Raw genomic sequence first — 1126072 nt, forward strand, 5'->3', positions numbered from 1 at the left:
CTCCAAAGTGGCCTGTCTTTGCTTTGCACCTGCCTTCTAGCTTAGAAGCCCCTCCCGAGACTTGACCCTTAGGAAATAAGGAAAAGGGAGGATCCAGATGTAGAGAGGCAGGCTGGTCGTAAAGAATCATCATGACACCTTTCTGAAAAAGCTGTGTTCGTCTTCCATCTTGATGAAAAATTGGCAATATTTACACCATCATAGCACAAGCAGAACCAAGACTTAAGTGTGACAACTTCCATAACTGATTTCATGCATTTTTCGCAATCCTAGCACGCATGGAATCATACATTTTCTTTCTCCTCCGGGAACCATGTCCTTAAAACACAATATTTATAGAAATCATAGGAAACACACACAACATAAGCTCAATTCTCTTCCCAAGTCTACGTTTATGAGCACCAAAATATAAAGTGATATAAAGAGCTGTACAGAGTTGACGCCTACAACTCAAGCCAAGATTATGACAACAACCCCCAACTGAGAGATGACCTGTCTCCTCAGGGATATAGCCCTCACTTTCCTTCTTCCCTCAATGGTCTGCCTGTTTGTGGTCCATGTGGTATCTGGGAGCCATTTTGACTTCCTAAGGAGCTGGGAAAAAGAAGAAAGTCAGAGAGGGACTAATGTCTATTTGCAAACTAGACTCTGACTAGTGACAGGCAACATGAAAAAAAATCTGGAGATATCACTCAAAAAATCCATATTTCTGGACCCTAGAAAAATTGGAAGTTGAAGCAAGGTTAGCCTGCCTTCCCACACGGCCATGGTTGACTAGTGCTGAGCAATGGTGCAGCTGAGCGATGGCTGCCCCTGTTAACTGGGACATAAGCTCTGGTCTCCAGATGGACAGAACCACACCCCAGTGTCTGAATGTGTAGTTACCTACACATTCTAGCTTGCTTCATTCATTTACAGTACCCGTGTGACCCTGTGGGTACCTGTCATTTTCAACTCCTTATTTATTAAGTGCCTACTGTGAATGAAGGACTGTTCTAAATGCTATTTATTCTCCTTGTTCATTGACCTTCTCCACAAACAATGCAAAAGACTGACCTTTCTTTCCAAACTTCCTACTCAATTCAGTGCTGAGAGGGTCACATAATGACTTTGGGGCCAGCATGACTGGTATCCCAAAGGTCCAGTGAATGGTCTTGTTTAGGCCGTTGATATCATTTACCTTTGGAGCATTCCTTATTAACTCATCCATGTTAACCCTCATTGTTCACATTTAGGATGATGTTAAACTTGAAAGAATATGGATTTTGAGTCAAATTAACCTGGACTCAAGTTCTAGCTCCAAGTCATAAAATTCTCTGAGCCCATTTCCTCATTTGCAAAATGGGCATATTAATTTGATCTTGATGGGTTGCTATGAGGATGGAATAAGTGAGATCATGTATGTAAAAAGCGGACCACACATTATAAAATATTCAATAAGTTTTAGCTCCCTTTCAAAGTCCCATCCACTTTACAGCCTCACAAAATATGAATACCGGGTACACGCAATAATTATACAGGGAGAACCTTAGCTAACATATATGAGTGGCAGTAGTCTCTCAAAGAGATAATGGAAAACTAGGTAGGTCCCTCTGTTTTAGGGAAGCAACGTGCTGTTGCCCATGGACACCATGCCCTATGACATGGCTTCCTATGGACAGGCCAGTTCTGTTTGCATGACGAAGGTGTTTTCTTATTTATTGTTTGTGTTTTTATTTCTTACCATTGCACTTTGTTTCATGAAGTTGATCGGGCAGATGTTGTCCCATCTTACAGATACAGAAAGGTAAGTCTCAGGTGTTCTGGTTCTAGGTGTTATAGTTCTAGGATTCTTGGTTGCAAAAGCCAAAAGCTACTTAAGCTAGCTCTGGTTGAACAATCTAATGAACATGAGAGGCCTGGGCCCAGAGTACAGCTGAGTCTTGCAGGGACAGAAACTGGCCAGTCAAGGACCCAGGCTGTTCTTTCTCTCAGCAGCCTCACAGTCCCTCTCATCTCTTTCTCTCTGAGTACTCAACTTGCAGTCGGCCCAATATGACCACCAGCCTGACTCTACCCTTTGTCCTTTCAACTTATCAGCTTCCCACAGGCCAAAGTTGAGCTTCTCTCCTGGAGTCTGAGGTTCTTTCCCTGCCTCTGGGAGTAGGATGCCAGGTAAAAGACCCTGCAACGTACATGGCACCTGTTTTATGGGTTTTTCTGCCCTCTGGCCATTTTTCATAGTAGAATGGAGGAATGGAAATGCTCAAAGTAATAGTAACTTGGGATTTTCCAGAATTGATAAAGGAACATATTAACATGTGGGTAAACCCAAATAAATACTGACTATACAAATAATTATAATAATGTCTAATTTGGGATGTTAAAAAATACTGAGCCTTTAGTCAGGAGGAGAATAATTGTAGTAAAGTGAAATGTAGCTAAAATTCTTTGAATTATTTTGGTGGAAAGCATATATTTAATTTATTCAGTTAAATATGTGAATATAATTTCTAGCATAACACTACAAGAACAAAAATAATATGTGTAACTTCTATACTATTTGAGGAATAATGAGTAAGTTTAGGGAGAATCAATCTAAAAAAAGGCAAAAAAGTAGAACAAAGTGGGAGAAGATAAAAGGACAAGACCAATGGAAAACATAAAATAAAATGGAAAAATAAACTCCAACTCTACTGGTGATCCCAATAAATATAAAATGACTAAATTTTCCAGTTAAAATTAAAAGGTTACCAGAATTTTTTAAGTGTTACCAGAATAATAAAAGGTTACCAGAGAAAATAATGTCTTATATACTATAATTAAGACAGAAAGTATACAGAAGTAAACAGAAAGATTAAAGCATAAAGATGGGGAAAGATACATCATTTAAATACTAAACAAAAGAAAGCTCATGGCTCTATTAGTATTATCTAATTTAAAAGACTTTAAAGTAAAAAGCTTTACTAGAGAGAGTTCCCTGGCAGTCCAGTGGTTAGGACTCTGTGCTCTCACTGCTGAGAGCCCAGGTTCCATCCCTGGTCAGGAATTAAGATCCCATAAGCTGTGTGGCACAGCAAAAAAGCCCCCAAAACAAAAAACAAACAAACAAACAAAAAGCATTGGTAGAAATAACAGGAGTCACTACATATTGATAAAAATTCAATTCACTAGGAAGATTTAAAAATTCTAAACTTGCATGTAATGTAGTGATATTACTTCAAAATAATTGAAACAAGAACTGATAGAACCATAAGGAGAGCTGATAAATCTGCCTCCATAATGGGAGAGTTTAAAATATTCTCACAGTACAATGGGAGACATTAAAATATTCTCATAGCACGGTAACAAATAGACAAAGAAAGAAAAAATCAGTAGAGATATAGAAGATGTAAATGCAAAATTTTAAAGTTAGATCTAATTGAAATCTATAGCAACTGTTGGAGAATAATAATCTTCCCTCATAAATAAGGAATATTAAACAAAATCTGAATGAATTTCAAACCATTTGTATTGCATTGACTGTGTTTAGTGACCATAATGCAATTAAGTTAGATAACAATAACAAATGAATAGCTAGGAAAATCCATTTGAATATCAAATATCACATGTCTAAATAGCTCATATGTCAAAAAGTAGAACACAATGGGAATTAGAAAGTACTTAGAACTAAATAATATTGAAGACACGAAATATAAAAACTTGTGGGATGCAGCTAAAATAGTACTTACAGGAAAGTCTGTGCAGCAAAATGCTTATATTCATAGAGATTGAAAATTAATGAACTAAACTTTTCCCAACTTAGTTAATTAGAAACAGAAAACAATAGAATAAACACAAAGACAGTGAAAGGGAGGAAATAATGAGAAAAGAAAAGTTACTAAAATTAGAAATATGTGCAATAGTGATAATCAGCAAAGTCAAAAGTAAATGCTTCAAAAAGACTAAAATGATTATCAAACACCTGCCAGGGTTCTTAGAGAAATTAAAATTATGAGGTATAGAAGATGGCACACAATGCAGATATAACAGAGAATAAAAAGGTAATAAGAAATGATTATGAACAACTTAATTGTAAACTAGAAAACATAGATAAAATAAGTACCTGGGAAAAATGCCTAAAGTTATTAAAAACAAAGGGATAATATGAAGAGTTCTATAACAATTGAAGAAACCATCACTAGTTTAAAATTTTTCTATTGCTATATAGAAATACAGGGCCCGGAAGGTTGCACCCATGAGTTCTACCAAACATTAAAAAAGAGGTGATTCCAATATCACAGAAATTCTTTCAGAAACTATGAAAAGAGGGAACACTTCCCAACTCATTTTATAAGACTGGTGTACTTTGATACCTAAATCTAAAATCTCAAGAGATGAAGAAAAGCATACAGTAAAATTTAACATCCATTGAGATGTTTTAAAAGTACACTATTGCAAGCTACAAATAGAAGGAGACTTCCTTAAGCTGACATAAGGTATTTACAGCAACATTACAGCAAAGAGTATACTGAACAGTTTAAATTTTTAAAAATTCTCTTCAAAATTAAGAACAAGCAGGGTGCTTTCTGTCACTACCTGAATTCTATATTCTAGTTCTAAACAGTTCAGTAATACAAGAAAGAAATGGAAGTCATAAAGACTGGAAAGGAGTAAAGAAAGCTATCATTATTCATAAGTGTTATGATTATTGATGACAAATACACAAAAGAATATGCAGATTACTCAAATTAAGATAATTTAATAAAGTTGATGGGTAGAAAATCAATATATATAGATGTTGAATTTTTTTTTCTATACACAAAATTAAATTGCAAAAAAAGTAAAATAAATCTAAAAAAAATACAAGACATGAGAGAAAAGTATACAATGTTATTAAAATATATTAAAGAAGATCTAAATTAATCGATATAAATAATATCTAATTAAATGGAGAAATTTATTCATGAATAGAAGGAATCAAAATTATAAGAAGATCAATGTAATACTATTCCTATTGCAAATCCAATAGGGTTACTTTTTTTAACATCTTTATTGGAGTATAATTTCTTTACAATGTTGTGTTAGTTGCTGCTGTATAACAAAGTGAATCAGTTATACATATACATATATCCCCCTCTTGCATATATCTTCCCTCTTGCATCTCCCTCCCTCCCACCCTCCCTATCCCATCCCTCTAGGCGGTCACAAAGCACAGAGCTGATCTCCCTGTGCAATGCGACTGCTTCCCACTAGCTATCTATTTTACATTTAGTAGTGTATGTATATCCATGCCACTCTCTCACTTTGTCCCAGCTTACCCTTCCCACCCCCACCGTATCCTCAAGTCCATTCTCTAGTAGGTCTGCCTCTTTATTCCCGTCTTGCCCCTAAGTTCTTCATGATCTTTTTTTTTTTTAGATTCCATATATATGTGTTAGCATATGGTATTTGTTTTTCACTTTCTGACTTACTACACTCTGTATGACAGACTCTAGGTCCATCCACCTCACTACAAATAACTCAATTTTGTTTCTTTTTATGGCTAATATTCTATTGTATATATGTGCTACATCTTCTTTATCCATTCATCTGTCGATGGACACTTAGGTTGCTTCCATGTCCTGGCTATTGTAAATAGTGCTGCAATGAACATTGTGGTACATGACTCTTTTTGAATTATGCTTTTCTCAGGGTATACGCCCAGTAGTGGGATTGCTGGGTTGTGTGGTAGTCCTATTTTTAGTTTTTTAGGCAACCTCCATACTGCTCTCCATAGTGGCTGTATCAATTTACATTCCCACCAACAGTGCAAGAGTGTTCCCTTTTCTCCACACTCTCTCCAGCATGTATTGTTTGTAGATTTTTTGATGATGACCGTTCTGACTGGTGTGAGGTGATACCTCATTGTAGTTTTGATTTGCATTTCTCTAATGATTCCTGATGTTAAACATCCTTTCATGTGTTTGTTGGCAATCTGTATATCTTCTTTGGAAAAATGTCTATTTATGTCTTCTGCCCATTTTTGGATTGGATTGTTTGATATTGAGCTACATGAGCTGCTTGTATATTTTGGAGATTACTCCTTTGTCAGTTGCTTCATTTGCAAATATTTTCTCCCATTCTGAGGGTTGTCTTTTGGTCTTGTTTATGGTTTCCTTTGCTGTGCAAAAACTTTCAAGTTTCATTAGGTCCCATTTGTTTATTTTTGTTTTTATTTCCATTTCTCTAGGAGGTGGGTCAGAAGAGATCTTGCTGTGATTTATGTCATACAGCATTCTGCCTATGATTTCCTCTAAGAGTTTGATAGTGTTTGGCCTTACATTTAGGTCTCTAATCCATTTTGAGTTTATTTTTGTGTATGGTGTTAGTGAGTGTTCTAATTTCATTCCTTTACATATACTTGTTCAGTTTTCCCAGCACCATTTATGAAGAAGCTGTCTTTTCTCCATTGTATATTCTTGCCTCCTTTGTCAAATATAAGGTGACCATATGTACGTGGGTTTTTCTCTGGGCTTTTTATCCTGTTCCAAGGATCTATATTTCTGTTTTTGTGCCAGTACCATACTGTCTTGATTACTGTAGCTTTGTAGTATAGTCTGAAGCCCGGGAGCCTGATTCCTCCAGCTCTGTTTTTCTTTCTCAAGATTGCTTTGGCTATTTGGGGTCTATCGTGTTTCCATACAAATTGTGAAAATTTTTGTTTTAGTTCTGTGAAAAATGCCATTGATAGTTTGATAGGGATTGCATTAAATATGTAGATTGCTTTGGATAGTATAGTCATTTTCACAATGTTTATTCCTCAAATCCAAGAACATGGTATATGTCTCCATCTGTTTGTATCATCTTTAATTTCTTTCAACAGTGTCTTATAGTTTTCTGCATACAAGTCTTTTGTCTCCTTTGGTAGGTTTATTCCTAGATATTTTATTCTTTTTGTTGCAATGGTAAATGGGAGTGTTTCCTTAATTTCTCTTTCAGAATTTTCATCTTTAGTGTATAAGAATGCAAGAGATTTCTGTGCATTAATTTCGTATCCTGCTACTTTACCAAATTCATTGATTAACTCTAGTAGTTTTCTGGTAGCATCTTTAGGATTCTCTATGTATAGTATCATGTCATCTGCAAACAGTGACAGTTTTACTTCTTCTTTTCAGACTTGGATTCCTTTCATTTCTTTTTCTTCTCTGATTGCTCTCAATAAAACTTCCAAGACTGTGTTGAATAATAGGTGTGAGAGTGGGCAACCTTGTCTTGTTCCTGATCTTAGTTGAAATGGTTTCAGTTTTTCACCATTGAGAACAATGTTGGCTGTGGGTTTGTGATATTATGTTCTTCCCTCTATGCCTACTTTCTGGAGGGTTTTTATCATAAACGGGTGTTGAATTTTGTCAAAAGCTTTTTCTGCATCTATCGAGATGATGATATGTTTTTTCTCCTTCAACTTGTTAGTATGGTTTATCATATTGATTGATTTGCATATATTGAAGAATTCTTGCATTCCTGGGATAAATCCCACTTGATCATGGTGTATGATCCTTTTAATGTGCTGTTGGTTTCTGTTTGCTAGTATTTTGTTGAGGATCTTTGCATCTATATTCATCAGTGATATTGGTCTATACTTTTTTTGTGACGTCTTTTTCTGCTTTTGGTATAGGGTGATGGTGGCCTCGCAGAATGAGTTTGGGAGTGTTCCTCTGTCTGCTACATTTTGGAAGAGTTTGAGAAGGATAGGGTTTAGCTCTTCTCTAAATGTTTGATAGAATTCACCTGTGAAGCCATCTGGTGCTGGACTCTTGTTTGTTGGAAGATTTTTAATCACAGTTTCAATTTCAGTGCTTATGATTGTTCTGTTTATATTTTCTATCTCTTCCTGGTTCAGTGTCAGAAGGTTATGCTCTTCTAAGAATTTGTCCATTTCTTCCAGGTTGTCCATTTTATTGGCATAGAGTTGCTTACAGTAGTCTCTTAGGATGCTATGTATTTCTGCGGTGTCTGTTGTAACTTCTCCTTTTTCATTTCTATTTTTAATGATTTGAGCCCTCTCCCTCTTTTTCTTGATGAGTCTGGCTAATGGTTTATCAATTTTATTTATCTTCTCAATGAATCAGCGTCTAGTTTTATTGATCTTTGCTATCATTTCCTTCATTTATTTTTCATTTATTTCTGATTTGATCTTTATGATTTTTTTCCTTCTGCTAACTTTCGAGCTTTTTTGTTCTTCTTTCTCTAATTTCTTTACATGTGAGGTTAGGTTGGTTATTTGAGATTTTACTTGTTTCTTGAGGTAGGATTGTATTGCTATAAACTTCCCTCTTAGAACTGCTTTTACTGCATCCCATAGTTTTTGGGTCGTCGTGTTTTCATTGTCATTTGTTTCTAGGTAATTTTTGATTTCCTCTTTGATTTCTTCAGTGATCTCTTCGTTATTTAGTAGCGTATTGTTTAGCCTCCATGTGTTTGTATCTTTTACAGATTTTTTTCCTGTAATTGATATCTAGTTTCATAGCATTGTGATCAGAAAAGATACTTGATATGATTTCAATTTTTTTTAGTTTACAAACGTTTGATTTGTGACCCAAAATATGATCTATTCTGGAGAATGTTCCATGAGCACTTGAGAAGAATGTGTATTCTGTTGTTTTTGGATGGAATATCCTATAAATATCAATTAAGTCCATGTTGTTAAACGTATCATTTAAAGCTTGTGTTACCTTATTTATTTTCACTTTGGATGATCTGCCCATGAGTGAAAGTGGGCTGTTAAAGTCCCCTGCTATGATTGTGTTACTGTTGATTTCCCCTTTATGGCTTTTAGCATTTGCCTTATGTATTGAACTGCTCCTATGTTGAGTGCATAAATATTTACAATTGTTATATCTTCTTCTTGGATTGATCCCTTGATCATTATATAGTGTCCTGCTTTGTTTCTTGTAATACTCTTTGTTTTAAAGTCTATTTTTTCTTATATGAGAATTGCTACTCCTACTTTCTTTTGATTTCTATTTGCATGGAATATCTTTTTCCAACCCCTCACTTTCAGTCTGTATGTGTCCCTAGGCCTGAAATGGGTCTGTTGTAGACAGCATATAGATGGGTCTTGTTTTTGTATCCATTCAGCCAATTTATGTCTTTTGGTGGGAGCATTTAATCCATTTACATTTAAGGTAGTTGTCAATATGTATGTTCCTATTATCATTTTTTCATTGTTTTGGGTTTGTTATTGTAGGTCTTTTCCTTCTCTTGTGTGTCCTGCCTAGAAAAGTTCCTTTAGCATTTGTTGTTAAGCTAGTTTGATGGTGCTGAATTCTCTTAGCTTTTGCTTGTCTGTAAAGGTTTTAATTTCTCCATTGAATCTGAATGAGATTCTTGCTGGGTAAAGTAATCTTCATTGTAGCTTTTTCCCTTTGATCACTTTAAATATGTCCTGCCACTCCCTGCTGGCTTGTAGAGTTTCTGCTGAAAGATCAGCTGTTAACTTTATGGGGATTCCCTTGTATGTTATTTGTTGTTTATCCCTTGCTGCTTTCAATATTTTTTCTTTGTATTTAATTTTTGATAGTTTGATTAATATGTGTCTTGGCATGTTTCTCCTTGGATTTATCCTGTATGTCATTCTGTGTGCTTCCTGGACTTGACTGACTATTTCCTTTCCCATATTAGGGAAGTTTTCAACTACAATGTCTTCAAATATTTTCTCAGTCCCCTTTTTTTTCCTTCTTCTGGGACCCCTTTAATTCGAATGTTGGTGTGTTTGATGTTGTCCCAGAGGTCTCTGAGACTGTTCTCAATTCTTTTTATCCTTTTTTCTTTATTCTTCTCTGTGGTAGTTATTTCTACTATTTTATCTTCCAGGTCACTTATCCGTTCTTCTGCCTCAGGTATTCTGCTATTGCTTCCTTCTAGAGAATTTTCAATTTCAATTATTGTGTTGTTCATCATTGTTTGCTCTTTAGTTCTTCTAGGTTCTTGTTAAACGTTTCTTGTATTTTCTCTATTCTATTTCCACGATTTTGGATATCTTTTCTATCACTACTCTGAATTCCTTTTCAGGTAGACTGTCTATTTTCTCTTCATTTGTTTGATATGGTGGGTTTTTACATTGTTTCTTCATCTGCTGTGTATTTCTCTGTCTTCTCATTTTGCTTAACTTACTCAGTTTGGGGTCTCCTTTTCACAGGCTGCAGGTTCATAATTCCCATTGCTTTTGGTGTCTGCCCCCAGGGGGTAAGGTTGGTTCAGTGGATTGTGTAGGCTTCCTGGTGGAGTGGACTGGTGCCTGTGTTCTGGTGGATGAGGCTGGATCTTGTCTTTCTGGCGGGCAGGACCATGTCCAGTGTTGTGTTTTGGGGTGTCTGTGAACTTAGTATGATTTTAAGCAGCCTCTGTGCTAATGGGTGGGGTTGTGTTCCTGTCTTGCTAGTTGTTTGGCATAGAGTGTCCAGCACTGTAGCTTGCTTGTCATTGAGTGGAGCTGGGTCTTAGCTTTGAGATGGAGATCTCTGGGAGAGATTTCACCATTTGATATTACATGGGTCCGAGGGATCTCTGGTGGACGAATGTCCTGAACTCGACTCTCCCACCTCAGAGGCTCAGGCCTGGCACCCAGCCAGAGCACCAATCCTCTGTCTGCCACACAGCCAGTTATGTGGGGTGTTTCTTGCCTTTTGCGAAGTCTGTGGTCTTCTGTCAGTGTTCACTAGTTGTTCTGTAGGAGTTGTTCTGCATGTATATGTATTTTTGATGTATTTGTGGAGGAAGGTGATCTCCATGTCTTACTCCCCTGCCATCTTGAAGGTCCCCCTGAAAAGTGTTTTTAAATGTCCTATTTCTCACAAGTTTTTGTGCAAACTTTGTGATTCTTTGCATTCAGGTTCTCCTCCTGCAGCCCGGGGGTCTGGCTCTGTGAATGCCTCCAATAGGGTTTTTCATGGAACTTGACAAGTTGATTCTAAAATTCATGTGAAAAACCAGAAGACAATCCTGAAAAGGAAAATGAGTGTGGCAGGTTTATTGTAACAGATAAAAAATGTGTTGTGAAATTATCATAATTATGTCCTTTTATTACAGGGACAAATAAATTGAACAGGACAATGGAACAAATTGGAGAGCCCAGTAACAGACCCACATATATTTGGAAACTTGATATGTAAGAAGTGGAATTGCAGATGAGTATGGAAAGGAAGGTCTTTTCCTTAAATGTTTTTGGGAGAATTATAGTCTTGCAGAAAAATTGTATGCTGAAATCTTGTCTCAAATAACATGCAAAAATCAATTCTAGGAAGAGTAAGACGCGGAGATCACCTTCCTCCCCACAGATACACCAGAAATACATCTACGCGTGGAACAACTCCTACAGAACACCTACTGAAGGCTGGCAGAAGACCTCAGACCTCCCAAAAGGCAAGAAACTCCCCCACGTACCTGGGTAGGGCAAAAGAAAAAAAGAAAAAACAGAGACAAAAGAATAGGGACGGCACTTGCACCAGTGGGAGGGAGCTGTGAAGGAGGAAAAGTTTCCACACACTAGGAAGCCCCTTCGCGGGTGGAGACTGCGGGAGGCAGCGAGGGGAGCTTCGAAGCCGCGGAGGAGTGCACAGCAACAGGGGTGCGGAGGGCAAAGCGGGGAGATTCCTGCACAGAGGATAAGTGCCGACCGGCACTCACCAGCCCGAGAGGCTTGTCTGCTCACCCGCCGGGGCGTGCGGGGCTGCGAGCTGAGGCTCGGGTTTCGGTTTCGTTCGGAGCGCAGGGAGAGGACTGGGGTTGGCGGCTTGAACATAGCCTGAAGGGGCTAGTGAACCACGGCTAGTCGGGAGGGAGTCCGGAGAAAAGTCTGCACCTGCCCAAGAGGCAAGAGACTTTTTCTTCCCTCTTTGTTTCCTGGTGCGCGAGGAGAGGGGTTCAAGAGCGCTGCTTAAAGGAACTCCAGAGACGGGCGCGAGCCGCAGCTAAAAGCGCGGACCCCAGAGACGGGCGCGAGCCGTGGCTAAAAGCGCGGACCCCAGAGAAGGGCACAAGCCGCGGCTAAAAGCGCGGACCCCAGGGACGGGCGGGAGACGCTAAGGCTGCTGCTGCCGCCACCAAGGGGCCTGTGTGCGAGCACAGGTCACTATCCACACCCCTCTTCCGCGGAGCCTGTGCAGCCCGCCACTGCCAGGGTCCCAGGATCCAGGGACAACTCCCCCGGGAGAACGCACGGAGGGCCTCAGGCTGGTGCAATGTCATGCTGGCCTCTGCCGCCGCAGGCCCGCCCTGCATGCAGTGCCCCTCCCTCCCCCCCCCCCGGCCTGAATGAGCCAGAGCCCCCGAATCAGCGGCTCCTTTAACCCTGTCCTGTCTGAGCAAAAAACAGACGCCCTCCAGCGACCTACACGCAGAGGCGGGGCCAAATCCAAAGCCGAGCCCTGGGAGTTGTGAGAACAAAGAAGAGAAAGGGAAATCTCTCCCAGCAGCCTCAGAAACAGCGGATTAAAGCTCCACAATCAACTAGATGTACCCTGCATCTGTGGACTACATGAATAGACAACGAATCATCCCAAATTAAGGAGGTGGACTTTGAGAGCAAGATCTATGATTTTTTTTCCCCTTTTCCTCTTTCTGTGAATGTGTATGTGTATGCTTCTGTGTGAGATCTTGTCTGTATAGTTTTGCTTCCACCATTTGTCCTAGGGTTCTATCCGTCCATAGTTTCTTTTTTAATTTTTTTCTTAATAATTAATTTTAATAACTTTATTATACTTTACTTTCTTTCTTTCTTTCTTTCTTTCTTTCTTTCTTTCTTTCTTTCTTTTTTTCTTTCTTTCCTTCCTTCCTTCCTTCCTTCCTTCCTTCCTTCCTTCCTTCCTTCCTTCCTTCCTTTAGACAACGAATCATCCCAAATTGAGGAGGTGGTCTCTGAGAGCAAGATTTATGATTTTTTCCCCTTTACCTCTTTTTGTGAGGGTGTATGTGTATGCTTCTGTGTAAGATTTTGTCTGTATAGCTTTGCTTCCAACATTTGTCCTAAGGTACTATCCGTCCCTTTATTTTTTTATTTTTTCTAAATAATTATTTTTTAAGTCAATAACTTTATTATACTTTATTTTACTGTATCTGCTTTCTTTCTGTCTTTTTTCCTTCTTTCCGTCCTTCCTTCCTCCCTCCCTCCCTCCTTTCTTTCCTTCTCTGCTTCTTTCTTTCTTTCTTCCTTCCTTCCCTTCTTTCTTTCTTTCTTTCTTCATACTTCTACTAATTCCCTTTATTTTTTCTCCCTTTTATTCTGAGCCGTGTGGATGAAAGGCTCTTGGTGCTCCAGCCAAGAGTCAGGGCTCTGCCTCTGAGGTAGGAGAACCAACTTCAGGACACTGGTCAACAAGAGACCTCCCAGCTCCACATAATATCAAACGGCGAAAATCTCCCAGAGACCGCCATCTTAACACCAGCACCCAGCTTCACTCAACGACCAGCAAGCTACAGTGCTGGACAACCTATGCCAAACAACTAGCAAAACAGGAACACAAACCCACCCATTAGCAGAGAGGCTGCCTAAAATCATAATAAGGCCACAGACACCCCAAAACACACCACCAGACGTGGACCTGCCCACTAGAGAGACGAGATCCAGCCTCATCCACCACAACACAGGCACTAGTCTGTTCCACCAGGAAGCCTACACAACCCACTGAACCAACCTTAGCCACTGGAGACAGACATCAAAAACAGCAGGAACTACGAACCTGCAGCCTGCAAAAAGGAGAACCCAAACACAGTAAGATAAGCAAAATGAGAAGACAGAAAAACACACAGCAGGTAAAGGAGCAAGATAAAAACCCACCAGACCTAACAAATGAAGAGGAAATAGGCAGTCTACCTGAAAAAGAATTCAGAATAATGATAGTAAGGATGATCCGAAATCTTGGAAGTAGAATGGACAAAATGCAAGAAACAGTTAACAAGGACCTAGAAGAAATATAGATGGAAGAAGCAATGATGAACAACACAATAAATGAAATTAAAAGTACTCTGGATGGGATCAATAGCAGAATAACTGAGGCAGAAGAACGGATAAGTGACCTTGAAGATAAAATAGTGGAAATAACTACTGCAGAGCAGAATAAAGAAAAAAGAATGAAAAGAACTGAGGACAGTCTCGGAGACCTCTGGGACAACATTAAACGCATCAACATTCGAATTATAGGGGTTCCAGAAGAAGAAGAGGAAAAGAAAGGGACTGAGAAAATAATTGAAGAGATTATAGTTGAAAACTTCCCTAATATGGGAAAAGAAATAGTTAATCAATCCAGGAAGCACAGAGAGTCCCATACGGGATAAATCCAAGGAGAAATACGCCAAGACACATATTAATAAAACTGTCAAAAATTAAATACAAAGAAAGCATATTAAAAGCGGCAAGGGAAAAACAACAAATAACACACAAGGGAATCCCCATAAGGTTAACAGCTGATCTCTCAGCAGAAACCCTACAAGGGAGTGGCAGGACATACTGAAAGTGATGAAGGAGAAAAACCTGCAACCAAGACTACTCTACCCAGCAAGGATCTCATTCAGATTTGATGGAGAAATTAAAACCTTTACAGACAAGAAAAAGCTGAGAGAGTTCAGCACCACCAAACCAGCTTTACAACAAATGCTGAAGGAACCTGTCTAGACAAGAAACACAAGAGAAGGAACAGACCTATAATAACGAACCCAAAACAATTTAGAAAATGGGAATAGGAATGTACATATCGATAATTACCTTAAATGTGAATGGACTAAATGCTCCCACCAAAAGACACAGATTGGCTGAATGGATACAAAAACAAGACCCTTACATATGCTGTCTACAAGAGACCCACTTCAGACCTAGAGATACATACAGACTGAAAGTAAGGGGATGGAAAAAGATATTCCATGCAAATGGAAACCAAAAGAAAGCTGGAGTAGCAATTCTCATAACAGACAAAATAGACTTTAAAATAAGGACTATTAGAAGAGACAAAGAAGGACACTACATAATGATCAAGGGATCGATCCAAGAAGAAGATAAAACAATTGTAAATATTTATGCACCCAACATAGGAGCACCTCAATACATAAGGCAAATACTAACAGCCATAAAAGGGGAAATAGACAGTAACACATTCATAGTAGGGGACTTTAACACCCCACTTTCACCCATGGACAGATCATCCAAAATGAAAATAAATAAGGAAACACAAGCTTTAAATGATACATTAAACAAGATGGACTTAATTGATATTTATAGGACATTCCATCCAAAAACAACAGAATACACATTTTTCTCAAGTGCTCATAGAACATTCTCCAGGATAGATCATATCTTGGATCACAAATCAAGCCTTGGTAATTTTAAGAAAATTGAAATTGTATCAATTATCTTTTCCGACCACAATGCCATGAGACTAGATATCAATTACAGGAAAAGATCTGTAAAAAATACAAACACATGGAGGCTAAACAATACACTACTTAATAACGAAGTGATCACTGAAGAAATCAAAGAGGAAATCAAAAAATACCTAAAAACAAATGACAATGGAGACACAACGACCCAAAACCTATGGGGTGCAGCAAAAGCAGTACTAAGGGGGAAGTGTATAGAAATACAAGCCCATCTTAAGAAGCAGGAAACACCTCGAATAAACAACCTAACCTTGCACCTCAAGCAATTAGAGAAAGAAGAACAAAAAAACCCCAAAGCTGGCAGAAGGAAAGAAATCATAAAAATCAGATCAGAAATAAATGAAAAAGAAATGAAGGAAACAATAGCAAAGATCAATAAAACTAAAAGGTGGTTCTTTGAGAAGATAAACAAAATAGATGAACCACTACCCAGACTCATCAAGAAAAAAAGGGAGAAGCCTCAAATCAATAGAATTAGAAATGAAAAAGGAGAAGTAACAACAGACACTGCAGAAATAAAAAAGATCATGAGAGATTACTACAAGCAACTCTATGCCAATAAAATGGGCAATCTGGAAGAAATGGACAAATTCTTAGAAATGCACAACCTGCCAAGACTGAATCAGGAAGAAATAGAAAATATGAACAGACCAATCACAAGCACTGAAATTGAAACTGTGATTAAAAATCTTCCAAGAAACAAAAGCCCAGGACCAGATGGCTTCACCAGCGAATTCTATCAAACATTTAGAGAAGAGCTAACACCTATCCTTCTCAAACTCTTCCAAAATATAGCAGAGGGAGGAACACTCCCAAATTCCTTCTACGAGGCCACCATCACCATGATACCACAACCAGACAAGGATGTCACAAAGAAAGAAAACTACAGGCCAATATCACTGATGAACATAGATGCAAAAATCCTCAACAAAATACTAGCAAACAGAATCCAACAACACATTAAAAGGATCATACACCATGATCAAGTGGGGTTTATTCCAGGAAAACAAGGATTCTTCAATATACGCAAATCTATCAATGTGATAAACCATATTAACAAATTGAAGGAGAAAAACCATATGATCATCTCAATAGATGTAGAGAAAGCTTTTGACAATATTCAACACCCATTTATGATAAAAACCCTGCAGAAAGTAGGCATAGAGGGAACTTACCTCAACATAATAAAGGCCATATATGACAAGCCCACAGCCAACATCATCCGCAATGGTGAAAAACTGAAACCATTTCCACTAAGATCAGGAAAAAGACAAGGCTGCCCACTCTCACCACTGTTATTCAACATAATTTTGGAAGTTTTAGCCACAGCAATCAGAGAAGAAAAGGAAATAAAAGGAATCCAAATCAGAAAAGAAGAAGTAAAGCTGTCACTGTTTGCAGTTGACATGATACTATACATAGAGAATCCTAAAGATGCTACCAGAAAACTACTAGAGCTAATCAATGAATTTGGTAAAGTAGCAGGATACAAAATTAATGCACAGAAATCTCTTGCATTCCTATACATTAATGATGAAAAGTCTGAAATTGAAATTAAGAAAACACTCCCATTAACCACTGCAACAAAAAGAAAAAAATATCTAGGAATAAACCTACCTAAGGAGACAAAAGACGTGTATGCAGAAAATTATAAGACACTGTTGAAAGAAATTAAAGATGATACAAATAAATGGAGAGATATACCATGTTCTTGGATTGGAAGAATCAACATGTGAAAATGACTCTACTACCCAAAGCAACCTATAGATTCAATGCAATCCCTATCAAACTACCACTGGCATTTTTCACAGAACTAGAACAAAAAATTTTGCAATTTGTATGGAAACACAAAAGACCCCGAATAGCCAAAGCAATCTTGAGAACGAAAAAGGGAGCTGGAGGAATCAGGCTCCCTGACTTCAGACTATACTACAAAGCTACAGTAATCAAGACAGTATGGTACTGACACAAAAACAGAAAGATAGATCAATGGAACAGGATAGAAAGCCCAGAGATAAACCCATGCACATATGGTCACCTTATCTTTGATAAAGGTGGCAGGAATGTACAGTGGAGAAAGGACAGCCTCTTCAATTATTGTGTTGGGAAAACTGGACAGGTACATGTAAAAGTATGAGATTAGATCACTCCCTAACACCATACACAAAAATAAGCTCAAAATGGATTAAAGACCTAATTGTAAGGCCAGAAACTATCAAACTCTTAGAGGAAAACATAGGCAGAACACACTATGACATAAGTCACAGCAAGATCCTTTCTGACCCACTTCCTAGAGTAATGGAAATAAAAACAAAAATAAACAAATGGGACCTAATGAAACTTCAAAGCTTTTGCACAGCAAAGGAAACCATAAACAAGACCAAAAGACAACCCTCAGAATGGGAGAAAATATTTGCAAATGAAGCAACTGACAAAGGATTAATCTCCAGAATTTACAAGCAGCTCATGCAGCTCAATAACAAAAGAACAAACAACCCAATCCAAAAATGGGCAGAAGACCTAAATAGACATTTCTCCAAAGAAGATATACAGACTGCCAACAAACACATGAAAGGATGCTCAACATCATTAATCATTAGAGAAATGCAAATCAGAACTACAATGAGATATCATCTCACACCAGTCAGAATGGGCATCATCAAAAAATCTAGAAACAATAAATGCTGGAGAGGGTGTGGAGAAAAGGGAACACTCTTGCACTGCTGGTGGGAATGTGAATTGTTCAGCCACTATGGAGAACAGTATGGAGGTTCCTTAAAAAACTACAAATAGAACTACCATATGACCCAGCAATCCCACTACTGGGCATATACCCTGAGAAAACCAAAATCCAAAAAGATTCATGTACCAAAATGTTCATTGTAGCTCTTTTTACAATAGCCCGGAGATGGAAACAACCTAAGTGCCCATCATCGGATGAATGGATAAAGAAGATGTGGCACATATATACAATGGAATATTACTCAGCCATAAAAAGTAACGAAATTGAGCTATTTGTAATGAGGTGGATAGACCTAGAGTCTGTCATACAGAGTGAAGTAAGTCAGAAAGAAAAAGACAAATACCATATGCTAAGTCATATATATGGAATTTAAGAAGAAAAAAATGTCATGAAGAACCCAGGGGTAAGACAGGAATAAAGACACAGACCTGCTGGAGAACGGACTTGAGGCTATGGGGAGGGGGAAGGGTGAGCTGTGACAGGGTGAGAGAGAGTCATGGACATATAGACACTAACAAACGTAAGGTAGATAGCTAGTGGGAAGCAGCCGCATGGCACAGGGATATCGGCTCGGTGCTATGTGACCGCCTGGAGGGGTGGGATAGGGAGGGTGAGAGGGAGGGAGACGCAAGAGGGAAGAGATATGGGAACATATGTATATGTATAACTGATTCACTTTGTTATAAAGCAGAAACTAACACACCATTGTAAAGCAATTATACCCCAATAAAGATGTTAAAAAAAATCAATTCTAGATATTACATATTTCGTATGAAAGGAGAAACTATAAAACTTTTAGAAAAATAATAGAAAATAATATCTATAAGACCTCAGAGTTGCAAAATATTTCTAAGTCTCCAAAAGCACAAATCATAGAGGAAAATATAGATAAATTCAACTCATTGAAATTAAGTCTTTTTGTTTATTATGAGAGCCCATAAAGAAAAATAAATCACCAATTAGGAAAGCCTCAAAGGGTTAGTATTCAGCATATATAAAGTATTTCCACAAATCAATAAGGAAAATTTAAAAACAGAAAAACCTCATAGAAAAATAGACAAAGGCATGAGGAGTTAGTCACTTGACCGATGTGGAAACAAAAATGAACAACATGAAAAAGCAGATGCTCAGTTTCATAAGGAGTTAGAAAAACATTCTAATCTTACACCCTTAAGACTTTCAAAAAATGAAGTTAATTTCTTTAAAAGATAGTTGACTCTTTAAATTAAAATTAATAACAACATATTACTGGATTTTTAATCCCATAAAAATGAAATGTATGTCATAAATAACACAAAGAAAGGGAAAGGAAAAATAAAAACATACTGTTTATATTTGTTTCCTTGGGTTGCTATGTGGCTTAAACAATAGAAATGTATTGTCTCACAGTTCTGGAGGCTAGAAGTCCAAGACAAGGTGTCAGAAGGATTGGTTCTTTCTGAAGCCTGTGAGGAAGACTCCATTCCATGCTTCCCTCTTGGATTCTGGTGGTTTGCTGGCAATCTTAGGCATTCTTGGCTTGTAGAAGCATTACTTTAATCTATGCCTTCATCTTCACATGTTGTCCTCCCTGTGTTCATAATGACTGTGTCCAAATTTTCCCCACTGGTCATACATACTAGATCAGGGACCCACTCTACTACAGTATGACTTCCCCTTAACTAATTATACCTGAAACAACCTTATTTCCAAATAAGGTCACATACTGAGGTGGTGGGAGTTAGGGATTCAAGCTATGAATATAGGAGGAGGGCACAATTCAATCCATAACTGCTGCCCTCTGGAGCTCCCCAATTCATATCTTACACAAAATACATTCATCCCATCCCAACATCTCCAAAAGTCTTAACCCATTCCATCATCTAAGTCTAAAATCTCATTTAAATATCATCTAAATCAGTTATGGGTGAAATGGGATATGATTCATCCTGGGACAAAATTCTTCTCCATCTGTGAACCTATCATCAGTTTCCAAACTACAATGGAGGCACAGGCACAGGATAGACATTTCCATTCCAAAAGGATGAAATTGGAAGGAAAAAAAATGTAAGGTCATGGGTCCCAATGAAGTCCAAACCATAGCAGGGAAAATTCCATTAAATTTTATGACTTGAGACTAGTCAACAGTCCTTTCTGGACTGATGCTTTGCCCTTCAGTCCCACCCTCCATCCTGGGTGGCAGCTTTGCCCCTGCTGTTTGAGCCTTTGGTGGTGGCAGTGGCAGCCTCACTGGCTTCAGCATTTGTGGCTCTGTCCTTGAAGTAATTCTTCCTTCAGTTCATCCTATCACTGTCTCTTTCAGTCCAGGCCTGCAGTGTTTCTGTTGATAAAAAATTGCTAAATCTCATGTTAGCCTAACATAAAATCTGTGAAAGATCAAGTCATTAGACAAGACAGTCCTCCCATATCCTTCCTGAATAACTACATCTCTATTCCTGGATTCTGCTGAGATGGTTGATTGGACCCATGAGTCCCATGCCTAGTCCCTTTAGTCAACTGTTGTCCAGTCACACCGTTAGCTCCATTTCCAGAGCATCATATCTGGATAGGCTGAGATTCTTCCCAATTGTCAAGTGCTGGTTTGTTGTTGCCTATTAGTTCCTTCAATTTATTTCTCTCCACTCATAGCAAGGAGACAGACTGCTTCACCTTCAACACTTTGCTTAGAAATTTCCTCAGTTAAATATCCAAGTTTATTACTTACAAGTGCTTCTCTAATTTTCAATAACATGACCTTCATTTCTGTATGAGACCTCACCAAAAGCATCTTTAGCATTCATATTTCTAGCAAAATTCTGTTCATGATGCTATATGTACTCTCTAAGACAATAGAATCTTTCTCTTCAGCTCTCCTCTTTTCTTTCTGACCCCTCAGAATCTCTTTAATATCCATATATATACTGTCTCCTTAAGGCAATCAACCCACAATGTGGAAAGGTCATGTGTTATATATTACTTGAATCAGATGCAGTAAGTTAAAGAAGTATATTGTAAATCCCAGGGCATCCACTAAAAAATTTGTAAAAACATGGAAACATAGTTAATAAGCCAAAGTGGAAATTAAATAGAACATTTTTTTAAAATCTCAATATAAAAGAAGGTAGGAAAAGGAGAAAAAGAAATAAAGAACATATGGGACAAATACAAAACAAATTGCAAATGGTAAATTTAAACCCAACCATATTGTTAATTACATTAAGTGTGAATATTCTAGGCTCTCCAATTATAAGATAGAGATTGTCAGACTGGATTTAAAAAACAAAGCCTGGAGTGACATCAGCAATATGGAGGAATAGGAGGTTCCAGCCCTTGCCGCTCCACAAAAATGTCAATTTAATAGCCATCCCCAGGTTAAAATACTTTATGAGAGCTCTGGAATCCAGGTAAGAGATTACAGCAACTCAGTGAAGTACAGAATGAGAAAGGATACATTGAAAAGGGTAAGAACAATTTCACTGCACCCACATCACCCCTCCCCCAACTTGGTACAGAGCAGCACCAAGAGAGATCCTTTTGGCTTAAGAATTCTCCCACGTAATAGGTAGCAAGTCCACATGTGGAGCCCAGTGTCAGTCCTGCCCACCTGTGGACCCCAATTATGGTTCTACTTTGCCCATGGGCTCTGTCACCTGGCCCACCCAGAATCTCTGGCTACACTGACTGGTGAAGGGCTTTCCCTGCTGAAGCCATTCTGTAAAGACTGAAAGAAGTTACTCCCTCTTCTAATGTGCAGATACCAACAGAAGGCACCAAAGGGCAAAAATAAAGCATCAGTAATTTACCCTAAAGAAATGGACATCCATCACTGACTGAGAATGAATTCAAAATAATCATCTTAAAGAAGCTCAATGAGCTACAGAAAACACAGACAACTAAATGAAACCAGGAAAACAATACATGAACAAAACGAGAAGTTCAAAAAGGAGATAGAAACCATTAAAGAAAGCAAACAGAAATTTTGGAAGTGAAGAATATAATAACTAAATTGAAGCTCAATCAAGAGTTTCAACAACAGACTTAATCAAGTAGAAGAAAGAATCAGTGAATTCAAAGACAAGTCATTTGAAATTATCCAGTCAGAAGAACAAAACGAAATGAGAAAGAGTGAAGAAAGCCTATAAGAATTATAGAACACCATCAAGATAACCAATATATGCATTATGGAAGTCCCAGAAGGAGAAGAGGAAAAGAAAGGGGTAGAAAGCTTAGTTAGAGAAACAATGGCTGAAAACTCCCCAAATCTGGGGAGGGAAATGGGCATCCAGGCCCATGAAACCTAAATGACTGCAAATATGTTGAACCTAAAGAAGTCTATAGTAAGATGCATTATAATTAAATTGTCAACAGTCAAAAATAAAGAGAGAAGTTTGAATGCGGCAAGGGAAAAGCAACTCATCACATACAAAGGGCTCACCTCCATAAGACGATCGGCATATTTCTCAGAAGAAACGTTACAGATCAGGAAAGAATGGGATACTATATTGTGCTAAAAGAAAAACCTGCAAAACAAGAATGCTAGACCCAGCAAAACTGTCTTTTTAAAATGTAGGAGATATAAAGACTTACCAAGACCAATAAAAACAGGAATTTTGTCACCACTACACCAGTCTTACAAGAAGTGGTAAGAATTCTTCAAGTTGAAATGAAAGGATACTAAACAGTAACATGAAAGTATAAATCTCATCAGTAAAGACAAATATATAGACGAATACAGAATAATGTAATACTGTATTGGTGGTGCACAAACCACTTTGAACTCAAGTATAAAAGATAAAAGTATTAAGAATAACTATAGCCACAACATTTATTAAAGGATACACAATATAAAAATCGTAGATTCTGACATAAATAACATATAATGTCAGGGAGAGTAGAAGTGTAGAGAGTTTTGCACGAATTGCTACAAATTGTTACAACTGAAGAGTTTTGGTATGTAATTGTTATAAGTTTAAAATAGACTGTAAGTATAAGAAGTTTCATGAAAACCGCATGGTAATCACAAAGAAAAAAACCTATAGTACATTTAAAAATAATAATAAAGGTGAAAGAACCAAGTATATCACTACAAAAAAAATCATATCACAAAGCAAGACAGCAAGAGAAGAACAAAAGAGCTACAAAACAGACAGAAAACAAGCAACAAAATGGCAATAGTAAGGCCTAATCTATCAACAATTACTTTAAAAGGAAATGGATTAAACTCAACAATCAAGAAATATAGAATGGCTGAACTGATTTTTAAAAAAGCAATATCCAACTATGTGCTGTCTACAGCGGACTCACTTTAGATTTCAGGACACATGTAACTAAAAGTGAAGGGATGGAAAGAGATATTCCATATAAATGACATCCAAAGAGAACAGAAGTGGCTATGTTTATATCAAAGAAAATAGTATTTAAGTCAAAAACTATCATGAGAGACAAAGAAGGTAATTATCGATACATAGTGATGAAAGAGACAATTCAACAGGCAAGTATAACAATTATAAATATTTTTACGCCCAACATCAGAGTGTCTAAATAAATAAAACAAACATTGACAGATCTGAAAGAAGAAAAAAAGTAGCAACACAGTAATAGTAAGAGACTTCAATGCCTCACATTCAATAATGGATAGATCACCCAGATCAAAAAGCAATAAGGAGGGGCTTCACTAGTGGCGTGGTGGTTGGGGGTCTGCCTGCCAATGTAGGGGACACGGATTCGTGCCCCGGTCCAGGAGGATCCCACATGCTGCGGGGCGGCTGGGCCCATGAGCCATGGCCGCTGAGCCTGCGCGTCCGGAGCCTGTGCTCTGCAACGGTAGAGGCCACAACAGTGAGAGGCCTGCGTACCATTAAAAAAACCAAAACAAAACAAAACAAAAAAAACTGGAGATAATTGACATTTATAGAACATTCTTTCCAACAACAGCAGACCACACATTCTTTCAAGTGTACATGGATCTTTCACCAAGTTTTAACCATGTGCTAGACCATAAAACAAATCCTAACAAATTTAAAAGAATTGAAATCATATAGAGGATGTTCTCTGAATACAGGGAATTAAATGACAAGTTAATAGTAAAAATATACCTGGAAAATCTGTAGATACTTGAAAATTGAAGCAACATTTCATTTTTTTTTTTTTTTTTCTGTACGTGGGCCTCTCACCATTGTGGCCTCTCCCGTTGCAGAGCACAGGCTCCGGACGCGCAGGCTCAGTGGCCATGGCTCACAGGCCCAGCCGCTCCGTGGCATGTGGGATCTTCCCGGACCGGGACACGAACCCACGTCCCCTGCATCGGCAGGCGGACTCTCAACCACTGCGCCACCAGGGAAGGGAAGCTCTGAAGCAATATTTCTAAATAATCCATATCAAAGAGGAAATCACAAGAGAAATTGGAAAGTATTTTGAGTTGAATGAAAACAAAAACAAAACATATCAAAATTTGTGAAATGAAGCTAAAAGAGTGCTTCAAGAAGAATGTATAATTTATATGCTTACATTAGAAAAGAAGAAAAGTCTAAAATCAGTTTTCTAAGCTTTCATCTTCAGAAAATAAAAAAGCATAACATATTAAGAACAAAGTAAGTAGAAGGAAAGAAATAAGAACAGAAATTAATAAAATAGGAAACAGACTGAAAATTGAGAAAATAGTAAAATCAACAATATAATGGTTGATAAAACCATAGTGAGATTGATCAAGAATAAAGAAGAAGGTACAAATTACCAATATCAGGAATGAAAGAGGGACCACCACTACATATCATGTAGGGAATATTGTTATCAACTTTATGCTATCAAATTCAATACTTTAGGTAAAATAGGCTAATTCCTTGAAAGACAAATTATACTATAGCTCACTTAAAAAGAAGCAAGGAATCTGAATAGTCTTATACCTATTAGTGAAATTGAATCCTTAAAGTCTTCCCTCAAAGAAAACACATGGTCCAGATGACTTTGAGTTCTATAAAATATTGATGGGAAAAATAATACTAGTTATACACAAGACCTTTCAGAAAATAGAATAGGAGTTAAACACTTTCCAAATAATGTTATGAGTCTGGAATTATCATGAACCAAAGCTAGACAAAGATATTACAAGAAAAGCAAACTATAAGCTAATAACCTTTGTGAACATAGACACAAAATCCTTAACAAAACATTAGCAAATTTAATCCTGCAATATACAAAAAGATAATACATCTTGACTAATTGGGGTTCATTCCAGGAAGGCAGTATTGGTTAACATTAAAAAAATCAATCAGTGTAATTCAGCATATTAACAGAATAAAAGAAAAACTGTACTGTCACCTCAATAGATAGAAAAAAGCATTTGAAATCTTCAAGACCTACACATGATACAATCGCTCAGCAAACCAGGGATAAAAAGGAATTTTCTCAACCTGAAAAAGGACATCTGCAAAAAATATCCTACAGAAAAAACAAAAACAAAACCAAAAATACCCTAAAGCAAACTTAGTAGTGAAAGACTAAATGCTTTACCTCCAAAATTGGGAAAAAGTCTATTATCACCATTTCTGTTCAACATTGTACCGGCAGTCCTAGGCAGTAGAAAATGACAAGAAGAGGATTTTAAGAGGCTCTAAGTAGAAAATTCTAAGCAACGTACCCAAAAATGTCACCAGTACTAATAAGCAAGTTTAGCAAGGTTAATATACAAAATATATTGTACTTATATATACTACCAGCTTTCAATTGGAAATTGGAATGAGCAAACCATGCCATTTACAATCATATCACAAAACATGAAATACTTAGGGATACATTTAATAAAATATATTCAGACCTATGCACTAAAAACTACAAAACAAAGACAGAAAGTGTAAAAGACTAAACAATGTAAAGATATATCATGTTCATGGATCAGGTCTTAATATTGTTATGATGTTTGTCAGTTTTCCCCAAACTGATCTATAGATTCAATGCAATCCTAATCAAAACGCTTGTAGGCTTTTATACAGAAATTGAAAAGGGGATTCTAAAATTTATATGAAAATGCAAAGGAACTGGAATAACAAAGACTATTTTAAAAAAGAAGAACAAATGGAGGACTTTTATACTGTCTGATTTCAAGATTTGATATAAAGCTGAATATAAAGGTACAGTAAGCAAGACAGGGAAATGTATTGATCAGTGGAATAGTATGGCAATAGATCCACATATATATGGTCACTTGATAGCACTGGATTAATTTTTCATTGTTGCTGTAACAAATTACCACCAACTTGGTGGCTTAAAACAATATGAATTTATTATTTTAGAATTCTGTAAATTAGCAATCCGGCACAGGTCCCACTGGGCAAAAGTCACTGTGTCAGCAAGGCTCTGTTCCTTCTAGAAGATCTAAAAGAGAATGTTTCCTTACCTTTTCCAGCTACTAGAGGCTGCCCTCAATCCTTGGGTTGTGGCCCCTTTCTCCATCTTCAAATTTAGCAGTGGTGGGTCAAGTACTTTTCACATTTCATGCTTCTAACTTCTATTCTGCTTCCTTCTTCCATTTTTAAGGACCTCTGTGATTACATTGAGTCAACCCAAGCAATCTGGGATAATCTCCCTATTTTAAGGTCATCCTATTAGCAACATATTCACCTAACATATTCTTATGTTAGGTTAGGACATGAACTTCTTTTGGGGGGAGGGGCATTATTCTTTCATAGACGCCAAGGTAATTCTATGGTGAAAGGGTAGTCTTTTCAACATACGTTGCTGGTACAATTGGATAGACATACAGAAAAAAAATGAGCCTAGACCATTACCTTACCCCACCCACAAATATTTTCTTGAAAAAGATCATATATCTAAACATAAAAACTAAAACTATAAAAATTTTAGAGGAAAATCTTTATGATCTAAAGGATGGCAAAGATTTTTTAGGACACAAAAGATTCAAACTATAAAAACAAAATTAGCAAGTGGGTCTGCATAAATATTAAAAACCTCTGATCTTCCAAGATGTTATTAAAAAGTTAAAAGCAAGTATCAGACTAAAAGAAGATATTCACATGTATGTATCTGACAAAGGGTTTGTATACAGAGCATATAAAGAATTCTTACAACTCAATAATAGAAAGACAAACAATAAAAATGGGCAAATGATTTGAACAGACACTTCTCCAAAGAAGATATATGAATAAAAAATAAGTACATAAAAAATGCTGAATGTCATTAATCATCAGGAAAATAAAAATGAAAATCACAATGAGATACCTCTAGACATCCATTAGAATGGCTAAAACTAACAAGACTGATAATGCTAAGTGCTGACAAGGAAATGCAACAACAGAACTCTCATAGATTCCTGGTGGGACTGTAAAATGGTACAACCATTTTGGAAAACAGTTCGGAAGATTCTTATAATGTTAAACCTATATTTTCCATAAACGTAGCAATCCCACTTCTACATATTTATCTAAGAGACCTGAACACATTTGCCTGTACAAAGACTGATACTTAAATGTTCATAGTAGCTTTATTCATAATAGCTATTAATTAAGAACATCCCAAAGACCCAACTTCAGGAAAATTGTAGTATATTCATACATCAGTACGAATGAATAACTATTAAAAGCATCAATGTGAATGAATAACATTGATTGAAAAAAAAGAACAGATTGGAGTCCATATTTAAAGTGCATAAACATATATATCATCTACGTGCTTATGTATGTGGGAGAACTATAAAGAAAAGCAAGATAATGACAAACATAAAATGCAATAAACTGGTTACCTCTGGGAGGGTTAGGAAGGAATATGGGTTTGCAGTGAGGCATGAAGAAAAGGCTAGAGGTGTTGGCAATATTCTACTTATGCTGAATGATGGTAACATAGATTTTTATTCTTTTTCTTTGGAAACATACATTATAATTATTCTTTTGTATGAATATAATATTTGTGAATATAAAATTTTAAAAGCACATAGCATTTCAATGGCAGAACTGGAACTTAAACCCAAACCTCTTGACCCTTGAGACCCCTGAATCTATGGACCCTGAGCAGAATAGATCTTACCATCCTGCTTCTAGGTTGGAGTTGAATTTTGGGGTGGCAGGCAGTGCTGTAGCTGGCTGGGGAGACAGCCTTCACCCTGCCATTTCCATCATCCACGGATATTGCTAATATCAGCTGCCTCTTCTCTCCATCAAATATCTCCTCTGAATACTAGGATGTTAGACAATAGATTAGATCCTACACAGGTTAGATCCCTGTCACATGTGGACTTTTCTAGTGGAAGTAATGGACGGTGAAGGTGCTGGCTACCAGCACGTGTTCATTTTATCCTGAGGCAGCTGGGATCTCAGGGGCAAATTCTCCATAAGATGATGAGCAGTCCACTAGGTTCCCTTCTAAAGCCACAATCAGAAAATCACCTCTGATACAAAGGTGCCATGTGCCACCCATCCTCCTGGATAGCATGACAGACCCAACATCTATTACTCCTCCAGAGCTCTAACAAAATGCACATCCTTTACCTTGGACAGCCTGTTGGCTCTCTCCCATTAGCACATCTGCACCAATGAGATAAAATCTCTTTAGAGACTGTTCCTTCCTCCACTCATCAGTCCAACATTTATCAAGCAACTACCAATTGTAGGAGCTGTGTCATTGGATGAGGTGCAAAGATGATGAAGCAGGCAAGGTATCTTCCCATGAAAAGTTTATAAAGGGAGAAAAAGATATATCAACATATAATTCCAACACACTAAGCTTGGTGCTAATTGAGTTTTGTATAGAGGGAAAAGTAGCAAAATGTCAGAGGGGATGACATTTGAGATGGGGTTAAAAGGGGTAGGGATTTGCCAGAGAGAAGGTTGGAGGCAGAGACCCTCTGAGAAGGTGTGGAAGGTTCTGGGGTGTCCTGAAGAAACAAAGAGAGTCTCACAACTGGAGCTTGGCTGTACATGGGAAGACAGTGTGCCCAAAAGCCTTTTAGGAGAGCTAGAGGGAAAAAGAGCTTAGAGTTTAAGTTCTAGGCCAACTATTTTTATCCTTTGAGCTCCCAGAGAACTTTGGGGAGAATCATAAAGTTATGTGGAAGGAGTTCTCAAATTCTTATGTGCACCAAATATTGCCTGTTGAATGAATAAAGACTGTAAATACATATGCTACTATTTTTAGATGTAAATAAATATTGCCATAATTTTTGTAATTCAGATGCACTTAATGGTCCTAGTATGTTTGGGCATTATGCATTTTCCCTTTTGACAGTGACGAAAAGTACAATCTCTGTCATGGGCTGAGGTGCAGGGAGGTGTTTAGAAACATTTTCGATGTGAAAGGTGGGGAGTGGTAATCCTCCTCATTGAAGTCTGGGCATCCTCTGAGGCAGTGAGGAGAAATGAGACAGTTTTAAGTAGGGGAAGGACAGAGTCAGGTTTCTGTTTTGGAAAGGTCACATTGGCCACCACAGAGGCAGGATGGATTACAGAAGGGAAGCCCCATTGGAGACAGAGCCATCAGTCTCTGGGGACTTTTGCAGTGATGGGATGAGAGATACAGGTGGTCTGAACTAGACAGATGGTGGTGAAGATGGCAGAGAGAGACATATTCAGGAGGCGTTCAAAAGTCAGACTTGGGTTTGGGGGAGGGATGGATACGTGGAGCACCAGGATTTTTAGGGCAGTAAAAATTCTCTGAATGATACCATAGTGACGGATACATGTCGTTCTACATCTGTCCAAGTGCATAGAATGTACAACATCAAGAGTGAACTTTAGGTGATTACAATGTGTCAATGTAGGTTCATCAATTGTAACAAATGAACCACTCTGATGGGAGACATTAATAATGAAGAGTGGGTAGAGGGGAAATGAGAACTCTTTGTACTTTCCTCGCAATTTTGCTGCTTTTAAAAATTTTCTTAAAAAATTATAAATGTTTAAAAGTCCAAATTGATGGAACTTAGTGACCAGCTGGATGTCGGAGGTGAAGGAAAGGAAGGAGTCCAGGATGGTTCCCTGTTTGCAACTCTGATAGTTGCCGAGGCCATTCATCCAGGCTGCCTGCAATATCTCCTGTAATCCTATGATTAACCCCATTCTTGAGATGGCCTGGGTTTGCATTTGGAAATCACAAAACTCTGCATTCAAAAAAACCCAAAAAAACAGGCATGAAAGCTTGACCAAAAGTTTGAGACAGAAGGAGGCAAAAGGAATGAAGTATAAAAGTGTAGCTCCTGACAAATCCTTCAGGGAGAAAAGAGACTGAATGACACAAGTTACTAAATACAGGTGAGTAGTCATTATCTGGGTCATGGCCCAACCAATAGAAAACATTCTGAGCCTAGAGGACAAGGCTTGTCTGTTAACCACTCCTGTTTGCTCATGGGAACGAATGCGCGGCTGCAGGGGAACAAGGAAGTAAGTGTTGAAGCTGGAACTTAGACTAAATCACGTGCACGAGGTTTCACAGCTGGCACCTGGTAGGGAGGGGATTCAAATAATAGTATCTAACATACACGGAACGCTTACTAGGTGTCCAAAACTGTTCTCAGTTCTTAACACGTATGAATTCATTTCATAAACCCCTCAGCTCCCAGAGGTAGGTAACATTTTTATCCCCATTTTACAGATGAGAAAACTGAGGCTCACAGATGTGAGATAACCTATCCAAGATAGCACACTGATTTTATTTTTATGGTGGTAAGTGGGGGAAGCTAGGAATTAGACCCCGGCAACCTGGCACCAAAGCTTGCTCTCTTGGCCAGTTCTCAAAACACTAGGTCTGTCTGACCAATGCCAGATACTGGTTGAGACGCTATGCTTAACTACTGAGCCGCACTGCCCTGACACGGGAGAGAGTCCAGGTGTCAGAGGAGACGGTGATGCCAGTCCAAGTTCCAGGCAGTCAGAGGCAGGAGGGGTGGGGTGGCACACGGGAGGTGCCTTTACTCAGTGAGGTGGGTCTGGTGGACTTCTGGACTCAGAGGGCCTAGGATGGGGAGGAGGCAGCAGCAGGACTGATGGCCCCAGGCCACCCTGGACAAAGGCAGATGAGGGATGGAGAGACTGCAAATTTCCACGGAGGCTGGAGCAAAGGCATGGTGGTGGGAGGGGTTAGGAGACTGGAGATGCCTAAGCCTGTTGAGATTCTGTGAGGGTACTTCGCAAGAATCAGGTTTTCTGGGTCTTGTGAAATTGATTTTATTTTTGTGTCTTAAGTTTGTGCCAGGATGTTATTTCTCAGTTGAATTCCTTTGACTACTTCTATCTCCAAATTACACTCTCATCTTCCTCCTGTAGCTGTGCATTCATTTCCACGTGCAGACAGGGATGGCAAGCCGACAAGCCTTGCTTCCTGTGGGCGAAGCATGTTGTCTGCCTTTTGGCCATGACCCAGAAAAGGAGCGCTCCTGAGTCTAGTAACCTGTGTTAAGTCAGACTTCCTGCCTTAACCATCAGTCACCGGTTTTGCTTTTTCTTTCTTTCCTTTTTTTTTAAAAATTCTTATTTGCCTCATTAACTCTTCACTCCACGGTCCCTCTTTTTTTTAACTGTCAAAGTTCAGTGACTATGAAAGTTTCAAAGTACACAGAGCACTCGCCTTTGCTTCCTGCCTTTGGCCTCAGCTAACAGGCTCCATCTAAACTTCAGTGCCCTTGGGCAAGGCTACGTCCTACGTAAGACTCCACTTTCCCTGGAGGCTCCTTCTGATAGAAGCAGCCTCAGGAACAAGCAGAGGGCAAAGGGGGTGGAGGTGCACACTTACTGAGCCCCAGTTTTGTGCCTGCTGCACATACTGGGCATTCTCCAATTTAATACTCACATTTATTAGGTGCTGGACTCCATGCTAAGCGCTATGCAAAAACCACAGTGGTCTTTAAAAACACAAACCTAGGCCTGCCACCCTCCTCCTTAAAATCAGTCAAGGATTTCCCTTTGCCCTTTGGATGGAGTTCAAAATGGGGTTCTTTTTTTTTTCTTTTTTTTTTTAAACATCTATTGGGGTATAATTGCTTTACAATGGTGTGTTAGTTTCAGCTTTATAACAAAGTGAATCAGTTATACATATACATGTGTTCCCATATCTCTTCCCTCTTGCGTCTCCCTCCCTCCCATCCTCCCTATCCCACCCCTCTAGGTGGTCACAAAGCACCAAGCTGATCTCCCGTGCTATGCAGCTGCTTCCCACTAGCTATCTACCTTACGTTTGGTAGTGTATATATGTCCATGCCTCTCTCTCACCCTGTCACAGCTCACCCTTCCCCCTCCCCATATCCTCAAGTCCATTCTCTAGTAGGTCTGTGTCTTTATTCCTGTCTTACCCCTAGGTTCTTCATGACATTTTTTTTTTCTTAAATTCCATATATATGTGTTAGCATACGGTATTTGTCTTTCTCTTTCTGACTTACTTCACTCTGTATGACAGACTCTAGGTCTATCCACCTCATTACAAATAGCTCAATTTCGTTTCTTTTTATGGCTGAGTAATATTCCATTGTATATATGTGCCACATCTTCTTTATCCATTCATCCGATGATGGTCACTTAGGTTGTTTCCATCTCCAGGCTATTGTAAAAAGAGCTGCAATGAACATTTTGGTACATGACTCTTTTTGAATTATGGTTTTCTCAGGGTATATGCCCAGTAGTGGGATTGCTGGGTCATATGATAGTTCTACTTGTAGTTTTTTAAGGAACCTCCATACTGTTCTCCATAGCGGCTATACCAATTCACATTCCCACCAGCAGTGCAAGAGTGTTCCCTTTTCTCCACACCCTCTCCAGCATTTATTGCTTCTAGATTTTTTGACGATGGCCATTCTGACTGGTGTGAGATGATATCTCATTGTAGTTTTGATCTGCATTTCTCTAATGATTAGTGATGTTGAGCATTCTTTCATGCGTTTGTTGGCAGTCTGTATATCTTCTTTGAAGAAATGTCTATTTAGGTCTTCTGCCCAGTTTTGGATTGGGTTGTTTTTTTGTTATTGAGCTGAATGAGCTGCTTGTAAATTTTGGAAATTAATCCTTTGTCAGTTGCTTCATTTGCAAATATTTTCTCCCATTCTGTGGGTTGTCTTTTGGTCTTGTTTATGGTTTCCTTTGTTGTGCAAAAGGTTTTAAGTTTCATTAGGTCCCATTTGTTTATTTTTGTTTTTATTTGCATTTCTCTAGGAGGTGGGTCGAAAGGGATCTTGCTGTGATTTATGTCATAGAGTGTTCTGCCTATGTTTTCCTCTAAGAGTTTGAAAGTTTCTGGCCTTACATTTAGGTCTTTAATCCATTTTGAGCTTACAAAATGGGGCTCTTACCAAAGTCTACAAGGCATCTGCAGTCTGGTCCCTGAGGACATCTGTAGCCTCATCACATTGTCCCCTCCTCCCTCATCTGCTATCTTTAACTCTGCTATTCATCGTTCAGCTCTCAGCTCAAAAGCCACAGTATATGGGAGAGAGGGGAGTACAGTGGTTTGGGGCATGACCTCTGCAGCCAAACTGCCTGGTTTCAAATCCCAGCCCTGGGCCTGATTGGCCTGGTTTGCGTCAGGTGTCCGTCTCTAAGCCAATCACTGGTCAAGGTGATGGAACACCCAGTCCTGTTCCCTGGGACCCAGGAATGAAATCAGTTTTACTGACAGCATGGTGGTCTGAGAGTAGGGGCGAGATGATTCACCAAAGCAAATCAAGAACTGCTGCCCTAAGAAGAGAAAGCAGATGCAGGAATAAAAATTGTCACTCCATTGTCATGCCATGTTTTCCAGAATTTGATCACCGTGCTCCTCCCTGATACCTGCCATATTCCTGTACCACTTGCGCTATTATTTAACTTGCATTATCACCACTCCCTTTTTGTACTCTCAGCCTTATTTTAAAGTAAATTTATTTATATCACTGCTGTAAATGAAAAACGAGTATTACTTACCATAAATAGGAGGTAATCTTAAACGTTTTATTACAGTGAAAATAAAACAATGTTATTAAATTCCAACGAGAGACTGTGGCCTGCTAAAATGCTTTGATATTGTGGCCTTGTTCTCTCTTTGTTAAAAAGAGAGATTATCAAGTCTTAGAGAGGTGTAAAGACATACTAACACCAAACTGAGCCTTTCTCCCTGATGTAATCAAAAAGCCTAAGAAAGCATTGAAAAGGAAATTACTTTCTCACTCTGTGATTCAATGTGATGTGATGCCATGTAGCATTGAAAAGTCATTTTCCGTGCTACGTGCAACCATCCAGTAAACGCCTAATGCTCCCTGCCTGACGCTTTAAGCAGCACTGTCTTGGAGTGTTTGAACTTGGTCAAAATTGTTGAATGAATGGCCAAAGAGAGTGAGATTGAGGACTAGTTGGCTAGTGGAGGGATTGAGAGGCAAAACAGCACATTTTATTACCAGAAAATTACCTCTTGGTCTGCTTGGTCCTTTCCAATGAGATATGAAAGGAATTAGTTCAAGTCATCTTGTTTCTCTCCTTGCTTCCTGCAGAGCTGCCTCTCCTCTGTGTCAGACACTGTCCTTCTCGGCTGGTGCCTACACTGTCTTTTCAATGAACAACCCCTCTTCCTGCCAGCCTCCATCCTGTACACCTCCTGTTCACTCATCCCCTCCCCCTGACAGCTTCCCCCACATATTCAGTCATTTCCACCTCCTAAATATATCCTCAGATCTGCCCATTTCCGTTCTTCCCCACCGCAATCACCACAGTTCACACCACCATTACCCCCATTCTGGATGAATACAGTCGCCTCCTAACTCTCATTCTGCTTCTCCTTTTGCCCTAATTCCCCAATCCACTTTCCTATCATCCTTTTTAGAAAGTGGATTGGAACGCTCACTCCCTTACCTTAAGACTTCAACGGCTCATTGAGGTTCGAATAAAAGCTGCAGCAAGGCCCACCTCACAGCTGAGCCCACCTCACAGCTAACGTCATTCTCCTCACCTCCTCCATCACTGCTTTGGAGATTTCTCATTTTTCCTAAGGTCCTGAATAAGAGGTTCCCTCTCCCTGGAGGCCTCTTCCCCGCACTCTGCCCCTACTTCTCTCGTTGTTTCCTTTTCATTCTTCGGGAATGCCTTCTCTAGCCCCCAGTACAAACTATATCCCCTCATCACAGGGCTCCACTCTTTGCCCTTAAAGCACTATTCACCGTTTTAACTCTACATATTTGTGTGTGTGTTTGCTTAATGTCATTCTCCTCCATCAGACTAAAAGCTCCATAAGAGGAGGGAACAGGTCTGTATTTCTTATTCACCGATACATCCCCAAACATTAGCCCAGAGCCTGGCACTCACTCAGGTTTGTTAAAAAGCATAAATAAATACTTTCCATAAAGCAAATAATGTCCTTAATGTCTAAAATTGGCTAAGAGGGAAATGCATTGCATTAGAAGAAGAGAATTTGTAGGTTAAGCATTAAGTGTATTGAGTACATTTAGTAAGAGGTTTGGTAGTGGTTAAGGTATAATTATGTGACTAAATATGTTTAGGGATGATTTGTGTTTAGCTGGTGGAAAATTTTAAAATCTGTTAAGACAGGGAATTCAAGAAGACATGAAGGGTTCACTAAGGCATTGGACAAAACAGGCAGGATAATTCAGAGGATGCTGTGTTTACCTCCTTGATACCACAGGGGTGAAGTGAGCCACAGACACGGCTGGATTCCAAATAAGTAGAAAAGAGGACCTCAAAGCAAAGGCTCAACAATGTGGCCACCACTCCACTTGCTCTGCCCCTCCTGCTAACTACAACAGAAATGGAAAATCCTCCTTCAGATGGGACTGCTACAACAAAAATCAAGCTAGCTCCACCCTGAAGAGGAATTGGGTGGAAATAGGAGGGGTGTAGGGAGAGGATGAAACATGACAGCATATGGGGATGACACTGAGGGGTGATCAATAAAAGAATATACTGAGCCTTGAAATTGTCTTGAGGAGGTAATTTCTTGCATGCTTCTCCTGCAAGAATGTGGCAGCCAGTGTTAATATATTAAGGATTTGGGAAACCACATTTCCTCCTCTGTCCTGCTCACCACTGCTGCTGCCTGGAAGGGAACCCCACAGGAAGCCGGGCAAGGAAAAGCCAAGAGCCTCCACCAGTTTAAAACAAAAGTCAGATATCTTCTTCTTATGCTGATAAGGCCAACAGGACCGGCAGACATGAAATGGTGACAGGATGGGCTCCTATGTGGTCACTACATTCACACTGTGTGTTTATAGTCAGTGTATGATCCCCAGAACTCAGACATAAGATAACTCTTCATGAGTGCATCTGTTTAAAGTGTTCATTAGAGAGGAAGCTCTACTATCAGCACAGGGCCCTAACTAGGTAAAGCAGAGATGTTGCTAGAACCAGCCCGTACCAGCTTCCAAAAGCCAACTGTTAAATTTTCTGGAATTTTGTGAACCGGTTGTTAAGCACAGACATTGTTAAAAATTCAATTCTCTAAACCTACAGTTAAATACATTTTATTAAAAACAAAGATAACAAATACTCAGGACTCATATACTTCCCAATTATTTTGCATTTTACTACCATCTATTCTTTTAAAGTTACTTACTTCTATTATACATGTATGATGGAAATACCATATAAAGGTGTGTGATTACGATCTCCTCCCAATTCAGTGACATCACGTCGATGGCCTGACATCGGCCAAGGTGGGAGTATTTATACCCATGTAAATCAGAAAATGCTACAAATCAGGACTTGATTTATTGTTCTGTTGATTGGACTTAAGAAAGTGATGAAGAAAATGTCAATAATGCAGATTAAACTTAAAAGCCTGTCATGTCTGTAAATGTTGCATTGTGAATGGCATAAAAATTGAGGACATATTCTTCCAGTATTTGAAAATGATTATCTGGTTCAGCAAAGCAGTCGCTCACATCGTTGATGAACGAATAGTGTTCCGGCATGCCTTTGTGGTTTCACTTTCATCTCACTCGTTACTGTAAAAGAAAATATCAGCCAGTATTCATGTCAGAACTACACCCATTCACCAAAGCTTCCTTAGGTTGGCTATAGACACAAGTGTTCAGCAAAAACGATGAAAGCATTCTATGAGAATCAACTGGCCCTATGGAATTTATGATAACTAGTGTTGTATATTATTTGCAAATTGTGTGAAACACATCCTTTATATCAGTAGAATTTTAATAAATGTATGTACATATGTACAGTATATGTGTATCTTTTTGAGAGCTGGTTGTCAAATATTGACCAGTATACCACTTGGTACCTCCCAAATCAAAGCTGGGGATTGAGCATAACAGCACAAGAGGTCTACTGGATCCTAATCAATGACATTGATAGTATTGCAAGAAACGCCAGTGGAAGGAAGCTGAACTTCAGAAGGGAGCTGAACTTCACAAAGCCCTGAGACGATCCAGCAAAGGGGAATTTCACTGTTGATCCTATCTTGTCCAAGCGAGAGGATACAGGCATTAGAATAACAAGCATTAGAGAATTGTTTTCTGCTGGGAAGAGCAAAGGTTTCATCAGCTCTCACTCTTGTTTAGATCATGGTTTCTCAGCCTTGGCACTGTTTTGGACCAGGTAATTCTTAGTTGGGGAGGGTTGTCCTGTGCATTGCAGGGTGTTTAGCGGCACCCCTGACCTCTTCCCACTAGGCGCCAGTAGCACCTCCCTAGTTGTGGCAACGAAAAATGTCTACAGACATTGGTCCCTGGTTGAAAATCACCTGCTGAGGTGAAATAACATTTTAATTCCATTCAACTCAACAAAGAGTTATGATCACCGGCTAAGCACAAGGCACTGTTCTAGGCACTGAGTTACCTGAGTGAGCAAAATTTCCGTGAGAGAGCCAATCACCACGCCTCTGATGACCCACTGGGTTGATTTCTCCACCAGACTGCGAGCTCCTTGAGAGCAACATTGGGTGTTATTTATCTCTGGGTCTCCAGTCTGTCTCGGCACAAGACCTGGCACCAAGGTCCTCAGTAAATGCGGAACCAGAGTGATGTGAACACCTGGGCTTCTTGAACAGACTGCCTACCTCTATAGCCCCACTCCTTTTTCCAGCACTGTGTTTTGGCTGAGCTGAGCTATTTTCTTTCCTCAGGGTTCTCATGCCCTCTTTCTCTTCAAGATCTTCCTGAACCTTGTTCCCTAGGTGTGTTGGTGTCCTATTGATGCATCACACATTAATACACACGTAGCAACTTAAGATGGCGCCTATATCATCTCATGATTTCCGTAGGTCAGAAGTCCAGGCTCTCTGCTCAGGTCCTCGTGAGTCTGAAATCCAAGTGTCAGATGGCTGTATTCTCATCAGACCTCACGGGTCTTCTTCCAAACTCATTCAGGTGGTTATCAGAGCTCAGTTCCTTGTTAGCTATGCACTCAGGGTGCCACACTCAGCTCCAAGAGGCCACTCTCCTGTCCCTGTCACATGGGTAACTCTGTCTTCAAAGCCAGCCGTGGAGAACTTCTCACACGTCAAACACCTCATGTGCTTCGAATCTCTCTGACTTTGATCTCTTTCTTCAAGAAGAGCATTGTCCCTTTGAAGGGCTCATGTGATGAGGTCAGGCTCACTGAAGATAAGCTTCCTTTCTCAGTCAACTGTGCCATGTAACATACCCTAATCATGGAAGCAATATCCCGTCCTATAAACAGGCTCCTCCCACCTCGAGATAGAGGGGATTATACAAGGATGGGGTTCTTTGGGAATCATCTTAGAATTCTGCCCACTGCAGTTGGACTCCCCCAGCTCCCCTTCAACTTTACTACCCCAGCCCTCTTCCCTTTTGGATCTCTTAGCTTAGATGTCACTATTTGATAACAATAGTCATTTCTTTTTATGGAATTATTTCTAAAATCTGTACACCACCCTTTACATATAGTTTTGTATTGACTTTTCACAACAGCCACATGAGGTACATATTATTTTTATTCTCTGCATTTAGAGTTTCCTCCGCCTCACACTCTTCCAGATAATCTTCATGTTCATTCCTTTACTCCTTTCTGGTTTCCATTCAAATGTCACCTCCTCAGAGATGCCTTCCCTGATGGCTCTACCTAAAAATAGTTCATTGTAGAGTACCAACTAATAAATGCAGAAGGAATGACGGAATGAGAACATCACCATTTGGCAACCATCGTATTAGTTATTGATTCAGGCAAGAATCATCAGTGGAGCTAAAATTAGTGGATAGAATTTTGCTGAGGAACAGGATTGCTATATAGGCTCAAAGTATCTCCCCACAAAATACTTATTAATTAATACTTATTAATTAATACTTATTAATTAATAAAGGAAAAATTAGAGCCATTATGATGGAGAAAGCTGGGAAACACCACCTTATCTAAATGATCAGTGTTAATATCACCAGCAGTGGAATAATGCTACCGCATATGCCTCCTAACATGATGCACTGAGAAGGATATGTTACTTCCATGGTTTTCCTGTCTTACCAGATAGGCCCCAATGGAGGGATCACTAGCCTGGACTCTTCAAAAATGTCAAGACAAAGAAAAGCTGAGCAACTCTTCCCAATTAAAGGAGGTTAAAGAGACATGACAACTAAATGGAACATGTGATCCTGGATTTGGATCCTGGACCAGAGAAAGCAGCTTTTTTTTTTTTTTTTAAGTATAAAGGACATGATTGGTACAACTGGTAAAAATGTAATAAGGTCTGCAAAAAAGATAATGTATTAATTTCCTGATTTCGATAATTGTCTTGTGTGGCTGTGTGAAGAAAATGTGCTTTTGCTCTTAGAATAGATACATTGAAGTATTTAGGGGTAAAAGGGACTCCATATCTGCAACTTCCTGTCAAATAGTTCTGAAAATAAATAATAAAATAAAATAAAACGGTAAAAGGTTAACAGTGAGGAGTCCTGAGGGAAAGGTGTACTGGAGCTTCTTGTCAACTATTCTTGCAACTTCTATATATTTGAAATAATTTTAAAATAAAGCTTACCAAAAGAAAAGAAAATAGGATAAGAATAACTCACTTCCCCACTCCTCAACCCTTACTCTGTTTTACTTTTCTGCATGGCCCTTATCACCCCTGGTTATAACATGTGTTTTATTTAATTTGACAACAACCATATGAAATATGTACTATTACTGTTCCTTGCCTTGATAATTCCTTCTGCCTGGAAAGCTCTGTTCTCCAGGTCTCTGCATCTTACTCCCTTGCTGCCCTCCACTCAGATGCCTCTGATAAGAGTAGTAAGGTTCATTCCTTCCCTCACTATGCTGCAAACCCCATCAGAGCAGGGACCTGGTTTTGTTCATTGCTGATCCTCATATCTCTCAACAGGTCTTGGCACATGGTGGGTATTCAATAAACGTATGTTGAATAAAACACGTCCGTTTTAGAGAAGAGACTTAGGAAGAGACTGTGAGTTTTGAATCCAGGCTTTGAATTCAACTCAAATGATTCTAGAACTGCTACTAATGACTCTGTTTTCTGGCTTCATTGTTCCAGGAAGCTCCCTAGCCTTCATGTACTCCCTTCCTCTTGAGTGTGGGCTGGACCTTGTAACTCACTTCTAATGGATAGAATATGGCAAAATTACAGGCTGCCACTTCCATGATTAGGTAAGTGGACACCTGCTGGCACTCTTTCTTGCCTTCTTGCTTGCTTTCTGTCTTTGTGGTATGCGCTATGGAAAGGTCCCTGTGGCAAGGAATTGAATCTTGCCAACAAATTCATGAATGCTCACTTTGAGGGTGGATCCTCCCCAACTGAGCCTTCTGGTGAGATCGCAGCCCCAGCAGACACTTGGATTTTAGCCTATAAGAGACGCTAAAGCAGAGGACTCAACTAAGCCATGCCCACGTTCCTGACCCACAGAAACTGAGATGATAAGTGTTTTTGTTTTAAGCCACTACATTTTGGAGTAATTTGTTGCATAGCAATAGGAAATGAATACTTTGATCCTCTGTATCTCCACAACTATGTTCTACTCTTATAAAAAACATTTTGTGTTATATTTATTTATATCTTCCACTCTCCCCCTCACCCACACCATAAGCTCTTTCTGCTTGGGCAGGGACTGTAATTAGTTTACCATTTTATCTAGGATTCATAGCATGGTGCCTGTCTCATATCTGGAGCTCAGTAAGTGATTGTCAAAAATTACTGAGGGGTGTCTCATTAGAAATAAATTTTAGTTGGGTTTATACATCAACCTAGGAATTTGGTCAGATATAAAGGCCCTGATAACGTTCTTGAATTTGCAAAGCTCAGAATCAGAGTCTGAACTGTGGACTCTTCACCATAGCTGTGCCCCTCATGAGACCCCATCTGGGTGACCAGCTGGTCCCCTAGATGGCAATTCCATCTCAGCTTCTTTAACATCATAATTCTTGAAACCAGTGTTTGTAACACTAAACCACACTAGAGGACAAAGTGAACTGCCCATCCACCTGTTCTAATGAATATACTTTTAAACCACTCAAGGAAAACCATTTCTCCTCCTTCCTTTACACCAAACAAAGATTTAGCTATAAAATTTCGGCTAAGAGTAATCACATCCTGAATCAATGGCTTATTTTTTGAGTTAAGAAATAATCCCTCTAACATGCTCATTTTAATTTTAAAAATGCTCTTTTAAATGGTAGGAAGCCTTTTTATTCTCCACTCTGGCTTATAAAAAAATAATACATAGATAGAAATGTGTTATTAAAGCTATTTTTCTTGGCGTTCTGGTAATTTAATAAACTGCTAAAGCTAAGCCTTGAGACTTTATGAAGCAGAAAGAAGACAACTTGACTGTTGATTAATAGTTCCTGATCAACCCCCAACCAACCCCCCTGCCTCCTGGGGTGATTCCTGAAGGACAACGGGTGATTTCTGAAGAATGAAGATTTGGAGAAACGTTGTGCAAAAATGTCTTGTCCAAGGAAGCTTAATCTCTGGGATGACCTTCACATTCTTCTCTAAGACTTGGGGTGCTGGAGAACTGGTTGAGGTGAGTCTCAGAAGATAACTCTTGATGGGCTCACTTCCATATTTGACAACTTCAGAGCATTTCACCAACCTTGAAAAGTTTCCATGTCAAGGTCACTGCAGAATGTCTTAGTCTGCTGGGGCTGCCATAACAAATAATCATAAACTAGGTGGCTTGAACAACAGAAATTTATTTCTCATGGTTCTAGAGTCAGGGACCTCCAAGGTCAAGGTGCCAGCCAAGTAGGTTTCATTCTGAGGCCTCTTCTCCTGTCTTGTAGGGGGCCACCATCTGGCCATATGACCACGTGACCTCTTCTTTGTGTGCATGTGGAGAGGAAGAGCCAGCTCTCTGATTCTCTTCTTTTAAGGGCACTAATCCCATCATGAGAGCCCCACCCTCTTGATCGCATCTAACCCTAATTACCTCCCAAAGGCCTCATCTCCAAATACCTTCACATTGAAGACTAGGGATTCAACATATGGATTGGGTGGTTACACAAACATTCAGTCCATAACAGGAGGTGTGTACCAGTTATTAGGCCTTCATTACTTGGCTTCAAATCCACTCCTAATAATCCTTAAACTCTGCAAACCACATTTCTGCTTTGCCTGCTGGATCTCTGTTTGGCTCTGTCAAGAAGGGGCACTGGAGGGAGACCCAAGGCTGGAGGAGGAAGAAGGGACTTGTTCATGCCTGTTTGGCTCCTATTCTGATCAGCGTCTCTGTAGCAATGACAATTTTGTTCAATAGCAGTGATTGCAGTCAGTTTACTATTTTTCCAATACTTGCAGAACCAGTCTCACTGTGCCTTCTTAGAATATCAACACCAGTAGTCTGATGCTTCCTTCTTAAAGGTCTGGGCTCCTACCCCCATGGAGCACCTTTTCTGGGCCCAGAGACACCAACACCAATAAAACAGTTCCTGTTCCCCAGATCCTCGTGTCTGAGCTTCAGCTCCTCGAGGCTCCTCCTCCAGGTCTCTACATTTTAATAATTCCACCCTCTTCTCTTTGGATGGTAGCTGCTTTTCGCAGTTGCTACTTCTGTGTTACCTTTGGAATTCTTTTTTTTTTTTCCCCTTTCAGTTTTTCAATATAGATTTAACAATGATTTACTTATATTAAATTATTTCTGTTAAAGTAAGTAATGTGGTTCTGTCTCCTCCTGACTGAGAATGGGAACTTGGCCCCTTTCATTTGACAGAAAGATGCAATCCCCCAAAAGTAGATAGGTCACTCTTGCATTCTCTGGGCCTATTTCTCTCCCTGTAAAGTGAAGCGAGTGGTAAATATGTTTCATGGGTGAGACTGACTCCACTAAGCCAATTTTTTCCTTTTCTTTCAGTAGCAGCTGGGCACTATGGTTATGGAAGGAAAACCTTCCTTGTTGAAAGCTTTTCTTTATAGGCAGCTCTGTGAGGGCAGAGAATAAGATTGTCCAACTATGTAACTCAGGACTTAATCCAATGCCTGGTGCAAGAGAGGCATTCAATAAGTGTCTACTAAGTGATGAATAAATGGAAAGATGGATGAGTGGATGGATGAGGAATGATGAATGGATGGATGGATAAATGGATTGGTAGATGGAAGGATGATGTTAGCGAATCTCAAGAACGTCTAGTAGTAGAAAGAAGAAGGTCTTCTTGAAGGAATGGTGTTATTTCATTTTTGAGCATGTCACATAGGATTAGGTTTGGTTATGTGTGAAAGAAACCCAAAATAACAGTAGCTTTTCAAAGGCGTTTACTTTCCTCTCATGTCAACAAAGTCCAGCGACAGGAACTCCAGGGCTGGCCTGGCACCACCATGGTCACCAGAGGCTCAGCTTTCTCTCTTGTTTGCTCCACCAACTTCATAATGTAGCTCCGATCTCCAGAAATCACACATAACACTTCTGCCTACATCCCATCTGGCCAGAACTAGGTAGCCTATTCTGGGTGGTCACGTGCCAATCTGAAAAGGGGAGTTCTATTACAAGGGGGGAAAGGGAGAAATGTATATTTGATGCCAACTGGAAATCCCTGTCATAGTGAGGAATGAACAACACAGAACTGAAGGAGGGAGCCTTGGAGGAGAGCTTGAAGTCCGGGAGGAGTTGCTCCAGATGACACCCCTTTTCTGTAGGGCTACTTCCCCTCCCACTTCTTCCACCGTGGCTTAATGCTGGAAAAATGACCTAGAGGTCTTAGTCGCCTGAAAACTTAATAGTCATTAACCATGTGACGTGTGTTTCAACAAAGTTCATTCACTCTGGGCCGTGTTACTAGAAACAGAGAAGTGGGAGGAAAAAGGGGTAAGAATATTGATTTTGAGTCACTTACCACCTGACCTTAAATAAGTTACTTAATCACTCTGAACCTTAGTTTCTGCATGTGTTATATATATATATATATATATATATATATATATATATATATATATATATATATATATATATATATATATATCACAGGGTTATTATGAATGTTATTATTTTTTAACATCTTTATTGGAGTATAACTGCTTTACAATGGTGTGTTAGTTTCTGCTTTATAACAAAATGAATCAGCTATACATATACATATATCCCCACAACTCCTCCCTCTTGCGTCTCCCTATCCCACCTCTCTAGGTGGTCACAAAGCCCTGAGCTGATCTCCCTGTGCTAGGTGGCTGCTTCCCACTAGCTATCTATTTTACATTTGGTAGTGTATATATATATATATATATATATATATATATATATATATATATATATATATAAAGTCCATGCCACTCCCTCACTTCGTCCCAGCTTACCCTTCCCCCTCCCTGTGTCCTCAAATCCATTCTCTACGTTTGCATCTTTATTCCTGTCCTGCCCCTACATTAGATAATAAAGGTGATGTTTACAGCACGGTGCCTGTTCCAGCATAAGTGCTCGATGACTAGTAGCTGCTTTTATTTTATTAAGTATTTCTGGGACCCAAAATTTTGCTACTCCTCAGTTTTGTCACTTAAACCATGCATAGACTATCATTAGTTTTAAGATTTGCAAATAAAGTATGTTCTGAGGAAAGAGACTGGGGGTGGGGGGTGGGACTTGATAACATATCAGATGAGAATTAGCTTCAGAGTCCAGGGAAGTTAAAAGAGCAAATGTCATTCATCTGACAGTCTGAACTGGGGTGGGTGTCCTGCTCTCACATATCCCCTTAATAAATTCACCCTTCATAGTAACTATGAGTTAACGTCTCAGCATAAAATGCAGGCACTATGTCTGTCTTGCTCATTACTGTATCTCTAAGAATGAGTTCCAATGCGAGTGTGCTGAATGGAGGGGAGAGCTGGTTGGAAGGAACACAGAGAAGAGATGGGGATTTTCAATCCCTTCCCAGGCTTCAAGATCCCAGTTCTGAGTCCCAGTGCCCACCACCCTCTATCTGTTTCTGGAATTCTCTGAGAGGTGAACAGAGTCAGGAAGTGCAACGTGTTGAAAAGATTTTGGGCTTTAGCTCCAGCCCTCCCTTAAGTTTCCTCCTAAGGAATTTCTTAGGGAAAAAAATCCATAGAGGCTTCTGAGAGTCTGATTCTTAGACATCCCGGGACAGGGGCTTGGGCAGTGAGCTCCAGCTGTGTCCGAATACAGCTCAGTACAGTTCAACAAACATTTTTGACACCCGCTATGTGCCAGGCACCATACTAGATGGTGTTCTGCATGCCTTTTCTCATTTTTAAAATGAATGCTTATTTTTATTAAAGTAATACACACACATTTTCAAAGCCAAATAGTGCTATTCACAATAGCCAAAACATGGAAACAACCTAAATGTCCATCCACAGGTGAATGGATAAAGAAGATGTGGTACATATATACAATGGAATACTACTCAGCCATAAAAAAGAATGAAATTAAGCCATTTGCAGCAAAATGGATGTAACTAGAGATTATCATACTAAGTGCAGTAAGTCAGAAAGAGAAAGACAAATACCATATCACTTGTGTGGAATCTAAAGTATAGCACAAATGAACCTGTCTGCAAAACAGAAACAGACTCACAGACATAGAGATCAGGCTTGTGGTTGCCAAGGGGGAGGCAGGTAGGGGAGGGAAGGACTGGGAGTTTGGGATTAGCAGATGCAAACTTATATAGGATGGATAAATGACAAGGTCCTACTGTAGAGCACAGGGAACTATATTCAATATCCTGTGATAAACCATAATGAAAAAGAATGTTAAAAAAAGAATGTCTATATGCGTATAACTGAGTCACTTTGCTGTACAGCAGAGATTGGCACAATATTGTAAATCAACTATACTTCAAAAAAAAAAAAGCCAAATAGTGCTAAAAGAGTCATAAACAAGGCAGCAAACCCCACACCTCCATCCCTCACAAACCAACCTTGCTTCTCATAGATAACTCTTTCAACTTTCTTGGCCCTTTTACTCTGGGATTAACCTCCAGAATTCCAGATAATTATGGGAATTCTGCTATCTCTCAAACCATCCATTTGGGATTTCATCTACTGATTTTCTATTATGATAAAAGGATTTTAGCTCTATTCATATCCCTTTCTTCACCTCCATCTTCCCACTATAGGTATCACACTAATTTTGGTTAAATCCATATTTAGGCTTTTTACCATTATGATCACATAAATATTGTTCACTGCCAAGTTAATAACAATTGTTTCATTTCTTATTTGAATTTATAGCTAAATCTTCCCTCCCCCACCAACCACTATAAAACACTTCTCAACACAGTTTTCCACACAGTCAACTCTGTCAGAATAATCTATCATTTTCTTTTTCTTTAGCCGCTCCCCACCCCCCGCCCCCAGACACCTCCTATCTGAGGTCTCCAACTTCCTGCTTTATTCTGGGCTGGTGGTGGTAGTGGCTTTTCAGGCTTTGCTTCATGGTTCTTGAGCTAAGATCTTTTCTCATCACCCCAAGAGTTTCCTCGGCCTCCCCCCAACTGATGATATCTATTTTCTATATTCCACGTCTTCTGTCTTGGTTTACCCTCTTGTCTTCATGGGGCACAGAGCTTCCTGAGAAAGGAGGCAAATTTTTTGAGACTCTGCACATCTGAAAACATCTTCATTCTACCTTCACAGATAAGAGTTTAGTTTTTGAATTTTCCATTAAAAGCCATTTCCACTCAAAGCTGTGACAGCTTTGTCCCAGGATCTTCTAGGTTCCAATGTTACTGTTGAGAAATCTAATGCCATTCTCATTCATGAACACTTGTATCTGAGTGGGATTTTCTGAAAACCTTAGAATCTTGCCTTTATCCCTGATACGCTGTAATTTCATAATGATATGCCTTGATGGAGATCTTTTTCATTCATTTCTCTGAGCACTGGTCTGGACCACTCAATCTGGGGAATTTTCTTACGTTTTTCTATTGATACTTCCCTCCCCCCTCTTTTCACTGTTCTGCATAGAACTCCTATTAGCCAGATATTTGGTCTCCTGGACTGAGCTTCTCATTTTCTTACCTTTTATCTCCTATAATCCATCCCTGTGTCTTTTTAAAATTCTCCTTTCTAGAAGATCTCTTTGATGTTAGCTTCCAACCCTTTCCACTGAAAAAAATGAAATCAGCTATCACTGTTTAATTTCAAAAGCACTTTTCTGTTCTGATTTTTAAAAATAATCATAAGGCATATTGTCTTATTTTTAAAATAAAGCGGCTTCTCTTAGCTCCCTGAGAATGTTACGCTCTTTTTAGTTCTTTTTAACGTTTGTTTTCTGTTTTTGTTTTTTGGCCACGCTGCGGGGCTTTGCAGGATCTCAGTTCCCTGGCCAGGGACTGAACCCAGGCCACAGCAGTGAAAGCCCAGAATCCTAACCATTAGGCAACCAGCGAACTCCCTTACCTCTGTTTTGATCTGTATCTTTCTTGTTGGAGATTTCCATTAAACATTAAGTCTTTAAAAGTTGATTGGAAGCTCTTTGTGAAAGGGCATAATCGTAGGGTAATTTTCATTGGTACCTCCAAGTGCCTTTGGGGCATCTCATTTTCTTCAGCGAACCCTCCAAATTCCTGCCTCTTGTGTAAAGTCTAGCTGCTGGACTGGGCTGTGGATGTGTATTTCACTTAATGCCCGTTTTCCATCAGTACCCTCATCTCCACAATCCTTATGCATGGTCTCTATGTTTCTCCAGAGAAAGTACCTCCTATCTCCTATAGAACTGTCTGTGGCCCCTGGCTTTGTGGGGCCAGGATAGGAGCTACTTCTCATAACAGCCCCTTGCTTTCATCTCTCTTCAGTCCCATCTTCCATCCTCAGCATCCAGCACCCCCTGAGAACTTCAGGCTCTGCAGGGGAAAATGGTTTGCTTCTTGTTGATTGGCAGACATTTCAACGTGATCTTCCACTCCTCTGCTAAGGCATTACCATTCCTCCACCACACTTCTGCCCTTTTATGTAGCAGATGAAATTGCTGGCTTCTCCTAATTTCATTGAGAATGGAGTTCGTATAGATTTTTTTTTTTTTTTTTTTTTTTTTTTGCGGTACGCGGGCCTCTCACTGTTGTGGCCTCTCCCATTGTGGAGCACAGCCTCCGGACGCGCAGGCTCAGCGGCCATGGCTCACGGGCCCAGCCGCTCCGCGGCATGTGGGATCTTCCCAGATCGGGACACGAACCCGCGTCCCCTGCATCGGCAGGCGGACTCTCAACCACTGCGCCACCAGGGAAGCCCCGTATAGATGTTTTTACTCTCCTTCTTACTTGGGGGTAAATTTCAAGAGAAAAGGGACAGAAACATCTTCACCATCTTGAAACCACAAGTGTACATGAAGTATACATTAAGCCTCTATTAAGACTACATTATCCTTTAATCCTCAGAACTATTAACATTACCATTAGTAGAACTGAGGTTCAGAGAGGTTAAATTCTCTGCCCAACATCAGAGTTGGAAAGTGGCTAAGATCCCTTGTCTGGCCAAGGGCAACTCCCTTATTCTCTCCTGCCCCCAAGCACTCTGAGATCCAGAGAGGGTGGTTCACTATGGCCCAGCCTGGGTTAATACCTAGAGGTACAATGTGAGGAAGCCCTTTGGGGAACAAAAGAGCTCCTGCATTGGTGAGAACTTCTAACCAGTGTCTCTCAGTCAGTGGAGAGTCTAGACTGTTAACCAAGGATATCAACAAGAAACACGATGTGCTAGAAGTGGGGTGAGCCTTGGGGGAAGGGGCTGAAGAACTCAGGGGGAAATCTTAGACGATGGAGAAAGGAGAAGGCATAAGTCCTAAGAGAACTTGGGAGAGAAATTGGTTTCCAGGGACCCAGGAAGAAAGGCCAATTGTGTCACACTGTGAAGGCAAGAGAAATGCTCTTGTGAACCCTGGACTTGAGCTCGTCCCAAGACACTGGTGACGTACAGAGCCCTAGCCTCTCACTGCAATCAGGACGGGGCTGCTAACGTTCCCCAGACCTAGCCCTCACTGGCCTCAGCCAGGGTGGGCCCGAGCTTCCATGTGAGTAACAGGACTGGTAATACAGCAACTTAAAACTGACAATGTTGGTCCATCTGTATGTGCATGGCTCATTTTTTAGACCCAAGAGGAGGTCCTTACATTAAACCTCTGTTTAATTTCATCTTATGATTGTTTGCCAGAGGATTGCACGTGAGTTTCATTTCATAGACTGTCCCTGATCAGTGATGGCTGCCGGGACCACCATAGGGAGAATGATTCTGTGACTTTGTCCAGGCTCAGGGGATCAGCTGCTTAATTATGCCTTCCATGGGTGTAGGAGAATTACGGTATATGTGTATCACTGACTCAGGCCATCTCCTCTTCCCAGATTTGTGTCCTCCATTAATGTGATCAAGATGCTCTCAATGTCCTCATTAAAGTCACTGATAAAAGCTGATTGAGAATGATCCAGGGACAGAGCCATTGGGGGCAGTTCTGAGATTGACCTCTAGCTTGGCATTGATCTACAATGACTGGCTATAGTCTATCACATTCAGGATTATTTTTAGAATTGATTTTCAGGCCACTTTTTCCCGTCTCATGTCCAAAAGAGACTGTTTCTGTAACCGCCACCTGGATAGGCCAGAGCAGGATGCACTTCCTTTACATCAATTCCAGAGATGCATAAACTGGGCTATTGAGAAGTGAGTGGGTCACAGAATAGAAGAGATCAGCCCTCAAGTGTATAACCCCTGGGATCCCTTATTTACAGAGCAGCACTTGGAGGACTGTAGCCCGTGGTGTCTCTTCATGTCCTCAGTAAACTTTGAGCCTCATGGGGGAAAAAGGAGCAGTGAAGATCACGCAGAACATTACAGAAAGTAACAGGCACACTTCATTTCAAGCAGCTCATACTTTTATCAGAAAATACAAACTTTCTAAATTAAGTGTCTTACGTCTATTTTACCAACAACAGCAAAAACAAAAATCACTCATGCTAGCTAAATACAGATGCATATGTGGACGAGCAAGTGAGTATGAATCCGAGGGGTGTGTGTGCAGTCTGTGCTGTGTGTGAAGGCTAGCTGTGTGTGTGTGTGTGTGTGAGTGTGTGTGTGTGTGTGTGTGTGTGAGTGTTGGTCCATGGATGCGCCTGGCCTTGCTGTTTTCTGTCTGTGACCTGGTCGGAACCTTGGCTTTCCAAACTTCATACCAAGCTGCTGCAGAATCCAGAATTCCAGAGCCCTTAGCCCTGCTCCAAGGGCTAAGGTAGGAGGAGGGAGACGAGAAGGCGATCTAAAAATGTATGCCATTCCCACTAGAGGGAAAATAGGGGCTGTTCATCAGGGGCCCACCGGATGTCGAGCCGAACCTGGAGGAGAAAGAAAATGACGTTGTGATAGAACTCCTGATGTCGGCAGAGATATTAGGGAAAGTAGTATATTAATTTTGGGGCTGTCAAAGACTGGGAAGATCATGACAGGCTTGGAAGCTGAAAGCTTTAGCAATAATGTAAAAAGTTTTGGCTCCGGGAAAATAAAATATTGAAATGATACAATTGGAGGACAATAAAGAGTTTCTTCTGCCACTTCCTTAGGTCAGGAAGGCCCTGGCAGCCTGTAGGGGCTATTTCCACCCAGCCTATGCTCTCTCCATATCCAAGACCAAAGACTAAGGAGCCTGTCTGGACCTAAGCACCTTACCTGTGGGCCTGTAGCCCCTCTACCTGCCTTAGAGGACCCTGTGTGTCCCTCAGGAAATTCCACAACATCAGAGAACTCACGGCCACGTCCTAGGGTGAGATCTCAGAGTCCGGACAATCCCAGGGCTCCTGATCCCCTTCTCAGCACCAAGCTAGATCAGACCCTGCATTTCACACCAATCTGGCAAGTAAGCACTGAGGCATCCCTGACTGCCTGGGACTCTGCTAGACCCTCAGGGAAGGAAGTGCCGAGAAGACTTGGGCCTCACCCTCCGAGAGCAGGAAAACACACCCATCTGCTTTTTCTCCCTGGCACACTGCTAATTCATACTTCAAAAGAGAGTTCAAAAGCCATCTCCTCTGTGAAGCCTTCCCCAACCTCTCCAGATGGAATCATTTACTCACACTTGGGATCCTACTGCAATTTCTTTCCCCATCTGCTAGGATACTCTGAATGAATGGAACAGAGCAGAGCTCAAGACAAATTGCGGCAGAGCAGATAGCTAGATATAGTCTAATCCAGGGATTCTCAGTCACTTTTCACCTGGGCGGAAGCATATTACAGAAGATGCTCACATTCGTGGCGCCCTCCCATGAATTGATGAAACAAAAACAGGGGGGGAGGGGAAGAAGCGATGGGAACAAACCAGTGCATTAATTTGTAATGCCTCAGCTGGTATGTGTATCTGTTGCTCGCTGTGAGCAGCCAGGGACAAGCGAGGCTTTGGGTTGTTTGAGTCCCTTCTCACAAAAATAAATTTCATGACAGCAGGGACACTGTCTGGACTGTTCACCATTTGACACTCAGCACTCAGGCCAGGACCTGGCACCAGGTAGGTGCCCGATAAGCAATTAATGTCTGTGGTAACCCCACCTCTTTTTCTCTTTTTCAAAAATCATATTGGAAAAGAAACGATTAAAAGTGATGTTATCATAAGGACACTCTGAATTCTACTCTGATTTATAAAATAAAGGCTGTAACCCATACTCGGGTATTTAATAATTACCGGTAACAAATTACTCATGACACACCTTGTATCTGATTGCCACACCCCACACATCTGAGCCCTTCATGAGGAGAAATTCTGATCAGATCAACTGCCAAGGGCATGGTCTAGACAGGATGTAAACTAGAGGGCCAGGAAGAGAGGTAATCCATGTGGACTATAGTTATCCAGGAAGGCTTCCTGGAGGAAGAAGAGGGGCTTAACCTGCCTCACGAGCATGGTGAACGGTCCTGGTTTGCCTGGGACAGTTTCTACACTGTCCAGTAATAATTCCAGTGTAATTATCATTTGTGTTCTTTTTAACTCTCAGACTTATTGTTCTTTGGAAGGTACATGGTATTGTTATCCTGCCCTGATGGATGTATGCAAATGGACTTGGCAGAGGGCAGGAAGGGGCCCCTCCTCCTTTCCTGAGAACACGGAGGCCACCGACTCCTTCCTCTCCCACCTCATACAGTTTAGTCTCTTGGTTCCTGACCCAGAGGAAGCACTGAGGCCCCTGGTCTCCCAGACTAAACTCTCCACCTACGCCCTTGTACCCCTCCCTGACCCAGGCAGCCTCTCCTGGACCTTGTTCCATCCAGCACAGCTGGTAAACCTCAACTCCACCCCTGTGCCCAGTGCTGCCTACCTTCCATCCTACAGTGCCCAGGTTTTCTTGCCATACTGTCATCCTCCCTCTCTTCTCCTGGCTCCCTGACTCCACACTCTCCTGCGTTTCCTCCCACCCTTTAGATCCTTTGCTGGTGCCTCCCCATCTCCCCAACCCCTCTACATGTTGGAGACCCATGTTGGAGATCTATGTACATGTGCTCCCGGGCGATCTCATCCCATCCCACGCCTTTAAATAGCATTTATATGCTAATGACTCCCAAATTTATATTATCAGCCACCACTTCTCCCCTGAGCCCAGACTCAGACATCCACCTGCCTATCAACTGCTCCACGCAAGTGTCTGATGGGCATCTCAAATTTCACATATGCAAAACCAAACTCCTGATCAACAAAGCCTTGCTATCGTCATCTGGACCCTAGACTTTTGGCACTGCCAATCATCTGGACACTCAAGTCCAAAACCTAGGAATCACGCTTGACTCCCCTCTTTTCCTCATTCCACGTCCAGCCCTCGTCAATTCCCATCAATTCTACCAAGCAAATAAATGCCCCACATCTTTTCTCTTACCTCCTCCCCATGGTCACTGCCCTAGTCTACGCCACCAGCACCTCTTGCTTGGCTGGCTAAAAAGGCGCCCAGCCTGGTCCCCTCCATCAGCTCTCACCAGCCAGCCCACTCTTCGTATGTCGATCAACACCATCTTCCTTACACAGAGAATTAGGACATTCATGGCCTCCCGCTGCTCTTCCTTCCCTCGCCTCCCAGGCCCTGCCACCTCTCCGATTTCAATTCTGCCCGCTCTCTCTCCTCCACTCATCGTGCCCCAGCTACATTTCCCACCTCGGGGCCACTGCACTTCCTATTCTTTCTGCCCAGAGTGCTCATCACCCATATATACACACGGCTCATCCTCTCGTTTTATTCAGATCTCGGCTGCAGAGAGGTCCCTTACTCCCTCCCCGCTTATCCCTTGCACCTGACACGTATGATGCTTCTTTACTTCCGTATTGTCTAGTTCTCCTCCTGGAATGACAGAAGTAAACACTTTGTCTTGTTCACTCCAGTAACCAGTGCCGAGAGCAGTGCCGGGCACACAGAAGATGCAACAAACGGTTTTTGAATGAACGAATCATCCCTTTGGGGGACACGGACCTGCACTCCTCGCCTCGTTTTTCCGACCTCACTTACCCGGTCTTTCCACCCTCTCAGGCCACCATTCCACTGCGCTGACTGCCGCTACTCCCCGTCACTCTCCTCCTTCGCCCACGGTGTCCCCAGCTGGCTGCAGGCTCTCTCCCACTTCTAAGGCTGCTCCTTCCTCAGTCTCCTGCTCACTCCTTTTCCTCTCCTGCCCCTCTGAAGACAGCCAGAGACCAGGTCCCAACCCTCGGCTCTCACTGTTCCCAATCAGTGCTTCCCTGACCGCTGAGTGGTGAGAACTTGGGACCACACTGCCTCCCAAGGACAGCAGGCTCTGGCTTCTGCAGTAACTCTCTCTTCCCTGGAGCCCAGAGTCACAGCGTGCAAGGGGCACGTCTGCTGGCCTGCAGGTAGGCTGTCTTCCCTCTGCAGTCTCATCTACTCTCACCTCCGGGGAGGTGAGAACCTCTCTTACAGACCCTGCAGTCACCTCCAGACTACGCCCTCTCTTCCCTCCTGTTTCTCTCCCCTCTGGCCCATCAATTCACTGCAACGTTCACAAATCCGCATTGAATCCCCAGGCCTACCAATCAGAGCCTTTAATAATCCAAGTCCAGCCTCCCTTTTCCTATTTTCCACCTTGTTCAGGGATAAATCTAATACCTCAACCAGATGCCCTTATTCTGCAGGCCTCAAGCCCACCACGCACCTTCCCACCTGAGGGCCTAATTCCCCCAGTCGCTGCTCACTGGACCCTCCCCATCCTGCAGCTCTCATGTGCACCCAGCAGAGATCCTCCCTCTGTCCTCGGGACACTTGGATGGCCTTCACTTTGTCACGGCATTAACATCATTGTGTCCCCTCTCATCCACTCTCATCTCTGAAGGGATGAACCATGTCCTATTCATGGACAGTGCCCCACAGGCTAAATTCACCGTAACTATGTGAACTGACGCAGCGCTTTCCAGGCTGCATTGGCGGAACACACCATGATATGCTCTACAAGAAAAGGGGGAAAAGGAGAGGAAGGAGGGAGGGAGGAAGGGAGGGAGGGAGGGAAGGAAGGAAGGAAAGAAGGGAGGGAGGGAGGGAGGGAGGAAGGAAAGAAGAAAGGGAGGGAGGGAGGGAAGGAAGGAAGGAAAGAAGGGAGGGAGGGAGGGAGGGAGGGAGGGAGGAAGGGAAAGAAAAAGAGAAAAAAAGAAATAAGGGGTCATGGGTTTTATATTCAAATGACACTATCGACCAGCTTCTTGAATGTTCTCCATGAACCCTAGTAAATGAAATAATCTGCAAATTCCAACAGTTAAGAAATCTGTTTATCTTTGTTTCTACCTTTCTTTTCCCAAACAGATCTGACTATGGAAACCTCTTTCCAGCATTTATCCCTCTATCAGGACATTCATGGGAAACACTGATTGAAAGGGTCCGAGTCCAGGACACCCGGTTGACACTACAGTGAGGGGGCTGTGATGGGGAGGAAGGGAATCTATGTCAGGTTGGGGAGTTTGGTCCTAATCCTGTAAAGGGAGGTTCTCAAGCTGGAGCACACGTTCCCCGGGATGTGCCTGGGACACCTGGATTCTCAGGGCTGACCCGGCACCACCCGCCTTGCAGAGCATCAGCAGTGAAGGTTTGGTGGGTGGGAATGAGCAGCTGCGCGTTGTTACATTAAAACAGCAAACACCAATTCCTTACTGACAGGCATGAAAAGTTTGTATGGAACTGTCAGCTAAAACGTTGAGTCTGTGTTGGCTGTTGGCTGCTAAGCTCCTCTCCTCTGCTGTTTGGGGTATTTTGGGGGAAAAGTGTAAGCAGCCTGATACGCAGTGAGAGGCCCTTCAGCAGGGCCGGTTGCGAACTCACTGGGCTGTTGGAGGGATTAGCCTGGCAAGGAGCTCAGGAGGCAGTAAGTGGGGGAAAGAGCTGTAAGATTACCTGGCCGTGGCCTGCTGGAAACCAGGCAGGTGGGGAAAGGCGTATGCGTCCCGCTCCACTACCTGTCACCTGCTATGGGTGGTGCGCTCATCCCCTACTGGCCATGCAGCTGTATTTCCGCACCAAGCTGAGGACCCCAGCCCCGACTGGGCCTGCCAAAGGGCCCTCCCCCAGGCCCAGATCAGGCTCACCTCCACATCAGCTCCACCCAGGACCCGCAAGGCACAGGGTCTGCCCTCCCCACAGCCAAGGAATATATGTACCAAGAGAGCAGCAGTGAGGCCCAGCGCGCCCACCTCTCCTCTCCAGCAGCTTTCGGGATACGAGGTGAATTTCCAGTGTGGGCTGAGGACTCACCCATACGCGGGGAAGGGGTACTGCAGTCCATCTCCTGCCATGGGGGAAGGGTCTCGGGGATTTCTGGCCAGCTTCTGAGGTGTCCTCTGAGGGTACGGATAGCTGGACTGGACGAAGGGGATGTAGCTCAGCAGGGGGTTGTAGGAAGAGTGGAAACTCTGCTGTCCCGTCTGCTGTGGGTTGTTGTATGGCATCACCTGCATGGCAGAGAGGAGACAGGGGCTGGAGGAGAGGACAGAGGTCCAGCAGAGCCCGCTGCCACTAAACATCACAGTCCCCCAGCCCTGACCCTAACCCGAGGCCCCACCCCTCAGCCCCTGTGCCCCTCAGTCACTGTGGGGTGCATAGAAGGCAATGTGTTGGACGGGGAAGAAGCACAGGGCTCAGCTTCTATATGTGAGACTGGTAAGTTATTTAATTTACCTGTGTCTCAGTTTCCTTATCCATAAAATGGGCAAATGCTACCTCCATTGTATGGGGACTGAGTCAGCTGAAATAAGTAGAGAGACTGGCACATAATAAATAGCAAAGGAATATTATTTCCATTATTTCCATTCTCTTCTCTGGCCCCTGCCTTACCCTCAGCCAATAACCATCTCAAAAGCCCCTGGTTCATTTTTAAGTCTTGTACCATCTCAGTAAAGGCTGTTGGGATGTATACATCCCTGGCTTCTAGCTCAGGACCTCAACAGACCCCAAGTCCAAGACAGCTCTGCCCAGTGGAAATTCCTGTGACGGGTGATGGAGATCTTCTGGGTCTGTACCACCCAATATGGTAGCCACCAGACACAAGTGTGCTATTGAGCGCTTGAAACGCGGCTAGTGGGACTGAATTTCAAATTTTACTTCGTTTTGATTTCAATGTAAATAGCCAAACGTGGCTGGTGGTCATGGTACTGGGCGGTGTGAGTGAGGAGAAAGGCCAAATCGGGGCACTGCGATTGAGCTCAAACCCTAAGAAAAGTAGGAACTCGTTGGGTTTGAGACCACCTGGATCAGACCCCCACCAAGAAGCAGGGCTCATACTATGTTTCCCCTGATGAGGCAGGAAGCCCACCTGTCTTATTTACTGATTTATCCTTGGCCCTGAGACGGTGCCTGTCACACAGTGGCTGCTCGATGAACATATGTTAAATGGATAAGTGCAAGAAAGAGGGAGAGAGAGGAGGAGGGAGGAAAGAAGAGACTGCTAAGTGTCAGCTTGAATATCTAAAATGACAGGGAGCTCATTACATCACGAGCACTGTATTCCACTACTGACAGCTCCAAATGTCTTGTGTGGAGCTGACATCCATCCTCCTGTGTGTTTTGGTCAAAACTCGGGAAATTTCTGGATTTCCACTTTAACAGCAAGTCTGTAGTCCAAGCTGCTCAGGGGTTGGGCGTACTGACTGCCCTTTCTCACCCTGCACACCCTTATCTAATTTAAAAAGATGACAAAGGTTAGCGCTTATTAAGTGATAACAAGGGTGTGCCAGGCCCTTCGTGTGGATTCTCTCATTTAAAGTCCAAACAGCCCTGTGAGGTAGGACCATTAGGATCCCCATTCTAGAGATGAGGAAACAGGTTCAGAGAAGTTAAGCAACTTGCTCAGTAAGTGTTCCAAGCGTCTGAGTTTTGTTGGAATCCCCAGTGTGGCAAGCCCAGGGCCCACGGCCCTGGACTGCACCGCTATGCCTGCTCCCTCTGGAAGCCTGAGCCCCTCCCTCCTGGCCCTCCCCATCTTTCCCCCAGTGGACAGGTAGGATCTGGTGACACTGGACATGGGCACCAAATCCCCAAGAGGGTGAGCTGAAGGTCAGAAAGTGCCAAGGGCTCACAGAGAGACCCCAGGAAGGCACCTCCCAAGACAGACACCAGAGGGTCAGCGTGGCAGAAAAAAAAAAAAAAAAACCCTGGTTTTCACAGTGAGGGGACAGTCCTGGACCTGGGAGGAAACTGACATGAAAGAGAAGATACGGGTCCTAGAGCTTATGCAAGCTTTATGCAAAACTGTATCCTAACTACATGTCACTGATAAAACACATAAAACAGAGCTGGGTATAGGGCTCTGGAACCATCTCCAAGAAATCCTCTTTGCTGACAAAAGCAATGATAGAGCAGTGTGCCCACAGTGCCACATCTGTATTAAAATGCTTGTATAAATAGATATCACTGGAAGGATACCTAAGAAACCGATCACAGTAATTGCCTCTAAGATTTTAAAAATTGTGTACCAGGTTTTTATATTACTGTTTCAAATATATGCATTTACATAACTTTGTCTAAAAGCATTCACTTTGGAGCTAGGTGGATGGAATCACTGCTCGTGGGGTGGAGGGGATGAGACTGAGATTCTGTGAGCCTGACTGCCTCTCTCAACTTCATCGCAGGACGCAAAAACTCCTACTGCTGAAAGAGCAGTCCTGGCCCACGTAAGAAAGTAACCTACACTTATGGGCCCTTCTCTACCTTCTGGAACATTCTAACATCCTTCAGAGGTCAGAGATGCAGTTTGCAGAGAAAGGGTAGGGCTCCCCGGGGAGGGAGGAGAGGTGGAGGAGTCCGTGGGTTTGAGTGTGGGTTTGATCTGTCCACCTGATTGTGGGGTTGCAAGGCCAGCCTGAGAATGTAGCCGGTCCTCAGCTCCCTCCTCACACCCCCATCCCTGCCCCTAGATCCTCAAAACCTCTGGAAGTGTTGTTTTGTGTTTTGTGTGTGTGCGCGTGGGCCCACACGCATGCAGCTTGGCACGCATGTCTATAACTGCATCTTTATTTGTGTCAGTATTTTTGTCTCTGCTGCTTTATTTTGATACCATATTTTTGTGTGTCTGTATACAAGAGGCAGTAAGGCACAGTTATTGGGAACATGGACCCTGAAGCCAGGCGGCTCAAGGTCAACCCCCAATCTGCCATTGTGTTACTGTCAAGTAGATATTGACCCCCGATCTATCCATGGGAGTAGAGGGTGCAGATTCAGCTAACAAAAATATATAACACCCAGTTAAATTTGAATTTCAGAAAAACAGCAAGTTTTTCTTTTTTTTAGTATAAGTATGGTCCATGTAGTATTTGGGACATAGCTCTGCTGAAACATTATTCACCATTTATCTGAAATTTAAATTTAGCTAGGTGTCTGGTATTTTAACTGACAAACTGACATGGAAGGGATATGACTCCCAGCCCCACTGATGCTGGGCAGGCCATGTGATTTGCTTTGGCCCGTGGAAGGCAGGTGTACATTACCATGTCCCAGCTCTGAGCTGAGCCCCTCAGAGACATTGTGTGTTTCTTCTCAGCCCTTCCGCCATCCAGCATGGCAGGAGCAAAAGTGAGTGTATCTTCAGCACAGGCCCAAAAGGGGGACACGTGAAACAGGCCTGAACCCAATCCCAGTACTGCTCAGCCAGCCTGCGGACCCGTGGGTAAAAAAATAAATATTTTATTGCTGAAGCCTCGGAGACATTGAGGTTATTTGTTGCCACAGTAAAAGCTAACTTATGTGTTAACTTTATAACTTTGGACAAATTATTTAATCTCTCTCAGTTTCCTCATCTCTAATCTATAAGGTAGATTATAGGGTAGTTCTGAAGGTTAAATTAATGCGGGTAAGGCCCTTAGAGAAGGGCCTGGCACACAGTAAGGGCTCTGTAAGTGCCAGCTGGTATTATCACCTGGGGACACTGGTTTGTGTCCACATGCATGCTGGTGTTTCTGTCTGTACTCTGGGGTCAAGCATGGGCCGGAAAGTGTGGCTGGTGACCAGCTAGACAAAGACAAGGGAACAGACATCCTTCTGACCTGAAGGCCTTTGCGGAGCTGAGACAGAGGTGAGGAGGTCAGCTACTCACCTGTCGGGAGTAACACCCCAGCTGGGGTTGCAGGGTCTGCTGGTAGGGCATCCTGGCTGCCTGCTGTGGGTACAGGCCCTGGGGAGAGAAGGGGGAGGCTCAGTGCTGTGGGGCAGTGGGCTCCCAGCCAGAGAAGAGCAGCCACTCAACTCAGCTTCCAGCCCCCTTGCCTGGACCTCCAGACACGTTCAAGTCCGTCCCACCACACTACTGGCCAGACCCACCAGCTGCCTAGTCCAGCTGGAGTCAGGTCGAGCCAGCAGCACGCCTCACAGCACACAGGAAGCCCCTGGTTAGCAGGATTCACAGCCTTTTTGGTGAATATTTAAGGCAAGAGCTTTAGGAACCCGCCTGCCTCTTGAATTCCAGATCTGCCCCTTAGTGTCTGTGTGACCTTGGGCAAGTCACTTCACCTCTCGGAGCCCCTTTTCCCTTGTCTCTAAAATTATGGCTGTTCAAGCCTGCAGAGCCTGTGAAGGTGGCCAGATTATCTTTGCTGCTGTCTACACCCCTTTCCTAAGTGCCTTTCCCCAAACCCCATTCCTGCCCCAAGACGTGAAGTACCCGTGTACGTCTGTGTGCACGTGTGTGCTAGCTTGCCTCCATGCTTATTTAAGCACATCTGCACGTGTGCTTCCATTTGTGTCTGCAGCTGTGTGTTTCTGTGTACAAATGTGCCACTATGAACCTAGGTGTATTAGTTTTGGTCTGCTGCTGTGCCTCTATCTGCCCACACGTACACCTGTGTCTGTACCTGATGATGAAGACTGACGTGAAGATAGATGAGTTACTCCATCTAAAGGGCTTAGAACAGTGCAGCACGTAGTAAGGATTCTGCCACCATCTCTCACTGTCACCCCCTGCCCCTGCTACTCCCACCACTTGAAGAGGCTGCCTGGCAGCTCAGCCTGACGGGAAGTAGAAACTTTATTCACAACTCTGTCTGGGGTGGCCTTAAGTGTCCATGTGTATACACACACACACACACACACACACACACACACAGCAGAACTGCCACTATGGATGGGGTCAGCCCATGACCCCTCCAGTCCCAGGCTGCTTCTATCTGCCAATCCAGAGTTACCCCCTAAGAACCCCCTAAGATGCAGTTCAAAACCCCAACACCCCCTCAGACTGCATGTCTTTCCAGAAGATTCCATGCTCCGAGATGCTGCCTCCACCCTGGGCTCGGCTTGTGCCAATCGTCTAAGTGCTGATGGCTGATGCTGCCCTTGACGACTTCCTCGGAGCCCATGGGCTCCTCCTAAAAGGCTCCGAATCCCTGATGTGGGGTCCTGGGGAAGCCCCCCAGCTCTCTCAGTGCCCATCCCCCACGTCCCCGAGAGAGCACATCCTTTCAGGGCCCTCCTTGCTCTCTCCTCCTGTGCACCTGCACTTGACTGTGGCCGGGCCTTTCCCACATCCACCAACCCCTTCACCTGAAACCAGTGCACCTGTTCGCCTTTTCTCCAAGCCCTGCTGCCAAGGCAGCCCCACTCACCACCACGACCAACCTGTGACCCCAGGCGTGGCCTGAACTGGGACAGAGGTGTCAGCCGGATGGAGCCGCCCTGCCTGTTCCCAGCCCCCAGTGGGCTCCAAGGCCGCGTTCTAAGTGTCCCTCCTCTGCTTCACTCCCTCCCCATCAGCGCTCAGCTCTGCTTTCCACAGCCAACTCCCCCAGGGCGCTGTCCTCCTCACGCCCGCCTAGGTGGGGCTACCCCTAGGATCCATGCCCCGCCTGTCCCTGCTCTGTCCTGGGGCGGATTTTCAGGAGATGATGGTATATTCATCAGTGTGAGGCACACTGTATGACCTGAAGGAGATTTCTAGTTGTTCAAATTGCAATTCTGTGAAATCACAAGCAAGGGTAAACACACATTCATTCCTCTTTGCTTGAGGCCACGGCCTCTTCCTACGTGCCCTTCCTCCCTAATTGGGAGCAGAGTTCCTTTGTGTCAAGCAGCCCAGGAGCCCCCGGAGCTCCCGTGTGCTGGGGACTGAGTCTTCCACGGCTCTGCGTCCGTCCACAGTGGAGCTCTGAGTAAATTGGATTTGGGACCTCATTTTTATTCTTCACACCGAGCAGGAAAAGAGGCTAGGATAGACTGTTCCCCATTTCTCCTCTGTGCCTTCTCAAGGTCTGCTGAGCTCCCTGACACTGTTTCGTAGGAAGATCAGGGCTGAAAAGTGATCATAACCAATATCTACATCATACTTGAGATTTTACAAAGCCCTTTCCCATGCATGGACTCCATTAACCTGACAACTGACTCAAGCGTTTGCTGCTGCTGCTGTAATTATTACGAGGCCACTTCACAGGTGAGGAGACGAGGGCTCAGAGCATTTGACTAACTTGCCCGAGACCACACAGCTTGGAAGCAACGCAATTCCCTTAAACCCAAGTCTGACGATTCTAAAACCTGCTTTCTTTTTATCATATCAGGCCTCTTGATCAGCCGACTTGAAGCCTGATGGCATTATGAGACCATGAGGACCTGGGAGAAGGTAAATTACCCTGTCCCTTGTGACCACCTGGGAGTGTCCATGTGTACAGCCAACTTCACCTGGGCCTATTCAGTGTCTAAACTGCTGCATAGGACCCAGGGGCCCTACCAGCCAGGGCCCTTCTGCCCAGAGGCCCAGGAAGCTCAGAGTCAGCCCTGTGATGCACACATCAGCATCTCTAAAGACAAAGGACTTCATGCTGGAAAAATACGTCCAAATCTCACCCACTCCAAAAGTCAAGTCAGTAGAAGTTCACGTAGCAGAGAGAAACTAGCCCCTCTGTACAAAACAGACCATTGCAAATTAGCTTTACGTGGTGAGCCCTGTGGGTGCATTTGAGAGTGAATCGGTTTACACCAAATACAATTATGCAATTGTTTCTCTCTCAGGGGTCGGGGGCACACCACGCTGGCTTTGGATTTGTCCCTGCCTTGTACTGGGCGCCGAGCTTCCTAGTCATCTTGGAATCACCTCACCTGAGTCAAGGCCTATACTCAGTGTGAAGCAAGGTTTTTTGTTTTTTTGTTTTTAATTACTTAAATGAATGAGGAAATAAATAAATACAAATGAGTGCATCAGGGACTAGGTGATAAACGACTGCACAGTGAGTGAGCAAGGGTGGAGGAACATCAGTGAAAGAGTTGGTGAATCAATGAGGACGTGGACAGGGCATTTCTCTCGAGACCTCTGCCAGGACAACGTATCATAGACATGGGAGGGACGCACTTGGATTTTCCCATGGATCATGCTTCCTTATGCCATCTCACCTCAGTGGTGGGATGTGAGGAGAGTGTGGCCACTTGCTCTGTTTAGCAAACAAGAAAAGGCTTGAAAACAAAACTTTGCAGAAGAAAAGAGAGACCACGCTAAACTCCTTTACTTTAGTTCCTGTTTAAGAATCAGGGGCTGAGCCTGGTGGGCCAGCGTAGAGGGGCTTTACGTGGGACAGAGAAGATCCACCTTCTGCGCAGGATGACTAAGCTGTGAGGCTTGCCACTCTGTCGCAAAGGAGGAGGTGACACTTGGGACCGGAGGATCAGGGGAGGGGGAGGGGCACAGAGACAGGATGAGTCGATTTTCAGGTGGATTTCCTTCTCTCTGCCCTCTCCGGGCTTGGCCAGGCCAGGCTGGGGTAGCAGGTTCCCAGGAACCTGGCCCTTTCATACACCTGCACACCATTCTGGAAAGGAGCCACGGAGGAGACAGAACACTGAGAAATCTTAGACACTGAGCACCTTTCCTGGAGGAAACGAGACAACCCAAAGGGACTATTTAAGCTCTTGGTTCAGACTGTGGTTTAAACCAGAGTGAACATTTATTTGATTTTTTCTTCTACCTACCCAGTGGGTGGCAGCTCTTGAGGGAGATTAAGTTAAATAGACAAACTAAAGAAACTACACTTTCCCTGAATAAATAAGTCTGTGAGTAAAATTTCCCACCCTGCAAGTGTTTCTCCATCCCATTGTGTCTGGCCCCTCTTAGCTATGAGCCCAAGACCAAGAATGTGTGTCAAGCCATCTTAGCTGGTAGCTGGTAGAAGCTAAGATTGCTGGGTTGTAGTTGAAATAAAACGGCCACATAATTTGTCATCTGCACCAGAACACTTGAGAGTGAAAGGGGGTGCAATTAATAATTATGCTGGGACAAAAGACCTAAACTGGGACTGTCCCAAGTAACCTAGGACACATGTCATCCAACTATAAAGGAGGTGGTGGGAAACAAGGACTATGCTATCATCCTCTCCTGGGAGCCCAAGTACTTCACAGGCCCAAACTTAGCCAAGCTCTGGAAGACACGGCACAGAGTGAACTGAAATTCAGACAAAGGAAAATGAGAAATATACACGCACATGCACGTGCATGTGCGCACACGTGTACCGGGTGGTCGGTCTGATGTGGCCCCGATGAAAAAATTAACTAATGAGTCTATGGCTCTTTGTGAATTAGGCTTCCTGAACCAAGGCTCCTCCGTGGACGGCCACCGGAGAGCCAGGCCCAGGATCCGCTCACTCACCTGGTACTGGGGGAAGGCGGAGGGATTCGTGAACACGGGCAGAAGTGGATAGTTCAGGTTGAGCCAGAGCGGCTGGTTCAGGGTCGCTGAGGTCAAGGTGGTGGCAAAGCATGGGGTGAACACACTCCCTGCGTACTCGAGGTTGTTCTTGTCGGCCCCCGTCACAGGCGGGTTAACTGTAAGTCACAGGAGAGGCAGAGCGTTTCTGTGATTGAGGAAGGGAGAGGCCAGGACGCCCTCCGCCCCATGACTGCCTGAGGGGTTAATGTTCTCAGGGGTTAGGTCTTTTAAAAGCTCCCAGAGGGTTCTTCAACTTTTGGATGAATTTCCAACTCTAGGAAAACATCGTTAGTTCACACCTTGCCAGTTCGGAAGGGGTGAAAATCCCAGCATGGTCTGGCAGGGAGCATCTCTCCGTCATTCACTAGTAAGGAGGCAGTTTAGCAATAGGACGCAACAAACCAGATTGCTGGGGCTGTATCCCACCGACTTACAAAACTACATTCTTTCAAGTGCTTTAGAAAAATCCAGTTTGGTATAAACAATTGCTACGCCATTGGAAGTCTTTCTTATCAAATTATTAAAGCAACCCCTTGAGGACGTGTACTTGGCAACAGTGAAGACCTGGTGCAGGTTGTTGTATGTATGTTGGAATCATTTTTTAAAAAATACTTCAAAATATCACATAACTCAGTATGATGGGACCTAAAATTAGTCTGAACGAATGAGATGTGATTGAGTTGTTTTAGGACATGGATCCTGGATTTTTTCCTTGTACAATATGCTCTGCGGGCTTATACAGTCTGAGCTGCGGTGTCAGTTTCCCCTTATTGGCACATTTTCGGGGGGAAAGGCAGTTACACTAAAACAGTTATAGAAGCACAAGGGAGAGAAAGCCGGCACATGAATAATCTCAATGTAGAAATAATCTCAAAGAACGGATTGTTCTTTGGTTTGGGCCACTTGAGGGGATATAAGACATGCTGAGTCAAGGCTATATTCAAACTGACCACCGATAATGCCCATGTGACCCCTGAAAGTCAACTGCGTTTCTCTAGCAATAGTATTCCCTGTAGGGGACACAGGAAGTCATTTCCCCCGTTTTATGGGACTAGGGAAAGACAGTAACTTGCCCACGGACGGGACAGCCCTTTGATGACAGAGCCACTCCAGGGACATCTGAGGGTTTCTGAAATCCCTTCCTCTACAGATTTCCTCTGGGCAGGGTCAGCTTACGTTTCAGCTCCAGCCCATCCACCTCCACCTTGCTGCGAAGCTTCAGATGCCTGCTTGGGTTCTTGGTGGCCCCAAGGAACTCACAGAGCAGGTTCTTCTTGGCCGGCCAGGCAGGCTTCTTGGCTGGCAGGGCCATGGACATAGAGCCCATGGGGTCACTGCCACCCTCCTTACCACAGGTGTCCTTCCGTCTCTGGGACCACTGACTGAGGAAGAGGCTCTCTTGACCCTTGGTCAGCTCCTTGGCGCCAGGGTTCCGTTCTACAGCAGAAGGGAAACTGAGTCAATGACTCTGGAAGGCCAAGTGCTGGATGCGGGGAGCACTGTCTTGTGGACTAAGTGATGGGTCCTCCAGAGCACATCTGAGGCCCCAACCACTCTGGGCTCTATCTCCCAGCCAAGTTCAACCCAAGTTCAGTCCCTGAAGGCTTCACTGACCAATGCCCATTATGGTCTCCCCATCCCATGCACACATGCATGCATTCATCCATTCTTATCTTCTTGCCTTCCATCTACCCACTCATCCTCCCTGCCCTCTACCCATTCTTCCTTCCTTCCATAATTCCTTTCTTCCTTCCTTCCTTTCAAACCTCCTTCCTTCCAGTTACCTCTCTTTTCTTACCTTTTCTTTCTTTCCTTCCTTCCTCCCTCCTTCCCTGACTCCCTCCCTTCTTCCTTCCTTTCCTTCATTTCTACTGTTTTTCTTTCCTTTCTCCCTCTTTTTTCCCTCCCTTCCTTCCAACCCTCCATAGGTTGGAATACAAAGGTCCCAGATACAAAGCTGACTTGGACACAGTTCCTGCCTTCAGGGAGCACCTGGCTTAGTGGGGGGACACATACGCCTACAGAACACACGTCTGGTCCCTCCTCACGGACTCTCCTCTTGCTAAATCGTCATGGCAATTTAGCACTCTCGTCAGCGCCAGCCTCTGACCTGAGTCCTGGGGACACTGCGGTGAGTCAGAGCCAGACTTGGCCCTGCAGGAGCTCAAAACAAGGATGAAGAGAAAGACAGACCCAGAAATAGCTCTGGGACACGGCAGATGGGAACCATGAGGTGACAGAGGGACACCGTGGGAGAAGAAGGTGGCTAAGACAGCTTCTGTCTGAGAGGACCAGAGGGCTTCCAGAAGGAAGAGGGTCTTCAGCAAGGCCTTACACCAGGGGCTGTGGGTGACTGTGGGCAAAGGCACAGAAGCATCGGAGAGACACAGTGAGGCAATGGATGTGGTCAGTGCCAGGCTCAGATCTTTCTCCAAACAGACAGGGTGTCCCCCTAGTGCTAGGACACTGTCTGGACCATCATGGGATCCTCTACAGCAGTGGTTTTCACCCATATTTCCTTGTGAGCAATGGAACTCTTTCTTCCAACAAAATTAAGTATGATGGGGGAAAATACATATATATATATGTGTGTGTGTGTGTTTGTGTATATATATAACTGCACATATATAATCTATATACATATATAAATTTTTTAAGGCATTGCTTGGTTGAAGCAGGGAAGAGGGCCTTGTCCTCAACATCGTCACGCCTTCCCCAGCCAGGAGGTCCTGGTCTCCATGGAGCTTGGCTGGGAAATGGCGCTGGACACACAGCAGGCACCTCGGATCTTTCTGATAGCGGCAGGACCAGAGGACCTGTGCCCAGTACTACCTGTTGGGAGTGGATGTCATCCCACCCACTCTTGGCCCCATTAGCCCACTGGCCTTGGGGCTGAGTCTGGACAGGACAGGGCCTGACCTCCTAGTGCCATCCCAGCAAAGGAAAGAGCTGCTCTAGCCTGAGCCAATTTAGGAGAAAATGCCATTTTTATCAAAACATGTCCCTAGAGTCTCTTCCAAGAGTTTGTCTGGTTGTGAGTGTAGCCCCCAGTCCCCTCCCCAGAGGCCCCACACCCGCCATCACACACATACATACCCAGCTGCCTGAAACATGCTCCTCTCTCATCTCCAAAGCTCCCTCTTCCAGTTTCTGTGCACACAGACCCACACACATTCCTGCCTGTCGTTCCTTTGGCTCACTCACACGTGCACACAACTACACACAGAGAATGGGCACACACAAACACATACACACGGTCACCATCAGATGCACCCACCCTGCATTTTCTCTAACAAATACGCTCACACCTGCAAAGCTCCCCTTGGCACACCTTTGCCCACACACTTGTACACACATACACACACAAATGGTGGGAGGGTGGAGGGGACAGGATGGCCTCCAGCCCAGCAGCCTCAACCAACAGAGAGACATCCACGCCTCTCTCCTGCAGAAGGAGGTGGAAGGAACGTCCCCTCCCCCAGGTAGTCCTCTATCCTCTCGCATGTACAGCCCATCGTCCCCAGAGTCCTCGGGCTTCTAGAGGCCTGCCCAAGACCCAGAGTCCAGCGTGCTGTCCACAGCTCAGAGTCCTTGGCCTTCCTCCAATGCTCCAGAGCACAGAACGTTCTTTAGGGTGACCGTGTTCCCGTTTTCTTAGGAAGATGGATCTGGGCCCTCCCAACACAGGCAACTCTCCATTACCCGTCCATGCTCACAGCTTGGGGGGAATTTTTCCTTTGGTTTTCTCCTAGTGACTGCTGACAGCAGGTGAATGCCCCTGCCATCAGTCTGCCTTCCTGGAACCATCCAGTCTGGGTGGCCGGATCGGAACAGGCACAAAAGGCAGAATCCTGGGAGTGGGGTGGGGGCAACTTGGGAGGCGGCTGGATTTCCTGCGGAGGCTGTGAACTCCTCAATTCAGGAGTGGGAATGCACTTTTCTAAAGCCCTGCAGTACCTGGGAACAAATCCCAGGGCCAGCAGTCTGCACTGCACCTGCAGAGTTTACACATTCACCCTCCTGCCCCACAGAGAGGGGACCAAGCCTCATGGTTGGAACAGGAGCCACGAGAAGCCAATCAAGTTTCCCTCCTATCCAGCTTAAAGTCCTCACACTGCACTTTCACCCTGGACCCAGCGAGGGTAAATGTTTCCTTCAATGTACTCTGGGTGCCTGTGGATTTAAAAACCCAGTCAGTTACCAGATGGGCTTCTCCCTCTTCCCAAGCCACACTGGATTCAGAGCCACTGTATCTGCTTACAAGAGCTGTGCCCTGTATACGGGCATCCACAGAGGAGGCCTGTGGGGACTGAAAACAGCCTGTACCGGGGCACTGTGCTCGCCAGCGAGGCCACGTCATCCTACTTTGCGCAAAGACGTTGCACGTGCCTGACGCAGCCCGGTAAGTTGTTTCTTCCCCTGCGGGCCCATTCCCTAGCCCTGCCCCCAGACCCACTCACCCATCAGTTTGTGCCCCTCCATGGCAGGGTCAGCCTCGGGCTTGGAGCAGATCTTGGCAAACACTGGCAGCTGCTTCCTCTGAGCAGGGAGTCTGGGGGGCTTATCGAGCTTGTCGGGAGGCGCTGGAGGAGGCGGGGGAGTTGGCAGCAGGAATGGGCCCAGCTGCGCGGGCTCCCCGGGTCCAGGGCCACTGAACATGCTGCTCTGCAGGAAGTCCTTGATGGCCGTGCTCTCCTCCAACACCGTCTTGTTGTCGGGGGCCTTGGACGTTTCCGCGGACTTCAGTGGGAACTGAGCCAGGAGCTTGCTGATCTCCGAGTTGGAGGCCCCCAGGCTGTTGCCCCTGTCCTCTGTCCCCTTGGCACTCTTGACCTTGGCAGTACGCAGGGTGCCCGTGACCGTAGACATGGTAGAACTGCAGTCCTGCCGGCTGCCGATAATGGGCACTGCCACCTTTGGCTCCAGGAGCTTGTAACCGGCAGTGATGGAGGCTGCTGGGCGTTCACTGCTGCCCGCCACCAGCGAAGGCACAAGAAGGCAGGGAGCCGGCTGCCTGGGCCCCTCGAGGGAGCTGCCGGGTGCCTTCAGCTCCCCGGAGCTCTCTGTGACCGGCATGAGGTGCTCTTTGGTGAGGCTCAAGAACTCCTGTTCCACCAGCAAGGAGATCTCATCTCTGCCGCTGGTGAGTTCCAGAGGTCTGCAAACAGGTCAGAAAGACAGAGGGCTTTAGTGCCAGCTCCCTGAGGGTGGCTGTGCAGCAGGGCACAGGCCCCAAGGAAAGGGGATGGAGGAAACACGTCTCCAGGTGTGAGAGCCTATTGCTTTTTTAAGAGAGAAAATGGACCATCAGTGGACTCCAAGGGGTTTCTACACCACACCAGTGGGCACAGTACCAAGAGCTTGGTTCTGGGAATCGGGATGCCTGGGTCCTCTCCCAATACTACATCTTGCTGAGTGAGCTGAGCCTTAATTCTGTCCATCTCTCCCTGTTCAGTCATGCTCAGGACCGGAAGCAATAAAAGACCAGCAGAAGAGGGGACAGGACGGAGTCGACAGCTCTGAGCGTGGCATCCAGAGTGCTGGGGCTGAGTCTTGGGAAGCCCCCAGATGCCCTGCAGGATGGTTGAGTGAGAGCAGGGGACCTCAGGGCTCACAGCCCGGCTCTGTCACTTCCCAGCTGTGTGATCCTGGGCCCCTTGCTCAGCACCTTGGTCTCCTCTCTTGGTGAACAGGAATATCATAGAGACACTTCAGACCATGTCTGGCACGGTAAGGGCAATACACGTGTCAGCTAGTATGTCGACACTTCCATCAGCCTGGCTGGGCCCCTGGTCCTGAAATCTGCACAGTGGCTCCGGGGATGCCCATGTCCACCTTGGCTGGCATGGCCCTCTGACCAGACCACAGACTGGGGCCCGCTTCCTGGGAGCACTGACAATTTCTGGATCCCTGAACAGGTTCATAAACATCTCCCTGTATCTAAACACTGGCCTCTACCTGCACCTCAGACCCCGGGAGCTCCAGCCTGGACCCTTGACGGCCAGCACCAGCCTGATGGGGCCTGATGGTCCCGTGGACGCTAGGCTCCTGGTTGCTGGCTCTCTCCAGGTGTGGGACAGGGTAGCAATCCTGCTGGCCTGGCCTGTGGCCAGCCTCCTTGGCAAGGGGGAAACTTCCTCCCTGGCACTCCCAGGAGGACCATGGTCACCCAGCTTAGAACCATCTGCTATCCCTCCTGGATGGGTTCCCATGAAGGGTGGATGAGGTGGCCTACACAGAGCATTCTGGAAACTGCTCAATGCTCTACCGCTGGTAGAAGGTGGTGAAAATGGCAAAAAAGAGGCAGAGGGAAAAACTAAAGCCCCCTGTGAGTGGAGCTTTGGGGAGGCCCTGTGCACATTCCTGCGCTGCCAACCCATTCTGTGGGTGGAGTCAGCCCCGAAAATAATGACTGGGGAATGCGCCCAGCAGGGACGGTCCTTCCTGGTAATGCTCTGTGTATGGGCACACGCACATGGACACACACACACACGCACACACACACGTGCAGTGCAGGCACAAAATGACTCAGTTATCACACATAGAACCGGGGACAGTCTCCACATCTGACGACCAGCCACTGCCTACTGTGCTGGGTATTAACCCCTTAGTTGCTGGGTCCTGATGAAGCCCAGAGGGTCCTGGAAAAGGTTTTGGGTAGCCAGGGCACTTGGGAAGCACAGGGAAGAGTTTAAAACTTGGGAGTTTGTCACTATTCTAACAACCGAGGCAAGCAATGCCTCCTGACCACCAGCCCCCCATGTGGTCTCCCCAGGCCTGGCAGCTGAGAGAGGTGCCAGGAAAAGCAGACTCCAGCCAAACAGACCGAGGTCAGAATCGGGCACCTCTGCGTATTTCACGTCAAATCCTGGAAACTCAGGGACTCCCCTGTGATGAGGGTATGACACCTGTGACATGGGTATGACATTACAAGTGCCCAGACGCTGGGTGGGATGAGAACTTGGTGCAGTAACCCCTGTGCAGGCTCAGCATGGACACGCACCAGGGAAGCCCTGGGTACACGGTGGCTGTGAGTAGCAGAGTGGGAGCAGGCTGGCCCTGGAAGATCCCGGAGGCCATCAAAGCCGTGTATGAGGCAAGGCGGTCCACTCTGTTCTCCCCTTCTTTCCCTGGCCTCTCTCCTATTCCCATCCTTTCCTCCTTCTCACTCTAGACTCGGTCTATAAATTGGCCCCCCTCTCCTGCCGTGTCCCTGGGAACACCTGGAATAAAGAGACTGCAAATCATCACCCTCAAAGGGAACAGGGGAGTCTCGAGTCACAGAAACCAGATACTTGAGGGACCAGTTTTTGTCTCTCCCGTGCCTGCCCCCAAACTTGCAAAGCAAGTTATGTACCAGCAGATCTTCTGGATTGGAAAGACTCACCACAATTATGTTATTTTTTTGTTTTTTGTTTTTGGCCATGCTACGCCAGGCTTGCGGGATCTTAGTTCCCTGACCAGGGATCGAACCCGGGTGCTCAGCAGTGAAAGTGCACAGTCCTAACCACTGGACGGCCAGGGAATTCCTCAACTATGTTAATTTTTTAAAATTGGGATAATGGTATTGTGGTTATATTTAAACAACAACAAAAAGGGTCCTTATCTCTTATAGATACATACTAAAGTATTTACAGGTAACATTATGTCTGGGATTGGCTTTAAACTTAACCTAGCAAGGGGAGGGAAAAGATGGGGGCGGGGGGAATAGATAAAATAAGATTGGCCCTATGTTGATCATCGCTAAGGCTGGGTGAGGGGTACATGGGTTCATCACATACTAGTTGTTCTATTTTTACCTGTGTTTGGTTTCTCGTTGTTGTTTTTTTTTCTAAAATAAAAATGTTCTATAATAGACGTACACACAAAAGTCTCACCACTGAATCCTTTAAAGTATCAGCTCCAAGGAGAAGTCAAAGCAGCTTCTAAAAGACCCACAGGGCCCGAGGTCCCTGTACCAAAAGCCATCCCACAGGCAGTCCCTTCTCTGCACCTGAGAGGATACTCCTACCCCTCCCCCACCCGGGAGCCAGGCTGGCAGAGAGGACCCAGCAGGGGCTGAGTGTGAACCCCTGTTCATATTCCCCGGTCATTCTCCTCTGGACACATCATGGGGGTCAATGGGCCTCTTAGGAAGCTGGCATTCCCAGAAGGGGCAGGGCAGTGCTAAGAACAGAGGGGCCCACCCTGGCTGTGGGTCCCCCATGTGTCCCTGAAAGGCTGGCCCGGAGCACCTGGCCCTCCCCGAGACAGCCTCTACAAACTCCTATTTCCTTTGCATCTGCCATGAATCCACTACAGGCCAGACTGGAAGCTAGGCATCCACATATATGCTTGCATTTAATCCTCTCCACGTCCCTGGGCAATAGACAATATCATTCTCCCTTTACAGATGGGAAAAGTGAGCCTGAAAGAGGCGAAGGACCTTGTCGCTGAGAAAGTGAAGAGACTGGTGTGAGGATGCTGCCGGGTCCGGCTGATTTCCTGACCTCCTCCTACCCCAACCCGGCTTCTTTTCCAGGGATGGTTCTCCAGTGAGGTCCACCGGCCCCTGCTCCGTGGCTGGGCTTTGTTCCCCAATCTGAATGCAATCAGGGATATGGCTAGGATCATCCCCTCACTCCAGCTTGTGGAGGATCATCACGGCGAATCCTGAGCCTGTCATCCGTGGCATTAGCTGTCCCTGACAGCTCTGTGTCAGCTGCATGTCTCATAAGCACGCCTTCTGGGTCCCCCACCAATTTATGGATAGAAATGTTGAAGGGGAGGGAGGCCAGGGCTGAGCCTTAGGGACATTGCTGGAAACCCTCCCCCGCCCCCAGTCTGCCAGTAATCCTGGATCAACACTTTGGGGGAATAAATCAATCCAGTCGCTATCATCCCATCTCCACTTCTCCAAGACAGCCTTTATCAAATACCTTGCTGCAGTCAAGATTCAGCACACAATTACACTGTGTGTGTGTAATTGTGTGTAATGCACACAATTACAAGTCTCTGAGCAAGGGTCTCCCCTAACTGCCCTCTCCAGCCCCAAGAAAACAAGATTCGTTTGCTCTTTTCTGTTCTAGAAAACTGCATGCCTGCAGAGCTAAGACATTCTTAGAACTTAGATCAAACCATTCCCCCACTTAAACCCTTATGTGAATTCTCACTACACATAGACTAAAAATCCAAACTCCTTTCTGACCCCCCGGGGCACCCCACAAAGTGGCCCTGTTACCCTCTCCTGCTTTGACTCCTCTTCTTCCGGCCACTCTGGTATTATAAATATGCCTTGGGATGTCAAGTTCATTCCAACCCCAGGGCCTTTGCACCTCCTTTGGATGCTAGATCATCCCTTGACTGACTCTTACTAGGCACTCTATGCTCCATCAATCTGTTTATTTTCTTCCTAGTGTTTATCACCATCATATAGTACTTTTTTATGTCTTTACTCCCTACAACAACTCATCCTCCCTAAGGGCAGGGACTGTATCTTGTTCACCATGGAGGCCTCAGGACCTCGAGCAGTGTTGGGCACATACCTCCAGCTCAGTAAGGATTTGTGGAATAAATGAATAAACTGGCCCACGAACTTGTCCTTACCCTTGTCCATTTCTTGAAACTCTTGAAATCAAGAGTCGTGTGGCCAAAGACTGCCCAACTCCTTCAATGGTTGCAACCTGCCTGGATTTGATTCTATTTCTGGCCTTCCATCTCATGTCCCACCTTGGGCCTGGCACCCCTGTGAGCTGACCGGATGACACTGACCAGCCTGCTTGGCAAGGTCCTAAGAACTCTCAACCCCTATAAGTCAGTCCCACAGCAGAACCCACACAGACCCCGCCCAACTCTTAGCGACCACTCTGGGGCTCACGGATTTTTCCCTCCCAACAACTTTGCTGGGCTCCACGTCGAGCCTGCCCGCCCGCGTTTCCTGGTATCTATCTTCCTTCCGCTCTTCTTAAGAAGTTTTGCCGACGCTGGCACCTCTCCCGTGCTATTTGCTTTCTGCTTTGAGTTGGTAAAAAGCATAAAATCTGCCACAGACTCTATCACAGTGAATCATTCGGGGCCGTTAACCCAACTCCCGGGCGCTGACAAAGGAAGCTAGTCAGAATTGGTGCTGGGGCTCCAGCTGCTGCCACTACCTCTGCTTTGCCCACCTCCGGAGATGATAGGTGTCTGATGACGACTCTGTACACGGGCCCCGCGCATCATTTCTGCATTTGCAGTGTATAGAGTCGTATAAAAATAAAGGCTATTGACTAGCTGGCACCCCTTCCCAGAATAATGACTAAGCAAGCATGCTGTTAGCTCCCCGACAGCAGTTCTGTGTTCATGATAACACAGAGCAAAGATGAAAACTGCTATTCATCTGAGCCAAACAACAGAAAAATGCAAGCAGAAAATTGTTAGTGCTGGAAGAGGACACCAAAACAACTATTTTCTTCCCACTATGGCATTTCAGATTGATGACAAACACGGTACCCAGGCCCGGTGCCCAGGCAACATGGGTGGTTGAAGACCGAAGCAAGGGAAGGGCTCTGGCTCCATCGGGAGACTGACCTCCTGGCTGGGGGTGAGGCCGACTTCACGTGTCTGCGTGGGTGGGGCAGCAGAGCAGAGCGGCTAAAAAGCTCAGTGCCTGCAAGGAGGCAGAAACTGGATTCCCACTGCTTAATGGAGGCCAGCCCTCAAGCAAGCTGTCTAATATGCCTAAACCTCAGGTTCTAGTTCACAAAATCAGAAGGATGAGCATCTACGGAGAATGAACTAACCAGCTAGGCACTGTGCAAAATGTTCCCCATGCAAAACTCTCATTTGAATTCCCACAACAGCTCCAGTGGGGTGGTGTGAGGACCAATTACAGTTTTGACCCTATGGTAGTTCCCATGCACCTTGGTTCAGTAACAAAGCAGAGATTTGGAAAGTGCTTGGGCATTAGGGCTTAACCTCTTGTTTCTCCTGGGACTCAGCAACCTCCACATAGACGAACCCAGGAAAGTCTGCTGGAGGATAACACATCCCGTGGAGAAAAACCTCAAGGTCCTCAGCTGACTAGCCAGACCTGGGTGACGACAGACACTGCAGATGTGTGGGTGGGCACGAGGCACGTCCCGCCAAGCCCACCCAAGCCTCTCCCAGAAGAACCAACCAGTGGAACCCAGCCCAGACTGCTCAACTACGGAAATGGGAGCTAAGTAGGAAGCTGTGGTGCTGAGCTGCTAAACTTTGATGTGGTTTGTTACACAGTCGGCCTTTCGTATTCAAAGGTTCGACACTGGTGGCTTCAACCGACCGTGGATGGAAAATACTGGGAAAAAAATTCCAGAAAGTTCCAGAAAGCAAAACTTGAATTTGCTGCACACTGGCAACTACTTACATAGCATTTACATTGTATAGTACAACTCTTTACATAGCATTTACATTGTATGAGGTATTATAAGTAATCAGGAGATGGTTTAAAGTATATGGGAGGATGTGTGTAGGTTATATGCAAATACGACGCCATTTTATGTAAGGGACTTGAGCAGCCGCAGATTTTGATGTCCATGGACATTCTGAAACCAATCCCCTGTAGATACCAAGGGACTATTGTTTATCAAAAGCTAACGGGCACAGAGACATACAGTTATCACAGTTTTTAAATGAAGAAGCTAAAGTCATCATCCCCCGATCGGCCCCCATCCTCACTTGACCAAGGCTGGTGGACATTTCTGGGTCTTCCTGTCTGCTTGGGGAACAGGGACCCATCTTCAATGCCCCTGGAGCTTATGTCACAGCACCCAGGATGGTCCCTGCCCAATGTGGAGGGAAGGGACACAGCCACCTCTGTCAAAGCTACCTGGTGTCTTCATCTTTCCTCTCCTCCAGAGCTAGGATTCACTGAACTGCCCTGGGTATACACACCATACCCTGCACACACGTACACACCAACATATGTGTGTACACACAGCAGTCACGTACGTGCACATGCACATATCCCAACCCGTATGTGCACACACACACCCATACCACAGCTGTGCACACACACACACGCATATGCATACACACATAAAGCACTGCCATGTACACACACACACCAACGCACATACACACACCCAGGCACACAGCTGTGCTACAACCACACACACCTGTGTGCACACACACACACAACCACGCACACACCACAGCCATGCACACACACACACATGCTACAACCATGCCCATACACATACCACAGACGTGCACATGCCCACACACGCAAACACACCACAGCCATGCCCACACACCTCACCACACCACCCAGGCACACACCACCGCCATAGCTTTGTAGAAGCCCAGCGGGAAGAAAGAAAGGGGGAAGGAGGGCGGCTTCCCCTATCTCACAGCCTGAGGGGACTGGGCCAACTGTTTTCAGTCTGGGGGGGGGGAGGGGGGAGGGGCAGTTGAGAGAAACTGCAGATTCAGTTGCCATCCCAGGCGACTGTGCACCTGTGTCCCAAAGGTACCTGGAAAGCCACTGAGTTCCACCTGCTGGCCCTTCTCTGGTGGGGGTGTGGTGGGCAGCGGGCCTTCAGAAAACTCTGATTCCCACCCCCTCCCTCCTCCGCTTTCCAGGCTGCGGCGTGAGGATTAAGTGAGATGATGAATGTGAAAGCGCTTGGTAAACTGTAACAGGCGCTATGCAAATGTTAGCGGCTCTGACGGAGAGATGTGCGGTGCCCAGAGGCCCGCTGACCCTTCGCAGCCCAGGGCCTGGCCGGCTGGGGGTGGGAAGCCGGGAAGTGGCTGAAACTGCGGTCACCTGCACCGTGGGGATGCTGACATCGCCCGGGGTTAAGGGAGAAGACACTGTGAAATCCCTCAGCTGCCCGAATGCCACGCCTGGGCTAGAAGTTCATCTCATTTCTTAGCAAAGGCCTTCACACAGAGTAGAGTCCATTTTTACAATGTCCCTGGCATCCTCTTAGAGCACAAAAACGGTCGATCTCCTTCCTTCATGCTTTTTTTGGAACACCTCTTTCTCAAAGCGGTGTCCCTTTGAAGCCTAAGGTTCCATCATCTTTGACCCCCAAAGTATCAGAGAACTTCCCACAAATATGCACAGGAATCCCCTGTGGTGCTTGTTTCAAATGCGGATTCCCTGGGCACTCCTGGGGAAATGGCAGTTCAGTTGGTCAAAAATGGGGCCCAGGCATCTGCATTCTGAGCCAGGATCCCTCCTCCACCCTCTGCCCCAAGGCCTGCAGTTCTGGTACAAATGATGTACTTGAGGACACACATGCAGGTGTGAATTTCCCTTCAGACACTTCAGCTCCCCTCCCCACCCCCGCCTGTCCCTCAGGGCAGGTGGGACAGTCTTCTAAGACAGATTGGCAGGTGGAAGTGAGACCTCCCACTCTGCCCCCTCCCTGACCCTCCATCTGTCTGGAGGGGAGAGAAAGGAGTACACAGAGGCAGGCAGGGGTTGAGACTCGGACTGGAAGGTCTGGGGGATGAAGGATTCAGTGAGCTGGGGAATGAGACAAGAAATACTGAGGAATAAATACAGCAATAAAGGAGCTTCGGTTAGGAGCTACAGAGTGATTTTTATTGTTCAAATTATCTTGAAAACTTTTCATTTGAATCTGTTTAATAAGAGAAGGCTTACCCTAAGGAAAAGGTATTTTTTAAATGTGACTTGGGAGCAGAATTGGAAAGAACGTTGCAACAAAGATATTAAAAAGGGGATTAAACCAAACCACCGGTGGCCCATCTCTGCAGGCTCCTACAACCAGTGACACGGCTCCCAAAACCATAAAATTAAATTAAAAAGGGGGACACGGGACGTGGGATGTTAATCATGATTCATCTTCCCTTCACTGCTCATGGTTCCCAGTATTAAGCAAAAGGAGGAAGGGCTATTCTGAATGGCTCCTGGGGTAGGGAAAGAGCTCTGGTCTTAAAGCTTCACCAGGTCCCTATCCTTGTTCTGCCCCCTCCAAGCTGGATGACTCTGGGCAAGTTGCCTAACTTCTCTGAGCCCCAGCTTCCTCATCTGTAAAATGGGAATAATATTGACCATCAACTGGGAAGGGTTGCTAAGACAATGTGATAAACAGAAAATTGAAATACAGAGCCTGGCACGTATTAGGTGCTCAAGAAAATGTTAGTTGCCTTCTTAAGCTTAAGACAGAAGGAGGAAAAGACCTTGCAATGTCTTGGCTTCCTGATATCCCGTCCCTACGTCACTCAATGCTTCCTCTGATGATTGTGACGTCTGGTTTGGATCCTGGCATCCTCTGGGCCTCACTCTCCTTGCAGTGGCATTTTTATGGTTCATCTATCATTCACTTACTCATTCATTCATACACACTGCATTGCCACTGAGTGCCAGGAACTCGGCTGGGCGCTGGGGAGACAATGATGAGTAAGACATAGCCCTTGCCCTTAAGAAGCCGTGGTCAGGTGGGGGAAGAAAGACTGTCGCCACCGGCAGCGCACAATACACGCCAGATGACCACCTCATCAGAAACCCTATGCCAGAGTGGCGTTGACACATCCCACTGGGACTTTGTGTCCTCCCCTCTGGCCAACGGTCAACACAAGAGCTGGTTATAAACTGACTCTTCCCTTCTATTACCCACCTATAAAGACCCCTACCATTGGGTCCTCAGAGCTAAGGAAGGATTTATCTCTCCTGATGACCTCTTCTGCTTTCTCTTCTTAGATGATATGAGTTACAGAAACTAACTGGTATATTCCCACTTTTTGCCCCAGCTGCCTAGAGTCTCAAAGCAACACGCTGGCCTCCACTGAATACTTTTCCTTAGCTTAGCTTTTCTGGTACATAAGTCTCCTCTCCCCATACCATTCTTGATTACTGAACCCTTGCCATTTTGTCCTTGATAGTAATGATAATAGGGTGAGGACGAAGATGATGAACTTGAAGTCCTTATTTTCTGCCAGGTGCTGTATGAACTTTGCACACATTCTTTCATTAACCTCCACAGTAGTCCTTCAGGCTGGTCACTATGACTTTTTCCATCTTTCAGGTGAGGAGAATGGGGCACAGAAAGTTTGAGCAATTTGGTGACAGCTAGGAAGTATACTGGGATACTCCTTATTTTATTGTTATCTAAGCCACCTTTAAACTCTTAGGAAAGAGAGGGGATATAATTGTTTATTTAAATTTTAAAAAAGGAACGTGGAAGAGAGAGGAAGGAGAAATGTTAAATGGGGTGAGCAGTGAAAAATTGACAGAATGATACACTAATTCCAGGTCTTTAAGGATGGGGAAGGTTTCAGTAGACAGAGAGAGGTGGAAGAAAGGCATTCCTGGGAGTGAAATAACCTGAGCAAAGGTAAGGGAATGTGCACCTGCTTGCGGCACATCTTGGTTTACAGAGAGTCTGGAGAAAAGCAGCCAGGTGTGCACCGAGAGATGTAGGGAGGGCCAACTGCAGAGACTCTTTCAAGACCAGGTCGGGGGTTCAGAAGACAATGAGGAAGCCGTGGAAGATGCCTGAGCAGTGCTGCTCATGTGTTTCAGGGAGACGAAGCTGGTAAAGGGCGAAGGACATCCAAGAGGGAAAGGAACCAGGCACAGTAAGAGGAGACGATCTGAAAATGGCAGAAGAGAGACCTGCAAGGAAGCAGGGAATCAAAAACCATCATGAAGGCAATGGACAGACGTGTAAGGAGACTGGAGGAGAGAAGAGTCAAGGGCCTTGAACCTCTATCTGCAGCACTATTTGTGCACTAATTCACTTGACAACCAGGATGGAGGATGCATTGATGTCAATGTGATTGGGGTCATAGTAGTTGCTGAGACCCAGCCCTGGGAAGCTTAAGGGAAGGGGACACCTAAGTGTCCATGAGAAAAGCATTCCAACCCGGGGCCTGGGGTTTTCTGACATTCTAAAATGTCAAGGGATGTGAGGATGTGTTTCAGGCAAAAGGTGTACGGTAGCTTCCCTCAGATTCTCAAAGAGGGGTTTGACCCCTCCAAGGGGAGCAAATGCTAGCCTGGAGTGAGCATTAGACTCCAAGGGTCTCCAGAACTGGCTTCTGCTCTAGGGCATCCGTCCGAGTTTCCACGTGTGAGTCTTGTCTTCATCACTCCCATCACTAGGTTTCAAGTTTTTTAAAAAATAAATTTTTTAATAAATAAAAGTGGGGATGTAGTCCAAGCAACTTTTCCAAAAAAGCAGGATTCGTCCCATTTTTCCTGAGCTGAGTCTTGAGAAGAAAGCCTCCAGAATGAGTCCTGTAAGCGCAGGGAAGGACGGGAAGCTCCCTGGGATGATAGGAAACCGCGTGGGGGTGGATGAGAGCGGAAAGGTGGCTCTCTTACTGTTTTAATAACTGTAGCAACAAAGGACTGGTTTGTTGGGAGAACAGTTCAAACAAGGCAGCACGTTGGGTTCCAAGTCCCAGTGGCTCTCCTGCCTGGAGGGCTGGCCGATGGGTGCAAACAGTGAAAATTTACTGGAGCAAGTGCAAAACAGCCTTCTTCCTTCATGCGACCGATAATACCTCAGAAGGCTGCCAGTCAGGAAATCATTTCTGTTTTTTAAATGCTTAAATAGATTTCCTTTCTTTCTGTAGACTCATCCTCCTACTTGGGTCTGGCTCAGGATGACCTTCCAGCTCGCCTCCCCCAGCCTCCTCCAGAAAGCCTTCCCTTTTACCCTAATATGCGTGATCTGGCCTCCTCAAGACACTGAAGGTCCAGGTAGGAGCTCAGAGACTGTCCCCATCTTTTTCACCACTGTATTGCTTTCACACTTTGTCAGGCATGCACAATAAATATTTGTTGAACATCATTGCTGTCACATGGACCTGTGTCTGTCCCACCCACTAGACTGGGAGCTCTCAGAGAGATGGGCTTCTGTCCTACTTATCTCTGCATCCCTGGGACCCAGCACAGGGCCTGCCACCCAGAAGGCAACTGTGAATGCTTGCTGAATGAATATGTAAATGAGGGAATGAACAAATGCCATTTCACAGTCAGGGCAATGGAATCAACAGCAAATCCAAAACCCCCATTCTAAGGCTGTGAAGTTTTAGCAACAGGGGGATTGAATGAATAGGTAATCCTAGAATGTGAGTCAGTAAGTGGCTTTCCACAATTCTCTCAGCCCAAATTTAAGACTAAGTAAAAGATAACTGAACAAGAGTCTGGAGTTTAATTGACACTAGATAGAACTACTGATTTCTCTCCCATAGCCCATTTCTCCCCATTTCTTCCCCACCGTCCAACCAGTGCTCAAGCCAAAAACCTCAATTCAGCTGTGATGTCACTATCTGTGTGCCCAAAACCATCTGCAGGCTCTTTTGACTCCTCTCTAAATACATGCCAAGGAACTTCCCTGGTGGTCCAGTGGCAAAGAATCCGCCTTCCAATGCAGGGGACGTGGGTTCGATCCCTGGTGAGGGAACTAGGATTCCATATGCTGCAGGGCAACTAAGCCCATGCACCACAACTACTGAGCTCGCACGCCTCAACTAGAGAGTCCGCGTGCTGCAGCTAAGACCCGACGCAACCAAAAATAAATTAAATAAATAATAATTTTTTTTAAAAAAAAGGAGACGTTAATGTGACATCTCCTGACTTAAAAAAAAAATACATGCTGAATCCCCCACTTTTTCCATTTTCACTGCAATCACTCTGGTCTAGCCATCATCACCATTGTGCTCATCTGGACTATTGTAGCATCTTCCCAGAGGTCTCCCAACTTGCTCTCTCACCTGTCTAACAAACCATCTCCACACAGCAGCTGGAGACATCTTTAAAACCTAGTGAATGTGATCGTGTTACACCCCCTTCTTAAAAACCTCCAAAGGTCTCCCATAGCATGGAGAATCAAATGTGAACTGCCTACTGTGGTCCTCCAGGCCTTCTGAGACCTTGCCTGACTGTCTCTGGTGTCACCCTGTGCCACGTCGCATGACTCACCACACCCCAGCTGCGTTGTCCCTCTCTGAGCCCACTCACATCTCAGAGTCTCTGTGGTTTCTCTCCTTTCCGCCTGGACATCCTTCCTTAGATCTTCACCTGACTGGCTCTTTCTTGGCGTCCAGGTCTCAGCTCAAATGATCGCCTCTACTCAGAGAGTCCTTCCCTGACCACCCCGTCTAAAGGAGGTCCCGCTAGTACGTTAGTCAGTTTTATTTCCATCAGAGCACTCTCTGCTAGGTGAAATTATTTGGTTTATTTTTATGTGTTTATTATTGGTTTCTTCCAACTAGAATACCAGTTCTTTTCCCATTCTACAGTGATCATACCCTTTTATTTACTTATTTTCTGTTTCTCTCCCTTACTTGAATGTAAGCTCTAGGAAGGCAGGATCTCATCTGGTTTACAGCTCTATCCCACTAGCTCTTAGCACAGAGCCAGGCACATAGTAGATGCTTAATAAATACTTGTTGAATGAATAAGTGAATGAATGAATGAATGAACTCAAAATGTGTCCATAGGCTGAAGTTGGCTTGTGGAGAAAAGTGAATGTGGTGTTAACTGCCATTAACAGGAATACAGAGTATAGATGGGGAGTATCCAACCTGCTTGGATTGGATCACACCTGGATTACTGTACTTGGTTCTAGTTGCTGCACTGCCCCAGGGACCAGCAGTGTGGGCAAGAAACTGACCAAGTTGGTACATGAAGGGAAACTTAGAAAAACAGAGATATTCAGCTTGTGAAAACAAGAAATCCTAGGAGGAGTGTTGTTGCCATCTTTTAATATCTAAAGGGTTATTGAGAGGAAGGCGGGGATAGATTTGGTTTGGAGCCCTAAGGGCAGACTCCAGATCAATGGGTCTTAGTTTGATAGAGACAGATTTCAGCACAGGAAGAAAATGGTTTTTTGACAGTCAGGGTTCATAGCCAAGGAAGGAGCTACCTTAGGAAGTGGTGAGCTCTGCATCTAAGAAAGCGTACAAGTGGATAACCACTTGGCAAGGATGTCGGGGAAGGGATTCAAGCAGCAGAAGATAGCCTTCAAGATCCCTTTCAAACTTGAAATGTCTGGGTTTCTATGACATATGGGGACAAAGTAAAAAAAAAAAAAAAAAATCTGGCTAACAAGAGTTCTAGAGCTTACTTATCTACCTGCCCTGATAGCAGTTAGCATCTCCAAAACCCAAACTGAGTTTACAAAATTAAACAGTAGGCAGATTAGCTGAGAGGTTATCTTGTGGGCCTGAAGCCATCCACAAATATGCTGGACAGCTCCTCGGATTTGAAATCTGTTATCTATGTGTGATCACTCAGACCATGGGACTGCCGAATATTTTGAGTCTCCAAAAAGATGCCTTCATTTCTAGGAGAAGGCAGCTAACTCTATCACGTAGTGGCTAAGATGGTCCTGGGTTTGTTTCCTGAAACTCCACCACTTCCTAACTGTAGGACCTCGGACAGAGAAATGAACCCCACCAAACCTGTTACCTCACCTGTAAAAAGGATCTGATTGAAAAATAGGGGAGGGAGGAATTGAAACCAGAATGGCCCAAAGTCAATAATTAATGAAGCTGATTGACAGACATTCATTATACTATTTTATGTGTTTGAACATTTGCATAACAAACAGTAAAAAGAGGGGGAGTTTAAGATAGTACCCACTTCATGTAATAATTGTAGGGCTTAAGGAAATCATCATCATCATTATTACAAGGAATTTTTACAAATCCTAGTTATTACCGGGAATGTTTAAATATCCCATTTAATCGTCCCAACAACCCGATGAAATGCATAGTAATCATCTCCACTTGGCGGATGAGGAAACTGAAGCTCACATTAATTAAACAAGTCCCACAGCTGGCACAGGGCTGAAATGCGATCTGTAACCAGAGTTATCTGATTCCACCATTGCAGCTGCCTTTATTTCAAGAACAGCTCACTGTGCTCTACTTGGTTGATATCTGCACGATTATGATATCGTTTATTCATCTAAGGCAATGGTTTCCTAGCTCTTTTCTCATAGCAGAACCCTTTTTTCAAATGCAGCCTTTACTCAGAACTTCAGTAAGTAAAAACCCATAAAAGCCGAACAGCTCTGGCTGATGTGGGGATCGGGACCCAGCAACCAGGACACTTGACTCCAGGTTGTCCCTGAAGCACCCTAAGGTCTGTGAGCATCATGTGAAAACCCCAGATTGAAGGCAACAAAAACAGCAACCAAAACCCCTGAACCCTGAGAATTGCATTTAGGGACAGTCTCACTGGAATAACGTAGCTTTCAGTTTCCTGTCCCCATTGTATTCGATCCTCATTATCAACTCTGAGATGGACAAGGCAGGGCATATCATCCTCCATTTGCAGATGAGAAAATTAAGGCCAAATGGAGTTAAGCGACTGGCCAAAGGTGTGCCAGTTCAGTTTTCGGCCAAGTGCAGACTGGAAGTAGAGTCTGTTTCCATTAACTCCGTGTGACCTGGCAGAGAGGGTGCAATCTACTGGAAATTGCCACTGACCCTTGGTCCACAAAGTGGCCAATCAGCTCCTTGGCCATTGAGAGCTGAGCAGAGCCCCACAGGCCCCCTCCAAGGCCCTGTTCCAGAGCAGATGGCAGTGGGCAGCGGAGAGGGTCTCAGTGCCAGCGGAGGGCAGGACAGCAGGATTTTGGCTGTAGACAGGCCATTCCCATCCCAGCCGTGCACTGCTGAGCAGGGGGCAGGGGAGGCAATAACAGCCAAAGTGCCTTTCGCCTTCATGTGTAGCAAGTAAATAAGCCCAAAAAGGGTCAGCATGGAGTGCAGAACTGGGGAGCAGTTACGCTTTGCCTTTCTTAGCTCTTGCATAGAAATCCCTGAAACCAGACTCAGCTCATAATTGCCTGCAGGGTTGCCCCACTCCAGAGCATCTCTGAGCTGAGCTGGAGCATGTGTTGGAAGAGGCAACACTTAATTATCACTTAGTCTTTAATTAGCACTTAATTATTAACACTTAATCCATCTGTAAAATGGGGACGCGAATACCTGCCTCATAGGGACTCTGGGAGGATTAATTAATGTTTGCAGCCCACTTTGAAGATGCAAAGCAGTAAACAAGCGCTCAAGGGTGGCATTAGTAACTCGCTGGATTTACTCGCTTTTCCTAACGAGGTCCTTTCTTCTTCTCTGTTCCTCAGTCTCCTTTCTAATATCCGTCCCCAACAACATCTACCCAACTTTGCCCTGGGGGAGAAACTTTTAGCTCTGTGTTTCCCAGACACAGGATTTCCCATCCAGGAAATGGGCTATTTACAGCCATCTTCCTGCACTTTAATTTTCTGTTATGTCCTCTGAATATGTCAGTGCCTTCCCAGTAAATATTTTGATGTGCGCTCTCGCAGCGGCTTCTATGCAGGCTGAATGGGACAGCTGCTCCCTGTATTAGGGAATCCCAGATGTGGTTTAAAACCATCAGACTCATCTGTGCCAATGCCTAGCCTTTGAGGGCGGCGGGGGAGAAGGATCTTCTAGTTGCCTCTGGGGAAAGACACGGACTTCTAGCCTCCAGCCCTGGCTAGGGCGGTTTTTCAAGGTCCTCAGATCTACCTTGGAGTTGCCAATGCCTTTAGACGAGAAATGTCCCCTGAGTGGGCTGGTACAGAGGCAGCAGAAATATAGCCCTGGTCTGGCCCTTCACTCAGGTAACTTCAGCATCCCAGTCAACGCTCTATTGGACAGAGGACCATGGTGGGTGGAGGAAAAGTACACAGCCTTTAGGGTTTAACCAGACTGAACAACAGGTCAAAACACTCCCCCAGAGGGTTAGACCTCATCTCCTCCCCCCTCCCTTGGGTCACGTAAGGGGACACTCACTCTTCTTGGAAGCTGAGGCCATTGTCTCTTGGGGTGCCAGCCATGGGGGCAGAGAGCTGCTCCTTGGAGGTCCTGGGCTGCAAGGCCTCGGGCAGGGCCTGAACTCTCTTCCAGATTTCATGGCAAGTCTTGTCTAAGCTGTCTTGGGGTGTGTCCTGGTGGATCCAGATGTACCTGGGGAACGGGCCCAGGGCGGAGGGGCGCTTGGCCACCAGGGCTGAGGACAAAGCCAGACCATTCCCGCTGGCCATCCTCTTCCTCTCTTTTCAGAAGCCCCTTTGTCCACCCAGGGCTCGAAGACGGGGGACCGTCTACCACCACCCCTCATTCACCAGAAAGGGAGATGAGGATGGGGCAGCAGGAGGTCAGTTCTGTGTAGCTGCTGGTCCAGCAAGGTGACTGTGTTCAGAGGCCTTCGATTTGTGTGTAAGTGATGGATGGAGGACAGCTTTCTTTTGGGGAGCGGGTACTTATTTTGATTTGTTTTTATTTGCTCTTTCTTGACTTTTGCCCCCCATCCCCTTCTCCCTTAGAAGAAAATATTTAAAAGTCAATAAAATACAGTAGCTTAGTAACCGTGGAATCCCCCTGAGCTCAGGAGCCAGGTCCCTGGGCAGGCAGAATGACATCTGGGAACAGCTGGAAGGGGAGGGCTGGCTCTCCCCACAGTCCCTGGCACTCTCCCGTTGCCACCGGCCCCTGACTCCTGGCAGCGCCCGGGGCTCAGCTCATCATCACTGGCTAAGCCTGGGGGATGACCTGGTGAGGGCCTGGCACACTGCTAGGCACCGGGATCCGGGATCCCGCCATCGGTTTCTCACTGGGCCTTCCCAGGGACCCTGCGCCCACCGAGGGCCAACGGCCCCCGCCCGGCCGAGCCCCGCCTTGCTCGCCCCAACGCCCCCTCCAGTCCCCCTCTCCTGGCCGCTCCACTGCCCACAGGAACAGTCTCGAGTGCCCAGCGCCCGTCCCGGCGCCCCCAGCAGACACCTGCCACGGTCCCTTCCCTGGGCTGCGGGGTGGACTGGGGAAGGGTCCCAAAGCCTTAAAAGGGTGCTGTCTCCGCGGGGGGCTGGGGCCGATTTGCAGTGCCGGTGGCTCCCACCCCCTTCCCATCCAGCGCTGGAATTCCTCGCTGGGTTTGAAACTCAACGGCTCGGTGCGCGGGGCGCCCTGCGTTCGTTCTGTGCCCCAGGCCCTCCGGTGGGGTGGGGGCGGGGGCCAGAGGACCCCAGAGCGTTTTCCCCCATTAGAGGTCAAGGGCACCTTGCCCCGGCTCGCCCCGCCGCGGGCTCCTCAGTACCCACCTGGACGCCTGCCGGTCCCTGCCCGGGGATCACTGATTTCACCCCTAACTGCCCTTTGACCAGGCGCTTACCATGTGCCAAGCGCTCGGCCTTGAATTTAGTACCGTTATGTATTACTGTTCTACATTTGAGGAAACCGAGTCTCAAAGTCCTAGAGGGGTGTGTCCAAGGCCCACTAGGAAGCGGGGAGCTGGGGTTCAAACCCAGGCACCCCAGGCTACTGATACAGACTGGTTTCTCCAGCGCTGGGCTCAGCGGTCCCCAGGGTGGGCGGAGGTGCAGAGAGAAGGTCTAAGCTAACTGTTTGCTGCTCAGTGGGCTCCGCCCCACACTAGAGGGGCTTCCTTAAACTCGGAACCAACATGGGACCTCCGTCTGCCCGGGGCTCTCTAGCCGCAGGAGTCAATGGTTGTTCCTCCAATGTTTCCCCAGTAAAGGATGAGCAAGAGGACGGACGGGAAAGAAGAAGCCTGGACGCGAATAGACGAGATGGCAGCCTGTACATGTAGGGTTGAATCCTGACACTGCCCTTACTAGCTGTGTGACCCTAACAACTGGCTTCGCTTCTCCCATCCTTCATTCATTCCCCAGATACTGATGAGTATCTGTGCTGGTGAGTTGCGGGACAGTGAGAAAGCATGAAGGTGAACGAAACTGGCATGGTCCCTGTTCTCATGGACCCTATATTCTCTCGTGGAGGGAGATAGATCGCCAACTAGCAGAGCAAGTAAGTAAGTAATAATTACAGATGAAATAAGGGCTCTGATGGAAACTAACCAACAAAGTGAGGCAATGGGGAGAGAAGAGGAGTCAGCATCAGATGACCATGCAGGCAGGCCACTTAGGGTAGGTAAGGTAACATCGGAGATGAAGCAGAAGGATGAGAGGGGTCCTTTTTAGTAAAATGGTGTTAAAAATTATTAGGAAGATCACATTTCCGGTACATAGTAGGCACTTCATAAATCTGTGTTGGATGAATTCATGGCATACTGTACGGAGTGCCTGGCATACCATAGGTGCCCCATACACAACCTTGCTCTTTACAGAGGGCCTGAGTTCCTGGAAATGTTGACTCTAAATTTTGAAATCCGAGCTTGATTCCCCTTTGATTTTCATTATAAAATTGAAGATGTGTTCCTTTGGGGAAAATTCTGAGGACCTAGACTGAATAAAATTATAGTTAAGAATGTAGAAAACCTTTTAAGATAGTGCATTTAAAGGCAAAGTGATCACTTCTGATGAAATATTAATAGTTCTGAAAATGTCACTCAGTGTTTGTGCTGCTTGGCATTTGGTTGGCTAACACCTATGCTTAGAGCAAAACACCGACGACCCTGTGCTGCCCAGGCCACAGGATTCTGGAAAGTTAGCCAGCTCACTCATTCCTTCTGTTCTTTCTCCCCTTCAGCAGGAGACTAGGCAACAGGGGCCAAGGATTGCAAAACAAAACAAAACAAAACACGAAATACACCAGGGATAGAGAACAAAGACAGGGGTGTGTTTCTTAGAACACAGAGCTGAGGTATCTAGAAGAGTTTGCAAAAAACTTAAGTGGCAAACAGTATAGAGGTGTTTCAGAAAACTAAAAGTAGAACTACCATATGACCCAGCAATTCCACTCCTGGATATATATCCAAAAACACAAAAACACTAATTCAAAAAGATACATGCACCCTAATGTTCATAGCAGTATTATTTACAATTGCCAAGATATGGAAGCATCCTAGGTGTCCATCAACAGATGAATGGATAAAGAAGATATATATATATATATATATATATATATATATATATATATATATATATATACAGTGGAATACTACTCAGCCATAAAAAAGAATGAAATTTTGCCATTTGCAGTAACATGGATGGACTTGGAAGGCATTTTGCTAAGTGAAATAAGTCAGAGAAAGAAAAATACTGTATGATATCTCTTATATGTGGAATCTAAAAAGCACAAATACAATGAACTACTGAATATAACAAAAAAAGAAGCAAACTCAAAGATATAGAGAACAAACTAGTGGTTACCAGTGGGGAGATGGAAGGGGGGAGGGGCATTATAGAGGTAGAGGATTAAGAGATACCAACTATTAGGTATAAAATAAGCTATAATGGTCTATTATACAACACAGTGAATATAGCAAATACTTTATAATAACTATAAATGGAGTATAACTTTTAAAAATTGGGAATCACTATATTGTACACCTGTAACTTATATAATATTATACATCAACTATGCTTTAATGAAAAAATACTTAAGTGGAGTACTTAGAGCCAGTATAAGCAAACCACATCTAATCTGGTAGCCACTAGCCACATGTGGCTGTTTTAATTTTAATGTAAGTAATATTAAAATTTCAGTTCCTTAGTTACATTAGCCACATTTCAAGAACCACGTGTGGCTTGCAGCTACCATTATGGACAGCACAGAGAACACTTTCATTATTGAAAAACACATAGACTCTAGAACCAGACTACCTGGGTTCAAATTCTGAGTTCATGTTTCCTGGCAATGTATCCTTAGGCAAGTTACTCTATGCCTTGGTGTATTCGCTTTCTAGAGCTGCCACAGCCAAGTACCACAGACTGGGTGGCTTACTCAACAGAAATTTATTTCCTCACAGTTCTGGAGGCTACAAGTCCAAGATCAAGGTGTTGGCAGGGTTGGTTCCTCCTGAGGTTCTCTTGTCGGCTTGTGTACGGCTATCTTCTCCCTGTGTCTTCATATGGTCTTTGCTCTGTGCATGTCTATGTCCTGATCTCCTCTTCTTATAAGAACACCAGTCATGTTGGGTTAGGACTCACCCTAAAGACCCGATTTTTACCTTAACCACTCTTTAAATGTCCTATCTCCAAATAGTACCTCACATTCTGAGGCACTAGGGGTTAAGACTTCAACATCTGAATTTGGAGGGACACCATGCAGCTCATAACACTTGGTCTCCTCATCTGTAAAATGGGATGACAATAAAGAATATCTATTTTGTAGAATTATTGTAAATGCCCTATTACTACTTAATTATTTAACAAACGGAAAACCCCTAAAACAACACCCGGCACACAAGAGACACCTAAAAGTGCTGTATATTAGTTTCCTTGTTGATTACATTGAAGTGCATGCCACTGGAGTTTCTCAATAACAGCTTCTGTGCTATGCGTAGGGAGGGAGAACTTTAGCTGTACTGGGGAAATTTGCTTTGTGATGGAGGAATGGACTCAAATCATCAACTAAGCCTTTCTAGGCTTTGTCCGTTTTTTAGCACCAACCATGGCCAAAATTGTGCAAGGCACAGGGCTAGGAGATGAATAACACCTCTAGCCTACACGTTGTCACAGGAAGGGAGCAAAGCATTCCAGAAGTGCCTGCTACACAGTAGGTGTGGGGAAAACTGATATACTCTGTGCCCAGCATGTGAAATGGTGTCCAGGACCATTGACTCCTTCGCTTCAAGCTCTAAACTAGGCAGGAACCAGGTTTCACTATTCTACCTTCAGCACCTTGAACAGTGGGTTCAACTTGTGAACCCCTATTACCCTGAGCAGGTTGTTTCACCTCTTTATGCCTCAGTTTGCTCATCTGTGAAATAGGGATAATAAAACACTGACCTCATAGAGTTGTTTTGCGGCAACTGAGATAATACACGAGCTGTGCTTAGAATAGTGAGTCTGGTATATGCATCGTACCCAATGAATGTTAGCTCTCATTATTTATGATTCTGGGATTCTTGCTTTTCTATTTGAAACCAGGAAAGACTCAGGAGGAGACAACTCTCCCTACCTATTCTCCAGCCGAAGCCTCTCCTCACGTGGCTTCCATCACAGACACAAACATGGCTAGGACGGAGAACTCAGAAAGGTGGGCACGGCCTACGTTCTTTGGGGATTCACAGCTTACTCGCGGAGGCCCTGTCCGTCCTCTAACATAGTTTCAACACCCAGCTCTCACCATAAATATCTCTTTTTAAATGTAAAGGAAAATTGAAAGGTTTTTTTTGCCATTTTGCTTTTGCAAATTTTTGGCCATGAATAATTTATTTAATTTATGTTCAGCTATGATTTCTCACCAATCTTGGTGCCTACCTGGGAGATCTTGTGCAGTAAGAAAACTCCAACCTACCAATTGTTATCAGATGTAATGAAATTCTTATGACTACTAAATTCAACAGTTAATGAAGTTGACATAATGGTACATTTAGCATTTAATTAAATATTTACTGATTTCAGTGTTGCAGTTTTCTTCTTTGTATTGTGGAACTAATAATAATAACATTTTCAGGCCTCAGACTTTTTGTAGGACCCTGAAAAGGACAGTGACATGATGCCTAAAGCGACATGTTGCCTAGAGTGGATTGTGCCTAAAGGGTCAAACTGCCTAGAGGGGGCCCCATGCATAGGGAGACTGCAGGCAGGCTTCTTACGGGACAAACCCCAGAACAGGAGGAAGAGAGGAGGGTGCAGCCATCTGTCACGTGAATGGGCCTCCCCTGGACGTTGTCCCAGGAACTGAACCTGACTTCAGATCAGCCAGCCCTGGGAATTCCCTGGTGGTCCAGTGGTTAGGATTCTGGGCTTTCAGTGCCGGGGGCCTGGGTTCGATACCTGGTTGGGGAACTAAGAGCCTGGAAGCCAAGCATCGAGGCCAAAAAAGAAAAAACAAAACAAAAACTAGAGTAGCCAGCCCTTTCCAGGACTTTGGAAAGGACACCAGAGGATTCTAGAAGCAAAGCTGTGGCTCTGGGATTCCTCTTTCCTGGCAGCACCATCGGCAATCCCTACCGTTTCCACGGGGCATTTCATCCCTTATTATTGCCTCCAATCCTTGCCCATTTGTGAGGAGATTGTTAAGAGCTTGGGCGGTGGCAGCAGACACACTTGAATTTGAATTCCTGCTCTGCTACTTACTGAAGGGTGGCTTTGCACATGCTCGACTTCTCTGGCATTTCATCATCTGCAAAGGGATGGAAACACTAGACAGGTATGGAGGGGGACAGTTTCAAAGAGGGACATCTATGAACGTTCTCAGCGCAGTACCTGGTGCCCTCCATAAAAGATACCGATTATTGTTGTTGCCATTAGCTATTAATGTAAAAATGGGGGCCGAGGAGATCTCCATTTAAAGTTAGGGTAAAGGAAAGCCATAGTTGGTGGAGGAAAAGAATATGACTTGTCAGCGGTGGCCCAGTAAGGTGGCACCAGAGTTGGAAAGCAATTGGTCTTCCGCTTCTGCTTTGGCCTTCCTGCCAGACCCCTGTCGTGATAGGAGCCCCAGGAATCCCTGGAGAGGCTCTGTACGGGGTCCCTCTCAACTAGAAGCTTGGTGTTCTGCCCTTCCTTCCCTAACTTCCAGGCCTGGACGTTGGTCACCAGTATGCATTTATTTAAGATTTATACTAGAGATGATCTGAGGCAGCTTTCAGATTAAAAAGTAAACATTACAGCATCGAAGGATAAAGCAAGAACTGACTCCTGGGGCTTCCCTGGTGGCGCAGTGGTTGAGAATCTGCCTGCTAATGCAGGGGACACGGGTTCGAGCCCTGGTCTGGGAGGATCCCACATGCTGCGGAGCAACTAGGCCCGTGAGCCACAACTACTGAGCCTGCGCGTCTGGAGCCTGTGCTCCGCAACAAGAGAGGCCGCAATAGTGAGAGGCCCACGTACCGCGATGAAGAGTGGCCCCCGCTTGCCACAACTAGAGAAAGCCCTCGCACAGAAACGAAGATCCAACACAGCAAAAATAAATTAATTAATTAATAAACTCCTACCCCCAACATCTAAAAAAAAAAAAAGAACTGACTCCATCTAAAGAAAGCAGAAAGAGTTGCTGCTTTCAGGTCCCTGAATTGGTCAGGATGCAATGAGGTAATAAGGTAACAAAACTGGGTATCCCTATTTGTCAGCTAAAGCAAAAACAGAAACACGTCGGAAGGCAGAGTTTTTATTTTCTGACAGCAGAAAATACACATCTTCATCTGCAGAAGCAAAATGTTTCCTGGAAATAACCCCAAGTGTGAATTTATCATGAGTCCTTGTAGAAAGGACACTGAGTGACACAGTGGGCAATATATTCAATTCTGTTTTCATAAAGACAGAAATGCCATTAAGTTGGTCAGTTTCTCACATCAGGGTTCTCTGAAGACAGAGAGCATAACATTAAATCATAACCCAGAGAAGGCATTTCTTTAAGGAATTCAGATAATGGAGTCTAGGAGAGAAAACTCTGGGTCCATTCCACAAACATTACCGAGCACCTACTCAACCATCCATCCATCCATCCATCCAGCAAACGTCTACTGAAGGCCCACCATGACCAGGCACTCTGAATGGCACTGGTGAAGATTGCTTGTAACAGCTGATGGCTGGACTGAGTTTTGAAGGACAAATAGGAGAACGCCAGACACAGAAGGAGGGGAGAGCGTTCCAGGCTGAGGGAGCAGCGTGCACCAAGGCCCAGAGGGAAGGAAGAGAGAGAGCACGGCTCATTTCAGGAGCGCAGGGGCCTCAGAATGGCTGGAGCGAGCGTGGTGGGTGGACAGTAGGGAGACAGGAGGCACAGGAGAGAGGGGCAGCCAGGGGCAGGAAGGGAGGGTCTAGCAGAGAACTTGGATTTCACCCTGTAGGCCATGGAGAAACATCCGGGGAAGGCAGGGAAGCTGTGAAATCAGGTTAGTGTTTTAAAAGAAAAGCGGCACAAAGGAAGACATGTTGGATGGGACAAGAGCGGGGTTGGGGGACCCTGTTATGCGGCTCCTGTCAGAAACCCACAAGAGAGATGTGGAGACCTGGCTAGGACCTGGGAGACGCTAAGGAGGCAGAATTTAGAGGACTTGGGAGCTGCCTGGATGTGGGGGCTGAGTGAGAGGGGAGGCCAGAATGATCCCCCAGGTTTCTGGCTCAGGAACTGGGTGGACGTGGAAGCTGGTTCCTGAGATGGGGGACCGAGCAGAGGGGCAGGTTGTGGTGCAAGATCAGAAGTAGGTGAGTTCAGTTGTGAGCAGGCTGGGGCAGAGCATCGTGCAGGACTTCTAAGAGCAGAGGATGCCAGAGGTCGCCAGACACTCAGGCGACCTCCAGAAGATTCTGCCGTAGGGAACTCCCAGTCCACTGCGGGGGCAGCAAAATAGAAAGCTGTCAGTTACAGAGAGACTGGGGAGTCGCAGAGCAGAGGGACGGTGCCCCTCCTGCCTGCCCTCCAGCACCCTGGACCGCTGTGAGCTGCAGGTTCTTCTTGCTGGGTCTACCTCCCTGCATTTGTCCACTGCTTTCTTCCTGGAAGGTACCACTTCTTACCTGCCCCTCTCCCCAGGCTGAGCTAGAAGCCCTTCTCATTTCCGTAACATCCTGTAATTCTCCCAGGGTCATTATGCTTTGCTGTTTAACTCTTTTCCCAATAAACTATCCATAGCCTGAAGGCGAGGACCAATGGTCATGTCTTATTCTTCTTTATATCTGTTTCCTCAGCACCTAGCACAGAGCCTGGTGTGCAGATTAAGGTTTGTGGCTGCACAAATAAAAGAATGAGTGAGGAGTAAGCAAATGATACTGAAGAAAAAACATGGAGGGGTGTACGAGGGTGTTGCTAGCTGCTGTAACACACCTCGATATATTGGTGTCTTTTTGCTGTTAAAGATCATTTCTCACCTAACAGTCCAGTTCAGGTGTCCCAAACGGGTGGGTGACTTTTCTCTACAGGGTGATTTGGGATCCAGTCTTCTTCCATCTCATGGCTCTGCCATCCCCTAGGGACCCCAAATGCTCTGTATCCAGCCAGCAAATGGAGGAATAAGGGTGGGAGGATTTTATGGGGTAAGCCTTGAAGTGACACACACACCGCTTCTGCTTACATTCCTTGGGCTAGAACCCTTGTCTTATGACTGCACCCAACTGCAAAGGGGGCTGGAAAGTGTAGTCCTGGCTAGGCAGCCACTTCTCAGTGATAAATCGGCACTATTGACATTTTTGGCCAAATAAATCTTTGGGGTGGAGGGGGGCTTCCCTGGGCATGTAAGGTGTTTAGCACCATCTCTACCCCCTAGATGCCAGTAGCACCCTCCAGTGGTGACAACCAAAAATGTCTGTGGACACTGCCCAATGGCCCCTGGGGGCCAAATCACCCCTGGTGGAGAACCATTGCTCGATACAATGGAAGGGGAGGCGTACCGCTCTGATGTCCAGCTAGCTGGCCATGCTGCAAAGGGCATCTAACTAAGCAGAGAGTGTGTGTTGCGGGTGCTGGTTAGGAGAAGCTACCTGAAGGAGGTGACACTTGAGCTGAGTGATTAGGAATCATCTCCTCTGCACAGTGAGAGAAGGAATGGTATTGCACTCAGAGGAAGCAGCGAGAGTGAAGGCGTAGGGGCGACAATAGCATAGCTGATTGGAGGAACTTCAAGTAGAGATGAGAGCCTAGCATAGCCCCTCTCCTGTGGATTATGTCCTCTGACAAGCAGAGGAAACATTTGACCTCTTTTGCCACTGACTCGTTCTGTCCCTTTCTTTGTTTCACAAACACAGGATTTTCTGCAGGAAATGCTAGAATTCGATGGTCCCAGCATTTGGTAGCACTGGAGGAATGGTCCAGACTGTGGGCCCTTCTCACATCCCCCTCCTGGTTGTGGGGCTCCCACAGCCTCTCCCAAGTTTGTCCTGGGCTTTTTCTTCCTGAACCGTCTCTGTTACCTTTCCTTGGGAAGCCCATCACTGTCATCTCTACGGTTAAAACCATTGCTCTTGGGAAATACTAGCTTCTGTCCCATCGCGTTCATCATTTTAAAGTCTCCACCCTCCACTCAGACCCCAGGCTTTTCCTCTGAGCCCTCGCCTTTGCTCTGTAGCCCATCGCTGCCGTCCTACTCAGCCCTCGGCCTCCGTTTCTGCCCTCGTTACTAGAGCATCCTTTTGCTGGCTCATTTTCTCTCTCTCGGCTTCGGCAGGTTCTTTTATTTTCTTCTTAGGTCAGAATGAAACTTTCAGGGCATCAAGAGTGCAGCCCCTACTTGAATCAGGCCAAGTTCTCCAGAGCACCAGGCCCTGTTTTCCTTCTAAAACCAACTCTGATCTTATCTGGATAGTAGGCGTATCTCGGTGAGTCACCACACCACACTGGGCTTTTTTCAATGTGATATCCTGGAGAGGCCTTGACCCATGGCTGCCTCTTGCTCCTGGGGAGACAGGAGTGGGTAGGCAGGGAGCCAGCCCTGGGGGCTGGGCTGAGTCACACTCTCCTAGGCTAGAGAGGGGAGGGCTATTATTATCTCTTGGACCCCTGCCTCTCTCTTGGCCTGCAAATGTTCAGGGGCCCCATATTTAGTCTTCAGAGCCGCGCACCTTTTCAGACTACTTTTTTTTTTTTTTTTTTTTGCGGTACGCGGGCCTCTCACTGTTGTGGCCTCTCCCGTTGCGGAGCACAGGCTCCGGACGTGCTGGCTCAGCGGCCATGGCTCACGGGCCTAGCCGCTCCGCAGCATGTGGGATCTTCCCGGACTGGGGCACGAACCCGTGTCCCCTGCATCGGCAGGTGGACTCTCAACCACTGCGCCACCATGAAAGCCCTCAGACTACTTCTTGATAAAGCAGTCACACGCCACGCAGCCTCATGGGCATCTCTTTAAAGCTATTTTCTGACTGTCATGCATTTCTTCTCTCTCTTCCCTACATCTGTAAAGACCTCTCCTCCTGTTATGTGCTGAATTCTGTCCCTCCCTATGTCGAAGTCCTAACCTCTAGGACCTCAGAATGTGACTATATTTGGAGACAGGGCTTTAAAGAGGTAATTAAGTTAAAACTAAATCTGTGAGGTGAGGCCTAACCCAGTATGACTGGTGTCCTTATAAGAAGAGGAAATTTGGGCACAGACACGTACAGGGGGAAGACAATGTAAAGATGTAGGGAAAAGACATGCCGTCTACAAGTCAAGGAGAGCAAACTCAGAAGGAGCCAACCTTGTAGACACCTTGATCTCGGACTTCTAGCCTCCAGAACCTTGAGACAATACATTTCTGTTGTTTCAGCCACACAGTATGTGGTACTTTGTTATTTGTTATGGCGGCAGCCCTAGCACATGAATACACCTTGTACTTCCCCCTTTTTAAGACTAAAATCCGATCTCATCATCCCCTAAGAGACCCTGCACGATCTGGTTCTGGTCCCATCCCCTCCCTCATCTCTTAGGTGTCCTCTCTTATTCACCTTGACCCAGACCCAGCTGCCAGTCCCCCTCCCTTATCAGGGCCTTGCCCTTCCTTTTCCCAACTCTTTGCATGGCTGTTTATCTTAATTTTCAATCCCACCTTCAAAGTCACCACCTCAGAGAGGCCTTCCCAGACCACCATTTAAGGTATGCCCCGTGTAGTCCTTCTCACAGCCACTATGAACTTTTTCTTTATAGCATCTTTAATTAGTAACTTTATATATAATTGTTTATTTATCACCTGCCTTCATCAAGCCAGGGACAGTTCAGTCAGGTGTACATATCTAGCGCAGTGTCTGGCATGTAATGATGCTCAATTACTATTTGTTGAGTGAATCAATCTTCACCTCGTCAACGTATCCAGGCTTCAGGGTCCAGTCCCAATTCTACTTCCCTCCTTAAATTGGCCTTATGATCCCCCAAGTCCAAGAAAAGCTTACGGTCTTGATATGCCTTTGTTACTGTCTGTAACATGCCTTTTTCTGTCCTGGCGATTAGCACTGCCTGGGTTGTGGGGGGGTTTCCATCTGTGCCCCGCATCCTCCCATGCAGGACCGCACACTGTGCATCTCTGCACTGCCCACAGCACAGCCTGGCACAGGGCCCAGAACTCAGGAGGCCTCAGTAAGTATATGTGGGCACAGATAGATCAGAGAGAGGAGGAATGGTGGAGGAAGTGAGTAGCTGGGCCAGTGTCAGGAATTAAAAGGGTGTCCCTGCCCTCCATGGCCCCCAGGGAGAAGGATGACAAATGTCCCATTGCCAGGGAGGGTTCTGGGGTAAACATCAGCTGTGGGTTGCGGCCACAGAGCAAAGTTCTGGGGCTGAGGAAGGAGTGGGGGAAGCCCACTGGCCTGGAGCCCCAGAATTATAGAGCAGCCCAGACTCTCTCCTGCCCAGCTGTGGGCTGCAAGGGAGGGCTCTGCCCACTGGAGCTCGAGGACCCCTCTGGCAGGAGAGGGGAGAGGCCCAAGCTTAGGAGCCAGGGCTTTCCCCCCCAGGGAAGATCCCACCAAGAGCACCCCCAAGGCTGCCACCCACCTACGGCCCAGCCAGTCCCTCCCTTCTCTCCAGCGCTGGCGGGAAGGCCAAGGCTTGGCTGGCTGAGCCCTCTCTTTTGGGGGCTGGGCTTGGACAATGGGAAGCGACAAGCCCCCTCCTCGCTGCTCAGGGGACATAAAGCAGGCCTTTCACTGTGGAGTTCTGGCCGTTTCGGTCGGTTCTTGGCACCCAGCGAGGCGGCGTCGGGAGGGGCGAGAAAGCCAGCCTGTTGGCGGTGGGGAAGGGGCCCGGCGATTCTGAGGCCGCTCACCGGCCCGGGGCTACCGGGCTGGCTCCCCAGCTGCGGGATGAGCTCATACTGGGAAACCGGAACAACTTGAGGTGGAGGAGGGAGCCGGGCATCAAGGGAGCTGCGAGATCGGGAGATCGCGGCTCCGCACAGCAAGTTTTTCTTGGGGGGCAAGGACGAGCATCCACTCCTCCGGCCCTGTCCGCCGCCTTCCCCACTCGGGTCGTCAGCCCCATAGCCCCTTCCACTCTCTTTCCCGGAAACTCCCACCGACCGCGGGCCATTGCCCCCTGGGCTCGCAGATACTAGAGCTCCGGCTTGCCAGCCCCCCAAAGCCCCTAGCGCAGCCTCTCCCGGGTGCCTCGGGCAAAGGCGGAGGGTGTTCCCCCGCTAGTGCCTTTCCACCCCGCGCGCCGGGGGGACCTCCTCCCCAGGCCCTGCCCCTCCTGCTTCCCCCCGTAGCGTCTGTTCCCTCTCGCGGAGAGTTTGGCGTAGACAGCTAAGGAGCCATCGTGACTGACGGAGGAGCCTACGAGAGACGAGACAGAGACTGCGACCGAGTGGGGGTGGGGGATCGGGTGGGGACCGGCGCTGAGCCCTTGGGGCCTGGCGGCAGCGGCGGCGGGAAAGAAGTGGGAAGGGGCTCACGCCATTGGGGGAAACTCGTCTGGTTTGGGGCCAGGGCTGGGAGGAGGAGGGTAAGGATGAGAAGAAGCCGGGTCCGGTTATTTAATTTTGAGGATAAATTGCACAAGTAACTCTTGCACCGTTCCTCTCCCAACCTCACTTCCCCTCCCCCACCGCAACGGACACAAGCACGCCTCCCTCCATCCCGAGATTTTGCCTTAGGGTAGGGAAGGACGGAACGGAGCCAAACCCGTGGGTTCCCCCACCCCCGCCCCTCCTTCCCTCCAGTTCTTAATCCTGGGTCTACGCACACACACCCTTCTCCTGGGATGGGGTAGGAGGCTGCTGCCACTGGGGCTGGTAAGCATCGCCCCACGCCGCAGATTGCAAGTTCAAAGCCACCACCCAAGATCAGCTCGTAAGAGCCGTGACTTGGGGAACCGCGTCCTTCTTTGGTTACCTTTTCCCAGACAGTATTCTAATTTCCAAACGTGGAAGAGGCGTGTGCGTACGTGTGTGTGTGTGTGTGTGTGTGTGCGCGCGCGCCTGTGTGTCAGTATCACTGTGTGTGTGCGCGCGTGTGTGTGTGTATGGGGGGGTGTATTATGGGTGATCTTATAAATGGAAACGAGAGAACTGAACTTAAAAGAAACTGGTCAATTGTAAAACAAACAGGAATAAACAACCCTTTAGATGTAATCTGTGGTTTCTCTGGAGGTGGAGGTGGCGCTGAAGAGGAACACCCGCCCCCTCCCAATATTTTCTCCTTTGCTGCGCCTCCACCCCCAGCATTTGGAGCGGCGGAGAAGCGGCTCCGGAGTGATTAATCCGGGGATAATTCACCCCCCCCCCGCCCCCCGGCGCGAACCCCCCGAAGCGGGATTGGAGCGAGTCATTTCCGAGAGCGCAGCGCGCCTCTCCCCGGCCGGGCGGACACTTGGTTCATTCCAGCCGCAGAAGCTCAGAGCTCCCGAGTACCGGGATTTTTTCCGAGCAGAAAAAAGCTCCAGAGCTCTCCTGACCTCCTTTCTCCTCCACTGCGAGGGGAGCCTCTCCCTCGGCGCTGCCGGTCGCGCCATGCCGCGCTCGCGGGGACGGAAGCAGGGGCGCTGCGGCTGCCCCGCGGGGAGGGCTCGCACCGAAGCCGGGATTTCGGCGCTTGTGCCGGGCGCCGGGAGCCGCTGGGGCCGTCCGCCGACACCGCCGCCGCCGCCGCTGCTGCTGCTGCTGGGCTGGGGGCTGCTCAGCACCTCGGCCGCCGCGGGTAAGTCCGGCCGCGCCGGGGAGCCGGCGGCCGCCGCGCGCCCCGCCCGAGCCCCGAGCCCACCCATCCACGACCCGGTCCCTGTCCCTTCCCCCCGCCCTCAGCCTTAACCTCCCGCCCTCTCAAACGCCGACCCTCCTGCTCAGCCTCGCCTCTGCCCCCCCCTCTTTTCCCCCACCCTCACCCGTCCTCCCCGCCATCCTCACCCTCACTGCTACCCACACCCCCAGCCGCAACTTGGCCGAATCCGGCCAGGGGGCCTGGGAGACAGACCATCCCCGCCCGGGGTTGCGGGGCTCCCGAACCGTGGCTTCAGTTTCTTCAGCCTCCCAGCCCCCAAGGTGCTAGGCTTTTCCCAGATAAACTTTCCTGGAGCCCTCCCCGCCTCCAGATCCTCGTTGGCACGCCCGTCCTGGGGGCTGGAGCGGAACGGCGCGCCCCCTCCCCATTTGCGCGTCTGCAGGGTCTACCCTTCCCTGCCCCCGCCCATTTCTCTCGCAACTGAAGCCCGCGCCCCCGCCGGAGCCGCCAGGAGACTGCGGCCGCCACCCCCCTCCCCAAGTGTCCCCCTCCCTGGGCGCTCTGGGCTGGGAGGGGGGTCAGCTGGGCGGGGGTCCAGAGCACGCCGAGCTGGAGGACTCAGGTGGGGGCTGGAGGGTGCTGAGCAACGGGCAGGCGGGGGCGGGGGTTGCGCCCGGGGGCAGGGGAGGGAGTGTCGCCGCCAGGCTCCGCGTCGCCACATTGCCTTCGGTTTCCACTCCGCGCCAAAGTGCCCTTTCCCGCGCCCTGCTGCAGCCGAGCGCCGGGTCTGCGGCAGCGGCGGCGCGGGCGGCGGGACCTGCTCCCGGCGACTGAGTCGGGGAGGCGGACAGACCTGGCGGGTGTGGCGAGTCCCGGAACTTCGCCGATGTGTGGCCGCAGCTTGCGGACCGGGAAGGCACGCGGACCTTGGAGAGAACCCAGTCCCCACTGGGAACCACTGGCCTCGACTGCTGCCCTTCCGCTTTACCCCCTGCACCCCTCCGAGGCTCAGCTCTAGCCACAGCCTAGAAAGTTCTGTGTCCCCGGGTGGGGACGGGTCCGACGGGCGATGCCTGGGGCCGCATTTTTATTTAGCCTGGAAGCTGACACCCACGGGGGGAGAAAACCCGTAACACCTGCTGCCCAGGCTTTGACTGAGCACCTCCGGCCTGGAGCTGTGTTGGGTTTTTTATTTACTTATTTATTTTGTTTTTTTTAAACCACCGATTGAACCTTTGAAGGCTTGGCCTCAGCCATCCGAGCCTCTAGGTGGTCCCTTTTTGGAAACTGCGACACTTCCCTGGCGAGCTCTTCTGTCCACTCTGGGCTCCAGCATCTTGTGAGCCAGTGCCCGCAGACCGTGTCGCCAGCTCCTTAGCCGGGAATGTTAGGGCTGCTGGTCGGGAAGGGCGCCCCGAGCCAGCCCTAGCTCTCCCATCCCTACTTGACCGGACTTTCTCAGGTTCCCCTAAGAGTCATAGCGGCCGACACCCAGAGAGGGGCGCCCGCGGTGCGCGCGCCTAGGAGCTCAGGCCTCGCGCACACCCACACCCACTGGGTGGCTGCACAGTTCACAACGACGCCGCTGGTCACCAGACTTGCCACATGAGAGGTGGGGGTACCGCTGGTACCGGCTGTCAGGCCTCTCAGACATGTGTCCAGGAGCGGCCCCTGCTCTGGCTTAGCAGACCTGAGATTACCCCTAATATGATCCACCTGGGTTTCTGGCTCGATTTGTCTCTGCCCCTTGGGCATGTCATCCCCCCAGGGAAAGAAGGCCGACTACCGGAGCTTGCACACTGCTGGGCTGTGTTGGAATCCTGCCTTGGAGAGATCGGTTGGCTTGCAGCTCTTTGGTTGGCAGAGAAGTTGGGGGTGGGAGTGCTGAACGGCTTGGGGGAGGGGGTGCTTGCTCTCTGGTGGGCGCGCTCTGCCTTCCCGTCCCGCATTTACATGTGGTGTTTGACCTTGCCAGCAGCAGAGATTTGGAAGTGGACTTGGTGACAGATGATGGCAGGATTTGGCACATTAGAGGGGGAAGCACATTTATTTTGTGTTCTCTTCATGCCGTTGACTTTAAAACATGCTCAGGACTGCGCCGTCTCCCTTCCTTGGCCCGGTGATGACTGGATAAAATGAATATAGGATTTGAGCCTGCCTTCAACTTGGACACTCACCCCTTCCATCTGTGCCCTCACACTTCCCCTACCCCCAGCCTCCCTAGAGACCTTCCAGCAGTTACCTCCTCCCCCTGGACGATAGATCAATCACTCTCCTGTCTTTTGTTTTCCCTAAACAACTTAATCTCTAACATAAAACAAGCCAACCAGACTTCTTGGCCCCATTGACCTTGTAGCTCCCATCCCATCTTTCCTTCTCGTTTACAAGTTAACTCTCTTCAGACGAGTCCTGAACTCACTTTCTCTGCAACCATTCACTCCCTGCTGACTGGCTTCTGTCTCCAGGACTGGAACTCTCTAGGAAAGATCACTGGGGACCCCCTTAATCGCCAAACCCATCTGCTTTCTCTTTCTTTACCTCTCTGAACTGTGAACACCTTGGATTACTTCTTTTAAAATTTCTCTTCCCTGGGCTTCCGGCACACTGTGCTTGGCTGATTTTTTCTCCTACCTCTTGGCCGTTCCTTCCCAGTTTCTAATAGTAGCACTTATTCCCCTCTTGAAAGTCTGGCTTCCTGCAGTGTTCCATTCCTTATGCTTTTCCTCATTTCCTTTCACTCCTCCCTGGGTGAGCTCATCCAGGCCCATTTCTTCCACTACCACACTCTGAAGCTTCCAGACAGATCTCTCCTGCCAAGATGCTTCTCCTGATATATGTTTATTGGCTTCCTAGCCCACGGAAGCTCTGGATCTAGACAGCCCGTAGAACCGGCTGACTGTTGGACATCTTCACATAGATGTTTCCCTTCCAAAGCAAACTCATTAGCTCTGCACCTAACCTCCAGTGTCCTCCATGCAGGCTGGTGGGACTGGCAGCTTCCCAGTTACCTAGCCGGGAACCTCAGGATCATCCTCAACTCCTTCCTTATCAGGTGGCCATCAAGTTCTGTCAGTTTCATGCTCTCAAATGTTCTCAAACCTGGCTACTTTTCTCCGAATTAAGCAGCTCTGAGCATCGAAAAGACTGTTATGCTTCCCATTTCCTTAATAAGTAATTTAAAATAAGGCAATATTAAAGCGTAAGGGTTTTTATACTTACGGTTTAAAGTTCTGATTTTTCCCATGCTAACCACTTCATTGCTTTAAAAGAAATCAAATATCAAATTAGTTTTTAAAAAATTCTCCCTGCTTTGCTTGTTTTCAGAGGCCTCTTAAAAACTGGAGCACTGACCATACCCAGTGTTTGATGACACTACTAACTGAATTGTATTCAAAGTAGTTATTTATCTGCCTCACGTATTGAAGTGTGAGCTTCCTGAGGGCAGGGACAGTGCTTTATTTCTCTTGGCCTCCCCAGCACCCAGCTCAGGACCTGGCATAGAATTGGTGGCTGATAGATGGTTGTTAAATCAGCAGATGATTTTTTAAAATATTTTTTTCTTGGACAGTTTACTAGGGGCTGATAAGCCTAAAATAATAGTTTTAGGGATCAAAGAAGCCAGTTGGTTTGCAGAGGTAATGCGACAACAAAGCCACCTGATCCCCAGTTGCTTTCCCTCCAGAACCAAATGTCACAGATTGGTAAGATAGCTCCTTAAGTTCTAGAACCAATGCAAGAACAAGCCCTAAGCATTACCCACCCCCCCACCCCCCCAGGAAAGGCATCAATGTATGGATTTGAACTTCCATTTGCAATTGAGCTGTGCGTTTATGGTTTTAAAAAAGAAACTGACCACAGCAGAGAGCGTTGACCATATCTTGGATTGGTGACAGTGTAGCTCTGTTGAAGGTGAGGCTAGAATGATGTGGAAAGGCACTGGAGAACCAGGTTGCCAGGGCTCGGACACTGCAAGGTTTGGGTGTGTCCAGAAGAGTCCAGCAGGTGGCTTCAGCGACACCAACTTGCCTCATGTGTCTCATCTGCCTCTGTTTCATCATCATTGTCATGCCAGCAGGATTTAGGGACTCTGATGGCTCAGCAGAGCCAGATGTTCGTTGTTGGAGAACTAGCTGATCTTCAGACCTCCCCAAGGCTCAGGCTGCCTGCCTGCAAAAGGGACAAGGCATCCCTGTGTTTTGGAAGGGATTAGAAATCAGAGATGCAACAGGTCCAGCACATACGTATTGATTGTGCCCATTGAATGCAAGATGGGGTTGGAACGGGAACACTGAGGACAGAGGACTCGGCCAGGAAGTCTGTGCACCCTCCCAATATCCTCCTCCACTGCTCAGAAAGCTGTACCCAGGGGAGTGACACTAACAGCTGATGTCTGTTGAGTCCTCACCATGTGCTGATGGCAACCCAAGCACTTGCATGTATTAATTCGACCCTCACAGCAACCCAGTGAGGCCAGTAATATTATTCTCCCCATTTTATCCACAAAGAAATAGGTTCAGAGGGGACACATAACTTAACCACACCACTAGTCAGCCAGAGATTGAACCCAGGCCTGCCTGACTCCAAATCCTTTACTGGTACCCACCCTGTTATCTGATTTCTAAGGAGACCCAGCTGGTGCTACCCCTGGACTCCTTCCACACAGGCTGCCTATGTCTGTCGTGCTTTTCCCACTGGGCTGTGTCCATCAGTTATGCTGTGATGCTTTTAGCACTTGAGCCTGGATCTCAACCTTCCAACTCCTCAAGCAGCCATGGTCCATCCATCTCCACCACAGCTCCTGGAGGGTGACTACAAAGCCGTCCTTGATTTGCTTCTAGTCCCAGGCACCAGTCTCGACTGAACTCTGCTGTGAACTCTCACAACCCAGGTTGTAAAACTCCTCGTATTGTAAAACTCATCAGGACATATCGGGATTTCTTGTTTAATGAGACAATGTCTGCCTTTCCCTAAGGCTCTATGAACTCAGGCGAGCAGTGTAGCCCAGATCACAGCACATAGCAGACACTCAATAAACACCTGGTGAAAGGATCAGAGGCAGGTTCTCTGGAGCCCAGGGTTCCCTTTCTCTATCACTGTCCTTTTGGACATTCCCAAGGCAAGGGGCTTGGAGGAGTGGGATGTGATGAAGGGGCATCCCCAGGTGGGAGGCGGCCCTATGTCCCTCTACATATTACCAACAATAGCTCTCCTTTACTGAGTGCTGGCTTAGTGCTTTATAGACATTCCTATTCAATCCTCACAACAATTCAGGTAGTATAATATCACATTTGAAGAGACTGAGACTCAGAAATTAAACAATTTGGCCAAGATTATAGAGCAGATAGGAGAGGAGACAGGATTGAACCTCAGGGCTTCCTGACTCTAGGGCCCATCCTTTTAATTCATGGAAAGCATCTGTCACAGTGCCGGACCTGTTGTTAGCATTCAGTGTATGTTAAATGCTGCCACTGCCTCTACTGCTACTACTATTGTCCACATGCTTTCTGCACCAGCCTCTTGGAATTATAAGAGAAACAGTTCTCATCCTTTGCCACTCTAAGATGCCACCAGATGGATCAGCAAGAGTCTTTCCTCTGCTCCTCCCACTGAAAGCACACTCCTAGGAACCTGGCCGACTCACCCACTTATCAGGCCTTGTTAGTACACCTCTTCCTGGAGGGGTGAAGAGGGCGGACCCTTTAGCTCCCCCTAGAGGTTGGAGAATGTCACTGACACTGCCTTCCTTGGGTTTCACTCTGAGTGGGATATGGCCTCCCAATCCCTCCTCTCCGTCTGCTACAGAGATTTTCCACGACAACAGGGGAACATCTGGGTGAACCTGAAAATGGAGGGTTACCTCAGAGTTTTCCACCTCACAGAGACACTGTCTCAGGATTCAGCGGCTTTGAATAGAATTCGGCTTCCCGTTGGGCCCACAGAAAGCAAAGGGTAGGCTATGCAATGTGGATTTCTCAACTTGAAAATAGTGGTGTGGTTCTTAGAGCTCTTCCCTGGTTCTTGTAAGTTAAGAGAAACATGAAACTCATATTTATTCTCTTTCTGGATGTGGGAGCTCAACCCCCTGGGCTATCTTTTCATACCCCACCTTTAAAGATGAGATTCTTTTTGGGGGGGCCTGTACAAATTCAAGACATAATAAGAATTACATACTCTTTAGAGCACGCTTTTGATTCCCTATCAGTAGATTAAGCATTTTGGAAGTTGTTTGAAAAAAAATAAAGATGAGATTCTGTATCTTTTTTTTCCCTCCTCTTCCACCCCAGTACACACTGAACTCTTAGATCTCTGGGGTCCTTTGGCTTTCTCATGTAGTTTCGCATGACATGAAGAATGGTCATGCCCTGTATACATTAAAAAATGAGAACTTTGGCCAAGCAGGAGATGGGAGGGGAGCGGGCAGGAGATGGGATGGGAGTGGATGGAATGGAATATGATGGGGTGGAATTGGAGAAACAGGATAATTTGAGATGGATTGAGATGAAGTAGGAAGGAGTGAGTTGGGGGAGGATCAAGCATGGGTTGGGATGTATATTGGGATGGAACAGATAGAATGAATAGGGATGGACTGAGATGGGTGGTGGAATGAAATGGAATAGGATTGAGTAAAATATGATGGTTTGAGGTGGAATTGGGAGATATAGTGTTCGGGGGATTGACTGGGATAGGACGGAGTGAAGTGGGATAGGATTGGGTCAGAATGGATTGGGATGGGATGGGATGGGGTGGGATAAGATGGGATGGGTGGAGTTGAGTTGGGGTAGAGTGGGACGATCGGGATATGGTAGAGTGGAGTGAATGAGTTGTGGTGGGATGGGGTGAGATGGGGGTGAGTTAGGATGTATTGGGGTGGCTTAGGTTGGGTGAATTGGGAGGGGATACGGGAGATGTAGTGGGATTATATAACCAATTGAGTGGGCACTGTGAAGAAATGGGAAGTAAAGGAGGGTACCAGAAACAACCTAACCTGCTTCACCTTATTGTAGCATCTTCATCTTCCTCCCCAGAACTCCTCAGTTCCTCATTTGCCTGAACTGTGAAATTTCTAGCAGATAGAAAGTCCCCATCAGCCCTTGGTTCCACACTGGTGTCGATTCTAAAATGCTGATGGCTCCGCTCTCTGCTATTAGGGGTCATTCTTCAGGGAGAAATTGGAAGTCCTGTGTGGCCACCACCATGAACCCTAGCAGAGAAATGTGCCAGGCACAAGGCAGGAGCCCCAGTGCAGCCCTTGTCAAGCCCAACATCAGAGAAGGGCACTGTGCCCACCCTGGAGCTAGCGGGGTGGCTGTACCCACAGAAAGCAAAGTTCTGGATAGTGTAGGGGTTCACCTCTGTGGTCCCCTCTTTTGAGGAGTTTCCCCACTGGAAACTGCCTTTCACTTTCTACCTATTTGTTTCTTATTGTTGGAAAATTTTAAACTGAATTGAGCTCTAAGGAGATGTCAATTCTGCCCTTGAAAATCATCGTTATAAGGCACTCTTGTGGTGCTAAAAATAATGTCTGTGTAGTTAAATCACTGACAGCACCAAGATAACTCTTAGAAACTTATTTGAGAATCTCCCACGTGGTCTGGAGCAGAAAATAAGGGCTCATATTGCGGCGCAAATAGCCTTCCTCCCTGTCCATGTCTCATTTATACTCAAGTGCAATTATAATCCAGAAACCTCAAAAAATTATGTGTCCTTGGTTTTCAAATAGGCAATAGAATAAGGTCCATTATTAAGTAGCTACATCTATTCATTGATGGAAAGTAAGCAGGTGTGACAGTTGCAACTTGAAAGGGAGAAAGCAGAAACTTTGAAATAGACCATTTGAGATACAAGCGAATTATCAGAGATTGCCTAGGCATTTTGTGCAGGGTGATTGATAACCCTTTCTGGGATGAGCAAGGGTGGTAGAGTCGACTCAGGCCCCGGGAGGTTTGTCTGCGGGTTGCTGCCTAACTCCCCACCCCAGCCTGAGTCTTACCACCTCCTGCCCTCATCACTCCTCCATCACCGTGTCACGGGTAGGAGTCAAAGGTGGAGAGAGGCTCAGAGACTGGGTGAGGCTTGGTGATGGTGCCTGGGATTTCTGGCACATTACTTGGCAACAAAAAGGAGATGAGAGTTTAATGATTTATTTTCAATCCATGGCCAACAAGGACCTACTGTATAGCACAAGGAACTGTGCTCAATATTCTATAATAACCTAAATGGGAAAAGAACTTGAAAAAGAATAGATACATGTATATGAATAACTGAATCACTTTGCTGTACACCTGAAACTAACACAACATTGTTAATCAACTGTACTCCAATATAAAATAAAAATGAAAAAATAAAATAAAATGTTTCTAGCATGAAAACGGGCCCTGCGAGGATGGCATCCCTCCCCCCAGGGACCCGTGTTGCCCTGCTCTCCTGGCCTTTGTCTTTTGTGCAGTCCTAGAAGGGTTGAGCCATGGCAGATTCATAGCTGAAAGGAACACGTTCTGATATATTTGATATGTTTCTTGAACTTTGGCCTGAGCGTCAGGAAACTAGTCTTCCAGCCTTGGTCATGCCTCTGCATCTCATTTCTTCTTCCTGGGCCTGACTTCCTTGCCTGTAAAGTGGAGATAATAATACCCACCTTGTCTATGTAATGCTGATAATGGGCATTATTTAATCAACAAAACAGAAAGGACCCAGAGATTTTAGAGTAGGTCACCAGTGTAAGCCGCATCCGATGGGAGATCCTGCCCCGTGGCCAGGCCGGCTTGGCATGCCAGGGATGGGAATCTCACTACGTTTGCAGACAGCCTGCTTGGCTGTGCCTCAGGGCGCAGGGGCAGTGGATGGAGGAGGGTGAACTCACTCAGCTTCCTGGCCTGTATCCATTCTGACCCTCCAAGTGGCTGATCCTGAGAAATTGAAAGGGAGGACATGAACAGTTCCCATCCACCGCCCATCAGGTATCTGCTGCAGCCTCCTCCCTTCCCACCCACCCGCCTACCCCGGGGCAGCATCACGAACTCAGGCCGGGAGAGGTGATTGCTAGGGCTTCATATTCACTAAGACATCCATCCAGGGGACAAGATTTGCCCCGAGGCCTTTTAACTCTAGCAAGATGGAAATTCCCTGTGTTTGAGGACCACTGGGACTCACATCTCCTGTGACATTTTGTTCCAAGAAACACGGAAAGAGGAAAATGTAACAAGGATAGTTTTCCTGGTCATGTGGAAGGCACTGCTGGGTGTTTTTTGGTTTCTGCTTTTTTCTTTGAGCATGACATGGAATTAACCTACCCTCAGATCATGACACTTCATAATCATCTATCTATGAAAGGCTCCTTTCTTGTTTTATTTTAAAAAATTTCCTTCCTTTATCCCCTATCCCAAGGCAATTGTTGCCTTCTCCCATCTGTACCCACTCTAATATATTTGATATATATCTTGAAATATGCATGGATCCTTATAAAATATGTAAGGTTGTTTTGTGTGCATATGTAAATTTACATAAATGATAGTGAACTATAAATTTCATCAAGTGTCTTGCTTTATTGACTTAGCACTATATTGTATAGATCTAGCCTTGCTCCTTGTATGTGTCTAGTCCTTCACTGCACTATGAGCTGTGCGTCCATCACATTGTATATATCCACTCCCCCTGGGAATAAACCCCTGGCTTGTCTGTAACTCCTCCTGACTACACATGAAGCTCTGGAGAACATCCTTGTACATTCTCTCTTGGGACCCCGTGTAAGAATAACTCTGGGCTATACAGAGTGGACGATTGGGATTCCTGAGTTAACATGTTGATTTTCTATGATATGCCATAATATTTTCCAGAGCAGCTGAGCTAGGGCTCATTTCCACCAAGAGTGCACTAGAGTTTCTGTCTCCCCATGTCGTTACCAATACTAATATTGTCCACCTTTATAATTTTTTTCCATTCTGATAAGTTTAAAGCGCCATCTCGTCGTTTTGTTTTGTTTTGCATTGCTCTGATGACTAGTAAGTTTGACTATCTCTTATATGCTTGTTGGCTATTTGAGCTTCTCTTTTTGTGAATTGCCTAGTCATATTCTTTTCCTTTTTTTTTCCGGTACGCGGGCCTCTCACTGTTGTGGCCTCTCCCGCTGTGGAGCACAGGCTCCGGACGCGCAGGCCCAGCGGCCATGGCTCACGGGCCCAGACGCTCCGTGGCATGTGGGATCCTCCCAGACCGGGGCACGAACCCGCGTCCCCTGCATCGGCAGGCGGACTCTCAACCACTGCACCACCAGGGAAGCCCTCTTTTCCTATTTTTAAATTGGATTTCCTGTCTTAATTTAGAAAAATCTGGGTTTGATTTTCAGGAGTTCCTTTTATATTCCAGATACTGCCCTCTGTCAGTTTTAGAGATTACAGATAACTTCTCCCAGTCTTTCATCTATTTTGTTTATGATGTCTTTCTTTGGACAGAGATGCTTCATTTTGAGGAGGTCAGATTCATCAATGTTTTGTGGAAGGCAGAAGTTGGGATACACAGCTGCACTGATGAGCTAAGGGGCAGGGTGGGCTCCCAGGCCCACCTGAGTCCATCCTTCTACAGGGGTGGCTCTGTATGGAGGGCTTTGAGCAGCCCCAGAGCCTTCCTGTCCATACTGGGGCCCCAGTTCCTATAGGAGGTCTTTCTTCTGGCTCAAGGCACTGTGTTTTAGAAGGTGCCAGTTAAACTACAAATAAATTACTGGATGGGTGCCACACTTAGAGAATGTGAGGGATTACTTAGCCCTTCAGCAGGCATTTATAGAGGGCCTGTGCTGGGCCTGAGCTCTCAGATGCATTGGGGACCATAGACAAGTTTCAAAGATAAGGGTACATAAGAGAGACAACTGCCCGCATATTCATAGCAGCATTAGTCATGATATCCAAAAGGTGGAAATAACCCAAGTGTCTATTGATGGATAAATGGATAAACAAAATGTGGCATCTACATGCAGTGTAATATTATTCACCCTTAAAAAGGAAGGAGAGGGCTTCCCTGGTGGCGCAGTGGTTGAGAGTCCGCCTGCCGATGCAGGGGACACGGGTTCGTACCCCGGTCCGGGAAGATCCCACATGCCGCGGAGCGGCTGGGCCCGTGAGCCATGGCTGCTGAGCCTGCGCGTCCAGAGCCTGTGCTCTGCAACGGGAGAGGCCACAACAGTGAGAGGCCCCCGTATTGAAAAAAAAAAAAAAAAAAAAGGAAGGAGATTCTACATTCTACAACTTGGATAAGCCTTGAAGACATTATGTTAAGTGAACTAAGCCAGTCACAAAAGAACAAATACCGAATGGTTCCAGTTATATGAAGTAGAGTAGTCAGGTCCACGGAGACAGAAAGCAGAACGCTGGTCGCTGGGGCTGGGGGTTGGGGGCTTGAAGGGAATGGGGGTTGTTTTCTTAATGGATAGCGTCTCAGTTTTGCAAGATGGAAAGTTCTGGAGATGCACGGTGCTGATGGTTGCACAACAATGTGAAACACCTTAACGCCACTGAACTGTACACTTAAAAATGGTTGACGTGGTCACTTTTAGGTTATAGATATTTTGCCACAGTTAGAAAAAACGAGGGGTAACTCTCCAGACTCCAGGGGTCAGGAAGGTCTCCTAGAGCAGGTGATGTTTAGGCTGAGACTCGCAGGATAGATCGCAGAGAGCAGATGGAGAGAGGCAGCAGGGGGAAGGATTCCAACAATGGAAACATACCCGTACAGGCTCATGGTTGGGTGGAAGTGAGGCATGTTCAAGGTCTGGAAGTAGCTCAGTGTGGCAAATAAGGGCCATGAAGAGTCTAGAGGGTTTGGAGCAGGGGTGTGGCCCCATCAGCTTGGTTTGCTGGTGCAGGTCTTGAAGGAATGCGGTGATGTTGAGGGCAGGGTGCGGACCAGGGCACTGCTGGGGAAGGCAGGTCTTGGTGCCCCTTGGGGAGAGGTCAGCAAGGAGGATATGAGGGCATCCTCTTCCTTCCTCATTTTTTTTACCCTGTTCCCCACCTTCCCAGAGAGGGTAAAACAACTGTCAAAAGTCCATGAAACCCACGTAATAACTTGTGGATTGTAAATCACAGTTCTGTTAATCCTGCCTCAGTGAGAACATCCCACAACTTTCTGCAAGAAAGAAAGTTAGAACAGTTAATCTACCTGCTCGGGGATGACTCCACAGGCCGTTTCAACATCCCATCTCCTGCGGAGACCTGCTGTACTCTATCTTGTCCAGGTCGCGTGTGCCCCTCCACATTTTGGTCAGTCTGCGCCCCCTGGTCCACCTCCTCTCCTCTTCTGACCTCTCCAGTTATCTCCTGCCCCTTTCCTTTCCTGCTCCCTCCTTTTCCCAGTCCTGTTATTTTCCTGACACCAAAAGTCTTCATTCTCATTGTAGAGTCATCCTCCCACCCCCAGCCTCACCATCAATTTGAGCCTCCTCCTGACCTTTGACCTTGTTGCCTCCACCCCCTCCTCACCTAGGACCTGCCCTCTCCATGCCCTTTCCTTTAGCCAGGCTTCAGCCGACCAGCTCTGTCAGCAAGGAGGATTTTCAAGGCTTTTAGCTGCTCCCATCTGCTTAGGACCAGTGGGGCTGGGTCCTTTGGACATTCACTGAGCTCCCAGTGCAGTGGCCCTGGCCTGGGGATCAGGGATACAAATACCATTTAAAACCAAGTGCCTTCCCCAAGGACAGTTACAGGCTCCTAAAGGCCCAGGGAACTGTGAGAATAGAGGAGGGGGAGGGGCAGCAGGGCAAGCTTCACCTAGGGGTGTAGGCAGGCTCTCCAAGAGTGAGCAGGCGTCTGGAGGAGGATAATATGAGGGTAGGAGGTCCTAGGTAGAGGGAGTGGCCTGGACGAAGGCTTGAGGCAGGAAGCTGTGTCAGGAGATGTCAAGTTTGCATGCCCCTCCATCAGCATCATTATCATGGAAGCTGGCATCGGTCCTTTAGGGAACTCTCGGGAGATGCTGAGAGCTGTACTTTCCCCTCCCTAAACCTTGTGGCATTCCTAAGAAGGTGATGATTTTGCAGTTGAGGAAACTGAGATTTAAGGAGATTACGTTACTCGCCCAAGACTAGACAACAGGGAGGGAGAGAGCCTGGATTTAAACCTCGTCTGATTCTGGCACCCACAGGCTTAACAACCACTGTTGTACCCAGGTTTCTCAGTTACAAATGTAGATTCCCAGGCCCTCCCTGGATCTTGTGAATCAGAGTATCTCGGAGCAGGGTGTGGAAACTACATCCCTAATAAATTCCCGTTATCACTATTATGCACATTAAGTCTGTCTAGGAACCTCTTAGGCAAACAGCTCCCGATGCCTGAAGGTGGAGCCCAGAGGAGATGGGCCTTCAGCCATCCACTCCTCTGCAATGACCGTGGCCTTGACCTCACCCAGGAGTCAACAGAGGAAGGGCTTCCTGCTTCCCCTCCCCACTCCTTTCCTCTCAGCTCTGCCCTGGTGGAGCTGGGACTCCGGAGGTGACCAGATGAGTGCTGCTGAGATTCGGTGGCCCCCAAGAAGAGGCTGGGGAAGCATACTGGCCCCACAGGCCTGCATCCCATACCTGAACTGCTTAGCACACCTAACAGAAGGCCTGTTGGTCCGGGTGGGCCTGACAGCTCTGAGCTCCTGATTTACCACGTCCTTCCACCAGCCCCTGGTTTGTTAGGTGAGAAAGCAGGACACTCAGGGGAGTCTTATCCTCAACTTCCTTGTGTACTAACTCCTATTATTCCAGATTTAATACTTGAAGAGCGGACACAAAGCGCTGAAGGGCCGTTTTCCTGGGGCCTGTTGCTGGCAGCCAGCTGTATCTTCGGACAGAGGCGACACAGGCAGGCTGAGGCGGGGTGCCCAGTCGTGGTCAGGGCAGACGGGGAGGGCTCCCAAGGGTGAGGCCAAGGCGTCCAGGTTTGTTCCTGGCTGGAGCAGGACTCAGCTGCCAGGGGAGGGGCTCTAGCCCAGTGGATGGACATTTAGGGAGTCTGTTGTCCCTGTGAGGAGCCAGGGACTCTGCAGAGAAACCTAGGCAAAGGGCCAGTTATGCAAATAGGGATGCTAAGACAGGAAGTACAGAAGTACAGAGACTCTGGGAGGCCAGGGGGTCGGGGGGAAGGGGGTAGAGGGGGTCATTCATTCATTCATTCATTTGGCCAAGTGTTTCTTGGGTTTCAGGAAGTCGGGTAGGGACTATTAAATGAGTGCCCTGAGAGAGAAAGATTTCATGATCAGATGAATTTGGGAATCACTGGACCTCTGGTTTCCAATGTGTGGCCCAAGGCTTTGCCGGGAAGCTTCATAGAATTGCAGCTTCGCTGTCCTGCCCGTAGAGGTGTATGTTTGCCTGGCTCTCAGCATGCAGCTTTCCTACCCCTTGTTCGTATAAATCTGTGCCCCACTGACAAGCGTTTGGGTTCTTTTATTCACCGCTGTGTCCCTAGCACCTAGGACCGTGCCTGGAGCAGGGGAGACGCTCAGTCAATGTTGATTGAGTGAATGAATGCTCACCAGGTGATTGTCAGGTCCAACTGAACACCCTGGAAGCTGCTTTCTGAGCAGCAGAGACACAGTGCAGATTTCCTTTCTGTTTTCTGTTGCTGTATCAGATACAGCTGATGTCCTAAGGTGAAGAATTGCTGAGACGCTTGGGCGAGGGGGTGGTGGAAACTTTTGATGCAGAGCAGTGAGATAGCTGCTTTGTGCCAGCCTGTGTTTCAGGACCATCCTGATGTGGCTGGAATCTTTGAGTTGGAAGCCATTGTTAAAAGTCAATGTTTTGAGAAGTGTTAGCTATTAACACCTTAGTAAAAAAATGAACTGATCAGTCTGGAGCGATTAGGGTCAGATAAGGTGGTAAAGGGTAAATTTGTGTGTATCGGGACCCACCCAATGTCCCCAGGCCTCAGATTTTGAACCTAGGAGTCAATCTGACCCAACCTCGTTCCTCTCTTTTTTTTTTTTTTTTTTTTTTTTTTTGCGGTACGCGGGCCTCTCACTGTTGTGGCCTCTCCCGCTGCGGAGCACAGGCTCCGGACACGCAGGCTCAGCGGCCATGGCTCACGGGCCCAGCCGCTCCACGGCATGTGGGATCCTCCCGGACTGGGGCACGAACCCGCGTCCCCTGCACCGGCAGGCGGACTCTCAACCACTGTGCCACCAGGGAAGCCCCCTCTCTTTTCTCTTGATCCGGCTCTTGTTGGCCTCTCCCACTCAGCTCAGTCCTGGTGTGTCCTTCTTCTGGCTCTGTGCCCTGAACCACAGGCTCCGTCTGGGACTGTTCTCATCTCTGGGGCAGCCTCACCCACTCATCCCCCCGAACAACCTTGTTTCCTACATCACAGAAAAATTGACACTAAAGGAAACAAGTGCATGAACCTTGCTGCTGAACTGGGGTAGGAAAGCCCCCAGGATGCTGTGCCCTGCGCTACCCAGGAAGTTGCTGCTGTAATTGGCTAATTGGCGTCCCTGCTTCCCATTTCTCTAACCCCTCCCTCCTCTGTTTCCTTTCCATTAGCCCAGAAACACACTTTGTTTTCATCTTAAAAACACACTAAACACCACCCCTTCCTTGACTCGGCACCTGCTTTTGACTGTCTCCCCGTCTCTCTCCTTCCTTTCCTGGTCTGGCTTCCTGAGAGAGTGTCTGCCAAGGTACTTCTCAACCCCTGTCATCTGGTTTCCACACGCCCCACTCCGGCGGAACTGCTCCAGTCCAGGGCACCACATGACTTCGTATTTTCCAAATCCAAGCCTCTCTCTCCACTTCTAGACCTTTCTCAGTCCTTCCACAGCCTGCCTCTTGCCCTTCCATCTGCCTTCTCCCCTCTTCAGCATCTGACACTGCTCCTCATTTCCTCCCATTTACAATTTGCTGTCGTATTATTGTTCCCAGGCCTTAGCTGACCTCTCTTTTTAGTCTACATTCATTTCTTCCTGTGGCTTTGTGCCACTGTCCAAATGCTGATAATCTCCACATCCCACATTTAGGTGCAGACCTTGCCTCTGAACTCCAGAGCTGCATACCACGCGGCCGATCCTTGGCCCCGCACTCAGCATGCCATCTACTGAATTCTGCCTTTCTGTTGTCACCTGCGTCACGCCCCTTACCCCCAGCAGTCTCACCATCCCATATTCTTTTGTGTCTCACCTCCATGCATCTTCCTAAGCCAGAAGCCTGGGCATCGTCCTTGAATTCCACCCCTACCCATTCCCTTCCACTAATCCAGTCTTGTGGATTCTACCTCCCCAATAGCTCTCCAGCTTCCCTACAGTCTCACTAGCGCTGCTGAGGCGCAGGCCTCCATCTTTGCTCCTGGACACTTGGGACCCAGCATTCTGGCCTTGACAGTGGCAACCCTTTGGTCTCCCACAGCCATTCTTGTCTTCCTCCGGTTGATGGTGCACGGTTTGGTAAGAGAGACACAGGAGAGTGGCTTTACTCTCTGGATGGAAGGGGAAGGACAAGACAAAGGTCAGTGAGATGTTGGCGCCCCTTGAAGAAGTAGCAAAGACTCTGAAACTCTTGGGATAAGAGTGGGTCTTGGGAGGAGTTTAAGCTGATGAGCCATGGACAGCTGTTCCTGTCACCCCCTCCCTTCCAGGGTTCTGACTGATGGGGTGTAAGGACAAAGAGTGTCAGTTGAGAGGAAGGGAAAGTACTGATTCATTTATTAATAGCTGGGCATGTGCCTGACACCCCTTGAGGCACTGGCTTTTGGTCCATCATGTTGGAGAGCATGGCTCAGGCCTGAGCCCCGTGGTGCTTTTTTTTTTTTAAGGTGTTGGGGGTAGGAGTTTATTAATTTTTATTTTATTTATTTTAGCTGTGTTGGGTCTTCGTTTCTGTGCGAGGGCTTTCCTTAGTTGTGGCAAGTGGGGGCCACTCTTCATCGCGGTGCGCAGGCATCTCACTATCGCGGCCCTCTTGTTGCGGAGCACAGGCTCCAGACGCGCAGGCTCAGTAGTTGTGGCTCACGGGCCTAGTTGCTCCATGGCATGTGGGATCCTCCCAGACCAGGGCTTGAACCCGTGTCCCCTGCATTAACAGGCAGATTCTCAACCACTGCGCCACCACAGAAGCCCCCCCCGTGGTGCTTTTCATGTCCCACTGTGAGGGTAAATCTCGGGAACTGAGCACTCGAGATCCTTGACAGAATCAGGACTGGGAAAGGGTCGACAGCGTACACTCAGCGCCCCCTTTCCCAGCCGGCTCTCAGCACGAGAATGACGGGCTTGCTCTACGCAGGGGTTTTAGGTAGGACGGGGGCCATCTGGTGGACATGCTTTGCCTTTTAGTCCAGTGCCCCTGCCCCCTGGGGGAAAGGGAGATCCGCCCTCCTCTGTGGGCTGAGGCTGCGTGCTGAGAGGCAGGGGACCAGGCTCCTAAACGCCTCCCTCTCTCAACACAGCCCAACTTTGTTATGACTGAGGACATGCTCCTGTTCTCCGAGTTCCTACCAAGAAACTTGTGTATCAAGGCACTGTTTCCAGCAGTCTGCATTTATCGAAAGGGGCATGGATTCTTTTCCCCATTTTTACTCCTAAAAGAAATATGTAACTGCCAGTTGTTTCGGGTCCGTTGGCCCTGATCGGCTCTCTCCCCACATCCCACCCACCCCGAAACAGTTACAGGGAAACTGTGCCACGGGGTCAGAACAAGTGCAGGAGGCCCAGGCTTCTTTTCTGTTCTGCCCTCACACGGAGGTGGGCAAAGCCACATCCAACCTGTGGAAAGCCTCTCTGTTCCAGAGCCCCAGGCTCCTTCCCACCTTCTCGTGGCCTCAGTCTTCCTTCATTTCTCACACGCTGTCTGAGTTGACGCCCTGACTTCTAACATGGGTGGTTCTGATCTTCCGCCCTGGGAAAAGGCATCTTCTTGGGAACTCACTCTTACTCCCTTTATCTATGGTTGAGACACTCCCATTCATTCCCAAATGCACCTCATTGCATTTCTCCTTTCAAAGCAGCAGACAGTCCTGCCAAGGGGCTAAGGTTTCTCAGGAGGCCCTAGGCAGAGAGACTGGGGAAAACAACATCCCTTAATTGTCAAGCCTGTGGGCTCCATCCCACCAATCAGAATGGACAAAGGGCAGCGTGACCTCACTGACTGGGACGAGTTCCAGCCCGAAGCAGACACTTGGCATTTATTTGCCTGTGCATTTTGATGGTGGATAAATGCAGTTTCTGTTAGGCTCTTTGAAGTATTGAAAGTAACTCGCACACTCTCATTACTGCCTTTGAAGACACGTAGGGGTCTGGGAACCCCAGGCAGGGCCGTGAGCTTGTCCAGTACCTCCTCTGCACCCTCGCTGCCACGCCTTGCTTCCCCTCTCAAATTTGGAACCAGACAGAGTGAAAAACAACAAGAGGAGTCAGATGGAGAGATCAAAATGTCAGCTCATTACTGATGGAGCTGGTTGGAGAATGTGGCATTGGATATGCGGCCAAAGTGGCTTGTTAATACATCACTCTTGAATGGGAGAAACTTACCCACCCATTCAGGGGCAAAAGGGGACAACCTGGGGCCTCCCTCACAGGGGCCAAGCCTGCTGGACTAAGTTTAGGGTGGTGCGAGGTGGGTGGGGCTGAGCTGAGCTCGCCAAGCTCTCCCCCCCCGCAACTCACTATTTAGACAAGTCACTCCCCTCCTGCAGGGGGCGAGAGTGAGGGGTCAGGGAGACCAGAGAAATATGCGTGTGCGGTACTTTGTCCTCTGGGGCATGGAGTGGGAACGTTCTCCCCTCTATGGAGTTGGGGCTTGGGTGAGCACGTACTCTCCTACCTGGCCGTGTTGGATCTGGGCCAGAGCAGGTCAGCATCGCCTGCAGCTTGGGGGAGCAAACATGCCTGTCCCTCCCACCCTGGAGGGATGGTTGGAGCCCCATCCACTTTGGGCGCAGCTACGGATGCCAGCCAGCCTTGGAGATTTCTCAGAGCCCTTACCCAGACCTAGAGGAGATGTTGACTGAGACATTGATCGTCTGGCCCGCTTATCTCTGTGACATATTTAAATAAGAAAATAAATTGTTCATTTTTCTTTTCCTTCCGTCATCTCCTGGAAGAGTAGATGGAGAATGTGCTTCATCCAGGTGAACTGTAGGAAGTGGGACTGCTGTTTAAACGGCCTCTGCTCTGCAGCCAGACCTGATTCTCCTTGGTTAACTTCTTGATAGAAACTGATGTCAGTTTACGGCCAGGCACCATACATTTGCTTTGCAGATGAAGGACAAAAATTGAGTGGAATAATAGGTCCAAGGCAAGAGGAGCAGTTGGGGTATGACGGGGAAAGTTACTAGCCTAACAGTAGAAATACCAAGACTTTTTCCTTTTCTCATCCTCCCTTCCCCTCCCGTCTCCTTCCCTCCCCTTCCCTTCCCTCCCATCTTTTTCCCTTCCTTCCATGCATCTGTACATGCATTCAGCCATGTTGTGTTGAGCTCCCACACTGTTCTGGACTCTGTATGGGGTTCTGGTACCTAGAGGTGATGACATGTATAGTTTCTGTCCCCCCAGCCCCACCCCCTAAGCTTTCATTCTTTCTAATGTATCACCACTGGGGTGGACAGATAACTGAGCATAACTTAAATGCGATGTGATGAGTACCACAATAGAGTTTAGCATGGGACTGGGATGGGGGTAATGGGAGGACAGAGGAAGGGCAGGAATCCAACCAGGGACCACTAGGGATAACTTCCTGGATAGATGTTGAAGGTAGAGCCGACAGGGTCCAGTGGGAGTTGGTCTAGGGAAGACAGAGAAGAGTAACCTGTGGCTTCTTGACCTGGTAGCGATGGTGGTCATGGGCCGGAGGCCGCTTGTTGCGGGTGATAGTGTGTCGCCTGGGTGGGATGTCTGTGTGATTCTGATTCTGTGTTGGGCACATCGCTGTACACAGTCACTGGGCAGCGAGACCCCACTGAGCTAGGTCGTATAGTTATTCCCATTTTATAGAAATAGAAACTGAGGTTTGGAGGAATGAAATTACTTGTCCAAAGATCATATAGCGGGTAGAGGATGGAGCTGCGACCATTGCTACCACATAGCGCCACCCATGCAGAGTCTCTTGACAGTGGTTCTACAGCTGTTTCCACCACAGCACACAACCCAGGATCCCTGGAGAGAGTCCTACACTGGCACGAATCACAAACTGTTTTTGTTATAATCGTGGTGATAACATTATCTTCATGTCTGCAGTTTCTCCTATGAGCCACTGTGCCAGTCATTTTATTTACACCATCTAATAGACATCTAACAACAGGCTTGTAAGATAAATGACATTATTACCCCCATTTTGCAGATGGGCAAACTGAGGCTCGGTGACGTTACTAATGGCTCAAGGTGATACACGGTGTCGAGCAGCACATTATTCACTTCCCCCTCTGCAATTTCACACAAGAATGGAGGCAAGGGGCCGTTCTTGTCTTATTTTCACTCCCTGCACATATTCCTGTCACTTTGAAGCCTCAGTTTCCTCATCTGTATTAAGGGGACAGTCATTCCTGCCTGCCTTGAACAGAGACGGTGGCAGGCTCACCAGGGCCTTGTAAAGGCCTATTTCATTGGACCTGTAAGACGCTTGTAGCTGAAGTTCAGGGCGCTCATCTCCCGAGGGCTGGGTGTCTGTCTGGGGAGAGACTGGGGACGTCGAGAGGAGCCACTTGTGGGCCTCGGCCCCCGGGATGAGTTCTCTGATCTGATCTGACTGATCTGATTGTTCAGATCCATCGTTTCTTGGACATGGACACCAGATGTGGAAGGATAAGAACATCTTTGGAGGCAGATGGGGCAGGTGGGACAGGATGACCCCTGTCTCTTCCCCAAAGGCCACGGCAGCACAAGGAAGGTGCAGAGAGGCTGCTCGGGGACACTTCAGGGCTCACAGTAATGGGCCTGGCTCTGCGCAGTGTTACCAAGGTGGTCGGATGCCGTTCCAGCCTTGAGGAGCTCACATCGCTGTGGGGAGGCACGCGTGGAGCACACAGTGCAGCGTGATGCCCGGAAACCCGGCGGGCATCCTCCACGCCTCCCTTTGTTGTTTCCTTCCCCCCACAGTCAAGCCATGAGCCAACCCTGCTGGCTGCACCTTCGAAATACATCCAGGATCCACCCCCTCCTACCATTTCCATCACAGCCCGGAGTCTGAGCTGGCCTCTCCTTTGCCTGAACTCCTGCAGGCGCCCCCTCTGCGGGTTCCCTCCTTCGACTCTTGCCAGCCCAACAGCTGGGACGCTTTGAACAGTGTCATCGGATCATTCATTCCTCTGTGCTGAACCCTCCAGTGGCTCCCATCATGGTCAGAAATAAGTCAAAGTCCTTCCCACATTCTTGCCCCGGCTTCCTGCCTGACCTCATCTCCCCTGACACTTGCCCGGCTTACTCTGCTCTGGCCAGTGGCTCCCCTGCTGTTTGTTAGACAAACTGGCCGTGGTTCAGTGGTCTTGGGCTCAACATCCCCAGATAGCCACAGGGCTCAGCCCATCGCTTTCATCAACTCCTGCTCAGTTGTCACCTCCTTGGAGAGCCTCCCTGATTCCCTTATCCTTTACTTACGCTGCCTTAGGATTCTTCATAGTCTTTTTTTTTTTTTTTTTGCGGTACGTGGGCCTCTCACTGTTGTGGCCTCTCCCGTTGCGGAGCACAGGCTCCGGACGCGCAGGCTCAGCGGCCATGGCTCACGGGCCCAGCCGCTCCGCGGCATGTGGGATCTTCCAGACCGGGGCGTGAACCCGTGTCCCCTGCATCGGCAGGCGGACTCTCAACCACTGCGCCATCAGCGAAGCCCCATAGTCCTTTTAATTGCCTGACGTATTGTACATGCATTTCCCCCCCATTTAGTGTCTGTCTCCACAAGTAAGTTCCATGAGATCAAGGAGCTTGTCGGCTTTGTCCAACTCTAGAATAGTGTCTTAAACGTAGTCAGGGCTCAGTGACTATTGGGTATTGAATGAATGAATATATAAAGAGAGAGTCAAGGCTGAAAGAAGCCCAGAAGATGGAACAAACAACTCCATGTGTGGGTGGGTTGGTAGGGGCATCAATGGGTGAGTGGATGGGGGTCATTGGGTGAGGTGACGTGGGAGATGGGACATATAGGAGGAGCAGGCAATCTTCAGGGGAAGAAAGAGGGGATGCGACCCCAGGAAAAGCCCCCGGACCTCAAGGGGCTGGCTGTTGACAGGAGCGGAGGAGAAGCTCCTGTGGAGGGAGGACGCTTTGTGCTGTGGCTGAGGCCACGCATCCAGCTGGGAGCCGGGAGCGGGGCAGGTGGCAGAGGAGGGGAGAGTGGGGCTGCTGCCTGTGAAGTGATTATGAGCCTGGACTCTGGAGCCAGTCTGGCTGGGTTCACATCCCAGCCCTGCAGGGAAATCTCTTAAATCACCATTTGAGGTGCTATTAAATCATCTCGCAGGATCTCAGAGCACAGTGCTGGGGTGTTCTCAGAAGCACAGGTTGGAGATTCAGAGAGAGACCTAGGCTTCAATCCTGGCCCTGCCTGGTCCTAGCCTGCATAAGAGACTGAATAGTCTCTTTTGGCCTCAGTTCCCATCTCTGAAATGAGAACAATAGTCCCTAATTCACAAAACCTTTGTAACGATGCGGTGAGATGATGTATGTGAAGCACTTACCTAGGCCTGGCCTGGTACTTGGTCATGGTTGCCAAGGCAACGAGCCTGCTGAATCCAGTGGGAGCGTTGGGAGAAAACTTGCTCTTTAAGCTCTTGGTGGGCCTCAGGTGTTCTCTGGATACTTGCTCACCTGTGAGGGCCCACGCCTTCGCTCAGAGACCCTGTCCTCCAGCCCGCTCCTCCCTTCAAGTCCTTAGAGGACCATGCCCCCTCCTGCCTTTGGGCCTTTGCACAGGGCCTTTGCACATACTGACTCCTCTGTCTGGACTCTTCCTGCCGCCTTCCACCTCATTAACCGAGGCTCATCGTTTTTTTTTTAAAGAAGATGTTGGGGGTAGGAGTTTATTAATTAATTAATTTATTTTTGCTGTGTTGGGTCTTCGTTTCTGTGCGAGGGCTTTCTCTAGTTGCGGCAAGCGGGGGCCACTCTTCATCGTGGTGGACGGGCCTCTCACTATCACGGCCTCTCTCGTCGCGGAGCACAGGCTCCAGATGCGCAGGCTCAGTAGTTGTGGCACATGGGCTTAGTTGCTCCGCGGCATGTGGGATCCTCCTGGACCGGGGCTCGAACCCATGTCCCCTGCATTAGCAGGCAGATTCTCAACCACTGTGCCACCAGGGAAGCCCTAACCGAGGCTCATCTTGGCTCAAGGTTCACTTCCTCCTCCTGGACCCTCCATGTAGCTCATTTTCATAGAAGTGTGTTCCTTGCCCTTGGACAGCTTATCTTAGGTAATGATTATACATTGATCATAGTCATTAATTTACTATTATCGCTCTCCTCATAGACCGTAGGCTTCAGGAGGGCAGGGACTGTGTCTGGCTTATCTCTGGACTATAGACAGTCCCTAGCAAATAGTAGGTTCTCGGTTCAGATGAGGAATGACTCAGGGAAGGTGAAAGGGGCACGCACAACTGTAGCGACCTTGTCTTATTCTTATCCTGTTCTTCCCCAAACAAGACTGGGAAGACTGAGGGAGGCACCTTAGCCGTGAACCTCGCAGCATTAGGAGGGATCCCAGTTCTTTTAAAATTTACAACAACAACAATAATAAATAACACATACTCAGCGCTCTAGTCACTATGCTAAGTACTCTGTAGACATTACTTCATTTAATTGAAACGTCATTATTATTGAGTGAGAAAAGCAAGATGCCGAGAAGTGTGTATAATGTGATCCAATTTAAAAAAGATAAACAATGTCAATCCCCCACTCTATATGTAAATGTGTGTACAGGAGTATGTAATTTTATGTTTGCACATGGTTTTATGAACAAGAGTAAAAATATGGAAAGATGCAAACTGGATTGTTAATATGGGTTACCTAGGGGTGTGTTTTGGCTAGTGGGTAGTTTGAGTGGGTGAGGTGGGCGAGTGAGGGAGAAAAAGCCAAGTGAAAAAAGGGAAAGTAAAAAGTAAAATTGCACTTAAAAACTCAGTATGCATAATAAGATCGTACTTAGGTATTCATGCAAGATTGTATATGAATGCATATGTAAAAAGAAATAGAAAAATTGTTCCAGAAAGAAAAAAGTACTAGATGTTGGCAAGGGTGCAGTATGGTGGGCACTTTCATAAACTGCTGGTGGGAGTGTAAATTGTTACAAACTGTCTGGAAAGCAACTGGGCAATATATTACCAACAGCCTTAAAAATATTTATATGTTTGGACTCAGTATTTGACTTCCAAGAATTTACCCTGAAGAAATAATCGGAGTTGCAGTCAACCATTTATGTGTAACATGCATAGCATTCTTGGTAAGAGAGGGAAAAATGGGAATGAACTAAGTAGCCAACCATAAGAGAAAGGTGAAACAGAATGTTATGTCAAAAACTAAATTACAGTCTTATGACAGTCCTGTAGACAGGACGACTCTTAGCATCTCCATTTTACAGATGGAAGAAACAGAGGCTCAGGAAGGGGAAGCAAGTTGGCCTTAGTCACCGGCCAGTACGTGGTGCAGCAGGATTCGAACCCCTATGCATTTGCAAAAACGTGAGAATTCCTTCCTTATGAGTAGGCTTGCCAACAAGGTGCATATCTGCTGTTCAAGTCCTTCCCCTGGAGGAAATTGTACAGTTTATTGCTCCAAACGCTTGACATCTTGAGCTGGGACCTGTTCAACCATAACGTGTAGAGGGACCCCCAGAAGGATCATCAAAGTGACTTCACTTTCTTTTTTTAAATTTATTATTTATTTTTGGCCGCGTTGTGTCTTCGTTGCTATGAGCAGGTTTCTCTATTTGCGGTGAGCAGGGACGACTATTCGATGTGGTGCGTGGGCTTCTCACTGTGGTGGCTTCTCTTTGAGGCAGAGCACGGGCTCTAGGCGCACAGGCTTTTTGGTAGTTGTGGCATGCGGGCTCAGTAGTTGTGGCGCACCGACTTAGTTGCTCCATGGTATGTGGGATCTTCCCAGACCAGGGCTCGAACCCGTGTCCCCTGTATTGGCAGGTGGATTCTTAACCACTGCACCACCAGGGAAGTCCTTCACTTTCTTTTTAATGAGATAATATACAGAAAGTCTTTAGTCAGCACCTGACGCAGAGTTAGCACTCATTATAAACTCTAACTTGTAATTCATGTCATCATTTTTCCTTGGTTAGAGAGGCAGTTGGGAAACTAGGTCTTCTTCTTCCTTGTCATTCTAATTTCTTCTTTCTGGGTTAGCTTGGAAATTGTCCTCTTAGTGGCAGCCCATGGGAGTGTAAATAGTCAAAGCTTTGGAGTCAGATCTGGGTCTGAATTCTGGTGTTGCCGCTCAGCAGCTATGTGATTCCAGACAAATTATTTAACCTCTCTGAGCCTCAGTTTCTCCTTTGATCCTCTTTGCCTGACTCAGAGAATTTCAGTGAAGATGAAATTAGATGTCAACTAGCAAGGGCCTGACACAGTTCCTGCCTTGTAGAGGATGTTTATTCAATGTTAGGATGCTTGCCTTTCCAGTTGGAAGGTATGTTCTTCAGCTGAAAGCTTGCTGAGCGGCACTGCTTTGTGAATGGTTTTAGGCCAGGTTGGACCAGGCCATAGCAAGATGTAAGCTGGGCCAGGGGTACAAACATTATGGCTGGAGCTTTAGAATCCCAGGCTAGAGTTCAAAGTGATGTGCAGGGTAGCAGGGAAAGGAACATGTGTTTACCTGGGCACTAGAGGTTGCAGGCAGGTTTTGAGTCTGACATTTTTGCTTTTGTTGGTACCTAGAGGTCACAGCTGATAAAAGACCAGTGAGAGAGTCTGGCATGAAAGAAAGAGGAGGGATGTGACATTTGGATAAAGACTTGCTGTTGAGAGTGCTCGGATATGTCCTGGGTGAAAAGAACTTATCAGGCCTTGAGAAAAGTAGCATGGTTTCAATCACTTTTTTTTCTTGTAAAGTCATTTGACTTTGGTCGACCCATTCTCTACACCTCCAGAGGCATAACCGGGTCCAGGCTATGGAGTGGAATGAAGGGATGCAGTTGTTGAATGGATGAGTGGATGGATGAATGGATGGATGAACAGGATGGTAGGTGATGGTAGGTGGATGGATGGATGAGGTGGATAGCTAGATGGGATGGATGGGCATTTGGGATGGATGAATAGAGAGATGGGCTATTATATGGGGGTGGTGGATGAATGCATAGATGGCTAGGATGGAAAGATGAGGATTGACTGATAGGCTGGTAAAGTGGAAGGTGGAAGGATAGATGGGATAGATGGGCTGGGTGAACGGATTGGATGAATAAATGGAAAGATGAATGACTAAATGGAAGGACTGACTTGACAGATAATACAGATGAAATGTGATGGTTGAATGAAAAGACTGAGGGAATGGGTGATGAGTAGATTCATGGGATGGGAAGATTTATGAGTGTTTGGATAGATGAATGGATAAAAGAAAGGACCCCAGGATGTGTGGATGGAAGGATGATTGGATAATGGTTGGATCAGGGTTTTTGTAATTTATTGTTCAAGCAAACCTGTTCGGGGACTGTCTGGTTGAAGGTGGAGATAAAGGCTGACGGGAGAATAAAATATCTTGGCTTCTTAGAGGGACCGCCTGGGGATAGGAATCTGGACTCCTCTGCATCACTCTCTTATCAATTCCCATGACGTCCTTAGTGAAAACTCTGTATCGGGCCTAGAACACCAACGCAGACTGTGTTCACATACCTCTGTGTCTCTTCTAATGCACACACACAGTTTTATTGACTCTGACATGCAAATACGAGATATGTCCACACTGGCGTTTACTCTCATATGTAATTTGTAATGGAGATGGTCTGTTTGTTCTCTGCTGGAAACCAAATGAGATTCAATGGCTAACAGTCCACAGCACACCCAGCTGGGTGGGATGGGCCAAGAAGAAGGAAAATCAAGTGGCCCAGGGGTCTTTGCCTTGTTCAATGGATGTGGCGTTTTATTCTTTGTTAAACAAGTAATTTATTTCGAAGGCCACCAGTTCAGCGCAACAGAGTTTTTAGTTGTTCTTTACCAAAGCAAGCTGGGTGGCTAAAGATAAAACACAGAAGAGATCTCCCAGGTTCTCAGTTGGGGGTCTGAATAGTCTCTAGGATACAGTTACCCAAATAATCTACTTTTCCTCTTCTCCCAGCCATGCTGCTTACTTGCTCTTTCTCTTTGTTGTAATTTAATTAGTTATAACTGCTTTTCAATCACTATAAAAGTAGTGTATCCTCAGGGCCAAAATTCAAACAGCATAGAAGGGCATTTGGTGAAAAAGGTCTTCTCCCCACCACAGGTCCCCTAGTCCCACTTATTCTAGAGATTTTCAAATTCATAAGTAAAAATATGACACAAACTTTTTTGTGAGAACCCGTTTATGACACAAACAAATGGGTTCATTCTAGGTATAGCAAATATACTATCCTGTAGCATGCTTTTTCTCTTGACAATATCTCTCATACATCTTTCTGGGTAGGCATATATTAATTCATCTCATTCTTATTAATGATTGCACAGTATTTCACAAATTACCATAAATGAGTAAATCAGTCCCTTATTATTTAGGCTTTTTCTAGTTTTTGGCTCCCCCAAATAACACCACAATAAAATAGTTGTGTGTGTGTGTGTGTGAGAGAGAGAGAGAGAGAGATTTCAACATGAATGAACTAGTCTATAGAATGGATTTAGTGCCTCAATAGATATATGAATTTATGCTGATAAAACTGCTAAATGACATTAATTTAAATACTACAAATAGTATTGGAGAGTTCTTGGTTTCTCTACATCTTAGAGTGCATCGGAATCAGCTAGAGGGCTTGTAAAAGTACAGATTTGTGGGCCCAAGAGTTTTCTGATTCAGTAGATCTGAGATGGAGTATGTCTGGTACTGTACTGAGAATTTGCATTTCCAACAAGTTCCCAGGTGATGCTAATATGCTGGTCCAGGAACTACTGCTCTGTACCTTTCCAACAACTTTTAAAAACTTGCCAATCTGATATATATCAGGTATCTGATTATTATATTTCTTTAATTATAAATGAAATTGCTCATCTTTTCATGTTTCTAAGTTACTTTATCTCTCTTTGTGCAAACTGTCTGTTCATGGACTTTGCTCATCTTGCTAGTTTTCTATGGCATTGTTCATATTTTTTCTTATTGATTTATAAGAACTTTTTGCATATGAAGGACATTGGCTCTTTATCTGTAACAGTGTGGCAAGTCTTTTGCCCAGTTTGGAGTTTGTTTTTAGGTTCTGTGATTCTTTCCTTCCTTCCTTCCCTCCCTCCTTCCTTTCTTCCTTCCTCTCTTTTCTTTCTTTCCTTGTACATATAGAGGTTCTACATTTTTATGCAATCAGATTGTCAATGTTCTGCCTTTCTACTTTTGTGTTATACTTAGAGAAAGGTCTTTCTCACTTAAAGATTATATAAAAGTTAACAATGAATACGTGTTAATGCTTGTTTTCTTCTAATCTAAAATAGGGCAGCAAGTGTTACTATGGCAGCGTAGTAATTACTTAATTAAAAATGAACATGTGAAGTCTTCACATTTCTGAATTAACCTGAAGGGATCTTTTCAGCCTCTTCATTCCTTGGGTTTGTAAGAGAGAAAAGAAACTCCCATTTGATGATTTCCTCCTCTTTAGGCTATTGCTGTGATGAGATGAGATTAAAAAAAAAAGTTTGAAGTTTGAGGGCAAAGTGCGTAGGCTGTTTTCAGACAAACAAATGTTTCTAAAGTGATGGAGGCGCAGAGAAAACCATGGAGGCCGCAAGCATGAGGTAGCAGAGCAAACAAAATCTCCCTCCCCTTCTGACAGTCTGGCTGCTTTCCTGTGAAACACTCCTGTCCCCGGGCATGCCGTCTTCCACTGAGATGCAAGGCTTTCCATTGGAAAGGAGGATCGGGAATGAGGGATTGTGAAACAGCCTTTTATACAACCTGTAATAATGTATGCATCGATAATCATGGGCTGACTGAATTAAGGGAACCACCGTGATTTGGAAAGGATTGCCTTTTCTATTATTCACACAACTTCACATGCAGGGTTTTGGAACAAGGTCCTGGATGCTGAGACAACATCCTTAGCCAGCCACTGTACCAGCTTCAGAGGAACTGGCAGCCTAGTGGACAGCTAGACGTGGTCACAAGTGATACTTGTAAAAAGGGAGAGAGGTGCTAATGGAAGGTGCTAGCTTGTACAAAGGCAGGAACCACATCTTATCTATCATTCTGTCCCAGGACCTAGCACAGCACCTGACACGTAGGGGCTCAACCAATGTTTGATGACTGAATGAATAAGTTTGGGGGCAGAGAGGAGTGAGCAAAGAACTGCCCGGGGAGGTAACAAAGGAGGAGATATTTGAGTCTTAACAGGAGGAAGTGTTACAGAAAGAAGTGGATAATAAGCAAGGTGGGTCTCTGTGGGTGCCACCCCCTGCTCAGCAGGGCTCAGGGTGAATTCTATAATGTCACGTGGCAGGGGTGAAGGTATAGGCTTTATTGGGGAAAGGGAATGTTGACAGAGTCAGGATCAGCAAGAGGGCCCACAGTGCTGTGCCTGACATCAGTGGGGGCCTGTGTTCCAGGGGAGGGGGCCACCCTTGTCTGTTGCTCTTCCTCCTTGCAGGTCAAGCACGTGAGCCACCTTATCGGTGAAGGGACAAGCTGCTTGGGAGTGGGCTGTTGATAAGATTTGTCTAGGAAGGCCGGCTGTCCTGCACCTGGGAAATGTGCAACCTGTGGGAAGTTGGAGTCCCCCTTGTCCCTTGGGAAGCTGAGCTTGGGTGCTCCTGGTCCCACCTAGCTCATGGTTCAGGGGACCCCAAGTGAGCACCCAGAGATGTTGTCAGAAAATCCTGATGCTTGTGTCACATCGGGGAAGGGCATTCTGGGCTGACAGAGAGCTTGTGCAAAGACTGAGAGGTGCGCCCTGGCCCATCTGAAAATCAGAAGGACAGTTTAGGCCTGAAAGGGAACGAGCAGCTTGGTGATGGTGGGCTTCCTGGACCCACTTTTCCCTGCGCTGTGCTCGCACACAGGGAGGCCTGGCAGCTAGGGGTGGGGGCAGAGTGAGTCTGATTTCACCTGCTCTTCACTTTCTGCTGTTCCTGGTGGTGGGCAGGCCCCTCCAAGCTGGGTGCTGGAGGTGGAGTGGAGGGAGAAGGTTCAGGATGCTGAGGCCAAGCCTAGTCTAGGCGCAGTCCTGGAGAGGGCAGGATGGAGACATCCCCAGGCCAGGCTGACCTGTATAAATAACTTGCAAGATATAGTCACTCATTTGTTTATTTAAAAAAATTTAAGACATGACCTCCACCATCCCCCATCCCCCTCCACTGCCCCAATGGAGCAGGCAGAACTTTGATTCTGGGTCAAGTACTGCCACTATCACACAGCTGGCTGTGTCACCCAGGGCAAGTTATTTACTCTTTCTGCACCTCAGTTTCCTCATCTGTAAAGTGGGGTTATCATAGCCCCTGTCTCATAGGACGGTTGGGAAGGTGAAATGAGAACGTGAGCTTGGAAAGACTCAGCACATGCAAGTGCTTACAGAGTTTGTTAACAGAAGCGGAGCATCCACTGGTGAGGTCAGAGGTAGGGGGACGCTGGGGGAGGGGTGCATAACTCTGGGCAGAAAAGGACAGGCGCCATATTTCAGATATGCATCTATTGAGCACCTACTGTGTGCTGTATCTAGTGGGTAGGTACATAAAGGAGAATCAAACCATGCCTGTTCTTGAGTCTGAGGTAGGATGACATTTGTTTGTCTTTTACACCAGGAACCAAGCGCTGTGGATATGCAGAGGTGGGGCCCAGGGTGGGTCTCCTGGGGATGTGGCCTTTGCAAACATTGCTCACTAAGAGTTGGAATGTGGCCTCTGTAGTCTGGAATCATCAGAGAAGGCCTCTTGAGAGAGGATCCTGTGAATGGGTGGGAAGGTAGGAGATAGTCCAGAGGCAGGGAGGGCTTTGGGGGTAGAAGTGGGGCAGCGTGAGTCCTTAAAACCCTTTTTGTCTCTCCCCAGGGAAAATAGCTCCCTGGCTGCTCTGCCTGCTTCCCCACTGTGCGCACCCGTGTTCATTCTTCACACAGCATCTGCAAACATGCAGATCAGAGTAGGTCACCCCTCCCGCCACGTGCACACGGTTAAACCCATCCTGATTTGGTCTGGCCTTGATCTACCCCATCTCATCTCCCGCCACTCCTGCTGCCTTCTCTCCACCCAGGAGTGCTGTTACGTTGAAAACAACAAGCTTGTTCCTGTCTTCAGGCACTTCTGCCTGCTCTTCCCTCTGCCTGGAATGCTCTCACCCCAGATCTGCCATGGCTCACTCTTACTCCGCCTTCGGGTCTCTGCTCCCCGAGTGATGCCCTCAGAGGTGGACCACTGCAGAGGAAGCTCCGCCCCACCACCTTCTTCATAGCTCTGATCACGCTCGCTCTATCATTTGCTTACTGTTGACTTGCTTCCATCCTGTGTGAGGACGCGCATGGGGAATTTGCACCGCCAGTGCCTACAGCGGGCTTGACACACAGCGCTCAATAAATACTTATCAATTGCGTGAATGAAAGGCACAAGGGTGGGTGGAAGGGAAAAAGTGAGTGGTAATTAATGTTTATTGAGCTCCCTGTGCCTGGTGTTTCACATCCATAATCTCATTTAATCTTCCCAGCAGGCCCGTGAGGGAGCTATTATTATCCTTCCCTTACAGGTGAGGGAGCTGAGGCTCAGAGAGGTTGAGCAGGGTGCCCAGTGTCACACAGCCAGCAAGTGATAGAGTGGGGCTGTGAATTCAGGTCTGTCTGACCCCATAGGCTGAGCTCATCCTCACTGCTGTGCTGCGGGATGCTTGGTGTGTGCGTGCTGGGAGCAGGGAGTGGGCTCGACTGGCCTTGGAAAGCGTGTGTGTCTGTGATAGTGGGGGGGCAGTGCAGATAAAATTGTAACTGTCATGGGCTCTTTTAAATTCCCCCATCCATGTACTCTCATCTTTGTGTGTAAACACAATTTCACCAGACACACACAGCCCTCTGCCACTCACAAACACGGCGCCAGGTGGAATAGACACACAGATTCTTCCAGAAGGCTGTGGGTGTTCTGGTGGAGGGAGGGGGCCCCCTGAGCCCTCCATCTGAGATGGTGGATAGACAGCCTGAGGGTGTGGGGTGTGCACGTGGTAGAAACATGTGAGCTCCGAGTCCAAAGACAGTGTGGGAGAAAGGATGTCCACACCCTGGCGTGGAGCAGAAGTGAAGCCAGGGAGCGGCTGAGGTCGGCTGCTGAGAAGGTGGTAAAAACATGCCGCTTCCCCAGAGGGACGAACCAAGAACCGTAGCCAAGGGCAAACTGAGGTAACGGCCGGCCATGCAGGGCTGGGCACAGGAGAGCCTGGGAACCAGAGGCACAGCGGGTGGGTGGAACGATGGCAACGCTCAGCCCTGCGGGGCCTCTTTAGAAGCTGGAGACCTCCCGCCCTGCAGCAGCCCCTTTCATTGCATGTCCAGCCCTTGAATGACGGTCCCCCGAGACCCTCAACCTTTAGTCCTCTGCTGCCCCTGCTGCACACACTTGGCCCGGGCTGAGTTGCACACTTCATTTCTCGGACTGTAAGTCCTGCTGCTACTGCGTCCAAGCCCTGAGCCCAGCCCGGCTTAGCCCTCCTTCTTCTGGCTGCCCTATGAGCTCCTGACTGAGTCCCGAGAGTGGAGGTTCCAAGACACAAATTCCCGGGCCCAACACAAGATGACCTGGCCAGTACCCTGCTGAGAACATACAGACCATCAAGGATGGGCTTCTCCCAAGTCCTGCCACCCTTCCTGCCTGTCCCCTGCACCTGCGGCCACTCCCCCACTCCCCCCACTCCCTGGGGAAGAGGGGCGTCGCTCCTGCCGTCTCCAGTTCCCAGACCTGTGATCCCACCCTTCTCTCTCTCTCTCACCTCTGGGAGTCGGCTCTTCTCTCCCCTTCACTGCTCCCATTTTATTTTTCTTCTCCGCTGACTTTACTCTTTAAAATATGTTCAAAATGAAAAGGGGGCTGTCTCTGGGCCCTGAACTCGTCTGGCTACTGCCCTCTCCTTCTCCCATGGAAGGCCAAGCTGCTCCCAGTGGCCACAGTCAGTCTCCAGCTCTTCCCAATTACCTCGCGCGGGGCCTGCGTGTTTGGTGACGCTGACAGCCTTTGTCATGAGGCTGGGGACCCGTGGGTCCTCTTGGTTCCCAGTCCACATCCCTCTCTTTTTTTTTTTTTTTTTTTTTCGCGGGCCTCTCACTGTTGCGGCCTCTCCCGTTGCGGAGCACAGGCTCCGGACGCGCGGGCTCAGCGGCCATGGCTCACGGGGTCCAGCCCTTCCGCGGCATGTGGGATCTTCCCGGACCGGGGCACGAACCCGTGTCCCCTGCATCGGCAGGCGGACTCTCAACCACTGCACCACCAGGGAAGCCTGGTATGTTATTATTATTGTTATTTTTGGCGGTACGCGGGCCTCTCACTGTTGTGGCCTCTCCTGTTGCGGAACACAGGCTCCGGACGCGCAGGCTCAGCGGCCATGGCTCACGGGTCCAGCCCCTCCGCGGCATGTGGGATCTTCCCGGACCGGGGCACGAACCCGTGGCCCCTGCATCGGCAGGTGGACTCTCAACCACTGCGCCACCAGGGAAGCCCAACATCCCTCCCTTTATTGTTGCCTTTTCTGCCCCTGACTTGGTCTTCCTGTGCGTTGTCTGTCTCTGTCACTTCCATCCTTTCTTGTTTTTTTCTCTCCTCTTCTGTCTCCCTCTTTCTCGCGCTCACTCGTTGGGTCTGCCTTTGCGTCTTTTTTTCCATCTGCCCGTCTCTCTTCTGCCCGTTTTCCCTTTGAGTCTCTGGTTTTCTTTGTCATTGTCTTTCTGTCTTTCTACCTTTCACTAGGGTGTCGGGCCATAGATGAAGGGGATCCCAGTGGGTCCTGAGATGCCCCCTCAAGAGCCTCTCGTGGGGCCTGGACAGGAGCAACATAGGTCTGGCTGTTCTGGGGCCTGACACGGTGGCCCTCCTGGAGGCAGTGCCCTCCAGGCAGCAGTGGGGCCAGGAGAGAGTCCATCTCTGTGTGGCTCTGTGGAGGTGTGCAAACGGCGGGGGCCTGGGGCACTTCCATTTAGCGTAATTACATTCTTCCTGCCGACAGTTCCCACCATGGTCTCAATTGGACGTGACATTCTTATTAAATAACTTCACCAGTAACTAGTAATGATAGCACAGTCCTTACTTGCTGACCTAAATTGCTCGATGCTGTTTTGGTAAGCAGCAACGGTGCTGCAGGGCTTCTTGCAGGATGGCCTGCCAGATCGCCGCCAGCACCTACACACACATGCACACACGTGTGTGCATGACTGGGGCTGATGGGAAGTGTGCGTGCCCCGCCTGGGCACAGCCTACATGCATGTGCCTGGGGGTGCCTGGGAGGGCTGCACCCCCTCTCCAAACCAGGAGGTCCTGGATGCCTGATGGCCCAACAATCCCAGGCAAGGATGACTCTTCCTAGCCTGGTTGCCACAGAGTAGAGATTCAGCTTCCAAAGGATCTCCTGATTCTCTGTCCCTTTCCCTACCCTGCTCCAGCCTCTGTGCGTTCATATCTTCCTTCCCCTGCCTCTGGAGTCTTCTTCCCTCCCTTTTCCTCCAGGTGAAATTGTATTCATCCTTTAAGGCCCAGCTGATGTTACCTCCTCCAGGAAGCCGTCTCTGATTCCACCGTAGTGGCATTAATCACCCCCTGGCCTCTCCTGCTTTACTGTGTCTGGTCTGGCACTATATTCAGGTTTGTTAGCTGAAGACAGAATTGCCCTTTGAGCAACAGACCATAATTTAGTTAAAGGCAGGGATTGGGTCATAACCATTTCTGATGATGTACCCACCCACTCCCATAGCAAGGCTCCCTGAGTGTTCACTGAATGGAAGTGAATTCAGGTTGATGGGGAGAGGGGTACGGCCGGAAACTGAGAGGTAGTAGTGGTGGGTTTTTCCACAAAGATGAAACACTTGCAAGGCTCCTAGTCTTTGTTTTTATTTTCCATCCTGACAAAAAAATAAAAATGTGAGGTGTTCACTCTCGCAGAACAAATAGAACTGTGACTTCGGTTTCACAATTTACGGGGCTGATTTTGTCTGCTTTTGACAGTTCTGTCATGTTCCTGACAGTTACAATTTGGTTTCTCTCTGGGACCTCAGGATGATAAGTTGGGATGCCAAGCCTGCATTGATCCACTGAGGGAGCATATAGCCCCTTTGGGTTTCTCCCCATTCTGTGCTTATGAATTTGGGGTTCTGAGCAAGCCAGGGGAGGATAGATGGGGAGGATATAAGGCCATGTGAATGTGTGTGGGTGACTGTGTGCTGGGGGAGGGGTGTCACACAGATTGTCTGACGCAGGTTGCATCGGAGGACATGAGCAGTGCCCACCTGGACTTCCCCAGACCTCCTCCCCACAGCTGCTTAGTCTCCCAGAGGACTCCCCTGCCCTCCTGTACCTGCTCCTTCCTCCCCAATCCACCCACGAGTCTGCAGTGTGTCTTCCAAACTTGACATGAGCTTTCAAACAGAGCACTCATGGCTGATTTTTCTCCGGATCCTTGACATGCAACATGTGACCACAAAAAGCATCAGTACATGTGTACTGAGTGCATGATGAATGGATGGATGGGTGAATGGGTGAATGAATGAATGAGTGGTTCTGTCTTCTATAGCATGTTGTTTCCTTCCCTGACCTGAGCACGGAATGTTGAGTCTGTCTTAGATTTGAATCCTAGGTCCCCTGCACATTGGCTGAGTGATTTTGGAAGGTTCTTTTGCCTTTGAGAAGCTGGTTTCCATCTATAATATCAAGAACAGAATCCAGGCTTGCCTGGATTGTTGTTGAGGTGAAATGCACGAGGGGCCATATAGTGTGTAGTGGTTAAACTCATAGGCTCTGGACTCAAACTGCCTGCGTTCACATCCTCACTCAGCTACTTCCTGGCTGTGTGACCTTGGGCAGCTTAGTCTGTGTGCCTCAGCCTGCTCGTCTGTGTATATGGGGTAACAGGGGTACCTACTTCTCAGGGACGTTGGGAAGATTATATGAGGCAAAGCATTTAAAGCAGGGCCCGGCATATAGCAAGTGCCCCGGACATGTGTGATAGAGCATCTCGGCTGAGTCACAGCTGAGATTCAGATATAAAAGCATTTAGGAATCAGGCTGTACCCTTCCTAGTGGGGCTCTCTGTCCCCTGCTCAGATGTCTCCTTACATCTCATGGAGCTTTTAGGGCTACTGGCCCCACTCTGGTTTGTGTGGGGTTTAGGAATTTCATGAGGAAGAATATGAATCCTGAGCACAGATGGGGTTTAGAGATATGTAGACCCCAGTCCAGTGGGAAGTGGGGAGCTCCATGAATATTAAAGTGCTGGGTTAGATAAAGTGGTACCAGAGAGAAGACTCACTGTGAATGAGTAAGGGACCAGACAGGGACCCATAGCTTGAGGGTCAAGAGAAAGCAGGGATTCTGGATCAAGGACAATCAAATACGTCTCCAGACATTGCGAAATGTCCCCTGGGAGGCAAAATCAGAAGCATCTGAGAACCACTGTTTTACTAGACCTTTAGAGGATGACAGCTCCCTCCCAGCTGGAAAGAGAAGTGAGAAGGGGAAGTCAGGAGGTGGGAAAAATAGAAAGGTTCCTTCCAGCTGCCTACGAGTGTTCATATGCTCTTGCACATCCCAGAGCAGGGTGGGCCAGTGTCAACACGTGGCTCTCAGCAGACCCTCAGCAGCAGTAGTGAAGTTTCAGTGGCCCCCAAGGCGGTCAAGGGAGGGCACAGCAGCTGGGTGAGGACTGCAGGGTCCAGGGCAGTGGCTCTGCTTCCATGTGAGTTAGTGCCCTTGGAGGGTCCTTGAGCTCTGGTTCTCAGCCTTGGCCGCACATTGCTGGGGTCCCACTTGCAGATGTTCTAATTTACATGGTCTGGGTGGGGGGCCTGGGCATTCATTAGGAGTCTACAAAGCTTCTCAAGTGCCACGAGGTTGAGAACCAGCCACTGTAAGCTAGGCTTTGCATCAGAATCACCTGGAAGCTTGTTAGAAATGCAGATCCTCAGGCCCCACCCAGCCCTATTGATTGCCCGAGTGGTTCGTACACACAGGAAAATTTGAGAAGCACTGACCTGGGGTATGAAAAGTGGGAAAACTGAGGACATTTCAGCCTGGCAGGTGGAGTCTATTGATTCAGCACCTTTAAGGAAAAACAGTTACATCAAACTGGCAAGAGCTAGTGGGCGTAGTCTTTTTTCTCTTGCTGAACCAGAAGGGACCAGGGGCAGCAGACCCTTTAGTGGATGGGTCTTCCCCATCTCTCATACACTGGAAGCTGGTCTGGCTGCCTCCACAAGCCCAAGCAAAAGAATTCTGCTCATCCCAGTCTGTTCTTGTCTTCCTTCTCCTTTTCTCTCTTTACCAAGAAGATTGATGGATGCAGAACAGATGCCTCAGGCTTAAGATGCGCCATCTCGCTGACCCCATCTCCACATTCTTTCATTCATTCATCCATCAAATAGCCATCGTGCATCTACCATAAACCACATGCTCTTCTAGACTCTAACGATTCAGTGATAAACAAGAAAGAAAGAAAGAAAATTCCTGCCCACAGGGAGCTTGCCTGTCTGGTTATTTGCAGGCAATAAACAGATAAGAAGTAAATATGTAACATTAGGTTGAGTGGGGATAAGCTCTCTGAAGAAAAATAAAGCAGGGGAAGGGTGGTTGGAAAGGCCTCTCTGAGCATATGGAAGGAGGAGGACATTGCCTTTTTTTCTCTAGTTGGAAGGGGTGAAATTAGTCACTGATTGATGGCTGTCCTGCCTTCCTCACTGTCCGTATAAATCTTAACCAAACTCCCAAGCCCCCCACCTTTTCTATATTATGGTAAAAAACATATAGCATAAAATTTACCATCGTAACCATTTGGAAAATGTTCAGTACAGTAGTGTTAACCGCCTTGTTATGCAGCAGATCTCTGAACTTGTTCATCTTCCAGAGCTGAAGCTCTGTACACATTGAACAGCAATTCCCTTTTCCCCCCTTCCCCCAGCCCCTGGCAACCACCATTTTTAAGAGTTTGACTAATTTAGATACCTCACATAAGTGAAGTCTTGCAATATTTGTCTTTTTGCGACTGGCTTATTTCACTTAGTATAATTTTCTCAAGGTTCATTCATATTGTAGCATATTACAGGAATTCCTTTTTAAGGCTGCATAATATTTCATTATATGTATATATCACATTTTATTTATCCATTCGTCTCTTGCTGGACATTTAGGTTGATTACATTTCTTGGCTATTGTGAATAATGCTCCAATGAACATAGGTGTGCAAATATCTCTTTGAGATTCTGATTTCAGTTCTTACCCAAAAGTAGGATTGCCGGATCATATGGTAATTCTATTTTTAATTTTTTGAGGAACCTCCATACTGTTTTCCATAGCAGCTGCACCACTTTGTGTTCTCACCAACACTGCACAAGAGTTCCAATTTCTCCATACCATCACCAACACTTATTATCTTTTTTTTTTTTCCTAGTGGCCATGCTGATGGTGTGAGGTGCTATCTTACTGTGGTTCTGATTTGTACTTCCCTGATGATAAGTGATGTTGAGCATCTTTTCATATGTTTATTGGTAATTTGTATATCTTTGGAGATATAGACTGGCTATTCCAGTCTTTTGCTCATTTTTTTAATGAGATTATTTGGTTTTAGGTTGCTGAGTTGTAGGAGTTCTTTATATATTGTGGATATTCATCCCTTGTCAAATACATGGTTTGCAGGTATTTTCTCCCATTCTGTAGGTTGCTATTTCACTCTGTTGATTGTTTTCCTTGGTGTTCAGAAGTTTTAACATTTGATGTTGTCCCATTTGTCTATTTTTGCTTTTGTTATGTCCAGTAAATCACAGCCAAATCCAGTGTCATAAAGCTTTTCCCCTGCATTTTCTTCTGGGAGTTTTATAGTTTCAGGTCTTACATTATATCTTTAATTCATATTGAGTTAATTTTTGTATATGGTGTAAGGTTAGGGTCCAAAATCATCTTTTACATGAGGATATCCAGTTTTCCCAGCACCCTTTTGTCGAAGAGACTATCCTTTCCCCATTGTGTATCCTTGGCACCCCTGTTGAAAATCATTTGACTGTATATGTGAGGGTTGATTTTTGGGCTCCCTATTCTATTCCATTGGTCTGTATGTCTGCCTTTATGCTAGTACCATACTGATTTGAGTACTGTAACTTTGAAATAGGTTTGAAATCAGGAGATGTGAAACTTCCAGTTTTATTTTTACTTCTCACAATTTTGGGGGCGGGTATTTGGAGTCCTTTGAGATACTATATGTTTAAGGATTTTTCCCCCTATTTTTGGCAAAAACAAAAACAAAAACAAACACTGGGATTTTGAATTGGATTGAATTGAATCTGTGGATTGCTTTGAGTAGTGTGGCCATTTTAACAATATTAAGTCTTCTAATTCATGAACATAGGATGTCTTTCTGTTTATTGTGTTTTCTTTAATTTCTTTCAGCAATGTTTTATAGTTTTCAACGTGTAAGTCTTTTGCCTCTTTGGTTAAGTGTATTCCTAAGTATTTTATTTTATGGAGTTATTGTAAATGAAATTATTTTCTTAATTTCCTTTTTGAATTGTTATTTTTAATGTATAGAAACACAATTGATTTTCGTGTGTTGATTTTGTATCCTGCAACTTTGCTGAATTTATTAGTTCTAACTTGTGTGTGTGTGTGTGTGTGTGTGTGTGTGTGTGTGTGTGTTTGTGTGTGTTTGAAGGCTTTAGGCTTTAGGCTTTGGTACATATAAGATTATGTCATCTGTGAACAGAGATAATTTTACTTCTTCCTTTCCAATTTGGATGCCTTTTATTTCATTTTCTTGCCTAATTGCTCTGGCTAGGATTTCCAGTACTACGTTGAATGGAACTGGTAAGAGAGGGTACCTTGCCTTGTTCCTGATCTTGGAGGGAAAGCTTTCAGTTTTTCTCCATTGAGTACGATGTTAGCTGTGGGTTTTTCATATATGCCTTTTATTGTGTTGATGTAGTCCTAGTTATGTGTGTGTTTTTATTATGAAATATTGAATTTTGTCAGTGCTTTTTCTGCATTAATTGAGATGATCAGGTTTTTTTTAACCTTTGTTCTCTTAATGTGGTGTATTACCTTGATCAATTTTTGCATGTTCAACCATCCTTGTTTTCCAGAAATAACTCCCACTTGGTCATGATATATAAACCTTTTAATGTGTTGTTGAATTCAGCTTGCTAGTATTTTGTTGAGCATTTTTGCATCAATATTTAGCAAGAATATAGGTCTATAGTTTTCCTGTAGTATATTTGTCTGATTTTTATATTGGATCAAAATCATAATAGGGCCTCATAAAATGAGTTTGGAAGTATTCCCTCTTCTTTTTGGAAGAATTTGAGGAGGACTGGTGTTAATTCTTATTTGGTAGATAAGAGTGTTTGGTAGAATTCTCCAGTGAAGCCACTGGGTCTGGGCTTTTCTTTGTTGAGAGGTTTGTTGATTACTGATTCAACCTCCTTACTAGTTATAGGTCTGTTTAGACTTTTTACTTCTTTATGATTCAGTCTTGGTAGCTGTATGTTTCTAGAAATTTATTCCTTTTTTTCCTAGGTTACCCAATTTCCTGACATATAATTGTTAATAGAAGTTTCTTATGATCCTTTTTATTTCTGTGGCATCAGTTGTAATGTCTACTCTTTCATTTCTGATTTATATTATTTGAGTCTTCTCCCTTTTTTCTTAGTCTAGCTAAAGGTTTGACAATTTTGCTGACCTTTTCAAAAAAAACCTCTTAGTTTTGTCAATTTTTTCTGTTGTTTTTCTATTTCCTATTTTGTTTAATTTTGTTTTAATCTTTATTATTTCCTCCTTCTGCTAACCTTGAGTTTAACTGTTATTCTTTTTCTATTGCCTTGGGATATAAGTTATTTTGTTGATTTGACATCTTCTTTTTTAACATAGTCATTTACTCCTAAAAACTTCCCTCTCATCTTAATACTGCTTTTGCTGCATCCCATAGTTTTGATGTGTTGTGTTTTCATTCTCATTTGTTTCAAGATGCTTTCTAACTTTCCTTGTGATTCTTCTTTGACCCATTGTTTGTTCAGTGGTGTGTTGTTTAATTTCCATACATTTGTGAATTTTCCAGTTTTCCTCTTGCTGTTGGTTTCTAGTTTCATTTCACTGTGGCCAGAAAAGGTACTCAGTATGATTTCAGTTTTCTTAAATTTGTTAAGACTTGTTTTGTGCCTAACGTGATCTATTCTGGAGAATGTTCTGTGTGTGCTTGCAAAGAATATTTATTCTGCTGTTGTTGGGTGTGGTGTTCAGTATATGTTTGTTAGGCTTAACTGGTCTATAGTGTTGTAATTGAACACTTTCCTTATTGAACTTCTTTCTGGTTGATCTATCCTTTATTGAAAGTGAGGTATTGAAATCTCCTACTATTATTGTATTACTGTCTATTTCTCCCTTCACTTCTTTCAATGTTTGTTTCATGTATTTGGGTGCTCTGCTGGTAGGTGCATATATATTTATAATTATTATATCTTCCTGGTGAATTGACCCTTTTATCATTATATAATATCCTTTTTTGTGTGTCTTGTGACAGTCTTTCACTTAAAGGTTATTTTGTCTGATATAAGTATGGTCACTTCTGCTCTTTTTGGTTACCATTTGCATAGAATATCTTTTTCCATAGTTTCATTTTCAGCATATGTGTGTCTTTATATCTAAAGTGAGTCTGCTAGACAGCATATAGTTGGATCTTGTTTTCTTCTCAGCCACTCTGTATCTTTTGATTGGAGGTCTAATCCATTTACATTTAAAGTAATTGCTGATAGAGAAGGACTTACTGTTACCATTTTGTTAATTGTTTTCTGTATGTCCTGCAGTTATTTTGTCCCTCTTTTCCTCTCTTACTGCCTTCTTTGTGTTTCATTAATTCATTTGCAGTGATATGCTTTCATTCCTTTCTCATTTTCTTTTGTGAATCTTTTGTAGGTAGTTACCATGGGGATAACATAAAATATCTTATAGTTAATACAATTTATTTTAAACTGATAACAACTTAACTTCAGTCACATACAAAAACTCTACTGCTTTACATCTCTCTCTTCAACTTTATGTTATCAATGTCACAATTTATATTTATTTACATTTTGTATCCATTAACTTAGTTTTTTTATGTTTATCTTTTAAATTCTATACCAGAATTTAAAGTGAATTTTTGTACCACCACTACAATATTACAGGATTCTTTACTTTCTATATATTTACCTTTGTCTGGAGCTTTATAATTTTGCACTGCTGTGTAGTGTTGCTTTGTATTGTCCTTTTTGTGTGTGTATTTACTGTGTAGTGTCCTTTCATTTCAACCTGAAGTACTCCCTTTAGCAATTTTTGTAAGGCAGTGGTGATGATCTCCTTCAGCTTTTTTTTTTTTTTAATCTGGGAAGGTTCTTATTTCTTCTTCATTTTTGAAAGACAGTTCTGTCAGATATAGTATTCTTAGTTGGCAGGTTTTTTTTTTTTCTTTCAGCACCTCGATTATACCTTCCCACTCCTTTCCGGCCTGCAAAGTTTCTGCTGAGAAATCCACTGATAATCTTATGAGCTCCATTGTATGTGACAAGTTGATTTTTGTCTTGTTGCTTTCAAGATTTTCTCTTTCTTTGTCTTTGACTTTTGACAATTTGATTATAATCTATCTCAGTGTGGGCCTTTTTGGGTTCATTCTAGTTGGAGTCTTTTGAGCTTCTTGAATTTGGATGTCCATCTCCTTCCTCAGAGTTGGGAATTTGTAGCCATTATTTCTTCAAATAAGCTGCCTGCCCCCTTTCTCTCTTCTCCTTCTAGGACTTCTATAATGCATATATTGGTCCAGTTGATGATGTCCCCGAAGTCCCTTCAGCCTTCTTCACTTTATTTTTTTCTTTTTTGTTCCTCTGACTTGATAATTGCAAATGACCTGTCTTTGAGTTCACTGATTATTTCTTCTGCTTGACCAAGTCTGTTGTTGAAACCCTCTAGTATATTTTTCAATTCAGTTATTGTATTCTTTAGCTTCTTACTACAGAAATTTTGGTTCTTTTTTAAAAAAATACTTTCTGTCTCTTTGCTGATATTATTTTATTCATGCATCATTTTCTTGAGTTCGTTTAGTTGCCTATCTGTGTTCTCTTGTAGTGCATTGGACTTCTTTAAGAAGATTATTTTGAATTCTTTGTCAGTAGTACATGGATCTCCACTTCTTCAAGCTCAGTTTCTGGAGATTTATTTTGTTCCTTTGACTGAGCCATGTTTCCCTGTTTCTCCATGTGCCTGTTTATTTTTTGCTGTGATTTGAAAAAATAGTCACCTATCCTCATCTTTATGGACTGGCTTCATGCAGGGGAAGACCTCCAACTAGCCTGGCTAGAGCCTCTGGAGGCAACTCAAACCTCCAGGGATGTGTCTTCTCTGGGCTTTTTCCTGTAGCTTCTCAGAGAGGCTTGCCATTTTCTTTTGCAAGAGCTTGTAATTTCTTGCTCCCTCTGGTATCTGTCTGTGTCTCTGCAGTTTCCCTGGTGCTGCAACAAGTACCAAGCTCTCTTGTTCCCTGTGGCTCCCAGGCACCTAAAGTATGCTGATTCCCTGTCTGCACTACATGTCAAACAAGACAGAAACCAGCTCCTCGGGCAGTTCTTTGAAAGTCTGGAGCATTGGACTTATGTTCCCTTCTTCTCTTTCCTCCCAAGGGAAAAGCTGCTGGTCGGGCTATTCATCTTAGTCTTGCTTAGCTATGCTGGCTTGGGGCTGTTGTGGTTGGTGTGAAATGGCTTTTCTCACCTGTTTCAATGTGACTGTTCTTGAATTTGAACTTGCCTGGGGTACTGTGACTTCTTAACAGGTTCCTGGAATTCTCATAAAGAGTTTTTGGGTCACATGCTGTTAAGTTGGCATCTCTGTGGGGAAGTGAAGTCCAGAGCTTCTTAGTTTGCCATCTGGCTGATGTCATTCCTTAAGCCTCTTTTTAATGGCACCTCTTCCAGGCACCCTCCCCCGCTGCCCCCAGCAAAGGCCACTGGACTGTAAGGGGTGTGGGGGCACCAGGACCTTTCTCCTGTAAAGGCCACCCTGTGCCACAGTAAATGCTCTCCCACCCAGCAGTTGATCACGGGGCATATGATGGTTGAATACACGAGTGTCTCTGCTTTTCCTGACCAAGTGCAGTGTGCATGGTCTTCATACTGCAGGTGAACATGTGCTCTTAGCTTTTTCAGGGACAGATGTGTCTTGAGAGGATGTTGTATTGGTGGGATCTGTCAGGGGTCAGAGGTCCTGGGTCTCAGCTCCGCCACCCCCAATCGATGTGACACTTCTGGTTTCTTTCTAGTCACGCGTGATCAGAGTCACACGTTCCTCTTGGGAGGCACAAGGAGGTGGGTACCTCTAGATCCTAAGAATCCGCAGGAAAGTGTCTGTCACCAGGAGGGTACAGGAAACAGGGGCCGAACAGGTTCTCCAGCCTCTGCTGAGAGACTGGAGCTAAGGGGTGGGCCCGCCAGAGCAGAGCTTAGCTCACAGCAGTAAGGACAAAGCTGGCTTCCGCCTCCACCTCCAGGTCCCTCTCTTTCTCCTTTCTATAAATTCTCTGTCCTTCCCTGTTACACATCTGCTTGCCAGCTGCCACTCAACCGAGAGCATGTCAGGGAAGGGTCGGGCTGTCTCGGATAAGGCGCTAGTAAATATCCATTGAATTGGCTTGACTCCTGTTCTTTGCATAGGCCCGTGTGTTTCCTGCCACAAATCCCCAGCACTGGGGCCAAGTAGATTCTAGAGGCCCCTACCTACAGACAGGGGCCTCCAGAATCTCCTAGGGGCCTTACAGATTCTATTAGAAGGCCGATCCACTCATTCAACATACAATTTTGATCTTTATCAAGGCCACCCAGCTGATGGCCCTGGAAATTCCTGATACCATTTTAGTGTGTCCACAGGAGAAGGGATACAGCACTGGCAGGATTTCTGGAGGCCCTAAACTGTCTCCAGGACTCTCATCCACAGAACTCTGCAGAGCAGGCCTCCGGGACACTCTTTGAGTGACCTCAGGTGCTGTGTGTCTGTGGATGGGGATTTCACTGGAGCATGGATGCGACTGGGACAGCAGGCAGGTATATAGGCCGGGGCTGTGGCTGACCAGGTTGGAGGAGGCCCCGGGTGAATGAAGACCTCTAAGGCCGGCACTGGGCATCTGGGGAAACAGCCATAGCCATGTCTTCTAAGCAGAAGTCTGAGGTCACTGGGGTGGGTTCTGAATCAGATGCTTCCACGTGACCAGCCTCATCATGGTTTGCATGTGTATGGGTGAGGACCAACAGTGGAGCTGTGATTTCCTTTTATAGAGATTTTTTTTTTTTTTTTTGTGGTACGCGGACCTCTCACTGTTGTGACCTCTCCCATTGTGGAGCACAGGCTCCAGACGTGCAGGCTTAGTGGCCATGGCTTACGGGCCCAGCCGCTCTGCAGCATGTGGGATCTTCCCGGACCGGGGCACGAACCTGCGTCCCCGCATCGGCAGGCGGACTCACGCCCACCGCGTGACCAGGGAAGCCCCCTTTTATAGAGATTTTAAGAGGAAGTACATTTCTCTATTACTCCCTGACACAATTTTTACATTATCTGTCTCCCACTCAGATATATTTCTCCCTCAGTTTATTCAAGCTCAGAGAAACAGAGAGAAGATATAAAAGAATTAATTAAAATAAAGTCTCTTCTAGGACAAGGTGTGTCATCTCCGTACTTCCTCTGGGGTGGGGGCAGGGTACAGGGCTGTAATGGAGTCGTGTCCAGCCACTCCTTAGCTCTGGTCAGCTCTTTTAGACTTCCATGCTGCATATGGCATATGGCCTGCCCCACCATCTTTCCCTCTTCTTTCCTTCCTCCTTCCATCCCTCTCTCCCTTCCTCATTCTCTCTCTCTCTCCCTCTCTTTCATCCCAGTGCAGTGGTAGAGCATATACTTTCAGATCTCAACCTCAGGAATCAGACAAACCTGTGTTTGAAACCCGCTTAATCATCTATTACTGTATATGTGAACTTGGGTGAGTTACTTAACCTAAACCTCATTTGCTAAACAAGGTAAAAAATAAGACCCACCTCTCTGGTATGTGGTGAGGTTTGAAAGAAATAATGTGAGTAAGGAGCTCAGCATTGTGTGGGGCACATGGTCAGTGCTTGATAAACGATGGCTGAAATTCCTTCAACCTGGTGCTTACTGACATTTGCTTCCTTTGGCAGCCCTGGGCTGGGCCCTCAAGCATGTGTTGGCGAGAAAGGCAGACTGTGCTCTCTGCCCTCAAGGAGCTCAGTCTGGTGGGGAGGTGACCGTGGCGGCAGTGGGCAGTGGCCCCTGGGAGGCCAATGGCATCCCATCCCCAGCTCTGATTCCACTGTGGGCTGGGTCTGTGGGCTCTTCCACCCCAGACAGAGCCGCACCAGCTGGTCTGGCTTCCTGAGCCTTCAGGGAGTTGGGTTTATATGAGCCGTACCTTTGTGAGTGCACGGATCGCAGTTCATTCGTTCATTGAACATCCGTTGCCTTACTCTGTGCCAGGCACTGTTCTAGGCACTTAGGATGCCTCAGTGAATAAAACAGGGACTTTGCTCTTGTGAAGTGTATGTTCTAGCAAGACGAAATAGACAATAAGCAATAAACACAGCATATAAGTAAACTAGTAGGATGGTGCAGAGTGATACATGCTATGGGAGAAAGATGATATGAACAGGTGAGGGAGCTTGGAGGTGCTAGGGATGGACGTGGGGAAGTGGGATATGAATTTCTAAAGAGTAATCAGGGTAGACTCATTGAGAAGCGAATGTTGAGCAAAGACTTAAAGGAAGAGAAGGGGTTTGCCCTATCTGGGGTAAAGAACTTTGCAAGAAGAAATAAAAGCAAAGGCATGGCAGCTTGTGGGAGGAACAGGAAGGAAGCAAGCATGGTTGGGGAGGGGTGAGTAAGGCAGGGAATCTCTATGAGAACAGAGATTGTGTCCACCCTGTGCCTGGCAGATGGTAGAAGCACAGTGAGTATTGGTTGAATGAATGAATTTTTACTGGCATCTAGGCTGGTCCAAGCTGCGCCAGGCCAGAACTAACCCATCGCTAATTTTCTTGAATAGAGAGGGCTGACTTAAGCTCTCGGATAGGAACAATTTTCAAATCACCAAACAGAGCTCATATAAAATTCAAATGTGCAGTTGGGGGCATCAAAACACAAAGGCCTTTCCTTAGCATGTACAAAGAACAGGACATCTGCTGAAGAGTGGGAAAAAACAAAATGAAATTACAGATGACCTTTGAAAGCCTAATTTAACGGAAAGTCTGCTGCGAAATTCTCCATGAGCGAGCCTTTTGGATCCCCAGCAGATGTCCATTCTGAAGCTGCCAGAGGAATGAGGGGGGTAGGCCATCTACAGAGGAAGAAGAGGCTGTACCCAACTGCTGGTGACCACATGTCACACCTTCCCCTACTCTGGCTTTTAGGATGTCTGATTTTGTTTCTTACTCTGTAGCTCAAGGCTCCCCACCCCTCATCTCCAGAGGCGTAGTCTCCCACCTGTCCTACTTATTGGTTGCTGAGGATTAAGTGTTAGGAACATCTCAGGAACACACTCCTAAGGGACCACCCCCCTTTCCCTCACCCGAGGCCTCCTGTGGCAGACCATCTCTAGTGTGGCCTCTGGCTCTGTCTGGCCTAAGGCTGGAAGGACGTTGTGTCAGGCATTCAGGACCTGAGTGGAGCCCCAGTGCTCTCTGCCCTCACCTCTGCCCCGTCAGCCCCTTACCCCAGCTGTCCCTCTCTCCCTCTGCTTCTTCATCTCACCAACTCCTTTCTTCCTTTCTCATCTTGGGCAGAAATCCTGGGAGAGGTTGGACAGGCATCTCAGTGGCCCAAGGTCAGGAGAAGCAACAGTCCCTGAGGACATTAATGGTTCAGGACCATGGATAGGTCTCTTCTGCTCCAGGCAGCACCAACATTTCACTTGGGTCACCTGACCCAGGGCATCTATGTGAAGGTGACCTTGAGACCCCCTTTATAGGATGGAGGGGTTGGAGCCTTAGTGACTAAGGGACTTGACCATATTCCTTGCTATGAAGTGGCAAAGCAGAATTAAGAACGCAGGTTTTCAGATTCTTCCCATTTCACCATGTTAGGTTCCCCCCCCCCCATTTTTAAATTAATTTTCACATCTGGGTCACATGAGACCAAAGGGCTTGAAGTTACCTCTGTCCCTTAGAGATGAGGCCAGTTCCACCATGGGTGTGTGTATTAGAAGAAATAGCAGCCATGAGCTTTTGATGGATAAAGAAACAAATGAAAAGCAAAACAAAACAAAAGAAGCACAGATGACAACTGGACAAGCTAATCTATTTACTCAACAAATATGAACTGAGTGTCTATGAAATGCCAAATTCTGTGCTGGAGATTTAATAGTGAATAGATGTGGTCCTTGCCATCATGAGGTGCCCTGGTGGTAGAGACAGAGACATAAGCTTGGTTTCTCAATTTCACAGCGCAGGCTTGCTTTTGACAATTCACTCCCATTTCCTAAGTTATGTTTTCTTCCTTCTGGGAAGTCCAATGTGTACAGAATTTCCCATGTGTCCTCTCTTCTGATGCCACACTGAGCCTCACCACAGTGGGCTTAACCCCCAAAAGGCAGGCAATAGGGCAGAAGCCTAGGAGTTTGAGCTGAGATGATTGATACTTAAGAAAAGGGCTCCCCAAGGCAACATTCTTTGTCTATCAGAGCGGTCTAGAAAGAGAAATGGCTTATCACATTGGCCAAGTTGGCATCTAGCCACTCCCCTCACCCCCCCAAATCAATCCACCCATCCATGGAGTAGTGGTTAAGAAGACAGGATCTGACACAAGATTGCCTGGGGTTGAATCCTGTTTCCACCATTTAGCAGCTGTCTGACCTTGGGCAGGTTACTTAACCTTCCTGGGCCTCAGTTTTCTTGCCTGTGATATGGGAATCATAATAGTACCTGTCTAATACAGTTGTGGGGATGGAATGAGTTATTAGATGTAAAGTACATAAGACAGCCCTTGGCAGAGGAAACAGTGTTTAATGATTATTATCATTAGACTAAGTCCATAAGGACAGGGATAGTGCCTGGGACATAGTGAGTGCTCAGTACTGGATTTTAAATGAATAAATGAATGAATTTGCTAAGACCTGAACTTCTGTGTGTCATTCCCTGTACTCAGCCCCGGCTTGAACCAAAGCCGCAGCTCAAGTGTCTTCTCAGCTGAGGAGAACTCAGTGATATCTCCCTGTATTTGCTCTGAAAGACCCAGCCAGGAGCACGACCAGCCCGGCAGAGGCACCTGTTCCCAGACACACCTGGCCTCTTCTCTTGGTGCTGATCCAGGGATGCAGCACAACCCAAAGAGTGAGAAGCTCTGCCATCAGCAATGCGAAGATACCTCTGCTGGTCCAGGATTCCCTGTCAACATGATAAACAACCCTTGGCTGGTACTGGCTCAAAATGATGACAAAAGAGCTGCATCTGTATCGCCAGGCAGGGAAAATCATATTTGGTCCACTGTGGTGGCTTCTGTGTTCAGCATGTCCTGGAGAATCAGAGAGCCTGGAGTTAGAATTAGGAAGCTGAACAGCACGGGATTATTCCCACAGAGCAATTGGACGTGGCACAGGGACAGGTTTGCTGCCTTACCCCGTCTGTTAGGCATTGTTTTGTGCCTTTGCTGCATGCATCCCCAGCTTGAGAGGAAGAAGGAGACCCTGCTTTGTTTCCTTGTCCCTGCGGCACAGCAACCGTGCTAAGCTCTTTTCAATAAATCCCAGGCTTTGCCGCTAGAGCTGGGTGCAGAGTGGAAACAGCACCCTAGCTTTGGAAGTGTGTCCCCAGGCGGTGTGTGAATCTTGTAGCCTGGCAGAGGGAGGGGCCTGAGCTTTGCTTTCACACAGATCTGTGTTTGAATCCCAGCTCTTCCGCTGCTACGTGTTTGACCTTGAGCACGTTCTTAAGCCTTGAGGAGCTTTGCTTCTTCGCCTATAAAGTGGTGGAGGTGGGGGCATGACAGCCATTTCAAAGGGTCATTGCTAAATTCAGGGGGATGATGTTAGGGAAGCACGTGGATACATGTTGGTCCCCTTCTTAGACCTGCCCCAAAGCACCCATCTTTCTGGGTGTGTATGTACGTGCTTCTGCTGTGCCCCTGGGATCCAACAGTGAGGTGTCCTCAAACCACTCAGCAAGTGGAGACACGGTTAGTAAGATGGGCCGTGTCTTTCTGTCTTCTATACTCCACTGTGAACTCCTTGAGGGCATGGATGTATTATACACAATCCACCCCTCCCTTTTCCCAACCCCCAATCCCACCCCCCGAGACCCGCACACACCCACGCCCACATCCATAGAGCCTGGAACTGAGCAGCCCTCCCCAGACTTGCTGAATGAAAGCTTGAACTTGGCTTGGACCTCTGAGGTTCTGGGTAGAATCCAGGGCATCTCTAACTTGGATGGAGAAAGTGGCATCTTTATTTTCACTAATCTTCTACTGAAACCTAGCATCTCTATTAATCATGAATATAAGCAACAAAGTACAGCAGTACTAGCAGTACCTGTGAATTTGTCGCTGATAAGATCACAGGTGTTTTCATAGAACATTACAGTAGTTGCAGCTATCTAGAAAGAACATTTGTGCTTTGAACTACAGTATTTTTCAGGCCCACTGCTAGATCTTGTTCCTAATGCATTAATAAAGGAACATCTATAATACTATATGACAAACTTTGGAAATATTCTGAAAACTATATTTCAGTATAATTGGCTTCCTTTGTAATTCTATGTATTTTGTTGTATGCATTTAAAAAGATCATTTGAGACGGCTTCACCGGGCTGCCAAAGGGGGCCGCGGCACAACGAAGGTGAAGAACCCCTGGTCCTGGAGGTCCGTGGGTGGGCTTCTTTGGCCTGCAGGTCCCCTAAAATGAATGAGAAAAGGTGGGAGGCTAGGTTCTTATGTGTATGTGACTTTCCTTCTTAGTGAATATTTGACAATGTCTGAAGACGTTTTTGGTTGTCACAACTGAGAGGTGCTACTCGGCGCCCAGGGGTAGAGGCCTGGGATGCTGCTAAACGTCCTAATGCACAGGACAGCCCTCCCAACAAAGAACTGTCCTGCCCCAAACGTCCATGGTGCCGAGCTGAGAAACCCTAGGCACATTCATGGAAATTTCTCGGATTGTTAAGACTTCTAGGGAAGAAAAATCAATGCATGTCTTCATTAGAAATACCTGTGATAATTCTCTCATCCAACACTGTGTGCACATCTACAACATATACCAGGCACTGGGCACTAAGGTTACAGGGAGGAGTACCACCCTGGAGGAGCTCTGGGTCTGCAGTTCAGTAGGATGCGTGACCCAGTAGAGTTGCGTGCAAGGTGCAGCCATTATGCAGATCTCTACGGGGCACCTGTTGTCCAAGCAACATGCTGGGTGCCACAGATCAGTGTGAATGTGACAGAATCCACGTCTCCCAGGGAACACAGACAATAAGCGATGCCATGATGTGTGCTGTGAGTGACGACAGAGGTGCAGGGCTCTGTGGGGACACACAGCGAGGTGTGTGCTTGGGTGTACGTTGGGGTGAGGGGAGTACACCTTAGTGCAGTGGTCAGTAAGGTCTCCTGGGGGTGCTGAAGTTTCAGTTGAGACCTAAGAGATGAACAGGAGTTGGCAAGATCAGAGGATGAAGAAAGGATGCTTCAATCAGAGGGAACAGCAAGTTTGAAGACAGAGGGAGCAAAAGAGCACAGAGCATCAAAGGAACCAAACAGAGAGAGCCTGGCTTGGGCTGGAGTGTCACTTAAGGCAAAGAGTGGCAAGAAGCAAAGCCTGGGAGAGAAGCAGTGGGTGGCTCAAGGAGGCGTCTTGTGTGCCACGTTTAGGACTGTGCGCTTTTCCCAGAGGAGCCATTGAAGGATTTTTAAGCAAGAATGGCAGGCCAATTTTTGTTTGTATGTTTGTTCTTTTGAAAGGGATAGATTGGGAGGGAAGAGGCATGGAATTTGGTGGATGGCTGTTGCAGTGACAGAGAGAGAGAGGGAGAAAGAGAGAGAGAAAACTTAGTCACTGCCCAGGAAACGAGGGGAGGCTCCTCAGAGGAGGTGCTGTGTGAACTGAATCTGGAACAGTGAGTAAGGTTTCCTAGGTCGAGAAGGTAAGGGAAAGGCGTTCCAGGCAATGGGCCAAGCATTGTACAGCCTGAAAGATCGTGGGGTGTTTGTAGATGATGAGCTATTTGGTGTGACCAGCATAATGTGCAGGAGAGAGGGGCTAAGATGAGGCCCAGTGCCAGCATCTCTATGACCCTGGCTTCTGGTTCACAACTAAAGGGTGACTGCAGAGGCCAAAGATACTGTTTGGCCCCTGCTTCTCCCACCTGTCCAGACAAGGTGCCCCTGCAGAAGACAGGCACAGAGATAAGCCAGAGTCCCATTGTAGAAGTGAGATATACAGTGGGCTGCCTGTGTGCAGGTGAGATGTCTGGTGGGCATGGCTTACCTGGCATCTACCACACTCCTCTGTGTTTCCTCTTAGGGCAGTCTCATTAACTGCATGGTTTCCACAAATCCATCTCTCCAACCCAGATTGCACTCCCGCATTCCAGTCTACGGCCCTAATTGCTTTCTGGCCGTCTCTGTCTGGATGTCCCACAGGCTTCTCCAACTAAGTTTGTCCAAAACTGACCATATCAGTCAATAAGTACTTGCAGAATTGAATTGAATTTTCCTGCCAAACTTCTCAAAAGAGTTATCTCCTCAAAATTATCATTATTTGTAGACATGATTGTATACCTAAAACACCCAAGGGAATCAACTGAGAAGTCTTTAGAATTAATAAGAGTTCAGAGACCCAGTTGGATGCCAGATGACTATATAAAAATCAATAGGTTTTCTGTATATCAGTAATAACCAGCTAGAAAAAAAATAATGGGAAAAAATGTCATTCACTAGAGCAAGAAAAAGGGCATAAGCTGTCTAGGAATAACCTTAACAAGATGTGACTGAGACCTATATAAAGAAAAGTACAAACCTTTACTGAAAGATTAGCTGGTGTTTATTACTTATAGTGTGTCAGGTACTATACTGAGTATTTAGCAATTTAGAAGATATTATCACATTAATCTGTACAACGATCCAAGAAGTGGTTGTTAATTTTAAAGATGTTGAAATGAGAGTTTAAAGAGTTTACATAAATTGCCCACAAAGTATTAAGTGGCAAAACTGAAATTTGAACCGAAGGCTTTTTGTTTCCAAAACCCAAGCTTTTAACCTTTTCACGAAGCCACCTTCAGAATACGCCATACATACACAAATGGTAGGTTGGTAGTTGTCTTCTGGGTATTATAAAAAGATTAATTCATTTCACTCATCCATTCATTCCAAAAATATCTATGGAGTGACTACTATGGGCAAGTATTGAGCTAGGTGCTAGAGATAAAACTATGAATGAAATCTCAAAGAGTCTACGGCTAGAGAAGCCACATAAACATATCATTATGTCACCATTGGTGAAAGCAGTGATATTCACTGGTTCACTAATTCATTCGCTAAGGATGAGCAAACAAAGGAAGAATACTTGCCATTTATCTCGAGGGTTCCAAGAGGGCTCCCTGGAGGAGGTAACCAGTCTTAGTGTGCCTGGAGTCAGCTGGGTGAGGGAACTAGAGAGAGAGCATTCCAAGCACAGAGAGCTGGGTAGGCAGTGAATATGCATGAATCATTCATTCAACCAACAACTCTTGTGGGAGCGTCTGCTGTGTGCCAGGTACAGGTCTGGGAGCTGGAGAGAGAGTAGAAACAAAATAGCTCCCCTGCTTTTATGGAGATGGCATTCTATCGGGGTAGGGGGGCACTGAAAATAAACAAGAAAATAGATGTCAGAGGATGCTCAGTGCTGTGGAAAAAATAAAGCAGGAACCTGGAGGGCTGGCGTGAGAGGAGGGAGGCTTGGATTTCATGGGCTGTGAGGTGATGTTACTTGACTCAGGCTGAAGGAAGTGAGGGATCGGGTCACACAGCTCTTGGGGAAGAGCTTTCTGGGCTGGAGGTCGAGCAAGTGCAGGGTCCCAAGGTGGGCATGGGATGGGCTTAGGTATCATGGCCCATCACAGGTATGAAGGGATGAATGACAGTAGAGAAGGTCAGGGGCAGCGAAGTGTCCGTTCAGTAGGGCTTCTGAGATGTGGCAAGGACTTCGGCTGCTGTGTTGAGTAGGATGAGAAGCCAGAGAGAAATCTTTCTAAATGTCAGTAAAGGAAAAAAAATATTACCAAGAAAAAGACAGGTAAAGATGGCTGCCTGTAAAAACCAACCATTTCATTCTACATGAAAAAACTAAATGAAACAAAAAGCACACAACAGGTGAAAAACCACCTTTTCAGCAAATATGACAAAAGAGTGAAATCCTGATTCTCTAAAGAGTTAGCACAAATTAATAAGAAAAACAGTAAGAACTCATGGAATATTGAAGAACATAAAATTTAGATACCTTTGTATGTCATCATAGAATTAAAAGGCCAAAACGACTACAAATGTATATGTAACACATGTGATGCATAGAAGATGTAAATATGTAACTCAGTGAGAAAAAATAAACACCACAGTGGAAAATGAGCCCAGAATTTCATCAGATAGTTCCTCAAGGGAGGAATTAAAATTATTGAGGGCATCTTCTTTATCCCTTCATCTGTCGATGGGCATTTAGGTTGCTTCCATGACCTGGCTATTGTAAATAGTGCTGCAGTGAACATTGGGGTGCATGTGTCCTTTTGAATTATGGTTTTCTCCGGGTATATGCCCAGTAGTGGGATTGCTGGGTCGTATGGTAGTTCTATTTGTAGTTTTTTAAGGAACCTCCATACTGGGTTATAACTTTCTCAACTCACTAACCAACGTTTGATTCCCGGGAGACTTCCAAATGAGTCGGGGTTCCAGCCCTGTCTAACCCTCTCCAACAGCGCCTGCCACAGAGATCGGCCAGCCTCCTATGGACAGCACACTCCCCCAGAAACCAAAGCTGGATGCAGTTACCACTTAAGTGAACACTCGGTCTGGGACTCTGGCCATGGAAAAGCATTTTCCACCGCACTGACCAGCATGCTGTCACCAGACTTTACTAAGAGACCAGGTCTTACTTATAACAGAAAAAAATATCCAGAAACAATTTAAATGCTTGACAGAAGGAGAATGGTTGAGTAAATTCTAGTATAACCATATACTAGAACGTGGCACGTCCATTTAAAATGCTGTTTATGAGTTCAGTATCTTGGGGCGGGAGAGTTCATGTTGTCACGTTTACTGAATTGTTGCAAAAGAAAACCGAGAAATGACCTGAACGGCCATCAGCAGGGGAGTGGTTGAATACATTGAGATACATCCAGGCTGTGGAATATCACACATTTATATAAAAAATTAGTTAGATATGGCTCTACTGACCTGGAAGGTATCCCCAATGTAGTGTTAAATGAGAAAGCAGGTTGCAGAGAAGTGAGTGCAACTACGATTTCATTTAAAAAAAAAATAATAAAAATTCTCCCAGAATGTGTCTTTGTTTGCATGAGAGATGAGAAGGTTGGAGAGGAGAGAGTTACCTGCCGGTTAACTTTGGTAGCTTTGGAGTGGGTAGAAGGGAGAGAGATTGGCGACCCGTTTGTCCGTATACATCTTTGTGTTGCATGTATGCATAGCCATGTATATTACAAGTAACATTGCCTTTTACAACTTAAAACTGAAGAATAATTGACTGAAAAAAGAGCCCACAAAATTATATATATAATATTATCTCACGATGTGAAATATGCATGGAAAAATCTAGAAAAAAAAGAAAATATTAACATCGGTTGCCTCTGAGAGGAAGGCGAGATTGTAGTGTTTCCTCTTTTTAAAATTCTTGCCTATATTTTCCAAATTTTCTGCAAGGAGGAAGATATATACATTATTGTTTAAAATATAATGGCCTCTCCCTTCTCACCAGCCAATCTTGCCTTTACTTATTTACAATCTGGCCTCTGTCCACCGTGTCACCTGCCACCTGTCTTTGCTGAAGTTCATGCATCCATTCTGCAAGTACTTATTGAATTCTCGGCACTGGGGATGCAACAGGAACCAGGACAGAGCTCCCACTCTCAGCATCCTTACCTCCAGAGGGACCATTTAGACATCAAACCGAGTGACCTCATCCCAGACCCTCACCTTAGCCTCTCTGTGGTGCTCAATGCCCTGAGTCACCTTCTTCTGTACGGAGCTGCACTCTGGTTCTCCTCCCACCGTTATGCCTGCCTTCCTGCCTCCTACTCTATCACCTTTCTTGTCCCTGTACACGGAAAGTGTTCCCAGGGTCTCTGTTTAGAGCCCCCCTGATTTCTTTCTCCGCAGCACAAGATGCTGTTCATACCCAGGTTCTGAATCAGAAACTGCAGACCCACACAACAGATGGGGTGCTGGGGATGGTGGTGAATGTTGGTATCAGTGGTTGACCAGGACACGAATGAGGGTGGTCCTCAAGGTGTGACCCCTGTTGGGTGTATACTCCGGGATCATTCTGTGCAGCCCTGTAGCACAGTATGGCCATGTGGAAGTATTTGCTTATGTCTGGGTCTATGATCCAGGCCCCAAGGCCCATCACAGGGTCTAACCTAGAGGAATGAATGAATGAGTGAGTGAATGACATAGTGCAATGACATCACCAGACAGATTTCAGAGACATGAGCTGAGTAGATCTGGTGCCAGTGCCAGTGGGGTGAAGTTCAGGAACATGAACCAGGGGGCTCCTTTAAAAGTTGTGGAGATAGGAGCTTTATTTCATTATTACTGTAGTTGAATATTTTTTCTGGGTTCTGAGCCATTTATGTCTTCCTTTAGGAACTAACTTATTCAAGACCCTGTCCAGCTTTTTAATTATAGTGCTTGTTGTTTTCCTACTGGTTACTAATAGCTCTTTCTGTATTAACTGTTTTATTGATACTTTTCTACCTAACCTTTTTGTGTGCCTTTTGATTTTGTTTCTATTTTTGACCTACACATACTTTCTGTATAAACTATCAGTCTTGTAGTATCTTCCACAGCTTTTTTTTTTTTTTTTTTTTTGCGGTACGCGGGCCTCTCACTGTTGTGGCCTCTCCTGTTGCGGACCACAGGCTCCGTAAGCGCAGGCTCAGCGGCCATGGCTCACGGGCCCAGCCGCTCCGTGGCATGTGGGATCTTCCCGGACCGGGGCACGAACCCGTGTCCCCTGCATCGGCAGGCGGACTCTCAACCACTGCGCCACCAGGGAAGCCCTCTTCCACAGCTTTTACATTCAGAAAATCACAGTCAGATAATTATTTGTGTATATGTTCTTCTATTTTTTGACTTTTTAAAAAACTTAGTTTAGTATATGGTGTGAATTGACAAGATAACTTAATTCTTTTCTCAAACAGTTAATTAGTTGACCTTGCAAAATGTTTTTCTTTTCTCACTGATTTTTAATGCTTATATATATTTTAATTTTTACGTCTATTTAAAACTATTGCTGTAATACTGTGTCATGTTCTGCCTGTCCACCCTTGGGCCACCTCCACACTATTTTCAAAGCATCATTCGGTGATTCCGTTTAGTATCTTGTGGAATGAGAATACTACAGTTTCTACCTTTTCAAAAAATATCCATTGTCTGCGACTGTCTATTTCTTCCAGTTAAACTTAGGCACGCTTTTACCAAATTTAAAACAGGTTATTGGGCTTTTGATCAGAATTGCACTAAGCTTATAAATTAACTTTTCAAAAGGTTAATATTCCAAATTAACCTTTCAGAAGTTTGTCTTCCACTCAAGATTACATATGTCTCTCCAATTATTCAAATTTTTTATCCTTCTCTAAATGTTATTTTTATACAGTGACTGCCTGTTTCTTATTAAGTTTATTTCCATTTATTATACGCATTTTATAGTTATCATAAATAAGACCTTTTTTCTTTATATTTTTATCTGTCACTTGCATATGGAAAATGTCATTGATTTTGTATACTTATTTTGTGTTTGGCTACTTTACTGAAATTTCTTATTAGTTCTAATAGCTTCCTAATTGATTCTCCTGGGTTGTCTGGGTATATTAATATATCATCTGCAAACCATAATTCTGCTTGCTCCTTTCTCCTTTCTTTTTCTTGCATCGCATGGATTAGCTCTTCCAATAAAGCATGAAACCTCAGAGGTGATAGTAGCATTTCTATCTCATTCCTGATCTTAATCAGGCATTTCACCGTAAGTAGGATGTAAGTTATTGTTTTAAAATGGTTGCTCTATCATGCTAAGGAAATATTCTTTCTCCTACTTCCAAATGCTTATTTCAATCAGGGTTACATGTCTAATTTTATTAAATGCCCATTTAGCATTTATTCATAAGACCTTAGCTTTTTTTTTCCTCTTTAAATGGGATACTTTGTGTTATCCCTCTTTTCTGTTAAAAGAGATTTTTCAATATTAAAGTCATTTTAGAGATTAACTGTCCTTGTCAGTTAATCCCTAAAGTGGGCTTTAAAAAAATTAGTGTTGAGTCCGTTTATCAGCATCATAGTTAAGGTGGATCTGAAGTGGACTGCTTACTTTTGAATCCCATCTCTGAGTAACGGGGTGGCTTGGACCCCTTCCTCAATTTCTCTTTGCCTTAGTGCTTCATCTGTAAAATGGAGGTGATATGAATAGTATCCACCTTCTAGGGCTGTTGTGAGGATTAAACAAATTAATATATGTGAAGTTCTCAGAGGAGTGTCTAGCCAAACACTCACTAAATACAAGCACTGTATTAAATGAATGAGAACTTACCATGCGTCTGGTACTGAGCTTGGGCTATGGATTCAAAGACGGGAAGACTCAAGTATGGTCTGTCTTCTCATGGAGCTTAACAGCCTGGCAAGAAAACAGATACTTATGAATGAATCACATGGAAGCATGGACATTTGCTTCTGTGATAAGTGCTACCAAGGAGAGGTGATGGTATCATGAGAGCATACAATAGGGGGTTTGAACTAGTCAAGGAGAGACAGTTGACTAGACATCTGGAAGAGAGAACAGCATACCCAAAGGCCCTGTGGCTGTGCAGTGAGAGTGTGGCCAGTACAAAGGACTGAGAAGGGCGGGGTGTTTTTTTCTGACAGATATACATCTGTGACACATATCACCGTGTAAATTTAAGACATACAGCATGTTGGTTTGATTTTTGTATATTGTGAAATGATTACCACAATAGGCTCAGCTAACAACCATTATTTCACCATTATCTCATATAAAAACAATAAAAAGAAAAGAAGAAAGGAACAAATGTTCTCTTTGTGATGAGAACTCTTAGGATCTACTCTCCAAACAACTTACCTGGATATCACACAACAGTGTTCGCGATAGTCGTCATGTGCGTTACATCACTAGTACTTATTTATTTTACAAGTGGGATTTTGTACCTTTTGACCACCTTCCTCCAATTCCCCTCCCCCCTCCCCGCCTCTGATAACTACAAGTCTGATCTGTTTTTCTATGAGTTTGTTTTTTGGGGTTTTTTTGTTTGTTTGTTCAGGTTCCACATATAAGTGATATCATACAGTATTTATCTTTTTTTCTCTGACTTATTTCACTTAGCATAATGCCTTCGAGGTCCATTCATGGTGTTGCAAATGGTAAGATTTCCTTTTTTTTTTATGGCTGAATAATATTTGTGTGTGTGTTTGTGTGTGTGTGTGTATCTCACAACTAATTTATCCATTCATCTATCGATGGACACTTAGGTTGTTTCCATGTCTTGTTTATTGTAAGTAATGCTTCTATGAACGTGGAGGCGCAGATATCTTTTCGAGTTAGTGTTTTTGTTACATTTGAATATATTCCCAGAAGTGGAATTGCTGGATCATGTGATAGTTCTATTCTTAATTTTTTGAGGATCCTCCATACTGTTTTCAGCAGTGGCTGCCCCAATTTACAATCCCACCAACAGTGCACAAGAGTTCCATTTTCTCTACATCCCTGCCAGCACTTGTTATCTCTTGTCGTTTTGATGATGGCCATTCTAACAGGCATGAGGTTATATCTCATTGTGTTTTTAATTGGCATTTCCGTAATGACTAGTGATGTTGAGCATCTTTTCATGTACCTGTTGGCCTTTTATATATGTTCTTTGGAAAAATGTCTGTTCAAGTCCTTTAGAAGGGTGGGGTTTGGCTGGAAAGCTAGTGGACACAAGGGTAAGAGGTCACTAAGGGCCAAACCGTACAGAGACCCTCATAGGTCTACAAGTGATTTTTCCTTACTGAAGAGCAATGATGAGCTATGGGAGGTTTGATGTCGGTGGAGGAAAGGGGAGGTCACCTGATCAGATTTCTGTTTTGAAAAGACACCTCCAGCTGTAGTGTTGGCAAGGACCAGGGTAAACACAGTTGACCAGTTAGGAGGTAGTTTTTATGGCAGTCTGGGGGAGAGGCGCTGTGGGGTCGAGGGAAGTAGAGACAGAGACAGGGTGATCGGTTGTCCATGGGGTTGTGAAGGAGAGGAAAGTGTCAGGAAAGGGTAGGTGGAGGACATCACGAGCCTGAACATCCCAAAGGAGGTGTCAGGTCTGGAGCTCAGAGAGAGGTCTGGCCTGGACTGTGAAGTTGTGAGTCATCAGTGCACAAGTGGAGGTCCTCTAGACCAGACAGAGAGGAGGAGAGGCCCCAACACTGAGCCTGGAAAGGAGCCAGAGAAAGCCATGGGAGGAAGGATGGAGAGTGAGCGGTATGGGAGGAAGCCGGGGACCAGGCTGCTCAAAGCATCATTGCATCTGCAGGGCACCAGGTAAACAAGCAGGCTCTCTGGCCCCTCCCAGGTGCTGTACATCGGAATCTAAATGCCAGCCAGGTCCCCAGGTGCTGCTCATGTGCAGTGTATAGTCTGAGATGCTCTGGCCTGGGAGGCGTGATTCCAGAAAGGAGGCAACAGTGTTAGAGGCAGCTGAGAGGTCTGTTAAAATGAGGGCTGAACGAGATCCACTGGACCCATCGGTGACCTGTTTGGGTGGATTGACAGGACCAGAAGCCAGAACTGACGGGCTGGGAGTAAGGAAATAGAGACAGAAAGGACAGACAGGTTGTGTTTTCTAACACTTTGGCTGAGAAGGGGAAGAGAGAGACAAGGCTGGAGGGAGAAGAGAAGTGGAATGGGGAGTTGGTTTTTTTGGGGGGGGGGAGTTGGGTTTTTAAGGAGAGTCTTGAACACATTTAAAATGGGAAAGTTCCAGTGGAGAGGAAATGATTGAACACTTGGAACGTACGTAAGAGAGAAACGTATATAAGGTTCTTGAAGATTAGGCAAGGATGGGATCCAAAGGGCACATAGAAGGGATATGTTTAGATTGCAGGAGGGCTAGTTGATCTGCAAGAGGAAGGAAGACCGTGTGGGGCGGGCTAGACGGATTTGGAATTGGGAAGACAACGGAATCCCCACTGATGACTTTTATTCTCTGTGGAGATGGGAGGAGGGGGCTGGGGCTGAGAAGAGGAGCCTGGAGGGTCAGGAGGCCGTGGACAATGGAGAAAATTTGACATCATCAGTCTGGCATTTAACGTTGTAAAGAGGAAGTTCCACCTGGTCTGCTGGCCTTTTAGTTCAAACTCAGCATTGTTTCCTACCTCAAGGGTTGTTCTAAGGCTTGAGTACAACGATGCCCATTTTATCACCTGGACAGCTCATGGCACAAGCAAGCTGGCACTCAGTGTGTCAGTCACCCACCTTCCTTCCCTCTGCACTGAGCATGGGCTGGTCCAGAGGAAACACTTGGAAGAGGGGGTTCATGCGCCTCTAACACACTGCTCCCATCTCTCTGGGAGATTCTCAGAGTTCTTCTGGCCGTACTGAACAGCCCCCTTTCTCTCTCCCAGGCCAGAACTGCACGTTCCAACTGCAGGGTCCCAATGGCACCGTTGAGAGCCCAGGGTTCCCGTATGGCTACCCCAATTACGCCAACTGCACGTGGACCATCACAGCGGAGGACCAGCATCGGATCCAGCTTGTGTTCCAGTCCTTCGCCCTGGAGGAGGACTTTGACGTCCTGTCGGTGTTTGATGGGCCACCCCAGCCAGAGAACCTGCGAATCAGGTATCACCCCCTCCTCCCCGTGGCCAACAGCTGGGCCTGAGCCAAGCTTGCTGAGAGGAAGAACCAGGCAGGGTGAATTGTCATCAAGAAAGACCTGTTTTTATGAGGGCTGCCCTGAACTCCTCTGCTTTCTTTACGTTTCCCAATTCCTTTCTCCTGCTTAGAAGTTCCCAGCAGGCAGGAGGTTTTGTAGGACAATTGGGAAGACTAGATAGAAAACACACAGAGCAATTCAAGTCTTTCTGTTACAGCTGATTTCGCATGCGTATGTGTGTGTGTGTGCACACCTTTGGGTGTATATTCTTTGCACACACAGAAATATATCCCTTGGACCCAGCAGATATGAACTGAAGGCTAGTAGCAACTATGTCTTACATCCCCGACTTGAAAACCATCAATACTTTGTTGGATTTTGCCTTGCATTTGCATGGCTTTGGCTGTGGGTACAGAATGGAGAATTTAGGGAAGTTTCTACCTTTTAAACCGCAGCGCACTCGATAGAAGAGGGAACAATGGAGAGGACGAGACTGCTTTCCCGTGCTTCTGAGCTACCTCCCAAGGAGAGAGTTCACATCAAGGAGGGAGACAGGGAGGAAGGCTCCTCCCACCTCTGCAGGAAGAGCAGACTTTGGGGGGGCAAAGATCAAGGCCCCAGGGTCATAGCTGTCCAGGTTTTGTTGACCTGGTGGCTTTCCGTGCCTCCATTGCAAGACTTGTCCTGGTTCTGCAAGATACACTTTGAGCTCCCAGGGAGACAAAGGGTTCATGGCTTACCAGCCAAGCCCTGGGGACCCCGGGGTCCTCAAGGCTTTGTTTAAGATGCTCTTGGATCAGAGTCACAGACAACATTCCCGGGACTGAGCCAGCCCTCTTCTTGCTTGCTCCCTGCCCTCTCAGGGCAGTGCAGAGGTGAGCTGCCATGTCTGCAGCTGGGATGGGCATCTGGGGCTCCCCTGACTAGTGGTTCCTCTTCGACAAGACCAGGCTTGTCCATCTGCCCTTGACATTGCACAGGAATTGGCACACAGTAGGTGTTCAGTGAAACTTGGGTGGAGGGACTGGAGTGCTCTTCACTTACTCATTCCACAAATATTTCGTGAGCACCTAGTATGTTCCAGACACTGGCCTGGGTGCTGGGGACGCAGCAGTGAGCAAAACAAAGCTACTGTCTTCAAGGACGTGACGTGCTCATTGGGAAGGGGGCAGGCCTGGACTTCAATATGTGAGTTTAGACTTCAAGGCTAGAGATATAAAGCTGGGAGACTAGGACTGGTTAGTGCTTAAAACCAGGAGACTGGACGAGGTCACCATCAGATGTCGAGCTCCAGTGACCCCATCGGTAGGGCACCGGCGCAGACCCTTGAGGGATGTTGAAAGACAGAAAGTCAGATCAGACCAGTGGGGCGGCTGGTTGGGGTGCAGATGACTGGAGGCCTATTCTGCGTCCTGAAGTTCTTCCAGCTCTTTTTTCTCTTTAGGCAGGGTCCACGCACGTGTGGTCAAAGCTCTATCTTCTGCCATTTGAGTTCTCTGGTTCTGAGAGTGAAGTGTGGAAGACCCCCAGAGGTGGGATGGCTCCGGCCGGGAAGGGTGGGGGTTCTGGGACCTAAGGAGGTGGTCCTGGCAGGGGGTCCCTGGATGTATTCCCAGCCAGGGCACAGCCCACTCTGGCCAACCAGCTGTGTTTGAGGAGAAGGCTCCTGGGTTTTGCACCGCCACAAGGTCATCCCTGCTCGGGCTCCTCATGCCTGTCATCTGCCTGATGTGCTCATTTTGGTTCATTTCAGAATTATATGGTTTTCCCATACAGCATTTCTACTTCCACACTATCTGGGATCACGTCCGCTTTCTTGTATCTGCTCCCGCGTATTTGCATTTTCTTTCTTTTTACTTACTTAGTCTTGCCAGAAGTTTGCCTCTTTTATTGGTCTTTTAAGAGTCCCAACTCTAGGGCTATCAGTTTTATCCCTTTCCTATTACCTGACTTGTTGACTTCTGCTTTTATCTTTATTCATTCTTCCCTCCCACTTACCTTGGGCTGGTGGTGTTCTTTTGCTGTTTTCATGAACTGAATTAGTTTCATTACTAATTATTGGTCTTTTATTGGTCTTCTAAGAGTCCCAACTCTAGGGCTATCAGTTTTATCCCTTTCCTATTACCTGACTTGTTGACTTCTGCTTTTATCTTTATTCATTCTTCCCTCCCACTTAACTTGGGCTGGTGGTGTTCTTTTGCTGTTTTCATGAACTGAATTAGTTTCATTACCTCTTGTTGGATATTAAAATCATTGAGGCATTTTCCCCTAAGTGCAACCTTGACCATATTGCATACGTTTTGATGATAGTCGTTATTTTTAGAGTAAATAATTCTAACTGCAGTTTTGTTCCTTCCTTGACCCTAGGGTTTTTTCCCTCAAAATTTCCAAGTAGTATTTTTTTATACTTAAGAAGTTATTATCTAGTTGTATTGCATTATGTTCAGATTATGATTTCTATTTTGGAGAAGTTGTTGCCTTTTTTTCTCAGTATGAGATCATTTTTGGTAAACGTTCTGAGTATTTGAAAAGAACATGTATTCTGTGGTGGAAGGGTGAACAAATTCATGTTATTAGTATTGTTTAATTTTTCTCGTTTCTTATTGTCTAAGTGATTTTTGTCAAGGATAAACAACTTATTGTTTTCACATTTTCACTATTATTTTTATCATTTTCTCCCTTTATTTCTAAGTTTCTACTTTACATATGTTGATGTTATTTCTTCAGTATGTCAGTATTCGTAAACATCAGATCTTCAGAGTGAATTATAATTCTTCCAATGTAAAAGTTATATTTATCCCCCTTTTTTGCCTTAAATTCTACTTTGATACTAGTTTTATTATCTTTTGGGTTTGCATTTATCACCCATCTTTGCTAATTTCTCTATTTTAATATTTCTATGTCATTGTTTTCTATGTATCTTTTAGAGTTTTGTTTTTAAATCTTTCATGAGAGTTTTTACTCTTTAACAGAAAGATTTAATTCACTCACAATTTTTGGTGATAACTGATGTATTTGTTCTTGTATAATATTTAATACTTTCTGTTTTTAAGCTTCCTTACTATGATTTCCGTTTCTCCATCTTTAAGCACAAGTGTTCTTTGCCTCGTCTCTGATTTTTATTCCGCTAGTGGTTAAAGTTACTTCTTGAGAATACATTTTAAGCTATATTTCTCTGTCACCATCCTGTCTAGTGAACCTTTTTCTTAGTCAGGTCTCACCAGCACTGCATCTTTGTAGAAATTCCTTAGTGTTTGTAGCATGTAGGTGTCTGTCTCTTTTTCCTAGTTTCCCACATGGATATATATAGTCTCTCTTTTTATATACCTCAGACTATTTCCATGACAACTTGGGAGGTCAGGTTGAAGGAGAGTATAACATGTTGCCTTGGCTCTCCGTCTTGAACTGGAAATCTCTCTTAAGATTTTTGTTCTTTTTTGATTTGCTGTCATGAATAGAATTATTTTTCATTATATTTTATTTTTGGATGATTCACTGCTAATGTGTAGAAATACAATTGATATTTGTATATTGATCTTGTATCCCATGACCTGGCTGAGCTTCTTATTAATAGTTCTGATAGTTTTAAAAAAATATCTGTGAATAAAAACAGTTTTTGTTCTTTTTCAATCTTTTTTTTTTTTGCGGTACGCGGGCCTCTCACTGTTGTGGCCTCTCCCGTTGCGGAGCACAGGCTCTGGACGCGCAGGCTCAGCGGCCATGGCTCACGGGCCCAGCCGCTCCGCGGCATGTGGGATCCTCCCGGACCGGGGCGCGAACCTGCATCCTCTGCATCGGCAGGCGGACTCTCAACCACTGCGCCACCAGGGAAGCCCCTTTTTCAATCTTGATGCCATTTATTTATTTATGCTTAATTGCAGCGGATAGAATATTGACTATACTCAATATTCAATATAATATTGACTAGGAGTGGTGAGGGTGGACATCCTTACCTTGTTATTGATCTTAAAATACTCAGTCTTTCACCGTTAAGTGTGATGTTGGCTGTAGGTGTTTGGTAGATGTCCTTCTAATGAAGGTGTTTAAGCAGAGAATTTTGGCGTGGTCTGGCTGCAGCGTGGAAAATGCGTTAGGGTAGGGGCCAGACTGGTGTCTGCCAGGCCAGGCTAGAGACGGAGGTAACCTGAGCTAGAATAATGAAGAGAGAAGATGCTGTGGGTTTGTATGATGTTGTGAGACAGTGCGGTACTTGGAATTAAGGGTGGGTTTATAGGGATTGTAGAGTGCGAGTATGAAAAAAGGAAGGGGGTGGAGGATGACCCCACACTGTCTTGCTTGGAAGCAGAAAACAAGCTAGGTCAGCCTGACGTGAATTCCAGTCTCCAGGAAAATGCGTTCTCGAGGCATCCCAGGGTATTTTGTGCACTGATGTTTCTCGTCATTCGTCTAGCAGAACAGGTAGGTCACCTCCTCTCACAGTGTTTTCCCGTGAGACAGGAGGGTACGGTGGTGACAGGCCAAGATTTATACCCAGCTGGCTTCTACATTTATCTGCGCCGTGACCTCCGCAAAGTTGGGCTTCTCTGAGACTCATCTATTAAATGGCGGTGACACTGACCCACCTCACAGGGTTGTGTGTATGAGCCACCTCCTAGGATCCCCTGCTGCTCCATAAACATTATTTGCATCTTCCCTGGCCTTCTGCTCTTCTGCTCTGGAGCGCTTTTATGCCTGTCTTGTTGCTTCCTCTGTGGCCTGCCCATTAGACTTTTTAGATCTGGGAGATGCAGATGTGGAGGACGGACATCCGAGAAGAGACTGGGCTCAGGGGAAGTCATTCGTTGTGGGTGGCATTGCTCATCCCACGGTAGCCCAGCAGTGGGGCCGGACTGACAAGAAGGCTGCAGTGGGGTTCTCTCTGCATCACTTGGGGCTTTCGTCTCAGACTTGACAGGCATAAGTTTTGTAATTCTGCTCTTTGAGCATTTTAATGCATTTCTCTTTTCTCCCTTTACCTTCAGTCCTTTTCAATTTATTTATGGATGCATTCCAGCAAAAGGCTGGAGTCACCTCCCCACCCCAGTGCTCAGCCGTCTTTCCACTCATCTTTCTCCAGCTGCTAGGTCATGGGTGGTGCTGTGAGCAACAGGCTTCCCTCCTAGTTACCTTCTAAGCTCCTTGAGGCTGGGAGTCAAGCCTCCTACCACGTTTGGCTGTGGGTGAGCCATGCAGTGAAATATACATCTTGCACCTGCAAGACATGAGTTCCAGCACCTCGCTAGCTGCTTGGCGTAGACAGGTCACTTTGACTCTCAGTATCTTCATCCATGAAGTGGATGTATCAGTATCTACCCCATAGGTTGGTTGGTAAGGATTAGATTAAATAGTGTGTGTAAACTGATTTGAACTGTAATGAGATATAAACAAAAGAAATACTTGTATGTTAGTAGAAAAAAAATTAGAAAACACAGTTAAGCAAAAAGACACACACACACCCAATACATTTATATGACATGAGGTAGAACAGTAGTTTTCAACTGAAGGTGATTTTGACCCCAAGGGGACGTTTGGCAATGTCTGGAGACATTTTTGGTTGTCACAACTGGAGAGGGGCCCTGGCATCTAGTGGATCAAGGCCGGGATGCTGCGAAGTGTCCTGCCATGCACAAGACAGCTGCAACAAATGCCAGTGGTGCTGAGGCTGAGAAATCCCGAGGCAGGTGATTAAGGAGGAGTGAAGGCCTTTAGCATCAGACATACCTGTGTGCTAATCCTATTTCTGTCAGTGACCTTGGACAAGTGAGTCAACCCATCTGAGCTTCAGTTTCCTCCTCTGCAAAATGGGGATCTCTCAGTGATGCTAGGTACTGACAGCTGCATCTGGCATCGTTAAAGAAGAGGTACCAGTAGGCACACTGCACACAGCTTGTTCTATATGCAGATGCCATTCATCTCCCAACAACTCCCTTTCTCCACCAGGAGTTCACAGCCACCTTCTCGAGAGCATCTCACATTTCATCTAGAGCTATTCGTAAGCAGCAACATCCCAGGGTGCCAGAAGGCAGTGTCTGGCTGCTTGAAATTAAATTTACAAATAGAAGCTGATCAGGTTCTTCCCATAGTGGATCCGGGTGGGAAATGGGAGTAGGAGCTGGTCCTGAAGGCTGGGGAGCCTGTAGGAGTTTGGAAATTAGCAAGAAAAGAACAAAGAGCCTCTCAGATAATGCAGTGTCAGCCCTGCCTGGATGAATTACTGAAACAATCCCCACATCTCTGCTTTTGCACAATTAGGTGGCCTTTCCGTGCTGGCAAACATCCTATTGCATTGCACTTTAAAGTGGGATGAAGTTTTCCAATGGAACACGAGCAAACATAAGCTATGGCGATGCTGCTAATAAACGACATCACTGTGTACTGGAGGGTTTATAGGGCACTGGTGATAACTGCACCAGTTAAGCACAGCTAAGCATCCCTTATTTGAGACATTTGGGCTCAAGTTATGGGAAACACTGCAAGTGGTTCCCTCCATTGCTGGCAACCACATTCTGTCATCAGCCTAAGGTGGAATGCAGTTTTAGTCATTTGGGGCTGGTTGCAGATTTCACTCAACTGGCATTAGACACCTGTTTGGAAGTTGTAAAAAATCTACAAATTTGTCAGATTTTCTGTCTTCTTTTTTTTTTTTTACATCTTTATTGGAGTATAATTACTTTACAATGGTGTCTTAGTTTCTGCTTTATAACAAAGTGAATCAGTAATACATATACATATGTTCCCATATCTCTTCCCTCTTGCGTCTCCCTCCCTATAACCCTCCCTATCCCACCCCTCTAAGTGGTCACAAAGCACCGAGCTGATCTCCCTGTGCTATGCGGTTGCTTCCCACTAGCTGTCTACCTTATGTTTGGTAGTGTATATATGTCCATGCCTCTCTCTCGCTTTGTCACAGCTTACCCTTCCCCCTCCCCATATCCTCAAGTCCATTCTCTAGTAGGTCTGTGTCTTTATTCCTGTCTTACCCCTAGGTTCTTCATGACATTTTTTTTCTTAAATTCCATATATATGTGTTAGCATACAGTATTTGTCTTTCTCTTTCTGACTTACTTCCCTGTGTATGACAGACTCTAGGTCTATCCACCTCATTACAAATACCTCAATTTTGTTTCTTTTTATGGCTGAGTAATATTCCATTGTATATATGTGCCACATCTTCTTTATCCATTCATCCGATGATGGACACTTAGGTTGTTTCCATCTCTGGGCTATTGTAAATAGAGCTGCAATGAACATTTTGGTACATGACTCTTTTTGAATTATGATTTTCTCAGGGTATATGCCCAGTAGTGGGATTGCTGGGTCATATGGTAGTTCTATTTGTAGTGTTTGAAGGAACATCCATACTGTTCTCCACAGTGGCTGTATCAACTTACATTCCCACCAACAGTGCAAGAGGGTTCCCTTTTCTCCACACCCTCTCCAGCATTTATTGTTTCTAGATTTTTTTTTTTTTTCTGTACACGGGCCTCTCACTGTTGTGGCCTCTCCCATTGTGGAGCACAGGCTCCAGACGTGCAGGCTCAGCGACCATGGCTCACGGGCCCAGCCGCTCTGCGGCATGTGGGATCCCCCCAGACTGGGGCACGAACCTGTGTCCCCTGCATCGGCAGGCAGACCCTCAACCACTGCACCACCAGGGAAGCCCTAGATTTCTTGATGATGGCCATTCTGACTGGTGTGAGATGATATTGTAGTTTTGATTTGCATTTCTCTAATGATTAATGAAGTTGAGCATTCTTTCATGTGTTTGTTGGCAGTCTGTATATCTTCTTTGGAGAAATGTCTATTTAGGTCTTCTGCCCAGTTTTGGATTGGGTTGTTTGTTCTTTTGTTATTGAGCTGCATGAGCTGCTTATAAATTCTGGAGATTAATCCTTTCTCAGTTCCTTCATTTGCAAATATTTTCTCCCATTCTGAGGGTTGTCTTTTGGTCTTCTTTATGGTTTCCTTTGCTGTGCAAAAGCTTTGAAGTTTCATTAGGTCCCATTTGTTTATTTTTGTTTTCATTTCTCTAGGAGGTGGGTCAAAAAGGATCTTGCTGTGATTTATGTCATAGAGTGTTCTGCCTGTGTTTTCCTCTAAGAGTTTGATGGTTTCTGGCCTTACATTTAGGTCTTTAATCCATTTTGAGCTTATTTTTTTGTATGGTGTTAGGGAGTGATCTAATCTCATACTTTTACATGTACCTGTCCAGTTTTCCCAGCACCACTTATTGAAGAGACTGTCCTTTCTCCACTGTACATTCCTGCCTCCTGTATCAAAGATAAGGTGACCATATGTGCGTGGGTTTATCTCTGGGCTTTCTATCCTGTTCCATTGATCTATCTTTCTGTTTTTTGTGCCAGTACCATACTGTGTTGATTACTATAGATTTGTAGTATAGTCTGAAGTCTGAGAGCCTGATTCCTCCAGCTCCGTTTTTCGTTCTCAAGATTGCTTTGGCTATTCGGGGTCTTTTGTGTTTCCATACAAATTGTGAAATTCTTTGTTCTAGTTCTGTGAAAAATGCCAGTGGTAGTTTGATAGGGATTGCATTGAATCTGTAGATTGCTTTGGGTAGTAGAGTCATTTTCACAGTGTTGGTTCTTCCAATCCAAGAACATGGTATATCTCTCCATCTATTTGTATCATCTTTAATTTCTTTCATCAGTGTCTTATAATTTTCTGCATACAGGTCTTTTGTCTCCTTAGGTAGGTTTATTCCTAGATATTTTATTCTTTTGTTGCAATGGTAAATAGGAGTGTTTTCTTGATTTCTCTTTCAGATTTTTCCTCATTAGTGTATAGGAATGCCAGAGATTTCTGTGCATTAATTTTGTATCCTGCTACTTTACCAAATTCATGGATTAGCTCTAGTAGTTTTCTGGTAGCATCTTTAGGATTCTCTATGTATAGTATCATGTCATCTGCAAACAGTGACGGCTTTACTTCTTTTCTGACTTGGATTCTTTTTATTTCCTTTTCTTCTCTGATTGCTGTGGCTAAAACTTCCAAAACTATGTTGAATAAGAGTGGTGAGAGTGGGCAACCTTGTCTTGTTCCTGATCTTAGTGGAAATGCTTTCAGTTTTTCACCATTGAGGACGATGTTGGCTGTGGGTTTGTCATATATGGCCTTTATTATGTTGAGGAAAGTTCCCTCTATGCCTACTTTCTGCAGGGTTTTTATCATAAACAGGTGTTGAATTTTGTCGAAAGCTTTCTCTACATCTATTGAGATGATCATATGGTTTTTCTCCTTCAATTTGTTAAGATGGTTTATCACATTAATTGATTTGTGTATATTGAAGAATCCTTGAATTCCTGGGATGAGCCCCACTTGATCATGGTGTATGATCCTTTTAATGTGCTGTTGGATTCTGTTTGCTAGTATTTTGTTGAGGATTTTTGCATTTTTTTATCTTGCTCCTTCATCTGCTGTGTGTTTTTCTGTCTTCTCATTTTGCTTATCTTACTGTATTTGGGGTCTCCTTTTTGCAGGCTGCAGGTTCGTAGTTCCCGCTGTTTTTGATGTCTGTGTATATATGTCCATGTTCACTGATGTTCATCAGTGATATTGGCCTGTAGTTTTCTTTCTTTGTGACATCCTTGTCTGGTTGTGGTATCAAGGTGATGGTGGCCTCGTAGAATGAGTTTGGAAGTGTTCCTCCCTCTGCTATATTTTGGAAGAGTTTGAGAAGGATAGGTGTTAGCTCTTCTCTAAATGTTTGATAGAATTCGCTGGTGAAGCCATCTGGTCCTGGGCTTTTGTTTGTTGGAAGATTTTTAATCACAGTTTCAATTTCAGTGCTTGTGATTGGTCTGTTCATATTTTCTGTTTCTTCCTGATTCAGTCTTGGCAGGTTGTGCATTTCTAAGAATTTGTCCATTTCTTCCAGATTGTCCATTTTATTGGCATAGAGTTGCTTGTAGTAATCTGTCATGATCTTTTGTATTTCTGCAGTGTCAGTTGTTACTTCTCCTTTTTCATTTCTAATTCTATTGATTTGAGTCTTCTCCCTTTTTTTCTTGATGAGTCTGGCTAATGGTTATGTCCATTTTGTTTATCTTCTCAAAGAACCAGCTTTTAGTTTTATTGATCTTTACTATCGTTTCCTTCATTTCTTTTTCGTTTATTTCTGTTCTGATTTTTATGATTTCTTTCCTTCTGCCAGCTTTGGGGTTTTTTTGTTCTTCTTTCTCTAATTGCTTGAGGTGCAAGGTTAGGTTGTTTATTCGAGATGTTTCCTGTTTCTTAAGGTAGGATTGTATTGCTATAAACTTCCCTCTTAGAACTGCTTTTGCTGCATCCTATAGATTTTTGGTCATCGTGTCTCCATTGTCATTTGTTTCTAGGTATTTTTTGATTTCCTGTTTGATTTCTTCAGTGATCACTTCGTTATTAAGTACTGTATTGTTTAGTCTCCATGTGTTTGTATTTTTTACAGATCTTTTCCTGTAATTGATATCTAGTCTCATAGCATTGTGGTCGGAAAAGATACTTGAAACAATTTCAATTTTCTTAAATTTACCAAGACTTGACTTGTGACCTACGATATGATCTATCCTGGATAATGTTCCATGACCACTTGTGAAAAATGTGTATTCTGTTGTTTTTGGATGGAATGTCCTATAAATATCAATTAAGTCCATCTTGTTTAATGTATCATTTAAAGCTTGTGTTTCCTTATTTATTATCATTTTGGATGATCTGTCCATGGGTGAAAGTGGGGTGTTAAAGTCCCCTACTATGAATGTGTTACTGTCGATTTCCCCTTTTATGGCTGTTAGTATTTGCCTTATGTATTGAGGTGCTCCTATGTTGGGTGCATAAATATTTACCATTGTTATATCTTCTTCTTGGATAGATCCCTTGATCATTATGTAGTGTCCTTCTTTGTCTCTTCTAATAGTCTTTATTTTAAATTCTATTTTGTTTGATATGGGAATTGCTACTCCAGCTTTCTTTTGGTTTCCATTTGCATGAAATATCTTTTTCCATCCCCTTACTTTCAGTCTGTATGTGTCTCTAGGTCTGAAGTGGGTCTCTTGTAGACAGCAAATATATGGGTCTTGTTTTTGTATCCATTCAGCCAACCTGTGTCTTTTGGTGGGAGCATTTAGTCCATTTACATTTAAGGGAATTATCGATATGTATGTTTCTATTCCCATTTTCTTAATTGTTTTGGGTTCGTTATTGTAGGTCTTTTCCTTCTCTTGTGCTTTTTGCCTAGAGAAGTTCCTTTAGCAGTTGTTGTAAAGCTGGTTTGGTGGTGCTGAACTCTCTCAGCTTTTTCTTGTCTGTAAAGGTTTTAATTTCTCCATCAAATCTGAATGAGATCTTTGCTGGGTAGAGTAATCTTGGTTGCAGGTTTTTCTCCTTCATCACTTTAAATATGTCCTGCCAGTTCCTTCTGGCTTGCAGAGTTTCTGCTGAAAGATCAGCTGTTAACCTTATGGGGATTCCCTTGTGTGTTATTTGTTGTTTTTCCCTTGCTGCTTTTAATATGTTTTCTTTGTATTTAATTTTTGACAGTTTTATTAATATGTGTCTTGGTGTATTTCTCCTTGGATTTATCCTGTATGGGACTCTCTGTGCTTCCTGGACTTGATTAACTATTTCCTTTCCCATATTAGGGAAGTTTTCAACTATAATCTCTTCAAATATCTTTTCAGTCCCTTTCTTTTTCTCTTCTCTTTCTGGAACCCCTATAATTCGAATGTTGGTGTGTTTAATGTTGTCCCAGAGGTCTCTGAGACTGTCCTCAGTTCTTTTCATTCTTTTTTCTTTATTCTGCTCTGCAGTAGTTATTTCCACTATTTTATCTTCCAGGTCACTTATCCGTTCTTCTGCCTCAGTTATTCTGCTATTGATCCCATCTAGAGTATTTTTAATTTCATTTATTGTGTTGTTCATCATTGTTTGTTTCATCTTTAGTTCTTCTAGGTCCTTGTTAAATGTTTCTTGCATTTTGTCCATTCTATTTCCAAGATTTTGGATCATCCTTACTATCATTATTCTGAATTCTTTTTCAGGTAGACTGCCTATTTCCTCTTCATTTGTTAGGTCTGGTGGGTTTTTATCTTGCTCCTTCATCTGCTGTGTGTTTTTCTGTCTTCTCATTTTGCTTATCTTACTGTGTTTGGGGTCTCCTTTTTGCAGGCTGCAGGTTCGTAGTTCCCGCTGTTTTTGATGTCTGTCTCCAGTGGCTAAGGTTGGTTCAGTGGGTTGTGTAGGCTTCCTGGTGGAGGGGACTAGTGCCTGTGTTGTGGTGGATGAGGCTGGATCTTGTCTTTCTGGTGGGCTGGTCCACGTCTGGTGGTGTTTTGGGGTGTTGTGGACTTATTATGATTTTAGGCAGCCTCTCTGCTAATGGGTGGGGTTGTGTTCCTGTCTTGCTAGCTGTTTGGCAAAGGGTGTCCAGCACTGTAGCTTGCTGGTCGTTGAGTGAAGCTGGGTGCTGGTGTTGAGATGGAGATCTCTGGGAGATTTTCGCCATTTGATATTTTGTGGATTTGGGAGGTCTCTTGTGGACCAGTGTCCTGAAGTTGGCTCTCCCACCTCAGAGGCACAGCACTGACTGCTGGCTGCAGCACCAAGAGCCTTTCATCCACACGGCTGCTGGTCTCGGACGGTCTCCTGGGGAGGCAGCGGCTGCAGCTGTGCCTCACCTCAGGGTGGGGCGAGGGAGAACACAGATGCCGGCGGCGGCCATATTGGGGAATATTCAGCTGCGCCAACACTCCTGGTGACTGATATCTTGGCCCTTTAGCACCCAAACCTGACCCCACCCAACAGCCTCCAGGCGCAGGTGCTGGCCCTAGAGGCCTCAGGACGAACAACCACCTGGGTGGGGACACAGCATCGCCCATCAGCAGATAGGCTGCCTAAAGACTCTACTGTTTTCTTATGAGTGTGTATTGCAGCAGAGGCCCCTAAAGGACCTGCTTGTTGGATTCCTTAAAAAGTGTGCCTTACACATCAATAGGATTGTCCTTGGAGGATCCTCTCCCCAGAGCACCTTGAGAATGTGCTGTTGTGGTCAGGAGGTGGCTGGAGGGACCGATGGCGATGAGGGAGCATTCCTGTTTAGGATTGAAACAGAGGGAGGATAGTGGAAAGGAAAAAGAAGTGATGACACCAAGCACCTCTTGTGGGCCAGCCACCATACTAGACATATTCATTCATTCATTCATTCATTCACTCATTGTCATGTATTCAACGTTTATTGAATGCCTAGTGTTGGGGATACAGCAGTTAACAAGACAGCCTCTGCTTTCAAGGAACTTACAGTCTTTTTAGGGAAACATAAATAAGCAGGTGAAGGTAGTCCAGGAGGCATGACTGAGGAACCTGACCAATTCTTGGGGAGATATTTGTAGATGTGGATCTATGGGCCTGGGATGCTCTCCCTCCATCTGCCCCTTTGCTTAGTTACCGCTCCCTCATTTTTTATATGTCAACTCACTTGCACTTTCTCACCCGGGGAAACCTCTGAGACACCCCTACTTCTCAACCTGGTCACACCCTCCTGTGATACCCGTGAGATTACTGTGCATCTGTCCTTCGTGGCTGTACGTGTGCGTGTGTGTGATTCTTGGATTTCTACCCATCTCCCTCACGAGACTGTAGGCTCCTTGACTGTTTTATTCTCCACTGCATCTCCAGGGCCTGGCCCATAGGAGGCGCTCAACAAAATATTTATGGAATGAATGAATAAATGCTCTCTGGAGGAAGGGATCCCTGATAGGGCGTGGAAGGAGGGGCTGGGAGAGTGTTTCAAGGCAGGAGAATAGTGTGTGTGCAGGTCAGGACAAAAGAGAGAGAAAGGCGAGGTGCAGAGGGCTCACTGGGGGTGGAGTGCTGTGGGGAGGTGGGGCCGTCCGGGCCGGATCACCAGGGGCCCTGTATGCCATGCTGGGGAGCTCGCACGTATCTTAAGGGAAGTGGGGACACACCAAAAGGTCCTAAACAGGCATTAACACGTGTTATGTAATAATTCAACAACAGCCCCATGAGATGGGTAGGATTAATTTTCTTTGCAGAGGTTGAGTAAGCGGCTGAGGTCTCTTAGATACTAAGTGACTCGTGGAGGAGAAGACCGTGGGTCTCCTAGAGCCAGAAACCAGGCTTCCTTCTCCACTCCAAAATGCCTTCGGAATGCTTGGGACTCATTTGCATCCACTCCATTTCCCTTTAAAAGAATTCATGCCATTTTCCTTTTCAAGCTGTTTCTTTAAAATGGTGAAAGTAATGGGAACTCTGCATTTTTTTAAAAAGTCAAGCAGTGCAGCAATGTATAGAGTGAAAAAACACAAGTGCCTCCTTCCCAGGCCCTTGTTCCAATCCCGCTCCCTGGAGGTAACTAACAGTTTGGTGTGCGTCCAATTTCTTCCTAAATAAAGATTCATTAAACTGCCCATGAGGCTTATTGGGACATCCATCAGCCCTTTAAAAATTGTTCTGATGAATTAAGTGTAAACTAATTAGAAACATGGATTCAATTACCCTCGAAACACACAAGGGTTTAATAATTAATAGGAAGAGGGCTTGAGGCCAAAGGCATTATGGATTTTATTAAACCCCTAACATCTGAAAAGTAAATACGTTTGATTCATCCTAAATGCAGGCACATTTGCCATCTGGAGGCAAACCTGTTGGTAGGAGCTTCATATGTAATCGGGAAGTTTGTCTCTGATTAATAAGGAGTCAGCTGAAGTGTGCGGAGGCCAAGGCCTGCGGATGTAGCTGGACGGGGCTGCAGGGACAGGGCAGCAGCCTGTCTTTCTGGGTTGCCGTAGTCGTCTTTGTTCATGACCTTTCCCCAGGCAAGCTTTGGGAGACCTGCATAGGTCCCCAGTGAGATCACTGACCCTTACTGTGGGCCCAGAGCATCTGGGGACAATACTGGGCCCAGCAACACTGTAGGACATTTGGGGGAACCATTCTGTTTATCCCCTGAACGATGAGTTCTGATGACTTAAATGGACATAGGGGAGGGTCAGGGGGTTGGAATAAATATTTACCTGTTGTGTGCCAAGAGTTTGATGTCCCACATCTCGTTCAGTCTTCACAGTTTTCCCAGACATAAGAATTATCACCTCCATCTTTATCGTGAGAAAATACTGAGACTCCAGGAGGCTGCGCGCTTTGGGCGAGCTGTATTCAAACGCCCATTTTCACACAGGTCGGCCCAACCACACTAGGTCTGAAGGGGGCTGCAGAAGGGAGGGAGCAGGGTCTGCCCAGCTTGGGGCTCGGGAAGCCAACTGCGGTGACCCACGGGTGGCCGTGTGCCCCATCATCTAATGCCAAAGGGTGGGTTTGGGCAGACGTGGTGGGGCAGGGGTTGGCAGCCGGTGATGTACAAAGCCAGGTGGGCAGCAGTGTCGGGGTTCTGAGTAATCTCTCCCTTCACAGTAGGACCCTGTGGTTCAAGGTCAAAGTGAATTTTTGTGGCAAAGCCTCACATTGCTCGTTTGCCAAGTCTGCCATTTAATAGCGGCCAACGTAAGGCCCCACGGAGCCTGAGTCTTGCGCCAAAAGGCTGTGTTGCCTACATCCCTCCCCATGATCGGTCCTGCCCACCGTGTCACCCGGTGTTGTCAAAGATGCGACATTACCCCAGAATGGAGTTGGCTTCCCCTTGACTCTCATGTGCCCCTTTCTTGCAAGTGGTGGCCGACAGGTGTGTTGCTGAGATAGGAGTGTATCCCCTTCTTTCTCCTCAACTCATTCCCTGAACCTTTGGGGCAGCAGAAATCAAGGTTCAAGGGACCCTGGTAACCCAGGGATGTTTCCTCAGGGTAGAGGCATGTATGGAACCTGTAATTTTAGCATTTACTCCATTTGTCAGCAGAAATAGTACCCGAATAAACACCTCACAAGTACTGAGCTCCTCGTTCCCTTAGAGTTGAAGTAAATATAAAAGAAAACTAATCCTCAGCTTTTAAGTGAACAGAGAGCCAAGTTACTGCTTCCTTGGGTGGGTCTGAGCTGCCACCAGATGTGGTGCCAGGAAACAGGGCTGGGGCGGGGAGACCTGGGTTCTGGCCCAGTGTGGCCACTGGTGTACTTGTGACTGTCACCAAGTCCCATCCCTTCTCAGGGCCAGCTGAATTTTCCTGATTTATAAATTGAGGACTTACATCTAGGAGAACTCCAAAGCTTCTTCCGGCTCTGAAATTGTGTGATTAAGTGTTGCTGGAGGTGTATGTAGAAGGGCTATCACATACTCCTCATCTTCTTGGACTATTTCTGCCATATTCAGGAAACGCTCTTGGCTTTTTCAGCAATTTCCCCATTTGTCTTCGGCGTAAGGGTTTATCTCCCAGTGGCCTGTCCAGCAGTGTGTCAGGGAAGGCTAACTGTCCACCATCATTCTTGCTTCTCTTCCGCAGGGCAGCGTCGTCTGTGGGAGGCAGCTGCCCAGCCTGGGTCAATATTTCTCAGCCTCCTTTGCATCGAGGTGGAGCTGTGTGACTTAGTGGTCAGTATAAAGTGAATGAAGTAATGTGCACCCCTCCCAGGCATGGCCCAGAAAAGCTCCCTTGCAACTGCTCCATCTCTTTCCCTGGAAACAGGAGATATAAGAAGCCTGGTTGGCCATATGAAGTAGAAGCCACCCCCTCCCCCAACTGCTGCAGATGGCCTGGATCTTACATAAGTGAGACCTGAACTTGTATACACACTTGGACCTCTGAGAGTCCAGGGTTTGTCTATCATTGTAGCCAGTGCTTCCTTGGTTATTGCAAACTCCGAGTCTTGGCATTTAGGACCTAGATGTAGGTGAGGATTCTAGATAGCAGAGTCCATTAGCTTTCCAGACTTGGCGCTTGTTTTTATTTGCTTTTGGGGAGGTGAAGCTCCTGGACAGTCTGGCCCTGGTGCCTAAAAATTAGGCAGTTGACCCATAAAGTACAATATTTTTTAAAGCAACGTTTTTTTTGTGTGTGTGCTCCTGACTTCTGGTGGATTCTCCTTGGCAACAAAATGTGGTTCTGGTTGTGATCCTTCTCTGTCTCACGTCTCCTGCTGCCCCGGCTGAGCACACGTGTGGGGTGGTGGTTAAGAGAGGGCCTTTGGAGCCAGCCTGCCTCTGCTTCCTACTTGCTGTGTGATGCTGAGGAAGTCACTTGTCTCTGAGTCTCAGTTTCTCTGTCAACAAACTTGGGATTAGAGTAGTACCTACCCTGTAGGGAAGTTGTGAAGATTCAACTACCCTACAAGGCATAAAGTGTGTAGAAGATGTTGGACACACAGTAAGCACCGGGTAAATGTTAGTCATCTTGTCATTGCTTCCTCTCCAAAGCTCATCCCTTCCAACTCCCTCCACTGCCACCACTGTGGTCCAGGCTACCATCATCTTTTGCCTTGATTATCACAGCAGCCTCCTTCTTGGTTTCCCTGCTCTTGCCTTTGTCACCTTCAGTCTGTCCTTCATACCAGAGCAAGAGGGATCTTCTCTTTTTTCACTTTTTTAAAGAATAATCTTTTAAAATAAACAGAACTAGAGGGCTTCCCTGGTGGCGCAGTGGTTGAGAGTCCACCTGCCGATGCAGGGGACGCGGGTTCGTGCCCCGGTCCGGGAAGATCCCACATGCCGCGGAGCGGCTGGGCCCGTGAGCCATGGCCGCTGAGCCTGTGCGTCCGGAGCCTGTGCTCCGCAACGGGAGAGGCCACAACAGTGAGAGGCCTGCGTACCAAAAATAAATAAATAAATAGAACTAGTTTGATATTAATAGAAAAGTTATGAAGATGTGAGAGAATTCCTATATAATACCCCTCACCGAGATTCCCCTATTCTTAACATCTTACATTTGTATGGTACTTTTGTCACAATTAATGAAAGAATATTGATTTATTATTATTAACTAAAGTCCATATTTTATCCAGATTTCCTCATTAGTTAGTTATTAGTTTTTACCTAATATTCTTGTTCTGTTCTAGGATTGCCTCCAGGAAACCACATAACGTTTAGTCCTTCTGCCTCCTTAGGCTCTTTTGGCTGTGACAGTTTTGCAGGCTTCCCTTGTTTTTGATGATTGACAGTTTTGAGGAGTACTGGTCAGGTGTTGTGTTGAATGTCCTTCAGTTGGGATTTGTCTGATGTTCTTCTCATGATTAGACTGGAGTCATGTTTTTGAAGGAAGGTCACATGTTCGTCACATCATCTCAAGGTTACATACCATCAACGTGACTTGTCTCTGCTGATGTTGGCTTTGAGCACCTGATTGAGTTCAGGTATGTCAGGCTTCTCCACTGTAAAGTTACTGCCCACTCCATACTGTCCTCTTTGGAAGGAAGTCCCTATGTGTAGCTCACACCTACAGAGTAGGGAGTCGTGCTTCATCTTGAGGGCAGAGTAGCTACGTAAATTATTTGGAATTCTTCTGTAGGAGAGATCTATTTTCCTCTGCTTATTAGTTTATTTATATCACTGGATTCATGGATATTTATTTTATACTTTGGGTTAAAATTCAATACTAGTTTGTTTATTTTGTTGCTCAGTTGGCCACTGGGGACTCTTTTGGTTGGCTTCTCCTGTTTCCTTTGACAGTTCCCTGTCACTGTGAGCTTCTGTCATTGATGTTATTGTTGTGACTGTTATTGTTTCACCAGAGCTCTTTGGAGAAGTGAGCTTTGCATCCTTTAATTGGGAAATGGTGTTAGAAACCAAGATCTGGCCCTGGGTGTGCTCATTACTATTGAGGTATCATTGCTTCTAGGCCCTCTCAGCTGACAGAGCAAGGAAATATGTGTATGTATACTAACTCATGTGTATACACATATCTATAAATATTTGTATGTGTATCTGTGTTCAGCTAAACACGAGTTCATATTGAAGTCTCCAACTCTAATCCAGTACCACATGGATCATTCTAGCCTCCTCCCCGTACTTAGCTGGAAACGCCCACTCCAACAGTGAGACACCTGGCTCCCACCATCTGCCATCCATTGACTGAACTGTTCAATTCCAGGATGTAGAGTGGTATCAGAATTGTTAACCCGTACCCCTTGGAAAATAACTTTTCAACTCGGGTACAGTGATGATGTGCAGTTGTTTTTGCCTTTAGCCTTACAGTTGCCACTCATCTGGAAAGTTACTTAGATAAGCACTATGAAGAAAATACACATCAGGGAAAGAATGAAGTGCAAGGGGTGAGATTTCAATAGGATGGCCAAGGAAACTGTCACTAAGAAGGTGACTTTGGAGTAAAGAACCCGAAACAAGGTGAGTTTGGTGTCTCCACCTATCTTCAGCTGGCTTTATGACACCTGTTGTGTTGGGTTGTGTGCCTTACCTGTGTTTCCTTTCTCAGGGCCCAGCAGGCTTTATTATGGAGATTTAAGGGAGTGGAAACAGATTCACTGGTAGCTTCAGATGACATGACAGACACCCAGGCACACATTACGGTATCTGTCTCCCAGAGCTGCACTGACTCAGGCTCCCAGGGTAATGTGATGAAGGCAGTGAGGACGGTGTAGACTGGTCTGGCTGGTGCTGTCATAGCACCTCACATTGCCCTTGAGCATCATGGAGGCTGGCAGGGCAGTGTCTTCAATCGCACCCAAAGGTTTACATCAGCAGGCTCCTCTGCGACTTGGAAGGTCTTCCCGGTCCCCTCCTGATTTGGTCTTCCCCATGACCATGGCCACTCATCCCTTAAGCAGTGGTGGTCTTAGCAAGCAGCCTTCTCAAGAAGGAAGTGTATACCTTTGGCTCCACCTTTCCGATTTGATTATTTCATCCCAAAGGGCTCTCAGTGAGTGATCTGGGGGCTCTGTGATCCCCTGGCCAATCGGCAGAGGCACATTCAACTCCTCTCTTCTTCAAAGTCCTGCAGCCACACATCACAGACAAGGTGGATCTTAGGCTTATGTAACCCCTACACAGCAAAGGGGAAAGGTGACAGATTCTGGCTCCGAGAGTCCAACTGTATTTCAATCATAACAGGAATACATCCCTGTCCACAGATAAATGCAGAAAGCCAGAAGGCTGTCAAGGCCCTTAGTAGGTAGAGGAATGAAGACCAGAGGCGTTCTTGCAAACCAAGGCAGGTTTGGAATCATCCACCTTTGAGTGCCTAGTATTGCTTCTCCCAGCGCTGGTTGTTTAAGCTTCCCAGACACATTGTGTTATTTACTTCTCTCAACAATCACCAAAGTGTCTTTTTTGGCCCCATTTTGCGGAGGAGAAAGCTGAGGTTCCGAATGGCAAATAAGTGCCATGTTAACAAGAAGTGGCCGAGTTCTCAGCTTTTTATCCCTGCTCTTTGTGGGTATCCTCCAGCCATCTAGACCGCGACGCAATGGGGAATGGGAGAAAGGCAGCCTGAGCACAGAGCCATCCATCCTCAAGGGCCTCGATGGAAGAGAGGGAAACCACCAGAGATGTGATTCCTCTTCCACAGCTCCCTGCCCCCCACCGATATTAGAATTTACCTGCACTGGGGTAAAAAGGACAGAAGAATGGAATGACTGTCTTCTCTCTGCTGTGCTTCTCTCTCCAACATAAGCTGGGTGAAGACCTCGACATGACGAATTATTTGTAGAACCCCAAAGGAGCGGGTTCCTTCTACTTTGGAGTATGTAGAAGTGTAAAGATTTTCTTTAATTAGATAGTGCCAGATAGATTTAATTAAAGCTTCAAACCTGCAATTTTCTTTGTTTGATTGATCAGTTGGTGCTGATTGCCTGGAGTAATTATGAAGGGGGAAGTAGAGTTTTCAGTCTGGTGGCAATAAGAAGCAGACTGAGTCGACCCCTGGATACTTGGTTGTCAAAGTGGATTCTGAAAAGGTTTAAATTGCACAAATGTTTGCTAGCCAGTTGGATGAAAAATAAGGTCTCTAAATTACATTTTTGTCTAAATCGTGCTCCTGGCTGATGTGCTTCTGCAGAAAAGTTCCCTTTCCCCTCCTTTCTCCAAATGTAATCACGCCCCTGAGATCAGGCAATATTCTGTTATTTTTGTCTTTCTTTTGTGAAATAATTGACGCACATATTTGGGAGTGGCTCATAATGGCCTTTTGAGATTGCGGGAGCCCATGGAGGGTCGGGAGAGAAAGACAGTCTCTCAGTGTGAATCTCAGTGTGAATTTAGGAAACTCAGAAGGGGTTTTGAAGTCAGACAGTCCCTGGGTTTGAATCTAGCCTGTGACCTTGGGTAAGTACCTTTTCTTCTTCCTCATCTGCAAAACGGGAGAGTTGTTGAGAAGAACAGATGAGCTGACGCATGCATATCTAGGCCCTGGCCTGTAATGGGCTGTCACTGAATGTCAGACCCTTCCCCTTCCTGTGCTCTGTCGCCTCTTGGAAGTACCACCACGGAAGCTCCGTGAGCTCAGGAGACCAGAGCCGTCTTGCTCACCATTGCAAAATAGACCCTGGTGCATTATTTGTATATGGAGGGGCTCAACAAATATCTGTCCAGTGGACAAATGAATGAATGAATACGCTGTGTATTTAAGTCCCCCCCCAATAGGTGACACCAGTACAGGGTAGAAGAGGGGGCACCATTCATGAAACCCTGAGGAGACTTGGTCCCCACTGGACACAGTATGAAGAGTGAGGTGGGAGCTGCCTTTGGAGAGCATCAGTGAGAGAAACTGTTCTCTTTTCTTCTGAACTGGCCAACCCAGGCTGGGAGACTGAGTTTACTTCTCCTTTACACACTGGGAGGGGATGCTAGGATGATGATCACGATTGTTGCAGCATAAAAAGAAGTTGGAGTTCAAAAAGCGAAGCCCGCTCTAGACTTGCTTGTGCATTGCATATATCACTGTGTAAGAAAATATACACAGGTGAGAATGATTGGAGGGAAACACAACAGCACGCTAATAATATAGGTATTAGGATGCTTGATTATAGATTATTTTGTAATCTTTAATTTTTTTGGTAACATAGTGGTGTTATTTTTATAGGAAGAATGCATTTTCAATTAATACAAAGTTCAATGTAGAAGAAAAGGAAACGATTCTATTGCTCTCCATGCATACCCACAGAGGGATAGCGACAAACCAAAGTAGGTCCGAAGGAGAATGACCGAAGACGAAGAGGGATGTCGTTTATATCGCAAGATGGAAGCTGACGGACTCCAAGGTGTTTACTTGGAGGAAGAAGCTCTTAGGGAAATGACGGCTCTTGTCAAAGGCCTGGGGAAAGGAATCAAAAGCTGACACCGGATGGTGGCACTCAGGCTGTGACATGCAAGGGACGGGGGGAGCAAACTTCAGGTCACTTGGAACACTGGTATCTATCTAGAAGTGGGGTTCCCTGCCTCAAGGGGCACTGAACTTCCAGCTTCTGCAAGAATCAGTGCAGAAGCTGAGGCTTCTAGGGCTGCCTCTCTCTGGGCCACAGATGCCTCACCTGTACAGTGGGGGCCATTGCTCTGTAGATCGGTGATGCTCCACCTGGGGACATGCCTCTCCCCAACCCAGACCCTTAGAGTGGGGGCAATGGTGTTGCATCTAATATTCTAGAAAGGAGACGGAGGGGAGGTATACATGCAGTTTAAAAAGCATCTTCAATAACCATTCCTTTGATTTGCTTGTATTCACTTTATTTTGAAATTTTAAAGCACGTTAAAGAAGGACGTGATCATTTTACGTGGATCCCAAGGGGCCCCAAGGTTTTCAAAGACTGACACACAGTGGTCCAGATGGGTGCTTCACAAACTTTCACGTGCATGAAGTCGCCTGGGGTTTGGGGGAAGTGCCTGTTCAGTGTCTGCAGGTCTGGGGGGCGGAGAAGGGCAAGACTCTGCATCTCCCAGTGAGGATCCTGGTGATGCCAGTGCTCCTGGCTCCTGGCCTGTTCAAGAGGGTCTCTGAGCCCTTCCCAGCAGCTCCTGGGGCCCTGGCTCCCTGGAGTGGCAGAATATTGGTTGCTTACATACGAGTCTTTGGCCCATCCCTTACAGAGTCTGTTAAATGGAGAGGAACCGAAAAAGAACGAAGACCCAGGCATGAATGAATCCAGGCAGGACGTAAGAACTGTGTTTCAGTAGCAGGAGAACGAGGCATTCATCGCTCAGATTTACATCTTCGGCACATGTTTATGTCTGTGCCGATGGTTGCTGAGTGTTGGCAAATAATGCTCTGTTGTCTTAATCCTGCCTTTATGGCTAAGGATGTGTGTTTCACTCTGATCCAGTGTAGAATTTGAGTAAACATACATTTCTCAATATTTTCCCCTCTGATGGCAGGCTTGTTTCCGGAGCCCGTCCCCTCACGCCAGCCTTCCCTGGCTGCCCACCATGCGCCCAGTGGGGGTGAGCTTTGCTCATCCTCCAGAGTGCCTTCGTTGCTGGCAGACGGAGCCGGCATGACTTTCTCCGTGAATCCCCCTGGGCTTGATGGGCCTGCCAGTACCACTGATCACTGGTCCCTCAGAGCGGAGTCGTTTCACTCTGCTTCCAGGAATTTGTGATGTCTGTAACGTGATCATTCTGTATCATTATCCACGGCCCCATGCCTGCTCAACTGCAGGTGGTGCTGTTCCCCACACCCCAACCCATCCTGCCCCAACCTGACTGTGGAGAGACCCCATCCTTACCAGGGGGTGACTCAGGGCTGAGCATCCTGGGCCCAGACATGCCGGTACCTGCTCTGCTGCGGTGCACCAGGCCCCCTGGCTCGTCCATGCCTGCTGGGCCCCAGCCTGCCTGAGCCCTGGCTCCCTAGGCCGGGGCTGGACTCCACTTGACTCTCACTAGCCCACTTGTCCCAGTAGCTGGACTCTGCTCCGGACTCCTGACTCCATGTCAAGACAGGGTCCCCAGGGCCCTGCCAGCCCCCAGGTCTCGAGCCTCCAGCCTCACTGCGCTTCCTCCTCTACCAGGCTGGTTGCTGAACCCCAAGCTTTGATTCTCCCCCGCCCCCTGCCATCCTCTGTCCCTACCCTCTACTGATTTAGGGCGTATTTTATGATGCCAACAAGAAGGGAATGCGGAGGGAGAGGCAATTCCAAGGCAGAGAGTGGGAAGCAGGGGGGAACAAGCAAGGAAGAGAGTAGGAAAATCAAAAGCAGGCTTTGGGACAGTGGTTCCTGATAGTAAAAAACAACAGTAAAATTATATCTGTATAATTCTGTATAAAACACACACAGATGATGGACATAATGTGCCTAGCATTCTTCTAAGCCTGACAAGCAGCATGTCATTTCGTGCTCTCAACAGCCCCGTGAGGGAGGTATTATTATTATCCCTGTATTATGGATGGAGATTGGAGTGAGGAGTAGTGGAGTAGGTCAGTAAGCGACAGAGCTAGGATTTGGACCCAGGTGGTCAGACTTCAGAGCTCATAGCCTTAACCACTACGCAATATTGTCCCAAGTTCCTGCTTTGGCAGGGTGGGGGTCATGGACCCCTCTGAACTCCTGGTGATAGCAATGGATTCTCCTCTGCCCCCAGGTGCATACACACTCATTTAACAATGTGCACTTAATTTAATGGATGGACACATAAACCCCTTGGGGCCCACCTTTGAGCCCCAGGTTCAGAACTCCTGCTTCAGAGGCTGTGCACATGAATGTCAATAATAATAACAGAAATTGATACTTTGTGAGCAGTTACTATGTTTTGGGCACAGTGCTAAAGGCTTTCTGGGAATTATCTCCTTTACTCTCCATAATAATTCCAGGAAGAATTTTCACCCCTATTATGCAGTAAAGAAAACTGAGATAGAGAGGCTGAGTCACCATCCCAAGCTCCAGCAGCTGGTGAGCCCCGGAGATGGACTTCAACCCAAGTCTGCTGACTCCAAAGCCAGTGCCCTGTACGCCCTGCAGCCACCCTGCAGAGGGCTGGGCAGTGCCCTTGTACCCAGGCTGACCTAGACCCGCAGGAGAGAAATGGAGATTTGGGGGGATGGTTTCTAACAGGTGCTTCTTGGAGATTTTGACCCCAGCACAGACCTGCTGGGTTCTGTGCACATCCCGCAGAGTACCCCCATCTTTGAGCGCAGGAAGACGGTGGGAGAAAAAGAAGGAAAGAGTTGGGGGACCCCAAGGCAGAACTGGGCACGGGAGAGAGGAGGGAAGTTTGTTTCAGGAAATCGAGAAGACACTCTCAGAGGAAGGAAATCAGGAGGGAGGAGAGAGGGGGGTCATGGGAAAGGGGAGGGTTGCGGGGAACGTCGTCTTGCAGAGCAGGGCTGGGGAATTGGTTTCTACAGCCAATTTTTTTGCCTTGCTTTTCCACTGGCTGTCAGTTGTGGAGTCAGAGAAGGGTCTTAAAAACCAGCAGAAGCAAGGGTGGGACTGGGGGCCGTCAAGCAGGACAGGCCGCAGGTTCAAAAGCAGAGATTTAGAGGTTGCCCTTGGCTGTCCTCCTGTGCCCACTGCCCCACCCTCTGGGATGGGTCCTGATTCTCTGTTCTCATGCTCATGGTCATGCCGCCACCGTCCCTCCCTCTGCCCCCTCCTCCACCTTCCCTGTGCTCTGTGTCCCCTGTCTTCCGCATGGCTAGCTCAGGTCAGCTCAAACATATATCCTGAAACATGGCCCCAGCAGGACTTCCTGGCTTAGACATTTTAAAGCACCCACGTTAAGGTGACGGTGTCAGATGTACAGGCCACTCTTGTCACCAGGCATGTGTGCCACAGACACCCTTGGTAGATGCCAATGACAGGTATTACTTGTTAATAAAAATAGCTGAAGGGTTTAGGGTGTATTTTTAGGCCGGGTCCAAATGTCGTTGGCTAAAAATGCCATTGCAGAACCTCGGAGGGCCTGATGGCTGCTTTCTGGGTCAAGTCCTGAGCTACGGCCAACTCCTGGGTCCCGGTGAGGTCAAAGGGCATGCTAGAAGGTGCTCTGGTTGATTTCAGATTCATCAAGGTCAGGAGTCGAGGGTCCTAAGAGGTACATCTGTCCTGCTTGAGTCCACACTGGAAGGGAGGCCAGCAAATTCTCCAGAAGGGGGTTTTGTGTGATCCTGGCCCCTGCTGTGGGGATCCTACACCCAGATATGGAGAGGCCTAGAGCAAGTCCCCTCACCCAGCTGAGCCAACAATCTCCTACTGGGAAAATGGGGGTAATACTTGGGCTGTGCATGTGCATGGCAATCATAGTAACAGGTTGTAAGGCCTCCAGGAGGTCTGTGGGAACCAGAGCCGGAGTGTGTGTTCCTGTGTGGGTGATGGGGACGCTGTGTGGCTACGGTGAGTTATGGTGCCCGGGGACCAGTTTCACTCACCTGAGTTACACCCCAGGCTGCCCTTCACTGAGCACTGGCTGGGTGCCAGGCGCCGCTGTAAGCTCTCTGTTTGTATTAACTCTACATCTTATAGTAACCCTAGGAAGCAGGTGTCCCCATTTTATAGATGAGGAAGCTGGGGCACAGGGACATTAAGTGACTCATAAGTGCTGGTGCCGGGAGTTGAACACAGGCGGCCCCTGAGTCCCACTCTTAACAGTGAGACGGCACAGAATCTGTGAGTGGTGGCCCTCAGTGCCCAGGAGAGCCCAGGGCCTTGTCTTCCTCTGTGAGAGCCTTGATGTGTGTCTGGATAACCCAAGGATGGGGCAGAGACGGAGGCCGCCTTGCTGCCAGGGTGAGAAGGTGCACAAGAAAGGGCCTTCACGGAGCCTTTCTCCGCGGTGTCACCACTGATGTTCGGGGCTGGGTAACTCTTCATTGCGGGGGGTTGGCCTCCACGTGTTAGGGTATTTAGCGGCACCCCTCTCCTGCTAGGAGCACCCCTCCCCCATTAGAGAAGCCAAACAATGTCTTCAGACATTGCCAGATGTCCCTGGAGGGGACAAAATTGCCCCTGGCTGAGGCCCACTGCTCTAGGGGTCAGAGAAAGTGAGCTCTCTCTCTGTCCCAAGGTCTCTTCCATACCTGTAGGTTATGGTCTCTCGTGCAATTAGCTGCCTGCCGTCGTGGCCAAAAGCCGCTTTTCGGGCCCCTGGGGATGCAGGTGGGTGGGGCCTCTGTGCATCTCAGCTTCGAGGCGGAAGCCAGGGACACGAAGGTGAGGCCTGGCTGAGATGCGGGCCGGACAGTGACTGCTTCCCAGGCCTCCCTGGCCTTCTTTTCCTGTCCCCTTAGCCAGATGCATGGTACTTCTGTTACTCCATTTCTGCAAAGAATCAATTGAAAAGATAAAAAATATGGCATCTGGAGAGTTTAAAATTAGCTTCTTACAAAATACAGAGTGGAAGAGAGAGGAACAAAATAGAAACAGGGAGCCTGTGACTTGCACAAGTCCTACATTCGTTGCCTGGGAGCTGAACAGCGTGTCTTCCCATGAGAAGGAATTCTGGGGCACCCAGGGGTGGGGTCCGTCCACCGGGGAGCAGGGGACAGGAGCCCCCCGTCAGAGCTCCCTCCAGGCCTCCCCATTCTCCGCCTCCCAGCCTTTCTCCTTCCCTTCCTTTGATACATAGGCTTTCATTATATAAATAAATTCTAATTATAGAAAACTTGGAAAATGCAGACTATTATGAAGGAGAATTTTTAAAAAGTCAGCTGTCACGTTGCCACCCCAAAAAGAACCACTGATAACACCCCCATACACTTAGACGTTGAGTTGACCAAAATTAGATCATACTGTATATCCTATTTTATAACTGCTTTCTTTTTTCCCCATTTAATTTGTCCTAGACCAATGGGAGGAATCCAGCCTCTCTGGGGTCCCCCTGCCCTCATCCTATCAGCGATGAACTCCACGGTGCTCAGTGCTGCATGGACAGACAGGGATGAGAACACCCCAGATACCCCCGGCCTCACCCCAACTCCCCTGAGCCCTCCCAGGCTGGAAAGGGACACAGGACCACTGATGGCCTGAGCATTGTCAGAAGGCAGTGTCTTATCTTGAAGACTTCCTGGAGGGACCCAAGCTGGGCTTCGAAGAATCAATCCGATTTGGCTGGAAGGACGGGACAAGGCAGGGCGTGCCAGGGAGAGGGTACAGTGTGAGCAGTGGCTGGGGGGAGGGACCAGCCCAGTCAGGTTTGCAGGGATCTTGAGAAGTGAGGTTCGGAACTTACATGAAATAAGCACTCTATCCTGCTGAGCACGTTGAGGATGAACAGTTCCTGGATGACTCCCACCATCTGCCTCTGGGGTCCGTGGCACCTCAGTGTCTGGTCACCTCCATTTCAGTTTGCAGTGGCTACCTGGGTCCTCCCTATGGTCTAGACGGCCTCGGTTATCTCCATCCTGCATCCGGGATCACATGTCTTTGCTGGCCTCCCCAAACCTCCTCTGGTCTCTTGACATCCTCCACCCTTCTCATCTTGGTGCACAGCCAGCGCCCACTTCATGGTGTGTGACCTGGGCTTGGAAAGGGCCCACAATTGGTTTAACCTTCTGTTGTCACTGTTTTGAAGCTCCTGATCATTTTTGAACCAGGGCCTGCATTTTTATTTTGCTTGGGGCCCCACGTGTTACCTGACTGGTCCTGCACTCAGTAGAAGGCGTCACTTCTCATTTTACTGAGGTCCTCTTGGAGGTCCCTCTGCCTCAGAGACCTGCCAGGTTCCCATGGGTCCCTCTTCCTCTGAGGCCACCCTTCTCCCTGGCTCTCAGGGCCAGTCCCACTTGGACCGTTCCCCACTGATTGTCTCTCTGCACTCTCATTCGCCCCTTTCCTGCTCCTTCACTTCAGCCTGCACAGAGGCTAGGTTATTACCATTCTTCAGAAGCAAATTAAAAAATCCATCTTTTGCACACCTACCTGCGCCTTCCTTCCCAAATGTCCTCATTCTCTGCTCCTTCCACTCCTAAACAGCTCCCTAAGAAATCTCCGTTCTCTCTGTCCATGTCTGTGTCATCTCCTGAAGTCTTGTTTCCGAACCCTGCACCCCGTCACCTGCACAGCCTCTTTGCAGATATTCAAGCACCTGACCCGGGGTCTTAGCTCACACTCCCTGCCCTCTGAGGTGTCATGTCTGTTGGGCCTGCCTGTGTGGCCCTCACCCTCAGCTCCTGGCACCCTGTGCTCTCCTGCCTTTCTTCTTTCCCTCTCTTCTCCATCTCACAGAGGTGGTGAAGCCCAAGGGGTCCATGCCAGCCATGCCTGTAGCTTCTAGCAGCCCGGAGGTGAAGACGTGAAGATGCCCAATGGTGCAGCACGGTGGAGGGATGGAAGGGTGGGCGTGTGAACTAACACAGTTAAGACACCGCCCAGACCTGGGTGTGCTGTGGTCACCATGGTGATGGCTTCCACTGCCCCCACGGCCTGCCTTCACTCATTCATTCATTCATTCCCCAAAGTCACTGAGCACCTCCTGGGGCCAGGCACCGAGGGCGCTGAGTAATGTGTTAATTATAATGGGCCATGAGGTCACCCTGCAGGAGTGAACAAGGCATTGGGAAAACAGTGGGGGAACAAAGCACACAGATTCCCATCTTGCTCAAATTTAGCCTGTAGGAGGAGAGATTATTAAGTAAACAAAGAAACAAACAAAGGGATTACAGCTTTCTGATAGAAATAAATAGGATGCTAGCAGAGAGAGAGTGTGCCTGGGCGGGGGAGGGGCGGCACTGGTGTGAGTTTTCACAGAAGGACCCCCAGGGATCCGAAGGGCAGGGCGGGCAGAGCAGAGAGGAGAGGGTGCGAGGCAGAGGCACACATGGCAAAAGGCCCTGAAAGGCCCACTTGCCCATCCCAGCCACTGGGGCATAGCCATCGCTGGTCGTTGGAAGCACCTTGACTCCTGGTGATACTGACAGCTTCGTCCTTTTTCACGAGTAGCAGCGACCTGATGGCCACAATGTCACCCAGTACTTGAGCCCTCGTGACTCACCCAGGGCCCAGTCAGGCACATTACTCTGGTTGTCGCTCATTTCTTTGTGTCGTGCCTGACCTTCATGCTTCTGTTCCATGGGACGTAAGCCAGGAGCCCAGTCTCCAGATTTGCAGGAACCTCAAATATGGGATGGGGTGGCAGTGGGGGTGGGGAGCTGGGTTGCCTTGCTTGGGATGTTCACTGACCAGTGCCCAAGAGGCAGAAGGTTCTAAAGCTGGTCCAGGCTGGGATTCCCCTCCCAAGCTTCAGAACAAGTCAAGATCTAAGGACGTACCGTCCAGTTTGTAACACGCTTCCCGTCTGGCAGGGGGTGAAGTAAGAATGCAATTCAGGGCTGGGGCGTGGGGAGCAGGATCCTGTCTTGCGGGGGAGGGGGCTGACCAGAGCTTAGTGCGGCAGGATGAGCAGGGCTGAAGGCCAGTCATGTGCCTTGGGAACCAGGGCGGAGTGGCCCTGCGGGCATATGTGGCCCCTCAAGGCTGACACCCACCCCGATGCCTGCCGGCCTCCAGTTATAGCCCTGAGCCCGGCCTCTCCCTGCCCCCTCGGCGGCCTCGGTGGGTAGGGAGTCCCTCTGCTGCTGTGGGCCCTTTACATCTTTCCATCCTGATCCAGACTGTAGCCGGACAGCTAAATCCTTCTCTTTCCTGAGAGTCTGTCTTGGCTTATTTTTCTTTATAAATTCTGTTTGATGGCTGTAGGAATGTAGAGGACTTGTTTTTATATCATTATCAGCATCATATCGACCGCTTCGTCTATGCCAGCATCCTGCTAAGCACCTTCCCTATGTTAACTCACTGAGTCATCACAAAGATCTTCTGAGGGAGGTGCCATCATTCTCTCCATTTCGCAGGTGAGGAAATGAGGATTAGAGAAGGGATGTGACCTGCCTAGGGTCACACGGTGAGTAGATGACAGAGCCAGGGTCTGATTCAAGAAGTGCTCTTCTCGGACCAGCTCCTACGTGATGGAGGACGCTGGGGAGGGGGCCTTTCTGCCCTCAGACAAAGGCCATCCTTTGCCAAGGGGCACCTTGGAGTTCTCCCTTCCCACTACAGCTGTGCCCACCTCTGCCCCTGACCAGGTGGCTATGCCTGGCTTCCCCTTCTCCCCCCTCCTCCCACCTCGACACTGGGTCCCCCTCTGCTTTCAGGCCAGGAGAAGCCAAGCTTGCTGGACAGTCTGGGTTAAAGGAGGAAGCCAGAGGCCTCTCTGGCCAATGCCACTGCCAACCTAGAGTACGGCTCACCTCCTTGCCCAGCTCCCAGCTCGCCTGCCAGCGCTCAGATGTGTGGTGCTATAAAAAGCCAAGTAGTAATAGGCAAATTGCCCTGATTATTTATGGCGAAGTTAGTAAATAAGCCTGAGAGACAAGGTGGGTTGTTGTTTTTACGATCTCTGCAGTCCTAGCAGGAGAATCTACGGTAAACAGAGCCCGGGCGAGCAGAGCCAGAGCCCATGGTTTAATAAACACAGCCTAATTACCAGGCACCAGGGACAAACAAGCGAGGGGGTTATGGAAGGGAGCAATGAGGAGCTGGCAGCCAGGGAGGAGGAGGTGCGGGGGGTGGGGGGGCGGAAGGCAGGAGGGGGCAGCTGGGTCCTCTCGCAGCCCACCTCTCTCAGGCCCAGCCTCTGAGCCACCTGCTGGGAGAGGGCGGGGACCTGGCCACAAATCACCATAATGGGCCGTACGTGTTGCTACGGGTCCTGCCCCAATGCCAGGAGCTGCTACTAAAGCTGCAGAAAAAACTGTCAGAATGGGACTGAGGAGGGAAGGCCAGGGATGAGGGTCCACGGGAGGGAGAAGGGGCGCTTTCTGCTAGTCATCAGCCTGGCGCTGAGGATGGCCTGGCTCGCTGGCCCATTACCCTGGTCAGTTTTCAGTGCGGTTGCCTCTCTGTGGTACCAGCCCTTGGGAAGCTGTGATCAGGGTGGAGTCAGGGGGAGAGACGGGGCAGGGGGCCAGCAGCACTCAACAGACCTGAGCAGGGCAGGAAGGCAGGCAGCCGGGGGCACAATCAGAAGTCCTTTTCGAGAATTTGCCCCCCACCCTCCCCACCGATCATGTGCTTAAGTATCCAATGGGAGTGGAGGGAGACGCAGCAGAGCCAGTAGAGACCCCGACCGTAGCTCAGTGGTTGGAGCTAAAGTCTCCAGGAGCAACCAACAAAGTTGGTGGATCAATACCCCAGCTTCCTCTCCCTTCAGGTATGACTACTGTTCTACACCTACTCCCAGCATCCCCCAGTGGGACTCACAATGACATCTTGTGTGACTAGCACCCCTTTATGGGATGCATTTCCTTTCCAACTCACTTCCCCTCTCCTTCACTGTGCTTCCTGGAATCAACTCACAAATAAACTCACTTGCACATGAATCCTTAAGCTAGGTCTTGCTTTTGTGGAAACCCGATCCAGGTGACTCTAGGTACCAGGTGCTAAAAACTTTGATAGAAATAATTATAATAATAGCTATTGGGCACTTACAGTGTGCCAAGCACTATTCTAAACATTTTACCTATATTAACTCATTGAATCATCTCAACACTCTGTGTGAGAGTTACCATTATTAATCCCCATTTGGCAAAGGGGAAAATGAGGCACAGAGATGTGAAGGCACCTGACCATGATCACACAGCTAGTTAGTAGCAGAGCCAGGATGCAAACCCAAGCACTGCTAGCTTTAGAGATTATTTTCTTAATTATCACACTAAACTGCAAGCCTCTCAGATATTCCCCAAGCACCTCTTTATTCCAGGCCTTAGGCTTGGATGGTGGGATCTAGAGACGAACCGGACACGGGTCCTGACCTTGGAGAGCTCAAAGCAGAAACATAAAGGAAATAGACAAGTCAGTGCAGTTTGGAGAGATGTGTCCAGAGCAAGGACAGTTGAGAGGCAGAGCACCTGGAAGGATCAGGAAGGCACAACTAAGGAGGTGCCGCTTGAGCCAAGTCTTAGAGAAGAACTTGGAATTGGGAAATGGCAGGGGATGAACGTGCAGGAAGGGTCCAGGCAGAGAGGATAGCGGGTACAAAGGGGCCAGCGTGTATACACCACTGTATTTGGGGAATCGCTCGACCTTCTGTATGGCTGGAGTGCTGGTACTTTGCATATTTGTTTATTGTTATTGTTCTTTGCGGTGGGGGCCGATGACTGATGGGAAAAGAGGCAGAAGCCAGATTATGGAGGGTCCTGTCACCATGCCAGGGGGAGGGCGAGCTCCCCAGGGCTACGACTGTGTTTACAGTGCTTCTTTTCCTTAGTGGGTGTTGAACACAAAGGTGCTTATTATATTCTTCTCTGGACTTTCTTGTGTTTCTGAAAGATTCTTACTTTTAAATACGATTTAGAAAAATAAAAGCAGTTAGGAGGTGAACAAACCCACACGGATGGACCAGAATCGGCGCCCTCTCCCTTCCGACACTCGAGCCCTGGGAAGGTATCCCAAGGTCTCATAAGCTTCCTTAGGACCAGAGCGTGCAATCAGAGTCAGCTTCGAGCTCCAGGCGTGTTTGGCAACTACTTTTACGTTTGGGTCTAGGGGTCAAGGACAAGAATTTACCCTTACCTGTCTTCAATGCAAGTCCTCTATATTAAGCCTCGGGGGACCTTTTGGATTTGGGTCTCCATCATACCAGTCATAACTTGACCAGGGTGCCAGCTGCGTTCCCGTACAAGACGTTGAAATGATGGTGCTAAATGCAGTGTGGTACCCTGGATTGGGTCTCGGAACAGAAGAAGTGGAAACGCTGGTGAAACCCAAATAAAGGCTGTAGTTTATTCCTAGTAAAATGCCATCGTTCATCTCTTCATTTTGGCCAATTCCACGGTTATGGAAATGTTAACTTGAGGAGAAAGTGGATAAAAGGTATACGGGAACTCTCTGTACTCTCTTTGCAACTTTTCTATAAACCTCAAATCACTCCAGTGTAAGGACTTTATTTAAAAATTATGGTGGACAGGGCAGGACCAAGGGCTGGACTCTGTTACAAAGCCCTATTCCCAGCTGACATCTGGGCATGGTGGTTGAGCAGGTAAAGAATCTGTATTACTGTGGTGATGTCTAGCCCACGTTTCCTCTTCTTGTGCGTTGATGCCTTATTGAAAGGCAGGTACTCTATACCTGTCACATTCTCCTGAGTGTCCCACCTGGTAACTCTTTTCCAAAAGGAATGAAAGTGATGAGCATGCACTTGGAGAGAGCGTGCCACTTGACCAAAAGGTTTATCCAAGGCTGCCTTGAAATGGCATGCTTTCTTGCCACGCTTTGAGAAGTTCAAAGCGTGTATTTTCATTGGCCTTTTCAGAAATCTCTAGAGCAAGGCAGACCTTTCTTGCCCAAGGAAGAAAGATAGGAAGAGGGCTTCAAGGGTGGCAGAGCCCAGCGATGAAAATGGGCCCGTTGTGACCCTACGTGTGCCACTACATTTTAACCTTCCTTGGAGATTTCTTGTCTCTGCTTTGCTCAAAGGGACCCAGGAGGGTGGACTAATGAGGAGTTAGTCACCCATGGAAGTGTCCCATTCTTACCTAGAGGTAGTGGGGACCTTTCCGTCTTTCCTAGACAGGCGACATGGCAAATCATCCTCCCCTTATGTCATTCTAATTGTCCCTGCTGATTAATGAGGTCACTTAAGGTATCAATTATTATCCTGCCAAGACAATGACTATTAGACTGAAACGAAGGCCCATGAACTTGCTTATTCTATTAAAAAATAAAGTAATGAAAGATGATTAATGGTGTGCGCCCAGAGAGGAGCCACAGGAAGGGGCGGGCAGGAGAGGAAGGTGGAAATGAGCATTTGCTGATTAGGGGGCAAAAAAGGCTTTTGTTTAAAACTAGCTTCTGATTGACCCTCTTCCTTTCAACCCCACTGCTTGAGAGAGCCGTCTAGATCAGTGTCCCCACTTCCTCCCTTCCTAGGGGCGGCTTCCCCACAGTAACCCAGTTGCAGTCTGACCGCTCCACCATACTGCTCTGGGAAAACTCACCACTGCCCTAATTGCCACATCCATCGGCCCTCTGATCCTCCCTCATCAGACCCCTCAAAAGTGTTCGCTGCCTGTTGACCTTGTTCTTCTTGGAACACTTTCTTTTTCTAGCTTCTCTGACACCACCAACTCCTCACCCATTCATTCCATTTCACATGGATTTACTGAGCATCTACTCTGAGCCAGGCACTGTGCTGGGCCCTGAACACATAAAGTTAACTAAGACGGACTAAGTCCTTGCTCTAAATGAAACTTACATTCAAGCCGAAGAAGATAGGCAATTAACAAATAAATACATATCAAGAAGCCATTCAGGGTTATGAGGAAATAGATGGAGTGACTGATGGAGTTTGATGATCATATGGGAGGCGAGGCCAGTGGGAACCTCTCTGTGGACGAGGTACCTCCATCACTTTCGCACATCACTCCCTTAAATCCTGCCGCTGTCTCCAGGCTCCCATGCCTTCTTTATTTTTATTTCTTTATTTTTTGAACATCTTTATTGGAGTATAATTGCTTTACAATGGTGTGTTAGTTTCTGCTTTATAACAAAGTGAATCAGTTATACATTTACATATGTTCCCATATCTCTTCCCTCTTGCGTCTCCCTCCCTCCCACCCTCCCTGTCCCACCCATGCCTTCTTGTGTATCATCTCACTCGCTGTAGACTTGGGCAGAATCTTGGGGATTAAGGGATTGCTCTGGGTCAGTCTCTGCTTTGCAAAGTGTGACACCAAAGATGACCCAAATGGCGGCATCCAGGGGGTAAAACCCATTTTCAAATTTAGGCTGCCAGTTGACTAAGTCTGAGCCTCCGGGCAAAGACACAAAATTCAGGGATAAGGCGACAGTTCCGAATCCAGGGCCATAGACTGTGATATGAATGGTACCCCTTGGAGTTGTGCTCCATGGTGGCCCTGGAAGCCACGTGGAGTTAGAGAACCATACAGACACTGGCAGATAGAGCCTGAGAGATTCCCCGAACCCCCTGCAAAAAAATCCCAGGTAACCAAGCTGTCTCACTGCCCCTGTGGCTTCTTCCTCTCAGGTCTCCGGGTAAGGGCACAGGGAAGGGCTCTTTACTATCAACTACACACCTCTCTTGTTCGGATATGATAAGTCAGGTTGACCCCCCGCTGTTCACCACCGCCATCACCCATCACCTACGAGCTGGCCTTCGGTGCTATGCTTCATGCTGCACAGCTGTGGGTCCTGCTCGCCCTGTTTCCACATTCTAGCCTGGCCTAGGAACCCAGACTGAGCAGAGCCCCAGTCAGTTGTCTTGCTTGGAAGGGAATCTGCACAGTGCCTCCTGAAGGCCATTGTTCTGGAAGCTTCTGTGCATCCTGGTTCCCTGGAGCATGGGAAAACAGTGGGCATGGTACCCTGTGTGGCCTGGGCCTGGCCCTGGCCCTGCCCTCAACCATGTCCAAGGGGCATTACTGCCCAGGTCACAGGGATGGTGCCTGAGCTCTTGGCTTCCTATCCAGCAGCTGCTGGAGGAGGGTTTGCCGCAGCTGGTGACGATGATAGTTGTCATTCCTGGGTACGGATGCTGCACACTGGAAGTTCGGTCTCTAACGTGGAGACCCTGATGATTCATACCAGGTACCATGCTCAGAACAGGCTCTGATGGCCAAGAGGAAGGACACGGTGGTGCAGGGGCAGGTCAGGTGGGCCACCCAGTTCTCTCAGTACAGCCTCCCTGCCCTCTTGCAGATATTTTCAGCATCTTGAGCCACCCAGAGCTCACAGAGACCCCACCTGCTGTCTTCCCAGAGTGGCCTCAGCAGCTGCTAGAGGCTAGGTGGGCACAAGTCCATAGGATGGAGAATCTCCAGGGAGAGACACTGCTGACCACTCACTTATATCTGGACCATTGTTCGTATCTCCCTGGTATGTGAGGAACAGGAAATGCAGAGCTCTTCTGGGTAATGCCCATCCTAGGATGGTACCGTCTAAGGGCCTAGGCAGATCCCAGCTGTTCCATGGAGCCCCTTTAAGGGCAGCGTGGACGGAGAGAGAACAGCCTCCCTTCCCAAATGGGGGATGTCACTGGCCTGATTTGGCGGGGGGTAGCTACAGAAGCAGCAGCCTTCTGGAACACGGTGGCCCCTCTTCCTCAAAGGCCCCCTTCCCCATTGCCATCCCACCACGCCCTCCTGACCCATGGTGCGGGGCGCTGCAGCCTCCGTCATGGGAGACCAAGCTGGGTTAGGGTTTTCCAGGATCCTGTAGGAGCAAATAAAGTCTGCACCTGAGCAGCCTCCAGAAAGATCCCCTCTCTCAGGGAGACTGGTAATTAAGCAGTCATGGCAAACCTGTGAAGGAGGAACAGCTGGTGGTCTCCATTTGTTCTCCTGACACTGGTTGGAGAACAATTTCATAAATTACATGTAAAGTTGGGCGTTGTCTTTCCTCCGCTCATGCCATCCCGTTTGCTTCAAATGACCTCCCTGTCCTCCCACTACCCTCTGTGTCCTTTGCATGACTGACTAATAATTCATCTTTTCCATCAGCTCAGGCTGGTGGTGTTGAAATCGCCGGGCACATCTCTATCACTGCACTTACTGTGTTGCATTAGCATTGTGTCTTCAACGATAATAAAATGAGTTATTAACTCCTATTGTGTAGCTGGCTCTGTTCTCTAATGCTGAGCATAGTCCAGGGAATCAAATGAATGAAATTCTCCGCTGTCGTGGAATTCACGTGGTGGTGTGGAAAGGTGGACTTAATAAATAAGGCCTCATTAAATATATAATACGTCAGATGGTGATTCGTGTTATGGAGAAAATGCTGGACGAAGATCAGAAGCCATGAAGTGGTGGTGGGGAGGGTTGCAATTTTAGATGGAGTGTTCAGGGAAAGCCTCAGTGTAAAAGTGCACAAAAACCTGAAGAAGATGAGGGAACCAGCCATGGACATGTCGGGGAAGAGATGGGGTAGTTGGGGAAAGCTGAGGGAACAGCACGCGCAAAGGCCCTGAGGCAGAAACTTGCCAGATGGGTTCAAGGAACAGCAAGAGGCCACGATGGCTGGAGCGAGTGAGCAGGGGGAGACAAGTTGGTAATACAGAAAGAGGGAGTGGGTAGTGGTGTCAGAGGATTGCCCAAGGCCTTTAACTTGTTGTGAAATCAACTAGGGCACTTTTAGAAGAGTTCTAAGCAGAGAAGTGACATGATGGGACTTAAAATAATCATGCCGCTGCCTTGTTGAGAATGATCTGTAGGAGGACAAGGGGGAAATGGGGAGACCAGTTGGAAGGTTATTGCAATAACTGGGGCAAGAGATGGATGTGCCCTAAAACAAGGATGGATGGCAGTAATGAAGGTGATGAGAAGTGGCTGAATTTTCAGATAAATTAACGTGAATGCCTCCTTTTGAGGGTGAACTCCTTGAAGGCCAGGTTCGTGTCTTATAAATTTTTATCCTTAGATCCAAGCATAGTACATGATGTATAATAGGGCACACAATATTTCTTAAATGGATGATTGAGGAGAAATAATTTTTAAATGTTAATTGTGGGAATAAGTAAGACTCTGGTCTCTTTTTTGAACCTGTCAGATCATAGAGCAAATCCTGGGTAACATCCACCTAGATTTCCTGAGATGATGTTGTAAAGAAGGCTGTTCATGGGTGTGCTGAACCGAGAAGTGTAAGGTTCAAACTCTATCTTTCTTGCTGAAGGACTTCGCAGAGCCTTTAATACAGTAATACTCAGGATCCCAACATTTCTTAGTTTGAGATAGCGTTAAGAGCTTCAGTAATATTTCCACCATGCTCCATGGATAAAAGAAATACCTATTAGCTCCATTTATTAAGTAGTAAGGGCTGACTAGCTGAATAAGTACTTATATCATAACAACTTTGTAGCTCTTTGAAAAAATAATATAAATTGAAAGAAAATATCATATTTTTATTTCATCCTTGACTAATCACAAATACTTACTAATGGAATATGTGTACTTGTTGGGCTCTGCACAGCTTCTCAAACCTTGGAATCCGATTGGACGCTACTACCCTCACATCCTGTTCTGTACTGATTGTCACACAGCACCTACTTTATTTCACACCAACCACCAAACACCCAGGTCTGAAAAGAAATGATGTCATTTAATGGAATGTAGCTTCAAGTTGAAACTGAAGCTACTTCTAGCTAATACTTTGTGTGTCCAGTAGATATTGAATATCACAGTTTCCCTTGAAAATTTAAAATATCCCTCAGTGCTCTTGTAAATTCCCTGCAGCACCCCAGGGTACCTCAGCACACAGTTTGGGAACTATGGTGCTTCTCTGAGTGTAGCATTTTCCAGAATTATTTCCGCATGTTCTTAGGCAAACCTATTAACATAACACTGGATGGTATTCCACGGATTGTGTTTTGGGAACTGTTGGCAGAGAGCAAAAAGAGGGAATACCCAGAACTCCCTGCTGCAGAACCAGAAGCTACAGTCCTATGGGAAATACTCCTGGGTGTGGACAGAGTGTGTTGAGAGGATTTGCATTTCGAACATACAGTGTTGTTGCCCTATTTTTAGACCTCAGCAGGTGGGCCTGCTATGACACCAGACCTTGCTTCTAAAGCCTGCATGCATTCTACAAAGTATATATGGTGATTTGGGGGCCTACCATTGCTCCCATCCAACCAGATACTTAGGAAAGATATCCTGGCCTCCGAAAAATAAATGGACATGGGCAGCTGAAAGGAGAGGTTTGTACAGCCAGTGAATGTTCTCTGGATAGACTGGAACATTTGAGAGAAGATCCCTTGGACTTAAGCTGGAGTTTTTCAACAGATATCTGGCTAATGCCAGGTCGCTCTCAGAAATGAGGGCTTATTACAAAGATCCCCAGATCTTGGGGCAGCACAAGAACCATCTCTACAGATTTTTGGTTCCCGTGGGTTTCAAGGGCTTCGGAGACCAGGCGTGTCAGTGCTCTTATATCCAGTGTAGCAGCAGCACGATCTCCATGAGCTGCCTGCCATGGGCATTTCATTTCCCAGAGTGTTTCATGGAACCCCAGCCCACAGGATGCTCTGAGAAAAAAAGGGTTTATGATATATATATCATATATACTTAAAAGCATAGAAGGCCTGATTTTTCCAAGTTTCCCAGTTTTAGAAGCTCTTGATTAAATGCAAATGGGAATTACCAAAGAGAACATGTGTCTGTAAGCGTGTCTCTGTGTGTCTGTGTGTGATTATGACTATTGTCCATCAATTACCTGAAAATTACTAGATGATGCCTGTAATGGTAGTTCTGTTTTTAGCTTAATGGTTTATGTAACTAACTAGTGGCTGCTGTCTGGAGTAGGGCTGCTGGCAAAGCAGAACACCATTTGCCAAGCCTCTCGGTGTGACAGATGTTGCTTACATATACTCCTTTACTCCCAAGGTCAGCTGACATGTCTTTTTTAAATATCACTGTTTGAAGTGCTAAGAGCCTTAAATGAGAGCCACTCAATAAAGGCCCAATTTGCTATATTACTGTTTATTTCTGGATAATTCTATATTTGTTGGGCTTTTTAAGAGCGTAAGCAAGAGACATGCATGCGTCACCCTCAGAAATGGGGATGTCTTACAAGGATCTCTAGATCTTGGGGCACTCTTCAGCTTTTTGGTGTCACTATGGGTCTCAGGGCTTCTGACACCCAGATCGTCAGCAGCCTCCTGGCCAACGTAGCGATAGCCCAAGCTGTGACCTGCCTTCTCTGGGCATATCATTTCCTAGAGAGGGTTCCATGCAACACTGGCCCATATGCTGCTTTAAGAATAAAAGTGTTTATGATCAGATGTGTCGGGGAACTGTTATATAATCTACTCCTGCCTTGGAAGTTTGCTGTTAGCTTATTAAAAGCTCCCATAAGCACCTTGTTTTTTGTTTATTTTCGAAAAATCCTTGCTTCACTTTGTTTAACCCAGCATTTCCCATTTCTGTTTAACCACTGAACACCTAGAATATCCTTCAGAGAATAATCTAGTATTTGTACTTTGCAGAAGAATCTGGGTTATGTTTATTTGTCACCCTCTGTGTTGGATGTCCCCAAGATCACTCTTAGCTTAGGTTCAATGATTGACTGGAAGACTCACAGGATTCAGCATATAGTTGCACTCCTGGCTATGATTTATTAAAATGAAAGGATACAGAGCAAAACAACAAGGAAAATTGCGCATGGGATGACGTCCGGGGGGAGAAACCAGTCACAAGCTTCGAAGAGTCCTCTCCCAGTTGAGTCACACAGAATGCGCTTTCCCCGCAGCAGTGAACTGTGACAAGTGAAATGTTACCACCCAAGGAAGCTCATTGGAGACTCAGTGCCCAGGGTTTTTCTTGGTGGCAGGTTGCATGGGCACCCTCTGCCTGGCCTGTACTAAAGTTGCAGATTCAGAGGGAAAGCAGGTGTTCAGTATAAACCATAATGTTTCTACAAATATTTTAGGACACTCTTATCGGTTCTGGGAATGGTGACCCCATGGTTCTGGGAATCCATGACCCCAGATTCCAGCCAAGGGCCAACCTGGCAAATCGGCCTTTCAAAGGACAACAGTCAAGGCTTTTTCTGTCTTTTGGAAGCTTGTGACTGCTTTCTCCCCCTGGACTTCATCCCATGCACAAGTTTTCTGTCAACTCTCTAATGGTTGAATATTCATTCATTCATTCTCTACATATTTGTCTTAATCAGTTCGGGGCTGCTATAACAAAATTTCCATAGACTGGGTGGCTTGTAAACCACAGAGATTTATGTCCCATGTTTGGGTGCTGAAAGTCTAAGATCAGGGTGCCAGCACGGTGAGGATCTGGTGAGAGCTATCTTCCGGGTCGCACACAGACTGCCACCTTCTCATCGTATCCTCATCTGGTGGATGGAGAGCGGAGAGAGGAAGCAAGCTTTCTCATGACTCTTGTAAGGGCACTAATCCCATTCAACAGGGGTCCACCCTCCTGACCTCTTTGATTCCTAATTACCTCCCAAAGGCCCCACTTCCTAGTACCATTAACTCTGGGGAGAGTTTGGATTTCAACATATGAATTTTGGGGGGACATATGCAGTCCGTAACAATATTCCATTTTATATGTGCTAGTGATGCAGAGAAGAAGTTAAACATCCTTACCTTTGAGGGACTTACCATCAAGAAGGAAAGACAGATACATCACAAGTAATTCGATAAGAAAATCAATTCATTATGATTGGAATGCATATTATAAAGGAGAAATACTCTGTTATTGGAGGAGGTTTATCAGGGATTTCCAAACTCTTTCCCAGAGGAAGTAACATTCAAACTGAGACCCCAGAAGCTAGTGGGAGATGGATAGGTGAGGTGGTGGCAGCCTGGGTGGCTAAGGGAGAGAGCAGTGCACACAGCCCTGGGGGCAGCGTATGAAAAGGCCCTGGGGTGGGAAGAAACACGACACATTCAAGGCAAGTGTAAAGGCCCATGTGGGTGCAGGGAGAGAGCAAAGGGGAGAGAGATGTGAGCAGAGGCAGAAAGGTAGGCCAAGTACGGCAAAGGCAAAGCCTTGAGCCACATCACCCAAGGCGTGGTCTGTCTCTGTCATTCCCAGTCATCTTGCCCTTAGAGCTGACCAGATCTCTGGTTTCACTTGAGGCCTAGAGCACCGGCCACAGCAGTACTCACGCGGGGACGACTCATTGTTCTGTCCCCATCTCAGAAGGCCGCCATGTGCCTGGAAGATGCTCGAATAAAGCCTTACTCTTCCGTCTGTCCTATCCTCCTATTTCTCTAGACATCAAGAATCAGGATTTACACACACTCCAGTAATGGAGTCACTTCACTGTACTAATGGACTCTAAGATCAGAGTTCGTGGAGATAAGGGTTTCATTCTGGTCTTTCCCATGGGTCCTCTGGTTAGTGGAAACAAGCCATGTCCCGGTGAGCTCAGCCCACGGCTCTGACCCGTCTCTGAGGTTCAGCAGCTGACACCCGTTGGCACTCAATAAGTAAATGAGGAATTAAAATCGGATCGACCTTGAGAGGCAGCCTGTTCCCTCCCCATGCAGGTGTGACTGCCCGTGTTCTTCTGTATGTTGATGGACCCAAGTTGCTTCCCCAGAACCTCCGTCCTTGCGGTCCTGGTTCTCGCTCATCATTTCATGAGGACGTTGGTGTGTCAGGCATGGACTTTCAGGGATTTGAAGACAGTTCTCTCCTTACCAATTCTCTTTTACTTTCCATGCCCACTTCCTTCAACTGTTCCTCACCTGACAGGGTTCCTTCAAGGTCTCACCCCAACCCTTGTGCCTCAGAGCCCAGAGGCCCCAGCTTGGGAAGACGGTAGTCAGTCAACTGAGAGCCTTGGAATTCTCAGACATGGGTACTGTCTCCTGGAGTCAGAAGACTACCTTTTATTTTTACAGGTAGGAATATGCAAATGCTTCTCTTGGGTGGAAAAAGTGTCATATCATTGCATTTAAAAAAATTTTGACCTAGAGCCCCCACTCATGAAGGTGAGAAATCTCATTTCAGCCGTTGTTGTGGTTCCCCCAAGCAAGTCTTTCACAGACTTCAGCATTTCAGGAGGGTCCCCCTGGTCTTCAGGCCACACTAGCCACTGCTGATATGCTCAAGGCCTCAGTGCTTCTTGTAGGTGGGCAGCACCAACTCAGCTGCATCTGGGCCAAACTTGGCTGGGGACATACCAGCCCTTTTGTGGACAGTCCAGCCTTGCCGGGTGCCCCATGGAGCAATTCCCCTCTAAGGGTCTCTCCCTTCCTCAGTCTCCACAAAGCAGGGAGGGTGCAGTTCTGAGCCTGGGGCAGTCTCACCTTCCCACCTGGGCTCACTGCTTCCTCTCCACCCTCCCTCCACTTCCCTCTGTCCCTTCTTCCTGATAGCCCCATTAAAAGCCCCTCTTCTTCCTGGAGATGTTCAGAACAGGCTGCTTTTTCCTTGTATCTCACCCTGTTTCGTGGGTGTAGGGAGATGGCCAGAGTCAGTAAGTGTTACTTATACCATGTCCAGCTGTCTCCCCCTCCTGTTGTCTATCCTGGCAGCATCACGATGAACTGTGACACTGTGTGGCTGACCCTGGAAATGACAGATAATCCTCCATTCATTCATTCAAAAATAAATACAAGTCCCCTACATACGAACATTCAAGTTATGAACTTTCAGACGCGAATGTGCATTCGCATGTCCAGTAACATAAGTTAGTTCACGTGTCTGGCATACATTGTCACGTGCGTGCATCCTCTACAAGTGGCTGCGCTTCTGTGTACTTTACCGTACAGTACTGTATAGAGTGCAGAAGTAAAGTGTCTTTATTTCAAGCCCAGGATGTCCTGAAACAAGCATAAAAGCAGCGGTGATGTAGCTGGTACTGCTAAGAAGCGCCAGGAATTGGAGGCCCAGAGAAAGGATGGAGACAGACAAGAGGAAGAAGTAACTGAAGAACCGAAGAGATTCACGACGCAGGAAATGGCAACGGGATTTTCTTTATTTGAGGAGGCACTGTTAGTTTTTGAGGCACAGCGCCTGAACGTTGAACGGTACATGAAGGTTGCAGCAGCCGTTCAGAATGCAATCCAGCGGTACTGTACCATCTATGACAAGAAAAAAAGAGGTACTACCCAGACATCACTGGATCATTTTTTCAGGAGAGTAGATATAATTGAATCCAGCAAGGAACCAGCACCTGTGCCGTCAGCATCAGGCGTGAGTGAAACTGCAGCTCGCCCTCCGTCTCCTATAGCTGACGATCCTTCAGCTCTACCATCTCCCAGCTCCTCTCCCTCCTCCAGTCAGTAACTCTTCTTGCCTGTTCACCCGATGCCCCTGTATGCCAGCTGTTGTACTGTACCACTGTACTTTTCAAGGTACTGTACTGTAAGATTAAAAACGTTTGCTTTATTTTTTGTGTTTGTTTGTTTTTTATGTATTATTTGTGTGAGAAGTATTATAAACGTATTACAGTACAGTACTATATAGCTGATTGTGTTAGTTGGGTACCTAGGCTAACCTTGTTGGACTTACGTACAAATTAGACTTACGAAAGCGCTCCCCGAACGGAACTTGTTCATATGTAGGGAACTTACTGTATGCAATGAACTGGACAAGGATGGGGAAAGCAAACATATCCACTGCTTTCATGGAGACCTGAACAAAATAATCACAAAAATAATAAAAATATTTACCCCAAAATACATCTTATTAGGAAATATGATAAATGCTAGCAATGAAAAAAAAGGGTAATTGTTAGGATGGGCCGTGTATGGCTGTGTGTTAATCACACAAATAATACAAATATTTTCTGATGCTTTGACATCTTGGGACTTTGCTGACCCAGGAGAGGCAGCCCCTCTCAGGGTTAGCAATTCTAAGACACAGCAAACTGCTCTTCTGGGAGTGAGCCTTTTATATGCAAACCAACCAATTCAGAGCCCACCTACCTCCTTTACTGAGCTCTTAGCTGTTAAGCCACCATCCCCCTGCCCTAAGCACCCCAGGGTCAGATGTCAGACAACTAAGGGCAGTCGCCTGCTTACCCTGCCTCACCCCTTCCTTCCCCTACTGCAGCCCCAGTTAGGGCTCTTGCTCACATTTTCCTCCCATCCCTTCTACGTCCTGACCAACCCGGGTGCTTCCCCGTGTGGCATGGCATGCTCCCTCCCCCACCTTTGGCAAACTATCTTTTCTTTCTTTCTTTTTTTTTTTTTTCTCGGTACGCGGGCCTCTCACTGTTGTGGCCTCTCCCGTTGCGGAGCACAGGCTCCGGACGCGCAGGCTCAGCGGCCATGGCTCACGGGCCCAGCCGCTCCGCGGCATGTGGGATCTTCCCGGACCGGGGCACGAACCCGTGTCCCCTGCATCGGCAGGCGGACTCTCAACCACTGCGCCACCAGGGAAGCCCCAGTCTATCTTTTCAATGGCAATTCCTCCTCATCTGTTGCCCTCACCACACCTGAATAATAATAAAAATCTACACTTAGAAACATGGTAACAAACAACCCTCAAATCTCCAAGGGTTAACTCACTAGAAGTTTCTTTCTTGCCATACTACATGCTCAAAGGTGGTGTGCCGGGGTAGTCTGCTTAGTGAAATCACTCAGACACCCTCGCTGACAGAGACCCAGGGTCACCGTAGCAAGGAAAAGGGAAGAGGGGAATTTCGTGAAAGGAACCCAGGGTCCTCGAGGCTCCCTCCTTGAAACAGCACACTTCGCTGCTACCTATTCATCCTTGGCAAAGCCAGTGCCATAGCCAGGCATGAGCTCAGCAAAGGTGGGGAGGGACCGTTGCACCAGTGTCTGGAAGGAAAGCTGGAGATACGTGAAGAGTAGCAGTGGCCTCCACAGGGACCTTCAAGAATGCAAAATAGGGGCTTCCCTGGTGGCGCAGTGGTTGAGAGTCCGCCTGCCGATGCAGGGGACACGGGTTCGTGCCCCGGTCCGGGAAGATCCCACATGCCGCGGAGCGGCTGGGCCCGTGAGCCATGGCCGCTGAGCCTGCGCGTCCGGAGCCTGTGCTCCACAACGGTAGACGCCACAGCAGTGAGAGGCCCGCGTACCGCAATAAAAAAGAAAAAAAAAAAAAAAAAAGAATGCAAAATAGACTAGTCTGGGAGGTCAGGAATGTACCTTTCTGAAAATAATGTTGACATTTGTGAGGAGACTTGAATGATGCGAAGGGGTTAATCAAAGAGGTGGAGGGGATGTGAGAAAATGTTCTGAAGAGGAAACAGCGTGTGCAAAGGCCCTGAGGATGGGGGCTTGGCCAGTTGAAGGAACTGCAACCAGCAGTGTATCAAGGAGGAGGGTGGGAGAGGCGGGGAAGAGGATTTTATCACTGACACTGTTCCGGGTGCAGACTCATGGTGATAATAAGTAGACTTGTCACGTCTGCTGTACTATTGTTTTCAAGTTGTCCACAGGAAATACACCCCTCATTGCCTGCGCTCCGGGCTGACTGCTGCCCCCACCCTTGACCAAAGAAGACTGGAGGGGCTGGAGCCAAGCAGGCTTTGCGGGCCTCCTTAGGGATTTTGGTTTTAATCGTAAGGACAGTTGGAAGCCATTGATGGATTCTGAACTGCGACAGTGAGAAATTTGGGGTCACGAGCATCACCCGTTTCCAAGACTCTGGGCTCCTCTGGGCAGGGAGACAAGCCAAAAAAAGGCTCCTGGGGAAGTGGAAAATCCAAGAAGCCTTGGTGAAGCGAAAGAAGAGTATTAGCTTACATCTGGGGCCACGCCATCTGTTTGCAAAAGCTGTTCTCCGCACATTTTAGAGTCAACAAGACAGACAACAGCGATAGGAGCCTCTTGCCTTTCCTGCTATCATTTTACCCCATTTCGCTAATGAGTCTGGATTGCACTATTGAACAATGCCTCACTCCTTTCAATATAGTATTTAGACTTGTCAGATAAAAGATGTGAAAATCTGAACGTTTTAATTTGCTTATTCCGACATGCAACGTGCTATCTTCTCCTGGCTTGCGGGGTCATCAACTCGTCTGAAATCAATTCAGCAATAAGGAGTGGGTCAGGGAAGAGCAGGCCGCAGGGCAGAGGAGTGATTCAAGTATCCAGATGGGGAGACTCAAGCTTGCCCACCCCCTCCAGCTTTAGCACCTTTGAGGAACCCTCCATGTTAGAATTTATCTCCCAAGCCTGGGAAAGAGCAGAGCAGTGGTACGTATCTGGTTAGAGAAGATGCCTGGTAAGATGCAACTCCGTGTATTGCAAGTGATAAAGCTGTCATTGTTTGTTGACAGTGTACATTAGCTCTTTGTAGCTTGTGTCAATATAGTACCAGGAAACTAGGGTCTAGGACGCTTTAATGGCAGCTCAAAAATATCGTGGAACTAGCTAGGGGGATAAAATCAACAAATTTTACTCATTGGGAAGAATGTCATTTCCAGAGATGACTTCAGGGGAGAAGCGGTCATGCCTTGGTGAGGTGTGAAACTTCTGCATGAAGCTGTATGTTGTTGGGTGTCTGGGAAGGGCACCAAGGCATAATGCTGGTGCACATGGGTGAGAGGCAAGTTGAAGCTGCTGTGAACTGGGCCCGCTTAGGGGTAGAGACAAAAAGGGGTTGGGGCCTGAAGTTCAGCTCCAGATAGAGGTCTGAGCCCTTTGGGGATAATTTGGTATTTTGATATCAGGGTCCACTGGGATCTGCAGTCTGGCATTATCATACATGACTGTCTGGGGGTAGAGGAGGATGTCTGGTGCACGAGCAAGTTGGTGGGAAACCAGTGAACAAGAGAGCGGTGGGCTGGGGGCCAGGGTTGTGGTTCTGGTGGTCAGCCATTTCCAGCAAGGACCCAGCCAAGGATGCAGGTGTGTGTGTTTGGTGGTGGGTGGGGACATTGTTGGGGTTGAAATGAACAGGAGGCAGCTGAACAGAGGGACCCACCAAGAACCAAGCAGCAGCTCAAGGCTCAATCTAGGTAGACCGAGCTTATGTCAGATTTCATGGAGGACCGAAGTGCTGTCCAATAAAAATATAATGTGAGCCACATGTACGATTTCTCAAAACTTTTAATTTTGAAATAATTATAGATCCACAGGAAGTTGTAAAGATCGTACAGAGACGTCCCATGTACCCTTCTCCCAGATTCCCCCAATGGGTACATCTAATGCAAGTACAGTACAACATCAAAACCGGGAAATAGACGTTGGTGCGACGTGTGTGTGTACGTCTACGTCATTTTATCACGTGTGGATTCATGTCACCACCAGTGCAATCACGATGCAGAACTGTTCCATCACCACAAGGTTCTCCCTCGTGTTACTCCTTTAGCATCACCCCCCTCCCCTTCCTCTCACCAAACCTAACCCCTGGCAACCACTCATCAGTTTTCCATCTCTTTAATACTGTCATTTCCAGAATGTTATATAAATGGAATCATCTGCTACATTATCTCTTGAGATAAGCGCTTTTTTTCACTCAGCATAATAACCTAGAGATCCAGCCCAGTTGTTATATGTATCGATAGTCCATTCGTTTTTATTAGTGAGTAGTATTCCATGGCATGGATGTACTGCAGTTGGTTCAATTATTCACCTATTTTAGGACATTTTTGTTGTTTTCATTGTGGGGCTATTCCACAAACAAACAAACAAGCAAAGCTGCTCTGAACAGTCATGTGCAGGTTTTTGTGTGGACGCCAGTTTTCATTTCTCTGGGACAGATGCCCAGGCGTGTGATGGCTGAGTTGTATGACTAGTGTGTGTGTAGTATTTTTTAAAAAGAAATTGTCCATTTTCCAGAATGTCGGTACCATTTTACATTCTACCAGCAACATATGAAAGATCCAGTTGCTCTGTATGGTTGTCAGTCTTTGGTGTTGTCACTATTTTTATTTTTATCTGTTCTAATGGTGTGTAGTAATGTCTCATAATGGTCTTAATTTTCCTTTCCCTAATGGCTAATGATGTTGAACATTTTTCTTGTGCTTATTTGCCATCCACATATCCCTTAGTGAAATGTCTTTTTATGTCTTTTGCCTATTTTCGAATTGGACTGTTAGATCCTTGCCTCGTTCTCAGTCTTAGGAGAAAAGCATTCGGTCTTGCGCCATTAAGTGTGAGGTTAGCTATAGGATTTTTGTAGATTCTCTTTATCAAGTCAGGAAGTTTCCTTCTAGTCTTATGAAAGTTTTATTTTTTATTTTACATTGGAGTATGGTTGATTCACAATGTTGTGTTAGTTTCAGGTGTACAGAAAGGGAATTACTCATACATATTCATATATTTATTCTTTTTCGGATCCTTTTCCCATACAGGTTATTACAGAGTGTTGAGTACAGTTCCCTGTGCTATACAGTAGGTACTTGTTAATTACCTATTTTACATATAGTAGTGTGTATATGCCAATCCCAACCTCCCAATTCATCCCTCCCCCTCACCTTTCCCCCTTGGCAACCACAAGCCCACCCTCTAAGTCTGTGAGTCTGTGAAAATTTTTTGTTTAAATCAGGGATGAGTGTTGAATTTTGTCAAGTGCTTTTTCTGCATCAGTTGATATGGTCATGTGATTTTTCTACTTTTGGCCTGTCAATATAGTGAATTACACTGATGGATTTTCAAATGTTGAACCAGCCTTGCATCCTTTGAATTAGACCCCACTTGGTTATGGTGTATAATTATTTTTGTGGTGTATGTATTTTTGTGGTGTATATGGTGTATAATTATTCAGCAAAATTATTATTTTGCTGAATTCTCTTTGCTAATATTTTGTTAAGGCATTTTGTATTTATATTCTGTGGGATATTGGTCTTTAGTCTTCTTTATTTGTACTGCCTTTGGTTTTGGTATCAGGGTAATACCTCATAAAGTGAGTTTGGAAGTGCTCCTTCTTTCTCTGTTTTCTGGAAGAGATTGTAAAGAATTGGTGTAAATTCTTTATACATTTGGTAGAATTCTCTATTGAAACCTTCTGGGCCTGGGTATTTCTTTTGGGGGAGTTTTTAAATTATGAATTCAATTTCCTTAATAGCTATACGGCTCTTCAAATGATTTATTTCATATTGGGACATTATGGTAGTTTGTGTTTTTCAAGGAGCTGGTCCATTTCATCTGGTTTGTCAGATGTATGTGTGTCATGTGTGGCATTTCCTCAGTATCATTTTGATAACTCCAGGCTTCGTCTTCTCTAACCTTTGCCAGCTCTGGATATTTGCCAACCTGAAAGATGAAAAATGAGTCTCGTGGGTTGAGTTTTCATATTTTTTATATTCATTAGGTGGAACATCTTTCTGTTTCTGTTCATATGTATCCTTTGCTCTTTTCCTCCTTCCCTGTTTACCTTTTTCATATTGGTTTGTAAGTGTTCTTTATAGATTATGAATACTAACCCTCTTCCTGTCATATATATTATACATAATCTTCCCAGTTTTCACTTTTCCCTTTATCTTTTTTACAGTTTTTCTTTTTTAATTTAAAAATGGAGGTAAAGGTACACTTTGAATTCCTCCCTGAGCCCTGCCGGGGGTGGGGGACGGTAGATAAGCCTCAGATAGGGGACAAACGACAAAGGTGGACAGGAGCCTGGCCACCCCGCCACCACCTTTGTGCGCAATCACGTCACCTGTGGGGGCCACCATGTGTGGACACCCAGCAGAGGACAACTCCTTTCCTAAAATATGTTCCCAAGTGTTCAGTGAAAGCTTCATTATTTTATCCTTTTAAAATTAGAAGAATCTTTTAAAAATGACTCTCTTGTGCTAAAAACATATTATTTCAGGTTCAACAATTCCTTTTGTTTCACCCCTGTTTCTTTTTCTTTACTTAACTCGCAGGGAAAAAATGTAAGCATTTTAATTTTAAAAGCACATACAATAGGATCCCATTTGTATGAAATTATTTCACTGAATATGATCTGAACTACTCATCCTTCCATCTCTTTGTATGTCAACTGTCAAGAACAATTATTTCTAGATTGTACTGGGTTTTTATTTTTTGGTTTCATCTTTTAAAAATAATAAGCACTTATCATTTCTGTAAAAGCAGTAGACCTATTCCTTTTAAAGAATAATGTCCATGACAAGAAGCGTCCGCATTCTGCTACTTAGAGTTGGATATATTTTCCTCTGTGTGTGAATAAATATTGTCTGTTGGTGACTATTCATTGTAAATTTGTGGCAAAGTCTACCCAGAGCCTCAAAGGACCTTAGCCAGAAGGGGAAGAGTCAGTGTTACTGAACGAAATGTGGGTCCGCTTGTCCACACGCAATAAAGGCAATCTACTGACAGCAGGTTGTGGTTTATTGCAGGGTGCCAAGCAAGGAGTCCAGTTGGCTACTGCTTAGAATGCCAAACTCCCTGAAGGCTTTCAGGGAAAGGTTTGTAAAGACAGGGTGAGGGAGGGGGGTTGTGGGGTAAGTGATCAGCTTGTGGACATCCTTCTGATTGTTTGGTGGTGAGGTAATCGGGAGTCAACATCCTCAACCTTCTGGTTCCAGCTGGTCTGGGCATCTACGTGCTGTGGGCAGCATCCAGTTAACTTCTTTCACCTGATGGGATTTTCAGCATCTGCAAAACAGCTCAAAGGACATGGCTCAGAATATTATCTGTAGCCCCTGAGGAGGAACTAAAGGTCCTTGACTTTGTATAATGGCTAAGCTATTATTATTTTGTCTATCTTGACTGTTTTCCTTTCTTTCTTCATTTTCTCACTTCTCTGATTAAATTTACTCTTTGGAACTCAGAGAAGGCCTAGGAGGCTACAGTTTTCTACGGACAAGAGGCAGGTGGAGGACATGGGGTGGGGTGAGTCTGTTTGGGGAAGGCCCCATAGGGTCCTGCTTGGATACATCAGGAGAAGAAACTGGAGGAGGAGAAAGAGAAGAGCCATAAATGAGCGAGCCTCCAGGTCGGGGGTAGCCCATGGCTTCGGGGGTGTAGCCCCCCATATTTCTGTGATTGGTCTCCATCACCTTTGCTGGAAATTACTTTAACTTTGAACACCTTGCATATGCCTGGCGTTCAACTTCTTTCGTATCCTTCCCTGTGCCTAGATCAGCGCCGTGCATCCAGCAGGTGCTCAATAAATGCTTAAGGCATGTTTAGTTCCCAAGGGGGTCATCCTCCCTCCATCTCACCTCTTTGTCTTTCAGGCTCACAGGCTTTCAGCTGCCGGCCACCGTCGTCAGCGCGGCCACCACCCTCTCTCTACGCCTCATCAGTGACTACGCAGTCAGCGCACAGGGCTTCCATGCCAGCTATGAAGGTAGGTGCCTCGGCCTGGCCTCAGGAGCCGTATGTGTGAGGTTGTAATAGCCGCAGGCAGGGCTGCGCTGCTCTTAGCTGCCGGGAAGGGCTTCTTCAGATTCAGAGCTTGTGTCTGTCCTAACAAGGCTGGTTACTAACCAGTAACTCAGTTACTTAAATTGCCCCTGCTGCGTTGTTTCCAGGAAACTGAGACTTGAAATCAGAGCTGAGCTGCCGTCGTTTATCTTGAGGGCCTGGTAACATCTTCTTCTCTCCCCTTAACTGGGTTTTGTTGTGTTTTTATTTTTTTAATTCTGTTTTCTCTTGGGCTTCACTGTATTATAAGGTACCTTGGCTTGGTTTTGGAAATGAGGCAGATACAAACCCTAAGTAAAAGACATAAAATAAGTAGCTGAAAAAATTTTTTCTCACTGTAGTGACTGCAAAGAGTCAGCTTTATATCATTCAGAGAAGAACAATCAATTTTTCCTTGATAGCACAGATTAGGGTTTCTTGGTTTGAGTTACGCAAATAATTGCCGCTTCTCTCAGCCTGTTTAAATATGGTGTTAGCATTCAAATTAACACTAATATCTTCAGATTATACACTATTATTATTATTAACTTTATTATGTTAGTTCAGAAGGTGGTACGTCTAGATCACTGTCATTTTCCTGGGAAATTTACATCTCATTAATAGGTAATTATGCTGCTCTTGGCTAAGACCCACACTGCTATTTTGTGTTGAGATCGTTCATAGGCGTATTTTAAGACTGTTAATGATAATTAATAACAATAATGACATAACACCCTAGTAAAGCATGCCAGTTATTTGAAAGCTTTCTTCCTCTTGCCTCTAAGAACTTAAAGAATAAGTGATGCTTTCTTGAATGGAGCTATAGCAATATACAAACAGATACCACCTTTGTCTTGGCTAGGAGTATACCACAGAAAGAGGGCAGATCCTAACTCCCGCGGCAAAATTCACGCCTGTTGGTAAGGGGTGTTCGGTGCTTTAACGTAAGCGATTGCGAGTTCCTGAGAAGGTCTCAGTTATTTTTAACTAAAGGTACGAAGAAGACTCCAGAGAAAGTTTCACATGCCTTTAACTGGGGGCTTCTGACATAACTCCAGATTGCTTTAACTGAGGGCTTCTGAAAAGACCTATTTGTCTTTAAAGTGAAGTCTCCTGGGATAACCCAATTTCTTTGGAAAAAACAATCAGTTCCTCCCAAAAGCAAGCCTGTGATCTTGGTCATCCTGGTTCTGTCCTCAGCCTTTGGCTCTGAACCCAAACTAAGTCTCTTTGAGTCTGAGCTACAACCTCTTGATTAAGTAAAAGAGGCCTCTTCAGAAGCTTCTTCCACAGTATGTGGGCCTTGGGGGGACTGGCTGTGTTTGGGGATGGTGGGGGGAATGAGTCGTTGACACTAGAGTTGGTGGCTGCAGAGATCCCAGGAGGGGCTGACACACAGCGGGACCCAGCTGGGCCCTAATGGTGTCCTCATTTAGCAGTCTTTGTGGATAGTTGTCTGAGGCCTGGACTCTTAGGAGGTTTTAGGAAAAAAGTGTCCTGTTGATCCCTGACCACGTTGCCTGCTCTGGGAAACAATGCCAAGTGCTTCTCCATCAGGCAGAGCAGAGCTGAAGGTACATTCATAGAGCCTTGAAAAATCAGAGGTTCTAGCCTGGAATCCATGGGGAGGTCTACAGTAGGGCATCAAAGGTCTGCAAACCCCTTGTAATTAGAAACCACATTCTGAACGTATAAGGGTATATGTATTTTCTTCTTGAAAGGGTCTAGATCAGGGATCAATAAACTATGGCCCACCTGGCCAAATCCAGTTCCTGGCTTGTTTTTATAAATAAAGTTTTATTAGAACACAGCCAAGCCCATTTGCTGACATTGTCTATGACTCTTTACATGCACTACAAATTCAGAGTTGAGTTATTGCCACAGAGACCACATGGCCTGCAAAATCGAAAATACTTACTCTCTGGCCTTTTACAGAAAGAGTTTGATGACCCCCGGTCTAGAGCTGTGCTATCCAATAACAGTAGCCTTTAACCACATGCCACTATTTATATTTATATGAATAAACACTCAGTCAAATTTAAAATTTCATTTCTCACTTGCACCAGCCTCTGTCAAGTGTTCAGTAGCCACCTGTGGCTTGTGGCTACCATACTGGGCAGCACAGACAGAGAACATTTCGTCACTGCCGAAAATCCTTCTAGACAGGGCTGAGCTCGGGCTTCCATCAGATTCACGAAGGGGCTGCGATTCACATGAGGCCACGAATCATTAAGATAAAGTGGAGGCCAGTGGGTCCCTCCTCCCCGCTGCCTGGCCCGGGGGTGGCAGCCCCAACAGGAGAAGGACCAACGGGACAGAAGGCAGGGCCCGCCCTCCGTCAGCCACTTCATGGTGTCAGGTCTCTAAGTCATCGGCACTGAGAAGGGAAAGGCTCCAGGCAAGGCCCAGGCAGGCCCTGCATGGTGCAAACAGGTTGCTATAGCTGAGTGACTCTCTGTAGTCACCTGGGCAGGGTTTCCGCCAGCTCCGTGGTCTTCGTGGCTCTTCGTGCTGCCTGGCAGAATGGCTCACAGGAGAGGCAGGTGCGGGGAAGCCAAGGCTGGGGCTATCACCAAACCCTGACGATCTGGTTCGGGACTGGACCACGGGGCAATTTGTGCATCTGGAAAAGTGTGAGTCGCACTGACTTTTGGGACCCCCACAGCGGAGGGGCAAGGAGGGCAGGTGGGGGGAATCACAGATGCAGCCACTGCTGCGGATGAACCGTGTGATAGACGACATCCACAGCGGTCCTGGGCCCTCTGTCTCACTGCACTTCTCAACAAGACACAGGATGAGCCCACATTTAGGGATTTACTGATAAATGCTAGCCTCTTGGGCCTATAACTGAGTAGCTGGGTGACCTTGGGCAGAGGTTTTCAAACTCTCTGGGCCCTCTGTTGGGGGGAAGGGGCGATCCAGTGGTCAAAAGGACCATAAAGATTTGGCTCTCAGCCCCTCCCTCCATTGCAGAACCCACCTTAGTCACTAGGGCTGGACAGCAAGCAGACAGACAGGCTCTAGAGAACTCCCCTCCCCCCAGTCCCGCATCTGCCCGGGCTGACCCTAGTCAGGACAGCCTCCTCGCGTCCAGCCTTCTGGGTGTCACAGGACCTGTTTCTAAATGCCATCAGGGTCCCGCTCTTGGTAGCTCCCCTTGGCTGACGTCCCTGAAAGTCTGCTATCAAAGGGAGTCTCCTCCTCCTCCACCCTCCTTGGGAGAGTGAAAAGTGCAGATAAGGAACTGGACTGCTGCTAGGGATTGTGGAGAAAGGTGAAGTCAGATGAAGGGTGTCAGCTCAGAGCTGCTGCCGCGTCACGGAAAAGATCAAAAAGGCCAATCGTCAAAGCCCGAGATGACAGAGGATGCTTGATTTGTAATCCCTGGGGGCAAGCGTGTGGGCTGCAGCTGTGGACGGGAGAGAAGGGCATCCACTTGTATTAAGCCCTGACTGTACGCCAGGCACTTTACATACATTATCTCATTTAATCCCCGAGACAGCCTGGTGGACAGACGTTGCTGTCTCCATCTGATAGATGCTGGAGCTGGAACCCAGGAGTTTTGTGTTCAGCTTTAAGGCTACTTGATGGCCAGGAGTTTTAACGTGACTTTTCTGGCTCTAAAGACTGTACTCTTCTCCTGCAATGCACACCCTGCAGAACTCCTGGAGGAAGGTAGAGACTGGTGACTCCCTCTCATGGGCAGGTAGATTGGAAATAAGTCAGAGGCAGGGTGGACACAGGAAGCCTGCCTTGGCTTCAGCGCCCCTCCCGGATGACTTGGGTCATCTCAGGGAATCAATAAGAGGTATGTCCACAGCCTCTCAGCTAGGGTTGCCAGATAAAGTCTAGGATGCCCAGTTAATTTGATTTTTAAATTATTCCAATTCTTTAAAATTTGAAAAAAACTTTAGTGTAAGTATAGCCCAAATATTTCATGGGACATACTTTTACTAAAAAAAAATTGCCCGTTGTTTGTCTGAAATTCAAATTTAATGGCGCGTCCTGTATTTTTATTGGTTACATCTGGCATCCTCATTCCCAGCACTGAATCCCCAGGAGCTCTGACCCCACTCATTCTTCCTCCTCCTTTTCCTGATGCCCAGATCCGCCCCTGTCCTGCTCTGCCCAGCTCGGGCTGCCCACGCACTACAGAGGATCTAGGCTCACCTCTGCCCTTCCAGTGAGTGTCCACTTGACAGCTCTCTGAACGCCCACACACCTGCAGAGAGACGCAGATCCATGGGCACTTGGGGTTACACTGTGTGTGTAATTCTGTAGTCTGGTTGACGAGGCTGACGTTTTTCTGTGTTAATAAAAGCAGCCCGTCTTTGTTCTTCCTAAGGAATATCAGTGAGGGAGCCACTGTGGTTTGCCTATACCACAATTATTTAACCAGGCATGGGGACATTTAAGTGAAGGACATCCCTGTACATACAGCTTTAACCCTCATCTAATTATCTTAGAATTCTTGGAAGTGCAATTGCTGGGTCAAAGAGTGTGTCGATTTTTCATTTTATTACATAATTCCACGGTGTCTTTAGGAAGATTCTAGTGGGGCACACCTCTACCAGCAGGGTGTAAGAGGGCCCATTCCCCTCCTTTACCTACATTGCGCGTTGGGGAGTCTTAAGTCAGTTTCATTGATTAAAATGGGTGAGATGAAATCTCATTTGTGGTTATAATTTGCATCTCTCTGATGATCAGGAAGGTTGAGGACCTGTCACCACTTTCTGGCCTTTAGTAGATCATTTTGTAAGTTGCCTGTCCCTGTCTCTGCCTACTTTTCTTTTGGGGTGTTAGTATTTTTTTCTTATCCCTTTTGTAAGTGATTTTGCATATTAACGCTATGAATATTACGAGTTTCCTTTTGATGTGCAGTAATTTTAATTTTTATGTCACAAATTTTTTAATATTAATTTTTCTTTGATAATCTACCTTTGGTGTTATGCTTAGAAAGGCCTTTTCCATGCCAAGATCAGCTGGTCATTTAGATATTCCTCTCATTCTTTTAGCATTTTATTTTTCCATTTCACTTTTAAATCCCTCTGGAATTCAGCTATGTTTGTCTTGGTTTCAGTGGCCCTGTCTCTGATTCTCCAACATTCACTGTGTCCTTCTGTCTGTCTTTCAATGTGTGGAAGCCTGTTACTTCCCCAGCCCCCGCACTGTGTCTCTCCCTGATGTTTCTAGTCTTGCTGTGTTTAGACGTTGTTTCTCCCACCCAAGCCCTTGGGCTTCACGCCTTCTCCACCCATGACTCTCAGAGATTGTATGGGTTGTTTCTGTCTCTGACAGGTTGATCAGCAGGTAAACAAGAGTTGTAAGCAGATCAGAAACATCAACTAGAGAAGAGTCTCTGCAGGTTTTAATGCCTAATCCTGGCTGCACCTTTTGCATTTTAGCCGCATCAATCCTGAGCAGTCACTCTGACACTTTCGTGCAAGAGAGCCCATCTCTGACTGCTGGGTCTCAGTCTATTAGATCTATTTAATCATCTACATCTAAAAACAGGTATTTCTGTTTAGTTAAATCTAACTGTCACCTTGCGTTCTCACTCTCAAAAATATAAGAGGCTTCCTTAAAAATCAAAATCACTTATTATCCCCACGTGGAATTTAGAAGCATGAGGAATGCTTATTTTTGCAAACTCCCTCATCACCACAAGGGGAGAGGCTGCACAGTACAATGATTAAGACCTCAGGTTCTGGGTTCCAACGGATCTGGAATCAAATCCCATCTTTGCCACTCACTTGCTGTGTGACCTTGGGCAAGTTACTTCATTTCTCTGAGCTCTGGCCTTTGCATCTGTAAAATCAGGGTAAGAATAATACTTCATAGAGTTGTGAAGATTAAGGAGAGAACACACAAGTCACATGAGGGACTGGCAGACTGTCAGTGCTTGATAAATGTCAGCTAATGAGTGAAGTCACCCTCCTCCTAACCTCACCAGACTGGGATTATTTCAGGAGATGGAAGAATAGATATGTCTACTCCATAGGTCACAATCCCATCCCCACCCCAGCCCGCTGGCTCCTGAGTCTGCTTAAAATTCTCAACCCAGTTGTTCGTGGTATGTCTGGGCTTACAAACAGACCATAACATCTGTGGGGAAGGAGCAGAGGTGTCTCCATATTCGTGAGCTCCAGCACTGCTGGAGAGACTGCCCACCACATGGGGATGAGGTCGTGGGCCGTGTCCCCTGGTGGGTTGGAGCTGACGAGGCCAATGCCGGGAATTCAGTCTTTTCATGTCCTCTTCTCTTTGTATCAGAGATGTTGGCTTTAGGGCTAATGGTGCTAGTGACACGTCCAGCAGACCTTAGACTTTGGGGGTCATGGACTTGAAAGCTGTGACTATCTCCAGACATACACACACACACACACACACACATGCGCACGCACACACACACGCACGCACACACACACACACACACACACACAAACACTTTTCCATGTTGTTTTTCATGTAATTCAGATGCCCTGAAGCCCACCCATGAACCACTAGTCCACCTGAAAAGCTGAGCCCAGAGAGTCAGGGATCACACATTAAGTGGGTGGTAGAGATTCTTTCATTCATTGAGCTGATATAATTGAGAGCCTACTGGGTGCAGTGCCTGATGTTTCAACCAAGTCCCATCCTCACCATCATGATTTCCTTCTCTACCCCTACCCACCTGCCCTCCCAAAGGGAACACAACGGGGGAGGAAGAGCTCAATTCAGTGCCACATCTTGGTGAGTTTTTGCTCCCAGTGCAAGGTCAGTAATGTCACCTCTGCCGCTGGACCAGAGCATGGTGGAACAGCGTCAGACAGACACATCTGCGAGGGACAGATGGACAGAGATGGAGCTCCCTGTTGTCATTCTATCAGGAGAGGCAGGCTTGGGACAGAGCTTTCCTGGCCTTTGGAGGGGGAAGTAGGGTAGAGGTGATCATGTCATGCAGGGAAATGGAGGTCCAGAAATGGACGCCTCCTGGTTTTATTCCCTCCTGTAATTAGACCTGCTGATTTCCCTCTCCCGGCCTCTCAGACAATTTCCTCAATTTGAAAGAGTTCCCCAATTCAGGGACATTCTGCAGACATCTCAAAATTGGACTAATGGAAGCTATTTGACCATATACATATATACACTGAATATGCAATTTGCACCATTCAGGCCACTCAGGCCAGAATGGCAGGCCTGGCGAGGCCCCGTTTGGGGGAGGGGGGAGGTGATGAATGTCCATTTCCTCTGCCTGGGAAGGGATGGTGTGTGCTTCCTGAATCAACCTGCTGCATTTCCGAGGGCTCTGCCTTGGGAGTTGGCGAACATTCCTTTTAATCAGTACAGTGGAGTAGCAAATTAATACACAGAGATGTGACATTTGAGACAAACTGGGCAGCACTTCTCCATAAGTGGGGAATCAGGATGAACTTCATATCACGTCCTCAATAATCCCACAAACAGTTCATCATGCATAGTGATATTTTCCCCCTTTGGGGAAGAATATTAACATAGCTTGAAGATGATATCATAGCAAATTCTAGTGCCCTGACCCTCCTCACCTCAGGGTGTCAGAAGACAGGGTGAAGGCAAAGGAGCATTTTCAGGTGGCTGGATGACCTGGGTATAAGGGGTACATCTGCTTTACCTCTCTGGCCCTGTTCATTCATTCATTCACTCAACAAATATTTACTACACACCTGCTCTACTCCAGGTCCCTAGGTAGACTTTGAGGCATATGAATGAATTATAAGTGGCTTCCAGCTTCAAGGAGCTCTTAGACCTAAAATTGTTGGAGGGGAGTGCGTAGGAGCAGAGGAGTGGGATCCAGGAAGAGGTAGGTTCAGCGCTGGCTAGCTATGACACCTTTCACATCTCCCGACCTCCCCGAGCTGATTTTGCGCAAAAGAGGAACTGCAGCACCCAGCTCAGTGGTTTGTAATGAGGGCTGAAGAGTTAGTGGCTGGGAAGTGCCTGGTACAGAGTCTCTGGTCAAGAAGCAGCCATTCCTCGACCACGTGGAGAAAATTACTCTCATGCCTGGTTGGGTGTCTGGAGATCAAGTTTGAGCCCTGCCATGTCCTCACTGTGTGACCTTGAGCAAGGCACTGAGCCTCTCAGCTCCCTCCTCTGGGACATGGGATAATCATCTCTTCCTTTCAAGGGGGGAGTGAGCATTAGTGGTAAGGTGCAGAAAGCACCTAGCATGACATTTGACACAGACTAGGCACTCAGTCAAAGGAAGTTCTTATAATAGGTGTGTTTTGTAGGAATGAAAAAAAAAATTCTTTCCTATGACAAAATCTTTGGTCAAGGCTTGTGGGTCTCCAAGAGCAAGGAATGTCACCTATTTTTTGATTCTTCAGTCACTGAGGTACCTTAGTCCAGGGCTTGGTACACAGTAGGGACACTGCAATACTAGCCAGTGCTTGCCCCTCCTGACCTGGATCTTTGCTAGTCCATATAGGGCTTTTGTGCAAATTAGCGCAAGTGGCCACCCTGAGGGGACACAGCCCTGTGAGCCTTTGGCTTAGTGCATGGAGTAGAGGCTGGGTTTTAACCACAGTCACCCACTGTGAGTCATTAGAGGCAGGGTGCAAGGATCTTGGGGTGCTTTCACTTAAAACCCTCTAATTGGAGCTTCCCTGGTGGCGCAGTGGTTAAGAGTCGCCTGCCAATGCAGGGGACATGGGTTCAAGCCCTGGTCTGGGAAGATCCCCACATGCCTCTGAGCCTGTGCTCTACAGCCTGCGAGCCACAGCTACTGAGCCCACACGCCTAGAGCCCGTGCTCTGCAACAAGAGAAGCCACCACAATGAGAAGCCCACTTACTGCAACGAAGAGCAGCCCCCGCTCGCTACAACTAGAGAAAGCTTGCGGGCAGCAACGAAGACCCAACGCAGCCAAAAATAAATACATAAATAAATTTATAAAAAATACCAAACCCTGTAATTACTTCCCAGATGGAGTACAAACTCCTCACCTGGCCGTCAAAACTGGGCATCAGCCTCACCTCCACCCGCTTCCTCCTCCAGCCACACTGGCCTTTGTCTGGTCTTCAGATACGCCACACTCTGTCTCCCCACCCATCCTTCAGACACGCTGAGTCCCTTCTTCTGAACCTTCCTCCCTCACCTGGCCACTCTTCTCTGCCTCTTTGTTTCCTTCCAATCTCTGCTTAAACCAAATCCAGAGGCTGCCCCTGGTGCCCAATACTCCCTTTACTTTCCCTCTTAGTTCCCCAGGCATCTCCTCCAGTTACATGCGTGCCTCGTGTATCTCCTGTTCCTTGTTCGCCTTCTCTCCTCCGGTATGTGCTCCCAGACAGTGGAGAGAACCAAGAGGAAAGCTCAGGGTCTGGAGGAAAAATTGACTCTCAGCTTGGCCAGTTAGTAGCCAGTGTGGGACTTTGAGCAGGTCACTTAACCTCCTCTGACCTCCGCTGTCACAGGGACAATAATAATAATAATCCCTGTTCTGTGGGATTATCACCGGGAACAAATGAGGTAACACGTGTCAAGGGTTCCTAACGCTGCCTAGTGTGGAATAAACACTCAGAAAGCAGACTGTTCACAGCTGCGCCTAGCCCAGGATCTGACGCATGGTAGATGCTCAGTAAATAATGACTGAATAAGTGAGTAGATAAGGGATCATTTCACCCAGTGTAATGGAAAGACATTTGCTCAAGGTACCTGGGACCATATTCCATTGAATCCAAGATGTCCTCAGTTAAAAGATGCAGCTTTATTGGATGTACCACTAAGAAAAAAAAAAAATGCTGCCGATTAAAGTATGACATGCCGTCGATTTTAAGATACATCCCAATTTCAAAGATATTGAAAAATGGAAAAATGTGCTCCCTAGAACTGACGAAGTGTGGTAACTGCTTAATTGCTTGTGACCACTCCTCACCTTGTTTGGGGTGGGCTTATCGCTCTGACCTCTTCTCCAACCCAGGGCTCTCTGACCATCAGGGCTCCTCGTTTTCATCATTCAGGTGGTGGCTCTCGCTGGACGTGTGATCACCTCTTAATTTGTTCTCTCAGCTCCAAGTCTCATTACTTTTCAATTTTCTGCATTGAACTCTATTTAACACCTGTTAGCACAGGTCTTCAACTGATAAACGACCTTGTCGGGGGAGGCAGCAAGACGCCCCAGTTTTGATTCTGTCTCTCGTATCTGTGCCCCAGGCAGGGGAGCCCATAGAACCCAAATAGGGGTCCCTCAGGACCCCTGCCAGCCCACTGCCAGCCCCTCCTATAATAGCTCCCAAGACACGAGGAATACCACTGGGTGGGGACCTGAATGTGATTTCTCCCACTTGGATGGGAGATGGGAGAGTCAGCCTTCGGCCACTGCTCTGGTCATGACTGTAGCTGGACACACTCACCTGTCTCCTTCCTGTGGACCTGGGTCAGGTGACCCCGTTAGAGCTTCGTCCACTGACCCCCACCCTGGAGGTTCAGGGGACACAAGTCCTTCTACCATCTCTTCCTTGGGGGAAGTTATCTCCCAACCCATGAGCCGAGCATCAGCGGGGAGAGAAAGCTTCTAAGTAGAAGTATCAGACTGGATATTCCCATCCCACCTCTTCCTATTAATTGATAATTTGGGTGTGATTAGCCACTGTTTTGGATTATTCTTTCCAGCCCTTTCCTTCATTAGTGTGGATAATTGAGGGTTGAACCCATTGCCATTTCTTTGGAACAGCAGGAGAGAAAAGCATTTAGGACGTTGGTGGGTTCTGAATTGGAGATTTGGTGGTGGACAGATCACCTCTACCCTTCCCCTTTCCACCCTGTTGAATGATGGGCACTGTTTCCCAGTTCTGTATCCTCATACACACCCTGGATCCCTGAGCCCAGGGCGTCAGAGATGAAGGAAACAAAGGGACCAGCTCACTGCATGACATGTCCAACAATGCAGTGGGAGCTTTGCAGACACTGACATCCCACCTGGTGAGCAAGGCCTCAAGAATCCCCGCTGTACAGAGAAGGAAGTGGAGGCCCAGAGAGGTTAGTTACCTTGCCTGAGGTTACACAGCACCTAAGGGTCGTGCACAGTTTGAAAATCGGTTTGGTTCCAAAGCCCACCTCTTTCCACTAGGTGCTGCCTCCCCACATAAGTTACATATAGTTCTCCAAGCCCACAGAAAGGAGGGGCCGTGGAGAGGCGGGGGGCCAGCCCTTGACCCTGGAGCACCTCCCAGATCTGGCCATCCCCAGCCTGGCCTTGCTGAGGACCTTGTTGCTGCCCAAGACCCTGTCCTGTGGGTGATGGCTTTCCTTCCCTGCTTTTCAACCTTCCTTCCAGCTCTTCATGTCCTGCCCCTCCCTCAAGACCTTTATCCAGCCACAGTTTAGGAGTAATGCAGACTGGCCTTGGTAATGCATTAAATTACCAGGAGTTAGTCTTGTGAAGTGGAGGGGGGCAGAGGAATGGGCAAGCCAAGCACGTTCCTGCCTCAGGGCCTCCGTACATTCTGTTCCCTTTGCCTGTACTGCTCCGCCCTGGTGGCCGCATAGCTCTCCCTGTCATGTTGTTCAGTTCTCTGCTTAAACGTTCCGTATCAAAGAGACCTTTCCTGATGACACTGTATGACACAGCCGCCCCACCCATCACTCCCTGTCACCCCCACCCCGACATATAATACAATTATTTGTCTATTTGCTTATCGTCTGTCTCCGCTATCAGAATGTGAGTTTCCTGGGATCAGGGCCTTTGTCTCTTTTGCATTGTTACTGTTGTTCTCTGCTGAATCTTCAGTTCCTAGAACAGGTTCTGACCCGTATTAGGTGCTTGATAAATAGCTGGTGAACGAATGAATGAACGAAATCAAAGGCCAGAAGAAAGAAAGAATGTATGTATTTGGGCACCTTCAAGAAATCCCAAGGGATGGAAATGTGAAATCCGAGAAGTGGGGGCAGCTGGGACAGCTGGAGCTGAGCCGGATGTGGGTCGGGGGTCAGCTCATGCGGCGCCTGGGAGACCCCGGAAGGCATCTGGGCTTTATTCACAGAGCCCGCCCATCACCAAAGGGTCTTAGGCAGGGAGGTGATGCAGTGAGATTTCTGCTTTAGAGGTGGTGAGGGGTGAAGGGGGGTAGACTGGAAGCAAGGGAGCCAGTCACAGGCGGGGACCGTTGTCCAGCACAGAACGTGCCTGGACCTTTGTCAGCACTGGGGAGGGTGCCAGGACAAGGGGAGAGCTAGCCCAGGCTCACACCACACTGCCCACATTCCCTGTGGATGGGTATCTAAGCTGCTGGAACAGAAGGAATGCCCCCACACGTGGAGCAGCTTGGCTTGCCCAGTGGCTTAAACAAAAATATTTATGATATTCTTTTCTGTTCTACGGACATTTGTGATGTAAGTGTAACCCACTGAACAAGCTCACCTTAAGAGTCCCGATGAAGAGATGAATGTTCGAGTGCTGGGGTCTCTGGTGATAAGTGATGTGGATGAAGCCCTTGAGATCACACTTGGAAATTTTGCAGAGGATTCAGAGCAGGGAGGAAGGGCAAATGCATTGCACAATGAGGACTGCAAGGATGACAGTGAAAGCTAACATCACTTCAGCTCTTACCAGGTGCCACGTACTCTTATAAGTGCCTTGCATTTTTAAAAAAAAATTACTTATTTTACTGATTTATTTTTGGCTGCGTTGGATCTTCGTTGCTGCGCTCAGGCTTTCTCTAGTTGCGGCTAGCGGGGACTACTTTTTGTTGTGGTGCGCGGGCTTCTCATTGCGGTGACTTCTCTTGTTACAGAGCACGGGCTCTAGGCACGCAGGCTTCAGTAGTTGTGGCACACGGGCTCAGTAGGTGTGGCTCGCGGGCTCTAGAGCGCAGGCTCAGTAGTGTGGCACACGGACTTAGTTGCTCCGTGGCATGTGGGATCTTCCCGGACCAGGGCTCGAACCCGTGTTCCCTGCATTGGCAGGCGGATTTTTTTTTTTTTTTTTTTTGCGGTACGCGGGCCTCTCACTGTTGTGGCCTCTCCCGTTGCGGAGCACAGGCTCCGGACGCGCAGGCTCAGCGGCCATGGCTCACAAGCCCAGCCGCTCCACGGCATGTGGGATCTTCCTGGACCGGGGCACGAACCCATGTGCCCTGCATCGGCAGGCAGACTCCCAACCACTGCACCACCAGGGAAGCCCGGCAGGCGGATTCTTAACCACTGCGCCACCAAGGAAGTCCCAAGTGCCTTGCTTTTTTTTTTTCTGGATCTTTAATATTCCCTTTAATATTAGTGGTGGTGATTAATACTTATGTAACAGACTTACTAGTCTGAAAACTAATTCATGTCAGTATTTATTAGATAAAATAACTGTACCAAAGGTTACTTCTAAATAACTTCAAAGAAGTTATTACCTGAAAGTTTAAACAACAAAAGTTATCTTCCACATAAGTTCCACAATAAAATTTTAAACACATTATTGACTCTGCAAGTTCTTTTTAAAAATTACTTTAGAAGTTAAAAGAGGAAATATTTTTCTTTGTCCTGTGCCACTTCTTTTTCCCTTCCTACTTCTGTCCTCCTCAATATATAATATTATGGATGCAAACTCAAGAATTCAAGGTGAAAGGGATAATTTTGCTTCACAGATCTCACGACCTACACTGTATAGCAAAAACAAGATAAAAATAGAACTGAACTTTAAAAAAAATACAAATTAGGTTATATAACAAGATTATCTTTGGAAAAATAGATATTTTCTCTCTACTAGAAATAGCAAAACATTCCACATTATTTTCTTTCCCAATTGCATGGTTAATTAGCATACATTCCAACAATGCACATGAAAACATTTCTAAGCCAGGGGTACTTGAATGATTTCTTCATCAATGTTTTGGCTAATTCAGTGGCCAAGAAAACATGATGTTTAGTCTCTAATTAGATGCAATCAAGAAACAAAACAGAATTTCTGAGGTTTAAGCTGATAAGACCCAGCAAAAATCTGTCATTATATCAGCTACAAGTCTTCCTTCTCCCAAAAAGGAAAAAATTAAGAACTGCTTAAAAGTGTACAAGCTTCCAGGAAACTTCTAACAGCTCAGCTTCAGGTGACCTAGTAATGGAGGGAGCCGTCTGTAAAGCCTGGAGTGGTCCAAATAACACAGATAACTTCAGTAACGGCTGGAAACAGATGCTGGCCCCAAATCAGGTAGAATAACCGATCTTCAGTCAAGGAAGGAAACAAAGTCCAAGCTTCTAAAACACATAACGACAAGTCCAGGAACGTGGCCGGATATAACCCAGAAATGTGGGATTTTTCAAGGGGCAGTGTTGAGGTGCATACCACTCTTGAGAATAAAAGCACAGGACTCCATTGCCTGCGAAAAGGGAAGTCCACATCAGAACATTCCAAATTGGCCTTTTCCGACTATCATTTGCCTTGCATTTTAACATTTAATCCTCACAACAATCCTATGAGATAGGCACTATTATTATCCCCATTTTGCTGATGAGGCACAGAGAGGTTAAGTAACTTGCTTGAGGTCACACAGCTAGTTAAGAGGCAGAATGTGGGTTTGAAGCCAGGCATTTCAAGTTCAGCCTGAAAAAAAGAATAAAATAGTTTCACACAGCTGGGACTACTGGATCAAAATAAAATATTCCACTACAGTAGAGAGCAATGCCAAGGTTTGTACTTTAAAGGCTCTAACAAAAGGAAACGATGCGTAAATCTGGCTATATTCAAATGTAAAAGTTCTGTACAATAAAAAACATCTAAAAAGGGAAAGAAACACAATTGACTGTTGTATAATTTTATGCCAAATATGGCAGGAAGGGGTTAATCTCGATATTATGTAATCGGCCCATCTGAAGTGGTAAGAAAGCTATCTGGAGTTCACATCAGAGGAAATAGAGTCAGCAAGTAAATACACAGGAAAGCTATTCGGTCTTGCTAGTAATGAAAGTAATGTCAATTAAAACAATGAAACTACACTTTATCCCTAGTCAATTAGCTCTAAAAGCCTTGTGAGGACACGATACAGTGCTGGGGTATTTGCAGAGAAACGGGCATGCTCACACGTTGCTGGTGGAAATGGAAATTAGTCCTTTGGGAATCCAATTTGACAACACGTGTCAAGAGTCATAAAGTACTCATGTCGTTTGACCCAGTGATTCCCCTCCTGGGATTATATCCTATGGAAATAATTCAACAGAAGAAGAAAGTTATGTGCGTGAAAGTGTTGATTTCAGAATTACTTATAATGATGAAAAACTGGAAACTGTAAAAATGTCCAACAATAGGGGAATGACTAGGAAAATTATGGTATATCTACCTAATGGATTTATGCAGCTATTTACAATTATAATAGCATTATTTAACAATATGGAAAGATGTTTATGATATTATTTTTCAGTGAAAAAAGCAGAATGCAAATATGTTTTCCCATATTTATTACAACCATGGAAACTAGGTCTTATGCGGACAGGGACTAGATGGAAATAAAAAAGGAAACAATTGATATGGGAGGGCAGTGAGATTGTGGGTGATTTTTTTAAAAAGTTCCTCCTTATGGCTGCTCTAGTGTTGATTGTGTGATAAAGAGCAAATAGGAGAAAATCCGAAATCAAAGAGTAAACCAAAATCAACAGCAGTGAAGTCCTGGCTTATGTGAAAACTACATAGAGGTTTCAGCTGGCTGTGAGTGAGGTGAGGCCAATACCACGTGGCTGGAGGAAGAGAAGTAGGGATTCCCTGCTTAATAAGGCAATGATCAGAAGAAGGTGTTTTTGAGGAGCAGGGACTGTATCTCCCATAAGACCCAGCAGAGAGTAGGTGTTTGGGAGGAATGAATGAGAGAAATAGTGATGATCCCACAAAGAAAACTTAAAGAGAAGACCTGGATGTGACTTGAGAATTGGCCACAGGAAAGACAAATAAATGTTTTTTTCTGGATTGCTCCAAAGAGCTGAGCAATGTCCAATGCATAGATCTTAGGGGTAGGTGAATTTCAGCCAATAATCAAGAAGAAATTTTATGTAGCCTTAATTATCATACGTTGGAGTAGGCTGCCTTGTGAGGGAATGAGTTCCCCACCTCTGGAGGTGATCAAGCAAGGATCTGATTGATCAAGATCTGCCAGAGATGCTGTTAGCTTACTTCTCAAACTAGTGTATGTACTGGATTTCATCAATGTAATGGTCCATCAATGGTGAGATGCACAGGAAACTCAGAGACAGGTCCTGATGGTGGCCTGCACACTAGCTTGAGTCCCTAGTCCCCACATGCATGCACCCATGTTCTTTTCCTGATGAGGATTTTTTTGGTGTGAGCAGCCTGGCTGAATTGGATAGGTTGTTTTCCCAGATGCCTTCTAAAATTCTTGACAAATCGAAGAGTCGCTAATTCAATGGCTCCGCGATTCTGTAACCCGCTACTTGAAATCAACAACTCCCCATCCGTTAATTCGATTGACTTTGATTCCAAAGCATTTTCTAATCTCTAGTATTGTTCTTGGCCCTGCCAATCAAGTCCCACTGATGCTGAGACTGCAGTGACACAGGCGCTTGGCCAGCACCCACATCCCACAACCCCCTCCTGACCCACATTCCAGCACCTGTGGAACTGCGGCAGCCCTGTTTGATCCCAGAGCTGTGGGGGGCTTGAGAAGGCATGAAACTTCCTGAGGCACGGGTAAGCCTAGACCCAGTGCCCATGGTGTCCGCTCATGCCTTTCACCTAGCTAGTCCACCTGCTTCTGGAGGCAGGGGGAAAGCAGGAAGCAGACAGAACAGTAGAATGAGCTTGCATCTTGGAACCAAATACTTCTTGGGTTAATCTGCCGTTCACTGTGTTACCTGGGGAATGCTTTCCAATATCTCAGAGCCTCAGTTTCCTCATCTGTCAAATGGAATGCATCCGTGAGCACAGTGAGATAACAGCCGTGCTCGTCCATAGCCTGAAGGGGGTAGAGTCTGCTTCCTCCTCCAAGGCCCTTTCTTGTTCTGGGACCGCATGTGACTCTTCTAAGCTTCCCTGTCCATCTCAGATGGAGGGTGAGATGTGGGGAGATTTCTTTCCTGTCTTGGGAAATATGTCTGGGAGGCTGTGGGTTCAGTGACTCCCCCCTGCATGAGCAGAGGAGAGTATTCTCCTTTCTGGGCTGCACACTCAGCTGTCTTGGACAACAGCACGGACTCTGCTGCGAGGCAGCACGTGGACTGGTTGGCTTCTGCCTGAGGCTTCTTGGGACACAGTATATTTCTTGGTTTCTCACTGCGTAATCAAGCACAAACAGGAGAAAATGTACCAAACAGTGTAAAGGGAGAAAATGTCCCCAGTAGTGTAAAGGTTATGGAAAACCTAGCTTTTTGGTTCATCTGTGTATCCGTCCATCCATCCATCCATAGAGGGATGGAGTAGCTATCCATGCCTTGAATACATACTCTGAATGGGGCTGGGGAAAACAGATGGGCAAGACCCAGTCCTTGACCTTGGCCAATCATGATCTAGGTGGGGGAGACAGATAAATCAAACAGCTGTGATGCAGTGTGATCACTGCCTGAGATGAGGGCCCGGGGCACGGTGGTTGCTTGCCTAGGCGCAAGGTGGGTTGCATACCACCACCTGCTGGCAAATGTCCAGGCTGAGTCAGCAGCGCCCTCCCTCCCCGCACCCCAAGGTGAGAGTGTGCCTGGTGCCTCTGAAGAACAGAGATGAGGCCGTGTGGCCAGAGTAGAGCGAGTGGTGGGGAGAGGTAAGAGTTACTAAAGTCAGAGAGAAGAAGGGACCGGGTCAGGCACAGCTCCTACATGATGGGAAGGACTCAGCTTTCACCCTGAGTATGATGGGGCTCACTGGCAGGCTCTGAGCAGAGGCTGGTCTGACCTGACCTACAAAGGAGGGCGAGGCTGCGGGCAGGGAAACTGGCAGGAGTCGGCTGCGGTGACGCAGGTGACAAACGAGGGGCCCTAGACAAGCGCAGTAGCAGTGGAGGGCGTGAAAAGTGGGCCAGTGCCAGGTAGATTTTGCAGGTGGAGGCAACAGAGTCAGTTGACGGATTGGGTGTGGGGTGTCAGGGAGAAATCAGCGTGGCTCTAGGGTTTGGGCCGGAGCCGCTGGCAGAGTGGAGCTGCCCTTAACCGAGACAGAGAAGCCCATGGGTGGACGGGCTTGGAGGGGCAGAGGTGGGGAGCTCTGCTGGGACTGTTAGGTGGGAGATGCCTGCCTGGCACCCGGAGGACCTGGTGGGTAGGCAGCTGGATGGAGACAGCCTGTCTGCAGGTGTAACTTGGAGCCTCCCCAGCATGTAGACAGTATTTAAAGCCATGAGGTTAGAGGAGATGACTTCGAGAAGGAGTGGAGATAAAAACGGAAGCTTCTTTTTACTCCCCAAAACTGTATTTGCCTGTGATATTCAGAGAAGGCCCTTCACCCCTTTTTCCCAGGTGTGCCTCTGAGAACCAGTTATGTCTGTTTCCCGGTTCTTGCAGCGGCTGTATCTTCAGTTCCTCCCAGAGGTCTAGGAGAGGGCAGGCCAGCTTGCAGAGCGCCGAGGACGGAGGACAGTATTGGCCTGGGCAAAGGACAGCTGGTCCCCGCCCTGAGGGATTTACTGGCACGCTCTGTATCTTCCAGAAGCAGGTGCCCAGCACCCAGCAGGAGCTCAGGAAATGTTGGCTGAGCAGAGAACGCAGGGTCTCAGGAGAGTGGGAGAGCTCGTGGGCTCTACCCTGAGGTCCAGGGACAAACAAGAGGACACCTGTGGTGCGTCAAGGCAGGCTGCGTGCGCGCCTGGGTGCTGGGGGGCTGGGGACAAAACAGAGGATCTCCTGCAGCACGGGGAGCAGAGGCTCATCTCTGCCTGGCGGGCACCTGCTGCCTGGGGAACTTTGGATTGAAAAATCTATAACGGGCGTGACAGTGAGTGATAACACTTGAAAGGAAGTCTGTGACGTCTGCTCTCGAAGCCGCGCTCCCCGGAATGCCGATCTGAGCTGGGCTCCTGGAGCTGTGCCTTTGGAGATGTCCCTGAGTGATCAGCCAACTTGCTGGCGTGAGCCCACCGAGAATAATTAGCGAAGCTGTGGCTTGGGCTTGGTGTTGGGCTTTTTTCTAAAGTCTAAATATTGGTTTACAGAAGTGAGGCACTGGGGACACATCATAGGTCGGGGCCCCAGGAAAGCAATGGCCCGTCCTGGCTACCATGAAATGCACACGAGCTCAAGAGAGGCAGCCGTGTCACCTTTATTCCCAAGCCCTGACGGCTATAATGAAAGAGCTGTTTAGGGTTTGGCAATGGTTCACCGGCTTCGTTGATGGGGATTGTGCATTTTTGATGGAGAATCATGTATTCATTCAACAAACATGTATTGAGCACCGACTATGGGCTAGGCACAATTTGAAATTTTGGGCTTAGAGCAGTGAACAAAAGAAGTGCCCTTATGGAGCTTACACTCTAGAATATGGAGCAGATAATGAAGAAACTAGATGAGTAAACTATATAGTATACAGACATTAATGAGTGCGAAGCAAACTAAAAAGAGAAAGGAGATAGGACAGGTGCAGGGTAGGGAGGTTATAATTTTAGACTGGGTAACCCAGGAAGCCTCCTTGAGAAGGTGATAATTGTGTGAAAATCTGAAAGAGGGGAAGGAGTGAGCCAGGGGGATGTCTGGGGAGAGTTCCAGGCAGCAGGAAAAGCAAGTGCAAAGGCCCTGGTGTAGGCCTGACATGTTCAGGGAACAGCAAGGAGTCAAGGGTGGCTGGAGGGGATGAGTGGGCGTGAGAGGAATAGGAGGCAGAATCAGAGAGGCCACAGATGCCATAGTCCCTGATAAACTGTTTTACAACTAGAAGAAAACTTTGAGCCTCGCCGCCTAAATTCCCAGTTTCTCGGATGAGGAAACCGACCCCAACCGGGCAACGTGGTTTGTCCGTTGTCTTTTTGTCAGGAGCTGACCTGATTCTCACACTCAGGTCCCCTGACATCCAGATTATTCCTTTTCATTCAACTCATTTCATCATTCAGAAAACGTTTATAGACATTTCATTCACAAGTAGAAATGAACAATACACAAAACTGGTGGAGTGGCCCAGAGAACTAGGATAGGGGAAGGATGGACTCTCATGAGAAGATGCTCATCAGCTCTGTTTATATCTCCCATCCTGATGAAAGCATTCAAAAACATCACCCCAGAGCAGACGCCCAGTTTCCCAGGCTAATTTCTGGACTTCTGGAGTTTTGACTTTAGTTCACCTCTGCCCACCTTTACATCTCACAGTTATTAGATGGAGTTATTAGACTAGGGCTCAGCCTCCAGTGGGAAAAGAAGTGAAGCCTGTAGTCATTTGATCAGGAATCACTGGCATAGTGCAAGGCGGTGGGAATTCACTGGCAGTCCAAAGCAGCCGTCACCTGAGCCTCATGGAGCTCCCAGCTCAGCCAGGGACAGGCCAGTAGTCACGCACAGTGACCGGGGCTGTGATGGGGCTGGTAGGGATCTGTGGGGCTGTAGAGGATGGGTGTTGAGCTGGATTTAAGGTGGGTGGGTTAGAGAATGTCTCCTAGAGAAAGAAGAAACCCAAAGGACGAGGAGATGCCGGGCCTTCCCAGGGCAGAGGGAGGCTTGTAGACAAATCAACGAGAGGCATGTGGCGGTTATCAGCCTGGATTCAGGTCCAGCTCCATTGCTCATGACCTTCGTGACCTTGGGGAAGTCATTGAACCTCTCTAAGCCTCACTTTCCTCATTTATAGGATGAGAATAACAATAGAACTTACCTTATGGACTTACTATGAGGCTATAATAGGAGAACGCAGGAAGATGCTTATGTTACGTTACAAATGCTCACTAGATGGTATATATCATCATTGTAATCCAGTGTGGTAGGGTGGACCACAACTCCCGGCCCGGCCTCTGCTTCCTGGAGGTGGTGTCATTGTAGCTGAGTCTTAAGAGAGAGAGAGAGAGAGAGAGAGAGAGAGAGAGAGAGAGAGAGAGAGAGCGCGCGCCAGTGAGTGGGGGAGGGGTGAAGGCATGGAGAGGAAGGCATTCCAGGCAGAAGGGGCAGCCTGGGCCAGGACTTGGAGGCCAAGGCCAGCATGGTGAGTGTGAAAAAGTCCATGTGGTAAAATAATGAATTAATAATAATTAGAAGGGAAGGAAGGAGGTAAGATGATGCTGTTAAAAAGAGTCAGGGTGGGGAGCAGAGAGGCCTGTCGGAACGTTAAGGATCTGAATGTTGTCCCGTAGCAATGGCGAGCCATTGAAGAGCCCTTAGGAGGGAGGAAGAGGCATGATCAGATGTTCTGAAAGATCACACGGGGTGGGTTGCAAGGGTTCAAAACAGGAAGTGGGGGTCCATCTAGGAAAACAATGCATTGGTCCAGGTGCGAGATGATGTGACCCGAGTTAGGATAATGGCTGGGAGGATAGGGATGGAGAGGAGGGGTGGGAGTTGAGTCAGAGAGGAGTGAAATCAGCGGGACTTAATGTTTGTTAAGTTTGGTGGGGGGCGGGGCGCGGGGAGACAGTGAAAGAAAAGGAAGATCCAGAATATTCCAGGAGGTCCAGCAGTTTTAGGAAAGACACTCCAGATGGATTTAGGAGTTAATGAGTTTATATGTGTGTATTAGTCCGGGTTTTCCAGAGATACCAAACCAATGGGAGATAGCTGTCTATTTCTTATGAGAAACTGGCTCATGTGATTATGGAAGCTGAGAAGTCCCAGGATCTGCCGTCTGCAAGCTGGAGACCCAGGAAAGATGGTGTTGTGATTCAGTTTGAGTCTTGAGGCCTGAGAACCAGGGGAGCCGATGGTATAAATCCCAGTCTGAGATGTGATGTTCCAGCTCAAACAGGGAGGCAGGAAAAAAGCTCATTCCTCCTTCCTCCACCTTTTTGGTGTATTCAGGCCCTCAGTGATTGCATGATGCCCGCCCACAGTGGGAAGGCAATCTACCTTACTGAGTCCACTAATTCAAATGCTAATCCAGAAACACCCTCACAGACAAACCCGGAAATAATGTTTAATCTGGGCACCCCCATGACCAGTCAAGTTGACCCATAAAGTTAACCATCACAGTGTGGTAGTCAGCACCATGAAAGAGCATGGGGGTCACCTGGGGGAGGCAGTCACAGTGGGGAGAGCAGGGGACAGAGCTGGGAGCCCTGGGAGATACCCAGGGTAGGCAGAGGAAGAGGCTTACATGGAGGCAACATCGCTGAGGCCCTGGGAGAGCTGGGAGTCAGGTGCATGGATCCCAAGGGGTCAGGGCATTCGGGAGAAGGGGAAGCAGTAGTGGTCAGTGCAGCCGAGTGTCCAGGAAGATCAGGATTGCACAATGTCTGCTGGACCTGGATCTCGGGACGTGGCTCTGGGGTGAGCCATGCAGGGCTCCCCCACCCCCAGTGCAGGGAGCTGAAGCATGAAGGGGAGGTGAGGAAGGAGAGACGAGAGTGTCCTGGCACCTCTTGAGAGACGTTTGAACAATCAGGGGAGATGTCAAGCCAAGTGAGGTTCTGAGTCTGTTTGTGTCTGTTTTTACTATAGGAGAGACAAGAGTGGGCTTGAAAACTGCGAAGGAACTTGCTGGAAGGGAGAGAAAGGGATGATGAATGAAATCCTCTGTGCTTAGTTGAGAAAGATTTTTTTTTGGGTACCTAAACCTGTTGTTCTGCTTAGTTCTCCTGTTGAACAGGCCAGGGCGATGGTAGAGCTCTGTGGCAGACCACTAGAGACTGCCTTCAGATGGATAAAAGTCACCCGACTAAATCTAGGTCATTTTCCTAGTACTGGCATTTCTCCGTCTTGACTCACAGAAACTTCTGCCCATCCACCGTGCTCCAGGTGACAAAAGGCAGCACGAGGATAGGAGCTGGAGTCGTCAGGAAACCTGGATTAAAGCCCCAGCCTGGCTCCTCCCTAGAGCGACACGTTTGAATGAAACAGTTAACCTTTCAGGACCTGCATTCCCTCCTGTATGAACGTGGGGTTAGTACTAATACCTGCCATGCCTTTTTCACACGGTGCTTGGGAAGGTTAAACAGGGATCCTGTGGGCAGACGCCTGGTAAAACGTCAAGGGCTGAGCACAGCTGTGGTTTTTATTTCTCACCTGTGCCCATTTGGAGTCTGAGCCACTGACTGGTAAGTGCAGAGTAATGGCAGCACGATTCAGAACCCTGATTTGGTTCTGCACGCTTTATAAAGCGTAATCATTTGTTAATTTAAGTGAGATCTCTAGGCTTTTTTAGAGTCAAACAATTTCTATTCAAACTGCAGCTTGACGGCCAGACTTGGAGATGCTAGTCTTTTTATCAAGAGCACGTGTCTTGCTTTTACAGATTATAAAAGTATCACATGTTCATGGGAGAAAATGGGGGAATGCACAAAAGCACGAAGAAAATTACAAGTAACTATGATCTGACCCTCTAGATAGGACCACAGTAAATACGCTGGTATTTATTCTTCCAGGCGTTGTGTATATATGTGAGCATAAAATTAGAAGTTTTGATATATATAATATAGCTGTATTGGTATAATTATTTAACCAATCCCTTGTGTTTAAATTGTTTCCACTTTTCCCCTCTGATAGATACTGCTGCAGTGAAAAATTTTTGTACATAAATCATTGGGTGAATCCGATTATCTCCTTAGAATAAATCCATAAGGGCATGGCCATTTCAGAGACTTTTGGTAGGCAGTTTCAGATTGCTTTCCAGAAAGATTTATGTTCTTGCCAACAATGTATACCCAAGTCCTCACACCCTCCCCAACACTGAGTATTAGCATGTTTAAACAGTGGTTCACCAATTGGACATGTAAAAGATGGTTCACCAACAGGGGTCAGAGGAGGCCAGTCCTGAGGGGTCGCCTGTATCCCAACAGCTGGAGGAATCACAGCAGAGCTCCTGTTTTTCAGGAGCTTGTTGTTTCATGGCCACTGCCTGGGCCTCTGGGCCTGCCGCCCATTCACTGAGGACCGAGCCAGTGCATCTGTGCATTTGCCCCAGAGTGGGGCACTCCCAGGAGGCTGAGGTCAGACCTGATGGGGTAATAATGCTCAGGGGCATCTGAGTCCTGGAGAGAGAGAGAAAGCATTTCAGGTGGGGGATGGCCAGTCCCCTGCATATCATCTTGGATGTACTTCTGCATGGGCTCAGGTGGTAGGATGCTCTTTGGGGCTCCACCCATACTCCAGACTGCTCTGTTGTTCACGGAGCCTGGCTTTTTCCGGACTAGAAGCAGACCTTCTGGAGGGAGTGGGCTTGCAGAGTGTTCAGAGTGCCCTTGCAGGAGGGAGACTGGCCGGCTGGTTCCCTGGAGGGTGCTCACCCTCCTCTTCCTCAGTGCTTGTTATTCCTTGGGGGCTTCCACTCTCCCACAGCTGGGGCAGTGCCCTGCTCCACCTATGAATGGTCATGTGTCCACCCTGGATGTGGCCGGAGGCCCAGGGGAGAAGAGGAGGCAAAGAGTAGAAACTTCCCGAGTTGGTACCCAAGAATGAACTGGGACGCATTCATCTATCCATCCCTCGAGCTGATAGTAGGAGAAAAATGAAAATGAACAGGACCGGGTCCTTTGGTGCCTCTAGGAGCTCACAGCCAAGTAAGACAGACAAGCTCGTAACAAGCATTCACAAACATGGGCATGAATGGTGAGCCCAGAGCAGCTGGTCCTGAGGCTCTGGGGCCTCAGGCTGCTCACCGATCTTCTTCATCCATTATTTGCAATTTAGAAAACAGCTCCTCCGGAAGCCAGTGTGGGATGGTGAACCAGAGTCAGGTAATGAGGACTGGGGTGGGATGGGTGGGATATGCAGCTGACCTATTGGCAGCCCTTGGCTGAAGCTTCTGGAATAATAAGAGCAGGTGTGAGTAGGGTCTGGCAGCCACAGAATTCCCCAGGTTCAGTAAAGGGTTTCCCTCCTAGGAGCAGGATATTAGGGAATCAGGTGCAGGTGGCCTGGAAGGACTGCCCCAAAGTTGTCTGCTTTGGCTGGAAATCAGGATGGGCTCAGTGATGGACCAAGATGGGTTGGAGCCTAAAAGACAAAGGGCCACGTATGGGCTGACAGAAGGGTCTGGCAGAGAGGGCAGATGGGTCTCACCTTGAATGCCAGTATCAGTCAATTCATGGTAGCTGCCAAGGACCATGTATCGAGGCCACATCTGGATTCACTGAGAAAAGTGCAGAGATCAGCTAGTGATGTCTGCATGGGAGTGGATGGGAGGAATGGTGACGTGTATCCTATTTTCGTCATCCCTGATTTCAGGCATCACAGAAGATATTTCTGGATGCCAGAGAGGACAGTGTCATGATTTATGTTTGTCCCTGGGAAGGGGGCTGCATAGGCCCCACAGAAATACAAATTCCAGGTGGCAGAGGAGCGGGAGCCATCCATGGAAGAAAGATTGTCTGAGCTTAGCAGAGCATCAAGGTCCCAGCCTTGGTGACCAGATTCAAATAAGATTCCAGTCTTAGGGGAGCCGAAGCACCAGTCAGGGAAACTGAGGCAGGAGCCCAGTCATAACCAGGCCAGCCTGCTGAGGACAAGGAAAGCTCCAGCTCAGTGGGCTCCCCTCGACTTATGATACTGGGCCTGTGACCATATATGTAATTTGGACTCTACCTTCTAATGACCTCCCTGCTCCATTCAGGACTAGATCAGGGCTTGGGCAAGATTGAGCCTGCAGGGGCTGCATGGGTTACATCTGATCACACACATGTCATGAATCAGCCGTATAGAGGGGAATTAGGAGGAGTCCTGGCAAGTGAGGTTCTAGGAACATTGAAAAGCCTCCTTTTCTTCCCCAGTGAAATCCCCTCCCGTGTCCTAAGCACTCTACATTTTCGCCATCAGAGGTGGTCCCATAAGATGTCCACTCCGGAAATGAGCACGTGACCCATCACTGTCCAGGAAGTGGATCCCTTACCCTCCCTCTGCCTCTTGGCCAAGGCAGAGAGGGCAACCCTAGCTGCAAGTGCTTCTGTCTGGACATGTTGTATTTTTCTGGGAAGATTTCTCCATCTCAGCTCTGATTAGTTTCTGTATCGTGAGATCGTTTTTCCCTAAAGGGGGACTCGGCTCATGTGTTGCCCATGTCAGTGGGAAAAGCCATTGATGGAAAGTGGTAGGAGATTGTGCTCCCTCGGCAGCCTCACCATGTGCCCTGTCTTCGGTGGTAATTGGCGAATGACCAATAGCAGCAGGACCTGGGCTGCCCAGCCCAGCCCAGAAAGGATGGAGGCAGAAGTGTTTGCTGTAGAAGAGGGAGGGAGAGTGAGGGAGAGTGAGGATTGGTGAGTCGAGTCCAGAGCCAGACAGGAAACCCCACCTCAGAACAACACCATGCTCCCAGGTGCAGGAGAGAGTTGGAAATAATAGAATCGAATGGAATTAAGATGGTATTTGCCTAGGCCACAGGACTACCTGGAACCTACCTTAGGCCATCCCTTCCTGAAAAATCCTCTAGGGAAGCTCTATCCTTGATTCTAAGATGTTGCCTTTCTACATTCCACCCAAAAGTTGAACCCTTCTGAAATCAAAACAAACCTTAAAACAATCAACACAGGCAACTCATGCTGTATGTTTCTTTTTTCTTTTTCCAAAAAAAAGCTCTAATTAAATTGACAGCTCCTGTCGTTACTGATGGCATGCTTGAATCAAGGAATTATGGTATATATACAAAGAATGAAGCTGGCAGAGGAGCCTTGGTTACTAGATAGAGCTGTGGTTCCAAATGCTCTTGTAAGCTGGCTGGATTCCAATGAAACTGTCTTTAACTAGCTTAACTGCATGATTCTTTCAGTGGTCAAAGCCAAGTCAAAGAAACTTGAACACGAAGGGGAATCTATTGGCTTAGGTTCCAAGGAAGTCCAGAAGATGGACGGCTTCAGGAATAGCTGGATCCAGTGATACTGGGACCCTCTTCCTCTTTCAGCTCTGCTTTATGTCTTTTATGTGGTGACAAAAGGGCCCTGGGGGAGCTTTGGGCTTACACGATCCTGGAGAAAGAGAGAGATCCTGTTTCTCCCAACATCCATATGGAATCTACATGGAAAAAGTGTTGTTGGCCATGCTTGGGTCATGTACCATCTCCAAGAGAAATCACAGTGGGCTGGGGATGAGATGCCATACCGGTGAGCCGTATGTGGCTAGAAGACAGGCAGGGTGTTGTGATTTGACTGACAGTCTGCACAGAGCCACCTGGGATGGAAGAAGGGCAGTTGCTCCGTGGGAAGAGAGAAATGCTTGTCGGCTAAAAGCTGTTGCTGTCTACTCTTGGGTCAGCCGGAGGGCCTAGCACCAGAGCTCTTCCACCCAAGTTTCATCTAAGTCTTGACTCTTAACACCACTGTTTGAGAAAAGGCCAGTCTGGAATAGCCCATCAGAGTGACAGAGGACATGAAGAGGAAGAGGCAGAGGGTGGCATTGCTTCCGTGTCCTCCCAGGTCAGGGCTGCCACTGGGCACATCCCCACAGAGGGGACATGAGTGTGTATATAGAAACAAAATAGCTGAAGAGGGTTAGGGCAGCCTAAGCCGAGCCGACAGGAAGGAAGAGGTAGAGGGGAGATTGCATCTTCTGTGAAGATAATGCATGAGAACGCTTAGCCAGGTGCCTGGTACCCAGCACTCAATCAATAAATGGTAGCTATTATTATTACCCATTAGAGATCATCCCTCAGCGCCTGCAGTCTGGGCGTGATGGATGTAGGCTGTGTTTGTGTAATGGGCATTATTTATTAGTCACCTTGTAAAAAGCAATGACAGAAAGGCACAAAACTATGTGACCACAGAGGGAATCTTACCTCATGGAAATCAAAAGCTTCTGTGTTTTCCACTAGGAAACAAGAGCACCTGTTCTCAGAGATTAAATCCAATTCTCCTGTTGAGATGTCCGGGAGGAGGGGATGTAATTCCCATAGATCTCAGCATTGCGTGTAGGATAATTCTCCTCCAGCCCCAAAGCACCCAGGAGGCTGTGCGTGTGTGTCTGAGGGGTTGGGGGCTGTGGGTTGGAGGGAATGGGAGTTGGAGAAGGGCGGGGGCGTTGATGTGCAGAGGCAGCCGTATCCCTTGGAGACCACTTAGGCCTTGGCTCGTTTTTCTACCTTTACAGGCTCAGGGCAAAGACCAGAGATGATGTTTACGGGAATCCGTTTCCTTTGGTTGGGGAGGCTGTACCACCCTGTCCACTCCCCTTCCCTTTCACCCCCTCCCCAGCCACACCTGCCTTCAGCTGCCTCACTTCGCCCACTGCTAACCCTGGACCCATTTGACAAAACTGTGGCCCATTACCCATTGCCATCTAGTGACACAGACAGTTTCAGAACTACTTAAAACAATTTTTTAAATGGTTATATTTTCAGTTAACAGAGTTAGCAAGAACATATTTATGTGGCAATACCCATATAGCAATTCAGACTGGCTACGAAGTCCCCATGCGTGAGATTAGGTCCTTTGCTAATTATTTGTTTCATAACAGCTCTGCCTAACAACAGTTGAAGACCTAAAGACAGCCACTGTTCCCCAAAGAACATGGGGACATTTTAAATTTGTGTGGAGGATAGAAGGAAGCATACAGATCACCTCTTATTAGCATGCAGGGAGACTCTGAGGCTGCTCTGAATAGAACATTTATTAAGCACTTACGTTGCCTGGCACGTTATGATCATTATCTTACTTCCCTCTCCAAACTGTCCTCTGTGGTATGTGCTATAGACTATTGTTATCCCATTTTACTGATGAAGAATTTGAGGCACCAAGATATTAATAGACTGGCAGAGTGTTGAAACCAGACAGTCTGACTTCAGAGTGGGTGCCCGCCGCTGCCCTAAGACAGGGCCAGGCATGGAGGCACGTTCACGGTTCATGTCTGTGATCAACATCAAAGAGATACAGCAACACTATGAATACATATCAATTGTGCATTTTGTAATCGCACAAAGTTCCAACAATCTGAAACTAAAGCATTGTTAACATTTTGAGAGCATCATCATGGACATCCAGCTACCTGGGGAGAAAACCAGCTAATGAGATGGCTGGAAAGAAAGAATTTTAGAAAAAAAAATGAAATTGCTGCAGTCTCTCCATTTTATTTTTTGAAAATTTTACTTGAATTCAACAGATGGGAAAAATTAAAGAAAAATGGAAGGAATTGTTAAATTTCAAATAAATAGACGTTAGTTCCTAAAATGTACCTCTAAAGTGAAGAACAGAGATTAAAGAACACGTTGAGATGTGGCAGTCATTTTTACTATTATTTTTATTATTATTCTTTTTGCAATATTTGTTAACCCCCTGCCTTGAAAAATGAGGAGGTTAGCACATTTATACTTGTTCTTGTTTCTTCAACCTCCTGGGTCAGTTTTCTTAAAAAATTATTTTACCTGACAAAGTCTATAACATTTATATTCTGTTCTGTACAGTCACTCTCACAAGTGTGTGATTTTGCACAAAACCTTTATAAACACTCCATATTTATAAAAGGATTTAACACTCATCACCCATCTTCTGACCACCTGTTTTATATTCCAGAGTTCTGTATTCTGATTGGTCTCTTGGTTTGCTGAAGTTCACTGTCAAGTACCTTTTCCAAGAAGGGCTCATGGGTGGCTCTAGTCTCTGAGTTCCTACATGCTCAAGAATGTCTGCTTGTTGTCTAAATACTTAGGTGTTAAGTTCACTGGGTATACCATTCTTAAGCCATGAGTCTCCTCAGAGCTCAATTAGATTGCTCTAAGGTTAACCAGACTTACTTCTCTATGGTTTCGCTTGGTTTTTCTGCCTGGATGCCTGTATGATTCATCATTTTTCCTTGAAATTGAGTAAGTCCACCAGGTGATTACTATATATAAAAGTTTTGGACACGTCATGTGCCCTTTTGATCTTCAAATTCAGCTCTTTCTATTTCAGGATGTTTTTACTGATTATATCTTTGGATATTTTCCTCTATGGATATGTTGGACCACTTTTGCCATTATTTCATATCTATGATAGTCTCTATAATCATGTTAATATAGTTGATATTTTCCATTTATTTATTTATGTTTTTAATTGAAGTATAGTTGAATTACAATGTTGTGTTAATTTCTGCTGTACAACAAAGTGATGCAGTTATACATATATACACCCATTCTTTTTTATATTCTTTCCCATTGCGGTTTATCTCAGGATATTGAATAGAGTTCCCTGTGCAGTAGGGCCTTGTTGTTTATCCACTCTATATGTAATAGTTTGAATCTGCTAACCCCAAACTCCCAGGCCACCCCTCCACCACTTCCCCCTTGGGAACCACAAGTCTGTTCTCTGTGTCTGTGAATCTGATGTTTCTGTTTCATAGATAGGTTCACTTGTGTCATATTTTAGATTTCATATATAAGTGATATCATATGGTATTTGTCTTTCTCTTTCTGGCTTACTTCACTTAGTATGATAATCTCTAGTTCCGTCCATGTTGCTGCAAATGGCATTATTTTGTTCTTTTTTATGGCTGAGTAGTATTGCATTGTATATATGTACCACATATTCTTTATCCATTTATCTGTTGATGGACATTTAGGTTGTTTCCGTGTATTGGCTATTGTGAATAGTGCTGCTATGAACACAGGGATGCATGTATCTTTTCAAATTAGAGTTTTCTCCAGATATATGCCCAGGAGTGGGATTGCAGGATCATATGGCAACTCTATTTTTAGTTTTTTGAGGAACCTCCATACTATTTTCCATAGTGGCTGCTCCCATGTACATTCCCACCGACAGTGTAGAAGGGTTCCCTTTTCTCCACACCCTCTCCAGCATTTGTTATTTGTAGACATTTTAATGACGACCATTCTGACTTGTGTAAGGTGGTATGTCATCGAAGCTTTTATTTGCATTTCTTTAATAATTAGTGATGTTGAGCATCTTTTCATGTGCCTGTTGGCCCTCTGTATGTCTTCTTTGGAGAAATGTCTATTTAGGTCTTCTGCCCATTTTTAGATTGGGTTGTTTGTTTTTTTGTTGTTGAGTTGTATGAGCTGTTTGTATATTTTGGAAATTAATCCCTTGTTGGTCACATCATTTGCAAATATTTTCTCCCATTCCGTAGCTTGTCTTTTTGTTTTGTTTATGGTTTCCTGTGCTGCCATTTATTTATTTAATTTTGTCAAACTTGCCTGCCAAGTTCCTGATTTGGGTTTTCAAACATGCTTGATTGATTCTTCCCTCTCCCCTTCCCCCTTCTTCCTCCCCTCCTCCCCCTCCCCCTCTCCTTCCCCCTCCCACTCCTTCGTCTTCAGTTGCTTTCATTGCAATCTTTCTTTTTCTTTACCCTGCTCTGCATGCTCACTTTTCATGCCTTTTGCTCATCTTACAATTTCCCTTTTAGATACTTGAAGCTCTTCATTGAATTACTTTTTTAAAAAAAATCTACAATTATTTAAGACTAGAGAACCCTGCTTTTCTGAACTCATATTGTTTCTTTTGTTATTCCTTCTGAGGTATATGTTTTCCATAGCCTTTCACTTCATTAACTCCTTCCCTTCTTGTTTATTTGGGGATTTCTACCTGTACTTCTCTGGACGGTACCCTACTAATTATCTCTGTGTTTTGCATAGGACCAAATATTTGCTGAAGAATAGTGTGCAGAACTCTGGGGCCTGGGAAGTGAGGGATTATGAACTGATCAGTTCTGCACTGCACGTCAGGTTTTGTGGCTCAGATATCCTCTCAGTAAAGCCAGTATTTCTATTGACTCTGGGCCAAAAGTTCTCTGTGTGGTGGTCTGGTCTGGGGATAGATTCCTCGCTCATTCTCTGCCTCATTCTGCAGCCTCCCTAGGACAGGGGTGGGGCCATAGGTCATTAAGCAGAAAGGCAATAGTCTCTTCCTAAGCTCCCTCACCTCCTTTCCTGCCTCTAGTGCTGATGGGGTTCTCTGCAGGACACTCCCAGTTCTCTCCTGGCTAGTCCACATTCAGACATCTTGCCACTCTCATCAAAAGTTCATTGAAAAAGACTATTACAAGAGACAAAGAAGGACACTACATAATGATCAAGGGATTGATCCAAGATATAACAATTGTAAATATTTATGCATCCAACATAGGAGCACCTCAATACTTAAGGCAAATACTAACAGCCATAAAAGGGGAAATCGACAGTAACACATTCATAGTAGGGGACTTTAACACCCCACTATCACCAATGGGCAGATCATCCAAAATGAAAATAAATAAGGAAACACAAGCTTTAAGTGATACATTAAACAAGATGGACTTAATTAATATTTATAGGACATTCCATCCAAAAACAACAGAATACACATTCTTCTCAAGTGCTCATGGAACATTCTCCAGGATAGATCATATCTTGGGTCAAAAATCAAGCCTTGGTAAATTTAAGAAAATTGAAATCACATCAAGTATCTTTTCCGACCACAATGCTATGAAACTAGATATCAATTACAGGAAAAAAACTGTAAAAAATACAAACACATGGAGGCTAAACAATACACTACTTAATAACCAACAGATCACTGAAGAAATCAAAGAGGAAATCAAAAAATACCTAGAAACAAATGACAATGAAAACACTATGACCCAAAACGTATGGCACGCAGCAAAAGCAGTTCTAAGAGGGAAGTTTATAGCAATACAATCCTACCTTAAGAAACAAGAAACATCTCACATAAAGAACCTAACCTTACACCTAAAGCAATTAGAGAAAGAAGAATAAAGAAAACCCCAAAGTTAGCAGAAGGAAAGAAATCATAAAGATCAGATCAGAAATAAATGAAAAAGAAATGAAGGAAACGATACCAAAGATCAATAAAACTAAAAGCTGGTTCTTTGAGAAGATAAACAAAATTGATAAACTATTAGCCAGACTCATCATGAAAAAAAGGGAGAGGACTCAAATCAATAGAATTAGAAATGAAAACGGAGAAGTAACAACTGACACTGCAGAAACACAAAGGATCATGAGAGATTACTGCAAGCAACTCTATGTGAATGAAATGGACAACCTAGAAGAAATGGACAAATTCATAGAAATGCACAACCTTCCGAGACTGAACCAGGAAGAAACAGAAAATATAAACAGACCAATCGCAAGCACTGAAATTGAAACTGTGATTAAAAATCTTCCAACAAACAAAAGCCAAGGACCAGACGGCTTCACCAGCGAATTCTATCAAATATTTAGAGAAGAGCTAACAATTATCCTTCTCAAACTCTTCCAAAATATAGCAGAGGGAGGATTACGCCCAAACTCATTCTACGAGGCCACCATCACCCTGATACCAAAACCAGACAAAGATGTCACAAAGAAAGAAAACTACAGGCCAATATCACTGAAGAACATAGATGCAAAAATCCTCAACCAAATACTAGCAAACAAAATCCAACAGCACATTAGAAGGATCATACACCATGATCAAGTGATCCAGGAATGCAAGGATTCTTCAGTATACGCAAATCAATCAATGTGATACATCATATTAACAAATTGAAGGAGAAAAACCATATGATCTCAATAGATGCAGAGAAAACTTTCGACAAAATTCAACACCCATTTATGATAAAAACCCTCCAGAAAGTAGGCATAGAGGGAACTTTCCTCAACATAATAAAGGCCATATATGACAAACCCGCAGCCAACATCGTCCTCAATGGTGAAAAACTGAAAGCATTTCCACTAAGATGAGGAACAAGACAAGGTTGCCCACTCTCACCACTGTTATTCAACATAGTTTTGGAAGTTTTAGCCACAGCAATCAGAGAAGAAAAAGAAATAAAAGGAATCCAAATCAGAAAAGAAGAAGTAAAGCCGTCACCGTTTGCAGATGACATGATACTATACGTAGAGAATCCTAAAGGCGCTACCAGAAAACTACTAGAGCTAATCAATGAACTTGGTAGGGTAGCAGGATACAAAATTAATGCATAGAAATCTCTAGCATTCCCATACATTAATGATGAAAAATCTGAAAGTGAAATTAAGAAAACACTCCTATTTACCATTGCAACAAAAAGAATAAAATATCTAGGAATAAACCTACCTAAGGAGACAAAAGACCTGTATGCAGAAAATTATAAGACACTGATGAAAGAAATTAAAGATGATACAAATAGATGGAGAGATATACCATATTCTTAGATTGGAAGAATCAACATTGTGAAAATGACTCTACTACCCAAAGCGATCTACAGATTCAATGCAATCCCTATCAAACTACCACTGGCATTTTTCACAGAACTAGAACAAAAAATTTCACAATTTGGAAACACAAAAGACCCTGAATAGCCAAAGCAATCTTGAGAAAGGAAAACGGAGCTGGGGGATCAGGCTCCCTGACTTCAGACTATACTACAAAGCTACAGTAATCAAGACAGTGTGGTACTGGCACAAAAACAGAAATATAGATCAATGAAACAGGATAGAAAGCCCAGAGATAAACCCATGAACATATGGTCACCTTATCTTTGAAAAAGTAGGCAAGAATATACACTGGAGAAAAGACAGCCTTTTCAATAAGTGGTGCTGAAAAAACTGGACAACTACATGTAAAAGAATGAAATTAGAACACTCCCTAACACCATACACAAAAATAAACTCAAAATGGATTAAAGACCTAAATATAAGGACAGACACTATCAAACTCTTAGAGGAAAACATAGGCAGAATACTCAATGACATAAATCAGAGCAAGATCCTTTTTGACCCACCTCCTAGAGAAATGGAAATAAAAACAAAAATAAACAAATGGGACCTAATGAAACTTAAAAGCTTTTGCACAGCAAAGGAAACCATAAACAAGGCAAAAAGACAACCCTCAGAATGGGAGAAAATATTTGCAAATGCAGCAACTGACAAAGGATTAATCTCCAAAATTTACAAGCAGCTCATGCAGCTCAATATCAAGAACACAAACAATCCAGTCCAAAAGTGGGCAGAAGACCTAAATAGACATTTCTCCAAAGAAGATATACAGATTGCCAACACACACATGAAAGAATGCTCAACATCATTAATCGTTAGAGGAATGCAAATCAAAACTACAATGAGATATCATCTCACACCGGTCAGAATGGCCATCATCAAAAAATCTAGAATCAATAAATGTTGGAGAGGGTGTGGAGAAGAGGGAACCCTCGTGCACTGTTGGTGAGAATGTAAATTGATACAGCCACTGTGGAGAACAGTGTGGAGGTTCCTTAAAAAACTACAAATAGAACTACCATACGACCCAGCAATCCCACTACTGGGCCTATACCCTGAGAAGACGATAATTCAAAAAGAGTCATATACCACAATGTTCATTGCAGCTCTATTTACAACAGCCAGGACATGGAAGCAACCTAAGTGCCCATCATCGGATGAATGGATAAAGAAGATGTGGCACATATATACAATGGAATATTACTCAGCCATAAAAAGAAAGGATATTGAACTATTTGTAGTGAGGTGGATGGACCTGGAGTCTGTCATACAGAGTGAAGTAAGTCAGAAAGAAAAAAACAAATACCGTGTGCTAACACATATATGTGGAATCTAAGAAAAAAAATGGTCATGAAGGACCTAGGGGCAAGACGGGAATAAAGACACAGACCTACTGGAGAATGGATTTGAGGATATGGGGTGGGGGAAGTGTAAGCTGTGACAAAGTGAGAGAGAGGCATGGACATATATACACTACCAACCGTAAAATAGACAGCTAGTGGGAAGCAGCCGCATAGCACAGGGAGATCAGCTCGGTGCTTTGTGACCACCTAGAGGGGTGGGATAGGGAGGGTGGGAGGGAGGGAGACGCAAGAGGGAAGAGATATGGGAACATATGTATAGTATAGCTGATTCAGTTTGCTATAAAGCAGCAACTAAGACACCATTGTAAAGCAATTATACTGCAATAAAGATGTTAAAAAAAGAAAAAAAGTTCATTGAAGCCTTTCGGGGGCTAAGGTACGTGATTTTAGGGAAATCTGCATTTGGCTGAATGTCTGAGGCTGCTGTCAACATTCCCCCTCATTCAGGTCAGCATTCTGCAGAATTTGCCCATATGCTTAATGGCTAGCGCTGGGGACCGTTTCATTGCCAAAGGTGCAGCTTTTACTCCCCTATTATTTTCATCCTTTATGTTGTCGTTGTCAGTGGATTTCAGGAGAAATAAATGGCTTTACTTGACATCTTTAAGAAGAAATCTTCTGTGACATCATTGTTGAATGGTTGCACAGAATTCCACTCTGCCAATTAGCAACATTAAATTCACTATAGTTCTCTGTTGAAGGACATTTATGTTTCCTTTTCTTCTTTATTTTTTCTTTGAATATAAGCAATGCCATGATGCATATCCTTGGATATCTGTCCGTTTGCCCTCATCCCACTGTAAAGAACTGGGAGAAAGCCTCGGAGAGGGCAAGGGGTTTGCCCAAGAGCAAAAATCTAGTTAGTAGTGGACCTGCGAATGTAAGCCTAGCTGGGCGACCCCCATTTGAAGCTGTCCACCTGCCACAGTCCGTGTCTCCTTTCATCCAGGAAAGACCCTTCCCACCGCCTGCCCTCTCACATTTCACTGTCTCCTGCAGCTCCGCATTCTTGTAGATTTAACCCCTGTTCTTAGAGGGATTAACTGTAAGAGGATTTCTGTGCAGTTTTTCTCCTGGATTCACACAAAAGGACTTAGATAAATCTTGTTTTATGGGGCCTTAATGGGCCATTAGGGGAGACTGGAGCGTCTGGGGCCGGCTCTAACCAGAGGAAGAATCAGGGAGGCTGGGGCAGGCCTGGGGAGGGCCTTCCAAAGCCTCTTCGTTAACAGCAGATTCTGGGAGTCTGGGCTGTTTATGTGATGCTGATATTTGGACTTTCTTAAATTGAGGATCGACTCTTTGGAGGCATTCACGTGCAAATGACAACTAGTTGAGCACCTAACAGGTACCCAGGGCCAGCTTCATAGGAATGCCACCTGTCCATGGCAGGGGGCACAGTCCTGAGAAGGGTCCGAGTCTGGTTGAATACTCTGCTGTTGCCCTCTTGAAATTCTTAATCATGTTTGAACAAGGGACCCTGCGTTTTCACTTTGCACTGGACACTGATTATGTAGCTGGTCCTTCAAGTGCCAGATACAGTACCGAGCTCTTGCATCTGGGTGGGCTGTCCTAGGAAGCAGCAGAGACCTGGATCTGAGAGCTGTTGGGCTGAGAGTCTTCAAATCCTGCGACCTGGCTTTGAGAGCAGTAACGAGGCTAATGCAGCTGTGCAGATGGAGGAACACCTGGGCAAGGTGACAGTCCTCAAGCCCTGTAGCCGCAAGTGGTCATATCGCAAAGAGCACCACTGGGTGGGTCTCAGGGCTGCAGCAGCAGGGCAGGTGAGATGCCTATTCTGCCTTCCCGGACCACAGCCTGCTGAAGGAGGCTGCTAGCACAGAAGTTGTTCGTTAGGTTTTCACTCCATTTTTCTCCCATCACCAGTAGCAGCACCAAAGTGAAGGAGCCAGTTTTAATAATTTGTGCAGACAAATCCCATTATTCCTACCTCACAGTGGCTGGAAGACAGCCTCCCTCTCGCTCCCCATCCAAGTGTCTCCCTTTCTCTCTTTTCTTTCTTCTGTTTTATTAGCTGCACAAACAACAACAAAAAAGATTTTTATTACTCAAATGAGCTCTTAGCACGTCTGCTAATACACTCCTAATGGGTTTTAAGACTTAAAAGCAACAGCATAGATCACCATTTGCCTGCTCAGCAAGAGTTTGCCTGGTGGGAGGGCGGGATGAGGGAGGGGAGGAAAGCAGGGAACAGGAGATAACCCTGCTGGCCACACCCACCATGCAAATGAGCTGGGATGCGGTCCCGACATATTAAATGGATCAGAGCAGTTTCTCGTTCATATGTGCAAATTAGATTAATCAGACTGGACTCCGAAAGAGGAGAATAATAATGCCGTTACTAAGGACAAATGGGCACCCGCAGGGATGCATGGTAACTGGACTTGGACTGGAAGTCATCTTTGGGTGATGGGTCATGCCCCAGCCATTCAGCTGGGTCCAAATCCATCAACTGATCCCTGCCTTGCCTTCCCATTGGGTCTGGTCTGCTCAGGCGGCTTCCAAGCCACCGATGAGCAGGAAATGCAACTCCAATTTCTTCACTGCCCTCTTGAGGCCTAGGGCTGAGTGCTGCACACAGGCCAGGCTATAGAGATGCAGTGTGGTCTGAGGGTTCGGAGCGCAAGACCCAGAGTCTGATGAGCTGGCACTGTTACTGGCCCACTGCATGACCTTGGGAGAGTGACTTGATCGCTCTGACTTCCGTTTCTGCAGGTGTTAAAGATAACTTCTTCCAAAGGTTGTTCTGTGAATTAAATGAGATTATATATGCAAAGCACAGTGTCAGATGCAATAAATTTTAGCTATGCTTTCCTTCCTTCCTCCCTCCCTCTCTCGCTTCCTTTCTCTTTTCTGATTCATGGAATCGGTTCCAGTTTTCTAAGTTGATTCATAAAACCGACTCCATGCTTTCTCTAATTCGATCGTCCAGGGGAGGTGCACAAACCCCCCCACTCAGAGAGGGCGCCTTTTGGAAACTGCCTGCCTGGAGCAGCCCCTAGAGCGGGTACCCCCTTTTCTCACAGTCTTTGCAAGCTTCTCTGTCCCCCTTCTCAGGGAGGGGAGGTGTGCTGGGCTCAGCCCTCTTGTCTGCCCAGCTCTCGGTTGCTACGGCACCATTAGGAGCCACTGCCAATACATTCTGTTTGCTCCCCACCTGTTGTGCGCTGACAGCTGATATGTACAGAATCCTCACATCTGTGCCAGGATCTGTGGACAAAGAGATTTTTGTGGAAAAGCCACCAGCTAGGGGAGAGGAACTCAAAGCTTGAGAGAATGTGGCTTCTTATCATCTGTCGACATTTTTTCATCCCTCTGTGCTGAATTTCATTTTGGTGGGCAGAGTGTGTCTGGATGGAGGCGGGAGGGAAGGGTGGCCACCTAGCCGGAGGGTGTGGTCCTTACACACTGCTCTGATGATCACTGGGCCTGAGCATCTGCCTGTGTTTATGGGCCGTTTGTAATACCTTTTCCTGTGAATTTTCTGTGTGTTTCCTTCGCCTGTTTTCTTGGGTCATTTGGATTTCTTTTCCTTTTTCAGTAATTTGCAGGAGCTCTTAATAATATTCAGGCATTCATTCTTTGTTTGTTATGTACCTCGTGCATATTTTCTTCCAGTTGACTGCTCGTCCTAACTTGGTCAATTGCATTTTTCACCATGCACATCCCTCCAATGACCTCAGCGAGGCACGCGCCGGCCCCGGGGTGGGCGCAGTTGCAGATGGTTGGGGTCACACATGGGAATAAGAACTGTCGGGTGTACATCAACAGAAGAATCTAGATGCAGCGCTGCTCCAGGTGACTAGCTAGTAGCACACCTGGACTTTGGAATTTTTAGAGCACTGCTTTTCCTATTTGGAAAAAAGTCAGTTTCTTTCCCAGGTGACAAGGGAGCAGAGACAGAGTGAACTCTCACTGTTCTGCTGTACCTGGGAACCAAGTGAGAACAAAATGATTAGCGAATAATCCAGGAGTGGGCACTGGTGAGACAGCTGCCACACTTTCCTATTTCCTGAGAGCTAAGCTTCACCTCAGGGTTCTGGGGGACACAAAAGTTCTACATGGGCCTGAGATCAGGAGGCCAATTACGGAAGCAAAATCCCACAACATGAGGTGGGCAGTGGCTCTTGGTCCTAGAGTGCCGGGCTAGTAAGAAGTGACATGCAAAAGGACCAGGGCTCATGTCCTGGAGCCCAGTCGCTCTGCCTGAATCAGCCATTTGGCAGCTCTGATGGTGACCACCTAGCAGTCCTGCAGATGTGGGTTTAAAATGGACGATTCCAGCCTTGGTAACGCCAAAGCCACCCACCCACCCCCCACCCCCAGCCATATGTGTACAGCTTGGGGTGCTTATTCTGTGAGAAGCCAGGACAGCACAGAGGAGTCCAAGTATGAATTTTGGAGAAGTCCACCTGGATCCACGATGAGAACTTGCCATATTAGAGAATTTTTTTCCTCGTTCTCTTCATCATTGGGAAACACATTACCAGGCACCTATCGCATTCAGGACTGATGGGAGCTCTTGGAAGTATCTCTTAAGTGCGTAAACCAGCCAGTTGATGTATCCAGTCCGTGAGGTGAGATTCCTGGGTGCATCAGGGTGTGAGGAGTGGAGGGGGCTTTGGGGAAGAGCTTCCAGGGTGAAGGGAGTTTGAATGAACAACGAACTGAATTCCTTTCTTCTGGTGACTATTTATGGAATACCTACCATGTGTTGGTTACTGGGTTGGGCTCTGGAGATATAATAAAAGAGAAAAACAGGTGCAGTTCTTCTCTGGGTTGATCTTAAAGCAGACATTAATCAAAGAACTCATAAATACATGTACACGACGACTGTGGGAAGGACCACCGAGGCACAGCCCCGGTGCTGCGAGCAGGGGGCCAGGAGAACTGGCCTGGCGGGAGGTGGAGATGATGAGCCCAGAGCTGGAGGGAGATGGGGTTCAGCCGGGGCAGGGCAGGCGTTCCCAGCTCCGTGATGACACCCTCCCATCACTCATTCTCCCCTTCTTCTTGCTCACCTGCCCGCTTCCTTAACCCAAAGCACGTCTCCTGTATCCAGTTGGTCACACATCCTGTTTATTCTGCCTCCCAACGGCCCCTCGAATCTAACCCCCTTTTCATCTGCTCCCGCACTTTATATTCAACTTTATATCTCTCCCCCGATTTCCTCTAAGGACCTGCTTCCTGATGTACTGTCCTCCAGCATCTCCCTTCAGTTATTCACACATCCTGGAGGCAGGGATTTGCCTCCATCCATTGGCAAAAGCCTTCTTCGCAGAACATGTTTGTTATTCTGTTAATCATTGAAAGTTGATTATGCGCCAGACACTGAGAAGGCCACGGGACTTACTAGGAAGAAGGGGGTGGGTTTCCTGATATAAGGGGCTGGTGGAGGAGGCCATTGCAAAGAGCGATGTTAAATGTTGCCGGAGGCGGGGGGGCAGGGGCATGAGGGTCGAGAGAAGGCAACTTAAGGGAATATCCAGGGCAGTGTTGCCTTATTTGTCAGGAATAAGAGCTAGATAACATGGGATTGTGAGTCAAGGGGAGGGAGTCCTCTTTCAAGAGGTTTGCTCTGTAAGAGGGGCAAGTGAGATGGCAGCTGGAGGAAGCAGAAGTAGTGAAGGAAAGAAGTGGTGGTGGGGCCGCTGAGGATGCAAGAGTGTCCGGCTGGCAGGGAAGGGCCCAGAAGAAGCAGGATGGACAGAGGTGGCCGAGATGGGGTGGATGGCCCAGGTCCAGTGGCTCAGCATGGACAGGGACAGGGAGGCTTTTTTCCGAGACAGGAGGCTAGCAGAAGTCAGCCATGTATGGGACACTGTGATGGACAGAAGCAGAGTGAGGGAGGGAGAATCCCCCCACCCAATTCTGCAAACCAACTTCTTAAATGATAAAAGTAAATAGGTGGGTATAATATTTTGCTGCAAATTTTTCAAACAGTGCAGAAGTCTCCGAGGGAGAAAGAACCCTCTCCCCGATTTGCCTCTCAGCCGATTTTGCAGTTTGGTCTGTAATCTTCTAGATCTTTTCTAAACACTTATGCCGTTGTACATATATCTAGATAGAGATCTATACGTCTACATAGGCACAGATGTACAGACACAGATATAGTTGTACTTTTTTATATAAATGGGACAGTACAAAATGTACTATGCTGAAACTTTGCTCTTTTTTTCAGATGACATATGTCTTTAGAGCTCTTTCTACATTCATATTCATTCTTCTCGGCGGCTGTCAGGATTTCTGTGCCATGAGTTATCTATTTTATTGATGGACATTGAAGTTGCCGCAGTGACCTCTGTGAAAAGCAGTGTTGCAGGGAGGGCTATTGTCTACACGTGTTTTTGTGCATATGTCAGAATATCTGTCGGATACAAAGCTAGAAGTGGAATTGCCTGGTCAAAGAGTCAGCAGGCTATCATTTTTATATCTTTCATTGTCTTCCCCAAAGCCATTCTAATTTACATTCCCGCCAGCGACCTAGGTTGATTTCCCTACCTTCTCCCCACACTAGATTTTATCAGTCTTTTTCATTCTGCCCATCTGATTGTCAAATAGTGCTGTCTCATTGTGGTTTTGATTTGCATTTTTCTGGTTATTAATCAGGTGCCTCTTTTCATATGCTTATCCTCCATTTGTATTTTTTTCCCTGGTGAATTACCTGCTTGTATCTCCTGCCCATTTTTTTTCACATTGGGACTTTTGCCTTTTTCTTATTTTGTGGAGATTTAATATATTCTGGGCAAAACTCTTTTGTCCATTATACACGTTGTGACTTTTTTCTCCTATTTTTCTGTAACTTGTATTTTAACTTTTTTTGAGGTCCATTTTAGAGATGAAGAAACTGAATCAGAGAGAGAGTTTTTTTTTTTTTTTTTTTTTTTTTTTTTGCGGTATGCAGGCCTCTCACTGTTGTGGCCTCTCCCGTTGTGGAGCACAGGTTCCGGACGCGCAGGCTCAGTGGCCATGGCTCACGGGCCCAGCCGCTCCGCGGCATGTGGAGATCTTCCCGGACCGGGGCACGAACCCGTGTCCCCTGCCTCAGCAGGCGGACTCTCAACCACTGCACCACCAGGGAAGCCCAGAGAGAGGGATTTTAAATGACTTGCCCAGAGTGTTTTCTGATTCCCAGTACTCCTTCCACCAGGTCCAGAATTCCTCTGCAGAACAGCAAGGCTGTGTCCTCCTGGCTCCCATACAGGAGGATTTGTAAAGTTGAACACATAAAGTTTATCAAGCTGCAGAGCTGGATGAGCGGGAGAGAGCCATGGTGGTGGTCCTTGCTCAGGTCCACTCCACCTCCTTCATCTCCCTTCTATATCCCAATGGGAGAATTAAAGAGATTTACCAGCCCACAGCTCATATTGGCTTAGGAGCTGTTGGAGCCCGACAGGTTCTAGGTTAGTGTATCAAGGCCACCTGGAATAGGGCTGCCAGATTTTACACATAAAAATAACAGGACACCCAGTTAAGTTTGGATTTCAGATAAACCACATGCTTTATTAGTATGTGTCCCATGTGATATCCTGGTACATGTGTGCGCCGTACAATATTTACTTATACCCCCAATCCATTCACCTTTTATCTGAAGTCACACTTACCTGGGACATGTGTTTTATGTGGCAACCTCACCTGGACGAGGTGGGGAAGGTCAGGGCACCTGACGATGCTCAGGCTCCCTTCCCTGTCCGCTAGCCTCAACCAAAGGGTGACACTTTTTTTCTTTTTCATATTTTTTCCGTTACGTTTTATTACAGGATATTGCATATAGTTCCCTGTGCTATACAGTAGGACATGGTCGTTTATCCATTCGATATATAATAGTTTGCATTTGCTAGCTCCAAACTCCTAATCCTTCCCTCCCCCACCCCGCCCTTACCTTTGGCAACCACAAGTCTGTTCTCTATGTCTGTGAGTCTGTTTCTATTTTGTAGATAGGTTCATTTGTGCTATGATATCGTATGGCATTTGTCTTTCTCTTTCTGACTTACTTCGCTTAGTATGATAACTTCTAGGTCCATCCATGTAGCTGCAAATGGCATTATTTCATTCTTTTTATGGCTGAGTCATATTCTAATATACCACATCTTTATCCATTCATCTGTTGATGGACATATAGGTTGCTTCTATGTCTTGGCTATTGTAAATAGTGCTGCTGCCGTGAACATGGGGTGCATGTATCTTTTCGAATTCTAGTTTTCTCCAGATATATGTCTACGAGTGGGATGGCTGGATCATATGGCAACTCTGTTTTTAGTTTTTTAAGGAACCTCCGTACTATTCTCCATAGTAGCTGCACCAATTTACATTCCCACCAACAGTGTGGGAGGGCTCCCTTTTCTCCACACCCTCTCCAGCATTTGTTATTTGTAAACTTTTTAACGATGACCATTCTGACCAGTGTGAGGTGGTACCTCATTGTAGTTCTGATTTGCATTTCTCTAATAAGAAACGATGTGGAGCATATTTTCATGTGCTTGTTGGCTATCTGTATGTCTTCTTTGGAGAAATGTCTATTTAGGCCTTCTGCCCATTTTTTTTTATTGCATTGTTTGTTTTTTGTTATTGAGTTGTATGAACTGTTTGTATATTTTGGAAATTAATCCCTTGTGGGTCACATCATTTGTAAATATTTTCTCCCATTCTGTACATCGTCTTTTCATTTTGTTTATGGTTTCCTTTGCTGTGCAAAAGCTTACAAGTTTGAATAGGTCCCACTTGTTTATTTTTGCTTTTATTTCTATTGCCTTCGGAGACTGACCTAAGAAAACATTGGTACAATTTATGTCAGAGAATGTTTTGCAAAAGGCAACACTTTCAATGTCTTTGACTTTTAGATTTAGAAATTTAAGGTACAAAGGGATCAAGTGACTTGGCAGAGCTGGGATTTGGATCAGACATTTCTGAGAGAAGAGCCCAGGACTTTTCCCACGTGCCCTGAATTTGGGGAGGCCAAGCCTCCTCTTTATGACCTGTGACCATGAAGGGCAACAGAAGGTCCAGGAGCAGCAAAAGGTGTGAAGACACAGACCAATTACAATATGGAGGGAACTGATGGAGAGAGAGCAATGTGTGTTTCTGCAAGACTCTCATTACCTTAAATGGGGTGAATCACATTAATTCAAATTAAATAAGTATTTAATTGGCTCTGACTCCATTTCCAGAAGTGAGTTCACAGCCCATGTATGCATCTCTGGGCCTCTGATGTTTACATATTTTACACTTTTCTTCATATAGTTTTTCTAAATTTTTTTAAAAAATTACCTTTATTGAGATATAATTAACCTACAGTGAAATGCACTAATCTTAAGTGTACAATTGGATGAGTTTTGACAAGTTTGTGCATCGGCCTCACTAACCGCCACAGGCAGGACACAGATGTTTCCATGAGCAGGAAAAGTTCCTCTGTGTCTCTTCTTAGTCGTTCTCCTCCCTCCCCCACCCCAGCTAACTGACCTGCTTTCTGCCGCTTCAGCTTAGATTTGTCTTTCCCGGAGTTTCACGTAAGAGAATGAGACAGTTGTAATCACACAACATACGTAGTCTTTTTGTCTGGCTCCTTTCAGTGTAATGATTTTGAGATTAATCTGTGTTGTTACCTGTATCAGTAGTTCATTCGTTTTTTCTGTTGAATGATAAACAGTTGTATTATTATACTGTAATTTCTTTACCCATTCACCTGTTGATTGCAATTTGGTTTGAGTTTTGAGCCATTATAAATAACTATGAATGAATATTTGTATAGAAATCTTTGCATGTTTTCTTTTCTCTTGGGTAAATACCTAGGAATGAAATCGCTAGGTCACTTGGAAGGAGTATGTTTAGCTTCGTAAACAATTGCTCAACGGTTTCCCAAAGTAGTTGTACTGTTTTACATTCCCATCAGCCACATGGGATGGACGTGATCTTGCTAAAAGTTGTCATTCTCAGTCTTTGAATTTTAACCATTCTAATAAGTGTGTAGTAGTATCTCATTGAGGCTTTAATTTGCACTTCCCCAATGGCCAGTGATGATAAACATCCTCTCATGTGTTTATTGGCCATTTGGATATTGTCTGTTCAAGTCTTCTGCTCATGTTTTAATTGAGTTGCTGAGCTGTTCATCTTATGAGTGAGTCATAAGACTTTATGTATATATTCATAACACATATACATACATATAAAAATATACATGTGTCTACGTATAAATATATAATAAATACACAGAATGCATAATAAATATATCTAGAGAGTTGTCCAGCACCATTGGTTGAAAAAACTATCAAATCATTTTTTAATTAAGATGCAACATGATTAATTCCATACCAGCCCTTTAATTTTTTCACCCTTTTTTTTTCAATCAACAAACATCTGTTGAGTTTCTTGCTTTTTTTTTTTTTTTTTTTGCGGTACACGGGGCTCTCACTGTTGTGGCCTCTCCCGTTGCGGAGCACAGGCTCTGGACGCGCAGGCTCAGTGGCCATGGCTCATGGGCCCAGCCGCTCCACGGCATGTGGGAATCTTCCCAGACCGGGGCACGAACCCGTGTGTCCTGCATCTGCAGGCGGACTCTCAACCACTGCGCCACCAGGGAAGCCCTCTTGCATTGTTTTAAGTGCTGAGCATCAGCAGTGAACAAGGTGGAACAAGATCTTGCTCTCATGGGGGTCCTAGTCTAGCGGAAGGAGACAGTCAACAATTTAACCAAAAATAATAATAGCGAACCAGGTACTAGAAAGAAAAAGAAAATAGGGTTTGGAAACAGAGAGCAGCAGGACGTGCTGGAGTGAGACAGAGGCTCAAAGGATGGAGGGAGCAGGGACTGGGAACTCTGCAGATGGGCTTTTAAGAGAAAAGCCTCCTTTCAAACGCCCCTCCCCTCCATTGCCCACTCAGCTTCTCAGAAGCCCCCTTAGGTCCCTCTGCAGAGTCCTGTGTCCCGTCAGAGGCTACATCAGGCCTCTTCCACGCCCCAGCTGCTCCAGCCACCGCTCACAAAGCTGCATCTTAAAGCAGTGACTCTGCTGCCCAGTCTGCCGGGATTGACCTTAACAGATTTCACTCCCTCATCCGAAGGCCGTGTATGAAGTACACTAAGTGAGCTTGGCACTGTGCTTAACCCTGGGGAGACAGAGATGAACGAATAAAGAGAAGGTTGGAGCGTGGGCCCAAGTCACGGCTTCAGCAGGAGCCAGTTGAAGAAGAGCCTTAAATGCGTGGAGAGCACTAGGTCTGTCCTCTGGAGCCAGGCGAGCCCCGTGAAACGGCTGAGCCAGTGACCGCTCTTGCTGCTGTGCAGGTACCAGATTTGGGGTTTTGGAGGTGGAGGGAAATGGAAGCTTAGTAGGCTTGAGCCTGGGAGGTGTTGCAATAGGTCAGGCAGGCCGTGCTGCGGGTACGAGTTAAAGCAGTGGAGATGGAGGCGGGGAGAAAGACCCTAGGGAGACACCGGGTCTCTGACTTGAACAAAGGGGGCTGGTGGTGCCATTGATTGTCTGAGGGGACCCAGGAGGAAGATGGGGTTTGGAATGGGTGGCTGGGGTGATGAGCTCATTCGGGGCCTGCTGGGAGTGAGGCACACCTGGTAGAAATGTCTAGAGCTTCATTGCACTTGAAGGTCTAAAACTCAAGAAGGAGGTCTAGGCTGGAGGTCAAGCCTCGGCAGTGAGATCGTGGTTGATGCCGGAGGTGGATGAGATATTCCCAGGAGGCATCTAAATAAGTACTTGCTCTGTGGCAGCCTTTGCACCCAGCACGTTGCTAAACGCATAGTACGGAGGTTAAAACATTGGGTTCTGACACTCAACTCCTTTCATTCAAACCTCATTCCCACTTACCACCAACTCACTTCCTGCCTCTATACCTCCACTTCCTTGTCTACAAAAGGGTGGTAATAATAAGTTCACCCTGTGGGGGTATTACATGGATGGAATTATTGAGAATGTGTATAGCACTTAGATTAGTGGTTTACTTTGTGATCGATAAATGTTAGCTAATTATAATGCCCTTTAATTCTAACAGGACACCTATAAAATAGGGATTATCATTCCCTATGTTACAGATAGGGGAATCCAGGGTCTGACAGGTTCATGCCCAAGGTCATGGAATCAGGAAGTGGAAGAACCGGGATTTGAACCCAGGTCTGCATGGTCCCAGAGTCTACCATGCAAGCCTGTCTCCCATGGCGGACAAAGACCTGGGGATTCTTTGGCTTCTTGACTAACTCAGCTCCTCTGGGCAGAGGAGTTCCGACACCCGGCTGAGTGCTCATCACTGCTGTGCCACCAGCCGTTGCCAGCTTCTTCTCAACCCCAGCCTGGCCGACAGCCCAGCAGACCAGCCTGCAGGCCTCTTACCTCCTCCCGTTGCCCTTACTCTTTGGAATCCAGATCCCTCCCTCCTCTCCCAGGAAGCCTTCCCTGCCCACTCCAGGTCCCAGGAGCCCTCCTCCTCTGAGCACCCTTAGCTCTGACAGCCCTGCCCATTCACTCGGGACGTGCACACACATGGTGCTGGACAACCTTTGGCATTTTGTGGCATGATGTTCCTCTTGTACCTATGATGCTGTGTCTGAGTCAGATGCTGTGTGTCCCCTACCTCAGCCTCAGAACAGAGGGAGAGAGGCGCCTTTGAGTTCGTGCTGCTGGAAGTCTGTTCTCCATGCCCAGTGGCCTGCGTTATGCTCCAGGGGCCCATTTGGAGAAGAGAGCTCATCAGGGGCCCTGGCTGAGAGAGCCTGGTGGCCTGGGGTTGCAGCCAAGAGAGCAGACTTGGAAGGACTTGAGGCTATTAGCAAATAAAGCACAGATAGAGGCCAGGAGTTCTGACAGGAGCCACAGGGTTAAGGAGCCGCCTGAGTCATGGTCCAGTGGGGACGCAGGAAGGCAGCCAGCCCGGGGGAGGACGCTGAGAGCCAGCAGACCTGGGCTGGAAGCCTGGCTCCACTTACGTGCTCTGTCACAAGATGCCCGACCTCCCTGAGCCTCAGTTTCCTCAACTGTAGAATGGGTGTGACATTGATACAGCCCTTCCAGGGTTGCTGTGAGAACTCTGTGCAGTGCCATGGGGGTTACTTGTAGGTTTCCCTTCCCTTGCCCTGCCTCCCCAGGGAGGGAAGACGTCCTACAGAAGACAAACCTTTAGCAGTATTTGGGAGACAAGGAAGGAGGTGGATTGGGAGAGCAGAGGGAGGAGGGTGTTGCTCAAGGGTATGAGCCTTGCAGCCCTGGAATTAGCTGTGTGGAGGGCGCTATGATTGGAGGGGTTAATAGGCATCCGTACATAAAGAGGGAAGGAACTGGCTACTGTCAGTCTATAAATCCTCACTGGTGCCAGCTCTGGACTTGCCCTTGGGCTGGACTTGGGTGGTGCCAGGGTGAATGGGGTGCCACCTCTGCCCTCAAGGAGCTCCCTGGTGATGGGACAGTCAGGCTAAGTAATGGGGCATCTCCATTCAAGGTGTTAGGTGATGATCAAGGGGGCGGCCAAGACCACAGAGCTCAGGTGAAAGAGCGATTGCTTCTGCCTGCTTCTATCAGCATTGATTGCTATGGCCTGGCGGCCTGTGGGTGGACTGAAACCCCAGTGTTCCCCTAAGGGTGCGGTGCGGTCAGAGAGACTGTATAAACTGGATGCTGAAAAGGCAGCATGGGTTTGTCCCAGCAGGACTGAGCTGGGCAGCGCCCTGAGAACCTTGACCTCCAGCTGGGGAAACACAAGAACACAAGATCTACGGGGAGCAGAGACTTTCACAAACATTATCCCACTTTATCACCCCTTAATGCACAGAGGATCCCTAATGTATCCCTCTTTTATCTGACGCCCAAAGAGGTCAAACAACTTACCTAGAGCTACACAGGGAACAAGTGGCACCACCAAGGTTCCCACTGGGGTCCTTCCCGCTCCACCGGCCTGATCTTCCCCACATGCTCCCTCCTGCCAGCCTCGTGCCTTCCCAACAGATGAGCCACTCCCACGCTTCTGCGAAGTCCTGCCTTCTTCCAGAAGAGCCGGGGCAGCCGCAGGGCCTGGCCCATCCCAGCCCTTCCCCGTCCTCTCCAGCTGCCAAATTAGTGGGTCTGGCGTCGTGGACTCCAGTGCGCGCTAGCGATTGCTCTCCTCCAATCACACCTCCCCTAGAAAAGCCTGGCCACCTCAGGCTATATTTAACAGCAGCTGTTTGGCAGGGTGGGACAGGGTGGATAGAGAGGGCAAGGAAAGCGAAGGACGCAGCCTTGATCCCCACACTGAGAAGGGGGTGTCAGGCCAGCCTCTCCTCCATCACCTGCAGGTGTAGCCTCATGGCTGTAGCGCTGGGGCTGCTGCACATATTTGGCTCGAATATGATGGATGATGAGGTCCATGTGAAATAGCAGTTGAAATCTTCAACATTAGACTTCTGTCCTCATCCAAACTGCCTTGTTTCGTTGACAGGTTTTGTAATAAGTAAGCATCACACATTTGTATGTGTACGATAGTTTTATATTAATGTCATCTGTTTCATACACTGAGATACGGTGCAAGGTTTCTCTTGAGAGGGATTTGTTCCGTGAAACAAAAGTTGGGAAACCAGAAGCTTCAGCCTTTAGTGCCTTGCTGCTCAGGGTGTGGTCCGTGGACCAGGAGCCTGGGCCTCACTTGGGAGCTTGTGAAAATGCAGAATCTCGGCCCCATCCCAGACCAAGTGGATTAGAACCTGGGCTTTAGAGGATCCACAGGTAAGTCCTCTGCTGTTTGAGAAGCACTGCCTTAGCATAAGTCAGACTCACTGGGGGAGTTTGTGAAAGGCAGACTCCCTGGCCTGGCTTCATGAGATTCTGATTCAGAACCAGGGCAGGGCCCAAGCAGTCTGCATGTTTCAGAGCATCCTGACCACGGTGCAAGCCCTCAATCTGCCCCCAGAGATGCTAATGTTCGTGCTCTGCTAATAGCATCAGGAAGGCAGGCTGGCGAGCAAATACACAGAAACAAGCTTTCCTATGAAAACTCCTTTCTTTCCTCCCAGGGACACTCTCCCTTGAGGTCTCTGACCCCAGGGGCAGTGGGATGGGTGACAGCCTCTACAACCTCAGCCTGGGGGAAGACACACCTGTGACCCACAACTTCACTCATTCTCACTTTGGCCTTGACCATGGAGACATTCTTCAGCTGCAGGGAGAGAAGGACTGAGACAGTGGACACTCTGGGGACCAGGCCTGTCCCCAAAAGGAGAGCCATGGTCTCAGACCAGATCTAATTATGACCCTTCCTAATTACGGTCTCCAGAACCACTCACCAAGGTGTTGATGCTGGTTCTTTCCTGCCCTGGCCCGACCTTCCTACAGGGAGGAGTGTTCCCTGGGAGAGAGATAATGTCTCAAGGTGGGTGGAAGGGAGGGGAGAGACAGGTGATCAGACAAACTGGATTAGCCATATCCTGGAGGATGAAGCCCTAACAAGTTCCTGGTACCTGCTAAGTGCACAAAAACACTGAATTAAAAAATAAAAATAAAAGACCATCCCTCACCTGGATTGCTGTAGAAGGCTTCTAATAAGCCCTCAGCCCCCAGTCTCCCCTGCTTTAATTCATCCCTCTTAGGGCTCCCAGGCCCTGCCATTTCTTGCTCTGAGTCCTCTGCGGCTCCCCTGGACTCTCAGGGTCTAGTCCAAATGCCTCTGCAGAACTTACAGGGCCTTGTGAGCTGGGCCCTGCCTGCTTCCCCAGCCTGAGCCTTTGCCTGACCCTCCACGTGTCCTCTGCTCCGCTTAGAATACTTTATGTTTGGTGTCTTCAGTGCACCACGCCCTTCCGCGTCTCTCTGCTTGTGCACCGGCTGTTCCCTCCGCCAGGGACACCCTTTCCCCACCCACTAGCAAGTCTCCTACAACTCACCCCAGGCCCCACCTCATTGGTCCATCATCGTTCAGTTATTCAACAACAATTCAGTGAGTTCCTACCACGTGCCATGCGCCAAGCTACGGTCTGGGGTATAAACGACAACAACTCATTTAAAGTACTCACAGACCAATAGGCTTCGGGATAATCTCTCCCCGCCCCCTACATGTTACTGATGAGGAAGTCGAACCTGCTCAGGAGAAACAACTAGGAGGAAGCCTAGGGTTTGAACACAGAGTCCGTCTCAGAGCCCGAGGCTTGGGCGCCCGCCGCTGGGCAGCCCTGTTGCAAAGGCCTCTTCCCAGTGTCATTCAGCTCCTTATCCCTTGCCCTCGTGCTCCCCCTTCCCCTGCCCTGGTCCTCCTCCCTGCTCCCAGCTCAGAGGATGGGACCACTGGTCATCCAGTAGCCCAGATCAGAAACCTGGAAGCCATCTTGGCCTCTGCCCTCCCCATCACCCGGTCCTGTCTGTCTGCCTCCTAAAATCTCCCTCTAGTGCCTGCCACCCCCTAGTCCAAGGCTCCCTCGTCTCTCCCCTGGATGGTTGGTGCTTTCACTCTTGTACCCCTACAAGTCATTCTTTACATAGAGCAACAGTTTCACAGCCGATCTGACCAGGTCACTCAGTGTGGGTCCCCATCTGCCTGGAGGCTCTTCTCATCCCTCACCCCACCCCCGCCCCGGCCATGTCTAATCGTGCTCATTCTCCAGCTCCCGACTCAAGATTCATCGCCCCAGGGGGGCCTCTTCTGATCACCTGTTCATCTCAAGTACCTCTGCTTTCTGCGTGGAACCGCCTCGCTGTATGATCACACACTTACGGGTGTCATTGCTTTATGAACACCTGTCTCCTTCATGAGACCACAAGCTCCAGGAGGACAGTGACCTGTTCTGGTCTTCACTCTATACACAGCACCTGGCAGAGCCGATGTTTAGTAGACATGCCAGAGACAGTTCATGAACAGATGACGGGGTTGCTGTAAGATCAGACCAGAGCGTGCATATAAAAGCACGTGGTACAGCCCCTCGCATAAAACAGGCACCCAGTTATTAGCTAATACTAACTGCTGTTGTTGTTAGAACTAATCTTGAGCAAGCCTTACCTGATGCCCAGAGCAGGTGCAAATTGCAAATCACAGGGGCGGTGGCTGCAAACATGCGGAGAGGGATGGTTAAGAGCCGAGGGTGGTAGCTGCGAACAGCTGGGGCGGTGACTGCACACTCCTGAGGATGAGGCCTGCGAGTAAGCGGGGAGCGACTGCAGAGAGCTGGAGTGTTGAACTGCAAATGCCTGGGAGGAAGAGCTGCAAACAGCTGGAGGGGAGGCTGCAAATAACTGGGGAGCAGAGCAGCACGGGGACAGGCACGCATGCGTGTGGGTGCGGCCTGCTCTCCCACACCTGCCATCTGCCATCTGCCAATAGTACCCCGGTCCCCACACACACACATCCTCCTCTCTCCTGAGAGAGGGGGCCGAGCCTCCACGGGGGTCTCTTGTGAGCCTACAAACAACTCTGGTGCACTGTCTGTGTCTGATCACCTGGGTGAGTTATTTCTTTCCACTCCTGTGCCCCAGGCATGCCGCCATCTCAGATACTTTGCGGGTGCCAGTTCCTCCCCTGAGCGGCCCTCACCCTATCCTTCAGATCTGAGTTCCAACATCACTTTATCGGAAGGACTGGATTGGGCTCTCCTTCTGCACCTTCCTCATTTCTTCTTCCTCAGTGAGAACAGTGATTACTCTTCCTTCATTTGCATATACCTGTGGGGTGCTCTGATTAAAGCCCATCCCCCCTACTAGGCCATAAGCTTCTAGAGAGCAGACGCCATGACTGTACTCACCACCTAGTCCCAAGCCTGGCACACAGTAGGTGCTCTTAACTCTGAGATGGGTGCAAGGACGGGTAGAGGGACTGAAGTGGTGGCTGAGAGGCACCGGAGAGATCCTTGAAGGCAGGGCCAAAAAAAAAGCTATTTATTGAGTGCCTACGGTATACTTAGCCCTGGGATAAGTTGTCCCCTTCTCGTTGGGGCTGGGGATGCTTGTGTGTTTCTCCAGGGTGGCAGAAGCCCTCAGTTCCCACCTTGTCTTGGCCACTGCTTCACTGAGGACCTGGCCTGATAGGAAATCTGTTGGGAAAGAACAAAATAGGCCCAAGACTGTCTGCACTGACAGCCACCCTCCCTGCTTCAGACACAGCAAGGAAGGAACCAAGGACCCTAGGCCTCAGTTTCCCCATCTTTAAGAGAGGGATTTGGGCTCCTGGGTGATCCCTGAGGACTGTACCAGGTGTGATAGTGTGAGTCGGGGACTGATTTATGTGGGAGCTCCCTATATGTTCATCCTACAACGAGCCAGGCCCTCCCAAGAGTCTCGGCCCCCAGACTCCAGACGTGAAAGAGTCTGGCTACCAATATCCACGGCCTTGGCCAGGAAAGGATCCACAGTGAAAGCTCTCCTGGCTCCAGGCCACATTTTCTATCCACTGAGTTGCCTACAAGAATCCCACAGATCCATAAAGCAGGCACATAAACCCACTAAGAGACCCTAAGTAATAACAACACTGAACCATGAAAACACTAGCTAGACACGCTAAGCTGAAGCTCAGAGAGGCTAAGGAACTTGCCCAACGTCACACAGATAGTAAGTAACAGTGCTGGGCTTTGGAATGAGGCAGGTAAGCTCCAGAGCCCCTGCTCTTGACACCTGCATCATAGTCTGAGACACCTAGACACCCCCACTGCCAGACACACCAGCTCACAAAAGTACACACACATGTGAAACACACACAGGCTTTTTCAGAGAAGCCAACAAAATGGCTCCCGCCTTCCTCCTCTTTCCTCTCCTGAAGCACACTGGGGCTCCGCTGGCTAGAAGCTCCGCACAAAGCCGGAAAGGGGCTCTCGTTACCGGTAGGTTCCTCTCTCAGATGGTTTGGCTTCCCCGGTCTCTCTGCCAGCCAGGCTGCAAATGCGGCTCGAGAAGCACTGAGCCTGCCGTTCCCTTGGATACGGGTACCCACAGTAGGGGGAAGGGGTAGGGCTATTTCTCAGCGGGTCCCTGGCCTGGCTTCACAGCCGCTTTGGAGAGTAGCCGAAATGCCTCCTTTATCTCTGCGCCATTAATTCAAAGATGCCTAGGAAACCTGTTAGGAAAAAACCAAAATCGGTCTGCTGACCCTCTGCACCGCCCTCCACCCTTTCCTCCACCCTGCATCAGACACAGCAAGGGAGGGAACCCGGCGGCTGTGAGATGCCCGGGTCCTGCCGGGCACAGAATCTGACCTGCGGGGACCGGGGGGGACTGTTGGGCAGGGGAAACCTGACCAGGACTTAGAGGGGGCAGAGCAAACTAGCGGGAGGGGTGGGAGCGTGGCAGACAGGTGCACAGAACAATGGGAATGTGGGGACGAGGGCTGGGAGCTTCTAAAACAGGTACGTACATGTCACGAGGGTACGTCCTAAGCACGCAATGGATGTTAGCGCTTATTATGGCGATAAGAAGGGTGATGAGGATGCAGCTGGGAAAAGAGCAATAGAAGGGACGGTGCCAGGGGCAAGGCTGGCTGTGAGCATCCTTGTATTACTCCAGCCACCCTGAGTTTCTTTAGTTCCTTAGATGACGTGCTGCCCTCTCTTGGCCTTTGCATATGCTGTTCCCTCCACCTGAGCGCTCTTTCCCGGTTCTTCTCTAGATTCGTTCCTACAGTGAGTGCTAAATAAGTATGTTGGAAATGAGTGAAAGAACCACTCGTATCAGATCTTGTCCTATCAAACCTGAGTGACTCTTGAAGACCAACTTGGCACGTCTCTTAGCAGCTTGAAGACATACTGAGACGCTGAGTGTGATGTGGTCAAGAGCAGAGGCTGTGGACTCTGAATTCTTCCTTAGTAGCTGCGTGACCTTGGGAAAGTCACTTAACCTTTCTCTTCCTGAAGTTCCTTATCCACAAACCGTTAATAATAAGAGTCGTTGGGAAGGTGAACAAGCTAATATACTAAAGTTGCTTGGAACAGGGCTGGCCTAGAATGAGCTCTGAGTAAGCCTTAGTCATCTTGGACCAGACGTTCCACCCAACACCCCCTGCCCACATGGGGAATTGTGTCTGCCCCTGCGGGTCCCTTTCCCTCTTCTGTTTACTGTTTTAGTAGGTTGTGGAAGCTGCTGTGATTTTCCAAATTTAATGTTGATATCCTTCTATGTCCAAACCAAAAGCAAACAAAAAATGTATAAGGTTCAAAAAAGAGAAATGAAAGCCATGTTGGTTAGGGCAGGGTGTCTAATTTAAGCCCTGGTCAGTGGGACAAGGCTTGCCGGGCCCCATCTGGGTGGCTGGGCTTCTTGCTTCTGATGTGGCCCAGTTCTCAGCCCCACCTCGGCCCAGGACAGCCCTGTTCGGGTATCTCAGGCTGGCTGAGAAGGCTGAGAGCCACCAGATCACGGACTGGCTGGGTTGTCCTCAGCTGGATGCCGTGTGAATAAATGCCGATGCGGGGGCGGTGATGGGGGCGAGCCATGCCACTCTCTCCTTGCTTCATGGCCCTCCGTCTGACCTCAGTCTTTGTCTCTGGACTTCCTGATTCATCCGGTTTCTGGCTGAGGCTAACTGTCTCCTTCAGCCTGCTTGTCTGGGTCCCAATGTCCTATAGCTCTCACCAGCCCCTTCCCCAGGGCTGGATTCGTCCTCTAGTCCTTCAGCAGCTAGCTCGGCCCTCCTTCACATCTGGCAACTTCTCCACCCCCAAATCACCCAAAAATCTGGCGTGAATGCCTCCCCAGGTCAGATCTGGAAGTAGCACCAGTTCCCATGAGGGCAGGTGTGCCTCAAAGCCACGCCTACAATAGTTAGGACTCAGAATCAAGACCAAACGCCAGGCATGGCCGACAAGGTCCGGCAGACAGGGTTGGTGCTCAGCTCTCAGCCCCCGCTCTCACCATGCTCCCTCTGCTTTCTGCATCCTGGCCACACTGGCCTTCCCTAAGTTTCTGGAATGCCCCCTGCCTCCTAGGGCCTTGGTAATGCTGCTTCCTCCACCTGGAGGCCTGTGCCTCTGCCACCCCTTCTGTAGTCTCCTCTCATCCTGCTGCGAGCTCAAAGGTCACACCTCAGAGACACCCTCAAGACCACCACGACTAGGTACAGTCCCCCTGCTGCCCATTCCCATGGTTCCCAGAATCTGTTCTCCATCAGCTTTATCATTACTTGTGATTATTAATGAATTAGCATTTTTATCTGATTAGTGTCTATCTTCCCACTAGACTTCGTGGGGAGCCCCCTGAGGGCAAGGCCTGATCTGCTCACTCACCCCAGAGCTCAGCCGGTCATCATCATCAACACACTTTCCTTGAGCCCCTGCTGTGCACCGCTAGGCGGTGAGCTAGTTGCAGCGGGTACCGTGGTGAGCGAGACATGGGATAAATGGCAGGTGATAGGGTGCTGGGGGAGCACAGCAGAGGAAACGCAGCAGAGAGGAAGGCCATGGGGAGGAGGGGATGTCTGCGCTGAGACTCCTGGTCCATAATCATAGGTTCTGTTTCTTGAGCTCTTCTTCCATAGGGTCAGCCATGTTGGAGGGTTGGGTTGAAGGGTGTTTCAGTCAGAAGAGCCAGCAGGAGCAAAGGCCTGGAGGCCGGGAAGCATGTAAATACGACCCACAGCTCAGTGGTCCTGTTGCTGCCAGGGGAGCAGGGGAAGGGGCTGAGAGGTGGGTGGGGACCTGACTGGGGGAATTATGGTGGGTCATGGCTGACCATGGGTCCCCTGATGGAGGGGAGCCATAGAGGAGAGTTTGCTGGGTGATGATGGGGGTGTCTTGAACAACCTGGTTGAGTCTCCTGCTTCCACAGTCATCACTCACCACCCCATAATAAGTGGGCCTGTTTGCTACTCTGCCCCACTCCCTACCCAGCCCTACTACCAGACGGGTACTTCTAAGGGCAGGTCATTCCTGCCTCTTTACCCTCAGCACCCTGGACGGGGCCTGGCCTAGGGTAAGTAGCGGTGTTTTCTTTCTTCTTCCTTTCTTTCTTTCTTACTAACTTCCTAACTCCTTTCCTCCTAACTCACTTCCTTACCTTCCTCCCTCCCTCTTTACCTCTTTCCTTGAATAATGGCTTGGGCTGTGAACTGATTTCTCTCCTGTTTCCCCTCCCCACCCTCCCCTCATCCCATCATCTGCCACCTCTTTCTTAGAAAAGTTCTGAACTCAGACACGCTTGAAGAAGGTAAAGGGAGGGGCTAAAAGAACCAGTGTCAACTGCACACCTTTTCTATGCCAAGAACCACACTAGGAACTTTACACGGATTACTTCATTTAATTGTTAAATCAACCCAAGGAGGTAGATACTAGTGTCTCCATCTTATAAATAAGAGTCAAAGCGGTTCAAAGCTGCCCAATGTCTCCTTATGGCAGAGCCAGAGGTTTCATCCAAAGAAAGGGTCTATAGTGATGGAACTTCAGGTGTTATGATGGGACAGTGGGAGAGAGCTTTTGGAGCAGGGAGACCTTCCCAGATCACTCCCATCACGTCCCCACTGTGATGCCTCTCCCTCTGCCTTGGGTCAGAGCAGGCCTGGTCTCAGCCTGGAGTAGACCATCAGCTCCCCTGGGTCAGAGGGTGCCCCAGACAGGATGAGCATCTAACTCAGGCAGAGCTGCAAAGGTGGTGTTAGAGCCAGCGTGGCAATGAGGCCAGAGGCCAGGACCCCAGAGATGCAGCACAGGGCTAAGGCTACACCTTATGCCAGGGATGCTCTGATGGGCTCGAGACCCCCTTTTAGCATCCCCTCCATTTGCATCCATGTCACCATGTCCTCAGGCATCTCTAGCCCCTGCCCCTATGCATGTCTCCATGCCCCAGTCACAGCCCTTGGCCAGGATAGATACGCTTTTGTTCTGGGCCTCACCACGGCTGGTGGAAACCCTGAGCCATCCACAGCCTGAGCTTCCTCTGAAAGTTAAATTAATACATTCTACTCAGGTGAGAAAGCGACCCTGGCCCCTTGGCTCGGCATCAAAGGGCCCGGAATTATCAGCAAGTTGCTTTTGAAAGAGTAGAGAAACGAAACATGGGAGGATATAACTTTTAATTGAAAATACTGTGCCCTCTGCATTTGGATGTCAGGAGAGATCTTGGGTGACATTTGCGGAGCTGCTGGGGTGAGCCTGTGAGGTCAAGCGTACTCATTAGCCATGCTTAGAGGCTGCGGCAGAGGGCGTAGAGAGTAAATCGGTTCCAACAGCCAGGTTTCTCCCTATTAGGAGGGAAACAAAGCTGAGACTCACTTCAGCATCCCCTGGGCAGCGCCATGGATAGGCCCAGAGAGAGCATCTCCGGGGGCCATGGTGGAGCATCGGAAGGAGATCCAAATGGCTTCACAATCTCCTTGTCCCACTGAGAGGGGAGACCCCCAGATTGCTCCCTTAAAGATGGCACCTGTGTGGCATTGTTTCTGCTTAGAGCAAATCAGATTTTGGCTAGCAGGAATTTTACCAGGGGAGGAACCTGGATGACCAGACATTGTGGGGAATTCCCTAACCCATGACCTTCAGATATTTATGTAGCAGTGTGTGTGTGTGTGTGTGTGTGTGTGTGTGTGTGTGTGTGTGTGTACATGTGTGTACTGTTGGGAGAGGCAGGATCCATAGATCTATTGAATTTCTTCAGATTCTCAAAGGGGTCCATTCTTTTCTTTTTTCCATAGCTATTCTTTCTCTTTTAATTGAAGTATAATTTTTTACAATAAAATGAACAAATCTTAAGTGTTCAATTCAATGAGTTTTTGACAATTCTATACACCCATTTAACTACCACCCCAAACAAGAAATGAACATTTTTATCACCCCCAAAATTACCCTCATGCCCCTTTCTAGTCAATTCTCTTATGGCAGAATTTTTTATTGTGAAAGCCCCCAAACGTTCTTAAGAATGTCTTCTATTTTCTTTAATTGAAGTATAGTTGATTACAATGTTGTGTTAGTTTCTGGTGCACAGCAAAGTAATTCAGTTGTATATACATACATATATATATATTTCATATTCTTTTCCTTTATGGTTTATTATAGGATATTGAATATAATTCCCTGTGCTATACAGTAGGACTTTATTATCTATTTTATATATAGTAGTTTGTATCTGCTAATCCCAAACTCCTAATTTATCCTCTCCCACCCCCTTTCCCCTTCGGTAACCATAAGTTTGTTTTCTATGTCTGTGAGTCTATTTCTGTTTTATAAATAAGTTCATTTATATCATTAAAATTTTTTTTCAACTGATAATAGTTGAAATAATACTTTATTTTTTATTTTATATTGGAATATAGTTGATTAACAATGTTGTGTTAGTTTAAGTGTACAGCAAAATGATTCAGTTATACATACACATTTATCTATTTTTTTCAAATTCTTTTCCCATTTAGGTTATTACAGAATATTGAGCAGTGTTTCCTGTGCTATACAGTAGGTCTTTGTTGGTGATCTATTTTAAATATAGCAGTGTGTACATGTCAACCTCAAATTCCCAATTTATCCCTCCGCCCAACCTTACCCTCTGGTAACCATAAATTCGTTCTCTAAGTCTATGAGTCTGTTTCTGTTTTGTAAATACGTTCATTTGTATCATTTTTTTAGATTCCACATATAATCATGTGATATTTGTCTTTCTCTGTCTGACTTATTTCTTTTTAATGGCTGAGTAATAGTCCATTGTATACATGTACCACATCTTCTTTATGCATTCATCTGTCAGTGGCCGTTTAGGTTGCTTCCATGTCTTGGCTATTGTAAACAACGCTGCAATGAACATTGTGGTGCATATTCTTTCAAACAATGTTTTTCTCCAGATATAGGCCCAGGAGTGGGATTGTCAGAATGGCCATCATCAAAAAATCTACAAACAACAAATGCTGGAGAGGGTGTGGAGGAAAGGGAACCCTCCCAAACTGTTGGTGGGAACGTAAATTGGCATAGTCACCGTGGAGAACAGTATGGCGGTTCCTTAAGAAACTAAAAATAGAGCTACTATACCATTTTTTTTAGATTCTACATATGTGATATCTTATGATATTTGTCTTACCTGAGTTACTTCATTTAGTATGATAATTTCTAGGTCCATCCATGTTGCTGCAAATGGCATTATTTTGTTCTTTTTTATGACTGAGTAGTATTCCATTGTATATATATACCACATCTTGTTTATCCGTTAATTTGTTGATGGACATTTAGGTTGCTTCCATGTCTTGGCTACTGTAAATAATGCTGCAATGAATGTTGAGGTGCGTGTATCTTTTCCAATCAGAGTTTTCTCTGGGTATATGCCCAGGAGTGGGATTGCTGGATCATATGGCAACCATATTTTTGTTTTTTTGGAAAACCTCCATACTGTTTTTCACAGTGGCTGCACAAATTTACATTCCCACCAACACTATAGGAGGGTTCTCTGTTCTCCACACCCTCTCCAGCATTTATTATTTGTAGACTTCTTAATGATGGCCATTCTGACTGGTGTGAGGTGATACCTCATTGTAGTTTTGATTTGCTTTTCCCTAATAATAAGCAGTGTTGAATATCTTTTCATGTGCCTCTTGGTGCTCTGTATGTCTTCTATGAAGAAATGTCTACTTAGATCTTCTGCCCATTTTTTGACTGGGTTTTTTTGTTGTTGTTGTTATTGAGTTGTATGAGCTATTTGTATATTTTGGAAATTAATTCCTTGTCAGTCACATTACTTACAAATATTTTCTCCCATTCCATAGGTTGTCTTTTCATTTTGTTTATGGTTTCCTTTGCTGTGCAAAAGCTTATAAGTTTGCTTAGGTCCCATTTGTTTATTTTATTTCATTTTTTTAAACATCTTTATTGGAGTATAATTGCTTTACAATGGTGTGTTAGTTTCTGCTTTATAACAAAGTGAATCAGTTATACATATACATATGTCCCCATATCTCTTCCCTCTTGTGTATCCCTCCCTCCCAACCTCCCTATCCCACCCCTCTAGGTGGTCACAAAGCACCGAGCTGATCTCCCTGTGCTATGCAGCTGCTTCCCATTAGCTGTCTATCTTACGTTTGGTAGTGTATATATGTCCATGCCACTCTCTCACTTTGTCCCAGCTTACCCTTCCCCCTCCCCATATACTCAAGTCCATCCTCTAGTAGGTCTGCCTCTTATGTTCTTCATGACCTTTTATTTTATTTTTTTTAGATTCCATATATATGGGTTAGCATACGGTATTTGTTTTTCTCTTTCTGACTTACTTCACTCTGTATGACAGACTCCAGGTCCATCCACCTCATTACAAATAACTCAATTTCATTTCTTTTTATGGCTGAGTAATATTCCATTGTATATATGTGCCACATCTTCTTTATCCATTCATCTGTTGATGGACACTTAGGTTACTTCCATGTCCTGGCTATTGTAAATAGAGCTGCAATGAACATTGTGGTACATGACTCGTTTTCAATTATGGTTTTCTCAGGGTATATGCCCAGTAGTGGGATTGCTGGGTCATATGGTAGTTCTATTTTTAGTTTTTTTGAGGAACCTCCATACTGTTCTCCACAGTGGCTGTGTCAATTTACATTCCCACCAACAGTGCAAGAGGGTTCCCTTTTCTCCATACCCTCTCCAGCATTTATTGTTTCTAGATTTTTTGATGATGGCCATTCTGACCGGTGTGAGATGATATCTCATTGTAGTTTTGATTTGCATTTCTCTAATGATTAATGATGTTGAGCATTCTTTCATGTGTTTGTTGGCAATCTGTATATCTTCTTTGGAGAAATGTCTCTTTAGGTCTTCTGCCCACTTTTGGATTGGGTTGTTTGTTTTTTTGATATTGAGCTGTGTGAGCTGCTTGTAAATTTTGGAGATTAATCCTTTGTCAGTTGCTTCATTTGCAAATATTTTCTCCCATTCTGAGGGTTATCTTTTTGTCTTGTTTATAGTTTCCTTTGCTGTGCAAAAGCTTTTAGGTTTCATTAGGTCCCATTTGTTTATTTTTGTTTTTATTTCCATTTCTCTAGGAGGTGGATCAAAAAGGATCTTGCTGTGATTTATGTCATAGAGTGTTCTGCCTATGGTTTCCTCTAAGAGTTTGATGGTGTCTGGCCTTACATTTAGGTCTTTAATCCATTTTGAGTTTACTTTTGTGTATGGTGTTAGGGAGTGATCTAATTTCCTTCTTTTACATGTAGCTGTCCAGTTTTCCCAGCACCACTTATTGAAGAGGCTTTTTCTCCACTGTATATTCTTGCCTCCTTCATCAAAGATAAGGTGACCATATGTGCGTGGGTTTATCTCTGGGCTTTCTATCCTGTTCCATTGATCTATATTTCTGTTTTTGTGCCAGTACCATACTGTCTTGATTACTGTAGCTTTGTAGTTTTGTCTGAAGTCAGGAAGCCTGATTCCTCCAGCTCCGTTTTTCTTTCTCAAGATTGCTTTGGCTATTCGGAGTCTTTTGTGTTTCCATACAAATTGTGAAATTTTTTGTTCTAGTTCTGTGAAAAATGCCAGTGGTAGTTTGATAGGGATTGCATTGAATCTGTAGATTGCTTTGGGTAGTAAAGTCATTTTCACAATGTTGATTCTTCCAATCCAAGAACATGGTATATCTCTCCATTTATTTGTATTATCTTTATTTTCTTTCATCAGTTTCTTATAATTTTCTGCATACAGGTCTTTTGTCTCCTTAGGTAGGTTTATTCCTAGATATTTTTTCTTTTTGTTGCAGTGGTTAATGGGAGTGTTTTCTTAATTTCACTTTCAGACTTTTCCTCATTAATGTATAGGAATGCAAGAGATTTCTGTGCATTAATTTTGTATCCTGCTACTTTACCAAATTCATTGATTAGTTCTAGTAGTTTTCTGGTAGCATCTTTAGGATTCTCTATGTATAGTATCATGTCATCTGCAAACAGTGACAGCTTTACTTCTTTTCTGACTTGGATTCTTTTTATTTCCTTTTCTTCTCTGATTGCTGTGGCTAAAACTTCCAAAACTATGTTGAATAACAGTGGTGAGAGTGGGCAACCTTGCCTTGTTCCTGATCTTAGTGGAACTGTTTTCAGTTTTTCACCATTGAGGACGATGTTGGCTGTGGGTTTGTCATATATGGCCTTTACTATGTTGAGGAAAGTTCCCTCTATGCCTACTTTCTGGAGTGTTTTTATCATAAATGGGTGTTGAATTTTGTCGAAAGCTTTCTCTGCATTTTTTTTTTTTTTTGCTTTTATTTCTATTGCCTTCAGAGACTGACCTAAGAAAACATTACAGTGATTTATATCTGAGAATGTTTTGCCTGTGTTCTCTTCCAGGAGTTTTATGGTGTCATGTCTTCTATTGAAGTCTTTAAGCCATTTTGAGTTTATTTTTGTGTATGATGTGAAGGCATGTTCTAACTTCACTGATTTACATGTGGTTGTCCAGTTTTCCCAACACCACTTACTGAAGAGACTGTGTTTTCCCCACTGTATATTCTTGCCTCCTTTGTCAAAGATTAATTGACCATAAATGTATGGGTTTATTTCTGGGCTCTCACTTCTGTTCCATTGATCCATATGTTTGATTTTGTGCCATTAGCATGCTGTTTTGATTACTGTAGCTTTGTAGTATTGTCTGAAGTATGGGAGGGTTATGCCTCCAGCTTTGTTCTTTTTCCTCAGTATTGCTTTGGCAATTCTGGGTCTTTTATGGTTCCATATAAATTTTAGGATTATTTGTTCTAGTTCTGTGAATAGTGTCATAGGTAATTTGATAGGGATCACGTTAAATCTGTAGCTTTCTTTGGGTAGTATGGCCATTTTAGCAATATTAATTCTTCCAATCCAAGAGCATGAGATATCTTTCCATTCCTTGGAATCACCTTCAATTTGCTTTATCCATGTTTTATAGTTCTCAGCATATAAGTCTTTCACCTCCTTGGTTAGGTTTATTCCTAAGTATTTTATTTTTTTGATGCGATTTTAAAAGGGATTTTTTTTTTTTTTTTACTTTCCCTTTCTGATATATCATTGTTAGTGTAAAGAAATGCAACAGATTTCTGTATGTTAATCTTGCATCATGGTACCTTGCTGAATTCATTTATCAGTTCTAGTAACTTTGGTGCAGTCTTTAGGGTTTTCTATATATAGTATTATGTCATCTGAATTTAATGACAATTTTACCTCTTCCCTTCCAACTTGGATATATTTTCCTTCTTTTTCTCATCTGATTGCTGTGGCTAGGACTTCCAATACTATGTTGAATGGAAGTGGTAAGAGTGGGCATCCTTGTCTTGTTCCAGATTTTAGCGGGAAGGCTTTCAGCTTTTCACTGTTGAGTATTATGTTGACTGTGGGTTTGTCATAAATAGCTTTTATTTTGTCGAGATGTGTTCCCTCTATACCCACTTTGGTAAGATTTTTATCATGAATGGATGTTGAATTTTATCTAATGCTTTTTCTACATCTATTGAGATGATCATGTGAGTTTTTTTGTTTGTTTGTTTTTGCGGTATGCGGGCCTCTCACTATTTCTCCCTATTGTGGCCTCTCCCGTTGCGGAGCACAGGCTCCGGACGCGCAGGCTCAGCGGCCGTGGCTAACGGGCCCAGCCTCTCCGTGGCATGTGAGATCTTCCTGGACTGGGGCACGAACCCATGTTCCCCACATCAGCAGGCAGACTCTCAACCACTGCGCCACCAGGGAAGCCTGATCATGTGGTTTTTGTCTTTTGTTGATGTCTTGTGTTTTCTTTTGTTGTCATTTATTTATTTTTAAAAAGTTTTATTAAGCAATTAATATGTACCTGGCATTGTTCTAGGCACTTGGGGTATAGCAGTGAACAGTTTGTTGATGTTCTAATCCAGGAGTATAAAATATAAATTACTATAAACTATAAATAAATCCAATAGTATAGAACAAATACATGACAGTACTTTGTTTGATGGGTCTCTGTGTCATGAAGAATAGAGCTTGGTAAGGAAAATGGAGAGGGATAGACAATAGTCTGGAGACAAAAGCATGACCCTGAAACTATCAGGAGCCCTTGGCGGAGGCAGTAGTAGATTCCAGTCCATGTGAACTGTGTCCCTGGATCCACTGCACCTTACAGAACAGGTCTGGGTGTGAGCTGGTTTCCTTTGCAAGCCAGGTCCTCTGGTCATGAGGGTGGACCCCAGAGAGACAGGGACCTCTCCTGAGCCTCCTTCCTGCACCTAGCCCTGTGCCAGGCCCCTGAAGGGAGGGGTAGAGCCTGCCCAGTGAGGGGCAGGCTGAGTGGAGCTCCATGCAGTGGAAAGCACCCAACTTCAGAGTCCCCCAGGCTGGGTCGATCTGCCCTCCTCACTTGAGAGGTGAGCTGGGTGGACACATCAAGCACCTGATGTCGTGTCTGGCTCACGGTGGCTGCTTCATCCATAGAATGTCTTCCTCCCTTTGCTTATTAGAGATACTCCCAGATAAAAAGTGTGCAGACATCCAAGTGCACTGGTGTGGAAGGGGCCAGGAAACTCTGGTCCTAAGAAGACCACTCCTTAGAGAAGCTCCCTCTGCTCTCTGGGGTTCGGTGGCTTCACGTGCAATGTAGGAGTTAGGTTCTAGACGGGCCTGTGCTCCCTTCTGGCTCTCATGTTCATGCTCATACATTTGCCAGCATTCTCCTGAGGACTCCTTTGTGCTCAGCCCGGTGCCAAGATGAGCAACACTCAGCCCTGACCCTGGGATGTTCACAGTCCAGTAGATGAAACATGCAAGCAAAGCAGCTCTGCCACTGACCAGCCCTGTAACCTCGGGCAAGTTACTTCAACTGCCCTGGGGCTCAGTTTCCCCATCTGTAAAATGGGGAGTGTCAGAGTACCTTCTGGGGCTTTTCCAAGGATTAAAGAAGTTACAACATACAAAGCACGTAGAACAGCATGCGGCAAAACCAGCTCCTCGGGGACAAGCAGACTGACGTGGTGATGTCTGTGTCCCTTGTGCCTGGCCCAGTGCCTGGCCTGGAGAAGCGTTTCCAGAAGAAAGGCAGAATGAACACACATGGGAGGAATCTCTTTCTGCGGGCCAGTTGTCCGTTCCCGGAGCCACGTGAGATTTGTGTGAGCCCATGTGACGCTCAGACAGCTCCTGCAGGCTGCTATAAAGCTCTCACCAACACCTGTCCCTGCAAGCTTTCACACTGTGTATTTGAGCCTTTGATATACGGGGGATGCTTGCCAGGGGAGAGAAATGTTATTGGACATGTTTTGTGGTCGTAAAGATTACTTCTTGATGAAAACACAGAGAAAGACTTACAGGCCTCCCTTAAGGTAGGCAAATGAATGACGTGTGCTTACAGCATCCCAGCCATTGTTCAGGGCTGTCAGCTCCGCAGGGGCGGGGGCAGAAGAAGGGGACCAGAGACCACGTGCAGGCGGGGGCAGTTCCCGCTAAAACTGCAGCAGCACCTTTTTCTGAGCCATCCCTTGTCTCTCCTTGCTCCTCTCAGGTGGTCTAAGTTTTTCCTGTGGAAGACCCAGCCTTTTTCTTGAGGTCTGTCCGTGTCACTCCCCCTCCCTGAACTAGAGAGGACCTTGCACTGTGTGCCTCTGTCTGGAACATCCGCCCTGGGCTCTGGCATCCTGGGGGCTCAGACCCTCCCGCTGCGGGAGTCCTGTCTCTCGAGCCAGGTCCTAAGTCCGCGAGGGCAGTGTGCAGGGCCGTTCCTGTAAGGCTTCCTGCGACTCCATGGAGCACAGTTCACCACCTGCATCAGGCTGGCTGAGGGCAGAGGGGAATTGCCTTCGGGCAGCCAAGCCTTTCCTCACCTCACTGCACTTCTCCCAGCTGCCTCCTCTGTAGGCTGACCTGGGAGACGCTGTGGGCAGGAAGCTTGTCTCGTTCAATCCCCGCTCAGGGCCTGGGGCAGTCGGTGGAGCGCAGGAATGCCTGAATTATGAGGCTCTTCTTCAGCCTCCTTGCTGACCCGCAAACCATTCCAGACCTCATCTCCCCCTCGGCCGGCCCCCCAGTGGGAAGGAACGTTCCCCCTCCTGGTTGGCTGCTCTGCTCCCTTCTCTGGGTCTGCTTCCTGTCTGGCTTGAGAGAACTTCGTGCAGCAGACACAGTGGTGCCCTTGCCTGTGAAGATTGGGGCCTTGCAAGGGAGCGCGGCAGTTGGCCCGGGGAATCTGGAGGCAGTCAGTGTGGCTAGAGTGGGGCCCGGTGGGGCTGGATTCTGGCTGGGCCTGGCCTGGAGTCTGGTTGAGGAGGGAGTTAGAGGCGGACAGGGCCTGGGTCAGGATGGGTGCCTGGGAGCTGAGACTGGAGATCAGACGCAAAGATTGACTTAGAGCTGTGTACCCTTGGGTGGATGGCTTACCCTCTCTGTGCTGTGAGACGTATAATGGGGGAACAGTGAGGGCTGGGCCACATTCCCCCACCTTTTCTCAAGGTGGGTCAGTTCTCACTGCACAGTTTAGCATGCAGAAGTCCCCAGGGGGCGCATTCCTGCAGCCACCCTCCGTCCATCCGCGTCCCCTCCACCTTCCCTCCCCACTCCCACCCCCTACCCCCATCCCTGTCCCTGGCTGGGGAAGCCATAAGTGTTGCCAAACCATAAACGTGGCCCTCAGAAACTTTAAAATGTTTTTACCTCCTAAGCGGCATGTTATTCTATACAGATCAGCTTCCCTAGGGAGTGTCAGTGATATAAAGATAAATAGTATAAATATTTGTCTCCCGGGCTGACGGCGGTATCAGGCTCTGATTTATTTTGTGAATTGTGCTGTCTCTCTCCAACCCACCTGAATCCTCTGAAAAAAAGTCCTTGGCATCTCTGAGAACAGTAGACTCTGCCTCTTTGTAAGTCCTCCAGGAGCCGGTCTTAGCACCGGCCCCTGAAGGCTCCCCGGGGCCCAGGAGGAGCCAGGCAGGAAGGTGAGGGGGGTCAGAGCTGGTCTCCTGGAGACACTCTCCCTCACTCGTCCCCCAGAGTAGAGCCCAGCCATCCCGCTGAAGGTACTTGCACATCCCACTTGGCCTTCCCAACGTTTCCGGAAACGGCAAAGGAGCAGTCAGCCTCCTTGCCACGGGGTTCCAGTGGGAAACCTCAGCTCTGTTCACATTTCACACGGTGTGTCTCCCAGAGCTGCTGGTAGTTGGTGGCCCCGCTCTCACTCACGCACACGATAGAAAGGACATCGGAATATGTCTGGCGTCACCCAAAAGCTGAAGTGATGGGGTTCAAGCAAATGACCCAAGACAGGCACGCTGCTTCCGGGGGCTGCAGACCTTCCCGTCCGGGAGCTGCCCCAGCAGGGCTGGCTGGGCGGCTGCTGCCTCCACAGGGCTGAAGGAAGGTCCGTCGTGAGTGTCCATGAGGCTGCTGGCGCACCCGGGGCCTTGGGAACTCGGGAAGTCACCACGGATGTGGCCCAGGCAGGGCCTCCAGGGAGGACCAACACTGCTTATCCACTGCATGTTAATCTTGAGTCATGCTGTCCAGGAAGGCGTCCTTGGGCCACTCCAGAAGCCTTGAAGAGATGCTCTTAACTGCCAGCCACTTCCCCAAAGTCCCTGCAGACACCCCCGGGGCCCCCATAATGATAATGGCCATCCTGATGCTGATAACTGCACTCATTTCCAGAGTGTCTGTGCTGTGCCCAGCCCAGTGCTAAGCTCCGCACATGCCTTATCCCAGTGAACCCTCCCAGCAGCCCAATTACTACCATCCCAATTTTACTGATGAGGAAACTGAGGCTTAGCAGACCATGAACGATGCAGATGGAAAGTTCAGGAGGGAGGCAGCATGGGTTATGGAAAAAGGAACAAACCTTTTGGAGTTAAACACATATGGATTAGAATCCAGAGTTTGCCACTTACCAGTTAAGGGGCCTGGGAAGTCACTTCCCGGCTCTGGGTTTCAGGGAGGCAGGAGAAAGCGGGTGGGCACATACGGGTCCACCTCCCTGTGGTCTCAGCCCTGTACCCACACATGGGAGCTCCATCCCTACAGGCAGGGAAGAGCTTCATGGGAAGCCACCTCCCTCCTGGGAAGGTCCGGGCTGGCAGGAAGGGCTGCTCTGTCCAGTGGACACCTGCTCTTCCCTGCCAGCCACGACAGGAACTGGGATTGTGCCAAGGCGCTTCCATAGAACTGCCTACGCCCAAGTGCCAGGCCTGAGCTCAGTCTCGGATGCCATCAGATGTCGCCTTGCGATTCTGCAAAGCTGGGTTCGCTTGCTGAGAGCAGAGACCAGGGGGAGATCTGGAATGATGGTCAGACGAGTGATGGCAGATACAGGGATTCCCAAGGGAGGCTGTGTGGCAGCCTCACACAGGGGAGGTAGGAGGAAGGGAGTCTGGGGCACCATCTCTGCAACAAGGCTTGCCTTTGGCTAGAGAGCCTTGTGGCAAGAGCCAATCATTCCACCTTGCATCACCATCAGAAACATACACTCATTCATTGACTCCTTCACTCATTCATTCATCTAAGGAGTCAGCAGAGCATAGTGGTTACCAGCAAAGAATTCTGAGTCGACGAGACCTGGCTTTGAATTTCTGCCCCTTGATGAATTCTTCATGCAATCTTGGGAAAGTCACTTAAGTTCTCAGAACCTCAACTTTCTCATTTGTAAAACAGAAATGATACAGTATTACATGAGGATCAGATGACATAGTGTCATAAATCATTAGCACAGTGCCTGGCACCAGAAAATAATCCCAGATAATTCCAAAACATCTATCAATCGATTGATCTAATAGAAATATAATGTAAACCTCAAATGTGAGCCATTTATGTAATTTTAAGTTCCTAGTAGCTGTCTTAAAACAATAAAAATAAACAGGTGGATTAAATCTAATAACATATTTTACTTAAGCTAACATATCCAAAATATTATTCTTTAAGCATGTAATCATTGTAAAACATACTGATGATATATTTTACACTTTCCCTTTCATACCAAGTCTCTGAGATTGGGCATGTATTTTATATTATAGCACATCTCGACTTGGACCAGCTGCCTCCAAATGTGCACATTCCCCAGGGTGTGGTCCTGTTCTGTTCTTTCCTCTCCATGTTCTTTCCTCTCATGTTCTTTCCTCTCCATGTTCTTTCCTCTCATGTTCTTTCCTCTCCATGTTCTTTCTCACATGACCTCACTGACTGCCACAGTTTCAGTTATCACCTCTAAGTGAATGATGATGGGAGAGTCTGACAGGGAACAGACAGGATGTGCACAGAACATGCCAAGAGGGGCATGCGACCAACAAGGGTGAGTGTTAGCAGAGGCCTAAGAAAGTAGCCTTAGCATGGTAAAGTCCTAACGGAAAACGGGTGAAATAGTTGTCATCACAAATATCAAAGATCACAAGTATAGATTATCCTAATCACAAAATTGTCATAAACTTAGCAGCCTAAAACAACACACCTCCATTAACTCACAATTAATAATACTGACACAGCTATCATATAGGTCAGGAGACTGGGCATGGACTAACTGGATCCTCTTGCTCAGGGTCTTACAGGCTGCCCTCAAATATTAGCTGGGCTGCATTCTCATCTGGAGGCTCGACTGAGGAGGAATCCCCCTCCAAGCTCATTCAGGTTGCTGGAAGATTTTGTTTCCTAGCAGCTCAATTACTGAGGACCCTCAGCTTTCTGCTGGATGCCACCCTCAGGTTCCGGAGGAAGCCCTGGGTCCTAGAGGCCACCTCCGTTCCTTGTCACATGGGCTTCTCCAGCGTGGCCTTTTATCGTTCATGAAACTTCAAGGGGAGTCTCTATCTCCAGTCTGCTAATATGGCATAATCATGAGAGTGACATCCAGTCACCTTTTCCATGTTCTATTGTTAGAAGCAAGTCACAGGCTCTACCCACACTTAAGGCGATGGTATTACACAAAGATATGAACATCAGAAGGCAGGGAATTTGCGGGGATCACCTTGGGGTCCATCTGCCACATGGGATTTGTGAAAAACTGTAAAGAGTAACAAGAGTTCAAGGGGCTTAAGACACTCCTCTTTCCATTTAAATTTTAAGTCAAAGAAAGAAGAGATGCAAAGATAACTTGCCAGATCGGAGTCAAAGAACCAGCTTTATTAATTTCTGGACAAGCTCCCCAAAGTGGGGGACTTGAGAGGGCTAGACTGGAGAATAAGGTGGAGTTGCCCATCTTTCTCTCAAAGAAAAGATAGGCAGGCTCCAGGGGCAAGGCTGGCCAGATTTACCCTCCCAGACACACACAGGAAAGGTGGACCAGAAGGAGAGAATGGTGTGCTTTCCTATAGAAGGCGGATTAAATCAGAGCAAACACAAGAGTCAGCCCTTTTGCTCTTGAAAATATGGCCTGATAAATATTGGGCTCTCAATAATCAGTTGTGTTCCTCCTCTTTTCTTGAGGAGGAAGAAATAAGGGAGTAGGGAAAGAAGCCAGAAGTGACCTCTCCGGAGGTAAAGACGTGCCCTCAATAAACTGAAAAGGAATTTACAGTTATGTTGAAGCAGGAAGAAGAGCCAGGCCCACAGCTAGGTAATAACTCCTAACATGTGCAGTGGGATTTGTAGTCTCCTGAACACTTCCATGCTCACTGACCCACTGAATCTTGATAACAACAGTCAAGGCAGGGATTATCATGCCCATTTTAGAAATGAGGAAGCTGAAAGTCTGAGTGATCACATGATCACATGACCTCGCTGACCAGTTGCATGGCTGGTCCTTGAAGCCACATTTTCTGGTTCTCCATCTCGTCCCCCTTCCACTGTCTATCATGCTGGCCACAGGTTGAAGACAGTGCAGAGCAACTCAACCTCTCTCTCACTTACATCTGCTGTTATTCTTTATATCCACCTAAGAGAAAGTTTAGCAAAGACTTAATTTCATAGCTGGAGAACAGCTAGGTGCCGAACCAGCGTGGGTGCCCTCAGAATATGTCCCATCACATTTACCTTGCTTGTTACAGTTGGCCAGGGGTTGAGAAAATAACAGGTGTGCACGGTTCCCGTGCTTTAGCATCTAAGAGTGCTCCAACGGGGTGGTCCTTCACCTGTGGTTTTCTGTCCTCCTTGCAGAAAACCATCCAGGGAAGACTTGGTATCCTCCTGAGTTTCTGTTATCCTAGAGGATGGAGCCCTTCAAACCAGCCCTCCTTCCTCTATCTCGAGTGTTTGTCCTGCTGCAAGGCTCTTGTTCACAGACTGGAGGTCTGAAAGTACAACAGGAATGAAGCAGAGTGTGACCTGGGATCTTCTCAGAGACCCATTGCCCCAAATGAGGCATTTTTAGCAGGTTGCTCTAAGCCAGTTGGCCCCAATAACCCTGGGCAGGCCCTATGGGATGTTTTTTCCAACTTGGAAGCTCAGGTTAGTACCTGTGGTGGGGTGGCGGTTGGGGGTGATCACAAAGAGCTCATGTGTTTTCCTCGGGATACCTCTAGAACACCTGTTGAGTGACGTTTATGGACCTTTGGCTAGGATCTGACCTGAGGAGTAGAAAGAGGAGGAAGTGGCATCACATAGAAGGAGAAAGAAGTCTGTAGAGATATCTACATGATGTAGGGAAAGGGGGGTGCGCACGCTTGAACTTGTGAGTGCAGGTGTGCTGCCTGATTAAGCAAGAGTATACCTGGGTATGTTCACACTAGGGTGAGTGAGCATCCTTTTGTGTGTAGATCCTTGAAATTCAAGCAGGGTATATTCTGAGAACTTGACATTCCCAAATCCTCAAGTATCTTTATAGGACATTTCCCTCCTTAAATTAGTAGAGTGTGTACTTGGAAAAAAAAAGTATTTTGATGACCTCTTCAGATCTTTAAGGATTCCATTACTAAAGACCAGAGCCATTTATAAAATATTAAAATTAATTCTCCACTAAAATAAACTCCCCTCTCCATTGCCTTCTATCATTACTCAACCAGCATTCATGCAGAGTTGAAGCAAAGCTTCTAAGCTGAAAGGAGGTCATGATGAATGATAATGCCACGCTTCTATTAACTTTTGTGGCAAAGGGAAGACACTTTGCAGAACGTTTAAACCTTTCCTGTGCTTAGAGTCAGCCCATAGCCACACGACTGCCTCTGCCACCCAGTGCTTTATGGAAATGTTAATGGGGCTCCCAGCTGTATTCCAAGAGCATTTCCATGGAGAATCCTGGGTTCCCTGGGCAAATTCTCACAATACTCCACCGCCTTTTGAGCAGTCACCAAAGTATTCATTCCCACTCAGTGAGCAATTTTTGCCCTGGCTGAAGCACTTGCTGAAATGATTTCATAAATCTTTTCCTTGTTTTCAAACACTCACGAGTCAGAGCCACCGTCAGATTCCACATCCGCTCCTTAATTCACCCATGGCTTCTAGTTTCTAGCTAAAACCCATCACTTCCTTAGACTCCTCACTTACTTTTCACTTCCATTGCCACCTTGGGCGGTTGGCTTTATTTTGGGAAATGATTTTTCACAATAAAATAAAGATTTTCATCACTTCACAGGAATCGATGCATAAACCCAAGAAGAGAACCCCAGAGAACCGGAGATGTCCACTAGTCAGCCAGGTCTGCCCACTAGGCAAATGTCTCCCTCCTATGTGATTCAAATCTAAGCCTCGGTATCATTAGGAATGGTGTCCTGGGTCAGAGTTCTCTTTATGGAGACTGAGCCTTCAAGGATTTGCAGCCCTAAGGGCAGAAAACTTCTATGGCTGTGGTTTAGATGTGCAGGTGGGACCAAGGTTGGGCTGGAGCTGAGGTCTTGAAGGTTTCATGGCTAGTGGGCTAGCTGGAGTCTGGGGTCAGGATGAGAGATCCAAGGTCCAATTCAACGGACCAGGGACTCCCTGGGAGTTCAGGGACCCTCGTAGGTTTCCTATCCTATAAAATCCAGATCTTGAATCATTTCTTCCTGGAAGCCATCCCTGACCTCCCCCTGGCCTCTGCACAGCCGGATGGCTGCTTTCCTGAAGTTCATGCCGCTACTGCCATGCCTCGGCCATTGGGCCTGGGGCTCTGTGCTGGGCTTACCTGCTGGCTTCTCTCTGCGTCCCCCATGAGACTGTGAACCCCTGAAGGCCAGAATTCTCTTCCATCCTCCTCAGCCCAACCTTCATTTTGCTGCTTCTCGGCCCGTGGAGAGGATGCGCCCTTTTCATAATTCCCTGCACTCAGGACCAGCTTCAGGGGTGTAAGGTCTGTGTGGTCGCACAGGGCACCAGGGCCCCTTTGCGTGGTTTCATGCTCCACTGCTGCTATCTTGCAATTCATTTTTCTTTCGAATTTTATTTTATTTATTTTTTATACAGCAGGTTCTATTAGTTATCTATTTTATACATATTAGTGTATACATGTCAATCCCAATCTCCTAATTCATCTCCCCCCCCGCCACCTTCCCCGCTTGGTGTCCATGCGTTTGTTCTCTACATCTGGGTCTCTATTTCTGCCTTGCAAACTGGTTCATCTGTACCATTTTTCTAGATTCCACATATATGCGTTAATACATGATATTTGTTTTTCTCTTTCTGACTTACTTCACTCTGTATGACAGTCTCTAGGTCCATCCACGTCTCCATAAAGGACCCAATTTCGTTCCTTTTTATACCTGAGTAATAGTCCATTGTATATATGTACCACATCTTCTTTATCCATTCGTCTTTTGATGGGCATTTAGGTTGTTTCCATGAGCTGGCTATTGTAAATAGTGCTGCAATGAACATCGGGGTGCATGTGTCTTTTTTATTATTATTATTAAATACTTCTCTTTCCACTGTTTATTATTAATGTACAAAATATACAAAACCAAAAGAAAAAAGAAAATGCTCATCGTCAAATCCACTGTGGCTCTAACCCAAGACCATGCACAAAACCCAACCAATCCACTGTTTTCATAGAAAACAACTGTGCTGAGACAGGTGAAGGAGAGGGCTGGGAGAGGGCAGGGCATCTTATCGAATCCACCCAGGAAGGCACCTGGTGGGGATTCAGAGGTGGCTGACAGGGCAAGGGAGCTGGAGGCCTCACACCCACAAGGTTCCGGGGGGGCGCCAGGAGCGCGCTAACTCCCGGAGACAGTGCGTGTAGTGTGACTGGCATGCCCAGCACGCCGGGCTTCAGTTGATGAAAAGCTGGTCTCACTGAAGTGTTTTAATTTCCAGAATGAGCTGCAGGCAAGGGTGGACCACCACCCATGGCCTCACCTATGCCAGCTAAAACTTTTCACCGGATCCCGACCTGAATTTGCCATCATTGCACCTAGCAGACCCACGATGCAAACTTGGGTGTTCACGGAAGATTGCAACGTCTTACTTGAGAAAGGACTCAATGTAAAGCCTGTGTCAGGGGAGGAGTGGGGATGATGTGTTCCAGAGCTCAAATCCAGCCTGATTGAGTCCTCTCAGGGCAGTGGGATCCACAATGCCCCTTTTACCATCTCCCCACCCCACGAGGAAGCATGAACTTGGCTGGGATGATTTCATAAGTGCAGCTGATCCCATGTCAGAGTTCTGTGTGCATGTGGAGGACCCACAAGAGGAGAGTAGAGGTGTTCTCCAGGATAACCAACTTTAGGTTCTCAGGCATAAAGGGTAATACCGGAGAGGCGCTTGGCATAAAGGGCAAATCTCCTCAAAAAGTGAAGCCAAGTGGGTCTCCCCTTCAGCCGCCCAGGGTAAGGAATGTGTCCAGTCTCTCTCCTCCCCAGACTGGAGGAAAATATGTACATCAATGCACACCAGGCGTCAGAAAACCCCCAGGAGCCCAGGCAGGTGGGCACTGAGGGGGCCGGCGCCTCATCAGCTGGGGAAAGGGGAAAATGGGCCTCACAGAAGCCATAAAAGAGTGGAAGGAGCAAGGCTGCAGTCCACAGGGGTGTGGGCGGGGTGGGCAGGTGGTCCCTAGGGCAGGGAGTGCCCATTGACACCCGGGTGGTAGAAGGCACAGTTGTTCTCATAGCGGCAGTTACCCTTCATCATGAAATGTCGACAAACAGGGTGATTTGACATGTCTCCTCCATGGCTGTGGCCTCCATCATGCCGTCGGTGGCCCCCTCCGCCATGGCCAGGACCATCATGGCCACGGTGCTCATGAGGGGTGGCCCTTGATGGTCGTGGCCTCGGTGACCAGGGCCATCATGAGGCTGGTGGCCATGGGGCCCCCCATGTCCAGGGCCTTCATGGGGCTGATGTCCACCACCAGCACCCATTCCTCCACCAGGGCCTTCATGAGGACGATGGCCACTGCCACCACGCATGCCGCCGCCAGGACCTTCATGGGGGCGATGCCCACCGCCCATGCCACTGCCAGGGCCTTCATGGGGACGATGTCCACTGCCACTGCTCATGCCCCCACCGGGGCCCCCTTGTCCATTTGGAGGTCCTCTTCCAGAGCGACCTCCTCTGGCCCCTCGGAATGGAGGAGGAGGAGAAGGTGCTTCACTCCCGCCTCGGCCACCACAGCCTCTATGGTATGGCCCCGGACCTGGTCCCCCACGCATCGGACCACCCCGCATGGGGTCACCTGGGCCATCCCAGAAGGGATCAACCCCCAGGGAGGGGGTGGGGGACCCAGGAGACGTGGACCCACTGGCACACCAGGGCCCCCAGGGCCTCCGTGGGGACCTGGCATAGGTCCGCCAGGCCCAGGGGGGGAGTGCTGCATGCCCTTGGGACCCCCAGGGCCTCCCGGTGGGAGATCATTGGCTATGGGACCAGGGCCTAAGAGTCCATGAGGCACCAGCATCTGCTTGGTTTTGTCTGAATAGTCTGGTTGCTTCAGCAGTTCCTCTGAGGGATGAATGTTAGGGCTACCCAAGATGGAGGTGAGGATCTCCTGCACATCGATGCCTCCTCCTCCAGGACCCTGGGGGCTCTTCCCGGCACCCATGCTTCCCATAAGATTGGCCAGAACAGGAGGCAACTTGGAACTGCCTGACCCATTGGGTGAGCCACCGGTCCCCCCAGGCTCCAGGGTCTCAACATATGGGGTCTCATTCATGGAACATTCCTCATCTAGGGGGATGAGTTTTGGGGGGATAGGCTCATAGGGCTCGGGATCAGGCTCGTGAGGACTTTCCTGGTTCAGGAAGAGCTCCTGAAGGATCCCCTTCTCCCGCTCAGCCTGGATGTACCGCTCCTGGCTGTTGCTTCCAGGGGTGACAGGAGGCGAGGGCAGCACCAGGGGCTGGGGGCACACCCAGGGCACCTTCTCCTCCATGTTGTCGTGGCTCAGACTCCGGGCCGTCTCAAACGCGTGTCGGTCTGACAGTATCTCTCGCTTAGCTGCCTGGCCGAAGTCCTTGATCTTATTCACATTCACTCGTTCAGTTTCATCCAGTTCAAAATAGAAATACTCTCTCAGTTTGCCCTCCTCAGGCCAGGTCACAGTTTTCCTCTTCCTGCCTTTCCGGGTCAGCTGGCTAGGATCTCCGGGACTCTCCACTGGCTTTGCCTCCAGAGCTCCTGGCTCCAAAGGGGCAGTATCCATGAGCTCTGGGACTCCAACAGGGGGAACTGGGGTCCCTGGACGTTCTGTGTCCATAGCCTCAGAAGGAGGTGCTGGCTCTGGGGAAGAAGGTTTGGCTGTGCTCGGTTCTGTGCTCGTTTTCCCTTCAAATGGGCTTGGCATGGCCACTGTGGGTGATAGCACCTTCTTCTTCTTCTTAATTTTGATGCCTGGAACAGGGACTGAATTGAGCGCATCCGGAAAGCCCAGGCCCTCCATAGGCTGTGGCGGGATCATCTTCACTTTGATCTCTTTGGTGGCATTGGGTGTCGTGTTGAGTGGCTTGTATTTCTTCTCTGCAGGGAGCGCAGCATATCCTGGGGCAGCTGTGGAACTCTGACGCTTGAGGACGATGGGTTTAAGGTTGTACTTGTCAGAAACCACCACTGCACAGGCATTCTTCTTCACGGGCACCAAAGACGGGGTCTCCAGCTCTAGTCGGGTAGAGCGGAACTTGGCGTGACTGGGCGCCGTGGTTCGGAGGGACTTGGGCTTCTCCCTCTTCTTCTCCGGGGCCTCCTTAGCCCAAGTCTCAGTCTTCACCTCAGTCAACGGTCGCTCAGGAGGGGTGGTTCGACTCTTTCCCTCTTCTTTCCGTTTCTTCTTATCTTTCTCAGCAGGCTGGGTACTGCTCTGGGAGCGGATCACAGCCATCCAGTCGCTGACAAGGACTGAGGCCAATTTCCGGAGCTCTGCTTGAGATGGTCAACAGTGAGTGGTAGGTGCTGCAGGGTCAGTAGAATTTGCTGCAAGAGGGAAATGTTGTTGATTGTCTTTGAATATGTCAGCCAATTGTTAAGAAGCTTGTAACCACCAACATCAATAAACTTGACCAATATTTCTGGTGAACGGGTCTGCAGGAGAATGTTCAAGTAAGTGCATCGACTCACTCTCTTCCGTGCTTCCTTTATCAGACTGAAGATCTTCGAAATCCCATCCACACTCTTGACTTCCCCATCTCGGTTAAGGAAGCTATCCAGGCCCTTGAGAAGCTCTTTGGGGTCCATGGGACCCAAACCCATGATCGAGGTTTTTAATCCAATTTTTTTGCGACGTCAGCACCTTGGGCCTAGCGGGGGAGGGGGTTAAAATTTTGGAGAAAAAAAATAAAACAACCAACCAGGACCCAAAACTCAATTATTTGGGGGGCCTCCTTGGATCAAAAAGTCTCCTTAAAAAAAGTAAAGGCCAACTCAGTATTCATTTCCCCCCCCACCAACTCCATGTAGGGAGGGGGGTCGTAGAAAAAAAGTTCTGAGTGGATTAAAAAAAGTAAACTCTGGATGAGTGAATTTGGGTGCGTTTGGGAAGGGAGGGTGGTTGACTATTTTTGATGTTATGTGGTGACGGTCCTTCGGCCACAGATTTCAAGTCCCAGGCAGCGTGGGCTGGTGGGGTGGGCAAGATAGGTGGGAAGGGGCAGAAGACACAAGCGGTGGGCTGGAGGCTGCTGTTTTCCCTTCCCCCCTCTCTCAGGATCCTTTCAAGGGCTTAGATGTTGCTGTGGCTTGTTCCTTTTCTCCTCGAGGCCGGCCCGTCTATCTCCGAGAAAATTCAAACCTCTAAACGAACCCCAGAATCTGCATGTGTCTTTTTAAATTATGGTTTTTTCTGGGTATATGCCCAGTAGTGGGATTGCTAGATCATATGGTAATTCTATTTTTAGTTTTTTTAAGGAACCTCCATACTGTTCTCCATAGTGGCTGTATCAATTTACATTCCCAGCAACAGTGCAAAAGTTCCCTTTTCTCCACACCCTCTCCAGCATTTGTTGTTTGTAGATTTTCTGATGATGCCCATTCTAACTGGTGTGAGGTGATACTGGTTAGAAACTACACCTAATTGTAGTTTTTTTTTTAATTCATGCTCATGCCTAATTTGAAATTTTCTGCTATTTCTTTTTTCTCTTTTTCTTTTTTTGAAGATGTTGGAGGTAGGAATTTATTAATTTATTTTATATCTTTTTGCTGTGTTAGGTCTTCGTTTCTGTGCGAGGGCTTTCTCTAGTTGTGGCAGGCGGGGGCCACTCTTCATCGCGATGCACGGGCCTCTCACTATCGCAGGCTCTCTTGTTGTGGAGCACAGGCTCCAGACATGCAGGCTCAGTAGCTGTGGCTTACGGGCCTAGTTGCTCCACGGCATGTTGGATCCTCCCAGACCAGGGCTCGAACCCGTGTCCCCTGCATTAGCAGGAAGATTCTCAACCACTGCACCACCAGGGAAGCCCTCATTGTGGTTTTGATTTGTATTTCTTTAATATTTAGTGATGTTGAGCATCTTTTCATGTGCCTCTTGACCATCTGTATGTCTTCTTTAGAGAGATGTCTGTTTAGGTCTTCTGCCCATTTTTTGATTGGATTGTTTGTGTTTTTAATATTGAGCTGCATGAACTGTTTATATATTTTAGAGATTAATCCTTTGTCCGTTGATTCGTTTGCAAATATTTTCTCCCATTTGGAGGGTTGTCTTTTCATCTTGTTTATGGTTTCCTTTGCTGTGCAGAAGCTTTTAAGTTTCATTAGGTCCCATTTGTTTATTTTTGTTTTTATTTCCATTACTCTAGGAGGTGGGCCAAAAAAGATTTTGCTGTGATTTATGTCATAGAGTATTCTGCCTATGGTTTCCCCTAAGAGTTTTACAGTGTCTGGTCTTACATTTAGGTATTTAATCCACTTGGAGTTTATTTTTGTGTATGGTGTTAGAAAGTGTTCTAGTTTCATTCTTTTACATGTAGCTGTCCAGTTTTCCCAGCACCACTTATTGAAGAGACTGTCTTTTCTCCATTGTATATCCTTGCCTCCTTTGTCACACATTGGTTTACCATAGGTGCATGGGTTTATCTCTGGGCTTTCTATCCTCTTCCATTGATCTATATGTCTGTTTTTGTGCCAATACCATATTGTGTTGATTACTGTAGATTTGTAGTATAGTCTGAAGTCAGGGAGTCTGATTCCTCCAGCTCCGTTTTTTTCCCTCAAGGTTGCTTTGGCTGTCTCAAAAATTTTTAAGATTTTTTGTTCTAGTTCTGTAAAAAATGCCATTGGTAATCTGATAGGGATTGCATTGAATCTGTAGGTTGCTTTGGGTAGTATAGTCATTTTCACAATATTGATTCTTCCAATCCAAGAACATGGTATATCTCTCCATCTGTTTGTGTCATCTTTGGTTTTTTTCATCAGTGTCTTATAGTTTTCTGAGTACAGGTCTTTTACCTCCTTAGGTAGGTTTATTCCTAGGTATTTTATTCTTTTTGTTGCAATGGTGAATGGGATTGTTACCTTAATTTCTCTTTCTGATCTTGCATTCTTAGTGGATAGGAATGCAAGAGAATTCCATGCATTACTTTTGTATTCTGCAACTTTAACAAATTCATTGATGAGCACTAGTAGTTTTCTGGTGGCATTTTTAGGATTCTTTATGTATAGTTTCATGTCATCTGCAAACAATGACAGTGTTACTTCTTCTTTTCTAATTTGTATTCCTTTCCTTTCTTTTTCTTCTCTGATTGCTGTGGCTAGGACTTCCAAAACTATGTTGAATAATAGTGGCAATAGTGGACATGCTTGTCTTGTTCCTATTCTTAGAGGAAATGCTTTCAGTTTTTCACGATTGACAATGATGTTGGCTGTGGGTTTGTCATATATGGCCTTTATTATGTTGAGGTAGGTTCCCTCTATGCCTACTTTCTGAAAAGTTTTTTACTTTATTTTTTATTTATTTATTTTTTTAACATCTTTATTGGAGTGTAATTGCTTTACAATGGTGTGCTAGTTTCTGCTTTATAACAAAGTGAATCAGTTATACATATACGTATGTTCCCATATCTCTTCCCTCTTGCGTCTCCCTCCCTCCTACCCTCACTATTCCACCCCTCTAGGTGGTCACAAAGCACCGAGCTGATCTCCCTGTGCTATGCGGCTGCTTCCCACTAGCTATCTATTTTACATTTGGTAGTGTATATATGTCCATGCCTCTCTCTTACTTTGTCACAGCTTACCCTTCCCCCTCCCCATATCCTCAAGTCCATTCTCTAGTAGGTCTATGTGTTTATTCCCGTCTTGCCCCTAGGTACTTCATGACCTTTCTTTTTTTTTTTTTTCTGGAGAGTTTTTATCATAAATGGGTGTTAAATTTTGTCAGAAGATTTTTCTGCATCTATTGAGATGATCATATGGTTTTTATTCTTCAATTTATTAATATGGTGTATTACATTGATTGATTTGTGTATATTGAAGAATCCCTGCATCCCTGGGATAAATCCCACTTGATCATAGTGTATGGTCCTTTTAATGTGTTGCTGTATTCCGTTTGCTAGTATTTTGTTGAGGATTTTTGCATCTATTTCATTAGTTCTATTGGTCTGTAATTTTCTTTTTTTGTAGTATCTCTGCCTGGTTTTGATATCAGGGTGATGGTGGCCTCATAGAATGAGTTTGGGAGTATTCCTTCCTCTGAAAGTTTTTGGAAGAGTTTGAGAAGGATGGGTGTTAGCTCTTCTCTAAATGTTTGATAGAATTCACCTGTGAAGCCATCTGGTCCTGGGCTTTTGTTTGTTGGAAGATTTTTAATCACAGTTTCAATTTCATTACTTGTGATTATTCTGTTCATATTTTCTACTTCTTCCTGGTTCAGTCTTGGAAGGTTATACCTTTCTAAGAATTTGTCCATTTCTTCCAGGTTGTCCATTTTATTGGCATAGAGTTGCTTGTAGTAGTCTCTTATGATGCTTTGTATTTCTGCGGTGTCTGTTGCAACTTCTCTTTTTCCAGTTCTTATTTTATTGATTTGAGTCCTCCCTCTTTTTCTTGATGAGTCTGGCTAAAGGTGTATCAATTTTGTTTATCTTCTCAAATAACCAGCTTTTAGTTTTATTGATCTTTGCTATTGTTTTCTTTGTTTCTATTTCATTTATTTCTTCTCTGTTCTTCATGATTTCTTTCCTTCCACTAACTTTGGGTTTTGTTTGTTCTTCTATCTCTAGTTCCTTTAAGTGTAAGTTTAGAATATTTATTTGAGACTTTTCTTGTTTCTTGAGGTCGGATTACATTGCTATAAACTTCCCTCTCAGAACTGCTTTTGCTGCATCCCATAGGTTTTGAATTGTCTTTTTTTCATTGTCATTTGTCTCTAGGTATTTTTTGATTTCCCCTTTGATTTCTTCAGTGATCTCTTTGTTTTTTAGTGATGTATTGTTTAGTCTCCACGTGTTTGTGGTTTTTACATATTTTTCCCTGTAATTGATTTCCAATCTCATAACGTTGTGGTCAGAAAAGATACTTGATATGATTTCAGTTTTCTTAAATTTACCAAGGCTTCATTTGTGACCCAAGATGTGATTTATCCTGGAGAATTTTCCATGTGCACTTGAGAAGAAAGTGTAATCTGCTGTTTTTGGATGGAACGAAAATATAAATTTTAAATATCAATTAAATCTATCTGGTCTATTGTGTCATTTAAAGCTCATGTTTCTTTATTTTCTGTCTGGATGATCTGTCCATTGGTGTAAGTGAGGTGTTAAAGTCCCCCACTATTACTGTGTTACAGTCGATTTCCTCTTTTAGAGCTGTTAGCATTTGCCTTATGTATTGAGGTGCTCCTATGTTGGGTGCATAAATATTTATAATTGCTATATCTTCTTCTTGAATTGATCCCTTGATCATTATGTAGTGTCCTTCCTTGTCTCTTCTAACATTCTTTATTTTAAAGTCTATCTTATCTGATATGAGTATTGCTACTCCAGCTTTCTTTTGATTTCCATTTGCATGGAATATCTTTTTCCATCCCCTCACTTTCAGTCTGTATGTGTCCCTAGGTCTGAAGTGGGTTTCTTGTAGACAGCATATATATATGGGTCTTGTTTTTGTATCCATTCAGCAAGCCTGTGTCTTTTGGTTGGAGCATTTAATCCATTCACGTTCAAGGTAATTATCAATATGAATGTTCCTGTTAACATGTTCTTAATTGTCATGGGTTTGTTTTTTTAGGTGCTTTTCTTCTCTTGTATTTCCCAGTTAGACAAGTTCCTTTAGCACTTGTTTTAGAGCTGGTTTGGTGGTCCTGAATTCTCTTAGCTTTTGCTTGTCTGTAAAGCTTTTGATTTCTCCATCGAATCTGAATGAGATCCTTGCCGGCTAGAGTAATCTTGGTTGTAGGTTCTTCCCTTTCATCACTTTATGTATGTCATGCCACTCCCTTCTGGCTTGTAGAGTTTCTGCTGAGAAATCAGCTGTTAACCTTATGGGAGTTCCTCTGTGTGTTATTTGTCATTTTTCCCTTGCTGCTTTTAATAATTTTTCTTTGTCTTTAATTTTTGCCAGTTTGATTACTATGTATCTTGGCGTGTTTCTCCTTGGGTTTATCCTGCCTGGGACGTTCTGTTTTTCCTGGACTTTGGTGGCTATTTCCTTTCCCATGTTAGGGAAGTTTTCAACTATAATCTCTTCAAATATTTTCTGGGGTCCTTTCTCTCTCTCTTCTTCTGGGACCCCTATAATGTGAATGTTTGTGTGTCTTACGTTGTCCCAGAGGTCTCTTAGGCTGTCTGCATTTCTTTTCATTCTTTTTTCTTTATTCTGTTCTGTGGCAGTGAATTGCACCATTCTGTCTTCCAGTTCACTTATCCGTTCTTCTGCCTCAGTTATTCTGCTATTGATTCCTTCTAGTGTATTCTTCATTTCAGTTATTGTATTGTTCATCTCTGTTTGTTCTTTAATTCTTCTAGGTCTTTGTTAAACATTTCTTGCATCTTCTTGACCTTTGCCTTCATTCTCTTTCCGAGGTCCTGGATCATCTTCACTATCATTATTCTGAATTCCTTTTCTGGACGGTTGCCTGTCTCCACTTCATTTAGTTGTTTCTCTGGGGTTTTATCTTGTTCCTTCATCTGGTACATAGTCCTCTGCCTTTTCATTTTGTCTGTCTTTTTATGAATGTGGTTTTTGTTCCACAGGCTGCAGAATTGTGGTTCTTCTTGCTTCTGCTGTCTGCCCTCTGGTGGATGAAGCTATCTAAGAGGCTTTTGCAACCTTCCTGATGGGAGGGACTGGTGGTGGGTAGAGCTGGCTGTTGCTCTGGTGGGCAGAGCTCAGTAAAACTTTAATCTGTTTGCCTGCTGATGGGTGGGGCTGGGTTCCCTCCCTGTTGGTTGTTTGGCCTGGGCAACCCAGCACTGGAGCCTACCCCACTCTTTGGTGGGGCTAATGGCAGACTCTGGGAGGGCTCACTCCAAGGAGTACTTCCCAGAACGTCTGCTGCCAGTGTCCTTGTCCCCACGGTGAGCCACAGCCACCCCCCACCTCTGCAGGAGACCCTCCAACACTAGCAGGTGGGTCTGGTTCAGTCTCCTATGGGGTCACTGCTCTTTCCCCTGGATTCTGATGCGCACAGTACTCTGTGTGTGCCCTCCAAGGGTGGAATCTGTGTTTCCCCCAGTCCTGTCAAAGTCCTGCAATCGAATCCCACTAGGCTTCAAAGTCTGATTCTCTAGGAATTCCTCCTTCCATTGCCAGACCTCCAGGTTGGGAAGCCTGACATGGGGCTCAGAACCTTCAGTCCAGTGGGTGGACTTCTGTGGTATAAGTGTTCTCCAGTTTGTGAGTCACCCACCCAGTGGTTATGGGATTTGACTTTATTGTGATTGCACCCCTCCTACCTTCTCCTTGCAGCTTCTCCTTTGTCTTTGGATGTGGAGTATCTTTTTTGGTGAGTTCCAGTGTCTTCCTGTCGATGATTGTTCAGCAGTTAGTTGTGACTCTGGTGCTCTCGCAAGAGGGAGTGAGCACACGTCCTTCTACTCCGTCATCTTGAACCAGTCTTCTATCTTGCAGTTCTTAACCATGCTTTGAACAAGGGGCTCTGTATTTTGCACTGGGCTTTGCACATTATGTAGCTGTTTGTGCATGCGTAATACACTGGTGACCAGGCAGTGGTTTTGGAGGGTTGGTATGCCTAGACATTAGATGAGAATCCCTAAGGGCAGGGACCACAGTTATCCAGCATTTTCTGACAGCACCGAGCATCGGCCTAGGCACAGGGGCATCCATCCAATGGCCTTTACCCACTGGCCTTGGCTGGGGCAATTTGAAAATAAGGAGAGCGTTCCCGGCACCCAAGGAGACTCTTTAATGAGAACCCTGGACCTACTCCTGAAGGTCATGTGTTTAGGGCACTAAGCATGGAAGGCATTTGTCCTCTGGCATTATTTCAAAGCCAAATGGCAGTAAAGCCAGGGATGCTGGGCTCTGATGAGGCCTCACAAATCAGGTAGGATGCAAAACCATAGGCCTTTTTATCAGGCCTCGTCCCAAGAGGACTTGTAGGGGAAGCGGGGAACATGGGGACTGAGCTTCATGGTCAAGGGGGAGAGGATGAGTGGGGAGAAGAATTCTAATTCCATCCTGGGTGACTTTGATTCAAGCCTATGAGATTTACCAAGCAGTTGCTTGCTAAATAGAGGTGACCAAGGGGGACAGAGGCAGCGCAGGTGGAAGTGTTAGGAGTGTCGCTGTTTTCTAAATGAGGAAACGGATCCCAGAGAGATCTGATAACCTGTTCGTGGTCATCCAACTTGTTAGGGGCAAAGCGAGGTTGTAACCCAGACCTATCTCATGCCGCAACTCACTGCCCCTCCCCTGTTCTACATCAGTGGCCTCTGGGGTCCAGAGGAGGGGCTTTCATATGAGGGGAAAGGGTCGTACGTCAGTCCCCCTGGGCAGGGCCAGAGGAGAGAGGAGGCCTTGGGTCCCCATCCTCAGGAATAGAAACAGAAAAGCAGAAGTCTTGGTGGGAGTGGGAGGTGTGAGTCCCAGAATTATCTCAAAAAGCCTCAGCACCTTGAGGATTCTAGAACCTTTGTCATTGCGCCACTCCAGTTGCTTAATTTTCCATCCAGCAGACGTTTCCAGAGAGCCCGACACATGCCAGGCAAGTTTTACTAGGCACCAGAAGTGTAGAAATTAAAAGATAAATTGCAAATATTTATGCGGTGCCGAGCTGCAGATGTGCCATGCAGTGGGAAAACACGCAGCAGTGGATGGTAGGTGTTCCGAGGAGGCGTGCTCAGAGCAGGGCTGCCAGACCCAGCCTGCGCGCAGTCAGGGGAAATGTGTCAGCCAGGTGAGCGCTGATCACACACAAGGCAATGGCATTTAGAAGGCTGAACAAGAGTTTTCCAGGGTAAGGAGGATGGAGGATGCCAGGGAAGGTGGTCCAGGCAAAATGCGCAGCTCCAAGGTCAAAGGCACAGAGGATGGAGAGACCAGCGTCTGAACGGGAACATCTTGGTGGTCCGTCGCCTACAGCTTGGGGTTGTAAAGCAAAGAACATAGGAGAGGCCACAGAGGCAGGACACAGGCCCTGCGGAGAGTTTGGCCTTTATCTTGAAGGTCTCCTTGAGGATAAGGGAAAAGTTCATCAAGTGATGACACTACCCTTTCCCACATGTGGCTCTCCCTCTCCCGGGAAGGCTTGGGTGCAGCACAGATTATTGGGCGAGAGACTCGATAAAGGGTGTTAAGGAAGAGAGTGATGTGGTCAGGGATGCATTTGAGAGATCACTCTGGGAGCCACAGTGAGGAAGGCAGGAGGGCGGGATCTGGACTCTCACCCTGTGACAGCAGGATCTGGGCTCTCAGGTGGGTGGTGCCTGCCCTTTCTTCCTTCCTTCACTTATTCATTCATTCAGCGGATATTTACTGAGGGCCAGCTATGTGCCCGGCACTGCTCTAGCGCTCAGAATAGGAAGGAACGAATCAGAAACCTCTTCCCCAAGGAGCTTACTTCTAGAGAATATAAACAATCAAGTTAAATGACTACAGAATGTGTTAGATGAGGAGAGGTGGGGCGAGGTGTGGGGCTTGCGATTTTAAATAGGATGGTCAGGAAAGAGCTCACAGAAAAGCTGACATTTGAGGAAACAGCTGTTGGAGGTGAGAAAGTGAACCTTCTGATCTTTGGGAGGAAGATGGTTCCAGGCAGAAGAAACTGCAAGTGCAAAGGCCCTGAGGCAGGAGCGGGGGGTGGGAGTAGAGCAGTAGAGAGGAGGGCAGACGAGGAAGAGTTTGTGTGGGACCTTGCAGGCCTTCCCAAGGACTTCAGCATTTACTCTGAGAAGGGAAGCTGTTGGAGCATTCGAGCAGAGGAGCGGTAATAAATTTATTACTGCAGGGCTGTTTGTAAATCAGATGTTTGTCAAGTGAATCCAGCTTAAAAACCCCCTACGAGAACCCGGGCTGACCTAACGGTCCTTGCTTGGAGGTGGCTGGTTCCCACAGAGCAGGTGCATTTGCAGAGTCCTGCTTTTACCAAATTAAATCTTTATGTCCCCGCCCCCTGCAACCCTTCTGGGAGAGAGAACCAGACCCTCAAATAGCAATACTGCCCAGTTATAGCACTCGCTCTTCCGTGCCCCGGGGACTGCTTCTAGGCAGATCAGCTCACCCTCATTATAAGTGGATGAAGCTAGGAGTAAGACAGAAATAAAGACACAGACCTACTAGAGAACGGACTTGAGGATATGGCGAGGGGGAAGGGTAAGCTGTGACAAAGCGAGAGAGTGGCATGGACATATATACACTACCAAACCTAAAATAGATAGCTAGTGGGAAGCAGCCGTGTAGCACAGGGAGATCAGTTTGGTGCTTTGTGACCACCTAGAGGGGTGGGATAGGGAGGGTGGGAGGGAGCGAGATGCAAGAGGGAAGAGAGATGGGAACATATGTATACGTATAACTGATTCACTTTGTTATAAAGCAGAAACTGGCACACCATTGTAAAGCAATTACACTCCAATAAAGATGTTAAAAAAAAAAAAAAGTGGATGAAGCCTTCAAGGAGGGGAGGAAATATGCAAAGAAGTTGGGAATCATGAGAGTGAGTCTTGGGCCCTGCAGGCAGAGCTCCTGAACATTCTCCCTCTAGCTGAGCCCGCATGCACTTGCTGAATGCTCTCCATCCCAGCCTAAACAGCTGCGTACCATTTATTGGGCACTTACTATGTGCCAGGATCTGTGATACGTACTTTACATGATCTATCTCATTTAATTCTTTCAACACCCCTGAGTCTTAATAACTCTCACTTCACAGATGAGGCACCTGAGGATGAGAGAGGTGCAGTAGATTTCACAAAGTCACACAGCTCAGCTGGAGCCTGGGTCTGTCTGACTCCAGAAGCCTGCTTGGAGCCACTTGTCCCAACTGTCACTGAAACATTGGCGGCCACTGCTTTCCAAACAGAGGAGGGCATACCAGGCCAGGAGACCCGATTCCCAGTGAGCACAGCCGTCCAGCCCTCCACAGCATAATGGGACATCGGTGGCAGGCTGTGGGGAAGGGGCGGGGTTGGGGGCCAGGCTGGGCTTGAACTGGGGGAAGGGGCCAAGCCGCTGATCGTAATGAGGGTGCGCAGCAACATAACTGCAGAGCCCCAAACATCCCCTGACCTATCTGCAGGGGTCTGATCCAGTGGGTGAGACCAGGCAGAGGGGCGCTGCAAGCCAGAGAGTTCTGGGTACTCTGTCTTTTGAAAGTAGGACTCCAGCTGGCCAGCAAGGAGTTGGCAGACAGTGATGCTCTCTGTCACATTGATGGGCTGGATTTAGTTCAAGGTCCAGTGCTAGCTGGGAATGGGAGAGAAGGACAGGAGATGGAGACGGAAACTCTGACCCAGGCTTGTCTGAGCCAACACAGAGATCAGAGAAAGGATGAGCGACATGGCCCACTCCAGACCCTGTCCCCCCTGGGCATGCGCCCTGGAGCACTGCCTCCCAATATCTTACTAATTCCAGAGTCGCCTTCAAACCAGATTTGTCCCCAATCTGGGGGCGACTTCTAAACACCTATGCGTAGATTCTGCAAAACACCAAGAAAGAACTGGAAAACTCTCATTCTCCGGAAAGATTGTTAGCTGGGAGAGGAAGCGTCTGATTCTCGAGCTCAGAGCGGTTGGCAGATAAGTTTCCATTTCCGTGCGAAGTGATTGTGGCCCCCGGGCTCCCCCAGCACCCGGTGCAGGCTTCTGCTCCAGCCCCCGCTCGTCTTCCTGTAATTATTTGCTTATACATCTGTCTCCCCGACAAGGCCACGAGCCCCTGGAAGGCGGGGTCTGAGTCTGATCCATCGCCCTGTCCCTGATGCCTGGAACAGGCTGCTCCATAGAGTTCTAAAATAAATTAGTGAATAATTAGGAAGAAGCGGCTGCCGGAGAGCTCCAAGGTTCCGAGCCAGTGGTCTGATAACGTCTGTGCGAGTGCAACGGGCTCCTGTGCGTTTTGTGTGCTGAATAATTGAGTGAGGGATGCCGGAGGCAGAGCAGGTGTGAGATTTCTCGGACCTGACAGATGAAAGACAGTTTCAGTACACAGGAGGCGGGGGTGAGGTCGAGACCCCTCCTGGGGCTTCATCAGGAGGAAAGGGTAGGGTGAGGGGCACAGCTTCAGATGGAGGAAGTGGACAGGAGATGCTGGTGCTGGGAGCGCCAGGGACCACAGAAGGGGGCAGGGGCAAGGTAGGTGGACCCTGAGACCCAGAGGGCTGCCGTCTTATGGTGACCAGTATTTGGAGAGGGGCTGGAAGTCCAGGTAGAAGATAAGACTTCATTAATTCATTCAACTTGTGTCCTCGGCACTAGGACCCAGCAGTGAAAAGATGGTCGCTGCCCTTATGAAGGTTGACTTCTAGTCTGGATTCAGGTCAACAGGTAAATAATTGAATTTCAGAGTGGAATAAACAGTGCACAGAAACAGGGCCAGGGAAAGAGAGCGGTGAGTTGAATTATTGTGGACGGACCAGTCCAAGAGGGCTTCTTCGAGGAGCTGACGCTTGAGCAGACACCTGAGTGATGCCAGTGCACCTGCTTTGGTGGCTCTGAGTTTGGCACGTTTGAGGAGCTGCCAGAAGGCCTCAGTGGCAGGAGACAGGGGCTCAGTGGGGAGGGAGGGGGCACGTGACCAACTGTGCTGCTGTGTCCTGACCCAGGCTTTCCCGGGACATGGGGCTTTCTGTACTAAACCTGGTCCCAGGCAAACTGGGACTGAGCTGGTCACCTAGAGGTGGGACAGGAAACCAGAGAGGAGGGTGGGGGCTGGAACATGCAAGGCTGCTGCCTCTGAGGCCACGCTGAGGGGTTTGGGTTTTATTCTGCGTTTGAGGGGAATGGAAGACAGCAACTCCTTTTTGATGTAACAAGTACCGCTGAGTGCGTCCTCTGCGCCCCGGGCTGCTCTGAACAGTGAGCGGGGGTGGGGTGCACGTAGTCCTGCCTTCGCGGATTTGGGGCTTTTGTGGTCTCTCACACTGGCAGTGAAGTCACTGTCGCCACACGTTTTCTCTTTGGCATTTTCCAGCTAAGCTTGAGATAAACAAAGGAAAACGTCTGTAGCGATCAGAGTAGGTGCTTTCCTTTCCCATCCAGATCACCGGGACGCTATTTCCAGACATCATTTCATTGTTACAGAGAAGGAAGAGCATGTTATCTGATTTCACGCTGCAGCCCAGGTCACCTGAAAATCAAATCCAGGCTCACTTTGCACACCTGAGTTGGAAGGGCACAGGGCAGCTGGGAGGTGGAGATAAGGGGACAGTTTCAGCGCAGGCTGGTGAGGGCCGTGGTGGCTGTGTGAGTGGGGAGCTGTCACACCAGCAACAGCGAACGTCTACTAAACACCGACTGTGTCTGCTTCCCGTTGCCATGTCACAAATTGGCACAAACAGAGCCACTTAGAACACAGTTGTCATCTCACAGTTTCCTGGGTCAGACGTTTGGGCATGGCTCCAGTGGCTTCTCTATTCAGGGTCTCACAAAGCTGGAAGCTAGGTGTCTGCTGAGGCCGGGGTCTTATCAGAGGCTTGGGGTCCTTGCTCCAGCTCACGTGACCGCGGGAAGATTCCATTTCCCTGCAGCTGTAGAGCCATGGCTGCTGGCTTCTTTAAGATCAGCAGAAGAATTTCTGCTGCTTCAAGTCTCTGACCACCAAAGCCTCAGACTCACCTGATTTGGTCAGACCCACCCAGAAGATTTGGGTTTTTTTAACTCAAAGTCAGCTGTTTTGGGTTTTCATTATATCTGCAAAAAAATCTTCCTTCACCTTTGCCAAATAACTCTGTCTAATCATGGGCATGACATCCCATCATATTCATGGGTCGTACCCACACCAAGGGGAGGGCGTTATGGAGGTGGGACTCAGAATTCTGCTCACCATACTAGCCACGTAAGAAGTGCTTTACACACATCAGTTCGTTTAATTCTCAGAACGATCCTATGAGATGGATACTACTGTTGGCCCTATTTTACAAGTTAGCAATGTGAGACAGAGAGAGGGTGAGTGAGAGGCCTGAGGTCCACAGCTAGGACCTCAGGAGGAGCTGGTGCTTTGGCAAAGCACAGTGTCCTGGAGCCAGGATCCCTTTGGCAGTCAGGGAAGGAGGAGGGGAAGGGAGCCCGCCAAAGTTCCCATTGCTGTTTCTAAAACGTTGCCATGGAAACCCTGCATGAACCATCCCTTAAAGAGCTGTTCGATTATTTTTTCAGGGTGGCACCTGCAAGCACATAGGAGCAGCACCAACACACACACACACACACACACACACACACCGTGGTTGAGTTCATGGGCCGAGTGGCAGGCGCATGGCAGGAGGTCCGGAAGGTCCATTGATAATGGAATATGCTCATTGGCGTGATCAGGGCCTGGTGAGCGTCCCTGTTGCGGGACCCAGGACTGAGGAACCATTCAGGTCCTCTTAGTTTTCACTGACTGTGCGCCCAGAGGGAGCTGTCTCCCAGTTGCTCCCTTCTCTCCTCCCACCAGGCCTACATTCTTGGCGCCATCCTGGCCACGTCCTTCCTGGGCCTTCTCATAGCAGCAGTGGTTTTTTTTTTGTTTTTTTTTCATTTTTGTTTTTTAACATCTTTATTGGAGTATAATTGCTTTAAATGGTGTGTTAGTTTCTGCTTTATAACAAGGTGAATCCGTTATACATATACATATGTCCCCATATCTCTTCCCTCTTGCATCTCCCTCCCACCCTCTCTATCCCACCCCTCCAGGTGATCACAAAGCACTGAGCTGATCTCCCTGTGCCGTGCGGCTCATAGCAGCAGTCTTGGTGCCTTGGCCCAACCAGGGAGAGGGTGAGGCCACTGGAGAACTCATGGAAGTCAAGCCCAGACAAGGGACTCAGGAAGGTTCCAAAGCTGCTCACTAAACTCCTTTGAGGAGTTCAGCTCCCATCACGACACAAAAAGGCCTGGACACTAACTGATCTTGTCCCAAATCTTGAAGTGAGGGCTGGCCCAGCAGACCGAGGAGGCAGGAGGTCCAGGGTAATAATTACGTCGACGACTATGATCATAATGACTGCCAGCTAGTGTGACTTCTGCCAGGCCCCACACAAAGTTCTTTGTATCCATTGTGTCTCATTGCTCATTTGTCAGTTCATTCAACAAATATTTATCGCGCAATGGCTGCGCCAGGCTCTGGGTCTACACGTGTGAAACGGTGAGACTTGGAGCTTATGTTCTCGTTCGGGGAGATGACAATAAACAAAAGGGGAAAAATGACCCATTGCAGTAAGTGACGCAAAAAGGATTAAAATAGAACAGTGTTGGGGACTTCCCTGGCCGTCAAGTGGTTAGGACTCCGTGCTTCCACTGCAAGGGGCACAGGTTCGATCCCTGGTCAGGGAACTAAGATCCCGCAGGCCGTGCAGCACGGCCAAAATAATAATAATAATAAAATAAATAAAAGGTTAAAATAAATAAATAGAATAGTTGGAGGGAGGGCCCGGGGGCTTCTTTGATTTGTGTGGTGAGAGGAGGCCTCTCTGAGGAGGTGAAAGTTAAGCAGACATCAGAATAAAAGGCTGTGCCAGGGAGAAGGTACAGCTGATGCAAAGGCCCTGAGGCAGGAACTGGCTTGGTGAGCCTGAGGAACAGAAGGAAGGGCCGGTGTGTGTGGAACGTGGAGAGTAAGGAATAGAGGGCAGGAGCGGAGGTTGGCCAAGGAGACTTTGTAGGTTCAGGTGAGGCGTATGGCTTTTATGTGAAGGGAGATGAACTGCCTTTGAGGTATGTTCAGCAAGGCAGATGCTCTAACTTGTGTTTTAAGAGATCACTCTGGCTGATCCTCGAAGAATGGCTGTGTGGGCACGAGAGAGCAGTCAGAGGTCCAGTTAGTAGATGTCTGTGGGGACCGGGGAAAGGATGCTGATGGCTTGGACCATGGAGGCCGCACTGCAGCGGGAGAGAAGGACATGCATTCCGGTTTGGTCAGCAGCGCTAGCTGATGATTTGGCTATGGGGGTGGAGAAAAGGTTTCTGGACTACTCCTAGGCTTTGGGGGTGAGCAGCAGGGTAGATTCCATCCTCGCGAGAACTCTAAGGTACACTGTTATCTGCATTTCATAAGTTAACAAAGCAGGCCCGCAATCACCTGACATCTGCCATAACATGGATGACCCTTGAGGACATTACGCTAAGTGACAAGAAGTAGTCAAATTGAGGCTTCCCTGGTGGCGCAGTGGTTAAGAATCCGCCTGCCAACGCAGGGGACACGGGTTCGAGCCCTGGTCCGGGAAGATCCCACATGCCGCGGAGCAACTAAGCCCGTGTGCCACAACTACTGAGCCCACGCGCCTACAGCCTGTGCTCCGCAACGAGAGAAGCCACTGCAATGAGAAGCCCACACACCACAACCCACAGTAGCCCCCACTCACCGCAACTAGAGAAGGCCCGCACGCAGCAACAAAGCCCCAATGGAGTCAAAAATAAATAAATTTAAAAAAAAAAGAAAAGAAGTAGTCAAATTCACAGAGGGAGAGAGTGGCAGTTGCCAGGGGCCAGGGGAAGACGGGGTAGGGTTAGTGTTTAATGGTTATGGAGTTTTCTTTTCACAAGATGAAGAGTGCTGTGGACGGATGCTGGTGAGGGCAGCGCAACAAGGTGAATGCACTGAATGCCGCTGAACTGTGCCTTAGAAAGGGTAAAGATGGTATATTTTATATTATGCGTATTTTCCACAATTTCCAAAAAAAGGAAAACAGGCCCAGGATCACACTGTTAGTAGGAGGTCAAGCCAGGTTTTGAACTGGGCCCAGCAGACTCCACATCTGGTGTGTTGAACTGCCCCCAGGGAGCACAGGGCCCCAGCCTGTGTGTGAGCTCACCTGCCTCCCCAGTGCCAAGGTGAGGGTCACCCCACCTTGTGTGGGCACCAGGCGAGGATGCCAGCCCTACTTGTGGCTGGTTGAGTGCCTACCTGTGGATGTTTGAATGGCAAGGGAAACAACAGAAAGCAGACCAAGTCTCAACACTTCATTTTGTCTAATAATCGTGTGCGTGTGTGTGTGTGTGTGTGTGTGTGTGTGTGTGTTTTCCAAAGCAGCCCTTTAGAAACGATGATGCTGATGCTGGTGGTGATGAAGATGACGATGACAATAACAAAATGATGAAAATGTCAGCTCCCACACATGAACATATGTGTGCCATGCATTTTCCATCTAACATTTTATTGATCCTCTCCGTGACCTATGTGCGCACTTTCAGTATCCCATTCTACAGATGAGAAGATTGAGGCTAAACGAGATTAAGAGACTCACCCAAAGCTGCCTGCCAGTCAGTGGGAGTGAAAATTCAAAGCTTGGCCTGTCTGTCTCCAGATGCCTTTCTAGTAAGGGCCCAGGTTAAATGAGGAGGCTAATTAAGAAGGTATAACTGTGCTGCTTCTCAGAGTTCTATTTTTGGGGCCAACTTGAAGGGACACAGATAATTATTTCCTAGAATGAGCATCTTCTGCACAGGCCCCAGGATCTTCCATACTCAGCCTCCCGCGTGGAAGCTGACACCGCCTTTGCTTGGCGACAAGTCACAACAAGGCTGGGCCCACACCCGCCCCGCCCCACTCAGACAGCACCTCACGGGGAAATAAGATAAAACGAAATTAAGCTGAGCTCCTAATTCGCATTCCATCTCTGGCAGCTCCTTGATGATAAATAGTCTGGAATTGGAAACGAGGCAGGAGGGAGGCGGATGGCGATCTGGGCAGAGCGGCTCGGCAGACCGTTTCCACTTGGGATCACCCTCTCTGCTTCCTGGGGCGGCGAGGGAGGCAGGGTCTACGGCGGGGGTGAGCAGCCACCTTCTCCTCTTCCTTTAAAAAAATTATTATGTTTAATCATGATAAAATAGACATAACGAGGTCCACCATTTTCAAGTGTACATGTCAGTGGCATCAGGTGTATTCACGTTGTTCTACAACCACCACCAGATTCCATCCCTAGAATACGTTCATTTCCCCAGCTGAAACTGTACCCATAAAATACTAATCCCCATTCCTCCCTCCCCCAGCCCCTGGCAGCCACCCTTCCACCTTCCTTCTCTGTGAATTTGACTACTCTAGGGACCTCATATCAGTAGAATGTGCACCGTTTGTCTTTTTCTGACTGGCTTGTTTCACTTAGCATGATGTCCTCAAGGTTCATCCATGTTATAGCGTGCTACAGAATTGCCTTCCTTTTTAAGGCTGAGAAGTATTCCATTGTACGGATATACCACATTTGGTTTACCCATTCATCCATCGATGGACACTTGAGTTATTTCCACCTTTTGGCCAGTACAGATAATCCCGCTGTGAACATGCCTCCTCCTCTCCCACCGTAGGCTTGACCATAACTGTATAATCAGGGTATTGAGGTGGCCAGGTTAAGTCAGTGTCCCCCACAGGACTGCCACCCTGCACAGTGCCCCCATGTACCCGTCACCTTGCCTCACCAGATCTCACCCCAGGTCTTGCAGGTTTCCATAGCAACCCTATGTCAACCAGCTGTGAAAGGCAGTCAGGTGTAGTGGTTTGAGTCCTGGCTGTGTTACTTACCAGGTTGGTGACGTCGGGCAAGTTCTTTTATTGTCTATGGCCTCAGTTTCTTCGCCTATAGAGCTGGAATCATAGTAGGACCTACTTCACAGCTAAGAGGAGGGGTTGCAGAAAATGGTACTAGCCCTTGTTCTGTGCCAGGCATTGTGCTGGTGCTCTGCACGGATTATCTGACCCCACAACTACCCTACGTGGCAGTTATCCCCTTAATTAAAGTTAGTGTAACTTTATCTATAAAGTTATCTGCTTTCTAGATGAGGAAACTGAGTCTCGGGGAGGTGAAGTCCTTGCCAGTAAGTGGTGATGCTGGGATTCTGAGCACTGGGCTTGCACTCTTGTCTAATGCCTTATCCTGCCTCCTGTGCCTGGAAGGCATCTAGCACAGGGTCTAGTCCACAGGAAGTGGCCAGCAAATGAGGACCAGTGTGATAAAGTTTGGACGTGGCCATAGCTGGCTCCTGGGTTGATGAAATCAACCTGTCTCCTCCAGGGAGCAGAGTTGGCTCTATCAGGCAAGGCCATTATTTGGCTTGGACATTTTGAACTTGGGGCTGGGCTGACAGGTGTGCTCTGCTGGGCAAAAGTACTAGAGATCTATACCTGACCTCAGGGACCTGTGAATCCTATGATCCTGGGAAGAGGAGGATCCTTGTGTTCCATCGTTTCTCGAAAGGTTCCTGACCCCAGAGTGGTAAAGACCCACTCGGGTTCTAAGCCCGTGGATCCCAGAAGGGGCCACAGGCTCTAAGGTTTATGAGCAGCAGAGATGATGTTATGCTGAAAGCTCAGAGGAGGCAACCTCCTGGGTCAGCCAGGCTGCAGTCATCATGGAAACCGGGCAAGGCAGCACAGGCCACACCTACAGGACAGACAGAACCAGCCAGGACCCAGGTCATGTGGGAGAAGCTGGTCCTGACTTTAAGGGTGACCAGGTCAGAGCACTGAGAACGGTCAGCCAGGCCATGGTAAGCAGGAGACACTCAGATTTCCATGGCCAGCGAACAGAAGCCCGTTTCCTACTCCTGTATCAGTCCTGGGCAGGTGTTCAGTTTGGTGGGGTGCCCTCCTCCACGTGGTAACTCAGGGATGAAGCCTTCGTCCATCTTGGAGCCTCTGCATGCCCTGTGGTCTGGATAACCGCATCCATCCACCGTGGAAGGGCCTGGAGGAGGCCACGGAGGTTTTTGTGGGCCAAGCCCGGAAATGTCATATATCACCTTTGCCCACATTCTACTGGAGAGAACCCAACTGCAAGTAAGTCTGGAGAGTGTCATCTAGCTGTGCGACCAGAGAAGGGACAATGAATTGTGGTGGGCAGCTAGCTTTTCTTGGTCATGTGCAGTCAATCTGATACACATTTTCTGCTGCCTCTGCTGCCTCAGGAAGCCCTTAAGGAACAGAAGCCCACTGAAGCAAACTCAGTAAAGAGGGGTTCATGATAAGCGTACAGCAGACAGTCTCACAGAAAACCAGGCACGTGGAGGTTGCCGTCCATCCACTCATTTATTCCTCCATTCATTCTTAGAGTTATTCATTCAATGCAGAGTTTCTGAGTGTCTGCTCTGTGCTGGTCACTGTGCTGTATGCTGGGATACAGAGATGGAAAATGTCAGATAAGGTCCCTGTTCTCACGGAACTCCCGTAGGAAGTGGGGAGAAAAAACCAATTGAGAACACGTAGAAAGATTACACGTTGCAGCCAGTGCTCTGAAGGTCACATAAAGGATGGTGAGACAGAAGATAATTGAGGCTGGGTTAGGGGTCAGGACCTCTCCAAGGAGGTGGCATCTGAGCTGAGTTCTGATGGATGAACATGAATGAGCCATGCAAAGGGCAGAGGTCAGAGCACCTCTGGGCCAGGGAAAGCTGTGCAAAGGCCCTGGGGCAGAAAAGAGCTTGATCTGCTTGAGGATTCACCGCCACTCCGATCACGCTCATTCAGACCTCTAGCTCCCTGTCCCACTGCTGTTCCTCTGTTTAATGCTCCTGTAACTGGACCGCCAAGTTCAATGACTCAGTCTGTTCTCCTTTTGCCTCGAGCTCTCAGGGGCACTTCATGCTTTACTGGCCATGTTGTCATCTCAAGATCCTCCTGGGCACCACGGCTCCCTTGGCCCACCCATTCCTGTTCATACAAGTTTCTTGTTCTCTCTGCCTTTGCTACCATGGCCTCCCCACCAGCTGCTTGTGCTGCGTGTCTTCACAGAGGCCAGTGCCAAGCATGCAGGACTGTTTGCCTCCATGGAGGAGAAAGGGACATTTGAGAAGAGGTGACATTTGAACTGAGTCTTAAGAAGTGGAGTAGGATGAGATAGGAAGGACAGAAGAACGCTTCAGAGGAGGGGACAGCAAATGCAAAGGCCCTGGAGCGTGAAGGTCCCTAAGGGAGAGGTCAGGGAAGGAGAGGTGACAATTCCAAAGGGATCGGGGTGTGCATGGCTGAGGGGGGTGAGGGATGGAAACTGTGGGAGCAAAGCCTGGACACATTGCTGGGTCCTGACTAGGAAGGACCCTGAGTGCCTTGCTGAGAAGTTGCCAGTTTGCTCCTCCAGGAGCCACAGGAAGCTTAAGGACGGGGACTGGATTCGTCTTCTAGGCGGGTGACAGTGGAAGCAGGGTGGGGGACTGGAGAGGCAGTGGGGGTGGCAGGGGACCTTCAGGGAAGGCTGGGTGGGTCAGCAGCAGAAGGCCTGGAACGAGATCCATTCTTCCTGGCTGTCGGCATGTAAAGTACAGCATAGCGCGCTGGCACAGAGCAGGCCCTCAGATGCCGTTGCCTCACCTCCTGATGGGGGCTGTGGTCTGGGGTGGGCTCTGGTAGTTTCTTAAATAAAAGAGCACCATCTCCAGAGTGTCAGCATAATGAGGGCTGGGAAGGGGCTCCTTGTGGGACCGCCAGCACGTCACCTGTGTGTGGTGCTTGAATACATGAACGAATGAGCAGCTCTTACTGTAAGCCAGGGGGCCTTCTGAGCAGAGGAGTGTGGAGTGACAGCGGCCCTAGCGTTTAGAGATTCTTGTCACTTTGCTCGAGGCTGGGCAGAGAGGACGAGGCCTGCTTCCGGAGCCTCCTCCAGCCCTAACCAATTGGCCGAAGGAAAAGAGGGCAGGAAGGTCAGAGACAGGCTGGAACGGCTGTGGGGTAAGTTCAGACAGAGGACAAAGGAGAAGGAGAGGTTGGAGTCCTCAGGTGTCTAGAAAAACACTGGAGGCTCTGGGTAAAGCGGTGACTCCAGGCTCTAAGCGGCTGGAGCCAGAATTAAGAGCTTGTCTGTCTTTGGGGAGCAGTCCCAGCGACGGAGCCGGCGGGTCCACAGCAGCTCTTGGGAGACAGAGCATGGTTCAGGCGCTCGGGGCCTCTTGCCTCCATCCTTCCCAGAGTGGTGCAGAGGGACCGGGGCATGGCTCTGTCTCCACGCACATGCCCTGCGCCCCAGGCCCGGTCTGGAGGGTGTGCGGCTCTCCTGATTCCACGTGGAGAGGGGTGGGGACCGGTAGCTCCTGACTCCCAGGGCCTGGTCCCTGGTGCCGTCAGAAGCCCTGGCTCTGCTGTAAATATCTTGTCTTGCCCAGCTGTGCCAACCATTGGGCCCCATCCCCAACAGGATCTTCCACATAATTACACATGACATATAAATACACGTAGATGCATGTATATATACACACATGTACACACACACACAGGTACACGGGCACGCACATGTAACAGCAACACAAAAGCTCGGCTATAGAAACCCGTGCCTTGGTGATACACACACACACACACACACACACACACACACACACACACACAGAGCGTGCTGGAGGAATCAGTGTTGCAGGAACAGCGGGTGTGAGGGGAACCGGTGGAGATAGAGGCAGGGGCCGGGCCAGCTTGTGGAGGACCTTGAGTGACATTCCAGGGATTTGAACTGACCTGGAAGAGATGGGAAGCCACCGCAGGGCTTCCAGTGGGAAGCACTGTGGTCGCAGGGGCCGTTTAGAGGATGCGTTGGACTGGGGTGAGTCTAAAGTGGGAACAATGAGGAGGGGGGGACTGTCTCCAAGTCCCCAAGAAGAAGGGGAGATGGGGGAGTGGCCCTGGGCATTAGCAGCGGGACTGGGGCAGGGGGGTCGGATAGGAGGGGCGAAAGGAAGCCGACTCGAGGGACTGAGTGTGCTGGGCGGACTCCAGGTCAGTGCCAGGCTCTGGGAGCCCAGGGGACAGGCGGCTGGCGGCAAGGCCGGGGGTTGTGGTGGGCCGTGGGGAGCTGCAGGCACATGTCAGGCTTCCACGGGAGCCACCCAGAGGTGCTGGGCCTTGGGTGTGTGGTCAGGAGGAGGGTCCGGGCTGGGACTCTGGACCAGTCACACAAGGGACAAGAGCCTGAATCACACGGCGGCTGCGCGCTCCTGCGGGTGTGCCCGCCCCTCTCCCTTCTGTGCCAAGACCACCCCGAGCGCCTCTTCCAGGAAATGGCTCTGAGTTAGTCATCCCTGAGGCTGAGTGCCGAGGGCAGGTAGGGCAGCACAGGGTGGTGAGGAGAGGGGCAGAGAAGGGGCAGGGTCTTGGGCTGGTATCTGTCACCTCCCGGGCCTCTGTGTCGCCTGCCTGTCTCATGTTGCTTTGGGGCTTAGTAGGACCATTTGCGAATTATTCTGATGAGGATCTAGGGGAGGCCTTTCAGGCAGGAAGCAGCAGGCCCCTGCCTGGCTCGGTAAAAGCTGTGTGGGTCCAAGCGATGCCCCCTGCCTGGGTGGCTTCCCGCGTTCCAGCTCCAGGGGCCCATCTGCTCTCTCCAGCTGCTACCCCGAGCTGCTTCTCTTTCTTAATGCTCCAGCATCTCCTCCCAGGGAGCTCTAGGGACTCATATATAATCATATCCCAAATTTATCGAGCGCGTACTGTGTGCCAGACACTGAGATAAGCCCTTTGCCTGGTTTATCTTACTTCATCCTCTCAGCAGCTCTCTGAGCTGGATGCAGTTGTGACCCCCATTTTACTGGTGAGGAAACTGAGGTTCAGGAGGTGAAGGTAACTTGCTCATGAGGTAACAGAGTTGGGATTTGAACCCGGGCCATCTGTCTCCAGAGCCCCCTTTGCCAACCAGTGCACTCTGCTGCCTCTTATGTCACAACTGCTAACCTCCGCCTAGGAGGGGCGCGGGCGAATTCAAACCCGCGTCTGTGGGATGCCGGAGCCCTTCTCTGACCCGTGACGCTCTGTGCCTCCCGGACCCAGATACGCCTTTTGCCGCTCACGTCATAGACCACGGCTTGAGCCAGCAGCTGCGTGGAGCCCCGCCAGGGTCAGCTCTGCATCCCCACCCCCGCATTTCATACTGTGCCTGGAATGACAAGACCTTAAATGCAGGTGCCAGGCAGGCCCCTGAGTGTAGGGGGGAGTGACACTGGCTTCCAAGAGGTGCTCTGGGTGTAGCCGTGGACTCCAGTCTACAGCCCAACAGAGGCTCTCCAGAAGGGGATCGTCATTTGGCTACATAACATGGGTTGCTTACTGGTACCTGGGAGCGCAGGTGTCGTGTCTGTTGTCATATGTGTGAATGCGAGAGCTCACACAGATGCATTCTGGAGGTCTGGTTTTACACGTGCATGTTTGTGGTGAGGATGTAAGTGCATGTGTGCACATGCGGGCGTGTGTATGGGGAGGTGAGTATCAGAATGGATGGATTTGTGCATATTGGCTGTGCAAGTATGTTGTTGTGTCTGTTTCCGTGTGAGAGAGTGTGAGGACCCCCAAGTAAGGAAACTCCCTGGGCAGACCCTGTCCTCCCTCCTGCCTCCTGACCCTGGAGGACCTGGACCAATGGTCCCTGCCTGCGCCGGGGCCTCCACGAAGCCTTTGGAGAGGTTGTTGGGCTCAGACAGGAGTAAAAATAAGCGGCCAAGCAAGAAGCCAGGCCATTCGTCTCCCCCCATTCCTGATTCTCAAGCTGCAAAGTGTACACCAGGCACCATCTTTGGCCCCATTGGGGGACCTGCAGGAAATGGAGCCTCGAAGCCAACTTCTCAGCCTCACCATCCCTTCCTCTCCCTCTGCTGGAATGCAGCAGCTAAGAAAGAAGGTGCAAGAGTCAGTCCCACTGGGCGTGCCTCCCAGCTCCCCCAGCTCTAGTCGTGTGAATGGAGAAGCTCACCGTCTCTGAGCCTCAGTTTCGTTATCTGTAAAATGGGGATAGTACCCACTTCACAGTGTTGTTATGGGCATTAAATGAGGTAGGGTTCAACGAAGAGTTAGTCCATACAAGTCAGTAAGTGATGGGGCTCATGCAGAGGAAGGAAGCGAGGGCGAGGAGGATTTACAGAGATCCCACGGGGACTCAGATGCGCCTTTTACTTAGCGTCTTTTGTAGTCACAGAATCCCCCATCCTTTGCATAAGGTACAAGAAACAGGTGGATGATGGTGTCTGGAAGCCTCACTTCTCCGCTTCTCTGTAGGCCCCTCTGTCTAGTGTTTCTTAGCGGGAAGCCGAGGGGTCCGGAGCCTTTGGAATATTGTGCTTCTTCCCATGGGATGCGAGTTAAACTGTCTCTGGCCTTAAGAAGAGAGATGGGTGTGAGGTATGCTGGGGCTTCCTGGTCCTGGACGGGGGACCACATGGAGGAAACAGGGGCTCTGGGGCTCCATGTCCACAGGGCTGCAGTTGGCGGGTGGGGTATCGCCATGGGCATCGCAAATGGTGCACAGAGACAGCACTTCCCAGCTGGCCAGCGGAATATAAGGGGCTAACACCCAGCCTTGGGGGGGGCTAACACCCCGCCTTGGGGAGGGGGCTGCAGAGTCTGAGGGAAGTTAAGGGGAAAGCAAGCCAGTTATGCAGCAGTGGGGTAGCCCTAGCAAGAGATAGGATGACCTTTCTTATGGGCAGCCTTACCAGGGTTAGGAGTCCCAGCCTCACGACAGGACCCCCAGCTGACCCAGGTCACTGCCTCCTCTTTGAGCCCCTTTGCTAGGATTGGTTCAGGATTCATGACTTCCTGTCTGCAGCTGGACAGGGCTGAGGACCAAAGCCAGCTGGCCCTGGCCACAAGCCTTTGGAAGTCCAGTTGCAGCAGGTCAGGGATCATTCTGCCCCAGCCAAGCAGAAACCGTGCCCTGCTATAAACGTTGTCAGATGAAAAGGAAGAACCCACGCCTTTGCCCTTCTGTAACATAGGCTGCTCTCAACTGGAAGTGATATTGGCTTCTTTGGTAAGAACTGATCACGATCCCCAAAGCTACTGACCATCCCAGCCCACAGAAAACCAGATGTGCCAAAGGGAGATCACGTTCGTAAAAACAATGCGTGTTAACCTGGAAAGGTCTGCATAAATGTCATCTATCGTTGCTGTTGTTGTTTTACGATAATAGTGATTAATAAGGAAAACAAAGCAACTCAGGTTTATCTTATCTAGAACCTAGCAATTCCCAAAGTGTGTTCCACAGAACAATTCAGAAGCTCATAGGTGTTTCTGAGGAAAAAAAATTTAAAAGTGTGAGGAGAGAGTCTATAGTCAATGTTGTGGAGATTCTGGTTGAAGCAAGGTTTAATAGGTTTCTCTCCTGCAGAACCTCTGAGATAAATTCGTAAGCATTTGTTTCTTCCAGAGGAGAGAATTTCTGCAGCATTTTCCAAAGTTCCTTGACCCACTGAATGCTTTTCTTGTGGAACTTATTTCTCAGCCTGTGTTTTATGGAATGTACTTTGGGAAACATTTCTAGGTGTCATTCCGCAATTAATCAAATTTAGCCCCAAATTGCATGGTTAGCTCTTCTAAGCCTGACACTGACAGTATTTTTCTGTGTTGCCCCATAGGGTACCACTGATGCTCCAGGCATTGGCCTGTCTCGACAAGGAAAATCCCAGTGCTAGTGTGTGATGGGGGCAGGCAGGGCTGAACAGGGAACAGCGGGACTCAGGGCTGCAGAGGTCACCAGAGGGGACCTTGTGCCAGCCTAACGCTGTTCTTCAGAGGGGCTAAGGCACACCACTGTCTCCTGAAATGGGAGAGGGACAAGTGGGTGCAACTAACACACGGAGCTTCCCCTAGAGACCTGACGGGGGAAGGAGGAGGCCGCCCAGCTCACTGCTCCCCTGTAATCCTGCTGGACCCTAAACTTCCACAGGCCCCACCCTGGGGGCTCTGAGCTTTCCTCTCTGCAGGATCTCTTCTGGTTCAATGTTGAGTTCCTTAAAGCTGGGCTATCTCTCTCCTTGTCCTCTTCCCCTTTTCCCCAGAGAAACCCCCAGTTCCTTAAGAAGCTGAAGTTATTGATGTAGAGGATACTCCCCTCTGGAGCAGAGTTGATAAAATTAGCAAACGAAGATCCAGGATGCCCAGTTAAATGTGAGTTTCGGATAGCAAACACTTCTTAGTATAGGTATATCCCAAATGTTGCATGGGATATACTTATACTAAAAAAGAATGTGTGTTTCTCTGAAATTCACATTTAACTGGGTGTCCTGGATTTTAACTGGCAGCTCTGTTCTGGGGCCGAGGATGTAACCTTTTCGGTTTTGCTTCTAAAGACTCTCAGGTGAGAGAGAGGAGGCCGTGGGGCCCTGTGGTTGTGAAGCATCAGGGAGAACTCCCACCGAAAGCCCCTCTGTGGCCCCTGCTGGTAGGATGATGGATGTCTGTGCAGCCCCAGGTTGTCCAGGTCGGGGGGATGGGGCCAACGAGGGGTCTGACTGGGTGTAGGTCAGGCGTGCTCTAGGCCTGGCAAGGAGAGGGACTGTGTGCAAGCCCAGAGCACTGCCTCCATGCTGGGAAACACAGGCCTTGAAGGTCAAGGTTACAGCCTGATAAGGACACAGGCGCTGATGTCAAACAGCTCAAGTTTCAACCCCGGCCCTGATCCCGACCAGCTGTGTGACCCTGGGTGAGAGTAGCCTCACTGTTCCTCATTCCCCGCCCCCAAAAGGGAACAGTTAGAGCACCTCTCGTGGCAGGGTACGATGAAATAGAAGAGTCCAGAGAAAGTACTGAGCAGAGTGCCAAGCTCACGTTAAACACCCGAAAGGTGACTGTTATTATTATTGCAATTAGCTGCGTGACCCTTCAGCTCTCTAAATTCAGCTCTTTGGGGTAAAATGGGCTTCATAAATACCAACCTAAAGAGTAGCTCTGAGCACTTGCATAAATTCTATTTTAATGGGAAAGATTGTGGACTGAACATACGCACACAAGCCCTTCCCTGCAGCCAGCCACCACAATGCCCCCTGTCTCCAGGGCCACACTGAAGGGGAAAGGAAATTTAAGTTTGGTCTCAGTCCTCAGGTGCCAGCGGCCTGTCTTCTTCCTGCCAGTCATCTGTCCAGGACTCTCACCTGTGCAGCCCACTCCCCTCACAGCCCCTTCCCTTCCCTGACTCCCAGCAAAACTGGTCTTTTCTTAGTTCTCTTTCTCTACTGTGGGAGATGGGGGGCGGTTGCTGAGATTGTACACCTGGGATAAGTACGTAACTGAATAAACACGAATTCAGGGGTACCGCACTGTGGCCCGTGGGCTGGGGACCTGTTTTATAAGTAAAGCTTGGTTGGAACATGTATTGTCTAAGGCTGCTTTTGTAGCACAACAGAAAAGCTGGATCATTGGGACAGAGACCATTAGGCAAGGCCAGAAGTATTTACTCTCTGGTTCTTTACAGAAAAAGTTTGCCAACCCTGCTTTACTCTGTTGTTTCCTATATATAATGCATATTTTTATATGCACATAGTATAAACTGTGTGTGTGTGTGTGTGTGTGTGTGTATGTGTGTGTGTGTATATAAAACACATTCCATCAAGGTACTCCCTCCCTGCCAGGCATTAAAGCAAACACTAGATAAAAAAAGAATATGTCATTTCTGCCCCTCAGGGAAGTCCTGAGAAGAAAATAGACATCTAAACAAACAATTACAGGCAGACTTAGCTCCCGTTTGGAGGCTGGGGTATTGTAAATTAATGAATGATTGAATTGTAATGTCGTATGACGAATGCAGGAATTGAAGTGCAAGTAAAACCCTGACTTAAATCTGCAAGTGGGGTCCAAAAAATCCTGTCATGTAAAATGTGGGCCTGTGAGATTCCAAAATTAACCAAATGACCAGAACAAGCCTGTGTAGTTAGTGGGCTGGGAGTGCCAGGATTCTGGGAGCTGGTTGCCAATGACATTATACCTGAATTTACATTCTATCGGGATGTCTTCTCCTGGGGTTTTCCAGTTTACACAAGACGCTAAGGGTATCAAGGAGGGCGTCACAGAGGAAGTGGTGCGGGGGAAAGATTGGGGGAGCAGGAGGTGAGGCAGAAAATGTCAGCAGGGGTCGGATCATAGAAAGATGGGGCTGCATGAACCTAAGACTGGACTATTCCTGACAGCAGTAGGAGGGTTCTCATGGTTTTCTTTTTCTTCCCTTTTATTTATTGTGGTTGATCTCTCAAGTCATTATTTAGTCTTACATTCATCATGCAAAAGACCAGAGGTCTTGCCCATGCACCTTGGTGGCAGGGAACCTGCTTTGGCACGTGTGCTCCGGAGGGTGGAACAGGGCAGGACTGTGGTGGATTTGCCATTGTAGAAGGCTCAGTCCAGCGTCAGCACAGACAATGCACTGGAGGGCGCAGGGCCAGCGGCAGGGAGATCAGAGTTGGGTGCAGAGGTCCAGGAGAGAGATGATGAGGATCCTCAAATGAGAAGGAAGGAGAGGGCAAGAGTGACTTACGGAGGACAGCAGCATCCCAGGGAGAAGCCTGGCTTGCTGCTCCCAGAAGTCAAAGCCCAGTAACAAGAAAGGCACTGGAAATTGAACAGTTCACAGCTCAGAGAGATAACCCAACCGGGCTAATGGAATAACCTACGTGAATAGGTTACCGTGAGTGGTTCTCAGTTTCACTTCTGCCTACAGTCACCCAGAGGAGCTTAGGCTCTCCCTCTGAAATTCTGATTCAATAGGTTTGGGGACAGGTCTAGGCATTGGTGTTTTTATAAAACTCCCCACGTGACCCTGACGCTGAAGGTTGCAAAATTGCAAACGTGAGCCAAGAGAACAGGCTCACAGTGGAGAGCTTATGCCAGACGCTGGGCAGGAGGCGTGGCAGGACAGGGCCCTGTGGACGCGTGGACCCCTGTCTTTGTCTGATTGACAGGTAGCAGGAAATGTACAGGACCAGGCTAAGGGTTGACTTGTCTGGTTGTCACCCCAAGTCATCCCCACAAGGGGAATGAGTGTGAGTCCCCTGTGAGGGTGTTTCAAGGTACACTAGTGACCGTGGACTCTATGGGGAACGGTCAGTGCAAGCATGGCCTAACGCAGGTGGAAAGTACATGGGCTCGGTAGCCAGGAAGTGCTGTGGACACCCAGCTCTACCCGCAGTGAGCTATGGGGCCCTGGGTAATGCTCCAACCCCTCCGGCAATCACACTCATGTCAACGAGAGATAATAGCCCCTCTCTCAATGGGTTATTGGGAGGATTAAGTAAAATCATTAAGTCACACAATGAACTCTTATCAAGGTATTATTATACATCAGGCACTGTTCTAGAAACGGACACAGAAGGGAACAAAATAGATTTTTAAAAAATGTCTGTCTTCATGGAGCTTATATTGTAGCAGAGTGGGACAAACAATAAACAAATGAATGCATCAGCTATATACTACGTCGGATGTAGATGTGAGAGGAAGTGGAGACAACAAGTATAGACAATTCTTTGGGGTGGAAATATATGCAAAGCACTTGACAATGGGGATGGCACATAGTAAGTGTGCAGTAAATTATGTTTACAAGGCCAAACAGCTAAAAGCAAGGGAGTTTTAAGGATTAACTAAGATCATGTGTGATGCAGAAGTGCCTAGCACAGCGTAGCTACTCAAAAGATAATGGATCTTATTCTCCCCTCCCCTGTCCATGCCCACTACCCCTCAAGTCACACACACACACATACACACACACGCCATCTCCCCTTTCCATGTTGAGGGCTGTGGAAGAAGAAATCTTTCTTCCTGCATCCTTTCTCCCAGCCACCCTGCCACTTTTTATCAACCGTATGGCCATGGACATGAAACAAGTTACTTGATGGAAGATAAGAAATCAAAACATATGGAGGGTGCTTGTCCAGAGAGCATAAGTGACTCTTCATTATAATATGGGAAATAAAGTCTCACATTAAAAATAAAAGAAGGTATTATGTAGCTTTTGCTGCACTCCAGCCACAAAGGAGATTCATTGTCATACAGTCACTGAGAATATCTTGTTGAGTGGCAAGAGCCGGGCTTTGTAGAAGGGACAAAATTCCCCACAGCTAATCTACAATGGAATTGTTCAATGTCAGGCACAGCTTCAATAATATTGTTCTGGGCTGCCTTGGATGTAAATATCCCACTCTTCATTTTGTAAGCCATCAAAGGGAAGTTTTCTAGACGGGAGAGCATGAACGGTTATAAGGTCTGTGCCAAAAAAACACATGGGCAGAATCCAGAAATCAAAGAACGCTGTGCCTTAGAAAGCCTGGCTTTTGTGGCTCATCTCTGATCTCTGTCTGTCCAGAAAGTTGGGCATCAGACACAATACAAAAGACCAAACTTTAAATGTTGCCCTTGACACTCTTAAAAAGTACAAGATGATTGGCAAATCAGACTGGAGAAGAAAAGACAGACAATTACATCTGGACAATCAGGTAATCCCCCTTCATTTTGTCTCAGTGTCTAGAATACTGAAGGGAGGAAGGGAACTCTTGGTCATCAAGCACCCACTATGTCCTGGGCACTGTCTCTGTCAGAAGCAGTATTGTATTCCAAAATTAAGAGTGCTGAATGATGGAGCCAGAAAGACCTAGATTCAGAACCTAGCTCTGCCATTTTCTAGCTCTGGGGTCTTAGGGAAGTTGCTTAAGCTCTCTGTGCCTCCGTTTTTTTCATCTGTAAAATGAGGATAATAGTTGTCACACATGATTGCTTTGAGGATTAAGTAAAATAAATTTGTAGCCCAGGGCCTGAAACATACGAGGAACTCAATGGTGGGTATTATAAATCTAGCTTTATTTAATCTGTACAACAGTGCTGTTATGAGTTGAATTCTGTCCCAAAAAGATATGTTGAAGACCTAACCCCAGTACTTGCGGATATGACCTTATTTGGAGATAGGGCCTTTGCAAATGATGAAGTTAAGATGAGACCATTAGAGTGTGTCCTAATCCAATATCATTGGTGTCCTTATAAAAAGGTGAAATTTGGACATAGAGACACAGAGGGAGAATGCCAGGTGAAGGTGAAGGATTGGATGGATGCATAGACAAGCCAAGGAACGTCAAAGATTGCTAAAAAAAAAACTACCAGAGGCTAGGAAGGGACAAGGAAGGTTTCCCCTACAAGTTTCAGAGGGATCACGACCCTGTCGACACGTTGATTTTAGACTTCCAGCCTCCACAACTGTGAGACAATAAACATCTGTTGTTTTAAACCACCTGGGTTTTGGTACTTTGTTACAGCAGCCCTAGGAAACTAATACAATTCACCCTCTAACCCCATAGGAAGAAAAAGAAAGTATCCTCATTTTTAGATGAAGAACTGAAGTCCAGAGAGGTAAAGTTTATGGCTCAAGATCATTGAGCCAGAGGTGGACGAGCTGAGATTTGAATCCAGGCCTCTCTGAGCCCAGCGTCTGCCCTCTCTTCGTTCCCTGTGTGACCTTTCGGGAGCAAAGATAAAAAAGGAGGTGGGGTTGGAACTGAGACTCATCACACCCAAGTCCCAGTGGCGGTGCCAGGTCAGAGTGATCTGATTATGAGCGCTCATTAAGTAAAAAGCAGTGAGCGTTAGAGTGACTTTTTAAAAAGAATCGGGTTTTATTTATAGTGACGTTCCAATCATTAATTTCAAAGGAAGAAAGTCCAAAGCAGAAACAGGTTCGTTAAAAATGTGACATTAGTAATTTAATTAAATTGGGTCTTTGCGTCTCGTTGCGGAAAATGAACCGTTAGTTCTACACCAGTTCTCAGCCCATTTCCCAGGTTGGCTCCCTCCCCTCACCTTAGTTTGCTTTCTTCTCCAAATGTTTACCTGACCTGCCCCTCCCACCCCCAACACTCACAAACACATCGCAGTTCCTGCCTCCACTGTGGCCAGTAGTGTGGGATCGTGGGAAATGCCAAGGAAGACAGCACTGTGGGATCATGGGAAATGCCAGGGAAGCCAGCAGCACGGGATCGTGGGGAATGCCAAGAAAGCCAACAGAGCGGGATCATGGGAAATGCCAAGAAAGCCAACAGAGCGGGATCATGGGAAATGCCAAGGAAGCCAGTAGCATGGGATCATGGGAAATGCCAAGGAAGCCAGCACTGTGGGATCATGGGAAATGCCAAGGAAGCCAGCACTGTGGGATCATGGGAAATGCCAAGGTAGCCAGCAGCATGGGGCCATGGGAAATGCCAAGGAAGCCAGCACTGTGGGATCGTAGGGAATACCAAGGAAGCCAACAGAGCTGGATCGTGGGGAATGCCAAGGAAGCCAGTAGCATGGGATCGTGGGAAATGCCAAGGAAGACAGCACTGTGGGATCATGGGAAATGCCAAGGTATCCAGCAGCCCAAGGACTATTCTAAGCTAGGCTAATAGACAGGGTGACGGAAGTCAATCCTTTCACCTGGGTTATGTCACTTGTCAGAGGTAGAGAACGGGCCTGGAGGAGCTCTTCCTCCCTTAAGATAGTTCTTCCACAAAAACATAAGGGCAGGGGCCCTTTTGTCTAGTTCATTGCTGTACTACCGGCACAGAGTGCAGTAGGCCCACAATATATTTCCGTCGTATGAAGGAATTGATGTATCAGTGGGTAACCCTTCCAAATGACTAATTGATGAACACTCAGATATGTCCCTACAAGTGTCACACACTGTGTCAGGCTCCCAGGATACACCCAAGGACTGCATGGCCCTACAGTACAGTGGAAGGATAACACCTGTCGTTTTTGAGCACCTACTCTGTGCTGGGCACTGTGCCAGCCATGCATCAGTTATTATCAGTAACCTCATCAACCACTAGATATTACTGTCCTCCTTTCTCAGTTGAGGAAACTAAGGCTCAGAGAGCTCACATGACTCAAGGCCACAGAGTAAGACAGTGACAGCACCTGGCTTCAGACCAGATCAAGCTAGTACCAAAGTCCGCCCTTTCCCTCTACAACAAGCTGTCTCCTCCTGGGAGGAGAGGAGAAGTGGGAGAGAAAGCCTTCTTTCTGAGGGCTCTGAGATCAGCAAGGCTGGCAAAGAGGGTCCTGGAAGACAGAAATATGGGCTGGAAGAGGGTACTGCAAGGGCCTGGGAAGCTCTCTAGAATCCAGGCTGGCCGTCTCCACTTCTTCATCTTTATTCCTAATCACTGCCACCCTTACCCTCTTATTCCAGACTCTCTGATCTCTTAGGTTGTCTCTGGCCTCAGGGCCTTTGCACATGATATTTCCTCTGCCTGGAACGCACTTTGACCTAGCTAATTCTTACTAATCTCTCAGGGTTCAGCATAGACATCACCTCTTCCAAGAAGCTGGCCCAGACTACCCCCTGACTGGGTTTGTTCCCCTGCCTGGTCCCTATCTCATCATAACACTTAACATACCTTCAATCGTATGCATCTCCCAATGGACTGGGAACTGAGATTCACTTGTGTGGTACTCACTGTATCCAGGCTTTACATACCTCCACTCACGTAATGCTCACAGTGACCCCAGAGGAAGGTACTATTGCGAACCGCCTCTTACAAAGGAGGAAACTGAGGCACAGAGAGGTTAAGAGACTAGCTCAAGGTCCCACAGGTAGTTATCCATCAGGCTGTGATGCAAACCCAAGCACTGAGGCTCTCGGGTCTGTACTTTCCACCACCCTGCTCTGCGGCCTCTCAGGGTTGGCCTCAATAAACCATCGCCAGATGAATTAATGGAGAGGTACTTGGATGGCAATCTGGACACGGCTGTTACCACTTGTCCTTGCCTTATGGGGAGGTGTGAAATGGTAGGAGGTGGGACCTTCTGGACACAGGCAGTTCCAACTCTAGGAAGAAAGGCAGAGGGTAGGGGGAGCTGAGTCAGGTTGAACAAGAGACTCGGGCACAGAGGAGCTGCGCCCTCCCTTTCTCCCTCCTGACTGGCGGGTCATGATCTCACGCACCTTCACCAAGACCATTTCCTCTGGATAATGAGTCCACACTGGCAGCTGGCGTTATTGCTCCGGCTCAGGTGGCACACTGTACATCTTATTCTCCGGCTCCCTATTTTCCCCTTGAAACGGGTCAGTCTGATCAGAACTCAGGTTCTTGTCTCCCTACCTCACTGCTTACTCCAGCACTAATGACCCCTTCAACTCCCCCAAACCTGCTGGGCCAAAGTACAACTCTGGCTGCTGGGGCAGATCGTTAAAGAAAGGACATCGGGTTTAATGAGCACCTACTCCGTGCCACTGTCTGTGTCCCATGGAAGGGACTGTGGAGTCTGAGATCAGAGCAACCAAACCCAAGAGATTAAAGTGATTTCCCTGGGCCATCTCGAGTGAGGGGATGGACGTGTTACTGAACCAGGTTCGTTTTAGCCAAAGCTCTGAGACGCCGGGGTTTGCAGCAAAGAGAGTGTTTATTCACAAAGCAGCCAAGCGAGGAGATGGGAGAACAAGTCTCAAATCGGCCTTCCCAAAGGCAAGGGGCTTAGGGTATCTGTGGGATAGAGACTAAAGAAGCAGTGTGGTCTGAGGCGTGGGGAGCTTGGGGAGCGTGGGGAAAGGTGGTTGGAAAAAGCTGCAGTAATCATCGGTCTGCTCAGGCGTAACTAAGCTACAGGCCTCCATTTTGGGGGTGCTTAGCACCATCTGAGGGTGGAGTTTGGGGCCCTCCCACATCAAAAGTCAACAAGCAGACACTTGCGCATGTCCAGTTAGAGCTAGTCTTAACTGGCTTAATTTGAACTAGACACAAGTTCCTGGAAAACAATTCAGGCAAACATCTTATTGTTCAGGCTCTTGGAGGACATGCAAGTCTTTTGTAGCAACAGTTAAAACGACCTTGATTGGTGAAGGCAGGATACAGGTGAAATGGATTTAACTGATGCTTACCCACAGTTCAGACATACTTCACATCCAGGGCTGCACATGAGAAAAGGCAGGAAACCTGGATGTCCAGGTATAAGTTGCGTGTGCGGCTCCTCCTGAACGTGTGAGCCCTGCGAGTACTCAGGGACCAGGCAGCCTTCAGGGGCAGCCCTGTCCTACGGAGGAAAGGAGGTCCGGGGAGGAGGGTCACCCAGAGAGCTGCTGCTCAGAGGCCAGGTGTCAGGGCTGGAGACCTGCTCACGGGCTGCGTGTCTCTCCTTTTGCTCACAGCTCTCCCCAGCCACACGTGTGGGAACCCCGGGCGGCTGCCCAACGGCGTCCAGCAGGGCTCAACCTTCAACCTCGGCGACAAGGTCCGCTACAGCTGCAACCCCGGCTTCTTCCTGGAGGGCCATGCCGTGCTTACTTGCCACGCTGGCTCTGAGAACAGTGCCACGTGGGACTTCCCGCTGCCCTCCTGCAGAGGTAGGTGGCCAGGGAGGGCCTGAGGGGTGGGCAGCACCTTGGAGGGATGCTGCAGCTTCCAGTGGGACCCAGTCTCCATCCACTCCAGCAGGAGGTGGGGTACCCATTATGGGGAGCCCATGTCTGGGGGCCACCAAGGGTCCTCCGGGTCCCCAGGTATTCTAGGGGCTTTTAGGCCTCCCTGGACCTCGTAGTCCTCAGGTGTGCACTCCCTCAACCTGCTTCCCCTGCATCAACAAATTTATTTTTAGTCTGCCTGCCCTTCCCTCCTGCCCTCCTATCTCGGAAGATACATCATTTCTCTTCCTGTTACCGATGTGTCTCCTGTGCACGGCTGTCTCCCAGCTGTTTTCCTATTGATCTCACGCCGGCAGTTCTTCTCTCTTTTCTGTAAATTCAACCTCTCTCCCTATATAATGGTGTCCTCCTCCCAGTCTTCAAATATGCTCAAAACCTCTTTCCCCCAGCACTGCCCCCCAGAAAAACCCAACTTCCTTCAGTGCTGCATCGGTCCAGCCTCCCAGCTAGGGTAACCAACTTATCCTGGTTTCCCTGGTACTTTCCCATTTCTTAGCTCCAAAAGTCCCACATCCTGGAAACCCCCTCAGTCCCAGGCAAACCGAGACAGTTGGTCACCCCCTTCCCAGCCTATTTCTTATTGCCCCTGTATAGTAATCAAGCTTATTTCAAAAATAATTTCCCATGCCTCTTATCTGATGATAAAAAGAGCACATGATCATTTTAAGTGAGCTTAGAAAATACAGAAGAGAATAAAGAAGAAACAAAATTTACCCATTTTTAACCACGATTTTCATATATTCCCTTCCCATCTTCTTCCTCTTTTTTTTAAATTGAAGTATAATTGATTTACAATGCTGTGTTAGTACAGCAATGTGATACAGATATACATATATATTCTTTTTCAGATTATTTTCCATTACAGGTTATTACAAGATATTGAATATAGGTCTCTGTGCTATACAGTAGGACCTTGTTATTTATCTATTTTATATACAATAGTATATAAAATATACTATTGTATATAAAATAGTATATTTTAAAATATACTATTTTATTTATAATAGTATATATATCTGTTAATCCCAAGCTCCTAATTTATCCTCCCCCTGCCCCTGGCTTCCCCTTTGGTAACCATAAATTTGTTTTCTTTGTCTGTGCATCTGTTTCTGTTTTGTAAATAAGTTCATTTACGTCATTTTTTTTAAGATTCTCCATGTAAATGATGTATGGTATTTGTCTTCTCTGACTTACTTCACTTAGTGTGATAATCTCTAGGTCCATTCATGTTGCTGCAGATGGTATTATTGCATTCTTTTTGATGGCTCAGTAATATTCCTTCGTGTGTGTGTGTGTGTGTGTGTGTGTGTGTGTGTGTAATATCTTTATCTGTTCATTTGTTGATGCACATTTAGGTTGCTTCCACGTCTTGCCTATGGTAAATACTGCTGTTATGAACATTGGGTGCACGTATCTGTTCGAGTTAGAGTTTTCCTCTTTTCTGGATCTATGCCCAGAAGCAGGATTGCTGGGTCATATGGCACCTCTATTTTTAGTTTTTTAAGGAACCTCCATACTGTTCTCCATAGTGGCTGCACCAATGTACATTCCCACCAACAGTGCAGGAGGGTTCCCTTATCTCCACATTTCCCTCCTCTCCAGCATTTATTATTTGTAGACTTTTTGCTAATGGCCGTTCTGATTGGTGTGAGGTGGTACCTCATTGTACTTTTGATTTGCAGTTCTCTAATAATTAGTGATGTTGAGCATCTTTTCCTGTGCCTGTTGGCCATCTGTATGTCTTCTTTGGAAAATGCCTATTTAGGTCTTCTGCCCATTTTTGGATTGGGTTGTGTTTTTGATATTGAGCTGTTTGCATATTTTGGAATTTAAGCCCTTGTTGGTCGCATTGTTTGCAAATATTTTCTCCCATTCTGTAGGTTGTCTTTTCATTTTGTTGGTGGTTTCCTATAAGTTTGATTAGGTCCCATTTGTTTACTTTTGCTTTTATTTCTTTTGTCTTGGTAGACTGAGTGAAGAAAACATTGGTACAATTTATATCTGAGAATGTTTGCCTATGTTCTCTTCTGGGAGTTTTACAGTGTCATGTCTTTTATTTAAGTCTTTAAGCCATTTTGAGTTTATTTTTGTGTGTGGTGTGAAGGAGTGTTCTAACTTCATTGATTTACATGTGGCTCTTCAGCTTTCCCAGCACCATTTGCTGAAGAGACTGTTCTCCATTGTATGCTCCTGCCTCCTTTGTTGAAGATTAATTGACTGTAGGCATGTGGGTTTATTTCTGGGGTCTCTATTCTGTTCCATTGATCCATACGTCTGTTTTTGTGTGCAATACCATACTGTTTTGATTATTATAGCTTTATAGTATTGTCTGAAGTCTGGGAGGGTTATGCCTCCAGCTTTGTCTAATACATATTGCATACATGCATATATTGTGAATATATATATGATTGAGATTATAATACATGTAGATATTTTTAACCACCTTATACAAACTGTGACATCATGAGAAGGGTTTCCTCATGACACCAACAATGCCCAGCGTCTTGAAAGCTCCACCCAGCCTTGTCTATCCTCATCTCCCACTTACTCCCCTGCAAACTGGCCTTTGCCGCAAATATTTTGCATCGTTGCCAAGTCAAATGGGAATTGTTTTGGCCCTTATATTCCTTGATGTCTCAACAGGCTTTTGCATTCTTGACCACTCTTTCCTTCTTGAAACCCTCATCTTGAAATCCCATGGATCTCCAAACACCCAGGTATAAGTCTAGGAGGATTGTTTCAAGGAGTTGAGAAGTGATTGGAACAAGTAGCTCTCCTTGGGTTCAAGTTTAGAGGAAGGTTTTCTGTAATTACTATCAGGAGACTAGCTCGAGGAGAAGCAGCTCCCTCCTTCCACCATATGCTCACACCCATTTTCCTGTCTACACGAGCAATAGAAAATACTTGGCACATAGATCCCTTTCTCTTCTACCATTCCCATAATTAATTGATCATAGTACCCTTCCTGCTTGAGTCTGGAGGCAACTGTGAATTCCTTTCAAACAGGCAAGCCACAAGCAATCAATCTGAGTTGCCGCTTGACTCTGTGTTTGTTCAGCCCTCCTCAGCCAATAGAATTGGCCTCAGCCTTGGTTGGTCCTTTTTGATGGAGCCTGGGGAAACTAGTCTCATTTCTCGCCTTCCTAAGTCCCCTCCTCTCAGGCCCCCTTTCTAACATGGGATAACTTGGGACACGTCTCTCTTCATGTGATTGATACCGGGAATGTCCAAACCAATCATATGAGACCTTGGCCCCTACACACAAGTGTGTGGCCCTGAGTGGCCTAACTGTGGTCTGAATCTGCTGTTTCCACTCTTCCTGATGGCACCTCTACCCACTCCCTGCCCAGAGGATGTCACGGTTTAACACACTGATCTTCCAAGGAAAGGCATCAGAGTTGTAACATGGTAACAGAATGTGAAACATGATAGTAAATGAAATTAAGTATGTGAGCTGTGAAACGGAAAACACAATTCTCGTTCTTTTTACAGAACTATAAATATCATACTTTTTTAATCAATATGGAAACTAAAGACAAATGTAGCCCATATATCAGAGGCAGAGGGACTGTCACCCTGTCCTCTGAAGTACAATTCACATCCGTATCCCATCTTAATGAGGTGGAAATCTACAATCCCTCCAAGTATTTTCAGGAATCTTTGTCAGCTCTGGCTTCCTTTGAACCTTGAACTCACTGCCATGCCTCACCCGTCTTGGTTCTGCTCTGCCAACGTAAGTTGAAAACTTGGCCCATTTTTCCTGACCCCCGCCCCAAACAAAAACAAAACCATTAACAAAGGTGTTTGCATGCAGCACAGCCTTTATTGGAGGTTTGTGGCAATGCAGGGACTTCACACCTCAACAATGCAAGTGGCTTGAAATGAAAATTGGAGCAGTCAGGAACCCCAGAGCCTTTCGGTCCCCCCCCCCCGAAGCTTCTCCCTGGCTTCTGTCTTGGCAAGCCCCGGCTTCCCTGTGATGTGCGTTGCCCCCTCTCGTCTCACTCCAGCCTCCTCCACTTTGCTGCCTCTCGACCTCGGCCCCGTCTCAGGACTTCTGTCGACTTCTTAGGCACAAGAGCCCGGTTGCCCTTGGCTTTGCCATCTCCTTACAGGCTGATGTCTCCCTCCCCGACCCAAGCTCTTTAGGTATAGGGTGATATTGTCTCTAACAGAGAGAGCTTTCACTTGGAAGAAACCCTGGGGCTGGCTGTTAAAATATCTTTTTTGTTAACCCACTAGTCAAAGATAAGATGAGGGCTGCCTCAAGGAGGGCTTCCTTTGCCAGGTCAGACCATGGCCCCGCAGTGCAGGGTCTGCACGTCCTGGCATGGGGGCGGTGAGGGCTGGCCTTTCAGTGGGCAGAGTGGGCTGGGGTGCTCCCCCAGTGTTCACATCACAGCAGTAATTCATGGGTGTGCAGAGCCTTTGGGGCCACAGCTCTCTCCCAAGTCACTCCTGATTTTCTCTCAACCTCTCAGATGACAATGATTCTTTCCCCACTTCTTCTCCACTGACTTTTCTCCTCCTCTTTCCCCTTGAAGCCAGAGGGCCCAGCATGACCTCTTCTCTGGGAACTTCTTGCCTCTCTTGGAATTTCTCATCCACTCCGAGGCTTCTACTGTTGCTTGGGGACGACTCTTCAGTCTCTACCTCCAGCCCTCCCTCTGTCCTGAGCTTCAGGCCCACAGTGATATCGAACTCACCTGAAGCCCTCCCTGGAGGGTGCTTCCCATGCAGCACGCCCAGAACCTAACTCTTTCTATTTTCCCAAACCTGCTTTTTTTGTTGCCTTCCCCAGCTCGGTGAAGAGTGTCACCATCCGAGGTGGCCAAGCCAGACACCACAGTGACATCTTTACACTCCTCACCCTTCCCTGTACCCTTAGTCACCGCGACCTGGCAAATCCGTCTCTGCACTGACACTGGCCTCCATGCCCTTGCCGCTCTTCAGGGGTGATGGTCCCAGGCCCTCTCAGCTCTCACCTGTCTCACTGCATAGCGTCTCCAGTCACCCCACCACACACATCCCAATTCATTCTCCACCGCGGGAGTGAACTTCCTAAGACACAGATCTGACAGCATCACACGTTGCTCGGACTCCCGCCAGTGACTCTTTATCACTGACAGGGTCAAGTTCAGATTCCTTAGCGTGGAGCACAAGGCCCTTCCGGAAGGAGGCCGAGGCCGACTTTTCTAAGTCCTCTCTAAGTAGCTTGCAATTAGCCACAGCAGAAATGCGCCCTTCCAGAATGCACACACCAAGGAAGCCAGCCGAGCATGTGAAATCTTGCTTTCAAAAGGGCTTCGAGCCCCGGAGACTCCCCGGGGCCTGAGGCGCCTGAGACAGAGCTCTGCTCAGAACTGGGAGGGCACAAAATGCTGTCCCACTCTCCGAGCCCCCAGGGCCCTCCACTGCCTGCGATTCGGGTCCATTTCTCTGTCTAATTCACCACGTGCTGCAAGAATAGCGTGAGAAGCATCCTCAATAATGCCTGTGATTTTCTGGAAGTGATTTTCCATACTGCCCTTCCTTAGTAGGCTGAGCTGAAAGGAACAGAGAAGGGTCCTCCTCGTGCGCCTCATGGTACCAGGAGCTGTGGTCATGCCGGGGTTAATGGGTTCAGACTCAGGGAGGATTAAAGCCTCTTGGCCTTTCTTTCTCTCGTGTAGAACTCTCAAGGGCTGGCATCTGTAAGTGGATAAACCTCACCCACTGGGCAGTGGTCCGTAAATACTGTCCGTAAATACTTGCTGAGTGAACCGACGGCTGGATGGGTCCAATTCCCCACCAGGATTATGTAGACATACGAGCCCAAAAGGGAAATTACTGGCCTGGGTTCGCCAACCTGCCCGGCAGCTCAGAGTGACACGAGCTCCTTGAGTCCCAGGCTTCACAGAGCAGCTTGGAGGGTGGTGCCTCTGCCTCAAACAGCAGACGCCACTCGCCTGGCTGAAAGGTGAGCTCAGTCTGGAGACACAGCCCAGACCAAGAGGGAATGGGGGCCATCCAGGGTCTAGGGGCAGAGCAGGTGCAGGTCTCACCTCGAAGGAGGCCCAGCCCATCAAGGCTTGGCCCAGGTGGCAGAGGGAAGGAGGAAGGGTGGGGTGTTGTGAGGTGGGGTGACTGGAGATGCTTTGCAGTGAGACAGGTGACAGGTGGCAGAGACCACATGGTCTCCCTTCACTTTGTGTCACTTTCGGCACCTTTTCAAAGGCGGAAGTCCGTGGGAGCCCTGAACCTTGCGGAACCTCTTTGATCCGTAAGAAGGGAGAACATGTGGATTTCAGCAACAGGCCCCTGACTTGTGAGGGACATTGGCCCTGGATCAAAGAGGACCGCATGGGGAAGGAATCACGTTCAGATGCTCTGAGCGCTGAGAGGCAGGTGGTAGAGAGAAAGCATCCTGAACAAGAAAGACTTGGCCCCTGAGGTCCAAGCCTAACACTGCAGGCTGCCCCCAAACCCAGGGAGACAGGGATTCGGTCTGCAGCAGCTTGGGCGGCCAGTGCCCAGATGCATTCCAAATTTTTTGGCCCCAGGGAGAGGAACCTGTGAAATCTGAGACAGAAGCAGTGTCAGGCATGGAAAGAGCATGGATTCAAACAGGCCTACATTCAACCCTAGCCATGTCAGCCCAGAGCTGTGGGTCACCGGCTGGCTAAACCCTTCTGAGTTTTAAAGCGGGGACATGAGTAGTGGCCTTAAAGGGTGATTGCTTACTTGTTCATTCACTCAGCATTTAACACCTTTTGGTTGAGTACCTACTATGTGCCCGCCAGTCACTGACTCAGTCCTTATTTATTAACTGCCTTATTAAGTGCCAGACATTGTTCTAGATGCAGAGAATCGCAGTGATGAATAAGTCAGACCAAGTTCCGTGATCTCAGAGCGTTTAGGTTTTAGCATCCTCAGGCAGAATACAGGCAAGAAATCCAATAAACAAATTTCAGATCGTAATAGGAGCTATGAGGGAGATCAAGTTACTAGTAACAAGGGAGGCTGCTTAGGAGGGAGCCGTCAGGAGGGGACTCTGAGGAGGCGGCATTTGAACTGAGTCCTGAATGACAAGAAGGAGCCTGTTATGTGATGACCTGGGCATTCCCAACAGAAGGAACAGCAGGTGTAAAGACCCTGAGGTGGGAGAGAGCTTGTTAGAGGAACAGAAAGCAGACCCACAGTGGGCAACGTAGAGCTGGGGGGGAGGCGAGGGGAGTGGGTGGGGCTGTGGTGGAGCAGGACCGGAAGTGTGGGTTTGGTTCTAAATTCAGGAGGGAGCCAGGAAAGGCTTTTCAGCATTGTGTAAAATGATCACCCCGGGTGCTAGAAGGGAGAGGGATTGTAGCTGGCAAGAGGCACAACTGGGAGGCCAGTCAGGAGGCAGCTATGGCAGGTGTGCCGGCTGGAGACGATGCATCTCGGTCAAGGGTGGCCGTGGTAGAGGTGGAGGGAAGGGGGTAAACTGGGGCCGTGGTTTAGGGGCACAGCCAACAGCCTTGCTGATGGAAGGCATGTAGGTGCTGATGGAACAAAGGGTCGGGGTTGACTCCTAGGCTCTTTCTGGAGCGCTGGCAGGGTGAGGATGCCAGTGACCAAGATGGGGACGACTGCAACAGGGAGTGGGAAGTGTGTGCCCTAAAGGCAGTCAAGAGAGCTCATTTTGTCCGGGTCAAGTTTGAGATGCCTGTGAGATCTCCAAGTAGGGGTATCAGTTCTGTGGCTGGGGGCAGTTCCAAGCCAGAAAGAGATCAGGAGAGGGGTGAGAGACCCTACGTGGCAATGGAGATAGCCAGGAGGGTCTGGGGACTGCATGCTGGGACCCCTTGTGCTGTTCAAATTATACAGCATACAGAAAGCACCACATACCCTGCCAGACAGTGTGGACATCGAGTGATTCCAAGCACAGGGACTTGGCATGGACCATGGCTCCCAGAGGGCATTCCTAACTACGGGGTCCCCCTACTACCACTGGGCTCACTAGTCCTTCTCCTGTCGCCTTTGCCATCACTACTGTTACTATCACAGAACCACGCAGAATGTGGGCTCTGGAGTTCGATCACCTGGATTCAAATCCTGGCCTTGCCACTCACACCCACTAGCTGAGTGATTGTGGGTGTGAGTGCCCTTCTCTGTGCCCTGGTTTTCTCACCTGTGAATTATAATAACAGTAGTACTTAACTCAGAAGGTGAAGTGGGGCTCAAGTTGATCAATGCTCCACTCGCAGCAGAGGGCCTTGTTCACAGCAATGACTCAATGACAGTTAGCTGTCGTGGTTCTCAGAGCCACGGCCATCACTGGCCAGCGTTTATCAAGCACTAGCTATGTGCCAGACCTTGTGTTATCTAATTTAATCCTTACAAAAACCCCAGGAGGTTAAGATCTTACAGTGAGACCTGGTGAGGTGAGGTACTTTGCCTGTGGTCACACAGCTAGAGGGTGATTCTGCCCAAGTCCATGTGCCTGCCAGCCACGATCTTGGCCAACCCTGTCTACTGTAGACAAGGACGATGGCCTGTGACCCATGGCAAGAGACTCATGATGGCATCGTTACTTCCAGAGCTCCTGCAGTTTGGTCCGGGACCCAACAACTTGGTCCCCTCTTAGGTACATCCCCTGCACGGGTCCACCAGACCAGGGACTGCCCCGTCTGCTGTGGTTTCCCTTTGACCTTCCTCTTTAACTTGTACCAGGAGCTCTTTAGGAGAGAAGCCCCAGGGAAAGGGCCTGAGGCGGTTCTGCTGGGCAGATGCCACTTTGGGGTGGGGGCCAGGGTCTGGGGGACCAGGGTCTCTTATGAGGAAACCTGACCCAAGACTCACCCACCTCTACCTGAGCGTGGGTGGCGGGGTCCTAGCTGTGGAGAATGCACAATGCCTCTGCCTCAGGCCCGTCAGGCAGAGAAGATGGGGAGTGGGAAGAGGCTTCTCCCACCTGGAAAAGCCCCCTCCAGGATCTGGGGCTTCCGGAAGCCCACGTCAAGACTGGCATTGCAGTGACCAAGGCCTGACAGGCAGAGAAATAGGTGGATACTTGCGTGGGTCTGGAGTCAGAGAGTTATGGATTTGAATCCTGGCTCCAACATTTAGTAGCCGGGTGACTGTGGGCAAGTTTTAAAAACTCTCTGAGCTTCAGTTTCCTCATCTGTAAACTGTGGGTGACATAACACCTGTCTCTTTGAGCAGTTTGAGGATTCAATGAGAAAATGCAGGTACAGCATTTAGCACGATGCCTGGCCTGTAATGAAAGTGCAGCAAAGAAGAGGTACATAGCCGAATACCGTGTCCTGTTTACATTCATCCTCTCAGAAGGTCACCTCGGGGGAAGTTTCTACGAAGAATTCTGGGGGTGGCGGAAATAACAGTGCTCTCGGGCAGTTGGCATTTAAGAAGGGGTGTCCTTGATAAAGCCAAGGATAAAGGGGCAGAATCCTGAGAAGAGTGGACTGATGAGGTTGAGCAGGGACACTGAGCTGCACAGTACAAGGAAAGGGGGAGCACTGCTGGTGGGTTTGGGGCAACGATGCCCTGGCCCTCTCAGCCTTGCACTAGAGTTGTAAGATGGTAGCTTCTCCCCAGTAGGGGGCCTGTTGGAATTTTCCTTTCCTCAGAGGCTGAGTAGCCCTGGGGAGGGAGGATACGGGTAGAACCCCAATGCCAAGGGCCCCAAAGCTTCTAGGCATCCAAGATTGTGCCCTGGAATTGGCCTGAAATGGTGGGGGGTGGGGTGGGGAGGAATACAATGTAGGTTCCTCCATTCCTACCTGAAATTTGTGAGTCACTGGAGAGTTAACAGACATCAAAGGGAGCTGAGGGATAGTTCTCTAAAATTATAGTTAATTGAGGAAATTTCAGTGGAACTTAAAGACAATCATAAATAAAGTCATAAACTTGGAAAGGCAGCTATCAGCATAACACACCTGCACCCTAGAATATACATGACTTAATAACAATGGAGAATGCCCATCGCCACAGAAGGAGAAAGTGTAAATTAATATTTTAGGAGTGTGGTGTCAGCTGAAGGTTATATTTTATGACTCTGAAGTTGTAACCATGAAATATGATACCTTGTTTAAAGTGTGAGAAAACCTCCAAACAACTTTTACAGCATCTTCAATCAAAACAGAATGGTGCAGGAACAAGGGTGTCAAAGGAGCCTGAGAGGCAGGGAAGACTCCAACGGCAAAGGTACCATCTTCAGAGTAGACAGGCACCTCTGGCTAGAGGGTCTTAAGCTCCGAGTGCTCAGTTCCAGCACAGTCTGGAAGTCGTTGACTAAAATTGGGAAGTTTGACTGTGTCAGGATGGCTTACCAAACTGCTATCAAGCAGGGAGTGTTACTGAGCCAAACCTGGGTCTGCTCACCTGATGCACAGCAGAGCCAAACTACTGACACAGGATTGTGGTGAAGGAAAGTATAGCGTTTATTGCAAGGCCAAGCAAAGAGAATGGGCAGCTCACGTTTAAAAGACCCGAACTCCCTGATGGCATTCACACAAGGGTTTTCAAAAACAAGGTGAGGGAGAGGGTCACGGGGTGCCTGATCAGCTCGCGGACATTTCTTCTGATTGGTTGGTGGTGAGGTAATTGGGAGTCAACATCATCAACCTTCTGGTTCCAACAGATATGGGTTCTACATGCTGGTGGTCAGCATGCATTTAACTTCTTTCACCCGGTGAGGGTTTTAGTCTCTGCAAAACAACACAAGGATATGGCTCAGGATATTGTCTATAGCCCTTGAGGCGGAACTAAAGGCCCTTGACTTTGTTTTATGGCCAAACTATTGTTATTTTGTCTTGCTTGACTCTTTTCCTTTGTTTCTGCATTGTTTCACTTTTCTAATTAAATGTACTCTTTGGGATTCAGGGAAGGCCTATGACGCTAAACCTTTTTCTTTTTTTTAACACCTTTATTGGAGTATAATTGCTTTATGATGGTGTGTTAGTTTCTGCTTTATAACAAAGTGAACCAGCTATACATATACATATATCCCCATGTCCCCTCCCTCTTGCATCTCCCTCCCATGCTCCATATCCCACCCCTCTTGGTGGTCACAAAACACTGAGCTGATCTCCCTGTGCTATGCGGCTGCTTCCCACTAGATATCGATTTTACATTTGGTAGTGTATATATGTCCATGCCACTCTCACTTCGTCCCAGCTTACCCTTCCCCCTCCTCATGTCCTCAAGTCTATTCTCTACATCTGCGTCTTTATTCTTCTCCTGCCCCTACGTTCTTCAGAAACTTTTTTTTTTTTAGATTCCGTATATATGTGTTAGCATACGGTATTTGTTTTTCTCTTTCTGACTTAATTCACTCTGTATGACAGACTCTGGGTCCATCGACCTCACTACAAAAACTCAGTTTCATTTCTTTTTATGGCTGAGTAATATTCCATTGTACATATGTGCCACATCTTTATCCATTCATCTGTCAATGGACACCTATGTTGCTTCCATATCCTGGCTATTGTAAATAGAGGTGCAATGAACATTGTGGTACATGGCTCTTTTTTTTTTTTTTTTTTTTTTTACTGAACCATTTTGAACCTTACTAGCTAAGTTAGCTCTCAGCTAGATATACTTTTTTTTTAACATCTTTATTGGAGTATAATCACTTTACAGTGGTGTGTTAGTTTCTGCTGTATAACAAAGTGAATCAGCTATGCATATACCTACATCCCCATGTGTCCTCCCTGTTGCATCTCCCTCCCACCCTACCTATCCCACCCCTCTAGGTGGTCACAGAGCACCAAGGTGATCTCCCTGTGCTATGCGGCTGCTTCCCACTAGCCATCTATTTTACATTTGGAAGTGTATATATGTACATGCTGCTCTCTCACTTCATCCCAGCTTACCCTTCCCCCTCCCCGTGTCCTCAAGTCCATCCTCTATGTCTGTGTCTTCATTCCTGTCCTGCCCCTAGGTTCTTCAAAACCATTTTTTTTGTTTTAGATTCCATATATATACGTGTTAGCATATGGTATTTGTTTTTCTCTCTCTGACTTACTTCACTCTGTATGACAGACTGAGGTCCATCCACCTCATTACAAATAACTCAATTTCATTTCTTTTTATGGCTGAGTAGTATTCAATTGTATATATGTGCCACATCTTCTTTATCCATTCATCTGTCGATGGGCATTTAGGTTGCTTCCATGTCCTGGATATTGTAAATAGAGGTGCAATGAACATTGTGGTACATGACTCTTTTTGAATTATGGTTTTCTCAGGGTATATGCCCAGTAGTGGGATTGCTGGGTCATATGGTAGTTCTATTTTTAGTTTTTTGAGGAACTTCCATACTGTTCTCCGTAGTGGCTGTATCAATTACATTCCCACCAACAGTGCAAGAGTGTTCCCTTTCCTCCACACCCTCTCCAGGATTTATTGTTTGTAGATTTTTTGATGATGGCCATTCAGACTGTGTGAGGTGATACCTCATTGTAGTTTTGATTTGCATTTCTCTAATGATTAGTGATTCTGAGCATCCTTTCATGTGTTTCTTGGCAATCCTGTATCTTCTTTGGAGAAATGTCTATTTAGGTCTTCTGCACATTTTTGGATTCGGTTGTTTGTTTTTTTGATATTGAGCTGCATGAGCTGCTTGTAAATTTTGGAGATTAATCCTTTGTCAGTTGCTTCGTTTGCAAATATTTTCTCCCATTCTGAGGGTTGTCTTTTTGTCTTGTTTATGGTTTCCTTTGCTGTGCAGAAGCTTTTGTTTCATTAGGTCCCATTTTTTATTTTTGTTTTTATTTCCATTTCTCTAGGAGGTAGGTCAAAAAGGATCTTGCTCTGATTTATGTCATGGAGTGTTCTGCCTATGGTTTCCTCTAAGAGTTTTATAGTGTCTGGCATTGGATTTAGGTCTTTAATCCATTTTGAGTTTATTTTTTTGTATGGTGTTAGGGAGTGTACTAATTTCATTCTTTTACATGTAGCTGTCCAGTTTGCCCAGCATCACTTATTGAAGAGGCTGTCTTTTCTCCACTGTATATTCTTGCCTCCTTTATCAAAGATAAGGTGACCATATATGTGTGGGTTTATCTCTGGGCTTTCTATCCTGTTCCATAAATCTAATTTCTGTTTTTGTGCCAGTACCATACTGTCTTGATTACTATAGCTTTGTGGTATAGTCTGAAGTCAGGGAGCCTGATTCCTCCAGCTCCATTTTTCTTTCTCAGGATTGCTTTGGCTGTTCGGGGTCTTTTGTGTTTCCATACAAATTGTGAAAATTTTTGTTCTACTTCTGTGAAAAATGCCATTGGTAGTTTGATAGGGATTGCATTGAATCTGTAGATTGCTTTGGGTAGTAGAGTCATTTTCACAATGTTGATTCTTCCAATCCAAGAACATGGTCTATGTCCCCATCTGTTTGTATCATCTTTAATTTCTTTCATCAGTGTCTTATAGTTTTCTTTTTTTTTTTTTTTGCGGTACACAGGGCTCTCACTGTTGTGGCCTCTCCCATTGTGGAGCACAGGCTCCAGACACACAGGCTCAGTGGCCATGGCTCATGGGCCCAGCCGCTCCGCGGCATGTAGGATCTTCCCAGACTGGGGCACAAACCCGTGTCCCCTGCATTGGCAGGCAGACTCTCAACCACTGCGCCACCAGGGAAGCCCCTATAGTTTTCTTCATACAGGTCTTTTGTCTCCTTAGGTAGGTTTATTCCTAGGTATTTTATTCTTTTTGTTGCAGTGGCAAATGGGAGTGTTTCCTTAATTCCTCTTTCAGATTTTTCATCATTAATGTATTGGAATGCAAGAGGTTTCTATGCATTAATTTTGTATCCTGCTACTTTGCCAAATTCATTGATTAGCTCTAGTAATTTTCTGGTAGCCTCTTTAGGATTCTCTATGTATAGTATCATGTCGTCTGCAAACAATAACAGTATTTCTTCTTTTCCAATTTGGATTCCTTTTATTTCTTTTTCTTCTCTGATTGCTGTGGCTAAAACTTCCAAAACTATGTTGAATAATAGTGGTGAGAGTGGACAACGTTGTCTTGTTCCTGATCTTAGAGGAAATGGTTTCAGTTTTTCACCATTGAGAATGATGTTGACTGTGCGTTTGTCATATATGGCCTTTTCTATGTTGAGGTAAGTTCCCTGTATGCCTACTTTCTAGAAGGTTTTTTATCATAAATGGTGTTGAATTTTGTCAAAAGCTTTTCCTGCATCTATTGAGATGATCATATGGTTTTTCTCCTTCAATTTGTTAGTATGGTTTATCACATTGATTGATTTGCATATATTGAAGAATCCTTGCATTCCTGGGCTAAACCCCACTTGATCATGGTGTATGATCCTTTTCATGTGCTGTTGGATTCTGTTTGCTAGTATTTTGTTGAGGATTTTTGCATCTACGTTCATCAGTGATATTGACCTGTAGTTTTCTTTCTTTGTGACATCTTTGTCTGGTTTTGGTATCATGGTGGAGGCTGATACCAAAGGAGGCTGATGGTGGAGGCTAAAGATATTTTAGAAACAAGAGGTGGGGGATACTAGGGGGGGGAAGGGAAGGGTCTGTCCCTGGGAATATCCAACAGGGTCCTGCTTGGTTTCAAGAAGTGTGATGTAATGGAGGAGACCACAGTCCTGGTCCAGAGAGACTCAGCTGGAATCCTAAGTTGGCCACGTACTGCATCACCTTCTCAAAGTTACCTTCTGAACCTTTCTGAGCTTCAGTTTCCTGTATCATTTATTTGTTCAACGGATATTTATTGGGTGCCTGCTATACACTAGGAAATGTGGTAGCTGCTGGGGACAGAACAGACATGGCCCCTGCCCTCATGGACTTTACTGTCTAGATATTAAATAAATTACTAAGTTGATCAATTGATTATGGGAAAGTATGTGGTGCTCTAAAAGCATATGATGGGGAGAAGGGGTATTCTGTTTCTGGAACGGTCCTTGAGAAGCGACACTTAGACTGGGACCTAAAGGCTAAGCAGGGGCCAGCCAGGCCCAAGGAGGTAGGGAAGACGTTTTCAGAAAGAGAAAGTAGCACTTTCAAAGGTCCTTGGGCAGAGAGATGCTTGGTGCAACAGAAGAGCTGGGAGGAGGCCGGTGTGGTTACAGAAAGTGGGCAGGTAGAGGCTGGTATGAGGCGAGGCCCTGTGAGGTCCATGTCAGCCCCCGGATAGGATATTCTGAGTGACAGTGCAGTTGTCGAAGGTCCCTGCTGAAGGGCGTGGTGTCATCAGGTCTGTACTGTTTGGGATCACTCAGGCTTCTGTGTTAGGAATGGGTGTGCTGGGGCAGGAGGGATGCTTAGACACAGGAGGGAGACTTCATGGCTGGGCTTGGACCACGATGTGGCTTAGGGTAGAGCAGATGCAGTGAAGACAGGAGACCGAATCAAGAGCCGCTTAGAAGGACAGACAGGCTTTGGTCACTGTTGCGTGTGGGGGGCAGGAGGGGTTGAGGATGTCCCCCAGCTCTGCCATGAGGCATGGGGTGAATAGTGCTGACACCCCCCCTCCAAGACAGGAAACTGGAAGAAGGCTGAGTGTCGTGGGAAGAGAGGATGAGGACGGTCTTGGTCAGGGTGTGTTGGGAACGACATAAGATGGATACCTAGAAGGGTTTCTAGGACCAGGAACCAGGCAGGAGGCTGAGGAGTTGTTCTCTCTCCCCCAAGACCTGCTTCCGCTGCAGCCTTTCTGCTGCTGCGTCATCATCTAGACGCGCAGACCGTGTGGACTGCAGGCCTGTGGGAGCTCCTTCTCAGCCTCCTTTCAGGAGCTTCTGCTTCTGCCTGCTGCCCGTTAAATGTCTTCTGCCCCTGGCCGTCTTCACTCCTGTGGAGCCAGCTCCCTCTTCATCCCGCCCACTCCTGGCCTCTTGGTCTCTAGGCTCCAGGCCCACCTGCCTATCCCTCTTGCGCTCACATTCAGCGTGGGGGCGGGGAAGGGGTCATCACCATCCCGCATCCCTGTCATCCTCAGCACTGTTACCCTGTTAGAGACCTCAGCATGCTCTTCCCCTCCTCCCCTTCACAACCCACTCCTGGGTGGTGGAAGCCACATCCTCTTGCTTCTCCCCCAGCCTTGTTCTTGAATCTCTTCTGTTCCTTCTCTTCCCTCCCATGGCCATGGGTTCAGGCTCTGACGTCGGGCACAGCCTCTTCACCGTTCTCCTCACTGCTTTCTCCCCACTGGGCACACTCGCCACCCCAAAACCACATCATCCATCCATCACGTGGGGACCAGGAGTCATCTTTCCAAAGCAGGCCTGGGCTTTCACTCGCTGCTGACAAACTGGCACGTCTACCCGACACCTGCAGGGTAGAATCCATCCCTTTAGCAAGACCACCAGGGCCTTTCTGAGCCGACCGCTACCTTCCTCTCCACGTCCACCCCATCACACACCTCTGCATCCTGCACCTTCATCTGGAGGAAAGCCGACCGCTCCCCAAGCACACCACACCCATTCGGACCCCCTTACCTCCAGATGCCCTGTTTCCTCTGCCGGGAGCCCCTTATTTTTCTGTCCCTCCAGCACACTCCTACTCCTTTTTCAAGGTCCAGGTTAAGTGTGTCTTCTTTGACCATGATTTTCCTAACCTTCAGTGCAGCCAAGATGAAGCCACTGTGGCTAGGGGTGTAGACACTGCCACCTGCTGTAGACAGGGCCAATGTGGGACTACTGGGGCCGGCAGGCCCAGTGCTTGCTGGGAGTGACATTGACAAATTCCCGCTTGCTGGCTGGCTCCTGTAGCTTACCTCCCTGGTAGTGGTCACAGTGAAGTGATTTACATCAGAAGGAGACAAACCCTGCCTTGAATGTCAAACTTCATAGGCTCCTGCCAGAGAGATACCCAGGGTGGAAATACCGTGTGATTTGATACAACAAACAAATAGCACCGGCAAACTAGATTTACAGCTAGGCAAGGCAATCTGCCTACCTTCCCTCCCTCCCTCCTCCCTTCACGGGGCCTGGGCACCTGGATTGGAGGTAGTGAAAGAGAAAGGGAGGAGGGGGAGAATAGACCCGCAGCTCCTTTCCTTGGCATCCGAGGCCCTTCACAGCACAGCCCTTGCCTCCCTCCCAGCCCAGCTCCACCATTTCTGCCTTTGCTCTTTGAGTTCACACAGTCCTGACCAAGTCCCTAAATGACGCTCTCACCCCTGCAGCCGCCTTGCTCTTGCCTTTCCGCTGCCCAGGACACCCTTTCGCCTGATCCTACCAGGCAGTCAGCCCTCAGGTGAAGTGGATCCTGCTAGCTCAGCATTCAAAATGCAGTCAGTCACTGACTCCCTCTCACTAGTACCACCTGGTCCAGGCCACCATCATCTCTCTCCTGAACCATCACCATAGCCTCGACAAGCTCTTGCTTCTGCCGTCTTCCTCTTTGGTCTGTTGTCTGCATAGCACCTCAAGGGATCCTGTTAATACACCAGTCAGATCATGTCATCTGCTCAGAACCATCCGCTGGCTTCTCATCTCACTCAAGTTAAAGCCCAAGCCCTAACAATGGCCTCAAAGGTCCTCCACGGGGCCTTGTCCCTGCCACTCTCCTCCTCACTCCAGTGCTCCGGGCCCTTCAACAGTGCCAGGCCTCTGCACACCATGGCCTTTGCACTTGCTGTTCCATCTGGACTGCTCTTTCCCCAGATAACTGTCTGGCTTTCCCTCTCCCTCCTTCAGGTCTTGGCTCAGATGTCAGCTCCTCAGCGAGGCCTTCCCTGACCACCTTTCTGCAATGTCCATACCCCCACTTCCAGTGCAGAATACTCCCCATCTCCGTTCTGCATTTATCACCACCTCACTTACCATAGGGTTTACTTATTTATCTTGGGTATTGTCTGTTTCCCTCTGGCTGGAATGTAAGCTCCATGAGGGTAGGGATTTTCTTTTGTTTTATTTGCCGACGAATCCCTAGCGCCTAGAAAAGTGCCTGACACATAATAGGCACTCAGTAAACATTTGTTGAATGAATGAATGTTTCAACACAAATGTTGCCTCCTGTGTGAAGCCTTCCCTAAGTCCCATCTGCTATCACTGTGCCTCGACACCTCGGTTATAACAATTCTGGGGAGCCACTGTGTGTGAGAAACACTTGGGGCAGGGATGAAATCAAGCTTTTCATGATGTAGTGCTGGTCCTGGCCCAGTGTCTGGCACACAGTAGGTGCTCACTTAATGAGTGTGGGAGGGAAACATTCATGAGTCCCTACTGAGTGACGTGCCTTCATTTCTGTGCTCATACATACCAGGGAGCTGGCATGTAGAAATGGGCTCACTCTCTTGAAATAGACGGTGACCCTGTAGAACGACATTCGTAAGAATAGTTCGGGGCCACTGAATAAACTCACTTTTATCTCCATCCCACACTGCTTCTGTTTATCCAACTGTCAGCTCCATCTCTCCACTGGTTCATCCCCCGCACACACTCAGCCCTGATGTCCAGAACTGAGCCCTGGTTGCCTTCCGCACCACAAGATGCCCCCGTCCTGGGTTCCCTGCTGCAGGACGGCACCTTTCATCCATCCAGATGCTCGTAGCTGAAGCCTGGAATTCATCCCTCTGGACCACTCGTCCTGTAGATTCTACTTCCCAACTATCTCTCAATCAGATCCTCCCCCCACCCCCCCAGGGCCTTAGCTCAGATCACATCTGGCCTCACCTTGACTTTGGTGACTCTGCACTGTCAAGGGCATCCTGCCCGCTCCCCCAGCTCAGACCTCGTCTATGCCACGGCCACAGTGGTCTTTCTATGATGCAAATTTAATCCTGTTTCCTCACTGCCTTTGATCTTCAAGATGAAGTGGAAAGAAAAGGAGAACTTGGCACCAGTTGGGCATCTAACACGTGCTAGTCTCTGGCTAATGCTCGGTACTGTCACATTAATTATGCCATTCAGTTGTCATAAGAAGCCATTCTACAGAGAAGCAGAATGAAGCTTAGAGAAATAAATCAGCCAAGGTCCCATGGTTGGCAAACTGTGGAACCTGAATTCAAATCTTCACCTTCCTCATCCTAAAATCCATTTTCTTTCCAATATGGTCCGCTGCTTCCAATCTTTTTGGGCCCAGCACTCTCTGTCATGGGGCTCCTTCTACATTTCCAGTACCATCGCCCATCATTCCTCTCTGTTCACTCTGTGTTAGGCCATCTAGAACTACTTATCTTAGATATGCCTTGTGCTTTGGGGCTTCCATGCTTATGACCTTTGGTTCTCTTTTCTCATAAATGCCTTTCCATTTCTTCTCTAATGATCTCCTAGTCATCCTTCAAAACCCAGCTCTAATGGCGCCTCCTGCATTAAGCTTTCCCAAACTGACTCACCCAAGCAAAGTAATGTACTGCTTTATCTCTGTCCTCAAATATACTCCTGGGAGACAAGAATGTGTTGGTTAAGAGCATAGGCCCTGTAATCAGACTGTTGGGCTTAAAAATCCCAGCTCCTTTAATCACTATACGCTGTGCCTTTGGCAAATAACAGAAACTCTTTGTGCCTTGGTTTCTTTACCTGTAAAATGGGAATAATACTTCGTAGGGTCATGAAAAATGTAGAGTAGTTAGAATAGCGCCTGGCACAGTGGAAGTGCTTAATAAGCAGTAGCTTTGATTGTTGTTACTCTGCTGCCTCTGATACACGTTTGAACCCTGATACTGCATTTTTCCTTTCTTTACAACATAGTCCGTATGTCTAATACATGATATGCTAAGTGGATTACGATCACTTACTTGCATACAAGCTCCAGGAGGGCAGGCTTAGGAAATTTGGATAACGTCCACTAAGTCACCCAGCTGGAAGCCCTAGAGGAGGGATTCACATTGAGTCTGCAATAATTGAAAAACCAGTGCTCTTAGCTACTTTATGTCAGAGCATGTTCCTTGGATCATTGTTTCTGAAAATCAAGTCTCAGCTGGGATTTAGGCTGGAGCAGTGCCACTCCACCAGGATGTGCTGCAGGGATGAGTAAGACGTGGTCTCAGCCCTTGGGGATTCCCAGCAAGTTCAGAACCTAGAGTGGCAGACAGACATGTGACAGGTCATTCAAACAGTGCCAAGTACCGTGTCTGAAGTTGGACACTTTGCTCCAGGAGCACAGAGGAGAGATCCATTACTAAAAGCTTGGGGAAACGAGGCTTTACTGAGACGTGGCTTTGAAGTTGGGTCTCAAAGCATCAGAAGACTTGCTGTGGACAAGGGGCATCCCAGGCAGAGGGAGCGATGTGAACAGAGCCCAGCAGGTCTGACCACACACAGCACTAGAACAGAGCTGGCCTGGGCCCAAGGGGCAGGAGGGAAGATTGCAGAGGTCCGGCCAATCTGTGACGGGCCTGGAATGCCCTTTGAGTTTTGCTCAAGGGAGCTGTGCTGAGTTTTTGTTTTGTTCCCTCACATCTGAGGTGTACCAAGATCTGGTGGGAAAAAACATCCTGGTCACCACAGTCGTGACCGTGGAAATAAACGTGACAACTGATTTCTCCTTCCTGCCTGGTCGTTGCAGAACAGTGTGGTATAGTAGTTAAAAACGTGCTCCAAAGGGCACAGTTCACCCAACTCGTTAGCCTAGCTTGTTGGCTGTGTGACCTCAGGCAGGTTACATCACCTCCCTGTGCCTTGGTTTCCTCATCTGTCCATTGAGAGCAGTGATAACTAAAATTCTCAGAACGGGGTCTGGCACGTGATAAGAGCTTTGGAAGTGTATCATTGTTATTATCATTAGTATCATGTTAGTATCATTGTTATGTATCATGTTAGTATCATGTTAGTATCATTGTTATGAGGCCAACTCAGACTAGGGTCTTGGGGCACCCTCTCTGCACATCATGTCCCAGGACCCTCCCTGCCTCTCGTGGGTGAAGCACAGGATGAGTACCATGGCCTGGGAACCTGACCGACTCACGGTGAGCCTCCTGTCTCTGTCCACAGCGGACGACGCATGCGGCGGAACCCTGCGGGGCCAGAGCGGCATCATCTCCAGCCCGCACTTCCCCTCGGAGTACCACAACAATGCCGACTGCACCTGGACCATCCTGGCTGAGCTGGGGGACACCATCGCCCTGGTCTTTATTGACTTCCAGCTGGAGGACGGTTACGACTTTCTGGAAGTCACGGGGACTGAAGGCTCCTCCCTCTGGTAAGCGTGCCTGTCTGCCCCCTCCCCTGTTCCCTGCAGCTGTGGCTTACTGGGATGTGGTCCCCTCAGCGCCTGGACCTGCAGCTGAAGGCCCCTTTGCCACTTCCTCCACCCACTGCTGAAGAGCCTTCCTCTCATCATAATGAGAAGTCACTATGTATTTTTAGAGGTGGGGTAAATTTTTACAGTGATTTTCGTATCTGATTTGAAGCACGTCCTTGCTGAAGAATTACAGGATGGGCCTTGGTCGAGTGACTTGCAGTAAGACTAACAGTGTTCTGGTCTCAGGACATGGACAGGGTCTCAGTGAAATGATTTGAAATACTGTTCCATTTCTGGAAGCATCCAACAAAGGGAATGGAGCCCTGAGTGGCGGTTGCTTTTCCCATCCCCAGGGCTCTGAGATGGGACAGGCATTGTGTTGCGATTTCTGCGGGAAGGACTAGCCTGCTCTCTATCATTCTGGCTTTACCACTCCGCTGCCATGGAGACCCGGTGTCGGCAGGTTTGGGAAGAGAGGAATGATGAAGGCTCACCAGCCTTAGTTGCTTGTGGTCTCCCAGAGACGTGCCCAGACTGAGGTCGACTTTGGGAGTGTTTAGCTTCCTGTTTGGGTGACAAGCTGTGAGAGTGGTGGTGTGGCGTTCAGAACATGTTCTCGTATTCTCCTGGTGGCTCTGTTATCAGCATAAGGGCACCACCGGGACCTGGGTCAGCACATCGGGAGCCAAGAGAAGGATGCACTTAAGTGCGCTTCTTTGTAGCCTTCGTTGCTGCGCGGCGCTGGGGAAAGCAGGGCTCGGTGCCTGGGACGGAGGCAGAGGAGGTGTCACCGAGGGCTCTGAGAGAAGCAGAAAGTGGGAGCTACAAAAGTCAGGGGCAGATAGCGCCTCGGAAAGGCAGACACAGTGGTCAGTGGGCTGGGGACGCAGGCGGAGACGGGGAGGAGGGGTGGGAGAGGAAGAAAACAGGTGTCCGCGGATATCGAATACCTCTTTTGTACCAGGTTTCGTGCTATGTTGTAGAAACGCCAGTTGAGAAGGACATGGCCCTTTGAGGGTGAGACAATCAGACAAACCCACAACAGAAGCCAAGTGTGACTCTTTGAGAGGGATAAAGTGGTAACAGACTCCTCCCAAATATGGACTTAGAGCTTTGGGAACCGGGAAACTCAAATTTCCTGGTGTACTGGAAGGCACACTGACCTGGGAGTCAGAAGACCTTGGTGTCATCAGCTCGTCGCGTGAACTTGGCCACTTCAGGTCATTTGCTACCCTGGATGGGGTGTTGAGAGGGACGTCAGTGAGCTGATGACTAATTGCTGTGTGGAGGCTGGTCCAGGGCCAGGGGCTAGATATTTGATGCTCAGAGTTGGGGTGGAACTCTAGATGACTCTTCACTGAACTGCACTCCCAGGGACCTGCCCAGCCTGAAGACCTTCTGTCCCCCTGACTCTTTTTGTAAAATACCTATTTTTCTGGTCATAAATGTAATACATATGCTCCTTATAGAAAACACAGAAAATATTAAAAGGTATAAGGAAATGAATAACAAGTATTAACATTTTGATGTATTCCCCTTTGGCCTTTTTGCTTTGCCTAGATCGAGCTAGCTGGCCACTTATATATATTTTAATATTACAAAATTAGGAACTTAAAATATATCAGTAGTTATGTACTTTTAACTTAACATTATATCATGAAAATTTTTTCCTTGTGTCATGACAGATGTCTCCAAAGTATAATAGGTGTGATAATAGTATTTATTTCGTAAATAAACAGTATTTATTGAGCTTTTGTTATCAATATTTGGCAGGCTAATTCTAAGCTCTTACAGCTATAATTTCATTTCGTCTTCTATGAAGTAGGTAGCATAATCTTCCTCCTTTTACAGATGAGGAAAACGAGGCCCAGAGAGGTTATGTCACTTGCTTGAAGTCACACAGGTAGTAAGGGGCAGAGCTGAGATTCAAGCCCAGGTTAGTTGGACTTGAAAGCCCATCTTCTTAGCCAGCCAGCACAGGAATCATGCTATGTTTGTGAAGGATTGTCGACTGTGTGGCATTCCCTCGTGACACTGACACAATGTACTCAATCAGATCTCTTGATAGATTGTTTCCAAGTTTTCACTTCTATAAACAGATAGGAAGATGAATATCCTTGCGGGTTCCCTCTCTTCCAGCCCCAAAGCATCTTCCACTCACTTGTTTGTCTGCGGGCCAAATGGTCTCCCACAGCTTCTGCCCCCCAGGTGTGGGTGTACACGGTTGTCCAAACTTCTGGAGTGAAGCAAATCTGAAAGGTTATTCCTTTTCCTATTCAGTCACTCAGTGGGGAAGGAATTTAGCAGAGGAAATCGTTAAGGGAGTCATTCAGAACTCTTTGCTCTAAGATTAAATTATAATTATTTACAGGGTTGATGCATTGCCAGGCAGGATGCATTTGTTGTTCTAATTTATACCTGCATAGCAACTACGGATAAGCAAACTTGGAGGCTCGGGATGGAGGCTCAGGACGTATGTGCAAAGAACCTGCTCTTTCCCCAGCCCCTCTCCTTTATGTAGCCCAGGATTCCTGTGAAAATGTGATGCTCCTGGTTTATAAGGATACTGCTTTTATCAGCATATGTTACGATTTTAGGCTGTTCTCTTGAGCTCTGCACCAAGCATAGAAAGACAGCAGATCTTCTTAGAAAAGATGAATTTGAACAACTGGACATCCCTTTATCTATTGAGAAAAACAGAGACACCTTTGAGAGAAAAAAGTCCGCTATCTCCCTTATTGGGTAGCAGATTCGTGCTGATTCAGAAGAGGGTGGTGGCATAGACTGTCCCTGACTCAGGTTCCACACTGTCCTCCTACCCCAAGGGGGAATATAAACAGGAGAGTTTAAATTAGGGGTTCCTCTGGTTTGGATTTCATGGACTAGTAAAATTTCCAATCGGGGAAGTATAGGGTTGATAATTTTTTATTTTGCCAAGTAAGGATATTAGAGAAAAAAAAAAACAAAACCTGCCAACTCCTCAGAACATTATTCCATAAAACAAAGGACAATTCAAAGCCAAAAATACAGCAGGATATAATCAATTGCACTGACATAATGAAAGACAGAGGTGGGAGGAGTATACATGATAGCGTCGTTTGCCCGTAACTATAAAGTCCTGTGATGTACATACATCAATCAGTGGATTGCTGATTCCTGTTGTGCTTGTCCATCACTGGCCTCTGGGAATCCAACCATACACGTTTTGAGCAGGAAAAGGCTGTTACTATGGTGAGCACTGAACCCTGTAACTCTGACATGCTGAGAGGGTCTCAAGCATCTTAGACTTCCTCTCCCTAAAGTTAATTGCCTTCTTGTGTGTGCGACTGACCAGGAGCAAAAGCTGGGTTTGAATTGACTGAGAGTTTCAATCCACATAGTAGATTTGGTATTACTCCCCCACTACACACACACATACACACACACGCACAGCCAAAGGACACACCCCCCTCCACGTCATCGCCATATACGCATCACCAGGTCAGACCCCCTGACACGTACATACTTCTAGTTCTAGTTCACCGAACTCAATTTAGGGGCCAGATTTTCTGTCACTCATCTTCCTCGGGGGTAGGTGGTGGTCTTTCTTCTGCTCTGACCCAGTCTTGGCAATGACCTGCAGGGAGCCCCATTCCTTCCCCTCCAATTCTAGGTAAATCCTCTCACCACTGCTCCAGTTTCTCATGAGGTCCCTGGATTTTCAGAGGGCTGGGGCTGAGGGATGAAGAAGACTCTTAAAACCCGGGGTTCTGGGTCCCTGGAGGGAATCAGGATCGTGTTATCGTAACGAGGAGAAATAATTGTCAGCCCATTACAGAGCCGGCCTCTCCGTCAAGGAGAAAATCAGTGAGTTAAAGTCCACCCAGAGCCTGTCCCCTTCTCCCTCTGCCTCATGCTGGCCTCTCTCCATTGGAGTCTCACCAGACGCTTCCTCTGGGCTACAAGGAAGGAGAGGAAGCCAGACACTCCTCCAAGAACAGGGGTGAGGTCTGTACAGCGTCTCCAGGATTAGGTGTCAAGCCTGCGCCTTGGCATCTAACTGGGGAGATAGCAAGCTCGGGAGTCAGATGGACTTGGGCTCAAAACCAAGATCCACTTAACAGCTGTGTAATCTCAGGATATTTACTAACCTCTCTGAACCTCAGTTTCCACATCTGAAAATTGGGGCTCATTTTACCAACCTACAAAGCATATGGAAAGGGATAAGCATGCAAACTGCTGCCTGGTTTATAGTAGGAATAATAGTCCTGGGATGGGGACAAGAGGCAGGGGCTCACTCTTTGAGGGGAAAAGGGTAAGAAGAGGCATCTCCAGCCACTCAGAGCCTCCCATGAGGCCATCTCCCAGCCTGCCACCAGTGGCACCTTACCAGGCAGAAAGGCACACACAGGCTGGTCACGCTGCCTGATCCAGCTCCCAGGGGAATTGCCTGGAAACCAGGTAAGGCAGACTGGCAGAGAGCCCCTGGGTCAGACTAGAGGATGCCCTTGCAAAGGTCAGAAGGTGGAGGGTGAAACCGTCTTCCCAGAGCCGCACTTTGTGAGCACATTGCGGGCGGCATCACCTCTTCTCTGCCTGGACCCGGCCCCAGGCTGGCCAATTCGCTGCTTTTTAGAAAAGCAGAGGAAGGTTCAACTCATTCAGCTACCAATGGCTACTCTGTGCCGGACTGGAAGCAGGGGCGCTCCCCCGGAGCCTGGCACAGCCCCTGCCCTCAGCGGCCTGCAGATTTGGAGAGCAGGGGCAGAGTGTATGGAAAGGATATCCAGGAGAGCACCGCAGAGAGAGGGGAGGAACATCTCTGCCTGGGACCCGCTCGCTGTCTCTGATTGATGAAGATGCAGTTTGTAGGGCCTTCCTCCCTCCTTCGCTCCTCCCCTTCCGCTGTCTGCCCCCACCCCCTTGGCAATTTCCTCCTATGGCAGGGAGGGCGGGCAGGGCATGACCTGCACTCGGAATTGAAGCCGCCCTTTTCTGGGGGCCAGCAGAAGTGTCAGCCACCGGCGTGTGTTTGTTGGGGGTGCGTATGGCTCCGTCCCACACCTGGGATGTCTGTGTAGACCCCAGGACCACTCTCCCATCTTCTGTGCGTCAGTCTCTGCTGTGATTCCCAGCCTCTCTTCCTTGCTTCCTTCAATATACTTCAATTTTCATTCTTTGTTTCACTCCAGTCATTTGCGATGTGCTGCCCATTCTCTGTGTGCCCACACCCCCAAGCCAAGCCCCCCACAGACCTCTATGTGACAGACTTGCCTCCACCAAACATGTAAAGTAGGAAAAGGAAGAACACACTGCAGGGCTTCAGAGGAGCACATTGTCCTGGGGCTCCAGGTGGGGCCTGCAGTTGAGTTGGGCCTTGAAGGGTGGGTACCATTTTGATATGGGAGATGGAGATGAGGGGGCGGGTGGGCATCGTTCTAGGACTGCTGCCTGGGCCTCCTGGCCAATGTAAGAGCTCCCTTCCCTGATCTAGGAAGTGGTCCCAGGGATTCTCTAGTGAAGATTTTCTCCACCGTGCCCCCACCCTGGGGCTCTGACATCTACCTCTGAGCCTTGGTGGCCCCTTCCACCTGGAGAAGAATAGAAGAAAGTCGACTCCACTGTCTGGAGTTCCCAGGTCCTGCCCCCAGGGCCACCCAGTAGACTTCAGCTGCTTTTGAAAACAGAACTTCCCTGGAAAGCAGGTTCAACCTACTCTCTGAATTCAACTTTGAGGGGTTTTCTTGACCTTGTTTCCCTTCACTTGTTTGCTTTTGTTTTTATAAGTAGGGATACAAAAACTCCCATCTACTTTAGAGACATTCAGTTTGAAAATTTTGCTAGTAACATTTTATCCCCTTGAAAGACTGAGTTTTAATTGTTAAGCATTTTACACATGGAATTTGAGCCAACTAGAACCATTTGATCTCAATGACTTTTAACTAGCTATTTCATTCAGGAGTCATTAGATTCAGATATAATTAGAATGAGAACAGCATGCCAATGGGGATTTGTTAATAATAACTACTCACTTATTTATTCATTCACATATACTTTGTCAAACCATTGGTTTAGATCATTTTGGTTCTTTGTTACTTTTCCCCTGTTTATTTTTGGTAATCATTTACTGCCAGCCTTCTATGAACTAGGCTCTGCTAGGTGCTAGGGAGACAAAGACACAGTCCCATCCCCAAGGAGTTATTTATTTACTCCACAAATGTTTAAGTAATAGCCATGCACTGTACAGGACCCTGGAGCTCACAGTCAGGGTGAAGAGGCAGCATATAATTAAGTGCTTTACAATCTCATGTGTTAGGTACTTTTCTAAGAGGTATACAGAAGTTCCCATAGGGGCTAAAAAAGAAATGTAATAGCTAGGATTCTTTTGGTTCAAGACATAGAAACCCACCTCCAGCTGACTCAAGCTAGAAAGGGAATATGTTGTCTTCTGTAACTGAAAAGTCCAGGGACTGGCTACAAGCACTGCTGGATCAAGGCGTGCAGCTATCCACAGCTGCAGATGTCCACAGTTGCTTCTCCCCCTCCCACAGCTTTGTTCTCCCGTGGGTTGGCTTCAGTCTCAGGCAAGCTTTACCCATGAAGTAGCAGGGGTGACTGCCATCAGCTTCCTCCATCCTCCTGGTTTAGCAATCCTAGCAGAAAGGAAGTGTGTCCTTCCTAATGGTTCCACAAAAGCCCTCAGATGATTCTTGATTGGACCAGATTGGATCATGTGCTCTACCCTCAATATCAGTATAGCTAGAGAATGTCCTCATTGGCCACTCCCAGGTCACATGACTATCTGTCCTGCCCACACCTCTGACTGGAGTGGAGAAGAGGTGGGTCACCAAAGGAATGCAGGGTCACTGGGAAGACGGAAACAAAGAACGTCCTCTAAAAAAAGGTCTCAGTCTTCCATCACGATGGAGGGGCTGCTGGAAGGACTCAGATAAATGAGTCCCAGAGGGGATGACTTTTGAGTTGAACCGAGGGGTGAGTAAAAGCTTGCCCCCGGCATGGAGCAGGAAGGCCTTGGTGTGTTTGGAGCTTTGCAAGTGGGGGGTACAGGGTGCAAGAAAGCAAGGACAGGATATGAGGCCTGAGATGAGCACAGGAAGAGCATGGGTCATGAAGAACCTCGTCCCCATGTTCATAAGCTGGGAGAGGATTCCACAGACTGCAGAAAGCTATTGAAGTATTTTAAGCAGAGGAGTAACATAATCACACTGAATCTTAATTGGGTTCAACTAGAAGCCTCAGAAACCAGCTATAAAACTCTGTGACCCCTCAGGCAAGAGATCATCCAGCCTTGAATTATGGCAGCTGTAAAGGGATGGAGCAGAGGAGCTGACATCAGAAAACACCTCAGATATAGAATCAACTGCTTTGGGGGCTTCATTGGAAAGGAGGAATGAAGGCAGGGGAGGAGTCTGGAGTGAATCCCAAGTTTCTGGCTAGATGACTGTGGTAGGATCATTTACCAGAGGAACACAGTGGAAGGAGCAGTACTGAGGGTCAGTGATGCTCGCTGGCTTCCCCAGCATGAAATGGGCACAGAGAGAGAAGTTAAGGCCATAGCAAGGAAGGAGATACAGGGACACAGGTGCCCTTGGTTACCAATACACAGTCTTTGGGATAAGACTAGAGGAGATGGTCATGGGACGATCAATAGCTATGGCTGAAAAGTTCGGTACTTAAATAAATACTCTGGCAGGGCCTTGAGAAGTCATCTTCAGGATCAGCACCAGCATCATCTTCATCGAGAGTGTCTCCTTCAACATCTCGGTCAGCCTTACCATCTCCATCTTTACTGCCATCATTTTTCCATCATAATTCATTCACACAAACTACTTAAGCCCTTCTATTGTCTGACGTTGAGCTTGGCACTGGGAATACAATGGTGGAGGAGACAGATAAAGCCCCTGTCTTTGTGGGACTTCTGGTCTACTTGGGGGAAACTGACATTAATAAAAGAATCACAAACTAAATGTAAAATACACTTGTGATAAGCACCATGAAGGAAGTGAACAGGATGGGGAATAATAGCGACGGAGACCTTATTAAGATAAAGGGGTCAGGGGAGGCCTCTCTGAGGGGGTAGGATCTAAGATTAAGACCTGACTGCTGAGAAGGAGCCCCCATGGGAGGAACTCAGGATCAGCATTTCAGGCAGAGGGAATTGCACATGTAAAGGCCCATCGTCACAATGCCCTATTTTCCTTTGAACTTCATACAGGGAAGTGGCGTAGGCCTATGCCTGTCCTCGGGGTTTCAGACTGTTTGAATGCCAGGAGCAAGGCAGGGTCAAGGTGTCGGGCTGGCAGAGATGCAGCTGAGCTGGCAAGGGGATGGGCCTATTCCAGCCAAGACTCAGAACCTGCCGCCTTCCTGTGGGTCTGTGACACCCTTGCTTCCCTCTCCTTTCCTGCCCCATCACAATGCTTTAAGCCAGCCCAAGAAGCTGTTCTCTTCTCATGGAGCCCATGAAATTGCATCTGTTGTCTCCATCAGGAGCCAGCCCATAAATAACCAGCCCTTTAAAATCTCATCTCCCGTATCAGAGATGGAAGTAGCATTACTGGCTCCGCAGCCGAGCAGTGGGAAGGGATTAGTGCCCCAGCGTGCTGCTGGCAGAACAGGCCTGGAGAGCTGGGGAGTGAGGCTGGGGCTCCCGCACATGCCACAGGGTATCAACGTGACTTCCTTGTTTGCATCACTGAGAACTTGTTCTCAGGAAGAGAACACGAGCCGCAGCTGGAAGGGGCAGGAAGTGAGCCAGGGCTGTTCGCTGTCGGCACGTCGGCTCCTCTAGAGCTGGCGATTCAGCCAAGTTCTGTGTGTGGGAAGCCGAGGTCAGACAGCTGGCCTGTACCCCGTGGGTCTGACTGCATGCAACAGGTTGGTAATAAGTACGGCGTCTGCGTGGCGGCCCGTGCCAGGACCGTGAAGGGCACCAGACAGCAAGATGCGCTTGCTGCCCTCTCTTGAGGAGCTGCCAGATGCCTGATGGTGCCGCTAAGTCAGAAGGAAGGAGCTGTCCCCTTCCAGAGGCCCGTCATTCTGGTATGATCTGCCTTCCAGAATGATGTTAGTTCGTTCTCAACGTTCAAGGCCCCAGTCCTGGTCTTCTTCTTCGCACCTGGCCACAAATGTTTGTTCTACTCACTTTTGGCATCACCTAGCCCATGTTTCACACTGGCTTTTGCCTGTCCCTTGCTCTTACAGTCTCTTCTGGCTTCCTAAGACCGCCCTACCTCCCTGGTTGTAACCCTGAGCTTATATTTCTTTTAATCCCAGCTTCTCCTCATCCAGTGGCTGGTGTGTGACACCCACAGCCTCACCAGGGAAGCAGTATTCACAGAGAAAACTAGCATTTGACAGTCTGATAAAATGGCAGCTGGTCACTGTTGAGCTCAACAGATTCCGTCATTTGGGAAAGGAGAGGGCAGGCTTGGTTTGAAAAAAACGGTGAGGCTTCACGGAATAGTAGAACTCCAGTGTCCCTGAGAACTTCTCATGTACGTTCTTGGAAGAGTGGTCTATCTTGGCTGCCTCTAATTCTTCTGTCGCCAATAATTCCCACCTACTTCACCATGCCTTCTACCCCCAGCCTTGCCCTGAAACCATTCCTATTAAGATCATCATGAGAGAACCAACCCCCACTCCAAACACTACCACTTCCGATGTCAACGCCTAAAGATCGTCTTTAGGTCTCATCTTACTGGATACTTCTACATTCCTTTACGTTGTTGGTTATTTCTCCCTTTGGAACTTTCCTTTCTCTTTTTTTTTCTCGAGCTACTGTCTGTGACTCTTCTTGACCCCTCTGACCATTCCTTCTCTGTCTTCTTTGGTGACTCCAAGATCCTGCTCTTGTCTTCCCGCTCTGTCCATTCCACACATTCTTCCTGGGTAAACTTATCTGTTCCTGTGGCTTCAGATAAACCACCTGTCTCTTTACAACTCTCAAATCTGGCCCCGTAGCCTGGCCTCCCCACTGAGCATCAGACTGTGGAGCCAGCTCTTGTTGGACAGCTCCACCTTGATGTCCCCCCAGTGTCTCCAACTCGACAGGTCCCAACTTCACTCATAATCGACGACTAACATGGTCACAGGGTTTGTTTCCTTTCTTAGTTTATGGTACCACCCTCTACCAAGTCATCCCAAACTCTGGGAATCATCCCCGTCTAATCCCTCTCCCTCACCAGCCACATTCAATTAATTGCTAAATTCTCCCAATGTACCTCCTATAGCATATCTTGCCGTCTTTCCTACCACTCCCCCAGCTCAGCCCATCATCTTTTCTTCTTTGTGGGTTGTAATAGCCTCCTTGCTGATTGCTCAGCTTCTTGTCGCTCTCCAATTCATCTTCCCCGCTGCTACCAGAATGGTTTAATTAAAATGCAGATCTGACATGCTAAGCCCCAGGCAAAAGCTTTCAATCATCTTCCATTGTCTACAGAATAAAATTCCAGCCCTTCATAGGCCCTTCTTGATCCAGCCCTTGCCTCCCACCCCAGTCTTGTCTCCTGCCACTTCCTTCTTTGAACTTCATTAACCCTAACGCTCATTGGTATAACACCACAAAGTTTTATTTCTCGCTCATGCTACACATCTATCATGAGAGTGGCTCCAAACCACATAGTCATGCGGGGGCGGGCGGTGGGGGGGAGGCTGGTATCCAGGCTCTAGGATCTTATAGCTCCACCATCAAAGAGAGTAGAGAATCTAGCATGGGCTTTTCACTGCCCCAGCCCAGATATGATACATGTCACTCCCACTCATGTTTCATTGGCCAAAAGTAGTCACATGGTCCAGCCTAGCCATAAGGGGGCCTGGAAACATGACAGCAGATGAAATGGTGGGTGAGCCAATATCTCTGCCACACCTCACATTTCAGTAGACAGATGCCCTCGTTCCTGCCCCTCCCTTTATGCTCCAGCTCTCATATTCTCCAAGGATTCCCTGCTAGAGACATCTTCTCTTTCTTGCACTCATCATTTTTCTCTTCCCTCTTAAACACTGCTTAATATTAAAGAACATAGAGACATGTTCTAATATCTACCATCTGAAGTCAAAACAAAAACAGCACGCACCAGACTCCTCCATCTCTCAGCCCCATTCAGCTACAGCCTTGGGAAGATTGCCGGTGACCAGCGTCACTCCTCCATCTTCATCTGACTTGGCTTCTTGGGAACATAACACTGGCCATCTGTCCTTAAACTAGTTCTTTCTCCTAGCTGACTTAAACCACGTAGCTAGCTGTCTATGGCCATTCCTTCTCTGTCTCGTTTGCTATCTCCTCCACTGTTCAACCCCTGTCCACTCTTTACATGTGGACTGCCCAGGGGGCCCTGGGACCCTCCTCTTCTCCATTTACCCTCCCTCCCAGGTAATCTCAATGAATCACAGGTTGGCTTTCAAAATCATCTATACGCCAGTGGTTCTCAATTTCAATGTCCAGCCCTAAGGGATCTTTTGGGCTCCATATATATGAACAGGAATCTCAAAATCTCAACAGGATCTCAAAATGAACACTTCGAAACAGACTTTTTTTTTAATTGTGATAAAATAAGCGTAATATAAAACTGACCATTTTAATCATGTTTAAGTGTACAATTCAGTGTCATTAAGTACATTCACATTGTTGTGCAACCAACACCACTGTCCATCTATAGAACTTTTTTTGCCTTCCCAAAGTGAAGCTCAGTACTCATTAAACAATAACTCCCCGTCCACTCCCATCCTCTGGTAACCACCATTCTACTTTCTATCTCTATGAATTTGACTACAAGTCATACAATACTTGTTCTTTTTGTGGTAGCATAATGTTTTCAAGGTTCATCCACACTATAGCATGTATCAGAATTTCATTCCCTTTTAAGGCTGAATAATATTCCACGGTCTGTATATACCACATTTTGTTTATTCATTCATCTGTCCATGGACATAGGACATGCCCTTCTCCCCCTAATCTCTCCTCTCCCAGCCTTCTCCACCTCTGTCTACTCCCCAGAAGAAGCTGCTCTGCCCATTCTATGCCACCAGCATCTGGCTGCTCAAGGGCCTTGTCTCCCAGCTTCTACCCCTGCTGTAGTCCATTCTCCATAAAGCAGCTGGAGTGCCTGACATTTACACATCACATCATGTCTCCCCTTTTTAAGGCTTGTCAATGCCTTCCCATCATACTTAGAATAAAATCCTACAAGACTATGGGTTTACTGCCCACTTCTTTGACTTCCATCCTATCACCCACACCCACGCACTGCACCCCAGCTCCACTTGCCTCCCTCCTGCCCCTTGGATGGGCTAAGCAGATTCCCTCCTGGGGCCTGCACTAGCTGTTCCCAGGGTTTAAGATCCTCTTCCTTCATAGGTCAAAAACAAACAAACAAAAACAACAACAACAAAAAAAAAAAACCACAAGAAAAAACACAAAAAAGACATGGCTGTTTTGAAATGCAGAGTTCCATTTAAATTTTCCCTCCTCAAAAAGGCTTACCCTGTCCATGCAACCTAAAGGAATCCCTCACTAACACAACATCTTGTTTTATTTTAGGTATTTGTCAGTCCCTGATGTTTTGTGGCTTACTTATGGATTTGTCTTTTTTCTGTTCCCTACCTTCCCCCCGCCACTGCCTGCAGAACCCTGAAAAGCTGTAAAGGCGGGGCTTGGCACTTAGTAGGTGTCCAAGACCGGCTTGTTGGGAGGAGAAACTTGCTTCCGCCTCACCAGTAACAGTGTCCTGGGGCTAATTGCAAAGGTTAACATGGAGCCTCTCCACCAAGTATTTTAAGTAATAACCTTCCTGGGGGACATTTGCAAATTAGCCCTGACTCTTGCTGATTACTCATCCTAAACTCGGTCTGATTAATAATTAATCAGCAAACTGCTCGGCCAGGGCAGGTTGATCAGTGCTAGAAAGGATCTTAAATTATGCAAGTCACTTGGCCAGTCTTAAAAAAATAAAAAGCTCAGCAGTCGGCAGAACTGAAGAGGTTTGATTGCAACGTGAGTGAGGTTAAGTTTTCTCAGTTGTTGTTCTCCCTTTTTGTCTTTTTTTTTTTTTTTCCTTTTGACTAAGAAATCAATTAGGCTCAAACTTGGCACCTCAGAGAGAGACTGTGGAGCACAGAAATAGAAATGTGTTAAATATCACCCTTTTTTGTTCCTTCCCTTCAAAAGAGTTTTGGTCTGGGAGACAGAGGTTAAAATTAGCCAGTTTGTTAAGCAGATGCCTGTCTGGCACCTGATGTCAATTTCTGAAGCCACGTCAGTTTCAGCTATCCCTTCACTTACTCTGACCCGCAGCACACTGGGCCTGGCAGGAAGGAGGAGAGAGGTTTGATGAGCACTGCTCTCTCCGCCTGCCTCGGTTGGGGCAGAATCAATTTGCCGGCAACCTGTCGCACCAGGAGTCCTTCTTGTGCTCTTTGCCTCCTGCCTACAAACCCCAGGGAGACAGGAAAAAAGGCAATCAGGGTGATGAACAGGCTCCCCACTGCAGGAGTGAACCCGGTGACCGCCAGGGACCCCTTTTATCCTCAGTCTGCAGCCTCCATCCTCCCAAGGCTGGTCCTGCATGTCTTGCGTGTGGCTCCATCTTTCTCCTCCAGATTCCTCTTCTGGTCACTGGTGCTATGACCAAGGGGGAGATTCAGAGAAAGCAGAGCGATCCATTGACGTTGCTCTCTGGGCCAGAGGAAAGCCAGGGATATAGGATTTAGAGCAGTTAGTGCAATCCCGATGCCCGTTAGAACCAACACCCAGATTAACTAAGTCAGAATGCCCAGGGGGTGGGGGCTTCCCTGGTGGCGCAGTGGTTGAGAGTCCGCCTGCCGATGCAGGGGACACGGGTTCGTGCCCCAGTCCAGGAAGATCCCACATGCCGCGGAGCAGCTGGGCCCGTGAGCCATGGCCGCTGAGCCTGCGCGTCCGGAGCCTGTGCTCCGCAATGGGAGAGGCCACAACAGTGAGAGGCCCGCGTACCGCAAAAAAAAAAAAAAAAAAAAAAAAGAATGCCCAGGGGTGGGAGCTGGGCATCAGTATTTGTAAAGCTCCCATGGGATCCCCATGTGCACTAAAGTGGGGGACCACAAACGGGTGGAGGGTAGGAAGCTTTGGGGAAAGAGGTTACGAAGGACATCAAAGAATGAAGTAGGAAATGGGCTGATCAGGAGTTCACTGTCTTCCCCAGAAATAGAGGGACATCTGTCTGTCTTGTGATGGGCAGGGGAGAAGAGGTGGCAAGACACAGCAGCTTCCAGGAGCCCCAAAGCTCCTGATCTCTCTCAGTTCTATCCCCGATTAAAAAAAACATACCCTCTAGAACGCACCCCTTGTTTCCCAAATTGTGATGCACCAACCAACTCCCTGAATCAAAAAAACTTGCCTAGAAGGCATTTGGGAATGCAGATTCCTAAGTCCTACCCCAGACTACTAACTCCAAAATTTCTGAGGATTGAGCCCAAATTCAGTATTTGTAACTATTTTCTCAGGTGTTTTGAAGTAGATGAAAGTTTGAGGGCCACACTGGGCCTAAACAGAACTCTTGCCAGGGCAATAATAGGGTGTGGGTGGAGTTTTGCCCATTAAGAAATGCTCCATCTTCTTATGAATGGCTCCGTTATCGAATTTCTTGGCATGGAAATTCCCAGATATATATATATATACACACACACACCCGGGAATTTCCATATATATATATATTTTTAAATAAATTTATTTATTTTATTTGTTTATTTTTGGCTGTGTTGGGTCTTCATTGCTGCACGTGGGCTTTCTCTAGTTGCGGTGAGCGGGGGCTACTCTTCGTTGCAGTGTGAGGGCTTCTCATTGCGGTGGCTTCTCTTGTTGCAGAGCATAGAGCGCAGGCTCAGTATTTGTGGCGCATGGGCTTAGTTGCTCCACAGCATGTGGGATCTTCGCGGACCAGGGCTCGAGCCCATGTCCCCTGCATTGGCAGGCGGATTCTTAACCACTGCGCCACCAGGGAAGCCCCTCCTGGGTTATGTTTGACTTACATGTTTGGTTATGGTTTATGCACAAGGCCAGGCGGGCACATCTGTTACCTAAAACAAAGCACACTGACTCCTAACCGACTTTATGAATTTATTTAACAAATGTTTTTGCCCGCCTGCTCTGTGCTGGGTTCTGTGATAAGCCCTGTGGTTATAATGCTGAACTAGAACGTCTCAACTCTCTGGCTTTGAAGTCGAGCCTCACCTTCTTATCTGCCTGGTGGAGGCCCACACAAAAACTGTCTCCTTTGTGTGTGAAATCCTGAGACGTGATAGCATCTCTGCCTTCCCTCCCCACCCACCCGCCCTGGACTCCTGCTGTACTGGCACCGGCCACTTCTTCTCTAGCGTCCTTCTCCCAACATGAACTCTTGAAGAGCACGAACTTGCCCCAGCATCCCTGAATCCTCAGTGCTCAGCCGAAATCCTGGCAACAGGCAGGCATCAAGGTTTGCTGACAGTTTGTCGAATAAATAGAGGCTCTGACATCTTAGAATCTCAGCACCCTCCTCAAATCCCCGTCTCACCCCACCAGAAAGAAAGGCAGGTAGCACTTTGTCCCACCTACCTGGTCTCAGAGTCTTTGGCAACGGGACAGATATCACCATAAGTCAGCAGGCAGATATCTCTTGTTCGCCTCAATGAGCCAGTAGGTTCCTGTGCTGAATGACGTCACATATGTTGTCTCCGTGAATCTTCGTCAGCATCTACAAGTTAGGTATCACACCTTGCAGAAGAAGACATTGAGCCTCGGAGGCTCCGCATCCTCTCCCCACACGCTCTCCTCTCCATCTGGGTTCTTCCCCTTCCATGCTCTGTGCACACCACTCTTGGGATAATTCCTTGCCCTTAGAGCAGGCTCTGGTGCTCTCTGTCTGGCCCTTTCGAGTCTCTGATTATCTGCTCCCTCCTGCCTTAATATACCTTCAGGGGTGTAACGATCTTTAAGAGCTACAGGGTGTCAGGCCATGTACCAAGGGTTTCACATGCATTACCTCATTCTATCCCTATGAAACTCTTGTAAGGAATGGACCATCATCCCTATTTTTCAGGTGGTAAAACTAAGACTCCAAGAGGTTAAGACACCTGTCAACAGTCATACAGCTAGTGAGCACCTGGGACAGGAGTTGGACGCCGCCCATGCCACTCTAAATTCTGGTCTACTGCCCGTCTCTCCTGCTCCTTGAACTCTGATGCATTTTCTGCTCTGATCCCATCATTCAAGTGGCTTTTTGGGTCTCTCTTTTTGAGTCTTGGGTCCTCTCTTTCCTCCCTCTACAGGCCTGTAGAGTCAGTCCTGGGTCCCAGCCAGCAGAGGGAGGCCCCTATCCTCTGTGCACTGCTGACGCCTCCAGGATTGCATCTCCTGCTCAGTTCTCCTCACGTCCCAGGATAGTCCCAGTTGCAGCAAGTCCCTGGCTCTTGAGCTAAGCATTGAGTTTTCCCTAGAATTACACTGGAGTCTTGCTCTGTTCCTAAGACAGGCCATTGAGACTTACAGGCTGCTTCCCATGGAGAAGGTAAGGGTAACGCGACTTCTGCCCAATGCTTCTCCCCTCTCCCAGTTTTCCTCCTGCATTCTATACTGCCAGCTCCATGAAGGAGATGTGAAACCTCCTTGGAGGATGTTTGTGGCAGGTCGCCTGGAGAATGCTTGGCCAAAGGGCGTGTGGGCTGCTAAGTCCCAAGCTGGGTGCTGAGTACCCCCGGCCCCATGCTGGGTCCCCAGTTAGGCTTGATCCTCCTACTTGGATACCTGTTGCCCTTCCCCCATGATGCCACAGCTCCAGGTGTCCGTGGCCCAAGTCGGGAGGTAGCAAGGGCTCAGCCTGTTCTACGTCCAGTTCTGGTCCCCGAGCCCAGATCTGCAGACCTGGCTGAGAGAGGGACCATGTATCAGGGTCTCCCCTTCAGCAGGCCGGGAGAGATCCCCAGGACTCCCTGCTCACCCCTGAACCTCAAGAAAGGCAGAGTTGAGCAAGAGAAAGATCAAGGATTTAGGAGTCAGTGTTGGGTTCAAATACCAGCTCTGCTGCCAATAAACCACGTGACCTCAGTTAACTTACGCTCTGGGGGCCTTGCACAGAGTTACAAGAAACATTTGGCAAGAAAGACTGAACAGGCCCAGCTTCCCAGCCTTTAAATCCTGCTTGTGTCTTTCCTCTGACCTTGCATGGCTGAAGTACCTGGAAGGGCCTCCCTCCCTTTCCCCCACTCCTGGAGCCTCCCAGCAGGTGCTCCAAGCAGACAGCTGCACAGGCTCCCTTCAGAGATTCCAAGGTGTTGTGGGTCTCAGCCTCTGCAGCTGATTGGTCAGGGTGGCAGCTGCAGGCTGGCCCCCGGCGGGAGGCCACAGCAGGAAGTTTTCATGACCCTCTGGGCCAGGCAGCTGAGGTCCCAGGGCCATTTGGCAGGACCCTCAAGGGCACGCAGAGACACACAGGAATGAACAATATGGCTTTGGCTTCTCCCTCTGAGCCGGGTGCTCAGCTTTCTGAACTTCAGCGGCCCCAGTTTTATAAGGCAGGTGGCGGGTCCCCCTCTCCCCCCAGCCACTCCCCCTTCTCCCCCGCAGCCCGCTGGGAACCTACGGCCTGTGCACAGAGACTTTCTAACTTTTCAGTATAAACGCAGCACCACAGACTCCCCTCCAGCAGGAACCGCCCCCTACAGTGATTTCTCTGGAACTGGGAGGGTTTGAAGAAAAGACAAGTGTTCTTGGTAGAGCGTCAACTACGTTCCAGGCATCTACACTCATTATTTCCTTCGCATTTTCGAGTAACTGTGAGAAACTGAGACTGAGCAAGGTCATGTGGCCAAGGTCACAGAGCTGGCAAGTCACAGACTGAAGCCAGGGCCCTTTGCCTTTCAGCCTCTTGGTCTTTGTGCCCCTCTGGATTGGGGTGGGAATTCCAACCAGGAAGAGACTTTGGGTGTCCTGGAAGGATGCCCCCAGGCCTACAGCCTCAGCTTGCTCTCCTTCCCCTGGTTTGGTCCTTGTTTTTTTTTTTTTTTTTTTTGCGGTACGCGGGCCTCTCACTGCTGTGGCCTTTCCCGTTGCGGAGCACAGGCTCCGGATGCGCAGGCTCAGCGGCCATGGCTCACGGGCCCATCCGCTCCGCGGCATGTGGGATCTTCCCGGACCGGGGCACGAACCCGTGTTCCCTGCATCAGCAGGCGAACTCTCAACCACTGTACCACCAGGGAAGCCCGGTCCTTGTCTTTTGAGCTGTACTTGGTAGGAGCTTTGGACAGGCTTCCCTGCTCACCGAGGCCTCAACTGCCGCATGCTGCCAGCTCCCTAGCGGACGCCCCATGAGCACAGGACAGACTGCCGGCAGCCTTCCCCTGCAGGAGAGCCCTGTCACTGCAGACAAATGGCCCGTGTCATCCAGCCATGTCCTCCCCATTGCTGGTCTGTGGCCTGAGTTGTCCAGATAACTCTTTTCATTTGATGTTGTCTTTACGGATGCCACAAAGGTCCCTGGGCAATGACAGCCTAGCTATTGCCCCAACCAAGAGGAGACGCAGGCAGGCCTGCTTCCTGGCTTCTGTGTGCTGCCTGTTAGGCTCTCATAATTGTCTGAATCTGTCAAGCTCCATCAGGTGACATTTTTCACATAAAGGCAAATGTCCCCTAGGCCACGCTCTGAGCTGGGGATGGCATCCCGAATGCTGATGTGACCTCCATCCTTCCACCAGCGATTTCCTTCACAGTTGCCCATCTTCTCCCAACCCTTGCCCCACGATGCCCTTCTAAGCTCCCCTAAATGCCCCCAATCCCTCTTCTTGTAATTATCCTCCCCCAGCCCCTCCCCCGGCTCCCCTCTACCCCCCACCCCATGCCAGTGCCTTGGCAAGTAATTGCTTTCACAGGGAAGTTGACAAGTCTCTGGCGACTCCTAGCCCGGCTGGGAAAGATTCATTATTCTGTATCTGGAAATAACCAGGCCCATCAGCCCAGGGCTGAGATAACACCAGTGTAAAAATTCTCTGTTCAGGGGAATTAATTAGGATTCCTTATGAAAGATCCAATTAGGCAAAAGGGCATTTTTATCTGTGATAGTCAGCTGCTTCTATTTTGCTAAAGCCATAACTCCAAGTTTAAAAAAAGAAAAGGAGAAAACCAGGGGCTGTGTTTTCCTCTAAAACAATTCACTCTTTCAGTGTCAGTTATGTCTTCATCAGGATGTGAAAATAGATGTTCTCATTCAATTTGCAATGCTTTATCTCCTCAGAGTCTAGTAATGACCCCACTATATCCCTTTAGCAAGAACCACGGCCCCAGATGGGTATTTGGGGAGTGGGGACGTTTGGTTAGGATGGCTGCAAGAGAAACAGCGTTTTTTTTAGCAACCCAATTCACGGGCTGGCAGGAAATGCCGGCTCTGCCGCATTCTGTCCCTGCGACCTTGGGCCAGGCACTTAACCTCTCTGAGCTTCAGTCTCCTCTCTGAATCTATCTCCCAGGGCCACGGAGAGGGTTAGGAGTAAATTGGTGCAATATAATAAAGAGACTAAGAACCAGCTCTTGACTGGGATGACCTTTCATCACATGTACAAGCCAGGAGTCCTTGGACCAGTCCACCTCTCTGAGCCTTGGTTTCCTCATCTGCAAAATGGGAGAGAAATCCCTCCTCCAAGGCTCTGGGAGGATTAAATGAGAATGGGTGAAGGCACCCTGCCTATGGAGGGCGCTTAATACATGTTTCTCAAACCTGAATCAACCCATTTTGTATTTCCCTCAAAGAAGCCCAGTGGGTTTCCCTGGTGGCGCAGTGGTTGAGAGTCCGCCTGCCGATGCAGGGCCACGGGTTCGTGCCCCGGTCCGGGAAGATCCCACATGCCGCAGAGTGGCTGGGCCCGTGAGCCATGACCGCTGAGCCTGCGCGTCCGGAGCCTGTGCTCCACAACGGGAGAGGCCACAACAGTGAGAGGCCCGTGTACCACAAAAAAAAAAAAAAAAAAAGCCCAGTGAGGATCCCTGGGAAGAGCTGTTCCTTCTCCCCACCGGGAAGAAATGGAGCTCTTTTTGTCCTGGGTGGGGCTTGGGTGTTAAGTTCCCCAGGTGGTTCTAAAGTACACCGGGCCTGATACTTCGTGGCTCCCAAAGGAAGCAGTTCAGACAGGAGAGGGGTCACCTCTTCACCTCAGTGGTCGCCCTGCTTTACTCCCAGCCTGGGACCCAATGCCCAAAGTCCACCTGACCATATGATGTGGACACGCTCCGTGTAACCCCCACAGATATTTTATTTGCATTGTTGAAGAGAGCAGCCACAGCCAGTTTTTCCAGGGAAGAGAAAACTAGGAGGAATAAGAGAATCTGAGGCTTCCAGAAAGTTCTGTAGAAAGCATGCTGTTGCCCTCCTGCTTCATTCCGTGGATAAGGACACTGAGTCCCAGCATCGCTCAGCAAGCACATGCCAGAGCCAGGGTGGAATCCAGGCTCTCCAAGTCTGATCCAGCCCTGTTTCTACCACCTTTGCTATTTCCAGGCTCCCTACCACCGGACCAGCGTTTGCCAGACTTCCCACCATGTTCCTCTCCGTCTGCCTGTCCTGACTCATTGCTGTGCCCCACCCAGTGCCTCAGGTTACCCCATAGAGGAGCCACTTTATCTTCTGTGTCCTCTTCTCACCTTTCCTTAATATTCTCTTGATCTCAACGCCCCCTTTTAAAGTCCCTGCACCCTCTGACCCCACTCCTTCCACCATGACCCCTCTGCCCTTACCTCTTCCTACTCTCTCTCTTGTCCGCTCCGGTAGCCACACTGGCTTCCTTGCTGTTCCCTAGACACCAGACATGCTCTTCCTATCTCAGGGCCTTTGCACATACTGTCCTTTCCACCTGGAATGCTCTTCCTCCCAGACGTCACCTCACTTCCTCACCTCTTTCAGGTGTCACCTCTAAGGTCACATTCTCGGCGAGGACTTCCCGACCACCTATTTAAAAATTACAAGTGCCTTTTCTATTCTTCAGTGTCTGTTTTTTTCTCAGCTGGATCCCCACACCTTAAAGAGGGCTGGCATTTGGGGGTTCCAGCCCTTGGTTCCATCCCTGGAAGCTCTGATACTTAACAGGCATCATCCTTATTCTCCAGGTGAGGAAACTGAGGCACAGAGAGGTGGCAGGTGGCTTTACTCCAGGTCACCGAGGGAGTTCGTGTCACAGGAGCGACTTGCTGGTTGATCTTAAAGCAACTGTAAAGGTAGTCGTGCTCTCAGGGTTATTTGCGTCTGTCTACGTGCTTTGCCCGGGTCCTCGGGGTCTGACTTCACTAAGTGATGCCCTTGAGCCGCACTGAGGCCTCCAAGAGGCAGCCCCGTTCAGGACACACATCCTGGAAACGAACCATCCTGCTGTAGAAATGCGTTGCTAGAAGAGAACACAGGCTGGGCTGAGAATCAAGAAATCCTCTCCCCCTTGGCACTCCCCTCCTCGTTCCCCTATCCCCCCCTGCCAATTCCCCCATCAGATAATTCCTGATAATGAAGTTAAGATGATTCATTGGTTTTCTGATGAGCGTGAATTCATCATCAAAATCTACATATTTCAGTCCCCTGATACGTGCTCTCAGATTCCTAACCTGATTAATATGTAAAGTGCTTTATCCTGTGACTTAACAAGAGAAAATCCAGCTTGGTTTTAGGAGCCCGCATGGCTCGCAGCCTGTGGGGTTCTGGGGAGTGCCGGAGATGCTGCCGACTCCACCCTGGGGACGGTGCAGGGAGCTTATCGGGGACTGGGTCAAGGTGCCAGCAGGCACCTCAGCTGAGAGGGTGCCGGTTGCCCAGGGTCAGGCCCTGGAATGCAGAGCACTGCAGCCCCAGGCCCAAGGTCTCATCACCCAGAGAGCCCTGGCTGCAAAGTTGTTCAACATTCACGGGCCCACAGATCTGTAGGGGCTGGGAATAGCCCACACCCCATGTCTGGGAACCTGGGGGAGATGCAGCAGCCGCCTCTGAGCCTTTCTGGAGGGACAGCCAGTGTGCCCGGCCAACTTTCATCCAAGGCCATCTAAGCCTGATCCCGGTACCACGTCCCCAAGCCTCTCCGCAGGGCAGGCTCAGGCTCAACCAGCAGCCTTGAGCCTCCCTTCCACAGCCCCAGCCGCTGCCCCTGGAGCAGGCCCTGCTGCCGCTCAGTCTTGTCACATCTGAGACGCCTTCCGTTTAAGATCTCGATCCCAGCCTCTTTCGCCTTGCCCGCCATGCATTCCCGCCCCTCCCCTACCAGATTCTGCTGGGGGCCCAGACTGTACCAGTTTTGCTCCTGCTTCCTTGGACTCAGACTGTGCCTCATACCCCCAGGTAGGGCCAGCCTGCCTGTCTCCACCACCCTCATCCCTGACCCACAAACCCATAGGCCCACCCCGACCCCACAGTGTCTCCTGCCAGGTGCTGTGGCCACCCATTTCATGAGACGCTGTTTGCCTATAGTCGGACATGGATGCACACCTCAGCTCCAGGATTTGGGAAAGGGAGTTCACCTCTCTGAGCCTCTATTTCTTTAATTTTAAAATAGGGCTGTCAGCAATAATAATTGACGCTGCTTAGGGCCGTTGTGAATTTCATATTAGCACTAAGCAGCATGTCTGGCATGTAGATAGCACTCGACTGACTAATAGCTGTTATTATTATTCATTTTTATAGCTGCTGACTGAGGTGGACAGATATTCCCACTTTTCTGATGTGGAAATGGAAGCTCAAAGGTGTTGAGGTCGGGATGTGGTTGAGGGGAGCAAGGCAGCACCTCTTCTCCACAGAAGTACCTGGAGCCTTTGGGAGAAAAGGATTTGGGACCCTGCAGAAGATGGGAGTTCCCAAGAGGAGACCTGCCCTGTAGGAGATGGGGACCCAGTCAATGACCTGGACACCCCAACAAGATGGCGGTCCCAGCAGTAGAAGGCCACTGCTTGGCACATCTGTGTCTGATGCTGGGATTCTTATGCCCCTGGAATCAGGGGATTGACCCAGTTTGGTTTTTCCCAAAAGCGGACCTGAGACAAAGGCTCAAGGGCAAGTAGTTTATTGAGAGGTGCAGTAACACCCGTCGAGGAGGTGGACATGATAGGGGAAGGGACAGTAGCCTATAAGGGGTATGTGATCACACCAGCTATCACAGTAGGGATCTGGGGCATAATCCCACAAGGATACTCTGGGAAACGCAGATCTGCAGAACCCAGGTCTTAGAATTATCCCACCCAAGGAGCGAGGGAGCTGGGGTTTATACACCAATTCCCCAAAGTCATTGAATGAGGGCTGCTCCTGGGGGTTTAGTAGTGCCTGGTCCTTCCAGCCTACTGTGCACATGGACAGAGTGGCCTTAGATGGGGAAAGATGCCCTTGGGCACAGGGGTACCTATGCTGGCAGTTGGCAGTCAGCTGGCCCACTCTGAAAGACCCAGGATCATTGGCCAGACACTAACAGCACCTGCTATTATTGGTAGAGGTGAACTGAAAGAGCTGAAACACTTCGTGCTTTGTGGTGGGACCCAGCTCACCGGGCATGACCTTGGGGAAGGAGCATCTTCCCTTAAGCCTTGAGAAACCACTGAGACTTGGGCAAATCCACAGAAATCTGCAGAGGAGACAGAGGCTCTGGTGAGCAGCTACAGGGGACAGCAGGACCCCATTATCCAAGTAGCCCCACTGCTGTGACACTAACCCCCCACCACTGTCAGACAACAGCACTGGAGACCTCCCAGGACAGGAGGAGGGGGAGACCCCATATCAGGGTGTGTTTGGATCTCCTGCCCTTCCAGCAGGCTGCCGCCAGCCAGTAAGAGGACCCTTTCAGGGACCAACGTCAACCACTCGAGGGTCCTGGGAAAGGCTAGGCTGCCTGCTGGCTTGGCACTTAGCCATCGACATTTGGAAAATCAGGCACATGAAACCTATTTTGGGGTCACAGAATTGTAAGTTCTGTGAATTTAGGTCACATACACATACACATTTATACAAACCAGTTATTCACTGGGATGCGAGAATCTGCTGTCAACATTCAAATATTTTTGGAAAGTTTTGCTTTTTCCTGGCTGCACTTTTTTTTTTTTTGAGTGAAGTCGTGCTTATTCCACAAGTTGGAGGCACCAGGGGTGAAGTCACAAAGAGCTCATGCATAGTTGAGCAGGGACGCCCACGTGGGGGCTTTATTTAGACACTCCCCCAGCATTCACTTCGTCATTTCTGGAAGTACCATGAGAAGTTTCAGAACTCAGCCTGGAGAGCAGGAAAAGGGCTCAGAGTTCAAACACATCCATGACCCATTTAGTCTTCTAAAGAATGTGGGAGAGATCTCCTTCGTGCTTTGCTTCCCCATCCTTCCTCCCCTCCCACCCTCTGGCTGGGAGGCTGCTGGACAGAGCCCAGGACTTAGAGTCAGATAAACGGGGTTCTACTGGGCAACCTTGGGCAGGGACTAATCTCTCAATGTTCCCTTCTGCCAAGTGGGTGTAATACGGTCAAAAATGGTGCTCAAGAGACAAGTGGAACATAGTAGATGTTCAGTAAGCGCTGCTTTCCACCCCACTTCCTTCCTTATAAGTAATTTTAGTTCTCTCTTTGCTTTAATTCCTGTTCTTCCTGGCTCAGTCACCCAGGTTGTACCAAGCAGAGATGTGACCCAGGTGTTTCTGTTGATGTGGGGAGCGGCTGGATGGTTAGTGTGATGATCCACTCAAGTCATAATAAAGCATCACCAACTTATTGCACACCTACTGCTATACTAGGAACATTCCATTCATCATTTTTAAGAGATTGACATAAGCCTTCTCACCATCCCATTCTCTCTGATTCCTGTCTGCACTTGGTCATTCACCTCCTACAAATGCTCTGACGTCTGTGCTTGGGGCCCAGAGATTCCAAATCCCCACTTTCTGCTTCAAAATCACCCAGCCACTCTCTGTGGAAAAGAGTAAAAGCACAATTATTTTGCTGGTTTCCAGCAAAAGGAAAACAGCTTTAAAAGAATACAGACCATTAGTTTTTTTTTGTTTCCGTTATAAACGTAAAACATGGTCATTAAAGAAAAGTTAGAAAATAGAGAAAATTTGATAAATAAAGAAACTCATGCATGAACATTTTTTAAAATAAATTTATTTATTTACTTACTTATTTTTGACTGCATTGGGTCTTCATTGCTGTGCGCAGGCTTTCTCTAGTTGTGGCAAGCGGGGGCTACTCTTCGTTGTGGTGTGCGGGCTTCTCATTGCGGTGGCTACTCTTGTTGCCAAGCATGGGCTCTAGGTGCATGGGCTTCAGTAGTTGTGGCTCGCAGGCTCTAGAGCACAGGCTCAGCAGTTGTGGCACATGGGCTCAGTTGCTCCGCAGCATGTGGGATCTTCCTGGACCAGGGCTTGAACCCATTTCCCCTGCATTGGCAGGCGGATTCTTAACCACTGTGCCACCAGGGAAGTCCCTGCATGAACATGTTGATGTATTTCCTTCTATTTTGTTTTTCTAGGCATGGCTTTGTTTTGTTTTGCATTTAAAGATCTGTGTTCTGGGAGTTTATGTATCTATCCTTTTTTGTTATTTACCAAAGCAATTCATGCTTATTGTGGAAAATGCAAAACATACCCAAGGGTACAGAATAAAATATTCGAGTCTTGTTTGTCAACCCCCTACCCGAAGTCTCCTCTCCTCCCCAGAGGCAAACGTTATTAACAAATTTGGTGTGTAGCTATGTAGACCTGTCTCCATGCATTTACACACACACACGGGACAGGGAATTAAACACGTTATCCTACAACTTGTTTCTGTTCTCTTAAGTGCACATATTAGATATTTTTCCATGTCAGTACCTATATCTACCTCATTATTTTTTAAACAATTGGCTAATAATTAACCATTTTTCATCATTTCAAACAGTGCTACAGTTAACACCTTCATGCATATATCTCAGTGCACATCTTGGAGCATTTATAGGATAACTTCCTTAAAGTGGGATTTCTGAGTCAAAGTGTGTGTCTTTTTAATTTAGTTTCTGCCTAAGTATACCCCCCCCAAAGCTGTGCCAACTTAATATTTCCATCAACCATGTATGAGACTGGCTATTTCCCTACATCCTTCCCAAATTAAAATTTTGTTATTTTTATCCTTCTTGATGGGTGAAAAATAACACTTCATTCTTTTGATTTCCGTTCCTTTAATTATTAGTAATTGATCACCTTTTCAATTGTTTTTGGTCATTTCTATTTTATTTTCTGAACTACCTATTTATATTCTTTATCCATTTTTCTATTGGATTGTATGTGTTTTTCCTATTGATTTTTAGGAGCTCTTTGTATATTTTGAATATTAAAACTATGTCTATACCTTAGTCTGTTCAGGCTGCTATCACAAAAATGCCACAGACCGGTGGCGTATAAACAGAAATTTATTTCTTACAGTTCTGGAGGCTGAGAAGTCCAAGATCAAAGTGCCAGCAGACTTTGTCTGGTAAACGCTTGCTTCCTGATTCATAGTTGGCCATCTCCTTGCCGTGTCCTCACGTGGCGGAAGGGGCAAGGGAGCTCTCTGCGGCCTCTTTTATAAGACCACTGATCCCAGTTGTGAGGGCTCCACCCTCATGAACTTATGAACTATCAAGGACCCCACCTCCAAATAACATGACATTGGGGGTTAGGTTTCAACATATGAATTTGGGGGGGACACAGACATTCAGTCTACACCAGTTTGTCCTATATGTTGTAAAGTTTTCCTCAGTAAGTAACTTGTCTTTCAGCTTTATTTTATTCTTCCTCATAGCAGACATTTTCTCTATTTCTTCTAGAACTCTCAGACTTTTATATTTTGCAGTCAGCTCTTTAATCTGCCAGAATTATATTTTGTGCCAGGTGTGAGATATAGATCTAACTTTTAGTTCCAAATGAATAATGAATTGTTCCAAACCTGTCCTTTCTGAGTTGAAATGGCCCTTTTATCATAAGCTAAGTTCATGTCTATCCATGGTCTATGTCTGGATTTTTTCTTCTATTTCATTTATCTGTTTTTCTACTTATGTGCCAGAATCACATAGTTTCAATTACCATAGTTATATAGTAATTTTTTTTTCTAGTAGGAAAAGTTCTCCCTCACTATTCGTTTTAAAACATTTTATTGGCAATTTTTGTGCATTTACTTTTCCAGGTAAATTTTAGAATAAGATCTTCAGATTTCTCGCAAGAAATTCCATTGTGATTTTGGTTAGAATTTCACTGAATTTGCAGGTTAATTTGGAAAGAACTGACATTTTTACAATAGTGAATATTCCTGTACAGCACCATGGTATGTCTCCCATTTTTCAGATCTTCGTTTACATTATTTAATAAAATTTTATAGTTTTCATCATTTAGGCCTAGGGACTTTCTTGTTAGGTTTATTCCTAGGTAGTTTTATAGCTTTTATTGTTATTGTGAAGAGTATCATTTTGCCATTGCATTTTCTAATTGTTTATTGCTTGTAAATAAGAGAACCATTGATTTTTGTACATTTCTTTTGTAATCAACCATCTTATTGAACTCTCGCATTAGCTCTAATAGTTTTCAAGTTGATTATTTCAGATTTTCTAGGTTAGAAAATCATATTAGCTGCAAGTAATGTGATTTTGCTTCTTCCTTTCCAATATGTATGCTTTTTGTTCCCCTGGCTTCTTACATGGCTAATCCCTCCAGAACTGTATTCAAGAAGAATGGTAGGTTTGGCAGCCCCAAACCTATTTCTGCATAGGAGACACTTAAAGGCACGCGTAATTTTTTCTAAACTCTTTATTACAGATCAACAAAAACAGCAAAATTTCTAAAGATGATTATACTCCCACTTTGTATAAGGTTGATCAATCATGGATTATTCCATATTGAGTAATGCTATTAATTTTTAAAATCTAGAGTGATTTAGAAGGGGCTGATGGAGATGGGAGGGGGAAGTGCCAAAAGATGGAGCCCCGCCTGGCTCTCTGGCACCATCGCTAGATGATGCTCTGTGTAATTTTGCATCCTGATGACGTTCCACTTGTAATGTTGGTATTTTCCTTATTATTATAAACCCTCGACCCCCAAATATTCCATTAAATGGATCTTCACAACCATTCTTTCTGTGAACATTTAGATCGTCTCCAGTTGTTCATGTTATAAATATTGCTGTGAAGAATGTTGTAGTGTGTAAAGCTTTTTTTTTTCTTCTTCTGAATTTATGATGATTTCTTTAGGAGCAATTCCCAGAATGAATATTTTTTTAAGTCTCTTGATTCTCATTGCCAAATTGCTTTCTAAAAGCATTCGATCATTTTGCACTGCCAACAGCCTTATGTGAATGTCTGAAGAAATGGGACTTTTAAAATTAAAGTTTATGAAATATGTCGTAGAGGAAAGAGAATGTGCTGTGGAGTCAGAGAGCTGGGTTTGAATCCAGTTCCACCATTGACAAACTGGGTTAGATGTTTTTTATATTTGCTATCTTTTTTTGTTTTGTTTTGATTTGATTTATTTACATTTTTATTGAAGTATAGTTCATGTACAATATTATGTAAGTTACAAGTATACACTATAGGAAAAGCTCTGTGAGCCTCAGTTTCCCTATCTGTAAAATAGGCAGCTAATCCTTTCTGCAGCCGTGCTGAAGGTTGAATGAGAAGAAATAGGTGGTGGTGCTTGGCTCAAAGTAGCTATGAACACGTGAGAGTCCTTTTCCCTTTCTTTGGACTATTTTGAGAGATTTTTCTTTTCTCACCAGCTTTGGAGGCTTCCCCTGCAAAACAGGCTGCAATTAGGATGACTTCTGTCCCTTTCCATCTGCCAAGAGGGCAGTCCTTTCCTGCTGCAGGCCACTGGCCCCCGCTGTAAGCCCCACCACCTCTTCTGTAAAAGAACTTCCTATGGGCTGCCCACTGTGCCCCACTCTGTGGATGGACCATTCACGAGCCTCATGAACCTGGGGATGAGGAGGAGCAGCAAGGCCAGCGTTCCCAACGGAAACAGTGGCCAGGGGCTTCTGGGGAGGGCATCGCTTCTCCCCTGAGTCCCTAACTGGATCCTCTCTTTCATGGGCGTTGAGTCTGCTCGGCAGCAGGGCAGCTGTCATCTGCTGACATCTCTTGGTTGCCAGGTCCTGCCAGTTCTACCTCCTAAATGTCTTTCCAGTTTGTCCCTTTTATTGCAACACCAAGATCCCAACCTCACTCAGGTGCTCTCGCACCTGGAACACTGAGGCAGCCTCCCACTAGTCTCCAGTATCTCCCCCTCCCATCTGTCCTCTCTTCTGGCCAGTGTGGTCCTATCTGGTCTTGCCGTTTCCTTGCTGCAAACCTTCAGTGGTTGCTGTTACCCCACAGAGTACAGTTCAAACTCTGAGCTCTTCATCCAGGGCCCTTCCAGCTGGCCAGCACTCCTGAGATGTGCATTCCGCTCGTGCGTTTGTTTATCGAATGGGCTAACACTTTTCACACTCCTTACAGCACCTGGTGCTGTGCTAATAAGCACTTTATATGCATAATCTCTTTTAACCCTTTCCGTAACCCTATGAGACAGGATTACTTTCATTCCCCTTTTACAGATGAGGAAACTGAGGCTCAGAAAGTTAACATGCCCAAGGTGCCTCCGCTAGTAAGTAGTAGAGCTAAGTTCTCTGTCACTGGAGCCCCCGCCCTCATATGAAAGAAAGAAAATCCCAGTTTCTTTCATATGTTTTATACCTGAGACTTCCTATTAGACTAAACTGGTGGTATCTTCTCTATACTCATATTTTATAAGAAATAATTAGCAAAATTACAAAACTTGCCACTGACCAGGGGCTAGCATAAGAAGCTGGCAAATTCTCGACGTCCTGAGCGCTCCAGGACTGACCACAAGATGCCTGCCTGGTTCCAACACCCCAATTCCTGCCTCCTCACGTGGTGCGCTGTGCCCTGGCTAGTTATGACTTCCCAAGAGGGATCTCTGCCTTTCTCTCTGGACCTTCTGTAGCCAGCCCTTACAGGGTGAATGGTGGGCACTTGATAACCGCACTGAATTAGATTGGATTGAATTGAACCAAGCTGAATTCAGAAGCAGATATTCTCCAGCAGTGGCTGGGATTTAAGTTCTTTGCTGTCCTAATCATCCTGTGGTAGAGTAACACTGCCTTTTACATGAGCCACGCGAAGCACTTGGGTGTTTGAGGATAGTATATCTTAAGGGGTCTCTGTTTGGGCAGGGTAGACTTTTCTGCATAGACCATTGGAAATAGATCTGAGTTGTGTTCTTTGATGTCGTTTTCTGGTACGTCTCAGAAGTCAGACAACCTGGGCTGAAGAATCATCTGCACCACTTGTACTGCTGCATGACCTTGGGCGAGTTACTTAACCTCTCTGAGCCTCTGGTTCCTCATCTGTCTCTGTCCCGTGGGAATCTTGTGAGGTTAAAATGAGAAATTGAATGTAAAGCACTTACTGTGCTCAGTGCTGCGTAACAAGGGCTCACAGGTTTTGAGAATAATTATAATAACTGTTCTTTTCTCCCCATTTCTCCTGTCTGTGCTGAGTTGGATAGTGACGTGGATTGGGGGCAGCGACAGCAGGGGAAAGGCAGAGGCAGGTAGTCAGAAGCCTGGTCTTCAGGGAGACTGGTCAGCCCAGGGGCCCTGGAAGGAGGAGGAGTTCCCAGGTTCCATGCCTGGAAATGTAGCTGAAGGATGTGGGAAAACGGAGAGGGGATGAGCCCAACGAGGTAGAGGGAGGCCGGATTCTTTGCATTTTATTCTGGGGACAGTAGGGAGGCACTGAAAGGTTTATAGCAGGCGAATGACGTGATCAGCTTTGCCGTTTTGAAAGACCACTCTGGCGGCTGCTGGAGAACAGGATGGAGGGACGGATGCAGGGACAGATCCAGGCTCAGACACAAGCTGCCCATTGTTGCAGTAGCCCAGGTGAGAAATGATGAGGCCTGAGTAAACACAGGTGGTAACAGTGGAGACTGTATGGAGAGGTGGATTTAAGAGACTGGAAGACCACACACACAGCGTCGTCACTTGGTTAGTGATCCAGTGAACCCAGGGGACTAATTAGGAGGAGGAATAGAGGTGGCTCCCGCTCTTGGCTTGCGTGGCAGGTGGGTGGCAAGAGGTGGTGAAGGGAGTGCTGGCATGTTAAGCACTGGATGCCTACGGGGCCGTCTAAGGTAGATGGATGTGAGGTTCTGAAGTTTGGGGGAGGGGCGGGGGTTGTGAATAGACTTTTGGGAGCCGTCAGCACAAAATTGCATACAAGGAGAGAGCTCACACCTAGGAGAACTCACAGCAGGGAAAGAGAGTGGAGCCGAGATGACGAGGGGGCACGAGGGTAAGTACGTAAACTGTTCCAAGTGTGAGGACTCACTGGGGGCCCCACTCCACCAGAGGGCAGGTCTGGAGTTGGTTGCACAGATATGCAGCGTGTCCAGGAAAGGCCAGGGCGTTCTGTCATCCACTGCTCGATGGTGTTGGCCCTCCAGCTCCCGGCCTGGCCTGGAGTGTGCCCTTAATATCAATCTGCCTGGCTGACCCCTGGGCCCCTGCCCTGCTTCTCCCCCTCTGAAGGGCTCATCCTCTCCCTTGGGCAATATGAGGATTATCAAAACAGTGTAAGCCCTGATCTACATGGCAGCACCTTTCCCAATCCCCTCCCACTTCCATATTCCAGATCCCGGAATACAGAGGGAAGGCCACTGAGCGAGAAAAGAGTGAGACTCCCTGCAAACAAGGCCTTGCTTCCCAGTTCAGAGGCATGTGTCCTCTGTGGGGTCTCACTCAGGGATCAGACAGACCAGCACTTGAGTGTGGACCCCCGAGTAGCTTTGGAGACTTCCCAAAGGTCTTAATTAAGGCCTTCCAACTTCTCGGCACATGGATACTTCCCGAACTAAACAGATAGAAGTTCCCAGATCCCACTCCCACTGAATGTGACTCAGTGGATTAGGGCTATGACCCAGACATCTACATTTTAAATACCCACCCTAGGCCATCTCGATGCAACAAGTCAGAGAGCACCTTTGAGAAATACTGACTTAGAAAGAGACAATTGTGAGGGGACCCAGCATCTATCAACCACCCGCCACTTGCCGCACTATTGACATTTCACTCAGTCCTCACTACTCTCCAGTGAGGTAAGTGCATCATTATTTTTGGTCCAGGAAATAACTGGAGACTTGGAGATGTTTAGCAACTTGCCCTAAGAAGCACAGCTGTTTACTAGAGTCAGAAGCGGAACGCCAGGTCTGTACGACTCCAAAGCCTTAGACGTTTCTGCTGCAGCACACTGAGAGGAAGATGGTACCTATTTTCAGGTAGTTAAGTGTCCATCATAGGGAAGAAAGTTTAGCTAATTGGCAGAAACTGAAACGATGGGTAGTTGCAAGAGTCAAACCTTGACTTGGTGCGAGATCTAGTAGTTAGAAGAGAACAGCTTTCTGCGGGAGGACTGTCGGAGTTAAGTATGTGCCGGACAAACACTAGTTGGAGGTGTCATGGTGGGATTTATGGACTCAGCTTCAGTGCAACTCTGAATCCCTTCCAAGCCTGTAGTGTCTAAGATACGGTACTTTGATGCGATGACTTCCCGAGTTTGGTCCTCATGTTCTGCCTAGACTTATATTACTGCATTTATGGCTGTTCAGGGAAGGAGTGGGAGGGAGGGGAGAAACAAGTCAGCTAGTAGATCAAGGTACGAGGACTGAAAGAGCTGGGATCCTGAATCTTTTATCCCTTATCAAGTCATTTCTTAGTTATGAGACAACTGAGAAAACATGCTGTATGCCCAGAGAGATGGGTGCCTGATTTCCTTATGGCTTAACGAAGCGTATGCCTAGTGTAGACTTGTTCAGGCCTGAAGGAGGAATCCTCCTTGAATCACACTTCAGATGACCAGGCAAGTTTTCACACGTGCCATGTGCACTAATGCCAGTCCAAGGCCTGCGTCTACAAAGGAGTAACAGTCAAGAGAAAGGGAGATGTGTTTTGTTCCTCTTTGGTCTGAACACTCTCAAGTGGGAAGAGTCGTGACATAGGCAGCTTTACAGAGAGTATGAAATTGCAAGTGTTGTCCGTTGAACAGCCTGTCTTCTGAAGCTGTCTCATTAGACCATCCATCTTCACCCAAGTCAGTTTCAGTGCTACAGACTCAATTACCTCTGGCCGCCCCATCCTCCGTCTCCCCACCAAAGCTCTGCCATAGCCCTGTGGATACCGGTGCCCACATTTGATTTCCAATCCTCCACTCCCCAGCTGTTTAATCTTAGGCAAGTCATTTAACTTCTTTGAGCCTCATGCCCAGTTGGTGGTATTATAAATTGGCAGAACGTTTTCTGAGAAGGTAGTTTGACAGTACATAATGATTAAAACGTAAAAAATGCATGCCACTTTTAGGACTTTATCTTGAGGAAATAGTGAGAGGTCTTTGTAAAATGGATACACAAGGATGTTCCTTGCAGTGATGTTTATTATAGTGGGGAAAAGGAAACAGTATATTTCCAGCATTAATGGTTCCATAAACTGTGGTACATGTGGCTGATAAAACGTGTAGCAATTAATTTCAAAGAATGTTCAAAGAAATTGGAAAATGCTTAATATGATATTATGTGAAAAAAATCAACATACGAAACAGTGTATATAGTACGAACTAACATTTTTACACACATACATATATAATAGTCACTAAAGAAAGAAGACAAGAAAAGTAGTAACACCATGAGCTCAGAATGGGGTGCTAATGTATTTTTTATGTTCTTTTGTGTTCTCTTAAAGTTTTACAACAAGCATATGTTACTTTCCGGATGCAGAAAAATCAGTAAAAGTTAAAATACATTTTGACAGTTTCTACCATCTGCAGGATGAGGAACAAACCTCTTAGCAGAGGATTTTCATAATCTGACCCCATCCTAAAACAGCAGCTTCATCTTCTGCCACTTCTCCCCACTACCACCAGCTCCTCCCACCACTCCCCTGCCTTGCTTCAGCCACTGTAGCTACTTGCCATTCTGTAAATACATCATGACCGTGCATCCTGTCATGCCTTTATCCTTCCTGCATTCTCCATCTGGAATGACCTTCTCCACATTTTTCCAGAATCAATTCAAGTATCTCTACCTCTTCCTTGATAGTTAATTATTTCCTGCTCTTTACCCCTGCAGAAATGTGTGTGTGTGTGTATAGATATAGATATAGACATAGATATTTTTAATAGTTACTTATTTAGTGTCTGTCACCCCCACTTTCCCTTTATTCAAGATTTTGTGGGAACCCCAAAGAGGGAAGGCCAATTCTGTCTTGAACAGTGAGGAAAGCATTCAGAGGAGAAGATGTTTGATTTGGGTTCTTGAAGAATGAATAGGAGTTTGTCAGCTAGACAAAGGATGATAGACATCTCACACAATTCTAGAACCAGCTCCCAGCTGACAAGTTCTTTACCTATTTCTAGCATAACCCTTATCTCACTACAAAGTGTGCTGCATAAGGATATGTGTATCTCCCCAATCAGACAGTAGGTCCTTGAAGGTAGAAAATGTGCCTTGTTTTCCTTGCAGTGTTCAGCAGAGTGCCTGACATATACTGGGCATCGTAAAGACATTTTTTGTCCCAGAGTATGAAGGGCTGAAAGTACCAAACCCGTAATTACCTTTCTCCTTGTGTGAGTGCACATGGACAAAGATCGTATTCTTGTCTCTTATCACTGGTTTCAAGTATGGGCCCAGAGATGCTGAAAATACATACTCTATAAATTGTCTGCTGATTTGAACCAAATTGAAGAAGTCGCTCACTTGGTAGACATTAAGAGGATCTTATGCAACATTTGGACTTCATTTGAGTATAAAAATTTCACCAATATGAGCTTTGATTCCCTTTTAGACAACATGCCATGGTTTCAGAATGATGCCTTCGAAATAAATCCTGTTTGAGTAATGTTTCTCTTGGACTCATAAAATCTTTATGGCAATCTTTTCTCATCTGATAGACTATGAAAAGGAAGAGAGAGCCAGAACCACTGAGTGGGGAATGCAGTATTTTCTCATATGTGGGTCGCACACTTATTGGAAATAGTTTTTAAATGCAAATACAATACCAACAGCCATTAGCTAAAAAATCCCAGCTCTGTCCAAAGTGCTGAATCTGTGGGTACTCTCTGATTAAGAGTAAGTGGCATGGAAATTATGCATCCATTCAGATAGAAGGTTTGAATGTATTAAAAATCCAGTAATAGCCATACTAAGGATAAGAACACAAATACTGGCAGAAATAAAACACAAATGAACAGCTTAGTGTCCCCAGTTGCAAAAAAAAAAAAAAAAAGACAGAGAGAGAAAAAATAAATTGATGAAGCTGAGCTCTCAACCCAGTTATGCGAAGGAGCACTGCGTTGGGAGCCATGCATTAATTCAACACAGATTTTTCAAGTGCCTACTGTATATTAGGCACTGTACTAAGACACTGAATGAGATAAATCATAATCTTTGGTCTCCACGAGGTCACAATTGGTGCTTGCTCAACCACTACCCCACTGTTGACCTTGGGCAATTTACTTAACCTTTCAAGGCACAAAGCTCTCATTTAAAAATTTGGGAAAATAGGATCTCACAAGATTACTGTGCAAATTAACTAACATAATGTTTGCAAAGCGCTTTGCCCAGGGCTACAAAGCACAACAATACCTGCCCCCTCCCCCCCCACCCCCCACCCCTCCGCTCATGGGACAAAGCATATCAAAGCTCTCAGTGAATGTTACATGTTAGTATTATGTGTTACATTATGCTATGTTCTTTCTATCCATTATTTCATGTATGCTCTCATTTACTCTGTACCGGTAATGTGGGATAGGTTTTAACAACCACTTTACACAGGTGAGGAAAATGAGGCTCAGAAGAATGGAGTTGGAAGAATTAGTCACCCAAGTTCATACCTTTGGTCAGTAGTGTGGACAGAATTCAGGGCCAACTCTTTTCACTCTAAAACCAATGCTTATAACTATGGTGATGCTGATTAGAGCAGGACTTGAAAACAGACCAACTGTCCATATTAACAACCAGGGAAAAAGGCAGATTCTACCCTCATGTGGGCCTGCATATTTTTGAAAAGGAAAATTCTGAGAGAGTGGGTAGCCACGTGGCCTAGGTGCTTGTGTGAATTTTAGGTCAGGGACACTTGTGGGCTGATGGAGAAGGGAAGGATAAATCCTAGCACTCAGGAGAATGAGGCCAAACCCCAGAAATGCCAGAAGGTTTCACCAGCCTCCTAGCCCATGAGGAAGCAGGAGTGGGGACCAGAGACTACAGCAGGCCAGTTAGGCGGACAGGCCACAAGTCAGTGGTATGGTTAACTACAGAGTCTGCAGGGGGTCTGGGGGCTGAACCCCACAGAACCCATGGCATCTTGGATTGGGGTGGGGAGTATGCGGGAGGAGAACAGACTATTTCCAGAATCCACTTGACTCGAGGACAAGGGCCTCATGATGAATTTTCTGCTAGAGACTCACTGGCACTGGGACAGGGCAGGTTGAAACAGAATATGTGGCTAAGCAAAGGCGGGCATCACAGAAGCCACTGTCTCACATACTCTATTTGAACCTCCGGCTGAGATAAATCTGTGGTTTGCTGCTCTGTGTCCCATGGAGCAGGGTGGCGGGGCGGGGCGGGGGCGGGGCCGGGGGGTGGGACTTCTGAATTAGCGACAACACATTGCTTACCTTGGTGGTAACTATGTGCTTTTTTTTCTTTTTTCTTTTTTTTTTAGGCCAAGTACTTAAGATTCAGTCCTACAGACTCCACATAAATATATATTCTCTTTGCTTTTCTCCCTGTGGGAGGGCAGCATAGGGCTACAAAGCACAACAATACCCGCCCCCCTTTTCCCGCAAAACTGCCCAATAAACAGCGAATGCTGTTTGAACTCCCTTGATTGAAATGGAAAGGTCACATCTCAGTAGTGTCTTTGGGGCTTGTTTTTCCCATTTGTGACAACGCTGGGCTGTCCTGGGGCTCCCTAAGGTGCCCTTCCAGCCCTGACCTTCCGTGAGTGTCTTTTAAACACAGAGAGTCTGGCCAGTCCTCAGGCAGGTACACGGATCAATGAGGGCTCTGCATTGCATTGTGCTCCCAGGGCCTCCGTGCCTGCTGCGTTCCACCCCTGCTGCCGCTGTCAGATCAATGTGGGGACCAGATGGCTGTGCTGTGTCATAACAATGGCTTCTTTGCAGGGACTCTTCTCAGTCCTTTTCCTTCAAGCTGTGGAGTCCAAGGGCAGCCGTGCCTCACACCCCAGCACTCTGGGGAGGCCCATGTTGGCTTCTGATAAAGGTCAGCAGGGGTCTCTGGAATGGGCCATGGGCGGCTCCCACTCACCTGTGGTACCGGCTGCTCCCATCTCATGTACCAACGGGACCTGGCCTCGTCTTCCACTGAAGCTGAAGGGAAGGCATGGAGTGTCAGAAAACAATGCAGGAGTTTCAGGTTGTTTCCAATGCCTCACCTTCATGCGGTAATGGCCTCATGGGGATGGCTCCTGGATGGAATCCAAAGGGTTTACTGACTAAATACATGGGACAGAAAGTGCTGGAGAGCAGCTCTCTCAGGTGTCATAGTCTACTCCCCTTCGCTCTGATTGTTAAGCAGTACACACAGTCCCCGATGGTCACTCCCATCCCTGAGTCTGCCTGACCTTCTAGCTTTAGGGACCAACTGACTGACTCCCAGTTTCCACATCTGTTGCCTTGAATTAGCAAGAGAGAGGATCTGGTTGGCCCAGCTCATTAGTCGAGTGTCAACTTCTTATCCAATCAGCTGATACCAAGGAGGGGGGTGCTCAACTGGAACAGACATAGCTGCGGGAAGGAGCCCACCCCTTCCGCGGCGAGCTGAGGAGGGGGCAGCACGGCAGTCCTGAGCAGAGGGCTTGGGCTGGGCACGCAGTCCAAGGCATATCTTCTACGTGGGTTTCACCGTTCCAGCTTCTCCTCGGTCTCCCTCAGGAGGTAACGGAGAAAACTACTTTTCTCATCTACCTCCTCGAGCAAAACAAAATCAGACCGACTAAGGGCCTGGCCCTCTGCGAAGAGAACTTGAGAGCAATTTCACGGGGCCCTCACCACTACAATGTTGTCTGTCTGGCTTTCACAGTCTACAAAGGGAAGCTCTGTAAATACCAGAGATTACTGTGATTACTGTGAATCCTCTAAGCAGCTAAATTCCCCCAATTCGCACAGTTGTAATGCCTCGGGATTTAGAGATATAATTAAGAACAGATGAGCCTCAAGAAGGTTGATGACAGTGATGTGGGATTGCATGAAACAGCAGAGGGAATGTTGATGGGAGTTCGAGGACTTCATCTCCCTCAAGTGGTGGTGGAACGCGGCCTGGAGGGGGTTGCAGGCAGGAAGGACCTTGATTACTGGCGTCCCTGGGCCCAGGAGTCCTTGCCTCCCAGTCTTCCAGAACTGGGGACACAAACTACAAACCTGCTCAACCGCTTAGGACTAACCAGAGCTGGTTCAGCCTTGGACTGTGGCACTGAGGCCACTCTGAACAGCCGCCTGCTGCTGTGGGATGGGAGGGGCCCGACTAGCCACTTCTGACCCCTTTCCTCTCGGGCAGCCTTCTGCCCTCACATCAGCCGTGGCGCAGGAGGGCTTTGGCTGCAGCACTGAGTCTTTCCCTCCGACCCCGCCCTGGGCCCCTTTTAGTTTTTACTCATTTCTCAGTGTTTTTCTCTCTGGTTTTACTACTTACTGAAAGGTACAGGAATACCAATAAGGCAATACTATGTTTTATTTGATCTATCCACTGCAGTGAGCTGAATCTATAGTATTTGTCATGCCGAGAGTGTTTTGACCTTCCAAAAGGAAACAAGTGCTCTCCGAACCAGAGCCAAGCGAGCAGCTTAGACCCTTCCATGAGCAAAAGTCTGGGACCAGGGGAGTTCCAGAGTACACAATCACCATCAAAATGGACTAGACTCGTTGAAGTTGAAGTCCTTGCAGCAAGGGAAGGGAAGGGGCTGTGATCCAACAGCTACCATGAGGGAGTAGAGTGAGGGTGCTGGAGCCAGCATGCCTGAGTTCTGCTCCTTGATAGCTGTGTGACCTCAGAGAAGTTGCTTAACCTCTCTGTACCTCCATCTTCTCTCCTGCAAACCAGGGACTCTAATAGAACCTGCCTCACGGGGTGGCTGTGTTAGATGAGTCTGTACATGTGAGATATTCAGAACAGTGGCTGGCACACAGGAAGTGCTCGGAGGGGACTCTTCTGTCCCCCAGTGTTGCATAGGTGCCTTACACTGTGTCTCTTCCATTTTTTTTTTCTCACAATAACTGTGGGAAGCAGACTTTTATATTCCCATCATGCGTAAGAAGAAATTGGATCTAAGATGTTCAGAAAATGGCCCAGGGCCGGGTAGCTAGTAAGTGGCAGGGACAGATTTCGAAAGTGAAGATATCCAGCTCTCTATTTCACCATCGTAGCCAGTCCCCTTCATGGTCAGCCTGGCTTCCCGTAGTCATACCCCTTCCCCTCCTGTCCCCTGAGTCCCTCCGCACCCACTACAGTTTCAGTGATGCTGGAATCACAGCACCACTTCTTAGCTTTGGCAACTCTCTGAGCCTCAATTTCTTTTTTCCGTAAACTGGCACAATAACAGGGCCTGTTGGGAAAGGGAACAGCAGCCCCTGAGGACCAGAGACTGGCCTGGTGCTGGGAGCTGGCCTGTACCCCACACCTAGACTTTGGCATGTGAGCGCTACACGACCGTGATGGATTAAGACAAAAACAAGACTACTTCGTAACCGCATCTGAACTCAGACACAAACAAGGACATTACGGAAAAACTAAAGTGACCGACCATCCCCCTCCCTCTTGGCTAACATGAGTGACAGCTGCTCCTTTACCAATTCCAACTTTAGTCTTGCTTCATTCCTCCCACCTTCTAGATAAAATTTATTAAGTACCCAATGGTAGAAGTATATTGACTTCCTGACAGCATCCAATCCAGAGCAAAGCTCCACTTCTTTGAACCTCCCCCAAATCACCTAACGCAAACCTAATTCCTACAGTAAGTTCTTTCCAACCTCCTGTTACTGAGATGCCCCACAGTTCCCAGGGCTGTGTGTTCTCCCTCTCTCGGCAAAGAGCCAAAAATCCCCTTTGTTCAACTACAGGTGGATTCCCGGTGGTCTTTGGCTGTGGTCTGTGGTTGGAGGTGGCAGGGGCAGGGGGAATTGACACTGCCTTCTGCTGATGCCCGGCGAGCATTAAGTCAGGTCCTGGAACACAGTAAGTGCCCAATACATGCTGGTTATTAGCATTATATGTATTACCAAAAATATCTTCCTCCTTCGGATGGAGCTGGTGTGCACAGGTACCTCTCACCAACCAGCACCTTCTTCTCTGAAATCCATGCAGACACCCCCTTACGTTTGCCCTGGGCACGGCAGCACACCCTTTTGCATTTTCTCACAGACCTTTACTCCACACTGCAGACCCCAAGCCCGTAAAAAACCTTTATCACCCGTGACATGCGGGTGGAGGACATCCTCTCAGGGTGTTTAGACAGCATTGGGGGGGATGGCAGGAGGGCCAGGTCGGCAGTGGAGTGACCATCAGGTGTTGGCAGGCCCCCTTCTGCTTCCTGGCAGAGCAGACGCTGTGCAAATGGACGCTCCCTCACCCACTCGCCAGAGCCGCGTGGGCCAGAGGAGCCGGGCTGGATTCTTCAGCGCAAATGTACTCGCAGCTGCATCCACCAGGGGCAGCCCCAGGGACCGCAGAGCTCTTTCATGCCCACTGCTGCTAATTGCAGATAATGCATTAAAAATACAGAGCCGCATCTGTTCATTTCAACATGAGTATCGAGGAATTTACATGGTTTGTAATGACAGGGTGTGAGGGCGGGGAAACGCTTATCCTGCCTGCGGGCCAGAGGCACAGCTGTGAGCAGAGAGCTGGAGGTGTGATTTCTGGTGCCCAACAAATTCTCTGGGTGACAGCCAAGCCCTGCCTCGGAGGCGCCAAGGGAAAGATCCAGGTATTTCTCCGGAAATGCCAAACACAGAGTGTGTGTCTGGGCCTCCTGGCCCAACTCTGCCTGTGTAGAGTTCCCGAGAGAGAGGAGGGAACTGACACTGCCACCAAGCCCGGGACGGGAGGAGCCTCTCCAGGTTCCATTGCTCATTTTGCAGCACCAAGCGCCTCGCCTAGAGTCTCAGTTCCTCATCTGCAAAATGGGGGTGTTTAAAGTTTCTGCCTCATTCAGTTTATGAGTAAATAAGATCGGTACATGTAAATTGCCTCAAACACTACCAGGCATGGCATAGGTACGTAAATAACAGTTTTCTATTATTATTTTACTGCATGTCAAGCATTGTGTTAGATTTTAAGGGTACCAGGATGAATAAGGCAAGGCACCTGCCCTCCTTCACTAGTCAAGACAAACACTAGTTAAGATGTGATATGAATGAGATGGTGATGTGATATGGGAGCGCAGAAGAGGGTGGGAGGGTCCAAGAGGGCTTCCTGGAGGAAGGGACACTTGACCTGAGTCTTGTCTGAAGGCGGAAGTTTACCAGACCTAAAAGGTAGGATGAGTTCACCCTGGAGTAGCATGTGCAAAGGCCCTGAGGAGAGTATAGTGTTTCTGGGAGAAATACTGTAGGGCAGGACCTTAGGGTGGGTGTATTAAGTATCTATTCCTGTTTAACAAATCATCCCAAAACTTATGGTTTGAAGCAACGTTTATCACCTTGTCTGCATGTTAGGAACCTGGGTGTGGCTCAGCTGGGTTCTTCTCCAGGCTTAGTTTCTCACAGGGCCGCCATCAAGGAGTATTCCAGGGCTGTGATCATCTCAAAGCTCAGCTGGGGAAAAGGATTTGCTCGAAGCTTATTCCCAGGGTGCTTTGAAGGATTTTGAGTTCCTCAGTGCTGTTGACCAGAGGCTACCTCCGTTCCTTTCCATAGGGTAGCTTTCAACATGGCTTCTGGCTTCGTCAGGGTGACTCCGAGAGAGAGGAAGACAGGAGCCACAGTCTTCTATAAGCTAATCTCAGAAGCGGCAGCCCGTCACTTTTGCTGTATTCCCTGTGTTGGAAGTCACTAGGTCCAGCCCACACACCAGGGGAGGGGGCTGTACAAGGGTGTGAATGCCAGGAGACAAAGACCGTTTAGTCACTTCTGAAGCTGCCTACCGCCAGCTGCCCTCCAGCCCCCAATGATTCATGTCCTTGCCACATGCGACACACAGTTACCCCTTCCCAAGGCCCCCAAAAGCCTCATCCCGTGAAAGCATCAGCACAAAGTCCAGAACCTCACCATCTAAATCAAGTTCAAGTGTGGTTGAAGCTCTTGGGTGTAGTTCCTTGAGTACAGGTCCTAGAGTGCTGTAACTCTGGATCAGTAGCTCTGCCAAACTAGACGGACAAGTTCTCTGTCCCCACTCACCTGACATACAGTGGTGGGATAGGTACAGGGTAATGGCTCTAGACATTCTTACTCAAAATGGGGGACAATGTGGGGCAGAAAAAAGTCCCTGGTCCATAACAGTTCTGAAATCCATCCAGGAATATATTGGAAGTTTCTTGATTAGTTTTAAAATCTGGGAATATTTAACTGCACCTTCTGAGTTTTTGGTTTCTCCCTCTGAGTCTTCCTTTTTTTTTTTTCTTTTTTTCATGAAAGGAAGTGCATGTTTGAAGCTGACTTTTCTTCAGCCTGCTTCCTGCTGAGAATTTTGGGAGGCCAGTGACCTTTTTTTGTTTTGTACTGTCTCTGTCCTTTTTAGTCCAAGCTGACAGTGTTTCTTCTGATAATAGTTTTCTCCAAAACTTTGTGGGTCTTCTGTAAATTTCATCGAGAGCCACTCTCTTACACAAAAGCCACAACCACAGATTTCTTTGAACTAAACTTCTCTACCTTGGGCTTCCGCTAAGAAGGTCAAGGGACGATGCTCATATGCTTCCCAGAGGCCCTATTGTTTGATCTTGGGGATCTGTAAGGCCCACCCTAATCTCTCTAAAGGGCCTTTATGTGGCTGAATAATACTACAGTCCTTTGAGCTTTCCTAGGTCTTAGCCAAAGGCTGCACAGTCACACCCTCAGCTTTATCTCCAGACCACCTTTTCTCAACACTGCTCAAAGCCATCTCTTAATTTTAGCATCCTTTGCTGTCTTGGGAGGCTGAGAACTTTCCAAACTATGAAGTCTGGCTCCTTTTCAACCACCTTTCCCTCAATTTATCTCTCTTCTCACATAAGCAGCAAGAAGAAACCAGCCAGTACCTTCAACCCTTTGCTTGGACACCTCCTTAGCTAGATCACAAAGTTGATTCGGTGCGTGTCCTGCCTTCCATATCCCTGCAGACGACATTGTCGCTAAACTTTCTTCCACTGCATAACAAGGACCCCTTTTTTCCAGTTTCCAGTAACATGTTCTCACTTCCTTTTGAACCTTCACCAGCAACATCCTCAAGGTCCAGGTTTCTCTAACAAGGTCTTCAGAATACTCCCAGCCTCTACCCACCGCCTGGTTCCAAAGACATCTCACTTTTTTAGATATTTTTCATGGCACTATCCCCCTCTTGATACCAAAATCTGTATTCATTATCTATTTCAGTTTGTAACAAATTATCCCAAACCTCAGTGCCATGAAACCACATCTATCACCTTAGTTGCTACGGCTCAGGAATCAGGTACGGCTTAGCCGGGCCTGTCATAAAGTTGCAATAAAAGTGTCTGCTTCCAAGCTTACTCATGGTTGCTGGCAGGATTCAGGTCCTTGCCAGCTGTTTGAGGGCCTCAGTTCCTTGCTGGGCATTGACCAGAAGGCACCCTCAATTCCTTGCCATGTGGGCCTCTCTACAGTGTGGCTTTCAACATGTCGGTTTGCTCTGAGCAAAAGCGAGAAAGAGAGAGAGCCAGAGAGAGTCTTTCGTAGCCTAGTCCCTTCCGAAGCAGAGATATCCTGTCACTTCGGCCCTATTCTGTGCATTAGAAGGAAGTCATTAGGTCCAGCCCACACTCAAAGGGAGGAATCACACAAGGGTGTGAATCCCAGAAGGCCTGGTTCACTGGGAGCCATTTCAGAAGCTGAGTGTGGGCGACAGTGCAACTCGTGAGGCAGCAGTGGCCTGATTATCCTGTGTCAGACTCCCGTAGTGAGGGGCAACCACTGAAATGTTTCACTGCTGACGGGGAGGAGTCTTCACATATGGCTCAGCCAGCTGGAGCAGAGAAAGGACTGGAAAGGGAGCAACAAGTAGGGGGAGCTGTTGCAAGGCAACTGTTACAAGGGGGTGGCCACAGGGGGACGCTCAGGGCCTCACTGCTGATCCACCCAGAGGTCAAGGCCGGTCTGCAGGGTCACATGACCCCCTTTTGGCCTTTGGCCAGGCTCTTTCTCCTGCTTGAACTGCCTTTGTGTGTGTTGTTCTCTCCTCCTTTGAAGCATCCCTTAGAGACCAGGGCAGGCACCCCCATCTGCTGGACACTTCTGACACATCAGACTTCATTTACAAGGATGTCCCAGACATTTCGTTTATCCTCCCGCACACCTGGAGGGCAGGTATCGTTTGTGGGCGTGTGATTAGAGGTGCATGACGAGACACAAAGGTGCCAGGGCTTTGTGACTTCACCCTGGTGACCTCACCCTGGCCAGGGGCCTGGTCCTCAGTCTTATAGGCCCAGAAACTGGACCTTTTTGTCCCCAAACATGCTTTAGTGGAGGCTGAAATCAACTCTAAGATCCCAGTGATGCTGTGTGGCCCAGATGCTAATCGATTGTTTGCAACTGGAATCGACTCCTCCGTTGTGATTTGAGGGAAGCCCCCCAAATCAATAAACGAACAGACAAATAAATACTCCTTTGTCAAGTTCAGAATCAGTTGGCAGATGAAAGAGAAAGACAGATGAGGATGAACCTTTCACCTTTATTGCTGATGAACTGGTTGGAGAGCAGACCTGGGCCCACTTTGCAGCTGGGATTGGCTGGGGGAGGAGGGAAGAGCAGGCCAGCGCTTCCTCTCTCTCAACCTACTAGGCAGATCAGTGATGCCTCCTCTTCAGAGTAAATGCCAGGGCTGCGCGAGGAGAAAGAACTCCTCTGTGGTCCTGGGACCAGCAGCATCAGTACCACCTGGGAACTTTTAGAAATGCAAATTATTATCCTAATGCAAATTAGGCCCAACTCCCAGAAGAATTGAATCAAACTCCAGGGGTGGGGCCCAGCATTCTGTATCTTAATAAGGTCTGAGGTGATTCTAATGCGGCCTCAAAGTTGAGAACCACTGTGGGAGCTGCTCCACATGGAAATCTGAGGCCTGGGAAGCAGTGCGCTCCTGGAATATTTTGCCACCCGTGTCTGTCCTTCCCCCCATCTCTGGGAAAACAAATCACAGGGAGAGACGTTTCACCGCTTCCACATTTGATTTTTAGCTTACAGCTGCTCCCAGGAGGACCAGGTGGAGGTTCCTGGTTATCTCCCCTCCAAAAGGGAAGAAGGTCATGGATTTGGTATTCGCTAGCCTTGCCTCTTTCTCTTGCAGACCTGGGAGGCGCTAGCATCCCCTTATTGGCCTTGGTAGTCTTTGAAGACGCTAGAATGACCATTAACCAGAAGTGGAAATGGAAGCACATGGATCCCCCGCAGAAAAGCCTCTTTGGCCCCCATAGCCCTTAGGTTTCAAAATAAACTCCTTGCCAAGGCCTGTCCTCTCCAACTGCATCTCAGCCACTCACTCACCTTTGCTTGGACACCTCCTTAGCTAGTCATTCTAGCCTCCCTCTGTCTAATATGCCAAGCTCACTCCTGCCTCAGGATCTTTGCACTTGCTGTCCTTCTACTTGAACAACTCTTCCCTAAGGCCTTGGCGGGCCTGGCTCCTTCTCGTCCTTTAAATGAAAACCCAAATGTCATCTTCTCTGACCACCCATTTAAAGCGCCCTCAACCCCACTTGTCATTGTTTATCTCATTAGCCCGGTTTATTTTCTTCAGAGCACTTGACACTATCAAAAAATGACCTGGTGTGTTTATTTGTTGACTTGTTTATTTATAAGAGATCAGGGGCCTCGCTGCCTCCCTGGTAGTAGAACAGTTTCTGGTACGTTGCAGGCTTAAGATTGACATGAATATTTGCTGAATAAATGAACACAGGAAAAGGCTCCGGGAGAGAAGGGTCAGAGTGGAATGATTCAGGCATTAAGACAGCCATGGGCCCAAAGACTCAGCCTCCTTCTTCCCCAGGGCAGGGGCCCCTGAGCCCAGCTGAGTGGGTCTGCGTGGAATGCTGGTACCGCACCAGGTTTTCTGCCTGCTTTTCCTCTCGCCCATTATCTTAGACCCAGGCTCCCCCTACTTCTCCTCCCCTCCTTCCCCTTTCACTGTCATTACATTACAGTCATCAGAAGCCAGCAGATTCACAGCCTCCTGTTGGCTTTTTCATAAAGGACTGTTAATAGAGTTAGTTTTCAGCGGGGGCGCTGCAAACTGTTGTCAAAACTCTGACTTAGCCACCCACATCCACGTAATTAATCACAGAGGAAACCAGAAAAGAGTGGCATGAGGGCTGGGGTCCAGCTGTGTGGGGGCCCTCTTCCCAGAGGGGACTGTCATGTAACACACAGCCGCTGCCCACCAAAAGCCAGGCTGGAAACAAGACAGCCTCCCCGGAACCACTGCAGAGTACAAGTCAGGATCTAATTAGCACTGGGGGGTGTCCGCCACCTTCCAGAGGTTGGTAGCAAAGGAAAAGAAATTAAACAGGTGGGGTAGAGGCTGGAGGGAGAAAGAAAGTTAAAGATGGTTTATTTTAAGATGACAAGGAAGCTGGCATTTATTGAGTACTGTATTAGTTATCTATTGCTGTGTAGCCCATTACCACAAACTTGTTGGCTTAAAACAACACATGTTCATTATCTCCTCATTTCTCTGGGCCCGAATCCGGTAACAGCTTAGCTGGGTCCACCACTTGAGGTCTCACAAGGCTGCAATCAGGGTGTCAACCAGGGCTGAGTTCTCATGTGGAGGCTCAGCTGGGGAAGGATACGCTTCCCCGCTCACGTGGTTGCTGCAGCACTTAGTTTCTTGTGTCTGTAGGACTGAGAGCTTTGGTTTTTTCCTGGCTGTTGGTCCGAGGCACCTTCAACTCCTAGAGGTTCCCCACAGTTCCTTGCCACGTGGGCTTTCCCAGCTTGGGCACTTACTTCATCAAGCCAGCAGGAATAATCTCTATAGAGCAAATCCACCAGCAAGATAGAGTTTTATATACCATGGTGTAATCACAGAGGAAATCACGTCCCATCTCCCCTGCCCTATTCTGTTGGTTAAAGGCAAGTCACAGGGGAACTTCCCTGGCGGTCCAGTGGTTAAGACTCCATGCTTCCACTACAGGGGGCGCAGGTTTGACCCCTGGTCGGGGAACTAAGATCCCGCATGCCATGTGGCGCGGCCAAAAAAGGAAAAAAACAAGGGAAGTCACAGATTCTGCCCACATTTAATGGGAGGGGGGTCGTACCAGGGTGTGAACACCAGGAGGGGGAAATCATAGGACAGCCACCCTAGAGGGTCAACCACAGTACCTTTTATGTGCTAAGGACCGTGCCAAATGCTTTTGCGTGTGTTACATCATTTAATCACTAAAACAGCCTGAGGGGCAGGCATCATCCCCTTTGCACAGATGAGAAACCTGAGACAGAGGAACGAGAGCTTACTTGCCCAAGGTCCTGCCAGTGATCAGAACCACTTGTGTCAGGACAGCAAGCTTACAGGCTGGAGGGTCAGCATCTTTACAGGAGGAGCAAGGGCCCGAGGTTGGTGGGGAAGAGGATAGTGAGAGGGTTCTGGCTATGAGGCGTGAGACCAGGAGGGAAGATGGCTGTGGATGACACGTTGAGAAGGAAGAAAACCGACAGTGCTTCGTTTGATGATCTCTGTATTCTCCATGAAGCAGGAAATGAGGGTGTCTCCTGAGAGATTGGAGGTTGGGCTGGAGGGGAAGCAGAGACAAGTTGGAACAGCACCTGTGGGGAATGGGAGAGGGGGAACAGGAATCCGGCCAACGTAAGTACAAGGTTGCCGAGGAGCGTGAAGCTGCTTCCTCCATGGAGACTTCAGCCGGTGCCTTGGTAGGTGGTACTCGCTCCCACCCCCAGCTCTTTGTGCAGTCTACACTCTCCTCGGGCCTTGTAGGGCTGTGGTTCGTGCCTGTGTCCATCCCTCTCGTCAGGGCAGGAACCTAACAGTAGACCACATTGGGCCTCCTGGTACCCAGCACAGGGTCTGGCGCGTGGGAGCCCTTCGTAAATGGCCTTGGTTCCAGACCCTGAATTTCTAAATCACTCCACTCTATTACCTGTCACCCCCTAAAGGCTGACCCAGTTCCAAAAGGCTATTCAAAACTACATATTTTTATTTTTGTTCCAAAAGTAAAATTTGAAACCACAGCAGGCTACAGAGATGCAGATCCCTCAGGGAATAGGGGTTTAGAGCTGGAATTGAGGAAGTCTTCTGCATGCAGAACCTGGTGACCAAAAAATTTTGCATTTGGGCCCAGTCTCTTCGATATCAGAGGTCAAGGGCCATTTCAGAATATTCCATATCAATCTAGATTGGTGTGAAACGTTGCCCACAGTGTATTATTGCCTGAAAAATACAGTCATAGTAGATGGAACAATCCCATTTGTATCAAATGACAAGTTTTGACTCATTTTAAGTGACAGAAAACCGAACTCAAACTATCTTAGACAAAATCCAAAACGTGTGGGCTTATCTTCAATGAAAAGTCCGGGATGCCAAAGGGACTAACATTTTGGCCTGAGAATGAGGCAGATGGCTGCCAACAGCCCCCAGGGCCGCATCCTCCCCTAGGATTCCTCACACGAGTCCTGAGGTCTACTCTGATTGGACCAACTTGGGTCACATGACCATCACTGAGCCAATCACTGTAGCCAGGGGGATTCCATCTGATCCAGCCTTGGTCAGGATGGAGTCAGTGTGTTGTGAGCAGGAGAAGAGGAATGGATGCCGCGGTGGTCATACAGGCAGCAAATATCCACTCTGTGTTGTGCTTACGTCCACAGAAAAATGACCGGGGAGATGCTCACCAAAATGTCAAGAAAAGGGTTCTCTCCAAGTTACAGTACTTGGGGCAGAGTCAGATGCCTCCTTTTGTAAAATCAGCCCCATGCTTCATCCTAGGGACTAGACTAGGGACCACCACTGGAGTCTCATCCTGACCCACTAATAGTATCTAAGCCTTGCTGGAGGACCAGTTCTGGAATCCCTGGAGACACTGAGTCCCCTAAGGCCCACCTCAACTCGTTTCCCAGCCTCTGCTGGGGCCTGAATTGGGAGCCTGACCTGGACTCCAGGCCTTTTGCCCTCCTGGCGAGGAGGGTGGCAGGGCTGGCGTTTGCTCACTTCACTCTGAGTAGGGTCCTCCACCCTGGAGAACCACTTGGGACCAGGATGCTCCCACCCCCAGGACTCCTAGCTTCTTTACACCTGGAGAGCCCCACCCCACCCTGCCTGCCCAAGCCGAGCCCGGTAAGTACGGACCACACACTCTTCAGACTCTTGTCCCAAAGCCAGCCCCTCCTGGGATCAGTTTCCAAACCCTGATCTCAGCTCCACCATGCCACTCACTTGTTGCCCAAAGCGGCAGCAATGGCCCCCCTAATGCTACACAAGAGACCAGGGACAGGCAGTACCGGAGAATGGCATTTTATTTCTAATTGGATCCATCAGTTGCGTCTGACAGTTTCTTTGAACCGTCTGCGCCGGTTCTTAGCCGACCTTTGGAGGCTCTTCTTCCTGGCCTTACGGTAGATGCCCAGTTCCTCTTGGTACTTCGCTCTCAGGAAAGCTGCCCTTTGTTCGTAGGGCTGCTTGTCGTAGGCTGTCATTGCTGACCACATCTTCCCCGAGGCCTTTGCCACCTGCACTACTGACCAGTTTGGATTCTCCCACTTGAGCTGGGCGTAGTGGTCTTGGCAGAAGAGTAGGAAGGACGATGGAGGCCGTCTGGGTGCGCCGGGGTCCCGCTTTCTCTTCTTCCTCCTGCCAGGGTAACTCAGCATCTCCTCCTGGTATCGGGCTTTGTCGAGCTTAGCCAGGGCTTCATATTTGGCCTTTTCGTGCTTTGAGATAGACCTCCATTTCTCCGAACACTTTCTAGAGAACTCTTTAAAGCCAAGGTGGGTGTTTGGCTTCTGCTCCATGAACTTGTTTCTGTAATCCAGCAAAAAGTGGATGTAAGAAGAGACATTTGCCTTGGGCCTTAGCTGGACTTCTTTTCCCATGTTCGTAAGGTCATTTTATTTTCTGGATCTAGTAACTCAGACGGCAGAGACTTTTGTCTGCCACACTCCAGGAGCAATTAGAAGGTGCTCTGCTGGTGGTGAATGTTTCTCTCTGTAAGAGCTGCAGGCACGGGTCCCCTTTTCAGTGGTGGTGGCATTGTTGGGTCAGAGGGGATTGTGACATCACTCACAAGCTGGCCACTCCAGGCCAGTGCTGGTGGCATTTGCATACAGGTGCTCTTACTGGTTGGCTACTTGGCGATCACATTTTGCTTCTCGTGAAAGATAATGGTTCATGCAGAGAAGGCTCTGGAGCGGTACCCGCGCCCCCGGAATGTTTCTCCTTGGTTTCCTGGAGGCAGTGGGCTTTGCTCAGTTGGGGAGCTTTCCATCCCTCGGTTGTAGTAACAAACCACGGGGTCTGCCTTCCCCGCCGTACGATTGTCAAGATGCCGCCTCATCCCTTCCAAAGACAGCTTGGAAATAATGAACACGAGGAGGTGGATGGCTCCAGAGCTGTCATGATGAAATGGGAAGTCTTTCTGTTTGCCTTGAACAGTGGCAGCTCATCCTGTACAAAGAGTTTAGTAGTAACTCTAAAAATAATCAGGTGTGGCAGCTGTGACTCGGTTCCTGTCAGGACAGAGTCGTCTAATTTAAAACCCAAGCACTTGGCCTATATGTCTGAACTCTTCATTTCTCTGAGGAAATTGGGGGTGGGGCGGAGGTTAGGGAAGACAGGAGGAGAACCTTAAGATTTTACTAATTACGCCTGAGTCCATGAAAATGAGGCAGAATCCTTGGCCTGTCAGGAGGCCCCCCTGCCTTTATCCCGGGGGTCCCCGTTTCTTGGGGCTAGAGCACAGAGCCCTAGCAGCTTCACTCAAACGAGTCGGCCTCTGGCTTTTTGAGAGAAAAGTTGCAAATATTCCGTCAGTCTTCCAGCTGGAGGGAAAAGAAAAGAAAAGTGTCATTTATGGACCTTTGGACATTGCGAAGTCCTTGCTTACCTGGTCGTGGAGTTGATACCACTCAGTGCTTGATGACAGAGCCAGGTTTACAGGACTGGAACACTGAGTCTCATTAACATAAAATTAACCTGTTTCAGGTAAAACAGCCACTAACAGGTTGGATCTGGATTTGAACCGATTTGCCGGACCGGAGCCTCTGCTTCATGCCACCTGCACAGAACAGCTGCCTGGGGGGCCTAGGGTCCGGGTGCGTGGCCTCAGCAGCTGAGCTGAGTCTGACACTGAAACTTGCCTGAGGCTAGACCACATTTTGAATTTTGGCCAAGGCCATTTCCAAGGCTCCACAACCGATTTCACCTTCCATCTTACATAAAAGAAAGATGGATATTGACTAGAGTCTCCAAGCCTGAATTCTAGTCCCAGCTCACCACGAGGCGGCTGGGCTACCCAAGCCAGTCCCTTCCTTCCTGTAAGCCTATGATGTTTCATCTATGAAATCAGTGATGTGGAATCAGTGTTCCACGGGCCAAGAAAGACCCTCGCGGTGACATGCTGTAGTTCTGTGGCCGGACTGGGGAGCCCGTGAGATACCAGATGCCAGGTCAGGGTGTCCGGGCCAGCGGTGGGGGCAGAGAGGTCTGGCCAGTGGGAACAGTTTAATCTGGGGACACTTCTCAGCCTAGGGAGCTTTTTGCCGCTAGGGTTCTTTGTCCCACGGTGGCCAGAGGTTGGCTCGTCTGTCTGTTGGACTTGAGCTGGGCTAACAAGATGAATGAGACACAGCTCCTTCCTGGGCTAGAAGGCTGGGTTGTGAGGAGGAACTTGCGTAACATCCAGACGTGATAATCAGCTTTAGCTCAGACTCACAAAACGCCCAGCAGCTTCTCTGTGCCTCTGTTCACAACCTTCTGCCCCCTCTTAGGACGATAAGGTCCAGGAACATTAACTCCATGAGAGCCACCCGGAGCCTAGCAGATCTAGGAAGGGAAGACAGTTAAGGTGAAACCTATGACAGTCCTTTGGTGTTGGGGCCACATTCCCGACTTGGCGGGGTGAAGCGGGGCACCCCTTTGTCTAGTGGAGCTGCGGGAGAAGTAAATACACCAGACTTTCTAAATCGATGCTGTGTGCGCCGGCATCTGAGGTTTGCTCCTTTCCATCCTTCCCCAGCATGCTCCCTGTCCTGGGAAGCTGGCCCATATGGACCACATCAGTGGCTCCTATGCCCTCCGGCTTCCACTTCAGTTTGACCAATGGGGACCCCAACAGGACATCAGGGAGGGAGGGAGAGAGGTGAGGTCAAGGCAGTTACTCTCTGGCTCCCTCCCCACGGGATTGCCTGGAACTGGCTCCCCAGCCCCAGGGAGGCTGAAAGCCCCATCTCCTCTTAAGGCATCCTCTGGAAATGACTCTCCTTCCAGGTTCCCTCTCCTTGTCGCCCCTGCTGAGGGTGGTAAGAGCTCCACCTTTACTAGCCTCTGAGGATTCAGCTCTCCCTTGTGGCTTTCCAACACCTTGCCCATCCCTCTGTAAATAGCCTCTTTGTTAAACACTCCTCCAATTATTCTAATTCGAGTGGCCATCTGTTTCCTGCTGGGACCCCGACCAGTGTGCTGTGTTTCTAACCTTCCAGCGTGAACAGCGGAGGTTTCACAGCGGAGGTGGATAAATAAAGCAAGTGTGGGCATCCATCCAAAGAAGAAGGGTATCGAGCTTCTGGAGGCCTGAGCGCTGGGCAGTCACACGGCCCAGAGGGGCCTGCAGGGGCCGGTGTGCCTGCCGGGCGGTGGCAGGACAAGGCCACGTGGCTTAGGAAGAAGTGTCTAATGTCCTTTGTACCATGAGATGACCTGCAGGCAGGGGTGCTGCTCTGGAGGTCCAAGTAGTAAATAGTGCAGGCTTCGTGGGCCGTGCATTTTCTGTTGCAAGTTCTCGGCTCTGCCATCATAGCTCAAAAGACAACACGTAAACGAACGAGTGGCTGTGCACCAGTGAAACTTCACAAACACAGGCGTTGGGTTGGGGCTCGTAAGCCTGCCCACCCCGGTCTAGAGATGTGAGTTCAGTATTTGCAGACTTTTGGATTGCAGTCTACAAGAAGAAACGAATTTTACACCGTAACCCATTTATGCACATGCACACTTCATAATAATAATTGATACAGTGCCTAACGTGTGCCTCTGTTCTAAGCACTTCACCCACATCAGCCCATCTAATCCTCGTGACAGCCCTGTGTGTGGGGTGCGAGTCAGGGCATGCTACTTTTATCCCCATTGTAAAGATGAGGTCTCTGAGCACATAAAGTTTGCAGAAACAGAAGTTTTACGAAACTATACCTACTATGTGTGTGACGTCCTCTTTTCTTCTCCATTCTATGCTGTCATAGTCTCCTCTATTTTATTTTTTTCTTTAAAATGCACCCCACGGTCTGAGCTTATGACCTGCAAATGGGTCACAATCCATGGGTGGATTTGGAAAACACTGTTTAGGCGGGTTGGGATGGACCCCCCCACACACACCTTGGAGGTGGTGAGAGCCTCTTTCTCGGCAGCGGTAACACCAACTCCTTATAGTGGAGGAAGGGGGCAGATACCACTGTAACCAAGGGATCAAAGCAAAGACTATCAGTAATAGGCCCCGCTGATATCACACACCCCCTTCGATGATGCGATAATAAGAGCATCTCACCCAGTGGTATTCTTCCCCCAAATCCATAACCCTGGTCTAATCGTGAGAAAATATTAGACCAACCCGAATTAAAGGTCAGTCTACAAAATACTCGACCAGTACAAAAGTCTCAAGGTCTTGAGAAAACAAGGAAAGCCTGAGAAGCCGACAGACTGGAGGAGACTCTGTAGACATGGTGCCCCCATGCAAGAGAAATGCTGGACTGGATCCTGGAGCGAAAAGGGGCCCTAGTGGGAAACCTGGGGAGATGCAATAAAGTCTTCCATCGAGCCAATATTAATGTACCGGTGCGGTTTCTTAGTTTTGCTACATGGATCATGGTTATGTAAGATGCTAATATTAAGGGAAGCTAGGGGAGGGGTATACAGGAAATTTCTATACTGTCTTTGCAATTCCATGCTCATTTCAAAATAAGTTTTTTTTAATCTCCCCAGCTGATGGGAGTGTGCACCCAGGGTTGAGGCACCCCACTTCTAATCCTTCTCCAGGAATCCTAGGGCAAATTTTATCCTCAATTGTAGCAGCATATGCTCCTGGCATATCATCTGTCACAGTGTTTCTCAAGTTTGGGGGCAAGCATCAAATTTGGGGAAATTTTTTAAATCCCAGGCCATAACAGCAACAACATGAGGAGAAGAAGTACGTGGCAGGGGCACGTGATACACGCCGTGATGCTCTCTCCATCCCCCTGCTGCCCTTTCTCCTTTAGGGTGGGAATCAGTGCTGCACTTGACCTCGGAGCAAAGCATCTGTGGCACGTAGAAGCATGGCTCCACGAAGATGTCCACATCCTAGGCCCCAACGCCCATGAATATGTTACCTTACGTGGCAAAAGGAACTTCGCAGATATGATTGTGTTAAAGATTTGGGGTTGGGAAGATTATCCTGGACTGTCTGAGTGGGGCTGATGTAATCACATGGGTCAATATCAGAGAAAGGCAGGAGTTTCAGAGTTAGAGATGGAGATATGATGACAGATGCAGAGGGTCAGAGTCAGAGAGAGATTTGAAGATGCTACACGGTTGGCTTTGAAGATACAGAAAGAGACCACAGGCCGAGAAAGGAAGGTAACCACTAGAAGCCAGGAAAGGCAAGCCAACGGATTCACCCCTAGAGCCTCCGGAGAGAGTACAGCCCCACAGACACCTTGACCTTGGCGCAGTGACACCCATTTGGGACTTCTGGCCTCCAGAACTGTCAGATAATTAATCTGTGTTGTTTTAAGCCACTACATTTGCAGTCATTTGTGAAAGCAGCAATAAGAAAGGAACACGGTATCCAACTGGTGGTCTGTAACTATTCCTGTGCAGTTCTTAACCCCTGCTTGTGTTAACAGCGATGAGGAATGTATGCCGCCGCTTAATGGATTACTGGAGGGGGTCGGGAGCACGACCTAGTCCATTTTACACACTTCACTCTCTCGCTGACTCATTAAGTCACTGATTCGCTCACTGGCTTACCAGTTAATTCACTCTTTTATACTTTCAGTTCATTCACTCGCTCACTCATCACTCATGTGCACACGTGTGCTCCCGCACACACACACATTTCAACCAGTAGCTGAGTTGCTGGAGCATTGCGGCTGCTGCTTTAATGGCCATCGGTAAGCCGTGTTGGAGGGATGGATACGTCTCAGGATTGGTGGTGGTAGGAGGCTTCTGAAATTTCCTGGAAGCCAGACCGGTGGGGAAGACATGGTCATGAGCAGGGTTAGGCTCTTTGGCATGGACCTCATGCCAAGAAATGTTAGTCAGATGTGACCATGGTAGTTTAATACAAATGATGTTAATGCTTTAGGTAGATCACCTCCAGAAGCCTAGAGAGAGAGAGATTAATATGTCCAGGGCAGATGAGAAACGCTGGATTGGATCCTGGAACAAAAACTAGGGAACGTTAGCAGAAAAACTGGGGAAATGTGAATAAAGTCTTCCATTGAGCTAATGGTACAGTACCAATGTTGATTTCTTAGTTTTGATACATGGACCATGGTCATGTTAGATGCTAATATTAGGGGAAGCTGGGGGAGGGGTATACAGGAAATTTCTGTACTGTCTTTGCAACTCTGTTCTCATTTCACAGCAATGAGTGGCAGAGCCAGGCCTCAAACTCAGGTTGGTTTGACTCCAAAGTCTATGTGTTTAACCTCTACTGAGCGTCTAGGAACTCCCTTGGGGCCAAGGAGAAGGGGAAGCTGGCAAGGAACAAGGCCAAATACTGCAGGAGGAGAGCAGGTGGAAAGAGAGAAGGTGTCTGAATCTCAACACTTACCGGGTTCTGGGGAGACTTTTCCCATCTGGATTGATCCTGATTCCAGATGCATCTGGTGAAGTTATCCCCAGGTCATAAGATGCCCCGAGTTCAGCATGTAGACTGACCCGGATGGCCCACTGAACCCCTCGGCAGGTACACACGGAGCCTGGGTCCACTCTCATGGGCAGAGGCTAGCCAAAGCCAAGTACGGGCTCAGCACCTAGCCCAGTGGGCTAGTGAACAGGTGGACAGGAAATGGGACAGATGATCAGGTGTAAGAATGGGGTCAGCATGCGGGGGACCAGGCATACGTGTTTACCTTTGGCAGGTTTACCTTTGGCAGAGGGGGAGAGGATGAGAGCTAGAGCAAGACCACCTCTGAGAAGATAACCCCCACAGCCAGCTGTGGGTACCCCTCACGGGCCTTGACAAAGCCCCTCCCTGACACCACAGACTAGGAAGAGTGGCCCCTGATCTTTCTGTCCAAACCCCTGCCTCTTTCAACCACAGTGGACATCTTTTATCTGCCTGGCACCCCTCCCTTCTTTCGAGCCCATTCCTTCTTTGGGAGAACTGTCCCCAAAACCAGTCATGGAGCTCTAGTGGGGCCCATGCCCTCGGCCCTAGGTGTGGACACAACCCCAGCTAGACTAATCAGAGGCTCCCAGCGAGCTTTTCCTAATTGAACCCAAGGGAAGAGATCTTCGTTTTCTCTCTGGGGGTGAAGCTGGGAGAGTGAATCAGGGAGCTGCTAAGTATGGCCACAGTCCCAGCCTCTAGCGGCACCATCTGCAGTAGCGAGGATGAAGCCAGAGACAGAGCACAGCACAGACGGACCCAGAGACGGGCCTGCGGCATCTGAGTCCCTGGGTCTAGTCATCCCTGGGGCAGCTACATCGTGACTGTGGCAGCAGGTAATTTCTTCTCTACTCCACGCCGATTTAATCAGGGTTTCCGCCACTTGAAACCACGAATATAAGACGTTAACTTAGATGTGCTGGGGGTGAGTGATATAAGACAGGAACTCTCCCCTCCCCCATTTCCAAGTCTTCCTTCCTGTCTCTCTCCTCTCCCCTCTGCTTGTTTTGGCTCCACCGTGCTAACGGCGGGGTCTCTGGTGTGTTGTTCAGGTAGCGTACGGACAGCACTGGCACGTGGCGGGCCCTCCACAACAGCGAATGCTTCTTGAGCACTTGCTATGTGCCAAGCCCTGTGCTCAGAGCTTGTAAACCCACTATCCCGCGTAAACCTCCTAGAGTTCTATGAGGTGCGTGCTGTCGTTATCCATATTAAATACGTGGGGAGACCGAGGTGCAAAGCAGGCCAGTTACCTGCCCAAAGTTAGACAGCTGGGAAGTGTAGAGCTGAGACTCGAACCTAGGCAGGTGCCTTCCAGGGCCCATGTGCTTAATCTCTGCCCCAAACTGCTTTGGATTCAGTAAATGTTAGATCCTTTGCCCACGAGTTTCCCTTGCTGCACGGAGCTCTGACGTGACCAGGAATGATGGCTGCTGTGTCTTAAAGCCTCGGCAGGAGTTTATGAGCATCCCTGCAGTGCCTTGAATCATCATAGTCACACTGTGAGATGCATCCTGGGGCAAGAGAGGCTCAGAGAGGGAAAGCAGCCTCCCCAGGTCACAGAGCCCATGGGTGTGGAGGCAGGATGGGAATCCGGCTCCATCTGACTGTACGATAGCTTCCTCACTGACCTTAGCAACCCCGATCCCTGAGACGGTTTAACCCATCCATTCTCCAGCCGCCTGGGAGGTTCACTTCCTCAGCCAGGGCTTCAGAGCTGCTGAACCGTCAGGCGGGGCCGGCTAGCTGCCTCCTGGAGGGGGAGGGGGAACGTTGAGGATGCTCAAACTCAGAATGGCAGTGGAGTGGCAGGCAAAGGCTGGCGTGGGAGGCTCCTCGATAAGCCATCTGCAAACATTTCCTCTGGATAAGAAGTATTATCCAGATTTAATCCCCAGAGGCCTCTGCAAGGCGTACATTGCCACCCTTCCTGGAATGGGGGCAGGTCCCTTCTCCGATTCCTGTTACAGTGACAGGCGGAAACTGGGCAAGGCTGAGTAAGGACGAGCCCGTGGAGGCCAGGCTGGGGCTGCCTGAGGGCGGGAAGGAAGGTGGCTGCCCAGTGTACTGGCTGTGCTGGTGCCACAGGGTGCCCTGCCTTTCACCCCTGCACTGTGCTCTCACCAGGGTGGATGAAGGCATCCTTATTTCCCCAGGGAAACGAGGCCACACTAGTCTGGGGTCTCCTTAATCCCTGTGTTCTCTGGAGGCTAGGGTTCAAGGCACTGATAAGATCCCATCTCCTCTCTTCTCAGACCTAAGCAAGGGAGTAAAATAGTTCACATTTGTGAGATACCTAATGTGTCAGACACAGTCCTGGATGCGTTATATGCAAGAGCACAGAATCCCATTGCACAGATGAAGAAACCGAGGCTCAGAGAATTCGTAGTACATGCCCACATTTCACAACTAGATAACAGTCAAGCCCAGATTCAAATACAGGCCTGTCTGATTTTAGAGACCTGGCCTTTAACCCTGACCTTCTTAAACCTATTGCCTCTGTAGGAGAACAAGACAGGTGATGAACCAGGCAGGTGGTGTCTCCACCTAGACAGAGACCTGAGCCAGTAAGGGAAGAGGGTCCGGGTGGCGTGTGAGCACGCCTTGACCACGAGACTCCTGAGGCCAGCACCCTGTTCCCGGGTGAAGCCTGGTGGGGGTAGGCTTGGACATCTTCAGGCATGGGGACCATCAGGTCTGCAGGCTGGATCTCAGGTCTAATCTATGGCAACAGAGACTCGGGCTGGGGGCAGGGAACGGCCAGCTGAGGGCCCAGCAGCTGGTCAGGACCCAGACTGCTCTTAGATTCTGTCCCAGTCAGACTGGAGCGGGACCTGGGGGAGGACGGATCTTATAAGAGTGATGGGGTGGGGGGCAGGAACAGAGGTGGGAGAGATGATGCTGGGACACCCTCTTCCCAAATCTCCTGTGGGAGAGCTAGGCCTGTGAGGCCTTCTGTCAGTCACTGTGCGTGCACGGTCCCGTTAGCTGATTGGCCCAGCTTGGGTCACATGGCCGCCCCACTCCATTCAGCTGTGGCCTAGTGTCACGAGGCTGCCCCTTCCCAGAGCTGTGTGTCGAGGGAGGGAGACTGATCTTCAGAGGCTTCTAGCACTCAGAAAAGAGAAGAACTGCCTGATAGTTAGACCTGGAGACAGAAGAGGAGAGAGTTGGGCATCCCCTGAAAGGCTGTGGGGAAACCACCACCAGCCCCCTGCCCAGAGCTTGGCCCCCAGCGCCAGTGCCCATCTCCAGACCCAACCCCATTCCCTTTAGCATCATGGGCACGGTCTCTCCACAGAGGCAGGACACCCCTCACCCAGCAGCCCTGCCCGGTGAGAAGCTGAGCTGGGAGTGGAAGGAACCAACGCGCCCCAAGCCACTCCCCAGACCTTCCCACTGTGTTTCCCCCAACTCACAGCCCCAAGACATCGTGGTAACACTCTCATCCCGACAGCAAACACAGCCAGGAGCTCCGTCCCCCAGCCCTCCCGGGCTCAGACACACACCCTCCAGGGAGCAGTGCGTCTGGAGGACAAGCATGTACCTGATGTAGTTTGTGTGGGTTCCCTGGAGCTCTCAATTAGCCGAGCAGGGAAGAACGATGATAATTTGTCGAGTTTATTGAGTTGCTTCTGGGACAGAGGGAACATTTGCCCACGTTGATTATCAGACTCCACCGTTGCTGCACTGAGGCCACGTCACCATGAGAAGAGTTTCCCCAGAAGGTGCCAGCAGCCGCCCAGAACATGGGGAACAGAGTGAGGGCTGAGGGCCCAAGGGGCTGGGGCCGCACGTCTTCACGGGAGGCCGGGATGGAGCCCCGTGTGGCCTCCGAGCCCCTCCCCGCTGTCCCCCAGGCTTCCCTGCTCACCTGCCTTTTCCTCTGCTCTCCCCACGTATGCCCTCTGCTTCCTCCCGCAGGACCTCATTCATCCGTTCATTTATTTCAGTGTTCCTTCTTCCCGTGAGCAGTATTTCTCGAGCCTTTCCCATGTGTCAGACACTCACAAGGTACTGAGGGAAGAACCAAACAAGAAAGGAACAGCTCCGGTCTTCAGGGAGCTCGCGGTTTGGTGGGGAAGCACATCCCTGCGCGATGCGTGATGAGACAAGCACTGGGATGGACCAAGTGTAAGCACTCTTTGCAAGAGAAAAGGAGGTACCAGGGAGAAGCCCACCTGGCTTCCGGGATCCAGTGGCTGTGAGACGACACAGGATGGATGAAAAGGAAGTCGCTAGAAGAAGGGTGGGGTGGGTCAAAGTGGACAGGGAGAGTTTGGCTGGGAGGTGAGTTCTTGATCTTCAGAAACATTCAGAACACACCTTGACTGACCATGTGTCCATAATGCTGGAGCTGGGATTCGTGCAGAGCCAGGCAGCAGACCTGGAAAGCCTCTGAAATTCTCAAGTATGATGTTAAGACTGGCTGTTTCCCACTCTTCCGATCTCAAAGGGGATAGCATTAGAAAAGATGCCCCACTGTTGAAAGCAAGACACTGTCATTTGCATGTTCGCTCATTCATTCATTCATTCATTCACAAAGCATGTGTCATAAAAGTGCTTTAACCGTCTCCCCCCACGCAGCTCCCTGGAGTAGCTGGCGCTCCCAGGCCTGATGGATCCTCCTGCCCGAGGCCCTGTAGCACTCAGCGCTGGCTGCCTGCGGGCTGTCTCCTTCCCCCACCCCCGATGCCTGTGCACTCTGTCCTCCCACCAGCTGAGCCTTGCACTTTCTGAGAATCAGATGGGTTCATTGCCAGCTCTCTCAATACCAGTCATACTTGGTATTATAATTATGTGACTTATTAAACATCACATAAACTGATGAAATATGAGTGTGAAAGGAAGTATAGCTGCATGTCTGGAAACTAAATTGAATGCTTTGACATGGTTCCATGAAGGAGATGCTCTGAAAAGAATTGCTTCCTAAATATTAGGTGTGAGTGAGTGAGAGAATGGCATGCCACTGAGCTGTTTCCCTCTGGGCGGGGGCCAGGTCTGTCTTGCCCACTGCTGCATCCCCAGTGCCTAGCACAATGCTTGGCACATCGCAGGTGCTCCATAATCATCTGTTGACTGGAGGAGCTGTGGCAGAATTGGAAATGGTGAGCGACGCATTATCGGTGGAATTTATGCAAGATAGACAATGCAGAGAAGAAACCCACGGTCAAAGGAAAGACCTTGCTCCTGAGTTACATGGACTGGCCAAAAAAAAAACCATGTCCCTCCAGGTGTTTTTACATTATAATGAAGTGTTTAAGCTATGAATGTATTCTTTTATCATTCCCCACTTAGAAATTGTTTTTTACCAACCGACTGCATCATGGGAAAGGCTTCTACGTTTGGCGTCTGTAAAGGGGAAGGTAAAGATTTTCAGCTTTGCAGGTTATAGTTACTGTCACAACTACTCAGCTCCGCCTTTGTAACCTGAAAGCAGACAATATGTAAATGAATGAGCACGGTGGTGACCCAGTGAAACTTTACTGACAAAAGAGACAGCACACTGTGGTTTGCCAAGCCCGGTTCTATGGAACTGATTGGTTCTGTGTGCCAGGCACTGTGCTGTGTTGCTGGACACACAGAGACAAAGAAAATTCTGTCCCCGCGTGTATGGAGCTCGCCTTCGAGTCAGGGAGGTGGTCATCAGGTCAAAAGATGATTACAGTTTACTGTGCTCAGCACAGCAGTGGGGCATGTCCAAGGTGCAGAGTGGACACGTGGAGGGCACTGCTCCTCCCACAGGGGCAGGGAGAGGGAGAGGTGGGGGAAAGGAGGCATTTTGTTAGGTTCGTGGAATCAGTGATATTTTCCCAGGTAGCCAGGTCGGGCGGCAGGAAAAGGCATTCCAGGCAGAGGGAATAGCATATGCAGAGGCGTGGAGCCTTGAAAGTGCCTGGAGCTCAAAGTGGGTATCACTGGACAGGGAAGACATGAAAAAGCTTAGACTTTATCCTGGAGGCAGTGGTCCTTTGCTGCTGGGTTTCCAGCAAGGCAATGACTTGAGCAAATGCCCGCACAGAGTATGGAAGATGGATGGAGGCCGAGGGCAGATCAGAAGGCTGTCTCTGTGGCGCAGGTGAGGAACGATGCGGTCGTGCGGTAAAGACCATGTGGCCACAGTTGGCCACGGGAGCGAAGGAATGGAAGGAGTTAAGGATGATGCCTTGGTGTGGTGGCTGGGAGGAGGGCGCACATCTTGGGGAGAGAGAACGCTGACGAGCAGGAATGACGGGGGAGGGGAAGCTTTTTTTTTTACATCTTTATTGGAGTATAATTGCTTTACAATGATGTGTTAGTTTCTGCTTTATAACAAAGTGAATCAGTTATACATATACATATGTTCCCATATCTCTTCCCTCTTGCGTCTCCCTCCCTCCCACCCTCCCTATCCCACCCCTCTAGGTGGTCACAAAGCACCGAGCTGATTTTCCTGTGCTATGCGGCTGCTTCCCACTAGCTATCTACCTTACGTCTGGTAGTGTATATATGTCCATGCCTCTCTCTCGCTTTGTCACAGCTCACCCTTCCCCCTCCCCATATCCTCAAGCCCATTCTCTAGTAGGTCTGTGTCTTTATTCCTGTCTTACCCCTAGGTTCTTCATGACTTTTTTTTTCTTAAATTCCATATATATGTGTTAGCATACGGTATTTGTCTTTCTCTTTCAGACTTACTTCACTCTGTATGACAGACTCTGGGTCCATCCACCTCATTACAAATAGCTCAATTTCGTTTCTTTTTATGGCTGAGTAATATTCCATTGTATATATGTGCCATTTTACCTTACTTTATTTTCTTTTCTTTTATCCTCTTCTTTTCTTCCTTCCTTCCTTCCTTCTTTCCTTCCTTTCTTTCTTTCTTTCTTTCTTTCTTTCTTTCTTTCTTTCTTTCTTTCTTTCTTTCTTTCTTTCTTTTCTTTTCTTTTCTTCTCTTCCTTCTTTTTCTCCCTTTTATTCTGAGCCGTGTGGATGAAAGGCTCTTGGTGCTGCAACCAGGAGTCAGTGCTGTGCCTCTGAGGTGGGAGAGCCAACTTCAGGACACTGGTCCACAAGAGACCTCCCAGATCCACAAAATATCAAATGGCGAAAATCTCCCAGAGATCTCCATCTCAACACCAGCACCCAGCTTCACTCAACGACCAGCAAGCTACAGTGCTGGACAACCTATGCCAAACAACTAGCAAGACAGGAACACAACCCCACCCATTAGCAGAGAGGCTGCCTAAAATCATAATAAGGCCACAGACACCCCAAAACACACCACCAGACGTGGACCTGCCCACCAGAAAGACAGGATCCAGCCTCATCCACCAGAACACAGGCACTAGTCCCCTCCACCAGGAATCCTACACAACCCACTGAACGAACTTCGCCACTGGGGACAGACACCAAAAACAACGGGAGCTACGAACCTGCAGCCTGCAAAAAGGAGACCCCAAACACAGTAAGATAAGCAAAATGAGAAGACAGAAAAACACATAGCAGATGAAGGAGCAAGATAAAAACCCACCAGACCTAACAAATGAAGAGGAAATAGGCAGTCTACCTGAAAAAGAATTCAGAATAATGATAGTAAACATGATCCAAAATCTTGGAAATAGAATAGACAAAATGCAAGAAACATTTAACGAGGACCTAGAAGAACTAAAGATGAAACAAACAACGATGAACGACACAATAAATGAAATGAAAAATACTCTAGGTGGGATCAATAGCAGAATAACTGAGGCAGAAGAACAGATAAGTGACCTGGAAGATAAAATAGTGGAAATAACCAATGCAGAGCAGAATAAAGAGAAAAGAATGAAAAGAACTGAGGACAGCCTCAGAGACCTCTGGGACAACATTAAACGCACCAACATTCGAATTATAGGGGTTCCAGAAGAAGAAGAGGGGAAGCTTTGGTTTGTTCAGAGCATAGAAAACAACCCCCAGAACATACAGTTAGGTAGCCACGAGTTGAATCTTTGTAGGGTAGCTCAGACCTCTCAGAACTGCCTCAGTACCTGGGGTGGGCAGGCACTGCTGGGAACCAGAACCTCGGGAAGCCAAAGGGCCTCTTTCCGAAGATAAGTCTAGAGGCTGGGGCGCTCCAGCAGCCCACAGCCAAAAGGGACTTGCACTCACCCCAGACGTTCACCCAGTTCCTAGAAAATATGTAACATCACAGGTTTGTCTTGGGAAAAGCGTTTTCCTCAATAGAACAAGAGTCCTAGGTGTTTGGCTAAAGAAAAACTGATATGGAAATCATTTGTGATGAGACTGGGTGTCAGGGCTGAGTCAATAAAGGCTCACTTCAGGGGTGAGGGGAAGCTTGGGAGGGGGAACAGGAGTCAGCCTCCAACAAGGGCCTCGGTGTCCTTTGCTGCCACCACCAAGACATTTCCAGAAGGCTTCCCCTGGTTGCATCATGGTGTTCTCTCCATTCCCCAGCGGGGAGAGCAGACAGCAGGTGGGAAGGGCAGAGGGCTTGGGAGTGGGGTGGCCAGCACCTCCTGTATGTCACTTTCTCCCCGGCTGGGTGGGTCGGGGGTGGAGTGGTGGTTTATGCTTGGCCCTGGAAGATTCTTCAAGCCTGAATCAGATCCAGGCTGTGCACATAACTTGGTTAAGAGATAAAGCCCACAGAAGGTGTTCTGGGAGCACAGAAGCCAGAGGCTATCGACCGAGAAGCTGCACAGAGAAGGAGACCGTGAAGCCGAACCCTGTAGATGACAGGCTTTGCAGAAACTGTTGTATCTAGGGAACCACAGTGGGCGTGGTAGCCACCGGCAGGCAGAGTACCTTGTACAGAGTATGTGCTTGGTGAGTAAATGAATGGATGAAAGTTCCCCTGAGGATGTGCGTTTTCAGGGATGCTGAGATTTAAACCAAGATCTCCTCATATTACTTCCTCTCAGTTTAAGATTAGGAAGCAATTCCTTGCAGATCACTATTGTCGTCTTGTGGGGCGTGTCTCTCAGCACCCCAACATCCTGACTGTACGAGAAGCTTCTTAAGAAGAAATGCTATCCACACAGTCCACTCTGAGCTCTCCTATTACTGAAAGCAGAGCTTAGAGCTTTCTGCAGAGGAACTCAAAGCCACTTTTTCCATAATCAACTACATGCATTAAAGAGAGTGATTTCTTTTTTAATTCTCCCCAAGCCAGATTCCATTAAGGAAGCCCCATTTAACGGAAGTCAATTTACCAAAAAGAAAAAAGAATCGAGCATAATTGCTTAAATACATTTTATGTTGTACTGCGGTAGCAATTTCCTGGGTGAACTTGGAATTCCCCAGACCCCCCATAGTGAAGTTAATATGGACAGAAATATTTGACGGGGAGAATCTCTCGTCGTGTTTCTCTTCTTTAATTATGATTCTAACAGGGAGCAAAATTAAAGAGGATCCTGGGAGGAGGCGGAGGGAGGGAAAGTAAAGGAACAGGATGGAATTCAGCCGAAACTGTTCCACTGCCTTCCCCGAGTACAGAGGCTCTATCTAGCATGAGTGGGATGGTTTGGGTTTGAATCCCACTTCTGCCACTTAATAGCTGTGTGACCTTGTGCAAGTTTCTTAACCTCTCTGTGCAGCCAGGTGGTGCAAGGGGAAAAGGCATTATGAGCATGCAAAGGCAGAGAAGCACTAAAAAGCAGTGTGTGTTCCAGTTCACATAGGTCTTCTCTTTGACTAGAGAATGGGGTATGTGTGTGTCTGTCTGTCTGCAAGTCTGTGTGACGTGCTCAGAGAGGGAAAGCAGGCAAAAGTCAGACCAGGAAGCCTTCACTGGGAAGGTGGCATTTGACCAAAGCCTTTGAGGAAGTGAGAGGGTGAACCAGGTAGCAGTCTGGGAGAAGACCCAGCCAGCAGGCAAAGAAACTGTCAAGTGCAAAGGCCCCGAGGCAGGAGCGGTCCTGGCCAGTTTTTGGGGGATTTTTTTGCGGTATACAGGCCTCTCACTGCTGTGGCCTCTCCCGTTGCGGAGCACAGACTCCGGACGCGCAGGCTCAGCGGCCATGGCTCAGGGGCCCAGCCGCTCCGCGGCATGTGGGATCTTCCCGGACCGGGGCACGAACCCGTGTCCCCTGCATCGGCAGGCGGACTCTCAACCACTGCGCCACCAGGGAAGCCCGGCCCTGGCCAGTTTTGAACAGCATGGAGACCCATGTGGCTGGAGCGTAAAGCATAAGTAGAGGAGGAGACATGAGAGATGAAGACACACTGGCTTTTTTAAGGCTTGTAGACCCTGGTATGGTCTTTGACTCTAAGGATTAGAGCCACTGAAGATTTGTTTTTAATTAACTCTATTAAGGTATAATTTACATAAAATAAAATTACCCATTTTATTTATTTTTTTTATTTATTTCTTTTTCTGCGTTGGGTCTTGTCTGCTGCGCACAGGCGAGCGGGGGCTACTCTTCATTGTGGCACGCGGGCTTATCATTGCGGTGGCTTCTGTTGTTGCAGAGCTCGGGCTCTAGGCGTGCGGGCTTCAGTAGTTGTGGCGTGCGGGCTTCAGTAGTTGTGGCACGCGGGCTCCAGAGCGCAGGCTCAGTAGTTGTGGTGCGCGGGCTTAGTTGTTCCACGGCATGTGGGATCTTCCCAGATCAGGGCTCAGACCCATGTCCCCTGCATTGGCAGGCGGATTCTTAACCATTGTACCACCAGGGAAGTCCCTAAAATTACCCGTTTTAAATGTACAGTTCTGGGGGCTTTGACAAATGTGTATATGCCATATCATCACCATCTCATTTAAGATACAGAACATTTTCATCAGCCCAGAAGGCTCCCCCGTACTCCTTCCCGGGCAATCCCCACCTGTACCTCTCACCCCCAGCGTTGGCAGCCCCTGTGCTCTCTCTCACTGTAGATGGGTCTTTTCCAGAGTTTCATATAAAGGGATGCACACAGTATATACTCTTCTATCACTCAGCATAATGCTTCTGAGAATCATTCATGTCGTTGTATGCATCGGTCGTTTGTTCTTTTTATTGGAGAGTTTCGCGTGAGGCATGATACTATCGCAGTGGCAGTGTTTAATGTGATGATTCCAACATTTAAGCCTCCCATTCTCTGACAGATGCCAAGAAAACTCTCCAATGTGCATTTATGTCCAAGGAGGCAGGGGTAGTGCGGAGTAAAGATGCACAGGGCCCTGAGTTTAAGCCTTGGGAATGAACAATCATCATCAGGATTCCTGGGAGCAGGTGAAGGTGTGGGAGAAATGGGAGGCAGGGGATGTCCCTTCGGGCTCCTCCAGCCTGTAGCATTGGGGGTTGGTTAATGCGGATCCCAGGGCTGGAGGATACCGACTTTCTGACTTGCGGTTACAGCCTTGATCATTACTCTCCTGCTGCTCTTGGGACGCCAGCATCCTCCCCTCATTCCATTTTGCAGTGAACAGCCTTTGGTTCTGAATTATTCAGGTAACTTCTCCCTAGTTCTACTTCCCTTATGTAAATAGCCTCCAGGCTTTGTCATGGAGATAGAGTTGAATTTGGCCTGGGGAAGGAAAAACCCACAATACTGTTTGTGGCTCCTTAGAAAACTTAAATGACTCTGCCTGTAATAAAGTATTTTAAATGGGGTCTGGTGAAATACAGTAATTGGTTTCTGTAATAGCTCTTACCATAGCAATGTGGGTGATATTCCTGGAGGTTGGTGTATGTCAGCATTTGCATTATAGTAAAAACTCAGTTTTGCAGGGTGAGAAGCTCCTTGGTTAGTTCCTTTGTCTAATACGCATTTATGGAGACCCACCGTGCTGGATCTCTTCCTTTCACCCCTCCAGATCATCGCCCCTCCCTTGTCTACCCTGTTCCATGCTTAGGAAGACTTACTTGTGAGACTACATCCATATGCTCCCTTGCCCTCTGGCTTCCAATTGGGCTCCATCAACAGAAGCATCAGCAGTAGATTGGAGGAGGGGAGGGGAGGGAGGAGAGTGTGTCTTTCTCCCTCCTTGTGGGATTTTCACAAACTGGCTGTCGTCTCCACTGACTGAAGATCTGGGTCCTGCAGGGTGGCCCTTTCTATGCTACCCTCTCCTTCGGGGATAACCATGTCCTCTCCAGGCCTGTGAGTGGAAACCAGACCCCTGTTAACAGCCTCAGGATACCGCCCCATCCCTGGTGGTGACGAGGCCATTCATTCAACTGGAATTATTCTCATATGACCGAGCCATCTGTTTTCTGCTGGAATCCTGACACACCTGCTTTGTATCGAGCATTGTGTTAGGTGCTTAGCACAGAGATGAAGAATAAAGATGATGGAGAATAACATACCAGCTGCCAGTTACCAAGGGCTTCCTATTTTCCAGAGACCGCGCTAAAGTCTTTTCTGTGTATCATCTCATTCAATCCCGGCAGCCCTTTGAGAGAGGGATTATTATCTTCATTTTACAGATGAAGTTACAGAGAATTTAAGTAATTTTCATAAGATAACACAGCCGATCCCTCTGGAGTCCCAGCTTCTCCCCTCCCCCCCCACCCACCAGTCTGCGCTGCCCTCTTTGCGGCATTATCCTAGAGACACACACCTAGATAAATGAATTATAATTTTAATAACGTGCTGTGGCATCACAGAGGAGGGGAAAGGAAAATTATGTTTATTGAGCTAATATGTGTCAGATGCTGGGCTAGGTTCTTTGCCCGTAAGGCCTCTCACGTATTCCCACAGACTCTCCGGGCCAGTGTTTTTCCTCCATTTTCAGAAAGATCAACTAACTGGTCCCAGGTCACACTGGTAGGAAGGGGTGAAGCCTGGATCTGAACCCAAGTCCGTGTGGCTTCAGAGCCGAGGAGAATAGGAAAGGCCTTCCTGGGGACATGGTATCTGAGGGCGTCCCGAAGTGTCTCGAGTGATACGGCTGGTGCAGGAGAGAGGGTTACGCGCGGGTACATTCCAGGCGGAAAAGGCAAAGGCATAGAAAAGGAGAAAGCTTGGAATGCTTCGATGTAAGCAGGGTGTCCAGGCGGGGTGGGAGTGATGGTGCCAAAGAGGATACATCAGGAGGTTTGGTCCCTGATTCAGACGCAGGTAGGAGGAGCAGAGAGACACTGGGCATCGGCCCGCTGGAGGCTGTGGGGTTGAGGAGAGAAGGGCGAAGGGCTCCTGGGGTGCAGGACAGTGAGCAGAGTGACGAGGGGCATCCGGGGCTTCGCCTGGGTGTGGCGGAGGGGCCAGCACTGAGCGGAGGCCCGTTCAAGCAGGGGACAGTGCGGAAAGTTTGGAAAGCCAGTCTTGCGTGGGCACCGGGGAGCCATGGAAGGTTCTTGAACTCTGAGCAACTCTAGGAGGAAAGATCTGATCGACCTGAAAGCTGGCTCAGGACACAGCTGGTCGAGAGGCTGGGGCAGTGCCTGGCAACGGTCGGGGATATCCGGGTTTCCCAGCCACTGAGCCGGACTGGCTGAAAGCAGACAAGGCTAATCTAAGGGCAGAGAGGTGGCCCAGCAGCGGGGGCTGGCCTCCTGTGGAGGAGCAGAGACAGGGGCAGGAGCCAGAGAAGACCCAGCGCCTAGTTAGTGACCCCAAAACAGGCTCTCACAGCTGGGAAGGGCTGTGCTGCCTGTAGTGGCTGCCTGAGCCCTTTCTCTTGACTCCTTCGCGTCCCTGAGGGGCTGGCTCGGGGTAGCTGAACCTCTGCCCGGGAGTCAGGGGCTGAACCTCTGCCGGAGAGCTGGGCTGGTCCTCTACTTAGGGCTGGACCTTTGCGGGGAATCTGGATCTCTGCTGGGGGTGGGTGTGTGGACATCTGCTGGGATGACGGGCCTCTGCTGGGAGGGCTGGACCTCTCTCCTGGGCAGCTAGACCTCTGCTGAAGGTGGAGAAATAGGCCTCTGTTCCAGGCCTGAAGGATCGCCCCCTCCTCTCAGCAACTCAGCAGTGGGAAGAGCCCCTGGGGGAACCAGCTCCAGCAGCCCAGGCTGCAGGCTACTGGTGGGCGGCCGGGCCAGCAAGGCCTTCCCTTCTGCCAGGCCTGGGAGGAGGCCCCAGCACGCATGGGCAGTGGGGAGACTCCCGGGTACCCGGTCTCAGGCAGCTGTGGTCCCTGACCCCGTCTTCCTGTCCGCACAGGTTCACCGGAGCCAGCCTCCCGGCCCCCGTCATCAGCAGCAAAAACTGGCTACGGCTGCACTTCACGTCGGACGGCAACCACCGGCAGCGCGGCTTCAGCGCCCAGTACCAAGGTAGGCGGGGCCGGGCTGCCCTGCTTCCTCGGGGGGCGGGGGGCGGCAAAGATGATGCCTGGGGCCATCTTGTCCCCGGACTGGGGCCGGTGTGTCTTCAGGGTACACTTGCCTCTGCTGTCCTGCTCTCATTTGCAGACTCAGAGGTCTGCATATCTGCGTGTCTACGTCTGCCATTGCGGTCTGTTGTCCAAGGGAGGACACTTCTCAAATTGTGCAGAATGGTGTACCCTGAGCTGCCCGTCTTCAGGCCAGGCAAACCATACTAGTTTATGCCAAGGGCCTCCTGAGAGCCGGGCACTCTGCTAGGCACTTGGTCAGCGTCCTCTCACTTAATCTTCATCATTACCCTGTGAAGTAAATACCATCACCATCCCCATTGGATGGACGAGAGAGCTGAGGCCCAGAGAAATGAAGGCAGTTTCCCAAGACCATCTGAACTCCTGCCTTTTGAATCCAGAGCCCACCCACTTAACCGGCAGAGTTTAGCCTACCCTGGTATAAAGTGGGAGAGCTGCCCGCATTTCAGCTCTTGTTCATTTCACGTAGAACACAGACGTTTGACAAACGATAGGCAAAACAGCTCTAGGGAGCTCTCTAGCTTAGGTGCTCAGATCTGTGAAGAGCTGTCTGGTGGCAAGAGATCAGACCGAGAATGGCAGGTGGAAACCGCAGGTAAGCAGATTTCTGCTCCAATCGTGAAGAATTTCCTAACCCCGAGAGCCGCCCATAAAAATGAGTGGGTTGACCCCGAGGCAGGGAGCTCTCCACGCCTAGAGGAGATCCCCAAATCCAATGGTTGGGTGGGAGTAGATGACAGCATTCCTTTTCAACCTTGAGTTTGTTCAAAGTACACAAAATTTATCCACAGAGATAAACAAGGGTTGGCTTCAGAGTTGCTCATTAAGCCATTACTATCACCAATTACAAACTGAGGTTGGTTCTAGTTGATTCAGTGTGAACTTGTATTGCACACCCATTAAGCAGAAGGCCCTATATAAGACCCTGGGGAATAGAGTGGGCTGTGTTGTGAGTGAGAGAGTGTGGTATATTGGTGTGCGTAGGACAGAGGCCTGATGGAAGAGTGAGCTGTGATCACCACCTCACCGCCGAGGGTCAGGAGGGAGCAGTGACTCCGGTGGAGGAGATCCTGGCAGCTCGTCCCTCCAAGCCTCACCTCGGAGGCTCTGAGCACACTGCCCACCCGGGAGGTGGCACCGGCAGAGCGGGGCCCCCCAGGGCCAGGCTTTCAGGCTGGACACTGGGATAAAAGCAGCACTGAGAGTAGAGGCATTACCTGTAAAATCTGAGTGTTTTATGAATAACCTCGTTTCCTTAGCCTTGGGTAGCAGGAGTCCCTTGAAATATGTTTAAAAATAAACAGGAAACTAACCTGGCCTGACGAGCTTGGCTCCGAGAACTTTCCTGGATACATTGCTTCCGCCGCTGAGGTTGGGGCTTTGTGGGAGTGAAGCACCTCTCTGGATCTCTCTGTTGTGTTTTCCAAACTAGGAAAGAAGAGATGAATGTTATTGTTTCATCTGATTAAGTAGGTGCCAGGTGTTTCTAATATTTCACGTTTCTGAGGGCCCATTTGTCACGGTCATACATTAGGGTTTTCTGCCAATGAGGACCCAGGCCAGGCAGCCGCTAGGTCAGGAGCACACATCCATTCCACACCTACTGTGCACCAGGCCCTGTACTAGGCAGTGTATGCGCTTTGCCCCATTCCATCCTCCCCACAGTGCAGTGGCGAATATGTTTTTAATTTCCGTATTTCAGTGGAGGAAGCTGAGGTTCAGAGAGGTTGTGTAACTTGCCCAACACGCACATATCACACAGCCTATACGTGGTGAAGCTCGAATTCATTCGCAGCCCTGTGTGAGTTTTCTGCAAAATCACAGGGCCTTCTCATGGTGCTTTGGGTGCCTCGCTTTTCCTATTTGACTGGTATCTTTAAAACTTTGTTTTGTTAATCTCACCCCACCATAAAAAAATACATTTTCCATCGCAACCCAGGACACACATATATATCTGCAGAACTAAAAGGAAAATGTCACCAAGTGGTATTTACCCTTAGTAAGGGTGAGGCACCCTGAAAATTTCTTTTCCAATTTTTAATGTTAGTTGCAACCTCGAAATCAATTTCAAAGTCTGTAGCAGGGAACAACCCACAATCTGAAAAGCGGTTTTAGTTATGAACTTCTCCAAAGCAGGCCCTTTCTTATTCTCTCTCTGACTCCGCCCAAGACAGCCCAGAACAGGATTTGCACACTGGTGTGTGCCAGCGTTTCTCTCTGGGTTTCAAGAACTTGGCATTTATTACTTCATTCAGACCTAACAGCAACTGTGTAAAGCAGGTACTACTACTAGCCCCATTTTGCAGATGAGGAGCGAGAGTTGCAGAGAGGGTAGGTATCTGGCGTGAGGTCTCCTCGATAGAATGTCGGAGTCTGAGTGTGAACCCCAGCCGTGTTCAGCTGGGTCTGGCATCCTAATATACTGCGCTGTAAACTGATTGTGTTCCTACATGATTCTCCCCTGTGAACTTTCTCTCGTGTTTTCCAGACTGAGGGTATATAGTGCAAGGGTCTACAATAATCGTTTGGAAACTCAATTGGTAGCTGTATAATGCAGGTTTCTCAGCTTCAGCACAATTGACATCGTGGCCTGGATGATCCTCTGTTGTGGGAACCTGCCCCACGCACTGCAGGATGTTTAGGGGCATCCCTGGCCTCTACCCACTAGATGCTAGATGCCAGCAACACACACACACACACACACACACACACACACACACACACACACGACAACCAAAAAGTCTCTAGACTTTGCCAAATGTCCCCTGAGTGCAAAATCACCCCCGAATGAGAACCATTGCTCTAAAGGAGGGAAAACTTTGGAACCACAAAAGACCATTCTAAGTTTTGCTACTTGCAAGTTCAGTCCCAAAGAGTAGCAGAGAGAGCTTTCAGTCAGGGGTCTAGTAGGAGACAGGAGCATACTTATTGCATGGCTTTAACTGAAGAAGGTTTAGTGAAGGGTCCAATTACAGAGGTAAAGGTGAGATTAAAGGAAACCCCAGAGGGTTTCTTTTTAATGAGATTACCCAGAGAATGAACGACAGAGAGACCGTTACCACAGTAGAGAAAGGGCCAGGGGACAGAGGAGCAAGAGCCGGAGCCGTTGAAGGGGGTCCGCCCGGCACAGCTGAGGAGCCTGACCGCTGCCAACCTACAGTGCAGGAGGGGGCCCAGGAATCTGTCACCAGTGCAGGAAGAGGGACCTGGAAATATCACCAGTGCAGAAGGAGGGGGCCTGGGAGTCAGTAACCAGTGCAAGAGGAGGGGGCCTGGGAATCAGTAACCAGTACAGGAGAAGGGGGCCCGGGAATCTGTCACCAGTGCAAGAGGAGGGGGCCTGGGAATCAGTAACCAGTGCAGGAGTGGGGCCCAGGAGTCAGTAACCAGTTCAGGAGAAGGGGGCCCAGGAATCTGTCACCAGCGCAAGAGGAGGGGGCCTGGGAATCAGTAACCAGTGCAGAAGAAGGGGCCTGGGAATCAGTAACCAGTGCAAGAGGAGGGGGCCTGGGAGTCAGTAACCCATGCAGGAGGAGGGGGCCCAGGAATCTGTCACCAGCGCAAGAGGAGGGGGCCTGGGAATCAGTAACCAGTGCAGGAGGAGGGGGCCCCAGGAAGCTGTAACCAGATCTTGCCCTTCTCCCTCCCTCACATCTGCTGTGCCTCCCATCTGCCAACCCATTAGGAAACCAGCAACAAGAGAACAGTCTGCTCTATGCCCTGGGAAACTGACCAGTTTGACCAGTGGGCCCCCTTGTTCCGTAGCTGTCCACAGGGGTCTGGCTCTGGGGGCACAGAGCAGGGGGGAGAAGTTTAAAGAATGGACCTGGGGAGTCATCAGCATGGGATCAGCTTCACCCGCACTCAGCTTTATGGCATTAGAGTCTCAAGGGACGCAGGGCACTTCAGAGCCAACAATTACCAGCTCCTGATTATATCGATGGATGTTTTGTCCCGGAGAAACAAAAAATAAAATTAAAATAAATAAAATAAAATAAATCTAACTAACCTACAACACAACACATTCCATTCCTGTCTCAATCCAATCTGAATTTAGGGCTGTTCATAGCCAGACACAATTTTAACCAATACCACATGGTATCAGGGGATCTGAGTTCTAGGCTTGCTTTGCCTGGAGCTGGCTGTCGCAAGGTGGGCAATTGTATTTCATTTAACAAGCGTGTCCCATGTGACACTACCACGTGACAGCACAGAAAGATGAACACAGCGAGGCCAGTCTCTGCTCTCAAGGAGAGCACGTTCAAGAGAGGAACAGACATGAATCTACAACTTCTCTGCCACGTGAGAAGAGCTACAGTTGAGGCCTGATGAAGGGTTCTAGGATGGAGATAAAGAAGCGCTTCGTTTTGCTGGACACACTTAAGGAGAGCCAGAAAAGGGCAGTGACTTCAGTGTGAGTCTCAGAAAGAGGCCAGACAGACAATGGAAAGAAGCATTCCACGTAGAGCTGAAGCAAGGGAGCTTGAAAGTGCTAAGTCTAAGGAACCACAAATATGTGTGTGTGTCTGCAGCACAGGTCAGCAAACTATAGCCTGCAGGCCAGACCTAGCGCTCTGTCTGTTTTCATATGGTTCTTGAGCTAAAAATGGGTTTTACATGTTTAAATAGTTGGAGGAAAAAAATCAGAAGAAGAAGAATATTTCATAGCACATAAAAATTACATGAAATTCAAATTTCAGTGTCCATAAGTGAAGATTTCTCGGAACTCAGTTACACTCATTCATAGACGGATTGTCTACAACTGCTTCAGTGCTACCAGAGTTGGATAGTTTGCAACTGAGACGATGGGCCACAGCCTAGTGTATTTACTCACAGACCTTTTACAGAAAACATTTGCCGACCTAGAGTGACGTCTGCAGTCCAAAGCAGTGAGGGGGCTTCCCTGGTGGCGCAGTGGTTGAGAATCCGCCTGCCGATGCAGGGGACACGGGTTCGTGCCCCGGTCTGGGAGGATCCCACATGCCGCGGAGCGGCTGGGCCCATGAGCCATGGCCGCTGAGCCTGCGCGTCCGGAGCCTGTGCTCCGCAACGGAGAGGCCACAACAGTGAGAGGCCAGCGTACAGCAAAAACAAACAAACAAACAACAACAAAAAACAAAGCAGTGAGGGGTAGCGGGTCATGAGGCCATAAAGAGAGGTGGGGGTCTCGTCGTAAAAAGCTGCAGGAAAGCTGGGCTTGGTTCCGTGGTGATGAGAGGTGATCAGAAGTTTTAACAAGAGGGAAGGTGTGATCATGTTTTCATTCTAGAAAAATCTTTGCTGTAGAATGAAACTAGTGGGGAATGAGAGGATGATGAGGATCCAGAGTTTAGGCAGAGGCAGTGGAGAGGGAGAGGGGGAGACAGACCAGAAGGAACCTCTCCATGGCAAACCACCCTGGACTCAGGACCCGTCAGATTTGGGAGTGAGGGGGGATGGGGAAAGCAGAAGAATGCGTCAGGGGTGAATCTTAGGTTTCTAGCTTGAGTAAGTGAGTAAAAAAAAAAAAAAAAAAGTACTATTCACCAAGGTAGCCTCTGGCACAGGGAGGTGGGGGATGGATTTGGCTTGAGACACACTGATTCTGGGATATCAGGGGTTGAGAGGCTATCGAATAAGTACTTGGCTATTCTGTCCATCTGTAGCTCAGAGAAGAAAGGTCTAGTCTAGAGATAAAGGCAAAGTAGAGGCTGAGGCCGCCAGTCCCCTCTTAGGGCACGAGTCCTCCCCATGTGTGTGATATGGGCCCAAGACAGTGGGCTTTTAAAGTGGGTTCCTTGGAGGCCAAGGGGTTCTCCCAGCAGCTGTTTTGCTAGGGGCTGAGCAGGTGGGATTTCCACCCCAGCTTCAACCAGAGAATTCTCTCTTTGACCTATTTGTAGCAGGCATTTACCTAAGCAGATTAAAAGAGGTTCCTGTACCTGGCAACCCCAGGACTTGAGGTTCTATAAGGTTCCTTCCAGTTTGGGAAGGCCACTGAGGTTATATAATCGATCCCTCCGTCTCCAGGAGAGGAATATTTCCAGTCCTTCTCAGAGTGTTAATTGCTTTCTTGGTTGTTCTGTTTTTATTTTTTTAAGCCTAAAGGGATGACAGTGAGAAGAGCCTTTTTTTAAACGCCCACAGTGGCCAATGATCACAAAGCGTGAGGGGCTTCCCCGGCAGGGAGGATAGCACCCCTCACTATTGCTTTCCTCGTCTGTAGAGGGAATAATATTAACCCCACGGGGCTACTGGAAATTAAAGGAGCTCCTGGTAAAATATTGGACACGTGGCAGTCACTCAAGAAATGGAAACTTGAAGCTTCCTACCCCATCAGTCACCTTGACCCCCTGTTTGTTATATGGGAAACCCTTGTGCAGTGAGAGCGAGCTGCCTGCTCTGGCTCCTTCTCACACGTGTTCCCTTTGCTGCCACTCTGACCTCATGATCATCCTCTAGTGTCCGTCCCTCCCTTCAGCCAGATCCCAGCCTGGCCCCACTGTCCCTTCTCACTGCCTCTCTTGTCAAGTCAACCCTGGTGACCAGGAGACTGGAAGATATTCTGCTTTCTAGAAGCCCTGTGCTGAGTCTCAGTTGTCTGCCAAATAAACTTTTCCATTTGAGAACAATTTGCACTTACTGAGATGCTTGAGGCTTTCTACGGTAACAAGCTGAAGCTTCTGTTTTTCACATGAACATGTTGCGTTCTTACTTGTGACTGATCCACAGTCCTGGGCCGGAGCAAAAATGCCTCAGGCGTCCCGTGGCTCAAGCTCTGACTCATCTGTCCTATTCTTGGCAGCCCTCTGAGCTGCCAGACCCTTACCAGCCTCATCTGGTCCTCTGGGGGCCTCAGCACAAGTCTCAGGAGCCCAGAGCCAGCTACCTACAGAGCCAAGCTCCTGAATTCAATCAAGAGGGAGCCTGGACTTCCCTGGCGGTCCAGTGGTTAAGACTTCGCCTTCCAATGCAGGGGGTGTGGGTTCGATCCCTGGTCGAGGAGCTAAGATCCCACATGCCTCACGGCCAAAAAACCAACACGTAAAACAGAAGCAATATTGTAACAAATTCAATAAAAACTTAAAAAAAAATGGTACACATCAAAAAAAAAATCTTAAAAAAAAAAAAAGAGTGGGCCTGAACTGCAAAGTGAGCGTGAACACATATGTGATGCCCCTCACCTCACCAGGCTTCCAGTGTAACCCCTTCCTTTTGCCAGAAATTAATTCAAAGCACATATTCTGTAACAGTGGGTCATTCATCCACTCAGTCATCAAACCCTTATTGGGAACCTTCTATGTGCCTGGCTCTGTGTCAGTCCCGGGATGCAGACCTAGGAGCTCATGAGGCAAATGGCTAGAAGCAGACCTGCTGTTCCTGTGTAATGAGGGCTTCAGCAGAGGTCTGGATGAAGCCTGGAGAGGGCACTGGCTACTCCCTGAGACGTAGACAGAGAGGCAGAGAAGAAGTAACCTCTGAGTGAGGCCTTCCAACAAGAGGTAGCCGAGCAGAAAAGAGGAGAAAGGATGTTCCATGGAGAGAGGAAAGTGTTGCAAAGGCAACTGAAACCAATAACTGATGGCCATAGTGATTCCCTTAAACATCCTTCTTCCGGTCGTCTCCTCCAGCTGACTTCTGGGAAGTTGTTCGTGAAGACCGCTGCACAGCCCATTATTAATAGCAAAGCATGTCTCTATTCTTTCTCAAATTCTTTTCCCATTTAGGTTATTCCAGAGTGTTGAGCAGAGTTCCCTGTGCTGTACAGTAGGGTTAGGGTTAGGGTTATAACGGAATCAGTGTGCAGTATACCTGAAACTAACACAACATTGTTAATCAACTATATTCCACTATAAAATAAATTTTTAAAAAAATAGCTCCTAGGAATTAGAACATGGGCCACTCCCTACACTGCCCCCCATCTACCATGCCAGGGTCCTCCTCTCCTTTAGCAATTCCAGCGGCACAGAGAGTTTTGCTGTGGTTAACCGAAAAACTGCACCAGCATCTCCCAGCAGAGCACTACTTACCATCTGAGTTGGGTTGACGATTCCTTTTGCCACCATATTTTAAAAATTGCCCAGCATGGTGCATAACCAGCTTCAGAGGAAGTTTGCAAAAATTTCTCAACTATCCGTTATCCTTCAACACCTGCATTCTTAGCAACGGTCATTGCCAGCGTTTTGAGTGTTCTTTTAATGATTTCTGTACCAATTTTTTGCTCTTCATTTAGCTGGATCAGTGAATCCAAGCCTGGAACACACTGAAGCAAAGCATCCAGGTGACTCTTTTGTCAACAGCAGCTCTTGTGGCATTCAGAGCATCTGGGACTACTTTTTTTTTCATCGTCTTCCACGTCACCTGTCCTAGCAATCTTCAGCAGAGTTACTCCATCTGAAGTTTTGCCAGATGTTCATTTAGTTTTTCTTTTTCATGGTCACTAACAGTAACATTCTAACTGCTCAGTGATTTCTTAACTATGTTTCTCAATTTCAATATTGTCACCTTTTCCTTGCAAGAATGTGGCATCACCTTTGGTCACAATAACCTCTCCAGTTTTTCCTAGGTCATGAAGCAAAACCCCTTAAAGATTGAGGGTCCAACTCACTTTTCCAAATACCACACCATCAGTAGCATCAACCTTGTTGGGTTCATTCTGTGACACCAAAACCTGGAGCTCGGGCTCTTATAACCCAAAAGCCAATTTTCATCCTACTCCAAACGAGTGTACCGAGGGCATTTTCAACAATTATAACCAAAGACTTTCACTGGGCATTGGCAATTTCAAGAGTGGATACCAGAAACTATCAGTATCCTGGAATCCCCGTTTCTGCACTTTTGATGTATTATTCAAGCAGAGAGATATGTAATCTTAGTCAACTTTTGTGCCTTCAGTTCCTGATTCATCATACAGTGTTTTCCTGTCCTCTATTGTAAGCACACCATTTGAATCTTTGTGGTTACATCAGAAATGATGTCGCTGATTTCTGTCTCCATTTTTAGACATTGTGGCGAACTGAGCAGTCTCTTCGGGGTTTAGCACAGGTTTGGGCTGCTTCCTTAGTTCAGCAGTTATAGCGTCAACACGCAGCCTCGCACCATTCCTGGTTTCCGCCGGATTAGCACCTTTGCTAATCTTCTTGAAGCCTTCCATGGCAATCAAGAGTGCCAGTGCAGTAGCAGTGGTGGTGCCACTCCAGCCTCTTCATTTGTGTTGGCAGCATCCCAATCTAGTCTGGTGTGATAGTTTTATATTTATCCTTTAAGTCAGTTGACCTGGCAACAGATACCTCATCTTTTGTTACTCTGAGGCATCTTCAGCTCTGTTCTGTAATCACTGTTCTTCCCACTGTTCTTCTCCGTAGTAAGAGCTTCCCCATCTGCTAGAAGGTCTACAGCTTGAAGCATTGGGTCTTAGGCATCTGCACCGAATTTTATATCTTTGGCATGAATCTCAGTGAGATGAGGATCCAGTGCGCCAGAACCTGGCTTTGTCCAGCAAAAGGCAGTGAGTAATAAAAGCCTTTCTGCAGGGCTGGTGACCAAGGCAGCGAGGCAGGTCCTCAATGACAAGGGAAGGGCAGAGTGCAGGATGCAAACCCAAGTTTGCGAAGTGGCAATCAGATTGCCATTTTTAAAAGATGACTGTCTGCAACATTTTTTAAGGTGGGCCAGAGACAGTGAATCGGTGAACCAAAACCAAGCAAAAAACAGGATGAGTTTAGGGCAGGAACGGCTTAGAACACTGAAAGAAGGATACACACTGGAGAAATTTTCTGAGGCTGAATGAACTGGATTTGGTGTGGATGTGGATGTGGGAGGACATGAAGGGATGGTCCAGCCAGCAGGACAGCCAGGTGATGGGGAAAGGCGAGTGATCAGGCTGAGAGCAGGGGCTCACTGTTGTGGAGGGAAGTCTGAATCCACTGGGATGAGAAGAAGCCATAGGTTCCATGCACTTCTTGGTCCCCAGAGCCATGGAGGCAGGTTAGGCCTCCCTCTCCTGTCTCCTCCACTAACAGGTCCTTGTCTCCCACTAGCTCGGCCCAATAACTGGTGCTGCAGACCAGAGAGGCATTTGTATCGCCAGATTCTTCCAGCTAAATGTGTACCGTGTGTTCCGCTAACCTTTACAACAGTGGGGAAATGTCTTGTAATTAACCAGAATATAAAGGATGAACGGAGCAGCCTGGCAGTCTCTGTTAGCCATTATCATTCGGAGGAGATGAGTGTACCTACTTAGATTTCCGTCAACCAGATAAAGCCAGCACTTTTCTCTTGGGAGTCCTGACTTTGTTCACATACAGTACAAACACATGTATAAGTGTGAATTATATTTGTAGGTAAAGGTTTGTAGCCATACGTACACAGGGACGTAAATGTGTTCTTGTGGGTGCACTGGTTGTAGACACGGATGTGCACGCGTGCATGGATGTGTGGCATGCATATGTGCACCGGGGGTGTGCATTCAAGTGTAGCCGGGACCGAGGAGCCAGCCCCAGGCTCCACTTTTTCTGCACGGCGCCAGTAGTTACAGAATCCTTTTTAGAGACCAGCGCTTCAGTGTAATACCATAGGTGCTACGCTAGTGGGCGCTCCGTGAATGAATGTTCAAACAAGAACAAATACACCTCAGAAATTCTCCAGGTCCTTGCTGTTTTGCCCTTGCTCTCTGCTTAGTTCTGTTAGCGTGCGCTGTGGAGACCTAGAGAGAAGTGCCCTTGTCCTCTGACCCTTCACACCAGGTCTGCCCTGGTCTGTCCAGCTAGTTCTTCTTCGAGCTTATTTCAAGGCTGATTTCCCATGGTGCTCCATCTTCCATGGTCACCCACCACACACTTGGTCAGACGAGGACGAATTAGCTGTGTGTAATTCCGTGTGCGAGCGCTCCCCTGGGATTGCCAAACTACTGCGACGCCGGTATGTGGAGGTGGTTTCTGGACACTAAGATCCCTGGCGATGTGGATATTGCCAGGTGGGTACCCCCCTAGCCAGGTCGCTTTCTGACCCATTCATCAGTTCTGGGGATGGCATAGGCCACCTGGGCCTGGACATATGTTTTTTGAGAGGTTGTGTTATTGGTGTGAGGAACCCCTGCCCACAGAGCTGTGGCCCCCGCGTTTCCCAAGCTAATGTGGGGACCCACCAACAGCGTGGGTGACACAGCCTCTCAGACCTGGCTCAGAGGGGTAAACGGTCCCAAAGTTTGCATCTAAGTTAAGGAGCCCCCTCTAGCTTTTCAGGTTCCTTCTTAACCAGTTCTTCTCATCACCTTAACAAACTCCATCCTGTGGTGAGTAGCAGGGTGCAAAAGAGGAAGAACGGAATTAGCTCCTGCTGGGAGGCAGCATGACGTCATCCAGTGACTATTAAGCACTGATGAGTCAGGTTAGACAGTCCTTCGTGGAGAGGACCGAGTAGACAGGATTGGAAGGATTGCCTCTGGGGCCTGGAGATGGGGGAGGGGCAGGAGCCTCTTTCTCAGTGCAACCTTGAGAAGAGAGGAAGAGGGCTTCCTCTTAACCACCCCCTCATACCCACCTGCATCTCCCGGTCCCCCTTCAGCAGCTACAACGAAAACCCAAGCAGTGTTTGCCCCTGGGAATGGCATCCACGGGGCACTGACCTCCTTCCTCACCCCCTCCCCCAGTGAACACGAGAACCTGAACAAGGGGCTTGGGAAGACTCTGACTCACCTCCTTCTCCGGATGCCCTGAGCCATCTTCCCAGACCTGCCCTCAGATGGGCTGCACTGGGTCCTAGAGGCCCGTCTCCTGATCCCTGCCCATTGGTGGGGCACCCGGGAGAAGAGCTGGAATTGTTCTCACGGTGCTGGGACCATTCCTGTTCTCTTAGGGATGTTGAATCAGAGGCGCTTTTTCCCCCGCCTCACCGTTATTAGCTAGGCTTGAATAATGCATGTTTCCCTATGAATACCCTCTGTTTGATAATGGGCCCACGTTAGTGTTCATTGGAAATTTTCCTGCTGGATACACATGGAGAGTAATGCACGTTTATAAAAGGGATTTGGATGCACAAGGGAAGTGGTGACTCCGTGGAAGTAACTGAATTTTGTCAGGCATTCAGCTTCGACAGCAGCTTGCTGGGGGACCAACCTTCGGGGAGCTTTTTTTTTTTGCGGTACGCGGGCCTCTCACTGTTGTGGCCTCTCCCGTTGCGGAGCACAGGCTCCGGACGCGCAGGCTCAGCGGCCATGGCTCACGGGCCCAGCCGCTCCGCGGCATGTGGGATCTTCCCAGATCGGGACACGAACCCGCGTCCCCTGCATCGGCAGGCGGATTCTCAACCACTGTGCCACCAGGGAAGCCCTGGGGAGCTTTTTGATATAGGCAGAGCAGGGATGGACAGGGGATGGGGGAATACTCGGACTTGGTTCCCTTTGCACATCTGATCACTGTGGGCTTTAGTTCTGGGGTTGACATGTTATCTCAAGTGCAGAGTGAATATCTTGAGTCTCCAGGGGCTGAGCTGGGGAGGGGACAGATGCTGAAGAAGGTTGACCATGCCCTTGGGATAACTTTGGGGACAGGTCACAAGAGAAAATGCTGAGGTCCCACCAAGAGCACAGCTGCCTCCTGGCTGTGTGACCTACAATAAGTCACTTAAACCATCGTAAACCCCAATTTTCTTATCGATCAAGTAGGTATAATAACTACCGGTCAAGGTTGTTGAACATATATAAGGACCAAATGAAATGAGTATTGAGGACCCGCTATGAACCAGGCACTATTCTAGGCATTGAGGACAGAGCAGTGAACAAAACAGACAAAAATTTCTGTCTTCGTGGAGCTTACGTTGCAACGTAGGATGACAAAAATCACTAAGAAAATTATATGCATACGAGAGAGTTAGGGATAAAGTGGGTAGGGGTTAGGGAGAGCTGGGGTTGGAGGTATAGTTTTAAGTGGAGTGGTCAGAGAAGGCCTGCCGTAGGAAGTGATGTTCTCACAAAGGCTTCAAGGAGAAAAGGGAGCAAGTAATGAAGATATCTGGGAAAGAGCCTTCTAGGGAACTGGCAGGCTGAAGTGGGCATGCCTGGTGTATTGTTGGAACATGAGGGAGGCCCATGTGGCTGGAGAAGAGTGACTGGGGTCGAAGATGGAGTCAGAGAGATCACAGAGAGGGCCAATTGGTCCGGGCAGGCCCTTTTAAAGAGTTTGGCTTTTACTATAGGAGAGTTGGGTTGCCCCTGAAGAGTTTTGAGGAGAGATGTAATTTGGTCTGACTTGTGTTTTAACAAGATCCTTCTGGATCTCGTGTTGAGAACAGATTAGATGGGGGCAAGTGTGGAAGATGGAAGGCCATGGCAACAAAGGGAGAAGTCTTGGAGATTTGGACCAGAGATACAGATGTAGAAACTGCATTGGGGATAAACTTGGGAGGGTTTACTGATAGATCGTGTGTGGGTGTGAGAGAAAGAAAGGGGTCAGTGATGCTGATTTAAGTAAAGAACGTGTAAGGCCCTCAGCCCGGGGCTTGGCACGTAGGAAGTGCTGGTCACAGTTGTTACCGCTGCTGGTTCCAGTAAGAGTGGGGCTGAGCCACCCGGCAGGGGGTTCTGGGGTTGGACAGATAAACCAAGCCATATAACCAGGGACAGGATGAAGCCCTTGGCAACCAGCAGAATGCTTTGGAGCACAGGGGTGCTCAGACCCAAAGGAGGTTGATGGATTCAGAGGAATAGCCTTTGGAATCGTGGAGTTCTGGCTCTGGGGCCCTTTGTATGGTATTTGGCCAAGTCCTGATGAGCTATGGACTAGACTTAGTGTTGGGATCAAAACCCAGTTCAATCCATCAGACCATCCCCCAGTGACCTCCCAGACTCGACTGCCCCTGCTCACAGGAGGTCAGCTGGTGTGGGCTGGGCTCGGCTAGGATGGTGGGCTCTGCTCCTCATGTTCTCATCCTCCCAGGACCAGCCATGTCTTCTCCCAAAGATGGCAGAGATTCAAGTGGGCAAGCCTAATCTGGCAGGCGCTTTTCAAGGCTTTGGACATGTCAAGGCCTCCATAGTGACCAAACCCAAAGTCAAGGGGTGAGGAAATATACTCCACCTCTTTAACCGGAAGGACTACAGTCACATTTCATTGCAACAGCTGTGGTTACAGCGAGGGTGACAACTTGGGGCCCTAATGCAATGCGACACACCTGGCCAGGGCTGGTCCAGAAATTGGCCAGAACTGGATCGGGAGGAGAGCAGAGCTGCAGAGGGTGGGCCGCGGGGCCTCGCATGTGGACACTCACTACCAGTTTGCAGGGAGATCACCCCAGAGAGCCAGCCTTGATAGCAGCTCTTTCTCCGTGTTTGAGACCCTGTTGCACTTGAGCTCTACCCTTAGTATATCCCTGCCCAGAGGGGCTTCTGGCTTTGACTCACCACGGAATGTCCCAAGCTAAGAGAGGGATCATTCTAGAGGGACCCATCCCCAGTCCCATATGACAACTAAGCCTGATTTTCCTTTCACCTCTTCTCTAGTCAAGAAGCAAATTGAGTTGAAGTCTCGAGGCGTGAAGCTGATGCCCAGCAAAGATAACAGCCAGAAGACGTCTGTGTGTAAGTGTCCGCCCCGCCAGGCCTCTCGCTCGAGGCCAGAACCGCTGGCGCTGTGACCGCGGGGAAGCCAGATGATGCTGTGCTGATGTCCCTTCAGCCCGGCTTCCCTCCGCCCGGGTCTGCGCACGCACACAGTAACCTGGTGCCCAGTGAGCAGCCCCGGGGCCTGCCCTCTGTCTTCTCGTGTTCCTCCTCCCATTCCCCTCCTGCCTCTTCTTTCTCCCTCACTTCCCATTCTAACTGCAGTCCAGGGAGTCATTACTGCTACATTTCTTTCTTTATTTTTCCTTTTGAATCACTTCCACCTGCTAAGACAATCCTTTTTCTGGCTCGTCTAGGAGTCAGTAAACTCCAGCTGGGATTTTGGAGGCTTCAAGTCCCTGATTCCAACTCCCAAGGCAAGATTGGGGGAAGGGGAGAGAGGGGAATGCCTAGAACCTTCCACCAGGGTGCATGGACCTGGCTGGGCAAAACATGGACTAGAAGCGGTGGGGATCCTTCTTCTTGAGCTGATAGCGGAGTGCCGGGGGCTCCCTGCTTGGACATGGGGCAGATTCTGTCCATGGAAACGTGTTCCTGCCATTGATGTTTGAAAGATCAAAAGGAGAATGTCCAATGCTGGGCAGTTGTCTGGAATGTCACTCCAGAAGCACCTGATCAGAGCCTGTGCTAAGGGGCTTTTGAGCTAGAGCATAGGAAGGATTTCCCAAAGGTTCTGGGCCACTCCAGGAGGCTGGACTTGAAAGCAGAGCAGATTTTTCCAAGAAACACTCCGTTTTCATTCTGGAGGTGGCGGCAGGGAGTCTCCCTTGGTCCCCCAAACACCTGGCCTTCTGGTCTACCTTCTGCCTCCCTTTGCCCTCTGCTTCTCACGCCCTTCTCTGTCTCCTTCCACTCGTCCTCCCTCTTTCCACTTTCCTCTCCTTCCTCCTCCCTCACCCTATCTGCTTCCCCCTCTTTTTCTCTCTGTCTCTGCTCCCTGCTGACCCTCTCCTTTCCTCTTTCACCTCCATGTGCTCCCTTCTGCTGAGGTGCTGGAAGTAATTGCTGGAGAGAGGCCATGGGTGGGTCCACAGCTCCATGCCTGGGTGGCAGGGAGCAGCGCGGGGAGAGGCAGTTTGGTCCCAAGGCCGTGACGAAACTGAGCCTGGCTGTGGGTTTTCTCTGGTCTTTCAAGTCCTCCAATTGGAGACAGGTACCACTCCTTGCCTCTGGGGACCATTGTCTGGTCACCCTGCCACAAGTGGCCTGGATGGCAGAGGGCAGCCAGAAGGCCCTGCTTCTGTGCTTGACTAGGGAGCCAAAGGAAGGAGCAGAGGGTTAGGTCAGGAGTCTGCAGGGAAGGCTCAAGACATGGCCCGGGCCCTCCCGGGCTCTTCCTTTCTGCAGCCACAGGAAACCAGAGGAGCCGAGGCAGGCACGATTCAACTTCAGAGTTTGCCCTGGGGCCACAGGCAAACGTTAAGGAAACTGCTCTGACTTGGGAGAGCACGTTTCTTTCCCAGTTGTGTCCTTAGGTAACTGTGTTACCCCAGGCCCTAACACCTCGGTTTCCCCATCTGTAGAATGGGGATGCAAAACCTTATCCTCCCTTTCTCCTTTGGATCTGAGATGGGCCTTCTTGACCTAGGACTTCAGGAGGTCCTTGAACTCGCTAGAAAATCACATGTGATGTTGTGGGTGCATTTTGGGGTGGAAGGGAAGGGTCTATGGTTTTCATTAGTTCTCAGAGGTACCAAAAACTCCCTCAGAAAGATGAAGAAACCCTATTTTAATAAAAAAATTCAAAACCTCTTTGAAAAAATATACATTTCTCTACAACAAGGTACTGGTCTCCTTTCTGAGATTCCTTCAGGGAGGAATGGGTGTGTGACTCAAGCTGCCTCGGGGGCAGGTCACCGAATGTCTGCAGGGGTCTGGCCTACTGTGTTCTGCCCAGATTCCCTGTGGACAGATGTCCTGAACTTCAGGGGAGCAGTGGGCCACACTTACATCTCCTGGATCCTACTTGCTGCCTTTACCAGTCTGTGGGCACCATCGGCCCCCCCGCCATTGTTTCTGACCACCCATGTGTCTGTGGCGCCCTTCGCTTTGGGTAGAAGGCATTGTCTTTCTGAGTGTGTGGCGGCTTCTTCCTCACCATAGGGACCGGGGCAAGGATCACCTTCCAGTCTCTTCCCTCTGCAGCCACGAGCAAATTCATGCTACGAGCACAAGCGGCTGGTCTTGAACAGGCAGGGGAGGCTGGAACTCAGGAAAGAAAGGGAAAAGCCTTTTGCCTCTGTAACTCCGACAGTAAACTGTTCACTGGGATTTGAGTTTGCTTGTTTCCGGGAAGCCTTGAAGGCTCATACGGGGATGCCGTCACCTGTTCGGTCCTCCCGGGAAGAGAGGGCACTGGGGGGGTATGAGCTGCTCACCGCTGGGCTTGCAACTTCCTGGATGGCGCCTGGGCCTCATTTCGGGCTGGCTGATTAAAGGGGACGCAGCAAGGTTTGCCATACATGTCAGGGGCTGTGGTTCGGTGGGTGGGCTTCACCACGGCCTCAGCTCTCCCGTCCAGCCACATCCTCATTGGTCAGCCTTCCTCTATGCTACGCTGAGCAGTGTCAGCTCTGAACGAGAGGGCGAGAGAAGGAGGCAAGAATCCGCTGTGCATTCTTAACACGCTGCAAGGTGGTGTGTGGTTCCCATGTGGTGGTCAGCAGGGCCTTTGGATGGGGGTGGTCGGTGCACAGGGTTGAGTAGGCAGGGCCTAAAGAAGGTGGGCGCTTAGCTCAGAAACCCTCAGTAGGGATGGATCACGGTGAGGCTGGCTTGCCAACAGATGGACCCGCAGGTACAGCTCAGGGGTCCTCTCTCCCTCCTGCCCCTGGGGATCCTGGAAGCCCCAGTTTTCTCTTTCCTCCCCGCTGCTCGCAAAACACCGAGGCCCCAGGAGGCAGGGGCTTGCTCTGCTTTTGGAGATGGTGCTTCTGTCTTACTAGCCGAGCCTGAAGGGTCCTGGACTGGGGGAATGTTGACGTAGCTTAGTTGAGGATGTGAAAGTTTCAGAAATAGAGGTTTGGCAAGGAAGGGGATGGGAGTAGGGGACGAGCGTCCAGTGGGAGCGACTGGCTTGAGCCTGGCACTGTGGAATGTTGGAGAAAAGGAGGCTGCCCAAGAGGCCTTGTACTCGTCACCACACAACCAAGAGGGTAACCGGTCTCTGGCTTGAGCGCTCAGTCTGTCCAAATGCCCAGGTTCCCTTGGCCAGCCACACCCGGGGCTCCCTGGAGATTTGGACAGGTTTCTAACAGTAGGAATGAGCTTCAAACTCAGGTCTGAAATGAGACTAACTGAGTCAAAAATGGGATTCCCCACTGCTGCACTTCCATCAACTCACTGCATCCTCACAGGTCCCTGGGCCGGGAAGTCCCCTGCCCCCTCTTCCCATGCCCTGCTCTTCCACAAGCCCTGATGACTCTTTCTTTGCCACATCCATTCCCGTCACTTCATGTCTGTCCCCACTACCAGGCTCTTGTTGTCCTCTACCTGAATGAACACAAAACTTTCTAACTCATTTCACAGTAACTGGCCTCCCTCTGAGCAATCCAGATCTTACAGTGCCCTTCCCCACTCAGGACTCTTCCCATCATCTTTAGGATCAGACTTGAGACCCTTCAAAGTCTGACCTCTGACACTTCACCTTCACTCCTCCATGTCACTCATACCCTCCCTCCTGTTCTGGCACACCGGACAACTTACAGTTCGGTTTCCGTGTCTCCACCTTGCTCCCCGGCCCCATCTGTCTGCCTGAAATGCCATTTCTCTGTTATCATGTATCTAAATCCCACTATCTCAGTAGATCCATGTCAAATGCTGCCTCCTCCAGGCAGCCTTCCATGCTTCTCTCAGCAATATGAGATGGGTCCTCTCTCTGAACCTCCCTGTAGCTGTATCTTTCATCACCTCCCCATTGTGGTTCTGTAGTTTCTTTCCATAGTTCATGTAACTCCTTGAGGACAGTGGAGTGGTCATATCTTATACCTGACATTGGCATTTCCCACTGTATCCAAATAGGGTCTTGTATACAGTAGGTGTTCAATTAATGCCTGTTGTGTATCATGTGCAGGAATGAGTGGGTGAGTGAGTGAGTGATGGAGCACATTGCTCATATTGTGGGACATTGACTGGGTGAGAGGGAAATGGGCCAACTCAGGGAACGTTGCTCCAGACTCCCCGTCATCCCTCGTCTAGAGGTGGTTGTTGGGACTGTGGGGTTGGTGAGGGCTTGAGTGGAACTCTGGCTCCTGGTCGTTGCCAAGGCCAGGACTCCAGAGGTGCAAGGGAGTTCTAGCCTCACAGCATCTCAAGAACAATAAACTGCAGGGGCCGAAGGGTTTCCACCTTCTCCACTGGAGACGGGAGAAAACTGACTTTGTGTGTATCCGCCGCCCTTTGACCAAGCTTCTCCTTTAACCTAGAGGACTGTGCACGTGGCTTTTAAAAACAGGACTCTGGTGTTGGCGAACATGAGGGCATCACAGCACCTGCCAGAACTACCGCAGGCGCTACCTCGGTGCCCTCGGCCAGCGGCATGGGCGGGGGATGCTCTGGTTACCGCTTACTCTGCATTGAGAACTGTCCGGTGGGAAGAGGTTTCTCAGCAGAAATATCCGTGTTTGAGCTCAAGTCCCTGCTTTGAACTTCAGACTGCAGCTTTCTCTTACATTCTTTACCGTTTCTGACCACACATCCACCTTTTATTTAACTTTCTTTGAGTCATGTCTCCATTGGGGGCTGAGGTTGGGGGGCTCATCCCATCTAGAGCCGCCATCAGCAGATTGGAAGGGTGGGGAGGTCACCGGGGGCTGTGGACTGTCCCCCTCTGGCCGCTGGTGCGGGATAAGGGAACGAACGGGATGGCTGTTGGTTTGGGGTGCCTCTGAGCCCACATGCTCTTGATGAATTTCACTTGGACTTTGCTCCCAAAGGAATTTGTCAAAAGCAGCTCCCCCTCTGCACACTCGGGAAACCCGAGCCCAGTAGACCCCAGCAACCCCACAGGCCCCAGCAGAGCAGGGCCTCTTTCTGTCTCTGCGTCCACCTCCCACTCTGCGACACGGCCCCGACTGGTTTCTTCCTGTGATTATCCATCTCTGTCTGTGCTGTTTTTTGCCTTGTAGTAACTCAGGTTGGTGTGTCCCAAGGGCATAATATGTGTCCCGACCCTGGCATACCTGAAAGGGGCAAGAGACTAGGCTCAGACTTCAGGTAAGACCTGTTCGGGAATGTTCTATTACAAGAAGGGTGCGATGGCCTGGTTGGGGGGAAGACAGGGACTGGCCTTCCCGGAGGTAGAGTGGAGAGGACCGTGTGGGCACAGAATCGCTTCCTGCAGAAGAGCTTTGGCCTTTGACGTTCTCTCTTGGTCCAGTCCTGGGACTAGTACCCACACCTTAAGGGGGAAGGGAGGGCTGTAGACTGCCAGTGTCACCCAGCAGACCTATACCCAGGGTACAAAGGGCTGCCATCATCAGGAATGACGTGCCAGCAGGCAGCTCACCCCTCCGATAGTCTAGGACACCCTAGGGCCCCGAGACAGTGCATTTTGTAAAGTTTCTGACTTTCCTAATCGAGGCATCTTCTCATAATCCTACACTTTCATGCAAGTTTATGGGTATCATCCACCCACTCTTAGCTGTCCCAATTGTCCTAATACTTATCTCAGAGGATTGCTGTTTCGCACACAAAGTCACCTTTTAACTCAATCCTAAAACCATTAAACGGTCCAAAAAAGAAGATGAAGAGCAGGTGTTCCTTCCAATGGAGGTTTTAAGTGATAAACGGTGGAGCGGAGATTAAGGGCCAGAGGAGAAATAAAGTTCGGCATGGTGCTTCTTTGTGGACCTATGAAGGACTCAGGGGGGACCTGGCAGGCCCAGGGGTGGAGCTCACAGATACGCCTTGTCTCCCAGGTTAGGATCCAGCGTCCAGTTCACCTGCAACGAGGGCTATGACCTGCAAGGGTCCAAGCGGATCACCTGTATGAAAGTCAGCGACATGTTTGCAGCCTGGAGTGACCACAGGCCGGTCTGCCGAGGTGAGGGTGCCCCTGGAAAGGGAGGCTGGCCAGCAAGCTGGGCTGGGCATGGAGGACGGAGCCCAGCTCCTGATGCCTGAGTCCAGGCTCTCATCCAGACTGGCTCACCTCATTCTCGCTGCTCCCCACACCTCAGATTCTGCATCCATTTACTAATGAACCCAACACGTTTATTTAGCACCTCCTCTGTATCCAGGCCTATCCAGGAGCAGGAGATAGCAGAGATAACAGATAACAGAGATGGGGAAGAGAGGCACGGTCCCTGCCCTGCCTGCACCTGACAGTCTAGTCAGGGAGTCACACGTGAGCAGGTTTCTGGCCCACTGCACCAAGATATTACAGCTGCACCTAGATGGGAAGGGTGGGAAGGGAAGTCACTTTGTATCATGTCACCTTGAATCCTTCCATTATAGCACACAGACATCCCAAACCCTCCATCTCAATGCCCTTTTGTCTTTCCACATACTCAGCAATAAACAGACCTGTCACTTCTGAAAGAATGCTCTGAGCTATGCAGGAGTAACAGGGACCATGACCTCAAAAGGCCTCTCTGTGGGATTCCTCTAACCTCACACCTGGACGTCTTATGCTCGGGGGCCCTGCCATCCCAGGTTTCACAAGAACCAAGGCTGGGCTGGCCAAGTCCCCATCCCCCAAATAATCTTAAAATATGAGACCTGCGTGTATTTTTTCTTTGGGACAGGACAGCAGCTGCTTCTATGGTAGAGAAGCCCCTGGCCTCATCTCGCAGGGCACCACTAGACAGCTTTTCATGTCCTACACTGCATTCATCTCTCTTTTTCCATTGTTTGCACACATGACCGGGACTCAAGAGTTCTTGGTACAAAAGTAAGGAATCACTCTAGAGTTTGTAAACAAAGACAGCAGTTGCCCTTTTGAGTGACCCTTTGGAAGAGAAAGTGTGCTGCCCACTAAAGTTACATTCCAGATCCTTCCAGTTTAAGAAGGAGATTCTTTGTCTCTCTCCAAGCACATGCATCAAGATGAAATTCATGCAGAGTAAGATGCGTCCAGGGTGAATAACTTAGATCACTGCTGCACTGAGGAAGGGGCAAGTTGCAGCTGAGACCCACTCCCTTTTTTTACTGTGTTGATAAGCACTCTGGAAGAGGGTCATGAAAATCTCTCTCAAATAAGCCTTAGATTAATTCATTCTCACTCAACTTTGAGGTGGCCACGATCCACAATTAATAATGTGCTTTGCATCCCCACTGATTTTAGTTATATTATTTCAAAGATTCCACTTAACTAATATTTGTCTAAAAAATCAAACAAAAGGGCTTCCCTGGTGGTGCAGTGGTTGAGAGTCCGCCTGCCGATGCAGGGGACACGGGTTCGTGCCCCGGTCCGGGAAGATCCCACATGCTGCGGAGCGGCTGGGCCCGTGAGCCATGGCCGCTGAGCCTGCGCATCCGGAGCCTGTGCTCCGCAACAGGAGAGGCCACAACAGTGAGAGGCCCGCGTACCGCAAAAAAAAAAAAAAAAAAAAATCAAATGAAAGAAGAATTCTTGGGTATTACTCTCAGCTTTGCCACCAGCTGGCCATGGGTAATTTGGCAAAGCCCCTATCTTCCCTGGGCTTATTTTCTTACTGGTAAATGTAGGTCATGGCTCCTACCCTACCCATCTTGTGTTAATGTGAGGGTCAAATGGAGTTGTAGATATGGAAACACTTTATGAATTGGGAAGTGCTGGACAAGAAAGCAAACATCCTTGTGCTAGAATATAAGCTCTACAGGGCAAGGACGTCTGTTTCGTTCACTGCCTTGAATAGGGCCAGGCACATAGTAGGTGCTCAATGGCATGTGTTGAACGGAAGATTTAATAAGTGAATAATTGAATAGCACAACACTCCATTTCTGGGGAACCAAGGCACCAGCTGAGTAGACAGGCACAGAATTATCAAGTCTGAGGAGCAAGGCTCCCGTTGCCTGTCTGTCATTTCAAAATTCCTTTTGAGGAGCCAGAACAAGGATGCCTTCAGGAGGTGGTGGGATCTGATCTCTCCGCAAGACCTTTTCATTGGAGGCAGGTTGTTCTCTTAGTAATGGTGGTTGTTTACATGAATAAGCCCAGGGTGGGGAAGGGCTGGTGTTTCAGAAGAAAGTTCACAGTCAAGTGATGTGCTCGTCTTTTTCTCCAGACACGTTGTGTGCCCCAGCCAAGTCCCTCCAATGACTTTGACCCACTGGACTCTGCATTCTCTGCCACACTATTGACTAAGCATCGGGCCGAGCTTTTTCACATCCATTTTCATCCCATCCTCTGCCCCTGGGAAGTGGAGGGGAAATCACGGAAAACATAGCCAGACAGAATTGAGTACAAATCCAAGCATTACCACTTTTTAGCCGGGTGTCTTTTCACCTCTGTGAATCTCTTTTCTTTTGATAAAAGGCAGTGATTATAGAGCATTGCTTTATGACATTACTGCGAGAACTAGAGGAGACAGTGGACATGAAAGGCCTCACTTAGAAGTGACCCCAGCGTATCTGTGAGGCTCGTGTGCAGCGTGTTTAGGTTAAACTAAACAACTAAGGCCTGTCAGGATATAGCTTCCCCGCGCCTCAGAGCGCACCCTCAGCCTCTAGTGGCCCCAGATCTTTTAGAAGCCCGTTTCCTCACTGTCCTGTCCAGTCCTGTTGCAATCACACACCTTGGGAGGCCCACAGACTTTGATCTAGAGACCGACTCTACCTCCTGCTGGCTTGCTGGCCCTGGGCGGCTTCCTTCCTCTTTTTCAGCCACAGGGCCCTCATTTGTGAACTGGGAAAACAAAACCTCCAGTGCCTAGTGACTGCCACATTGAAACAAGCCATTTTATAGAAAGTGACCAGCGCTAGCTGTGGTTGAGAGGGGGCTCTAGGGCAGGTTCACCTTCCTGCCACTCTCTCCCTCTTTTTTTCTCTCCCAAGGTCATTGTGAGGGAGGAAGAGAAAAACAAAGGTTGCTGGGTTTGGACTTGGATGATCTGTCCTTCACTTCCCTGAAGGCCAAGGGCTGAGTTAGATATTAAATTCAAGGGGGGGGGGTGGTTCTTTAATTTTGGCAGTTTTGAAAGTTTTCCTTTTAAAATCTCTTATTTTTAATTAGTCAGAATTACTATTCTAATTGTGATTTTTTAACAGAGAGTTTAAATGAAACCCGCTTTAAAAATAGAAAGGGACACAACTCTTTGAATTCCACGATAGCTCCCCTAATAAGCAGGTTACCAAAAGATCACAGTCTGAGAAGGATTCACCGCCACACACAGTGGTATTATTTTTCCTCTAATGCCTTTAAAATATGATTTGATTTTAAACATTCATTTTCCACACAATTAATTCTACCAAAACATGGGACCCGGCAAATGATAGGTTTTCAACAAATGTTTGAGGACAACCTGAGTGAATCAGTGATTGAAATGAATGAACAATTGGGGGACGTGCCCTCATTTGGGAATTTGAAATTAGATATTCACAGGCCTTTTCTTTCTTCCCTTCCCACCAGAAGAAACAAGCTTCTCATTTAACTACTAGAAAATTTTGATTTTGGAATTGAGGACAACATGAAACATTGTTATCCTGATAAACTAATTCTATTCAGGCCCAGATACAGGCAGTATAATATAGGGCTTGTCAAACTTAGTTCACATAGGGAGCCCAATATTTTTTAAAAAAGCGTTTGCAGAGGCCCCATAAATAAAATAGATGCCGTGGAGCTTCTCTCAATGAAGTAGGGGCGGGGGATTTGGAGTTGCCCCCTTCTCACCACTTCCAGCAGCCGCGAAGCCACCTCCAGGGAAGCCCTGAGGTTCTGGGGAACACGGTTTGTAAACCACTGATGGAGTGAACAGGACCAAATTGACAACCAGGAGATCTGGTTTCCTGTGACCACAAATTGGTGTTGACAGAGGATAGAGATGGAGTACCAGCCCCAGATGAAATACAGTTACTGAGTCACAGAGCAGATCATCAACAGAAAGTCGTACATTATTTTTCTTCCTAGAATAAGAGCTTTTGTGGTAAATAGAACACCAGACTCAGGACCCAGAGACCTAAGTTCAACTTCCAACCTTGCTAGTAACATACCATATGGCACAGGGCAAGTTACTGAAATGCTCTGAATCTTCTCGCTCATTCTCCTAAGGTGGGAGTGAAATGTGGGAAATATTGCACAAAAAAGTTTAATTTAATGCCGTGAAAATTACAGGTGGCTGTCTTCCGTCCTGGGTCAGCTTCCTGGGCCTCCCCCTTAAACACTAATGTTGTTCAGAGTTCTGTCTTCATCTCCCTCCCCTCCTCTTTTCTCCACCCCCTCCCCCCTCCCCCCATCCCTCCCCCATGCTACCCCCGCCTTCCTCTCCTCTGCTCTGTAGTTATTCTCCCCTGGGTGATGTACTGACTTCACTAGAATACATGCCCCATTGCTCCCTGAGCCCCTTACCTACACGTATGTACTAATGATAAAACTCCCATTTATTAAGCTATTTATACTTATATAAAGCAGTACAGTAACATTTTTTATAATTTCTTTACAAGGAAAGAGACAACATCCATGTTTTATGTTTAGCTAAAGCTTGGAGTGGTCCGCCAACTTGCCCAAAGGCCCAAAGCTAATCTTTTGAACTGGGATTCCACCGCAGTCCAAAGGCTCTGTCCTACTTCTACTTGAAAATTGCACCTGGACACCAATGTGGAGTAAATACACTAGATGGAACCTCATAGAACAGCCTCTCCTCCCCCTTGCCCCCACTTTTTGGTAACATTTATTTTGATCTAATTGTGAACTCACAGAAAATTGGCAGGAACTGTGCAAAGTATTATATGTTCTTTGCCCAGATTTAAACAACTACTTTTAGGGAGTTAATGGATAAGCTGGATCAGTCGCAGAGGTAGGAGAAGAGCCAGAGGCATCATGGAAGCCAGTGAATGTGAGTTTCACAGAGAGAGAAGGGTCAGCAGGGTCAGACACTTTAGAGAGGTCGAGTACAACAAAGAGTGGAGAGCAGCCCCTGGGGTTAAGTGGCTCAACTAAGGGGTGGATGTTTGAAATTGCCCCTGTAAGGAACTGTCAAGGAAATGGAGCAAAGACAAGAGAGAGGACTGACTTGGGCCAAAGCTTCCATTACAATGGCAAAGCACAAGTCTGTGGTGATGCCATGGTTCTCCTGGCAGCTCCCGGGCACCCAGGATTAGGAATAGAGATGGTTAATCAAAGGCAGATAGGAGAGTGTCACAGGAGCTGCTGGTGAGGGTCTTGAGGTCCAGACTAGGTAGTGAGAGAAGAAGGGTCAGGAGGGGATGGAGAGATGGCGAGAAATGAGGGAGCCAGGGGTCTGGAGAGACCTAGGGTTTAGGACAGCAGGTGGTGCATGGAGACCAAAGTCACTCTGCTGGATGCGTAGGCAGCGGGGAAAGGAGCGGGGTGATGGAGTTTAAGATCTCACAGATGGACTCTCCTGGGTCCCAGAACAACGGGCCCTGGGTGTGGCCACAGACATGGTTGACCTTGGGCAGGGGCACCTGATCTCAGGAGGAGGCGCTGACCTCTGAAAGGTGAAGGAGCCATCCCTCTGTTGGAAGCGAAAGGAAGAAGATGGGCACATAAGCAGACGGGATTGCAGACTTGGGGGGTGAGAGAGAGGGCACGCCTGCCAAATGTCCTCTGTTCCACCCACAAAGACTGAAGCAAGGTCATCACCTGAGAGTAAGGGGAGGCAAGGGGAAAGGTGAGAGGTCCGAGGGACGTGCAGGAGGCATGAAAGGGTCTTTGAGCAGAGTGGGAGAGTGAGCTTAATAGGGCTAAATGGCAGAGTTGCTGGACAGTATCCAGGACTTTCTGAGGTGGGTGATCATGAATTTATAGTGACACCAATCTTCCTACTCATGGGATTTTTCTCCAGCAAAGCTCTACTGCATGGGGGCAGGGCTAGAGAATGTAGGTGGAGAAGTTCATCCACAATTGATGTCTTTCGGGCAATCATTTAAAGGAAAAAGAAGCGAGGGACTTAGGTGAATTTGCAAGAAAATGATCATAATGGTGGACCATGGGGTCTAAGTTGGGTAAGGATGGACGAGAAGACAGGGAGCTGATGGTGGAGAGAAAGTTGGTGTCAGTGGAGTGAGATACAGATGAAGGTCAGAGAAGACTTCCTCCGGGGGGTTAGCAGTTGTTTGTGGAACAAAACACTGGCGGGGAGGAGAAAGCTCTCCACTGCAGAGTGCTGCGGACCCAGGAGGGGAAGATGGGCTTCACTCACGGCAGGAGTTGGAGGAGGCAGTTCTGAAAGACGATGCAGCTACAAGTCAGAGTTTGTTTGCCTTAGAATTGGTGGTCAGGAGGTGGTTCTAGAGAGAGAACTGTGGAAAAGAAAGGATGAGGAGGGAGGTCAGTAGTAGAAGAAGTGAGGGAAGCCAGCATGGAGCAGGGTGGGAATAAGATGTGGGGAGAAGATAGAAGACCAGAGGCACTTGCACCTGGAGCAGTTCCCTTTTTGGTACCGAGTTGTTTTGATGCCAGAACTGGCTGTGGGTCTAAATGATATCTCCCTAAAGTCTCCTGGAATACTGCCCCTGTTATATGGTGTAGTGATGTTCAGAGGAAGAATGGGACTTTGCAGCAGAGCTTGGGCATGGAAGGTCCTGGAAAAGCCTCCTGAAAGCTATCCAGCAAGGCATTTGATGGGAAAAGGCAGCTAGAGAAACATAAATATGTGTTTATTCATTTATTCAGTCACTGTCTGAGCATCAGCCATCTCGCCAGCCCTTGTGGGTCACAGCGACGAGCTATCCATCTGTTGGTGGGATCCCAGCTGCCGGCTGCTCAGGGAGAAGTCTGTCTGTCTGCAGACCCCCTGACCTTATCCAGACAGCAGAGGAAACAAGGAGCTGTTGCTCCATTCTGAACCTATTTTTAGGTGCTCCGTGCTAACTAGCTGCAGATTGTGATATTTTAATTAAACCCCTCTAAGCCCTTAAAATGGTAAATGCCTTTTTGACCTGTTCTCTCTAATTCATCTTCAGCACGTTTCAACAAACTGCAAATACCATCTAATTTTTGGAAACAAGTGCAGGATAAATTAAGTCTGAAGCTGAGGGCTTTTGGCAGCAAAACCTGTCTCCCGAACAGGTGTAAAGGTCGTGCTGGTAGACATTTCTCAGGATCCCCCGCAGGCCTAGCAGGCGGAATCCACAGGTCCTCCTTGCAAAGGTGGCTGGGATCAGGGTTTCGGTTTTGACGACCTTATTCTAATTTGTTTAGTGATGTTGTCAGTCTCCAGTGTGGTCATGGGGAAAAAAATCCTATAAAGAATCTTCAGGAAAGGTAGAATAAAGATCCCTGGCCTTGAGAAATCTTGGGGATAGTGAGATGGAATGAACATAATATCAGAGTCTGACAGTCCCAGCCCCCACTTTGTTAAATATTGACGATGTCCCGGATCCTGGTGAGCCTTCATATCCAAGCTCTCATAGAATTTCATCCTCACCGTGCCTCGGTGGGGCAATATCACTAGTCCCATTTTACAGATGAAGTAGAATCAGAGAGGTTTTCTAACTTACCAGACTTAAACACACAGCAAGTGGACTTCAAACCCAGAATGCCAAGCTGGTAAACCCCACAGCCTGCTCTCTCCTCCCCATGCAGTGCCGCCTTCAGGCCCAGTTGTATCAAGTGGAATCAGTGATTGTCAGTGTTTCTCAGCACAGAATTACAGGAGCAATCAGATGCACGGGAGGGGAGTGCGGGAGAGGGTTCCCCTAGGGCTTTGTTCAAACTTGATTCAACATTTGAGGTCAGGATGAGAAGATCCTTCAGGTGCAGGACTTGGGAGAGCCAGCAGTTCTAACCCCGGGTCTCTTGCACGTAACCCCTGACAACACTCGCTCCACTCAGTTGTAACTGTTTTTCACATCTGTTCCCTCCACTTGCTGGTGGCCCTTCAGAGAAGAAGGATTGTGTCTTAGACACTTTTCTCTCCCTACACTCTGCCTGGCCTGTTAATAGGCTCTCAGTATATGTGGGAATGAATGAGCACAGGAATGAGTGTGTGAAATGAGAAGAGATTAATTATGTTCAGAGCTGGGGAGCCTGCTTCCCCAGGCCTGCTAGGAAGGGTTTCCTGGGAAAGGTTTATCACAGCCCTGTCCACACGCGGAGAGGAGTTCTAGGATATTTTGTCCCATCAGAGGAAACCAGGTTTGACACCACTTTCATTTTATATACTTAGGCTCACTATTTCTTTACCGTTAGGCACTTTGCCTACAATTAAGATAAATTGCCATGTGGGCAGCAGCAGAACAGACTCGTAGAACCTTTATTAAAATAGCTGAGCGCTAACATTGAAGAATGAAGTGGTTGGAACTAAAGAACACGTTTTTAAAGAAGGCAAACACCTAGATACAATGTAGTACCTTAACTGGTATCAATCACTACTTAATCTAATTAGTTTAGAAGCTATTTTAAAGAGCTTAATTAGATTAAGTTGTGATTGATAACACTTTATATCTACTTGAGGAGAGCACTTCTAATTTACCTTGAATCTTTATGCTTCTAGTCAAAAGCCTATTTCAGGCACGTGCTAAGTGTGGGGAAGTACTTTATTGTCCCTGAGATCACTCTAGGTGCCTGGCACCGGGCTGAGCCAGAGGCCCCGGCAGAGCCCTTGGGCTCAGACATTCTGATACCTAGGGGGGTGGCCTTGACAAGGACCCCCTGAGATTCTACTTCAGGAGGCCTGAGAGCAAATGGGGGAATGCAGAAAAGTCAGCAGAGCAGGAGGAGAGCAGTTTAGCAGGCCCATAGGGGCATGGGGTCCACCTAGCTTGAGGTCAAGGTGTGTAGTAGCCCACACCCTCTTGGTAGACATGTGCTGCTCGGTAACAGTGGAGTCAGGGTAGGGGGCTTGCTTAGCCTGACGGTGGAAGTTCATCGTTGCCTAGAGAGCAGCGGGTCAAGGCATGTGGGGCCTACTCCTCCCCCAGTGTTTGGGGAACTGTGACTTCCTTTGAGCCCGCTAAGAACCATGGGGGAAGGAAACAGGAAGTAGGAAGTTATATCTGGGGTGGGATGTACAAACTTCAGTGTCTTCTGGGCTGGGAGTGGGAGGTGGGGATGGGAACTCATCCTAACCTAAACTAAAATGCTTCTCTTCCATCTCCTCCCTGCAGCCCGTATGTGTGATGCCCACCTTCGAGGCCCCTCAGGCATCATCACCTCCCCTAATTTCCCCATTCAGTATGACAACAACGCACACTGTGTGTGGATCATCACAGCACTCAACCCCGCCAAGGTAAGGCTCTTGGGGAGGATGGGGAGTGTCCTGTGGGCAGGACTGGATTGGGGACAGTTGTTCTACCAGGGGTTTCAAACCCAGAACTTGGTTGTGGTAGATTCTCTGCAGACAATTATGAACAATTGTTTTTACTAAATACCAAGTAGATAAAAAGCATACTTGTAAAATATAAGATATAAAGAACATCAATACAACAAACACCTGTGTAGCCATCTCCCCACTCAAGAAAAAAAAAAAACACACACACACACAGATATCTTAGTGATGTGTGTCCCTCACTAACCTCATTCCGTTCCCTATCCCTCGGGTCACCATTACCTCGACTGTGTGCTTTATTTTTCCTCTGCTCTTATTTATAGTTAGCACATAAGCATGTATCCATAAAAATATTTAGTTTGCCAGCATTTGAACTTCATATAAATATAATCATGTTGTATATAGTGTTAATCAAGTTCACTCAAAATTATGTCCTTAAGATTTATCTGTGTTGTCGTGTATCATTTTGCACTGCTATATACATCTTTTCACATCTTTATTTCCGAGTTAGTGCTTTTTTTCCTGTGAGGTGCCCTTTGTTCTCTAATAAATTTTATAAGTATCTTGCCAAGATCCACAAAATGACCTGTTGCAATCTTTATTTTAATTATACCAAAACTACAGGTAAATTGGAGAACTGATATCTTTATGAGACCAAGTCTTCCAGTCCATTAATATGCTATATCTATATTTACTTAGGGCTTCTTTAAGGGCTTTCAGTAAACTTGTGTCATTTTTCCATTGTAAATCTTGTACAATTCTTAATATATTTATTCCTAGATATATTTGATGTTCTTTTATAAATCATATCTTTTAAGATTTTATTTTCTACCTTTTTCTTGCGTGGTGGTTAGAAATGCAATTAATTTTTATACTTTGATTTTTGTATATAGCAGCTATTCCATAATAATTTATCTGTGAATTCTTTGGAGTTTTATACATAAGACAGTTATCATCTGCAAGGAATGATGGTTTTGTTTCTTCCTTTTCAATCTTATACCTTTTCTTCAACCTTTTTCTTGCTCCAATGTTCTGCCTAGAATCTCTAGTGTAATGCCAAACCATTGTGATGATGGTAGGCACTTTTGCCATGGTTCAGTGTTAAACACAATGTTTTACTTCCTCACCATTAAGTATGATGTTTGCTGAAGTCTTTTTCTTAAATTTATAGTTCCTTTCTAGTCCTAGTTTGCTAAGAGCTTTTATTGTGAATGAATGTTGACTTTTATTAAGTATCTTTCTATATCTATTGATATAATCATATGATTTTCTCCTTTATTATCCTGTGTGGTGAATTCCACTGGTTGATTTTTCTGATGTTAGACCAACCTTGTATTCCTGAGATAAACCCAGCCTGGTCATTTAGTATTATCATTTTTAAACATGCCTATATTTGATTTACTAACATTTTGCATAGTGAATTTGCTTCTATTTTGTTATGTATTATATATATAACAAAATAGAATATATTATACACACACACACACACACACACACATACATACATACATACACATGCATACACACACACGCCTGCCAGATCTCTGTGTCAAAATATTTTTAACCTCATAAAATGATTTGGAGTTTTTCCTCTTTCTATCCTACCTTTGTTTTTGGTGTTCTACAATTTCACTGTCATATGTCTAGTTGTGGATATTTTCGTATTCATCCTATTTAATATCATTAAGCTTCTTGAATCTATGGATTGCATCTTTCATCAGTTTGGGAAAATTTTTAGCCACTGTCATTTTGACTGTTGTCTCTCCTTTATTCTCTCTCTTTTCTGCTTCTGGAAGTCTGACAAGGCAGACTTCTATCGTTTTCTCTCATTCTGTTCAATAATTCTCTGTTCCGTTATGTCTAACTCTGTTGAAGTCATTCACTGGAGATTTATTTTAATTTCAAATATCATTATTTTTAGTTTATGAAGTCCTATTTAGTTTTTTTTTCAGGTGCTTTTTGAGCTAATTTTATAATCTCTTGCTCCTTACATATATTTAAGTTATTTAAATAAGTTAAACACATTTATTTTATATTCTGTGTCTATGAATCTCAGTATATGAAATCTTCACAAGTTTCGCTCTGTTGCCTGTTGTTTCTCACCTGTTGCCCCCAGAACCATGTTTCTTTCTTTGTTTTGTAATTTTTGACTGTGTGGTTAGAATCGTAAACTTTGTCTGTGGGAATTCCTTGAGACCTGGGTAGAAGCTGGTGTGTTTGCTTCTGCTCAGTGCCTGGGGGCATTACCAGCCAGAAACCACTTCAGACTAAATTCTCAGTATGAAGGTTTCAAACCACCCAAGTAATCTGAAGGCTGAAAACCCATGTGAAGACAGATTTAGCATGATGGAATCTCAGGGGAAGTTTTCTGTTTGCTGTTCACTCAGTGTCAAGGTCTGAGATAAACAATCAGCCTCGAGATCTACCCAGAGGGTAGCAGTGCTGTATGAGAAGGAAGGTAGGCTTATTTCTAGCTCATACTCACACTAAAGGTGCAGCCTTAACTAGCTCAGCTTTGTTCAGGGGTGTCATCGAGAGTCCCTAACTTTGGTGGACACTGACCTTTGTCTACTTCTCCCTCTTCTCCACAAGGCCCTGAAAACCAAAGCTCTACTTCACCAGTTTTTAAAAATGCACCCAAGGCCAAAGCCAGCTTCATGCTCTGAATCACATTTTGTATCTCTACACTGACTGGGTTTTAGACTCTGAGAATTCTTACTATACTAGTCTTCTCAGGCTTCCATAACAAAATATAATAGACTGTGTGGCTTTAACAAGGGACAATTGTTTTCTCACAGTTATAGAGGCTAGAAGTCTGTGATCAAGATGCCAGCAGATTTGGTTTCTGGTGAGGGTTCTTCCCAGCTCATAGACAGCCTCCTTCTCACTGTGTCCTCACATGGCCTTTCCTCTGTGCACATTCAGAGAGAAACTTTCTGGTATCTCCTCCCTTCTTTTGAGGACACCAAACCCATTGGATTAAGGCCCCACCCTTATTACTTCATTTAACCCTAATCACCTTCCTAAAGGCCCCATCTCCAAATACCATCACATTGAGGGTTTGGATTTCAACATATGAATTTTAGGGGGATATAATTCAGTTCATAACACTTACTAACTTGTAAAAAGCTTTTTTTTTTTCTTTTTAAATTTTACTCAACATTTTAAAATTGTTTGCTCAAGAGTGCCTAGGACCGTAATACTTGGAACACTGGAAACAGATTTCCTCTGCAAGGCATTTTACAAAGAAGGATTCATATTTTATCAAACCATTTGATGATGAACCTAGTCAATGGAGAAGGATGTTTCAGCCACATGAGGGTGGAAATGGAGGCTAAACCAGAAGAAGGACCTACTACCATGAAGTTGTTAAGTTGCTGACTAGAGGACTCTTTCTCAGGCATTGTTAAAAATGCTTATCTCTGTTTGCTTTTGAATCTGAAGGTGGGGTACAGGAGGAAGTGTAGGTAAGGCGTGAGAATTTTCTGAGAAACAATTTGATTTGCCCGCAGAAGGCCTAGCCTTTGCTGGTGTGTGGAGGTCAATGGCCCCATATTGGTCACTACCCCACATGCCCTGCAGGAGGTCACTCCAACCTGGGTTCCTGAAGCCAGCCCCTCCCTCAGAGTCAAGTTGTTCAGAAGGGTGTTCTTAGCAGCTTCATGGGTTCTTACCGGGCTTCAGGTAGTGCTAGGGGAGCCCAGAAAGGCTGAAGGGAGTTCCTCACTGACACCACCCAGGAAGACAGCCAGAGAGCATACAATGCCGAAAGGAGGGTGTAAGAGTAGAAACTCGAAGTCTTAGACTGAAGACTCGGAGCTGTCTTCCTGCCAATAGCAGGGAAAATGCATAGTGTTTTCCTACCCCTGTTCAGTGGCCCACAGGAGAGATACAAGTGTGTCCAAGGACTGCTTGTCTGGTCACTTTAGGAACATCTCCTTCAGCAAAAATCACAGCCTCTCCAAGTTTACAATAATTTTTATGAGATGAGCATTTATTCGTTCATTGACCATGATATGATCTCTGCCCTGCACAGGAGCGCGCACATAGGAGAGAAGTCACGTAAGTAAATGTAAAGCTAGAGTTTGGATAAGTGCTAATGGAGATGAGTCTAGAGTGCGATGGGAAAATCTAAGAAGGAGCCACTACCTGGAAGGTCAGGGAACTTTTCTCAGAGGAGGTGACATTTGAACAGGGTCTTGAAGGATAAGTAGGCTTAGAAATCAGTATTTCAGAGTGGATACATGTGCAGAGGCACCAAGGTTTGGAACAGTCTCTTAGAACTGAAAATAATTCAACATGCTTATATCAAGATGAGGCTGGAAAGTTCAGCAAGATTTAGATCATGGTGAACACACATGCTTGGTAGAAAGGCTTGAGTTTTATCCTGAAACGGAGTTTTAAGGGTAGAAGTGTTAGGCTGTTGGTAATAACAATAATAGCTATCTCTTATTGTATGCCTGTCATGTGCCAAGAACTGAGCTAGGCCTTCTGTGTAAATGAATTTCTTTCATTCTCTTCATAGCATAATTAAGTAGGTTTTAAAAAGACCTATTTGATGGATGAAAAAACTGAATCGTGGACAGGTTGAAGGTTAAGAAACTTACTCATAGCCCATAACCGGGAAGTAAGTGGCGGCACTGAGATTTAAACCCCGTCTTCCTGGGTCTGTTGCCCACAGCAGCTATGCTGTGCTGCTGGATGGAACAAGGTCTCAGAATAGATGGGAGGGGTTGGGACTGGTAGCACTGGGATCAGCCTTGGGAAGGATGAGGGCCATTCTTTCTTCTGAACCAGAGCAATAGGAGGAAGGTCTGAAGTTTTGAAAGATTACTCTGACATCAGTAGAGCTATTAGAGAGGGAAACTGGGGAGAGTGAGACCAGTTAGGAAGCTGAAGCAGTTACCCAAGTAAGAAATCTGGGGTCATCAGCCAAGGCTTTGGAAACATGAAGAGGAGAGACAGATTTAAGAGGAGTTTAGGGAATGGGATGGGACTTGATGGCTGATTGGGCGTGAGATGGAGGGAGAAGGAAAGGTCTCATTCAACGTTGTGTCCCAAGCGACCACCATAGTGCCTGGTATATAGTAGGCACTCAGTAAACATTTATTCAATGAACAAATAGATGATGACTCAGTGTTTTCTGACGTGGACCAATCGGTGGCTTTAAAAGGAAATACAAGAAGAGGAACAAGCTTGGCAGCAGTCAAGAGGGAAGCATGTGCATTTGAAGTGTCTGCATTTCATCCAATGCCATTTGGATACACTGGTTGGAGACTGGATAAATCTGGGTTCAAGAGAGAGATTTGGGGGTCATTTCGTCAACACACAGTTGGGAACAGAAGCGTAAGGAATGGATAACCCTTCTTGGAGAGAGCAAAGAGAATGAAAAGACATAGAATGGATCTGGGAACACAGTCCTTACAGATGAAGGAGATCCAGTGAAAGAAACAGAGGAGGAGCAGTCAACGTGGTAGGAGGGAAATCAAGCTCCAAAAGCAGGAAGAGTTTCCAACCAGGATGTGTCTAATAATGGCAGTGCTGAGAAGCGTCTTGTTGGAAAAGGACTGGAAAGAGACTGTCGGCTTTGGTCTTGGAAGAAGACCTTGCACTGGAGCTTTGGGGGGGCAGAAACAGCAGTGGGATGGGGAGTGAATGGATGGGGATGGGGGGATGCTCAAGAGGCCAGACATGTAGACAGCCTTTTTGACTTCATTGTGAAGTGAGGGAAGGAGAAAGGGCACATGAGGGAGGTCGGGTGGACAGAAAGCTTTGGGCTACTTAGGGTGTTTGTTTAGGATATTGGGATTTTGAGCCCGTTTGTAGGCTGTGGGCAGAACAAGCACAGAGAAAGAGAATGAAGGTGTAGGAGAAAGAGGATGGTGAGTGAAGGATCTGGAGCGAGTGAGAGGCAAATTGGACTGAGACTGCAGGAGCTCCTTTTACAATGAGCAGGTGAAGAAAATTGCTGTCATGAGAAGGAGGTGAGAGTTTTGCCCACAGGAGTGCAGAGTAGGTCTCCTTATAATCATGGAATGATTACACATCCCTAGTACCTGTATGTGTGTGGGCATGAGGACCCTTCCTGCCATTTCATCCCCCTTGTAGGACCTCTCCTGGTTGAGCTTGAGAGGGAGATGGGAATGTTTCAGTGACTACGGCCACCTCCAAGGGCAATTGGAAGGTCCAAACAAGGCCCCAAAATGGTCTGACATGGGAATGGCCAAGAACCTATGTCAAGATGCCAGCCTTGATCGAGCACCATCGTCTGTGCTGCTCTGCACTGTGGGAACAAGAACTGATAGTCTCATAGCAGAGGCAGGTGAAGGGTATGTCTCTCCTCGATAAACTAAGAATAAAACAATTAAAACCACCTCGGTCCATCCTCCCGGAAGCATCCTCCCGGAAGCTGGGCAGATTCAGGGAAAAGAGAAAAGGCGGCTCAGAGCAAGTGCTGCTGGCCTACTAGGTACACAGCTCTGCATTCTCCCTTTGATTGGGATGGTCTGGAGAAATGCGAGCCCCGCCTTGGCCAGATGGGCTATCTTAGTTTTTGTAGTCATTCTGCCCACAGTAACATTTCCCAGATTTGGTCAATCATCAGAAATAGCTGGAGAAAGTTTAAAGACACAAATTCCAAAGCTCTTTCCTCAAAGATCTGATTCAGTGGGTCTGAGAGGGGAACCTGGAACCTACATTTTTAAAGAGCATCCTGGTGGTTCTGACCAACCTGGCGTATGTGATAAATAACAACCCCCTTCCCTCCCAGCAAAGCACACAAGGCCCTCCCGCCCACCTCCCCTCAGGCAGCCCTGGCTTCAGCCACACTGAACTCCTGGTTCAGACACAGCTGGCCCTTTAAGAACTCCATCCAGCACATCCTATCCCAGTGTGCCTTCCCTTCTCCTCCGGGCAAATCCCTACCCAACTTTGAGACACAGTTCAGATCCCTGCTCTTCAGAGAAGCCTTCCTAACGCCACCAGGTCTTAGTCCTGCCTCTGTTCCTCCAGCACTTCATCAGCCCCTTCCGTTTGCATGCATGTTGCATTGCACTGTGTTGGGAATCTCTTTCCTCCATAGCTCATGAGAGCCCCCAAAGCAGGAGTGGCATGTTGTTTATCTCTCCTGCAGTTAGCACAGTGCCCGGCACAGAGGAGGAGCTCAGCAGATGTTTGAATACGTTAACAACTGACGGAAGAGACCTATCTCTGGGTCAGGTAGCTCCTCAGGTATGGCCCCGCCCATGCTGGGCCCCAGAGCCTCCTCCTGTTAGGACCTTTCAGCTCAGCCTCAGGAAGGATGTGGCTGATGAAATTTCCGTGGTCAGGACTGAAACCCAGACCTGAGTCGGTGCCCCCTACTGGCGCCCATCGGCCTTTGCTTCACAGCTTCTCAGTATGAACTCAAGACATAGGAGTCAATTTGCATATGATCCTCGCTGGATTTGATCAGGACAGTTAATCCACCTGTGCTGGAAAAGAAGTAAAAGGCAGGCAGGAGAGAAAGAGAGATACGGGAGGCAGAGGGCTGAGGATGCAAAGGAGAAGGAGGGGGCCTGGAAGGGAGAGGGAGAGGAAAGCGCATTTTATGAACTTCAAAGCCAAAGATATCAGCGTTTTGATTATTTGCTCCTTGGGAATTATCAGTGTCACTCTTCCCTTTGTAGATCTGAAGAACAGAGAAATAACTGTCCAGTCAGCAATGACGCTCTCGTGCAAATGTCAGGAACCCATGTGTTGGCCCTTTTGTTCACTCACTTATTCATTGAGCAAACATTCACTCTCACACTCTCTGTGCTGCGCCCCGCGCAGATGCTGGCTGGTGATGAGAGAGGTTTTCCCTAAATTCCCCCACAGCTCATTCCTCACGACTGGGCGGCTCTAGAGGGACCCTTCCATGGCCTCCTCCGGTCCTGACCCTGATCCCTTTCCTTTTTACAGTTGTTTTCAGTTCCCGGTGTATTTTGGCATTCCTCTTCCCCTAGAGCTGGCCGTGGCCTGTTCCCACACACTCTCCTCTATTCGTGAAGACAAAGCCTGCTCCCTCCTCCAGCCAGGATTTTGTGCCCCTAGCGTTTGCCCCATCCCCGTGTTCCTCTGATTTCAGCACTCATCACACTGCACTGTGTTTCGCATATACTCGTGTGTCTCCCCTTCTAGACTGTGAGGTCTCAGGGCATTGGCCATGTTTGTCTTCCTCTCCAAAGCCCAGCACCTGGCAAGGACGTATTAACTGTTGAGTGAATAATTGAATGAATGAATCCATCAACCAATGAGTGAATGAATGGATGAAGGGCTTACTACTCTCAGAACCAGCAAAGTTAAACCTGAGGTAGTGACCAAGGTTCCAGAACCTCTGAAAGTTCTCAGTCTCTGCCCCTGGGCTTTCTTTCCCAACCTCCTCGAAAACCTTCCTTAAAGGGGCTGGGGCTTCCCTGGTGGCGCAGTGGTTGAGAGTCCACCTGCCGATGCAGGGGACACGGGTTCGTGCCCCGGTCCGGGAAGATCCCACATGCCGCGGAGCGGCTGGGCCCGTGAGCCATGGCCACTGAGCCTGCGCGTCCGGAGCCTGTGCTCCGCAACGGGAGAGACCACAACAATGAAAGGCCCGCGTAAAACAAAACAAACAAACAAACAAACAAACAAAAAGGTGCTGGAGGCCTCTCTGCTTGAACTCCTGAGGGTTCAGAGCAGCCCTTCCACCAGACTCCCCTCCACCCCACCCCAGGAGCCAGTTCTCCAGCCCTGCCCTGGGCCCTCAGCAAGACCCAGGCAGGAGTCACCATGCAGGCCGTGCCCAGGGAAAGGGAGTTCCCTTCCTTTCATGGAGCTAATAGGCTGTTCAAAGCATTAGTATCCTGAGGCGGGAGGGGTTGGGGGAAGCCAAGGTCAGCCCTCAGGAGCTCAGAGAAGCGCTCTGAGGAGGAATAGGGAAGCAGGCCTGGAGCCGAGGGTTGTGGAGGGAGCTCTGACTCACAGGGAAGGGGCAGGGGCAGGCCATGGAAAGCCTAGGGTTTCCATGCCAAGAAGCGGAACTTTCTCCTGAGGCTCAAGAGTTGATAAACTTTTCTGTGGTGATGAAAGCCTTTCTTCAGAACCCATAGTCATTAGGTTCTGATTGGCTGTGAGTTGCAGAAAACTCCTCCACAGAAGCTTAAACGAAACACTGATTATTTTCTCCATAACCCAAAGGTCCAGAAGTGAAGACTCCAGGGCTGGTTTAGTAGTTTTCTCAGTGTCTTGAGCACCTCTGCCATGCTTTGCTTGTGGCTCTTGTCCTCATGATCACAAGAAGGCTGCTTCACCTCTGTCCTCACATTTGTATTCCAGGAAAGCAAGGAGAAAAGTGGGAAAATGCCCTGAGGGCTCCTCAGCTCATGTCTCATTGCCCAGAATCCTGTCACTTCACTATCCTTAGCTCTGAGGTTAGCCACATATATTGCCACGCTCCAAACAAAGCCAGCTTTCTATTAAGATGCGTAAATGGTGGGAGGAACATTGAGTGAACCACTATGTCTGTCACAGAGTCCCAATCATGAACTAGATCAAAAGGAACTGCTTTGGTTGGAGCAAGGCTCTGCCCACTCTGGCTCTTTTCCCACCTCTGTTTGTGCCCCCTTAGAGCCTTTGTAGAACCCCGGGGTGCCTGGGAACTCAATTTGAAAACCATTGCTCTGGGCCAGAGGTCAGCAAACTTTCTGTAAAGAGCCAGACCATAAATATTTTAAGCTTTGAGGACCATGTGAGGTTTTTGTTGCACATTCTTCTTTGTAGTGGTTTATGTATTTTTTAACCCTTTAAAAAAAGTAAGAACACTTCTTAACTCAAGGGGCCAAACAAAAATAGGCCACGGGCCTGATTTGGCCCAAGGACCATAGTTATCCAACCCCAGCTCTAAGGGGTCGTGGGGCACAGGGTTTTTGGCACAGAGTGAAGGATGGGCAGCAGAGGCCAGAGCCCAGCTAGGAGGCAGTTATAGAAATGCAGTCACTGGACAGAACAATCTCAGTCTAGATCTCTTGGGACTCCAGCTTCCCAAAATATGCCTGAGAGCTGTCACATCCTCTGGAGCCTCGCTGAGACCTTGGGCACAGGCTGGCAGGACTGGGATCCCTGTCCTTCGGCTGGTCCTGGACGGTGCTCAGGAAGCAAGGAATGTCCTCTGGGCCCAGGGTGGGCACCCTCCAGGGTCCCACTCCCATTGCCCACAATTCTCCGGAAAGGCGGCTGTGTGCTGAGGGGTACAGTCTCCAGGATTCCCTCCCCCACCCGCTCTCTGCAATGAACACAGACTCAGGCTCCCCTAAGCCCTCGTCCCACTGCTGGGCCCTGGACCAGCCTCCTGGCAGGTCTGTCTGCCTCCAGCCCTCCCTCCATGCCGAGTTAGAGCTTCCCCCGCATCTTCACCCTCAAATCCAGACTGCTTGCTCTGGCCTGCTAGACAAAATGCAGACTCAGCCATGCTGCTCTCCCCTCCCCGCTGACCCCTCGGCTGCCCTCCTGGCTCCTTGTTTCCCTGTTCACTGCTCAGAGCATCTCCGGGACGGAGCCCACACCCTCCTCCATCCTGCAGGTCCCTGCACACCCACCTCCTCCATGCGGCTGCCTTTCATCTCTCCCTCCTTTGCCATCCTCCAATACTCACCGTCTGCACCGTGCACTTGGCATTTAGGTTCTGCTGTAGATTGTAGGACAAGTGAGATAACTTATGGGAAGCAGCTAGCTCGGTGCTTGGCACAAGGCAGGCGCTCAGTAATGATGTCCTAGTGCAGGGTTTGTTTATTCAGTTACCTAATGGGTGCAAATTGGGCGTCTGAGCTGTATACACACGTGCCTCTTAATCATGCCTGTTTCATGTGCTGCCACTCTCCTGCCTTAGAAAGACACCTTGCCAGCTTGATTTACCTGCATGTTAGTTAATGAATCATTATAGGATCCTGTCTTTAAAGAAAGGCCAAAGAGAAGAGCGAAAAATAAATGAAAGCACCACTACACTGGGCCCTGGGGGCCCATCCCAAAGCTTCAACGTTGTGTATGTTGTGCTGTCTGCCTGGTGTAATTAGCTCCCATGTTAGGGTCAGGCACTCTAAAATGCAGCTCACGTCAACGGTGCTCTACTCAGTGATGTGAATCACTTTATGGCTCTGGTTCTGGCCTTCAAAGCAATGTTTTCCCATCATAGACATAGTAATCACGTGCTCTGTCTTTTGGCGGTGGCTTCGTGAGTGGGGGCTGGCTGGAAGGGGTGACGGTGGTGAGAATGTACAGGCAGGACCCTGACTCCCTGCAGAGGCCAGGCCCCTCGGTCTGCAGAAGGCACAACTGGCCTTGGAGTATTTTATGAGCAAGTGTTAGCTGAGCTGCTGGGATACAGAAAAAGAGCTTAGGAAAGACTGAGAGCATAAGTCGTGGTCCCTACCTTGTGGACCAGAGACCTCCCTGGGATGCTGTGAGGCAGTCGAGCACAGTGGTAAGGGCCTGGCCTCTGGCTGCCTGATGAGTCCCAGTTCTACCACTTAGCTGTGTGATCTTAGGCGAGTCGCCTAATGTCTCTGTGCCTGGGCTTTCCCATTCGTAAAATGGAGGTATTCACAGTCGCTGTTGTCTTACATGAGCTGAGATATGTAAAGCGTTCAGAACAGAGTCGAGTACATTATAGGTGTCAGCTCTTGTAGTGACAAAATCTCTCAAGAGAAGATCAAAAACTGGGATTAAGTGTCTCAAAGAATCTCCTAGACCAGAGGTCGGCAAACTCCCACCTTTGGGCCAAATCCAGTTCATTGTTTGTTTTTGTAAACTAAGTTTTATTGGAACACAGCCCTGCCCATTCGTATACATATCAATGTACATGGATTATGGCTACATGAATGTGTGGCTGCATTCATGCTGCAACAGCAAAGGCGGGTCGTTGCAACAGACATCATATGGGATGCACAGGGGCAAATATTTACCACCTGGCCCTTTACAGGAATAGTCTGCCGACCTTTGTTCTTGATGATAGCTCCTGTGAGGGGTCCAGGAGCCTGGCGATAAGTCCATGCTGGGGAGTCAGGAAACGTTTGGAAAGCGTTCTCGCATTCAGCACTGTCTGAGCCCGTGGCGTGTGCCTGGCACACCGACAGGTGCTGGTGGTTCAGAGGCCATGAGACCTGGCCCCTGCCCTCCAGGAAGTTCATGGTGTAGTGGAAGACCAGGTAAACAGATCAGTCGCAGTACAGCAGGTAAGTCCTGACACGGAGAGGAGAGGAAGGGCAATCAGGGAGCACTTGGACAAGAGCTCAAGGATGCAGAGACGTTGCTAGGGAAACTGCGGGCGGGGGAGGGGACTGTGCAAACCAGGGTTGTGAATGGGCCGATGTGAGTGGAGACCACACAGGTCCTGTGGTGGGAGGGCACAGGGGAGCAGGTGCCGAGGGCCCCTCCTTGCGTACTGGGCTGGGAAATGGCAACATCGTTCTGTAGGGCAGGACTGGGGAGGGTGAGAGATGGGAAGGCGATTCCAGCCTAAGCAGATGGTGATGATGGGTCTTCAGGGAACATGGAGGCGAGCTTGCCTGCTCGGCGGGAAAACCAGAGGGGCTAAGGCTTCCCCACTCGCTGTAGGTTGCTCACTGTAATATGTGTCTATGTAGCCAACAAGGATTTTTATCAGTAGGGTCTACTATTTTTGTCGAAACTATCTGAGAGCCCCAAGCAGGAATGCTTTCCTCACTCTTCTTGCATACCACTGGCGATGGGCTGCTCACTACCTCTGAATGCACTCCTTTTCATTGTGGGACAGTTCTGACAGTCACAGAGTTGGGTCTCAGTGCCTTGTCATCTCCACGTTTGCCCTTGGAGACAGCCAGGGTTACCGCTGCTCCTGCCTCTGCCCCTGAGTCTCTCTTCTCCAAGGTCAGTACCCCCAGTTCCTCCATCCCCTGTTTTCTAATAGGCCCCAACTGCTGCCTGCTAAGGGCCCACAACCTCCCTCACCCACACTGTTGCACAGCCCAGACATCGGTCTGTTTTCCACCAGCCCTCAATGCTATTGCTCCTAAAACAAAAGTCTCATGCCATACACTTACTTACAACTCTTCCATGATTCCCCCTTGTCTTTAGGACAAAGCCTAAATCCTTAGCATGACAGACAGCCCTTCCTAACCTGGCTCCTCCCACTTCTCTGGCATCACCACCCTCTGCTTCCCTCTCAGTCATACGACTCTAGATTGACTCACCCCACCGCTCTGCCCCAGCACCTGCTTCTCCCTCTGCCTGGATCACTTTCCTTTCCTTCTCCATTTATCGGACCCCAGTCCATCTCCCAAACTCAGCCTGGGCTTCATTTCCTCCAGGAAGCCTCTTCCAGCCTCCTTCTAGCCAACGGCACCCGTCCTCCCTGTCCTGTCTGTCCACGCTCACGGCTTCTCGCCGTGAGTCCCGTGCCCAGGCAGAGGGCACTGCACAGGCGGTACGGGGTCAGCCACAAGTGCAGCAGCAGTTTCCTTCCGAGGCACCTGAAGGCACCCTGGGCTGAGGCTCTGCTGGGCTGCTTGGTTTGGACAGAGGAAGCCTGCACCACTAGGAAAAGCTATCCATGGGAATTCTCTACTCCTTGAGTAGCAGAATAGAAAACAAAGAAGCACTTGCAGCCTCCCTACTGGGAGACTGAAGATCCTTATCAGATTGAAACCAGCCTGAAACAGGCAAAAAGAGGCCCAGACGAGATGTTAGGGGAGGGGACTCTGTGTTCTGTCTTCACGAACGGCACTGTCACCCACCACCCAACTGCCCAAGCCGGGAAGCTGCAGGTCTTCCCAGACTCCCTCTCTCCCTCAGTCCCCACATCCATCCAGTCACAAAGCCCTAAAGACTGCAGGGCCGTCTCTCTCTTGCGTCTCCACTGTGTGGCCCTCCTGCATCGCTCACCTAACTGCCACTGAAGCCTCGAATCAGCCCCACCGGCTCTGGCCTCTCTCCTACCATGTCAGTTTCCACACGAGCAGCCAGACCCATGTTCTTCTCCAACACCTAACTGTCCCCGTCACCCACTGTTTAAAACTCTCCTGCCGCTCCTCCCTCAGGATAAAGCCCAGCTCTTCGGGGCAGGGGAGGCTATGAGGCCCTTTGGACCTCGCTGCAGGCAGATGTCTCAAGTTCTGGACCGCCTGGAGCCACCACCTTGCACAGAAGGCCCAACCACATTGTCCCCCAGAATGAGGCAGCTGACGGCTATGCTCAGTTTGTGGACCTGCACTGATAGACACTGACCACTCCAGAATGTTCCATCTCTGCCACAGCTCGGGCCTTGTGCCCTAGACCCCTGCCTCTCCCATCATCCCCTTCTGATCCCGACAGTCTTCCAGAACCTTCAGAACTCTCAGACCACCCACCCCCAACCCCCGCCAATCACAAGCAGCCTCCCCGCCTCCCCTCGCCAATCACAAGCAGCTTCCCCGCCTCCCCCCGCCAATCACAAGCAGCCTTCCCGCCTCCCCCCGCCAATCACAAGCAGCCTCCCCGCCTCCCCCCACCATAGGCTAGCGTCTGTCACCTGGGGTTCTGGTTATCAGTTTACTGTTCTGTCTCCCCGCTCACCCAGGGCAGGGACCGTGCCATGCTCACCATTGAAACCCTACCTCCTAGGCTGGCACGTGGTGTGAGTGCTTAGTGAGTATTTGTAGCAGGCAGGGAGAAAACAAGATAAAAGAATCTTGTCGAAAGCCCGTTCCTGGAACGTTCATTTATTCGACAAATAAACAAAGTGGATGGAGAAAAGCAGGCAGAGGAGAGGCGGAGGGAAGTGTCTGCAGGTCCCTGAGGACCGCGTAGCTCAGAGTCCACATGTGGCCTGAAAATCTGCCTCCAGTTCCGCGAGGATTTCTGTGCATTAAAGCATGAAGGAAGAGTCTCATCCTCTCACAGCTGGCCAGATGTGCCTGGTGTTGCCATGACAGCCTCCAGAGTTGGCCAGATGTACCATGATCGTCTTTGGAAAACGTCAGGGGACCCCAGAGACTGTATGGCCCCAGAGAGAAAAAGTTGACACTCAAAAAGGTGGCATGGAAACACTCAGTTTGGATTGAGGGCTGTGTGGGGTGGTGTCGCGGGCGCTCTGGGCATAGCGACGTGAAGATCCTTGCTGTCTTCAAGGCCGTGGGAGTCTCTCCCGGCAGCCCTTGCCCTCTCCCTAACCCCTGCTCCCTCCCTAGGTGATCAAGCTGGCCTTCGAGGAGTTTGACCTGGAGAGGGGTTACGACACCCTGACGGTCGGGGACGGCGGTCAGGACGGAGACCAGAAGACGGTTCTCTACATGTGAGTGAAGCGGAGCACGTGGTGGGCAGGGCAGGAGCTCGGGTACCTTGGCTGGGGACGGGGGATGGGCTTGTAGAGTCCTGCTTGGTCCCCCTGACCCTACCCCTCGCCACCATGCTGTGACAAGGAAAGGTGTCCTGCAGCACTGTCTCAGCCACAATCCTTCCGTCTCCCTCTGCTCCTACCAAGGAAAACAGAGCACTGGGCCGGAGTCTCGCTAGGAAGTCACAGGGAAATTATACAGAATGAACAGCCTCTCAGGGAGCAGGGGGAGTAGAGGTTTGCTGCGTGCGCCTGGAGCATTCCACTGGACTGCCTGCGTCTGTGCAGACCCTGCTTCTCCCCCAGGAGTTTTTCCTCAAGGCCACGTATACGTGTGGTGGTCTAACTTCAGACAGAGACAATGGAAATGTTTTGCTCATTTCCCTCCATGCTCATAACTGTCTGGGAAAAGGATAGTTTCAGGGAATTGGGACCACATTTTCTGAGGCCAGAAGGGCTGGTTTGACATGATCTAGTCACGGGAGAGGATGATGTCGGGCTGTCCTGGGTTCCATTACACTGGATCTCAGCTCCTGGGGGCCATTTGGCTCCTCCTTCACCCATCATGATTAGCCTGACACGGAAGCAGAAGAATGCTCCCGTTCAGGGCGTGTGGCCCAGCGTTAGAGAGATAGACAGGCCTGACCTCATCCACCTCCCCTGCGAAGAAGGAGGGGAGATTTCACATATGTTGGGCACCTGCTGTGTGCCCAGGCACTGTGATGGGAACTTTCACATCAGTTATCTCATTTAATTCCCACAGCAGCCCTGTGAGGAAGGTGCTATTACACCCATTTAACAGGTGGGAAAACTGAGGCCCAAGGGTACAAAGATGGTTGGTGGCAGAACCAGCACTTGAATTCATGTCTTTTGATTTCCATCAAGGACAGCATCCCATGCCACACCCCCTCCCAACCACACTAACACCCTCTGGTCTTAATGCTAAATAAAAAAAGGGCCATTCTGTAATAGCTGACTCGTCCAGGAGCTGTTCTGTTCTGGGTGCTTCTCATACCTTCCTCACATCTACCTGGAATATCCTGTTAGGGCAGTTGAATAACATTCCCTACCATGTCAGGTGACATGGCTGGGACTTGGGATCTCAAGAGAAAGGAGTGGAATGTCAGCCTGAAGGGCATCCTCCCTGCTGCCTACTCTCCACTGTATTAATCAGGGTTCTCCAAAGAAACAACAAATAGGATGTGTATATAAAAAAAGGGATTTATGATAAGGAATCATTTTGTGTGGTAATGGGGACTGACAAGTCCCAAGATCTGCAGGCTGAGTCAGCGAGCTGGGGATGGACCCAGGAGAGCTGATGATGTAGTTCTAGAGCAAAGGCCAGCAGCCTCAAGACCCAGAAAGAGCTGACGTTCAGTTCAAGTTCAGGGTGGGAAAAAGCACTGCCCTAGCTGGAAGTCACGCAGGCAGGAAGAATTCTCTTTTACTTGGGAAAGAGTCAGCCTTTCTGTTCTATTCAGTTCTTCAACTGATTGGATGAGGTCCACCTTCATTGGGGAGGGCAATCTGTTTTACTCAGTCTTCCAATTTAAATGTTAATCTCATCCAGAAACACCCTCACAGAAACACCCAGAATTATGCTCGGTCAGATATCTGGGCACTTTGTGGCCCAATCAGGTTGACACATGAATTACCCATCATACTCAACCCCTCCCCTCCTCTCTGTGCATCCCCATCACTCACCTGCCCTGGCATGCTGACCTGTGTGGTACATCAGCTCGATGTGTCCAAGAGGCCAGGATCCCACTCTGTCTCCCCCATGACCCCATTGTGCTCTGTCATAGAGAGAACCGCAGAACACCAGAGCTGAAAAGACTCTGGGGGATCATACATTTCAACCCCTCATTTATATGGAGTGAAAAAGCTCAGAGAGGCTCGACCATTTGCTCAAGATCTCACAGCAAATGAATGGCAGATCCAGGGCTTGTACCCAGGTCTCTGGACCAGTCTAGTTTGAGTGAGATCCCAACAAGTTCTGTAGCAGCCCAGGGGCTCTCCCACCACCCTCAGATCTCTTTAGGCCAACATCAATATCAAAACTTCAGGGAAACACATGCAGAATCCTTGGGTTCCTTAGTTGTCATAAGTGGGTCACACAGAGGAAGAGCAGAGGCCTTGGTCTTCACCCTTGCTCACCACCACCCTGGAGTCCATCCTTACTCATTACAGAATGTCAGAGCCCCCAGCCCAGGGATGTCACACGCACCAGACTGCTGTATCCCAGGTGGTCTCTCCCCGCTCCACCGGCACGGTGCTCACAGAGTACCGATCCCCTCTCTGCGGCCAACTCAACAGCCCTCCTCAAGCTTTGAGACCCCAGGGTAGAGCAGGGATTAGGGTCCGTTAATCCCACCACCCCCTCACAACCCCCCACACCCCATCTGTGCTGACAGTTTGTCTGGTCCCAGCAGAAAAAGGAAGCCAGGTTTCTTCTAGGAGCCCCAGGCTGTGCCGTGGACTCTGACTCTGCCACTCCAGCAGGCTGACCTTGGGAAAGCCACTGCCCATTTTGCACCTCTGTCTTCTCATCTGTACAGTGGGGATAACACAACCTCTACCTCACTGGGCTACTGGGGACATTAAATAAGATCATGAAAGGGACATGGTCTGACTTGGGTAGGTGCCTGGTAGATGTGAGTTGAATCAGAATCCTCTCCATGCCTACACTCTCTTCTTCAGAAAGAGCGTTGCCCAGGGTGGTGGCTGCGCTTTAAGCCTCACTTCTCATGCTGGAGTGGAAAGAGGTGCCTCATTAAAAGGACTGGCTGGGTTCCGACTGGGGAAATGGGTTTCTGTCTGTGTCTTTTCTGCAATACAGTTCACACGAAAGACAGGAGGTTGCAGGGGTGTAGACACCCCCTTGATTAGATCTGGCTCCAGCCATCCCTCCCCTGTGCAAGTGAGGACACAGACCTCTCTTCCAAGCCCTGGAGTCTGGGCAGGGGAGTCGTGGCTGAGATGCAAGCTCTGCCTGTGGCCGGAGGGGAGTGGTCCTGAGTCTCCCAGCACGTGAGCACGTGCTGCCGGGCTCAGTGCCAGAAACACTGTGGGGCTCAGTACCTGCCCGAGTGGGCCTGGCACCTAGATATTCCTTTAGATGCCATCAGTCACACCGTCATTCTCTTGGGGTGCCACAGTGGGGTGCACGCCTCTGAATCTCTCTCTCCTGACAGCCTGACAGGTACGTCGGTCCCAGACCTCATTGTCAGCACCAACCATCAAATGTGGCTCCTCTTCCAGACCGACAGCAGTGGCAGCTCCCTGGGCTTCAAGGCTTCTTACGAAGGTAACTGCTGTTGGGGAGCCAATGAGTCAGACGCTTGGGGTCTGGTTTGGAGTCAACAAGCCCTGGGTTCGAATCCCGGCTCTGCCCTGCACTAGCTTCCTCTCCTTAGGCATGTTATTCAACTTCTCTGAGTCCCAGCCTCCTTCTTTGTCCAGTGGGTCTCCTGGGCTGTTTTGAGGATTATCTGGGATCAGTCACACACACCAGTTCCATCCTGGGTTCATACCTGGCTTATGTAGACCTTTGAAAAGCCCCATAAACTTTCTGAGCCTTGCTTATTTTATAATATCTTCAGACTGGAGACAGTAGCTTCCCAAGCTACCCTGTTTGGGTGTCATAGTGATGAGTGACTATGTGCACAGGGCTAGGGACAGACACACACCGTTGGTGACCTGAGGAGGGTACAGACGCGGGTGACCTGCATCTCTTGGTGGGAACAGGCATTAAGGGAACGGCAAAGTCTGGGGTCCAAGAGATACCTTTACCATCACCCCTCCATGCACTGCCAAGCCTCCTGATGACTGCTAGTGCAGATCCCCACAGAAGGTGGAGCAGAGACCATCCCCCGAGCATTTGTGAAGGCCCTGTTGGGTATCCGCCCCTAGACCAGCACTGCGGGAACAGATGCATCGGATCTAGGCCCTCGCTGCAAGGGGCCTGCGCTATCATGGTAAGACAGGAGAAAACAAACGAGCTATTACTAAAGCAAGATAATTGCAGCAAACAGAACCAATGGGAGCACAGAGAAGGGGCAGCCGTCCTTTCTGGGGCATCGGGAAAAGCTTTATCGAGAAACAGAGCTTTAAGTCTTTTAAATGACTAGAGAGACAGGAGGCAGTGGAGGGGGAGAGAAAGCGTCCTTCTCCACCCCATTTGGAGACGTGATCATTCTACACGGGACTATTTAGGGTCCAAAGGACTCTCGCTCTGCTCAGTGTGACTCACACCCCCAGTGGACCAAAGGCTCTTCCTATACCAGGACCTGGATTCTGTCACCAAACTGGGTACACAGGACATGTATTAGTGTCCTAGGGCTGCCCTAGCAAAGCACCACAAACTGGATGGCTTTAACAACAGAAGTTTATTCTCTCCCAGTTCTGGAGGCTAGAAGTCTGAACTCAAGGTGTCAGGAGGGCCACGCTCCCTCCGGCACTCTGGGTAGACTCCTTCCTTGCTTCTTTCTAGCTCCTGCTGGTGGCCAGCAATCCTTAGCTTATAGCTGCATCATTCTCATCTCTGCCTCTGTGGTCACACGTCCCCGTGTGTCTCTCCTCTTCTCATAGGACACCAGTCATGTTGGATTAAGGGCTCGCCATCTTAACTTGATTTCGTCTGCAAGGACCCTATTTCCAAATAAGGTCACATGCACAGGGACCAGGGGTGAGGATTCAGCACATCTTCTTGGAGAATACGATTCAGCTCATAACGGGAGGCTAGCCCTCATTTCCTGCAGGAACACTGTCAAACCATGATAGGCCCACTGGGGTAAGGATGATGGATGTACTGTTTGAAGAGTAGGAAACATGCATCTAAGTGAGACAGGACAGCAGACAGAGAACACCTATTGGGTGACAACGTGCTGAGTTCAAATCCTGGTTCTGTCACTTTCCAGCTCCATGGTGAGTCAGGGAGCCTGTCTGGGGCTCTGTTTCTTCATCTGTGAAATGGACATCATAATACACCTTCGGGCACAGGGCTTCTGTGAAGATTAAGTTTAGATAAAGAATGTGAAAATTAAAATGTTGCAAATTACAAGATGAGTAGTGAGTGAGTACATAGGTAGTTAAGTGAATGGGCTCTTCTGGCACATCGTTATATGTACGCAGCTGTGAGGCAATGGAAAGAGACCCAGACGAGAAATCAGGAGACCTTGATTCTGGCCCAAGCCCTGGCCCTCACTACTCTGGAAATGGGAATGGGTTTAGACTCAAAAGGTTTCTAAGGTTTCCCCATTTCAGAGCTTCTACGGATGTTCAGCAGTGAATGTTTCCAGAAGTGGGGAGGAATGATTCTGTGCCATGCACATTCCCTAATCTTTCCATATCTTATTCATGGCTTGGATAAGACAAAAGTCACGTGAGCTTGCGAGGGCTGATGGTACAGCAGTCAGCAAACAGCGTGCAGAAAGATCTGGATGGAGTGGAGTATTGGCTCAATTACCAGGATAAGATGAAGTGGGAATAAATATCAAGTCGTTTGAAGTTTCAGAAATATCAGCTACTAGAATTTATCCCAGGGAGTGAGTGTTGCTTTATTCTCTTCTGATCAGGCATCAGAGAACTGGGCATAGACGTGGGGACCTCAGCTTGAGATGGATAAGGAGAGGACTTAAAGTCAAGCCCAGTGAGCAAGGTTAACGGCCCCCTGAATGTTTATTCGGGGGAAAGTGGACTCGGGAGACTTGAGAGCTGTGTCCAAATATTTGAAGGGCTGTTCTGTGGGGAAGAGGAATTAGGCTTGTTTGGTGTGATTTCATTGGAAAAGAAAGGGACATATCGTTTGTTGAGAGCCTGTTATGTGCCAGAAGCTGCGTGTTCATTGTCTCAGGGTTTTCAAACTGTCACGCAAAGACCTGGGCTACCCTCGGTGACCACCAAGGTGGTGGGATAGGGGATGCCCAGCAGGGAGGCCTCTGACCCTGCCTCCATCTCCTCCTGTAAACCTTCTTCTAAGAGGGGATTTGTAGCTAAGCACGAGTTTGAATAGTACCGCTTCATCCCATGCAGTGCTCACAGCTATGTGACGATGGCTGCTCTTCTGTAGAAGAGGAATCAGAGCCTCAGAGGGTAAGTGACCTGCCCAGGGCCACACAGAAATGTGGGACCTGGCAGAGTCCAGATTCGACGCTGGGTCTCTGTAGCTTGAAAGCCCATGATTTTCTCTTACACTGGGAGCCTCCCAAAGTTACAGAATTTCAATTCCTTATCAAATCTTTATAGAAGCTGAAGCTTTGCCCCAGTCAAGTGGGCCATGAGCCCAGTCAAATAAGTCATGAGCCTGGGTTCCTTGTTGCTAGAGATTGGGATTAGGTTGGCCATTTTACTCAGCCAGTATTGATTAAGCTCCTGTTATGTGACCAGAACGAGGCTAGGTACTGTGGCAACAATAGAAGACAACATAGACTTGGCCTAAAAACATACGCTGTGTGACTGCCGGTCACAGACTAGGTGTGGGCCGGACTTCTCCTCGGAACCATGACAAAATAGGAAGAGAGAAGAGAGTCTGGACGTTTAGACCCCTCACTAACCCACAGGGGCTACACGGGTTCTGTGCACAGAGGCAGCAGCTTCTGTGAAGATAGAACAGACTCTGGAATTGGACCAGAGCTGGTGAATCCCAGCTTGGCCCCAACTGTGTGACCTTAGGCAAGTTATACGGTCTCTCTGAACCTCAGTTTCCCCACTCATAAAATGGAGGTAATAATGCTGACTATATGGCATTGCTGTGCAGTGTTATGAAATGAGATCACGAAGGCTCTTGGCACAGTGCCTGGCACAGAGGTGCTGTCCCCTGGGAGCTGAGAAAGTTCCGTGATGACCACTGCCCTCCACTCCGGGCTGTGCCCTCCTCTGCGGGCCACGTGGCTCTGTGCCTGTCCCCCAGGTGGCCCGTGGTTGCTCTGATAGCCCCGGTCCTAGGCCCCTGCCTCACCCTCACTCCCCAGACTGGCTGGGAAAGGAGGTGTTTCATGGTGGCCACTGTGTAAAGTGTGAAGGCAGACGTGGCAGAAGACAGACCCTGGTCACCAAGGGCCTCAAGGCCTCGTAAGGAGTTAGCACTTTGTTCAGCGGGAAGAAGAGCCTGGGAAGGGTTAAATGTCAGGATGGGCCTGCCCTTCCCTTCTTGTCCTTCCACCTTTGACCTTTGTTTGAGGGTGACACCCATGGGTCTCACACCTTCATGGCGAGATGCCCTCTTCTGTGGAAGAAGTGGGTGGTCGAGTTCCCTGAGGCCCCGATATGACTGTGCCCTTTCCCATCTGCTCTGGGCTTCTCTCCCTGCAGCCTTCTAGGTCCCCTCCACCCTCCTAGCTACTCCCCCTAAGCTCTTGCATGGCTCCCCACTGCCCCCTCAGCGCACGCACTTCTCAGGCTCTCAGCTTTCATCCTCTTTTTCTAGAACCTTCCACCGTTGATCACATCTACTCCCATGACTTCAACCTCAGCCTGAACCCTGGTGACTTTCAGATCTACTCCCCACTTGCATGTCTAGCTGTGACACATCTTACATAGCTTCCCCCTCGGACATCTCAAGCCCACCCCATCTGTCTTAGGCCTATTCTGGCTGCCATAACAAAATACTGTAGACTGGGACGCCTGAATAACAGGAATTTATTTTCTCACGATTCTGAAGGTTAGAAGTTCAAGATCAAGGTTCTGGCTGATTTGGTTTCTGGTCAGGGCTGGCTTCAGATGGCTGCCAGATGTCTTTCTGGCTTGCAGATTGTCCTCTCACTGTGTCCTCACGTGACCTTTTCTCGGTGTGTGCACATGGAGGGAGAAGAAGAGTGCAAGTGCGTTGTTTGTTCTTATAAGGACACTAATCCTATCAGATCGGGGCCCCACCCTAGGACTTTGTTTAACCTTTATTGCTTCCTTAGAGGCTCCATCTCCAAATACAGCCACACTGGGGGTTAGGACTTCAACATCTGAATCTGGGGGAGACACAAACGTTCAGTGCATTAACACCATCCCAAACCAAGCTCTCCGTCTCCACCCCCACACCCCCTGCTCCCATGTCCCCATCCCAGTGAACAGCACCACCATCCACACCATCACTCAGCCTCATCTCCGCCTCCTCCTCCCTCTCCCACCTCTGACTCAGTCCCCAGATTCTGCCAGTTCTCCCTCTGCGGCACCCCAGCTCCTCTGTCATTGACGTGGCTAGGCCCTCGTCGCCTCTCACCTGATGACCACACAGTCCTCCTACCCAGGATCCCCAGCATCCCCAGCATCCCTGACTCCAGGCCCCTCCCCCAGCCCCACCCATCTGCCTCTTGCAGCTCAGTGATCTTCCTAGAATCCAAGTCTGGCACAGTTCCCTGCTACTTAAAAAAAACAAAAAAACCACAGAACTTTAATGACAGCTTCTCACTGCTTTCAGGATAAAGCGTCGTCATTCGTGTGGCATCCAAGGCCCTCAATGATGGTAATTCCAAGCCAAATGCTGGCTCCTATGAGCCCGTTCCAGGCAGATTACAGTTTATTGATCTATCTGGTCCTACAGGGCGTAGCCCAGTGCCTGGCACCATCGGGCACCCTTCCTCTACATCCTCTCAATCCCCTTTCGTCCCGCTTTACCACCTCCCGGCACTCGGGTGCCAAGAGCCCACATTCTTCACTGTCCCCATAGACTCTGGGGTCAGACAAAGCCACTTTGTAACCGAGTTCTGCCATTGGCTCTGTGTGTGTTCTTCAGCCAATCCCTCCACATCCCTGAGCCTGAGTTTTCTCATCTGTGAAGAGGGGCTGATAAACATTCATCTCACAGGGGTCTTGCGAGGATTCCGTGCAGTGAAGCCTCCAGCGTGGGGCATGGCACACTCGGTTTAAAAGCCTGACCCCCTCCCCTGCTTCCCTAGTCCTGCAGCTCTTCTAACCTGCACTCATGGCCCAAAGCTTCAGAATGATCTCCACCCCCATCCTAGCCCTTCTTTTAGCCCAGCTCCTGGGGAATTCCATGCAGGACAGACATCTTGGCTCAGGGATGGGAGGGTGGCCGGGATGCATGTGTTCCACAGGTGGCATGAGGCATTTGAAGGCAGAAACCCCCAGGCATACCTGGCCCCATCAGCATCAATACCCCATCTGCCCCTGTTCAGGTAGAGAAAAACTTCCTTAGAGCAGGCAGGTGACACTGCAGTATCATCACCACCACCCCCCACCACCCATTAAAAGTTTGAGGTCCTGGGTGGGAAAAGTTGAGGGATTTATTTCCCAGAAATACTTCTCATCATGCTTGTCACAATCCCAGGTCAGGGTGGGGGAGGGGCCTCCAGCTCTGTCAATATCTGAGTCTTTGGCACCTAGAAACTCAGGCCCCCTCCATGAGGGCAGCCAGCTGTAGGAAAGCATTCATATTTGCAATTGCTCTGCTTCCCAGCAGAATAAGAAATATTTAAGGAACAGGCAATTAGCACTTACCAGAAACATTATAAAATTACATACAACTTGCTAACAAGTTTTAGCATCAATCTCGGAGTCGCTTCACTTCCTGACTTGGAGCCTGGAATCTGGAAGCCTAATGCTGGATCTCGGAGGCCGGCCTAAGGGAGGAAGGAGCTGGGACCCTCACCCTGGAGATATGGAGGAGCAGGGCCGTAGAGATCACGCAGAAAGGATGCCCAGTAGTCCAGGGGACTCGTGTTGGAAATAAGGTCCCCTGTGTATTCAACATCATCTAGGCCCCTGTTATGCATTACAGACACTGTTCAGACCACAAGGGGATACAAGGATAACAAGACAATCTGTGCCTTCACCCAAGTCTTAGTCTGTCTTCATTAGAGTCCAGGAAGTATGAGAAAATGGGGAAATATCAAGGAGGGGCAGCTAACCTTACTTGAGGGCATCAGGGAAGCCTCCCTGGAGGAGCTGGTGTCTGAAGCTAAGACTCGTTTATAAGATGGAAAGGAGTTGGTCAACATTCCAGAGAGAACAGGTTGACTTAGAAAGCCTGATCCCCTAGGGTTGCCTAGGGTTGAAGCTAAAACTTCCACAGAATGAAGTTTGAGAGCAAGTAGGGGGAAGATGGCCAAGTCTAGCCTTCTGCAGGTGGTGCCTGCCTCCCCTTCTCCAGAACTGAACTCTGGTGGCACCAGGAGGCCTCCTGAAACAGATGGTGTTAGAGCTGAGCTTGAAAGGAGACCAAGGGCAGCAGCCCAGCATCCCGACTCTGCTCCTTTTTGGACCCTGCCTTTCCTCCTATCAGAGCGTTAAGCACATGGCCATTTTCAGCCTCCAGTCTGCAATTTTCAGGACCTCTGTCTCTTCTTACTTTATCCCCATAAGCTCAGAGGCCCAAACTTTCCATCTTCAACCAGGAATGACACCAGGCATGTTTCTAAGATGTTCACTGAGTTTCCATGACACCCTTAAAGCTTCCTCAGGCACTGGGGCCTAGAGGTTTGCTAGATACAGGCAGCAGCTGCCCCTCTCAGGAAGGCCCAGTGGGACCCACGCTACACATGAGTCTTTCTCGGCCCCTGGGAGGCCAGGGGTGCTAAGCAGCAAAGGATGCTGCACCTTTAAAATTTGGCAGGAAGTCATCTGTCAATGAGATATACTCTTTAAATCCATGGGCTTTTGCAAACGGCAAGCTCCAGTTTGGAGCTGATACAGACAGCCTGGGGGCAACCTGGATGTTCTGCATGTTTGTCTTCACCCCATATTCACCATATTCACCCCTGTTTCCCAACCTCCTTCAGTCTGTGACACACCCATGACAGTGTGGTGGAGGAAAGGGATGAGAGGGAGGAAAGAGATGGGAGGGACGAATGTCACCCACTTCCTCCACCCACATCTCCATCCCATTCATGAAAATTGTGTGCAGAGAACGATGCACAGGTTCCCGGAGATACACGTACAGCTGCCCTCTGTCTCCTGCCAGCTTGTGCCCTTCCCATCATCAGTAGAGACGTACAGTGGGATGTGGTTCCCAGGAAATCCATGAGATCCAGGCATGCCCAGAGGTCGTCTTAATGCACCAAAGATGTCCTGGTCACTCATTAGGAGTCTGTGCTGGTTGAACAATTGGTCTGGAGGGCTCAGGATGCATAAGGCACTGCGCTTGGTTCTGGAGGTACAAAGAGCAGTAGGGGTGGGGCCCCCGTCTGTAAGGAGCTGATCCCGGCTCTTCACGGTCTCCCAGACCATCCCTCCAGCCTCATCTCCTTTCATCATCACATCCTGCCACACTGAACTTCTAACTATTCTCCAGAATTAAAATAAATAAATAAATAATTGTCCAAGGGGGCTGGGAGTGAGAGAGAGAGAGAGAGAACTCCTAAGGCTGCCTGGGTGACTCAAGGGTACAGCCCTAAGGAAGCACTTGAGCTGACACTGAGAGATGATTCTTTGTCTAGTTGACAAGTGGAGGGTGTTTATTAGGAAGAAAGGACAGCAGGTACCAAGTTAGAGCCACGTGAGAGCCGGCTGGGCTCTGCCAGCAATGGGCCAATAATGACCTTGAGGAAACACCTCCTGGTTCCTGGTTACGTGCCACGTGCTGGACATTTGGACAGTTGTCTTATATACATAAACTCATTTAATCCTGAAAACAACCCTGCAAGGTTGCTGTTCTTATTACCATTTCTGTATCACAAGTGACAAAACTAAGACTCAGAGAGGGTATGAAAGGTACCCAAGGTCTACTACTTAGTGTCAGAGCCAGGATACAGATCCGGGACTTGCTCAGAGTCCTCACCTTCGCGCTATTTTGCCCCCTGCCCGTGGCTCCGTTTTGTGGTGAACCTCAAGGTCGGAGATGGACAAATAGGAGGCTGGGGCGGGAGGGGCAGGCAAAGGTCCTGCCACGCCAAGGAGTTGGGGTTTTCATCTGTGGATTTTTGGGAAGCCATGGAAGAATCAATGAGCAGGGCACACTACTGATCAGATGTTTGTTCCCGAGCGATCTCGTGCTGCTTTGCAGAATACGACAGAGTAGAGGGAAGGGGCAGGGGAACGGCTCTTGCCTAATGCCATGCCCAGGTGAGGAATTGAGAGGGGTGGACTTGGGCGGTGAGGGGAAGAATGGAGAGCAGAGGGTGCAGGGATATCCCGGAGGAGGAACCGCCAGGAGGTGGTTAGTGAGGGCTGTGACGGGGAGGGGAGGGCAGAACCCAGGCTGATTCCTGTGTCTGCCTGGACAACCTCCATGAAGCCTCTTGCCTCCCCCAGCCGCAGCCCGAGACCGGAGCTGCCTCCCCTTCGCCCCCAGAGGTTGTGTGGTCAGGTACACACCCCGTCCCGGCCCGCATCATTTACTCTGTAACTATCTCTAGAGCCACCTGACTGGGAGTTGTCCAAGGGCAGGGCCCTGTGTCAGGCAGCTCTGTATCATTAGCACTGAGCGTGGCATTGGACACACTCCCCGTGCAACACATATCAGCTGTGCTCACACACTGAGCAGCATGGTCCCTGTGCTCCAGACACTGTGCTAAGTGATCACCAACACATAACTGACGCCTGCCTCCACAGCGCTTCCCTTCCGGTGGGTGGGGAGATGAGAAACGAGGAAGCCACCTGGCAGCCGGCAGGGCACCAGTGGGGGCTGAGATGGTGAACCAGGTTGTCCCTGATGCCCCAACAGACAGTAGACTCCAGGAGAGAGGAGATTTTTGCCCTTATTTCCACCGCTATACATGCAATGTCTAGAACAGGAGCTAATGAAATGAATAGAGGAATACTTACAATCGGTGCTACAAAGGAAAAGACCAGGGTGCCAAGAGAGCAAAGGAAAAGGGAAACATCTAAGAAGAGAGGTCAGGGAAAGCACCTTGAGGAGGTGACGTCTTAAGCTAAAGTCTGGGGCGTGAGCAGTCGGCCATGTGACATTGGGGAGGAGAGGAAGCTGCAGCCCAGGCTGAGGGAATAGTGAATCAGTGAAGGAACAAATGAAGTCCCACCCGGTTGGAAAGGCAGCAAATCGTAGCCCATGGTCAGACCCTCCTCTTCCTCTACACGGCGCTGCTCTTCTTGGAGCACATCCAGTGGTGAATTTATACAGACACGAGAAGCAGTTCCTTCTCTACAGACATTGTCATAAAAGAGGATTCCAATTTGGTATCACAAATTGAAAAACCTGGGGAGAAGACAGTAAGGTTGATCACAGACGATAGGAATAAAACAGCGGAGAAAGGGGAAAGCGAGTATGCAGAGCCCAGTCGTGATGGAATTCTGAGGGTCTTTGAAGCACGCATCTTGTGTTCGCCTTGCTTCTGGTCAGCAGAAGGAGGGAGAGGGAAAGATGAACACTTACAGAGGGGAATTCTGTTAGGCCAGGTAACAGGAAGCTGCGCGTGATTTCCTGCAAGTCAGAATTTGGCTTGTGGATTTGCAGTTCTGGGTGGCCAGGAGGGTCAAGGTCACATGCCTTTTCAGGCAGGGCTGTGGAGCCCAGGGAGTCCCCTTGCAGGAGGGCAAGGGGACTTGGTTCCCATGTGTCCCCAGCAGGGGTTGGCGCTGGGCTTGGAGGGAAGATCCAGGCCAGGACAAGGGTGTCTGAGGGCCAGCCCCCAGCCCCGCTGGCTTCCTGAAAGGAGCTCTCAAACTCTCCAACCATCCTGCTCTGTTTTTTTTTTTTTGTGGCACACGGGCCTCTCACTGTTGTGGCCTCTCCCGTTGCGGAGCACAGGCTCCGGACGCGCAGGCTCAGCGGCCATGGCTCACGGGCCCAGCCGCTCCGCGGCACGTGGGATCTTCCCGGACCGGGGCACGAACCCGTGTCCTCTGCATCGGCAGGCGGACTCTCAACCACCGCGCCACCAGGGAAGCCCAGTCCTGCTCTGTTCTTCCTCTCCCCCGACCTGGTCCTGATTCCATGGTCTGCACATGCCCCTCTCCAACGCCTTGGCCCTCTTTGCCAAGTGCAGCCTTCAACCTGACTTCCCCGAGGTCGCCGCTACCCAGAAGCCCTCTCCAGCACCAGCAGCTCCTGGCCACAGGCCCGTGACCTTCACATTTGAGCCGTGGGCTCATGCGCTCGCTCTCCGTTGCTGTTCCACCTGTGTGCAAACCCTTCCCTTTGACCTAGACTGTCTCCACCTCTGCCGCTCGCTACCCTCCTCATGGATGTCACCAGCCTCTTCCTCTCCACTCTGGGTCTCGCCATCACCTTGCCTCTTGTTTCTCAGCCTTCTCCCATGCTGTCAGTGCGGACCTTGCTCTCTAGCACCTCTGAAGCCTTCACTCCACCCACCTGCTCTGGGGCCCCTTGTCCCTTCCGCTCCCCCACCAGTTCCTCCCTCTACTCCATTCACCATCCTTCTCTTGGCCTCTACATCCCCATGCCCTCCCCCGCTCCTCCTCTGTTCACTTCCTTCCTCCTTCAGCCTGAGACCCTTGCATCACACATCAGCCATTCCTTGAACAGTATCCTTGACTCCCTGCCCACCGCCCTGCCGTTTTTCCAGGTTCTGAGGGATCTGGGACAAGCCACACAGCCCTGCTCGGTGGCAGCACCCCTGTAAATGAGCTGTCTCCACCCTCCATGGAACCCAGGGTGCATGGCAGTCCTTCCAGCCATGATTCCTCTTCTCCAGGTGACTGTTGCAGACGTTCTTGTCAACGTCGCATCCTTTTCCCCACAACCCGTCCCTCACCTTCAGCAAACATCATGACACTTCGTCCTCCTCCACTAGGAAAGTAGAGCCTGTGTCATCACAAGATCTTCTTCAACCTCCCGCTCTCCTACCTGAAAGCTCGCTGTGATCACCTCTTCCCTCTGCCCCGCATCACGAGGGAAGGGGAGCTTCCTGGTCTCTAAGGTGAGCCCCCCAGCGTGCGCTGGGCCCCGGGCTCCTGCTTCTCCATAGCCTCGTGCTGTCACTGCCCATTTCAGCTAACCAGTGTCTCTCATTCAGTTATATCCATTCATATTCTCTCTCTCTCTCTCTCCCTGCCCTCCCCTAGCATTTAATTATGGTCAAGTTTCTTCGACCTTAAAAAGCCTTTTCAGCTGCCCCCTCAAGGCCATATTCCTCATAAGTTGCCACCTGAATTCTCCCTATTGCTTCACTTCCAAAAAATGCCTTCTTTATGAGTCACCTACTCTTCCTGGATCATCTTCCTCTTCTCCCGTCAGTGCCGGGCCGGCCCCATCATCACACTCAGTCTCCTGCCAGTATCCAGTGAGCGCCTTTCACTGACCTGCTTTCCAGTCCTTTCTACACTTCCCTGCCACGTTCGATGCTGTTGGTCTCCTTCCTGAAACTCATTCTCCTCTAAGCTTCCAGGGCTCCGCTCCCTGCAGGATCTCAGACTAGCCTTCTGCTGGTCCCTGCAGTGTCCCTAGCTGTTCTGTCCGGACTGATGTCTCCCCTTGGGTGGTCTCATTCTTCTCATGACCCTCTATGAGCTGAATCCAAATTCTGTATTTCTAGACCAGATTTTCCTCGTGGGCGTAAGACCCACGTAGCCCCTTTCTACTAGGTTTGTCCCCGTGGAGGTGCCAAGTGACCCTCCAGCCCTGCTCCCTCCACATGTGTTGAAGATGAAAGCAACCCAGTACCCAGCCAAGCCCTGCAGTCATCGTAGCCCCTGCCTCCCCGTTATCCCCTGTCTGCTCAATCTCAGTGTGGCTGTGGCTTCTTCCTGCTTTGGACCTCCCAAGTCTTTCTGCCTCTCCCCATCCCCTCTGCCTGTGCCCAGTCCAGGATGCTGTCAAAACAGCTCCCATGGGCTTCCCTGGTGGCGCAGTGGTTGAGAGTCCGCCTGCCGATGCAGGGGACACGGGTTCGTGCCCTGGTCCGGGAAGATCCCACATGCCGCGGAACGGCTGGGCTCGTGAGCCATGGCCGCTGAGCCTGCGCGTCCAGAGCCTGTGCTCCGCAACGGGAGAGGCCACAACAGTGAGAGGCCCGCGTACCGCAAAAAAAAAAAAAAAAAAAAAAAAAACAGCTCCCAGATCATTGGAAGCCTCCCTCTAGAACGGAACCTCCATGGCGGCAGGGCCTGTGTCTGCCTTGTTCTCTGTCTCACCCACAGTACCCAGCACAGTGGCTCATGCTAAGGAGACACTCAAATGTTTGTTGAATGAATGAACGATCTCCCTGCCTCCAGAATTGCTGCCCCCAGACCGTTCTCCAGGCAGCAGTCAGGGTGACGTTTTAAAATCCACACTATGAAATGCCAAGTGGAATGAAACCCTTTCCTGAGCCCGCATTGCCTACACTCTGAAGTCCAGTCTCGTTAGCAGGTCGAACAGGCCCTTTTGTGGGTTGGCCCTGCCTGCCTCTTCCAGCCTCATCTCTCATCACCTGGTGGAAAGTACTCATGCTTGTGGAAGGGCAATGTGGCATGGTGGTGAGGAGCCCTGGAACCATACAACCTGGGTTTGGACCTCAGATTCACCATTTCCTGGCTTTGTGACCTTGGATAATTACATCACCTCTCTGTGCCTCAGTCTCCTCACCTTTAAAATGGAGATAATAGTACCTAGGTCACAGTGTACTGTAAGGATGAAATGATTCACTATATGTAAAATTCTCAGAGTGGCTGCCAGCACATAGCACTAGAGTGATTAGTTCTATAACTAAAAGTTCGTTATGATCGTAACGATTAGTTAGTTATCATCACTGCTATCATTGCAGTCCTGCAAACAGCCTCTGAGACTCTGGATGGGCTCCTCCCCCACCTGAAGGGTCCTTCCTCTCCTCTCCCTCCCACTAATGCCTTTCTCTTCTTCCCAGCTTTACTGAGATGTAATTAACATATAACACTGTGTAAATTTAAGGTGTACAACGTGTTGATTTGATATATGTATATATTGTGAAATGATTACCACAGTAAGGTTAGTTAACACACCCATCACCTCACCTTACAGTTTGTGTGTGTGTATGTGTTGAGAACTTTTAAGACCTACCCTCTTAGCAACTTCCAAATATACAATACACCGTCGTTAACCAGAGTCGCCATGCTGTACATCATCTCCCCCTGACTTATTCATCTTATAACTGGAACTTTGTATCCTTTTACCACCTGCATCTATTTCCCCCACCCCACTCTTGTCAACCACCATTCTACTCTCTGTTTCTATGAGTTCATTTTTTTTAGATTCCACATATAAGTGAGATCATACGGTATTTGTCTTTCTCTGTACAACTTATTTCACTTAGCATAATGCCCTCAAGTTTCACCCATGTCACAAATGGCAGGATTTCCTTCTTGTTTGTGGCTGAGAAATATTCCATTGTATGTGTGTGCCACGTTTTCTTTACCTGTCCATCCATCAGTGGACATGTAAGTTGTTTCCATGGCTTGGCTGTTAGTAAATAATGCTGCAATGAATCCCACATAACTCCTTTCACCTGCTGGCTCCTACACAGGCTTCAGGCCTCAGCTTAAACATCCTCCAAGAAGGCCTCCTCCAGGAAGCCTTCCCTGATGCCAGGGTTGGGATTGGGCTGAGATGAGAGAGACATTCACCTTGGGCATAATTTTAAGGGAGGCACCAAAGAACTCAGTAATTAAATCATATTTTAATGTAGTATTTTTTAAAAACCAAGATTAATGCAAAATATCCATGATAAAAAAATAGCATTTCAATAATGACAGACTCTGATGGCCAGGACTAGGGTGGGACAAGTGAGGTGAGCTGTGCAAGTGCTGGGTCGGATCTGGTCTTTTTATTAAGTTCTGGTGTTTTTCTTCATGTTGGATTTGACTTATAGGCATCAATTTTGATTTTCTAGAAACATAATATAGCACTAAGATCGTATTTGTCTAGATGGCTGAGTTTCTGTGCTCCCTACAGTTTTGTGCGCAAGGTTAGTGCATCACTTCCCGCACCCTGTTTCCAGCCCCGCCCTCCAAATTCGAGTTGTCTTGCTCCTCCTGGGCGCATCCATGGCACAAAGCACCCTGTGTCGTAAATACTCGCTTCCTTGTCAGGATCGTTCAGTCCTTGAGACCAGAGCCCACGTCCAGGTCTCAAGTGTCTGGCACAGGGCCTGGCACACAGTAGGTGCTCATTATATGCTTCTGATCGCACTGACGGCAGGAGAAACCGGATGGGTGTGGAAACAGCCAGGCCTGCACCATGGAGAGGCCTGGGCAACTTCTTCCTCCCGCTCAGGATGCTTGTTCTCTGGAGCTGATCACACCTTCAGGGTAGCTGCTGTGGTCTAAGATGCAGCCAGGTGGACCCCACATTTACATCTTCTACAGCATGTTGGGGCCTCACCAGGACACCTTAAACCTGGGTCCTGTCCCAGGCAGTGAGCCCCAGCTCTGTCTTCAAACACTGGGTACCTTCTTCCAGGTCTCAGGATGCCCGCAGTGACAGTCCTCATCAGGGCCTCACGCCCCAGAGAGAACATGTTTGGGGACTCCGGAAGAAAGAGGGCCTCGCTGCTCACTCCTGCAGGCTGACTTGTCCCGGGGCCCGTCTTCCGTTCCTCCGATCCCCTGGGGCTCTGGGACCCGGAGCCAAGGGGCCACCTTCCTGGGAATGCCTCAGTGGCTGCCTTCCCCCAGCCCTGGCAGAAGAGCCAGCTTCAGAGGAGGGTTGAGGTGTGCTTTTAGGCTGTGTGTAGAGGGACAGGCCAGGGGCACGTGTAAGATGAGAGGCGGGTGAGCTGACCTGCCCTTGAGTTCTCAGGTCTGATGTCTGCTCACACAGACCCCTCTTCTCCCCTGAACCCAAGGACTCTTGCTGTTTGACTTAGATCTCTCTCTCTTTCACACACACACACACACACACACACACACACACACTCCCACAATCCCAGCCAAAGAATTCCTTGTTCTGCCAGTAGTAGGGAACCATGAATGTGACAGTCAACAGCCCATCCATGTAAGGCGGCAGTACTCGGGGCTCACCTGACCAGCCCACAGGGCCCAACAGCTGTGGTAAGAAAGCTTTTGCAGAATCACCCGTGTCAGGGCCACGCACAGCAACTTCGGGGACTATGGCTCCTGGCAGCCCATAATGGTGCCTACGGAAAGCGCAGGGTCCCTTTGGCCTGACAGTCCTGGGAAGGTGTCCAAACACTTCCCCTTACTCCAGCCGCCTCTCTCCCGAAGCATAGGACTCCTGCCGTCCTCACCTCACCATCTGTCACATCAGCCATGCCCCGCGTCCTTCCTGCAGGGTGCCTTCCTCTCTGGGAGCAGAGCTCCTCCCCCGCCCTCTCTCCTGCTTCTTCCTCCCCGCCTCCCTGCCCTTCATCTCTCACAGCTCCAAGCACGGGGCTGGTGGAGGCGGGGCAGCTCTGGGGGAAACTCCAGGGACTTGGCCAGGACAGACTCTTTTCCTGGAACGTCGGGGTCCTGATTGACTCTGCCACGAGGCAGCCAGCCCATCATGTCCCCAGAGCCCAGACCCTCAGAGCTGTCTCAGGGAACGCACTCCCTGTCTGATTCACCACTGTTGAATCAAGTGAAAATTTAAAGGCATACGTAATGAGTCATGGGTTTCAATTTACCTGCTCCCGTCTTCAATCGAATTAAAAATGTATCTTCGTGAAAGTGCTTCCGTATCAGAAGCCAGTGAATATTGATTCTCACTTAGTCTTTGGTTGGGGGAAAGGCAAGCAGCAAACCGTCAGCCGCCTTCTCATCTTGCGCTTGCCTGGACGGCTCCGGAAGGGACTGAGCTGAAAATCTATCAAGTGACGTGAGTAATCTGAATGCGAGTCAAGTCAGGAAAGATCGCTCCGAACCGTGAGCTTGTGAATTCCTAGGACAGGTGTCTCACAAAGCATGTAGCCCCACCTTCCCTGAATGAAAATATCCAAGCACCTGGAACACTCTGTGTGGACATAGAGTCCAGGCATTGGAGAGCAGGAGGGCCTCATCCTCCCAAGATGCTGTTTTAAACACGACCTTGCAGGGTTTCTCATCAAAAGCCCACCTGGGTCCCTCCGAGCCCAGCCTCGTGGCGGAGGTGCAGCATGGCCTTCCAGCTCCGAGAGGCATGGAGTCACCCTGTGTCTCTGTTTTCTCTTTTCCTGTCTTGCAGAGATCGAGCAGGGCAGTTGTGGAGATCCTGGCATACCTGCCTACGGCTGGAGGGAAGGCTCCTGGTTTCGCCACGGTGATACACTCCAGTTTGAGTGCCAGCCGGCCTTTGAGCTGGTGGGGCAGAAGGCAATCACGTGCCAAAAGAATAACCAGTGGTCGGCTAAGAAGCCAGGCTGCGTGTGTAAGTGAGCGGGGAAGGCGCCGCTGCGGGGTCTCCACCGAGAGGCCAGGGGCCCACTTCCTAGCTAATCCGGACCCCATCCTTGGGAACCTCGTAGGTCGTAACCGTAGCTTCACTCTGGTTGGTTTCTTCTCCTTCTCAAAACGTTGCCGGCTGAGTCCTCGTTGCTGGCAGTGACGTGGATCGTAGCACTGAGAATGATTGCTCTTGACTTTTGGGGGCCTTCTTCAATGCCGTCTTCCTCCCCTGGTGACCCTTGAGAGCAACGTCAGACCCCGACATTTCCTCCTCACCCTTCTTGCTGTCATTGACGCCATATAGTCGAGCCAGGGCAGAAGGTGCTGGCGATGATTTCGTGAGACGGTAGACTCTGTGCCAGCCTTGGGGTACCACGAGACACCGTGGCCTTGTGGGGATATATACAAAGTTTCATCAGATTGCTTCCTCTTGCATTGGATTTAGGGAGGGTTGGGGATCAAGCTGTCTTTGAATTGTTGATCTTTCAGAGAAAGGGTTGGAGTTGAGTGCTCTGTTCTCCGGAGATAACAAGGAATCCTTTCTTCCTTTCTCTGGGATGGTCTGACCTCACTTTCCGGCGCAAAGAATACTTTAAGTCCTGGCTCCCAGGGAAATTGGCAAGTGTAAGGGGACTGTGTATAGAGGAGCAGGCTTGATCTTTGTTGAGAAATCATAGGTTCCACCTCTCGGGGCTGTCACCTCTTCTCCCAGCCCTTGCCACTGCCCCTCTCCGTCTCTTACAATCTGCTTCCCTCGGGGAAGGGCAGACAGACTGACCCTCTCATCTTTCTTGCCATCTCAGTGGGCTTCTCAGGGCCTTGGAGGGCTGCCTCATAGAGAGTGGTTGCCCCTTGGGGCCGGGGAGAGGAATGACATGGGAGACTATAAGGGAGTATCTGTGATGACAGAGAGTTTGGCATGTGAGTTGGTGAGTTGGGTCATACCACGATGATTCTACTTTTCAAACAAAAAAATCACTTTGTGTAGTTGACAAAGCATTTTTGATGACTTGTGAGCTTATGTAAGAATTCTTGCCGAGGTTTAAAGATCAAATCGTTCTTAGATACACATTAAGCAAATCACCCTTATTGAAAAAAATAAAATTGCATGAAATTGGCTGCCCATCTCTGGCCCAGTGTGGTTAGATATGTGTACCCTGAAAGCCAAGGGGACCAGAGGGGCAGGGGAGGTTAGCAGGGGGCAGCTCCAGGCAGGCAGGAACAAAGGGCCTGACAGTCTAGAAACGAGCCCAGGGCAGAGTGGGTGGGTGGAATGGAGTTCCCCAGGGTGGGTCGGAGGCAGGACCTCAGAAGGCAAAGGTCCAGACTGTGGGAGTCCCAGCTAGTGTGGGTGTTCCATCTCTGAAATCCATCTAGGTGAGACAAGGCAGGGAGAACTGGAAAGGGTCAGGTCTCTGGGGCAGAGAGCTGGCAGGAGGGAAATGTGTAGCAGAGCCAGCCAGCCACTTGGAACCAGGATACGGTTCCCTGCCTCACAAGCTGAGAGACGCGGGGAGCAGAACGCTACCTGGGGAGGGGGGGCGGAGTCTATCACTCAAGCCCTCCAGGAATTTACTTGACCCTTTGGCTCTTAGAAGTAGTTTCAGGAAATGTTTCTAGAACCTTCTGTAAGTGCTGCTCAGCAGGCCCCTCGTTGCCAGGAGGAAAGCTGACAGGATGCTAGGTACTGCTTGCAATCACCTGAGAAGAGATGAGGGCAGAGCAGTCCTGGAAGATACGGGGCGGTGCTCTCTGTGGTTTAAAATAAGGAAGAGGGGCTTCCCTGGTGGCGCAGTGATTGAGAGTCCGCCTGCCGATGCAGGGGACGCGGGTTCGTGCCCCGGTCCGGGAAGATCCCACATGCCGTGGAGCAGCTGGGCTCGTGAGCCGTGGCCGCTGAGCCTGCGCGTCCGGAGCCTGTGCTCCGCAACGGGAGAGGCCACAACAGTGAGAGGCCCGCGTACCGCAAAAAATAAAATAATAACAATAAAATAAGGAAGAGGAGCCCCAGGCTTACTGATGAGAACTGTGAAGCAGGCACTCTGGGGGGCTAGGATGGCATTTCTTCTTCTGAATGATTCTGGGAGGTGGGGGATGGTATCCCCAAGGTACTCCCATTACTAGGGCTTTTCTGGTCATTTGGGTGTAAGAGACACAGCTTGAGTCTCAGGGGTGCTGGCTTCAGTGGAGGAGGCCAGGGAGAGCCAGCTGGCCCCAGGCCTTTGCACCACAAGCAAGGTCACGAGTGAGTGCCATCTGTCCGCTTTCTACTGAGTACCCAGCCCCTAAGCTGATGCATCCCTAGGTCCTGGGCTTTGCCCTCAGGTGGTGAAAGATGGTACTAAGAAAATCCGGGTGCTCTGAGAGAACTTTGGATTCAACGTCTGGAGACCTGTATCTTAGTCCCGGCTCAGCTTTGTGACTATGTCCAGGGCAACTTCTCTCTGGAGTTTGGTTTACTAATCTATCCGATGGGGTGGCGCTCCCCAAATTCTAAGCCTCTATGATCGTATTTATAGAAAAAGACAACTGTGACATGGACAGTCCTCACGTTTTCCATCGTGAATACTTGGAAACCACTCTCTAAACTGGGTCATTTACAGAGCAGCTCATGCTTCAAGGGATAAAGTTAAACTTTGGCGTTCTGCCTGATCCCAGATCAAATATATCATAGTGTGTGATCTGCAGAAGAGGGACAACATCTGTAAGCATTTATAAAAATAGAGAATAGTACAGTCAGCCTCTGTGTTTTATAATGTGGTCAGAAATGTACATAGAAAAGCACCTCTAGCAAACGTTAGCTTAAGTGTCCTAAATTTTAGCACACATTAGTCACAATAAACATTAACACAATATGTAGCAAACAGTGCTGTTCTTTCCTTCTGAGGGTTGAGAAGAGGATTGGGGGGATGTTTCGATGGCTCAAATTTCTTTGAACATTTGTCCAAAAAGTGCACAGCAGTGCATTGTTCTTCTCTTGAAACATTTTCTTCAAAAGAGTTCCTTACTCGGGAATTGCCTGCCGAGACGACACAAGTACACTGTTGCCTTCATGTTCCAAAACATTTTCTGTAGCAAGCAGAGACTTCAGAATCATTTCGTTGGCTTTCGATCTGTCCTCACAGCAGTAGATGCTCAATAGACGGTCTTTTTTTCACTCGGTTTTAAAGATGATGTTTCTCGCGGTGAAAAGCATTTTGAAAGAAAAGATGGAGCCAGCTCCTCTCCTCTTACCCTCTCTTCTTCCTTGGCTCATTCACATCTCCAGGGATCACTGCTCCAAATCAGGTGGCACCGGTGCCACTTTCCATCCATTCAACAGTATTTACTGTGTGTCTACCCCGTGCCAAGCGCCAGGCATTGGAGTCAGAGCTCTTTGGGCTCTGCCTGGGAAACATGCTCAACCTGGGGTCCTGGTGAGAAAGCTCCCCGCAGGTTACACATACTCTTCACCTCCCTCACAGGCACATCGAGAGCCTGTCCCCTTATTCCTCCACGACAAGAGATACAAGGGAAGGAAGATACAAATAACTCTGATGGTGGTTTGCACAACACTTGATGCTTCGTTGACAGGCTAGCAGAATACTTCACACTTCATAAGGAAGTCAGGAAACCAATTATCGGTCCATTAACAGCCACTCGCAGAAGAAGTTTCAAAACAGCCTTCACCAGAGAAACGCCAAGACTGCACAAATGCCAGCTTCCCTTCGCCATTTTGTAAACCACCACGAGAAGGTGTGAATCCTAATTGCTCAAGTGCCCAATGTATATAGCATAGGTGTGAAATGGGAATATACTGAGATGTATACAGTGCGAGTTACAAACCAGCAGCCGAACCTTGAGAGACCAAGGGAGGGAGAAGTGGGTCCTCTGGGGCTCAAAGAAAATGTCACAGATGATACAGGGCTGGAGCTGGGGCTTGAAGGGTTGGGAGGTAACGGAGGGCGCTCCACACAGGGATGCTACAGGGAACGGTCCTCTCCGAGTGCCCTCCTGTCCCTCGCTGGACAGAGAAATGGATTGAGTCCTAGGGCCATCAGGATCCTCAACCTCAGCGCTACTGACATTTGGGGCCAGATGATTCTTTTTTGTCGGGGGCAGTCTTGTGCATTGCAGGACGTTTTAGCAGCAGCCTCGTTCTCTACCCGCTAGAAGCCAGTAGCACACACACCCACCTCCCGCTGCCAGTCGTGACAGCCAAAACTGTCTCCAGACATTGCCATACGTCCTCTGGGGGAAGAAGCCACCCAGGATGGAGAACCACCAGTCTAGGATAACCTAGTCTTGTCAAATTCTAAATACAATGAAATCTGTATATTTGCATTTTGTGTTAGATCGTGATTAAAATCTATAGAATAGTGACAGTGAGGAAGCATGGGGTAAGGGAACATGCCAGCATTTATTACATGTTTTGTGTCATTGGGAAGATCGGCGTCTTCCCTACAACATTATGGAATATTTATTCTCTCATTTTTACAGATGAAAACAAAGCTCAAGGAGACAAGGTACATAGGCTCAGAGGTTATAGAACCATTAAATGATGGGCTGGAATTTAAACTATTGACTGACAGCGCAGGCTTCTACTCCATATCCTGTACTCTGTCTATAGCACCAGACATCCAGAATCCAAGGGGTCATCTGCAGCAGGAGGAACAGGGAAGTCTTAGGACAACAAAATTCGTCCAGACTACAGAAACAAACTGTTGTCTGTGTTACCCACCATGAAGTAGCAGAGATTGACAAGAGTGAAACAGGTTCATGAAGGCTAGATCCATGTAGTCCCTTGTTGGGACTGCATCAGTATTTGCACACCAATATGCAGTATACTGGTGTCAAAGGCATTTCCTCATCTTTACTTTTTCTCGTTCCTTCTACCCATCCATTTATCCATCCATTTTGATTTATTGAGCACCTGCTGTGTACAGAGTCAGCTGCATAAGAGGGTATGGCTTTTCCTGATAAGATTCTAAACTGGAGGGCCTCTGGGGATGCTGCTGCTCCGCTTGAAGTGGTGATCTCATAGTGCCGTGTCCTATATAATGTGCCGTTAACTCTTTCAATAAGTATCTGGGGCTTAAGGGCCACTACTCAACACAGGCTTTTGGTATATTCTAGTATTTTAAAAGTTTAAATGAATAAGATACTCTTCATTCATTTCCTTAATCATTTTCAAATTTGGCCATTCCTTTTTGATTCTTATGCATGTACACACATATTTCCTATGGTTTTAATCAGAGTGAACATAGCGTCTCGCAGACTGTCTCTTCAAGCTCACATTATATTGCATATCTTGCCATGCTACTACATGTCTTTTGTAGTTATCATTCTTCATACCTCTGGAATATTCTGTCTAGTGAGTGGACCGTAACTTAGGCTACCAATTATGTTCAGTTATTTTTATACACGGCTATAATGAACATCCTCAAGTGTATGGCCTTTTTTTTTTTTTTCTTCTCTTGAATTATTTTCTTAAGATAAGTTTCCAGGAGTGATGTTGTTGGGCCAGAGTAGGAACATTTAAACATAGCTCTTGTTGTATACTCCTATGTTTCTCCCCCAAAATGTTGTGCCGGGTCATAATGTCAACAGCAAAAGCTTTGAGGTTAAAAATAAGATTCGTATAATACATGTCCTTCCCATCCAGAAATATGGCATAGATTTCTCTTGTGTTCATCTATTTCGCCTTTTCTAAATATAACAACTTTGTGGTTTCCTTCATATAGGTCACATATATCTCTTGTAACCTCTACCAGCATCGCCAAACCTCAAGTATTTGTGCGGCCTTTTAAAAATTGCTAATTTAATAGGTATAAGTTGAATACATCCCTCCAGCACACCCTTGTCAACTTCCGCCAAGTGCCAAATGTTATGATAAGTGCTGCGAATGTAGAGACGAACTGAGCACAGCCCTTGACTTCAAAGAGCTCGCTCTAACATGAAGATAGACATAATTATGTAAATTAAAGTGGGCTCTTGTGGTTCAAAATTTAGCTTTTCAACTAGAAAGCATTGGTGAATCAGACGCATTTAGAACCTGCCCCATGAAGATTCATTCTTTTATTTAACACATATTCATTGGGGGCCAGCGATGGGACAGGCATCGTAGTGGGTGTGGAACAGGGAAGCAACAGCCCCTCTGCTCTTACAGCATAGACTTAGGTCATCGCTATTAGAATAGTTGGGGCTCAAAGAGGGAAGGACAGATTTGAAGCCCTGCTGGGAAGGGAGCTACCCTAGTGGCAGTACTGGGTTCTGAGAAAAGCCAGGGCGTCTGGACCTCTACAAAAGGAGGATGTTCATTGGATACATTGACACACATACACGCACACACACATGCGCGTGCACACACACATGCACAGTCTGCGTACTTGATTTGCAGTGGTTCCTAAAGGGCTTGGCTGCTGCCAACCGTGGGTGAGTGAAAGAAGAGAGGTGGGGTCCGTGGGAGTAGGGTCTGGAGAGACTGGTTGGTACCCATGGCTGGAAGCATGCCCCTGTTGGAACAAGAGGTATGAAAGTGGTGTCAGGATGTCCATTACAGGACCCTGGACAGAGACTCCAGTCCTGGCCTTTCTCCAGCTGGCCTGGGTCCAGTCCTGCCCAGCAAGGACATGGAGCATTTGCTATTTGTAACCCCCATGTAACAATTGTCTGTCCTGACGTGTGGCTGCGAGAGTATCATGTTGGTATTTTCCTTTCCAATTTGAAGGATCTCTCTATTTGATACACATATCTTCCCAATCTCTAGCTTTCTTTTTTCTTTCTTTTTGTTTTGTTACTTTACATTGTACAGTTCTTTTACATTTTTATATAGACAAATCTCTTGATATTTGTGATTTCTTTTCAAAGCTGACAAAGTTATCATTCTGCCACAGATCTGAGAAACAGCTTGTTGTATTTTTAGTTATTTGTCAGTAATTTGATTTTTTTAAAAAAATATAATTTGTTATTCCATCTGGAGTTTATTTAGATGAATGCATGATATTGTCCAAACTATTACACAGTTTTCCAACACGATTTATTGAGTAATTCATTTCCCTTTTGATTTGAGAGAAATGAATTGTTCTATCACATTCTGAATCCTCAAATGTAGTTAAGTCTGTTTCTTGACTCACCACTTTGTTGTGCTGCTCATTCTATCTTAGCACCGGTGTTGAATAATTTTAATTGTTGTTTTATAATATGTTCTAATATCTGGCAGAGCTGGAAACTACTCCTTCCTCCCTTAATTATTTTCTCTTTCAGAATATTCATTGTTATTCTCATCTGTTTGCTGTTCAAGATTAATTTTAGAATCATTTTGTCATAGTAAAAAAAATCCAATTGGGATTTTGTATGTGTGCTCCCATTAAACTATAAATTAACTTGAGGAAAATAGGCGTTTTTATACTACACAGCCTTCCCATCCAGAAACGTGGTGTGTCACTCTCTTTGTTCATCTACTTTCATTTCTCTAAATATAACAGCTTTGTGATTTTCTTCACATAGGTCACATACGTCTCTTGCTAGCTGTATTTTTAAACAGGCAGGCGCTTTTTCACTCCCCTCCCACCTCGACCGCGATGCCCTGTGCACACATGAAGCATGTCCCATTTTCCCTCCTCTCTGTGGCTGAATCCTGGCGTTCCCCCTAAATATATAATCCCAGATTTTCCAGGACAAGTGCAATTTCAAGCATCCTTTCCTTTGTCCCAGAAAATGTGATCACAATGGCCAGAGTCCTTGAAAATTGCCTCTTTCAAATGTTCAGAGCTAGAACTGGGATCGGCTGAAGTCTGAAAACGTCAGCCTCGGTGTGAGCGATAATATTCCTGGGAACTGCTTGTGATTGGGGCAGGGGCTGTGATCAGAAGGGTGCTGTGAACTTCCTCCGCTGATGTAGTGTTCTCCTCATTTCTCTGGGCTGCCTTAAAGGTCCCGTGAACACACACGTGGCCCCGGGAGAGAAGCAGGGAACCTGGGGATTGCTTTGGTCCGAGTTTGTCAATTTCAGGTCCATTCCTGGAAATTGAAAACCAGCGTGTGTAGTTCTGGGCCCCCTTCCTCCATTACCCAGGCCCCCAGCACCTGGACACTGAAGACGTGTGGTCTCACTGTCCTAGTGATGGGCAGAGCTGGGGGCGCCTGCTCTGTAGAAGGACCCCAGTATTCCAAAAGTGTCAGTTCCTTGAGCAGAAAGTCCTGATGATGGCAAGAGCTGGGAAGCATCTCTGTCTGCTCCTGCAGTGGGGAATGGACACTGCAGTCATGGCTGCAAAGCCTACCAGGACCACAGGGGCAGCCTGGGAAAGGTAACCCAGAGTCGAGGGAGGCCGAGGCTCGGAGAACTAACCTTGAATGAAGGGATAGCTCACAAAGGGGCCTGCCAGCACTTCCAATCAGAATATCCAAGGAAGTAGAGCCAACACTTGTCCTACCAGGCCAGTGTGGGTCATACATCACTTGTTACCCTTATTCTTAAATAGGCAGATACTTGATGGGTGAAGGTGGCTTCTGGGTTGAATCAGGTCCTCACGCAGGGGAACAGGGTCTACCTGTGCAGGGTATCCCAGACCCAGCAGGAGGCTGCAGTTTCATTAAGAGCTTTACTCACAGCAGGGACTGGATAGGAAACCAAGAACCAGAACAGAAGCCCAGTCCCTGAGCTGGGGCACACATGGTGGGGCCGGGGTGGCAGGTGGGGAGGGTCCTGAAACTCTGTGGGCCTGTGGGTGTGCTGGGTTCCTCGCAAGCCCACCAGATGCTGACTGTATGAAACCAGACTCACATCTCAGCCCACTGGTTTGAGGCGACAGGACTTCCCCATGACTGTCAGGCGTGGCTGGGCTGGGCTCAGGATCTGGCTGTAAGAAGTGAGTCTGTGGAATAAAAGTGTTCAGTGTACCTGGGTAGGGTCTCATCAGGCAAAGACTGGATGTGAAGGGATGGCTCACAAAGGAGGCTCCCAGCACATCCAAGGAAGCAGAGTCATCGCTTTTCCTACCACACCAGTGTGGGTCACAAACAGCACTTGTTACCTTTATTTTTAAATGGATACATTATGGGGGAAGGAGGTATCTTTGATGGCCCTGCCCAATACAGAATAGACCCAACCCAGCGAATCGTGAGAATCACTCACAGGCTTTTTAAAATACAGAATCGTGGTCTCATCCCCAGAAATTCTGATTCAGCAGGTCTGGGATGGGGCCCAGGAATGATTGTTCTAAAGCCTTCCTAAGTGTTCTAGATCAGCTTAGTGAACCCCACTAATAGGCAATACCTACTGTGTGCCCGTTGCTTGCAGGGGTGTTTGGGATCATTCCTGAGGGGCTTGGTCCCCTGTCAGGGGACCAAGATGGCAGCCTCTTGAGGCATGGGGCTGGGATGTACGTGGTCATATGTTGTGATCATATGTTGTTGCTATGAGGCTGGCCAGGCTGAGGCTGCCATAACTCAGGTGGTTACGATGATGGTGGCCTTCTGGGGTCCAAGGAATGTTGACCTCAGTATTGATATCCTAGTGAGGCATGGGATGCAAAGTTCAGTACTGTGACGTTCCAACTCGATGTTGCGACTGCCTGCCTTTCACTTCTCTGAATGCAGCAAAATGTGGAGGGGAGGGACTGCTATACACCCGACAATCGGAAAAGGGAACTGGGGAAGGGATGGGCATAATTCTAACATGGTTCTTGTCCGCCAAGAGCTCACGGTCTAGTGAGTGTGACAAGCACATACTTTTATTATAAAGCAATCTTTGAATTACTGCAATTTATAGATGTGACCACAAAGTGCTACCAGTATGTAAGGAAGAAAAATTTATTCCAGTTGGAAGATTCTCAGATTTCTTGGAGGATCATGGGCAAAATTTCATCCCAGTCCAACCCAGGGATATATCCAGAACCAAGCTGCAGAAACAGTCTGAAGGCCATATTCCTACAGCTAAGAGTCCTGGTCCAAGGTACCTGGGGACCACAGCCACCTGGGTGGACTGGGGGCTGGAAAAACTGACCAAGTTTTAGGGATCTTATCCTGGACTGTGACCTCTGCTTGAGGGCCGGTGGGGAATGGGTATACCTACCATTCTCACTTCAGCTTTCAGCTTTGGAATCAGAGCAAACAGGTTCTCTTCCCTTTATAAAATTTTCAAAGTTATGTGTATGCCAAGTGCATTCCCCATGCAGCAGCACAGACTGTGCCTTCTCCATGGTGCTCTGCAGTGTCTGCTAAGAGAGCTATGGGGGAGACACAGCCTCTCTAGTCAGGGTCTGTTTTCACAGCTGCTGGCTCAGGAGCTGGGACTCAAAGCTCTCCCAGTACCCTCCCCCGTCCTGTGAGCCTCTGGATGAACCTGTCATCTCATGTGGCCAGAAGTACATCCCCATCAGTGCTGGGTGTTGTGGGTGTCCTCAGGCTCTGTGGTTCCTGGGGAAGGCATTGCTCGCCTTTTCTAGGGGTTGGCTTTCAAGGAGAGCCTTGGGCTACCTCTCTTGGGGGAAAAAAGACCCTTCCTCCAGTCCTATGTACAAAGGCAATCTGGGGGTCTCAGGAGATGGACTGAGTACAGGACTGCTCCCCTTGGCTACCTGGTTAACTCCCATCTTACTCAGGGAGTCAGGTCAAGCTCCCGGTCTTGAAGGTAGCTCTCTCAGGCTAACCGTAAACTCCCCTGGATCATCGTGGATTCCCCTGGAAGGAATCCAAACATACTCCCTTACAATCCAGGGGAACAGCCGCTAAGTGTTCTTGTCCAGTCTGCAGTGGCTGGTGGTCTGTGGTTATGACTGGGCTTAGGGTGGCCAGGACCATGGATAGCACTAGAATGCCTGAGTGAAGATGCTCTGCTGAGACAGCCTCAGAGGAGATGGCGGGGCTCTCCGAGGGGTCCCAGAAGCACCTTCTGAGCTTTGGGGGATGTAGTCTACACCCTTTCTTGAATTCCCCTGGGTAATAGGAAGTCTTGGGTTCTTGGGCTACGTCGTGCCCGCATACTTTTCTCGCCAGCTAATACCTGTGTCTGGCTGATGAAGTTAATTAAGAACAGTTGAAGCTAACCCCAGCAGAGGGCACAGAGGTCCACTGAGGTCTGCCCTGTGGCAAGGAGAGTCCCCACGAGTATCACTCAGAGATCCTGGGGGCTGAGCCCAGGCAGCTGTAGGACCTCACAGCAGTGAGAAGCGCTTTTGAGAAGCCTTTGCTTGGCACGTGGAAAGACCGGTCGTCAGGGCATCCATTCCTCACCCCACAGGGCACAGCACCTTGGAATCCCAGACAGAACTCAAGTCTGACAGAATAGCCAACACTCAAGTGTCAAGCTGTTCAGCTCCAGGCACCTCCGTGCAGCTGACAGAACACATCTCCGTCCCTAAGTCGGTCTTCCCAGAGAAGGTGACACACGGAGTCTTAGCAGCCAAGCATTCATTCCCACAAAGGAGGAGTTTTGTCAGAATCCTCTGGGCTTGGAGTTATCTGCTCGTCCACTGAGAAGAGGGACTGAGGACCAGAGTGCAAACCTTTCGATCTGGAGTCTTGCTTGGTCGAGGAATGGGCTATGCTGGGGAGAGGTGAGGGGACCCCGCTCTGGCTGCCTCCTCAGGCTGGTTGAGACTTGGAGACATGCCGAGCAGAGGCCTGTGTGGAGACGTGGCCTCCGGCAGCAGCACTGACACATGCCTCTCATTGCAAATTCAACAAAGATTGGACGTATAACGCCCGCGTGCCCAGGCATGGGGCTACACGTCATGCCTTCAGAAGCTTCAGCACAATGAATTGTCACAACAAAGGTGTGATTTAGAAGTTGTCGATCTAATTTTTCTGCATGTGGAAGTAGAAAGCAAGGTACAGAAGGCTTCCCCCCACCTCCCCGCTCAAAACAACAGGCAAACCCAAATTTTCCAGGATTCACATTTGCTCCAGCTCTGGGGTGGTGGCTTGCTTTGCCTACATATACTTTCCGAAGAATTCATAGCCTGTTTTCAAGGTAAAAGCGGAGCCCCAGGAGTGTAGACTCAGTTCCTTCCCAGGAGCGGAGAGCAGGGATTTTTCTTCATGCTTTGTTCCATAAGGGACCAAAACTGTCCTTCGAGTCGGTGGCAGGAGATTCTTAGCCAGCAGCTACGGAGTACATAAGACCCCAGCCCAGAGCCTGGCCTGGGCCAGGACCTCTGAGCAGGTCTGAAGAGGGTCTAAAGCCTAGGGTAAGCGCCAGGAGTGGTTTGGGTGGGCATTATTCCAGAGGTGTGGCAAAAGTCAATCACGACCGCAGGGTAATTCCAGGCAGCGGGTAATTCCCCGACGTTGGCCTTTGCCGATAAGCAGTCAGTTTATGCCAAGAACCTAGCAAGCCTCTAAGGGGGTACAGGGATCAGGGTCCAATCGCAGGAGACAAGAATTCAGCAATTGTTAGGCCCCTCCCAGTGAGCTTTGATTGAAGATTCCATTCCAGAAGGGGATTGGATTGTGAATGAGGAACTTGAGGCAGAAGCTACTTTCTCAGGATAAAGGATACTTTTGTGGAAGGGAAATAAGAAGACCACGTGTGGAGTGACCATACATCCATACTTGCTTGGGACCCTCCCTGTTTACATCTTTTGTCCTAAGGTAATTATTAGTGGTACCATCTTTCATTCCCAAAAGTGTCCCAATTTGGGCATTATATTACGTGGCCTCCCCAACCATGACCCGTGATCACTGAGGGTGATCTCTGAGCCAAAGATCTAAGAGGTGCTGTAATGGACCCCTTCCTCCCTCTCCCGTCATCCTGTGCCCCCCTCCACTTGCTTACTTTTCCCAGACACACAGGCCCTCTTTCAGACCCTCAGATACACTCAACTCTCCTACCTCAATGCCTTTGACTTGAGGTTCACCATGTTGGAATGTTCGTCAGGAGGCTGGATCCTTCTCATCACCCCTAAAGCTGTCACCTCCCCAGAGAGGCCTTCTCTAGCTACCCTATCCGAAAGAGCCATCCTTCACTTTCTGATTTCTCCATATCCCATTTCATAAACACGTTAGTCAACTTTTGCTGTAGCATCAACAGTGCAAAAATCTCAATGACTTGCAACAACAAATATTTATTACTTACTCGCGTCGCATGAGGGCTGTAGGTCAGCCGCAGCTCTGCAGGGCTCAGGGGAGCTCTACATAGCCTCTTATTCTAGACGTGCCTGCTATGCACATGTCCTATGCCGTGTCCACTCACCTTCCACGGGGTAAAGCAAGTCACAAGGCCAAGCGCAAAGTCAGTGGGGTGGTCAGGAGGGCTCTGCCTGAAAGGAAGCAAGGCGAGGGCAGGGCGGGAAGGAATGGTTGTGAATGCATAATACGTTCTAGCACAATAAGCTGTGCTTATGTCATTTGTTGATTGTCTGGTGCCCTCCTAGACTGTAAATTTCCTGAGGGCAAAACAGTATATGTCTTGTTCACTATTGTATCTACGGTGCCAATTTTTAGTAAGTACCGGTTTCCTCTTTTTGTTATAGTTATTACTAATCATATTAGTGTTGGAGTTATTAGGTAGACAAAGCCAGCATGGTGGGGATGGGAGAGCCTCTGGTTTGGAAGACACTTGGCAACCCAGAGCCTACTAATGCAGGATTTCATTCTTCAGCTCTCAGGCTGGTGGGGTTATAGCCAAGGGTGGCTAGGGTACTGCCTTAGCCCATTCGGACTACTATAGTAAAATGCCACAGACTGGGTAACTTACAAACCACAGAAATGTATTGCTCACAGTTCTGGAGGCTAGAAGTCTGAGTTCAGGGTGCCAGCCTTGTTGGTAAAGGTCCTCTTCCAGGTCGCAGTCCTTGTATCCTCACATGGCAGGAGGGGAGCAGATCTCTCTGGAGCCTCTCTTATAAAGCACTGATCCCACTCATGAGGGCTCCACCCTCATTATTTAAGGAGCCCCCAAAGGCCCCACCTCCTAATACCATCACCTTTGGGCATTAGGATTTCAACATATGAATTTGGGGGAACACAAACATTCAGACCTCAGCAGGCACTGAGTGGGATGAGCCTGGTGTACAGACTCTATGGCTGCAGCTAGGAAGGATAAATGGGCGGGGGGGACACATCATTTCTACAGAAATGATGCATAACAGAGTTTTCCAGGTGGAAAGGAGAGAACATTCTAGACAGAGAAAATAGAGCAAGACCTGGCGTTAGCCTTGCACATTTGTAGGGCTGCAGGAATCTAATGTAGCTGGAATGTCAGAGCGAGTTGGGGAGTGGAAAAATAAAGACAAAAGAGCTTGGCAAGGGCCTTCAGTCTTTGAGGGTCCTTTTGTGCTCTTTTGAGAAGTTTAGGCTTTATCTTCTGTGCAACAGGGGGTCTTTATTTAAAGAGTTCCAAGCAAAGATGAAATATCGTGAGAATTTGTGATTTACAAAATTCATTCTGGAGCCAGTAGGTAGGATGGATTCAAAAGGCATGAGATTTAAAGACAGAAAACCAGATAGGCTATTGCAGTAGGAAGAGGGCCTTCACTTATCAGGGTGTGGTGGGGCTGTGACAAGTACAAGAGACACTGAAGAGAGAGAATCAGCAGAAGTTAGTTACAGACTGGATTCGGGAGCAAGGGAAAAGAAGGTGATATATTTTGCTTAGGCAACTGGGTATTGTCATTCATGGAGATAAGGAATGAAGGAGGCTTAGGAAAATAGATAAAGAGATCAATTTTGGACACGCATTCAGGGTGCTGGTGGGATCTCCAGTAGAGATGTACATCAGACAGTTGCATACCAAGTATGAATGTGTGGGAGGGTCTGGGCTACCAGTATCATTTAGGAGGCAAGGGCATAAGGAAGAGTGGTGGGAAGCGGGAAGGGGCCAAGGGAAAGCCCATAACTGGGTGACGGCAGAGCTGAATCATTCCCTGATGCCGGGGAATGTTCCAGATGCAAGAGTCTAGGAGAACCAGTTTGGGAAAAAAGACTAGGAGATCAGTTTTGGCCATTTTTCATTTAATTTGCTCTGATAAAATCCAGACTCCTTCTGAGTCTAAAAGATCTTTGCTGTCCTCTCCTACTCATGTCATGTTCCTAGCTCCATGGTTCACCTTGCTCCTGCTCTATTGACTTCCCTTCTGTCCCTCACATACACCAAGCTTGCTCCCACCTCAGGGCCTTTGCACTTGCAGTTCCCTCCACCTGGAATGATCTTCCCTTAGGACAGCTGGCCACATCCCAGAAGATGCCTCCTCAGACGGGCCATCACTGACCACCTTATTGAAAGCAAGCACCCCCCCCGCCATTCACTCTTTTCCCTTCACTCTGTCTTATGTTCTTTGCCACCTATTAGAATGTAAACTTCATGCCAGCTGAGGACTTGCTGATCTGTCTGGTTGGTTGCCTCCCATATCTAGATTAGTGTTTGCCGCACAGCAGATGCTCCGTTAGTACTCCAGCTAGGTGGAGACATTCCAAGGCCATGCAAAGGGACCTGCACAGGAGACAGAAAGGAAGCGTTTCAGGAATGGGGGAGGGCTCAGCTCTGTCGAATGCCCTGCTCACCTAACGCAGGGGGCCTGCGCTTTTGCCTGCCTGCGAGGTGGGGATGGAACAAAACAAAGAAACACAAAAACTTGACACAATTCATGGCTTTTCAATCAAACTACATCAAATATGAATTGAAGAGGACATGTTCCTTGCTCAGGAAATATGTGGACAGCGTCATCTGTTTATGCCTGACGCTCCTTTTGGAATGTGTATGAGTTTCTGGAAGGCATCCTCAGTTCTCCTCAAAGAGAACCCAGCATTAACTTAACCTTGTTTATGATAAGGATGAGCCCGGCTGGATGACCAGTTTCAGCTTCATGCATGTGACTTTGAAAACCTCATCCAGCTTCCTCAGGCCCAAGGAAGTTAAATAATAACTCTCACCAGCTCCAGTGCCAGAGATGTTGAAAAACCTCAGATGAAAACTACTGTACTCTGAGCTTCTGAGCAGAAAGAGGTGAAAGGAATTCATTTGTGGCTCTGTAAAGCCTCTGGCTCCAACTCAGTTCTAGCATTCATCAGCAGAGCTACCCCAGTTTACTGGTTCAGAGATGCACAGTGAAGCAACAACAATGTGATCGGGCCTCTCCTGCTTGGGTGAGCACTGCTGGAGAAAATCGCCCAGCCAGGCAAATTGGTGCTGCTACAAGTTCAAGGTCACCAGTCTCAGTCAAGCCAGCCACAGTGCCCAGCCTCCATCTGTGTTTCTTAAGTCAGTCTGATCTCCTCTTCCCCATGGAAGCTATGCGGAGCATTCTCCACTTCCCCTACCCCATCCTGGGAACAGCGCCCCCTCCTCACCTTACCCTGGAGAATGACCTTGTCTCCCACCTGACAGACGACGTCCTCAACTTCCAAATTCCAAAGACACCAAGCCTGCAGATCATCACCATCCCCATCCTTCCTCTCACCTTCCCACCTTTAATATGAGATGCTCACTCACTCCTCTCTCCCATCAAAAACCAATCCCCCTGTAGCTTCTGCATCCCATTTTGGCTTTAGATCAGGTACCTTCAAACACCTTTAAACTAACAGTAAGAAATGCAGCCCAGCACACGCTCACCCATGATTGAAACAGATTCACAAACAGTACTTACCTTTATCCCTATACTGCACTCAGTTATTTCCCGTTCTCTTCCTTTTGTTTTTGTTTTTTTTCTTTTCTTTTAGCATCCAGCCCATGACCCACCACATTGCTTTCACAAAGAGTCACTGTTTCAAAAATTTTCCTATAGATTCCCCCTCGCCTCCCACCTTCTCAGGAGTCTATGCCTCATGTAATTCATCCTCTTTCGTCTGTCTCAGCCTCCCCCTTCTGCTACGTCCTTCCCATCACCATTTAAATTTCCCCAGGTCCCTCTTCTCTTAAAAGTAAAGCTCTTTCTTCACACCTCCCACATCCTGCCCGTTCTTGAATACTCTCCTTCGCGTCCAGACTCCTTTGACGGGATGTCTTTCCTTGCTGTGACCACTCCTTACTTCCCAGTCCCTTCTCACCCCATCCGTTCTGACCTCTGTGTCCACCACACCTGGAAACTGCTCTCACCGAGGTCACCAATGAGCCTCCTGTTGCTAAAACCCAAAGAGTTTTACCCAGATGCTCCACTCTATTTCCGGACAGGTAGCCCTTCCCTCCTTCTGGAAACCACTCTCTTGTTTTTCCTCCTACCTTCATCTGCTTTGTCTCCATCTACCCTGCCAGCTTCTCTCCATCCTCTTGCAAAGTTCCATTTTGTCTGTTTTTTCTTTGCCAACTTGACAGCCCTATTGTTTGAAGTTTTTGTTTTCTTATAATATTGTACATTTCCCCAATCTTTATTGACCAACTTTATTCACTTGTTAGTTGCCTCTTAATTACCTTGGCCCATACTTCTATTTTGAGTGTTTATCTTTTTGTGGAATTGTAGTTCTTCATATGTTAAACATAGTAAATATTTAATGGTAATATCTTGCAAATATTTCATTTGGTCCTCGCTATTTACCTTTTATGGTGATATTTGAAATCCCAAAGTTATTCATTTCTGTAACTTAAAATACTGTTTCCTTTATGATTCTAACCTTAGTATAATGCTGAGTCCTTCCCCACCTCTGAGATTATACAAATATTCCTTATATTTTCTTCTATGTACTTCCATGGTATACTGAGTGAAACGTGGATCTAATTTCTCCATTCCAGGTCCAAATGGTAGCCATTTGTCCAAGCATCCCTTATTGATCAATCAACTTTACCCTGCTAATTTAAAAAGCCCCCTTCATCATATACTACATTTTTGGATGTCTGTATCCTTTTCTGAACTTTCTTTTTTGGTTCCATTGATCTCTTCTTTGAAGTTGATACATTACAGATTTTATTATTGCAGCTTTATAATATGTTTTAATATCTGAGTTGGTAAGCCTCCCTGCCACTGGAGAAAATCAGTATTGTGGTTGAGAGCTTGGGCTTTGGAACCAGCTTGACTGCGTTCACATCCCAGCCCCATCACTTACATGCCTTGTGACTGTGGGCACATTACTTGAACATCCAGACTCAGCATCTGCATCTGTAAAATGGGGATAATAATAGTATCCACCTCAGAGGGCTGCTGTGAGGGTTAATGGGTTAAGACATATGATGTCTTGCAATGCCAGCTAGCACCACCTCATATGCTGTTTTTCCTTGTCTCTCTCAACAGATCAATCTTATAGTTGTTTTAAGCTCCAGAAAAAAAAAAAAAAAAACAGTGTGGGCCTTGTCTGGAATTACATTAAATTTTGCCTGGAATTACGTTAAATTTATACAATGATATGAAGATAATTGTTATCTTAAAAATATGAACTCATCATCTAGGAAAAAAGTTTGTCTCTCATTTTTCAATTTTCTGCTTATCAATAAAGTTTTGTTGATTTTATTATATAGGTCTTGTTTACTTATTGTTTTAGGGCTGAATTTGACTTGGTAGCGCTTTACAAATAAGATTTTTTTACACTGTGGGTGTATTGATGTGTGAGTAGATGAGTGTGAATATGTGTATCATGCATACTATCTTACGGGAATATTTGTATCAAGACTAATTAAATAGCATAGCTACTATAGCTTGCTTAAAATTTTAAAGCTCTGGCCCTAAAAATACCTATTCCCTAGATGTTTTCCTGTCTCCTCCGGTTTTTCTCTTCACACAATTTTTGTAATTTAAAATTTCCTGGGAAATTCTCCATTTTGTGAATATTTCAATTTTATTAGTATGTTATACATACTATTCTTTTATAATTGGCTTATCTCCTTAATTTTATTATCCTGTCTCTATGTATATATATGAGAAGTTTCTCTTCTGCTGGTCTCTTCAGTTAATTTTTTCTGCTTTTATCTTTATTAAGTTTATTCTCCCTTTTCTCCTTAATTTTCTTTAGTTATTCTCTTTGTCACTTTCTTAGTATAAATGCTTATTTCACTTATTTCTTTTTTACTTAATAATGAATAAGGCTATTAATTTTCCCTCAAATACAGCTTTGGCCTAGTATCATCATCGTTATTATAAGTAGTCTGTACTGGCAGCCTTTGTTTCGTCTTTAAACTCAAGAACTTATTTAGGAAAGGGTTGAATAACTTTTTGGGTGATTAGGGGTTTTCTTCATTCTTTTATTATTTTTGTAACATCTTTATTGGAGTAAAATTGCTTTACAATGTTGTGTTACTTTCTTCTGTATAACAAAGTGAATCAGCTGTATGTATACATATATCACCATATCCCCTCCCTCTTGCACCTCCCTCCCACCCTCCCTATCCCGCCCCTCTAGGTGGTCACAAAGCTCTAAGTTGATCTCCCTGTGCTATGCAGCTGCTTCCCACTAGCTATCTATTTTACATTTGGTAGTGTATATATGTCAATGCTCCTCTCTCACTTCGTCCCAGCTTGCCCTTCCCTGTCCCCGTGTCCTCAGGTACAACTCTACATCTGCATCTTTTTTTTTTTTTTTTTTTTTTTACATCTGCATCTTTATTCCTGTCCTGACCGTACGTTCATCAGAACCATTTTTTTTTTAGATTCCACATATGTGTGTTAGCATACGGTATTTGTTTTCCTCTTTCTGACTTACGTAACTCTGTATGACAGAATCTAGGTCCATCCAGCTCACTACAAATAACTCAATTTCATTGCTTTCTATGGCTGAGTAATATTCCATTGTATATATGTGCCACGTCTTCTTTACCCATTCATCTGTTGATGGACACTTAGGTTGCTTCCATGTCCTGGCTATTGTAAATAGAGCTGCAATGAACATTGTGGTACATGTCTCTTTTTGAATTATGGTTTTCTCAGGGTATATGCCCAGTAGTCGGATTGCTGGGGCATATGGTAGTGCTATTTTTAGTTTTTTAAGGAACCTCCATACTGTTCTCCATAGTGATTGTATTAACTTACATTCCCACCAACAGTGCAGGAGGGTTCCCTTTCCTCCACACCCTCTCCAGCATTTATTGTTCGTAGATTTTTTGATGATGGCCATTCTGATTGGTATGAGGTGATACCTCATTGTAGTTCTGATTTGCATTTCTCTAATGATTAGTGATGTTGAGCATCCTTTCATGTGTTTGTTGGCAGTCTGTATATCTTCTTTGGAGAAAAGTCTATCTAGTCTTCTGCCATTTTTGGATTGGATTGTTTGTTATTTTGATACTGAGCTGCATGAACTGCTTGTATATTTTGGAGATTAATCCTTCGTCAGTTTTTTGCATATTTGCAAATATTTTCTCCCATTCTGAGGGTTGTCTTTTGGTCTTGTTTATGGTTTCCTTTGCTGTGCAAAAGCTTTGAAGTTTCATTAGGTCCCATTTGTTTATTTTTGATTTTATTTCCATTTCTCTAGGAGGTGAATCAAAAAGGATCTTGCTGTGATTTATGTCGTAGAGTGTTCTGCCTATGTTTTCCCCTAAGAGTTTTATAGTGTCTAACCTTACATTTAGGTCTTTAATCCATTTTGAGTTTATTTTTGTGTATGGTGTTAGGGAGTGTTCCTAATTCATTCTTTTACATGTAGCTGTCCAATTTTCCAAGCACCACTTATTGGAGAGGCTGTCTTTTCTCCACTGTATGTTCTTGCCTCCTTTATCAAAAATAAGGTGACCATATGTGTGTGGGTTTATCTCTGGGCTTTCTATCCTGTTCCGTTGCTCTATGTTTCTCTTTTTGTGCCACTACCATACTATCTTGATTACTGTAGTTTGTAGTATAGTCTGAAGTCAGGGAGGCTGATTCCTCCAGCTCCATTTTTCTTTCTCAAGATTGCTTTGGCTATTTGGGGTCTTTTCTGTTTCCATACAAATTGTGAAATTTTTTGTTCTAGTTCTGTGAAAAATGCCATTGGTAGTTTGATAGGAATTGCTTTGAATCTGTAGGTTGCTTTGGGTAGTAGAGTCATTTTCACAATGTTGATTCTTCCAATCCAAGAACATAGTATATCTCTCCATCTGTTTGTATCATCTTTAATTTCTTTCATCAGTGTCTTATAGTTTTCTGCATACAGGTCTTTTGTCTCCTTTGGTAGGTTTATTCCTGGGTATTTTATTCTTTTTGTTGCAATGGTAAATGGGAGTGTTTCCTTAACTTCACTTTCAGATTTTTCATCATTAGTGTATAGGGATGCCAGAGAGTTCTGTGCATTAATTTTGTATCCTGCTACTTTGCCAAATTCATTGATTAACTCTAGTAGTTTTCTGGTAGCCTCTTTAGGATTCTCTATGTATAGTATCATGTCATCTGCAAACAGTGACAATTTTACTTCTTCTTTTCTGATTTGGATTCCTTTTATTTCTTTTTCTTCTCTGATTGCTGTGGCTAAAACTTCCAAAACTATGTTGAATAATAGTGGTAAGAGTGGGCAACCTTGTCTTGTTCCTGATCTTAGTGGACATGGTTTCAGTTTTTCACCATTGAGAACGATGTTGGCTGTGGGTTTGTCATATATGGCCTTCACTATGTTGAGGTAAGTTCCCTCTATGCCTACTTTCTTGGGAGTTTTTATCATAAATGGGTGTTGAATTTTGTTGAAAGCTTTTTCTTCATCTATTGAGATTATCATATGGTTTTTCCCCTTCAGTTTGTTAATATGGTGTATCACAATGATTGATTTGTGTGTATTGAAGAACCCTTGCATTCCGGTGATAAACCCCACTTGATCATGGTGTATGATCCTTCTAATGTGCTGTTGGATTTTGTTTGCTAGTATTTTGTTGAGGATTTTTGCATCTGTGTTCATCAGTGATATTGGCCTGTAGTTTTCTTTCTTTGTGACATCCTTGTCTGGTTTTGGTATCAGGGTGGTGGTGGCCTCGTAGAATTGTTTGGGAGTGTTCCTCCCTCTGCTGTATTTTGGAAGAGTTTGAGAAGGATAGGTGTTAGCTCTTCTCTAAATGTTTGATAGAGTTCATCTGTGAAGCCATCTGGTCCTGGGCGTCTGTTTGTTGGAAGATTTTTAATCACAGTTTCAATTTCAGTGCTTGTGATTTGTCTGTTTATATTTTCTATTTCTTCCTGGTTCAGTCTTGGAAGGTTGTGCTTTTCTAAGAATTTTTCCATTTCTTCCAGGTTGTCCATTTTATTGGCATATAGTTGCCTGTAGTAATCTCTAATGATCCTTTGTATTTCTGCAGTGTCAGTTGTTACCTCTCCATTTTCATTTCTAATTTTATGGATTTGAATCCTCTCTCTCTTTTTCTTGATGAGTCTGGCTAATGGTTTATCAATTTTGTTTATCTTCTCAAAGAACCAGCTTTTAGTTCTTGATCTTTGCTATTGTTTCCTTCATTTCTTTTTCATTTATTTCTGATCTGATCTCTATGATTTCTTTCCTTCCACTAACTTTGAGGTTTTTTTTGTTCTTTCTCTAATTGCTTTAGGTGTAAGGTTAGGTTGTTTATTTGAGATGTTTCTTTTTTCTTGAGGTAGGATTGCATTGCTATAAACTTCCCTCTTGTAATTGCTTTTGCTACATCCCATAGGTTTTGGGTCATCGTGTTTTCATTGTCATTTGTTTCTAAGTATTTTTTAATTTCCTCTTTGATTTCTTCAATGACCTCTTGGTTATTTAGTAGTGTATTCTTTAGCCTCCATGTGTTTGTATTTCTTAAATTTTTTTTCCTTTAATTGATATCTAGTCTCATAGCATGTGTTCAGAAAAGATACTTGCTACCATTTCAATTTTCTTAAATTTACCAAGGCTTGATTTGTGACCCAAGATATGATCTATCCTGGAGAATGTTCCATGAGCACTTGAGAAGAATGTGTATTCTATTGTTTTTGGATGGAATGTCCTATAAATATCAATTAAGTCCATCTTGTTTAATGTGTCATTTAAAGCTTGTGTTTCCTTATTTCATTTTGGTTGATCTGTCCATTGGTGAAAGTGGGATGTTCAAGTCCCCTACTGTGATTGTGTTACTGTTGATTTCCCCTTTTATGGCTGTTAGCATTTGCCTTATGTATTGAGGTACTCCTATGTTGGGGGCATAAATATTTACAATTGCTATATCTTCTTCTTTTATTGATCCCTTGATCATTATGTAGTGTCCTTTGTCTCTTGTAATCGTCTTTATTTTAAAGTCTATTTTTTCTGATATGAGAATTGTTGCTCAAGCTTTCTTTTGATTTCCATTTGTATGGAATATCTTTTTCCATCCCCTCACTTTCAGTCTGTATGTATCCCTAGGTCTAAAGTGGGTCTCTTGTAGACAGCATCTATACGGGTCTTGTTTTTGTACCCATTCAGCCAGTCTATGTCTTTTGGTGGGAGCATTTAGTCCATTTACATTTAAGATAATTATCGATATGTATGTTCCTATTACCATTTTCTTAATTGTTTGGGTTTGTTATTGTAGCTCTTTTCCTTCTCTTGTGTTTCCTGCCTAGAGAAGTTCCTTTAGCATTTGTTGTAAAGCTGGTTTGGTGGTGCTGAATTCTCTTAGCTTTTGCTTGTCTCTAAAGGTTTTAATTTCTCTGTCAAATCTAAATGAGATCCTTGCTAGGTAGAGTAATCTTGGTTGTAGGTTTTTCCCTTTCATCACTTTAAATATGTTCTGCCACTCCCTTCTGGCTTGTAGAGTTTCTGCTGAAAGATCAGCTGTTAACCTTATGGGGATTCCCTTTTATGTTATGTGTTTCTTTTCCCTTACTGCTTTTAATATTTTTTCTTTGTATTTAATTTTTGATAGTTTGATTAATATGTGTCTTGGCGTGTTTCTCCTTGGATTTATCCTGTGTGGCATTCTCTGCACTTCCTAGACTTGATTGTCTATTTCCTTTCCCATATTAGGGAAGTTTTCAACCATAATCTCTTCAAATGTTTTCTCAGTCCTTTTTTTTTTCTCTTCTCCTTCTGGGATCCCTATAATTAGAATGTTGGTGCATTTAATGTTGTTCCAGAGGTCTCTGAGACTGTCCTCAATTCTTTTCATTCTTTATTGTGCTCTGTGGTATTTATTTCCACTATTTTATCTTCCAGGTCACTTATCCGTTCTTCTGCCTCAGTTATTCTGCTATTGATTCCTTCTAGAGAATTTTTAATTTCATTTATTGTGTTGTTCATCATTGTTTGTTTGCTCTTTAGTTCTTCTAGGTCCTTGTTAAATGTTTCTTGTATTTTCTGCATTCTGTTTCCAAGATTTTGGATCATCTTTACTATCATTACTCTGAAATCTTTTTCAGGTAGACTGGCTATTTCCTCTTCATTTGTTAGGTCTGGTGGGTTTTTACCATGCTCCTTCATCTGTTGCATAGGTCTCTGTCTTCTCATTTTGTTTAACTTACTGTGTTTGGCATCTCCTTTTCGCAGGCTGCAGGTTCGTAGTCATTCTTTTATTATTGATTTGTATTTTATTTGCACTGTGAATAGAAAATGTGTCCCAACAGTTTTTTCTTTGTGGAGGAGTTTATGGAGAATTCATTGTAGCCCAATATAGGGTCCATTTCTGTAATATTCCAAGGGCACTTGTGAAGAAGGTGCTGTTCCTTGTTTGAAGGTTACAGAGTTTCATATAACATATACACACTCATAGTATCTTACAGATCCACTTTATTTACTTTTGACTTCAGATTATTATATTTTTCTCCAACTCTTATGTTTTTTGGGGTTTTTAAATTTTATTTATTTATTTTTGGCTGCATTGGGTCTTCGTTGTTGCATGTGGGCTTTCTCTAGTTGCGGCGAGCTGGGGCTATTCTTCGTTGCAGTGCACGGACTTCTCATTTTGGTGGCTTCTCTTGTTGCAGAGCATGGGCTCTAGGTGCACGGGCTTCAGTAGTAGTGGCTCACGGGCTCTAGAGCACAAGCTTAGTAGTTGTGGTGCACGGGCTTAGTTGCTCCGCGGCATGTGGGATCTTCCTGGACCAGGGCTCAAACCCGTGTCCCCTGCATTGGCAGGTGAATTCTTAACCACTGTGCTAAAATTAGTTTATTTTGTCTGTTTCAGTGCTTTGGGGCCAAATGTATCATAACTGTCATATCTTCATTTTGGAATGTGCACGTCATCCATTTTTTAAATGTCATCTTTGGATTTGAGATTTTGTTTTGTCTCATTGGGTCCCTAGTAACTGAATTATCATTTTGAAAGCACTAAAACTAGCAGTGACAACACCTGAGGAAAAGATAGTAAAAGAGGGTTTTTCAACAAAACTTTTATTTCTTACTCAAGGTCCTATTGAATAATAATCCAATATTATACACAGTAATGATACATCCATTTGGTAATGAGGTTTCCACTTTTACTATTTTTCAAAAGTCTGAACCATTTAAAGGCTTATCCAAGGTCAAGATCCATGAGCACAATGTGGTAAGAGCTTCCAAAGGGAGAAGGTACCTCATCTTTCTCTTTTACCTGGGTGATTGATAGTGATGAGATCCAATCACAATACGTTTTGTTATCCTCATTTGGGACGCTGCGAAGCAAATTCTATTCTCCAACAGAAACATTCTACTGTAATATGTAAACCTAATTTTCCAGAGTGAGAGAGATTAGACCTTTGTTGGACAAGGCACACTCCCTTTTCCTGCCCTCATTGTAACAAGTCTGAATTATACCTTGGGATAGAAAACTGAGCTTTACAGGGCCACATTTCTGTTCTATTAGTGTCAGTTTATCAGCTCCATCTCTTTCCAGGTGCAAGAGGAAATGTTTCTTGGTAGCAGTCCAGAGGACTCTTGTACTGAAAAAAAAAGAATCATCAAGAGTCTGCTGTGATATTATAACATCCAAGGATCTGATATTAGTATTAAAACTCCTTTTTTTTGTGGTTTGCATTTGCCTTCACCAGTAGCTCTCAAACCCTGGCTGCACACTGGGATCACCCAGAAGCTTTTAGAACCTCTGATGCCCTGGGTGTACTCCACCAAATAAATAGGAATCTTTGGGGCCTGGGCATTGGTAAATTGTAACACTCTTCTAATCTGAAGTCTGAGCTATCTTGGCCCATTTCGTTATTCTTGACTATTCTGAGTCACTTTAAGTTGTGTGTCTTTTCCCAAAATGAGGGTTATATTTTTCTAAGACAGATAAACCTGTATACATTTGCTATCATAAATGATGTTTTGTCTTTTTCCCCCCTTTTTAGCATCTTACTTTACGTTTCCCCTCTTTTTGATTCCTTCTTGTTTCCTTTGAATTCCATTTTTTTTCTAAATTGACTGCTTTTGCTTTTTCCCCTTTGGTAATTTTGAAGATAAGCTACTTTATAGTCTATTACTAATTATACTTAACATCTTTAAAGACACACTCTAACCTATATTTCTCTAATTGACCACAGAAACTATGTAACAGAATTTCTTACAAAATGAGGAAATTAGCCTATCTCCTTGCTTCAACTTTATACTTTACATCAGAATAATCTGCAATATTTTACCGTGGGATTTAGGCAGGAGTGATATCTTTTATCTTCTCTTCCAACAAATATTTGTTACACTTGCAGTCTGTTTTCTAACTATGTTTACAGCAATTATTTAGATTCTTTACTATATTGTTTATTTGCTTATCACCAATCTTTTTTCATTTTTTATTAAGCATAACTTTCTCATACTTGAGTTCTGCATTTTGATTCATCTCTTGGTCGGGTTGATAACATCTTGGAGTATTTCTTTAGTGTTGTATGGATAATATACTTTTTGAGATCTTTGATACTGGAAGAGGTTTCTGTTGTCTTTGTTCTTTGACAGTTTGGCTGGGTCATATGCTTTTCTACTCTAAATTATTTAGGGACAGATCTGTACTGTGTCTAAGAGACATACATTGAGGATCACAGCATAGTATTTTTTCCATGTTTCCAGAGCTAACACAGACTTTGGTCAGTTCTTTTGGTTGGGGTTTGGAATGGGATGGGGATGTGAGGCACACGTATCCATGTCACCATCTCTTCAGATGGTATCAACCATTAAATGCTCATTGATTCATTCAGCAAATATTGATTGAGCACCAACAATGTACCAGGCATTGTGGGAGCCATAGGGATTCAGAGAAATCAAACAGACAAGATTTCTGCCCTCGTGGATTACATGTGTGTGTGCTGGGGAGAGGGAGGGAGAGACCATAAACAAGCCAGTGAACAAGGTAATTTTAGAGAGTGATAGGTAGATCTGCCATGTATAGCTACTCAAAATGTTGCCCCTGGAGCTTTACAACATGGCAACTCTGGAGAAAGGGTATAAAGAAAAAAATGTGACAGAGTGATGGAGTCAGGGTGGGAACTCAGGTGATGTTAATTAAATTCTCTGCAGTAAATCCATTTGTTCTCATGCTTTCAGTGCCTTTGAAATCATAGAGCTTTTCTTTGTCTTTGGTCCGCCTTGGTGTTGTTCTGCTGGTAGACAGGCCATGTGGTTTTTCCCCTTCTGTCTTCAAGGTAGTGGTCTTTGTTGGTTTCAGATTCCTCATTATTTGTATTATGCTCCCAGCTGGACTACCACAAAGCCATAGATGGGATAGCTGTGTGGGGGCATCTGTGTCCAGCCTAGAACCTCCAGTTCAGGGCTATTATAATGCTTGGGGTTAACAGATGAATCTTTAACAGATTCTAAGAACACCCCCAAGGACTCCACTATTAGACTTTGTGAGCAATACTGTTCTCATACTGGGAGACGGTGTTGCTGGGTGGCTAAGGGCTTGGCCCGTGGAGTCAGGTGGATTTGAATTTGCATGGATTTGCGTGGATTTGAACTTGCTGCTAACATCTACTGGCCGCGCAGCCCTAGCAAGCTACTTAATCTCTGTGTGCCGCAGTGTCTTCATTTTTAAATGGGGTTAATAACAGTACCTACCTCATGCCGTTTTTGTGACAGTTAAATTGAGTAATTGATGAAAGTGCTTAGAACAGTGCCTGTACTTAGTAAACGCCCAATAATATACAATGGTAATTACTATTAACTATACCTTGTGTTGCCTAAAAGCTTTTTCATGTCCTTCTCTCCCCTTGACTCAAACTTTCAATACTTATAAAATACAGAGATTATAGGGATGAGACTGATTGTGTCCTCGGGACCGGGTTCACTTTGCTGAATTTGATGGGAGGGCTTTGAGTAGCAGATTGAAAAAGTAATACCTAATACAGAAAAGGGGAAGGTGGGTAGAGTCAGGCAGAGGAAAGAGACACTCAGCGGAAGGAATCACCAATCCCTTTGTTTTGTGTTTTTATTTTTTTCTTTTGCAAACATGATTTTATTATTATTTTTCACCTTAGCTTCATTATAATTAATAAGTCAAATATTAGACTTTAATTTCAATATAATACCAAACATCACTATAAATGTTATAAAGGCACTTAAATGTTTGTCCATATTCATTTCTACCTTCTTTACACTTTTATATATTAAAAAGTGTTTCAATGAGCCTATATCATTTTTGCCGTCAGAAAAATTAAATATTGCTTTCATTTTGAAAAACTATCACCCCCAAACCTTTTACTCTAATACAATTTTTATTTGGGGGCTCCTGTCCAGTCTTTACCCATATATGAGTAAATATTTAATAGCTCTAATCCAAAGCATGCATATAATTTTATGAGGTACAGTTTTACTTTAAAATGTTTAACATTCTTCTTTCTACAGGGTCATATTTATCACTTTAATGATTGTGTTCAAACCGCACCACATTAAAGGCTATAAGTTACCTCGCATTATTGGGCTGGCATGTAGGTTGTTCACAGTTTTTCCTCTGTAATAAAATTATGTCCCTGTAAACATCTTTGTCCACGTGGCTCTTTTTCTTTTGAGTTAATTCCTAGAGATTACTGAGTCAGAATATTTGTAGAGTGTTGTGGCCGCTGGTAAGAATGCATACACTCCCTTCCAAAAGGATTATATCAGCTTTACTGTGTAACTGGCCATAAATACATATGAGTTTTCATGAAGCCTCAACAGTATGGGTTGTTTATTTTTATTTTTTTTCTAGTGAAACGGACTGTGTTTTCATATCAATCCTATTTTCTCTCGTATGCATCCCCTGAGCATACAGTTTTGTCATCTTGGTGGCGTTCTTATACAATTATAAAAGCTCTAATTCAATATTGATAGCTGTCTTTTGGCATATTTGTTGCAATTTTTTTTCATTCTGTTATTTTTCTTTTTAATTTTGGTTTAGTGTTTGTTTTTCCATTTATAGCACTTTGCTATGCCTCAGCCTTGTTCCAGGGTCTGTTAGTTACTGGCATGGAAAGGGTTGAAAATAAAGATTTTCAGAAGATCCTTGGAATGCATGCAGGGCCTCAAGATAAGGCGCTGTCACCTCTCTCCCCCAGTTTCTTCCAAAGCTCTGGGCTCTGAAAGATGGTGCCTACCTAGCGCCTCCTTAGCATAGTTTTGTAGCTTCGAGGCTGGCAGAATCCCCAGGGGCACGCCTATCATTTCCCCACTAAAAATGTTTAAAAGATAGAAATGGACTTGGAATATCTCCACCCTGATTACCACCCAGGGGACCACCACCAGCTAAAAGGAGCCAGGCACTGGGACTACATTTAAGCTTGAATGGTGGGTTTTTTTTCCCCAACGCAAGGGACCGAGAAGCATGCAGACCCTGCCTGGGGTGGGTTCACCGAAACGGAGAGAGGGCCAGGAGAAGACCAGCTCCACCTTGTCTGTGATTTGCCAGCGGGGCCCTTCCCAACACCACGCGTGGCATGGAACCCAGCATGTCTCCCACCTAGAGCTCAGAGCCCAGCCAGTCTAGCCCAACCCTCGTGTCACCCTTTCTCTCTATTGCTCTTAGACTAAGAAATGCTCCCCCGCCAGCCCTCAGTGGCCCAGGCACAATACCAGGGATGCTCACTGACCTCCACGGCTCTTCTCTTGCAGTTTCCTGCTTCTTCAACTTCACCAGCCCCTCTGGGGTCGTCCTGTCACCTAACTACCCGGAAGACTACGGCAACCACCTCCACTGCGTCTGGCTTATCCTCGCGCGGCCCGAGAGCCGCATCCACCTGGCCTTCAATGACATTGATGTGGAGCCTCAGTTTGACTTCCTGGTCATCAAGGATGGGGCCACGGCTGAGGCCCCAGTCCTGGGCACCTTCTCGGGAAACCAACTCCCTTCCTCCATCACGAGCAGTGGCCACGTGGCCCGTCTTGAGTTCCAGACCGACCACTCCACGGGGAAGAGGGGCTTCAACATCACCTTTACTAGTGAGTCCACCCTGTGTCCTCAGCTGAGCGTCCCTCTGGGGATGTCCAGTGGAGGGGGCTCCAGCAGAGGAGTGTTGATGTGGGTGGACCAGTTCCAAAAGCCTTGCGAGGCTGCAGAGCCAGGCATGGGGCTCCAGCATGAAGGGAAAAGCGGAAAGAGTTCTTTTCTGTGGCGTCACTCGCTTTTGAGCATTTATTTCCTATGGATGTGCCACGTAATGTGAAAGGAGCCTGGAGCCTCACTTCTCCCTCCCACCCTCCCCCTCCTAGAAGGCCCAGCTAGAACCAGGAAGGGCCCAAGGGAGAGCAAGCCTTCCCCATCCTCTTCTAGCTACCGACGCCTCTCTGATGTGCTCCCCCAAGTCCTTGGACGCCTACTCACTGCCAACTTCGTGTATTCCCCGTGGGGCTGCTCACACTTTGCCAGTTCCCACTCCCGTAAGGCAAACCAGAAACAGAAATCGAGAGCAGTGTTTCTGTTTGGCTCTGAGACTCATTAGAGCCAACTCCTGGGGCATTTCCTCATGGCCCCTCTCAGGCCCACAGTCCCAAAGTCGTCACCTCCAGTTTTAGCCCTTGGCCCCTTCTCTAGAAGCAGACTGAAGCTCAGCAGTGATTACTGTCGTTTCTGTGTCTCGGCGGTTGGGCGGGGCAGAAGCTTGGAGAGTAGAAACTGCAAGCGGCAAAGGTAGCGAGAGGTGCTGTTCAGGGCGGAACCAGCTACAGACCCGGTGAACGTGGCCAATAGCAAATCTTCAGAGCTGGCTGAGGCTGGGCCCGTCTGAGCAGATTAACCAGATCCTTTCCCAGAGGCTGTTTGTGAAATGCAAGTCCCCGGTTCAAGCTCCGCCCCACGAACACAGCGCACACGCAGCGCTTGTCCCTCCCGCACTTTCTGATAGAACTGATCTCCGCCCAGCCCCCCTCCCACCCTTTGCAGAGAGGTCTTGCTTCCTTGTCCCATCTGTCCCCAGGATCTAGTCGAGCTGAAGACAATAAGTGCCAAACAGGGGTCATTGGGGACCCCAGATTCCAAGCTAAAGCCCTTGGAACACCAACACCTTCTTCGGGAGGCCGGACTTGATAGAAGCGATCCGTCTTCCCAGGGATGCCTCCTCCCGGGCACTCCTCTTCCCATCATCTGTGGGCAGGAGGAAGCAGAGCCCAGTTCTGTCTTCCCTGATCTTCCCAGTCTAGCACTGCAGCCCTGGCTTTTAGTTTATCTGTCCTCATCCCTACTCTCCCATGAGGTCATGAGCTATGGAAGGATGGGGGTATGTATTACTTACCTTTCTATGCCCTCTGCCCAGTTCAGGGTCTGGTACATGGTGAGGATCCGTAAATATTTATTGAATGGAAAGATCCATGAATGGCTAAATGCTCTTTCTTCCTCCTGGTGGGAGTGGGAAAGAGAAGGGTGAGCGCTGTCCCAGGGAAGTCCACTGATCCAGGATGGGGGAGGGCCGAGGACTCTACGGGTTCAAAGCAGGTGTGGATACACCGATGGTGGACCTGGGTCAGAAACAAATAACTCATAGTCTCCGAGGAAAACCATAGCCTAGTAGGTCCCCACTTTCCAGGAGAGGAGCAAATGCCAAATCCTCAGGAGGAAGAGGCAGAAAGCGGCAATCCCGACCTGATGAGCAAGCTCTTACCCAGCATCCCTCTCGAAGGTTCCTCCACCACTGTAAAAACGATACCCATCCAGTACGCCAGTAATCAAAAACCAGGGGCAGGCCAAGGAAGAAATGCTGACTACCACCCTAGATCCCCCCACCCAGAGATGATCCTTGCCAGTATTTGGTGAACACTATTACAGACGTTACAGGTAATTTTCCGTGCATTGATACAGATAGAGTGGGATGGATAGGTAGCAATAACTTTTAAAAATCTGAGCCCCATCCTAGACCTGATGAATCAAAATCTCTAAGGAGTGAGGCCCTAGAATCGACATTTTTTACAGGCTTCTGGGGTGATTCTGATGTAGCTAGTGAACCACAGTCCACGGGCAGGTGTTTGGGAACTAGCGTAGTCTCCCCCGCAGGACGTGCATCTCCTCAGTCACGTCCCAACTGACGATTGTCTGGGAAGAGCTGGAATTTGCCCAATGTCAGGGAGCTCGCATCCCCCCGCCCCCAAGACAGCTCTCTCCACAGTTAGAGAACACTCGGGGCTTCCCCTCACAATGACCTGAAATCTGTGTCCCTGTAACAAGGCTCAGGGATCCTGTTTCCACCTCCAGAGCTCCTTGGAGGAAACCTTCCATGTGAGTATTTTGGACAAAGATGAGAGTAGCTGCTGTTTACTCAGCACCTGCTGTGGGGGCATCCTGCGGGCATCACTGCCAACCCCGCAACAGAAACTTCCTAAGCTAAGGTCTGTCCCCTTTCACCTGCCAGGAAACAGATTGAAAAGGTGCACAGGTAGAACTGGGCAGTGTTTAAATCCTTGACTTAGAGCATTTGCTTCAAGGTATTGGACATAGCTGCATATCCCTGCTCAGTGTGTACACGTGTGTGTGTGTCTGTGTGACTGACAGGGTTTTGAATATACAAACACCTGGACTTATGGGCCCCAAGTGCCACTTTTCTTCCCACCCCGTGTTTCTAAATGTGAGGGCAAGCTCATGGTCATAAGTTCCTAATGGGGAAAGGTTGGGAGACTGATGTCTGGGCTGACTTAAGATTGCCTTTCAGAGGGAAGGGGGTCGGGGCTCAGCTCTGTGTCAGATGCTCCCTCAGCCCAGCTTCAGTAGGAAGGACCACCAGGTTTGCTTCCAGCAAGATGACCTGACAGCCTCCAGGGCTGCTTCTGTTTCTGACTGTGCGAGTGTTTCGGTCACTAGGGAATCTCAGAGGCCTCTGAAGTGGCCCATGCCCTTGCAGCCGTGGAGCCTGGTCTCCACTGGGAAGCCACCGTCCTTAAAACAGCAGGGATGCAAATAGGGCGCGGCCTCAGACTCGAGTGTGAGAACTGGGCACCCCTGTTGGAGGAAGGTTGGGAACAGGAAGAAGGAAGGGAGCACAGACTTAAGGGGCACTGACCATCCGTCAGGCGCTTACCAAGCATTCACCACTTGCAAATTCAAATCACCTTTCATGTTATTCCTATCTCGGAACGGCCCATTTTATAGGTTAGGAAACAAAGCCTCAGCAAGATTACATAGGTTGCCCAGAACCATGTAACTAATAAGAGGCAGAGCTTGATTAAACCCACAAGTGTTCTGACTCTTTCCTCCCGCCCCCCACCCGCCCCCACCACCATGGTATTAGCAATTGTCTGGGCAGAGTGAGAGGCAGCCTGACAAGGGGCGAGGAAATGAAGGGAATGGCTTCAGACAGGGTTAATTCCAGGGCACCTACTTTATGGTGCTTGGTATCTATTAGTGTCACAGGATTTAGAGCCCGGTTTTCCTGCAGCATAAATGATCCCATAGCTATCTGAAGGTGGGGACGCATAGAATGGATTTGACATTAAGGACACAGATCTGCTCCTTAACCACGTTGAGCGTCAGTTTCCTCATTTGTAAACTGGGGTAATAATACCTACGTCACAGAATCATTATTTGGTGTAAATGAGCCAGCAGGAGAAACAGCCCGCTGCCTGATCTATAAATATGCTTTAGAATGAAGTTGGATTAGGTGCTCAAGAAGGCAGGAGATAAGTTTAACAAGTACCTGCTTTGTGCCCAGTGTGGTTCTAGGATATGTAGCTCTCCCCGCAGCATGCCAGGCTCTTGGGGAAGTGGGGGAGGTCTAGGATAGACCATGATAATGAAGCTTATTTTCTTTGGGGGTCCATCTGCACGCCAGCTCTGTCTAATCCCATCCTTGACCCGTATCCACACAGCTTTTCGACACAATGAGTGTCCAGATCCGGGCGTTCCAGTAAACGGCAAACGGTTTGGTGACAGCCTCCAGCTGGGAAGCTCCATCTCCTTCCTCTGCGATGAAGGCTTCCTCGGGACTCAGGGTTCAGAGACCATCACCTGCATCCTGAAGGAGGGCAGCGTGGTCTGGAACAGTGCCGTGCTGCGGTGTGAAGGTGCGTGCCTGCCGGGCCAGGGGCCGAGGCTGTCAGCCAGAGAGGCCGAGGAGGGGGACCGAGTGGCCCAAACCCCAGTCGTCCTCTTCTCCCAGGACATGGGACCACCCTCTCACCATCACGCCGGAATGGCCGGGGCTTTATAGAACCACAATGCACAGAAATTTGAATTATAACCAGAGATTAAACAGGAGAAACGCTGGTTCTAGACTGTCAGGCATCAAAAACACTCTTCTTTCAACTGGGAACGCTCTCAGTATCACAGCCATTAGGAGCCCCGCTCCCAGCTCCTGCACAGGGGAGCTCCATCAGCCTGAAGCGGTGTTGGCAGAGCTGTGAGTCTGCGTGTCTTTCAAGCTGCCTGCCACTCTTTCCTTCTCCACATGCTAATTTACCCCGATTCCCTGGGACATCTCCCAGGCTTGGCCTTGGTGTCCCTGTTAAATGCTGCCTTGATAATCCTTGCAGTGAATCTCCAGGAGACCAGGGGCAGACCAGCCAGAAAAAAGACACAGCTTGAAGCAAGCACAGGGGTTGTTATGGTGTCTCCTCGGTCCTGCCTTGCCACGTAGACAGGTTTTGACTCAGTTTCAGAGGCTAGCCATCTGGTCCCCCCAACTGCAGGCATGGAAAACACAAATTAAGCTTCTTAAGGGCAGGAATTATGTAAAACTTGTGCACCAAGCACAATGCCTGGCACAGAACAGGCCCTCGATAAATACTTGTGAATAATGGGTGGAAAGTGAGTCTCCCACAGACCCCTTGAAGGCAGTGACAGTGGAGGCAAGGGCTGCAGTTCCCTGCTTCTGGGACCCAGAAAGCGCCTTCCTCTTACCTCGCGTGATGGACAGAGGGTAGCGACCTAAGGGACCTCTCCATACGCAGTCCCCAGACCCAAATCCAAGCACCCCGGCCAGCAAGGGGGAAGGACAGGAGAGCAGAGCAGCGAGGGGGGCGTGCCTCGGGGCGACTGCTGCCCCAGAGCTGACAGGCAGGGGGAGCGGGGAGGAGAGACCACCAAGGGCACAGGGTCCAAGGCAGAGAGAGTGGCGTCAAGGTGGGCCGTCGAGTCAGAGGGACCTGGGCTGGAATCCTGGCGAGTCGCCTTTTTCCCTCTGAGCCTCTGGTTTGTTTGTTTTTCTTCAGCTAAAAAACAAGCGGGGAGATAATAATAAGATGCACATGTAAAGGGCACTGCCTGGCAGAGAGTGAGTTCCTAGCATAAGTGTTAGCCATGCTCTTGCTGGTGTGTAAGCTCCGTGAGGTTAGGGAGTCTTCCTTGGGCTCGTACCCCCACAGCTGGCATATTGCTTGATGCCTGCTAGATGCTCAGTCAGTACTGGTTGATCAATCACTGAATGAATGAATGAATGAATGAATGAATGACTTTTTAACTAGGTTAGAGCCTCCCTCATGGCCTCCAGAGCCCTGACTCTCACCAGACTGCGTTTTGTCTCCTCCCTGAAACTTACCCGCTGAGTCGCCGGGGCCAAGTGACTTGATTTCTGTGTGCCTCAGCTGCCCCATCTGTAAAGTGCAGTTCGTAATGGGAGCCCCCTCACAGGGTGGTCGGGAGCAAGCCCCGCTCCTGGAGCGGCGCCTGGCAGAGGGGCAGCGCTCACTCAGTGTTGGCTGCGAGCATGATATTCACCTGATTTTAACCATTCCTGACACCATCAGATGCATATTGGTCCACTTCGGGGGATCATGTGGTGGGTTCATCCTTCCAGGTGCCTGCTCCAGTCGTGACACAAACAGGCGTCTTCCTGCCCTCCACGGTCACACAACCACGTCCACACAACCTCCCCTGCTGTTTTTACCCAGCAGAGCGAGCACTTTTGGAAACAGCATAAGCTTTGGTGTCAGGGAACCGTGAAACTCCTGTCTCTGCCCCCTCCCAGTTGTGGACCCGATGGGTTGGGTAGCTCCCTTGTCGACAGCAGGGGCATAACCACTCGTGTCTGATGGGGTTGTTTGGGGGTGAGGCAGAGCCCAGGGTCTGGGGGCTTGTCGGTCAGTGGTCTCACCTTTCCTACAAGCTGGGCCCCCCATTCTCCCTCATGCTCGTCAACCTCCTCTGACTTCTTTGGTTTTCCTCGTGGCCCATCTCATCCAGGACATCTTCCCTGCTGTCTCCCACTCACCTGATCTCTCCTGCCTCCTGGATCCCTTGCTCTATGGGCCACCGCCGGACCACCCTATCAGATATTTGGTGTCACCATGGCTATGTTTTTCTTTACCAGGTCCACGATTCTTGGCCCTATCTCCCAACCAAGACTATAGGACTTCCGGGGGCAGAAGCCCAGACCACAGTGCCCCTGAGCCTGCGGGGGCTCAGTCCCAGTGCAGGTGACCCCCCTGAGAGGGATCACGACTTGGTAACTACAGAACCCTCCTCCACTTTTCTGAATCAGGTGCTCCTAGACCATAGTTCTGCCGGTGCAGTGAACCACTCCAGACCATGAGTGAATGTGCCAGAGAACTCGACCTTCATTAAAGGACCTTAAAGCGGTTCACTGCTTCATAGGCTGAGTCTTAATTTTGAAATTGGAGCCGTCTCATTCGTTCTGTCCCTGGAGGGGAAAATGCTTAGGTTGGGGGACAGTGGACAACCAGAAATAAGGGGGCAGCCTGTTGGAGAGATGCTGACTTGGCACAAGGGGAGTCTGCTCAGTCTTCTTAGAATGATGGGCATTTGATACCAACCTGGTTTCCGGAGACCTGGGGAGCAGCAGGTTAGAGAGCCAGAGTGAGAGCCGGACGCCACCTAGGGTGGCCAATTCTGGACTTGAAACCGTAGAGCAGACAGAGTAAGAAGCTCCTGGCATCTGGCCCCTCCTTGGCCCCTTTCCCTCCTGGGTTGAGCCTTGGAAGAACACTGCTTTGTAATCAGCATCTTTGTCTTTCCATTTTTTCTAGTTTTGTTTTTGATTAAGTATCCCCACCTTGTGGACAATTAAATGTGGAAGCTAATGGTCTTTTAAAAAGTCTTTTAATATATGCTAAAAGCCTCTTAGCTTTTGAGAGGCTATAAGAGGACAAGGGAGAAAATGGCTTCTTCTCCTAAATTTAGAAAGAAGGATGATCATCTAGCTGATCTAAAGCAGAAGTCGGCAAACTTCTTCTTAAAGGGCTAGCTAGGAAGTGCTTTCAGCTTTGAGGGCCCTAAGATCTCCCCTCAACTCTGCCATCGTTATGCAAAAACAGCTTTGACCAAACAGAAATGAATGGGTCGGATTTGGCCCCCGGGCTGTAGTTTGCTGACCCCTGATCTACAGAACAGAGGACATAAGAGATCCATATGTTTAAAATCAGAAATTTCCTAAGAAAAACTTCCAAGAAGTGAAACAGCTACAAAGGAACGCAGGGTTCTCACCCCCGCGTTCATCTCTTCCTTGTCTCTTTTAAGGAAGAACGAACTAATTATACATCACTATGGTAGGTGGTTTACAGGTGTCACCTCATTTCAGCCAGGTACCAGTCTAGGTAGCAGGTGTTGTTATTGTCCCATGAAAGCACAGAGAAGCTAAGTCACTTGCCCAGGGTCCTCCCAGCTTGTAAGTGACAGAACCAGAATCCAAACCCAGGCTCTTGGCTACCCCGTTACTGTATTTTTCTTGAATTATATCACTAGAGAGAATATAATTTCAAACATATTTGTAAAAGACTTAAAAGCATCCACAAATAGGATGACAAGCAGGTTTTCTACTTTCCATATCCCAGTAGAGAATTAAAACGAAAGGAAACATGTTGCCTGTCACAAAAGACAAAGGAAACAGGACACCACGTGGAAGCATCAGAAATGGACAGCATAAAACAAAATGACAGCAGTAAGACAAACGTATCAGTTATGATAATAAAGGTAATTACATTCCCTATTAGAAGACAAAGACTCTCAAACTGGGTTTAAAAAAATATGCTGTTTAAAAGAAATACATGGGAAAAAAGGAGATAAATTATCTACAGTGAGTATGTATTTTCATTTTTAAAGTAATACTTGGTAGTTGTAAAAAACGTAAGCAATGCACAAGTGCAATAAAGCTAAGGTGGAAATATTCATTTCCTAATCCCACTCCCCAGAGAAAAATGGCGTAACGCTTTGGTGTGGACACGTCCACATTTTGTTCTCTCTGTATGTAAAATAAATGTGTTATTTTTATAGTTTTTTAAAAAGTCTTCCAAAAAAGAAAGGTCAGTTCTCCCCACTCCCACAAAGAGGAGTCTAAGTGATGGTGGTAGCTCATTTAGGCCTCTGAGGAAGGGTAGTTACTGAGTTTCTAACATTATTTCATTTAATCTTCTTGTCACTCTTGTGAGAAAGATGATTATGCTCTATGCATGAGAAATCTGCAAACCAGCAAGGTGAATTGACTTGCCTGCGATTACCCAGCTAGTAATAATTGAGCACTTACTATGTGCTAAATACTAGGCCAACTGCTTTACATGCAGTGTCGTATTACATCTTCATGATGACCCTACAGGGAAGGTACTGTTATGATCCTCACTTCACAGATAAGGAAACTGAAGCACAGAGTGGTTAAGTAACTTGACCAAGATCACACAGCTAAGTGAACGGGAGAGTCCGGATTCAAATCCAGATATTTTGATACCAAACGATCACTTTGAACCACGAAATGCGGTCTGACTCCAAAGTTCATTCTCCTTTTGCTCTACCACAGAATGGTGGAGGATAGGTGGTGAGGGGTATGGGGGGGCGGGGGGCGGTAGTGGGGAGGCAGCGCTGGAGGGAGTCAAGGGAAAAGCTTCCACTGCTTCTAGATATTCACACTGAGACCCCTTTGAGGGCAGTAGTCGGGGTGGGGGGGTGGGGGTGGGGGGGGGTGCATTCCCACATCCACCCGTAGTGGTTAGAAATGGAGGCTCTGGAGCCAGACTGCCTGGGTTTAAATCCTGGCCCTGCTGCTTCCCTGCTGTGTGTTTCTGGACCAGTTACCTAAGCCCTCTGTACCCGTTTCCTCAACTAGGAAATGAGACTAACGCCAGTACCCACCTTAAAGTTTGCTGTGAGGGTGAACATACAGGAAAAGCAGAAGCACACATGCGGCCTGTGAGGGCTCAGGGAGCATGAGTTCCTGGCATCACTCTATCCCATCACCACCCCCAACTGCCCTTTGCCTCGTACAACTGTAGCATCCAAGGTCAGGAGAGGTGGATCCTCCCTCACAGGGGACACCAGCCCCTCATCAGAAGCCCAGCGCATTAGCCATCTCGTGCTTCCATAACAGCATATCACAAACTGGGTGACATAAACAACAGAAATGTGTTTTCTCATGGTTCTGAATGCTGGAGGTCCAAGATCAAGGAGCCGGCAGGGTTGCTTTCTCCCGACACCTCTCTCCTTAGCTAGCAGATGGCCATCTTCTTGCTGTGTCCTCACATGGCCTTTCTCTCTGTGTATGTGCACTCCTGATGTTTCTTCTTCTTGTAAGGACACCGGTTCTTTTGGATTAGATCCCACCCTTATGCCCTCATTTCACCGTCGTTATGTCCTTAAAGGCCCATCTCCAAAGCCAGTCACATGGGAGTTAAGGTTTCAACCTATGAATCTGAGGGGGCGCACAATGCAGTATTTCGTTCCTTCCACAAACTATTTATTGAGCACCTACTCTGTGCCAGGCACTGGGATAAGGCACTGGGTACCTCTTTTGTCTTATTGCTGAATTCTTCTCTCTGTTCAAGGCAGGACCCTCTCCTCTTTTTTTGTCTTTTCCGTGTGTGTGTGTGTGTGTGTGTGTATCTCTGTGTATATCCTTCTTTTCACCCTAACAATTTTAATGGAAAATTTCAGAGAGAATAGTATAGCGAACCCCATGTACCCATCACCTGGCTTCAACAATTATAAACTCATGGCCTATTTCATTTCATTCATACCCTCTGCATTACCAGTATCTCCCACCATTGCCCTGCTCTGGGATTATTGTGAAGCAAATTTCAGGCATAATATTTCATGCACAACATTTTAGTGTATATTTCTAATAGATGAAAAGAAACTCCTTAAAACAGAACCACCATGCTATTATCTTAAAATTATGAAAATAATTACTTAATACAACCAAGTTTCCATGATTATCTATCTAACCCTTTCTTTCATAGTATTTTTTAAGAAGTCAGAGCCCTAGTGAGGCTGTATGTCTCAAGTCCTTTTTAATCTGTGGGTGTCTTCCCACCCTCTTGAGATATTTTTGTTGAGGAAGCCAGGTTGTTTATCCTGAGGAGTCTCCTGCAGTCTGAATTTTGGCGATTACATCCCTAGGAGGTTGTTTAACATGATCCTCTCTCTCTTATATTTCCTTTAATTGGCAGTAAGGTCCAGAAGCCTAATCAGATTCAGGTTCTGGTGTTTGGCCAGAATATTTTATAGGCAGGGCTCTATGCCTCTGTCAGATGCATGTAATGTCTAGTTGTTTCTCTTTGGGTGATGTTAGGAGCCATCAGTGATCATAGCCTAGAGATTACAAAAATGGTAACATTCCATCTCTTCTTTTATAAGCTGGAATACTTACGGAAAACTTGCCCTGATCAACTATTTGGTTACCCTGTGGTATAGCTCATACAGGAAAGACAGGAGAAATACTTAATTATTTTCCTTTATTTACCAGTTTTCGTATGAATGGGTTGACTCTAACGTCTTCCAAAGTTGAACATTTTTTTAATATCATTACAATCCAAAGGACTGAAACATATTTTATGCATTTAAATCCATTGCAGTTATTACTGTAGTCAACGCTCAAATCGTCCCATTGGCCGGCGGGAGCCTTTTGAAATTGGCCCAACCTCATCTTGTACATTTTCTGTCCCTGACCTAAAATCAGCTGTTTCTCCAAGGAGTCCTGGTTCCTTTTAGTGAGAAATAATATTCGGAATCTGGGCACTGGCTCTGCTTATTACTATTGAGTAGGTCCTCATTTATAAGCCTTTACAATGAACGGAGCTAAGAAATACTTTTTGAAAGATAAAATGCATCATGGGTTCATTTCATTTCCAATGTAGGAACATTTTTTCTTTTTCACTGAACTTCCTTGATGTCGTATCTGTATCTTCTTTCACTCTTGCTGGTAATCCAGGTTCTCAACGCCAACATAATTTCCCATATTCCTTAATATCACCCAGGAGTCTTGAATTGTAATACCAATACTACCAACAGCAGTACGATTACTGAAAATCGTTTGTGTGTTTTTCCTTTCAATTCTTCTTGTCTGTACATCCTACTAGGGATGGACTATCAAATTGCTGTGTTTTAAAATCTCTTTAGTGTCTTCATGTGTGTTTATGCTACCAGCTGATACAGTATTATATTCATTTATTTTACACTGCTTTTAAGATTTGAGAAATTGCTTATCAAATTTAAATCTTTTTTCATTTTGTAAAATATTTACATAGTTCCAAAGCTAAACCTCTAAAAGAGGGTATATTCTGAGAAAGTCTAATTTCTATCTCTATCCTCTCTACCCTGGCCCCTCCCCCCATCCCTAGGTAATCTTTTGCATTTTGAGTTTCCCCTTTCATTGATTGCTAATATGAGAAAATATGTGTGTGTCTCCCACCCTTTTCTTAGATAAATGGAATCATTACCCTTGCTTTTGCTGCTGTATCTTGCTTTTATTCACTTAATAAAATATTCTGGGGACCACTCCATGACATTATATAGAATGTTCCTTATTCTTGTTTTATAGCTGCATAAATAGTCCCTGTTGTTGATTACCCCAATTCATTTAGTCAGCTCCCTATTGCTGAGCATTCTGGCTGTTTCCATTCTTTGGCTGTTATAAATAGTACTGCGTTATGTAGCCTGGTACATATATATGTCTTTGCATATTTTTGCCAGTGTATCTTTGGGATAGAGTTCTAGAAGTAGAGTTGCTGGGTGAGGGAATAAATGCCTATGAATTTTGCTGGATGCTACCAAATTTCCCTGCGTAGGGTTTGTGCTCTTCTGCATGTCCAGCAGGAAAGTACTAGAATTCCTGCTTTCCCTCGGCTTCACGAGTCATCAGACTTTTTGCATTTTTCCCTACCTGATGGATGAGAAATAATTTCTCAGTAGAGTTTTGATTTGTATTTATTTTCTCAGTAAGAGGGAGGTTGAGCATCGTCTCAAATGTTAAAGAGACGCTGCACTTAGGAATCCTCCCCTCCTCCCTGCCTGGAAACCACCACCCTGGGATATGAAGATTAACTAGAGAGAGTGAAGGATTCAATGAATGGAGAGGTTGTTTCCCAATCACCTGAGCAGAGAAGAGAGGAACTAGCCATAGTGATAAAACGATACAGCAGAGAAAGAAAACAAAATGGTGGCCACCAGAGGAAAGATTTGAGTTTCCTTCTCTGGAAAGTTTAGATAGGGCTTTGTTGATGTATATGACTGAATAGAGAGTAGCCTTATCAGGCAACAGTGACTCTGTGATCTATGGCTTCCTGCAAAGTGAGTGACAACATCACAGTCCAGCAACCAAAGAGGCTGAGCCTGTGCTGAATGGGAGCCACGAGAGAGTCCCCACTCTCTTCTGAGGCTCTGCGCCTGCCTGGGGACCCAGGCACATCGCAGCAGGCATGCCCCTCCCCACCTCCAAGGTCTCACAAGTCCATTGGAAGAGTAGAGCAAAGTATTAGTAGTTTCAGTGCCATGGATGGATGGGTTTTGAAAACAGGTTACTCAGGAGATAACAATACCTATAGGCGATTTATGCTTTCAATGTTTGATAGAGGTGTTATGTAATCTCTCAGTTTCTCCAAGCCTCAACTTACTGAAAATGGGATAATAATCCCCGCCTATAAAATCAGGATAATAATGGTTGTATACCTTTTAATGTTGCAGTTGTCACAAGGATAATCCACGTTAAGCCCAACACATAGTAAACTCACTAGCAGTGAGTTCACACCTATCAGCTGTGGTGGTCGTGCTATTATGTGCTGCAGGGGGATTTGGAGACAGAGGTCTTGAGGTTAAAGCTCTGCTCTAACTTTATTAGCTCTTGATCTAGTCTATCAGCCTACTTAGCCTCAGTTTTCTCCTCTGTAAAATGGGGATAACTTCATAAATGTGGTGCACATTTAAATGAGATAACACGTGGGATGGATTGGGTGGGATGGACTGGAAGACTGGGATTGACGTATGTACACTACTGTGTATGAAGTAGTTGGCTGGTGAGGGCCTACTGTATAGCACAGGGGGAAAAAAAAGAAGGTACAGTCTGTTTGCAGGACAAATATTAAGTTAACCTTAAAAATGCATTGCACCATATATTAGGTGCAGACAAATACTGTTTGATTCCACTTATACGAAGTACCTAGAATAGTTAAAGTCATAGGGACAGAAAATAACTTGGTAGATGCCAGGGGCGGGAGGGTGGGGGGCGTGGGGAGGAGGAATGGGGGGTTAGTGTTTCATGGGGACAGAGTTTCAGTTTAGGAAGGTGAAAAATTCAGGAGATGGACGATGGTGAGAGTTGCACAACAGTGTGAATATACTTAGTGCCACTGAACTGAACAGTTAAATATGGTTAAAATAGTATGGTTTATATTGTGTGACTTCTACCACAATAAAAAAATTTTTTTTAATGAGATAGCATGTGTAAAGCAGGTGGCATCGTAAGTCATCGGTATGAGTTGTCTACTATTAACATCATTATTATTCTTTTGTCTTCTTTGTTAAACTTTCTAATAGAATTTACTATTAAGAATGCTTGACAATTATTTTAGATATTTTCAGGAAGCTTCCAGAATTGAGAGAGGAAAGGTGTCGTACATTTGGCTGTGTTTTATGAGACTGATTCCTTGGGGAAATTTGCCAAAATTTTGCAGAGATAGGAGTGTTGGGAGCTCGTCGTCCCCTTGCCTTTCCAGTCTTGTTCAGCGCATCTTGGGTATCTGGTGACACCGCAGTAAGGGGATCCCCAGGAAGCAGGGATGCTGCTTAGGGTACGATCTCTGGTTTGATGCTATCTTCCTAGGTCTGAATCCAAGTTCTACCACTTGCTAACCCTAGTTAGCAAGGGCTAGTTACTGATTCGCCGTAAGGCTCCACTTTCTTAGCTGTAAAATGGAGTAAATAATTGCACCCTCCTCACAGGGTGTGTGTTTTGTGAGATCAAACATGATAGACACATGAAGCTCAGCGTGTGACGGGAGCGTGCTCTCAGTCCATGGCCGTGGTGGTGACAGCGGCAGCGGCTTTGGTGCTCGTGGTGAGGGGAGGGAGGTGCCTTCTCAGGGTGGGTGAGGTTAGACTAACAAACAACCCCAGAATCTCAGTGGCTTAAACACAGGACTTTCGCTCTCACACAGACTACTCAGGCTACATGTGTAACCTGGGTCACGGGGCTCTTCTCCTCGGGGTCACTTAGAGGCCCAGGCTGATGGTACTTCCTTCTAGACTCTCACAGTCACAAGCTGCAGGTCCCACGCTGGCTCTTCACGTGCCCATGTGGATGGGACACGCATCACTTCCCCCCTCAATGGATTGGTCAAGGTAGTCACGTGGCCTTGCCTACATGGACACAAAAGGGTGGACGATGAGATCCAGCCACGTGGGCTGCAGGCAGAGCACTGGAGCAGCTCTAATGACCACCACAGGGCCAAGGGACTGGCTGCGGGAAGGGGCAGGAGTGATGGGAAAGATGGGAGAGAATGGAATGGGAAACTGAGGGATGGGAACATGGTCAGAGAGAGGCCAAAGGACTGAGCTAACAGGGTTTGCAAGCTCAGAGCCAGCGTGAGGGGTGCCTGAACCCTGGGGGTCTTGTGGCTTTACCTGCCGTGACTACGCTCATCCTTCCATCCACTCATTTATTCATTCAAGCAGTGGTCACTGAGGGACACCCGTGTGCCAAGCACTAGGCTAAGGGCTGGGGGTTCCGAGTTACATAAGACAAATTATACGGCCCCTGCGCTCAGGGAGCTCGCAGCGGAGCGGGCTGTGGGCTCCTGGGCCACAGCACCGGGTGTCAGCTGTGCCAGGGTGGGCCGGGCTTATGCCTCTGCCAGAGGCCTGATGATTGAGTCAGGAGCAAAGAGAGAACCAGCGTGACACAAATATTAGTTGTGCTTCAACACCGCTAGAATGGCAAAGGACTTTGTTTAAAGGATTCTTTTCATTCCTCCCCTCTGGCCCTTCATAAAACTCCAAGTGATAGAACTGGACATATCCGTAAAGGACCCAAAAGACAGAGCTCACCGTCTATACAGTTTATGTAATTCTCCATAAAAACAAAAACAGTACTTGCTGGCAGACACGTTTTATAGAGAGATTTTTTTGTTTGTTTATCTGTCCCCCCAAGAAGCCTGCTTCTCTCCCTTCTGTCCCCCCAGCTCCCTGCGGCGGTCATCTGACTTCGCCCAGCGGCACCATCCTGTCTCCGGGCTGGCCTGGCTTCTACAAGGATGCCCTGAGCTGTGCCTGGGTGATTGAAGCCCAGCCAGGCTACCCCATCAAAATCACCTTCGACAGGTGCTTGTAACCACAACCTGGGGGTGGGGCTGAGGAGTGATATCTCTGCGGTGGTGTGGGAGGGAAGCTGGGGTGGGTGACGGACCAGCGCCGATGCTGGAATGTCAACAAGGTCAGAGAACACTCGAGTGGCTGCCCTGGGTGGGGTGGGGACAGGCTGCACTGGCTTTGCCCTTGGCCTTGGTTCCATCTCAGTAGCGGGGTCTGTGATGTTTAGGGGTACTAAGGAGCATTTCCAGTGTGGGAAGGCGGTCTTCCTCACCTCTGACCCGAATCGTGCTCATATGCCCCACTTCTAACTCCCACCCTGGCTGTGCCCCTCGGGTGGGGGAAGTAGCCACCCAAGTATGAACACAGACTTCTTCTAGATGAAGCGTTCGTGGCGTAGAATAGCTGTTGCAAACTTTTCTGTGAAGGGCCAGGTAGTAAATACTTTAGGTTTCATGGGACACCTGCTGATATCTGTTGCATAGTCTTTGCTTTAAAAAAAAAAAAAATACTGCTTTATAAAGGTAAAAACCATTCTTAGCCCTTAGGCCATCCAAGAACAGACTCTAGACCAGAACTGGCCCTGGGGCTGTAGTTTACTGACCCCTGGCCTAGAACATTCTGACCCCCATGAGGCTAGTCACTGTGCCTCTAGGTCTGAAGATGGGTCACAGCCCAGGCCACAGAGAGGACTGGGAAAGCCGCATCCAACCACAGGAGGAGGAGGGTTCAACACAGGAGGGAAGGTCCTCCCACATCTCCAGTAAATGTGTGCAGATTATACTAAAATCTCCCAGCCTGCCAAAATCCACTTGTTCTGAACCCCAGGTCAGGCAGGGCCTTTTGTCATTTGCAAATTAATGAAGTTTCTCAAGACGTCTTCACTTCCATCTTCGGCAGATTTAAAACTGAGGTCAACTATGACACTCTGGAAGTGCGAGATGGACGGACGTACTCGGCGCCCTTGATCGGAGTTTACCACGGGACCCAGGTCCCCCAGTTCCTCATCAGCACCAGCAACTACCTCTACCTCCTCTTCTCTACCGACAAGAGTCACTCGGACATCGGCTTCCAGCTCCGCTATGAGAGTGAGTGTCGGGGCGTCAGTGACAGGGTCGGCCGTGTGGGCAAAGGACCAAGGGCTGAGCTCCACCAGGAGGCCCCACTCGGCCACGTCACCGTGGCGTTCTCAGTTAGGCTGTGCCCCTCGGGATGTGCTGCCTGTTCTCAGCATCTCTCAGAGCTCAACTTTAGAAAGAATGGAAGGTCCCCCTCTGTGTGCAGATGACTGGGCGCCACCATGCGGGGCACTCTGGGGACAGACGGTGACGTTGGAGTGAGATGCCATCTCCCGCTCCCTCACCCTCTCTCATCACCTGCATTCATCGCTGGTGCCTCGATTGAAAGAGCTTGTTGATTCAGTTCTTTGCAGACCACTCTAGTAACTTAGGGCCGAGAGCACCATGAGAAGAGGGTCGTTTTCTTACCCGTGTTCGTATCCATAACCCTTAGCATGGCATCTAAGCCATAGGGGGCACCTCACTGATGGTTACTGAATGAATGATGAACGAACAAATGATGAAGACAGGTTGTTCTCCCTGACAGATGGGTCTTCAGATACCCTCAGCAGATACTGACAGCCACATTTGAGGAGGGGGCAGATGACAACTCCAGCCTTCTCTCTATCAGGGCTCTCTCCCCCCTCCCTTTGTGAGTCAGCTGGGGGCCCTCTATGCTCACAGTGAGCTGTTCCAGCTGTGGGCTCTCTATTCCAGCTATAACACTGCAGTCAGACCACTGTCTGGATCCAGGGATCCCCGTCAATGGGCAGCGTCATGGGAATGACTTCTACGTGGGTGCCCTGGTGACCTTCAGCTGTGACTCGGGCTACACACTAAGCGACGGGGAGCCCCTGGAGTGTGAGCCCAACTTCCAGTGGAGCCGGGCCCTGCCCAGCTGTGAAGGTGAGACATACCAGCAGGGGGCGCTAAAGTAGAGGACTCCTTTCCTGCCCTGAAAATACAGGCACTGACCCCCTGACCCTGTCAGTGAGGGTTGGAGGTTTGGACGAGATGGGGGCTGGGATCCCAGGGGGACTGTGAGGGAAGCTCCCTGGGCCACTCCAGTCTTTCAGTGCCCACTTCCCTCCTCTCCAGCTCTCTGTGGTGGCTTCATTCAAGGCTCCAGTGGGACCATCTTGTCACCGGGGTTCCCTGATTTCTACCCCAACAACTTGAACTGCACCTGGATTATCGAAACATCACATGGCAAGGGTAAGTGTTTAGGCCCATGGCAGGTATGGGGATGCAACGTGGTCAGGGCCCCAAGGTCCCCAGGTCAAGATGACCTCAATGGGGATCTCCCTCTCTAGTGACCTCTGGGCTTAGTCTGAATTTTTCTCACCAACCAGAAAACTCCCAGAACATTCCTATCTCTTTGAATCACAGAACTCATTCAACAAATATTTTTCAAACCTAAAATCTCCATTCTAGAAGAGATCTTAGAGATTACCAGCTCTCAAACCTACTTAATTTGGTCGGGAATCTTCTCCAAATCACTCTGCACAAGACGGCAGCACACCTTCTGTCTAAACACCCCCCGTGGTGGAGAGGTGACCAACCCACTCAACAAAGGGGCACCTATTCTCATTTTCTGCTAGGTCTGACCCCTCCTAATAACCTGAGACTGAGTTCCTTGTACTGAGTCCTGGAGGAACATAGGCTGCCTCTGCTCCCTGTTCCTCACATCCAGCCTTCAGATATCGTACGTGGCAATCCTCTTCTCACAGCACTCACACTGTTCCTCAGAGGAGTGTTTTCATATTCCTCACCAGGCTGGACTCTTGCCCTACCTTCCCTGGCATAAATGACCTTTGGGAGTCCCAAGTTCAAAGTAAGGGCGCTGACTACAAGTAAACATTAACTAATATACTCTTTCACTCTACAAATATTGATTGAACTCCACCTATGCGGCAGACCCTGAGGCTGGGAATACACAGTAACCAGGCAGAGATGGCTTCTACCCTCAGAAGCTTGCTCCAAAGTTCATCTAGAGTCAAGGTTCTTAAAGCAGTTTGGCAAATACTCTAATGTTAGACCCCTACACTAGAGGCTTAGATTTTCTATGTTGGTGGTGGAAACCAGGCAACTATGTTTTTAGAACACTTCACTAGTAACTGTGATGCGTGCCTTTAAATAAGAACCTCTGATCTAGAAGAATGAACGTGTTAGAAAAGCCAAGAAAAACTTTAAAGGGAAGAGTAACCCTTCCAGATATTGAAATGTTATTATGGGATAATATAATTTTAATGATGTGGTATGAGTATAGGAGTGGACACACAAATCAATGGGGGAAAATAAAGGTCCAGAAATAGGTTCCCCTGTGTGTGTGTGTGTGTGTGTGTGTGTGTGTGTGTGTGTGTGTGTGAGAGAGAGAGAGAGAGAGAGAGAGAAAGTGTGTGTGTATATGTGTGTGCGAGAGAGAGACAGTCTTTAGTATATGATTAAAGTGTCATTTCCAATCCATTAAAGAGAGGATGGATTATTTAATAAATGATTTTAAAACAGTGGGCTTAACCATTTGGGAAAAAGAAAAAACCAAATCATACCTCACGCATTTATCCACAAATTCTAGTACTAGAAGGATATGAAAGTCTAACCTCAGGTGGGACTTACTTAAAGAGTAACACCAAAAGTAGAATCCATAAAGGCAAAGACTGTTAGATTTGATTAAATAATACTTTGAATGGATTATGGGTTTTTTAAATAAATATATAAATATTCAAAATATTCAAGTAAAATATTCAAATAGTTAATGGACAAAAATATTTGCAACCTATGTAATCATCTAAGGACCAAGAACCTGATGCATAAAAAGCTCTTAAAATTTTTTTAGAAAAATATGCCTGGTCTACAGGGCTATAAAGTAAGCAAAACTGTAAACACTTTGTAATAGAGGAAATACAAATGAAAAGACCCCGACCGCCCCTAACAATTTTAAAAATGCATATTCACCCAGTAAATGAAATGCCATTTCCCTTTTCAAGTCAGCAGAGAACATCACAACAGTGTAACAGTGTGGGGGACAGTGTAGAGACACGAATACTATTCTTCCGTGCTGCCATTGTGTGAAACTGCTCAAACTTTCCAGAGGATGATTCAACAATGAATCAAAAGTCTTAAGAATATACGTGCCTCCGGTACTTTCCTGGTGGTGCAGTGGTTAAGAATCCGCCTGCCAATGCTTGATCCCTGGTCCAGGAATATCCCACATGCTGTGGGGCAACTAAGCCCATGCACCACAACTACTGAGCTTGTGTTCTAGAACCCGCGAGCCACAACTACTGAAGCCCGTGCTCCTAGAGCCCGTGCTCCACAACAAGAGAAGCCACCGCAATGAGAAGTCCGCGTACCGCAACGAAGAGGAGCCCCCGCTCGCCGCAACTAGACAAAGCCCGCACGCAGCAACGAAGACCCAACACAGCCAAAAATAAATTAATTAATTAAAAAACAAAAAAAAGAATATATGTGCCTCTGGACCCAGCAGTTCTACTTCTTGGAATTTATCTGAAGAAAATAAATAAACTGTACATCAAGATTTAGCTACAAGGTTGTCCCCTAAAACACTTTATTAATTGAAAAACTAGTAACTATTCCCATGTCCATCGATCAGGAAATGTTAACTAAACGTATGGTATAGCCAAATAACGAAATATTCAATATTACCATGCAGCTACTGAAAGGAGTAATGTGAAAGAATATTTAAAGCCCTACACAGATGGTTGCAATACACTGTTGACTAAAAAAGAAGTTTGCCAAAGTAATATATTCAGTTTATAAAAATTAAGCAAGGAGGCTTCCCTGGTGGCGCAGTGGTTAAGAATCCGCCTGCCAGTGCAGGGGACACAGGTTCAAGCCCTGGTCCAGGAAGATCCCACATGCCGCGGAGCAACTAAGCCCGTGCGCTACAACTACTGAGCCTGTGCTCTAGATCCCACAAGCCACAACTACTGAGCCCGTATGCCACAACTACTGAAGCCCACGTGCCTAGAGCCCATGCTCAGCAACAAGAGAAGCCACCGCAATGAGAAGCCCGCACACCGCAACAAAGAGTAGCACCCACTCGCCACAACTAGAGAAAGCCCGCGTGCAGCAATGAAGACCCAACACAGCCAAAAATAAATTAATTAATTAATTTAATTTATTTATTAAAAAATTAAGCAAGGATATGTGCATAGAAAACAGTCTGAAGAGCTATGCCCCCAAAGGTTAATACTAGTTGTCTCTTATTTTCATCTTTTGACTTTTTCCTAATTTTGAGCACTAAATATGTATTCCATGTAAAGTATACTATTTGTATAAAAAAAGAAAATTTGAAAGAAAAGTCACTTATAATCCCACCTCATGTATTTAAGCACTGTCACTGTTGCCTTTAATAGGCCTGGTATTTAGCCGGGATTAGGACAGCCTCGAGCAAGACAGGACTCTCCGGAAGTCAGGGCAATGCGGGGCTGGCCCCTTTTTCCCACAGTATTGTTCCCGAGGAGAGGAGGGACAGAGGCAGTGTCCTTGTTCATCCTGCAGAGCTGTTTCCACCAAGCCTGGTCCAGAGTTGGCCATTGCCAGGGCCAGAAGCGACTCCGTGGCATCAGGAGGGAAAGAAAGGCAGCCCCCTGTGACCCCTAGAGTAACGACCCCCCATAGTCATGATTCTCTCTGCATCTGACGTCTGTAATTATAGGGGTGTATGTTCCTCTTTGCCTTTCTACCCGTGTCTTTCCTTAGAAGTCAATGCAGTTCAACAAATTTTTAACAAATGCTTATCTGATACTTGGGCTTGCTGTAGGTGCTAGGCAAACACAGGGGAACAGACCCTCTGGCGCTGCCTGCCTTGTAGTCTAGTGGTAGAGATCCAGCCTAAAGAGACCTCGCAATGTACCATGGTCAATTCTGGGATAGAGCAGACACAGGTGGGGAGTTGAGACTTAGGCCAGTCTTCAAGGATGAACAGGAATTAGCCAGGATGAGAGGTGTTCCAGGCAGAGAATCAAGAGGTCACTGATGTATAACCAGGTCACTTCTTCCTTAGAACCATTGAAAGGCTTCACCAGACCCTAAGCATTGAGCCCCAAATTGTAAACCAGCTAGCATGGCCTTGTAGCCCTGGCTTATTACCTTTCTCAGCCTCCTTCTGAGCCCTCTAAGCACTAAGTCCTAGTTGCACTGAACTTCTTTCAGTTCCTAGAACTTCTTAGGCTTTCGTTGTCCTCTAGGGCTTTGCACAATGGGACAATTTTCTTCTCCTGGAACACTTCCTGTCCCTGCATCGCCTCCACCATTCCCCTTGCCTGGCCAGCTGCTCATCCTTCTGAATTCACTTCCTCTACCGAACCTTCCCATCCCCCTGCCCCCAGCGCTGGGTCTGGGTGGGGCCCCCCTCCACAGGCTCCTGTGTGACCCTGTACCTTCCCAATCCCAGACTTCTCCCCACTGTATGGAACTTCGCATCCTCGTCATCTGTCCCCCGGACCAACTCCAAGCTCTTTCAGAGAAATGTCTGCCTTGCTTCCTGCAGTTTCCTCAGCTGCTGGCTTCATGCCTGGCACATAAGAAACTCCAGAAATGTCTATATGAATTGAATTAAAGTGAACTCACACCCTTCTCCAGAGGGCACCCCTCAGGCTCTGCTTGTAACAGTATCTCGGGTTAACAGACCTATGGAGGCTGCTGACTCCGATTGCTCCCTACCAGGTAGAAGTCCAGCTGGGAAAACTGAAAACGCTGTGAAATTCAGAATTGTTCAACTTACCACATGCCCAGCCCAAGGGAGCAGCCATTTCAGGAGTCCAGATAACATGCCGTTGCTAAGACCCCAGGCCTGACATCTTTTAACCCACAAGGCTGTCTGGGAGTTAGATGAACTGAGTACTAAGAACGCCTACTGTGTGCCAGGCACTGTGCAGTGGGCTTTGCATGTGCTGCCCCAGGTGTTCCTCTCCCCAAGGATTAAATGTCACCTAAAGGCGCAGAACAGCTTTGGCCCAGACACTTTCGCTGGTAGACGGGCTTTTGACCCAGGTCTACCTCCCTCCAAATCCCCTCCTTTCCCATGGCCCTGCTCTCTCCGCTCCAGTGTGGTGTTAATGTGCTTTGCACGACTCTGCATGGTTCACTCCAGCGGAGTCTTCGCTTGTGTGTGCATCTGTCACACCAAATCTGGATTCAAGCTCCAACACAGGGCCTCTCTATTTCTGTGACAATGTCTTCATTTTCACACAATGGCCAAAAGAGCCCCAAGCAATCAGCATAGCTGGGAAACCCAGGAGTTTCACCTCGGTTGTTTACTCATCCTTAGAAGCCAAATGTTTATTCCTTTGGAGGGGCTGTATTTGCATTCTGGAAAAACAGAGTAAAGGCACAGTGCTTAATTCACCTTCGTTTCCGCCTGTTACTGTGTCTGACTCATCCTCCACCCAACCCTGTGTTCCAGCGAGGAGGGAAAGACATCTATTCCACCAAGCCTCTTCCCAAGCTCTGCAGACTGAGAACAGTTTTCTCAGTTGCACACGTGTTTATGTGTCGGCAGTACAGGATATGTACGGGCATACATGCCCGTGGGGTTCCAAGCATGCTTACACCCCTCGTGTCACAGACTGTGACCCCTGTGAAGCCTTCCCAACCCCGGAGGCGTAGTTGCGCACTCTCCCTCTGTGTCCCCACTCTGTATTCTCACTGCTCATGTGCCTGTCTCCTCCTCTAGACTGGGAGATCTTTCTCGGTGCTTAGCACAGGCCTGGCACTTAGTAGGCGCTCAGGGTCTATGTCTTTGAGTAAATAGATAAATGGATGCATGTCAGCTGCCCGGGCACAGGGCATTCACAAGCTGCTTCCCTGGTCCCACCTCTACTGGGTTCTGTTACCCCGACCCCCACCTGTATAATCCCAAATACTCCAGATCACCAGTTTCTATCAACAGAGAGGCAAAAAACCCAAAAACATCTAAAATGCTTAAGCATTAAGACCTTGGATCTAACCATCGTTTATCAAAAACGTGTCAGTAATTAGAGAAGTATTCCTCACACTTGTATGTGCCTACAGATCTCTTGGGGGATCTTGTTAGCATGCAGATTCTGATTCAGGAGGTCTGTGGTGGAGGCCAAGATTCTGCATTTCCAACAAGCTTCCAGACAATGCCCCAGATGCTGAGGTCCGTGGACTTTGAACAGCACTTGGGTGCAGCATTCCTCGCCTACCCAAGTTCCTGCCCTGGTACATCCATGGCATGTATTCCCATGGGCACACTCACCCGTGGGTGGACGTGCATTACACATCTGCCCACACAAGCACAACTGCCATCTGGACAAGTTCAAGAGTTGCCCTGGGTGTTAAGATCCTGCTGCTCCATAACTTACCCCTGAACCCTGCGGCCACCTGGCCCCTCCTACCACGGGCTCTCTTTCCATAGTGAGAGAAGATGCCTCATGGGGTGGTTTATTGCACAGCCTCCGCCACCAGATTGTCTCAGTTCAGATCTCAGCTCTCCCACCTACTAGCTGGAACTTGTAGAACTTGTAAATGTTTCCGTATCTTCCCTTCTGATTGATAGGGGCCAACTAAAGAGCAACTCAGGACAGTGACACCCATACTTAGTGCTGAATGTTATTGTCTTTATTGAGTGCTCTTAGCCCCTCCCCCTCAGTGGAGGTCCCCTCCCTTTTTCCCATCTCAGATGGGATGGCTGCCTGTCCCCTCCCCCACCAGTCCCCCTCCTCCCTGTCTTCTGTTTGACGCCCCTCCTACCCCAGGCTTCCAATCTGCCCCTCCTCTGATGGGCACCCTTCCCTGCTCTGGTCCTCTTCATGCTTGTGGATTCAGGTAACAGGTGTCCCAGATCTACTGCTGTAGTCTGACCTTGGTCCTGAACTCTAAGTCTGTACTTCCAGTTCCCACTAGCTCATGCTGCTTGAATGTCAAACATGCAGGGTGTTCAAAGACAAGGCCATTACCCTTCTACCACCTACTCCTCTTCTTCCTATGTTTCCAACCCCGGGTCACAAAAGACATCACTGTCCTTCAGGTCAAGATCTTCCCCGTCATCTGGGGAGATCTTCAAGATGGCAGAGGAGTAAGACTTGGAGATCACCTTCTGCTCCACAAATACATCAGAAATACATCTACATATGGAACAACTCCTACAGAACACCTACTGAACACTGGCAGAAGACCTCAGGCTTCCCAAAAGGCAAGAAACTGCCCACGTACCTGGCTGTGTGGCTGACAGGGTCTTGGTGCTCCGGCCAGGTGTCAGACCTGTGCCTCTGAGATGGGAGAGCTGAGTTTAGGACATTGGTCCACCAGAGACCTCCTGGCTCCACGTAATATCAAACAGCAAAAGCTCTCCCAGAGATCTCCATTTCAACACTAAGACCCAGCTCCATTCAAAAATCAGCAAGCTAGAGTGCTGGACACCCTATGCCAAACAACTAGCAAGACAGGAACACAACCCCACCCGTTAGCAGAGAGGCTACCTAAAATCATAATAAGGTCACAGACACCACAAAACACACCACCAGCTGCGGTCCTGCCCACCAGAAAGACAAGATCCAGCCTCATCCACCAGAACACAGGCACTAGCCCCCTCTAGGAGGAAACCTACACAACCCACTGAACCAACCTTAACCACTGGGGACAGACACCAAAAACAACAGGAACTACGAACCTGCAGCCTACAAAAAGGAGACCCCAAACACAATAAGATAAGCAAAATGAGAAGACAGAGAAACACACAGCAGATGAAGGAGCAAGGTAAAAACCCACCAGACCAAACAAATGAAGAGAAAATAGGCAGTCTACCTGAAAAAGACTTCAGAGTAATAATAGTACAGATGATCCATGTTCTTAGAAATAGAATGGAGAAAATACAGGAAACGTTTAACAAGGACCTAGAAGAATTAAAGAGAAAACAAACAATGATGAACAACACAATAAATGAACTTAAAAATGCTCTAAAATGAATCAATAGCAGAATAACTGAGGCAGAAGATCAGATAAGTAACCTGGAAGATAAAATAGTGGAAATAGCTACTGCAGAGCAGAATAAAGAGAAAACAATGAAAAAAATTGAGGACAGTCTTGGAGACCTCTGGAACAACATTAAATGCACCAACATTCTAATTATAGGGATCCCAGAAGAAGAGGAGAAAAAAGAAGGGACTGAGAAAATATTTGAAGAGATTATAGTTGAAAACTTCCCTAATATGGGAAAGGAAATAGTCAATCAAGTCTAGGAAGCACAGAGACTCCTATACAGGATAAATCCAAGGAGAAATGTGCCAAGACACATATTAATCAAACTATCAAAAATTAAGTACAAAGAAAAAATATTAAAAGCAGTAAGGGAAAAGAAACACATAACATAAAAGGGAATCCCCATAAGGTTAACAGCTGATCTTTCAGCAGAAACTCTGCAAGCCAGAAGGGAGTGGCAGGACATATTTAAAGTGATGAAAGGGAAAAACCTACAACCAAGATTACTCTACCCAGCAAGGATCTCATTCAGATTTGACAGAGAAACTAAAACCTTTACAGACAAGCAAAAGCTAAGACAATTCAGCACCACAAACCCAGCTTTACAACAAATGCTAAAGGAACTTCTCTAGGCAGGACACACAAGAGAAGGGAAAGACCTACAATAACAAACTCAAAACAATTAAGAAAATGATAATAGGAACATACATATTGATAATTATCTTAAATGTAAATGGATTACATGCTCCCACCAAAAGACATAGACTGGCTGAATGGATACAAAAACAAGGTCTGTCTACAAGAGACCCACTTTAGACCTAGGGACACATACAGACTGAAAGTGAGGGGATGGAAAAAGATATTCCATGCAAAGGGAAATCAAAAGAAAGCTTGAGTAGCAATTCTCATATCAGAAAAAATTGACTTTAAAATAAAGACTCTTACAAGAGGCAAAGAAGGACACTACATAATGATCAAGGGATCAATCCAAGAAGAAGATATAACAATTGTAAATATTTATACACCCAACATAGGAGCACCTCAATACATAAGGCAAATGCTAACAGCCATAAAAGGGGAAATTGACAGTAACACAATCATAGTAGGGGACTTCAACACCCCACTTTCACCAATGAACAGATCATCCAAAATGAAAATAAATAAGGAAACACAAGGTTTAAATGATACATTAAACAAGGTGGACTTAATTGATATTTATGTGACAATCCATCCAAAAACAACAGAATACACTTTCTTCTCAAGTGCTCATGGAACATTCTCCAGGATAGATCATACACAGAAATAAACTCAAAATGGATTAAAGACCTAAATGTAAGGCCAGACACTATCAAACTCTTGGAAGAAAACATAGGCAGAACACTCTATGACATAAATCACAGCAAGATCCTTTTTGACCCACCTCCCAGAGAAATGGAAATAAAAACAAAAATAAACAAATGGGACCTAATGAAACTTAAAAGCTTTTGCACAGCAAAGGAAACCATAAACAAGACCAAAAGACAACCCTCAGAATGGGAGAAAATATTTGCAAATGAAGCAACTGACAAAGGATTAATCTCCAAAATTTACAAGCAACTCATGCAGCTCAATAACAAAACAACAAAGAACCCAATCCAAAAATGGGCAGAAGACCTAAATAGACATTTCTCCAAAGAAGATATACAGATTGCCAACAAACACATGAAAGAATGCTCAACATCATTAACCATTAGAGAAATGCAAATAAAATCTACAATGAGATATCATCTCACACCAGTCAGAATGGCAATCATCAAAACATCTAGAAACAATAAATGCTGGAGAGGGTGTGGAGAAAAGGGAACACTCTTGCACTGTTGGTGGGAATGTAAGTTGATACAGCCACTATGGAGAACAGTACGGAGATTCCTCAAAAAACTAAAAATAGAACTACCATACGACCCAGCAATCCCACTACTGGGCATATACCCTGAGAAAACCATAATTCAAAAAGAGTCATGTACCAAAATATTCATTGAAGCTCTATTTACAATAGCCAGGACGTGGAAGCAACCTAAGTGTCCATCAACAGATGAATGGGTAAAGAAGATGTGGCACATATATACAATGGAATATTACTCAGCCATAAAAGGAAATGAAATTGAGATATTTGTAGTGAGGTGGATGGACCTAGAGTCTATCAAACAGAGTGAAGTAAGTCAGAAAGAGAAAAACAAATACTGTATGCTAACACATATATATGGAATGTAAGAAAAAAAAAAAAAAGGTCATGAAGTACCTAGGGGTAAGACGGGAATAAAGACACAGAACTACTAGAGCATGGACTTGAGGATATGGGGTGGGGTAAGGGTAAGCTGTGACAAAGTGAGAGAGTGGCATGGACATATATACACCACCAAACGTAAAATAGATAGCTAGTGGGAAGCAGCCACATAGCACAGGGAGATCAGCTACGTGGTTTGTGACCACCTAGAGGGGTGGGATAAAGTGGGTGGGAGGTAGGGAGATGCAAGAGGGAAGAGATATGGGAACATATGTATATGTACAACTGATTTACTTTGTTATAAAGCAGAAACTAACACACCATTGTAAAGCAATTATACTCCAATAAAGATGTTAAAAAAAAAGTTTCTCTTTACACATTTCTCTACTTCTAAAGCTTTTTTGCAATAAACACGTGTTACCTTTAAAAAAAAAAGCAATGAAAAATAAATGAAGGAAACAATAGCCAAGATCAATAAAACTAAAGCTGGTTCTTTGAGAAGATAAACCATTAGCCAGACTCATCAAGAAAAAAAGGGAGAAGACTCAAATCAATAGAATTAGAAAAGAAAACAGAGAAGTAACAACTGACACTGCAGAAATACAAAGGATCATGAGAGATTACTACAAGCAACTATATGCCAATAAAATGAACAACCTGGAAGAAATGGAAAAATTCTTAGAAAAGCACAACCTTCTGAGACTGAACCAGGAAGAAATAGAAAATATGAACAGATGAATCACAAGCACTGAAATTGAGACTGTGATTAAAAATCTTCAAGCAAACAAAAGCCCAGGACCAGTTGGCTTCCCAGGCGAATTCTATCAAACATTTAGAGAAGATCTAACACCTATCCTTCCCAAACTCTTCGAAAACATAGGAGAAGAAGGAACACTCCCAAATTCATTCTACAAGGCCTCCATCGCCCTGATACCAAAACCAGACAAAGATGTCACAAAGAAAGGAAACTACAGGCCAACATCACTGATGAACATAGATGCAAAAATCCTCAACAAAATACTAGCAAACAGAATCCAACACCACATTAAAAGGGTCTTACACCATGAACAAGTGGGGTTTATCCCAGGAATGCAAGGATTTTTCAATATACACAAAGCAATCAATGTGATAAACCATATTAGCACACTGAAGAAGAAAAACCGTATGATCATCTCAATAGATGCAGAAAAAGCTTTTGACAAAATTCAACACCCATTTATGATAAAAACCCTCCAGATAGTAGGCATAGAGGGAACTTACCTCAACATAATAAAGGCCATATATGACAAACCCACAGCCAACATCATTCTCAATGGTGAAAAACTGAAACCATTTCCACTAAGATCAGGAACAAGACAAGGTTGCCCACTCTCACCACTATTATTCAGCATAGTTTTGGAAGCTCTAGCCACAGCAATCAGAGAAGAAAAAGAAATAAAAGGAATCCAAATCAGAAAAGAAGAAGTAAAGCTGTCACTGTTTGCAGATGACATGATAATATACATAGCGAATCCTAAAGATGCTACCAGGAAACTACTAGAGCTCATCAATGAATTTGGCAAAGTAGCAGGATACAAAATTAATGCACAGAAATGTCTGGCATTCCTATACACTAATGATGAAAAATCTGAAAGAGAAATTAAGGAAACACTGTCATTTACCACTGCAACAAAAAGAATAAAATACCTAGGAGTAAACCTACCTAAGGAGACAAAAGACCTGTATGCAGAAAACTATAAGACACTGATGAAAGAAATTAAAGATGATACAAACAGATGGAGAGATATACTATGTTCTTGGATTGGAAGAATCAACATTGTGAAAATGACTATGCTACCCCAAACAATCTACAGATTCAATGCAATCCCTATCAAACTACCACTGGCATTTTTCACAGAAGTAGAACAAAAATTTTCACAATTTGTATGGAAACACCAAAGACCCCAAATAGCCAAAGCAATCTTGAGAAAGAAAAACGGAGCTGGAGGAATCAGGCTCCCTGACTTCAGACTATTCTACAAAGCTACAGTAATCAAGACAGTATGGTACTGGCACAAAAACAGAAATATAGATCAATGGAAGAGGATAGAAAGCCCAGAGATAAACCCATACACATATGGTCACCTTATTTTTGATAAAGGAGGCAAGAATATACAATGGAGAAAAGACAGCCTCTTCGATAAGTGGTGCCAGAAAAACTGGACTACATGTAAAAGAATGAAATTAGAACACTCCCTAACACCATACACAGAAATAAACTCAAAATGGATTAAAGACCTAAATGTAAGGCCAGACACTATCAAACTCTTAGAGGAAAACATAGGCAGAACACTCTATGACATAAATCACAGCAAGATCCTTTTTGACCCACCTCCCAGAGAAATGGAAATAAAAACAAAAATAAACAAATGGGACCTAATGAAACTTAAAAGCTTTTGCACAGCAAAGGAAACCATAAACAAGACCAAAAGACAACCCTCAGAATGGGGGAAAATATTTGCAAATGAAGCAACTGACAAAGGATTAATCTCCAAAATTTACAAGCAACTCATGCAGCTCAATATCAAAAAAACAAAGAACCCAATCCAAAAATGGGCAGAAGACCTAAAGAGATATTTCTCCGAAGAAGATATACAGCTTGCCAACAAACACATGTAAGAATGCTCAACATCACTAATCATTAGAGAAATGCAAATCAAAACTACAATGAGGGATCACCTCACACCAGTCAGAATGGCCATCATCAAAAAATCTAGAAACAATAAATGCTGGAGAGGGTGTGGAGAAAGGGGAACCCTCTTGACTGTTGGTGGGAATGTAAGTTGATACACCCACTATGGAGAACAGTGTGGAGGTTCCTTAAAAAAACTAAAAATAGAGCTACCATATGACCCAGCAATCCCACCACTGGGCATATCTCCTTAGAAAACCATAATTCAAAAAGAGTCATGTACCACAATGTTCATTGCAGCTCCTTTTACAATAGCCAGGACATGGAAGCAACCTAAGTGTCCATCGACAGTTGAATGGATAAAGAAGACGTGGCACATGTATACAATGGAATATTACTCAGCCATAAAACGAAACGAATTCAGTTATTTGTAGTGAGGTGGATGGACCTAGAGTCTGTCATACAGAGTGAAGTAAGTCAGAAAGAGAAAAATAAATACCATATGCTAACACATATCTATGGAATCTAAAAAAAAAAAAAAAGGTTCTGAAGAACCTAGGGAAAGGACAGGAATAAAGATGCAGACGTAGCGAATGGACTTGAGGACATGGGGAGGGGGAAGAGTAAGCTGGGATGACGTGAGAGAGTGGTTTGGACATATACACATTACCAAACGTAAAATATAGAGCTAGTGGGAAGCAGCCACATAGCACAGGGAGATCAGCTTGGTGCTTTGTGACCACGTAGAGGGGTGGGGTACGGTGGGTGGGAGGGAGACGCAAGAGGGAGCGGGTATGGGGATATATGTATACGTATAGCTGATTCACTTTGTTATAAAGCAGAAACTAACACACCATTGTAAAGCAATTATATCCCAATAAAGATGTTTTTAAAAAAATTGTTAAAATTAAAAAAATCTTCCGCGTCATCCCTTAACTCCTCCTTTGCATCTGTTGCCTCTGATCCCTGTCCATTTCACCTCCTGAGTCTCGTGTCCCTTTCCTGCTCTCACCCCCTCTGCCAGCCCCCATCCACTTTCCCGCAGTGCATGGCTGACATCCTTCTAACTGTTCTCTCTCCCTCCACTTCGTCCTCCTCACAGCCACCAACATGTTGCTAACCTGAAATCGGATACACTCTGGATAGGATGGCTTCTCAATGCCTCCAGAAAAATATCCAGTCCAGCCCCAGCTTACATTTCCAGCCCCTCTTCCAGATGTTTCCTGCTTAGTGTGTCCAGCCGCACCGTGCCGCTCTCAGAGCCCTGGAATACACAGCAGCTCTGTCTCCGGTGCCCTGCCTGGGGTGCCCTTTCCCCTCTTACCTGGTTAATTCCTAAGTCTCCTTTTAAGACCTCAATCAAATGCTCACTCTTTAGTGAGGGCATCCTGCCCTCCCCTCTTTCCCTTCTGCCCCCCAGCGCAGTCTGATCTACATTGGTTCCAGCATTTGTCACTCTGTGCTGTAGCTATATCCCCTTGCACCCACGCAGCCCTGGATCCTGGCCCATAGGAAGCACCCAATAAATGTACAAATACTTGTTGACTGAATGAATGACCTAGCCATAAATCTCCCTTTCAAATTGGGACAACCAGAAAGCAGCATCCTTCTCCCTGACTGGACCTCAGGGCAGGGGCGTGTGCGGTTCACCTGGCTTCCTTCATTCAGGTTGGCTGGTGTGTGTTGGTCATGCTCAAGCTTGAGGTTCTGCACACCGATAGACGCTTGCAAACGGGAAACATTTGTGCAGACCCCATCGTGCAGCCGAGCCCCTTCAGGCCTCTCACTGTCATCACCCTGACCCTCTGGTCTCCTGGCAGGTGTGTTCTTCACTTTCCACACCTTCCACCTGGAGAGCAGCCACGACTACCTCCTCATCACGGAGAATGGCAGTTTCACTCAGCCCCTGAGGCAGCTGACCGGTTCCCGGTTGCCAGCGCCCATCAGCGCTGGACTCTACGGCAACTTCACTGCCCAGGTCCGCTTCATTTCCGATTTCTCCATGTCCTACGAAGGCTTCAACATCACCTTCTCAGGTAAAGCATGTGAGGGTCCCTCGGGGTAAGTGATGGCTGAGTACTCTGTCCCTCCCACCCCCCCACCCTGCTGCCGGCCTCTGGTCTTCCCAGTAGATGGCTATCGGTCCCCTCCCCAGCCTCTGGGAGAGGGATCTCACTGCTGCAGCAGAAGATAGTCGGGTTAGACACAAGGATGAACTTCCTTATAGTGGGCTTGGAAGGAGTTAGCAGGTCTGTTGGGGAATCTCCTTCTGTGAAGGTATTTAGGCTTCACTCTGAACATGACCAACCCAACTGATTGAACTAGAGGACCTCAGGAGTCCCATCCTGCCCTAGTAATTCCAGATTCTTCTTCTGATTCCACTTCCACTACTTCACAACCACAGCAATTTCTAAAAAAAAAAAAAAAAACGAAAAGGAAAAGAAGGGAGACTGAAACTCCCATTTTGGAGTGTTTTGGCCTCGTGTGGGGGCTGCTTCAGCAATGCGAATTGAGTAGCGATGGGCATTTATCTCTGTGTTTAGGAATCTTGAAAAGAAAGCTCTTTAATGTGCATTCGGGGAGAAAAGAGGACCCTTCACTCCTCTAGTACCAAGTCCTCCTGCTGCTCTCAGACTATTGCTCCCAGACCACCCCCCTCCCACCACCAGCCGGGAGCAGAGACAGCAGATGGATTTCCCCAGGATGGCTGAGAGATATCTGACCTCTAGGAAATGGGACATGGCCGAGCTTAGCCTCACAGTGTCCCTCCAGCAGGTGCCACCTGCCATGTCCTGGCTGATGGGACATATCCAGCCAGTCTGCCTCATCCAGGCTCTTTCTCCCCACCACACAGAGCCCCGGGGTACTGTGTCCCAGACGGGAGATGCCCTTGGGGATGAGGGAAAAGGTACTTCTATATCATCACTAGAGGTATAAAAGTCACTAGAGGCAGGTCCCTGGTGCATAAATGCCACTCCGTCACACATGCCATCTGCCTCAAGTGCCAGTGTTACCAAGACACAGCTTCAGCTGAAGCACTTGCATTCTTTTTCCCAATGTAAGTTGCCCTAGGCTGGGTCATGCATTGTGAACCTCTAGAACCAGGCTGATTGAACTGATCTGGCTTGGTGCCCGGGGAGAAGGAGGCAGGAGAGTCCACAAGCCTGAGGCTGGGGTTCATGTGGAGATGAAGGGACAGAGGAGGGAAGGGTCAGCCTCAGAAGTACTCCTGGGAACCATGTTTCCAGGAAGGCGGTGCTCTCTCCCACTGCTCGTGGTCTGGAGGCACTCAGACCGCCCAGAACACACCTGCCTGTTCTCGCCTGTCTCTGTCCCTCTCGGGCTCTCTCTCCTTCTCTCCTTACTTTTCGTGCACCGGTGTGTGTCCTGTACCTCTGTCTTCCTGTCTCGTCCTCTTCTCCGTGGTGTCTTTGTCTGTGTGTTCCCATCCTCCGTGTGTGACCCCAGCTCTCCTGCTGCCTTTCCAGAGTATGACTTGGAGCCCTGTGAGGAGCCTGAGGTCCCAGCCTACAGCATCCGGAAGGGCTTGCAGTTTGGTGTAGGCGACACCTTGACCTTCTCCTGCTTCCCCGGGTACCGTCTGGAGGGCACGGCCCGCATCACGTGCCTGGGGGGCAGACGGCGCCTGTGGAGCTCGCCTCTGCCAAGGTGTGTTGGTAGGTGGTCACGTGCTTTCATTTTGCTTCACTAATGGGGTTGGCTGGACTTTAGTCAATTGCTGGGAGGTGGTGGAACGCACCTGGGCCAAGAGGCCGACAGGACTGGGTTTAAGGACTGTCTTAGCACACGGTTACCTTGGGTGGGTGGCCTACCCTCCTTCCACGCCAACCTCCTTATCGGTACAGGAGAGACGGCAATGCCTGCTTCATGAGCTGTTCTGTAGCCTCAACTGCCCTTTACAAAGTGGGTCCACAGTAGGCACTCGGATGAAATCCATTTCTGTGCTGTTACCTCCCACCCTTAACACACATTCCCATGGCTAATTGATGCCTCTTGCGGAGAAATCTGGGTGGGGTGTGTGGGTGCACCTATAGGAAGGAGGTATGACCTTTGCCCATGGAGAATCCCCATCTGGTTGAGGAGAGGGCTGATTTTACTTGTCCAATGAGGGTCCGATAGCTTTTGAGAATCTCTAGAAAGACTTCCTCCATTCCGCTGGGGAAGAGAGAGAGAAGCAGGAGTTGGGTTCATTTATGGAGCACCCACTGCAGGTCAGGCATGCTTCTGGACGCTGAGAATACAAAGGTGAACAATACAGAGAAGGTCTCTCCACTCCTGGTCTCACATTCTGGTGGGGGGAGATAGGCTGTAAACGCATGGATGTGTAGTGTGTCGGGCGGTGTTGAGGGTTACAGAGAAAGATGGTCAGCTTAGAAAGTGCTGGAGGTTTTTATAACAAGTAGTCAGGAAAGTCTTCTCTGATGAGCTGACATTTTAGTAGAGATCTGAAGGGATTCAAGGAGCTAATTCATGGGAGAAAAGGGAGCAGAGTACCAAGGCCCCAAGCCACGAGGATGCTCGGTGTTTGAGGAATAGCTTGGAGGCCAGTCTGGAGCGAGCGAGGGGGAGAGCAGTGGGTGGTGAGGTTAAAGAGGCAGCTGATGGAGTTGGCACCAGGAGCCCTATGACCCAGGGTCCTGCCGGCCTCCTTGCCAGCGTGCTGGAGCAGACTTTTCAGAGCTTCAGGCCCAGAGGGTGGAGAGAAGTGGGGTGATATCCCAAGGACTGGGGACAGGTGCTGGCTGTCCCTCATTTCTAAGGTTCACGGCTCTGCCTGCTCGATGCTCACACCATGGGGCTAGATGGAACACAGGCTGGATCAGTGGAGTACCTTCCATGCTCACTGCTCTCCGCTAGTGCTAAATATTACGAAAAACCCCAATATACCAAACAGGTCAAAGCAGCACTGCACTGACTGAAACAGGTGCCGGCGTCTTGAGAGCCCTTGAGGTCAGCCTTGCCCAAGACAGCCACACAGAGCCCTGGGGCTCTGCAGAGGACAGTCGTAAATAGGATGGCAAGATGGGCTGGGCGTAGGCTGTGGGGTCACCTGGGCCCAAGGGTGAGTCTCTGCTCTGCCACTTACCAGCTGTTATATCTTGGGCAAGCCACCAGACCCCAGCAGCTCCAGCTTCCTCGCTTATAAAACAGAGATAACAGCATCCAATTCACAGGCTTTATTCCAGATTAGATGACGTAATTTACATACACCAATGGGGTGCTATATTATTATCATTTTGCCAATAACCTTTTTATCATTATTTATCGATGACATGACCAACAACCAATAACCCTTTGCGATCTCAGAGGGGAAACATTAAGACAAATAGATGCAGAATTCCATTTTTGATCAATTAACTAATCTCAAAGTTTATCCTTTTTCCTGCAACCATCCGCCAGATCCTCCACCCACCCTGACCTGGACACACATTCAGACACACATGTAACTCCCACTGCGTAGATTCAGTTTCGATGTGGCTGCTAGCAGCTCCTTTCTGCTCTGGAGAAATGTCTTCAGCTAAGTGGCCCTGAGGGGAATTTTTCCTGAATGGGATTATCCAGGACCACAGATACGCACACGCCCCAAGTTCTGCCTCATTGATCTCATTACATAAACTCATTCTTTAACTTATTATTCCAGTTACTGTTTGTTCATGGTGCCTCACAATATTTTCATTATTACATTTGTCTTCTGTTTTGTATGTATTCATAACGCATAGCAATCATAATCACCTCTAATTACCACCAGCCCGCAACAGAACCTCAGGCTGGAGGTATCACGGGAATGCCCACCCGGGAGATGCTCCCAGTCGCCATACGCACTGGAGGTGTAAATTGAATAACTTACCAGGAACATTCCCTACTGAGAAGGAGATGAACGGTCCTGGGCTCTAATTCATTGTGTGACAGGGCGACACAGCCCCTGACCTCAGGGTCCCCTGAGCTGGATGTGGAAGAGACAGCCCTGATCCCAGAGGACCCCATTCTGCGCCAAGAGTCATGACCCTGCCCTTGGGAGCCCCGCATGATGGAGCAGACCTACCTCTCTGCCTCGGGAGCCCCAGACTGATGGACAAGACACAGCCCCTGCCCTTAACGAGACCTCTTCTGATGGGGATGACAGAAGTCGTAGATGCCCGAATTAGCCGCAGCACTTTCCGGTGCAGATGACTGTTTGTTTCTCTGGAACATTTATTTCTCCATTTATGCTTGTGTTTGGCTTTTCCGTGCATCTGCTCACCTCCCCTGATACTTGGAAACTCTCCCAAAATCAAGTGCCAGGTCCTGCTACCTCCTGTGCACTCGCTGGTGCCCTGGAAAAAGGCCTCGGTAGGGGCCAAGGACTGGCCCCATCTGAAGCTGTCAGCCCCCTTCCCCTCCCCATAAAGGTGTCGGGCATGTGGGAAAGAGGAGAGGGTCATGCTGGGGCAGAGCTGGCATATAGCTATTGTGCAGCAAGCCAGGGTAGGAAGGAGGTGCAAAAATATGTCAGAGCCCACGTTTAAGGTAAACCACCTTTTAGGAACTAGGCAGAGAGCAAGAGGTATCAGGAACAGTGAGGGCGCTGTGAACGTCAGGCAGCTAACACGTGCTTCCCGAGAAGCTTCTTGGGCCTTCGGCCATTCCCGGAGCCTGGGCAGTTAGGGCTCCAAATAGAAGCAGATAAGCTGCGCAGATTCATCAGGTTAGATGGGGAGAGAAAGGATTAACGCTTGTTGAGGGCCTACTAGGTGCTAGCCACTCCCTATATGTTCACCTCTTTCATCATAAAATTTCATATACGTATTCTCTCTAGCTTTATGTGGGTGCTGTTATTGTCCAGATGGAGGCAGATGAGGAGACCGAGGTTCAGAGAGTTGATATAACTGGTCTGTCTGAGTCTAAAATCCATGCTCATCCCACTGCACTTCCATCTAGTCATTCCCTAGACGGAAGAGAATACTGTGTGATGCCCAGAGATGATGGAGAGCTGCTTCAGGGGGCTGCCCACGTGATGTGACTGAGTAATAAATGTCTGAATATGCACAGCCCTCAGCACCCCCTCCCCAAATGCCCCCCTTCGTCAGAGGGCCCCCAGAATCCTTACACACTTCAGAAACATATCTACCTAAAGCGTCAGCAGCCGCCAGGGTGCCCGTCCACCACCCGCCCTTTAGTTTCATGCCCCAGCTCCCACATTCATTACGCGCGTTCGGACACTCTGCAAACAGGCTGAGTTTAAAGTACTGAAAAGCGAGATTTCTCCGCCAAGACAAATGATGGCTGTCCTGTTCAGTTTGAGCTGCTATAAGAAAATACCATAAAGTGGGTGGCTTCAACAACAAGCATTTATTTCTCACAGTTCCGGAGGCCGGCAAGTCCAAGATCAAGGTGCCAGTGGATTCAGTGTCTGGTAAAGGCCCTCTCCCTGGTTTCCAGATGGCAGCCTTCTTGCTGTACCATCACACAGCAGACAGACTGCAGGCTCTGGTCAATTCCTCTGCTAAGGGCACTAATCCCATCATGGAGACTCTCCCCTCGTGACCTCATCTAGACCTAATTACCTCCCAAAGGCCCCACCTCCAAATAGCATCACACTGGGGAATCAGGGCTTCAGCATAAGAATTTGTCAGAGGGACACAGACATGCTGTCCATAGTAATGACTTATGTGACGTCTTAGGAACCTGAAGCTGGTCCTGAACTGGAAAGGGCCCAGGGAGGAGGGCTTGTCCCACCAATCAGAGGACTGATTGGTGGGACATGGTCACCATCTTCAAAGTTCTAAGGAGCAGCCTTGGGGACAAGAGAACACACAGAGGTACAACTAAGCCCACTAGAGACTCAGCTCTGAATGTTCCTGTATCACGTGCTCCCTCCACACTGCTGTGGCCTAGGACACTCCAGGCTCAGGGCAATTGAAGTTGAATATGTGGTGACCTCAGGGTCCTTCCAGCCAATGACTGTGCCTAGAATAGGGACACTGAGGAATGGTTTGGGGAAAGCAGATGTGCTACCACCAACCTCAGAGATTCTACATATGCTTCGAACTCCCCATATGTCCAGACAAATAATGGGCCTGCCATCTGACTTGCATTTATATCCTTCCAGAACCTAATCATTTTTAGAGCTGGCCATCCTCTGAGGTCAGCGTCCTCCGTATTTATTCATTCATTCATTTGGCAAATATTTATTTTACAGACAATCTGGGCTAAGCCTTGGAAATTCATGGATTCATTAAGCATGACCCTTACCTTCAAGTAACGCACAGTTTGGGTCGGGGGTGCAGACAAGAAACAAGCCGTCAGGGTGCGATCTGGTAGACGCTCTGCCACAGGGAAGCCCAGGAAGAGGCTTCACAGTTATCAAAGACCCTAGAGAGCCAACTGCAGGGTCCTTCAGCACATGCCCTGCACTGAGCTACCCCTTTCATCGCTGCTGCTGTCCTGCCCAGGCATGGAGCAGAGCCAGTGGGTGCTGGAGATACAGAAATATGACCAAGCCCTAAAGCACCCACAGGGCAGTGGAGGAGATAGAAATGTTAACAAATAAGTCAAGTAAAGTGTGATGACCGGGCTTCCCTGGTGGCACAGTGGTTGAGAGTCCGCCTGCCGATGCAGGGGACGCAGGTTCGTACCCCGGTCCGGGAAGATCCCACATGCCGCGGAGCGGCTGGGCCCATGAGCCATGGCCACTGAGCCTGCGCGTCCGGAGCCTGTGCTCCGCAACGGGAGAGGCCACAACAGTGAGAGGCCCGTGTACCACAAAAAAAAAAAAAAAAAAAAATGTGATGACCGCTATAAATAGCGGTATAGGAACAATGGGGAAAGAATGACTAATTCTGGAGGAGCAGGAACAGATTTTGAGAGGAAGGTGTGAATTCATTAGCTGTTGAATTAAACAGGGTTTCCATGTGTCTGTGCCAAAACTTTCTTCAGAGCCTCAGAGGCCCTAAATTCCAGGACCAAGGGGGCTGAGTTGTCAGCCCCCCCACCTCCTTGAATTGAGAGACTTGATCTAAATTGCTAAGTACCAGGGTCTTTATCTTGAAAACAGGGATGCTAATTGTGCCTGCCTTGTGGGGATCGGTTGCTGTGACTAATGGCTGAAATGATCCGTGTAAAGCTTGGGAGATGCTAGCAATTATTATTCAATCTTGTCCCCTCTTCGTTTGTATCCTCTGATACTGAAAGGCTTCATCCCTCCTCACTTGGCTGCCCCCATCGTCCCCTGACGCCCTCCTTGGTCATTTCTGTTGCTATGATACTATAGCAACAGGAGAATGGCTGCTTCATAACACTGTAAAAGTAAAGGGTGCCTGGTGGGTTTATTTCTATTTCTGCGGAAGAAAAACAGACAAATCGAAGGAGAGAAATAAAGGAACGTAACAGAACTACAGGTGGGCAGGAGTTAAAAACAAACAAAAACTTTGATAAGCATTCCTATAGACAGGCAGACAAATGGACAGATAAACAGGCACTCTGACAGGTAGAGAGGCAAACAACTTGTCATCTTTGTAAGGTCCTCCAGCGCTGTGAGTTGTTTGTTTTCCGGATGTAGCTGATGGGCGTTAATCTGTGATTATTGTGATTCTCTTTCCAGCTGAGTGTGGGAATTCAGTCACGGGCACTCAGGGCACTCTGCTGTCCCCCAACTTTCCTGTGAACTACAGTAACAACCACGAATGCATCTACTCCATCCAGACCCAGCCGGGGAAGGGGATTCAGCTCAAAGCCAGGGCATTTGAACTCTCTGAAGGAGATGTCCTCAAGGTAACACTGATAGATTTCATAGAGTATGTATGTTACGGGATGCAAAAGTATGGTCACCACACTCATTTATCTCTGTGTGAATGACCCAACCTTTCTTCTTCCCTCCTGAGTCCCAAGATGTCCTCACGCATCTGGGAGAAGTGAGAATCTAAGACAGAAGTGTAGGCGAGTGTATTCTAAAGAATGTGGCTTTAGAGTTTGCTTAGGAGCTGACTGCTCTCAAGTATGTATGTGATTGAGTAGGGGTTGTCTGGATAGTAAATCACCACAATAAACTCAGTTGGAATGGCCAGTGGATCAGGTTTTCCATTGTGGACTCTGACCATCAACCTAGATGAGGAAGAGTTCATAGAATATGTGCATTTGTGTAGATATGTGTGGCTACAGATATGTTTATATGTATGTTTCCACATGTGTGTGCATCTGTGTCTGTGTCTGTATTTGGTTGGGGTGATCTGTGTCTGTACATACTCGTGTTCTGGGTGTGTGCATTTGTGTATGTTTTGAGTTTATGTTTCAGTGACCGGTGGGCTGTTTCAGTAGCTTCAGTGTACCATGGTGATGGCCTGCATGTAGCAGTGGGGTTGAAGAAAGTGGATTCAAGATCTACATAAGAGAAAGAAGTGAAAGGACTTGGACTAAAGAAAGGGTTATAGAGAGGGACTCGTTAAGACATTGAACACACTATGACTGTGTTTCTTTGTGTGTGTGATTTGTACCTCCAATAACACATCGTGAGTGTGTAATCAAAGAGTTGACTCTGGAGAACTTATCAAAGAGTTGCCTTATTTAAAAGGATTATAAGGAAAATCTCATACTGAGTAGGTCCATTTTCATCCTAGGCCAAGAAACTTTTTTATCTTATTCTAATATAGTTTTATTCCCTGTAGCCAGAGAAGTCTAGACATTAGAAACAACCAAAAGTCACCACTCTAGAAAATCCAAAGAGAAACCATTAAATAATCCCCACCCATTAGGACTCTCTGTAGATATGATGAGTACACTGTGCTTTTTATGCAAAGATGATACTCTTGACCCACCCTCTGGGATATGTGTGTGTGTGTGTGTGTGTGTGTGTGTGTTTGGAAGGCATTTCTCACTCTTACCCAATTACTCTTGAACCCAAGAGGAAGTACCATGAGATGACCAGTTGGGCCTGAAACAGAACAGAATATGGCAAAGTGGCCCAGGAGGGAGTGGGTTCCTATCTGGCTCCTTAAGCTCTATTTTTCAACCTCTAAGCTCCCCATACACAGAAATGCAGTGTGCATCTCCCTGTAAGTGAACAATAGACAGGACTTTATACTTTCCAAGGGCCATGTCTTCAGGCGTCTCCCTTGACCTCAGTTCTCTCCATCCATTTGTTCATCATCAACAACAGAGCCTCAGAGGACACACCCAGGGCCAACAAGGCCAGAGGGACTTCCATGCTCTAGTGCTGCAGGTGGAATTGAGGAAAGCTGGACAATGCAGAGACCTTCTTGGAGGAAGGATGCTGTTAACCCTGCAGAAAAAGGCATTTTGGAGACACAGTTTTCGGGTTTTGAGGGGAGTGTGTGCAGTTCTGTGCGTGTGGCCTGATGGGACCAGCAGAAGGCCTCCTGCCTTGGTTGCTAGAGGCCACGTGGAGCGTGGCTGGTGCCCAAGCGTCCTCTCTAGGGTGGTCTGGACTCAGAGTAGCACCTAAGACATAGTCAGCAGGTGTGCATACCCCACTGCACTATCAAGGTTCTGCCTCAGGGTTGAGACAGAAGAGAGACTTTTGGAGGCGCTCAGGGTAAGAAGGGAGGGACCTGGGGCACCATCCCCAGGTCAGAGGTCAGGGAGGGCTCAGGCAGGGCTCAGGACCTCAGGTGACCTGCAGGGCTGTCGGGAGAGGGAGGTGATCTCCTGTGTTTCTTTGAGGGATCTTCCCAGACTTCAGACTTGGTCTCTGCAGCCGCCTGCCCGGCTGGCCCTGCTACCAGCCTTCTAACACTGGGCTCCACCTTCTTGCCGAAAAGCCTCTTCCTCCCTTTCTAGGCCTCTGTAGTGTCCTCCTCAGAAGGTTGGGCTGTGGTGCTGAGCTGGCCGAAAGGCCATCCACACGATCCTGTAACCACCAGAGCTTCCATAGTAGGGGGTCTGGGGAAGGGAGGGCAAGGCATCCAGGGAGATCACGTAGTTTCCTGTTCTAGCTCTTCCCCTCAGGACCCTTGCCCTCCCGAGGGAGAACCTGGGACACGAATTATTTTGGAGTGAAAAGAAATGCACGGTTATAGTTTCCACCCTGCAACCACTGTCAGCTGCAGTGGCAATGCTCTTTACACCTGTCACTCCGATCTACCTGGACACAAAGAAGGTGGCACCCAGAGTCACCTCCAGGAGCACCCTGCCCTTGCCCTGGTGTAACTGGCCCATCTGCCAGAACACTGATGTATTTCCAATCCTGAGGATATACCTGTCCCTCCCAAGAACCCCAGTGCATACCTGGACTCCTTCCTGCCCAGCGAGACCCGCCACTTCCTCCACACTTGCGTCTGACCAACCCTCCAAACCTTCCATACACTCTTGGATTTCTGACCCATGAAATGACTGTTTTCTTGCATTTGTGACTCTCAATCTTTTCCTTACATTTAATAACTGAAAATTTCTTAGACCTCACCCCTACACATACTCCAGCTTGTCTCCTAGAACTACTTGATTTCTTCTGTTTTGGCCTCCACCAAAATTTCGACCTCTGTCATCTGCAAGACAGAAGGTCCTCTAAATGCAATAGTGTGGAAAGACAACAGCTCCCAGCTCAAGACGGCACACGAAGCCCATGTATATAACTACATCCTCTATGGTTCCCACGGAAATGACTAAAGGGACATGAAAACGGGAAGTTAGGCAAGGGTGCCTTTCACATACAACTTAAAGGAATATTTGCCAAATGGAATACCCCCCAAAAGGGGTCCATTTTGAGAAAGAGCCTAATCAAAGTGTAATTCACATAAGTGAATTGAAATCCTGCCAGTGGATTAAGTGCTAGAAACCTCAAGGAAAGAATGCATCTAAGACCACCTAACTCAGAGCAGCAGAGCCTGGAGCCAAGGACACACCATGGGGCTGTTGGCAGGGGCCGGATCTCAATCCAACTAGCTCTTCTGGAAGCGTACAGGTCTGAGAAACCACACAGAGCCACAGTTCCCTCTCAGCATGACTTTCTGGATTCTGTTTGGCTGTTGTTGGCAAGCTGGATAAAGCAGAGTAATGCCATGGCTGGCACCTAACAAGAGTGGGCAAGCTCATTTGAGAAGAGGCTGCCACAATCATACACACACACACATGCACACGTACATACACATATATGCAATCTCCCTCACACACACATGCTTTAGTACCAGGAGCAGGAGAAGCTCCTCCTATGGCCTCTTCTGGCTTAACTCTTCTGCTCCCCCTTAGGGGAGCTACTGGGTCTTTCCATTATCCATTTTTATTTTCCATCTGTCATGGTGTGCCAACTGGAAAATGAACTGGATATGTGTGAATATTCAGTAGATCAGAAGAAGGGGACCCGTCTGAGGAGTCAGAGTTAATTGCCCCTCTGCAAGCAACAAAGAAAAAAAAACACTTCAAAAACGTCTAATTTGTATTCTTAACAGGATTTGAGAGAATATTATATTTATGACACAAAAATAGGCAATAATGAAAACAGAGCAATCTGCGATGAGGGAAGACTGAAGAGATGAAAAACATAATCACCCAATTAAAAAATGGAATGGACGCAATGAACAGAAGATGGTAAACCACAGAAAAATGAAATCACTTTATTATAAGATAAATGTGAGAACTTCTCTCACATCTCATAATGAAATGGAAAAGAGAATTCTCTTATATTAATAAAATGCACAATCAATTCACAGTAAAACTTTATGTGCCAAATAACATAGCATGAATAAATTAAATAAAAATTGCTAGAAATGTAAAAAATTTTAATAAGGTCACAGTCATTGTGGAAGATTTAATATACCTCTGTTAGTCTCTGACGTATCACCTAGGTTAAAAATAAATAAGGATTTAGGTAGCTTGAATAATATAACAGAATAAATCCAAAGAGAGTGGAAGAAATACTTTTAAAGATAAAAGCAAAAGTGACTGAAAAAAGATAACTTTAAAAAATAGCAATTATCAACAAAACCAACTGGTTCTTTGAAAAATAGTAAAACAAACAAAATTTACGGGACTGATCAAGGAATAAAGAAGCCACAAATATGTAATTTTAAGAATGAAAAAGGAACATAGTCATAGATAAGGTAGAGATTATGAAAACAATAAGAAAATGTTTAGGAAAAAGCATAAGACAAAAAATCTGAAAGCTTAAATGAAATGGAAATTTTTATAGATAATAAGTACTAATATCAAGAAAAAATACAAATCTGAATAAACCAATAACCATTTAAAACATTGGAATTCTCCCGTATTCTCTCTCAAAGTCCCCAGACCTAGCCTATTTTACAGGTAAACTCACAAACTTCAAGAAACAATTAATCCCTGCAATAATCAAACTGTGTCAGAAAAGAGAAAAATTAGTATCCATCTCCCCACTCACTTTATTTAAATAGGACAAGTAGAAATATTGATATCAAACTGAATAAGGGCAGCATAAAGTATTAGGCCAGTTTCACTTATGACCATAGATCTAAAAATCCTAAATACAGGGCTTCCCTGGTGGTGCAGTGGTTGAGAGTCCGCCTGCCAATGCAGGGGACACGGGTTCGTGCTCCGGTCCGGGAAGATCCCACATGCTGCGGAGCGGCTGGGCCCATGAGCCATGGCCGCTGAGCCTGCGTGTCCGGAGCCTGTGCTCCACAATGGGAGAGGCCACAGCAGTGAGAGGCCCCCGTACCGCAACAACAACAACAACAAAAAATCCTAAATACAGTATCATGTTGAATCTAGCTGTGCATTAAAACAAAAATGACCAATAGGATGGATTCCAGGAACGTAAGGATGTGTCAACATTACAAAAGCTCCTAATTGTCTTTATTGGGCAACCCATATGAAATTGTCATTTTTGTAGGTCAAGAGCAGTCCAATATCAGCAATTTCATCCTATAAACAGATTAGGAGAGAAAAATACATGATCCTGCCAAAGTGTCCCGAAACATCGTGTGATGAAATTCAGTACTGATTCATGATTTTTAAAAATATCTCATAAAGCTATGGACAGAACTTTCTTAATCTAATAAAAATTTTCTGCCAACACGTGTAGCAAACATTATACTTAATGACAAAACTTCCTAAGGATTCCCAGTAAAGTCAGGAACAACACCAGTTCTGCTACCACCAATAGTATTCAGATCCAAGCCACTGCAATTATACAAAGAAAAGAACAAAGAAACTATAACAATTAGAAGAGAATATCCAAATTGTCTCTTATTTGGAAAATATAAAACAACCAGTTGATAACCTATCAGACCAATAAGACAATTTAACAAAGCTGCTGGTGTTTCTACAACCAATTCAAACATGTATTCAGAGGTGGGGAGAAGGTCTCATAATAGAAACAAAAACTATAAGACACCTAGGAATAAGCCTAATGAAAATGTGTATAATCTTTACTGAGGAAATTATAAAACTTTATACTGAAGGACATAAAACTAAAATAAATGCAGGGAGGTTTCATATTCAGGGCTGGGCAAAGGCTATGAATAGGCAATTCACAGAATAGGAAAGTAGAATTGATAAACATACAAAAAGATATTCCACTTCAGTGATAATCAGGGACATACAAATTCAAATGGGATACCATTTCACACCCATCATATTGGAAAATTTTAGAGTGCCTGAAAATATCAAGTGTTGGTGAAGATATAAAGCAATGAAAGCTGTCATACGTTGCTAGTGAGAGATTAAATTGGTATTACTCTTTGGAGAGCAATCTGACAACATCTAACAAAGTTGAAGATGTGCCTTCCATGTGCAACCTGCTTCTCTTCGCTGTTTTAGTTCTAGATATATGCCCTAGAGAAACTTGAGCACCTGTGTGTAAGCAGACATTCATGTAGCATTGTTCATAGGAATGTTACATTGAAACTGTGTGTTAAAAGCTATCCATTTAGCATATTCATTTTGAAGGCAGCCATCTTGCTGAACTGTCTTATTAGATGTAGTGGTATGTGCATATCAAAAATCAAGTTGTATGGGACTTCCCTGGTGGCGCAGTGGTTAAGAATCCGCCTGCCAATGCAGGGGACACAGGTTCGATCCCTGGTCCGGGAGGATCCCACATGCCGCGGAGCAACTAAGCCTGTGCGCCTCAACTACTGAGCCTGCGCTCTAGAGCCCATGAGCCACAACTACTGAGCCTGTGTGCCACAACTACTGAAGCCTGCATGCCTGGAGACTGTGCTCCGCAACAGGAGAGGCCACCGCAGTGAGAAGCCCGCACACCGCAACGAAGAGTAGGCCCTGCGTGCCACAACTACAGAAAGCCCGTGCGCAGCAATGAAGACCCAACTCAACCATAAATAAATAAATAAATAAATAAATTTGATTTGTACACCTTAAATATATGGAATTTTTATTCATCTGTTACACTTCAATAAAGCTGAAAAAAGTGGAAACCTATAATAGATAAAAAGAAAGAAAGAAGGTTAGATGTAATGGGTGTGTATAGATTCTCTTGGATTTGTCAGGGATAAATCCATCACCTGTATATAATGATGAACTGGACCATCAAAGCAATTTTCTTATGGACAAGCAATATTCTGTTAGGAAATAAATGTATACAAGGGCCCAATTCCCAGTATCAATAAAAAATATAAAAATGCCCAGGAATAAGTAATTTTACTGAGAGATATAAAAGACAACTTGATTAAAATGGAGCCAGATGTCATGTATATGGATAGGAAGATTTACTATCATATAGATATGTTTTCTCTCTTATCAATCCAGGCATTTAATATTAATCAGTCAGAATTATACAAGTTGTTTTGGGTCTTTTGGAGGGATTGGGGGTAGTTGTTTCTCTTAATTTGATAAAATTCTTCTTGAGTTTATCTAAGAAAATAAACATGGGAAGACAATTTTTTACATTAAAAGAAGACAAATGTGAGGGGACTCGTCCTACCAAATATTTAAATATATTACAAAGCTACAATAATTAAAACGGTTTAGATCATGCACAGGAATAGGCAAATAGATAACTGCAGTAGAATAGAAAGTTGAACAAAAAAATTTATATAACTATATATGTGATAAAGTTGGATTTAAAGTTGGTGATGGGTGGAATATTTACAAACAGGGTTTTGTTAAAAATGGCTAATCAACCAGGAAGAAAATATATCTTATACCATATGCCAAAATTCCAGGTGCATTTATGAACAAAATTACTGAAAGAAAATATTGGTTTATTTATTTATCGTACACTTGTTGAGTGCGTCTTATGTGCCAGGGCACATATTCCCCATATTCTGGACAGTGATATGCGAATGATTATATTGTGGGTTGGGTTAATTTTATGATGGTAATTTCTACAGCTGTTTAGGTGCTGTTGTGGAAAAAATATTTAATGATTTGAAAAATATACACATTATATTAAGTGAAAGAGCAGGTTACCATATAGTATCTATAGTTTGATCTTGCTTTTATAAAAAAAAAATTTAAAAACCATATAAGGAAAGATATGCATAGAACGAAGCCTAGAAAGATAGTCACCAAAATGTTATGAGTGCTGAAAGTTGCCTTCAGTTTCTTCATGCTTTTCTGTGTTATAAGTTTCCTGCAATGAATATTTTATCATAATGACATATTAAGAACAAAAATATTCTTAATGAATTAAGATGAATTATTCTTTGAAATTAAGGAAAAAATCCTATTTCCATTATACTTTTATTGATTAACAACAATTTCTTAATACCATAATATATCCAGTGAGTGTTCAAATTTCCAATTATCTCATAAATGTAATATTTTTTAAATTTACAGTTTATTTGAATCAGGATCCAAATAACTTGTACATATTGGATTAGTTGCCTCAAGTATTTTTTTAGTCTTTAGGTTTTACCTCCATCTCTTCTTTTTTACTCCCTTGTAATTTATTTGTAACTTGTTTATTTGTAATGTATTCATTTCATATGTCCCTCTGTCCTCCATATTTCCTATAAGTTGGAAATTGGATCCAGTGGCTTGATCTGATTCAGGTTTGATTTTTTTTGGCAAAATGACACCACAGGTATTGGTGTGTTTTCCATTAACAAGCACATGATGTCTGGTTGTCTCTCTTATTGTGATGTTAGCAAGTGTTGATGATTAATGCCTTGATCAGTTAATTAGAAAATATATGTTTTTTTTGTTTTTTGCGGTACGCAGGCCTCTCACTGTTGTGGCCTCTCCCGTTGCGGAGCACAGGCTCCAGACGCACAGGCTCAGCGGCCATGGCTCACGGGCCCAGCCGCTCCACGGCATGTGGGATCCTCCCGGACCGGGGCACGAACCCGCGTCCCCTGCATCGGCAGGCGGACTCCCAACCACTGCGCCACCAGGGAAGCCCCCCAAAATATATGTTTTAATGGATAAAACTCTTTTTATAACAATCTGGATGCAGCAGTGGGCTGAACTCTTTGAACTGGTGTCATGTCTATGTCTGCTGGCACTCTGGAATTCTCCCAGTCTATCAGTGATATAAAACAATTGCACATAGGATCTGGAAACAGATTTTTGAAGCTCCCAGGGGCCTAAACAAATCTCTGATATACAGCACTGTTAGCTTGAAGGGTGGCTTCTTTTAGAAAGCTTTGCTTCATGAATAGTAGAAAGAATGGAAATATTGTTCCAATTTGCTGGCAGCTGGTACCACATCCTGTGCCACGCACAAATATTCATCGCCCACCCATAGATCCCATCGTTGATGTTTACCAAAGCAACAGGGCGTCCTTCACTCAATCACAAATTCTGTTGTTATTTGCACAGTTATCTGGAAAGGAGCAGCAACCTCGGAACCTGGGGAGCCAGTTCATTATTCTGATGATTCTTGTCTTTGCTGGTGCTCAGCAGTTCAGGGGACAGATGGGAGTCAGGGAAGCCAGATGCCTGCACGATTCCACCCCTGGCTTGCTCCAGCCCTCGTTGGAGCCCTCATTTTAGGAGGGAAGGGGCAGAGACCGAGCTTGGGGAAGGGGAAGATACCATGACACCTGACACGCTGGACATTTTAACTCCATCCTGCTGGATCCTAGGGGTCATGTCCAGCAGAGTGTGAGACTGAGGCCACTGCCACAGTGGGGTGGGATTAGGGAGGAGGACGATTGTCTCATCTCCTGGAAGGGCAGGATGGAGTGTTTAGCAATGCAGAAAAGTCAAATGCTTGCAGCCTGCCTGTCTGCAGAAACAGATGGTTTGGGCACTCAGGCAGCCCCAACCTGGTCTCCCCAAGCTGCTGAAGAGTAAGCTGGTACCATCTGGGGGTGGGGGAACTAAGACCAGATCTCCTCTGGAAAGGTTGGAACAGCAACCAGTTCCTAGGGGTATGATTCACACCGAGATGGGCTGGGCACAGAACTGGTACCAAGTAGGCTAGTGGGGCTGGTAACTCACCCGGTGGCAACTCCACTCTGCTGTCTTCCTTGCATCTGATGACTGACTGTCCCTCTAACAGTTGTTATCAGTGCTAAACTCTGGGAATGTGGGCTGTTGGGTGGGAAACCCTTGTTCAAGATAAGGCCATGCTGATGTGGGGTTGGGGTCTCTCCCGTGTCCAGGTCTACGATGGCAACAACAACTCCGCCCGTTTGCTGGGGGTGTTCAGCCGCTCTGAGATGCTGGGGGTGACATTGAACAGCACGTCCAGCAGTCTGTGGCTTGATTTCATTTCTGATGCTGAGAACACCAGCAAGGGCTTTGAGCTGCAGTTTTCCAGTAAGTCTTTTTCTCACCTGAGTGGACAGTGAAATCGGGCTTTCCCCGGTTCCACACACAGAGAGGCTGGGCTCTGGGACATCACCCCTCAGTTAGTGGGTTTGATTTTCTCTAACTGATGTGTGTTTAGCTGACTGTTTCCCCTAAGGCATTGTGCCCGTGATTTGGATAAGCTGCCACTTGGCGTACAGCTCCATGGTTACACCTGTGAGTAACTTAGCTGAGAGTCACAGCACACCTTTGACTCACTAATCACCATTTACTCACTAAAAACAATAAGCGCTGAGCCTTTGAATTAAAGCAACCAAAGATAGCCTTTCCTCATGGTGACATTTATAAACTAATGTTCAGCTACAGTCAGCTGTAAAAAATGCAAGCACTAATGTATAATTATGCTCTTTTTTACTACTCCCTAAAGAGTCGAGGCTTGATTCTTTCCCTTTTTTCCTGATTTTAACTTTCTCCTTTACTCCTGAGATTTCAAAAACAGAAAGCACCGAGGTGTGTACACAGCCGCAGAGTACTTGGGATGACATCTCCATACTTCGGCTTCACAGCTATTTTATTCATCTATTTGAGCTTCTACTTGCCCAGTGGCTACAAAGAAATGTGCTTTTGTAGCCTATTTTAAAAGCCAGTGAATATCCATCAGCTGATAAATGGATAAGTAAAATGGGACGTGTCCCTCCATACAATGGGCTATTATTTGGCCATAGAAAAGGATCCAGTTCTGATCCATGCTGCAATGTGGGTGACCCTTGGCCACATGATGAGAAGTGAAAGAAGCCTGTCACAGTACATGTAGACACGTGTATTGCATGAACCGTTTATATGAACTGTCCAGAAGAGGCAGTTCCATAGAGACAGAAGGAAATGTGTTAGTTGCCTGGGGATGAGGGAGTTGAGGGGAAATCACCTTCTCTTTGAGGTGATGAAAATGTCCTAAAGTCGATTGCAATGTTAGTTGCACAACTCTGTGGATAAACTAAAAGACACTGAATGATATACTTTAGTTGGGGGAGCGTTTAGTATGTAAGTTATGTCTCAATAAAGCTGTTAAAATAAGAAAACCGATGAGTGCACTCAAGATTCCTCTTGCCTGGGTGTGTAGGGTCTGTGCTGTTACAGCAGGCCCATCAGTGGAGGAGGATTGAACAGAGTCATATTCAAATGCCGTTTCTGTCATCTGAGATTGTGTGACTTTGGAACAATTTGTGTGACCTTCCCGAGTCAATATTCTCAGCTGTGCAATGCACAGTTACCCCTCCCGGTAAGACCTGTGAATAACAAGTGAGAGCTAACACAGGTGGCCACCGTGCCCTAGGAGCTCTGTGTAAGCTCACAGAGGTCTCCTTCTCCAGGCTCGTTCAATAGAGTGTATTTAAGCAGGACAAAATTGAGCTTTGAAACATACATTTAGAGTGACTTTTCCATAGTACACTCTCCCATCAGACTGTCTCAGTTAACAAGATGGGAAGAGCAGCTCCCGCTACCAAAATGCTATGGGGTCAAACCAAAAAAAAAAAATAGGAAATCCGGACTCTATACCTGAAAACTATTAAAAGCTGTCCTGGGAGAAATAAGTGAAGTCATTTACATATAGCAACAGGGAGAACGAACACTCCGTAACAGACCCTTACCTGAGCACAGCCATGTGACACCCCGAGGGGCGTCTCCATCAGGACCCAGGGGCCTGTGCTGGGGGGCTTCCTTAAGGATGCGTGCTCTTGGTGAGGGGTGGGGAGGGCGGGGTGTGGTGTGTGCCATGACACCTCTTGATCACCCTTATCTCTTCTCTCATCCCCAGGTTTCGAACTCATCAAATGTGAAGACCCAGGAACCCCCCAGTTTGGCTACAAGGTTCGCGATGGAGGCCATTTCGCAGGGAGCTCTGTGTCCTTCGGCTGTGACCCTGGGTACAGCCTGCGGGGCAGTGAGGCGCTGCTGTGTCTGAGCGGGGAGCGCAGGACCTGGGACCGGCCGCTCCCCACTTGTGTCGGTAGGAGGCCTCTTGCTCTTCAGGTGACCCCCCTCGGGTGTCCCCTAACCCCGAGTACCCAGCTCTGGTCTCATTAAGGGTCTCCCATTGGCCCTCACACTCCAGGGCCTTGGGGCCGTCTGAACCGTCCTGTTCACCGGAGTCATGGCTGGCCCTGCCCACCCTTCCGCATGTCCTCACTCTCACACCTTATTACACCCGCACGACAGCAAGGCCAGGCGGTGGCTTGCCGCTGTCATACATTTAGCAAGCGGGACCAGAGCCAGGTCATGCCCTCAGAATCGTAATCCTCTCGTGGCGGAGAGGTGGGAGGGTCAGTTTGAAGGAAGAGGTGGACTTTTTGCCTGGTTCCAGGGGTTCCTTCAACGCCAAGTCTCAGATGAGTCTCCAGCTCACTCTGGCCTCAGTTTCCCCATAGGCAAAATGGGGCTCATGCTTCCTTTTCCGGAATGTTGAAAGAGTCAGGTCATGAACTAACATCTGTCTTGTTCTTGAGAAAGAGTCAGATCATGAGCTAGCATCTATCTCACACTTAAGAAAGAATAAGATAATGAACTAGCACCTTCTTAAGCCTGTGGTGCTTCCAGCATGTCAGCACAGGCTCTCTGGAAGCTTCATCCTGTGTCACAGGACAAGAGAAGCCTGGTTCAAGGCAGAGGTGGGAAATAGGCAACACCCGTCCGTCTGTCTGTGTGGCCTTTCCACCTCTCACCCCCCGCCTCACTGTGCGTGTGACCCTCCCTGCTGACCAGGATTCCACCACGCTGCTTTGTCCTGTATCCCCAGCCCCAAACACCACACCTTTCCCTCTCTCCATCTCCTGCCCCATGGCTCACAACCTCAGCATGGCTGTGCAGCTCTGGTTAATCTTATAAGGACAAACCATCCACCGGGAGAACGTTTAAGTGCCTACTAAGCGCCACCTGCCAGAGTCCTCGCAGGTGCATGTTTGGGTATGTACAGAGGCGGAGAAATAAAAAGGAAAGAATAAAGCATTCTTCCTGCCCTTGGGGAGTCCATACCCCGGCAAGGAGAAGAGACACATAAACAGGTCATTGTAATACAAGATAAGCACTGTAAAAAGAGTAAGTACCAAAGCGTTGAGGGAATTCGAGAAAGTTGTGCCTAGGAGGTGATATTTCAATTGAGACTTGAAAGGATGGGTAGACATCACCCACAGGCGGGGAGGTAAGAGCGATGTTCTTTTACCCCAGGCGACTGCATGTTAACAGGACCTTCGACATTGCTACCCAACAGAGGGTCTAACGGTGAGGATTTCAAACCTGGCTGTGGATAGATCAGGATAGTGGCCTCTAGAATCTTCCTCCGTCTGCTCAAGTAGACCTCATCCACAGGCACGCCCCATCCCTTCCTCCCTGCTTCCCTGTTTTTGTCCCCTTGTTTCTTCATGTGCCAGGCCCTCTGCCAGGCACTGGGGATACAGGGAAAAGCAGCTCCCAGGCCAGTGAGGGAGACACAGGCATGAACAGACAACAGTATGATGCCATAGGAAAGCCAAAGCAAACGAAACATGGAGGAGGTGATGGCTCCCACTGCAAGACACTTATCTACTTTGCAAAAAGCTCCACCGTAAGGTCCTTCTGAGTGTCTAACCTGCCAGTTGGACCAAACTTAGAGAATCCACTCAAGCAGTGCTAGTGAGGGTACTTACACTTTGAACCTCTGAGGGCTTCCCCACCGAGACTCCCTCAGGCCCCACGAAGGGAAGGGAGGCTGTGTGTTTGGGATTACGTGTGTATAGTTTTACACATGTCATGTTGTGATGGACTTGATCGTGGTCAACATCCAGCCGTTTTCTTTGTGGATGAGTGGATGCTACAGCCCAAACGAAGCAGCCAGGGCTGTAGGATGGGCATAAGGGAGAAGACCAGAAAGATGAGAGTCTTAGGGTCTTGTTGGTAAATCTGCTGCATGCCAGCCACCTGGCTCCCCCTGCCCCTCTGTCCGTCCCCAGATAAAGTGACCCCTGAGGAAGGAGCAGTCGTGTCCCCGAGGAAATGCTGCTGGTGCCCCTGCCTCCAAACTCTTGCCTCTGGGAAGCAGAAGGGGCTGTCGCATCGGGAATACGGAAGGAAGCTACAGCGCAGGGGCAGGGATAACGTCCTGGCCCGTTTCTAGCTGCCTCTGCTATTTGTGGAGCCAGAAAGCCTTCCTCCCCACAACTTACAGCTCATCCTCCTATCCACACCCTGCTCCCTGCTGCCGGCCTGTGCAGCCCGACATCTCTCATTCAGGTTGGCATCTCCCACCCCAACGTCAACACGGGCGTAGTTACGCAGGAAGAAAGGGCCCGGTCTCGTGGGCAGGCTCACTGCAGAGGGCCCCTCCCCCGCCCAGCCTTAGTGGGCCCGGGGCAAGCCACGGGGCCCAAGAGACACTTGATGGGTCCTTTGTAGCAGCAGATGAAGGTCAGTCTCCCATGTGTGACTTTGATCCCCTCATCTCCTACTTCTAAGATCTTGCTTAATCAGATCTTTCCTAAAAAGCTTTGCAACAAATCTCTTCATCTTCTCTCACGCTCCCTTGATTCAGACCCTTCATAGTAACTCGCCTGGGAAGCAGTAAGCTTCTCTCATTCATTTGATCATCCACCCACCTGTTCATTCGATAAACCCTTGTTAAAGCATCTGTGACGTGCCAAACACCATGCTAGGCACTTGATGTACAACTATAAGTAAGACAAGGTTCCTGCTGCTGAGGAGTGAAGGAGGTAGATTTTGATAACCGGTTACACGTCTGTGATAAAAACCAGTTCATGTTATAATGGAGACGCAAAAGAGGATAGTGCCAACTCGATGTGAGGAGGGGAGGGTGTCACAAAAGGTTTCATGGGGAAGATGTTGGCCGACTTGTCAGTCCAAGGAGAGGCCTGAAGAGGCCCAGTGTGCCTGGGCTTGTGGAGTTTATCACACTTGGCTGGACCAAGGGGTGCCAAGACGGGGCCAGAAAAGGCCAAAGGGAGCCTCTCCGGGGGGACTTGATGGGCTCTCCTAAGGAGCTTGGACTTCACTCTGGGAAGGAGGAAAGCAAGCAGTGATATGGCCAGTTTTGTATTTTAGAAAGGTCCTTCTGGTGGCACTGCTGCGGGGGACGCAACTCTGCCACCCTAGAGATGGTAAGGGCCTGAGCCACGACTCTAACAGTGGGGGCAGAGGGGGGGCAGGTGTGAAAAGCACCTAAGCCCTGGGGCTCAGAGGCAGATTAGACGTGGGGAGGAAGAAGGCCAGCCTGTGACCTGGAGGGCTGCTCTCACGGGGAGATGGACCTCTTCACTGGTGCCCTGCCTCTAGGTCCACCCCTCTGCGCCCCTTCACACTGCCACAGGAGCATTCTCTCTAATGTGTAAAGGGCACTAGTGTGTAAAGTGATCAATTTACTCTCGTGCATAAACACTGCAGTTCTGTGCGGTGCCCTCCGATGAAAGATGCTCGCCCAGCTTTCCAGCCCTGCCTCCCTCCAGGCCCCATCTCATACCCCGTCCCCCAAGCTGCCATGCTGTTTCCCACCCCCAAGGAGGTTCGCAGTACTCTTCCCTGTCGGCCTCCCCAGCCTACGCCTCCCACCCACCCGCCCGCCTCTCCCTGCCCTGCGCTGGAGGAAGCCGATCACCTCCTCCTCTGTGCTGCCACTTGCCGTGGATGTGCGTCTGTCAGGGCGCAGGGCACACACTGTGGCCGCCTCTTCCTCCAGGTCTCCGGGGGAAGGACGCCACGCCTTGTGCTCTGGCCACGTGACACAGGCCCAGTTCCTGTCAGTGACCAGGTTCACATGTCTGTGCCTTCTCAGGAGACCTCAAAGATCTGGTCACAGAGTGGGCCATCAGCCCTACCCCCAGGGGCCGTTTTTGTAATAGCTTTAATGAGATAGACTTCACGTACCATACAGTTGGCCCCTTTAAAGTGTACCACTCACTGCTTTCCAGTGTAGTCACAGGGTGGTGCAACCATCACCACAATCTAATTTTTGAACATCTTGTCTCCCCAGAAGGAACCCTATACCCATTCGCAATCCCTCCCACTGCCGCTCCTCGTCAGGCCTTGGCAACTACAAATGTACTTTCTGTCTCTGTAGATTTGTCTGTTCTAGATATTTTATATAAATAGAAACACACAATATGAGGCTTTTTGCGCCTGGCTTCTCTAACACAGCATAACGTTTTCAGCATTACGTTCATCCACGTTGTATCGTGCGTCAGTACCTCATTCTTTTTTACGATCAGGTAATATTCCATGGTACGGGTATACCACATTTGTGAATCTGTTCAACAGCTGATGGACATTTGGGTCATTTCCCTTTTGGGGATATTATGAATAATGCTGCAGTGGTCATTCGTGTACAAGTTTTCATCTGAACATACGTTTTCGTTTCTCTTGAGTATGTATCCAAGAGCAAAATTGCTGGGGTCATAGGGCAACATTTTGAGGACCTGTATAGGAAACTGTCTTCCAGAGTAGCTGCACCATTTTGCACTCCTACCAGCGATGTCTGAGGGTTCCAGTTTCTCCACATCCCCACCTACACGTTAGTCTGTCTTTTTGATTATGACCGTCCTAGAGGTTATGAAGTGGGATCTCACTGTGGTTTTGATTTACATTTCCCTAATGACTAATGATGTTACACATCTTTTCTTGTGCTTCTTGGCCATTTGTATACTTTCTTTGCAGAAATGTCTGTTCAAAGGCTTTGCCAATTTTTAACTGAACTCTGTCTTTTCATTGTTGAGCTGTAAGGGCTTTTGTAGATCCTGGATACAAGTCTCGTCCAAGGGCCTTTCTCTATGCTGCACTCAGCCACCTGGAATGAACGAGAGGGACCCTGGCACACAGGCCAGAGGAGCCAGTGGGTGGCCGCTGTGAGCACAGGTCACCCCCTGAAGCTCACTCTTCTGGGATTTCTTTCAGCCGAGTGTGGCGGGACGGTGAAAGGAGAGGAGTCGGGGCAGGTGCTGTCACCCGGGTATCCAGCTCCCTACGAGCACAACCTCAACTGCATCTGGACCATCGAGGCCAATGCCGGCTGCACCATCGGGTAAGTGCCAGGGCCAGCAGAGGAACCGTTGCCAGCTGTTCAGGGGAGTCATCACCAGTCCACCAGCCAGTGGCTGGCCCTGCCCACCTCACCTGGAGGCCCTGGTGAGCAACAGTGGTTGCTATGACCCCGGGCTCAGGCCGGGGCCCATGGAAAACCTGAAAAGGCCAGCCTCGGCATCACAGGGCTGTAATCCAAGTTCAGACAATTCACTGGCCTAGGCGGTACGGTGTCCGCACAGCAGCTGAGGGCATAGGCGTGAATCCCAGCCCAGCCGTTTGCCATTTGTAGGACTGTGGGTAAGTTTCTTCTCCTCTCCATCTGTGGCGTATGAGTTATAATGTTGGCTTCTCGGGATAAAGCATCTAACCGAGACACTGCAGGTAATGTACTCAGCACAGTGCTTGAAACATAGGAAATATTGATTCATGGTTCGGTGGTGGTTTCTCTGATGGTAGTAAAGGTCAGTTTAGAACTGTATGACCCCAGATTGCTTCCCTGTCTCAGTCTGAGTTTCTACGTCTGTAAAATGAGAACGAAAATGCTTGTGATTTAGAGTTGTGGAAGCAAGAGTCAGAAAAGCCCAGCATGCTGTCAGGTACTGTGTACATATTTCCTCAAAATGTAACTTCTTTTCCACGTACGTGCTTGACTAACAGGAAGTACTTTTTGGAGTTCCAAAGAGTCAGAGATGAAAAGAGCTTTACCATTTATTGAGCACAGGGCCTGGCACACGTAACGTCTTATTAACTCTTCACAGTAGCCCTGGTAATACGAATAGTAAGCCCTAAAAATAAATAGACATTCTTATTACTCCCATTTTATAGATGAGAGAACTGAGATTCCAGGAGAATTCATAGTGTGTCTAAGCTCACACAGTGAAGCAGAAAGCCTGGGGCGTGGATCCAGGTCTTTCTGAATCTTCGCACCAGATGATGCTGCTGGCAAACTGGGTTCAGAGGAGCTGTGAGGAAAAGAGGAGGTTGGCGTGGCAGGATGGATGAGGTATGGCTAGAGAATTGAACCAGGCAGTTGGAGCGGGAATGGTCTGGCTGGCGTGGGGAATGCATGCGGAAAGGAATGGGAGACAGACTGGGTTAGGAAGCAGCCTGCTGACGGAGGATGCTAAATGCCAGTAAGCAAGAGGGCGCCGTGGAAGGTTCCTAAGCAGGGTTATTTACAGTGGAGGGAGCTCATGGGAAGAAAACCAGTCAAAAGTCTGTCGCAGTAATCCAGGGATGAACTGTTGAGACTTTGGAAGAGTGGGGAGTCAAGACAAGAGGCAGAAGTGTGGCTAGGAGAGGTTCCCTGCCCTGGCGAGGTCTCCGTGAAGGGGAACTGGCTGAACGGGTGTGTTGCTGCCAGAGATACAGCTGTTTGCACATTCGCTGATGTACACATGGTCTTAGACCCAGTCCAGTTAAAGAAATGTATGAAGTGTTTGCCACGTGCAAGTTTTTGAGCTCGGCCCTGTGCAAAATGAGGTCAGCAGAGCTCTTGGGGGTTTTGTGTTAAATACAAAACTTCATCCCACACTGCTTCTGGAATCACTTTCTGGAAGCATGCCTGGTCAACTCACACTCTAACTAGAACCCTTGCGTGGCACCCATGCTCACAGGAGCTGAACATCTTATCCTGGTTTTCAAGGCTGTCAGGACTTCAACCCACCTCCCAACCTTATTTCCCACCACTTCTCTTCAATGACAAAGCTGAATTGCGAGTGGCCCCTGTACATGTACTCACGGCCGTGCTCAGTGCCTTGGTTTCCACTCTGCCCTCCCCGGAATGCCCCCCTCCCTCCAAAGACTTAAGTCTACAACTCTCGCTCCCTCAAAGTCAAGTGCACATGTCAGCTCACCCAGGAAGTCTCCCCCAGTCCACTCGCAGGAGACTGCTAGGAGTCCTTTCTCCGCTTCTGCGTTCCCATTGCCCATGGCCTGTATTTCCCTTATGACACTGACCACTCCTCTCCTCCATTTATGCTCCTGCTTTAGCTCCCCAGCCAGAGCCACGCTCTCTGCCCGATTCATCTTCACAAGTCTCTTGGCTCTCAGCACAGTGGCAGAGGCTTAACAAGTGTCAAGTGTTGAATGAATGAATGAATGAAGCAAGCAGGACCCAGATATAAAGGTAGATTTATGACTAGCAGATCCACGAAGGTCCCTCAGTAAATAGTAAATGAACAATGAATTCGTCACAGGTGTCTCCATATACAAATCAGGAGGTTTTCCCATGTTCCCGCCTTGCACGTTACTCATTCATTCATTCGTTCCTCCATGTAATAGCTGTCTGCTGAATACGTGGCAGTGCCTGTGGGAGACACTGGCGTTGCCCAGATGAATAAGACCACGGCCGCTGTTGGCAAAGAGGAGATGTGCGTGTACACAGAGCGAGGTGGTGGAAGGAGGGGGCAGGGGACTGAACAGTTGGACAGGAGACCAGAGAGGCTATCCTGGAAATGAAAACACTAGAGTAAGTCGTGTAGGATGGAGAGGAGTTGCCAGGTAGCCAAGGAAGAAGGTTGGCAGGACAGAAGGGCCTACTAGGCAGAAGAGGTGACGCAGGGTGTGCGGGCTCAAGGAGCTGGTCCCCATGGCTGGAGCATCACCTGAGATCTGGTGGAGGGATGGGCCATGGTGAGGGATGAAACTGGTGGAGCGGGCTGCATGCAGCCAGAGCACAGAGGACCGTGGCGGCCGTGATGCTGAGTTTGGCCCTGTCGTGGCAGCCTTGTGGAGAAGGGGACAGATGGGGTCTGGGACCCCAGTGAGGAGGAGGCCGTCTCCAGAGTGTCGTCGGGATGAGGAGACCTGAACCCTGCCAGTGGCGATGGGATGGAGAAGAAGGATGGAGAAGAAGGATGGAGAAGAAGGGATGAGTTCAGGAGACATTTAAGGAGTCACACCAGCCGGTCTCACTCGCCTCAAGAAATGTGGAAACAGATTTCTTCTGTTTCCCTATTTTTTGTTGTGCAACATACAATATGTAAAATAGAAAAGTCGAGCAGTATGCCGAGCACCTGCTTACCTCCCACCTAGACTCAACTACTATGAATATTTGCCCTCTTTCTCTTTTTTCTCTCTGTCCCTTTTTTTTTTTTTTTTCTTTTTTGGCTGAATCCCACAAAGGTAACTGTAGACATCCTGATACTTCTTGCCTAAGTACTTGGGCGTGCATCTCCTCCATGACATAGTAACCTTAGCACACCCATGACATGCGACATCAGTCCCCGGGAATTCAGGTTTAGGAGAAGGGTGGGAGGAGAGCCGAGAGATCTCAGAGCGGCTGACAGGGAGAGCACAAGAGTTCAGTGATGGCATTTCTGGGCAGACGTGAGGACTGTTATCACTTACAGGAATGATGGGTGTGGGGTGGACTGGAGGGGAGAGCAGAGCATCCCTTCCTAGCCCTCAGGAAGAGAGGATCGAGACAAATAGAGGAAATATTCTCTCCAGAGATGGAAAGAACTATAGAGGGGGCCTGCTGGCTGTGTGTGTGAGGACCCTGAGGTGGGGAATGGCAGGGAGAGGATGCAAGTGACCTCAGCCCTCCATTGGGAAGGTTTCTTGGAGTCACACAACCTCCAAGGAGCTGATGCACATGAGCAGAGGCTGCACGGAGAGTGGCCAAAAGATGGGGATGGAGTGATGGGACACTTCCGCCTTCCTCCTGCGATCCCTCCACCCCAGGCTGCCGTGCCAGCTAGCGTCTGCAGTGTCCTCGTGCACATCTGTACTCTAGCGTGTTCTCTCCCTCTCTCCTCTCTCTCCCTCACCACCCCCCATATCCCGCCACCCCTCCCTGGAATCACCGGCCACAAAGTTAAGGGAATTTGTAATCAGATAGAATTCAGACAAACACAAAAAAGCCCCTTTTGTGTTTCTGCCCTTATTCAGAGTAAGACTTAGTTATTATTTTTTAAGTGAGAATTTCTTTACGGAATTTTTCTTTATAAAAAGGAGATACTCATTTTTAAAAATTTAGAGTACAAACCATAAAGAAGTTTATAAAGTAGAAATCAAAAGTCCCCATCGTCTTACTCTGTTCTCCTCTGCACACCCTACATAAGATAGCCACTGATATCCATTTGTTCAGCTTCCTCTTTTAGGTATTTTGTATGCCAGCGTCTACAGAAAGCAAATGCAATAAGCATGCTTGCTAAAACGAGATCACCTCTTTGAGTGGCTCGGTAACTTGCTTTGTGTTTTACCCTTTACTCATATATCGTCATCTTATCCTCTCAGTCTATATAGATCAGCCTCATCCTGGTTAATGGTTACAGGGAATTCTGTTGTCTGTACAACCATAATTTATTTAACTACTTCCCTATAGATAAAGTGAATATTTTCAGTTTTTCGCCCAAGTAAACATCCTTACACATGAATCTTTAAACAGTTGTCCAGTGAGTTCCTTAGGATATGTTCTTAGAAGGCAAATTTTGATACATGACCTCAAATTTCCCTCTAGCTATTGCAGCAATTTACACATCTACCAAAAGCCTGCTTCCCTACCCAGCATCACTTTATGTTGTCAATCCTGGCAGTGTTAACCAGTTTGATGGGCAAGATGGTATTTAATTGCCTTTGCTGCTTCAAGCTCTTTGTATATTTTTCTATGGGGGAGTTTATTTTTTCTCATATAGACTGTTCAGCTGGGTTTATTTCTAGTCTGTAATTTGAGGTTAGATTTCTTTTCAACCTGAGTATTTAAGAATGTCTTAAAAGTTACTAAGTTATATATTTTGTATGATTTTTAAATCAGTTCCACTTTTACTGCATTGTGCCCTTGTTACTTTTTGAATTTTTTCTTACTTATGTTCTATGTATATTTGAAGAAAGGGGAAAGAGTTCAGGGATTTATACATTTCTTTTACATCCAATGTATTATGCTTTCTTTCAAACAAAATATATTATGCTTTTTATTGCTTTTTTTTATTTTTAACTCTTCCAATTTTTAGTTGATTTGATTTAATTTGCTCTGTTTCTCCTCTGGTGGTTTGAAAGATCCGTATCCCATTTGCATTCTGCCAATGGTCTTGTGTTTTCACTAATTCTGTTTTCAACAGTATTTATTCTGTGATTCCTCCCTCTTTATTTCGGAAATCTTGTTTTGGCTTTCGTTTTTATTTCAAGAAAACTGTACTTTTTGTTTTCAGATTTCTCTTGACAGCTTACTTTTGTTTTTATCAATGCATTACCATCTTGCATCTCTCTGAGGACAGTATTTATGTTTTGTTTTACAACAGCTCCTGTTCCCCACCCCACCCCACCCCACCCCGCATCGACTGCGTCCTGCAGTTGGGCCATTTGGGCTGATCATTTGAAGAGCTGACTATCTTTGTGTCCCAGTTGTCCTCCCAGTTGTCATTCATTCAGTATCAAGTTGCAGCTGAGAGCCAGACTCGGCCACCACACTACCTACCACTCTTATTCTCTCTGTAGCTTGGGAAGCTCTTCAAGCAGGCACCCTGTGCCTCAGTTCTCTTCCCTGTAACACGGTGATTAAAATGGTACCTACCGCTTGAGGCTGCCGTGAGGATGAAGTGAGCTAACATATCCGAACACTTAGAACAGTGCCTGGGACGTAATTCCCAAATGTGGAGAACCCCCTCCACGAGCTGTAGGTGGTTGTTCATTTGACCCAGATGGGCATCCCGGAGCACAGCAGGTGATAGGTCACCCCTTAGATCACAGATGGTGGTGCCGTGCTGTTGGTGGGGGCAGGTGTCAAGCAGGTCTTTCCCTTGGGTGTGCCAGCCGGGAGGGGATGTGCGACAGCCCACAAGCCAGTCCATGAGACTGTCCCCGGGGGCGCAGACAGAAGGCTTGCAGATGCCTCCCAGCACCCTGCTCAGCCTCGACGAAGCATTGGAGGCAACGGGAGGGATCCGTGGTTGCCTCACCCCAGCAAGCTGGGCAAAGAGAGTCCCTTTCCAGGAGTGCCCGGGGGGACAGTGGGTGGCTGCAGGGATTCACGTTCAGGCTGACCCCTGGGTGGGGCCCATGTAGAAAAGCGGGCCCTTCCTGGGTGTGCACAACAAGGGTGGGCTGGCTGTGAGACCCTGCCCTTGAACATGGGGGCGGGGGCGGCCTACAGCATTTGGCAAGTGTTTCTCCCTGAGGGCCAAGAATGGCACAGGCTGACTGATGAACTCTGTCCAGGCCTGGCAGCTAACAGCAGGAGAACAGACCAGGGAACTGTGCCCTTCATGTCACCCCTAACTATGTTGTCAGTTCATAGAACATGGAAGTTTCAGCCCACATGGGTGGGACCTCTTCTCAGTTTCCAGTGTTGGGTCTGAGTTTTCCTTTTGATAATCAGTGGACCAGCTCAGATGACAACTGGGGAAGAGCGGGAGGCAAAGCCTTTTGCTCTTGGGCCTCCCCTCTACTTAGTGTTTATCCAGTCTCTACAACATACCAGGTTCTAGATCAGTTATTATTGTCCCCATTTTATAGATGGGATCATTGAGGCCCAGAAAGGATGAATGTCTCACAATTACCCAGTGATACAGATTTCAGGCCCATTCTGTCTGGCCCCAGTCTACTCTTCTGACCCTGGTTTAGTTCCATTTAGCAAACCAGGACATTGAACACCTTCTATGTGCCAGAGACTGTGTGATGCAGTGTGGTGGGAAACACAAAGGTCAGACCACAGCCAGTCCTTGTCTGCCAGGGGCTCATATTCTAGTGGGAAATAGGCAAATAATCAGGTACCCCCAAGACAGTAAGTGCAAGCCAAGTTCAGAAATGGGGAAGAGAAAGACAAGTTCTACCTGGAGGTGTAGAGGGGAAGCATGCCAATTGAGGGGAAGGAGAGTGAAGGCATGAACCTAGGGGAAAGTATAGGAACTGTCCACAAAGGAGGAACAAGCAGTCACTTGATGTGGCTGGATGTGGGGGGACAAGGTTGCATGGGTAGAGACGGGTCTCTGCGGGACCCTGAATGCCAAGATGAGAACTCTACATGGATTCCTCAGGATAACGAGCAGCCACTGGAATAATTTGAAGACAGTAACGACATTCAGTTCATTTAAAAGCTTGGAGCACTTAGTGCCAGGCATTCTGCCAGTCACTGAGGGTATAAATATAAATAAGAAACAGTCTTTTCCCTTGAAGGTCTCAGTCTTACAGATAGAAATTTTATCCATTAGGAATGAAAATTAAAAAAAACTGACTAAAGCTGGCTTCAGCAGATGGGGGTTCACTTTTTCTCCTGGAAAAAGAATCTGAAGATCCCATCCAGACCTGCAGCTGCTCAGGATACCATTGCTTTTCTTCTTGTTCTGCCATCCTTAGGCTTTCGTCTTCATAGTTACCTAGTCAGCTGCTGCAGCTCCAGGCATTGTGTCCGTGTTCCAGTCTCAAATAAGAGGGAAGAGGAAAGGGAGCAGAGTTTTCTTCTAGGGAGGGTTTACATATTTATTGAGGAAGAACCCCCATCCTCACAGACATCTTCCTACATTCCATTAGTCTGAACTTGCCATGACTGGCTGAGGGAAAGTGAGAGATCAGTTTTGTTTTGCTTTTACAGTTTCAATAGTAGAGACAGATGAGAGGTTTGGAAATGGAGTACAGAGAAGCCTACCTATAGTGCCTACCTAGATTCCTATATAACAAAATAAATGCTATAGTAGAAGTATGTACAAAGCACAATAGAAAGCATTTGCAAGGCCAGTTCATAATTTTAGGTGGCAGCTGAGGGGCAGGGTGTTACAGACAGGAAGTGCTAGTCTAGCTACACTTTACCGAACAGTAGTAGTTCACCATGCAGAGTGGAGGTAAAGACCTTCCAGGCATGTAAAAGAGAGGAAGGGTGGGTAGCTGCTTCTGAAAGAGCTCATTATCTGGTATGCCGTGATGATATCTCCACTTCAGGAAGTTCAGTGGCAGCAATGCAGAGGATAAATTGACTGGGAAACCAAGGAGGAATTGAGTATAACTGTTTGAGGGGTCCTGGTTACACTCAGAAGAACTGAGTACAAATTAGATGGAGGTTGAGAGCTCTATGTGGCTGGCTATAAAGAAGGGAAGGGGGAAAGGGATAAGACACAGTGCTTTGCTGGTAGGCTTTCCATGAAGAGATCTGGGGCACTTGGAGAATGGAGAACTTATTGTTCCTGGAAGCTCTGATTTCTGCTCCTAATGCCCATTTAGTTATAAAGTTCATGTTTGGCTAATAGTCCTAGTTTGTTGATTTTTAACTGTGGAGATGCTTCTTAATGATTAACACGAGGGCAACCTGGGAACTCTGTTCTTGGCTGTTGGTTAAGATGCAGTAGGATTGCTGAGAGAGGGGGCCATGGTTTTGATTAACCAGAACCCCTGCCCAGTGGAACTTGTCTTCCTGGGAGGATGCCGGACTAGACAAAACATCTGGCTGTGCCTGAAGCCCAGATGGCCCCGCTGCAGTTTCATATCAATCAGAGGGCAGCAATTCCCCACTGAGGTCAGTGAGGCTTCCCTTTACCCAGCAAGCAGGCAGCTGGCCCAGAGGAGGCACCAGAAGTAAAGCTTCTGTTCATAGCTCTTGCCAGGAATTGTGGCTTCAGGCTTAGCAGCTTCCAGAAGGTTTATTTTCTTGCAGTGACAGCAAGTCAGACCTTAAACAGAGAAGGTCCATGTACTCATACCACAAGAACTGACCTCCTGAAGGAACTGAACAGATAAGCACAAGCACAATGGGTATGGCTTTGTCAGATTTACAATTTCAACAAACCAACAAAAAGGAGCTCAAAAGTGTTTGAAGGAGAGGATGTAGGTAACCTGGTAGGTATAAATGTAGCTTTAAGAGTGGTGGTGCACTCTGGCACTTTAGCTTTTCATAGGTTAACTCTAGAAAAAGAAAAACTACTTCAAATTATCCAAGAATAATAATCCAGCCGAGCTACACTGGATAGTTGAATTGGCCAGCACACACCAATTTGACTGCCAGTTTACAATCCCAGAAATGAATTCCAACATCTCTTAGGAAGAAAATAAACAGTTCAACCAAAGAAATGCAAACCTTGTTGGTTGGCCACATTGGACCACTATAAATCTCTCCCTTTCAAAAAATAAGTAAACAAATAAGCAAAAATTAAACTAAATTAAATGAAAAACTTGTGATGCTACTTAAAACATACCATTCTTAAAAAAAAGAGAACCATTTTCCTAAAGAAATAGAAACAATTTCCTGAAAAGATTTTACCATAGTAGGCAGAGGAAATTTTAAATGGGTATATAGATAATATTCTCATTTAAATATAAGAAATAGGGATGAGAAATAGCAGAAAATGGATGGTGAAATGGAGGAAGAGAGCTCCTGAACTAGAAACACAGTGACAGAGACAAGTGAAGAATGAAAAGAAACTAAATACAGAAGGAAAATTACAATCACAGTAGTTGTCTTGTAAGAAATAAAAACATTGAAATAGCAGGCAAGCTGGAGAATCTCTCTGAGACCGAAGAGAAAAGGTGTGAAGGTGGAGAAGTAATGAAAGAAAAGTTGCCAAATGTGGAAAGCAGAGCACCAATCCAGGCGGCATAAATGAAGAAGAACAATTAACAAATGGAACAATTAACAAAAGGTACAATAAAACACATGATGGCAAACTCTTCTTATCCCTGGTGAATTGAAAGGACTCACCGAGTTCCAGGCAAAAGGAATAAGATACAACTTGATGAAAAATGAAGCAGTTCCATGGAGAACAAAAAAATCCCTATAAGCATTTGACGAAACACACACAGGTAAGCACACAATCAGCCCTCAGCAAATAAAACAGCCATTTCCGATAAACAATCACAACTAATCCAACCCTCCTGAAGTTTCTCCTCTAACATCAAAGACCAAAGACTTTGGAGAATCATTGATTCAGCCAGGATATAATATGCACAAGAGCCACAGAAAATTGCCCGCCCGGGCTTGCTGAAGAACTTGCAAAGAGAGGGCAGCAGGCCCCCAAAGTTATCAGGTCCTAAAGCCTGGAACCTGTAAACATTACCTCATTTGGTAAAAGGATCTTTGCAGATGTGGTCAAACCAAGGATTCTGAGATGAAGAGATTATTGTGGATTATCTGGATGGGCTCTAAATGCAATCGTATATATCCTTATAAGAAGGAAGCAGAGGGAGATTTTATATACACAGAGGAAAAGGTGATGTGAAGACAGACACCGAGATTGGAATGATGAGGCCTCAAGCCAAGGAATGCCAACAGTCACCAGAAACTGGAAGAGGCAAAAAATAGATTCTCCCCTAGGGGCTCTGGAGGGAGTGCAGCCCTGCTGACACCTTGATTTCCACATAGCAATACTGATTTCAGACTTCCGGCCTCCAGAACTTCAAAAGAATAAAGTTCTGTTGTTTTAAGTCACCACATTTGTGGTACTTTGTCACAGCAGCCACAGGAAACTAAAATAGACATAATTTTCAGCCTACTGAGATGTTTAGGAAAAAACTATATAAAGAATTGATGACCATGAAAGACGATATTTAATTTGAGTCTGTAGTCCCTGCTTGTATTGTCAGTGTTTTGATAGTTGGCGGAAGGCAGAGGGGAAAGTAAAATCTTTTTAGCTTTTCTGTCTTACACAAAGGAGAGTGAAATGCTATATTCTTTTTCTTTTTTTTTTTTTAACATCTTTATTGGAGTATAATTGCTTTACAATGGTGTGTTAGTTTCTGCTTTATAACAAAGTGCATCAGCTATACATATACATGTATCCCCATATCTCCTCCCTCTTGCATCTCCCTCCCACCCGCCCTATCCCACCCATCTAGGTCGTCACAAAACACTGAGCTGATCTCCCTGTGCTTATTATTTTTCTTAAAGTTGATAATTAGAGAAAATACCCATTTAGGAATATTTTTGAAAATGTTTAAAAACGCCTAAAGTAGAATGAAAAAACAAAAATGTATACTTTGCAAATCACTGAAGGAAATGTGAAAATTAAGACATGTTACAAAGAAAAAGGAAATAGCAAGAAAACATAATAAACAAAAAGCATAAAACAGGTTGATGGAGATAAGCTTCTATTAGTCTCCCTATATTAGGCTCCTTTCACGTGAGACCCTCACAGTCCTCCAGTGAGTCCTCAAATTTGGCCAGCTGAGAAGGGAAAGAGAAGGCATCAGAGAGTAGAACAAAACTTGTTTTAAGAGTCAGGTCTTCCTCCTCATCCCACTGACCAGAACACATTTCCCAGCTCACCTAATTATAAGGGAGGTTGTGCCTAGGTGGAAGAAGAAACAAGAGTTTGTGAACACATAACATCATCGCTGCTTCAAGAACAAACATATCAATTCTGAAATGAGTATAAATTCACTTTTGTCTGGCCGCTCCACAGTGCGAGGTAGAAGAAAATAAGAGGAGAAGAGGTGGTCCCTGGAGCAGGCCAGGGTTGCAGGAGCTCAGGATGGCTGGGGGAGGATTGAGGGATCAGCCAAGAACTAAGGTCAAGTGGGAGAGCAGAGTGCAAGACTGAAATGCTGAGCTAAGAGTCTGCAAAAGGAGTGGGCAGAATGATGTGTGAGCATCCCAGCGGGAGGCCCCGAGATGAGGGCACACAGGAAAAGGGAGCCTCTACTGTTACGTGTGGAGCTTTCACTGACCAACCTGTGGGTAGGGAGGGAGCTGTAAGGAGATTTGAGCTGGTGCACACAAGTTAAATTTCCATATTGCAAGCAAAAGAGTCTCAAGTACGGTAAAGAAAAAATAAATGCTGCTAAGAACAATAGAATATTAAAAAGTTGAGACAAAGGAATAGCATGAGAACATACATAAATAAAAACAGGGGTCACAATATTGCTTTTCTTTTTTTTGTTGTTTTACATCTTTATTGGAGTATAATTGCTTTACAATGGTGTGCTAGTTTCTGCTTTATAACAAAGTGAATCAGTTATACATATACATATGTTCCCATCTCTCTTCCCTCTTGCGTCTCGCTCCCTCCCACCCTCCCTATCCCTCCCCTCTAGGTGGTCACAAAGCATGGAGCTGATCTCCCATGCTATGCGGCTGCTTCCCACTAGCTATCTATTTTACGTTTGGTAGTGTATATATGTCCATGCCACTCTCTTGCTTTGTCACAGCTTACACTTCCCCCTCCCCATATCCTCAAGTCCATGCTCTAGTAGGTCTCTGTCTTTATTCCTATCTTACCCCTAGGTTCTTCATGACATTTATTTTCTTAAATTCCATATATATGTGTTAGCATATGGTATTTCTCTTTCTCTTTCTGACTTACTTCACTCTGTATGACAAACTCTAGGTCCATCCACCTCATTACAAATAGCTCAATTTCATTTCTTTTTATGGCTGAGTAATATTCCACTGTATATATGTGCCACATCTTCTTTATCCATTCATCCGATGATGGACACTTAGGTTGTTTCCATCTCCTGGATATTGTAAATAGAGCTGCAATGAACATTTTGGTACATGAATCTTTTTGGATTTTGGTTTTCTCAGGGTATATGCCCAGTAGTCAGATTGCTCGGTCATATGGTAGTTCTATTTGTAGTTTTTTCAGGAACCTCCATACTGTTCTCCATAGTGGCTGTACCAATTCACATTCCCACCAGCAGTGCAAGAGTGTTTCCTTTTCTCCACACCCTCTCCGGCATTTATTGTTTCTAGATTTTTTGATGATGGCCATTCTGACTGGTGTGAGATGATATCTCATTGTAGTTTTGATTTGCATTTCTCTAATGATTAATGATGTTGAGCATTCTTTCATGTGTTTGTTGTCAGTCTGTATATCTTCTTTGGAGAAATGTCTATTTAGATCTTCTGCCCATTTTTGGATTGGGTTGTTTGTTTTTTTGTTATTGAGCTGCATGACCTGCTTGTAAATTTTGGAGATTAATCCTTTGTCAGTTGCTTCATTTGCAAATATTTTCTCCCATTCTGAGAGTTGTCTTTTGGTCTTGTTTATGGTTTCCTTTGCTGTGCAAAAGCTTTGAAGTTTCATTAGGTCCCATTTGTTTATTTTTGTTTTTATTTCCATTTCTCTGGGAGGTGGGTCAAAAAGGATCTTGCTGGGATTTATGTCATAGAGTGTTCTGCCTATGTTTTGCTCTAAGAGTTTGATAGTTTCTGGCCTTACATTTAGGTCTTTAATCCATTTTGAGCTTATTTTTGTGTACGGTGTTAGGGAGTGAACTAATCTCATACTTTAACATGTACCTGTCCAGTTATCCTAGCACCACTAATTGAAGAGGCTGTCCTTTCTCCACTGTACATTCCTACCTACTTTATCAAAGACAAGGTGATCATATGTGCGTGGGTTTATCTCTGGGCTTTCTATCCTGTTCCATTGATCTATATTTCTGTTTTTGTGCCAGTACCATACTGTCTTGATTACTGTAGCTTTGTAATATAGTCTGAAGTCTGAGAGCCTGATTCCTCCAGCTCCATCTTTCGTTCTCAAGATTGCTTTGGCTATTCAGGGTCTTTGTGTCTCCATACAAATTGTGAAATTTTTTGTTCTAGTTCTGTGAAAAATGCCAGTGGTAGTTTGATAGGGATTGCATTGAATCTATAGATTGCTTTGGGTAGTAGAGTCATTTTCACAATGTTGATTCTTCCAATCCAAGAACATGGTATATCTCTCCATCTATTTGTATCATCTTTAATTTCTTTCATCAGTGTCTTATAATTTTCTGTACACAGGTCTTTTGTCTCCTTAGGTAGGTTTATTCCTAGATATTTTATTCTTTTTGTTGCAATGGTAAATGACAGTGTTTTCTTGATTTCACTTTCAGGTTTTTCATCATTAGTGTATAGGAATGCCAGAGATTTCTGTGCATTAATTTTGTATCCTGCTACTTTACCAAATTCATTGATTAGCTCTAGTAGTTTTCTGGTAGCATCTTTAGGATTCTCTATGTATAGTATCATGTCATCTGCAAACAGTGACAGCTTTATTTCTTTTTCTCCAATTTGGATTCCTTTTATTTCCTTTTCTTCTCTGATTGCTGTGGCTAAAACTTCCAAAACTATGTTAAAAAAGAGTGGTGAGAGTGGGCAACCTTGTCTTGTTCCTGATCTTAGTGGAAATGGTTTCAGTTTTTCACCATTGAGGACAATGTTGGCTGTGGGTTTGTCATATATGGCCTTTATTATGTTGAGGAAAGTTCTCTGTATGCCTACTTTCTGCAGGGTTTTTATCATAAAAGGGTGTTGAATTTTGTCGAAAGCTTCCTCTGCATTTATTGAGATGATCATATGGTTTTTCTCCTTCAATTTGTTAGTATGGTGTATCACATTGATTGATTTGCATATATTGAAGAATCCTTGCATTTCTGGAATAAACCCAACTTGTTCAGGGTGTATGATCCTTTTAATGTGCTGTTGGATTCTGTTTGCTAGTATTTTGTTGAGGATTTTTGCATCAATGTTCATCAGTGATATTGGCCTGTAGTTTTCTTTCTTTGTGACATCCTTGTCTGGTTTTGGTATCAGGGTGATGGTGGCCTTGTAGAATGAGTTTGGGTGTGTTCCTCCCTCTGCTATATTTTGCAAGAGTTTGAGAAGAATAGGTGTTAGCTCTTCTCTAAATGTTTGATAGAATTTGCCTGTGAAGCTATCTGGTCCTGGGCTTTTGTTTGTTGGAAGATTTTTAATCACAGTTTCAGTTTCAGTGCTTGTGATTGGTCTGTTCATATTTTCTATTTCTTCCTGATTCAGTCTTGGCAGGTTCTACTTTTCTAAGAATTTGTCCATTTCTTCCAAGTTGTCCATTTTATTGGCATAGAGTTGCTTGTAGTAATCTCTCATGATCTTTTGTATTTCTGCAGTGTCTATTGTTACTTCTCCTTTTTTATTTCTAATTCTATTGATTTGAGTCTTCTCCCTTTTTTTTCTTGATGAGTCTGGCTAATGGTTTATCAATTTTGTTTATCATCTCAAAGAACCAGCTTTTAGTTTTATTGATCTTTGCCCTCGTTCCCTTCATTCCTTTTTCATTTATTTCTGATCTGATCTCTATGTTTTCTTTCCTTCTGCTAACTTTGGGGTTTTTTCTTCTTCTTTCTCTAATTGCTTTAGGTGCAAGGTTAAGTTGTTTATTCAAGATGTTTCCTGTTTCTTAAGGTAGGATTGTATTGCTATAAACTTCCCTCTTAGAACTGCTTTTGCTGCATCCTGTAGGTTTTGGGTCGTCGTGTCTCCATTGTCATTTGTTTCTAGGTTTTTTTTTTATTTCTTCTTTGATTTCTTCAGTGATCACTTCATTATTAAATAGTGTATTGTTTAGCCTCCATGTGTTTGTATTTTTTACAGTTTTTTTCCTGTAATTGATATCTAGTCTCATAGCATTATGGTCAGAAAAGATACTTGATACAACTTCAATTTTCTTAAATTTACCAAGGCTTGATTTGTGATCCAAGATATGATCTATCCTGGAGAATGTTCCATGAGCACTTGAGAAAAATGTGTATTCTGTTGTTTTTGGATGGAATGTCCTATAAATATCAATTAAGTCCATCTTGCTTAATGTATCATTTAAAGCCTGTGTTTCCTTATTTATTTTCATTTTGGATGATCTGTCCATTGTTGAAAGTGGGGTGTTAAAGTCCCCTATTATGAATGTGTTACTGTCGATTTCCCCTTTTATGGCTGTTAGTATTTGCCTTATGTATTTTGGTGCTTCTATGTTGGGTGCATAAATATTTACAATTGTTATATCTTCTTCTTGGGTCAGTCCATTGATCATTATGTAGTGTCCTTCTCTGTCTCTTGTAAGAGTCTTTATTTTAAAGCCTATTTTGTCTGATATGAGAATTGCTACTCCAGCTTTCTTTTGGTTTCCATTTGCATGGAATATCTTTTTCCATCCCCTCACTTTCAGCCTGTATGTGTCTCTAGGTTGAAGTGGGTCTCTTGTAGACAGCATATATATGGGTCTTGTTTTTGTATCCATTCAGCCAGTCTGTGTCTTTTGGTGGGAGCATTTAATCCATTTACATTTAATGTAATTATCGATATGTATGTTCCTATTCCCACTTTCTTAATTGTTTTGGGTTTGTTATTGTAGGTCTTTTCCTTCTCTTGTGTTTCTTGCCTAGAGAAGGTCCTTTAGCATTTGTTGTAAAGCTGGTTTGGTGGTGCTGAACTCTCTCAGCTTTTGCTTGTCTGTAAAGGTTTTAATTTCTCCATCAAATCTGAATGAGATCCTTGCTGGGTGGAGTAATCTTGGTTGTAGGTTTTTCTCCTTCATCACTTTAAATATGTCCTGCCAGTGCCTTCTGGCTTGCAGAGTTTCTGCTGAAAGATCAGCTGTTAACTTTATGGGGATTCCCTTGTGTGTTATTTGTAGTTTTTCCCTTGCCACTTTTAATATGATTTCTTTGTATTTAATTTTTGACAGCTTGATTAATATGTGTCTTGGTGTGTTTCTCCTTGGATTTATCCTGTATGGGACTCTCTGTGCTTCCTGGACTTGATTAACTATTTCCTTTCCCATATTAGGGAAGTTTTCAACTATAATCTCTTCAGATATTTTCTCAGTTCCTTTCTTTTTCTCTTCTTCTTCTGGAACCCCTATAATTCGAATGTTGGTGCGTTTTATGTTGTCCCAGAGGTCTCTGAGGCTGTCCTCAGTTCTTTTCATTCTTTTTTCTTTATTCTGTTCTGCTGTAGTTATTTCCACTATTTTACCTTCCAGGTCACTTATCCATTCTTCTGCCTCAGTTATTCTGCTATTGATCCCATCTAGAGTATTTTTAATTTCATTTATTGTGTTGTTCATCATTGCTTGTTTCATCTTTAGTTCTTCTAGGTCCTTGTTAAATGTTTCTTGCATTTTCTCTATTCTATTTCCAAGATTTTGGATCATCTTTATTATCATTATTCTGAATTCTTTTTCAGGTAGACTGCCTATTTCCTCTTCATTTGTTAGGTCTGGTGGGTTTTTATCTTGCTCCTTCATCTGCTGTATGTTTTTCTATCTTCTCATTTTGCTTATCTTACTGTGTTTGGGGTCTCCTTTTTGCAGGCTGCAGGTTCGTAGCTCCCATTGTTTTTGGTGTCTGTCCCCAGTGGCTAAAGTTGGTTCAGTGGGTTGTGTAGGCTTCCTGGTGGAGGGGACTAGTGCCTGTGTTCTGGTGGATGAGGCTGGATCTTGTCTTTCTGGTAGGCAGGTCCATGTCTGGTGGTGTGTTTTGGGGTGTCTGTGGACTTATTATGATTTTAGGCAGCCTCTCTGCTAATGGGTGGGGTTGTGTTCCTGTCTTGCTAGTTGTTTGGCATAGGATGTCCAGCACTGTAGCTTGCTGGTCGTTGAGTGAAGCTGGGTGCTGGTGTTGAGATGGAGATCTTTGGGAGATTTTCGCCATTTGATATTATGTGGAGCTGGGAGGTCTCTTGTGGACCAGTATCCTGAATTTGGCTCTCCCACCTCAGAGGCACAGCACTGATTCCTGGCTGCAGCACCAAGAGTCTTTCATCCACACAGCTCAGAATAAAAGGGAGAAGAAAGAAAGAAAGAAAGAAAGGGAGAGAGAGAGAGAGAGAAAGGGAGGGAGGGAGGGAGGGAGGAAGGAAGGAAGGAAGGGAAAGAAAGAAAGAAAGAAAGAAAGAAAGAAAGAAAGATAGGAGAATAAAAGAAAATAATGTAAGATAAAATTAAATTAAATTATTAAAATAAAAAATAATTATTAAGAAAAAAAAATTTTTTAAAGAAAAAAAAAATGACGGATAGAACCCTAGGATAAATGGTGAAAGCAAAGCTGTATAGACAAAATCTCACACAGAAGCATACACATACACACTCACAAAAAGAGGAAAAGGGGAAAAAAATAATCTTGCTCTCAAAGTCCACCTCGTCAATTTTGGGATGATTCGTTTTCTATTCACGTATTCCACAGATGCAGGGTACATCAAGTTGATTGTGGAGCTTTAATCCGCTGCTTCTGAGGCTGCTGGGAGAGATTTCCCTTTCTCTTCTTTGTTCGCACAGCTCACAGGGGCTCAGCTTTGGATTTGGCCCCGCTTCTGCGTGTAGGTCGCCGGAGGGCGTCTGTTCTTCGCTCAGACAGGACGGGGTTAAAGGAGCAGGTGCTTCGGGGACTCTGGCTCACTCAGGCCGGGGGGAGGTAGGGGTACGGATGCAGGGCGAGCCTGCGGCGGCAGAGGCCAGCGTGACGTTGCACCAGCCTGAGGCGCGCCGTGCGTTCTCCCGGGGAAGTTGTCCCTGGATCCCGGGACCCTGGCAGTGGTGGGCTGCACAGGCTCCCGGAAGGCGGGTGTGGATAGTGACCTGTGCTCGCACACAGACTTCTTGGTGGTGGCAGCAGCAGCCTTAGCATCTCATGCCCGTCTCTGGGGTCCGCGCTTTTAGCCGCGGCTCGCGCCCGTCTCTGGAGCTCCTTTAAGCAGCGCTCTTAATCCCCTCTCCTCGCGCACCAGGAAACAAAGAGAGAAGGAAAAGTCTCTTGCCTCTTCGGCAGGTCCAGACTTTTCCCCGGACTCCCTCCCGGCTTGCCGTGGTGCACTAACCCCGTGGAGGCTGTGTTCACGCCGCCAATCCCAGTCCTCTCCCCGCGCTCAGACGGAAGCCCGAGCCTCAGCTCCCACCTCGCCTGCCCCGGCGGGTGAGCAGACAAGCCTGTTGGGGCTGGTGAGTGCCAGTCGGCACAGATCCTCTGTGCGGGAATCTCTCTGCTTTGCCTTCCGCACCCCAGTGGCTGCGTTCTCCTCCGCGGCTCTGAAGCTCCCCACTCCGCCACCTGCAGTCTCCGCCCGCGAAGGGGCTTCCTAGTGTGTGGAAACCTTTCCTCCTTCACAGCTCCCTCCCACTGGTGCAGGTCCCGTCCCTATTCTTTTGTCTCTGTTTATTCTTTTTTCTTTTGCCCTAGGGAGTTTCTTGCCTTTTGGGAGGTCTGAGGTCTTCTGCCAGCATTCAGTAGGTGTTCTGTAGGAGTTGTTCCACGTGTAGATGTATTTCTGGTGTATATGTGGGGAGGAAGGTGATCTCCGCGTCTTACTCTTCCACCATCTTCCCGATTCCCCACCCCCGCCATCTTCCCGATTCCCCCCGGCTTTTCTAAATAAAGGTAAAATTCAAGGTTAAAATATATATATACATATTAAAAGGGACAGAGGGAATTATTTCACGTGATAAAATGCTTAGTCCACAAGTGTGTCAACAGTCATGAATCTTTATGCACCAAATAACCTAACAAGAAAACTTAAAGCAAAATCTGTCAGAAAAACAAGAAGAAATTGACAGCCATAGGAGACTTTAACGTATCTCTCTTAATGCAGTAAAACAAATACAGTTAAGTCTTCTACATATAAACAAGTTCCGTTCTCAGAGCACATTCGTTAAGTCCCATTGTTCGTAAGTCCAGCCAAGTTAGCCTAGGTACCCAACTAACACCATCGGCTATAGAGTACTGTACTGTAGTAGGTTTATAATACTTTTCACACAAATAATACATAAAGAACAAACACAAAAAATAAAGAAAACATTTTTAATCTTACAGTACAGTGCCTTGAAAAGTACAGTAGTACAGTACAACAGCTGGCATCCAGGGGCTGGCGTCAAGTAAACAGGCAAGAGTTACTGACCGGAGGAGGGAGAGGAGGTGGGAGATGGTACTGTACTACTGTACTCTATACAGTGTTGTACAGTAAAGTACGCAATAGCACAACCACTTGTGGAGGATGCACGCACGTGACAATGTATGCCAGGCACGTGAACTAACATGTGATTGGACACGCAAATGCACATTCACATCTTTGAAAGTTCACAACTTGAAGGTGCATATGTAGGGGACTTACTGTAAAAAAGCAGAACTAAACTGTAATTTGTTTTAGGTGATTTGACCATCTTTTGATTTGATATTATGTATCAGGCTCAGTGCCAGGTACTTTATATGTGATTCCATTTACAGTAATCCTCTTGGCCACACTGCTGGATAGATGATGTTACTGCCATTCTACAGGGGAATAAACTGAGGCTCTTTCAGGTCACTCAATTATCAAGAATGAGTATTTGAACCCAAGTCTTTGACCCCATAGCCATTTTGTTAAATAGCCTCTTCGGGAGGCAGAGCTTCATTTCATGGAAAACATTTCTTCCATAAAGGATAAAGACACCTCTGCCCCTCACAGAGTCCCTGACACCTGCAGGGCAGGTTCTGGTGAACAATAGGCAGTCACAGAGCCTTCATTTACAGGGCGATGGTAATGAGAAAACAAGTGGTGCAAGGTTACTCAGCAATGAAGAGTGAAACACAGGGCAGTAGCTTCAGTGCTGCATCTGTACACTGCCCAGCCTCCCAGAACACCAGTCGCTGCAGCTTCTTCAGTGACTGAAGCCCAGGTTTATTCTTTCACTTAGGAACATAACACAAGAAGAATCTTTCTGTCTTCTCAATACCAGCTGGCACCCGGAAAGGACACCCTCTATTTTTGCTCTAGACACCAATGCTTGCTTTGAGCTTTGGTCTGTCTTCTCAGTTTTTGCTCTTTGGATGACACAATGCTTTAATTATTATTGTCTGCTATTATAATCATGGTTTAATTGTTGGTTTGCTGCACCGTGGCTCAGAGGGGGGCATTTTGTGAAGCAAGTATTATTTTCTTATTGTCATTTCCAAAGTCACTGAGGATAATTTAAGCTGCGTTCTCACTTGGGGACAGGAGTGATTTCTGACCCCTCCCCCTGCTACAGCAGCTGTTCGTTCACATGCCATTTTCTCCTGATGTAAAGATCCGCTGTTAACACTCTTCCCGGTGCAATATCCATGTGTTCACGCAGTGGTGACAGTTGCTTCGAAGCACCCAAAGCCTTTTCATATTCTGGGGCCCAGTCAGAAGGCAAGTGAAATCAACATATAAAGATGCTGTGATTTTTTTCCTTTCTAGTTTTTGCATTTTTCTAATGTGTGACAGATACAGATGAACCACTTCTAAGTGTGGAAGTGGGCAGTACCCGAGAAACACCCGATGTGTTAAAGTTTCCTTCAGAGTGAGAGCTGAAAACCATAGTCCCAGACTCGAGTTTGTCTATGGACAGCACTTAAGGGGTGCAGCCCCCTACAATGACAATTTGATGCTCTCCTGGCTTTTTAGATGGAAGTTCTGGCAGTAAATCTCTTCCTGTGGTTGAAGCTGAGTGTCATGAACCTTAACCGCAAAGCCTGGGGGGACTCTTAGTGGTGGGCTGGTGGGCAGAGGTAAGGGAGTGAGGGCCAGGTGAGGGCTCCCTCACCTGGGGAGCTGCTGTTGGGACATTGTGGTGGAAGGTGGGACTCTGTGGAAACACCATGATGAAAAGGTGTACAGAGATCCCGGAACAGGGATGGCCCCACGGTCGCGGTGCCCTGCAGTTAAAGGGAGTGGCAGCCAATCTGACATGAAGACCCAGCTCCAGAGAGAGCAAGCAGAGGTTCCGGGCAGCCCCCAGGGGAATGGGAAAGAGGACCAGAGACCAGCGGGGCTCATTAGCTGAGCTGGCATACTTGTCAGTAGTGAAAGCCCAGGCTGTACCCCAGGCAGATTTAGGACACTGAGACCAACTCAAGGCCCCTCCTTTTTGGAAACGGGGCTCCCCCATCTCTGCCCCCAGCCTGACCCAGCACCATGGAAAGGACCGAAGAGGCCATGCCTGCCTTGCCTTCTTCCACAGTTGGACATCATTGCCCTGCTGAGTCTCTCTTCTCTCTCTTTTTTATTTATTTATTTATTTTTGGCTGCGTTGAATCTTTGTTGCTTTCTCTCTAGTTGGGGCAAGCGGGGGGCTACTCTTCGTTGCAGTGCATGGGCTTCTCATTGCGGTGGCTTCTCGTTGTGGAGCATGGTCTTTAGGTGCGTGGGCTTCAGTAGTTGTGGCATGCGGGCTCAGTGGTTGTGGCGCATGGACTTAGCTGCTCCGCGGCACATGGGATCTTCCAGGACCAGGGCTCGAACCCGTCTCCCCTGCATTGGCAGGCAGACTCTTAACCACTGCGCCACCAGGGAAGCCCCTCTCCTCTCTTGACTCCTTGGGCTGCACCTTTTTCTGGTTTACCTTCTACCTCCTCCACTCCTCATTCTTAGTCTCCTTCCCCTGCTCATCCTTAATGCCATGGATCTCCAGGACACCCTTCTCTGTGTGCTGCCCACACTGATACTCGTTGGGTGGGCTTGTCCAAACCCATGGCTTCAGGTCTCACCCACCTGCACCCATGCTCTCGTCCTCCTGAAGAACCTGTACTGTCCTGGGGGTGCCCGTCTCTCCATCCCATCCGTGTCTTTGCACAACCTCTTTTCTCTGCCCGGCATTCCCCTTCCTTCTCACACTCCTCGCCACCCCCTTCATCTGGAAAATCCTGTTCACCTCTTAAGACTCAGCTTAGTTGTTCTCTCCTCTGGGGACCTTGCCTCACCCCTTGGCCTGAGGTGGGAACTTCTCTGTGCGTATCTGTACCATAGTACTTATCACACCACAGCTAGGGACAGAAACAAGCCATGTTCTTGTCTGTATCACCAGTGACTGGTGTGATATCTGCACCCACTGCCTACTATTCATTGATTGGATGTGTGAATATTGGTCAGAAGACTTGTAGAGCTGTATTCGGAGAGTGTGAGACCATGGCTGCAGCATCCCCCTGTCTTCTGGCTTTAAACTAGGCAGCCATCTCTGGCCCAGGGTCTGTGCAGCTAGGTCCTATCTCTATGGTGGCGATAGGATGCCAAAGACATAGATTCAAGGGGCGGGATGTGGGCAGTAAAGAGAGATGTCAGAACCTCCAGTGAAATAGGAAGTATCTTCCTTAGCACATAGGATTTAAGTTGCCCGTCACCAAGTGGCACACACGGCACGGACTGAACGATGGGCGTCCCCGAAAGCCGATGAGCCATTCACTTACTCATCAGCTCAACCAAACCGGGAGCTTAGTGTGGGTCAGGCCTGGCGCTGGGTACCAAAGATACAAACACGAAGGAGACACAAACACAACAGTTAAGGAACTCAGTGAGACAGGTTATTCAATGGACGACTCTGATACACAGAGCACACAGAGGAGCATCTCACGAGATTGGGGCCATGGGGAGGGCATGGAAAAGCCCATGGAAAAGCTTACCAACTGGAGGTGGGGATCTACTGGGACATGGTATTCAGGTGGTGTATGAGTTTACTAGGGCTGCTGTAACAAACTGAATGACTTAACAAAAATTTATTTTCTCACACTTCTAGAGCCTAGAAGTCCAAAATCGGGGAGCGAGTAGGGTCACGCTCCCTCTGAAGGCTCTAGGGAAGAATCAGCTTCATTTCCCAGCTTCTGGGAGTTGCCAGCACTCCTTGGCCTTCCTTGGCTTGTGGGTGCATCACTCCAGTCTCTGCCTCCATCTTCACACGGTCCCCTTCCCTGCGTCTCCACGGTGCCTCTGCATCCAAATCTCCCTTTCCTTTCTCTTAGAAAGACATCAGTCATTGGACTCAGGACCCACCCTACTCCAGTACGTCCTTATCTTAACTTGATGACATCTACAAAGACCCTATTTCCAAGTAAGGTTACATTCACAGGGACCGAGTGTTAGGACTTGAACGAATCTCTTGGGGGGAGACCATTGAAGCCACTACAGGTGGTGTGAGGGCACGTGTAGGGGTTGGAAACATCCAGGCAGAGGGAAGTCCCTGAAGCCAGAGAAAGAGAAGAAAATGGGTAAAGAGTGAGAGGAAGAGGAGGCAGTTGGGGCTATTCGTGGAGGGCTTGGAGCGTCCCCTAGGAAGCCTGACTTTATTCTGTAGGGAAAAGGGAATGACTGGTCAGATACGTGGTTCAGAAAGGTCAGCTGGCCCTGGTGGGAAAGGTGGATTGAAAAGGTGAGGGGGAGTTTGGGTGCACACTCTGTGTGCCTCTGTAATGCTGTTCTCTCTCTCTCTCTTTTTTTTTTTTTAAAGAAGTTGTTGGGGGTAGGAGTTTATTAATTAATTTATTTATTTTTGCTGTGTTGGGTCTTTGTTTCTGTGCGAGGGCTTTCTCTAGTTGTGGCGAGCGGGGGCCACTCTTCATCGTGGTGCGCGGGCCTCTCACTGTGGCGGCCTCTCTTGTTGCGGAGCACAGGCTCCAGACGCGCAGGCTCAGTAGTTGTGGCGCACGGGCTTAGTCGCTCCGCGGCATGTGGGATCCTCCCAGACCAGGGCTCGAACCCATGTCCCCTGCATTAGCAGGCAGATTCTCAACCACGGCACCACCAGGGAAGCCCCTGCTCTCTCTCTTGCAGTCACCTTCCTCTCGCACTTTCCTTGTGCTTCGCTTTTATTTCTCCAAACCTGCTTCAAAGACATCTCCTCCTTGAAGTTTTCCTTGCCTCTCTCAATTAGAAGAAGATGACTATGTAAAAGAAAGGCCTTTGGTCCCAGACAGACGTGGTTTGAATACACCCTCTGATCCTGACAAGCTGTTTGACGCCCCCCCCCCCACCCTCAGCAAGTCTCCCCAATTAACCCCCAGGACTTCAGTTTCCACATCAGCAAGATGGCAAAAATAGGCTCCAACTTACAGGCTTGTTATGAGGATATTAGACAATATACATGAAGCACTTGGCACGTAGATTTCCAACAAATGATTAGTTCTCTTCTTCGTCCAGTTATTTCGATAGCGCTTTATTTATCCCACGCGTTCAGCACCTCCTGCACGTATTACTGTGTTGTGTGTGTCTCTTTCAATAAGCAGCAGCAGCCCCCAGGGCAAAGACACAGCCTTCCACGTTCCGGCAGCTCTCAGCACAGAGCGCGATGCACATCAGGCCCCCTCCCTCTTCCGGGGCTATCGTGTCTGTGGCCCAGAGAAACAAGAGCGCAAACGGGTGAGGCGTCAAGATGAAGGATCACCTTCTCACAGCATGCTGGGCGCAGGATCCTCAAATGGTTTTCAGTATTTCAAAAGCCAGAAGGAGACCGGATGGTCACCTGCAGGGGAGCTGCTCAGGCAAACCCAAATGTCTGCTTGGGCCCAGAGTTATCCCTATCAATGAGAACCTCTAATTAGCATTTTATAGACTTTGATTTCTATGGGATGAAAAACGTCTTCAGTGAGACTCTTAATCCACGTGGTCGGATTGGCAAAGCTTCACTGGCTAGCATCAAGGATTTATCATGAAAGAGGTCACTAGCACCTGTAGTAGCCCCCTAGCTAATTTCCCTGCATCCGACGTTGCCCTTGCCAGGCTGTTCTTATCCGGGCAGCAGGAGTGATCTTCAAATGAAAATTGGATCTTGTAAGCCTCAGCGTAAAATCCTTCAGTGACGTCCCTTAGCCCATAGAATAAAATCCAAAATTTTCCCCGACCCACCGGGCCCCACGAGACCTGGCCTCTGCCTACCTCTCTTGGCCCAGGGACAGCCTCAGTGGCCTTTCTGTTGCTCTGATGCTCCGAGCTGCTTCCCTTTCGGGGCCTTTGCTCATGCTGCCCTTTATCCACAGAAAACGTCCTACCACCTCTTGCCCTGCCCTGGTGCCTGGCTCCCTCTAAGCCTCTCGTCTTCCTTACATGTCACCTCCGTGGAGAGGCCTTCCTGGCCAGTCTGTATAACCCAGTGGCTCCATCTCAGCGCTCTGCCGTTCCCTTCATCACATTTGCCACAGCTGGTAGTCTTCTGATGGGGTTGTGTGTGCAGGAGTATTGCCCGTCTCCAGAAACAGCTGGAAAATGACACCCTGTCTGTCATCTTCGCCATTATCTCCCAGCACCTAGCACACAGAAGGCATTTACATAAACGAAGGCAGTAAGAGGTCTGGAACTTCAGCTTCTCTCCTTTCCACTGCCAAGCTGCATGGTTTCTGCATGCACAGGACCTCAGGCTCCCTCCTCCGGCCTCGTCCTCCCACCTCAGTTGACCTCATCAATGCCAAGCCTTTGACTTTGTCTGACTAACAGATCAGTTAAGCTGAATGCAGTGAATTGGCACTTTTAATTAAGGGTCTTAAATCTCAGCCCTTTAACCTTGTGTATGATTGACATGTAAACTATTGATTACTGATGGGGCCTCTCTGGAGCAGGCCTGGCTCTCGGCCACAGCCTCTTCCTTCTGGAGGTGCAGGCAGTGTTGTCAGGGGAGAGAGAGGAAGCGCCAAAGTCTGACCTGGACTGGAATTATATAATGTAATTCTGTGTCGCTCTCTGACCAGCCCTTGACCTTGAGCAAGTTACTTAACCTCTCTGAGCCTCAGTATTCTCATTTTTAAAGAGGGGAATGGTGCTACCTACAAAATAAAGTTGCTTGTGAGGACTAAATGGGATAAGGTGAAATTGCCTTGTACACAGGCGTTGTATAAATATGTTTTCTTTCATTTCTACCTAGTGTACATATTCTCTTTTCACACTTCCCATCGGTCTGGTCCTTCTGGGATTTCATTTGTTCATTCTTCAATTCACTCACTCATCCATTCCATTATTCACCCTCAAGGACCTCAGTCGGTCTCTAACCGGAAGAGGATAAAACCCCAACTCTGCTAGCTAATACTGATGTCCCTCTCTCAATCCAGCTCTGTCCCCATGACATACTCATGCCACCTGAACTCCAGTGTGGGCATCGCCTGTCTTCCCAGGTACCTTAACCTCTCCCCTGCCTCTGGGTCTTGTCTTGTGTTAGTACATCCAAAGAAAGCACCCTCTGGGCTTCCCTGGTGGCGCAGTGGTTGAGAGTCCACCTGCCGATGCAGGGGACACGGGTTCGTGCCCCAGTCCGGGAAGATCCCACATGCCGCGGAGCGGCTGGGCCCGTGAGCCATGGCCGCTGAGCCTGCGCGTCCGGAGCCTGTGCTCCGCAACGGGAGAGGCCACAACAGTGAGAGGCCTGCGTACCGCAAAAAAAAAGAAAAAAAAAGAAAAAAGAAAACACGCTCCCTTTCACGCCACCCAAACTTCTAGCCTCGTCTCCTCCTGCCTTCCCTGACAAGCCTGGCCCACGAGAACCTCTCTTCCCTGAGAGCACATCCGGCAGCACCACACAGCTACCGCTTGGTCTGCGCCTGCAGGCGGCTGCCGATTTCCCAGTGCCTCACGGACCATGGAGGAAGCAGAGAAGCCAGGGGCAGCTTAGCACAGCAGGGAGGATGCTTGTTTGCTCCACTTTTCCTGCGGAGCTCCTTCTCCCCTTCCAACCACGTGTAGGGCCCCAGTCTGTTCCCTCCTAAACGCCTTGAAGAGAAGCCTGTTTTCACTCATCAGAAGTCCCTGGAGGAGAGGCCCTGCCAGGGGGATGAGAATACAACCATTGAGGAAACCCACACAGCTCTGGTACTGAGGAAGCTCCACCTGTATCTATAAAAGGGTCTACCTAGGAAATCCAAGAGCTTAACTTGAAGCCTGTTAGAACTTAACTAGTGACTGAAAATAAGAAATACATGCACACACACACATATACATATATATATCCAACAATAAATATGTAACTAATAATTAAATCCCACTCACAATGGAGCTAAAAGCCAAAAATTGAATTTAAGAGGAAAAATGCAAAGAGGAAAACCATAAAACTTTACCAAAGTACCTAAACTAACCCCTAAATAAGTTACAACATCTACAGTGTTCCTGGCTGGGGAAAATAAGTAACGTAAAGATATCAATTTGCCCGAATCAATCAGTAAGTGTGTGCAGGGCTTCCCTGGTGGTGCAGTGGTTAAGAATCCGCCTGCCAATGTAGGGGACACGGGTTCGAGCCCTGGTCCGGGAAGATCCCACATGCCGCGGAGCAACTAAACCTATGCGCCACAACTACTGAGCCTGCGCTCTAGAGCCTGAAAACTACAACTACTGAAGCCCACACGCCTAGAGCCCGTGCTCTGCTATAAAAGAAGCCACTGCAATGAAAAGCCCGCGCACCACAACAAAGAGTAACCCCCGCTCTCCGCAACTAGAGAAAGCCCACACAAAGCAACAAAGACCCAACGCAGCCATAAATAAATAAATAAATAAATTTAAAATAAATAAATAAGTGTGCAATTTCAATCATAGTATCCACGGGATTTGGAGGAATTTGAAAGGATAAATTTGGGAAATTAGCTAAGAAATTTTGGGGGAAAATACGAAGGGGAGCTTGCCCTGTAAGAATATCAAAATATGAGACTGAAAACTGAAATCAGCCAAGTAGCTGAGCTCCTGGTACCACAAGTATTTAGAATCCCGTCACGGCAAAGGAGGAAGCCCTGGAACAGAGGAGAGTCTAGACTCAGACCCATGGCCGAGGTTTCAGACCCGTTGAGAGAGAGAGCCTGGGTTATCCAGGCACAGGCATCTTCATTCAGGTACTTATGAGCTCTGTGAGAAGGGTCAGGCATGGCCCAGGCAGTGGGGCTACCAGAGTGAAGAGGACCTGCCCCCATGCTCGTGAAAGTCATGTTCTAGCTGGGGAGAGGAGTAGTAAACAAATAAATAAAGTATAGACTGTAATAAATGCTAAGGAGGAAAGAAGCAGAGCATTTTGATAGAACATGGAAGAGGCTACTTTAGGTAGGTGGCGGGATAATTGAGGGTCCATTTGGAAAAAATAATGAACCAATAAACCCAACAAATGAAACTACACAACTGCTGAGAAAATATTAAAGTTTTGCTTTTTTTTTTTTTTGCGGTACGCGGGCCTCTCACTGTTGTGGCCTCTTCCATTGCGGAGCACAGGCTCCAGACACGCAGGCTCAGTGGCCATGGCTCACGGGCCCAGCCGCTCCGCGGCATGTGGGATCCTCCCGGACCGGGGCACGAACCCGTGTCCCCTGCATCGGCAGGCGGACTCTCAACCACTGCGCCACCAGGGAAGCCCTAAAGCTTTGCTTTTTAATCATATAGGGAAGAAGAGGGTTTGCCCAAGCGTAGCATGACATCCAATATCCTTAAAGGAAAATATTAACATTTGATTACATAGAATGAGTAACTTCTATACCAAAAAAGACACCATAAACAAAATTTCAAGGAAAAAGAGATACCAGCTGCTGGGAGAAAATGTCAGCAACAAATATGTAAAAGAGAAATAAAAATATATAAAGGTAATAAATAAAAATTATAATGTGTGAACAGAATTTAAAAAGACAAATAACTCAAGCTGGGTAAAGGATGTGAAGATATACAAATGACCAATAAATATATGCAGAGATACGCAACCTTACTGAATTATCTAAATTTAAAACACTAGTGAGATTCCATTTCGGTTTAGCAGACGGGCAAGTATTTTAATATAGAATATATTTACATTGTAATATCTGATGTTGGTAAGGTGAAGTTTAAAGAGAACAGTCATATGAATACTGTTCAGGGGGAATGTAAATTGACACAATCACTTAAGAGAATAACTGAGCAGGATTTATCAACAACTTTAAATATATTGTATACCCGTCCCCCCGACCAAAGTATTCCTACAAGCCAACTGAAATATTAACATAAATGTGAAACACTGCATAAAGATGGGAATGTTCCTTGCAGTCATATGTGAAATAGTGAAATATAGCAATGTACATTTCTACAGGAAAAAAATGAAGTAGATGTATATCTCCATTATATAGTATTAAGTGAAGAAAGTTACATAAAACTATGTAAAATATAGTCCCATGGCGGAGGCGGGAGGAATGTATGTGTGCACATTGAAAAAAATCTGGAAGTATTTGCACCAAACCTAATATCAAGTGGAAAGTTCTAGAGAACAGATTGGTTTGTGTGAGAGAGACTTCTTAAAAATTCAGGACATCTGTATATTGTTAGCCTTTTTCTGCCTTGAGCATATCTTATTTTTATAATTTTAAAAGACATTTTTAAAAGGATATAGTGATAAATGGATTGGATCCTGGAACAGAAAAAGGGCATCAGTGGAAACACTGGTGAAATCCAAATCAATGGGAGTTGAGTTCATAGTAATGTACCATGTTGGTTTCTTAGTTGTGACAAATGTACCAGGGAAATGGAAGGCATTGACAATGGCAGAAGTGGTCAGGGGTCTATAAGAATTCTCTGTATTATCTTTGCAACGTTTCTGTAAGCCTAAAATTAATCTGAAATAAAAAATTGATTAGGAGAGAGAGAGACAGAGAGACAGGCTGATATCCAAGTTCTGCTCTGGGAAGTGGAGGTGTAGGCTCACCCTTGCCCCCACTGCAGCTGGACCAGTTTCCCGAAGATCCTGCCATAACCCCTGACCTTTATTTCCCACACACACACCTTTTTTAAGACTTAAATTTTTAGAGCAGGCTTACGTTCACAGCAAAGCTGAAAGTACAGAGATTTCCCATTCACCCCCTTGCCCCACACCTGCACAGCTTCCCCCATTATAAGCATCTCCCATCAGATTGGTACATTTGTTAGACCTGATGAATCTACATTCATTGACACATCATTATCACCAAGAATCCATCGTTTATATTAGGGTTTGCTCTTCGTGCCCATATTCTATAGGTTTGAACAAATGTGGAATGACATGTATCCATTATTACAGTATCATAAGAGTATTTCCACTCCCCTAAAAATCCTGTGTGCTCTACCAGTTTATCCCCTCTCCCTGATCTAGCCTCTGGCAATCACTGACCTTTTTACTATTTCCATAGTTTTGCCTTTTTCAGAATGTTACATACTTGGAATCATACAGTATGTAGCCTTTTCAGAATGGCTTCTATCACTTAGTAATATGGATTTAAGGTTCCTCTATGTCTTTTCAAGGCTTGATAGTTCATATCTTTTTAGCACTGAATAATATTCCATTGTTGGATGTACCACAGTTTATTTATCCATTCATCTACTGAAGGACATCCTGGTTGTTTCCAAGGTTTGGCAATTATGAGTAAAGCAGCTATAAACATCTGTGTGCAGGGTTTTGCGTGGAAATCAGTTTTCAACTCCTTTGGGTAAATACCGACGAGCACAGTTTCTGGATCGTATGGTAAGAGTGTGTTTAGTTTTGTGAGAAACTACCTAACTGTGTTCGCAAGTGGCTGGACCATCTTGCGTTCGCACCAGCAGTGATGAGAGTCCCTGTTGCTCCACATCGTCATCCGCATTTGGTGCTGTTCTGAATTCTAGCCATTCTAATGAGTGTACACTGGTATCTTACTGCTTTTTTCATTTGCATTTCCTCGATGACATAGGATGTGGGACGTCTTTTCACATGCTTATGTGTCATTTGCATATCTTCTTTAGTGAGGTATCTGGTAAACGTTAGCCCATTTTTTAATCATGTTATTTGTTTTCTTACTGTTGAGTTTTGAGAATTCTTTGTGTAGAATTGGCTCTCCATATCTGCACGTTCAGGATCCACCGATTCAACCTACCTCAGATGGAAAATATTTGAACACAATCCACAAAGTTCCAAAGAGCAAACTTGAATTGGCCATGCACAGGCAACTATCTACATAGCATTTACATTATATTTACAACTATTTACATAGCATTAACATTGTATTAAGTATTATAAGTAATCTAAAAATTATTTAAAGCATACAGGAGGGTGTTCTTTGCAGATACCAGGCCATTCTGTATGAGGAATTTGAGCACCCTCAGATTTTGGTATCTTGTTATCTGTTGCAGAGCAGCAATGTTTCTTTTTAATGAAGTCCAGCTTATCACCTGTTTTCTTCATGGATTGTACCTTTGGTATTGTATCTAATAAGTTATCACTATACCCAAGGGCATCTGAGTTTTCCCTTATGTGATCTTCTAGGAGTTTTATAGTTTTACGTTTACATTTAGGTCTGCGATCTGTTTCGAGTTAATTTTTGTGAAGGGTGTAAAGTCTGTGTCTAGATTCATTTCTGCATGTGGATGTCCAGTAGTTTCAGCACCATTTGTTGAAAAGACTATCTTTGCTCCTTTGTTAAAGATCAATTGACTATATTAATATGAGTCCATTTCTGGACTTTTGATTTATTTGTCTGTTATTTCACTGATATCACACTATCTTGATTACTATAGCTTTATAGTGAGTCTTGACATTAGGTAGTGTCAGTTCTCCAAATGTGTTCTTCTTCAGTGTTGTGCTGGCTCTTCTAGATCTTTTGCCTCTCCATAGAAACTCTAGAGTAAGTCTGTCAATATCCACAAAATACCTTGCTGGGCTTTGGACCGAGTATTTGTTTTTTTACCTCTATCCTTTATCCCCAGATCCTGCCTTCTCAGCATCCCCTTCCAGCTAGAATGATAGGGATAGGGGCTCAGGAGTGAGGCCTGGGGACTGCCGTGTAGAGTTGAGGAGATGGGCGGGGTTTTACAGTGGCAACAGGAAACTCCACGATAATAAACAGGATGCCCAAAATCTACCCTCCCTCACCCTTGTTCCCATTTTCTAGTGACCTCCAATGAGTGGGGCAGGCTGGATGGAAATTGAGAGGATAATTCTCTCTAATCCTCTTCCTTCCTGCAAGTCTGTCTTAGGTGTATGACTTTGCCTGACCGGAAGCCCCTGGAAAGAAGGGGCTGAGCCCCGAGTGACCACCTGCTTCTTCTCTCCGTTCAGACTCCACTTCCTGGTCTTTGACACGGAGGAGCTCCACGACGTGTTGCGCATCTGGGATGGGCCTGTGGAGAATGGGGTTCTGCTGAAGGAGCTCAGCGGCCCGGCCCTGCCCAAGGACCTGCACAGCACCTTCAGCTTGGTCGTTCTGCAGTTCAGCACCGACTTCTTCACCAGCAAGCAGGGTTTTGCCATTCAGTTCTCAGGTCTGTGCCCACCTTCCGCCAGCCTCCATCCATCAATCCTGCCGTAACCCCCCTTCCTCCTCCCGCAAGTCCCTTCTTTCCTCCATCTCTCCACTCGGGTAAAGATATTTGTTGAGCATGTGCTCTGTGCCTGGTCCGTGGGTAGTGCTTGTTCCGATATCTGCGCCGAGCTTACTCTGAGGGGAGGGGAGACAGGTAGGTGAATAAACACTGACATACAAATCAGCAAGTATCTGGAGGGAGAAACGTGAGCTATAATGGTCACCTTGGAGCATCAAGGAAGATGTTCCAGGAAAGGTGATGCCCACGCTCCAACCGGAAGGGCGAGTAGAAGTTACAGAAGAAAAGACAGTATTTCAGGGAGGGCACAGTCAACTGTGACGTGGATTTAGAGTTGCCATGGAGTTGGACTTGGAGGATTCGTGGGTCCTTATTAGATGAGAAAGAGAGAAAAGGGCATCCTGGGTGCAACGAGCGTGTGAACGTGTGAGAGGCAGGATAACGGGCTCTGGAAGTGGAGGGTTGTCCACTGGGGCTGAAACGTGGAGAGTGGGGAGGGAGGCAGGGGAGGGACAGCTGACACTGGCTTGGAGCACAGTCACAGAAGAGCTGAGCTGACATGTCACACACTCTTGTTCTTAGTCTGGTGCACATCTCAGGAAGGACCGGAAGCCAAATACGAGTCATCTAAATTCAATTAATTATGTGCTGCGGTAGCCAGCTATGGAGGAGCGTGACAGCGGGCTACCAAAAATGGGCAATGCTCAAACATCCAAGTCCCAGTACTGGCTCGTTTCTATGATTGGTCCTGCCTCTCCCTGCGATGCATCATCTCATCTCCTCTGAAGTGCCTCTTCCATCACTCATCTCCCTGCACGAGTGACTCTGCCTCGGTCTATGCTTATGTTTATTATACAGCAGCTGTCTTCATTACCATCTCCTTACTCCACTGTGTGTATGTGAGAGGGGGGTTTCCATGGTGATGCCAGAGCGAGGCTGTGTGGCACCTGGGCCATGGCTTTGCCTCCACACTCTCACCTGGTAGGTGTGTCAGCTAAGGGTGGTTGGGTATAGCTCTAGCACCAGTAAGGCTGCAATGGCATTACAGAGCCTACTTCTAGCTCTTTCCTGCCTCTGTCTTCCCCATGGAGACGAGCATTTAGCAGCATGTGTGGCAAATGAGGGTCTCCAGGATCATGTTCCTGTGTACTCATGAACTTGCCCACTTAATGCTCATGCAGGCTGCCGGCCTCTCGAGGAATAGCTCCTTGTGGAGTTCATTGGGAGTCTTCTGACTGGAAATCCCCGCACCCATTCACCCATGGAGAGGGTCCCCGGGAACCAGTGAGTAACATTGAACTCACTTAAGGTTAGGGTCCCACTGCGGGGCGTCAAGAGAGTCATTTTAGATAAGCATTTCCCAACATCTGTTCCCAGGAGTTCCATGGACAATTAATTGGTATTTAAAGGAAAAGGAAGTCTGTGTGGTCACGTCATGTCAGGAAGGTGCTTAGGTTGAGGCAGACCTAAAGAGGTTCTCTGTCATTCGGAGCCTCCGAGAACATTTGTTCTGCTAATGCAGACGCATTAGGAAGGGGTCTGGTAGGTCACAATTCTCAAATATATTTCATCATGGATGACTTTTCTCTAGGCCCTCTCAAGAGACTAGCATTTCATGGAACAAACTTTGGAGACGGCTGGGGTAAGCAATGGAAGGCTCTCCCAGCAGTAAGGAGAGTAGAAAGCTGAAGAGACAGCTCAGTCCGCTCGCTGCGGGGAGGAGAATTGGGAATAATTAAGCCAGACATGTATGTTCTCTGTGCTCAAGCTGATGGGTATGGCTTTAAAAAAAAAAAAAAAGAGCCCATCATCGTACCGGCAAATTCCCCCGCGGATTTGCATTATCTGACCTCCAACGTGTCCTGGCAGTTGCCACGTGGGACAGAGTCCCCGGGCGCTCCGGTGAGCCGGGCCTTCGCCCAGCAGCTTCCGCTGCTTTCTCATGCATTGCCCAACTCGTAGAAGCCCTGTCGTCCTTCAGGGTTCATCTCAGATGCCACTTCTTCCTAAGCTCCCCATTCAGAACAAACTGCTGTCGCCGATAGCGCCCCCAGCACTCAACTTCTATTTCTTCAGCACGTTGCCATTTCCGGGCACCTGGCCTCGCCTGGGAGCTGGCCACCTAACTGCCAGCTCACAGGAAGCTCTTAGAGGGTAGGGGCCACCTCATGCCCATCAGACTCCCGCACAGCGTGTGTTTGCAGCAGGAGCTCACTCACCGCTTACTGGACCCCTGGGCACAAGAAGGCTTGAACAAATGAAAGGGTGTTTTTCTCTAACACAAGAGTTGCTTTGGGCAAGCCACCCTGAACATCACTTAGGCCTACAGACAGGGGAGTGGGCCAAACTACCTGGCCTGGTGTGCTGGTGTACCCGAGGTTTGGAAAAGGTCACCTTCCCTGTTGCTGTCATCGCTTAGCAAATACCAGCACTACTCTAGGGAAGAGAGAACGGCTCACCCCATGTTAACATTATAGTGTGTGTTTGACGGGGGATTGTACAGAAATGCCAGGGACGGTTAGTGCAGGCTTGGCTTTATTGAGTAAACATGACTGTGTAACATCTAACATCCTGTGTGTACTACGCGGATCCGGCCTCTCCCTGGAGGCTTTGCCAAGCAGCTCACATTCAGTAGCATTAAAGGGGGAAAGTGAGAACGAAGAAAGGTGAGCGGGAGCAAAGAAGGAGAGGAAGGCGTAACCACTGCCATCTATAGAGCCGACACCACCCTAAACTCTCTACAACGTTATCTCTTATAATTTTCACAAAAACCATAAAGTACAGGCATCATCATTAATCCATGTTGCAGATGTGGGCTCTGAGGCCCAGAAAGGTTTCTCATTCAAGGTCATCTAGTTAGTAAGTAGCAGAGCCTGGTTCAAAACACCTGTGTCTGATTCCCAGACCTAGGCCCTTAATCATCGCACCCCACTGCCTCCCCTATAAATAATCTTTCTGAGTATGGTCACAACAGTGAGCTAGTTTTCTTCCAGGGAATCATTTACCTGTGTACGCTGTAGAGCTAGAGATGAAAGCTAAGTCTGTTTTTAATTGGGTGGTAAGAAGATTAGTTCTTGTTTGACTTTATAAATTCAGTAAGTATCTGATGGTGATAGTTTGTTCATTTATTTATTCACCCAAGAAATATTTACCGAACACCACTGTGTGCCAGGTACCACTCTAGGCCCTGGAGATACAGTTGAGATCAAAACAGCCAAGGTCTCTATTCCTGTAGAGATGCACAAGTGATCTACAGTAAAGAGGCAAACACATGAGCTAGCAAGATGATTACAGATGGTGTTATGAAGAGGACAAAACAGGATAATGTGACAAATTTGATGGAAGGGGTTTAAGGGATGAGCCCAGAAGGTGACCAAAGAGGCCTGTATGAGAAGAGGATACTGGAGCTGAAAACTAAATGACAGGATGGAGCTGGCATGGGAAGATGTAAGGCAAGAGCATTCCAGGCAGAAGGGCCAGCAGGTGCAAAGGCCCCTGGGCGCGGGGATGGGGGAAGATGGAGGGGGCTAAGCTGGCTGTATTGGAAGGAGATTTTACCAATGTGCCTGGAGCATAGCGATAGCAGATCATTGAGGGTGTTAATGATTTAAAGCTGGATCAAAGCAAAGGGTAGGTTTAAAATGTGATCTCAAAAGAGGAGAGTGTGAGAGACCGTAAACCAGGGGTGGGTAACCTTCTTCCGTGAAAGTACAGGTGGTAAATCTTTTTCTGTGAAAGTCCAGGCTTTGTGGACCACATGATCTCTGTCATAACAACTCCACTCTGCTGTCGGAGCATGAAAGCAGCTGTAGACAATATGTAAACAAGTGAGCATGCCTGTGTTCCAATAAAACTTTATTTGTAGGAACAGGCATAGAGCCAGATTTGGCTGTGGGCCTCGGTTTGTTGCATACTGTCTTAGCCGTTACTGGGTGTGAGGTATTAGATACTCCAACTCCCGACTCGTCCATGCAATCCTAGATGGTATAATTAGTGCTATTAGTGTATACAGTTGCCCTGGGCTTTTCCACCGAAGTCATCCTAAAAGCAGAGGAGAGTGAATGTATATCCCCAGGAGATCTGAGGGATGTAGGAAGCATAAAATCTCTTTGAGGCTTCCTGGTTTGCTTAAGAACTAATGTGAATCTTACATTCTACTCCATAATAAATTCATTTGTCTTAGTGTAAAAGTTATTTTTCCCAGAATTTCTGAGAAAAACTGCCAGAATTTCTGAGAAAAACAAGCCGATGAACATTATGGGTCCTGTGTCCTCCAGAACCTCCTGTCCCTGGGGCCTGCCAACCACAGTCTGTGAATGATGACACAGGCGGGGGCCGCGGAGGCAGCTGCATCAGAATCTTTTCTCTGGAGTTCCTGTTGTACCATTTCCTTTGGTGTGTTTTCTCATGCTGCATTTTGTCCATTTGTTCCGTCAGTTGTGCTTTTATTATTTATTCCTCCCTTCCATCATTCATTTGATGTTTGCTCTTAAAACACCTTCTCTGTATTATGCTGTCTGATATTAGACTACAAACATCTCCCAAATTCCTGAGTTTTTGGAATTTTTAATACACCCCAACTATTTATACTTATTTTGAACTCTACTTTGCCACTTGCTACAAACACCAGAATTCTCTCGGGTTTCAGTCTGATGAGTTGGTGGTGGTTTGCCATACAAGGGAGAACATGACCTTCACCCGACCTTAGTAACTCCAAGCATCTTCTCAACCACTGCTCAGCATTCAGGCAGGACAACTCCCAAACTCCTTTGCAGACCTTTCTGGTTGAATATGGGAGTTTATGCTTAATTACCTTGTCACTCCCTCATACGGATCATGTTAGCTACATTTTGCAAAATTGCAAAGCTAATCTTTGTAATAAGGCTTGTATCGTTATAACAAGTTGAACTCAGTCCTACAGTCATAGCGGTGCAGTCATGCTTAACTCATAGTATAGTATCCCAGGACAGGTGGATGATGGTAATGGTGAGGGTACCAGTAGAATAAGTGATGGTCACAAGTAGTGGTGGAGGTGGTGACAGTAATGGGTGTGAGAACGGAGATGGTGGTGCTGTTGCTCCCGCTGTTACACCGGCGGGAGGTAATGGAGATTCCAGCAGTGGCCCTGGTGATGGACGTGGTGATGTCAGTGAGGGTGGTGAGCCAGGACCCTCACTGTCTGGCAGACACCTAGGCAACCCCACTTCCTCCTCTGTTTTCTTATCCCAGTGTCCACAGCAACATCGTGCAATGACCCTGGGGTCCCCCAGAATGGGAGCCGGAGTGGCGACAGTTGGGAAGCCGGTGACTCCACGGTGTTCCAGTGTGACCCCGGCTATGCGCTGCAGGGAAGTGCAGAGATCAGCTGTGTGAAGATCGAGAACAGATTCTTCTGGCAGCCCAGCCCACCAACGTGCATCGGTACAAAGCAGCTGCAGTGTGAACCCTCCCCTCTGGTCCCACCACTTGTGTGCTCCAGACCTCCTACCCCCTTAAGTGGCAGCTGCATCTTGAGCCTGGCCAGGAGAGTCAGAAGAGCTGCAGGTTGCAGAAAACTCAAAGTCTACTCTGCTTCACGTGTCTATGTGTACACACACTCACTCGCATTCACACACCCACACTCTACACACTATGAATCCTTCACTCTCCAAAATGGTCCCAAAGATTTTTAAGCCAGATGTGCCTGTCCCTCTTCTCCTGACCCAGACCATATAGATTGGAAGGAGGACTGCGGGTAGCAAGGGTCTTCAGGTTCTGAAATGACCCTTCTATTACCTGAAGCGCTGGAAGGGCACCCACAGACCTGGAGGTAAAGGAAAGACCTTTGCTCTTCCTCTTGGCAAGGAAATTATTGGTTGCCTGGGTTTTGGTTCTCCAGATCTGTCCTTAGTCCTTAAATCTCCCCATTTGCCAGATGAAGCAGTGGAGGCTCTGTGATGTGTCCAAGGTTATGTAGCTCGTAAGGGTTGGTGCCTGAGGAATCGATCCTGCTCCCCAGTTCCTTAAGGCTGGGAGGAGGAAGGAACTTGAAGGGAGAGGAGGACAGGAAAGAAAGAAATTGATGGAAACAAACGTTCCAGGGGCTCACGTCCACATGGCTCTTTTCCTCAGGCAAAATACTGAGTGCAGTTCTCTGCTGTATCAGCGATGGCTCTTAGAAGAGACCAGTAGTCGTGGAGTCCTTACTGTGTGCAACTGGACATTTACTTACACACCCTCACTTAACTTTCCCTGCAGCTCTCTGTAATGAGTACCGTTCCCTCATTTCACAGTAGAGGAGACTGAAGCTTAGGCGACTTTGAGGATCTTGCCTCAAATCCCAGAGCCGGGATTTGGCAGAGTCAAGAGTCACACCCACATCAGTCTGAATGCAAAGCTTTTCATTTTCCTACCTCCCACACTGATTCCCACCCCGGAGATGGGCTCAGGGGACTTCCTGAGATGCACCCCAGCATTGCCCACCCCGGCGACGCCCTGCACCTCTTTGCACACAGACTCAGGGGAGGCGCTGTCCAGGCATCTGAGGACTGGCCTCTGCTGGGCATGCTCTGAGGCCTGGTGTTGACACTAAGTCCTGTCCCTCGGTGGCAATGAGGAGTCACATGGATATGTGTGGTTGGATCTCCGTGAATGTACTGCAGACAGGAAGGCGAGACCTGGGTTTCAGAGCAATTTCAGTTCTCAACTATGTGCTGTGATACATTGAGAGAGTATAGGATATTGAAGAAGACAGATCCAGGTTCAGTTCCTGGCTCTGCCATTTACTAGTTCAGTAGCCTTGGGGAAATTGCTTCAACTCTCTGACCCAGTAAACGGGCAGCCAGCAGAGCGGAGAGGTTAATTCAGCTTTCGTTACCCACTCTTCTGCGCTCGGCGTGGGGAAATGTTCCTCGCAACTACGTGAACACCTGCCTGTCCTCTCAAACGGTCTGGAAATCCCAGTGACAAGCCCCTAATTTCCAGCTCCCTTGGCAGTCTGCCAGGACGGTCTGGCTGGTCTTCATCCCCCTTCATTATAGGGAGGAAGCAAAGGGCGATAACAAATGTTCATGGAGTGTCATCCCCATGACAGGTGCTGGGATAGACGTTGTACCTACGTATTCACAAGTGAAATCACCGTGCGTAAGTTTAGAGCTTGGGTTCTGGATTCCAACTGCCTGGGTTCGAGTCCCGCTTCACCATGACAAACTGTGTAGCCTTAGACAAATCATCTCCCTGTGCCTCATTTTCCTGCCCTGTAAAACAGGGAAGGTAATAGTACCTATCTCATGGGGTTGTTTTTTGTTTTTTTTGTTTGTTTTGTTTGTTTGTTTGTTTAAATTAAAACCTGTACACTTTTTAATTTTATTTTATTTATTTATGGCTGTGTTGGGTCTTCGTTTCTGTGCGAGGGCTTTCTCTAGTTGCGGCAAGTGGGGGCCACTCTTCATCGCGGTGCGCGGGCCTCTCACTATCACAGCCTCTCCCGTTGCGGAGCACAGGATCCAGACGCGCAGGCCCAGCGGCCATGGCTCACGGGCCTAGTTGCTCCGCGGCATGTGGGATCTTCCCGGACCAGGGCTCGAGCCCGTGTCCTCTGCATTAGCAGGCAGACTCTCAACCACTGCACCACCAGGGAAGCCCACATGGGGTTGTTTTGAGAATTGAATAAGATAATGCTGTAAAGCACTTAGAACCATGCCTGGTTCATAGTAAACATTGTGTATGTTAGAGGCCATTATCGTCATTATTTTTTCTCTTTTTTTTTTATTTTATAGATTAGATAACAGAGGCTCAGAGAGGTGGGATGGTCTTGCGCAGACTCACAGTTAGGAGGTAGCCGGGTCAAAATTGGAAACCAGGACTGTGTAACGTCAAAATCGTTGGTCTTTTTCACAACTCTCACCTGTCGGCACAGCCTGCCCGCTTTTTAGCCGCCTGGAATGATCACCTGTTCCCATTCCAACCTGGGCAACGTGGTTTGTAAGGTCAAGCCTGGGCCTGAGGATGGAGCCTGCCTTCTCCTTCTAACTCAGTGGGGAGCAGACCGGGCCTGACGGTGGGGCGAGGGGGCACCAGTGCCCAGGATTGGAAGAGAGGCCTGGCTTCTGGTCCAGCTTGGTTGAGTACCCGCTGAAAGGATGGGGTGCCACTGGGATGTCACCAAGGCCTCATTTAGTCTCCTACAGCTCAGTTGTCCTGCTGGCCAGTGCCTGGGCCTAGAAGGGGAAGGGGGACTTTGTGCCCCTCTGCCAGCCCCGCCCAAGCAGTGGGACCTGTCTGTCCTGTGGGTGAAGCAGCCCAGGAGTCCAGCCAGGGCCTTGAAGACAACTGGCAGAGGGCGGTGAGGCCCACGCCGGGGTCCTGAGTGGGAAGCGGATGCCTGACTGTCCGATACTGGGGAGCATCTGGCAGGGAGCTGGGCCAGGGCAGGGCCACGAACCCAAACACACTGAGGGCACTTTGGGGGTTGGCGGAAGAATAACGAGAGCAGTTTTGAAACACCCAGATTCACCCCACCTGTGGCAGCTTAAGGGAAGGAACCCCTGGGCTGTAAAGGCAGGTCGTGCCTAGCAGCCCTTGCCCGAATGGAGGCATCATTGGGAAGATGCCACAGTAGCTGGAACTGCTGCCATGACTGGGCTTCCTACTCTCACTGGCTGCGTCACTGTGTTTCTAGCCCAGACTCGGTAGGGCCACTCTGTGGACTGCGCTGTGTGGTCTTGCTTTGTTAAGTCCAATGTTTTATCCTTATCAGGCAGGCCTCTAGTCTGTCCCATCCATCCAAACCATCTTGTCTGGAGAGGGTTCAGTGGAGAAGAAGTGAGTGAGATACAAGGCAGACCACACTCGAGGGACCATCCTAGCTCCTAGAATCTCTTCGCCTGGGGCCCCGCCCCTGCCAGCTTGCAGGGAGGGACAGCCCTCTCCCCTCCCACTGCGGCCAACGATTCCAAGGCAGTGCAGAAGAATGGGGAAGTGACGGACTTTGGGACCGGGCAGATGTGGGTCTGAGTCTCAGAGTGCCTCTGGGCAAGTTCCTTAACCTCTCTGAGCCTCAGTTTCCTCCTTTCTGAGTCAGGAAGAATAATCCATAGCTCAGCAAGTTGTTATGAGACAGAAATGAGATAATGGATCTAAAATGCTGTACGTGTGTCTGACATTTAATAGGTGTCCACTTGAGTGTTTCTGGTACTCAAGTTGGTACTTGAGATATATTCTCCACAGAAAAAACCCCACACTACTCGTGACACCTCGGGTTTTGTGTTCAGCCACGTCAGGGCTTTAATGGCCTGGTCTGAAGACCTACCATTTTGTAAAGAGACCCTGCTGGGGATTGATCCAGCCCTTTAACCTCACCCCGAGTAAAAGCTACACGGAGGCAATAAAGCTCAGCCCTGGGACGAGCAAATGGCCACTCTGAAGTTCAGTCCTGGATGTACCCTTGGCTCCCACCTCCATGTCCATTCCTGTGGGCTCACCATTTGCCTCAAGTACCGCCAACCTCCATTGCTGCCCTGAGGTTTTCAGACCAAGCCATGTTTAGAGTGTCAGCCATCTTTTCCTGTTAGCGGCCCCATACACCCCCAGCCTCTACTTTATCAGACCCTCATGCTATGGAGCAATAACCCAGCCATTTGGGGGAGAACCTGATTCAGGATCTGGGAAGTACCCCCAGAGGGCTCTGGATGAATCGCTTGCTGTATCCCTGGCCACCTCCCCACTCCCTGCCCCTGGAAAGGCCCGTCATCTCAGGGGAGGGGGACCACTGTGGACTAATTGGGGTTTTGTAATATCTCCGTACAACAGAGGAACACGTGATCTCTTGGACAAAGGCCTTTGAGAAAATTGGAAGTTATCTAGAGCCCTAAGAGCACTGGCAGTGTAGGAGGCCAGGCACACTTGGCAGGTACACGATTGCTTTCCGCTCCTCCTGACATTAAGTGCGCTGGGACTCGTGGTAAATACCCACAAAGCTCGCCCAGAGACAGGGTGTGAGGCCCTGGAAGGAGACCGTGTATTTCATATCTAAAAGCCTAGTGATGGCTCTATATATTGACTATGTACGGTATGCCAAGTGCTTTAACAGACATCTCTAAAACCTTTACAACTACCCCCATGAAAGAGGTATTATCTGTGCAATAGAGGAAGGACACTGAGGTCCAGAGAGGTTAGGTAAATTCCCTAAGGTCACACAGCCAGGAAGTGGCAGAGCCAGGTACTTTGGTTTTGCTTTTTAATAACAGCATGGTGCAATTCCCATATCATAAAATTAACCATTGAAAAATGAACAGTTCAGTGACATTTAGTACATTGACAATGTTGTACAAGCACCTCCTCTATCCTGTTCCAAACATCTCCATCACTTGAAGGTGAAACCTCATGCCCATTGCAATCCACCCTCCCCTGGGCCCCTGGAGCCAAGTTCTAATTTAGGTGTATCAGACTCAGTCCCTCCTCTACCAATACCCATTGAAAGGTGACCAGGTGAAGGGGACAGTCTCACCCTCATCTTCCTCTCTCTTCAGCTCCCTGCGGGGGAGACCTGACGGGACCATCGGGAGTCATCCTGTCACCAAATTACCCAGAACCCTACCCACCAGGCAAGGAGTGCGACTGGAAGGTGACCGTCTCTCCAGACTACGTCATCGCCCTGGTATTTAACATGTATGTACCTTTCCCCCCGGTGGGAGATGGAGGGTTCAGAGCAGCGAGGGGTGCAAACCCGGGTCTCTGGGTGAGTATACATAGGTCTGCTGTGAGCGGGGTTTCATCCCAGGGGGGTGAAGGAGTCCAGAAAAGGAGAGAAACCAGCATTTATTGAACATCTCCTGTGTGCCCAGCACTGTGCTCCATGGCTTCACACATATTATTGTCTTATTTAATCCTTAGGATAATTTATGAAGTAGCTATTATTATTTCTTTCTTTCTTCCTTTCTTTTTTTTAACCTCTGATGATGCTAAGATGCAGAAAGTAGGGCACTGCTGGGTCCTTTCTCCCCTGCCCTTCTGAATTCTCCTCCTCTGCTCTCACCGGCTCCTCCCATCTGCTTCCCCAGTGTAGGAACAGCCCAGGTGTCTCTCAGCTGCTCCCGCTTCAAGCTCCGCCACCATCTCCTTGGTTTCTTTTAAAAGCAAACTCTTCAAAAGAATTGTCTCTGCTTTTCTCTCCTTCCTCGCCTGTTGTTCACTTTCACATCACTGACATCTGGTTTCTTCCTCCACGGTTCCACTGGAAACTCCTCTGAAACTCCCACGCACTCCTGGCTGCCAAACCAAATAGCACTTCCCATGCTTTATCCTCTTCATCACTCCCTCCATCCTTCCCCTGCTTCTCCCCTTGGTCTTGTGGACTTACTCCCCACTGGCCCTCCAGCTCCTTCTGGGACTTTGTGGCTTCTTTTTCATGCCTTTTGCCAGGCTCTGTCACAGATTCCTTGTCTTCTTGCCACACCTCCTTCCTGGACAAGCTCATCCTCTCCGATGCTTCACTCTCCTCTTGTAAACTGGAAACTCCCCTCTACCACCCGCCCAAACTCTCTTGTGGGCTGCAGCCTCCATAGCCAGCTGTTGGATGGTCTCTGTCTGATGCCTACAGGCTCCTCAATTACAACACATACAAAACTAAGCCTCCTGCTTCTCCCCACAGATGAGCTCTATTCTGAAACTGCGGGAGCAGCCCCATCATCCACCTTCACTGCTCCTTCTGTTAGAGGCCGAGGCATGAGCCTCTGCTGCCTTAACCTCAGATTTTCCCTTCTTCTGCATTCCCCCGGCTGCTGGCTTGGTTGAAGCCCTTATTGTTTTCTGTCTGAATTACTGCCATAGGCTCCTAACGGGTTCCTCCTCATCTTTGCCTCCCGTGCCAATCTCGTCTTTAGCTAGCTGTCAGTGTGATGTTGACCCTGGAAAACGCTGAAATATGCGCCTCATTTTCCATTTTAACATACGGTAATATACGACTCAGCAATAAAAAGAAACGAACTACTGACACATGCAACAACGTGGATGAATCTCAAAATCTCCCGCTGACTGATAGGAGACACACCAGAGTACCTAACGTATGATTCCACTAATATGAAATTTTAGGATCAGCAAAACGAATCGAGTGATAAAAATCAGTTCAGTGGTGTCTTCTGGGGGCGGGGATGGGAAGGGGCACCTGGGAAATTTGGGGGATGGTGGAAACCTTCTGGATCTTGATATCCATGTGTCAAAACTGAGAGTGATTTACTTTAGAGCTGATTATTTCATGGTGTATAAATTATACCTCCGTTCAAAAACAAAGAAACAAATGTATCCTCTATTTCTGAATCCTATAATGGCTCCTTCTTCTCTATAAATTAAGGTTCCAAACCTTTTGTTTGTTCTGTTTTGGGATTTTTTTTGGGTCCAGTCTTTTGAGTTTCATTCCAAGCCATGTGGCCCCTGCCTACCTCTCCCCTCAGTTCCCCCACCCAGTCCTAACCCCACCCCGTCTAACCCCTGGGCTTCAGACCGAACTACTCACAGTCTCCAAAATTATTTCATGCCTCGTGACTTTGCTTCTGCTTCTCCCTTCATAGCGACTTCCTTTTCCCTCCTTGTCCAATCGCTGAGGGTCTTTTAATGCCCAAGACAAACTTCGTTCCCATCCTCCCCCACAAACCTGGTGCTGTGTTTCCACATGCCTGTACAGACTTTAGACTTTGCTGTCCTCACGTCTGTCATTTCCTTCAGATCCGTCACCGTCTTGAAGAAAGGATGCATCCCTGTATCCTGGGCACCTTGCACGATGCCCAGCATACTGAGGGTGCTCGGATAAAACCTGATGATTGATGGAGGGCGGGGCAGATGGAAGGCATTTTGGAAGTGATGGAGCCATAATTTGTGACCCAAATTGACCCACTCCCAAACCCTTCCCTGGTGCCCTTTGAAAGAGTCAATGAAGCGGCTGAGCTATGGGAGCCAGAAGACCATAGACCCAGCAATGGTGGGGTGACCCTGCAGCTGACACCAGTGTGAGAGGGTGCTGTGTAGGAGCGAGGCCAGTGCACACCTGGCTCCACCTCCAATCCTCCCAGATCCCCATCCTGTCTCTTTGCAGCCCTACCCCTTTTGTCCTCGATATTTCATGGCCTCATCTCTCTGCCATGTCTTAGCTAAAGGGTAGAACCGCCATTTTGTTCTCAGTCCTGCCAAGTGGAGTGTCTGAGTATCCTAGCCCTTGGTTGGGCTATGAACCAGTTTGCATCAGAACTCTATTCTCTGCAAACTCATTTACTTCTGTTGTTTCCATCTTTACACCCTTGATTGGCACCAATTGCCTTTGTTGGATGTACACCCAAGAGTGGCACCGCTGCATCGTAGGGCACGCATATGTTCAGGTCTAGTAGATACTGCAAAACAGTTTTCCCAAGTGGTTGAACCAATTTACACTCCCACCAGTAGGATATGAGCGTTCCAGTGGCTCCACGTTCTTGCCAGTCCTTGGTGTTTTCCATCATTTTCATGCTAACCATTCCAATAGGGCAAATTACACTCAAAAACTCTTAATATTCAGTTTGCTAAGCTAAGACAGTTTGTAAAATGAGTTTTTTCCTAGACTGAGGTCAGGATTGCTGAGAAAGAGACATACCTGTGAGAGCCAAGAGTGGGATGGGAGCAGATCCTGAGGAGAGCTGAGAACCAGCCCCAGGGTAAAGGAGTAAAGTGAGGGTCCTTCATCAGAATAGGCCCCTTCCTGCCCGGGAATGGCTCGTGGCGTGGCTCTTTCCCCTCAGAAAAGGGGGTGCAACGTGGACAGTATAAAGACATTAGAGGCAGGTAAGAGACCTGGGTTCTGACCACTCTGTGTGTAGAGCTGGTAACTGATTTTCCCTTCTGTGCACAGTGTAGTAAATATAGACAACAGTATTGTGTTATCATCATCAAACTCGCTAATAGGCTAGATCTTAATCATTCCAACCACTAAAAAGAAACGATAATTATGTGATGTGTCAGAGGTGCTAATTATTGCTACAATGGCAATCATATAACAATGGACAAATGTATCCAATCAACATGTTGTATGCCTCAAATTTACATGCCATGTCAAATATATTTCGATTTTTTAAAATATTTTAGCTCCAGCTAAAATAGGTTTTCAACTCCAGCTTTCTGGACACCGATGCTAGAATCTGGTTCCTCCGCCCCAGGCTGCCTTATCCACCTTCTCTCCCTATTGGGAGGTCACAGGGGCTTCATCCTCCCCCTCCCCACCAGTAGGTCTTGGGTTGGGCGCTGGGGGGATGGAGGCCCTGTCCTTCGGTCGAACCCGAGGCCAGTACCGTCTTTATTTGACCTTAGTGGGATGGGGGCGGGATGTTTTTATTCCCCAGCTTTAACTTGGAGCCTGGCTATGACTTCCTCCATATCTACGATGGACGGGACTCTCTCAGCCCCCTCATAGGAAGCTTCTACGGCTCCCAGCTCCCAGGCCGCATCGAGAGCAGCAGCAACAGCCTCTTCCTCGCCTTCCGCAGCGATGCGTCGGTGAGCAACGCCGGCTTCGTCATCGACTACACAGGTGAGGGCCCTGGGAGCAGAGGTGACGAGGGCCCTGGGAGCAGAGGTGACGAGGGCCCTGGGAGCAGAGATGACGAGGGCCCTGGGAGCAGAGATGACGAAGGCCCTGGGAGCAGAGAGAGGTGACTGAGAGCAGGGCTGGCCAAACCTGGCCAGGGATGGGGAAGGTGTAGTGTGGCGAGGAGAGCGTTGGACGGGATCACGGGGAGCCCGCTGCCACCTGCAGAGCCCCCGCCTCTCTGCGGCCCTCTGGGTGGCTTAGTCCCTCACACCCAGGTGCCCCAGGCCTGGGAGAAAAGGGGCCTCATGTTCTCCTTGCACCTCATTTCTGCTTCCACGTCACTACTCCCCTTCGCTCCTTGTTCTATGAGGATCATGCCTAGGTCTTCTTTGAGTCTCAGAACCTCAGCTCATGCCATCAGCTGACATCTTCGTTGCCACGCCCCTGCATTTGCTGAGGGTTCTGATACGAGGCTCAGTCCTCCCCTCTACCCCAAAGCATCCCACCCTCCTGGATAACTTCAGCACCCATGTGGACAGCCCATCCAGCTCCTGGGGGCACAGTGCCTGGACCTTTGTCCCAAGGCCATGCCTCGGCTATCCTCTAGCTCCTTGTCGTAGACTGGACACTTTCTGATACTTCCTGATCACATTTTCTCATCCCTCCAGCTATCCCATCCTTTTATTCTCATTCTGCTTTTAGATTAATGAAGGCAAGAGGAAGAGTGTGGGGTCGAGAGCCGAGGGTGCCAAATTTTTTCTTAAAGGGCCAGGCAGCAAATAGTTCAGGTTTGCGAGCCATGCGGTCTGTCTCGGTTCCTCAGCACTGCCCTTGTAGCAGGAAAGCACCCAAAGGCTGAACAGAAAGCAACGGGCGTGGCTGTGTTCTAATAACAATTTGCTTACAGAAACAGGTCTTGGTCCTGCCCAGTCAAGAGCATGGACACATCAACTGGGTGCACAGCTCGCGTTTGTTGTGTGGCCTGGAGCAAGTTATTTAACGGCTCCGAAACGCCATCTCTTCATCCGTAAGATAATGGTCGAATAATTCCTACAGCACAGAAACATAATCGATGAGTCCACGCATTAAAGCCCTTGGTCTGGGCTCCGGCACCTTCCAGACATTTTGTAATGTTCACATGGTAGCAGCAGCAGGAGTATTCCAGGCTCTCGAGCGCTCCGCTTTCTTCTACTCTGCCATTCTCTCTTAGACCTTTTCTTCTTCTCTAACGAGCCCAGGCCCCGTTATCCAAATCCCAGCTCCATTGTTGGCTTGATCGGTGATCTTGGCAAATTATTATCTCTTGGAACCCATTTCTCCGTCTATAAAATGGTGGTAATAATAGTTACATTGCAGAAGGTATGTTATACGTATAAATGAAATGTGTGAGGATAATGCCCGATATGGACTAAAACACTCTGTAGATCCTGTTGAGATGATCGATTTTATTATTGCTACTGTAACCCAGGCTCACCCAGGCCTCATCAGCCTGTGTGTACAAATGGGGTCACAGTACCAGTTAAAATTAAAAAGCTCCCGGCTCATGTCCCCCACTTGCATAATGTGGGACCTCAGCAACCTTTTAAAGTGTCCCTTAATTAAATATTTGTGGCAACTCCTGGGAATATCTCACACGAGCTCACAAACAATCCCAGTCATAATGGTAGTTAACTTAGCGCCTGCCAGCTGCCAGCACTGTCCTGAGCAGTTCACATCCATCAACTCACCGAAATCCTCGTCACTCTCCATCGCTTGCTGTGTCAGATACAGTTCTAGAAGATGCTTGGTGTGCAAGTTAGAGAATGTTTTGCCTGTGGTCATCTTTTCTCAGGGGCTGGCCTGGGAAGTGGCTACTTTGCCATCCTCTCTTCCTCAGACACCTGCGATTCGATAAACCTCCTGTACTCAATCTCCACACGCTGATGTCAGAACAAACACAGTCACGAGTTGCGGGATTCTATCCGAAGGCATGACTTAGACTCAGCCTGGGAACCCCATTGCTCCGCCCACCACCGTCCCTACTGCTGTATCATCATCATCATTTTATTATTATTCATCTCTTTAATCACGCTCTCATCTCCCCTCAATTTTCCTGTCCCCCGATCCTTCCAATGCCTAAACCTTGCACAACTGCGTCTTTTATTCAATGCACACTCAAGTGGCTGAACACAGCCAGCAGTCGCACAAACGTGGCACTTGGAGCCACCACAAGTGATATCCTTTAACCCCAGCCGGACCTTAGCAATGACCAGAGCCACACCTGACTCGTCCCACCTGGGTCTTCTACATCTCTTTTACCCCAGATGTCACCACTTCCAGCCTCTTACAAGATGACTGCATTTCATCATCCCTGGTTACAGTGGCCACTGGGCAGAAACTCCCTCAGCTTCCTCCCTGGTCACCTTGTTCCTGGCAAACTGGCTGTGGCCACCTCTCCCCCAAGTCTTCTCCATGAATCCATGTGCTAGAGCTACACTTCTAGGTCCTCTTTCCCAAAGAAGCCCCTTCCACGTTCAGCTGTTGGCCCAAGACCATCTCTAGAGGGCTCCTCAGATCCAACACACAGCTCCAGAGAATAAAGCCTTCCGGGCTGCCATCTGAACCAGGCAAGCAGCTGAAGGAGACCAATTACTGGGGAGAGGGGAGGGAGAGGCACAACCCCCCCACGCACCCTCTACCACCTTATGAGGATCTGTGGTACACGTGCCAAATAAATGTGTCTGCTTGGGGTGGGAGGTACCTGCTGAGAACTGGAGCTGCCCTCCTTCCTTCCTTCTCAGATTGCACACCTCCTAACATGGGTGATCCCTCTACTATGTCCCTAGCCTCTGGTCAGGTAGCCCATTTGATGGAGCCCAGGGACACCCTGTCTTACCCCGTGGTCTCCTTCTCCATATCACAGGATCCCTGGATTCCTGGAATGGGTCTACTCTGCTAATGGATCCCAAGGCCTAGACGATATTCACGTTCAATTATCTGTATAGGGGAAACTGCCATCACTTATCACCTGTGCGGCCTTAAACAAGTTACTTAACGTCCCTGACATCCCTTCCTTGTCTGTCAAAGAGGGACGGTGACACCATAGGAAGGGGTTGTTGTGAGGGCTGGTCAATAGGCACAGCACCTAGCAGCGTGCCCCATACCAGTAGGTACTTGTCACATACTTTGATCCAACTTCTTCCGTTCCATTGCCTTTTTTTCCTGGGTGATGGCTACTTCATTCGTTCTGCCCTTGTTTGGAAGGGAAAACCTCTCTTCATGGGGCTAGCCCAGTAGACTGAAGTAGATTTTCTTTTCTGTTTATTGAAGATATAAAGTATGAATATGATGTTTTGTACACACACACATATATATATATGGGAGTGTGGGATTTATATATATACGTATATATATATATGAGTGTGGGAAATATATGAATATTCGTGATGTGTGTGTATGTGTGTCCTGTATACTTCTCCAATCCATGGCAAAGAATTTAGACACTGTACTCCCTGCGAGTCCATAGAACACCCTGGATTGAGATGGTAGCCCATGGAGGACTTGCACACTGAGGCAGGTGTGGATTCTTAGGAAAAGAAGAATTGACCTCCTCTATCTAGAAGCCATCTTCTGTCCAAAGGCAGAGAGATCCAGGGTTCCACTACCGCTGAGGATCTGGGTCTCCTGGGAGCTGTGGCTTCAAGGGTTCTGCTCTGGGAGGCGTTTGAGGACCGACTTGGAGAGGTGTTGCCAGACTCAGCTGGGCTTAGCCCAGTGAAAACCACTCTCTGACCCAGGTCAACTCCTCCTTTGACCCAAGGTGAACAGACCAGGAGCCTTTCCCCATTTCCCACCAGCTTCCCAAGGAGGAAGCAGAAAGAGTTTCATCCCATCTTAGTGAGGGATCACTTAGTTCATATCAAGAAACTCACTCAGACCAACTTAAGCAGAAAAAGGAGCAATTTATTATTAAAAAATGTGAAAAACAGAAACACTTAAACCAAGTTGAGACAAAAAGAAGACTTTATTATAAGAAAACAACTAACAGCCAAACTGATTTAAGCTAAAGCGCATTCTGTATTTTAACAATACAGATGATAAACACTCACTCTCACTTAACACCGAAAGGGAATACATTTTTAGAATACAAGAGCCCAAGGACAGGAAGCATGACCTCCCAAGGGGATTACAATCAGGATGGGAAAATCGGAGGTTGAAATCACCCTCCTCCATCTCCAGGGCCACTCCGTCTCCTCCCTGCTCCTTTCTGAGTACATGCTACATTCGCCTTTCTCTGCAGGTCAATTTTCATTGCTTCTCCATTCTCCTAGGACAGTAGGGCTGCCTCACTCTTGGCTTTGAATTACTTCCCAGTTTGTAGCGCAACTCCAAATCCCAAAGGACCATCAGATTGACAAGCTTAAGTCAGGTATCCACTGAGTGGTGTCATTAGGTGGATTAGGTGGTGGATTAGGCTTTTGCATAAGGGGCAAAGGCAGATCAGGCATTTTGATTCATTTGTTCACTCAATAATATTTATTGAGCACCTACTATGTGCCAGACACTGTTATAGGGGCTAAGAACAGAGCAGGGAACAAAACAAAGTCCCGGCCTCCATGGAGTTCACATCCTAGACCGACAGGCATTTCTACTACAAATGGGATGTTGGAAGCCCACCTGATTACAAGGCAAAGATGGATGGGTGGGGTGGATTTGTAGATGTCTCTGTTCCGTTGCTCCTGGAAGGTGGCTGTGCTGTGTTAGTCATCTCTGGGCAGGCCTTCTAAGAGATGATTCTGAATGCAGTCATGTCAACTGTGGATTTCTATTACACCATGCTCTGGCACACTTCTCATCTGAATGCAGCCTCCTGGGTAGTTTTACCCTCTGCTAGAAGGATGCAAAGGGAAGGAGGAGGATCCTGTCTTTTGAACCCAGTTATTAAAAATGAGTCCCAGGGAAGTTTAGTGTCTTTTTTCAGGCCAGAGAAACCAATAGGATGGGTGGGAGGGACCTTTAGTCTTATCTTGCAGCAGGTGTTGTAGCCTCCTCTTGGGGAGGGAGGGGCAGGCTAGGACATCCATACACGTGTCTGGTAACCATTCATTCATTCAACAAATGCGTATTAAGCTCCTACTTCATGCCATGCCCTGTGCTGGATGCAGAGGACACAGAGGTGAACAAAAGTGTCAGGGTCCCCACCCAAGGGGAATGTAAAGGTGAGTGAGGGAAACAGACAGTAAATAAGGAGACGAACAAGAAGCGAGAAGCATGAGTTAGGAAAGAGCAAACTATCCTAAGAAAGAGAAATGGGGAGCCCACTTCAGAATGGCGAAGGCCTCGCCAAGCAGGTAACACGTGAACAGAGACCTAAAGCTTGAGAAGAAGCCCCCTGTGTAAGGGCAAGAGTGGGGAGGGTTTCAGACAGAGGGATGAAGAGCTCAAAGCAAGTGTCAGAGAATCTGAAATAACTCAGGAGAGGCCAAGATGAGTCAACTTTTACTGAAAGGTACTAAAAGGTACCTATTTTCTCTTTCAAGCCCTTGGAAGTAACACTGTAGGCCAAGGAATTACCACCGGCTTTCCACATCTGCTCCTGCCATGACTACTCCCACCACCCAGCCTTCCCATGGTCTGTCTTTCTAAATTCAAGATCTCTTCATTTATGCTTATTTCAAAGTAACACATGTTTGTTGGAAAAATTCAAATAATACAGAAGCATATAAACTGTGCTCTAAAAACTTAACATCTCCCAATACTACCATCCCCTGAAGTACCAATATTAATGGTTTGTTACCTCATTCCAGATGTTTTATATACATATAAATAACGTACATTCTATACCAGAGGTTGGCAAACTTTTTCTGTGAAGGACCAGAGAGTAAATATTTTTAGCTTAGCAGACCAGATGGTCTGTGTTGCTATCAATTCTGCTGTTGTAATGCTAAAGCAGACATAGACGATACGTTAAACAAACGGGTATGGTTGCGTTCCAGTAACACTTTACAAAAACAGGCAGCGAGTCAGTGGACAGTAGTTTGCAGATCCCTGTTCTATATGAATGGGGATCACACCATATATACTAATCTGTAACCTGGGTTGGCTTTTTTTTTTTTTTTTTTTTTTTGCTTTGTCTTGGGTTTTGCCCAGCAATAGATCTTGGGCATCTTTCCATATTAGTAGTCAAAGACGTTTGCTATTCTATTCAAAGGTGGCTTATATTTCAGTGGATGGCTCTAATCCAACCTTTGTAACAAGTTCCTTACTGTTTGGGTTGTTATTTTCAGTATTCTGCTGTTACGGTGTTTGGAAATGGGCCTTATCTATTAGGACAGAAAGAATCTAGTTCTTTTTATTTTCCCATTTTGGAGGGCTTGGGGCTTATTTATTATTATCATCATGCTGTTTTAGTCATTTAGTTTTATCATTCACAGCTGAGCCCTGGTTTGGCAGCCTGAAGACCTGATTTTGGTTTTAATTCTACCTCTTAATAGTTGAATGGCTTGGAAAACTCATTTAGCCTCTCTGATCACCACATTCCTCATCTATAACCGGAACAGAAGCATACCTGGCCCTGCCTGCTTCAAAGGCTATTGTGAGACACAAATAAGATAACAGATTGGAAAGTGCTTTGAAAATTACGAAGTGATATTCCTGTGTAAGGGGCTATCATCATTATCATTAGCCTTGTCGTTATTATTAATGTGATGATGCTTGGAATGATGAGCTCTTCTTGCTCTGACATGTGAGCCATGGTAGAATAGAATCTGTAGTCGGATCATTGATGTGGTTGTTGATTTTCTAAGCCTGGAGTTGTTCAGCCAATCAACTCAGCATCCATTTATTAAGCCCCTATTATGTGCCAGATAGAACCCTAGTGCCAAGTTCTGTGCTAGTTGCCAGGGTCATGAGAAGAATAGATGATTGATTTCTGTCCTCCAGGAGTTCAGGACCCACTAGAAAGAAATACCCTTAGACACCTACCAAGATAATCAAAAAAAGAGAAATGGAATTCTGCCAGAGAGAAGGCAACGTTCGGAACACTGGCTCAGGAGAGGATGGTGCTGACAAGTGTAGGAGTTTGCCACACAGAGAAGGGAGGAAAGGACTTTCTGACACAGTGTAAAGTTCGGGGCAGTCATACCCAGCTGGGTACGCTAATGTTCCAGGTACCCAAAAGCACAGTTGTTTATATGAGGTAGAAGTCTATTCTTCTTCCTGTAAAAGAAATCTGGGTATTGTCATCCAGGGCTGTCGAAGTGGCCCCGCCTAGGCTTCCCTTGTCTTTCTGCTCTACCCTGCTGTGTGGTTCCCATCCCCAGGGTTATCTCAGCATCCAAGGTGGTGGCTGGAGGTCCAGCCATCATGTCTGAGTTCCAAACTGTGGGAAGGAGGAAGGGAGGAAAGAAGGAAGGGTCATTGAGCATTCTCTCACCTGAGTCACCTTCCCTTAAGCAGCCTTTCTAGAAGTCCCACATGTAACCATTTAAGAAATATTTATTGAGTGCCAATCATATGCCTGGCACTGGACCACAGCAATGAACAAGACTGGAAAACTGCCTTTGTGGAACCTACATTCTAGTGGAGGGAGATAGAGAAAATAAGGTAGCTATCTGATGCACGAGATAATATTGACCTCAGTGCAGAGAAATAAAACAGAGAAGGGTGATGGGGAGTGTTGGGGAGAGGAACATCACAGTTGTGAAGAGCTGATCAGGAAGGGTCATTGAGCTGAGTCCTAAAAGAGGTAACACGGGAGCCGTGCGGATGGGGAAATGTTCTGTACGCAGAGGTCAATGTGATTGGAGCAAAGCTAGCAAAGGGACAGTAGGAATCAAGGTCATAGAGGGGAGGACTGGGGCAGAAGGTACAGGGCCTTGTAGACTTGTAAGGATTTGGGCTTTTACTCTAAGTGAGACGGAAGGCAATGACCTGACCTGACTGTGTTTACTTCTCTTTGGCCAGATCTAGCTGCCTGGGAGGCTGGAAGGTATCTATCTTAGCTGGGGCTTTGATACTCTGGATAAAAACCTGGATTCCATTATAAGGATGAAGTGGGGGGATGGATATTGAGGGCCACAGCTTGTTCTGCCTCTTATGAGCTATGTGAACTTGGTTCCAAGTTACTTAATTTTTCTGACCTTCAAATAAGATTTGACCCACTCTGAAGTTATAAAAAAGATGAAATAGAAGACCTGGTGACACTTCCCTGTATCTCTGCAATTCACAAATGGGCCACCCAATGGTCAGTTGCATTCTGGCCAGAGCCACTAAGCTTTGGGGGAGGACAGATTCGATGTGGGGGACAAGGTGATACATCACAGGGCACATGAGGAAACCACTGAGGGGTCCTCTGTTAGGTGAGGAGCCATTTGAGGAGCCATGAGGAGCCACTTGAGTTTAAATTTAGTAATGTATCCAGGACTGCTCCATCCTAAATAAGCTCTAGCAAAAGCAAAGAGCAGGGCCATCCCACCATCAGGGCGCAAATGCAGGTGTCTAGACTTGACGGAATCACAGACTCAGAGTCCCATCCCATCAGTCAACGGGCTGATCGGCAGCTGAGCAACACCCTCACGGCTATGACTGCCTCTTATACATGCAGCTTAAAGGTACCCAGGTGACAAGGACAGACCTCAGCAAAATTCCTCCTGACCTGTTCATCTCTGGACTCTGATCCCTTGTGTTCTGGGTCTTTCCTCCTTAAATCTGCTCTTTGAATTTCTGGTTCCTTCTGCAAGGGCTGTCGGCACCTCTTTGTGAATCCCCATCTCTAGACCCTTCCGCAGCGTAGCCTCCAGGGTTTTGATGGTATCCTGATACTCTGTTGCATTCTCCTGACACTGCCCAGCCCTGACGACAGGCCTCTTGACCATCAGTGGTTCGGGAACAAGGAGGATGAGGAAAGGCAGCAGTGGATGGATGTGAACATTGGCTCCCAAGAGCTGTCCGGGATTTCCAGCTGCTGGGGAGGGAGGCTGTGCAGTGAGTGTCCTTCTCCAGAGACTTGGAGCCCCAGCTAATACTCTCAGTGGCTCAGGCAGCATCAAGTTCACTGTTGTCCAGTGCCCAGGGACAGAGTGGATGCAGCGTAGGTGCAGCCATGGTATGCCTGATTGGGAAGACATATAAGCATCAGTAGTCAAACGGAAAAATGCTGCTGTTTTAATAATCTGGCAAACGCTCAGTACCCCAATGCAAAGCCCTGGAAAACTGCATTGGAGATCTGGACTCATCCCAGAGGCTAAAATGGGGTTTCCTACTTTCTTCCTAAATCTAAATATCAGTACCCATACACTCAGAAGTGCATGCAAGGTACGGCTGTAACAGCCTGCGAAGCCGGTATCAGCTCCACCTACCTACCCAGCCAGCAACACCGCTCTCAGCAAAAGAAAGAGAAGAGAAAGCATCTCCCAAAGCGTCCCTGCTTCCCACACAGACAGAAAACCAGGAGGCCGCCACGTTGAGGGTGTCCCACACAGACGGAAAACCAGGAGGCCGCCACGTTGAGGGTGTCCCACACAGACGGAAAACCAGGAGGCCGCCACGTTGAGGGTGTCCCACACAGACGGAAAACCAGGAGGCCGCCACGTTGAGGGTGTCCCACACAGACGGAAAACCAGGAGGCCGCCACGTTGAGGGTGTCCCACACAGACGGAAAACCAGGAGGCCGCCACGTTGAGGGTGTCCCACACAGACGGAAAACCAGGAGGCCGCCATGTTGAGGGTGTCCCACACAGACGGAAAACCAGGAGGCCGCCATGTTGAGGGTGTCCCACACAGACGGAAAACCAGGAGGCCGCCATGTTGAGGGTGTCCCACACAGACGGAAAACCAGGAGGCCGCCATGTTGAGGGTGCAGGATCAAAGCTGAGCAAAGGTGGACTGTGCCTAAGCCCTGACCTTCACCACAGGGACCCGTCACTACTGAGACACGATCCTAGGACTGTCATCTCCCACCGGTCAGAGCAGCACGTGCCTCCCCGGCGGGAGGAGTGAATCAAGGGTGAGGGACAGCCTCAAAGGTGTAGCCGCAACTCCCTCCTTTGTGCGTCAGGGCAAGAATGTGGGGAGAAGAAGGGAGATTGCACTCTCCAAAATGACTTCCAGCCCTAGTTTCTTTCTTTTTTTTTTTTAATTTTTAATTTAATTTTTATTTTGTATTGGAGTAGAGTTGATCTACAATGTTGTGTTAGCTTCAGGTGTACAGAAAAGTGATTCAGTTATACATATATCCATTCTTTTTCAGATTCTTTTCCCATATAGATTATTACAGAGTATTGAGTAGAGTTCCCTGTGCTATACAGCAGGTCCTTGTAGATGATCTATTTCACATGTAATAGTGTGTATCTGTTAATCCCAAACTCCTAATTTATCCCCCCACCCCGAACCCTTCCCATTTGGTAACCATAAGTTTGTTTTCAAAGTCTGTGACTCTGTTTCTGTTTTGTAAATAAGCTCATTTGTATAATTTTTAAGATCCCACATGTAAGTAATATCATACAATATTTGTCTTTGACTTACTTCACTTAGTATGAAAATCTCTAAGTCCACCCATGGTGCTGCAAATGGCATTATTTCATTCTCCAGCCCTAGTCTGTAACCAAATTTAGAGACGTTTCCAGACCTGAAGAGAATACACTCATCAGCCCCAAATCCCCATGCGCTCTGTGGCTAATCAGAGTCAGGGTCTCCCCATAGGTGCTGTGCCCTGGGATTAGGCCACTTATGAGCTCTCTGTGTATATGTGTCTGTGTGTGTATATACGTGTTTGTTTGTTTTTTCCAGAAAACCCACGGGAGTCATGTTTCGATCCTGGTCCCATCAAGAATGGCACGCGAGTGGGGTCCGACCTGAAGCTGGGCTCCTCCATCACCTACTACTGCCAGGGGGGCTATGAGGTGGAGGGCTTCTCCACCCTGAGCTGCATCCTGGGGCCTGATGGGAAGCCTGTGTGGAATCATCCCCAGCCAGTGTGCACAGGTGGTGGAGCCCAGGGCTGTGGTGGGGGGAACTAGGGAATGCCAGAGGCAGAAGGGGCTGGAGGCTAGGGGAAGGGGCAGGCAGGACATGGGCCTCACAGGAGGGCTCCTTGGGTTCGCCATGAATGAGAAGGGCTGGAAATTCCCCAGGTGTACCAGTCCCCGTCAATGTGTCATGTCTCTCAGATCACATAGTGTCCTCACCCCCACTCCAATAGACGTCCTCAGCGGTGGCCCGAGACATGCCAGCAGCCCACACCATGGAGAGGGGAATTTAAAAGTGACCCTGAGATTGTTCCCAGTCCTAGGGGAAATCACTGAGAGTTCAGATGTGTAAAACTAAGACCAGCAGGGTGGGCTAACTCCAAGGGCAGCTGGGTTAGCCATGGGGTCTTGACAAAAGGGATGGGATGGAGTGCCAGAACTTCAGAAGCATGGCGGCCACCTAAGTTGAAAAGTAAAGAGGCCCCTTTGCCCAGGTGGGAGAGGCTGGCTCTGAGGTCCACCCCTTGTGGGACTGGGACCATGGCTGGGTCGCGTGAGCTGTCTGCTCCCAGCAGGCTATTCTGGGCAAACCTCTGCTCCTTAGTCGTCCAGACACTAAGTGCCCAGGTGCAGACATCAGCCGTGAGGTGGCAGACTATCTCCGGGTCCCACCTGTAGGCAGAAGAGGTTCCTAAAGTGCTCCCCAAGGCTGGGCCTCCAGGGACCAATACCAGTGTCACTAGTTAGAGGACAAGGACTGGCCGGCACCCAGGAGGGCCCTTGATAGCATCGGGGGTGGTGGGGGGTTTCAGGCCACATGCCAGGCCAGGGATGGATGTCTTTGGGCAGGGCGGGGCAGGGCAGGGCATGTCCCCAGAATTCCCCTCCTCCACATTAGTGGCTTCAGACCTCAGAGCAACCCCACCAGGGCCAGAAGGTCAGGCTGAGAGTGAGCAGAGACGGAGGGTGGACAGCTGATGAGAGGCCCATGAGGTCACCTGGCCCTCTACCTGATTTCTTTTTCAGCCCCCTGTGGGGGACAGTATGTGGGTTCAGATGGAGTGGTCTTGTCCCCTAACTACCCCCAGAACTACACCAGTGGACAGATCTGCCTGTATTTTGTCACCGTGCCCAAGGACTACGGTATGGATTTTGTGTATATTTGTTTATGTTTTCCAGCGCCTTCCAATTCCACTCCAAATTGTTTCCACTCGTATCGTGCCAATGGGCCAAGCAGTCTTCCTCAGAGGGCAGCTGCGTGCCGTTGCTCTGCAGTGGGCTGTAGAGTACACTCCTGATACACACGGGAGGAAGGGACCAGTGAGACCTGCTGGAACCAAGGGCGGGGTGGTTAGGGAGGGACCAGCCGGGACAGAGGGAAGGCAGGGTGCACCAGGGGCTCCCTAGCCCAGCCCGGGTCTGCAGAGAGGTGCTGCAGACCCAGGCCGACTGGGAACCCAGGGGAGGGTGGCGGAGGGCCAGGAAGAAGGAAAGGAGTGGGACTGAGCTGGACTTGAACGTACAGGTGAGGGAACTGGGCGCCCCATCATTCCACTGTTCCGTCTGTGAGCGGGAGCCTGGTCCAGCAGCAATTGGTAGGATGCGCAAGAAAAAAAGAGAGCAGCAGGTCAGGGCCCTGGAAAGGCAGAGAAACCTCCAGATTCCAAGAGGCCCCGGCAAAGAGAAGCCAGCCTTGTCACCTGGTTAGCAGTGGGACAGGTAAGAGCCCTGGCAGCTCTGGAGGATTCAGGAAGTTCCTGAGGGTCACAGGCTTGTTGTACCCGGGCAATCAGTGACTGGCCAGACCGCTTTCTCCCTGGATCTCCTCTTTGTAGGAAGAGGAACAACTATTTCTAAACAGAGTTGGCGTTAGTGGGGTAAAGGCCGTGTGTATATATCCTGACCATCTGAGATGGGGCAGCCTGCAGAGAACCGGCTGCCTTTTCCCCAGAGATAGGATGGACCGAGCATGGGGCAAGGCCTGAACATTCACCAAACATTTATTAAGCATCTCCTAGGGACCTCGCACTCTGCTGGGAACCAGAGCTGCAGAGATGAGAGAGACGTGTTTTCTGCCCTCTGTAAATTCCCAGCCTCATCTTTACCCACAGCTCTTGCCGTCGGGCACCACTCCCACACCAGCACCTGCACACTCGTGTGCGTGGGCACACGCTCCCCGGCACATGCATGTGGCGGGAGCTTTGGACCTGTAGGATCACAGTTAGAAAAGTACTGAAAGGTTGTCCAGTCCCACCTGCCACCCAGAGCCGAGTCCTCGATAGCTGGGCTGCATATTGTACTTAATTCCTCCGGTAATAAAGAGCTCGCGCCTTTGCAGGCCGCCAGCCCCGAGGCTGGGCAGTTTCACTGAGCTGGAACCTGTATGTGGAGAGCTGATTCTAGGAGGCGTCGTGATCTGTCCCAAGCATCTTCCCTTTCTTACTGATGCTAAGCCCAGGGATTTAGGTGCAGATTTCTGCCTCAGGTCGGAAATACTTGTCCCCAGCCTGTGTCTCAGCCTTAACACCCTCTCCTCATAGATCTTTCTTTGATCCCCTATCTGAAGTGGACTGCCTTGCCTTATCACTTTTCTCGCACTGCCTCTAAAATTTAACACTATCTGAAATTATTTTGTTTATCTATTTGCTTAAGTGTGGTTTTTTTTTCACTTTGGACTGTCTCTTCCCACTAGAATGCACACTGTGTGAAATCAGGAACCTTGCCCATCCTGTTCACCTCTGTAGGGGACAGTGTGGAAATATCCCTGCCACCACCCCTCACTCAGCGCCCATTTTCAAGGCACCAAAGCAGGCTCTCCCTCCTTCTCCTCTGCCCGTGAGTTGAGAGCTAAAAAGCTCTCACTCCACTCACTACTATACTCATCGTTGCAAATGCTTTCTTTCCGCAGGCAGTCAACTCCGTGGCCTAAGTTCCTCCCAGCCTCAACACACACACGCACATGCATGCACATCCGACTTCCTACATGCTCAAGGCTTAAGCCAAAATGAGAAGGGCTTACCCTGGTACTTGCTTTCAGATGCACCCAGCCAAATGGGAGACCAGGGCAGGCAGAATGTATCAGGGTCTGAAATGGAGCTGTGCCCCCCATGGCCCCGCAGGGTCAGTAACCCCAGCCCCTCCAGCAGTGACTGGCAGAGATGGGACAGTTGAGGAAAGACCCTGTGATAGCCATCAAAGGGCAGGGCCCTTAGGTCTTGTCTGAAAGGGGACTCCTCGAGGTCATGGTCCACCAGTTTTTCAACCCCCTCCCATGAGCTAGTTGAGTGGCCTTGGGGAACTCAACCTCTGAGCTTCAGTTTCTTTGTCTATAAGATCAGATATCTGGAAGAGTCAGGGTTGAAGAAGATGACGTGCATGGCAAGCATGGTACCCAGCACAGAGTAGGTGCTCAATACATGTCATTTTGCCTCTGTCCTTGGATTTGCCAGAGGGAACTGAGGTAGAGATGTTTGCCTCTTCCATGGACAGTCGCTCCTTCCTCAGGAGAAGGCTGCTCTTCAGCACCCTCATGCCTCTTAGATGTGTGGGATCTTGTATCCAGGGGATGCCCTCATTGGCTGGATCTTTGAAGAAAAAGTGAAGGAAAATACAGGGTCCTGAGGTCAACATGGAACACAGGGGAACTTACGGAAAGCTCTTCGGTTTCCTAGAGTAGCTACTGCCACTGCAACTTGAGAAAGGACTAGGGTTAGCCTGGCTGCTCGTGCAGTCCGCAATGTCATCTTGACCTGTGTGGAGAATGCCAGCCCGACCCTTCCCAGGTCCCTGCATCCCTGTGCCCAGTGTCTAATCAGCCAGTGGAAAGGCTCAGCAATCAGTTAGCCGCATGAACCGACAACCTCCTCTGAGGTCGCCCTGCTCCTCCAGCTGTCCAGGGCTCCCCCCCAGCACGGCCGCCCAGCCTTGCCCCTGAGCTCTCTGCACCGTGTCTCCTCCGCAGTGGTGTTTGGACAGTTTGCCTTCTTCTACACGGCCCTCAACGACGTGGTGGAGGTGCATGACGGCCACAACCCGCACTCTCAGCTCCTCGGCTCCCTCTCGGGCTCCCACACAGGTACCCAGGGCTGGGCCAGCACGGTGAGGGTGGTGGGCGGGGCGTCGAGGGGAAGGAGGAGGGAGGCCCTGTGAGCAGGGCGTGGCCACGGGTGGAGCCACACCTTTGTGTTTGTCGTACGCTGCTGCTGTCAGCTGATGACACCACATAGAAGGAAGCTTCAGAGGCTACCCTCACCCCAAGCTGTGTCTACACCCCCCCCCAGTGGTATAGCATTCCCCTGTGGGTTGATATTGAGACCCAACCTGTTTTTCTAATGATAAACATGTTGCACTTTCATTGTAGAAAACTTAGCGGCAAGACAAATTAATTGTATAGAGAATTAAAATAAAAACCACCCCGAAAGAACCACTGAAAAGGTGGAATGTATTTCCTTCCAGTCTTTATATCTACTTGGACTTAATCTTTTACATTTTTTATTGAACGCAACAATATACATATTTTTATTAAAATGTTCATTGTGAGCATTTCTTTTTTATTTTCCTCTGTAATAGGATTTTTAAATGCTGCATAAAAGTCTATCATATAGTTATTTAAAATTTATGTAATGAATTCTCTATTATTGAACATTTAGATTGTTTTCTTATTTTTCACTCTCATGAATAGTAATTCAATATAGTATACATATATCTTTGTATACATCTCTATTACCTTAGAATATCTAGAAGTAGAATTGCTAAGTTAAAGGAAATGTGTGATCTTTAAGGCTTTTTATAATGATTGTCAAATATCGCTCCAGAAAGTTCTTACCATTTTGTTCACCAACAAATAAGAGGACATGTTTTTGCAGCTCAATAACAAAAGAACAAACAACCCAATCCAAAAATGGGCAGAAGACCTAAACAGACATTTCTCCAAAGTAGACATACAGATTGCCAGCAAACACATGAAAAGATGCTCAACATCACTAATCATTAGAGAAATGCAAATCAAAACCACAATGAGGTATCACCTCACACCAGTCAGAATGGCCATTATCAAAAAATCTAGAAACAATAAATGCTGGAGAGGGTGTGGAGAAAAGGGAACCCTCTTGCACTGTTGGTGGGAATGTAAATTGATACAGCCACTATGGAGAACAGTTTGGAGGTTCCTTAAAAAACTAAAAATAAAACTACCATATGACCCAGCAATCCCACTACTGGGCATGTACCCTAAGAAAACCATAATTCAAAAAGATACATGTACCGCAGTATTCATTGCAGCACTATTTACCATAGCCAGGACATGGAAGCAACCTAAATGTCCATTGACAGATGAATGGATAAAGAAGATGTGGCACATATATACAATGGAATATTACTTGGCCATAAAAAGGAATGAAACTGAGTTACTTGTAATGAGGTGGATGGACCTAGAGTCTGTCATACACGGTGAAGTAAGTCAGAAAGAGAAAAACAAGTACCTTATGCTAACGCACATATATGGAATCTAAAAAACCCATACTGATGAACCTAGCGGGAGGGCAGGAATAAAGACACAGACACAGAGAACAGACTTGAGGACACAGTAGGGGAAGGGGAAGCTGGGACAAAGTGAGAGAGTGCCACTGACATATATACACTACCAAATGTAAAATGGATGTCTAGTGGGAAGCTGCTGTATAGCACAGGGAGATCAGCTCCATGCTTTGTGACCACCTAGAGGGGTGAGATAGGGAGGGTGGGAGGGAGGCTCAAGAGGGAGGGGATATGGGGGTATATGTATACATATAGCTGATTCACTTTGTTGTACAGCAGAAACTAACACAATATTGTAAAGCAGTTATACTCCAATAAAGATATTTTTTAAAAAGAAAGAGGGCATGTTTTATTCTCCCAAAAACTAGGTAATTTAGAAAACAAAAACATCATCAGTTTGAAAAGTGAAAACAGTATCTCATTTTTTAATTTGCCTTTTTTTATTACAACTTAGGTTAACCTTGTATAATGTAATTATTGGCCCATGAATTTTTTATTTGTGAATTTACTTGTAAATTATTTTTGTATGTATTTAGTAGAGCTCCATATTATTAGAAGCTACATATATTACATGCCATAAAAACCTCTTATCTATAGTATATGCTATGAAAAACCTTCCCCTATAGTTTGTCATTTGCCATTTAATTTTCTTCAGGTCATGTTTTAATGTCAGAAAATCTAAGTTTCCCATGATATTAAATCTATCAATGTTTTCTGCTATAGTTTTCTCCTCTACTTTTCTGCTGACTAAATAAATACTCCTCTGGGTTTTCCTTTACTTCTTTTTTAGTTTCATTTTTTCTTTTAATACCTTTGGAATTTATTTTGATTTATTATTTGAACTAGGGAACACCTAACCAACATCTTGCAAATTTAGTTAATCAGTTGTTCTAATGAAATTTTCAAATTGCCAGATTCACATATATTAAGTTTTTATAAAGTTAAAGGTATGTTTCTAGACTCCTCTGTTTATTCTTGTATCAGTATCAAAAAGCTTTAACTAGTGTAACATTATAATAATGTTTAACACTATAATAATTTTAAATATATGGTTCTGTAAGTCCCCATTGCCATTCTTTTTTTTTTTTTTTTTTTTTTTTTTTTTTTTTGCGGTACACGGGCCTCTCACTGTTGTTGGCTCTCCCGCCGCAGAGCACAGGCTCCGGACACACAGGCTCAGCGGCCATGGCTCACGGGCCCAGCCTCTCCGCGGCATGTGGGATCTTCCCGGACTGGGGCACGAACCCGTGTCCCCTGCATCAGCAGGCAGACTCTCAACCACTGTGCCACCAGGGAAGCCCCCCATTGTCATTCTTGATTTTGAATTTTTTATTGATTATTCTTGCTTAATTTTGCTTCCAAATAACTTTTAGAAATATTATATCAAGTTAAAAAAAATTGCATTGGAATCTTCATTGGAATTCCATTAAACTTATAGATTAATTGGGGGAGAACTCACATGTTTATAATAGTAACTCTATTTCCCATTAGGAATATGGTATGTCTCTCTATTATCTTTTGAAAGAAACAAACAAAAAACACCTTTGGAAAGGTGCTATAATTTTCATTTAGGCAGTATCCATTTTCTGTTAACTTTATTTCTAGATACTTTGTGGAATTTTTGTTGCTGCTACTGTAAATGAGTCTGCCCCCGGCATCACCTGCCAGCCCCACCATTATATTTTCTAAGTGGTCTTTGCTAGTATATTAGAAGACTGATATTTGGGATATATTCATCTTGTAAAGTCATTGAATCCTCCATAATAATGCTAACACTGCCAACTGATTCTCCTGGGTCCTCTAGGCAAGAAGCAATATCATCTGAAAATAAATTTGTCTCATTATTTTATCTCTTTTCAGTAGTTTTTCTTTTACTTTCTTCCATGGTTATTGGTCTAGTCAGGTATATTACCTTAACATCAATGTTAATATTTTATGTCAGTAAAAAAATCTATTTTGTGATTCTTTTAAATGTAACACCATCGCTTACATAATATCCTATGATGATGTTTAATTTCTTTTGTATTAGTGGTTATACACATGAAGAACAAAATAATCTGAAGAAAAATAGGAGAGATGTCATGAAACAAAAGCAGAGGTTAATTAATTAGAAAATAATAACAAGCTCCACAGACTGAATGGTATATTCATAGTTGCCCTTCTCAGCTGGACCAGAGGTTTTATATTGTTTAGTTTGTTTCATTGTGTTGGCTTCATTCTGTTTTATATTCAACTTATCAATTCTTCTGTAGACTTTGTTATTGTTTTATAAGTAACTGAACGCCGCTTTTGTTTCATAACGTCTCCGCTTTTTTTCAGATTATTTTATTCTTCTTGTTGTAACTTTTTGAATTGAGAGTTTTGTTTATTATCTCTGTGTAATAAAGAAGCATGTTTACAGCATATATATATTCACCTCTAAGCATAGTTTTGGCTTCATGCCATAAATTTTGATATGTACTATTTTCATCATCACTTTCTAAATAATCCATGATCATGATTTACTCTTTCTGCCCAAGAGTTGTTTAAGGATGTCTCTTCTTTTTCCCCAAGAACCTGGATTTTGTTCCCGTTACATTTAAACATTTGTGTTAATCTCTATTTTTATTGCCAGGTAGTTAGAGAATGCGGCCTGTACCATTTCTACTTTGGGGATTCAATGAGGTCCTCTCAGTAGCCAAGGACATTTTTTTAAATTCCTTAATTATCTGAGAAGAATGTGTGTTCTCTGTTGCGTAGAGAGTCCACGTAGAGAGAAGGGGTGAGCTCAGGCCCTGTGGTCACACTGCCTGGTCTCTAATCTCAACTCTCCAACTTGCATGCTAGGTGCTTGCCGTCACAATCCTTGGCCACTCCGAGCTTCAGTTTCCTCATGTGCAAAGTGCAAAAAGTAAAACTTCTACCTCCTAGATTTACTGTTAGGATTCAGTAAGCTTTGTAATAGCCATTAGATAAGGCTTACTCTTTTTTTTTTTTTTTTTTTTTTTGTGGTATGCGGGCCTCTCACTGTTGTGGCCTCTCCCGTTGCGGAGCACAGGCTCCGGACGCGCAGGCTCAGCGGCCATGGCTCACGGGCCTAGCCGCTCCGCGGCACGTGGGATCTTCCCAGACCGGGACACGAACCCGTGTCCCCTGCATCGGCAGGCGGACTCTCAACCACTGTGCCACCAGGGAAGTCCAAGGCTTACTCATTTTTATTATTCAAACCCATTATATCAGTGGTTCTCAATGAAATGGAACACCCCACAAATACACACTCATCCAAGAGTGTAAATCAGGATTTTGGAGGGTAAGGTGCTTTTTCAAAATCTCTTGATAGATAGATAGATATAAGTATATCCATAGATATAGAAGTATAAGCATAGGTACAGGTAGAGAGATAGGTATACACTTAGGACCTGTAGATATACATATGGATATAGGTATAGGGATAGATAGAAATGTAAATGACCAATAGAAATAGAAACAAATAGGGATAGAGATAGATGACTGATAGGTGGATGGATGGATGGATAGATAGATGGATAGATAGATAAATGGATAGAGAAATAGAAGTATAGGACCTATATACATTAATATCAATATCCTCAGATCATCTCTTATTCCTCATATAGAGAAACACTGATGATGAGCCTTTGGTGCTGATGGGAGTGAACTGTGTCCCTGTCCCTGAGGCTGGGCTGGGGGAGAAAAAGAAAAGCTTGAAGACCACAACTCAACAGTCTTCATTTTGTTTTTCTATTTATGTATCAGTGAGAATGTTGTGTGAAAGTGTCTGCCAGCACAATTGTGATATTTTGTTGTCTCCCTGTGCTTCTAACAATTTTGTATCTGTGTTTGCCTGATTTATCTTTTCTCATTTTCTTTGAGAGTCTTTCTTTTAAGAGGAAGTTTACTTATAAGTGAAACATGTGGCCTGCTATCTGTCACCTTGTTTTGTTCGTTCTGGGGTTTTGTTTGTTTTGTTTTGCTTTTGCTTCTTCACGTTTCCATTCATACCTGACCCATCTCTAATTTCCAAGCTTTGCTGATACATTTGGACTTTATCAATGTTATTAGTAATTATTTTATAATTATGGACTTCTTCCCCAAGAACAAGTTTTTCCATTTGCATTTAGTTTTGTTCCCTCTTTAACAATAATTAATTGGGTTTAACTATATTTTCCTAGTTTTCTTTATCCCTGATGGTTTTTGATTTCCCTACTTTGGTTCGTTTTTTAAAAGTAGGGCTCCTCACTGCAGTCCTTTCTGTCACCTTGCATGTATGAGAATGCCTTTCCTTTGATGTATCCTATAAATGACAACCTGATTATAAATCAGATTATGGGCGACAAACATTTCAAAGCTGCAGTGGTTACTTTATTCCAATAGTTAATATTATAGATGAGTTGAAATTCAACCTGATTCTTTGTCCTTGTAGGCAACCCACGCTTTTCTCTTTTAAAAACCGTTCACATTTTTGTCTTTATTTTTAAAATGGAAAAGCCCACGAGGATTGTTGTGGTGGAAATCTCTTTTCATTAATTAGATCCGGCACTTTGTGAACAATCTCATTCAAAAACCTCAAGCCTTTCTCAAGCTTCGAAAGTTGTCTTCCTTCTTAAATTATTTTTTCTCGTTCAATTTCTCGTCTTCTCTCTCTAGAATTCTTGATATATGCATATTGGATTTTTTTTCTGCCTGTCTTCCATGTCGCTTGTCGTTTCTCTCATTAGTTTAATCTCTTTATCCTTTTTCTGTGGATTCTGGAAGAATTTCCCAAATTTAATCTCCACTTTGCTGTTCAATTTCTGCAGAATCCAGCTCCATGTGCTAGAGTTTCTCATCTCTTTGTAGCTTTTATTGATCTCAGATCTGTTCTTTGACACATCTTCCTCTAATTTCAGAGACGCAATGCTAAATTTAATCCTGTGACAACTGCTATTAAAAATCTTCTGAGATTTTTACCTGTTCTTTGTTGTAGTTCACATAAAGATACTTGCTTTGACTTCTGAGAGGTCTCCTACCTTAAAACTTTGGAATCTTTTCTTACGTCCAGTGATTTTACTGTGTGTTTATTCCTGGAGAGGGAGAGCTGCATACGTCCAGCACTGGAAGCTGAAATGGGTCCTGTGAGAGATTACGGGGGGTCCTACTCCACATGTATCCGGCCAGATGATGGAAAAATGGAAAAGTTGAGTTTGTTCTGCTCACATTTATTGAGAGGAGGAACTAGAGATGGTGGTGAAAATCAAGAAAAGCTTTTCTTCATGAGTTTCTTTTTGCTTTGGCAGCCAGAATTTAGCTGGGCAGTGACTCCTAGGCTCAGCCACCTGGGATCTATGTAAATCTAAGTGTGTTGTGAAAAAGGCTCTCTAATCCCCATGACCAGTAGCATCACATGGGCTTTTTGGAAGTACTGGTGGACCCCAGATGTGCCTCCCAATGGCTCCTTGGGTGGTTCCAACCCCAAGCCTCCCTGAAGTGATGTAGCCTGGCTTTCTGTAACACCTACTTTCCTTCTGACGGTGGGGTCAGCAGACATTCCCAGGGGTCCCTAAGGCTATGGAGGGGCAGCACGCAGAGTGGTCATGCCACTGCCCATCACCCCACATTCTCCCTCAGCTTCCACAGGAAGGCGATGGTGAGCAGGACTCCACCTCACGGCTGCAGGTCTGTCTGCACCACATCAAACAGAAGATATATCTTTATCTTCTGATATAGAAGCTATTGGGCTTCCTTAGCTTCCTGTGTCTGTGCGGACTTTCCCCACTTTATTGTGTTATTGGTTGGGTGACAATACACCCTGCTTTGCCTGGGATAGTCCCAGCTTTCACTTGGTTGTCCCAGCATAATTATTAATAGCATGCCCTTTGACTCTCGGAAGTGTCCTAGTATGAGCAATACATTATATGATCACTCTGGTTGTCAATCATTTCACAGGGCATCTGGGAAAAGCCAGTTACTCTCCAGTGATTACATCACCCTCCTTTCCAGAGCTTGGTGCCTTTTTTGTTTGTTTGTTTTTATCAGATTGATATCAGTTTTCCAAGTAAACCACCAGTCAGTTTGGTAACGGCCATTCTCCCCCATCCATGTGGGTCAACGCATCTTCAGAAACTTTCTCCTTTCCAAGCAGGTCATTTGATCTGAACCTATCTTTCTTGATCTATAAACTGCAGGTACTGAATGCCAACCTCACACTGACATGGGTCAACATTAAGACCACGGATGTGAAAGCGTTCTGTAAACTTTAAACTGTAACTTGCAGTAAAAATATGAGGTTTCATTTTAGGAAGACCTGGGAGGTGGAAGAGGCTGCTGTGTGGAGTATGGGCAGCCCCTCCATCCTGGCCAGGATTTTACCCGCCAGGCCCGACTGCTGGACTCACAGTCTTCCTCTCCTCCTTGCCCCTTATCTCTGCAGGAGAATCGCTGCCCTTGGCCACCTCCAATCAAGTCCTCATTAAGTTCAGTGCCAAAGGCCAAGTTCCAGCCAGAGGCTTCCACTTTGTCTACCAAGGTATGCAGGACGTGGACGTGGGAGGTGTGAAGGCAGTCTCAGTTCTTCAGAGAAAACAGGGACCTTTGACCCCCTAGTCTGAGCCTCATTCTTAGGCTGTTTGGGGGCAGTTACGGGTTTGTGGGGCAGTTCCCTGAAATTCAGTTGAATTTTATACATTCATGTACCCAACAGACAATTCTTACCAAACTCCATGCTGGATAAGGGAAGAAATCATAGAAGGGAAGCTAATTTGCACACACACCCCCACTGCCCATTGTCCGGCACAGTCCTGATGGCATTGGGAAGACCAGCCCAGGCCTCTTACCTGGTTTTGTCTGCAAGACCCAGTAAAGGTGCGGGGAAAACACAGGCTTTGGAGTGAGTTGGACATGGATTTGGGTCCCAGCTCTGTCACTTTCTAACTGGGCACCAGCTCCTCCTCCTCTTGGAGCCGCGGTTTGTTCACCTGTAAAATGAGGGTGATCATATTACCTCACTGATGGCGTTAAAAGAGTTCACAGAGTAGCTGGCATGAAGCAGCTAATCAGTGTCCGTTCCCTTCCTTACGAGCCCGGAAAGGCCAAGTCTTGGAGCGCCCTGGCCTCCACCTGGAGGCCCCAGCCTCCCTCTGTCCAGCAGAACGTCCACTCTTCTAGGGCTCAGGCTCCAAAAATGGTCCTGTTCATTCCACCGCCCAGGATGAGCTGTATTGCCTTGTGCAGGGGTAATCCTGCCCCTGGGACACCCTCCCTGGGGCCTGGGTTCAAAGGTCCTATTAGCCCCTGTAGGTAGGAGGAAGGGAGATTCAGGTCATGAGAGCAGGGCCCTGGGCAGGGTCTTCAGGCACATGGGGTGAAGAGGGCAAAGCAGGGTCAGGGGAGAAGGAAGGGCCATTCTCCCTGTTAGGGGACACGGGACCCTACTGGGCACGGGCCTTCATTGGGAAGGCGGAGAGCACAACTGGGCCTAAAGTCTGGGCCCAGGGGCCTCACAGTGCCTCCCATGGTTTCCAGAAGCTGTGCTACAACATTGTGTGTCTAGCTATGTTTCAGTGAGGTGGGCCTCATCCTAGAAAGCCTCCTACCCTTGCTCTGAGGGAAAGCGCCCAGAGCCTGTCAAGGTCCCCACCCAGTTCCAGCCCCCCGGTGTGCCCATCCCCGGACCAGTTTCTAGAGGGGTGCGGCCTGCCCCTCAGCGCCCTTGTCCCCTGCAGCGGTGCCCCGGACCAGCGCCACGCAGTGCAGCTCGGTGCCGGAACCCCGCTATGGCAGGAGGCTGGGCAGTGACTTCTCGGTGGGCGCCACCGTCCGCTTCGAATGCAACTCCGGCTACGCCCTGCAGGGCTCCCCAGAAATCGAGTGCCTCCCTGTTCCCGGGGCCTTGGCCCAGTGGAATGTCTCAGCCCCAACGTGTGTGGGTGAGTCCTAGACAACCAGGACTTGGGGGCGAGGGTGGCCAGCCAACACACAGCAAGACACACAGCAGCCCCGCCGGCCAGAGTGACTTCAGAGGGGGACCCCTTCCAGCCAAGCCCTCGTCCTGTGGGTCGGCGTGAAGACAGCGAGGAGGAGCAGTGGGGGCTGCTGGGGGAGGGACATGGGGGCGGGGGAGCGGGAACCAGGTCCCTCAGGAGGGTCGTATGGGGAGGAGCCACAGGAGGGGGCGGGGCTGGGGCCCAGCATGGGGAAGCCAGCCGGGGGTGGAGTCACAGCGAGGCCGGGGGCCCTGGGAGGGGTCTGCCGGGGAGGCTCCCCTGGGGACCCACAGAGACCAGAGCGGCCTCCTTCCCAGTGCCCTGTGGCGGCAACCTCACGGAGCGCAGGGGCACCATCCTGTCCCCCGGCTTCCCCGAGCCGTACCTCAACAGCCTCAACTGCGTGTGGAAGATCATGGTCCCCGAAGGCGCTGGCATCCAGGTGAGGGCCAAGGGGGTGCCGGGGGCAGACGCAGCAGCCTGTCCCTGCCCCTCAGGCCAGGTGTGCGGGGGAGGCCCACAAACAGAAAAACACAACAGGTCCCAGCTCAGGAAGGACAAGGGGTGGGTGCTGGCTCGGCCATCAGGGAAGCCAGAAGAAGGAGGTGGGCCCGGAGCTGGAGTGTGAAGGCTGGGGAGGAATCGTAGATGTTTCTCAAAGGGCTTGAAGGGTTCTGTTCTTCAGAGTGTGGGGGGATGGAAGAGGAGGCATTGCAGGTGAGGGGAAGGGGGCAAGCCGGCAAGCACAGATGAAGCAGGGACAGCACCCGGCGCACACCTGGGGGGTCGCACCTGCAGCCTGAGGCTGCAGTGGAATCGGGACCATACTGGTGCCCGGGGGTGACAGCCAGTTGGAGGAGGCCCAGGACAGCTGCAGCGGCCGGGAGGAGGGCCCGGGGCGGGCAAGGCCAACAGAGGGGAGCCGCAGGGACTCAAGGTGGACAGGTCCAGCCAGGCGCGGGTTACTGGCTCACAGCAGACATCCTGTCTGGTGCAGTCGAGACAGGAAAGCGAGGAAACCCAAGGAGTGTTGGAGAAGTGAGGGGGAGGCCAGCTGGACCGAAGTAGCCTGGACTTTCCTTTCCCCGTTCTCTACCTGACAGAGTACCCCGCTGCCCTGCAAGCATCTCGTACCTCTCTCCGCCACTGGACGATGAGCTGCTGGCGGACAGGGGCTGCATCTTACTTTTATCAGAGTTCCTAGCCCAGTGTCGGGTCCAGACTAGGTGCTCCTCCCTTCACGTAGATGGGAAGGGAGGAGAAGAGGGAGGGCTGCCTAACCCATGGTTCAATCCCCCTGCCTTTCCAGATTCAAGTCGTCAGTTTTGTCACAGAGCAGAACTGGGACTCCCTGGAAGTGTTTGATGGTGCAGACAACACTGTAACCATGCTGGGGAGTTTCTCAGGTGAGGTGGGGCTTCTAGGGACCTGGACTCTGAGGGCAGTAGTGGACTTTTATTATTATTATTGAAATGTAGTTCGCATGCCATAAAATTTGCCATTTTAAAGCGTACAATTTAGCAGGTTTTAGTATATTCACAAGCTTCTACAACCATCACCGCTGTCCAATCCCAGATCGTTTTCATCACCCCAAAAAGAAACCAGGTACCCATCTGTACACACTCCCCATTGTCCCGCACCCCCGCACCCCCTGGCAATCACTAAGCTACTTTCCATCTCTGTGGATTTGCTCATTCCAGACATTTCGTATAAATGGAGTCCTACAATAGATGGCCTTCTGGGGCTGGCTTCTTTCACTCAGTGTAACGTTTTCAAGGGTCACCGTGTACAGCACACATCAGCACTTCACCGTGTGGACAGACCACATTTCATTCATCCATTCGTCAGTTGATGGACATTTGGTTGTTTCCAACTTGTTGGCTAATTTTGAATAATGTTGCTGTGGACATTCACGTACAAGTTTCCATGGGAACATGTTTTCAGGTCTCTTGGGTATACACCTAGGAGTGGAATTCCTGGGTCATATGTGATTCTATATGGAACTCTTTTGAGGGACTGTCAGCAGAGTGGCCACACCACTTCCCATTCCAGCAGTGGACTTCTAAGTGTGGTGTATGATTTTGCCCAAAGGTCAGGGCAATTATCTGGGTCTTGTAGACCCCAGAACTTCATGCTGCCAAGACCTAAGAGGCGTCACGTGCCCCAGATAAACTGTCTACACTGCCTGAATGGCCTAGAGAATTATCCACGTCAGAGTCACTTTGAAGACGCCTGGAAGGGGACCAAACTCATAGGCCACCTGAGGGAAGTCGCCCTGTTGCTGGCACGTGGCTCTGCCACTGCTTTTTTGAAGGAAGTTGTTTGGAGTCTCTCCTCCCTCAGCCGTTGGAGACCCAGCACACTAAGGCGAGCTAATTTGTCATTCAGTGAGTTTGATAACTGGGGACATCTGGGGGCCTTGGGAGCAGAACGTCAGCAGGTAGCAACAGCCGGCGAAATGGGGAGGCGCCCAGGGGTGAGGAGAGGCTAAGTCTGATTGGTCCCCATTTCCTCGCCAGGTACGACCGTGCCTGCCCTGCTGAACAGCACCTCCAACCAGCTCTACCTGCATTTCTACTCCGACATCAGCGTGTCTGCAGCCGGCTTCCACTTGGAGTACAAAAGTGAGAATCCAGAGTGTCAGCGCTTGCAGGGTTCAGGGTGGGAACTGACAGGGCCCAAGTTCCCACAAGGAGCGGGGGTTATCCTGGGGCTATATATTCTCCACCCCACTGAAGCCTTACGCCAAGCTAGATGAGGATGCGTAAGCTCAGAGAAGGTCTGAAACCTCCTCAAGACACACAGCCAAGAAGTGGTGGAGCCAGGGTTCTCACCCAAGGGTCCGTTCCTCAAAAACCTGTGTGCTTCCTCTGTGTCCACACAGGAGTGGGAGGGGGGCCAGGTCACCGGCTTGGGCCCAGTAAATTATTTGGGGTGTGAGACAATGGAGGTTCTCTCCTCCTCCAGTCCTAAAAACTGACTTCTCCAACCCCTGGTCAATGATGCAACTGTCCTTGAAGTTCTTCTCCTCATTGCAAACTTCACTCCTCTCCCACTCTCAAAACCTTACATCCTGGCTTCCAGCATCCCTAAGTGGTCACAACTAAAAACTCTTAAAGAAAAAGGGTTGCAGGGGAAGGGAGAGGTACAAACTCCTGGGCATAAGATAGGCTCAAGGATGTATTGTACAACACGGGGAATATAGCCAATATTTTATAAACACTGTAAGTGGAAAGTAACCTTTAAAAATTGTATTAGGGCTTCCCTGGTGGCACAGTGGTTGAGAGTCCGCCTGCCGATGCAGGGGACGCGTGTTCGTGCCCTGGTCCGGGAAGATCCCACATGCTGCAGAGTGGCTGGGCCCATGAGCCATGGCCACTGAGCCTGCGCGTCCGGAGCCTGTGCTCTGCAACGGGAGAGGCCACAACAGTGAGAGGCCCGCGTACCACAAAAAAAAAAAAAAAATTGTATTAATTTTAATTTTTAAAAAAAGAAAAGGAAAAGGGCTGCAGATGTGCCTTGTGGGGCGACAAAGACAGAGGTTGCTGGGGTAGCTGCCTTCATCCTGAGACGGCCTGCCCATCCCCATCCCCACTGGGTACAGGAAAAAATATGTTGGCAGCAGTGTTTGCCACACATTCATTCAGCAATTACTTATAGGGTATTTACAATGTGCCAGGTGCCATGCTGGGGTTGGGTAAGATCAAGATGGGTGAGTCCCCTCTGAGTCCAGGGGAGAGAGGCAGACACGTGGACAGAACAGGACATGACAGCATTCCAGGTGCTCACAGGGGGGTCGCCAGGAGGTACAGCGGTGGTTCAAAGGATAGAACAGTCACTTCTCCCAGAGGCTGGTGGAGAAGTGAATGTCATGAAGAAACACTGGACACCTGCAATGTGGCACGCCCTGTGCTAAGTGCCCACGGAACAAAGATGAATAAGGCACAAAGCACAAAGTCTAGGGGGAGAGATGGACATGGAAACAGTGATTGTAGTTCAACCTGATATGCTAAGGGTGTACAGAAGAGGGGAGCTAACCCTGGCCACGTGAGACTTTACAGTCTAACCTGAGTTAGATTTGGAATGAGAAGTAAGAAATGGAAGAAGGTGTGGTTGGCTGGACCATCTTGGACAGGATGGGCAGATGGAAGACCCACTTGCTGCTAGAGGCCTGATAGGGTCAGCATTACCCAGCTGGTCTCAAAATGAACGAGCTTTGTCCAGGTAGTTGGGAGAGGACTAGCTGGATCCCAGGATGTTCATCGCCTGGAAGAACTGAAATGGGCAGCTGGTCAGAAAGCCCTGGGGCAGCTGGAAGCCAAGACCCTGCAGGGTGGAGGATAGGACAGGGACCTCCAAGACCTTCCTCCCACAGACCTCTCAGGCCTCACTAACCCAGCAGGGTGAAGTATCCTGGCTCTTGAATAATTTGTACTTTTCCTTTCACCCTCTCGTCTCTGTTCTCTCCAGTTTTGTTTCCTTATCCAATATTTAAATTTGAGTTCTTAAATGTTCCCTAGAATCTTCTCTTTTCTTACATGTTCCAAAGATAGAACTTTCCTAAATCTTTTTGCCATTCTACTGCCTCATTCCCAGGAAAAATTCACCTTTCTGAATTTTTTTTTCTGTTGCTATTGTTCAAAGGAATGGGTAGTTTTCTCAGTAGCTGGTGTTTATCATGCACTGTCCTCTCACAGTGGAAAGAACTAGGGGAAAACAGAGGTCTCCATTAGTATTTGGAGACTGAAATTCCTAGGAGCCAGTACCCTGTAGTTGTGTTTGTTTTGTAGATAATCTACAAAGAGGGTACAGAAGGGGAGAATTAACTGCTATTGTAGAGGCAAATGGTTTTGAAGGGTACTGAAAAGTCTTGTCTACTGCTGTGTATTTAATATTTATTTAATTGAAATGGAAATGAAACAATGTGCTTTCAGAAGTAATAAATTGCATATGATTTTTTTAAGTCTTCCTTTGTTGTAAGCATGGCTTAAATAAATCAAGCTATGCAATGTAAAGAAATTAGAATGGACTTTTCTCTGTGTCCTTCTGTCTTCCTCTCTCTGTCCTCACCTCTCTCCCCATTGCATTCTTCTCCCACCACACTCTTTTGCTCTTGTTTTCTCTTTCTCTCTGCCCCTCCTCCTCCTTCTGTCTACCACTGCCATTCCCGTAAGCAGGTGTCAGGTTACTAAGTTCTGATCACCCCACTAAATACTGAGTTGCCTTCTACTTGGACTGCAGGGAAGAGTGGGGCAAAAAGAGACAAGATGACAGTTGAGATGAAGTACTTTCAGTTCAGTTTGATGATTGTTTTAATATTGTCCTGGGAGTCTTTTGGCCCAGATGCTGGGATTTGTGGATTTAGGCCCAAACATCTTCCATTTCCAAGCACGACATCCACTTCTTAAAAGCACATGTAGGACAAAAGTTGCTTGGGAAGAGCATGATGGAACTTCTTGGGGTGATAGCAATGTTGTATAGTTTTGAGCCCGAGGGCCTCTGGACAGCCAGAGTCCCCACATGATACCCGCCTGCCCCAGGAGGCTTTGGTCTGTTGAGCCTCTGTGCCGTGTGAACATTCTGATTTTCTCATGTGCTGGGAGGTGAAAGGCTTAGAGGTTGGGAGGAGAGAAAGCAGAGAAGACACAGCTTGGAGGCAGCTGCTCCTCCCTGCTGCCAGCCATGCCCTCGGCCTGCTCTTACATCCACCTGATGGGCTTGTCCATTCTCCTGTTATCTGTCTCTGTCTGGTCTAGCGGTGGGCCTGAGCAGTTGTCCAGAACCTGCTGTGCCCAGTAACGGGGTGAAGACTGGCGAGCGCTACTTGGTGAACGATGTGGTCTCTTTCCAGTGTGAACCGGGATATGCCCTCCAGGTACCTCCCGTTGACCCCCAGGGCCGGAAAGGTGTCCCCTGAGCTGGGGTCAGCCGGCCTTCCCCCAGCAGAGCTGCAGTCACCAAAGAACAGAGAGAAGCCCCCCAGATCCCCCAGGCACTGTTATCCCCTCCTGGAGCTGTTCACGAAAAAGACAAAGTGCTGACTTTAGCCATTTGGCACAAGCCAGCCTTGAATGTGTTCCTGCAAAGTTTCGGTTTGATTAGACTTTAGGAAAATTGAATCTTCCTTTGAAGGCAGTGAGGGACTCTAGTAATTAAAGGAGTCTCGCAAGGAACCTTTAGAAATGAGAATTCTTTAGCAATAGCCGCTAGTAAGCATCCTTCCCCAGATCTCTCTCCCTCTGCCTCACTCCCCATTCCACAGTGGATCCATGTGTCTTGTTCCTTGACCCAAGGCCCCAGAACAAGCCCCCTGCTCCAGGTTGTACACGCAATTGTGCCCGTGGGGGCAGCTAGCCCACGCTGTTCTTGATTCCTCCAGGGCCACGCCCACATCTCCTGCATGCCCGGGACCGTGCGGCGCTGGAACTACCCTCCTCCGCTCTGTATTGGTAAGAGAGTCCCCACTTTTCCAGGTCATTTAAATCCATTTCTACCAGGGCTTTGAGTTCAGTGACATATCGCTGGGATCAAGTTCGACTCCAAAGGAAGTTTGGTATTCCGGGGCTGCTCACAGACAGTACTTTAGACTGAGGTTTTTGTAAGCTTTAACTCTCAAGATTTTCCTGACTTCTGGATACCTTCACCCACCAAATGAAACATGACAGGAGGCTTGCCCATTCGAAAACCTGATGATGACCATTCTGATTCCAGATAATCGACCAAACCCCAAATGGAACCTCTGGGCACTTTGGGCTTTCCCCTGTGACTTCTCGTGGGACAGACAGATGGAATCCACTGATAGAGGAAGGCTGAGGGTTCCCTGTGAAACGAGGACTTGGTTTGGTTTCTGTGCCGAGTAGTGATGAAGAGATCATTGGATACAAGAAAAGACAGGATCTCCACCCTCAGAAGCTTCTAGTCAGCTTGGGGCAGGGGGAACATCCCTTTATTGAAGGTCTGCCACATGCTGGGCACGGAGCTACGTGTCTCCTCACCACAGCTCTTCAGGGCAGCTGTCATCACCCTCATTTTTGCCAATAGGAAAACTAAGGCTTTTAGGATTCAGAAGAAAGTGGCAAAGTTGGGAATGGAAACCTAGGTTTCCCCGCCAACTGTCAAGTGCAAAGCTAGGCTAACCTTCGGGTAGGAAGCAAGGTGAGCGAAGGGCGTGGCACTGGAGCATATGAGATTTCCCTTCAGTGATCTCACCAGGATACAGACCTGGTCGTCTGCAGAGCAGTCAGAAATGGGGCTGGTCAGCCCAGGGCCCTTTCCCCATCCTGTATCACAAAGGTCTTGCCCGGGGAACTGCTCATAGAACAGCAGCTGCTGTGGCTGAGGGTGTACTGTGTGTGCCAGCCGCTGTTCCAAGCCAGGCGAAGTCCTTTCTGTTGTAACCTCATCACCACCCTGTGACACAAGTGCTGGGTGGGGGAAACTGAGGTTTGGGGGTTTGGGGTGGAGGGAGTTAGAGCTGGCCCAAAGTCACTCAGGAAGTGGGAGCATTGGGATTGTGACCCCAGTGGTCAACGCCCAGGTCCCCGCTTTGCACCCGGGCACTGATCCCTTCGGGTCTGTGTGCTCGAGTAGTCCTCTCCCCAGAAGGCGTTTGCGTACACACGGCACATGGCCTCCCCTCCGCTCCTTTCTGTGGCCTCCCATGACAAGCTAACCCCTTTCTGCTCACACAGCCTTTTCCTAATAAGATGTAAAAGGAAAGCATCGACATCAACTGACCAGGCTGCAGTCGTGCCCCAGCCCTGCATCTTCAGGTGACTGTGACTGAAGTCACCTCGATTGGAGATTCAGATGCCCCAACCCCTCCTGGGCTGAAATAATCACAGTCACTTTGGCTCAGGGCGTGTGTCAACGCTCTGAGGGTGGGCTCGTGGTGGGGCTCTTCTGTTGACCCCCCAGTCCCATGGAATATGTATTTGTAAAGAGCCTGGCCGCGTGCCAACGCATCCCCGTCCCTTCTTTCCTATTTTTCAGTCCTGGAAGAGTTGACTGGACAGTGAGGAGAGGGAGATTTGGGGGATAGTGTAGGAGATGGTCACACGTCTCCTGGGGCAGACCGCTTGTGCTGCATGACCTCGCTAAGGAAACTGACTTTGAAGGGCATGCGTAAGGTCAAGCATCCATAACTTGGGTTTGTGGACGGCTGGGCAGACCTAGGAGATGCTTCCCTTCCTGGATTTACATGCTCAGTTTGGCCCTTGTCTGCAGTGTTTTAGGGAGATGAATTATAGGTTCCTTTGGGTTCTCAAAGGGAAATTGACTTGGGAAAGTCCAAATGCTGCATGGCCCCGTACTGACCTCACTGCAGTCCTAACGCTCTGTCTGGTCTCACGGTCACAGCGCAGTGTGGAGGAGCAGTGAAAGATATGGACGGAGTGATCTTGAGCCCCGGCTTCCCGGGCAGCTACCCCAGCAACACGGACTGCTCCTGGCAAATAGCACTGCCCGTGGGCTTTGGTAAGTCTTCACGCCCAGGCCTCTGGCTTAAAGCGGCTGTCACTAACCTCAGCTGAGTCCATTTAGCTCTCGGCCTCTCTGCTTCCTCAACTGTCGACCTCTTGTGCAAGCGTGAGGATCAATTAGGAATGGTAGAGATGAACGGGCTTTGGGGACATAAAATAGGGAAAAAACTTCAGGGATTGCCATTATTATTTTTATCATTTGAGCAGTGGGCTAAAAGGCGGAATGAGAAATTACTCAGGGCTGGTTAAAAAAGAAAAAAACAATCTATTTTACTGAGACTGGACTTCAGCCTGTTCTTTTAATTCCAGTATCTAATTTCTCATCCTAATTAAACTGAGCCAAGGTCAACGTGAAATTGAGTTTGCGTTCTTTATACTCACCTTCTAGCTGGGCTTAGAGGTTGGGCGGTGTCTTTGTGTGTGTGTGTGTGTGTGTGTGTGTGTGTGTGTGTGTGTGTAGACACAGGGGTTGGCGTGGTGTAGAGGACACTAATCTGGGTACAAAATTAAATTAGTGGAGATTCATGTGTTGTGTACTGGGAATGTAATCTAATCCCCAGTATTTCTGTTGAAGAGATAAAGGATTTATGTTGAATGGAATTTATAGGCTGTACACATAGGTCATCTTGCCCAAGTCATTTCTCTGCTCCTACAAATGAAATGTCCCGAGGAGATCACTGCTGAGCAGGCCTGTGAACCCCCAGTCTGTGACCTCAGGAGTGAAGACCACCTCTTTTGTCCTTTATTTTTCATCCTAGAGTGGGTCTTCTGATGGAGAAGAGGCTTTTAAGAGAAAGTGATCTAACTAAAGATCTAAATCTTACCTGAGGGGAGGAGAGAGGTTGTGACCCCCAGAAAATGGAGTCATATTAAGTACCATCTCCTGAAGGAAACTGGGGATGGACGATCAGGGTACAAAATGATGATGACTTTGGCAGCCTTGGGAAACTCCAGATTTTGAGACACTGAGGAAAGAGAAGCTGGGAGACCCTGTAGCTCTGCATCCAGGCATGAGTCAGAAGAAGCTCAGATGATGAAGGGCTGGAGGGAGGGCTACATCCAGAGGAAAACAGAAGTTTAAGTGGGAGGTGCATCACTTTCTTTGTATGTCTTGATGTTCAGCCACCAGAGACCTCTATCTTTAAGTCCTCCAGGAAGTCATCCTCTTGCAGGGACCAGTCACAGAAGACCAGATTCCTTGCTTTCAAGTTAGTGTTGGACTCCAAACAGGCCCTAATGGCACCTGCTTTGTGTTTAAAAACCGTTGCATTTACAAACTTCTGCCACTAGATGGCAGCAGTCAGGCAGCTCAGTTCAGAAATTCTGCGATCCTTGAAGAGCCCCTTTCCTGGACGTGCAGCCCCGGAGTTGGGATGACGCATGCGCGGTGGGCTGGAAAGCATAGGTTCCGCAGATAAGTACAAAGGTGCTCAATGTAAAATTATCTGTAATTTGGAGACAATATACATGTTAAGTAATAGGAGAGTGAATAGTGTGGCTGGATAATTCATTAAATGGAATTAATTAATATGTAGTTAAAATCAATGAACTGTATCTTTACATATCAACAAGGACAGACCTTGAAAAACACATGCTAAATTTAAAAGTTTACAAAACTCTATATACAGTATAATAAGATTCATGCAAATGTTTAAAGCAAACCAGATATGTATTTAAGAATCTAAAAACATGAACTGGACGGCTATCTTCCAAATTCATGGAAGTGACTGCCTCTGTGGAGAGGACAGTGGGAGAGGGCAGGAGACATGAAGGGTCTTCAACAGTATACGCCAAGTCTTTATTTTATTTAAATAGTCAGATGCAAAAAATTCACGCCTGGGCTTCCCTGGTGGCGCAGTGGTTGGGAGTCTGCCTGCCGATGCAGGGGACGCGGGTTCATGCCCCGGTCCGGAGAGATCCCACATGCCGCGGAGCGGCTGGGCCCGTGAGCCATGGCCGCTGAGCCTGCGTGTCCGGAGCCTGTGCTCCGCAACGGGAGAGGCCACAACAGTGAGAGGCCCGCGTACCGCAAAAAAAAAAAAAAAAAAAAAAAAATTCACGCCTATGTGCTCATTCTAAGCAAATTATAAAGTACAGACGAGCAAATTATAAAAATTCCAATTTATCTGTAATCCCACCATGCAGAAATAATCACTCACAGCTTAGTCCTCACCATCAAAGTGTGACCTTCATGAAGACAAGGGCCTTGTAGATCTCGCTCCTCCCCATGCAGTGCCCACCTAGCACAGCCCTGATGCATGGCAAGAGCTCAATAAATGCTGTTAGTGAATCAATAAATAGTCCTCCAGTTTTTTAATACAAAAATTAGAACTGTATGCTACATACTGCTTTGCAGTCAGATTTTCATAATTAACATTGCAGACTTCTTTCTATGCTTAGAAATATATTTCTTCAATAATAGTAATCTAATTTTGAGAGATCTTATCAATAAATAAACATCAGTAGTCCCACCTTTATTCTTCAAAGAATATATTAATATGTAAGTTAAGATGTTAATGAGATCCATTTAACCTGTTGGGTTGCTAGGAGACCTTGATTAATCCAATAAGACCCCAAAGTATAAACTTCACTTGGCATCTTAATAGAACCAATAGGACGATGTATTCTTCTAATTTCTGAATCATCATAAGTGCTCTGGAAAATACCAGTATTGAAGTTCATGTCTTTTGTTTGGGTGTAGTTATGTTTAAGTGGTGGTATTGTTAAGTAAAAAGTTTATTTTAACAAAGCTATCTTTATACTGATACTACACATATGAATCCTAAATTTAATCAGGTGTTAACTCTGAACGTCATTTTCCATAAAATAAAACAGACTCAAGACGGCACTCTGAAATGACTGCTGCCTTTCATTTCGAATGAATAATAGAAATACTTTTAAGTTCAGTCCTGCCTGAAGACGAGAGACTGGGCTGGACTGGTGACTCCCCACATGTGGTCTGGGGACCCTAACTGGGTGGGCAGTCCGTAGAGGGGACCCGTGGGCTCTGGCTGGTGATGCTTTCATGAGGCGGCACATGGGGTGCGGGACTGTATTGCTTTGGGCACTGTCTGCCTGTCTTGTTCCCAGGAGCTCACATCCAGTTCCTGAACTTCTCCACCGAGCCCAACCATGACTTCATAGAAATCCGGAATGGCCCCTATGAGACCAGCCGCATGATGGGCAGATTCAGTGGAAGTGAGCTTCCCGGCGCCTTGCTCTCCACTTCCCACGAGACCACCGTGTATTTCCACAGCGACCACTCACAGAACCGGCCAGGATTCAAGCTGGAGTATCAGGGTGAGGAGAGGGAAGGCCCGTCCATCCCCACCTCTTACAACCACCCGTCTTCCCAGCCTTCTGCGTAGGGGAGGAGGGAACCCAGGAAGGGCGGGGAGGTGGGGGGCAGGCCCGACCACCGTGACATGTCTCTCTGGCCCACAGAGGCTGTTGAACCCCTTTGACAAGCCCTTCCCAGGGCGGCAGCCCCAAAGCGCCTTCTCAGGCTCCATCCCCATCCCCACCCAACAGCCAGCAGCTTCCCCTGAGCAAGTGACCCATCAGTCCCTCTCAGGCATCCCCGAGTGTCCAACCAGCCACTGCCCCTTGGCCTTGAGAGGCTCGCTTCCTCCTCTGGGTCCTCCCCTGTGTGTCCGTTATGCTCGGCAAAGCTCCTCCTCTGACATGATGGAGGATTCCAGTAACAATTCTTGTAACAAGCCCAGAAGGGCCCACTGAGCCTTAAGGATGAGACAGGTGCGTTTACTCCCGCTGAGGGTTTCCCTGTGTGAGGCCGGACCACGCTCACCGCAGCTCCCCCATCCTGAGCTGGAGTCCTGTGACCGGCCCTCTCCTCCTGGAAAAGCTCCATCCACTCCAGCTCAGGCTTCCCCTGTGGAGGAGCTGTTACCTGTGCCGTGCAGCTGTGCCCACCTGTGCAGCGGTACACGGGCCCTGATCGGACCCCACGTCTCCCTCGGGGGCTTTCCGAGTGTGACTGACTGAACCATTTGTTCTAACCTCTTTTCCCAGATTCTTCCACTGAATTTTTTTTCATGTGTTTAGACTTTTTTCCAAGGCTAGTACATGCTTGTCAAAAAATTAAAACATCACAGAAGTTTTTGTGAGCGCATCACAGAAAGTCAAAATTCTCCCATAACCCTGCCTTATGCAGAGATATCAACTTGTAACAGTTTGCTTTTCCCATTTTTTCTGTACATATACTGATGTAACTATATTTTTAACCAAAATTGGATCACTATAGATACTGTTTTGCAATCTGCTTTTTTTAAGTTAGTTTTTAATTACACAGACAGTCTATAAACACACCTACCGTGTTAAAAAAGAAAGGGGGAGGGAGAAAGAGGAAAGGAAAGAAGGAGGGAGGGAAGGAGGGAAAGGAGGGGAGGGAGGGAGGAATTAAGAAATTAAAACATTACAGGTAAGGCCGAGCTTTCTTTGTCTACAGCCTCCAAACCCAGAATTATTCCCCAGAAATAACCACTATTGTTTTGATGAGATCTTTCCAGATCTTTTCCCACACCTAGTTACATGTTTCTTGTGAAGAATATGTAATACGTCACGATTTTTTTGGTTGTGTTTTCTATGGTAATATAGAATTTCTATATACATACCGTTCTGACATTTGGCTTTTTTATCCCTTGTCGGAGGTGAATACTGACCAAGGATTTGGGCTTGTCACTGAGGGAAAGCCTTAAAGGGTACCCCACCATTGGGCCAGTTATATGGGCGCTGCCCCCTCTGGGGACCGTCCCTGAGTATGGTCAGGGTTGTTACCACCTGGGAAGCCTCAGGAGGAGGAGCTGGGACCCTCATACCAAGGCAGCAGCAGCGAGAAGCCGAACCTCTTTCCCAGAAAGTGCCACTTCGTCGGTGGTAATGCAGCTGCCCACCCAGAGGGGCTGTATGTGGGCGCATCGCAGAGGCCAACCCTAACTAAAGGAGCCTGTGCCTGTGAAGTGTACACAGCCTCGGTGGGCAGTGAGCCCTGCCCAGTGGGTCATGATGCGTCCCGCGGCCACAGGCTGTCCCAGGAGAGACTCAGGCCCAAATACAAGGTCAGGGTGCCTCTCTGGGACAGACGCATGCCTCTCTCAGGCTTCCTAGTTATTAGTCTCCTAGGGCTGCTCTATCAAAGTACCGCAGACTGGGTGGCTTAAACAACAGAGTTAATCTCTCACAGTCTTGGAGCCTGGAAGTCCCAAGATCAAGGTGTGGACAGGGCTGGTTCCTTCTGGGAGCTGTGAGGAGGAATATACTCCATGCCTCTCTCCTGGCTCCTAGTGGGTTGCTGGCCATCTGGCATTCCTTGGCTTGTGGAAGCATCACCCCCATCTCTGGCTTCACCTTCACGTGTTGTTTTCCCTGTCTGTCTGCCTCCAAATTTCCCCTTTTTATAAGGACACCAGTCATATTGGAATAGAGCCCACCCTAACGGGCTCATTTTAATTTAGGTAAAGGCAGACGAAGACGCTGTTTCCAAATAAGGTCACGTTCTGAGACACAGGGGTGGGTTAGGACTTCAACATGTGAATTTGCGGAGGACACAATTCAACTTGTAACATCCTCTTTCAGGCCCAAGGGCTCTCCCTGAGGCTCCTCCTCTTGGATAAATGCAAGGTCTGATTACGCCACCATTGTGACAGGGACAGCCGCTCTGGGGCCCACCCGTGCCCTGTGCCTTCACCCCTGTGACGGGCACAGCCCTGCCTGCCAAGCTTGCGTGGTGGGACTAGACACTCACGCTGCATTCCCCACGTGTTAAGTCCGCTTTGTCCTTGTCAAAGCTGCCCTCTGAGTCCTGCAGACTCTCTCCCTGTAGAAGAGACCTAACTATCCCCACAGAGCCCTGGTCTCAGGCCCTCCCATGCTCACCAAGCCCTCACCTCTGAGGAGCTTCACCTGAGGCTCCTCTGCACACGGGCCCTGCACTAAGGCTTCCAGACACAGGCCAGCACTCTGGGTTAGCGCCACACACACCGAGGCTCCACATGTTGAGAGGAAGCCAGTTTCTTGAGGATGCTCGCTGTGTGTGTGGCGGGGGGCAGGGGTGGAAGCAGGGAGGAGGGGTGGTAAGTTTGCCTTCAGAGGACCAGCACCTTCACCTGAGTTGGCCCAACTGTGTGAGAGGCCCAGCGATGTCCACTGGGGTTTCCACTCTGTGGTAGCCCAGCTCCCCTCACTCACATTGTACCCCAGCACTTGCCTGGATGATCCCCTTGAGGTTTCCCTTGGGTCACAGGCCCAGCTCTTTCCTCAGCACCTGCCCACTGCCCCAGTCCTGACGGCCCCTGCGGAGCCACTCTTGGTGTCAGGGCAGCTGCCCCCCTCAGACCTGACCTCAGCTTCCGTTAAGCCTTCTCGTGTATGATGACCCCAACCTCCCGACTAGGTTGTCTCTAGTGCCGGAGGCCCAGGCGCTCCCACCAAGGCCTCCCAATGTGTCAGGCCCAAATAATCCTCCCTGCCCCATAGACCCACATTCTTTAGCCTGACCACTCACCCCAGGTTTTTCCTTTATGAAAAGACCTGCTTCATGAAAGAGCCACCTGTCACCACAGCCGCCATTTCTATAGAGCAGGCCTAGCTCTCTGTGGTCCCTTGACTTTCTTTGGAAGAAATCCAAATCCTTACTTTTCCTCAGAATCCCTCCTGTTAGACACTCTGAACATCCTCGGCTGGGGTTCCCCTTTCCCTTCTTCAGGTAAATATTCCCATAAAGTTTTCAGTAACAGCATAAGCTACTCCTACCCAGGTCTCCTAGTCTGACAGGCTTAACTTATTCCACTAAAATTTCTCAGGAGATTGTAAAAACACAAGAACTTAGCAAAATGATGACATTGTTCCAGAATGTTAGACATCATCATTGTTAGTGTTTTTAATATGGTGCTTTGTTTGGAATTGTATCTGTTCCTGCTGGAGCATCTACTACTAGTCTCCCTAAGGAGCCCTTTCCTGGGAAAGTTAATGAGTCCACCTCTTAGGGGTCACGTCTGCCCTCTAGGCCCAACCTCTCCCTTTTTTTTTCATTTTTTAATTAATTTTTATTGGAGTATAGTTGCTTTACAGTGTGTTGTGTTACTTTCTACTGTACAGCAAAGTGAATCAGCTATATATATATATATATATATATATATATATATATATATATATATATATATATATATCCCCTCTTTTTTGGATTTCCTTCCCATTTAGGTCACCACAGAGCATTGAGTAGAGGTCCCTGTGCTATACAGTAGGTTCTCATTAGTTATCTATTTCATACATAGTGTGTCTATGTCAATACCAATCTCCCAATTCATCCCACTCCCCCTTTCCCCCCCTTGGTATCAATACATTTGTTCTCTGCATCTGTGTCTCTATTTCTGCTTTGCAAATAAGTTCATCTGTATCACTTTTCTAGATTTCATATATAAGCAATATTATACGCTATTTGTTTTTCTCTTTCTGACTTACTTCACTCTGTATGACAGTCTCTAGTTCATCAACCTCTCCCTTTGAAGCTTCCTCTGGTGGAACGGGCTCTGAGACTTCTCTCCCTGTGAAAGCAGTCCTGGTACCCTCACTTCAGGGTCTCTCTTTGTGAAAAGCCCAGCTCCTTCCACTGGAGATAATTCCTGTAAGAAAGACCCAGCTTCTCTCCTCCAGGCTGCTTCTGGTTTCTCATGAGGCCTCGGTCTTCAGTCTCCTCCCCATCATTGGGTCTCCCTGTTCCCACCGAGGCTTCTCTTTAAAAGCCCAGCTCGGACTTCCCTGGTGGCGCAGTGGTTAAGAATCCACCTGCCAATGCAGGAGACATGGGTTTGAGCCCTGGTCCAGGAAGATCCCACATGCCACGGAGCAACTAAGCTCGTGCACCACAACTACTGAGCCTGCGCTCTAGAGCCCGCGAGCCACAACTACTGAGCCCACGTGCCGCAACTACTGAAGCCCATGTGCCTAGAACCCCGTGCTCCGCAACAAGAGAAGCCACCGCAATGAGAAGCCCGCTCACTGCAATGAAGAGTAGCCCGCATTCGCCTCAGCTAGAGAAAGCCTGCACACAGCAATGAAGACCCAACGCAGCCATAAATAAATAAATAAAATATTTTACCAAAAAAAAAAAAAAAAAAACAAGCCCAATTCATCCATTCAGTCACCTCCCTGAGCTACAGGCTCCCTACTTCTACTAAGACTTTATTTGCCAGGTCATCTAAACCCTCTGCTGCTAACAGAGCCACATTCCCTTTGGCTGACCAGCCCACCTACTCTCTCTAGAACTGCTCGATTTTTCAACACAGCCAACTACTTGATGATGTCCAGTGAAACCTGCCCAGTTCTTCCCACAGAGACCTCCCTGCACGATCCTGAAAGGAAATACATAATAGCCACCCTCACAGAGGGAGAACTTCAGTAATGGCACTCTCATGAGGACTGTTATTCGTGTCGTTATTGCACGTGGTGAGTGCACCGGCCTGCATGGAGCACTCACTGGGTCTCAGCTATTCCCCCTGAGAATTTCCACTATTGGAACGCTCCCTCTACTCCCATGGCTGACTTTCTGTCTGGTGGGCCCAGTTACCGTCCAATTAAGTGAAGGCTCTGCTCTGTGACGTGCTCAGCAAATCCCTCAACGATTTCTCCTGGTGGGCCAGGACTCAGCCACTCCCGTTAAGGAGTGTGAGGCAGGTACACTCATACTCAGGGAAGCAACTTCCTTGTACTTTAGAGGGACTTTTACCCCAGCTATTCTGTCCTTTGCCGCAGGTTTGGCTTCCTCCCACCCCATTTCTTCCTTCCTGATGGGCTCTCATTTCTCAGTTAGAAGGGCCTCACTCATGTCCTCACCTGACCACTTCCCGTGTTTGTGACCTTGGTGGTTGAATGAGATCAGCAACAGGAAAGAGCGGAGGTCAATGCTGAGCCCCAGTGAGGTGCTCAAAGAATAATGGTTCACAAATGTGAAATAGATAGCTAGTAGGAAGCAGCTGCATCGCACGGGGAGATCAACTCGGTGCTTTGTGACCACCTAGAGGGGTGGGATAGGGAGGGTGGGAGGGAGACACAAGAGGGAGGGGATATATGTATACGGATAGCTGATTCACTTTGTTATACTGCAGAAACTAACACAACATTGTAAAGCAATTATACTCCGGTAAAGATGTTAAAAAAAAAAAAAAAGAAGAAGAATGGTTCAATCTAGCCTTGTCTTCCTTGGGTCCCCTATTCCCATGGGAACAATAATAACAGATAGCATTGATTACGTTCTCACCATGTGCCGGGACTGTGCAAAGAGCTGTGTATATTTGATCCTACTGGATTCTCACAATAACCATTTTCTAAATAAGAAAACAAAGGCATAGAGAACTTAAATCATTTGCCCAAAGCCAATAGCTAGAAAATGAGGAAGGCCCATCTGAGTCCATGTCTTGGTTCTCCACCACTATGCTAACTCCCTGGTACGCCTATATTCTGGTCAGGGAGAAAATGCCCAGAGAGGAGAAAGTAACCTTCTCTCGTGATCGTTTCCAGCCTATGAACTTCAAGAGTGCCCAGACCCCGAGCCCTTTGCGAATGGCATTGTGCGGGGAGCTGGCTACAATGTTGGGCAGTCGGTGACCTTCGAGTGCCTCCCAGGGTATCAACTGATGGGCCACCCTGTCCTCACATGTCAACACGGCACCAACCGGAACTGGGACCACCCGCTGCCCAGGTGTGAAGGTATGTCCCTCCCTCATCCCTGGTGATTCTTTTTAGGGACACTGATCCAGAGTAGTCCCTGCCTCCACGTGCCCGCCCCGTGGGATCACCCATGCTGGGAGGTCCTGGCAAACTTTGTCCATCCTGTTTCCATAGAGATGAGACCAAGCCTATCCAGGAAGAGGGTCCTGGGACAGAGTTCTGGGCCAGCCCTAGGGAGGACCTGGAAGAGATGTGGGTCGCAGCCAAAGGAATACATACTCAGCCCTTGGGAATAGCCAACCTCGTGGGTTAGATGTCCGCAGTCAGAAGGGAAGACACCGATATGCTGAGGGGTAGAGAGAGGTAATCATGACACTTTCCTAAGGGGAGGAGAGAATAAAGCATCTTTCTAGGAAGTTCTTGTTCCTCTCTTCACACCTCCCAGCTTATTCTCCCTCTCCTACACGAGCCTAGAGAGATCTGAGTTGATGATATCAGGGAGCTAGAGGTGGTACTTTCCTGGGTCTTCATTAACCAGAACCAGGATGGAGAAGGACCAGGAGGTCATGCTGTCCCTACCCCTGTTTGCACACCTCAGTTCCATTTTCCTTCCTTTTCCTGGAGGAGAAGCTGGGATTTGTCTTGAAAGGGGAAAATATGGCAGGAGGACAGTATAGTCCAGGGGAAAGCACCCCAGTTCCAGAATCAGACCGCCCTGGGCTTCATCTCTGAACCACTTCACCTCTCTGACCTCCAGTTTCTTCCTTAGTACAATGGAGCTTCTCACCTCTGCTTCGTAAGAGCTGTGAGGGTTGCAAGATGGCTCATGTAAAGCTCCCAGCGCAGTAACTGGCCCAGAAACGATGAGCTGGAAGTATTAACTCTCCATAGATAAAGAGACCTTGTTTGCACAACTGAGCTGTTCTGGTGTTGGAATATAAGATCATAATCTCTAAAACTATTCAACTTCCAGTTCGTTTTTCAGATTTTCAGAACCATCCTTGTGTATAACCAGTCCATCATTCTGGAATTGTTTGCTGGTCACCTGCTATATGACAAGCTTCATTGTGGACTTTTGTTCCCTTTTTACTCCTTTATATGGCATCACAGGAGAGAGGAATGAGCAGTGCTTCCTCCATCAGACATCTTGAGCCATAATCCCTTCTCCCTCCTAAGAAAGTTCTTCCCTTAGCTTTTTATTTATTTGTTTGTTTGTTTTTGGCTGCATTGGGTCTTCATTGCTGCGCACCGGCTTTCTCTAGTTGCGGTGAGTGGGGGCTACTCTTTGTTGCGGTGCATGGGCTTCTCATTAGGGTGGCTTCTCTTGTTGTGGAGCATGGGCTCTAGGTGCGTGGGCTTCAGTAGTTGTGGCGTGCGGGCTCTAGAGCGCAGGCTCAGCAGTTGTAGCGCACGGACTTAGTTGCTCCGCGGCATGTGGGATCTTCCCGGACCAGGGCTCAAACCCGTGTCCCCTGCATTGGCAGGCGGATTCTTAATCACTGCACCACCAAGGAAGCCCTCTTCCCTTAGCTTCTTAGACGCCATCTTCTCTTGCTTTTCCAATTACCTTTCTGCCTGTGCCAACTTTTTTGCTCATCTATTTCTTTGTCCCTTAAGTGTTGCTGTCCTTTGAATTTTTTTCCCAGACTGTCTTCTTTCCCTCACATCTCCAAATGCCATCTGTATCTGCAACCTTTGTCTCTTTCCTGAGTTCTTCACCTGTACATCCAACTCCTTACTGAATATCTTCTCCTATCCAGAGGCATCTAAATCCCAGCGTGTTCAAAATGGAAGTCATCATCTTTCTGCCTTTACATTGAGATCCTCACCTAGTGAAGGGTGCCTCTAGTCCCCTGGTTATTCAGCCTTCAATTTGGGCAGGCTCCCTCTCCCTTATCTGACCTAGTCACCAAGTCTTGCTAATTCTACATCCTAATTGCCCTTCAAATGCATCCACTTCTCGCTGTGTGCTGCCTCCACCTTAATCCAGGCCACTTAGATGAGGCTCGTCACTGGGCGCCCAGCCTTCAGTCTGTGTTCCTCAATCCACCTTTCACAGTGTAGTGAGGGTGAGCCTTTGAAACCATTCATGTACTCCAGACACTGCCCTGCTCAGAAGCTAGTAAGGCGTCCCCATCTCCCTTGGGGTAACGTCCAACCCCCTTGGGGTAGCACACGGTGTGCCTCAGGGCCTGGTCCCCACTTACCTCCCCCTGTTCTCCACTCTCTCAGACTTTACGCTGCAGCTCAGCTGAAATACTTTCCATTTCACCATGTGCCGTCCTCTCTGGCCCCTAGTTCTGAGCACATGCTGGTCCCTCCTTATAGAACATTGCTCTTCTCTCCTGCCTTACCTGTTTGGCCCTTATCATCCCTCAGGTCTGAGTCTAAATGTGAATTCTGCCAGGACTCCCTCACCCCCTCACAGGACCAGATGAGGGCCCCCCCTAAATGTTCTGTGGCATTCCATGTTGATGGCGTGCTCCACCCTGGGCTGGAGATGCCGGTACGCTTAGCTGTGTCCCAGGGCACTCACAGTCCCCTGGGACACACTCACAGATCAGAATCACGTGCCATGGTATCCTTGCTGTCCTTTGCCTCCCCTGGCCATGCCTGGCACCGGATGGAGGTTCAGTACACGGAGGAGGGATGGCATGCCCATGTGCACCAGCTTCAGGATGCGTTCACATTCGCAGGAACCCTGGCCGCCGCTTGGAGGCATTGGGACTCTTTCTTCTCAGCCTGGTCCGGCCCCATCCATATCTCTGTGTGATGACCCATGCCAACCAATACACTTATTATTCTGGACCAGGGTTTTTTTTTGTTTTGGGGTTTTTTTTTTGCCCAGAACCTCTTTTTATTCTCCTCCATGGTGATTAAATCCAAATACCATGGAGACTTCCAGGACTCTTTATACCCCTGCCTAAAGCCTAGATCAGAGTGAGTCTAAGTGTAAGTGTGCTCTGGGGAGACAGGAAGATAGGGAGAGAGGATCATGTCTGTGTAGCAGATGCCCCCTCCGTGAACTAGCACTGGCTGAGCATTTTACACGGAGCAGTTCATCTGATTGCCACCACGATCCTATGAGGAGCGAAGTCTTAGTCCCATTTTCTAGGTGAAGAAAGAGAGGCTACACTTACCTAGTCAATTATCTAGTCAATTAATGGTTTAGCCATAATTTGAACCCAACCATAGCCTCACCACAAGAATCCACAACTCTTAAGTCAAGACCAAAAGTCCGACTCCAAGAATCTCAGAATAAAAAGAGAAAGAAAGAGATACTATCATAATTTCTTACCTCTTCCCAGCAACAGTACTGAAGCCCTGATGCTAGTATTCCTAGGAAAGGAGAGGGGGTAGCTTTGGTGTGTCCTTCCTTCTGGACAGGTCTCTTCCACAAGAAAGAGAAAGAGGGGGGCCAGGGGCTGAGGCAGGCCCACAGAGGACCTGCACTGAAGATGGAGGGCCACTAGAGCTGTGGTGTGTTGGGAACAGCAGGGAACGCCAGGCCTGGCCCTCCCTCAGCCCCATCTCCTCTCCCCATCCCGCCCAGCCTCATGGAGCAGGATGGTTCGTGCTGGGGGCTGGGACTGCATCAGGAAGTCATCTGAATTTTCAGGGGGGAGGTGATCTCCAGCACTCATCTGTGTTTGTATCCTCTCCCTGGCAGTGCCCTGTGGCGGGAACGTCACCTCTTTCAATGGCACTGTGTACTCCCCGGGCTTTCCCAGTCCCTACTCCAGCTCCCAGGACTGTGTCTGGCTGATCACCGTACCCATTGGTCACGGCATCCGCCTCAACATCAGCCTACTACAGACGGAGCCCTCTGGAGACTTCATCACCGTCTGGTAGGACCAGCTGCCATGTCAGCAGCCGATGAGAAAAGGGCACTAACTGGGCTGTAAACTGGGTCACCCATCTATTTGTCCAGAATACCACGAGCAGAATGGTTTTAAATGGCTGTCAGCCTCTTGGGTCTCAAATAAACATAGTGGAATGAGGACTCAGCTTCAATTAGCCTTTTTGACTCCTTGGAGGGAAAGGAATGGCAAGACAGTGGTTCCCAACCTGGAGTCCTGCTGGGGGTCAAAGTACTAACGGTTGTGGGAATGGGAAAGGGCGTAGATGAGCTGACTTTTCTCAGTATTTCCAGAGCCCAAACCAAAATTCTACATTTACCTAAGATAAGCTACCTGAACTAGTGAAAGAGCTTTGGAGTGGAATTTTGTGAAATCCCACTGGTCACGTCATGCTGAGCCAGTGCTGACCACAGAACTGTCCACAGTGAGAGAAATAGTCCATATCTGTGAGGTCCAATATGGCAGCCACTCTACATGTAGCCATTGAGCACTTGAATGTGACTAGAGTGACTGAGGAGCTGATTTTTAAACTTTATTAAAGTTTAAATAACTTAAAAGTAAATAGTCCCATGTAGCCTAGCGGTTACCAAACTGGACAGCTCAGCTCTGAGTTATGTAGTTAGCATATCTTGAGTAATTTTAAAATGGGAATGTGAATTATTAGTTGATAAGTGCAGTTTCCTAGACAGCTTTTTTTCCAAACCACTGAATCTTTGAACAAAGATATAATTTAAAAATTTCTTTGTTTGGAGGTTCTGGGAATCAGCAGAAGATAGTGGGATTTCTTCTCAAAATTTCCAGGGCTGGATAATTGTCACCTGACTGCCCTGGATTGATTTCTCATTTAGTTTCCAGACAACAGCTAAGAACAAATGGGAGGGACTGGATAAGGTTCCAGGGAAGGCAACACAGGGATGTCTCTTTGCTCACTGAAGGCCTCTGACACACCAGGTGGAACAGGTAGGCATGGTGACCCGTGACATGCAGGACCTTCTTTCCTGTTGCAGGGATGGGCCGCAGCAGACAGCCCCACAGCTCGGAACCTTCAGCCACAGCTTGGCCAAGAAGACAATACACAGCTCATCCAACCAGGTCCTGCTCAAGTTCCACCGTGATGCAGCTGCGGGTGGGATCTTCGCCATAGCTTTCTCCGGTCAGTATGGAAGCCTGTCGGGGGGGGGCGGGGGGTGCAGACTCTCAAGTGCTGGGCTTGACTCCTGGCTCCCGCATTTGCCAGCTGTGGGACTTGGAAGAGTAACATAGCTTCTCTGCCTTGGTCTCCTCAGGGTTATGAGAGTTCATTGTGTAGGGTATGTGAGAGCTCTCAGCACCGGAGCTCTCTTCCTTCCCCTCCACACTAGTAGGGAGGAGAGGCCCGTGACGCTGATCCTTGGCACCAAGTTCAAGTTCAGAGGCAGCAGGGTGAGGCTGCTTTCTTATCCGTCGTTCACACCAGCTCCCTGGCTGGGTTATCCCTTTACCTGTGCCCCACCCTGCCCCTCAGCACATTCTAGAGGGTTGTCCACTCCAAAGGAATCCAGGGCCTCTGTCGACTCCACAGGAACTACTGTGCCCAGACAAAATCAGGGAGAATTCAAATAGAGGAGCATGATCAATTCAGGATGCATCTGTCCTTATCGATAGCCTACTTTCTTCTAAAAGTCCAAGGTTATGGACCCAGGTATTTCCTCATTTTTGTTATAGTGGACACAGCATAGAAAAACTTATAAAAGGTTCTCCGTGGGCTTGTGCCCAGCCATGAAATAACCTCCCTTGTTTACAATTTGCAGAACATTGCATCTATTTGGACTGGAAATCAGGAAGGCTTGGCTTTATTCCTGGCTCCACCTCAAGTCAATGTCTGACCTTGTGTAGGTCTCTCCCCAGCTTGAGAGCTCAGTTTCTTCACCTGCGGAATGAGGGGCTTGGAGTTTGTGACCTCTAAGAATTCTGTGAGGTAGTGAAGCAGCTATTATTACCCCCAATTTACAGATGAGGAAATGAGGGCCAAGGAAGGCAGGAGAGCCTGCCCAAAATTGCATGGCTATAATTGGGAGGAGAACCCAGTCCTTGTAGCTCTGTACTGACTGCTCCAGTGGGACCGCAGGGTGTTTCTGCCTCACACGTGCATTTATAGAAATATGAAAGCATTCAGCCTTAAGTCCATGGGAGAGTTAGTGATATCGAGACAGAAAGACAGAAACAACATTGCTGAGAGCATCGGCGGCTCCAGCCGCTGTCCCCAAGGAGCTTGGGCCCAGGTGAGCATGATATGGAGATGAGAAACCCACCATCTCAATCTGCCTTGGTACCCACACCCCTCTTGTCGGGCACACCCCATTAATGGGACCCAGGTCTTGAAGGCTATGTCATTCTGACTCCATGTGACTTGCCCATAGAGTGATAGAGTGTGGACTCCAGAGTCACACAGACCTGGGTTCAAATCTCTGCCACATATTAGCTGTGTGACTGTGGGTCTGTCGTTTACCTTTCTGAGGCTCAATTTCATTATCCACAAAATGGGAATCATATCAGTACCTAACCTCACAGAGTTAAATGAAATCATGCATGGGAATGCCTAGCTCTAGGCACAGAGTATAAAAGGTACTCAATAAATGGCAGTGTTAATAATCATCACTATCATGATCATCATTATTATTATATTTAGAGATTAACAGAATCCATAGGAAATCACCTCAGTCCTAGGCCAGGTCTCTGGTCCCTGCTCTTCAGCATTCACCTGCGCCAGGACCAGGTGAAGGAGGCCCAGCCCTGCCCTGGGGCATCCTTGTTCCCGAGTTCTCCTGAGTAAGTCTGCCCAGGAGAGCACTTGCTTCTGTGTGTGTCCTGGCCACTGTGCCCCTGATGCCCTCAGATGAGACATGAGACCCTTAGGTGCTTGCTCAGACCATGGTCCAAGGCCTCATTGACCAGAGAGCAGACATGGGCCTGGGCGAGAGGATCTACTGCTAGACCCAGGCCAACGGTCTTGGGTGGGACAGGCTCTTTGCAAGGGGCCGAGTGAGCATGAAGGCCCCTTCCACCCACTCATAGGGCTTTTGATAAATTGTGGAATATAGCAATGTGTAAAAATTGTGGGTAACGTACATGTGCCGTTTAAAGAAGAATAAGATGAACACCCATCGCTGAGCCTAAGAAAAGGAACACCAGTGCCTTTGAAGCCCCTGTGCACCACCCCCAACACGTTCCCCCTGCCCGACCCCCAGAGTTAACCACGGTCCTGAATTTTCTGTTGACCATTCATTGCTTTACATTATAATTTTACCTCATAAGTGTATGTCCCCAAAAATATATACTGTTTCATTTCACATGTTACTTCTGTTATGTGAATAGAATTGTTCAATAAGTGTTCTTCTGTGACCTGCTTTTTTCACTCAAAATTAAGCTTTTGAAATTCATGCAGATGCATGTGACTAGATTTAGTTCATTTTTCAATGCCGTCTAGTATTCCATTGAGTGAAAATAGTGATTTATCTAGTCTACTCTTAATAGGCATTCAAGTTATTTTATTTCAAACAATCTGAGCATTGCTGTACATTCCTTCTTGTGGACAAGAGTTTCTCTAGGGTACATGCCTGTGTGGAATTGTGAGGTTGTGAGTATTCACATATTCAGTTTTACTAGGTAATGCCAAACTGATCGCACGAAGTAGTTATAACAGTTTACACTCTTCCTAGCAACAGAGATAGAGCTTCTGTTGCACTACATCCTTGCAAACGCTGGGCTTTATTGGATTTTTAAATTTTTGCCAACCTGGTGGATAGCATTTCACTTTTATGATGAAGAAGAGGATTAGCATCCTTTCATATCTTCATTATCTATTCATTATCATTAAAGAATAAGTATGTTTTATTGCTTCCTGCTCTGTGAACTGCCTGCTCCCCATACAGCTTTCTTCCCCCAAGAAGAGATAACAAACAAGTAAGTAGAGAAATAAAATCTTTGCAACTTGTAATATGTGCTATGAAAGAAACAAGTAAGATAGCAAATGAAAAGGCAGAGGATCTACTTCATGTAGAATAATTAGGGAAAATGTGTCTTAAGAGTTGGTATTTGAGACTAGAACTGAAGAAAAAGAAGGAGGCCGACTTGCAAAGAGCAGGGATTGGGAATGGGATGGGGGAAAGAATGTTTGCCTTTTTATAGCCAAACATTAGCCCTAAATAAATTTCCTTTCATATGAGAACCAAAAAGAAGAAAAATACCTTAAGGAGACTTATGGCAATATTCTACAGTATTTTTTTTTAGTGACAAAATAGGATTAGAATTGCAGAGAAAAATGCCCTTGGAAACTTATAGTTTAGGAAATAGAAGGAAATTTTGGGAAGCGTCTGCTTCCAGCGTGAGAGTCTAGGTAACATGGACTCCAAATAAGAGCTATCTGGCTGAGAGATTAATAAAAGGGGAAATCATACCCCACCTGATAGGATGCAGTGAGAAGGACCCAGCATCACTTCTGTAATCATCCCATCAAAGATGTACAACCTGAATCTAATCATGAGGAATCAGACAAACCTAAATTGAGGGTAATGTATGTAATACAGTGTTACATACTAGAAATTAACTGCATATAATTTTCAAAAGTGTAAAAGTCAGGAAGGTCAAGGAAAGACTTTAGAACTGTTGCAGACTAAAGGAGACTAAGAAACATGACAACGAAATGCAACGTATGGTTCTGAACTGGATGCGTTTGCTATTAAAGACTTTATTGAGACAAGTGGTAAAACTTGGATGACTTAAGCAAATGAGCCCTGCCCACTAGTTAGCATGTTAACACATAATGGAGTCAAAGCTGTATCAGTGCCTCACCCCCCAGGGGAACAAGGGAGATGGAGACAAAAGGAAACAGGAGTCCTGAATGGCCCCCTGCCCTAGAGTTCTGCAGCAATAACATGGTAGATGCAGTGTGTGTTTGGGGGTGGGGAGGGGAGGGGAGTTATCTGTAAAATATCAAAAGTCATACACCAAAATGCTAGCAATGGCTGTGCCCAGGTGGTGGGACTTGGGGAATTTTGTTTTATTGCTTTTCAGTACTCCACCAGCTTTCTGCATTGAGCAGAAATTTGTAATTTTTTTAAAGTTAATTTTAAAGATGTAATGGGAAATCACCCGATCACACTAATAACCACAAACTGTAAAGTGTCCTCACAGTGTTTAGGTGGAGATTTCTTTTATTGATTTTTTTTCTGGGAAAGTTAAGTGTGTCCTAGAAGGTTCTAGAAGGTATGTTTTAAAGGTAAGCACGAGGCTGAGAATGGAAGGAATCAAACTTTTTTAAGCTCTATAAAGGAAAACATTGAGAATTGGCTAAATAAACATTTAATGCTTGTACAAGTCAAAAGAGTGTCATAAATAGATGGGAGCAAATGATAAATTGGGGAATAATAGGCAAAGATCAATCTTAAATATATTGTACATAGAGTTTTTCAAATTTATAGGAAAAATAGAGGCAAAGGACATGAATAGAGTTAAAAAGAAAAATGTGAGAGGGAAGGAGACACAGAGGGAAGAGATATGGGAACATATGTATATGTATAACTGATTCACTTTTTTATAAAGCAGAAACTAACACACCATCGTAAAGCAATTATACTCCAATAAAGATGTTAAAAAAAAAAGAAAAGAAAAATGCAAAGAGTCTAGTAACATATGAAAAAAATATTTAGCCTAACTGGTTGTCAAATGCCAATAAAAGAAAAGAAGTGGTACTCTGTTTGCTGTCTATCAAGTTGACAAAGATTAAAATTGATGACTGTTTCCCCTGATGGCTCTAAGTTCTGTGAGGCAAGGACTGTGTCTCTTTACTCTTGCATCATCCACACCTAACACAGTGCCTGACCCAGGGCAAACCCCCAATAGATAATCATTAAAAGGATCAGATGAAAGAAGAATGAAAGCACCCAGGGTTGGAGAAACTGTCGTTCTGTGGACAGTATCTGTTGGAGCAAATTTCCTAGAAAGAAAAATGGAAGTATGTATCAAACACAGGCCTGGTCCTCCCTGGTTTATGTTAAATCAAGATTAAACCTGTCTGGTTCCCCCAAGAGGGCTTCATAAAGCTATGTGTCACTCAATATGACGTGTTTCAGTGGACACATCTGTAGAAAAAATTAAAGTTAAATCCTCAAAACATAATACGACATTTTAAATAAAACTACATGCAGGAGGAGTCTTAAGTTACATTCCAGATACGATTGGTAAAATGTCAGAATGCCACATGAACATTTGGAACAGGTGTTTCAGGTGCCACTGGCTCTGAGGTTATCCCAGAGTGATGATGTTCACTGTGAAGCGTCCACCACCCAGCGCTGTCCCAAACACGTTCTCGCCGTGCCTTTCGTATTTAGCCTTTGTTTCTGCCTAAGGTTTCTGTCTCAAGCTGAAAAGTCTGCAGTGTTCATGGTGCAATATGCAATGCATAGAACTGCTGTTTTGTTACAAATGTACTAATCATTGGGTGATCATGAAGTGATGCTGTAAGTATTCACCTTCTAGCATAGTGGTTTGTTGCATATATATAGGTATTTTGTAGTTTTCAGTACTTTTTGGGTCTTGGGTTATGCATTATAATTTTTTCCCATTTAAAGTAATGGGAAGTAGGCTCCTAGTAGCATCTTGACACAGAATGTCTGATTTCCAGCAAATGGATTATTGATGTTCAGTGAGAGATGCCTGTAGTTTAAAAAAGTCATACACTCGGGCTTCCGTGGTGGCGCAGTGGTTGAGAGTCCACCTGCCGATGCAGGGGACACGGGTTCGTGCCCCGGTCCGGGAGGATCCCACGTACCGTGGAGCCGCTGGGCCAGTGAGCCATGGCCGCTGAGCCTGCGCGTTCGGAGTCTGTGCTCCGCAATGGGAGAGGCCACAACAGTGAGAGGCCCACGTACCGCAAAAAAAAAAAAAAAAAAAAAAAAAGTCATACACTCTAATCATTCCTAGTTTTATAAAAAGAAAAAACTTCATAAAAGATGCATATATAGAAGGATGTTCATCACAGTTTCATTTTAAATTGCAAAACTTTGGAAATCTAAATGGTTAACAATAGAGTATCTGTTAAATAAATTTTAGTAGATTATATGATTAAATCCTATGAAGTCATTTCAATCATACTTTTGAAGGAATGTGATGACATGGGAAAATTCTTGCAATATAATAGTAAGTGCACAAGGACCAACACAAAGTATGTCACATGGTGGAAATTTTGTAAAAGAAAAATCTATGTGCAGAAAATATACACCCTAAGAATTTACAGTAAAGGGTTAACAGTGGTTATCTCTGAGAAGGCAATGGATGAGTTTAATTTTCCTCTTACTCTTCTCATAGAAAATCTCAGGTTTTCTTTAATGATAATGTGTTACATTTGTAAATTTTTTAAAAAATGCTACTTCAAAAAACATAGCAAGGGTTGAAGTGACTTGGGAAATAATAACAGCAACAGCAGCGGAAACAGCAGCTAACACATCCAGCACTCAACCACGTACCAGATAATGAAAGAAAGCCAAGTTATGAGCCCACCCTGAACTTTGCCTCGGTAACACCCTCCCCACACAGGCCAGTCTCTTCCCAGACGGATGGCTTCTGATTTAGAAAATCCGCTGAAGCCAGAGTGTTTAGCCAAAGGTCAGAAGAGAAACAAGCTGTCTTTGCTGGTCCCCCACGTAAGCCACACACAGCATTTAGATGCTGAGTAGTGGAAAGAATATGGGATTTGAGAGCAGCCAGACCTGGATTCAAATCCTGTCTGTGCCACTTACTTCCTGTGTGAACTTAGAGAGGTAACTGAAGCTTTCTGAATCTTAGCTTCCTCATAAGTAGAGTGGGAACATCTCTCGGGGGGATCAGCTATTGTGAGAATTCAAGGTGACAGCGTGTGAAAATGCTTGGCGTATAGTAGGTGTTCAGTAAATGCTTCTCTCCCCTCCCTTCAGCGCTAGGCACCATCACTGCCTTCTTAGATCCTCTCCTTTATTGTTACTCTTGATATATGGTTCCTGGTTTTTGCATCAAAAGCAAAAAAAAAACAGATGGCAGCAGATAAGCAAAATAGTGCTTTGCTAATCTTGCCCTGTGTACAGATAAGTACTCGTTAATATCTGCTGTGTGGATAGATGAGTGAGAACGTGAAGCACTGAACAAATGAATGACCACGTGCCCCAAGAATGATGCTCTTACACCGACTTGTCTGCTTTTGTCTTTTCAGCTTATCCGCTCACCAAATGCCCTCCTCCCACCATCCTCCCCAATGCTGAAGTCGTCACAGAGAATGAAGAATTCAACATAGGTTAGACCTCCCAAACCAGCAAGGATGGGGCTGGCGAGGAGGGGCCGGGGAGGGGTGGGGCCTGGCCCGTGGGGCTTATCTCTGCCTCCTGTCCTTGGAGAGAAACAATAGGCCCAGTGCAAGACGGTTGATATTCTGTCAACTGAGTTTCACCCAAAATACAATCACTTTTGTTTTTAGCCATACATAGCCAGAGGAGCTAGGAAAGCAGTTTTCTTCCATGATTCAGGTCAGGATGTGTTGAGAAATAAGTCCATGCAAGACACTGTAAAAAGTTCCTAGAATGTGCAACGCTGTTAGGCTCAGCAAGGCTGAGCTGTGAGAGGGGAGCCATAGTCATCTGGGTCATTTGACTGGAGTTGAGCTAGTAATTTAGTCTGAACAGAGCACAACCCGCCACTGATCGTCTTGCCTGGAAGTAGGTTCAAGCTACTAAGGGGTGCCAGTCAGCCCTGCCCAGACTTCTCCAGGGAATCCCCACACTGGTCTCTCCTTGACAGGTGACATCGTACGCTACAGGTGCCTCCCTGGCTTTACCTTAGTTGGGAATGAAATCCTGACCTGCAAACTTGGAACTTACCTGCAGTTTGAAGGGCCGCCCCCAATATGTGAAGGTAATCACACCGAGCCATGCCTTGGAGTTCCTCCAAAACATCTCCCCTGTTTTCCTTCTCTCTATATATTCCCAGTCCCTGCCCATGAAGCAAGAAGTCACTTGGTAAATGTTTGAATGAGTGAGTGAACAAGTGCTCTAGATGGGTTCTCTGCTCTGCTCCTAGGTCCGGGGCTGTGATTTGACTGTAGTGGCCACATTTATTTCTGTCTCCCTTTTTTCTAACTGACATTCCCTGGAAATGGCAGGAGGTTGTGGGACCTTGGTGGGAGTTGGGACTCACACACCAACCTTGCCTTACTGGCGTGCAGGTGCGTCCAAAACCCTATGTGCTGAACTAGGCAACCGAGAAACCACAGTTGTCTTCGATCCAGTGTGATGCCTTGATGAAAATGAATGTGCTTCACCAAGTTATCCCAACTAAGACCAGAAACAATTCTTTCCACTCACAAGGCATCTGACCTGGGGCAAGATACCTAACTGTGCTATGCCTCAGTTTTCTCATCTGTAAAATAAGGATAATGATATTACTTATGCCATGGGCTTGTTATGAGGAATTAAATGGGTCAGTAATGTAAAGCACTTTGGAAGACTATGCCTGGCACATAGTAACTGTTCAATGTGGGCTATTATTATTGTTATTAGTTTTACTACTGCTTCTAGTGCTGTTGCTACCAACAGATATTTAGTAGCCTATGGAGAAACAGGTCAGCTTCTCCTCCATCTCTAGGAAATCAAGAGTAGGGAGAATCTGCATTATGGATTATTGATGAGGAAGAGAGGGGCTACAAGCCCCGGAATTAGGCTGCTGATACACTGAGAAATACAGTATTTATTTCAGTTGAGCTGACCCACCCACATACCAAATGACCAGTCCCCAATAAAAGTGAACTTTCACCTTCCTCTGCTCCAGAATCTCCTTAATCTGCTCCAGCCCAAGTTTCTCATCATCTCTGGCTCCGTTTCTATGTCTACGTGGCTCCAGTCTTCCTGGCTTCACTCCCCATTCTCAGCCTTGTGCTTTCCTCTGGGACTTGGTGTCATACTTGGGCTTCCCAAGGTGTGACCCTTCATAGTCTTTTCTATAATAGCTTGATCGGGATATAATTCATATACCATGCAACTCATCCGCTTGAAGTGTATACTTCAGTGGTTTTTAGTATATTCAGAGTTTTGCAGCCATTATCACAATCAATTTTAAAACATTTTAATCACCCCCAAAAGAAATCCTGTAACCTTTAGCAGTCAGTTCCCATTTCTTTCCAGCCCCCTCAATTCTAGGCAACCACCAAACTACCTTCTGTCTCTATGAATTTGCCTATCCTGGGTATTTCATATAAATAGAATCCTATGATGTGTGGTTTTTTGTGACTTCTTTCACATAGCACAATGTTTTATAGGTTCATTCATGTTGTAGCATGTATCAGCACTTCATTCCTTTTTGTTGAAAATAATATTCCATTGTACCTATAGCACATTTTGTTTATCCACTTATCATTGATGGACACTTGAGTTGTTTCTACTTCTAGCTATTATGAACAATGCTGCTATGAGCATTCATGCACAAGTTATTGGATGAAACATAGGTTTTCATTTCTTTTAGGTATGTATCTAAGAGTGGAATTGCTGGGTCATATGGTAACTCTATATTTAAACTTTTGAGGAACTGCCAGAGTATTCTCCACAGCAGCTGAACCATTTTCTATTCCCACCAGCAGTGTATGAGGGTTTCAATCTTTCCACATCCTCTCTGTTATTATTAACTGTCTTTTTAATTATAGCCATCCTAGTGTGTATAATGGGTATCTCATTGTTGTTTTGATTTGTATCTTCCTGATGGCTAAGATGTTGAGCATTTTTTCATGTGCTTATTGTTGATTTGGATCCTTTGCCCATCTTTAAGTTATTTATCTGTTTAATTATTGAGTTGTAGGAGTTTTTTTATATATATTCTAGATACAAGTCCTTTATCAGATGTGTGATTTTCAAAAATTTTTCGCATTTTATGGGTTGTCTTTTCACTTTCTTGATGGTGTTCTCAGAAGCACAAAAGTTTTTAATTTTGATGATGTCCAATTTATATATATTTTTTTGGTGCTTGTGCTTTTGGTGTCATAGCTGAGAAACTATTGCCTAATCCAAGGTCAGGAAGATTTACATCTATGTTTTCCTCTAAGAGTTTATAATTTTAGCTCTTACATTTAGGACTGTATCTATTTTGAGTTAATTTTTATATATAGTGTGAGGTAGGGGTCCAACTTCATTATTTTGCATATGGATATCCAGTGGTCCTGGCATCACTTACTGGAAAGATTGTCACTTACTGGAAAGACCCATTGAATTGTTTTGGTACCCTGTTGAAATCTATTGACTATAAATTTGGGGTTTTATTTCTTGATCCTCAATTCTATTTTCTTCATCTATAAGTCTATCCTTAGCCAGTACCACACTATCTTGATTACTGTAGCTTGGTCATATGTTTTGAAATCAGGAAGTGTGAGTCCTCCAGCTTTGTTCTTCTTTTTCAAGATTATTTTGGATATGCTGGATCTGCTGAATTTCCATATGAATTTTAGGATCAACTTATCAATATCTACAAAGAAACCAGCTGGCATTTTTGTAGAGATTGAGTTGAATCCATAGACCAGTCTGGGTCTCACTGCCATCTTAACAATATTAGGTCTTCCAATCCATGAATATAGGAAGTTTTTCCATTCATAACCTCTTCAGTGTACAACTTTCTTTTACATTTTGGCTTTTTCTTCTCTTTTCTGCTTCAGCTAATGCCTTGTCCAATGATGTCCTAGTCTCCTATGACAAAGATCAGACATTTTTCTATCAGCTCAGAAGCTTGCTACAGCAACGTAGAAAATTTGGTGAAATTCAAACCTAAAAACATCACAGTGCAATTATAGAACATCAAGGATAAAGATAAAATGTTAAAACCATCATGGAGAAAAGATAAATCAGACTTATAGCATTATTGCATCAACAATAATACCTATCAAAAGATAAAATGCAGCAGGAAAAATAATTGTAAACTGAACTTCTAAACCCAGCCAAATTATCAATTAAGAGTGAGAATGAATTAATGAAATTTTCAGACACACAAGGACTAAGTTACTATCTTACTAAAAGCATAATTAAAGGATACACTTCAGTGCATTAGTCAGGATAGGATAGGCATATGCTGCAATAACAAGCAATCCCCACATCTCAGTGGCTTAACATAACAGAAGTTTATATCTTCTTCAGGCAAAACTTTCTGTAGTCCAGGTAACTCTATAGAGCTGATAGCTCAGTGATCCAGGCTGCTTCAATCTTGTGCTGCCATCTGAAAACTAGGCCCCTGCCTCCATCCTCCATTGCAGCAGAGGAAGAAAGAGAATGGACATTCACATAAGGGCTTTTCACTTCCTCAGCCCCAAAGTGACACACATTATTCTACTCACATCTAACTGGCCAGAAATAGGCACATGGATGGAAAGTGAAGTTTTTTATATGCTCAGGAAATAAAAGAAAGTCTGGTACTGGTAAACACCAGAAATATCTACCACATTCAGCAAGAAAAAGATGAATACAGGTAGAATGATTCAGATACAAAAATTAACAATAAGCTAAGAAATCAGTAAAATATGGTAGTAAATCTAAAATATATTGACTAGAAAATAAAATATCTGAAGACAATTTGAGAAATAAATGACATTGGAGAACCTATTTTAAAGAAAGAAAAAGAGCTGAGGACCCTTTGAGGAAAGCCATAGATATTGATTAACCATGTACATTATTAAAAATATATACCTTTAAATACAATGTTTAAATTTCTGCATAGTTTTCTTAAATTATGTATGTCCATAGTATGTGTAAGTTCTAAATTCATAACCAAAAATAAAGAGAATAAAGTAAATTTGGTTAATCAAATGGGAAACATTGAAGGAGAAAAATATATTTTAAGTCATGGTAAACAGAAAATACAAAATGAGGTAGCAAAACTAAGTGCAAGGGCTTCCCTGGTGGCACAATGGTTAAGAATCTGCCCACCAATGACGAGGACACGGGTTTGAGCCCTAGGTCCAGGAAGATCCCACATGCCGCAGAGCAACTAAACTCGTGCACCACAACTACTGAGCCTGCGCTCTAGAGCCTACGAGCCACAACTACTAAAGCCACACGCCACAACTACTGAAGCCCGTGTGCCTAAAGCCCATGCTCCACAACAAGAGGAGCCACCGCAATGAGAAGCCCGCGCACTGCAGCAAAGAGTAGCCCCTGCTCACCACAACTAGAGAAAGCCCATGCACAGCAATGATGACAATGTTTAATAAATTTATTTATTTAAACAAAAAACCATGTGCAAATATATGTGCAACCGTGATAAATATAATTGAATCCAACTGCTAATTAAAGGTCAGAGATTTTCAGATTGGTTAAATTTTAAAAGTCTAATTATAAGCTTTCCATGAACTTAGAATTGAATATATTCATTTGCCTCTCTAAGGTCATAGCTAGAAAGGTGTCACTCATCCCTGGTATGAAGCAAAATGTTAAAAAAAAAATAGATAGCAAGAACTAACCTCTAAAATCTGGTGTAGCAAAGCTAATAACAGACTAAATAGAATTTAAGGCAGAAAGCATTAAAAGACATAAAGAGGGATATTTCATGCTGGTAAACATAATCTACCAAGAATATATAATAGTCATAAACTTCTGTGCACCTAAGAATAGTATTGAAATGTATAAAGGGAAAATTCATAGAATTACAGGGAGACAGGGACAAATTCACAATTACAGTGGTAGACTTCAACACATCTCTTTCAATGACAGACCAAGAATAAGTAGTTAACATAAAATATTTGCAAAATATAGTTATATTACTGAACTTTTGTTGCAAAAACACCATGCCAAAATTTAGAGGCTTTAAACAGTAATTATTTATTTTCTACAAAAGTTGTACTTTAAATATAAGTACCAGATAGATTGCAAGGGAAAGAAGAGAAAAAGATATGCCATACAAATGGTAAACATAAGAAACATAAAGAAATTTCAAATAATACTGCAATCAAGGAGTATTACCAAAAATAGAGATATTTAGAAATGACAAATAAGCTAACTACATTAAAAAAGATATACAAGTGTATATGCAGATGATAAAAGAGATTCAAAACACATGAAGGAAAAATCAACAGAACTGAATGTAAAAAGTAAAGACAAACTACAGAATAAGAGAAGATATTCAGAGTATGTATATTTTTTAAAAGGCCCTGTACCTAGACTATGTAAAGAACTTTTACAACTCAGTAATAAAATAATCCAATGAAAATATGTACAAGAGACTTGAACACTTTGTAAAATAAGGTATGAATGGCCAATAAGTATATGAAAACATGCTCAACATCATTAGTCATAAGGCAAATGCAAATTAAACCATAATGAAATATCACTATGCACCCCCTAGAATAGCTTAAATTTAAGACTAACCATACAAAGTGTTAAAAAGGATGTGGAACAAATAGAATTTTCATATATTGCTGGTTGGGATGTAAAAATCATACAATCACTTTGGAAAACCGATTGGAAGTTTCTTTTAAAGATAAATTCCCCTACACTATCACCTGACAATTCTACTCCTAGTTATTTATCAAAGAGAAACGAAAACCCATATGCATAAAAAGACTGTTATATGAATTTTGTAATAATCCCAAACTGGAAACAACCCAAATGTTCATCACTAGGAGAATAAATAAGCAAATTGTCCTATGATTGCTACAGAATAATAAAAACAAAGGAAATAGTGATACATTAAACAGCATGAGTTGACTCTTACAAAAATTATGTTTAGCAAAAGAAACCAGACACAAAAATAATGCATATATGATTCCAACTACATGAAGCTCTGGTACGCAAAACTAATGCTTATAGAAATAGCATCATTGCTTTCCTGGAGCATTGGGGCAGGTCATACTGATTGCAAAGGGGCATAAGAGAATTTTCTGGGGCAACAGAAATAATCTATATCCTGACTGTGGTAGTGGTCACACAGATATATACATTAGCCAAAACTCATTAAATTGTGTACCTAAAATATGTGCATTTTATTGTACATAAATTATATCTCTAAGTTTTTGAATTTTAAAAAGAAATTCATGAGTTATAAGCAGAAAAACAGGCTTACTGGTAAAGTAAAAAGAAGTACCTGAAATAAAGAGTAGCAAAATAATCAAACCATTAGGTAAGTTAAACAAAGGGAAAAAGCAGGAGCTTACAAAAATAAAAAAGGAAGAGTGGAATATAACGGTTGAACCAAGGAAATTTTTAAATTATGAGACTATTTTGAACGTATCTATGCCAAAAAATTAATGATATGAATGAATTTCTAGGAAGCTATAATTTAATAAAATTGACCCCAGTAGAGAGAGAAAGTTTATACTTTTTCAATATTCTCTTTAAAAAGGTGGGGAGAATGGTTTCAGAGGAAGCCCCACCAAAAACATCAAGACTAGATGGTGTCACGGAAGAATACTACTAAATCTTCAAAGGCCAGATATCTCAAGCATAGGAAGAACAAAAAACAAAAAAACTTGTAAACACTAATGCCTAAATCTGATAACGTTGCACACAAAAAGGCAAACCTATGGACCCATCTCATTTGAGAGAGCATGCCCTGTTTCCCCCTCATGGAGGCAGATTCAAGTAGAAGGTAAAAAGCTTGAAAGAGACCTGCTACTGGAAGGAGCAGACCATAAGGCCTGGGGAACTTAATTATCACCACACCTCAGTGACCTGTGCTGGCTGTCAGGTTAGTGAAATCTGGAACATTTCAAAAGCCAGGCTGGTTTCCTCCTTAGGAGCCATTCTTATATAATTCCAATGTTGCTTCTCCATTTCTTCTAAGTCCCACACTGACCATCTTCCTTAGGGTGATATGTTTATCTTTAGATATCTTTTCCTTTAATCAAATTATAATTGACTTACAATATTACATTAGTTTCAGGTACACAGCATAGTGGTTTGATCTTTTTATAGATTATGCACCATACAGTTATTATAATATTGTTGACTATATTCCCCATGCTGTATATCACATCCCTGGGCCTTCTCTATTTCCTAACTGGCAGTCTGTACCTCTTAATCACCTTCAGCTGTTTTCCCAACTCCCCATCCCTCTGTTCTCTGGCAACCACCACTTTGTTCTCTGTATTTGTTAAGTCTGTTTCTGTTTTGTTATATTTGTTAGTTTGTTTTGCTTTTCAGATTTCATATGTAAGTGAAATCATACAGTATTTTTCTTTAACTGTCTGATTTATTTCACTTAGCATAATACCATCCAGGTCCATCCATGTTGTTGCAATTGGCAAGATTTCATTCTTTTTTATGGCTGAGTAATATTCCATTGTGTGTATATACCACTTCTTCTTTATCCATTCACCTATCGATGGACACTAAGGTTGCTTCTATATCTTGGTTATTGTAAGTAATGCTGCAATGAACATTGGGATGCATATGTCTTTTCGAATTAGTGTTTTCATTTTCTTCAGCTAAATACCCAGAAGTGGAATTGCTGGATCATATGGTAGTTTTATTTTTAATTTTTTGAGGGAACTCCATGCTGTTTTCCATAGTGGCTGCACCAATTTACATTCTCACCAACAGTGCACAAGGGTTCCCTTTTCTTCACATCCTCACCAACACTTGTTATTTCTTGTCTTTTTGATGATTGCCATCCTGACAAGTGTGAGGTGATATCTCACTGTGGTTTTGGTTTGCATTTCTCTAATAATTAGTGTTGAGCATCTTTTCATGTGCCTATTGGCCATCTGTATGTCTTCTTTGGAAAAATGTCTGTTCAGGTCCTCTGCCCATTTTTAATCAGATTTTTTGTTTTTTCTGATATTAAGTTGTATGAGTACTTTACATACTTTGGATATTAACCCCTTATCAGGTATATCACTTGTAAATATCTTCACCCATTCAGTACGTTGCCCTTTCATTTTTTTTAAATATCTTTATTGGATTATAATTGCTTTACAATGTTGTGTTAGTTTCTGGTGTACAACAAACTGAATCAGCTGTATGTATACATGTATCCCCATATTCCATCCCTCTTGCATCTCCCTCCCACACTCCGTATCCCACCCCTCTAAGTGGTCACAAAGCAACAAGCTGATCTCCCTGTGCAATGCAGCTAATTCCCACTAGCTATCTATTTTAGATTTGGTAATGTACATATGTCAATGCTACTCTCTCAGTTCATCCCAGCTTACCATCCCCCTTCCACTTGTCCACAAGTCCATTCTCTATGTCTGCATCTTTATTCCTGTCCTACTGCTAGGTTTGTCAGAACCATTTTTTTTTTTAGATTCCATATATATGTGTTAGCATACAGTATTTGTTTTCTCTTTCTGACTTACTTCACTCTGTATGACAGACTCTAGGTCCATCCACCTCACTACAAATAACTCAATTTCATTTCTTTTTATGGCTGAGTAATATTACATTGTATATATGTGCCACATCTTCTTTATCCATTCATCTGTCGATGGACACTTAGGTTGCTTCCATGTTCCGGCTGTTTTAAAGAGTGCTGCAATGAACATTGGGGTACATGACTCTTTTTGAATTTTGGTTTTCTCAGGGTATATGCCCAATAGTGGGATTGCTGGGTCATATGGTACTTCTATTTTTAGTTTCTTAAGGAACCTCCATACTGTTCTCCATAGTGGCTGTATCAATTTACACTCCCACGAACAGTGCAAGAGGGTTCCCGTTTCTCCACACCCTCTCCAGCATTTATTGTTTGTAGATTTTTTGATGATGGCCATTCTGACCGGTGTGAGATGATACCGCACTGTAGTTTTGATTTGCATTTCTCTGATGATTAGTGATGTTGAGCATCCTTTCACGTGTTTGTTTGCAATCTGTATATCATCTTTGAAGAAATGTCTGTTTAGGGCTTCTGCCCATTTTTGGACTGGGTTGTTTCTTTTTTTGATATTGAGCTACATGAGCTGCTTGTATATTTTGGAGATTAATCCTTTGTCATTGCTTCGTCTGCAAATATTTTCTCCCATTCTGAGGGTTGTCTTTTCGTCTTCTTTATGGGTTCCTTTGCTGTGCAAAAGCTTTTAAGTTTCATTAGGTCCCATTTGTTTATTTTTGTTTTTATTTCCATTTCTCTAGGAGGTAGGTCAAAAAGGATCTTGCTGTGATTTATGTCATAGAGTATTCTGCCTCTGTTTTCCTCTTAAGAGTTTGATAGTGTCTGGACTTACATTTAGGTCTTTAATCCATTTGGAGTTTATTTTTGTGTATGGTGTTAGGGAGTGTTCTAATTTCATTCTTTTACAAGTAGCTGTCCAGTTTTCCCAGAACCACTTATTGAAGAGGCTGTCTTTTCTCCATTGTATATTCTTGCCTCCTTTATCAAACATAAGGTGACCATATGTGTATGGGTTTATCTCTGGGCTCTCTATCCTTTTCCATTGATCTATATTTCTGTTTTTGTGCCAGTACCATACTGTCTTGATTACTGTAGCTTTGTAGTATAGTCTGAAGTCAGGGAGCCTGATCCCCCAGCTCTGTTTTTCTTTCTCAAGATTGCTTTGGCTATTTGGGGTCTTTTGTGTTTCCATACAAATTGTGAAATTTTTTGTTCTAGTTCTGTGAAAAATGCCAGTGGTAGCTTGACAGGGATTGCATTGAATCTGTAGATTGCTTTGGGTAGTATAGTCATTTTCACAATGTTGATTTTTCCAATCCAAGAACATGGTATATCTCTCCATCTATTTGTATCATCTTTAATTTCTTTCATCAGTGTCTTATCGTTTTCTGCATACAGGTCTTTTATCTCCTTAGGTAGGTTTATTCCTAGGTATCTTATTCTTTTTGTTGCAGTGGCAAATGGGAGTTTTTCTTTAATTTCTCTTTCAGATTTTTCATCGTTAGTGTTTAGGAATGCAAAAGATTTCTGTGCATTAATTTTGTATCCTGCTACTTTACCAAATTCATTGATTAGCTCCTGTAGTTTTCTGGTAGCATCTTAAGGATTCTCTATGTATAGTATTATGTCATCTGCAAAATCTGCCAGTTTTATGTCTTCTTTTCCGATTTGGATTCCTTTTATTTCTTTTACCTTGCTGACTGCTGTGGCTAAAAAACTTCCAAAACTATATTGAATAATAGCTGTGACAGTGGGCAACATTGTCTTTTTCCTGATCTTAGAAAAAATGGTTTCAGTTTTTCACCATTGAGAACAATGTTGGCTGTGGGTTTGTCACATATGGCCTTTATTATGTTGAGGTAGGTTCTCTCTATGCCCGCTTTCTGGAGAGTTTTTATCATAAATGCGTGTTGAATTTTGTCAAAAGCTTTTTCTGCATCTATTGAGATGATCATATGGTTTTTTTTTTTGATCATATGGTTTTTAACCTTCAATTTGTTAATATGGTATATCACATTGATTGATTTGCGTATATTGAAGAATGTTTGCGTTCCTGGGGTAAACCCCACTTGATCATGGTGTATGATCCTTTTAACGTGCTGTTGGATTCTGTTTGCTAGTATTTTTTTTACATCTGTGTTCATCAGTGATATTGGCCTGTAGTTTTCTTTTTTTGTGACATCTTTGGTTTTGGAATTAGGGTGATGGTGGCCTCGTAGAATGAGTTTGGGAGTGTTCCTCCCTCTGCTATATTTTGGAAGACTTTGAGAAGATAGGTGTTAGCTCTTCTCTAAATGTTTGATAGGATTTGCCTGTGAACCCATCTGGTTCTGGGCTTTTTCTTTCATTGGAAGATTTTTAATCACAGTCTCAATTTCAGTGCTTGTGACTGGTATGTTCATATTTTCTGTTTCTTCCTGGTTCAGTCTCGGAAGGTTGTGCATTTCTATGAATTTGTCCATTTCTTCTAGGTTGTCCATTTCATTCACATAGAGTTGCTTGCAGTAATCTCTCATGATCCTTTGTATTTCTGCAGTGTCAGTTGTTACTTCTCCTTTTGCATTTCTAGTTCTGTTGATTTGCGTCTTCTCCCTTTTTTTCTTGATGAGTCTGGCTAATGGTCTATCAATTTTGTTTATCTTCCCAAAGAACCAGCTTTTAGTTTTATTGATCTTTGCTATCATTTCCTTCATTTCTTTTTCATTTATTTCTGTTCTGATGTTTATCATTTCTTTCCTTCTGCTAACTTTGGGGGATTTTTGTTCTTCTTTCTCTAATTGCTTTAGGTGTAAGGTTAGGTTGTTTATTTGAGATGTTTCTTGTTTCTTGTGGTAGGATTCTATTGCTGAAAACTTCCCTCTTAGAACTGCTTTTGCTGCATCCCATAGGTTTTGGATCGTCGTGTTTTCATTTGTCATTTGTTTCTAGGTATTTTTTGATTTCCTCTTTAATTTCTTCAGTGATCTCTTGGTTGTTTAGTAGCATATTGTTTAGTCTCCATGTGTTTGTACTTTTTACAGTTTTTTCCTATAATTGATATCTAATCTCATAGATTTGTGGTTGGAAAAGATACTTGATACAATTTCAATTTTCTTAAATTTGCCAAGCCTTGATTTGTGACTCAAGATATGATCTATCCTGGAGAATATTCCATAAGCACTTGAGAAGAAAGTGTATTCTGTTACTTTTGGATGGAATGTCTTATAAATATCAATTAAGTCCCTCTTGTTTAATGGGTCATTTAAAGCTGGTGTTTCCTTATTTATTTTGAATTTGGATGATCTGTCCATTTGTGAAAGTGGGGTGTTAAAGTCCCCTACTATTATTGTGTTACTGTCGATTTCCCCTTTTATGGCTGTTAATATTTAAATGCTTTATGTATTGAGGTGCCCCTACGTTGGGTGCATAAATATTTACAATCATTTTATCTTCTTCTTGGATTGATCCCTTGATCATTATGTTGTGTCCTTCTTTGTCTCTTGTAATAGTCTTTATTTTAAAGTCTATTTTGTCTGATATGAGAATTGCTACTCCAACTTTCTTTTGATTTCCATATGTGGAATATCTTTTTCCTTCCCCTCACTTTCAGTCTGTGTGTGTCCCTAGGTCTGAAGTGGGTTTCTTGTAGACAACATATATATGGGTCTTGTTTTTGTATCCATTCAGCCAGTCTGTGTCTTTTGGTTGGATCACTTAATACATTTACATTTAAGGTAATTATGGATATATATGTTCCTATTACCATTTTCATAATTGTTTTGGGTTTGTTTTTGTAGGTCTTTTTCTTCTCTTGTGTTTCCTGCCTAGAGAAGTTCCTTTAGCATTTGTTGTAAAGCTGGTTTGGTGGTGCTGAATTCTCTTAACTGTTGCTTGTCTGTAAGGGTTTTAATTTCTCCATCAAATCTGAATGATATCCTTGCTGGGTGGAGTAATCTTGGTTGTAGGTTTTTCCGTTTCATCACTTTAAATATGTCCTGCCATTCCCTTCTGGCTTGCAGAGTTTCTGCTGAAAGATTAGCTGTTAACCTTATGGGGATTCCCTTGTGTGTTATTTGTTGCTTTTCCCTTGCTGCTTTTAATATTTTTTTCCTTGTATTTAATTTTTGATAGTTTGATTAATATGTGTCTTGGCGTGTTTCTCCTTGGATTTATCCTGTATGGGACTCTCTGTGCTTCCTGGACTTGATTGACTATTTCCTTTCCCATATTAGGGAAGTTTTCAACTATAATCTCTTCAGATATTTTCTCAGTCCCTTTCTTTTTCTCTTCTTCTTCTGGAACCCCTATAATTCGAATGTTGGTGCATTTAATGTTGTCCCAGAGGTCTCTGAGACTGTCCTCAATTCTTTTCATTCTTTTTTCTTTATTCTGCTCTGCAGCAGTTATTTCCACTATTTTATCTTCCAGGTCACTAATCCATTCTTCTGCCTCAGTTATTCTGCTATTGATCCCTTCTAGAGAATTTTTTAGTTCATTTATTGTGTTGTTCATCATTGTTTGTTTGCTCTTTAGTTCTTCTAGGTCCTTGTTAAACATTTCTTGTATTTTCTCCATTCTATTTCCAAGATTTTGGATATCTTTACTATCATTATTCTGAATTCTTTCTCAGGCAGAATGCCCATTTCCTCTTCATTTGTTTGGTCTGGTGGGTTTTTACCTTGCTCCTTCATCTGCTGCATATTTCTCTGTCTTCTCATTTCGTTTAACTTACTGTGTTTGGGGTCTCCTCTTCACAGGCTGCAGGTTCGTAGTTCCCGTTGTTTTTGGTGTCTGCCCCCAGTGGGTGAGTTTGGTTCAGTGGCTTGTGTAGGCTTCCTGGTGGAGGGGACTGCTGCCTGTCTTCTGGTGGGTGGGGTTGGATCTTTTCTTTCTCATGGGCAGGGCCGCGTCTGGTGGTGTGTTTTGGCATGTCTGTGAACTTAGTATGACTTTAGGCAGCCTGTGTGCTAACGGGTGGGTTTGTGTTCCTGTCTTGTTAGTTGCTTGGCATGGGGCATCCAACCCTGGAGCTTGCTGGCTGTTGGGGGGATCTGGGTCTTAGCATTGAGATGGAGATCTCTGGGAGAGCTCCCACTGATTGATACTACATGGGGCCACGAGGTCTCTGGTGGTCCAATGTCCTGAACTCGGCTCTGCCACCTCAGAGAATCAGGCCTGACACTGGGCCAGAGCACCAAGACCCTGTCAGCCACACGGCTCTGGGAGCTCAGGCAAAGTCACCATGAATCATCTCCAAATGTTAAAGACTTTCAGCTTACTAACCAAGAGGAAATGCCTGCCCTTTCATTTTTGTTGATGGTTTCCTTTGCTCTGCCAAAACTTTTTAGTTTGATATGGTCCCATTTGTTTATTTTTGCTTTTGTTGCCCTTGCCTGATGAGACAAATCCAAAAACATATCGCTAAGACTGATTTCAAAATGTATACTACCTATGTTTTCTTCTAGGAGTTTTATGGTTTCAGGTCTTAGATTTAAGTCTTTAATCCAGTTTGAGTTTATTTTTGTATATGATGTGAGAAAATGGTCTAGTTTTATTCTTTTACATGTAGCTGTCCAGTTTTCCCAATACCACTCCTTGAAGAGACTGTCTTTTCCCCATTGTGTATTCTTGCCTCTTTTAGGATAGATTAATTGCCCATGTATGTGTGGACTTATTTTTCTCTATTCTGTTCCATTGATCTATGTGTCACTTTTTGTGCCAGTACTATACTGTTTTGATTACTGTAGCTTTGTAGTATAGTTTGAAGTCAGGAAGCATGATAACTCCAGCTTTGTTGTTCTTTCTCAAGATTGCTTTGGCTATTCAGGGTCTTTTGTGCTTCCATACAAATTTTGAAGTTATTTGTTCTAGTTCTGTGAAAAATCCATGGGTATTTTGATAAGGATTGCATTGAATCTGTAGATTGCTTTAGGTAGTATGGACATTTTAATAATAGTAATTCTTCCAGCCCATGAACACAGAATATCTTTCCATTTATTTGTTTCATCTTCAATTTCTTTCTAGATATCTTAGTACTACTAATCAGATCACAGCCACGCTCTGCTGTTTCCTTCTGTTCCTGGTGCAATTGTCATCATCATCTCTATAATTTATGGAGGCATGCCATACATATATTATTTAGTATAATATGGTAATATATTATATTATAATATATAATCTTAATCTTATTAAGATTATATATTATAATAATAAAATAACCTTTATTAAGATTAAAATAATCTTTAAAGATTAAAGAATAATCTTTAATCTTTTAATCTTTAAAATATTAAAGATTAAAATAATCTTTCCTTAAAAGATTATTTTAAGGAAAAAGAGACCTTAAAATAATATATAATTATATAACATTTTGTGTAATACAACAGCCCTGTAAGGTAGGTGTTATCTTTTTGGGTTGGAGATGGTGAAGCTATTGCACAGAAAGGAAATAATTTGTTCAAGACCACACAGGTAGTAAGTGACAGAGGTGGACTATAAATCCAGGTGTGTTTGACTCAAAATCCCATGGGCTTACCTCTGCCCTATACTCTCCTTGTACAAATCAAACTCATTTAGTTCTTGGATTTGAGGATGCCTTACAGTTATCTGTATGTACGTATCATCCCCACCTGCTCCAAAGCCCATATCTGAGCTAAGAAGTGATTCCAACCAACTGACCAAGCCTGAGTCTCAGCAATATAGTAACGTTGACACAGAATCTGAGACCAACTCATGCCATGGAGCAGTAAAATGATGGGTATTGGAGTCTTGCTTGAATGTGCTCAAATGCCGTCTGGTTTTCCAATGGTTGTCTTCTTCACCAGGGAAAAGCCAATGTGTTGGCACTCGTTCCATCTCCATCCCATGTACCTGGTATTTCTCTTTCTTTCTCCAAGTGCACTGCCCAACGAATGAGCTTCTGACAGACTCCACAGGTGTGATCCTGAGTCAGAGCTACCCGGGAAGCTATCCCCAGTTCCAGACCTGCTCTTGGCTGGTGAGAGTGGAGCCCGAATATAACATCACCCTCACAGTGGAGTACTTTCTCAGTGAGAAGCAGTATGATGAGTTTGAGATCTTTGATGGTAAGTAAATCAAATTGTGCCTTGCTAAAGAGAGCACGGACTGGCTTCAAAACCCCAGGAGTCTATGATGCAACCTCCCAATTAGGACTTTCCAGATGCTCCACACAAGGTCTTTCCCTACCACAGAAACTCCAGTACCATGGAAGCTGATGAGTTGTATGAGCAGGCCTGCTCATGTTACAGCCTAGACCTGCTACAGCACCCTTCCTTTAATCTAGCCACCACTCAAAGCTAGCCCCTTGAATGTCAACCAACAAATGGGTCATAACAGTACTCCCAAGTGAAGTGTATGCTGCTTCCAAAACCCAAAGAGGTCTATGTCAACCAACAAATGGGTCATAACAGTACTCCCAAGTGAAGAGTATGCTGCTTCCAAAACCCAGAGGTCTACCAAACACTATGCTTTTCTCTTGGTGGTAGGAGGGGAAAGGTGCAATAACCTGCCCTTTAATTTGGAGGATATGTCTCAGCATGCCCCAGACCACAGGACCCTAAAAAATTCACCTGACTGTTTGTAGGCTTCCTCTTACCCTTTGGAGCGTGTGTCTTGCAAAGGCATCTACACTAATTGTCCCTTCTGGCATATCAGATCCAATTAATACAATGTCATCAATATAGTAAATCAATAAGCTGTATTCTGCAGGATGTCCAGATGGTCCACATCTCTTCATACTACATTATGACAGAGCAGGAGAATTAACATAGCTCTGGAGCAAGACCATGGATGTACACTGTTGTCTCTCTCATGTAAATGCAAATTGCTTACAGTCCTCCTTTCTGGTGGGTATAGAAAAGAATGCATTGCTAGATCAATAACTGCATTTCATATAACCAAAGCTATGATAATCTACTCTAATGAATATACTACATCTGGCATAGCTACTGCAGTTGAGGCTACTACTGGGTTAAGTTTTGGGGACAAGACTCCATTTCTTACCAATCCCATCCCTCATATAACCCTGTTGTAACAAAGGAACCATAATAGTGCTTTGGGTCCCAGGTATCAGCATCAATTCACACACTCTGTATACAAAAGTCTTCCAAATATCCAGGCATTCCCTTTTCCCCAGTGTTCAGTTACCTGAATTAATAGTGGTGGGTCTTTTGGGATAAGGACTCGGGAATCACTACCGCATCCAACTGTTGTTATTTTGCAGGGTCCTTTTTCGTAAGGACCCAGCCCCTCCTTCAGCCAAAGTATTCTGGAGTAAGAAACGAAACCTGGCTCAAGTCTCCAAATTACTCCAGGGATTGGAACTTTCTGCACCCTTTTGGTTATATATTCATGATCTGTTTTCTTCATATGTTCATTTTTTTTGGCCGCCCATCTATCTTGCCCTTAGCAATATCATGTTGTGTCAGCCATCTCCATAGATCCTGCAGGTCAGGCCCTCCTGGCTGCCATCCCAACCTTGCTGCCCATTTTAGTAATTATGCCAACCAGTGCTTCTGCCTGGCCTCTGTATTTAGGCTCCTTTCCTCCCCATCAATACTAGGTGTCACAGCTTGGTGACAGCCTCTCCTCCCATCAGTTTCCGCCTACAGAGGACAGCCAGTTCTCAGGTTGTTGATGTTCGTCCTCACCCCCTCAGCAGTGCATTCCTTATTGCTTTAGGAACTGGTGTGTCCCCCAGATCCTCCCGAAGGTCAAGGTTCTGGTCTAATACAGCAGACCTATCCCAGCATGCCATTCCTCTGAGCCATTTGACCCCTTCCTTCATAGTTTGTCACAGCAGTTCTGATGGCTCTCCTTTGTTTAATGTGGTCTCTTACTTCTGCCAAGCTCCCAAGAGCTGTCTTGGCAGCATATGAGAACCATCACTTAGGGCTCTTTCCAGGATAATAAATCCTGTGTTTTGGATTATCTAGCTTTGTACTCTGCCTCCCTTGAATCAGCACCCTTGGGATGCACTTCCAGGCATCTAAGGAGGAGAGAAAGAACAGGGAGGCCTTTCTGGAAGAGCCTTGGAAGGGACCATTGGGGAGCTATGTTATTTATGACATTGAGACATGATCGTGTTTTCCTCTAGCTTTATTGCTATCTATTCATTCATAAATATTTTTTCTATGTGGCAGGGACTGAACTGTTTTTAGTATGTACAAGTAGGATGGTGAGATAGAAAATGTTCCCAGGTTGAAAACCAGCTCTTTTAACCCGCTGCTTGACTGTGGGCAAGTCCCAGGATGGCAAATAGATGTCATCTCACCTGCCAACGGCTATGTGTTGTCAGGGACTTCTTGGATCCCTGCTTTAGGACTCAGGAGGGGAGAGCACCTAGAGCAAAGCCTGTGGATACTGAGAGAGGAGCAGATGGACCAGTGATGGTGCTGAGTTACCATCCCAAATCTTCACGTCTTCACTTGAGGAGGGGAAAATCGGAGGTGGTTACATTAAAGGTATCACATCTAGTATCTCTGATAGCTGTGATAGTCTGTAATCCTGTGTCCACACTCTCCTCCCAGGTCCCTCAGGACAAAGTCCTCTACTGAAAGCCCTCAGTGGGAACTACTCAGCTCCCCTGATTGTCACCAGCTCAAGCAACTCTGTGTACCTGCGCTGGTCGTCTGACCATGCCTACAATCGGAAGGGCTTTAAGATTCGGTATGCAGGTGAGTAAAACATAAAGACTCATGAGAAGGGCCACAACCCCCGAGCCCCTTACATTTCTCACCCAGAAGAATAAGCCATGGGCCATGTCCTCGTGCCTGGCCGAGCTCCTCCACACGCCTGGGGACTGGCAGCCTTTCTCCTCCTCGTAGGCACTCTCACCTCTAGCTGCACAGTGTCCTTGACATTTTCCCACCTCCCCTTTTTCTATACCTCTCCCCACTTTTAAGCTCTTCCCTCTTTCTGCTCATACTGCCAGCCTGTGTCTTTTGGATAAGTTTATTGTATATGACCTGATAAGGCCTATAGGTGGTCCCGTCCCTAACACTGTTGAAATGTTAATAGAAGGTCCTTTAAACCAAAAAACCCTAAGATGTGGGTCCCCAACTGGCAAATATTAGACAAGCAGCAAACGATGGGTTATATTCCAAGTCCAGGAGCCTCTCTTCTGCTCTGCAAGCCATATCTCATAGGCAGTGTCAGATCGAGGGCCAATCCAACCGGATAGCTGAACAGCCAGCCATCTACAAGGAACACAAAAATATCCTTGAAAATAAAATGAGATGGAGAAAATCAACGTTATCTGAACTCCCATCACGGGGATTACTGTCTGTCGCTGCAAAGAAAATTTGAAAAGCTGTTTGCTGCCCGTTTTGCAGGGCAGTGGGTCCGTTGAACTGCTGGCTGGCTCTGTGAGCTTGGGAGCAGAAATGAATTACTTAAGACCATGGCGAGTTCCACCAGGCGCCAGTCCCCCTGCAGCACTCTTTCCCCTGGCTGCATTTAGCCTGAGTTCCAAACAAACGTTGGACAAATTTTCAAAGAATATTGGTTAGAGGGATGTCAGATATACATATTATAGCCTGAGTTGCCCCTTGTCTCAATCCATCTCTTCTCATGGGCTGCCGACTTGGAAGGCCAACCCAAACTTAGCGGGCTATCGAAGTCTTAAGAAACTCTTAGGTATGGCTTTGGGGGTTGGGGGGGACCAGCCAGATGAAGCTGAGGGGAGCCTGGGAGGAGAAGGAGCTTTACTATCTCAGCGTCCATTTCCTCTGCAAAGTGGACCCCAAATTCCTTTCCCCCACGCACACAAGAAGGAGGGTACCTTCACGCCCCCCCAGGGTCAGCAGTCGGCTCTGTCACTCAACCTCTTCAGGCCTCGGTTTCCTCATGATGGAAAAGAGACCTTAAGCCATCTGTCAGGGAGGTTCAGGCTGAGTTCCTAGAAGCTACTAACACAAAAGAGAAATAAAGCAATTTAGGAGCATTTCACTATGCTAGTTGCTAAACTCTGAACTAAAAGCCATTAAGGAGTTGTGCTTCCCTTGATGTTTTTAAAGCTTAATCACCTATTTGTGGGTAATGAGTCAGTTATAATTACAATACATACGCCACATAGGAAGTGAATTAATTACATGGTGAAACAATGAGTCCTTAATGGAAATACAGTAGAGTCGTGTACTTTGCACATGCCTCTATCACTGGGACTAAGTATATTTTATAACTGAGATTCTTGTTCTTGACCGAGGTAGACTTGTAGATACCACATAAACAGGACACAGGTGGCAAAGCAGAAGTAAGGAAGCGTTTCTGGCTTGGAAAGAGGTGTTTAACACATCCATTTCACCAGCAGAGGGATGTGATCACGTAAGAGGCCAGAGGACCATACTGTGGGGAGGATGCAGGAAGGGTCCTGTCATCTTCATCCTACCTTGATCTCATGCCAGGGACTCTTAGAGCAGATGAACAGGCTTGCTCTCTGTGCTCCTTTGGTCATCCCTCTTTCCCGGCCTCACAGAACTTCCCCCGAGCATCCCTGGCAGAGGTTTTTATTGCCAAGTTCTCTAAGGCTGGGGTTTTTGTCTGTTCTCTTCACTGTTGTATTCCCAGCACTTAGAACAGCACCTAGCATATAATAGACACTCGCTATCTGTCTGTTGAATAAATGAATGAAATAAGTTGAAGCCAGATGTCGAGGGGGAATTAGGACTGTGGGTTTGATGCCCTGGGTTGCCACAGCTCTCTCTCCCCCCATCCTCCACACACAGCAGAAAGCAGGACAGGGACCATTTACTGAGCACTGAGTGCCCTGCACTGGGCTGGGGGTTTTACAGACACGATCCCATTTAAATTGTCCCAAAACCTATGAGGGAGGCATTGCCAATCGCAATACACAGGTGAGGAAAATGGACCTGGAAGCGCCTCAGTGATTTGTCCCAAGTCACAGAACTGTGGAAAGGTGGGAAATGGGACTTGAGCACAGCCCTGACTCCAGAGGCCTCGCCCCTGCGGTCACACCCTTCTGGAACCAACCCCATGGGGTTCTATTTTCTGTGTCCCTTTGGGATATGGTGGGATTCGAGAGCCTGAACTCAGCTGCACAACTAGTGCTGCCTCCAGGTGCAAAGGGGACCCAGTGCTTCATGGAGCTGTTTTTTTCTTGTTTTCTTCTCTTTCCTTTCCTGTTTTCCTTCCTTATCCTTCCCTTCTCTTTTCCTTTCCTTTCTTTCCTTTTCTTTTCTTTGGCTTTCCTAAACTGGCTGCTTTTCAGTATCAACCTCCTCACTAGCAGTGGACCTGGCAGTGCTGAAGATAGGGACAGAGAGGGAGAAGCAAGGGGGCGGGGCCTGCATGAAGGACCACCTCTGTCTTCCCGCTGTGTGTGGTCCCCTGACCCTCATCTCGTTATCCAGCTCCCTACTGCAGCCTGCCCAGGGCTCCGCTCCATGGCTTCCTTCTGGGCCAGACCACCACCCAGCCTGGAGGCTCCATCCACTTTGGCTGCAACGCCGGCTACCGGTTGGTGGGACACAGCATGGCCATTTGCACCCGGCACCCCCAGGGCTACCACCTGTGGAGCGAGGCCATTCCTCTCTGTCAAGGTGAGAAGCAGGTGGGAAAGAGGTGACAGGTGGCTTGGGTCCTACCCGCAACTTGGGCTTGTCCCAGGACCAATCACTTCCAAATGTGGGCTTCCTCATAGATAATTAATTCATTCTTTCAGCAGACATATACTGAGGATCCGTAATATCTGAAGCCCTGGGGATACACAGGTGTGTAAAACACAGCGTCAGTGTTTTCAGGGAAGGGAGGGAGACGGCTATGTAGCCACAAAAATGCCAAATGACAGAGGAAGGAAGTGCTGTATCCGGAGCGCAAACAGTACTGTGGGAGCCCAAGGTTAAGAGGGGACCTACCTGCTCCTGTACAGCTAGGGGGCTTCCAGAAGAGGGGTTGCTTGGGTTCATAGAACAAGGAAAGTTGGGGGCCAGGCATTGGCAAGGAAAACATTCTAGGCAACAGCAAAAGCGTTTGCAAAACCACAGACTCTGAGAGAGATCACAAAATATGCAAAGCAATTGGGGCTGGCAGAAGTACCAGGTCCGGTGGGAGGAGACGAGGGGCAGAGGGAAGCAGGGTGAACAGTGACCATCACCTACACAGTCATCAGCGATCAAGCACGTGATATATACCAGGAAGTTTGCGTGTGTTGCTTTTGATCATTTATGGGATTTTATTTTCCTTAAAGTAATATACATTCAGACTAGAAATCTGAAGAAGAAAAAAGAAACTATAGATAATAGAAAGAAAAAGTGAAAATGACCTATAACCCCAACAACTGAAATCACTGCTGTTAACATTTCCTTTGGTCGTTCATATATTGTTTATAAAAATGGCGTTATTGGTGTACAAATCTCTTCATATTTTGTTAGCATCTATCACGTGATTAAATACACTTAGTCATCAATATTTGCAATGGTTGTGTAGCATTATAGAAAAACTGTCATTTATTCAAGTATCATCCTACTGTTGGTCATTTGACTTTCTGTATTTTTTGCTACTATAAACAATGCTGCTGTTAAAATCCTTATAATTCCGTCTTTGGGATCATCCATATTTATTTCCTTAAAATAAATTCCCAGAAATGAGATTATTGAATCATACGTATACAAAGTCTACAGCTTTTGATACTGGTTGCCGTCCAAAAAGTTTGTCTTCACTTATACCTCCACCAGCAGCTTGTTGTCTTTCCTCCCAGATTCTCAACATATACTGCATTTTAAAAAAGAAAGAAAAAATTTACCAATTATATAGACAAAAACAAGAAATCACTTAAGGTTGAGGTTCTTGTGTTTTGGTTCCCAGCATGGTGACGTACTTTTTTAATGACGTCTGTCATCTCTGACCCTCACAACCTTCTCGGGCCTGTGCCTGAGCTTTCTCAAAGAACAGAAGCAGTGCATCATTGATATTCTCTTTAATGCTTTAAGCAACGTTCACAGAGAACTGATTGTCCACAAGTGGCAAACGTCTTGGCTTCAGTTTCCATTTTTCTAACTGTATCCACACAGACAAGTCTTTTTCCCAAAGTTCTAGTTGGAAGCAACCAGGCCTCTCACCTCTATCTTTTGTCACTTCCCAAAACCAAGTTCTGTCCACTCATCCCCACACTGCTCTGTGCTGCTTCTCTCCATCCCCAGCCCCAGCCCCCGTTCCTCTCCGATGCCCTCCCTCTCTGCCATTCCCTCCGTGCTCTCTGGAATCCTGGTTCCATGGCCAACAAGTATACACCCTCAGTCACCGCCCAGAAGGCGCTCTTCACTTCCTTCCTCCACGGAGACTGTGGCTCTCATCTGAGAACACAGATGCTGTGGCCCTTTCAGGGGAGGGGGCTCATCCCCTATTTCCCACAGAACCCAGGGCGAAAGTCCTGGCATGCTTCCCTTTCCCTGCTGCTGCTTTCCAAACCATGCTTCTCCACTGACAAACGCAGCACACTGGAGAGTCTATGCATCCTAACGCTTTCTCTCTCCTTCCCCTGCCCGTTCTCTCACTACGCATTCTCTCCCTCAGAGGCCTCATTCCACCACAAGCTTTCAGGTACTTTGTGATTCTCCCCCCTCCTCTCCTACCCACGGGAGGTGTCCCTCTGGGTTTGGGGGACTGTGGTGTGTGATGGAGATCACTAGACAGCCTGGTAGTCTCTCAGGCTAAGAGGTTACCTTCTGTCCTCTCAGTTATCCAAGAGAGAAGGGCCAGGGAGGGGCAGTGAGATGAGCTGCCTTTGGCACCTTTCAATCTGAACACTGTCTCTCTCCAGCTCCATCTATGATCATTCCATCCCCTCCACTTTCTCTGTTCTCTTTTCCTGCAGCCCAGACCTGCTGGACCTCCTGGGCTGATTCCCTGTGTTTCCAGTCCTTTTCTCTCTCATTTTCAGTCTCTGTCTTTTTGGTCTATATTCTGGGAAATTTCATTTACTTTTCATTTTGTCGACTGAAAAAAAATGCACAGCCTAAAAGTTGAGAATTATGTTTTATTTGGCAGAATTAAGCCCGGAAGATAGCCTCTCAGTTATTCTAATGTTTTTATTAGCATCTGTTAGACCCATTGAGGGGAATCAGAGACCAGAAATAAGGCTTCCCAGACCAGTTTTTGTTTGTCTGTTTTAAATTAAAGGAGTTCTTAGGTTAACCATTATATATTTTTCCACCTTCTAATTTGTTTCCCCCACCCCCAAAGGTACCAATAAAACAACGCTTCATAATGAAAGTTCTCTAAACATTGATCAGTTTAGAAGTTCCTCCAATTTAAAGGATCCATAATCTGGCCATTAATGAGATATATGTAAATAGTGGATTCAAATCAATAAGACGCAAGAGGCATCCCCATAAGAAAGTGTGAAGGATGCAGCCTTCACAAGATCTAGAAAGTTTACTCCCCAAAACAGTCTAAGAAAGTAAAGGTCTTCACTGTACAGACTGATGCAACACAGGTGAAGACGGCAAAAGCCTCCGAGAGTCGGCACAGTCAGACAGAAGACGGCTCAGAATCCCAGTCTCCTTGATTGCCAGATGTATATCATATGTGCACCTCTCAGATGGCAGAGACCAATTTTTGAAAACACACACACACACACACACAAAACACCTAAGAAGATCAGGTAGAAGATTTACACCTCAAAGACACAGGAAGAGAAATGCAAGTTCCCCCTAGAAGAGCTTTTGGGTTTTTTGGGGGGTTTTTTGTTTTTGTTTTTTTCGGTACACGGGCCTCTCACTGTTGTGGCCTCTTCTGTTGCGGAGCACAGGCTCCGGACGCGCAGGCTCAGCGGCCATGGCTCACGGGCCCAGCCGCTCCGCAGAATGTGGGATCTTCCCGGACCGGGGCACGAACCCGTGTCCCCTGCATCGGCAGGCGGACTCTCAACCACTGCGCCACCAGGGAAGCCCCGAGCTTTTGTTTTTTTAAGGTCAGAATTCTGAAAAGATATTTTATCAAGCCGGCTTTTTTTTAACTTAACGGCATATGCAATAAAAGAGCCCTATATTGGCCATTTTAGGTTGAGATCTCCTTTGATATAATTTTCCCGATTAATTAGGTACTTGCAAGTATAAGACATGAATCTGGCTGGGGTGTTAGCTGGAGTTTGGCTTTCTGATGCCCCTCGTTTTTTCTGTTTGAGAGACTCTACTTCCCACTTTAAAGTTGAATTTGTTGAGGATAAAAGTTCCTAGTGGAATTGTGTGGTGGGCCAATGTGCTGCTTACGATCTTAATGCCTCTAGGTTTCTACCCTTGAGTTGTTTCAGCTCCTCTTCATGTCTCGGATTCTCCCTCCCGAGCACTGTGGGTGCTCAGATCACGGAACGGCCGGTTCTTATTCGTGCAGAGAAAGTTGTTTAATTAAAATGAGTTGGTTTCCCTGTTAGCAAGTCCAAGCTCGCTCTGCTTGCCCCACGACAGGCCAATAAATCAGGAGACGAGGTGCTGAGGCAACAATACGACTTTATTCGGAAGTTTGGCAGCCTGAGGAGATGTTGGACCAGGGTCTCCAAAACACCATCTTATGGGGTCTGGATGCCAGTTCCTTTTATAGAATCAGAGAGGGAAGTAAAGTAAAAAGGGCCATCAGTCTTGCAAAACATCTCCTGGAATGGCCAGCCTCGGGGAGGGGAAGTGTTAATTTCTTCTTTCTTGCAGCCATTCACAGGTGGGCAGGGTTCCCTGAGGCAGGCCATGATGTACGATTATAAAGGCTGAAGTCCAAGAAACAGATCCAACATGGAGTCAAAATTGGCTCTTCCCTGTTACAGTTCCCCACTGTGAATGTGCATTCCACAATCTTGTGGGAAAGGGGTGACCACCATTCTAACTGCTCAGTCAGATGGATCTTTCTGGGAGTGTCCGCCATTGGTGCCAGTGATCCAAATGATGAGATTTGTCTTCTTTTGTTCCTCTTCGGAAGTGTCTGCTTTACACCTGTAGACTTAAAAAATATTCACAACCTAGCAAGTTGAGAGTTATCGGGAATTTTGAGGTCTTCAAGCCTGGGAGGCCACATCTCAAGTTAAAAAATTTAGCGTTTTTCTATGTAGGAGAAGCTGCAAGTGTCTGGGCTCACTGAAATCTTTCCTTTGATATGTACCACAGCCATCTGGGGTCTGTATCCTGTGTTTTCACATTCTGAGTTTCTTCACGGCTCACCATAGGAAATGGCTGCAGTCTGATGCCTGCTAGATGGCAGGTATTCTTCTCTTTCCTGAGTTTCCTCAGGGTTCACCGGCTGACGTTGGAGGGGAATTTGACCAATATTTGGGAGACATGTCTTGATCAAATTTTGTCCCACAGTGCTGGGAGGCTCATCCCAGGTCAGGCGAAAATTGTTGATACGCCACTCCGGGTGCTAATTTTTGGATTAGGCCCTATTGATAATTAAAGATTCTCTGGATCCTCTGTCTAATTATGATCAGGAGACATTTTCCCTTGTTGCTTCTTCCCATACGTAGAATCACTATTACAACTATTTTATGTTATAAATGTGAGAAGTTTTGCTGGGGGCCTGGTTACACACTAGGCACTGTAAGAGACAACAGTCTTATGAAATAGACAGGATATAAGTAATGCAGCTAGTAACACTGACAAAGACGTAGTGCAGCAGGGACACACAAAGCACAAAAAATTTGGAAACAAAGAACAAATTAAAACGATTAGTATAATCGTATAAGTATATACGATATACGTATAAGTGTATACGATATATATAAGTATATATATATTACTAGTTGTAATTCCAGTTCCAATAACGAGTGACCAAAGGAACCATAACTGATTTACTGAGCCATCCACAGTTTCACTGTACTGGCCAGGCATACTTAGACATGCATGGCTTAATCTTTGAGATAAGCATATGCTACTGGCAGGATCAACCCGGTAGAGAGAAAAAGATAAATGTTTCATCTTTGTTTACAAAGGCATACTTTATCAACTTGTTGTAGGTCATAGCATAAGAGAAAAGGTTTTTTTCTGAAAAACAAAGATTAAAGCCAGTATATTTCCCAAAGTCATAAAGTTATAACTCATATTTACCAGTTCATTCAGTCCCATATTTACTAGTTCATTGATTAATTCCTGTTGATCCAGTTGAAGTTATCAGGTTTTCCATTAGTTTTGTCATTTGTCACCCAATCCAGTGATATTATCTGAAGGCTATCAGAAACTTATATTTGTCAAAAAGTTCCTTTTTATGAGTCTTCTTGAAAATCTTCATTTTGTTAAAGCATCAGGACAAAACTTAAAATAGCATGGTTAAAGATTTGAGTACAATGCAAATAGCAGAAAACTGATATTTCTGTGACATATAACATTTTAGAATAACTAGAATTATAATTGATAACATATCAGGACATCATATTAGCTGTTAAGGATTCTGTATAAATTTTGGAATATCTATATTAAATATTCTATAACCTAAGGTTCATCTCCAATCACTTGACAATGTTTTTGAAGTAATTTAACATACCAAATAAACTTAGTTTGACATTCCTCTCTGAGATGTCTCAGAGATGCTGTTTCAAAGTATCCCAGAGTCAGCTGGAGGCTAAAAGGCTTTAGTCAGATTTTGATATTTGGGAAGTTTGCTAAAAATATCAAAAATGTTTTAAAACACAACAGGGGGGCTTCCCTGGTGGTGCAGTGGTTGAGAGTCCGCCTGCCGATGCAGGGGACACGGGTTCATGCCCCGGTCCGGGAAGATCCCACATGCCGCGGAGCGGCTGGACCCGTGAGCCATGGCCGCTGAGCCTGCGCATCCGGAGCCTGTGCTCTACAACTGGAGAGGCCACAACAGTGAGAGACCCGCACCACCGCAAAAACAAAAACAAACAAACAAACAAAAAAACACAACAGGATCATAGGTCACTGTGAAACAATACTTATTCATTTAACCAAAGTCACAAAATGATTAAAAGAAAACAAATACGGATCACCTAAGGGCACAGAGACTCATACAATCTGTTATCAAAAAGGATCACTTCTAACAGAGAGAGATCAAATTTGTCTTGTATTAGCTTACTTAACAGAATCCATTTACTTAGTTAACTTCAATCTAAATTTAGTTAATCCTGACCTTGTATAAAACTTTCTCAGTAAAATGTAATTCCATTCCTCATACCTTCTTAACTGAAAGCACACATTCTACCATACTGAAATGTTTTATTATTTTCAATAGCTTTAATTATATATTTAAATTAGAATCCCCGACTCTTAAAAACCTTAATTTCTAGTGAAAACCAAGAGACAAGTAATAGTTACCAAAATCTGGAGAGAGTATTTTAGATGATTTTTAGAACATAATTATTCTTATAGAGTTTACCTAAAAGCTCTTATCTCGTTTCCATTTACTTTAAAGTTTCATCATATCAAGTTATTTCTCTTGCTGACAAATTTTCAACAGGTATAACACGATTTTATTTAACTTCTATTAAACCTAGGTGCAGTGAAAGTATTATACTTAATGTTGATGGCTCTAAAGATATGCCTATATTAATTAGATCAACAAACAAACGTTAATACCAGGTATTAATTTAATACTAAATATTTCCCAGTTCACGTGAACCTGAAAACTCATTTATCTTAATTTCTCTTGTATTTAGAATTGTTTGCTTTCTAAGCACTTACTTTTCTTTAAGCCAATTAAATAGAGATCATTTACAGATTAACCATAGCAATGTTATCCAAAGACAAAGACACATACAAACACACAAACAGAGAGATATCATAGCTCTCATTTCAAAATTTCAGCCCTGAGTCGGGTACAGCAAGGTAAAACCCATCAATTTACAAACGAGGTTGGATTAAAATTGGGTTTCTGGCAGATGGAACCAATCAACCTCACTTGTCTAGATGGCTAAACCCTTTTTACTAATATTTATGGAAAACAGGTTCTAAATTACTTTACCCTCTTTTTCAAAATTTACATTTTAAAAAGATGGCAGAGTTAAGGGTTCCTGAGAAGACCAGATAGGACATTTGCATCTCAAAGATACAGGCAAGTTTCTCCTAGGATGACTTTGTTTCCCCTTTGTTGGTCTCTGAGCAGACAAAGCCATTACAATCTTTCGGGCCTTTTTCATATTTCTCTGGGTTCTTACATTCAGCCGTTTCGGCCGTATCCCTATTATTGAAAACCAAATAAGCCCATTGGAACAAATCGTTCATTGGAGTCTGAGGACCAGCAGTTGCTTTCTGAATTTTGCTCCTGATGTCTGGGGCAGACTGGGCCATGAAATACATAGCCAAAAGGTCCGGTACCTTGGGGTAGGAGGGATCCACATATGTTCGGGACCCATGGCCCTGTAGGGTGAGGTCCCCTAGTTGGCATTCTGAGGTTGTAAGAATGAACGGTTTTGTATTTCTCCAGAAACTCCCTTGACCGGGATAGGCTGAGAAGTTTTCTGTGCCACCTTGGTGTTTACCACAGAATATGTGGCACCCATATCTATTAGAAAGTCAGTCAACTTGTTCCCCACTGTCAAAGTTACCCGGGGCTCCTGAGGGGAAATTAGAATTGGACGCCTCAAGTCTAAGGGAGTCCCCTGGCCTCTTACAGGATATCGGCGCAAGGGAAATTGCCCTGCTGCAGAAGTGGCTCCCGGTCCAAATTGGTTGCTCTATTGGGTCTTAGATGGTGATACTAAACCAGGTTCCTGTGCTGCAGGGGTTACTATAGAAACTGCTATTGGATCCCCATGGGTAGGGGAACCAGGAGGTGGTGAATATGTTGGCAGCATGGGGGGTGCAGGTGGAACACCTGCTGGTGAAGCCTGCTCAGCCACTGGGGGAGCTGGATAGGCTGGAGGGGGGGTTACGTTTTGAAATAACATGTCCCCACTCTAATTTTCTCCCTCTTCCCCCTGTAGAATACGTTCCTTCTTAGGTTTTCTTTCAGATCGCTGCACCATAAAGTGGCAGCCCTCTGACTCCTTTTCCTCCTGATCCAATAACATAAATGATTCTACATACGGAATCTCATCTCTTTTCCCTGCTCTTTTGCAAAACACTTCTAGCTGCGAGATCGTATAACTGAGTGAGCCATATAGAGGCCATCGTTCTTCTGATCCTAACATATTTTGGGTCCACACCCTATTACAAGAGTATATCATGTCTTTCTTAGTCATAGGCTCACGGCTATGTTTTGCCCATTTATCTAATATACTCCTCAGAGGGCTGTCTCTCGGGATAGATGGAGTATTTCCCATTTTTATAAGTTTGATAACACCAAAACACAAAAGACGCAAATTCCAACACAAAAGGCACAAACAAATTCTAGCATCGATGCACACAAAACCAAAACAAAACCAAGATCAAAACCAACGAACTAGTTCCCAACGGACCCGTTCCCAAAATCAGGTAGAGTCCAACAAAGATTCCCCTCTCCGCCAGGGTACCCCAACCAAATTGGCTTGTCCCATAAAGGAAAAGCCCAAACAGAGGGGGGAATGTGTTCCCTGTGTGCACGCCAGAGCGACTTAACCTCCAAAATCGAGTCCGTCAACTCGTAGAAGTTTGTCGGTTCCTTGCTTCAACTGCCCAGTGCTGGGGTAGCCGGTGCTGCTTCAGGGAACTTTGAAGGGAAGAGCCTCAGGACAAATGATCCTGGCAGCTGCTAGGGCCTCGCCCCGATATTCCCCAACGGGGACCTGCTAGCCACGAGCAGCAAGGTTCCCAGCTGGCTCAGCCAGATTTGTTACCGAGTCCAAGCTCACTCTGCTCACCGCACAACTGGCCGATAAATCGGGAGACGAGGGGCTGAGGCAAGGAATACGACTTTATTCGGAAAGGCGGCAGACCGAGAAGATGGAGGACTAGGGCCCCCAAAAAGCCATCTTATCAGAGTCTGGATGTCAATTTCTTTTATAGAATGAGAGAGGGAAGTAAAGTAAAAAGGTAGACTAGAGAGGGAGAGGCGGGGAGGAAGTAAAGTAAGAAGGGCCATCAGTCTTGCAAAACATCTCCTGGAATGGCCAGCCTCGGGGAGGGGAAGTGTTAATTTCTTCTTTCTTGCAGCCATTCACAGGTGGGCAGGGTTCCCTGAGAGAGGCCATGATGTATGATTATAAGAACGAAAGCAGGGCTTCCCTGGTGGCGCAGTGGTTGACAGTCCGCCTGCTGATGCAGGGGACACGGGTTTGTGCCCCAGTCCGGGAAGATCCCACATGCCGCGGAGCGGCTGGGCCCGTGAGCCATGGCCGCTGAGCCTGCGCGTCCAGAGCCTGTGCACCGCAACGGGAGAGGCCACAGCAGCGAGAGGCCCGCGTACCGCAAAAAAAAAAAAAAAAAAAAAAAAAAAAAAAGAAAAAGAAAGAAAGAAAGTAACGAAAAGCAGAGGCTAAAGTCAAAGAAACAGATCCAACATGCAGTCAAAATTGGCTCTTCCTGTTGCATCCCCGTGGGACCACTGCACAGTGTGAGGACTTGCCTCCACCACTCCTGCAAGTTTCTCAGTTGCCTGAGAATGCCCTTCTCGGCCAGGAGGAGATGTCCCTTCTTTGGAGCTAAAAACTCTCATGTAATATTTGCACTTTTATCCCAACACGTTCTCGCATAGGCAGCTGATTTGAGGGAAAACGTCAGGTCAGCCTCCTCCCTGACCACTCAGCCCAGACCCCTCAGCATCTTTCGACTGAGCAAATCCCAGTGTCTTTCAACTGGGCTCTCCTAGTATCTTTCAAATGCGGAGGCAGGTACCTGTTAGACACCACCAAATAAAACTCAGGATCTTCAACCAATAATCAGGAGCTCCAAGAACCAGGAGAGATTCACCCGAATTTGTCTGGATTCTCCGAGGAGGCGGATGGGCGCCAGAGGCCTCTGCTGGTGCAGATTCCAGACCCTCGTAGAGTTCAGGTGAAGGAGAGAAGTCTGCTCTAGGTCTCTTCGTCAGTCATTAAAACTGTCGACTGAAAAAAAATGCACAACCTTGTCGACAAAAATTAATCGATAGTCAATCAATGAAAGAAGTGGAAAATTTTATTCGAGCCAGATGTGAGGATTATAACCCAGAAACAGCATCTCAGAAAGCTCTGAGAACTGTTCCACCCGTTAGATGTCAGAGTTATATAAGTTTTTTGGAGCAGAGGGCTCTACGTTAAATGACGTATTATTGACAGTTTACACAAACCAGACCTAAATGTCATCGTGGCCCCTCACAAGATCAAGAGGAATGTTATCTTTTAAGAGGTTGCCTTGTTGATGGTAGGAGAATGTAGCTCTTTATGGTTGAGCAGGTATGTCTGACAATGGGGGAGGTTTTGTCGAGACATAAGGCAGATATACCATGCACACTAGGCAGAAAATTTTTTGTTTAAGTTTTTCTTGTCTTGCATAAAATATGAATTTTATTTCACAGCCTAAAAGTTGAAAATTATGTTTTTATTCAACAGACTTAAGCCCAGAAGACAGCCTCTCAGATAGCTCTGAGGGACTGCTCCGAGGTGGCAAGGGAAGAGCCAGGATGTATAGGAGTTTTTGCAACAAAAACCAGGTGGTCAGGACAGCAAAAGATTACTGTTAATTAAAGAAAACCAGACCTCTCAGGTTAATGAGTTTAGCGCTTTTCTCTGTACAAGATGCCAGAGTCGGGGCCCATTGAAATCATTCCTTTGAAATGCACCTTAACTATCTAGGGCCAGCATCCTGTTCTTTCCATTCCTGAATCCCCTCAGGGTGCACTGTCAAGGGCCGCTGCTGTGGCTGAGGGGGCAGCCTATTGTCTCCATCCTGAGCTCCCTTAGCGCTCACCGTTGGGGGTGGCTGTAGGGCTGAGATGGCTGCAACGGCAGGCAGCCATATCTTTGTCTACAATTTCCACCCCTTCTTTTTAATGCTTATTTTGGTGATCCTATTTTTAACTTAACAGAGCCCTTCCTTGTTCACTTTTTGTTGTTCTCTTTTCAAAGCCCTCTCTTCTCATTTTATTATACGTCACCTTGACTTTCTCAAGATGAGAAGTTTAAAGTTATATGTTTTCTTTTACCTGAGTTAGTTCTGTTTCCTAAAGGAGACTTTTCTTTCTATTTTTAATCTTATCTTTGTTTATCACTTTCATGCTGCTGGTGTTTTTCATTTGTATAGTGATCTTTAATTGTTCATATTTCAAAGTAAAGGCTAGGTTGATTTTTCCAGGTAACAGATGTGCATTACCTCTGCTGTTATTATATGCAGCTGTCATTGCCCACTAGGTCTCTCCCATGAATAAGAAGTTGAGTTGAGTATGTGGCAGAGATAAGCAGACAGAGGGGCAGGCTTTAGGCTGAGAGCCTTTATATTTAAGGATTAAAAGAGCTTTATTCCAGGATGCCTACTTCTACCATAGCATCTCTAATTCTCTCAAGGGAGTTCTTTCCTTTTTTTTTTTTTTTTTTTTTCTTTTTTTTCCTTCAGTGGGTAAGAAAACCCTCTCTGTTTAGTTTGGAGAATGGCCGCCTGAATGTCTCTACACTGTGTTTGTGGGAAGGGATGGAGAACTGGTCTCACTCCATAGCTCCCTCCTGTATATTTTGTGCTGCAGCTTCTCAACTCCATTTAATCCATCAACACACTTCTATGTGCAGTTCATCTTCCAAAGCTTTTTTTTTTCATCTCCTCTACTGATCTTCCCATTTTCTTTTTTGTTATGAGGCTTTTCCCTCTTATTAGTCTTTACTATCATTTTATTAGGGCCTCAAGGGAGAGGAAAGATAAAAATATGTTCTCAGAACACCATCCTTGAAGCAGACATGCTCATGACATTTTTTTCCTCCACTAGCTCTTTCCTGTGGGCTTCCTGAGGCCCCCAAGAACGGAATGGTGTTTGGCAAAGAGTACACGGTGGGGACCAAGGCTGTGTACAGCTGCAGCGAAGGCTACCACCTCCAGGCAGGTGCCGAGGCCACAGCAGAATGTCTGGAGACAGGCCTATGGAGCAACCACAATGTCCCCGCACAGTGTGTCCGTGAGTCCTTGGGTAGAGGAGGGGGGTGTGTCAAAGGGCTGGATAAGCAGCTGAAAAGACTCCTGCAAGGAGCGAGCTAAAAATCCAGCAATGGGAAAAGACATGGCCATGGAAGCTGGGGACTCAGAGAGCTGAGACAAGTGGGTACTGCCATCTACCAACCTGGGTTCCCATTTGAAACTGCTTCAAAGCACTGATAGACCATTGCTCCCTGAGATGTTTCCATAAACCATCACAGAATGTAGGAATGACTGGTCCACTTCCTTTTAGGTGGAAAAACTGTCAGAAAGTTGGCATGAATGTCCTTTGATCACGGAACTCCAAAATAACAGAGATATACTTCGGTTTTAAGGCCAGAGTCACACACTGGCAGCCTAATGGGCTATATCTAGTCTGAAGATACAAGGTTTTGTGTTTTTGTTTTTGTTTTGCTTTGGTTCTTTGGCCTATGCAGTGCTTTATTAAAAATTTTTGAATTTCTTCCCAACGTTTTAAAATCAGAAAATTTTACATAAAAATTCATATTTCTAGCTTCTCTTGAAAAAGGCAGATCTGACCAATTGGAATTTGCAGTCTCACATCCACAGTCAACACTGACTGAGTGCCACCTCCCTTTCTTTTTTTTTTTTTTTTTTGGCGGCTATGGCTCACGGGCTCAGCCGCTCTGCGGCATGTGGGATCTTTGCGGACTGGGGCACGAACCCATGTCCCCTGCATTGGCAGGCGGACTCTCAACCACTGCGCCACCAGGGAAGCCCTCCCTTTCTTTTTTAATTTGGCAGATCTGCCCACCCCAGCTTGCTGATTCCCCCCCCGGCTCACTTCACTCATTGACCACACCTGCCTGGGGACGAACGGCTCTTGGATTCATCATTACTGCGTTACGGTCTCCCAGTCCCCAGCTCTGGGTTGTCAGCGTCTTCCATAATTAATTTATTAATCCTCTCCACTTTTTACCTCCCCAGCTGTGACCTGTCCCGACGTCAGCAGCATCAGTGTGGAACACGGCCGATGGAGGCTCATCTTTGAGACGCAGTACCAGTTCCAGGCGCAGCTGATGCTCATCTGTGACCCTGGCTACTACTACACTGGCCAGAGGGTCATCCGCTGTCAGGCCAATGGCAAGTGGAGCCTCGGCAACTCTATGCCCACCTGCCAAAGTAAGCCCAGGAGGGCAGGGTGGGCCAGTTTGGCACAGTGCCTACACCCTGAGCCGTCTCATACCTGGGCTGAATTGGGGGTGGGGGGGGAGAAGAGGAGTATAGCCAGGGACTGCAGTGAACCCCCTTCTGATCACTCGCCTAGAACCAGGAGCTGGGGGGAGGCCTATTCCTTTAAGGAAGCACTTCTCAGCATCTTGTCATCTTATTAAAAAGCTGCCTCTGTCCAGGTGAGCATCCACTAATTCATTTACTGCACATTCATACCAGGTATTGTAGAGGTATGAGGAGAAAAGGTTGTGGTTCCTGCCTACAAGGAGCTGAGAGTCTACTGGAGGGGCAGACAAATAAAGAAGCAAGGATAACAAAGTGTGATAAGACCTATAATGGGAGTGTGTATAGGGGGAATGAATATAGCGCAAGGGACCAGGCCACCTATGTGTGCCTGCCTCTTCTCCACTGTAAGTTGTTTTTCTTTGGTTCTTTAAGATAGTTTCAAAGGTCAGGGTCCCTGGGAAGCACCTCTGAGATGGAGGTTTGTTCGGGAATGCCCTTGGGATCACCACCTGGGGAAGGGAAGGGAAGGGGAGAGTGAGGGGAGGCAAGAGGAGGAGAAGAGGTGGGGCTGGGAAGATGGAGAAGGTGATCTCTGATGCAGTATCAGAGAAGGCCTCAGCTGACCCTGCAAAGAGCTCTGAATCTTGGTGGCCCTTCAGAATTGTCACAAGTTAGGGCAGGAGGCCTTTATACTTCCACACTGACCAAACACTGGGTGCAGGCTGCCCCGGGAAGAGAGCATGACCTTAGGTGGGAGGACTCTTTAACCAAGGCGGTCTGAAGAGGGCTCACAGCAAGGGGTGTTTGCCAGCAGCTGGGGGAAGAAGTCCTTCAGTCCTAAAAGGGGGTCTGAGTGGGTCAGCACAGCATCCACCAGTAGGGATATTCTGATGCTATTTACTGAATCAGTAAAGATGTGATAGAGGAAGTAAGTGTTTGTGAAGGGACAGCAGGAGATCACTTAGGGCACAGGGGGACATTTGAGACTGGGTAGGAGGAGTGGTATCTTCCCAACACCTATGACCCAAGACACTGTTACCTTTGTTCATCCAAGTCCAGACTCCGAAGTGGAACCATGTATGTGACAGAGTAGGAGTCACGAGCGTGGCATAGCTTCCTTACAATGAAGGCGCTCACGTCTCAGTGCAGCCAGGGGCCGTCCGCAGTGCTGTGTGGAGAACGAGTGTAGGGCTGCTGCTGGGCTCGGCAGAGAGCACAAGGGCAGTGCCTGGCAGTGTCTGCCCTGGACGCCGAGGGGCACACCACAGAGTCGCCATCTCTCTGGCGCCGTGGTTCCTAACAAGGGTGCACATCCAAAACCCCTGAGGAGTTTTGGTTTTCTTTAATACACACGCTTGGGCCATATCTCCAGAGATTGTGAATCGTGGGTCCAGAGTGCAGCCTGGACATTTTTAAAGCTCCTCGGGTGCTTCTGGCGACACCTCCAGTTAAGAATTACGGGCCCAGCGTAACAGCACAGCAGTCAAGGTGGCGACCCGTATTCTGGTCAAGAGTCCCATTAGAGTAGGTTAAACGGATCTTATTTTTGTCATTATTCTTGCTAATCAGAAGCAGCAGGGCTTCTGTGGCCGTCTCTCAGGGCTGGCTTCCTGAGCATTTTGTGGTCTTTATAGTCATCTCCTGTGGAGAGCTCCCCATCCCGCCCAATGGGCACCGCATCGGAACCCTGTCCGTCTACGGAGCGACGGCCATCTTCTCCTGCAACTCCGGGTACACGCTGGTGGGCTCCAGGGTGCGAGAGTGCATGGCCAACGGGCTCTGGAGTGGCTCCGAAGTCCGCTGCCTCGGTAAGTGACCTCCCTGGACCTCTCCTGTCCCTTTTCCCCTCCTCAGGACAGGTTAGATCTTTCCAAAGCTGCATTCCAATCTTTGAACTGAACTGTTTTACCTACTGTCATAAAATGCTTAATCCAAACAGCTATTGGCATCTACCATAAGCAAAACCCTGAACAAGCTTCCCTTGGAGTGCCCAAACGAATGAGAGGAACTTCAAGTCTGAGGAGACAAACCTTTGAGGGGCTCTCATTCTGATCAAAAAGACACCCCCTTCTTATTGGCCCTTGTATGATGGGTGAAGCCCCAGTCTCTGCCTCCAGGGACACTTTACAGAGACACATTCCTGCAGCACACCTAAAATACCATTTATATTATTGGTTTTTCCATAAGATCTTAGGGGAAAACCCAGAGGAACTTTTTGACAAACCCAATATGTATCAGCAAATTTTACACACATATGTATACAAAAATACAATATTATATGTACTATATTATATAATAAATAAATATTTTTGTCATTAGCTTGTTTTATGACAAAAATATGTCAGTGTATGACAAAAGCATAAAAAGCAACCTGGCTTACAGAGGACAGAGTTATCATTTCCCCCATGGTTAATCCAGTCCCTGCCTAAACATTAGATACTAAAGTTCTCTCTTCTCTCACACCTTTCTTGGACCCCTCAACTCCAAAGGAGGGTCCCAGCTACACAGACCCAACAGCATAGACTGACGGTCTGTTCCAGAGTGTACAGTACTGCCCTCCCCCTGTCTCAGGCCTCTGTTAGAGACACAGTCATGAGTTATTTCCAAACAGAGCCAAAAAATGCTAGTGGAAACACGAGAAATTCACTCTACCTAAACCCCATTTAAAAAAAATAACTCACCTAGGTTTATATTATCTGTGTTCCTTGCCACTCAAGAAAGAAGGATGAATTTAGCTGAGCCACCTGGTCTTACATGGTTATTTTCAACACGACCAGATTTTTTTTATTCCTTTTCAAATTCTTTTCCCATTTAGGTTGTTACGTAATATTGAGCAGAGGTCCCTGTGCTATACAGTAGGTCCTTGTTGGTTATCCATTTAGAATATAGCAGTGTGTACACATCAATCCCAAACTCCCTAACTATCCCCCCACCCCCACCCCATTCCCGGGTCCCCGCTGGTAACCATAAGTCCGTTCTGTCAGTCTGTAAGTCTGTTTCTGTTTTGTAAATAAGCTCATTCACAGCTAGGCTTTGACTGCCTTAATGAGACCACGGTGCCCCCCATGCAGTCGATGCTCTGGAAATGCTGGCTGATGAGAAAAAGAGGGGGACGTTCCCAGAGGCAGGGCAGTAACAGTGATCGTTTCTTACCCATGTACAGACACAGAAACTAAAGCTCAGAGATGGGTAGCCATTTGGAATGCAACCTTGGGATTTGGGATTGCCAAGTCTTCAACACCACTTCTATCACGTCTAGGATTCCTGAAGTCAGTCCTGGATGCTGCAGTCAGGGGGAGGTGGGAAAAACGATGGGTGGTCCTTTTCCCCACCGTCCATGTCTCCCCCTCCCCTCATTTGACCAAGTCCCACCTTATTTTCTATAAGCTCCTCTTCAATTTACTCTCTTTTCCCACATCCCACCAAAGCTGGACACTGCGGGACCCCTGAGCCCATCGTCAACGGGCAAATCAATGGGGAGAACTACAACTACCGGGGCAGCGTGGTGTACCAGTGCAACGCCGGCTTCCGCCTGATCGGCATGTCTGTGCGCATCTGCCAACAGGATCATCACTGGTCAGGCAAGACCCCTTTCTGTGTGCGTAAGTATGGTACCCACTCTCCCTAGTCACGGGCTCAGGTGCAACGTGGACTTTCTCTTGTGTTGTCTTGATTAGGTTAGCTAGAGGTTTTTGTATGTTTTGTTAATGTTTTTCAAAGACAATAATTACAGCTGTTGTTTTCAGTTTTCTGCATCATTAATTATTGCTTTCATCTTTATTATTTTCTTCCTTGTGATTAACTTCTTTGATCATTTTCTTGCTTTTGAATTAGGAATTTAGTTCATTTATTTTCAGTCTTTCGTGTTTATTGATTATTATGGATGTAAGTGTTTAAAGCTATAAAATTTCTTCTGATCACTGCTCTAATCATACCCCACAGATTATAAAAATTAGGGTTTTATTATTTCTCAGAAATTCTGTAATTTTGATATTAATTCCCCCTTTTGCCTAGAAGTTTTTTTTAATAAGAGAGTGTGTGGTTTTTATTTCCAGATGGAAGGACCTTTTGGATTTTTACATTGATATTCATTTCTAATTGATTGCACTGTATATAATATTTCTACTTCATGGAATTTACTGAGGCTTCCTTGGTGGCCTAATATTTGATCAGTTGTTATGAATGTTCCATGTGCATTTGAGAAGAAAGTGTATTAGTGTGTTAAGTTCTATGTATAATCGTAAGACGTGCCTTATTGATTTTGTTGTTTATGTCTTCTGTATGCTCACTTCTATTTTTGTCCACCTGACCCGTTTTGTTCTGAAATTTGTGTTTCAAAGTTTTCTTTCATCAGTGTTCTTCTATTTTTTCTTACATTTCCCGTAGTTTCTGTTATGTAACAGTAATTGCTTTATTTGGTAATAGATATTCATAACTATTATACCTACATTGCAAATTGTGGTTTTAGCCTTTAAAAAAATCTTCATTATCACTTTTAGTATTTTCTAGTTTGAATTGTACTGTGTCTAATACTATTAGGCTTATGCCCGCTGCTCTCATCCTTTGCCCATTTGCCTGGTATACCTTTAACCACCCTTTATTTTAGACTTTCTGAATCACTTAAATTAGATGTGTCTGTTATATACATCATAGAGTTGGGCCTTGCCTTCTGAGCCAGTTTGAAGATCTTTTTCTTTTAATAGGTTAGTCAAATTCATTCACATATATTGTTATAACTTATATGTTTGGTTTTAATTCTGTCATGTTTAATTATTATGTGTAAAATATAATACACATATTTCTTTCTTTCTCTGTATGATGTGTTCTCTTTGCTTTTTTTGCTTTGCTTTTTTTCTTTTTTCATTTGATATTTAGGAAAGGTTATTAACTTGTATGTCCCTTTCCTGTAATCAGTGCATTGACATACCAGGATCCTTTTTCAATATGTTCACATTTAAGATAGACTTTCTCTTTCTAGCAGTGACTTTAGATCAATATTCCCCTGCTCCCCTCCTCTCCTCTCCTCTCCATACAGCCTTGCTCTCTACAAAGGCTTGCGACAGAAGCATGAGAAATAGTTCTCCCTGGGTTTAGTGTTTATTTTTCTACTTACACGTAACTTAAAAGTTTACAGCATTGTCTGTCTTCTAGTTATGCTGCAGGCCTGGACTTTCTACAGTTTTATTTCTTCTTCTTGTTAGTCTGCATTTTGGGAATTTAGATGGCCACTGTTTATTCTCAGTTGCCTGGAAGTAATTTGGAAAATTTTTCACTTTCTAAAGTTCCATAAAGTGAGCCTTTATATAGAGTGCAGGTTTTGTTCTTAATTTTTGTAAGGCAGGTTTTTGTTTTTAATTCTCTTTCATTTGGTTTTTCATATATGAGATGGAACAATGAAATAATGAGCCTTAACAAGCAATGCATGAAAACTAGTCTTGATAGTTTCTTAAGTATTAAGAAATGCTTTACAGAAAGGAAGGTTTACAGAAAGGAAGACCTATCTATATTCAGTCAGCCTTCTAGATGTGTCTAAACAAAACATGTTTCCTGGTTTAATCCAGGAAATGCAAATTCAAATGCCTTTAAGAAATTGACACAGAATATGTGTGAAAAGATTTGGGTTACCAATAATAGGGAATGTTGGAGTCTGAAAAAATGGAGGATGTCTGCCGAACCCAAGATACTTAATTTTGCACCTGGTCCTTACTGAAAGGCAGTATAATAAAGCATTTGGACACTTGGACCCTGGACCTAGATTGCCTGGGTTCAAGTTCCAGACCTACCACTACGTAGCATGTGGCTTTAGGCAAGTTAGCTTATCTCACTAGGTCTCTTTCCTCATCTATGAAAAGCAGGTACCCCAGAGACTATTGCGAGGATTAGTCAATAATGTGAAACGGTCAGAAGCTGCTGTTGCTGTTGTGATGATAGTGTGGTGGTGGCGGTGATGCCACCGCCCTGTCACATCACAGAATCCAGGATCTCTTGTACCAAGCTCCATTCTCTCCTGGAGCACAGAGTTTTAGGAAGTATCTGGAGTAGGACGGCAAGAGGAATAGAACAAGTGATTGCTCTGTGGCAGGTACTGTGTTAGCTGCCATCACCTATGGACTCAAGGTTTATGATATCTACCAGACTCTCAGAACTTTCCAGCCACCCATCTACATTTCCTCAGTCAGCTCCCTTGTCCATTCTGCACAATTTCACAGCTGATTCACAATTTCACCTCCTTTCTGAACACCCGTGTTCTGTTTGTCAGCAAATAGCAAATAGTGAAGATGTCCTGAAAGCAGAGAAGCTAGGTTTAGAACTCAGACAAGCCACTTAGAAACTGTGCCTCTTGAACAAGTCCCCCGACTCCTCTGAAACTCTCTTTTCCTATGAGGATAACGATGGTGCCTACCTCAGGGGGTTGTCAGGATTAAATGAAATAATGCATATAGACCCCAATAATTGTTAGCTAATCATGTAATCTCACTTTCTACTGTGCAGAGAAAATAGAAGCCATCGAGTAATAACCCCTTCCACTTCCTGCTTCCCTGGCTCGCACGTCTGTCCTTGTCACTTCCCTCCTATCTAGAAGGAGGCCCAAGGCTAATCCCTCCATGGGTCTCTGGACCTCCTTCCCTTCTGCCTTCCTAGTAAGCTTAGTCTGTTTTTATTCTCTCCTCTGAACTGTGGACCTTCCATTTCTATTAATTTCCCTCAGCCTGTGAGACCGAATTCAAGAAACCTTTCCTTAGTACCTACTTCGTGCCAGGTGCTGTGTTAGGTGTTGTGGGTAAAGATGAATTGAATGTGCTGTAGTCTCGGCCCTCAGGAAATCTGGGTCCAGTGGTGCATGTGGTCGACGTCCAGTTAAGCCCCAGTCCGGCAGAACTCCTCTTTTCCTTCCCAGTGGTGTGTTCTCCTTCTCCCTTTGCGCCTGTATTCGTCAGGGCTCTCCAGAGAAACAGAGCCCTCTGGGCCATCTGACGAGTCTTGAACTCTCCCCGTGGTTCTGTGACATTCCCACCTCCTGTGAGCTTGACTTACTGCTTTGCTGACCACCTCCGTGTCCTTTGCGGGCATTTCGGTCAATCTGCAGCCCAGAAGCTGGTACTCCTCCCAAAGGTTTTACTCCTCAGCCCTCTTCTCTCACTCTATACAAGTGCTTATTTTAGCCTTTGGGGTCATGACCCTTTGTGAGTCTGGTGAGAAAATGGATCCTCTCCCAAGCTGATCGCAAACACCCAATATTTTGCAAATAATTTCAGGGGATTCACAGACCCTACGAAGCTTACCTCCATTCCCCCACCACTTCACTAACCTGGCAAAGTCCTGCTCAGCCTTGAGACCCAGCTCATAGGGTACGCCATGCCCTCTGTGGACCCTCCTTAACCACTCCCTCCCTAGCAGAGGATAGGTGCCCCTCCTGGGCACCGGCCTGTCTCGGCACCAGCCGTGGTGTTGTGACGGCCTGCATCCCTGCCTGCTCTCCTACTAGGCTGAGAAGTGAGCCCCCTGAGCTCCTTGCATGTCATCAGTATGTAGCAGAGTGTCTCGCACTTAGTGCGCGGTAAACATTTAATGAAGAGCAAATGCATGCATCTGTTTTTAAAGCAACCCTGTTAATGCATATTGAAATGCTTACTTTACAGATATAGGAGCTGAGGTGTAGAGTGAGTTGTCCAAAGGAAGGAAAAGACAGAGCTGAACTATAAACCCTGGGCTGCTGGCCTCCTAGTGCATTCTCGTCCCGCCACACCGGGCAGTCTTGAACACCTGTAGTCCGTTGTAACAGCATGCCTCTGCCCAGCTCTCTCTGCTAGAGTCAGGGAGGCTACTGTTGGGATTTCCATAAGAGAACGGGCCCAGAAAGACAGCAGACGTGGCCACAGCCAAAAGCGGGTGCTACTTGGCCTTGTTCCCCGGCCTCCGTCCATACCATTTGGGTCTGGGGTGGGGTCCTCATAAATCCAAGTGTTGGGATAAGAAAGCATTCCTCATGGCTCCTCAACCGCTCACAGCTAAAAATCCAGAACCAAGGGAGAGGCCTCAAAGCCATCAAGTGGGAGTTCAACCCAAAGAGACTAGGTACCAGGCAGGCACTCAACAGAACTAGGGATGAGGGAGCAGAGCAGAAGTCAGACATCCATCCATTCATGGCTCACTCATTTGTTCATTCACTCAGCAAATATTTATCAAGCTCTTCCTGTGTGTCAGGCACTGATACATACCCGAAAGATACAGCAGGGAGCGAAACAGAGTCCCTGTCCCAAGGAGCTTCCATTCAGGTAGCGGGAGACAGGCAATGAACACATGAAGAAGTACATGCAGAGTGTGCCAACTGCTATGGAGAAAAGCAGAGCTGGGCTAGGGGGCTGGGCAGTACTGGGGAGGTTGTTTATCTGGTCGTAAGGGAAGGCCTCTCTGCTAGTGACATCTGAGGGGGCACCGGAGGATATGAGTGCAGAAACCAAGGGATGTTCCAGCCAAGAGGGAAGCAAGTACATAGGCTCTGGGGCAGGAACTTGCTGGTTCAAGAAAACTCGAAGAGACCAGCGCCACTGGGTGGAGTGAACTCCACTGCTGGGAGGAAGCGGGGAAAGCCTGAACCCTACAAGCACCAGAACACTCTTCCTTCCCTGCCCAGGGTTGAACAAATTACAGAAGGAAACAGAGTCATAGGTGGAAGACAAAATATCACTTTTATTCCTGATAAAGACTAAGTTGGAACCCATAGCTTAATGTGAGAGCCGAGTGGAATCTGCTCAATAAACCCCAGAACGGGGTGGGTTCACACACAGTCAGAGGCAGCACTGCACTGGGGCGGGCATCGCTCCGTTGCTGGGGAGAGCCTGTCTCTGGAGGAGTGGGGCAGAGCAGCGCTGCCCACGGGCCGCTGGGTCCCAAGAGGAGAAAGGCAGGGCTGAGCCTTTATTCTTCCCAAATTGCACGATGGGCCGCTCCACGTTACCCGGGGCAGAGTAAGGAAGAGAGCAGAGAAGAAGGCCAGGAATTACATGAATTGAACTCCCTTCACGTGGAAGGAGTGGGGGAAGGGTTGTGCCCCCACTAAGAGCTCTGGTTCCCACTGGTCTGTCAGAGTGACCAGTCCCTCCACGCAGGCATGGTTAGTATTGACTCTGGCTCCATCCAGATTGGCCCAGGAACTAGGCTGGGTCTGCATGACATGAGGGGTAGTCACCAGTGTATCTGGCGAAGAAGAGTGGAGTTGGGGAGCCAGGGGATAAGGGAGAGGAAACGAGGCGGGAGGGACAGAGAACGACGCTGTGAACCTAACACCCTGTGGAAGTCCAAGAATGACTTCTCTCGTGTTGTCCAAGCGGTGGACATGCCTTCAAAGAAAAGGGAATGTCCACATGCTGATTTCAGGGAAGCAGAATTTTGCAGCAAAAGAGACTAAAGTTAGACCTAACGCTGAACTTCACTGATGGGTATGAGAAACGCCAGGTGAGGAGAGGATGGACTTTGGGGGATATGGAATAACAGGAGGGCTTACCTCTCTTCTGTTCTGATTACAGCGATTACCTGTGGACACCCAGGCAACCCAATGAACGGCCTCACCCAGGGCAACCAGTTCAACCTCAACGATGTGGTCAAGTTTGTTTGCAACCCTGGGTATGTGGCTGAGGGGGCTGCTCGGTCCCAGTGCCTGGCCAGTGGGCAGTGGAGCGACGTGCTGCCCACCTGCCGAAGTGAGTCACCCTTCTTCTCCCCTCCCCCACCCCCAGTACCTCTGCCATCTCTGGTCTGTGACCCACAAGCGGAAGCCAGTGGATTCCATTGTGGTGCTACTTTGACCAAATGGGGAAGACTTGGGACAGAAAAGAACCATAAATGGGGGCTTTCTCAACCCCTAGATACAGCCACGTCAAATTTCTTCACTGGTTATGTAAAGAAAGCAAAGGACGTTCATCTTTCAAACTAGAAATGGAAAACCATCTTCTGTTTACATTTCGTAGACCCAATAATTCACCATTATCATATCGAGCCCCATTCTTGATGAAAGAAAAACAACCACAAGGGTTCAAATGAAAACTAAAAAGCCAGCAGTCTAGGGGTTGGGATGAAGGAGGAGGGAAGAAATGAAACCACGGACTCAGGAGGCAGACTCTGCGTAGAGGATATTCCAGCCCCATTCGGTCTTTTTAGGAAATAGCTTCTAAAACTTTTAAAGGCTGCTCACAGCAATGAAGGGCAGTGGAGCTGTCTGCCTCCACCCAAGAGTGGCCTGGCAGGCTAGCCGAGGTTCAGGAGAGTCAGACAGAGTGAACTGTGAGCGAGGCCAGCCCTGGTCTGGAGGTTGATCAAGTCTTCACAGCTGTAAGGTGTGAGGACTGAGACTCCCTCAGATGACAGCTCCTCCTCGCGGTGTTTGGGGGTGCACGGCGATTGGCTGTGCAGCGTGTCACAAGTCATTTGTAACTGATATTAAAGAACCAAATTTTTCAAATGATGTTTTAAAATCATTAAAGATACATTCACAGCTAACCTTAAAATAACATTCCTCTCAACATTTCAAGGTGCCATTTTGAGTGAGACAAGGTTCTAGGGAACACAGGGCAAATTGTCATGACCTTGAGTTGACCTTCCTTCCATCACCTATCCAGGCAGGAAGGAGCTGAGAACTGATGCTTTGGGGTGTTGTTATCCCATGCCCCCTTCTCCTCAAGAACTGTGCTCTGTCTCCGCAACACAAGGTCCTGTCCTGTAACTTCAGCTCCCCCGGTCCCAGCCCCTTCCCAGGGTGCTGTACTCAAGGGCCGATCTTGGAAACAGACGGCTGGGGTAAAATCCTTAGAAATGATGGCCTCTGCTCCTTCTCCCCACCGGCCTATTCTCTACTCTGACAGAGTGACCTGCCTAAAATGCAAATCTGATCAAGTCACTCCATGTTTAAAACACCTTCAGAGACTTCCCACTGCCCTTAAGATAATAAAAGTCTCCTCTGCTGGTTTAACGGGGCCCACAGACCTGGCCCAGCCTCCTGTCCAGCCCACTCTTCTCCACTTCGTCCACCCCCAGCCTCAGCTCTGCATCGGGTCCCAGCCACACTGAACCTCTTCCGGAGTCCTCACACAGTGCCCTGTGCCCATAAACCCCCCGGGGCACCAGACACAGTTTCCTCCAATGCATTCTTCTCTGTCCCCTCCCACCCTCTCTTTGTCTGGGTGATTTCTACCCAGTCATCAAGAGCCTCCTTCTGGGAAGCCTTTCCTGCTCCACCCCCTGCACGGGGCTAGATGCTCTGCTTTGTGCTTGCGGAACATTCTCTGCTGTCCCTATCAGAGCACTTATCAAACAGGATGATTGTTCATTTGTCCCTTTCTCTCTAGACCAGTAGTTCTCAATTGGGGATGATTTTATCTGCTCCCCTGTCCCCACAGGGGACAGATGTCGGAAGACATTTTTGGTTGTCACAACTGGAGGGTTTCTATCGGCATCTAGTGGACAGAGGCCAGGGATGCTGTTAAACATCCTACAATGCACAGGGCTGCCCCCTCAATAAATAATTATCAACCCAAGATATCCTTCGTACCAAGGTAGAGAAACCCTACTCCAGACTGTAAGTTCTGTCATATCCTCACTGCCCAGCACAATGCTTGGCACTCAGTATATCACGATAAACAACATGAATGAATAAAGGCTACTTACCTGTTTTGTGACTCCAACCGCTCTGAGCCTCAGAGAGGTTCATCAGAAGTTAAAACAGCTCACACCTGAAAAGCTTATCAAAGATTTTAAGTACTGGCCCTGCCCCCTTATGATGCATATGAGATTCAGGTAAAATGATGGATGTGAAAGTGTTTTGAAAGCAAAAGTACAGATCATCGGGCTTCCCTGGTGGCACAGCGGTTAGGAGTCTGCCTGCCAATGCAGGAGACACGGGTTTGAGCCCTGATCCGGGAGGATCCCACATGCCGCAGAGCAGCAGGACCCGTGAGCCACAACTACTGAGCCTGCACTCTAGAGCCCGTGAGCCACAACTACTGAAGCCCACGCGCCTGGAGCCTGTGCTCCGCAGCAAGAGAAGCCCCCGCTCACCGCAACTAGAGAAAGCCCGCGCGCAGCAACGAAGACCCAATGCAGCCAAAAATAAATAAATTATTTACTTTTTTTTTAAAGTACACATCATGGGTTATGAATAATATGGTCATTATTCTCAAATCTCACTCGATTTTGAGTTAAGCTGCTTTGGAAACACTTCAGGATTTAAAAGTCAAATTTATCCCCCAGGATTAATCTCCCCCTGAAATACTCATAAACGTGGTTAAAACAGTTTCCAGAAGAGCCCACCCCGCTTCCACAGCTTTGCTGAGGGAGACATTGTATCAGGGATCTGCTCACAGAGAGGAGGCATCCCTGCCCTCAAGGGATTCTTGTATTCAAACAAGTCACAATGGAGCGATCCAGGTTTGTACCGGGAGCACTGAGGAGGGAGAGGTTAACCAGTCTGGGAGGAGGTGGGAGGGCTTCTGCAGGGAGGTGATGTCTAGCTGGACATGGAAGAATGAATCCCTTAAGCAGGTGACCAAGGTGAGGGGAGAAGTACAGCAGCCTCAGGACAAGCTCACCTTCCCAGCAGGATCTCCTTTGTGTAGCCTGTCTTGGTCTGGAAATTTTGCTGTACTGGAAATACGTGCCTGTTTGGACTTCGGAATTCTCATTTAAAAGCGTAGGAAAATCCTCACGTCCAGGTCTCTACATCTAATCATCCCGTTCCATTGCAGTCATCAACTGTACAGATCCTGGGCACCAGGAAAACAGCGTTCGTCAAATCCACGCCAGCGGCCCGCACACGTTCAGCTACGGCACCACCGTGTCTTACCAGTGCAACCACGGCTTCTACCTCCTGGGCACCCCGGTGCTCAGCTGCCAGGGAGATGGCACATGGGACCGTCCCCGCCCCCAATGTCTCTGTAAGTTGATGTTATCTACTCACAATGATCACCCGTGCCTTCTGACAGGATGGTCCATATCAAAGAACAGCCCTCCTCTGTGTGTGTGTGTGTGTGTGTGTGTGTGTGTGTGTGTGTGTTCACGATGACAGTCACTGTGTCTGCTCTACGGATGTCACAGAGCATCTTGGGCCCGGTTGGGTTAGTTGCCACACCAATTCTCACGCTTTCTCTGTTCCTGGCTACAGGCTTTTTCTCTTTCCTCTCTAGTGCTGCCACCAACCTCTTCAGCCTCCAGGGGTCCCTTCCTTCAGGGGTCCCGGCTGCATAGCGGGACACTGTCTCCCATGTTACACCCTCCTTGCTTTTCCAGAAAGACAACACATGAACCTCTTTCTCTTGAAAGACTGAAGCAGAAATGCCACGGACCCTGGAGGCAGACCGACCTGGATTTGAATTCTGGCTCTGCCACTAAACATGCTGTGTGGTTTGAAAGAAGTCCATTAACCTCTCAGATCCTCCATTTCTTCATCTGTAACAATGATGCTAATGCCTCTTCCATAGGGTTATTAGAGGATTAAGTGAGAACATCCATTAAAAGTGCCTAGTACAATATGTCTGGTATATAGTAGCTACTCAATAAACAATAACTACTTTAACTGTAATTAGGAAAAAATATGGGGACACCATGCGGGGAAAAAAAGGATGGGGGAGGCACTCAGAACCCTGACACCTGGTGGCTAGCCTCACACATCCTGAAGAGAAAATCCGTTCCCTGGGCTCCTGATCTCTTGTCGCTAATGATAAACCCTGTGGGTTACTCTCTCCCCTCTCTTCCCAGTAGTAGAGGTGAAGATGCAATCCCGAGGGACTGATGGGCATTGAGCTGGTACCATTCAGTAGTCCTCTTATCTGTGGTGGGTCATACATATTTTGTAGGCCCCCCAGTCTGGATGACTCCATCTCGTTATGCCCTTGTGCCTCTAGGTATGATAGGAGTCTGGTACAGCTACTCACCTGCCCATATTTCGCTTGCTTGAGGACCCCAACCTGGCCATCCAGCCCCATTTATGACTGACAAGTCATCTGGGGTTGGAAATGGACAGTCACCTGAGTACAGTGGTGACAGCTGAGATTCAGAGTGCATGGTGGTTTCAAATTGCTGTATCTTCTGGTAAAATGAGGCTTTTATCATAATCAAGTGACCCTATCTATGTTCATTTTTTGCCCCAAAGCTTATTTTATCTGATGTTAATATTGATATAATTAATATATCATTACATCAATATTATCTATAATCATTTCCTTAAGAGAATTTAATCCACTTCCATTTTTCTTCCTTTTTTTTTGTAGAGAAATATAATTCACATACCAGAAAATTCACTTTTAGAGTATATAATTCGGTGATTTTAATATATTCACAAAATTATACAACCATCACCACTATCTAATTCCAGAGCGTTTTCGTCACCCCAGGAGGACACCCTTTAGCAGTCACTTCCCGTTGCCCACCACCACTCTATCCCCCGGTAACCATACTTTCCATCTGTGACTTTGCCTATTCTGGACATTTCATATAAGTGAAATTATGTGTGTGGCCTTTTGTGTCTGACTTCTTCCACTTAGCATAAGGTTTTCAAAGTTCATCCATGTTGTAGCATGTATCGTTTACTTCATTCCTTTTTATGGCCAAATATTATTCCATTGTATGGATACACTGCATTTTGTTCATCCATTCATCAGCTGATGGACATCTGGGTTGTTTCCACTTTTTGGATATTATGAGCAATGCTGCTGTGAACACTTATGTACAAGTTTTTGTGTGACCATATATTGTCAGTTCTCTTGAATATATACCTAGGATGGAATTGCTGGGTCATATGGTAACTCTGTGTTTAATTTTTTAAGGTTCACTCTTTTCTAAAGTGGTTGCACCATTTTACATTCCCATGGGCACTGTATGAAGGTTCCAGTTTCTCCATAGCCTCATGTACACTTGTTATTGTCCATCTTTTTTATTACAGCCATTCTAGCAGGTGTGAAGTGGTATCTCATTGTGGTTTTGATTTGCATGTCCCTAATGACTAATGATGTTGAACATCTTTTTATGTGCTTATTGGCCATTTGCACGGCCATTCTCTTCTTTAGAGAAATGTCTATTCAAGTTCTTTGTGCATTTTTTAATTGGGTTGTTTGTCTTAATATCTTTTGATTTAACTGTTCTTTATATATTCTGAAAATTACACCTCTGTCAGGCATATAATTTGCAAACTTTTCTCCCAAAGATAATTCTGGATGATGTCTTTTGATGCATGAAAGTATTGAATTTTAATGAAGTCTGAGTTATCTATTTTCTCTTCTGTTGCTTGTGCTTTTGAAGGAATATTTAAGAAACCACTGCCTAATCCAATGTCGTATCATAATCCAATATCATGTCATCTGTGAAAAAACATAATTTTACTGCTTTCTTTCCAACCTGATGCCTTTTATTTCTTTTTCTTACATAATTGCCCAGCTAGAACCTTCAGTACAATGTTGAATAGAAGTGGCAAAACAGACATTCTTGTCTTGTTTCTAGTCTTTGGAGTAAAGTCTTCAGTCTTTCACCATTAAGTATGATGTTAGCTGTGGGATTTTTGCAAATTCCCTTTATCAGATTGAGGAAGTTCTCTTCTACTCCTAGTTTGTTGAACATTTTTACCACGAAAGGGTATTGGATTTTTTCAAATGATTTTTCTGCGTCTATTGAGATGATCATGTGGGGCTTTTTTTTCCTCATTCTATTAATATGGTGTATTACATTGATTGATTTTCATATGTTGAACAACTCTTGTGTTCTTGGAACAAATCACTCTTGGTCACGGTAAAATTCATTTTAATATGCTACTGGATTTGGTTTGCTAGTATTTTGTTGAGGATTTTTGCAACTGCATTCATAAGGAATATTGGTCTGTAGTTTTCTTTCTTTATGATATCTTTTGCTTTGGTATCAGGACAATGCTGGCCTCATAGAATGGGTTGGCAATTGTCCCTCTTCTTCTATTTTTAGGAATAGTTTGAGAAAGACTGGTATTATTTCTTCTTTAAAATTTTGGCAGAATTCATCTGGTCCTGGGCTTTTCTTTGTTAAAATTTTTTGATTATTGATTTTTTCTACTTATTTGTTATAATTCTCTTCAGATATTTCATTTCTTCTTGAGTCACTTTTGGTAGTTTGTGTGTTTCTAGTAATTTTTCCATTTCATCTAGGTTATCTAATTTATTGGTATACAACTGTTCATGTTCTGTAAGTAAAAACTTACAGAAGTTTTTACTTCTGTAAACTCAGTTGGTAGTAATGTCTCCACTTTCATTCCTGATTTTAGAATTTGAATCCTCTCTCTCCCCCCGTATCTATCTCTCTCTCCCTCCCTCTCTCTCTGGCTCTCTCTTTCTCTCATCAGACTAGAACATTTGTCAATTTTCTGACCTCTTCAAAGGACCAACTTTTAATTTTGTTTATTTTCTCTATTGTTTTTCTATTTCATTTATCTCTGCTCTAACCTTTTTTATTTCTTTTCTTCCATTTGCTTTGCTCTTCTTTTTCCTAGTTTATTAGAGGGGAAGGTTAGGTTGTTGGTTTGAGACCTTTCCTCTTTTTAATGTAGGCAATTACAGTTATAAATTTCCCTCTGAGCACTGCTTTCACTGTATCTCATGAGTTTTGGTATGCTATGTTTTCGTTTTTGTTCACCTCATGTATTTTCTAATCACTCCCCTGATTTCTTCTTTGACCTACTGATTATTTAGGAGAGTGTTGTTTAATTTCCATATATTTGTGGATTTTCCAAATTTCCTTCTGTTATTGGTTTCTAGTTTCATTGCATTTTGGTTGGAGAACATACTTTGTATGATTTCAGTCTTTTAAAATTTATGGAGATTTATTTTTCTTAGCTAGATAACTATTGAATGTTTTACCATTCAATAATTATCTTTTTAGTTAAGCTGAGGTTTAACTGTTCATTGAGTTCCTATTTCCAATTATTTATTTGGCATTTGAGAAATCAAGGCAATATTTGTTTTTCAAATTTGCTTAATTATTTCCATAGTGTATTGTTCCTATGTAAATGTGTTCTTTTTTATATTTAACATATTAAATATACTTACTGTGTATTCTTTATCTGACACTTCCAATATCAGCATCTTTCCAAGTCTAGTTCTGCTACTGTCATTTCTGCTGCTTCTCACTCTTGGTGACTTGTTTCTCATTGTTTTATCATGTTTACATTATGATCTTTTGTCTGACTGATCTTAATCTGTGGGAATCAGGAACCAAGCTCTCAGTCTGGTAGAAGCCAATGCCTAAAAACAGGCTAGGCATTCTCTCTCTCTCTCAAAAAAAAAAAAAAGTGGCTAATGCTCAACAATTGCTGGTATTTTTTACTACAGAAAGCCAGCGGTCACTTCTTTTTCTCTTTGGGTTTTACATGGTGCCAAACTCTGCTTATAGTAATCACTGACACCACCACATTAGTTTTTATTAGAGACACAGAAACCAAAGGACCGACCAGTTCTTTTTGGAGTAGATTTTCCCAAAGCAGACCCCATTCAAAGACAGCAATGTTTATTACTTCCTCTAAATATGAACTTCAGCAAGATTCCCATAAAAGGGATATACTAGCATCAGAATCCAATTAGCCTATTCACTTTTTGAAGGGGGAAAACATAGACGTTTTCCCTGAGATTTGGTGAGACTATTTCAAAAACACCAGCCCTGAGGAGCTTCCACTGGCTGTAAGTCTCTAGGTCCCGGGTGACTCCCAGTAAAATAATTTTCACTGATGTTTCATGGTTATCATGATATTATTTTAGTGGACTAATTGCATTTCTACTCCTAGAAGATCCAATTACCTGTGAATAAGATTGTGACAAATTGAAGATGACTATACATATCCCCCAGTCAACCATGTCAATCAACTGTTCCTTCCAGGTGAAGGCAAACTGCTTTAATTAGTGTGGACATGCAGGGACCAAGGAAAATGCATGATCCGTATCTATGTTATATGCCGCTTCCCTGCTAAAGTGCTTTAAAAAACAGTGGAAGCTCTGGAGGTGACTGGCCATTAGTCCAACTCTCATACTTATGGTTTAGGAACCAGGGTGCGGGGATTTTTCATTTTGCCATCGGACTCAGCATAGTCCGCACCCAATCATGAATTGCTGATTTATATTATTGTTCTTTTTTTTTTTTTTTTTTTATGGTATGCGGGCCTCTCACTGCTGTGGCCTCGGAGCGCAGGCTCAGCGGCCATGGCTCACGGGCCCAGCCGCTCCGCGGCATGTGGGATCTTCCCAGACCGGGGCACGATCCCACGTCCCCTGCATCGGCAGGCGGACTCTCAACCACTGCGCCACCAGGGAAGCCCTATATTATTGTTTTTTGCTTAATTACAATTTTATACTTTCTCAGTCCCCTGTTATATGTGTATCCTGTGTAATGCAAGAAAATCTGCTACTATTAGGAGTGCTAAATACCTATCTTGCTGATTTTTATGTACACATTTAAGCTTAATACATAGTTAGCAGCTAGAGAGCCACTGCAGAAACTGGAATGATCCAAAGAGATCCCATTTGGACATGGGCATGAACATTAAAAACATTAATCTTTTATATCGACAGATTGAGAAATGCAGCAACAGCTATTCACCTTGTCTTTGTTCTTCGCCTTCTAGATTTTTATGCAAACATGCAATGAATGCAAGTTGTTTCTCTTTATTGTTATCATAAGTCCTTTTCTTGTTTCTCCTTATCCATAGCAGGCAGATTGTATTGTCATTAATTTTTCTTTTGTCACAAGCATCATTATTGTTGACTTTTTCCTCCTTTAAAAGAACAAACCACAGGAAGGGAATAAAACAATAGAGTATACTGTAGTTGTTAATTTTACAGACACCCAAGTAGCTAGATCAAGCCAGTAATGAAAAAATAATTTCTGGCATTGCATATACATTTTTAGAGATTATTAGATATTACCATAATTGAACACTACCCTCAAATTCCCCAAAGAAACATTTTAAAGCCAAATAAGAACATCAGAAAAAACAACCAGCTGCTGTCACAGAAATCATTACGGGTAACCAACATAAATGTGTACATATGTACACTAATAGACATGAACAGAAATGTTCTTTTCAGCATTATTCATGAGTCCAAAACCAGAAACAACCCCAACATCCATCAATAGGAAATGGATGATAAAGGTGGTGTATTCCCACAGTGGTGTGACAGTCAACCCATTCATACCTTTATGCAGCATATTCCTACATTGTACCAGGGTTGGTCTGTGTAGAGTGATGTGACTTGCAAAGCTAGGTTATAAGAGCTATCCCACCTCCACCTGGCTTTCTTGGATCAGCCACTCTGGGGGAAGCCAGTCAAGCCTTCAGATGAATGCAGCCACAGTCAACATCCTGGCTGCAACTTATGAGGGAGTCTGAGTCAGAGCCACCTGCCCAGCTACTCCCAAATTCCTGACCCACAGAAACCATGATCAGTAATGCATTTATTGTTGTCTAAGCTTTGGGGCAATTTGTTACACAGGAAGAGATAACTAACACAAATGGTAAACTATATAGCAGAAGTCAGCAAACTTTGGCTCCTGGGCTAAATCTAGCCTATGGCCTATTTCTGTATGGCCCTTGAGCTTAGAAGAGTTTTTATTTTTAATACTTTTAAAATATTGTACAAAAAAAAAGAAACAGAAGAATATGCAACACAGACTGTATGTAGCCTCAAAACCTAAAATAATTACTGTCTGGACAGTAATTAAAGAAAATGTTTGCTGACCCTGGTATTACAGCAATGATAATGACCTACTGTTATATACAGCGTAGACAAATGTCACAGACATAAAGTTGAGTGAAAGAAGCCAACACAAAAGAATATATACTATGTGGTTCCATTTAAGTAAAATTCAAGAACAGGCAAACTAATTAATGGTGTATGAAGTCAAGATAGTAGTTTAATTTGAGGAGGGAAGACGAGAGAGAGTGATAGAGAGAGGGCGTGAAGGGGCTTCTGAGGCACTGCTGATATGCTTTTCTTGATCTGGGTAGTGTATTCACTTTGTGACAATTCATTAAGCTCTGTTTTTATGGTTATTGTGTTTTTCTATATGTATGTTGCATTTCCATTAAAAAAGAATTTTTTTGAAAAATCATTTCAGAGTTAAAATCGGACAATTTCTGGAAGTCCAGAAATTTCTAGTAAACACTCATAGAATCATTTAAATTATAACTGGGGACTCCATTCCTTCCAGAATGAGAGAATTCATCAGCAGTATTAAAGCAGTACTGCAGAAGGGAGTCAGTTACAGTGCTTGAGAGTGTGCCCTCTGGAGTCAATCGGCCAGGTTTCAACTAATTCTACTGCTGAACAGGCCTGTGACCTTGCGGAAGTTACTCTGCCTCGCCATGCCTCATTTTCTTCATCAGGAAGGTGGAGATTAAAACAGTGCCTACCTCAAAGGGTTGTCTTGAGGAATAGATAGTGTAATCCTTGGAACTCACTGTATTAGTTACCTATTGCTGTGTAGTAAGCCATCTCAAAACTTAAAATAGCATCTATTTTTTGTTTTCTCACAATTCTAAAGGTCAGGAATTTAGGTGAAGCTTAGCAGATATATTAATCTGGGTTCTCCAGAGAAACAGAATCAAGAACCAATAGGATATATGTATATTTTTTACATATATTTTATAGATAGATAGAATATATAGTATATATAGATATGTAATAAGATCTATATCTATACAGATTTAGATAGATGATTTTACCTATATATCTGTACCTATAGAAACCATAAGCCATCTATATATCTGCTTCTAAATATACTATATAATATATATTAAAATTATATGAGCCAATTCCTTATAGATATAGATAGAGATACAAATATAGATAGATAGATAGATAATAAGGAATTGGCTCATACAGTTTTGGAGGCCGAAAAGGCCCCAGATCTGTAGTGCACAAGCTAGAGACACAGGAGAGCAGATGGCAGAGTTCCAGTCTGGGTCTGAAGGCCTGAGAACTAGGTAGAGCCAACGGTATAAATTCCAGTCCAAGTCTGAGTCCAAAGGCAGGAGAATATTGATGTCCCAGCTCAAAGACAGGCAGAGAGAATTCTCTCTTACCCCACCTTTTTGTTCTATTCAGGCCTTCATGTGATTGGATGAGGCCCACCCACACTGGGGAGGGCAATCTGCTTTATTCAGTCTAGTCTACCAATTCGAATGTTAATCTCATTCAGAAACCCTCACAGATACACACAGAATAACGTTGGACCAAATATCTGGGCATCCTGTGGCCTAGTCAAGTTGATACATTAAATGAACCGTCCCAGCAGGGCTGGCTCATCTGCACCCAACGTGGTTCAGTTAGGACTGGAGGATCCAAAATGGATCCAAAATGACCCCACCTACATGTTTGAGGACTCATGCCTGGCTGTTCTCCACGTGGCCACTCTCTCCAGCAGGATGACACGTGGTCTTCTTTACTTGGAGGCTAGGTTCCTAGAGAAAAAGAGGAAGTTAAAGGATCTCTTAAGCCAGAGCTCAGAATTCCTAAAACGACATTCTGTTGATCAAAGCAAGTCCCAGGCCAACCCAGGTTCAAGGAGGGAGGAAATAAGAGACTCTACATCTGGGAGTGGGAAGAGTGGTAGGCCTGTGCCAGGATGAGTTGTGGTGGCCGTCTTCGCAGACAGACAGCCCTTTGGCCACCAGAGTACATATCCTTCCCAGTTGCATGCCAGACCCCAAGGTTTAGTCTGTCCAAATCACCATCATCTCTTCTTGAACTACTGCATCAGCCCCCTCTTTTCTTGCCCCGCCCTAGGATGTTCTCCACACAGTAGCCAGAATGATCTTGTTAAAATGTAAATCAGATCACATCACTCCAGTGGGGTCCTATCATGCTTGTAATAAAGTCCAAATTCTATGCCATAATCTGGCTCCCAGTAACCTCTCCACCCATGTCTCCTTCAGTTCTTTCCTTGTTCGTTCTATTCCAGCAACCCTGGCTTTCTTAATGTTTCGCGAACACCCCAGGCTCATTCCGGCCTCTGGGCTTTTCCACTAGATGTCCCTTCCCTCAGAATGCTCTTCCCCCAGATCTCACATGGCTGGCCTTTTCACATCACTCAGATCACTGCTCAAATGTTGCCTCAGAGAGATCTTCCCTGACCATCACCATCCTACTCAAAATCAGCTGCTCACCCACCCTGAGTACCCCTTTCCTGATGCAGCTTTATTTTCCTTCATAGCAACCCCTAGAATTACCTGTTTTCTTATTCATGGTCTCTCATCCTCACTAGAACATAACCTCCATGAGAGCATGGACTTTGTTCTCCCAAACACATATAACAGTGCCTCGCACTCAATACACATGTGTTGAGCAAATGAAAGAGCCTGGGATCAACCGTGGCAAGAACAACGGCAAGGCAAACCCAGCGACGTCGACAGCACTGTCCTGCCGTGGCCCGTACATCTCAACTCTGCACTCTAACCCCATCACTGGTTTCCACAGTTACACTTTGGTGTCTCAGGAAAGGGAACTTGCAACAGAAGAGGACAAGTTGGAGACAACTGATGTGGGCAGCTGTGCGATGCCTTTGGAGAGGACTCTAACTGGCCCTCATTCTGGATCCTGTGACCAATGCCGACAGTCTCAGGGTGACAGATCACCCCTTTGTCCTTTTTTTAATTAATTTTTTATTATAGTTGATTTACGATGTTGTGTTAGTTTCAGGTGTACAGCAAAGTGAATCAGTTATATATATACATATATCCACTGTCTTCTAGACTCCACCCCACGTAGGTCATTACAGAGCACCGAATAGAGTTCCCTGTGCTATACAGTAGGTTCTTATTAGTTATCGATTTTATATAGAGTAGTGTGTATATATCAGTCCCAGTCTCCCTGTTTATCCCCTCCTTTCCCCCTTGGTAACCATAAGTTTGTTTTCTACATCTGTGACTCAATTTCTGTTTTGTAAATAGGTTCATTTGTACCATTTTTTAAGATTCCACATATAAGCGGTATCATATGACATTTTTCTTTCTCTGTCTGACTTATATGTAGTTATAGGTATACTATATGTACCGCCTTTCTGCCAGAGACCTCTTGGTATGTCCTATGGCAGTGAGGAAATAGGGAGAGGTGAGCACAAGAGGCAAGAAAGAGAAGAAACGGATATTACTGTGTCCCTACTGTGTGCTGAGCAGTTTCACATGTATTATCTCATTCAGCTCTTAAAACAACAGATATCGCTCTGCAGTTCACAGATACGGAAACTGGACAGCGAGGTGGGTAGGCATTGTCTGCTGATGCTGAGTGGGTGTGCCAGCAGGAAGTTTGCTTCAGTAGATACCCCAGCTTCTCTTCTTCTCCGCCTGTCGCCATGAAAAGCCTAGCACGTGTCCTGTGATGATCCATCCTGGTGCAGAGTTGCTGAGATGTTTGCCCTTCCCCACAGTGGTGTCCTGTGGCCATCCGGGCTCCCCGCCCCATTCCCAGATGTCCGGGGACAACTATACCGCAGGGGCGGTCGTGCATTACAGCTGCACCAGCAAGCGGACTCTAGTGGGAAATGCCACCCGAATGTGTGGGCTGGACGGACACTGGACTGGCTCCCTCCCCCACTGCTCAGGTATGGGCTCTGGTGTGGGAGAAGGGGGTCCAAAGGAACACCTGGCTGGGAGGCGAGCGAGCTCCCGAGGGTGTGAGTGTGACAGATGGACGGGAGGGAAGCAGCCCTTTGGAGCCCTCATCGCATCCCTCCCAGGCAGAGAGCACGGCTATCAGAGATCCCAACTGGACTTCAGCCCTTGGTGGTCTGAGCCCAGCTTCACGCCCTTAGTCAGCGCTGGCCAAGCCCATACAGCCAAGAGATTGCAAAACTAGTGAAGACGCAGTTTGTGAGGTCACCCTATGGCCAGAGTCCTGTCCAGACCTTATTACCATGAGGTCCCAGGAATAGTCCAAGCCTTCCTGTTGTTCGGCCCAGGTCCAAACCCCCTCCTGTGTTCTCTTCTTCCCTGTTATGGACTGCTGGGCCCCAGCCTGCTTCCCTTTCTGTATCACCACCTCTCCCGTTTGTCCTGTGTCCTGACTGCCCAGTGAATACAGTTCTTCCCTTTAGCACTAACACACCAGCCCCTAGACGTTTCCTATGAATGAGTTTGTTTTCCTGTTAATCTCTATGGGGACGCGGAGAGATGTTATCAACACAGCACATGTAGGGAATTGCCAAAGCTCCCGTGTCCATATTTCCAGATATTCATCTGTAATGTCATAAAAGAACAAAATATTTGAAATTGAATTGTCCCACCAATGAAGAAACCACTAAGCAAAAAAGTTAGCACCCGACAGCTTTCTTTTCTTTGGGGTGAGCCTGCCTGGCCCCAAGAAGGGATGCCACATGGGATGTTGCCCGCAAGAGGGCAGCTGTTCATGTAGCTTGCCGTTCCTCAGGGGACCTACCATGGCACTGAAATTAACCCCTATGCCTTCCCATGCCAGATGCCCTCTAGAGGTAAGGATCCTGACCTCCTCCTGATATAGAAAGAAGCCTTCTCCTCAAAGTGGGACTTCACCCACAAGATGTGCAGCTGCTCTTGCGGTTTGAAGTTCCCAGATGAGCCTGTCTTCCAAAATGTAGGGCACGGCCGGAATACCCACCAGATATTAGTTAGGGCTCCTAAGAAGGAAATTCCCGAAGCACTGGCCACTGCTTCAAAGGCTTGTGGGCTGCCCAGGACAATCCCAGATACATCACTCTGTTAACACCCCAGACTTTGGCCTCTCACCCTCATTAATCTCATTAATCCCCCAGTTCATGAACTGGCAGGACTATGTGTGAGCCACTGGGACTCCTTTAGCCTGTTAGCTGGGCCCCAGACTCCTGTCTGTTTGGACTTGTATTGGAAGTGTCTTGGGGAGGCTGGCATGGGGACGACAAGGATCATGTATATTGAAGCCTCCAGAGTTGTCCACAGAGCAAGTTCCAGGAGGAAGAAGTATTCCACAGAAGAAAGGCATGCGTTTCGCATCCAGATGCCCATCCAAGCATGCATTTGCCCCCGTCTCTTTGGTGACCAGTCCCTTTTGCATAAAGTCCTCCCTCTAGACGTTTCTCTAGGACATGGGACTAATGGTGTTCTTAAGGTCTGTTTTATGTATTTGGGGATCTTTGTTCTCCAGGGGAAAAGGAAGTGCAAGGTAGGGGAGGAAGAAATCAGGAAGAAAGGCTTCGGCGTCTCCTACCCATTAGCATATGTAACCCAACCAACCACACAGTGTGTCTCCTGGCCCAGAAGCACAGAATCCGAAGTCTTTCCTCCCAAACTGTGATTTTCCTTCTCTGAAGTTGTTTTTGTGAAGGCTGTGAAATGACATACTGGAAATATTCCAGAAACAATTCTTATAGGTAACGAAGCTAGAAGACCTCTAAAACCTTTTCAACCCTGAGATTTCATAATTTTGTGACTACCTAAGTCTTGGTTCTGCATGTGGAAGCAAGGACCCTTCCTTGGCCACATCAAAGGTCAAGGGGAGACTAGAAACACGCTGACACCTTGGGAACATGAAAAAGTAAGAAGCAGAAAAGAACCTTCAGAAGACGTGGGCCTCACTCATTAGGGGATATGTGGCGTTAAGCTGTTTGATCCCCAATCCTGAATATTCTGAAGAATAGTTTGCAATCTTACTTCTCCCGTGTCTTCGTCAAGGACGACAGACACTTAGGAGAACAGTATCATGGGCAGAGCTTTCTGGAGACCTCTGAGGACAGGAGTAGAAGGGATTCCATAAATACTAAGGCTGAGGAATGAATGAATCTTAAATACCTTAGATAAGGAAGTGAAGGTGGAAAAAAATAGGTGATTAGGAAGTAACGCTAGATCTGTACTAGTGAGTGGGATATAATTCCACCAGTGATACAGATATCATCTTTTGCAACGTCATCTCCCGTCAGCCTTAAAAGATACACATTCAGGAGTTCCAGGGTCAGATGTTCAAACCTCATTCTGCACAGTCAGTGCACCCAGATGGTGCATAACAGGAGTCGTAAGTCCCTGGGCCATAAAGGACATTGAAGAGATTTCTGGCATTTGAGACACGCTTCAGGAAGTTCATTGCCTACCTCTGCAGTGTCATCATCTTGCTGATGTACCTCTTCAGTAAAGAGTCAACAGTATGCCCCCATGGTACAGTGTTCTGTCCCAGACTTCCTTATATCGTTGAAACAGAGGCCAAACCCAGCAGTGGGGACTGTTCTGTCCGATAATGCCCAGGACCCGGGAGTCCACCCTCAGGCCTGTTGTGTAATAGTGCTGAGGCCAGCTAGCCAGTGAGGGAGAGCGAGCGACTCACCATCTGGGCTGCCTTCAAGGGGACCCTGTCCTGCCTGTTGCATGAGCTACAACCTGGAAAACGTCAAAAGATAAGAAAACCTGGCCAAACGTGATAGGCTTTGTTTTTTCAAGTGTTGGAGTTGAAGGCTGAATGAATCCCCCTCCCATGGTAAGGAGCAGAATGGGGAACATGGGGTTATATAGTGTTCTCATATTCTGAGACTAGACTGGAAAAGGAAATAATCCCAAAACTGAGAGGAAGACACATCAACAGTGGATGGTGGGGTACACATGGCTTAAGCCACCTGTGGTCAAGATGTTACTATCGATGCCTACACACGTGGATCCACGAGGAGGTGCATTCCACATCAGTGGGAAACTTTATTTTCTCATGGAGTTGCCATTTATTCCTTCATTTTCTTCCTCCTTCCTCAAGCTTACCATGGCCTAGGCTGATCCAGTGGTGTCTCCCGTGCATCTCCGTATTCTGAGATGCGCTGGTTCGCACAGGCACTAGGTCTTGTAGCTTTGTCTCCTGTTCTCCACTTTCCCACCTCTTGGGTCCTTAAAACTCTCCTGGGTTGGGTTTGCACAATAAGCCAGATAAATGCAGAAATATGGCAGGAGGCATGGGGCAAAAAAAGGATGAAATGAGGGATCTAAGATATGTAATCTAGAGCTCGCCTGTATTGCGCAATTTGTGAATAGAAAATCCTCAATTAAAGGCCCAGGATCGAGGTTCAAGCTGGGCTGTTGAGCAGAAACTCTGCTAAAAAGTTGGAACTTTTTTCTCTCAGCAGTGGGAAGCCAGTGGAGCTAATTCAGCAGGAAAGAACCAAAATCAGATTGTGGTTGTGGTTGTTCATTGCTAAGATTTAAGGATAAAGTGAAGATAGACTAGAGGGAGAGTTTGAGAGGAAGGGACGTTAGTTAGGAGGCTCCGGCAATGTAGTTCAGGAGAGAGACGTTGCGCATCTGAGCTAAGACAGTGGAACTGGTAATGGAGAGGGTACCAGATCAACAGATGGTGGAGAAGAGGTGAAAGGGAGAAGGCCAGCTTGGACCACGGGCATCCCACGCTGGCACAAGCCAAAGAACAAAAAGGCATGACTTCCTCCACAAAGCTTTCCCTCTGCCTTCTTTCTTCCCTTGCCTCATGGTCCCCAGGGACCCACACATGACCTCAGCCCTCTGTGTCCTTTGATCACTGAGCGCTAAGGCAGGAGCCTGTCCTGGTGACTCAGGCTAGACACACGGTCAGTTTCACCGCCCTCGTTCTTAGGGCCCCCTGCCCTTCCTTAGTATCAGCCCAGCATCTTTCTCTCTCCAAGTCCTCCACTGCCTTTCCTGCCATGCTAAAAACAATGGGGTTTTTTTGGTTCTGGTCCATAGGAACCAGCATGGGAATCTGTGGTGACCCTGGCATCCCAGCCCATGGCATCCGTTTGGGAGATAGCTTTGCCCCGGGCAGCCTGATGCGCTTCAGCTGTGAAGCTGGCCACATGCTCCGGGGATCGTCAGAGCGAACTTGTCAAGCCAACGGCTCGTGGAGCGGCACGCAGCCTGAGTGTGGAGGTAATGTATGTGACCATTCTGCTTCTCCCCTCTGCTGGCCCCAGGATCTTCCCCCGTTTTCCTACGCCCTAGCACCTGCCCTCACATACACAGATAAAATGTAGGGCCCCATTTGAACCGTTGGCCTGGTGAATAGTGGGCATCAACAGAGAGTTCATGTTCATCTCATTAGTAATCCAAAGGCAAACATATTCCCCACTTACCTAAGAAGGGAAGACACCAGGATAAACTAAGGTAAGCACATTTGTGCATTTATTTCCATGCAGTTTCATTCAACAGCTGTGTGCCAAATACTGTAGTATAGGCTAGAGACACAACGGTGATGGAGACAGACCCGCCTTGCCCTCTTGGAGCTTACAGTTTAAGGGAAAACACTGTGTTTAAATAGCATCCAAAGTGCCAAAAGAAATACAGATCCAGCTTTTAAAAATCCTTTAAAAGTAATATAAGCTCTTAATGATGGTTCCTGAGGTAGGCCCAGTAGGGAAAATATATTTCTCCACGCACTCCTAAATTTCTGGAAAAAAAAACAAAACTCTTTTTTAAAACCTCTCTCCCTAAAGTCCAATGTTTTGTACCTGCTCCCCAAATTTCTCCCTCCCTCTCTCCCTCTCTCTCTCTCTCTCTCTCTCTGTCTCTCCCTCTCTCTCCCCCCCTCTCTAAAATACAACCTGCATAGCACTCTCCTAGTTAGGAAGCAGTTTAACAGTAAGAGTAAGATTGACTGAGGTGTTGGAAAAGGAAGGACGCAATATGAAATCATCATCTAGCAAGGGAGGAGTGGGAATGGAATAGGGAAATGTATACTTGCCAGGCAGCACCGAGGGCTCATTGAGGTAAGAGCCATTAACATAAAGTGACAGTAGTCAGCACTGGTCTGGGTTTTTGTTCAAACACATTTAGCTACATAGTTTCAGGCACAGGGTAGGTGAAGCATTAGGTGTAGGGTTGGGGTTTTATTAGGCAACTAAGACATTGAAAGAAAGTGGCAAGGAAGATGAGGGTATACACAAAGCAGTGATTATGGTAAATCTTAGCATCTAAGCTGGGTAAGGAGGGGACGGGTTTATGAGTGGAGTAAGAGGCTGTGAAAAGGTGGTAGGATCAGTGGATTATAGGTCCCAATCACCAGAGGACAAATTCCAGAGGGAACGAGCTAAAGAAATAAAAGGCATGGGCTTCCCTTGTGGTGCAGTGGTTGAGAGTCCGCCTGCCAATGCAGGGCACACGGGTTCGTGCCCTGGTCCGGGAGGATCCCACATGCCATGGAGCGGCTGGGCCTGTGAGCCATGTCCGCTGAACCTGCGCGTCCGGAGCCTGTGCTCCGCAACGGGAGAGGCCACAACAGTGAGAGGCCCGCGTACCGCAAAAAATAATAATAATAATAAAATAAAATAAAAATGGCAGTGGTTAGAGAATGGGCTGCATGAAATTGAGATGGTGGCATAGTCCTGAAGAGCAAGGGGAGATGCTCTGGCCCATGATCAGGGGACACCAACGATAGAAATGGAGTCAGTGCCTTCGCCCACTTGTCTGTCCAAAGTCCTGCCTTTCTGGGGGTGCAAAGTTAGTTTTTATAGGATTTCCTAGGCATAGTAAGAGAGGTTTTGTGGTACTGAGAGAGCGTTTTGGCAGGGGGAGAATTTAGTATATTCTCAAATATCCACTGTGACCCAGGTTCCCTTTCTTGCCACTCAGGTCCCAGGATGGAGTCAGCCATCAATGTCAGGAGTGTTCAGGGAACAGAAAGTGGGCAGCTGAGAGTTTGGACCTGGAAGCAAATATGTGTTGAGTGAGTGTATGTGTAACATGTACACAGCTCTTTGTGACTTCCCTTGGCAAGCGCCCACTTATCTTTCAAGGCTCTACTCAAATTCTTATCTCCAGCCCCAATAAACTGCTCTCTTTTTAGTGCTTTTTTTCCTTCAAGTGTAGCACTTATTACATCATATTTTAATTCATCTGTTTATAGGTAGGTTCTTAAGATAGACTGGGCTCCTCAAGGGCAGGGGACATGGCTTGGTCACCACTGCATATCCAGCACCTAGGCAGCACAAATACTTGTTGAGTGGATGGATGATAGGGTGTATCTGGTGTGCTAATTACATAGGAATCATTTTGTAGATCTGACTCTGGGACTATGTAAATGTTGTATACACTTACAAAATAAAATTAAATGAAAGATTAGAAACAAGTACTCTCTGAATATCAAATCAAAATGGAAACAAATGAACTTAACTATGTATCAAGTTGGTGATTTAATAACCCAGAGAATTATTTCAATTGACTTGAAAAAAATGAAATCTGACTATGGTACATATATCCTGAGGACAAAGAACTACAATGAAATCTTAAACTGTTTTTTGCAATCATATTGCTAGTAATAAAACTGGTATTACTATTCTGAAACTATTATGTATATAATACCATAATATATATGGATAAAACAAGTTAAAAATATTTATTGTCATTAAGAACCAAGATTTTCGGGCTTCCCTGGTGGCGCAGTGGTTGAGAGTCCTCCTGCCGATGCAGGGGACACGGGTTCGTGCCCTGGTCTGGGAGGATCCCACGTGCCGTGGAGCGGCTGGGCCCATGAGCCATGGCCGCTGAGTCTGCGCATCCGGAGACTGTGCTCCACAACGGGAGAGGCCACAGCAGTGAGAGGCCCGCATACCGCAAAAAATAAAAAAATTTTCAAAAAACAGAACCAAGATTTTCAACATAAAAGGGATATCATAGAAAAATCAAAATTTTAAGGAAAAACTCAATTCTAAACTTGGCTTGGTAATATCAGCATAAAGTCATAATGTATTTTCAATTTGAAAAGTTATTTTCCCAGCCTAAAAGTCTAGAATCAATGACCAGCTCAGTAGCGATGAGTACCCTTAATGCCCAGATTGTAGTTTTTAAATCCATTGCCCATTCAAAGGAACCAGAGCTCTTTAGAGAAATGGCTGATTCCAGGACTGGGGCAGGATATATGCAAGATGAACATAGAAAATCTTGTCATTACAACAAGGAATGTACCAAACACAAGTGGGTCATGTCAAAGGAACTCAGGAGCCAACTTGAAGGGGTTCCCACTAGTCAAAGATGGGATAATTTGAGCGTCAATAAGAATAAAAGAGGCAACAGATGGAAACATAGCAAATAAATTTGAATCTGTGAATTCAAATATTGTCCTTTGGAGCTTGCTAGGGAACCAACTCATTGTTCTCACGTCTGACTTAAAAAAAAAGAAATCAAGCATTAATCCAGCCGTCCTACATGAACTCTATTTCTGGGTAAGCAAATATTTGATGATGGACAAGTTCTTAAACACTAGCTAAAGCAGAAAGAATTATAGAATTAGAATGTCACCATTTCTATCCCCTAATGAAATAACCAATCTGGTCAACAATATTTAATTTCTGGTAAAACCATTAAGTGACAAGTAACAGGAATTTTATAATGCCAGATGAGGCAGGCAGACCCGACCCACTGGCCAGCCTCAACATCACTAACAAGGAAACAACCAGACATTCTGTGCCTCCCGATGCGATGTGATAAGAAAAACACAAAACCTTTGAAAAGTACCTTTGCCAAAGAGTAGAACTTGACTACAGTAAGTACAGGGAACAGAGGAATATGCTGAACAATGCCTCATTGGTGCAGTTAGTAAAATCCAGAAAGTGGGAAATTCTACCAGATAAAGGCCCTGATTTGTGTAACAGATAAGTTGTAGGAGAGGGTAATTCAGTAACCTCTGGTTTCAGAGTCTTAGAGACATGCCATCCAATGTCACATGTGGACTGTATTTGGATCGTGAGTCAAACAAATCAACTGTGAAAAAGAGACAGAAACGCTAAGCACTGATTGGACATTTGGTGATATTAAGGAATTGTTTAAAATTTCAGGTGTGATAATAAAACAGATATAGTCTTTCATTTTTAGAAATCATAAAAAAATCCCTACAGGTCTCTCCTCCCCTTCTAAGGGGGAGATGATCCAACATGAAAGCATCCCAAGAGGCATTTCAATCCACAGGGTCCTTACATAGCACGAGGTCTCCACTCTGGGCAGGGCCCAGCCCCCCAGAGGATGCCTGCTCTTGTTCTGATGAATAATGTGTCCTTTCGGCTTCCTAGTGATCTCTTGCGGGAACCCCGGGACTCCAAGCAATGCCCGAGTCATGTTCAGCGATGGCCTGGTTTTCTCCAGCTCCATCGTCTATGAGTGTCGGGAAGGCTACTACGCCACAGGCCTGCTCAGCCGGCACTGCTCGGTCAATGGCACCTGGACAGGCAGCGACCCGGAGTGCATAGGTGAGAACCTCTGGGCTCCATGGCAAATGGTGGCCAAGGCAATCGGGCTTCTCCGTGCCAAAGAAGAAGGCTGTCTGGAGGAGACTGGGAAGGCTGGCTGACATGGTGGGACTTGACCCTGAATGAGAATCATACAAATAGCCTCCACTTACTGGGCACATGGTATGCGACAGCCACTGAGCTAAGTGCTTTGTTTCACACGCATCACATCTTTTGATTCTCACCACAACCCCATGAAGTAGGTACTGTTAGCTCTACTTTATGTATGAGACAACTGAAGCTCAGAGAGGTTGAGAATATATCATTATTTGCTATCTCTCAGACTCTAGCCAGTTCCTTGGGCTTTCTTTTTCTCTTTTAGGGCAAACCCCCAGTGTTCAGCCTGATTCTCTTTCCACCTTAAAGCTGCTGCCATCTACCTTCTTTGTTAGTTCCTTCTCTCCCTTGGACCCAACCCCACCCCAGCCTGGCTCCCCTTTCTTGCTTCTCTTAAGGGCAGCTCCAGACCCTTTTCCTTGAAAAGCAAATCACTGTGGGGCCCAGATGGAAGGAAGTGATAAGATAAGGGAATCTGACAACATTCTCCCTTTCAAAATCCTAGCTGTGATTTCAGGCTCCATTTGAAATCCCCTGTCAAGTTCACTTTTGTTCTGAGGCCAGAGCTCACCAAACCCCACCCTCACTTGATACCATAACATCGGTATGACCACTGCATCGGTCACAAGACCCTGCTCCTAGGCCACTGGACCCACAGAGGTCTCCTGGGCAGAAGAGCAGGCAGTAAGATGCCCTTTCCGGCGACAAATTGTCTTATGTGGTCCGTCCGCACATCTTAAGCTCTTCAGCCTGGAAACGTCCCTCTCCTCGGACCCCAGCCTCATTTATGAAGCGAGCCGTCTGGATACTTCCTTTTAGAGGTGTGGGCTTTAAATGAAAAAGATGGGTTTCCCAGCCCAGGTTGCTGGGGTGCGTAAGGATGGTGCGGACAAGGATGGGGGGTGTAGGACAGCCTTTGCAAGCAGACTTGGCTGCGGGGACTTAGAATGGATGGTGCCCGGCTAGGAACCGGGGAGGGGACAGGACATCCCTACCCTGACAGCTTTCCTTCCCAGACACATGCAGGGAGTGATAGGGATGGCGTTGGGGTGCTGGGGAGGGGGGGCCTGTGCTCAGAGTGAACAATGCTCTATCTCCTCATCCTAGTCATAAACTGTGGCGACCCTGGGATTCCAGCCAATGGCCTCCGGCTGGGCAGTGACTTCAGGTACAACAAAACTGTGACCTACCAGTGCATCCCTGGCTACATGATGGAGTCACATAGGGTGTCCGTGCTGAGCTGCACCAAGGACCGGACGTGGAACGGCACCAAGCCGGTCTGCAAAGGTGTGTCTGGGGGCTCCGGATGTGGACCCAGGGGCAGAGAAGGTACAAAAGTCTTGAACATCCAGAAGGGAGGGTGTGATGAGGCAGAGCCCTAACATCTTATCGGGGGGTGTGCACAGTGAGGAGTGGTCCCTGAACATCTGCAGGGAGGGAGCGGGAAGGTCCTGGGCCTTGAACATTGAGGGCAGGGCCGTGCAGAGAGGAGTGGGTTGTCCTAAGGTGCAAAAAGAACAAGCTCCCAAAGGAAGAGGGGGCGTTCCTGCTTCCTGCCGCTTAGCCCAGACTCCCGGCAGGCACAGGGAGCCAGTGATGTCAGTGCCGGCGGCCACCAGGGCCTCGTTTCCCCCGGGGCAGCCCCAGCACTCAGCCTGCTTTGGTCTCCCCCAGCTATCATGTGCAAACCGCCTCAGCTCATCCCCAACGGGAAAGTGGTGGGGTCCGACTTCATGTGGGGCTCAAGCGTGACGTATGCCTGCCTGGAGGGGTACCAGCTCTCCCTGCCTGCGGTGCTCACCTGCGAGGGAAACGGGTCCTGGACTGGAGAGCTGCCTCAGTGTTTCCGTAAGTCGCTCACGGGGGCCTCCGAGGCATCCCATCTGCTGGCTCCATCCTTTTCCCTCCTCTGCTGCTCTGCTTCCAGAGCTCTGCTGCTAGGAGGCCTAGAATGGAGGTTCCCGGCCCCAAATCAGGGAGGAGCTTTGTCAAAGACACTATTAAAGAAGGAAGGGATTTTAAAGGAAGAATATGAGACTATCTTAATTGAGCCCTGGCTCCTCTCACAGTGGAAGGAAATTAAGCCAGAGATAAGGGAGGTGTTTCTTAACCTGAAAGGTTGTTAACTGGATGCACTAGAACCCAAAGCTGGGGTGATAGACAGGAAAGCAGGGCAGTGCTAGAAACATGCCTGTCTTCAAGGAAAATCCCCTGCACAGAAGAGATGCTGGGGCCCTTGTGATCTTCTGGTGAGAGAGCTATTTCCGGTCTGCCTGGCCCGACTGTGTCTCAAAGAGCCTCAAGTCCACGCCAGGGCTCATTGCTTACCGAGTCCCCCAGAGAAGCAGGTTCCAGGTCACTTTTTCTTGCCTTACCCCATAATCTGGCTCTGGAACTTGGACAAACAGTAGGACCTATTTTTTCTTTCTACTTGGCATTTATCTAATGCTGCAGAAAACTATCAACTACACATGACACTGTTTGGGGACCTCTGAAAATTTACTTCAGTTTGGGAAATTTCAGCAGAGACAAGGGCCAGTAAAAGCGGACACAGGAAAGGCAGCATGTGGTGTGTGGTTAACCCCTCAGACCTTCGTATTCCTCCAGGGAAATATTAGGAAGAGAGCAAGGCTCCAGGTTGGGTCTGGACTCAGAAACCTTGCTTTTTGTCTTGAGAAATAGCTGGATTGCTTTCTAACAATGAATTATGGTTATTGTTAAAAAAAAACCCCAAAACTGTACTATGTCCAAAAATACAAAGAAGAATGAACCCTCATTGAACCCTCACTTCCCAAAGATAGCCATAGTTAGGCTTGTCATACTTCCACACAATCACTATGCATTTTTGCATGTATAGCAGTATGTATGCAATTTTCTATAAATGGTATTGAATCGTGCTCTTCACAACTTGCATTCATTCACAGGCCATCAGCCCCTTGCTCTATCAATACATACTAATCTATACATCATCATTTTTAATGGCTTTAAAGAATTCCCTTGTTATATATGCCATAACTGGTTTAATCTTCTCCTACTGGTGATGAAGTTGGGTTTCTCCAACTTAATCATGTTAGAAGCAGTTCTGCAATATATAGCCTCGATAGTAGCATTTCTTTATGCCTGTGTTGAAGTCCTAGGAGTGATGATTCTGGGCCAACTGGTGTGCACGCTATACATTTTGACGCATGTTGCCAAACTGTCTTCTAGAAACGGTGTCCCAGTTTACGCTCCCACCAGCAGTTGATGAGAAGATTTCTTGACTCACACCCTCACTACCAGTTGATTTTTGCCAATATTCTTAATATTTACCAGCCTGAGGAGTTTTAAAAGATATCTTATTGTTTTAATTGGCATCATATTGCTTCTTAGCCAAACTGAGCTGTTCTGTGTCATCCACCCGTATTTCTTATTCTTTGAGTTGCCTTTTCCTGGGTGTGGTGACTTCCAATTGGCTCAGCCTTTAACTGACTTCTGATTGCTCCATCCAGACTCCGCAGCTTCCAGGGCCAGGCTTCCATCTGATCTCGCATCTGACTGTGAACCTCATGACTCTATGTAAAGACATACACACACACCATAGCATAAAGAAGGTTCCTCACGCTTGAAGTGATGTCTTGGGGAACTTGGCCTTCCACAGTCAGTTTTTAAAGATACTCTCTGCTGATCCGAATGAAATGGGCACACTCAGATACTGCTCACTGCAGGGTAAATACACAGTCCACGGAAAGACATTTGGCAATACGCATCAAGAGCTGCGAACACACTCAAACCCTTAAGGATGGTAAGTTCACTCCTAGAAAATTCCCCTAAGAAAATAATACAAGTTAAAGAAAAGCCATAAGTAACTTTATAATAATAGAAAATGCCTAATGTGAGGGTTAGGATAATCACGTTACACCATCTCATTGCAAATTTACATAGCCAATAAGTGATATTGATGTCATAAACACGGGAAATGTGTACAGAACGTCAAGTGAACAAAGCAAGGGTGACAGCACCTGGACATCAGGTTTGCAGCCATGCACAAGTTTCCATACAACTGAACAAACGCTAGAAGGGAATGAGCACAAAAATGAACAAAATATTTTGGGTAGTACGATGATAGTTTATTTTTTCTCCATGTTCTAGGCTTCCTGTAATGTTACTCTATTACATGGATATGGTTATTAATAAGCATTTGAATGTGGAAAGGAGAGGAAACACACAGCAGCGCTGAGGCAGGTGTAATCATTGACCCAGGGCTGCCCCACAGCCAGAGTTCAAGTGGAACCAAGAGGAAAGCAGTACAAGGGCCAAAGGCTGGGTGGGGGTTAAGGGGGGCGAGCAGACTGAGTTATAGAAAGCAACTTGGACCTGCCCTTCTCCCTCGTCTTCCCAGCTGTGTTCTGCGGAGATCCTGGCGTCCCGGCCCGTGGCAGGAGAGAGGACCGAGGCTTCTCCTACAGGTCTTCTGTCTTCTTCTCCTGCCAGCCCCCTCTGGTGCTGGTGGGCTCTCCACGGAGGTTCTGCCAGTCAGATGGGACATGGAGTGGCACCCAGCCCAGCTGCATAGGTGAGAGGTGACCGGGAGCAGAGTGTCCCAGCTGGTGGGCATCCTTCTTTGGGGCCCGAGATGATGAATTTTCTTCCCTGTCTTCATCGATCTCATCTGCGAAAAGGGGCGAGCGCTCCCCTAAGCTACTTAGAACAGGAGGTGAAGTGGCCACAGCTCATGTGCTGCCAGAAATCATTGTCAGCCGGGGCATGACTCGGGGGGAGATTCCCAAGGGCAGGGAGGTCAGGGTGTGACTCCATCCTCGATCCCGCATCTGTTTCTCAGAGTGAGCAGGGGCGATGAAGGCTTCCCTGACCATGGTCTGTTTCCTTGTTTTGCCATCCAGACCCCACGCTGACCACGTGTGCGGACCCTGGCGTGCCACAGTTTGGGATACAGAACAATTCCCAGGGCTACCAGGTAACGAGGTCAACCGAGATCAGGCCTTTCTGCCTTCTGTCCTTGTCACTGTCATCAGTCTCAGAGGACTCAGGACAGCACTAGGGGGCATGAGACCTTGGAAGCTGGAGAGAGAAAGCAGCCTGCTTCTTCAAGCCAGGCTGCACAGGATGCCCCCTCAGAAACAGGCAGGCGTTTACACCAACCCGAGAAGCTGATGTGGAAGAACAGACTCGCGTGTAGCTCCACAGGCACTTCCCGGCAGCCCCTTGTGACTGGGGCAGGGACAGAAATGAGAGAGACAGATGGACCTTCTGTCCCCAGGGCACCCATACCCTACGGGGCTCAGACAGGGTGGCGGGAGCCAGCGAGTGCCACACGGGAGACAGTCTCCTGCCCAGTAGGCCCATCCCAGCAGGATACAGGCTCCAGGGACACATCTCAGAATGCGCTTCAAAAGGAAAGGATATGGACAGCCTGGATGGGACCCTCTGAGCAGAAGGAAGCGGGAGAGTATGGGTGTGTTCAAGGCAGGACAATGAACTGCAGCCGCCAGTGTGCTCGGGGGATATCAGGGACTAAGCCGGAAATGGCGGGTTGGGATCTTACCTAGCAATGGGATTTATCAAATATTTACTGCCGTGAACTATTCTAGGCGCTAGGAATACAGTGGGAACAAGACAGGCCGAGTGCCTGCTCTATGGGAGTTCCCTGGCTGGTGACAATAAATAAACAAGATCACTTCTGGGAGCGATAGGCACTACACACGGCATAATATAAAAGGGTGTGACGGGTGGGGGGGGTTGCTGTTTAGCGGAGTGAGGGAAGAGGCCTCCTAAACTTGGACTGTGGCGCCCATGGTGGGAAGGGCCAGCCCTGTGCAGAGCTGGGTGGGCGTTCCCAGCAGAGGCAACGGCCAGGGCAGAGGAGCGCTCAGGCAGGGAACTTGGCAGGTTGCAGGACTGGAAAGCTGGCCAGCCAGCGGGTCGGGAACATAAAGAGAGAGGAGAAGGACGTGAAGCCAAAGAGCTAGGCTGCCACTGCCTTGTGAAGTTAAATATCCACACATCCTATGACCCAGAGTAAGCAACCCCAGAGACGCTCTCGTCCGTGTTACCAAGAAAGGAGAAAAATCCTGGTGTAGTCTCAGAATGGTTCATCACACAGCAGTGACAATTAAGGAACTATAGCTCCGGATGACTGTTAGAAACATAGTGTTGAACGTCAAAAGTGGTAGGATACTATTTCTAGAAAGATTAAAACCAAGAAAAATTTATATTGTTTAGAGATATATGTAGGCATATGTGATAGAATTATTTTTTAGCCAAGCAAGGAAATGAAAAACACAAAATTTGGGCTTCCCTGGTGGCGCAGTGGTTGAGAGTCTGCCTGCCGATGCGGGGGACACGGGTTCGTGCCCCAGTCTGGGAAGATCCCACGTGCCTCGGAGCGGCTGGGCCCCTGAGCCATGGCCGCTGAGCCTGCGCGTCCGGAGCCTGTTGCTCCACAACGGGAGAGGCCACAACAGTGAGAGGCCCGCGTACCAGGGGGGGAAAAAAAAAAAACGCACAAAATTCAAGAGACTGGTTTTCACCGAGGGGAGCTGAGGAACAGGGCAGGGAAGGAGCACGCAGATGACAAACATGTCAATGATGTTCTAACCCTTAGGTTGAGTGGTGGGCTCCACTGAAGGTGTCCAGTATATTATGATGATTCACGTCTGTATATGTGCCATATATTCTTTTCTATGCACCTAATATCACATAATAAATTTTGAAAAGAGAAGGGCATGGACCGGGTCATATAGGGCCTTGAGACCATGATAAGCATTTTGGATTTTATTCTAAATGCCATAGGAAACCATTTGAAGGTGACTTAATCTGATCCATCATTTGAACTATCACTCAGGACCCTGAGGAGAGGATGAACAATAGGGGTTAAGAATGGAAGCACTTAGACAAATAGGATATTATTGCAGCATCTTGAGAGAAAGATGAGGGTGGGACTGAGCCAGGGTAGCGACAGTGGACATAGAGAGACGTGAAGGGGTCGGGAGGTATTTTGTTGGTAGAACCAAGAAGACTTCTTGAAGGATTGAATGGAGGGGTTGAAGGAAAGGGAGGAATCGAGGACGACTTGAAGTTTTTGACTTGCACAACTGGGTGGATAGGGATACCATTTGCTGAACGAGGTGATGGGCGTGGAGGAAGGGAGTGGAAATTAGGTTTCACCTTGCGTTTCAGTTTGCTCCCAGAGGTAGTAGAGACACGTGAGTGTTTTGAGCTGGGAAATAGTGTGATCCGAGTTGCAGTTTCGGAAGCTCATCTGGCAGCATGGTGCCGCACGGATTAGAGATGGAGAGATGGAGCTGGTGGCTGCAGGGAATGTCAGGTCAGACGGTGAGGGGCCAGTGGAGCAGAGGGAGGGATGCAGGGAGGGTAGCAATTCTGCTCAAGAGATTTTTTACAAAGCGTAGCTCCAGATTTTATAGGGGACATGTCCTAAAAGAATGTATAGGTTCATGGAGGGAAGAGACACACACAGGAATATTCTACTTTGCACACTTCTTCACACTTCATAAAATGCTTTCAAATCTACCCTCACATTTCAGTGTCGTGACATTCCAGTGCAGTGTGGCAGGGCTGCTCATCTCAACTCTACACAGGAAGGCTAAGGTGTAGAGGGTTTCGTGCAGCCTGGCATCCAGTGAGTAAGTGTAGATACCACAACTCACGCCCAGGGTCTTCTGATTCTGGGTCAGACACTCAGCCCCCCGCAGCAGAATATGATATATCCCATGAGAGTGTTGATCTGGCCCAGGGAATTGGGTGAGGCCTTGTGGAAGAGGCGTAATGTAAGCTGCCTCAAGGGATAAATAAGATTTAATCAGGCAGAGAAACAGAAGGGTGGGTAGGAGTAATGTCGTGGGAAAGTAAGCAGTCAGATGACAAGTGTGAAGCGTCGCTGGATGGAAGGTGATTGTGGGAACTTCGTCCTGGCCGCAGGTTGGAAGCACCGTGCTCTTCCGTTGTCAGAAAGGTTACCTGCTCCAGGGCTCCACCACCAGGACCTGTCTTCCCAACCTGACCTGGAGCGGAACCCCGCCCGACTGTGTCTGTGAGTGGAAATTTCGCCTACAGCCCAGACAACTCCTCCTGGCAACTCATAATCTCCCCCAGCTGGGCATCTAGGAGATGCTTGAGTGCTCTGAATGACAGAGAGCTCACAACTCCTCATTGGGACCAGTATTGGTCTCTTTGTACTCCTTACCCCTTGGAGCCCCACAGAAGATATTTACACACAGAAGCCTTTCTGATATTAGAAGGCAATTCCTATACCTTCTCAAAGAAAAAGAAAGAAGTTTCCCATGGCAGCAAATACTAACAACTACAAGGCCTGCCCTCAGGATGGAAGGTTTCAGGCTTTTGACCATAATTACTCCTTTTCCCTCAGGAAAATTACTGCAGGTTTAGGTTCCCCCAGGGTTGACTGAGCCAATATCCCCACGATCTCCATCTTGGCCTCTCGTATAGACATCAAGGCTGGGGTGGGGCTGGGGCTGGGAAGGGGATGCTGGACCTGAAAGGGGCCCATAAGGGAAAGGAAGCGGGTGGCCCATCAAGGAGCAGGGGAGTGGTGGAGAGGCCTCCTGGAGACCCTCATCTCCCAGCAGCGTCTTCCCTGTCATCCAGCCCACCACTGCAAGCAGCCAGAGATGCCGACCCATGCCAACGTTGGGGCCCTGGACTTGCCCTCCATGGGCTACACGCTCATCTATTCCTGCCAGGAGGGCTTCTCCCTCAGGGGCGGCTCCGAGCACCGCACATGCAAAGCAGATGGCAGCTGGACAGGCAAACCACCCGTCTGCCTGGGTGAGTGTGCCCCCTCGGTGAGCTTCTCCAGGGTGGGGGGCCAAAGGGGACAGCTGAGCTTGAGTGAAAGAGGGCCAAAGAGAAGAAAGAAATGTAATTTCCGGAAGCTGGAGGCTGCTTCTGGTCTTCTGAGGTGTTGAGTCTAGGAGATAAAACCAGAGTAGTCTAAGGAGCACAGAGTGACGCCATCCCAAGTTTCACCTTGCTACCTTCTGCATGAGCTTAAACACTCTGCCCAGCGCTAAGGATACGGTAGTCTAAGGATTACACTTAATCGTCAGACGGAGAAAAGCTCTGTGTCCCACTAAACGGGAATAACACGTTATGCATATATGCCTATCATAACCCTGATAAAACAGTACCCACTCACAGATCCCTCCGGGTTACCGCAACGTCTTACACCTCCCTCCCCCTCTTCTTCATTCATTCCTTCTCTATTTATTGAGCATTATCACTGTGCGTGGCTGTGCTGGGCATGGGGGATGGGGAGGTGAAAGACACAAACCCTGCCCTAAAGGAGCTCACATTCAGCTGTGGAAGACACACACATTATCAGATATAACAGTACCTTCAGGAACACAGAGATGCACTGAATGCTGTGGGGATGCTGGAAAAGGCACTAATTCAGCCTAAGGGGGAGGGGAGAATCAGAGAAGGCTTCCTGGAGAAGGTAATCTGAGTCCAGTCTTAAGTAAAGAATCCAGCAAGGATAAAGGATGGGTTTGGTGCTAGGATGGCATTCAGTAAGATGTCTCTTACGGGTGCTGACCTCACCTCACCACATTCCGGGTATTGTTCTAAGTACTTCGTGTACTAACTCAATCCTTGCAGTCATCCTATGAGGCAGGTGTTACTCGTATCCTCATTTAATATATGAGGAAACTGACACACAGAGAGGTTAAGTAACTGCCCCAAGGTCACCAGCTGGTAAAGGGAGAGAGCTGAGATTCAAACCCTGCAGGTCTAACTTCAGAATCCATGCTCTTAAGTACTCTGCTGTCCTGCCCCTCAGAGAGAGAAGGCTTCAGGTTCAGAGCCTTTATCAGAGCTAGAATTTAATGATGTATTTTCATTGTATGAATTGTTGTAAATTTCTTTTACTTAGGGAAAGTAATATTTGTGTTCCACAAATGGTAGTGGTATAATTTTTCTTGTTTAGAGTACATTTAACTTTTAATTGTGGTAAAATATACAAAACATAATAGTTACCATTTTAACCATTTTAAAGTGTGCAATTCAATGGCATTAAGTACATTCACAATATTGTGCAACCATCACCACTATCCATTTCCAGAATCTTCTCATCGTCCCAAACAAGAACTTGTACCCATTAAACAATAACTTTCCATTCCCCTTACTCTCCAGCTCCTAATAACCTCTATTGTATTTCCTATATCTATGAATTTGCTGATTCTAGGTACCTCATGTTAGTGGAATCACATGATATCTGTCCTTTTGTGTCTGGATTATTTCACTTAGCATAAGTTTTTCGAGGTTCATCCATGTTGTAACGTGTTATTACTTCATTCTTTTTTATGCCTGAATAATATTCTATTGATGGATATACCACCTTTTGTTTATCCATTTGTTCATTGATGAACATTTCAGTTGTTTCCACTTTGGGGCCATTATGAATAATGCTACTTTGAACATAAATGTACATGTTCTGTTTGGATATATGTTTTCAGTTCTCTTAGGTATATATCCAGGAATAGAATAACTCAATGTTTAACAGTGTAAGGAAGCATTTTGCAAAGTGCCTTTACATTTACTTTACATTCCCACCAGCAATGCACCAGGTGTCTAATTTCTCTACATCATCCTTGCCAGCACTTGTTATTGTCCAGCTTATTTTTTTTTTTTTTTTTTTTTTTTTTTTTTTGCGGTACGCGGGCCTCTCACTGCTGTGGCCTCTCCCGTTGCGGAGCACAGGCTCCGGACGCGCAGGCTCAGCGACCATGGCTCACGGGCCTAGCTGCTCCACGGCATGTGGGATCTTCCCGGACCGGGGCACGAACCCGTGTCCCCTGCATCGGCAGGCGGACTCTCAACCACTGCGCCACCAGGGAAGCCCTTGTCCAGCTTTTTGGGTATAGCCATCCTAAGTGGGTATAAAGTAGTATTACATTGTGGTTTTCGTTTACATTTCCCTAATGACTACTAATGTGGAGCATCTTTTCATTTGTTTATTGGCCATTTGTGTATCTTCCTTGGAGAAAAGTCTATTCAGATCCTTTGCCCATTTTTTAATTGGGCTATTTGTCTTTTTATTTTTGAGTTGTAAGAACTCCTTTATGTCCTGTTGATTTCTTTTTTCCAGCTTTATTGAGGTATAATTGACAAACAAATTGAAATATATTTAAAGTATACAACATGATAATTTGATATACATTGTGAAAGGATTCCCACTATCAAGTTAACACATCCATCACCTCACGTATTTATCTTTTTTTTTTTTGATGAGAGCACACGAGTTCTACTCTCTCAGCAAATTTCAATTATACAATGCAGTATTATCTACTATAGTTACCATGTTATACATATACATCTTATAATTGAGAGCTTGTATCCTTTTACCAGCCTCTCCCTATCTCCCCCTCCCCCCAGCCCCTGACAACCACTATTCTACTCTCTTTTTATAAATTTGACTTTTAGATTCCACATGTAAGTAGTAGCATGCAATATTTGTCTTTCTCTGTCTGGCTTATTTCACTTGGCATAATGTCCTCCAAATTCATCCATGTTATCACAGATGGCAGGATTTCCTTCTTTTTAAGGCTGAGTAATATTCCATTGTATGTATACACCACATTTTCTTTATCCACTCATCCATCAATGGACACTTCGTTTGTTTCCATAGTTTGGCTATTGTGAATAATGCTGCAGTGAACATCTCTTCAAGACAGAGATTTCACTTCCTTTGGATATATAGAAATGGAATTGCTGGATCATATGGTATTTCTATTTTTAATTCTTTTTTTTGTAGAATAAAAATATCCTTGTACTGGTTTACATTATTATTTTCTTCATTACAGAGAATATCTACTATTCATGTCTGCTCCTCTAACAGCAGTCCAGCTTTTAAAACTTTCGTATTATTCCTTTGCATAATTATACATTAGATTTGACTATTGATCCTTTACATTTATGATTACACATTATCTATTTTTAATTCTTGAAGGAACCGCCACACTGTTACATTCCTACGAACAGTGCGCAAGTATCACATTTATCGGTTTGTGTATATTGAACCATCCTTTCATCCCAGGAATAAATCCCACTTGATCACGGTGTATGATCCTCTTCATGTACAGTTCATTTGGTTTGCTAGTATTTTCTTGAGGAGGTTTGCGTGTATGTTCATCAGGGATACAGGCTTGGAATTGCCTTTTCTTGAAGTGTCCTTGTCTGACTTTGGTACAAGGGCAATGTTTTGATTCCTCACACTTTATATTTTGTATATCTACTGTAGGTTATGCTTTGTGTTTTTCACGAAGCTTACATAACACATATTTACAACAGTCTTTTTTTAAGCTGATAGCAACCTAACTTGGAATGCATACAAAAGCTCCGTGTTTTTACAGTCCCCCACGTTTTATGTGTTTGATGTCACAATTTACATCTTTTATATTGTATATCCATTAAAAATTATTGTAGTTATTGTTACCATTTTTGTCTCTTAACCTTTATACTAGAGTTACAAGTGATTTACCCACTAACATTACAATATTAGAGTATTCTGAATTTAATCATATATTTATCTTTACCAATGAGTTTTATACTTTCATGTGTTTTTATGTTAGATTCTCACTTCCACTTAAACCCCTGCTGTTTAACCCCTCTATTGAATTTTCCAGGTCAATTATTATATTTTCAGCTCTATGGTTTCCATCTGGTACTTTTAAAATATTGTCTCTGTGTTGAAATTCTTGCTTTGTGCGTTGCTTTCCTGACCTCAGTGAGCATCTTTATGACCATTATTTTGAACTCTCTATTGGGTCAATCACTTACCACTATTTCATTAGGATCCGTTTCTGGAGATTTATCTTATTATTTGGTTTGGAACATTTTCCCTTGTTGATTCACTTTCCCTGATTCTCTGTGTTGGTTTCTACTCATTAGATAAAACAGGCAGCTCTCCCACCCAGTCTTCACAGACCGACCGGCCTCGTTTAGGCAATGAAGCTTACCAGTCAGTGCAGCCCAATCTCCTGGTGCCTCCCAAACCTTTGTGATTGTCCAAGCTGTCGTCTTTATTCCTAGTGGCTCCCAGTAGTTGAGGGTGTACCAAGACCCATCAGTGTCCCACAGAGGTCAGCACCTAGATGCAGGCTGATTAGAAGCAGACTCTCAGGCAACAGTTGGAAAAGTATGCAGTCAGACCCCTTCCAGGGAGAAACTGGGAGGTGTGCATTTTTACCTGCTCCCTCAGTGTGAGACCAGGTATATATATAGCCACAGGGGTTTCTACTGTGTCCATTTAAAAACTGCTTCCTTGTTTGCTGTAGTCCTGTGGAACTCATGAACACAAGCCCCAAGCCCCATTGGCCTTCAGAGCTAGGTGATTTGGGCACCCATCCCTCAGATGGCATCCTTAAAGGTCAGGGTGCTAGACGTGTGGTACAAACTCAACACTCTCAGGGAAAAGCTGGGAGTTGGGAGTCCCTCCTGATTGTATGGTGCCGTGCCAGGTGTGGGGTTTATTTCAAGAATGTGTCTCAGCCCTTCCTACCTGTTGTGATGTGGGTATTTTCTCAGTCACCCAATGTGTAGGTGTCACTCAGCTACTCTCCGGATTTCTCTCGCAGAGAGTTGATCTGTTTTCTTCTGCACATTCAGTGTATCCGTGGGAGGAGGGGCATTCAGGAGCCTCCTATGTTGCCATCTTGGTCCAGAGTCCCTTCAACTGTTCTTTACATATCTAGAATATAAGACCCTTATCAGGGCTTCCCTGGTGGTGCAGTGGTTGAGAGTCTGCCTGCCGATGCAGGGGACACGGGTTCGTGCCCCGGTCCGGGAAGATCCCACATGCCGCGGAGCGGCTGGGCCCGTGAGCCATGGCCGCTGAGCCTGCGCGTCTGGAGCCTGTGCTCCGCAACGGGAGAGGCCACAGCAGTGAGAGGCCCGCATACCGCAAAAAAAAAAAAAAAAAAAAAAGACCCTTATCAGAGGCATGATTTTCAAATATTTCCCCCATTCTGTGGGTTGTCTTTTCACTGCCTTTTTTTTTTAAATTTACAGTACTTTCTTTTTTATTTCATTCATCACCTAAAATTTAAGCTCCATTTTATCCTGTTAATTTTTTTCTTTTTTTTTTTTAGGTGTGGATTTTTTTACAGCCCTATTGAGATATAATTGATATACAAAAACTGCACATATTTAATGTATGTGATCTGATGAGTTTGGATCTTTACACTTTCCTGTTGGTGTCTTTTTAAACACAGAAGCTTTTAATTTTGATGAACTCCAATTTATCTATATTTTATAGGTTTACTTGTGCTTTTACTATCATATTTAAGAAACCATTGCCTGGGGCTTCCCTGGTGGCGCAGTGGTTGAGAGTCCGCCTGTCGATGCAGGGGACACGGGTTCGTGCCCCGGTCTGGGAAGATCCCACATGCCGCGGAGCAGCTGGGCCCATGAGCCATGGCCGCTGAGCCTGCGCGTCCGGAGCCTGTGCTCTGCAACGGGAGAGGCCACAACAGTGAGAGGCCCGCGTACTGCAAAAAAAAAAAAAAAAAAAAAGAAACCATTGCCTAATCCAAGGTCACAAAGATTTGTACCTGTGTTTTCTTCTAAGAGTTTTGGGGTCCAAATTCATGCTATTGCATGCGGATATCCAACTGTCCCAGCACCATTTGTTGAAAAGACTATTCTCCCCTCATTGGATTGTCTTGGCACCCTTTTCAAGGACCATTTGACCACAAATGTGTGAGCTTACATTAGGATCCTCAGTTTTATTCCACTGATCCGTATGACTGTCCTTATACCATTACCACCCAGTCCTGATTACTGTAGCTTTGCAGCAAGTTTTGAAGTTGGGAAGTCTAAGTCCTCCTTTTTGCTCCTCTTTTGCAAGATTGTTTTGGCTATTCTGGGCCTCTTTTATTTCTATATGAATTTTAGGAATGGGTTGTCAGTTTCTGCAGACAGGCAGCTGGGATTTTGATCAGGGTGGTGTTGAATCTGTAGGTCCATCTGGGGAGTATTGCCATTTGAACAATATTAAGTCTTCCAAGCCATGAGCATGGGATATCTTTCCATTTATTTAGATCTTTAATTTCTTTCAGTGACGGTTTGTAATTTTCAATGTACAGTCTTGCACTTCCTTGTTTACATTTATTCTTAAGTATTTTTTTAAGCTATAATAGGTACTTGCATTTAAAAATACAAAATGCTTTAGATGCAGTTGAATCTCAACTCCACCCCTTACTATAAGACCCTGGGTAAGTCCCTTCACCTCTCTGCCTCTAACAAGTTTCTCTTCTATTAAATGAAGACAACAATGTCTACCTCACAGTTCTGAGAGAAGGAGTAAATGAAATGACATGAATAAAGTGCCTAGCACAGTGTCTGGCACATAAAATGCTTTCTCCCTCTTTGCTCCCTTCATCTTATAAAACCTAAGACAATAAAGGCCTTTTGTTCAGAGGTGTGCCTTCATGGAGTCACTTGGAAAATATGTCCACAGCCTTCTGTACACGCGAACATAAGCTGACCTCAGAGTTGGAGACAGTAGGGGGAGTCCCCCCCTTTACTTAGCAACAAGACAGATATTTCTGTTGTTTCTCTGCAAAAGAAGAAAAGACATTAATATTTATTGACTGTGACTTTCACGTTCATAACCACATTTATTCAGCATAAACCTGTGAGATATGTTTCAGTATTTTCCCATGTTTCAGATGAGGAGACAAGACTCTGAGTGGTGACGTGACTAGTTGAGGTCACACAATCACTAAGTAGCACTGCTGGGACCGGAACCTAGGCTGTCGGGCTCAGGCCCAAAGCCTTCTCCTTTGCCTTTGCCTGTGAGGGCTTCCCTGTCTTCATATCCTGACTCCAGGGGAGGGAAGCACACCACTGAGACCCTTACTAGAACTTAGGCACTTCACTCTTGACTGGCGGAAGGCCGTCCTTTGTGCCAGACCTCTGGGAGGAGAGCAGAGGCCCTTCAACCAAGGGTCCTCAGTAGTGGCATTCAGCAGATCTGTGTGCTAGGATGGGAAATAGACATCTTTGTTTTCCTTTACCTCTTACTGAAATTTAGCATTTCTTTAATTTAGGATATAGACAAAAACTTGTAGTAGTGTTAGCAATACCTATAAATTTGTCACCAGTAGAAACTGCAGAGATTTCCACATTACACTACAATAGTTATGGATGTCACGAAATGTTGTTGGGAATTCCCTGGCGGTACAGTAGGTAGGACTCTGCGCTTCCACTGCAGGGGACACAGGTTCAATCCCTGATCAGGGAACTAAGATCCTGCATGCCGTGTGGCATGGACAAAAAAAAGAAAGAAATGTTGTTTATGTTCCTGACTACTTCAAGATTAGAATAGTTACTGGACCTACTACTAGGTCCTGTTTTTAATGCAGTAATAAAAAATCACATATATAGCTATATTCTAACTTTTTGCTTAATATTTCAATGACTATAATTGGTAAATGGATTTCCTTTAAACTCTTTACATCTCACCAGACAAAGTAGCCCACCTCCGGGTCTAAGAGGATAAGTCCAAAGCAAGATCTCAAAGAACCCACTGACCTAATGTCAGAGAGCTGACCGTTATTTTTCCAATAGAACATAGACCAGAGGGTGAACCTGTTTTCTTCCATCCTCTTTCCCCAGCAGAGGTCCGGCCCAGTGGGAGACCCATCAACACTGCCCGGGAGCCTCCGCTCACTCAAGCTTCAGGTAGGTATGCTCTAGAGCTTTGGCTCAAGAAACTGGTATAGCTTCCTTCACCTACTTACCCAGAAACATGCACATGAGTTTCTGTGTACCCAATAGGGGGGTGTGAAAACAGTCTATAGAGCCGAACAGATTTCCCCACCCACCTCCCAACCCCAGGCAGACCTCAGGAGGAAGTGAGCTTGAAGGAAGCAGGAACTGCATCCGGAATTGAGAGCCAAAGCCTTCTAGAAACATGTCCAGAGCTTCAAGCTCTGGAGCCAACCTCTTCTGGCACAGGGCTGGCCAGTGTGTGGTCAGACACATACACCCAGGTCCTGCCTAGGGAGCTTGCTGGAAATGGTTACATTTTTAAGACAGGTATCGTGTCTTTCAAAGTGTGATGTCCAGAACTGGGCACAGAACTGAGGTATGGCCTGACCAATGCAAAATTATTCTAGACTATCATATCCTTTTTTGAACCTTATACTTTTATTTACCATATTAGCATGTGTGTTATACAAGAAAGAAAACTAGATTTGACATCAAACTCAATTAAAGTTCCATTTTGGTCACTGACCAGCTGTGTCCTTGGACAAAGAAACTTCACCTCTGGAGCTTCAGTTTACCTTTTGTTAAAATAAGGCTCATAATACTCTCTGTAGAAAATTATTATAAGGATAAATAACAATTTGGGTTGCTATCGTTCATTATGTGCCCAACATCATGTGACATACAATCATTTAGCCCCTGACGAGATAAGCAGGACAGCCCCATTTACAGAAGTACAGATGTGGCCTACACAGGTGAGAAAGTGGAGACTCTTGTATGTAATCAAACAACTGATCATTGATAGCCAAAATGAGACTCCAGATCTGCCTGACCCCATTAGTCCATGTTCCTATTTTATGACATTGGTTTTCTCTCCTCTCTTTTTCTCTTTCTCCATCTTTTCAACCCCTTCCCTCCTTTTATTTTCCTCTTTCTTCTAGTTCATTCCCCCATCCCCTCATGTTCTCTTTTTTCTCTATCCACTTTTTCTCTCTCTCTCTTTCCCTCCACCCATCCACTCTGAGACACAGAGCATCACAAGGAGGCCAGAACACTCCACCACCTCCTGCGTGTTTGATGTTGGGGAAAACAATCTCAGGGAGTGAACTGGGGTCAGTCATCAGGTGGGCTCAATTCCACCAGCACACGTGAAAGCCCCTCTCACATCTGTTTCTCAATTCCTCTAGTTCCTGGGGATGTTTTTGCAAAGAATTCCCTATGGAAAGGGACCTATGAGTACCAGGGGAAGAAGCAGCCAGCCATGCTCAGAGTGACCGGTTTCCAGGTCATCAACAGCAAGGTCAACGCCACCATGATTGACCACAGCGGCGTGGAGCTGCACTTGGCTGGTAAGGGGCAGGCCAGCTCTGGGGAAGCCTGTGGGTGGTGTGGGTGATGGGCACACGCTCTTCCCAAGAACGAGTCTACTGTCACTTCCTTGTACTATCTTGCAGGGCTAGTCTGGTAGGCAGGGGGAGAGGAAGTGTCTATTCATCTTTGTTTACATGATAAAAGCACCACAGACTAAAGGGAAATGGTTAGATGACAAACATTAACAAATTGAACATACAAAGAACTCTTACAAATAAAGAAAAAGGAGATGTATATCCCTAAAAACTGAACCAAAAATAGGGGCAGAGAACTCCCAGAAGCCAAAGTACAGACAGTTAATAAACAAATGGAAAAAACATTTTTCGCAATAATCAAAAAACAGTAAACATAAAATGTCACTTTCCACTTATCCCACTAAGATTTTATTAAGCAATAAACTCTGGTGCCAGCCCAGTGAAGGTACTAAGGCAGTGCTGGTCAAAGTATAAAATAGTATAGTTCTAGAAAATAATTTGGCAACTTGTATCAAGAGCCGTGAAAATGACTGACCCCATTAATTACACTTCTACGAAATTTTATCATAAGAAATAGTTATAGAGGGAATCAAACATTTACCAATAAAGAATGTTCACATTACAGGGCTATTTCCATAACATAAAACCTGGGAATACAAAATTGTCTCAAAAGAAATGGATATATTAATTATAGTATGTCTGCCGGATAAAATATTATGCCAGTTTGGGAGAAAATACACCTACTACAATGCATTTAAAATGGGACTCCAGTTTTTGAAGGAAAAAATTATATTCATAAGAAAGGAAATTGGAAGTAATTACACCAAAATATTAACAATGGTTATTTCTCAGAAGTGAGATCAGGAGTGAATTTTCTTTCTTCATGCATCTCTGCATTTTCCAAAATTTCCCCGATTTTCAAATTTTCTATAATCAGAAAAACTGAATATCTTAGAAAGCGAGTGTTTATTCGAATAGATGGGTAGAACGATGGATGCATGAGTGAATGACCGTACACATGAATACACAACCCCAGGTGTAGTCACAGCCACTCATTCATGCACACACACACAAACACAACTAACGTTCGTATTCACTCAGTGGCTCTAAGCCATAGTCCTAAACACATTCACACACTCCCATATACACGCCCTCATGTATTCCTGTACCCACTGAGTTGTAAACACACCCACGCATTAACTGACCCCGTAACATATACAAAATCCAATTCCCTTTATTCTCACACATGCATGTATAAACAGGAGCACAACCACAGGTCATAATCCAGTTGATTATTAACACACATATGTACATTCTCGTGTATCCTCACACTCAGCCTGCACAAACACCCAGGACACACTACACTCACCTAACGCCAGTTATACATGGGATGTAGACACCAACATCTACACATGGAATCCCACTCAGACACTCACACCCACATACCCACAGACTTGGGTTTTGAAATCTTCCTGGATCTTTCAAGTGTACCCTCTGAACTTTCTTTTCCCAGGAATTTACAAGAAAGAAGATTCCCATCTCCTCCTCCAAGTTTACCAGGTTACAGGGCCTGTGGAGGTCTTTGTGAATAAGTTCAAAGGTGATCACTGGGCCTTAGATGGGCATGTAAGTTCAGCAAAACCTCACTCAGTCCTTGACCTCCCTGTGCCCTTGCCCCATCCCTGATTCCCAGATCACTGGTAGGGAGGACGAGGGGAGAAGTTAGTGGAAACTCTTTGGATCAACATGGAAACTTGGGAGGAGGGTTTCTTTGGGGCCAGGACTGGGAGCAAGGGAGTCCTCATCTGCTAGTGAAGTGGGCACAGGAAAACATAGCAAGGGCCAGGAGGCTGAGAGTCTAAAGGTCAGTGCACCTGAGCGAGATGAAGTAGGTTCTGATGTGTAAGCAGGAAGCAAGAGATTGGAGGCTGGCAGTACATGAGTAAATTCAAGCAAGTTGAAGGTCACGACGTGGTGGTGGGAGCTGGGAGAAGGTGGTGAGTCCCAGATGCACCCTGAGCGTCTTCTCACGTTTGAGGATGCCTGTTGTGGGTGACTTGGCACAGCTTGAGACACCAGGAGCTGGGGGAAAGGAGACAACTCTCTTGCATTCTCTTGTGGGAAAGACTTGTTCCATGCAAGGGCGTTCTTCAGGTGGAAGTTCTGCAGTGATTCTCCTCTGCCCATACCTTCCAATCTCACAGGCAGGGTAGTGGAGCAGTCATCTGTCACATCCTCAGCTTCCCTGTCTTGGATTATTGAAGCTAGAAGCGGAGGGGTGGGAAGGAGGAAGAGGTCATGGGGCCAGAGGAGCAGAGAGCTGAGGGGTCAAGGTGGATCCTCACGGACAAAACTGGCTGGTAGAGGGCTGTGGGTTGAGTGACTTTGCTGATAATCACATGAGAAGCAAGTGGCTTCTCCAGGGCTGGTACATGGGATTAGTTCCTCGGGATTCTTGAGAGTATTCTGCGGATCCCCTTGTGTATCCTGGTCCTGGCTGGCGTCAATAGTAGTAGTCCAAAAGCTGTGCCAGGACAACAGACTCCGTTGTCCTGGGAGGATGGCCAGAGGGGAGAGAACAAGGGTAAAGTTGGGAGCTTGGAGTGCGGGCCAAGGGCTACGTGTAAATGGCGCTCTGGAGGGCCAGGAACAGCCGGAAGGGCTGCCTGGGACTACAGCCAGCAATCGGGCCCACTTCTCTGTCACCCAGGGTGTGTTTGGGGGGACAGCAGGGGGGGTCAGCCTAGAGCACAACAGACAGAGAGCTGCACCTGGGGATGGAGCATGAGTCAGAAGGAACCCCAGTAGCAGAAGCATCCTCAAAGCAAGCACGCCCTCGGCCGAGCAGTCCCCAGCCCACAAGTTTGCGTGTCTGTGTCTGGTACACGAGCATCACAGAGGCAAGTACAGAGACAGCCAGGAGGAGTTATGTCCCCAACTACCCGCCCCCAAATTAATAGCTATTGGAACTGGGACGAACTTTCCAAAGTACGTTCAATCTGCTAGATGCATTTTAATCATGGTTTGGTTTGCTCCGCGGTGCTCTAAAACTCAGTTTTTCATCACAATAATAATAGCTAACATTTACTCAGGGCCTATTAAGTGTTCTAAGTGCTTTACCTATATTCGCTCATATAAAGCTTCAGAGCAACCCTATGACATAAGTACTGTTTTTGTTCCCATTTTAAAATGAGGAACTGAGGCACCGACAGATTAAGTGATTCGACCAGTAGAAACAAAAATGTCTCCCTCCCTCCTACCAGCAGTTGGAGCCCCTGCCCCATCCCCAGCACCTTGCCATTGCCTGGGGGTGGGCAGAGAGCCGCTGTCAGTGGAGATGACAGGCAGGCAGGTGAGCCCAGCTGTGGGCACCGTGTGCCTGTGGGCACCGTGTGCCTGTGGGCGTGTCTCCGGCCTGGCTGGCCGGACCTCTAGCTCCCTCCGGCGTGCCTCCCATCTCACTGTCTGCTCCCTCCCTCACAGGTCTCCCCAGAGTTCTCCGGAGGCACCTTCATTTACCAAGGCGCTGTCAAGGGCCAAGGCTTTGGGCAGTTCGGCTTTCAAAGACTTGGTAACTAGCATTTGTCCCTGGAGTGTATGCTTGTGCGGGTGGCGGAGAAACTTGTATGTTGGCATGGAGGGCAGGGGGTTGGTGAAGTTCAACAGTCCAAGAGGGGCTCTTAGCCTCTTTTGGATCAGGGACGCCTTTGAGATTTTGATAAAAGCTGTGTAATATCTCCCCAGAAGGAAGCGCAATACATAATACCCTCAACTTTTGCCAAACAGTTTCATGCTCAGCCCTGGAGTTGAAAGCCCCCAGCTTAAGGGTCATTGGGTCTCAGATGCGTCCCACAATAGTATCTGGCCAGCCCTCGGGCATCCCCGGGACCCCCTGAGCATTACGACGTGGGGCTCTCAGGGCAGTCTCAGTCCCGGAACGGTGGTATTGCTGTCCTCATTTTACAGATGGGAAAACCAAGCATCAAGGAGGCTTCCTTCCCTAGTTCCTCCCTGGCATCTTTACCCTGGACCAAGCATCCTCAGTGTCAGGCATCCTCACTCCAGAGACTGGCCTTGACTCAGAGCCTCTAATGTGGGGAGGGGTCCTGGCTTCTGGGAAGCAGTTCAGGGGGAGACAGGAGGCAGGCCCGGGTGCCTGATGGGCAGCTCGATACACCCCAGGTGCTGACTGCCCTGTCCCCCGGGACCCCCTGTCTACCAAGGCAGTGCACTGCGTTTTCTCCCAGCTCTGACCTTCAGAAAGCTCCTCCTTGGCGTAAGCGGAAACCCGCTTCCCTGTGCTTCCCACTCCGCCCTGCTCCTGCCCTGGAGTTATTCCTAGCTCTATCCTCTTAGCTGCCTGGACTAAAAGCACTCCCTCTTCCACACAGCGGCCCTTCAAAGACTTGAAGGCAGTTCCCTGGCCCCTTACACACCAGAGAGACCTCAGGAAACCGAGTTCTTCTTCTGGCTTCACGGCTGACTGCCAGTGGGCCCGGCGGAGCCTCACCCCTCGGTTCGCTGACAGGGGCAGAGGCTCTCACCGTGGTCTTCTGAGCGCTCCCAGTCTGGCGCGAGGGGGGAGGGGGGAGGAAGGGAGACCCTCGGCGGCCGGAGCTTCAGCACCGCTACCACGCCCTCCAGAGCAGGTCCACCTGCACGTGCTTTATATTTCGGCTGCCTTGTAAGGTTTCATGGGATAAACTTTCTATGGCCGAAAGAAGTTTGGAAGCTTCTAAAGGGCTGCTCTCTTTTAAGGTTTTATTCTGGGACACGGTTTCAGGTTCTCCCGCAGACTGGCTTCCCCAGGCCTGACCAGCTCGTGTGGACTGACCACCCTTCTCCAGGGAGGATGGCCCAGTGCATGGGGGAGGCAGCTGGGGGGCCCCGACCAGCACCCCAAGCCCCACCACGGTGGCCGCTGTGTCTGTGACCTGAGGTTTCTGCTCTGGGATTTTGCAGACCTCAGGCTGCTGGAATCAGACCCCGAGTCCATCGGCCGCCACTTTGCTTCCAACAGCAGCTCGGTGGCGGCCGCGATCCTCGTGCCGTTCATCGCGCTCATCATCGCGGGCTTTGTGCTCTATCTCTACAAGCACAGGTACGGGGAAGGGACAGGAGGGTCGCACGACGGGTGCCAGGCCCTCTCCCTTTCCCTGACCCACCCAGAGCCCTCCTGGCTCAGGCGAGCTGTGACCTTCTGAAGGGAACACAGAGCCTCCCTCTCCTCTTAGGGCCCCGAGTCTCCTCTCTTGACGTCTTGGTCACGCTCTCTAATTCCCAGGAGAAGACCCAAAGTTCCGTTCAACGGCTACGCTGGCCACGAGAACACCAATGTGCGGGCCACGTTTGAGAACCCGATGTACGACCGCAACATCCAGCCCACAGACATCATGGCCACCGAGGCGGAGCTCACAGTCAGCACGGTGTGTACAGCGGTATAGCCTCCAGGCCAGGCTGCCTTCGTCACCGCCACTGAGAGCCCCACCTCCGGCAGCTGGTGAGACACACACCCCTACAGACACGTCCAGTGTGAGAGGGACTGAGTGCCCAGTGCTGCCCTGTGCTGGCCACTGAGGCAGACACCTCCGTACACCTGGGTCGGAGACTGTTGTCACCCTTTTTACAGATGGGAAAACTGAGGCACAGAGAAAGGAATTAACTTGGCCAAGATCACACAGCTAATAAGAAGCAGGATCAGAATCCAATCCCAGGCAGGCAGCTCCAGAGGCTGTGCTCTTAGCCACTAGGCTCAGCAAAATATCCAAGTAGAGTGTATTAGTCAGAACTCTCCAGAGAGAGAGAGATACATATATATACACAATATATGCATACATATATATATGTACATATATATATAAACTCTCTAGAGAGATATATGTACATATTGTGTGTATGTTTGTATTGTAGATATAGATATAGAGGAAGAGAGATTTATTTTAAGGAATTAGCTCACAGGATTGTGAGGCTGGCAAGTCTGGAGTCCACAGGGCAGGCCTGCAGGCTGGAAATTCCATCAGGAGCTGAGGTTGTAATCTAGAGCCCGAAGGCTGTCTGGAGGTGAATTCCTTCCTCTCAAGGGGGCCCTCAGTCCTTTCTCTTCAGGCCTTCCACTGATTGGTGAGGCCCACCTACATTATGAAGAGTAATCCGCTTTATTCAGAGTCTAAGGATTTAAATGTTAATCACATCTAAAAAATTCCTTCACTGCAACATCTAGACTGGCGTTTGACCAAACAACTAGGCACCGGAGCCTAGGCAGTTGGCATATAAAACTATCCATCACCTAGAGCGTAATAGAGGGGCAGTTGCAGTCCCTGGCATTGGGCAAGACAGGAGGGCCCCCGTCACACAGACAGAGGGCCAGGTGCACACGGAGGCTCCCATGGGCCCACTGGACACCCTTTCTCACACACACACACAGGCCTGCCAGGAGGAGCTGACAAGTCTAGAAGGCACGGCCATTCCCCACTCTGTCCTTCCTCACTGATATCCCTCCTTCTGGGGCCTGGGAACCTGCAGGAGCTGTCCCCACAAGGTGTGCAAGCCACACCCTTCTGAGAACCGTATTGTCTCCCGCACACCCCACTTTCTGGGGAATGCAGGTGCCCTCTCTCAGGTGTCTCCTGGACCTTAGTGAGCCCGGCTCTGGGGAGAAGCATCCCAGTGCCCAGAGAGGTGGGGTTCCAACAGGGCAAGGGAGTCATCAGCCAGACCCTAAGCAGGGACAACGCTCCTTCCATGCTCCTGTCTGCGGCAGAGCAAGCGATGGGCAGTCCCGGCCCGATACGCATGCAGCTCCTGGAGGGAGCAGGCTGTGTGAGGGGTGGGCTGGCGGGAAATGCGGGACCGGTAAATGTCAGGAGAGAGAAAGGGATTGTAAAACCACTAACCAGCACTGACTGCCCGGTCCCTGGCATGCGTTGCTTCCTTTCATCCTCACAACAACTCCAGGAGGATTTTCACCACTTCAGCCTGAGTCTCAGACCATACGCCCAGCCCTCAAACATCCCAGCTTTAAGCACTCTGCCAGGCTGCCCCCCATCTTCCCCTCCCATCCCCTCTTTGGGTCCACTTTTTTTCTCTAGATCATCTCTCTTGCATAACTCTAAGCTTAAAATGGTAGGTACTAAGATAATTTATACATAAGGAAATAAAAATTATCTTCAGAATATATAAAGGCAACTATTGAATACAAATAAGTAATTGATTGAGTTTTTCTGCACCAAAACAAATACTTAAAGAAGGAGGAGAAATTCTTCCAGTGGGGTCATTTTAACATGTCCAAATTAGTTCTGAGGTTTTGCCTTTCTGCTCCATCTTTACTTTTTCCTACTCATACAAATAGAAAGCAAAAACGAAAAAAGAAGAATCCCCTCTGATGACATAAATCAGGCCTTACAGGTGATCTGTAGTGACTCCAAACTTTGAGTTGCAGAATTATTGAACAGTAGAGGAAAGAAACAAGAATGTCCCAAGACCTGCACACACACCCTCACTGCCACTCCACGTCTGGGGCTCCGCTGGGTCCCAGGTGCCTGTGTGCACGAGGTTTCACCTCTGGGTCACCTGGGGTTGGTTGCTTCAGGTCTAGGCAGCCCTCGCACTGCCCCTCGCCAGCACCCAAGGCCTCGGAGCATCCCGCCCAGCACACGGCTCTCCACGAAGGCCCTGCTCTCTTCCGGCCCTCCCGGAGCTGGAGCAGGGAAGGTGTTGCTTGACTTAGGAAGGCGATGCATGAAAAACCACCCTGAATAGACACACATACATTTAAAATGAGTGACAAGGTGATAAATTCAAATGATGCCTCACAGGAATGGCTGAAGTTAAAATAAACCCCACACGGGGAAGTCATCGAGGCCTGTGGGGTCAGCAAGTAGAGAGCAAGGGGCAGGGCTGTGTTACGACTTTCATGGACCCTTTCCTCTGTTTAAAATTAAAAATGGTACTCTACAACTATGTTGTTATAAAGATGAATATAATCCAGGCTGGATTCATTATCACATGGCCATTATTATTATATTCACTTTTTTCCTTCTGATTTTGAAAGAAACTAAAAACACTTTCCTGGGCCCTAAAAGTGTAGCCGCCCCTAGGCGCTGGGGCTCCTGTGGCTGACAGGTAAGTTGGCCTTCCCCGGGGGAAGAGAAGGACACGAGGAAAATATATATTCTGCTGTGTATATTTCCTACCTCCACCTCCACCCTTAGTTCGGGAGGATTAAAACGCGAAGGGAAAGATCACGGCAACTGCTTTTCGTTCATTCTTTCCCCTTATGCCTTCCTCGCTTTGCCTCTTTCCTCTTGCCTTCTTTTGCTCCCACCCCTCACCCACTGCCCCTATTGTTTTACAAACTCTGGTGTGATCCGTTTGTTCCCAGTTCTCCAGGGGACAGGAAGTAAGCTCCCCTGGCACAGTGCCCAGTGCCCATCTTCGTCTGTCTCTCCGCCCGTGTCTGCTACTACTGGGACTTGGGCCCTTGCCCTGCCACCATCCACCCCCATCACCCTGGAGAGGACACCCACCCCACCCCGACTCGGGGCCCTAAAGGAAGAGGGGCTGGCTGCCGTCAGAGGAAGGACATTATGGATTGAAGACAGCAAAGGATTTTGTGGGTGTGCACGTGTGTGTGTGGGCCTGAACACACACAAACACACACCTCTCCTTCAGTTGAGTCCTACAGAAGAGACCACAGAAGCTTAAAAAAACGAAATGTGTGTGAAAGATGCCCCGTGCCCTGCTCCCCACAAACACAGAGAAGAGGTAAAGAAGACGCAGTGGATGTGTTAGCAGATACATCCCATGGCGGTTGGTACGCAGAGACCAGCCATCTGCAAGTGGACGGTCCCAGCCGCAGAACGACAGCAAGGATAACCCCAAGGGCCGAAAACAATCTTAAGAAATCGTTTGGAAATCAGTTTCTATTTTTTCTAACATAATTTTACTGAGCTCTAAACCCAGTGAATTTAAAAAGTCCTCCTAGGGCTTCCCTGGTGGCACAGTGGTTGAGAGTCTGCCTGCTGATGCAGGGGACACGGGTTCGTGCCCCAGTCCGGGAATATCCCACATGCCGCGGAGTGGCTGGGCCCGTGAGCCATGGCCGCTGAACCTGTGCGTCCGGAGCCTGTGCTCCGCAACGGGAGAGGCCACAACAGTGAGAGGCCCGCGCACCGCAAAAAATTAAAAAATAAAATAAAAAGTCCTCCTAGGTTGAAAGCAACACTGAAGAAGTAGGGCACGTCAGGGGAGGTAAGGGCAGGAAGCTGGCCATGAGCCCAAGGTCAAGTCTTGCTGTTAACTGACAAAGAGAAGAGAAACAGGTATGTGGCCCAGACAGGGACACCAAGTCTGCAGGCATCAGAGAGGTGCTGGAAGGGACAGGACAGCAAGACAACCCCAGGGTCCAAAAATAATGGCTACTGTGGACTGAGTTTCTCCTCTGTGCCTGACACTTTAGGTGGTTCATTTCTAGACCTTACAGCAACCCCAGAACATAGGAAATAGTATTCCAGATGGATGAGAAGGCAGAAAGGTGAAGAGATGGAAGCCACACAGTTAGTAAGTGTGGGTCTGACTCCAAAGTCCACTACACCAGCTGCAATCTGGGTATAGAAGGGGGAGGAGTAGGTGAATCTCTAAGTAGGACTGTGGCCAAGGCTGGTGGGCCGGGCAGGGGACCCACGTATCCTATCTGGGTCCTGTTCTCTCCACCCTGGCAGCATCAGGGAAAGGACCCGTTACCCCAGGCTTCCTGGAGCTGGCGCTGGTCCCTCGGCTCCCAGCAGCCCCTCGCCATAGCAGACAGAGGCCCTAGGAACTTCTGAATCAAAAGAATGGAGTGAATAAGGCATATTCTCTCCAGTTCCTTGCAAGTAGGTTTGATTAATTTAGAGTTTCATCGTGCTTGGGTCATTGATGAATTCCATTTAAGTATTGCTGAGAAGCTAATGAGTTTGGGAATCAAACTGTGGCATTTAGAGCCCCTTTCTCTGTCCTCAGGAAGGTCCCTGTGGGCTTAAGCCCCTGTGCATGTGTGACGTGCTGGCCTCAGATGTTCAGATCACGTATTGGAATGACAGATGGAAACATACAGGAGTGGAGTGGCAGGGACACCTCGTCTGTAAGCAGATTCTGAGTTGAAACCATGAGATCTGACTCATGTGAAGATGGACTGAAGTGAGAGTGTCAATTTCCAGCAGATGCAACTGGCAATGGCAGGAGCCCAGCTGCCTACACCTGCTCTGGGTCACAGCATCCCTGGGCTTGGCAGGAGAGGACCAGTCCAGACAAACGCACTCACATGCTCATCTGTCTCTTTCTCTGGAAGCAAATGCAGGAAGCTCATTGGCTGCTCCCCCTTCCCCACTTCTTACACTCCTCTGAGACCAACCAGTGGACTCCTCCTCCAGCCCTGCCTCCACCCCTCCCCTTGTGAAGTCCCAGGAGATGCCCAAGGAGCACATGCTGGTGCGGCACCCAGCACTCTGCTGTGCATTACCCTTTCCCACCTCTGGCATTTTCTCTCCAACTCCAGAGGCTTGGAAGCGACCAGGGCAAACTAGGCCCTTCACCCACCATTCACACCATATACCCGCCGCCATCCCATGAGGCAAAAACAAAAAAAACAAAAAAAACAAAAAACAGTAAAACAAAAACAAAAAAAATCTTTTGTACAGAGATATATTTTTATTATACAAAGTTTGTACAGTACCAAAAAAGAAAGAAAAACAAGGTGTAAATTTTTTTTCATTATTGTAGGTAAATGGTAGTGGAAGCCTTTTTGTAAATGTAATAAAATGTATAAATATGGTTTTCAGAAAACATCAAGTGCTGTAAATATGTAATCTACACACCTCCTTGGCTTGTCTGCAGTATATACATTTAATTTATCTGTCTCTGTATATGAGGCTTCCCCCTGGGGTCCTGCATTATGGTACTTTCCTGAATTTGAAAGCAATTTTAAAATTTTTGAATTCAAATAAAATATAAATTTTGCATTGGTTTTCTTACCTTTTTTATGGCCTTTTTCATGGCTAGGGGCAAGTGTTTTTGGGGAAGGGGAGGAAAGATATTTGGGACTAAAAGTCAAGTGGAAATGTGGAAATCCCTTTCTTAAATGGCTTTGTGTTGCCTCCAGTACATGTTGGGAACTCCCAGCAAAAGTGATAGTGGAAGCACCATATGCAAAAATTAACTCAAAATGGATCAAATTCCTAAACAAAAGACCTAAAACTATAAAATGTTTACAAGAAAACATGGGAAAGCTTTGTAACTTTAGACTTGGCAATGATTTCGTAAAATAGATGAATTGGGCTTCATAAAAATTTAAAACTTCTGTACATTAAAGGACACAACAGAGTGAAAAGGCAACCTATGGAGCAGGAGAAAATATTTGCAAATCATATATCTGATAAGGGATTAATATCCAGAATATATAAAGAGTTCCTACTACTCAACAATGAAAACAAACAAACAAATAACCTGATTTAAAAATGGGCAAGTGACTTGAACAGACATTTCTCCAAAGAAGATATAAAATGGCCAACAAGCACCTGAGAAGATGCTCAACATCACTAATCATTAGGGAAATGCAAATCAAAACCTCAGTGAGAGCCACCTAACATCCATTAGGATAACTACTATGAAAAACATGAAAAAAACAAAACAAAAAACAGAAAATAACAGGTGTTGGTAAGGATGTAGGGAAATTGGAATCCTTGTGCACTGTTGGTGGGAATGTAAAATGATGCAGCCACTATGGAAAACAGTGTGGAGGTTCCTCAAAAAATTGAAAATAGAACCACCATATGATCCAGCAGTTCCACTTCTGTATATCCAAAGAAAATGAAATCACTATCTCGAAGAGATATCTGTTCTCCCATGTTCATTGCAGCGTTATTCACAATAACCAAGGTATGGAAATAACTTGTGTCCGTCAATGGATGAACGGATAAAGAAAATGTGTATGTGTATATATACATGTATATATAATGTATGTGTGTGTATATATACACACAATGGCATAAATAATAATAAATAATTTTTAAATTATAGTGATGCCCAGGTCGGCTCAGGACAGAATCCTGGGGACAAAGAAGGTGCTCCCCTTCGGGATGGGGTCTGGCCTGAACTGAGGAGGTCAGGGTCTAAGGACTGCAGTCTAAAGGGCAGGTGGCTTAAGCAGAAGGAATCTATAGCAGAAAAAGGCCAAATCAGGAGGGTCATCCAGGAGCAAAGGCTGCTAAAGGAGAGGTGAGGAAGGGAAGGAAGGACTGGCAGGAACTAGGAGTCTCCTTCTCTAAATGCATATATATATTAGAAGTCATCATTTTCATGGAAATTTCATCCAGACTACCTTCGGGTTCCCAACTCCCGCTATCCTTCACTTTTGCACTGCATCCTGGATCCCACTGTCCCCCAGTCACCTCAGTAACCTGATTTATATGAATGTTCCCAGTTTTAAAAATCGCATTTCATCTGGGACATAATGTCTTGTATTTACCTCCTGGCCACAGAGAACCATCTGTGTAGACCCAGCCCTCCCATCAGGGATGTCAGTACCTTGGCTGGGATTCAAGGTCAGGAATTGGACTATTGTAAAACACAGGCAACTGGTGGATTAGGAGCTGGGAGGGCAAAGTAGCAAGTATTAAATCTAAGTTCCAAATATAAATTCACGCAGTATAGAAACACTTTATAATAAATTGCATACAATTTCTAGACACCCCTTAGAGTGAGGAACACTCCCAAACATTATGCTAGGACAGGCTTTCATAAGCCTAAGGACACAGAGGGACAGTGCCTGTGAGACAGTGCCTGTAAGATCACCCAACACCAAAAGAAGAGCATGCCTTTGAACTAAGAAATCAAATAAGAACCCAGATTACTCCATCCCTCACTCCAATAGGATCACCTGTTATTCTTGGTCTAGGAAAATCCTCTACATTTATTTTATCATGGACAGAAAAGGGGCACTCAACATACATACAATGTTTCTATAAGAACAAAACAGAAAATAAGTAGTAAAACGTTTTAGCTAATGAAAATACTCCCTTAAGAAATAAAGGACAAGAATCATTTTTAAAAGCATTCCAACATTAATTAACCATAATTAAACAGGCAATTGCAAATATTACAGTGCAACACAAATAAGTTAAAAAACTCAAACTACAAATGGACATATAACAGGAAGAAGTAAAATGAGAGCTTACCAAAAAAAGCAATAGTTTAGAAATTAAGACCAACCTGCAAAGTGTCCTAGAGATAATAGGCACAGAAAGAAAGTATAATAAAGACATACAGAAAGAAAATTAAAGCACTTAAGAAAATAAAAATCAAATAAAGAAGTAAAGAGGATGAGGGATAAATTAGGAGTTTGGGATTAACATATACACACCACTATATATAAAATAGATAATCAACAAGGACCTACTGTATAGCACAGGGAACTCTATTCAATATTCTGTAATAACTTATATGGGAAAAGAATCTGAAAAGGAATGGATATATATATGGATATGGATAACTGAATCACTTTGCTGTACACTTGAAACTAACACAATGTTGGAAATCAACTATACTCCAATATAAAATAAAAATTAGATTTAAAAAAATAAAAATAAAATAAAAGGATAAGCATGGAAGACAAACAAAGATAATTTATGTGCAATAGGAGTCCCTGAAGAAGGAAATATAAATAAATGGAACAGAATTGATATTTATAGCACTCTGAGAAAAACTTCTAGAACTAAAAATCTTTAACCTATATATTGAAAGTCCTACCATGTTCCAGGGGAAATTATCCTGGAATAGCCAACTCTGAGACATATCCCAGTAAAACTCTATTTTAAAGAAAAAGAAAACTTTCTCTGGGCCTCCAGGTTAAAAATTAAGTCAGTTGCAAGGAAAGAAAATCAAGTTGTCATCAGATTTCTTAATAGCAACACACAAAGTGAAATGAGTAAAGCAACATTTTCAACAAACTGAAGGAAAGAAAGTATAAGCCAAGGGTTGTATATACAGCGATTATTAAGCATCAAGACTATGAAAACACAGTATTAAAAATTCAAGAACTAAGAAATATTTTACTCAAGAGCCCTTCTCAACAATCTAATGGGAGGGGCTTCCCTGGTGGCGCAGTGGTTGAGAGTCCACCTGCCGATGCAGGGGACGCGGGTTTGTGCCCCGGTCTGGGAAGATCCCACATGCCGCGGAGTGGCTGGGCCCGTGAGCCATGGCCGAGCCTGTGCGTCCGGAGCCTATGCTCCGTAACGTGAGAGCCCACCGCAGTGAGAGGCCCGCGTACCGCAAAAAAAAAAAAAAATCTAATGGGAGGACGAGTTGCATCCAACCAAGTGATAATTGGGAAACTTCAGCAAAAGGACTGGTATGACTGGGACTGAGAATTGTTTATATCAAAATCTAAAATGAAGATGGAGATAAAGAATAGTATGTAAATGCCATATTTCTGACAAAGTGGAAATAACATACTTTGTTAACAGGAAGAGAAGGGAGAGAAAGGGGGAAAGTAAAATGACCCATTGATTGTGACATAAGTAATAGGTGGGCGTTAAATGACGGTATAAAGAGGGATCTCTCAAACTTGGAAATATTGAAATTTTGGGCCGAATGCTTTTTTGTTGCTGGTCTTGGCTGTCCTCTGCATTATAGGACATGTAGTAGCATCCCTGGTCTCTACCCACTAGATGCTTGTACCTCTCTTCCCTAAGCTGTGAAACAACCTAAAATGTTTCCAGACATTGCCAGATATCTTCTGGGGAGCAAAACTGACACTCACACAGACACACACACACATGCGTACACACTCTCCCTCCATTAAGAACCACTGATACAAAGCTAATAAAATAGCAAGGACATAAGTAGAGAAAAAGAGGACTAAGGGCACTACGTAAGTATATTAATATAAATGAAATTGCTAAAATAAAAATATTTATATTGTTAACTATTAATACATGCATTTTTAATGTACCCAAAATATCACATTGTGAAAGAACTAGTAAATATGACAAATACACAAAGTAAATATGACATAAAATAATATGACAGATCTGAAAACAAACATAGTCCTTATATCATGAAATGTAATTAGGTTTAATTCACCTAATAAAATAAACAGATTTTCAGATTAGCTCACAAAGTAAAGCTCAACTCTATGCTGTCACAAGAGGCAGACCTAAAATAAAGTGACTCAAAATAGCTAAAAACAAATGAAGAGGCACACCTTCTGCGTGGTCCAAGACATTTACACATTCTGGAAACCTAAACTTTTAGTGGGGGAGGGGTGAGGAGGGAGGGGCTCTCACATCCACACTTTGGGGCCAGATATGGGCACCCTGAGAACTAGAGCCAAGTGGACACTTCCTTACCTGAGGCATGGCTTGGTGCTAACGTAAGGAAACTTAGCTGCTACAGTTATTACTGTTAGTCTTTCAAAGGGGAGAATCAACAACAACAAAGCAATGGGCAAAGGGACAGCAAGCATGTGCAAACAAGAAACCAGGGATCACCATCTTGGTATCAGAAAAGTGAATTCAGGCCCAAAGGCATTAAACACGACAAAGAATGACACTAGAGGACACAATTCACAATGAAGACATAACTACTCACCAAATAAGAAGCAGCCACTGTGTTTTTTTCCCACAAAGCAGAATCTAGGAAATGCAAAGAGAAATAGAGACACACCAATAAAAGGAGCTTTAACTCATCACTCTGAACACAATAGATCAAGTTAACAACAAAAAAGAGTCATGTTGTTGAAGACTGAAACAAAATAATCATAAGGAAGTTTTTGTGAATATGAAATAGGCTGGGACCTGGGACCCTTTACTGGAGGGCTTGCCCCTAGACAAAGTCCCCTTGAGCAACAGAATACAAAGAAACTACAAGAGACTAAAAATAACTACACGCATGCTCAGTTGGGGCAATTATGAACAATAAGATAGAAAAAGGCCACAAACCAACTGCCACTACTGAGTGCTGGGAGCAAAAGCAGAGTACTGTGCATGATCCCTCCACACAGCACCACCAAGGGGATGGGAAGACCACCTAAGCCCCACGCTGGTCTGACCCACTGATCTGCCCCTACCCTCACCCCATTTAAGGAACCAGCTGGCCCTCCTCAGAGAGCAAACAAGGGAACCTATTACTTGTTTTCATTCCCTCCTGCTGCATCATGAGTCCCAGTAAAGCCTTGCCTGAATTCCTAGTCTCGCCTCTTATCAAGTTCTATGGATTAAAGTGTCCAAGGGCTCGAGTTTGTAACAGAGTTGTGTGTCCAACTCTGCAACCCAATATTAGAGAATATATTTCTTTTTAAAGTAGGTGTGACACATTCATGCAAATAGCCCTCATAATTGAGAAAAAAAGACTAAAGTTACTACCATGGGCAAATAGTCAAAAACAATGAAAAGAAAGATAAGCAAAGACCCTTAAATATATGAAAAGATGCTCAGTTTCACTTCTCAGACATACCGTTTCTCACCTATTAGATGAGCAAAGATCCAAAAGCTGGACAACAGGCTCTGCTGACAGAGATGTGGGGGAAAACACACTCTCAGGCTCTGCTGGTCCAACTCTCACGAAGGAGAATTTGACAATGTATATCAAAATTCATAATTATTTACCCTTTGATCCAGCAATCCCACTTGTAGGAATTTTTCTGAAGATATACCTCCTCAAATATGAAATAACATATATACAAGGTTACTCACAGCAGCATTATTTATAAAAGCAAAAGACTAGAAACAACCTCAATGTATATTAGTACGAGATCTGTGCATAAACCAGGGTACATCCATGTAATGAAGTATTACACAACTGTTAAAAATAATGAGGAAGCTGGTCAAGAACTAATATGGAATGATTCTCAAGATATAATATTACATTAAAAAGACTAAGGGCAGGGCTTCCCTGGTGGCGCAGTGGTTGAGAGTCCGCCTGCCGATGCAGGGGACACGGGTTCGTGCCCCGGTCTGGGAAGATCCCACGTGCCACGGAGCAGCTGGGCCCGTGAGCCATGGTCGCTGAGCCTGCGCATCCGGAGCCTGTGCTCCGCAATGGGAGAGGCCACAACAGTGAGAGGCCCACGTATCGCAAAAAAAAAAAAAAAAAAAAAAAAGACTAAGGGCAGAAGAGTATACTTTGGTACTCTTGTATGATAAAGAAGGGGACTAAATTTACTAATTGAAAGCAAAATGAAATAAATACACATTCTTATGGAGTTGGAATGATCACAAGAAAGGCACTATTTCAAATGATTTTATAAATACAGTAAATTAACTGTACATCCTTAGCAGGATAGAACTAAAGACAAAATGAACTGCAAAAAATTAACTGTTTTCACCATTTCATCTAAAATCAGGAACAAGACAAGGATACCCACTCTTACCACTATTATTCAACATAGTTTTGGAAGTTTTAGCCACAGCAATCAGAGAAGAAACAGAAACAAAAGGAATCCAAATTGGAAAATAAGAAGTAAAGCTGTCACTGTTTGCAGATGACATGATACTATACATATAGAATCCAAAAGATGCTACCAGAAAACTACTAGAGCTAATCAATGAATTTGGTAAACAGCAGGATACAAAATTAATGCACAGAAATCTCTTGTATTCCTATATACTAATGATGAAATATCTGAAAGAGTAATTAAGGAAACACTCCCATTTACCATTGCAACAAAAAGAATAAAATACCCAAGAATAAACCTACCTAAGGAGACAAAAGATCTGTATGCAGAAAACTATAAGACACTGATGAAAGAAATTAAAGATGATACAAACAGATGGAGACATATACTATGTTCTTGGATTGGAAGAATCAACATTGTGAAAATGACTATACTACCCAAAGCAATCTACAGATTCAATGCAGTCCCTATCAAACTACCAATGGCATTTTTCACAGAACTAGAACAAAAAAATTCACAATTTGTATGGAAACACAAAAAAACCCAAATAGTCAAAGCAATGTTGAGAGAGAAAAATGGAGCTAGAGGAATCAGGCTCCCTGACTTCAAACTATACCACAAAGCTACAGTAATCAAGACAGTATGATACTGGCACAAAAACAAAAAGATAGATCAATGGAACAGGATAGAAAGCCCAGAGATAAACCCACACACATATGGTCATCTTATCTTTGATAAAGGAGGCAAGAATATACAATGGAGAAAAGACAGCCTCTTCGATAAGTGGTGCTGGGAAAACTTGACAGCTACATGTAAAAGAATGAAATTAGAACACTTCTTAACACCATACACAAAAATAAGCTCAAAATGGATTAAAGACCTAAATGTAAGTCCAGAAACTATCAAACTCTTAGAGGAAAACATAGGAAGAACACTCTTTGACATAAATCACAGCAAGATCCTTTTTGACCCACCTCCTAGAGAAATGGAAATAAAAACAAAAATAAACAAATGGGACCTAATGAAACTTAAAAGCTTTTGCACAGCAAAGGAAACCATAAACAAGACCAAAAGACAACCCTCAGAATGGGAGAAAATATTTGCAAATGAAGCAACTGACAAAGGATTAATCTCCAAAATATACAAGCAGCTCATGCAGCTCAATATCAGAAAAACAAACAACCCAATCCAAAAATGGGCAGAAACCCTAAACAAACATTTCTCCAAAGAAGATATACAGATTGCAAACAAACACATGAAAGGATGCTCAACATCACTAATCATCAGAGAAATGCAAATCAAAACTACAGTGAGGTTATCACCTCACACCGGTCAGAACGGCCATCATCAAAAAATCTACAAACAATAAATGCTGGAGAGGGTGTGGAGAAAAGGGAACCCTCTTGCACTGTTGGTGGGAATGTAAATTGATACAGCCACTATGGAGAACAGTATGGAGGTTCCTTAAAAAACTAAAAATAGAAGTACCATATGACCCAGTAATCCCACTACTGGGCATATACCCTGAGAACAACATAATTCAAAAAGAGTCATGCACCAAAATGTTCATTGAAGCGCTATTTACAATAGCCAGGACATGGATGCAACCTAAGTGTCCATTGACCGATGAATGGATAAAGAAGATGTGGCACATATATACAATGGAATATTAGTCAGCCTTAAAAAGAAACGAAATTGAGTTATTTGTAGTGAGGTGGATGGACCTAGAGGCTGTCATACAGAGTGAAGTAAGTCAGAAAGAGAAAAACAAATACCTATAGTAACACATATATGTGGAATTTGAAAAAAAAAAAAAAAGGTTCTGATGAACCTAGGGGCAGGACAGGAATAAAGATGCAGACCTACTAGAGAATGGACTTGAGGATATGGGGAGGGGGAAGGGTAAGGTGTGACAAAGTGAGAGAGTGGCATGGACATATATACACTACCAAACGTAAAATAGATAGCTGGTGGGAAGCAGCTGCATAGCACAGGGAGGTCAGCTCGGTGGTTTGTGACCACCTAGAGGGGTGGAATAGGGAGGGTGGGAGGGAGGGAGATGCAAGAGAGAAGAGATACGGGAACACATGTATATGTATAACTGATTGACTTTGTTATAAAGCAGAAACTAACACACCATTGTAAAGCAATTATACTCCAATAAAGATGTTAAAAAAAAAAAGAGCAGAAGTAGGAGTGCAGGTTAGAAGACAGCAGGTTAGCAGTCAACCAGGCGGGGGTGATTGTAGCCAGGACGAAGGCAGTAGCAATGCGAGTGGAGAGAAATGGGTGAATTCAAGATATCTTTTGGAGAGTTATTCCCATGACTCAATGATTGGTTATAGAGGCAAAGGAGAGAGAAGATTCAAGGGTGACTCTCAGATGTCTGGCCTGAGCAGCTGGATGGATCATGATACTCTTTCCTGGGATGAAAAAGAAAGGGGTGGAGGCTGGAGGAGCAAGGTTGGGGGAATCGGCCCAGAGCAGAGGCCAAGCAATGAGGTATGCACACCTGGAGCTCAGGAGACAGCTTAGTGTCCCGATAAGTCAGATTGATGACATCAGACGTGGTGGGTTCAAGGACAAACGTGGCTGAGCTGGCGTGGCAGAGGCCACCGTGAAGTCAAAGACTGCGTGGCCCTCCTGGGGATGTGTGAGTCACCCAGGGCGATGGCAAGAGCTGGGGTGCAGAGGAAGACGCCAGGCAGAGGAGGGAGTCTTCAGTGAGTGCGGGAGCATGTCCAGGGGCTGGGGCTGGCACAGGCAGGGAGGGGCTACGAGGTGATCCAGGCGAATGGGATTCACATCAAACAAGCAAGCTTCAAAGGACCCCAAGGTTAAGAGTGCAGGCCTGGGAGCCAAACTACTGGATTTGGACTCTGGACTTTCCCACTTAACTAGTTGTGTGTGTGACCCAAGGCAAGTTGTGAATTTGCCTCTGGCCCCCAAACAGGCATGACAACATGATCTCCTGGAGTTGTGATGAAGCTGAAATGACATCACCCACGGTCCTTAGCCGAGTGCCTAGCTCTTGGGTACTGGACAAATGTGAGCCTTTAGAGCTATTAGTTCTCAGTGATTGGTCACATGCATAAGGGAGAAACAGAAGTGATGATCTGGAGGCAGAAGGAAGGAATGAGGAGGACAGCAGCCCTACCTCCCGCGCAAGAGGAACTCTGAGCAGGCGAGTAGCCTGCCTGAGAGGGATGAGGGGGCAGGGCCCCCTGAGAATGGCGGGCTTGCACAAGGTGGGCGGTGCAGCAAGGGCTAGGTGAAGAGGGGGTGGAGGCTCTAGGGGTTGGTCAGTGCAGACCAGGATTTCTAAAGGGCTGGATGGACAGGTTGGGGGAGAGCAAATATCTGAAGAGGTTGGCTCAAGGAGGCAGCAGCCGCCCAGGGCGTGGAGAGGTTGATCAGTAAAATCAGCGATGTGAGAAGGGGCCTGGCAGAGGTGGCCCTGGCCCTGGGCACTTTAGCCTCAGAGAATTCAGCTACGGTTATTTCTATTCTACGGGCAGCGAGAGGAGGTCCAGGAGAGGCTGTGGAGCAGTAGCCACCTGAGAAGCGCACACAGCAGAGGGCGAGGAACAAGAGAGCTGAGTCGGGTCAGGCGGCACCCTGGGATGGGCAGCGCTGTGTGGACTTTGGCCCTGTGCATGTGGAGCAGCCAGTGAAATCCTCCTCCCACATCCCAGAATCCCACAGACACCAAGAGTAAATCAGCATTGGAAAGTGTCTGCTGGAAATGCCCAAGAGTCTTTATCTTCACTGGGGCCAAGGGAGTGGGAAAGGCACTCACCAGCGGCCAGTGGCCTTCCTTTTCATGCCCTGTGTCCTAGCCACCTGCCTTTTGGCTATTAAGTAGAGCGAGCACTGAAGCAACACGAGGAAGCCTGCTTGAAAGGCATCTGCTATTCTACCTCGTTGTTCATTGGATCGGAGACTTCTGGACAAGTGTCTGTTCTGAGCCTTAGGTTCCTTACCTGGAAAATGAGCATAACATCTTCTCTTGAAATCTTCACATGAGTAGATTTCAATGGGATAATCTCCAAGAAGATTTTGAAACCTGAGTTGTGACATATAGGCTGAAACTGTGACTTCGACTTCTCTCCTTCAACCTATTCCAGCTTCAGAAGCTTCTTCCCGGTTACCAGCACCCAGACTCAGCTTTGCTCAGTTGCAGCCCACTGAGGCGGTCAGGTGTGCTACTGTTTTCATCTGGGGCACACGGCCCATCATTCAGCGGCCTTCCTGACAAGAGCAATAATGGGGCCATTTAAGGCCCTGGGCTTGCAGAAGAGGTAGATAGAGGGGCAACAGGTATGCCTTTCATGCTTCTGATGCGATACCTGGGGGGTGACCTCATGCCTGTGCACAAGCCTGGCTGTGCCTAACCAGCTTGACCTTATGGAGAAGACCCCACACTGACGGGGATCAACAAATCTGGATCCTAGTCCAAGTGCTGCTACATTTGCCTGGTGACCATGTACAAGCCTCTGGGATCTGATTTCCTTACCTATATAATGAGGCTTTCAGGGGTCTTTTCTAGTTCAAATGCCCTAGAACCATGCTGTGTAATAGAAATATAGCGCAAGCCATAAATGCAAGCTGCATGAGCACTTTAAATTTTTCTAGTAGCCATATATAAAAGCAAAAAGAAACAGGTGAAATTAATTTTAATAATATATTTTATTTAACCCAATATATCCTAAATATCAGTTCAAGATATAACCAAAATTAAAAATTTTGAGAGAGTCTGCATTTTTTCACCTAAGTACTCAAAATCTGGTGTATATATTACACATCTCAACACATCTTAGTTCAGACTAGCCACATTTGGAAGGCTCAACAGCACGTGTCCAGGAATACGTGTCCAGGTGGCTACCATACAGGGCAGCGCAGCCGAGAACGCTCGATCTCGGTGACTATGGAGTCTGGATCACAGGAGGATGGAACAGGGGAAGGATAGAGCTTATGGACCCAAACAGCCCAGCCCTCCATTTCTAACTTGGGAACCATGAAGAAGCTGCCTCCCGTTTCCCTGCTTCCCTGCCCCTCACCTGCTGCAATTCCGGCTCCTCCCTGTTCAGTTCTGCCTGCCCATCCCCCACCTCACTCACTGGACACCCAGGATAGCCCACCCCCGCTTCTACCTCTTACCCTTCCTCTCTCCCAGTCTTGGTTGCCTCCTCCCCTGCCTGTCCCTTTGCCCCTCTTCCCTTTCTGTTTCTCCGCCCTCCCCAGACACCCACCATCCTTTCCAACTTGCTCCCTCCACCCTCAGTCCTTCCTTTGACCTTGACCTGGCTCCTTCCTCAAGCTGCTTGAGCCTTGTAACCATCGGATCCCACACGCCTCCTCTTCAGACCTCAACCGCAAGGATGCCCGGACCTCACCTGGTGATTCCCACTGCTTAGCTGGGGACCAGGTGCCCTGCCAGTCCGATTCCTGGTTCAGCCTAGAACTTCTGGCAACAGGAGCACCCAGCAGCCTGTGGACGTGAGGCCAACAGAGAGCCGGTCCAGCCCACAGGCATCCCCTCAGGCAGGGTTTCTCTCCTAGTAGTACATTCTCAGTCGTGCCGGCCCTGGCCAGCTCTCTGTCAAGATCAATAAAAGAGTTCCTGTTCCCGCCCCGGTGGGCTGGTCAGCCTTAGTGGACCCCAACGTTTGTAACTGATCTCTGGGCCCTGCTAACGGCAAGAGAATGACAATGAGTTATCTATGGCCTCTGTCCTGTCTCCAGGAAGGCGAGCCCTGTGGCTCTGGTCACTGTTGGAGCAACTGCTGAAAAGAAGTTCCATGAAAACCTGTAAACAAGAGCTAGAACTTCTCCTCCAGGGAGACCATGACTCATTTTCTCCCAGGTCTCATCTTTGTCCCAAGATGTACACGACATCAGTGCATTCCAACCACTACTAAACCTACACCTGACATTCTGACTCCTACAGGAAGAAACAGTTTCCTGTGGATTCTGATCAAAGTCACGTCAAACTCTGAAATATCACTCTCTTTCTCTAATTCACGACCAGAATTCAAGGATAACAGAGTCTAAAAGGCAAAGGGTTGCCTATACCCCGTTCAGGATGAAAGAGTAAAAGTTTACAAAGGAAACCTCAACCTTAAACTACAATGTCTTCTGGACGTTACCAGAAGTGGAATGGGTGGAGGAAGGAGGGGAAAGAACCCCCCTAAAGACCCTCCAGCTCTTCCCTCTTTCTCAAGCATGAAGTGTGTCAGCTCTGGTCTTGAACAAGGAAGCAAATTGGGAATCAGATAAGATTCAGTCCTCTGGGAACGCCTTCCTTTCTTTTCATCCATCATCACCCTTATGTTATTTAGGTCCCAGACACCTCAGATTCCCCAGCACAGAGACCCTGGGGCACACAGCAAAGTAGATGTGTGAAGAAGGCCAGCAGACCAAGAAGCAATCTGTTATGGACAAAAAGCAGACTCCTGCATTGCATACATCCACGCATGGCTGAAGAGCCACAGAAAACAGTGAAAGATGGCAGTCCACCACAAGGGGCGTGAGATCTTGGGCCCCAATCCTCCCTGACGGTCTCATTGTGTCCCCCTGATTTCCCACCTCCTCCTTTGCTCCATGCTTTTAGTGTAACCAGCAAGATGCCAGAAGAACCCAAGACAAGTTCTTTTTTGTGGTTTGCAGTTCAATTAATATAATTTATTAATTTATCAGGTCATTTCATCCCAAAATAGGATTTGACTCGTTTTAAGAGATGTACATAATATCACAGGAAGAAGAAAATAATAAAGGATCGGGAAGTGAAAACAAAACCAAATAAAATGAAGGCAGGGGGATTCCCTGGTGGCGCAGTGGTTGAGAGTCCGCCTGCCGATGCAGGGGACACGGGTTCGTGCCCCGGTTTGGGAAGTTCCCACATGCAGCGGAGCGGCTGGGCCCGTGAGCCATGGCCGCTGAGCCTGCGCGTCTGGAGCCTGTGCTCCGCAACGGGAGAGGCCACAACAGTGAGAGGCCCGCGTACAGCAAAAAAAAAAAAAAATGAAGGCAGGGGTTGATGCACAAATGGAAAATCAAAAGAGCCTGTTCTGTTTTTAGGCTTGGACCTTAAATCTCTGCGCCTCCTAGTGGCCAAAATTTAATCCATTTTAATGCCATAGTCACTAACGGAATGAAAATCAATCACAAATGTCTAAGAAATTAGTTGCTCAAGAAAGGTCCCTGAGATAACACCGGTGTTTTCTCTTCCCCCCACCAAGACACGCCAGATGGGTTTAGCGTGACCTTCAGCCAAGGTAGCCTCACCTCCTCCGACTATTTCTGGGCAACTTCAAGGAGTGGGGTTGGGTTAGGGACTTCACAGGTGATCCTGAACAAGCCCTTACCGGGTGCTGTCCATAGAGGGTGCTCCTGGCCTGGCACCCTGGGTGCAGTCTGCATGCAGAGCTCCTCACCACCGCCTCCAGAGCAGCCCCTTGACCCACCTCCTGCTGGTCTCTACCGCCTCTAACTACACAGAAGCGACTCTGTGGTCTATGAATTCCCCAAAGCACTAAAGCCAAGCTGTGTTCTGTGCAGAAGGAGGGAGAAGACCCCTTTCCCCTCTGTGTCACACTGGTCGTCTGGCACCAAAGTAGGGCTCCCTGACCCCCAGTGACTCTCAAGAGATTCCAGTGACCACAGCTCCGTCACCTGCCCGCGGCTCCGCTCCTGCTTGAGCTCAGATGGACCCATAAGGCTGATCCAGAAGCAGCCTTAGCAGTAGACCTGTTTTCTTCATCTTCCCTCCCATGGCCCTCACCCTCTGGATGGCAAGATTATGGGGTATTTTCCTACAATGAAAATGTGAAAAATAAACGTGACTGTAGAAAGCAGCACAGTGTAACGGCAGACCAGATCAGAATAATCTTCACATGCAAAGAGAATCACTAGCCATGCCCGGACTAGGAAATCGATCCCTAGTGAGTTTTGGCAAAATGGTCTCATTGGATCCTGGCCTTGACTTAATCTAGTGGCTCCCAGGACAAGGCAGCTCTCTGCCTTGAGAAGTGGGAGAAATGACCGCACGCTGAGAAGAAGAGGGGCTCTTGAGCTCTCTGCCTTTCCTCCCAGCAGCATAGGCTGGGGTCAATGGGGTTCATGACAAGGACCAGGGAAGCGAGGCCCCAGAGGGAGATGAGGTTATCTTTCTGCCACAGGGTTAGCTGGGGGAAGTCACAGTGAGGTGAGAAACTCGACACCCAAAAAAACTGCATTTGGAAGTAATTCCAGATTTGCCTAAAACCAGAGTGAGGCGGGAAGTGGTGCTAAAGATAAGGTGGTGGTAATACTGATGTTGGGAATGTGCAGAGAGAACCAGCCACGGGCAGGGGGAGAAGACAAACGTCTGTCATCCTCGACCCCAAAGCCCAGCCTGAACCCCACCTCACTGGCAAAGCCTTCCTGACCTCCCACTACAGGCAGAACTAACCTCTTGTAGGCGGTGACAGGGGCTTAAGATGGGCGTTTGCTGCTAAGAGGCGAAGGCTAAGGAAGGGTGGGATCCAAAGGAAGGGTGGGATCAAAATTGAGGTCAGGTGATGTTTCACTTGATTAATTCTGAGTCTGTTCAGAAAAAGACTCCCTCAGCCGCTGGGCAACCACAGCCCAACAGGAAAATGCCCTTAGAAGGGACAGCGTGTGTCTGGGGGGCCACGTCTGGATGTGCACGTCTTGCTGGGCGAAGGCGGCTTTCTGTGAGCCCAAGTGTGCACGTGAATGCCAGTGCTGAGCGGTGGACCAAGAGGCCGGAGGCAGCAGCCGGTGGACACGGGGCTGGAGGGCCCAGGAGGGGCCTGAACAGGGCTGGCCACCGGGCCACCCGGAAGTTATCAGCATCCACACAGCAGTAAACATGCAAATGGAACGGAGTGAACGGAGCGAATGGAGAAGAAGGCCTGGGCCCCAAGGCTGGGCTACAGAGACCCAGGGCGGCCTGGGGGACGAGACCTCCCGCCACCCACACGCACCCCGGACATCACTGCATTCATACTTCAAAGCCTCCGCACCCCCGGCCCCAAAGGGTATCACTCTTCTCCACAGACTGACTAAAGGGAGTCTTTTCTGCAGCCCGAAGGTGGAGAGCCATCCCCACTGCGGGCCCCAGACAGGATGAGGCAGGGAGAACCCAGGGTACCTGGCTGCTACATTTTCCAGCACAGGAGGACCGAGCTGCCTGACACTCCTTCAGGCTGGGGGCTGGGGGACACGTTAAAGCTGAGGCAGCCAGGACCGTGCCTTCAGCTGCTGGGGCCAAGGCGCAAGAACGGAAACAGGCATCTAAAGCAGCCCGGTCCCGCCTTTCCCTGCCGCTACCTTAGGGTCTGCCGCCTGCTGAGTCTGTGGAATGAGTCTTGGTGGTACCCTTTAGTCACCTCCAAGGAGCCAATGCCCTTCCTGGGGTGGAGGGTACAGAAATCAAGGAAGGAGATGCAGCTCACACAAAACACCTTCCCAGGGAGGCAGGTGCCGCTTCTGTCTCCCATGACCAGGGTCTCACCTGTGGCCACGCAGGCTGAGAAACCACCCATTCTGCAGAGTGAATCTACTTCCCAAGAGCAGACTGACAGTAACAAGGCTCGGGGTGTGTCAAACCAGATGTCGGTTTATTTGAGCAGCAAAGACCTGTTGGAGGATGTCTGGGTGCCCTGGCAGAGTGATGGGTCGGGCCCCAAACATGGAAGCCACCTGAAAGGGAACTTCTTCCAAAGGAAGAGTCAGGTACACAAGGAGAGAAGGTCCTCCTGGGCCACTTTCTCTCCTGGCCCACAATGCCCTCGATTTCATGGCTGAACCTGAGTTACGAGAAAGGACCAATAGGTCATAAACATCAAAACTGTTCACTTGAGAACATGAGACACCAGCACACTTCCAAGAGCAGGGGAACGGGTGATGCTTGGGAGGGGAGAGGGCCATTATCTCACTTCTACACAGAGCTCAGCTTGGCTTCTACAGGGAAGCTTCCAGGAAATTCAGAACTACATTGACAATTCCGGTGTCAGCAGCGATTGAGGCAGTGCCCGAAAGTTGGCTGGAGTGCGCAGGAGGTGGTGGGACTGGGGGGTAGTCTAGATCTCCTCTGAGGGGCATCTTCCTCTACACGTGGTGCTTCTCCAGTTCTGTCCCGGGCCCAGCCTTTCTGTGACTTGAACATGAAGGTAACTCCCAAGCATACAGATAACTGTCTAGTCCTAACCTCCCCCCAGCTTCAGGCCCAGATATCCAAATGCCTCCTTCGTAGTGTATCGCCTCTTGGATGTCCCTAACCAAAATGGCCCAAATTAAACTTCTGATCTTCTGCCCTCCTGCCCTATCTCCACCTCCTCCTGTGATCCCAGTTCTGAATGACAGCAGGCTCCACCAGCCACCCAGGCATCCTGGCTCTCCTCTGCTGTCCTCAATTCTACCTGTGCAACCTCTCGAATCATCCCCTCCTCTTCAACGTCACCCCTGCTCTAGTTCGGACCCTCACATTTACCTGGAATATTGCAACAGTGTCCCAACAGGCTGTCCTAACTGCAGCATAGCCAGGTTCTGTTCAGCTATTAGGTTTCAACACCGCCCATCTGACCATGTACCCCTCAGCAGCCACGGGTCCTCCATGACCCATCCCCACACCCTTCTAATCTGAGCTAACACTCCTCATCTCCCAATTACACCCGAATAGAGCTAAGAAGTTATGGTCCCAGCCCCACCCTGAAGCCATGCTATTTCATACCACTTGGTCTTTCCCTGGACCTCCCTTCCCTTCCTCCAGGATCCTTCCTCTTGGCTCAGGTGGTTCCCTACTCATCATCCTACTGTTGCAGTTACTGACACCTGGTGGTTCAAAGCCAGGGCTCACTCATGGGCCCTGCTCCTCAAAGGTAAGGTGAGCCAGAAGAGGTAAACCGGGAAGGGGGTGATAGGCAGTGATCCGAGGTAAGCAGGTTCTTGGGAAGCCGAGGAAGGTGTGATAAGGTGTGATAAGCGTCGGTGGGAGCGCCAATCTCCCCACTGACTGCTTCACAGGCAGAGTTCCACTCTTCAAGGTTCCCTCACATCTACTATCTAATAGTACTTCCCAAGTTGATGAACGAGCCAGGGTATGAACGGCATTCCCAGTATCATAGGCGGATGTCAGGAGAGGGACGCTCCTTTAAAATCCTTTGGAAACCATAGTCCTTGGCCAACATTGTTTAACCCTCCTGAGGAGAAATCCTGGAGGCCAAAGCGCTGCGAACTAGGAAACCATCCTGTGTGAACCTTTCTGATTGAGCCTGTTGGAGCTGGAGGCTGGTCTTTATGGCCAACATTTAGACAGCACTGGGTAGGTCTGGGCCAAGATGGCTCAGAGTAAGAGCGCACCATGAACCTGGATTAAGCAATAGCCTTCAAAGCCCCCTCCGCGGCACTCCACACACACCACTCCTTCCACCCCACTTCTGCCTCAGCCTTGGCGCAAAGCTTCTGCTGTGCCTGGAGGGAAAGGGCCAGGGGGCCAACACACCAGGGTGAGTGAGCACTGGCCAGCAAGCCCAGGTTTCTTAAGGTTCAACCTACGATCCAGCCAAGTCTAACAGGAAGCAGGGCTGACCCCCTGAGAATAAGGGAAATTCTTAAAAACCCCATTTCCTTAGCCAAAACTGTATCTCATTGGAAGAAACATCACTTTGGCTACATTATTGTTCCCAATCTCAACTCACCTCTGTCTCTCACCCATATTATTGTGAAGATGGAAATTCACATCAAGTGCTTTGATGAGTTCAGCCTTGCTCAAAGCACATTGCCAACTGTGAACATCCCCAGTCCTTCAATCTTCTGGGATTCTCAATGTCCATATTTGTTAAAAACAGAACTCATAGGGAATTTTAACAGAAAATGTGGTCTACAAAGTGCTTTGGCACCTGAGTTACCTGCCCCAATGTGAAAGGGGATTCAGTGAAGCAGTGAAAGCACCTCAGGCCCTAGAGACAGAGCTGGTTGAATCCTGCCTCTGCCATTTTCAGATGTGTGACCCAAGCAAGTCACTTCTCTCTTCTGGGAAATGGGGAAAATATTAGTACCTCCTGGGGCTGCTGTGAGGAGTAAATGAGATGATGTGTACAAAGTGCTTAGCACAGAGCCTGCCCAAGAGCTCGACAGATGCTGGCTACTTTTGCTATTATTAATAATGATCTAGTAATGATGTCACTGTTGCTTCTACCCTTTGATAAGCTCATGGCGGCTGCTCTAGGCCACTGATTCTCAATTATGCCCCCATCACTGGAGAGTCTCAAAGTTCTCCCAGGAGGTTACGCCCCAACGGAAAATGGCCACGTATGAGAATTTGCCAACGTACACTGATGGGGCGTGTGTACATGTGGACGGTGTGAAGGCACAGCAAGGTCTAGAATCACTGCTCAGGATCACTGATTTACCTCTAATCCCCTCAGTTACCAGTCTGGCTCAAACACTGATAAAGCTCTTACACGACAGCAAATATAAGGGCAGCCTGAGGATTGTGTGGGGTTTTTTGCAGGAGAAAAAACACATTACACTTAAGAAAAGTGCCTTCAAATCTGGATCGTTAGCATTTGTAATTCACTTCCGAATTACCTGGACTGTACCAAGGTAAGTTCCCCAGGTACACGCTAATCTTAAAAATTGGGACAGTTTCTTTCTAGCATACGTCTTAGGATCTTGGGAGATTTAAATATACGTTTTTCTCTTTTGTCTCCTATGACACCTTCCCTCCTGCATGGGTTCTCCTGTGGGCACTGAAGTGGGAGCTGTTGTTGAAATCTTTGCCACACTCCATACACTTGTAGGGTTTCTCCCCGGTGTGGATTCTCTGGTGAATAATAAGACTGGAGCTCTGGTTAAAGCATTTCCCACACTCTCTGCACTTATAAGGTTTCTCTCCTGTGTGGATTCTCTGGTGGGTAATGAGGTTGGAACGGTCACGGAAGAACTTCCCACACTCGAGGCATCTGTAGGGCTTCTCTCCTGTGTGCACCCTCTGGTGTGTGATGAGCTTGGAACGCTCCCCGAAGCATTTCCCACAGTCCGCACACTCATACGGCTTCTCCCCAGTGTGGGTTCGCTGGTGGTTGGCCAGAGTGGAGCTCTTACTGAAGCTTTTCCCACATTCGGCACATCCATATGGTTTCTCTCCCGTGTGGATTCTTTGGTGACTGATGAGGGCAGAACTCTTGGAGAAGCTTCTTCCACATTCGGAACACTGATAAAGTTTATCCCCTGAGTTGGTGCTTTGCAGTCCAGGAGAATTCAAGTTCTTACTGGCACTCTGAGTTTGTTCCAGAGATGTCTCCTCTGCTGAGTTTCTCCAGTGAGCACTAAAGGATGGGCTCTGGCCAGAGTTTTTCCCAGGCTCACCACAGTGATCAGGATTTCCTCCCAAGTGGATTCTCTGATGTTTCAGAAGGTTTGAGCTCTGGGTGAAGCCTTCCCAACATTCCCCACATTTATAGGGTTTCACCCTTGTGTGCGTTCTCTGGTGGGTGATGAGATTGGAGTGGTCACTAAAGCTTTTCCCACATTCAAGGCATTTGTAGGGCTTCTCTCCAGTGTGGATTCTCTGATGGGTATTGAAGTTGGAGCGGTCACTAAAGCTTTTCCCACATTCAAGGCATTTGTAGGGCCTCTCACCTGTGTGTATCCGCTGGTGGGCAATTAACTGTGAATTCCGGCTGAACCTTTTCACGCACGTGTCACACTTGAAGGGTTTCTCTGCAAGGTACAGGCCTTGATGATCGATGAGTTTTTCTAAGTCCTCTTCAGAAGAACATTCTTCCCACTGATCCTGGGATGGATTTCCCCACTGCCCTTTACCTTCGTTTTCATTTTCACTGTCTTCCCCCCAATCATGAGGGTAGCAATCATCCTCTGCAGTACACTTTGATAAGGCTCCAGGCAAATCTTCAAAGATGTCTTGCTCTGAAATCTGGTCTTCACCCTCATGCCTCATCTCAAAACCTGAAAGAATGGACAGAAATGCATTCATTAGTTAGTGTTTATTTATACATATGGATCTTGTGTCTTGTGAATTTGGCTAACATGAATTTGTACTTATATTTTATATCTCACAGCTTATAAATGTGACTAACATGAAATTGATCAAGTTTCCGCGCACACATGCATTTCTGACCTGTAAAGCTTAGGAACAGAGTTTGGGACATGCTAACTCCACCAAGGGAGCCGTAAGCCCCAGCCCAAGCAGCCAGCTGTCAGTCTCCCTGGCCAGCTACCCTATCCCACTACTGAACAATGAACACTTTCTTCTGGTACATTCAGTATGGCCTATGTCATATGAGATTGAATAAACTCTATAACTTCCCAGATGAATCCAAGTAAAATCTAGACTGACTACTTTTCTTATTTAGGGGATTACACTAAGCTAGAGACTGGATAATCTCAGCGAAGCACAAATCCTTAACTTATTCAATTTCATTCTCTCTTTTAGTTCAGAGAAAAGAAATGTGCCTGGCTTCCACACTCTCTCTGCATGCTTGCAGATTTTGTGGACATCTAATTACTCCAAGCTTACCAGTGTCTGGGGTTTTAGGACCTGGGGTTGGAGATCTGATGGCATCTTCACCTGCCATTTCATCCCAGGCCTCCTGGTTGACAACCTGGGTACCACTCTCCCCAGAAGTAGGAAGACCCACTGCCTCCTTGCTGGTCCCCATGTCTCTAACCGCAGTCCGAGCCCTCATCAGCGAGTCCAGCTCCTCATAGAAGGGGCAGGTCCCAGGTGGGTGGCTGCTCTTGGCTTTTCGGTAGCTTCGAAGGAGGTTTTTGAATCTGTAGCGACACTGCTCCAGGGTCCGCAGGAAGCCCTGTGCACACAGCCGCTCTGCAATGGCCCGGTACACCTGGCTGTTCTGGTGACAAGTGCGAAGCTTCTCAGAGAATGGGGACTCACTGAGAATGGTCAGGAAGGCCTTGGTCTCCTCGTAGCCCCAGTGCACACCTGCTGTCAGGAGTGAAGAGTTCAGAATTGAGAGACTTGATGAGATTTGCCTAGGTCATCAGGGATGGGGTCACCTGCCCTGCTAAACACCTAGGCACTCTGGAAATCGTCCAGGTGCCTGGCACACCAGCAAAGAATATACCCTTGTTTCTCAAGGCTGTGCCAGGGCTTCCCATCCCCACCCCCTTCTAAGAGACTCTATTAACATTTAAGAGTCTTGGCTAAAGGGGAGGATTTAAGTGGCCATATTATACCAGTTGACCCACGTTCCTGGCTTCAGCTGATTGGTTCAGGGAAAGGCCTGTAACTGAGATACAAGACACTGTCTCTGTACCCATTCAATACATGTGCTCTACTTTATTTATTTATTTATTGGGGGTTTTTTTGGTTTTTAAAATTTTTATTTATTTTTTTAAACACCAGATTCTTATTAGTTATCCATTTTATACATATTAGTGTATACATGTCAATCCCAATCTCCCAATTCATCCCACCACCACCCCCCAACACCACCACTTTCCCCTCTTGGTGTCCATACGTTTGTTCTCTGCATCTGCGTCTCAATTTCTGCCCTGCAAACCAGTTCATCTGTACCATTTTTCTAGGTTCCACATATATGCATTAATATACCATATTTGTTTTTCTCTTTCTGACTTACTTCACTCTGTATGACAGTCTCTAGATCCATCCATATCTCTACAAATGATCCAATTTCATTCCTTTTTATGGTTGAGTAATATTCCATTGTATATATGTACCACATCTTCTTTACTCCTTCATCTGTAGATGGGCATTTAGGTTGCTTCCATGTTCTGGCTATTGCAAATAGTGTTGCAATGAACATTGGGGTGCATGTGTCTTTTTGAATTATGGTTTTCTCTGGGTATATGCCCAGTAGTGGGATTGCTGGGTCATATGGTAATTCCATTTTTAGTTTTTTAAGGAACCTCCATACTGTTCTCCATAGTGGCTGTATCAATTTTTATTCCCACCAACAGGGCAAGAGGGTTCCCTTTTCTCCACACTCTCTCCAGCATTTGTTGTTTGTAGATTTTCTGATGATGCCCATTCTAACTGGTGTGAGGTGATACCTCATTGTAGTTTTGATTTCCATTTCCCTAATAATTAGTGATGTTGAGCAGCTTTTCCTGTGCTTCTTGGCCATCTGTATGTCTTCTTTGGAGAAATGTCTATTTAGATCTTCTGCCCATTTTTGGATTGGGTTGTTTGTTTTTTTAATATTGAGCTGAATGAGCTGTTTATATATTTTGGAGATTAATCCTTTGTCCATTGATTCATTTGCAAATATTTTCTCCCATTCTGAGGGCTGTCTTTTCATCTTGTTTGTAGTATCCTTTGCTTTGCAAAAACTTTTAACTTTCATTAGGTCCCATTTGTTTATTTTTGGTTTTATTTCCATTATTGTAGGAGGTGGATGAAAAAAGATCTTGCTGTGATTTATGTCAAAGAGTGTTCTTCCTATGCTTTCCTCTAAGAGTTTTATAGTGTCCGGTCTTACATTTAGGTCTCTAATCCATATTGAGTTTATTTTTGTGTATGGTGTTAGGGAGTGTTCTAATTTCATTCTTTTACATGTAGCTGTACAGTTTTCCCAGCACCACTTATTGAAGAGACTGTCTTTTCGCCATTGTATATCCTTGCCTCCTTTGTCATATTTTAGTTGACCACAGGTGCGTGGTTTTATCCCTGGGCTTTCTATCTTATTCTATTGATCTATATTTCTGTTTTTGTGCCAGTACCATATTGTCTTGATTATTGTAGCTTTGTTGTATAGTCTGAAGTCCAAGAGCCTGATTCCTCCAGCTCCGTTTTTTTCCTTCAAGACTGCTTTGGCTATTCAGGGTCTTTTGTGTCTCCATACAAATTTTAAGAGTGTTTGTTCTAGTTCTGTAAAAAATGCCCTTGGTAATTTGATAGGGATTGCATTGAATCTGTAGATTGATTTGAGTAGTATAGTCATTTTCACAATACTGATTCTTCCAATCCAAGAACATGGCATATCTCTCCGTCTGTTTGTATCATCTTTAATTTCTTGCAACAGTGTCTTATAGTTTTCTGCATACAGGTCTTTTGTCTCCCTAGGTAGGTTTATTCCTAGGTATTTTATTCTTTTTGTTACAATTGTAAATGGGAGTGCTTCCTTAATTTCTCTTTCACATTTTTCGTCATTAGTGTACAGGAATGCAAGAGATTTTTCTGCATTAATTTTGTATCCTGTGACTTTACCAAATTCATTGATTAGCTCTAGTAGTTTTCTGGTGGCATCTTTAGGATTCTTTATATATAGTATCATGTCATCTGCAAACAGTGACAGTTTTACTTCTTCTTTTCCAATTTGTATTCCTTTTATTTCTTTTTCTTATCTGATTGCCATGGCTAGGACTTCCAAAACTATGTTGAATAATAGTGGTGAGAGTGGGTATCCTTGTCTTGTTCCTGATCTTAGAGGAAATGGTTTCAGTTTTTCACCATTGAGAATGACGTTTGCTGTGGGTTTGTCATATATGGCCTTTATTATGTTGAGGTAGGTTCCCTCTATGCCCACTTTCTGGAGAATTTTTATTATAAATCGGTGTTGAATTTTGTCAAAAGCTTTTTCTGCATCTATTAAGATGATCATACGGTTTTTCTTTTTCAATTTGTTAATGTGGTGTATCACATTGATTGATTTGCATATATTGAAGAATCCATGCATCCCTGGGATAAATCCCACTTGATCATGGTGTATGATCCTTTTAACGTGTTGTTGGATTCTGTTTGCTAGTATTCTGTTTGCTACTTGAGGATTTTTGCATCGATATTCATCAGTGATTTTGGTCTGCAATTTTCTTTATTTGTGATATCTTTCTCTGGTTTTGGTATCAGGGTGATGGTGGCCTCATAGAACGAGTTTGGGAGTGTTCCTTCCTCTGCAATTTTTTGGAAGAGTTTGAGAAGGATGGGTGTTAGCTCTTCTCTAAATGTTTGACAGAATTCACCTGTGAAGCCATCTGGTCCTGGACTTTTGTTTGTTGTAAGGTTTTTAATAACAGGTTTAATTTCATTACTTGTGATTGGTCTGTTCATATTTTCTATTTCTTCCTGGTTCAGTCTTGGAAGGTTATACCTTTCTAAGAATTTTGTCCATTTCTTCCAGGTTGTCCATTTTATTGGCATAGAGTTGCTTGTAGTAATCTCTTAGGATGCTTTGTATTTCTGCGGTGTCTGTTGTAACTCCTCTTTTTTCATTTCTAATTTTAATGATTTGAGTCCTCTCGCTCTTTTTCTTGATGAGTCTGACTAATGGTTTATCAATTTTGTTTTTCTTCTCAAAGAACCAGCTTTTAGTTTTATTGATCTTTGCTATTGTTTTCTTGGTTTCTATTTCATTTATTTCTGTTCTGATCTTTATGATTTCTTTCCTTCTGCTAACTTTGGGTTTTGTTTGTTCTTCTTTCTCTAGTTCTTTAGGTGGAAGGTTAGATTGTTTATTTGAGATGTTTGCTGACTCTTGAGGTAGGATTGTATTGCTATAAACTTCCCTCTTAGAACTGCTTTTGCTGCATCACATAGGTTTTGGATTGTCGTATTTTCATTGTCATTTGTTTCTAGGTATTTTTTGATTTCCTCTTTGATTTCTTCAGTGATCTCTTGGTTATTTAGTAACGTATTGTTTAGCCTTCATCCGTTTGTGTTTTTCATGTTTATTTCCCTTAATTGATTTCTGATCGCATAACGTTGTGGTCAGAAAAGATGCTTGATATGATTTCAATTTTCTTACATTTACTGAGGCTTGATTTGTGACCCAAGATGTGATCAATCCTGGAGAATGTTCCATGTGCACTTGAGAAGAAAGTGTAATCTGCTGTTTTTGGATGCAATGTCCTATTAATATCAATTAAATCTATCTGGTCTATTGTGTCATTTAAAGCTCTTGTTTCCTTATTAATTTTTTGTTTGGATGATCTGTCCATTGGTGTAAGTGAGGTGTTAAATTCCCCCACTATTATTGTGTTATTGTCAATTTCCTGTTTTATAGCTGTTAGCAGTTGCCTTATGTATTGAGGTGCTCCAATGTTGGGTGCATTTATAATTTTTATATCTTCTTCTTGGATTGATCCCTTGATCATTATGTAGTGTCCTTCTTTGTCTCTTGTAACATTCTTTACTTTAAAGTCTATTTTGTCTGATATGAGTATTGCCACTCCAGCTTTCTTTTGATTTCCATTTGCATGGAATATCTTTTTTCCATCCCCTCACTTTCAGTCTGTATGTGTCCCTAGGTCTGAAATGGGTCATTGGTAGACAGCATGTATATGGGTCTTGTTTTTGTATCCATTCAGCGAGCCTGTGTCTTTTGGTGTCTTTAATCCATTCATGCTTAAGGTAATTATCGATATGTATGTTCCTATTACCATTTTCATAATTGTTTGGGGTTTGTTTTTATAGGCCCTTTTCTTCTCTTGTGTTTCCCACTTAGAGAAGTTCATTTAGCATTTGCTGTAGGGCTGGTTTGGTGGTGCTGAATTCTCTTAGCTTTCACTTGTCTGTAAAGCTTTTGATTCTTAGCTTTTGCTTGTCTGTAAAGCTTTTGATTTATCCATCGAATCTGAATGAGATCCTTGCCAGGTAGAGTAATCTTGGTTCTAAGTTCTTCCCTTTCATCACTTTAAGAATGTCATGCCACTCCCTTCTGGCTTGTAGAGTTTCTGCTGAGAAATCAGCTGTTAACTTTATGGGAGTTCCCTTGTATGTTATTTGTCGTTTTTCCCTTGCTGCTTTCAATAATTTTTCTTTGTCTTTAATTTTTGCCAAATTGATTACTATGTGTCTCGGCGTGTTTCTCCTTGGGTTTATCCTGTATGGGACTCTCTGCGCTTCCTAGACTTGGGGGGCTACTTCCCTTCCCATGTTAGGGAAGTTTTTGAGTATAATCTCTTCAAATATTTTCTCGGGTCCTTTCTCTCTCTCTTCTCCTTCTGGGACCCCTATAATGTGAATGTTGTTGTGTTTAATGTCCCAGAGGTCTCTTAGGCTGTCTTCATTTCTTTTCATTCTTTTTTCTTTATTCTGTTCCACAGCAGTGAATTCCACCACTCTGTCTTCCAAGTCACTTATCCGTTCTTCTGCCTCAGTTATTCTGCTACTGGTTCCTCCTAGTGTATTTTTCATTTCAGTTTTTGTATTGTTCATCTCTGTTTGTTTGTTCTTTAATTCTTCTAGGTCTTTGTTAAACATTTCTTGCATCTTCTCGATCTTTGTCTCCATTCTTTTTCTGAGGTCCTGGATCATCTTCACTATCATTAGTATGAATTCTTTTTCTGGAATGTTGCCTATCTCCACTTCATTTAGTTGTTTTTCTGTGGTTTTATCTGGTTCCTTCATCTGGTACATAACCCTCTGTCTTTTCATCTTATCTATCTTTCTGTGAATGTGGTCTTTGTTCCACAGGCTGAAGGACTGTAGTTCTTCTTGCTTCTATTTTCTGCCCGCTGGTGGATTAGGCTATCTAAGAGGCTTGTATAAGTTTACTCTCTACTTTATGAATTGCCTTTTTAACAAACATGGGAACTGAGAATCCCTAAAGACATAAGTGGACTCCAGATAATCTTACAATAGAGTCCAACTGAGATCCCTTTCCTCTTTTGTGGAAGAAGGAAAAGGAGGTGGTCTATTTTCATTTCCTCTGCATCTACATGATGCAACCAGGGAGGCAGCATGGTGGAGGGAAAACCAAATAAAATTGGAGGTGGGATCCCTGGGCTCTGGTCTCGACACTTCACAGCTTGGGCTTCTGTATTTCCAGTTTTACAGGGACTGGGTGTTTCCCTAGCATCAGCTGTTCAAGTATATACTGTCATGATTTCTGCTCTATCTATTAAATATTTCACTCAACATCTTTCTTTGCCTAAATTTACTATTTGTGAAATCACCTGTTGATGTGCTCATACACATTAAAATTAAAAGTTCACTCAGGTAACACTTATGATCATCCCCATACTACCAGTGACACACTCTGGGAAATACTGAATTAGCTCTTTAAGGTCGCTTAAGGTTTTAAAAGTGTTTGCTTCTTTTTGCACAGCAAAGTAAACCACCAACAAAAGGAAAAGACAAACTACTGAATGCGAGAAAATATTTGCAAATGATATGACCAATAAGGGATTAATATCCAACATATATAAAAAAGCATAGGTCAAAATAGCAAATAATTTAAAAAATGTGCAGAAGAACTGAATAGACATTTTTCCAAAGAAGAAATGCAGGTGGCCAACATGCACATGAAAAGATGCTCAATATTGCTAATCATCAGGGAAATGCAAATCAAAGCTATAATGAGATATCACCTCACACCTGTCAGAATGGCTGGTATCAAATAGTCTACAAATAACAAATATTGGCGAGGATGTGGAAATAAGGGAACCCTAGTGTACACTGTTTGTGGGAATGTAGATTGGTGCAGCCACTGTGGAAAACAGTATGGAGGTGTCTCAAAAAACTAAAAATAGAACTACCATGTGACCCAGCAATTCCACTCCTGGGTATATATCCAAAAAAACAAAGAAACTAATTTGAAAAGATACATACACCCCAATACTCATAGCAGAACTATTTATAATTGCAAAGACATGGAAACGACCTAAATGTCTGTCAACAGATGAATGGGTAAAGAAGATGTGGAATATATATATACAATGGAATACTATTCAGCCATAAAAATGAACAAAATTTTGCCATTTGCAGCAACGTGAATGGATTTGGAGAGCATTATGCTAAGTGAAATAAGTTCAGAAGAGAAAGATAAATACTGTATGTTATCACTTATATGTGGAATCTAAAAAATAGAACAAACTGGTGAATATAACAAAAAAGAAGCAGACTCACAGATATAAGAGAGCAAACTAGTAGTTACCAGTGGGGAGGGGCAAATACATGGGTGGGGAATGGGAGGTACGAACTATTAGGCGTAAGATAAGTCAAGGATGTATTGCACAACATGGGGAATATAGCCAATAATTTTGTAATAACTTTAAATGGAAAGTAACCTTTAAAAATTGTAAAAAAATTAAAAAAAAAATTTAAGTGTTTGCTTCTATAACTAAGAAAACTCAAACAAGCAGAACTGATCATAGGAGAGAAAACAGGAGCTTGAGGATGACCTACTCTAGCAGCATCACTCCAGACTGTGCCCTGAACTACAGAGCAGAGGTTTGGTTGGTGAGAGGATTGGAATCTGGATCCGATTAAGCCCCAATGTTCTTACCAATACGACTCTGGAGCAGAGCTGGGCCCCCTGGAATCCTGGGTCTGTGGACGAACTCTTCAGTGGCCAGGTGACTGTCAACACCATTACAGTCGTCCGTTGTTTCCTCAGGCTCCCAGCCCCCTTCCTCCTGCTCATCCACCTCCATGTCACTGTCCCCCAGCCTGGGGAGAGCCATAGCCTCTCCTGGGCCATCTGAGGCTCTGATGGCCGTCCGAGCCCTCACCAGGGCCTCCAGCTCCTCATAGAAGGGGCAGGTCCCCGGCGGGTGGCTGCTCTTGGCTTTCCGGTAATTCCGTAGGAGATTTTTGACTCTGTAGCGACACTGCTCCAGGGTCCGCAGGAAGCCCTGTGCCCTCAGCCTTTCTGCAATGGCCCGGTACACCTGGCGGTTCTGGTGACAAGTCCGGAGTTTTTCAGAAAAAGGAGACTCACTCAAAATTGCCAGGAAAGTCTTAGTCTCCTCATAGCTCCAGTGCACACCTGATACTTTCACATCCTCCACGTCCCACTGATATCGTTCTTCCCAGGCCTTGGAATCTCTCCAGGCCAATGCCTGAGCTGGTTTTGTCTGCTCAGTATCCCAGCTGTAATCTTCAGGGTTCTTTTGTCCAGAATTTACAAATCTTGGACCCCAAAATTCTGGTCCTTGCTCTTGCTGGGAGATGATGGTTCGTTTTGAAACTGGAACTCCTATACAAAAGGAAGAAAAGACATGATTAAGTAGAAATGATCTGTTGAGCAAGGCGTTTGTCTAAGAAGTCCTTGAAACATTTGCCTGCAAGAAACTAAAGAGAAATTCCCAAGCTAATCCCTTAAGAAGTCTGGAAAGAAAGGGAGAGGTAACTAGAGGTAATCTCATCAGAAATATATTGACCTGTATGCTTTGTTCATTTGCTTTTTGGTTGGTGTTATGAAATACATCATGCAAAAGAGTCACTGTTACTGGTTCACAGATGGGCACATGCCCTAAATTAGTCAAATCAGAATAAATTTAACAGTTGGAGGAAAGGTTATGTGTGGTGTGAGTCTCTCTTGCTAGGAACTTGAGGTCTCAAATGCCATTGGCATCCACCTTTTGCCTATGACAAAAAATACCTTTAATATGAAGCTGACACAAAGAATGGCAGAGCAGACAGAAAGAAAGAACCCAGGTCCGCTGTGAAGTTGCTGAGCCAATATGTACTGTGGTTGGAGCATACCCTCCTCTGGACTTCCAATACTGTGAGAAAATAAATTTCCATATTTCTCAAAACACTTAGCTGTGTTTAAAGGACAAATGTCCCAATAGCTCCCAACCACAGCAAATAGGAAGGCTTTAATTAAAATAGATATTTGAAGAAAACTAGATGAAAGAGTTTAGAGCTAAAAGAGGCTTAAGGATTCTGTAGTTCAGCATTTCCCAAAGGTTGTTCCTTTGAAAACTATTTTCCCCAGATATCATGTGTAAAAAGGGCACACTTTTCATCATGTGTAAAAAGGATACAGTGCCCAGCAAGTAGCCAACAGCTCCTAGTGTCTTACTTTACTGCCGTGAGTCAGACCTGCCACTGTCTCTCTACCTTATCCCACTCTCACGTCTAACTCTCCTCTTACTGATCCCAGGCTCCATGGGGAAATGTTCATTATTGTTTGACTTCCTGTGAAAATGTGCCTAAAGAGAAAGGGGTCTGTGCTGGTCATAAGGGCTTCAAGTATTTTGAGCCCTGTGATATTTATTTCTCATTGTAGTTTAAACACGTCAGTCTCCTGGGCTTAGTTCACTTGACTCTGCCCCGAGAGATGGACCTTGTTTGATGCTGAAAAGACTGGGTTTCTGGGCCAGCAGGCTGGGCGCAGCCCTGGGACGGTGGTGAATGTACTAAGGAAATAAAAGATAATGAGCGCTGAGAGGGCAGGCTCTTGGCAGCCAGCCTGCCGGCCCAGAAAACCACGCCCCACACCCCGTCCCTGCTGCCACAGTGCTGGCCACAAAGAGCACGTCTTCTCCCTAGGTCTGAAATTCCAGAGACTTCACAGAGCCATGAGTCTTAGGGAGTGATGAAACACTCCTTGGGAACTGAGCGTACTGGAAACCCGAGCGTATCTTATCCAGAGGGCACTGTTTCCTTACCCAGGGGCAGGCCGTTCCCACAGCTGTCTCCTGGGGGGTCCTTGCAGAACTCCTTCTCAGCGTGTCTGACGGGACCCAGGGCTTCCTGCGGGATGTACAACAGAAGGACGTCAAATGTCACTGACCCTTTAAAACAGCCTGGGAGTCCCACCAGGCCCCAGGAAATATAATGGACACAGCGACACCATGTGTGAGGCTAGCATCCTAAGGAGCAGCTTGACCCAGGAGAGACCCAGTGGACGGGGGATGAGGGGCAGAGGCTCGCACCCTGCACCCGACAGCAGGGCAGAGAGAGAAGAGAGGAGCAGGGCAAGGGCACAGGAGAAGTAATGACAGGAAAGGAGGAACAAACAGCAGCTTACCTGAGACTCCACTGTCACCTCCCAATCTCCAACGCTTCCCATCTTTGGTAGAGTAGGGACTCGGGGAGTGAGGACAGCTGAGGAGGAGAAAATATCTCTGAAACCCAAGCTCTGGTTCTCAAAAAACCACCTCCCTCTCAGGTCCAGCTTTCCTAAACCCTTGCTTGGATCAAACTGAGACTATTCCTGCAGCCAGCGCAGACTTCCACTTTCTTTCCTTCTAGAGTATCTAGCTCCTAAGCTGCCATGTGTGAGATGTCAGCCCTGAACTCCTACGATCACCAGCCTGCCCCAGGCCCAGCCTGAACCTGCTACATGATTCAGCTACAGTGGGGTATGCTAACACCATTGGGAGCTTCATCTTCTTACTTCTCAGGGTGTCCATCAGTCACTACTGTCCCTGACTCTTGGTACTCACCACTCTCTTTCAAGGGCTGTAGTGCCATCTTGGTGTCTAGACGCTTGGGAAGGTCAGGACATGGATTCTTCACCCACTGCTTCTGGGACTGTCCCTCGGGCCAGTGATCTGCTGTCCACAGCTGGAAGCTCTGAGATTCCTTCACTGTCTTTAAGGACCTGGTCTCTTCTGCACACAGTTCCAGTTCCTACACACAGACAGCCAAAATTCCCAACCATAAGTTCAATAACTGGTAGGGCAGGGCATGTTCTTTTGAGTACAGCTGTGGTTCAGAGGTTAACAGGCTCTTTTTAAAAACCAAAGATGGCTTAACGTTTGACGACAAAGCCATCAGACTAATTTCAGTAAACATACCAGCATTTATACCACCAAACGAGTACCTTCTATTCAACACAGAAAGGCTATGCAAGTGTCTAAATGAGGCCACTATTACTCAAAACATTTTTGAATCATAACAAGATAAATTATGTAAAATTTTTGTGACATTAAAATAAAGATAAAAGTTAACCAGGTATATGTTAAAAGGCAAAAGGAAGCATAAAAGCAGATACAACTATAACTCTAAATGTAATTGCTCTAAATATTCCTGCTGAAAGGCAAAGAAAATTCAAAGAATTGTTGATGGAATCTTAAAATGAAATGAAAGAATGTGCTGTTTCAGAAAGGCACATCTGATCTCAAAACAGAAAGATACGCAGGGATAAGGCACTGTAACTCAAAAAGAAAACAGAAGTGGCAATTTTAATTTCAATGTAGAAGTTTAGGCAAAAAAGTACTCAGAGATATGGAGAATATACATATAATAAAAGGAAATACTCAATTAAGAGATAACATTACCCAATTCAGCTCTATCAATCATAAAGCTAATTTCTTATCTCTCTCTCAATTGGTTCCAAATTCAGAGGTAGTGGTTGAGATGTTATTTCCTGGCCCTAAAACCCCAACAATAGAACAATCTCATTGTGTCACAGAAACACCTAACTTTAAAAAAAGTATTACAATTTTTTCAATAGGCATTTTCAATACTCACATCGTTCAAAAATAGAAAATATACACAAGGATATAATCAGTGAAAATACCCCATCCCCACCTGTCTCCATTCCACCTGCCCAGTATCTTCCTGGACTCCTCACCACAGGTAAACACGGTTCTTCTGCATCCTTTCAAGTTTCTTTATATACATGCAACTGTAAATATATTTTCTTATTTTCCCCATTTTTACACAAAAGATAGCAACTATATATATATACATTGCCCTGAACCTTATTATTTTTACCCAAAATAATATCCGTCTTCATCAAACTTTCTTATTGAGTTTGCCAAACTTCACTCCAAAAATCTTTTGGCCAATCTGAAAACTCAAATCCGCTCTCACAGAGAGGAACTTTGTCTTTGAGAAGATATATAAGAATGGGCCATGATCATCAAAAGCCATTCCCAGTGAGGGGACCCAACAATGTCCTGTGTGGTTCACAGAGAGAAAACACCTGTTTATCAACATTTTAAGAAAATAATAACTTTGTGTTCAAGATAAAAATAACTTTGTTATGGTTACAATCTTATAACCCACAGAAGTACTGTGGACTAGACTCAACAATAATCCTCACTCCCAGCCCTAGCTCCTCCAACTATTGCTACACCTAAGCAAAGATTCTCCTTCTATGGATGGTCATTGTAGACACAGAAAGAAGTAGATTCAAGTGACAATCAGGAGGCAAAAATTCAGTAGGATATTGGTTGGGGTAAGGTGAATTAAGAATCCATCAAATGTGGTACATATATACAATGGAATACTACTCAGCCATAAAAAAGAATGAAATAATGCCATCTGCAGCAACATGGATGCAACTAGAGATTATCATACTAAGCGAAGTAAGTCAGAAAGAGAAAGACAAATACCATACAATATTACTTATATATGGAATCTAAAATATGACATAAATGAACCTATCTACGAAGCAGAAACAGACTCACAGACATAAAGAACAGACTTGTGGTTGCCAAAGGGAGGGGAGTCAGGGGAGAGATGGATTGGGAGTTTGGGGTCAGCAGATGCAGACTATTATATATAGAATGGAAAAACAACAAGGTCCTACGGTATAGCACAGGGAACTATATTCAGTATCCTGTGATAAACCATAATGGAAAATAATATAAAAAAGAATGTATATATATGTATAACTGAGTCACTTTGCTGTAGAGCAGAAATTAACACAACATTGTAAATCAACTGTACTTCAGTAAAAAAAAAAATCCATCAAAAATGCCTGTGCACCACACTAAAACCTGCACATGGATGTGTATAGCCACTTTATTCACAATTGCCAAAACTTGGAAGCAACCAAGAGGTCCTTGAGTAGGTGAATAGACAAATAAACCATGGTACATCCAGACAATGGAATATTATTCAGCACTGAGAAGAAATGAGCTATCAAGCCATGAAAAGGCATGGAGGAACCTTAACGCACATTACAAATTGAAAAGAGCCAATCTGAAAAGGCTATACACTGTATGAGTCCAACTATATGACATTCTGGAAAAGGCAAAACTATGAAGATAGTAAAAAGATCTGTGGCTTTGTGGTTGCCAGAAATTAGGGGGAAAGGAGGGATGAATAGGTGGAGCACAGACGATTTTCAGGGCAGTGAAACGATTCTGTACGATACTATAATGGTGGACACAGGCCGTTATACATTTGTCCACATCCACAGAATGTACAGCACCCAGAGTGAACCCTAACATAAACATAGTCTGTATTTCTGTCTACCGACATTACTGCTGTAGGCATCCAAAGCGATCACATATGTAAAAAGATTCTGTTAAGTATAAAACACAATACAAATTAAATGTACTGTGAATACGGTACTGAGAGGCGGCTTAGAGCAGTGGTTACAAATCCTGGCTTCAGAATCAGACTGCCTGAATTCAAATCCTGCCTCTACCATCTAGTAGCCAGTGACCTTGAGCCAACTACCTTTCTCTTTCCCTTGCTTCAGTCTCCTCATGGGTAAAATTAGGCTAACGGTATCTATCTCATTTAACTGGTGACAGGATTAAATGAGTTAATACATGGAAAGCACTTAGTACAGTGCCTGGTACATGGCACTGTTCAATAAATGTCAGATGCTTGATAATATTATTATTGTGGTTTTGGCAATTATCAACCTAGCTGCAGCCCCACTACCTTGCCCGACCTGTTCCTTGGAGAACAGACTATTTGCCTCACCCGCTGTCCCGCGGCCCGCGCCTCTCGGTGCCAATCCTCCACCAGGGCCACCGCCTCCTCGCCACTCTCAGGGTGGCGCGCCTGTACCCAGGCCTGGACCTCCCTGGGTAAGATAGTCAGGAACTGCTCCAGCACCAGCAACTCCAGTATCTGCTCTTTGAGGCGGATCTCCGGCCTCAGCCAGTGACAGCAGAGTGCCCAGAGCTGGCTGAAGGCCTCGTGGGGTCCCGCCGCATCCCTGTACCGGAACTGCCTGAAGCGCTGGCGGGAGGCCTCGGGGCCAGGGACAGGGTCATGGTCCTTCTCCCGGGGTTGGGAGTCCGGTCTCCACGAGTCCTCCTCCAGCTTGACAATCAAGAGTTCTTCAGGCTCTGGTGGCGGGGAGGCCTGGGCCCGGGCTTCCAGGGCTACAGCCATGGTCTCGCCTGGAGGCCTCCTTTCAGCTGGCCGTCCTTGTCCAGCGTCTTCCTGCATCTGTAGTGTGTCCTCAAGGGGCTCCTGGGAGAGGAAATGCTCCCCCAGCCTCTGAAGGCAGAAAGACAAGGGACAGTGTGAGCAAGAGGACCAGCAGCCTCACCTTCCCCACTCCCCACACACCTTCCACTGCTCTGCGTGGGGTGGGACTGCTAAGAAACACCCTTTCCCGTAAGCAGGAAGTTAGTCCACAATCTTCCACCAAACCAGCCACCGGCACACCTTGGAGGAAGACAGCACAGTATTAAATCCTCCGGGACACCCTAAACGCCTGAGCTGGGCATCAAGGCTGCCATGATTGGTCCCAGCCCAGCCCTCCTCCCTCTACATGTGTCCCAAGTCTGACCTTCCCTCAAGTTGCTTTCCAAATGTCGCCCCCTCCATAAGGTCTTTCTTCCTGGGCCTTAAGCTTTCCTCTAAGAGTGCTCTCCTTGCAAAACCCCTCACTCTACACTCTCCCTTGGTCATCCCACCCACTTGCCATTTTTCACCATCTCTAAACTGATGACTCCCAAAACTCCAGCCGAGACCTGTCTCCAGACTCCAAAGTCCAACCACCTACAAGGCATTTCCACTTGACTCTTTCTTAGGCACCTCCAACTCAATGGGTCAAAAACTGAATTCATCATTTTCTCTTGAAAACCTTTCCCTCTTCTGGAGCTCTCCATCCAGTGAAGGCACCACCTTCCATCAAGGTACCCATGCCAGAAACGTGGTCATCATATTTTTCCAAATTTCCCACATCCATTCATCACCAAGCTGGGTCTTCTTGGCCTTCTCAGCATCTCCATCCCCAGCCAGTGTCACCTCCTTGTCCAAAAATACATCATGCTTTCACTTGATCAGCCCCCTAACTCATGTCCCTGCCTTCACTCCCCTCACCCCAACCCCTGATTCATTCTTCACACAACCAGATGAGATCAAAATCTGACCATGTCACTTCCCTGCTAAACACCCTCCACTGGCCTCCCATTGCCCTCAGGATAAAGGGCAAGCCTTGCCCAAGTCTCCACCTCATCTCTTGACCACGCTCCCACTTGGCAGGGTGTTTCAGGCACGGCTTGTGGCTCCTGCAACGGGCTGCCCTCTGAACCCTCCCACACGCCACCGTCTCCTTTGGGAACAGTCTCGTCCCTTCCTTCATGCAGCTGTTAGCTGAAATTGTACTTTTTCCAAGCAGCCCTCCCTGTGCCCTGAAACAAGATTCAATCCTCAGCCACATGCTCCCCTGCCACCTTAGGTGTTCTCTACCATTACCCTCATGATACTTCATTGTAATTATCTTACCCACTAGATCGTACGCTTCCTAAGGGACCTAGCACAGCACTCAGCACACAGAGGAAGCACTCAGTAACAGTGAAATAATGGCCAACTGATAACGGCGATGTGTCATGAAGCAAGGATTATAATTAATCACTTTCTAGATTAAAAAACAGAGAATGACCTTCTTGCTGATGTCAAAAGGAATTCTTTTCTCCTCTTTATTTCCATCTCTGTGACACTTCCCATGTTCTACATTGTACTAGAGGGCTGTGTGTACACATGTGTGTCCCCAGAAAGATTACAGCCTCACTGAGGGCAAGGAATATAGTTGACTCTTTTTTTTCACACCCCTCCCCTCCGCCACCCCACAATAAGCAAGGTGCAGTAAACACAGGAGGCTCTCAGTAAATGCTTGTTGAGCGAACGCCTGGGGGTTGCTTCTTTTACACAATGAAGACTCTGAGGACACTCACGCTGGGTTATCTGGAAAAATGAGCTCTCTGCGTCACTCCCAACAGATATAGATAACATTAAAAACACCCACTCACAGGAGGCTGCTAGCTGCTTCCAAGTGGGAATGACACAGCTGAATTGAGAATGGAGGGAGGGTGATATTTCGATTTTAGGCCATCTGACTGGACTGTCTGCAAACAGGCAAGGGTGATGAAAAATAAAGGCTTGTCCTAAGGACCTCCACACACATAGGGAGAGGCTAGGAACACAACTCATGACCACCTGGCAACTTCCTGCTTGTCCTTCAGCTACCAGCTCAATGTCACCTCACCTGTTAAGAGTTTCTTGACATGCCCTTGTCATGCCCAGCTCCCATCCCCAGTCTCCAAAAATCACCTCCCCTCATCCTGTGTGCCCAAAGTACTTGGCACGTACTTCTAACATAGGTGTTACCTGACACTATTGTAGTTACCTGTTCTTACATCTGACAGTCCCATTAGATTGTATTGCTAGAGCCACTACTGTATCTTACCCATTTCTGCATCCACAATGCCCAACCCAGTGTCTGATAAATAGCAGGGCCATCGGAAATTTTGGCTTTTATTAAAATGGTAAATCGGATACATCAAAAGCCTAATGGGCTATGGAAGGTCCATAACTTACATCGAGCTAAAGAATTAACCTTTCATGAAATTTCTTTTTTAACCACACCTTAATCATGCACCAGTCCAAACACATTTGCATCACTGTCTCACACGAAGACTAATTCGCCAGTCATCTGCAGAGTCCCACTATGGACCCTGCACTGTACTGGGAGCTAAAGCGCCAACAGTGAGTAAGACAAACAGTCTCCACCTTCATCAAAGTTACAGTCTAATGAGAGAGACAGTCAAGAAAGCAAGCAAAGAGGTGTATGCTCCGGCACAGAGCGGACACTAACAAAAACAGGCAATTAGTAGCCCCACCAGGCCCAAAGAGTCTCAGATAATAGGCATTTTCTTCTGGGAATACTTGAAAGTTGCAAAGGTCAGTTTCAAATACAATCTGAAAGATTTTTCTGCTACTCTCTTAGACAAATATGAATAGCAGTCTAGCCACAGAGGGAGGTCAACACAGTCAGCAAAGCAGACTTCACACAGAGCTGACAGAGGAAAAATGGACAACGGCATTCCTCAGTCCTGAGACTACCAGAAATATGGGGGCGCACTAGGATCAGCAACCTCAAAGAGTAGCCACTTACTGAGTGCCCACGGGGTGCCAGGCTTGGCGCTAAGTGTTCTACATTCATGATCTCACTGAATCTTCCAGGCAAGCAGCTGAGGAGTCATTAGTGTTGAGCTGACTTACACTGATCTGTAACTTACACATACTAAATTACGTACAAACACCAGAAAGAGAAGGAAAGGACATAATTTAAATAGTGCAGCCAGTTCCATTCACTATGTGTCTATTCCAGAGCACGTGGTGATGATACCCATGACTCTGCTGGTCCCCAGACTGATTCAGCTCCCCCCAGCCTCTTTCCACTGAGAGTGAGCAGAGTGTCTTTCATACATTGTGGTCACTAAACACAAGCCAGCTCTTTCATCTAACGTTCAACCAATAAACCCCAGCTGTGCTATTAGCTTATTAAAAGACGGCACGTTGGTTTCTAAATGGCTCCTAGCCAAAGGATTTTCAAGCTGACTGTGATTTTTGGCTAAATGTGATTTTCACCTTCTGTGCTGACGTTAGAATATGATTAGCCCGTAAGATATGACTTCACTACGTCCCCAATTCACATATAGGGAACTGAGCTTCTATGAAGATTCATGTGAGGTTCCACAACCAGCACGTGGTAGAGTTGGGATCTAAGCCCAGTTTTCTCCAGTCATTTTTCTTAACCATCATACAGAGCCTCCTCTAGGTTGGCCAGTATTCCAAACCCCTGAGAAGATGGTATGGAGAGTGCAAAGAACATGAAGGCAAGAGGGAGCAGATCAGGGTTCCAGTTCCGCTCCTGCCTTTTACCAGCTGTGTGACTTTGCACAGGTCATGTAGCCTCGGCAGCTGCCTATCTAGACTGCAGCTAACAGCCAGACTCTACTCAGCAGCTGCCCCAGGCTCCCCAATTAGTGAGATGGGAACACAGCAAAGAAACAGGGAGACTAGAATCAACGGTTACAAATTTAAATGGCTATGGGTCAGGCAATGTAAGTGAGTACACGAGTGGAGTGGGGACTGCAGCCAACTACAGAGCACCAGGACGCACATTGGCCCAGTGTTCCCAGGCCTTCCAACTTTTCCCAGAGAAGCTAGAACTCTGCAATTCTAAATGTTGGCAACCAACTCAAAATTGTTTCAAACACCATAAGGATTAAATAGAGGATGATGGTAGGCTTCACTCAGCATGGGCTGTCACTTTGCCACCTTCCAGCTAAATGATCTCAAAGGTCTCTTCCAATAGCCAGGAAGACCTAGAAAGGGTACAGATTCCTCTCAGCAATGAGGGATCTGCCAGTAAAGCCAGGATCCCTTCATAAACCCAGGGAAGCTGAGGGGCATCCTGGCTCCTGTGGATGTGGACATGGTTAGTGGGGCGCCAGCGAACAGTGGGCTGGAATAGAAGCTCTGCCCCAGTCCCATGGGAAAGGTCAAGACTAGTCTGTGACCTGCAAAAAGAAAGAAACTGGGAGTTCCCGAAGGCTATCAAGCTCACTTGGCTGACAGTCCAGGCTACTGCTTAAAGCAGCCAGACCTTACACTTACGGGCTTAAACCAGGGAGAGCAAATAGGTTTCATTCAAGGCACCAACTTCAGTCAACTGTGCTAAGGATTCTGAATCCCATGTGAGTATGTGTTGTGACCAATGAGTTGTGACTTCCAGACACAGGAGGGGGAGTAGCAGCACACACTCCGTGTATTTGCCACCGCTGGCTTAAACTCCCATAAGCACTGAATCAGCTTCCAGCAAAGACGGCCCTGACAGGCAGGAGAAGACTAAAGCTCACACCCATGGAAATCCACTGGACGAAGCAGTTTTCAAGCCTGGTATAGCAAAGCTCACCCTGGATGGTCTTTATTGACATATTCATCAAGCATTTACTGACTTATTTGATTTACATCAAGTACTTACTACTCTGGGCTGGGCAGTGGGGAAATGGAGGTGATGCAGAAACTGTTCCTGTCCTGGAGATGCACACAGTAGAGTGGAAGAGACAAAAAAGGAAAAAAAAACCCCACAGATAATTATGATCAAATGTGGTAAATGCAATAAAAGAGGTCTGTGGGAGCTGGGGTGGGGGGTGACTTGAACAAAGTAACCTTTGAGTTGGTTCTAGAACAAAGAATGGTTCTCTTAGCAGAGAATGGGGGGGGGGTGGGGGAGTGTATTCTCAGCAGACAGACCAGCATGTATAATGGTGGAAAACCAAACAGCCTCCCCGAGATATGGGGATAACCTTGACAACACGAAGATCAGGCTGGAAAGGGAGTTCATTAAGGGTCTTGAATGTCAGGCTAAGGTGTTCAGACTTAATTCCATAGGTGATGGGAGTTAATGAAGCTTTTTAAGTAGAAGGCCAAATCTGATTTGCGTTCAATAGATCACGGTAGCTACAATATGTTTGTCCAAACTGGGGAGGTGAAATGGTGTAGGCTTCAGCAAAAACCCTGACAAAGAAATGTCTCAAGATACATTAAGGAAACTGAAACATCTGAATATTCCTGGATGTGGAAGAATGCAAGAGGAATCAGAGGGCGCCTGGTAAAGTGGATGTTGGTACCATTCACTTCCATCAGGCAGAAGGAAAGAGGTGCAGGTTTGGGGAGGAACACAACAGCCAGTCCCACCCACTGAGTTCCAGAGGTCAAGACCATTAAAGAAAGTGTACGGGGGTATCAACTCTGATGTTTGTTTTAGATGAGCAGGTAGGGGCTGGAACACTATTTTTAAGGTCCGGCTTCATGCTCAGGCCCACTCACCTTCACTTCTTGTAGGGCCCCAGAATCCTCTATCCTTCCCTATAAGGTCTCCAGACCCTTCCACCTTCAGAACCTCCCCCGGTCCCCTCACCTACACACCCTTCTAAGAACCTCCACTGCCAGGGCCTTCTATCTCCCTCCGCATCCCCGACCCCTCTATGACCCTTTCCATCTCCGGACGCTTCATCCTCTGACCGCCCCTCACCCCCACCCCACATAAAAGCTTCCTTCTCCCCTCTCACCTTCCCCGGCCCCCCGTGACACCACCAACTCCTAAGTCTCCAGCCTAGAGCCTTGAGTCTCAGCTGCCCCCGCCCCGCCACCCGGACTCACCCACCGAGACACCCACTTCACAACAGGGCGGAAGTGTTCCAGGGCTCGCGCAGGGAATGCTGGGACGCGGAGTCCGAGCGGCGCCACCCCGGGAATGGAGCATCTGGGACTACAACTCCCAGAAGGAACAGTGGGAGCGCCGGTGGGCGGCACCCACCGCTTGCGGCCTTTCAGATGCCGTCAGCCAATAGATGCGTCACTCCTCCGGGTCCCTGGCACCGGAACAAATCGGAACAGAGTCTAAGCGTGAGGGTGGGGCCTGTTGTGATCCCGGTCCTTTCCACAAGCTCCGGGGTAACATCACCGCCCAGTGGGAGGGCATTCAAGGAGAAGGGGCGGGGTGTATTGAAGGGGCGAAGCGAGAGCCCGAGGCCCCGGAGAGATCAAAGGAGAAACAGTAAGAAATAAGGGAGAGAGGGTGACTAGAGGTGACCAGACTGGTGGGCGGGAGAGAGTTGAACAATTGTAGGTTCAATTTCCAGCTCACAGTTAAGCTGCGTAACTTTGGATCAATTGAGAACCTCGCTTTCTTCACCTGTGAAGTGAGGATAATAATAGCATCCATGTCGCTGGGTTTTTGTGAAGCTTACTGGGATAATACACCTAAAACATTAGCTCAGAACTTGGGTCCTAATAGCGAATATTAGCTATTATTATGTAAATCAGTTAGTATGGAACTTGGCACTTCCTGGGTGTTGGAAGAATGTTAATCGTTATTAGAATAATAATCACAACAATTTTAATATAAATGCAGTTGCTTTGTTCCGTTGTGAATACTTTGGAGTATGAGCAATCTAATAATGGGTTTGAGAATGTGGGTTTTGTAGTCAGAAACGGATTCAAATCCCAGCCCAACGACTTAATAGCTGTGTGTCCTTGAACGAATTATCGCGTCTCTTTTGTCTTCAGTTTTTTTCCTCGGTAAAATGCAGGTGATATAACAGAACCTACATTGCAGGGTATTGTGAAGATTAGATGAGTTAATGCAGGTAAAGCATGGTCTCTGAAGTCAAGGTGCTTGTGTTTGAAACGTCTTACTTTCAAATTCAGGATGTAGGCCTTTCCACTCACCAGTTGTGAAACCTTGGGCAAATTACTTAACCTCTTTATGCCTCCGTGGTCTTATCTATAAAATGGGAATTATAATAATGGCATCTACCTGCTAGGGTTTGTAAGAGGAATAAATGGGGAAAAATAGGTAAAGACCTTGGTACGTGTCTGGCAGAAGGAGTTTAATAATCATTAGCTATTATTATTTTTACTAACAGTTATGAGATTTGGGGGAAATTGACAGTACCTAGCATATGGCAAGTGCTCAACACATGTTAGCTATTGTTAAAATTAAGGGAATTCTATATCTTAATTTTAAAGACCCAATTCAAAGCGCTTGTCCCCTGTGAAATACGTTCCAACTCATTGGTAGTAATAATTCATGTGATTTTACTCAGTGAATGTAACAGCAACCTACAAGCACTCATTGTTGTTGAAACCTCACAACAACCCTATGAGGTGGGTATTATTATCCCCAATTTAAAAGGGGGAAATGAGGGCTTAGACAGGTGAAGTGACCTGCTTGAGATCAAATAGCTAATATGAGCCAGGGCTGGGATTTGAACTTCGGGGCATATAACTCCAAAGGTTTCTTCTCGGCCCCATACCTGCATAAGGAAAAGATCACGGGTGGAGCAGGGTGCTGAGTGGGGAGAGAGACGGTGCAGCGGTGTGAGGTGCTAGGAGAACTGGAGACATTTAAGACTCAGAGCGTCAGACTCTGAAGCTGGAAAGGCAGCTTTGCAGGGTCAGGTAAGAACGTCATCTTCAGGTTCACCTGCCCTGAAGGGGAGGAATGGAGGTGAGGATGCACAGGGAGAGGACACCATTAGGACACAAGAGGGCGCCCCTCACCCTAAATCCAGCCTGGAATTTTTCCATGCTTTCCCTCAGCCTCTAATTAATGCCTGGCATTTTACAGGAGAGGAAAACTAAGGCCCCAGGAGGCCAAGCACCCTGCCCAGTGTCATACAGAAATAAACAACAGAGCCTGAACTAGATCCCAGTTCTCTGCTCCAGCATCCACCAACATTTTTTTCTGTCCACAGTTGTCTATCAAGACCCTCTCTGCACTGGGCTAGCATTAGGCTCTAAGGATGCAGAGATGAATCAAACCTGGTCCCTGTCCTCAGAGCCTGATCTCTAAACTTGCCCAGTCGAGTTTCCTGTTAGTAAATTAGCAACGTTCCCTATTAGCAAAAACATTTTTAAGCACACACGCCCAATATATGTGTATTTATCTACTTATAAACGATATACATGTACGTATATAATTACATGAAAAGCTAACTTTTATTGAACATTTACAATGCAGTATTAGGTCCTGCTCTCAGTACTTTATATGTATTAAGTCATTAGCCTCTCAAAGTCCTTTGATAGAGTGTCTAATACTATTCCATATTACTAAAGCCATATGGCTAAAAAGCAGGCAGTCTAGCTTGAGAATAAAGTGAGATTAGAAACAAAATAGAAATAGAAGTTTTAACACTTTCTTCCTAAACTCCAGTGGCTCATCTTGTGCACCCCCCTTTGAAAACCATTGCTCAGGAGTCTTCCAGGGGCTTTCCTGATAGCACAGTGGTTTAAAATCCGCCTGCCAGTGCAGGGGACACAGGTTCATGCCCTGGTCTGGGAAGATCCCACATGCTGCAGAGCAACTGAGCCCATGCACCACAACTACTGAGCCTGCACTCTAGAGCCTGCAAGCCACAACTACTGAGCCCACGTGCCACAACTACCAAAGCCCATGTGCCTAGAGCCCGTGCTCCACAACAAGAGAAGCCACCACAGTGAGAAGCCTGCACACCGCAACGAAGAGTAGCCCCTGCTCGCCACAACTAGACAAAGCCCGTGCACAGCAACGAAGACCCAACACAGCCAAAACTAAATAAATTTATTTAAAAAAAAAAAAAGTCTCCCAGACCTGTGAAAGCCAGTACAGTGTGATCAGTACTTTGAGAAAGGGAAGTGCAGGAGATTGTGGGAACACAGAGGCAGCAGTTTACCCAGGTTGGGAGATCAGGATGGCTTCCGGTCATGGCTGAGCTGAATCTTAAAGGATACTTAAAGGATACTTTTCTCCCCAGAGGAAAGAAATTGGGGGAAAGGGTGTTCTTGGGTGAAGGAGCAGCATGTGCAAAGGCCCAGAGGCAAGAGCACATGGTGTTCTGGGAGTACAAGTAGTTTAGCACGGCTAGAGCACAGAGTGTCAAGGGGGCAGGTTCCCCTCCCAGTGCTGCTATGAGGCTCAAACAAGATGACAGAAATGACCGTGCCTTTGTGTTCTTATTGAGGGAACAGGCAATCAATATGCTGCCTCCTGGACAGTATCCCAGCTTTTTGGTCCTCAGCTGCCAATTCCTCTATAAGCCAAGGGGCCCCTTTGCCCCTTGAAGATCTAGTTGAACTTGGCCTGGACCCCATTCCACAGCTTAAGAGTGCTCAGAGCCCTCCTTCTGTCCCCATACTCTCCATCAATTCCCAACTTTATTTCCTCTGGGCTACAGTTTCCATGACCCCAACCCCTTTGCCCTCTGCCTCATGTGGGTTTCCATCAAAAACAAAAAGTCCAATTAAGCCGAGAACTTCATGGATTTAGTAGGTTTACTGAGGACTTGGAGATGTTGACATCACATCACATACTGCACTGCCACTTGCCATCTCCCAAATTTTCTCATTCATTTGGAAAGCCTCCGGAGCCTTTCCAAAGCCTGTGTCCCCAAAGCCACCAGTTGATCCTCCCTACACACACAGCACCCTGACCTCCTGCCAGAAGCCGAGGCAGGCTCACACACCCACACGTACCCACTCTCTCCCTGCTAGGCTGGCTTGCTTTTCCTCTCCCCCAACCTCCAACGCACATGCACCCACTCTAGCCCAACCCAGGCTGCCCCAACCTGCTCCCCAACCAAGCCCAGAACTCGTCCTTTCTTTCATCTTCCTTGGGCCACATGCAGTAGTCTCCTCTGCAGAGCAGCCAGGACAGCCTAGAGCAACAAGGGAGCTGGTGGCGGGAGACCAGCTCCAGGAAGACCAGCAGCAGCCCTGGGGGGTGGGGGGCAGCCAGCAGGAGGAAGGCAGCCAGGCAGAGGTCCAGGCAGCAGCGTGGGGTGTGCAGGGCCTGGCGACTCAGCACACAGAGCGTGACCCAGCTCCCTGCCATGCCATCTGCCACCTTGTCATCCACGTCCTTGCCTGGCTCAAAATCCCACTCAAGGAGACAGAAGCACAGCCCCCGGCCCATCGGAGGGCGGCCCTCCAGAGTAGGCAGCAGCTCCCCAGTCACCCAGCTCTGGTCTTGCCTTCAGTGGGACACAAACACATCATAAAGGAACCTCCTGCCCTCACCCCTCTGACTCCTCGGACCCTGAAGCCAAGCCCTGAACAAGATGGAGGATCCAGGAGTTCCTGGCTTCCTGTAAGAAGGGCAAGGAGATCAGCAGAAGCAGCTGTGCAACACGAGGAGCTTACTAATGCAGACGTGATGGAATTGGAGGCCCAGAGAAAGGACGAAGAGACACAAGAGGAAGAAGAAGTGACTGAAGAACCGAAAAGATTCACGACGCAGGAAATGGCAAGGGGATTTTCTTTATTTCAGGAGGCACTGTTAGTTTTTGAGGCACAGCTCCTGAACGTAGGACGGCACACGAAGGTTGCAGCAGCCATTCAGAATGCAATCCAGTGCTACCGTGTCATCTATGATGAGAAAAAAAAAGCTACTACCCAGACATCACTGGATCATTTTTTCAAGAGGGTAGATAGAATTGAATCCAGCAAGGAACCAGAACCTGTGCCATCAGCGTCAGGCGTGAGTGAAACTGCAGCTCGCCCTCCGTCTCCTATAGCTGACGATCCTTCAGCTCTACCATCTCCCACCTCCTCTCCCTCCTCCAGTCAGTAACTCTTCTTGCCTGTTCACCCGATGCCCCTGTACACCAGCTGTTGTACTGTACCACTGTACCCTTCAAGGTACTGTACTGGAAGATTAAAAATGTTTTCTTTATTTTTTGTGTTTGTTTTTTATGTATTACTTGTGTGAAAAGCATTATAAACCTATTACAGTACAGTGCTATGTAGCCAGTTGTGTTAGTTGGGTATCTAGGCTAACTTTGTTGGACTTAGGAACAAATTGGACTTACAAACATGCTCTCGGGACAGAACTTGTTTGTATGTAGGGGACTTACTGTATTGGGGTATCTGGGGACTTTGCTCCTGGAGGCTGCCATCTAGCGTGAGGCCTGCCTCCCAGTCTAGCACTAGGACCTGGAAAGCAGCAGCAGACAGTGTCTCTAATCCCATTTTGACCAGATGCAACACCTGCCCTGGGCAGCTCACCCAGCAGCTCCTCAAGCAGCACTGAGCAGGGCCGGACATGGGACTGAAGTGCCTGCGGCTTCCGCTCCCATAGACTGGACAGCCCCGTGATGCAGCAGGGCTTGGGGCTGTGCCCGTCCCCCCTTACCTTCTGATACCAGAGCCTGGAGAGCTGCCAGAGGAAAAGGTTGGAGGTGTCCTGGGAGCAGAGGGCCTGCAAGCAAGCTATCACTAAGCAGGGAGAGTTGGCAAAGGGCAGGGAAGATCTCGGTGACATTCCAGGTCCCCAGCTGCAATCCCCAGCCTTTTAGAGTCAAGGTCTGCAAGACTGGAAAGACATTAGAAGCCAGCATCCCAGGCTTCCTGCCTGAGACCGCATGAAACTCCAAACTGGTCAAGCTCATGGGCAGGGATAACACTACCTCAGAAGGGCCAGAGGGGAACTGCAGGTTCAAGGTATGCAGACGCCCTGGAAGCCCAAAGCTGAGCTCAGCACCATGCGGGTATCCAGCAGGCTTAGGGCGGTTACTGCAGGCAGCCCTTGCCCAGGTCTCCCAGTGGATTCTTGGCCAAGTCCAACTTACCCAGCCTCCTTAAGCCCTGGAATGCCTGGCCCTGCAGACAAATCAGCTGGTTTCCCTGAAGTAGCAGCTCCCACAGCTGGGTCAGCATGAGAAGGCAACTGGGGGCAGAGTGTGCAGTCCATTGTTGGACAGATCCAGGGCCCGCAGTCTTGACAGCCCCTGTCTCGTTCGTGCCCAGCATGGTACTTGCAGTTGGTTCCTACTCAAGTTCAGTTTCTGAAGGCTGGGCATGGCCTCCAGGAAACCTGGTGGCAGGTTAGTCATCAGGCCGCTGCTCTTAAGCCCCAAGCTCTTCAGGCTGTGGCAGGAAGCCAGGGCCTCCGGAGCTATGTGCCCTACAAGAGTGGATGCCAAATTCAGCTCCTGCAGCTCGAAGTGTGCAACTGCCCCAGCAGGCACCTGGGCCGTGTCGGCATTGATCACAGACAGGGTGTCCAGGCTCTGCAGCCCCAGTCCCACCACTGCAGCTGCCTTCATCTTTGTGTGGTCCCCAGCTTGAGCCCCTGGAGGGCCCCAGGACTGGCCATCTTCAGCTGACTGTTGAATGACAGGTCCAGATCTCCAGAAGCCAGGCATCGCCAAAGGAGGGGCCATGCACTGGGTCTGGGAAGATGTCCACCAGCTCCCCCACATTCTGAAGGCAACTATACTTGACACTCAGCCGCCGTAGACGGGGAGAAAACTGGACACCCGTGTTCCCATCCAGGCAGGGGCCCAAAAAACGAGGCCTGGAGGGAGCTTAGGTTGCCATCAGGGGTAGGAAGAGGTAAACTGTATAGGGGCCTGTGAAGAAGAGCTGCTGCAGCTGTCCCAAGCTGCCAAGAGCTCCTGGCAGGAGCTGGGTGAGATGCAGACTCAGCCCCAGGACCTTGAGCCCAGGGAAGTGGGAGAAGTCATCCAGGCACAGAACAGAAGTGGAACCAGAGAGACAGAGCCCCTCCTCACTCTGGGGCACAGCCTCCAGGGTCTGTGTCAGGTTGGTCACTGAGGAACATGCCACAAGGAGGGGCAGGCTGGAGTCCAAAGGGCAGATCAGGAAGAAGAGGGAGACCAGAGGCAGCCAGGAGTCTTCAGTCACCAGGCAGTTGGAAGCTGTCCAGCCTGCGGTCACAGAAGGGATAGGAGCAGACCAGGCAACAGCAAGTGCCCGTCCCATCTCAGCACCAAGCCTCATCCACAGAGAAAACAGAATCAGAATCCCCCCTCTCTGCTCCCATCCCTTTTCCAGAGAGGAACCCAGACCCTATCCCCTCCCTGCACACATACATACACAACACTCATAACACTGACAGGATACACAGAACCCCAAGAGGGTCTGGAAGCAGGGTCGGAGGGCCACAATGCTTCCAAACTGAAGAACTGCTGGGAGGGTGGGGCTAGACTCAGAGATGCTTAGAGCTGAGGATCCAAGGGTCAGGGAAAGACAGAAGCACACTTGTGGGAGGTGAGACCTACGTCTCACTTCCCTGTTGTGAGGAAGCAAGCAGTGTTTGTGAGCACAAGGTATGGCATCAGAGGTCCAGGATCTCTGCCATTGTCCTGAGCAGTGCATGTCCCCTCTCTGGGCTTCAGTTTCCTCACCTGTAAGCCAAGCATACAGATAACCTACTTCATAAGATTGCTGCAATATACATACGGGTTTCTCTCCTCAACACTCTCTTTACTAATTCCTCTCCTAACTCCAACAGAAAGGAGGTCTTGAATAAATCAGGATTTTTTTAAGCAGTTGCTTTGTAAGCAAAATAATACATCAAAATGATGCCTTCATGGGCATCTTGTAATGCTCCACACGGAAGATTCCAAGAAGCCCAAAATTTACCCAAGAGGACCCATAGGGCTCCATTCCTGCCCTTCCAGGCTGGAGCTGAGAAGAACAGTCTCTGAGTCCTTGACCTTGATTTGCCACTACCAGAATGGAGGCAAGACCCCGAGGGAGAGCAGAACAAGGAAAAGAAAGGAGCTTTACGATTATTTCAAACAATGCCGTAAACCATTCAATACAATGCAATACCTGATCATGACTTTTTAAAATAATAAATTCAAAGAGAAGAAAAATTCCTTGACTTATAAAAGGGTATCTACCCCAGATCTATAATAAGTATAATTATTAATGGTGAACCATCACCTGCATCACATTACAGGAATGAGACAGCTATAGTTACTTCTGTTTAACATGATAATGGAGGTTTTAGCTAGAAAAATAAGAAAGAAAACAGAAAATAAAATTATAAAATCGTAAGTATTTTAAAAAAACAAAAGGGTCACCATTTATAAGATGCTATGATTGTCTACATAGGAAATTCAAGAATTTCTAGAAATAAATTATTAAAACTAAAGTATGTTTAGCAAAGATACTGGAAACTAGATATTTAAAAACTTTCTAACACACCAGTGCATTAGTCAGGGTCTCAACAGGAAACAGCACCTTAAATGAGGATTCTTCTAAGAGGTTTGTATGCAAAGAGCCTAATCACAAGTTGTTAGCAGTGCTTAGGAATACTACAAGGGGTAGTGTAGGAACCCGGGGCTAGCAATCATAGAAGCTATCAACACTGCTAGAACTGAAGGGATAAGGACTGGGAGAAGTTACCAGAACCTGGAAGGAGAGAGAGTCTTACAGGGTCAGCTGCCTTGAGAGAAACAATGACATTCAATCGAGTCACAAATCCAACATGAGAGGACCTCACAGGAAGGAAGGAAGTTCTGGAACTGAAAAATTCAAAATCTGTAATGAAAAGTCCATGAGATAGGATTAATAGCATATTCCACACCAAGAAGAAAATAGTGAACTTGAAGACCTAGAAATAGAAACTTCTAAGTGAAATACAGAAAGATAAAGTCAGGAGAAAAGGAACAAAACCTCAATGACCTGTAGGAAAACACCAAACAGTCTAACATATGTGTAATTGGAGTCCCAAGGGGAAAAAGGGGAGGGGGAGTGTGAAGAAATAACCAAAATTTTTCCAAATTTAATGAAAACTATAAACCCATTATGCCATGAATTTCAAGAAAACCTAAAGATAATGAACACAAAGAAAACCACAATAAGACTGTCAAAATGTTGAAAATAATTGATAAAGAGAAAATCTTATGGGTAGCTAAAGGAAAATTACACAAAGTGACCATTACAAAAGCAGGAAAAAAGACAAGAATTGCCATTACAGTAACCCTATGTTGGTAGAGCCACCAATGACTCAAAATCCTGAAGAATGAAGATTTTGGTTACCCTACTGGATAAAACAAACAAGCAGACAAACAAACAACAGCAGTTGAGGTGCTGGATTAAGCTAAATAGAACATGAAAGGGTTAATGGAGAACAGAAGTAAAATATACCACCAGAAAAGAAAGAACTATAACTACAGATCTGTATTTTCTTCCTTGTAGTGTCATGTGTGTTTTACGTTAACTATTGTGTTTCATCAGTTCTAAGATGCTCATTTTTTCCACGTTTCAACACCTTTGAAATAAGGCTGCATCCTAAAATTGATTATCTCGCTATTGCTGGTAACCAGTCAACATTCATGGTATAGTTACTATATGCACATATGCTTACTTGGTCATAGCAGTTCACATTATTATAACTGCATTTGAGTTATGGATATTGTTGATAATACTCATTTTAGTTTAATTGTCCTTTAAAATGCCTTCTAAAATATTGCAGTACAATTCCACATTGATATGAAAAGTTATTCTATGTTCAGAAAAAAAAGCATGGAAAGAAAGCAGTAGGGCAAATAATCTTTGTTGGAGAAATAATGTGGGAGGAATTTAGGGTAGGACTATAAATATGAAGAAGTCTGAGGAATACCATAATCAATATATTCTTCTTATATTTTAATTTTTTGTATGCATAAAGTTATATAAGATAAAAATCTATATCTACATTAAATAATTATAAAATAGCTCTAAATTATAAGTGATGAGAAAGTATTGTGTCGTCAGTAAATGGATCATTTTCCTTAATGGTACATAAAATAAGAGTTTATTTTACAACTGATTCTTAGATTCAATAAAATGCAGCAATTTATCTATTTTAAAATAATTTTTCTCTTCTTTCCTTCATTATTGATAGTGTGGTGGTGATGGTTAATTTTACAATTTATTGCTCAGATTATAGAATTTTTAGACAAAATAGCAGTTATCAGAGGGGTGACCATCACCCACAGACTGTAGACATGCAGTTACTGGTGAGATTTAGATTGAATCTTTTGAAGATAATTGGAATACATTACCGGGTTTTGTTTTGTTTTTTAATGGTTGGTTGTGTTATAGTTGGTGGAAGCTTTATTTGGAAGTGTAAGTATTAGGAAAAGGAGTTATGTCAATGGACAGGCAAAGAGGTAGATAGTAGTGAGCATTTATTATTCATCTAGCATCTGAATTACTCTCTTGTGCCTATTTGGTAACCATGTCCACCTTGCCTTTAGTGTTACTGCTTGGAGTCTGCCACCCTAGGATCCTGGTAGCCCTATTGAAATCAGGGAGCCCATTTCAACTGCAGCATCCTATGACAATCCTCGGCCTAAACAGAGAATAGCCATGATAGTATTTTTCAAAGATGACAGTGTTTCCCTCACTAATGTATTGTTCAACACTTTCAATAAAGGATTGTCTTCTGGAACCATTCTAGAAATTCAGTTAGTGGGTGGAGAAAACATTGAACATGGAAGTGTCCTCAGTATTCCAATCTCCCCTCTCTATCCCTTCTCCAAACTCTATTTTATACCAAGGAATTTATGACCTTTAACTTTGTTTAGTAGACCACTGTTTAGTCCGAGATTCAGCCAACCAAACAAACAAATAATTGGAACTCTTCTGGCTACTCAAGCTAGCCTATTGAAGGACCTCTGGTAAGGATCCATACAAATAAATTCAGTATAATCTAAAATTATTTTGCTCCCTCCTTGGTCTAGCAAGCACTCTCAGGGTCTATTTCAACATGTACGCTTTAGATTTTGCCAATAGAAATCAAAAAAAATTTACCCTTATTTGCCTCTCCTATTGGGTTTGACTTTGTAATTGCCTTCTAGGTACACTGGAATCTGACAGTGGTTATATATCTCTAGACTGTGGAAAAGATGACCTTCCATTTGTATCATGTCTGAATCTGTTTCTCATGTCCATTCTTCTCCTTCCCCTCCTCTGTTCCATATCACAGGTAAACTGGTATAAGTAAGTCATGTTTTCTGACTTCTGTGTGAGTTAAGAGATTGGAGGGCAAGAGAAAGGGAGAAGCTGAGATATTGTTCCCCCTCCTTCTCTGCTTTGGTAGAACCACCACCAACAGCTACAACACTTCCATGATTCCAGCTCCAGTAGAGCAGACCTGCTATAGTTCTGGCTTCCCACTGATTGACCTGGTTGGCCCAAGAAATACACCTCTTCCCCTGTTCCTGCCTCTGCAAGAAAGGTGAGATTCTTCCATCACAGTCATAAAAAGTCCTTAGTTTTTAGGTGGACACTTGAGCTGAGTAATTAGTATAGGAGCTTGAAGTCTATATGCCCCTCATTGTTCTATAGAATAGCCACTCAGCCTCTTAGAGCCTTGCTTTCAATGGGCACTTCATTTTATGTGACTGGAAGTTTTCATTTAACTGACTCTTTCACCATTGTATGTCTGATCTGTCAGAGTCCCATTGTTTAAAGCTGGATTTTCACTGCCCTTGATCCCAACAGGCCCACTAACGAATCTTCAGATTCTTCTTCTTTTCCTGAGGGTCTGTTGTTTACACCCACTCCCTATACACACCTCTGCATCAGTCAGGGTTTAATTATATGCAACAGAAACTGACTTTAGTTGATCAAAGCAGAAAAGAAGCTTATGGAAAGGATTTGGGGTAGCTCATGGATTCTTTAGGGGGTGGGGGATTGAGAACCAGACTTATGGCCACCCCTTTACCAAAAAGGGATTCTGTTCGGTCCCTACATTTTTTTTGAATTTTATTTTATTTATTTTTTTATAGAACAGGTTCTTATTAGTCATCCATTTTATACACATCAGTGTATACATATCAATCCCAATCTCCAAATTCATCACACCACCACTCCCACCTGCCACTGCTTTCCCCCCTTGGTGTCCATACGTTTGTTCTCTACATCTGTGTCTCAATTTCTGCCCTGCAAACCGGTTCATCTGTACCATTTTTCTAAGTTCCACATATATGCATTAATATGCGATATTTGTTTTTCTCTTTCTGACTTACTTCACTCTGTATGACATTCTCTACATTCATCCACATCTCTACAAATGACCCAATTTCGTTCCTTTTTATGGTTGAGTAATATTCCACTGTATATAGGTACCATATCTTCTTTATCCATTCATCTGTCGATGGGCATTAAGGTTGCTTCCATGACCTGGCTATTGTAAATAGTGTTGCAATGAACATTGGCGTGCATGTGTCTTTTTGAATTATGGTTTTCTCTGGGTATATGCCCAGTAGTGGGATTGCTGGGTCATATGGTAATTCCATTTTTAGTTTTTTAAGGAACCTCTATACTGTTCTCCTTAGTAGCTGTATCAATTTACTTTCCCACCAGCAATGCAAGAGGGTTCCCTTTTCTCCACACCCTCTCCAGCATTTGTTGTTTGTAGATTTTCTGATGATGCCCATTCTAACTGGTGTGAAGTGATACCTCATTGTAATTTTGATTTGCATTTCCCTAATAATTAGCGATGTTGAGCAGCTTTTCATGTGCTTCTTGGCCAACTGTATTTCTTCTTTGGAGAAATGTCTACTTAGGTCTTCTGCCCATTTTTAGATTGGGTTGTTTGTTTTTTTAATATTGAGCTGCATGAGCTGTTTATATATTTTGGAGATTAATCCGTTGTCCGTTGATTCGTTTGCAAATATTTTCTCCCATTCTGAGGGTTGTCATTTTGTCTTGTTTGTAGTTTCCTTTGCTTTGCAAACACTTTTAACTTTCATTAGGTCCCATTTGTTTATTTTCGTTTTTATTTCCATTACTCTAGGAGGTGGATGAAAAAAGACCTTGCTGTGATTTATGTCAAAGAGTGTTCTTCCTATGTTTTCCTCTAAGAGTTTTATAGTGTCCGGTCTTACATTTAGGTCTCTAATCCATTTTGAGTTTATTTTTGCGTATGGTGTTAGGGAGTGTTCTAATTTCATTCTTTTACATGTAGCTGTACAGTTTTCCCAGCACCACTTATTGAAGAGACTGTCTTTTTGCCATTGTATATCCTTGCCTCCTTTGTCATAGATTAGTTGACCATAGGTATGTGGTTTTATCTCTGGGCTTTCTATCCTGTTCTATTGATCTATATTTCTGTTTTTGTGCCAGTACAGTATTGTCTTGGTTACTGTAGCTTTGTAGTATAGTCTGAAGTCCAAGAGCCTGATTCCTCCAGCTCCGTTTTTTCCCTCAAGACTGCTTTGGCTATTCAGGGTCTTTTGTGTCTCCATACAAATTTTAAGACTTTTTGTTCTAGTTCTGTAAAAAATGCCATTGCTTATTTGATAGGGATTGCATTGAATCTATAGATTGCTTTGGGTAGTATAGTCATTTTCACAATATTGATTCTTCCAATCCAAGAACATGGCATATCTCTCCATCTGTTGGAATCATCTTTAATTTTTTTCAAGAGTGTCTTATAGTTTTCTGCACACAGGTCTTTTGTCTCCCTAGGTAGGTTTATTCCTAGGTATTTTCTTCTTTTTGTTGCAGTGGTAACGGGAGTGTTTCCTTAATTTCTCTTTCAGATTTTTCATCATTAGTGTATAGGAATGCAAGAGATTTCTGTGCATTAATTTTGTATCCTGCAACTTTACCAAGTTCATTGATTAGCTCTAGTAGTTTTCTGGTGGCATCTTTAGGATTCTCTAGGTATAGTATCATCTCATCTGCAAACAGTGACAGTTTTACTTCTTCTTTTCCAATTTGTATTCCTTTTATTTCTTTTTCTTCTCTGATTGCAATGACTAAGACTTCCAAATCTATGTTGAATAATAGTGGCAAGAGTGGACATCCTTGTCTTGTTCCTGATCTTAGCGGAAATGCTTTCAGTTTTTCACCATTGAGAATGATGTTTGCTGTGGGTTTGTCATATATGGCCTTTATTATGTTGAGGTAGGTTCCCTCTATGCCCACTTTCTGGAGAGTTGTTATCATAAATCAGTGTTGAATTTTGTCAAAAGCTTTTTCTGCATCTATTAAGATGATCATATGGTTTTTATTCTTCAATTTGTTACTGTGGTGTATCACATTGATTGATTTGCATATACTGAAGAATCCTTGCATCCCTGGGATAAATCCCACTTGATCATGGTGTATGATCCTTTTAATGTGTTGTTGGATTCTGTTTGCTAGTATTTTGTTGAGGATTTTTGCATCTATATTCATCAGTGATATTGGTCTGTAATTTTCTTTATTTGTGATATCTTTTTCTGGTTTCGGTATCAGGGTGATGGTGGCCCCATAGAGTGAGTTTAGGAGTGTTCCTTCCTCTGCAATATTTTGGAAGAGTTTGAGAAGGATGGGTGTTAGCTCTTCTCTAAATGTTTGATAGAATTCACCTGTGAAGCCATCTGGTCCTGGATTTTTGTTTGTTGGAAGATTTTAAATCACAGGTTCAATTTCATTACTTGTGATTGGTCTGTTCATATTTTCTATTTCTTCCTGGTTCAGTCTTGGAAGGTTATACCTTTCTAAGAATTTGTCCATTTCTTCTAGGTTGTCCATTTTATTGACATAGAGCTTCTTGTAGTAGTGTCTTAGGATGCTTTGTATTTCTGCGGTGTCTGTTGTAACTTCTCCTTTATCATTTCTAATTTTATTGATTTGAGTCCTTTCCCTCTTTTTCTTTTCTTTTTTTTCTTTTTTTTATTTTTTTTGTGCGGTACACGGGCCTCTCACTGCTGTGGCCTCTCCCGTTGCAGAGCACAGGCTCTGGACGTGCAGGCTCAGTGGCCATGGCTCACGGGCCCAGCCACTCTGCGGCATGTGGCATTTTCCCGGACCCAGGCACGAACCCACGTCCCCTGCATCGGCAGGCGGACTATCAACCACTGCGCCACCAGGGAAGCCCTCCCTCTTTTTCTTGATGAGTCTGGCTAATGGTTTATCAATTTTGTTTATCTTCTCAAAGAACCAGCTTTTAGTTTTATTGATCTTTGCTATTGTTTTCTTTGCTTCTATTTCATTTATTTCTGCTCTGATCTTTATGATTTCTTTCCTTCTGCTAACTTTGGGTTTTGTTTGTTCTTCTTTCTCTAGTTCCTTTAGGTGTAAGGTTAGATTGTTTATTTGAGATTTTCTTGTTTCTTCAGGTAGGCTTGTATAGCTATAAACTTCCCTCTTAGAACTGCTTTTGCTGCATCCCATAAGTTTTGGATAGTCATGTTTTCATTGTCATTTGTCTCTAGGTATTTTTTGATTTATTCTTTGATTTCTTCAATGATCTCTTGCTTATTTTGTAACGTATTGTTTAGCCTCCATGTGTTTGTGTTTTTTACATTTTTGTCCCTGTAATTCATTTCTAATGTCATAGCATTGTGGTCAGAAAAGATGCTTGATATGATTTCAATTTTCTTACATTTACTGAGGCTTGATTTGTGACCCAAGATGTGATCAATCCTGGAGAATGTTCCATGTGCACTTGAGAAGAAAGTGTAATCTGCTGTTTTTGGATGCAATGTCCTATAAATATCAATTAAATCTATCTGGTCTATTGTGTCATTTAAAGCTCTTGTTTCCTTATTAATTTTCTGTTTGGATGATCTGTCCATTGGTGTAAGTGAGGTGTTAAATTCCCCCACTATTATTGTGTTATTGTCGATTTCCTCTTTTATAGGTGTTAGCAGTTGCCTTATGTATTGAGGTGCTCCTATGTTGGGTGCATATATAGTTATAATTGTTATATCTTCTTCTTAGATTGATTCCTTTATCATTATGTAGTGTCCTTCCTTGTCTCTTGTAACATTCTTTATTTTAAAGTCTATTTTATCTGATATGAGTATTGCTACTCCAGCTTTTTTTGATTTCCATTTGCATGGAATATCTTTTTCCATCCCCTCACTTTCAGTCTGAATGTGTCCCTAGGTCTGAAGTGGATCTCTTGTAGACAGCATATATATGGGTCTTATTTTTGTATCCTTTCAGCAAGCCTGTGTCTTTTGGTTGGAGCATTTAATCCATTCACGTTTAAGGTAATTATTGGTATGTTTGTTCCTATGACCATTTTCTTAATTGTTTTGGGTTTGTTTTTGTAGGTCCTTTTCTTCTCTTGTGTCTCCCACTTAGAGAAGTTCCTTTAGCATTTGTTGTAGAGCTGGTCTGGTGGTGCTGAATTCTCCTAGCTTTTGCTTGTCTGTAAAGCTTTTTATTTCTCCATCGAATCTGAATCAGATCCTTGCCAGGTAGAGTGATCTTGATTGTAGGTTCTTCCCTTTCATCAGTTTAAGTATATCATGCCACTCCCTTCTGGCTTGTAGAGTTTCTGCTGAGAAATCAGCTGTTAAGCTTATGGGAGTTCCCTTGTATGTTATTTGTCATTTTCCCTTGCTGCTTTCAATAATTTTTCTTTGTCTTTAATTTTTGCCAATTTGATTACTATGAGTCTCGGAGTGTTTCTCCTTTTGTTTATCCTGTATGGGACTTGCTGTGCTTCCTGGACCTGGGTGGCTATTTCCTTTCCCATGTTAGGGAAGTTTTTAACTATAATCTCTTCAAATATTTTCTTGGTCCTTTCTCTCTCTCTTCTCCCTCTGGGACCCCTATAATGCAAATGTTGTTGCGTTTAATGTTGTCCCAGAGGTCTCTTAGGCTGTCTTCATTTCTTTTCATTCTTTTCTCTTTATTCTCTTTCACAGCAGTGAATTCCACCTTTCTGTCTTCCGGGTCACTTATCTGTTCTTCTGCCTCAGTCATTCTGCTATGGATGCCTTCTAGTGTATTTTTCATTTCAGTTATTGTATTGTTCATCTCTGTTTGTTCTTTAATTCTTCTAGGTTTTTGTTAAACATTTCTTGCATCTTCTTGATCTTTGCCTCCATTCTTTTTCCGGGGTGCTGGATCATCTTCACTATCATTATTCTGAATTCTTTTTCTGGAAGGTTGCCTATCTCCACTTCACTTAGTTGTTTTTCTGTGGTTTTATCTGGTTCCTTCATCTGGTACATAGCCCTCTGCCTTTTCATCTCGTCTATCTTTCTGTGAATGTGGTTTTTGTTCCACAGGCTGCAGGTTTGTTGTTCTTCTTGCTTCTGCTGTCTGCTCTCTGGTGGATGAGGCTATCCAAGAGGCTTGTGCAAGTTGCCTGATGGGAGAGCCTGGTGGTGGGTGAGCTGGCTGTTGCTTTGGTGGGCAGAGCTCAGTAAAACTTTAATCCACTTGTTTGCTGATGGGTGGGGCTGGGTTCCCTCTCTGTTGGTTGTTTGGCCTGATGCGACCCAACACTGGAGCCTACCCGGTCTCTTTGGTGGGGCTAATGGCAGACTCTGGGAGGGCTCAAGCCAAGGAGTACTTCCCAGAACTTCTGCTACCAGTGTCCTTGTCCTCATGGTAAGACACAGCCAGCCCCCGCCTCTGCAGGAGACCCTCCAACGCTAGCAGGTAGGTCTGGTTCAGTCTCCTATGGGGTCACTGCTCCTTCCCCTGCGTCCCGATGCGCACACTACTTTGTGTGTGCCCTCCAAGAGTGCAGTCTCTGTTTTCCCCAGTCTTGTCAAAGTCCTGCAATCAAATCCCACTATCCTTCAAAGTCTGATTTTCTAGGAATTCTTCCTCCCGTTGCCAGACCCCCAGGGTCAGAATCCTGACGTGGGGCTCAGAACCTTCACTCCAGTGGGTGGGGTTCTGTGGTATAAGTGTTCTCCAGTTTGTGAGTCACCCACCCAGCAGTTACGGGATTTAATTTTGTGATTGCTGCCCCTCCTGCCATCTCATTGAGGCTTCTCCTTTGTCTTTGGATGTGGAGTATCTTTTTTGGTGAGTTCCAGTGTCTTCCTGTCGATGATTGTTCAGCAGTTAGTTGTGATTTTGGTTTCCTTGCAAGAGGGAGTGAGAGCACGTCCTTCTACTCTGCCATCTTGAACCAATCTCTTGGTCCCTACTTTTTAATGTCACTTATCTTATGATTTAAAATCAGTTTTATCAGATTGGTAAATAATAGTCCATGAGTCTACACTATAGTTCAAGGGAGGTTGAGATGCAAGCTCTGGTATTTTTTATCTTCTATAGTGAGAAGCAGGCTCTACCTCTCTGTGGTTGGATGAACTTTCTCCCCTAAAAAGAAACATAGAAAGAGGCTTGGATACTGGACAGCCAAAAAGATGGTAAACATCCACTGCCCTATGTGAACATACTGAGTTCATGATACATGCCTAGAACGGAGTGCTTAGGGGAGAATGCTTCTTACCCACTCCTTCCTTGTAGAGAAACCCATTAGTATAACCGTCCTGGGTCTCCCCCCCTTTACACCTCCTGGAGGAAGAAATACAACTTACATTATTCATGAGTTTGGGAGAGAACATGAGTGTGTGGAGCTCTGTGCCTTCCTCTTTCCTTTCCCTTTGGGAGTACATATTCACATCTGCTTTGTGCACCAAGTTTTATAAGAACAGACGTCACATGGGGAGATGTGCATATTCCTTGCAATGTCTATAAATGGATGGATAAAACTAGTGTTCACTATTATGTCTGTAGCTCTAAGACATAGTCTCCAATAACAGCTCTACAGTAGGAAAGATGAAAGTTTATTCTTTGGCATACTTCTCAACTGGTTCATGAGTCAGGGATGAAAAGGAGGCCCCTCAACCCACTAATATTTTTTACTGTTTTGCAGCTAAATGTGACCTAGCCTCTGCCCCTGGAGGGCTCTCACTCTAGTGGGAGAGGGATACATAGCAGATCATTATAATACACCATGACCCCTGGGTCAACGTTTGACTGTGTCACTCCTTAGGACAGTCATACTCCAGAGCCTTTAGAATGCAAAACTATAGACTGTACCCTTTAGGTGATTGTCCACCTGGCTTTTCCTATTTAAAAGTAAGAAGAGTAAAATTTGCAGTCAGGTAAAAAGGAACTATTAGAATGGGACTGCTTCAGTTTCCCTTTGTTACAGTAACCAGATTAACTTGCTTTACCCTAATTCCCCAAGTGGGGGGTGGAGGGCCAGCATCTGATCAGAAGCTCTGGGATTCCTGCCCCTGTCTCTTTCCTTTCCCTAGTCATTCGAGCACCTCAGAGATTTACAGACTGAGCTGGAGAGGCCCTCTGAGTTCATTCAGTCCAACACCTCCCCTTTCAGATGGGGAAACTGAGACTCAGAAAGAAGAAGGGGATTTTCCAGGGCCAAACAGAGGGCAGATGGCAGAGCTGGGATCAGCACCCAGGGTCATGGTCGAGCCAGGTGAGGATGGAGTGTTAGTGACAACAAGCAGCCTTCACTCCCAACCAAGGGAAGAGAAGTGAAGCTCTTGGAGCCTAGAAGACCCCTCCTGCCATCCTCCTGGCCCACTGTACCACACACACATTTAGGACAGGGATCTCAACTTCCCTTCCCTGGGCTGGGATGTGAGGAGTTTATGGAAGGAGCCTGAAGTCAGACCTCAGTTCTCATGCTGTGGTCTGGCTAGTACTTGCCCAGAGAAGTGCTCTGGAAATAAAAAGAGCTGAGAAACCAGCTTTGCAAATAAATAAATGAAATGAAATAATGTGACATGGCATAAAATAAAATAGATGCCTTTGCCTTCAACAGGGGGCCACTTTCTGGAGGGACTTTCTCCTTTCTCTCTCCATTCACCCATCTCTCCTGCCTCCAAGCTCAGCAGACCCTTACTCCCCATACTTTCCCTCGATCACATCTCCACCACCTCCTTTTCCTCCCCACCCCTGCCTAGGCACTCCTGTCCTCCTGCAGGATGGACTTCTGACAAACCCAGGTGATTGCCTTCTCTATGGGTTGTTAACTGGTCAGCAAATATAATGTTTAATCAAACAAATTTTCAGCGATTTTGTCGCATAACCACATTCAGGTAACATCACTAGAATTCTAAACAGAAAGAAGAAAGAGTTGACCCCCAGCTCCACCACCACCAAATCAAATGGCTTTGGCTCGCCTGAATTTGCTTCGGTTCTTGTCCTGACATTAAACAGATAGCTACCATTTTTTACACCTTCCTATATGCCAGGCATACTGAGAAGCACTTCAAGCAATACAAACCTGGAAGTATTTTATTTCCCAGAATCCCCTTTTTTTGCCTATCCAGAATCTCTTTTAATAATAAGAAGAATTAACATTTATTGAGAACATACTATGTGCCAGACACTACGCTCTCTTTTCATCCTCATGAACTAGTTTGTGTGTGCTTTCCCAACCCCACCAACATTCTCCAGATGGAGAACTGTGGGCCAAGGAAGTTCAGTGGCCCGTCCAAGGTCCCTAGGGTAGTTAGTTTCTTCCTCTGTCAAAGGTGAGAATGTCCTAGTTATTACTTCCCCATTTGGGTTTCCAGGGGACAGTTGGGGTTTGGCTGTGTGTTCCTTTGTTGTAATTGCCTTTGTGGCTTTGGTGTTTTCAGGTGTAATTCCCAGACAGCCTTGAGTGAAGGATGCCCTTGTTTCCTGTTATTCCAAACATCACAAGGACAGACAGTGGAGTCTAAACAAGGGTTACAGAATGAGGAGATATTTTCACTGATACACAGAACAAATGGGAATCCAGCCAGGGGCAGCTGGACAGAACTTTTGGAGAAGAGCTCCCTGTAGTACTGCCGTAGCACCAGCCCTTCTGGGAAAGTGAAAGAGGCCAGGCCAAGAGTGTCCTGGGCTACTCTGTTGTCTTGGTGGAGGTTCTGTTTGTGTTCAGGAACAAAAATCATCTCAGACTACCCCAGGCACAATTTGTTGGGAGGATGTAGGGGTATCTCATTGAACCCTAAATCAGCTGGGCCTGGGGAAAGCCTGAAGTCAGGAAGTGAAGCCATCAGAGAACTTCCAGAAGTTTCTCTCTCATCTCTACTTCAACTTTCCTCTTCCTCCTAAACAGATATCTCTGCTTCTATGCTCTCATGGCTGACGAGGCCACCCCATCCCAAGGGAACTCCCGGCTGAACTAAACCAAAGGTCAGCTTTGGAGGGGGCAGAAGCTCCACCCTCCCTGCTCTAGTTTACCCCATCCCACCACTCCCACCACCAACCACATCTGCTCAAGGTCCCTTCCCAGTACTGTTTTTTTTTGTTTTTTTTAATATGAGAAGACATTTTATTATTTTACTATATAACATATTAGTGAATATACCCAATTGTATTTTCTCAAATGGCAAATGAGACGCAGGATAACATTTCTCTTTGATTCCTGAAAACCTCAATATCATCTGTCTTTTGGAGGATTCAGTTTCCTACGACGTCTATGATACTGTCCACGAGGATACCAACGGTGCTTAGCAGTAAAGAACATTTTGCTAAGTTGTTCTATCATGGGTCCTTGCTCTAAGTGTTCACCTTTTTCTTCTAATCCGGTTTTCAGCACTAGATCATGTGTTTCTTCATTATTCTGCACAGGATCTGGCCGAGGGATAGGTTTTGTGTGCTCATACGGAATGTCCACAGAAGGGTGATAGCATACTATTGTCCTGCCATCAGATGTCAAAGCAAGCTCTACTTTGCAATTATAGTCATCTGGAAGAGAAGGATACATAGTTTTATGACAAGCACGATATAAGGCTCCATTTTGAATTGGAAATAAATGTTTCAAGATAGTTCTGCTTGATATAGCCCATTTTACTGCTGCCAATGCCATGGTGAATCAAGATGCTTATCAGGTGGTATGAAAGATGATTTGAAGAGAAACTGCTTTTAAAATCTGCTTCTCAGCCCGGGTCCCCCCACTACTGGTTTTGATGCTCCCCCTGCCCATCCACCAGGATCGGCTGAGGGAGCTCAGAGGGAGGGGAAACCACCATCTTCCTTCCTTGGGGACTTCTGAGAAATCCTGCTCCATATGTTTCCTGTCTGTGTTGTGAGCCTGCAGGGTGCTCTGCTTGGGGATGGATGGGTTTCTCCACCATTCTGGAGAGGGAAGCAAGTGTTCTCTTGCTCAGGAGGAGCAGCAAAGAGCGCCACTGTTCCATGGCCGAAGAGGACTTGCAGGCTGGGCTGTAAGGAGCCATTGGTCCTGGTTTCTCAGCGTCCCCTCTCCTGTTGGCTTGCAGATCTCATTATTTAGACAGTCTCCTTTTTAGACAATTTGTACAAGGCCTGTTAGACGTTCATTCTATTCCCTCATTCAAGCAGCAGCTATTCTAAGCAGGGCACAGGGTACAGAGGCAAAGGAGTCAGGGCACCTGCCCTTGGGAGGCTCATGGTAGGTGGGAGTGACAAGCCCATGAAAAGAGGAGTGATCCAGACGTCCTCTTGTTTCTCCTGCTAGCAGGTCACACTTCCTTTTAATGCATAAGCAGCAATAAACTGAACCCTCAGTCTGCAAGACTTCAGGAAATCCAGTCTCTTACAGAGTTCCCTTTCCCAAGGATCTCTGAGAATTCTTACATATTCCACCAATTCATATGGTTGTCACTTATCACCTTTGTCTGCTCCACTGGACCCCCAAGCTGGAGCCGCAGCCCTGGGAGACCTGCTCTCCCCAGGCTCCTGTTTGTCTAACGAGGGCTTGTTCCCAGGGACTCCCAAGCTCCCTTCTCTCCTCTGTACTCTCTCCCTACATGATTTCATCCAGTCTTACGGTTTTTAAATATCATCTATTTGCCGATGAGTTTACAAATCTCTATCACCACTGCTGACGTCTCTCCCCAGCTCCAGACTCTTGTATCCAATTGCCTATTTGTCATCTTCACTTGGAGGTCAAACAGGCAATTGAAACAACTTAGCCAAAACAAACTCTTAATTTCCTGCCCTGCTCTGCCTGCCCCCAAACCAGCTCCCCTCCAAGTATCTCCATTTCAGGCGATGTTTCAGTACATAGCAGGACACCATCCACTTAGTTGTTCAATCTACAAACCTGAAAATCATTCCTGATTCTTCTCTTTGCTCCCCCACCGCCCCCCACAGCTAGCCCTGTGGAAGCCACATCAGAACCCATCCTGAATCTGCCCGCTTCTCTCCATCTCTAGGCTCCTAGATCACGTGGCCATTGTCTCTCGCCTAGATGATGGCAATGACATCCTGACTTGCCTCCCTGCTTTCACTCCTGCCCCCTGCAATCTAGTTTCCACACAGAATCCAGAGTGAGCTTTTAAAAATACAAACCCGTCACATCACTCTCCTGCTTAAGCCCTTCCATGGCTTCCCATCACATATAGAATAAAAATTTAATGTCTTACTCTGACCTACAATGTCCTCCCTGAGCTGGCCCTGCCTGCCTCACCGCCATCCTCAGGTATCACACACACAACTGTCTTTCTTCCTCTTTCTCTCTCTCTTTCAGCCACACTTGGCCTTCTCTCTGTTCATCAGAAGGGCCAGGCCCACCTCTACACAAGGGCCCACCTCTACACAAGGGCTTTTGCAATAACTGTTCCCTTTGCCTAGTATGCTCTACCCCACCTCGGAAGGGGTGTGTGTGTGTGTGTGTGTGTGTGTGTGTGTGTGTGTGTGTGTATTTTTACTAATCATAAGTTAATGCTACAATACTAATCACTTTACATATGAGTCACCACCATAGGAATTTTTGCCTGAGACAAAACAATTTTCCTAGGCCACCTAGAAGCTCTGTTCTCCCATCTTATTTTCTTAGCAGATAATATGACTTGGAACCTAAAACAAAAAGAAACACTTTGAAGTCTTTCCAACAATGGGGGGGAAAAAAGACCATAACTTGGTAAGAAGAAGAACAAAAAGGAGGTGGAAGAGGAGGAGAAAAAAAATAGCATTTGAGACCAAATTATTAAGTGAGATTAAACAAGATTATGTTGAAACAATAAAAGCTATATTACTAGAGCAACAAAACACACCAAACATAGCTTTTACAAAGATAAAGAGAAGTTGGCAGAAGCACAATGGTAGTTTTCATTTATTCATCCAACAAATGATAGCCTACTATGTGCTAAACTGTTAGGGAATAAGTGTTAGGGAATAAGAATAAGGCTGTTAGGGAATAAGAATAATCATTCTAAGTGTTAGGGAATAAGCAGTGAACAAAACATAAAACCCCTGAGCTGTGGAGAGAAAAGACACTTTTTAAAGTAAATATATAGTATGTATTATAATAATGAGTTCTAGGGAGAAAAATAAAGCAATAAAGGGGATTAGAGAGAAGCAGGGGTGGGGAGGGAGCTGCAATTTTAAATAGGGTGGACCAGGAAGACCTCTCCAAGGAGGTGATATTTGAGCACATTTGCATATGCAGCTCCCTGGAGAAGGGCACTGTAGGCAGAAGGAAGAGCAAGTGCAAAGGCCCTGGAGTGGGAGCTTGCCTGGCCTGTTAGAAGAAAAGCAGGGAGCCAAGGAGACTGAGGTGGGGAAAGCCAGGAGAGTTTGTAGAAGATGAGGTCAGAGAGGTTGTTGTAAGGACTTTGGCTACTCTGAGTGAGATGCAGGGTCATTACAGGGTTTTCATAAGAAGAGTGACATAATCTGACTTATACTATTAAAGAATCATTGAGGCTGCTATGTTGAGACCAGAATGGCTAGGGCTCTCAGCGGGTGAGACCAGAGCATAAAAACAAGCAAGGAGATATTGTAGTAACTCAGGTGAGTGGTCATGTTGGCTTGGACCACCATGGGGAAAAACATGGGTAGATTCTGATGTATTTTGAAGACAGAACTTAAAACATTAACTTATGAGTTTCATGTGGGATGTGGGAGAAAGAGAAATCAAGGATGATGCCAAGACTGTGGGAGAATGGATTTAGGAAAATTAGGAATTTGACTTTGGAAATGTTAAGTTTAAAATGACTATTATAGGGGCAGAGTCAAGATGGTGGTGTGGGAAGACGTGAAGTTCACGTCTCTCCACAACTAGGGCACCCATGGGACGCTGGTGGGGGACTTCAATGCCCAAGGTGATGGGAGGAACTCCCAAGTGAACTGGTAGGACGTGGGGGGACTGAGGGGAAGGAGAAGTAGAGGCCAGACGGTACTGGCGCCCCTGAGGGGCAGCTGAGAGGTGGGAGGTGTTCCCACACCTGCATGGACCCTTGGGGGCTCAGATCAAGGAGGAGCATGCCCAGCGTATCCCCTACCCAATCAGCAGAAAAGTCTGCCCAGCTCTCGGGCCAGGTCCTATGCCTTCAGAGGCCCCCTCTGGGGCCATAGGAGGGAGGCGGGGTGGGGGAGAATAGGAGGGGCCCTCCAGGAACAGAGGAGCAGGCAGGAAAGAAGCAGAGGGCATTGGCCCTGCCTACTCGAGCCCAGGAAACCTACTGAGCTCCCAGTTGGGGTCCCCTGCCCTCTGAGACCAGAGGTGGGAGGCAGGCCTGGGCCCCGTCTGTTCCATTGAGCCTAAACCCCACCCACCACACCCCCCAGAGCCTTTTCCAGCCCTGTGGGTCCTAAACATAGACCCCGCCCACCACCAACCCCCACTCCTGCTTAGGCCTTGCCCTCCATAACCAAGGTCTTTTCCACCATTTTTTTTCTCCTCCTCTTTTTTACTATTGTGGTTCTGTTTCACCTTCTGGTTGTTGTTTCGTCTATATTTTTATATTCTTTCTAACATATCTGTTAGTTTCCTAGTCTAATTTTATTTTTTACTTTGTTATTGTTCTCCCCTTTTTTCTTTCTGCTGCTCCACGCAGCTTGCAGGATCTTGGTTCATGAGCTGGGGGTCAGGCCGAAGCTCCTGCAGTGGGAGCTCCGAGTCTGAACCACAGGACTAACAGAGAACCTCAGACCCCAGGGAATATTCATCGGAATGAGGTCTCCCGGAGGTCCTCATCCCAGCACCAAGACCCAGCTCTACCCAACAGCCTACAAACTCCAGTGTTGGAAGCCTCAGGCCAAACAATCAGTAAGACAGGAACACAATCCCACTTATTAAAAAAAAAAAAGAGACAGCAAAAGAATATGTCACAGATGAAGGAGCAAGGTAAAAACCTACAAGACCAAATAAATGAGGAGGAAATAAGCAATCTACCTGAAAATAATTCATAATAATGGTACTAAAGATGATCCAGAATCTCAGAAATAGAATGTGGGCACAGGTTGAGAAAATACAAGAAATGTTTAGCAAAGATCTAGAAGAACTAAAGAACAAACAGAAATGAACAACACAGTAACTGAAATGAAATATACACTAGAAGGAATCAAAAACAGAATAACTGAGGCAGAAGAATGAATAAATGAGCTGGAAGACAGAATGGTGGAAATAACTGCTGAGGAGAAGAATAAAGAAAAAAGAATGAAAAGAATTGAAGATGATCTCAGAGACTTCTGGGATGACATTAAACACACCAACATTCAAATTATAGTGGTCCCAGAAGAAGAAGAGAAAAAGAAAGGGTCTGAGAAAATACTTGAAGAGATTATAGTGGAAAACTTCCCTAACATGGGAAAGAAAATAGTACCCAAGGGGCTTCCCTGGGGGCACAGTGGTTGAGAGTCTGCCTGCCGATGCAGGGGACATGGGTTTGTGCCCCGGTCAGGGAAGATCCCACATGCCACGGAGCGGCTGGGCCCGTGAGACATGGCCGCTGAGCCTGCGCATCTGGAGACTGTGCGCCGCAACAGAAGAGGCCACAGCAGTGAGAGGCCCACAAGCTGCAAAAAAAAAAAAAAAATGGTACCCAAGTCCAGGAAGCACAGAGAGTCCAATCCAGGATAAACACCAGGAGAAACACACCAAGACACGTATTAATCAAACTAACCAAAATTAAATTCAAAGAAAAAACATTAAAAGCAAGGGAAAAACAAAAAATAACACACAAAGGAAATCCCATAAGGTTATCAGCTGACTTTTCAGCAGAAACTCTGCAGGCCATAAGGGAGTGGCAGGTTATACTTAAAGTGATGAAAGAGAAAAACCTACAACCAAGATTACTCTACCCAGCAAGGATCTCATTCAGATTTGATGGAGAAATCAAAAGCTTTTCAGATGAGCAAAAGCTAAGAGAATTCAGCACCACCAAACCAGCTTTACAACAAATGCTAAAGAAACTTCTTTAGGTGGGAAACACAAGAGAAGAAAAAGACCCACAAAAACAAACCCCAAACAATTAAGAAAATAGTAATAGGAACATACACATCTATAATAACCTTGAACATAAATGGATTAAATGCCTCAGCCAAAGGACACAGACTGGCTAAATGGATACAAAAACAACACCCATATATATGCTGTCTACAAGAGACCCACTTCAGATCTAGGGCACATACAGGCTGAAAGTGAAGGAATGGAAAAAGATATTCTGTGCAAATGGAAATCAAAAGAAAGCTGGAGTAGCAATACTCGTATCAGATAAAATAGACTTTTAAATAAAGACTGTTACAAGAGATAAGGAAGGACACTACATAATGATCAAGGGATCAATCCAAGAAGAAGATATAACAGTTATAAATGTTTATGCACCCAACATAAGAGCACCTCAATACATAAGGCAAATGCTAACAACCATGAAAGGGGAAATTGACAGTAACACAATAATAGTAGGGGACTTTAACACCTCACTTACACCAATGGACAGATCACCTAAACAGAAAATAAATAAGGAAACACAAGCTTTAAATGACACAGTACACCAGATAGATTTAATTGATATTTATAGAGCATTCCACCCAGAAATGGCAGAATACACTTTCTTCTCAAGGGCACATGGAACATTCTCCAAGATAGATCACATCTTGGATCACAAATCAAGCCTCAGAAAATTTAAGAAAATTGAAATCGTATCAAGCATCTTTTCTGACCACAACACTATGAGACTGGAAATCAATTACAGGAAAAAAAAAAAAAGCTGTAAAAAAGCATTAATACATGGAGGCTAAACAGTGCACTACTAAATAACCAAGAGATCACTGAAGAAATCAAAGAAGAAATTTAAAAACTACATAGAAACAAATGACAATGAAAACACGACAACCCAAAACCTATGGGATGCAGCAAAAGCAGTTCTGAGAGGGAAGTTTATAACAATTCAATCTCACCTCAAGAAACAAGAAAAACTCAAATAAACAATCTAACCCTCCATCTAAAGCAACTAGAGAAAGAACAAAGAAAACCCAAAGTCAGTAGAAGGAAAGAAATCATAAAGATCAGAGCAGAAATAAATGAAATAGAAATGAAATAAACAGTAGCAAAGATCAACAAAACTAAAAGCTGTTCTTTAAGAAGATAAACAAAATTGATAAACCCTTAGCCAGACTCATCAAGAACAAAAGGGAGAGGACTCAAATCAATAAAATTAGAAATGAAAAAGGAGAAATCACAACTGACATCACAGAAATATAAAGGATTATAAGAGACTACTACAAACAACTATATGCCAAGAAAATGGACAACCACAAACAAATGGACAAATTCTTGGAAATGTACAATTTTCCAAGACTGAACCAGGAAGAATTAGAAAATATAAACAGACCTATTACAGTAATGAAGTTGAAACTGTAATTAAAAATCTTCCAACAAACAAAAGTCCAGGACCAGATGCCTTCACACACGAATTCTATCAAATATTTAGAGAAGAGGTAACACCCATCCTTCTCAAACTCTTCCAAAAAATTGCAGAGGGAGGAACACTTCCAAACTCATTCTACGAAGCCACCATCACCCTGATACCAAAACCAGAAAAAGATATCACAAAAAAGAAAATTATAGACCAATATCACTGATGAACATATGCAAAAATCCTGAACAAAATCCTAGCAAACAGAATCCAACAATATATTAAAAGGATCATACACCATGATCAAGTGGGATTTATCCCAGGGATGGAAGAATTCTTCAACATATGTAAATCAATCAATGTGATACACCATATTAACAAATTAAGGGAAAAAACCATATGATCATCCCAATAGATGCAGGAAAAGCTTTTGACAAAATTCAACACCCATTTATGGTAAAAACTCTCCAGAAAATGGGCATAGAGGGAACCTACCTCAACATAATAAAAGCCACATATGACAAACCCACAGCAAACATCATTCTCAATGGTGAAAAACTGAAAACATTTCCACTAAGATCAGGAACAAGACAAGGATGTCCACTCTTGCCATTCTTATTCAGCATAGTTTTGGAAATCCTAGGCACAGCAATCAGAGAAGAAAAAGAAATAAAAGGAATACAAATTGGAAAAGAAGAAGTAAAACTGTCATTGTTTGCAGATGGCATGATACTATACATAGAGAATCCTAAAGATGCCGCCAGAAAACTACTAGAACTAATCAATGAATTTGGTAAGGTTGCAAGACACAAAATTAATGCACAGGAATCTCTGGCATTCCTATACAGTAACAATGAAAAATCAGAGAAATTAAGGAAACAATCCCATTTACCATCACAACAAAAAGAATAAAATACCTAGGAATAAACCTACCTAAGGAGGCGAAAGAATTGTGCTCAGAAAACTATAAAACACTGATGAAAGAAATCAAAGATGACATAAACAGAAGCAAAAATATACCATGTTCTTGGATTGGAAGAGTCAATATTGTGAAAATGACTATACCACCCAAAGCAATCTACAGATTCAGTGAAATCCCTATCAAATTGCCAATGGCATTCTTCACAGAATTAGAACAAAAAAATTTTATAATTCATGTGGAAACACAAAAGACCCAGTATAGCCAAAGCAATCTTGAGAAAGAAAAACAGAGCTGGAGGAATCAGGCTCCCAATCTTCAAACTATACTATCAAGCTACAGTAATCAAGACAGTATAGTACTGGCACAAGAACAGAAATATAGATCAATGGAAGAGGATAGAAAGCCCAGAGATAAACCCACACACATATGGACACCTAATTTATGACAAAGGAGGCAAGAACATACAATGGAGAAAAGACAGCCTCTTCAATAAGTGGTGCTAGGAAAACTGGACAGCTACATGTAAGAGAATGAAATTAGAACACTCCCTAACACCATACACAAAAATAAGCTCAAAATGGATTAAAGACCTAAATGTAAGACCAGACAGTATAAAACTCTCAGAGGAAAACATAGGAAAAACACTCTTTGACATAAACCACAACAAGATCTTTTTTGACCCACCTCCTAGGGTAATGAAAATAAAAACAAAAATAAACAAATGGGACCTAATGAAACTTAAAAGCTTTTGCACAGCAAAGGAAACCATAAACAAGACGAAAATACAACCTCAGAATGGGAGAAAATATTTGCAAATGAAACAACGGACAAAGGATTAATCTCCAAAATATACAAACAGCTCGTGGAGCTCAATATGGAAAAAATGAACAATCCAATTAAAAAGGGGTCAGAAGACCTAAATAGACATTTCACCAAAGAAGACATACAGATGGCCATGAGGCACATGAAAAGATGCTCAATATCACTAAATATTAGAGAAATGCAAATCAAAACTGCAATGAGGTATCACCTCACACCAGTCAGAATGGCCATCTAGAAAAAAATCTAGAAACAATAAATGCTGGAAAGGGTGTGGTGAAAAGGGAACCCTCCTGCACTGTTGGTGGGAATGTAAATTGATACAACCACTATGGAAAACAGTATGGAGGTTCCTTAAAAAACTAAAAGACTAAAAAATGACCCAGCAATCCCACTACTGGGCATATACCCTGAAAAATCCATAATTCAAAAAGAGACATGTACCACAATGTTCACTGCAGCACTATTTACAATAGCCAGGACGTGGAAGCAACCTAAGTGTCCATCGACAGATGAATGGATAAAGAAGATGTGGCACATATATACAATGGAATATTACTCAGCCATAAAAAGAAATGAAATTGAGTTATTTGCACTGAGGTGGATGGACCTAGAGTCTGTCACACAGAGTGAAGTAAGTCAGAAAGAGAAAAATACCATATGCATGTATATGGAATCTAAAAAAAAAAAAATGGTACTGATGAACCTGGTGGCAGGGCAGGAATAAAGACGTAGACATAGAGAATGGACTTGAGGACACATGGGTGGGGGAAAGGGGAAGCTGGGGCAAAGTAAGAGTAGCATCGACATATATATACTACCAAATGTAAAATAGATAGCTAGTGGGAAGCAGCAGCTTAGCACAGGGAGATCAGGTCGGTGCTTTGTGATGACCTAGAGGGGTGGGATAGGGAGGGTGGGAGGGAGGCTCAAGAGGGAGGGGACATGGGGATGTATGTATGCATATGGCTGATTCATTTTGTTGTGTGACAGAGGCTAGTGCAGTATTGTGAAGCAGTTATACTCCAATAAATATCTATTTTTAAAAATGACTATTATATATCCTGGTGATGATGTCAAATGATGTAAAGTGCTAGGTGTAGAAGGCACTCGATTTATGTGTGCAAGTATGACACGGTTAAACCTGGTTCTGTCTCTTGGTGGCTGTGTGGTCTTGGCGAGTCACCCAGAGTTTCTGGAATGTAGACCTAATCAGACCTACTTCCAGGGTGTGATATTGGGTTGGCCAAAATGTTCGTCTGAGTTTTTCTGTAAGATATCATGGGGAAACCCGAACGAACTTTTTGGCCAAACCAATATTTTTAAAACATGTCCACAATTTTTTGACACTCCTCCTAACCAAAGATGGAGTCTCATTCCTCTCCCTTTGCAGTTGGGCAGACCTTAGTACCCAGTTGCTAACAAGTAGAGTGCAGAAGAAGTACTGGAATCTGACTCCCAAGGTGAAGTTAGCAAAGTTTCTGCTTGACTCTGAGGACACTCACCCTTGGAACCCAGACACGATGTTGTGAAAACTCCCAGGCCACAAGGCGAGGTCACAGAGAGGTTCCAACTCACAGTCTCCACTGAGGTCCCAGCATCCACTGCCAGAGCCGTGAGTGACAGAGCCTTCAGAGGCTCCCAGGTGACCCAGCTGTTGCCAAGTGGAGCAGAGAGAGCTGGTCCTGCCGAGCCCTGCCCAAACTGCACGTCTGTGAACAAAACCAATGTTGCTATTTGGGGTTGGTATGTTTTGCAGCAGTAGATAGTTACAACACTAGGAAATCGTGCAAGCATTGTGTATGCTGGAAAGCCATCTACAGAAGTGGATCATTAGTCAGCAGACATCCCAAGCTACAACGCGTCTCATGACTCCAGTGACAAGTCCTTCTGAGGTGGGTGTCATCTCGGGCCAGGCTCTGACTCCTTCCAGCAGCAACTAGCCCCACACGTGACATCTTGCAGCGTAATCTGGTCCCTGGCCTCCTCTCCAGCCCCATCCTCCACCAGGTGCCTCTTCTGCTACCACCCCATGGAACTCCTTCAACGTGCTATCTCCAACCACGCCTCTGTGCACTTTCTCATACTGTTGCTCTGTCTGAACTACCTTCTTCTCTCTGGATCCCAGGAACCTTGTCTCCCAGATGCCTCCTTCCCTCTTTAAAGGGCTTACTTCACCCGATCTTATCCAAGGCAGGATCCAAAACCTTCCTGTGGGGAAGAGCTTCTTCCCACTTCCCTGTTGAGATGTGGAGGTCACTTCCTAGAAATACGTAGGACCCACTCCCTTGGGCAATGAAGTCCCAGAAGATGGAAGAGTGAGGTGGAAGGGTGCCTCTACCGGCTGCTGGAACCCAGCTGCCGACGGAGGGGAAGAGAGGCGAGGGTCTGTGTGCATTTGTGCAAGTGGTTTTGAGTGATCAGAACACCTCCAGATCCCTGCAAAGCATCCCCGCCAAGTTCTACTGGTTCCCAGGACACACCTCACTTACGTTCAGGAATGAGTATTCCCACGGCAGCCCTGCAATCTTGCTGACTTCGGCCCTTGCCACACTCCTCTGCCGAGCTGACCTATCCTTCCGATCCAGACTTACCAGCTGTTGTCTATGATGCCTGCAGCCATGCTGCCCGGGGCCTGAGGAATGCCACTGCCCTCTGCTTGACTGCTGGCTGTCATTCGCTGGGTGAATAAATGAAAGCAGTTGGGCTTTTGTCTACTTCTTATGTTTTGATCTGGTGCCTGGACCTTCCTCTCAAACCCAGCAGTTCCCTGAGCTCCCTAGATAATATGTAGTGGTGGGAAGAAGAACAGGGGAGAATGATCTCTTCCCTTTGTGTTATAAGCATAACCTGGACACCCAAGGGCCTCACCAGCTTGCAAGGACGAAGGAGGACACAATGTCATTTGGACACAAGTTTTGCTAGCTCAGTACTGTGCCGTCCCTAACCCGGATGACTGCCAGGCTCAGAATTATCACAAGATTACTTTGTCCTTGGCATCACTGAGAGTCCCAGCATTGTCTCAGGCATGTTTCTGCATCGGTCAAGGCTGCCACTCAGGCTGCCTCCTCTGCTCTGCCCTGGACATCACTTGGGCAGATGCTCGCATTGCAGGGCCTGCCTCTGACCACCCTTTAATGATCTGCTGGACTGCTGGTCAATGCCTGGGCCTCTCACACTGAGCCTTGCCTTTTCACTCTTGAAAGGAGAGAGACACTGATCCCCCTCCATGGTGAAATCACAGCAGGACTTCTGGAATCCTGAGATGGCCCATTAGAGAGACTGTTGTTTTGTTTCCAACACCTCCTCTGCCCCAGGAATACCTTCCCCTTGGTTTACTGAGGAAGTGGAGCCAGAGGGGCAGGAGCTGTGGACTCGACCACCACCCCATATCCCCCAGTATAACCACTTCACCGTTCATCCTCACCGCCTTCTGCTCATCTCAGAAGAAATGTGTTTCTTTCTGCTCAAGGCTCATCGCAGCATCTTTGCTCTCGGTCCCAGCCCCTCCTGTCTGCTCTGAGAGCTGCCTCTTACCTAATACAGGGTGCTAACTCTCTTTCCCACATCTTCAAACTCTCCTCTACTATTTAAAATATTTTCTGCTTGTAAATATTATCAAAGTTCTCCCAACTTAAAAACAAACAACAAACAGTTCTTTGTTTTAGATTTAGCTACAGTCATCCCTTGATATCCAGAGGCGATTGGTTTCAGGACCCTCCCCCAACCAGCAGATACCAAACTGTGGGAATGCTCAAGTTCTTAACGTAAAATGGTGTGATTCAGTTGTTCCTCTGTATCTGCGGACGCAGAACTAGGAGATACGGCCGGCCGGATGTGTTTCTGCCTCTCTTTTCTTTCCTTCTCCTCCAAGTTATTCAAAAGGGTTGTCTTATACTTTTAACTCCATAACCTCACTTCTCATCCTCAACCCTGCCCTTCTGGGACCATACAAAGTTCTCAAATGCCAAATCCAGTGTGTATCTTCTGTCCTCATCTTACTGGCCTTCCCTACTGCATTTAACTATTTAGTACCATTTGAGGCCTCCATTTCCTCCCTCAAGGGCAGGGTACCTGAAGCAGAGACTTTGAGTTGCCCCAGTGAGCTCCTTTCCTTCTTTCTTTTTTTTTAACATCCCCCAGAGTTGTAACAGAGAGCAAGGCTGCCCCGCTGGACTCCCCACTCCCCAGCAGCCCCCTCACCCCACTGTTAGGGGTCGCATTATGAGTTCTTGTCACCAGGATGTGAGCAGAAGTGATGCAACAACTTCTTGGTCTTACCCTTGGCGCTGTGGACCCAGAAATGGGAGCCTCATTTTAAAGATAGTAGCATCCACCCATCAACCTCGGTCCCAGATGACTCTTTGGGACAGATCTGGTCCTACCAGCCATGGACTACTCAGATCTGGACTTTTCATGTAAGTAAAAGTAAATTTACATCTCATTTAAGCTGCTGTATTTTGGAAGTTTTTGTTATAGCAGCTTAGCCTGTACTCGAAGTAATATAGCATCGACTCAAGAGCAGGCAATCCACGGACCTCCTAAAACCTACCTCACCCCCAATCTAATTTAAGTCTCTCTTATAGCACCCTGTCCTTCTCCTTCAAAGCACTTATCACAACTTGTGGTTAAATCATTGTTTGTGTAATGTGGGGGTCATTATTGACTGCCTTTCCAGCAACTATCTCCCTTCCCTTCTTTTTATCTCACAGAATCCTGATTTTATTCAGGTATTCACACTTCCCTCATTCGGCCTCATGCTGCATGAAAAGATGAGCTTAGACCAATCAGATTCTCTCTCTTAGCTTTTGAACTAAGAAACAAATCATGAGGCACTTATTAAAAGGATGTAAGATGGAAAGTTCACAGTGTAGAGGGAGCCAGTGAGGCTACAATGGACCATGTGCCAAAACTCAGAATGAGAGACGCCGGCAGGTAGGAGAGAAGCAGGTATGTGAGGTGCAGGCAGAGTGCACCGGTGAGGACCTCTTCTTCCTGTCTGCTGATGACACACAGCCACTTGGATCCAGGATTATCTTCCCATTCCAGTCTCTGCTCTTGGCTTTCCATAGACAGCAACTACAATTATCCCTAAAATCCATCGTCTTTCCCAGGGCTAGCAAGAGTGTACACCTCTTTCTCGTATTCAGGCAGGCCTGGATAAAATAGTAACTCTGAGTAAACTTATTCAACAAATTTTAAAAATTTATTTCATTGAAGTATAGTTGATTTACAGCCTTGTGTTAGTTTCTGGTATACAGCAAAGTGATTCACTTATACATATATATAATAGTTTGCACCTGCTAATCCCAAACTCCCAATCCATCCCTCCTCGACCCCACTTTCCCCTTGGCAACCACAAGTCTGCTCTCTATTCAACAAATATTTTTGAATATCTACTATGTCCTAGGCACTGTTGTAGGCACTGGGGTACTAGGGAGAATAAAGTATCTCCCTAAAGACAGCCTAAAGCATCTCTCTGAGAAACAAAATCAGCTACGTCACCTCTCTACCTGCATATAATTCTTCAGTGGTTCCTAACTGACCTCAGAATAAAGCCCTAAGTTCTTATTATGGTTTCAAAGGCAACCTTGCATGATCCAGCCTCTAGCTACTTTTTGAACCTCAATGATCAGTTCCTTCACTCCTCCCTTCACTTTCAGCCATGTCAGATCACTTTCAGGTCTCTAAGGGTGCTGCTTGTCTCACGCCTCCAGGCCTCTGCGCACACTCTTCCATCTACCTGAATGTGGTGAGCAAAGGTAAAAGGCAAGGATGAGGAAGATGATGATGATGAGACCAACACTACCGCTTATAAAACTTTTTTTTTTTTTTTTTTTTTTTGCGGTACGTGGGCCTCTCACTGTTGTGGCCTCTCCTGTTGCGGAGCAACAGGCTCCGGACGCGCAGGCTCAGCAGCCATGGCTCACAGGCCCAGCCACTCCGCGGCATGTGGGATCTTCCCGGACCGGGGCACGAACCCGTGTCCCCAGCATCGGCAGGCGGACTCTCAACCACTGCACCACCAAAACTTTTGTATATACTTTACATATGTAATTCTCAATCTCTATAACAATGTCACAAGGTAGGTTCTATTTCCTTATTTTACAGATGAGGAAACCCAGGCTACAGAAGTTTAGTAACTTGCTTCATATCACACAGTTAAGACACGGCAGAGCCAAACTTTGAATCCAACCCTATTTGACTTCAAAGGACAGGCTGCCTAGGCCTGCTGTCTCTGCCATTCTTTAGAACACATATTCTGGAGGCAGACAGACTTGGGTTTAAAGTTGGGGCTCCACCACCTCCTAAGTGCAAGCCAAGCCTTCAATCTTACTGATCAAGTCATTCAATCACTGAGCCTCAGTTTCCTCATCTGTAAAATAAGGTCAGCAACAGAACCTACCTCAGAAGGTTGTTGTGAGGTGAAAATGACAGAATGCATATAAAATGCTTGGCATAGTGCATGGCGTTCACTGAAGCTGGAGATCGTTGTTCTGTTCTCATCACTGTTACCTTCTTCACTTAGGCAAATAGCTCTCCGTCCTGTGCCCTGTCCAGGTCAGAGCTCTGTGTCTTATCACGGACACAACCTAAGAGCTGTGTCCCGCCAAGGCCTCCTTGGTCAGGCCTGCACGGGTCTGTGGACGTGAGCTCGGGCAGGCAGAGGAATGGCCTGTAATTGATCCCAGCTAGAGATCGGCAGGCCCCGTCTTCAGGCTGGGGCCTCAGGAAGCAGGGTGCTGCCTGATTTATGTCCCTGCTGCACCGAGGATGACCCGGTGCCCCCTCTACGTGTTCCGGCATCAGACAAGGCCATAAAAAGGAATCGGCGCTGCACGTTTGTTGCTATCAGGGCCGACTTGTACAGTTGCACCCAGCTTAGGTCAACCCCCTGCAGGACCCTCCCCAGGAAATGTTGGTGTGTGCGGCCACCCTGTGAGGTCAGGCCACCGGGAGTTCAGGGACTGTGTACAAAAGGAAAATCACGATCTCATATGGCTTCAGTGACCAGCTACTTGTGAATGCCCCCTGCCATCCTCATCCTGACCCTACAGCTCCTCCAGCCTCAGACTCAGCTATCCGATGGGCTGCTGGACGCCCCTTCCCACGTGTCCCACAGGCCCCCATCTGAACGCATCACGTTCACCTCTCTGCTGCTCTTCTCCGCCCACGTGGGCACCACTCCTAGGCTGAGGAAGCCCCTTCCTCCCTGGGCTGGTGCAGCGGCTTTGTACACCTGTGACCACCCTGTTTTGTAATAAGGACCACTTGCTGCAGGTTTTACCCTTATGTGTATCTCCATCTGTCTCCTCTAATAGACTGTGAACTCCCAGAGACAAAAGACTAGATCTGATTCGTCTTTGCACCTCCACAGCATAGAGCAGAGCCTGGCACAGAGGATATGCCCTAAACCTTTGATGAATGAATGAGTGAATGAATGGATGGATGGATGAATAAATGAATGAACATAGATGAGAATCTTCCAAGGTAGTTTCTAAATAAAGATCAGGGCTTCTTAAGAGGGACCACTGAAGTTCTACCGGGAATAGTGGAATTAGATATTAGTATCTGAGAGTTCGATTAACCTTATTAATTGCACACTCTGAGCTCTTCCGTGTACAGATGACTGAGACCCAGGGAGGTTAAATAACTTTCTGGAGTTGAACAGTGATTTAGTAGCAGAGCCCTGGACTAGCCCCCAAATCTCCTAACTTTATAATCCGCAGCCTTTTCTTCTCTTTCTACATGCTGAGCTTGAGAGAGCTCTTCACAGACTCCTAAGCTTGGCTTCCCAAAATAGACTATAGCAGGCAGAGGATATGCTAGACTATCTACCAGGTTTTATTAACAACAATGTGACCCATAGAAGAAAAACTGAGATAAGCTTCTCAGAAATTTCTAGTTCTAAGAGCAAGTATAAGACTATACGACTGTGGGGCCCCTATCCTCTCTAAGCCTCGGTTTTCTCATCTGCAAAATGGGAGCAATGACAGCACCTGCCCTGACATAAATGCATGTTTTTCACTTTAGGCTCTTGTGATAAGTTGTATTACTATTCCCAGTTATCTGCTGGACTCTCAGTAAGAGGATTATCCGTGTCTGCCCATTGCAATGAGACTTGCAATGCCTTTCTGGGAGGGGGGTGGGGGGAGGATACCTCACTGTCCCCTTGGTGTCAGCCTGGGCCATTGGCTTCCTTTGGCCAATGGAACATGAGTAGAAGTGATGTATGCCACATCCCAGCAGAAGCTTTAAGAGCCATTGCAAGGTTCAATTGCAGCATTTTTTCCTTCTGTCTCTAGACTACTATAGGACCTGCTCCTTCAGTCTGAGACACAGAATGTGAAGACACATAGAACAGAACCTAACTGCCCTGCAGCTGTCATGTAACATGAGAAATCAACCTTTGCTCTTGTCAGACATTGAGATTATGGGGTGGTTTCTGCTGCATAGCCCAGCCAATGCCAACTAATAATCTTTTGCTTAAAATATAGACAGACTCATTGGGACATTTTTTTAAATTAACTAATTTATTTTTTATTGAAGTATAACCGATTTACAATGTTGTGTTAGTTTCAGATACACAGCACAGAGATTCAGATATAGATATATGTGTGTGTGTGTGTATATATATATTCTTTTTCAAATTCTTTTCCAAATAGATTACTACAAAATGTTGAGTATAGTTCCTTGTGCTATGCAGTAGGTCCTTGTTGTTTATCTATTTTATATATAGTAATGTGTCTATGTTACTCCCAAATTCCTAATTTATCCCTCCTTTCCCCTTTGCTAACCGTAAGTTTGTTTTCTGTGTCTGTGAGTCTGTTTCTGTTTTGTAAATAAGTTCATCTGTATCACTATTTTTTAGATTCCACATATTAGGGATATCATATGATATTTATCTTTCTCTGTCTGACTTACTGCATTTAGTATGATAATTTCTAGGTCCATCCATGTTGCTGCAAATGGCATTATTTTATTCTTTTTATGGCTGAGTAGTAGTCCATTATATTCCATTATATATATATACATATATCTCATATCATCTTTATCCATCCATCTGTTGATGGACATTTAGGTTGTCCCCACGTCTTGGCTATTGTAAATAGTGTCACTGGGGACATCTTAAAAGGGAGGCTGTGGTAGAGATAACTGTAAAATGAATCAAATCCCAGGTAGTCCTAGGGTTAAGTATTAATTAGTGATCAGGGTAAGCTGCCATAATAAAGAGACTCCAAAATACAAGTCTTGAATCAGATACACGTTGACACTGACCTCTCTCATAAAACAGTGCAGAGGTAAGTGGCTGACCCAGGGTTGTTAGGCAGTTCTGCTCCATGAACTTGCCCAGAGGTCCAGGTTCCTTCCAACTCACTGCTCCTGCTGTGTGTATTGTGTTATCCTCATCTGCCCCATGACCACCTTCCAGCCTGCAGGAAGGAGGAAAGAGAGAGCAAGGATGATCTGTATTCATTCATAGGATGTACTGCTCTCCGTCTGTTGATCAGATCTTACTTACCTGGCCATAGCCAGTATAAGGAGGCTGCGAAAGTAGTTTCTAACCACGTGGCCTTATGCTCTGATGAAATGTAAGTGGGGCTTCCTATTAGGAAAGGGAAGAAGGGGATAGTTCGGTGGTATTCTGGAGCTGGCTCACAGAGCTCACGAGAGCCAGTTGCATGTAATTTTCCCCCAATTCCGTATTCATTGACATGATTTGAAATCAGCCTTAGTGGGAGTACTGACACCACAGAAACTGGCAAACACTACAAATCTGTATACCCCCCACCCTGCCATCCCAATCTTCCAGAAGAGCCCATTATTAAACATTTGCCAACACTGGGAGTAATGGATACTGGGAGGCAATCAGCAGACTCTGCCACAGTTGGGTCATGGTTTCTTGGTGTCTCTGCTGCCTTTTCCTCTCACTCCTCAGCATTTTCCTCACCTTCAGCTCTATAAGAAGTCCTCCTTGGTTCTAATTCATGAGGGCAGCTCACGTATTCTTGCCCCTTCCTTACTCGAGGTTGCCTGCCCTGGGGCCAGGTGCCCACACTTGGGTTACTCAGCTCTGCCCAGGGGTAGAGGGGCTGGATTGGGATCCGGCACAGAGCTGCCTTCAGAGGTACCAGAGGCAGACACCACGGGCAGCTGAGTGAAAGCCTTTCCCCACCCCTACCACTGAGTTTAGCCTGTAGGAGGCTCCCCTTACGCCGTTTTTCTAACATTCCTTTTTTAAAAAAATATTCTTATTGTGGTAAAATACACATAACATAAGATGTATCATCTTAACCATTTTTAAGTGTACCGTGCAATGGCACTAAGTACATTCCTAATGCTGTGCCACCACCACCACCATCCATGTCTACGTCTCTGATGCTCCTGTACCTCTTGCGATGAGATGACCCAGTTTGGTGAAAGATACACTTACTGGGGAACAAGAGGTCCCTGGCTGAGGCTGTGCCCTGTATGACAAGGGCATCATTTTGTGCGATAGACATCAGTGGTTTACGGGAGACCCAAGGTTCACACCTAAGGACCTAGGAAATGTGGCTGGAGGAAAAAGGGCAAGACAATCCAGGAGAAAAGAAAGAACATAGGGCTTCCCTGGTGGCACAGTGGTTGAGAGTCCGCCTGCCGATGCAGGGGACACGGGTTCGTGCCCCGGTCCGGGAAGATCCCACGTGCCGCGGAGCGGCTGGGCCCGTGAGCCATGGCCACTGAGCCTGCGCGTCCGGAGCCTGTGCTCCGCAACGGGAGAGGCCACGACAGTGAGAGGCCCGCGTACCGCAAAAAAAAAAAAAAAGGGAAAGAACATAGGCTTCAGAGTCTGAAGAACCCAGAACCCAGCCCTGTCCCTTCTCAGCTGAGTGACCTTGACCTGACGCCAAGTTCATCTAATGCCACATTCTTCACTCACACTGTGCCTTCTGTGCCCGAACAGTTCCCTCTTTTGTTTAATGCCTGAAATCTTTCAGAGGCCTCCCAGATAAAAGTGGGTCTCTGCGTGATTCTCTCCCACAGCACCCTAATCTTTCTTTTTACAGCACGAGTCAGGCTTTTATTATATGTTTATCCACTTCCCTCCTAATTTTTCATCTGTCTCTGCACTAACCTGGACACCCCATGTTAGTTTTGTTCAGTGCTGAGCCCAGGCCTGGTAGAAAGCTACCATTCAAAAAACATGTGTTCAGTGAATGGATAAATGAGTAAAAGAATGAGTTACATTAGTTAACGTCTCTAAACTTCACTATGAACAAGGAGGGTATTTAGAATATCTAATGAGTAAGGTGGGGGACAGGAACATATAAGAAAGCATGCCAAACAACAAAGTCCTGCTGTATAGCACAGGGAACTATATTCAGTATCCTGTGATAAACCATAATGGAAAAGAATATGAGAAAGAATATATATATATATATATATATATATATATATATATATATATATATATATATATAGCTGAATCACTTTGCTGTACGGAAGAAATTAACGCAACATTGTAAATCAACTATACTTCAATAAAATAAAATTTTAAAAAATAAAATAAAAATACAGATATATTTTGAAACAGAAAAAAAAAAAAGAAAGCATGCCAAGTGTTTAAGCCAAAGTTCTAGAGCAGTGAGTATGTCAGAGGTCCCTGCTGTGTCAGGTATTAACCTTTCAGTTGCTGGATGGTACAGATGTCTGGGGGATCCCAGGGGAGAAAGTGAGGTGATGGGAAGCTGGAGGGGCACTTAGAGGACTTGGAGCAGCAATCGATAAAAACATTTCACTAAATTAGCAAGCATTTGAGCTGCACTGGTACAAACCAGCTAGATGTTACCCCTGTCTGTGAAATGGAAGAACTGATACCCAGCTGATCAAAGGGGTGCCGGGAGAGGTAACAACCATCAGCTCTGTGACGTGCTAGGAGAGGCAGGCCTGAGGCAAAGAGAACACCAGAAGCTTAGGAAACACTAGGACGGAAATGGCTGCCTTCACCTTCCTGCTCCCCACCCCAACCTCCAGCCCCAAGAAACAGACAAATCCTAATAACCAATGCCAAGTGTTGGGGGGAATCCAGCTCCGTCTGCCAATGGTGCCAGTGTCTGAGGAATAGCAAATATGAAAGAACAGAACAGGACTAGGTGGCAGGAGAGACTGTGGCTCTCCAGGAGTTTCCTCCTTAACTAAGGAAAGATAGAAATCAGGGTCCCTCCATGAAAGACCTGGCCAGGCCCCCACTAGTGTTCTGGACGCAAGGCCCTTTCCTCCTCTCTGTGCTTCTAAAGTTCTCTGACCCAAAAGCTCATTCAAAGTAGAGGCAGAGGCTGCAGAGCTGAGCTAGGAGGTCTTTGGTCTCATCCAGGCCAGGACCCTTGAACTTGCTTCTCTCTTTTGAGCAGCGCTTGGGAAATGGACTTCTTGAGCATGGAAGACCAGCTGCTGGGGATAGAGCCTGCCTTCCAGGTGAAAACAAGAGATGCCCTACATCTGACCTCAACATAAAGAGGAATTTTCAGGATAGAGGTTGTGTTGCAGAATCCAAAGCTGAGGACTGCGGTAGGGATGAAATCAGGAACTTCAGCGCCCTGAGAAATCCAAGCATTGGCTTTGCTTTTCTTTCCAACGGCAGACTGACTGCCCCTTTTTCCTGGTATGCATGGTGAAAAATGCCCACCGCCAACAGCTCCTTTGTTTACAGCACCTTCATTCATGAGAGCAGCCAGCTTCAGGCAAGGCAGCACGGCTTCGGTGCCATTCCAGGGTTCTGGAGATGGAATGTGAATGGTTCAGTTTGGGTCAGGCGCCTGCCCTGACCAATCATTGGTGGCTTGGGTGAGGGGCGGAATCACAGGTATGTTTGGCTGTTTCCCCCCCCCCCCCCCCGCCCTGTGGACACAGAAGGGGCGGGGCCATTGCTAGAACCGGGATACTGGGCAGAGAGTAGACAGAAGGTACCCTCTACATATGATTTAGCCAATGTCACTTAGCTAGAAAACGGCACACTGGGTTCAAAGACTCCTGTGTTCCTTCCATTCTGCTCCATTTTAGGGTTATGAAATGAAGGTCCTTGTGCCCCAGGGTGGGGGAACACCAGAGGTGAAGCCCAGAGCCTCAGACTCCAATAAGGGTTCAGAGAGCTGAAGTCAGTGAGTAGAACAGTGCTTCCCAATCCTGGATTCCCTTCTAGACTATAAACTGGGGAGGACTGTGTGTGTCTAGCATGGGCCCTGGCATGTAGGAGTCCTTGGTAATTATTTACAGAAAGAAGGAAGGAAGGAAGGAAGGAAGGGAGGGAGGAAGGAAGGGACTGTGCTTCTAAATCACTTCTAGAGCTTGGTGCAAAGAAAGATCACAACCATAAGTAATATGTATTGAGCACTTAGTATTCTAAGACTTTGCTTGTATTAAATCATTAATCTTCATAGCCAATCAAGTAGCTGAATATTATTATTCTCTTTTATTCTACTCCCTTTTATAGGTAAGATACTGAAGCTCAGAAAGGTGAAGACGTTCACCCATGTTCACTGGGTTAGTGGCAGAACCATTGCAGATCTGAGCAGGCAGGCTCCAGAGCGTCCGCGCTCAACCACAGCACCGCACAGCCTCTCAAGGTGTCAGCAGCCCACCCAGACTTAGAGAATCAGAATCTCTGGGGGCGGGACCTGGGGATCTGTATTTGAACAGCTTTTACAGCTGATTCTGATGCACAGCCAGAATTAGACCTAAAACTGTAAATCTGGAAATTAGCAGTAAGCCTGGGGCCATGTGATTGAAACAAATAAGGCTGCTGCCAGGCTTTTAAAGTTTATCTGATCATATGGACATGAGGCTTGCCAAATAATGTTGACTGATAGTATCCCCTTTGTGAGGAGGGAACCCAAACCCAGATCAATTACAAAGAACCCTCCAGGGACCTGAGAGCAGAAGGCCAGCTCAGGGGACCTGCCTATGAAACATTTTCCAAAGGGGGTCCAGCCACAGGCCACCATCCTCGGGAGAGCTGGGATTGCCTGTGTACCTGCCTAGTTCCTGGACTTTGATCTCCCATCTGACCTCCTTCTCACCCCTGCTCTGATCTGACAACTCCTGCTGGGTTGACCCCATCTCTGACCCTAGCCTGCCCCAGTTTTCAGCCTCACTGCTCCAGGCTGCGAGCTCACATGACAACAGCTCGAGGCAGGACAATATTCATATCAGCCATCAGTAATGGGAGCAAGCTACCATCTCTTCTAATAATGTAGTGACAAATGGAATATTCATGTCAAAAGAACTGTGACTTTCAGAGTGGAATTCAGGTATCTCAAACCAACTCTGCAACTGTCAGTGAGCATGAGATGTAGAAAAAATAAGAAATAAGCAGCCCTTGGTACTAACTGGCACAATGTTTTTTCATTCATTAAACAAATGGTTACTGAAAGCCAATTCCATGATGGTTTCTGTGTTAACACTGGGGGCAAAAAGGATGAGCAAGACATTGTGTCTGCCCACAGGGAGTTCCCTTATGCTCAGTTCTGCTGTGGGATTCAGAGAAGATGATGCTTCCAAGATTAGCCAGTGAACTGGGCTGAAGAAAAGAAAGGCTGCAGGATGGCAGTTCAGAGAGGGGATGGTTCTAGATTTTGTCTAACGTTCCAAAATACCTCAAATACTGGACCAGCCTATGGAAGCTTGGAGGAGCTGGTAATGAGCCTCGGAACACAGACACCTTTTTAAAACCTAGGGTCTTTGTAGATATAATCAAGTTAAGATGAGGTCATACTGGATTAGAGTGGCCCCTACTCGGAAAGGATTGGTGTCCTTATAAGAAGAGGGAAATTTGGACACAGGCACACAGGGAGAATGCCATCTGATGACGGGGGCAGAGACGGGAGTGATGCACTCCCAAGCCAAGGATTGCTGGCAACCGCCAGAAGCTAGGAGAGAGGCACTGAGTAGATTTTCCCTCTGAGCCCACAGGAAGGAACACATCCTGCTGACACCTCGGTTTTAGACTCCTGGCTTCCCGAATTGTGAGAGTAAACTTGTGTTGTTTTAAGCCACCTGGTTTGTGATGTTTTGTTACAGCAGCCCTTGGAAACTAAGATGGCCATTATTTGGAAATCATCCCACAGATGGATGTTAACAGAGCCCTAAAAGGCACCAGTGGCCCTGACATCTCTCCAAATGTTCACTAAATATGAGTCATCATTGTGTCTCTTGTGGATCTCTGAAGAAAAAAAAAAAAAAACAGCATCAGCCTGACTCCCCCATGGGGGAAGGAAGAAGTCCTTCCACATGATTATTTAGCAGGAAGAGGATGCTAGGGTGTGGGGAGGAGGGTTGACAGCTGCTTTTCTTCCCCACTGGGGACAGCCCAAGAAAAAAGGGGGCTTTCATCACTATAAGAGGATGTCAAGTCATTTACTTTCACTCATTCAGTAAACACATGTGGAGCACTTACTGTGCTGGGCACTGCTGGGTACCAGTGGAGAGTATGTGTGTATGGAAGGGGGAGGAATGCTAAAGAAATAGAACACTCATTCCCTGAGCTCTCTGAGCCAAGCTGGAGCGGGAGGCCTGGGCCATAGTGGGTAATTAGCATGGACTCGGGAATCAGACGGTCCAGGCTTGATTCCTGGTTCCACCACTGACTTCCATTGTGATCTTGGACAAGCTACTTAATCCCTGTGGGTCTTCATTTTACTGTATTAAGTTAGATGATGTATATAGAGCACAGGGCCAGAGTAAGTGCTCAATACATATTAGTTGTTTTCATTTTTGGAAAGTAAAGGTGTTCACCAGAAATAGCTCAGTAAAAGGTAAAGCGCTTATGATCAAGCAGGACCTCTGTCCAGTTCAGGCCCTCATCACCTCTTACCAGATACTATCTGATTGAATGCTCAGAACAACTCCAGGAGGAAGTTAGTCTCATTTTACAAATAATGTAACTCTGGTTTGGGAATGTAAAATAACTTGGCAAAGTTCACAGAACTGGGAACGTGGCAGAGTCCACATTCAAACTAGAGCCCCAAGCACTTATTCTTCTTATTGCAAGTCAGAGTGGGTAAGGGGCAGCATATAGTTGGGAGAGGGCCCAAAGCACTTCACTTAAGGCTATGGTTGCCTCTATAGAAAGTATGTTGTTTGTATTGGGCTTATATGTTTACTTTGTTTAATTAGCAAATATATCTCTAGGGCTTCCTATTGGGTGTTCTAAGCACCCTATGTTAGTAACTCATTTATCTTCACAAGAGCCTATAAGGTGGGCACTGTATTATTCCCATTTTACAGATGTGGAAATTGAGACACAGAGAGGTTAAGCAAATTTCCCAAGGTCACACAGCTAGAGAATAGTGGAAGCAGGGTTCACACTTGCTTCTTCGGCTCCAGAGACAATGCTTTTAACCACTGTCTACACTGCCCTTTCAGGGTGGTGGTAGAATGGCTGTTGAAGTGTGTGGATGGGAGAAAGGGGAGAGGATTAACACCCGCCCTCACATGCCACCCTTTGGTGCTATTGCTGCAATAAGCCCTGAGTAATTTGACAATATAAGGTGAATGGCAGGATGGTGCTGTTTAGCCCTGGGATTCTCTCAGTCAACAGCTTCTCATCTCTGGCCCACTTCCTGAAAACTCTTTGCGTCTCAGCTTTGGAAACCCTTTGAGCACAAAGAGCTCATTTCCTGTGGCCGGGAAGGACGGGACGAGTTCCTGATGACACTCATCTCCCTCATTAAGGCACTCATAAAAGTGTTTCAAGAAGCCTGACTTATGGCTCCGCTGTTTGTCAAGATCCCTTCTGCAAGGAGCCACTCCGGTAATTTGGTGCTAGGAGATATGCAGGAGAAACCAGCTCCTTTGAGTCAGGGAATTATTTATGATCCTAAGAAGAGAGGATGTCATTTGGAGAGATAACAAGCCTTCACAGCACAACAGGCTGTTTAATATGCCACAAGGGATGAGAGACAGCTCCTGAATCCCAAAGCCAGCTAGGAAACCTTGAGAAATTCTGTACATGGGTTATCTGTTCCTATGTGTCAATAACAGCTAACAATTATGGAGGTTGTACCTCTGAGCCAGGGCTTGTGCTAAGTAATTTTTACATACGAATCCATTTAATTCTCACACCATTCCTATCCTATTTTACAAATGAGGACATTAAGGCACAGAGATGTAACCTGCCCAAGTTCACACAGTTAGCCAAGTCAGGTTTTTAGCCTATTTAGGTCTGCCTCCAAGTTTGGGCTCTTGAACATCCAACAACACAACGTAGGAGGAAATTGGGTTTTAAGTCAGACCAGTAAGGTGAAATGTACATATATGCAAAAATTACATTTGTTAATCCCTTAAAATGCCTATAAAGTTTAGTATATTTGGTTTGAGGCATTATTATTTTGTCCAATAATTAGAGAACCACTGAGCTAAACTAAAGGAAGGAGCAGAAGGAAAGTCTAAATGCAGATGCCTATGCTTTTAAACAATTCAGTCTTAGGCGAACGATCAAATCCCTAGGGGTAAAATGAAGAGCTGAGAATTATAGTGTCCTTAACCCACTTGCGGGGGTGACTCTATTTTCTTTTAATATTTAGCCTCTGTGACCTTAACACATATCACCTGTCATGTGATATTTTACAGGATTAAGAGAGAACATGGACACATCTTAGGAGGAGAGGAGAGAAAGTTCTGTTAGAGAAGGGGTTCTAAAGTCCAAGTCTAAATTAAATGAACCTGGTACAATGAGACTCGACAAGACTAGCTTTGGAGCCAGATAAACCTGGATTTGAACCCTCATCTTCTACTTCCTAGCTGTGTAACCTTGGGCAATTTGCTTAACTTCCCAAAGCCTCAGTTTCTCAAAGTGTAAAATGGTCATAGCAATACCATCATGTTGAGAAGACTGAATTTAAAAGTTTATAAAGTAGCAAGCTTGAGTGTAAATCATAGTAATTACGCAGTAGTTCTTAATAGCTGTTTGACCAAAGACAGGTCACCATCACCTCTCTGGGCCTCATTTCTCCTCATCTGCTATTTAGCCGAAATTGTTCTGCCTACTAACCTCAAAGGTCATTGTAAGGAAACACTAAAACACTGTACAAAGTTTCTATAAGGATTTTCTCAGCTACTTGGTACACCTGGAATTGTGAGGAGGTGCTGGGAGACCCCTGCTGGAGAAAATAACTGAGGAGAGTCTGGGGGCCTGAAGTCAGAAATGGGCTCAGATCTCCAGTTCTGTCATTCAGTGTGGCTGTGTGACTTTGGGTGAGTGACCTACCGTCCCTGAGCCTCCTCTTTCCCTTCTATCAAGTGGGGTTAATAGTCCCGACATCACAGGGTTATCCCGAGAATCATATTCTGCAGAAAAGTGTTAGGCACGTGGTAAATGCACGATAAATGTCTGCTGAATCTGAATCCTTCTGAGAGGAGCCAAATTCAGCCCCTCTCCTTCCGCGGGGTGGGAAACGTGCGGATGCCTCCACAAGGAGCTCAGGTAGGGGAGATGCTCTGTGCCTCCCCACTCCCCCGCCCTCCCAGCCGTTGCCGTGGCCACCGGTTCAGGCCCGGAGCAGCACCTGGGCGTGTTCAGCCCAATCCCCGCCTTTCCAGAATGACCATTGGCTGGAGACGCCACGTGATGCACGCTGGTATGCTAATATATGGTAATCGCCCCCACGCCCCTCCTCCCCAGGCCTTGGCCGAGTAGCCAGCAGGGTGCGCGGCGCCGAGCCGAGGGGGCGGGCTGAGGGGCGGCCCCCGGGAGAGAGCGGCCAGGTGGAGGAGGAGCGCGAACGCGACCGCAGGTAACGGGCGGGCGCGTGCGCGCTGGGGCCGGCTCGCGGCGGACTTGCAGCGCGCGGGGCACTTGGGCCGCAGCTCTGCCGGCTTAACCCTTTGGGCACCCAGCTGTCACGGCCGGGCTGGGCCGCGCGGGGCGGGGCATTGCCGTGGGCACCGGCCGGCAGGCGGCGGCGGCCCGACCCGGGATCCGCGGTGGAGGCCGAGCAGCCCAGACCGGCGGATCGACCGGCCGCAGCGCGCCCGGGGGCCGAGACGCAGCCGAGGCTAGGGCTGCGGGGCAGCTCCGAGGCCAGGGCTTGCGGGAGGCTGCGGGGTAGCTGCTGAAGTACCGGCACTCGCGCTGTTTCTCGGGTCGCCGAGCCCCTCCCGCGCAGAGGCCCGAGCCTCAGCAGCCCGTGGCCTTGCGCGGCCTGCGTCTCCTCCGCGCATCCCGCAGAGTGCGAGGAGACCCAGGGGTCGGGCCTGACCTCGGCGCCCCCTCCCCAGCCGCGACCTGACAGTCCAGCCGCCGGCACTTTTGACCCGGAGTCAAGCTGGGGCCCCGGTGGGACGAAGGCAAGAGTGGTGCTTGGGGGCCACCAGCCAAGGGACCTGGGGATTGTCGGTGCAGGGAGGAGCGGACAATCCCCTAAAGGAAAGGCAGGCCCCACGATTTGCCAGGTTTCAGAAGGAGGGATGCCCAAGAAAGGCACTGGCCCCTTGTTTTCTGTGCTGGGTGATGACCTGACACTCATGGGAAAAGGTCACTGCTGGACACCTGGATCGGGTCTGTCATGTCCAGAGGAAGCGGCTGTTTTGCGTGAGTTTCTAACAAATTTTTTATAAGGCCAGGATTAAATTCATCTTTCTCCCTCATCCTCCTCCGAGGTCTGCTACAGAAGTGTGTTCTTTTAATTACCCACCCCCCTCACCACCAATTCACTAAGATTGGTGGCAGCATTAGGCTTACAGTGTAATTTAGCTTTCACTACAATAGAAATGGTAGGATGGGCCATGTGCCACTAATATTAAGCTTGCCCTGGGAGCTTCTCGGAAGTGTGTGTGTGTGGGAGGGGGGATGTTTCTATCACCAGTGCAGAGGAAAAACTGGCTAATGTGCCAGTGATATCAGTAGAATTTCCTTTATGAGGCTAAAGTCCTTTCTTCTAAATCAAGGAAGAATGTGGTTACACATGCAAAGTACCAGGAACCAATTTGATTTTTGCAAGTGAAGTGCAAATTGCACTTTCATGTTGCTCTTGATGTCTTTTATCACACAACAACAAACTCTTGCTGTTTGCCAGGCACTCTGCTATGTCTTGGGGATGCAAAGATGAATAAGATAATTAGTCCTTGTCCTCAAAGAAACAGTGGGAGAAACAGAAATAAAATTGCCAGTAAAAGTGATAACAGCATAATAGATGTGTGCATAAAGAAGCACAGAGGAGGGAACAATTTAGCTGTCTGAGAGGATCCAGGAAGGCTTTCCAGAGAAAAACATGTTTAAGATCTTGAAGGATGAATAGGAGTTTGCCTTGCAGAGAATATTGGGAAGAACAGGAAGGGCAGCCAAAGCAGAGGAAACTGTGAATACAGACACTTAAGGAGCATGGTATCTCTAGGCAATGGCTTTATAGTGCAGCCATGGCCTTTTTCCTTTCTCGATAAAGTAACCTAGAATTTCTAATTCCCACCACATTTTCCAGTGAAAATGCGGCTGTAGCTCCAAGGTAGAGGGGTGGAAAACTGGGCATAGGTATGGCGCTAGAGGCATCATCCCAGGAGGGCAAATCTAAACCATACAATAAGGGAGTAATATGGGTCATACCCAGGGAAGCCATGCTGAATGTCAAATCTGTGAGGTCAGATTTGTGAGACCTTGGGAAATGAGTAAGCAGATCAGAAGCTGGAAGGATCTGGACTGTGATATGGGTCAGGACAAGCAGTTTGGGACTGAGACCATGAATCATGCAGAGGTGATAGAACTTGCTGTTAGTGGTGCCAGCCCTGGAGAGCGGGGGCTGGATCTGACAGCTTAAAGCAACTGCAGAAAAGGACAGCACCATCTCTTCAATAGACTATTTCCAGTACTTCCTTCTTTCTGTTCTCTTTCCCTCCTTACTATTATCGTCTTTTGATCCAGTTTCCACTCGTGACTCACTTTTACTAGGCTTCTTTTACTAAGGTCTTAGCTACCAGAGCAAAGAAAATCCTGTTCTGCTGCCTTAGCCTCCACTTCTAGAACTATAGATAGTCCATTTTACCTCATAAGCCATCAATTCAGCCAGCCTATTTTTACTTCCTGACCATTTGGAAACAGAGCAAGGATGGGCCCAGAGGTGGTAAAGTAGACCTCATCCCCAAAACTCACCTAATGTTTGATTCAGATAACAGCCTTTTAGCTTTGCTTGAACCAAAATTTATTTTTAGAATGGATCATGGTGAATTTTTGGCAAATACCCCATCTTGAACTCAATTACAGATCAAGCCTCATAAAGAACGTGACACTGGGGGGATATGCCTAATGTGGTCTGCTGAGATTGACAATTCCTAAGTGCTGGAGAATCACGGGTGCTATTTAAGCAGTCTTCTCAATCAGCATGTTTACTGAGCACCTGCTTGTGTGTAAATACTGTGCTGTATTTGTGCTTTGGAAGAGATAGGAAAATGAGAGGGATAGTGTAGTCTGGGGATTATTCTCAGCTAAACAAGGATTCAGATCCCAGTTCTATCAGTTACTTGCTGTGTGACTTGGACATGTTATTTGACTTTGTTTCTTTATCTGTTATAATGCCACCTACTTCGTATACTTGTGAGGATTCAGCGTAAAGCAATTCTTCTGTAAATTTTCAAAGTGCTAAAGGTATGATATTATAGGAGTTGAAAAAAGAGAAAGATCATTGTGGACTATGATTATCCAGGAAGGCTTTTTTCAGAGACATGGTGGATTTTGTTATATAGAGAAGGAAAGTGGGAGGGATTTCTAGATGGGGAAAAAAATGTTCATAAAACACAGGACCGGAATATGGAAGAAAGTTTTCAGGGGTCAGTTGATAAAACTGACCAATGTGGCAAGATCAGAAGGTTTAACTAAAGAAGTTGTAAGATTGGAAGGGTTGCTTGAAGCCAGATTTTAACAGGCATTAATGCTTAACTAAGGAGTTAGAACTTTATCCCGTATGATGGAAAGTCTGAAGATGTTTGGTTAGGGAAGTGTGTGCTTATAAAAGTAGTATTTTATGAAGATTCTCAACAACAATGTGGAGAATAAACTTTAGTAGGGATAGAAAGAACTGTACAACCAATTAGCAGGTTATTTGAATAGTTTAGATATGAGGGGGATAAGGGGTTGAATTCGGGTGATGGCAGTGAAAATAGAAAGAGATAGGTTCAATGAGTATTATAAAGGAAACATGAAAGGACTCTGACTGATAGATATGGAGGACAAGAAATTAGGAAGAATCAAATGTAGCCTTGAACATAGGTGACAAGATCAACAGAAATAGGACAGACAGAAAGAAAAGGCAGTTCGGGAGAGAAGAGGAAAAGCCAAGTGCTAGATCTCTTGAGGTGATACTGGAATTTATAAGTGGATGGATCCCCAAAATATTTGGAACTGGTGGGGGGGCCTAGTGTTCAAAAGAGAGAAGTCAGAGAGTCTTATACGTAGGTGATAATTGAAGCCATGAGATTAGCTTAGTTCCCACTTAGTTGTTAGCGGTATAACAGCATAGAAATAGAGGTGTAGAGGACCAAGGCTGGAAAGTGGAGATTGCCCACATGCAGGGAGGTAGGAAGAAGAAATGGGGTCAGTATGGTGAAAAATAAGGAATATCAGAGAAGCAGAAGAACCATCTCATTTATTCACCCAAAGAATGAATTCTCTTCACGATCATTTATTTATGTACCTGATAGATGCAAGGCCTATTAGACATGCTCTTAGCCGTGAGGGTATAGTATCGCAGAAGTGAAGCAAAGAGAGGGTTTCGAGCTGGAGGGATTGGTCAGCAGTATGAAATGTTACAGAAAAAGTTGGGAAATGTCCATTATATCCCAACAGGGATCATTGGTGACTTTTTGAAAATAATAGCTTCAATTCCATGGGGGATGGCCATAGGGATATTAAATGCCAGATTAAAGAGGATGGGGTCATGAGATGTGGGTAAGAAATGGAGACAGCATGTAGATCACCCTTTGTATGTTTGGCAGTAAAAGGAAAAGAGAGAAATAAGAAAGAGGTTAGAGAAGGCGGAACAGTCAAGCAAAAGATTTGCTGTTCCCTACCTGCTTCATTAATTTAGTTGCCCTAATATATCATTCTCATTCTTTCATATCCTTGATAGCAGTTCAGCAATTCATTTCTTAAACTTACTGCTTTGAGATTTACCTGCACGTTTCATTTAACAATAATAAGATAGCTACCATTTATGGAGTGCTTACTGTGTGTTAAGCACTTTGTATACATTCTATTCATTATCCCATTTAATCCTCACAGTACAGGATTACAGCCATACAACCTCTTGGAAACATGGAGCGGCTAAATAAACTGCCTATGATTGCATAATTTTTTAAATAAATTTATTTATTTATTTATTTTTGGCTGCATTGGGTCTTCGTTGCTGCACACGGGCTTTCTCTAGTTGCAGCGAGCGGGGACTACTCTTCATTGTGGTGCGCGGGCTTCCCATTGCGGTGGCTTCTCTTGTTGCGGAGCTTGGGCTCTAGGCGCGCGGGCTTCAGTAGTTGTGGCACACAGGCTTCAGTAGTTGTGGCTCGCGGGCTCTAGGGCACAGGCTCAGTAGTTGTGGCACATGGGCTTAGTTGCTCCACGTCATGTGGGATCTTCCCAGACTGGGGATCAAACCTGTGTCCCCTGCATTGACAGGCAGATTCTTAACCACTGCACCACCAGGGAAGTCCCTGCTCACATAAGTAATGAGGGGCAAAGATGGAATTTGGACCCAGCTCTGACTCTCAAGCTCAACGAAAGGACCATACTATGCTGTCCCTGAAGGCAGGGCCAACTTCATGGGTATGTGACCTGTGTCGCCTCCCAGGGCCCTGCATTTATAAGGGCTCCACACTCAGTTTAATGCTCTGTTGTTGCTGTCTTGAAATTCTTAATAATTTTTTAACAAGGGGACCTGCTGTTTCGTTTTGCACTGGGCCCCACAAATTATGGAACCAGTTCTACCCGAAGGTATCAATATTCCCTCCTAAAGCTGGGAAAACATTTTGTGCTGTGTAATTCCTTTTGTTTGCATAGCCTAAAGTCCTTGCTGCCTCATAGTACATGATCACATTTTCCTGTCTTCTCATTTTGGACTCCTGGTATAAAGGGCAAAAGGGAGATATTTGGAATTTCAAGTATAGAGCCAGTATGAAGAGTAGAGAATAAAGAGGCAAGGAATTATTTACCCAGAATGGCTTCTGGAAACTCACCCATCATATCATGAGAGAATTATTGGATAGAGTTACTGTCCTGATTGTGTTGTTACTCCCAATTTAAATAAGAAATGGTTAATTTCTATTTCTTGGGTAGTCACATGTTCCCAATTGGTAGGAAGCTAGGAAGACCATTTCTCAACCTACTGAAACAGAAATTGGGGTTGAACAGGTATAATACAAATTGCCCTGATCTGATGCCTTTTTAGCCAGACTGGTGCCCATACCAGGCACTGTCCAGCAGGTTTGAACCATGTGGCTCTGTTCACCACATTTGCCTTGAATGTTCATGTCCCACTCTTCCCTTTTTGGCCCATTCTATTCCTTCATCTACCTGTATGGATCATGAAAACGAGAAGCGCTTAATTCTCCATATTGTCTCTCACTTTTGCTTTATAATCACTACTTGGAACTGACAACAAACTAAGTTTTTCTGGTTTTCATGGTTATTGCTCTCTCAAAAATAGCATTTACTCATCCCCAGGCTCCTCCCACTCCGGGTCTCTCTGAGTAATCATTTGACCAGGTGCTGACCAAGTCCTGACACCACTTGATACTAGCTGACCACATGACCAAGTCCTAACACCTAGATTCCTTTGCATAGGTTATCAGGCAAGATTGAGTTTTTGTTGCCATCACCAGCGTCATTCACATCCCAGAATAAGAGTGCTTACTCTCACTTTCTGTCCCCATCATGGATCAGGTGAGCCTAAGAATATGTGAGATTAAAAATATGAAGAGGGCTTCCCTGGTGACGCAGTGGTTGAGAGTCTGCCTGCCGATGCAGGGGACACGGGTTCGTGCCCCGGTCTGGGAAGATCCCACATGCCGCGGAGCGGCTAGGCCCGTGAGCCATGGCCACTGAGCCTGCGCGTCCAGAGCCTGTGCTCCGCGGCGGGAGAGGCCACAACAGTGAGAGGCCCGTGTACCGCAAAAATAAATAAATAAATAAAATAAAAATATGAAGAAATTTAGAGTATGCCCTATGGTGTACATCATGAAAGCGTCTAAGCAGCCAGGTGTTCTCTGTGGTCTCCTATTTGTGCTGCTGGCATAGCCTCCATAAGGCTCTGTAGTAGTCATTGCTATGGAAAAATTATCAAATTTATCAGCTTAAAACAACAAACTTCTGTGTCTTTTAAGATTCAAGTATTGTGGGGCTTCCCTGGTGGCCCAGTGGTTGAGAGTCCACCTGTCAATGCAGGGGACTCGGGTTCGAGCTCTGGTCCAGGAAGATCCCACATGCCGCGGAGCAACTAAGCCCGTGCGCCACAACTACTGAGCCTGCGCTCTAGAGCCTGTGAGCCACAACTACTGAGCCCAAGTGCCACAACTACTGAAGCCCACGCGCCTAGAGCCCCTGCCCTGCAACAAGAGAAGCCACCGCGATGAGAAGCCCACGCACCGCAACAAAGACGCAATGCAGCCAAAAATAAAATAAAAAGATAAATAAATTAAAAAAGAAAAGGTTCAAGTGTTACATCTCAGAAGCATTTCCCAACTCACTTTTAATGAATTGGTATCCTTCCTCTCTGATCTTCTGCTACGCTTTAACATCTCATTATAGCACTTACCACATTGTTGTAATTGCTAAGGACTCTGTCTTTTCCTATCCATAGCTTCAATTCCTAAAACTGTTCTTTGAACATAGCAGATACTCAATAAATGGTTGTTGAATATACTTAAGAATGGCTTGTACCTTTATATACTTTTTACTCTATTCTTTAGAAAATATATGTATACTGTGAAGTAACTGGCTTTATGCCCTACGATACATACAGCCTTCATCTCCCTATCTAGAAGCTCATGTATCATGGTTGTTGAAGGTGTAAAGAAAACATCGTAGAAGTCAAAGCCTTCTTGACTTGCCAGCTTACCTTCTCCAAGGAGGACTTCTTGAGCCTGTTTCTGTCTGTAAGTCCCTGCTCCATCCATACTCTGAAACCAATTCTGGCCCTTGTAGGAAATTATATAATGAGTCCCTAGCCCAAAGATACTTGATTCAATAACGAAGCCAACATTGGTTCGCTAGCTAAATATCTTTATGTAAGCAGGATCTGGGTCTGACTTATCCACTGCTATATTCCCAGCACCAAGCACTGTTAGATGCTCAATAAATACTTGGCGAATGAATTAATGATGCTCCATTCTCAATATTCATATTCCCATTCCTTCACCCAGGTCCTGAGCTCTGATCACCCAGAATCTTAGGCCCGAGTTCATCATTTCACAGGGCTCAGACTTTCTGTGTTGGTCCTTGACTTATCTCTTCCTGCACCTTATCACAGCTGATCTTGCTTAACTCAGAACTAAGTAAGGTACCTCTTCCTCTCTTGATCTTCCTATCTAATAATATTGGCCAGATGCCCTTTAGGAGAATCTTCTTTTCCTTACCTATAGCCAGAAATATCCAGCATGCATATTTGATGTGTTTTAAAATTTTTGAACTGAAGAGAATTACATTCAGTTTTGGCCAAAAGCCGAGTTCCAAGATTTTGTAAGTTTGTTCAACTGATTAACTTGTAAGCTTCAGCAGTTCAATGCAAATTAGTTTTTATACCAACCGGCAAATCAAGGGAGGGGAGGGAATTAAGTGAGTGTGTAAATATGGTTACCAGGGAAACTTTTCCTGACAGAAGAGGGAACCTCACAGGAATTTGTGCAGGCCCAAGAAACGAATGTAACCTGACCTTTCTGTGTTCTCTTTCTGATGGGGGAAGAGAAGGACATAGAAACCATGGGTACAGATAAAGGTGGCTTTAGGCTTTTCTAGAGACTTGAGGAGTTAAGTTCTCCCTCTTGAAGCGGGACTGAATATTTTCTCTAGGGGAAAGGTGACTATTATAAGGCACCCGTTCCTTCTGAGGAAACATCTGGAAATGCGGAGCTTCTCTGAAGCTGTCTGTGAAATAGTTTTCATTCATTCAACAAATATTTATCCAGCAGGGAATATGCCTATAAGAGTTGGAGAACAATATGAGGTTATTGTACTGCACCTAGTGGATGTTCCTTAAATTTTGTCTAAATTAATTTTTTGAGTGGAGGGTGATATGGACTTAAATATTTAATGCTTTTTTAAAGCATAAATTTCTGTAGAAAAAGCATAAACACAATTGTATCTTCTGCCGCATCTCTATTCCCGGATGATCACTCCTGAGAAGAACCTAACTCGTTGATCCATAAAGCCACACCCCAAGGTGGATGTCATCTAGTGACAGTGTCCTCTAAATTGTAGGTGTCGTACAGTGAAGGACAGATCCATCTCCACAAATCCATCTCCTTGATGGCCCAGATCACAAGAGAACCTTCTGATTTTAGCTAAAAACGGTGGGTGGTTTAAGGTCTATTCTTGGCTGTAAAATGCATTTGGATTGAAATGTGCAACACTGCCCCATACCCGAGGCCTACTGTTCAGTGTCTCTTTTTATACTTGAATATACTGGAGTTTTGTACTGTACACGGTGCCTTTCACTGGGCTGCAGAGAAGCAGTAGAGGGTCATGGTTAACAGCACAGACAGGAGAGCCCGCCCTGCCTCTACCCTTCATTAGCTGTGATCTTCACAGCCCTTCAAATCTTCACCCTCTTTGTGTTCCATCTTCTTGTGTATATGGAGATAATAATAGTACCTGCCTGGAAGGATTGTAGAATTAAACAAGTTAATACGTGTGAGGTGCATAGTAAGTACCTTTTACTATTTCCTGTGACCTCCTGGATATAGGGTCGATTGCATTTCAGGGAGGAGACTGTTGAGATACAGAAAGGTATGATAACTTCCCCAAAGTTGTACACTAAATTTGGGCTCAGATGATTTTCATCCTTAATTTAGCACTGAAAATTCCCATTCTACGTAGTAAGAGACAGAGAAAATGAGAATTAGAGTATGAAAGAGGAACTTGGCTTTTGGAGCATTTTGAAATAGGGGTTACTTCACAGAAGATGGGGACACTAAAGTGTATGAAGATGAAATTGCTTTCTCAAAGGCACAATGAGTGTGAGAAATGGTTGGGAATAATATAAGATAGGGACTATTATACTGGGTCAGGCCTGTAGTATATCCAGCCTCAAAATCTGTCTCTGATCATGGTAACAAGGGACAATTAGAGGGGAGTATTGTAGCTGCCATCAAGATAAAACCTTCTAATTATAGGGATGGACCTACCCATCCCTAAGTGTCTTTTAGTATCCTGCCATGTCTTGTTCACCCAAGTATTTAAGCTTTATTTCTACTTTTGGTCTTTAAAATCTGTTCGTTTTTTCCACGCACACTTTTAAAGCTTCTGTACCCACATACTAATAGCTAGGGATATGAAGAAGACTCGAACCCAGTCCTGGCAGCCCAGAAGTTTATGAGGGAAGACAGACATGGAAATATCGATTATGGTATCGTACTTAGTGCCATAATAGAAGTAGAGACAAGGTGTTTTGAAAGCTTAGAGGTGGGATCACCTAGCTCTGCTTAGAAGTGTCACCTTCTGGAGAAAGATACATTTGAGATGAGGAGTCCCTCAGGCAGACAGAGCACCTCAGAGAGGAGGGGCAGCATGTGCAAAGGTGGGGCGTGTGTGTGAGAGCATAGTACACATGGGGGGTTCCAGTAACCCCACATGACGGGAGCATGACGTATGACTCGGGCAGGGGCAGAAACAGGCTGAAAAGTAGGTCGGCGTCAAACACAGAAGGCTGGTTTCCAGGCTAAGGAATTGGGACTTCGTGTCAGAGGCCATGGGGAGCTGTTGAAGCGTTTCAGGAGAAACGTGATCAGATTCTTTTCAGAGCTTCACATCCCCAGTGTGGAGGCTGGTTTGGACAGGAGTGAGACAGGAGACAGAACCCTGGGATGAGAAGGGAACCTCTAGCTCAGCTTCTCCTCTACTGCCAGTATTTTTACTATTGCATATGTACATTTACATTTGTTCCTTCAACCCAGATTTATTGATGACATGCAGGGTACTGGGCTAACTGCTAGGGATGTAAGATCAACAACCATCCGTATCTTGGAATGGCTTGCAGTGTTTTCTTTGTCCTGAACCAAAGCTTTCTTGAGTTTTGAGCTTTCCTGGTCTATCTTCTACTTCATCTCAGTCCCAGTGCTGGTGTCTGGGGTGTAAAAAGGAGTTGGTGTGTGTTTATCTTGTCTGTACTCTTCATCATTTACTGTCCCCATCATACCTCCTTCCTCTCAATCCTCTCATCTCTCCAGAGCGCAAAGTTCCAATCATTTAATGAATTCCTGTAGAAAATGAATCTATTACATCCCTTTTTTAGACTTTGCTATTTAAATTCTTAACTTTCTCTTGTTTCCCCCAAACCTCAAGTGCTGTATGTTAGCACCCTTGGTCACACATTAAACTCTTTGGACCTTACTTCCTGTCCTTTACTGGCTTATAAAATCCTTACTTTCTTCATTCTTCTTTTCTTGTTTCCTCAAAGATGTACATACCAGAATTGCAGATTGCATTATTGACTTTGCTTTTTCTTTGTGGTGTTAGGGCCTTTCACCCATGAGATCACAGTCCTTCTTAAAGGGAAAACTCCTCTACCCCTGAAAATTAATAAATTGAAGATGAGACGATATTTCTATTTGTAATAGAATAGAAGATAGAGTTTTATGAGAAAGAGTAGTATTTATTACATAATAATAAATTATGATTATAATTTACCGAGTACTTATTACATATGCTAATTTCCATGCTAGGACATTATGTGAGTTCTTATTTAATCCTCACAGCAACTGTAGGAGGCAGGTACTCTTATTACTCCCATTTTACAGGTGAAGAAACTGGCTCCAAAGGGTGAAATGATTCGTCCACCGTCATATCACTAATACAGGCAGGTCTCGAACTCAGGCCTGTCTGATTCCAGAAGCGAAGTTCTTCACTGCTGTGTAGTGCAGTGTAAACGTGCAGGGTCTGAGAGGGGGTACCACGGTCATTAAGAGTGAGCCAATTATTTTCAACCTTCCTTTAGTTATAACTATCATCATCAAATCTAGTTTCTCCCAATTTTCTTGATTTTAATAGTCATTTTAATAAGCTATTTTATTTGGATCACAAAACGGCACAATAAGTTTCTAGTAACATTCGCCCCTCCGCAAAAAGTCTGTAATGTTTATCATAATTTTAAAGGTTTGAGTTTGCATGTTATGTTATAGAGGTGTTATAGTTCACTGTGGATGCTATGCTGACAGTTTTGGGACCTACCTCCAGGTGGATAGATTGTGCCTTGGAATATATTTGCATATCCTAACAGGTTTGTTTTAGAGAGAACTAAATGTCCTTTCTAAAAAATTTTTTTTTAATTTTTATTATAGTATAGTTGATTAACAATGTTGTTTATGGGCTTCCCTGGTGACGCAGTGGTTGAGAGTCCGCCTGCCGATGCATGGGACACGGGTTCGTGCCCCGGTCCGGGAAGATCCCACATGCCGCGGAGCGGCTGGGCCCGTGAGCCATGGCTGCTGAGCCTGCGTGTCTGGAGCCTGTGCTCCGCAACGGGAGAGGCCACAGCAGTGAGAGGCCCCCGTACCGCAAAAAAAAAAAAAAAAAAAAATGTTGTTTATGTTGTATTTCCACACAAGATCAATCTACCCCGGTGATGAGTGTAGCAGGCTGAATGATGGCTACCCAAAGATAATTAGGTCCTAATCCCTGGAACCTATAAACAATACTTGTAAGGAAAAAGGGTCTTTGCAAGTGTGATTAAGTTAATGATCTTGACATGGACGATTATTCTGGATATCTGAATGGTCCCTAAATGCAATCACACATGTCCTTATAAGAGAGAAGCAGAGGGAGAGTTGACACACACAGGAGATAACATAACCACAGAAGCAGAGATTAGAGTGATGCGACCACAAGCAAAGGAAAGCTGGCAGCCACTAGAAAGTGGAAGCGTCCAGGAATGGATTCTCCCTGAGAATTTCCAGTGGTGTGGCCTTGCCAACCCCTTGATTTTATCCCAGTAAAACTGATATTGAACTTATGGCTTCCAGGACTATGAAACAATGAATTTCTGTTGTTTTAAGCCACAGAGTGGTAGTTTGTTATGCCAGCCACAGGGAATTAATATAAGGGGAATAGTTACCTCTTGTACTACTTAGTTCATTTTGAGGGCAAATATCATGACTTAATAAAGGTGACAACCAACTAATATAATGTGTATGATAATAATTATTTCAGCAAAAACTTGTGTAGTGCTTACTATGTGCGAGGCACTATTATAAGCATTTAAATGTATTTACTCATTCAGTCTTCATAACAACCACATGAGGAGGTTTCTATCATTATCTCCATTTATAAATGGGAGCTTTGAAGCACAGAAAAGTTAGGTAACTTGACCAAAGTTATATAACTAGTAAGCAGTGGGTCTAGGACCTGAACTCAGGCACTCTAGCTCCAAAAGTCCACTTTGCACTTGGGAGGCATTCAACAAAGGACACTGGGACAATGTCTAAAGCCTTTTCAAGCCTCTGGCCGCTTCCTCTCCATGTTTTCTGCTGTGTTCACTGCATTTGTCTTCCTCCATGTGTTGTGTTGTTTGTCTTCCTCCATGTCCTTTATCTTTAATATCTTTTCTGTTTTAAAAAATATCCCTGTGTGGTTTTGGTATTAGAGTACTTCAGGTCTCCTAAAAGAGTAGGTAAGAGTTTCCTTTTTCTATTTTCTGGAAGAGTTTATATAGAATTGGTATTATTTCTTTCTTGAATCTTTAGTAGAATTCACCAATAAAACCATCTGGTCCTGGAGTTTGCTTTGTGGAAAGGTTTTAACCAAGGATTCAGGCTCTTTGCTAAATAAAGGGCTCTTTAGGTTATCTGTTTTTTCTTGAGTGAGCTCTAATAGCTTATGTCTTTCAAGTTATTTGTCCATTTCCCCTAAGTTGTTTACTTTACTGTCACAAAGTTCATGATATTACCTTATTATCCTTCTAATGTCTGCAGAATCTCTTTCATTCCTATTATTGATAATGTGCCTTCTCTCTTTTATTTTTCTCGTCAGTCTGACTAGAGGTTTATCCATTTTATTGATCTTTTCAAAGAACAAGCTTTTCATTTTGTTGATTTTTTTCTCTATAGTTTTTCTGCTTTCTATTTCATTGATTTCCACTCTAGTTAATGTAGAAGCTGAAATTAATAATTTGAGATCTTTTCTAATATAGATGTTTAATGCTCTAAAATTTCTTCCGAGTAATGCTTTAGCTATATCCTATAAATTTTGATATGAAATGTTTTTCATTTCATTTGGTTCAAAATATTTTCTAATTTCCCTTGTGATTTCTCCTTTGACCCATGGATTACTTTGAAATGTGTTGTTTTGTTTCCAAATAATAAGATTTTCTTAATAGCTTTCTATTATTGATTTCCAATATAATTCTTGTTCAAGACTTCTGTATCTTTATTAATTTTTCTGACTACTTGTTTTACCAAGTACTAGGACAGGAGAATTGAAATTTCTAAAAGTGTAAATTTTTCTTTTCCTCTTTTTAGTTCTATCGGTTTTAGCGTCATGTGTTTTGAAATTCTGACGCTGAGTGTATACACATTTAGGATCGTAGGTCCTCTTGATGAAATCACTTTAAAATAATCTTCTTTTTCCCTGGTAATATTCTTTGTTCTGAAGTCTACATTGCCCTATATTGATTTGGTCACTGCAGCTTTCCTATGGTTTTTGTTTACATGATATATCTTTTCCACCCTTTTACTTTGTGTGTGTGTGTGTGTGTGTGTGTGTGTGTGTGTGTGGTACGCGGGCCTCTCACTGCTGCGGCCTCTCCCGTTGCGGAGCACAGGCTCCGGACACGCAGGCCCAGTGGCCATGGCTCACGGGCCCAGCCACTCCGCGGCACGCGCGATCCTCCCGAACCGGGTCACGAACCCGTGCCCCCTGCATCGGCAGGCAGACTCTCAACCACTGTGCCACGAGGGAAGCCCCACCCTTTTACTTTTAACCTATATATATATGTGTGTGTGTGTATGTGTGTGTGTGTGTGTGTGTGTGTGTGTAAATATATATATAAGTATATATATGTCTTTTTTTTTAATTGGGGTATAGTTGTTTTACAATGTTGTGTTAGTTTCTACTGTACAGTGGAGTTCCCTGTGCTATACAGCAGATTCTCATTAGTTATCTATTTCATACATATTAGTTAGTATATGTTTGTCAATCCTAATGTCCCAACTCATCCAACCCCCTCCTTTCCCCACTTGATGTCCATACATTTGTTCTCTACGTCTGTGTCTCTATTTCTGCCTTGCAAACGGGTTCATCTGTACCATTTTTCTAGATTCCACATTTATGCATTAATATACGATATTTGTTTTTCTGACGTACTTCACTCTGTGTGACAGTCTCTAGGTCCATCCACGTCTCTACAAATGACCCAATTTCGTTCCTTTTATGGCTGAGTAATATTCCATTGTATATATGTACCACAGCTTCTTTATCCATTCGTCTGTCGAATGGCCATCATCAAAAAATCTACAAACAATAAATGCTGGAGAGGGTGTGGAGAAAAGAGGACCCTCTTGCACTGTTGGTGGGAATGTGAATTGATACAGCCACTATGGAGAACAGTATGGAGGTTCCTTAAAAAACTAAAAATAGAATTACCATATGACCCAGCAATCCTTAAAAAGCTAAAAATAGAATTACCATATGACCCAGCAATCCCACTACTGGGCATATACCCAGAGAAAACCATAACTCAAAAAGACACATGCGCCCCAGTGTTCATTGCAACACTATTTACAATAGCCAGGTCATGGAAGCAACCTATATCTCTTTATTTTTAAAGTGGGTTTCCTTTAGAAAGCATTTAGTTGGGTCTTCCTTTCTAATCCAGTATGAAAATTTCTGCCTTTTAATTGGAATGTTTAAACAATTTACATTTATTATAATTATTGATATGTTTGGGTTTAAATTGACCATCTTGCTGTTTGTTTTCTATTTATCCCATCTGTTCTTTGTTCCTTTTTTCTCTTTTTTGCCCAAGTTTGGATTATTTACATTTCTTATTTATGACTTCATTGTATCTTTATGATCGGTTTATTGCCTATGTCTTTGTTTTATCTTTTTTAGTAGTTGCTTTCATGTTTATGATATACATCTTTAACTGATCCTTGTTTATCCTCAAATAATATTAAATCACTTTATGTATAGGGTAGAACTTTAAAACTATATACTTCCATTTATCCCCTCCTGTCCTTCGCACTATTATTATATATTTTATTTAATATGTTATTTTTGTGTTAAATAATCAGTTAACTTTTCAAAATAAGAAAACATGACTTTTTTATTTATCCACTTATTTATTGTTTGGACACCCTTTTTTTCCTTTGTGTTTCCATCTTTTATCAATTTCCTTTAGCCTAAAGAACTCTTTTAATATATTTGGTAGTTCAGGTATGACAGAATTAATTCTTTCAGTGTTTTTCTGTTTTAAAAGTTCTATTTTACCTTCATTTTGAGAGAGATTTTTGCTGAGTAAAGAATTCTCAGTTGATGGGTTTTTTCCCTCTAGGGCTTTAAAGATGTCTATTCATTGCCCACTGGCTTGAATACTTTATGATAAGAAATATGCTTTAATTCTTACCTTTGGTCCTCTGTAATGTGTCTTTTTTCTCTGGCTGCTTTTAAGATTTTCTTTTTATCATTTCGGCAATTTGATTATGATGTTCCTTGGAATTGTTTTCTTCATATTTATTCTTCTTGGATTTGAGCTCCTTGGATCTATGGGTTTATAATTTTCATCAAATTTGGAAAAATTGTAGCCATTATTTCTTCAAATTTTTTTTCTGTCCCCTTCCTCTCCAGATCTCTTTTCTTTCAAAAACTCCAAATTCATGAATGTTATATTGCTTGATATTGTCCCACAGACCACTGATGCTTTGTTCATTTTTATTCTGTCTAATGTCTATCTGTGCTTCATTTTGGATAGTTTCTAATACGGTGTCTTTAAGTTTACTGATCTTTCCTTCTGAAGTTCCTATTCTATTGTTAATCTAATTCAGTGTATTTGTAATTTCAGATGTTATAGTATAGTCTCCAGATGTTTAAGTTTTTTTACATTTCCTTTCTCTTGTCCTCATGTTTGTTTTCCTCTACTTTGTGTGGAACATATTTATTGAAGGTGTTTTAATATCCCTGTCTGCTAGTTCTTCCATCCTTGTCATTTCTGGGTATGTTGTTATTTATATTGTTTTCTCCTGGTTAATGAGTTTCTTTTCCTGCCTGGTAATTTTTTATTGGATACTGGACATGGTTAATTTTATATTCTTGGTTGCTATATTTTGCTTTGGAACGTAGTTAAGTTACCTGGAATCAGCTGGATCCTTTCAGGGACTGCTTTTAAGCTTTGTTATGGTGGGTCCAAAGCAGTCTTTATTCTAGGACTAATATAGCTCCCACTGCTATGACAATACCCTTCTGAAGATTCTATCTAATTCCTTAAATGTTACAAGGTCTTTCTACTCTGACTGATGTGAACACAAACTATTCCCAGCCCTGTGTGAACTCTGGGAATTGTTCTCCTAACTCCTTTATAGTGGTGTTGAGTAGTTTCCTCTCATGAGTGTGAAAATTTGTACTCGACCAAAGATTCCAAGGAGGCCTGTCTATAAATATAACTGTGGAGTGTGTGCCTCTCTGTCTCTTTCTCCTTCTCTCTGTTCAGCACCCTTCTCTGTGGTTCTCTGTTTCACAAATTCTAGCCATTTTGACCTCCTGGATCTCTCATCTCAGTCTCTTCAGCCCAGTGAGACCACTGAGCTCTGTTTGGGTTCCCTGTCCCTGCGATGCATCCTGGAAACTCCTCCAGGCAATAAGCTGACACAATCTCAGGGCTCACTTTGTTTCTTTTTTCTTAGATCACAGGCCTGTATTGTCTGTCAACCAGCGTCCGAAAGACATTGCTTTATGTATTTTGTCCAGTTTTTTAGTTTTTTGAGGCAGGAGGGTCCCTGTTTCTCCAGTTTTTAAGTGAAAGTCTCTAACATCTTTTCTAGGGACTTTACATATTGATTGTAGGTTCCTTTCTTTAAAGAAACTCTGTCACTTCAGACACGGTTTTTGGATAGTTAAAAAGCAGATCTGTATTTAAAGTAACAAAGTCATACATCTAGATAAATCAAAATAGTGTTTAGGGGATTTAGAGACTAATTCATTGTTATTAGAATGGCAGGGAGTCAAAAAGGAATTTCCAAATAGGGCTGAGGCTGCCCAGATGGTGATTTACTGAGGTTCCATGGTTGTACAGAGCTGTAACCAGCTGAGTCTTGGCTTTAATAAGCCCTTTAACTGCCCTACTATCTGTTTAAATTCCTTCTTTATCGATGGTCTTCAGTGTTTAAATGTTCAGTTTCATGCCTCATCCGAATGTTCAAACAAGGAGTAAAACAGTCGGAACCATTGAGGTAAAGATCAAAACTACAGTGAGAAGGTCAAACAAAGAAAACGCTAATAGTGTTTAAACTGTGGAACCCTCCACCAACTACTGACCCAGAATTAATATTTTTCTCGAAGTCCTTGCTGCCCACACTGAAAATAAGTGAAGCCAATTACAACAGTCTAGCCTTGGGCCAGGTTATGGGCAATAAATCAAGCTCAACTATTAACCTTTCGTGTGTGTGTGTGTGTGTGTGTGTGTGTGTGTGTGTGTGTGTGTGTGTGAGAGAGAGAGAGAGAGAGAGAGAGAGAGAGAGAGAGCACGCTAGCGAACATGGTGGCAGGGGTGGGGGTAATACATGTGCAAATATACATGCTCACATATTTATTTAGCATCTTACATGTGCCAGGCATCTTACTTAATCTTCACAATAACCCTATAAGTTTGGGTTTTAGGTATTACATATTAGGTATTCAGTGAAAAAGCTGAGATCCAGAGATACCAAATGACTTGTTCAAGTTTTTCCACCACACCATGCTACTTCTCGCAATGCCATACTGTATTCCCCTCAGTAGCACCATCATTCTGTTGTCAGTAGGCCATAAACACAGCCTTGGGCCATTCATGTTGCAATCATGTACTCTGGGCCACAAGAGGCATTGTAAGACAGAGTTGGATGGATAATCGGTATCTTTCATTAGAAAAAGAATTTAAAGTTCATAATTTACGTAGAGTAGAACAAAACAACAATAAGGCAATAAGGACAGTATATTATTTTCCATATAGGCCAATTTAACCGAAAAAGCGTGATACATTCGTAATACCATACCACCTGTCACTCAGAGACAGACCTTTTAGTTTGAGGTTGTAGTCACTATTAGCAAAGCCTGGCAGTGTTTGCAACTCTGTCTTTTAAACTTATGATCTTCATAAAGAGGCTTCATATTTGAGATTGCTGTCATGGAGTGGTTTTTCTGTGGTTGTTTTGCAGCTACACCAAGTTCATATAATTTTATCTGCTTTGCTGGCAGCTTCCTTGATTTAGCTCATGACGAAGCTACCTCAGTCTCCTGCTGTAGTTTTCTCTGCCTATGCCCTCTCCAGTGTTGGTAGACTGGCTGTATTTCAAGACTTCAGTATTTGATAGTAGGTTCAATAAATACTTGTAATTTAGCAATGCTAGTTATCCTATTATTCTTGCTATTTCTGGTACAACTTTGATTATAACTACTTAAAACTCCATATGTAAAGTCCCTGATGATAACCCAAGCTTCTTCTTTAAAGACATAAATGCTACCAGTCTTTACTTTGTCTTATGGATATCGGTGCCTTACTTTTGAAGTCTACACCAGTTTTTAAAATTCTGTTTTTGAATTTGTCAGTGAACATGCTGTCCTTCACATACAAGAATGATGGTCCTGATGCATCATAGTACTCTTTCGAGTTTCGTTTTCTACTACTAGAGATAAGCTGCACGGAACTTGAGCATGTGCAACTTATCTGGGTAGGGGCTGGGTAGGGTACATATATCTGAGCTCTATTAGCGAGGTTCTTTCCAGTGTGAAATGCCCTAGCCTGTATAAGGATTAGATCTACAGCTTTGATTTTATTAGACAATCAGCATTCATGCTTTTTATAGAGAGAGTGAGGACTAGAATTCACATCTTATTTTTTTCTACTCCTTCACGAAAATTTAGGATGAAGCTACTGGTAATCGAATAGAAGAAGAGAAATGACGTTAGTGTTTGGGTATCTGTGTATAGTAACACCTTGATTATTAAGTGACCGTATAAGTAATAGTTTAGAGGAACGCTCCAGGGCCAGACTACGTGGGTTTGAATTCTGGCTCCTCTGTTAACTATTTGAGTCACTTTGGTCAAGTTACTTTACCTCTTTCTGTCGTTGTATCCTGTGACTTTGATAAATTCACTTTAGTGCTAATAGGGTTTTTTGGTAGACTCCTTAGGACTTTCTACAAATACAATCATGTTGTCTTCAAATAAATACAATATTACTTCTTCCTTTCCAATCTCTATGCCTTTTTTCCTGATTTATCTAGAACCTTCAGTATAATATTGAATAGACAATTGAATTGTCGTTACCGGTCTTAGGGAGAACACATTTGGTCTTTCACTAAATAAATATGATGTTAGCTGTAGGTTTTTGTTACGTGTCCTTTATCAAATTGGGGAAGTTTTCTTCTATTCCTAGTTTACTTACAGTTGTCGCGATTGGGTATTGAATTTTGTCAAATGCTTTATCTTCATCTATAGTGATCATCATATGATCATCTTTATTGTATTAATCTGGTGATTTCCACTGATTGATTTTTGAATGTTAAATTTTTTCTTAATGTAAAAACAAGGAAATAGAGATATTCCATACATATTTCTGTGCATTTTGGGGGGAACTGACAATATCTTAAGGTAATTTAAAATCTCTAGGCTTATTCCCTAGTTGTCTCTCAATTATAAAACTATATGTTAAAGACATAATAATCAACAGTAATACACCTTTTGAGGGGTAAACAAATGATTATATTGAGTCTTCCTGATTGATGATTTAAATATATTTTAGTGAAATCTGAATCAGTGTAAGGATAATATAATATTTATGCTGACTTCCTGATCATTAACTTCTCCCATAATCCACAGAAAAATAATCTTAACTCTTTTGAGATCTTATCTTTTAAAGAAATGAATATACTAGATAATGAAGCTAGCTGGGTAATACATAATTGTTGAGAAGTAGTTCACTGCATATTTAGAAATTATTTTGGAGTAGTAATCATAATAAACAGAAGTTTCCAAGTAAAGAAAGTCTTGGTTCTTCATTAGGTGATAAAGAAAAAGAGGACCCCCATAGTTGGTGCCTTGATTTATCATGCTTGCTTTTTAACCATGACCATAATATCATGTTCATTCTCTTTATAGGAAGGTATTTTTATTGTTTGTTACTAGGTATTTCTGGGGCTGCTTTATTATAGTGCCTGTTATTTTTGTAAAGAAGCCATTCAAATATAGTAAGAGTGATTCATCCCCTCCTACTGCCAGTTCCAGTCCCACAAATGGAAAAGCACTGAGGGGGACCTTGGCTGATTTAATCTTCCATTAAGCTTCTATTTGCATAGCCCATGGTCTCTAAAGGCTTAGTCTGCCGTTGCCTCAACCGACCTTTTGTACAAATAAAATTGAATGAAACAGATGAGTGAATAAGTGTGTCTGGAGAGCAGCTCCGGAGTCTCACTGCCCCCGCTCACGTGCAGAGCAGTGTTTCCCAGCCCTCACTGCACACACAGGGCCCGTGGGGTGAAACCCGATGAGGTGCTCTCATCGACTCCTTTACAGGATTGGCCTTTTCAGCCTCAAGAAGCAGCATGACCCGTTCCATTCAGCTGCTGCTCTCAGCCCATTCTTCAGCTTCTCCTCTCACGTTCCCATGGAGGGAGGCTCTGGGCTCGTCCTGCACATGCTCCCTGAGCGAGTCATTCACAAAGACAGTCTGCTCTCCAAGGCAAAGCTGCAGTCAGTGAGGCAGCAGACAAGGAGCCATGCCAGCCAGAGGGGGAAAGGAAGACACATTGAAGATGGCATCAGTGCAGTCATCCCACAGGGGCTTGAACTGAGCTTGGATGTTTTTCCTGGAAATTCCAGCTTGTTCCAGGCATTTGTTTTCTCTGTAAAGGAGCGAGGGCAGGTATGATTCCCTCCAGGCAGGAGAGGCAAATAAGCCTTATTGAGCAGCACTGCACAGAATTACTAAGTATAGAACAGACCAGCCTTCTAGGAACAATACATGAAGTCATCATAACAGTAACTTTCCCCTTGGGTATTCTCACAAAATATTTTTATCTAGTTTGGGTATAAGAGATAACATAATGCCATAAGGATAGTTTAAAATGCAGATTATTTGGAGGTTTCCCTGGTGGCACAGTGGTTAAGAGTCCGCCTGCTGATGCAGGGGACACGGCTTCGTGCCCTGGTCCGGGAAGATCCCACATGCTGCGGAGTGGCTGGGCCCGTGGGCCATGGCCGCTGAGCCTGCACATCCGGAGCCTGTGCTCCGCAACTGGAGAGGCCACAGCAGTGAGAGGCCCACGTACCGCAAAAAAAAAAAAAAAAAAAAAAGATTATTTGGTAGAAAATAATCACATTTGAAATATGTGATATTTTGTTACTGTTATGTGGGTAAATTTCTGGATTTTAGCAATCTGTTTTCAGTTCAACAAATACATGTATTGTGAGCCACCTACCCACTGCTGATGGCTAAATGTTACTCTTTATGCTGGGCGGCGAGAAAAGCTGTGTATGAACTGAGCATGACAAAAAGATGGAATTAGGAGACTGTAGACGTCTCTGCTAATTAGATGGACTGGACCTAGAAACGGCTGGTGTGAGGTGGTGGATTAGACGTATCCATAAGGGAAAGGAACTCTATTTTATATCAATCAATTTTTTCTTATTATAAAAAGAATATATTTTCATTCTAGAAGATTGGTGCTGGGGTAGGGGGTGGTGTGGATAAGCAAAGCCAAGGGAAAAACCCCTGCTATCCCACCACCCCAAAGTGATGCCGTTAACGTTTTATTTTAGATCCTTCAGCGAGTATATGAGGGAGGTCTGACTTGTAAGCTGGACATCGCTGAACAGTATCAGACTCCGTATTTGTATTTACCTACTCATGCATCCTTGCACTCTGATTAAATCCTCAAACTTGATGTAAAGTCGTTTTCATTACACACATCCCTGTAAAGCAGATGTGCAAATACCAAATTCACACAATTCAAACTGTTATTTTCTTTTTCGGTTAATGTTTCAAATATGTTATCCCTTCAGCTTATAAACAGAGTCTGACAGAATGTGACCAAAATAAACTAGTTGATTACCTTGCTCTTCTGTTTAAAAGTACTCTAGTGGCTTCTCATCCCTCTTAATCTAGGAATTTTCATCTCTGGTAGTGGTGGGCTAGATAGTTAGAACCACTGAGGACAGCTCTAAAGGTTGAGAGAAATATTCTTTTTAATTTTCTTAAATGTATTGAAGAGCTAACAAAATAGCAAGATTTGTAGACCTGAGTCAAAATCTAGGGTAAAGCAAGGACCCAGAGATGTAAGCTGAGCACTCAAAGCCTCCTTTTCTCTAAAGACATTTGCTAATCTGGAAGAAATATCTGTGAAATCAAACTGGGTTGTTGGTAGCCTTACAGGGCAAGAATCAAAACCTAGGTAAGAAATCTAATAAGCCCTCCCCTTTGTAAGCTGGGACCATGAAGAGCTATACCTTCAGAGTAAGAGTAAAGTGAAAGTAAACCAGCCCTGGAGCAGTTCAGACTTGTTGACACAGGTGGTCCAGAGAACCTCAAACTTTTATTAACTCAGACCAGAATGAATACTAGTCATGTCCCCTGGTGCCTGGCAGAAGCAAAGGAAAATCCTTTCTGGAGGATTGTGCCATTATCCTAAGGACTCAATCTCAAAAATGATTTTTTTTCCAAGTATAATGACCAGTAGTCAAAGATAATTAGTTCCAAAAAATAACAGGCTACCCTGAGTAATAACCAATAGAGAGAGCAGACAACACAAAGTCCCACAAAAACTTCAGGTAGGGGTTCCCTGGAGGCGCAGTGGTTGAGAGTCTGCCTGCCGATGCAGGGGACACAGGTTCGTGCCCCGGTCCGGGAAGATCCCACATGCCGTGGAGCGGCCGGGCCCGTGAGCCATGGCCGCTGAGCCTGCGTGTCCGGAGCCTGTGCTCCACAACGGGAGAGGCCACAACAGTGAGAGGCCCGCGTACCGCAGAAAAAAAAAAACAAAACTTCAGATATTGCGGTTATTAGGCAGACTCTAAAACAACTGTGTTGACTACATTTAAAGGGTTTTTTTAATGAGCTTGAAAATATCTGCAGGAACAGGAATCTATAAAACATGTTGTAAAAGATTGGAAAAAGAACTAAATAGAACTTCCAAAACTGAAAAATACAATAACCGAAATTAAGAACTCAGTGAACATATTAATCAACAGATTATACACAGCTGAGGAGAGAACTGAACAGTAGATCTAAAGGACGTAACCAGAATGCGAGAGGAGATAAAATGATAGAACATATACAAGATAGGATAAGAGACATAAAGGATAGAATAAGCCCTAACATGCTTTTAATGAGAATCCCAGATGGTGAGGAGAAGCAGTTTGGGACAGAGGCATATTTGAAGAGATGATGGCTGCGAACTGACATAAAACACCAATCCATAGATTCAAGAAGCCTAATGAGTCTCAAGCTAGCAAATGAAAAGAAATACACACTTAAAATACATCATTGTAAACCTGCAGATAACCAGAGACAAATCTGTGATAAATAAATAGATTATCATCAGAGAAGTAGCAGTTAGGCTGATGGCTAATTTCTCAGCATCAACAATGGAAGCCAGAAGACCAAGGCTTCCATAATTCTTTCTGCAGATTGTTTGCTTTCCAAGGACCTCCTGCCAACAAGTTAGTGGAGGCAAAATTCTAGTCCTCATTCCAGTCACCAGAACCTGTGCCTCGCTCTGAGCTGCTTCTGCCCAGAGAAAGGGGTGCCTTTTTCTAATTCTCACAAAGATATCTTCCACTTGCCAAGCCATGTGCCAGTGGGGCAGCATCTACCCACAGGAGGTACCCTGTTTTAACTTGTGTAAATCACCAGAGGAGCTAGCAGGGGTTCTGCAGAAGAAAGTAAAATAACTTCATGTGCCTCTTCTAGTTTTGAAGCTACACATTCTTCCTTTCAGTGGACCCAGGCAGAGGAAGACAGCTCTGGAAAATTAGAGGTATTTTGAGGCAAACAAAAACTGAGAGTTTACTACTATTACATTAAATGTGAATAGACTAAATGTTCCCATTAAAAGACAAAGATTGTCACACTGGATTATAAATCAGTTGTCTACTATTTACAGTAGACTACCTAAAATATCAGACAGTATTTCTCAACTGAGGGTGATTTTTGTCCTCAAAGGGACATTTGACAATGTCTGGAGATTTCTTTTGTTGTCATAACTGGCAGGAGGGCGTGTACTATTGACAAGCAGTAGCCTGGGGTGCTGCTAAACTACAGTGCACAGGACTGCCCCCTTACAACAAAGAATTATCTGGCCCAGAGGGTCAGCAGTGCCAAGGTTGAGAAACTCTGATATAAATAAACAGAAAATTTGAAGAATTAAAAAATGGAAAAATGATACACCATGAAAATATACAACAAAAGGAAGCCAATAACAGCTATGTTAATGATAGGCAAAACTATCTTAAGTCAGAAAACATTTCTAGAGATAAAAGGTATTACTTCAAAAGAATAAAATTTCCATTTATCAGAAAGATATAAGAATTTTAAATTTATAATTACCCAATAAAATGGCCTCAAAATGCATAAAGCAAGAATTTGCAAGACAAAAACAAATTCACAATTGAGGTGTTTTATGTTTACATTTCTCTCATGGTATTTGATATAACAAGCAGTCAAAAAAACAGGATATATAAGATTTGAATAACAGCTAATTTCACTGATGGGCATTTATAGACTCCCATACTTAACTATGGAATACATATTCTCTTCAAGAGCACACATGGATCATTTATCCAAGTTGACCATATATATACTAGACATACAGCTAGTTCAACACATTCCAAAAGATTAAAATTGCACATAACTCTGCTCTCTGACATTGGTATCATTAAGAACAATAAGAAAAAGGTGACTGGAGACACACACTGTGCCCCAAATATTTCAAACTTAAGCAGTACACTTCTATGTAACCCATGGGTCAAAGAACAAATCACAGTAGAAGTTAGAACTGAATGATAATGAAAAATACCATATATAACAAAACTCCTGGGGTGTAAATAAAGCTGAGTTAAAGGGTTTTTTATAGCTTTAAACCCACCCATCTCAAGAAGTTAGGGGAAAAAAACAGCAAATTAAACCCAAAAAAAGTAGAAGGAAGGAAATAAGACAAGAACAGAAATTAGTGAAAGAGAAAACATTCATAGACAGGATCAGCAAAACCAAAAATTGGTTCTTTGTAAAGACTAATAAATTCAAAATCCTTATAAAGACTGGTGAAGAAAAAAAATACAAAGATTACCAATTTCAAGAATGAGGGACTTCCCTGGTGGTCCAGTGGTTAAGACTCTCTGCTTCTACTTCAGGGGGCACGGGTTTGATCCCTGGTCAGGGAACTAAGATCCCGCCTACCACGTGGCACGGCCAAAAAAAAAAAAGAATGAAAATGAGAACATCCCTATAGAACCTACAGGCATAAAAAAAGTGTATTTCTAAAAGAATGAACTCCAGCTTCTTACCCTGGGTGTACACAGCCCTGTGTGACCTGATCATTTAGATTAGATCCTCTCATTTTATATCACTGGCTCTTAAGTCTACTGTGCAGCCATCAATCATGCTAAGTCTGTTTCTATCTTAGGGGCTTTGCTCTAACTCGTCACTTTTTCTGGGACACAATGGCTGTCTCCTTGTAGTTTGATCTCAATTTTAACCGTAACCTCCTCAGCAAGGCCTTTCCTGACCACCAGCCTAATGTAGCCACTAGTCATTCCCCATTACATGACCCAATTTTAATTCCCTAATTAGCACATGTTATTATCTAATGTCTTAATTATTTCCTCCCTGCCCCAGATATAAAACACATGAGAGTAGGAATCTTACCTTGCTCACTAGAGTGCACACAGTAGGTGCTCAATAGATGTATGTTGATTGAAATACCATCTCATTCAGTCAGGGAGAGGTAGGCTAGGGGAAATAGAAAAAAAGTAGAAACAGAAAATGAAGAAAAAAATCAAACTATTTAAGAACCTATTGTGTACAAAACTATAGTGTTTTTTAAAAAGGGAAAGAAGGGACAAGAAAATGTGCACAATGGGTTGAAAGGGGGGGGGGGAACACTTTAATCATATAGTAGTACTGTTGTGTTTCAGAAAAGCTCTTTTAATTAGAGGGAAAGAAACTAACTTTGTTGAGCTCCGTCTGTGGAGGAAGCCTAAATTGCCAGATGATGTTTTTTGAAAGATTTCATTTCTACTTAGAGCTGTAACCAAAATAATTTTCTTTGTTTTCAACTCTTTCCTAGGAAGAAAAGAGCAAGTTCTTTCATCTTATAGGAGGAAAAACAAAAGGCTCTTCGCCTTCATGGTGTAATATTTGTCCAGGATTACTGGTAGTGCCATTCACTGAGAGAGAATACAAGAAAACTCATTTTGGAGGGAAATCATAAGTTTCATTTTGAACAGGTTAAGATTTAGAGGCTTTTGAAACATCCAAGTAGAGAGAGATGTTGACTAGATAATGGGATACATCAGCCTGGGTCTCAGGGGAGAGGTCTGAGCTGGAGCTCTAACTCTTTGATGTACACAAGGTAATTGAAGCCATGGGGGTGGATGTGAATGTCTAGAGAGAGAGAGAATAAAGAACGAAAAAAATGAGGTTCCAGGGCTGAACCTTGAGCAACTCCAGCATGTAATGGTTAGGTGGTGGGAAACCAGCCTCTGCAGGAGATTGAGAGGAATGGTTAGGAGAATGTGGTTTCATGAAAGCCAAAGTTAGACACCTTTCCAAGGAGAGAGGAGGGTCAGCAGTGTTGAATGCTGCTGAGACATCAAGGAGAACAAGGAATGAAAATGATTATTAGATTTAGTGACATTGAAGCCCGTGACCTCAGTGAAAGTCGTTTTAGCAGAGCAGTGTAGAATCTGAGTCAGTCTTAGCTTTGCATCCCCGGCGCCTTTGCATAGGGTAGACACTGGATATATTTGTTCATTTTACTGTAAAATGTTTAGTAATGCAGGAATATGTATAATATGTATATGCAGAATTTAAAGAATAATTATAAAGTGAACAACATTTACTGATCACCCAAGTTGAGAGAATCTTAGAAGACACCTGTCTGCCCCTCCCTGCTAGCATCTTCTTCTCTGCCCAGAGATACCACTCTGCCAGTACTTAAGGGATAAGTATCCCCTTGCTTTTCTTTATAGTTTTACCACGTATGAATGGTTCCCTAAACAATACGCTGGTTTTTTTTTTTACAATATACTTTTTAGTTTTGACTGTTTTGAATTCTGTGTAAATGGAATCATACTGTATCCACTCTTTTGGGTCTTGCTTCTGTTGCCCAACATTATGTTTTTCTGATCTGTCTGGGGTGATGATGAGACTGTATGTCGTTTGTTTTCACTGTTATATATAGTATTCTGTTGAATAAATATACCACCATTTACTTTGACATTCTGCTTTTGATGGACATTTGGGTCACTTCCCATTTTTGCTGTAACCAGCAACACCATCATGAATATCACCATATGTGCTGCCTTATGAACTTGTGTAAGAGTGTTTCTAGGATGGATGTATACATAGGAATGGAATTGCTGGGTCTTATGGATATGTTCAGCTGTTCCCTAAAGTGGTGTGTCAATTTACATTCCTATTCTTTCTGTGTGAGAGTAACCACTGCCCTAGATCCTCCCCAGTGTTTGACATTGTCAAACTCTAAAATTGCTGCCTGCCTGATGGCTATGAAATTTTATCTCATTGTGGTTTTAATTTGCATTTTTCTCATTATTAATAAGGCAAACTTTTTTAAATTGAAGTATGGTTGATTTACAATATTGTGTTAATTACTGCTGTATAGCACAGTGACTCAGTTATACACATATATGTTCTTTTTCATATTCTTTTCCATTATGGTTTATCCAGGCTAGTGAATATAGCTCCTTGTGCTATATAGCAGGACCTTGTTGTTTATCCATTCTATACATACCAGTTTCCATCTGCTAATCCCAAACTCCCAGTCCGTCCCTCTCCCACCCCCCTCCCCCTTGGCAACCATCAGTCTATTCTCTATGTCCCTGATTCCGTTTCTGTTTCATAGATAGGTTCATTTGTGTCATATGTTAGATTTCACATATAAGTGATATCATATGGGATTTTTCTTTCTCTTTCTGACTTACTTCACTTAGTATGATAATCTCTGGTTGCATCCATGTTGCTGCAAATGACATTATTTCATTCTTTTTTATGGCTGAGTAGTATTCCATTGTATATATGTACCACATCTTATTTATCCATTCATCTGTCAATGGACATTTGGGTTGTTTCCATGTCTTAGCTATTGTGAATAGTACTGCTATGAGCATTGGGGTGCATGTATCTTTTTGAGTTATAGTTTTATCTGGATATATGCCCAGGAGTGGGATTGCTGGATCATATGGTAAGTCTATTTTTAGTTTTCTGAGGAACCACCATACTGTGTTCCACGGTGGCTGCACCAACTTACATTCCCACCAACAGTGTAGGAGGGTTCCCTTTTCTCTACACCCTCTCCAGCATTTGTTATTTGTAAACTTTTTAATTATGGCCATTCTGACCGGTGAATGTTTTTTGTATGCTTATTGGCCATGTAGTATTTCACAAAAGAGAAAATCCAATCAAGTCTATTGTCCATTTTTCTGTTGCACCTTTTTTCTCATTGGTTCATAGGTATTCTTTAATATTTTGGATGCAAATTCTTTTTTGATGATGTGTGTCGAAAATATTTTTATCAGTGTAAGGTTTGAATTTCACTTTATGATGCCTTTTAATAAATAGAAGATTTTAATTTTAATATAGTCAAATTTATCAATCTTTTCTTGTTTAAAAAACCCTTTCCTACACTGAAGTCATTATGATTTTCTTCTAAAAGTCTTATATGTCTGTATTTTCCACTTAAATATTTAATATTTCCACTTAAAAATTAATTTGGTGTGGAATGGGATATCAGTTTCATTTTTTTCCATGTAGATACCTGATTTTCCCAGCACTGTTTAAAGAAATATCCATCCCTTCTCTATGGATCTGACATACCCATCTGTCAGATAACAAGTGTTCATAAAGGTGTGAATTTGTTCTGGGAATCCCTCTTTGGTTTCATTCAGTGATGTGCTGATAAATGTTAGCAACCAGCTCCTCTCTCTCCTCTCCCATACACTCAAAAAAGCCCTGATTTGTAGCATTTGCTGATTTCTGGTGGGGTTTAAATACTCCCACCATGACCAGTTTCAAGCTACCAACATGATGTCATAGAACGCAGAGTTCAGAAGAGATGCCAACAGTGGGCTCTCAAGAGCAGGGTTTATTCCAATGCTACATCAAAAAAGTATCTGGGGGCTTCCCTGGTGGCGCAGTGGTTGAGAGTCCGCCTGCCGATGCAGGGGACACGGGTTCGTGCCCCGGTCCGGGAAGATCCCACGTGCCGCGGAGCGGCTGGGCCCGTGAGCCATGCATGGCCGCTGAGCCTGTGCGTCCGGAGCCTGTGCTCCGCAGCGGGAGAGGCCACAACAGTGAGAGGCCCGCGTACCGCAAAAAAAAAAAAAGTATGTGGCCCAATCCTCTTACTGATTTCTATGGGCCCCCAGGGCCTTGTAAATACAAATATTAACACATCAATTTTCAGAAACATAGTTACTGGGAAAATTAGGCATAATTATGAATTAGTTCCATCCACTTAGTATTATCTTATAAATATCTTAAAGCTACCCTCTTCCCCACCTCCTCTCCCCCACACATATCCTGATCATTCCCACCTAAAAGTTCTTGGGGTCAGGGTTGTGACTTCTATTCCTTTATTCTCTCCTGTCCCCGTTCCCCAGTAGCACCAGCTTCTTTGCCAAATTCAATGACTGGGAGAGGAGGCTTGCTACAGAAATTTCAAAAACGTGGACCAAGTCACAACTCTAGGATGTAAACCACTCACTGGGTCAGGTACGGCCTGGGAAGCAGGAGGTTGTCCAGAGGCGAAGCAGACTCCTTACATATCTCCAAGTCTATTACAGCAAATAAAAAGACTGGCCTGTTGGTGTGGCATCAGCCAGGAAACCTTGGCACCAGTGACTGAGCTTTTTGGTATCCGTTCACCTATAATTGTATGACTCCATAGAACTTTTTCTAAATGGGGACCGTGGTGATCATAACGGTCTGTAATGTGGCCCTAGTGGCCCTGGTCAGCTTATCGTACAAAGTAATAACAACTGCAGTAGCTTCTGTGAGCGCCTACTGTGTGTGAGTGCTGTTTTAGAAGTTGTACAGGGATCCTCTCTGCCCCTCACAGTGTCCCTTCAAGGGTGGTTGTTCCATTTTAAAGATGAGGAAATAATGACTCAGTGAGGTACGGCACCTTGTCCTCAGTCACACTGGTAGTAGGTGACAGGTGTATCCCATCCCAGGCCTGGGTAACCCCAAAGCCACTACCCCACACTGCTTTGTTCCACTCTTCACTTTGTACGTCCATGGTAGGATTCTCCACTTTGTGCCTTGTGTTGTATTTCCCTGTATATATTTCTATTTTCCTTACAATATTGTCAAAGTCCTTACAGGCAGGAACTGTGTCTTTTCCACCTACCGTCCAAGCAGCACTAAGTTAGGCTGACGAGGTGAACTGGATTGAGTGACCTGCCCAGGAACACTTCAGGGTCAGTGTCTGGGTCAGGAGTTGCACTTTCTGCTGGGAGACGATCCCAGGAGGCTACTACCTCCCATCTTCCTGTGCTTCCTAGCTCTGACACCCACCCAACAGTCCCTGGGTCCACTGGAATGTGTACTTAGGAAGCGAGGACTACCCCCAGCCCTGGTCAGCAGGTGTCTGCACCTACTGCACCCCCAGCTTCTGAATGGCCAGGACTTGTTCAGATAGAGAATGAACATTCATTCTTTCCCTGACATTTTCATTTTTCACTATGTTTTGTGCTAAGAATATTGTGGTGTTTAAGCCCAGTTACTTTTAGAACTATAGGCAATTTGGAAAATAAATAAAGGCACAAATAAGAAGATGAGCATCAGCAGTAACCATACCACCCCAAGCAACTACTGTTAACATTTTGGTACATGTCCTCCCAGCTAGCTGTACATTCAGTAACGTGGAATTCACAAAAATGAATTATATTATGCATGTTATGTTTGTAACCTGCTTCATCCCCTTCCATTTTTACTGGTTATTCCAAATCTAGAGGAAGCCCTGTTTAGAGAAAAGTCCTCTCCTCCCTCTTGCTGTGATTTAGTGGGTGAGATGGGATTAGATCATAATTATACTTATTTAATGCCATTTAGAAGTTAGTAAAGCATTTCACATCCTAATGAGGAAAAAACTTAGTCTGACTCATAGGGCAGAGGCAAGATCAGTGTTTATATCTTTATGCCAGCCTGAGAATCGTTCCACCACTATTTATTCCATCTTTCCACAAATGCTTTAAAGTTTCAGGTTTCAGGAGGAGAGAGAGAAAAAGTACAATTGTAAGTAGGGCTAGATGATCAAATGTCGGGGCCAGATGGGATATTGTTTTTAACTGCATATCCGTCTGAGGCGTTCTTTTTGAAATTATTATTGACTAACTTCTGAATATGTTTTACATGCATAGGGAAAAAAATTTAAAAGCTATAAAGGGTATACAGTGAAAACAGCCCCCCACCCTATCTCTCATCCCTCACGTTCCTCTGCCACTCGGTCACCTTCTCCGGAGCATCCCTGTTAGCAGTTCTCGTGTGTCCTCACCTGAAGCATTCTGAGTTCAAAGGGCAGGGGCCTGCAGAGGTGATCAAGGGTGAGAAGAATGCGCTTCTGTATTTTCCTCTATCACATCTGTATCCTCTGCTGAGGTCATCCGAGTAACTGGGATGCAAAGCCCTCAACAATATTCCAAACGAAACAGAATCTCCCTCTTCCAAAGTCCCCTGTGGCTGTATCTCGAGGCAGCGTCAAAACTGCCACCTTCTGTGCCACTGGAGGCACTGCTGACCCCGGACCAGTCTCAGCGTCAGAAGACTGAAAGCCTCGTCTGGGCTCTGCCCTGGACTGGCTCTAGGCAAGTTACCTCATCTTTCTGAGATGCCCGTTTTAACTAGGTGATCTCCAAGTCCCTTTCTTCTCTAACCATGGAAGATTAATTAAGAGAATGTCTTAGCTTGGGCTGCTATAACAAAATACCATAAACTGGTGACTTATAAACATCAGACATGTATTTCTCACAGCATTGGAGGCTGGAAGTCCAAAATCAGGGTGCCAGCATCATAGGCTTCTGATGAGAGCCCTCTTCTGGGTTGCAGATGGCTGACTTCTTATATCCTCACATAGCAGAGAGCAGAGCAGAGGAAGCAAGCTCTCTGGTAGCTCTTATAAGGGCACTAATCCCATTCATGAAGGCTCCACCCTCATGATCTCATCTAATCCTAATTACCTCCCAAAGGCCTCACCTCCTAATGCCATCACACTGAGGGAGTAGGGATTCAACATACGTATTTTGGGGAGACACAAACATTCAATCCATAACAGGGGATAACTTAAAACAGTACTTCTCAAGTTTTAATATGCATGTGAATCACCCAGAAATCTTGTTACAATGCAGATTCTGATTCAGCTGATCTAGGATGGGGCCTAAGAGTCTTTTTGTTAAGCCTGCTCCCAGGTGATGTCATCTACTGGTCTGAGGCTCAGGTCTTGAGTAGCAGGAACCAAGCTGGCCTGACTAATGGCCCATGACCTGTTCTAGGGATTAAGCACCTGGGAGTTCAGAGTAACATTTCCTTTGAAGCTGAGAGCTCCCTCTGGAGAACCCTGGCACCCGGTTTCCTAAGATTCTTCTCTGCTAAAGAACGCTGACGTTCTGTGAGCTCTGCTGGGTGCCGGGCTCTGTGCCGAGTGCTCCAAATACATTCTCTCTCTTCATCCTCACAGCTACCCAATGAAGGCAGTGCTGTGATTGTCCCCATTGTACAGATGAGGACAGTGCAAGCCTTCGAGAGGATAAAGTGCTCAAGATTACATAGCTGGTAAGGGGCAGAGCAGGCATTCCAACCCAATATGATTCCAGAGCCTTGATCTTACTGCTGAACTGAAGAGCAGAATGGCGTTCTCGGTTCCAGCCTTGGAAGTAAACACCACTGCATCATGTGTATGTGGAAGCAGACACTGTTGTCCATTGGCACAGAATGTCTCCTCCAAGGGTACATGTCTCTGCTTGCAGATCTACCCTCTGCCTCAAATTTTCTTGATACCTCTGAAGGGGTTCTGACGGCAGCAGTATCATCCAATGGGTGGGGTAGGAAGGCTGCTCCCATGAACCTTCTCTCGCCCCAAGGAAAGGGTTCCTTGGCTGTGAACGGCACTTAGATCTGTCATGGGAAGGCCATGGGCCTTAACAGGCCACATCCATTTTCATTTACCTTCTGAAAGAAGATTAAGGAGAAAATTCAATTTTGCCTAATGCCTCCCCCAAATGGCTAATTTATATGCTAATTAGCAAGATAAGAATCGATGAAACTGGTAATCAATATGATATCCAAGGCACCAGTAATGAAATTCATTTTGAGATGCACCGCCGGTGGAAATGAAGCAATTACACAGAATAAATGGGGCAGCTCAGGGAATAGGGGCTCCATATTGCACTTGACTGCATTATTTCCCCCATGACTCCTCCCCTCACCCTTTCCCCACCCCGTTGAAATCAACTGTCCATGCCGATCCTTTGGAGCACCCCACACCAGCTTCTCCCTCTCTAACGCCCAACCCTGCATGATCCCTATGGATTTGTGGTCCAACCGGGAGAAAATGGAGGAGGGAAAATTACACTCTGAGAAGGCTGGACGTACAAGCCCTGGAGGAGAATCAGGGGCTGAATAGGAGCTTTTAAGCCAAATGCTGAGTAGTGAATAGCACTTCACTCTCATACTTGCTGAGCATGGTTTAAGGGTTTCCAGTTCTAGAGCTTAAGTATAGCCACTGTATTGCCTAGATTTTCCAGAGCTGTCCTCATTTCAAACATTTTGTCTCATCAGACCATATGTCAAATGATGTGTCCTATTTAAGTCCAGTGTGAAGTAGGCCATAGTGTCCTCATAAGATCTAGCCTGACTCTAGGAAGTCTTATTTCAACTTGACCATTTATTCATTTATTCCAGGGTTTCAGATTTTTTTTCTTTTCTGTGTGTGTGTGTGTGTGTGTGTGTGTGTGTGTGTGTGTGTGTGTGTTGAGGGGGTGATTGCAGTCATCTCTGGAGATTAGGGACACAGCATTATTCATTTCGTACTTTTCAACTAAGACAATTAAAATGTGTCTTTTATCCCAATGTCTGCTCACTGGTATCACCTGGGGAGCTTTTTCCCCCAAAATTTATTTATTTATGAAAATTCTTAGCATATGAAAATGTTGAAAGAATTATACAGGGAATATTATATACGTATATTTTTCTAGATTCTACAGTTAGCATTTTACCATACTTGCCCTATCACATATCTATCCAACTATCCATCCCTCTATCCATTCATGAGTCTAGCTTCTTTTTTATGCAGTTTCAAAGTAAGTTGCAGGCATCAGAATGCTTCACCCCTAAACACTTCAGCATGCATATCATTAACTGGAGTTCAATATTTGTTTCTTTTTTCTTTTGAGGTAAAATTTGTGTACAGTGAAATGTACAGACCTGAAGTACACCATTCTGTAAGTTTTGACAGAAACATATACTATGTATATGTATACATATAATATACATTAATGTAAACCACCCCCTATCACCATATAGAACATTGCCATCACCCCGGAAGTCCCGTCATGCCCGCTTCCAGTTATCCCCCATCCCCCCACTTCCAGAGGTAATCACCACTCTGATATTTCCCACCCTAGATTAAGTTTTCCTACTCCTACAACTTCATGTAAGTGGAACCATACAGTGTGCACTCTTGTGTAAGGTTTCCTTCATCCAGCATAGCATTTCTGAGATACATCCATGGTGTTGCCTGTATGGATGGATAGTTTGTTCCTTTCTATTGCTGACTAGTATTCCACCATATGGATGTACCACAGTTTTTTAGCTAATATGAATAAGGCTGCCAGGAACATGTTTGTATTAGACTTTTTATGGACAGATGTTTTCATTTTCCTTGAATAAATTCCTAAGAATGGAATTTCTGAGTAATAGGGTAGGTGTATGTTTATTTTTATACGAAACTGCCAGACCATTTTCCAAAGCAGCTTGAGGAGCTTTTAAAATACAATGCCTCCCCCTTATCCCCAGAAACTCTTAAATAATTAATTAATTAGTTTGGATTGTGGCCCAGGTGTAATTGTTTCTGACATAATCATCTGGTGGTTCTAATGTGCAACCAGAGGTAAGAATCACTGAAGATATATTTCACTATATTAAATGCAAAACGTTTAGTGTTTTTTTGTTTCTTTACTTTGAAAAGTGGCTTTCTGTTGCTGTTCCCTTTTTTCCTTTATTTTTACTGCTGTAAAGACTTGGGTATGGTCTAGGATGACCTGGATGTCACAATGCAGACTTCAGAGTAAAAAGACCAGCTTTCTGATCCCAGTTTTCCACCTTGTATCACTTGGCCAAGTTACTCGTCAGTTTCCTCTTCTATAAAATGGGGTTTATTGTAAGATTTCCAAGGTTATGAGGATAAATGTGCCTGACTCAAAACATTTTCTGAAATTCACCATAGGATTGGGGTGGGAAGAGAGTTTCCAACCCCCCGGGTGAGTGGGATTCCTTAACTCTGCCTTTCTGAACAAGGGCAGATTGACAGTTCTTTTCTTTGGTTCCTTAATGGATGGCAAGGCTGTGAATGTCAGAGGTTGAAGAGCTGTCACCACCTCCCTATAACGATTGAAGTGTAATTATCTCTTGTCTTACAAATACGTAAAAGGCACAAGTGAGTAGGATAAGGATTTTGAGTCGGTTTTCCATCCCAGTGGTAACTTGGGCTGCTCTAGCTATTCACCATGTAACCAACAACACACCTTTGCAAGACTGCTGGCTGGAGGCGGTGTTAAGACAACAGGGAGGAGCTATCCAGCAGCTGATTACTGAGCATTGAGTCAACAACTACAACAAAACAAACCACTGAAATCTGATCCCTACCATCTGAAGCCTGGCCCACTTCCCCAGGGGAGACAGACCTGGACACTGTCTTCTGAGTTCACCTTTTATGACACCAGTTCAGATCTGAGTGAACTGGCCCCTAAGCCTTACAGAAAGCTGGTTTGTGTGACTCCTGACGTTTTATATCAAATGCTCAATCCTTGTTGGGAAAACAGCAACAACAAAAACCTCTTTAAGGGGTCTTCTGAGTGATGTGGCTTCTCTCATTGTTCAACCATTTGAGTAAGGATTTGCCAGCGGGCACCAGGAAGAATGCAATTGTGAATAATAGGTTTTCCCATGTGAGACAGGCCAGAGTGGGCATAGATGAGGATCTTAAATCAGGCTAGAAGTGCCACGTTTTAGCTCCTTTCTGAACAGGAGGGCTGTGGAGCCTCCTACTTCATGTCCTCCACAGACAACTACTGAGAATGCAGTGTTCTGGCCTTCCCGGGGAAGTAGGGTTTCCAGAGTATCAGAGGTTGCTCTGGGCTCCATTTATCAGAATGGAGATCCAGGGTAAAGGATGGCTGCTAATGAGCCCCTCTTTTCAACTTTTTGGCCTCCCTGAGTGTCTGTCTGTGGGACCCGTGTTCTTTTGTCAGGGGGTGCAGGGCAGAGGGGGTGAGGAAAAGAGATCAGATGGCCTGCTATCTGAAGCATGTGCCTGGCTTCAGTAGTCCCCTTTTGGGTTGGTTTTATTTTGTAATACGTCCCCTGAAAAGACAGACTAAGCAGCCTGGATTACCCTGCAATTTCTCCAAACTATTTGCATGAAATACTGCAGGCAAAAAGCCCAGCCCCCCATTGGCTGTTGCTAGGTAACAACATAATCATCAGGAAATTAGCCTGTCTTTTTTTTTTTCCCAACCCGGAGTGTGTGGTTGCAGCGTTGTGCAGGAAGAGAGAGGGAGTGGAACAAAGAGAGATGAATGGGATGGTCTTGAAGGCGGGGACACCACAGCCACAAACCTGCATCCCACGGTAGGACAATCTGCTTTGGGTTGGGCTCTTTACTCAATCAAGCCAATATTGGTACATTTTCCTTTCTTATAAGTATGACAAAGCTAGCAGTTCCCACAGACAGCAGGAACAGGAGCTATGGAAGCAACTCTGACATTTGAAGTGATTTTGAGAAGCAGGAGATAGTGCTTAATATATGAGAGTGACTCCAAGTGACGATGAATAAATGAATGTGTCTGGAGAGTGTGTGTAGGAAGATAAGACCCCATTCGTGTGGCTGGAGAATGCCTGCAAAGAACAGACCTGAGAATGTGCGTGTGAATGAGGCGTGTGACAGAGGCAATCCTAGCATGCTTTCAAATGTGGAAGGAAGCCCCATAAACTGAAGTTTGGGATTGTGTCTGTTGTGACTCCACCAGCGTTTAGGCATGTGGTCCTACTGTTTTTCAGCCAGGCAGTCGTCAGCCTACCCTTCTGCCTGGTTGGACTCGGCAGGTGAATGAAGAGTAACATGAAGAGAGCATTTGTGTGTGTGTGCGAGCGAGTGTGTGTGTGTACACATGCGCAAGTGGACACGTGCACACGCACGCACTTTGGAGCATTTAGATCATTTTCAAGACTGTATACTCGAAGAGCAGCACGGCAAGCCCTGACAAGTGTACAGTTATACCTGGACACTTCCACGGGGTAATGAATATCCATAGAGACCATGAGTGCTTTCCTTTCCCTTCCCGCTAGTCCCAGATGGCTTTCCCACCTCTAACCTCCCTTATCTTGTCCTCCTTTTGAGTTCCCTAGCAATGACCCTGCCCTTACACTAGACCCTCCATTGCCGTGCTGCATACTTCATTGGCTGGCTACGACCCCAGGCAAGCTAATTGCCTTGTACCATTCAATGCCTGCCAGATTAATGACTCCTCCTGTGTCTGGTTGCCCACAGCCTCCTCTGAGATTCCTCTGGGTCCTCTCTCTGGCTTGTCTTTCCTTTCTACCCGCCTCCTCAGCTCAGACTCTCTGAGCTTGACATCTGAGTTTTTAGAAGTCATTTAATTTAAATGCAAAAATAGAAGCACTGTCTTTTTTTTTTTTTTGGCCTGATCAGTGGAGGTGGTCCCCTGCCCAGTGGGAGGGGACCATTTTGTAACAGCGATACAAATATACAAATGTAACAGGAGCAAGACAGAATGTGTACCAATAAGCAAGTGCAGAAGGGAACACAGGCTCCCAAGCAGACAGCCCTCCACAGTGACTAACTCCCTCCAGTGGGTGAGCCTAACAAGATTCCAAGCCCCTGCCCCAGAGGGAAAAGTCATCCTGAACTTACAGTGGCTCAAGGCCCCTTTCTGAGTACGTGCACTAGATGGCACGAACCTGGTGCAGGGCAACGTCAACACCCTCTGTACAGATGTGACAGATGCTCTCCAAGACAGTGGTCCCTGGACCGGCAGTATCACAGATCTGCAGGTGGGGCCTGTAGTCTGTTTTGACAAACTCTCCAGGTGGATTCTCAGGTATGCTAAAGTTTGGGAACCACTGTGGGCCTGAAATTTTGCATTTTTAATAAGTTCCCAGATGATACTGACCACTCTTTGAAAACCTCTGCTGTAAGAATAGAAAATGGAGGACAGCGTGTAATGGGAAGGATCTCCTTCCAACTAGAATGCCCCCTCCCTACTTCCAAAGTCCCAATCAAACCCATCTTTGCAGGCCCACCCCAAATGAAACTCCTAGCTAATTCAAAATGTAATAAGGTTATCACTTTACATCTTGTTACATTTCAGGGATCAGCAAAGTAGGAATGGTTGGGGGACGGGGATCAAAGAAGAGTATGCAACAGAGACCGTGTGCGGTCCTCAAAGCCTGAACTTTTTACTAACTGGCCCATTACAGAAAAAGTTTGCCAATTCCTGTTATATTTATGTATGTACTTTTCTTATTCCTCCTCATAAACTTTAACTCCAGAGTCAATATCTGAATCATTTTTGTATTTCATTCAGTACCAAGCACATAATAATTGTTCAACAAACATGGGAAGGATGGATGTTGGTTGGGTGAGCTAGTTTTGTGTTTCACCAGTGTCCTGAAAGTCCAACAAAAGAAATGATCAGCTTCTGTACTTAGCCACTTTGTGGCTGCCCCATCCATGAAATAAGAACAATAGTTTCTCATTTGAGTAGATGATGAGAATCAGGAAGTTCACACTAATGGAGTTTATTCTTTTTGTTGGTAACTAGAATGATGAAAACCAGTGAGGAGCTGACCTGCCTCTTGAAAAACAAGACTAGCATTTAGAATCATAAATGGAAGTACTATAAAAATAAGCAACAACTTACATTTTCCCTTGGATTTCTGGTGTCCAGTAAAATATTTTCATGGTTATACACTACCAGAGTTAAAAGAGATCCTAGAGGCAAACGCTGCATGGATCACACCTGCCATGACTCAGCCTCTGCTTGACTGCCTCCGCCGACTGGAAACTCACTTCTTTACAAACCAGCCCACTCCACTTTTAGCAACTCCAACCGTTAGTAAGCACTTTTTTCTGTTGAGTTGAAATCTATCTCCTTACAATTTCCACTCTGCAGTCCTATTCTAGCTATCAAAATTAGCTACCTAAGTTTTATAATATGAGGAATAAAGTAGGGTAAACGTATACGTGACTGGAAAGAGTAGAAGATTGAGGGGGATCTACCCCATTTAGATAGTTTTCTTCTACAAACAGTAGTGAGATGGTTTAGAAATACAAGAAGCTAAAAGGCAGCAGGTATGCCAAGGGAAGAAAAGCAAACGCATGGGTATAAAATGGGATAGACCATAACATTCCAAGTACAATAGGAAACAAAAGACTGGTAGTGACAGTAGATCACAGGCTGACCACAGACGTGCCTTATGTATGTGCTAGAGAGGAATGTTAATAGCAATTAGAGGCTATTATTTGGGACAAAGGAGGGAAAGGAGGCCCTGAGCTGGGCCGGGGCAGGGGGGTGGGGGGTGTCTAGTGTGGGGGTTACTCTGCAATTGCCTTGTGATCCCAAAGCTATGAAACAGCTGCCAGGACAAGTTGCTGGGGCAGAAGCACAGCAAGAGAAAGCCTCTTAGGAATGGCCAAGTCCTTTAACTGGTGGGCTGGGCTGAAGCAGTGAGGGCCTAAGGAGGGGACTGTCCCAAAGAAGATGGGAAGAGAGGGGTGGAGGAAGGAGGCTAAAATCTCAAGTTGTACACCTGTTTACAATGTAATGTAGGCTTAGTACTAGTCCAGACACCTTGCAAACTGACAAACCAATCACTGCATGAAAAGCAGCTCCAAGAACAGTGTTTATTGATCACTTACTCTCTGGATTTCTGAAGCACTCTTACCGCACAGAGCTTGGAGCTGTGTGAGGCACTTAACCTAGAAATAGCAGACGCTAATAAGCTTCTAGTCTCTCGCTTTCCCCCTTCCTTCCCAGCACACATGTGCATGAGTGCACATGCGTGAACACGCCCCTCTCATACACACACCATGGTTAAGTCTACCTGGTTACTACTTCTTCCAGTTTCACCTGTAGGTGGGGTGGGGTTTTTTTTTCCTTCCCCCCCGCCACCCCACTTTTCTTAGAAAGGAAATTCCTAAAGTTAAAATGGGGCTTTTTGGACTCTGGGGAAGAACTTATAATCAAGCCTGGAATAAGAGTATGTTCAACAATTGTAAAGGATTAAAAGCCCAGATTTTCGAGCGTTTTCCCTTCTCCACGTTCAAGTCGCCTCCCATATTTACAGTTCAGACTTGAGTTCTATTCTCAGACTCTTCTGGTTTATGCCACTTAATAGCTTTGTGATCTTGGACGAGTCACTTGACCACTCAGCGCCTGCTTCCTCAGCAGTAATTACTACTCCAAAACGATGCCAGAAAGAGTAAGCAGGCAGAGGGAGGCTAATAATTATTAAATGCCTCTTCAGTGCCACTCACTGGGCTAGGTGTCTTGCTTGCATTTTATTATTCACTTCTCCCAATAACTCTTGAAAATCTGTATCATTAGCACTGTTTACAGATGAGGAAACTGAGGCTTGTGGATGCTAAGTAACCTGTCTAAGGTTTCCTAGCTAGAGCAGTGGCAGAAATCAAGGCAGCTTTCTCTGAATGTGGAGCTCCTCCTTTTTTCTTCTAAATCGAGCTGCCTCCCTGAGCCTGTGCCTGGCACATAGTAGGCTTTCGGGAAAGGTAGGTTTCCTTCATCCCTACTCCCCAAAGGACTGTGGGGCAGATGTTTTTGTTTTGTGTTACTTTTCAATTAGATTGTGCAAATGATTTTGTAAACACCGCCAACAGGGCCAGGCTTATATCTAAGTAAGATAATATATCTGAAAATAGGAACAGGAAAGACCTACAAAGGTTAAACACGCCCCAGTTATCACTCCAGGTGTGATTTCTGGAGTACGAGGCAAGCCCTGGAAGAGTTACAGTTGACAGGCCGGCCGTGGACTGACCCGCTGCTTGAGATATCGCCTGTGAGACAGTCTAGCAGGAAGGCAATAGGAGCCAAGTTAAACTGATGAGAACTCACTGGCCCAGAGAGGCCTAGACTGGAGGGAGCACAAGTCATTCTGCCTCTTGTGTGTGGACTTGCAACCCTGGTTTCAGATCCTGCGCCCGCCATTTGCAAGCTCTATGGCCTCACATAAGTTTTTGGACCGCTCTGAACCACAGTTTTCTTGTGGGAAGAATGAAGACATAATCCCTGTGTCATAGGTTTGTTGTGAGGAATAAATGAAACCATGCATATAAAGCTGCTGTCCCTGAGCAAGTACCCCCAAAATGGCAAGAATTACCGGTTACCAGCACCAGGCCTAAAGCCACTGGCCTCCTAGTGGATAAAGGATCATTCACATACAGACCAAGAGTCTTTGTGACAGGAGGTACCACTTCCATCCCAGGGAACCTATCTCTCTGTAATCTATCAAAGCCCCATTTCCTAATCTCCTCATAGGGGATGTAAAAGGAAACTCTAAAGGAGGAAGGCTACACTCTTGGAATAAGCTCTGGGGGGAGCATGCTCAGGTGGCAGCACCCCAGTATAGCCCCCGCTTCTCCAAGGTGCTCTTAACCCTGGTGTTCACAGAGTGAGCTAACTTCTTAACCTCAACTGCTACAAAGAGTCAAGAGATACCTGTAGAACCACTGGGTAGGTCTGAGGTATATCCAGTTTGGAGGGTAGGACAAGAAGAAGAGAAAAAAAGGCTGGTGAAGACTTCATAGATAAATTTCCATGCCCTTGAACAATTACTTTGAAAGCCTGGCTGTTTCCCATAATCCGTGTCCTGGCTTAGTTGTGCTTGTCAAGAAGTAGCAGTGGCAGAAAGACTAGCCTACCATGGTTTAACCCAGCATCGGGCCAGTTCAAGGCTGAGATGGAGTAGCAGAAAATGGCCTGCTCTGGAAATGGGGGAGGGAGGTGTGCATGTGTGCTCTGTGGAGAAACTTAGTAAGGAGAGGCTTTTTATAGAGGTCTTTTTATAGCCTTGACTCCTGAGATTTCTCTCTATAAATCCCAGGAATGCAGAGCTCTACTAAATCTAAACAAGGAAGAATCGACTAAAACCATAGCATGAAGAATTTACTTTGTCACCAGACACACAAAAGAAGATTTTTCTAAGTTTGAGGTTATTGATGGAAATTAAAGTATCTTTCTCTCAAGAAATAGTCTTCTTTTACCCAACCCCAACCTACTCTCTTTCTGTGCCATAATCTAGGTGGCTTCAAACCACAGAAATGCACCGTCCCATAGTTCTGGAGATTAGAAGTCTAACATCAAGGTCTTAATCCAGGTCAGTAGGGCCACGCTCCCTCTGACATACTTCCTTGTCTCTTCCCAGCTTCTGGTGGCCCTGGGTATCCCTTGGCTTATGAAAACATAACTCCAATCTCTGCCTCCATCTTCACGTGGCTCTTTCCTCCTTGTGTATGTCTGCCTCTTTACATTGCATTCTTTTATAAGGACACCAGTCAGATTGGATTAGGGGCCTACCCTGTGCCAGTATGACCTCATCTTAACTAATTACATCTACAATGACCCTGTTTCCAAATGAGGCCGCATTCTGGCACATTGGGGGTTAGGAACTGAACATCTTTTTGAGGGCACACAGTTCAACCCATAACAGGCAATATTTGAAGTGAGAGAAAAAAGGACATGGATACAGTATATGATGGCTAGCTGGGAAATTAAAGAGATGGATGTCCTAACGTTAGGCACCAACTTAACATAATGACTGGATCCAAGTTTGTCTTCTGGGAAACCAGTAGAATAACATCCCTCTTTAAACCCTGGAGTTAAGACTGAAGAACCTTTAATAATGTCAATAATAATAATAATTCATCATATCATGACAACAGCAGCTAACATTTTTTAAGTGTTCACTAAGTACCAGTTACAGTTCTAACTGCTGTCTATGTGTTAACCTATCGAATACTCCAGATAACCCTACCAGGTGGCATTGTTGTCCCAGTTTTACAGGTAAGGAGACTGAAGCCTAGAGCGGCTTTCTAATTTGCTCGGAGTCAAACTGGGAAGCTGAAGGTTGAGCCCAGGCAGGCCGGCTCTAGAGCACGCATCCTTGCTCAATATAGAGATGGGCTGCCTTTAAATCTTATGTTCCTAAAGAGCCTTCTGGAAAAGTGCCCTTTACAAAAGAGACGAACACTTAAACAGGTAAAACAGACCATGGTTTTTTATAAAGAGACTTGAGCGTGACTGTGGCTGATGATAAAAATAACTTATGGGATCCTCACTATGTAACATGCTTAAAGGGATCATTTTCCAAATCCCAAATCAGGCTCACAGCCTTGCCATTCATCACATGCTTACTCTTTGCTAAGTATGGTCCTCAGTGCTTTACAGACATCGCATTTAACCAGCCCATGAGGGAAATGGGGTCTCATTTCACTCCTGAAGAAATTGAGGCCCCAAAGGTGACTTAACTTGCTCAAGGACACACGGCTAATGTGTGGCCTGGTTAGAATTTGAACCCAGGTCTTTCTAACACCAAAGCCCATGCTGTTAGCCAACCTGCTGCAGGTACACGGTCAGCCATGTGGGTGTGCACAGATCAGGGGCCCTGGAAACTACAGCCCGCAGGCCGAACCCGGCCCACCTCCCTTTTTGTAACTACTATTGTATTGGAACACAGCCCCACTCCACTTAGGACTTGTCTGTGGCTGCTTTCGCCCAGCAGAGTTGCATGGTCACAGCAGAGCCTAAACTATTTGCTCTCAGGCCATTACAGAAGTGCCAGGCCCTGCCGTAGGCGAGGCAGGCTGCACGGCTGCCGTAGGCGAGGCAGGCTGCACGGCTGCCGTAGGCGAGGCAGGCTGCACGGCTGCCCCGTCTCAGAGCAGTGAGACTAAAGTGCCTCCACTGCAAACACTCAGTGTTTCCATAACCTGGCATTAACTGTATGTTCCGTCCACAAGAGACCAAATCCTTCTTGTTCCTCTTCACATTCTTCCGCCAACCAGCACCAGCTTGTTATGGAAACACTTGATAAATTATAAAGAAAACAATGAGCTTTTGGAAAAAGTTTGTTCATTTAAATGTATGAGGTTCTGACCTTAACCAGGTAACTGTGGTTAACATCACCAATGATAGACCTATCGATAACATGTATCCCTTGAGATGAGGCGCTGGGAAGGACACGACATCACTTCTGTGGTATTTTTCCCCAAAAAAGGCTAACCTCGTTCTAATCATGAGAAAAAAAAATACACCAAACAAACTCAAATTGAGGGGCAGTCTAGAGAATAATTGACCAGTACTCGTCAAAAATGTCAATGGCATGAAAGACAGGACAAGACTAAACTGTCACAGATTGGAGGAGACTAAGGAGGCATGACAACCAAATGCTATGTGATATCCTGGACCAGAAGAAGGACCAAATAAGGTCTGTAATTTGTTTAATAATAGTGTATCTATGTGACATTCCTGGTTTTAATCATTATACTGTGGTTCATAAGAGTATATAGGAACTCTTGGCTATTTTCCCAACTTTTCTGTAAGTCTAAAATTATTTCAGAGTACAAAGTAAAATAAATAAATGCATCCCAGGGCTTTCTTAAAATTTATGTGTTGGGTTCTGTTTCACAATGAAATTGTTCGACTTTGATGGCTGGGACTGTGTGGTCAGTTTTAACGTCTCATCCTTCATTTCTGCTTTGTGAGCCCTCATTTATTTGCTTGGGTTTCTAGAGACACTAAAGGAGACAACATGCAGAGGACTGGGGAGAGAGAGGGAACTTTCTGCGGTGGTTTGAGCTGAATCCATTTGGACTGCTTCCAGCGTATCAGTAACCTCAGACAGCTGCCAGAGACATAATCAGATCAGTGCAAATCAGGACACTTAGGTTGATGCAGTAACTTAGGGAGGCATAAGGAGACCTCCCCTCGGGCCCCTGAGTCTAGAGAGCCTGAACGCTTTGCCAATACTGACTTATTCCTGGACAGAGAGGCAGCCAGAGGAGAGGCAGAGCCATAGCAAAGAACAGCGTCGCCTGCCTCTTCAAACTCTCTGTCCCCCGAGCCACTACAGGGGTGATAACAGCAGCAGCCTCTGTGGGGGAGACTAGACCTCTCATCGGCCGTCAGTCTCCGCTTCCATAGGAGAAGCCCACCCCACTCTGCCCCAGGGCTTTAAGCTCCATTTGGAGGGCTTCGTTTTCAGTTTCTTTCCCCTCTACTTCCCTGGAACCTCGGTCACAGCTGTAATCCGCAGCAAATGGATTTCCCTGACCCTCGGGACAAAGGCCTAGTGTTCTCCAGACTCGGTGGCTCCTGGGAGGGCAGAAGCATCAGCGTTTCTCCAGCTGCCGGTCTCAGGCCCTCTGGGCAGCAGAGACCTGTAATCAGATCGCTGTCTGGAGCTGGTTACAGTCAGCACATCACTCAAAGTGGTCCCTCGCGGTTGGGAGGGGAAAACTGACTAAAGTACGTATGAATCACAGCCTTCCGAGCTCCGGCTCACACAAAACCACACAGTGAGTTGGAACCCAGAGAAAAAGAGACTCTCAGTTCTAGACATTATAGCCATTAATCAGATTTGGCCTGGGTTCATAGTAGGAGTCCACAGGGATGGGTGGCCTTGGGGGGAGAAGTAAGGAACTGGTTAGAAGGAGGAATAAGGGTAGGAATTAAAAGGAAATTGAATAGGGGTGTGTAAAATGCTTAATGCCGAGCGAGTTTAAGTGTTCAGATTTTCTAACGTGGGGCCCCAGTTCGGAGTGTTAGGAGACTCCACATGTGCCTCGGTGGCCCTCACTGAGCCTTCAGAGCTTTGAGCCCACAGAGCAGAGCTTTGAGGCAGAAGGCCTTAAAAACTTGGGTTCAAAGAGGGGAACTATAGTAGAAAAAGTTTGAAAGCTGCTGTATTGTTCCACGCTTCCTAATTAATTCTGTTTCTTTCCAACAGAAGTTCCCTTCCACCAGGAGACCAGTGAGAAAGTGACATATGGCAGGACCCTAGCTTCAAATTTCCCCTTAGGGCAAACTCCAGCCCTCTGGTTGAGCAAATCTCCACCATGAGTCCAGCCGGTTTTCTGGGGGTGCCTCCGTGTTCATGCTGCTGCAGGACAGTCAGCGGAGCCCTCTCTCCTTGAGTGACTCACTTCCCCAAAAACTAGGGTTCAGTTTTTGCATAGGAAAAACAAGGGAGATTGTGGTAATGTTCGGTTTCTTAGATCGTGGTAATGTTCGGTTTCTTAAATTGACTGGTGGGTACACTTGTGTATTATCCTTTGTATATTATATATAGAGAGAGAGGTTATTTTGTAATATACAACATTTAATAGACATTAATTAATAATTAGGGATTAAATTCAGCAATCGCAATTCCTTAACACCTCTGAAAATCTAGTATGCTCCAATATAGACTTTGGCCAATGGCATTGAAATAATTGCTCAAGGTGAGATCGTGGGTGAGGTCTCAGAGGGTGTAGTGTGGGAAGAGCTCTGGCTTTGGCGTCAGACTTGGTTTTGCATCCTAGTTTTGTGATGACCTTAGATAAGTTACTTTCGTAAGTCCTTCATTGACAAAATTGGCATAATACCTACCCCATGAGGGAGGTCACGTGTATATATAAAGCACTCACTATAGTGCTTGACACATAACAGGTGCTTAATAAGTAATCAGTATTATTAGTGTAGATACTGTTGATGGAAGGCACTGAAATTAAATCACCAGCGCTATATGTTTTAAAGTAGTTGGCAAGAATTCTGAAGATGAGGTAGAAAGGAAGCAGAGCTTTCCAGTGAGAAGTAGGATGGAGTACGGCGTGTTTCAAGCAATTTTGTTCAATAAACATTTATGGAATGAAACGCTAGGTATATACGGGGAAACAGGATACGATCCCTACTCTCCAGGAGTTCAGAGTCTAGTGGGGAAGACAGACACATAAGTAAATCACTTTCTTGTGATGACAAGTGCTAGGAGAGAGGTAAGCACAAAGTGTCTTGGGGTAAGTCAACCAACTGGATGGCTTTAAGAAAGAAATTAGGACCCAGTGTGAAGCAAGAGAAGCGTTAGAGGACGCTGCATTCAGTGAAGGTTTCACAGAAGAGACACAAGTTGTTCTGATGATCTAGGGAGCTGGTTAAGTGAAAAATGGAAGGCAGGCATTTCAGGGGAAGGGAACAACATGAGTAAAACCACAGAGGTAGGAAATAGCCAGTTTGATGGTTCCTCAAAAAGCTAAACATTGAACTCCCATATGGTCCAGCACTTCCACTCTTAAGTATATACCCAAAAGAACTGAAAGCAAGGTCTCAAACAGATACTTGTATACCAATGCTCATGGTAGTGTTATTCACAATGGTCAGAATATGGAAACAACCCAAGTGTGCATCAGCGGATGAATGGATAAACAAAGTGTGATATATACATACAATGGAACATTATTCAGCCATAAAGAGGAATGAAATTTTGATACATGCTACAACATGGATGAACCTTGAAAACATTATGCTAAATGAAATAAGCCAGACACAAAAGGACAAATATTACATGATTTCACTTATATGAGATTTCTAGAGTAGACATTCATGGAGACAGAAAGTAGATGAGAATTTACCAGGGGCTGGGCTGCGGGGGAGAGAGGAATGGGGAGTTATTGCTGAATGATGACAGAGTTTCTCTTTGGGGTGGTGAAAATTCTGGAAATAGATAGTGGTAATGGTTTCACAACATTATGAATGGGCAAGTTTTATGTTATATATATCTTACCAGGATAAAAAAGTTAAGAAATAATGAAGGTGTACCTCTACCTCACACCATATACAATAATTAATTCAAAATGGATCAAAGACTTACATGTAAAAATTAAAACTATAAAACTCTTTGAGAAGAACCTAGGTGTAAACCTTCAAAACATTGGATTAGGCAATGGCCTCTTAGATATGACAGCAACCATAAAGAAAAAGTTAAATTGGACTTCATCAAAATTGAAGAGCGGAGGAGGTAATCACGAGCACATGGGTATGTGGTCTTTGGGAGAAAAAAAGCAGATCTACCAAACCAGAGCAGTGGACTCACATTGTAGAATATAAGGTTAGAAAAGTGGGATGAAGCTAAGAGATTAATCCTAACCCACATATACCACCCCCCAAATAGGTATTCTTATTACCCAGTTTTGCAGATTAGGAAACTAAAACTAAGAGAGGTAAACTGCATTGCCCAAGGCCATACAGCTAGTCACAGCAGAGCTAGCATTCCCAGAGCTAGGATTGCCTGACTCCATGCTCTGTCTCCTTCAGCACTTTGCCTCTCTTGGGAAGATTGAGAGACCAGAGAATGGGCAGAGGGAAGGGCTGGCCATCTGTTCCCCTACAGCAGTGACTACCCAGCAGAAGTGTCAATCTCGGCACTCACAAAGCCTACAGTAACCTCCTCCACTTTCCCTCTGTCACACCACACATGCTCCTCAACACCCCACTCTTCTGAACGCCAGCAGGTGTGGTCTCATCGCTCATTTGGCAGAGGGTCAGCAATATTATTTGTATCTTTAACTTTGTACCTCGTGCCCCGTCCCTACCAACTAAGAAACAGAGTCCAGAGGTAAGGGACAGGCTTCAAAGGATTCAGGAACCTCTACAATTGTAAGTACTTTTTTTTATACATCTGTGCATTTTTTCCTGGGCAAGAGGCCTTAGGTTTTACTGTTTCTAATATGCCTTCAAAAGTTATGAACCCAAGGGCTTCCCTGGTGGCGCAGTGGTTGAGAGTCCGCCTGCCGATGCAGGGGACACGGGTTCGTGCCCCGGTCCGGGAAGATCCCACATGCCGCGGAGCGGCTGGGCCCGTGAGCCATGGCCGCTGAGCCTGCGCGTCCGGAGCCTGTGCTCCGCAACAGGAGAGGCCACAACAGTGAGAGGCCCGCGTACAGCAAAAAAAAAAAAAAAAGTTATGAACCCGAAAAGGAGGATCCATGTCATCTACCTCTTTTCAATTTCCAGTACTTAGCAAACATACCCCACATGCGGTAGATGTTCAGGTTGCGAAAAACTAGGAGCGTGTTTATTCGGAAACGTTCTAGAGGTGGTTGACAAGGAGTGGAAGGTGGGACAGGGCAGCTTTATGCTGTGAAAGCAGAGAAAGCGTGGGTTCAGGTAGCTCAAATGTTACTTCTCCTTTGAAGCGGTCCCTAGTTTCTTAGACAGAGTCTGTCCTTCCCTCCTGTGTGCTTTGCAGGAGAGACTGAGAGGGAGCCAGAGAGAGAGAGTGTGTGTGCACTGGAGAGACAGCTGTAGCCATCAAAAGTGGGAGCTGGAACCCAGAGAACTGGCCAGCCAGCGAGAAGGGGAGGGAGAGGGAGCATGCGCTGTCCGGAGAGTAAGGGCATGTGCATGGGAATGAAAGAGAGGACGTGCCTCATCAGGCCTGGGGGAGTGAGATGGCCAGGCAGGGGGACCATGAGAGAGAATGGGGAGGGAGCTGGAGCCAGGGAATGGGGCCCAGAGTGAGCCGGCTGCAACTGGGAGAGGGTCTGAGAGAGAGAAAAGAGGGCAGGAGTGGAGAGAGAGCTCATCTGAGTAACCAGAGCAGCCCGCCAGGGTCAATGGAATGAGGGCTAGAGGGCGGGGGTATATGCACGTGTCCAAGAGAATCAGACAGCGAGGTGAGTGTGAGCACACAGGAGGGTGGGGAAAGGGAGGGCAGGCGTGAGCACAGGAGTGAGAGAGGATAGGGCTGAGGAGGCAGCAGCAAGAATGGGAAAACCAGGGGCTGGGGGCAGAAATTAACAAGACAGAAGAGGGGGAAAGCGGAAGAGGGTATGCAGAAGCCAAGAACGAGGTGATGAAGACAGGAGGGAAAGGCGTGCTTGTTAGCAGAAGGAAGGGGGCAGGCGGGCAAGAGACCTCAGGAAACATATTGTCCCCACGTTACTAAGGTCAGTCTGTCTGTCTGTCTGTCTCTCTCTGTCTCTGTCTCTGTCTCTGTCTCTGTCTCTCTCTCTCTCTCTCTCTCTCTCTCTCTCTCTCTCTCTCTCTCTCTCTCGAGCAGTTGCTGTCTAGCCTGTGCAGTTTTTCCATAAACAAATGCCACACTTTCTTTAGAATGTTGTCTTGTTTTATTTCTCATCAAGGATTGAGTATACACTGTGCCCAAGATCTGCCCTAGCTGCTGCAAAAGAAAAAAAAAAAAAATAGAGCTGAGGCTTGATCATCCAGGATGTAGACTGCCCTCTCCTTAACTTGCTGTGGCTGCTGCCTTGTTTTATTTTATTTGTTTATGGTTATAAGGACTAATACTTCCGTTGAGATTTCCTAGGGTGGGATGCAAAGCCAGAACTGAAACCCAATTCTGATCAACAGTTTGGGAAAGGGAGGTGGGCCATTGAACTAAGAAGAGACTTTGGGATTCTGTGGGATATTCCAAGCTTGAATCTAACTCCCATTTACTGATCTGTTGCTTGGTGAGCCTCAAAATCCCAGCGGAGCCTCATCTCGACAACTAGGTTGTCAGTTTCTGCAAGATCAGAATTATGCCTTCTACTGCTTTCTGTCCAGCCAATGCTTCCTTCCATGGAGCGTAAGATGAGGTAGATTCCAACTGAGCAGGGCACAGGAAAGACTTGTAGACCTCGCTGTTTCATCAACCTGCACCACCAGCATCATCATAAGCATCCTTAACAAGTGCGTAGCCAAAATGAGGCCCAGGGCTGAGTGCAGTTCGGGACAAAGAGAATTCATGGAGGATGGCCTTGCCCTGTGGCAGTCAAAGCAGACATATAGAAATTAGGGGAAATCGCTGCTTAAGGACCCAGGTCATGAGTGCTGTTTGCGTTGCCTTGGAAGCCATAGGCCTCTGAACTTCAACTGGCTGCCTGCCCACTGGGAGTAACCTGCACTTCCTCACCCCCAACGTCCCTGTCTTTGAACCTTCATCGACACTTTTTGCAGCCCATGGTAAAAACTCACCCAGGCTGAGGCAGGCATCCTGAGGAATGCTGACAACCTCCAGAGGGAGCACACTGGGAGGAAGATGGCGGGACGCTAATGACTATTTTAGTTCTTTGCACTAATGTTCTCAATACTGTGAAAAAATCGTATTATTTTCTTCATTTATTAAGTTGGCATAATCTTCTGCAAGAAGAGAACTGAATGTCTATGATGGGATGACAAAGAAGTGTTGTTTTTAGGTGTAAGAAGGAATGGGTAGAAGGAAAAGCATGTATATATATATAAAAATTAGGATTTTAGGAATAGCATGAAAGAAGAAAAAGAGAGGAACTTGACCTAGGACACGGGCATGACCTTCCCACCACTCCTTCCTTCTCTCCCAGCCCTTCTCCACTCCTTGCCTCAAGGGGATGCGCAGCTTCCAGTTCTGAATCCCAATCATCGGCTGGTCCCTCAAGGAATTTCTAGCACTTCTACCCTTAGTGACTGGGATAGAAGTTCCAGGAGGCTCTGCCAGTTCCACCTTGGAAGAGGATTGATCTACTGGAACCGGACAGTGGGAAACAGGCTGGGGACAGTTTTAATAACCACAACAACAGCCAATGCCTAAGGAACACTCAATATATGCTCGACACCCCACTAAGCGCTTTGTATTGTTCATTTACTTTATCCTCCCATCAATCCATACGCTCTTGTGTCTGCCAGATTAAGACAGGAGGTTAGAGAAGTGTGACGTGCCAAGGTTTCCCAGCTGGTAAGTGGCGGAGCCAGGACTCAAACCTAAGTCTTTCTGACTCCAAAACCTGTGATTTTCACCAAATTGCTCAATGTGGTGCCCTGCTCAGCATTGGATCAGAGAGCACTCAGTGAGTACTTCAGGAAGGAAACAGACTCCAGACACACTCAGAGCTCTTCTGGTTGGAAAACAAAACAAACTGATCACTGCAGTTTATTTTATTGCCTCTTTCTCTCATTCTGTTCTCTCTAGATTTTGGATCCCATTTCTTTCAAGAACTGCCTATATAAATATGGACAAATAATAATTTCTCTGATGTCCAGTTTCTCTACCCCAGTGATGAAAAGTTTGATGGTGTGAGGAATGGTCCCTAAGATCACTGCTAGGAAGCCCATCGTAGGGGATCCTCCTAGGCTGTTTTTCATCTCCTCTAGCAGAATAAGTCGTAAAATTTAGATTCAGGCTGACCTGATTTCACACCTCGCCTAGTGAGCCAAGCCTAGCCCTGTCCTGATGGCAGGGGTGGCTGCAGACCTCAGTTCAGAAGTAGTCCCACACAGGCTGGTAGAGAGCGGATACCCACGTGTGTATTCTCTAGAATGCGTTTGTTAAGCATTTCCCTCCTGCTTCTTCCCTCCCAGCACCTGCCTGCTCATCTGCCACCTGAGCGCCCTGACTGTGCCGTCCTGTAGGCCATGGAGAACGAGCTGCCCGTCCCCCATACGTCTAGCAGCGCGAGTGTCGCCAGCAGTACCAGCGGCGTCAGTAGCAGCAGTGGCGGCAACAATAGCAGCAGCGGTGGCAGTGGCCGCCCCACGGGGCCCCAGATTTCTGTGTACGGTGGCATTCCTGACCGGCAGACTGTGCAGGTGAGACGCCACCTGATTAATCATCTCAGGGCTAGCCAGGAGGACGTGTTGGCATGGTCTGGTAGGACAACCGGGGTGCTAAATCTAGAATGGGCGTAAGGGCGTGTGTCAGTGGGTAACTATGTGTGCAGCATTAGAGGAGTAGTGATACTAGATGGATTCAGTCAGGGAAGGTTGGGGAGAGTGGGAATACTTAGCAGATCCAAAATTTCCTTTCTTATCTGGTGACTCAGATCCCACAGTGCCGTTTGGGGAGGATAAACATGTGAAATCATAAAGGACACACAAGTGAAAAGAGCAAAGAGAAAAAATGACTAGAATCTGCTCAGCCACAACCTAGATCCCCTACCTAAGTGACCACTTCCTTGTACCAAATCTAAGTTTCTTACATACGGAGGACCAAAATAGAACCCCAAACAATCCTTTGTCTTTACAGCTTTTTGCCTTCTTCCCCAAAGCAGCGGTTTGCAAAGTGTCATCTATGAGGCCTTCCGGGTGACTACACACTCTTCCAAAATGCAGTCATGACCATGTTTTGCCGTCTGCCATGTGCCCCGCACTGTCCGAAGCATTTTGCTTATTTATCTTCTTCTCCAGCTGTGAGGGTGGTTATTATTAGGCACAATTCTGTAATTGAGAAAACTGAGGCTCAGAGAAGGTAGTGACTTATCCAGGGTCACCAGGTAAAGACAAAAAAGCTGAACCTGATTCCCCCCAAACCTGTGTTCTTATTCACTACGATGTCTGATTGAGGCTCCTGGATAAACTAGGGAGAAAAGAGAGACCACAGCCTAGAAGCGTTTATTCTAGTAGCTTTGCTATTGCAGTTTGGATGTACTAGATGAGTGAGCTCATCCTTCTCTGGCCCTAGGCCCGGATTAGGGGATGGAGGAGAAGCCACAGCAGATGGTGAGAGAGCCTGAAAAGTCTAGTTAAAGGAGACCCCGTCAGTTACTCTGGAGTCTTCCCTCGCCCAGCTCTCTCTGCCTCACACTTAATAAAACCATGCTTCCATCCTTGCCGCCTCCCCCAGCCTCCTCCTCTGGCCCCTCTGCACATGAGTATTTTAGCACCAATTTCTAGCAGCTGATGTTAGGATGTGCCCTCCTGCCCTGCACCACAGTTCTAGGCAAAAGGGATTTGAGGTTTCTGCTCTGGCAAATGGAGTGACCCAAAGTTGTGTTCCGCACCCAAGCAGAACCATTGGGGTGCCTCCTATTTCTGTTCCTTGACATCCTCCAGTGAGAAAAAGTCCATCTCTACTACTGCTGTCTGGATGCTTGGGGGTGCTTTTAGGGGTCTAAGGAAAATAAAGAGGCCTAGATAAAGGGAATAAGAAGAAAAAATTCGGGGGAGAACAAGGAATAAAAAGAACTGAGCTCATGTAAACCAGGACCCTCAGAGGGGAAAGTACACTGAAGGAAGTGGGTGGAGGAGTTGGGATGGGGTGGGGGTATCTGGGGAGACTCCAGAGCCCATGGAGAATCTGTGATATCAGGCTGTTTTTACAGAACCCCAAATCTGAGCCCAGAGGTTGTTTTGTCCGAGAGCCGCCAGCCCCTAGAAGTCATGTTAAGCTGGAGAGAGCTAGACTAGAGGCTCACTTGCCTGGGGTAGAACAGCCCTGGAGCCAGAGCAGCAGAGCGAAGGGTGGGAAGTGGGCCAGAGCCTAGCGAGGGCCCATGTAGGGCACCGCATGGGAAGACAGCAGGAAGGTGACCAGGTGAGAAGGGAGGAGAAATGTACGGGGCTAAGGAGAAGAAGGTAGAGGGTCTCAGGGCTGGAGGAAAGGCATTTGCTTTTCCTTGTTCCTGGGGGTGGAGAAGAGGCTTTGAGGGATGGGAGGGTGGGAAGGGATCAAAGAGCAGCCTTTCATCATCTCCCAGAGACTGTGGCTCAGCCAGTCCCATCAGGAAAGAGGGAATAGCAGTAAGGCCACGGAATGGGAGATGGTGGCTCAAAAGAGAGTGATAGAGAGAAGGAGGGAAAGAGTAAAAGAGGAAGGCAGCATCCCTGTAGCTGCAGCATCCCTGCTGTGCGAGGCCAGGGGGACCATCTTCTGAGGGACCGATAGGACGTCCCAAGCAGCCGGGGGCAGCCCCTGCCGGAAGGGTGTTGACCTTGAGCAGGTTTGAGTTTGGCTGGCTGTGTGTTCAAAGCTCGAATAGGCTGCGCTCCGGACTTGTCTCTTTCTTCCCACCCCTTTCCTCCTCTCAGCCTTGTTGAACTTCGGTTCCCTCTGTCATCATCATCATCCCCGCAGTCCAGTTAGACTCATCTGAGGCTGCAGAATGGCGGGGAAGGGGGTACCTAACAAGCCTGGCGTGGGACCCAGTGTCACCGGAGGCTTAAAGGACTCCTGTCTCCTGAGCTCCCACTGCCCCGAGAGTTGGTGGTAGTGGCATGTGTAGCCCATATCGGGGAGGAGCAGGGAGCCTGTGTGCTGAGGAGAGCTGCTAGATGGGCAAGGCAGGAACGGGTGGAGCTTTGCACACAGGCGTCTCCCCGGCTCCCTGGCGAGTGGGGTTCGCAGGCCTGGTCCTTATCTGAGCAGCTAGGGAGAGAGGGTGTTGAGCAGGCTTGGCCGCAGCGCGGGCTCTTCCCCCCCACCCCGCCCCCCGCCCTCTGCAGGTGATCCAGCAAGCCCTGCACCGGCAGCCCAGCACGGCGGCCCAGTACCTGCAGCAGATGTACGCGGCCCAGCAGCAGCACCTCATGCTGCAGACGGCGGCCCTGCAGCAGCAGCACCTCAGCAGCGCCCAGCTCCAGAGCCTCGCGGCCGTGCAGCAGGTAAGATGATGTCACAGGAGCATCGCAATGCCCCCGAAGGAAGGGGCAGGAAAAGCAAGCACTGCACACGTGTGCCCATGCGTTCTCTTAACGCGTCCTCACAGAACCACTGCGAAGTGGGTGTGATCGTCATCCCGAGTCCTCTGACAGATGAGGAAAGAGGTTTTGAGAGGCTAAGCGCCTTGCCCAAGGCCACACAGCTCTCAAACAGGGCGGCTGGACCTCTCCGCCTGCCTCGCCCAAGGAGGGACTGGCGGGGGCCTGCCTCTCCGCCTCACCACACTGCAGGGAGGGGGCCGAGGGTGCGAGGAGGTGTCCACAGGAGAAGGCCATTGCCCATTCAGCTTGCCTGTCTGCCCTCAGTGGCCGAGAAGAGCCCAGACATGCATTCGACAGAGTCTTTATGCACCTGCTGCCAGAGTTCATGTCGGGCACCGAGCACGCCGTGGACCCTGTCCTCTTGCAGCTTGTGGTGGGGAGACAGCAAGTAGTCAGAAACACAGAGACAGCAAGTAGTCAGAAACACAGATAGACGAGGAGACGAAGTAGCAAACTACCAGAGCACTGATAAGCTCTGCAGAAGAGCAGAGCAGCCTGCTGTGGCTGAGTAACAAGGAGGCCCACCTTACAGTGGGTACAGCTGGTGGGGAGGGGGGAGCCTGTCTGCTGGAGGAACAGTGAAGCCGACACTGCAGGATGAGAAGAAGCTGGCCACGGGGAGGACGCAGGCTGGATGTTCCAGACAGTACGTGCCCAGCGCTCCACGTGGGGGCCGGTGAGCCGGGTATGATAGAGTGGGTGCAGTGGGGTGGGAGCTGAAGAGAGCTGGAAACATTGGTAACAGTCACAGCTGGCGGTTCGAGCGCTTATATGTAAATGCTCCGCCTCGTGTAATCCTTTCAGCAATCCTACAAGGTAGACACTGTGGTTACGCCACCTTATACAAGAGGAAACTGAGGCACTTGCTTGAGGTCACGTGGATGAGCCAGAATAAGGGTTTGACTCCTTACCGCTGCCCTATAGTGCACCCTGCGGCAGGTGAGAGCCGGGGGGGATGACTGGAGGAGGTCTGGGCCTCTAGTGATGAGAATTCTCCTTTCCTAGGCAAGCCTGGTGGCCAGCAGACAGGGGAGCACTTCAGGCAGCAGTGTGTCTGCACAGACCCCCGCCCAGTCATCCTCGGTGAGTAGGATGGAGAACAGCAGGCGGAGCCCACAGCTCCAGGACCGGCTCCTTCCTCTTTGCACAAAATTCTCTTGGGCTTCCAGACCCAATTGTGGTGAATCCTTAGCCGTGTAGAACCACGGCTGGAACCTGTTACTCTTACCAGAAAGAAAAAGTGCATGCCGCTTTCTAACTTCTTTTAATAACTCCCCGTCATCTTTCCAATGTCAAGGCTCTCTGTTCATAGCTCAGTCCTCTCCCTATCGGATCCTCCCTGCAGCTCTGCACGTAAGCCAGAGATGCAGCAGTGCTGGGGGAACATCCAGGGCCCACAGATCAGAGCTGGTCCTAAAGAAGGCTGAATCCACCAAGGGACAGAAGAGGCAGAGAGAAAGAAATGGATGAAGCGGGGCAGAGTTAACCCACAGAACCTCCTGTTTCCTACTTGGCGTGTCTCCCTCCTCAGATCAATCTGGCAGCCTCCCCGGCAGCAGCCCAGCTCATCAACCGGGCTCAGAGTGTCAACTCAGCAGCAGCCTCAGGCATCGCCCAGCAGGCTGTCCTCTTGGGCAACACGTCTTCTCCAGCCCTGACTGCAAGCCAAGCACAGATGTATCTGCGGGCACAGATGGTGAGTCCCCAGCCTGGGCCACGGCTCAGGTGGGCCGGGAGGACGGAGGCAGAGAAGTTGGGAGCTGGGCAGTGAGAGAAGCGTGGGGATTAGAGAAGGGTGGGGAAGAAGCACTAGGGGGACAGTTGGCAGGAAAGAAGGGGTGGCGTAAAGAAGGCGGCCTGGAAGGCTGAGCGGAAGCTTTGGTACAAGCTCCATGACGCAAGGGAAGGTGGGGTTCCAGGCTGAAATTAAGTTACCCATGATGGCTTCTTTCCCTCCCCTCCTAGAGTGAAACAGAACTATCCTCTTCTTATCAGAAACCACTCCCCAAAATTAATTAGGGTAGAGAATGCAGGGATCTGTGCCCAGGCGGTCTGTACACTCAGACACGTAAGATAAACAAGCGCGCAAACATCCAAGTACCCTACAGAAGTGGGGTCTTACCCCCCTGGGACAGTCCTTGCAGGGACGGGCCACCGGTAGTTCAGGGTCAAAAGTGTGTTCCAGCCCAGGTGGTGAAGGTGGCAGCCAGCTCCGGGACATGCGGCTGCTCCCCTGCCTTCCCAGCTGGGCCCCCATTCCCATCAGGGTCACCCTGTCAGCCATTCATCAGGCGGGCTTGCTTGGGCCGAATGGACTCAGGACGGCATCAGCCCTGCACACGCATACCTAGAGTCCCCCCTTTACACCTGTCCCTAAGGTGCAAAGGCCCATAGGAAGCTGAGAGGTTCCTAAGATTTAGCAGAATTTCCCGTGAAAGCAGCAGCATTCGCCCTAGGAGGCAGGAACATCTAGCTCTACGCGGGACTCAGATCACTGCCCCCATTCTGAAGAGTTCTCCCTCCAGCTCCTCGACACACTGTCCTAAAGACTGTACAGTCCCATCCCTCCCTCGGCTCCTACAGTCAGAGCTTGACACTGGGAGCTTTTCTGGGTCCTGCTCCAGCACTTCCGTCCTTGACTCTGAGCTCATTGAGGTGCAGCTCTACTGCCAGGGAACAGCCCATTAGACACACGTGTGGACTAGACTTCCACTTCTCCAGGGGGCCGGGCAGCCCATGTGACACTGCCCAAACCTGCTCTGTCTTCAGTTTACTCTGACCCTTGTCCTACTTAACTGCCCCCACTGGAGCCCTGCAGCCTGGCCAGGTCCCTGCCCAAAGTGGGGTACTGGTGCTCAGAGGAGCTGACACGCTGTCAGACACCGCATGTCCCCTCGGACACTGAGCTAGTCTCGCAGGGGCGGGGGTGTCATGCAGAGACCCTCAGTCCCTGCACTGCACGGAAGGAGATGCAGACACGAGTACGGCTCTGGGGGCTCTGGTTCCTCTACCGCTGTTGTCTCTGCACACGCACGTACACACACACACATACACACACAAACACATAAATACACACACACATAAATACACACAAACACATAAATACACACACACATACACACAAACATAAATACACACACATAAATACACAAACACACACACAAACACATAAATACACACAAACATAAATACAAACACACACACAAACACATACACACACACATACACACACACACATAAATACACACACACACACACAGCCTAATCTGAATTTGACTAAAAAAATGGCCAAAAGAATGCATCTAATTTGATCTCTTCTGGTGGAGGGTCCTGTTCTGACCCAGACCTGGAGTCCAGAGCAGGTTAGATTTAGAACATGGTCCCAGGGCATCTGTCGCAGCACAGGGGCCCTGCTCCCCGGGACGCTGCAGAGAGGGACTTGAGGGTGTCCTGCGATTGTTGGTCCCTCTGGGGTGAGCTCTTCGCAGATCCTTCTGAAGTAAACTTGACTTGGGTGCAGCCCCAGAATGGCCCCCACCCGTGGCCCTTCACTGCCCGGCCTGGGTCAGACCACGCCGAGCCTCTTGAGAGTTTCGGGAGATCCCCTGGACTCTTTCCCTGTCGTGCCTCCCCGCATCCCCAGTCCACCCCCTGGCTAAACTGTGTGTCCTGTGGCTGAGCCCACATTGGGCAGGTAAAAGGCGGCTGTTTCCTGTGATTCCAGGCCCAGCCAGGTAACCTGGTGCAGGTAGCTAGGAGCCTAGGCGGCACTGTTCCTTTGTCCCCTCAGCTCATCTTCACGCCCACGGCCACCGTCGCTACTGTGCAGCCTGAGCTCGGCACTGGCTCCCCCGCCCGGCCCCCCACCCCCGCCCAGGTGAGGATTCCATGCTTGTGGGAGGGCAGGGGGGTGGGCACCCCCGCAGAGGGGCACTGATAATGGGTATGGGCCCAAGCCCTGGAGGAGCTCTGAATGTCTGGAAAGTTTGGGATGTTCTGGGAAAACAGGTGGGAGACAGGGCGTCCCAACGCTCCTACACTTGCTCCTTAATTCACCGCTGAGAAGGCTTCGGCCACTCTTGACTCTGTTTCGAGCCCCGAACACAGAGCAGGAGTCAGCAGCATGCCGTGATTGCCAACAACGGTGGTCATCTCTACCTTTTTACCTTACACCCTCCCCAGGATAATCTCTGTTGTTGTTGCCTTTTAAGAGGAAAATTCCACTCTGGTTACACATGCTAGCACCTTTAGGAATCAGCAAAAATTGCATGGAAGAGGGAGCAAAGATGAGTCCTGGGTCCCTTCCTTCTGCTGGGAGTACCCAGACACTGCGGTGGCTGTAAAGATTCTGTGGGCTGCAGGGGAGAGGAACCATCCCCAGCTACAGAACGGGAGGACCCACCTGGTAGCAAGATTAGCAGATTTGTCAGATGTGAGTCTGGTACAGCCTCCGTGTGTCCAGCAGAGGGCACCAGGGACCAGGTTGAGTAAGCATGCTCATCCCGGCGTAAACCTGATTCTGAGGACAGGATAATCCTTGGCCTGGGGACCTTGCTGGTCGATTAACTTTCACTTTTGCCCTGGCCTTTTCCAGTGTGGGAAGCCCCGTGCCTACCCTGTATCTGGGAATTCTTTCTAAGTGGTGTGCAGCCCATCCTGATAGTTTGGGGGAGGAGGGGAGGTAACAGAAGGGAGAGACAGCCCGGCCTCCCTGCCTGGGCCTGCCCCAGGAGGGGCAGACATCCCTGCTCAGAATTTAGCTTCTTCTGCTGATGAATCCAATCGCTAGCACTCTTTCTGTCTCCTTTAGAAACTCTGCTCCGGGTTCCGCTTTCGGCCCCTGTCTCATTCTCTCTCTCTCTCTCTCTTTCTTTCTGATTTTAACAACCCGCTCTCCCGTTCAGCCATTCGTGGATCCATCCCTAACTCCTTCCCTGTATGAATTGTGTGTCGGCATTGCTCCTACCCACATTCTCTGGACTCCTACAGACCCCTCTTTTCCAGGTACAGAACTTGACCCTCCGAACACAGCAGACACCAACTGCAGCAGCCTCGGGCCCTACCCCCACTCAGCCTGTCCTGCCCAGCTTGGCCCTGAAGCCCACGCCGGGTGGTAGCCAGCCTCTGCCTACCCCATCACAAGGCAGAAACACTGCTCAGGGTTCCCCTGCAGGTGCCAAGCCTGCCATAACTGACAGTGTGACGGAGCCACTCAAGAAAGGAGATGGCAACAGCAGTGTGCCAGGGAGCTTGGAGGGTCGGGCTGGGCTCAGCCGAATGGTACCTGCTGTGGCAACCCACCCCCTCATTGCACCAGGTAAGGGCTCCAGGAAGAAGGATCCTATCCCAGAAAACTCAGAAGGACTATGGGTCAGGGGGAAACTTTCAAACTTTCCTTTTTCCCATGGACGTGCTAAGATGTCAGCCATGTGTCTCTCTTTCCCCTCCTACAGCTCCAGATTCTGTTTTAGGCTTCTAGCCTAGCTTTAAAGAAGGAAGCCACATCAGTGGGAATAAATGAGACCTTCTTCACAATGGGCATAATGGTGATTCTCAGGGTACACAATCATAGCTCTTCACTTTGAGAGTGGAGGTTTGGCAGTTAGACTATTTCGAAATTCTCTAAGGGTCAGCAAAAAGGACAGGGGCTAGCCAGAGGCATGTAAGAATCCCACAGGGAGATGAAGAAGTGGGAATCTTATTTTCTCATCATTCAACAGACATTCGTTGACTAATATTCGCCAGTTATGTTGCCAGTTCCGGGTGTGCAGAGATAAATAAGACGTGGGCCCTGCCCTCCCAGGAGGACACAGTCTGGAGAGACAGACAAGTACAATGCAATATAGGGTGATAAGTACTATAATAGATGTGAGCACAGAGGCATTATATAGCCTGGCGGACAGGAGCTGAGAAAGGCTTGCTGGTGACGGTGACACTTGAGAATAAATCTTGCAGATTAAAAAAGTAATAATCCAGCAGATTACTTGTGAGGCAGATTCTGTGAAGGGGATGAATCAGTATTCCCTGGGGCTAAACTCCCTGCCTGCTAACGTTCTCCCAGTGCTGCCTATTGTAGGCAATCTTTAATGAGAAAATCTGCCAGGAGCCCCAGAAGCCAGACTTATCAGTCTCAGGAATAAGACCAAGCTGTCACAGCACAGAAATGGAGTGGTGGGCCACGTGGCTTTGCATTAAAGAGACACTCACCCTGGTCACATCCCTGAAATAACCACTAACCCTCTGTCCTCATCCAGACTATTTTACCATCCAATCTAACCTGCATTTTTTTTTTCTTGAGAGCCTACTTTATGCTTGTTACTAGACTAACCAAGATGGTCAAAATGTGATTTCTTACCTAAAGGAGTGTGCAGTCAAAAGGAGGGAGCCAGATATATAAGCAAATCCATTCGATTTCATAAATACCATTGTAGGAGTAAGTATGAGGTAAGTGTGGGCCCAGGTGGGCACCTCAGTGCCAGACAGGAGGGGTCAGAGATGCTGTCCCTCCAAGGAAATGGCACTGAGTATTGAAGCAGGAGTCATTTCCCCAACAGACAGAGGAGGGGAAGGTATTCTAGACAGACAGTGGGAGGCGAGCTGGGGAGAATCTGAATTCAAGTCCTTTATTCACCCTTTTGAGGCTTCAAGGACAGATGTGGTCTTAGCCTCCAGTGGTCACTCTGAGCTGAAGCAGGTACCTCCCTGCAGAGGCCTGACTTACCTGTGGCTCCAGGCGTTTCTCCCTGTCCGGCATTACTTTCTCCAGAGACTAGTCTAGCCGCTTCCTTTTATGGAGAAAGAAACTGAGGCTCAGAGGGTAAAGTCTGGAGGGTCTTACCCTGAGCTGATAGCAGCTGAGACTAGAGCAAGGAGCCCAACTTAACATTTCTTCTACCTTCTCATGCAACCTACAAACCCTTGAGCAACATCCGGGCTTCAGGACTTCCTGAGAACCCCATTTCTGCCCAGGCCAAAATGTAACCTCTCCTTAGATCTAAGCCAGCCCCCCAGATTCTAAGGACCCTTCAAAGGAAAAACCAGTCCTTAGGGTTCTTCCTAAGCTCCTAGGCAACCCTGGGGCCTCAAGAAAACTGGACAGAAAGGGGACAAGCCCGGATAAAAACCTCTGATGTAGACTAGATAATATGCTGGGCTTTTTTATGTACCTCACCTCTTTTGACCTTCAAAAGAACCCTGTAAGGTAGATGCTTTTATCCATTTAACAGATGAGAAAACTGAAGCTTAAAGCGCTTGCCCAAGAACTTACTATAAGTGTCACTCAAAGTCACATCAGCATTACATGGCAGAACTGGAAACCAGTTCCTCATCTGGAGGATGAGTCAGATCCTATGTTCTTAATCATCAAGCCATATTTGCCTCTCTCAGTTCTTACAGGGGGGCTTCCTAGGCCTTTCTTATTCCTGACCCAAAGCTCGAAGAGCCTGACAGTTCTAAGACTGTTCTGGGTTTTACAGAGTCTAGTGGAGGGCTCTCTTCTCTTGAGCCTGGTAAAGGGGAAGGCCCGTGAGTTACAGACTGAGGTCCAGGGCCCCAGGTGTGGCCTGAGACTTAACAGCATGTGGCTATAGGCAGTACAGAGACCAGTGGTTCCCCAGAACTTTCTATGGAGCAGCTGTGAGCTGCAGACCACAAAGACCGTCTCCCCAGTGAGACGAATCAGTAGGCTTTGCATTGTTCCTGTCTCCCACCGTCCCCTCCTATTTTTCCCTTCCTCTCCCACCCCTTCCTCTCCATGAGCCCACTCCTCACGCCCAAACGGAAGGCAGCAGGGACGTTTAAGATGCTGCAGGCCCTCTCAGGGCCTCTAGAACAAAAAAAGACTGAAATGATCCTCCTGACCTGATGGGGGGCGGCCTGAAGCAGTACCTGCCTTGGGTGCCACAGTTTCCCAGCGAGGAGGTAACTTCTGGCCTCCTGCCCAGGAGGAGCCTGGGACTGCGAATGAACGGAGGGATCAGAGTGCGTGCGCATGCGTGTGTGTGTGGGTGGGTGGGTGGGTGTGTGATAGAGGGAGAGAGAGAGAGAAAGAGAGATGGGGAGCAGAGTGGCAGGTTTTTGCTATTGGAGCATTTTTGTAGCCGGCTGGCTGGTTGCCCCCAGGGAAAGTAACCAGTGGAGACTTGTGGCGGAGGCAGTGCGGGGAGGAGAGCAGAGAGGAATGCGTTCTCCTGGGGGCTGTTTCCTCCCGGAGCAGGCAAACGCTCTAGTCCCAGCTGGGACTGCTCCCACTGACAGCTGTTTGGGGGCAAAGCCCCTCCCCCATGGCAAGCTCCCTGCTGTTCCTGCTCCTGTCACCTTGGCAACGGGCTTCTTTAGGCTCCGCAAATAGAAAAGGTCCCTTATGCCCTGAAAAGGCGTGGGTTGGTGGGTGGGGGAGGGGAATAGGAGGCGGAGAGCAGAGCAGAGAGGTTGGGCTTCTCGGTGATCTGAGGACCCAACCAGGAGGGCAGAAGAGGCGCAGGCTGCAAGGTCCCATGGGCCTGGCTTCCAGAGGCGCCAAGACCTGGGGGAGCTGGGCCACAGCTCCTGATAGGAGGCTTGGTCCTTGGAGTCCTCGTTCTAGTGGCTAAACTCAAGGTCTTGGATGCACATGCAGGCTCAAAGGTGAGGGGAAAGTGGCTGCCAGGAGGGAGATGCTGCGATAAAAGAGAACTGTCCCGTCATTGAAAAGCCTGGGCCCTTTTCACACAATTGTGCTCCAGATGCCAGGTCTTTGTTGTGTCTCTTCATCCCTCCTCAGGTCTCTGGAAGGAGAGAGAATTCATTGTTGGGAAGGCCTGCCACACAGCAGCTTTGTTTTATCACAGAGAGGGTTTTGTGTCAGGGAGTGGTGATCCTGTCTGTGATAGGTGGGACAATGTGATGTGTGCTGATTCCAGGACTCCTGGGTACCATATCTCCCTGGCAAAGCAGGTGCCCAACTGTAGGGTAGATGCACTTTTACTTAGAGAATCCCGCAGAAACCAAAACACGCATGTGGGCCTGTCATCTAGCTGGAATCAGATCCCCTACAATTTTGATGTTCAAATCATGCAACCAGCCATGAAAGTCATTTCATTTATCCACTGTGGGATCAGATTTAGATTACTAACCATCTCCTCCTCATACTAGGGCGGAAAAGCCAGCAGATATCAGAGGAGGATTTTTATATTTTGCTGAACATTTCTCACCATGGGTGTGTGGGGGGGGGTGAGAGAGAGAGAGAGAGAGAGGAGGGGGAAGAGAGAGAGAGAGAAGGAGGAGGGGGAAGAGAGAGAGAGAGAGGGAGGAGGGGGAAGAGAGAGAGAGAGAAGCAGCAGACTGTGTTCCTTGGAACTGTTGAGCATCCCTTCTTTCCTGAAATCCTTCACGCTAAGCTCCTATTATGTTACTTCCATGGTTGCTGCCAGTAATAATAATTATTACCAGTTAATGAACAACCATGTTCCAGGCACTGTACTAAATGCCTAACCTACGTACCTCATTTAATCCTAGCAGTAATTATTCATCTCACAAATGAAGAAGATATGGCTCAGAAAAAAATAATTAACTACCATTTCCATATAGCTTTTCTCTCTTTAATTGTTCAATTCAGCTCAACAAATATTCATTTAGCACCTATTAGGTGCCAAACGTGATGCCAACCATATGGGCGTTAGAGTTGAACAAGTGTATAGTCTAAAGAGGGGTTATGGAAATTTGAGTCGTGCCTTGAAAAATGAGTACATTTCCAGAACAGAACTGAAGGGGGATTATCTCAGCTGGCACTGGGAGGCACTATGCCCAGGGCGGCCACGTGTGCCTGTGACCATCTGTGTGTGTAGGTGGCCCTGCTGCCCCTTGCTTTTCCCTGGCCCCACTGCCATTAGCTGTGGGGCTCCCAAAACATTCTGTCCATCCCCCTTGTGTTTGACTTCGACACCTACGTTTTCAGACACCTGCCACCTGTCCACAGATGACTTCTCAATGCGTGTCCGTCCCTGCCCTCCCCCCTCCCCAGAGATTTCCAACTGTCTATAGGATACGCCCACGTGGATATCACCCCACCGGCATACACATTTTTAAAATTTGGAGATTCATAAATAAAACAAAAACAAAAACCCGGAAGTCTTCCTCTTCAGAAAGGGCCCCCTTTCCCAGCTCCTGGCTGCTGTCCACAATCATCAGGTATTCCTAGACTCAGACTTACAATCTCAGGGTTGTTTTGACTTCATTTTCCTTCATCGGAGAGGCAGGGTGTTATAATGGGAAAAGCATAGACTTCGGAGTTAGATGTGGTTTCAGACCCCAGCTTCATCACTTAACTAGTTTTATGACTGTCATCAAGTTACTTAATCTCTGTAAATCTCGATTTCTTCATCTGTAAAACAAAGATGGTTATATTTACAACAGACTGTAAAAATGGATGAGATGGCCTGCAGAAGTGATCAGATATCTACCGAGTAGGCTCACAGTAGATATCCGTTCCCTTTCCCTGCTTATTCCCACCCTCCATCACCGCCCAGTTTATCACCAGGTTCTGACCATATTTCCTACGTGTCGGCTCCCGGCTTTGCTTAAGGCCTGCTGACCATACGAGGCTTAACTGACCACGAGAACATCCTGCTCATAGCTGCCAGCATCACCTTCCTCAGAGGCTCCTTTCTTGTTTAGAAACCTTCGCTGGGTATTTATTTCCTACTCTGTCAGTCACAGGAGGGATTCAATAATCAGCACGTTAATGACTTCTGACCGACTGACTGACTCTGGGGTGGGAGCCTTCAAGACCCCCCAGTTGCCCCTTGAACCACTCTCATCGCTCCCAGCTCCCTCACACAGATCCTCTGCCTCACCTTCCCCACTACCCCCTGCCCACCTTTGTAACTTACTTGACCCGCGCAGACCTTCTACGTCCCCACCTTCTGGCATAACACTCCCCCTTCGTTGTCCCCTCCTCCAAGATTACCTCCAAAGTTCTCAACAGCCCCCAGCTAACACTTGAAGGCTTGCCGTTTCAACTTGAGCTCGCTGACTGCTCCATTCACTCACCCGTCAGCATTTTTTGAGCATTTGTGAGATACAAAGCACCACGCCTCATCTGTCAGTTGAAGCCAACTTCCCGGAACTTGCTGCGCTGTGGAAGTCTCTCAGAAACAACTCTCTCCTTGCTTATAAAGTGGGAATACCTCCCATTTGCCTCAGAGGCTTATTGTAAGGAATAAATGAGACTCAAATTATGAGAATGCTTTGAGAAGTTCAAAACAATATACAAATAGCAGGTAGTATTTTAAGAATAGCTACCATTTATTGTGCATCTTCTCAGTATGAACAAAGGCAGGGAACCTCTCCTCTTTGTGGTTGAAGCATAATATTCCATTTGATACTAACGACTACTCTATGAAGTATGTATCACCATTTGCAAGACAGGAAGTCAAGATTCAGAGAGGTTAAACAATTTGTCTTAAGTTGCGCAGCCTATAGGTGGCAGAACCAAGATTCAAACCAGATCTGTCTGACTCTAAAACCAACACCTTTAGCCACTTATGCTGTATTCTCATCCCTCTACCAAGGATGGGTAGTTTCTTTTCTTTTCTTTTCTTTTCTTTTTTGTTTTTTTTTTTTTTTTGCGGTACGCGGGCCTCTCACTGTTGTGGCCTCTCCCGTTGCGGAGCACAGGCTCCGGAAGCACAGGCTCAGCAGCCATGGCTCACAGGCCCAGCCGCTCCGGCATGTGGGATCTTCCCGGACCGGGGCACGAACCCGCGTCCCCTGCATCGGCAGGCGGACTGTCAACCACTGCGCCACCAGGGAAGCCCGGGTAGTTTCTTTTCTAATGCTGCAAGCTGCCTTATAAGGAATCCTGCTCACAGAGGATATTTGGTGGTTTTGCCAGGTAGTTGCAGAGCAGGTCTGAAGACATTAAGCCATAGACAGCCCACCATAGCGTGCCCCGGAGGTCAGCAACCCTGTTTTTGTAAACTTGTTTCCTCTTATGGGGAAATTCCCTTAGCTCTATTTCCCCTCTCCTATTCCTCCTACCCCTCAGCCTGGAAGGACTGCATCCAGGAAACTTCACGTGGCTATTGCTTTCAGTTTTCCTAAAAGGAGCTTTCTTGTCTACTTATGTGTATGTGGGACTCTGACCTCTAGAGTCAACCTCAATCTCAGTCCCTCCCCGAGGCCTGATCACATGAGACATCTTTGGAGATGAGCGGCCTCTGGAGAGCGCTGGCATCATTTAGACCCACCCATCATTTTGCCTCTTCTCTGGCTGCTCCTGTATAGTCGTCCTGGGTTCAGCTGTACAGGATGCCCTGTGGGTCCTGGAAAGCACCGGGGTATACAATGCCTCCAAGTCTTCCTAAATGCTCTTCCTTTCAGCATCTCCTGAACTCTGAGTCATGCTAAACACTTACTTCCTCTGGGAAGCCTTCTCTGCTTTCCTTCCCAAGCTGAATCCCCTCTTCTGTGTTCTCAGTAGTCTGTGCTTATCTCCTGTCATAACATTTACCAAGTTATACTGAGAGTGTCTGTTTTCCAGCTATCTCTTTGACCAAACTGTAACCTATTCTAGGGACCATGTTTTAGCCAGCACCAAACATGGTATTTGGTCTATAGTAGGTACTTAGTAATGTTTGTTGAGTGAATGAATGGTTGAAAGTATCTCTTCACTTAACTCTCTAAACCTTGAAGAGTAGTGGGTTGTAAAAAGTTATGCCATTCCTCTCTCACAGGCACCCTCCTCTCACCCATGGTCCAGGTAACTCCAAACTCTAGTCAAGTATTGCAGATCAGAGAAAAATAAGTGTTTGAGCAAACTTCCAGACTACAACTGGGATGCTTGCAGCTCCCATGTACTTTGAGACAAGAGTCCCAGCATTTCTGGACAGTGAGCTGCTTCCTGCATCTGTGAGGACTTGGGATCAACCGAGATCCATTACTGATCACAAGTTGTGGCAGCGGATGCAGCGAAGGGGGCGTGCCAGTAAGCCGTCACAGCCAGCCCTCCTGCATGGGGACCTTAATCCTCTTGTTGCTAACAACCAACTGTTTGGGGAACAGTGAATTGGTCTCTTCAGATTCTAAGGAGGCCGTCAAGGTTAGAGCACCAGATGGGAAGATGAGCATTGCCTGGAGTCTCTCCTTTTAACTGGGCCCTAATTTGTTGAGGCCCTAGGCCTGCGCCTCCTCTGCTCCCTGACAGAAAGGGCTGATGAGGCCTTCCAAAGCCGTGGCTGAGGTCCCATGGAACCAACCCTTTGTTCCTTAGAAGCAGTGAGCTTTCCAGCTGCAGGGGATGGGGAGCCAAAATAGATACAAGCGAGAAATGAAGCTACTGGACTGTAGGAAAAAATAAAGGCCCAGAGTGATTTCTGTGCACTCATATTTCATAAACTGATATGCCCCATCCTAGCTGTAGTGAAGAGGGATGTGGCCTCCTCTGGTATTGTGGCTTCAGTGGGAAGTGCCCACCTTCACCACCCCACGCTGAGCTGGGAGGGCGTGGGAGAGGGAGGAGAATCCATCGATCTCACCAGGATCAGCAGCAGACAGTTGCTAAGCATCTACAGACGTAGATTATTATGTTGGACAATGTGGAAGGGAAAAGAAACATTAAAAACCTAGTTCAATTAAAGCACATCTTTTAAGTTTAAAAAAAAACGTAAAACAAGTCTTTAACTCAAAAAGCATCTAGTCTGGTTGGATAGATAGGAAATAAACTCATAAGAGCATAAAAGTATTCCAGTTTAAGACACCACTGATTGTAAGACACACCATTATTTTTTTAACTCTAAGAAAGAAAAGCACTACCAATTAAACCAACATCATCAACTGTAATATGCATCCCAACTCAAAAGATGTTAAAGTGGAGGTGGGGGGCTAAGAATCGATCTTTAAGAATCAATGAAATACATATACAAGATAGTACATGCTAAATCACAAATGAATCAAAGAAACAAAGTGTTCAGGACTTCTGAGGGAAAACCCATAATGGAGGGTTAAGGCAAAGAGAGAAAACACGAGCTGAGCCTGGGCCAAAGAAGCTTATGCTTTACTGAGATCACTGAAGTGGAAGGAGGGCATTCCAGAAAACGGAAGCACTGAAATCAAAGCCAAAAAGGCACGGGGGGAGCAATGTTGTACAGACAATGAGCAGAGAAGTTAGGGTGGGTGAAGGTGAGGGCAGGAAGGTGGTGAGCAGAGGTTGGACAGGAGGAGAGCCTTCAATAAACCAGAGTGCTGATAAACCCAAAATGGCCGGGCTTCCCTGGTGGCGCAGTGGTTGGGGGTCCGCCTGCCGGTGCAGGGGACGCGGGTTCGTGCCCCGGTCCGGGAAGATCTCACATGCCGCGGAGGAGCTAGGCCCGTGAGCCATGGCCACTGAGTCTGCGCGTTCGGAGCCTGTGCTCCGCAACGGGAGAGGCCACAACAGTGAGAGGCCCGCGTACCACAAAAAAACCAAAATGGCCTGTGGGTTTACCCACATTTCATCCATATTCTGACTCTGAAGAGGAAAAGTTCTGCGGGACAAGCAAGCTGAAGTCCCACCGTGTTGTCGTTCATTCATTCAGCAACACTGATTGAGCGTCTACTAAATTCCAGGCACTTTGGCGGAAACAAATCCTAAATTCTGCCTATCAAGGGGAGATAAGTCATCTACTGAGATAACTATGAGGTATAGGCATCATCGTTACTCCCACTTTAAAGCTGATGGCACAGAGGTTCAGGGAGGTCCAGTGTCTTGCCCAGCCTCCCACAGGAGGACAGGGACGATGAGAATTTGATTTATGGCCCTCTAGACAGTATGAGACAAGGTGCAAACTTCCGTACAGGGGACAGTGGGCAGAAAAGATCGCTTGGATCAAAGAAATAATAAAAATTGAAAGGTTAGTTTATGTTGTGAGAAGATCTTGAATGTCAGGATCTTTAGGTAACCTCAGATAAAGGAGAGTCCCTGATGGCTTTTAATCAGGGATCAGATCTGTGCACTAGGAAGATTCATTTGTGATCTATCTACAAGGTGGATTATAGAGAGAAGAAACAGGAATCAGACCAATTAGAAAGCTATTACAACACTTTAAATGAAAGGAATTTGACCCAGGATAATGTCTGAGTTAAATCATGGTCTTGGCTTTTTATTAACCTTGAAAGGTTAAGGATGTACACTCCCCTCAAAATACCCTGGGGTCTTTGATCTGTGAACTTATCGAAGCCGTCATGAACTTTGTTTCCAGCCTTGGCATATACTAGCATCATTTGTTCTAAAACAATGGCCTTAGGGTTTCCACATGCAGCACGGGGTCGGGGAGAGAGTGGGACAGAGAGGAGGCCCCAGGATCGAGGGCAGCGAAGCCAACAGTTGCCTCTCCCAATCTTGGTAAACAAAGGTGTACTGCGCTTAACTACACTCTTTATGGTCTATAGATCTAGACCCTTCTTCTCTAACCTTCCCTTTTCCACCTTATAAATCCTGAATTTTAAACTCTTTTCCTATGGTAGCCACCCCCATCAGATTGTATAATCACTAGTCCAAACCTCTTGTCTCACAGTTAAAACCCCGAAGCCCTGGGAAGGAAAAGGACCCGTCTCAGGCCACACAGCCAGTGGATAGCGGGACAAGCCTCTAACTCTCCTAGCCTCTCTGAGCTGCACCATCTCCAGCTCTCAGCTCAGACCGCCATCCCCTAGAGGGACTCTGTTCCCCCGGCAGGAATGAATGGTTTTGTAATAAGGGAGAACAAGTTTTACTTGTGTCTTCAGTGACGCTGCCCATCATTCCGCAGAACTTTTTAGCCTCTAGAGACTAGCCAGGCACTTCGTGGCATCTGCGGTATCTCTCCAGTGTCCTAACAACGGTCATCTTAAAAATCCCTGATTATTAAGTTTGCCTGACTAACAATCTTGGCCTGATTGTTAAGTTTGAGCTATTCAAGGTGAAATTAGGGGACAAGGCTCAGGATGAGGTCAGGGGCGATTCGTAATCACCAAATGCCTGCCGGCAATTCCCATTTGGACATTCTACCATCACCTCAAGCCCCACACATGTCTCTCAAAACGTCATGGCCGTCCGTGTTTCCCCCTCCCATCTTTCCCTGTCATCCAGGTTACAGCCCGTGGGCCAACCATACTCCCTCCTCTGCCTACAGCAGTCAGTCACCAAGGACCATTTTGTTTCTCCTTACCACCTCATTTCTGTCCTCTCCTTTCCATTCTTATTGGCATTCTGCTTGGAACTCTGTGTTGGGTTGTGATGAGATAGTTGGAAACTTGCTTGTAAATGGACAGAATTCAAGAAAAAAGGTACCTCCCCTAACTCTGAAATCTGCTTACTTTGCACCTGTGTCACGGGATCCTTTTTAAGTGTCAGCTCAGGACCCAGAATTTGCATTCCCCTCATTGGCTGGGAGCCTTTGGTTGTAAAAATCCATTTGTGAGCTTCCAGCTGTGGCCCTCTGTGCTTTTGCACGGCACAACATCTCTCTGCCGGCTCTCCAGCTGTGGGAGTCCCTGCAGAGGACAGCTTTTAGGCAGGACAGATTCAGCTGAGCAATCCTCATGCTAAGCGGGCCTGGATGCCACTAGGCAGAGAGTGAGCGGCTTGAGGACAGTCAGTCTCTGAGCTGAATTTCCTGAGCCCCTTCTGTCTATAAGGCATGACACACATGAATTCCAGTTCAGGACAATATGTTTATTTATTTATTTATTATAATTTTTTTTTTTTTTTTTTTTTTTTTTTGCGGTACGCGGGCCTCTCACTGCTGTGGCCTCTCCCGTGGCGGAGCACAGGCTCCGGATGCACAGGCTCAGCGGCCATGGCTCACAGGCCCAGACGCTCTGTGTAGCATGTGGGATCTTCCCGGACCGGGGCACGAACCCGTGTCCCCTGCATCGGCAGGCGGACTGTCAACCACTGCGCCACCAGGAAAGCCCTGTTTGTTTATTTATTTAGCCCCCATCTAATATTAGGCATCATGCAAGGTTCTGGATAAAGAGATATGTGATCATTTCTGATCATGAGGGGTTCACGATCTGGAAGGGAAGACAGCCAAGAAACAATTATAATCCATTGCGAGACACGTCATTATGGTAGAGGTGAGCCCAGGATACTCAGAACCTAAGCCAAGGCTGAAATAATCATTTTACTTATGTGATTGAATATATGAATTAAATGACTGACGATGACCGTGGGCCAGGCACTGTGCTGTGCACATTATGTCATTTTTTTCTCGTTTTAGTCGCACAGCATTTTTCTTCTTTCATCCTTACAACTTTCTGGGCAAGAACTATTTTTGTTTCTGGTTCTCAGACAAGGCAGCTGAGGCCTAGAGAGGTTAAGCAGCTAGCCCAAGGTCCCCCACTGGGTAACAGAAGGAACCAGTGGTCCATCCCAGGCTGCCTCCCCACAGAGCCTGAGGACCGTGTGTGCAACTGGCACTCCCTGGAAGGGGCCCAGACTGAGCAGCAGTAGGGTGAATAAGATCCAGCCTTACAGAGCTGGGCTGGGCGATGGGAGCCTGCACCTGTCGCAGGCCCAGAGAAAAGTGAGTGAAGGGCGTGGAGGAGAGAGAACATAGCACACTGCAGAATCCAGTGTTTCTCTCAGCCGCTGGAATGATCAAAGAAGGCTTCACAGAGGAGGTGAGCTTTGCATTGGCCTTTGAGGGACAGCCAAGGGCCCAATATTTCGGCATAGGAAGAAAGCAAGAAAACAGAGAGAGAAGGCCAGGCCATGGCAATGGTCCAGCCAGGCTCTAGGTGAAAGAGGAAAGAGATGAAAGCAAGAACACCGAGTTTGGAAAGGCTTCTTTATGTGGATGTGGGAGGGGGCACAGCAGAAGGTGAGACCGAGCATGCCACCTAACCTGGCCTCCCCCTCTTCAGCCTATGCTCAGCTGCAGCCACACCAGCTCCTCTCCCAGCCATCCTCAAAGCACCTGCAGCCCCAGTTTGGGATCCAGCAGCAGCAACAGCAAGCATCACAGCAGCCGCCGCCGCCCCAGGCATCACGGCCAGCACTCCAAGCCCCGTCCCACCCCCAGCTGGCCTCGGTCCCTCCAAGCCTGGCCCTGCAGCCCGGCCCCGAAGCCCATGCCATGCCGCTAGGCCCAGTCCCATCCACCCTGCCTCTCCAGTGTCCCGCTGCCAACCTGCACAAGCCTGGCAGCACTCAGCAGTGCCACCCTCCCATGCCAGATGTCGAGCCTCACAATGGATACCCTGAGGGCCTGTCTCACACCCCTCAACACAGGTTCCAGCATGCCTCGGCTGTCATCTTACAACTGCAACCTGCTTCGCCAGTGGTGAGTAAGCCGAGCCCGAGGTCCAGGGAACAAAGCGGGAGGACACGGCTCAGGCAATCCCGCGGCCCCCATTTGGATGTGTGTCTGGGTGGGCTGAGTGTCGAAGTCCTCTCTGAGTAGTCCAAGAAAGAAAAGGGGCCTCTCCCTAATTTGGGGCTAGCTGAATCTTAATGTCCTTGCCTTCTACCCAAGCTCCATGGAAACGGGGGACGTGTCCAGGAATGTAGAGGCAATTCACGAGAAGATCATCTCTGTCCTGTCCTTTAACAGCCCCAGCAGTGCACCCCCGATGACTGGAAGGAAGTGGTACCTAGAGAGAAGAGTGGGCCTGAGACTCGGTCTGGCCCACCACCGCATCAGCAAGCCATCGTCACTGCCATGCCCGGTGGCCTGCCTGTACCCAAGAGCCCGAACTTCCAGCAGTCCCCAGCTCATGGTATGAAGTGTAGCGGGGCCCTCGGGGGAGGGGAGAGCATTGTCTTCCTTGCCACCCCCTGGCACATCTCACTTGGGCAATTAGAATGGGAGGGAAACTACTCCAAGCCCCAAGAAGCAAGAAAGAAGCTGGGTAGGTGGAAACAGAGAGAGGATTGAGAAGATGACGCAAGGACAAAGAAAGGGGACCCAGAAGGCATAAAGGAGAAAGAAAAGGAGAATTGAAAGTTCTAGATGAGGCTTGCCTGTCATTGCTGTCAGATGTACCTGCATATCCGTATGCCGGGTTGAGAGTTCCCCCAGGGATCCAGTTGTCTCAATCCTCTGCTCTGCTTGGTATGAGAGTGCGTTCTTGAATTTGGCAATATGACAAGGTGGCTGCGTAGTGCAGAGATGAGGGAAATGCTTAGGGGGAACTAGGAGGGGATTCAGCTCACGGAAAGCACCTTTGAAGGAACGGTGCTCAGCTCTGGGATCCCCACCTTCTGTCTGTGAGTGCTCAGGGACAGGCGGGCTTCTCCTAGACCTGGGTTTTAGGAGACTCTGCTGACCCCTCTACCCTGACGAGAGAATCACAGCAGTACCTCTGCCTCCACAGTGATCCCTTCGCTTTCCCTTCCTTCTCTGCCAGTGTGCACAGCAATCTTGGCCCAGATCTCAGAGACATTCTGGGCCATGGGCTGCCTACAACTCAGGGAGGCAGTTCCATCATTGGACTAAATGTGTGCTGGGAGTGGGGTGGGGAGAGCCAAGAGAAAAGGGGTTTGGAAAACAGAAGAAGGAGGAATGAGAAGAAAAGTACTTTGGGACAAAGTAGTTATAAATGTCCTATAAGGAATGGAGGGTGGACTCAAGGAAAAGGAAAGCAAAGGAATATGAAGAAAAAAACATTAGAAAAATTAAAAGACAGCAAGGAGGTCAGCATTCTCTTGGCAAACTTGCAATGATAAGGAGCTCACCATTTTGAAAAGCAGCCCATTCCATTGTAGGATTGCTCTAATTATCAGAAAGTTGCTCTTCAAATTAAGCCAAAATCTGCTCTCGTGGAACTCCCACCACTAGCTGTGATTCTGTCTTGTGGATTGTCCATCTCCTACAGTGTGTATAGACAGTTATCATGTCTCTTTCCTCTCCCCCATTAAAAAAAGAGAAAATCTCCAGGCTAAATATCTGAGATTTATTTCATTTTCTACCTATCACACATCCAGACCTCCCATTCCCACCATGCTGATCATTCTTGTCTAGCTACATTCTACCTCTCCACTAATTCCCTTAAAATGTGATCCCCAAAATGAAGCACATTAATTCCAAATACAAAAAGGCGCTAGTCACCCTAGGTTGGCACCTAGACTTAGCTTTATAAGCCCTTCAAGGGACAGATCTGCATGGTATAGTAGAGAGGAGCTAAAATTCGTTGAACACCTATGTGCCAAGTTCTGCTCTAAGTTTTCCTTTACTCATTCATGATAACCCTGAGAGATAAATATTATTGGCCCCATTATTTAGAGGAGGAAACAAAAGCTTGAAGAGGCTCCAGTTCACAGAGCTATGAAAGGGCAGCACCATGATTCTGGCTCCAGGGGTAATTCCCGTACCTGCCTTCAGCACGACATTGCACCTATGGCCCCACGTTAACTCCCCTGACCCAGGGGAATGATACCCTTAGTTCACCGAGCACTGTGTCACCTGAATTCCAGAGGGGTTGGGTTTGGTTTTTGTTTCTGTCTTTGTTTTTGTGGTTTCTTTTTACATGGATTGCTATCACTTCAGGTCTCTTCCATCTCAAACTTGTACAATTTATATTGTGAGCCAAAACATGATTAATTATATCTGTTAAACGTTATCTTGTGAATTTAGCCCACAGTTCCAGGCTAGCCAGAAAATGGTAATGCTTAACAGCTAACATTTAATGAGTCCTCTCTACCAGCTTTACATGCATTTCCTCATTTAATCCTGACAGTAACCCTCTGAAGCAGGAACTTTTATCATGCCCATTTTAAAGATAAGAAAACTGAGGCACAGCAAGAATAAGTGGTGGGGCAGGAATGTTTTATATCTGAATTTTGTCACTCATTATACTAACTCCTCTGCTTAACTTTGCCATCCGTAAATTATATAGCGTGTTTTCTTTGTCTTTAACCAATTTGCTGATCGAAATATTGAATAGGACCTGACTGAAGACATATCCCCTGTCTGCAGGTTGGTGATAATCAACAGCCTTTGTTCAAGTATTTGTTATCCAACAACCTCTGAATGAACTGACATTTGCCTCCCTTTCTTCATCTTGTCTAGAAAGCTCTCAAAAATCTCTTTCTGAAATCTAATCTAGATGATACACATATAACAAAGCATCTTGCTCCTGAGGTTCTATCTCATGAGAAAAGTAAGTTTTGCACAGTGGAAACAATTGTCAACCACCCAAGATTTAAATATTCATTCTGTATATGTTTGAATGCCTGCTCTGTGCAAAGTACTGTGGGGTGGAAGGTAATAAATGCATAGAGAAATAAGGTCTGTACCCTACCTTCAAGGAGCTTAAAGTCCTCTGGGAAAGATGAGAAGTGCACAGGAAAAAAATAAGATAAAATAAGATAAAAATAAGATAAAAACTAAGATATGATAAATGGCATAGAACGATTATGGGTAAATGCTTTAAAAGGTAAGAGAGAAAAGTTACTGCCAAGTAGAGATTATCAGGATAGATTGCAGGGAGGAAGTGGCATTGTTCTAGAGCGAGGGTTGGCAAACTACATCCCGAGGACCAAATTCATCACATCACCAGTTTCTGTACAGCCCACAAGCTAATAATGGTTTTTACATTAAAAAAAAATTTTAAGACTCAAAAAAAGAAGAATATTTTGTGATACAAGAAAATTATACGAAATCCGAATTTCTGTGTCCATAAATAAAGTTTTATTGGCACACAGCCACATTCATTCAGGTAGTGTCGTCTGTGGCTGCTTTCCTGCTGCAACAGCAGAGTTGAGTAGTTGCAACAGAGACCACATGGCCTGCCAAGTCTAAAATATTTACTATCTGGTCTTTTATAGAAAAAGTTTGCCAGCCACTGTTCTTGGGTCTAGACCATGAAGGATAGGTAGGACCTGGACATGTGGCATTGGGGAGAAGGGACTAGTGAAGTAAAGGAAGGGAGGCAGGAGTGTAGGTATGTTTGGGGGACAGAGAGGCCGAGCATTCATAGAACAAAATGTAAGTGTAAGAAATGCAAAGGCGGAAAGGGGGAGGAAATGTGCATATTAATGAAAGAAGGCTTTGAAAATTTGAAAAATGGGGTGGGGGGAACGAGGGAAAGAGAAAGGGAGCAGACTAAACGATCGGGGAATATAAAATAAATGTAAAATGTGGAAACAAAGGTAAAGGGATGAGGCCTGAGGGGAAAGGGCTGGGGATATGAATGCTAAGAAAGGTAAGAATATGAGAAAATGTTGGAAATAGAAGTCAAGCATGGAGAGAGAAATTCGGGGCAAGTATTCGGCATAAAGCCTGGGGGATGGGGGTGCAGTGAGACTTGTGAGTCTCACAAGCTCTAGTATATCTACTGAATGAAGGTGCTTTCCCGACAATTCAGTTTAATCCAGCGTGGTTTAGGAAGAGAAGTAACATTTATTGGGCTCCGTGTGCCGGGCACTGCAGGCAATTTGTATAAATGCTCTCAGCCTGCACAGTAAACCTAAAGAGACGGCATTAGCCCCGTTTATGGAGGTGTAACTGGGTCACTTTGGTCATTACTTAACTTCTCTGATCCTCAGTTCCCAGTGGGGAGGATAACGACTACTTGTGGGGTTATTGTGAACACTGAGAGGAAGTGCGTGCATGTACGGCTTGACACATATTCAACACTCAATTACTGCTAGTCGTTATTCTTCCTGCCTCCGACTTGGCCAGGCGGGAGTCCACCACCGCACGGTGGACTTTTGACGGGGCGAGAGCGGACATTGGCGTGGCGCGGCGCCCGCCTCCTTAAACAGAACCCTTACGTACCTAACCGGCCGCCAGCCCCGCCCCGCGCCTTCCAGAGGGCGCGGGGCGGGGCCGGCGCGGCCGCACAAAGGAAGCGCGCGGCCCGGCTTCCGCGCCGGCGCCCCGCCTCCCTGAGGCCCCGCCCCGCGCGCCCATGCCCCGCCCCCGCCTCGCCCCGCCCCCGCCTCGCCCCGCCCCCGGCGGAGGCGGCCGCGGGAGCCCTGCCGGGACGCGCCGCATTGTCTCCGCGGCGGCTGCAGCCCTCGAGCGCCTGCCGCGCGCGCGCAATCCGCCGCCGCCCGCACCCCCGCCCCGGCCTCGCGCCCCCGCCGCCCTTTGTGGACGCCGGCCCGGCCGGTACGGTCGGATGCGCCGCGGCAGCCCCGGGCCCCGGCTCGGAGGCTCGCGGCGGAGAGGAGGCGGCCCGCCCGGGCCCGGGACCCCGCGCGAGGCGGCGCCCGGCCGAGGGGTTGCGTAGGCCCCGCCCGGCCAGGCCCAGCCGGGCCCTGGACAGGTCAGTGCCCGTGGCGGGGGAGGGGTTCTCGCCAGGAGGGGTACCGCGGCCCGCTCTCGTCCCACTGGACACCGGGCACCGCCCTCCGGTGCCACTCCCGGTCCGGGCCTACTCGGCTGCCAGGCCGTGCCAGCTCGCGATTCTCGCCCTCCCGACGCCGGGGAGGTGTCCTGCGCCTCCCCCCTCGTCGGGGACCCTGCCTGCCCCGCACTTCCCCGGCAGCCGCTGTGTCACCTTCGGCGTGCCAGACGCTTCCGTGTGTCCCCGCACACCCCCACCCCGGCCTCGGGCCTCCGGGGCGGCGCTTTACCGGGGATGGACGGTCCGCTTAGGGACAGGGCTGCTGGCATCCGCTGTACCCTCTGGGTAGGGGACTGCCTATCTTGGAGGCCTGCGGCTTAGCTGGAGAGTTTTGTTTTTAATCTAGTTCAGTCTCACGAAGCTTTTAATTGGATGGAAAGGGACAAGCTGTTCTGTGTCTATCCTCTCTTCCATTTTTAGAAGAGCGTTTTCTCTCCTTCCCGTGCCAAATGAAGGCATATTGTATTGTTGATTCTTTACATTAAAATCGGGACTTGTGAGATTCTTTATTTAAATTGAAGTCCAGAGAGAGGGAAATAATTTGCCCAAGATCAAGTTGCAAACCAATGGTGAACCTACAGTGTGAACTCGTAGTCCCCAGCTCCTGTATTGTTGGATACCAGTTTGTGCCAGTGATACCCCGGCCGTCCCAGTCCTCCCCATCCCTCCCGCAAGGCTGCCTTTTCGACCTGAACACATTTCACTGACATACTTTCAGTTCTGATCAACTTTCCTTTCCTTCCTGCTCCATACCTAGAATGTTGACTTTCTTCCCATGCTGCCTACAGAGACACGTTCTTTTATTCTTTTTCCTGCTAATCAACTTAGTGACAGCTCTCCCCTTAGATATCTCCCATCCTAGATCTTTAATCCCCTTCCATTAGCATATTGGACCCAGAGGATCCCTTGTTGTGAAATAAGCTACCGACCTAAATCCACCATATGTCCCCAATTTTTCTAGGACAACCCCAATTTAAAATATTCTATCACGTTGTCTATCAACCAAGTGTCTCGATTTTTGGTTTAGAAAATAATGTCATTTTAACCATATCAGGCCCTGCTGTCCTGGCCTTTTCCAGCCATTTGGCTCTGGGGCATAACTGGGTAATCCAATTATCATTCACCTGGGATTTTTCATCCCCCCCCCACCCCCGAGTCAACCCAAATGTTGGAACTGCTAGGATTTCTAGATGAGTCTGAAAATTGCAGGCTAATGAGGCAAGGAAATTCCTTCTTGCTCCTATATGTCTGCCCCCGCTGCCCTCCCCATTTTTTATTCCGGTAGAGGGCCTCAGACCTGTGGCAGCGTCTATTGATTAGGGCTTAAGTTGAGGTCACATGGGATGCAGGGCTTCATATCATGTTGACTCCAGAATAGAAAGAAAGAAACTTACTGTGTTGGTTACAGGGCAGGAGATTCTGTCTTGGATCTTAAGATACCTGCACAGCTAAGTAGTTTTGGTTCCGCTCAGATTTCACACACCTTCATTAGGCTCCTGCCTCGTGTAAAGCATGATCCTAGGCACTGTGGAGAATGTAAAAGTGATTTTTTCACTTAGCCCCCAACATCTGGATCTATATCTCGAAATAGCCACATTTTTGAATCAGCTGATGCAGTGTGTCCCACTGTTTCTTTACCTAAGTTCCAGCCCTGGCAAGGCGGGAACCAGAGCCTCTGGCTTGGCTCCTTCACAAGGGCTGGCTTCTTCAGAGGGCCCAGCAGATGGGTAGTGGTGCTCGTGTGGCACCTGCCCTTTCCAGGCACTCTTATCACGTGAGCTCTGCCTCTCAGCCCACCCAAGATCTGTTACCAGGCTTGTCCATACACATCGGGAAGAAGAGATGCCTTTTTTCTCCAGCGTTAATCTTGCCACTTTTCTGTTGTTCTTGAGTTGGCTTTCTCAGTTGTCCAACTGCATTTTTGTGAGAGGTAGCTCCTGTTTTCATCGCCTTCTCCTCCCCCCCACCCCTTTTAAGCTGTTGTTTTATTAATAGATGGCACATAGGTACGTAATGAATGTTGGTATTTTATCATGCACTCACCTCCCAGCCCTGTCCACTTCTCTTCCAGGTCCTGGCTTACTTTCGAATTTACCTTTGTCAGATGCACTCAACATATATTATTTCCACTTCCTCAAAGTAAGGAGGAAACTCCAGCTCTTCTTCCTTCTGTCCCAGTAATGATTCTCCTGGCTGTAGGTCTCTTCAGCCATTGTTCCTCTGCATTTCAATGGAGGATAACCTTTTAGGAAGGTGTTGTTATGCTTGCCTCTCCAGACATACCTCCTCTGTCACTGACCTTCTAGTCTAAGCTGATTGACCCTGAGACTTCTCTTCCTGCTACCAAGGCCCCTTCCCCCATCTGTGACCCTGTGCCTTTGCCTTGCTCTGGCTCAGCCCCAGGATCCACTCTTTTTCAGACCACATCCTTTTTCCTGCCTTACTCATTTCCTGTCTCAGATACTTTGGATCCCTTGGATCTTTCAGTGGGAAAGAGAAAAAGAGGAATAGATAGACGATTTTATAAAATTGACCTGTTCTTGCCTCTGGCCTTGCATGCTCTAACTTAGGCCATCCCCTCCCTAGGTTTTCTTGTTTTAGGGGGGAAAAAAATGACTGCTATCTCAGAATTAAGAACCTTTACCTGAGGTTTTGAGTGTCTTTTTATCTCTTTGTGAATGTGTGAAGAGGATGACTCAACTGCCTTAGACGCTTCCTCTAAGTCTCTGCCCTCCTTTGGGCTTTAGGCCTCACACTAGGCATTCGGTAACTATTTGCTGAATTAAGTTCACCCCCTTCCTATCAAAGTCCTTCACTTTGAGCTAGCATGGATCAGTAAACCAACATAAAATTTAAGTTGAAAAAACTAGGGAGTAGGATGGTGGCTCCCTTTCTGGTAACGCTGCTCGGTGTTAGTGTGACACTCACCGAGGGTTTTTTCTTCCTCTCGGTCAGTCCAAGTTTATATTAAAGTTCTCCCAGCTGTGCAGTGCCGTTTACTCTCCAGACAGATTTGGTCCCATCCTGAAAAAGATTCTCTCCTGAAAAGATACATCTACTAGAGTTGAGAGTAGGGAAATGAGACACCTTCATAGAAGCATAGTTTCTCTTTTATTCCCTTTCTTTTGTGCCATTTTGCAACTGGAAGATGAAGATGATGATTTTCTGTGGTCCGGAGGAATCTCACAAAAGTGGTTGTAGAGATTCTTTTGTGTTTTCCACCCCCGTGGAAAAGCAGGGTGAGGACTGGCTGCCTTATGCAATCTACTCTCATGAGGCCTTTGTACCAGTAACAGAAATGACTGTCTGCAGTGACTTAGCACCTTGTCTGGTGGAAATCAAAGCTGGGACTACCCCTCAAGGTAGAGGTATGAACATATACTGATTTATGTTTTCAGTGTTTTTATGGCATGCTTTAAACTACAGTGTGAGTCACCAGTTAAAAAGACTCTGAGTATGTGTTCTGTTAAAATGTTTAAAGTAGGCCTGTTCAAGATAACTTGAATTACTTATTCACAATTCAAATAGATGCAGGTTTCATTTTAAGCATTGACTTATTTAAAAATTTCAATTTGAGTTTAGCTACATCAGAACACTGATTTGATGCTTGCAAAGAAACTCTGAAACAAACCATCTTTAATTCAACTATATGACATTTTGGAATTGTTAGGAAAATAGTCAACCATTTATTTATCCAAGACAACAGTCTTACAGATTCAGGGCTTTTTTCCCCCATCAATAACAAAAGTAGAATATAATTGCCATGGTCAAGAAATGGTTGTGGTTTTTTTCGGCCCCGCCCCAAGACATGCGGGATCTTAGTTCCCCAGCCAGGAATTGAACATGCGCCCCCTGCATTGGAAGCTCCGCGTCTCAACCACTGGGCCGCCAGGGAAGTCCCGAGATGGGCTCTTTTATAGTTAATCGAGTTATACAGTTAAGAGTGATTAGTTTTTGAAGGTATAAAATATAGTAAGAAACATAGCATATAATTTAAATAATAAATTGTTGCTATGTGATTCATTGTAAGACCATCTAGGCCAGCATAATAAACTTAATGGTTTGTTCTTTTTCCTTCCCCTTCCAAATTTATTTATAGTTAGTGAAAAGGGATGTGCTTTCCTATACTTGAAATTTCCAAATGATTTTTTTAGTTAAATCCAAAAGAGAACATTCTTTCTACATCTGCCAAAGAAATGATTGCTATTAAATAGGGATTTCCAGTGTTCTAAGATGAATCCAGATGTTGAAGAGAGTCCCCGTTTGCTGTTAGACTCTCTTGAAAGCAAAAACCTGTTTCTTGGATGATTTTCTTCTTAGCAGTGAAATTTGTCATAGCTTCTCTTAAGAAAAGATGACTGTTAGCTGCCGTGTCATAACCAACTCTTCTCCAGTAGATTAGGAGAAGCAGGCCTGATGCTGAATATTGAGACCGTTGGCAAGAAAATGAGAGTTCATGACTGCTGGGAGTTATTTTTAAAGCTCTTGTTGCATGGCTATTATGTCTCAAATACTGTATAATTATCCCTAGTTACTGATATCTTTAGCCTATTTGAAACCATCCATATGTGGCCTAAATCCACACAGCTATATTAAGACATTTTTAAACAATCAAAGCAACTGACACTGTAAATTAAAACAAAATTAATGTGAATCAACTACCGTTTTTTTAAAAATTGGTTAAGTCCACATTTCCAGGCCTCCAGTAATCAGTATTAATCTCTTCTGTCAGCTGATTGGTAGCAAAGTAGCGTGATTGAAAACTTAGACAATGGTTATTAAAGGAAGGGGGGCAGAAATGATCAAGAAGTTTGATTTGCAAGGTAAGTATTATCTATCCCATTATATAGACAAGGACAACTGAGGTTTGGCTTTCTCTAGCACGTGCGTGTGCGCTCACGCTTGCGCGTGCTCCCTCTCTCTCTCTCTCTCTCTCTCTCTCTCTCTCTCTCTCTCTCTTTCTCTCTCCCCCTCCCTCCCTTCCGCCCTCCCTCCCTCCCTCTCCCATTTCTCTAAGAATATTAGTGCTTCTGCAGTTGGTAAATAAGAGAATTTTCTAAACATTTCTAGTTGGTTTTTTAACTGTTATAAATCCATCTTCCATGATTTTCTCTTCAGCCTTTTAAAGTAATTTCTTTTCACAGGCTAAACCGCCTCCTGGCATTATAAGAACCACTAGGAAAAGTGGTTCTTTATTTGTTCCTGAGTTCTTTCTTTTCTGGTTCCTGGGGTTCTTTTGTGTAATACCCTGGGACTCTTTATGAAAGAAATGCATAGGAAGGGAGGGAATCTGGCGGTTGTCATGTCCTTTGGGTTAACGACTGTTGAAGGTGAATTGGGACGTGTGGTCTGCCCCAAAGGGCAGGTGCATTTCCCTTGTGTTGCAGTCATTGTCAAAGTGGAAGTAAGATTTCTTCCCGAAGCCTTACTTCAGGAGTGCAAGGACAGCACACTGAGTAGGCCAGAGCACCTGAGGAACATGAATGATGCCTGAGTTTGGACCAGTGAAAGAACAGCTCTGCTCTGGGGCTGCCAGAGGCCAGGCTCAGTGTGCGTGAGACTGGGGCAGTTTCCTAATCTCTCGAGTCTCAGTGATGGGAGCTCTCCAATAGCCATGTCAGGCCTCTTCCACTGTGTCGTAACTGCAGTGTCTTATTTAATCCTTACCACAGCCATGTGGGACAGAGATGAGTACCCCATTTTACAGATGAGGAAACTGAGGCCTAGAGTAACTTGCCTGGGATTACAGACTAGGATTTAAGCATAGGGTCTTTCTGATCCCAGTCTTAACTGCTGGGTAGCACAGCTTCTAAATGTAATCAGTGCCAGGCATTTTACATATATAAACTCTAACATTCCCTGTAACCCTGCAAGGTAAGCAGCATGATTGTCATTTTTATAGATGGAGAAACTAAGGTGCAGAGCAGGTACCAAGTGCTTGAAGCTAGCTACACAGGTAATCAAAGATGGAACCAGAGTATGAACCCAGGTCTGCCCCAGTGCTGGTGGCCTTTCCACTCTGCCATTTTTCCTCTTGTCTCCTGTGATCCTGATGTCTCTAGCGGAGAGCCTCTCCTGTTGGTTCCAGACCTTTTGCCTTGTGAAATCACAGCGTCTGCTAGAGAACTGTGATGTTAGGATATCTGGGAGCCCTCGACCGCAGCCCTGGAGACCGTAGGGCTGCACAGCTTTTTTTGAACTCTGTCCCTGGCTCCCTGCGGCTAGTGAGCCATCGCACGTTGACCAGCGCAGGTGCTGCTGCTGAGTGGGACCTGGTCTTCAGCCTGGGCCGGGCAGCAGTGCTGCAGCTGTTTGGAAATCCCCCCTGGCTCCCATCCGAGCCACGCGGGGGCGGCTGGCTGTCGCTCCATTGATTTTTTTCCTCCAGAGCTGGGGGTGGCAGCTTGGAAAACGTTCAGCTGTTTACAATTCAGCTTATGTACACTTTAGCTGGGGAGTGTGGGTGAGTCAGAAGGCCCGCTCTCTCTGCTGGTGTCCTAAGAGACAGCCTGAGAGTCAGCTGTATGGTAATGGCCGCCAGGGAGGAGGAGGAGCCCCCCCTGCCAGACCCAGATGCTTAGGATCCAGGAAGCCTGTCTGCTCTCCAGTCCTCTTAACCCAGACTCAACAAGGTCGCTCCGCAGTGACACCGAGGCGCGTCTGAGGCAACCTGGCCCAGCTTCCCTTTCATTGGGCCGCCACCTCCCTGGCAGGCACCAGGTATGGAGCCAGGGCCTTGCCCTCCTGTGACTCGGCAAAGCGCCCCAAAGGGATCCTCCTGTCACAGCCCTTTCTTCCCTCTCGGGAGAGGCCCCTTAAGAGCAGAAGTGCTCCGAGGGGCAGGGTGATGAGGGCACCTGTGTGAGACAGCCGCGGCCTGCTGTGCGTCTGGGAGCCAGGGGCTTTTCGTGGGTCTGACAGTAATTCGGTCCTTGGCAGAATTGCAAATGCTCCAAGCATCTGGCATTGGTACCTCCAGCCTTCTGGTTCTCAGGAGGGACCCTGGGTGGGAAGGGGCCTACAATTTTCCCAGCTCTCTACGGGCTTCTTTTGTGCTTGTTTTAGAAGGTACTCTCTTCCAAATTAGGTGGTACCCACTCTTGCCTTGATTCTAAAATGCACACTTTTAACTATGCACCCTTTTCCTCCTCTGGGAAATTAAGATGTTAGACCCAAGGCCCTTCTAACTCCAGTCCTCTGTGATCTAGTGCCCCTGATCCAAAACGTCCACTCTTCATGCCCCAGTCCGCCCAGCAAACCTCATCCCTAAATTGGGAGGAAAGCTATCTGCTTCTCTAAGTGATTCACAGCCAGGTGTGAATGGCCACAGGTGTATATTTGCATTTTAAAGCAGGTTGTTAACCAAATGAATCTCTTTAATGGAATACTCTGTCAGGGTCCCAGGACAGAGCCGCCATTCCTCCTTGCCTTTCTCTTCCCTCTCTCCCCCCTCCCTCTCCCCCCCTCCCCCTCCCCTCCCCTCCCCTCCCCTCTCTCTCTCTTTCCCTCTGTCTCTCTTTCTTTCAACAAATTGGTGCTTAATGAGATATCTTACCTCCCTCACTTTCAGAGCAGCACTGATTTCTTTAGGGGCCCAAATATAACTAATGAGATTGTAAAGGGAGGCCACAGCCTTTCCAGAGGGCTCAGCCCTCAGCTTGCCGTGCTCTGTTAGCACCAGGTGCATCTGGTCTGTGTCAGCTGCTCCCTGTCTGGGATGTGGCTTCCCTGGGCGTCACTTTGCAGGTGCTCCCCTCAGGGTCTCTCTAGAGCAGGCAGTTGTTTAGGAATCCTGCTGTCACCCCTCCTGGCCACGTGACTGGCCTGCTAAGCTCAGGCACAGTGAGCCGGACTTCAGAGCCAGGGGCCTGGAGAGAACGCTCTGTGTTGTATAAGCGACCTTGTTTTGCCATTTGTCGAGCAGAATTTGTTGCAGGCAAATGATCCATGTTATCACCTATTCTGCTTCCTTGAATCCTGTATTAACTTCATTAGCTTTGTCTTTCTCCTGCTGCTGCCAAGCAAGGGTAGTTAGAAGTCTTGTAAATTAAAATACCCCTTTCTCCTCAGGTCTGGAGAAAGTGGAAATAGCTACTGGCCACGCTGAAGGGTAGAGGGAGAGGCTCTGCTTGCCCTTCATTTCCTCTGAAGTCAGGTCTTCAAGGGGACTTATTTTAGGGGCAAATAGAATGAGTGGCCAGGTCATCTGAAATACCCACAATAAATGTTAGTACTGAACGATATTTCAGCATAACTGACGATTTTTGCCTTACCTGTGCTTATAAAGAGCACCATAACTGGTTCCGAAGTGGCCCAGATGGTGCGTGGCTGGAGCCAGCCTGACCTCTGTCCTCAGTGGGCAGGAAAGCTCGGCCTCTCTGGGCACCTACCTCCTGGCCCCGGGGGTGGGGCCGTTTTTATAGGCGTCTCGGGCCTCTGCCTCTAGAGGTCATCATGCCTTTCCAAATGCCTGGAGCCAGCATCAGTGTTTCAAAGGGACCAGGGAACCCAGAGCTGCAGCCTTTGGGGCCAATTTAATGCTGTATCTCCCTTCTGCTGAGGAAATCCTCACTCAAACAGGAAGAACTGGGCTAAGGAATAGCTCTCATTCTTCTTTATAGCCAGGTACCCAGAAGTGCCACCCCCGTAGGCAGGCACCAGCCCGGCTGCTCCCTCTCGTCATTATCACCTCAGAAAGTGATGTGCCAGTCTCAGCTGGTGACCGGTTGCTGTGGGAAGAGTAAGGAGATCTGTACGCTGTCAAGAGTGAAGACGGAGCCCACGGGTTCCCCGTGCTCCAGCTCAGCAGCCGTTAAATGGCTATTATATATTGGACGCTGGGTTAGCCCTGAAGATACAGATGAGACCGAGACAGCCCCCACCTAACGGCACCTGCTTTGCCTAGCAGAGGAGACCGGCCCTGTAGCAGATAATTTCACAAACTGGGCCACTGGGGGGGTCCTTCCTATTTTAATCCAGTCCCTATAAGGGCTGTTTCTGCCAGCGCCTGTGAGACCAGATTGAGAAGCGACCTACAAGGTTGAGGCCTATGTTATGTAACAACTCCCCCAGAACACATTGTTTTGTTCATTCTGATCCAAATACTTAGCCCTTTGTGGTCAGCTTCAATTGAAGGCTAGATTCTACTTCCCCCTTCCACCACCGCCACTGAAGCTTGGCTTTATTTCCTTCCTGCAGCCTCTCCTACTCAGGGTGTCCTGGCCTCCACCTTTCAGTTCCAGGTAGCTAACTCTGTATGAAGGCATTTGAGACCTGTGGGAAACCCGGCAGCACTTACAGCCTCGGGACTGGTCAAGGGAATTGAGTAAGGAAGAATTCCAAAGATAGAGAATTTCTTTGTCTCTGTCTTCCATCTGGCCTCAGGGCCAACAGGGCAGGTTTCTGCAAGTTTAAGCGGCTTTCCCTTAAGCAGGCTGCAAAGCAGTCTGGGAGAACGGGAAGCAGATTAAATTAATCTCAGTGTGCTGAGCTTGGCAGGGGGTGAGATTGTATATGGTCATTCCAGAAATAGCCCAGACTCCTCTGTGACTAAAGCACATGATAAGGTACTGCCTACAAGATGACTGCAAAGCGAAATAGCTGCAAACCTTTGTACAGTCGTAAAACGCTCTCCCTTCCGTCCCTTGGATTCTGTGTCTCCTGTAACCTGGCCCAGAGGTATAGTGGAGAGTGATAGCTTATAATGTTGTGGTGAAGGGGTTTATTAGTTTGTTCTCTTGCTTAATAAGATCCTTTTTTAAAAACTTAGATTCCCAAAAAGTCTTTTTCCTCCCAGAGTTAAGTATTGGCTCTGTAGCCTCTGAGCTCGTGAATGTCTCTGTTGGCTCCTGTATTTGGCACGAGGAAGGACTCTGACCTCAGGAGCCCCCGCCTCGTCTTGCAGTGTACGTTAGTAGGCACAGATCTGAGAGACAGGAGGGAAGGGGGTAGAGGGGGTAAGGAGAAGAGTCGAACAAGGTTGGAGAGATCCCATAAAAGGAGACAGGGTATCAGCAGCTGTTTGGTGATAAATATCAGTGAAAAGAGGGAGGTGGGCAGGATCCCAGAATTCAGAGGAGAATGGATTAATTCCATAGAAGTATGATAAACTAAAACAAGGCAGTCACTCATTGCCCTCCATCTGTGCTCTCAGCGAGGAACGAGATTGTGTTTGAAAGAAACAAAACAAAACTCTTACCAACAGGATCTCTTGGATCAATACACTTGATATATTATGTTACTATTGACGGAGTACCTGACTTTAAAAGATGCTGGCAAAGAAGACCTAGGGTGATGATGAATTTGCAACCTTTTATATAAGAAGTCGTCAAAGGAGCAGAGGGAGTGTGGCCTGGAGGAGAGAACGTAAACTGGGCTCATAAGTGACGTCCTTCATGACACCAAGAGCATTTCTTGAGTGTTTCCCAGTGTGCTAGCACTTCATTGCTATTCATTTTCTCACTTAGTCCTTGTAGCAGCACTAAAGGGTAGGTCTTATTATTGTCTGTATTTTATAGCTGGAGAAACCAAGGGTCAGAGACAGAAGAGGACTTGTCCCTAATCCACTTGAGTGATAGAGACCAGTCTCTAAGCCAGGTCTAAGCCTGTGTTTTTGCCCATTATACAAATAAGATTAGCCTTGTTATGTGTGGTCTAAGAAATAGAACCAGGGTAAGTGGACAGAAATTAACAGAAGATAGATTTTTGGCTCATTATAAGGAAGAACTTATTAATTGAACTGCCCAAGTTGGGAACAGACTACTTCAGAGGTAGTGAGTTCCTTTGTCATTAGAGGTATTCAAACAAATGCCAGAAAATCACTGGGTGGGGCTATTATAGGGAAGGGTCAAGCATTGGTAAGGGGTTGAACCAGACTTTCTAATCTTGTGACTCTATAATCTGTACAGTAGCTCATTAGCGAAGCCAGGGAATATTTTACTAGGCTCTAATCAGAGGGGAATAGCCATCATCTAAAAATAGGATTTTAACTTACATAGTAAGCTTTCTATTTTAACATTTATTCATTATTTTAAATAAAATAGATTGTTTCTTTGCATATTTAAAATACTTTAAAATATACAAGCAAAAATGTAATTATGTAAATATAGACTGAAATATTTAAAATTTAAAAGCAAAGAAACTTAATTTGATTGATTGTATAATTAACTCAGTCCTCCTAGTTATTCATGGATTGTTAAGGAAAGATTTTTTTTTTCTAGTTCCCAAACACCTTTACAATTTTAGAAAGACTGATTCTAACGGAGAAATTTTCCATCCCTATAGAAAGGTCAAAAATGTCAAACAATTTTTTTCAAAGGACTATAAACACGTAAACGAATTTTTCTAACTTGCTGGTATGACTGTCTCCCAAAAAATTAATTTTTAAAAAATCTCATTAATCACATCTCTTAGGTAACTCCTGCTAAGCTCTGAAATTTATTATAGTTGAATTACAGAGGTCTGAGTACTGAAGACATGTGTCATGGCCAACTGTTTTTTTTAACAAAAAAGATTTATCCCCGTTTACTGCACATTAGGACTACTAGTAAGAAAATGAGCCGGTTATAAACCTTTTCTAAAATGAGTTTATTTTGATTTCTCCATGCCACATAATTAGGCATCGTGAATTCCTGTTCTGTGGTGGGATTTTTAGATCTTTAACATGAAATAAGAGCATCTTCATATAAATTTTGTGCAAAAATTACTTAGCTAATAAATATACTGAAATTCTTTTTAAAGTGTATAATACGTACATTCACACTGGGTTATGCTTACTGTCAGTAGGCTTGTTGCAATAAAGAAATGGCTTTTTCTTTCTTTTCTTCTTTCTTTTTTTTCTTTTTTAGGAAGTTCCAGGTTAAAGGCAACCTCAGCTTCACACAGTTGGCGGTGGTAGAGAATGGCCCTGGGAAGGGGGGGTGGGGAAAGAGTTAAAAAAGTGAAGAGAGGAAAGTTGCTTCTAAAACAGTGAAGCAACTCAGGAGAGGTACTGTTTGGAGTGGAGGAAAGGGGGTCCCTTGTGGTGTGGTTCTGTAAAGGCACCTCATCATACTTACTGGAGCTCTGTCAGGCTCTTCAGAGAAAGGCTGGCAGCCCCGTGGAGAGGAAATCTTAAGCAAGGCTCTCCTTGGAGGGAAGGAGTCTGTGGTTGGCCGAGAATCAGATTGGATGTGGAGCTGAGAACTGGACAAGAGGCTTGATTGGGGCAGGAGACCTGCAGTAACAGCATAGAAAACCTCAGCTCTGCTTAGGGGCTTCCTCGGTGGAGAAACAGAATACACGCATGTCTTAATGCAGTGATCCCAAATAACCAGTCTCCGATGAGGCGGATCTGTGTTAAAATGTTCACGTGGGGTTCAGTACTTTGACATTTCACAGCACGTTTAAAATCTAACCCTTTCCTGAGGAACCTCATAGAAGGTTCATTTCCTCTCTGCCCCAAACCCCCTCATGCCCCAAGCCCTATACCTAGTTCAGCTTTTCATCTTGGTTTTAGATGTCACCTTGAATACATTTTCTCCCTTGAGCAGAATGTTAACTTGTTTGTCCAGATCAATATTGACCAAGGTCTTAACTCCTCAGAGGCAGAATTCTTGCCTGTGTAACCTGGTTGGACTAAGCACAGTTGGGAAATTAAGAAAACACTGCTGCCGGATGAGCTGCATTGTTGCAGAACACACTGTAGTCTCACTTGGTGGTGGGTCCACTGAGACTGTACCACTTTTGAATGGGTCACTGGGGGAGGGGACTGCTTGGTTTGCATCGTCGGGCAGTGTTGAGTCCCTGCTCTGCTACTGGCCTAGACCTGGTTCTGACCCCCGCCCCCCGCTTGTGTTTTCCTGCTTTCCCTTGTACAGAGACAGGGCAGGGCATTGTTCATGCACTGACCGACCTCAGCAGCCCCGGCATGACCTCAGGGAACGGAAACTCTGCCTCCAGCATCACCGGCACTGCCCCCCAGAATGGTGAGAATAAACCACCACAGGCCATTGTGAAACCCCAAATCCTGACGCATGTTATCGAAGGGTTTGTGATCCAGGAGGGGGCGGAGCCTTTCCCGGTACGGACTACTTCTTTTCCCCTCTTTTTTTTTTTTTTTAATAAGTATACTTTGGATGTGTATTAGAATAGCTTTACATTTCCGTGTAAAATTTCTGAAAATGTGAAAAATTTGCTCTTTCCTTGCTAATTTTCCCCCAAAGGAATATCAGAGCCATTTGCTTTCTAGGATTGAGTGTCTTCCTAAGGTCCAGAAGGGGTCAGTGATTAAGAATAATTGGCAAGACCCCTTGGTTGGAAGTTGCCACACAGACTCAGCCGTGTCCCTGCCTGGTGAAGTGCGAACCCCTTGGTTAGAAGGGGTTCACATTGGGGTATTTGGTGCTGCAGGGTGATGGACTTTGGCATTCGGGTTTGAATGCCACAACCCCCAAATGGCAACACGTTGGCTGGTTAGAGAGCAAAAGGAAGCTGTGTAGAAGAGAATTCTCAAGATCTATCTGAATGGAAGACAAGCGAACAGAGTTACAGCCTGAAGCTTCTTTTCTGGGGACAGAGCCTTGAAAGGGGAGTGAATGAGGGGCACTCCAGAAAGGGGCACTTCATCAAGTGTCTCCAATTAAAGCATAAGACCAAGGGGAAACACAGAAGAATCAAGAACATGGCTCATTAGAACAGCACCCAGAGCCAGCAGTGCACAGTGTGAATTGGTGAGACAGGTGGCCTGCTCTCTAGGTGGGAGGAGCCCAGCGCCAGGTGCACTCCAGCCTCTCTCGTGATAAACTTAACTGGCTGTTAGAGACACAACATCTTCATGGGAGGCCATCTATCTTTTGCACATTCTTTGGATCCACGAGTGGTGTGAATAGTCAGCCGAAGCCTCTGGGCTTGATGAACTGAGATGGGTGGACTGCCCTTCTAAAATGCCAAAAGACAAAAATGCCAAGACAGGTTCTTGTCCTCTTTCCCTCTGGAGGTCGGTCAAGGCCTGGGGCACCTTAGCTATAAGTAGCTCTAGCCCTGTCACATACCTTCCCTCATTAGACTAGGTCCTCCCTTTGGCCCCCTAGAGAAGCTCCAGAACCCAGCTGATCTCACAGGATTGATGCTGATTGGACAGCAGCTCCAGCATCGCCCAGGAGATCTGGCAACCAGGCTGCCTGCACAAAAGGCAACAAAGGGAGTGCACCAAAGAGTGAATCAGCTAGTCTGGGATCCTGGCACCACCGAGGGCCTTTGCTTTCCGGTGTGGCCCAGTGTCCGCGTTTTCCTCTTCTCCTCCGTGGCTGCCTGTCCCTCTGGCTCGGGTAGGGCAGTGGTAAGGGAGAGAACAGTAAGGCATCCAGGAATGGCGGCTGGGTCTGTGTGTCACACATACAGTCACACACAGCCTCAGCTGTGTTCCTGCCCCGTGACGCGTGAGTGCTGGGGCCCGGCCCTTGTCCTGGTGCTGCGGGAAACCTGATCCCTGCCTCCATCTCTGTCCCCTAGACGCTTGGAAAAGTAGATATTCTCCTGACCTCCTAAGCCATCCATTGGTCCTGGGTTGAAGCCATTTCCATCCCTGTGCTTTGGTGGTCATCGGCATCTTGCCTCTTGAGCTAAACAGCAAAACAGGCCTTGAGCAGGGTGTACCTGGATGGTGATACAGGGGCGGGCATCTATGCCTGGGTGCTTTATACATGTAATTTTGATGAGGCTGGATGGCAAGGAAGCATGCCCACCTGACCCTCATGGCCTCCACGTTGCCTTGTCCCCTAGGTGGGACGCTCATCCCTGCTGGTGGGGAATCTCAAGAAGAAGTATGCACAGGGGTTCTTGCCTGAGAAACTTCCGCAGCAGGACCATACCACCACCACTGACTCAGAGATGGAGGAGCCCTATCTGCAAGGTAGCGTCTCAGACCCTGGATGCCGGGGCTTCTGGCGGGGCTGAACAGGACTCAGCAAGGCTGGGAGGTCCTTTCCCAGTATCCACGGAGGGGCTCTGAGCCGGGGAGCGTGTGAACATGTCAGCTGACCAGACTGCCCTGTCCTGTGCCCGCTCAGCCCTGTCCCTAGAAAACGGACGGCAGTTCCTGCCCCTGGGGAACTGAGTGTGCGCTGCCTGTCTCCAGCCCCACTCCTGCCAGCCCCAGGATTCCAAGAGCGGCTTTGCCCGTGTGAGTCACTCGCCAGTTGTAGGCCTGCAGGAGCAGCCCCAGGTGGCTCGTGCCCTTCCTCTACCGCCTCGGGAGCCTGCACTCGGGACGGGGGCCAGCGAGGGCTGCACTTGCCGCACGAGCCACCGACTAAGTGGAGGCGGGACGGGACGCCCACGTAGGCTGCAGAACTCCTGGGCTCTGTTACCCAGGCCGGCAGCCAACTGGACACCTCAAGGGAAGGGCGGGGTAGTTCCAGATCAGTGGTGACAGCATTGAAGCTTTCCCTGTGAGCGCCTGCTCTCTTCCAGGGTCATAAAGAGGGGCGCTGGTTCTTCCCCACCCGTGCTTTGTCTCATAGTCCTTAGAAGCAGAAACTGCCGGGTGTCCAGGGGCCATCTTTGGACACCTTCGGATACTTTCCAGGGGTGAAACCACAGCCCTTCCAAAAATAGCGACAAAGCAGTTTGGCACTCTCCAAGCCGCTGCTGCAGGCAGGACAGAGCAAAGTGGCCCGGGGTGGGGCTGTGGGCAGTCCTGTGGGGACTACTCCTTGTCCGCGCTTACCGATTTTCATGCTTTTCAGAATCCAAAGAGGAGGGTACTCCCCTTAAACTCAAGTGTGAGCTCTGTGGCCGGGTGGACTTTGCCTACAAGTTCAAGCGTTCCAAGCGCTTCTGCTCCATGGCTTGTGCAAAAAGGTGAGAGCCTCAGCCCCTTCCCTTTTCTTGGGATTGCGCCTTGGTACCCAGCTCCTTATTTCCGTGACCTGCCTGGGCAGGGCTTACCGAAGCCTCCACCGGAAGCTTTGCCCAGAGCCACTGCGCTGGCTACAGACGTTTCCTTTGCGAGCGTTTGCGCAGCTTAGAAGACAGATGATCACAGTAAACACCAGCGTTGTTTACTGTGGACCGGCTGTGTGTGAGTCTCTGTGCTGGGTGTTAATATGCATCATGTCATCTGATCTTCAAAGTAATACTGTGGGGCAGGTATTGCTATCGTGCCCTTTATACATGTTAGGAAACTGAGGCACAAGGAGAAGTAATTGCGCCTAAAGCCTTCGAGCTGGGGATCTAGACTTGCTGACTCTAAGCCCAGAGTGATCCTTGTGCCGAGAGGGAAGAGGCCTGAGCCCCCAGAAGAGAGGAGCTCTCTAGGCCCCAGGCAGAGACGCCCTGCACACCAGCTGGAGTAGGGCTGTCCGCAGCCCTCCCTCCCCACAGGCTGCGCTGGAGGCCCTCCCGCACCTCTGCCAACTCTGCCAAGCTGTTCTCTGTCAGGACGGAGGACACTAGTTTCCCGGCCCCGGTGATACGTGGAGTGGAATGTGGCAGCCCTGAGTTCTTACCATGATCCGAGTTGTGCCAGGCACTTTGCACACGTTAGCTTATGTTATTGCCAGACCGGTTACAGAAAGTGAGTGGTCTCCTCCCCAGCGCTAGATAAGGAAACTGAGGGGCTAAGTGACTTGCCCAGATCCACACAGCTAGTACTGAGTGATGGACTTAGGACTGGGACGAGGAGGCAGACGCAGCTTTTGCCAAGTATCTTGGCTGCTCTTCTCCTCCTGGGCCATTCGCCCTGCGACTGCCCTGACCGCCCTTGTTCCCCGGCTCTGGCAGGTACAATGTGGGATGCACCAAACGAGTGGGCCTTTTCCACTCGGACCGGAGCAAGCTGCAGAAGGCGGGAGCCGCAACCCACAACCGCCGTCGGGCCAGCAAAGCCAGTCTGCCAACACTTACCAAGGATACCAAGAAGCAGGTGAGAGGCTGGCGGAGCCTGCAGCTCGTGCTCTCGGGTCCCCACCAACTTCCCTTCCTGACACGACCCGGGACGCCCGCCGTCCTTTTCCGCTGCTGGCATCAGTGATGCGTCACGTTCTCATCTCTCATGATCTGTCAGGTCAAGCCGTCTCCCCGTGTCCCTTCATAAGTCCCTTCATGTAGACCCATGGGTGCTTCAACTTTCCCTCCTCCGTGACCTTGCCCCGACTTCACCCCTTTCTTCCAGTTTGCCTCCATCCTTGACTTCCGGGGCTCCCCTGCCTGAAGAGACAGGCTGTCCCAGGTAGCACCTGCCTTCCGAGGAGGGCTAGGTGAGAGGCAGCCGACACCCTTTACTTCCCCTCCTTGTTGCCTCTCTGAACATCAGAGCACTGAGTCCTTGAAGGTCTCTACCAGGAACGTGGGTGTTTGTTCATTAAGTATGTTTTAGCACTGGCTGTACGTCAGGAGCTGTTAGGCACTAAATCTCTTAAGTTGTGCTCCAGGAACTCAGAGCCTAGTATGATGCTTCAGACCTTATGTGTATTTTGCTGTTTATTGTTATTGTTTTGGCCATAAACCTCTTTAAGAATCTGATGAAAGCTACAGTCCAATATAGACACACACAAGAAAATTTACATGCTATTTCAGGTGGTTTACAGACCATCCCCCTAAACCCATAGAGCCCTGGTTAAAAACCCCACATCTAGAAGAAAGAATAGACGTAGAATCAGATCATTGCAGCATAGTGTGGTACATGCTCCAGTACTGGCACTGACTCTGCTTAGGATCAGAGAGGGGACGTGGCAAAAGATGCTTTTTGATCTCGAATTCAGATACATAGTAGCAGACCACATAGAAAAGGGAGAATATACCTGCCTTTGCCCAGCGCTCTGTTAGAGGTGCTTTATGCCCCCATCCTGAAGAAAACCGTTTCTCTGTGCTCCCAGCCAGCAGGCACTGTACCCCTCTCAGTTGCTGCCGCACTGCAGCTAACACACAGCCAGGAAGACTCCAGCCGTTGCTCCGACAACTCAAGCTACGAGGAGCCCCTGTCACCCATCTCAGCCAGCTCATCCACCTCCCGCCGGCGACAAGGCCAGCGGGACCTGGAGCTCCCTGACGTGCACATGCGGGACCTGGTGGGCATGGGGCACCACTTCCTGCCAAGCGAGCCCACCAAATGGAATGTGGAAGATGTCTACGAATTCATCCGCTCTCTGCCAGGTAAGGTCCTTGGAAGTTCCACGCCTGCCTGGAGTAGCAAGGAAAGCAAGGGTGTGAGAGACCTCACCTGCCGCCACCAGGAGAGACCGGGCAGTTCAAGGAGAGGCTTGGGTTCAGGAACGGGGTGCGGGGTGGGGGGCAGAGATGAGTAGGAGGAGGTGCCTGCCGGTAAGAGCTCACATTCTAGCATGGAGCGCCGACTGTAATGTTCCGTGGCTGTAATCTGCCGTATCTGTGGGCTCGGTGAGGGGCCTGTGTGAAGGTGATGACGTGACCAACCCTGTGTGTCTCCGGGATGAGTTGGGAGGCGTGTCAAGTGGGAGTGGAGGAAATCGGTCAAGGAGAACGTTAGAACGAAGAACGTTTACACTGAGTGACGGTGGGCAAGCAGGCCTGTGCCGGATGGAGAGACGGCATCAGGGAGCAGCCTAAGCAGAGACACGCAAGCATGTAAAGGAGCCGGTAGCTGCACGTGACCCTGGGTGTGCAGTGCCGGTGGTCTCGAAGGTAGGATCTAGAAATGAAGCTTGAAAGACCTCCCATCTGCACGGCTGCACTCGTCGGGACCAGAGCTTCTCCACTGTTTCTTCTGCCAGTCTCACCCAGCCACTGACCAGGTCAGGCAGTGGTGACCATGAGCCCGTTCACTCAGAGACCAAAGTGGGATATAGTGGTTAAGAGCAGGCTTCGGAGTTAAACAGAACTGGGCTCAAATCCTGGCTCTGCCGCTTAACCCAGCGTATTATCTATTGCTGCATCCCCCAGATTTGTTATGGCACAGGTCATGTGGATAAGGAATTCAGGAGCGGTTTAGGCGGGCAGTTCTGCCACAGGGATTCTTAGGAGGTTGTGATGAGGATGTCGGCCAAGGCCAGCCAAGGCCATGTGAAGGGTCACCTGGGGCTGTCAGATCTGCCAGGGTGCCTCACTCACACGCTTCCCAGGGAGCGTGTGGCTGCTGGCAGGAGGCCTCGGTCACTCTCCCACGGGTCTCTTCAGAACGCTCACGCTTGAGTGTTCTCGTGACGTGGCAGCCAGTTGTCCCCCCAGGGGGTGATCCAAGAGAGCAAGGTGGAAGCCACCCACCATGCCCTTTACGATCTAGCCTCAGAAATCACATTCTGTCACTTCAACAATATCTTGCTGACCACACAGGTCACCCCATTCATTGTGAGGGACTCATGAAAGCATGAAAGGGAAGCAAGGATTATTGGGAGCTACTTGGAGGCCGGCTACTCCCATAGTTCACCCCAGTGATTCATGTTCCTCCCTCATGCAAAATACCCTCACCCCTACCCGAGGCCCCACAAGTCTCATCACATTACAGCGGAGGTTCGAGGTCCAGGATCTCAGCATCTAACACAGGTCCAGGCACGGATGAGGCTCACTGGGTCCAGCTCCTCAGGGATGATTCCTCTCAATCTGCAGACCTGGGAACGAGGAACGGGTTATCCACTTCCCTCCACAAACCTAGGATATGGTGGGATGGGCATCGGGTAACCACGGTAGACGTGCCCATTCAGGATGCCCCGTTCAAGAAGGGAGAACACAGGAGGCTACAGGAGTCACCAGTCCATACCAGGGCATGTGTTGGCATTTCCTTGGTTAGGACTCAAAGCCCGGGGTGATTCTCTTTCGCTCTTGGTTCCACCCTGAGTCATCCTTCCTTTCCCATGAAAGGCAGCCTGTGGAGTTGTTTTCTCAGCCTGCTTCCTGCTGCTTTTATTTCACATTACCTCTGATCCTTTCCGTCCATGTGAGCAGTGTTTCTGCCAGACGATTCTCTCTTACTCTTTGTGGGCTTTTTATGAATGTTATCCAACAATGTCTTCAAGACAAGCCTTACTCCACATTAGGTTTCTTCTGAAGCCGAGGGACAGTGCCCTTAACAGTCTGAGGAGCTGGGCCGTTGAATGGAGAGGCTCTGTGAGGCACGCCCATAAAATCCTGAGAGAGCGTTTGATCCAACAGTTCTCTGAGGCGGCACCTTAGAGCTTTCTGCGGTCTTAACAAAAGATTTAAGTCACCCCCGCAGTTTTGTCTTTAGACTGTGTCTTTTTGACTGTGTCCTGGATTTGGTCTTTGCCTAGAAACCATTTCTTAATTTTAGCATCATTTGCCATCTGGAGAGGCTTAGGAGTTTCAAAATCAGCAAATCCAGGCTCCTTCCTGTTCTCGTTTTCCTCGACCTCGTCCCTCCTCGCGTTTCCCACGGCCGCGGTGGGAGGCCAGGTGGCACCTGCAGCAGTCTGCCTGAGGTCTCCTGAGCCCAAGCAACGTTCAGTAGGCGTCTCATGCCCACGGGGTTACCACCAGCAACAGTGTTGCTAAATTTTCTACTATTTCATAACAAGGATCCCTTTTCTTCCAATTTCCAGCAAGTTTCCTCACGTTCCTTTAAGCCTCTCCAGCAGTTTCCTCCAAGACCATCAGGCTTCTCACTCCCGTCTCTCAGGGAACCTTAGACCTTCACTGCCGCTCTCCTCAAAGTCCCTCCAGCTCCGGCCCGCTGCCAAGTCCAAGGCCACGCCCGCGTGGTGAAGGTGTGGTGATGGCAGCACCCATCTTCCAAGTACCCAGATCTGCATTGGTTACGTACTGCTGTGAAACAGATTACTCCAAGACTAGTGGCTTCAAACAGTAATCACTTCTTACCTCGAGAGTTCTGTGGAGCGGCTTAGCTGGGCACGGAGTTATCTTTCAAGGGCTGTCACGATAGCAGCCAGAGCTGCAGTTTCTGAGGGCTTGGAGCTGGAGGACCCCCTTCCAAGGTGCTGCGCTCACATGGCAACGGGGAGCTGGCTCTGGGCAAGAGGCCTCAGTTCCTCTCCAAGTGGGCTGCTCCAGAGGGCTGCTTGAGTGTCCTCACGACACGGTGGTTGGCATGTTCCAAAATGAATTATCCAGAAGACCAAGGTGAGGCTGCCGCGCCCTTTGTGATCCAGCCTGGGAAATCCCATGCTGTCACTTCCACAACCCTGTACTGATCTCCGGGGTCGGCCCAGTTCACTGGCGGGGGGTGGGGGGGTTGAACAAGGAGGTGTCGGGTCACAGGACCGCCTTAGAGTCTGGCTACCTTGGGTAAGTCACTCAGCCTCTCTCAAGCTGTAGAATAAGAACAGCAACACCTCCCTCGAGGTGTGGTCACGAGGATCAAGTGAGATGATGCATCTGAAGGCAGTGACTGCCAAGCGTGACCGCTGGTAGCTCTCATTGATACTGTCTTTGGTCATGTCCCCTCAGGCTGCCAGGAGATAGCAGAGGAATTCCGTGCCCAGGAAATCGACGGGCAAGCTCTGCTGCTGCTCAAGGAGGACCACCTGATGAGCGCCATGAACATCAAGCTGGGGCCCGCCCTCAAGATCTACGCGCGCATCAGCATGCTCAAGGACTCCTAGGGCTGGCCGGGCCCCGGGCTCCTCCTCCCGACTGAGCAGAGCCAGCGGACACTCCTGGGGGCCCTCCTCTGGCTCTCAGGGGCCTTTCTGTGGGAGGGGCGGAGAGGCGGGCGGCGCGGAAGATGGGGCTTTATGCTTGTACATATTGATAGCACTGCTTCCTCCGAAGTCCCACTACGCTAGCCCCGCTCTCTTCCCCTCCCTCTGTCCCCCATTTTCCAGGGGGTATACGGTCAGGGCTCCCAACCTGAGTTGGGTTACTTCCAAGGGCAGCCGTCAGGCCTGCCTAGAGGCCTCGGAAGCCCTTGCCTGCCTTCCTCCACTTATTTCTCCGGGCCCAGCTAACTCTTCCCGCTGCCAGCTTCTCCCACTGCAGCCTGTTTCTGAAGCAGCCAGAAGGGTTCTCCCCCCTCACCCTCTACAGGTGGAGGGAGAGAAGCTGGGCCCAGTTTGGCCATGCCTGCTGGCACAGACGCCTTAACGCTGTGTGTGTGACTGTGTGACCGTGTGGGAGCCTGGACTGACAGGCCGAGAGCCACCCTCTGGTATCTCCAGGTGTTTTGTAGCAAACAGCCACTTAGTGCTTTGTCCTGGACTCCACTCAGCCTCAGGATGGGGAATAGGAAAGAAGGGCCGCCTCAGCGCAGAGAGGCACGATCAGAAAGCGATGAAGAGTAGTGGGAGATTTTCCTTTCCAGATGGCCGAGGTGTCTCCGCAGCCCCTTCCCGCACTGTGACGTCCCCCTGACTGCCCTGCTGTGTCACAGGCGGCACTGAGGAAGCTGCTGGTGGGCTGGGCCAGGCCGCGCCTCCCCGTCTGCCCGCCCGCCCGCCCTGGGAGCCCAGCGGTGGGGCCCTGGGAACATCCAAGGGCAGAAGAGCTGGAGTGACCACCGCTGAGGTGAAGAAGGCAGCCTTCGGCCTCGGGTCCCACGCTTCTCTGCCTCTGGAACTTGCTGGCAGTGGTCTGAGCTGCCCGTGGAGGAGGCGGGGCAGGAAGGGCGAGGGCCTGCCTCTAACTTGCCCGGGCCTCTGCAGACTCCTGGGGGGAGTGGGACTCTCCCTGGGGGAAGGGTGGGTGCCCTTCTGAGCTTGTTCTATTCCCTACTCACACCCCCAGGCAGGGTTGGAAATGAAGGACTTTTTTAACCTTTTTGTTTTTTAAAAATAAATCCATAAAATCTGTTCCTTCTGTGCCTTTCTCCCCTGGGGATGCCTTCTGTGGTCCTGAATAGCTACTTTTCATCTGTCAGGAGAGGGGTGGGTCCCTGGGTTGGGGGAGGGACGACCACCTTAACTGGATAGCATATCTTCCACGCTTCGCTGGGGCTGGGTCCTTTGAGGGTGCCCTTGGTCCCAGTCCACATGAGAAAAGCAGATCCCACCTCTGTTCTTCACATGGGTGTCCCCTGGAGTGCGAGGTCCAGGGCCCCTTCAACTCTGAGCCCCCCTACCCAGCACTGCCACCAGGGAGACACGATGCTGTTGGGCCAGGGATATCTGGCACACCTGAGGCAGAGCCCAGACCTTTCCCTCCGCCGCAGACACCTGTGGTGGCTGGCTGCAGCGCCCCATCCAGAACTGCCCTTGAGGTGGCTTTGGCTCACTCGACCCCTCAGCGCTTTCTGGATGCTGCAATAGCAAACTATTAGGAGAGTCTCTGCCTCAAGGAGGTGACGCCTAAGCCTCGAATAAAGGAGAAGGGCCTTCCAGGCGCAGACCGCTCACCGTTCACTCAGTCTGTGACATGCTGTAACGGCAGGGCCCGGGGAGATAAGCAGGGACCTTTTAAGAGCCAGTACCCATATCTGGACGAGAACTCTCTGGAAGGCCTTTTAAAATGTAGCCACTACCCGGAGGAAGAGGAGAAACAAAACTGGTTAGTGGCCGACTCAGAGGGTGGAGCCAGGACTGGAAAGTCTGGTGGTCCCGGAGGTCGGGAATGGCGACAGGACAGAGGCCAGTGCAGGACCCTGGGCCGAGGGGGAGTGGCAGGGGGCAAGGACCTCAGAACCTCGGGGAAGTCGGGGAAGGTGCCTGGTGGAGAGGGCGCCTAGGGAGCCCCCTGCGCTGCCCTCCCCTCTCCAGGCCAGGCGGGCCGGCCCACCGTGGCCCGTGCAGCTCAGCGAGTCCACGCTGGACCTCCACTTTCCCTTACTGGAGGACAATGTCGGGCCCAAACTGAGTTTGTCCTTATGTGTGTGGTGGAGAAGGGAACTAAAAGCCCTGAAAGAGGATATGGTGGATTTGCAGGGCTGACTGACACAGGTGAGTATCAGTGCCGTTTCTTCACTCGGGGTGAAAGGCCCCAGTTTGAAGGATGCCTCCTTCAACACGCGTTTGCTCCTGAGAGTTACACCTTACACAGAATTTTGCAAAACTTTTTTGATCATGACCGACAGTTTAAAAAAATTTTCCCACCCTCATGTATGTACTTGAATATATATAACTGAAACAAAACAATCACAAAACAATACCTACCCTGATGTACAATACATTCTGATATTTTCAATTCCCTTCCTGTTCATATTTTTAAAATCTCAGTCATGATCCATAAGATTGATTTCATGGCCCTCTAATAGATCATAACCTGCACTTTAAAAAAAGCCTGCCTAGTGCAAGCTTTCCAGAACTTTTCCATGTAACTACCTTGTGTGGCTCTTACCCTGTCCTGGGTGACTGGTGCACGTACCTGTTTTACTGAAGAGATCAAGGGCTCCTCAAGGTGAACTGTCCAAGGTCACACTCAGGTGACCGGCGCCCTTGAGATCTGGCTGAAGGTCCGCGCAGAACAAGGTTCTCCCTGGGTGGCAAACACCACAGTCTGGCCCGAGGACCACGACACTGAAGAGGGGCACGAGGAGCCCTGGGGAGGAAGAGTCAGTACAGAATGTCTCAGCACCTCTGGCCAACCAGAGCTGGCCTTCCATCCACCCTCTTCCAGGTGATTGGCCCCAGGGGGCTCCTCTCCGGGTAGTTCATCCCTGCTTGCTCCTGTGGCTGTGGTTTCTGGCAGATGGCCTGAAACTGCTTGGCCCCAGTCACCAAGAATGGGTCATTTCTTCCCCGGCTCTGAGCTGAGAAGGTTCTTGGCAGGCTGTCCCACCAGCTTCCTGTCATGGCAAGGACTCAGGTGAGGGGGGGACGCTGCCAGTAGCAGGGGGAAGATGAGGCGGGACAGCTGTCCCGAGAGGAGTCCAGCCTGGTGGCCAGAACAGTCAAGGAGGAGGCACCAAGGCTGGCCTGCTGAGAACCAGCTGAGCCATATAGGTCCTGGGAGAAGGTGACTGGAGGACATCGCCCAAGGGGTAGAGACGGTCCAAGGAATGGGTGGTGGGGTGGGGGGAGGCTGCATCCTGGGAGATCTCGTGCCCGTGAAGAGCTCGGCGACTCCTCCTGCTGCCCTAAACTCTAAGCCCCCTCGGTGAGCAGAGAACAGACTTTGGGGTGCACCTTCCACTGCAACTGTGAGCCCTCTATTCCAACTGGGATTGACTGTCCAGGATTGCAAACTTGTTCCCACTTAGGAACTAATGACTGATCTTCAACCTCTTCCTGAAAGCAAGGAGAGTACAGGAGCAGGACATGAGGCCACCTTGTGGGACCACCTTCTGCAGGTGGAAGCGGGGTGGAGGGGAGGGGACACTTTTGAAAATATCAGAGCAAGGAACTGGAAGGAATGGGTCAGGCAGGTGCCTCTGTGGACTAGGGGCTCCCTGGCTGGGCCATGGGAGGGGGCGGCAGGAGCCTGTTGCAGGCCTGGGTGTCAGCACCCTCCCAGGACTGACAGCTGGAGCCCACCTGGACCACTTGGGGACAACTCTGCATGGCTGCCCTAGTTGTGAGGGGCCGGCTAAGAGGGTCAGATGGCAGGGAGGGCAGAGAGAGCTCCGCTGCAGCCTTCTCCTGCCCCAGCACCTCCCATGCCGTCCCTCCGGGGGGGCAGTCTCGCTTCCAGGAGCAACTGTAAAATATCTCAATAATTTTTATATCGATTACATATTGAAATGATATTTGGGGTTACATATTGAAATGATCTATTAGGTTAAAATAAAATACTAAAAATTTCGGTTGTTTCTTTTCACTTTTTTAACATGGCTACTACTAGAAAATTTTAATTTACGTTCCTGGCTCACATTATATTTCTATTGCGCAATGCTGTTCAGATTCTTTCCTACGTTTTTATAAAACAACGTAGAAACACGTCTGTAAATGCACAGGTACACAGGTAGAGGGGCTTCCCCCTCACAGAAGCGCAGACAGCCTCTATGTACAGTTGTTACTTCCTCTTCCACTTGATTCTTTAGGCCCTTTTCCCGAGAGCACATATAAATCTACTCATCCTTTTCAGTGGCCACGTTGCTTTCCATTGTATAGAAATGCATAATTCATTCATCCAACTCCCTAAGGACGAACAGTGGGGTTGTTTATCTCCATTTGCTTTTTCCAGCAATGCTAGGAGAGCATCCTTGGCCTGCCCACTGTGAAGTCTCCGTTTCTAGAGGTGGGAAAGTTGGGTCTGGTGTGAGTGCTTGAAATGATTTTGCAGGCTCCTCAGGCAGGGCTAAGAGAGGTGGACTTCACCTTGCAGTCACTAGGAAGGCTTAAAAACACTTGTTTTTCCTAAATGGCTAACTCTGTATTTTTCCTTCATTAAAAAAGCAATAAAAGCACATTACGGACAACTGGGGGCACAAATAAAGGGAAAAAACCCTCCCATAACTTATTACACAGTCACTTAAGTTATTCCTTCCAGTCTTATTCGCTCGGGCATGTTTTCATTGCTAGATTGTAACCACAGTGCCCATCAATTTTAGATCCTGCTTTCTTCATTCACGGTTCTTGTGCAAGTTTTTTCCATGTGACTGCAGACTCTTCATAAAAAGTTTATTTAGCCAGTCCCTTCGGCTGGACGCTGGGGCCTTTTTCAGTTGTATCTGAGAAGGCAGCACAATGCCTTCTCCACTGGTGCCCTCCAGCCCACGTTCAACCAAACTCAAGTCTCCCTGTGTGAAAGAAACACACGCACCTCCATCAATCCCAAGCCCTCAGCTCCTCCAGTTACCATCCTCTCCCTTTCCTTTTACAGCCAAACTTCCGGAAAGATCCGCTTCCACCACCACCACCCCAGCCTCCACTGCCTCCTCTGCTCACTCAGTCCCCTGCCCGTCCCCAACCGTGTCCTCGGTGGGTGCCTGGGCCCTGGCTCTCCTTCCTCTGCTCTCTCCCTCTTCCACAGCGTTGCCCTCCTGGTGAATCCCAGAACTCTCTCCCAAGCCTGCCTGCCTGCCTTCTGAGCTCCGGCTTCTTACCCCCAACCGGACTATCAGCCACCATCTCCTTTCCTGGTCCCCCAGCCCTGTCCCTCTCATCAGTGACCAAGTCCTGCCCATCAACCTCCTTGACAGCCAGTCATCACCTACTCCTCCCCAACCCACTGCCAACACTCACTTGTCTTCCTGCCTCCACCTGGTCCCTGCCCCACGTCCAGGCTCAACAGTTCAGCTGGAGTATCTTCCAAGTAAAAATGTGATAGCATCACTCCCTGAAGGAAAGAGCTTTCAGGGCTCCCCACGGCCTTCAAGATGAAGTCCAAACCCCTTATCCTGGAATGTGGGCCCTGGGTTACCTGGCTCAGGCTTATCTCCAGCCTCAACTCTTATCACTTCCTATCCACACCCTATACCCCGCCCCTGCGGCAGGCCTGCAGTTCCCCGTATTTTCCAAGCACTCTCACCTCGTCACTTTTACACAGTGCTGTTTCTTTTTCATGGACCTCCCTTTCCCCTCCACTGCCTTCTTTTTTTGCATCGGCAGGCGGATTCTCAACCACTGCGCCACCAGGAAAGCCCCACTGCCTTCTTTGTGTGGATAACTTTTAGTTCTTCAGGTCCTAGCTTAAGGGTCACCTCCTCCAGGAAGCCTCCCTGACTTCTCCCCAGTGGTATCTTGCCATTTGCAAGATAACGGTATCTTGTATTTACACTAATCACAGCCTTGCTGTGCTGTGTTCCATGCATCTGTTTGCAGTCTGTCATGTGACCCCATTCCCCTCCCTTCCTGGCCACCCATATCTTCCTGACCCGGCTCCCTTAAAGACAAGGTCTGTGTCTCGCTCACCTCTGAATCCTTGACCTAGCACAGTGCTTGATTCTGAGCTTGTGACCAATAAGTACAGGCTGACCGCATGAATGAGCAGAAGCTAGTGAACATCTCGATGCATAAACTTTTCCCATGCTGAAGATGATCTCCTTTGAACAGATTCCCAGAAGTTGCAGTGATTGGATTAAAGGGGATGACTATTGAAAGCTTCAATTCCCACAGCTAAGTAGCTTTCCAAAAAAGCTGCAGCAAGTTACATCCCACCAGCAGGTGTAAGAGTGCCTGTCTCGCTGTATTCTCCCAGCGTGGCTATTTTCATTTCTTTCTTTTTAAAAAGTGCCCATTTTATAGGCAAAACATCCCACCTAGTTCTAATCTATAAGTCTTTGATTACTAGTGAGGGTGAACAGTTTTCCATATGTTTGCCTACTAAATGCATTTCCCCTTCGAGGATTTCCCTGTTCATGTGACATGGACAGTTAAGGCAGGTGGTATTTTATGAGCTGACTCTGGGGGCTGTGTCAGGAGTGACTGGGAGCAGGGAGGTCGCTGCTGCAATGGTCCTGGTGGGGGATGAGCAGGCAGGATCACTGTGGGGGCCGGAGAAATAGGAGGGGCAGAGGGGGGCGGAGATCAAGGAGGCCAAGCCAACCACCCACCCCTGGGGACTGACAGTGGGCGAGGCAGAGGGAGGGGTCAGTGCACCCAGGTTTCACCAGCTGAACAGAAGGGGTGTCTGCCCTGAGATGCACAGGCAGATACGTACACACACAACCGCAAGGTGCCCCTCTGAGCTATTTACCGGATACGCCTGCTGAGGAACGGTGAGGTGGGGTAGCAGAAAAGGCAGGGGCGGGAGGGTCTGATCAGGCAGGCTTCTTGAAAGAGACCAGAGGAGGCAGATTTTGGAAGGACTCATAGGGCAGGGAGGGGAGCTGGGAGGCTGTGCAGAGAATCCTGAGGGCTTGTTTAGGAATAATACTACTAATGATAATCAACAATAGCTAAAGCTTACTGACCTTTTACTGTGTGCAAGGCCTTGTTCTAATCACTTAGTAGGTATTAACTCAATATCCATCGCAGCCCTGTAAGGTATGTATTCTTATTATCTGCGTTTCTAGACAAGGAGAGTAAAGTGCAGAGGCCCAGAACCTTGCCCAAGGTCAGACAGCTAAGAAGTGGTGGCCTGGGATTCGAACCTGGGGGTCTGGCCCCAGTGGCCAGGCTTTCACCATATTTGTCCTGTCTGTCTAGAGACACCAGCACCCAGAAGGGCTGAGGAGAGTTGGAGGAGACCCCCCCAGAGGAGCTTATTAAAATTCTCAACTTGTAGGGCCCTTCTGGAAAACAAGCAACCATGCACAAATCCCAAAGTCCACCTCCTCTGAGCCAGCAGTGGGGTCGCTGAGCTATGCTGGAGGGACCCGGCCCTGTGACTGGAGCCGCCATAGACACGTGGTCCCTGACCGCAGCCGGCCCTCCGGGCAGCCCAGCAACTCATCCCTAAGCCCCAGACGCTCTCAAATCCCAGCCACCAAGCCACAAACCTCCCTGCATCCCCTCCCAGACTCTCCCCTGTCCGAGGTCAATCCTACCCAGGCTAAGTGCCCCAACCCCTAACTTACTGTCTCCCAAGTTTGCTGCCAGGAAAAGCAAAATGTTATACATCTAAATGCTCATCACAAGGGACCTGGTCAAGTAAATGATGCCATCTCCAGTCAATGGCACATTAGGCAGCTGGAAAAAAGGGTGAGGAAGCGCTTCACGTACTGAGGTGGACCAACCTCAAGGACATAATGGTCAGCGGAAAATGCAAGGTGGAGAACAGCGTATCACTGTGCTACCATTTGTGGGAGAAAATCAGAGGAAGGGACAGAGGGAAGGGAGGGCGAATTTGCTACCATATTTATATTTGCCTGTATGTGCATAAACTATCCCCTTGCAGGGGAACTGGGTGGCCGTGGCTGGGAACAGGAAGGACTGCACTGTCTATACTCTTTTGTACCTCTGAATGTCTGTGCCAAGTGAACAGAATAATACATTCATATTAAAGCGAACAAATAAATGAAACACTGAATTACCTTATTTTTCATATATATATGTGTGCGTGTATAAAAATATATGCAGAAATGAGTTGCCGACCCCCCCCCACCCCCCAGGGCCTGGAAGAGAATCTTCTGATCCATTTGCACTTGGCCTCTTAGGGCTGCTCCTGCACGGGCTCCCTGCAGTCAGGTACAACCCCCTTCCCCCAGCACTTGCGATGGGACCAGCAGGGCAGGGTTGAAGTGGTTCTTTCCAAGTGCCTCCTTGAGGGATGGAGAGTGGCACCTGTCATGGCCCGCACAAGCGTCCTTGCGGGCTCTCCTTCCTTGTAAGGAGCAAAGCGACAGGGCTCCTGGGCAGGCCAGCATGCCCCTCACTGATGCTCCCACCCCACAGGCACCTGGGAGTCCTCACCCCCATGGGGATCTGCCCTTTGGCCAGAATGCCCCTGCTGAGAGACAACTTCACAGGTCCCCTGCATCCTTGGTAAGGAGCTGCCATCTCTCCCATTCCGAGGACACCCACACACCCTACAGAGCTCTGCCCCAGCGTTCCTGCCCTCCTCACATCCCCCACCCTGGCAGGGCTAGGCACTCTACCCAGGGGCCCCATCAGGTAACACATCTCCCCCTACTCTGCTGGATCTGGGAAGAGATTTCTAGGGGTAGGGCCTGGGTGTGACCCATCTGTGGGTCCCTAGGGCCCAGGCCTGCGGAGGTGGCGGTGACCATGCATCAAGCAGGAAGATGGATGGACCTCTCTCTCCATCCCTGCCCTGGCCAGGGCCCGGCCTGAAGTCCTGACCTGTACCTGCTGGGGGGCCCCCATTATTTGGGATGGCACCTTTGACCCAGATGTGGCCCAGCAAGAGGCTGTACAGAACCTCACCATTGGTCTGACTGTCTTTGCTGTAGGCAGGTAAGGCCCGGGGAGGGGAGCGGTGCTATCCAAGCAGGGAGTGGGAGGGGGTGTGCACGTGATGTAGGGGTGGAGCACCCCATTCTCCTGGGCTGTAGGATCCCAGGATAAAGCGAGAAGCAAAGACAGCACCCCTTGTCCCAGACTCCCAGCATGAGGGCAGGACCATCCTTTCCCTTCCCCTCCTCCCCGGAGTCCACCCAGCCCAGGCAGCCAAGGGCTCAGCATCACAACCGAGAAGGAACCTGCCCAGGGCCTGGGGCTGATCACCTGGAGGCCTCGGGTTTGCGGTGAGAAAATGATGGCGTCTTTCAGGTGAGAGGAGGTGAGACCTGGGTAAACAGAGGGGATGGCCCAGCTGCAGAAGCGTCTGTGGAGGTCAGCGGCTCAGGTGCAGGCACACAGAAAGGGCAGGGCGGGGGGAGGTTCACCAAGAAAGTCTGAAGGCGGAAGAGGGGCTGGGGAGCTGAGGGCTTTTGCAAGGGAGCGAATCTGGGCTGGATAAAGAGGGATGTGAAGAAAGGAGGATGCGGAGAGTGGTAGGGTCAGCAGACCAGAGGAGTCAGTGAGGAAGTACTGTTGGGGGTGATATCACAGGAAGTGGGCTGGAAGGACGGGGGCTCAGACAGTGGGACGGGTGAAGCCGCAACTTGGGGTGGGGGGCAGACTGATGATGAACAAGTCGAGGGAGGGGCCATGGGGGCAAGTGACTGAGGAGCGGGGAAGACAGAATCACGACAGGAGAGGAGGCCAATCGAGGAACTAAGGGGCCCCCAGGTATGGACAAGGAACCCAGAGTGGGGGGTGGAGAAGAAACCTCAGGGGGCTGACCTGCCCATCTCCCCATTATGGATGTCAGGGTGTCCAAACTGGTATTCACTTTCCAGTAGTGATGCAAATGGGACTCCTGGCTTAGAGTGGCAATCAGATCCTACAATCCTAGGGTACAGAGAGGTAGAGTTCAAGGCAACTTAAGGAAGAGTTTCTAATAATGGAACAGGCTGCTTTGGGAAGGCACTGAGAGCTCTGCATCCAGGAAAAGATATCCAAAAGCCTGGGGAAGGAATTCTGTCTTCAAGACCCCAGACCAGCGGTCACCAACCTTTTTGGCACCAGGGACCAGCTTCATGGAAGACGATTTTTCCACGGACCAGAGGTTGGGGGAGGGGGGAAGGGATGGTTTAGGTGGTAATGCAAGCGATGGAGGCAGATGAAGCTTTGCTTACTCACCTGATGCTCACCTCCTGCTGTGAGGCCTGGTCCGCGGCCCCGGGGGGTTGGGGACCTGTGCCCCAGGCAACTGCTCAGGGCTCCTCCAACTCCGTCCCTTACACTCTAGAAGGGAGAGAAAGCCAGGAAGGCCCCTGAGAGGCTGGGGTCAAACAGGACTGCTGGCCTCTCCAGGGCCTTGGTGCTCCCACTCCTGCTCTGAATGCTGAGTAGGGTGTTCCTGCACCAGCCCTAGGGGTCAGAGTCTCTTGAGTCCAGAAATTCCAGGGTCCTGAGGTCCTGAGTTCCAAGGATCTATGAGTCCAACACCCTGGGATGCTGAGGCTTCCAAGGTCTCTGATTCCAGTTTCTCACAGTTCCACCCGGAATAGAGCAAGTGTAGGTAAAAGTACAGGCTCCAGTGCCAAGCTGGGTTCAAATCCTGGCTTTCACTTACCAGCTATGTGCATGCTTGCTTGCACAAGTTACTGAAGCTCTTTGAGATTCAGTTTCCTCACCTGAGAGATGGAGCTAATAATAGTGAGGATTAAATGAGATAATGCACGTTACTTTGAACACTATCTGCCACATGACAAATGTTCCAAAATATGAGGCATTAGTTCGATTATTTTAGAAGCCTGGGATCCCAAAGCCTGTTCATACAAAGTTTCCAGTATTCTGAACGTCCCGGTTACCTATGTAAGGAATCACCACAAACTCAGTGACTGAAAACAGTCCATTACTACCACAGCTCGTGATTTTGTGGCTCAGGAATTCTGACAGGGCTCAGCAGCAGGGGGGCCCCTCCCTGCTCCCAAAAGTCCTGTGGATGACTGGCGGGCGCCTCTCTCCGTGGCTAGGCTGGTCTCCCTCACTTCGTGGCAGCATCTGAGTTCTGACACTTTTTAAAAAAAATTTACTTATTTTTATTTATTTTTGGCTGCGTTGGGTGTTCGTTGCTGCCCACAGGCTTTCTCTAGTTGCCGCGATTCGTTGCAGTGCGCAGGCTTCTCATTGCAGTGGCTTCTCCTGTTGCAGAGCACGAGCTCTAGGCGCATGGGGTTTAGTTGCGGCGCTCAGGCTCAGCAGTTGCGGCTCGCGGGCTCTAGAGCGCAGGCTCAGTAGTCGTGGCGCACGGCCTTAGTTGCTCCGGGGCATGTGGTATCATCCCGGACCAAGGCTCGAACCTGTGTGCCCTGCATTGGCAGGCGGACTCCTAACCACTGTGCCACCAGGGAAGCCCTGAGCTCTGGGACTCCTTAAGCGAAGGGTCAGAGCTCTAAAGAGACAAAGGCTAACGAGCCGGTCCTCCCAAGGGCCAGCACAGCATCCCTTCCTCGGGACTCTTGATCGAAGCGGTCAGGGAGAGAGCCGCGTTCAAGCGGGGAACAAAGGGCCTCTCTGGGCAGGGGTGGCAAACAATGGGTAATTATTTTTAATCCACCTCGGACGATTCCGGGGCTGGACAGTTTTGGAGTTCCAGGGACTGGGGTTGCTGGGGCACAAGTACGGACGAGGTGAGGCCTCAGAAGCCCGACGTCTCCGCGGATGGCGGAGTGCGCTGAGGCCCGGCTTACTCAAGACGGCCCCGCCCCGCCCGACAGATACCTGGAGAAGTACCTGGCGCACTTCCTGGAGACGGCTGAGCAGCACTTCATGGTGGGCCAGCGAGTGGTGTACTACGTGTTCACCGAGGGCCCGGCCGCCGTGCCCCGCGTACGGCTGGGCCCGGGCCGCCGGCTACGCGAGGAGCGCGTGGCGCGCTGGCGACGCTGGCAGAACGTGTCCATGTTGCGCATGCGCGCGCTGCACGCGGCGCTGGGCGGGCGGCTGGGCCGCGAGGCGCGTTGCTTGCGCTGCGTGGACGTGGACCAGCACTTCAGCGGGACTTTCGGGTCCAAGGCACTGGCCGAGTCGGTGGCGCAGCTGCTCGTCTGACACTACCGTTGGCGGAGGCGGCTGCTGCCCTTCGAGCGGGACGCGCGCTCGGCCGCCGCGCTGGGCCCGAGCGAGGGCGACTTCTGCTACCACGCGGCCGTGTTCGGGGGCAGCGTGGCGGCTCTGCGGCAGCTGACGGCCTACTGCGTGCGGGGCCTGCGACGGGACCGCGCGCGCGGCCTGGAGGCGCGCTGGCACGACGAGAGCCACCTCAACAAGTCCTTCTGGCTGCACAAGCCCGCCAAGCTGCTGTCGCCCGAGTTCTGCTGGAGCTCCGACGTCGGCCGCCGGGCCGAGATTCGCCGCCCCCAACTGCTCTGGGCGCCCAAGGAGTACGCCCTGCTGCGCGGCTAGAGACGCCCTCGGCCTGGAGGCCCGAACACCGGCGGAGGCCCTTCTGGAAGCAGCGTGGCACGGCGGGGGCGGGGGGGGGGGGCGGCGGGAAAACTGCGTGAATACTACCCCCCACCGCCCGAGGTGGCAGGAGGAGGCCCGGTCTTTGGGGAGCGCCTCCCCGAGGCGGGCGATCCATCCCTTCCCTGACTTTCCACAGCGACCCAGATACTGCCAGCTGCCTGGAAACCTGTCACCTCTGACCTTACTGAGTTCAGTGGAGGCCCCCGAAGAGACGTTTTAGCCCCTTCCCCATATCCCCCCACTTTTTTTAATGGGACTGAGGCACACAAAGGGAACATAACTACGTAAGGACCCAGAGAATCTGTGAGTCAGTCTGTGAGGTCAGCAGCTGGAAAGCAAGGACTGGCCCTCAGGTCCAATAGAGCTGCCACTGGGCAGGAGCCCCAGATAGAGAAACACAGTGGCATCCGGTTCACCTCCGCCGCCCTCAGCAAAGTTTGTACATATCTAAGTAATATGATAATAAAATACATTATTCCCAAGTGTCCTACGGCCCTTTCTCCTAGAGAATCCAAGTCCATAAAAATGACATTTCCTCACCATGGGACCCATATGGCTGTTTGGCCACAGTGTCTGGGAAATAAATTTCCTCATCCGTGGCTGCTGTCCAGACTCTTCATCCTCAATAGGGAAAGACACAACGTCCCGAACAGAAGCCTGAAGTCATCAGGCTCTCCAGGAAAGGTGGTTCCCTCCGGGAAATAGCTGCGGGGACGGGGAAATTATCTGCTGGAAGTCCCTGAGATATTGTCTGACAGTTGAAAAACGGAGGCCCGGAGAGGGTGGGACTTACCTCCAGGTCTTCTGACCCGTTTGTGTAGTGTTCTCATAGACCTTGCATTTTTAACAGGCTCCACTATTTTCAGGTAGGACAGCAATTCTGGCTATAAGCCAACTGTGATGGTTTTCACATAGTAACAGTTTTTACAAACACTTCCAGTTGTTGCTAATGTAAGAGATATCTCCCCTCTCCCAAGCAGTTCCAAGGTCCCAGTGTCTCCTGCCTAACTAAACTAGATTAGCAGAACCCAGAAGACCCTTTGGACTCTGGGTTAGAGCTACGAACAGGCTAGGTGTGCCTAAGAACAGGTTATTGCTTGATGGCTATAGGCTGACATCCCTTCCTCTGGTGGGAGACTGTCCTCCACCTTACACTGCCTGCATCATTCACCAAGGGCCACACACACTGAGCCCTGGGCCAGCAGAGACCTGAGCTCAGGCCAGTAAGATCTGGATGGAAATCTGCTCCTCTTCTGACTCTGTGTGTGGCTGTGGACTAGTTCCTTACCCTTGCTGAGTCTCAGTTTTCTCATATGTAAAGTGGGGATGCCAATCACCCTCCTTGCAGGGGTTGTGATGCTGCAGAAAAAGTTCGTGGAGAGCAAAGGAGTCGCCAAAGGACAGCCATTTCCTGTTTTAAAGAGGAAGTGATGGCTCGAGTCAGGAGTTTCCAGGTGCTGGGCTAGGGGAGCCTCATGCTGTGGGTGGAGACCTTCCTGAGGAGGGGGAGGGGTAAACAGCAGAATAGAGTGGAGGACCTCCTTTGTCTTGCCCAGAGGCCCAGGGTGGGGGTGGGGCAGGCTCAGGTGTAGAGAGGCTCAGGGCAGCAGCAGGAAAAACAGGGGATAAGCTCCTTCTGCCGCTGCTTCCATCAGTGTCCCTGTTAATCACCAGTATCCTCAGCACCCACGCTGGGACCCTCAGGGACCGGGTAAGCTCCTGAGGGCTTCCAGGTGAGCCGGTGAAAATCAGACTCCCAGTCCCCCGAGTGTCACTGCTACATGCAAAAATCTTCACCTGTCCAGCCATCCCACCTACCATGCCAGCTCGGATGTCACCCCCAAAATTCCCAAACATCACCAGCTGTCTAGTCAGGGTTCCTTGATCATAAAGGACATAGATCCATCAGGGCTACATCAAATAATAACAATTACATTTATTGGGTGCTTACTATGTACCAGGCACAGTTCTAAGCCTTAGATATCTATTGGTTCATTTAATCCTCATATGCACCCTATCAATTGGTTACTATTATTTCCCTCATTTTACCTATGAGAAAATCGGGCACAGAGAGGTTAATTAACTTACCCGATGTCACACGGTAACTTATAAATAAATTCACTGATGTGAGAACAAGCAGGAAATTAGAGTGGGCCAGAAGATGGAGACAAAGTCAGGAGCTAAGGTTGCCACTGGCTGGCCCTCAGTCTCCTCTGTCCGTCTCCGCTTCTCTCTGCCTCCTTTGTCCTTCTGCTTGTGTCTGGCCCGACACAGCACCCCGTGCACCCCCCCACCCCCACACACATACAGGATTTTCCCGTTCAGGTGCCCACCATCGCCTAACTTGTTCCTAACTCACTGAATGAGGAATCTGATTGGAGAGTCAGCCAGTGGTGTTGTGGTAAACGTTTAGCAACTGACTCTGAGGAAAACGAAAGATCAACCCTAACGAGGATTTACTGGCTTACGTAACAGGACGGTGCTGGGGTCAAGACAGCTTCAGGGCTCAATGATGTGTCTCCGGCTCTCCACCGGGCTTTGTTCAGACTCAGCTTCATCCTCGGGCTCCTGCAGCAGCAGCAGCTCCAGCCTCACAGCCTCCAGCTAGTCCAGTGATCGAGGAGACCAAGAAGTCCCCTGCACACACATCTTCCCCAAGGGGGTCACTGTTTTGATTGCCTAGGACAGAGATGCAGGAACTTCCCCAGAGTTTATCAAGGCTGGCCCTGTGCTAGCCGCCTCGTGGGAGAGAAAGTGACTCGGCCATGAGCCACCACTGGGAACTCACTCCTCTGAGCCCTCATGGTCCTTGGCTGCGAGTGATGGACGCAGGAAGGGGCATTTCCCTTCTTCCCCGAGTCTTGGGGGAGGGCGGGGGAGGGGAGAGGAGCAGTGGAAAGGTGCCCCCCAGCCCCACCCTCGCACAGAGCACGCCACACACCGCCACCACCCGGCTGCAGGTACAGTTTATTCTTCACAACAGAGAAATACAAAGAGCGGAGGGTTTGGAATTCCTTTGTTTCTTGCCCCCTTTAGTGTCTTCCCCCACGTTTGACTTTTTTTGCTCCCCACCCCTTTCCTTCAATATAACGCACACTTCGTTCCTGAAGCCTTGAGGGGCACCTGCCCTCACCTCCCTGCCACCACGATGCAGACTGAGAAGCCAACAGACTGTTTTCTCTTTTTTAATAAGGTAACTAGTTCTAAATATGGTGGCCTGGAGGTCCCATAGAAAAAAGCAAAGGGGTGTTAACAGTATGTATAACAGCGTATTTACAGGGTAGTAACATGCGGACAAAAAGCTACAATACTGAGTATCAGACGACGCCAGTCAAACAAAGGGGTGGGGGCGGGGCAGAGAACCCTGTGGGAAAAGAAACCCCAGGAGACGTTAAACTGGTAAATCAATGGCGAGTTAAGGCTTAAAAAGTGTATAAAAATAACACAGTTAATATTCAAAACGGAACTCCAGATACAGAATATATAGATGAGTTTCTGTCTAGTTTTTTTTTTTCCCCAGGGGATGTAGGGGGGCTTCTCCGGGCTCTGTACATAGTTCCTATATACACGGACACGCATGGCTTTCAGATTGGGGTGTGTCTGTGGGAGCTGAGGGCAGGGTCTGTTCCCGGGACCCTCCTCCCCGAGGATCCCTTCCCTGCCCAGGGGCTTAGGGCCTGGGCTGGGGATTCCCCTCCATGGCAGGGAAGACAAGTAACCCCTCCTTGGGCACTGCCCCATCTGGAGGAAATTCTGGAGAGGGGGGTCCTTGCCCCAGGCCCACTCCCTCCCCCTGCCCACAGTCTGGGATGGTGGGAGAGGTAGCCAATAGGTTTCTTGGCCAGCACCGAGGTAGACTGGGGTGGTCTTCAGGGCAGCAGGGGTGCCAGGTCTTACCCAGCCCACCCCACCCCGTTTCCCTGGGCCTGCACCCAGCCCAGCCAACACTGCACCCTTTGGTCCTGTGGACCTCCCGGCCCCTCTCATTTCGTCTCCTGAAGACTGGGTAGCCCTGGTAGCTGCCACATCCCTCTGCTCAGTGATGCCCAGGGCGCAGCTCTGGAGGCTCGAGCTGGCACCCAGGGGCAAGCGGCTCACTCCAGCTGCCTCCTGCCCCTCCCACCTGGGGGCCCCCTTTGCAGTCCAGAAACCCAGGCTTGAGCCTTCCCCTCAAGACCTGAGGCCGTGGCAAGATAAGGTCCCACGCTGCCCTCTGGTTCTCTGTGTCCATCTGTCCGGTTCTTTTAATTTCTCGGTCTTAGCAGCACCAACTTCTTGGCCAATAAATATCTTTTTTGTTATTTCCAAAACAAACTTAAAAAAAAAAAAAAAAAGAACAGTGAAGCAAGTGAAGGGTGGGGAACAAAAGGAAAACCCAGCAGAGAGGTTCAAAGTGCTCTGAGATCGTCTTTGGATGCCACCAGAACAGTCCAGAATCTTGCAGTTGGCCTGGCCGCCCCCGGAGCTGGACCGGGCAGGGCTTCTGCGGCCCAGGCTTTCTGGAAGGTCAGGAAGGTCGTGAGAGAGCTCGGCTGTTCCTGGAGGGCCCCTGGAGGGAGTCGGGGCCTGGTGCTGCCTGGGTCTGTGTCTGCCAGTGGGCAGGGCGGGGCGGCGCCTTGCGTCGGCTCAGATGAGGGAAATTCGCACCGGGATGCCGGGGGACTCCGTCCTCTGGGGCGAGTGATGGCTCACCAGGTGCTCCACCACCGTGTGTTTGGACATGTGCTTCATCAGGTAGGTCTCCTGTGGGCGGGGTGAGATTCAGAACTTACAACCAACTGCTGGCAAGGGGAGCAGGGGGAGCTGCAGTTCCCACAAGCGGCCGCTGGAGGGCTCCTTGGTAGGTGGGCCGGCTAGTGATGGACAGCCACAGCTTTGGGGGGTCAGACGGGCATCAGCATTGGTTCTAGGGATGCCGCATCTCTGCCAGCAGTGGGGGCTGGCTTATTTACCAGAGTCCGAGCCCACAGTGTGCTGACTAGAGAGCTGACAGGCACCAGGCTCACCCCGCAGCAGTGCCCACCTAAAACTCCCTAGGGCCAGGCCAGCTGCTGTCTACCAACTGGCTGCAGTGGAGTCCTGTCCGATTGAGCATAGCTGCCCCCATATGGCTGGTTCTCCCAGTGGGGGCGAAGCGGTAGGCCTCAGTTGACCCTGGCTCTGCCATTTCTCAGCAGTGGAATGTTGGGCAAGTCATCTTATCCCTCCAAGCCTCGGTTTCCTCCTCTGCAGGCAGGGATGGGGAAGGAACAACCTCAAAGGGTTGCTATGGTGATGTGGGTAAAGCTCTTAGCAGTTAGGGTTGAGGGGACCACTGCTTCCCTAGTCTCTACATTTCGTTCTAGGTGGTGATGGGAGCCCCGGCCTCTGCACCCCCATGCTCCATCCTCCTTTGGGAAGAAGTGGGGCCTGATCTGATTGGTGACTTTGAGAAGCTTAAACTGGGCATGCTCACCTCATCCCGTGAGCACTGCCACAGACTCTGCTAAGTCTGATCTGAAGCACCCAAGACTGGGTAGGCGAGGTGACCCAAGGCTCACCTGCAGGCCCACAGGCTTTCACACTAAGGTGGTGCTCTGGTTCCCACCTGCCACTCCTTGGCCTCATACCTCAGCTTGCTCAGAATCCAGCAGAGGAAGCCCTCAAATGTGGTGGCAAAGCGCTATCAAACAACAGCGAAGGGCAGCAATCAGCAAAATCCAAACTAGGAAACTATTCTTCAATGAGTAAATTGCAAAGAAAAAAAAAGGCAGTGGTGTTGAGGTGGGGTGGAGGACCAATAGTTTAAAGATATATTGACCCAGTGCAATGTAAGAATTTTATTTGGATCTTGATTAAAAAATAAAATTTGTAAGTAAATAAAATTATAAATTATGGCATCCATGAGACAAATGAAAATGTGAATACGGCCTGGGTACTTGACGATATTAAGGACTACGGTGAATAATTTTAAGGTATTATAAAGGTACTGTGGCTAAGTTCAAAAAAGCAGTCTTTATGTTTAAAGACACAAAGTGAAAAATTTTCAGATGGAACAATGTGATGTCAGTTTTACTTCAAAAAACAGGGATATGGATGAGGCAGGATAGACTGATGCCAGGCTCTGGGGGCTGATGGGAACACGAGGGTTCACTATTCTAAAATGTTTCTTTTATGTATTAAAGTAGTTTAAAAGTCAATCCATTAATATGTTTTTTTTAAAAAAAGGTAATTATTCTTGTTCTGTGGGGCCTCAAGCCAGGTGAGATGTGACAGCTCCTTCCCCCCAGAGTTCAGATCCCCTCTAAGAACCATGGCTGTGACTGCTGGCGGCCCCTCCTCTAAGAGGGGACGCATATAGGAAGGTGCAATCCATGCGCCCCTCTCTAGCCAAAGTGAACTTTCAGAACTACCTTCCTGGACAGTCCCCTCCCCATGGGTCCCCACTCCACCAGGAAAAACATCCAGGCTCCCTAACAGGGACCGACAGCCTCGTGTGACCTAATTTTCCTTCAGTTCCTGGAACACACCGCGACTGTTCCACGTCGGGGGTGTTTGCATTCCCTGTTCCCCTGCACGGGAAGTCCTTCCCGCTCCACTCGTCCTCACCTGGCCAATTACCTTCAAGGCTTCCTCTAAATGATACTTCCTCATACACCTATCCCAACCCATCTCCCTTCCCCAACTCCATTTTGTCCTCCCTGCAGCTGCCTTTCAAAACATACGTTTCCCTTTTTTCCTTTACAGCAATGGTTCTCAATCAGAGGCAATTCCCCCCCCTCCCCAGCCCAGGGACATTTGGCAAAGTCTGGAGGCATTTTCAGGGAGGGGTTGCTAGTGGGTAGAGGCCAAGGATGTTGCTAAACATCCTATAACGCACAGGACAGCACCCCCTCGGCAAAGATGTCAACACGGGCTGAGGTTGAGAAAGCCTGCTTAGAGCAGTTACCACGATTGGTCATTACATATCCACTTGTGTGGTTACTTGTTTAATGTCTGTCTCCAGCAGTGGACTCTAACCTGCCTGGGGGCAAAGAATATGTCTGTTTGATTCATCCTGATTCCCAAGTGCCTGGCACAAGTGTTCAGCAAACACTGGGTGAATAAATCATTGTGTTACCTAAGGTCTGTCAGGCGCTGACTCTGCCAGCCAACAGCCCTAGAAGTTAAGAACTATTACCTCTTCCATTTTACAGATGAGGAAACTGAGGCTTGGTGATCAGTCTGGGTACACATGGGGGTCTGTTAACCAGAATATTTGGACACACATAGCCAGAAGGACACACAAAAGTGACTCACTTGGACTCCCTCTCTTGGGTGTGAAAGGCCCTTGTTTAGGAAAATTCCCATCCAGGGATGGAGGACTGGCACCTTTCTGGCCCTGTGTGGGCCTTTCCTGGGAGATGACGGTGGCTCTGGGCCAGGTCACTGTGCCCCCTTGTGGGCATGACGGGCGTTGCAGCTTCCCCAGTGGGGAAAGGTCCTTCTCCCTCTCTGGTTCTGGGGAGCAGGTTGCCAGCGCCTCCCCGCCCACCACCCCACACTGCCTGGAAGAAACCACGTCTCCAGAAGCCAGGCGAAAGGCTGCCTGGGGAGAGGTCGGCCTGAGGCAGCCGAAAACAGAAGTGGAAAGCAGAAGCCCTGGCTCTGCCACTCACTGTGATCTTGGGAAGTCACTGCCCTTCTCTCGGCCTCAGTTTCCTCGTCTGGAAAATGGGAGCGTCAGTACAGGTCTGAGGAGGCCGGGGAGAGGGAGAGCCTCCCGGGGGCCCCGCACTCACCGAGGTGTAGGCCCGCCCGCACATGCTGCAGCAGTAGGCCTTGGCATGCTTGATGGCATGGGCCGAGAGGTGGATCTGCAGGGAGGCGGAGTCCGAGTAGGCCCGGTAGCAGTTGGGACACTTGTAGGGCTTGTCCTTGTTGTGCTGGCGCTGGTGAGACTGCGGGGAGCACAGCAGGGGTCGGGAGCTGGCTGGACTCCCCCAGCCCCAACCCCTCCTTAGGCTCCCCTGGGGAGGAGGGGCTGTGCACCTGGCGGAGGCAGGCCGGCACTCACCTGGAGGTTGGAGAGCTGAGTGAAAGCCTTTTCGCAGCCAGGATGTGGGCACTTGTAGGGTCTGTCGCCTGTGTGGATTCTGCAACAGGCAGCCCAGTGAGGTGGCATCCCTGACAGGTCCCCCAGGCCAGCTCCAGCCCCCAAGCCCTCGGCTAGCCTGCACACCCCTCTGGCCCCCAAGCCTCCCAGGCTCGCCGCTCCACACACTCTCCCCAGAGTGAGCCCCAGGCAAGAGCTGGGTCTTCAAAGGCTACCCGCGTCCTTTCTTCTCTGGCCTCCCACAGCCATTCTGTGACCAGAGCCTCCACGCTCCCCACAGGGCCCTGCTGAACCCGGCCCTCCACCAGCACCCACTCAGACAGCCCGCCCAGGCCCCCGGCTAATCATGGCAGTCTTGCTTTGACGGCATTCTGCCCCTCTTCTAAAAAGGCCACCTGCAGACCACCCACTGAAAAGGGCAGATTCACAGCTTTGCCAGGACCTTCGCTGCCCACCCTGCCTCTTTCTCTCAGGAGACATCACCCTCTAATTGGCCCCCTATTTCTATTTCCTGCCTCTTCCCCACATGGCTACCTGGTCACCCCAGCTACTGAGAGAATGCAGGACAGGGTGGCCCTGAAAGTCAGCCTCTGTGTCCTTCCTGTGAGCCCCTTTTTGTCCTCACACTGGCTCTACCATTTACTAGCTGGGTGACCTTGGTCAAATCACTGAGCCTCCGTTTCCTCATCTGCAAAATGGGTATAAAAATACAGTCCCTACTTCACTGGGCTTTGTGAAGATTCCATTAGATAATATGTGGAAGGGGCTTAGCCAAGTACTGGCACAGAGTCAGGGCTCCATCACCACTTGCCAGTATTACTATTATTCGTTCATTTAACAATTGTTGTATCAGGCACCCGTGTGCCAGGCACCACCCTGGGTGCTTGGAACATATCTGTGAACAAAACAGAAAAAACCCACTGCCTTGTGGAAACAATGAGCATGAAATAAGTAAGTAAAGTGCGTGTAGAAGGTAATAAGTGCTGTGAGAAGAAGCAGAGCAGGTGAGAGGGGTCGTGAGTGCATGGGGAGGGTACAATGTTAAATAGGGTGGTCGGGGTCCTCACTGAGAAGAGACTTGGGAGCAGTGACTTGCAGGCTGATGGCCGGGCTTTCTGCTGGCTGTTACGGCTTGTGCTGGTCCAGCAGCCGGGTGAGGATGGAGGAGGACCGGGATGGGGTGTGGAAACGGGGCTGGGGAGCGAGGCGCACACACCGGGACGGGAGGCCCTCCCTGCTCTCCTAGGCTTGTCTTCAGTCACCTGCTCTGGCAAACCCTGTGCCAAGCAGGTAGGTAATGAAATGCAGACTGGACCTGAACCGCTTTTGCCTAAGCTGCCGATCAGCATTAGGTGGAGGGAGAATCCAGCTCTGACCACCCGGTCTGGCTCCTTCCCTAAAGCCACAGCCTGGGTTTGCTCCGCCCATCAACAGACTCGTCAGACAAACTAAGGTCCCCCAGGGCAGGCCCTGTGCTGGCCAGGCTGGAATAAAGAACACTCCCTGCCGTCAGTAAGCCCACGACCTTGACTGCCCACTGTGAACAGTGACAGTCTGAATTCCCTAGTGTGCCATTCGAAGCCCTTCACGTGTGGTTCGGCCTCACCTCCCTGCTCCTGCACCCTGCGTCCTGGTCAGAGGACCATTTCTCATCTGGCAACCACGGCTGATTGATGCTTCTGCCCGCCACCCCTGTGCCCTGGCTGCATCCTCAGCAGCGAGGCCGCCCCTCCTCTGTCTCCTCTACTAGAGGGAGAACCCCAAAGGCAGAGACGGCTCATCTCAGGCTGCACGGAGACAGGCCAGGTGGAAATGGGCTGGCCCAGTTCTGAGGACCCCTATTCTACCTGCACATTTGGGGGTGTCACGTGTTTGGGGACATCATCCCAGGCTACTGCACCCCATCTCTACAACAGAAGGACCTGAAGGGTCATCTGGACCGGCTCCGCCTGCCACCAGAATCCCTCCATTTCATCCCATCCTCATTCCCCTCCAGGGCTGTGGAACTCGGTGGCAGAGGGGACCGAGGGACCCCAGGACATGTGCTGATTTTGTTTTAAATTCCACAACGCCCACCCCAGAACCCTCGCCTCCCACTGCTGCCCAAGTCATGCCTCTTCCCTGCCCCAAGGCTCCAGGCCCACCACCTCCCTCCACGCCCCCCGCCCCAGCATTCCAAGTCCCTTCCTACCTTCCGTCTGGTATCCAGGCTGATCCTCTCCCAGGTACACTCTTCCCCCAGCTAATGCCTAGCTAAAACCCAGACTCCTGTTCTCAGTATAAAAGCCCCTTGATCGTGGCAGCCTTTCCTGACCCTCTAGACTAGACCTGGCCCCTGCAGCCCACCCCTGAGCAGAAGTCTATGTGTAGGCACGTATTTTGTCAATGTCTAGTCACTGTTTTCTAAGCTGCCTCCCTCCTTGAGAGCAAGATGCCCTTGGTCTCGTTCACCACCATCATCCCAGGGCCTGGAACAGGCTCAGCAGAGAGGACTTGGTACAAAGGAAGGTGAGTTCTTTCCTCCTGAAGTCACTTACTGACAATAGTAATATGTTCCACATAATCAACAACGCCCATTCCTCAAGGGTATTTCACAAGTGTTTGTTGACTGACCGATGGATGGTTCTACAGGGACATCAGGCCCTACCTCAGGACCTTGCTCCTCTGGCCTCCTCCCCAAGTGCCACAGCTGCCCAGCCTCCTTCTTGGACTCCCGGCCTCAGCCTCTCCCCTCCACCACAGCAGCAGCGCAGGGACCTGACCTTGTCATGGTCTCCCCTACTGTCTCCCCCTTCTCCAGGACAGAATCCAAATCCACACCCCCCAGCAAGTCTCTGAGCCTTTGCTCGTGCCGTTCCTCCTGCTGGGAACACCATTCCCATCTCTCATGAGACAGGACTATGGACCCTTCAATCCTTGACTCCGATTATCCTCCCCAACCTCCATTACATACCTCCCCCTTTCACGGAAGTTTTCACATCCACCAGCCTCCCGGTGCATGGTGGGAGTTCCTTTGGCCCAGAGCCAGCCTCTGACCACTGATCTGTCATGCATGGCAGCCAGCACTGGGCCTCAGAAGGGCTTCAGGGAGCAAAGTTTCCCCCTGATAACTGGCCCCTGAGCTCTTCACCCCTGAATTTCAAGTCAAGGCCAAGCCCTCAATCCCAACATCAGAGTCCTCTCTTTGCAGGGCATCTCCCCACTAGGCGGGCACGCAGGCCTGACTCCCACATCTGTAGTGATGGGGAGCTCCCTACCAATTCCAGGCGCAGGGAAGCTGAGCTGAAATCGGGGCTCCTGGGCTGCTCCTTCACCCCCACTGTCCCAGCCCCACCCTGGGGCCCCGAAGACTAGCCCTGCTCTCCTGCCTGGACCTCGCTCCCACCTGAGTTTCTTCTGCAGCCAACATCCCCAGCCCCCTCCCTCCTCCAAGGCGGGGCTGCTCCTCGGCGCTCTGGCTCACATCTCGCTTCTGCCTCCTCTTAGTGGTGTGGCCTTGGCCAAGCAACTGTGCCTCCCGAGCCCCAGTTTCCTCACCTCTAAAACGGGGATAATAATAAGGACTGTAAGGACTGTAACTTACTGAAAGGGCGTTCCTAAGACAGTTTCACAGTGTTAGTTTTGTTTTGGTTTGGTTTTTTTTGGCCGCAACGCACGGCTCGCGGGATCTTAATTTCCCGACCAGAGATCGAACCCGCACCCTCAGTAGTGAAAGCACGGAGTCCTAACCACTGGACCGCCAGAGAAGTCCCCCCAGTGTTAGTTTTTAATACACTCATGTCTCTTTAAGACAATTTATGAAAAACACAAAGGGGGAATTTATTCAATGTTTAAATAAAAGTATCGAGGATTCATTAGTTATCATTTATCCTTTATTTTCCAGGTAATAAGCGGCACGTTATATTGAATGGCTTCAGTCCCGCTGTGCTTTGTAACTAAAACGATACAGTGACAGTGGACCTTCCTCAAGATGCCTGCCTCTCCGTGGCACTTTTCAGATTTGTAAGGGCTTTATGGACACCTCACATGTAAATATCTTATGCAGGGCTGGGCACTTAGGAGCTCTCTGACAAGGAACAGTTGTTGCTAGGATGTTATCACCATCCCTATCATCACACTTGAGAAAACCTACCCCTGTCACAATTATCACCACACACGTACACAACATCGCACAGCCAGGAGAAGGAAAACACAGGCAAAAACCACTGAATAAACAAACAAATCCAGGGTCACTTTGTCTAACATACGTTCCCCAAACAGGTAAAACGTTGAGCCCTTTCTTATACCTTACTAACTCCTTCATAAAACAGGGTTATCCCCTGACTTCGGCCTCGTGATATCTACAGATGTGTGATCTTATCCAGATGCTAACTGCACGAGACTACTGCTGTACCTCTACCGTGAACAGACTCACTACAAATTCCTGTTACTTTTCCCCTTAAATACATGTATTTATAATTTACAGGGCCGATCCTTCTGAAGTCTGGATTTCTGCAAGCACTTTGCAAGTCACCTGCTTTTCTTGTCTTGTTGCCTTCCGTTCACAGACAGAGGTCCCACCAAGATGCTCCAGAACTGCCAGCGCCGTTCAACTACATGAACCGTCACGTGCTCCCAGGCACATCTGTCTCAACTCCCAGGCGGGATCCTGCTCAACCTGCTTCTAGCTCTATTTTTATTACTTGACCGGGGCTGGTTCTGTTTTGACATGACCTTCTTTTACCCCCTTTATTATTGGCAGAACGTTGAGAAGATGGATTTGATTATATGCCCTGTCTGGTTCTCTATCAAGGGGCAAAGAACGGGAGTCTCTGTGGAATGGGAGAAAAGCAACCTGGAATCTGGTTGCTTCTTTATGTTTGGCTTCTTTTGGTTTGTTTGTCTTAAGGATTCTGGGACTTGCGGGCACTAGGGACACCAGCTTCTTTGTCACTGGGTTAGGACACGCTGGTTTAATTATATACGCCACTGCAAAATGACTAATAATTTGTCTCTAAATGTTGAGAGGACCCTCTTATGTTGCTTGTTTGGTTTCCAACCGCTATGAACTCAAATCACTCAAAAGAAAAAAATAGAGGGAGAAAAAAATGGTGCCCTCAGGAACAGAGAGCAATCCCTGAACAAGGAACATTCTGACAAAACACTCTCCCCTTGGGCTTCCCTGGTGGCGCAGTGGTTAGGAATCCGCCTGCCAATGCAGGGGACACGGGTTCACGCCCTAGCCCGGAAAGATCCCACGTGCCTTGCAGCAACTAAGCCTGCGCGCCACAACTACTGAGCACGCGTGCCACAACTACTGAAGCCTGCATGCCTAGACCCCGTGCTCCGCAACAAGAGAAGCCCCACTTGCTGCAACTAGAGAAAGCCCACGCACAGCAACGAAGATCCAACACAGCCAAAAATAATACATAAATTAAATAAATAAATTTAAAAACACTCTCCCCTCAAGGGCCTGTTAATTTTTTCTTGCTTCTTTGGTCATGGTCTTAAATAATATTTTCAAACAAATGTCTACTTCTGAAAACGCTGGGATTCTTACTTATTATTACTTGCTACTGTGTTTATTTCCTACCAGACTGACGCTCCTGTTCTGCCTACTCTACCAACTTTGTGCTATAGCCTTTCTCAAACCCAGGCCCCACCTTCAGAATAATAAAATAGCAAGGTAACTTTTACACCGAGATGTGCTTGGAGTTTCCAGCTGGCCACTGGGCAACACCAAAGATTTGCTCCCCCGCTTTATAAAAGCTCCCAGTGAGGGCATGTTTTGTATTCTCCACATCTGAATTAGCCAAACACTAGAATGAGAGCCGGCCTATGAAGCGTGTAGCAGAAGAAAGCTGGCGGATCAAAAGAAAAGAAGCTCAATCTCCCTGAGTTAATTTTATGTGTGTGTATATATGTAATTACATATAATTCACATAAATATAATATAGAGCAATATCATATATAATATATAATTGCATATAATATATATATGTGTACTTTTTAAGATGGATGGAAAAAACCTAACAACTTGTTTTCATGTACAGAGACTAGTACCATTAATATCCACAGAGAAATGTCTTTAAAAAGATTTTTTTTCTAGATTTAACTATGCTTTTTAGTGCCAATCATAACACATGCTTTATGAGATCAATTAAAAGACCGTGACAATGTGTCAACACCCCTGCTGCCTATAATATGCTCTGAATCTGAACAACTGATCATACATTCTACCTTAATAGAGGCCTCTAGTCTCCATTCTGATACTGTTGGTTATATAATAAATGGCCCAGAGTCATTTAGTCTTCTCAACAGGTCTGGTTCCCTCCCTCACACTTGCCTCAAGGCCTGTGCTTCAGGTCAGAGATTGAGTCTTCTGAAAGAAACATCAAGAGCTGACGGCCTCAGTAGAGGACTGTACCAGTGCACCTGGCTCTTTACACTTTGGGAAGAGACATGGGGCACAAGCTTCCAAGATGACCCATCACCATGACCAGACACTGCGCAAGGCCAAAGCAGGAACCAAGTCTTTAGTCCAGAAGCAGACAACTTTGCGGAGCGGACTAACTTCCCCAAGACTGGGGAACAGGAATTACGACCTAGGACTGCATGAAAGTGATTTAATTGTGGTTAATGTTCTATTTTCTAACGGACATGTGAGAAAACCTCCTTTTTTTTTTTTCTTTGATCTATCCCTAATCTTCAATTTAGGAGGCTATATTTGAACAAACTGGAATAGGATATTCCTTAAATGGTGTCTTGCTCCAGCTAACCCTTTAGAATTTGGGGGGGGCGGGCACGGCAGGAGGACTATACAGATTTAACATAGGTATAAACTAATGAATTATCAAGGAAATTTTAAAATAATGGTCCTATTGAAAAAACACTATTGGTCTTGTCTACAAAACTACTCAGAACAATTGCTAAAAAATATTCAAAGTGCCTTTACTGAGACCTTTTCCTTTTTATGACCATTAGTTTCTGTAAATAGGTTCACTAAGAATCTGTCCTCCTTCCTAACAGGATATAATTGGGTAAATCAAATTTGTAACCATGACCATGCCAGAAATGTCACATTTAATGACAAATTTGATTTAATTAGGCATGACAAGCCTGATAGTAAGAAACAAGGCCTGTACTTTGTAAGTGGGAATGTAGCCTTCCCCAGGCTTCCAGGAAACTGAACTGAATCTACTCCATGGCTTGTGGAATCCTTACCTTTAAGGTTATGGGAAAAGTCATTCCCGCTAGCCCAGAAACACTGACAAACTTGGGATTCTCCAAAAAGACGGTACCCTTCCCGTTACAGGTTGTACAGGCACAACCTGACAAGAGGTGAATTGGATGGATCTTAGATAGTAACTTAGATAGAGCTTAGATTAGATAATATGATAAGAAAAATTTTTTTCACACATACACAGATTAAAATTATGACCTGGGGGCTTTACAAAATCTCCTGACAGGAGTTAACTCTCAAACCCTGGGGTGGCATGCTCTAATTTTAGTAACCATACAACCAGGAGGACACTGTTTATTGAGCAGCACCTCATTACACACACCTATGTCCATAAAACTAGCCAAACGTCAAAAAATACATTCATGACAAGATCAGAAAATTTCTGAAACAAATCTACGTGGTCAAATCCACGCCTCAGGAGGCATGGGGACGAGAAAAGCAGACTGATGCCACCCTGCCCGCTATCCTGTCATTTGTTCCTTACTATCAAACCTACTGATCATGCCCCAAAGTCAGAGAAACAGACAAAACATCTTGCCCCCTGGGATAAAGCAAACAAAGACAATGGAGAGAAATGAATAAATAACACCACCACAAAACAAAACCCAAGGTCCCTGTGTCTAGCCTTAGTGCCCAATATAAAGAAAACCTTGAGCGCCTTCTGTGCGTTACAGACTCCACAGCAAAAACAATTTTATCCCTGCCAGTGCTGATACTGGCAGACACACAGCCGTGCTTATAGATACGAGAACCATCATGTGAGAAAACTGCTGTGTTTCTTCCCCTCTGAAGAGATGAACTGTAATTTGATAACCTTTATTTAAATACCTATGGTATTTTTATTTGGCGAGCCAGTCTTTCTGATGTCTGTACTCCCCTGCAAAAACCTCTTTCCTTAAAGCATGTCTATCTCTGAATCCCCCGTTCATGCTTTCGACTAGACTGTACACCCTAAGAGGGCAGGAATCTGTGTCTGTTTTGTTCAGTGCTGTATCCCCGGCACCTAGGGGCGCGTCTGGCATTCATATTTACAATTCACCTCTTGTACATACTTGTTAAATGGATGAATCATATGCCCTGTAAAAGCCAGTTCTATTTATTCCACAAATATTAAACATATGCCTCAATGTTTATTATGTGCCACACACTAGGGATGTGGACACGGAGGAGACCAAGCCCTCGCCTTCAAGAACCCTCAATATATTGGGGGTGGTGGGCAAATAACCAGGCAAGAAGAAGACACTCTATCCCTGCTGGGATGGGGAAGCCCAGGGCCTGTGGAACCAGCTCAGGGGGGCCAGGAAGGACTTCCTGGAGGAAGCTTTACTGAGACATAGATAGGAGAGGGCCAGAAAAACAGGATAAAGGAGGGGGAGGGTGTTTCAGGTAAAGGACACAGCACGTGCAAAGACCTTACAGGTGAGCAACAGTGGGAAGTGATGTCCACACAGGCCATATCATAAAAGGCCTCGAATGACAAGCAAAACAGTTTGGTCTTGACCCTGAGGGCAACGGACACCTAGAGAAGGTCCTTGTCCCTCCTTGCACCAGGTCCATGCACCAGGTGCAGGTGCTGAGCTAAAACTGGCTGCATCGGGGCAGCACGAGGCTGGCCACTCACCTGGTATGCTGTTGGAGGTGGGAGAGCTGTCGGAAGGACTTATCACAGTAGGAGCAGTGGTAGGGCTTGACGCCCAGGTGGATGCGCAGGTGCTGGGCCAGGTAGGAGGCGTTGGCAAAGGATTTGGAGCAGTGCGGGCACTTGTGGGGCTTGGCCTCTGTGTGCGACTTGGAGTGGATCTGCATCTCAGACTTGGTGAAAAAGGTCAGCGGGCATACCTTACACCTGTGGGCAAGAGGCAGGTTCATACCAGGAAGATTCCCGCCCCCACCCCCAGCCCAGTGCCTGGACATCTCAGGGGAGACCTTCTACGTCAGAGAGACCTTGCACCAGGGACAGAGCTCTCCTGGGAGGGTCCAGGGGGCACGGGCAGGCCCCCAGCCTGGGCACCCTCCAACCTGGAGGCCAAAGGTCCTCCCCCTGGAGACAGATTTACAGCAGGCTGGGGAGCAGGCTTACACCTCACAGGGAAGAGAGGCTAGTGACTCATGGTTCTGGGGGAGGGGCTCCAGCACTCCTGGTGAGAGGTTCTCCACCCTGGCTGTACTTCAGAATCTTCTGGGGAGCTTTCAAGAAAGCCTGACCTGGGGGCCTCCGCATGTCTCCCCCCAGCAAGTTAAATCGGAACTTCTGGGGGTGCGCCCCAGCACTGGCATTTTTGGAAAGTTCTCCAGATGATTCTAAACGTTGAGCGTTCAGAACACTGCTTGAAGAGTGTAGGAAACAGACTCTCTCGACATCCCAGGCTGTGGTGAGGGCGGCCCCAGACAGAGACCACCTCTGAAGGGTTGTGGGCGGGGTAAGCCAGGAGACCCCGCCCCTCTGGACCGTAGCCCTCACCCTCCGCCTCCGGGGCCCCTCTTTGCAGTGCCCCACTGATGGGCCCCTGCTGCAGCCCGAGGCACTGGCCTCTAACCCAAGGCCACCTGGATGCCCTCCCACCGAGACCCCCACCTGTACGTCTTGCCCTCCTTGGCAGTCTCGCCCGAGGCCAGGATGGGGTAGGGGACTACGAGGACAGGCGGCCCCCCTGGATTCTCCGCTTTGATCTTTTTTCGGCCGCGCTCGGACTTGGGGGGGCCAAGCAGGCCGTGGCCCTGGATTGTCTTGATGGAGTCCAGGAGGGGGGGGCTGGTGATCCCTGAGATGAGGGTGGGGGACGAGGCGATGAGGCGGCTCTGGCTGGTGGTGGTGGGTGTGGATGGGGTGCTGGCACCCGTGCCCGCACTCGACTCAGATGTGCTCACAGCCGGGGTCCGGGAGGAGAGCCCCAGACCTGCGAAGACACGGGGGTGGAGGCAGCTGCAGAGGCCGGCTCAGTCCCCACCACCCAGCTGTGTGACTCTGGCAGGTCACCAGCCTTTCTGAGCCTCCCCTTCCCTTTGTAAATTATTACTCAGGGGTACAAATGAGAACTGTGTATGTGTAAGATTCCTTAGATACCTAAGGACTAAACTGAGTCCTATTATCTGTAACGGGGGCACTTTGGAAATCATCCCCCCCCCAAAAAAACAAAAACAAAACTGAGGCGCAAAGATGTCCACTACTGTGTTATTTATAATAGCGAAAATTAGAGACAACTGAAGTATGCAATATTAGGGAAGGGCTTAATAAATTGTGATCAATCTCCTCTACTGAACATTAACTGCCCATTAAAAAGGAGATTATGTTTGTAAAAAAAGGAAAATCTTAAGCCACAGAAAAAGTTAAGTAGGAGATGGAGATGCACCAACATGTGATATGGATGGTAGAATTAGGAGTAATTTTAAAACAATTTTTTTGGCTTAACTGTACTTTCTAATTCTTTGACAACGAACTTTTTCCTTTTTTTAAAATTTCTGTAATAAAAGTTATTCTTTTAAAAACGAGGGGACTAGAAACATTTACAACATCAGGTAAAGTACACAAAAAGATGAAAATGATATCTATCACATGATTAAGACTATGCTTTTTAAAAAAAAGAAACCCAAAATTTGTGCATTGAAAAAGATAATATCCAGAGTTGGCAACAGTGTGTGTGTCATACATGCTGGGAGTGTACATTTATCCACCTTAATGGAGGGTGGTTTGGCAAGAGTTTATTAAAATTTCAAAGGTAGAAAACTTTTGACGAAGCAATTCTCATTCTAGAAATCACCCATAGATATTTATTTGCACATGAGCACACAGATCTGCGTACTTGGACCTTCCATACAAAACTGTGATCAGACAAAACTGGACACAACCTGCTATTCTCAGCAGGGGCTATGTAAAGAGATGTGGTCCATCCTCAATACGGAGAACAGGGAAGCCATGAAAACAAGATAGATGTGCAGTGACGTAGAGAGAATGCCAAAACATGCTGCCAGGTGAAAAAGTAATCAACCACACACACAGTATGAACCCACCTATTTAAAAAAGCACGCATCCAAACTACACATGTATATACAGGTAATGTAGCTGTGTGTGAAAGCACAGGAATAGATCAGAGAAGAGACACACCAAGGTAAACTGTGTATAAATTGTGGTTCCCTGTGGGGAGGGAGAAGAATTTGTTGGTAAAAGGAGATATTCATACTTTATCTGCTTCCATATTATTTGAATTTTTTACCTGGTGAATTCATCCATTTTTTACATCTGTGATTAAAGGATAAAATAAAATAAATTACAGAGAAAACATATGAAAATGCTAACAACAGTAGGACGAGGGTTAATTTTTTTTTCTCCTTTTAGTTTGTCTGCAATTTCTAAATTTTCTATGATGACTACGAGTTACCTTTATAATAAAAAATGCACTAAATATGTTTACGATAGAATGGTGAGTAGGAAAAGAGAGTTCAAGTCATGGGTACAGCCCTACCACAAGCTCATCAGAACACGCCCAAATATTAAAAAACAAAACAAAAAAGATGGAAAAGGAAGGAAATGGACTAAAAGGCTCTCTAAGCTGCTGGGTTATGAGCTGGGGATTATGAGTGATTTTCTTTTTTCTTAGTTTCTCTTTTTTCCAAATTTCCCTTAATATGCTTATATTACTTTTTTAATATTACTTTTATAATGAAAAAATAAATTTAATAACGTCATAATAAGGAGGGAATGTGCAGAGGGTGGCTGCGGCCTGGGGGGAGGCTCACGGGGCCCCATGGCTCTTGGGCATCTCCGAGAGGCAGGAGGGAGAGGGGGAGAGAGGCACAGGCATCTGGCTGGCGGTGGGGCCAGCCAGAGGAGGAACAACAGCCCAGATACAGTTGCCACTGGAGAAAGCCTGTCCACCAGGCTCTGAGGTGGGCACCAGGCAGCCCAGCCTCGTGACACATGTCCCCCCAGCCCCCAGCCTCAATCTATCCAAGACTGGGCTCACCTCTTTCCCCCACCCCGCTCCCCCTCCTATGACTCCATCTCACTGGCAGTGACTGGGAGTCTCCCTTGCCCCCTCCCACTCTTCACCCCTACACCCAGCCCAGCACCAAGCCCTGTCCACTCTCCCTCCTCAACATACCTCACATCTGTCCCCTTCTCTCCATCCCTCTGCGGCTGCCTTGTCCAGGCCACCACCCTCTCCTGCAGCTCTCCCTGCCACCAAGCCAGTCTCCACCTTATAGCCAGCCCCAGCTTTCTCACCCAAATCTGAGCATTTCCCTTGCCTACTTAAAACCTTCCACGCTCCCACTGCCCGAGGGTGAAATCCAAGCTGCACAAGTGGCCCCCAGGGCCCTTCCCAGTCTGGTGCCTGCTTCTTTTCCAGCCTCAGCAGAACCAGTAGAGCAAAAGGGTTCACACATGGGCTCTGGAACCACACTGCCTGCCTCTGCCTCTTACTGGCTGTGAAACTGGGCCTCAGTTTGCTCATCTGTTCAATGGAAACGTTAGGGTGAACCACGTGCAACTGTTTCTTTAAGTCAACCTAACAGTAGCCACCTCACAGAACGGCTGGGAGTAATAACATGAATACTGGTGAACATATACAGGTGCTCACCTGGAGTTAACTGCCGTATTATGACTGTTATCATCATCTTTTGATCTTCCCTACCCGGACACTGTCCTACTCTTGCTTTCTACTCGCTCTGCACATGTTATTTCCTCCTCCTGCTCCATGTCCCTAGTCAACCACCAACCCTTCCTTGCATAGGGACTCCTCCAAGGAAGTCTTCCCTCACCCCTCACCCCCCAAGTCTGGTTAGGGCTCTCCTGGATTCCTGAAATAGCTACGTGGATTTGGCTTCCTTGGTGATCCCCCGACGGGCAGTGACCCAACCTCGTCCCATCCAGGTGGCTTAGCTGGGCGCTACGTCAGGGTACAGGACGGAAGGAAGTCTGGAAGCTCCACCCCCGCCCCAGGCCCCGCCGGCCCGCCCCGGCCCGCCCCGCCCCGCCCAGCCGCAGGGTATCCTGGCCACGCCCCTCCCAGGTAGTCTCCGCCCAGCCCTCACCAGTACCCCCGACCCGGCCCCGCGGTACCTGTGACCGTGCTGGTGGCCGGCCGCGCGTGCAGCGCCACGTCAGGCTGCGGCACGGCCTGCGGGTGCAGCCCCGGCACCTGCTGCAGCTTGGGCAGCGACATGACGGCCTGGCTGCTGTCGGCCGGCGCCGGCGGCACGAGGAGCGGCTGCTGCGACGAGGCCGACGTGGGCGGCAGGTGAGGCGGCCGGATCTTCTCCGCCATCAGCTGCTCCTTGATCTTGTTAATCAGGACCAGGTTGTCCAGCTGCGGGCGGGAGAGGAGAGGTACTGAAGGGGCTTGGGCCGCCGGGCCACCCGCGAACCCCTCACCCCGCAGCCAAAGCCCGGGGCAAATCAAAGCAGCTCCGAGACGGGGAGGGTGGCGGGAGGGGCGACGCTCCGTCTTACCTGGCTGGGCATGGTTGGAGGAGGGGGCCAGAAGTAGGGGTTGTTAAATCGAGGCTCGGCCATCCTGCGGGGAGAGAGCGACTGTCACAGGGAAGAGGGCCCTCCCCACCGGCCAGGGGCGAGCCCCCATCAGCTACACCCACTCAATCTGGGCCAGTGTCTGGGATCCCTGCCCCCGTGGGACCCTCACCTCGCAGCGGAGCAGGCCTCCTACCAGGCCCAGAGAACCACATCTCCAGGCTGAAAAGTCTGGAATTCAGGTGTCCCACGGTGGGCCCCAGAGAGCAAAGGTCATATCCAAAACAGAGTACTCCCAGCTCCTCCCCCCCGCCCCCCCCATCCCACCCAGCTCCCATCACCGTGATGCCCGCAAACCAATCCCTATTCCCCCGCCCAAGGGCCCTGGGCTGCAGAGCCAACCCTATGGATTCCACACAGAAACCTGCTGTCCAGAGACAAACTGAGAGGTCCTAGGGCAACTTTGTAAATCGCCACAGAGCAGAGGCAACTGCCCCTCCCTGATCCCTGCCCTCTGACCCCTGGCCCCATTAAAACACAGGGGGCAACTTGGGTCATCAGATACAGCCTTTCTGAAGGGCAATTTGGCAGGATGATTTACGGGAACCCAGATGATTACAGTATTGCCTTTTGACCAAAGAAACCGTACCTCTGGAAAGTTATCCTCAAGAAACAAGCATGGCCAGAAACAAACATTTTCCCTACAAGGATGTGTCGGAACACTGTGCTTAAGGAGGGCGTTGAGGAGGCCTGAGGCTAGGGCAGTTTGGGGCTCTTCAGTAGAAGTATGTGAAAATCCATCTGGTGGCCCTCACCTCTGGCAAGTTCCTGTGCAGTTAAAAGGGCTTTTCAACCAGGGCAGTAAGAAGGGTGGGCCTTCAAAGCTATCTTTGTCTTCCATAGGGTTCAAGTCTTCCTGTGACCCTAGAGTAAGTCAAGAAGTGACTTATAGGGACCATGCTGGACAGAGGCATTCCATTAAGTCTTGCTCCCTATCAGATTTCTCTTTATTTATCTCTCTCTTACAGAAATTACTATAACTAAATACCTACTGGTATTGGTTGCTTAAATGCAACTGTTTCTTATGATAGGCAAGGCTGAAATGAAGTGCCTTTAACCTTTTTTCCTGGCCCTACAAGTGGGAGAAGCCCCTACTGGAATCGCAGGCAGAGGGTTTCAGGAAAAAGCCCTCAATAAGGATACAACCTAATCAGAACACTCAAGAGTATCCTCCTCTGGGTGGCTGGGGCAGCTCTAAAAGCCCTCCTTCTCCCGCCACCCACAGAGACCAAGCTGCCCTTCTCTCCACCCGTCCAACCCTGCCCATCCTTCACAACCCAATACCAGAAGCACTTCCTGCCTGGAGTTCTCCCTGACTGCTCCAGATCCCTGGAACTTCTTTCAAAGAAGGACCTCAACACAATAAAAATAGTGAGAAGGCTGCCATTTACTAAGTACCCACCTTGTGCCAGGCATACTGACACCAAGAGGCAGGTACTCTTATCATCCCCTTTTTACTACTAAGGAAACTGCAGTTCAGAGAGGTGGAGTGACTTGGTCAAGGTCACACAGCAAGTAAGCAGAGAGCTGAGATTCCCATTCTCATCTGCCTGACTCCAAAGTCCAGCTCACCAGTCCCTTAGCTGTTCAGGGGGAACGACAAAGCATGCTGACTGTAGGATTGTGAATATGCCCTGTCTTAGGATGGCACAGCACCCACTGCCCATCCACCCAGCAGCCTCAGACCTGTCCCTCCCTTGCTGTTGTCCACTGGGGAAAACGTGAAGGGGTCTGAGCTCTAATGCCAGGGTGAGGAGGCTCCAGGGCTGAGGGGAAGACGAGCTGGGGAGCTGCCTCAGAGAGGCCTGGGAATTGGATACATCTGTCTCGTCCAGCTTGGCATCCCCGGCACCCAGGCCCAGAAGGTGATCAACAACATGAGTTGTGTGACAGAATGAATAAATGAAGAAATAAATAATCAGAATTATTTTAAAGACAGTCCCACACAGTTATCTAGCACTGCTGACAGTGTACAAAGCCCTCACTATCCAGCAGCATTCTCACCAGGGCCCCAGGAAGCAGGGAAAATCTTCACCCCCATTTCACAGAGGAAGAAGGTAGGGCACCAGGAGGGAAGCACTTGCTCCTGGCCACATGGATGGGGAAACAGGAGGGAGCGCTGTGCTGCAGTGTTGGGCATCGGCTCTCTGAGCCTCTGTTTTCCTCATCTGTAAAATGGGATTGAAACAGGCCACTCTGCTTCATTCCTGCCCTGGCCCAGGATTCTGCCCACTGTACCCGACTGTTCCTCAGACAGTTCTGGGGGAGCTGTCCTCTCCTCCCCTTCAGTTCAATGCCAAGTCAAGGCTTCCCCAAACTCCACCCTGGTCAGGGAGGTATGGGGTCCCATAGCCGGGATAGAGCATCCTCTCTGCCACTTATCAGGCCCCTGGTCAGCCAGGGACCACCCCTAACCCTGGTTGGGGAAGCAGGCACACAGAGGGGAAGGGTCTGCCCTGGGTCACGTAATCTAATCCACACAGCCTCTGCTTCATCTCTCTGTGTCCTTCTCTGGCTGGGCTTAAGTTACTTAATGATTTGCTCAGTGACCCAGGTACTGGTGTACATCTACCCTGTGTCAGTGCAGGGAAGGCGGGGGGGGGGGCAGGGGGGAGCGTCTGCTGAGCCCTTACTGAGTGTCAGGCACATTGCCAGGTGTGCATCAAGAGCATCTCACATGAGCCCCCCAACAAGCCTTCTAGGTAGGTGTGCACCTGTGCAGCCCTGGGACTCGCGTGACAGGGTGGCCGGGGCCGGGCTAAGCCACGCAGACCTTGTGTTGAGGGAGAGATTTTAAGCAGGAGAGAGACTGGTCAGTGTCTGTTTAGGACAGATGGACAAGGCAGAAGGGCATCCAGGCAGAGGCAACAGTTTGAGCAGACATGGAGGTATGAAAGTACAAGGCAGGTTTGGGACAGTGGGCAGCCACCCACTGACACCAAAGAGAGCTGGAGAGTGGTGAGGGACAGGCCAGCCAGCAGGGCCTTGAATGCTGCTGGTGAGGAGGCCTCAGGCAGTGTGCAAGCCAGGGGGCCTGAAGCTTGGAGGACCGCGGTTGGAGGGAGGAGCCTGAGGACAGCGCCTGGGGCAGAGGAGCCAGGCTGGCTGGGCTGAGTGTCCCACCTACCCCATCCCCTGGAGGCTGGGGAGGCCATGCAGACTGGGCTTCATGCCCCAGACAGAAGCCAAGACTGTGCTTTGAGCCTCGAGACTCACAGCCCTGATCCTTGCAGTAGGGCGAGCAAGGTGTCATTTTGTTTTTCTTGCTCTAAAAGGTGAAAAAGGTTGGATGGGTCAATGAATGAAACACCTCCTAGAGCCGCCCACCCACCCATCCGCCCATCCATTCGTTCTGGATACATCCTCTGGGCCAAACGGGGGACCGGTGCTGGGGAACCGAAGGCAAAGAGAAGAGCCCTGCCCTCTGGGAGCCCTGAGCTAAGGAAGGAAGCAGACACGTGACCCGCAAGCTTCTGCAAAATGAACTTTTGCCTGTGAGGCCTGCCACATGCCACCAGGGACCTCCATGCAGTCAAAGCCGAAGGGCTACCTTCCAGTCCCATCCTTCAGGGCCTCCCGGCCACCTGGGCCCTTTGAGAAGACCTGGGTGCCGTGAGCCCTGGGTTCCTCATCTTCTCAGTCTCTTTCCCAGCTCCCACCCCACACAGCCTGGGCTCCTCAGGGTGGGCGGGAGCTCCTCTCTTCCACTAGCCTCAGTCCTTGGGTGGCCCATCCACTCTAGGACTTTAAATACCAGCCAACCCCCCGGTCTCCACCCCCAGACCAGGCTGCCCCCTGGAGCTCCAGGCCCACCTTCCAGTTACCTCCCTGACCACTCACAGGCTGCTCAGACTCAGCAGGTCTGAGCTGGGCTTGGTCTTCCCCTAGGATATGTACTTCTCTAGCGATCCCCTCTGAGCGGGGCATCGCCATCTGCCCAGACGCTCCTGCCACGGACACTCATCCACAGCACGTCCCCTCCCTCCCCTCCCAGCTCAGATACACCAGCAGCCACGTCTTCGGGATTCCATTTCCAAACTCTCTCTCTAATCCATTCCATCATCTTCACAAGTCCTAGCTACTATCCGCTCACCTGGACCACGGAACAACCTGCTTTATTTGGAGCCCAGTGCACCCAGGTTCAAATCTTGGCTCCAAAACACCAGCTGTGTGATCTTGGGCAAGTCACTTGCTCTTGCCCCCCAAGTCAGGGATGAGCAGCCCAGAGCACAGGATGGAAAGAAAGGATCAGGGAGGACTTCCCAGCGGAGGTGATACGTGCTTTAGGTCTTAAAGGATGAGTGGGAGTTAGCCGGGCAAAGAAGGAGTGGGGAGCATTCCTGGCAAAAGCAGCAGCCTGCGTAAAGGCCCAGGGGTGAGAAGCAACACAGTGCATGAGGCGAGCTAAAGCGATCAGTGTAGACCGGGAGACAGGACATGAGGCTCGAGCCAACGGCCAGGGTCAGACCTAGAAAGGCGGTTCCAGAATCTGAGGCCTGGAGTCTGGACTTGAAGCAGTAGGTGACGGGACAGAATCTGTGGTTTAGAAAGGCCCCTCTGACTGCTGAGTGTAGGCGGGCCTGGAGAAGCCAGGAGAGGAGGCAGTGAGAGGGAACTGGTCGAAGGCCCCCAGGGAATGGAACGGAGCTGAGAGGCGGGGGCTACCCTGGGCCAGGGAAAAGGGTGACCAAGGAGGCCTGGCTATTTGGTTAGAGCTGGAGGCCAAGGAAGCATGCAGGTTGCCCTCCAAGGTGTGGCCCAGGAGGTCCTCTGGACACCGACGCAGACAGACAGAGTCACAGGAACATGCAGACAGACAGCACCAAACTCCGACAGGCCAGATCTGTGGTCCCAAACATGGACAGATGGGGACATGGCAACTCCCATGGGCAGGACCCCACAGCCACCAGGACAGAGTCACAGGTGGATGCTATTACAGGAGGCCCCAGGCAGACCCGGAAGGAGGCAGTGAGGGGCACTCGGGGAAGTTGGGATGAACACAATTGCCTTATTCCCCCAAAGAACAAACCCCTCATTGACAGATTTCAACCTGGAATCACAGGCTCCTTACCTAGAGTGTCCTTTCCCACTTGGTGAACTTCTACTCATCCTTCAAGACCCAGCTCAAGTGTTCCCTCTTCTACGGAGCTTTCCCTGAACCCCCAGTCAGTCACTTCCTCTGTGTTCCCAACAGCACCTTGTATATGGGAATAACAATAACAATAACAATAATAAATGGCAGCTACCACTGGTTTCAGCACCTACTACTTGCCAGGCACTATGCTGAGTATGTTACACGCATCATGTCACTGAATTTTCCCAATGGCCCTGTGAGATGTACATTTAACAGAAGAGGAAACTGCAGCTCAGAGAGGTTGACCAACTTGCCCAAAGTCACACAGCTAGCAAGTGATGGAGTTAGGATGCCACCCAGATCTGGTGAAGCACTACAGGGCTGATCACACCCTGGTGCAGTCATGTTTCCCTGGGTGACTTGCCCACCAGACTGTGAGGTCTTCACAGGTAGAAGTGGTGCTCATTCACCTCTGCCATTCCAGCATCTAGTCCGAGGGGGTTTCAGAAACTCTTTGTAGAATGAAAAAGCACAATAATACCGACTACCTTTTCCCGAACACCTAAAATAGGCCAGGAATGGTGGTAGCAGGGCATTTTACAGCCATTATTTTATTGTTGCAATAGACCCATTATACATATGAGGAAACTGAGGTCCAGAGAGGTTAAGTAACTTGCCTGAGGTCACAGAACTGAGTCTGGATTGGAAACCAGGTCTATCCATCACCCTTTCCCAGGACGGTGGCCTCTGAGGCCAAGCTAGCAAGCTCCACCAAGGGGCAGAAGGGGCAGGGGCACTGAGGAAGGGGCACACCAGGTGCCAGGCCCTGCCACCTGGGGAGGTTCAGGCCTAGAAAAACAGACACAAAAGAAAATGGACAGCCCAAGGGGGAATGTGATTAACCTTGCCCGCTGCAGGACAGCAACTTTTGTCCCACCTACCCCATCCCCAGGCCAGCCCAGAGACATTAAAAAATGAGATCTGCCCAGACCCCATGGCCACAGGGGAACTAGCTCCCAACAAAGCAAATGGGAGAGAGCAGGACCCAAAACTGTCCGGATACTATGATTACAAGGAGGCAAAAATAAAAACCTGCGTCAGAAAAAGCTGCAGGGAACCACGCCCAGAGGGAGGCTGGGAGCGCTAGGGGAGGCGGTGGGGGCTGATCTGGTTTTTTGTCTTCGTTTCTCTAATTTCCAGCTACTCTGCAATGTTGTTGTTGCTTTTATAATGAAAACAATAAATTTATTCTTAAAAAAAGAGAAAGTCGTTGGTAGCCAGGGGGGCGGGGGTAACAGATGGAGGGTCTGGAGTCAGGGAGGAGCAGGGGGAATCAGGGTCAGGGATGGTGGGCACTCAACTGACTGTCGCATGCCACCCATCCTCCAGGCACACATGACCTGGTGGGTCATGGCAGATGTCCGCAAGGGCTGTCTGGCTGAGGTGAAATTCCATTGGCACTTTGAAGCCGGTCAGGGTTCCACAGGGATTATCTCCACACCTTCCCTGCCCTGGTCCAGGCCCCTTTCTGCTCTGGCCTCAGCTATTCCAAGAGCCTCCTCCCAGGGTCCCTCACCTCTACCCACACGACCCTCCTACTGCAGTCACTGTGATATTTCTAAAATACAAATCAGATCAAAACATTCCCCTACTGAAAACCTTTGATGGCTCCCTCCCTCCCTCCAGACAAGGTCTGGATTCCTTAGGCCTTCCATGCCTGGCCCTTGCCGACCTCTTTGTCCTCAGTGTTTATTTCTGCCTTCCACTCTGCCCAGCCAGACCGAGCACTCCCCCACTGCTCCACTTCCCTTCTCACTTCCTCACCTCTCCCTGGAACCCTCTGCCCTCCCCATTTCACTGGTTAACTACAACTTATTCCTCAGGCCCCAGTTTACAGGCCACTTCCTCCTGGAAGCCTTCCAGGACTGCTATGCTATGTTGGGTACCTCTCCTCTCTGCTCCCTTTGTGCCCTGCATGTTCATCATCAGACCCTTGGCAGTCCATTTTCTGCCTGTTTTCTCGTCCATGCTGTCTGTCAGGGCACAATCAAGGCTGAGTCATTTACCTTTAAGCCAAAAAGTACCTGATAAATGTTTGAATGAATGAATAGTCTAGGTAGAAGGAACTGAAAGTGTCATGGCCTAGATAGAGGAAAGTCCCCTCCCCCTCCTCTGAGTCCCCTCCCGCCACTCTGGCACTATGTTGTCCCCTGTGTTATATTCTTCCCTATTTTCTGTATCTAAGCCCTATCTTCTTAATTGATCTGAGAAGAGGCTGTGTGCTGTAGAGACTAGCAGACCAAAAAAGTTGTTAACAGCTAATAAACACAGAAAATGGTTCTGCTTCCCATTTTCTTCCCAATAAGAAAATGATAATACTCAATGCTGGTGAGGGTATGGTGAAATGGCACTCCCATGCATTATTTCTGGGAGTGTAAACTGGAACAAACATTTCCGAAAACAATCTGGCAATAACGTTGCATGAGCTCTGTAAAAATTTTCAGACTTCCTGGCCTAGCGATCCTATTCTTGGTCATCTGTCCCTAGGAAATACCCCAAATATAGACAAAGTTTTATGCACAAAGCTGTTTGCTTCAGTGGTTTTTTTACAGTAGCAAAAACCTGGAACAGCCAAAATTTTAAACAACAGGGGGATGGCTCTGTAAATCATGTTACACAGTGATAGTCTACAGTCGTTGATAATAGCCAATGTTTACTGGCATTGCAATGACTCATTTAACATTCATATCAACCTTACACGGAACTGAGGCACAGAGAAATTAGGTAACTTGCCCAAAGTCAAGCAGTGTGTATACGATTTGAACTCAGAAAGTCGGGCTCCGGAGCCCATGTTTTCCACCCTGACACCACATCCATTAAAACGAGGGATTAAAACCACCCTGCAGTCATTTAGGAAACACTCATGATACAACATTAGTTGGGGGGGGGGGGGAAGGGAAGAGTTTTAAATTATTTGTATAGATAGAGCAATGACATCTATCTAAAAACCGGGTGCTGAGGGAAGACAGGAAGGAAACACCAAAATGCTAGCAGTGGTGTGTTTCGGGCTCGGGGTGGGGACAGAAATGGGGGTGGGTTTTGGTTTATTTCATTTCCCTATTCTCCGACTTTTCTGAAGCGTGGCTACATGACTTTTTAAGGAATATTTTTAATAAAACTAAAGGTTCGGCCAGCTTTGGCCAAGAAAGACACCCCAGCCTCTGCCTATGGCCCCACTAGGATCCTGGCCTCAGGCCCTGCAGGTTTACCCAGGAGGAGACAGGGGCTCAGAGAGAGTCAGGGGCTTGCTCAAAGTCCCACAGCGAGCCTCGAGCCCTACCCCAGACCCCAGCCAGGAGTGCAGTCAGAGGGGGACTCCCCTGCCTATCTGGGGACTTGGGGAGCCAAAGCCAAACAAAGGAAAGCCTGCCCACTCACTCACTCTCCTGCTTAAAATCCCTATTGGGTTGCCATAACTTTTGGGGTGTAGTTCAAACTCCCCAGGGTGGCCCAGGGCCTTTGCTAAGGAGGCCTTGCTGGCCACATGCATCTCTCCCTCCAGCCTCACTAAACGACCTGCAGGTTCCCAAAACAAGTTGCTCTCATGCCACCTTGCCTTTCTTTGCACAGGCTATGCCCTTCCACGTGGGGGACCATCATCCAGTTGGAACCTTGTCAGATGCCCATCGGCCATCAGAAGTCAGCTGAGGTGTCATTGCCTAGAGGAAACCTTCCTGATCGCCAGCCCCATCCTTGGCTATATTTGCAGCCTCTCCCCTGAGCTCCCACAGCCTCCTGGGCTCCCCTTAACCTAAGCACGCATCCCCCTACCCTAGAATAGCCTGATAACTTATCTGTCCAATCCCCCAGGTGTCAGTGAGGTCAGGGCTTGGTTACAACCCTATATCCAGACTCAGTGGCACAGCTCACCCAGCTCTTCCTTCAGGTCTCAGCTCTGACCCTGTGGCCCCCTGCATTCCCCCTACCCCACCTCTGTATCACACCTCTAAACACTGCCTCCAGCCATGACCCTCAAGGACAGGGCCGCTGCTGCAGCCCCAGAGCCTAGTACCCTAGCTGCTTGATAAAGTTCACTGAGGGAACCCATGGGAGGAGGGGGTCTGTCCATGCGGGTCTTGAAGATGGGGAAGTCTGCCAGGAGAGCAAGAGGGGAGAGAGAGAGCAGAGGGGCATGTGTGCAAAGACATGGAAAGCTGCTAGCTTCCTAGGACAGAAAAGCTTTCTCAAAAATGGCCCCTGCCCCAGGGAGGGGCAACAAGGTACTGCTGGGGTACGGCTGAGCTAGAGGCGGGGGCGCTCCTGGGAAGACGAGCTCATCCCATTGAGGGATGAACACAGACTGCATGAAGCTGGGACTTACTGATGGCAGGAAGGGGAGATGTCAAGAGAGAGATGCCAGGGAAGGGCAGGCCGGGTGGGAAAAAACGCACGTGCAAAGGCCCCGAGGCAGGAAAGAATGTGGACTCGTGTTTGGTCTGGTGTGGGCCCAGTGCAGGAATTCACAGGGGAAGGAGGGAAAAGTTGCCGGGGCAGTTCATAAGGGGCCAGAGTTCCAGGAGAAGGCACTCGGATGAAAGGCCACGCGGGGCCACGTTCAGGGGTCCCTGAACCAGGAAAGGCCATGGTCAAGGTTTTCAACAGACAGGTCATCAGGGGCCCAGAAGGATGGCCTGGAAGGGACAAGCAGGAGATGGTCTAGGAGAGGGAAGCTGAGGTTTCCCACCTTCCCAGCGCTTTGAGACCCCATGTGCTCAGTTTTCCTCCCATGACCCCTCTGCCCTCCATGTGGCCCCAACTCCACACAGCCAGAGCCCTGAGTCCCAGCTGCTGCCCCCCACCCCACCCCCAGGACCCAGGCCAGCCTCGGAAACTTGTTTCTGGGAACTTCCTGTGAGGAACTAGGCTCCTGAGGGTCCTGGATCCAATTAGGCTGGCTTGCCACAGCCCGGCAGGGCTGCGAAGGGCCATTTTCATTGTGATGACGGGGCTGATCAGAGCAGGAGGGGGCTCCTGTGTGCACCGTGGTCAGTGGGAGCTGGGATGCTGTCCCTTCCCCTCCTTGCCCCTCCCCTCTCCTACCACCAGCCACTCGGAGACACCCAGGGAGGTGACCCTCTCTGGGAGCCCCAGTGCCCTCACCAGGGAACGGGCCATGACCGCCTTCTCAGAGCTGAGAGGACATTCTGCAGGCTTTGAACACATGCCTTTCTCTGCTTCCATTTCCCCTTGGGTCCCCCAGCTCCCATCCCCACAGGGAACTCCTGCCAGGGTGAAATGACAATGATAATACATCACTGAGCACTTCCTCCATATCAGGCACTATTAGGGGCCTTACAAGTATTTCTCACTCAGGCTCCTAACGACGACCCTGTGAGGTGGATGCTGTGAACAGTTCGAAATATTACACACATTCAGAAAGATGCCTGGAACAAAAATGAGCAGCTCAATGACTTATTACCAAGCACACGTCCAGGGGGCCCAAAAGCCCCCACCCGTGTCCCTTCTCGACTGCGGTCCTCGCATCCCCCAAAGGTCCCACCCTGCTGGCTTCCAGGGCAATCTCTCCCTTGCTTGGGGTCAGGAATGAGGCTCAGAGAAGATGTAACCTGCCCAAGGTCGTGCGGCTGGTGAGGGCAGAAGGAGTAAGGAGTTGGATGCCTCTGCCATCTGCTCGCTGTGCGACCTTTCGCAAGTCCATTTCCTCTCTGGGCCTTTGTTCCTTCCTCTATAAAACAAAGAGATTCAACTAAATCACAGCCTGGATTCTTGGACCCTCTGAGGGGCGATGTGGCCACTGACGGGTTAAAAGTAAAGATTCTGGAACAAGACAACCTGGGTCAAAGCCCCAGAGACTGTTACCAAACTGGGATGATAAAGGTATGGCCTCAGGGTTTTGTGAGGATTTGATAAGTGAATACATAACAAGTCTTTAGAACAGTGCCTGGTACACAGTAAGGATTCAGTGTTGGTCGTTGCTGTTTTGTCATTAGGTTCTCCGAGGCACTCGGGAGACTTTCCCAACATTTCAAAGACCCACATGGAAATGTGACCAACCAGAGACATCACCTGGGCTGGGGGGCAGTGGATGCAGCAGCTCGGGGAGCCCTTCAGACCCCACAGGGGCTGCTTGGCAGACCCCTGGAGAGCCAAGTCTGGGATTACGCAAAGCAAGAGAGCCAGCTGCTGAACCCCAGCTGTGGCCTGGCTCCCAGGAGCTTTCTAGACAGGTCCTAGGGGTCCCAGGCCGGGAACCCCCAGCAGGTGGTCAGAGCCTGTCCTCACGCTGTATCTCAGGACCCCTGGGGTGGGCAGCCTGTGGGGCAGGGCAGACAGGGCTCAGGCCCGGGGTGGAGGCCAGCAGGTAGAGTGGGCCCTGAGCAGGACAAGGCAGCAAAGGGAAGGTTGGGCTGGTCAGAGAGAGGGATGGAGAGGGCCTGAGGTGGACATGTGGGTCGGGGTCGAGGCCAGGGAAGACCTACTACAGGCTCTGGCAGGCCAGGCCCACCTCCCCCAGGTCGCAGGGCTACCGCCTTCTCCATGTTCCTTGGTTTCCCACCTCGGGGCCTTTGCTCCAGCTGTTCCCTCTGCCTGGAATGCCCTCACCTGGAAAACTTCAAGCCAGTTCAGCTATCACTTCCTCCCAGAAGCCCCTCTCCCCCACACACACGATTATCGTCACTGGTTACAGTAAATCTAAAAGTACCACTTTCCTCATCATAGGAAAGTGGTTCCTTTCCAGCAGTTACCAGAGTCTGTAATCATATCATCATTTGTGTTTGTCTAATGTCTCCCCGACCAGGGCAGGAACGGTATGAGTTTTCCCCACCTCTGTCCCCAGCATGGAGCATGGGCCCTGGTATATGGTAAATGCTCAAGAAGTCCTGCCGGGTGAAGGTGGGAGGTCCAGGCAGGCTGCAGGCAGGTCCGGGCAGGGTGTGGGCACACACAGCTGCACGGGTGTGCAGGAGACACTGTGTGCAAGGCCAGAACGTGAGGCTGGTGTAAGAGGCACCTCCGTGTAAAACACACACGTGCATGAGTATGCCTGTGTGCAGGTGATAAATATGGCATGTACAAGAGTGTGGAAGTACACGAGGGGCAAGCAGGCAGCTGTGTGTTGTTTCCTGGCAGGTGCACACAGGTATATGAACATATGTGTAAGCTGTGGGTGGCAGGAGTGCATAAACGTGCTTCTGTGTGACGTGTGTGTATCACGTGTGTGGACTTGTCTCCTGAACTCCTGGCTCCTATAGGCCCAGTGTGGGGCACCTCTGGTGGTGTTTCTGAAATAGCAGGGGAGCACCTCGAATTGGCAAAAGTGGGGCGAGGGGAGCAGGGTCAAAGGTGGAAGCGGAATGGCTGATAGTATGAATATGTGCAAGTGTGTATATTTGAGTGTGTCGGGGGGGGTGTGCCCGTCTCAGCCAGGTGTCCTCCCATTGAACCCCAGAACCTGAAATGGCTAAACTGTCCCCTCAAGGAACATGAAGCCTTTGCCCAAAGCTCAGAGAAGGACCCAAACGGTAGGGACCGCCCCCCAAGGATATCCTGCCACACAGATGATGCAGGGACAAGGGAGGACGCTTTGGGCCCCAGAGCCAAATCCCTTGGCCTTCCCCACACACCTTATCCATTCAACACACCACTCCGCCCCGTCCCCGAATCCTACCAGCCTCCAAAGCCCAGCGCCAGCCCTGGTTCCACGAAGCCAAACCCACAGCCCCCAACCCACTTCCACTCCACCCACCTCTCAATCCCACCCAAGTCCAGGTGGGGCGCTGGGCCCTCTGCAGCCCTGCACCTCGAGGAGTGTTACCCCCACTGTGAAGACGAGGAGGCCGATGCCAACAGAGGGAGCAGCTCCCCAACCAGGGCTGTCGTTGCCTTTGAATCCCAAGGCACATATTGCGGCAGCCTGTTGGCACCTGAGGAGAGGAAAGGCCATCAGGCAAAGCGTCGGGATGTGTGGACAAGGCCTACTCCTCTCCTTTCCCGCTGTAGTTTCCCCAATGGACAGAATGAGGTTTGGCTGGATAATCTGTGAGGTCCATCTCTCCTCAATTAGTGTGTGGCTTTAGATCTCAAATGGTTCCCCACGAATTGGGTATACATGCGGCTGCATGGAAAGATAACTGTCCTCTTTCCCCTAGTACACCAAGCCTTTCCAATACCCTGGAAAAGGGCCTAGCACGGTGCTACAGAGACAGGAGGAGCTCGGGATGCATGTACGCTCGGTGCCCGGTCACACATTCAACACCGAGCACCAAGGAGGCCTGCCCTCAGGGAGCTCACAACGCAGTGGGGAGAGAGAAGCTACTGAAGTCATCAAACTATAAGGTCCAAAGCACTGGGAAACCGTAACACTAACATCACTTCCCAAGTGTTATTCACAGGGGGAGGTGCAGCACTTCACACTATGTAAAGTAGACCTTTCCAGCAATGACAACTGTCTGACAAAGGGAGGCTAGGGGGCCTGTGAGGAGGGAACTCCCTGCCACTCTAGCGGAGATCAGAGGCCCTCTTGTCAAGGATGTGGGAAGGGAGTTCCCGCTCTGTGCAGGGATCAGGTGAGGCTGGGCTTCCCCTCACCAGCTGTGGGATTCTAAGGCAGAGTCCCAGGGTGCTGGGTTCAAATCGCACGATGTGCCTGTTGAGCTCTGTGAACTTGGGCAAGTTCCCTAATCTGTGCCTCCATTTCCTTGGCTGTAAAATGGGGGTAGTAACAATGAGGATTAAATATGTCAACATTTATAAAGCCTCTTGGAACACGGCCTGGCGCAGTGTAAGCGCTCTGGGCCACTAAATAAGTCAGGCAGTGAGAGCTCTTAGTAAAGGGTCTAAGTCCCAGATTGGATCAAGCACAGACTCCAGTGTCAAAGGTTCTGAGGCAGAAATCTTCTTAGATGCTAAGGTTCTGAGATTGAAAGAGACTAGGATTCTTAGATCCCCTGATTTAATCATCTCATTACTTCCTGACAACAGCCCGGAGCCTCCCAGGGGAGGAGAGGGCAGAGCCTGGTGTCACTTCATCTCCCAGGGGCTGCCCCGCAGCCGGGGCGGCATCTCCTCACGTCCACCAAAGCCACAGCCACCCCGTCCTGGACCCACCTGCCCACTCGCCTGCGTGGGGTTTAAGCATGTGACAGCTGTGCGGACAGGCAAGGCTTAGTGCAAATAAACAAATACACGAGGAAGTTTCGGATACTGATGAGAGCTGCAAGGGCTGATGTGACCGAGAGTGACAGTGGGAAGCTATCACAGAGCAGGTGGCCAGGGAAGCCCCAGCTGAGCCGAAACCTGTAAAACAAAAAGGCGCCAGCCGTGCAAGCATTCCAGGTCGGGGGTGGATGTGCAAAGGCCCTGCCAACAGGCTTTGTAAATTCGAGGTGCAGAAAGAAGCTGGTGTGGCTGGAAGTGGTGAGACTGGGGGGTAGAGGGGAAGCTGAGGTGGAGGGGTGGGCAGGCCCAGACCATAAAGGGCCTTGTAGGCCCCTAAAGGACTTTGGATTCTTGTTCTTCCAAATGCCTAGGAAATATTAAAAGAGTTTCAGCAGGGGAATGACAAGGCTAAACAAGGCTTTCGGGGTCCCCAGGTCATGATCATTGGGCTCATTCTGAAACCAGCACGATGGTTTTCAAAATCAAGGCAGGGCCTGAGGTGGTAATCAACAATCCTTCTAATTCAGTTGGTGTACACTGAGCTCCTACTACATGCCTGGCCACGGCGGGGAGACATCACAGACACTCTTGTGTTCGTTCCCAACAAGCCATGAGAGAGTCATAGAGATTACCACATTTTAAAGATCAAGAAATCGAGGCTCAGAGAGGGGAAGAATGTGCCCAGAGTCACATGAGCCATACATCACACTGTACAAACCGTAAAGACAAATGGATCTTGGTCCCAGGACCCAGATTCACCATCATGGTAGTGGTATTTTCAAGCCCCTGCTTCTCCAAGAGACCTTCCCTGAGGACTCATGTAGGCACCCATGGATACTGCCCTAGCTAGTGCTTTCTGCACCCTGTTAGCTTTGGAGCCCTGAAGGACTGTCCTTGTATTTCACATGGCTGTCCAACCTGGGCAGGTAAGCTAGGGACTGGCTGGCTGGACAGATGAACGTATGTATGGATGGATGGATGGGAGGGCAGATGGATGACTACTGAAATGACTAACCAATAAACTAATGAATGTACAATGAAAGAATAAAAGCATAATCTAGCAAACTAATGAATGAACTAATGGATGAAGGAAGGAAGGAAGGACTCTCACTTTACAGAGGCAGGGAAGTGTCTGCCCAGGGAAGGGCTGGGGCCAGGCTAGCTTCAGACCCAGTCCACACCTCACCAGCGGCCATCTTGCCCCCATCCCCCAGACCACAAACAGCCTATTCCTTAGCCCCCGGGACAAAGCCATGCCTCTGCCAGGTGCTGGCCATTATAGTGCCCGTGGCCCCATCACCATAACCACCAGCAAGCAGTGGAATCTGGTGGGAGGTAGAGTGCTCCACTCCCCCTCTGAGTGTCTCACAGACAAAAGGAGACAGGAGACAGGCTCCGCTCCTAGCTGGGACCCAAACTGCTGGGTGACTTCAAGCACGTGGCTGCCCCTCTCTGAGCCGAGATGACCTCTCAGGGCCTTTTCAGCTCTGACATTCTTTAAGGGGTGGGCTTCTAGATTTTTTACACAGTCACTGGGGTAAGCAGAAGAATTTGAAAGATCAAAAACTAGAAGTTGGGAAAGACACCTGTCCACAAGTACCAAAGTCCACCCAGGAAAACGCTCCCTGGACAAGGAGTCCGGAAGCTTGAGTTTAAGCCCTCCTCTATCACTGCTTAACCTCTCCAAGCCTCAGTTTCCTAAATTTTAAAATGGGGTTAAGTATCCCCCACCTTGACAATTTCACCTGAGTTTCTGGGAGAACCTGATGTGGTAACAGTCATGCACTACACTGTGCAAACTGTAAAGTTCCCTTCACTCAGGCAGGATTATGATGGCGGTGGGCAGGGGTAGGAGTGAAGGTGGACATGCTGTCCCATTCCAGTCCAGTTCTGTCCAAAATGACTCTTCCAGGGGTCAGACCCCCAACAGAGAACGGTGGAGAGAGCCCAGATGTAAAAACCTGAAATCTGAGTCCCTGTCTCAGCTCTCCATCTAACTGGCAATGTGACTTTGGGACAATCACTTCCCCTCTCTAGACTTCAGTTTCTCCATCAGAAAAATGCCTGGCTTAGTACCCTCTGGCTCAGACATGCCAAGTTCTGCAGCCCTGAATCCCTAAGCCCCAGGCTTCAACCCCTGGCTCTGCCCGAAGTGAGCTCACCCTGCCCTGTGGAGTCACAGACCAGGAGTGACTGGAGGGGTCTCCCCTCCAGGAGACCTTGGGGAAGGGGTTAGACAGGCTCAGGGTCCTCCCAGGACAGACAAACTCTCCCAAAAGGGAAAGACCACACCCAACCAAGGCTGCCCAGGTGACTTGGACGGCGCCAGCCACCCCAGACCTCATGGGCCTGGCCTTCAGAACACTTCTGTAGCCTCAAAGCCAGCAAGCCCTGACCTGTCCAGAGAAATACTTCAGGAACTTCACCCAAGTCCAAACTGCCTCCAACAGGGAGCCTCCAGGGCAGGGCAGGGGCGGCAGAGTGGGTAAGAGCACACCGCAGGGAAGAGGCTCAGACGACCACCACCGGACAACCTCTCCCGGCCCCTCCCCTCAGACAGGTCCCCCTGGGGCTGCCGGCCTGCACCCAGCCAAGAGCCAACCACCTGGGGGCATTTACCACCAGAAGCCACCTACCAGGGCCAGGAGGCCCACCAGGTCGGGGAAGGGGCTCTCCAACTGCCGAGCACACTTGCCCAAGGGCTCAGGGAGCTACCGCAGCACCCAGGGCAGGATTTCCGCCTACAATGGGGCCCCGGCCACCCATGAAGGAGACAGGCCCACCCCACCCCCAGCTCAGAGATCTGAGGGTTCCACACTGCTCCAGGGCTGGGTGGGGGAGAGCAGGATTACTTCCTCATGCCGAGGGTCTTAGTTGGAAACCCAGGGCCCACTCAGAGCCCCTATTGCCAACCCTCTCCTCCAAATCTGAGAATATAGTTCCTTACAATGCCGTTTTACGCGGCCTCTTCCAAAAGACATTTCCTAGTCCCCCGAAACCCCCGTCCCCAATCCTCCACATCCCCCCCGCAGCTCTGGGGAAATCGGCAGTTAACTTTTTCCCAAAAATCCCGCAGAGGCAGCTGGCTGGGGGGAGAAATGAGCCCCGAAATCCTTTCGCGGCATTTCACCGCCTTCCAAAAGAAAAAAAAAAAAAAAAAAACTAAAAAAAGAGAGAAAACTTTCGGAGTTAACTTTAAATTCCCAACCCTCCCCCCAAAATCGCCCAGCGGCTTCCTTTTTTTTTTTTTTCTCTTTAAAGTGCAATTGCATTGTGTCTCACCTCCCCGAAAGGCTCGCGGCTCTCGCCAAAGAAAAGGAAAAAAGCCAACCCTTCGGGTGCCCCCTCTGCTTCCAGCCGCCTCTCCCACATTCTCAGACAGTTTTATTAAAATTTTCAGACAAAAGAAAAACAAAAATGGCAGCCTGGCTTATTTTTAAAACAGGACAGGGACGCCATATTCTGCAGATCTGCAAAAAAAGGGAGAAATCCGGCACTGGCCGCTCCACCCGGCCGGCTGCAAAGTGCGCGAACCGCGTCGTTTGCAATCCGTTTATTTGCATTAAGCCCCATGAATCATTGTTTACCGGAGAATTGCAGCAGGTTTGAATAGCCCGGCTTAAGAAAACACACACACGCGCGCGCACACACACACACACACACACACACGCACACGCACACTCGGAGAGCAGACCAGACACACCGCCGGAGACACTTCCTACCCCGCGCGCCGCTACCGCCGCCGCTCCGGGCCGGGCCCGAGGTGCAGGCGGCCCCGGGCCCTCTGAGCGCCCCGGCCCGCGCGGCCGGCCCCCCGCCCGCAACTCGGCGCAACTTTCCCGCGGGCGGGCGCCCGCCGCCGCCGAGCCCGCTCCCCGGGCTCCGGGCCCGCACGGACCTGGCTGTGCTGGCGGCGGCTCCGGGACGCGGCCGCAGCCCCGCGCCCGGCGGCCCGAGTAGGGCCGGGCTGGGGCTCCGGCTCCGGGCTCCGGCTCCGGCTCGGTGCGGAGCCGCGCGCAAACCTTCCGGGTCGCCTGCTGTTCACTTCTGGGTTCTGCAAGCGCCGAGGCGGCGGCGGCGGCGGCGGCGGCGGCGGGAGGCTGGGTCTGCAGCGCCGCGCGGCCCCCCGTGCGCTCGGCGAGCCCCCGCGCCAGGCGCCCGGCTCCGGGGGGGGCCGCGTCGGGCCCCCGCCTCTCCGGCTGCGCAGCCCGTCCGGCCCCGGGGGCTCCCGCGAGTGGGCAGCGCCGGGCGCGGGCGACGGCGCGGGAGAGGAGGGGGCCGGGCGGGGGGCGGGGGCGGGCCGCGCGCTGGGGGCCCCGCTTGGGCCCCGGGGCCTCGTCTCGCGCTCGCCGCCGCCGCCACCGCTGCCGCCTCTCAAAGTTGCGCGGCGCCCCCCGCCCGCGCCGCGCCGGAGGCAGAGCCACAAAGGAACTCCTCGCCCCCCTCCGCCCGCCCGAGCCGCGCGGGGAGGGCACCGGCGCCCGGCCCTAGGCCAGCCCCTTCCCCAGCACGGGGGCTCCCGGGGCCCCGGCTGCCGCGGCCATTGTCCCGCCCAGGCCCCCTCCCCGGCGACGGCGGACTGGGGACCTGGGCCTGGCGGGCCGCGGCCCCGACCAGGCCGAGCCCGCGCGGGGCCCGGCCGTGCCTGGGGGTCTCCCTCGCAGACGGCAGGCAGGAGGGGACCCCCAGGATGGGCTCCCACACCTGATAACCAACGATCGTGCTCAAAATCCAGGCTGAGATTTTTGTTTTTAAGTCGAGGACACGGGGATGGGGGGAGGGGGAGAAGTTTGTACAGGCCAGGCCACCCCCTCCCTCAGTAAGCTCCGGCGCTCCCTGGCCCTAGGCCCGAGCCCCCAAAGGGTGGGGCCGCCGGAGGTTGTCAGTGGCTGTCCTCGCCGAGTCTCTCAGAGGTGGCACCGGCTGTCCCCCAGCTCCAGACCTCAGAGCCATCTGTGTGTGACTCCTCCCGCTTCACCCTCCCCAGCCAATCAGTCACCAAGTCCTCCGGATTCGGCCTCCCGGGCTGTGTCAGCTTCCAAACTTCACTTCTACCTGAGGAGGCGGCCAGTCCCTGGGTCCTTTCACCGGGCTCAGACCTCCTGTGACACTCACTCACTGCCAGCTGGCCTCTAGGCCACGATGAATCAAGGCTGGCCCTGCCCTCAGGAAGCACCCAGTCCCCCGGGGAAGGACACACACATAAGCAATCACCTGCCAGTGTTTGCCTTCCTCTGGGAAGCATTTCCCAATTCGTTAAATAGTGATTTAAGGACCTCCTATCAGACGCTGTGCTGGTTGGCTGGAAACACAGCCATGAGCAAGTTGGACAAAATCCCTGCCCTCCTGGAGATTCCAGTCTAGCACAGGATGTCAGGGCTGAGCAACTGGAGGACAGCGCCCACGTGTACCATTTGTGTTCGAGCCCTAAGCACAGTGCCTGGCACCGAGCAGAGCACAATACATATGTGTAGTGGGAATTAGGTGGAATTATAAAGGGGAAGAGGATGTAGATGACACAGAGGAGGCCATTTTTTTTTCCCTCAGGAAGGTGGAGAAGCTCTTCAGAAATTAGTTCTGGGGTGAGCCGGGTTGGGAAGAAGGGAGGGGTTTCCAGTTTCCAGGAAAATGGGGGTGGTAAATAGCAACCCATTGTTGAGAAGTTCAGTGAAATGATAAATTAATAAATGGGAGAGGAGACAAATGTCTCATGCAGAAGAATTTGAAATAATTTCTGCAGATAGCCAAGGAGGTGGAGCATAACTGTCCGCTCTTTGGGGGTGGGCTGCATAGAGTGACTTCCTTCCAAAGTGTGCAGTATGAAAAAGGAGGGAAAGAGGAGTAACTTCACAGCAGAGAAACCTGACACCAGCTACCTCAGCCGGGTGACCAACGCCAACATCAACAGTCACAAGTCACATTGACAGTACGTACATTTGACAGTATGTGATGAAAATGACACTTTACCTCTCTGGTCTTCCTCCCAATAACCTATAATTTCAGTCTTGACATGAGAAAAACATCAGGCCAAATAGAACAGTAGGGCGTCCGAAAAAAATACCTAACTAGTACTCCTCAAAACTGCCATGGTCATCAAAAACTAGGAAAGTCTGAGAAACTGTCACAGCCCAGAGAAGCCTAAAGAGACATAACAACTAAATGTAATGTGGTATCCCAGACAGGATCCCAGAACAGAAAAAAGATGTTAGGCTAAAAACTAAGGAAATCTTAAACAATGGACTTTAGTTAACAGTAATAAATCAATAAAAGTTTTCATCAATAATTGCAACAAATTAAAAAAATATAACATACTAATATGTTACTAATAGGGAAAACTGAATGGGAGGGTGGGGGAACATATGGGAACTCTGTAATATCTTCTCAATTTTTTTATAAACCTAAAACTGTTCTAAAAAATAAAGTCTAGGGACTTCCCTAGTGGTCCAGTGGTTAAAAATCCATCTTGCAATGCAGGGGACGCCAGTTCGATCCCTGGTTGGGGAAATAAGATCCCACAGGCCACAAGGCAACTAAGCCCGCACCACAACTAGAGAGAAGCCCGCGCTGCAACGAGAGATCCCTCGTGCTGCAACTAAGACCTGATGCAGCCGATAAATAAATACTTTTAAAAAGATAAATATTAAAAAATAAATAAATAAATAAAAAATAAAGTCTAGGGGCTTCCCTGGTGGTGCAGTGGTTGAGAGTCTGCCTGCCGATGCAGGGGACACGGGTTAGTGCCCCGGTCTGGGAAGATCCCACATGCCGCAGAGTGGCTAGGCCCATGAGCCATGGCCGCTGAGCCTGCGCGTCCGGAGCCTGTGCTCCACAATGGGAGAGGCCACAACGGTGAGAGGCCCGCGTACAGCAAAAAAAATAATAATAATAATAAAGTCTAATAGGAAAAAAAATACTTAAAAAATTCACCAACCCATATGATCGTTGATATCATTGTTGTTCAATGAAATAGAGCTTGACATAGCACCTAACACATTTTAATGGCCCAACGAGTGTTATTATGTTATTATTATCATCATCATTGCAATTCTAAGTACTTAGAATAGTACATGCAAAGGCACTGGAGTTTAGGGTGGAGAGGGAGATGGGAGACGGAATCCTGAAGGCTTTGACTGCTGCTGAGCTGGAATCTTTATAAGGGATTTATGGGGGAGGGTAACATGATCTGTCCCTGCCTCACCAGCCACCTGTCTAAGCACCTGGAAAGCTATGCTTCTGTCAGACTAAGTGAGCTGCTGTCTCAGGCCTGGCTCTTTACCTTCCAAGGCACATGCTGTTCCCTCTGCCTGGAATACCCTTCCTTGTCCTTTCATCCCACCTTTCCTGGTCACTTTTAACTCATCCTTCAGGTCTTAACTGTTCTCTAAAAAGTCTTTTGGGAGCATCTAAGAGGCTTTTAATATGGTCTGAATGGAATTGGTGTGGGCTGAGATGCAAGAAGCCAGAGGTGAAGAAATTGAACTCATCTCTTTGCCACTGCCATCCAGACCCCTCTACCCCAAATCCAAGCACGCTGGACATTGCCCCTTCCCTGAACACGCTGTGCACCTTCATGCCTCCAGGCCTCTGCTCACGCTGTTCCCTCTGCCTGGGATCCTCAGTTCTTTTCCACCCGTCTTTTATCTCTCTAGTGAACACCTACTTATCAAAGTTCAGCTCAAACATCACCTCCTCTGTGAGGCTATTCAAGGTCCTCTGTGTGGGGAGAGGCACTTTCCTCTGGTTTCCAAGAGCACCACAGTCCTCTGGCCACACTGCTGGCAAAGTACTTATCATGTTGCATTAGAATAAATGTTTGCTGAATGGATGGACAAATGATCGGGTGAACAGCAACCCACTCTTACCCTCTCCAGTTCTTCAAATCCTCCTTATTCTCCTCCAGGAAGCCCTCCATGACCACTCCAACCCATTAACTGCTGTTAATGCAGTTAACTGCCCTCCTTCTTCTTTAATTTTTACAATTTAGCCCCGGATTATATTCTAACTGTTGTGTATATGAGTATCTGTCTCTTGAGTTAGAGTAAATGCTTTGAGGAAGAAACCATGTCTTACATGTTCTACATTTTCACTCATTCAACAAGTATTTACAAAGCACCTACTTCTATGTTGCCACTAGGGTCCAGACTCTGGAGAGGCAGTGAACAAGACCCAGGCCCTGCTCTGTTAGAGCATTAGAGCATTAAACCAGGCTATGCTGCAGTAACAAAGAACTCCAGTGACATATCACAAAACCTCAGTGACATAACACAAGTTGTTTATTTCTCCCGTGTGCCACATGCTTATCCTGGGTCCTCTGCTCTAGTCACTTGGAGACCTAGGCTGAGGAGTCCCTACCATCTTGAAGCTGCACCCACTGGAACATGTGGCTTTCTCAGTTACCATGGCAGGAGAAGAGAGGCTAGAGGCTCTCCATCCATTGGCCAACACTAGTCACATGGTCCTGCCCAACTGCAAGGGAGGCTGGGAAGCAGTGTTCCTCTGGAAGGCAAAGAGAAGTGGACCTTAGTGAGCTCTCCCACCGTCTGTTCCAGGAGACAGAATTTAACATATAACCAAGCGAATAAGTAATTCATCTCATAAGAGCTTCAAAGGGGAGGTTGGAGGTGTTTGGGGAGGGGGTAAGAGAAAATCAAGGAGAACTTCCCAGAGGAAGGGCCACGTAAGCCGAGACCAGAGAAGAGAGAGAAGAGCATTTCTGGCAGAGAGAACAGTACGTGAGGTTCTGAGGCAAAGAGGAGCTTGCTGTATTGCAAGGCCAAAACGACAGTGGAGCTCAAATGGAATGAGGGGGGTTGCAAAGTGACGCTGAGGGCCAGAAGTCCCAGGCAGGCTCTGGCAGGGATTTAGGATTTTAGCTTAAGAGCAAGAGGGAGTCATGGAGAGGCAGACATTAAGCAGAGAAGTGGTCAGATTCCTTTTCAAAAGGTCCCTGTGACTTCTGGGGAGAGAATAGACTGGAATGGGGCAAAGTAGGAAAGCAGGGAGGACAGGAGGAAGATTTTCAAAGTCTGCCAAGTGAACAATGGTGATGGATTGGACCAGGGTGGCACTAGCAGAAGTGGAAAGAACTGGACAAATGTGTGACATATTAAGGACTCCGTGTCACCAGAACGTGGTGACAAATAGATGTGGGGAGTGAAGAAACAAGAGGTGTCCAGGCAGTTCCCAGGTGCCGCCGCCCCATCATGGCAAGCACAAGGCTGGCTTCATAGCCTTGCATCCCCAGCCTGTTCACAGTGGGATCTTGATGCCAAGAGATTTCCATCTTCTCTCCTTGCCCTCAGCTGAAGCTAGCTGCCTCTTCATCCCACAGACTGGGGTGTACCTCCTATCAGAAGTAAAAACAACCTCAAGCATCAACACATGTACTTTCTAATTGCACCCCGACAGGATTCCTGGGAGGACGGATGGCAGGGATGTTATACCTTACTTCACAGGTGGGAAAACTGAAGCCCAAAGAAGGAAAATGGTTGGCTAAGTTTGGAGCCAGGTTTTCAGCTGAGGTCCTCCAACTCCTGGTCCAGAGCTCTGTTTGCTGCAGGGCCTGGTGGGTGCTATGTGGTGTTAGCTGAGTGAATGAATGAATGAATGAGCATGTGAGTTCTCTGCCCATTCACTCTGTTTACCTTTGCCTATTTTATTTCTCTCAAGATGGCTGTAGAGTTTAGAGTTAACAGATTAGGTTTAAGAGTTCAACAGAGCTAGGTTTGAACCTCAACTTTGTATCTGATAGGCTGGTGGTTTTAGGCAAGTTTTTTTGTTTGTTTTTTATTTAATTAATTTATTTTTGGCCGCACGTTGGGTCTTTGTTGCTGCACACGGGCTTTCTTGTAAAAGCAGTGATAGCTATTGTTCAACTTTCTGCTCTTTGCATCTCTATGATACAATCCCCATTCTGTTTCTTTAAGTCTTTAGTAAGATGAGATGCATACTGAATGGTAGGTTGGCTCTGGGTTACCTGGACTGGCACAGAGCAGAGAGGAAAGACAGGCAGAGGAGAGAGCTTGAAGGTGCACTGGGAGGAGAAAGTCGGAGCTGGAAATGACCAGGACTCTGTAAGTCACTGGAATGCAAAGAAACCTTGGGGACATCATTGGATTTCCACCAAATGTGAGGTAGGAAATTCCAGTCGATTTTTATTTAAATCTCAAAGGATCAGGAATCTGGCCCCTAAACAGGAAGAGTGTTGTGACTCATTAGTAACGACTGTCATAGGCAGGGCCAGCCTTATTCAGGAGTTTCCAGGTCCGCAATTGAGTTTAGTGCTTGCTTAGCCAGAGGTCAAGACTGTGACTTAGTCGTCTATGTGTCTCTACCATCAGTAGTGAGCTGGGGGTTGTGGGATAGAGGGAAGTGGCAGAAGGAAAAGTAGGGGTGGTGGGGGCGGGGAGAGCAGAGCCAGAAGCAAGTCAGAGCCCCAACCAGGCAGGGCAGGACATGTGGATCCTCGTCCTGACTCTGTTACTAACCTCAGTGAGCTTGGGTAAGCCACATGGCAGCTCTGGGCCTCAATTTCTTCAACTGTGAAATGGGTCAACAGTGCCTGGGGCAAGTTGTAAGTGAAAAGCATGAGTGCTTTGAGATCAGACACACAAGGTTCAAATACTGGCTCCCAGGAGCTTTAGGACCTGAGGGCATCTCAGCCTGCTCCTTTATCAAAGGAGGATACTAATCCTTATTTCACAGGGCTGTGTGTCAGGATTGGAAATTGTATACACCACCATTTACCGAGCATTACTATAAGTGAGGCATCTTGCTGGGTTTTTTTTATAGGCATGATCTCACATGGAGAAGGTAGGGCATGCAGCACAGTGTCCAGGACCTGGCAGGGGCTCAGGGAGTGTTAATGCCCCCATCCCTACAGGACCTAAGGAGTTCATGGATATGGAAGGGCCTTATCATTCACAGATCACCTTCAGAAAGTGACGGCAGCTTCTACTTTCAGCCCTTCCTCCCAGCTGGTCTCCACAAACCTCCAGAGGTGGGCTGTCACAGCAGATCTGGACACAGCTCTTTTTTATGACTGACCCAGGGGCTGCCAGGGGGAAAGGGCAGAAGTGTCATAATGAAAGGGCAGACAATTACCTTCCCTTATAATTAGCATTTGTAGTAAATTAAATAATAATAGTCTTTTGCAGGCCCTGAGAACACAAAGCAGCCCACATGGATAACATCTGATTCCCTTCTCTTCTGCCAGGAATTGTGTGCCCACAGGGATGGGATGGGGAAATTGAGGCAAAGAAAGGAATAAGGCCAGCCACTCTAAGCCACACACAAATCAGGGTGCCAGAGTCATGGAAAAGTCCTTAAAGAAGGGACTCAGAGTGGCAGACAACTGGGGGCTTGTATTTGAGATCCTGGCTCCACTGCTCACATGCTTTGTTGCTGTGGGTAGCTAACTTCCCTCTCTGGGCTTCAGTTGTTCCATAGGTAAAATGAGACAGAGTCAACACGTGACCTGATGTGAGTCTATTGTTCTAGGCTTTATTCTGTTCATATATAATATTGAGCACTTATTTTTGCACACTTCGGCTGGCAAGAAAGAGAACTCCACCTCAGGCTAGCAAATAAGCAGGAAAAGGGGGTTACTGGCTCACAGAATCCAAGGCAAGTTTGAACAGCCAAGCTGTACAAGAAGCAGAGGTCCCAGGAACAATCAAACCAGGGGCTAGAATACCTCAGGCCTCCCTCCTTTCTGCTTCCCTCAAATAAGCGTTAATCTTTCTCCAGAGTGCAAGGGCACCAGCAGCTACCCCAACCTGCAGATCAGAGCTTCATCCTCCTAAGGGAGTCTGCTGTCATTGGCCCTACTTGAGTCAGGTGGCCACCTTTGGACCAATCAACTGCAGCCAGTAAGTCGGCATCTATAGCATCCCAGGGGAGCGTTAGAGAGCCAGTAAGAGAAGGGGCAAGTTGCCCTGGGGAGAAGTAGGGGGCACTAGGCAGGCAAAATCATGGTCATTCAATAAAAACAAAAATCCCTGCACATGGTCTGTAGAAGACTGAAAGGGGAGGAATGTCATTAAACCAAAGCAGTGGTATAAATCCCCAGGAATGCAGAAATACTAGAGGCGGGGCGGGGTGGGGAGACCTTACAGGCTTGATTTCAGACCCCAGCCCACTGAGCTGGGTACCCAGTCCTATCTGGACACTTGACCCACCAGGGGAGAAGCAGCTTCCAGGCTTCTCAATGGCCTGGATGAAATACCTGTGCGTGGACATCAGTTCATGCTTCCTGCTAGGCCTTTACCTTCTACAGGCGACAACAGCTTCCTTCTTTGGCGGAATTGCTGTGCCTCTTATTCCAACCAGGCGGTTCCAGTGGGGACGGGAGGGTCACACAACCCGAACCAGGCCAATCAGAAGCCTTCTCCTGGGCTATCCTTGGGCACCTAAAGCCGTGGCCCCAGAAGAAGCCATCTGAGAGAATAGAAATCCCATGCTGAGAGGGGCAGAGTGCAGAGAAGAAGGTGCTGGCAGCGCCCTCCTGCCTCCACCAAGCCATCCCAAAGTGTGGCCTAACTGCAAGCCCCTCCCTTGGTTTGGCTACAATGAGCCAAGTTCCCCTTGGGCAGGTGTATTCGTTTTGCAGAGCTGGTGTAAAAAATGATCACCAACTTGGTGGCTTAAACAGGAATTCATCCTGTCACTGTTCTGGAGGTCAGAAGTCTCAAATCAAGATGTGGGCAGGGCCACACCCCCTCCTCAGCTTCTAGGGAAGAACTCTTCCTGGCCTCTTCCACCTTCCGATGGCTCCAGGCATCCCTTGGCTTGTGGCTACAGGTGTCCAGTCTTTGTCTTTGTCTTCACATGACCTTCTTTCCCTTTTGTCTCTCATAGGGACACTTGTCATTGGATATAGGGCCCTTCCAGGTACTCCAGAATGATCTTATCTCAAATTCTTAAATTTATTACATCTGCAATGACCCTTTTTCCAAATGATGGCATTCACAGGTTCTGGGGATTCAGACAGGGACCTATCTTTTGGGCATGCTACCATTTCACCCATTACAGCAGGCCTATGTCCTTGTAACCAAAAGAACCCTCACTCATACGTGCCTCAGGTGAGCCATGGATCAGTCCTCCTCCCTTTGCTCTGGTCCTGAACTCTGAACAACACTTTAAAAACTGATTCCAAGGCCTTTGAGGAGTGTGATCCCTCTCAGAGTCTCAGTGTTTGTTTTCTGCTTGTAAACCTGGGGCCATCTGTCTGTCCACAGGGAGGCTGAGCGGATTGAAGTGACACAGGCAAGACCCGGCCCCACAGTTAACACTCCACATGAGCTTGTCTCCTCAGGCCTGTTGGTGGACAGGGTATGCAGGTCACCACAAAGGAGGAGGCACTTGACACCTGGTTATTTTATTTATTTATATATTTATTTGGGGCTGTGTTGGGTCTTCGTTGCTGTGTGCGGGTTTTCTCTAGTTGCGGTGAGCAGGGGCTACTCTTCGTTGCAGTGCACGGGCTTCTCATTGCAGTGGCTTCTCTTGTTGCAGAGCACGGGCTCTAGGTGTGCGGGCTCAGTAGTTGTGGCACGTGGGCTCAGTAGTTGTGGCGCAGGGGTTTAGCTGCTCTGCGGCATGTGGGATCTTCCCGGACGAGGGCTCAAACCTGTATCCCCTGCACTGGCAGGCGGATTCTTAACCGCTGCGCCACCAGGGAAGCCCAACACCTGGTTTATCCATCAGGGTCCCAAGAGTATGACCCCCAGGACCTGACAAAATCCAATCTCTGCTCCTGCAGAGCTGAGGGCTAGAGCCTCTTGCCAAGCCCGTCAGCCTTGTAGAAGGACAGGAATCCGAAGGCCGATTAAATGAGGTTTGCAGCCACAGGGGGAAATCCCAGAGATAAGGAAAACACAACATTGGTAGCTGTTCTCTACTGAGTGCCTCCTCCGAGCCAGGCTCCACACTCAGGCCATTGACCCACCCCCCCACCCCTTTTAATCCTCACCATAATCCCACGAGGCAGCTTTGGTGATCCCCATTTTACGAACAAAGTTGCTGAGGCTCAGAGAGATGAAGTCAGTGGCCAAGGCCACACAGCAAGTGAATGGTGGGGCCTGGTCTGACTCCATTAGCTCTGCCTATCTCTTCCCACCACACACAGTGGCATGGGGTGCTTAGAAGCAGGGTGGGATAGCATTCTTTTTTTTTTTTTTTAATTTATTTATTTTTATTTTTGGCTGCCTTAGGTCTTTGTTGCTGCACGCGGGCTTTCTCTAGTTGTGGCGAGTGGGGGCTACTCTTCGTTGCAGTTCGCAGGCTTCTCATTGGGTGGCTTCTCTTGTTGCAGAGCACGGGCTTTAGGCACGTGGGCTTCAGTAGTTGTGGCACACGGGCTCAGTAGTTGTGGCTCACAGGCTCTAGAGCTCAGGCTCCGTAGCAGTGGCGCACGGGCTTAGTTGCTCCACGGCGTGTGGGATCTTCCCGGACCAGGGCTCGAACCCGTGTCCCCTGCACTGGCAGGCAGATTCTTAACCACTGCACCACCACGGAGGTCCTGGGATAGCATTATGAAGCATTAACTGAAGGTTTTTCCCCCACCAAAATGCCCTTGTGCCCTCTGTCCTTCCTCCATCAGATTTTGATCCACAGTTGTATGCCTGGTGCCTAAAACAGTGCCTGACACATAGCTGGCACTAGATAAATATTTGTTGCGCTTAATAATTCAGTTAGCTAGGGCACTCCTGTGGTTAGTGCCTCCGGGAGGGGATGACATGATAACAGGGATAACAAGGACTTAAGTTCTGGACTTTTATGTCAAAACCCTAGGTCCAGACCTAAGACCAAAGATTTAAGAGAATGTGTGATAATCCCTGCTGCACCCACCACCCCGGGAAGGAGGGGAGGGAGAGGAGACAGAGAGGGGCAGCAAAAACAAAGCTTAGAAAGCGAAGGGCCCCCGAGAAGGGAACCCCAGAGAGCTCCTGGGATCTGAGAACTGAGGCACGTGTGCAACCCCAGTGTTCCTGGTGCCCTGCGTGGTGCAGGTGGGGACGAAATAGAGCCTCAGGGCTACCACTGCACAACCCGGGAATAGAGCAGGGCTGGGAGGGTCTGGGAGGATGGGAAGGTGCTGGGATGCAGGCCTTACTGAGGCTTAGAGCATCCATGGAGTGCAGAGGAGCTATGGAGCCACACTCTCTGAGCCCAAATCCTTGTTCTGTGTGACATTGGGCGAGTTCCCTAACCTCTCTGTGCCACGCTTTCCTCATCCATAATGTGAAGATGACTTAATAATATGTCCCACTTCATAGGACTTGTGTGAGGATGAGCTGAGTACCAGGCACTTCTGCCACTTTAGTGGTTATCGTTATCAATACGTGAGCTGGGCCAGACCCACTGCAGCACCCACTGCAGACCCCAAGGGAGGTCTCCCATGTGCGGCAGTGATGGAGTTGACCCGGGGCGCAGCCAGCCAGCACAGTCTACAAAATGAGATAATGTTTGTAAAAACACTTTGCAAAACAGAAAGTGCTCTAGAAATGTCAGCGATTATTCATAGGAACTACACTTCTGCTTCCCCCATCCTATCCCTTGACTAACAATTCTTTCACCAATCTCCAAATTCATAGACACTTTTAAACTTCCTTCTCCTTTTAAAAATTTATGCTTATTTCATTCCATTATAAAAGCAATGCATGCTTATGATAGAAACATTTGAATCTACATAAAAGTCGAAGGAAGAGGGGAAAAATCTCCTTTGATAACTAATATTTTGATGTATGTTCCTCCAATCTTTTTTTGCCCAGGCATTTTCACAAAGGCGTTTTACCAAACTTACGTATAATTATTTTTAATATCTCTCTTTTCTTATTATAATACATGACTAAAATTAGCACATAAAGAAAAAGAGAAAGAAAAAAGTATTAACCAGAATCCCCCAATTCAAGATACAATGCACTCCCAGGTCCCTCCCTCCACTTCCTACTTGGTCATTTTCTAGGACTTGCAGTTTTTGTATGGATTTGTTTTAAAGAACTGATTTGGAGGAGGGGAGAAGCACTCCGGCTCCCCCAAAAGCAGCATTCATGCCTTAGAAACACAGCTGCCCCTTTTTTCTTGTTGCGACATACCTTAAGTGTCTGACCCAGGGACAGAGAGGGAAGGATTTTTTTTTTTTTTTGCAGTACGCGGACCTCTCACTGTGTGGTCTCTCCCGTTGCGGAGCACAGACTCAGGACGCTCAGGCTCAGCGGCCATGGCTCACGGGCCCAGCCGCTCCAGGGCATGTGGGATCTTCCCGGACCGGGGCACGAACCCGTGTCCCCTGCATCGGCAGGCGGACTCTCAACCACTGCGCCACCAGGGAAGCCCGAGGGAAGGATATTTACAGTTTACCTTTTCCTATCAAATATCACTTGTGGCTTGCGAATCCCACTTCTTAATCCATCTCCGTCACTTTCTTTTTTTTTTTTTAATTTATTTTTATTTATTTATTTTTTGAACTTATTTATTTTATGTATGTATTTTTTTGGCTGCACTGGGTCTTCATTGCTGTGCACGGGCTTTCTCTAGTTGCGGCTAGCGGGGGCCACTCTTGGTCACAGTGCGCGGGCCTCTCACTGCGGCGGCCCCTCCTGCTGCAGAGCATGGGCTGTAGGCACGTGGGCTTCAGTAGTGTGGCTCACGGGCTCCAGAATGCAGGCTCCGTAGTTGTGGCACATGGGCGCAGTTGCTCCACGGCATGTGGGATCCTCCCAGACCAGGGCTCGAACCCGCATCCCCTGCATCGGCAGGCGGACTCCCAACCACTGCGCCACCAGGGAAGCCCACTTTCTTTTTTTTTTAAATAAATTTATTTATTTTATTTACTTATTGTTGGCTGCGTTGGGTCTTTGTTGCTGCGTGTGGGCTTTCTCTAGTTGCAGCAAGCCGTGGCTACTCTTCGTTGCAGTGTGCGGGCTTCTCATTGCGGTGGCTTTTCTTATTGCGGAGCATGGGCTCTAGGCATGCAGGCTTCAGTAGTTGTGGCTCGCGGGCTCTAGAGCACAGACTCAGTAGTTGTGGCCCACAGGCTTAGTTGCTCCGCAGCACGTGGGATCTTCCCAGACCAGGGATCGAAACCCTGTCCGCTGCATTGGCAGGCAGATTCTTAACCACTGCTCCACCAGGGAAGTCCACCTCCATCACTTTCTAATAAGTAGGAAGTCTTGATTCCAATCATGGCTTGATTTCCAATCCTGGTTTTTGATGTCTTAATGAATTTTTGTCCTTTCCTGAGTTTTCATAGGTATGCTCGTGAGTGTATCTGTAACTGCTTGTTGGAATCCGCTGTAAAAGTCTGTCCTTATCCTGTTTGACTTTTCATGACATTTGTCCCCAGTGACCACTTTCTCCTGCTTGACATTCTCACCTCCCTTGACTTCTGTGACACCTCTGCCATTTAACTCTCCCTTTACCTCTCTGATCACTCCTTTCCTTTGCTGACCTCTCTTCCTCTGCCAGCTCTTAAATCTTGGTCTCCTTAGGGTTCGTCCCCAGTTCTCTCTTCTCTGTGTAATTTTTTCCATCTTCCCAGGACTTGCACAAGGTTACTTCTTCCACCCTGATAGGTCCCTCCAGCACCAGGACCACATATCCAGCAGCTTGCTCTATTCTTCCCTGATTATCCTTCAGGAGTCTGAGCTTCCACCGGTCCACAGCCTCCTTATCACCTTCCCCCAATTCTTCTTGCTGAATTGATATATTCCACCCCCTGTCTTTCTCTCTCTCTCTCTTTTTCTATTCCCCCATAATAGGTGGCTCAGTGTCATTGGCTTTTCTTTACGCCACGTACCACTGAGTCCAGCTCAACCTGTTTAGGTTTTATTGGTTTGATGTGGGGGGTAAATTTTAATTTTGAAATAATTTCAAATTTATACAAAAGTTACAACAATAGTACAAGAAACTCCCAAATATCCTTTAGCCAGGTTCGCCAGTTGTCTACACTTTGCCTCATTCACTCTGTTTTTCTATCTCTTTCTATATCGATCTCTCTGTACATATATCTACACACACACACACACACACACATCACTCATATAGTGACATCCTGCCCCCTTTCCACTAAATATTTCAGAGTATATTTCCGAAGAACAAAAACAGTCTCTTAAAGAACAATAATACAGTCATCAAAACCAGGAAATTGAGTACTGATACAACGCTGTTGCCTAGCCCACGGTCCAGGAAATTGAGTACTGACACAACGCTGTTGTCTACCCCACGGTCCAGGAAATTGAGTACTGATACAACGCTGTTGTCTAGTCCACGGTCCAGGAAATTGAGTACTGATACAACGCTGTTGCCTACCCCACGGTCCAGGAAATTGAGTACTGACACAACGCTGTTGTCTAGCCCACGGTCCAGGAAATTGAGTACTGATACAACGCTGTTGTCTACCCCACGGTCCAGGAAATTGAGTACTGACACAACGCTGTTGTCTACCCCACGGTCCAGGAAATTGAGTACTGATACAGCGCTGTTGCCTACCCCACGGTCCAGGAAATTGAGTACTGATACAACGCTGTTGTCTAGCCCACGGTCCAGGAAATTGAGTACTGATACAACGCTGTTGTCTAGTCCACGGTCCAGGAAATTGAGTACTGATACAGCGCTGTTGTCTAGCCCACGGTCCAGGAAATTGAGTACTGATACAATGCTGTTGTCTAGTCCACGGTCCATGTTCAAATTTTGTCAACTATTCCATTAATGTCCTTTATAACTATTCTTTCCTAGTCCAAGATCCAGTCCACAGTGGCACATTGCATTTAACTGTCATATCTCTTAAGTCTCTTTCACTCTGAAATAATTCCTGAGCCTTTCTTTGTTTTTCGTGAGCCTGACATTTTTATAGATTCCATGGACCAGTTATTTTGTAAAATGGCTTCAATTTCTGTTTGTCTGATGTTTCCTCATGATCAGAATCAGATTATACATTTTGGGCAGGAATACTACTGAAGGTTGTATCCTTCTCAGTGTCCTACTTAGGGCATCCAAGACCCAGAACAGACTCTCCTCCTGTATATGATACCATTCTTTTCAGAAATACTCATGAAATGGTCTGAATGATAATAATGGCCCAGAAAAGAAACATAGAAATGCCAGTGAAAATATGAGGAAATAAAAATATTCTAGGACAAAAGAAAAAATTAATGGATTAATGATTTTTAATTACACTGGTATAGTTTTTAGAAGAAAGGAGTAAAACATATACCTACATATTGGTCTGTCGCTGAAACGCATAATAACTTTATGTTTTTGTGTCTCTGTAAATTTCTCATGTCTTCATCAGAATTGATCTTATTCATATTTTCATGCTTAATGGAAAGCATAACTAGATTTATAAATCTGTCCTTATAGTTGATCCAAGAATCGTTTTTATTAACTTTAATTTAGAAAATTTTCTTTCATACAAATCAACAAATAAACAGAAAAACGGGGGTGCGAGGCGGGGGGTGGGGGTGGGACTTCCCTGGCGGTCCAGTGGTAGAGGATCCGCCTTCCAGTGCAAGGGACTCAGGCTTGATCCCTGGTGGGGGAACTAAGATCCCACATGCCGCGGGGCAACTAAGCCCGCACACCACAACTATTGAGCTCGCGTGCCTCAACAAGAGAGCCCGCGTGCCGCAAATTACAGAGCCCAGCACCCAGGAGCCCGCACGCCAAAACTAGATAGAAGCCGGAGCGCTACAACAAAGAGACCGTACGCCTCAAGGAAGATCCTATGTGCTGCGACTAAGACCCGACGCAGCCAAAAAAGAAGGTAAATAAACAAACAAATAAATAAATAGAAAAACGGCGAAGTTTTGAAGACACTCATAAAAATCCCCTTTCACAATAAATCCAAGAAATGTCACTGCTGCTCGTGGCTTTGTTTCTTTCAGATTGATACTGATTCTAAAAGTTCCACAGTCAAAAAAATTTCCACTGAAATACATTCACCAGAAAATTCATCAAATATTTCTATTATACTTGATTAAAAAAAAAAAAGCTTCCAAAGTTTTTCTTCTTTCGCAAAAACAAAGCGGCTGAAAATTGACATTATATGATCCATTGTTTTTCAAAACTATGCAATTCTTGGTGAAAACAATTGCAGCATTCAAACATTTCCCTTTTATAACTTCTGGTAGGGTAAGAAGATCTTCTGTTGTTCCTCCCGCTCTCTTTTTAGAAATCTGATGATAATTTCTATGTAAATGTTCACTTCCTTACATTTGTTGTTACATTGTTAATGAGTTTCTCCACAATTTCTGTCCACCAACCTTCAAGACGCAATTTTAAAGCTTGGTGTTTTACTATACAGGGATGAAAGCTGATTCCAGCTGATGAAAGTATTTTTGTGTCTGATGGACCTCATCGAAAACTTCACATTGATCAAAGATAACTCAGGGGAAAATTGTCACACATAGCAGAGAGCAAAATCAGAACTGGTTCTCCTTTGGATCGCGCAGTTCTTCAAAGGTTGAGGTTAACTTTTCCATCGTTGTTTCTACTGCATGCATAGCTTCATGTGGAGCAATCGTTTTTGTTTGGGAAAACCTTTTCACTGTTCCTCATTCTGCAGCGTTTTCCATCAGTGAAGTGAGCTTGAAAAGGATGACTACATTTTTTTCTAAAGTTCAAAAAAAATGTCACACATTTTTCTTTGCCATCACTCTGTTATTGCTTATTCTGAGTCTACTATTTAAAAACAGGGAAATATAGAGGTTGGAGGCACAAACTGCTCCAAAGTTAGCTTGAATGGTTAAGAACTGATATTGACTTACGCTAAAAAAAGAAAAGTGGAAAAAACCCCACATTTTTCAGAGGCCACATATGCCAGGGTCAACTGTATAACCGGAAATTCTCCAAATACGCTTCTGCTTTGAACTCAACATTTATTAAAAGATTAGTAATTAAAATATGCTCACATGAAACCCGTGTGTGTGTGTGTGTGTGTGTGTGTGTGTGCTAAATATATAATTAAAACTCAAAAGTAATGGCAGCAATAGCTTAGGTATTTTCAGGTGTTTCATCACCAAATTGCTGGCACGTGGTCATCACAAAGAGCGAATCAATTTTAATCAGTTTTCCTATTTTTAAATTCTTTAGAAATACAGTTCATTCCTTTATTGCCTGCACCCAGGGCAGTTGACTCTCCACCACACAGCCCCACCCTTGGTACACCACTGATCCAGGGCATCATATCAGAAAATATACTATGTCATCTTATCCCAATATTGGTGAAGTTTACCTCAATCACTAGGTGAAGACAGAGGCCACTGTAAAGTTACCATGTTTCCTTTTGTAACTAATAAATAACATGGGGGAAATACTCCGAGACCCCATTAGTTTAGTTTCCTGTTCCTCATCAGGCTTTCACCCGCTAGTTCTACCATCCCTTGATGATTTTCTAACTCTCATTCTTTCTATATTTAGTAGTTGACATTCTGGACAAGAAAAAATTTTTCCTTCCCATTCATTCATTCATCCATTCATTCATTTATATCCATAGAGACTCATAGATTGCTATTTTAGTCAGTGGTGTATAATCCATTACTACCATTTATTATTTTGATTTTCAGATTGTCCCTGATTTGGCCAGTGGGAACCTCTTCAAGTTAGCGCCTGTGTCCTTTTTGATATGTCTCCTCATTCTTTGTAGCACTTCCTTACTTTCTGTGTAACAATATGTATAATGCATGTCAATATGTGTATGTATACCATTAGGTGTCTATGTACCAATATGTGTATGAGTGTTAGGAAAATGACCTAAGGGGCTCCGGAGAGAATGTTGGGGACCCCCACTTGGGTCCTGCCAAGGATATTGGAGGAGGAGAGAGCAAATCTGAGATCTCCTTTCGATTTTTTTCTGCAAGTCCCCACCAGAATGAGTTTGCTGTCATTGTTCTGTCCAGTGGTATAATTATCCACCATTTATAATACTCTATTGTTAATAGTATTTGATAATAATGCAACAGATACAGACTGGGGGATGGCGTGGGTGTTACTTGGCTCACAATGGTTCTCCCAGTGCTAATTCACCATGTTTGTGTTCCCAAGCCCCCAACCAACACACACCATTTGGAAAACCACTCCTTCTGTATTTGTCTACTCAGACTACCACAGCAAAACAACAAAAAAGACTGGGTGGCTTACACAGCAGAAATTTATTTTCTCCTGCTTCAGGAGGCTAGATGGAAGTCCAAGATCAAGGTGCCAGAAGGGTTGCCTTCTGGTGAGACCTCTCTCCTCAGTTTGCAGATAGCACCTTCTCACTGTGACTTCATATGGAAAGAGAGTGAGTTGTATTATCTCTTCCTCTTGTAAGGATCAGTTCTATGGGATTAGGGCCCCACCCATATGTCCTTACTTAACCTTAATTACCTCTTTAAAGGCCCTATCTCCAAAAGCAGTCACACAGGGGGTTAGAATTTCAACATGTGAATTTTAGGGGGACACATTTCAGTCCATAACACCTCCTTGTGCTCTGGCTATATAACTTTTGATACAACCCTGCCTTCCTGGCTGCATCAATGGGCTGAGGGGCAAGCACCTGATCCAAGCTCGGCCAATCACAGTGCCTTGTTCTCCTCAGCTATGATGACTGACTGGTCCATCCATAGGCACATGACTCAAACTGGCTCTCCACGGGAATTTATTTTACAATTTGGATCTGGGATCCCGATTTTTAAATAAAAGACTAGATAGTAAATATTTTCAGCTTTGGGGGAAAGGGAGATATGGTCGCTTTCAGAACTATTAAATCTGTGCTAAACCCTGTCCTTGCAGCTGAAAGCAGCCAAAGACAATACGTAGAGGAACAGTCCTGGCTGGATTTGGCCCATGGTTGGCTGGAGTTTGCTGACTTCTGACCTACGGCATAGAATGATGGATAAAATGTGGGCTCGTGATGTGGTTTCTCCGTTCAAATCCTGACTTCATCATCTGCTATCTTTGCAAAAATATGTATATGATTTATCATCTTGGTGTATCCGTTTCCTCATCTGTAAAATATGGAACAAAAAAACACAATTTTGTATTAATCAGACTGGGCAATGCCAGCTACTGTAATAAACAACCCCAGGATCTCAGTGGTTTAGCACAACAAAGGAGTTATTTCTTAAGCTGTTCATAGTCCACTGCTGATGGTGGCACAGTGAGTATCAGCTCTGCTCTGTGAAGTCATTCGGAGACCCACACTCATTCTACCATGTGGTCCCACTGTCTTTAACATGGCGTCAACGCTGCCCTGTCTTCAGTCAGCTGGCCGATTAAAGGAAGAGAGAGCACAGAAGAGTGTTCACTCTTAACTGCCTTGGACCACAGGTCACTTCTACTAATATTCCATTGGCAAGAACTAGTCATGTGGCCCCACCTAGATGCAGGGGTTCTGGGAAATGTAGTTCACTTGTGGGTCAAGGAAGAGAAACTGGATCTGATGAGCATCCAGCCAATCTCTGCTCTGGACTCCAGGTTATGATAAGGATTGAGTTAGAGAAAACCTTAAAGACTTAGAACAGTGTCTGACGCTCAAAAGCACTCAATAAATGTCAGCTATGATTACTTGTAGTAAAGCCACACTGATGGCATCTTAGAGCAGCTGCAGCCACGGCTCCTACCGAATGGGAAAGCCAGAGTGAGGAAGAGATGCCGACACACAGGAAGAGGAGCCAAGGTGAGAGACAGAGGCCAGAGAGAGAACCCTGATGGTACTAACGTGCGGCTGCAGTCAAACCTGTCCTTCTCCAGTCTTGCTCGTCTGCAATGAATAACAACAACAATAGGAAGCTAACATTTATTGAGGCCTTATTATGTGCCAGATGTTTTGCTAAGTTCTTAATAGATGTTAATAATTTTCAAACTCAAACCCCAACCCATGGCAAGGGGAGGAGTCATGAAATCATTTTAAGGAGTTGGTACCAATATTTTTTCAATAAACAAAATAGACTAGACTAAACTAGAGCTGGAGCTAGACTAAACTACAACAGAAAATATTGTTTTACAGACTTGTTTCATAGTATGTGTGTACTGGGTCATGATATAAAATATCTTTCTTACTGTGGGTTGCAGTCTAACTACTCCTCTAATTCATTGACCCTTCACAACAACCCATTGAAGGAGGTATTATTATAAGCTCCATCCTATAGATGGGGAAACTGGAGCACCAAGAAGTGACCTCACTTGCTGTAGGCTGCCTTGTTAGGAAGTGGCAGAGTCAATATTTGTACCCACTTAGTTTGGCTCCTGGTCTCACTCTAAAATGTACCTTCATATCCTTCTTTCTTTTTAAATTTTTATTTTATTATTTGCCCGCACCACACGGCATGCGGGATCCTAGTTCCCCAACCAGGGATCAAGCCCATGCTCCCTGCAGTAGAAGCGTGGGTCCCTAACTACTGGACGGCCAGGGAATTCCCCTAATATCCTTCTGATAAGCTGATGACTTCCCTTTTGGCTTAAGCTTCTTCAAGTTGGATTTCGGTGTTATGCAAAGCCAAGAGCCCTGACCAATGGAAGCAGATAGGAGAAAGCATGGACACAGCACTGGAGGTGGAGAAAGGAGGTGGGGTCCTAGACTGGGCTCAGCCTGGAGCTGCCCAGAGACCTTCAGCAGGGCATTTCACCTTCCTGAGTCTCTGTTGCGTCCTCCTGGAAAACAAAGATGGCAATAATGTCTCCCTCAGAGGTTTTTGCCGGGAAGAAATGAGGTGACCTAGGAAAGCACCAATCCTGTGTTTAGCTGTGAGTACCTGGGGAGGGAGGTATGGGGTGGGGCAGGACAGGGACAGCATCTGTAAAGGTACAGAGGTGACACTGAGCAGAGTAAGGTGAAATCAACCAGCAGGAACCAGAGGACGGGAGGCCAGGCACGGCAGGTGTCACGGGCCTCAAAGGCCAGATGAGGGGTGTGGATGGGATCCATTACCCATGCAGAGTCTTGGGAGGTTCTGAAAGGGTGAAGTGGGAAGTTGTCCTAAGGAACAGACAGACATTTCCTGTGAGTTATACTTGAAGAGTACACAGCATGATGCCTCCATCACAGGCGGCTAACAGAGGAAAATGGAGTCAAGCATCTCAAACCCATGACTCAAGACTGGAGGGGGGAGGGGGGGAGGAAGCCCGATGTTCGGGCAGAGGCCTCCGCAGTTCCCAGGGCTGCACTGCAGGCTCCGTGCAGAGCAGGAAGCCAGGAGCTGCTCCAGAGGGCAGGCAGCTGGGAGACCTCCTCTGGAGAGCCACCCTTTGATCTCCGTGGCAGTCGAGGGGTCCCACTTCCTGCGTCCCAGAATGCCTGATCTGGAAGGGACCTCAGAGGTCACGGAGCCCAACCCCATTGGACAGATGGGTCCAGTGGAGCCCTGAGAGGTGCAGGCCCTGGTCAAGGTCACACAGTGCTCACCCAGGGCGGCCTCAGCCCGTCAAAGCTCCTCCTGCTTCCTCTAGCTCAGCGGGAAGCAGGCAGGGAGGGCCTGCTCTTTCCAGTCTCTTTGCTGTGGGCGTCCATTTCCCGTCAAAGCTGAGTAAGTTCAAAGGCTCCTGGAGTGGTGCTGGGGGGGCCTGGACAGCACAGGGTGGGGAGTGGGTCTTTAAGTCACAAAGACTACTGTATCCTCTGAGATTTTGAGTGGCCCGGAGCCAACTTCCTAACATCCTTTCTTCTGATGTGGCCCTTGGCAAAAGTTATGACATGGGGTGGAGGCAAGGAAACTTCAGGTATTTGAGCCACCACTATATTCTGGGCTCTGTGCCAGGCAAATCTTTCATAGACATAACAGTCTTTCAAGGTAAGGATTGGTTTCCTCATTTTACAGATGAGGACATGGAGCCCAGAGAGGTGAAGTAACTTGCTTGAGGTCACACAGCTAGGATTGGAGCCCAAGTGCATCTGATGTAAGAGCCTTAGCAGTGTTTAATTTCAGGCCACATCAGTGCCCAAAGGGTTGTGTTCTGGGTATCCTGAGTTTCACCTCTGTATTAGGGTTCTCTAGAGGAACAGAACTGGTAGATAGATAGATAGATAGATAGTAGACAGACGATATTTATTATAAGGAGTTGGCTCATTATGGGATTATGGAGGCTGAGAAGTTCCGCGGTAGGCTGAAGACCCAGGAAAGCTGATAGTGCATTTCCAGTCCAAGCCCAAAGGCCCAAGATCCAGGAGGGCCAATCACATCAGTCCTAGCCTGAGTGCAGGAGAAGACCGCAGCTCCAGCTCAAGCATTCAGGCTGAGAGCAAATTTGCTTCTTCCTCTGCCTTTTTTGTTTTTTTTTTTTCAGGTCCTCCTCAGATTGGGTGATGCCCACCAACACTGGGGAGGGTAATCTGCTTTACTCTGTCTACTGATTCAAATGCTAATCTCTTCTGGAGACACCGTCACAAGCACACTCAGAAATATTGTCTAAATATATACCTGGGCATCCCTAGTCAAGCTGACACAAAACACCATCACAACTGCTCCATTCGTTCATCTAACAAATACTTGCTGAATGTCTGATAGGTGCCAAGTGCTTTGAGTACAGAGGTAATGAAAATAGACAAGATTTATTGGGAACTTGCTATGTGCCAGGCACTGTTCTAAGTATTTTACGTGAATGAACTCATTTAATCCTCACAATTGTGCAAGGTAGAATCTATTAAATATCTCCATCTTATGGGGAATGAAATTAAAGCACAGAGAGTTGAAGGGATGTACCAGAGTCCCATAACTAGGAAGTGATGGAGCTGGCAGTCAAACTCGGGTGCCAAAGTCAGTGCTCATGACAATTGCACAGCACTGCCCTGTTAATCCTCTAGAAGCTCACAGTCTCATGGGAAGACAAACATGACTCCAGGCAATTCTATAAAGTGTGAAGAGAGGGCAGAGAAAGGGCAGGCCAAAGCCAGTTCAGGTGGTCAAGAGGGGCTTCTGACAGCAAAACTAATGCCCAGAGAGTAAAGAATCATGCAGAAAGGAAATAGATTATCCTGGGCAGATGGAGCAAAATGGGCAAAGGGCACAGCAGGGAAACTAAAGGATGTCCGGCTTGCTAGAGTTTGGAGGGAGGTGGGGAGTGTGGAATAGTGAGACTTGAAGCTGAAGAGGGTGGAGGGACCAAGGATCCTGACGGGCACTGAATGCCAGGGTAAGAAGTTTGTGTTTTATCCCATGGGCAGTAGGGAGCCTGGCTGTGTGGTCCTGGACAAGTCATTTTACCAGACAGCCGTTCAGTTTCCTTATCAGTAAGTTAGAAGTAAAAGAATCTACTTTGCAATGGAATAAATGAGACAATGCATTTGTCGTAGGAACCTCAAAAATGTTAGTTTCCACCCCCTAAATGAGGACTCAATGTGCAGACATGCAGCTGAACAACTAGGCAAATGCCACAGGATCCAGAGGCTCCCTGAGTGCCAATCAGGAGGCTTTGAACAGCAAGGAACAGAATCTCCAACTAAATATGATTTAAGCCACAGGAGTTCATTTTCTTACCTAACAAGGGAGAGACATTCTAGAGTTTGGAAATTCAGTGGCTCAGTGATGCCTTCAAAGGTGCATCAGCCTCCTTCCCCTGTTGGCAATGGCTTGCCTCATGGTTGCAAAATGGATGCAGCAGTGCCTGTCATCATCTGAAGACATGACAGTGTTAGATGAACAAGATGTTTCCTCCTATGCATTTTTAAAAGAAGAAAACCTTTATTTGAAGCCCCCCATTAGACTTCCCCTCAGTTCCCATTGGCCAGGGTTAGATCACATAATTTTCATTAAGCCAATACTGGCAAAGGGAATATAATCACCACGACTGGCTTAGGCCAATCATGATTCATGCCCCAGGGCTGAGGAGGGGCCTGTCTCCTGAGTGCTTGGCCTCAAGAGAGTAGCACCCAAACAAAACAGGCCTTTCCAGCAAGAAAGAAGTAGGGATGGTTTTGGCTAGGCCATGAGCGTTAACATGACTCCAAGGACCTGGGTCCAAGCTCTGGGCCAAAAAGTAATTCCAGGCCACACGTGCTGGTGGGCTCAGATGCCGAGATCATTTTATGACTCCTGAAGTCAGGACACGCTGAGTCCAATGCCCTGAGTCTTAGAAACAGCCTCAGTGGGTCTGTGCCTCCTGCATCCAGCTCAGTGCCTCTTCCAGAATCCATCACTCATTCATTCAATACACCAATATTAATTGGGCACCTGCTTTGTGGTGGGACAAATAATGAACAAAACTCAATACAGACCCTGCCCTTGCAGAGGGTCTAGATGGGGAAACAATCAAATAACCGCACAGGTGTGTGTAAAATGACAACCATGATCCAGTTGTGAGCTGTTTCAGGCACATGATGCTAGAGAGGAAAGAGCAGGAGGACCTGACCCAGGCAGGGAGGTCAAGGGCTTTGGATTCAGCTGGTGTCATTTTGAGCCCAGGCTCAGCCACTTACTGGCAGTGTGACTTTCAAAGGCAATTTGCTTAACATCCCTAGGCCTTGGTCCTCATTGGGAAACAGCAGAAATAATGGTAACCATACCCTGGGATGGGTAGGAAAACTAAATGGGATGCTGTGGGCTTTTTCGACCATCAAGCAATAATGCAGAAACCTCATGCTCTCAACTAGCCGGCAGTACAGCAGTGCTTGAGTCTTCCAGCTCAGTTCAGACCGCACGTGTTTGAACACGGCTCTGCCTCCTTCTTCTAGTCGTGTGACATTGAGCAACTGCCACATCTCTCTGTGCCTCAGTTTCCCCATCTGGAAAATAGCAATAACAAATAGAGTTGTTGTAAAGATTAAATAGATCATGTATAGAAAGCTCTTAGCACAGGGCCTGGCACATAGTAAGCTCAAGAAATATTGATGAAGGTTATTATTATCATTATTATTATTGTGCTGTTGTTTTGAAATTACTCATAAAAACGAATGTGAAAGCATGGACGGATTAGAGATTTTCAGTCTAGCAATGCAAAGTCATTTTTCTTACTGATATTTTAATGATAAAGGTGTTTGTACTAGCAGTATGTGTACGGCTGTGAATGTTAAACATCCCTGAGCATCTGTGGGTTTGATTACATCTCGATATTCCTCCTGAGTACTGGCCTTCCTATTTCTATCACCTCCAGCACCATCAGTAACACACCTTGAGAAGCAACCATTGTTAGGATAAACAAAGCAAGACCCAGCCGGCAGCCAGATGCAGCTGCAGCTTCCGGGCTGCTTCCAGCTTGCAGTGGTGTGTAACCAATCGCAAGCCGCGGGATGCAAATTGTGTTCCCTAATTGATCCACCAAGCTACGCGCAGCTCAGGTTATGAAAACCAGCGCTGTGGAGGAATGCTTGCTCGTGCAAACACTTAGCACTGGGCCCAATGGATGTTAACTGTTCAGGGAACGCCAGCTATTGTTTTTGATATTACATACCCTCCAGATGGTGGGAGCATCAGACTTTCCTGTAAGCTGGAGAGAGCCCTCACCATCTTTGTTTTCCCTTCCCTTTGTGAAGCCACTGAAGCCTCTTTAGTTAATTGTGTTATGTTATAACCACACCTACTTCATAGGGTGAGAGTAAGGATTATATGAGTTTGTGCCTGCAGCATGTTTGGAAAGGCGCCTAGTCCAGCATAAGCACTCAGAAACAACAACAATAATAAGAGCTAATGCTTACTGAGCACTTACCAGTTTCACTTTCCAGCTTTAATCCTCACAACCCACCAAGAAGGTAGGGATTAATATCATTCCCATTTTACAGGTGAGGAAACTGAGACATAGAAAGGTGAAATAACATGCTTAAAGTTACACAATAAATTTAAATTAGCTGCCATGATGATAGGTTTTTTCAAAGTAGAGCATTAATCTGAAGAATCAGCAGAAGCACAGCTATTATGTCCAAAATGTAATCACTTGTGCCCACCAAAAAAGACTGGCAGGAAAACACTTCAAAATGTAAATAGTGCTTATCTCTAAATGGTAGGGATATGGGTGGGGTTTTTGCCCTCTTTTTTCGTTGATCTGTGTCTTCTAAGTTTTCCATTGGCAACATGTATTATTTTTATACTGGGGGGAAATAATCAAAATTAATGTTTTAAGCGGCTGCGGCAAGAGCCTAAATGGATGGGGAGCAGAGGGAAGGACACTGGTTAGTAGACAGTTACAATAGTTGACGGGGGAGAACCAGGGCATTGACTCAGGGGTGTGAAGGAAACGGTGGGTCCAGGGGGATAGAAACGACTTTGTGGCTGACTGGACATGGGTGAGGGAGCTGGTGGGATCATTCCTTCATCCCACAGATGACTATTAAGGCGCCTACTAGTGATCTACGTGCTGTTCTAGGAACCAGCTTGCACAGGACAGATAAAACCTTAAGCTCACGGAGCTTCCGTTCAACTGTGAGAAGGAAGATAATAAACAAGCAGGGCCTGAGAAGTCAGGTGTTAAGTGTTACCGAGAAAAGCAAAGCCAGGCGAGGGGGACAGAGAGTGCCAAGGTGGGGTGTGGGGCAGCTAGGGAAGGATTCTCTTTTAGAAACAGTTGAGCAGAAATGAAAGAAAAATGAGAGAAGAAGCCTTACATGTATCTTGAGGAAACCCATTCTTGCACAGGGAGCAGCAGTCACAAAGACTTGGTGACAAGAGCGTCTTGGGTGTCATGGAAAAGCAAGGAGGCCAGGGTGGCTGGAAAGAGGGAGGAAAACAGTAGTAGGCGATGGGAGGGAGAGCTAAGGGACCCAAATGATGTCAGCGACCCTCAGGACTTGGACTCTTATTCTGAGTGAGACGGGAAGCCCGTGGAGGTTTCCAGGAGAGGAGTGACAGACTTGGCCTTCATCAGGAGGATCAGGAGGCGGCTATGTGGGAAATGGATGTCGGCAAAGTTGGAAGCAGGGGACCTGGTTAGGACGCCTTTGCAATAATCCAGAGGAGAGATGACCTTGGCTTCTAGGGTGGTAGAGCCACACTGAGCAGCGTTGGATTCCGAATATACTTTGATTAGAGCCAACAGAATTTCCTGACTTACTGGATGTGCGGTGCAGAAGAGGAGTCAAGGTTAAGTCCAAATTTGTGGCCCATGCAATTGAGAGAATAGAGTTGACATTGCCAGAGAACCCTATTTGTGGAAGGCAAACCAGGAGCAGCTGTTAGACACATTAAGTTTGTGATACCTTTCAGACATCCATGTGGAGATGTCAAGGAGACAGGTGAACATGCTGGAAAGAAGTTCAGAGGAGAGGTCAGGGCTGGAGGCAGAAATTTAGGAGTTGTCAATGTGCAGGTGACGTTTAAAGCCCAAGTACTGGATGAGAAGGTCCAAGAGTGAGTATAGAGAAGGTGATTACTGGGTTTCAGGCTTGGGTTGCTGGATGGATGGTTTTCCTTTTTCAGAGATGGAGAACACGGGAGGAGGAACAGATTTTGAAGGGAAGACGATGTGTTCTCTATGGACACAGAGTCTGAGTGGCTCTAGGACATCACGAGGAGCAGGGAGTGGCCTGGCCGGTAGTCGGGTCTTGAGGTCATGAGCTCAGGAAAGAGGTCTGGGCCAGAGACAGAGCAGAACTGAAGCCCAGCAAATTTACATTAAAATAATGCAAATCTATACAAACCTGAGCCCTTTCCCCAATTCCCAGAGCCAGGGCAAACAGGTGTCAATGCAGGTGTTCCGGGGATCAAAACAGGAATTTGAACCCACAGGTGAAGCCGTCAACCATACATAATGTGAGGGAAACGCTCTCAGGAAAGAACTGGGTGCGGTTCTGGTGCCCTCCCCAGTTCTGAGCACCATCTGCTTCTCCAGGACACCTGAATGAGGGACTCTTGAGGGACCTAGAAGGAATCAGATGGGACAGAGATGGGGCTTGTAGAGTTGGGAGGAGGAAGGTGTCTCTCTGGTTTTCTATTGCTGCATAATAAACCACCCCAACTCTGTAGGATAAAACCACATGTTTATTACGCTAATGGATTCCGGGGGCAGGAATCTGGACAGAGCAAGTGGGAAGGGTTTGTCCCTGCTCCAGGATGTCTGAGGCCTCAACTGGGGAGACTCAGTGGCTGGGGACTGGAATCATTTGGAGGCTCCTCCACTCACATGTCTGGCTCCTGGCCTTGGATGGCTGAAGGCTGGGCTTAACTGGGAATGCCACCTGGAGGGCTTATATGTGACTTGGGCTTCTCACAGCATGACAGTTGGGTTCTGAGAGGGAACATCTCAAGAACCAGTGTCTCGAGAGAGCCAGGTGGAAACTGCTGCAAGGTGGAGCCTCAGAAGTCACGTGTTGTCATTTCCCTCGTACTTTATCGGTCAAAGCAGTCACAAGGGTAGGTGACATAGACCCCACCTTTCCATAGGAAGATTTTTCAAACAATTTGCAGCCAATTTCTTTAGTAATAGTTTGAGATAAAATTCACATGTCATACAATTCACTCATTTAAAGTATAAAATTCATTGGCTTTGAGTATATGTTCAACCCATCACCACAACCAATTTTAGAACATTTTCATCACTGCAAAAATAAACCCTATATCCTTCAGTTTTCACTTTACCCAATATTCCCACCCCTCTACCCAGCCCCTGGCAACCACTAATCTACTTCCTGTCTCAGTGGATTTGCTTTTTCTGGACATTTCACATAAGTGGAATCACATATGTTCTGTTTTGTGGCTTACATCTTTTACTTAGCATAATGTTTTCAAGGTTCATCTGTGTTGCAGTATGTATCAGAACTTCATTTCTTTTTATGACCAAATGATATTTCATTATATGTATATACCATATTTTGTTTATCCTTTTATCAGCTGATGGACATTTAGTTCGTTTCTACCTTTGACTCTTATGCATAATACTGCCATGAACATTCAGTTATGAGTTTTGTGGCCAATTTTTTAAACCATCACAGACCCACAGACAGGACATCCACAGGTGGACCCCAAACAGGATCTTGACATGTTTTAGCTTTATGACCTTCAGCAAGTCACCCAACATCTGTGACCTTCACCTGAAAAATACAACGATAAAATACCCCTGGACCGGTGAGGATGAGTGAGCACAAGGATGTAAAGTGACTATTAAAATGACAATCTGAGGGATGCTATGTAAGGAATCCTATGGGTTGCCCATCCAACTGCACTCCCTTCCTTGGTGACAGAACCTTGATTTTCATCAGGTATCAAAGCAGCTATCTGCCTCATGAGTCTGGACCCCTCCTACCATAGCAGACAAATCATGATCAGTCTAAGCCAATCACAATAATTCATTGTCCTTCCCTGTAAATGGTTTTGGAATGGCCTTGTGATGCAGTCCTGGTCAATGAAACAGGAAAGAGGCCTGCTGGGAGTCCTGCAGAAGATGAGTTTCTTAGCCCTTAAGAAGAGATGGAGAAGAAGAAACTATCCCTCTTTAGCAAGATATTTTCATGTCTTCTTGTGAAACTGTAGCAACCAGCCTGCTGAGTGTGATCAAATGTGAAAATGGAAAGCAAATTGATGTCAGTCTTGAACTGACACAGGAGAAGGCTGGCCTCTGGATGACTTCTTGTGTAAGATAATAAATATCCTTTTTCTTTAAGGTCACTTTAGCTAGGTTTCCTGTAACATGCAACTGAAAAAATCCATACTTAAACACCTATCAGTTTCAATCCATCTGTCTATCTATCTCTCCCATCTACTTCTAGAGAGGATTAGTCTTATCTTATAATAAAAGACACATGGAAAAATCAGAACAAGGGTAAACAAGCAATGAAGGGAGACTTCTGTTTCTGACATCATGGCATACTAAATATCCTTAACGACCCTCCTGATTTTAAAAAAACTGGAGCTATTTTAAATATATTTTTAAACCAATCAGTTACATTTGTCAGCTTATATTTAAGTCAAGGGAGACAAAAAATCATAAATAAAGTATATAATCTATCAGAAGGTAATAATATATAGAGAAAATAGTTCAGGGAAGAAAGATCAGGAATAAGTGGATTACAGTTTTAAATAGGATGTTCAAGGTAGGCCTCATTGAAATGGTGATATTTGAGAAAAGACTTGAAAGTGATAAGGGCAATAGCCATATGAATATCTAATGGAAGAATGACTCAAGTAGAGGAAACAGCCAATGCAAAGAACCTGTGGTGTGAACATGTCTGGAATATACAAGGTATAACAAAGAAGCCAGTATGACTGGAACTAAATAAGTACAAGGGAGAGTAGAAGATGAGGTCATAGTAGTAATGGATATAGAATTCTAGATTGGCAGTTTTTTCCTTCAACAATTTGAGATTCTCATTCATTTCACTGTCTTCCAGCTTCCATAGTTTCTGTGTAGAAGTCTGCTAGAAGTCTTATTGCATATTCTTTGAAGATAAAATATTTTTTTCCTCTGGCTGTTTTTAACATTCTCTCTTTGTCTTTAGTTTTCGGAAGTTTTGCTGTTATGTGTCTGAATTCAGCTTTCTTTGTATTAATTCTGTCTAGAGTTCATAGTGCTTCATGCATCCTATGACTTGATGTCTTTCTTTGGTTTTGGGAATTCTCAACCATCATTTCTTTGAATATTGCATCTGACCTATTTTCTCTTTCCTTTCATGAGATTTTAATTACACATAACTTAGACATTTTCACTGTGTTTCATATGTCTCTTACATTCTTTTCTGTATTTTTTCATCCTTTAGCCTCTCCTTACTTTAGTCTGGATGTTTTCTTTTTGCCTATTTCTAGCCCACTAATTCTCACTTCAGTTGCATCTAATCTGCTGTCAAACCCATCTGTTGAGTTCTCAATTTCAATTTTTATATTTTTAAGTTATAGAATTTATTTTTAATAATTTTCCATTTCTCTGCTGAATATACCTTTTCATTTAATTTGTTGATCATATTAATCACTGTTATTGAAAAGTCTGATAATGCTAATAACTGGGTCTCCTGTGGGTCTCTTTCTAATATACTTTTTTTCTCTTGATTTTGTTGGTCAATTCATATCTCTTTGTATGTTTGGAAACTTTTTATTAAAATTGGCATCATGTATAAAAAATGTAGAGATAATTTGAAGCTCTGGCTCATGTTGCCTTTCTCAAGAAAGAATATACTTTCAATTTTGACAAGTAGTAGAGACAGATCACCTTATTGCAATCAGAGATTGAGCTTACCCAAAGCTGGTCTACAGTGCTTATGATGGCTAGTCTATTTCTGATTCACTCAAAATTACATGAAAAATGCCATGAAGGAGGTAAACTGAATGATAGAGAGCAATTTGGGATTGGAGTGAGAGGTAGATGTTTCCTTAGCTAGGGTGCTCAAGGAAGGCCTCTGTGAGAGGTGATACTGAGGCCCAACATGAATGATGAGAAGGAAACAGCCATGCAAAGATGTAGGTCCTTCCAGATGGAGTGAGAAGCAAATGCAAGTTCCCTGAGATAGAAATGAATTTGGCAGCTTTGTGAAATAGGAAGAAGACAGGATGATATTACAAGGTAGATGAGTGTCAGATATTAACAGCCCTGGCAAAGAGCGTGGATTTCATTCCAAGTGCAATGGGAAATTATCGAAGAGTTTTACACAAGGGAGTGACATGATCATTCATGCTTTTGAAAGATCACCCTGGCTGCTGTTTATGAGGGAACAAGAACTGAAGCAGAGAGACCATTGTTAAGACTATTTGCAGTGATCCAAGTGACAGATGATGGTGGCCTGGACTAGGATGGCAGTGCAAGTAAAGAGAAATAGATGGACTTGAGATATATGTTGGAGGTAGGATTGACAGGGCTTGTTGCTGGGTTAGGTATGGGGTGGGAGGACAAGGGCTAGGGTGGATGGTGGTACCATATACCAAGATGGGGAAGTACAGGGAAGGCATAGGTTTGGGGGATAAAAGTCAAGAGTTCCATTTTGAAGCCATTTACATGCTATACAAGTGGCATTAAGTTGATGTCTTTTGGTTGCAAGTATCAAACTGGTTTAAGCAAAAATAGGAAATCGTTGGCTGACCCTCTTGGGAAATATACCCTCATGAACAGCTGGATCCAGACAGTGTCATCACCACACACACACACTTTCTATCTTTCTATTCCTTCCTCCTCCTCCTTCTCTCCCTTTTCCTCCCCCTCCTTTTGAGGGATGATTTAAGCTTTGAGTGACTGCAGCCATGCCCCTCTCCCTGAGGAAACTGTCCACAGCAGGAGAAAATGCAGCCATCCCACCGCCTGTGCTCCTACCGCTGTATTCTACTGTCTGATCACTCACACGGTGTGAGATCACTTACCTATCTGTTCATCCCTCTAGGAACAAACGAGACACCCCTCAAGGGTAAGCACCACCTTCTATTCCCCCTGAACCCCTAGGTTAGTAAAATTAAAAGTGAATCGGCTTTGGAGTCAGACACCTGGACGCCACAAGGCTCTGACATTTAGTAGCTGTATGGCCTTGGACAAGTCACTTAACCTCCCTGAGGCTTATTTTTCCTCATCTAATGATTAAAAACGTATAATTCGATGGGTTATGAGGATTAAATAAGATCTTGAAGAGAAATGTCTGGTACAGTTCAGGTACTCTGTGGTTTGATGAATGAGGACGTAGCAAAGGCTGTAGCGCCCACCCTGGGTGGGGAGATGTGAAGCTGGAGTGGAGCCTGGCAGCAGGGGATGGAAGCCAGCTGGGGGCAGCAGGCAGGGATGCCTGATGCTCACTGCACAGCTTGCTTGGTCAGCCCCACCCCAAACCTGGCCTCAGGCCAAGCCTGCCTGGTGGGGACACTCTCCAGGGTCCCCACCCTAAGCCAGGACAAGCCCTGGCTTGTACCCCACTCCTCTGCCTGCGGCTGGGGTTTGCTAAAGCCACATGCATTCCTGAGGCATTGATAGGATTCTGGAAGCCACGCCCACCACCCACTGCCTACCTCAGGCTGGAGAGGAGAGGAGCACAGGCCTTCCCCCTCCACATAGCAGGGGCTGCCGGCCAGGGCCCCCCTCCACATGCACGCGCCCCTGCCCCTTCCTCCCAGAACCACAGACAGTGCAGCTTTAAGGAGCCCCAAAGAGCCCCCAGCACCCTTCTTCAGATGACCCTGGCCCTGCCAATCTTGTGGGGGGCCTCACCACATTCCCCAGGTAGCACCAACCAGCTTCATCCTTTCCTCCGCGCCAAGTCCACATATTTTAAAAACATGCTCAAAATCCTTTGGCTTTAGGGAAACCGTGCCTAGTGTGACCTAATGGTGGACAAACGTACCCATCACCCTCTGGGCATCTTCACCTTGATGATAGCTCCGAGGACTCTGCGTGCCTGGGACCCAGGTGGGAACCCACTGATCTTGATGGGTGCAGGACACAGTCCAGCCATCACTGTGGAGGGAGGTGGGGAAAGAGGAGAGGAGTTCTTTGCCTCTGGGGTCAAACAGAGGGCTGTGCCCTAACTCCCTGACTCTGCACTTGTGACCTGGGGCAAATGGTTTAACCTCTCTGAGCTCCGGTGACCTCATTTATAAAATGGAGATTGACAATAAGGTAAGCAAGGATTAAATAAAATAACGTCTGTAAAGAGTTTAAGGAGGCTGGGCACATAGTAAGCAATCTATAAATGATGCTATTGCCATCATCATTAATAGAAACAAAGGAATAAGAGTCTGTAATTCCTGTCTCAGCCGTGGGACCAGGCTGGAGATTGAAGAGACCCCCTCTAACCCTGCCGCCCTTGTAGAGTCCCAGCACCTCATTGCCTCTTACATGCCCACCTCTCCTCCCCCAGAAGCCTGCCGCTTAGGGGCCTGGGTCCAGCCCTCTCCAGCTCACTGCCTTCTCTGCCTAATGACTCTGATGATTCATCCCAGCTCCAGGCCACAGTTGTTCCCATCAGAAACCCATTTTTCTGGTTTCCCCTCCTGAGTCGGGGGCCCCTCGGGCCCTGCCTTGTTCCTAGCATAAGGGAGTGGTACGGGACCCTGGGTCAAATAAAGGTCTCCCTCTTGTCCCTCTCCCCACACCTGGGACCTAGAGGGAGCTGGGAGAGCAAGGGGAGGGGAGAGACGGGAAAGGAAGCAAGGAAGGAGATGATTCCCTCCCTTGGCCTGAATTAGATCTAGAACAGGGATGAACCCAGATTTTGCAGGCCTGAGGGGTCGGGAGGTAAGGCAGGGAGGAGGGGAGAGGCTAGAGCCATGATTTCCCACTGCTTGAGGGGGTGGTCCTGGAAGTCTCTCTAGCACCTCAAACTCAGCACAATGCAAGCCGAACTCTCCTCCTCTATGACCAAACCACACCTCCCCCAGCCGTCGCTGCAGTCCCTCAGGTAGAACACCTGGGAGCCACCACCCCACCCCTCCTCTGGCCAGTGCATCTCACGGGTTGCCAGGCGCTGACCTTTTCTGCCTCTCTCTCACTGGTCCCTCCTGCCCACAAGTCTTGCCCCACTGCCCTGGGGTGGGTCCTCATTAGCTCTCCCCCTCCTCACTGGTCTCCTCTCCTGCAGTCTGTCTCCACACAGCCAGCCCATGGGGCATCTTCCTTAGACACAGAACTGATCAAACATGGGGCAGGCTTGGGAAGAAGCAGGAGGCAGTGATTCCCTTTGTTCAGCCAGAGAGTGAATGCGCCCGGCGTGGGGGTGGGGGGAGTGGGGGGAGTGGGCTGGGCTGTAATCTCCCAGCACCTATGCGTGCCAGACTACAACATTCCTCTGTTCACTGTTCCTTCACCCCACCCTGGGAAGGTGGGTATCACTGGACCCATTTTACAGATGAGGAAACCGAGGTAGGGAGGTCGCAAAGTCTGCACCCAACCTACAGCTGGGAGGTGACAGAGATGGATTTGGAACTCCAGTCTTTACAGCCTGATTCTCTTCCGTGTTCACAGCTGTCTCCAGAGACTGAGGGGAAATAATCTGTGTTGGGGGGCCCTTAAGAGTCAGTGGACCAAGAAGCTCTCTGGAAGGGTCTTCGTGGGGTGTGTGTGTGTGTGTGTGTGTGTGTGTGTGTGTGTGTGTGTCCAGACTGGAAGTGAATCTTGCCCACTGCTGCCCTCCGCTGACCAGAGGCAGAATTGCTCCAGTCTCTTGGGAATCTGACTGCAGGGGACCATGTTGCCCAACTCTAGGGACCCTGAAAAACCAGGTGGTCTGAGGTTAAATCCCTAATATATAAAGAGCTCTTAAAAAACAATAAGAGACAAACCCAACAGAAAAATGGATAAAGGACATAAACAGGCCATTTCACAAAAGAAACCATCCAACTAGTTAATAAGCAGATGATCAACTTCACTAATAACCCAAGGCATGAAAATAAAAACAATGAAGTGACATGTTCACCTATTAGATTACAAATGGATAATGCCTTCTGTTAAAAAAGGTTTTTGACCAAGGCAAGCCTCGTATGTAAGTTCCATTGCTTATGAAAACTGCCACCTACCAAAAAAAGATGGGTGTTGAGAAATGGGCACTCATATTGTTGGGAGAAGAGAGAACTGGTACTAATTTTTGGAGGATAGATGAGCAATATACGTAAAAAACTTTAATGTTCACATATTGGACCCAACAATTCCACATCTGAATATTTCTCCTAAAAATGCAAAAGGGCGTATGTTTAAAGATGTTCATTGTAGTAGCGTTCATGGTCCATTCGTTGACAGAGAAAAATAGGGAGCCACAAAAACTAAAGAGATGACTAGGGTTTGCCCACGTTCCAGCTGATCACATTTATGCATTTGCATAAATATAATGATATATTTGTATGTGAGTATGTAATCAACATTTTTTTAAACTTTAATAACAATATTTTTTACATAGATTCCAAGACATATTATTAAATGAAAAAAAATAGATTTTTTAGATTAGATTGCAGCATAGTTAAAATATCAATACTATGAGCTCATTTACACATAGTTATGTGTGTGGGTATTTAAAGTGTGTGTGTGTGCGTGTGTGTGTGTGTGTGTGAACAGAGGGAATTGTCTGGAAGATTGCTGTCAAAATCTTAATGGTAACTACCTTTGTGTAATAGAATTGCACTTGAATTTTACTTTCTCCTTTATACTTCTCTTATGGCTTAAATTTTAAACAATGAACCCATGTCATTGTTATAATGAAAAGAGTAATGCTATTTTCATTTTAGGAAAGGAAGAAATCAGAGGGTCTTCCTTCTCCAAGAGGTAGAGCCCAGTGGTGGGATTGGGTATGACCCTACTAGGAGCGCATGCTACTGGGTTGGGACATTAAGGAGAGACAGAACCGGGGCCAGATCTGCTGGCCCATTGTGAAGGTCAAAGGAGGGCCTGCTGGTCTAACACCCTCACTTTGAGGCAGGAGTTGATCGATTAGGTGGTGTTCAGAGAGGGCAAGGGATTTGGCCAAGGTTAGACAGTGAGCCAGTGCTGACTCAGACACCAGAATGCAGGCCTTCAGACTCAAGGCCAGGACTCTTTGCTGGCTGTGCTCACTTCATAAGGCAGATCTGGAGGTAAGAAGTTAGGTCACTTTTTTTCTGGCCACACCACATGGCTTGTGAGATCTTAGTTCCCTGACAAGGGATTGAACCCAGGCCACAGCAGTGAAAGCGCTGAGTCCTAACCACTGGACTGCCAGGGAATTCCCAGAAGTTAGGTCACTTTTCAACAGCATGTTTCCACAGATATGGTGCTGCCACTGATTTGCTGGGAGAACAATCCTCTTCAACTTAGTCTCATCTGTGAGCCTGGAAGTCACAGCTCCCTGGAGACATCTTTGTACCGAAAGGCCTGTCACTGATGGTGACCAGGAAGCTGAGTTGTAGGGGAATGAGAAATGACCTCTTCCCTCTGTCCCCATGGTCTCCCCTCAACCGTCCTCACCACCCTTCCTGCCTCCAGTACTGCCGCGATAGTTCATTTTCTATACCGCCCTCAAGGGATGCATCAAAAACACCCCTCCAACCAGAGTCACCTCTGATTGGAAAATCTTTCTGTGGTCCCTCACTGCCCTCATTCAAGGCCCTCAGTGAGTGGCCCCAAGCCATGTCTGCAGCCTCCTGCCCATCCCCTCCAGCCCTCCCCTGGGGTCACAGCCTATGTGCTGACTCTAGAATTTTTTTTTTTTTTTAGTCCCTCTAGCATGTCTTTTTACCTCCCTGTGCATTTGCTATGCAACTCCCTCTATGTATTATAATATTTCTGCTCATTCTTTAAAACACCATCTTAAATAAATGTCCCCCTTTCCAGGAAGCCTTCCTGGACTCCCACAAGAATTTTTAAGGAAGTGTATTAAACTATTCCTACCTCCTTTCCTGTGACTTCAGTCACTTCCTGCTTTTCCTTTACTTCATTTTTCTTATTTCACATCTTCTTTTGAATTGATTTTTCAAAAATCCCCTTTCTTTGTTCTCTCCGCTAGCATGGAAGTGAAGTATACATAATGCATACTTAAAATTGAGAGTTGAGTAAAAATCCCTTGCCTTACTTCTACCAACCAATACAAAATCAGATGTTTTCAATCCATTTTATAATTATTATCATTATTGCTCATTTAGATTCACTAACACGTTTGCCAGTTTCTTTGTTCATCATCACCTCTTGCTTCCCACACTTTTCTTCTGGGATTCTTTTTAACAGCTTTATCGAAGTATAAGTGACATGTAATAAACCGCTCATGTTTAAAGGGAGCAATTTGGGGCTTCCTTGGTGATGCAGTGGTTAAGAATCCGCCTGCCGATGCAGGGGACATGGGTTCGAGCCCTGGTCCCGGAAGATCCTACGTGCTGCGGAGCAACTAAGCCCGTGCGCCACAACTACTGAGCCTGTGCTCTAGATCCCACGTGCCACAGCTACTGAAGTCCGCGCGTCTAGAGCCCGAGTTCCGCAACAAGAGAAGCCACCACAATGAGAAGCCCACGCACCACAACGAAGAGTAGCTCCCACTAGTCACAACTAGAGAAAGCCCGCACGCAGCAACGAAGACCCAATACAGCCAAAAATAAATAAATTTATATAAAAAAACATTAAAGTGAGCAACTTTGATAAGTTTTGACATATATATACACACCTGTGAAATCATCACCACTGTCCAGATAATGAACATCACCCCAAAAGTTTCCCTGTGCCTCTTTGTAATTTCTCCCTCCTTCCCTCCACTCCCTGCCCCACCCCATCCTCAGGAAAGCACTGACCTGCTTTCTGTCACTATAGATTAGTTTCATTTTCTAGAATTTTATTTGAGTGGAATCATAACAGTAAGTACTCTTTGTCTATCTTCTTTCACTCAGCATAGTTATTCTGAGATTCAGCTGTGTTGCTGCATATATAAATAGCTTCTTCTTTTTATTGCTGAGTAGTATTCCATTGTAGTATTCCATTCCATACTACATTTTGTTTATCCATTTACCTGTTGATTTGGGACCTTTGAGTTATTTCCAATTTGGGATATTATAAATAAAGTAGCAATGAACATGTGTGTACAAATCCTTATGCAACGATGGTTTTATTTCTCTTAAGTACCTTGGAGTGGAACGGCTGAGTTACGTCGTAGGTGTATGTTTAACTTTTTAAGAAACTGCTAAACTGTTTTCCAAAATAGTTGTACATTTGACAATTTCCCCAGCAGCATAAGAAAGGTTTACTTGCTCCACATCCTCACCAGCACTCTGAATGGCCTTAGATGTTACAATAGGTGCACTATAGTATCTTACTGTGGTTTTAATTTGCATTTTAATGACGACTAACGATGTCGAACATCTTTTTACATGCTTGCTGGCCAACCACATGTATTCTTTGGTGAAGTGTCTGTGCAAATCTTTTACCGATTTGGTGGGGAGCTATGGGTTTTTTATTATTATTATTGAGTTTTCAGAGTTCTTTATATTCTGGATAAAAGTCCTTTATTAGGGGCTTCCCTGGTGGCGCAGTGGTCGAGAGTCCGCTTGCCAATGCAGGGGACACGGGTTCGAGCCCCGGTCCGGGAAGATTCCACATGCCGCGGAGTGGCTGGGCCCGTGAGCCATGGCCGCTGAGCCTGCGCGTTCGGAGCCTGTGCTCCGCAACGGGAGAGGCCACAATGGTGAGAGGCCTGCGTACCGCAAAAAAAAAAAAAAAGTCCTTTATTAGATATGTGATTTGCAGATACTTTCTCCCAGTCTGTGGCTTGTCTTTTCATTATTGTAACAGTGTATTTCAAAGAACAGATTTTTCTTAATGTTGATGAAATCCAATTTATCAATTTTTTCTTGTGTGTTATATCCAATCTTTAAAAATTTCAGTATTGTATACAGGAAATCATTGCCTAATCCAAGACACACAAAATATTTCTTCTATGTTTTCTTCTAGAAATTTTATAGTTTTATGTCTTACATTTAAGTCTGCGATTCATTTTGAGTCTTATTTTTGTTCTTGTTTTTTGCCTATGGACATCCAGTTGTTCTAGTATTATTTCTTGAAAAGATAATCCTTTCTCAACTGAATTGCCTTCATATCTTTTCAAAAACCAATTGTCTAAGTGTGGCTCTATTTCTGGAATCTCTATTCTGTCCCACTGATCTATTTGTCTCTCTTGAAACCAATACCACACTGTCTAGTTTACTGTAGCTTTATAGTAAATCCTCCAACATTCCTCTTCTTTTTCAAAGTTGTTTTTGCTAGTTTATGTCCTCTGTATTTTTATATAAACTTCAGAATTAGCTTGTCAATTTCTACACACACACACACACACACACACACAACCTGCTAGGGTTTTCATTAGGATTGTGTTGAGTCTATAGATGAATTTTGGGTGAATTGACATTTAACAATATTGAGTCCTGTAATCTAAGACCATGACATAACTTCCCATTTATTTAGGTCTTCTTTAATTCCTCTTAGCAATGCATTGCAGCATTCAGTGTATAGGTCTTACGCATCTTTTGTCAGATTCATCTCCAAGTATTTCATATATTTTATTATATTGTAAATAATGTTTTAAGTTTTAATTTCTGATTATTTGTTGCTAATAAACAGAAATAAAATGCATTCTTTCATATTAACCTTGTGTCAAACCTTACTAAACTCAGTTGTTTTTTCCAGTAGCACTGGCAAGAATCTCTAGTATAATGTTCAATAAAAGTGATGCGTGCAAACATCTCTACTTTGATTCTGATCTTAAGGGAAAGCATTCAATCTTTTACCATGAAGTATGATAGAAATTGTAGGTTTTTCATAAATGCCCTTTATCAAGTTGAGGAACTACTATTTCTAGAGCATTGAGAGTTTTAATCAAGAATGGATGTTGGGGGAAGAGGCGGCGAGGAGGCGGGCCCGTGCCCGGAAGTCCATGTGGGCGCCGGCGCGGCACGGAGCAGCGCCCTGTCACCAAGGCGGAGCTGCAGCAGCTCCGGGTGCGGGAGGCGGTGGACTCTATGGTGAAGAGTCTGGAGAGAGAGAATATCCGGAAGATGCAGGGTCTCATGTTCCGGTGCAGCGCCGGCTGTAGTGAGGACAGCCAGGCGTCCATGCAGCAAGTGCACCAGTGCATTGAGCGCTGCCATGCCCCTCTGGGTCAAGCCCAGGCCCTGGTGACCAGCGAGTTGGAGAAGTTCCAGGACCGCCTGGCCCGGTGCACTATGCATTGCAACGACAAAGCCAAAGATTCAATTGATGCGGGGAGTAAAGAGCTTCAGGTGAAGCGGCAGCTGGAGAGTTGCGTGACCACGTGTGTAGATGACCACATGAACCTCATCCCAACCATGACCAAGAAGATGAAGGAGTCTCTTTCATCCATTGGGAAATAGATGTCTGCTATTGGCCATCGGGGCTGAAGGCAGGAGTCTATTTAAAAAGAGAAATGGGGATTTGGGTTTTCTAAGGAAAGTTTATGAATGAGGAAATTAAGGATGGCAGCAAGTTTAAACCCTATATCACTTGCCTCTGGACACTGGTTCCTTTGTGTTTGAATCCTAGAAAGTGAAAAAAAACTGGTGCTAAACTTTGGGTCAGAGATAGCACAGGAGAGTTTTTATGAGCCTGAATTTCGCGGGGCAAGTGCTTTTCCTGGCAACAGGGAGCCTCCCTTGTACCAAACCAGAGCCCTCCAAGGTACCAGATTCTCTTAGTACACAGATACCAACAGGCTGGCAGGTTCATCTGACCTGCTTATGAGCTGGTGGAGTGTGAGGAGAGGTGTTTCTGTTTGTTGCCAACCTCCTGTTTACCAGAAGGATCACTACAACGTTTCCCACAAGCTGGAAATAAAACAAAATCCATGAGGTCACTAATTTAGAAGGGGAAAGGGGGTCTCTGGGGATTTGTTTTGCGTGGTTTTGTTTTACATACAAGGGCATGAAGTTACTTTTAAGATGTAGAGTTGGGAGAGGTAGTTTGGATAAAAACTTTGAAAGGGTCCTTGCAGATACTCATTTCTGGCCGTCAGGCTGTGGAGGTGCATTTCTTAAAATTCTCACACATGACATCTTTCAGCCTGGAGACCCTGCAAAAATATAAGAAGCGCTATCACGCTGGTAGGGGAAGCAAAGCTTCCCTCTGACTGGCAGCCATGATGAGCCCTGAGGCTGTCGGCAGCACAGTCAGCGAGTGACAAGACAATCTTGCAGTGACACTCACCCTTGAAGGGAAAGGGCATTTTGATTGTGCTATATGCCAGTATTCAAGAATGAACAGTGAAAGAGGAATTGTTAGCTGCTTAATTAAGAGACTTATGAAGTACTGGCTTTGGAAAAATCTGGTTTTCATAAAACAAAATAGAATGAAAGCCTAAACCCAGTATTGCTTACTTTGCCCCCTGTGATAACAGAGCTCTGTTGAAACAATCCCTTGGCAACACGAAGGTCAAAGGAGAAAAAGTCAGCAACTCAGGGGCAAGCTGTGACTCCTTTAGAGCAAAAAACAGGACAGCCCTCCGTTACCAAATACTACTTTTGCGACATGCATTGTTCTGCCCCAGTTCTGGCACCTTATCGTTTTATTAAGGACCTTGTGTTTTTACCAACTTATTACTTGAAATGATAATATAGCCTGTCTGTTTGCTGTTTCAAGACTGTGATATATTTTCCTAGTGGTTTGGTTTTAAAAATACATAAGACTTAATTTTTCTTCAAAAAAAAAAAAAAAGAATGGATGTTGGCTTTTGTAAAATGTTTTTTTTTTTTCTGCATATTAAGATGATCACACGGCTTTTCTTTCTCAGTCTGTTAATATGACGAATTATGTTGATTACACTGCTGGGATGTATTATTCTTTTGACCATCATGTAGTATCCTGTTTATATATTGTTGAATTCAAGTTGCTGGCCTCATAAAATGAATCGGGAAGTATTCCCTCCTCTTCAGTATTATGGAAGATTTTGTGTAGAATTTGTATTATTTCTTCTTTATATGTTTGGAAGAATCCCTCAATGAAGCCATTTGGATCTGGAGTTTTCTTTGTGGAAAGGTTTTTAACTACAAATTCCATTTATTTAAAACTTGTAGAGTTGTTCAGATTATCTATTACTTCTTGAATGGACTTTGGTAGTTTATATCTTTCAAAGAATTTGTCCACTTTATCTAAGTTATCAAACTTAGATTGGCAGAGTTTTCTTTCAGTACCTTACATGTCTTTGAAGATCCGTTGCCTTTTAGCTTGCATTGTTTCCAAATACAAAACTGGCTGTCATTCTTCTTCTTCCTCTGCATGCAGTGCGTCTTCTTACTCTGGCGGCTATTAAGATTTTCTCTTTATCGCTTGTCTTAAGCAGTTTGATACGATGTGTCTTGGTGTATTTTTCTTTACGGTTCTTATGTTTGTGTTTTATTGAGCTTCTTGGATCTGTGAGTTTATAGTTTTCATCAGATTTGGAAACTTTTCTTCAAATTGTTTTCTGTCCCTCCTCCTCTCTTTTCCCTCCTAATGTACGTATCTTAGGCTGCTTTAAAGTTATCCCACAGCTTATTGATGCTCATTTCATTTGTTACAGTCCTTTTTTTTTCTTTCTATGTTTTATTTTGGTTAGTTTCTATAGCTATGTCTTTAAGTTCACAAATCTTGCCTTCTGCAACATCAAAACTGTCATTAATCCCATTCAGTGTATTTTTCAACCCAAACTTCGTAATTTTCATCTCTAGAAATGTTTTTTTCTTCCAGTTTTATCGAGATATAATTGACATATAGTACTCATCTCTTGAAATTCGATTTGGGTCTTTTTTATAACTTCCATGACTCTACTTAACATGATTAATCTTTCTCCTAGCTTCTTGAACATAGGGGATTCAGTTATAGTAGGTGTTTTAATGTCTTTGTCTCTTATTTCTATCATGTGTCGTTTCTGGGTGGTTTTGTTTTTGGTTTTTTTGGCCTCACCGCATGGCTTGTGGGATCTTAGCTCCCCAACCAGAGATCAAACCTGCAACCCCTGCACTGAAAGTGTGGAGTCTTAACCACTGGACCACCAGGGAAGTCCTTCTGGGTGGTTTTGGTTGATTTTTCTCTTCCTTATAAGTAGTATTTCCCTGTTTATTTACACGCCTGGTACTTTCTTATTGGATGTCAGACATTGTGAATTTTACCTTGTTGGATGCTGAATAATTTTTGTATTCCTATAAATATTCTTTAGCTTTGCTCTGGATATGGTTAAGTTACTTGGGACTAATTTGACTCTTTCAAAAGTCTTGCTTTTAAACTTGTTTGACAGGACCAGAGTAGCATTTAGTCTAGAGATAATTTTCCCCACTACTGAGGCAAAACCCTTTTGACTACTCTACTCAGTGATATTTTCCACTCTAGCTGGTGGGAATGGCACAATTCCTGGCTATATGTGAACTCTGAGAATTTTTTCCTCTAATCCTTCTGGGAGGTTCTCTCCCCAGCCTTGGGTCATTTCCTCATATGCGGTACTGTGCACCTCTTCCCCACCTGGTAATTTGTCCTGCGAACTCTAACTTCTTTGGCCTCCTTGGACTCCCAGCTCTGTCTCCTTATCTCAGGAAGACCTCCAGGGTCTGTCTGAGTTCCCTCTCCCTGCACTGTGACCTGGAAACTTTCTCTAGGCAGTAAGCTAGAGCAATTGTAGGGCTCACTTTGTTTGTTTCCCATCTCTCAGAGATCACTGCCCTTTGTTGTCTGATGTCCAATGCCTTGAGAACCACTGTTTCGTATATTTTGTCCTTTTTCTTTTCTTTTCTTTTCAAGTTGTTCCAGGTAGGAACGTAAGTCTGGTTCTTGTTATTCCACCTTAACTGGTAGAGGAGTCTTTTCCTCTGAGTTTAATTTTCTTCTTGCTGAAGTTCATCCTTCATACATTTTTGGAGCAAAAGTCTGAGATAAGATTCCCTTATCTCTCAGTCTGTGTGTATTCTGAATATTTCTTTATTTTACACCCATGCCTACATGCTGGTTAGCTGGATGTAGGATTGTTTTTCTGATCACTCTGAGGCTATTATTCCATTGGCATCTATTGTTGCTGATGAGAAATTGGCTTCAGGCAAATGTCATTCATTTGTGGATAATCTGTTTCCCCTATAGCAGCTTTTCAGATTTATTTCTTTATCTTTATGATTTTTTAATTTCCCTACAACATCTCTAGGGATGACATTTTAAAAACCTACTCAGAACTTAGTGTTTTTCATTTTAGGGGCTAATTTTTCTTCAGGTATAGAAAATTCTCCACCATCATTTGTTCAAATGCTGCTTCTTCCTTACTGTCTCCTTCTGGGACTGATTAGATAAGTGTTGGAACTTCTCGTTTTCTCCACCATGACTTTTAATTTATCTTTCATATTTTCCATTCCTCTATAATATTTGGTAATGTTTACTGAGTACTTACTATGTGCTATAAGAACTATAACTTGTCGATAGGAACTATAAACTCATTTAATCCTAATGGCAATACCATGAGGTAGGTACTAGTATATCTTTATTTTACCTTTGGAAAAACTGAGACCCAAAGAGGTTTAAAAACACACCTAACAGGCTTCCTTGGTGGTGCAGAGGTTGAGAGTCCGCCTGCCGATGCAGGGGACGTGGGTTCGTGCCCCGCTCCGGGAGGATCCCACATGCCACGGAGCGGCTGGGCCCGTGAGCCATGGCCGCTGAGCCTGCGCGTCCGGAGCCTGTGCTCCGCAATGGGAGAGGCCACAGCAGTGAGAGGCCCGCGTACCGCAAAAAAACAAAACAAAACAAAAAACAACACACACACACCTAAGGCCTTATAACTAGTAAGTAATAGAGTTGAAATTTAATCCTGGGTGTGTGGCTTCAGAGCCCATGCTCTCCGCTAATATTCTATACTAGCTGCCATAATTTCATCTTTTTGTGTTGCTTTATGTGCTGCAATCTGGGTGATGTCTTCAGACCAATTTGAGTTTATTAATTCTCACTCCAGCCTATGTCTAGTCTACTTTTCAAAACACCCAATGAGATTTTGATAGTTTATTTCTACTATCTAGTCTACTTCTCAAAACATCAAATGAGTTTCTGATAGTTTATTTCTACTATGTCTATTTGGTTCTTTTTTTCATAAGCCATATGCCTTCTATTCCTAATTCTATCTCTTTAAACATACTTCTATTAAAGTCTTTAAGATTATTCTGTTACCCTAATTTTTGGCTTGTGCACCATTCAGATCTCCCTTCATTAAAAAACTTGCCATTCAGCCACAAGGGGTGCAGTTAGCTGACAACCTAGGGATGTTAGTACCTTCAGGATCTGCCTTGGCTTTTGAGTTGAGGCCATGCTCTTCCTTGACAGTCTCCAAGCAATGACTGGTTACGAACGGGGTACTAGAGTCTCGCCATTTTTGCCCAACACGGGACTTCTCTAATGGGCAGTATTTGCTCTGTAATTCCCCTTCGGGTTAGCTAAGACTTGGTCAGATCTGCATCACGTCCAAGGCTCTCACTGCCCAATCTTGCTTCCTCCTGTCTTATCCTTCACAAGCATTACCCCTCAATACACCCCTTGTACTCCTAACTCCATCCCTGCATTTATTTTCTGGAGGACCCAGCTAACACAACATGTGAATTATCCAAGTTGTTTCATCTTCTGACTTTATCTCCTAGGAGTCTTTCTCTTCTCATTCTTTGTACTATTTTACTAGTGAGAGTTGTTTCTAGAGAAGCCCCGTGGGCCCTAAACTGCAGAGGAGTGCCATGGGTAGTTTCACAAGAAGCTCCATTCGCTTAACCTGTTCCATGACAAATTTTCTTTCAGTTTCTTGGCTAAGGTTTCCCCCAAACACCACCACCACCACCATTGCATTTTTATTACAAACTTAACCCTCATACCCACATTATTACAAACTGTGATTACAATGATGCTCAGGTGACTCTTTTCTACCTATAGCTTTTGATCTCAGCTATATATTTAAAAAGACATTTGTTATATTTTATCCACCATATCTATTTATTTACAGTGGGATATGAAAGGGGCTTCTTCTTCACCATAGTATCCCATACTTACCGAAAGGAAATCCCAAAACACACATTAAGTATGTGATGTAGTCTGTTAATTGAATATAACTGGTTTTCCATATAATGGTTTCTCTGGTCATCCTATCTATCTTTTTAACTTTTAATTTTGAAATAATTATAGATTCTCAGGAAGTTGCAGAGAAGTCACATATGCTCTTCATAGTTTCGCCCAATCAGGAATCTGCATTTTAAACAAGTAATCAGATGGCTCAGATGTAGATGCTGTCAGTTCCACACCTAACCAATGATGCTCAGAGTTGGTATATAAACACCCCAGCTCCCTCACCTCTCACATGGGTTATTTCTGAAGCATGTGTTTGGTACCATTTCCTAGAGATTCCCTGATGGATGAAGCTTTGATAAACAACTGTGGTAGCTGGGGTTTTTTTGTTTTCTGTTTTTGTTTTTGTTTGTTTTTTGGCTGCATTGGGTCTTTGTTGCTGCGCGTGGACTTTCTCTAGTTGCGGCTAGCAGGGGCTACTCTTCGTTGCAGCGGGCGGGCTTCTCATTGCAGTGGCTTCTCTTCTTGTGGAACACAGGCTCTAGGTGTGTGAGCTTCAGTAGTTGCAGCGCGTGGGCTCAGTAGTTGTGGCGCACGGGCTTAGTTGCTCCGTGGCATGTGGATCTTCCCGGACCAGGGCTCGAACACATGTCCCCTGCATTGGCAGGCTGATTCTTAACCACTGCGCCACCAGGGAAGTCCCGGTAGCTGGCTTAATATTACACGCTCCCTGGTTGTCTTCCTTTCCTTCATCACCTCCCACTTCTCTCCCAAAGTAACTGACACTTCTCAAATAAACGAAGTGAATTCAAATCCTTGTCAAATCTGGACAGGTTGTACCAGAAGTGGTGTTAGGAAGCAGGTCCTTACGATGGAATTCTAGAGTGGGGTCACTTGCCAGTCAATGACAGAAAGACCCCATTGTTGACAGTCCTTGACGTGTCGTAGAAGCTCTGTTATAAGGACACTTGTGGTGAATGGGGGTTAGGATACAAGTGTAAGGGGATGTGATGGTTTATATAGCCTCTCTAACATCTGAGAGATACGGAGGCAATGGTACTTAAAAGACCTTGTGGTGTTTATTTGTTGTTGTTAAGTACCATTAATGTGGTGAATGAAGAAAATGATACACTGTAACTAACTAGCCAACTACCAATCTAGGTCATGGCATGAAAAGCAAACTTCTATGACAGCATTTAAAAATCTCCTAATCTTCTGCAGCTGGAGGGAAGAAAGGGCTGACAACCAGGTCCAGGACCCAACGATTAGAGTGGCAGAAGTGTCCCACTCACCTTTGTTGGAGGGTAAGAGGCTCCCCCTCCTTGCCTGGAGAACAGGCAGAGGCCTCACCTAAGGCAGATACCTTGTGAGAGGACACTTGCTCTCTTCAAGGCCTGCTACTACGTTCTCTTGTGACTTCTAGACTAATCCCTAAGGTCAAGTCCCAGCATGGCACCCCTGAGGAGGTACTATCTCTGCTTAGAGAAATTGGATTTTTACAAAAGGAACCGCAGGATCTGACTAATAAGTAGCAAGAGAAATCTAGAGAACATACCTGGGAATGGATATTGAGGGTGTTGAGTGAGGAGAGGAATGGAACATGGGGCTGGATTAGAGAAGTTTGTTGAGATGGAGGTACTTTCCTGGGTCTCTCAATTTATCATCCCGGCAAGGGCACCTGGAGCTGGGATGACTCCTTGAAACTTGGAGGAAAAAAAAGCAAGATCAGGGTTCAGTCAGGAGACAGAATCCACAATACTAATTTAAATAGAATCTAATGTAAAGTATTAAGTAGGTATAACGATATTAACTAGGTAACTGAAAAGGTAAAAAGAGTGATCGCTAAGTTATCACAAAGGCAGCAATTACAGGAGCAGATGCCATACCCAGGGCTGGTGAAATAAGGTAAGAGGGTGGAATTACCAAAATTAAAAAGCTTAGAGGAGGGATTCCAAGAAACTAAAACTCCGATCTCTGAGGAGGGGCACCAAAGTGTTGGAAACTGGTGCTGCAGAGTACTGGGAAAACTGCAAAACGGATTCAGCTGCCACGAAGGGAAGTCACTGCTGTGCCAGGGTGGAGAAGCTTCGCCAGGGTGATGCTCGTGGGAACAGGAAGCCGACAGGAAGACAATAGGAAGAAGCAAGTCCCTCCTTCGTGCTTTAGACTTATCAACTCCCTTCTGCACTCCTTATTGGCAGGACATAATGGTGAGCAACTGGAGATGCTGAAATATGATTTTCTGAGTCCTGGCTCCAGCACTAAACAACAGGGTATAGCGCTTAGGCAATAGCTTAACAACTGACAGAAAGAATAGCTACAAACAATGATGTAGCAACACATGAACTGCCAGGACTGGAGGAAGCACTCAAAAGGTTCAGAGAAGTCGACTCTCTAGAAGAAAAGTATTACCTAAAACCAGAGGACCCTCCAGCTGAGATGTTCTCAGCAAGCTCCTTTCACTGGAGCAATAAGAAATGAGTGTGTGAAGGCATCATGGACCAGCCCAGTGGTGGCTGTCCTTTCTAAGCTAAGAGGATAGTAGGGGAGGCTGCTACGTGCATGGACCCCCTCGTGTCTGTTAATGGTGTGACAGTGGGATTCCAGAACTGCAGAGGCCAGGCGGCAGCACTTAACCGTCAGAGGCAAGGTGGATGGAAAGTCTACCAAAGGACCTTTACCCACGGATCCAAAGCTTCGCTAATAAACCTTGGAGTTCTGATCTTGGTTCAAAATGAGAAGTGGCCCGAGTAAAGGACACCTCTGGGCAGTGGTGGTGGTTTGGTTGATTAATCAGGAACCTGCAAAGGGCAAGACTGAGAACTTGGAGTTAAGGAAATCTGGAGAAGAAGCTTGTGGATTGACCTCTGAGGGTAGGTACAAAGTGTGTGGATCTCGGTCTCATTTCAATGTCTACCAGACAGTGCTCACTGCAGAGGAGGCACCGAACAGCCAGTTAGATAGCATGATTCATCCCGTGGAAATGAGCCATCCTCTCATCTCAGAGCAGACGCAATGGGCCAGTGGACCAAGCAGCCATGGCGGCAAGGATGGAAGCCATGCATGGCCCAACCGCATAGGCTCCCCTCACTAAAGGTGATCTAGGTATTACTACTACTCAGAGTCCAGTCTGTAAGAGCAAAGACTGATGACAAGCTCTTGATACGGTACCACCCCTGAAGGAGAGCACTGAACCACAGGGTGACAGGTTGATTACAAAGAACCCAACCATTCCAGAGGGGCCATGATTCTTCTATGACTTCATGGGATTGATACAGGTTTGTCTTCTCAATTCATAATGTCTTGGCTAGCACTACTATCTGAAGGCTTTCAGAGTGTCTAATTTCTCATCATGGGATTCCCCCAATAATACAACCATGGAGGAAGTGGGCATGACCATATTATCCACCGGTCCTCCTATATGACATATCAACCAGAAGCTGCCATCCTGAGAAAATCTTGGAATAATCACTTGAAGGTATAACTAAGACATCAGCTAGAAGGTAAGGTCGAGGTGCTGTCTTTAAGATATACTTATATACCTTCAGCCAATAGCCATTATATATATATACAAGCTGTATTCATGATCAGTAGACTATACAGCTCTGGGAACCATGGAAGTGGCCCTTCTTGCCATTAATCCCAGTGTCCCACTTGGTAAATTTATGCTTCCTCTCCCCAAATCCTTAGGCTCTGTTAGACTAGAGATCCTAGTTCCCAGAGGGTAAGGGGAGAACACTGCTACCAGAGGACACAGTAATGGTTTTACTAAATCTAAAAGTATATGTGCCTCCTGGCAACTTTGAGCTTCTCATGCCAGGAGACCAGCAGGCATAGAAAGGGGTTACAGAACTGGCAAGGGTAAGTGATCCCGGCTGGCCCAGGTGAGGGGCATCTAGAATGGGTGGTAGAGAAGGAAGATGGTGCACATCACTTAGTCTCAGGACCAACTACAGCAGTGGCATTTTGGCTTGTTCCACTAACCCTACTATTGTCTTCCTTTTTAAAATATAGTGACAGGCCACCACCTTGAAGAAGCAGTGGAAGGACATGAAACTCAATGTGGGGTGCAAGTTGATCAGAGCAGGTACAAGGGAGGACTGAAACAGATACTGTCATTGCCCTGCCCTTATCCTTCAAACCCATCAGTGTGCCCCCAAGACTTCCAGCTGTCAGCACCTGCATCATGGCTGAGGGATCTTTTCCCCAGGACTGCAGGAAGCTGACTGCATACATCACAGGTCACAAGTGCCGGGGAGCAGCCTCAACACTCAGAGGTGATGTATAAATGCCCATTCCCTTGTCCTTTGGCTGGGATCCTTCTGAGGCATGTGTTTTATCCCACTTCCTAGGGCTTCCCTATGGGAGAAATCTTCACTTGCCCTCTGTGCTAGCTGGCTTAATAGTGCAGCCTTAGGGGGCTGCCTCCCCCTTCCCTGTATCACTTTCCCACTTCTCTGCCGTGTTGCTTATACCTCCCAAATACACTATTTTCTCCAGGTCATCTCCTGGAAGGACCTATGCTCAAGACACATGTGGTTCAAAAGGAGCAATGATTTAGAGCGTGAACTCATTTCTATTTTTTTTTTTTTTGCGGTACGTGGGCCTCTCACTGTTGTGGCCTCTCCCGTTGCGGAGCACAGGCTCCAGATGCACAGGCTCAGCGGCCATGGCTCACGGGCCCAGCTGCTCCGTGGCATGTGTAATCCTCCCGGACTGGGACACGAACCCGCGTCCCCTGCATTGGCAGGCAGACTCTCAACCACTGCGCCACCAGGGAAGCCCTCATTTCTATTTTTTTAAAAAATCTCTCTCCCTCTCCCTCTGCGTGTTCCTCTCCTTCTCCCCCTCCTCCCCCTCCCTCCTCCCCCTCCCTTCTCCCCCCCTCCCCTTCCCTCCTCCCCCTCCCTTCTCCCCTCCTCCCCTGTGTGTGTGACACGCGCGCACAAGCATGGATAATACGTGAAAAGGGCCTATAAGGATATAAACCAAGTATTAACACTAGTTCTTTCTGGGTGGTGCAATCATGAATATTTCAAAGTTCCTTTTAATTTGTCTCTGTGTTTCGTTTTTCTGCAGCGACCACTATGTATTAGCTGCTATATTTAATTGGCAATTAGGAGATTACTAATGAGTTCAGCGGAGTGGTGGGGAGCAGGGCCAGGCTGCTGTGGTTGATGAATGGCAGGGGAGGGTGTGTAGACGATTCTTTCAAGAGGCTGGGCTAGAGAAAGGCAATGAGGTGGTCGCTGAAGTGGGGGGAAGTGGAGGGAGGGCTGTTTTAGGAGAAACTCGGGGCTGTTTATAGGCTGAGGGCAAGTAGCCAATGCCAAGGAAGGAAACAAAAATACAGAGTGGAGGGCTTCCCTGGTGGCGCAGTGGTTGAGAGTCCGCCTGCCGATGCAGGGGACGCGGGTTCGTGCCCCGGTCTGGGAGGATCCCACGTGCCGCGGAGCGGCTGGGCCCGTGAGCCATGGCCGCTGAGCCTGCGCGTCCGGAGCCTGTGCTCCGCAACGGGAGAGGCCACCACAGCAGTGAGAGGCCCGCGTACCGCAAAAAAAAAAAAAAAAAAAAAAAAAAAAAAAAAATACAGAGTGGAGAGGGGGAGAGCTCGAGAAGTCAGGTCCCAGAGGAGGCCTGAGAGGATTAGACCCAGACCCAGGTGGAGGAATTCGTTTTGAACAGAAGTCAAACCAGAGGAAGGGAGGTGAGGAGGGATAAAGTCATAAATGCACTGACTTCATCCATTTGTTTATTTTACACTCAGCGTCATTTCACAAAGGATTGACAGGTTGAAGGGGAGTGGCCATTGAGAAGTCCCCTTGGAGGGACTTTCTTCCTGGTGTGGGACACAAGGTCCCCCACTGAGAAAGAAGCAGTGGTGTGTCTGTAGGGCTTGAGGAGACAGGCAAAGGTTTGGCATGATGGGGAAGGGACAGAGGAAGGGGGGTTATGGATGGTTTATAAAGACCATTGGATGGAGCCAAGGGCCCAGATTTGGCCCAGCTCCAAGGTCCACAACTGTGGAATCTTCTCCAGCAGCTGGGAGTGGAGAAGCCCGGGCCTCTTACTTGCTGTGGCTTGAGGCAAGTCACGTCACTCCGCTGAGCTGCGGTTTCCTCATCTGCAAAGGGGGAGAAAAATGACAAGTCTGGAGGGCTGCTGTGAGGGTTAAATAAAGCCACGGACACCAAGCACCTAGTGCAGTATCTGGTGCACAGAAGTGGCTCAATCCATGTTCATTCTCTTGCCCCTCCCCCTTGGACGGGACTGAATCAATGTTACCTGGACAGAAGGAGGCATGGGGGTTGGTACCTCACATTGATGGCTGCTGTTAGACACAACTTTAAATACAGGTGACTCTCGACATTCATGTAGTTATGTTCTACTAAGTTGCTGCAGAGACTGAAATAGGGAATATTGAATCATTGCCCCTTGAGGAAATACAGCGTTAGGTTCCTGCGAGCCTCTGGCCACATTTTCATCAACCGATCAATACATAACCTTGTTTTATGTGTGTTTCTGTTTAAAGACGCCTTATTTAATATATGTTGTTGTTTCATTAACGTCGAACTCATGGCCAACAGCACTATAACTCACGCCTGAATGAAGCTTATCAAACACACGTATTTTCTCCCCAATGCCCATCACAGCCTTCGTGCACTTGGGAACACTAGACAGCCCTTCAGTGCCGCGCTTGGGACTTTTTTTTTTTTTTTTTTTGCGGTACACGGGCCTCTCACTGTTGTGGCCTCTCCCATTGGGGAGCACAGGCTCCGGACGCGGAGGCTCAGCGGCCATGGCCCACGGGCCCAGCCGCTCCGCGGCATGTGGGATCCTCCCAGACCGGGGCACGAACCCGTGTCCCCTGCATCGGCAGGCGGACTCTCAACCACTGCGCCACCAGGGAAGCCCTTGGGACTTATTTTAAGACAGAAAAATCAACAAAAAGCCCCAAAGTGAGAAAAACGTGGCATGGAATAGACCACAGAAAGTTGACAATGAGAGCTGAAAGAAGGCAGAATGTCCCCTGGTTCCACCTCTCCTGGGAACATGCGTGTTGGGCAATCTAAATTTTTGCCACCCTGGGCCTGTGTATGTCCACAGGTGACAGTGAAAACACCTCAAGTATTGATTGGGGGTTCCAAGTAAGTTTGAGGGGTGGGCAAACTTGCAAATACAGAGTCCATGAATAATGAGAATCAAATGTGTCTTTCTTTTTTCTTTTTTTTAAATTGAAGTATAGTTGATTTACAATGTTATGCCAGTCTCTGCTGTACAGCAAATATTTTTTCTGATTATAAAATTAAATAATAAACAGAACTATACAGTGTCATAATTAAAGTCCTCCCCCTACCCTAGCCCACAGATAAGCACGGTTAGGATTGCTGTAGTGTTCCACAGATTTTTTGCTATGCACAATAATGCCTGTGAGCATGGGTAGGACTGCGTGTGTCCATGTCTGTGTATCTGTGTGTATTTGGGTCTCCCTTTTTCTTTTCACTCAACAACATCTCTTGGATAGCTGTGAAAAAAACTTTTTTTAAACTCCTGAGGTTTTTTTTAGAGATGAATAGAAGTGGGTGGCATACACTGCAGTCAGGATCAGGAAGTCTTGGTTCAGACCCCTCAACCACATCAGGTTGGGGAAACAGATCCAGAAAGGTCAATGACTTGCCAAACTTAAGTATAACCAGTAGTCTGCGGGAGTGTAGTGTTCAGCATCTTAATGGAGATGGGGTAAGTTTAGAAGAACAACAGCTAGAAGGGTGAAAAGACTAAACGCTGGAAAGTATTGTGAAGGGCCCAAGAAACTGTGACTTTCAGCCAGAGAAAACCGTGCTGTTGGGCTTCCCTGGTGGCGCAGTGGTTGAGAGTCCGCCTGCCGATGCAGGGGACACGGGTTCGTGCCCCGGTCCGGGAAGATCCCACATGCCGCGGAGCGGCTGGGCCCGTGAGCCATGGCCACTGAGCCTGCGCGTCCGGAGCCTGTGCTCCGCAACGGGAGAGGCCACAGCAGTGAGAGGCCCGCGTACTGCAAAAACAAAAAAAAACCAGAAAAAACAAAACAAACAAACAAAAAAAAACCATGCTCTTTACACTTCAGAAGATATTGGTGCTGGATATTAAGAGGAACTTAGCTACTGAAAGGATTTAGACAATAGCATAAAATAGTACCAAAGCCTCTTCTAAAAACAGCTGTAGAGTAGCATGGGGTAGACTAAGCTGCTGCAACAGAGCCCGAAAATACAATGGCTTCTAGAAAATGGAAGTTTATTTCTCATTCTCTAGTCCATGTTGGTGGGTGGCTCCACTCCATGCAGTCATTCAGGAACCCAGGTTCCTTCCTTATCTTTGCTCTGTCAGCCTCTTTGAAGCATTACTGAAGCTGGGTTCCTTACACATCTGTGTTTCAACTCGAGGCAAGAGGAAATGGAGCACGGAAGAGCAAAAGCCTTAGGACTATTTCTATTTACTTTTTATTGGAAAGGATTTAGTCACAAAGCCACACTGAACTGCAAGAGCAGCTGGAAAATGCAGTGTCTGGTGGACTAGCCAGTTCTCCAGGTATTATATTGCTATAGAAGAGGAGGGTGGATTACATGTTGAATTAAGTGAAACCCACTGTTTCATCCATCATCAAGCCTTTTTTCATTTCATTTCAAAGGCTTCAATAATTTAGACCCTGCCTTCTTTACAAAAAAAAAATTGGACGTGCATATCAGTGCATCATTTGGGATTCTTATGTTTGCCAAGAGACAGCACACTGCTATTAAACCTGCTTAAGCAATAAGATGGACCATCTCATATATCCAAAAGTCTAGGCTCTGCATCAGTGCACTAGCTCCTCTTTCCCAGGATTCTCCCCACCTCTGTCACGTGTTGGCTGCATCCTCAGACTGGGAGCAATTCCAAGTATCACCACCAAACACATCCACATCCAGTCAAGGGGGCAGACTGTTTTTGAAAGGGAAGAGACCCTTTGCAAAAGCCACCTCCCTGCCACAGGCTTCCCCTCTGGTTTTTCAGGCCAGACTTGCATCACAGGTCTAAACGCAAATCATCACTGGTTCTATTTGTAGTTTTTTAAGGAAACTCCATACTGTTCTCCATAGTGGCTGAACCAATTCACATTCCCACCAGCAGTGCAGGAGTGTTCCACTTTCTCCACACCCTCTCCAGCATTTATTGTTTCTAGATTTTTTGATGATGGCCATTCTGACTGGTGTGAGATGATAACTCACTGTAGTTTTGATTTGCATTTCTCTAATGATTGATGATGTTGAGCATTCTTTCATGTGTTTGTTGGCAGTCTGTATATCTTCTTTGGAGAAATGTCTATTTAGGTCTTCTGCCCATTTTTGGATTGGGTTGTTTGTTTTCTTGTTATTGAGCTGCATGAGCTGCTTGTAAATTTACTACCATATGACCCAGCAATCCCACTACTGGGCATATACCCTGAGAAAACCGTAATTCAAAAAGAGTCATGTACCAAAATGTTCATTGCAGCTCTATTTACAATAGCCCGGAGATGGAAACAACCTAAGTGCCCACCATCGGACGAATGGATAAAGAAGATGTGGCACATATATACAATGGAATATTACTCAGCCATAAAAAGAAACGAAATTGAGCTATTTGTAATGAGGTGGATAGACCTAGAGTCTGTCATACAGAGAGAAGTAAGTCAGAAAGAGAAAGACAAGTACCGTATGCTAACACATATATATGGAATTTAAGAAAAAAAATGTCATGAAGAACCTAGGGGTAAGACAGGAATAAAGACACAGACCTACTGGAGAACGGACTTGAGGATATGGGGAGGGGGAAGGGTGAGCTGTGACAAAGCAAGAGAGAGACATGGACATATATACACTACCAAACGTAAGGTAGATAGCTAGCGGGAAGCAGCCGCATAGCACACGGAGATCAGCTAGGTGCTCTGTGACCGCCTGGAGGGGTAGGATAGGGAGGGTGGGAGGGAGGGAGACGCAAGAGGGAAGAGATATGGGAACATATGTATATGTATAACTGATTCACTTTGTTATAAAGCAGAAACTAACACACCATTGTAAAGCAATTATACCCCAATAAAGATGTTAAAAAAAAAAAGATTTAAAGAAAAATGCTTAACTCATGCTAATTAATGGTCTCTTAGGATACAAATCTATTACAATTTACCCAATTTCAAAAAAAAAAAATCATCACTGGTAAGAGGAATGCAACCACCATGACAGACTTGGACCAAACGGGATTTACCGCTAGAGGGGGGCTGAGGTCAGCCATTCCTTCGTCACGTGGGGAAGGGGGCCACCTGAACAAAATCAAGGCTCTGACTGCAAGGAAAAGTCAATGAATGGTTGCTGCGTGAGCTACCAACTTGTTTCTGGCAATGATGGAGACATGGAACCAGACGATGATGTGATGGAGGACACATAAACAGCAGAGGCATAAACCTCAAGCTTTTTCTTAAATTGTGCCTTAATAAAGTTTAACTCCAGTGAAGATATTGCTGGAGGAGCCAGAAACCTGGGGGAGCCACCCTCATGCCTCCTTCCTTCTCACCCCGTATTCAATCCATTACAAAATTTCGTAGTGTCTGTATTTTCAGTGCCCTGGTTTTCTCTCCTTATGCACTCTCATGGCCCCAGTTCAGGTCTCATCTCCCGCAGGCACTATGACAATGGTAATCTACTGGTGCCCAGTCTCTCTTCCTGAAATCCACATCTTTGCTACTGTTATTCGGTGACATACCTTCACTGTTCAAAGAGCGCTGCACATATGCAGGCACGTCAGAAAGCGTCCCCGCCTTCATCTTGCTGGTGGGATAATGAGCATCTCCTTGCTTCCTGAAATCCACATCAGACCAGTTCATTCCCCTGCTTGAAAGCCCAATGCTTTCAGGAAATCCATCACCATGACCCTCAATGTCCTCCACCTCACCCTAGCCCCTTTCCCACCCCACCCCCAACAGTAGAGAACCACTTGCACTTCCCCAAATGTGCCTTCCCCTTTCACGCCTCCATGCTCTTGCACATGCTGCCCCCTCTGCCTAGAAATCCCTTATCCCCTCTCCATCTGGCATACAAGTCAAGGTCTCCTATTACTCTTCCTCCCTCTCTCCTTCTCCCTCCTCCCCCTTCCACCTCCACCCCCACGCACACAATATAGCACTCCAGAAATGTCTGCTGAGTGGAGACAACTCCTTGGGTCAGACATTAGTCAGGGCCAGGGCTCTCCAACTTCTCCAGCTAGCACTCCTTAAGAAAGTGAAGAGGAAATGGGACCCCAGGGCTTCGGAGTGTGAGGGACTTGAAATTGCTCTAAGCAAGCAGGGTATTTCTCGAGTTTTATCTTTATATCTTATGCAAAAGTTGTATTCTATGCAGATTAAACAACATATCCGTGTTTGTTTTAATACAAAATATTTTTCCCAAATCTTCACATTGATGATCCAACAAGATATGCCTCCTTTATTCGTTATCCTCTCAAATTAGCTGTTCCCCAGCCCCCATCCGCCGCAGGGACCCCAAGCGAGACCTGGATGTTGTTCCAAGTGCACACCCTGAAGGAACAGCTGGGTTTCGCACCCCCGGGAGCTGGTGAATGGTGGGGGCCGGGAGGGGGTCAGCTGGCTGCAGACCGGGCCACGCCCCTCCTCTCCCCCGCCCGCTGCGGGGGTGGAGTCGCTGAGGCCCCGCCCTTGGGGGCGGGGAGGGAGCCGCCTCCGCCGGCTACTCAGGCTCGGCTGGTTCCGGGTTGAGAGGCTGCGCTCGGACCGGAGCAGTGGCCGCTGAGCCGGCGGGGGTAAGGGGCCGCGCGGGGCCGGGTCTTGGGGCCGGGATCGGGCAGCTGAGCGTGCTCACAGCCCTCCTCTCCTCTGCCAGGCACAGCCGAGGTGAGGCTCTGCCGGGCTTCCCCTCCCCCTGAATTCCCCATCCCCAGCTTCTCCCCCTCCCCCCACCGCACCCATACCGGTATTACAGCCCCCCAAGGCCTCCGCCCCCCTCCTAGAGCCCCTTCTCCCAGCACACATCCCTTCTGACTGCCCCTTTCCCGAGAAGCTTCTTGCTAGGTGCACCTTCCCTCAGACACCTACGGCTCACTCCCTCCAGCACCCATCGCTCCGGGTCACCCTCTGCCTCGAGACCACCTTCCTGGGCTCGCTTCCCGGGTAGTCTCTACCCCACACCTCTTACTCGCGCTACCCCACTCCCAGACAGCACCCATTCCTTCTCCTGTAGCTCCTGCTTCTCCGGGCCTGCTCCCCGCACCCATCCCTAGGTGCTGTCCCCGACAGCGTCGCGCTCTCTAGCCGGCCCCCTGCATCTCGGGGGACCCTCTCCGCCGTCCCCGGCGCCATGGCGTGCAGCCTCAAGGACGAGCTGCTCTGCTCTATCTGTCTGAGCATCTACCAGGACCCGGTGAGCCTGGGCTGCGAGCACTACTTCTGCCGCCGCTGCATCACCGAGCACTGGGTGAGGCAGGAGGCTCAGGGCGCCCGCGACTGCCCCGAGTGCCGGCGCACGTTCGCCGAGCCCGCGCTCGCGCCCAGCCTCAAGCTGGCCAACATCGTGGAGCGCTACAGCGCCTTCCCGCTGGACGCCATCCTCAGTGCACGCCGTGCCGCGCGACCCTGCCAGGCACACGACAAGGTCAAGCTCTTCTGCCTCACGGACCGCGCGCTGCTTTGCTTTTTCTGCGATGAACCCGCGCTGCACGAGCAGCACCAGGTCACGGGCATCGATGACGCCTTCGAGGAGTTGCAGGTGAGCCGCTTGGCGGGCCTGGGGCGGGGGCGGGGCCGGCCCGGGGGCGGGGTCAGGGTTGGACCGCAGGCAGGGCCCAGTCAGAATTGCCATGGGGCGGGGCCGCCGGCAGGGTCAGGGCCCTATCAGAATTAGGACGGGGCGGGGCCGCGGCGAGGAGGCGGTGTTGAGGGTGGGGCCTTGGGCAGTGCTCACCAGGCGGGGTCTCAGAGAGACCTGAAGTGGGGGGTGGGTGGGTCCATAGTTGGGGAGAGATCACCAATGGAGTAGAACGGCAGAGACAGATGAAATCAGAGCTGAACCAGGTACCGCCTGGACAAGGTTAGGGACGGAGCCGAATCAGAGCTGGGCAAGGGCAGGGCCACTGTAAGGGGTCATGGGGCTGGACCTGGAGACAGGACCCACGTAAGAAGGGTTCAGGACTGAGTTGGAGACAAAGACACAGATGGGGAATGGGACAAAGTCGGGGCTAGACAGGAGGTGGGGCCGCCATCCGAGGATGAGTTTGGACTATACGGAGTAGCTGAGCTGCAGGCTTTGGGGCATGATGACCCGGGGTTCAATCAGGTATGCATCAGGGCCTGGGGAGCAGTACGTGGGCTAGATCGCTCTGGGCAGGTCAGGGTTAAATCTAAGAGAGGGTCTAAATGAGTGTCAGCAAACTGCTGAGAGAGCAGGTTTTGGTGCCAGGGGCTAGGCCAAGGTGTATGAGGGGCTAAGGCTGGGATCAAGTTCAGATACTGTAAAGACCATTCTGGGTTTAAATCACAGTAGAGGCCAAGTTGAGAGTGAGGACAGGACTTAAAGACTCAAGATTTGGAGAATAAGGCCCCGAGGTGAGGTGATTCAAGAAAAGCGAGGGAGGTGGAACTCTAGAAGTCTCTGGGGACTTTTGGTGACCTCCTTAGCTCTGTCACCAGCATCAGGAACTTGAGGACTAAATGAAACAGTACATGCAGGGTAACCTGAACATAGTCAGCCTAGGACTGTAATTGGTCTCCCTTAAGCCTTCCTGTCCTCACGGACTAACTCCTACTCAACTCTCAAAGCCCTGCTCAAATGCCCTCTCTGTGTAAGCCTTCTCTAAGCTCCACTGGCCAAAACAATAGCATTAGAGCTGCATCTTCCCAATCTTTGTTAATAAGTATAATGTTTTTTAAAAAAAACAGTGTTCCAAGATTAGCTACATTTGGGATATATAGTATATTCTCTATACCCTCCTTGGAGGATTCTCAATGTACATTTGCATATTAAAGGCTTGGAGAAATCTTGTAGCAAAGAAACCCATTTTGCTGTGTTTAATAAAATGATTCCCAAGGTTACTTGAGCCTGGAATCTTTTTCTCAAGCTAAACCATTTAAATCTAGTAGCCCCGTGTATTTGGCCTTGGGATACCAGGCTAGCACACAGTCCCCAAGAGAAGTCTCTCAGTCATCATATCTATGGCCTCAAAGCCTGCCACAAGGCCTGGCCCACAGTGAACATCAGTAAAGGCTGAATGAATGACTAGTCCTGACCTGAGCTGGCCCAGGCTGTGAAGCCTTCAGAAGAAGAAGGTTTTTGGCTCCTTAAGCAGGAGCGAAATAACTATTTTCCCTGTTGTAGGGGGTCACCCCCCCCCCAACTTATACATGAGTCTCTGTGAGCCAGCCTGCACCAGCAGATGCCCTGGCCCTATTAGGAGAAATGACTCCATGTTCACCTTACCCGCTCCTTGTCCCTTTAATCCCCAACCACCACTGACTCCCTTCCAGTTTGGCTGTTTGAGGATGGAGAGCAAGAGTTGGTGCCTCTGGGAGCTTGCACAAGATTGGCATTGACCGTCCACCCCCAGAGCCTCTTGTAAACCGGGGTCAGGCACTGGTATCCCCATCTCCCCGTCTATGAAATCACATAAACAGGGAAGAGGAGAGAAGCTTGGACAGGACTAGGTGCAGGTCATGAGTTTGAAGGGACTCTGTCTGAAACCATCTGCCCAACCTCTTCATTATGTAGATGTGCAGACTGAGGTCCAGAGAGGCTATGTGACTTACCCAAAGCCACACTGCCAGACAGTGAGAGCGCCGGCCGGGAAAGCTCAGCCTGACCCCGGCAGGATCCCACCCTTCCTGCTCACCCCCTCCTCTCCCTGTCTGACTTGCTAGCTGGAGAGAACTCTGTATTCCAAGGCTTGGTTCCCCTGTCCGCAAACCAGGAAATCCAAATTATTGTGTTGTGGTTTTTTTCAGTCCATTCCATGACCTGGGGCAGGCAGGAGAAAATGAACATATATTTTCCCCAAACGTTACTGAAACACTGTCATTCTTGGGTGAAAAGAAAAAAAGGACTGCCACTCACTTACCCTCTAGTGTACTGTCCTGGGGTCAGTCACACTTGGGTTCCAAACCTTCCTTTAGCACTGTCTGTGTAATCAGCACATGGAAGCCTTGATTCTCTCGCCTGTAAACCGGGGTCAGGGTGATTCTTTCCTACCAGGATTTTCATGAGGCTGACCTGAGATGAACCTGTGTTGAGATGCCTGGCACTTGGTAGGGGCTGGATCTGCAAGTGCTCCCATTCTTTCTCCTTCTACCTCTGAGAACTCATGTGCCCAGCTGGGCAAATGCCCAGAGCTGCCTCTCACTTGAGCAGGAGGCCTTGCTTTGGTGCCTCCTTTGGGCTTGGCAAGAAAGTAGCAGAGAAACATGCCTCCCCCTGGAGAAGTAAGCTCCTGGGTGAGGTTCAAGCCACTCCCCACCCTCCCCACCCCACCCCCTCTCTTCATGGGGAAGTGGGGCTCATTAGCTAGTTATGCACTGGAAATGAGGCTGAGCCTGCCCATCACACCCCTTCCTCTCCCAGCTCCTGGAGCCTTGGACCCCTCTCCTGGAGAATAACAGACTCAGAGCCGGCAGGGCCTTGCAGATCGCCTGATACAAACTTCATTTGACAGATGGGGAAATGCCCCGGGGCAGGGGGGACCTTTCCCAAGGCCTTGAGGCCAGAGGAGGCTACTCCTCCTCACACCCGGCTGCTTAGCAGTTGGCCTGGAGCTTTTTTCATTTATTATAAATCCTAGAGGCAGCAGAGCAGAAAGGTGAAAGGCTCTGGCTTTGTATTCAGGCAGCTCGAATCTTGCACTCCTATTTTCTGGCTGTGTGACCTTTGGGAAGTTCTTTATCATCTCTGAGCCGCAGGTCCCTCGTTCACAGCATGGGAATAATGGGGTTGAATTAAGTAAGACGACATTTGCAAGAACTTGGTACAGAACTTGACACATAGTAAGCACTCGATAAATGACAGCTCTAGTATGTTACATCGTATTTGGCACTATTGACATTTGGGGCCAGATAAGTCTTTGTGATGCAAGGCAATCCTATGCACCGTAGGATGTTTCGTAGCATCCCTGGCCTCCACCCACTGGATGCCAGTAGCACCACCCACCCCAAGCTCTGACAACCGAGAATGTCTCCAGGCTTCATCAAATGTCCTCCAGCGTCAACGTCACCCCTGGCTGAGAACCCAGGCCTACAGAAATCCTACTCAGCTTTCCAGGCTCAGCGCAGATATCACCTCCTTCATGAAGCTTCCCCTGACCTGCCAGGCAGAATCGCTTTGTACCCCAGATTCCAATACTGGGGTCAGATCCTGGCATCGTCACTGGTAATCTGTGTGTCCTTGGTCAGATCACTTCACTTCTCTAAGCCTCCACCGGCTCATCTAGAACGTGGGGATAACATGACCTTCCTGGGAAGGATGCTGTAGGGGTGAGGGAGGCTGTATCAAAAGTGCCTGATGGGGCTTCCCTGGTGGTGCAGTGGTTGAGAGTCCGCCTGCCGATGCAGGGGACACGGATTCGTGCCCCGGTCCGGGAAGATCCCACATGCCGCGGAGTGGCTGGGCCCGTGAGCCATGGCCGCTGAGCCTGCGCGTCCGGAGCCTGTGCTCCACAACGGGAGAGGCCACAACAGTGAAAGGCCCGCGTACCGCAAAAAAAAAAAAAAAAAAAAAAAGTGCCTGATGCTGTGCCTGGCACACAGCACACGACAATTTTTAAATATCTTTATTTTTTCTGATTATAAAATTAACATAATAAACAGAGCTATATAATGTAAAAGTTAAAATCCCCCATAATTCTACCCCTTGGAAAAACATGGTCTTTTTCTTAAAGATTTGCTTTATAGTTCTACAGAATTTTTGTTGTGTAAACGGCGTGTGAGCATGTTTTGTGTGTGTGTGTGAGTGTGTGTGTGTGTGTGCATGTGTGCATGTACCTTCCCTTTTTTTTTCACTGCTGAGCACTGGACCATAGAGCAAAGAGGATGGAAGGAGCCCCATCTCAGAAGGGTTTGGGGGCTTCTCGGCCAATACTTACTGAGCCCTAGCCCACTGCCTGGGACTATACTAAGCGCTTTTCTGATATTGCCTCATTTAATCTTCATAACACCCTGTTGAGTGGGTACTGTAATTTATTCTTTTTACAGATAAGAAAACAGAGGCTCAGAGGAATTCAGTGACTTGTTTGGTCACCCAGATGGTAAATGGCAGGGACAGGATTTGAAGCTTAGCTAACTGGCCACACATGGCCTCGGAGCCGCCTCTGAGGGCTGGGTAGTTGTCTCCCCTGCACCCTGTCTGTCTTTGTATTTCAAGTGTACTCAGCACAGGGTCAGGCTAAGGACACAGTCTGCCCGTGCCAGCTGATGCACCGAGGGCAGGTGCTGGCTGTCATCTTGCTCAGGCATGGCATCCGGCTCTCTGGCCTTCTCAGCTTCCTAACCTCCAGAGGAGGGATTGGATGCAGTCCCAGCCACCCTCTCCAGGTCTCATGTGACCACTGGAGCCCTTCCCAAGGCCTCCTTCGTGCCAAGGGAGACAGCAGTGGATCAGCCTGGGATGGGAGCCCTGAGGAGTTGGGCATAGGGATTCAGAGACGCTGAGGCAGCCACACGGGGAAAGAACAGAGCTGGGGGACTGGATTCAAATCCTGGTGCTGGCTTCTTCCAGCTGAGTGGAAGGTGCTGCCTTCTCTGCACCGTTTCCCAGCTTGGGAAGTGGAAATAAGAACAAAACTGTCCACTTAATGTATAAAGAGGGAGAGGGAGTTGCTGCCTATCCAGAGACAACTGATGTGAAGGTGCTTTATTTTGTGCTGTGGACAGGGAGGCAGCCAGGTTGTCTGTGTCCTGGGGAAGTGGCCTCTGATGTTACTTTTCCCAAGAGAGGGTAGGATTTGTGTGCAAAGAGCAGCCTCCATGGGGGCGAGGCTGGCAATGGGTCAGACCCTGGGCTGCTGTTAGCATCTCTACTTCCCTCTTCACAGGTGTCTGTCAGTCAGCAGCCAGGAAAGCCTGTTCATCCAGGACACCTTGGCTAAGCACAGGCCACGGTGTCAAAACTCAGAATTGAAGTTGGGGCCCCAGGATGTTTATTTTCTAGAGAGAAAAGGATCTGGTAGGAAGTGACAACAGAAACAGTAACAACCCTAAAAAAAACTCTAGTCAGAGGGTATTGCACCCTTGTTATGTGCTAGGTGCTGTTACGGGCATTGAATCCTCACAGCAGCCGTTTTCCCTTTCCCTACTCCCCCAGTGGGGCTAGGATCAGCCCCATTTCACAGAAGAAAACGTTGAGGCTCAGAGGCTCAGTAACTTGCCGAAGGCCACACTGCGAGCAGGAGGCAGAGCTGGGATTCAGACTCACGTCTGCCTGGCTCAGAACTCAACCTCCTCACCAAAACCCTAACTGCCTCAGGGAGCATCCAAATGAGGAGGTACCTCAGAAACCATCCACTTCCATCCTCTCCCCACTTTACAGATGGGGAAACTGACTTGCCCGAGGTTGGTCCAGAGCCCAGCTCCCTGGAATCTCAGTCCAGTGCTATTTTCACAGCATCATTTACCTTGCGGACCTTGAATTCTGCTTGAACACTGGGGCAGGTGTGGAGGATCTGGAGATGGTTCTATCTTGGATTCAGGGATTCATTCAATAATTTCTTCAGTCAACACTTCTGCTGTAGCTAACTGAGGGCCAGGTCCTGGGCCCAGAAGAGAGCAGGACAAGCTTGACCCTGCAGTGGTTCTTGGGGGATAGGCCCAGAAGCCGCAAGGTCATGTCCTAGGCTCCTCTGGCCATACGTCAGGGTTGCCCAGGTCCCCCTGGAGCTGACAACTGAGCTGAATCCTGAGAGCAGAGAAAGGAAACGTTACAGACAGAGGGAGTAACAACATCCACAGCCCCACTGCCTGGGTGCAGAGAGTGCCGGGGGCAGGCACCCTTTCTCGTTTAATCCTCACAGCAGCCCTAGGAGGTGGGTCTCATTGCCCCTTTTTTTTTTTTTTTTTTTTTAAGGTACACGGGCCTCTCACTGTTGTGGCCCCTCGTGTTGCAGAGCACAGGCTCTGGACGCACAGGCTCAGCGGCCATGGCTCACGGGCCCAGCCGCTCCGCGGCGTGTGGGATCTTCCCGGACCGGGGCATGAACCCGCGTCCCCTGCATCGGCAGGCGGACTCTCAACCACTGCACCACCAGGGAAGCCCCTCATTACCCCTTTTTATACATAAGGAAACTGAGGCTCAGAAACTGTGCCTAAGACCACATACCCAATAAGTGTCGCTGAAGCTAGAACTCAGACTCAGATGATCTGAGTCAGCCAGGGGCAGGCATGGAGGGGAGCCAGTGATTCGTTGTAGCTGCAGGGGAAGGGGTGGGAAAGTGAGGCTTGACCAGCTCATGAAGGGCCTCGAAGGTGCCACCCCTACCCAAGGAGCTTGGACTTGATCCTGGAGATCCGGGGGAGCCAGGAACAGGTTGGAGCAGGTGAGGCTGGCCTGGTCGGTGTGCACTGAGGGGCAGCGTGCAGGTGGGACAGGTGGGGGGCAGCCTGGAGGAAGGGGAGCAGCCATGAGGTGCTGCCTGCCAGAGACCGCGAGGCTCAGAGTGGACAGGGTTGGGGCTCAGAGGCAGAGAAGATGTATGAGAGTTCAGGTCTGTCGGGAGGACCAGGACATCAGAGGGCTGCGAGTAGAAGAGAGATTGGGGGAAAGGAGAAGAGGGGCAAGTTCAGTTTGCCATGTGAAGATTTGGTGTCCCCTTGGGGCAGAGAGGGAAAGAGAAGGCAGTAACTGGGCACGGAGAAGGGGAGGGGGCCTTGAGCACCTACTGTGCGCCACGTCATGCTGGGCCCTTCAAGGGTGTCATCTCATTTAATCCTCTTCGCACCCCCGCGAGTGACTCCGGTCCTCATTTTATAGATAAGGCTCTGAGAGGTGGACACTGAGAGGGGAGGAAATGATCTACCCAAGGGCACGCAGGCAGGATTCAAACCCAGGTTTTTCTGACACCCAAGTTTATGCTATTTCCACTGGGCAGCACTGCTTAGTGACCGGGGGTCGGGGGGAGAGGGTGTCGGTCCCTGAAGCCAGGGGAGATGGCTTCCGGCAACAGCTTTTTCCTCTGGGCCGGGAGAGAGATGGCCTTGTAGGAGGGGAGGTCTGGCTTTTGGGGCATGCGAGCCCTGGCTCTCTGTTCTCCCCCTCAGTGGCTGCCCGAGCCCCAGAGCCTCTCAGCTGACATATTTGCATAATTGTGTGCTTAGGTCTGCACCAGCCCTGAGTCTGACCTCTCTCCAGAGGGAGGGGTACAGAGCTATGGTTCTGCCCTCAGAAGGGCCCTCCTCCCATCCCTGATTCCTGCCCTGCCCCAGAGTTGATGGGGCCTGCTGCATCCAGCTTCCCCAGGCTGACCTCCAAGGCATCCTCCACCCCACCCACACTGCCCTCACCCCTGCTAGCCCCACTGGCCTTTCCAGCTTGTAACTCCATCCACACACCTGGCTCCCGCTATCCCCAACTGCCCCCCCCCCACTTCCTGTTCTCTCTACCTGGAATGCTCTGGCCCTGCCCTGGAGACTTGAAGTGACCCTGCCCATCCATCCATCCATCCATCCATCCATCTTCCCTGATCCTCCCATCAGAAATAAACTCTCACCAAGAAACTCCCACAGTTCTGAGTCCCTATTGCACATACAATTTTTTTTTTAATTTTTTGTTTTTGTCTGCGTTGTGTCTTCGTTGCTGCCCGCGGGGTTTCTCTAGTTGTGGCTAGCAGGGGCCAGTCTTCGTTGAGGTGCAAGGGCTTCTCACTGCGGTGGCTTCCCTTGTTGCGGAGCTTGTTGCGCGCCTAAGGCTCTAGGCGCGCGGGCTTCAGTAGTTGTGGCACGCAGGCCTCAGTAGTTGTGGCTCGCAGGCTGTAGAGCTCAGGCTCAGCAGTTGTGGCACACGGGCTTAGTGGCTCTGCAGCATGTGGGATCTTCCCGGACCAGGGCTCGAACCCGCGTCCCCTGCATTGGCAGGCGGATCCTTAACCACTGCGCCACCAGGGAAGCCCTCACATACAATTATAATTATCGTGATGATAATGACAATAACTACGAGTAACTGAGCATTTCCTGTGCCTCACTTCAGGTCAGGTATTAAGTCACCTAATCCTCACAGCAACCACAGAGCTGGCACTGTCATTAGCTGCACTTCACAGGTTTGGAAGCTGAGGTGGGAGGGAGGGTGTCACACACACAGCCGGCTTCCTGGTGTCCCCTCTGCGTTGTCCTGCTCTCCCTTACAGTCTACCTATCCGCATTTCTGCCTCCCCTAGAACCTGCAGACTCGGAGCAGCTGGCACTCCGCCTGACCGTGGGTGCCCGGACGTGATGGCTGTATTGAACTGAGCGGGAGGCAGAGAGGCCGAGCGGTTTCCAGCATGGATTTTGGAGTCACTCAAATTCCCACTTCTGACTCTTATGGGCTGTGTGACCTTAGGCAACCTGCCTGACCTCTCTGAGCCTCCATTTCCCTCTCTGTGAGACTGAGGTGATAAAGGCACTAACCTCATGAGGCTGTTGTGAGAATTAAGTGACATGATGCCTGTGAAGTTCAAACCCAAACCATACCACCTCCAGACATGGTTCTGAGCCTCTGGCATGGCTAGTGTCCTTCCTCACAGTTAGCTCTATTGCTTAGGAGTTTATCAACAGCTTCCTGTTTCCTGTCTGATCTTTGCTGGGAGGAAATTTTCCAGTTGGTTCTCTGTAAAGCTGTGTGGCCATGGGCCACTCAGTCACTTTTCTTGGACCTCAGTTTCTTGTTCTAGAAATCCAGATTGTTGGACCAGATGGTCCCTGGGGCTCCTTCCTGCTCTGGCCATCTGAGGAGGAAAGAAGGGGCCTGGACATAGTGAACGGTGGGGACGTGGAGAAGTGACCCAGGAGCCTCATGTGGGACATGGTGACCTCTCTGTCTCCCAAGCAGCCAGTGTGGCCAGGCTCTCCACTGTGGTTAAACTTACTGTTATCTCATTTCACCCTCCCAACCCTAGGAGGTATTATTATCCCCATTTCACAGACGAGGGACTGGGGCACAGAGAGGTTAGGGTACCTGCCCAACGTCACACAGCTAGTGGGTGGCAAAGCCAGTCTCCTAACCCAGGGAATCAGGTCTGGTCCCAGGCCTGGAAGGAGGGAAGGCAGAGGGGGTGACAAAGTGCAGGCTGCCTCCTAGTCTTGCTCTGTGGGTTCTAGGTTTTGTTTTTCCTAAGTTAGCTGTTCCCTCAGGCTCAGTAGCCCACCTGAGGAGAGCTGTCTCCCTGGGATCTCCTCCTACCCTTTTGGAGGTGAGCTCTGACCCAGCCCAGACTCTTCTGTGGGCAGATTCATTCCGTAAACTCTGTGCCTGGCCCGGTCCTAGGTACTGATAGTGTGAAAATCTATCTGACACAGTCCCTGGCCTAAGAGCCCATATCTCATGGAGAAAACTGACAGGTCACCTTGCTGTTAAAATACAGTGTGTGCCAGATAGTATGAGGGAAGGCTCTGTACACAGAGGATTGTCTGAGGACAGAATGGAGTTTGGGGTATGGCTTCTCAGTGGAGGTGATGTCTGATCTAGATCTTACGAGAGGAGCATGAGCCTGACAAGTGGAGAAAACCACGTGGGTGAGCATTCCAGACAGAGGGAACAGCATGAGCAAAGGCCTGGCGGAGAGCACTGCAAGTTGTTTAGTGCGTCTAGAGCTGCGCTGTCCAGTAGAACTTTCTGGGATAATGGAAGTGTTCTGCATCTGTGCTGATACCGTAGCCACTGGTCACCTGGAGCTATTGAGCACTTGAAATGTGCAACCTGGTGCAACTGGTATAACCGAGGAACTGAATTTCAATTGTATTTCATTTAAATTCATTTGAATTTCAATAGCCGCATGTGGCTAGTGGCTACTGTATTGAACAGTACAGGTCTGGATGAAAAGAAAAGGCTGGAGAAGAAATTTGGGGCCAGTAGTGAAAGGCCTTGAATGCCACACTCAGGCTTCGTGCCCTTCTTCCCAGACAATGTAGAAATCCTGCAGTGGCCTGGGGAGGAGAGGCAGGGACACATCTGTCCTGTCAAACGATTACCCCAGCTGCTCTGTGGGGCAGGGAGGAGCCTGGGGCCACAGTCCAGAAAAGAAGTGATGAAAACTGAACGAGGGTGGTGGGTATAGAGAGGAGAGAACAAATTCCAGGACAAGCTTGATGACTGATTGGATTGGGGGCGTGGGCCATGTCAAGGGTGACCCCCAGATTTCTGGCTTGGATGGCAGCGGGGGTGGGGGGGTGCCCTTCACTGTGATGGGGAACGTGGAGGAGGGGCAGTTTTGGGGTCCTGTACCACTGTTCCAGCATCCACTGTGATTGAGTGTCTATGTCCCTGTCTCCCCCCAGCCCATCTGCACACTTCCTGAGGCATCATGGGTTGAGACTCATACCCCATCCCTCTCCCTGTCGCTGACACAGCAGCATGTGGGGCCCAAGGAGGCCTCATTCAGCACATGTTTGCGGAATGGACGAATGAGTGTTCCATTACTCCCGGGATCCCGTTGTTCCCTGGCCTTGAAAGCAGGGAGGAATTTGACCATGTCCCTGGGGTGCCCTGAGTGATATGAGGAACGTGGCCTCCAGGGCAGTTTTCTCAGAGAATCTGAAGAGCTGCCTGGGTGGCTGGGTCTATGAGGACCACCAAGGGGAAGGGTTGTAGCATTTGGTTCATCTCCTCAAAATCTGTGTCTCTAGCAGACTATGTCCCAAGCTGGACAGACCCCAGGCAGTCAGAGAGGAGTAGTCTTAGGTGAAAACGATCTGTCTGTTCCAGTGGCTCTGATGCACATGAATCTATTAGGAATGACTTCCAGCTGTTAGTAATAGAGAGCTGCCCAGAGTAGCTGAAATTAGATAGGGGTGTATTTCTTTCCCACGTAAAACAGGTCTATAGGACAGGACCCCAGGCAGTGGTGTGCCAGAGCCAGCTTGTCCCAGTTTCTGAGAACTAGTTGTGCAAATCTCTTCCCAGCTCTGCATCCGGTGACCTCACATGGAGAGCTTCAAATTGGCTTTGTGGGGGAGCCTTTACACCAAGGAAATTGGCCAACACTATAAATTGGGGCTGTTTTTCTTTTTTCCAGAGGGCAAGCTTCCTAGCATATCACTGAGTGCAGTGATGGTGTGGCTACCCCATCAGGGACCCAGGCTGCATCTTCCTTCTATTTCTCTGGTTTCAGCCTGTCACATCCATCTTTCTGGCTGCCTTACAGCCTGAGATGGCTACCAGAGTTCCAGTCATTATATCTGTGTAAGCTCTCTACTCCCGCAAAACCAGCTATTCCAATTTTTCTATCTAACTCGTATTTTCAAGGCTGCCTCCTCTTCATCCTTCAGCTGTCATCTCAGGTGTGACCTCCACAGAGAAGCCTTCCCCGACACGCTACCTAAATTCACCACCCATCCCGTTCAGCTTTATTTTCTCCAGAGCATAGACCATAATGGGTAGCTCTCTGATTCTTTTATTATTTTCCTTGTTATTATCTGTCTTCCCCACTAGACTGGAAGATCCCTATTAGTAGGGACTGCATCTGTCTGGTTCTCTGCTGTGTCCCGAGTGCCTCAACAGTGCCTGGTACATCATAATTGCTCAGTAAATACTTGTTGAGTGAATAAGGGATAGTAAGCACAGATCATTTTGTTTTCTACATGCTTCCCTTAGTGTGTCATTAGAGCTAATCAATGAATTTGGTAAAGTAGCAGGATACAAAATTAATGCACAGAAATCCCTTAGTGTGTCATCATGACCATTTTCTCATGTTGCTATTTAGTCTGTAGAATTAGTTGGACTAGATGTTTTCTGAGGGCCCTCCCTGCTCTGACGGGATGAGTGGGCAGGAGGTGAGTGTGAACAGGGAAGTCAACTCCCTGGCATCACTCACAGCCCAGGCTGACTAGGGAGCCCGGGCCCTGCTCAGAGGCTCTTTCCTTGGAAATTCACTCCCAAAGCAAACTTCCTTGAGCCCCATCTCAGTGCCAGGCCATTGATGGGTACGGGGGATATAGAGAGAAAATGGTAGCGAGGACCTGCCCTGCATGGGGATTGGTAATGGACAGCCAGAAGAACAACGAGCTGTGATACAATGGGCTAAAAGTCCAGAAGTACTGGGGGCCACCAGCCTCCATACCCCATTCATTCATTTGGCAAATACTTACTGAGACCCTACTGTGTGCTGGACACTATTCTAAGCATTGGGGATGGAACAGTGGACAAGCCAGACAAGATTCTTGCCCTCATAAAACTCACATGCCAATGGAGGAGATAAACAGTAAACACAATGTCAAATAAATATGCAAGATCATGGACAGCAGGAGGTGCTATGGAGACCACTAAACAGGAGGGTGGAAGGGATGCTGCTGTGCATGGGCTGGTCAGGCAAGACCTCTCCGAGGAGGCAGCATCTGAGTTGATACGTTAATGATACAAAGGAATCACAGGGAGAAAATCTGAGAGTGAAGTGCACCAGGCAGAGGGAGCAGCAAGTGCAAAGTCATAAGGCTGAAACAAGCCCAGCGGGAGGCACAGGAAGAAGACAGCTTTGGCTGGTTGGGAGTGATGGCGGAAGGATGGTGAAGACAGAGGTGGGCCTAGGGACAGGGGACTGAGGCACTTGCTTCAGGTGCAAAATTGAAGCAGGCGCCCCAAAACTCAGTAATCAAGATAATATCTAATGCAATTTTTAAAAATCAAAGTTAATGCCAAAACCCCCATGAGGAACAAAATATCATATTTTTAAATAAAGACAAGATGACTAGCAGTGTCATGCTGAGCCGTATAGGAACCAGATGCAAAGGAAAAATGAGTAATACCGATCCTGCCCTTATTTAAAAATTTGACCTGTTGTCTATCATGGATTTTTGTTGTTGTTCATCATGGGTGTCATCACTATAGAAAACATGTCACCTGGTGTCACGATCATGGTTTCCAGAACCAGACTTCCTGAGTTCCATTTCTGGCACTACCCCTGCATGCTTAGCTGTATGCCTCGGGGCCAGTTTCTCGACCTCTCTGTACCAGTGTCTCCATCGGAAAAGGGGGCTGATAATAGTGCCAGCTCAGGGTTATTGAGAGGATTAAATGACAAGCCAAGGTCTAAGAACAGTGCCTAGCCCACCGGAAGCGCTCAGGTGATGTTGGCAGTCAGTCATAGCCCTGGACAGCAGTACAGGCTTGGTTCCTGCCAGAGGATTCTAAGCAAGGAGTCTTGGCCAGCAAATCAGGGTGGGTCAGAAAGTATGTGGAGGTAGATTGGAAACAGGGAGACCAGAGCCCCTAGGATGGCCAGAGTGGAGGCTGTTGCAAAACTCCAGATGGAAGATGGGAACAGACTCTGGAGATAGTTAGGAGACAGACTCTGCGGAACGTGGTGGTTGTTAAACTGTGAAGGGAGGCGGGTGCTGGGGCAGGAGACAGACGGGGCCAGGATAGCTTCCAGTGCCCGCAGCGGACAGGCCTGGGCTCTGCATCACCACGGAATACCCGGGCCGGATCTGACCCGCGCCCCCATCCCGATCTTGTCTGTGTTCCAGAGGGAGCTGAAGGAGCAGCTTCAGGCCCTTCAGGACAGTGAGCGGGAGCACACGGAGGCGCTGCAGCTGCTCAAGAGACAGCTGGCGGAGACCAAGGTGAGCCAGGCCTGGACGTGGGGGCGGGGCTTCGTGGGGGCAGGGCCCGTTGGGAAGCTGAGGGGCGTGGCTTTGGGCCTGCTGTGGGGGCGGGGCTTCGAGGGTCCAAACTCCAGGTGTTAGGCCGGGGCATGGGGGTGGGGCGGAGGCTGGGGCTTCCCTGAAGGTAAATGGGGCGGGGACCCACTCCAAGATGACTGAGGGCAAGTGGGATCCTTTCTCCCTTCCTGCTTTGGGTGAAAGTTGAGGTGGGACCAGAGACTCTTTGGAAAACCCTGGCGTCCTGCGGGGCTGGAAGAATGTACCTAGTCTCTTTTTTTTTTTTCTCCCGCTAAACACACCCATTGCCCAAGGAACCAATCCTGAGAATGTTCCTTCGAAGCCCTCCTGATGATTTGTGGCTCAGCCCTGGTATCAGCTCCCCTCTTCAACTCTGACTAGAGATATAGACTCTGAAAAGTAGCGTCAAACCCTGCAGGCTCTGGCCACAGTGGTTTGAAAAGAAAAGGCTTTTTTCTTGACCTGAGAGGAAGCCCCTGGGCTCTGATCCAGCCACTACCGTGCTGTGTGACTTTGGGTAAACTGCATACTTATCTGGGCCCCTAGTCTTCCCATCCGTGCTGTAGGGACTCTGCCAGGCTCCTTCCAGCTGTGATCTTCTGGATCCTAGCACACTTCCAAGGGGCTCCCTCCAAGTCCCCCACAGATACCCCTAACTGGGCAAGGCTTGCTCTGATTTCTGCTGTCCTTCTGGAACCAAGCACTGGGGACCCAGGCCTGACTGCTAAGCTCTTGGGTGATTTCAGCGTGGCTCCACTCCATTTGCAGGGGTGCCACTGCCAGCAGCAGCTGAAGCAGAGCCTTTGGAATGCTCTGGGCCTCCAGAGGTCCCCCTGAGGCCTGGAGAGGCCATTGGAGATCCAGACCTGTGCCCCACCTTGGCCACCAACCCACTGTGGGGTCTTAGGGAGGTCATGACGAACATCTCTTCAGAGAACACTCTGGAGTGCCTCCAGGCAGGACCCTCAGTGGGCATCAGCTGGGAAGCAGTCACAGGACTCTGGCCTCTTTGCTTCTCACAGCCTCATTTTCCCCACCTGCCTGGTGATCCCACACCTCTCAGGTGAAGAGAAGCAAATGGAAGCCTCTGTCTGGATGAGAGGGGAATATTATGGTCTGTTTCTTCTCCCCAGCATTCTGTTCTCTCCACTCCCCACCCGCATTGTTTTTCTCCGCTGACCTTTTCCTCCCCTGCCTTCCTGTCCATCTGTCTACCTCTGGGGTGTCCTCTGGGGCCACCTTCCCCTCCAGTTCCCCCAGCCCTGCTTCCTGTCTGGACTGGGATGTTTATACAAGAAATGCCTATGGATGCTTTGGGGGTCATATTTCACCTGGTGCCTGACTCGGCTTTCCTGTGGCGCCTGCCCCTCCAGTGGCCCGGCCTGAGGGCCTGTCTGAGCTCCCTCCCCCAGCCCAGTGTTTTCCTTGGTCGGCCCTGACCGAGTGACGCATTCTTGGCAGCGTGTCGTTCTGAAATGGCCCCAGCTCTTCCAGGCCCCAGTGTGTTCCCAGGGATGTGGTGGGTCAGGGTGGGAGCTGCTCTCCCAGTTGTGACTGAAGGGATTGGGAGTGGGGCGGGGCTGGCTCTGCCCTAGAAAAAACTAGAGTAATTGGGACACACCGGTTTAGCTGAACCTTTCTCTGTGCTGGGAACTGTGTTCCCCATTCATTGTCTCGCCGAACCACACAGAATGTCCCCTCCATGACTGCAGGATTCCCCAGAACCTACACGGTGTCTAGCACACAGTAAATAGTTGTGGAACAAATGAGTGGGGGGAAAAGATACACCTTTTGAGGTAGGAATAGTTGTTGTCTCCATTTTATAGCCAAGGAAACTGAGGCCCAGAGAGGTTGAGGGACAGGCCTAAGGCCCCACAGCTAATAAGGAGCTAATTGAGACCTTACTGTCCAGTTCTGTCTGAGCCTAGTGCATATTCCAGCCTCATGCTGGAATGTCCTCAGCGAGATCTCTGGCTTTGTGGGCTGCAAGCCGGGTAGGCCTGGAGAACCCATCAGGGACATATTTCGGGCTCCTGGGGTGGCTGATATTCCACTTCTGAGCTGCCCTCTCCCAGCCTCTTTCTCTCCTCTTGTCCTGGGGACACTGGACCCCTACCTGAGAGAGAAGATGGAGTCTGCACCCACCTCTACAGAGCAATCTTGGGCAAGACCCCTCCCTCCTTTACCTCTCAAGCAGGTCCTGACCATCAGCCTTGTGCCAGGCTCTGGGATGCAGGGCTAAGGAAGATGTCATTCCTACTGGGAGGGGTTCATCCACTAACTGGGAAGCCACATAAAATGTGGGGCAGTATATTCAGAATATTTACAAAATGCTCTGGGAACATTTAGCTATTTAACTGCCTGGAAAAGTTAAGGAAGGTATCACAGAGAAGGTGGCTTTTGATCTGAGTCTTGCAGGATGAGTAGGAGTTTGTCAGTTGAATAAAGCATTTGCTGGGGGAGGGGTCCACTCTAGGCAGGTGGAATTATGATGCAGCAGCACTAGAGAGGTAAGCAGGGATCAGATTAAGGACTTTGAATTCCAGGCTAAGAAATTTAGCACTGTACTAGTCATCAAGGAGCCAAGAAGTTTTCCTAAAGACGAGGTAGGCTGTGACCCAGTTTGCACGTTAGAAGGATCACTCTGGCAGCAAGTTTGTTGACAAAGATGTGGAGTTGACACATGGAACCAGTGAGTTGGTGGGACCCAGGGGCATGCGTGGAGGAGGCAGGTGGAGAGATGAATGTGGCGCTCAAGAGACGTGTAAGACCTTCAAAATGGACTTGGAAGCCATCCTCGAAGCAGTGGGAGTCGTGGAGTGTGAACAAAGGAGCCAGCCTGGACGAGTCCTCAGGAACAGGGGTGGCAGGGAGGGAGCAGCCACAGAGGTGGGAGGCAAACCAGAAGTTTCTATTAGTAGAGGGTGGCCCTTGGGCCAAACGCTGCTGCAGATTGGCCGAAGAGCAGCCGGAAGGGGTGGCCATGAGATCTGGGGCTCTTTGGAGAGCAGTGGCGGACGGTGCGGGGAGGGCAGGCCCCAGCTTCCCCACCGTGACCTGCCGCTGCTGGAGCCTTGGCCCTCCCTGGGTGAGGGGGCTCCCGGAGGCCACAAGCAGCCTGGCCCTTTATCCCCAGCCTCTCGGCCACCCCCTTTGTCTGCCCTGCATACTGGGTGGGCATGCGCAGGGAGGCTGGCCCACTGCCAGCAGCTCTTCCTGCCGCAGGCAGCCCGCAGCCAGCCACGACGACTGGGAGGGAACAGGCCCTAATTGAGCCTTTGTGGAGCCTCCCACAGAGCCCTGGGCACTGAACACAGCAGGGTCTCTGACTCCGTGAACTCCCAGCCAGGATCCCACAAAGTCAAATTGCAGAGGCAGGCCCCACACGCTGCTGCTGCAGCCGAGCTGCACTTGTGTACCCAGTGTCATCCTGCCTCGTGCTGTCCCCTCGGCCCACTGCCCGCACCACCCAACTGACATCCTGCCCGTCGTTCAGGCCCCAGCTCAGAAGTCATCTCTCCACGAAGACTTCTAGGATGTGCCTGTTCCAGTGTTTTAATAACCAGGCTCTGGGTCTGCACCTCAAACAATACCATGCACTTTGTGAATGTTCCCTCACTTACCATAGATAGCCCTGCAATGTCGTTGTATACCCTTTTCCCAGATAAGAAAACTAAGGTTCAGAGATATCAGGCAACTAAGGTTGCCACAGCTGGAGACCCAGAGCCATTGGGCACCAAAGCTGTGCCCTTTACCACTCAACCCTTCCTGGGCCTGGCAGTGCCCTTGGGGGCAGAGAGAAACACGAAAGTCCATGCTTGTCTCCTGTGACGATGGCTTTAACCCCCCAGCTCTTGTTCCCAGAGGGTCTCGGGGTGGCGGGACAGGGCGAGTGACCACCAAGCTTTGCCCAGCACATTGCCATTTATAAAGCTCTTTAACATCTGTGATCTTGTCATCTTTGCTTGGGCCCCATGAGTGATTTTTTTAAAAATAAAAATTTAAGAGAATTGCCTGGCAGTCCGGTGGTTAGGACTCTGTGCTTTCACTGCCGTGGGCCCAAGTTCGATCCCTGGTTGGGGAACTAAGATCCCACAAGCCATGTGGTGCAGCCACATAAATAAATAAATAAAATTTTCACCGTCTTCCAGACTGAACTCAGCATCCTCTCCCTGCCCCCCACGTCTCCTGCCAGCTTCCCCATCCCTCCCACGCCAAGCCAGAAATCTGGACATCATCCTTACACCTGTCTCTCCTGTACCCCTACAGCCAGCCAGTTGGTCACCAGGGTCAAAGAGGCTCTCCTACAAATGTCTTTCAAGCCGTGTCCATCTGCTGCTCCCCTAGTTCAAGCCTCATTGTCTCACCTGGACCATTTCATTAGTTTCCTAACGGAGAACAATCATCTGCTGTCCCTGCTATGCCAGTTCTCTCCTGCCACCATGCTTTTGCATGTGCCATCCCCTCACCAACATGCCTTTCCCGCCCTTTCCTCTGTGCGTGCCAAGACGCTCGGTTTCCTCCTCTCACCCAGGGATCACCCCATCCACTCTCCTTGACTGACCCCTGATGACTGTCTCCACAGTCTTCCACCAAAAGCCTGCGGACCACCATTGGGGAGGTCTTTGAGCGGCTGCACCGGCTGCTGCGGGAACGGCAGAAGGCCATGCTGGAGGAGCTAGAGGCAGACACGGCCCGCACACTGACTGACATTGAGCAGAAAGTCCAGCGCTACAGCCAGCAGCTGCGCAAGGTGCAGGAGGGGGCCCAGATCCTGCAGGAGCGGCTGGCTGAAACTGACCGGCACACCTTCCTGGCTGGGGTGGCCTCGCTGTCTGAGCGGTAAGTACCCGCCTGCTGTGGGTCTTCTCCAGGGGGTATCCCCTCCCTGGCCCTTGTGGGATGCTGGGATTGGAGGCAGATGGGGTGGTTAGCAGAGAATTCATTCATTCAAATCTCCATCAAATACGCAGGACATCTGCTATGTGCCAGAGCCTAGGGCAAAAGCTTTATGTGTTCATATTATTTTATATATAATACTTATAATCATATAGGATATTGTTTTCTGTGCTTTATATTATATTACAAATATGTGTTTTACATTATCTATTATTTATAATAACATTGATACTATATATAATAAATAATAATATGTAAATTATTATAATCCTAATAGCCCCTTGGGGGTAGTTACCACTGCCATCTCCATTTCACACATGTAGAAACTGAGACACAAAGAAGCTACAGCAATTGGCCAAGACCCTTCGTCTGGTATGTGGGGGAGCCAGGATTCAAGCCCAGGTCTCTCTAGTTCCATAGCTGCCTTTAATAATAATAACACTTAATTATTGGTTCATTAATGACCAATACTGACAGCTAACATCATGTATTCAGTGTTGACCTTGAGCCAAGTACCGTGCTAAGCATTTTACATACATTATGCCATGTAATCCTCACAAGCCTAGGAAGCAGGTGTTATCATAGTACCCATTTTAAAGATGAGGAAACTGAGGGCAATAGCTAGAGAATTAGGAAGTGGCACAAGCAGGCACTTGAGTCGGCGCTTGGGTCCAGCAGACTTCCCACACATGACCTCGCCCTATGCCAGCTTCCCTGAGGTGCTGGGACAGGAATCCAGCCCCCAATGTGGCCTGCTCTCTTGCTCTCCTTCCAGGCTCAAAGGGAAAATCCATGAGACCAATCTGACCTACGAAGACTTCCCAACCTCCAAGTACACAGGCCCCCTGCAGTACACCATCTGGAAGTCCCTGTTCCAGGACATCCACCCAGGTAAGACCCTTCTTGCCACTCTCCAGTAGGGCTCAGGAAGAGGCAAGGATTATCATGGGTTGGAGCTAGATGGGGCCCGGCCCAGCCCACCCCTTGCTCTACACATGACATGGGGGCAGGGCAGAGGGATGAGAAGAGTGCCTTGCTGAGCACCTACTGTGTTCCAGGGCCTGTGCTGGGCACCAGCACAAGAGGAGGTAGGTTCTACTAGTGTACCCATTCTCTAGATGAAGAGACTGAGGCCCTGGGTGGTTCACTCATTCACTCTATGGGTACAGGATATATCAAGCACCTACCTCACACCAGGCACTATTCTAGGTACTGGAGATATAGCAGTGAGCAAAACAGGCAAAAATCCCTACCCTCGTGCATCTTACTTACATCCTAGGGTGTGAGAGAGAAAGAAAACAAAATTAAATAAGTAAAATACATAGTTTTTTAGAAAATGATAAAAGATAAGGAAAGGGGCTAAGGGATGTTGAGGTAGGATTGAACGTTTAGTAGGGGATCCAGTTAGAAGACCTCCCTGAGAAGGAAGCAGTAGAGTAAAGACCTGAGGGAGGAAAGAGAAGAATGAGCCATGTAGGTATCTGAGGAAAGAGTGTTCCTGGCAGTGGGAATAGGAAGTGCAAAGGCCCTGAGGCAGGAGCAAGCCTGGCATGTTCAAGGGACGGTAAGGAGACTCGCGTGGCTGGAGTGGAATGAGTGAGAGGGAGGGTGGAGGTGAGGAGGTCAGGTCAGTAGCAGTAGCCAGACCATGAGAGCCTAGAGGCCCATATGAAAACTTTAAATTTTATGCTGAGTGAGATGGGAGCCATTGGAAGGTTTGGGGCAGTGAAGTGACATAAGCCGGCTTAAGTTTTTAAAGTATCCCTCTGGGTGCTGGCTTGAGAATAGACTGCAGGGGGTAAAGGGTAGAGGTTAGGAGACCACTGCAACAATGCAAGTGAGAGATGATGGTGGCCTGGAGCAGGGTGGTGGCAGTGGAGGTGGTGAGAAGTGATCGGATTTAGGATCTATTTTGAACAGAGAGCCAACAGGATTTGCTAACGGATTGGATCTCGGGTGTGAGGAAAAAAATGACAAGGAAGACTACAACGATTTTGGCTGAGGTGACTGGGAAGATGAAGTTGTAATCCTGTGAGGTTCGCGATGCCAGTTAGAAGTCTCAGTGCAGACATGGAGAAGGTAGTGGGAATGACACGTCTGCAGTACGGGAGGAGGGTCAGGGCTGGCATTGTCTACCTGTGGACGGTATTGAATGAGCCGGGATGAGGTCACCTGGGAAGTGGGGGTAGAGAGAAAAGAGAGAGGGCCACTCTAACACATGGAGCCCTGGGCCACTCCTAGAAGTCAAGGACAGGAGGGGGACCCAGCCAAGGAGACCGAGAAGGAACAGCCAGAGAATAGGAGGAAGACCTGCGTCTGTCCTGGAAGCCAAGTGGAGAAAGTGTTTCGAGGAGGAGAGAGTGGATAATGGTGGCAAAGCTGTGACCCCAAGTGTGGGAGGATCAGAACTGACTGTTCTCCGGGTCTTGGTGACCTTGACAAGAGCTGCTTTGGTGGAGCAATAGAGGCAAAAGCCTGACTGGAGACCGTCCAAGAGAAAATGAGAGAGGAAGTGGAGACAGTGCTTTCAATGAGTTTTATTTAAGGGAAGGAGAGAGAATGTGACCGTGGCTATTTGTTTAAGGTAGAAGAAATGGCAGCATATATGGGAGGGGTGGGGGGCATGGAAAAGATCCAGTAGCAGAAGGCAGAATTGAGGGTGAAGGAGGGAGAGGTGCCGGGGTGACCGCCACGAGTGGGACCTGCCTCTGCCTTTGCTGGGAGCAGGGAGAAGGTAGAATGAATGGGCCCCGAAGCAGAGCGGGCAGTGGTGGGGGCTCCTGGGAATTCTCTTCACCTCTCCCAGTAAGGCAGGAAGCAAGGTCATCCGCTGAGATGAGGATGGGCTAGAGGAGGTCATGGGAAATCTTCCGAGAGAGGAGAAAGTCTGAAATGGGTTTCTAGTAGAGTTAGTAGACCCTGGGACTGGGAGGTCAACACCTTCCCGAAATCACACAACCCACAAGGGCATCAGAGTGGAACCTATTGGCAGCAGGGAACCTTCTGTGTTCCTGAGTCAGGCGCAATGTCCTTTAGAGGTGAGACAATATAGATATAGAGGAGATTTCTCCCTAAGAGGTAGACACTGTTATTATCATTTTTTTGATGAGGAAACTGAGGCACAGAGCTGTTAGGAACTTGTCGTGGTCACAACCTGTAAATGGTATAGCCAGGATTTAAACCCAGACACGTCGGATGCCAGAGCCTGTGCCCTTACCTACTAAACTAACCAGGCATTCTCTGGCCTCATACTACCAACCCAGGAAGACTGCTGGGGAGACTGAGGCTCAGAGAGGCTCACTGATTTCCCAAGGTCACACAGCAATCAGTGCTCTTTCCACCTATCTGGATTCATTCTTTTGATCTACAAACACTGAAAGTCCTTCGAGGCACTTTCAGAATCAGGGGTGACAGATGGGACAACAGACCCTGATAGTCCGGTGGGACCAGGACCATGATGAGGGACTTACATGGGGTCATGGGAGCCCAGAGGGACAACAGGAGGCTCTGGATGGGGCGAGGGAGGAGCCAGGGGAACACTGAGTAGATGATATTTGAACTGAGCGCTGAAAACTGAGGGCTTTCCCACTCAGGAAAGGATGGGGCCTGGAGGTGCCTCGGACAATCCCCGGCATTGGGAACTGTGTAGGCAAAGGCGGTGGGGAGGGCAGGGGCATGAATGATCCCAGGATGTTCACGATTGGCCTTCAGGTACAGATGGAGAAGGACTGAGGACAATCACTGAGGGTGTGAATGCTGAACAGGGATGGGGCTCCCCTCCCGGTGACTGAAGACCTCATTGGATGGATGCATCATGACCAATTGCACAAAAGTGAAGGGACATCTCCTAGAGCCCTTAAATCTGGATCTGTGCCCTCATTGACAAAGGGGGCAGTAGTTGGGCGAAGGGCCCACTTTCCAGCCGACTGGGTGGGGCTCTTGGCTCTCCTCCTGGGGTTGTGGGTCTCTGTGTGCTCCCAGCCTTGGAGAGACCTGCACACTGGGACCCAGCAGGGTGAGGGCCACACATGGGTGAAGCAGCATAACTGAAGGAGGCAAGAAGCCCCTCCAAGGGTCCTGTCCCCTCCCCTGACCCAGGGAGGCCCCTCAGGCAGATGGTCTCAGGAGCTCTATTTATCTCAGCTGCCACAGCTCAGAGGCAACCCAGGCACCTCAGCCTGACAGTCAAGGCCCTATGAGATCTGGGCCCAGCCATTCTCTCATTCTCCCCTCTGTATCACAGTCAGCCACACTGAACCATCTTCAGGTTTTACATGAGCCATATTCCCTCTCCTCCACACTTTTGCACATGCTCTTCCCTTTGCCAAGAACACTCGACACAAACCTTAATCTTTGATGACTAACTGCTACTCTCCTTCACATCTTAGTTTATAAACACCTCCTCTGGGAAGCCTTCCTGGATTTCTCCAGGTAGCCCTGGGCTTTCCTGGTCTCACTGTTTTGTTAATGTCTGCATGGCTGTCTCTCTTACTAGACCGTGAGCTCTGAGGGGTCAGGGGCTGAGTCTGATTCATCACTATGCATCCCCAGCAGCCAGCACAGTAAATGTTTGTGGATGAATGAATAAAGAAATGAATGAGTCCTGCTCTCAGTTCTGTTACTATTGGGTTGGCCAAAAAGTTCGTTCAGGTTTGTCCTTTACATATGGAAAAATCTGAATGAACTTTTTGGCCAACCCAATAGAATAGGGCCTGGCATTAAGTATGTGCTCAGTAATTATTTGTTGAATGAAGGAACTTGCTGCACATCCTTGGACAAGTCACTTCCTCCCTCTGAACCTCAGTTTCCTCCTCTGTATTATAAGGGTGCTAGTGTTCCCTCCTTGACTCCCTCACAAGTGGACAAATGGATGTGGGAATTTGCTGATTGCCCCAGGGCAGGGTTTCTCAGCCTCAGCACTATTGACATTTGGGGCTGGATAATTCCTTGTCTTGGGGGCTGTCCCGTGCATGGTAGGACGTTTAACAGCATCGCTGGTCTCCACCCAACTAGATGCCGCACACACCCCCTCCAGCTGTGACAACCAAATTCGTCTCCAGACATTGCCCAATGTCCCCTATGGGGCAAATCAGCCCCAGTTAAGAACAGCTGCCCCAGGGAAAGCTGCCTGTAGGAGGGGGGCTGAGGGAGCAGTAGGGTATGCCCTGAACATCCTGCCAAGGACAGTGGCCCCTGGGGGTTCAGAGAACAGTGACCTGGTTAGCTGGGCCCCTTCCTTTGTCTGTAGGACCTGTGAAGTCACTCTGGTTCCTCTACCAAAACCAAGGTTCTTTTTGTCCAGTTGGGAGGGGCAGGTGCCCCCAGGGACCTAGCCCTGGATTCTAGCAGCTTCCTGCCTGCCCCTCTTCCAGTTCAGCCTTCCTGTTGGGTCACCTGAGAACTCCATAGAGCACCTGTCACTCCCGTGATCTGGAACCTCCACTCTCCACCACTACCCACACCCCTGCCCCACCTCTCAGCTGACACTGGAAACTCTCCTCCAACTGCCTGGCCTGATTGCCCCAGCTCCCAGGCACAAACTTCCTCCCCACCCAGGCCAGGTGGCCATTGTCCAGAGGACACCAGACACTACTTCCTTTGCTCCGGCCACCTCCCTCTCCTGGGCTGCTCTCTCCTCCTCCTGCTTATCTGAATCCAATCATTTTGGGTTCCAGCATGTTCACTGCCTAGCTGTGTGACGCAGGGCAGACGTCTGCCTTCTCTGAGCCTGTTTCCTCATCTGTAAAACAGGGATGTGGAAGGTGTGATTTGTCTCCCAGGGTAGGTAGGAGAATTAAATAAGATTATTTATTTGTGATAATAATCCTGGAACTTAGTAAATGCTTGATACCTGTTTCTTATGATTATCATGAATCATCAGATGGTTCCTCAGTCTTGCTGAACAGGCTTTCTAGGGCCACATAAAGGAAAGGACATGGTGTGAAAGATATTAGCTCAAGTTCCAGCTCTGCTTCCACCCAAAGTAGCAACTTGAGCAAGCCACTTAACTCAGAGAAATCTCCCTGGAGCCTCAGTTTCCTCTTCTGAAAAATGGGTATAGTAATTTGTGCTCCTGGAGCTGCTGTACTGGTCCCATGAGCTAGAAGGTGTGAAAATGTTTTTCGAATGCCCGTACTGTGCAGCTGAGGGCCTGAGAAGGCAGGAGGACTGAGGGGCCAGACTTCTTAAAGGCCTGGCCAGAGGAAAGAGCTGATTGTCCTCGAGAACAAAGAGGCACAAGCCACTCGCTGCCAGGTGATGGTGCTGGACTTTGGGGTTCCTCTGCCGCTTGGGCCACTGCGGTATGTGGCTGATGGTGGCCAGGAGACAGTTCCTGGGCCCCCCGCAGTCCACGCTCCTTGCCTTTTGACCTGGAGGTCTCAGAGAGGCTTAAATGGATGGAGAACACACCTGGAGACCAGATGGACTGCCTCAGTGCCTGCTTTCTGTTTTTATAAAAGTGTCCCAGGACCTAGAAAAGAGCTCTGACCTGTAAAATTGTGAACCCCAGGGGACGGGATTTGTTTTGCGTCTGTCTGACGAGTCTGTCACCTCTCCTGAGAATAAAGGATGGGTGGAGGGATTGCCAGTCCCCGCACAGGGACTGACTTCTCAGAGGGGGAAAAGGTATTGCCATGTCCCCAGCTGGGTACCTCTCTGGCTAAAGGCTGTTAACGCCTGTCAGCCCTAGCCCCTGGGAGGACTTGAGAGAGGCCCGAAGACAGGACCTGTTTATGAGGAGGTGGACCTCAGCCCACCCTTTGGGGTGTAAAAGCCTCCTAAGGATCAGGCCACACCCTTTGCCTCAGAAGAATGCCAGGCCCTGCCCCTAGCCTCACCCTATGGGCTGTTGGGCCCTGCCCCCTGTGGATCAGGTCCCGCCCCCCCAGCCCTGCCTCTATTGCCAGAACTGACCAATGAACGGCAGACCCCGCCCCTAAGCACACCCAATGAGTGGCAGGTCCTATCTCCGGTAAGTCCCTTGTGCTTCAAGCCTGTGGGTCCACGCCAAGGAGTTAGCCCTCAGTGCAGTGAGGATTTCCTCCGTCCTACAGGCCCAATCTCAGAACCACTGAAAGCCCACTTGCCTGCCTCCTAGGGTGTCCTCCCCACTCATCAGTGGCACTGAAAGGGCCCACGTTGCCCTAGTTAGGCTTAAGAGTATGGGGCTGAGCCCTCCTGCCTGCGTGCTAGTCTCCCCACTGGTCCTTCTAACCTCGGTTTCTACCTGTCGCTGGTCTCCTCAAATCATCCTGGGCACCTGAGACATAAGGCCCAGTTTCCCGTGAGGCACTCAACCACAGCTGCCCACACCTTGGCAATGTGCCCGCTCTGTCCCTCTTGCCCCTCTGCCATAGACACCTGAGTATGACCCACATTCCACAGCCAGTAGGAGTGGCCCCATGTGTGTCTGATTAGATGATTCTTCTCTCCCGAGCTCCCCCTCACACATACTTCCTACATCCCTTCCACCTCCTACCTCTGGATCCCACTGTGGGAACATCCACATTCCACATGGCAGGAGCCTTCTGGTCCGACAGGCTGCGCTGTGACCAGATGACAGGGCGAAACGTTCATACGCTGACTCAGTGTATGAACTCCTTCTCATGGCTCCCCTCTTCTATGTCCCTGGATAGAAAATTGTGTTTGCATTGACCCCTCTAGTCACAGGGCTAATTGTTTCCATACAGCCCTCTGACTTCTAAGAACAGGAAAGAAGAGTGTAAAACTCAAGACTAAATGTATTCCTGACAGAGCTCATGGAATGAGCTTGCTGCAAGTCAATGGCCAGTTTTGTCAGTGGACTGTGAACAGGAGCACAGTTCAGGGACGGGCTGTCACCCCCTGTTAGAGATGATTGCCATCATTGAGGCATTTTACTTCTCTGTGTATATGCAGCCAGCAGAGGTGGCTCCAGTAGGAGGTGATGATGCCCCTGCCACGTATAGTCATGCCTCCGCTCCGCCAGATAAGGAAAGCACCAGACAGCCAGCTGGAGGAGTCCTTTCTTTGCTCCAAGGAACTAGTGACAGGATTCCTTCTCCTTTTCTCCCCTCTGCCTTACTCTGCCCTGGAAATGCTCATCCAGGCTAATGAGAGCCAATTCTAGGTTCCTCCTTCCGGCTGAGCATCAGCTCCCTCAGGGAGGCAAGAGTAAACAGAGTCCTTGACAAGAGTTCATGAGACTTTGAGAGCCAGACCTGCTAAGCCAGTGTGGCTGGCCCAGAACCGGGTGCCCCAGCCTGTGCTGCCTGCCCAAAGACCAACACAAGCGGGGTCAGTTTAATTTGGTGAGCCTTTCTGGAAACATTCCGCATGCCAGGCTGTGTGCTGGGCAATGGGCCCACCAGGGAGGGCCTGGTAGGAGAGTACACAGTCCTTGCCCTCCTGGTGTACATGGGGGTAAGAAATGGGCACAGAAGACTACCCCACGTATCAGGAGAGGGGCACAAACAAAGTTAAGGAATTTCAGAGTAAGGAGTGAGCATACCTGCTGGGCAACCAGGAAGGCTTCCCTGAGGATGGGCCCTGGAACTGAGCCTCATGGGGTGTGATTACAACAAGCAGAGATGAGGCGGTGGAGGGAACAGTCTGGGCGAAGGCTTTGGGCCTGAGTGGGGTGGCGGGTGTTGAGTTAGAGGTAGGCAGGAAGAGAGGGCTGGGGCTGGATTGCCCATGGTCTTGATTAGACCTGGCTCTGCCAGTGTTTGCCTGGTGACCTGAGACTGGTCACATCTCCTCTCTGGGTCTCAGTTTCCCCATCTGTCAAATGGGAGAGTTGGCCTAGAATCAGGGGTTTTCAACTTTTTCAGACCCATCATCTACTTTTCATAACAAATAATTTGTAATGTCTCAAAGATAGTATGACCTTTTCACAATTTCAAGTATATATACACATATACATATATACATATATGTGTGTATATACTCTATGATATAAAGGAAAAATAGAAGGAAATTATGTATAATAAAGCATTGTATATGTCAATATGTAGATGCTCACTCACAACCACCCTAGAAAACATAGTGAACGAGCCAGGTGCTCACACCATAGCTAAAATATCATTCTGCCTCAAATGCAGTCTTAACTAGGTAGGTTTTATTGGTCAACAGTGTTCTTAGAGATGTATTTTCCAAAAAAGTGAACAATTCTCAGTGGCGTTCCAGACAAAACAAATTCAGTCTTCCCCCAGTTTATATGGTAATTGCATTTCAAAACATTCAGTGTATATTAAAACTGTACAAAAATTATTTCATGTTTATATGTAAAATGGAGTTAAGCTGTAGCTTCAGGTCATTGTGAAGATTTTTCATCCACACGAATATCTGGTGGAGCATCTGAAACTCATCGGTGGGGGCATGGGACCGCCCTGTGCATTTCATACAGGGCATTTAGCATCCCTGGATCCCACCCCAACAAATTTCCAAAGCACCCCATAGGGTGATTATCCAACCCCCGAATAATCTTTAAGCTCCCTCCCAGCTCTGAAATTACCCAATTCTGGACCGCATTCAGATTTATTCAACAAATTTTGTGGAGTGCCCACTGTGTGCCTTGCCCCAGGACACCATCAGTGAGCAAGCAGCCATAGCTCCTGTCCCCTGCAGCCAGGTTAAAATCTGAAAGGACCTTAGCTGTCGCCCTTCCATGTTACAGAGGAGGAAGCTGAGGCCCGGGGAGGGCAGGCTTGTATTCAGATTCAGCATCACACAGCCTCCTGGGGGCCAACCAGAACCTGTCCTCAGGGAGGAACCATAGAGTGGGTCCACCGCCTTCTCTCCACTCATCTTCTCTTCCTCCTCCATCCCTGGCAGTGCCAGCCGCCCTGACCCTGGACCCGGGCACCGCCCACCAGCGCCTCATCCTGTCCGACGACTGCACCATCGTGGCCTACGGCAACCTGCACCCACAGCCGCTGCAGGACTCACCAAAGCGCTTCGATGTGGAGGTGTCGGTGCTGGGCTCTGAGGCCTTCAGTGGTGGCGTCCACTACTGGGAGGTGGTGGTGGCGGAGAAGACCCAGTGGGTGATCGGGCTGGCGCACGAAGCCGCGAGCCGTAAGGGAAGCATCCAGATCCAGCCTAGCCGCGGCTTCTACTGCATCGTCATGCACGACGGCAACCAGTACAGCGCCTGCACCGAGCCCTGGACGCGGCTCAATGTCCGCGACAAGCTCGACAAGGTGGGCGTCTTCCTGGACTACGACCAAGGCCTGCTCATCTTCTATAACGCCGATGACATGTCCTGGCTGTACACCTTCCGCGAGAAGTTCCCCGGCAAGCTCTGCTCCTACTTCAGCCCCGGGCAGAGCCACGCCAATGGCAAGAACGTGCAGCCACTGCGGATCAACACGGTCCGCATCTAGTGCCGCGGAGGGAGACCGCAGGCCTGAGCATGGCCACCAGCGAGAGCCTTGCCCCGGAGAGCGGAGGCCGGGACTCCAGCCCAGCCGGGCCAACCTGATATCTCTGGCCTGTTGTTTACCCTCGTTTCCCTGTAAAATGGAGGTTGTGCTCCACGATTCCGAAGCTCTTCCAGCACTGATGTTCTGTAGCTCTGACCTTACTGGGGATGCAGCTTTGGTCCAAGGGTGTGACGTGGCTTCTCCTCAGGGCAGCCCCTGCCCAACCCTCATGCCCCTCCTCTCAGGGGCAGGGGACTGCGTCCCTATGTCTCCCTCCTGCCCACATGCCCTAAGCTCAGGATGTGTCAGTGGTTGCCAGCAGTTGTCTGCCTGAAAGAGACACAGAACCCTCTTACGCTTCCAGGCCTAAGACTTGCCCCTGATCAAGCTAGTGATGGGCCGTTTTAACCTCAATCCCAGCCCACAGTGGACACAGGTGGTAGCTAGTCCCAGGGTTGCCTGAGAACCACCTTCTCCTTCCATCCCTGTACCAAGAGCTTCATGATTTTCCCACTTATCTGCGGGTAGAAATGATGTTGTGGCCTGTGGAAGCCACAGGCACAGGCCGTGTGAGCCCAAGGCACTCACGTCAGAACTTACCAGCCAGGGAAGACTGTCAGTAGTTAAGCCCACATGTTACGGTCACTGTGCCACCACCTTCCTGCCCACAGGTCTTAAGGCCAGATAATGGCACACCCGGACGTAGGACAAGCATCACTGGATGGTGGAGGTCCCCAGCAGCTCCAAACAAGGGTCCAGCCAGGCCTCTGTGACCAGGCTAGGGTGTAGCGAGGCTGTGGGGAGCAGTGTTTTAGTCAGGCCCTGAGCACTGGGGTGGGTGTCAGCTGGGCCCCCCTCATCAATCTTGGCATGTGTCTCAGTTGGGATCCTGTTGCAGAAAACAAGAGCTGCTTTAGCTTTAGACAAGGATTTATTACCTGGTCCCTAGTGGCTTTGTAAAATCATTGGAAGGGCTGGAGGAGCAGACTCTGCTGAATTTCCAGGAACAGCTCCCAGCCGCCAAATTCATCATGTCTGTTGAGACCAGGAACACTGCTCGCATCTGCAGGAAGCCCCTGCATGAAGAAGCCGCTGGCTGCAGAACTGCGCTGACTCTGCTACTGTCCGCGCCAGTCAGTGGATGTCCTGAGGGCCGCCTCCCCCCATTCAATTCAATTTCCAGATCCAAATGTCTACGAGGGGGTCTTTCCTGGTGGCGCAGTGGTTGAGAGTCCGCCTGCCGATGCAGGGGATGCGGGTTCGTGCCCCGGTCCGGGAAGATCCCACGTGCCGCGGAGCGGCTGGGCCTGTGAGCCATGGCCGCTGAGCCTGCGCGTCCGGAGCCTGTGCTCCGCAACGGGAGAGGCCACAACAGTGAGAGGCCCGCGTACTGCAAAAAAACAAAAAACAAATGTCTACGAGGGATTCTGTGTGGGGAAACTTAAGTCAGATCCAGAACCTGGGCTGCAAGGGAGTCTGGGAAATGTACTTTTCTTCTTTCCAGCCTCATCCGTACAAAAAGGCACAATAGGAGAAAGTTAGAATGGTTGTTGAACAAGCCCACCTTCAGTTTTCGCCATTGGAATCCACCTCTAGGCCTTGGCTTTGAAGCAGCAGAGCCTCTAGTTGTCCTGCTCCGTGGCTTTGTCCTTGTCCAGGACAGGAGCCCCAGGAGCGGGCCTGCAGGACCAAGCTGAAATGTCTCCCAGGCCTTAGCTTTTCTTTCTAGTCCTGGGGCCTAGATTCTGAACTTGGCGTCTCTGACCACCCCCATCTCAAAGGAGCCAGACTAGCTGAACTTGGGGGTGCTCCCACCTCACAACTGCTGCCCACTGGGGCCTCCCTTGGGTGGGAGGAATCCTCAGTCTCACCCCAACCATTCAGCTACCAGAATCTGGGCCACCCCCAGCAGTATTTTTATTTTAAATGTTGCCCATTTTGTGAGTTATGATGAATTTATATTAAATTAAAGTTACAGGCTGTGAGCGGTCAGTTCCATTCATTTTGACACACACAGAGGCCCATCTATCCTGGCGCAGGCAGCATACATACATCAGCATGGCTAAACCACAAAGCAACCCTACCAGGTAGATAGTATTATGCCCATTTTGCAGAGGGGGAAAAATGAGGTTCATAGAGAGGACATGACTTGCCTACAGTCCCATGTCGCACACCTGGTAAGTGAGTTTAGAACTGAGTGAGCCCAAGGCACTCACGTCAGAACTTACCAGCCAGGGAAGACTGTCAGTCTTTGCCTGGAGGAGGGCGTGGTGGTAGCCTTGGGAGCAGACAGAGGGGAGATTATGAGACAGTGGCAAGAGCCTAGTCACTGGAACCCCGCAGACCTAGGCTTAAATCCAGGCTCCGTCACCGGATGCCTTTAGAGAAATGACTTAACCTCTCTGGACCTCAGTTTTCTTACATGGAAAATGGGGATAATCACACCAATCTCACATAATTTTTGCTCAGCGGCTCTGTCCTCTGGAGGAGAAGCTGCAAAGTGCAGTGCATTTAGGGAGGACCTGCCCCTCACACCAGCTGCCACCCAGAATCAGTGCCTGGAACTGTGTGGGTTTTCTGAACCTCTGGGCTGGCTCTGCCCCTAAGCAGTCTATCTTCTTCCTTGTGCCTTGTGAGGGGTGTGGGACCACCTAGGCCAGGAAGGTCCCCAGGTCTGCTGTGTTGAAGGAGGTCCATCCCACCTCTGACTCATGGGGAAGCAGCCTGGCCAGGAGACAGGGCCCTGTATGTGGACACAAAGGCTGTTCACACTGTAAGTAGAAAGGCCACTGGGACCCCCTGCAGTTGTGCACTGCAGCAGCCTTGGAAACAGGACTCCTGGGCCTAGTCTTCATTCTGTGCTGATTCATTTTGTACCGTGAGGGTCCTTTCCACAGTCTCCTCACCTGCAGAATGAGGGAGGTTATACTGGATGCTCTCTGAGGTGGACCTTCACCTATACAAGGAGGCGGGGAAGGGGAGAGAGGGAACAACCCCAGTCATGATTTGTTTGCAGTTCTAAGAAGAGGGACATGAACAAGGAGGAGGAGGGGCCATTGGCAAGGGCAGAGGGAGAGGTCTTTGATTGGCTGATGGAGAACACCCCAGTTTACAGAGAAGTTGTAGGAGTTGATACTGGAACTAGAGTATCTCCACCCCCCAGCTCCATGCTCTCAGATCCCTGTGACTCCCCCAAAGCCACACCCCTCTATTTTTGCTCAGTGGATCTGTCCTCTGGAGGAGAAGCACCCCATCCATGCTCCTTCCTTCGCCTTCCCCCACTCAGTCTCAGCACCAGGTCCAAAAAAGGCTGGTCGCTGCCCAGTCTTCACTCCCAGTTTCCAAGTGTCTGGGAGTAACTGTAGGGACCTAATCTGAACACACAACTGGGAACTCTGGGAAATCAGGGTACCTCTAAGAGGTATGAAGTGTCCAGAGAAATCCTGAATCAAAGAATCTGGGATTATCAGGCTAATACCAGGAACCCCACATTGAACAGGTAAGCAAAGAGGGGAGGTAAAGGCAGCACAGCATTGGAGAGGAAGGAGGGATCAGGAAAGATCTTCCCCAGGGCAGGAAAGAATTGATAGAATGACAGGAAACCCCATTTGCATCCCTGTTTGTGGTCAGCAAGCAAAGCGCTGGTACTTTTTGCACCTTCTCTAACATCAAGACAAGCCCATGAGGTTGGTATCATTATCTCAGTGTTTGAGCTGGGAAACACTACTTGCCGGGGAACCCTCAGCCAGTACTCAGCAGAGCTGGAAATCAGACCCAGGCCTGTCCAAAGCTGAAGCCCAGTTCTTCACTTACCTCCCTGGAAATGCCTTTCAACTTCGAGGACCGCTTCAGTGACAGGCAGCAGCCACCAGAGCTGTGATCCCCGTGGGATTCAAGATGGGAGCTTAACCCAGGCTGCACACCATTGAATTGTGCAATTGTACCAGGCTCTGCTACCTTAACAAGCCCATATGGGAGCAGAGCTAGTGTTTATTATTTCGATTAAGATTACTTCATCTATTTAATGTAAAGAACTTTTGAAAGATTGGCCTTACTTCCGTTGTCCTTTTCTCATAATAGAAGCCTGTCAAGAATGGTATGCCTGTTGGCGCTAGACTTCCAATATTCAGCAAAGATTTAGTAAAAGGCAGAGCTTTAAATGGGCCTCCTATTTTTGAAGATCTTGCTCATCATTTTAATTATGAATAATGGAGGCAGAGCCTAAGACTAATATAGCTTTAAAGATTGCTCATGGGGGCTTCCCTGGTGGCGCAGTGGTTGGGAGTCCGCCTACCGATGCAGGGGACGTGGGTTCATGCCCTGGTCCGGGAAGATCCCACATGCCGCGGAGCGGCTGGGCCCGTGAGCCATGGCCGCTGAGCCTGCGAGTCCGGAGCCTGTGCTCCGCAACGGGAGAGGCCACAACAGTGAGAGGCCCACGTACCACAAAAAAAAAAAAAAAAAGACTTACACAATTGTGAGTCAAGTCTCATCTGCAGGCTCCGCCTCATGTACTTCCCAGGCCAGAGGTGGACTCATGAAGGCACTATGTGACCCTGAGCGGGTCCCTCTCCCTTCCTCGACCTCTGTTTCTCCATCTCTATTAGAGAGGGGCTAGGGATCTAGTTAACTGATTGCCAAGCTACTAGCTCTAATGATCCAGGATTCTCTAAGTCTAATGTTGGCCCCAGGGCTTGGCCTGCTCAGCACCTAACAAGGCCATTAGCTCTGGGTCTTTCTCTCTGGGGTGGCAGCAGGCAGCAGGAACAAAAAACAGAGATAAGGTCTCTTTTTTGTGTGTTTTTTTCTTTTTTTTTTAAGTGCAAAGAAAGGATGAATAGTTGGACCTCGAGTCTCTCCTTTGTTCACCTCAGCTACTGGTGTGCAGGAGTTAAACTACAACAGGCTCCTATAGAAACAGTGAAGTTAAACAGTCTCCCGTTAGCTCAGCTTTGAAAGGGAGAGGGGGAGAGGGCCCAACGTGGGGTGGGGGAAAAGAGAGAGAGAGAGAAGGAGAAGAAGATGGAGAGAGGAAATAAGGTCTCTTGACAGCACAGTCTCAGCTCAGGGGCTCTAGGGATGGGCCTTCCCTCCTGCCAGAGAGGACATCCTGGGAGGCTGACTGTTCACACCTGGGCAGAATTCCTGGCTTCTTCCCCTCCTGCCTGAGTCTTGCCCTGTTCACTATCCTCAAATGCTCCACCAGAATGTCCATCACAAAGGACCATGTCACAGGCTTAAATGCAGGTGGCCAGGAGTGGTGAGGTCGGGGGAGGGGTGGTGTGCTGGCCAAGGTGCTGAATTGTCATTGGCCACCAGGGCATGATGATTTCTCCTTACTCTGGGACACCTACAATTCTAGCCAGTGTCTCGGGGGAACAAGGGGTGATGGGAAGCAGAGCAGAAATCAGAAGTAGAGGGAGTGAGGGGGGAGGGGGAGGGAAGGAGAGAGAAGTAGAGATGCATTCAGGAAGAACAGCCTCCAAAAAATAGCGGGGGGGATACTTTTATTCTGAAATATGCTCATTTTCCTTTGTTTTTCTTTTCTATCTGGATTAAATTATGTGGATTTTTGTTTACCCTAGATAGAGAAAAGAACAGTCTTCCATCTTCTTTCAAAATTTTGACAGTTCTATCATATTTCTATTACAAAATACCCACCATTCAACCTAGGAATTCAGTGAACTAGGGGAAGGGTGGACACTTTGGACCAGAGGACCAGGGGCTTCCTACTCTGATGTCATGACAAGGGAGGGCCTTTCAAGAGGCTGGAGCCAGGGGCACAAAGCCCAGGCCCTGGTGAGCTCCCCAAAACTGTGGGCCATGATGTGATCGAGTCTGAATGCTGGAGGATTTGGGGCTCCTCCAGCCCAATCCGGAGGCCCAGAGAGAGTTGGTTTCTAGCTCAAGGTCATAGAGCACATGGTAGAGCCAAGGCCAGAACCCAGGTGTCCTGGCTCCCAGTCCCTGAGGAGGGAGAATGGCCAGCTGAGAGGGCCTCCCACCCAGGAAAGAGAAAGGAGCACAGACGGCCAGCTGGGAGGGGGCAGGGGCAGGGCTGAGGTGGGTGGTGCTCGGAGGAGAAGGGGCCCCATACCTAAAAGGTCAGCGGGGGGTACGGGTGCCCTCAGAGTGGTGGCTCTAGCTCCTCGGCGAGGAAGAGGAGCAAAGCAGAGTCAGGAAGTCCTCTCTGGGGTGGAGTTAGCCCAGCTGAGCGTGCTAGCCAGCATCACAGATTCCACGATGGCCGTCATTTCACAGGTAAGAAAACCGAGGCCCAAAAGGAAAGTCACCAGCCCGTGAGGAAGAGCCAGGCCCAGACCCAGGTCTGCAGACTCACAGCCATCGGCTCTTTCCACACAACCTTTAATCTCCCCGCTGTGGATGCTGATGCCTCCTCCCACCCTCTGGGAACCTGGCATCAGAGCAGAAGGAAAAGGGGAGTGGCTTGTGTCCCTGCAGCTCCAGGCACCAACAGTGGGTACCTTGCTCCATCTTCCTCCCCGAAGAGAATGGAGAATTGGCCTGGGCCTCCATAGCCCCTCCTCCAGGGCAGAGTCAGTCGGTGCCTACCCACACCTGGTACCTCCCTTTCTGGCAGCAGAGCCAGAGCCAGAACTAGCCACAGCAGGGACAAAGCCACCTGGGCAGCTACTGGAGCCACGGGGAGTCACAGGTAAGTGAGGACACTGACCCGAGGGCATCCCCTGATTCCATGGCACTAGTGTCAGCCCCGCTACCCCAGGTGGTCGGGGATTTGGAAATTTTTTTCCCTGGAGAAGGGGCTTTCCCTCACTCCCTGTAGGCTGAGCCCCTGGGCCTGCTTCCTCTGCCCACTGCACACCCCAGGCAAAGCCCCTCCATGACTAAGCTACCAGATCTACAAGCCAGGAATGGGGCCCTGGGGCCCAGCAGCTCTCCTCTGCCACTGGGAGAAGGGAAAAGCAGATAAGGGCCCCAGGAGGTCCCAGAAAAAGCAGAGACCAGCTGCAGGTGTGTGCGTCCCACAGATGCAGACTGAGGGTTGAGATCTGGGCAAACCTGCTAAATTGGGAGGGGGCCCTGACTTGGTGCCTGACTCACCAGTGACCCTGGACAGCTCCTGGCACCGCCACCTTATGGGTGCCCACTCCTTGTTGGTTCAAAAAGAGAGGTGGGTGGCCCTGGGCTATGGGGCAGCCCCCGGTTCTAAGGTTCTAACTTGAGGCAGCCTCATGGAGTTTGTCCAGCAGTGCCCACCCCCTTCACCACCACCCCTTCTTCTTTAAGGGCCTCCCTCTGTCACACTTCTGGAATGCATTCCTCCATCCCTTTCGTTCCTCCAACAAAACTTACCCTCCTGTGTTCCTTGGGGTAACTGACTTATGGTTTGCAATGCCTCCCTCCCTGACCCATGCACTATAAGAGAAACCTTTTTTTTAAATATAAATAAATAAATAAATTTATTTATTTATTTATGGCTGCATTGGGTCTGTTGCTGTGTGCGGGCTTTCTCTAGTTGCAGTGAACGGGGGCTGCTCTTCATTGCAGCACGCAGGCTTCTCATTGTGGTATCTTCTCTTGTTGTGGAGCATGGGCTCTAGGCGCGGGCTTCAGTAGTTGTGGCACACAGGCTCAGTAGTTGTGGCTCGCGGGCTCTAGAGCGCAGGCTCAGTAGTTGTGGCTCACGGGCTTAGTTGCTCTGCGGCATGTGGGATCTTCCTGGACCAGGGCTCCAACCCGTGTCCCCTGCATTGGCAGGTGGATTCTTAACCACTGCGCCTCCAGGGAAGTCCCAGAAACCTCTCTTAAAGAGTAGCTAGTGGTGAGATTTCAGGCACCACACCAAGCAGGTGGGAGAAAGATAATAGTAGGGATAGGAAGGCAGAGGAGAACTCTTACGACTCCACATGGGCAGCACCACAGCAGCTGTTACTGTGTGGACAGAGACCCAGCCAGAAATGACCGTGGCTCCCATGCACCGAACCGATCCAAGTCCTACTCTTGGCCAAGCTTTCAGCCCTCATTCCCCCTCACCAATACCCAGCAGGCTAATGGTGACACAACAACTGCCTTTCTGTTTTGGGGATCTCACGGTGGAGGAGAAAAAAATGGTGCATATAATGTTAGAATCAGAGCACTCAGAATGTTAGGATCCCAAATGGAAAATGTTACGCAGATTCTGGTCCTTAACACCTCCACTTTTGTAATACCCATCCGCCTCCTAGAATGCCCTTGCCCTCCTTTCCCTTCCTGTTGAAATCTTACTCATCCTTCACGTCCCATTCAAGGTGAAGCTGCCCTGGTCGTTCAGATCCGGCAGAACTCAATGCTCTGGACCCTTGTAGCACTTTGGGTCTTCCACTACCACTAGACCATGAGCATCCCGAAGCAGGGATCATGTTCCCCGGGGACATGGTGCAGAGAGTGTCTCAGAAAATATTTGCTGGCTGGAACTTGTTAGTGCCCAAGCTGGAATCATGAAAGGCACTCCATCTCCAAGTTGGGAGAGAGCTTAGAGACCAGGGATGGCTCCTCCCTAAAGATGCCCAGGGTGAGCACACTGACCACCCCCAGCCAGATTGTGCACAGAAAGAACCAGGAAGAGCCGGCAAAGACTAGGGACATTGTTTGATTGTTTGTCTTTTTTTTTTCAATTATAAAATAACTTCTGCTTATTGCAAAAAATTCAAATAGATGTAAGACCATAAAACAGAAAGTCCCCTCATCCCACTCCCAGGAGTCAACAGCTGTTTACAGTTTGGTGCAGGTCCTTCCAGGCATTCTTCCTTATGCATAAACAAAAATAGAATTTTCTTTTACAAAAATATGTTCACTCTTTATTTCCTATGAGTTCTGTAAATTCCTACAAATAGAATTTGTTGGTCAAAAGCCTTGCTCATTTGAAACGTGTTGCTTTCCTAAGTAAATTTTTTTCTTATAACATGTTCATCGTAGAAAATTTGGAAAATACAGTCAAGACACACAGAGTAAATATTACCCATCAACCACTGTTCAGAGATAACCACTCTGAACAGCTAGCGTTTGGGTGATAAGGTCTGCAGTTTTTATTTTCCATGTGCATATTATTTACCAAAATCGAACACACTCTCCTATTGTTCCATAGCCTATTTTTTTCTCCACTTATTTTTTTTCCATGCTGTTAAATAGTCTTCTACAGCATCAGTTTAATACAGTCAGGTTGTTTGACCTTGAGGGCCCGCCTAGAAGCCTGCTCTTTCTAAGCCCTATTCTGAGTAGGGAGCCTGCTATAACAGTGGGCCAGAACCTGTTGCTCCAGGGTGTAAACTTGGCCTGCCCCTACTTTCAGGAAGGGAAGGCCCAGGAAGGCCTTGAGCACCTGCTGCCTCCACCCCTCCTGAGCGAAGGCCCCAACACCTCACTGATGGGCTCAGAGCCCCCCTGTAACTTCTCCACTGCTGCCCACCAGTGCAGTAAGTAGATACCTGCCTTGCCCTTTCCTCGGCTGCTTTCCTGGACCCTTGGATCCTCCAATCCTGGGGGGTAGGGGACTTGGGTGATCCTGACCTTGAGGTGGAGAAGGGCCTCTGGAATCAAGTGGGGGGTGAGGGGAGGAGTGCCACTTGCCGTTGCACTTCAGCCAGCTCTTCAGCCAGCTTTCCTGCATACTGACCAGGTTGGGGGAGGAACAGGGGCAGATGGAGGTGGGGGGAGGATGGGGGAAGGAGCTGAGCCACTTGAAAGTTTTCCAAAGCAAATACCCAATTTCCCAACCCAAGCCCATGCTCTGCCCCAGGAATTTACCAGCCAAATAGTGTGGAATTAAGTGTGATCTTGGACAAGACTCCTCCACTCTGGGGGAAGTTTAGGGGTGGGTCTCAGTCTCCTCACTGACATACCAGAAGGTTCCTAAGTCACATTCCCAGCTCTGAAATTCTGTAACCCAGTTCGAACCCATGTTTCCAAATGCTCTCTTTTCTCTCCAAGCCCCTGAACAGCCCCTGAAGCCTCCAACACCCTTATGATTTGTTAAATCTAATTGTACGCCAGACCTTGAGGGATCATTAACAGAATGCATATTATTAGCTGTCATCTCGTTTAATCCTTACAACAAGCCTGAGAGGAGGTGCCATTTTATTCCCATTTTACAGATGAGAACACTAAGTCCAGAGAGTTAAGATGATTTTCCAATTAAGTGGTAAAGCTCAGATTTGAACCCAGGGCGGTGTGACTCCCAAACCCATACTTGTTATTATCCTCCCATACCCATACCACTGTGATGTGTGTAGGGATCATTCTTCCCTAGCTACATTTGAGGAAACTGAGGCCAGAGAGGGGAGGTGAATTCCTCAAGGTCACACAGCATGTTCATGGCAGAGCTAGGTGAATCCAGGCTTTGTGCCTCCCAGCCCACCCTCACCTCCTACATAGCACTGACCAGTTTTCACAGAGGGAAGCTAGTGAACGAGAAACAGCCCTTGGACTGGAGTCAAATGCCCAGAACTGATTGGGGGTGGGGCAGTCAGGTGGGGAAGGCCATGTTTGTTCAGCCCAGCCTGGGTCCACCCTCCCCCAGCTCCATCCAGGAAGTGTTGACTTTGGGCAGGTCCCCAAGGAGAAAAGGTAGCATTACCTGTGGGTGGGGGAGGGCTGGGCCAGAGGAGCCCCATCCCCGCTCTCCTCCTAGAGAGTCCCACTGTCCTCTCCACTCCCTCACTCTCCCATTCAATCACTTACCTAACAAATCCCTACTGAGTGCCTACGATGTGCTAGCACTGAGATGAGCAAGGACAGGTGCATCTCAGGTCTCCAGCAAAGAGCCATCAGTGACCAGGCAGTCACAGCACACGTGCGGAGGGCTGGGCTGGAACAATAGGGGAGGTGCAGGAACTCAGAGAAGAGGGGCCTGCTGCAGGAGGTACCACGGAAGCTGAAACCTGCAGCATGAGTAACAGCTGGAGAAAGTGTTCCAGGAAGAGGGAACAGCATGTGCTAGGGATAGGAGTCTGGAAATGAGGTCATGTGCTTAAGGGTTGAATATGAGGCAAAGGGGCAGCCCCTGCATCTCACCTTCTCCATCTGGTAAATGGGAATAGCATCTTGCCAACCTGTATAAGTCAAGGTACATGAAGCACCTGGTGTTATTAGCATCCCTTCTCTCCCTTTTAGTCCACAAACACGTACCAAGAAACAAGTGCCAAACACTGGGGAAAAGTACTTTTGGCTACTTGTCTCAGGTCACTCAATCTTTGCCTCCAAGCCTGTTCTTGCTCTGTACCATGCCTCCTCCAGACCTGGGAGCCCAGTATTGTGTGGGTCACAGCTACTGAGGGCAGGGGCACAGTCTGCCCCCGGGGAGCAGTCTACTACCACTGCCCTGACGCCTCCATCCCTTCGGCCAGACGTGGGTGGCTTGCAGGCTGCAGTGATCATCATCCCAACCCTGGTCTCCTCGTCCGCTCTGCTGGTCATAAGCTGCATCTTATGGAAGACCTGCCGTCGGTGGTCTCGGGTCACCCACCCCAGCCTGCCATCCACATGAGGGCCCCAGGTAAGTCACTCAAGGACCATAAGGACAGAGAGGTTCTATTTCAGCTTTATTCTTTGTCTTCCTTAAGAGGAGAAACTCTCCTTACTCTTTTGAGGCAACAAGGGATGATGTGCTGAGCTGGAAGAAGCCTCACAGAGGCCACAAGCACGTGTGGGACCTCATAGTCTCCTGTACCCTTGTCCAGGTTCTGCTGGAAATTACTCATCAAACTCTCAGGTCAAGGAACTGTGGCCTTCGTTAACTATGAGACCAAGGCTACCCTTGGCCACACGCTGCCCCCCTAGTTCCCTGCGATGCCCGCTGCCTCGTGAGGCCTCCACAGGGAACCTGACCAAGGAGCAGGAAGTCCTCCTCCAGGGACTGGATGAGAGCACTCCCGTTTTCACCCAGTTGGGGTGTGGCTTATCATATTATCCGAGGCTTGCAGTCCTTAAAACTTTCCACTTCTCATATTTTTAAACACTCCCATCACCAGTGCTTTCCTGAGGTCATGGTGTTTCAGCTTATTACATGGTTCTTAGGGGGAACACAGCCCTAAGGCCCCTGACAGGCAAGGCTTGGATGGCATGGAAATTGCCTGATCCCTGGACCCCTGCCCGGCCTGGAGCCTCCTCTCTCCCTGTCTACCGCCTGAGCCCTGGGATTCAGAGGAGCAACAAAGTGAGGAAATGGGTTTCATGCAGCTAATACAAAAGCCCAGAATTCTCACCACTGCCCTAAGATCTCAGGATATCTGCTCTGTCTGCCAGCCACAGGTTCACGGCTTCTTCCATTCATCCAGTGACACTCAGGTGTGTACCATGTGCCGGGCATGCCAGGTGCTGGGTTTATAACAACAAATGACACCCAGACTGATAATCTAGTGGCCGTAACGGAACAATGACAACAGAGTATGAGAAGCGCTTGGATGGGGTACAGGAGTCTGGGGGAGCATAAAGAAGAGACCACTAACTAGCCAGGGGAGGAGGGTTAAGGAAAGTTTCCAAGAAGTGGCATCTAAACTGACAACTGAAGGATGACTAGGTGCTTGCTGGAAGGAAGGTGGGAAAGGACAGTACCGGCAGAGGGAACAGAAAGTACAAGGTAAGGTGCTGGCAAACTATGGACCACTGTCTAGCTTTATAAATAAAGTTTTATTGAGATATAATCATGTCTATTCACTTACATATTGTCTCTGACTGCTTTCGCTCTACACAGCAGAGTGGAATAGTTGTCAAAGAGACGCTATGGCTCACAAAGCATAAAGCATTTACTATCTGGCCCTTGACAGAAAAAGCTTGCTGACTCCTAGAGGTTAGAGCGCTTATACTGCCTTTTAGGAACATAGTAGCTGGAGGGTTGAGGGTGGGAACTGTGCAGTAGTCAGCTCACAATGAGTCCTTCTTTCCTCAGCCACAGTGGATTGATCCAGGAGAAGACACACGTGATTTAAACTGATCTAATCAGATTCTCTCTTCCTAGGAATTTGAAATGTGGATTGTGAGACCCAGAAAAGGAGCTGAGTTACATCAAGGTCTGTGAACCTCTGCTGCTGAGGCCCTTAGAGCTGCCCTGCTCCTTTCCAGACCCATTTATCAATAATCCCTTTGATTCTGAAGCACCTTGCAATCAATTCCCCAAACTTTTAATTTTCATTTCTTTCAGTTTCTGTTCATTTTAATGAAAAAACTTTAACATAGTGCAGAGAGATGAAACCGGTGGGGTATACAGTCAGCATGGTCCACTACATGTATAATATGAGCCACACATGTACTTTTACATTTTCTAGTAGCTACATTTTAAAAAGTAAAAAAGAAATTGGTGAAATTAATTTTAATAATATTTTATTTCACCCAATATAGGCAAATATTATCATTTCAGTATATAGTCAATATTTTAAAATTGCTAATGAGATGTTTACATTCTTCTCTTTGAACAATGTCTTTGAAATCTGGGGTGTATTTTACATTTATGGCATATCTCAAATCAGACTAGCCACATTCTGAGTACTCCATAGCCACATGAGGCTGGTGGCTAACATAATGGACAGCACAGATTAGAACCTTCAAGGCAGCAAAGGACCTGCTAAGAAGTCCTGGCTTCATTCTGAAAGCAGTGGGCATCCCCTGAAGAGATTCAAGCCAGGAAGTAACATGATAAGATATAGATAGATAGATAGATAGATAGATAGATAGATAGATAGATATAGATATAGATAGATAGATATAGATAGATAGATGGATAGATAATTTTAGGAAGATCACTCTAACTTCCACTTAAAGAATGGACTGGACAGGAATTGAGGCTAGAGTTAGGGAGATCGGCTAGGAGGAGTTGAAGAGAGAGGAGAGGTAAAGATTATGATGATAGACTGGCAGCAGCAGCAGGAATATTAAGATACAGTTGAACTCAAGAGAGGCTTAGGAGGCAGGAGCAACATGTCTCATCATCATTGCTGCCCCTACACACTAAATCTACTTCCCACCTGCACATCTTTGTATATCTCTTCCCCATCACTCCATCCCACATTATCTTCCCCCTTTCCTCTCTGGAGACCAAAGAGGCAAATCCTCCCCAATCTTTAAGGCATAGTCCAGGGTAGTTATGCATACACAGTGGTCCACAGTAGGAGATCAATTCACAAATGTTTCTTTCCTCCCTCAATGAAGTCTTCTCTGAATGCTCCTGCCCACACCTCACCTCCAATCCTGAAGTATGAAAGACAGGAATATTGGCCCAATCTAGGGTAAGCTGGAGGTCCTGTCCTGAGAAGTTTCTGGCAACTCTAAGAGGAGCTTTCAGCTTCATGGGTGAAGGTGGAAAGTTATATTTAACCAGAGTTGTGGTTTTGCTAAGAGAGTACACATACAACAAATGAAAAAGAGGCAAGGAAGTAGAGGGTGAATGCAAGGGAGTGATGATAAAGATTAACCATGGAATTTCAGCTGGCATGGGAAACTCTAAGTGCTATTCACAAATATTCAAGTTCTCCAACCCCACCGCTTGCTTCTGGACTTTGGGTAGAAATGCACTTTCTGGTCCACTTGAGGCTAGGTATGGCCATGTGACTGGTTCTGGCCAATCAGATTACAGATTCTAGATGGAGCAGTTAATTGCCGACATGACCCTCCAGAGTTCTCTTTTCCTTCTCCCATAGTGACCAACATTATTTGAGATGGTGGCTTTTCCATCACCCTGGGTTTCTGACTATGAAAAGCAGAGCCTTCTGTTGACCCACGATGTTCAAGTTGTGCAAGAAAGAAATAAATCTTTCTTCGTTGTATTAAAGCTTAAAATGTAAGCCTTAAATATAAGCCTGAAATATTGGGAGTATTTGTTACTACAGCAGTACCTAGCCTATCCTGACTGATATAACTGGAGGAGAGGACATTAACAGGGAGAGAGAGAATGCAAAATGTAGGATTAATAGATTTCACTTCCTGGCATGGAAGGATTGATGGGGTCAGAACAGGAGGGAGAATAGTTGGAAAGACATGGGGTATTGTTTAGAGCATTAGATTCATGATAAGGTCTAGGGTATGACCATGAAGTGAGTGCCTGAGGTACAGAGAGGACAAGATCTCTGAAGCAAGGAACTGAGAGAACAATGTTGGATCATCTCTGTGTATACTGAAATCGTCAAAGATTAAGACAGAAGCAATGTTGGAGAGAGCAAGAACCAGAAGCCAAAAATCTTGTTTCTCTTTCTGCAATGAAGATAGGAATGCCATGAAGGCAGAGACTTTTGTGCTCACTTTTACATCCCCAGTGCCTGGGACAGTGCCTGGTACAGAGAAGGCACTTAATACATATTTGCTGAATGAATGACCGGATGAAGGGGAGAGTAGTATACCATACACTTTGACAAGAAAACCTAATTCAGGGAAGAGAGTTCCTTCCAGTTCTTACTCCCTTGATTCTATTTTTCTGCAGTACTTTTTCCCCAGACCAGAGTGACTCTTCTCTTTGTCCAACCTAGAGTCTGCTTGTTGATCTATCTTGTTGTTGCCAGAAATCTCAAGGAGCTACTTTTTAAACTCATCCCCAGTGGTCTGCATGATGGCAACTCTAGCTAACACCACCCCCCGTGTTAGCAAACACTGGTGTTGCTCTCTCCTCTGCCTCCTCCATCATTCCCACATCCAGTTCCATTGCCAAATGTCTTTCCTTTGTTTCCAGACCTATATCAAATCCATTCCCTGCTCTTTACCCCCACAGCTGCTGCCCCAATCCAGATTCTCATCATCTCTTCCCTGACCTAGAACAAGTGTTCCTTCCTAATCCCCCCTGATTTCTCTTTGCTTCTAAGCCCTCTCTATTAGCTAGTTAACTATCGCTGCATTAAAGTTACCTTAAATTTTTGTTAAAAATTAAAACCACAAATATTTATTACCTCAAAGTTTCTGTGGGTCAGGAATCTGGGCATGGCTTAGGGGTGCCTCTGGCTCAGGGTCTCTCACATGGCTGCCACCAAGTGTTGGCCAGGGCTACAGTCATGCCAACGCTCACCTGGAGGAGGATCTACCTCCAAGCTCACTTAGGTGGCTATTAGAAGTCCTCAAGTCCTTGCTAGCGGACAGAAACATCAGTTCCTGGACACCTAAACCTCTCCATAGGGAAGCTTGCAACATGGCAGATGTCTTCCCTAAGAGCACGTGAGCAAGAAAGAGAAGGTGCCAAAGACAGAAGTTACGGTTTTCCTGTAATCTAATCTCAGAAATGGTAACCCATCACTTCTAACATATTCTATTCATTAGAATGGAATCAATAAGCCCAGTCCATACTCAAGGAGAGAGAGTCATATCAGTATGTGAACACTATGGTTTGGGATCACTGGGGACATCTTAGAGCCTGCCTACCACAACCTCATCACTGCCTCCTAGTGAACCACCTGAAGTGCAAAGCTGATCTCTTCTCTCCCTTTCTCAGAAACTTCTGTTAACTTGCTCATACTAGGACATAACCCTTTCATAATATTCCTCAATCACTATTTCATTCTCATCTTCCATCCTGTACTCCAGTTCCTAAGAAATAGCTCTGAATTATCACACTTCTATCCCTTTACACACCACTTCCCTGGTGTGGAATGCTTCCCTCCACCTCCCCAGACTTTTCTACCTGGCCAACTCCTACTCACCCATCAAGGTTTCTGCTTCCATCCATTGCTTCTGCCAAGTCCATCCTAACTTCTAGCAGGCAGTTACGTCTATCCCTAATCAGACTTCCCTTGGCACCCTGTGCTTTCCACTAACACACCACTTAGCACACCAAATTATAATGATCTCCACTTGGATCTCAAAGTCGACATGTTCAGAAGTTCGTTTCTGCTGATTTTTATATCAATGAAATTTAGCAGGAGATGGACCTTGCAGCCTCACCATCTTCAATGGAGATGTATAGAACTAGTTATAGAATCTCACCATCTTAACTGGCATTATTAAATGCCCAGAGAGCAGTCATTTTGTAATAGTGTCCTACTAAATAAATACATGTGCTGCTCTAAAGGCAATTCTGGTCCCCACAGGCTTCCATAGGAAGAGGGCTGGGTGAGTATGACTGAGAGATTCTTCCAGAGTAGGCAGAGATGCTTCCCAACCTGCCTCCACTAGTTACTATCTATTCTAGACAAGTTACATCATATCTAAGCCTCAGTTTCCTAATTTATAAATGGAAATAACCTGGTGGTTCCTATGGTGACCACAGATCAGCTGCTATTCTGAGCACTTTAAATATGTTAATTTATTTAATCCTTAGAATTAGGATATGCGGTAGGTGTATTACTCCATTTTACAGATGCAGAAACTGTGGCACAAAAAACACAGGTAATAACTGGCAGAGCCAGGATTCCAACACAGGCACTGAGGAGTCGGAGTCTGTGTCATAATATCCACTTCACAGGTTAGTGCGGATCAAACGAAAAAGTGCGAATCAAGGTCAAGGGCAGGGCATGGCACACAGTGAGTACTCTTTATTATTTTAAAACGTGAAACACCTTGGCCTGCAAGAATTCTTTCAAAGCCCATGATTTTCTGCGTGAATTCATCGGGTGTCTCCTGTAGGGAATGAAACGGATGAGTGGGGAGGACACCGGGGACGAGCCTCCCAATACCGATACAGCTCTGTCTCCGTTACTCAGGGATGCTCCTACTTTGTAAGGGGAAGCGGAAGTAGCTGGTGAGCAAAAGCCCAGTTCCGGTGTTACTGCGGGCCTTTCTAGCCGGGCAGGGGCCCGGTAGCCCCCTTGCCTGCCTCCTGCGTGCCAACAGGACCCCTTGCTCGTGGGGGCCCGGGCTCGGCGAAGGTTTGATTTTCCACTGGTGGAGGCTGCGGGCAGCGTCTGTCCGTCCTTCAGCCAACGGACTCGGCTGTCTCTTCTCGCTGTTTGGTAAAGTCCTCCTCCGCTCAAGCAGAGGGCGCCAGAAGACGGGCCTCGAAGCCTGGGAGGCTCTCTGACACGGAAGTGACGTCACGGCGCCGGAAATCCGCGTCCGCCGGGACTCAGGGGTGTGACGGGTAGTTGAAGCGGCTGAAAGCCGAGCGTGTAAGGTTACGTTAGGAGGTGTTTAAGGGCATCGTTTCCACGCTGGTTAGGCTCGGAGAAAAGTGAGCTCTTGGAGACAGAGGCTTGTTCATATTCATCCAGCGAGAACCTCTCCCGAGACCAGCGCGCTTCGCACACGACTCCTTTTAGCGGAGGAACGGCCTTGGGGTGGTTTGCTCCGCCTGAGTCCCTGAGGCAAGTGTCACAGGAATACCCGCACTGCACAGATGGGGTAAACGAACCCAGAGAGAGACAGGGACTTGCAGGGTAGGGTTGCCGGATTTAGCAGCTAAAATGCAGGACGCCCAGTTAAAGTTGAAGTTCAGGGGAACAGCAGTGTTTTAGTATAAGGATACCCCTAATAGTCATGGGTCATACGTTTACTGAAAAAGTAGCCGTCGTTTTCTGAATTCAGATTTAACTGGGCGTCCCATATTTTGTATGGCAATCCTACCTCACGGTCACCCAGCTGAGTGGAAGAGCAGAAAGAGCTTTTGAGACATCCTGTATGCCTCCCCACCTAAGGCTCACTAGTGTGTGGACCCATGCCCCTTCTGGGTGTAACCCTGGAAGCCTGCAGCGACCCCAGCTCGTTCCAGTTAGTGGCCTGCCCTTCGCAGGATCTAGGCTGCTGTTCAGGAGCTGAGGAGAAGGGGTCAGATACCCCTGCCTCGAGGTTCAGGGGTAACCCCACCCCCCGCCACCATCCTCCAAGACTAGTTTATTCGAAGACACTAAGCACTTACTCTGTGCTAAGCACAAACCCAGGCTCCAGATGGCATTGGCAAGTAGGAGAAATATTCCCTCTCTTTGTGGAATTAACAGATTTGCGGGGAGACGAGTAGAAAGATTACATTGCGATCAACAGTTCTTTAATACGGGTAAATGCAGCACGCTGTGAAAGCACAGAGGTGCAATATCCAGGCAGAGAGTAAGAGAAAAGGGAGATACGCAAGCTGAGACTTGAAAGGTTCGTTCAGCTTATTTGTTGAATATTTGTTTGTGGGCAGTGCTTTAGGCACTAGGAACACGGCAGTAAACAAACATATCTCTGCCCTTAAGAGCCTAAGTCTAAGTAAAATGCATGTCAGATGATGAGCTGTGGGGTGCAGGAGTAAAAGGTGAGACTACGGAGGGGATCATGGGATACTGGGGTGCGAGTAGAGCGTGGTGAGGAGGGCCTCACTGAGAAGGTAACGTGAGCAAAGATCTGAAGGTGTGAGGGGGAAAGATCATGGAGCTATTTGGGGTTATAAGGAAATGTGCCTGGTGTGTTAGAGGAACACAAAGAGAGGAATGATGTACTGCCTCCAGTATGATAGCTTTCGCAGGGATTTTCAGTGACAGCTTTGACAGTGTGTTTCTTGCCTTCAATACTGCCTTTAGAATCTAATTTCTGTAAAATGTGACTCCACATAATTAGCTGGGGGGGCCACTTTAAATAGGGTGTACAGAAAAGGCCTTTCTGAGAAGGTGACATTTAACGTGAGCCCTTTAAGTTAGGGATGAGTCAGCCCTGGAGAAGCTGGAAGAAGAGCTATTTAGGCAGAGGGAACAGCAAGGGCAAAGGTCTGGAAGCAGGAAAGAACTCAGTAGACGTGAGGAACTGAAAAGAGGCCAGTAGGCCGGTGCATGGTGAGAAGAGTGGCAGGAGATGAGGTTGGAAAGTGGACGGAGATCTCAAGCAATTTAACTTTCATTGGCATCACAGTAGGAATCCACCGGAGGATTTTCAGCAGAGGATTGACAAGATCGGATTCGTGTTTCAAAAAGATCCCTCTGACTGTTAGGAGCCTATATCAGATAATTTTGTAGGTTAAGTTTACACGGGCTTAGCTACTCACCCCCTAGGTGCCAGGAAGAGGGTTTAAAATGGAGCAAAGGGTTGACTGGGAACTCACATCCTGTTGCCTTCCATATGGTCCCTTTACAGCTAGAATGAGTGGCCGGGGGTGGGGGCGGGGGACACCCGGGGACACCCAGAGAGCCACCATCCCCCTCCTGAGCAGGGGTGGACAGAGATGACAACTTGGACCCCCATCAGGCTCCCTGGCTGGACCTGCCTTAAACAGGCTGGGGGGTGAAGGAGGGTGAAGTGC

At 47.1% G+C, this 1126072-nt stretch overlaps 10 protein-coding genes and 2 pseudogenes across 17 annotated transcripts; 5 read left to right on the plus strand and 7 right to left on the minus strand.

Annotated features, from left to right (window-relative positions):
- Window positions 1-50669: 50669 nt before the first annotated feature.
- On the minus strand, window positions 50670-86624 carry LOC309825687 (uncharacterized protein C1orf94; the record flags this gene model as incomplete). The annotated part of the gene is given in 9 exon segments (XM_082659322.1): window positions 50670-50745; window positions 56131-56327; window positions 59963-60040; window positions 64484-64659; window positions 65720-65980; window positions 69004-69701; window positions 86297-86562; window positions 86566-86597; window positions 86600-86624. Coding segments are annotated over 9 exon segments (1809 nt in total).
- Window positions 86625-100790: 14166 nt separating this feature from the next.
- On the plus strand, window positions 100791-767549 carry CSMD2 (CUB and Sushi multiple domains 2; the record flags this gene model as incomplete). Its single annotated transcript, XM_082658204.1, is given in 71 exon segments — window positions 100791-100977; window positions 163128-163344; window positions 215726-215838; window positions 329910-330104; window positions 351073-351280; window positions 421624-421736; window positions 436293-436370; window positions 441539-441626; window positions 442331-442455; window positions 451623-451744; window positions 466975-467078; window positions 470315-470427; window positions 487105-487287; window positions 517080-517406; window positions 521256-521450; window positions 532779-532917; window positions 533806-533993; window positions 534681-534869; window positions 535062-535178; window positions 549685-549900; window positions 551353-551541; window positions 557466-557635; window positions 567361-567517; window positions 569325-569516; window positions 574439-574565; window positions 606970-607172; window positions 612462-612653; window positions 617741-617879; window positions 621572-621759; window positions 632527-632721; window positions 633732-633848; window positions 636667-636780; window positions 644647-644742; window positions 645938-646141; window positions 646516-646640; window positions 647508-647604; window positions 648718-648822; window positions 651955-652073; window positions 652578-652647; window positions 654557-654673; window positions 657769-657978; window positions 664213-664401; window positions 668033-668210; window positions 669230-669375; window positions 676444-676524; window positions 677025-677138; window positions 692447-692635; window positions 695099-695245; window positions 697940-698128; window positions 710334-710519; window positions 711485-711679; window positions 713371-713548; window positions 715093-715156; window positions 715158-715338; window positions 721264-721437; window positions 724474-724662; window positions 735155-735328; window positions 739425-739607; window positions 743738-743914; window positions 745118-745297; window positions 745685-745858; window positions 748389-748562; window positions 748891-748964; window positions 751949-752060; window positions 752636-752815; window positions 760670-760732; window positions 761947-762108; window positions 763619-763731; window positions 765589-765676; window positions 767068-767206; window positions 767390-767549. Coding segments are annotated over 71 exon segments (10896 nt in total).
- On the minus strand, window positions 292127-294754 carry LOC309824915 (serine/threonine-protein phosphatase 1 regulatory subunit 10-like; the record flags this gene model as incomplete). Its single annotated transcript, XM_082658219.1, is given in 4 exon segments — window positions 292127-292323; window positions 292326-292778; window positions 292781-294427; window positions 294430-294754. Coding segments are annotated over 4 exon segments (2622 nt in total).
- On the minus strand, window positions 401018-401575 carry HMGB4 (high mobility group box 4; the record flags this gene model as incomplete). Its single annotated transcript, XM_082658229.1, has 1 exon — window positions 401018-401575. One exon carries the CDS (start codon window positions 401573-401575, stop codon window positions 401018-401020), a length of 558 nt encoding a protein of 185 aa, XP_082514355.1.
- A 24705-nt stretch (window positions 767550-792254) lies between the features above and the next one.
- ZSCAN20 (zinc finger and SCAN domain containing 20) lies at window positions 792255-808310 on the minus strand (the record flags this gene model as incomplete). The annotated part of the gene is made up of 7 exons (XM_082671437.1): window positions 792255-793513; window positions 794085-794510; window positions 801775-802467; window positions 803888-803972; window positions 804250-804326; window positions 804668-804854; window positions 807894-808310. 7 exons carry the CDS (start codon window positions 808308-808310, stop codon window positions 792255-792257), a joined length of 3144 nt encoding a protein of 1047 aa, XP_082527563.1.
- A 9991-nt stretch (window positions 808311-818301) lies between these two features.
- LOC309833321 (toll-like receptor 12) lies at window positions 818302-821879 on the minus strand (annotated as a pseudogene). The gene is made up of 3 exons: window positions 821783-821879; window positions 819614-821496; window positions 818302-818895 (listed from the first exon to the last, which is right to left on the minus strand). The product of its transcript is annotated as a toll-like receptor 12 (transcript).
- A 13721-nt stretch (window positions 821880-835600) lies between these two features.
- On the minus strand, window positions 835601-836163 carry LOC309820602 (large ribosomal subunit protein mL42-like). The gene has a single exon (XM_082651454.1). It carries the CDS (start codon window positions 836089-836091, stop codon window positions 835663-835665), a length of 429 nt encoding a protein of 142 aa, XP_082507580.1. The 5' UTR covers window positions 836092-836163; the 3' UTR covers window positions 835601-835662.
- Window positions 836164-863271: 27108 nt separating this feature from the next.
- On the plus strand, window positions 863272-965980 carry PHC2 (polyhomeotic homolog 2). 4 transcript variants are annotated; one of them, XM_082649256.1, is made up of 15 exons: window positions 863272-863362; window positions 916855-917082; window positions 919714-919872; window positions 920977-921054; window positions 921503-921667; window positions 923762-923848; window positions 924976-925288; window positions 937834-938252; window positions 938523-938688; window positions 956121-956323; window positions 958024-958153; window positions 958989-959103; window positions 960025-960166; window positions 961119-961395; window positions 964639-965980. In XM_082649256.1, exons 2-15 carry the CDS (start codon window positions 916909-916911, stop codon window positions 964791-964793), a joined length of 2583 nt encoding a protein of 860 aa, XP_082505382.1. In that variant the 5' UTR covers window positions 863272-863362; window positions 916855-916908; the 3' UTR covers window positions 964794-965980. The 4 variants fall into 4 exon arrangements, with proteins under 4 accessions (XP_082505382.1, XP_082505383.1, XP_082505385.1 ...); XM_082649257.1 differs by lacking the exon at window positions 863272-863362 and adding an exon at window positions 863948-864159; XM_082649259.1 differs by lacking the exons at window positions 863272-863362; window positions 916855-917082; window positions 919714-919872; ... (4 more) ...; window positions 937834-938252; window positions 938523-938688 and adding an exon at window positions 942885-943182.
- Window positions 965461-977360, plus strand: A3GALT2 (alpha 1,3-galactosyltransferase 2; the record flags this gene model as incomplete). The annotated part of the gene is given in 7 exon segments (XM_082671679.1): window positions 965461-965467; window positions 965561-965758; window positions 973055-973130; window positions 973338-973427; window positions 973725-973859; window positions 976673-977003; window positions 977007-977360. Coding segments are annotated over 7 exon segments (1191 nt in total).
- Window positions 977361-980379: 3019 nt separating this feature from the next.
- Window positions 980380-1017504, minus strand: ZNF362 (zinc finger protein 362). 2 transcript variants are annotated; one of them, XM_082653018.1, is made up of 9 exons: window positions 1017398-1017504; window positions 1004317-1004442; window positions 999168-999231; window positions 998778-999024; window positions 995295-995616; window positions 994341-994565; window positions 985459-985537; window positions 985184-985342; window positions 980380-982166 (listed from the first exon to the last, which is right to left on the minus strand). In XM_082653018.1, exons 2-9 carry the CDS (start codon window positions 1004352-1004354, stop codon window positions 982050-982052), a joined length of 1251 nt encoding a protein of 416 aa, XP_082509144.1. In that variant the 5' UTR covers window positions 1004355-1004442; window positions 1017398-1017504; the 3' UTR covers window positions 980380-982049. The 2 variants fall into 2 exon arrangements, with proteins under 2 accessions (XP_082509144.1, XP_082509145.1); XM_082653019.1 differs by lacking the exon at window positions 1004317-1004442 and having other exon boundaries at window positions 1017398-1017458.
- A 40165-nt stretch (window positions 1017505-1057669) lies between these two features.
- On the plus strand, window positions 1057670-1058126 carry LOC309827881 (protein FAM136A-like; annotated as a pseudogene). The gene has a single exon. The product of its transcript is annotated as a protein FAM136A-like (transcript).
- An 18033-nt stretch (window positions 1058127-1076159) lies between these two features.
- TRIM62 (tripartite motif containing 62) lies at window positions 1076160-1105902 on the plus strand (the record flags this gene model as incomplete). 2 transcript variants are annotated; one of them, XM_082679474.1, is made up of 5 exons in its annotated part: window positions 1076160-1076567; window positions 1090481-1090576; window positions 1095222-1095478; window positions 1096311-1096426; window positions 1105352-1105902. In XM_082679474.1, 5 exons carry the CDS (start codon window positions 1076160-1076162, stop codon window positions 1105900-1105902), a joined length of 1428 nt encoding a protein of 475 aa, XP_082535600.1. The 2 variants fall into 2 exon arrangements, with proteins under 2 accessions (XP_082535600.1, XP_082535601.1); XM_082679475.1 differs by lacking the exon at window positions 1090481-1090576.
- Window positions 1105903-1126072: the final 20170 nt, after the last annotated feature.

Source organism: Grampus griseus (assembly GCF_964374135.1).
Source record: "Grampus griseus genome assembly, chromosome: 1".
In the NCBI taxonomy this organism is placed as follows: domain Eukaryota; kingdom Metazoa; phylum Chordata; class Mammalia; order Artiodactyla; family Delphinidae; genus Grampus; species Grampus griseus.

What these genes read in the sequence shown, in the direction of transcription:
- LOC309820602 (XM_082651454.1), bottom strand. Translation starts at nt 836,091, where the DNA reads ATGGCATTGGCAGCAGTAAAATGGGCTATATCAAGCAGAACTATCTTG.
- PHC2 (XM_082649256.1), top strand. Translation starts at nt 916,909, where the DNA reads ATGGAGAACGAGCTGCCCGTCCCCCATACGTCTAGCAGCGCGAGTGTC. An exon ending in GGAGGAGCCCTATCTGCAAG is followed by an intron (nt 958,154 to 958,988) that starts GTAGCGTCTCAG and finishes CATGCTTTTCAG; the next exon opens with AATCCAAAGAGGAGGGTACT. An exon ending in CCAAGGATACCAAGAAGCAG is followed by an intron (nt 960,167 to 961,118) that starts GTGAGAGGCTGG and finishes CTGTGCTCCCAG; the next exon opens with CCAGCAGGCACTGTACCCCT.
- ZNF362 (XM_082653018.1), bottom strand. Translation starts at nt 1,004,354, where the DNA reads ATGAGTAGAAGTTCACCAAGTGGGAAAGGACACTCTAG. An exon ending in AGTGGGAAAGGACACTCTAG is followed by an intron (nt 999,232 to 1,004,316) that starts GTAAGGAGCCTG and finishes CTCTCCCCGCAG; the next exon opens with GATGGCCGAGCCTCGATTTA. An exon ending in AAGGAGGGCAAGACGTACAG is followed by an intron (nt 994,566 to 995,294) that starts GTGGGGGTCTCG and finishes TCTTGCCCACAG; the next exon opens with GTGTAAGGTATGCCCGCTGA.